The 1,062,845-nt window shown below is 44.3% G+C and overlaps 22 protein-coding genes, 2 long non-coding RNA genes and 1 pseudogene across 80 annotated transcripts; 13 read left to right on the top strand and 12 right to left on the bottom strand.

Moving 5' to 3' along the window:
• Window positions 1-8,691: 8,691 nt before the first annotated feature.
• On the top strand, window positions 8,692-23,081 carry Trim8 (tripartite motif containing 8). Of its 3 annotated transcripts, none has more exons than XM_005333616.5 (6): window positions 8,694-10,284; window positions 19,138-19,233; window positions 19,398-19,631; window positions 20,914-20,945; window positions 21,079-21,194; window positions 21,522-23,081. In XM_005333616.5, the coding sequence occupies exons 1-6, from the start codon at window positions 9,715-9,717 to the stop codon at window positions 22,127-22,129; spliced, it is 1,656 nt and encodes a 551-aa protein (XP_005333673.1). In that variant the 5' UTR covers window positions 8,694-9,714; the 3' UTR covers window positions 22,130-23,081. The 3 variants fall into 3 exon arrangements, with proteins under 3 accessions (XP_040127971.1, XP_005333673.1, XP_077875198.1); XM_078019072.1 differs by lacking the exon at window positions 8,694-10,284 and adding an exon at window positions 11,573-16,756; XM_040272037.2 differs by lacking the exon at window positions 19,138-19,233 and having other exon boundaries at window positions 8,692-10,284.
• Window positions 23,082-38,193: 15,112 nt separating this feature from the next.
• On the bottom strand, window positions 38,194-77,881 carry Arl3 (ARF like GTPase 3). Of its 3 annotated transcripts, none has more exons than XM_005333615.5 (6): window positions 77,774-77,881; window positions 69,535-69,678; window positions 64,314-64,430; window positions 51,074-51,124; window positions 48,629-48,814; window positions 38,194-38,472 (listed from the first exon to the last, which is right to left on the bottom strand). In XM_005333615.5, the coding sequence occupies exons 1-6, from the start codon at window positions 77,774-77,776 to the stop codon at window positions 38,425-38,427; spliced, it is 549 nt and encodes a 182-aa protein (XP_005333672.1). In that variant the 5' UTR covers window positions 77,777-77,881; the 3' UTR covers window positions 38,194-38,424. The 3 variants fall into 3 exon arrangements, with proteins under 3 accessions (XP_005333672.1, XP_021587516.1, XP_040128941.1); XM_021731841.3 differs by lacking the exon at window positions 77,774-77,881 and adding an exon at window positions 77,317-77,480; XM_040273007.2 differs by lacking the exons at window positions 64,314-64,430; window positions 77,774-77,881 and adding an exon at window positions 77,317-77,505.
• Window positions 77,882-77,937: 56 nt separating this feature from the next.
• Sfxn2 (sideroflexin 2) lies at window positions 77,938-94,636 on the top strand. Of its 5 annotated transcripts, XM_021731839.3 has the most exons (13): window positions 77,938-78,212; window positions 79,456-79,542; window positions 85,803-85,987; window positions 86,142-86,312; window positions 87,354-87,452; window positions 88,394-88,469; window positions 88,719-88,804; window positions 90,433-90,493; window positions 90,799-90,865; window positions 91,481-91,530; window positions 91,787-91,836; window positions 92,500-92,547; window positions 93,285-94,636. In XM_021731839.3, exons 3-13 carry the CDS (start codon window positions 85,827-85,829, stop codon window positions 93,382-93,384), a joined length of 969 nt encoding a protein of 322 aa, XP_021587514.2. In that variant the 5' UTR covers window positions 77,938-78,212; window positions 79,456-79,542; window positions 85,803-85,826; the 3' UTR covers window positions 93,385-94,636. The 5 variants fall into 5 exon arrangements, 4 of the variants coding, with proteins under 4 accessions (XP_021587514.2, XP_077873790.1, XP_040128939.2 ...); XM_078017664.1 differs by lacking the exon at window positions 79,456-79,542; XR_013424218.1 differs by lacking the exons at window positions 92,500-92,547; window positions 93,285-94,636 and having other exon boundaries at window positions 90,799-90,934.
• A 4,320-nt stretch (window positions 94,637-98,956) lies between these two features.
• Wbp1l (WW domain binding protein 1 like) lies at window positions 98,957-163,025 on the top strand. 6 transcript variants are annotated; one of them, XM_078017401.1, is made up of 4 exons: window positions 98,957-99,152; window positions 148,427-148,641; window positions 157,995-158,156; window positions 159,453-163,025. In XM_078017401.1, exons 2-4 carry the CDS (start codon window positions 148,518-148,520, stop codon window positions 160,193-160,195), a joined length of 1,029 nt encoding a protein of 342 aa, XP_077873527.1. In that variant the 5' UTR covers window positions 98,957-99,152; window positions 148,427-148,517; the 3' UTR covers window positions 160,196-163,025. The 6 variants fall into 6 exon arrangements, with proteins under 6 accessions (XP_077873527.1, XP_077873392.1, XP_077873421.1 ...); XM_078017266.1 differs by having other exon boundaries at window positions 98,959-99,152; window positions 148,427-148,529; XM_078017295.1 differs by lacking the exon at window positions 98,957-99,152 and adding an exon at window positions 102,417-102,503 and having other exon boundaries at window positions 148,427-148,529.
• Window positions 163,026-170,824: 7,799 nt separating this feature from the next.
• Window positions 170,825-176,119, bottom strand: Cyp17a1 (cytochrome P450 family 17 subfamily A member 1). Of its 2 annotated transcripts, XM_078017178.1 has the most exons (9): window positions 175,966-176,119; window positions 175,726-175,857; window positions 174,794-174,932; window positions 174,338-174,567; window positions 173,630-173,716; window positions 172,811-173,026; window positions 172,360-172,529; window positions 171,715-171,818; window positions 170,825-171,229 (listed from the first exon to the last, which is right to left on the bottom strand). In XM_078017178.1, exons 1-9 carry the CDS (start codon window positions 176,020-176,022, stop codon window positions 170,946-170,948), a joined length of 1,419 nt encoding a protein of 472 aa, XP_077873304.1. In that variant the 5' UTR covers window positions 176,023-176,119; the 3' UTR covers window positions 170,825-170,945. The 2 variants fall into 2 exon arrangements, with proteins under 2 accessions (XP_077873304.1, XP_005333670.2); XM_005333613.5 differs by having other exon boundaries at window positions 175,726-176,088.
• Window positions 176,120-176,524: 405 nt separating this feature from the next.
• On the top strand, window positions 176,525-203,694 carry Borcs7 (BLOC-1 related complex subunit 7). Of its 9 annotated transcripts, XM_078018011.1 has the most exons (8): window positions 176,526-176,671; window positions 185,286-185,419; window positions 186,011-186,235; window positions 193,244-193,306; window positions 193,402-193,445; window positions 195,763-195,783; window positions 196,845-196,911; window positions 197,123-203,694. In XM_078018011.1, the coding sequence occupies exons 2-8, from the start codon at window positions 185,396-185,398 to the stop codon at window positions 197,126-197,128; spliced, it is 450 nt and encodes a 149-aa protein (XP_077874137.1). In that variant the 5' UTR covers window positions 176,526-176,671; window positions 185,286-185,395; the 3' UTR covers window positions 197,129-203,694. The 9 variants fall into 9 exon arrangements, with proteins under 9 accessions (XP_077874075.1, XP_077874169.1, XP_077874343.1 ...); XM_078017949.1 differs by lacking the exon at window positions 197,123-203,694 and having other exon boundaries at window positions 176,525-176,671; window positions 196,845-197,074; XM_013362086.4 differs by lacking the exon at window positions 195,763-195,783.
• On the bottom strand, window positions 191,975-205,328 carry LOC144365688 (uncharacterized). The gene is made up of 2 exons (XR_013424447.1): window positions 204,632-205,328; window positions 191,975-202,453 (listed from the first exon to the last, which is right to left on the bottom strand). It is a non-coding gene; the product is annotated as an uncharacterized LOC144365688 (long non-coding RNA).
• As3mt (arsenite methyltransferase) lies at window positions 203,839-230,405 on the top strand. 4 transcript variants are annotated; one of them, XR_013424141.1, is made up of 13 exons: window positions 203,839-204,011; window positions 204,224-204,279; window positions 204,510-204,637; window positions 205,744-205,894; window positions 206,698-206,834; window positions 208,329-208,398; window positions 210,048-210,129; window positions 210,926-211,057; window positions 211,382-211,524; window positions 214,378-214,512; window positions 222,628-222,823; window positions 226,881-226,948; window positions 230,278-230,405. XR_013424141.1 is itself a non-coding variant. In XM_078017500.1 (11 exons), coding segments are annotated over exons 1-11 (1,140 nt in total). In that variant the 5' UTR covers window positions 203,839-204,010; the 3' UTR covers window positions 222,733-223,477. The 4 variants fall into 4 exon arrangements, 1 of the variants encoding a protein (XP_077873626.1); XR_013424127.1 differs by having other exon boundaries at window positions 226,881-230,405; XR_013424135.1 differs by lacking the exons at window positions 226,881-226,948; window positions 230,278-230,405 and adding an exon at window positions 222,954-223,477.
• A 7,059-nt stretch (window positions 230,406-237,464) lies between these two features.
• On the top strand, window positions 237,465-367,814 carry Cnnm2 (cyclin and CBS domain divalent metal cation transport mediator 2). Of its 4 annotated transcripts, XM_005333610.5 has the most exons (8): window positions 237,486-239,319; window positions 336,522-336,665; window positions 339,379-339,516; window positions 341,541-341,710; window positions 358,111-358,204; window positions 360,932-360,997; window positions 365,840-366,024; window positions 366,845-367,814. In XM_005333610.5, the coding sequence occupies exons 1-8, from the start codon at window positions 237,699-237,701 to the stop codon at window positions 367,052-367,054; spliced, it is 2,628 nt and encodes an 875-aa protein (XP_005333667.1). In that variant the 5' UTR covers window positions 237,486-237,698; the 3' UTR covers window positions 367,055-367,814. The 4 variants fall into 4 exon arrangements, 3 of the variants coding, with proteins under 3 accessions (XP_013217544.1, XP_005333667.1, XP_005333668.1); XM_005333611.5 differs by lacking the exon at window positions 360,932-360,997 and having other exon boundaries at window positions 237,488-239,319; XR_005727790.2 differs by lacking the exons at window positions 358,111-358,204; window positions 360,932-360,997; window positions 365,840-366,024; window positions 366,845-367,814 and adding an exon at window positions 339,717-339,781 and having other exon boundaries at window positions 237,474-239,319; window positions 341,541-341,647.
• A 10,846-nt stretch (window positions 367,815-378,660) lies between these two features.
• Nt5c2 (5'-nucleotidase, cytosolic II) lies at window positions 378,661-512,518 on the bottom strand. 7 transcript variants are annotated; one of them, XM_078016220.1, is made up of 18 exons: window positions 512,390-512,518; window positions 446,594-446,718; window positions 419,600-419,673; window positions 398,221-398,338; window positions 396,598-396,693; window positions 390,733-390,824; window positions 390,542-390,599; window positions 389,406-389,499; window positions 388,855-388,908; window positions 386,579-386,662; window positions 385,470-385,511; window positions 384,048-384,155; window positions 383,731-383,797; window positions 382,923-383,093; window positions 381,193-381,244; window positions 381,013-381,073; window positions 380,686-380,862; window positions 378,661-380,132 (listed from the first exon to the last, which is right to left on the bottom strand). In XM_078016220.1, exons 2-18 carry the CDS (start codon window positions 446,692-446,694, stop codon window positions 379,884-379,886), a joined length of 1,698 nt encoding a protein of 565 aa, XP_077872346.1. In that variant the 5' UTR covers window positions 446,695-446,718; window positions 512,390-512,518; the 3' UTR covers window positions 378,661-379,883. The 7 variants fall into 7 exon arrangements, with proteins under 7 accessions (XP_077872346.1, XP_077872307.1, XP_077872440.1 ...); XM_078016181.1 differs by lacking the exon at window positions 512,390-512,518 and adding an exon at window positions 461,663-461,750; XM_078016314.1 differs by lacking the exons at window positions 446,594-446,718; window positions 512,390-512,518 and adding exons at window positions 402,218-402,278; window positions 405,765-405,824 and having other exon boundaries at window positions 419,600-419,657.
• Window positions 407,123-407,304, top strand: LOC101969411 (small ribosomal subunit protein uS14 pseudogene; annotated as a pseudogene).
• On the bottom strand, window positions 449,595-461,898 carry LOC144366128 (uncharacterized). The gene is made up of 3 exons (XM_078019532.1): window positions 461,790-461,898; window positions 460,862-461,657; window positions 449,595-453,526 (listed from the first exon to the last, which is right to left on the bottom strand). The coding sequence occupies exons 1-2, from the start codon at window positions 461,896-461,898 to the stop codon at window positions 460,924-460,926; spliced, it is 843 nt and encodes a 280-aa protein (XP_077875658.1). The 3' UTR covers window positions 449,595-453,526; window positions 460,862-460,923.
• LOC144365459 (large ribosomal subunit protein eL21) lies at window positions 471,256-471,842 on the top strand. The gene has a single exon (XM_078016949.1). It carries the CDS (start codon window positions 471,313-471,315, stop codon window positions 471,793-471,795), a length of 483 nt encoding a protein of 160 aa, XP_077873075.1. The 5' UTR covers window positions 471,256-471,312; the 3' UTR covers window positions 471,796-471,842.
• LOC144366194 (uncharacterized) lies at window positions 490,026-497,439 on the top strand. The gene is made up of 2 exons (XR_013425144.1): window positions 490,026-490,126; window positions 497,268-497,439. It is a non-coding gene; the product is annotated as an uncharacterized LOC144366194 (long non-coding RNA).
• Ina (internexin neuronal intermediate filament protein alpha) lies at window positions 512,448-525,215 on the top strand. Its single transcript, XM_005333608.5, has 3 exons — window positions 512,448-513,512; window positions 520,207-520,331; window positions 522,753-525,215. The coding sequence occupies exons 1-3, from the start codon at window positions 512,448-512,450 to the stop codon at window positions 523,060-523,062; spliced, it is 1,500 nt and encodes a 499-aa protein (XP_005333665.1). The 3' UTR covers window positions 523,063-525,215.
• Window positions 525,216-531,167: 5,952 nt separating this feature from the next.
• Pcgf6 (polycomb group ring finger 6) lies at window positions 531,168-558,073 on the bottom strand. Of its 11 annotated transcripts, none has more exons than XM_078016522.1 (11): window positions 557,493-557,954; window positions 555,902-556,001; window positions 555,718-555,814; window positions 554,853-554,908; window positions 554,696-554,755; window positions 553,742-553,850; window positions 550,776-550,841; window positions 546,801-546,828; window positions 538,442-538,540; window positions 535,936-536,018; window positions 531,168-532,328 (listed from the first exon to the last, which is right to left on the bottom strand). In XM_078016522.1, the coding sequence occupies exons 1-10, from the start codon at window positions 557,850-557,852 to the stop codon at window positions 535,974-535,976; spliced, it is 1,020 nt and encodes a 339-aa protein (XP_077872648.1). In that variant the 5' UTR covers window positions 557,853-557,954; the 3' UTR covers window positions 531,168-532,328; window positions 535,936-535,973. The 11 variants fall into 11 exon arrangements, 10 of the variants coding, with proteins under 10 accessions (XP_077872648.1, XP_040128987.1, XP_005333663.1 ...); XM_040273053.2 differs by having other exon boundaries at window positions 535,936-536,022; window positions 557,493-557,950; XM_005333606.5 differs by lacking the exon at window positions 550,776-550,841 and having other exon boundaries at window positions 535,936-536,022; window positions 557,493-557,948.
• A 14,813-nt stretch (window positions 558,074-572,886) lies between these two features.
• Taf5 (TATA-box binding protein associated factor 5) lies at window positions 572,887-589,700 on the top strand. Its single transcript, XM_005333605.5, has 11 exons — window positions 572,887-573,487; window positions 576,343-576,580; window positions 580,017-580,332; window positions 581,063-581,226; window positions 581,336-581,471; window positions 583,743-583,863; window positions 584,502-584,631; window positions 587,056-587,220; window positions 588,005-588,182; window positions 588,356-588,533; window positions 588,632-589,700. Exons 1-11 carry the CDS (start codon window positions 572,929-572,931, stop codon window positions 588,847-588,849), a joined length of 2,403 nt encoding a protein of 800 aa, XP_005333662.2. The 5' UTR covers window positions 572,887-572,928; the 3' UTR covers window positions 588,850-589,700.
• Window positions 589,685-596,360, bottom strand: Atp5mk (ATP synthase membrane subunit k). The gene is made up of 4 exons (XM_005333604.5): window positions 596,202-596,360; window positions 591,759-591,854; window positions 591,572-591,668; window positions 589,685-589,791 (listed from the first exon to the last, which is right to left on the bottom strand). Exons 2-3 carry the CDS (start codon window positions 591,843-591,845, stop codon window positions 591,579-591,581), a joined length of 177 nt encoding a protein of 58 aa, XP_005333661.1. The 5' UTR covers window positions 591,846-591,854; window positions 596,202-596,360; the 3' UTR covers window positions 589,685-589,791; window positions 591,572-591,578.
• Window positions 596,361-596,371: 11 nt separating this feature from the next.
• On the top strand, window positions 596,372-641,594 carry Pdcd11 (programmed cell death 11). Of its 2 annotated transcripts, none has more exons than XM_021731831.3 (36): window positions 596,372-596,528; window positions 599,344-599,456; window positions 600,449-600,580; window positions 601,922-602,089; window positions 603,089-603,250; window positions 604,354-604,477; window positions 604,928-605,109; window positions 606,707-606,814; window positions 609,495-609,701; window positions 611,649-611,773; window positions 611,955-612,015; window positions 612,650-612,796; window positions 614,815-615,066; window positions 615,641-615,787; window positions 616,494-616,688; window positions 617,632-617,802; window positions 618,778-618,997; window positions 620,026-620,175; window positions 620,592-620,707; window positions 623,025-623,566; window positions 624,349-624,411; window positions 627,125-627,233; window positions 629,125-629,214; window positions 629,419-629,521; window positions 629,962-630,139; window positions 633,574-633,630; window positions 634,227-634,349; window positions 634,557-634,679; window positions 635,294-635,594; window positions 635,777-635,890; window positions 636,516-636,665; window positions 636,904-637,151; window positions 637,864-638,032; window positions 638,569-638,722; window positions 639,166-639,331; window positions 640,473-641,594. In XM_021731831.3, the coding sequence occupies exons 2-36, from the start codon at window positions 599,355-599,357 to the stop codon at window positions 640,642-640,644; spliced, it is 5,631 nt and encodes a 1,876-aa protein (XP_021587506.1). In that variant the 5' UTR covers window positions 596,372-596,528; window positions 599,344-599,354; the 3' UTR covers window positions 640,645-641,594. The 2 variants fall into 2 exon arrangements, with proteins under 2 accessions (XP_021587506.1, XP_013217549.1); XM_013362095.4 differs by having other exon boundaries at window positions 636,901-637,151.
• Window positions 641,595-642,064: 470 nt separating this feature from the next.
• On the bottom strand, window positions 642,065-647,619 carry Calhm2 (calcium homeostasis modulator family member 2). 2 transcript variants are annotated; one of them, XM_013362096.4, is made up of 3 exons: window positions 646,680-647,619; window positions 644,601-645,256; window positions 642,065-643,004 (listed from the first exon to the last, which is right to left on the bottom strand). In XM_013362096.4, exons 2-3 carry the CDS (start codon window positions 645,153-645,155, stop codon window positions 642,588-642,590), a joined length of 972 nt encoding a protein of 323 aa, XP_013217550.1. In that variant the 5' UTR covers window positions 645,156-645,256; window positions 646,680-647,619; the 3' UTR covers window positions 642,065-642,587. The 2 variants fall into 2 exon arrangements, with proteins under 2 accessions (XP_013217550.1, XP_005333659.1); XM_005333602.5 differs by having other exon boundaries at window positions 644,601-645,314; window positions 646,680-647,618.
• Window positions 647,620-649,553: 1,934 nt separating this feature from the next.
• On the bottom strand, window positions 649,554-652,480 carry Calhm1 (calcium homeostasis modulator 1). Its single transcript, XM_005333601.2, has 2 exons — window positions 651,929-652,480; window positions 649,554-650,065 (listed from the first exon to the last, which is right to left on the bottom strand). Exons 1-2 carry the CDS (start codon window positions 652,478-652,480, stop codon window positions 649,586-649,588), a joined length of 1,032 nt encoding a protein of 343 aa, XP_005333658.1. The 3' UTR covers window positions 649,554-649,585.
• Window positions 652,481-664,685: 12,205 nt separating this feature from the next.
• Calhm3 (calcium homeostasis modulator 3) lies at window positions 664,686-682,390 on the bottom strand. Its single transcript, XM_040273228.2, has 4 exons — window positions 682,316-682,390; window positions 668,447-668,841; window positions 667,300-667,555; window positions 664,686-665,830 (listed from the first exon to the last, which is right to left on the bottom strand). The coding sequence occupies exons 2-4, from the start codon at window positions 668,731-668,733 to the stop codon at window positions 665,357-665,359; spliced, it is 1,017 nt and encodes a 338-aa protein (XP_040129162.2). The 5' UTR covers window positions 668,734-668,841; window positions 682,316-682,390; the 3' UTR covers window positions 664,686-665,356.
• Window positions 682,322-754,388, top strand: Neurl1 (neuralized E3 ubiquitin protein ligase 1). 2 transcript variants are annotated; one of them, XM_021731829.3, is made up of 6 exons: window positions 682,322-682,462; window positions 734,484-734,725; window positions 735,077-735,398; window positions 747,854-748,543; window positions 751,393-751,539; window positions 752,135-754,388. In XM_021731829.3, the coding sequence occupies exons 1-6, from the start codon at window positions 682,378-682,380 to the stop codon at window positions 752,371-752,373; spliced, it is 1,725 nt and encodes a 574-aa protein (XP_021587504.2). In that variant the 5' UTR covers window positions 682,322-682,377; the 3' UTR covers window positions 752,374-754,388. The 2 variants fall into 2 exon arrangements, with proteins under 2 accessions (XP_021587504.2, XP_077871942.1); XM_078015816.1 differs by lacking the exon at window positions 682,322-682,462 and adding an exon at window positions 721,204-721,361.
• A 1,005-nt stretch (window positions 754,389-755,393) lies between these two features.
• Sh3pxd2a (SH3 and PX domains 2A) lies at window positions 755,394-974,757 on the bottom strand. Of its 7 annotated transcripts, XM_078015409.1 has the most exons (15): window positions 974,196-974,757; window positions 928,986-929,066; window positions 904,778-904,853; window positions 874,852-874,928; window positions 865,017-865,108; window positions 840,018-840,046; window positions 820,425-820,469; window positions 814,145-814,276; window positions 783,646-783,759; window positions 779,764-779,847; window positions 774,699-774,816; window positions 771,019-771,356; window positions 770,025-770,074; window positions 767,096-767,215; window positions 755,394-764,929 (listed from the first exon to the last, which is right to left on the bottom strand). In XM_078015409.1, exons 1-15 carry the CDS (start codon window positions 974,265-974,267, stop codon window positions 762,965-762,967), a joined length of 3,393 nt encoding a protein of 1,130 aa, XP_077871535.1. In that variant the 5' UTR covers window positions 974,268-974,757; the 3' UTR covers window positions 755,394-762,964. The 7 variants fall into 7 exon arrangements, with proteins under 7 accessions (XP_077871535.1, XP_077871655.1, XP_077871600.1 ...); XM_078015529.1 differs by lacking the exon at window positions 779,764-779,847; XM_078015474.1 differs by lacking the exon at window positions 820,425-820,469.
• A 30,909-nt stretch (window positions 974,758-1,005,666) lies between these two features.
• Window positions 1,005,667-1,041,640, bottom strand: Stn1 (STN1 subunit of CST complex). Of its 4 annotated transcripts, none has more exons than XM_040272425.2 (10): window positions 1,041,141-1,041,640; window positions 1,040,636-1,040,828; window positions 1,033,234-1,033,329; window positions 1,027,342-1,027,410; window positions 1,021,145-1,021,306; window positions 1,020,176-1,020,299; window positions 1,018,760-1,018,931; window positions 1,015,237-1,015,359; window positions 1,012,836-1,012,908; window positions 1,005,667-1,009,069 (listed from the first exon to the last, which is right to left on the bottom strand). In XM_040272425.2, exons 2-10 carry the CDS (start codon window positions 1,040,787-1,040,789, stop codon window positions 1,008,912-1,008,914), a joined length of 1,131 nt encoding a protein of 376 aa, XP_040128359.1. In that variant the 5' UTR covers window positions 1,040,790-1,040,828; window positions 1,041,141-1,041,640; the 3' UTR covers window positions 1,005,667-1,008,911. The 4 variants fall into 4 exon arrangements, with proteins under 4 accessions (XP_040128359.1, XP_040128360.1, XP_013217531.1 ...); XM_040272426.2 differs by having other exon boundaries at window positions 1,041,188-1,041,640; XM_013362077.4 differs by having other exon boundaries at window positions 1,041,461-1,041,640.
• Window positions 1,041,641-1,062,845: the final 21,205 nt, after the last annotated feature.

Below are 1,062,845 nucleotides of genomic sequence, written 5' to 3'. Positions count from 1 at the left end.
CTCTCTGCCACTTCCTTATTCTTCTCACCAATCCCTGCATCCCCTTTAGAAGAGGGGCCCAACAGGTGGGGAAGGTAGTACTTCCTCACCTCCAGTTTGAAAGTCCTGTTCCATCTTCCAGCTAACTATTCCCCTCATCAAATTCAACCTCCTTACCTAGGTCTAGGTTCAGGGCATCTCAAAACCAGCTGCACTCATGGGTGGATACAGGCCAGCCCACACTTGTTACCAAGTCTTCTAGACCTGGGCTAGGTGGATGTATCTTCCTTCCTTGGACTGCCCTGTAACTACTACCTCTCCAGGACCCATGCTGGGGGGCCCAGGGAAGCAACAGCCTAGAGTCCTAGGCAGACAAGGTGGTGTCTGCATCCAGACAGAGTTCTGAAACCTGTGAGATCGCCCAGGACCTCACACTTTTTTTTTTTTTTTTTTTTTTGATACCAGGGATTGAACCCTGGAGATGCTCAACCACTAAACTACAAACCCAACCATTGTTTTTTTTGTGGTGCTGAGGATCGAACCCAGGCCGCGCACATGCCAGGCGAGCGCACCACTGCTTGAGCCACATCCCCAGCCCCTAGACCTGATTTTCTCTCTTGGGAATTGACAGGGCTTTTTCTTCTGGTCCTCAGGATGGGCTGCAGAACCCAGGGCTAGGACAGGCAAGGAGAGGGGGTTGTCAGTTCTTGTGTAAGAACTCTTAGTTCTTATCATCCTTTATGAGCCCCAGCTGCTTGGGGGGACTTCTAGGAGGAGATCAGTACCCCTTCTTCCCCTGTGACCTCTTATTGAACTCTGGCAAGGGGCTGGCCCCTGGCACGTAGGGGTAGGTCCTATATGAGCCTCAATCCCTCTGGTGGCCAGAAGAAGGGAGCTAGGAGCATGTGAAGCCAGGCTGACAACCACAGGATGATCAGTTTGTGTCCCTTCCCCTAGCTCCCTGGAGATGGGGGCACTTACTTCACCCTCCTCATCTGACTGGCCTCGAAAGACCCAGGGTCAGGGTGAGGTTCTTGCCCCAAAGAATGCAGAATAGTGGGCTGGGATTGTGGCTCAGCGGTAGAACACTCACCTACCATGTGTGAGGCCCTGGGTTCAGTCCTCAGCACCACATAAAAATAAATAAAGATATTGTGTCAAACTACAACTAAAAAATGCAGAATAGTGGGCTGGGGATTTGGCTCAAGCAGTAGTGCGCTCGCCTGGCATGCGTGCGGCCTGGGTTCGATCCTCAGCACCACATACCAACAAAGATGTTGTGTTCGCCGAGAACTAAAAAATAAATATTAAAAATTCTCTCTCTTTCTCTCCTCTCTCACCCTCTCTTTAAAAAAAAAAAAAAAAAAAAAGCAGAATAGTGATACCCTGTACTTAGGTGGCTCTGGGAGACTGTATCGGCTGAGGTTGTTTTCTGGAAAGAGAAGGGCTCCTGGGCCAAAATTCTCTTGAGCAGAAAATCTTTTTTTGCTCAAGAGAATTTTTTTTTTCTTTTTTTCTTTTTAGTACTGAGGTTCAACCCAGAGCCTCACAAGTGCTAGGCAAGTGCTCTGCATCCTCAGCCCTGCCATGTGATTTTTAATGCTCCTTCAGAAAGGCTGTTTTATTCTGCCAGGTATCTGCTTTGCCTTATCTGGGGAGGGGGGATATATGCCCCAGGACCATGGGGCTGGATGGCCTGAGAGATCTGCCAGACTGTCTTGACTAGAAGGAGAATGCAAGCTGGGAGTGACTCAGGCCAGCCTGCCAGGCACCAAGGCAGCTGCAGACCACAGAGAGGGAGGAAGGAGGTGGGGAGAACAAGATGGGAATGAGGGGATGATTTGATTTGCTAGCAGGAAAAGGGACTGTATCGGCAGTGCAGGATGTAGTTTACAAAGGGCAACCATCTACAGGCCCCTTCTGGGGACATGCTGGGATTGACCCGGTCCTCTTCCCCTTCTGCGCAGCTTTCTATCCTTCTGTCCTACTTCTACCACTTAGTTACCAATGTGACTTCAAGTTAACTAAGTTATGCCTCAGTTTCTTCACCTACAATGGATATTTGCCTCACAGAGCTTTTGAAAGGATCATATGAAACAACAGACATAAGATGTCTGGTACTACACCAGTCTGGGGAGATTAAAAGGCTTCCTGAAAGAAGTGACATCTAAATTAAAATCTTAGGAACATCCATGGATGACTCAAACAAAAGAGGTGGGGATTTTACTTTCAAAAGCTCTCCAGGCAGACAGAACAACAAGAGTAAATGCCTCAACACTCTTGGGAACTATTTGGTTCAAATTGTTGAACCAATTGAGTATATGGCTTAAGGCATCAAACTCATTTTAGAATCATGCCACTGCCTACTGGATGGACAATGTTTTAAAAGGGAGTAAGAATGGAGGCAAAGTGACCAGTCAAACATGGCTTAAGTAGAAGAGTAGGATGGACAGAGTAGGATTCATTCATTGAGCATCTTCTATGCTATGTCTCATTCTAGAAGCTAGGAATATAGCATTAAAGAAAATCCCTCCTGGGATGGGGTTGTAACTCAGTGGTAGAGTGCTTGCCTCGAATGCATGAGGCACTGGATTTGATCCTCATCACCACATAAATAAGTAAAATAAAGATATTATGGGGCTGGGGATGTGGCTCAAGCGGTAGCGCGCTCGCCTGACATGCGTGCGGCCCGGGTTCGATCCTCAGCACCACATACCAACAAAGATGTTGTGTCCGCCGAGAACTAAACAATAAAACATTAAAAATTCTCTCTCTCTCTCTCTCCTCTCTCACTCTCTCTTTAAAAAAAAAAAAAGATATTATGTTCATCTACAACTAAAAATTTTTTTTAAAAAAAAGAAAATCACTCCTTTTACATTTTATGAGGAGAGATAATAATTGTTAAAGGTATAATACATAGTACATGATACTCTGTGGAAAAAAGCAGAGGGGGAGGAATAATGAGAGCTCTCATTATTTGACTTACATTATTTATTTATTACTCAATTAAGCACTCAGTTCTTTTTTTTTTTTAAGTATTTTATTAGTTGTTGTTGGATCTTTATTTTTATGTGGTGCTAGGCAAGCACTGTACCTCTGAGCCACAACCCCAGCCCTACTCAGTTGTTCTTTTTTTTTTTTTTAAAGAAAGAGGAGAGAGGGAGAGAGAGAAATTTTTTTTAAATATTTATTTTTCAGTTCTCCGCAGACACAACATCTTCGTTTGTACGTGGTGCTGAGGATCAAACCCCGGCCAGATGCCTGCCAGGCGAGCGCACTACTGCTTGAGCCACATCCCCAGCCCCCTCAGTTGTTCTTTGGGAAAACTATTTAGGACCTACTAAAATAAAGCAAGCAATAGACAGTGATGAAATGTATTTTTACAAAAAGTCTATTTTTAAATAGATCAGGGAAGGCCTGATTACATAGGTAACATTTGAACAAAGGACCGCAATGACAGGAAGAGTTGAACTATAGAGCAATCTGGAGGAAGAAAGGGCTTCACAAAGTGAAGAATAACCACAAAGACTAAAAAGGAACACATCAGGTATGTTTGAGGAACAACAGGGAAGCCAAGGTGACAGGAGCAGAAGGAAAGGGGAGTTAATAGGAAATGAGACCAGATGGTTACCCACAGGTGAGATTGTGTGGGGCTTTATAGGCAATTATAAAACTTCAACTTTCATTCTTGGAAGCTATTAGAAGATTTCAAGCAGAGGAGTGATGTGATTTGACTTACATTATTTATTTATTTATTATTACTCAATTAAGCACTCAGTTGTTTTTTAGTGAACACATGCCGCTACTCTCATGCTAGGAGATGGACACAGGCCCTGCCTGAAGGAGCGCATGGTACAATAGGGAAATATAAGGAAACAGACCCAGAAAGAGCCGTGAAAGATGAATGTATTTATAAATAAAATTATTATTTATTAGCTAATTTGTTCATTATTAATAAATAGTGGAGTCTCACCATGTTACCCAGACTGTCTCGGAAGTGATGGGCTCAAGTGATTCTCCCTTTCAAGACTCCAGAGTAACTGGGACTACAGGCACATATCACCACTCCTGGCTGCTGACATATTTTTATAATTTTTTTTTTTTAGTTGTAGATGGACACAATACCTTTATTTTACTCATTTACTTTTATATGATACTCAGGATGGAATCCCATGCCCCCACGTGCTAGGCAAGTGCTCTGCCTCTGAGCTACAGCCCCAGCACCTGCTGACATATTTTTAAAAGATTATTCTGGGGCTGGGGGTGTGGCTCAAGAGGTAGCGTGGCATGCGTGCGGCCCAGGTTCGATCCTCAGCACCACATACAAACAAAGATGTTGTGTCCCCCGAAAACTAAAAAATAAATATTAAAGAATCTCTCTCTCTCTTTAAAAAAAATATAAATAAATAAAAGATTATTCTGACTACGTTGTTGAGAATTCACTCCTGGAGGTAAGGACAGAAACAGGGAAGCCAGTAATGGAGATGTTAAGAAGTAGTCAAGGATGACTGGAGCAGAAATAGTAAATTTTGGACACTTTCAGTCTGAGATGCTTGTACCTTCAAGTGAAGATGTCAAGATGAGCAATTAGTATATGAGTATATAGATATTTAAGAGTAAGATCTATCTACAGGACCTGATACTGATCAATTAGATAAAATAGATGAGGAACAAAAAAATGTTCAGGTTGTCTCCCTGATCCTTGGCTTAGTAACAACTAAATAGTTGATGGATCCATCCACTGACTGAGATTGGGAATCTCAGAGGGAGAGGCTAGGATATGAAGAGATGAGGAGTTTAGATTCCAATTCATTGAATTCAAGGTAATTAAAAGAAATCTGTGTGAAAAGCTTCTGCAACCAGGACAGTGATGATTTATTAGATACTTTTTAGTAATGGAACTACCTCTTTCTGAGGCCAAAATCCAAGAGAGAGAGAGAGAAACTGGAGATATTGGCTGAAGAGTCATCAGCATATAGACAGTAATAAATACTGAGGACTAAATGAAAGGCCCCCAAGGACAGGTGGAGATTAGTAAGAAGATGGAGAGAAGGACTCTGAGGACTGTCAATATAGCTGAATTGGAAATTGCTGAGTTGAGAAGTTAAAAGATGAGAAAAACCAGAACAGTATGATGTCTTTCAAGTGAAGTTGAGAGTTGAGAAAAGTGAGGAATTAGAAGAAGGCCACTGTGCCCAGCTGAATTTTTAAGTATATTTTTAAAAATATTTTGTTTAATTAGTTGGATCTTTATTTTATTCATTTATTTATATGGGGTGCTGAAAATCAACCCTGTGCCTCACACATGCTAGGCAAGTGCTCTACCAGTGAGCCACAACCCTAGCCCCATCAAAGTGAGTTTTTGATCCTCCTGCCAAGCTGGCTCTAGGAGTCATTTTAGAACATTTTGTTCAGTTGGATGTGTGGTAGCACAGGCCTGTAATCCCAGAGACTTGGAGGCTGAGCAGGAGGATCACAAGTTCAAGGCCAGCCACAGAAACTTAGTAAAACAACTTATTGAGACCCTGTCTCAAAAAATAAAAAAGGCTGGGGATATGGTTCAGTGGTTAAGTGCCCTGAGTTCAATCCCCGACACCTCCCCACCCCAAAAAAAAAGGGTAAACAGGGATGGGGGTGTAGTTCAGTGATATAGTGCACACATAACATGCATAAGGCCCTGGGTTCTACCGCCAGTACTTCCCAGTACTGCAAAAATTAAAATAAATAAAAATAGGGCTGGGGGTGTAGCTCAGTGGTAAAGCACTTGCCTAGAGTGTTCCATCCCAAGCACCACCACCAAGAATAAAAAGGTAGAAGTCTGTGTGTTATTATTTATTTACCTATTTTGGGTGCTTAACCACTAAACCACATATATTTTATTTTCAGGGTCTTGCTAAGTTGTTGTGGCTGGCCTCGAACTTTTAATCCTTCTGTTTCAGCCTCCTAAATTGGTGGAATTACAGGTGTGCACCATGACTGGCATATAGAGAGAGGATTATACTATACACAGTAAATTTTCTTTTTGGAGGAGCAAGGGAATTGAACTCAGGGTGCTTTGCCATTGAGCTACATTCCCATCACTCTTTTTTTTAAATTTTGAGACAGGATCTCACTAAATTGCTGAGGCTGACCTTGACCTTGAATTTGTGATCATCCTGCCTCAGTGTCCTGATTCACTGGGATTACAGTACCCTGCTTTACATACAGAGATAAGTACATTTTTATCTCATTCCTACACCCCTGAGATGGAATTTCTATTGTTGCATGGATTCCTCTCTACCTCACATCTAATCCATCAGTAATTCGGGTTGTTTCTACTTCCAAAATATATACCAGATCTCAAAGCTGCTCACAAACAGTTTAAAATCCAAACTCCTGGGCTGGGGATGTGGCGCAAGCGGTAGCGCGCTCGCCTGGCGTGCGTGAGGCCCAGGTTCCATCCTCAGCACCACATACCAACAAAGATGTTGTGTCCGCCGAAAACTAAAAAATAAATATTTTTTAAAAATTCTCTCTCTCTTAAAAAAAAAAAAATCCAAACTCCTCACTATGACCTGTAAGGCTCTGTGTGTTCTGGCCCCTACCTACCTTTCTCCCTCCCACACAGCCTTTTCCTGCCGTAGGACATGCTTGTTCTATTGCTTTTTGCATTTGTTTTTCCTTCAGACAGGGCGCACTCTTCTCTTCTCGATGTTGTTACTTGCCTGATTCCTCCTGAGCATTCAGGTTTCAGCTCAGATGTCACTTTTGTAGAGCCTTTGTATGTGCCTCTTACTCTCTTATCACAGAAAGTATCCTACATATATTTAAATTTTAAAAAAATTTTCATGTATTTGCCAAGGAATCAATCCCCAGGGCCTAGAAAAATGACAGACACAAGAAGTCTTTTGTTATATTATGTATTTGTGGACTGACCAATTAAGGCAAATTACTTTAATTCTTTAAGGGATGTGAAGACAAGTATTAAAGGCATCAGGAAATTGCCCCACAGTGAACCTTTGCAATTCTCCGTTCAGTTCCACAGGACAGATGAGCAGACTCATTAACAAACCCTCCTTTCCCTAAAGTAAAAAAGAGCTACCGGTGAAGAGGCCCAGGAAGAAGTGGTCCGGCTACGAACTGGCATTATCGCCGGTGTAAGATACACAGAAACCCTCTCCCAGCCCAATGTTTAACATACCGAAGTTAGTGAGCCAGTCACGTCAGACTCTCGGGGTTGCCCCGCCTTAAAGAGGCGGAGCCCCATCTTGGGGACCAATAGCATAAGCAGACTCTGGAACAGCCCCAGTTCCAGACAGGGAAAAGGGGAGGAACCAGGCGCCTCTGCAGCTGTAATAGCACTTCCGGAAAAGTTCGCCCCGCCCCTCTATTTCACTACTGCCGGGTGGGCTGAACCAGCGGGAGCTGATTAAAGGCGCCGCCTGCAGCTTTCTCTTCACCTCCCCCTCCCCGTTTCCCCGCCCCCTTCTCGAGTAGCGGGACCGGCCTTGATGTAGGAACACCACCTCCTATCTCTGTCCGCTCCAGTCCACTCACCGCAGACCCCTGCTCTCCAGCATCCCCACCCTGAGGGCCTCCCAACCCATTGTATACTAGGCGACTGTGCCTCCAAGGCCGGGCGGTGACTGGGGAACCGGGGACTCCAGTGTGCCCTGGCAGCCGGTCCCTCAGGCCCTTCCCGTGCCTGCCCTTCCCGTGGTAGTGAGGCTAAGGCGAAGACGCCCTTCCCTCGCTGAGCAGGCGGCAGGGCTAACTGGCTGGCCGTAAGGACGTACCCACCCCTCCCCCGGCCCCGGCAGCGAGCTAGCCCCCCCACCCCCCGCCGCCCCTTGAGGGAGGAGAGCCGGAGCCCGAGCGAGCCGAGGCAGGAAAAGGCAGTCGCTGACTGCCCGGCCCGCCGATCATTTTTATTATCGAGACTATTATTAAAAGGGGGCGGGGACCCCAGGAAACGGGGAAGGGGGCTAGAAACGCAGCTATTTTTATTAAACAGATTATTCCTCAAATAATAATAATACGCGCAAGATGGCTGAAGGTGGCTGTGATGAGTGTTCGAGTTGGGGGGTGGTTTCTTCCTCTTTTTTTTTCTTTTCTTTTCTTTTTTTTTTTTTTGATCTGAGGATAAAGCTCTGAAGCGACAGCCTCTGTGAAGACCCTGCCGGTAGTGCCCTCCCCTCACTTGAGAAGCCGCGGAGGACAAACGGACCCACAGACAGAGCGACCGGCGCAGGCCCGCCCCGGACGCGACGCCTGGGCAGCAGCGGGGGGCCGCGGGCGCTCGCCTTTCTGCCGACTTCTTCCAATTTTAATCTTTTTTTAATTTTTTGGAAAGGACCAGGGTGGGTGGAGCAGAGGTGGAGAGAAATCAGGAATTGGCATTTTCTCCCCTCTCGCTCTCCTAATTTGCTAGAGGCCGCCAGCCCTCCCCTTGGTGGGGGACAACCAAAAAAGAAAAAAAAAAAAAAAAGGCGTAGGACCCTCGAGCGCGCGCGCCTGGACCCCCGGCCGCTGCAGTCGCCAGGAGCCCAAGATGGCAGGGCGCTGAGGAAGCAGCCCGGCTCGGCTGGCTTGGCCCGGCCCCGCCGCCGCAGGCTGGCTCCGACCGCAGCCCGGAGCCTTCCAGGCCGGAGCAGAGGCCGAGAAGAAAAGAAAGTGGGGGGGGAGGGGGCTGGGGGGGACGAAGGGGGAGGGCCGGGCGGGGGGAGGGGAGGGCTGGGAGCCGAGCCTCCTGTTCATTAGCAGTTGAGAAAAATTCCTTTCTAGTTTGATCAATCCTTGTTTTCCTCGGCTGAGCCGAGGCGCCCGCCCAGCGCGGCGACGGAGAGCGGGGTCTCTTCGCGGTGGGGGCGCCCAGCGCGGGGCCTCGGGGGAGCGCAGAAGTAGCGACAAGGGGGTCAGGCCGGAGCACCTCCGGGGCTTCTCCCTCCCTCCCTTTCTGGTTGCCTTTTTTTTCCACTTCTCTCCCTCCCCCTTCCGTTTCTATTTGTGAAGGAGGAGGAAGGCAGAGGCGGACTGGTGTCTCTGGCCGGGGACTGGAATTTCATCTGAATGACTGCCCCAGCTCGCACGCAGCGCCCCGGAGTCGGCCCGCCTGCGCCCCGCAGCCCGCGCCCGCACACTGCCGGCCAGCCGGGGGACGCCCGCGCCGCGGTCCGGGAACAGCCGGCTTGCCTCGCTCGCCGGGTCCGGTTCTAGCAACCCTTGGCACCGCCGCACTCGCTTCCCGGGCCCCTCGGACCTCGGCCCCCGGCCAGGCGAGGGAGGCGCGGCGCCGACGAGCCGGGCGGGAGCCACTATCGCCGCAGCCGTCGCTAGAGGAAGTGTGCTGTTCCCGAGCTCCGTCCGCCTTTGGGGCGCGCCCAGATGTCAGTTGCGGGGCGCGCAGGCCTCGGGCCGCCGCTGCCTTAGCCGCGCCGACGGGGAGGCGGCCTCTTATATGGAATTTGGACCCCGACGTTCCCCTCCAGGGCTGGTGCCCCGGCCACGGCCCTGGCGCAGTCCGCCGCCTCCCGCTAGGCGCTCGAGAGGAGGAGACGCAGCCGGCGGCGCGCGCGGCGTGGGGACCAAGGCTCCCTCCTCTGGGGGGCGGGCACGCGGAAGGCGCTGGTGACTGAGCGACTGTTGGGGCCGACCGGGGCCAGAGCTCGGGGCTCAGTAGGCCCACAGCTGCACGGGACGGACCCCCAGGGCTGATTAGTTGGAGAGACCTGCCCGGGCCCCCTGCTCGGAGCCGCCATGGCGGAGAATTGGAAGAACTGCTTCGAGGAGGAGCTCATCTGCCCCATCTGCCTGCACGTCTTCGTGGAGCCGGTGCAGCTCCCGTGCAAACACAACTTCTGCCGGGGCTGCATTGGCGAGGCATGGGCCAAGGACAGTGGCCTGGTACGCTGCCCAGAGTGCAACCAGGCCTACAACCAGAAGCCAGGCCTAGAGAAGAACCTGAAGCTCACCAACATCGTGGAGAAGTTCAACGCCCTGCACGTGGAAAAGCCGCCGGCGGCGCTGCACTGCGTGTTCTGCCGCCGTGGCCCCCCGCTGCCCGCGCAGAAGGTCTGCCTGCGCTGCGAGGCGCCCTGCTGCCAGTCCCACGTGCAGACGCACCTGCAGCAGCCCTCCACCGCCCGCGGGCACCTCCTGGTGGAGGCGGACGACGTGCGGGCCTGGAGCTGCCCGCAGCACAACGCCTACCGCCTCTACCACTGCGAGGCCGAGCAGGTGGCTGTGTGCCAGTACTGCTGCTACTACAGCGGCGCGCATCAGGGACACTCGGTGTGCGACGTGGAGATCCGGAGGAATGAGATCCGGGCAAGTACCCTGCGCGCGCGCGAACACACACACACACACACACACACACACACACACACACACACACACCCTCTCGCCTGGGAACCACCCATCCTGACTGGCTGACTCTTGTGACAGCAGGCTAGAGGCCCCCTACCAAACTCTTCTCTGAAAGTTTGGGGGTAAGGGCCTTCAAGAAAGGTTCCAGATCTCTGCTGGGTACATTCCCCGAGCCAATGCTCCTAGGGTCCATCTTGCGATTCCTTTACGGAATTGGGGGGTGGGTGCTGTAAAAGGTAGAATTTGGGTGTCGCTTTTCTGTTTTGCGCAGCTCCTCCCCCAGCGTTGTTTCAGTAAGCCCTACGGGAAGTCACCAAGGCAGTGACCCCGGTCCTGCTTCTCCAGCTGCTGTTTATGTAATGAGCGTCCTGGTGCCGCTGCTGTGGCTGACATGATCCATGATGCTGGCATACCAATGAGGAAGTAAACAAAAGCAGCCATGTTAGTTTTAAGCTCTATTGGAAACACATTGGGGAGTGCGGGGAGCTTCCGGAGGGGGAGCAGAACTCCAGGTATCTATCTGATCGAGGCCTGGACAGCCAGAGGAGGCACCCTACAGTGCCTCTGTTATGCGTGTTAGTCCCAGTAGCTTCCTCCTGTGTGCGAGAAGCTGCTCTGTGTTGTCCGCGCCTGCATGAACAAACCTTAAAGTATGTGTCTTCATCACTCTGAGCCCTTTCCTCCCAGCCCAGCCCACTTGCGCAGCCCTCCCACATGTGGGGGGGCTGGGGGGGAGAGACGGAAAAAGAATCCTGTGGGTTTAAGGTTGAGCCGCCTTGAAATCTGGTTTCAGGCAGCTGGCTCCCCTGGGCTGCCGGCTTGGTGATTATGGAACCGCACCCCCCTCCCATTGTATACACCCTGCAGCAGCGGCCAATGTCAAAATTGCCTTCCCTCCCAGGCCTCTGGCAGGGTTTGGAAGCTGGTCTGAGGCAATACTTCCGTCCCCTTCACTGAAGGGGACTCCTCCTAGGTCCCTCCCCAGTCCCCTGGCTCTCAAGGGTTGAGTCACACCAGAAGGAAGGGGTTGTCCTAAGACTGACTGGGCCTTCACTGAAGCTCCAGCTTGGGGCCTGGGTGTGATATCACTTTGATAGGACTGGGCTCCAATAGAACTGGGAGTGTTTATGGGTGGGGGCCCCTGGAGGCTAGTAGAGGCGAGTGGGGAGCTTGGTATGAGGAAGCTCAAGCAGGTCAAGGTTGTAGATGGGGGCTGTTTCCTGTGGGGGGGGGACTACTCACAATGAGTCACTATTTAACAATAAAAAAACATACGTATACAACCAACAAAAGGCAGGAGGGCCACCGCAGGCAAAGGGCGGAATAACAAATTTGCTGTATAATTAGTTTGCAATCCGATGGGCTATAGCCCTGGGGTTTTGTGCCAGGATAGGCTTCTGGTTTCTTAAAGGAAGTGTGGGGGATGGAGAAAGGAGCCACTCCCTCTCCTCCACCCCCCCATGGTTGGAAAAGACCGAGGCCTGGGGGAAGTGGAGAAGCTGGGAACCTGGTTGTCCTCCACCCGGACTCACAACTTGTGCAGTGTGGGTTATGCAGTCACAACCCACACTTTTCTCCAGTATTGGGAAGCTGCTGCTATTAATAAAGATAGCAGGGCTGAGGAGAGGGGGCTGGGAAAGTGCAGAGGCTAGAGAAAGGAGGGCTGGCCAGTACTTGTCCTGGGATTGGCAGCGGAAAGTAAGGAGGGGAAAGGAGGAGAGATGGTTGAAAGGAACAGGGAGGGGCAGCACCCAGGGTATTGAGTGTATGTGTGCCTACACCTGTGAGACTGCTATAGTGGGCTCGAGTGCCAGGGAGACTTTTAGTTAGGGTGGGGAGAAAACTTCATTATACTTGACTTGGTGATGAGCAAATATCCTTAGTCTGCCTAAATTTGCCTTTAAATGGATCTGTCTCTTGCCTGTAGCTTTGGGGGGACAAGGGTGGCACTTGCTTGCAGTGTGTACCCTGGGGTTTCCACCAACAGACCACTGATCTGGAAGACTTGATAGATGGAAGCAGACACTGAACTTTGTCAGCAGCTCTGTGAGTGTGTGTGTGTGCGTGTGTGTTTGTGCATGGTGTGGGCAGGCTCAGAAGTAGTGGGTTGCATCAGGTCCAGATGTGTAATTTTGTTCGCTCAGCATCTGTGCCCAGCAGTCTGAGTCTCATCCTCCTCCAGGCTCCCCCTCCACTCCATTCTCTCCAGTGCCCCAGGGCACTAGGGTTAGAGATCCTTCAATAGTTCAGTGTCACTCAAGTGTGAGTTTGACTTACTGAAAGTGGAGGAATAGGAGCCCCGCCCTGGTAGGGTGGTGAACCACAAGGAAGCTGAATAGAAGAACCTTGTCCCTGTCAGTCATCTGTCTCTCCCACCCCACCCAAAGTCAGGGAGAGAGTCCTTTGCCTTGGTCCCTTGTCCTTCCTCTCCTACCCTGTGGGTGGGGCGTCCTGCTAACATGGCAGATCAATTGACTAGAAATAGGAAACCCTGGTTGTCTCACCTCACATACTCATGCACCCACTTGTACACTTGGGCCAGTGATGGGGGTTGGGTGGAGCAGCAGAAAGGCAAGCATGGCCTCCAGGGCCTGGACAACTTGAGGGGGACTCAGTTAACCTTTTCAAGTCAGGTCATTGCCCCACTCTGCCCTTGGGGGAAAAAAGAGCCAGTGTTCCCGGCCTCATTGCCTGAAGCCTGGATTCCCACTGACTGGGCCTCAGAACTATTCTCCAGGACTTACCTAAACCCTCAATATGTTTTCCATAGACTGGGGGAGGGGAGCTAAGACCCCAAGATTGATACATTCAGGTGGACTCAGGCCTGGCCACTCTGAGTGGACAATCCATTTTGGCCCCCAGGTTCAGGGGTTCATCTGAGTAACCAGGGACTGGTGGGTGTTGAAAACACCCCTGTGACCTCCCTTAACATGTAAGGAACCCCAAAGAAGACCTAGTTGGTGGGGGCGCTCTGCAGAGGTATGTGTGTACATGCATGTTCATCTGTGCCTGCTTGAGCATATGCATTCATAGTGTGCTTCTGTGTCATCCCTAGGACCCCAGATCAAGGCTGGAAATGTTACCAGGACCCTGTTCCTTGCATTCTTCCAGGTGCAGAGTTGAGAAGAGGTGTTCTCTGGGGAGGGGATCTCACTACTTGGGCCAGTTTGGGGTTTGCAACTAATTAGGGTGAGAGCACCCTGTTCACAATGCCTGTTCTGAACTGGGTACTCTGGAAGGAGTCCTGGGTCTCTGCCCCTGTGTGCCCATCTCTGGTAGGCTGTGGGAGTGAGAGTTGGGTGGTACAGCTATGCTGGGGCTGGGGCTGGGCCTGCAGCCTTACTCTGGCAGTGCCAATTCACTGCTCCCTCTGCCCACAGCATACAGACTTCTGAGGTCTTAGGTGGGTTGGAGAGACAGGGTGTGTCTGTGTGTGTCTGAACCTGAATGTAATGTGAGGGTCATGTTGTGCCCTTTCCTTGACCATCCAGAGTCTTTGTGGAAGCAGGGGACTGGCTTGGCCTTCCTCTCTTGTTCTAAGAGGAGCCTTAGGCAGAGGCCCAGCCCCCCACCTCTACCCTAGGATCCTGCTGACACAGCGGGGCGCCTGTCATGTATGCCCTATTGATTACTCTGCCTCCTGCAGCTCTGGGAGGTTGTGCTTCCACATCTGCAGGTGTGTGTGTGTGTGTGTGTGTGTGTAGCCTGCACAGCACTCTGTATATTTTACGTGTAACTAATTTTTTTTCTGTCCCATGGGTATCTATGAGAAGGGACAATGTGGTTGACTTAATTTTGCAGTAGTTTCATGTGTGGCGGTGAGGTCAGGAAGGTAGGTGTGTGTGTGTGTGTGTACACGCATACACACATGCATGCACCATGCTGGCTGTACATCTTTGAGCTGAAGTTGAGTGTGTGTTTCCCTGTTGTCAGCATGACTGCTGGTGTGAGTGCTTGCTCAGGTGATCTGATGGCTGTGAGTCTGTCAGGAGCTTGAGACTTTCTTGCCTGGTTGGGGTGAGGGTGAGCTGTTGCATCTGGCAGGTGTTGGTAGGTGAATGGATCCTGCAGTGCTGTCCTGGGGGAGCTGGGCCCCTGCCCTGGGCTGAGTATTCTAGCCTGGCTGGCCTCATCCCTGGCTCTGGGAAAGCCTTCCTCCCAGGCTGGCCTGGCATTCAGACCCAGACAAAGGGGGGCTTTCTCTCTCGCCTCTTTGTTCTGCTGCCCCAGAGCTCTGCTCTCTGCATGGCAAAAGCTAATTCCACTCCGCAGCTGGGAAGCCTTCTGGGGTCTACGAGGCTTGCCTCTAAGGTGCCTTCTCTCTCCTTGCCCTGGCTTCTGCCCTGTCACCCCTTCTCTCTGTGGGTCTGTAGTTTTCCCCAGTCTGGGAGATCACATGGTAGCTCGAGGCAGGGGCTAGGGCCACGCCGCCGCCGGCAGAAGCTTTTTAGAGAGGAGAGAATGCTCCAGGGAGTGAGGAGGCTCCTGCACTCTGGGGGAACAGAGGTGGTAGAGGAGAAAGGGCTTGGCAACTGGGGAGGAAGTTAAGATGGGACAGCTCTGAGCAGTGGGTAGAACCTGAGCTGGAAGAAGTGCTCAGCAGTCCAGCCCCCTTCTTGCCCCTTCTCATATGCTCTACCCCCACCACAGGGTCTGCTGGAGCCAGCTCCCCTTCTCTGCAAACTAGGGCCTGCCTCTGCCCCAGCCTGGGGGTGTTTCCTCTTGACCTTGCTTCTCTTCAAGGTTGACCTGAGGTTTTATTATTATTATTTATTAACTTTTATACAGCCCATAGTCCCCATGTCTTGCCTATCTGCCCAATCTAGTCTGACAGCAAAAATGCCAGCAGGGCATGGCTCGTCTGGCCTGAGGCTTTCCCAGCTGTTGAGATGTAGGGGCTCAGGATTCACCCTCTCTAGGCTGGGAAGGGAATCTGAGGCAGCAGCTCAAAGATCAGTCTTTTGGGGACTTACCTGAGGAACAGGGTATCCAGTTGCCATGAGCATCCCAAGTCTTCATTCTTCTGTTCTCACAGGCCTAGGCACCAACCCCAGAAGGCCTGAGGCCCTAAAGTTCAGGGACAGGGATGAGCAGGTCTCATCTGGGCCAGGGGCTGCTAAGTGGGATTGCATCACACATATTCCTCCTTTAGAGGCTTGGTCCCTTGAGTTCTACTAGACTAGATCATGGTTCCCACTCCCACATACTTTTTGTTTTAAGACAGGGTTTTGCTGAATTGCTGAGGATTTCTCTAAGTTGCCGAGGCTGGCCTTGAACTTGCAATACTCCTGCCTCAGCCTCCTGAGTCACAGGAATTATAGGTGTGCACCACCATGCCCAGCCCACTCCCACAAACTTGAAGTGTGCCTCAGTCCAGGCAGGCCCCTGAGGGGTGGGAGCATTTTGTAAAGTGCTTCACCTCTACCCTCGCCTCTGCATTGGGAGGCCTTGCTCTGCACCCCAGCTGTGGGGCTTTTCAGGTGGGAAACTAGGATATGGGATTCCTTGAAGATGCTGGTAAGGTTGGAATGAAAAGAAGGCTGCTGGAGGTGGGGAGAAGTACAGGTCTTGCTTCCCAGGCTGCCTCTCTGTTCGCCTCCTGCCTCAACCTCCTGGGTGGCTGGAAATATAGGTCTGTACCACCAAGGCCAGCTTGTTCTCCAGCATCTGGCCAAACTGATTCCATCATTTGGTAGAACTAGAATAGAGGGTGAAAATGGGGCACAGGTGGGTATTCCTCCTTCCTCCTGTGCTAGAGGCAGCAGCACCTCCGTCCTCCCAGGTATCCCTAGCAGGATTAAAATCACCTGGCCCTGAGAGAAGGTAGGCCTCAAAGCAGGAGGGGAAGGGAGTAGGCGGCTTTCAGCACTCTCTGGCTGACTACTGTCTCTGGCCAGTGTCCTTCTCTTTCTTGCACTCAGTAGAGACACAAGCTCAGTGGCCTCTGCTGTGGGTCAGGGGAAATGAGACCCATCCACCAGCTAGAGGGCATTGCCACTGCCTTTGCTAGGCCTGGGCTGGACTTCCCTTCTCTTCCCCCTTCAGAGGGTCCTGAGACCTTGACACTAAGCAGAGATATTCCATAGGGTCCAGGGTAGAAGTGCTGCCAGGGAGACTCTGGAATTATAGAGGAAGAAGGGAGGGGCTAAGTTTCACCCCTATCCCCTAGTGGACAGGAGGCAGCTCCTTCCCTCTCTGGGAAGAACTCCTGGAGGGGGATGGGGAAAGGGCTCCCACTTACCTGTAGGGTGGGAGTGGAGCAGCCCCATTTCTTTTTTTTTTTTTTTTTTTTTAAAGAGAGAGTGAGAGAGAGAGGGGGACAGAGAGAGAGAATTTTAACATTTATTTATTTTTTCTTAGTTCTCGGCGGACACAACATCTTTGTTGGTATGTGGTGCTGCTGAGGATCGAACCCGGGCCGCACGCATGCTAGGCAAGCGCGCTACCGTTTGAGCCACATCCCCAGCCCCAAGCAGCCCCATTTCTATCCTCCCAGGGAAATTGGGCTGGGAACCTAGAGCTGCCTCTTTCTTATCCCTCACCTGAACCTCCTAATCTGTTACTTATAGGTTTGGTCATTAAGAAGTAGTTGAGTAGGGAGACCACAATACAAGGTGTGTGGAGTAAGTGGGGATCTGGATTGTCAGATATCCTGGGTACTGAGACAGTAAGAGTGGCCTAAACTCTGAGGTGCACCTGGGGGACCATGGGTATAGGGCAGCCAGCATACAAGAGTGTGAGACTGGTTGTTACAGTGTAAGCAAGTAGGCCTAATGTTTCTGAAGGAGCACCCTGGCTGCTTTATCTTTATGACAGGCACTCTCCATTGTTTGGGGCCTCCAGGAGGCCCAGCCTTTGCTGTGCAGTAGATTGGGTGCAGGTGTAAGCATGAAGGGCTCCCAGGTGGCGATGTATGCTGGTATGTGCATGAGCGCATGTGTGCCTCTCTGTCCCAGCCCTCACCCAAGCTGTTTTTATTATCAGTCTGTCCCCTAGGCTGACAGCAGATCCCTGTGTGTTGAGCCTGGGTGAGGGACTTGCCAAAAAGGAAGGGCTCCTGAGTCATATTCTTAGAGGTTCTGTGCTATGCCATTGAAAGGCAGAGCCAGTTAGGGGAGAGCCATAGGCTTCCCCAGCTGAGAACAAGAGCCTCAACACCTCCTGTACCCCACATCCCTGTGCTTGTTTCTAGGGTAGCTACCTATACAAAGTGGGGTGTGACTGAAGTGTCTCCATGACCTTGGTTTTTCCACATGGAAAAGGGGTTGGGGGCATGAGGAAGAGTTTGTTGGCAGCTTGTCATTTTTTTAAATATTTTTTTTAGATGTTAATGGACCTTTTATTCATTTATTTTTATGTGGTGCTGAGGATCGAACCCAGTGCCTCACATATACTAGGCAAGCACTCTACCACTGAGCCACAACCCTAGCCCCTGGTAGCTTGTCTGTGAAGCCAACTGGATGCGATGGAGAGTGTAGGAGTCATGGGGTAAAACTCAAGGGTTACTCTGAGGCTCCCACAGAGGAAAAAAGAGAGTTGCTTCTTGTTGAGTGGTCATCATTGTGAGTGAGGGCAATTGCTCAGAGCTGCATGGCAAATCTTACTTTGTGTGCAGAACCCCTGGGTTTATTCAGTAAATATGTCCTGCATTTACCGAGTGGTATTCAGGCCTTTCTGAGGCCTGGCTATAAAGGCAGGTAAGAAAGAGCAGTGATGCCCTGTTCTTAAGAGGCTGTGAGTCTTGTAAAGTAGCCACATGTAACTAGTGGCAACTTTGCTATACAGTACAGTTATAGAGGGAGGGGAAGGGGAGAGGGTGACAGCCCTACTACATGACCAGGACAGGGAAGGACCTACAAAAAGTCAGAGCAGCGAGCACAGAAAGATTCCCAGAATTGGTCCTTGAAGGAGAGAGGAGATGCTGTGGGTACAGAAAAATATAAACAGAATTCAGGGAGCTAAAGTGTGAGAGCTTTGGAGACAGGATGTCAGCTCACCTGCTGAAAGAGTCAGACATAGAAGAGACTTCATTAGCTTGCCAAAGTATTTGAAAGGAGAGGTCCTTGAGGGTTCTTGAGCAAGGGTTTGAAAAGGCATGTGGTGGGACAGGAAGGGGAGGATTGTGAACGCCAGAAATTAAGAGCTTCAGTCTTAAGGAGCCATGGTCCCCTTTCTGTCTGGATCCCACTGGGGCTGAGGGAACTGGCAGGGACTCCAGAGGTCTCATTCTCAGGCTCCAGAGCAAGGGAGGGAGGCTGGCGCCATGCCCTCTAGGGCCTGTGTAAGGTGAGGTCTTTTGACTGACCAGAGGAGTCCTGCATGACCTCAGAAAGGCTATTTGATCCCCTGCATCTCAGGATACTCACCTGTAAGATGGTGCTCCCCAGAGAGAGGCGGCTTGGCTAGAATAAGAACAGACCCTGCTGCCAGAGCACCTAGGCTGTGCCACTTATTGGCTGTATGATTTTGGACAAATACTTAGCTTCTTTGGGCCTTGATTTCCTCTTCTGTGAAATGAGGGTCATAATAGCACTTACCTCCCAGCATGGTTGGTATGATTAGATAAGTAAAAGTGCTGTCCGCAGCCTGCCTTCAGAAAGCTCAGGGTTTAACTATGTGTGGCTGTTGCAGGTTTCCCCTTGCTGGTCATGGGCTAGGTCCCCCAGGGCTTCGTGAGCACCGGGAAGGGCTGGCTGCCAGAGGTTTTAGGCCTCTCTGAGTCCATTGTACAGAGAGAAGGATAGTGCTCAGCTGCCCTTGGTAACGGTTGGAGTGACAGCCCCTCTGATGTCTCTACCCCAAATATCCCTGCAGAAGATGCTGATGAAGCAGCAGGACCGGCTTGAGGAGCGAGAGCAAGACATTGAGGACCAGCTGTACAAGCTTGAGTCAGACAAGCGCCTGGTGGAGGTAGCAAAGCTGGAGCTGGGGATGGTGGCTGGGGGTAGCACATACTCAGGATCTGGGGCAAGTTCCTTATGTAGGGCATGTTGGGTGACTCCATACCATTGGGATCCAAGGGTCTTGCTGTCCCAGTACTCACCTGGCTCCCTACTCTTGTTCCCACCCCACAGGAGAAAGTGAGCCAGCTGAAAGAGGAGGTGCGGCTGCAGTATGAGAAGCTGCACCAGCTGCTGGATGAGGACCTGCGGCAAACAGTAGAGGTGCTGGACAAGGCCCAGGCCAAGTTCTGCAGCGAGAACGCGGCGCAGGCGCTGCACCTCGGGGAGCGCATGCAGGAGGCCAAGAAGCTGCTGGGCTCCCTGCAGCTGCTCTTCGATAAGACAGAGGATGTCAGCTTCATGAAGGTGGGCTGCTGGAAGCCAGGTCTCCTCACAAACGGGTTTGCAAATTTCTGCTCCCCCGACCTGTCCTCCAAGTATTTTCACATGCCCCTGCCTCTGTAGTCAGGCTGCCTGTTTGTTCTTCCAGCTTTGTGACACTGGGTTCAACAAAGGTCATAAATGAGGGAACAAGATACAGGGAGTGTTTGCACCTTATTCCCTCACCTATGAAATGAGGCTAAAAATACAAGTCCTCAATCCAGGCGTCGTGGTGCATGTCTATAAATCCCATCCGCTCCGGAGGCTGAGGCAGGAGGATCATGAGTTCAAAGCCAGCCTCAGCAATGGTGAGGTGCTTAGCAGCTCAAGGAGACCCAGCCCCTACGTAAAATTCAAAATAGGTCTGGGATGCGGTGCAGTGGCCAAGTGCTCCTGAGTTCAATCCCTAGTACCACCCCAGCCCCCCCAAAAAAAATAGACTAGAACTACTGTGGGCAGTTTGTGGCCTTTCTGTATATCATTTGGTATGAAAATTCAACTGTTTAGGACTGGAGCTGGAGCTCAGCGGTGGAGCACTTGCCTGGCATGTATGAGGCACTGGGTTTGATCCTCAGCACCACATATAAACAAATAAATAAATAAAGGTCCATCAATAACTAATAAAAGTATTTTAAAAAACAACCATTTTGCTGCATAAGTGTCAGTGGATTGGATTGTGGTGTCCTATTGGGGTAATATGTAATATATGATTTGGGCACCATTTTCCTTCTAAAATCCCAAACACTCCAAATTCAACATCTGGCCCCAGAAACTTTAGATAAAAGGTCAAAGGCTTTTGGAGGCAACCTTGTAGAGATGAAATAATGGATGTATAGAAAGCCCTTATAATGGCATAGGTCACATAGCAAGTGCTCAATAAATGTAGCTTTTTTTTTTTTTTTTTTTTTTTTTTTTTTTTTTTTTTTTTTTGCAGGAGAGTGGAAGGGTACCAGGGATTGAACTCAGGGACACTCAACCACTAAACCACATCCCCAGCCCTGTTTTGTATTTTATCAGAGACAGATCTCACTGAGTTGCTTCCACCCCGCTAAATTGATGAGGCTGGCTTTAAACTCAAGATCCTCCTTCCTCAGCCTCCCGAGCTGCCAGGATTACAAGGCATGGGCCACGATGCCTGGCCTAAGTGTAGCTTTTTTATCTCCAAAAATGGTGACACTCCCCATGCTACACCCTGCCTGGTGAAAGGGAGAGGGGGGCAGTTTCTGCCTTGCCTTTTCCACTGACTGACCCTATTCTCTCCCTCTAGAACACCAAGTCTGTGAAAATCCTAATGGACAGGTGAGTGAATGGCCCCTGGCCCTAAAGGAAACACATCTGGAGGAGGACAAGGAGGGCCAGGCCCACGGGGGGAGGTAGGGCGGGCTCAGCGGTGATACCTCCTCACAGCAGATGCCCCGTCCACTGCCCCCAGGACCCAGACCTGCACGGGCAGCAGCCTTTCTCCCCCTAAGATCGGCCACCTGAACTCCAAGCTCTTCCTGAACGAGGTGGCCAAGAAGGAGAAGCAGCTGCGGAAGATGCTAGAAGGTGAGGGTGAGGTCCTCCTTTGAAGGGAGAGAGCCCTTTGGGCAGGGGTAAATGCCAGAGCCAGTGTGGTCTAGGTAGATAGACCTTTCTTCATATCCTGGCTTGGCCACTTTTTCTACCTGTGGGACCTTGGACAAGTGACCTGATCCTCAGTTTCTTTAACTGGAAAATGAGAATTCTAGTAGTCTGTACCTCCTAACGGAGAAGCCAGCTTGGAGGAAGATGTTACATGTTTGATTCCACAGATGTACAAGGTCCCCAGGGGAAAGGAGACCTGGGTTGCTTGGGCTGGGAGCTTTGGCGACTTTTGCCCCAAACTCTCCACAGGGCCTTTCAGCACACCGGTGCCCTTCCTGCAGAGCGTCCCTCTGTATCCTTGTGGCGTGAGCAGCTCTGGGGCGGAAAAGCGCAAGCACTCAGCGGCCTTCCCCGAGGCCAGTTTCCTAGAGACGCCATCCGGCCCTGTGGGCGGCCAGTACGGGGCAGCAGGCACAGCCAGCGGCGAGGGCCAGTCTGGGCAGCCCCTAGGGCCCTGCAGTTCTACGCAGCACTTGGTGGCTCTGCCGGGTGGTGCCCAGCCAGTGCACTCGAGTCCCGTGTTCCCCCCATCGCAGTATCCCAATGGCTCCGCCGCCCAGCAGCCCATGCTCCCCCAGTATGGCGGCCGCAAGATTCTCGTCTGTTCTGTGGACAATTGTTACTGTTCTTCCGTGGCCAACCATGGCGGCCACCAGCCCTACCCCCGCTCCGGCCACTTCCCCTGGACAGTGCCCTCACAGGAGTACTCACACCCGCTTCCGCCCACACCCTCCGTCCCCCAGTCCCTTCCAGGCCTGGCGGTCAGAGACTGGCTCGACGCCTCCCAGCAGCCAGGCCACCAGGATTTCTACAGGGTGTATGGGCAGCCGTCCACCAAACACTACGTGACGAGCTAACGCCACGCAGGCTGGGCGATGGGGACCCTTCCCCCCAACCCCGATGCTCCGGAATTATGCACCCAGAGACCTGCCCTTCTCTCCCTTTCTCTCCCTTTCTTGTTCCATTCCCCCAGGTCTTTTCTTTCCTTTTGGATTTTATTTTGTTTGGGGCTTTGTTTTTGATTTTTTTTTTTTTTTTTAAATGAATCTCCTGGATGGAGGCAACAGTGGGAGCTGGCATTGGTTGGGCCACAGGTGGCCCTGGAGTTGAGAAAGTGTCTCTTAAGGCACTGAGTTCTCTGTCTGTTTTTTCTTCCACTTCCTCCCCTTCATACCCCCAGGCTGGAAGGACCCTCAGTTTCCCCTAAAGCCTTGGGGGATCCAGTTTTCCTCACTCTTCCTGGGAAGAAGGCCCATTGCCCACTGGCCTTTTCTCTTCCCTCTGTATTTTCTTTGGGGCCATTCAATCACTGATGGAGTAAGGAATGACCTATGGATTGTGGGACTTTTTGTTTTGTTTTTTAAATTTTTTTAAACCAAGAATGATTTCTCCTGCTTCCTTCTCCTCACCATCTTCCCGACGGAGTTCAAAGGCCACTTCTCAAGCAGCTTTTGGCACCTTCAGCCTCAGAGTGGAATCTCTTAAAGACAGGAGCCCCATGTCCAGGAAAGGGGAAAAGGAACTTTGCCAATGATAGTGACCACAGCAAAAGCAAATAATAATAATATTAATAATAATAAAAGAGAAATAAATAATAAAATAAAAAACAATAGCACAGCTCTTGTCGAGGTCAGTGGAGGAGGAGGGGCTGCCCCAATGGGTCCTTGCCTGGATTTTGACACAGCAACTTCCTGTAGTGAGCACTTTGTATGAATCTTGGACTTCCTGTTCTCAAGGCGCAGGTATTTATTCTGTAATCTGTCTAGAGCACACACCGAAATTCAACCTTCTAATAAACATGATGGCGCAGTCCTGCTCCCTGCCTTGCCTCTTACCCACCATCACCCTCTAGGCCTGGGATCATCAGGCATTGGTGTGAGGAGGGGCTGGGCAAAAATCCCTGCCCTCCTTCCCTGGATTCTCTCCTTCTGGGTCTAGAGGATTCCAGGCCTTTGAATGTCAGTTTCTCAAGCGCTGACTAACCGTCTACTCTTGACCTTGGGTTCACTTGACAAATATTTGCCAAAGGCCTCCTAGGCCCGGCTCCATGCTACATGGGTCCTGGCATCTCTTTGAGGTTCTGCCAGTGTGCTTTTAACAAGGACAGATGAAGGAGAAATACCTAAGAGTCTTGAAAAGTTTACCTCTTTTGGTCTACAAATATTTATTGAGCACGTAATATGTGTCAGGCACTGTACATGGCTGTAAGCTTAGAGGCAGAACAGACCTTGTCCTTGGAACTGATCTAGCTGGGCCTGGGACCCTATAGGGAAAGGAACCATTGACAGATTTCCTTAAAGTAAGGCCCTCTTCATGGATCTATCCTAAGTGAGCCCATACCCTCCTTCCATATTAGTAGGAGTTGCAACCTTTGAAGGTTTCTAATTCTCTCTCCCCTTATCTGGGTAGAACCAGGAAGGCTAGGACAAAGGGGAGCCTGTCCTGTGGTTTAAGTCTTGCTGGCCCCTAGTCACCCCTCCTTTCAGAAGAATAAAGGACCAGGTGGGAAGAGGTGGTCAGGGCCTGCCCCCTGGTCTGTTGGTCTGACTAAATTAAACCAGAGTCCAATGCCCCTACACTCTTGGAAGCAGATGACCCCAGGTAAGGAGGCTGGACCCCTGCTTTCCTTGTTGCCCCATCTCAGTCTTACAGGCAGCCAGAAGCTGAGCCCGAGGACAATAGCTGGCTTCGCCTTTCTCAGCCCTTGCACCTGTTTGGGGTTAAAGGGAATGGGCAGGTGGCTGGAGCCCAGGGTGGAAGGATGCCTGGGGGCAGGTGCTGGTGGACACACAGGCATTGACTCACACATGCTCCTGTCTCACTGTTCCCCCCACCCCAGCCCCCAACATCCCCCATGCCAGGAGTTGGGAGCCAAAACAGAAAGCTGCCCAACTTCTTTCCCACTTGGCCTAGTTTTGTTTTGGCAGATGGGAGGGGTCCTTTCTCTAGGCACATCAATCAGGGTGGGATGGGCTCCAGCCCCTCTCACCCCCCACCTTCCAGCCCACCCCAGACAATTACTCAGGCACACAGCTGGAAGCGAGGCCACTGACTTGGGCAGCCAGGGAAGCAGGAAAATGCTAACCCCATCCAGCTGTCCCCAGCTACCCAGCTGTCCCTGGCTTTGAAGGAGCAGCTGTCTCCCACCTCCCAAAAGAGTCGGGTAGAGGAGGCCTAGAAAAAGCTGGAGTTGCCCCAGGACACAGGCCCACTCGGAAAGGCAGCCAAAGAGCCTTCCCTTCGCTGACCCAGGCGGAGGGCTCCGATCCCCTGCGTCCTCCCGCACACCAGCTAGCCTCCCGCCAGCGCATCCTCCGCTTCCCCTGAAAGGTCATCGAGCCTCCCCTTTTCCGGGAAGGGCTGGGGAGTCGACCGCCTCTCCCCGCCCCTCAGACCTGGGGCAATGGCTCCTGTAGCCCAGATGTGCGGAACCCGCTAGGAGGCCACCGCCAGGGGTTTCCTCCTGCCACCCCCGCGGCCCGCTCTTTCATGTCGCGGCCCTCCCCAGGCCCAGCCTGCAGCCAGCAGCTGGGCCTGCTCCCGCCCCGTCCCTCTGCCTCTCTCCCAGCTGTCTTTGGGGTGGGGCCGGGCAGCTGGGGAACAGCTGCAAGGACGGGGGCGGGGGCGGGGGCCCTGCAACTGCCGGAAACAGTACCCGCGCCCAGGGGAGGCCGGAGGAAGGGCGAGGCCTGGGGGACAGTGGGATCTTCCGCCTCCTCGCCCAGCGCTTCTGACCTGGGAGATCCCAGATGAAAGCCCCCTCCGAGGTTCAGAGGGCACCGCAGGGGCGGAAACCCAGGGCAGCCCTGGCCCTCCGCTGAGTCAGCACCCAAGTCCCCTCGCTGCAACATTCTAACCTCTCTTTAGGGTTCTTCCCAGGCCTGTTGGCACCCACCCACTCATCCAGTCATTGTCATCATGCCTCACCTTAGACACCTTCTCTTCCATCTGAAGGTGGGGGAAGCAGCGATTAGCAACTTCAGGACCGCACCCAGTCCCCTGGGAATTCCCTACCCCACCTCTGCATCCTGTAAACTGTGGGGGTCTGTTGGGCTGGTTAAATCAAACCAGAGTCCGATGCCCCTACACTCTTGAAGTAGATGGCCCCAGGTAAGCATCTGGGACCTGGCCTTCCCCAAAGAACTCCCTGAATACAAATAGAGGTCAGCGGCCAACAAGGTGAAGGGAGACTGAACCAGGATTCTCAGGTTTCCTGGGTAGACCTTACAACCTTTTAATCCCCTCTTGTTAAGTGAGAGTCTCTCTCTGGTTTTGAAGAGCGCTTCCTTGGAATTGCTTTAGAAACAGTGACCTTCGAAGCTGGAATCCTGGTACTGGTTCTAGACTACCTTCTTTGAGTTAAGGAGGCCAAGAGTGAAATATTGGGCATTTTTAGATCACTTCTGCCCTATACTCGGTGCAGAAATGCTGGGGCGAGGGCTAAGATTCTAGAATTTTCTTTGGAGGCTTGGGGTTAGAGATGGGAAACAGACAAGGGTGTAGAGCAGAGGTAGCTACAGTTGAGGGGTGAGAAGGGATAGCCCTAGACTAGGAAGGGGGCTTGCTCCAAGAACATTCATTTCTTCCTTCAGCTTCTTCAATGCTCTACCTTCCATTGCCACCCAAAAGCCTTTCTTTCCCCCCAGGGCAAGTTGTATTGTCTCTACCAGAATTCCTTCAGTGACAGCTAGCAGTCAGTCCCAAGACATCTTTCCACAGTGTAAGTTCCAAATAACAAGTAGAAGTCATGAATAGTGCTCTCATGAGTGAGGGAAGCCTTCAGAGCCCGGGCTGCTTCCTTGAACATCTTCTGACCCTGGCACTTAGGATGCAAGGACCTAGCTATGGGCTTTTTCTGGAGTTCTGCACTGAGGGTCTTTGAATGTTTTCTCCATGGGAGGCCAGTTTTCTTTAATTGCTGTGTGGATAATTTCTCTCAGCTGCAGCAAACTGGGATATTTATGACTTCTCCTTGCACTAGATCTTCAGTAATTGGGTCTTCCTTGAGAGAGGACCCATCTGCTCAGGGCCTTGGATTCTTTTTTGTTTCCTTTTTTTTTTTTTTTTTTCCCCTTTGGTGGATCTGGGGATTAGACCTGTGGCCTCACACACACCAGGCAAGCCGCAGTCTTATTTTTCTTTAATTTTTTTCCTTTCTTTCTTTCTTTCTTTTTTTTTTTTCTAGTTGTAGATGGACACATACCTTTATTTTACTTATTCATTTCTATGTGGTGCTGAGGTTTGAACCCAGTGCCTTTTATGTGCCAGGCAAGCGCTTTACCACTCAGCCACAACCCCAGTGGCCCGGTCCTATTTTTCATTACTTACATTGAGGCAAGAAGGGGGAGATATATGGGACAGTGTGCAGCTTATAGAATGGGGGGGTTACGGTGGCATAGGTAACATCTCAGAATTGCAGGTCAGAAGTGGAATGTGAGCTGGAGATATGGCTCAGTGGCAGAGTACTTGCCTAGCATTTAATGAGGTGCTGGGTTCAATCCCAGCATCACCACCCACCAAAATAAATTAATAATAATAATAATGGAATGGGGAAGAGTTTCCAAGAACTGAGTGGTAAGGGTGGTGTGGAATTCTGGTCCTCTTGGAAAAAAAAAATGGCAGTGAATCATTTTTAACATATGGATGGTCTGGCTGCCTAGTTGTGAATCAAGTGTTACAGGGCTGAAGTTGTGGCTCAGTGGTAGAGCACTCACCTAGCATGAATGAGGCACTGGGTTCAATCCTCAGTACCACATAAAAATAAAGTAATGATATTGTGTTGACCTACAACTAAAAAATAAACATTAAAAATATGTTGTTATAGACACTGTTTATGTATGTGTGTGTCTGCTGCAGGACATTGAGCAGGAGGGACCAAGAAAGCAAATGGACACTCAAGACCTAACAGCCACACCAAATGTTATCCCCCCGACCACTCTCACTCTCTAGGCTCCATCCACCAAACCATATCCTTAAAGTCAGTCCTCCAACAACCCGGGCAGTTCCAGGCCCCAGTGGCCTTGGAGTAGCTGACCTCTCTGCCTAGCCTCAAAGTCTTACCTCCTCTTTGCAGCCTTCAAAGGGTGGTTGAGGAGAAATGAGATGATCCCTTGAATGCCAGTTCTAGTGCTGGCACAGCTAGCTTTCAGGCATCGGGAGCTATTGCAGGGTTATGTTCCCTTGGGACAACCATATTCCTAGGCACTTCACTCCCTCACTTGGTGTTTTAACCTATGTGATTTCTATGTGAGATTACTAGCTGCACAGCTTTCAAGTCCATCTGGGCTTGTGAATCCCTGGGGCACATGGAATACTAGTCATCTTTCATGTTTCAGTCTAGCACAGTGCCTGATTCATTCATTCACTCATTCATTAATGCAACAAGTACTTATTGAGATCCTTTTAGTGCTGGCTGGCATTGCTTCAATGTTGGCATAATGTAACCAAACAGTCTGCCCTGTGATAGCTAATAATCAAGCAAGGAAGATTCAGAGGACAAACATTAAATTTGAGTTTGTAAAAAGTGTCACAAAGGAAAATAAAACAGGGAAAGAAGGATAGGGAATGTCAGAAGGGGTGAGGGGCATAGAAGTTGTTGGGGTATTTTTTTTGTATGTGTGTTAGAGATTGAACCCAGGGCTTCACAGTTAAGGACTCTACCACTGACCCTTTATTCTTTTTTTTTTTTTTTCTATTACCAGGGATTGAACCAAGGGACTCTTAACCACTAAGCCACAACCCCAGCTCTTATCCTCTTTTTTTATTTTTTTTTTGGTACCAGGGATTGAACTCAGGGGCCCTCAACCACTGAGCTACATCCCCAGCCCTATTTAGAGACAGAGTTTCACTGAGTTGCTTAGCGCCTCCCCATTGCTGAGGTTGGCTTTGAAACTACCATCCTCCTGTCCCAGCCTCACAAGCCACTGGGATTACAGGTGTGTGCCACTGCTGCATCAGGCTTCTTTTTTATTTTTTGAGACACGGTCTCCCTAAACTGCCCAGGATGTCCTGAACTTGTCATCCTCCTGCTGCTGGCCTGTAATCCAGCAATTCTGGAGGCTGAGGCAGGAGGACTGCAAGTTGGAGCCCAGCCTCAGCAATTTAGTGAGGCCCTAAGGGCTTAGCAAGACCCTGTCTCAAAATAAAACATTAAAAGGGAGGGAGCTGAGGATGTGGTTCAGTTTCTAAATTTAATTCCCAGTGAGAGAGAGAGAGAGAGAGAGAGAGAGAGAGAGAATGAACGAACCAAGTAACTGGGATAACAGGCATGCCCACTGCACCCAGCCATTGAAATTTTTATATGGGGAGGTAGTTAGGGAAGACTTGGCTGAAATGGTGACTTTGAGCAGTGAAACCTCGAGAATGTGAGTGGGTAGCATAATGAATTCCACTGTTATGTACAGTTATAAGGCATCAATGAAGGGAAAAAGTAATAATAATAAAAAACAAGAATGAGAGGGGCAAGATCTGGTGATATTTGGAGCAAGAGTATTCCAGGCAGAGGGAACAAGCACAGAGACCTCAGGCAGAGGGTGATCATTTTAAGAAAAGTCAGAGGGCACTTGTGGCTGGAAGAGTGAGTAGGGAACAGAGAAATGGGTGCTGAGATGAGGGAGGCAGGGAGAAGAGGGTGCTAGGACGCAGCACTCTTTAAGCGCTTCACCTGGGCTCAAGAGAGATTTGCTAAAACTGGGTACGGTGGCCCGTGCCTGTGATCCCAGTGACTCAGGAGGCTGAGGCAGAAGGATCACACCTTTGGAGCCAAGCTGGACAATTTAGCAAGAATCTGTCTCAAAACAAAAAATTAAAAGTGTTGGGGGCGTAGCTCAGCGATATAGCATCCCTGGGAACAGAAGGAAGGAAGGAAGGAAGGAAAGAAGGAAGGAAGGAAGGAAGGAAAGAAGGAAGGAAGGAAGGAAAAAAAGGAGAAAAAGAGGAAGAAGAGATACTTATTGAATGAATAAATGCCAAATGACTAGGCCGGTCAGGGCTCTAACCCTTTCATGGGGTGCCCTGAATTAGAGGGTCTTGGGCCATCTTCCTAGGGCCTTGAATATGCTGGAAAGGAGACGTAAGAGAAGTACAAAGGCAAAGGCAGACATTCAGGGAGTCTTGGAGGGGCCATGAGAATTTCTTATCTGAAGCTCAGGGTCTGTGTGAAGTCCATGGCCCAAACTTCTATTAAAAAGGGCCGGGGTGGGGCTGGCTCAGGGGTAGAGCACTCGCCTAGAAGGCGTGAAGCACTGGGTTCCTCTGCACCACGTAAAAATAAATACATAAAATGAATTGTGTCTATCTACAACTAAAAAAGAATTAAAAAAAAAGCCTATTAAAAAAGGGCTGTGATCAGATCAGAGGGGTCTTGAAGGTCAGAACAAATATTTTGTGCAGGAGCTTTCCATAGCAGCAGGGCCTCCGAAGGGGCTCTGGCAGGCAGACTGCATTTTAGCACAATGACTCTGGCCTTCAAAGGGAGGAGTGGCCAGGCAGCCAGAGACAAGGTGTGGGGTGGGGAGGGGGCAAGGTCCATGTGAACTACAGGAATGTTGGGGCACAGGAAGGACTGGGACCAAGGCCTGGGAGCCTGGATCCCGCCATGTCCTTCCCTGTCCACCAGCCCTGGGCCCACAGTCAGCAGAAAATCCTGGCTCCAAGGAGGAGGAGGTGCAGAGCCAGAAGCTGCTGAGGGAGCTCGGGCAGCAAGATGCCATTGTGCGTCGGCAATCAAGAGGCTTCAGAGGAAATCAAAAGCACCAACTGGGGAAATGATGTGTGCACACACTCTCTCTCTCTCTCTCTCTCAAACATACACACAAACTTCTGCCTCCAAAATGGGTCAAGTGAAGGCTGTGGGCGTGGGTTGGGGAGAGAGAATGGGAGAGGGGGTGCCAGGAGGCCCCAGAGCAGCCTGGGTCCTTGTGCCCACTCACCCTCCTGGCACTGGGGATGGCAGCAGCTGCAGGGTGGGGTGGGACGTGAGGATAAATATACACCTCCCCATGCATATGGATAATGCACGCAGCTGCCCCGCTTGCCTAGTGTTCATTAGGACCAACTGTTTCAGGAGCAGTGCAGGCGGGCGGGAGGGGGTGATGTGCCCATTCACAAACTCAGGGTAGGGGGGCTGCCTGCAGCTGTGCAGACACCTCCCCCTGCCTGGATCAGCATCCCGGCTCCTCAGTGCCCCTTCCTCCCTCTCTTCTCCCAACTCACGGCTCTGCCAGATCTGGAGGCTTTAGGGTAGGAAAGAGGGTTGGGGAGTGAGTCAGGATGAAATCTGGGCTGAACCCCCCATGCCATAGGAACTGGCAAAGTGAGGGGACACTTAGGCTGGTTTGGGTCCCTTAGCCCCACAATGGGCTGTTTCTGACAAACCAAAGCTTCTTATCCCCTTCTTTCCAAAGCCATCTGCGGCATCCAGGCAGGAGAGCTGCTCTGGCCCTGTTATCTGGAAGCTCTAGGAGAGCTCCATGCATAGTCCAAAGGCTTCTCTGTGCCCCGGACAGAATTCAAGGGGGTTGGGGGTTGGTATACAGCTGATGCTGGCTTCAACCTCCAGAGCAGGTGTCCTGGTGGGACTGGGGACTGGGTTGAGGGAGGGTGCTGAGATCCAGGCCCAAGGAGGGGTCTGGCTGGTGTAATAGGTGAGGCCGTCACCAAGAGTATGACTGTGTAGCTTGTGCCCTATACAAGGGTACTGGCCTGAGGCTCCTGTGGATAGCAGCAGGCTGTGCAAACTCCCACATGTGGGTCAGAGGACCCAGGAGACAGGCCTCTGCCTCGGGGAGCTTGCCTCCCACTCAGAGAAACCGAAAGGACAAAGGCAGTGTGACTGTCCTGTAGTCTGCTCTCTCTTCCCCTCCAGTAGTCTCGGTGGGCTGTGGGGCTGCTGCTCGAGGGTCCGGATCAGGGACTGCTAAACTCCAAGCAGGAAGGGTGCAGCAGCCTCCCCCGCGCCTGGCAGCATTTCTTTTCTTCTCTTTTCTTTCTTCTTCTTTTTTTGGTCCCTTTTTCTTTAAGGTACTGAGAATTGAGTCCTAGGTACTTTACTACTGAGCCCCATCTCCAGCCCTTTATCTATCTATCTATATCTATCTATCTATTTATTTTGTGGTGCTGGGAATTGAACCCAACTGAGCTATATCTCCAATCCCCTTTTTTACTTTTTATTTTCAGACAAGGTCTCAGCTGGGCATGGTGGCACATGCCTGTAATCCTAGTGGCTCTGGAGGTTGAGACAGGAGTTCAAAGCCAGCCTCAGCCATGGAGAGGTGCTAAGCAACTCAGTGAGACCCTGTCTCTAAATAAAATACAAAATAGGGGCCTGGGGTTGTGGCTCAATGGTAGAGTGCTTACCTAGCAAGTGTGAGGCACTGTGTTCCATTCTCAGTACCACATATAAATAAGTAAATAAAATAAAGGTCCATCAATAACTAATAAAAATATAGTTAAAAAAAGTAGGACTGGGGGATGTGACACAGTGATTAAGTGCCCCTGAGTTCAATCCTTGATACCCACCCCCCCCCCAAAAAAAAAAAAGCCTAGGGTAGAGGCCTCAGACAGGGTTTTGCTAAATTGACTAGGGCCTAAATTGCTGAGGCTGGCCTTGAATTTGATCCTTCTACCTCAGCCTCTCAAATCACTGGGATCACAGGCTTGTGCCATCATGCATGCTGGCTTCCAGCCTTTCTTTTGTTGGAAGGGTGGGGCTGGGTTCCCTCTGCCTTTTTTTTTTTTTTTTTGTGGTGTTGGGGATTGAACTCAAGGCCTTGTGAGGCAAGCACTCTACCAACTGAGCTATATCCCCAGCACCCTCCTGCCTTCCCTTCTGCTGGTGACCTCCAGGGCAGCAGTCAATTCTGGAACCCAGAGGAAGGGTCCCATGGACCCTGGAAAAGGTGGGTGGCAAAGAGCATCCCTGTGTCCTAGAGCCCCCTTCACCTGCATCTCCAGCAGCTGAAGCCCCGCCTGTTAGGACTGCCAGAGCTGGTGGAGAGAAATGGGCTTTGAGTTAGGGAGTCTGCAGGAACCCCAGCCAAGCTACTTCCTAGCTTCTCCACAACTGGGCAAATGCCTCGACCTTTGTGAGGTTCCTTTTCCTCACCCGGGAGCAAGGGCTAGTAATGCTCATCTAGCAGGACCAAAGGAGCCACTCAGCTAGTTGCTGGAAGGGGTGGCAGTTTGCTTATCTAAATATTAGTTCCACCCCCACCTGCAGAAGCTGGCTTCAGGTGTCCCAGTAGTCTCCCCGCCCCCTCCTGGACTCCACTGACTCTCTGCAATGCTGTCATTAATATTTCATTTCTTTAGCAAAGGCTTTTTGTTCTGGGGACATGGCTATTCACTGGGAGAAAAGACACCTCTCCGTGTTCCTTTGTACAAGAGGATTCCTTCAGCCTTTTTTGAGAGCAGAGACTTAGAAGTCAAAAGAGAAAAAGGTAACTTGGGACCCAGCCATCAAAAAGATCTGAGTTCGACTTCTGCCTCTGTCTTATTCTTTCTGATCTTGTGCAAGTGACCCAAATTCTGCGAACCCCCGTCCCCAAAGTGTGAATGTAAGACCTACAGTTAATGATGTCCTTGCAAAGATTTAATAATAACTGGGAAGTTCCTGGGCCAAATGTGCCCCTCCCTAACAATGTTTTTTTCCTCACCTGACACTATGGGGATCTGGTTGTTGGCTGTACCTGCATTTTTCCACAGGTATGGCTTGTTCTGAACACACACGTGTGCATACACGCACACACCTACACTGCTGGACCAGCAGATGCACTGCAGGAAGCTGGAGCTCTGTTTCCTTCCTCCCTGCCCTGCTCCTGGTGGCTGCAGCTTCTCCGCGTTCTGCAGTGCTGGAAAAGGAAATTACAGAACAGATTGCAATTAAGGGGGATGGGGGGGGGCGGGAGAGACAGAGGCCCTAAAATGCAGCTTGACTGAGCGCTAAACTGTGTTTTTGCCCCGAGCCAATCAGGAGCCTCTGACAGGAGCCTGTTCCCACTTACAAATCTAATTGCAGGAGGTGTGGCTGTGGTGGCCCTAGGAGCATCAAGAGAAGGGGGCTGCCAGCCCCTCTAGGAGGGCAGCTAGCAGTCTGCTGCTTGCTTGTTGCTTTCAAAGTCACAGAGCCACACAGGAAGGGAGGTAGGGAGCAGAGGTCTTGGGGGCCTGGGAAAACCCAGACTCCAGAATTTCAGCCAGTTTATCTTAATAGGTATCAATGATTTAGCAGGCACTATGCACTGTACATTCATAATCTTCTCTAAGCCTCTTGACAACTACATAAAATGATGATTACTTCATTTTACAGATGTGAAACTGAGGTACAGTGTCCTAATATATGTTAGGTATTGCCCTAGGTCTAAGAACTTTATTTACATTATCACTTTTCTCTTTCCTTTTTAAGAGAGGAAAGAGAGAATTTTAATATTTATTTTTTAGTTTTCGGCAGACAAAACATCTTTGTATGTGGTGCTGAGGATCGAACCCGGGCCGCACACATGCCAGGTGAGAGCGCTACCGCTTGAGCCACATCCCCAGCCCTACATTATCATTTTTCTTAAACCTGCCTGCTGCCAGTGTAGTGGCGCACACCTGTAATCCCAGTGACCCAGGAGGCTGAGGCAGGAGCATTGCAAATTCAAGGCCAGTCTCAGCAATTTAGCAAGACACTTATTAATTTAGTGAGACCCTGTCAAACAAACAAACTAACTAACTAACTAAATAAGTAAAAAGGACTGGGAATACAGCTCAGTGTACAATCCCCAGTATCAAAACACGAACAAAAAAATCCAACTCCCTCCTACTATATCCCATTTTACAGATGAAGAGGCACAACTCAAAGAGAGGAAGTAACTTGCCCAAGGACACAGAGCTGATTTATAGATAAACTAGGGTTGAACTTGGGTCTCTGTGACTCCAGAGGATACACATTTTAATTGTACTGCACTGTGCCTCCATTAAGTCCTGGGCAGGAATGCCAGATTTATTGAAAAACAAAACAAACCTTAAATCTGAATTTCAGATAAACAATGAGTTTCTTGAGTATTACAACAATATCCCAAATATTGCATGGGGTATATTTGAATTAAAATCTATTCATTGTTGATCTGAAATTTGAGCAGAACTGAGTGTTCTGTGATTATCTGGCAACCTTAGACCTTCTTTCTCCTCCTGCCCCTGGCTCCCTTCTCCTATGCCAACAACTTGCCCTTAAACGTGGGGCCCTTTGGGAGCAGGGGTGCTGCTGTATCTCTAGATTGCTGAAGGGGTAAACAAACCCTTCAGCTGCAGAGGGCACAGTCCTGGGTCTCTGTCAACTTTGCTCCTACTCTGTGACTTTGGGTAAGACTTTCCCCTCTTTGAATCCTCTCACAAGACCACCCAGTATCTGGTCCTAAGTAACTGCCCACCCTAACTTTCCTAACGTCTTCCCTTTTTCCTGTGTGTGGGGCTGTACCTGGGTGAAATCTATGGGTATGCTGCCGTGAGGACAGAAGACTCCCAACACCCGGGACAGGGAGCTCCAGGCAGGCAGTGCTGCTCAGAGGAGACATCTGGTGTGGAGGGATGTGGGGAGGAGGCTGAGCAGGAGAACTTGGGAGGCTGGGGGTGGAGACCGCCAGGAAATAGGTTATTGAGTTTTTTTTTTTTTTTTTGGTCAGTGGTGGGTTTGGCCTGGGTTTGAGACCCCCAACACTCCCCTGCATGTAAAGGCTGTGTGAGCTTGGCAAATTCCTTGATTGAAGGAAATGGCTCTGCTTCCTCAACTGCAAAGAGCAACCCATGTTGCCATGATCCATGTACAGTGCCTGGTATGCAGGAGGCACAAAAAGGGAGCTATCGCTGCTGCTGCTGCTGATGGCATTAACATCATATTCATCCTTCTGAAATCAGCCCCTCCAGAAAGGCTACCCTCTGCAAAGGCGGGCCAAGCCATCCGGGCCCTCTCCTGGAACTTCTGCAAAGAGCACACCTCATTCTGGGCTGCCTTCATTTCAGCTGCATTTTATTTGTCGCGTTTTTGACAGACGTCTAAATTATACATTGAGTTTTCCACATGACCAAACACCACGTCCCTTCCTTTGATTATCATTTTCAAAAGGGACTATAAAAAAAGAACCTTTCGATGGATCAGACTGAACCCTGAAACCACATGGAGAGCAGAACTAAAAATAAAAGGAAGTAAGAAGCGGCCCCTGAGAAGGAAAGGAAAGAGAAATCAAAGCACACGGTGATGGGAATCGAGAGACGAGTCCTGGTGAGGGTGGCACGGTGTCACCCTCCAGGCCAGGCCGGATAAGGAGCAGCCGACAGTGAGGGTGGGGCACAGAGTGGCACAAAAATAGCCACCACTTTAGTCCAGAGGGGAATAAAGAAATTCGTCAAAAGCCAGGGGAGAGAGAAGTGGAGATGGAGGAGGAGGGAGGACAGGGACAGGACTTGTCATCCTGCAGCTACCCTGGCTGCGGACTTCTCTAACCCTGGCATGGTGCTCACTGCTGGCATAATCGCTGACTTTCAGCTGTGCACCGGCATGTTCCCCAGCTCAGCCCACATCAATGACACCCTTGTTTCCATAGTAACCAAGGGAGAACGAAGGGGAAAGGGTGCATTGCACTGGGCGCAGGGAATCCAGCCAAAAGCAGCCTCAAGGGGTGGGTGGGGAGGAGGGGAGGACTCAGTTTTTCCCACAGCTGATTTGAGCACACACTATGGCCCGCCTGGGCCTGGCCTGCCCTCTGGCCCCAGCCTTCAACCCTGCACATTCAGATGCAGCAACCCAGCAATCCTGCCGAGAGCAAAAGTCTTACTAAGGCCCACTGGGGTGGGGGTGGGAGTGGGGAGAGGGGTATCCCCTTTCTATCTTCAGATTCTGTCTTCTGGTCATGGCCACAGGGGGCGGGGAGGTGGCACTGGGGAGAGAAAAGGGGACTTTAAAAGCATATTGTTTTTCCAAACGGGAGCTTTCAAATTCTGCATTTTCCAGGCTCCTCTCATCTACCCTCTGAACCTCGGGAGGGTTCAACAGGGCTCACAGGGAAGATGAAAGCGTGCGACATCACCATGTGTCTCTAGCTGAAGCAAATGGGAACATTCACAGAGGCTGTCATGAGAGCAGGGCAAGCGGCTTCTGCCTGCTCCTTGGGTCTGGGGAGCGCTTTTCAGGACAGTTCCTGAAGTTGGTGGTAAGAGACCAGAAACATTTTGCAGACTGTCTACCGCCAGAGTCAAAGTTCCCTATTGAAGTGCTCCAAAACTGCAGACCTCAAAGCAGGCATTTTGTCCTTCAGAGGACATCCCTGGTGTACTATTTGGAAGAAAAAACAACTTTCAAGGGTTGGAGTCACATTTCCAGCCTGCCAGAAGTGGCATTTCCAATTCCTCCTGGTTCTATTTTGCTACTCTTCAAAGTGAGAGAGGAGCTGGGGAGAACCAGAGAAGTCAGTCGCAGGAGCCGAGGATGCAGGGAAAGTTGGCTCAGTGGTTAGACAACTTCGCCTTTTGTTCTGCAAGCCCTTCCAGGTCTTTCCACAGCCACCTCAGGGCACCTTTTCCCAGATGTCTTTGTTAATGGCTTTCACTCTAGACAGCCTTTGAAACTGGCCAGGCTTCTGTCTCTCCTGCCTAACTCTTGTCCGGAAAAAGCTGGGTACACTGGGTTGGGGGCTGCAGTGTCCCTTGGCCCTTTTCTGTCTGCTCACGTGCCGTGGTAGGTTTGGAAAGGGCCACCTCCCAGGATGAGAAGGCAGCTGGCCTCCAGGACCCACCAGGCACTGGACAGTCTCTTATTCATTCTCAGAAACCCCTGAGTGGAGGTCCAGAGCAGAGTTGAATTCAGGAGCGGGTCGGGCTCTGGCCTGCTTTCCCGTGCTGGAAGGCGGGGGTTTCCAAAGGCTCAGGGAAACAAGCTCTTTTTGCAACACAGGGCAGGACAGGCTTCTGCCATTCCTCTCCAATCAATCAACAGAGGACACATTTTACTGGAGAGGGGCAGGGGAGACCAGCAGCTGGGTGACTGGCTTCCTTGGGCATGACCCCCACCATCACACACCCATGTCCTTCCCAGCAGACCCCTCCACCCATGTGCATCCCACACCTCGTTGCCAGCACTGTAAAAATTGATCTCTTTGCAAAATTGATCTGCCTGGCTTTTCTCGGTGGAGCAGGTTCATGGTAAAGCTGCATTTATTTTTAAAATCTGATAGCAGCCGCCTATTGTGATCATTTAAACACAGAATTCTTTGAGCTTTAGAAATCCCTTCTATAGGAGGGCCATGGAGAAGCCAGCTAATCTCAGAGTCGGCTGCTCACTGCTCCACTGAACTGGAGAAAGCCTGTTTACGCTAGCCTGAGCCCTTGATGTGAGGGCTTTTTAAGGACCTTGTAATTTTTCTGGAATTAAACCTCCCACCTCTCCTTACATTCCAGATGTCATTACAGTCAAAAGTCATAAGAATTTGCTTCCCTGTGTGGCTGACTTGGGGCGGGGGCTGGGGTATGTTTCTGTAGTGACTTGTCTGCAAGGATTTTTTTTCCTGTCCAAAGGGTGAAGATTACATACAGTTTCCCACCTGCATGACAAGATGGTTTAATCATCTGCTGTCCTTCCCCCTCCCCGATTCAGTCTGCTGGACAGACTGAAGCCCTGGCTCAGTTGGCCATGGCAGAAATCACCAACCAGCACCAGCCAACACTATGCTTCCCGACCACAAGGGTGGGGGCAGGGCAGGGGTGGGGGGAAGGACAGGTCAGTAAATAAATTAACTCAGCATAAGCAGCTTCTTCCTCTTTTTCTTATCTTTTTTTTTTTTTGAAAGAAAAAAAGCCCACTGGAATTGTCTAAATTGCAATGCAATCTCTTGCTCATTTAAAAGATCTCATTTTCTAATCATGTGCTTTGAGACATTTAATACTATTTCAATTATGCAGAGGAAATAATATAATTCCTTTATTTGAAAAATGATACTGAACCTCAGAGATCAGTTAAATCTACTGCTGGGATGGGGATTCTTTTTAAACTGTGTTGTTCCCTCTCTTCAAACAGCTGTAGCTGTACACAGATGGAAAAACATTTGGTCAGAAAGCAGCAAATCAGTGTTTTTCAGGACCCAACTCGGTTCCCGCAGCTCCTCCGTCTCCATTTGTCTAGATTTTATTTCTTCTTTGCATTGACATTTTTGCAGACCCAGTTCATGCCATCCTTTGAGGGAAATAGAGAAAGAAAGTGTTAGTTTCAGGCAAGGCCCGGCAGGCTCCAGCCTCGGGAGGGGAGAGAAGGGAAGGGCAGGGGGCATGTGTCCTCCCTCCAGGGGACTACCAACTCTAGGCTTGCCCCAGGGGCCCACCTGGATGACCAGGGACAGTGACTTCCGGGGGAGGAGCAGGGAGGTCTCTGAGGGCACAGGAGGGAGATGGGAGGGGGAGGACCCAGCATCTGAACTTCAGATGGGTCCTCAGGAACTCCCTCTGAAAAAATAAACACATCTGCCTGGATCCAGGCCTGATTAAGGAGCTATCAGGAAAGATTCCAGCCATTTTTGGCTTTTTCTAAAAGCTGACCTTTGCTAGGGCATTAAATTCAATAAGCCACCCTTCTGGTGCCCCGGTATGTTTACAGTGTGACAGTGTACACTTGGGTTAAATTAAATTTCTTTTTGGAAAAACAAACCCTCTGCAGTATGTGTTCCTAGACACACTCGGGGGCAATGTGCGTTTATTTCTCTTCTTGCTGCACTACAGATAGGCTTAAAAGGGCCTGCTTCTTGTACCTTTAAGCTCTACCAAGCTGAGGGACTAGAGAGAAGGTTTCCTTAAAGGCACACTGACCTTGAAAGTGTCCTCTCTCAGAAGGCTGGAGAGGGACCGAGGTAAACCACACAATGCCTACAGCCACCTGGCAGGCAGCACAATTCCTCATGGATGCCAGGCCTGTCAGACATGACCTCCTTTTCCACCCCCTCTGGAGCCATACCTGGACGCGCTCCCCTTCCCCAGAGGCTCCCTGACCTTCAGGAGTGTGGGGAGGGAGTTCCCTTCCAAGCCCTGAACAAAATCCAAGGCGGCCCCTGCAATGAATCCCCTTCCCCGAATCTGGGTCCCACACATTTGTGCTTATCAGGCAGACATGACACCCCGAGCCCGCATTTCCTGTGGCCATGGATCTAACTGCTGAACCTGAACGGCTGAGACAGCTTACAGTAATAAATATCAGCTGACACCCTTGGCCATTCGGAACATTAATCCCATAAACAATACATCACTGCAAAACAACCAGCAGGCATCCTCTCTCCTGGCTAATCTCACTGTCACCTGCGTTTACAGTGATTAAAACTCCAGTTGCCATCAGAACACTTGGGCAGGAGAACCAGATAACATGAGCAAACCTTATGGCCTTGCCAAGACAAGGCTGGCCAGGGCTGAAAGCCCCAAGGCGAGAGCACCTGGCCACGGTGGGGCAGGTGGAGGAATGCAGAGTGGGCACAGGGCAGACGCGTCTCTAATCACAACTGGGTCAGCCGCACACTCTGAAACACGGAGGCCAATTTTAAGACCATTTTATGGAAAGGATTAATTTAAAGAGAAGCATGTTTAATTTTAGCAGCTAATTGGTTTCCAGGAAAAAAAAAAAAGATCACCTGACAGGAGACAAAAAAAGATTTTACAAATACAAGAGGCATGGATAAGATAACCGTCTTCTCTTGCCTCCGAAGCTGAACAGCTCAGCACTTGCGCAGCATTTCCATCTTCAGGAGCCTGCACAGACGGCCAAAGGTGCCACCGCAATGCTCTCTCCTCTACAGACACTCGCCATGTTGGATCAGACCAGCTGCTCCGAGAATCAAGAACAGTGTCCCCACATGATATGAATACCGCTTCATCTTTTTTTTGTTTTGTTTTGTTTTATGGCTGATGAAGGAGGGGGTTTCCTTTATTATAAGTAACTGAACATGAGTGCAGGCAAAGAGATAGGAAAATATTTACTCAGCTGCAGGGACTCAAAAGAGAAGGTAGAGGGTGAGGGAGCCTTGCCCTGGGCATCCGCTGTGGAGGTGGAGCGGGGTTTAAAGGGCGAGCCCTGCTGAGGGGCAGTGTTCTCCAGATGTCTAAGGACCTGCAATGGTGAGGCCTGTGTGGCCTCAGTGTCGCCAACAGAGGGCGCTCTCGAGCCAGCACCCGCTGACCTCAGGCCCCAGGGCCCCCACTGCTACCCTCTAAAGCTGGAGGAGCGTGGGAAGTACCCAAGTCTTAATGGAGGTAAAGCCCTGTGGCTGCCCTGGGCTTGGGGAAGCCCTTTGATCCAAAGTGTTTGTTAGAGTTGGAGGTGGGAGGTGACAATCAACAATTCAGGTGACAATACCTCATAAATCATACTGGGGAAAGCTTTGTCAAGGAGACCACTGGAAAGGAAAGATAATAGTGTTGTCCAAGATCCCCAAGGGGAGCATCCAGTGGGACTTGCTTGATGTCGTGTCCCCTGAAGCTGGCATGGTGTCTGGCCTACAGTTAACAAATTTGTATCTTTTAAATTAATCCTTGTAACAACCCTGTGAAGTAGGTGCTGTTATCATTTCCATACTTCAGATGAGGAAATGAAGACCAAAGTTGTCCGGGGCAGAGGTGAACCGTGAAGCCAGGCAGCCTGGCTCCAGCTGGCCGTATCCCTGCTCTTGAACACTTACTAATTCTCTGTGACTGTGGGTCAAGGCAAGGGCTCTGCCTCCAGCTTGGCGAGGAGCTGGGCGGCACCCTGAAGGGGCTAGTGTTTTCTTCCTCATGGCTTCAGCAGAATACAGAGGCCAGGGGGCCTGGGGACACCCTGTACAACTCTGCTGATGCTCCGAAGGTGCCACAGGCTGTTCCTGGCCACAGAACTCTCAAGACTCCTGGGTGCCAGCATCTAGGCCTGCGGAAGGGGCAGGTGATCCTGGCATATTAATTACCCTCCTAGAACATCCCCTCCAGTGGAAACTACATTTAGAAACAACATAACTGCAAGCAGAGGAAACTTCTGATCCTTACAATTTTTTTCATTTGTTCTTTTTTTTTTTTTTTTTGGTACCAGGGATTGAACTCAGGGGCACTTGACCACTGAGCTACATCTCCAGCTCTATTCTGTATTTTATTTATTTATTAAAAAAATTTGGGGGGGGTTGTTGAGGACCTTTATTTTTATTTGTTTATATGTGGTGCTGAGAATTGAATCCGGTCCCTCACACATGCTAGGCAAGCACTGTACTACTGAGTCACAACTCCAGCCCTTGTATCTTATTTAGAGACAAGGTCTCATTCAGTTGCTTAGCACCTCTCAGTTGCTGAGGCTGGCTTTGATCCTCCTGTCTCAGCCTCCAGACACTAGGATTACAGGCATGTGCCACTGTGCCTGGGCTTCTTACATTTTTAAGCAAATGTCCCACACCACTCCTGCTTTCACCTGGCAAGACTCTTGTTTCTGTAAGACAGACAACTGAGAAAAGATGATTGCTTACTTGAAGTAGGCTTCTCTCTGCCTCCAAAGAAGGAAATGAACTCACAGGTTTGTTTAATGGTTAACTCTTTATTGTCAAAAAACTGGTTTGACCAATTTCCTGCACATTTGATCTTCACTGTGGGGATATGATCTTTTTTTGGGAGGGGGTTAATGGGGAATAAACACAGGGGCACTCTACAACAGACCTACATTCCCAACCCTTTTATTTATTTACTTTTTTGAGACACCACCTTGCTAAATTATCAAGGTTGGCCTCGAACTTGTGATCCTCCTGTCTCAGCCTCAGGAGTAGCTGAGATTATAGGTGAGCACCACTGCACCCAATTGGGAGTCGATCTTTGGCAAGAATAGCCCACCCTTTCTTTTTCCATTGCATTTTCTCCTGACTAGTTTCTTGCTGAAACTGAATTTAAATTGACTAGCTTGAATTCAATAATAGAAATTAAAGAGAGAGACAGAACCTCAAATACTGAGCCCCAGCCTTATGAAAAGGAAATAAATTTCTCCCCGTCACAATATTGTTCTCCACTATAAGCACTGGGAGAAATAGAAGGCTGTCCCTAACTATGTGGGTGGAAACCTACTAATCACCAATTCCCGTGTCTCAGGATTTAAGGCACACTGCTTCTTTCTTTCTTTTTTAAAAAATATTTATTTTTAAGTTTTAGATGGACACAATATCTTTATTTTATATTTACGTGGTGCTGAGGATTGAACCAGTGCCTCGTGCATGCTAGGCAAGCACACTGAGCCACAATCCCAGCCCCAAGCCACACTGCTTCTTTCTATGGGAGGGGTAGTCTCTGACTGCACTCTTCTTTTTAATTTGATCTCAGTCCAGAGCATCCATCACTGCTGGATGGTTGGAAGGAAGCAGTGGCAGCCATGGTTGGATGGACCTGGTTTTTAAAGCCATGCTGGTTGTGTGGTCACTTTAGTAATTGCTTTAAGATGATGAGGAGCTCAGACCCTTGCTGAGCAATGTAGCCCGTCCCATTGTGCCATAGGCCCCCAGGGTCAAGGAGCAGCTGGATACAGCATACATAAAATATTGCTTCCTATTAATATTTTTCTAGTGACAAAGGGCACCACACCAGGGAGGATGCAAAAGCAGATGTCCTGAGCTTGCTTTCTTACTCTACAGAAAGGTTTGAAAATTTAAAAATAAACCTGAGCTCTGACTCACAGATAAGCAGCTCCACGTACACCTGGAGATGGCAACAACTGATGCCAGGCCTACAATGAAGTAGTATTTCATTTTTTTAAATATTAAAATTTGGGGTTGGGGTGTAGCTCAGTGGTAGAACATGTGCATACATGAGGCCCTGGGTTTGATCCTTAGCACCAAAAACAAACGAAACCTATGAAATTCTATTGGCATATTAGGGAAAAGTCTCCTAGATCAAGGAAAAAGAAGCAAAGCCAAGGAACTGGGCTAGTGAAGGACCAGGGCTCATCTGTGGGGCTGGCTGAAGCCATCACACTTCTGCATGCAGAAGGCAAGTGACACTTGCTGCGGAAGGGAGGCAGCTGGGAGACTGCTGTCACCTGGATCATCACTCCTGCTCAGAGAAAGATGAGGGGAACAGGGGATAGATATAAAATGAAAAGGTGGGAATGAGGGGGTGGTCTGGAAAACAGCACCAGGAGACATTAAATTATGCTAGCTCAGAGCCATTGGTACAGGACTAAGTGCAATGACTAAGGCTAGAAGCCAGTTTAAGACTGCTGGTCTCTGCCTTGAAAGGAAATCCAAAGCCAGGATAATTTTAATTTCATATGTACATATGCACACACATGTGCACACACACACACACACACACACACACAGTGCTTTATAGAGAAAATACCTTCAAACACCTGAAACTACAACAGCAAGAACAGCTGTGGTTAGGGGTTCAAACTTAGGTCTGCAGGTGGAAGAGGGATGGATTCTTGATACCTTTTTCCTGGCTCTAAGCCAGATCTTTTGTTCACTATTTTCTAAATATCCATGGGAAAAGAAGGGAACATAGTGCTGGTGTTAAATGCTATACCCTGGGAGAGGCCCTAGCGGCAAGGTGTGGCCTCCAGAGGTGGCTTCTTCCGGGTTTATAAGGGAGTCTGGGGAGGGAGTTTTAGGTTATCCCTTGAGACATTTTTCAGTTCCTCCATTTCCTGCCTTCATCTACTTGACATAACTGGGTCTCTCCTGATCACGCCTCTGGACTATGGGCCTCTCAGTAGGACAGAACTTTAAAGATTGATGTTCTCTTCCAGCACCTTGTGCCGTTTACCTGTTCTCTGCTCTTGACAGCTTCCCATGAAAACCTGCTTTAATTACATGACGGGCTGGCCTCCTCTCACCATCAATCAGGCAAAGACAGATCTGTTCCAACTGTTCTCAATGCCCTCAAAAGCCAATGTCCCCACCCAGTGTGGGGATGTTGAACAACACATGGTATTACTCACCTTGTAAAGACTACATCTCCTTTGGGAATATCAGGTGGAACAAGACCCTAAAATCCATCCCAGGAGTCACCAACTTCCGTGATCTCAAATCATGCGTTTAAGTCACTCAACTAATGAGAAGTGATATACTGCTTAGTCCATAGAGGGCTGAGTACACCATCTAGCAGATATGTGCCTGTTCCCCTAACTTGCCCACATGGGGTCCTGTCAATTTTTTCTATGAGACAAATCTCCCAGATACATGTTGATTACACACACACACACACACACACACACACACACACACACAAAACACAAACAGAATTGCTGTCTTTTTTTTTTTTTTCTTTTGTGGTAATGGTTATTGAACCCAGAAATGCTAAACCACTAAGCTACATCCCCAGGCCTTTTTATTTTTTATTCTGAGACAGGGTTTCTATAAGATAAGTTGCCCGGGCTGGCCTTGAACTTGAAGTCCTCTTGCTTCAGCCTTTTGCTGGGATTACAGGTGTGCACCACCACACCCAGTAAATGCTATCTTTAACACCTGCAACTTGAACATAAATTCCAGATTTTAATTTTTTTTTTTAAATTTCCTACATTTTTCTTCAGGTTCATTAGAACTGTGGTTCCCAAGCTGGGCTTGGTGGCCATTGGCTTGGGAGGCTGAGGCAGGAGGATATTGAGTTCAAAGGCAGCCTCAGCAACAGCGAAGTGCTAAGCAACTCAGTGAGACCCTGTCTCTAAATAAAATACAAAATAGGGCTGGGGAAGTAGCTCAGTGGTTAAGAGTCCCTGAGTTCAATCCCCAGTACCAAAACAACAACAAAGAGCTGTGGTGCCCAATGTTACCTGACCAACCTATTGAGCATCTGATCATTTTGGTGGCATTGTCTGTTACTGGGGAGGTAGGATAGGGTAAGGAGGACAAATAGAAATTTAGAATATCTTGATAATTATTACACAGTACCTAAGAGTGAACCCCAAACAATTAGATCTTACAGATATTTTTCTAGTTAAGTCTTTAATTTTTAGGAATATTTTAATCCTTATTAATAAAAATCATTAAAGGCCTGTACTTCAATGATGCAATCCTGAAAAGGATTCCATTTAAGTGATTCTTTTAAAAGTGAAATACCAAGAAAATGGCTGAGTGGACAAGAGCTTAGGTCAGAGGCATTACCTGAGAGAGGGACATGGTCAATCAGTGCCTCATATTGAAGAGTGTTTCCAAAGAAAAAATCCATGACCTTTCTCTGGTCCCCAAAGGTTACCATTAAAGGACAATAGAAAGCAGATTCCCTTCTTAATTAACATTTTTATTAAATAACCCATTTCAAATAATGGTTAAATTCTCTAAATTTATATCATTCTATTAACCATAATCTAATCTCATTAACCTTGAAATCCCAGTCTTAACTACCCAATTCTATACACCACGGTACTATCTACTAAACTAATTATGTGACCTTCAAACTATTTCTCCTCCATACAAAATCATTATTTTTTTTGCTCATAGTTCTTTGCTAGATCTCTCTTGAATATCACTTCCTGTGAGCCTGGTTGCCGAAGGCCTCTGATCAGAGAACTTTCTTACCAAAATCAAACTATACATAATAAACTCACTTTATTCAAACTGGTCTATTTTATGTCCCTTCTGTGCAACCCCTGTCCCCACCTTCTCACTGTCTAGTGCTAGCTGCTTCTTTCTTGACCTAAGGATCCTGTAAAGGGGGCTGGGGACATACAGCTCAGGGGCACAGTGCTTGCCTAGCACAGGAGAGGTCCTGGGCTTGACCTCTAGCACTGTGAGAAGGAGAAGAAAGAAGAAGGAAGAAGGAAGGAAGGAAGGAAGGAAGGAAGGAAGGAAGGAAGGAAGGAAGGGAGGGAGGGAGGGAGGGAGGGAGGAAGGGAGGGAAGGAGGACAAATGGACCCTGTAAAGGGCATGACATGTCTATGGTAGTTCCACAGCCGGGAGTACACAGCTCCATCCTGACTGGAGTGTGGGTGGGGGATGGGTCGCAGGAGCTCCCTCTCCTCCAGCAGGCTCCTCTGAGGCAGTGCCCTTGACTTTAAGGCCACTGCTGTCAATACTGACTCTAGATCACTCTAGTTCTCCTTTTTACATGCCTAAGGCTGGCTGAAGAAATAGGAGCCTCACTGTTAATTCTGGCTTTGCTATTTCATCCTCTCACCACTCTGGCCAAGAGAAAAGATTACAGAGCTGTAATCTACTTTCTAATGAGTAGGCACCCAAAATATATTTCTTTTCTTTAGCCCCATCTTTATAGACCCCAATCTCAGGATGTTCTCAACTTTCTAATTTTGTGTTCTGAACTATTTAGACAGGCAGAGTCCTCTTGCTGGAGCATTTTCTATAAATGCAAGAAAGTAGCTACAGGACTAGGCCTCTAGGTTTTCAGGATGCCCAGGACTGTTTCAATGAAGGTGCATCCCAGATGACGGCTGCTTTGTTTTTTGTGTGTGTGGTGCTGGGGATGGAACCCAGGGTCTTGCACGTGCCAGGGAAGTACACTATCACCAAGCTACACCTCCAGCCCTCCCCTCCACTTTAAAAAAAAAAAATTTTTAGTTGTAGATGGACACAATACCTTTATTTATTTTTATGTGGTGCTGAGGATCAAAGCCAAACTTGTGCCTCCCAAATATTAGGCAAGTGCTCTACCACTGAGCCATAACCCCAGCCTCCAGCCCTCCCTTTTCAACTTTATATGCTTTATAATTAACAGTGAGAATATATTACTTTCACAATCAGAATCTGGGCAGACAGAAAGAAAACAAATAAGACTAAACAAAATGAAACAAACAAAAAACGCAACCCAAAATAAAAAAGCCAATTCCCCCAAACCCCACAGAAACCCATAGAGCTCCAGAACCCATTTTGGGGTTGCAGCTAAGGTAATCTCAGACCACCAAAGAGGCCCCCAACACACTCATGTGCATGAAGAGTTTTTGGGGTGCAAGCATGAGTGGCCTGTAGAGGGGCACTTCCTTTGTGTGGAATGGCTTTCCCTCAGGTCTAGGAGCCAAAACATCTTGGCTCTTGTTTGTAAAAAGAAAGGAAACCTGGGTACGGTGGTGCACACCTATAATCCAGTGGCTCAGGAGGCTGAGGCAGAGAATCTTGAGTTCACCATGAGTAACATTGGCAACTTAGCAAGATTCTAAGCAACTTAGCAAGACCCTATCTCTAAATAAAATATAAAAAAGAAAGGCTTGGAATGTGTCTCAGTGGTTAGGTGACCCTGGGTTCAATCCTTGGAACAACAACAACAACAAAAAAAAGCAAAAAAAAAAAAAAAACCACAATTAACAACAATAACAACAACAACAACAACAACAACAACAACAACAAAAAACAGGCTGCAAACATGACAGGACTGAGATAATTCTAGGAAGTGATTATCTGCTTAGGATAAAAGCAGCCAGGCCATTTTAAGACAAATTAGTATGAAATGTCTTAGAAGAAGAGAGGGACAAAGAATATCAGAAGGGAAATGGAAAGAGGCCGTAGAACAACGGTTAAGAATCAAATCTCAAGTTTGCACCCCAACACCAAGTTCAGAGAGAAGCAAACTGCTCATGCCATTAGAGACATGTGCCCTATGACAATGAGGGAAGAAGCCCCTCAGTATCCTATAGCAGTAGGGTCCAGTCCCACAGCACTCTGGCATCCTGGCAAGTATACCACATATTTAAAATGAGGCCTGTTGGGGACACTGGGGTTTCAGAACAAGTAGTTGTCCTGGAGGGTGGACTCTAGTGTGTAACTGATTTGAGGCTGCTTAGTATAAAGCCTGAGAGTTGAAACTGCTTATCTCTCTTGCAGGATATAGCCTCCTGGGTGACTGAGATATAACTGTTCTGCCCTAAATTAATATTAAATGAGGGGGAGCCTCCTTTCCTGCTAACAATTCCTTAGTACAAAGCATGGGGTTTTCATTCTGCAGGAGCAGGAAATAGACACCAAGCCTGAGGACAGGGGAGAGAACCAAGAGAAAAAGCAAAAACACTTCAAGGATGACTAGCCCCACGGCCATCACTATAGGAGGACAGGTTTTCAGCATGTACAATATTAGACACAACACAGAACCCCAATGCAATCATCAAAGAATTCTAGAGTTAGAAATCATCTTCACAGTCCTGTTCTGGCTGCCCACCCAATGAGGAAAGCTTGTTGCATGTGGGGTGGTTTATCTATGGCTTTCTTGGAACACTTCACGGTTATCTGACTAGTTGCTGGCTAGAAAAGAACCAACCTCCTCCATACCCTTCACATCCTAAAATGGTTCATCTGCTGATCAAAGGGTATTTGTTTCATGTTTTTTTTTCTATCTTGGTCACCCCAACCAATGAGACAAATCCCCTTGGTTGGTCGCCATGTTGCCAGGGGACCAAGCCTTCCTGTAGTCTCACCTGAACGCCCTCTCCCGTGAGAGCTGAGCAAGACTGGATCTGCCAGACTCGGTCACGGATGGTGTGCAGGTTCAGTCCTTCCGCAATTTCAGAGGCAGGGGCCGCTGTGAGCAAATCCTGCTTATTAGCAAAGATGAGCACTGGCACACAACTCAGCTTTTCTTCCTCCAGTAATTCAGCTAGTTCCTGGATCATTTTGGGAAGGGAGGAAGAGAGAGAAATGAAATCTATGGTAATTAAGCCTCAGCCTCTAATTGCAAAAAATGAACCAAAGCTGATCAACTAGCAACTTTCAAGGGCAGTGATTCTCAGGCTTAAGCTAGGAAAGTGTCCCAGCGGATCTCTGGGCCTTAACCCAGGGATTCTGACTTTGGAAAGTCTGAGCCAGCATTTGAGAATCTGCATCTTTAACAACTCCCCCAGGTGACTCTGCTATAGGTGAATGATAGATCATACCTTGAGAAACATTATTCAAGGGAGACTATCAGTAGTGGCTAGAGATTTAAAATTTATCCAACTTCTTTTCTGAAGATTGATCCCAGGGTCTTGCATGTGCTAAGCAGGCACTGTACCACTAAGCTATAATCCCAGCCTGCAAACAACTTTTAATGCAGGTATACATATATGAATGCATGTGTGTGAACTGAAAACTGAAGAGGACAAGTAGAGATTATAATTGTTTCATCAGTCTCTATCTCCAAAACATGCATGCACATGCATGACACTTCATGAGACTCACAACCTAATATAACTTTATTGGTCCATCTGGCAAGGTCCCTGGTTTTTAGGTTATAGGCCGTTGTCTAAACTGTGTATTAATTCTGTCTGCAGTAAGTACAATAGAGGGTGTACAGCTAGTTAAATGAGAGGCCTCACTCTTTCCCCAATAAACCCACATTTTAGCTACTTTAAATGCTTAGGCTTCCAAAAAATACTGGATGGCTCAAAAGGCAGATGAGTATATAGGATTCTCTTCACCTCCAAGCTCATGTGTAGCATTGGTTCTCCTGAGTGATGATCCAGAAATCATCAGGGTATAGAAGGGAAATGGGCTGTCTCCAGGAGTCTAGAGAGTTCTCAACAAACTTTCTAATCAGTAGTTTACAGAAATCAACTAGCAATTGTCACCTCATCTATGAAAGCAAATTAATCAGATAAGATAATTAATGAAATGAGGATGCCCCAAAAGCCCTCCAGAAAGGCTCCAAGGTCTAGGAAGTCAGGAAAGCCAAGGGGGATAAAAAGACATACATTTAGTAGGCCTCTGATATGTTACTAGCCATTCTTCCTAGACCTGCTTCTCCTATTAATCTACTGCTCAGTGGCAGAGCGCCTGCCTTGCACATGTGAGGCACTGGGTTCGATCCTCAGCACCACAATAAATATATATATTAAAAAAAAAATAACAGGGCTGGGATTGTGGCTCAAGCGGTAGCGCGCTCGCCTGGCATGCGTGCGGCCCGGGTTCGAGCCTCAGCACCACATACCAACAAAGATGTTGTGTCTGCCGAGAACTAAAAAATAAATATTAAAAATTCTCTCTCTCTCTCTCACTCTCTTTAAAAAAAAATAAATAAAATAAAGGCATGCTGTCCATCTATAACTTCAAAAACATTAAAAAAAAAAAAAAAAGGAAAAGGAAGATAAATATGGGGACCACTGCCTTTGGAAGTCCACCTGTCATAGTTTAGAACACAGGCCAAAGACAGCAATATCTAAGCACACATCTCCCAAGAGGTCCACTCCACCCCTTGCTTCTTTGGTCAGTGAATCCACTTTGAATAAATGATCTATGTTCTTTTCTTTTTATGTAAAACCATGTTCACAAATCACATCATGTAATCATGTGACATGTAAGCTATATGTGAAGCCATATTTGGGTTCGAAGTTTATCTTATCTCCTAGCTTGAAAACAAAAGCAGCTTAATTTTGGCTTGTATGTTTCCTTCCATCCTTTTGTATTTTTGAGTTATCCCTGGTAGGTATTAAAAAATGTAAACAGAAGGGCTGGGGAAAGAACTCAGTTGGTAGAGTGCTTGCCTCACATGCACAAGGCCCTGGGTTCAATCCCCAGCACCACAAAAAAAAAAAAAAAAAAAAAAAGCAAACAGAAATGCTGAGTGCATTGCTCCTCTGGGTTCATTTCCACATGGCCTGGGAAGAAACTAGAAGACCTTTTGGGCATGGTGCTAAGTTCCATTTGTTTATATCTTGTATATTCAATTTGATTAAAGCTCAAAGGCTTAAATTTAAAAAAATTGTTTAAAGGACTCTTAATGAATTTCTTTTTAGACAGCTGATATTTCTGCCTGCTTGCCAGAATGACTGTCTTGTTTGAATTATAAAGGTTAAACAAAAAATAACTCCCTCACTCTCCCACATTTACAAAGTGGATTAATGAATACCCAGTTATTTGGGAAATATCTCAACAGAAGAATTATTTACCTGACCCGTCTCTTCAAATCTTTTTCTGTCTGCACTGTCAATTACATATATCTGTAAAGGAAAAGAAGAAGGTTACTTCAGTAAGCAGAGATGAAAAAACATGGGGTAACTTCTACAAAAGGAGCACATGCTCCCCAATCAGCAGTTTACAGACAACAACTAGCAATTGTCACCTCATCTATGAAAGCAAATTAATCAGATAAGATAATTAATGAATTGAGAATGCCTCAAAAGACCTCCAGAAAGGCTCCAAGGTCTAGGAAGTCAGGAAAGCCAAAGGGGATAAAAAGAGATACATTTAGTAGGCCTCTGATATGTTACTAGCCATTCTTCCTAGACCTGCTTCTCCTATTAATCCACTGAACAACTGGATGAAATAGATTTCATTATTTTCACTTCATACATAAAGAAACTTAAGCCCTTCCAGGTATGTTGACACATGCCTATAAGCCCAGTGACTCAGGAAACTGAAGCAGGAGGATTGTGATTTTGAGGCCAGCCTCAGCAATTTAGCAAGACCCTTATAAACTTAGCGAGATCCTTTCTCAAAACAAAAAAATAAAAAGGGTTATGGGAATGTAGCTCAGAGACGAAGTGACCCTGAGTTCAATCTTTAGTACAAAACAAAACAACAATAACAAAAAAAGCAGCCAAGCCAAAAGGAGTTCAGTAACTTTTCCAGGTTACACCTGGCACCTGACAACCTTAGGATTCAAACTCAAGCATCCACTGACAGTGAAGTCCACAGTTGCTCTTAACCATGCTGTGGTGCTGTGTTCCAAACTGTCAGAATGGAAGGGATGGTGTTTTAGGCATTTACAATCCTATATTCCTCAAAAATCATCACTTGGAAAGCAACACTTATAGAGTTAACTATATGCTGACTTTGGAGTCAGAGAGAGTAGACACAGTGATCTCCTCTTATTCTCACGTTTCCCAGGCTACTCCAAGTTCAGGATTAAAATAGTAAGGCAAAGCCTTTGCCTGAAGAAAGAGAAATCTTGAGATTCATGATAAATTATAAATATCAGCTTCCCCCACCAATACCAGAACTTTAGATATCGCATAAATATCTTCCTATGACAATAAGAGAAATAAGACAAAAAAGGAAGAAAAATTGGGGCTGGGGTTGTAGCTCAGAGGTGGAGTGCTTGCTTAGCATGCGTGAGGCACTGGGTTCAATCCTCAGCACCACATAAAGTAAAATAAAGACATTGTGTTCACCTATAAGTAAAAAATAAATATTAAAAAAAAGATTAAAAGAAATCACTTATAACTATAGCTCCCAACTATTTTAATTTTCTATGGAAGGTTCCCTTCTAACCTTCCTTCATATGAAAATTAAAAAAGAAAATTAGAGATACAATTTATTGTCTTTTTTCTAACTAAATGATTAAATGTTTTCCCAGTTCCTAATCTAAAAATTATCAAATTTTCAGACTTTCTTTAAAAATAATTTAAAATTATTATTAAACTAATGATATAATAGAAATGCTCTTTTAAAAGAACATATTCAATTAAAAACAAAAACCAATCTTCCACTCTCACTATTATATGCCTTAAATTACAAAAATTGATATATGGCAATGCACGTAGGCATTTTGTATGCAAATCAAATTCTGTGCTACACTGAATTTGGAAAAAAATTCACTCCTTTGGGGAAAAAAATTCCTTTCTTAATGCTTTCTCATTTACTCTCTAATGGTAAATAATATATCAGGAACCAAGTTCAGTCTTTTTTTTTTTTTCCCAATAATAGCCTAAGTTTCTACATGGAAAATCACAGGAAAAAGGATGAATATATTTGATTTCAATATATTTTTCTGGTGGCCCATATTATTATTGCTGTTAATATTGCTAACTCAATGTCAGTAAACGCATCAATGGATTGTGTATACCAGATACACAAAATTTGATGTTCTGTCTCATAAGCCACTATGCAGAACATGGTGATAGTTTCATTTATACCAGTGGGGATCATAATTAGTTAATTAACTTATCTATTTATTTTATGGTGCAGAGAACTGAACGTAGGGTCTTGTGTACACTATAGACTCATATTTTATCTTACAATACTGGGGACTGAATCTTAGAGATACTCTATTTTGTTTTGAGACAGGGTCTTACTGAATTGTCTGGGCTGGTCTCAGACATGTGCAAACTTGCAGTCCTCTTGCCTCCACCTCCTGAGTTGCTAGGATTATAGGTGTACACCACTGTGCTTGATAGTAAATCACATTTTAAAAGAAATGGGCTTGGGCTGGGGATGTGGCTCAAGCGGTAGCGCGCTTGCCTAGCATGCGTGCGGCCCGGGTTCGATCCTCAGCACCACATACCAACAAAGATGTTGTGTCCGCCGAAAACTAAAAAATAAATATTAAAAAAAAAAAAAGAAATGGGCTTAGCATAAACACAGGTGTGGAAAGAAGGACGCAATGGGAGAGGGGACTTCAACACAAAAGACCAACTAGAATTACGTGGAATTGTGGGTGATCTCCACGGAAACAACACTCAGGAAGATGAGAGGGAGCAAGGAGAGCCAGGTAATTGCTGGGAGAGTTTTGGGATCAGAGGACTGTCTAGAGATAGGTGTGCAGGTCACTGAGCAAGACAGGAGTGACAAAGCAGGGGACAGATGTGCTGGGAGCCAGGATCTGAATAAAGGTGTGGGGGGTGGAGCTCATCTGATATGATAAAAAACAGTAGGGAGAGGGAGATGAGAGGGAGTTTCAATAGTGGAGAGGATGATCAAATGCTGGAGAGCCCAGGGGCTGAAAGCTAATGAGAAGGCTTTCATTTCCACTCAGTAATCATTTGCTATTTATTGCTCTGACATGAAGCTTTTCAGGTAATATTTCTATTATCAGATTCAAAAGAAGAATTTTCCCAAACTGCACACAAATTCTTCCTCTCATTTAGCATTTTTCTCAAGTAACTTTCATGAAATTTGAAAATCACTAAACAATAATACTAGGTTTAAGTCTATAAAACAACTGCTCCTTTTATTTCTTAAGAAAAGGGCCAAGTGAGGCTAGGCATGATGGCACCACCCTAATCCCAGGGATTCAGGAGGCTGAGGCAGGAGGATTACGGATTAGAGCAAGATCCTTTCTTAAAAAAAAAAAGGGGGGGGCACAAGGGCTGGGGACGTAGCTCCAGGGCAGGGCTCCCTGGGCTCAACCCTCAGAAATGTGCTCTGTTGGTGGCATGCTCTTTTCAGGGTCCTTCTCAGACTTCCCCCACCCCATTTTTTCCACACAGGTATGTTTCCTTCTGAACATCCACTAAAGATGAGAAGAGCTATTGTTGCTATTATTTAACAGAACAGGTACTGGTTAATTTAATCATGCAAAAAACCCCTCTAGAATTAAAAAAAAATCTATAAACAAACTTAATTAATAATTTGACTTTATTAATAATTAATAAAAAAAATTCTTGGTTTTTAGCCAGAAGGTATCAGAGAAAGTTAAACACTCCTCTGACTGGTTTTAAGACAATAAAGACCTTCAAATATCAAGTGATGCAACTCTTGTAAAGCAAGGTTCCCACCACAGCCTTTGAATAATGCTTTAGGCAGTCTTTCACATCTCTTTTGGCAGGTGCTCTGAAATTCTCTTTTGGTTGTGGAAGGAAGACCTAAAGGAAGAGGTTTTTCCCTTGATGAAGTTCAGGCAACTCTGGCTCCTGCAGAGACTGAAGGGAGGGTCCTTTGTTTCTCCTCCTGCTTCTGCTCCTCCTCCCTCCTGCTGCCACCTTTTGGTCATTTCATTGCTCCTCAGTATTTCTCCAGTAGGCAGGGAGGAGAGGTGGATGGACAATGTGGTTTTCTACCATATCTTGAGCTGAAGTCTAACAGGGGAATGAAACTGATTCAAGGTGGCTGCATAACTTGTGGTTTTTGATCACCGCTGTTCTTTCTACTCCCTAGCAGTGTTAATGTGTCCAAGCAGTATAATGGAAATAATGAGATGCCTATATTATTATTATTATTTCTTTTTTTGGTACCGGGGATTGAACTCAGGAAAACTTGACTACTGAGCCGCATCCCCAGCCCTATTTTATATTTTATTTAGAGGCAGGATCTCACTGAGTTGCTTAGTGCTAAGGCTGGCTTTGAACTCTCGATCCTCCTGTGTCAGCCTCCTGAGCCTGGGATTACAGGCGTGTGCCACTGAGCCCCGCAGATGCTTATAATATTTTAAAAGGTGTTTGAAAGAAAAGTAATGCTTTGCTGTCTTGCTTATTGTTGTCTTAGCATGATCCCTGCCCTATATATACCTTCTCCAGTCACCAGCCATCTGTCACTGTGGACCTCTGGACTATTCTGATGCTGAATGCCCTTAACTTTTCAAGCTTCACCTGATAGAGAACAGGGATTTTTGGGTTACTTCCCCCAATTTCTCCCCCATTTCAGCAGGAAGCAGTCTGGAGATGGTGTTGCTCATTTTTCCATAGAAATGGAATGTAGAGACTGACAGTGGGAAATGTCACAGTGGTTCACTTTATGCTTTGAATGTAGCCCTTGCTGCTCTGCTACTGCAATTTATTTTTAAAATGGACATGTTTCTTACTCTATCCCTACTCCTCCCTAATCTCCCCCCCCCCAAACTCAGGGGAAACAGGATTACCTTTCTTCCCCAGGTTAGACAGATTTATCTGTCTTTGAGTATATACCTACCTTAGAATTTAAGTAATCTAGACTTTGGGGGTGGTACCAGGAGATCTCAGAAATAATTATCTCCCAAACTAACAAGTGAATTACAACTCCAACAGAGAACACATGGAATGTACCCTTTGAATCACCTTTTTAAACCCCCTGTTCCAGTGGATGGGCAGAATCACAGCCTTTGGGACAGGAGACCCCTGTGGTTCTCTTTTGCTAGCAAAGCAGTAAACTTTCTTTTTTTTTTTCCTCCAAAAAAAAAAAGTGTTTGAGGTCCATTTCATTTGACTTCTACTTTCCATATGGAAATGATGACAAAGTTACTTTGTTTAAATTATATTAAGTTTAAATACAAAACTGATAATAATGTAAGTGGAGTATAGTAATAACATGAATGTAACTTGAAAAAATATTACCCTCCCCCCACTTTTTTTCAGTACTGGAGATTGGAACCAGGGGTGCTTAAGTGCTGAGGCTGGTCTTAAACTTGCAATGCTCCTGCCTTGGCGTCCCTGAGTAGTTGGGATTGCAGGTATGTCAACACACCTAGCTACTATCTTTTTTTTTTTTTTTTCTGGTGTTGTGGATCAGATCCACACATGCTAGACAAGCACAAAGCCATACCCGAAGTCTTATCATGTATTTTTATCCATCAAAAAGCCAAATGTTTTTTCTGATATGTGGATGCTGATCCATAATGGGGGTGGGAAAGGAAAGAATGGAGGAACTTTGGATTGGACAGAGGGGAGTGAGGGGAGGGACGGGGTGTAGGGGTGGGAAGGATGGTGGAAGGAGAGGAACATTATTACCCTATGTACATGTATGATTGATTGCACGAATGGTGTGACTCTACTTTGTGTACAACCAGAGAAATGAAGTTGTGCTCCATTTGTGTACAATGAGTCAAAATGCATTCTGTTGTCACGTATAATTGATTAGAACAAATAAAAATAAAGAAAGAGAGAGAGAGAGAGAAAGGCTGTTATTGGGGCTGGGGTTGCGGCTCAGTGGTAGAGTACTTGCCTAGCATATGTGAGGCACTGGGTTTGATTCTTCAGCACCACATAAATAAATAAAGAAAGGTATTGTGTCCATCTACAACTAAAAATATTAAGAGAGAGAGAGAGAGAGAGAGAGAGAGAGAGAGAGAGAGAGAGAGAGAGAGAGAGAGAGAGAGAGAGGGAAGCACAAAAGGCTGTTATCATTCCTGGCCTAAAGAAAACTGGAAGATACTTTTATCCTCTCCTTTCTATCATACTTCAAGTTCTATTTCTTAGTCACTTCCCCCAAACTAATAAAGCTGAAGTCAGATGTTCTCAGGGTCAAGTTCCCAGGGAGTAACTCTTAGGAGTTGCTCTGACTCTTAAACCATTAAAGAGCCACTGCATGCTCTAAAGCAAGGGCAGGTAAATTTTTTCTGTCAGAAGTCAGTAGTAGGGGCTGGGGATGTGGCTCAAGCGGTAGCTCGCTCGCCTGGCATGCGTGTGGCCTGGGTTCGATCCTCAGCACCACATACAAAGATGTTGTGTCCGCCAAAAACTAAAAAATAAATATTAAAAAAAAATTTCCTCTCTCTCTCACACTCTCTCTTAAAAAAAAAAAAAGAAATCAGTAGTAAATATTTTAGGTTTTGTGGCCCATACAATCTTATTTGCAACTTCTGAATGCTACTATTGCAGTGAGAAAGCAACCAAAGGCAATCTGTAAACAGATGCGTGTGGCTGCGTTCCACCGAAATTTGAATTTCATATAGTTTCCATGTGTCACAAAATATTATTCTTTTAATATTTTTTTCAACCACTTAAAAATGTAAAGGCCATTCTAGCTCTCAGGCTATACGAAAACAGGAGGCAGGCAGGATCAATGTGGCCATCCCTGCTCTAAAGCAAGATTTTATCATGGCACTCCAGAGAATTGAAAAGACTTAACTAGGTAACAAAATGTGTCAAGCCTCAATCCTGCTCTTCTAGCAGGGTGGAGTGGAGTGTAATAGGTCTTTTTCAACCAATAATGGAAGACTATTAAACACAAACAAACAGCCCATCAACACTGCTGCTCCAGGCTACCACAACACCAGCACAAAGAGCTCAGCTCCCAAGGCCTTAGACTCTCACCCTGGGGACTCAGCTGCTTCTAACAACTGTTTAATCTCAAATGGCACTGGGAAGTAATGAAAAGTTGATCTCAACCCAAAATATTATCTTGTACTAGTTGGTTATATGGCTGAAGGAAGCTTCTTTAGAGTTGTTCTGAACTACTTTGTGCTGAATGGTACAATAATTTCTGGCACTCTTAACAAACAAGAATGTGGGATCCAGAGTCATATTAAAACCACCTTTTGGTCTTCTCTCAAGATGTGAGAGCCAATGATTTAAAATTACCCTTACCTGTAGACCACAGGTTCCTGAGACTTCCTATGGAGCTTCACAATCACCAAAGTCCTTACATATGGCTCCTCTTTGGGTATTTCTTTCAAAGTATTTAAATCTAGCAGATGAAGAGATAGGACTGCTCTTTTTCTTAGACACCTGCTTTAACCCAGCTCTTTTTTTTTTTTTTTTTGGTGCCAGATATTGTATTTTATTTAGAGACAGGGTCTCACTGAGTTGCTTAGCGCCTTGCAGTTGCTAAGGCTGGCTTTGAACTTGTGATTCTCCTGTCTCAGTCTCCCAAGGTGCTGGGATTATAGGTGTGTGCCACCATGCCCAGCTTTAACACAACTCTCTGATTCAAAAAGGAAAAGGGAATCTATACCTTAAAAAAAAAAATCAACACTTCATTTTTTAGCATAGTTTTAGATTTATAGAATAATTGAGTAGGTAGCACTCAATTGAGTTCTATATATCTACTCCACCTCTACCCACAGCCCCAGTTTCCCCTAGCAACATCTTGCATTAGTGTGATTCTTTCAGTATAATTAACGAACGGATACTGAAACACAAGGTTCATTCTTTGTGCTTTAAAGTGTGTGTAGCTCAGTGGTAGCATGCTGGCCTAGCATCGATTGAGGTTCGATCCTCAGCACTGCAATAACATATAACCATTATTACAGTTTTATACAAAATAGTTTCCCCACCCTGAAAATTCCTTATATGTCACCTATTCATCTCTCCCCTCCCTTCTTCAGACCTCTGGTAACCACTGATCTTTTACTAAGAAAAGACATTTATAAATTTCTATAGGTTTGATTTTTTAAAATGTCACAAAGAACTGGGGACGTAGGTCAGTAGTAAAGTATTCGCCTAGTTTGCACAAGGCCCTAGGTTCAATCTATAGCGTGCACGTGCACATACGTCATATAGCTGGAAATATAGAGTATGTATCCTTTTAAAACAATATATATTTAAGGTTTCTCCGTGTCTCTTTGTAGCTTGACAACTCATTTCTTTTTATCACTAAATAATACTGCATTAAACAGGTATACCAAAGCTTGCTTATCCACTCCCTTATTAAAGGGCATCTTGGTTATATCTAGTTTTTGGCAATGAGGAATAAAGCTACTATAACTATTCATATGTGGGATTTTGTATGGTACATAAGTTTTCAACTAATTGGGTAGATACTTTGTAGCACTATTGAATTGTATGGTAAGGCTTTGGTTAGCTTTTAAAGAAACTACCAAAAAAAAAAAGAAACTACCAACAGTGGGTGTTGGGGTTGTGGCTCAGTGGTAGAGCGCTTGCCTAGCATGTGTGAGACACTGGGTTCAAAACCTGGCACCACAAAAAAAAAATTGACAAATAAAATAAAGATATTGTGTCCATCTACAACTAAAAATATATTAAAAAACAAAACAAAACAAAACCTACCAACTGTTTTCCAAAGTGTTTGTACCATTTTGCATTCCCACCAGTGATGAAGGAGAATTCCCAAGCCAGGCACCACTAGCATCAGGGGTATAACAAATTCAAAGCGAGCCTCAGCTAATGGGAGGTACTAAGCAACTCAGTGAGACCCTTCTCTAAATAAAATACAAGAAAGGGCTGGGGATGTGGCTCAGTGGTTGAGTGCCCCGAAGTTCAATCCCTGGCTTAAAAAAAAAAAAAAAAAAAATTCCCACAGCATTCAGTATCGTCTAATTTTTGGATTTTAGCCTTTTTAGTAGCAATCTCACTGTTATTTTATTTTTTCTCTCTCTCTTTTTAATATTTATTGTTTCAGTTGTAGTTGGACACAATACCTTTATTTTATTTATTTATTTTTATGTGGTGCTGAGAATTGAACCCAGGGTCTCGAACATGCGAGGAGGGTGCTCTGCCCAGCCTTTATTTTCATTTTCTCATTGTTTCAATTTGCAATTCCCTAATGACATATAATACTGAGTGTATTTTCATATGCTTTTCTGCCATCTGTAGATCTTCTTTGGTGAGGTATGTGTTCAGATCTTTTGCCCATATTTTAAATCAGGTTTTTTATTGTTGAAATTGAGTTCTCTGTATAATTTGGATATAAGTCCTTTATTAGATTAGATATGTTTATTTTTATTTTTTTTATTTATAGATACATAAATATCTTTATTTATTTATTTTTATGTGGTGCTGAGGATCTAACCCAGTGCCTCCACACGTGCTAGGCAGATGCTCTACCACTGAGCTACAGCCCCAGCCCTTAGATACGTGTTTTAGAAATCTTTTCTCCTAATCTGTCGCTTGATTCTTCATTTTCTTAGCAATGTCCCCTCCCCTTCTTTGGTGGTGGTATTGGAGATTGAACTCAGGGCCCTTTCATATGCTCAATATTATCGTTTATAGAGCAGAAGTTTAAAATTCTAATAAAGCCCAACTTTTTCTTTTATGGACTGTGCTTTTGGTGTATCTGAAGTTAAATAACTCTACATTCTGCCTGATGTCAGAATCCATCCATAACAAGATACATTTGTTCATTTAGGTACCTTTCTAGGCACTAAAGACACAACAGTTAAACAAAAAGTGCAAAAGCTCCTGTTCTCATGGAATTTACACTTCAGTGGGAGAGATAGGTAATAAACAAATAAAAATGTCTCATGGTGGGCTGGGATATAGCTAGAACACTTGCCTTGTACATGCAAGACAGTGGCTTGATCCTCAACACTGAAGAAAACAAAAATGAACTTGATGGTACTGAGTAATGATAAGTCTGATGGAGGAAAAAAAGAAGGAAAACAAAGAAATATTACAGTGTTGGGAAGGTGGAGATAGTAGCTATAATTTTAAATATACATATAATAATCAGGAAAGGTCTCAGGAATAAGGTGATGTATTGAAGGCAGTAAGGGAGCAAGTCATGAGGAAATCTAAAGAAAAAAGAAATCTAGCAGTGGAAACAGCAATGACAAAGACTCCAAGGTGTGGGGCTGGGGATGTGGCTCAAGCGGTAGCGCGCTCGCCTGGCATGCGTGCGGCCCGGGTTCGATCCTCAGCACCACATACCAACAAAGATGTTGTGTCTGCTGAGAACTAAAAAATAAATAAACAAACATTTAAACATTCTCTCTCTCTCTCTCAAAAAAAAAAAAAAAAAAAGACTCCAAGGTGGGAACATGCTGGTGTGTCAGGAACAGCAAGGAGGCTACTATGGCTGGAACCAAGTGAGAGAGGCGGAAGATGAAGTCAGAGAATTAACCAAGGAGCCAGAATGCAGAAGGCAAAGAGGCTACCAGGAGAACATTGGCTTTTACTTTGAGATGGGAGGTTGGATTTCTTTTTTTTTTTTTTTTTAAAGATTTTAATATTTTTAAAGATGGACACAATATCTTTATTTATTTAATGAATTTATTTTTTATGTGATGCTGAGGATCGAACCCAGTTCCTCACTTGTGTGAGGCAAGCGCTCCACCACTGAGCCACAATCCCAGCCCCACATGATTACCCTAGCAGCAGTGCTGAGCCTTCAGGGTGGCAGGGGTAGAAGCAGAGAGGTGATCAGGGAGGTAATGTAATGAACAGTGCATAGCGGAAGTGGAGGTGGAAGGAAGTGTCAGGCTCTAGAAATGTTTTGAAGTAGGACAGGCAGAATTTGCTGATAGACCAGACGTGAGGAGTGAGAAGAAAAGGAGCTAAGGATGATTCTGTTGTTTTTGGATGATCGGAACTGCTCTTTACTGAAAAGACTGAAGGAGGAACAGGTTTGGGCAGTAGTAGATGAAGACAGAAATTTGCTGAGGCTGAGGGGCTTCTGAGCCACTGAATGGGAGATGTCAAATGGGCAGCTGGCTATCTATGAACTCCTGAGATAATACTTTGGGATTCATCACTATGTACATGATAATTAAAGCCTAAAATTGGATGAATTTACCTAAGCAATGGCATAGAGGAGAAAAACAAGGATTGACCTCCAGGGCATCCAAACAATTGGAGATTGTGATTTGTGTTAGTTAGCCTTCCATTATTGTAACAAATTACAATCAGCTTATAAAGAGAAAAGGTTTATTTTGGTTCACAGTTTTGGAGGTCTCAGTCCATGGTCTGTTGGCCCTGTTGCTTTTGGGTCTGTGGTGAGGCAACATATCATGGCAGCATGTGGTAGAGCAAAGCTATGCACCTCACCTCACTGCAAGGACACAAAAAGAAAGAAGAAGGGACCAGAGTCCTAAATTCCCTTTGAGAGCATATCCCCAATCACCTAAATCCTCCCATCAAGCCCCACCTCTTATAGGTTCCACCTTAACACACAGGTCTTTGGGAGACATTCCTGATCCAAACTATAGCAACTGATAAGGAAAGAACAACAACAACAAAAAGGAAACAAACAAATAAACAAAAAACAAAAACAAAAACCAAGCAAACAAAAAAAATGAAGATTGAGGAGGAGGAGCCAGTGAGTTAGGAGGAAAATAACATGGAATGGTAGCCTGGAAACCAAGGAAAGGTAATGTTTCCAGGACAGCACAACTGACTATGTTGAACACGATGGCAAGTTAAGGAAGATGAGTACTGGAAATCAAACTCTGAACTCAGCAATGGAAATTATTGGTGATACTGAAAGGAAGGCTCAAGAGTAACTGGGAGTAGAGGAGCTAAAGACAGTGTGGAGAAAATTCCTTCAAGGACTCCTGTTATAAAGGGAGGCTGGGGAATGGGACAGTACCTAGAAGAGTCAACAGAAAAGTTGTTTGTTATTTTTTTCTTTTTAAATGAGAAACCACAGGATGTGTGGATGTCAACAGGAATGATCCAAAAGAGAGAGTCACACCAGAAGCCATAAGAGAGAGAAGCTATTTGAGATACAAGATGAATTCTGTTAGTAATAAAGACAAAGATATGGCAGATGTTGTTGTAGTTTACTGTCCATCATCATAACTGAAGTAAATCCAAGCTTTCAGTTAGAGGTTAGTGAAAAAACTTTATATATACATATTTTTTTAAAATATGTAACATATTACATATATATACATATGTGTATACACACACACACACATATATATGACTGAGAAGTTGGGGTATTGGAGAAATTCTGTATACAGTCAGTGAACTCTCCCAGAATTTTGAAACAGAAGTCTTGGAGAAAATGTCAGTGAAGCTGTATGCCTGTAATCCCAGCTACTCAGAAGTCTGAGGCAGAAGCTAGGGTTCAATCCTCACTAATACGTGCACAGAGAGAGAGAGAGAGAGAGAGAGAGAGAGAGAGAGAGAGAGAGAGAGAGAGAGAGAAGAAGAAGAAGAAGAAGAAGAAGAAGAAGAAGAAGAAGAAGAAGAAGAAGAAGAAGAAAAAAGTGACAGTGAGTAGAAAACCAAATGCACTAAATGTCAGCCTCTGCCTGGAGGAATGGCACCTGAGCCAGAGAATCCCCAACATACCAGGCAGCTTGCTCTACTTCTGGGCAGTTGTAGCTATAGGAAACTTCTTCCTTATTCTGAATGAAATTCTATCATTTTAAAACTCCCAGATTGCTCCTAGCTCAGTCTCTAGAACTATTCATGATAAGGCTAATCCCTCAGACACTTAAGGTAGTTTTGGAAGCAACGAAAGACAGTTCTAGTGTTCCTTTTTCTAGGGACAACGCTGTCAGGCCTCTCAAGCATTCCTTATCCAACATTGTTTCCAGGACTTTCATTATCTTGGTTGCTCTCTTCTGGATATATCTGATTTAATGATTCACTTGAGATGACAGAGTCAGCTTATGATCTTCTGACTTCCCTTCTACTGTTTAAATCACTATGGTAATTAATAAACACTTTACTTTGCCAAGGTGGGTGGGAGTAATGTTGTTACTGAGCGACAGCAAAATATCATATACTTGTCACACAGAGATGTTTCTCCTCTCCAGCCTGAAGCCTAATGTAATTCTGCTAACTCACAATTAACATCAAGGCAATGGAACTACTGACGAGAAAGAACATTACAGTTGGACAGTCAGCTACTCAGGACAGGGGGGAAGGAGGATCACCAATTCAAGGCCAGCCTTGGCAACTTAGCCAGACCCTATCTATAAACAAATAAATAGGTAGATAGATAGACAGAAAGTACAGGGTTATAGTTCACTGCTAGAGGGTCTCTGGGTTCAATACCCAGGACTGGGATGGGGGAATGTTACAGTGTCACTGTTTCTTGCACAGGGCAGAAAGGATTATGAACTAGCACATCAGAAGAAGTACTTACAAGAATATCAGTATTTTCAAAATAATTCCTCCAGTATGGTCTGATTTTCCTCTGTCCACCAATGTCCCATACATTCAGTTTAAAACCCTGTGATTGTACACTTTTGATGTTAAAACCCTGAAACAGAGGCAAAAACACCAAATTTTATTAATTTTAGTGAAATTACATTTAATAGTTTGTCTGTGGAGATGCATGCACATGAGCTGGGGCTTAAACCCAGGGTCTCAAATATACTAGATACATGTTCTACCACTGAATTATACCCTTAGCACCTAGGATTATTTTAAATATTTATTCAGGTCAGCCTTGGTGGTGTATGCCTGTAATTCCAGCTACTTGGGAGGCTGAGGCAGGAGGATTACAAGTTTGAGGCCAGACTAGACAATTAGGGAGAGGCTATATCAAAATAAGAAACAAAAAGGGATACAGCTCAGTGATAGAATGTCCTTGGGTTCAACCCCAGTACCAATAAAACAAAAACCAAAGCGAATCAAAACCCCCACAAAACCAACTGAAGTACTCTGCCAGATATAATAGTTTTTTTTCTCCAGATGAGATACTGTTAATACTGAAAATGGTTTACGGTAATGTGAAAGAAAATATATTTATACATGCTTATTTCACTCAGGTTGTGGAATCAGGGCTAAAAATGTCAGGGCTAACATGATATTTTCTATAATAGAAAAAATGGCTGTTGGTATAGCTTAGAGGTACAGTGTTTGCCTCATATGCACGAGGTCCTGGGCTCCATACCCAGACCCCCCCCAACACACACACACACAAAACACACAAGCTGAAGACCTATGATCAACAGAGACCACATCCCCCTGCTGAGTGCTCAGGATGGTAAATTTAACAGGGCATTATATATAACTAACATAAAACCAGAAGCTTACTCTAAAAACACCAGGAAAGAACAAATGCTAAGTTTAAAAAGAGACAACAGCTACAAATCTGGAGATTAGACTAAGTATAACTCAAAAAATAATCCATTTTGTCAAATGGATTAACCAGGAAAAAGAGTGAGCTGAACTGAGGACACCGGGGAAACCGGCTTCCTAGGTGGGGTGTGGGTGCAGTGGGGAGGTGAGGCCTCCTGGGACAGCATGTCCAGCCTCTGAAGTGGGGCCCCAACTACAGGGAGGGAAACGACAAGCAGACGGGCGGTCATTTGAAACTGCATTTTAATGGGTATCTCTGATGAACCTAAAAACAAAGTATTCATTTTTTAGGACAGTTACTCAAGGTGAGCAAATTGGGGACAAGCAGAATGGCCATTTGGGAGTTAGCGTGGAGGGAAACAAATTAATAAGACCTTTGGGGTTCAGAGAGAAGGCATTTCACGAGCAAGAATTCAAACAAAAACAAAAACAAAAACAAAACTTCTTGCAAAAATGATACAGGGAGGGGCTGGGGCTGTAGCCCAGTGGCAGAGAGCTTGCCTAGTGCGTGTGAGGAACTGGGTTTGATCCTCAGCACCGAATAAAAATAAACAGATCAAATAAAGGCATGCTGTCCATCTACAACTACAAAATGATACAGGGAAACAAAGATTTGAAAAATAATCCAAGCAGCAGTTCACTACTGAAGAAGAGACATTTCATCCAGAATAACTGGAGTTCAGTGGGCCTGGGGACGCCTCCATAAACATTCCCTCATCTGGCAGCTTGCCAATACTCCTGCCTAGCACAGAAGGACAAGGCACAGTGCCATCATACAGGATCACTGCCACCAATTCCCACCGAGGAATAGCCACTAGAGGATAACCAGGGATGATACTGACTATTGCTCCTTTAAAATGCCAATGACTAAATAAACTAGAAGTTTAAAAACTCTAAAGGGAAATGTTTAAGCTCATCATGAGCAGCAGCTACATTGCGACTCACTGACAAAATGACTTTTGTGCATTTAAAAATCCTACACTCAACAATGATATTAAACATCAAGCCCAGGAATATCAAATCCTTTCTAAAATGAAGCAGGGAACAGATAACAGTAAATCTTGGAATTTGACTGTACTTAACAACTGCCTTAAATTGTATACCATCGGACCCAAAAAATCTACTAGGAAATTATTCTAAGGAAATAATAACGAATGAGTACAAACATTTGGAAATGCGAATTACATATATAAACAACATAGAAAGATATTATTGCTTTGTTATTAAAAAATAGTGTATTCTGTATGAGCTGCTTTTTATTTTTATTTTTAAAATATTTTTTGCCACTTTTTATTTTCAAAGTATATGTACATTGGATATACATATATATGTATGTACACACACACTCATAAGAAAAACCCAAACATTAAAATTGAAGGAATATAATCCTGTGTTAACAGTGGTTACATTTGGGCATTGTGATTTCTAGTTTCCTAATGTAATTTATTCATACATTCTAAATTTATTATAATAGCCTAATATTAAACAAGGATACCATAAGTTTCTTTTTAAAGAATAAACATCAAACCTTGACATGTTGTAATAACAGAGTCACCTATAACACCCAAACAAAGCTTAAAGGTTAGAACTGGAACTTTGGGTTCATAATTTTGAGTTCATTACTGTTTGCAGAATGGAAGTCTTTTTAGTGCTCTTGAGAAATACAGTCTAGTGCTAGTACTAACATAGCTGTTCTTTTTCTGGCAGAAATCCTGACACACTAATATGTGTTTTCAGCCCTTCTAGGCTAGACTGCTGTAATTTGCTCCTCCTTGGGCTATACATTAAATTTGTTCAAAAGCTGTAAAATTGTTCATTTGGTAGCAGTTAAAATGATTTTTCTGCAAAAAGTTGTGCATCACTAAGATTCATATGCCATGAAATACATCAGCACTGCCATTCAAACCTGAAGTCATGGTCTTATCACAGTACAATGGTAGAAAATGCTGGTTTTGGTTAAAAAAAAAAAAATCTCTAATGTTCAAACACTTTGAAGTGACTAAGCCCAGTGGGCTGTCCCTATCAGCTTGGTCCAAAGTTAAGTTTTCTCAGGGTTTCTTATGGGGAATGAGGCCCAAAGAAGCCTATTAATGTCTTTCCAATCAGGACTTGTCCTTATACCTCCCTCTGTGAGCAACACCATTGCCTTATCCTTTATGTTTTTCTTGCTTAGGAAAAAATAAGATTGTTCAGGCTGGATTTAAATTGGTTTTTAAAATTTATTTTTTTCTTTTTTTTCTTTTTGGTACTGAGGGTTGAACCCAGAGTTGCCTAACCACTGAGCAACATCCCCAGCCCTTCCAGCCCTCTCCCTCCATTTATTTTTTGGTAACAAGGATTGAACTAAGGTCACTCAACCACTGAGCCACATCTCCAGCCCTATTTTGTATTTTATTTAGAGACAGGGCCTCACTGAGTTGCTTAGTGCCTCGCAGTTACTGAGGCTGGTTTTGAACTTGAGATCCTCCTGTCTCAGCCTCCAGAACCACTGGGATTACAGGTGTGCACCACTGCACCTGGCTCCCTTTTATTTTTTAAATATTTTTTTTAGCTGTAGATAGACACAATACCTTTATTTTATTTACTTATTTTTATGTGGTGCTGAGGATTGAACCTAGTGCTTCACATGTGATAGGCAAGTGCTCTACCACTGAGCTACAACCCTAAACCCTTTTTGTATTTTATTTAGAGACAGGGTCTTTCTTAGTTGCTAAGTGCCTCACTAAGTTTCTGAGGCTGGCTTTGACGTCACCATCCTCATGTGTGCCATGGCATCCAAACAATTTTTTTTTATTACTATTTTTGTATGTAATACTAGAGATTAAACCCACAGGTACTCTACCACTGAACTTTATTCTCAGTCCTTTTAATTTTTTTTTATTTGTTGATTTTTATGTGGTGCTGAGGATCGAACCCAGTGCCTCATGCATGCTAGGCAAGCTGTCTACCCCTAAGTCACAACCCCAGCCCTAATTTATTTTTATTTTGAGACAGGTTCTTTTTAAATTTCCAAAGTTGGTCTCCAACCTGCCATCTTCCTGTCTCAGCTTACCGAGTAGTTGGGAGTATAGGCATGCACCAGTAAACCTGGCTTTGTTTTTTATTTTAAAAATTGACACATATTGTCTGAAAAACACACACTAAAACAGCAACAGTGGGTTTTTCTCAGAATATTCTTTAGTATTTTATATGTTCTTTGCATTTTCTACATGTATTAATCAGAATAAAGCTTTGTTTTTATAATTTTAATGGCTGGGGATATAGCTCAGTTGGTAGAGTGCTTGCTTTGCATGCACAAGGCCCTGGGTTTGATCCCCAATACCCCAAAACATAAAAATAAAAATAAAAAAGGCTGGGCTTGGCATGGTGGTGTATCCCTATAATCCCAGAGATCTGGGCAGATGAGGCAAGAGGACTGCAAGTTCAAAGACAGTCTCAGCAATTTAGCAAGATCCTGTCTCAAAATAAAAAATAAAAAGGGTGGGGATGTAGCTAAGTGGTTACACCTCTGGGTTTAATCCCTGGTACCAAAAAAAAAAAAAAAGGTGTGTGTGTGTGCTAGGGACTTAGCTCAGTGGAAGAGCATTTGCCTATGAGGTGTGATGCACTAGGTTCAATCTCCAGTACCACAAAGGGGAAAAAAAAAAAAAAAAGAATATAAGGCTAAAGGTGCAGTTGAGTGGTAGAGTGCTTGCCTAACATGTCTGAAGGTTCTTGGTTCAATCCCCAGCATGAGGAAAAAGAAAAAAGACATATATAATATATATAATCACTTAGATCTGAAATAATTTATTATCTTGATACAAAAAATATGTGTATATATATATATATATATATATATGTATGTATATACATTTTGGTAGAATATACATAATATAAAATGTGTTTTCTTATCTATTTTAAAGTGTACAGGTGATTGCCATTAGGTACACTCACAAGGTGTACATCCATCCACAGAACTGTTTTCACCTTGCAAAACTGTCTTTGTATCCATTAAACAAAACTTCCCCCGCCCCCCCCAAAAAAAAAGAAAACAAAAACCATTCCCCCTGCCCAGCTTCAGTAATTGTCAGTCTACTTTCCATCTCTATGAATTGCACTGCTCTATGCATGGCATGTCTTCATATAATGTATAAAATGTGATTATTTTTAGACCAAATAGACTCTGCTCAGAAACAACCCTTGGAAGTGGACAAAACCATATTTCTTATTTTGTCTCTCCCACTGCTACTGTCATTTTCCTTGTGTCACATAGCACCTGGAACCAAGGAAGTGCTCACCTGCGTAGGGGTGATGTGGCTGATGTCTTCAGACGCAAGCTGCTTCAGCAGAGTGGTCTTGCCAGCATTATCCAAGCCCAGGAGAAGAATTCTCACCTCCTGGTCTGGCGCACTTTTCAACTTGCGCAAAATGGAGAGTAAGCCCTTAAACAACCATGAAGGAGACAGATTATTTGGGGGGCAGTAACTTTGATATTACAGCATATCAGAATGACTTCTCCTTATAAGTTCTTGGTTATGGAGAGCTTATACTATTACGTTCCACTCTAATGTATGTCTTATTTCTGCTCCTACTATTAATCCAGTTTAGCAATCACCCCAAATCTTGTGGAAGTGCAAACTACTACCCCACCTGTGTTCCTAAAGCTCTTCACACTCATCATATCAGATTAGGTAACGGGTAAGGATGATAGCTTCTGTCTCCCACAATGCCTGGCACTTATTAGATACCAGATAACAGTTGTTCAAGTAAATAGATTCATCTACCCAAAGTTAATGCAAGATTTTAAGGCACCACACCAAAAGGTTGTATGAAATTGTAGCCGGACTCCTCTGTGTTTAAGACTCGACCTATAACAGTTCATGTTTAGGACTTCTTCATTCAAAATACTCAATCATCATCTAATTTTAGGTACACAGTATTGATTATCTGTTTTTTGGATGATAAATCTGATACAACAGAGAAGTTAGGCAATAGGGAACTGTAAAAGGCATTCATGATGCAAAAAACATCAAAATTTAACCAGGGTTGTTTTTGTTTTCTTGGTGCTGGGGACCAAACCCAGAGACTCACACATGCTAGGCAAGCACTCTACCACTGAGCTACACTTACAAACTTAAGCCATTTTGTTTTTTAGACAAGACAGATTTTATAAGATAGTTATTTTTTCCATTCTACATCTGACAATCTTGTTCTAATGAAGCATGGCTACAACAAGAATCAAAGGATCCAAGAGTTTAAAGGGCATACAATCTAATCTCTCCGCCAGAGTAGAAATTCCTTCAAGCTGAATCTTAGAATTACATAAAATGGTTGTATTTATCATCCGCATTGCACCAGGTAATAATTCAAACCAGTTTGTTCACTAAGATCAAATAATACTTCCATGAAATAATTCTCAACAATTAGGTCTTTGGACAATGATATGCAAATATGCATAATTGTCAAGAACTCCTTTCTGCCTCAGAGACTCTATGTTTACCACTCTGGTATTGTATTTGCACTGACTTCCTAAGGACATTAACCTCTGTATGCCTCAATTTTTTTCCAGCAATGAATTGGAAGGTTTAGTCTAAGACAGACATATTTTATGCCAAAAGATTTAGGAGAGACTGCATAGATTTCAAACAAAGATAGGCATAACCTTTTGTTAAAGGCAGGATTTTTTTTTTTTCTCTCAGTACTAGGGATTGAATCCTGGGTCTTGTATATGCTAGGGAAGTGCTCTACTATTGAGGTACATCCCCAGTGTCCCTTTTTATCTTCTTGTTTTTCTTTTGTTTTTATCTCATCTGGCCTTGAATACTTTGACACCATTCCATCTTAATATTATATTTATGCCAGGCACAGTGGCGCATGCCCATAATCCCAGTGATTTCGGAGGCTGAGGCAGGAGGTTTGCAAGTTCAAAGTCAGCCTTAGCAACTTAGAGAGGCCTTAAGCAATTTAGTGAGACCGGGGTACAGTGGCCCACACCTATAATCCCAGAGGCTGAGGCAGGAGGATCACAAGTTCAAAGCCAGCCTCAGAAAAAGTGAGGTGCTAAGCAACTTGGTGAGACCCTATCTCTAAATAAAATACAGAAAGGAGGGGCTGAGGATATAGCTCAGTTGGTAGAGTGCTTGCTTTGCATGTATAAGGCCCGGGGTTCAATCCCCAGCACTACACATACACCACAAACACACTACACACACACACACACACACACACACACACACACACACACACTACACCTACACAAGTAAAATACAGAAAGGACTAGGGATGTGGCTCAGTTTTTGAGTGCCCCTGAGTTCAATCCTCAGTACCCAAAATAAATAAATTAATTTAATTAAATAATAAAAATAAATAAATATTAAAAAAGGGCTGGGGATGTGGCTCAGTGGTTAAGTGCCCCTGAGTAAAATCCTGGGACCCCCTTCCTCCAAAAAATATATTTATAAGACGTCTCCTGGGTTTCTATTAGCTATATTGCAATCATTCATTTATAATTCCACCTTTCAGAAGAGTTAAAATTATAATTCTGAGATCCTTAGGGAACTGGTGATATAAAAAGGCTAAGAACAGGGAAAACACATCATACTTCTCATCCTGAGTTCCAAATTAGATGTGAAAAGAAAGGATCTCATTACCTTTTTTAAAAAAATTTTTGTTTTTAGTTGTCATTGGACCTTTATTTTATTTATTTATTAATGAAGTGCTGAGAATGGAACCCAGGATCTTGTGTGCTAGACAAGTACTCTACCACTGAGATGCAACCCTAACCCTTATTAGCTCTCATAATAAATTCTAAAACAGGAAATTTATCAAATTAATACATTAAATGACATACAGGCAAAGTTCTCATGCATTATCTATTAGTGTAGAAATTGTGAAGGAAGGTCCATTGCTTATAAAATATTATTAAGTTTAATGTTTTGGGCTTTTCATCATGCATCTCTTTTAAAAAATACTAAAAATACTGCTGTCTACAGGCTGAGACCTTTCATACACACATTATATTTGAAATTAAATAATTAAGAGAAAAACAATTTTTATTCATCATAAAAGAAGAGAAACAAAGTACAGATAAGAAAGGAATCATTCTAACTATACATAGATTTGACTAATCTAATGGTATAGAACACAGTACTTCTACATTTCTTTCTTTTTTTTTTTTTAGATGTTGATGGACCTTTATTTTATTCATTTATTTATATGCAGTGCTGAGAATTGAACCCAGAGGCTCACACATGCCAGGCAAGTACTCTCCCACTGAGCCCCAGCCCTAGTATTTCTATATTTCTAATTTTTGAGTAATCTTCCTTATTAGGAAACAATAATGTCAGATGCTTCATCTTTAAGTGAAATTACATAGAAATGGAAAGTTCAGCTAATATTTTCTTCCAGCAAAATGATAAATGGCATCTCCAGAATGGCCTAGGGAAGACAAGTGCAAATGCTACACAGAATCATATTAACCCAACCAGCAAGGACAGGGGATCGTGGGATTATGGGGTTTGCTAAACAGGGAAGAGGATATTTATAGATATCAGAGTTCTGCCTGAAAGGTACATCTTAAGCTGATTCAAGAGGCTGGATGAAAGACAGAATAAGTGTATTCTATGCTCTTATCTGTTGTGCCATACTTTATTTTAAATGTCAAATGAAGAAATAACATTAGAAGTTAAATTTATGATGGAGCTGAGTTGCACAGTATAAATACAACAAAATTAATTTTTAAAATATATTTTTGGCTCAAATAGCCATTCATGTCAATTACCATTAACATCCACATTGTGCCTCAAGCACTACAGTGAGCAAAACAGGGATGATCTTTATGTAGGATTAACCTTCCTATGACATTAAATAAAACTAATAAGAAACAAGAACTTCAGCTAATGGTATGTATGTGTTATCAGCATGTGTGTATGTAAATTCTCTGCACTCTGGTGGACAAAAGTGATCTGACTCACCCACAAAACATTTAAACAAACTTTTCTGCCAGTAAATCATAAATAGATGTGCTACTGACGACAGACATTTTATCTGCTTCAAAATCAGCTTAAACTCAACTCCTGGCACAGGCTTGGCATACTGACCTAAATGATACAAATTAGGTCATTGAAAGAAACCAGAGTGGTGGAGGGGGAGAGGAATTTTTTGGTATATGAAAATATATGGGGGCTGGGTTTGAGGCTCAGTGGTAAAGAACTTGCCTAGCACATGTGAGGCACTGAGTTTGATCCTCAGCACCATACAAAAATAAATAAATAAAGGTATTGTTGTTCATGTATATATATAAAATATATATATATATTATATATATATATATATATATCTCCAGAATGGCCTAGGGAAGACAAGTGCAAATGCTATACAGAATCATATTAATCCAACCAGCAAGGACATACATATATGTGTGTGTGAGTGTGTGTGTGTGTGTGTGAAAAAAAAAATATATATATATAGTTGTAAGGAGAGGCTAAAATTTAAATATCTTAAAACTACTAAGTAAAGTGTCAAATAATACACTCCCCATAACTAGCTTAAATGGAACTGTCTGTCATTTCTTTTTACTTCTTTAAACCTTTAAACAGAACTATTGCCAGGTACAGTGGCAAATACCTGTAATCCTAACTATTTGGGGGCTAAGGCAGGAGGATTCTAAGTTGGAGGCTAGCCTCAGAAACTTAGCAAGACCTGTCTCAAAGTAAAAAAATGAAAAGGGCTGAGCATGGAGCTTATGGTAAAGAGCCCCTGAATTCAATCCCTAGTACCAGAAAACAAATAAATAAAAAACATTGTGGGCTTTAGAGTTTCAGACCATATTCAGCTTCCCTGTGTGAGTAACTGTGGGCACAATTCCATCCAGAAAATGGGAACAATACTTACACCTCAAGAAAAATATTACAAGGACTAAATAACAGATGTAAAGCATGATGCATAGCAGTCATTCAAAACAATAAAACAATGTGGGGCTGGGGATGTGGCTCAAGTGGTAACACGCTCACCTGGCATGCATGGGGCGCTGGATTCGATCCTCAGCACCACATAAAAATAAAATAAAGATGTTGTACCCACCGAAAAACTAAAAAATAAATATTAAAAAATTCTCTCTTTAAAAAAAATAAAAAATAGCACAATTTGTGTGATATATATATATGTATATATATATATATATATTTTTTTTTTTAGTTCTCGGCGGACACAACATCTTTGTTGGTATGTGGTGCTGAGGATCGAACCCGGGCCGCACGCATGCCAGGCGAGTGCGCTACCGCTTGAGCCACATCTCCAGCCCCTATTTTTTTTTTTTTTAACTATATAAATTTTGTGTGGTGCTGGGGATGGTATGGCCATCCACATACTGAGCATTGCTCTACCACTGAGCCCCAGCCCCCACATTTTTGTAATCCAGGAGAGGTCTATCACTGGGCTAGGTCCCCAACTCATTTTATTTTGAGACAGGGTCTCACTAAGTTGCCCAGGTTAGCCCTGAGCCTGTGATCCCCCTGTAAGTAGCTGGGTTTCCAGGTGTGTGTCACTGTGTTGGTGTATTATTTACGGACCATTTTCTGACCAGAAAACATGAATACAGTTGGGAACAATTGTCAAGTGTTGAACATGCCTGGTCACTACCATATGTAGAAAGTATGTGTGTAAAAAGTACTTCATAAATAATTACTGAATTTAGTTATATATTAAATAACAGTTGTTAATTATGTGTCATAATTAGACATCTTAGTATTTCATCAAGAACGTGGTATCAGGGTTTTGGTGGTGCAAGTCTGTAATCCAGTGGCTGAGCCAGGAGGACCACAAATTTGAGGCTAGTCTGGGTAATTTTGCAAGACCCTGTCTCAAAGGCTGGGAATGTATCTCAGTGTAGAGCACCCTTGGGTTCAATCCCCAGTACCACAAAAAAGAAAAAAAAAAAGAACTTGGTGTCATAAGGTAGGGGTAAAACAGCTGACCCTAAATGTTCAGAGGAATTCATAATAGTTTTTTTTGCCCTAATTCAAATAAAAAATATATTAGTCATAGCTGAAGTTTTTAAAACAAAGAAACAAAAGCCCAGTGCTCACTCTTCAGTTGTACAGTTAATTATAGGGGCTCATGGATACGACTTGACACACTTTATCATATCACTGACCATTTAAATTCAGTGTTCCACTTCCATTTCTTTTTTTTTTAACATTTATTTTTTAGTTGTAGGTGGACACAATATCTTTATTTCATTTGTATGTGGTGCTGAGGATCAAACCCAGTGCCTCGAGTGTGCTAGGTGAGCACTCTACCACTGAGGGAGCCACAACCCCAGCCCTCCACTTTCATTTCTAACAATAGCTCACATTTTTTTTTTTTTAACCTAACTACACTGACTACCTAACTTTAAATCTGGCTTCACAATTGGCAAAGTGAGAAATTTTATTTCATCCCAAAACTCCACTTTCAACATTATCAATGACTATTTTCCCATATTTCATTTCATTTTTCTTAAAGAACTAGAGAGCATTTTTAAAATATTTGATTTATCATCTGTGTAGGAATGGCAGAAAAGCTCCATAAACTCAACAAGCCTAGCTCACATTTTTGGATGGGGGGAAAATGTTTTAGAAAACAGATAAAGAACCCAGAATAATTTGCCCTAATTTCTTTTAAGAAAAAAAAACAATTTTAGTTGTAAATGCACACACAATACCTTTATTTCATATATTTTTTAAATGTTTATGTGGTGCTGAGGATTGAACCCAGTGCCTCATCTATGCTAGGCAAGCTCTCTACCACTGAGCTACTGCCCCAGTCCTGTCCTAATTTCTTATTGTTCATTTTAAGGAAAAAAAAATCTGTTTTGATCATTAAAAAAATCACATACAGGGGCTGGGGACGTGGCTCAAGTGGTAGCACGCTCGCCTGGCATGCGTGCGGCCCGGGGTTCGATCCTCAGCACCACATACAAATAAAGATGTTGTGTCCACCAATAACTAAAAAATAAATATTAAAAAAAAAATCACATACAACAATTGTATATAACAGTGTTACATATACACTGTCATTTTGGTGTACACAGTGCCAGTTTGCACCTGGAAACATGAGCAGTGGTTAATTTATTGAGGCCTATAATTATAAATTAAGCAATCATGAAATTATACAGTTCACTTAATTGATAAACAAAACTGGGTAAAGTTAGCCAACTCTCATGTTTCTCATCTATAATGACAAATCTCATTCTCTGATGTTTTTGCATGCCTTTTTCATTTCGATTTTAGTTATTTTCTATGTAAATATTTATGTTTGCACTCATTTGTTGGGATAAACTTAGCCTTTAAATGGACAGCTCATGTATAAACGATTAATAGAAAGAAAACACTTGTCAAAATTAACTCCTTGGAGTAAATCTGACCAATGACATACATTTTTCTCTGCTGGTCATCTAGATTTTCATTCACAAATCAACAGAAGTTATTCCCCATTTTAAAAAGTCATAAGAAGGGACTACAGGATAGGATAAGGCAATAACTATAACTGGCTCTTTGCAGTTGGAAAGTCAACCTACCTGCTTTAAAATCATATTTTTCTTTCACTAGCTCTAAAAGCACTCAATTTCATTTTTGCTCTTTCTACTTAACTGCACAAAAGTCAATAAGAAACTGAGTGTCAATGGTCAAATCAGTCACATATTGTGATTTACAATGAGAAAGTTTAATTTTAGCTGACAGAGAAAAGGTTCATCCCATTTAGTTTAGCGACCCCAAACTGGGATTAAGACCTTTGATCCTGGTGAGGTCAAATGCAAAAGGGGATTGCAACAGGTTTCAAAGGAAATGCTAAGAACTAGGCAGCTAATTCGCCTCTACCAACACGGATTAAGCATAGAACGAAAAATGGGTCATCAACAACCAGACCTTGCAGAACTCTCAGCAAATAAATAATTCGGGTCTGCAGTCATTGAGATGTCGTAAAAATCTACCAAGCATCCTTTCCAAGAGACACCTCTTTGTGTCCAGGGACTTAATCCCTCCCCACCTCATCCAGCAACCCGCGCAACGCAAGGAAGAGGAGAGCTAGGCTACTCTCACCCTTGATGCCGCCGGAGTGATCTCAAAGACCGTAGCGGGCCCTTCTCCCCGCTTCTGGCTGGGCCCCATGTGGACCCCATTATTCTGCGGCGCGGGGAGGCCAATTCCCCGGAAGATCTAAGCCTGCGTGAGGAGACAGCTCTTCGCAGTTCTCGGATCCATCTTCAGCCCTATCCCCAGACTAATGATGGAGCTCAGGTCATCCACGCACTCGGCCAGCCCCTTCCCCTAGCCTAGGACCCATCGCAAACCCCGCCTTCCTCCCCAGACCCAGGCCTCCTTCCAGGGCCCACCCTCGGGGCTCCCCGCCGCCCCCGAAACCAATCCAGAACCCAGACCACAGGCTGAGCGCCATCCCATTCCCTCCTCGGATTTAAACGCAGTGCCCCGCCCTGGATCTGGGGACGAGAGGGAGGCGACCCGCCGGCTCTAGAGGGGCTCGGGCCCCTACACTCACCATCCTCCCGCCGAGTCCCTCCTCCTCCTCCTCCTCCGCCTCCTCCTCCTCCTCCTGCCTCCCCCGTTACCAGGGGCAACTGCTGCGGCACCGCCCCCGACGTCCCTCGCACGCACAGCGGAGGAGAAAAGCAGCGGTATGGGGCGGGGTCCAACTTCGCTTTCTCCAAAGTGCGCAAGCGCGCCGAAGTGCCCGCTCACTGCGCAGGCGGGCGGTGGTGCTGCTGAAGGCTAAGTCTGGCCTGCTGAGACCCGTGGAAGAAGAAAACTCGCCCACGTGGCTGGCGGGAGTCTCCCGGCCTGTGATTGGTCACGAAGGGGGACGTAGGGGCGGGAGAGGGGGAGGTTCCCTGACCCTGCCAAGGCAGTGGTTCAGGCCAGAGTTCCAACGTGTGCTACATCTGGTGGCACTAGTCTTGGTGCATCACTCCTGGGAGCAGGTAAGGGGCCATGAGAGGAGGCCACCGGCTATATCTACCTCCAGTGTCCCCATCCCGGGGAGGGAGCTTGAGTCCGTTCTGACTCTGCCAGGGAGGGTTGCCGAACAGCGCAGGCTGGACTTCCAATTGCCGAGACCACGAGGTGTGAGGAGTGGCCTGTGAACTCTTCTCCTCTGATCCCGTTGCTTTCTTGTGCCAGGGCGAGGGGGTGGGGGGGGATGTATGGATTGCGCACCCATCTCCTTAGCCCTTTGTCAGAGTCTGGGCTCGAGGAGTTCTGTTTGGGGAGAAGCCACCTGTAGGAGGGCGAGAGACAGACCGGGGACTGGCTCTGAATCTTGAGGTGGGAGCTGACAGCTGAAGTTAAAGGTGTTTTGGGGGGCCCACTGAATTTTATTAAGCTACCTTGGATCGGAAGTGCTGCCTCCCACTCCTTTTACCTGCAGAGGATCCTGTGGTAAGTATGCTCCAGGCCAGATTCTAGACGCTGGAGACATGGCAGTGCACGAAATCTGCCCTTGTGGAAATTACATCCTTAGTGAAATGCTTTTAGTACAAGATTTTATTTTGTTCTCACAGCGCTAGAAATTGTAAACGATAGAGTTGGGACTTGAACTGACTTCTAAACAATTTGCAGTATTGTTTGTAAAAGCTATTGTCCAGGTAGGAGAAACAGAGTGATTTATATCTGTTGTAAACCAAGAATCTAGAACTTTTCTAAGACCCAGTAAAGCCTGGAAGTTTGCTGATGTTTGTGTGTGCCTCTTAACTGTCAGTCCTGTCGGTCAAATACATAAGAGTATTGTCAAAAAGGAAATGCTAGATATTATTAATAGTTTCATCTAGGTTTTTGGACTTCATCCCTTCCTACCAGCAGTCTTTCGAACCTAATTAAGTATGTTGTGGTGAAGACAGATTTTCCCTGAATGACTTTAGCTATTCATGCATTCAACTAACAGTATTTTGAAAACTTCTGCTACTTGCATACCTGCTTCAGATCCTTGGAGAGAAAATTCAGTTCAGAACCTTAACTAAGGAGGTGCAAGATGAGGGTCAGTCAGTTTAGAGCTTTCATCTCTGCATTCGACCTATCTCTAGACCATTGGCTCTTCTGTGGAAAAGGCAAAGCAGATTTCTCCTTCTGGTTGTCTGGTGCCAGACAGCGAAGTTGCTTTGGAGTGCCAATATTGCATGTTTCTGGGTGCTTGTTTAATTATTACTCTCATTCTCCACATTGCTCTAGGAACCTTGACACAAATCCTCCCCATCTCAGTGGTCTTTGACCTGTCCTTCTAGCATCTCCAGCTGGCTGCCTTGATATCCCTCTGGTGTGAGTACCCACCATGATGTTTGTTTTGTTTCATTGTCTTGTTAATGATGTTTTGTTTTTCTCCCAGTCTGGGGCTACCAGCAGGGAAATTTTGAGCACTTACCTCCTTGTAAGAGGAAAACTAAGAAGGGGTTTGGAAGCCTGTTCTCTGAGCAAGCTTTGATTCTGTTTGCCAGAGAAAATTGGCTCTCTGGGAAGGATAAGTATCACTTTGGGTGAGGTAGTAATCTGTTTTTTTTTTTTCTCCTTTCTTTTTCATTATTTTGAGATGGATCTTACTATGTTGCCTAGGCTGGTCTTGAACTCATGGGTTTAAGTGCCTGAGACTCCAGTAACTGTAACTACAGGCATGTGTCACCATGGCTTTTGTGTTTTGTTTTGTTTTGCAGTACTGGAGATTGAGCCCGGGTGCTCTACCACTAAGCTACATCCCCAATCCTTTTTATTTATTATTATTATTATTTTAACTTAGAAATAGGGTCTTGAACTTGTGATGCTCCAGTCTCAGCTTCCAAAATATCTGGGATTACATGCGTATGCCACTGCACTTGGTTTCATTTTGGTGGTTTTTTTTTTTTTTTTAATACTAGAAATGGAACCTAGGAGCACTTAATCACTGAGTGACATCCTCAGCCCTTTTTATTTTTTGAGACAGGGTCTCATTAAATTGCTAAGGGACTTTCTCAGTTGCTGAGGCTAGCTTTGAACTTGTGATCCTCCTTCTGCGGCCTCCTGAGTTGCTGGGATTTTAGGCATGCACCACCATGCCCGGCTTCATTTTTTTTTTTTTTTTTTTTTAAAGAGAAAACAAAATAGGCTGTAGTGGATAGAGGACCTGTTTAGTGACTTAGAGTTACTTAGAGCCTTGTGACCTCAGGGAAGAAAGGCCCATCTATTGTTAGACTCTGAGGACTGGATCTGTTGTTCCTCTTTATATTTGCTACAAGCGTGCAGTGCAGGGCCATGTGTGCCCCAGATGCCCACCATGCTGGTGGAGTGTGAACCTTTCTAGGTTTCAGTAAACTAAGATCTTGGATTCCTAATGTCTTTGAGATGTGACACTCTCCAATCCTAGGAGGTAGCCGTCATCACCTTTTTGATTTCCCCTTTCCACCTTGTCCTCATAGTGAAACCATAATCCTTCAGAAGGCCACCCTGGACATGATGGTGACCTTTCTAGGGAGGACTAGGTATGGCTTGGGAGGGAGGAAGGAGAGTTACTATAGATAAAATGTAGAAACCAGATATGACTCAATATGGCAGGGGGGCAGATAATTCATAGCTTCATTAAAGAAAGTCTGAAGCCGGGGGTGGGGGCACATATCTATGCAGTATAGGAGCTGAGTGAGGCAGGACGATCCCAAGTTCAAGACCAGCCTTAGCAACTTAGCAAGCAACTGAGATTCCTGTCTCAAAAAATAAGTGGTATTTATACACAATGGAATATTACTCATCCATAAAGAAGAATGAAATTGTGGCACTTGCTGGTAAATGGATGGAATTGGAGGCTATCATGCTAAGTAAAATAAGCTAGTCCCCAAAAGCCTAATGTTCTCTCTGACAGACAGACGCTGACTCACAACAGGCAGGCAGGTAGGGGAGGGAGGAGATGGGAATGGGAAAGACAGTAGAATGAATTGGACATAACTTTCCTATGTTCATATATGGATGTGTGTGCCACTGCACACTGATAACTCCACGTCATGTTCAACCACAAGAATGGGAAGTTAAACCCTATTTACAGATATGTCAAAATACTGCCATATATGACTAAAAGCAACAAATAATTTTTTTAATTAAATAAAAATAAAAAATAAAAGGGGGCTGGGGTTGTGGCTCAGTGGTAGAGCCTTACATGTGAGATACTGGGTTCGATCCTCAGCACCACATTAAAACCAATAAAAATAAAGATATTGTTTCTATCTACAGCTAAAACAATATTTATAAAATAAAAAAATAATAGGGCTGGGCATGTTGTTCAGTGGTTAAGCACTCCTGGGTTCAATTCCTGGTACAAAAAAAAAAAGTCTGTTTTTTAAAAAATTATTATTTTATATTTCCAACTTTACAGCTTGCTCTTATTTCTGTAACCAGGGCAGGTTCTGAGTTTGACTTAAAAGAGGTAACATCCTCTATGCCAAGAGAACCCAAGAATAAGCTGGAATGCATTTCAGATAGGGAATATATATTTTTAGAGGGTATATGACAGATGCAGCAGTGAACATTATAGACTTGGTCCCAATGCTTATGTCTGGGAATTCATATAAAGAACTGTAAATGATAAGAAGGTGACAATTACAGAAGCCCATCATTCTGCAAGGAATGTTGTTCTAGACTGACAATTTAGGGTGTTTTTTGGGGGGGTGGGTAGGAGGGTCTTATAGTTTATATAAAACAAGGTTTGGCTAGGCAAGGTGGTGCATGCCTATAATTCCAGTACCTCAGGAGGCTGAGGCAGGAGGATCACAAGGTTAAGGAAAAAAAAAATAAGGGCTGGGGTGTAGCTCAGCGGTAGGGCACCCTTGGGTTCAATTCCCAGAACCACAAAAATGAAAAACAGGCAATGTATAGTTTCTATGCTGACCTCAGTTAAGCAGGTGAAGTTCTTTCGTAATTTAGCAGATGATTACCCCATCAGGGTGCCTCTGTTAGGAGAGGCAGAGGACTTTGCAATGTTGAGTTGAGGGTGGAGAGAGATGTCATAGAAGTTCAGCTGTGTGTGTGTGTGTGTGTGTGTGTGTGTGTGTGTGTGTGTGTGTGTTTTGAGGGGGTAGGCATAGGGTTTGGCTCGTCAGGCTGTCTCTGTTGAGTGTGAGTCTGGGCTTCTGTAAACCAAGGGGGTATGTGATCTTCTGGCCACCAAACTTCTTTTGAGTTTCTTGTAGCATCTGGGAAGTGAACCCTTTCCCTGCCTCACTCCAGTTGGTCTGTGAATCAGTCAGTAGGAGCCCAAATGGAGCTGGAAAGGTGGACATGGCCAGTGGACACTTGCTTCTGCCTTCTGTAGAGATAGCCACTTCAGTCACAGCTCAGGGTGAGGCAAGGGCACTATGCATACTGCACGGTGGGCCTCCACACCAAACCTTTCCCTCCTCTTAGGAATGATGGCTCCTAGCATATCAGTTTCCTGAAGTCTCTCCCACCCTAACAGTAATCTAAAAATTTCTTCCTTCCCCCCCCTGTTGGTTTCTCCCATCTCCTCTCTCTCCCGTCTCTCAGGTCTTGACTTGCCTCTTAAATTTAGTGGTTTTCAGGACTTGTAGGGGTTGGGGAGGCTGAGGCAGGAGGATCGCGAGTTCAAAGCCAGCCTCAGCAAAAGTGAGATGCTAAGTAACTCAGTGAGACCTTGTCTTTAAATAAAATACAAAATAGGGCTGGGGATGTAGCTCACTGGTTAAGTGTTCCTGAGTTCAATCCCCGGTATTCCCCCACCCCCAAGAAAAGGGAGGTTATCAGATGGAAGCCCTTTAAGGAAGGGCTAGACCTCCAAGGTCCAAAACGCTGAGGTTCTGTGTTCTCCTTTCCAGTTTTGACCCATGACTGGCACAGCATTCCTCCTATACCCAATTGCTTAGTAAATCATAAGACTCTGCTTTAAAAGGTTCTCTCCTTTTGGTCTCTCTGGGTGCATTTGGGTTCCTTTGAACCTTATCTCTTCTTGGCTGGAGTATTAGGATTCCCTTCTGGCTGGCCTCCCTGCTTCCTGCAAGGTCCTCCCACACCCATCTATTTTCATATGATTGCCCAGAGAATTCCCTTCCCTTCCCTTCTTTTCTTTACATACTGGGAATTGAACTCAGGAATGCTTATTTTGAGACTGGGACTCCCTAAGTTGCTGAGGCTGGCTGCGTACTTGCCATCGTCCTGCCTCAGCCTTCCGAGTCATTGGGATTGCAGGTGTGCACCACCATGCCTAACCCAAAGTGTTCGTTCTTTCTTTCTTTCTTTCTTTTTTTCTTTCTTTCTTTCTTTCTTTCTTTCTTTCTTTCTTTCTTTCTTTCTTTCTTTCTTTCTTTCTTTCTTTCTTTCTTAAGATTAACGGTTTATTGAGATATTATTAATTTATTATAAGATTCATTCTTTTTTTGTGTGTCTGTGGTACTAGGGATTGAACTCAGGGCCTCACTTGTGCCAGGCAAGTGCCCTATCACTGAGGTACATCCCCAGCCCCTCAGAGTGTCCTTCTAAGTACACATCTAATCTTATTAGTCTTCTTATGATCCTTTAGTGACTTGCTGAAATTCAAAGGTCTCAACTTTTTTTTTTTTTTTTAATATGTGACTCTATATTCTCTCTTGGCATATTAATTGTACTTCTTTTGAAAATGTTTTTGGCGTTTGCCCTGCAATTTGCAATATGTATTTACAAGTAGTCCAAGTCTACTTTCAAATAACAAGTGTATAGTTTCACAGGGTGTAGAACACTTTATAATAGAGAAGTCCTAATTTGTTCCTCTTATCCTTTTTATTTTTTTATAATGAGACAGGGTCTCGCAAGTTGCTTAGGGCCTCACTAAGTTGCTACGGCTGGCTTTTTTTTTTTTTTTTTTTTTTTGGTTCTGGGGATTGAACCCAGGGCCTTGTGCACGTGAAGCAAGCTCTCTACCAACTGAGCTCTATCCCCAGCCCCATAAGGCTGGCTTTGAACTTGTGATCCTCCTGACTCAGCCTGCTGAGTTGCTGGGATTACAGGCATGCGCCACCATGTCTGACTCCTCGAGTTTCGTATTATTGCCGTCATTATCTTACTTATCCATAATTACCTGTCGATTAAGAACTCAGAATAAGCCTGCATTATTGCTCATGCCTCTAATCCCAGCTGGCTCCTTGCAGGGGTGAGTAGGAGGACTGCTGAGGGGGAAATGAGGACCACAAGTTCAAGGCTAGTCTATTTAACCTAGTCAGACCCTGTCTTTAGGAATATTTCTTTCTAGAGAAAGAAAAAAAGTAAAGATTTTATTTTACGTTCATGTATTCCTTCTCTGATACTCTTTCTTTTGTTATGTATATATGAATTTATGGTCAAAAATTTTCTGATGAACTTCATTTAAAATTTTACAAATCAGGTTTACTGGTGACCATTCCCTTGATTTTGTTTATCCAGCAAATTCTTCATTTCTTCTTCTTTTTTGATGCTGGGGATTGAAACCAGGGCCTTGAGATGCCCCCCCTGTGCTACTTTCCAGCCTCAGAGACATTTTTTTTTTTAGTTGTCAATGAACCTTTATTTATTTATTTATTTACACGTGGTGCTGAGAATGGAACCTAGTGCCTCACACATGCCCAGCAAGCGGTCCACCCCTGAGCCACAACCCCAGCCCCAGAGATTTCTTAAATAAGGTGTGAGGCTTGCCATCCTATGTTGCATTCCCTTTTTATTCTGTAGGAGCCCCACTGGGGCAGTTGTAAGGTGGAAGTGAGAAAGCATCAGTCTGTCCTGTAGGGAGCCTATGCTCTGCCTCTCGGTCTCCCCTTACTTCCTTTAGGTAAGGTAGAAAGTCTAGAGGGGAGTGGAGTTCCCACCCCCAGGTGGTTAGGTTCTGGGAGTATAGGCTTTGTGAAGAAAAATAGGGAGGGCTCATATTTTAAGATGAGTACTTTCCCCATCTCCCTGCTAGAAGCACCAGGGACTGTATATATTTATATATATTCATATTTTTTATGTTTGTGTGTGTGTGTGTGTGTGTATGTGTGTGTGTGTGTGTGTGTGTGTATACACTTTTTTTGGGGGGTACCAGGGATTGAACTCAGGGGTATTCAAGCACTGAGCCATATCCCCAGCCCTCTTTTTGTACTTTATTAGAGATAGGGTATCACCTAGTGGCTTAGGACCTTGCTTTTGCTGAGATTGACTTTGAACTCCCGATCCTCCTGCCTCAGTCTCCCAAGTGGCTGGGATGACAGGCATGTGCCACTGTGCCCGGCTAGCACCAGGGAATATTATATACTATTTCATCAGTGGGCTCTTGTTCCCTAGTTGGACTCTGAGCTCTCCAGGGACGGACACTGTCTTGTCCCTTTTTTCAGCTTTTCCAACAGAGTCATCAAGCACAGGCCTGAAACCATAAGCAGGCATCAGAAATACGTGTTGGTGCCTAATGTCTCAGCCTGGTGATCATTCACTGGGACTGTCTCCGCTGTGTCAAAGGATGTCCCGGAGCTGGTGAAAGCGGGCAGTCTACAACACTGGGAGGCACTCAGGCCCCCTTGGGCAGGCTTTGATTTGGGTGACAGTCCTTAACTCTTTCTCTGTTCCTTAAGTCTGCAGTTTTGTGTGTGAGCAAGATGGAGGCCAGCCTGTCTGATTTTAACATCGATGCCCCTCGTTGGGACCAGTACACTTTCCTGGGGAGGGTGAAGCACTTCTTTAACATTACGGACCCCCGCACTGTCTTTGTATCAGAGGGAGAGCTGGACTGGGCCAAGACGATGGTGGAGAAGAGCAGGTGAGTAATCAAGAGAAGGGACTGTAGTGGGAGAGGGACACCAAAGGACAAGGAATAGGCAGAGATCTCTGGGAGGAGGGAGAAATGAGAGGAGGAAGACTGGGAGGACTTGATTGGGCTGGCTAGTTAACCGCCTGTTGTCCTTGGGTGACAGGATTGGGGTCATACCCCCAGGTACTCAAGTGGAGCAGCTGCTCTATGCCAAGAAGCTATATGACTCAGCCTTCCATCCTGACACTGGGGAGAAGATGAATGTCATTGGGCGGATGTCCTTCCAGGTCCCTGGAGGCATGATCATCACAGGCTTCATGCTCCAGTTCTACAGGTGGGCCCTGGAGCAGAGCAGGGGATTGTGCAGCTGCCTGGGTCTGCGAGGCAGTAAGCCGACTTAGGATGATAATAGCAGTCCTCTTGATCGATCACTTTCCAGGATACAGGCAGTACGATGAGTTCTTGCAGGTATTGCCTCATTTAGCCCTCTTAATGACCCTGTACATAGGTACTATTCTCAATTCTGTTTTGTCGATGAAATTCTAGAGAGGCTAAGTAATTCCAAATTCACACAGTCAGATAGGCTGTCCTAAGTTCTTCTTTAAAAAGTACTTATTTGCAATTAATTTATTTTTCTAATGAACCATCCACAGTAGACCGGGCATGGTGGCACATGCCTATAATTATAGCAACTCAGGAGGCTAAGGAAGGAGGGATTGCAAGTTTGAAACCAGCCTCAGCCACTTAGCGAGGCCCTAAGCCAATCAGTGAGACCCTGTCTCAAAATAAAAATTAAAAATGGCTGAGGATGTGGTTCAGTGATTAAGCACCCCTGGGTACCAAGAAGGCCCTTTTTCTTGGCTCTCTAAGTGATTCAATAAACTTTCTCTGTAGCTGCTGGATGTGTGACTCTTCCTCCTCCCCCTTTCTCCTCCCTCCCTTTTCTCCTGCCTCCTCCTACCCATGCATTCATTTGTTCAGTTATTGAGCTAGGCCTTGGGCCAGGTGCTGGGAATATAAAGACTTTGGTCTCTCCCCTCATGGAGCTCTGTTGAGGAGACCAAGAAGTAAACAGAGTGCAGCTTGGTAAGTGGTAGGTTGGAGCAAGAATATGGGGTCGTGGGCGCAGGGTTCATGGAGAGTGACTAATTTTGTCTCAGGAAGGACAGGAGACGGGTTGGGAATGTTCCAAGGATTTTTCCATGTGTGGAAGGAGGAGGGTAGATATTCCAGGCAAAGGACCCAGTCTGTCCAAAAGCCTGGTACATAAAACAGTGGGAACAGTTTAGGGAATAGCAGATGATGAGGTAATTGGTGGACCTCAAGCCCTGCCTTCCATCCTCACTCCTCTGCTTCTGGCCTCCCTTCCTGGTAGGACTGTGCCGGCAGTGATTTTCTGGCAGTGGGTGAACCAGTCCTTCAATGCCTTAGTCAACTACACCAACAGGAATGCCGCTTCCCCTACATCAGTGAGGTAGGAGACCTAAACCCCAAGCTATCCTCTTACCTCCTCAGGCACAGGCCTGCTGAAGGGTTCCTGGGCTGTCACTCCCGCCGTCCGTGAGACCTGCAGTGAGCAAAGACACCCTTTTCAATGTTTGGCAATATTTTCTCAGACTGACTAGGAGAGTATCTTCTTCCCAGACCAGTTCAAAATATATTCATTCATTGATTTGACAAAATGTTCACGAGTATATGTTATACCAGGTGGGGTTCCAGGAGCTGGGGATACTTTGAGGAGCAGGGCATTGTGGTTCCTATTGTGGTGGAGTTTAAGGTCTTTTAAGAAAAGAAGCACAATAGTCTCAGATTGGGATGGCTGCCATTAAGGACATAGACAGGGTGACAAGACAGCAAATGGCAGAGGGGTGTCCATGTGGACAGGCTGGTCAGGAAGTCTTTTCTGCTATTTCCGAAGGGTGAGAATTCAGCTCCATTAAAGTCCAGGAAAGAGCCAGGTGTGGTGCCGACTGTACTTCAACAATTCAGGAGGCTGAGGCAGGAAGATTACAAGTTCCAGGCCAGTCTGGGCAATTTAGCCAGATCTTGTCTCAAAATAAAATTACAGAAGGCTGGAGACATAGTTCAGTGGTAGAACCCTTCCCTATGACACATGAGGCTCTGGGTTCAAACATCACGTCTACAGGAAAAAAAAAAGAAAAGAAGCCCAGGAAAGAATTCCCCGGGGCAGGGAACATCAGTATACACAGCTTAAATACTGAAAGAAGACCACTGAGCCAGGGCGTTGCGAGTGATGGGGAGGGGGCCCGATTTTAGGCCGGGATCAGATGACATGTGGTATGAACCCCTGATACCAGATTTTCTCCCCCAAGCCTGTGGTCTTGCCTCAGCCATCAGGGCCCCCACCTTCAACACCTAATCTTTCAAACATCTAGCATCTCCTTCCTCCACTAGGCAGATGGCCCTTTCCTACTTCACAGCCACAACCACCGCATTGGCCACCGCTGTGGGCATGAACATGTGGACAAAGGTATGGTCAGAAGCTGCTGTGGGCATGGTGGCCACCAGGGGGCAGCAGAGTCCTGGAGAAGACTGTAGAGCTGTCCTGGGATTTGCCCTTAGTGGGCCTTGGCCAGAGTTTAGGATTCTTAGTCTGGATGTCTGGTTGCGTAGTGGTAGCTCAGTTTAATTGTCTTCCTTTCTTTATAATCCTAAAGTCCCTCCCACTCCCACCTTCCCATGAGTCTGAACAACTCCCATTGTTCCCTGCCCCCAACAGAGAGCGCCACCCTTGGTGGGCCGCTGGGTGCCCTTTGCTGCTGTGGCTGCAGCTAACTGTGTCAATATCCCAATGACGCGACAGCAGTGAGTACAGGGAGCCCCTTTCTCCGTATGTGCCACAACTTAGCAGGGAAAGGGCAGAAAACCAAGGCAGTGGGTGGCTTCCTGGGTCTGGGATTTTGTGGAGAGGGTTGCTGGGATGAGCCTCTGAAGGATCCCCGAGGACTGGCTACCCCTGTGGTGATGGCCCTGAGAGTGGTAATGGAGGGGGACTTCGGGTAGTCAGCCTGTCTGTTGTTGTGGGGGATGGGGGAGGTAGTATGGACCTGTGGGGTTTTACTCAGACTCCCTCCTTTCAACTGAAGCTGTGTTAAAGTCGTGAACCCTGCCTACCCCCAAAGCCCTGGGATGATGACCAAATGAAATGCAGCAGAGCGAGGAGCCTCAAGATAGAACAGAACCAAGAAGCCTAAGCAAAGCCAGAGGAGCAGATAGAGGTTTTCTAGACCCCCAGCTCTAAGTGTTTCAGCTGAACAGGTGGAAAAATTCACTGTGTCTTTAGTTTTTACCCCCCTTTTTTTTTTTTTTTTCAGTGTTAGGGAATGAAGCCAGTGTCTTGTGCATGCTAGGCTACATCCCAGTCCATTTTTTAAAAAATATTTTTTATTTGTAGTTGGACACAGTACCTTTATTTTTATGTGGTGCTGAGGATCGAACCCAGGGCCTCACACGTGCTAGGCAAGTGCTCTACCACAATCCCAGCCCCAGTTTTTGTTTCTTGACTAGAGTATGCAGAGATGTTCCTCTGCTATGAGATTTTGATGATATAATTGTGTGTGTGTGTGTGTGTGTATGGCACTCCATACATTACCGCGAACATAGCAAAGGCTACATAAGTGTTATCATTTACATCTACAATCCGTGTTTTCTTGGGATTGCTAGCATTGGAGATACCGTAGGATCCCTTAGAGAAAGAACACTACAGAATATCCACATTCCTCTTCCCTTTTCCCATCTAGCTTTTTCCCAGTAGATGAATAAGTGCAGCCATCTACCTGGTCTCTGGTGGAGTGCTGTCAAGAGCTGGCCTGATGCCAGGCATGGGGATTCACACCTGTAATTCCAGTGGCTTGGGAGGCTGAGGCAGGAGGATCACAAATTCTAGGCCAGCCTTGGCAACTTAGCAAGTCCTTAAACAACTTAGTAAGGCCCTTTTTCAAAATGTAAAAAAGGGCTGGGGATGTAACTCAGTGGTAAAGTGCTCCTGCGTGCAGATCTCAGTACTCCACCACACCCTGCCAAAAAAAAAAAAAATAGCTGCTCTGTGAACAGAGAGTAATAACTGTCAGGTACTGGACTAAGTAGTTGTCAGGCATTGTCTTGTTTAAACCTCACCAGGTCCAATGAAGTGGGTGCTCAGCTTATCCCCATTTTGCAGATCAGGAGAACTGAGGCTTTAGAAAGGGTAAGGACCATGCTCAAGGTTATATATATACATGTTCTGCAGTTGTAGTAGTCTGCTGAGGTAGTATGTACCCTGGGCCAACTCTCTTAGCCACTGATAACTGGACTGTGGAAGAAAGCTCAGGGGGCCAGGTTGCAGAGGGTGGTCTAGAGCTGGAGTGCCCTGGCCTTGGTCCCTTGGTGTGTCACAGGCCTGGCAGGCTCCTAGCACCCCTTTCCCAAGTCCAGCAACTCCTATTTATATTTAGGGAACTCATCCAGGGCATCTGTGTGAAGGATGGGAATCAGAATGAGCTTGGCCATTCCCAGGTGAGCAGAGGCCTCTCTTGGGGTAGGAGGGGGGATTTCCTTCTAAGACCCTGTTTCTTCCTTAGTGATCAGAGCAGGCCTTTGTGCCATTATAGTATTAAAAAGGCTTGTCTCGGACTCCAACCTCATTCTCCATCAATTTTCCCTGTATTTCTCTGTTCAGAACAGGCCTCTTATGTCCTTCCTGCATCATTTCTGGATCCAAAACCAGCTCTGACTTGCCCATGACTCTTACCCAGCCCTCCAACGCACTCCATGTACACAGAATAAATTATTCCTGATCATTTAATCTTTTCTGCCCTCAGAGAGCTGCAGCCATAGGCATCACCCAGGTGGTAATTTCCCGGATCACCATGGCTGCCCCTGGCATGAGTAAGATGGAGAAGCCCTCCCAACCTGGGGAACTCCGGGATACATGGTGGAGGCCTTAGCCACACTCAGGTTTCCAGTGGGAAGTGGGACCCCAGCCTCTACAGCCATGCTTCTCAAACTCAGGAGAACAATTTTCATTCCTAGAATATCACTTAGTCAGAGATTTGGGGGAGAAAGTTATTTTCATTGAACTAATGAAAAGCCATTATGCACCAGGGCATGACATGGTGGGCACAGCGTGGGCTGCTTAGGAGACGATGGTAGAGAGAATAAATTCCTTGCCTGAGTTTGCATTCAGCAGGAGCATATTACAAAATTTGTTTACATGAGCTTTCAAAGTTAGTTTTTGATTTTGAGAAGGATGGTTTGGGCCTAGTAGCAAATGTCTTTCTGTTACAGACTTGAAAGTTCAGAAGTTTGGGAAGCATGTTTTTACTGGGACTTGGGGGAAAGAGCGTGGCCATGACTTTGCAATCTCTGTTCTCCCCAATGGCAAATATTTTTTGACATTTTTGGGGAAAGCAGGAAACGCTCAGTTCCCACTCTTGACTGTACAAAGGGGTCTTCTAGCCACTCCCCCCTGCCCTCCCCAGCTTCTCCCCTGTTCTCTTCCAGTCTTGCTGCCAGTCATCATGGAAAGGCTGGAGAAACTGCATTTCATGAAGGTAAGCGGGGCTGTCTTTGCATCTTCCCTGCCCAGTTCCTCAACCACACCTGTGCTTGGGACTCCCTCCCCTCCCCTCCTGCCCACTTCCACATTAGCAACAGAGAGTCTGGTCACTTCTCTTCTCCCTCAGGGCCAGCAGGTATCAGCTTCTAGTTTCTGCTAGCTGGCTGATCCCTAGAAGGGCAGGCATGCGGTTCACTTTGATGTACTTAGGACCCATGTGGGACTCTCTTTTTTTATTTGTTTTTGTGCAGAAAGTCAAGGTGCTGCATGCCCCATTGCAGGTCATGCTGTCTGGGTGCTTGTGAGTATGGTGTTTGGATGGTTTGGGTTTTATGGTGGCTGGGACATCCAAGATCTGTCTTCTTATTAGCCTGTGTTGGGGAACATGTGCTCCTTAACTTGACTTTAAAAGTCGCTGAAGCTGTGCATAGTGGCACATGCCTATAATTCCAGTGACTTGGGAGGCTGGAGGATAGTATGTTTGGGGCCAACCTTAGCAACTTGAAGAGATTGTCTCAAAATGAAAAATAAAAGGGACTGGGGATGTAGCTGAGTGGTAATGACACAAGTCATGTCAGCATTCTTAGGAGCTTGCCACTGGGTAAACATGTCCTAGCAATAATCATGCTTTGCAAAGCCATGGGGTTGATGACAATGACTCCATTCCTACTGGCTGTGGGTGCTTGTGATCTTGGAGTACGCTGCTTGCATACCCTAGTCATATCATTATCTTCTCATCTGCTTGAACCTGGGTGTGAGGTGGGGGTGAGTGGTGGCAGGACATTGGTTTTATCCCCATGCCAGGATGAATTTCCTCATGCTCAGAGGATGGGGAAAGGCTGTGGGGAGAGGACTGAGGGTCTGGCTGGGGAGGCAGGCCGGGTTCCTGGGCACCTCAGAGCTTTCAGGGACGGGGTGTGGACAGGGCTGGTCCCCTGACGCTTTGGTTTCTTATTTCTTACAGCCTCCTCTTCATGGTGCCAGTGGCATGTGGGCTCTTCCCACAGATATGGTATTGGTCTTTTGTCATCCACTTTGGTTTATTAAACACCCTGCCTCTGCTGCTCCAACCTGCCTGCTGCCCAAAGCAAGAGGGACAGACCAGGAAGGGCATCAACCTCTTAGTCTAAATCCTGGGCCTCTTAACCCTGGGTGAATGGCAAACCAGCCAGATCCTCAAGGGGAGGAACAGCCAGGAGGAGGAATGAGTTGTTCCCACCACATGGAGCAAGCCTGAGAGCTGGGCTAGTGGACAAGAAACTTCCTTTGTTGCTGGCTGGGTTATTTGGGAGCTCTGCTCTGGCCAGATCTGGCCTTTAAAATTGAATAAGGGCCTTATTCTAGTTCTTGTTTCCCAGAGACCAGATGATGATCTCTCTACTTCTCTTCCTGTCCTCCCAGATGGACAAAGGGAAGGGAGGTCTCAGATGGAGGAGTGGGGAGTGGAGACTGGCTCCAGGAGATGGGTTTGCTTGGTTATGAGACTGAGAAGAAGCCAGTTTCCCTTCTTTGAATTCTAGTTCCGTACTGGTTCAGTGGTCATCTGCTAAACACTTCCTTTAGCTCAGGGAGAGTGAAGCCAGGCCTGAGAAGAAGTAGGGGCGGCATACTGTGGGCATACTTTATATAAAGTCTTGTAAAGATTCGGGCTGGAAAAATCAGGAGGTAACATGTGGGTTGGAATTTTTCTGAGGGTACTTTGCCACTTATCCCAGGTGGCATGCTCATAATCTCCTCTGTTCTCTTCAGCAAATTACCAGTTTCCTATCTGGAACCAGAGCTCCAAGACACCATCAAGGCCAGCTATGGAGAACATGTACCTTATGTCTACTTCAATAAGGGTCTCTAAATGCCCCGCTCCAGCAAAGACCAGTATATACCCATATTTGCACACCTGTCCTCCATCCTCTTTGCCAACAAGGCCTGAGAATCATGCTGGATAGGGGTAGGGTAGGGTAGTTGGGTGCATCTACCCAAGCAACTAGTTTATTGGACTCCAGGGGATAAACATGAAAAAGGGACTTGGGGTTATTGCTCAGTAGTGAGAGTTTGCCTAGCATACATGAGTTCCTGGGTCCATCCCCAACACTGCAAAAAATGGAAAAAAAAAAAAAAAACAGGGACCAAAGAGAACAAGGACCTAAGTCTTCTGTCTGTCTCCTCCTTAACCCCTGTCCCCTGGAGACAAGAAGCTGAGGCCTTCTCAGGGAGAAGTTACTGCTACCTGGGGAGACACTGAAGCCATTCATTTAAAAAAAAAACTTTAGGATTTCCTTCCAGCCATGATTGGAGATGAGCCCTTAGAACAAGAAAAGTTCTATATCTTCCCTTCCTGCCACCTCCTCTCCCAACCAATGGAGCCTTTTACCCAGGCAATTCTATCCTGACGCAAGAGAAGGGGCAAGCAGTCTGAGTCACTTTGGACTCATCTCCACTCTTCTCCATTCTCTTCATTGTGCCCTGGTTGGAAAGCTTCTTTGGGAGTTCTGCTAAATTAGAATTTAATCAGGCACTCAGGACTTATTAGTGCTGAAAAGGACACTGTGCAAAGCAGCAGAGTTACATGGTGCTTCAAGTCCTGTCTGTTGACGTTGACTTTGTTCTGTCTTAATCATGTCTGGATCTATGCTTGCTATCTGCTCTATAATGGTGGAAGTCTCTTCTTTCATTGCCTTATATCTCTGTTTGAAAAGATAAGTCCCTTATGAGTGAAAAGGATGCACATAGACATTAATCCACAATTCAGTGGGTAAAATTTCCTGGCCGCCTCCCTCAGCCCATTAGCTTAAACACCAAAGAAAGACTGGTGCGTGCTGAATGGGAAAGGGGAGTTATACTTGGACACCTCTTAGAGGAAATCGATCGGGACCAAAGAGCCTTAAGTGCACACAGCAAAGCACAGCCACTTCTCCTCCCCAGATGGGCTGCCAAAGTGGTTTCTCATGTTCCTTGGGGGACTGTTGTGGCATACCTGGGGTCACTGAGTTTTGTCTGGTAAGATTTGCTGACTGTGTTCAAAGGCTGTCACTGTGAATTGAATAAATTACTTGAAAGAGCTTGAAAAAGTGCAAACTAAGCTAATAAAGCCTGGATGGAAAGCAGGATCTGGTCTTCGGCCATCATGTCTCAGAGGGTATCATACCTATAAGGGAAACCTGTCTGATGCCTGGGGGTCAGCAATTGCTCTAACTTAAGACGAATCTACATCCATAAAGTGTTCTTTTATACAAAGAATAAGGATATGTTGGGCTGGAGCTGTATATGGACAGAATACCTTTATTTATTTTTATGTGTTAAGAATCAAACCCAGGGCTGGGGATGTGGCTCAAGTGGTAGCGCGCTCGCCTGGCATGCGTGCGTGTGACCCAGGTTCGATCCTCAGCACCACATACAAACAAAGATGTTGTGTCCGTCGAAAACTAAAAAATAAAATATTAAAAAATTCTCTCTCTAAAAAAAAAAAAGAATCAAACTCAGTGCCTCACACATAAAAACAAGTAAAATAAAATTATTCTGTCAATATACAACTACAAAACAATAATTAAAAAAAATGTTACAGAGACCCTATTCTTATATGTGGCATTTAAAGCGTAATATGTTGACTCTCTGACCCCTAACACAAACACCTTCCCCTACCTTGGAACAATGTCTCTTGGAATGTGCATCATAATCACCTGGAAAGCTGGTGAAAATAGATTGTAGAACCGGTCCCCAGAATTTCCAGTTCTGTAGGTCTAGGGTGGAGCCTGAGAATGTGCATTTCTTTTGTGGGGAGTACTGGGGTATGAACTCTGGGGCACTTGACCACTGAGCCACATCCCAGCCCTATTTTGTATTTTATTTAGAGACAGGGTCTCACTGAGTTGCTTAGCGCCTTGCCATTGCTGAGGCTGGCTTTGAACTTGTGAGCCTCCTGAGCCACTGGGATTACAGGAGTGGGCTGCCACGCCCGGCTAAGAATGTGCATTTCTAATAATTTTCTTGTAATGCTGATCCTGTTGGTTGGGGGACCATGCTTGAAGGAATACTATTCTAAAGGGAAAGGATCTTGCTCTGGATGCTCAGAAACTGGTTGTAGTTGGCTCTTCCCCCATTTTGAAGTGTATTATGCAGTGGTTTTAGTATAGTCACAAAGTTGTGTGACCATGAATCCTCTAATTCCAGAATATTACTTTCCAAGAAACCCCAAATCCAAACAGGTGACACACACCTATAATCCCAGCTATTTGGGAGGTTGAGGCAGAAGAATTGCAAGTCAGGCCAGCCTAGGCAACTTGATGAGACCCTGTCTCTAAGTTGAAAAATGAAAAAGGCTGGGAATATAGCTCAATAACAGTGTCCTTGGGTCTAATTCCCAGCATTATAAAAAAGAAAAAAAATCAGACTGCTTTTCACCTTGGTTTGCATAATTTCTCTGCCTTTTGAGTTGGTTCCTGTGAGATGTCAGAAGATAGTTAAGGGTGATAAAGCAGCCTTGGTGTGGGAAGTGCTAGTTCAGACTGCAAAAGGTTTAGTTTTGTCCTGCCCTCAGGCAAAAGGAGAAAAGGGTGGGACAGAAACCCTGAGTTTGCCAGAATGAACTGGAGTTTCTAATAATGATATCTGATTTTTTGTTTTTTGTACTGGGGATTAAATTCAGGGACTTTAACACTGAACTACATCCCCAGCCCTTTTTAAATTTTAAAAGTAGGGTCTCCTATGTTAGTAAGGGCCTCTCTGAATTGCTGAGGTTGGCCTCAATCTCATAATACTGCCTCAGCCTTCTAAGTTGCTGGGATTCTAGGCCTGTGCTGTGACACCCTGGCCTTTATGTGTAATCCCTACCCCCCCACCCCCAGAGTGAAAGGAGTAGGATTTATTTAAATGTGAAGAATGAAGACAGAACTCTTTGCAGGGGCAAGAGGAGACCCAATAGGGAATTGCCCTCCTATGTAATTCTTAGAGTTCCTTGCGGCCGGGATCGAGAGACTGTGCCATGAAAATAATTTGGCCCTTGGTTATACTCAACTTCTCCCTAAAGATTGATTTAGGGATGGATGATTTGTGGGATGGATGAATTCCTAAGAAATTAGAGATTGGCAAAAATATGTGTTACCATTTTTAGTACTTGGGAAAGCAGATTGAGATGGAGGCAGGGCTAGTCACACTGGTATGTTCCTTAGTCTCAGCTGCTTGGGAAGTTGAGACAGGAGGATTGCAAGTTCAAGATCAGCCTGGACAATTTAGCAAGAGTTTGTCTTAAAAAGTAATCTGGGGGGTTGGGGATGTGGCTCAAGTGGTAGCGCGCTCGCCTGGCATGCGTGCGGCCCGGGTTCGATCCTCAGCACCACATACAAAGATGTTGTATCTGCCGATAACTAAAAAGTAAATATTAAAAAATATCTCTCTCCCTCTCTCTCTCTCACTCTCTCTTAAAAAAAAAAATAATCTGGGTGTGGTGGTGCACGCCTATAATCCCAGCAGTTTGGGAAGCTGAGACAGGAGAATCCCTAGTTTAAAACCAGCAACTGCAAGGCACTAAGCAATTCAGTGAGACCCTGTCTCTAAATAAAGTACAAAATAAGGCTGGGGATGTTGCTCGGTGGTTGAGTACCCCTCAGTTCAATCCCCAGTACCAAAATAAATAAATAAAGAGCTGAGGATATAGTTCAGTGGTAGATTGCCACTCTGTTTAATCTCTAGTACTGGAGGCAGAGGTAGGGAGGCAGAACTGTAGAACTGCAGAACTTGTTACACTGGGCCACACTTATTTCTTCACTCTTACCTGTGTCACATTTTACCTATATTTAAGCCAACTGCAGCTCCCTCCAGTATCGGACATGAACTAGGATAGGCCAGGCTGTAAAAACTTTGGCAGGTTTTTGAGAGAAAATTGGCTGTTCTGGATATCTGAATTCTTTACCATGGGTCTTCATTTGTGAAATTGTTTTTGCTTTTTATTATTTGTTTATGTATGTATGTTATGGTGCTGGGGATGGAACATAGGTCCTCAAGTATGCTAAACATGTTCACTTATTTTCCCAACATTGAGTTAATGGTTGAGCCTTGTAAAGTATTTCGTAGAGACTTAAAAATGAGAAGAAGAAGTAGGAGTGTGTGCTGTACAAAAGCTGCAAATCAAGCAGGCAGATATAGATTCTGTATACTGTGTGGTACTGTATTAGTGAATTCAGAAGAAGAAACAAAGATGAAGTCTAGGAATTTGTAAACAGGAACTGTATATGTAATGTGTAAAGAAGTTATTGGGGGCTGGGGATATAGCTTAGTTGGTAGAGTGCTTGCCTTACGTGCATAAGGCCCTAGGTTTGATCCCCAACTCCACCACACACACACACACACACACACACACAAAAAGTTATTGGGTTTCTTTTTAAGTGTTTAGTGTGAATGGTGCATTTGGGACAATGTAATGGTTGGCAGTGAGATAAAAAGTAGATGGGGATCAGGTCACAGAGAGGACCATATTGGGAAGCTTGAACAATATATCCTGTAGATAGTTGAAGTATTTTAAAAGGGGAAGTTGTCAACACAATGTTTGGCTTTATAGGGTACAGCACTGTTGCTGTGGTGCGTGGAAGAATCCAGGCTCTGCAGGGGATCAGGGAGGCCATTTTTATTTACCCATTTGAGAACATAGATTGAAGCAATGAGAGGTGGATTTCAGAGCGATTTCTGAGTTGGAGTCATAGAATTTTGTCCCTGCAACTTGAGGGGGAAAGCACTGCCTCAGGTGAAGGTACTATCTAATAGGGAATTCAAATGGACCTAAGTTACTTCTTGGGTGGTTTGAGTCTGGAAGAGGGACTCTGGTAAATGGAGTTGTGCTTCAAGACAAAAAAAAAAACCCTCAAATATTTTTAGAGCAATTGCTTTCCTGTAGGAGCGCTCAGTTACCTTCTGGAAATAACTTCTTATTTTTGGTGCTGGGGATTGAACCCAGGGCCATGTGCTTGAGAAACAAGCACTCTACCAACTAAACTATACCCCCAGCCCCTGGAAATAATTTATTTTCAAAACACCCTTTTGAATCATCATATTCTTCCTTTCATATCCTTTTTTTTTTCTTTTTTGTTGACCTGTGGAACCATCATTTCCGCCACACTCAAAATGGCTGCACTCGCTATAGATTCCACATTTTTCTGGATGTTCCACCCCCTGATCCTGGCTACTTCCGCCACTCTCCACGGGGCGGGACGCGTTTACAACATCTCGCAGCACTCAAGATGGCCCGGTTTCCTCCTACTTTTCATTGGCTGAATTTCTCAGGTCTACCTCGTGAGTGGGCAAGACCCATGTTTGATCGACAGATAGTTTGATCAATGGACGAAGGTCAAAAGCCAATGAGCTGCTGGGACTGGAGGCCCTCCTCCATGTCTGGGAGGGTGTTTTGCCTGGGGTGGGTGGAGCAGAGCCGGAAGCGGGAGGGGAGAGTGAAACAGGAAAAGAAGGGAAGAAGGAAGAAGAGGGAAGAAGAGAGGGAGGAGGAGGGAGGTGGCGGCGCCGTGGCGGAGGAGCAGGAGCAGGAGGGGGATGGAGAGAAGGCTCCTGGGTGGCATGGCGCTCCTGCTCCTCCAGGCGCTGCCCAGCCCCCTGTCAGTCAGGGCTGAACCCCCGCAGGTAAGGAGGAGGGGGCGTGCGGGCCAGGCTGGGGGCTTGAAGGTCGTCGAGGCCTGGGTGGAGGGGTCTGAAGGAGTATAGTTGCGAAGAGTTGAGGGGTTTGAGATGGCGCCCATGCCTAGCGTGGACTGGAGCTAAGGGGGCGTCGTGTTTAGCTGAGGGACACCTGTGACTGTTTTGGTGGCAGGCTAGTGGCAGAGGCATGGTGCTAAGCGAATGAGGCTCCTTTGAGATGGCAGGTATGTTAGGTGCTCTGGGGTGACTGTTAATTGAATGTTGGTGCCACATTGGGGCATGTGAGTCTCATTAATGTCCCCTCTCAGCTAATGTCCGAGGCAGCAAGACTGTGTGCACGTCTCTGTGTGTGTGTGTGAGGTGGAGGGGGCAGGCAGGCTACTGAGCTGTCTTGAGAGTATATTTATTTCAGGCTAGACAAGGGGAAGTTCTGAGGACATCTTGGCTCCATTTTTTAATGATGTATGGCATGGCACCTTGGTGGCACGTTGTTGGAGGCAGGACTCTCAGAAGGCAGGTGTGATGAAGTAGAGTGGGAACCCCTTAAGAGGAGGGGCACACTTGGACTATAAGAAGCCCTTGCTTTAGGCTGGCTGGTCAGGGAGAGGAAGTCACTGATGCTGATCTGAGCCAACTCAGGCCTTTTGAGCAAAGGGTGGTTCTGATGCAGCAAATAGAGCACCCCAGCTTTTCTTGCTGGGTGGCTTGCTCTATCCAGGCAGAGAAGCTTGCTTGTGCTGATTCCAGCTCCTGCTGGCATTTCGAAACCTTAATGGGAGCGTTACTCTTGGTGCCAAATTGGGTGGGGTGCAGTAGGGGGAATCATCCCTCCTCCCTTAAATTTGGCAAGGCTTTGTTATTTTATTTACTTCACTTTCCATTCTCTCCCCAGTCTCTAAGAAAGGCATCAGACAATAACATACAGATAGCACAGTGGCCAAGGCCATACAACTTTGCACTTGAACTTCATGTTGTGATCAAGTACAGAAATAGAGTGCCAGCAAAAATACTTAATCTTTTCCTTAGGAGTTTAAGGTCTGCCTTTGAACATATGCATTTCGTTTTGCCCATTACTATTTAAGTGAGTTGAAATTCACATAACAAAATTAACAGTAAGTGAACAATTTGGTGGTGTTTTATAGTCTCAATGTTGTGTAACCACCACCTCTGTCTAATTCCAAAGCATTTTCATCACCCAAAGAAAATCCTGTCCTCATTAACCGGTTGCTTCCTGTCCTCCCTCCAGCTCCTGGTCATAACCAATTTGCTTTGTCTTGATGTATTTACTCATTCTGGATATTTCATGTAAATGGAACCCTGTAATATGTGATCTTTTGTGTCTGGCTTCTTTTCACTTAATGTAGTGTTTTCAAGGACCATTCACATTATAGCATGTAGTTCACATCTTTTTATGGCTAAATAATATTCCATTTTATGTGTATACATTTGTTTCTCCATTTATCTGTTTGAGTGTCTGATTTTTCCTCAGAACTTATCTATGTGCATTAGAAATAACATCTGCAATAAATAGAGCTCATTTTCTGGTCTGGCTTATAAACTTTTCTAGGGCTGGGACCCTTTAGGGTTCTTTGAGGTTCTTTGTTTTCCTGGTTAAAAGTCATAAAGTGGCAGGTGACATAAATTTTCTTTGTCAACTAGAAAAGTTATAACTCTCAAGACTGGCAAAGTTAAGTAGTATAGGTGTTGACAGAACAAAATATAGAACAAAAACTTTTTTTTTTTTTTTGCAAATGAGTTATTTCTGAAAGTATCTGTGAAAGGCTGTTCCCCCTAACCAATAAATAATCTTGCTAGAGGGTTAATTCAGGAGTGGTCAAGTCTTTGGAGGTTGGCTGATTGGTGGTAGGAATTGGATCCACTTTGCAAGAAGGATGGAAAATGGCTGTTTCTACCAGGTCCTGGAGCATTGGAGATAATCTGAAGATGTGGAAGGGGCTCTTCAGTTTCTTGTTCTAATTACAGCTTGTTGAACACAAGGCTGCTTTCTTATCATTATTTCTAGCATTTTGAATACTTATTTTGGGGATAGGGTAGCTTTTGTACTTTGTTCTGTTCAGATGAGTGCTAGTACTGACCAGTCTATTAAGGAGTTACAGTTCCTGCAGAGAAGGGAAAATGTTTGTAATGAGCTGCTGCCCTCTTCCTAATCCCCCTACATACTCTCACCCCACACCACATACCTTTGTCTATTCCTGTCCAAGAGTACTAGATATTTGTAATGAGGTTTGTGTTTTGAATTTTAACCTTTGGAATGGAAGTTACAATATAATTATTAACTCTGAATCCACCACAATTTAGTCAATTTAGATTTGTTTTGTTTTTTGGCATGTATGAATCAGTAAAGAAGAAAAAAAAAAAAACCCAAGAGACCCTTTGGCATAGAATGTACTTCAGGTACTCACTGTCCTTATTTCAGCATTTTAGCTCACTTTGAATTGAGGACTTGCTGTACTCAATCTGTATGGAAAATGGTATGGGTACTCCATTGCATTTTTCCCCCTGAAATGGATCTATTAAATATAATCTTTTATTGCATATAATCTTAGTATCAGAAGTATAAGATATTTACAGGTGGCTTGCTTTTCCTATTACCAGATCTGCATTGGGACAGCCATTTCTTGCCTTGCGGACCCAGGAAAGTTCATCAGCCTGGCTCACTTATGTGATTAGAAACTTAGATTTAACTCTTGTATGGGTCACTGTGATTCATATATACGATTCTTTATATTTGTGAAGAATACAAAAGCAGCATTTTCTAAACAGGGAAGCCTTGGCATTTGTTTCCTTCAGTTAAATTATAGTTGAGATAGAACTTATTTTTTTCCTAATGTTGTTTAGATTCAACCAGAATATTTGACTCTGTTATTTAAAATAAGTCTTAGTAGAAATGTCTTTTTCCATCAGGTGGCTCAGCCAGTGGGCACAAATCTCTAGAGATGCACTCCTTACCTTTCCTCTGCCAAGCATAAAACTTTTGAGTTGGATGGAGCCCCAGTTCCTCTGTTCCCCCCCCCCCATACTCCCAAGTTGTATTTCACCTTTACTCATTGCCATTACTCCAGTTTTCAGCCTGGGAAAACCCTACTCCATTTCTCTTTTCTTACAAATGGTGTCAAACCATCATTTGTTTGAGCATTTGTCTAAAATCAGCATCTTGAGTTCCTGTAAGTCCTTGTACTAGAATTCAGTAGAATTCAGAAAATAGACACTTATTGAAGTCTAGCATTATTGGCTATTATTGGTATGCCCTGGAAACCATCGAATGCAAAAGAGAATCTCTGTCCTCAAGGAGCTGGTGATCTTGTGGAAGGACAGGTAATACACACAATGAATTATAATCTAGAGGGTTCAGTGCTGACGTGGTAGTGCAAACAAAGGACAGTAGGAACAATGATTTCTCTGGGGCAAGAGGAAGATGAGGACATAGTGAAAACTTCATAGAGGAAGGAGCTTTTAGACTAGACTTTTATTTTTTATTTTTATTTTTGGTATTGGAGATTGAACATAGGGGCACTTAACCACTGAGTCACACCCCCAGCCTTTTTTATCATTATTTTGAGACCAGGTCTCCCGAAATTGCTAAAACTGGTCTCAGACTTGGAGATCTTCCTGTCTCAGCCTCCCCAGTAGCAGGATTACAGGCATGTACCACAGTGCTGTTTCTTATCAACATTTAAAGTCTAGTTCAAATCAGGTGCAGTGGCCCATGCCTGTACTTCTAGAGACTGAGTAGGGTCATAAATTTGAGGCCAGCTTTAGCAAGACCCTATTAAAGGCAGAAGAATAAAGGAAGGTGTATTTGAAGGTGATAACATGGTCTGTGGAAGCTTGAATGTGGGCGTGTAGAGGAATGAAAAAGTAGGTGAGTCTTGAAAGGGAAGCTGTGGTCAGATGGTTGAGAGTTTTCATCTATTTGTTCAAGGCTGCATTGTCCAGTAGAACTTTCCTGTTCTGCTGGAAATTTCTTCTCCCTGTGCTGTCCAGTTCATTAGCTACACAGCCACATCTGGATGTCTAGAGCACTTAAGCTATAACTAGGATACATAAGAAACTGAATTGTTAATCATTTTTTTGTGTCAACTTTATTGAGATATTCAGTGACAAAAAATTCACACTGTTAAACTTACATGAATTGTTTATTTTACTGTGGTCATAGAATCTTGCAGCTATCACACTATCTAATTTTAGAACATTTTCATCACCCCAGAAAGAAACCCAATAGCTACTAGCTCCCTATTCCACCCCCTCTCCTACCAGCCCTTAGCAACCACTAATCTATTTTCTGTTTCTATGGATTTGCCTATTCTGGACATTTAATATGAATGAAATCACATGCTTTGTGGTCTTTCATTACTGACTTCTTTTATTTACCATAATGTTTTTTATGGTTTATCCATGTTGTAGCATATATCAGTATTTCATTCCTTTTTATGGCCAATTAATATTCAGCAGTATGGATGTACCACATTTTATTTATCCATTCATTAGTTGATATGCTATTTCCACTTTTGTGCTAGTATGAATAGTGCTCCTATGAACGTTGGTGTGTAAGTTTTTGTGATGACGTTTTCAGTTCTGTACCTAATGGGTATATACCAGTAGGGGAAATGTTGGGTCATATGATAGCTCTGTAACTTTTTGAGGAACTGCCAGACTGCTTTCCAAAGTGGCATAATGTTGAATTTTAATTAATTTAAAATAAATAGTTATATGGGGCTAATGACTACATAATAGACAATGCTGATTTAATGGCTTTCCAGTGTGGGGGTTTGGTACAGTCTAACATGGTGGTAACATCATGGGCACTGGGGTTAGGTGATCTGAGTTCCAAATCTGACATTATTCTTTTTTTATTTTGTGGTGCTAGGGATCGAACCCAGGGCCTTGTGCATGTGAGGCAGGTTCTTTACCAACTGAGCCATGTCCCCAGCTCCTGACACTACTTTTTTTTTTTTTTTTTTTAAGTTGTTGATAGACCTTTATTTTATTTATTTTTACTTGGTACTGAGAATTGAACCCAGTTCCTCATACATGCCAGGCAAGTACGCTTCCGCTCAGCCCCAGCCAACCCCTGCCCCACTATTCTTGGGCAAGTTACTTAACCTCTTTGTACCTCAGTTTCTTCCTCTACTAAAATGAAAGTAATCTTATAAGGTTGACATGAGGGGAAAAGATACAATGTATGTAAAGCTCTTGGAATATAGTTAATGATTAAGTGTAATAATTATCATTGTTATTGGTGGTCCTCAAGTGCGTTGTGGTTAGCAAGTTAGCATCAACTCCCACACTAAGTTCAGAAACTGAGATCTGGGAAATTTAACACGATTTCCTTGATTCTACTCTGTGTCTGGGCTTAGGTTTGTCCCTGTGATTTCTTAGCTGTGTAAATCGCTTTTCATGGTAAACCTGTGTTTTAAAACAGTGGTTCTCAATCAGGAATAACTTTGCCTGCTCCAGAGAACTTTTGTCCTGGATTCTGAACATTTGTGGTTGGAGACATTTTTGGTTTGGACAACGTGGGAGTGCTGCTGACGTCTGGGTAAAGGCCAAGGATACTACTAAACATCCCATTACTCAGGATAGCCTCTCAACAAAGAATTGATCCAAAATGTCAGTGCTGAGGTGGAGAGGCCCTGGGTTAGTGGTTCTTACTCTCTTTTTACCAGTTCCAGCTCATTATTGCAGTTTCAGCCCTCCTAACAGAAGAAAACAATATGGTGAACTGCATGAAATAACCTCTGACAAGTTTTAGGTGGAGTAGTTTAAAGCTTTAATGTGCTGAATCTTAATGAGGTACTTTTCCAGACAGCTGTTTGGTCAGCCAACATCAAACATTTTGGAAAAAACAATCTGGTCTGTGGTTCAGTGGACAGGTGAGCCTCCCATATTCACCCAATTTTGAGTTCTCTTTCCTCTTGCTTTGATCTGCCCTCGTGGTTTCAGTTTAAGAACATAATTTGTTTTTACCCCAGTGAAAGCATGATGGCCATTTCTTTCTTTACTAAGTGTCCTCCACGTCCCATAACCAATCTGAACTGAGTCATGTTCTTAGAACTTTTCCTTTCCCCAGTCCAATTCTTTTTTTTTTTAAAAACCTAATGTATTTCTTATTTATTTACTTTTATGTAGTGCTGAGGATTGAACCCAGTGCTTCGCACGCTCAGCAAGTGCTCTGCCATTGAGTATCTCCTTTTTTTTTAAAGAGAGAGACGAGAGAGAGAGAGAGAGAGAGAGAGAGAGAGAGAGAATTTTAATATTTATTTATTTTTTTAAGTTTTCGGCGGACACATCTGTGTTTGTATGTGGTGCTGAGGATCGAACCCGGGCCGCACGCATGCCAGGCGAGCGCGCTACCGCTTGCACCACATCCCCAGCCCCCCAATCCCCCCAGTCCAATTCTTGAGGCTGTGCTCATGTTTGGCCTTGAGAACACTGGTTTCTCTTACACATACCTAGCCTGCAGAAACCATTAGGTGTTTTCAGGGTCTCCACAGGGGAAGCCAAATGTCCTGGACTGTCAGGGTTGCAGTATCTAAAAAGAGAGCTGCTCTTTTTTAGGTCCTCAGGTTGCAGTTGATCAGTGGGTGTCTGACACCAGCAGACAAGTCTTTAGGGGTGCTATGGGTATCTTGGATGACTTTGGGTTCAGAACCAACTTCTGTTTGAATGCCTGGCCTTCCATACTCCTTAGAGGGCCTCTCCCTCGCCTTCTTACAGTTCTTAGGTCTAATAACCGAGGGGCCATCATAATCCAGGTAGTACAGTGACTTGGGTTAATCCCTTGCCCCTAAAGCCCCAGTCATGGATACTGGGGTCCCTAATCTTATGGTTAATTGCATAGCCAGAAGAGCTGTGGCAGAGAATGGCAAGGAGCAGTAATGGTGGCTTTTGGTAACCTGCCTTCTGAGTGGTATACTGTACTAAGGTCTGGCTTGTGATCACTCTCCGTGGACCATGCTTTGCACTTCCACTAGGTGGAGCAAAGTCTGGCCTGAACTCTGCATGGGCTGTGAAAACCACAAAGAAACACAAATAAATATAGAATGTTACAACCTGGAAGGTCAAGAAAGGGGAAACAAATCTCATCTTACTGAATTCTGGGCTTGTTGATATAATTCTGGGCTTTCCTAGTGTGGGAATGAAAGTAGGTCATCCTCCTAGACTTTTGATCACCAGTCTTGCACAGAGTGGGTTTTTGGGATACTCTGGCTTACTCAGTTACATTCCCATAGCTCTGATTTATTTACTTTTGGTTTCCTACTTTCCACACTTTCTTCTGTGGGAAAACAGACAAGCCATGTATCTTCTGCCCCTGATGCCATCGTCATCACACTGCTAAGTTTTGATCCAAGATCTCAGGTGTTTTAAGAAATTTAATTTAAACTTATCTTGGAAGAGATGAAAATAAATGTAAGACATTGCAAGAATACTTGTGGCTTGGAAGGGTGGGTCATAGAATGAAGTTACAAAACATGTCTATTTTGATTTTTGAGTATCTAGCAAGAAGAATCTTATGTTGTAATACTTTTTTATTACACATTCTTTCAGATCCCAGGCATGTGTTCATGGAGAAAATATTCATGGTTCTCAAAATTCTACACAATACTTTTTGGTTTGCTGCTCCTAATTTATCTTCCTCATCTAAAATTCCACCTGACAGATTCACTAAACATAGAAACGAAAAGAAAAACCCACAGCTTATTATTTTTATTGATCTGATCTAAATTTTTTCCCTTAGTGGTTCATTTGGAAGAGGAAGTGTGCTCTTGGGAATTTGAATATAGAGTTGAATTGTGTGATAGTGTCGTCCTGATTGTTCCTTCCTTCTTCTTTGGCTAATTTATCTTTAAATGTGCAAATCCTCTTGCAGAAAACCTGATCCAGTGCAATTTGGCAGAACGTCTGCTATGGTCTTCCCATTTGCCTTCCTTAGAGTTGATTGCTGCTTTCCTTTGAGCATTATTATTATTATTATTATTATTATTATTGCAGAACTGAGGATTGAATCCAGGCCTTGCACATGCTAGGCATGTGCTCTACCACTGAGCTATATCATCAGTCTTTTTATTTTGAGACAGGGTCTTGCTAAGTTGCTCAGGCTTACCTCAAACTTGCAATCTGCCTCAGCCTCCTGAGTAGGGTAATTATAGGCCTGCATCACCACACCCAGAAATCTTTTACCTTTTTTACATCAGTTTGTAAATACACAAAAGGAATACACGCTTATAACAATGGTGGATAACACAGAAATTAAAAAATGTTTAAAAAGTGAAATTTCATGGTTTGATATTTCTTTTTGGTGGTTTTTCTGCCAATGCTGTGTATTCATATGGTTCATATACACAAACAAAATTGGTGTGGGTTGTGTTCTTAATTTGGGTCTTAACAATATATCAAGGGTGATTTTCCATGTATCTCTCTCAAATATACATGTGTATATATGTATATGGTTATGTATGTGTGTATATAGAGGACTTTTATTTTTTATTTTTTTTATATCTTTATTTTTTATGTGGTGCTGAGGATCGATCCCAGTGCCTCACACTTGCTGGTGAGCCTCTGCCACTGAGCTACAGCCCATATATCGGACTTTTAAATATGATTTATTTAACCACTTCTCCATAGATGGACGTAGGTTGTGGTAAGCTTTTGTCATTTTCACACAGTGCTTGGGTGAGTGTTGGACCTATTTTTTTCTGAAGTTTGTATTAGATTCCTGGGCATGGAATTGGGGATTATGGGGTATGTGCTTTTAAATGTAAGGTGTGTGCATTTAAAAGTTGGGGTGCATAATGCCATGTTGCTCTCCAAAATGGTTCTGTCAGTTTACATTCTCATCAATCGGATGTGCAAGGGCTCATTCCCCCCCACATGAGTAAGCTATACTTTACCTACACTCTCCACTTACCCTTGAAGATCTACCTTCTGACTCTTAACGTAGGCACCATGGGAACATTTCATTCTACTTCCTCCAAAGCCTGTCGCTCTCGATTGCTTAGCTCACTTCTCCCTGACTCCACTTTATAACTCCCTTTATTATGGAACAGTGTTTGTCCAAGGGCAGTGAGCCTTAGCTGGAGCAGGCTAAGCCTTAGCCTGCCCAGGTGCTAAGGAAGTGGTTTGTGGATCCTTGGAAGAGGTTAGGTAGGTATTCTGGAGGTTAGCTCCAGTTGTTATATGGCACACCAGTCTTGACTATGCCTTGACCCTTCTGTGTGTGGTCATCCCAGAAGCAGGGACACTTGCAAGAAACATTGCTAAGAGTGGAGGCTCAGGAGCCTGACTACCTGCATTTGAAGCTAGAGCTTCTCTTACTGTCCATCTATCTTTGGGCTAATTAACTTGGCTTTCTCATCTATAGAATAGGGATAATAGTATGTGGTTAGTATGACAGTTTATTTGAATTAATACTTATACAGTGGAATAGTGCTTGCTATATAGTAAACACTTAGTAAATGTTAGCTTTTTTTTTTTTTTTTAAATACTTGTGGAAATCTTAAGGCTTCCCTATGCTCTGATCTAAGATTTGTTCATTTGTTCATAGAGGGTTTTATTTTTATTTAAAAAAAATTTTTTTTTGGTACCAGGAATTGAACCCAGTAGTGCCTAACCACCGAACCCCATCTCCAGCTCTTTTTAAAAATTTTTAATTTTGAGACAGGTTTTCCTTAAGTTGCTTAAGGCCTTTATAAGTTGCTGAGGCTAGCATTGAACTTGTGATTTATCCTGCCTCAGCTTCCGGGTCCACTGGGATTATAGGTATGCACCATGTGCCTGGCTCTTTTCCCATTTTAAAGTCCTGTGTCGACTGAAGGGACAGAGGTCTTTGTGTGATTCCAGCAAATGATGCCCTGGGGAAATTTTTCCTTTAATGTAGATTGTCAGACCTGGCCATTCTACCACTAATCTCGTGCTGTGGACCAACCAACCTTTCTGAGCCTCCTTATTCTGAGCATTGCCCAAGGATGCCTCGAAGGTCAGCCATTTCTGTGATAAGAGGCCAGATGAATCTGCCATCTCTTTTGAGGAGTTTATGTATGTGCTTGTAGTTAAGCCTCTGAAGAGTCCCACAGTTAAGAAATCTGTTCTAGCCCCTTACTGGATATATAAGTTGCAAGAATTTTTCTCCCATATCCTTCCTTGATTGTATCCTTTGAAGCACAACTGTTCTTAATTTTGGTGACGGCACAATTTGTCTATTTTTTTTCTTTTGTTGCTTGTGCTTTTGGTATTCCTTAGTTCTTTTGAGGGCTCTGAAAAACTTCATATTATTTTGGTATCATTGCTTAGAATAAAATCCTTCAATTTTTTTCCCCCTATGGAAAGTTTTAAACACATGAAAAAATAAAAAGAAAGAATGGTATAATGAACTCCTATGTACATGCCTCCCAGCTTCAGAAATGTATCAAGCCATGGCCTGTCTTGCCTTAACTTCCATTCATCCCAGTGAAATTATTTTGTAGCATGCTGCAGACTGCATATCATTAATAAATAATTTTCTATTTCCAAAAGATAAGCATTCTGTTCCTCAACATCACCATTATACCTTATCACACCCTAAAAAATGGACAGTAATTCCTTAATGTTGTAGGATAGAATCTTGTACATGAGAATTAAATATGATCCAGGAATAAAAATTTGTATTAGAAAACTTGACTAATTATAACAGTTCTTGAATTTTATTTTTTCTTTTCCTTTTTTTTGGTGAGGTGGGGTGGAGTGGAGGACTGGATCTTGCTATATTGTCTATACTGGCCTTGAACTTGTGATTCTCCTTGTTAGCTGAGATTATGGGCAAATGTCACTATGCCCAGCTTTTAGTTTTTAAGTTTTCATAGGTAATTCACTCTCACTGAGTGTTCTACTGCTTAAGAAAAGAAAGTTACTCCCAAGAGTACCCATCAATCCTCTAGTATCAGAAATGCTCTTCCAACCTCAGCCTTTCTTGTTTTTACCTTAAGAAGTCTAGGAAGGTCATAGCAAACCTTACCCTCCTCCAAAACACCTCATTGTCATTTTCTTTGACCCACATATCCTTTTCCAACTGTTGCTTAGTGAATGTAGTGAAAGATTAATTTAGGACTTTTGCCCTCAATTGTTAGTGTAGAGAGAAGTTTTGGAATAATCTTCTTATCTGAGATCACATGTTTAGAGAGATATGAGAAAATGAAGAGACCCTATCAGGATATTTTCTCCTCTTTTAGTTCTCCTGGGGCAGAAGCCTTGTGTCTCCATCCTGTGCCTGGCTGTGCCTCCCCTTAGGGTACAGGGACATTGCAGATGAGCAGTGTGGCTGAAGGGCAAATGGAGCTTAGAATTGGGAGAATTTGAAAGACCGGCAAGATGATGATGTTGTGAATTCAGAAGAAAGGGGGTTTGTTTGGTACTAAAGGTATAAGAGATTTGGGGTTAAACAGACTTCCAAATGGAGGGACTCTTTTGAGGCTTAACTGTATGCACATGACTTTCCAAAAGAGACTCTTCTTCGGCCACATAGGCCTCTTACCATAGAAATGACTAGCCTCTTGGAAGCATCTCTAGGCAATGCTAATAGAAATAAGGAGGCTCAGAGAATTTAAATGGCCCAGGGTCACTAGGGGTGGTCACATAGCCAGGTCTGGAATGCCAAGGTGCTGACAGTCTTCCCTCTGGGCATTTCTTGCTGGTGTCCCTTCCATTGAAAACTGAAGGTCTAGTTCCAAAGTCACTGTACATTTTCAGACCTTTGCTGTACCCCTCTGGCAAGTGGGGATAATGATATTCTGTTGCCAGATGACGTAAGGAAACAGCTAAGATGGATGTGAAAGTAGTTTATAAACTTTTGAGTTCTGAATAGATTGAATTCTCTCTCTGTATTTTTTTTGAAGTTCATTGAGCTTCCTTTAAACAAAATCCTTGAGTTGTCTGTAAGGATAAGGATGATGATTTATTGTGTGTCAGGATGAGCTGTGCCTTTTCTGCAATTTTGAGCACAGTGAAAGACCTTGGAAAAACTTTGTTTCTCAAGAGTCTAAGAACTGTGGTTCTAGTCTAAAGCCATTGACCCCTCCCTGCTAATAATTTCAGGGAAAGGACAGTGTGCCTTTCTCCTTGATGGTGATGATTTCTCAAAGGCACTTTTGCCGGCCACTGCATGTCCTTTGCTTTAGTGCTTTCCTTAGGATGAAGATTTTTTTTTTTAAAAGGTTTTCTGCCTCACTTTCTGGGACCTGGAAATATAGGGTTCAGGTGTGGCTGTGATTGAGCCTTATATGATGAAAGCATCCCTTGCCCCTGGTTGTGATTCCCTCTCCAGTTTCACTATATTTAGTAGTCATCCTTTTACTTGGTGTATGGACATTTGTGTTTCAGAAGTTTCCCAGCCTTACAGCCTATCAGAGGAATCAATTGTCTTAAAGTTTCCTTCTGGCGTTTTTTGACCATGAAATCTTAGGCCTGGAGTAGATTTGGTTACCAACTACCCGACGGAGGGAGGGTTTAATATTTGATTTGCGGTAAGATCCAGGAAATGAGGAAGGCATGGTGCCATGAGCTGTTTCCAGCTAGACCTTATTAAGTTTCACAATCCTTTATGCAAAAAAGGCAGCTTCCAGGTGTGCTAATGGAGTTGTCTGGATAGAACCAGAGCAGCTTCATCTTGTTCCCTATAATTGAAAAACTATTGCTAGGGGGATATAGATCATTGCCCCAGCTCTAGCTTGAGAAAGGGAATTTTGCTTTGGAGATGGTTTAAGTACTTTAAATTCCTCAGCTGAGAAATTAGAGATGTACAGATAATGAGACACATGGAGGGTTTCCCAATCCTTGCATCAAACCTCCTGAGCCCAAGGTAATATGTTGGTGCTCCCTGGTCTTGTAGCTGTTTGTTAGGTTCCTGTGGCTGGGAAAATGTCATCAGCATTAAAGTTTAGGGATTCCTTTTTTTTAAAACTGGACACAATACCTTTATTTATTTATTTTTATGTGGTGTTGAGGATCCAACCCAGGGCCTTGCACATTCTAGGCAAGTCCTCTACCACTGAGCCACAGCCCCAGCTCTCCTTTCACACACACACACACACACACACACACACACACACACACACACACACACATTTTAGTTGTTGATGTACCTTTATTTTTTTATTTATTCATATGTGGTGCTGAGGATTGAACCCAGTACTCACACATGCTAGGTAAGTGCTCTACCACTGAGCCACAGCTGCAGCCCCTAGAGATTCCTTTTGATGATTGTCTCTTTTGTTAAGACTTCATGTCTTCATCCATGGAACTGCCTTGTCTTGAGGGCCTGCTTTGTATAAGACATTTCTTGGTACTGTAAAGGGGCACAGAAGTGAAAGTTATGCATCTTGTCCCTAAGTTACTTATACTTTAGGAGATAGGCATGGAAACAAATAACTAAAACATCAAGTGTGAAATGTCTCTGGTAGTTGATGACCCATAAGAAATGAATGAATTTTTCTATAAAGCAAAACCAAGCCAGGCACAGTGGTGCATGCCTGTAATCCCAGTGACTAGGGAGGCTGAGGCAGGAGGAATGCAAGTTTGAGGTCAGCCTGGGAAACTTAGTGAGACCCTGTCTCAAAATAAAAAGGACTGGGGATGTAACTCAGTGGTAGATCACATCTGGATTTAATGCCCAGTACTTCAAAAATAAATAAGTACGTAAATCAATAAAGCACAACCAAGATGATCTCTAGACATGTCTGCTCTGGTGACCTTGTACCCAGAGCATCCAGAACTGCCTCCAGGGACTCAGCTGAGATGCCTGTCAGTCTTTTCCTGGCGTCGGCTAGTATTGGGCCTGTAGTCCCACTTAAAGTGGACCATGTTTTTCTTTATCTTGCCCAAAGTTTCCATAAAAGTAAAAAGATGAAGTCATGGGGCTGGAGATGTGGCTCAATCGGTAGCGCGCTCGCCTGGCATGCGTGCGGCCCGGGTTCAGTCCTCAGCACCACATACAAACAAAGATGTTGTGTCCTCCAAAAACTGAAAAATAAATATCAAATAAAGTTCTCGTTCTCTCTTTCTCTCTCTCTCTCTCTCTCACCTTTTTCTTAAAAAAAAAAAAAAAGATGAAGTCATATTTGGTGGAGGCTGTGAGGCCTACTTTTCCTGATGGAGTTCTCTTTCTAGGTTATATCTAGGTATGTATCTTATAGTTGATGTGTCCTGTATCCCTCATTTTGTTCTTATTCCAATCCTTTTCCCCCCCAGTGCTGGGGATGGAACCTAGGCCTCATGCATGGTAGGCAGGCCCTCTACCACTGAGCTACATTCCCTGCCCTCTTTCTCTAATTTTTAGTTTAGGAGGCATGAAATGTGTCTGGGGTTATCCCTGAGCTGTAGCTTGCTAATTTCTGTGTAATTCTTGGCTACTTGCCAATTTGGTTGGGGTTGAATTGTTTACAGAGTAGGAAAAACAAATCTAGTGTTTTAGTACAAAAACAAACAAGGCTGTCTTGTACTTGATAAAGCTCAAGGTGCAGATCCAGCAAGAGTCCATTAGCTGTTAGCAAATCCCACTGTCAGTGGTGAGTTTTAACAACTCCTGAACTCTCTGGAATGGCAATGAATGCTCTTCCATGAAAGTTATATTTGTGGAGTGATTGATTTTCAACTATGGAAGGATTTTCTTGTTAAGGAATGGAGAAACAAGAGGCAGAAACTTCATGGGGCTGGGGATGTGGCTCAAGCGGTAGCGCGCTCGCCTGGCATGCGTGCGGCCCGGGTTCGATCCTCAGTACCACATACAAAGATGTTGTGTCCGCCGAGAGCTGAAAAATAAATATTAAAAAATTCTCTCTCTCTCTCTCTTTAAAAAAAAAAAAAGAGGCAGAAACTTCTGGAAACTGTTTTAAACAAGTTTTGGCTTTCACTAATTTATTTATCATTATAAAAAAAACTGTTTTATTGTTTGAAGTAGTGGGGATTGAGCCCAGGGGCTCTCTACTACTGAGCTACATCCCCAACCCCTTTTTAAATTTTATTTTGAGACAGGGGCTCACTAAGTTGCCTGAAACTTAGAATCCTCCTGCCTTAGCTCTTGAGTTGCTGGGATTACAGATGTGCTACACCACACCTGGCTTTCCCTCTCTTTCTAAAAGACTGAGGCTGTACCATTGACATGGTTTTTTCCCTTCATCTCCTCCAACCCCTGCAGTAGAATAAAACCAGCTCCAAGATTTGCCATATTTTAGTAATAATATAATCAAAGCAACAGAATGATGGTTTATTAATTTATTTTTATGTGATGCTGAGGATTGAATCCAGTGCCTCACACGTGCAAGGCAAGCGCTCTACCACTGAGCTACAGTCCCAGCCCCATCATAATATTTTCACACATAAGAAGAATGTGCCGATAATTAAAATACATATGTGTGTGGAGCTTCCACATTCTCCTTCCAATGGTTCTTTGCCATCCTCCCCTCCCACAGACAAGGTCTTGCTAAATTGCTGAGGCTGAGGCTGACCTAGAGTTTGCCATCCTTCCACCTAAGCCTACCAAGTAGGTGGGATTACAGATGTGTTCCACATACTCAGGTCCTTTTTTGCTTTTTCTCTCCCATAATCCATCAATTCTCATTTCCATACTTTTATTCATGGTTGGCACTGCTCAATGTGCTCATTTTTCCCTCCCCAAAACCCTACCAATTGTTCTAGTAGCCATCTCTTGATAAAACTTTCTTTGGCCATTCTATCTTTCTGCAACATTCCTTCTTTGTGCTCTTCTTGTGTTGCCATCTCTATTCCTTCCCTAACATTTATCATGGAGTTCTATGTTTGCTTCTGTGTGTGCCTGTCTTTTCTTCCAAACTGGGTAATTAAATAAATAAATCACTGGGCGCGGTGGTGCACTCCTTTAATCCCCGCAGCTTGGGAGGCTGAGATAGAAGGATCTTGAGTTTACAGCCAGCCAAAGGATCTAAGCAACTCAGTGAGATTCTGTCTCTAAATAAAATACAAAATAGAGCTGGGGATGTGGCTCAGTGGTTGAGTGCCCCAGAGTTCAATCCCTGGTACCAATCAATCAATCCTCCAGGGCAAGACTGACTTTTATTCAGTGTAGCAATTGAATCACAAATGAGGGGAAAAGCAACAGTTATAATTAATATAAAAATATTATTTTATCCTCCAGCCTTTTTTTTTTTTTTTTTTTAATGTGGAGTCTTACTGATCCAGCCAGGCTGACCTTGAACTTGTGATGCCCCTGCCTCAGCCTCCCAAGTAGTTGGTATTAGGCATGTGTGCTATGCCAGGTTTGGGTATGCATCCTTGAATGAGTTACTTAACTTTTCTAAAGCTCAAAGTTTTTTGTCTATTGTTGAGAGCCACAGCCAAAGGGGCCCCAGCAAACTTCCAGCTGCCAGCAAGCTTCAGACTGCCCCAGCAACATCTAGCTGATTGGCTCCTCTGCAGTGATGTTCATTGGGCTGTTTCCCTGCCCTTCAGACTGCCAGCTGATGATTGGCTCACAGCTGCCCCAGCAACATCTAGCTGATTGGCTCCTCCACGGAGCTGCTCATGGGGTGACTTCTTTGGCTCTGCCCACGCAACCCAGCCAATCGGCCTCAAGAGGAGGAGGATTGTGGGAGGTTGAAAGGCTGGTGTGGGGGAGAGAGGCTTGTGGAAGCCGGTGGTGGCAGTTGGGCTCTGAGGGTTTTTCCCTGGAGCTGTTTTGTTTGGCGTTTGTAGTTCTAAAAATAAAGTTAGTTTCTTTTTGACAAGTGGCTCCTGATTTGTGCCAAGCCAGACTTCGGCATTTGGTGGCTCGCACGGGGAGCAACTGAGGGTAAGTAAACTGCTCGCCCCTGAGGGCAGGGCGAGAGGATGGGGAGCCATTCTAAGTCTCCTCTTTTGTTTTGCTTCGTTTTTGTTTTAACTTTCCTGTCCCTGGAGATGAGTAAGAGGGAAGAAAAACCACTCACATCTGAGGAAAAACTATTTGCGTTTGAGGAACAGATAGGGAGAAAGGACGGATACATATGTCAGGAGGATAGAAAGGCTGTTATAATGATTTTGTGTGGTTCCCTTTTTATTGGATTCTGTCTCGGTTTTATTTGCTGTTATCTTGCTGGGTTGTATTATAGTAGAAATACGGGATCAGCAATTAGTAAAAAACAAACCGAAAGACTGTTAAGTAAATTGTTAAAGGAAGGAAGCTTCCCAGTAAAATCAAGAGCAGTCAGGGCATACGTTGATATAATACAAGAATATAGCCCATGGCTTTTTAAGGAGGAGTTGTTAGATATATCACAATGGAACCATCATGGTGAAGATTTAAAAAGAATAGAAAAGAACAGCCCAGGGACTCTGCCAGTTGGCACATTGTCATTGTGGACGTTGGTATCTAGTTTGCTTAGTCCAAAGCCTTCAGTTCAGACAGAGGTAGAGGAAGAAGAAGACATATTGATTCAAGTAGAAGAGGAAGTCTCTCAAGTTAGTCAGACAGAGGAAAAGATTCAAGTAAAAGCTCGAGCTAGTCAGAAAGAGGAAAAGATTCAAGTAAAAGAGAAGGTCTTTCGAGATAGTGAGACAGAGGAAGGAAGTTTAGAGCAGAAAAATCTATCAGGGGAAAAGTTAAAACAGGTGACTGCTAATAAGACCCTTTTGTTAGAGAGCGTAAGTGTCCAACCAACAGCACCGCCTCTACAGGAGACTGCTACTAATAGCATTCTATCACCAGAGGGCGTAAGTGTTCAACCAACAGCGCCACCTCTACAGGAGACTGCTACTAACAGCACTCTATCACCAGAGGGCATAAGTGTCCAATCAACAGCACCACCTCCATATGCTAAGAGACTCCCAACCCCCGCAGTTGATAGTTTGGATCCTGAGACAGGATCTCAAGTATGCCCTGTATTTGAGGTAGGAGGGCAGCGAACTTACCAGGGTTTAAATTTCAAATCAGTGAAGGAGCTAAAAGAGGCTGTAGCAACCTATGGTCCTCAAGCACCCTTCACTGTAAGCTTGGTCGAATCCATTACCAACTTAAGCATGACGCCAGCAGATTGGGCTAGTTTGTGTAAAGCTGTGCTAAATGGAGGACAATACCTGTTATGGAAGGTTGCCAATGAGGAATTTTGCAAGGAGACGGCTAGTCGAAATGCAGCAGCTGGTTATCCTCAGAGAAATCTAGATATGTTGTTAGGAAAGGGACCTTATGAGGATCGGCAGCAACAACTTGCATATGATCCTGGTGTATATTTACAAATTGCTGTAGATGCAGTTAGGGCATGGAAGTCTTTACAAGAACCTGGAGGTTTACAAGGTCAATTATCTAAGATAATACAAGGAGCTAATGAACCTTACGCTGAATTTGTAGATAGGCTTATTCAAACAGCTACCAGAGTTTTTGGGAATACAGAACAAGCAATGCCATTTATAAAACAACTGGCTTATGACCAAGCGAATCGTTGGTGTAGAGATATCATTAGACCATGGAAACATGAAGATTTAAACACATATATTAAATTATGTAGAGACATTAATGAACAAGGGCAAATTGTGGCAGCTGCAGTAAAACAAGCTTTAGATGCCAGAGACATTAATGAACAAGGGCAAATTGTGGCAGCTGCAGTAAAACAGGCTTTAGATGCCAGAGACATTAATGAACAAGGGCAAATTGTGGCAGCTGCAGTAAAACAGGTTTTAGATGCCAGAGACATTAATGAACAAGGGCAAATTGTGGCAGCTGCAGTAAAACAGGCTTTAGATGCCAGGCCAAGAACATGCTACAATTGTCAACAAACAGGACATTTTAAAAGGAATTGCCCCATAGGAGGAGGGTTTAACAAAACTAGGTATCAAACAAGTAGAATACCGGGTATTTGCCCACGATGCCGTAGAGGGAGACATTGGGCTAATGAATGCCGTTCTCAAACCACCATAGAGGGTACTCCATTATATTGGGCTAATGAATACCGTCCTCAAACCACCATAGAGGGTACTCCATTATCAAAAAACGAACAAGGACAAGGTGTTTATCCACAATATCGTGGACAAAGGCATCGGGCTCCGTTGCCAAAAAATGGACAGGGGGCCCCAATGCTCCGGGGCCCCAAACCACAAATATACGGAGCACTGGAGGAACCCAGCAACCCCAGCAACCCCATCAGGGTAGTGCCCAGCACATCAGATCCCTCATCAGACAAACCAGAGGGAGCGCAGGGTTGGACATCTGCGCCTCCACCAAATCAGTACTAACTCCAGAGATGGGAGTTCAAATCATTCCCACAGGGGTAAAAGGACCTCTTCCCAAAGGAACAGTAGGCTTATTATTGGGACGCAGCTCTTCTACTCTAAAAGGACTTTTGATAAGTCCTGGGGTAATTGATTCCAATTATGAAGGTGAAATAAAAATTATAGCCAGTTCTCCAAAGGGTATATCAGTAATTTCACCAGGAGATAGAATAGCACAGTTACTAATAATACCAAGCCTACATGATAAATTTTCCAGTCATGTTGTAGAAAGAGGTTCCAAGGGATTAGGCTCCACAGGTGTAGATTGGGCTATGCTTTCTTTAAATTTAGATTCTCGCCCCATGCTAAAACTAAATATTCAAGGACATGAATTTAATGGGCTACTGGATACAGGTGCAGATCTTAGCATCATCTCTCGTCAAGAATGGCCAAAACATTGGCCATTACAACAAGCCACTCAATCGCTTCGAGGCCTAGGAGTGGCGACTAATCCGGATAGAAGTGCAATGCTATTAGATTGGAAGGATCCTGAAGGATGTGAAGGAACTATACAGCCATATGTATTGGATCATCTTCCCGTAAATTTATGGGGACGAGATGTCTTAGATCAATTAGGTTTGACATTAACAAATAATATCAATCAAAATGCACCCACTATTATGGCTAGACAAGGTTTTAGGAAAGGAAAAAGATTAGAAAGACAAGAACAATGTATAGCAGCACCTCTGACCCAGAACAGCAGCCGATTTGGATTTCAGAGAGATTAACCAAGGTTCTGACCCAGTGATTGTCTGGAGTCGGGGGCCTGTTTGTGTGTTTCCACAGGGAGAACAGCAGCTGATTTGGATTCCGGAGAGATTAACTAAAATCCTGACCCAGTGATTGTCTGGAGTCGGGGGTCTGTTTTTGTGTTTCCACAGAGAGAACAGCAGCCGATTTGGATTCCAGAGAGATTAACTAAAGCGATTTCTACAGACCAAAAAGAAGATGATTTAGCTCAAATCCATAATAGCTGATATCCAAAACTCCAATTTGGCTATCCTTACATCTGCGACAGAACCAGGATGCTTTTTTCAATATCTATTTTATTATTGCCCTTTCCCATATCATGAAGTTCTATTTTATTTTTTTGAGCTCATACAGACCTAGGTTAATGTTTTGCTGATCAGTTCTATTTTTTTTTTTTTTTTTGACTATAGAGTTTTTAAACATTGCAATAGAGATTTTACCTGTAAAAAGTTATAAGGCCTTTACTATTATGTTATGTGTTGTATGTATTATATTATGTGTGCACACTTATGTTTTGTGTTATATGTTTGAATGTACGTATGTCCAATGTATGTATTTTCATATATATGATGAGCGCTCATGAAAAGATGGATCCAAATTTTTTTTTTTATTCACGTGATTTAAATGGTTTAATTTAAATTGGGTAAATAACTGTTAAGAATTGTTTTAATATGTAAACAAAAAAGGAGGTTAACAGATCTGTTTGTTTACTCTCACCTTTCGTTTTCATTATATTTAATAATTCTCTTCACTATAATGTAAATTGTTAAGAAAATTGTTTTCTTTTAGTGCCTTCTGAAATGTTACCTAATTTTTTCTTTAGCCATTATTGCCAGAATTTCTATCTTCAGATGAAGATAATATAAATTGTTAAGAAAATTGTTTTCTTTTAGTGTCTTCTGGAATGTTACCTAATTTTTTCTTTAGCCATTATTGCCAGAATTTCTATCTTCAGATGAAGATAATATAAATTGTTAAGAAAATTGTTTTCTTTTAGTGTCTTCTGGAATGTTACCTAATTTTTTCTTTAGTCATTATTGCCAGAATTCCTATCTTCATCCCTGTGCCGGTGAAGACAAAGATAAAACTAATCTACAGTTTCTGCAATAGCCATCACTGAACTGCTTACAGAACTTGCACTGAACTGCTTACAGAACTATGTGTCATTTGTATGCATTGTGAACTATCTGTTGGTGCAGCGACTTGTGGTAGTGTTGGGGTATTTTTGCTGATGATTTCATCGGTGGTACAATTTTCCCAAAAGGAGCCGTCAATTGACTTGGTATATCTTCCTCCCTTCTGCTTGTCATGATCATTCAGCTAAAATTTGAGGGTCAACAGAGGTGAGGCAAAGAACCTCACCCCCCCCCCCCCCCCCCCCCCCCCCGCTGAGACCTCTCCACAGGTGTGGCTGTATACTGGACCGGTAGTCAATGACGGGTAAGATCCAATTACAATGGTACCAACCTAAGACAGGAGGCTGACGCCCTGAGGTCAGCTCATCCGAAGACGGGTAAGGACCATATGTATTGGACAACCTAAGGCAGGCACGGTCCATAAGCCACATGCTTGTTGTTTAAACAGAGAGGGGGAGATGTTGAGAGCCACAGCCAAAGGGGCCCCAGCAAACTTCCAGCTGCCAGCAAGCTTCAGACTGCCCCAGCAACATCTAGCTGATTGGCTCCTCTGCAGTGATGTTCATTGGGCTGTTTCCCTGCCCTTCAGACTGCCAGCTGATGATTGGCTCACAGCTGCCCCAGCAACATCTAGCTGATTGGCTCCTCCACGGAGCTGCTCATGGGGTGACTTCTTTGGCTCTGCCCACGCAACCCAGCCAATCGGCCTCAAGAGGAGGAGGATTGTGGGAGGTTGAAAGGCTGGTGTGGGGGAGAGAGGCTTGTGGAAGCCGGTGGTGGCAGTTGGGCTCTGAGGGTTTTTCCCTGGAGCTGTTTTGTTTGGCGTTTGTAGTTCTAAAAATAAAGTTAGTTTCTTTTTGACAAGTGGCTCCTGATTTGTGCCAAGCCAGACTTCGGCAGTCTATAAAATATTAGATATCAATATCTGTTGGAATTTTCCTTTCTGATTTTCATTTGATGTATTGCAAGTGATTATATACTGTAGTTAAGGATTGTTGCTCAACCATCTTCCCTGAAGCAGTAATAGGAAAGCAACCATAGGTTTCTTTGTTGTTTTGTTTTCTTTCTTAAAAAAAGTTTGTATTTGTGTATTATAATGGTGTGTATTAGTAAGATTATTGTTAGAGCAACTTGGGTTTTTATGGATGCCTTGTAGAAGGAATAAGGCCTATGATTTGTATAACTTCTTGTCCTGCTCAGAAAACAGGAGAGGTGTGTGTTTCTTGCCTCAGCAGGCTTATTACATGTCTGCCTTTGTCCAGCCTTAGAACATAGATAAGCTAGAATTCTTGGTTTCTGGCAACCAAGCAGTCCTTCATATTTTTGCTTGGCAAAGTTCTACAGATTTTCATCTGGGTTTGGAATATGACCAATGGCTTTACCCAAAACTACTTCAGGATCCTTTTATTAACATGAAGCCTCATGCTCATGATATGAAGATGTCTTGGTTTAACTTGCTCTGTGGCATTCAGGTTGTTTTGGGGGTTGAGTTAGTATGCACTTCTGTCTGTCTGTCTCTCTTTGTTGAGCCAGAACTTTAAGGCACTTAAATAGATCTATACCCAAACTCAAACAGAGATTAAAAAAAAAAAAAAAAAGTCTTATACGTGCTGTGCTACAAAGCAGCCTTGACTCAAAAGTTCCTGAAAATAAAAATGGCCTTAGGTCTAGAGATTATCTCCTGTCCTTTGAGCCTGTCAATTTGCTGCCTGTTCTGATGATACCCTCTTTCTTCAGATTCCTTGATTGCAAAATAAGATTTCCCCTGGCCCTCAGCTCTATTCTTCTTTAGACTCAGTGGGCCAGATGACGTGAGGGAGGGAACAGTTCCCCAAGGGTAGCTGGGAGCCAAAGCCTAGGAATGTCTCTAGCTTGCTCCCTGTGTGGGCATCTGTTGTGTTGGGAACAGGAGAGAACTTTAAGCTTTCTCCGTCATTTACCTCACGTTACTCTGCTCTCCAAAGCGGAAATCGCAGGCCCTGATTCCACACTCCAGAATACCACTGTCAGCTCCAGTAGAAGCGGCAGACCTCAGTTCTGTTTTTTAATGTTTATTTTTTCTGTATTTATAACTTCTGGTCTTCAGATATATGACCTTCTGTGTCACCATAAAAGTCTTTGGTGCCAAAGACTGTGTGTGTGTGTGTGTGTGTGTGTGTGTGTGTGTGTGTGTGTGTGTGTATTAGAGAGAGAGAGAGAGAGAGAGAGAGAGACTAGGGATTAGACCCAGGAGCACTATATATACCCCTAGCCCTTTTAATTATTTTATTTTGAGATAGGCTCTTGCTAAATTGCCAAGGCCGGCCTCAGCCTCCTTAGTTGCTGAGATTACAGGTGTGTACCACTGAACCCAGACAGAGACTTTTGAGTTTTTGTTCTCCCACTGCTAGCTGTATGACACTGGGCAAATTATATGAATTTGTTGGGTGTGGTGGCTGGTGTGCACCTGTAATCCCAGTGTCTTGGGAGGCAGGAGAATCACAAGTTAGAGGTCAGCCTCAGCAATTTAGTGAGGCCCTAAGCAACTTAGTGAGATCCTGCCTCAAAATAAAAAAAAAGGGCTGGGTATATGGCTTAGTGATTAAGTGTCCCTGGGTTGATTCCCTAGTACAGAAAAACAACAGCAAACAAATCACATGAATTCCATATGCCTCAGTTTCTGCAGCTGAATAGTAAGGATAATAATATTTCATCATAAGATTGTTTCGACATCAAGTGAGTTATTGGTTAGTTAGAATTTCTGGTGTAGAATCTGGCTTATGGTCATGGTCAAAGTTGAATAAATAAGTCTCTTTTTTAATCCTGTCTCAGAATTGAAAGATTAAAAATGTATAGATGGGGCTGGAGATGTGGCTCAAGCAGTAGCGCGCTCGCCTGGCATGGGTGTGGCCCGGGTTCGATCCTCAGCATCACGTACAAAGATGTTGTGTCCACCGAAAACTAAAAACTAAATATTAAAGTGTTTTCTCTCTCTCTCTCTCTCTCTCTCTCTCTCTCTCTCTCTCTCTCTCTCTCAAAAAAAAAAAATATATATATATATATAGAGGGCCTGGAAAAATGTTGTCAAAAGATACTTAAATTGACTAGAGTAAAAAAATGAATCCATGAACATATATGTTGTTTCATTGTGTCTTCTGAAACAGTAAGTTAAACAGTCCAAACAGAAACATTTTCAGCAGGGCTCTAATTGAGGGTTTTCTGCACTAGGTCAGAGGAAGCGGGGTCTGTGAATCTCTAACTCAGACACTGTGTGGGGCCATGAACAGTGGCTAACCTACAGTAGCTTAACAATGTAATCTTCCTTAATTCTAGTTTAGTGTGACTTGCTTTTTTTTTTTTTTTTGGTAGATTCAGCCTTTAATTTAATTTTGCATTGGCAGGTAGATGATTTAAATTATTTGAAGAAGGATTTGTCTTGTCTTTGGCCCATCATGTATGAATCTGGATCACTTACATAAAAGTTTTTTTTTTTTTTTTTTTTTTTAAGGCTAGCAGAAGTGGCTAATGATCATCTTGCTTCTTAAATCCCAAGATGACTTCTTTGTCACTAGGTTGTGGTGATATTTCTAGGGCATGTTAGAAAGTGAACTCACCTTCTTGGGAATATCTGAATTTGCCAGTTCAGCCTCTTTTTCTCCTACTCCCACCCCTGATCTCGTATTCCGTGAAGGTTAGTCAGCAAGGGCTGGGGTGAAGAGAAGTAGGTTAGTGAGAAAAATTGCCAACAGTCACTTTTTTAGAGCATATGATGTGGTAGGTGTAATGTCTCATGTTAAATGCTGCCTTGCACACAGGAAGAAGATAAACCAGTTAATTGCTGATTAGAAACACTGTCTTGAGTAGCATCCATGAAAGGATGATTCAGTAGGGGAAAATCAGGAAATCTGTGATGCAACTGTGATCATTTTGATTGAATTTTTATACTTAAGAAAGTATTCTAGTGATGTTGCAGTTCCACTTCTTCTAAGATCACCCCTAATGAATACTTAGAAATGTGGAAAATTTTTCCATAGCCTATCAAAGCATGTTTTTTTTTTTAATATTTATTTTTTAGGTGTAGATGGACACAACACAATGCCTTTATTTTTATGTGGTGCTGAGGATCGAACCCCGGTCCCACCTGTGCTAGGCGAGCGCTCTACTGCTGAGCCACAATCCCAGCCCTTGTTTTTTTTTTTTTAATCTTTATTTTTATTTGTTTATTTTTATGTGGTGCTGAGGATCGAACCTAGGGTCTCACGCAGGTGAGGCAAACACTCTACCACTGAGCTACAATCCCAGCCCCACAAAGCACGGTTTTCAGGGTGTTTTGATCATGGCAGTATCCCCAGTGCTGAGAACAATGCCTGGCACGTGCTAGGCATTCAGGGGGTGTGGATGTATGAGTGGGTAAACTTATGCCATGGTACATGTGCCAGAGAACTGCAGGTGCTGGTCTGTCTTGTTAGGTCAGTGCAGACCAGAGTTCCCATAGGCGGCCTAGGACATGCTTTCCTCCAGTTCACTTGCCAAAGTTAATAGTGCTGCACGTGTTTTCTGGTTCCCAGTGCTTGCTAGGGAACTGAGGAAATGAGAGGAAGGGGTTGAAAGCTACTTCCCTGGGTAGCTATGCCTTGATGTCCAGCCTTGTCTGTCTAGCAATTTGGCCTGTTGTCAGGGTTATGGGACAGACCATCTTACCACATCTTGAGAATATATTATTTGCTAAAGAATGGATCCTTAGCCCCAGACACCTGCAGAAGCCACCCTTTACACATCAACCTTTTTCTCTTCTCCATAGCAATGAGGCTGCAATCCATTCTTGAGCCTCCAGGAAATGGCTCAGCCAGCGTGGCACATTCGTTTTTTGTCAGAAAAGTCAATCTGACCTCGACATTGTGTGTCTGGCTAGATTCTAATGATCAAAAAGTACTTTTGGCACCTCGCTGTGCTCTAAGTGTTGTGTACTGCTAATTTATTGTCGTAGGTGGGGGTTACAGATACTAATTTGCAGGAATCATTTCTGACTGACATGAGTCATGCCTAGCACAGTGCCACTGCCATGGAGGCCTTTGATAAATATTACTGAAAGAAAATTCTGGGGCTGGGGATGTGGCTCAAGCGGTAGCGCGCTCGCCTGGCATGCGTGCGGCCTGGGTTCGATCCTCAGCACCACATACAAACAAAGATGTTGTGTTCACCGATAACTAAAAAATAAATAAATAAATAAATATTTCAAAAAAAAAAAAGAAAATTCTGCAGAAAATAAAAAGAAAGGTGAGCTACACTTGTTTCAAATCATCTGCAGTCTAAGAAGTTATTGGAAAGTAACTTTGGGTTTACAAAATTCCTCTGAAGACTTCTCCTTGAGATATTTCTTGGCTGGGGACTAGCTCAGGGTATAGCACATGCTTAGCATGTATGTGGCCTAGAGTTCAGTCCCTAGCACTAGGGGGGGAAAACGTCATTTCTGCAAGTCAACATCTAAACATGGACCTCTTATCCTTTCCTTGTGTTGTCTTTGATTAGGATTCAGATCTGGGGAGAGCTACTATGACCTCGATGTTCAAGGGAGGGTAGCCAGGGGAGAGGTGGCTTAGACCACTGCCTAGGAAAAGCCAAATTGGGTGTCCAAGCCCAGGGCCTTTGTGTCTTGGACAGAGCTTGATATTAGAGAACCCTTTTCTCCATGAACTGGGCTTAAGGAAGGAAATACAACAAACCTAATGGGGTGAACTTTTCTGAAACAGGAGTTGGTTTAAATATAGCTGATCTGCTTTACTGGCCACTTGGAGGCTGTCGTGGGACTTGTTGTACCTTTTGTAAGACAAGTGAGGAAAGATGTTGGCACCTGTACATCCTCAGTTTGTTTATGAAATATAAACTCTCCTGTCCAGCGAGGGCTTGAGAGGTCAGAGTCTAACGTAGCAAGGCCTACCTTAGCTGGTAAAGGAGGTACCTCTGCAGCCTGTCACTGCAAATTGTCCCTCCTTTTTGGAGAAAGTTTGGGGCCGCCAGGCTTACTGTGATATTGTTTATTGAACACCGACTCTGGCAAGGGTGAGGGTGGAAAAGTTTATGTGAAACTGACAGTCACTGGGCTTGATTTCTTTCCCAAGAAGGAGAAACAATACCTCGGGAGTTACAGAGTCAATCCTTATTCAGAGAAGTGTCACTCTTTTCAGCTCCCTAGGCTTGATTTATATATACGGAGCCTGCTCCCAGTAAGAAGAGCTGATGGGAGGGGCAGCAGCCCCTCTGTGGGCTCTTCATGGCTTCAGACTGGCATCGGAGGTTGCAGCACTTCCTCCTCAGTATTCCATAGCAGCTGTCTGAAGTTTTTTCTACTGTGCCTGAACTGATGTCATTTCCCTCTTGGCAGACAGCTTGGGCTGTGCTGCGACTGAGATGTCACGAGAAGGTGGGGGTGGGTCGGAGCCAGGCAGTGTTGGGGGGGGCGGTGAGGGGAAAGAAGGGAGCTGCCTGCCTGGTCCCAGGACTCTGTTTACTTTCTCTTTGCTCAGGAAGGCTGGTTAACTGGGAGCACAGAGCAGCCGGCACACCAGGGCCATGCTTATTCCAAGACCTTAACTTTTCAGAGCCCTTTGTTCCAAACGTTAGTGTGGATGATGCTCTTGCAGGATGCCTTTCCTTTTGGGTCTTAGACAGGTAATTGAATGGTTCTACGTGGATTGGGCTGGGGAAGGGAAGAAGGGTGGGAGCTGTTAATTGTACTACTGCTTTAGGGATGGAGGGAATATTTTAGAAGATATCTCGCCGTCCTAACAGGCCAGCTCCCATACAGAAATTTCCAGTCCTTCCTGCTTGCTTGCTTTAGGTGCTCCTGACCTCCAGGCCCCCTGCTCTAGGGCTGCTTAGTTCTGATTTCCATTAGACATATAAAACCATTTGTGAAGCTTTATGGAGGAACAGTTGAAGGGTGAGGCTGGGGACGGGAGAAACAGAAGGGGATTCTTGCTCAAAACTCCCTTTCTTCCCACTCCATTTTGATTGGGCAAATTAGGAGATCCTTTGGTTCTGAAGGGGCTGGGGGAGGGCTGGGGAAGGAGGCGGGTCTGTTTTTGTGTAGGGGAGGCTCTAGAAGGCTTTCTTCCTTTCAAGCATGTGGTCAGGGCTGTGTGGCTGAGGGATGTCCTGGACACCTCAGGGGGATAGGGTGTGGAATTGGCTCCGTTTTGGCCCTATGGACCAGTTTGTAAGGCAAACGGACCCTTGTGGCAGATTTGATTGCTTGTGAGCTGCTGTTTGAAGTAGGGACACCGTAACCTAGTGTGAGTGACAAAACAGCAGCCAGGACCAACTGCTGTCTGCAGAGAACACAGCTGCTGCCAACTATTTGTTCCAGTGCTTCTGAGCGCTGGTCACCCCCACCCCCTCTGTGGTCTGAGAGGCATGGCTGTATTGGAATGTGCAACTGTAAATGGTAGGGCTGTAAGGGTGTGGGGACAGACACACACCCGGACAGGCAGGAAAAGCCACAGATGAGCTCAGCCCACAACCCATGAGGGAAGGCTGGTTGACTCTCTGAGGAAAGTGCTAGGTGAGCAAATCTCTTGATTCACTTGGTTCTTTTAAAAGCAAGCTTCTCTGAAAATCCTCAAACATTCCATTCCTGCCTTTGTTAATTTTCCGTGTTCCTTTGATGCAGCCAATAAAGTGGTGACCCCGATTTGAACACCCCTCTTCCCCTCCAAGAAAGCCGTCCTTTTAACCTGTGGCCAGAGTGAGGAGCCCAGGAGTGTTGAGCGCCGCTGGAGAGAGGGTGGATGAAGCCTCCCATCTGTGTCAGCCCCTGGTGGGAGAGAAGGGCCCGCTTGACAGAGTGGAAAGAGCAGGGCTGGGGAGCCAGAAAGACCTGCATTCATATCCTGGCTTCCCAGGGTCTTGGGTACAAGCTGCTTCCTGCCTCTGAGCCCCACCTTTGAAGTGCAGATAATACTTTTTTATTTTTTTACTTTTTGGTACTGGAGGTTGAACCCAGGGGTGCTTTACCACTGAGCTACATACCTAGTCCCTTTTCTTTTCTTTTCTTTTTTTTAAAGAGAAGAGAGTTAGTTTTTTGTGTTTTTTTTTTTTTAAATATTTATTTTTTATTTTTTGGCGGACACAACATCTTTGTTGGTATGTGGTGCTGAGGATCGAACCCGGGCCGCACGCATGCCAGGCGAGCGCGCTACCGCTTGAGCCACATCCCCAGCCCCCCCTTTTTTTTATTTTCGTGTGTGTGTGTGTGTGTGTGTGTGTGTGTGTGTGTGTGTTTTTCCGAGATTGAACCCAGGGACTTGTGCATGTAAGGCAAGGACTTGTGCATGTAAGGCAAGCACTCTACTAACTGAGCTACATCCCCAGCCCTTATTTTCTATTTGAGATAAGGTCTCTGTATTTTGCTGAGGCTGGCCTTGAATTTGTGATCCTCTTTCCTGAGCCTCTTGAGTCACAGTGTCCAGGCATGTGACACTGTGCCTGGCAATAATAATGCTTTCTTGAAGAGAATTTCATGAAAAAATGTGTATAAAACATTAGCACCTTAGCTGGCAGATAAGAGGCATTTAGTAAACAACTGTTATTTTTAACTACTCATTTCTAAGGGATGCAAGACTTCAGGGATACAGAAAACTAGAAGCTACAGGACTGATCAGTGCTTTTGCAGAGGTGGAAGGTGAGGTGGGCAGGAGCCCACAGGAGTTTGAGTTTGTGCATCTCTTTTGGTGCCTACCATTGTATGTTGACTTAGAATTAGGAGGCTGTGTCTGTCTCTCTCTCTCTCTCTCTCTCTCTCTCTCTCTCTCTCTCTCAAGTTGTAGATAGACACGATACCTTTATTTTATTTATTTATTTTTATGTGGTGCTGAGGATCGAACCCAGTGCCTCACATATGCTAGGCAAGCACTCTACCACTGAGCTACAACCCCAATGCCAAGGGATGCTGTCTCTTATTGTACCGAGATACCATTCATCTTTTATACTGAGTTGGCAAGAAGGTGAGGGCCTGTGTCCAATAACCCCCACTCACCTAAGTGAGAGAATAAAGTAGTTGGTGGCATTAAATTAAAATCCTCAGCAGGTGAATGGAAGGGGTGGTTGTCATGGGAGCATCTTAGAGGCCCAACAGCAGGTGAATCTTGAGGCCTGTTTTTTGAACAATTTCCTGGCAGAAACTTGAATCAGAGGCTCCCTTAAAGGCCCTTCCCACCCTTGTCTCCTGCCTTAAGCCTTTCCTGCATAAACTTGAAGTATTTGGGTTATATAATTTTGTACATTGCTAGTGTTTCTGTGTCTGTTTGTAACCATGTTCTGTATTGGAGTCACACAAAAGCCAGATTCTGGGCTGGGGATATAGCTTAGTGGAGTGCTTGCCTTGCAGCACAAGACCCTAGGTTCAATCCCCAGCACCACCACCAAAAAAAAAAAAAAAAAAAAAAAAGCCAGTTTCGTAAGGATTACCTGGTGATAATTCTGCTTTTTAAAAAATTGTCTCTGTCTATATTCACATTCCCCCCCCCCCCAAATAGGTCTTTCCTTTCATTTATGTTTTCTACCTAATCTGTATAACAGCTCCCTGGCTTACGTGGTAGTGTTATTCTGTTTTTACAGAGGTCCAGGGGAAGGTTTACAGAAGTTAAGCCACTTGCCAAAAGTTGCTCATTAGTTAGAGAAATTAAGGTTTTTTTTTTTTTTTTTAAAAACCTGGGTGTCTTCCAAATCCTGAATATTTCTTGTGGCTTAGACTGTGTTGCCAGTGTTGTGCGAATAGAGTAGGATCACTGTGTTTTTCTCGTTGGGCATATTTATTTCTTACCTGCCCAGATAGGGGATAAGACACTGCTTGCTCTTCATATTGCCATTTGCATTTTACTCTGTGGAAGAATTTCATGCTTGTAGCCACCGCATGGGGACTTTGATCATTTAATGAACATCATTGGACATAAAAGATGGAAAGATAGTTCTTATTTCCAGGGAGCTTATACTGTACTGCAGTTCTCAAAATAATAAAAGTCACCTGAGAGTGGGGCTTATTAAGATGTACATTTTGTAGGTCAGGGGGCAGGGCCCAGGAATGTGCGTTTCTATTATAGTTCCCTAGGTGTTTCTGATCCAGGTTGTTTCTAGCCATGCTTTGAGAGACTCTGGCCTCCAGGACTTAGTGGCATGGGAATAATGACAAACAGTGAGCTGAGACTATAACAGAGAAATGTTTAGGGACTAGGATAGCACAGAGTGGAAAGTATCTAGATCAGGCTGGGTTGGGGATGGACATGGCAGGCCTTCCAGAGAAGGTGATATCTGATCTGAGTCTTGAAGGATGAGTAGGAGTTTACTGGACAGTTGAGCCGGAGAAGAGCATTCCAGACAGATCAGATTGGTTTTTTTGGCCCCTGCAGATGAGAAGGTGAAATTGGCTTCCAGCTATGATTCTTAGTATTGAGTTTGCCTGTGGCCAAGAGAAAGGTCTGGGCTCACAGGTATTGATGCCCTTCACAGACACAGAGAAGGAGGAACAAATTAAGGCCCTTCAGTCTAATAATGAGGGTAGCATGCTTTCACTATCTGTAAAGGGCAAGTGGGCCACAGGTTATATGAATTATTTCATGCAAGGGACAGTGTACATAGAATACTTGGAAGCTCCAGTGTTGACTAAAGAACAGTCTTTTAGAGCTTAGAAGAGCTAAAGTTCAGAAGATAGCATACCCCAAAGGTTTAGCAGGTGACTACCATATACTAAATTGTAGACAGAATATGCAGTTAAGCATGCTGTCCTTTTATTATCTGACAAGATCAGAAATCAGGTTTTGTGGCTAAGAAAGAACCCAGCATGTATAAATAACAGGTATATTACTGATTTTTCAGTGAAGAAGATTGCAACAGCACTGCTGAGTCTGCTGATCCTAGTAAATTTCTAGTTCATGTTCGAGTCAGAAGGCATTGATTTGGTAATGCTAGATGATTCTTATGGTCAGCATTCTACATCTGAAAAGTATTGTACACCTATTCTGTTCAAAGCATGTTGTGGATACAAAGAGGTATAAATGCTCCCCCTGCCCTTGAGGGGTTTACAGTCAGGTAGGGGAAATAGAATAAGTGGACAGGTAATTGGAACATTCAGCAGGTGGTGGCATATGATATTAGAAGGAGATAAAATGCTGTAGGAATTCAGAGGTGTGATGAAATGACCTTATAGCAAATGGCTCTTTCCACAATTCAGCAGTACCAGTTGTTCCACTGTAGGTGTTAAGTGTGTAGAAGGACCAGTGGATATAAGTTCTAGTTGGTATAATGCAGGCTAAATACATCATCAAGACAGCAGTTTATACTTTGGGATGTTGCCTTTCTCTTTAGGCAAGATCTAGATTGTGTATATCTTAAGTTGGGATGATTCTTAATACCTACCCCAGTGGAACTAGGGTAGGTCTGGTATCTCTTAGGATGCTTTGTTCATTTTTCATGATGGGAGGCACAGGGTCCAACTCCTAGCATAAGGGGCTGGTTTTATTTTTATTTATTTATTTATTTATTTTGGTGAGATGGGATCTCATTATATTGCCCAAGTTGGCCTTGAACTCACAATCCTGCCTCTGCCTCCTGAGTAGCTGAGATTATAGGCAGGCACCACTGTGCCCAGCTGCTATTCTTAATTCTTTTTTTTTTTTTTTTTTTTTTGCCTTTTTTCCGTATTTTTATTGGTACACTATAGTTGTACATAATGGTAGGATTCGTTGTTACATTTTTTCTTTCTTTCTTTTTTCTTGAAAGGGTGAACTGGTACCTACAAGCTCTGGATTGGCCTAATGCTGCTGACTAAGGCAAAGCATCTAGAATGGTGAACTTTAGTCACTCCCTGGACATAGAGTGTGGCCTTAGGGTCTCAGAGTACTGACAAAGAGAGCCTTCTATGATGATCCCCAGTTCACTCTGGAGTGTAGGAGCTCCAACCTCTAGTTTAACAGTGAACTACTGAATATTAGCCAGCATTTGCTGGGGCATTTGTTCCTTCGAAGTGACAGCCACCCACAAGGATGGGGGTATTATCTCCTTGTTACCATAAGGAAACTGGAACTTCAGAGGTCTGTGTTGCACCCAGAGCTGACGTGTGGCCTGGTGAGCACTTTGCTTTGGTCTCTCACCTGCAGCCTCTGTCCCCTGCCTGCCTTATGCTCTGCCTTCTGCAGAAGACCAAGTGTTGACTCCCATCACTGTGACATTTCTGTGCTTAGCCTTCCTCCACCAGGTCCAGGACAAATTAAGCAAGATCCTGCTTGGAAAGGAACTAGCTGCCTGTAACACAGCAGACACCAAGGTGACGCTTGTTTGTACTACCAAAGGTTGAGGCCAGAATCCTTATCTGAACTGATTGTAAGAATCCTGTAGGTGACAGCTTCACTGCTGTTCCCTGCTGTCACCTGAAAGTGAGGAAGAAGGATCTTACCCAAGCCTGTTTAAGTTAATTTTTTATTTATTTATTTTTTAAAAAACTTTATTTTTTTTTGAGAGAGAGAGAGAGAGAGAAATTTAATATTTATTTTTTAGTTTTCGGCAGACACAGCATCTTTGTATGTGGTGCTGAGGATCGAACCCGGGCCGCACGCATGCCAGGCGAGCGCGCTACCGCTTGAGCCACAGCCACAGCCCCAGCCCCTTAAGTTAATTTTTGACCCCCAGCCATCTCTGTTGAAAGAGGTTGTGTTTTTAGAGGAACGTGGCTTGTTTTTCATTGTGTCTCTGATGAGAAAGCAATGGACAGGATGGTAACCTGGTGGAAACGAGGACTATATCTGCTGATTTTGAAACTTTTATCTAGGATGGAGCCAAAGAAAACAGTCACTTCCTCCAGTGATATCCCATGAGTTTGACCCACCCCTTCCCACCCCTTTTTCTTGAAGAGGTAAATTTTAGTCCATGAAAACAGAATAATATGGGGCTATTAAAAAGCTGCCATAAAATTTCTTCTCCTGGGCTGGAGTTATAGCTCAGCGGTAGAGAGCTTGCCTTGCTTGCACACGTGAGGCACTGAGTTTGATCCTCAGCATCCCATAAAAATAAATAAAGATATTGTGTCCATCTTAAAAAAAAAAAATTCTTCTCCTGCCCTGTTCCATAGCAGGCAGACAATTCCTTAACTCTCCCTCCCTAGCACTTCTTGCTATTTGAAACAACAAGCTGAAACAGCCTTAAGTGCTGTCCTGCCTTAGCCATTTCTGTGCTCCTCTGTAGCCGTTGCTTCTCTGGTCAGGGTCAACTGAACTTGAATGTTGGACCTCACAAGAGGTTTCTGTTGTTGGTTGCTGGAGATAGTGGTTCAATCTTGGGAGATGACTTCCTTTCAAGTTGTTCTTTCCATCAAAAGAGGGGGAGGGTATCATGTGCTGCTCAGGAGAGAGGAGGACTTTGTAAATGGTTGAGTGTGATGCTGAGTTCTTTTCCTGAAAGTGGTTTAGGATATACTGGTGCTGTGTTAGTCATAAAACGTTGGTTTCTCCTAGGTCTTCCATCAAGGAGGCCAAAATACTTGTTATTGTTTGGTTCTCTTGCTTAACACATTTCCAGGAGCTCCCACTAAACTGTGACGCATGCATGGTCCCAGTCTTGGTTTCAAATACTGGCCAAATTTATCGTGTGGCTTTTTTTCTTTCTCTCTTCTTCTCTCTCTCTTCTTGAACCCAGAGGCTTTTATTTTGAGACAGTGTTGTTGAGGCTAGCCTCAAATTTAGGATCCTCCTGCGTCAGCCTCCTGAGTCAATGGGATTATGGGTGTGTACCATACCTGGCTCACGTGATTTTCATCAAGGATTTGGAATTCTCTGGTTACCTACCAGGCAGTGGCGTGAACACCTGTGACTTCCTTCTCCTCTGGTTGTGGCTCTGGAGCAGGATGGGGAGGTCAGGGTTACATTGGAGTAGATTGCCAACAAAAATGGAATGTGTAATCACTCCTTTGTCTCTGGAGAAGTTCTGGATTTATGGATCAGACTCAAATTGTGCTGGGTTACTGTCACCCTGTTATGGCTTGAGAGCCTTGGTTTGCTATTTGAAACAACAAGCTGAAAAAGCCTTAAGTGCTGTTCTGTCTTAGCCATTTCTGTGCTCCTCTGTAGCCGTTGCTTCTCTGGTCAGGGTCTCACAAGTGATACAAAAACCACACCCCCACAGTTTTAACTGGATGGTCACTTAATACTCTGCTTGTATAGTGTAATTAAGAGGCACAGGAAAGGTTGGGAAGGACTGGTTTCTCTGGGTTATTTGACTCCTTTGTCCCTAGGTCCAGTACTTTCTGAAGGTTTTTTTTTTTTTTTTTTTTTTTTTTTTTTTGTCTTATTTGGTTTGGTTTTCTTCCCTCATAGGCTAATTACCCTTGTGAGACTGACATCAGTCTTGTCCTGGGAGAATGTAGAGTGTGGAGCCCATGAGGCAATCAGGAAACAAGACTAGACAAAACACAATTCTGTGTGAGATTGTATGGTGCAGTTTGGTTAGTGCTTTTAAACTGGGGGCAGTTTTACCCCCTATGTGACAGTTGGCAGTGTCTAGATAGTGTTGGTTATCACACCTGGGTTGGGGGCAATGACTACTGCTCTCTAGTAAAGAGAGCCAAGAATGCCATTAAACATCTTAAAATGTACAGCACAGTCCCCTACAACAGAGAATTGTCTTTGACTCTCTGTGTTAGGACCAAGCGAGAGTCCATGGGGTAGAAACTACTGACATCTGCTGTGCCCAGGGCTGTAAGTCATGGGCCTGAGGGAAGAAGGACCAGGTTGTTTTAATATAGGGAAAATAGGTGGACCTTTACCTGCTACATTCTAAGCCATATGTATTAATTACCTGCCCAGAGATTTAGCATCTTTTTTTGGGGGGGGGTACTAGGGATTGAATCCAGGGACATTTTAATATTTTTTAGTTGTTGATGGAGCTTTATTTTATTTATGTATATGTCGTGCTGAGGATCGAACCCAGTGCCTCACACATGCTAGGCAAGTGCTCTACCACTGACCCCAGCTCAGCCCTTTTTATTTTATTTTGAGAGCATTTCTCTAAGTTGCCTTGACCAACCTCAAACTTATGATCCTTCTGTCTCAGTCTCTCAAGTAGCTAGGATTATAGTGCCATGATGCCTGGTTTGAGATTTAGAATCTTGACATCTTGATTGCCCCTTAATTAGCAGGTGATGACTGGAGTCATTTTTTGTGTGTGGGTTGTGGTGGTGGGGAGGTAGCAGGTAAGACCAATCCCTTCTGGAACTACAGTCTCATCTCTGAGCAATCTGGACAACCACTCCCTAGTCAGCAGGATCTCTCAGTAGACATAGATAAGCTTTACAGCTTGTGGGACAGTTAGGCCACAGTTATTTTAAGAACAGGCCACATTTCTAGCAGGTACCTGTTGCCATAGCTTGGGTTTATTGTGATGTATTTCTGATAGCACACAAAAATCCCCCCTTTTCTGTTTTAATCTTTACATGCAAGGCTTACACTTCAGAAAGTTCTTATATTCTTTAGTTTTTCAGAGTCTTTTGGAGACAACCTGTGTATTCTGAAAACTTCTTTTATATTGTGTATTTGCAGTGAGACTACTTTTAATGTGACCCTTTGTCGAGGTAGAAGTAAACAGTTTTAAGCCAGGTGCAGTGCTACATGCCTCCTAGTGGCTCAGGAGGATCCTGAGTTCAAAGCCAGCCTCAGCAATGGCAAGGAGCTAAGCAACTCAGTGAGACCCTGTCTCTAAATAAAATACAGGGCATATAGCTCAGTTGAGTGTTTGCCTTGCATGCACAAGGCCTTGGGTTCAATCCCCCACACCACAAAACTAACTAACTAAATAAATAAAAGTACAAAAATGGGCTGGGGGTTTGGCTTAGTGATTGAGTGCCCCTGAGTGCAATCCCCAGTCCCTGCAAAAAAAAGTAAACCATTTTCTTGAACAGTGTCGAACATTTTACTGGCCATAAATCTTCAGTTCTGGTCTCTAGACAGTCACACAGGCGAGTCCCATTATGAGATTTCTTTGCTCCCAACAAAAGCCTGCTGTGGTAGGATGGAACTACTGAGGAAGGATGGGCTGGTGAGTCTCCTAAAGTGTATCAGCAACAAATTAACTTGCAACTTTAGTAATTTGGATCCCTTGGAAAATAGTACCTTTTTCTTTCTAGGCAAATAAGTGGGTATTTTATTTGACTAAGAGCCATTTTCAAGATGCAGTTAAGACACTGATGGATTAGAAGCCAGTCACAGAATATGGAACCAAAAGTCAGAAGAGCAGGGTTTTGACAACCTGCCTGAGCCACAGTGTTAGTATCAGTTACCTGGTCCAAATGGGGGGGGGGGTAACATCTTTTTTGACCTTTTGCGGGTCCTAACTGGCAGGGCAGGCTGGAGGTTTGAAAAGCTTGAGCACTCTATAAATGTGAATGACATGAATTAGTTTTATATATATATATATCTGTATATATGTATGTGTGCATATCATTATTGTTCCAACTACATTACTAATCATTTTTTAAAAAGAATGAATTCTTTTGATTAGATGGTGATTACTTTTGAAGGGACAAAGTGAATTTAAATATTTAGAAAGCCTTTCAACAATAAAAATTGAACCATAAGCTTAAAAAAAAAAACACCTAATAGTTGAGTTATTACAGAGTGTCTCAGAGGCAAAGTCCCTGCCTTATCTTTGGCTTTTGTGCTTGTTAGCATCCAGCGTGAAAGTTTAGGATAACCTCCAAACATTGAATTCTCTCCACTTGGATATTAGGTCCAAAAAACTTCCCCTGGCTGTGTGATTGCTCTGAACTTCGATTTCCCATAAAGTGGGGGAATAAAAAACGTGGGTGAAAACACTTTACCTGAGCCAGGTATGGTGACATACGCTTGTAAATCCTAGTAGCCCTGAAACTGAGGCAGAAGAATCACAAGTTCAAGTCTAGCCTTGGCAACTTACAGATACTCTGTCTCAAAATTAAAAATAAAAGGACTGGGGATAAAGCTTAATGGTAGATTGTCCCTGGGTTCAATCCCTAGTACTACAAAAAAGAAAAAAACAAAAAACAAAAAAAACTCTGACCCAATGCTTAATATACACATAGTCACAGGGAGGAAATGCAGTGTGATAGGAGGTCTCCCTGATTATCAAGAGGGGCTCCTCTTTGTAGCAGAGAGGAGCCCCCTTTTTTTTGAGGCACCTATTTGAAATGGTACTGCTTGAGCATCAGTATAGAGAATTTAGATTCCTGCTGCTTATATTTAGGCCTCTCTAACTTGCATTAGCAAGTGTGAGGGCATGAACAACCCACTGTTGAACTTTGGAGCAGGAGGAGAAAAGCAGGTGTCCACAGGGACCAGCAGTGACATGATTGAGTCCACTGAAGGGGATCATTGGACAGGAGGGGCAGGAGGGTGAGGATCACCGCGATTGTAGAGAAGCTAAAGCCTATGCAAGTTCTGCCCCAGTCTCTCATGGCCCTGTGGGGGTGCGGGTCTTGATTTTCTAGAGAAACTGGAAATCTGGATTATTATGTGAATTATTCTCATTTTAAAATGGTAATACCATCTTTTTAACAGTTGAGAAGTGTAACCTGGGTGTAGACCTGCCCCGTGGGATCAGCTGTGAACAGCAGCGGTCGGCGGCTCTGCCAGTGTGCCATCTGCTACTCACCTGTGCTGCACACTGTCCAAAAGAGCATTTGGCCCTCAGTTCTCTGCAACAGCTTTTGCTAAAGAAGCCATACTTCTCAGGGACTTTCTCTGTGGCAGGAGAGGCCAGTGATGTGGGATCGGGATCAATACCTTGGGGCACACTGCCTTTCATTCTTCATTCAAGGGGGAAGGAGTGGTACAGTAACCTAGTGCCCGGCGCCACTGCAGCCAGTCAGACCCCACAGGCCTGCACGCACTGGTATATCAGCAAGTAGACCTTCATAGAACTATGGGATGTGATTTTTTGCTCTGGGATTTTCCTACCAGGGTCAAGTGGCTTTTTCTGAATTTGTTATTCAGGTTTCTAATAGCAACACAGGAAATGGATTTTAATTTATTTGCTGGCTGCTCCGTTTGGGGGCTGTTTAATGAGGATCCAGTTGCAATGCAGCTTTGGCAGTAGTAGTACTGGCATGGGTAGGGGGTGTACCTAACTAATTTGTCACTTCTTTTTTAAAATTTATATTTATGGCCTATTGTGTACATGTGTGTGTATGTGTTTCATATGTATAATGAGGCAGAGAGAGTATAAATAATCTAATGTGTCTTGATTCTGCGTAGGTACTTGTGAGGGTTACTGTGTGTGTTGGTACATGTTTGGGATTCTAGGAAATTGCCAAACATGTTTTAGAAAGCATGAACTCTTTATTGTGTATCTGTTATACACCCAGGGCAGTGGCTCTCAAATTTGTGTATATGTGATGAGCATAACCAGGGGAGTGTCTTTAAAGGGGCAAAATTTCAGTCACTGTTCCCAGAGGTTCTCAATCTGCATATTTAACAAATACCCCATGTGATTTTGGGCCCATGACCATAATGGGAGACACAACTCTGTTTTGTTGCATTTGTTGTCTTAGTGTGTTCATTCTTATTTGGGGGCAGATTTACTTATGTTTTGTTGTTTTTTTTATGACACTGGTGATTGAACCCAGGGGTGCTCTACCCCTGCACTACATCCTCAGTCATTTCCATTTTCTATTTTGAGACGGGGGTCTCACTGATTTGCCAAGGTTGGCCTGAACTTGCAATCCTCCTGCCTCTGCCTGCCAAGTCACTAGGATTACAGGCCTGTGCCACTGAGCCTGGAAAATTCACTTGGTTGTAAGGCTCTGGCTTGTTTTGATTCTCTGTGTTGCCCTTCCTCAGATTCTTGGACAGTGAGTCAGTCTTGGAAGGCCCCAGACCACATTGTTCCAGGATGCTCTCACAGGTTAAAGTAAATAGACCTTGTTGTCCCCCATTTAGCAGGGACACCAGGACTCCCCTTCAGCAGTACACAGGTACATGCTGCAGGCATATCTGGAAGCAGCAGTTGGCTCTAGGCTTTTCTCAAGTGTGTCACTGGCTCCAGTCTTTGGCTTTACCCTTTAGGGGATTCTGTAGCTGGAAGATGGGGATTTGGTGCTCCTGAGCCAGAGCCCTTAAGGGTAACTAACACATACTATCATACCTGAGCAATTAGGCTGACTCTTATCAAATAAGATTTACTGGCTGAGTTAAGGGAGCCTGTCCATTTAGCCCTAGCTATTTGTTCTTTTGCAAAATTCTTGAATTCTACCAAATAGCATAGAACTCCATTCCAAATTTCCCAGAAGTACTTTTAGGGGTTTTGTAGAAGAACTTTTAAAGTTATCTACCCAGCCCTATTGTTAGACACAAAAACTTTTCCCTCCCACCCTGCAAACCTTTTGCTCCTTGGTGTAACTGTATGGTATCTACTGGTGTCTCCTTTCACAGTCTTCTTGAGATCCACACCAGCCTCTGTGTTCCTCATAAACACGAAGCTCATTCCTGCCCTGCTGTCTTTGCTTGTGCTTGACATTTCCTCTGCTAGAACACTGTTCCTGCAGGTCTGCTTAAACTGGCTCCTTCTCAGAGAGGCCTTTCCTGACCACCCCCATTTAGCTCACTTTGTGTCCTGTATTATTTTTCTTGTGGAGCTTATTACTACTTAAATTCTTATTTTAATAATTGTCAGCCGGGCTGGGGATGTGGCTCAAGCGGTAGCACGCTCTCCTGGCATGCACGGCGTGCTGGTTTCAATCCTCAGCACCACATAAAAATAAAGATGTTGTGTCCACCGAAAACTAAAGAATAAATATTTTAAAAAATTTCTCTAAATAAATAAACAAACAAACAAACAAACAAACAAACAAATAAATAAATAAAACAATTTTCCCGTTATCTTTCTGTAGTTTAAGAAATGTACCTAGGGCTGAGGATGTGGCTCAAGTGGTAGCGCGCTCGCCTGGCATGCGTGCGGCCCGGGTTCGATCCTCAGCACCACATACAAACAAGGATGTTGTGTCCACCGAGAACTGAAAAATGAATATTAAAATTCTCTCTCTCTCTCTCCCTCTCTCTTTAAAAAAAAAAAAAGAAAAGAAATGTACCTAGCTGTAAGTTTTTTATTGCCTGAAAATTCCATATCTTTAATCAGTTCTAGACATTTTTTATCTCTTTAAATATTGCCTCTTCTCCATTCTCCTCTTCTTTAGCTTCTTGTTTCTAATTTTCCATTTCTGTTTTCTTGGTTGAGAGAAACGCTTTGCTGAGTATTTTTCTCAGATTTATCTTCCACTCCAAAATTCTCTCTTTATCTTGGCTTAATCTCTGTATTTGCTGAATTTTTAATTTCAGTAACAATTATTTTTCAACAAGTTTTATTTTTATTTTTCCTCCAAATCGACTTGGTCACTATTGCCTTTTTTTTTTTTAAATACCTTTTTTTTTTTTTAAGGTGTAGATGGACACAACACAATGCCTTTATTTTTATGTGGTGCTGAGGATGGAATCCAGGCCCCGCCCGTACTAGGCGAGTGCTCTACTCTTTCTGAGCCACAATCCCAGCCCCAGTATCGCCTTTTTAGTAATGTTCTTTTCTTGTGTTATGATTTTTTTTCTCTAATCATTTGAAACCTTCTTATATCTTAAAATTTATCTGATCATTCTGTTATCTTAAGGTGTTTTCCCCTCCCTAGGGGCATTATCCTATTGTTTGTTTTGTTTCCCAAGTCTTATTTAAATTGGATTATTTTTGCATACTTTAAAAATTTTTAAATTGTAAGCTTATCTTTATCAGAGCTTTATTTATGGGAATCATTCAGAGGGTGGATCTTTTGCTGGATAGCATAAGGCTTGTTGCTGGCTTGGAATCCCCACTTTAAAAAATAATTTCTGTTTATGTCTTCAACCCCATCCCTCCATCCCCCATGGGTGAGGGTCTTTGTTCCCTTTATGTCCCAGGCTGATAAAAATCTACCTGGCCACTGCCAAAAAAAAAAAAAAAAAAAACCTTTTGATTTTCCTACCTCAACCTCCCAGTAACTAGGTGTGTGCTACTGGGTCCAGCCTGGGACCACTTTTTGTGTTGAATTTTTAGCCCCAGGTTCTCAGACCATGTAGGTAGTATTAATTCAAACCTTGGGTTAGCTTGAGGGAAGGCCTGTGATCACAGATTATTTGAGGGGATACTTTTTCCCCCTCTCCACTCAGATGTTTCATGTTGTCACTATGTGCCAATAGGCCTTTTTAAAAAATTTTATTTTTTTATTCTGATTTGGACAAAGGAATGCATTACAATTCATATTATACATATGAAGCACAATTTTTCATATCTCTGGTTGTATACAAAGTATGTTCATACCATTCATGTCTTCATACATGTACTTTGGATAATGATGTCCATCACATTCCCCTATCATTTCTAACCCCATGCCTCTTCCCTTCCTCTCCCACCCCTTTGCCCTATCTAGAGTCCGTTTATTTCTCCCATATTCCCCCTCTCCCATACTACCCCACTATGAAACAGCCTGATGCTGGTTGTTTTAATAAATTATAATAATAGCAATAGGCTTCCCGCCCCCCAACTATTCTTTCCCTTTGAGGGTCCCAGTTTTATATTGGGTTTTATTTCCAACTTCTTTTTTCAGATAGGCCCAAGATCAACAAACTATCCTACTTTCCAGGAGAACTGGAAAGGCCTGACCTCATTTAGAACTGTAATGTCTGTTTTCCCCCTATCACTTTTGGTCCCTGAGTATCTTCCTTGTTTTCTTGCAAGCTCAGCTGTGTAATTAAAAGATATTGTTATATAGCTTGTACTTTTAGGGGTTTTGTAGAAGAACTTTTAAAGTTATCTACCCAGCCCTATTGTTAGACACAAAAACTTTTCCCTCCCACCCTGCAAACCTTTTGCTCCTTGGTGTAACTGTAGCATCCCACATGGTGCCTGGCGCATGGTGGGGGCAAGGGGGTGTCAATACATCATTGTTAGCTGTTGGGGAACTGAACATTCCCATTAGGAATTGGTCCTTCTCCTTCAGGGTGAGCCGGAGGTGGTGCACCATGTTCATCCATATCAAGCAGTGAAGATTGTTGGCATCCTGTGCTTTAACATCTTGTGTAGGTCTTTTAGTTTTTCTATTTTTTACTCTTAAACTTCAAAATTGTAGTTTTTTTCTAAGGACATGGAGATGATGTTGCCATCAACTAATTGCTAGCAGCATTTTCCAGCCCCATAAATTGGTAAATTAAAACCATGCCTGGGGAACCATTACTGCCCAGTGTCTCTTTTTATGCTGGCACTTAGAAAGTTCTTATGCTGATTAAATTGACCTTTACGGTGGCTCAGCTAAGAATAGCAACTATAAGACATGGAAACTGTTAAGGAAAATGTTATTAGTCCCACAGTTTATGCTGCCACCAAAGAGATGAGATAATTTTTTGCATATGTGCAAAAGGCATAATATTGTTTTTCCTTTTCCATTGTAAAAATGTTCTTTCCAGTTTGGTGTTGATCTTGTTTGTTTCTTCTTTGTACTTACGCTTTCTATTCGGTGATCATGTGAGACCTGTCTCTTGGAGCTGGTCACTGTGGTTCCAGGACTGGGGAATAGACTTATGATAAATGAGGATCCTGGTAGTTTAAAAAGGCATTCCTGAGGTGAAGGCCTTACCATAAGAACATTCATTTTTTACACAGTTTCTTTGTGTGTGTGTGTGTGTGTGTGTGTGTGTGTGTGTGTGTGTGTGTGGTTCTAGGGATCGAACCCAGGACCTTGTGCATGTGAGGCAGGCACTCTACCAACTGACCTATATCCCCAGCCCCACACAGTTTCTTTTTGACAAGTTCTGTTTCTAGTTTGTTGTTGTTGTTTAGTTTTTCGCCACGGAGTTTTGATTTTATTCATTCATTTATTCATCCATTCTGGGGATTGAACCGAGAGGCACTTTACCGCTGAGCTACATCCACAGTTCTTTTTATTTTTTGAGGGTCTTGCTAAATTGCTTAGGGCCTCACTAATTATGCTGAGGCCGACCACAAATTTACAATCCTCCTGCCTCAGCCTCCCAAATTGCTGGGATAACAGGCTTGTGCTACAGCTGCCATGGAGTTTTATGCAAATGAAAACATTGCCAGAAAGAAGATATCTGTAAGGGCTGGGGTTGTGGTGGACCATTTGCCTAGCAGGCATGAGGCACTGAGTTAGATTCCTAGCACCACATATAAATAAATAAAAGGTCCATCAACAACTAAAAAGTTTTTTTTAAAAAAGAAGATATCTGTAAAATGCAAATCTGATGTTGTTTACCTCCCTATACTGTCTGGTCCCTTCTTACCTACTTGCTTCTTTAACCACCTCCTTCTAGCCAAAGAACTCCTGATTTTCTCTGCCATGAATGTGCTTCCTGTCCCTCTTCTTTAGTTATGATTTTCTGACCATTCTGTCAATCTCAGTTCAAGCTTATTTTCCTCAGAAGCCATTCTGGACCCTCTTGATTAGCTTTGAGATCTTTTATAAGCTTAGCTGCAGTTTGATCTTGTGTGATTATTTCGTTGTCCTTGATTAGACTACACGCTGCATGAGGACAGCAGCCATGTCTCTTTTTGCTCATTTGCCCATTTTGTCCCCCACCTCAGCTCAGTGCTGGTGCGGTGAAGTGTTCCATAAATGTTGAAGGAAAGAATGAAGGCCCCACATTCCACACTGGGAGTCCACAAGGGCTTAGTCCTTATCTTTTCCATAAAAAGTGAATCGTTGGCTTTGCTTGGTTGAGTTTTTTGTTTTTTTTTTTTTAAGCAGCCGGAGAGGTATAACATTACTCAAGGAAGCTGTAGCTGAATGGTTAAAAGTTCAGGGTATGAGATAGTGGAATGAGATGGACATCATTCCCTGGGTACATATATGATTGCATATATGGTGGAATGTTACATCGTGTACAACCAGAAAAATGAAAATTTGTGCAACAACAGTGTGCAATGAATCAAAATTCATTCTGCTGTCATGTATATCTAATTAAAATTAATTAATTTTTTTTAAAGTTCAGGGTATGGAGTCAGACAGACTTGATGAGACTGTTTCCTAACTGTGACCCTAGCATGTAGACTTAGCCTCTCTGAGCATCACTTCCTGTTACTACTTCCTTCACTGGGTTGCTGTCAAGTTTTAAAGAAAGAATCACTGGACAGCATTTAGAATAGTACTGATATGTAGCCAGTGCTGTCTTCCCGTTAGCTTTCCCTGCCTTTGGGTGGGGGAATAAGACAGAGCCATCGTCTCATAACAGCATTGTGCTTGTCCTGGGAACGCAGAGGAAGTAAGGAGACATGGCTCCAGCCCTTGGGGAGATAGATCACAGTTCGTCCTCTGGAAAAGGGGAGTAGGAGGGATATTTGCCGTCTACTATTCAGGACTTGACCTGAATAACATAATGTGTATAATGTGCTTGAAAATGCTTTGTAGAAAAGCAAATCATAAAGAGTGCTGAGAATTTTTTATATTCACCTTTCCATTTTATTCTCTCCAGTTCTTTCTTCTATTTTTCTTCATGTGTATGGAGCAGCCTGCATTGCCACAGTGAGCTTTACTGTCTTGAAATAATATTGTGAAGGCAAGGTGCTGGATGGTCTTCTAAGAGCAGTAATGGTTTACAGAATATTGTTGCTAATAAGAGCACAGAGAAGTTAAGTAACTATTCAAGGTAACACAGTTAATAAATCTAGTGTAAAAGCTGGGCTTGAACCCAGATCCAACTGATTCCTAACCACATTAAGCTTTGTACATTCTGAGCCACCTGGAGGTGAGAGCCCTTTAGGTGACCCATGATTAAGCTCCAGGTGGAAGACTGCTCTTTGCTGTTGATTTGAGCAAAAGGAGGCATAGACATCCTGAGCTCTTTCGTTGGCTTGAGGCTGCTGTGTCTGAGATGGGATGCCGGAGTGAGCAGGATAAAAGGCCTAGGGCAGACAGTGATGCTTAGCTTAGGGTTGAGGAGATGTTAGAGATCATCTTAATTAACCTTAGCACCACCGAATAACTTGCCAAAGTTCTGTTCCTCCATAGTGACAGAGCTGGGTCCAAACCCAAGTCTGCCAGGTTTCTTTTCATACAGCAGGTCTTGTTGAAGGGGCTCTCCTCACACTTACACCCCCCAGTCCTTCACTTCTTCCTTACTAATGGCACCTGAGCCACTTCCTCTCTTCCTAACTACCCATCTTCTTTTATTCCCCCTGCAGCAGAAAATGACAGGCCCCATAACCAAGGCAGCTGGGGAACTCTTCATTTGAGGGAAGCAGAACACCGGGAACTAGGTACACTGGGTTAAAATGTGTTCGAGGCACTGGATTAAAGGATGCCACCAGCATTCTGCTTTCCCTGGGGAAGTGGAGGCAGAGCAGCAACGCTGAGTGGGTCTTGTTTAACCAGGCCTCCTGTCTCATTGCAGAAGAGCCGAGAGAGAAGCTGACAACAGTAGGTCAAGAGGACACCACTTGTTTAGGTTTCTGTTGCATGCCTGGGGGGGGGGGGGGGCAGTTGGCCACCTGGTGGTCAGAGCCCGGACCTCCTCTGGTGATTTTCCCCCTGGCAAAAGTGTCACTGGATTCCTTTATGTGCTGGCTGTAGGCAGCACAGCCTCTTTTGGAAACTGTGTGGACACTTTGAACTGTGCTTTTGCAAGCCAGTGCCAGAAGAATGCATTTGCAGGGCCTGGTAAACTTGGGAGAAACATTTTGATATCTATGTCGAAGGAGTGTTTTGCTCTGAAGTCCGAGAGGCTGGCTATAGCAGAAGCAGCACGTGTAGTTCTGTTTTCTCCATCTGCACTGGGCCTTGAGGAGGCCTCCGACTGCACAGCTACCTGCTAGTGTCTTTTTGCTTTTGGTGAGCTGGGGAGGGTGAAGAAAAGGAGAACCCTTTATTATGTATTATTATCAGAGTTCACAAATAGCCTCTGTGTTTTTTTCTTCCTAAACTCCTTTATACCAGAATATGAGACTTTTAAAGACTAAGACTCATGTGAGGGTATGTGGTAAAGACCTGTACTAGGCCAGGGATATGGTGTTCAGCTCTGATACTTTTCTCTTCTCCCTGTGGCTTCAGGTGACTGTCTTGTGGCTACCTGGCCATTAGCCCTGTGGACGGTCACTGGAGTGCTTTTTTATGCCTGTGGCCAAGTAGACAGTGTAGTAAAGCCAGACACAGAGAGGAGAACCCAGCCATGTGACTTGAGTTTCCACTGGCAGCCATCCGCCCCGATGTGCGCCATGGGCAGGGTCAGCTTGAGCAGTTGCAAATACAATCCTGCGGTTTGAGTTTCTTTGCTGAGCAGGTTTTTCCTTCTTTACTCTGAGCTTCTTGAAGATAGGAAGATGAAGATACGACCATTGTCTTCATCTTTATATGTCTTTTACCTAACACAATGGCTGACACAAAGACTATGTCCAGTAAACGAATAAAGCTGTGTTGAAAGCCAACCATAGCAGATGACTTGTAAGTTTCATTATATGCATGAAGCCAGGCATGGTGGCACGTACCTATAGTCCCAGCTACTCAGGAAGCAAAGGCAGGAGAATGTCTTACATGCAGGAGTTCAAGACCAGTCCAGGCAACACAGCGGGACCCCGTTTCTAAAATACCAAACTAGCTAGGTGCAGTGGCACACATCTATAATCCCAGCAGCCTAGGAGGGTAAGACAGGAGGACTACAAGTTCAAGGCCAGTTTCCTCAACTTTGACCCAGTCTCAGAATAAAAGCTGGGGATGTAGCTCAGTGGTTGAGCAGCCCTGGGTTCAGTCCACAGTTCTACTAACTACTAATTACAAATATTAGGTGCATTATGTAGCTCCAAGCCAATATTGGACTGAGGTTAGGGTTGCCTTATAGGTCTTTTCATATCTTAAATGTAAACTATATATTAAAAATGTCCACCTCCATCCCCATCTCCCAGTGCTATGAATAGAATTTGGCAAACTGCTAGATGGTTACTCAGCAGTGTCCTTTATGTAGCTGTCCCTGATACCGGACAGTATGAATGCTGGATCTAGTCAGGATTCTGAAGAGATTATTTGATAAGCAAAAATGTCTAGCAAGTTGAAATTAAACCAGGTCACCTGATTGGGTTGCTGCTTTTTTGAAGAATTTGAGGGTCAGATTTTTTAGAAATCCCTCTTTTGAATCTCACTGTAAATACCCTTGGAGATCATGTTTTGAAAAGAGAGCAGAATGACTGACTAAATGCTAATCTTGGAGTCCTTACTGCATTAATTGCTCTAGGAAGTTGCACAGAAAAGCTGGTTTTATTTAGAACATACTAGTAATTACAGAAGAATCATTACCTTCCTACCAGCTGAGTTTAACACAGGAACACAAAATGTTTCTGCTTGGATGTAAAGAAAGTGAGGCCACCCTTTTCTGTCCTGTCTAAGGGGAGCCTCTTCTTTCTTTGTTGTTATTGTTTATTTTTGAGTACTGCGATTGAGCCCAGGGTCGCTTTACTTCTGAGCCATATCCCCTGCCCTTTTTTATTTTTTATTTAGAGACGGGGTCTCCCTAAGTTGCTGAGACTTACCTCAAACTTGCATCCTCCTGCCTCAGCTTCCAGGTTACTGGGATTACAGGCGTGCGCCACTGTGCCCAGTGGGAACCTGGTTTTGTACCTTTGTGTGCTGGGTTCTCTTCCCTCTTGGTCAGCCTATTTGTTTTTCTTAACTTTGCTGTCATTGTGTGGTTCTTTTTAACTTTTTTCCTTAAGAAGTAAACACTGTTATAGTTTTGGGGGAGGACATGCAGATAACCAAGAGGGAAGGAGGTAAGAAGAAAAGTGGTGTTTAAAAGCTGTACATTAGCTGGACATGATGGTGCACGCCTGTAATCCCAACGACTCGGGAGGCTGAGGCAGGAGGATTGTGAGTTCAAAGCCACCCTCAGCAATTTAGCAAGGCCCTAAGCAACTCAGTGAGACCCTGTCTCTAAATAAAATATAAAATAGGGCTGGAGGCTGAGGATTTGGCTCAGTGGTCAGGTGCCTCTGAGTTCAATCCCTGGTACCAAAAAATAAGTTACAGATTACACTGTTGAAATGTTTATTGATTTTTCTTTTTCTTTCTTTCTTTCTTTCTTTCTTTCTTTTTTTTTTTTTCAGGATAAGGAAGCCTGTGTGGGTACCAACAATCAAAGCTACATCTGTGACACAGGACACTGCTGTGGACAGTCTCAGTGCTGCAACTACTACTATGAACTCTGGTGTAAGTCCTTGCCCAGGAGGTTCTTGGCATCCCTGGGTCCTGGTTACTGTCTCTGCTCACTGGGAAACCATGGGCTGGCCGGCCTTTTCTGATTCTCTTAGGGACAGTGTTGGTGAGTAGAATCTGGTTCTGGGTGCCAGAAGGGACTCCTTGGTAGAGGAGGTGGGTTCTGGTGCTCTCTGAATGCCATGGGTTGAAGACAGGGGAATATGGGTTTCTCCCTGGTGCCTTCTCCTGTGTGTGTTGAGGACTTCCTCAGGCCAGTCTTTGCTAAATGAGGTTACTGCCACTGAGCTGCTGTGAATGGCAGGTTGAGCTCTAGGTGGCCATAATGTCATTTTATTGTAGGAACCATTGAGATTTTCAGAATTCCCCATAGAGCCTCATAGAGCTGCCTTTGTTTTCTGAGGGTCCATCTCAAAGCAATAGTCTTCCCCTCGGCCCAGGCCTGTGGAATATTCCTTGTAAAAGGGAGTCCTGAGTTTCAGCCCCTTTATTCCTTCCCTAGTTCTTACACTGAAGCATCTGGAAGCTTCTTTCTTTCTTTTTTTTTTTAATATTTGTTTTTTAGTTTTAAGTGAACACAATGTCCTTATTTTGCATTTATGTGATGCTGAGGATCAAACTCAGTGCCTCAAGCATGCTAGGTGCACACTCTACTACTGAGCCACAATCCCAGCCCTGTGGAGGCTTCTGCAGTGTATCTAATCTGTTACTGTCAGCTAAATGCCATGGGAAACAATCTTCGGCTTGCCATGGATTTGTTTGAGGCCAGGACCACTTGCCTTTTCCACAGTTGCCTGATGGTGGTAAAGTTGTGGTCTTTGGGGAGCAACCTAGGGTGTCTTCAACTAACATAATTTGTACTCTGACTTTCCTGGAACTTAGATGAGACGGTGTAGGCTGCTCAACAAAAAAATGGGAGAATGCACTGGGTGTGATGCACATCCCTGTAATCTCAGCTCCTAGGGAGACAGGCGTGGGATTCTAAGCTCAAAGCCAGTCTGGGCAAACTGGTGAGACTCTGCCTCAAATTTTTAAAAAAGGGCTGGGATATAGCTCAGTGATAGAGTGTTTGCCTAATGTGCCCTTGGTTCAGTCATCAGAAGATGAAGGAGTTGTTAGGGCAGAGAAGCCCAAGGTACTGACCTTGCAGTTCTCCTAGGTATCTCTTGAGAGAGGAAACTGTTACCCCTGATTCTGAGCACCCCTCCCTGCCTCCATCTGGAAACAAACTTTGGACTCTTCTGTCAAACAGTGTCACTACTCCTGCTATCACCCTGCCCTCTTTTCCTTTCTCTCTCCCTGTTTCCCCCACATCAGCAATATGACAGGAGAGCAGCTAGAAATGTTGTTTGCTCTGGCAAGAAAACTGGACTCTAGTCTGGGAAGTGTCTCCCTGTGAAATGCACTTGTCGTTTATAGCCAGCAAGGGTGGGTCCTCCAAACAGAACCTCTCCCTCACCTCACCTTTCCCTTTCAAGGACTGAGAACTGCCTTCCAAAGGAATTCCAGGGGCAGTCCAGTGCAGAGGGTTCAGGGCTAATGTTCCCACTAGGCCTGCATATATGCATACATAGTAACAAAGGAGGGCACAGAATTGTGGAAATTTTAGAAAGGGTAGAGCTGAGAAAATTGACCAAAGAACAGGACGTGCCAAGCAGGTGGACTGACTGTTTAAATGTTTTAAAATGCAGATAACCACAGAGTTCAAATTCCCCTCCCACCCCTTGATAAAACAAAAGTTGAAGCTGGGCTGCCAAAAAGCCACAGAACTACAGTTTGTTTTTCTGGGGCCCAGCCCAGGCAGCATCAGTTGTGGAAAGGAGTGGAGTTGCTGATGGCCCAGCTCAGATTGCTGGGCCATCAGCAGAGCAAAGTTTGGTCACCAAAGTCAGGGCTGGTCAACCGGGAGGGTGGTGGAGTCCCAGATGGCAGGGAGGTAGTCTGGGAAGCAGGTACTTCACTCCAAGAACTTAAAGAAGGTCCGAGGAAGAGCTGGCTGATTCTCTGTCCAGTTACGATCAGGTGGGGAAATGGGAGGCCAGACAGAAACTAGCATCTGCTGGTGAAAAAAAATTCCCCATTCTACAAGTTGGTACCTGCTTTCCAAGTGCTGGAGGGACCAAGACTATGAAAACAAAACAGACTTTTCATTTGTGTCCAGCAGTGACTTCTGGGTCAAGAGATGTCTGGTGTGTAGTCTGTCCCTCTCAGGAGCTATTTTGGTTTTGCTCTTTGTTTGGGGCCTGGCCTCTGCCCAAGGTGTATAGGAGAGAAGTCAGGTATTACAGTGAGCCATGAAGTTCTCAGCAAGACTGCACTTTTTATTGCTTTAAACTATTCCCTCTGATTGCCTCTCAACTTGGCCAGAAAAGTAAAAGTATCAGACTTTGGGGTTGGTTTCCCCGCCACCCTTCCTTTGGAAGGAAAAGACTTGAGCCAGGAAATCCTTGGCAGAGTTTTCATCAGACAAGGTGCCTCTTTAACTGTAGTTGCCTAAGGGAAGAACGTGGGGGAAAAATGCCATTTTCACCTACCCTTATACCTCTGCTGGGCTTAATTTTCCTGTATGCTAAGGTCTATCACACACACACACACACACTTTACACAAACACACAAGTACACCCTGACCTTGAGCTTTGGCCAGCAAGCTTTTAGTTTGTTGTAACCTTAAACCAGTTACTGGTCTTGTGTGAGAAGGAACTGAAGATCCCATTTTACCAACACATTGGTTGAGACTATATAAAGACTATGAATTATTATTATATCCATGCATTTGTATGACATTTATACTTTAATTCATCATTCTATCATTCAGTCATTTAGCAAACCCTTATTTCATTTTTTTTTAAACTTCTGTGGCATCAGAATTTCTTGGAGTTCTGATTAAAACACAGATTTCCAGGACCCTACTCTGAGTTTTTAATTCAATAGGTGTGAAGTAGACCCGAGGATTATAGTTCTAGCAAGTTCCTAGTTGATGCTGTGGCCTCTTCTATGCTAAAATCTGTGGGAGAAACGTCAATTTTGCTATCAGGAAGGTAATCAAGCAGAGAGAGGAGATGAGACAAGATGTCCACCTAGTAAGGTGAAGTGGAGATGGAATGTATTTGTCAGTTCTGCTGAGATCATTCAAAAGCAGTGTGCTGTGGCTGGACTGGATTCCAGGCAGGCTGCATGGAAACGATTGCATTTAAAGTGGGCCTTAAAGGGTGGATAAGATTAACACACGTGGAGAAGGATATGTGTCCCCATAAGCCAAAGCCCTTTGGGAAAGCAGCACTGTTCTGGAGTTGTGCTGCTCACCTGGGAAGAAAGGGAAGACGGGGAACTTGTGTGGCTAAAACTCTCCCAGTGTCATCTTATTCCACCTGAGGAACAACCCTGCCAGGTATGCATGCCATGCCCATTTCTTGGGGCTGAGGGCATTAAGGAACTGCTCCATTGGTGGCAGCTGAGTAATAGAGTGAACTTCACCCCTCAGCCACTCTTCTAGGGCTTCTCCATCTGCCACGCTGGAAGAAAGATGGGCTCTGGTCGCAGAGGGTCTCAAATGGCTCATTGTGCACATTTAGTTTCCTGGGGACAAGTAGAGCAAAGGAGACCTGTCGAGTCCAGGAATGTCCTCAAAGCCAAAGCCAGATCTCCCAGTTCTCATCCCAGCACTCTTTCCACTTACTAAACTACATTTTCTGGAGAGAAGTCAAAGTTGGAATTTCTCCCCCTGGGAAATTTGGGGGGAATTTCACTCAAGCTTCAGGTTTCCCTGATTTGGGCTTTTGTGAGGAGAAAGGAGTGTTTCTGGACAGTATACTTTCCTGAGGTGACATGAAACAGACTGTTAGCAAATCCAATCAATATATATTTTTATTGCCCAGCTTATTTTTCATCTGCTAAATTAAATTTTTTTATTTTTAAAATTGACACATAAAAATTGTACATATTAGGGCACAATGTGATGTTTCAATACATGTATGAGCCAGTTTTCTTCTTAGTTTGTCTCGAGATGTCATTGCTGAGCTGCACTGTTAAAGGAAAGCCTCTCTGAACAGATTGGCCAGCAGGAAGCTGGGATCTCCTTCCAAGCCCAGTTGGAGCCCAGCTTCCTAGTGGTCTAGGCCTCTGGGCAAAGGCGCACTGATCAGAGCAGGGGAGCTGCTATCAGCCAGCTGACACAGCACCGTGTTCATGGCAGGACTCAGTAAATGGGAGTTGCCTGAATTTCCAGTCAGTTTTGCCAAGAACAGAACCTAGAAACAGACTTTGGATGTGTTCCTAACCCATGTTTTTTGTGGAATATTTTAGCAGGTTAAAAGGGAAATTTAAAGGAAATTCTTCCCAACTCTGACTATGCCTGAAACAACAATAATAATAAGCTAGAGAACTTAGCGTACATCAGACATAATTCTGAGTACTCTAAGTGTTGAGATGTGGTGGAGACCGTTTCCCCCATTACAGATGAGGGAAGTGAAAACAAAGTAACCAACTGCATGAAGCTGGGGAATGATTAGTGTGGACTGGGTTCAATCCCAGGCCACCTGCTGCAGCTTCTTTGGGTTGATAGTCTTGCTTATAGAACAGCTCACCCGTCTTTCGGATGAAATCGTAAGCTTCCGAAGGCTTCGTTGCCTAAATCGTGGCCTTCTCCCAGTGGCAGTAGCAGGAACTCCTGTTGCTGAGCGCATTAATGGGCAGGGAAGTGACCCACCGTCTCTGGAATGAAAGGGCAGCTGGCTGTCAGTATGCTTCAGCTCCCTAGAAGGGCCACACGGCTTAGTTCCTACATTGGACTGTGATTGTTTTTAAAAACGTGTTCCATTTTGCTTAGGATGGTAAATGCTCCCCACAGTGAGGTCACAACTTTAAAGGCTGTCATTGTGGAATACAGTCTGTGGGTAGATGTGTGTTTAGGGGTGTGGGAAGAACAATCCTAATTTCCTCTTATGTATGTCTTAAATTAGGTTTTACTTTGGTTTTTTTATACCAGAGATTGAACCCAGGGGCGCTTAACCACTGAGCCACATCCCCAGCCCTTTTTAACATTTTTTTGGAGACAGGGTCTTGCTAAGTTGCTTCAGGCCTTGCTAAGTTTCTGAGGCTGTCATTGAACTTGCAATCCCCATGGAATTACAGGCATACTCCACTGCACCTGGCCTAGGTTTTACTTTCTAAAACTTTCTGCCTTGTATTTAAAATCTAGATAGAAGATTAAAATTTGACAATCTCCATATGGACTAGTTTACATATTCTCCCTTTTAAAGTTGATGGGTTACAACTTTGACTAAAATGACTTTCAAGAGAGTCAGATTTTTGAAGGCCAAATTCAAACACCTGCCTTACTTAAAATCAAATAGGACCAGCTTGTTAGGGGTCTTTTCTGTACCCATACAGACAACTCGCCATACCACTAGACCCATTCTGCTCCCAGGTTAGTTTTCTTCCAGTTTTGATCCACATAGAGAATTCCTTGTGGTCTTGTGTTAGAAATGAAACAAAAAAATTATAACTCAGTTTGAAACTAATATAACTTCACACAGCTGATATTTACAAAGGATAGTTTTTCTTCCCATAATATCAAATGAAAAGAACTAGGCTAGGACTGGAAGTGTAGATCAGTGGTAAGATATGTGCTTAGTGTGCAGGAGGCCTTGGGGTTGATCCCCAGCACTGCAAAACAGAACAAAGAAGTAGGCTGGTTGAATTTCACTAACTAGGGGAGTTTTCTGGTGCCGTGTTAGATGTGATGAAGGTAACTTTGCCAAAAGTTTGTGTTTCATTTGTCCTATTTCTCCCCTCAGTTGCCTTCTGCTCTCCCTAATTTTTTATTTAAAGAGAAAAAGACTTGTAGGAAGTGGTGACATCTTTCTGGATCAAAGATTCCTTCAAGAATTGATGAATAACTTTAAATTCTCTCCCTCAGAAAACCCTGTACACACACTGGCAGTCAGAGTAGGTTAGGTTTTGCTGTGGGAACAAACATGTCCAAAATTCTAGTGACCTAAAATAATAGTTGTGTTTGTCATTCACACTACACATCTGTTGAAGGTTGGATGGCATCTTTGTTCCCACTTCAGCATCCCCTGGGACTCAGACTGACTGAGCCTGAAGTGACCATCTGGAATGCTGCCAATTGCCACAGCATAGGGAACTAGACTAGTGGAGGGTCCTACATATGTAAAAATTGTTCTGGTCTCTCAATGACAAGTCACTTCTAATCTCAATGCAGTATTTAGAACTAGTCCCAAAGTCTCAGCCAATCAAAAAGGGGCCAGGAAGTTTAAGCCTACTTAATGCCCAGAATAGGTAAAACAAGGAATATTTGACAAACACGAAAACCAGTGTGTGGGTTAAAAACAAGTTTTAAAGTTGGTTTTTGGGGCTGGGGATGTGGCTCAAGCGGTAGCGCGCTCGCCTGGCATGCATGCGGCCCGGGTTCGATCCTCAGCACCACATACAAAGATGTTGTGTCCACCGAAAACTAAAAATAAATATTAAAAAAAATTCTCTCTCTCTCTCACTCTCTCTTTAAAAAAAAAAAAAAGATTAAAATGATTTTCATTGTAGATGCCTGTAATCCCAGCTGAATCCCAGACTGAAGCAGGAGGATGGCAAGTTTGAAGTCATAGCTCAGTGGTAGAGCACTTGTTTAGCCTGCAGTAGGCCCCCCAGCACTGCAAAAAAAAAAAAAAAGTTATGAAAACTGAGAAATAATGGCTTGAGCGTATGTATTGCAGTATAAAACTTAGAAGTTGGTTCACCTTTAGGTAAGGAACTACTGAAAAAATGACTTTGTGGGGTAAAAAATAGATACTGATTAGCTTATGGGAGAAACTACTTTATTTTCATTCATTCATTCATTCATTCATTCATTCATTCATTCATTCATTGTTTTAGACCGGGTCTCACTATGTTGCCCAGATTGCCCTGACTGGTCTCAAACTCTTGAGCTCAAGTGATACTTCTGTCTCAGCTGTCCCAAAAGTAGCTGGGACTACAGGCACACACCACCACACCTGACTAGAATGTAATTATTTTTCCCCCAGTACTGGGGCTTGAACACAGAGCACCCCACCACTGTGCTCAGTCCCCAGCACTTTTCAGTTTTTATTTTCACTAAGTTGCAAGACTGGCATCAAACTGAGATCCTACTACCTTAGCCTCCCAAGCTAGTATTCTGTGTGTTTACCATCATGCCAACCCTAGAGTGGCTGTATCGTCCTAACTATTTGGGAGACCGAGGTGGGAGATCATTTGACTTCATGACTTTGAGACCAGCCTGGGCAACATGCTGAGACCCCTATCTGAAAAGAAAAAAAAAATTTACAAAGTAACTCAGAAGTGTAGGGATTGTGAGGTGATATAGGTAATATACAACAGCAGTTAGTCCTACTTTTTTAAAGCAAAAATTGGTTCATTATATGATTGAATTAAAATCACATCTATAACAATAAAAAAAGATAAGTGAAGACTTGGCATATAAGAATATTTGTGTACATCATATTTTAATTTAAATGTCTGATCATTCTGATTCTAGGACTTCATTGGTCTTATTAAAACAGTAAGTCTCCTTACACAGTGACACATACCTATAATCCTAGCAACTTGGGAGGCTGAGGCAGGAGGATTGCAAGTTCGAGACCAGCCTCAGCAATTTAGCAAGGCCCTAAGCAAGATAGCATGACCCTGTCTCAAAAATAAAAAGGGCTAGTGATGTAGCCCAGTGGTAAAGTACCACTGAGTTCAATCCCTAGTTATGAAAATAATAACCACCACCACTCAGTTAATCCCAAATTTTCAATTGTGTGAATGTTTCAACAGAATTGACACAGGTGCATTAAAATAGGTTGGAAATCATAATCCAAAATTTATAAATATTACTATATAATTATAAGTACTATATTTAAGTTTTTATATGTGTCCCACATTTGAAATGGTGGGACAAAATGCCTTAAATCAATGAGAATCAAGTTGGGATCATACTTTATATTGTTTTATAATCTGTATTTTTAATTTAATATCAAACTTTTTATATGTCAAAAATAATATTCTACACATAATTTAAAAATTATTCCTATTATTTCATTGTATTACTTCATTACCAGAGGAATTGAAAGACCTATCTAAAATAACTTATTACATTTAAAAATAAATTAAAATCCAGTTGGGTACGGATGACACTTGCCTGTAAACCCAGAAGATTAGGAGGCGGAGGCAGGAAGATCACAAGTTCAAAGCTAGCCTCATCGCTCAGCCATAAGCAATTTAATGGGACCCTTCTAAAAATACCAAACAAAAAAAGGTTTGGGGATATAGCTTAATGGTAAAGTGCCTCTGGGTTAATCTCTAAAACCAAATAATAATAATAAAAGCCAGTAAAAATAAAACTAGAGATAATTTTAAAATCTAATTTATTCCTGGTTTCATAGTTTGGAGTTTGTGGAGACAGCATAGTGAGAAAGGGGGGTTGTGGGCCTTCTCCTGTTCCTCCTCCCCTCCCTGGTGTAGGAGGAAGGGAGGTCTGCTGATGGCCCTTAGTCTAGTGCAGCCACAGACTGAAGGGGAGGTGGTCCATGCTGGCAGTGGGAGATGGAATTGTACTGGATTAGAGGGAGAGCGCAGGAAATCATTTACACTCTCTAGGGAAGAGATTGACTTGAGGCAATTAGAATTTTCCACTTCCAACTTCAGGGATTCTGCATTGCAGAGACTTACACCATAGAGAAAAAGCCCTGGTCTTTTCCATGATGAAGAATTTCTTTATCAGGAATCCCTCCAAAGCCCCTTGCAATTGCTAATCTGAGTTGGGTTGGGGAGGGGAGGGGGCACCAAGAAAGCAATGTGTTTTCTCTAAGATCCCTTAAAAGAGGAAAAGGACACTGTCCTAAAAGATGAACATTTTTAGTGCCTGCAAAACCTAAAACATGGGACCAATCAGTGGTTCTAGAGAGACGCCCTGGCACTCCTCCCTTCCCCCAGGGTCCCCGAGGCACCCTGGAGTGAGAGACCTCCTGTGCTGTCAGCATTTTCACATCGCTTCTCTGTGCATCTTTTGCTCTGGTACAAACTTGGTTTTTCGTTTTCTTCTTCTTCTTTTTTTTTTTTTTTTTTTTTTGGTACTGGGGGTTGAACCCAAGGTTGTTCTACAACCATGTTACTTCCCCAGCTCTTTTTATTTTAAATTTTGAGACAGGGTCTCACTAACTTGCCCAGTCTAGGCTCAAACTTGTGATCCTCCTGCTTCAGCCTCCCAAATAATTGGGATTACAAGTGTGTGCTCCGTGCGTGGTCTGGCAGAAACATTTATGAACATAGCTTAAACATAAAGTAATGGGATGAGGTCTAACAGTGCCAGCTTCAACCATGTGGGCACTGTCCAGGGACCTCCTTGTTTGATAGTTGCCCCCTCTGGCTGGTACTCACCATGCGCACTTGACTCTCTGTCTCACCCTCCCAACTCCCCAGGGTTCTGGCTGGTGTGGACCATCATCATCATCCTGAGCTGCTGCTGTGTCTGCCACCACCGCCGAGCCAAGCACCGCCTTCAGGCCCAGCAGCGGCAACATGAAATCAACCTGATTGCCTACCGGGAAGCCCACAATTACTCAGCGCTGCCATTTTATTTCAGTATGTACCCCAAACTGTCATTCCCAACCCTCAGAAGCTCAGGAGCACAGAGTCAGGGCATCTGTGGGCAAGGGGATTTGCCCCCATTTACCCTACATAGAATCTTGCAAATATAGGAACAGGGGTCTCCTTCAGCACAGAGGAGCAGGTATTCCGGCGTGGGTCCCTGAAGCCTCAGGTCTGTTCTAGAGCTCACAGTGCCTGGGTTCTTGCCAGAAAAAAATAAAATAAAAATTTAAAGCAAATAGTCAGATGGAGTATAATGTGAGTGAATTGGAATTTGGTGTTCAGTGGCCTGAATTCCTCCCATTTTTGGTTGCTGCTATGTGATGTGCCTCATAGAGGGGATGCCCATCAAAGGGGCAGGTATTGGTATTAGGGGGCTCTGGGACTTCCTGAGAACCAAGAAACTTGGTGAATCACTGCCTGAACTTCCCTGAGGTTCTTTACATGTGACCTCTCAAATGGTCCATGAAGCTGTCCAGTTGGGCAGCTTTTCCCAGGCCATTGTGAAGTGCATTCTACAAAATAAAAGAGTCAGAAGTGTTGAATTCCACATCTGGAAGAGTTAATTGCATAGCACAGTGCCTGACATATGTAAGTGCTCAATAAATGCTAGCAAGTACTATTATGTCATCTGTGCCTTAAAGTATTCAGCACATTCAAAAGGTAACCTACCTGGCATGTTTTCAATGAGCCTTGGATGACACAGGCCCCTCGTCCTTTGCTGGTAACCACTGTTCTTGCTTTGAGTCAAGATGTGTCTTTCCAACCAATCTGTTGTAAGATAGACAACAGATTTCTAACTTCCCAGAGAAAGACCCTGTATATAATATATTTGGAAGAATAGAAAAAGAAATAAGTGGTCAGGAAGTCTTAAGTTAGGATCCCTAACCCTGAGGCCTGAGGATAGATGGAGGATACAGTCTGAGCAAAGAATATGAGACTGTGTGCCCATGGTCCATTCCAGGCAGAAATTGGTTCTTGGTCATCTACCACATTTGCCTAACCCTTTGCCTTAATTCCAGGTAGGCAGGAAGTCCTTGCTTACGAAGCAGCACTAGGGGCTCTTAGATGCCAAGAAGCTGGAGTAGGTCAACCCAAACTGTCCCTCTTTCTCTGCACATTTGCTCACAGCTCTCTTCCCTGGCCCATGACCAAGAGCCAAAGCTACTGTTTGGTGGCTCTGCTAGAGGGGTGGTAAGGGACAATGCGTATGTTTGGTATGAGTTTTGCAATCTGTCCTATGACAGTGGCCAGTGCAGTAATTTTTCCTCCCTACCTCTCCATTTTTAGGGTTTTTGCCAAACTATTTACTACCTCCTTATGAGGAAGTGGTGAACCGACCTCCAACTCCTCCCCCGCCGTACAGTGCCTTCCAGCTACAGCAGCAGCAGCAGCTGCCTCCTCAGTGTGGCCCTGCAGGTGGCAGCCCTCCGGGTGCTGATCCTACCAGGGGCTCCCAGGGGGCACAGAGCAGCCCCTTGTCTGTGCCCAGCAGAAGCAGCACAAGACCCCCAAGCATCGCTGATCCTGAGCCCTCTGACGTGCCAGCTGACCGAGCAGCCACCAAAGCCCCCGGAATGGAGCCCAGTGGCTCAGTGGCCGGCCTCGGGGAGCTAGACCCAGCGGCCTTCCTGGACAAGGATTCAGAATGTAAGGAGGAGCTACTGAAAGATTCCAGCTCTGAACATGGCAGTGTGCTCCCCGATAGCAAAGACAAGACACCTGGCAGACATCGCCGCTTCACAGGTGACTCAGGCATTGAGGTGTGTGTGTGCAACCGGGGCCATCATGACGATGACCTCAAAGAGTTCACCACACTCATTGATGATGCTCTGGATGGGCCCCTGGACTTCTGTGACAGCTGCCATGTGAGGCCTCCTGGCGATGAGGAGGAAGGGCTCTGCCAGCCCTCTGAGGAGCAGGCTCGAGAGCCTGGACATTCCCACCTGCCTCGGCCGCCCGCGTGCCTGCTGCTCAACACCATCAATGAGCAGGACTCGCCAAACTCCCAGAGCAGCAGCTCCCCCAGCTAGAGTAGGCTCTGCCTGTGCCCGGAAACTTGGCAAAGCAACCAGGGTAAGGGAGACTCACGAGAGAAGCATTAAGTGACTTTCAGAGGAAGTGGTACAGCCACTTTTTTTTCCCTTCTCCTCTCCTGCTTTTTCCTACATCTCCAAGTACATTTTGGGGTGTGGGTGCCTCTCCCTCACAAAAGCACAGTATTGTGGAGGGCTGAGAAGTTGGTTCCATAACTCATTCCTCATCCCCGCCTCATCCCCTTCTTCCCCCCTTTCAAGTCATATCTCACCTACCTGCTTTGGCCAGAGAGATGTGTTTTAAAGCCCCAAAGAAGGGGACTGGGACTGTCTCCTGCGATGATTCTTAGTGATGTAGTGGATTTATGCTCTGGTTTTAGTTTAAGAGAACTTTGTTGTGTCTTAGCTCAGCAGAAGCAACCCTTCTTAGCCCTGGTTGAAGAAGGAAGCCACAGAGGCCTAGGGATTGTCAGCTGTGGCTGCCAGTGTCTGCACAGCCAGAGTTGAGCTGATTCTGTGGGAGGATGAGAGCTGGTGGACAGGTTTGTAGGAGGCTTGTTGATCTCTCAAATTCCAGGTGACAAGAAAATGTACCACTGTGCATCCTGGAGGGGCCCCTTCCTTCCCAGTAGGCTCAGGTGTGGAAGAGTAGACTGCCTTTTCTTTGTTTTGTTTTTTTTTTTTTTTTTTTTTTAAACAAACAACAAAAGCCAGCTAGAAACAAGAACCTTGCCAGTGGGCTTGCAAGAATTCTCTTCTGGACAAGGGAAGTTTGTGCTTTCCTAGGTTAGCCTTCCACGAATGTGGCTGCAGTTGAGCCAGAGGGAGATGTTTGTGTGTGGGCTTGGAGTTGGTTAGCTCTGAGCAGTAGGCCCTAAATTTGGGAGTGGAGAGGAGTGCAGCTTCCTGCATCTCTGCCCTTTGGTCTGTGCCCACAGGTGACCAGTGTCCTTGTCCATCCTTAGCACATGGTCTGCAGGATTTTGTATCTCCTTGTACTCTTATGAACAGAGGGTCTGAGGAAGCTGTGGGTCCTGGGAAAGGCAGCCCCGTAGTCTGGTTCTCACACAGTATTTTCTCTTTGATTTTGAATAAGTCTCTTGTTGTTGTGTGTTTGATTGTTTGTTTTAAACTGACCACTTGGAAGAAATCCCTTGGTTATCTGTGGTTCTCATGCTCTCTCCCTGTCCCTAGCCCATTGGGGTCAGATGACTCACTTTTCTGTAACCTATGTAAGGAGTTTTGGTGGCCCAGGTGGGAGGTGGAGGCAGCCTCCAGAAGGACCACAGGATCCTTATTACTGTCGTCTGGTTTTGGACAACCAGTTGAGCTTTGATAGGAAAACTCTGAAAGGAGAAAGCAATCAGCTGAAACTAACATTCCCCATCCATCCCTGTTCATATGAAAAGTTTGGTTCTTCTCCCACTTTTGAATGATGATATTCAGGCTAAGCATTGATGTTATAGTAAAAAAGGGAAAAAAAATATATATATATATAAACAGACAAATCCAAGGCTGTGAGGTGAATGAGTGTCTGTTTGGATTCCACAGAACCAAAATTCATGTCGAACAAAGTGAAGTCTGTAGACGATGACTTTGAATGACCTGTAGTGTGTGTGTGTGTCTATTGTGTGTGAGCCCCACACCCCGTGTTCCTGTGAAGATACTTTGAATGGCAGCCATCCTGCTCACGTTAACCACACGTCTGAAGCAAACATGGCCCTCTCAAGGTAATTTATTTTATGCATTTACTGTTTACCGAACAAACGTCTTGACTGTGTACTCGAGTGTATTTGGCAGCATTGTCGATGGCGCCCCCCTGTGTTTGCCTGAGATACTGCGCTCAAGGTAGAGGTTCCACTCTGCTTATCACTGCAATTTGCACATTGCTCCGTGGACGCTCAGAGGCCTGTGTCCTGTCCGTGTTAATGGAAGCGTGCTCTGAACCTGTCTGCCTCCCTCCGCTACTCCTTGCCTTCAGTCTCAGCCCCCAGAGGGTGTCCACAACCACTTGGGACAGAAGGCAAAAGTGGAATTCAGACAGAAGCTTGATTGGCTCTTCAGTGACAAGCTTGGCCTTGCTGTGGCCCAGACATCAGTCTGCCCAGAATTGCCAGGAGGTTTTGGCAGACTCACGGTGCCACAGCACAGTCCTTCCTTTGCTGAGTTCAGTGGACCCAGACAGACTGGCGTGTGGCCAGAGGGGTGCCACAGCACAGCAGCCCTCAGATGCCTACCTTCCACCTTCCTTTGGAAATCACAGACAACTCACTGAAGTGTCTCCAAGGAGAACAAGTTTTACCAAAATGAATCCTTCTGCATTTAACTGATCAAATGGATGAATCTGACCCTCTAGGTTTCTTTCCCCAGCGGGGAGCTGGTCTGAGTGTTGACTGTTGGCTTCACTGAAGCATCTTACCCTGAAGGCCTGAGAAGAAGCACAGTGGCCAAGCTGGGCTTAACTAGTAAGCCGCGGTTGGCCACGGCTGCTGGAGGCTTCCTGCTCAGAGAAGGAGACAGGGAACTGAAGGAATAGTCAGGGGGTCAGAGAGACTAGGTTGAGTCTGGTTTTCCAGATGAATGAGAAGGAAAGGATTGGTGGAGGGTTTGGTGCTACAGTCGGAAGATTTGCAAATGCTAACACATTCCTGTGTGAGGCACATCACTATTTGTCAGTTATTGTGAATATGTGTATTTTAAGCAATAAGATTCAGCTGGTCAGATTTTTCTGGGCAGTCTCAGAGACGCATTTCCTGTGCTGTGATTGTTCTGAAGACAGAGTGGCTCTAACCACTGTGAGAAGCCCAAATAAAAATTCATCCCAAAAGTTTTTCTGTGCTTTTTTCTTGCACCACTTTGTTCCTTTTTCCTCTTCCTCAGTCAGGGAGTCACACCTTAAGATCTCAAACGCAAGCACTTTTTCCTTCACACAGGGACTGAGCAGTGTCACGTAGCAGTTGAGAACAGGATCCTGGGCCAAACTGAAACCACAGGGCCAAGGGCAGGCTGGAAGCTGAGTCCACATTTTATCCTCAGTGGTTTCCCCCCAAACTCTGTTTCTCCTTTTGATGTCTGGAATACTTTGTGAAGCCCTACAGATAGGTTAAAATTAGACCCCCAAAAGCAGGAACAAGTTTTGTTAGTTACCCTGTAGCTAAAGATGACATTTAAAAGGCAGCAAGCATTCCAAGGTCTCTTTTACTGATGGACAGAAAGAAATGTGGGTGGGTGCTCAGTCTTGGAATTTTAATGTACAAAATATTAGAGCTGGGCACAGTGGTACATACCTATAATCCCAGTGACTTGGGAGGCTGAGACAGGAGGATTGTAACTTTGAGGCCAACCTCAGCAACTTAGTAAGACGCTAAGCAACTTAGTGAGACCCTGCCTGAAAATCGAAAGAGCTACAGATGTAGATCAGTGGTAAAGTGGCCCTGGGTTCAATCCCTAGTACCAAAAAAGTGTGTGTTTGTGTGTGTGTGTTTGTGTGTATGTGTATGTATTAGCCACTTTGTGCCCAGCATTGTGCTGAAAGCTAGGGAAATACAAATATATAAGACATGGCCCCTGCCCCTTAGAACTTCAATTACAGTTAGGAAGACAAATAGACCCATGTGAGATAGAAGCCACAGAAGGTAGGCTGAGGTGGAGAGAGTGGTGCATGTCCCAAGATGCCAGCAGCAGTCAGAGATGGTCTGAGGTCTTGAATGCCAAGCAGGGAGCCTCTGAACTGAGCTTTAGGCAGCTGGGGAGCCCCAGTGTGCCAGCATTTGTCATTGTGTGCCAGTGTTTCCCTAAGGCAGACTTCCTTTGTTCATTTTACCCTTTGCTTATTAAGATCCCTCTTAGCTGGGTCCAACTGTGCATGCCCCTAATCGGTGGCTCAGGAGGCCAAGGCAGGAAGATCACAAGGTTGAAGCTAGCCGCAGCAACTTAACTGGCTCAAAATTTTTAAAAACTGTAAAGAATCAGGGAAGTGGCTCAGTGATAGAGTGCCCCTGGGTTCTGCCCCCAGTACATGTGTATCGTTCCTGCCTTTTAAAAGGTAACACCTGCATGGTCCCAAACCAAATGGCACTTTTATGAGCTGGTCACAAGAGGCTGTGATGTGCCCCGAGGTCACTGGGTTCCTTGTTTCTCTAATGAGATCTGACAGCTGGTTGTCTTGGTCCCAAATGACCATGTTCAGCACAAGACAGTAGTTATGACAAACAAGAATTTCAAGAAACTCCCCATTCTCCAGCTTCCTGTTTTCAGCTAGTGAACAAAAACCAGGGCTTGACTCGGGAGGAGGGGGAAGTGGGCGTGGCTGACCGTTGGCTGGCTCCTTGCTGAACCTGTTGTGAAGGGTTGTGGGTCTTGGGAGGTATTCAGTTTCAGGTTCCAGCCTGGGGGCAAGTGACTGGCCTCACGGAAGAGGTAAAGCTTTTATGGAGCACGTACCAGGTGCCAGGAATTGGGAATGCTGACACCTTAGGCCTGCCTCTTCAGAAGAGCCAGTAGTGACCCAGAGAGGAAGAAAGGCACATCAGCAGTGTTAGAGCCACAGGCAGCGGCCCAAAGCATGTGTGCACAGAATGCTGTAGGTGAGAACTTAACCCACATGGGGTTTCAAGGCAGGCTTCCTGGAGGAGGTGACTGCTCCCCGGGAGAAAGGTGCAAAGGGAACTCACATGTTTGTCTTGAAGATAATATTGAGTGCCACTATGGGCCAGATGCTGAAGCACAAAACAGCTTGGGAGGACTAAATCAGGAGACAACACGTGTTGAGTGGGAAACGACAAACAATTTAGTCTTTCTAGATGACTGCATTCTAGAAAGTGCAAGAAATGACACTGGAACGAGGTAAGCAGGTAATAAAAAGACTTTTGTCTTTTTTGTGTTCCTTATTGACAGTTTACACAATGCCAGGTCTTGTCTAAGCATCTCAGTACCTACATTTTCTTGTTTTAGCCTCAAAACAGATCTCTGAGGCAGAGCCTTATAATTTTTGCTACAATGGTAAAGAGATTGAGGCACTCAGAGGAGTGAATTAACTTCCAGGATCACAGAGCTAATAAGCAGCAGAGCCAGGATTTGAAGCCACATCTTTTGGCCCCAAAGGCCATTAACTAATAGGTCAGACAGTGAAGAGCTGAGAACTTGGGACTCCTTTTCAAAGGTGGGAGGAAACCAAAGAAAGCTGTCAAATCTTAAAGGAGTTAAAGCTGTTTGGATCTTTGTATCTTGAAAGTATTCTCTTCCTCAAAGGAAATAAAAATACAGCTTCCAGTATTTGTGAGGGGGAGCAGATTTTATTTGATCTGAAATTTCTCACTGTTTAAAGCCTGTTCCTCACCATGGTTTAATATTCCTTCCATTTCATGTTTTCTCACAAAGACTCAAGAAACCCAATCCCACTGGAAAATGTTACAAAACACCCTCTGTGCTAGCCATGAAAAGAGTCTGTCCCTGGGCTCTCCACCCACCTCCCAGCTGTCAGCATGCCCTGACTCTGGGTGGAGGCAGGCCAGGGCTGCGGGTGGCTTCCTGGATGTCTTGCCCAAGATGGACCTATATGCACATACCTGCTCCCTCTCCTGCCCTAGTTGATAGCTTTTGGGGAGTTCTATGTAAAATCTTCAGAGAAATTATTTTGTGGATTTGGATGATTAATTTAAATGATGAGGCCAGTGTTTATTGAGGCAAAAAAGTATTTGTAGGTTCATATTTGATCCTCAGAGCAACAGTGAGGTTGGTGTACACACGCCTCAGCCCCCATATTACGGATGGGCAAATGGAGATTTAAGAAGGCCAAATCAGTTGCCCATGGGCACTTAGTAAGTGACCACCCCCTGGAGAATGTGTCTCTATAGCCCCGACTCACAAGGGACTTTTATACTCACACAGCCCTTTCTGTTTCATCCTCACCAGAGCTTCAGACAATGGGCAGCTCAGGTGGTAAGTGACCCTGTGTCACAAAGAAGAACCTGAGGTTTCCAAAGTTGGCAACAGGCCTAAGATGCAGGGCTAAGATGGGTGGCTGAGAGCCTAGAACCTGGGAATTCTGGGTCCCCCTTATCCCCCAATTCTGGTGCCTTGGACTGGACCCTGGTCCTCCAGAGGTGAGCATGTGTCTGTGTCTAACTGTAGAGGGACTTCCCCTGCTTCAGATTTTGTGGCCACCAGAAGCCACTGGGACATTGACTCCCTCTGACCCACCCACACTCACACGAGGTTACTGGGCAAGAAAGAGACTCTGGGAAGTCCCCTGATTTTCTGAAGGACAGAACCCTAGGAAGTTTGGCTCTTCTAGCTCACTAGGGCTGATCAGTAAATATTTTAAAATTTTATGAGCTGCTTATTAAATGGCCAATAAAAATAAACTACAAAAACCCACAATATATATTGTGGGTTTGAATATATTAAAAACAATGGTGATAAATACACAAAGTGGATCACTTTCCAATTATTTACCACATGTTATTATCCATACCCTTGAAGGTATTTATAAATCAGCATGGTAGGAATATCACATGATGGCATTTAGTGTATGAGGTCATGTACCAATACCATTTGGATCAACCACAGAACACATATGTGATAGTGGTCCCATAAGATTTTAAAGGGGCTGCTCATTGATTGCTACCTCCTAGTGGTATTGTAGCCATAATAACATCTGGTGCAATGCGTTTCTCATGTTTGTGGTGATGCTGGTGAAAACAACCCCTTTTAGGTATATTTAGATACAAAAATATCATTGTGTTGTCTACAGTATTCAGTACAGTAACGCTGTACAGGTTTAAGTCTCACTGGCTGTAGGCTGCATCCCCTAGGTTTGTGTAAATACATTCTATGATATTTGTGTTAGGAAACTGTGTAGGGACATATTTCTCAGGATGAGTCCCATGTATGACTACAGCAGTAAATAACATAATGTTAAAAAAAAATGAAAGGCTACCTAGCATCTCTTCCCAATTCTATTTTCAGTGACATTACATTGGTAGCTCTTGGCAAACACTTCAAATCAGAGGTGCTCTCCCTGCTGAGTTGGTTTTGAAATATTTATTTAAAAACCCACTACTGGGGCTGGGGTTGTAGCTCAGTGGTAGAGCTCTTGCCTCACACATGTGAGGCACTGGATTCGATCCTCAGCACCACATGGAAAATGAAATAAAGGTATCGTGTTCATCTACAACTAAAAATATTTTTTTAAAAACTCACTACTAGTTGAGAACAATCTGAAACTGAAAAGGTGACTTTGGGGTCTTGGCAAGGACTTTCCAGCTTCCTTCTGCATAAGGGGGTAGAGTTGATTGATTTCTCACTGAGCCAAGGCACCTGGTTGAATCCTTTCATGTGTCCAACCTACTTGTCAGGTGCTGAGATGCTGGATAAAGAACGTGAGAAAGCTCAGTCTCAACTCCAGAGAGAGAGGGGGGGGCTGCGTCCCTGGGGGATACCGCACTCATTTCAAGCCCAGGCAGATGCTCAGATGCATCTGGGGTTCAGCACTAAGTGATAGAAGTTGGGACTAAAAGGGGACACTCGTGGTGGGTTGGGAGTCATGAGACAGCTTGGAGGAAGGCATTCACTCTGAGCCTCTAGGGGGTTCAAGGATACAGTGATGTAGATAAATGAGGAAAAGGCCTTTCGTCCAGGGGAGGAGCAGTTTGGGCAACAAAATTCATCAGATCATTTTCTAAGAGGACACTACTTTTCAGAAAGTTGCTCTCCCCAACTAGAGAACTTTTCCATGACCCCTAGGGACAGGGGAATGCATAGCTGACTTCTCATCGTGCATCTTTGAAATCATGGGTTCTGGTGACAGGCTGCTGCTAAGTAGGCTTGTACATATGCACATCCCTCCACAATGGCCCTCTGTTTCCTCATCTTAAAAACGAAGGGGTAGTTTCTCATTTCCATGTTATTCAATGTTGATTCAATAGTTGGAGACTATTCCAGTCAAACTTACCCACTGCTTCTACAGAGAATACAAGCCTTCTGCAACATATTTCTCTCTTCATCACCTAGTCTACAAAATGCCTTTCAAATTCTGATCTGAAATACTGAACTCCAGCTAATCCTGCTCCCCCTTGCTTTGAGCTGAGGGTACTTGGCTCTAGCCCAACAGCCAGCTGGGGCAGAGGAACTTAGGAGAGGGAAGTGGGAGACCTCCAGCTTAATCTTTCCCTTTAGCTTACAGTGGTGTCAGCATCTCCCAGGCTTCTTGTGATAGGGTGGGGGTCAGTCACAGCTGCCCACACTCTCCTCTGGGGTCTCTCTCTCTCTCCCTGTCTCATTCTCTTCTTACATGAGGTGCGCAGTATTGATGATCAAACCCAGGGCCTTGTGCATGCTAGACAAGTATTGTCCTACTGAGCTGTATCCCCAGCCCTTTTTTGTTTTTGTCTCTGTAAGTAGCCAAGGCTGGCCTTAAACTTGCAATCCTTCTGCCTCAGCCCCCTGAGCGGCTGGGATTACAGGTGTGCACCACCATAGCAGGTTTTCTTTAGGCTCTTTGGTAAGGTTCTGGGGTCACTGGCTGGTGAAGGCCAAGACTGAGTTGGGGGGGAATAGGATGGAACGATCCACAAGCAATGGATTACTAAAGGTCTTTTGAAGGAAAACAGTGCTGCTGTAATTGATATCCTGTGCTTCTCCTTTGTCAGGGCTCCCTTGATTTCTTCTCTATAAAACTCAGCCAGGCAGATTCTCAGCCTTGTGCCCCACTAACCCTTCCAGAGCTTTCTGTCTAGTCAGAGGGGGCAGACTGGGTCATTGATGACTCCATTCTGGTCTGGCTGGCGCCAGGGAGCTGAGTATGGGACTTCTCTCTAGGCTAAAGGGCAAGGGTCATTTTCTCCTGGGGCATCTTAGGACATCCTTCATTTGCAGACTGGCCAGTGGCCAAGGTTTAAAGATGCTGCTTTTGGAGTCTGGGCTCCATCTTCTAGCAAGGAAGCATTGTAGACTTCCTGGGGTTGTTTTTGTTTTGGGGTTTTATTTTGTTTTTGTAGTACTGGGGATTGAACCTAGGGCACTCTCTCACTGATCTACACTCCCAGACCTTTAAAACAATTTTTAAAATTTTTTTTTTCTTTTTTTGACTCAGGGTCATGCTAAATTGCCCAGGCTGGCCTGGAACTTGTGATCCTCCTGTCTCGGTCTCCCAAGTTGCAGGGATTATAGGTGTGCACCACTACACCTGGCCTTCCTGGGTTTTTGAGTGTGGAGAAGAAGTTAAATTCAGGCACTGCTACAGAGGCAGCTGTAGAAAACCTTTCCTGGTAGTGTTTACCCCAGGGAAGGAGGAGGGAAAGGGACATGCTGGTCTTTGGGGACTAAGACGGTATGGCTAATGGTGGGCCCAGTCTGTGGGTTACAAAGCCAAATTTAGGAGGCACATTGGATTGAAGTAAATGATCTGTTGCTCTGCCTTCAAAATATATCCTCAACCCTCCCACTCCTCACCATTCCCCTGCTGGGCCAAAGTTCCAAGCTGTCATGTTGCTTTCCCAAACCAGCACAGCAGCTCCTTCCTCATGTTCTCCAGCTCCCATCTCATCCCTTGAGACCATTCTCCACTCAGCAACTAGGGTGAGCATTTTAAAAATGCAAATCAAGCCGGGCATGAGGCATTCCTATAATTCTAGTGGCTGGGGAGCCTGAGGAAGAACGATTTCAAGGTCAAAGCCATCCTCAGCAACTTAGTGAGGCCTAAGCAACTCCATGAGATGCTGTCTCTAAATTAAATGTATTTTTTAAAAATGGGAGCTGAGAGCTGGGGTCGAGGCTCAGTGCTAGAGCATTTGCTTAACACATGTGGGTCACTGAGTTCGATCCTCAGCACCACATAAAAATAAACAAAGGTATTGTGTTCATCTACAACTACAAAAAAAATTAAAAGAAAAAAATGGGAGTTGAGGATGTGGCTCAGTGGTTAAGAGCCCCTGGGTTCAATTCCCAGTACAAAAAAAAAAGCAAATCGGACTGTTCCATTTAAATGTTTAAAATCCACCAGTGACTTCCTATCATATTGGAATAAAAACCTAAATTTTTACAGGCTTGGTAATGCACACCTATAATCCCAGTTACTCAGGAGGTTGAGGCAGGAGGATCACAAGTTTGAGTTCAGCCCGGACAATTTAGCAAGGCTCTGTTTCAAAATAAAATGACTTGGGTTTGTAGCTCAGTAGTAAAGAGGTTACCCCAGTAGCAGAAAACAGAAAATCTCCTCCCTCCTTACAAAGGCCCCATGGGAGCAGGCCCTGCCTCCCCCTGATCTTACTGGGGACCCCTCTCCCACTCACTTGCTTCACAGTAGCCCTCCTGCCCTTTCCCACCTTGAGACCTTGTCACCTGCTTTTCCCTCAGCATGGATCCCTTTGCCTGACGTTTCTTACCTCCCCAGTCCCCTCTTTTAAAGTGGCCATTCCCTCCTTTTGCCTTTTTCATATTGTCTTATAAATGACTTCAAAGCTTTTATGAGTTTCTAACCTTCTTATGTATCTGCTAACCTTCACTAGCATGTGAGGTTCATGAGACCAGGCAGCCTGAGTGCCCCAGGACAGTGAACGGCACATAGTAGATGTTGGATAAAAATATTTGTTGACAGAACGAGCAAATGTACAAATGAGTGAGCTGTTTCCTTCTGAAGAAAAACTCCAGTTTATGTATAACACCTGCCATTGCTGCAGGACAGAAAGGAAAGTAGAGTGGGCTGAGAGCAGGGAGAAATGGTGGTCAGGGGAGTAAGGTTGGCCCTCTAGGTGCTAACCTCACCCTGGGCCTCCTTCCAAGCCTGGCGCACCTTGATCTTCACTTTAAAAGGATCTATCAGGAAGATCACCTTGGGGTCGCCCACCAGGGAAGGTAGCTGCCCATTATCTGGCACCTCCAAGTCGAACCTCTGCAGCATCCAGGCTATGAGGAGGAAGAGCTCCTGGCGGGCCAGGATCTCTCCTACACAGGAGCGGGGACCAGCTCCAAAGGGCAGGTAGCTGAGAGACGGTGAGATGAGCTGGCTCCCAGTTGGATCCAAGAAGCGCTCTGTGGGCAAGGGGGAGGCATTAGCCAGGGATGAGGCCGTGGAGAATCATGAGTCCACCCTGGCTGAGGCAGAGATGTGGCCCTGTCTGAGGACCTCCAGACTGAAGAGAGATAAAGCTCAGCTCTCAGGTAGGCCTTAACGTGACACAGAGGAAATGAAATGATCAAGAACGATGGGGAGGGGAGGGGGCAGTGTTAACAGATGAAAATGCCACCATCTAAGCTTAATAGGAGGCAGGTGCTTAGAGGACTTCGCAGAGCCAAGCGTGCAGTTGGTTGGAAGGAGAGCAAGGGAAACCCAGCCATAGTCTGGCAGTCTACAACAATGTGGGCGTGGCAACAGGTCCATGGAGATGGGGCCAAGAGTTTTCTAGAAGCAAGCTTGGCAGATGGGAAGAGAGGCTTGGGGGATGGGGGACCTGCAGAGCAGAGTCCAGGCTGGCTGAGTGATCTAGGGAGCATGACAGGATGGGACAGGGACTTACCTGGCATGAACTGGTCTGGCTGGTTCCACTCTTCCTCATTGTGATGAAGTGCCCACAAGTTGACGATCACCTGTGTGCCCTTGTGGATGGTATACTCACCAACGCTGTTCCAGAGAGGGAGAGGAAAAGGGGTCTGTGACATTGCCCTTCCCTCCCCACTCAGCCCCAAGTCTCCACATTCTACCACCTTGGGAGAAAAGAATCCTTTACTCCCTCATTTCCCAATCATCTGTCTTTTCCTTAGTTTGTAACAGATCAAATCTGAATCAAGCTCTATCCTCTAGACAAGCAGCATGTACTGACACTGTACAAAGGGACATCCATGGCTGTCAGGGGATGTGGTATGCATATATCTAAGGCAACTGTTGGGCTGGGCAGGAGCGTAGAACTCCAACAGCTTCATCCCAGCCCACATGCCTCCAAGGGCAACAAGCAGCTAGCTTCCTGGGAAATGAGGTGGGTCTGTGAATTGGTCAGTGGGTGTCAGTGGGTGGTAGATACACTGATCAGAAGGGCCAGGGGTAGGATCATTGTTAGGAGTCAGTGTTCAACACACAGGCTGAGGACAGGGCTGGGGTATGGATGAGGAACCAGGTGGGCTGGCAAGCAGAGTTGGCCTAGATGTCTTTGGGAGGGAAGGCATACCTGGAATCAGTATTAGCCTTGTGGGGTATGAGCATTGGGGCCACAGGTCTGATGCGAAGCACCTCTCGGATGGTGGCCTCTAGCATGAGGAGGTGGTTCCTGTCACTGAAAGTTGGTGTACGGCTGAAACCTACATTCTGGTCAATCTCCTCATGGATCTTCTTCTTCACCTAAGAGCCAGAGGGAGATGCACATACCAGTGTGCTTCAAGCCCAAGAGAAGCATGGGCTTGGCAGAATCCAATGGTCACATCCTGTACAGACCCTTTCCAGCACAGCCCAGGCCCTGCTTCCAGAAGATGGAACAGCTTTAATCTGGGGCCAGGGCCAGCACCTACTTGGGTGAGGGACAGGGCAGCCCCAGGGTATTGCCTCTCCTTTTCTCTGGGATGCAGAGGTCATGCTGGCTGGTTCCCAGGCAAATGGAAAGACAGTAGTGGGGACAAACTCACCTGAGGATTGTGCAGCAGGAAGGCTACAATCCAATGCACCATAGAGACTGTGGTCTCCACACCAGCTCCAAAGATGTCCGCTATGGTGGCAACAATGTGATTATCTGAAAGCATATTTGAATCCAGGTCTGGGCCACTATTGTTATTCTCTGCATTCATCTTGGCTTGCATGAAAATGTCCAGCATGTTGGTGATACAGTCACTGTTGAATTTCTCCTGGGTTGGGGAAAGTTGAGACTGATAAGGAAAGAGCTCCACCTGCAGCACTCCTGCCATACTTCTGTTACACTAGTCAGGGCCTCTTATACTTGGAAGTGGAGTAAGGCTAGCAGGACCTATGTTTACGTAGGTAGGAGATAGTACTGTGCCTTCTTTAAATTTGAGGGGTAGACAGATGCCATCTAAGCTCCTCCTTTATTTCTTACTTTACCACTTCCATTCATTAATTGGGTCAATTTGTATTGTGCATCTACTATGTGCCAGACTCTGCTAAGCTCTGCAGATATTACAATGTCCAAAATGTACCCCAGTCCTGTTCCCAGGGCATTTTCAAACATACGCATATTTTTCTCTTTCTTTCTTCTTTTTTCTTTCTGGTATTGGGAATTGAACCCAAGAATGCTTTACTACTGAGCCATATCCCCAGCCCCTTTTATCTTTTATTTTGAAATGGATCTCACTAAGTTGCTTAGGGTCTTGTTTAGTTGCTGAGGCTGGGCTTCAACTTGCGATCCTTAGTCTCCCGAGTCTCTAGGATTACAGATTCGCACCACTATGCCTGGCCACTTCACTCATACTTTCATCTTCTCAATCACCTACCTTGTGCTTTTTCAATATCTGATTCAGTATTGCATCTCGCATATCAACACACCTCTTTAGCATTTCCAGGGTCTTATTGGGGAAAATCTGGGAAGTAGAAAGAAATGTCAAATCCACTCCTCTTCCACTTTGCTATTCCAGCTATGAGAATCCATCCTACAGATCCTAGCTTTCTGTCTCAGGAGAATTTCTACTCTAACCTTACTTTCAGCCTTAATGAAGGACAAGATGGGGACACAGAATGGGCTCCTCAGGGACAACTCCAAGAAGAGAGGAGGGTACAGATTCCTCTTCCCAGTTAACCAAACATCAAACCCTGATTACTATGTGTGGAGCTCTTTAGACTAAGATAAATTTGAGTCTGAAGACAAGGGCAAGTTTCTTAACCTGGTTAAGCCTGTTTTCTCTTCTGTACAACGAAGATAATAAAACATACCTCCAAGGGGAATTCAATGATTAATGTTTTATAGAGTGCTTGATACTGGCACACGACAATTGGAAAATAAATGAGAGCCACTATCATGAGTTTTATTAAGATTCATGATTCAAAAGGCAGATCCATTTGTATAGAGAAGTGGCCAAGGTTGTATGAGGCAGAGGTCACTGGCTGAGGAGGTCAGGAAAAAGATAGGTCTGGAGACAAAGAAGAATCAGGGACATTGTCTATGTTTGCTGGGATCTGAAGGTGTCATTTGGCTTCATTCTCACCTTCAACCAGGGGAATATGTCCACCAGAGTTTCATTTCCCAGACTCTCCAAGATACTGCTACTGAAGTTCCTTATGGTTCTCAACTCTGGATCCTCAGTTTTGTAGGAGATGTTGAAGCAGATGATGCAGATTACGTTAAGTATAGCCATGAAGACGGGAAAGGACAAATCTATGACTTGTCCATGGTGGGTGGCCAGATGATCACACAATACACTGGCTTCCCGACATACTGAGGGGAGAGAGAAGTGTGAGGGTGGGGACTGCATTTGCACCCTGGCCACCCTCTACCAGTTCCTTTTTAGCCAGGGTGGGGCAGAGATAGCAATTAGCCACTAGATGGTAGCAATCGCCAAGAAAAGACTGAAATAAACCATCCCTAACCCTTTCCTCCTCCCCAGCCCTCTTTTCACTCCCAGCCCCTGTGTGATCAGCTCCAGCCCCATCTCAGCACTCACTGATGTTCTCCAGCTTCTGGTCGCCCTCCCTGAATAGGGCAAAAGTGCCCAGCACCAGCTTCCGGTGCAGCTGCCATTGAGTGTTGGAGTCAGCAAAGGCAATGCCCTTCCACTGGTCTGACAGGAGGCCTAGAGTTACCTTTGGAGAGCAGACAAGGCTGTAGGACTCACACACCATCCACCCACCCCTTGCCCCAGCCCTACTCCCCCAGCCCCTCTCCATTTCTGGGGGAGAAAGCAGATACCTGGTGGTGCTGACTCCCATGTGGGGATATCCCTGTTCTATTCCACCATGACTGTTAGGTCTTGATAGGACAGACTAAGGCCCTCTATTTATGGGAGTAATTAGCACCAGGGTACTGAGATGGGGCACTGGGAGTACTTCTGGGATAGCTATCCAACAGCAAGCTCAATGGGTCAATGCAGTCCTGAAATGCTACTGTAGGTCAGTTGTCCACCCCCATGAACTGGAGCCATGGGGATAGTTCCAGAGAAATAGCAATCTCACTGGTCCAGGAGTCAGGGTGCTTCTCCCCAGTAACTTCCCAAGTGGGAAGGAATCACTGGCCCCGTTTTCCACAAAGAATAGCATCAACACTGGCTATTTATTGAGCACTTCATGCTGGGGCCAGATGAGGTGCCTTATATAACCTTAAATTAGGACCAGAGAGATTATCATCTAGTTCAGGGGTGAAATGAGTGGGGTGACAGATCCACAAGCCCTCAGGACCACACACCCACACCACTCCACTCCTGGGCAGCCCACTCCAGAGGACCTCCTTTAATTCTTCCTTCCTAATTTAGAGGCTAGGTGAGTTTGAGAAGTTCCTCCCCTCTTATCCACCCCCCCCCCACTAGTCTGAATTTGAAAGAATATTAAGAACTGCACAACCCCAGGGGGTGGGAAGGGAAGAAGAATGGACACTGCTTACCACAGGGGGCCGCCCGGAGAATTCCTTGCCCTTCTTGACAAGCACCTCCTTGGCTAGCTGGTGGTTGCCAATAATCACTATAGTCTTGGTGCCCACACGAAAGGAATAGATGGGTCCATATTTTTTCTGTAGCTTGAAAAAGTTGACGTGCTTGTGGCCATGTCTGGGGAGGAATGGCAGGCTGCCCACCAGGGGCAGGTATGGGAGGCTCTTGGGATACTTGGCCCCAGGAACCCTTACCTTGGGCCAAAAGACATAGGCTAGGGTGAGCAGCAGAAGAGCCACGAGCTCCCACATGGTGGCGAGATGCTGGCGGCAGGAAGGATAGCTGGGGCAGGAGAAGCTGTAGCAACTTTAAGGTGCCAGGAAGCCTTTTTAAGGGCTTCTCTGATCTTTACCTTGAAATTCTGTTATCTCTTGGCTTGTGAAAGTCAATCCTGGAGCTGAGCCAGGCCTGACCTCTCTCCAAGAACCAGGATATGAGGGGTAGGGGAGGCCTCTTCAAGGGCTGGCTGAACTGGAGGGCAAACCAGTGGAGGAGGAGCTGGATAAGGCACGACAGCTGGTCTCCTCCCTGGAACTCTTCAGCCATGGATAACCCCAGAGTGCACCAGAGGCAAATGGTATCTGAATTAGCAATCAAGGCTTAGGACTTTCCATGTTGTAAAATCAAAATCAGAATCATCAGAGAGATAACAATGTCAGCAGAATTACAACTCACTGGGCCTGTCAGAGACACCTCATCCAGTCTATCATTTAATACTAGAGAAAAGTGAGGTCAGATTAAAGACACGTAAAGTGGTGGCAAAGTCCCACATGTCCTAATTCCTTGGTAACTGCTCTTTCCAGAGGTGTCGATGCACAGGCATTGAGAGCACCACTCCAAGAGCCAGACAAGTTTGGGTTCAAGTTCTAGCTTGGTCACTTTTTAGCTATATGATCTTGGGTGAGTTACTTAACTTCTTTTGAAAAAAATGCTTTTATTATGTGTGTATTTTTAAAAATTTACTAATTTTCTGGGTTTTTTTTTTGTTTGTTTGTTTGTTTTTGTTTTTTCATGCTGGGGATTGAACCCAGGGCTTCATGCATATTAGTCAAGTTCTCTATCCCTGAGCAACATCTCCAACCTTCTATTATATTTTATTATTTATTTTTTATTTTTTGGTATTGGGGATTGAACTCACTCAACCACTGAGCCACATCCCCAGACCTATTTTGTATTTTTTTAGAGACAGGGTCTCACTGAGTTGCTTAGTGCCTCACAGTTGCTGAGGCTGGCTTTTTCTTTTCCTTTTTTTTTTTTAATTTTATTTTTTTAGTTGTAGTTAGACACAATACTTTTATTTTATTTATTTGTTTTTATGTGATGCTGAGGATGGAACCCAGTGCCTCCCACATGCTAGGTGAGTGCTCTACTGCTGAGCCACAACCCCAGCCTCTGAGGCTGGCTTTGAACTTGTGATTCTCCTGCCCCTACTTCCAAAGCCACTGGGATTACAGGCCTATGTCACCCCACCCAGCTACTATATTATTTTTTTTAATTTTTTATTTTTAAAGAGTGAGTGAGAGAGAGGGGGACAGAGAGAGAGAGAGAGAGAGAGAATTTTAACATTTATTTATTTTTTCTTAGTTCTCGGCGGACACAACATCTTTGTTGGTATGTGGTGCTGCTGAGGATCGAACCCGGGCCGCACGCATGCTAGGCGAGCGCGCTACCGCTTGAGCCACATCCCCAGCCCCTACTATATTATTTTTAATGATTGAATTCTATTGTGTATATACCAAGTATATGCCTACCTAATTTAACTTATCCTGTATTGTACTGAACATTTAGGTTGTTTCTAATTTTGTCTTTGTTGTTTACATAAACAACATTAAGGAAGCAACTTGGAGTGAAATCTGTATGCATAACCATTAATATTTTCTTGTAGGATAGAATCCTAAAAGGGGAGTTATTGGTCAAAGGCTATGTATGCATATTTTAAAGATTTGTAACAAATATTTCTGAGTTGCATTTCATTAATATATTTCTTGGTATTCAACCATTCCTAGAACAATATTAAATTTTTTCAATGTCTTCATTTAACACAATTGAATTCTCTTGTGATTTACTTAGGCTTTCATTTCTTTTGTATCTCTGTTCATATGAAAAATTGGATTGTAGTTTTCTTATTTGTGCATTGCCAGGCTTTGGTAATATGATTTTGCTAGTTTATACATTTATCTGAGAAACATTCAATCTTTTTCTATGTCCAATATAGAGAAAATATATTGAAAAGCCAGGTGTGGTGGTGCATGTCTGTAATCCTAGTGACTCAGGAGGCTAAAGCCGGAGGATCAAAAGTTCAAAGCCAGACTCAGCAATTTAGCAAGGCCCTAAGCAACTTAGAAAGATCCTGAAGGGAAAGCGAGGAACGAGAGACGGGTAAGTGAGAAATGAAAGACAGAGACCAGGCAGAGATACACATGAGAGTTTATTTGTCAGAGCTGACAAATAAGGGCCATCTCTCTATAGGAGAGAGAGGCAAAACAGGCTTGGGGTCTGGGATTTTTATAGGGCAGGCTCAGGAATCAGAGCAGAGGAGGTCCTCATATGGGCAGTTAAGGGTTGGGTTGGTATGAGGGAGTGGTGACCCTTTCTCAGAAAGACCCTTGGGTGAGAAAGCAAGGCTGTCACCTAGATGGTTGCACAGATGCTAAGCAAGGACCTTATATTCCTTGATTTTTTGTTTTTATTTGGCCCCTTAGGGAACAGGGATGTAGGTCAATCTTCAATAACTGCTTCCTACTGGGAAGGGACAGTGTTGGAATCATTGGGACTATGATGGAGGTTGAGTGGTGATGGATTGCTGTCCTCAGTGGCCCAATTTTGGTGAGGGATTGGTATTCCTTCAGCAGAGGAGAGCTGTTGCTGCCAACGATGTTCGAGGTCCTGTTTTATCTTGTCCTTTACTATACCAGGATGACTGACATAAAAATAACATTCCTCCTGTAGATACAGATAAAGTCTGCCTTTTTCAGCTGTAGGAAGGTCAAGGCCTCTTGGATTCTGCAGAACCACAGCAGCTAAAGAATTAAGCTGGGATTGTATGGTTAGTATGACTTGAGCAAGTTGCTGTAAGTCTCCTAGAAACTGGAATGGTAATTCCTGGTAATGGTACCCTGGGAGGTGAGAGCAGAATGAGGGAGGAGGGCAAAAATGAAAAAGGGAAGGGTGGTACTTGTGGTTCTGCAGTGTCCTCGTGGTACTCAGAGACAGAAGGAAGATTGGGGGTTCCGAGCTTGGAGAAACACAACTTGAGAGGGCCTGTGGGTCTCACTGCATAAAATAATGGAGAGGACTGTTTTTAATGGGAGTTATGAACTCAATATGGGATGCCCTCGAGGTGGGTTGCTGAGGGAGTGGTGAGAATGACCCGATAGGGTCCAGTCCATTTTGCAGAGAATTGAGAGGAGGAGGGGGCCTGTTGGGGGGTGGTAAAAAGTACCAGGTCGCCAGGAGACAGAGTGGGAGAAGGGGACGAGGCAGAACTAGGCTTTGCCAAACAGCATTGTTGTATTACCAAAGAAGTTTCCTAATGTATGCAAGAAGGGGCCAGAAAAGATGAGGAGCAAGGGGTAGTGGAGAATCAGAGAGTGGTGAGCTGAGCAGGGAGATGGGCCGTCCATATAGAAGCTCAAAAGGGGAGATGCTGAGTAGCTTCTTTGGGAGGGCCCATAACTTAAGACGAGCTAAGGGAAGGAGTTTAGTCCACTCTAAATGTAATTGAGGGAGGCTCCCTTTGCCAAAGTGAAGGCTCTGATGACGGCAACAAGTTCAGCCTTGCTAATTGGATGTATTATGGGGGAGGGGAACTGTTTACACAACCAAGGTTAGAGACTATAGCACACCCTGCCCTACAAACTCCTTCCTGAAGGAAGAAGCCATCTGTGAACTGTGTGTATGTTGCCTGGAGCAAGGGGCCTTCCTGTATGTGGGAGGGATGTGGAAGAAACTCCTCCAGAGTTTCAATGCATGGATGGCTAAGAGGAGAAGAGGTGGAAGAGTCCTGAGGAGCGGGGAGGAGAGTAGCAGGGTTTAATGGTGAGCATATGTGGAAAGTAAGACTGGGATCTTCCACCAGGGAAACTTGTAGAGATAAAAGGCAAGGGGGGGTGAGGGGGGTAAGGAACGTAAGCCCTTGTAGGTGAGGAGTTCCTTTAGGTGATGGGGAGCCAGGATGATCGGGCCTCAAAGGTGAGCTTCTTTGACTCGTTAAAAAGTAGAGAGGCTGGGGCCAACATTCATAGGCAAGGGGCCCATCCTCGAACAGTAGAGTCAAGATAAGCCACAGGGGCAAAGGTTGGCCCCAGCATGTGTCCAAGGACCCCTAGAGCAAATCCCTGCTTTTCAGCCATGTAAAGATGAAGAGGGTGTTTGAGATCAGGGAGATGGAGGGCAGAGGCCTGGAAGAGGGCCTGCTGGAGCCTGGTGAAGGGCTCTGTAACAGAGTGCAATAGGGGTTCAGAGAGTGGGCCCCGGACTGCATCATATAGATGCTTAGCCAATATACAGAGTTAGAACCCAAGCTCTGAGGAATCCCGCCATACCTAGAAAGGAGAGAATTTCTTCCTTAGTAGATGGTTTGGTATATTAGTGATAAGGCCCTTTCTATCAACTGTAATGGCTATGTGTGTAGGGGAGAGGAGGAGGCCTAGGTATGTTACCATTGCCAAGGAAAGCTGTTCCTTGGATGGAAAAACCCTGTAGTCGCAGGCAGAAAGGAAGTTAAGAAGTTTACAGGTGTCCTGATGACTGACCTCAAAGGAGGGACTGAAAAGAAGGCGGTCATCAACACATTGTAGCACCATAGACTGAGTGAGATGTACGGATACTAGGTCCTTAGCCAAGGCCTGTCCAAAGACATGAGGGCTGTCTTGGAACCCTTGGGGGAGAACTGTCCACATCAGCTGAGTGGAATTTCAAGACGCAGGGTCTGTCCATGTATAGGCGAAAATGTCTTGAGAGAGAATGGAGGGGAATAGAGAAGAAGGCATCTTTCAGGTCTAGTACTGAAAAGTAAAAGGTCCCGAAGGAATGGTGGAGAGAAGGGTATAAGGATTGGTTACCATGGGATGAATTGGGACGACCGCAGAGTTGATGTAACAGAGGTCTTGGATCAAGGCTTTTTTATTGCCTTGGTGTTATAAGGGGAATGAGTAGGTCTAAGGAATCCCATTCACAAGATATCTTGAATGATAGGCTGGAGCCTAGGAGTTTTTGTTGGGAGCGTGGGTATTGTGATTGGGCCAGAAAATGGAGGGGGTTTTTGAGACAGATATGAATGAGCTCGTGGTGTGAGGAGATAGGACTTGAAAAATCCCAGACAGTAGGGTCCACCTTGGAAGGGGTAATGGGAAGGCATTGGCAGAAGGAATAGGGGATGGTCCTAAGGTAAAGGTGAGGATCAGGGGAGTGGCAAGTGAGTCTGGATGGAAGTGTATATGAGGAGAGAAGGAAAGTGTAGCCCCCAGCTTTGTGAGGATGTCCCTTCCCATAAGCAGAACAGGGCACTGTGCAATGACCAAAAAGGAGTGAGTAAAAATCAGACAGCCAAAAGCACAAACAAGGCTAGGTGTCTGTAAGGGTTGGTAAGGTTTATCATCTACCCTAACAATAGAGGTCATAGAATGAGTACTAGGCCCCAGAACTCCTTGAGGACTGAATATGTAGCCCTGGTGTCTTGGGGGGGAAGGAGACAGGCCTAGCTGAAATACACAGAGTTACCCTGGGTTCTTGTGGAGAGATGGTAGTGGTCGGTGATGGGGACCTGGGCTTTGTCAATCCTCTGCAGCCAGTCCTAAGAGTGGAAAGGGGAACCAGAAAGGCTGGATGGCCAGGTGCCACTATAGGCTTGGGGACAGTCAATGACCCAGTGTCCCTTCTGATGGCATTTAGGATAAAGGCCCTGATGCTTGTGAGGCTTAAGACATGTACAAGCCCAGTGACCCATCTGACGACATTTAAAACAGGGTATGGGTGGTCCTGAGGGACCCTTTCACAGGCCAGTGGAACCAGGGGCAGATGCTAAGGCCAGACAAACAGCTTGAGTGAGCATCTCTCTCATTATACACCTTAAAGGCCACTTCCAGAACCTCAGCTTGGGGAGTTAGGAGCTCCCTCTTGAGGCATCTTAGTTTGGCCTTAATATTGAGGAAACTCTAGGAGAAAAAGTAGGTCATTAGTAGTTGTCTCCCATCTGGAGTTTCAGGGTCCAGATTAGTATATTGTAATAAAGCCTTGGTCAGGGGGTCTAAAAATGTTGAAGGGTTTTCATTCTTATCTTGGAAGAGTTCCTGGAGCCTTTCATAACTGATAGCCTTATGGGATGAATTGGTTTCTACTAGTTACTCCTCTAGGCGAATTGTAATCCTAATTGGGGTCCCAATCAGAGACTGCTTCAATGCCAATCAGATGGGCAGGGGAAGTCTGATATACCTCATCAGCATAATTTCTAGCTGTGCTCCCAAACTCACCTGTGCTCCTCAGGCAGGAGGGTGTTAGATAAGATCATATGGACATCGTGGAAGGTCAAATTATTTGATTGATTCAGAAACTGAAACTCTTTGTTATATGTGGTGAGACTTGAAGTATAGGACCTAAGCTGCTTTTCTGACAAGGAGAAAGGCACATGAACCTGGATTACACCATCTACCCCAGCCACAGGCATAGAGGGCACAGAGATGCAGGTTAGGCAGTGGCAGACCGTGAGTGTGTGGCAGAAGAGAAGGGCAGAGGGGCCGAGGGGACAGTTGCTGCAGAGGCTTCACTAGAAAGAGAATTGTGGTATGGACAGGGCTCATCTTCTGGGTTGAAGGAGAAGGAGTCTCGGGTAGGATCTTCTGTCCCTTTGGAATCAGGCATAGCGGAGGTGAGAGCTGAGAGGACTTGTGTGGGAGAGCAAGAGCTGCAGAGAGGGGACTTAGAATGGAGAGAAGGTCTGAACGTATGATATCTCTTTCCATTTTCCCAAGTGCTCACAATAGTTGAAAAGATTCCTGATAATATTGGAATCTAGAGTGCCATTAAGCAGTCATTTGAAGTTGTTATCCAAAGGATATTGAGGCCAGATCTGATTGCATGAGCAGATAAGTCTTTTTGGGGGGTTTAGGTCCAGGTGAGAAAGAGAGACATAGGTTAGTCAGGAGGCAGCCTAGGGGACTATGGGAGGGAATAGATGAGGTGAATTTAGAGGTGGGGTGAGACATAGGAGGTGAGTTTAGAGGTAGGGTGTCCCCCAGTCTCTAGTATCACCTAGTCAAAAGGACGGTTATTCTCAGGGAGTCATCACTGGGTAAATGTTGGGGCAGGAGCCTGTAGAGGCCCTTGGGTGCCTGGCTGGGACTATGTAGTAGAGGCAGAAGCCTGTAGAAGGGGCAAACACCCATAGAGATTAACCAGAGGCCAAGAGGTCAGCTCACCAGGAACAACCATCAATCATCCTCAGTGTTTTGTTTTTTTTTTCTCAAAACGTAGGACCCAAATAAAAGACCACCTATAGACCCAGTTTACAGTAGGGATCAGCTGTAGCTGTGAAAGCTGTGGCTGGGGCTGCCCGTGACCACATGGTAACCCTTGGAGTGCTGCACAATCAATGGTCACTTCCTGGGACACATAGTTCATTTAGGTTGACCAGAGACAGGGGTCTTACCTGAAATGTCTGGTGGTGGGTACAGAGAGGGCATTCAGCAAAATGGAGGGCCTAGTCCCATGAAGGAATGCAGATCAGGGCCCTGTGATGCTCAGTGACCCTTGAAGAGGGGAGCAGACACTCCGGGGAACCTGATCCCGGGTTTCAGCACCAAAATGAAGGGAAAGCGAGGAATGAGAGACGGGGAAGTGAGAAATGAAAGACAGAGACCAGGCAGATATATACATGAGAGTTTATTTGTCAGAGCTGACAAATAGCCATCTCTGTATAGGAGAGGTTCTGGGACTTTTATAGGGAAGGCTCAGGAATCAGAGCAGAGGAGGTCCTAATGCAGGCAGTTAAGGGTTGGGTTGGTATGAGGGAGCCTTTCTCAGAAAGGATCTTGGGTTGGTATGGTGAGCCTTTCTCAGAAAGGATCTTGGTCAGGAAGCGAAATTTTTTCCTTAAAATGGCGGCTGTCACTTAAGATGGCTGTCCAGATGCTAAGCAAGGACCTTATAGACCCTGTCTCAAAATAAAAAATAAAAAGGGTGGGGATGTTGCTCAGTGGTTAAACATCCCTGTTCTTGATCTTCTGAACCTGCTCCCACCACCAAAAAAAGATTAAATATCATGAGAATTATTCATTCTTTGAGACTGTAAGGAAGGATGGCCATGAGAACAATCAGTCCTAGTACCTTTTGTGGGGATACAAATCAAATGAAAACATCCAGTTTCTTCAATGGGTATTGATCTTCTCAACTCTTCTGACTCTACTTGAGTCAGTTTTTTTTTTTTTTTAAAGAGAAAGTGAAAGAAAGAGAGGGAGAGTGAGAGAATTTTCAATAGTCATCCTCCAGTTTTCGGTGGACACAACATCTTTGTCTGTATGTGGTGCTGAGGATCGAACCTGGGCCGCACGCATGCCAGGCGAGCGCGCCACCGCTTGAGCTACATCCCCAGTCCTTGAGTCAGTTTTGAAAATTATATATTTCTTAAAAATTTGCATTTTCTATCTTTTCTTCACTTGTCAGGAGTTTATTCATCTTTCTGAAGACTCTCCTTTTGGATTTATTCAGAGACTGGTTGTTGTGGTTTGGTTTTGTTCTCAATGTTGGATCATACGGTTGCTATAGTATAAACTGGAACATCCTCCAGAGGCCCATGTGTTAAAAGTAATACTAAAAGTAGTGCCTGTGGCACTACTGGGAGGTGGTACAACCTGAAACAGGTTGGGCCTAATGGGAGATCTTCTGCTCACTGGAGGCATGCCCTAAAAGGAGATAATAAGATCCCAATTCCTTCCTTTCTCTTTCACATCCCGCCTATGATGTGGGTAGCTTTGCTCTGTTATGTGCTGTCTGTCTATACTTCCTTGCCATGATGTACTGCTGCTCCACAGGCTCAAAAGCAATGAAGTCAACTGGTCACAGACTGAAACCTCTGAAACTATGAGCCAAAGTAAACCTTTTCTCTTTACAAGTTGATTAGATAAGGTATTTTGTTACAGTGATGGAAAGCTCACTAATACAATGATCAATGTAAAATATTCTGTGTAGCTTTATAGCAAAATTTAGACTGAAAACTTGTATTAATTTCACTACGCTTACATGCCTCTTTTTCCTTCTTTGTCTGAAACAAAGTTCATTTTCTTCTAGAGCTGAACCTTTGACTTGGCAACTCCATTCTGAGTGTATACAACAGAATGTGTGTATATGTTCACCAAAAGGCAGGTTCAGGCTGGGGATGCAGCTCAGTGGTAGAGCATTTGCCTAGCATATGGGAAGCCCTAAGTTTGATCCCTAGTACTGGGGGAAAAAAAGTGTTCATAGCAGCACTATTTGTAATAATCCAAAACTAGAAAACAACCCTCATATTTATCAATTATAGAATGGATAAATTGTCAAAAACCATCTACAGCAGAATATATACAGTGATGAGAATGAATGAACTACAACTACATGCATGAACATGGATGGATCTCACCAGCATAATACTGTATGAAGTATGAAGAAGCCACACAGGTAAGAATGTATACTGTATTGTTTTATTTATATAAAATTTAAAAACATAAACCAATTCATGGTTATATAAGTCAAGTGGCTAAAATGGGGGTGGTGGCACACACCTGTAATCCCAGAAACTGGGAAGCCTGAGGCAGGAGGACTGCAAGTTCAAAGCCAGCAGGGGTAACTAAGTGAGACTCTGTTTCAAAATAAAAAGGGCGGGGGATGTAGCTAAGTGGTAGAGTGGCCAAAGTTCAATCCCCAATACTAAAAACAACAACAATAACAAAACAAATAAAAAGCTGAACTGAAAATGATCAATTCATTTTCATAATTCTTCGGAAACTTCAACGTTATTATTTCTGTTTTACAAACGAAGAGTATAAGCCGCAGCAGTTGAGCCATTTGCAACTGCTAAATGGTAGAACTGAGATTGTAATTCAGGCCTTCTGAGTCTAAACCATCAATTTTACTAAAGTTATCCTCCATGTCCAAAAGAGATGTTTGCTTGGGCCTTGTTTTCCTTACGCTGTCAAATTTGAGTATTTTAAATGTGTTTAGTTAGTAACATCTGCTAGGCGCATGCGTCTCTTCCTTTTCCCGCAATAGGGTGGAGGGGAAACGCCTCCTCTTTCCCCTACGCTTGCCTCTTTTGGCCCCGGCGGCTCGCCATCATTGGCGAAGACATTCGCTAGGATGGCGACTGGAACCCCGGATTCGCAAGCACGATTTGGTCAGTCAGTGAAGGGACTTCTCACTGAGAAAGTGAACACCTGTGGTACCGACGTGATCGCGCTCACCAAGCAAGTGCTCAAGGGGTCCCGCAGCTCCGAGGTGAGCTGGGAGTGGAAGCTGCCGGCCCAGCACTCCGGAACGGGCAGTCTTTCGTAGTTGGGTTCGGTCGACGCGTTGCATCCTGGGGCGTGTAGGCTGTGATCTGGTCGCCCGGGGTGGGGCTGGTCCTTGGAGGGCGCGTGTTGCATTCTGGGGTGTGTAGTCTCTGGGTAGGTCTAGCGGCTTAAAGCGAAGAAAAGGGTGATGAGAATCTGCGCTTTTAAAATAGTCCTTAATTGTACATGGGGTTGTCTCTAGTGAAGATCGGGCCCATTCGGCCCCGGAATTTCTGTATCAGCATCCCAGATTTCTTCGACACTTTTGTGCATCGCCAAGGGATTTATTCCTTCCTGATTTGTCTCTTTGATCACATTCTTGGTTTTCTGGGTTTGGTTTGGTTTTAGAATAGCTTTCTCCTTTGCCCCGTTTTCTCTCTCCGTCTTCTGCCTGGTTCCATGAGTGGAATTATTTGATGGCTTCTCTCACCAAAAAGCTTTATTTATATACACTGCCTCTCCTTCAAGCAGACCTATCTATGGAGCTAGATATTCACCCAGGAGAAATGAAAATATATGTCCCCATGGATTGGTGAAAGGATGATGAAACGGGTCCAGTGACCCAGCGTCTCCACTCATAGATACTTATTCAAGAGAAGTGAAAACATATGCCCATCATTCTGTTTTGTTTTCTTTTTTGTTCATATTTTGTTCATCATTTTATTGGATAAAACAATCACACATTTAACATAGGTAATATTTCCAGTTTTGCCTTCTTTAAAATGGTGTGTGTGTGTGTGTGTGTGTGTGTGTGAGTGTGTGTGTGTGAGCGATGAACTCCAAGGCCTCAGGCATGCTAGGCAAGCACTCTACTACTGAGAGCTACATCTCCAGTCCGAATATTATGCCCTTAGCTTTACTGAGAATGGCTTCACACAACCAACCAATCAACAAAACAACTATATGAGAAGGTGCTTGCATGTTTAATTCCTTCTGTTTTTCATGTCTTTTAGATTCCTTTTCTTTTTTAAAAAGGAAAATTGTGTGTGTGTATATGTGTGTGTATACATACAATTACATATAATTTGGTATAAATCGTCTTGAATTGTTTTTTGGGGAGAAACATGGTACAAATATGTATAGGACTAGGGATGTGGCTTAGTGGTAGAGTACTTGCCCAGCATGTATGAGGCCCTGGGTTTGATCCCCAGCATGACAAAAATAAAAATATGTATAAAACTTAAAAATTGGTAATGTTCATAGTTAACCAAAGGTATTATTGAAAAATCATAATAAATTTACATTTATTGAGCATTTTCTGTGTGCTGGACACTGCTATGTTTTATTTAACTTAAATCATTAAGATGTTATATTGATTATAAAAATATAATTATTGAAAAAGAAGGTACTTTTCTTACATAGAAGATACAGAGAGGATTTTAAATTGTTTTGGGTCATACCAGCTAGGATTCAAACCTGGTCCTAGGCTCATACTCTTGAATACTGCCTTTCATGTTATTAGCTCAGTTAAGTGATCAAAAAGTTACTGTGCCATCATTGACTGCCCTCATCTTTGCATTCTTCCCCTTATGTATTTTTCACATGGGCTTCTGCTGAGGGATATTTAGATTTGTGTTCATAAATTAAATGTGTGGATTGAACTAAACTAAAATATAGCTGGCTTTCTGAGATAGGATTAATACATCATCTCTCAATTCTCTGAACTTTGTACTGAATCTGTCTCTCTTTCTTTTTTTAAAAAATATTTTTAGTTGTAGATGGACACAATACCTTTATTTTCTTTTCTTTATTTTTATGTGGTGCTGAAGATCGAACTTAATGCTTCCTACTGAGCTATAGCCCCAGCCCTGTACTGAATCTCTTACATGACATTTATACCATGTTGCCTTTTCTGTACTTTTACCATTTTCTTTATTAGCCTATGAGGTTATTGGAGTGTCTTTCTGATTTTCAGTCCCTTCTAATCCATAGAGATTGTTTCAGCAGTCTCCACATAGCTATTTGTTTAATTGACAATTTGCACTTGTAAAACACTCATTCCACAGCATTCATTTAACAAATATTTATTAACAAAGAGTTCCTGCTATATGCCAGGAGCTGTTCTAGGTGCAAGGGATAAACAAAACCAAATTCCTTTACTTAAAAGAGACAGACAATAAATGAAACACACAAAAAATCAAGAGGTGGTAGATGCTATGAAAAAGACTAAATCTGAGAATAGAGAATGATGAAAGGCTTCGCCTTCAGCAGGGTGGTCAGGAAAGGGCCTCTGGGGAGGTGACATTTGAGCAGACAACGGAATGAAGTGTGGGAGCAAGCCATGTGGATATCTGGAGCAAAATGTCAAATGCAGAGGCCTTGAGGTGAGGGTGAGTATAAGGAATGCAGGGAGTCCAGTGTGCCAGGAGCAGAAAGTGAGGCGACAGGTGCCCACTTAGGCCCACAGCACAGGAGTGCTTGTCACTAATACGCTATTCTCACACACCTGTCCTATCCAGCTGAGTCACATGCTCAGTGAGGATCCGTTGTGTTTTTCCTGAACTGTGTGGGTCCCTTATACTTGTTATTGCAGCTACATAATTGAATGTAATCATATGGAAAGATGAATGAAAAAAATAGAGCTGCTATTGCTATGAAAACTAAGATGAAGATGGGGCTAGGGATATGGCTCAAGTAGTAGAGCGCTCGCCTGGCATGCATAAGGCACTGGGTTCAATCCTTAGCACCATATAAAAATAAAAAATAAAGATATTGTATCCACTTAAAGCTAAAAAAAAATAATTATTAAAAAAAACTAAGGGCTGGGGCTGTGGCTCAAGCGGTAGCGCGCTCGCCTGGCATGCGTGCGGCCTGGGTTCGATCCTCCAGCACCACATACAAACAAAGATGTTGTGTCCACCAATAACTAATAAATAAATGTTTAAAAAAAAAAAAACTAAGATGAATCAGAAATACTTGTTGCAGATGAGTAGCTAAAACAAACTTATTGAGTTTCCGTGCTCAGATTGTTTTGCAGGTATATTCAAGATGTTCCATTTTAAAGAAGGCAAAGCTGGAAGTCTTAGATGATAGATGTGTTGTTGGTTTATGTAAGAAAATGATGCAGAGTGCTAGTGAGTACATCTGGTCATCAAGGATAAGGCCTTGGCCCTGCATTGCGACAGCCCCTGCATTCCAGGCAGTTGCAAGTTCCATCACATTTATCTTCTAAATGTTTCTCAAATCCTCCTTTTTCACATTCTGTGTTTATTGCTTGTCTGAAGTCCTGTCATGTCCTCTTAACCATTCTGTCTGTCTGTATCCTCCTGCCCCGAGTCCATTCTGCTTACCACACTTCTAAAATAGTAAATCTAATAATGCTATTTTTCTGAAAAATTACATGTAAAATGAGTCTAAATCCTAACCTTTACATCTTAGCTTAGAAGTTGCTTCTTTAGGAAGCCCTCCCTGAATAGCTACCCTCCTAATAAGCTGGACATCCCCGCTCCCACATGCTCCTTAAGTACCCACTGCTTCCCTGTCAACACTTCCCTCAAGATATTTTAGTGCCTATGACTCTGTAGCCCCTCCAAAATTGTGAGCCCCTTATTACTCTTATTCAGAGAACTGGTATATTCTAAGTACTCAAAAAATATTTGTTGAATGAATAAGTGAATGAATAACATATTTTATTCATATCCTTTCTTTATGTAATTAGTTTGTCACTCACTATCCCCCATCTATAGGTGTTTGAATTGTGTTACTTTAAAGTGGCTGTAGAGGGGTTGGGGATATAGCTCAGTTGGTACAGTGCTTGCCTTGAATGCATAAGGTCCTGGGTTCAATCCCCTCACCTCCAAGAAAAGGTGACTGTAGGGATATGGCAGCATCACTCAATGGTATAGTACATGCCTAGCTCGGGCAAGATCCTGGGTTCAATCCGTAGTGTTGAAAAAAATAAAAAAGGGGCTGGGAATGTGGCTCAAGCGGTAGCCTGCTTGCCTGGCATGCGTGCGGCCCAGGTTTGATCCTCAGCACCACATACAAACAAAGATGTTATGTCCACCGAGAACTAAAAAAATAAATATTAAAAAGAAAGAAGAAAAAAATAAAAAATAGTGGCCATAGGAGTGGAACACACACTTTCATACATTATTGGTGGGAATGCAAAGTGTCACAACCCTGGTGGAGGGGATTTGGTAATATTGTAGCAAAACTACATATAATAACCATGATTCTATGAGTCTGTCCTAAAGGTAAGCTAACAAAAATGCAGATACATAAGAGTTCTTTGTAACACTTCTTTCTTTTTTTCTAAAGAGAGAGGAGGGAGAGAGAGAGATAATTTTAATATTTATTTTTTAGTTTTCGGTGGACACAACATTTTTGTTTGTATGTGGTGCTGAGGATCGAACCCGGGCTGCAAGCATGCCAGGCGAGCGCGCTACCACTTGAGCCACATCCCCAGCCCTGTAACACTTCTTTCAATAGCAAAAGACTGGAAACAGCTGGGTGTAGGAGGCTGAGTTCAAAGCCAGCCTCAGCAATGGCAAGGTGTTAAGCAACTCAGTGAAACTCTGTCTCTAAATAAAGTACAAAATAGGGCTGGGGATGTGGCTCTGAGTTCAATTCCCGATACCAAAAAAAAAAAAAAAGACTAGAAACAACCCCAAAGACTGGTTGAATAATCTGATATATCTATATAGTGTGGTACTTGTAGTTGTAAAAGAATGAAGGAGATTCAATATACGTTGCTGCAGATCAATGTGAGGGTTGTATTATGACATGAAAACAGCAGGGTGTGGAAGAATACATATAGTATGTTATATTTTAAGTAAAAACTGGGAGGGAGTAAATACATATTGTTGGCTCTCTATATCTACACGTTCTATATCCACAGATTCAATCAATTGCAGATTGAAAATGTAGTTATGTCTGTGATGTTTGTGCCTGTGCTGAACATGTGCAGACTTTTTCCCCTTGTCATTATTCCCTAAACAATACAGTGTAACTGATTGCATAGCATTTACATTGTATTGTGTATTATAAATAAGTTGGAGATGATTTAAAGGTACAGGAAAATGTGTATAGATTATGTGCAAATATTGTGGCTTTTTTTTTTTTTTTTGACATGTAATGCATCTGTTTCTTATCTGGACCCAGAAGTAAAAATATCGGCAGTCTATTTCCAACTGTCAGGGAACAGAAGGGAAAGTGCATATCTGCCTGTGATGAAGTGGCTCAGGCCCACTCATACCTAAAGTTTTTTTTTTTGTTGTTGTTGTAGTTGTTTTGTTTTGGTAGCAACACTTTAAAAAATTTTGTTCTAATTAGCTATACATGATAGTAGAATGCATTTTGATACACTGTACACAAATGGAGGATAACTTCTCATTCCTCTGGCTGTACATGGTATTGAGTCACACCAATAGTGTAATCATACACGTATATAGAGTAATAATGTCTGTCTCATTCAACCACCTTTCCCATCCCCACAACACCACCCTTCTCCCCTCACTCCCCCCTGCACAATCCAAAGTTCCTTCATTCTTCACTGCCCACCCACCCTGGTGGCATTTTAAATAATGGACTTGAGCTCTACAGAATTCGGTATCCACTGGGGCCCGGGAAACAATCATCTGCAGATACCAAGGGACAACTATACAAGTGTCCTTGTTTTAAAATGGAACAATGGAAAGATAAATGAAAAACTAATAAAAATAGCCATGCATGGAGAGTGGGGGAGGGACAGAGATGGAAGGTTTTTATTTTATTGTTCAAACTTCAGAAGTACATAAAGATTTACTAATTTTAAAACTTAAACTGAAAAGAAAAATAAATAAATAAAAGTTTTCCTGGGGGAAGGAATCTGGGAACTACATCCATTTTCACCAGACTGTCTACCCTAGGGGAACAGGGAGGGCTGATAGGATGCACATTGCATCTTTACCGGGCCGGACTTAGGATGCTGGGAGCAGGGTACACCATGAGGCCAGAAATCTTAGTTGATCTCTGCTTGCCTCTCAGTGTCAACTCAGTCAGCTTTGCTGTGACCTCAGGCCATCCAGCTGAGGCCAAGCTCAGCTTTTTCTCTCTTGTTTCAAGGCCCAGCTATCTGTGAACTCATTAAAATCTGCCTCCACATTTCTCCTTGCTTTTCTTCTCCAACCCCTTCTGGCCATCTTCCATGTAGTGGTTCCCACTCTAAGCTTGGAGCTTCTTTACAGGACCCCCTCCCCATCCTTTTTATTGTCTTCCTTTTTCCTTTTTTTTTTTTGGTGGTGCTAGGCTTGTACGCTAGGTAAGAGTTCCAGCACTGAGTTGCATTTCTAGACAGATCCATTCCCCCTGTCTTTTCCAGCCTAGCCTCAACTCCTGCTACCTCACCACTCTCTAACTACTACAAATTCCAAATTTGCTTTTAAAGAATCAAGTCAGAGCCATGCGCAGTGCCACACACCTGTAATCCCAGTGGCTAGGGAGATGGAGGCAGGAGGATAGTGAGTTCAAAGCCAGCCTCAGCAAAAGCGAGGTGCTAAGCAACTTTGTGAGACTCTGTCTCCAAATAAAATACAAAATAGGGTTGGGGATGTGGCTCAGTGGTTGAGTGCCCCGAGTTCAATTCCCAGTTCCATAAAAAAAAAAAAAAAAAAAAAAAGAATCAGAAGTCAAGTTCTGTCACTGGACTTACGGAGATAAAGGTTTCATGCTGATTTCTCTTGACACTTGATGAATAAGCTATGCAGAATGCCCTGTGGTCTTGGAGCATTCAGATTCTCAGGAGGAGGCTTTTGGACAGATGTCAAGCCCATGCCAGAACTGCCACAGTGCCAATGAAATGAATTTTCAATACGAACAAATGGAAAGTTCTTCTCCATTATATTATGAACATTTGTGGTTGTGTTCGATGGAGGAGGGCAGGAGGGAGAGGATGGTGGTGGAACAGTTGCACAGAGAAAATTGCAGGAAGTTTGGAAATTTTGATCATTACCATTTTATTCTTGTCTTCCAGCTGCTGGGTCAGGCAGCTCGAAACATGGTACTACAGGAAGATGCCATCTTGCACTCCGAAGACGTAAGAAATAATTTCTTGTATGATTTGGGTTTAGATACATAGTTGGTGTGGCTACCAGGAAGTGGAATATTCTGCTTCTTTCTCTTTTTATGCAGAGCTTAAGGAAAATGGCAATAATAACAACACATCTTCAGTACCAGTGAGTATTCCCTTTCTAGCAACTGCTTGCCGCAAATCATCTATAGCCCGCTTTCATTGCTTCTGTGCTTCAGCACATTTTCCCCATGGAGGCAGGGTTGGGAGAGAAGTTGAGGTTGGTCAAGGATGAAATTCCTCTGTGGAGAGAGGCCTGACATTTTAGAAGTTGAGTTAGAGGGTGAGATCAGGAGCATGGGCCACCTTTTGTGAACCCCCCTCTGTTAATATGAGGACTCCTTGGAGGGATATCCTATAATGTCAGAGCCCATACCAGGACTATGCTGGCACTGTGCTTAGCACCTGATATTTGTCAACTGTGCCCAGTGTCTCTCCTGTGGTAACTACCCCTTCACCAGGGAATCAAGTGTAATGGGAATCTGTGTCTTACAATCCACATGTTACATAGAACCAGCTGCCGAATTTGAGCCATTCTTCTGGTTTGTTGGACCACTCCCTCACTCTGGAGAGTACTGTTACCTCTTTAGTTTAGAATCCACCTTTTTTTTTTTTTTAATAGTTGTAGATGGACAGCATGTCTTTATTTTTTTTTAATTATTATTTTTTTTAGTGAAGTACTGAGAATCAAACCCAGTGCCTCACACATGCTAGGCAAGCTCTCTGCCACTGAGCTACAGTCCTAGCCCTAGAATTCATCTTTTTTTTTTTTAAATGTACATAACTTGACTTTTAATAAAAAAACCTTTCCCCTTATGAAAACGTAATTTTTGCATTATAGATAAATAAGAAGTTACAGAAAAGCTTGAAAAAGAACATCAAAAATCATTTTTAGTAATATCATCCATTGGTAATTACTTTTGATATTTCTGAGTATTTCTTTTGAAATTATTTTATGAAATGTTAGGGTTATGTGGAAGTTGGAGTGAGCTGCTCAATTTAGCAGCTGTTTATGAATTCCTTAGTAGTATGAAGGGAGTTTTGCTGTGGGAGAAGAGATGTCCAGATCCCCCTCCTCATCACCCCCACAAAGACACTAAAATGTAGCTTCATTGGTAGAATAGGAAAAGGGCATTAATGTTCTTAGGAAATTATCATCTGCAAGGACCTAAAGTTTATTCAACAACTTCCCTTTACTTACTATAGTAACATTGATTGATGGTAATTATTATTATAAACAGTATTATTATTTTATAGGAAGGGACATATAGATCCATGGAAGAACTTTGTGGCAACTGCTTCAAGAGTCCTGTGAAAGGAATTCTTCTCTTTTTCTATTGATCATTTCTGACCTCCTCTGTGGTTATATTAATCTGTATGATATGTTTATATATTTCTCATTTTTATAATGCATTGTAAAAGATTTGGTGGCATAATCAGGGTTTCAGAGGTTAAGTTTTCTAAAGTCAGACAGTTTAAAGGAGATGGGGTAAGATGTGGTGTCTTTGTTTAGACTGCTGTGGTAGAATACCATAGTCTGGTGGTTTAAACAAATGTTTAGTTTGCACAATTCTGGAGCCTGGGAGTCTGAGATCAAGGTTTCCATGTGGTTGGGTTCTTGGTGAAGGCTTTCCTCTTATTTCACAGATGGTCATCTTCTCATTGTATCCTCATGTGACGGGAAGAAAAATCATGTCTCTTTTCTAATGGGAACTATTCCCATGCATGAAAGATGATTACACAACACCTTCATGTCTTAAATACCTCCCAAAGCCCTCACCCCTAATGTCATCACATTGGGAGATGAGGATTTCTTTCTTTTTTTATTTTTTACATACATGACAATAGTGGAATGTATTATACTCATTATTACCCATTACAGCACAAGTTTTCATAACTCTGAATATAAAGTATGTTCATGCCAAATTATGCCATTGTACATGTACTCTTTTTTTTGCATTACAATTCTTAATATACATATATACCACAATTTTTCATATCTGTATATAAGGTATACTGAAACTGACTTCAAATCTTCTTACATGTATTTTGTATAATGATGACCATCATCTTCCCCCAATCTTGCTATTCCCCTTCACCCTCCCTTTCCCTCCCACCCTTCTTCCTTCTCTAGAAATAATCATCCTCCCATGCTCTCCCTTCCTGTTCTACTTTGAGTCTCCCCCCTTATATCAGAGAAAATATTTGGCATTTGTTTTTTAGAATCCATTTTTTTTTTAGCAGCTCTGCACTCAGATAAGAATCCCTTATAATAATCTTTGGAGAGGATGGACAGAAATATAGAGTGAAATATAGAGCTGGAAATTTGTTCTGCCTGTATATATCTGTATATATCATAAATAACTTCTACTAGTTCACCAGGTTTTCTTATGTTTATTTTCCTCTTTCATTTTCTGATTTAGGCAAGAAGCTATTCAGAAGAAGTAAGTAATCCCAAAAGCAGGGAGTGGGGGGCCAATTAAAGCAGGCTGGAGATTTGTACTGCTTTACCCAGGATCAGTGTAAAATTCTGGTTGACATATGCCCTTAAATTGGCATGCTCTGAGATAGCTCATTTAGGACTTAAAGATCACAGTATATCTATGGTGTGGCAGCACATGCCTTTGGCCAGGCTTAGCAGTTGAGTAAGACCCTAAGCAATTTAGCAAGATCCTGTCTCAAAATAAAAAATGAAAAATGTCTAGGAATATAGCTCAGTGGGAAAGTGCCCCTGGGCTTAATCCCCATTACCAAAAAAATAAAAACAAAAACAAAACCAGTGTATTTCCGGTCTGGGGATCTAGCTCAGTGGTAGAACACTTGCCTAGCATGTGTGAGATCCTGGATTTAATCCCCTATACTACAAACAACAATAGAAATTTTCAAAGGCATATAGTAACTCAATTCACTGCTAGTAAGGGCATTCTAAAAGTTACAGGGTATAGACCCAACTTTAAGGAATTAAAAAAAAAAACCCTTTTACATTGGTAAAATTCATTAAGTAGAGTAAAAGTGCTAAAGTCATTAAATAGATTGGCTTTTTTTGTTTGTTTGTGTGATATTGGAGATTGAAACCAAGGCCTCCTGTGTGCTAGGTGAGTGCTACCAAGCTACATCCCCAGCCCTTTTTATTTTATTTTGAGACAGGATCTTCCTAAATTACCTAGGCTCACCTTGAACTTGTGATCTTCCTGTCTTAGCCTCCTGAGTAGCTGGGATTATAGTTGTGTGACCAGCACTAGATGGTTTTGCAAACCTTTCTTTCTTTAATAAAGAGAGAGTGAGAGAGGAGAGAGAGAGAGAGAGAGAGAGAGAGAGAGAGAGAGAATTTTTAATATTTATTTTTTAGTTCTCGGCAGACACAACATCTTTGTTGGTATGTGGTGCTGAGGATCGAACCCGGGCCGCACGCATGCCAGGCGAGCGCGCTACCGCTTGAGCCACATCCCCAGCCCAAAAACCTTTCTTAAAAGCTTCAACATTTTTTTCCCCTTATGTTGCCCAGGCTGGCCTCAAATTCCTGGGCTCAAGTGATCCTCCTGCCTCAGCCTTCTAAAAAGCTGGGACTACAGGTACATGTCACTACATCTAGTTTATAAATGAAACACTTCTAGGTATCTGTGCTGTGGCAGCACATACACCTAGAAGTATTGGTATTGGTCCCACCAATATGAATTTGGATTTATCTGTAACAATATTTATGCATTAAAGAATAAATAGATTATACAAAGAAAATCTTTATTGCTCATTTCAGATAAACCCTTTCTCTATTCTAATTTCTAGTGTTGAACAGTCATCAGATCTACAGGACCAGTTGAATCACCTGTTAAAATAGAATGGCATATAAGAGGGGAACAGCACTTCTTTGCCTGATGCTAAGGAGGATTGTCTTATACAACTTTTGGGCTGTGGGTTTGATTTTCCATTTCATCTCAACGTTGCATTTGAAAAAAATTTGTGGATGTATAGTTTCTCCTGAAAAGAAGTTGACAGCATAAAACTTCTACTGTGAACCATGAAAATAATTAATTTTTTTTTCTTTTAGATCATTCAGGGTACATTTTTATTTCGTGAATATTAATAGGTAATGAATAATGATAGGTAATACCTGTTGACTTGTTCTTTTCTTTTCTATTAACTCAGAGAAGATACTTATCTTATTTGTTGTAGCAAATTCCTAAATGAAAATTAAGTAAATGGTAATCATATCTGGCCAGCTGTAGCCTCTTGCCTTGACCTGCATTCCTTGGGTTCCTTTGTTGTTGTGATTCTTGATTAAATGACCTTGGTTCATTTTGTAATTTTGCTAATTATCAGCAAGTTCACTTGTACAACGTCATTGCCAAATGTGAAGGGAGATGAATTACTATGAGTGATTGTGGCACAGGATTGTACCACGATGAAAACCTTAATATTTGTAGGTATTTATCTATGTTCATTAGATTCTTCTTGTTAATTGACATTCCCATTATCTATAGGAGTACTTTGTTTGAAGTTAATTTGGGACTATCCTATTGTAAGGAATTGAGAGAAAGCTGACATGAGAAAGTGTCTTCCCTGATAGGAAAAAAAAAAAGCAAATTCAATCCAATTTAATTCATATTATATAATACCAAGTTAACAGATAAAATTACATATGTCTCTCTTTATACACATATGTATGTATACACTTGTGAAGAATCTGAAAAATCAATTACTTAAGCATTAATTCTATAAACTTTTACTAACAATTATTTTTAAATGTAAACAGGCTCTACTTACCTTTAAAAGAGAAAAAAAAAAACAGTCCAACTGTTACAAGAAGTGGTAAAATACTTAAGACAAAAAACATTAAAATGGAGGTATGATCTATGTTTGCTTTGTGTTAGAACAAATGTTAAAGAAGCAGTGATTAGCTGGACATGGTGATACATGCCTGTAATTCCAGCGATTCAGGAGTCTAAGGCAGAAGGATTGCAAGTTTGAGGCAACTCAGCAATTTAGTGAAGCCCTAAGTGATTTAGTGAGACCCTGTCTCAAAATAAAAAATAAAAAGAGCTGGGAATGTGGCTCAGTGGTAAAGCATCCCTGGGTTCAATTCCCAGTAAGGAAAAGAAAAGAAACAGTGATTGCTTATATTGTATCCAATAAGATAAATTTCATAGTAAACATTGTAATAGTAAAGGTATATAGGGCTGGGATTGTAGCTCAGAGGTAGAGCACTGGCCTACCATGGGTTCGATCCTCAGCACCACCTAAAAATAACTTAATAAATATATGTCCACCTATAACTAAAAAATAAAATATTAAAAAAATAGTAAAGGTATATAATGAAAATCTAGTAGTAGTGAAATCAGTCACTTTAAAAAACATAATGCCAAAATATATGAAAGAAAATAAACAGATAACCAGAAATGTGAGAGCAATAGAAAATGTTACATAATTTTTTATAGAAATAAATAACATAGATAGAATTCACTAGTGATCAAAAACATGGATATAAAAAATACTTCATTAGGTAACATAAGTCATAGTGGATATGCTGGAAGATAATTGTTTTTGTTGTTGTCAATGGACCTTTATTTTGCTTATTTATATGCAGGGCTGAGAATCAAACACAATGCCTCACATATGCTAAGTTAAGTGCTCTACCACTGAGCTACAAACCCAGCCCAAAGATATTTTTTAAGTAATGAAAATTCAAATTTCATGGAAGAAAATTTACATGATGACATTAGGCAATACTAGAAGAAAAAAAATTATGTTTTAAATCTTTGTATTAGGTCTAGGAGCGGTGGTGTATTCCTGTCTGAGATTGAGGCAGGAGGATCACAGTTTAAGATCAGCCTGGGCAGATCTTAGGGGGATAACAGTGGAAATAATTTTTTTTCCCAATGAGTATAGTTAGAATTTGGAAAGAAAACAAAAGAAATAAAAATGAAAATAATAAAACTAAGCTCAAATGACAAAGATTTAGAAAAAAATTATAAAACAATTATTAAGAAGTTGTTATGGATCAAATTGTTAAAGTGTGAGCTCAACCATAAAAGTACAAATTGGTAAATTTATAGTTGAATAGGAGATATTTAAAATAAATTAAAACTTTTTTTAAAGATTTTTTTTTAAAAGAGAGAGAGAGAGAATTTTAATATTTATTTTTTAGTTTTCAGCAGACACAACATCTTTGTTTGCATGTGGTGCTGAGGATCGAACCTGGGCCACACGCATGCCAGGCGAGCGCGCTACCACTTGGGCCACATCCCCAGCCCTTAAAATAAATTAATTAGATTTGAAAAAATTTATCTCAGCTTGATGCTAGAATTTGATTAATTTCAAAATGTCTGACTCTTTAAAAAGTATATTACAAAAATGATATTTAAAAAATAGAATGTTTCCCAATTGGTTATGAGAAATACCATAATCGATAAACTGCCGAAGAATAATCACAGGTTATTTGCTTATGATAGTGCTTTCCTGTGGCTTTTCCAAGCTATTAAAGAATAAATTCTTTCCATATACTCCCAAAATAGTAAAAATAATAGTTAAGATACCAATTTACATGCTGAAGTAAATATGATTTTTACTTTAAAAAAAATTTTTTTAGATGTTGATGAACCTTTACTTTATTCATTTATTTGTATGCAGTTCTGAGAATCAAACCTAGTACCTCACACATGCTAGGCAAGTGTTCTACCACTAAGCCACAACCCCACCCCATGATTTTGATTTTTAATTAAAGAAATAAAAAGCAGATAAAGTAAGAAAATTTAGGAGATTTTTATTTATTTATATTGGTGTAAAATCCTTTTAAAATCTTTAAAATAATTGAATAAAGAAATTTTGAAGAATTATTCAAGCAATTCCAGAAGTACAAAGTTGATATAACAGTTACCAAACACATTACACTAATAAGAAATAATAAAATCTTTATTAGTGTAATGTATACTGAAAAGGCACTTAAAATTCAACTATCTCAAATGAAACTAAATGAAAAAAAATTCTAAAAGAGCATCTTTTTTAGTTGTAGATGGACACTATACCTTTATTTTATTTTATTTTTATATTTATTTTTTAGTTGTATTTGGACACAATACCTTTATTTTATTTATTTATTTTTATGTGGTGCTGAAGATCAAACCCAGGGCCTCGCACCTGCTAGGCAAGCGCTCTACCACTGAGCTACAGCCCCAACCCAAAAAAGAGTATGTTTTAAAAACCTAAGAACAAACATAATATTTGGTGAAGAAGAATGAATCACAGAACCTTGAAAATTAGAGATGTAAGGGACTATAAAACTGTTACATTCTGGTAATGTTTTGCAAATGAAAAACACCCTCAGGGAGACAAATGACTTATCCAAGGTCATTAGCTTGATGAAGGTCTTTGACCACTAGCCTAGCTTCTATTACCTGTTACTTTTCTTATAAGTAGAAACAAGCATGTTATCCGTCATGTCTTGTCTTTAACATAATAAAAAACTTGTACAAAAGGAAAGGATGTTAGAAGTGACCAACTCTAATCTATCTGTCCTTGCTGCTGCAATTTGTAGGGGGCAAGCATTCTGGTGCTCATCCACCTTCTGCTTAATGCTTCCAGTGTTTGAGAAATCCTTTACTCAGGGATGCTGGCCATTTTGGAAAGCTCTACTTCTTGAAGGATGAGTCTATGTACTAAAACAAAAATCTGCCTTTCTGGGATTGTCAGACCAGTAGTTTCTAAGGTGCACAAGGCCATCCTTGGAGGTAAGAGAAGAAAAGATGAAAATATATATATATACACATATGTGTGTATATACATACACATATATATATATATATATATACACATATATGTATGTATATACGTATATGTATATATATTTTGGTTCTGGGGATTGAACATAGGAGTGCTTTACCACTGAGCTACATCCCCAGTCCTTTTTATTTTTTATTTTGAGACAGGGTTTTGCTCACTTGCTGAGCATCTCCCCAAGTTGCTTAGAGTCTAGCCACACATTGTAATCTTCCCACCTCAGCCTCCCTGTTTATTATTTATTTATTTATTGGTACCCAGTATTAAACTCATGGGCACTCAACCACTGAGCCTCATCCCCTGCCCTATTATGTATTTTATTTGGAGACAGGATCTCCGTGAGTTGCTTAGCGCCTTGCCGAGTCGCTGAGGCTGGCTTTGAACTCTAACTCCTCCTACCTTAGCCTCCCTAGCCTCTGGGATTACAAGCATGTACCACCTCACCTGGCAATTATCGTTTTTTTAAATTAGTTTTTTGTGCCAGGTGTGGCAGCACAGAGCTATAATCCCAGGGACCTAGGAGGCTGAAGCAGGAGGATTCCAAGTTCAAGGCCAGCCTCAACAATTTAGTGACTCTGTCTCAAATGGGGATGTAGCTCAGTGGTAAAGCATCCCTCGATTGAATACCCAGTACCAAAAATAAAGGATAAAAAATTAGCTTTTGGGGCTGGGGCTGGGGCTCAATGGCAGAACGCCTGCCTCGCACATATGAGGCACTGGGTTCAATCCTCAGCACCACATAAAAATAAAAAAACAAAATAAAGATATTGTGTCCATCTATAACTAAAAAATATTTTTAAAAAAAATTAACTGTGGCTAATATTTACAATAGGGCTTAATATGAGATTTAGTTTATGTAGTGTACAAATAATTTAGTTTAGGTACTATACAGATAATTAGCATATCTGCCATTTAGTAGGGGTATTAAAAAAAAATAATGAATGTGGCTTGGGAGGCTGAGACAGGAGGATCACAGGTTCAAAACCAGCCTCAGCAACAGGGAGGCACTAAGCAACTCAGTAAGACCCTGTCTCTAAATAAAATACAAAATAGGGCTGGGGATGTGGCTCAGAGGTTGAGTGTCCCTGAGTTCAATCCTCAGTACCCACTCCCCTAAATAAATAAATAAATAAATAAATAAATAAAAATAAAGAATGAAACAAGGGTTGTGGATGTAACTCAGTGGTAGAGCACTTGCCTAGTATGTGCAAGACCCTGAGTTTGATCTCCAGCATGACAAAAAATGGAAGAAAAACAAAAACAAACCTGTCGATGAGGCACTGACCAATCAGAATGGCTGACAGTCTCAATCTGGTCCAAAATCAGCTCAACACACCAGATACCCTGAGGGAGAAGTGGGAATAACTCATTTTAAGTTTGTGGTAGTTTGCTTAACTGCATTATCTGTGTGTGGTTAAATATTATCAAATGGTTCTTATAAAATGAAGAAAGACTAAACCACAGACTGAAGATAATATAATAAAGCAAGCCCAACTGAAAATGATAAGCCCTCTCTTTAACCTCCTTCCTGTGTTAATTAATCTTTTCCTATAAGAAAAAGCTCCTTCTTCTTTTTTTTTTTTTTTTTGGTAACAGGGATTGAACCCAGGGCACTTAACCACTGAACAACATCCCCAGTCCTTTTTAAACATTTTATTTTGAGATAAGATCTTCCTAAGTTGCTTAGGGCCTCACTAGTTGCTAAGGGTGGCTTTGAATTTAACAATTCTCAGGCTTCAACCTCCCCAGCTGCTGGGATTACAGGTGTGTGCCACCACAGCCCACTAAAAGCTTCTTTTTTTAACAAGGAGTGAGAAAGTAACTGCTTTTCTAAAGGAACTCATTCTATGGAGAGAATATTTTGAAAACTAATTATTGAGGATTGTTTCCACCATTACATAATTTCTAGAAAGTGATACCTATATAGATGTTCCTTTTATGAACTTAGTAGTTGTAAAGGGCTGGAGGTGTAGCATTTGCCTAGCATGTGCAAGGTCCTGGGTTCAATCCCCAGCTCCAGCAAAAATGAAAATTTACTAGCTTAATTTTAACAAACCTTTTATGTACTGGCAAATGAGACTGAAAAGTGAATGTAATTTAGCAAGAGTCCACGTTTTTACAAAGGTACTCTTTCACTTGGACCCCCTTGCCTCCGCACCGTCCTGATGATGGAAATGCTTGTTGCAACCACAAAAGGAAAAGAGATATATAAATATAATGGTCGGCAATACCGGGAAAACACATGTGACCCGACCAAAAATTACTATAGGTGAAAGTGAACTTACAAAATTGCTTTCCTAAATACAACTCAGAATAAATTAAGAATGGCTGCATACCGTGTGATTCTATCTACAGGACATCTGGAAAATGTCCTATAGGGAGGGGAACAGATCTGTGGGTGCTTAGGCGCTGAGGGTGACAGGAGGGAATTTACTACAAAGGGGCACAGAGAAACTGGTATGAGAACTTTTAACCTTGGTGACAGTGATGTACAGGGCTGTCAGAATTCATAGAACTGTACGCTGAAGAAAGGTGAATTTGGTTGAGTGTAAATTTTATCTCAATAAAACCTGACTTAAAAAACAGATTGTGGAAAGGCGATTTCATTCCCGAAAGGAGATGGAATCATGCTCCGTCTCTGGGTATTCGATGAAGGCAGCAAATGTGCTCCTGTAAATGACAAATCACAGCGGAGCACACAGCAGATGCTGTAAGCACCTAAGGTAACCTCCGGGACTGGCTCCAGCAGGCCTGGGAGGCGACGCGAGGACAGCGGCGCAGGGCAGGGGCCGGTGGGGTGCCTTCCCGCCCGGTTCCCGCCCGCGTCCGGGTTGGGTCGGGAGCCCGCTGGCGGCGCCAGGGCGGGGCGAGCGCAGGTCCCGGCCCTGAAGCCCGTGAGACAGTGAGTGCGCGCCCCTCGCCCTCAGGCCAGGTCGCAGCCCCTTCTCCTGCCCCGGTCCCGCCACTGCCACGCGGCAGCCGCCCGCTATCCCCTGCAAGACCTCCGTCCTCCGCGAGGCGCGCGGCCGGCCCCTCAGCCAGCCCTGGGTCCGTCGCCCCCGCCCGAGCCCGCCCCCACCTTCACTCTTCCAGCTCCCTTTCCTCCCTTGGCAGTGGCCGCCCCCCGCGACGCTGAGAGCCAGAAGGCGGACATCCGGAAGGACGTGCAGGTGGGAGCGGTAGGGCCAGGAAGGGCCCACAGGGACTCCGCTAGGCAAGAGCCCTGGCCTTTGGAAGCCCGCGAGGCCTACTCCTGCCCCCTAGGAGCGCTAAGCCCAGGCTTGGAGCTTTGCCAGGGGGCAAGGGTCAGCCAGGCCTGGGAGGGAGTGTAGGGGTTGGTGGTGGAGCCCTCTCCTGCAGACACCCTTTCCCCGCCTCACCCGTCTCCACCCTGGGTTAGAACTACTACGGGCAGGTGCTGAAGACATCGAAGGACCTCCAGACTAATGCCTGCGTCACCGTGGCCAGGCCTGTACCCAAGCACATCAGGGAAGCCCTGCAGAATGTGCACGAAGAAGTTACCTTAAGGTAGAATTCCCTGACCCATGAAGCCTCCAGACTGTAGCTTTCCCAAAAGATAGTGATGCCAGGCATTAAGGAATTAAGCCATCGCCACCAGGTCACCCTGCTTGCCTTGTCTATTGTAAGCCTCCCAAAGTTCAGCACTGATCATCTTAACTGCTCTGCTTAAGAACCTCCAAAGACACCCCTCCCTCCCTTCCCACTACAGGACACAGTCATAATCCTGGAACCTGACCTTCAAGACTGTCCTAGTATGGCCCTCCTTCCTAACTGGCTTTGGCTTCCTCTGACTGTTCATTTCTCACTGCCATCAGCACTGCCTGGCCAGCGAGCAGTTACCAATGTGGAGAGCCTTCCTTTTTCTTTCCATCTTCCCAGCTCTAGCCCTCCAGCACCTCACTAATGTCCTACCCACTTTAGAAAGCCTCTAATCCTTGAGCACCTTCTTCCCAAACTGCTATGGCACTCACTCCTGTGACACTTAGTTTGTCAATTAATCATGAAAAATGTTTTCTGTGCTTATGTTTCACCTTCCAAGTTAGAGTAAATGCACCTGGGGAACAGAATTTTTTTCCTCAAAAAATAGCTCAGTCCTGGGCCTGGATTAGATGCTAAGCAGCTAATGTCCAAATATTATTCTTTTGTGGTGCTGGGGATTGAACCCAGGACCTGACATTTATATTAGGCAAGTGCTGTACCACTGAGCTCTGCCCTTTTTTTTTTTTTTTTTTTAAATTTTAGTTTTGGGACATTATCTTGCTAAGTTGCTGAGGCTGTCTTTGAACTTGGGATTCTCCTGCCTCAGCCTCCTGAGTAGCTGGGATTACCAGTGTGCACCACAGCACCTGGCTCCAAATGTGTTTATTCAGCAAATATTTTAAATGGTTTATTTAATTTGTAATACCTAGCACAGTGCCCAAAAATACTGTGGGAAAGCAGATGTGGTCCCAGCCTTCTTGCAGCTTCCAATTTAGAGGGGGAGACTAAACAATTAAATAGAAATATGAATGAGTGATAAGAGAAAAGAAAAAAAAAGAGGAAGGTATAAGATTTAGTGTTTTCATATTTTCTAGTAGTCTATGGGAAAAAAATCTGTAGTTTCCATTTCTCAGGTATTATGGCTGTGGTCTGGTCATCCCTGAGTGTCTGGAAAACTGCTGGATTTTGGATTTGGGTAGTGGAAGTGGCAGAGATTGCTATGCACTTAGCCAACTGGTTGGTGAGAAGGGCCACGTCACAGGCATAGACATGACTGAAGGCCAGGTAAGGCAAAGATTTGGAGGACAAGGAGGAAAGAATTCTCCAGTGCATTCTTGGAGGGATGAAGTTGGTTCCTTTGTGACTCTAGGGATAATTTTAAAAGGTGGCTATTTAGCAATGATCAATTGTGCCTTTAGTGCCTCTTGTCCTGGAAGCTGAAGACTTTGACCATTAGCAGCTCTTCTGAGAGAATACAAAGCCAGAGATTTGATCTGATATATGAATATCATGATGACCCAATGAAGTTCCATCTTTTCTTTCCTTCTGCAATCTGACTTGAAAGATTACCATTGAATGAAGGGGTTATTCAAGCAAGACCCATGTAACTGAGAGTTTATGTGCTAGTATGTAGCATATCCTTCAAGGTCAATAGGAATCTTGCATACTTATCCAAGAATACAAGAAAGCTGGGGAGGGAAGAATAGAAGTTAACTGGATTAGACAAAGGGGAATGAAGAGAAAGGAGGGGATGGGAATAGGAAAGACAGTAGTAAGAATAGGACAGAACTTTCCCATGCCCATATATGAATAAAAGACCAATGTAACTCCACTTCGTGTTCAACCACAAGAGTGGGATCCTAATTAGAATGTTATACTCCATGTATATATAATGTCAAAATACACTCTACTGTCATGTACATCTAAGAAGAACAAATTTTAAAAAATAAAGCTTCTCCCCCCAAAAAAAGAAGAAAGAAATATACTTCTTGGGAAAGAGTATTTCACTAGTAATAGTAAAATTTTAGAGAAAATGTGGTATTTTTAAAAAATGTTGATAATGAAATTTATATATTTTTTTCCTTTAGGTAGAAGTGGCTAAAAAATACCTTGACTATCACATGGAAAAATATGGCTTCCAGACATCCAATGTGACTTTTATTCATGGCTACATTGAGAAGTTGGCAGAAGCTGGAATTCAGAATGAGAGTTACGATATTGTTATGTAGGCCTATATCCTTATAGTTATGAGTAAAGCCTATTTCCTGTAGAACACACAAATGCCACCACTTTTTGCTGAACTGACTCTCACTTAGGGCACAAAACTAAACTTAGCATGACCTCATTAAGGAAAGAAACTGATCTGAGTTGCTCATGGTCCATTGGCAGCAGAACACACTAGCTCAAGATAATTTACTTTAAACCAAACCATAATCCAGTGAACCCAAAAAATCAGCTGAACCAAATCTGCTCATACAACACACACTGACCTACTATCTTTAGTAGAGTCACAGGCTTCTTAATGACAGAACACATTCTGAAAAATGCACTGTAGGCAATTTCCTCATTGTGAATAGCCTATTGAGCCTGGGGCCAAGATGAACAAAGCAACATGAGATGAAATCCAGCATATGAAAAAAATGATGTGATGGAGATAAGGTACAGAGGAAATGTATGAGGCTGCTGCTGGGGTAATGTGGCATACCATTTTATATTTAACGTCTTTTTTGTTAAGTAAGAGTATATGCTAATAATCAATAGTACAGTAAATACATAAACCAATAACACTGTTGTTCATTATTATTATCAGGTACCATGCGCTATATACAATTGTTTGGGCTCTGTTTTTATATGAGTGCAGTAGGTTTGATACCAGCATCACCACAAACACACCAGTAGTGTGTTGTGCTATGTTACTATGGCTATAATGTCACTAGGCAATAGGAATTTTCAGTTCAATTATAACCTTATGAGACCACCATCATATTAAATGTATGTAGTCTATCTATCCCCCAAAATATTATATGGCTCATGACCGTAGTATTTTGATGGCAAATTGTAGGATTCTGTGTTTTCTTGTTTTTCTCTGAGTTGTCAAATCATACCTAAGTGACAGCATTAGTTAGGAGAGCTGCCATCAAGGAACTTAGTTTATTCACTTGTGGCTTAAGAAATGCTGGTCCCAGGTTTCATCTTGTTGCTTGTTTAGCATTAGGGCAAAACAAATAAGAACCCTGCCTCCTTTTTTTCTCTTTCTCTCTTTTCTGTTTTTTGTGTACTAGGGATTGAACGGAGGCATATTCTACCACTGAACAATATCCCCAGCCCTATTTATGTATTTATACAACCAGGGATTGAACCCAGGGGCATTTAACCACTGAGCCACATCCCCAGCCCTTTTGTATTTTTTATTTGGAGGGTCTTTTACATTGCTGAGGCTGGCCTTGAATTTGCAGTCCTCCTGCTTCAGTCTCCCAAATTGCTGGGATTATATGTGTGTGCCACTCACCCAGCAGTGCCTCCTATTTTTTTCTGTACATTCTTACTTGATAATAGTTGGAATTTTAAACACTCCCTATCTCCCTTACCTTGCAAAAAAAGTTGAGTGCAGGGAAGAGAGGAAGAGGGCATTCAGAAGAATGGTGTAGTTTTGACGAAATGGGAACCACCTTTAGGAACATAAAAGATTTGAGTTCTTTAACATCTTTTCTTTTTTCAGATCCAATTGTGTTATTAACCTTGTGCCTGATAAAGAACAAGTGCTGCAGGAAGTGTATCGAGTCCTGAAGGTGAGGGGAGGGGTGACATAAATGATCTTCAAACATCATTGAGTGCTGATGGAATCAGTCCTGTTCTTTCCTCCATAAACTGAGGGCTCAATCTCTTTAAACATATCTGCCAAATTTAAAAAGGGTGGCAAAAATGTAGAGTGGCAAAACCTCCTAGATGCAGCTTCTTTTCCTTCTCAGTTTGCATAAGATATCAAGTCTGTGTGTCATGATTGTCATTGAACACATTAAAATCTTTGCCTTATTGACTTTTTGTGCTTGCTGCTGGATGTGATCTAGCATATTTGTGCAGAGCTGTAGGAACCTTTAGCCTTACTGAAAGGTTGCTATGAATATTCTGTCTGCTAGAATGTGCAGTGTTTCTCAGAGCTATTGATTTCTTATCTCCCAGGATTTCAGATCTTTGGGAAGTTAGAGAAGGTGGAACTTTTACATTAATGTCTTTCTAAAAGGAAAACTTGGAGGAGCTCCACAGCCTTCCTGTGTGTCATGAGATGGGTCTTTGTGCTAAAAGACACAAACTTCTGAGATTTGCGGGGGCTGGGGATTTAGGTCAGTGTAGAGCACTTGCTCGGCATGCATGAGGCCTTGGGTTGCATCCCAGGTCTTTTAAAAAATTGAGATTTTTAGTTTTAGTTTAGAGAAATTAAAATATAATACTATAATACAGCTCAAATAAAAATAAGTAGAAATGATCTCACAATGTCTTTGTTAATGTGCCATTTTATATACCAGCTATCTTCACCAACATGTGCTTTATAAGGTAAACTTTATAGAATATAGACCTCTCTCTCTCTCTCTCTCTCTCTCTCTCTCTCTCTCTATGTGTATATATATATATATATATATATTTTTTTTTTTTTTTTTTTGGATAGTGGGAATTGAACTCAGGAGCACTTGAACACTAAGCCACATCCCCAGCCCTATTTTGTAATTTATTTAGAGACAGGGTCTCACTGAGTTGTTTAGTGCCTTGCTTTTGCTGAGGCTGGCTTTGAACTCACTATCCTCCTGCGTTAGCCGCCCAAGCTGCTGAGAGTACAGGTGTGCACCACTGCTCTTGGAACCTCTATGCTTTTGAAATCAGCTAAATAAATTCGTAAGTTCTGGGTCACTCATTTGCCTTGGATTAGAAGAACAACTTTTTTTTTTTTTTTTTTGCACTGGAAATTGACCCCAGGGTGTTATGCATGACTGGCAAGCACTCTACTACTGAGCTACACTCCCAGCCTAATATTTTAAAAATATAATGTATAATAATAACATTACAAAAAGTTATTGTTAATGGCTGAGAATCTATGAATACTGTTAAATCTTCTGTTAGTTTTACAACCAACTGGGCCTGTATTTGTTTGGATTGGTTAAAAATCGAGGCAATCCAAGCATCTTTAAGAGAAAGGCACTTAAAGGAAGGAAGATACTTGTTCAAAGTGATTTTATCGCCTGTTGGATAGGGCCCTGATAAAAAAGATTTTGGTTATTGATTGCAGTAAGGGAAGCAGCTGTTATTTGTTCACAAAGGGTTAGCGTGGTCAGCTCAAACACTTGCGTGGGTTTTTGAAATTGATCTTGTGCCCTCATCCATTTTCTCGTTATCTGGGATCAATTTAATCTTTAACCTTGCTTGGACTAACACTGCTGTGTTTCAGCACGGTGGGGAGCTATATTTCAGTGACGTCTATGCTAGCCTTGAATTGCCAGAAGAAATCAAGACACACAAAGTTTTATGGGGTAGGTGTTCTTGGTTGTTTTGTTTTAAGGTAGATGATTATGTACAGAGATCCGTCCTTCCAGAAGGAGGGTATCTGATGTGAGATCAGATGGATGGGGTAAGGCCAGGAGGCTGAGGTTCCATTCTTTTCCTTTGCCACTCAAAAGGGATGTGATCTTGGGCAAATTAATTAATCTCTAAAGTTGTTGCTTTCCAAACTGTAAAATGTAAATAATGATACAATCTGGCTGTTATGAAGATTAAATGGGGTAAATAATATGAAAAATACTTGGAAAAATACAGTGTGGAAATGAAGGCAACCAGACAGAGTCCATGCCCCCTAAGTCCCCTTAATGTTCTCATCACTGTTATGTTGCCTTTATTGTCACTTTAATGGAGTCTCTGGAAGTTGAAAATATTCATGCATTTTTGTGGTCAGTCTATGAAATTAAAAGTTGTTTTTATTTTTTGTATTGTTTTTGTGGTTCTGGGGAGTGTACCAGGCAGTGTGGGTTCTACCACTGAGCCATGTCTCCAGACTTGAGACGGGGTCTCACTATAAGTTGCTGAAGTTGACCTTGAACTTGTGATAACTCTACCTCAGCCGCTTGAGTCACTGGGATTGCAGGTGTGCGCCATTGCGCCTGGCAACAATATGCAGTTTTAATCAGGAGTTTCTAAGCCTTGGAGGATGTTTATCTTAGTTTCTGTTTCTAGGCCTTAGGTTTTAACTAATATTATGTCATAAGTAATTGTATGAGTATTAGTTTCTTCATTACTGCTTTATGAATTGATTAATATGTATTTTTTTTTAAGGTGAGTGCCTAGGTGGTGCTTTGTACTGGAAGGATCTTTTCTTCCTTGCCCAAAAAATTGGATTCTGCCCTCCACGTTTAGTCACTGCCAATCTCATTACAATTCAAAACAAGGAACTTGAAAGAATTATTGGTAAGGAAAAACAGAAGGGACTATTATAATTGCAGCCTGAATGGTTTAAATTTGGTTATTACTGTCTACTGAGTGATTCTCCCAGGGGAGACTTTGTCATCTGGAAACGTCTATCATGTCTCTTAAATAATGTCCACCCCCTCCAAAAATTTGATATTTAATAAATCATTTTGAAGTTATTCAATAAGTAGAATGAAATGCTCAGAAAGGTTGTTGGCAGAATGCGAAGAGGAATATCATCTTTATGAAATGTTCTATCCTCATGTGCTGAGCAAAATAACACTGTTGAAGTGCTGGAGGTGAACCATGGGTATCTCTTTCTAGGTGATTGTCGTTTTGTTTCGGCCACATTTCGTCTCTTCAAACTCCCTAACACTGGACCAACTGAAAGATGCCAAACTATTTACAATGGAGGAATCACAGGACATGAAAAACAATTAATATTTGATGCAAATTTCATATTTAAGGTAAATAAAAACACACATGGTACTGGGGCAGGTAGGTCAGTGGTAGAGTTGCTTCTTGTCTAGCATGTGAGAGACCTTGTGTCAAACCCTAGCATTGCAGGAGGAAGGAAGATGTCCATGGCCTCTGGCAGTCTTTCTACTCTTGTTCTTGCTTCAGGCACGTTTTCTTGACCTTGCATTATGTCTTATTTTTTATAGCTTTGTTTTGTTTTGTTTTTGGTTTTGGTACTAGGGATTAAATCCAGGGGTGCTTAACCACTAAGCCACATTCCCAGTCCTTTATAAATATTTTATTTAGAGACAGATCTTTCTGAGTTACTTAAAGTCTCACTAAGTTGCTGATGCTGGCTTCAAACTTGGAATATTCCTACTTCAGCCTCTTTAGCTCCTGGCTGTTTGTAAGTGAAGTCAAAAAGTACTTTCCCTATATTTGTTATAAACAATGTTTTTAAATACAGAAAAATAAAAAAAAAATTAAAAAATTCAGTGAATACCTATATACCTACTACCTATTTCAGCAACTGAGAACATTTTGTCATGTTTGCTTCAGCTGTTTGTACAAATATCTGTACATATGTATGTATATATATATATATATATATATATATATATATATATGTATGTATATATTCCCATGTGGTCATGTGCTGTGTAACAATGTTTCAGTCAAGAACAGACTGTAGATATAACAATGGTCCGATAAGATTACCTAGAGACAATGTAGCAATCATAAAGTCATAGCACAACATATTACTCATATGTTTCTCCTGTTGTGTATATAAACAAACCTACTCTTCTGCCAGTCCTGTAAAAGTATAGCAAATATAATTATGTATAGAACATAATATTTGATAATGATGATAAATGATGATGATATTACTGGCTCAGATGATATTACTGGTTCACATATTTACTGTATTTTACTTTTTATTGAAAAAAATTTTTGTTTCAGTGCTAGAGATTGAACCCAGGACCTTTAGCATGTTAGGAAAGCACTTTACCATTGAGCCATATCCCTAGCCCTTTTATTGATATTTTAAAGTATACTTCTTAAAGAAAAAAAGTTTACTGTAAAAGAATATGTTGCATTATTCCAGTAACATGTGCATATATCTCATTGTTTACTCTTTTGATTTTATTTTATTTTGTGCTTGATTTAATCTTGTATTGTTTCATTCATCATGGCCCTGGGAGCAATGAGTATATGTATTATGTGTATATACACCTACACAGCACATAGCCTAGATGTGTAGTAGGCTATACACCCAGATGTGTGTAAGTACACTGAATGAAATTACTTGTGTCAAGATGAGACCTTGTCCAAATTAAAAAAATCAAAATTACTGGGGATGTAGCTTAGTGATAAAATGCCCTTGGGTTCAATCCCAAGTGCCATAAAAGAAAAAAAAAAAAGGAAAAGAAAAAAAAAAGGAAAAGAAAAAATTTTCATATAGAGAAGTGAGATGGAAAAGAATAGAAGCACTACATAACAGTATTTCAGGGTTTTTTGGTTTTTTTTTTTTTTTTTGGTACTAGGGATTGAACTCAGGGGCACTTGACCACTGAGCCACATCCCCAGCCCTATTTTGTATTTTATTTAGGGACAGGGCCTCACTGAGTTGCTTAGCATCTCGCTGAATTGCTGAGGCTGGCTTTGACCTTTCGATCCTCCTGTCTCAGTTTCCCGAGCCACTAGGATTACAGGAATGCACCACTGTGCCTGGCAGTTTTAACTGCATCATAGAACTCAAGAGTTTTAGAGTTTAATGATAACACTAACTTCAATGTACTCTTTATAGGGTAGACTTTGTTTTCTCAAGATGGAAAAGTATTGACTTTGGAATCAGATACCTGGGTTCAAATTCTGGCTCTGATATTTATTATTTGGGTAAACTAGAATAAGTCACCCAAATTATAATAGAGCAGTTTGCTCTACTATAAAGTAGGAATAATAATAACCAATTTTGCTAAGTTTCTGTAGAGATTAACAATAATATAGCAAAATACCTGGTACATATATACTGAAATATCAGTAAACAAGGTGCAGCCATTATTTGTTCCAAAGATAGAAGGACTTAATTATCTTCATCTTCTGAGTTTTTGATCCAAATCTTATCTTCATGATTATTACACACTGGTGGAGTAGAACCCTCGGAGCTGCTTCAAGGACCTCTTGCTACTTGGTGTACTGTCAGGTCCTGTGGAGTCACATAGCAAAGTGGAAAGGACTTTGAGATCATTATCTGCTCTAGGGGCTTTCAAAACAACATTTTAATAGCATTTAAAAACAAATCTCCTTTAAAATGCCATGTGTCAGGGGCTGAGGTTATGGCTAACGATAGAGCACTTGTCTAGCACGTGCAAGGCCCTGGATTTGATCCTCAACACTATATAAAAATAAATAAATAAATGTGTATATATATATATATACACACACATACATATACATACACACACATTATATATAAAGTAAATTGTTTAAAAAAATACCATGTGTCAGGCATTGCTTTACTTAACCCATACCTCCCAGGCACTCTGGGACTCAAGGAAATACTATTTAAAAACCACTCATCCAAAGCCCATCCTTTAGTAATAAATTCAGTGATTTCTACATCTGTCTGAGACACTGGAACAATAAATGTCCTTTAGCACTGTCACCAAAGAAAGATTAATTATGACACTGTTCAGTTTCATCTATGAATACCCATGGAATTAGTAGCAGGGTCCGAACATGAGGGAAAGCTACATCAGAAGGAATGGTGTGGTCTTTTAATCTTAAAATACCATCATTAGTAAAACTTCTGGGCATTTTCCTTCTAATGAGACAAATATTTGTTTTATGCTGCTCTTTAGGAAGGTGAAATTGTTGAAGTAGATGAAGACACAGCAGCTGTCTTGAAGAATTCACGATTTGCTCAAGATTTTCTCTTCAGACCAATTGGAGACAAGTTGCCAGCATCTGGAGGCTGTTTTGTGTTAGAGTCAAAGGTGGTGTGACTTTCAGTTCCCTACCTCAGAGAATCATTTAAAAAAATCATCATGCAGCTGGGCCCAGTGGCATATGCCTATATTTCTAGTGGCTTGGGAGTCTGAGGCAGGAGGATCACAAGTTCAAAGCCAGCCTCAGCAACTTAGCAAGACTTTGTATAAAAATAAATAAATAAATAAAAAGAACTGGAGGGGCTGGGGATATAGCTCAGTTGGTAGAGTGCTTACCTCGCATGCACTAGGCCCTGGGTTTGATCCCCAGCACCACAAAAAAAAAAAAAAAAAAAAAAAAAAAATAGAACTGGAGATGTAGCTCTGTGGTAAAGCACCCCTAAGTTCAATACTCAGTACCAAATAAATAAATAAATAAATAAATAGTATTTTAATTTTGATGAACTCCAGTTTATCTATTTTTTCTTTTGTTGCTTGTGCTTTTGGTGTCATGTCTAAGAATCCATTGCCAAATCTAAGATCAGAAGTTTATTGTTTTCAAAATTTAACTTAACATTTTTTGTGGTATTGGAAATTGAACCCAGGAACATTCTACCTCTTAGCTACATCCCCAGTCTTTTTATTTATTTATTTTTGAGACAGGGTCTCACCAACTTGCCCTGGCTGACCTCAAACTTGTGATCCTCCTGCCCCAGCCTCCTGAGTAGCTGGGATTAGAGATGTGCACCACCAGGCCTGGCTCACATTTAAATTTTTAAATCCTTTTTGGAATTTACTTTAGCATAAACATTGAGGTGGGATGATAATATATATGCAACCTGTTACTTGCATGCGTTACTCTAAGGGAATTTGGAAACAGTGCTTTCCAAGTGAATGTCCATGTGTCTGATCTCATACTGTCCCCAGTCTAGGCCCCATGCGAGTCTGTGAAGTGCTTTGTGAAGTCCCAGGGGACAACAGGCAGGGTTCACATGGACTAGTAGTCATCATGTCCATTCATACCAAGTTGCAGAACAAAGAATATGTAATTGAGGTTCTGTGTAGGTCCAAGATCAAGTTTCCCAGATAAGATACATCTCAAAGAATTAGGGTTTTACCCAGTTTAATGTGGATGAATTTGGTGGCTGAGAAGCAGCTCATCTCCAATGGCTATGGGATCAAATATATTCCCAATTGTGGTCCCTTGGAAAAGTGGCAGGCCCCGCACTCAGAAGGGCTTCCTCTGTGTTGCCCCTCTGCAGTCACACTCAATAAATATATCCTTTATCCTGTCCTCCCAATTTTTTCCCTTGATATTAACTAGTTCAACTTTTCTTATTTATTGAATAATCATCATTTCTCCACTGTATCTTAATTTCTTAAATGTGTATTTGGGACAGTAGTCCACTGTATTTTAAAATGAAGCTGGGCTTTGGCGGCACTTGCCTGTGATCTTTGTGATTCCAGAGGCTAAGTCAGGAGGATTTCAAGTTCAAGGCCAGACTGGGAAACTTAATGAGATTGTCTCAAAAAGTGTTGGAGGGGAGCCTGGGGAGGTAGCTCAGTTGTAGAGCATCCCTGGGTTCAATCCCTATTACATACATACATACATACATACACACACACACAAAAGATTATTTTCTAAAATATTTTAGCTTTATATTTAGAATTATTCTAGTAACTATTATATTGATATAGTATTTTCTAAAGTATTTTATCACAACTTATGCCAAGTAATCTCTCACAACTACTCTATGAAGAAGGCAGATAAGTAGTTGTGGCAGATACAAGTGTCCCTTTCTTTCCCCTCATATATTTTTACTTTTCTCCCATTCATGTTCTCATAATTATTTTACTGTCCCTTCATTCATTTGTAATATTGTTTTGTTTAGAATAGGCTTAATAATGGATTTTAAGCTTGCTTTTGTCTGCCAGGGCTGCTCCCAGCAGTCACCAGGTCCTAACAGTGGTGGTACACCTCAGGGCACTGAACCTTGGAAGCCCAAGGAAATGAGATTCTGATGTTGCTGGGGCAGGATGGTAGCATAGCATGGCGGTCAAGCACACAAGCCTTGGACTCCTAAGTATAAACGCTATTCTGCCACTCAGCTCTGATCTTGATAAGTGACCTAACCTCCTCAAACTTTATGTGTATTAGGGAAGTAATAACTTCTTCTCTCAGGTCATGAGGAACAAATGAAATAATGCATGTGAAATGCCTCTCCCAGTGCCTGGCACAGAGTACATACCCAAGAAACAGCAGGCATAATTATGGATTGTATACAGTAATAGTCTTGGTTGCTTAGTCCTGTGTTCTAAGTATTTGAGTTCTGACCAGAATCTTTTGCAGAATTCTTTTGTTGTTCTCCCATGTGTTCTATCCCCTGGTCTCAGAAATTCTGCAATCTTTTTCTATGAATGTTTCTGTTTTTTTTTTCTCAGTGCTGTGTATGGAACCCAAGGCCCCTGCATGCTAGGCAAGTGCTCTACTGGCTACATTCCCAGCTCTTGTTGCTAGTATTTTGTAGTAATTTTGAATACTTTGAGTGTACAGCATTGTACAAGTATCTCTTATAGGTTTTTCCTCCCTGTTTTGTTACCTCATAAAAAGTCTTTTAGAGTCCTGTTATGGAACAACCTGATCTCTATATGAGGATGGGCCCCATGGTGCTGTGGGACCAAAGAAAGAGAGACAGACAGAACCAGAATTGCACAAAATGCCATTTATTGGGGAAATTACTGAGTGAAGGTATGATCTTGAGCAGCAACAATATGAGGTGGATCCTCAAAGTTTGGGTCAGAAAGAGGAGCATATATATGTGTTAGGACAAAAATGACCTCATTCTAATTAGAATGTACCTGGTTTATCTTAAGCTAATAGCAAATAGTCAGGGACATCCCAGGGTTCTATTGTAAAACTCTACCATACCATTCTAATGGTATTGTCTTGTGATACTTTGCTAAGAAACTATGTAGAAAAAACTGACTAGGGCTACCCTGGGGCATCTTGGTGGTTATGACTCATGGGCTGCTGCTCTGTCAAGCTGAATCCATGCATTTCATCCCTTACTCCAACTCTTATAGCCTTACACACATACCCTCTTCCCTTGACACTGGAATCACAAGAGTAGTCTACCTTCACTTGTCAGGGGAGAGGCAGTGGACATTCCAGGTTCTGCCTCAGGTTTATCTGCACAGTCCTCCTCCTGTCCCTGCAGATAGCTGGGGACCTCATTCTCTACTGATTCCACTGCATCAATGATACCTTGTTAACTGGTGAAGATTGTACTGTGTATTCACTTATGCATGAAGAAATGGGCTGTCTACCCCCAGGAGATCCAGGACCCTGGGTCATCCCTGGTGTTCCTAGGGGTAGTCTGGTCATGTAAGACCGATTTGATTCTAGGCATGATACCAGATAAAGTGCAAACCTTCCCTTTACCCAGTATGGTAAGAATATTCAGGTCTGTGTAGGGATAGTCCACAGGCAGGCTCTAGGTCTCCTGAATGAAGCTTGCCAATGCAGTTAGATGACATCTGTATAGCCAGTGGCATGAGTTGAGCTCTCGGGCAAGAAAGAGGATGAAAGTTACCTGTAGGTTTTTAGTCTCAACTCTAGAAAGAAACTAAACCTTCTTGAGAATAGCAATTTCTAGCAATATACAATATCCTGAAGTCAACTTAAGTCTCAGGGCAAACTAGCCCATGTGTAAAGGGGTAGGGGCCTGTTTTATTAGCCTCAACCTGCTATCAGGCAGACCCCCCACTGTTCCTGAGCTGTGGACGCTAATGAGTCTAATTATCTATGAAACTGCCTCACCACCCCAGCTGGCCACAGGGTGATCTCACAAGGCCTAAGATCTCACATCTTAAAATGCCTGGGATATAGATTAATCCAACAGGTGCAACCCAAGTGTCTGGGCTGCTATACCACTGATACCATGTGGCTTAAGACAGAAGAAAATCAGAGCAGCTAATGGCAGAATTAGGGCAGTATGGCTGGCGGTCACTCACAGGCCATGGCTGTTGGTTGTCTGTACCAACAGCCGGGTGGTGTATGGAGGCCTTACAGTGTGGCTGGCACATAGCGAATGAGGAAATGGTCTGTTGGTCTCAGGCAAACCTTTCCCAGCAGGAGAGCTTATCACACTGCCACTGTCAAAGGTCTTGAGCAGTTAAGTGTGATGTATGGGTACCTGAGCCAATTGACAGTGACCAAGGCACCCATTTCACAGTACATGCTGTCCAAATTGGGCCCAAACACATGATGTGTCATGGCACTCTCGCTTGCTGTGTAGCCCTCAAGCAGAGGGGTTGGAGTTCCCCCACTCCCTGTGATTAGGGCCCAGGAGGTGCAGATTTACCTTTACAACCCCCTATTAAACATTTGTTTTCCTCCAGAGCTGTGATGATATTCTCCCTAGAACCTGTTCATTTATCAAACCCAAATTAATGCCTCACGACTGGTTTGGTTCCTGCAACTTCTGGTAGAAAGGGTTGACTGTTGTTATTGTTTACACAACCACTTTCTGTCTCTTTTTGTGCAAAGAAGCAAGACAGGGTGCATCTGTTTCTTACCTAGGGAATGTTAGGCACCAAAGCTTAGGCAGATGTATCACCTGGTTTAATGTCCTATAATTGACAGCCATTCTCTTAAGTTTTATCTGAATTTTAGCCAAGTGGACAGGGCTAGTGGAGGCACTGTGACAGGTTGTAAACTCTCAACCTAATTCTTTTATCTCTTTTCTAGTCTCAGCATGTCTACCTGACGGTTTGAACTGCCTGGTGTGTCCTACCCACCTCAGGGCAGAAAGGCTAGCAGGCTCCTGCTTCGCTTCCCCCTCAGTGTCACCTTTGCTCCCCGAGCCCTGAGTCAGAATTCCCCCATGGAGGTCTGTAATGTCTTTCCTGATACAGTATCTATCCCAAGAATGCTCTCAGGATCTGGAGAGATTGCCCCAAACATGGAGCTCCTTCTCTTCTTGGTATAGCAATACGTGTTTTACTCTGATGGTTTTACACCAGATCTAGAAGAATTACCCAGGACCCTGGAAAACATTCTGGGTTACCACAGATTAATGTACAGTCAATGCCCGTATCTAGTAGAGGGATGGTTTTTCCCTTTTCTGCCCCCCTAGTCACAGGGAGTTGGGGGATTCCAACCCATGGTAGCAATGCCGGATCATAGAAGTTCCTCATCTTCCTCCATAGATAAGTAATGTTGGAACTGTTGTTTAGGCTTAAGATCTTTCTAGAAGACTGCCATGTTATCTACCTTTCCTCTGCAGGTGCTGGCACCAAGTAAACATGCCGCATCTGCTTTCTAAACATGCCCTAGACTTCTTTTCTCTCGTATTTTTATTTGTCCCCTTTTCCTGTTGGACTTTGTGACAGGTCTCACCCTGTCCTGGTCATGTTCAGTCTCTCCCAAGTTGGCATAGCCTCATCCACATTGTAAACATCCCGTGGAGACAGGAGGGCTGAGGCGGGGGAAGAGAGGACCTTGCCATTCTCAAAGGGCATTTGGAACAAACTCTGGTTGTAAAAAGGCTTTTTATCCAGGTCCTTGAAACACCTGGATGTAAATGGCTTGTCAGATGCCCAATTTCGGCTTCCGCTATATTATCCATAGTCAGCCTTTCCCCATAGCTTCCCTCCGTTTCTCCTATTCTCCTGGGCATCTGTAACCACCCTGTCACTCTCAACTTCTATAAGATCATTTTTTTTTTTTTTAGATTCCACATAAGAGTGACATCATGTGGCACTTGTCTTTTCTGTGCCAGGTGTATTTCAGGTTTCGAGTTTTTCAAATGGGAATAATTGACACTGGAGGAAGATTTAAAAAATCAAACAGCTGTGTGACCTAGAAATGTAACCTTGTGCTCTTGGAGGAGGGCGTTCTTATCTTTTTTTATGGAAGACTTTGATGATTAACCCTAGTGTGTCTGCCCAGCACCGGGATCGGGTAGACTTGTCCCCCATCATTGCCGCAATGGAGGAAGGAATGGTGCTGCCTCTTACTGTGGGTTCACTCAGGGGAGACTTTTCTTTTCTTCTTTTTTAATACTGATAAAGTGTATTTTGGTATTAAAAGTTACTAAAATGTAGCATCTGTAATTATACAAATTGAATTTGTGCTATAAACTATTACCTCAGGTTATAGTCATTCCAGTAACAACATGAGTAATGATAGCAGTGACATAGGGGAGCTAATTTTCATGGAGCAATTAGAATGTTCAAGACACTATGTCAGCTGGACGCAGTGGTACACGCCTGTAATCCTAGGGATTTGGAGTCTGAGGTAGGAGGAGTGCAGGAGGATCACACGTTCCAGGCCAGACTGGGCATCTTCCCAAGACTCTGTCTCAAAATTTAAAAAAAAAAGGGGGGGATGTAGCTCAGTGATAGAGCACCCCAGGTTCAATCTCTACTATCAGAAAATAAATAAACAAAAAAAAGTAAAAAAAATAACATGTCATTTAGTCCTCATAAAAACCTTTTTTTTGTTGTTTATTTTTTATTTTTAATTTTACTTTTATTTTGTGTAGACAGCAAAATATTTCAATGCCAGATGAGGTTGGGCTATCAAGTAAGTTACAAAGCAGAAAAACAAATGGGGTTTTCTCAACTTTTTGTTTAAGAGTTGTGAATAAATTATTGTGGGACTGAAATTTTATTTATAGTTTATTTCTTCATTTTGTGTCTTGTACCCACAACACCATTATTATGTAAACTAGCTAAGATTTTTTTTTTTGTACTTGGGATTTGACCCAGGGGCACTTTACTACTGAGCTACATCTCTAGTCCTTTTTTTATTTTTTAAAATTTTATTTTATTTCGGGGCTGGTGTTGTGGCTCAGTGGTAGAGCACTTGCCTAGCATGTGTGAGGCCTTGGGTTCGATCCTCAGCACCACATAATAATAAATAAATAAAATAAAGATATTGTGTCCAACTACAACTAAAATTTTTTTTATTTATTTAAAAAATTCTTTTTAGTTTTCAATGGACCTTTATTTTCTTTATTTATATGCAGTGTTGAAAATCTAACCCAGTGCCCCACAATTGCTAGGCAAGTGTTCTATCATTGAGCCGCAACCCAGCCCTTTTTAAAATTTTTATTCTATTTTTATTTTAAGTTGTTGATGGACACACAATACCTTTATTTTATTTGTTTTTATTTTTATGTGGTGCCAAGGATCCAACCTAGTGCCTCACCCATGCTAGGCAAGTGTTTTACCACTGAGCCACAACCCCAGCTCAATTTTTTTGTTTTGAGACAGGGTCTTACTAAGTGGCTGAGGGCCTCTCTAAGTTGCTGAGGTTGGCCTTGAACTTGGAATCCTTCTGATCACTGGAATTACAGGCATTAATTCCATGCCCAGCCTCAGTACTGTCTTGACCTTAGTACTGTCCTCATGGCAGTAGGTACTCCACACATAGAATTAACAAGTTTCTGTTGCACAGGGCCTTACACACAGTAGACACTACATAAATGCAGAGGGAAGAAAGGGGGTCTCAGAGTGCTGAAGTCACCTGCCCCTTATAATAACCTTTATTATTCTCATCTTACAGATGAAGAACTGAGGCTCAGAAAGATAAATTTACTACACCAACATCACACAGCTAGAAAGTGGCGAATTTGAACCCACATCTGATTCTAGAAGCAGCAGCACCATGTTTAGTCAATATGTTGTACTGTCTCTCCACAGTCATATTTTTCCTAGAATCACCTACCTATAATCCCAGCTACTTGGGAGGCTGAGGCAGGAGGACTGTGAGTTCAAGGCCAGCCTTAGCAATTTAGTGAGACTCTATCTCAAAAAAACCCAAATCAACTAACATTAGAAGAGAAACAAACCAACCAACCTAGTGTTGAGTTATAACTCATTGGTAGAATGCTTGCCTAGCATGAAGGAGGTCCTGTGTCCAAGCCTCAGCAACCAGGTTGGAGGGGGGGAGGCAGGGGATAAAACCCCCCAAAGATTTAAATGAAATTTACCTTGAAAGTAGAAGATTCAGGTGTGCCTTTATGGTAGAATGATGTGTGCCACTCCAAGGACCCCATGGAACTGTAAAATTTTATCTCTTCCTGGTAAATCTATTTATATCAAATGGAAATATAAATGTTGGGTACATCAAAACCTCTCTAACTTGTTCTTCCATTTTGATTTGCCCTTTGACAGGATATTATCACAGATCCATTCAAGCTTGCAGAAGATTCTAACAAAAAGCCCAAGTGTGCCTCCAGTGTTGCTGGAGGCTGCTGTGGCAAAAAGAGAAGCTGCTAAATTAATCTACAACCAATAAGGAGACCATGCGACTGAAGAACAGGCTGCATGTTTTTAGCTTGCTCTTCCCCATAGCACATAGGAATAAATGGTAAAAAAGGCAAAATGTTTTGGATTACTAATAAAAAATAAGTGAATTATTTTAGAAGGTGTTGATTAAAGGTTCACAGCAAATCACCTAAAGTTTAGACTAGTTAAGCTGTTTTATTCTATTTCTTCAGTAATTCAGAGTTCTAGTGCCACCTAGTGGTCGGAAGTGGAACTGAGTGAAGCAATCCTATGGCTGGGTCAAGGGGCAAGAAAGGCTTTGGAAACAGAGTTGGCAGAGGACCTGAGGAAGAACATCTTTCTTCTGGCCTGCTGGGCAGCACCTTTTGGACTTTTCTCCATGTTTTCTCTAAACAAATCTACTACTGAAGTCAGGTTAATCATGCCAAAAAATTGGCAAGTCAAATTTGATAGGCATGCTCTTAATAACTCATTTTTTGGTACTGCAGGTTGAGCCCAGGGATGCTTTACTACTGAACAACATCCCAGCCCTTTTTATTTTCTTATTTTGAGATAAGTGTTGCTAAGTTGCTGAGGCTTCCCTCAAACTTGCGATCCTCCTGCCTCAGCCTCCTGAGTTTGCTGGGGTTACAGGTGTGTGCCACAGCACCCTGTGAGATTTTAAACCAAATACTTCTATCTTTTTCTTTTTGTGCAGTTGAATGTAGAAAACAATGAATAAAATTTTTGACCCTAATGATTGATGGCATAGTGACTATCTGTGGGAAATCCTAAGTGGATCAGGAATAAAGTTCCATCGTTTTTAAGGAGAGTTAAGAGAAGGTAAAGATGGTAGCTTTTCTCCTCCTTTGTAAAGCTCCCCTGGTTAAACTTTTAGGAAAGTGTTGGATTTAGTTCTGGATTCCATAGTTAAAGAAAAAGGTTAAGAACATTAAGGGGAGATTCAGTGATGATGAAGTAAGTTGAAATCCAGCTGTACTTTGAAGTTTTTGCCCAGGGACACAGAAAAGGTATAAGTCATGGTCCTTGTCATAATGCTAATCATGCCAAAAGATAACTCAGAAGCTGATAACACATTTTTAAATAATAGCCTTCAACCAAAGAAGGGTTTTAAAACCTCAGCCAGTTGCTCTGAGCTCTGTGCAATAAGAACAGGAGCGTGGGGAGTTGGCAAGGCCCAAGAAAAACTTTTTTTTTTTTTTTTGGTACTAGGGATTGGACCCAGGTGTGCTTTACCACTGAGCTACATTCTCAGCCCTTTTCATCTTTTATTTTGAGACAAGGTCTGGTGAGTTGCTTATGGCCTCACTAAGTTGATGAGGCTGGCCTCAAACTTGAGATCCTCTTGCCTCAGCCTCCTAAATTACTGGGGTTATAGGTATGTGTCACCATGCCTGACCCAAGAGATTTTTTTTTATTAGTAGTTGAAAATCTTTTGGCCTGTAAAACATTGAAATAGATTCTAACAACAGACTCCTCTTTTTTAAAAGAAAGCTATTTAGGGACTGGGGTTATAGCTCAGTTGGTAGAGTACTTGCTTCACATGCACAAGGCCCTGGGTTCAATCCCCGGCACCTAAATACACAAATAAATAAATAATAAAAGAAAGATGTTCAAAATAAGAAATTCTGGTTTCTAAGTAACTTCAACTCTAGTTTCTTATTTGCTGCTACAGACAAAGGAAAGAATAGGTGTTTTTGTTTTGTAGGTGTTGTTTGTTTTGTGGTACTGGGGATGGAGCCCAGGGCCTTGCTCATGCTAGACAAGCACAGTATCACTGAACTACATCATCAGCCTTAGTGGTACCTTTTAAGCACTATTCAATCTTGGTGACCTTGATTTTAAACAGTGCTTTATTGGTTCCAGAGCTCCATGTCTGCCCAGTAATAACTACTTTAGCATTAGAAGGGGTTAGCTGGGATTAAATACATTTTGCTAGCCGTGAGCACAAGATGGCCCTACTAGCAGGGAAATGGTGAAAAAGTGTTCTGGTTAATTGGTTTATTAGGCCTTTCTAAATTTAGGATGAGGAGGAATTAGCCTTTTACTTATTCTAAATGCTCAGTTCCCCAAGAAGATATTGAATAATGAGACCAGACTGGAAATTCACATTCTTTTCCTCAGAATGACATATTGATACATTATTGTCCAATCAAAGTATACATTTTAAAAATTGTACTTGACTTAGAATCTGTAAAAGAGTATGTAGTAGATAATATGAAATTAAAATAGAATAATTAAAATGATTCAGACATGCTATAAATGTTTTTTTAATTTTTATTTTTTAGTTGTTGATGGACCTTTATTTTATTTATTTGTATGTGGTACTGAGAATCGAATCCATGCTAGGCAAGTGCCCTACCACTGAGCCACAACTCCACCCCCTATAAATGGTTTTTGTTTTTGGACACTGGGGATTGAACCCAGGGGCACTCTACCACAGAGCTACATACCCCAGTCCTTCCCCCCCACTTTTTTTTTAGTTGTAGATGGACACAATACTTTTATTTATTTATTTTATTATTTTCTAAAAATATTTTTTAGTTGTTGACGTACCTTTATTTTTTATTTATATGTGGTGCTGAGGATTGAAGCCAGTGCCTCACATGTGCTAGGCAGGCGCTCTACCATAGAGCTATAGCCCTAGCCCTCCAGCCCTTTTTATATTTTATTTTGAAACAGGGTCTCCTTAAGTTGCCCAGGCTGATTTGGAACTTGTGATCTTCCTGCCTTAACCTCCCAAGTAGCTGGGGTTACAGGTATGCACCACTGCACCTGGTAACTTTTAAATATTCCAAATAAATGAAACAGACAACTAGGAATGGAAAGGCTTTGTGAGAGTGAGAGGCAGGATGAGCGATGATGAATGAAAACCCTGATGCCAAACTTTATGCTTTCTTCTTTTTCCTCACAGCTCTGCCCCTATCATTTCGGCCTTAGGAATATTATTTCACATTTCTGTGTCTTTTTATCTTCATTAGTATGTGGTTCTTTGAAAGAACGCCTAGCACATGGTTTAGATTACCATCAGTTTAGATCTATCAGGTTGCCGCAGTGTGTGACAGCAGGACCTGCTAGAGACCAGTGCTCTCTTGACAGGAGGCAACTTTCCCCTCAATATCTTGTTATGACATTTTTCAAGTATACAGAAAACACAGAATTGTGATCTCCCCTGTACCTCCATCTAAATTAAACAGTTAACCTGGGCTGGGACTGTAGCTCAGTGGTAGAGCACTTGCCTAGCATGCATGAGGCACTGGGTTAGATCCTCAGCACCTAATAAAAAAATAAAATAAAGACATTCTGTCCATCTACAACTACAAAAAAAATTAAGTAAAATAAAGTTGTGTTCAAAAGATTGATTTAAAAAAACCAGCCTTTTATGATTATTCTATTCATGTCAACATTATACTTACTAATAGCAAAGTCACAGAAACAGGGGCCTACTTCTTCCCCAGCCATAAACCCTTTTCAAATGACATTGGGCTTAATAAGTTTAAGGAGCAGATTTTCTCTTAATTGATAATTGTATCCAATACAGTGATTTTAAGGCCTTCGTTATCACAGTGGAGGATTCATTTAGAAATCATGGAAACCTGCAGAGGTGTTTCAGTTTACCAGCTGAGGAAGTCCCTACCCCCACCTCCATCCATGCATAGTTGAAAAGGGCATGGCTTTGTGCCAAGGTAGCAGCAGAGCTTGCTCCTGCCATCATCTGTGCCTCTCTGAGGTTGGATGCAAGGAGGTAGCCACCATAGTCACTTATTCTGTCACATTAGGATGAGAATTCTAATGAGTTTGGCAAGGAATGTGAACCTATCTATTCATTCTTTCATTTATCCAATAAAGAGTAATTAAGCACTGATCTGTACCAGGCACTATCCTGGGTACTGGCTGCTAAAGTGGAATATTATGAGCCCGGTGGGCCCAGCGGTTCAAAACAGCTGAGTGTTTCCTAAACTTTGCTGACACCTGTTGTAACTTCTGTGCTTTGTCAAGGTTCTCCAAACATCCTGCAACTTGGGTCCACCCAGTTTCTTTTGTGGACTTTGCTGTCGGAACCTGTAGAGGGAGATCTAGATCACAGTTGGAATTTATTCCTGATTATAATCTACCACTTAAGCTTTACTTTATTCCAGTCTCAACCGCTGATCCTGCAATTCCTGTAAGCACAGCTCTCACCGAAGTTAAGGCCACTGTTGTGAATGTAAGTTCTATACTTCATCTCCTCCTGCAGAGGGAGCCTTGCTTGTCTTGGACTAGTGACTGAACCAACCCCCTTCCCCAGCAGGAACAGGCTAGTCCTCCAGTCATGTAGCAGGGTCATGCTACAGTGACAAGCTCCAGGTGAGGGGAAAATCAACCTGGAACAAAAATGTTCTGTCCTGAGATAACTGTGCACCTCGGATAATGTCCAGAAGACAGAGTAAAATGGCAGAATAGTAAGTCAGTAATGTTCTGGGTGCACAGTAAGCCAGACTTAGTTCTGCTAAGTTTTTAACTGGGCCTAATGCCCATGACCTTCTCACTGGTGGAATAAAAGTGATGCAGGAGACAGAAAGCAGGTATTCCTTTTAGAACTGGCTCTGCTTCTGAACTAGTTATTGATCTTGGGAACATTTGTTCACCTCAGGGTTTCTTTTTCCCATTGGTAAAGTGAAGGCATTGAACTCAGAATACTCTTGAGTTTCCATTCAAGTTTAGAAACAGATTTATGGGTCTGGATTCTATAGAGGTCACAGTGGTTTAAATATTTCTTTTTTTCATGAGTTGCTCGTATTTGTAAATCAGTAGGTTTTACATAAAATTCAAAATTCTGGCTCCTCTTGAGAAATCAGCAGGACTGGCAAGACCAGCTGTGGAGGGAGTTCTACATGGGTACAATTACCAGAGCTAAGCGATGGCTTTCCCTTCAGGTGGAGAGTGTCCCTTTAGATAGTTTGCCACCCGCCACCCACCCAGTCACTTCCACTTGATCCCTGTAGGCTCCTGAGTCTGTGACCTTTTTTGTAGGATTACAATTAGCACATTTTCATCAAAGTCACAAGTGAGGTTTTTTCCATTGCAGTGCCAGTGATGGCAGGTCTGAGGCCTCGTCTATGTCGCTGACATATATTTAATTCATTATAAGCAGTAGCCAAGGAGGGCTTGTGCAGCTTTTCAGGGAGGCTCACAGGAGGGAACCAGGGTTCTGGGGCTGCTTATGGTAATTTGACATATAACTCAGAGCCTAATTATGCCAGGTAAAGAGGCCTGGACAGTTTATTCTCTGTTCCCAGAGTTAACAAGCTTCCATCGCATCACTTCCTTTGTGAATATCAAATGAGCTTCCTCTGGATCCCAATGCCCAAATGTCAAGTGCCAGAGAGGAAAGGTTTGCACAGCAAGTGCAGGATGACTTGTGTGACTTCTAGGCCACGTAGTTCATCTTTTATTAACTGTTTTTATTTTATTTTTCCAATTAACTTTATTCCTTTCAACTGGATCTAACTAAAGAAATGGTACAAAGGAGGTGTTTTTATTTTTGCTTTTAAATAATAGATCAGAAGCCCAGGAAGCCACGCAACCCTTTAAAAACGATGATTTCTCGTGGTAACTGGGACATACAATTGCTCTGTGCAGATAGAATTCAAACCAAATATTCTAAAAGTGTATCATTTACTGAAAACAGCTCTCTCATACTGCACTCACAATGCTGAGTTTTCTAATTTTACAGATGAGAAAACTGAGGCTGAGTATATTTAGATAATTTGCACAATGGTATTACAGCCTAACAAGTGTAGGAATCAAGGCTACAGCTCCATCTCCTGACTCTTAGGCTGTTCCATTACATGGCTTATCCTTGCTCCCTTTACAGAACTCCTAAATTTAAAAACATCGAATTTACAAAGGAAATGATTACTGTAAAAATAAGAACAGTGGTTACATCTAAGGTGGAGAGAGGGGTGTGATCTAGAAGAGGTATGTGGAGGTTTTCTTGGTGAGGGGGGTGCTAATTTTAACCATTATGAATTATTATAAAGTGAGTGTTGTATTTGTCTTTCTCTGGAACTGTCCTAGCTACAACTTCAAACTGCGCTAATTATTAATAGTATCTTTTTTTTCCCACTTCCAAAAGGATTCAGTCTTGGCTAATAAATTATATAACCAGCTATACATTGATGTTTTATGCATATTTATATATTATTTGTCAAAAATTTTAAAGTGTAAAAAATATATCAGAAAGTTTAACCCATGACCAGGAGTCCAGGCCCACCTGGGAGACCACATGTTTGTTCTTAATTCCTAATTCCTACAGAGACCACAGGGCAGTGGTTTGTGATCTAGGATTCCCTGCACAGAGGCTGTGATGTCCCATCTTAGTTTTTTAGGGGTTCCTATGGCACAAGATACTTATTCTTGTTTCTTTGTCTGATACATGGCTGGAGTACTGGTGAATTCCTTCATTCTTAACTGTGAAGGTCAGTGCAAGATAATAAAGTCATGTACCATGAAGTGATATTCCAGTCAAGAGTGGACTGCACAGATGATGGTGTCCCAAAAGAGTACAGTGGAGCTTAAAAACTTCTGTTTTCTAGATGTTTTCATCGGGTCAGTGCAATCTGTTTCACTTGTCTGTGGTGATGCTGGTGCAAACAAACCTACCACGCAGCCTGTGGTATAAAAGTATAGTACATGCAATTATGTATAGTACATGGTACTTGACAAGGAAAATAGAAGATTATGGGCTTGGTTGTATGTATTTATTATACTATGCTTTTAATTTTTATTTAGAGTACGATGCTTCTACTTATTTTTTAAAAATTAAAAGCTTACTGTTAAATAGTATGCTGTGTGGCCCAGGGCAGCCCCATACATCCCAGGTGCGACCTCTCTTGACTGCCTGAAGGCCACACCAGGTGGATGGCCTAGATCATCCAGGTCTGTAGAAGTGTACACTGAGATGTCAGTACATTTTCTCATAGCTACTGAGCACTTACAGAATGAAATCTTAGCTCCTAAACTTGGCTTTCAACCCACCATAAACTGTGACCCCCCCCACCCCAAAGTAACTTTCCAATGTCATTCCTGCTCTTCCTCTTAATGGGCTCTAAATCCAAATTTTAACCACATTTGAAAAATGCTGTCCTCTTTCCAGTCTTACCTCTACTTTCCTATCCATTAGAATGTTACTTTTTTTTTCCCTTTTCTTCTCTCTCAGTCCTTTGGTATGCACTAAATGTGTGTATGGGGGTGGGGGGCATTCATTTGTTAAAGCCCAAACTCCAGTCTGACTAGAGATGGAACTTCTAATAAAGTAAATGAAGGTTAAATGTGGTCATAAAAGTAGGGCCCTGATCCAATAGATTAGTGGCCTTACAAGAGGAGAAACCAGGGAGCTGCCTCTCTATAAATTCTCAGAGGAAAGACCATGTGAGGGCAAGGGGCCATCTGCAAGCCAGGAAGAAAGCACTGGGCCAGAAACCTCCCTGCTGGGCCTTGATCTGGGGCTTCAAGCCTCCAGAACAGTGGAAAAATGTCTTTCTGTCGTTCCAGCCAACTGGTCTATATTTTGATGTGGAAGTGAGAAGACTCAGATGCCCTTCTTGGAATAGCTTTTTACCCTACAAACCTAAACCTCTATTCTGCAAGGACAAAATAAAAAACCACGAAGCCTTCCTCAATTTCCTCTACTTCATTTGTCCTTTTTGTTTGGTACTGGGGATTGAACCCAGGGTGCTTTACCACTGGGCCACAATCCCAGCCCGTGTGTGTGTGTGTGTGTGTGTGTGTGTGTGTGTGTGTGTGTGTGTGTGTGTAGAGAGAGAGAGAGAGATGGGGGTCTTCCTGTTACCCAGGATAAACTATCTTGCCATTGAACTTGAGGTTCTCCTGCTTCAGTCTCCCAAGTAGCTGGGTGTACTTCTTTTTAAGACATATGATATTCTATACTATTTTAGGTAGTTATTTATGCACACATTTTCTAGTTTCCTTAATAGTTTTTAAAGTAACCTCTAATTCTATATTATAGCACCACAGTGCCTAGTACTGTGCTTGGAATGTCTCAGATGCACAATCTATGTTAATTGATAAATGTATAAATAAATGAGAAAAAATGGGGGGAGAAAACATCAACTTTTAATGTAAAGAAGCAGATAATTGAGAAAATATATTAGCAAATGGAGAGAAACAGGTTAAATTTTCAGTTTAGTGATGTTTAAAATAAGTACGTGTCTCAGAGGAACTAAAAAGAGGACTAAGCCCAGTGCAGCAGCACCTATAATCTCTGATTCTGGAGGTTGAGGCTGGAGGATCAAAAGTTCAAAGTCAGGCTCAGCAACTTAACCAGGCCCCAAGCAACTTGGCAAGGCACTGTCTCAAAATAAAAAATAAAAAGGGTTGGGGATGTAGCTCAGTGGGTAAGCACCTGGGTTCAATCCCCAGTAAAAACAAACAAACAAACAACAACAACAAAAAAAAAAACAGATTTTTTTCCTTAATATTTTGTCTATGCATTTTTCCTCACTGGAGTAGAATTTTAGCCTCAGTTTCAGAGGAGGTGGGGAAAAGGGCATGGAAATAAATTTAGCTAGTTTGGAGAACTCTAAGTTAAAGCTCTGGTGTGAGACCTATGCAGATTCGAGTCTTACTGGAGGTCTTGAAATTTCACATTCGGGACTTGATTTTTGTCTTTCAGTCCCAATACTAGTAACCAGTCCTCCTGTCAGTCTTCCTTATTTCCACCTCCTCCTCATGCCCAAGTGTAGATTTAAAATTTAGTTATAAATATATATATATATATTTTGTACTGGGGATTGAACTCAGGTGCTTAACCACTGAGTCACATCCCCAGCCCTTTTTGTATTTTATTTAGAGACAAGTTCTTGCTGAGTTGCTTAGGGCCTCCCTAAGTTGCTGAGGCTAGCTTTGAACTAGTGATCCTCCTGCCTCAGCCTCCTGAGCTGCTGGGATTACAGGCATGCGCCGCCATGCCCTGCTAAATTTAGATTTTTTTTTTTTAAATCTTTTTTTTAGTGGGAGGGAGGGAGGGAGGAGAGAGAGAGAGAGAGAGAGAGAGAGAGAGAGAGAGAGAGAGAGAGAATTTCAATATTTATTTTTCAGTTTTTGGCAGACACAACATCTTTGTTTGTACATGGTGCTGAGGATCGAACCTGGGCCGCACGCATGCCAGGCGAGCGCGCTACTGCATGAGCCACATCCCCAGCCCCCTAAATTTAGATTTTTGAATGGGAAATATTCACATGGCTCAACATTTTTTTTTTTTTTTGCCATACTTGGGCTTTTTTTAAAAAATTATTTTATTCTAATTTGTTATATATGACAGAAGAATGCAATTCAATTCATATTACACAAATATGACAGTTTTTCAAGTCTCTGGTTGTACACAAAGTAGAGTCACAGTGTTCGTGTTTTCATACATGTACTTAGGGTAATGATGTCTGTCTCATTCCACTGTCTTTCCTACCCCATGCCCCCTCCCTCCCCTCCCTATCTAAAGTTCATCTATTCCTCCCATGCTCCACCCCATCCTCATTATGAATCAGCATCCTTATATCAGACATGGCTCCACATTTAAAAACCATGTTAGTGGGATGGTGGTGTAGCTCAGTGGTCAAGCAGGACCCTGTGTCTGATCCCCAGTACCAACAAAACAGAACAACCAAAACAAAACAAAAACAAAAACCCAATGACAACAAAAAAACTTGTTAGTGAAAACTTTCCCTACAGCATGATCTGGGTTAAGTGTGTAAGTCACTGTGATGAGGAGAAATGAGCTTGGAAGCTTTCTTACACCTTTGTCCAAGGCTGAGCTGAAGGCATGAGACGCCAGCCAGGAAGAACATTATAGAAGATTCTAGGAAAAAAACATAGTTGCAGAGCCTGGCAGTCAGGAGGGAAGGGATGCTGGAGGGAGGCAAATGGCTGACTTTTACTGGCAGACCATTGTTCCCTGAGTAGCCCAGAAGGGTCAAGGAGGAGCAAGGAAGGGAGAAGAAGACAGCACAGGGTGCAGACCTCTTGGGGCTGCCCATGCCCTCTTGTTTTGTGTGGGAAGGCAGGCTTCCTGGGAGAAGGCAGTAGAGGTGTGGGGTGCTGTCCAATCCCAAGGCTTCCGTGTAGAGGGGCCCATTTCCCAGGGACATCAAGGAGTAGCAGGACAGAGTGGCAGAGAGGAGGCAGAGCAGAAAGGGGCAAGGCGTCATTGTTTATGGTGGCTTTCTTCACACCCACTTTTCTTTTTTGTAGTTGTAGATGGGTAGCACGCCTTTATTTTATTTATTTTTGTATGTGGTGCTAAGGATTGAGCCCAGTGCCTCACAAGTGCTCTACCACTGAGCCACAGCTTCAGCCCCTACACCCACTTTTCTAGGCAACTGAAACCAATAGTCTCTGGATTCCAGGGAAGAATGGTACCCACTGAATGTGGACACCTCTCAAAGGAGAAAAACTTTCTTCACAACTCCATCAAAAAGCCCCATCTTTTTTTTCTCTTCCTACCCCAGTAACAATGTACAGAAAAATCTAGAAAAAGGAGGTATATGGGAAAGCCCTAAACAAAAGGCCTGGAAAGAACTCATGAGATAGAAAATGGCCTTGCAGATTTTATTTTGCTTTGGTATTCTTGCTAACTGTTTGAAAAGTTCTCATTTTACATAACAGTTATATGTATTAAGCAAGTGGATAGTCTGGTTCTGAGAAATCTCTCTGGAGCCAATAGATATGATTCTAGGGCAAACTGGGGAAACTCGAGCATTTTTCTAGTTCCTGTTTTTTTTTTTTTTTTTCCTGAAGACTTTGTGTTCTGGTGCGATTAAAATGCCACTGTTGACTGAGGGTGTAGCTGACATGTGCTTAGCATGTGCAGAGCCCTCAGGTTCAATCACTGGTACAAAAAACCAAAACAAAACAAAAAAGTCATCAGCAATAACTTTGAATCTTTGAATACTTTTCTACAAGTAGGCCATTGGGAGGGGATTCTTTATAAATTTAGAGTTTTATGTTGAGAAACAAAATGTATAGAGAGCCATTTAGCATTTTATTTGCAATGTTTGAGAAAATCAAATGCATCAAACTCCCCAAAACTTTTAGGTCTGGATACAGATCTAATGCCAGAATTTGCAGATCTGGATGTTTCTTCTGTGCAGATGAGAAAATTGAACAGTTACCCTTTTCTGTTGGCATCCAGTGAAGGATTCCAGCAGGAGGGGTTTGGTTAGGGAAGCTATATGCAAGGAGGTTCTGACTGTATCTAAATGACTGGCTCAAGGTCAGACAAAGTCAGAACCAGGCTAGGATTAGAATCCAGTGAAGGATTCCAGCAGGAGGGGTTTGGTTAGGGAAGGTATATGCAAGGAGGTTCTGGCTGTAGCTAAATGACTTGCTCAAGGTCAACCAAAGTCAGAACCATGCTAGGATTAGATTCAGCAGCAACCATTTAACAATCTCAGACCTTTTGTAGCTGTTTATGTAGTTGAAATGTGGTCAGAATACAGCGTTTTGTTGTATTTTCACATTTCAGGAGAGACCTCCAGAAGCATGTATTGACCTTGCTCTCTGTTCCTATAATTTAATAGGTTGGAAAGCCCCTAGAAATCATCATAGCCTGTGCTAACAGCCCCTCTGTAGAGAAAGGACAGCTCTTTGAGCTAGAAAGTCTTTGAACTTGAAGATCAAGATCCTCCGTGCTAAGAAAAAATTACTGGGTTTAGGTATGTAGATTTCTCTGTGTGTTTTAGGTGTACATGAAGAATATAACCATTACCCACCATTTGGGATACAGACCATTGAGTGATCTCCTGTGAACTTGAATTTGGTTTATTTTATATTGTAAATTGTTTAGGCAGCTTCCTTTCTGGCATTTTTGCTATAAAGTCTTGCATTTCTAACTGGCTTCTAAATTGCTGAATGCCACACTTTCCTGACTGTTGTCATTTTCTCTGAAATGCTCAGGAAATGTCTGTAGATTTGGCAAGCTCTTCTTCCCCCACTTCTCCATATTCCTACTCCAAAAGTGTACATTCAGCATATGAGAGCCCTAATCACCTTCCCTCTCAGCGCCCTTAAACATACTTGTAGACACTTTACAAAGTTAAAATGGTTCCATTTTCAATCAACTGGTTTAGAAGGTCCATGTATATCCTTAGCCTTGGTCAGTTATCTCTAAAAATCCCAATTCTTTCTAATAAACTTTCTCAATTTAAACATTGGAAAAATATTGGCTTTCTTATAAGTGCATGCCAAGTCTATGAATCAAATTTTCTTCATCTGAATTGATTTCTCAAATATAGCAGTATGAAGCCAAGCACAGTGTACATACCTGTAATCATAGCAACTTGGGAGGCTAAGTAAGGCAGGAGGATGGCAAGTTCAAAGCCAACCTTGGTAACTTGGCAAGACCTTTCTAAAAATAAGTTAAAGAAAGGTATTGTGTCCATCTACAATGAAAAATATTTTTTAAAAAGCGGGATGTAGCTCAGTGGTAGAGCACACCTATGTTCAATCCCCAATACTACCCCCAAAGAAAAAAATACACACATACGTGCGCGTGAGCACACACACAGACACACACACACACACACACACACATACACACACACACATAGGGTAGAAGACCCAGCACCAGAAAAAAACAGGTGGAAACTAGAGTCAGAATATTATTTTAAATAATCAGAATAAAATTATTTCATTTCTTTAATATTTTCCACATATTGTTCTGAATACTTATCATTGTTCTAGGCCCCAGAGACACAGCAGTAAACAAAACAGACAAAATTCTTACCCTCAGAGAAAGCTTAAGTTCTACTGGGAGGAGACAGATAATCAACAAAATTAACAATTTACATAGAATATAAGTAAGTGATTTTTGCTTTGAAGTAAAATAAAACCCAGATGGAGTACTGGGAGTGTTTTTTACAAGTTTAAAATCAGGTGGCCTTTGCACAAAGACTTGAAGGAGTGTTATGTGATACTGGAGTCCCAGGCACAGGAAACAAACAGCAAGTGCAAAGGCTCCAAGGGGATATCCCTGGAGTGACCGGGAGGGGCCAGGAGAAAAGCCTGGCTGGGGCAGTACCCTGTGAAGTCAGAGAGGTAGGGTGAGGGGCTGAGCCTGTGGAGCCTGTAGGACATTGTAGGTCCTTTGGCTTTTACTGTAATGAGATGGAGAGTCAGGGGAGGGTTTCAAATAAGGGAGTGACAAGACCTGATTTAACAGGATCACTGGTTATTGTATTGAAAAAGGGGACAGGTGTAAAAGAGGAGAAACTGGTTAGGAGGCCACTGCATTTATCACAAAAATTAACTGTACCAGAAGTTAATCAGAAACATTTGATGTGTTTACAAAAAGAGAGGACAATGTGCTTATTATGGAATTAAAAAAAAAAAAGGTGGGAAGCCATTATTTTTCCAATGTTTAAACTGGGGGGGGGGGGAGTGGAGAAACCAGTTAAGTGCTACTCTGCCACCACCAAGTGCAATGACCTGGGAGTCCTGAGGAAGTCTCCAGACTATTTTTCCTGAGTGACCTATGAACTAAGCAGGGTTTGGTCCGTGTAATTAAGAGAAGTTCTTGGGGGCTGGGGTTGTAACTCAGTGGTACAGCGATGATCCTCAGCACCACTTATTAAAAAAAAAAAAATCCATCGACAACTGAAAAAAAACAAAAAACAAAAATAAGTTCTTGGGCCTGGGGATGTAGCTCAGTGTTATAGTGTTTGCTTAGAAAGCACAAGGATCCTGGGTTCAAAACCCAGTATGGGGGGTGGGGGGTGGGGGGAAGTATGGAAACAAAAAGAATGAACTTAAAACTCTGCTTTTATGTTCGCTCCTTCCTATTCTCCAAACTTGTGGTGGTGCCTTTTAGAAGTACAGATTCTAGGCCGTTCACATTTTGTATGTTTTGGGGTGGAGTCCAGGGACTCTATACAGTAATTTTCCAGGCCACCTGGGGACTCCTTTGACTAGAAAGTTTGACTGCCCCTGTAACTTCCCCACCCTTAACTCTTGAACACCTTTTGGCTTTGAATGCGGCGAGCCTGGGAAGTGTTGCAAGGCACCCTGAGACCGGCAGGTGGCGCCAGGTGCCCGTAAGTCGCAGAGGGCGTCCCGCCCGCAGCGAAAACTAGAGGCACCGAGACAGCGGGTCCGCATCAGTGATGGGACCACTCTGCCGCCGCTAATTCCCACTGAGTGGCGTGAATGAGTAGTGAGTCAGGGGTATGGCCAGTGCCCTGACTTCTTTTTAGGCTATGTGCAGCCTAAGTCGTCTCTGTTCGGCTTCTCGTGTTCCCAGGGCGGGAGACCTTTCTGCACCGGTTTTGAGCACTGTTGGGGGCCCGAAAGGCGGTGCAGCGAAAATCGGCTGCCTGGCTCCACAGGACAGTATTCCAACCGCGCCAAGATAGGAGCTGGGATCTACTACCGAGCCCCCTCAGGGATTGCCGCACCCTCGGACTGCTCCTTTCCATTGGCAGCCGGACTGAAGGCCCCGCCCCCTTCCCTACAGCTTTCATCTTTGACTGGTTCTTGGGTACCGGCTGGCCACGCCTCCTCCCCTCGCACATACACAAGAGTCACGCGCCTTTCAGTTGGAAACTTGGCGTGCTGAGGAGGACAGTGGCTCTCATCACCCCGCCCATTTACCTTGCCATTGGTCCGAGGCACCAAGCACGACCACGCCCCCATTCCAGCCCCCTGGCTGGGAAGGCGGGCACCCGCTTATGATTGGCTGGTTGGCCTGCCTCTCGCGGGAGCGACTGGCGCTCCCCTTTCTCCCCCTCCCTCCTCCCGCGAGCCTCGGGGTTCCTTAGCTGGTCGAGGCCGAGTCAGTGTCAGTCAGGGAGGGAGACTGCTGAGCACTGGGTGCGGACGCTCCATTGCAGTCTTGCCCAGGGGTCGGTGCTTGCGCTCGCGCCGCCGGGTGGGAAGAATGAAGCCGCAGCTAAAGCAGCCACCCTATGATTGGCTGTGGCGCTTGTGAACCCGAAGTAAAGATGGCGGGCGGGCAGGCAGTCGCCGCACTGCCCACTTGGAAGATGGCGGCGCGCCGCAGCCTCAGCGCCCGCGGCCGGGGGGTCCTGCAGGCGGCGGCGGGCCGGCTGTTGTCGCTGCTATTGCTGAGCTGCTGCTGCGGCGCGGGCGGCTGCGCAGCGGCCGGCGAGAACGAGGAGACTGTGATCATCGGGCTGCGGCTGGAGGACACGAACGACGTGTCGTTCATGGAAGGGGGGGCGCTGCGGGTGAGCGAGCGGACCCGGGTCAAGCTGCGGGTGTACGGGCAGAACATCAACAACGAGACGTGGTCCCGCATCGCCTTCACCGAGCACGAGCGGCGCCGCCACAGCCCTGGCGAGCGCGGGCTGGGGGGCCCCGTGCCTCCAGAGCCGGACAGCGGCCCCCAGCGCTGCGGCATCCGCACCTCAGACATCATCATCTTGCCCCACATCATTCTGAACCGCCGTACATCGGGCATCATCGAGATCGAGATCAAACCGCTGCGCAAGATGGAGAAGAGCAAGTCCTATTACCTGTGCACATCGCTTTCCACGCCAGCCCTGGGTGCCGGCGGCCCGGGGTCCACGGGTGGCACGGTCGGGGGAAAGGGTGGCGCAGGGGTTGCTGGGCTCCCCCCACCTCCGTGGGCCGAGACCACCTGGATTTACCACGACGGCGAGGACACCAAGATGATCGTGGGCGAGGAGAAGAAGTTCCTGCTGCCCTTTTGGCTGCAGGTGATCTTCATTTCGCTGCTGCTGTGCCTGTCGGGCATGTTCAGTGGCCTCAATCTGGGTCTCATGGCCCTGGACCCGATGGAGCTGCGCATCGTGCAGAACTGCGGCACCGAGAAGGAGAAGAATTACGCCAAACGCATCGAGCCTGTGCGCAGGCAGGGCAACTACCTGCTGTGCTCGCTGCTGCTGGGCAACGTGCTGGTCAACACCACGCTCACTATCCTACTCGACGACATCGCCGGCTCAGGCCTCGTGGCGGTGGTGGTCTCCACCATCGGCATCGTCATCTTCGGGGAGATCGTGCCCCAAGCCATCTGTTCCCGGCATGGCCTGGCAGTAGGAGCCAACACCATCTTCCTCACTAAGTTTTTCATGATGATGACCTTCCCCGCCTCTTACCCGGTCAGCAAGCTGCTGGACTGCGTCCTGGGCCAGGAGATAGGTACCGTGTATAACCGGGAAAAACTGCTGGAAATGCTCCGGGTCACTGACCCCTACAACGACCTGGTCAAGGAGGAGCTGAACATTATCCAAGGAGCGCTTGAGCTCCGCACCAAGACAGTAGAGGATGTGATGACTCCCCTTCGGGACTGCTTCATGATCACCGGAGAGGCCATCCTGGACTTCAACACCATGTCGGAAATCATGGAGAGCGGCTACACTCGAATTCCAGTATTTGAAGGAGAGCGCTCCAATATCGTGGACCTGCTCTTTGTCAAAGATTTGGCCTTCGTGGATCCAGATGACTGTACTCCATTGAAAACCATCACCAAATTTTATAACCACCCCTTGCACTTTGTTTTCAATGACACCAAGTTGGACGCTATGCTGGAAGAATTTAAGAAAGGTGGGAAATTTTGGTATCTTTCATTGGCTTGCTCTTTCTTTCTCCATCCTCCTCCCTACTTCAGTCCTATAGCCTCAGACCAACCCCCCAAGGCGAGTTGACCGGAATTTCTCCTGCTCTCTCCTAATTGCAAAGTTGAAAGGGTGGCATGGATTTGGGGACGGATTGAACTAGTAAGCGCTTGTAGGTTCTTTAAAGAGCACAAGACTGCCATTACTTACTGTTTCTCCCATTATCAAAATGTAGGTTTCTAATTTCTGTGCATGATACCCCTTCTCCCGCCGCCCCCTCGCTCCCCGCACCCCACCCGACTCCAGTCCCTGCCGCCCCAGTCTCTTGTCTTTAAGGGGCTGCTGCATCTTTGCCTGGATTCTGAGTGGGTAAGTGAAAGTAGGGGGTGATGCCATGCCCTTTGGTTGACACTACAGATGGCAAGCATTTGGAAAGCTTTTCTAAACCCAGTGCTATCCTTTTTCTCCTTAAACATCCACATTGATGTTTCAAAGATTGGAAGTGAACATTTTATAGTTTCTGGTCCTGGTCTTTGGCTACCTGTGGGGAAAATTGAGGTCTGCTTGGAAGGTGGAGGATGGGGTAAACCAACTAGCATCAAAAAATACACTCACTTTGGGTGTGACTTGCCTTAGCTTTAGAAAAGATGGTTTTGAAAAAAGCCAAAGTTATCAATATATAACTTGGAAAGACTGGAGGTAAGTTAACCTTTTATGAGGTGTATCGCTTTAGCTGTTTTCATTATTTGTTTCCATTTACCTGACAACAAATGAAATTTCCTAAAGCAGGTGTGGTTTTGGCAGAAAGCTTGAACCTTTGACAGTGGATGAATTCCTTTATTAATTATGGTTGATTTCTTGCCTCTGTCCGGTTTAAAAAGTGTTCTTTTTTTTTTTTTTTTTTTTTTAACTTCAATCACTAATACATTAAACTGAAGTATATGACCAACTCTCCCTGTTTCAGGGTGTTTAACAGGGAAGAGAAAGGTGCAGTCTCATTGTGTATATATAGTACATCATTTCTTGAATTGTGATATTGTTTTATCATGTTGTGAATAGGTAAATAGCAACTCATACTATCATTATTGAAATTCCAGTAAATAATGTTACTTGAAAATCAAGGGATGCTGAGTTTTGTAATTCCTGTAATGCTAGTTCATGTGAATGTTTTGAAGTACCTGTAACCTTTCATGACCTGATAGGTCCTCAAAACTAAGCTTTCCTTTTTCAAATAGAATTTTGATTACTAATAATGGTCTCTCCCCTGAAAAAGGCCTTGTGTACCTGGTGACAGCTCACTAGATGTGTATCTGCAGCACATTCTCTGAATGTTATTTGTAGAGAGTGTGTGAACATACAGAGTTTCTTTTCTTGGGGAGTAATGGTGTCTTCTCTAAAACAGGATCACAGTGCGGTAATTTTCATATTAAAAAAAAATAGAGCAGAATGTGCTTCAGAGCTTGGTAATTTGCATTTAAAAGCAGACTGAGATTCTTCTGGATGCTTAAGTAGTAAAAAGAAAATGTCCAATATCTCTAGTGACAGAGCTTCTTTTGAGAGTGTCATTGTTCTTTCTCTGCTAAGTTGTTAATTAGAGCATCTAACCAGTGTCTTCCTTTATTCTGCAGTATAATCTGTAACAAGAAAGATGTCTTGAAATACTGAAAATGCCTCTGAAATTCATTGATTAAATTTCCCAATATTGACACTGATAACTTTTTTTATTCAGAAATTTTGCACATCAAATTATGGATTGATAATACTAGTTAGTACTCCTGCTGGAGATTTTTCTTAACTTCTGTATCTTTTTTTTCTTGGAGAATTTAGTTATTGACCTCAAAGCTTATGAATCTTACTCAAAATTTTAAAATTTGCATGATTTTGAAATTTATTTTTGGTTGTCTTTGAACATATTTCCTGACCAATTTATTTTTAAGAAGGATTTTTTTTCCTCCAAAATCACTTCCTATAGTATGTTTTGAAACATCTTTTTATATGATTGGGTTACTAATATTTTTCCATGAATTCTAGAAAAATGATAATGCATAGGATTTTATTTTTGGTCATATTCAAAATGATGTACAGTGTGTGGCTAAGAAGATAATGCAAGTTAAAGCTACATTCAAGCCAGCAGCATATTTGGAAGAGCAGACAAAGACAATTCATTACAAATTTAAGCCATGATCTTAAAAGGATGGAATGAGTGTTATCTAAACTATAGGAATAATTTATTTCTTATTTTCTCTTTCTTGGATTATTTTTTTGATGAATTTGATCACTTTAACCTTATTATCAGTTACATGAGTTCTTTTTAATGTGAGTTAAAACATTTCATCTGACTTTGTTCTTCATTGTCCAATCTCAAGCATGACGTAATTTTAACTGTCAACCTTCTATGTATGTGTTAACAGTGTGTGTGATGGTTTTTAAATACTTTCCCTTCTTCCCTTTTCTCCTAACATCTCTAAAAATCACAACTAAATAAACACCTCTGAGAATACCAAAGCATGACCCTGAATTGGGTAGATCACCAATCCAGATCTCATTGAAAACTGCCATCCTAATTAAAAAGCCTTTCTTTTACAAAGTTGTTTAGAATTAAGTTTGAGTTATTCTTTGCTAAGGAGGGGAAAATAGAAGGTTCTGTAAAATGAAAAGAAAAACTTATCTTTACGTAAGTATATGTGTGTCTTTCTAATAACTAAAACTTTTTTTTTTTTTTTAAACTGGCTTCTAGGAAACTCTTAGTTTTACTTGATAGTAAGATAGTAATTATGCTAATTTTATCGTTTGATCTTGAAGATGATGATGATTATGTACCTGGCCAAATGATACATTATCCCCATTTTACAAATGAGGAAATTGAGATTTAGATTGAATGATTTGTTAAAGGTCATATAGTAATTAGTTGATTGGGGGTTTTAACTCATGTCTGTGTGACACCAGAACTTGATCTCTTTGCCCTGCTGGTGTTTGAACTCAGGACCTCTCACATGTTAGGCAAGCACTGACACCAAACTGTATGTCCGGCTTTCTTAAACATTCTGTTATACTAGTCTTCTTGATTCTGATTTTACATTTTTATTTTACTGAGTGTGAGGTTTGATCTTTTGCCAACATTGCCATAGAACCTCGTTGGGCAATAGACACATAAATGTATTTGAACACACATATGAACTTTTAAATCCAATGCTTCTGTGATGTTGCACATAACAGTTGTCCCCATTTTTGTCCTTGAAGCAAATCAGTTTTTTGGCCTGTGTGACCTTAAATCCAAAGAATTCTACTCATAACATTTGCAAATCAAGCACCAAGATTCATTTTGAAAAATTTACAGTAACATTGTACTGCACCAGTGTGATACTTTAGTAGGCGGCTCTACAACTGTTTTTCCAATAGCTAAATTATGTAACAATGTTTCTCTGGGTTTCTTATCTGTTTCTGTTGCAAGGGTCACAGAGTAATTTGTCAAACTCAGTTTTCTGGTTTAATCTTGATTTTATTGACATTTTTTGTAGCTACAGTGTAATAATTGGTTGCTAATGAGCATCCTTCATTACTCCGCCTCACTAAGCTCCTTGCAATCAATCTTTCTCTTTTTCTTTTGTTAGTTTTGTAGTTACTTACAAATCTAAATAAGAAAATAAACTCAGTAAATCCCACTGGAGGATTATGAGATTTTACAAAAACTGTGTAAAGCAAAATAGTGCAGGGGGAAGAAAAACTCAATTAAAAATTGCTTTTTTTTTTTTTTTTTTTTTTTACGTGTAGAAAGTGCGCTGGAGGCCGTTTACCTGATATGATTTTTTCTAACAAAGGACTGTAGACTCTTGAACCACTCAGTTGTCTACACTGAGGTGACTTTGAAGAATTAGTAACCAGTTATTGTTTCATTGTTTTTCTTTTAGCTTTGTAACAATTGCATTCCAGTATTGCAGGGCATGCTGTTTACAGCTGCTAGGGACTTAGCCAAGCTCTTTCTGGCTATTTCTTAGCTAGGAACAGGTGGGATCACCAGATAATGTTCTTCAAAGCAAGAATGCAATGTACAGTTTCTACTTACAACATCAGTCATACATTTCTCATCAGTCATACAACTCCCAAAATGTCTCTATATACTGAGAGTGTAATATGAAAAAAAAAATTTTCCCCTTACCAAATTAACTGTCCCATTTACCTAGAATCTAGGAGGATGTTTTTATGTTTAAAGGTATGAGTGGTGTCATGGGAAGTGGATCTGTTTATTTTTATGATTTTTTGTTTGTTTTTTGGCATGTAGTTACATACATTAAACTCATATAATTTATTTGTGGTTTTAGAAGATTGTTTTGAAATATCCAAATAGTAAAGGATCAGAGCTGGAAGACAGGCTGCTTGAGGATCTTCCAGTTCAGTGTTTGCTAATGTTTTTTTTTTTTAACCAGATGATAAGATTTTCTTGGGTTACTTATTAAGAGTAAGGTCCTCAGCTTCACTCAGAGACTCCTGAACTGGAAGAGGACGTGGAATTGGTTAAGTTACTCTGAGATTGTTCTAATGGCTAGGCGAGAGTGGGAACTGTGGGTCCTTTCAACCTCTTGAACAAGAAACGTAAACCCTGAGAGGAACAGAAGGTAAGGTGAGACTTGCTTGGGGCCACCTACCTACCTAGTAGCATCAGCTGGACAGAATCCATGTTCTTGATTTCTAGATTGGAGTTCTTTCCACCCCAGTAGGTCAGCTTTCTGGTTCCAGGTTATTCATAGTTAAAGGTTAGCTGCATCATTGAAAAACAAGAACAAATTATCAGGTTTGTCATTGGTTCTTTTGTCTTGTGATTTTGATGTCAGTATTTTATGTATCTTGGATTCAAGCATTCTTTGATAGGCATTTTGTTACATAGAATATATGTCTGATTGTGTGAGCTCATTTTATTTTAGCTTAGTAATCAAGTTTTTAGTTTTGCTCTGGTCAGAGTAGGAAAATATATTTTAGGAAGTGGGTGTTGCTATCTAGATAGTTCAAAGTCTCAGGTGGTTAGATAGAAGGGATTTCTTTTGGTCGAGCTTATTTTTCAAGACATTCTTTTTGATTTACTGATGTATTTTCTCCTTAGTTGTTTCCTCTTTAAGATTACCGAAGACTGGATTTGGGACTATGGATGAAGCTTCCTTGACTCTTTTCATTTCTGTTCACAGGTCACGTCTGTAAAATTTCCATTGAGATGCTCATCAGGGCTGGAGTGTAGCTCAGTAGTGGAGAGGGCTTGCCTGGCCTGACCCCTGCTTACCAGTGCATTTGAAGCCTTTGAGCCATTAAAGCATATGTTCTCCCCAGCTTTTTATACTATGAGCTAAATTCTGAAAGGGACTCATGCTTGATTTTTAGAGGTTAATGTATAAATAAATAGAGTTTCTGAAATCTGAACACAGACCTGTAGGTCAGGAGAGATCAGAGTCGAACAGCCACTCGCCTTCATACAATGTGGACAAAGCAGGAAAAGGACCTCGGTCCGCTTTTGCTCTCCGGTTTTATGGGGATTACATACCACCTGCCCCTCTTCCCACAGGGCCTTAGAATTATTTAAATTCTGAAACATTCCACACTCTTGTATGGTGCCAGTTAATTTTAAAGTTTAGCAAATCTAAACACAATAAAAAATATCATTAACCAGGAAAACCCACATAATACACTGAGCCACCATATTTTATGATTTTATTTGCTCTTGATATACTTAAACTTTTAAGAACAAACCTCTGGATTCTGATTAGGTGTTTATTAGAGTTGTATGTAAAGTTGTATCAAAGGGGCCTTTTCCTCCAAGTGTGTGTGTGTGTGTGTGTGTGTGTGTGTGTGTGTGTGTGTGTATCATTGGTAGTAACTTCAATTCCAGTAAAAAAGGCTTGTTATATAAAGAATATTTATTAAACTTAAATACATGAAAATGGATTGCTAGGATTGAATACAATTTATTTTAGTATTGCTATTTAATCTTCTTTTTCTTTGAACACACAAACAAGAAATCCCCAATCCTACCAGCACTGAAAAGGAGAGGCAGCAGGAAGTTCTTTGCTTTGGTGTCACACACATTGGCAATTCTAGAATATCTGTGTGGAGCTAAATAGTGGTGGCTGGCTTTGGAAGGGGGAGTTAGGGGACTAACAGCAAGTAGCATTTGTAGCCCATGTATTCATTAGGCTTGAGGAGGTGTTGATGGCCAGTGGGGTGCTAAATCCTTCCCTTATTTTACTTTAGTGCTGCCATTGATCATCAATGTGGCTGTAATGACGGTGACATTGCCTTGTCTTCATACTAGCCCTCCTTGCTATCAGACCTAGGTGGGGATGTCTCCTTCCCTCCCTCTCTCTCTTTTTCTCTTCCTCCTCCTCCTCCTCTTCCTCTTCTTCTTCTTCTTTTTTTGTGATGCTGGAAATTTAACCCAGGGGCGTTCTACCACTGCATTATATCCCTAGCCTTTTTACCAATTTTTATTTTGAGACAGGGTTTTGGGAATGTTTCTTTTTGAGTTTACAGCTGTGGGGAGTGTACTACCAGCTTATATGCTCTTCCTAGATCTTCTTTGGGTTTCTTTCATAGTAAAATGAGGATATTTTCTAACTGTTAACAGTAGGTAGTAAGAATGAATGTGGAAATGAATGTTTCTAATAGTACCTGCTATATAGAGCCTCATTGGCCATTATTTTTATTTTTGTAACAATTCTTTCTGTAGATGTGTGGTTATTGTCTTAATCTGTTTATGTTGCTATAATAAAATACCATAAAGTGGGTAATTTATAAATAATAGAAGTTTTTTCTTGTAGTTCTGGAGGCTGGGAAATCCAAGATAGAGGTATCAGTGTTTAGTGTCTGACAATGGTTTTTTTCCTCGTATTCACTTGGTGAAAGAGTAGGGCCAAAAAAGGGCCTTAGACTGCTTCCCTCAGCCCTGTTGTAAGGCACGAATCTGTTGATGGGGGTACCTTCATAACTCAGTCACTTCCCCCGAAGGCCTCAAACTTAATACCCAGCAGTGGGGATCACATTTCAAAATGAATTTTCTTCGAGGGACATGTTCACACTGTAGCAGTTGTTACTGGTCTTTCTCTAGATCAGAGATTGAGAGTCAAGAGAGACACCTTAGGCATATATGTTCACCACTGATATTGATGTTGAAATCTTAAAAGTGCCCCCAGTGCTGGGGCCCCAATCCAGGTCCTTGTTCCTGCTCAGCAAGTGCTCTAGCACTGAGCCACACCCACAGCCCCCAAAGTGGCACATTGTTATAATATTTTTTTTTTCTTTTTTTATTGTGATTGAATTCTACCTCTTATTTTTCCAGCAGTTGTTACTTGACAAGAAGGCTCCGTGCATATATACATTTAAGGAAAATAGGTCAATATATATTCTGCTTTTCTTAGAGTAATTTTACTGAGTTTTAAATAATTCTTCATTCTTTTTAGCTAGGTGACTAAAAAAGAGAACAAAAGTTAAAGGGCATAAGGGAAGTACTCATGGATTTTTTTTTTTAAGAGAGGTGTGTGTGTGTGTGTGTGTGTGTGTGTGTGTGTGAGAGAGAGAGAGAGAGAGAGAGAGAGAGAGAGAGAGAGAGAGAGAGAGAGAATTTTTGATATTTATTTTTCAGTTTTTGGAGGACACAATATCTTTGTTTGTATGTGATGCTGAGAATTGAACCCAGGCCGCATGCATGCCAGGCGAGTGCGCTACCGCTTGAGCCACATCCCCAGCCTCATACTCATGGATTTTGAAAGCCCTTGAATAACTGAAGTTTTAAGACCAAAAGAAGAGAAGTGCAAAAATTGGTAATCTCTAATATGGCAAGTTTGTGTTGCTTATAACACTAGTGTAAATCTGTAATACTTTTGGAAAGTAACTAGATGTCATAAAATATAATTTTTCCCCTGGAAATCTTACTTTAGGTGATTTAAGAGAAAAGAAGAGGGGCTGGGGATGTGACTCAAGCGGTAGCGCACTCGCACGGCATGAGTGCGGCCCAGGTCCAATCCTCAGCACCACATACAAAGATGTTGTGTCCGCCGAAAACTAAAAAATAAATATTAAAAAAAATAAAAGAAGAGCTATGTTGGCTTTTTATATTCCTTGCTCAAGACAGGCCATGGAGGCAAAATAGTTAAGAAAAGTATAGAGATCGACTAGTTGCAACCATTTAATGATAATTTTGAAGACCATGTAGCAGTATGGGAAAACTTGCACTGGTTATTTGCAAGGATTATAGACATGTAAAAATATACATGTGCACAGACTGCAAGGGAATGTGGAAAAAGTGAGCATAGTTGATGGGTGAGGATGGGATGGATGATCATGGCCAGTCTTTGCAAAAATTTGCTTATTTACAATATACAAAGATATACCTAGCAAAAATGCAAGTCTGCTAAGATGTGTCCTGGCTTTGGAAAAACCAACCTTTGCTCGTGTTAAGGAACATATATTATTCCATTTCTCTTTAGGAAATTTTATTGCTGAAACAAATGATTCTTTTTAAAATTCAGAAAATTGAGTTATAATACACATCATAAAATTTATCCTTTAAATTATATATTTCATGGCTTTCAGTATATTTACACGGTTGTGCCACTATCACCACTGTCTACTTCCAGAACATTTTTCATCATTCTCAAAGAGACCCTGTACCTGGAAGCGGTCACTCCCCATTCCCCACTCCCTAAAGTCCCTGGCAACCACTAATCTCCTTTCTGTCTGTGTGGATCAGCCTATCTGGACATTTCACATGAACGAAATGCGTCTTTTGAGGCTTTTTTCACTTATCAGAATGTTTTCAAGGTTTGCCCATATTGTAACATGAATCAATATCTCATTCCTTTATATTGCCAAATATTCCATTTTTTAAATATACCATATTTTGTTTGTTCATTAATTAGTTGATCGACATTCGGGCTATTTCCACTTTTGTGTATGGATAATGCTACTAGGAACATTGGTGCACAAGTTTTGGTGTGGACATACATTTTAAATTCTCTTGAGTATGTATGCAGGAGTAGAATTGCTGGATTATTCCAAAGTGACTGCACCATTTTACATTCCCACCAACAATGTGTGAGGTTTCCAGTTTCTCTATATCCTCACCAACACTTGCTGTTAATTATCTGTCTTAATTCCACCCATGCTAGTGGGTGTGAAATGGTATTTCCTTATAGTTTTGATTTGCATTTCCCTAATGGTAAATGATGTTAGCATCTCTTGTTATGGTTACTGGCTATTTCTGTATTTTCTTTGGAGAAATGTTTGTGTAGTTTTTTTTGCCCATTTTTAAATTGGGTTGTCTTTTACTGATGAATTGTAAGAGTTCTTTTAATATTCTGGATACTAGTCAGTTATCAGATATATGGTTTGCAAATATTTTTTCCATTCTGTGAGTTGTCTTTTTACTTTCTTAGTAGTGGACTTTGGGGCAGAATTTTTTTTTTTTTTTTAAATTTTAATGGAAGTCCAATTTGTCTATTTTTCTTTTGTTGTTTAGGCTTTCAGTGTCACTTCTAAAACACAATCACCTAATCCAAAATCACAAAGATTTATGCCTATGAGTTCCTTCAAGAGTTTTATATTTAGGTCTTTACTCTATTTTGAGTTGATTTTTTTAGATAGCATGAGACAGCGGTCCAGCTTTGTTATTTTGCATGTGGATATTCCGTTGTCCCAGCACCATTTGTTGAAAAGACTGTTATTCTCCGCTGCATTGCCTTGACATCCTTGTTAAAAACCAGTTAGCGGCTGGGGTTGTGGCTCAGTGGTGGAGCGCTTGGTGAGGCACTGGGTCTGATTCTCAGCACCACATATAAATAAATAAAATAAGTCCATTGAAAACTTAAAACAAACAAACAAAAAACCAGTTGGCCATATATTTGAGGGTTTATTTCTTAGCTTTTTAAATTCTTACACTGGTATTCTTATGCTATTACTGCATTTTTTGGTTTTTGTAGTTTTGTAATCAGTTTTGAAATTTGGAAGTGTCAGTCTTCAAACTTTTTTCTTTTAAAAATTGTTTTAGCTGTCAGGATATCTTGAAATTAAATATGAACTTTCATGGATCATCTTGTCCATTTCTTTAAGAAAAAAAAAAAAAAAGAGCTGGGCATGGTCATGCAAGTCTGTAGTTCCAGCAGCTTGGGAAGCTGAGGCAGGAGGATCAAAACAGGTTCAAGTCAGCCTCAGCAACTTAGTGAGACTGTAAGCAACCTAGCGAGACCCTATCTCAAAATAAAAAAAAAAAAAGGGCTGGGGATGTGGCTCAGTAGTTAAGTGCCCTTGGGGGTTCAATCCCTGGTACCTCCGGCCAAAAAAAAGGAAGCTGGAATTTTGATAGGAATTGCATTGAATTTGTAGATCGATTTGGGGAGTATTGCAATAATAATAATATTAAGCTTTACTCATGAACAAGGAACGTGCTCTCTTTTCTTTAGTCTTCTGTAATTTCCTCAAAGTGTCTATAGTTTTTAGTATATTTGTGATCCTTTTGTTAAATTAATTCCGAAGTGTTATATTTAGTTTTGATGTTATTGTAAATGGTATTATTTTATTAATTTCATGTTCAGATTGTTCATTGCTAGTCTATAGAAACAAGAAATTTTTGTGTTTTGATTTTATAATCTGTAACCTGTTGAAATTGTTTATTAGGTAACAAATTATTCTTAAAATAGAAGAAACTTTTTAAAAACACATGAGCCAGGTGTGGTGGTGCATGCCTGTAATCCCAGCAACTCGAGGAGGCTGAGGCAGGAAGATTAAAAGCCAGTCTCAGCAGATTAGTGAGGCCCTAAGCAACTCAGTGAGACCCTACCTCTAAATAAAATACAAAAAAGGTCTGGGGATGTGGCTCAGTGGTTCAGAGCCCCTGGGTTCAATCCCTGGTACCCCAAACAAGAACAACAACAACAACAACATATGAGGCTTAGAGTCCTATTGATCTAACATTAATGTCATTGAAATTCCAGAAAGAAAGGAGTCTCAGAAAACATATTTGAAAAACAATGGCAGAAAGTGTTTATAAACTTGCTAACAGACATATTTACAGATTCAAGAAGTTCAATGTGCCCTACATAGGTTAAACTCAAAGAAAACATGTAAACACGTCATAATCAAGCTCTTGGAAACCAAAGGTCAAAAAGCACCTTAAAAGCAGCAAGAAGAAAAAATGGTAAATTAAATGTAAGGGAAATTATGACCACTGGTTTCTCATAAGAAACCATGGAGTCCAGGAGATAGTGATATGACATCTTTAAAGTACTGGAAGAAGGGGCTGGGATTGTGGCTCAGCGGTAGAGTGCTTGCCTAGCACCGGCGGGACCCAGGTTCGATCCTCAGCACCACATAAAAATAAAGGCATTGTGTTGAGTCCGTCTACACCTAAGAAATGAATATTTAAAAAAAAAGTACTGCAAGAAAACAATAAAGTAAACTAAAGTGCTGGACGGGAAATATTGGCAACCTAGAATTCTATATCCAGAGAAAATATCCTTAAGATATTCAGGCAAATTAAAGGCACTCTCAAATGAAAGAAATACAAGTGATTTCATCACCAACAGATTTGCTGTAATGTGAAGTAAAGTTCTTCAGGTTAAGAAGAAATTAACTCAGAGGGAAACATGGAACTTTAGGTATATATAAAGAAGAAAAGAACAATAAATATCTGAATAAAGTGTTTTTTCCCCTTAAATTATTTAAAATATATGTGATGGGGGGGGCTGTTGTTGTGGCTCAGTGGTAGAGCACTTGCCTAGCATGTGTGAAGCACTGGCTTCGATTCCCAGTACTGTGTACAAATAAATGAATAAAATAAACGTCCATCAACATCTAAATTTTTTTTTTAAAATATGACTCTTGAAAGCCAAAAATTAGAGCATTGTTTGTAATGTTTTGATGTGTATAGATATAATATATTTAGCAACTATAATATCAAAGGAAAAGAATAAAGGGAACTCTAAGGTTAAAAAACACATGAGGTTGTTGGGATTATCTCACATTTATCTATTTCACTTGATTATACTGGATTTTATTTTTTCATTAAAAATTGAGGCATTTTACTTGCTACTTTCATATATAGAGAGTGAAACATTCATAATTGGTTATTTTTTTAAATATATATATTTTTTTGGTTTTAGGTGGACACAATATCTTTATTTTATTTTTACGTGGTGCTGAGAATCGAACCCAGTGCCTCACTCATGCTAGGCAAACGTGCTACCACTTGAGCCACATCCCCAGCCCCATAATTAGTTACTGATAGTGTCATCCTTTAAGAAATTTAGAGGAAAGAGTAAATTTTTTATCCCAGATTGGATATAGGAAGAAGAGAGAAATAGCTGTATGAAATGTGTCAGGACAAAAAAAGATAGCTCTTTGAAACTTGGAAGTTCTATCTAATATTTATTTATTTAGCAGTACTGGGGATTGAACCCAGGGCCTTACACATGCTAGGCAAGAGGTCTACCACTGAGCCACATGCCTGGCCCTTTTTATTTTATTTTGAGACAGCATCTTGCCTCAAATTTGGATTTTTCCTGCCTCAGTCACTTGAGTGGCTGGGATTATAGATGTGTGCCAATCTGTTTAATATTTAGGGTGGCATTGTATCAGCCTAGGGGTTCATGCTAGGAGAAGTGGTTTTGTAATGCTTTTTCCTCTGCAGACCATTTTATCAGGGCTTTTCTTTGGGTTTCTTGGAAGAAACTAGAAAAAGCCCTGATTTTCAGTCACTCTGCACTTCATACCGCCATCATCAGAATGATCCTTGAGGCTTTTGGGTTCCAGGTAACCAGAAGAGACAAATTGAAACTCTGCTCTTTTTTCTTTTTTCCTGCTGTGGGGGTGGGGGCTGGTAACCTGAGAGGACGAATGTTTTCCCATGCTAGCAAAGACAGATTGAGGGCATCGTCTGATCTTTATGGGAGTGTGCAAAGCCTCAGTTTTTCCATTTGCCCATCTGCAATCATAAAACAATGTGCTGACTCAGCTGGAAGCCTCTGCAGAGTGGCATTTGGGGCTTAGAAAATCCTGAGAATCATGCAAGGGATGGAAATGTTTGAGTAGATTTTAAGAGGTGATGGAAAAACAGCCAGAAACAGACGGCACCTCTGTCATCTCTTTCAAGGCTGCTTCCTTTACTCACTAGTGAACTTCCTCGGTTTAAGATTTGAGAGGAATAATTTCTTCTCTGTGGAGCTGATTACAGAACTGAGGAAAAAAACCTTTCAGCCACTGCACTTCATACTGCCATCAACAGTATGATCCTTGAGGTTCCAGGTAGCTGGCAGAGACAAAGTACAACCTCTCCTCTGCTCCGTGTGTATGGGCACGCATGCGCACAGTCATGAGCATCTGCTACGCTGCTGGTGCACACAATGAGGAGGGGTGTGGGTTGAGAGGGGAGTGAAATTTTGTTGGAAGCAAGTCAATTAGTTAAAATTCTGATATAATCATATTGTGTGTTTAAATTTGTATTTGCTTGTTCCTGTATGCATTCATGTACCTGCAATGATGAGAAGAACATTTACTAAAATGTTAACTAACAATGACTGTCCCTCAGTGATGGGTTTTGGGGGAAGAAATGTTTTTCTGTGTTGCTCCAAGTTTGATTTTTTTATGTGTATTTTGTGACATTTGGGAAAACTAAATCCATTAAAACTAAGGTGTAATTTTGCCACTTGAGCCACTAGTTTAGGTATTTAGTTGAAATTCAGTGAATTTAGTTGAAATTCACTTTTCTCTGTGGGAAATATGGAGTATTTTATACATAAAATGATAGTACACTGTCATCTTTCTCTTGTCTTTATTGGAATCACTACTTGGGGAAAAAAAAAAGATGAGTAGTATTTGAAAGCCCATGGCATGTGAGTGTGCATGTGCACATATATGTATGCAACAGTTTAGTGAAATTTAATTTTGTGTGCGAAATAAAAAATTAAGGCTTTCAGATTGCATTTGTTTTCAAAACATGTTATTAGGTTAAAAAAAATCCAGTTTGTTTAGATTTGTGTGTGCAGTGCCTGGAATGCAACTTTTTGATATTTATGTGATAGCCTTGATTAAATAAAAGATTAAAGTAGTTGAGCTCCAACTAGATTTATACTTTCAGCATAAAACCGTAATCCTAAAATACTGTTTATTTGGCAAGACTGGGATACTGTTAACTGGTGCCTTCTTTTGTCTATAGAAATCATCACTGTAAATCTAGTCATTGTTAGAAGGAGATAAAAAACTAAAAGGAAATGTTCTGGAACCACCTGTACTAGAAGTTCAATTAGTAGTTTCTGGGATATCTTATGCATTTTGCTAAAATAAAAGGATCTGTTGACTCTGTTAAGCATCAGTCATTTGTTTAGTTTGATTATACTTCTATAAAATGATATGTATTATCAGATAAAAGATGTGATTTTTCTTTTTTTCTGAATGCATACAGAAATTTTCTATTTAATTACAGTCCTTGTACTGCATAATGAGAGTTTGGTCAAGGGCAGATCACATATAGGACTGTGGTCCCATAAAATGTAATGGAGTTGAGGGGCTGGGGATGTGGCTCAGGCCGTATCGCGCTTGCCTGGCATGCATGCGGCCCGGGTTCGATCCTCAGCACCACATACAAACAAAGATGTTGTGTCTGCCGAAAACTAAAAAATAAATATTAAAAAATATATATAATGGAGTTGAAAAATTCCTGTTGCTTAGTAACATTGTACTGTCAGCGTTAATGTGTGACTCATGTTTATGATGACACTGTGCAGACAAATGTACTGCACTGCCAGTTGTGTGAAAGTATAGCACGTGCAATTTTGCATGGTGTATCGTATTTGATTATGATGACAGTGACCACACTACTGGCGTATGTATTTATTAATCTATACTTTTAATATTATTTTAGATATACTCTTTCTACTTACAGAATTGTTTTGCTGGAAAATAGTATTCTGTGTTACACTGACAGCAGCCTCCTCATCTCATGTTCGCCTTGTCTCTTGATTGCATTATTTTTTCTTGTACTCGATTTAACCTTGTGTTGTTTTGTTCATCATGGCCCTGGGAGTGATAGGATATTTATGTATATGAGATATATACTATGTAACCTAGGTGTGCAGCAGACCATACCACCTAGGTTTATATAAGTACAAGCTGTGGAGTTTGCAAGACTCCAAACTCGCCTAACCATTGGGTTCTCAGAATGTATCCCTGTCTTAGGAGAAGTTAGCAGTCATTTAGGCGTCTTTACTTAAGTCTCTTTTAAAATAAAATAATGACAACAGAGTTTGCTCTACTCATTTAGCTAACTCACCAAGAAAGCTCAGCATTTTAGGAAGAGAAATTGCTGTCAAATTTGCTTACAAGCAGCACTGCTCTTAGATAGTCCCATGCGTTTGACACAGATTGACTATTTACTCAGTGCCTGGATATTTAAAAGTATATAAAAATGCTGGGTGTGGGGGTACATGCCTATAATCCCAGTGACTTGGGGAGCTGAGAAAGGAGGATCGAAAGTTTGAGGTCAGAGCTTAAGCAATTTAGTGGGAATTTCAGCAACTTGGCAAGACCTTGTCTAAAAAAGAAAAAGCATCTAAAAATTTGACCTGATTACCTTCCAATGAAGCTCATCAGTTGGCACAGACCTCCCAGGAGTGTTTTAGTGCCTCCCTCTGGGACATGAATGGAGAGCCTCTAGGAGGAATCACAGAGACTAAACAAACAAGCAGGAAAAGAACCTTAATTGATTTAAGCTGGCTTATCTCATATTAGCTAAATATCCAACAAATCAGCAGTTATTACTTTCTCTGTGAGCTCATAAGACCATTTACCAAACCAGATATTAGAGTAGGCATGAAGATTTTTTCACATAGCTGGTGGAGAGAGGCTTTTTCATACCTGGTGGATAGGCTCATTGCTGTATGCATTGACTCACCTGGTAGTTTGAGGCCCCCCAGCCTGGTTGAGGTTTGTAAATCTCCCCTGAGGCTAGCTTAGCCTCGCCCCATGTTCAGAGGCAAATGTAGGCATTTCTTGTTGAGTTCTTGTCTTTAGAGATCATGACCTGTTTTTCTTTTCTCTTTTTACTGCGAAATTTTTGCAGAACTGGTTAGTGATGTCCTTTTACTTGCTCTGGCTTCATCTTGAGTCCTTTGTAATCTGGCTTCAGGCCATTGCTGCTGATGCTATCTGTACCTTTGGTTGTACTTTGGTTCCTGGATTTTTGGGATCCTTCACTGTGGCGTGTGAGTGTGTTGCCAGTCAAGGGCCGCACCAGCTTGACTCGTGCAGCATGGTTCTCTGGTTTCTCTGACTCCTTCTCTTTTCTGCTAAGCTTGATTTTCCTTTTCTTTCCTAATTGAGTGTTCCCCTTGTCTCTCCCTTTCATAGTCTTTTGCCCTAATTTTTTTTTTTTTTTGGTACCTGGGTTTGAACCCAGGAGCACTTGACCACTGACTAAGTCACATCCCCAGCCTGCCCACACCCTTTTAAAATTCTTTTTAAAATATGTATGACAGTAGAGTGTATTTTGACACATTTTTACACACATGGAATATAACCTGCTCTATTAGGATTCCATTCTTGCAGTTGTACATGATGAGGAATTTCACTGGTCATGTATTCATATATGCACATAGGAAAGTTCTGTCCGATTCATTCTTCTGTCTTTCCTATTCTCATCTCCCCCTCTCTTCCCTTCATTCCCCTTTGTGTAATCCAATGAACTTGTGTCCCCCTCCCCACTTATTGTGTGTCAGCATCCACATATCAGAGAGAACATTTGACCTTTGGTTTTTTGGAATTGGCTTATTTCACTTAGCATGATAGTCTCCAGTTCCATCCATTTACCAGCAAATCTTTGCCCTTTATTTTTTATTTTTTATTTGAGTCAGGGTCTCACTGAGTTGCTTAGGGCCTTGTTAAATTGCTGAGCTGGCTTGGAACTTGCAGTCCTCCTGCCTCAGCCTCCCAAACTGCTGGGATTACAGGTGTGTGCCACTGGGCCTTTTGCCATCATGAGAAAACTTTCTTTGATTCATGTTTAATCCATGTTTTTATTAAACATCATAATAAAGAACTGTGGGGATGCAAAGTTGAATTAGATATATTTTCTGCTCTTAAGCAATTTGTTATACATATGAATGTATACACTTTTCTCCCTAAAATCTTGTTACTGATTGTTTTCTTTCCATTCCTGCTGCTACTCTCCGAGGCCTGAGCCCCTTTTCTTTGTGCCTGCTAATTTAGCACTCCACAAATGCATTTTGAACGAGTGGATGAATGAACGAATCTTAATTATTGTACAGTTTCCAAAATGGCTTCCTTTATTTTGTCAACATGTCATCAGGCCTGCCTCTGCCAGGTTGATGATCCTCAAACATAACTTTAATTTTACCAGGTTGTCAAAAGCCTCCTGTAATTAAAGTAATACAGTATTGTCTTTTTACCTGTCAAAATAGCTACGATAGAAAAAATAATTGTCAAGGCCCCATGGGATGCAGACCCCTTCTCTGGCTGCATCTTGTACTTCTTTACACTTGAGTCACGTTGCTTCAGTCCCACCGGCCTCCCGTCTGTTTCTTGAGCACAGCAGACACTGCAGGCAGGCTGCAGCCGTGGGGCCTGTGCAGCTCTGTTCCCTGTCCCTGGAATGTCCTTGCCCCTGTCCCCCTTCCTTCAAGGTCTTTACTCAGACACCACTTCCATGAGGCTCTCTACGGCTTTCCCATCTAAACTCCAGTCCCTTCCCTGTGACACTTTCTTACCCTCCTTCCTTATTTATTTTAACTCTTTACTGTATCTTGTGCTTATCTTTCTTCTCTTTGGGGTGTGTGTAGTGTGTCCTTCTCCCAATAGAATTTAAGCTCCATGAGGGAAGGGCCTGTGCTCCGTGCTGTATTCCCAGGGCCCACAATAGGGCCTGGCAACCATATCAATAGATACAGTGGAGGGACGTGAGTATTATGGAGGGTGTGGTGTGAGGCAGGTGTCCTTTATCATATCCATGGTATTGTTAATTGGCCACATGTTTAAGAATCTGACACTTTCTGTGTATTCTTTCTCTAGTAGGTTCACTTCCAGAGATCTGAACTACCAGAAACTTAAAACACAGGGATGCTCATCTAAGTATCTTCTAAAATTTCCTCATTTTTATTTATTTAAAAAATTGTGGTAAAACACATACTACACAACATTGACTGTTTTAAGGGTGTAATTCATTGTTTGTGTTTTCACATTGTTGTGCAACCATTTTCGAACCCTTTCATCTTGCAGAACTGAGACTCTGTTCCCATGAAGATCCAGCTTGCCATTCCCCCTGCTGTACCCCCTGACAACAGCCATTCTACTTTCTGTCTTGGAATTTGATGACTCTAGGTGCCTCATAAGTAGAATTTATAGCATTTTTTTTTTATGATTGACTTATTTTACTGTATGTGTTGGAATTCCCTTTGTTTAAACTCAGAGGCACTCGACTACTGAGCCACAACCCCAGCCTTTTTTTTTTTTTTTGTAGTGATGGGGATTGAACCCAGGGCCTTGTGCTTGTGAGGCAAGCACTCTACCAACTGAGCTATATCCCCAGACCCCCAACCCTATTTTGCATTTTATTTAGAGACAGGGTCTCACTGAGTTGCTTAGCTCCTCAATAATGTGCGGAGGCTAGCTTTGAATTCACGATCCTCCTGCCTCAGCCTCCCAAGCTTCTGGGATTATAGGTGTGTGCCACAGTGCCCTGAGGGAATTTCCTTCCTTCCTTCCTTCCTTCCTTCCTTCCTTCCTTCCTTCCTTCCTTTCTTTTAAAATATTTGTTTATTTTTTGTAGTTGTAGATGGATAACAATACCTTTATTTTATTTATTTATTCATTTTTATGTGGTGCTGAGGATAGAACCCAAGGCCTCACATGTGCTAGGCGAGCGCTCTACTGCTGAGCCACTAACCCAGCCCTGAATTACCTTTCTTTTTATGGCTGAATAGTATTCCTTTGTATGTATGTACCACATTTTATTTATCCATTCAGTTTCTGGTGGACTCCTGAGTTGCCTCTACCTTGTGGCTCTTGTAAATTATTCTGCTATGAGCATGGGTGTGCAAATATCTGTTTGAGTCTCTGTTTTCAGTTCTTTTGGGTGTACAACCAGAAGTGGGATTATTGGGTCATATGGTAATTCAGTTCATACACCCCCCCCCCCCCCGTATTGAGGATTGAAGCCAGAGATGCTCTAACACTGAGCTATATTTCCAATCCTTTCTGTTTTTTATTTGGAGACAGGGTCTTGCTGAGTTGCTCAGGCTGACCTTGAACTTGTAATTCTTCTGCTTCAGACTAAGTATAGGCATGTGCCACTGGGCATGGCTGGTAATTTTATTCTTTTTTTTGGGGGGGGGTACCAGGGATTGAACTCAGGGGCACTCCACCACTGAGCCACATCCCCAGCCCTATTTTGTGCTTATTTAGAGATAGGGTCTCACTAAGTTGCTTATTAGCAACCCACTTTTTGCTGAGGCTGGCTTTGAACTAGTGATCCTCCTGTCTCAGCCTCCGGAGCTGCTGGGATTACAGGCATGTGCCACTGCACCTGGCTAATTTTATTCTTAAATTTTTGAGGAACTAAATATTTTTTTAAGTAGCAAAATTTTTATTTTTTTAATTTTTTTTAATATTTATTTCTTAGTTATCGGCAGACACAACATCTTTGTTTTGTATGTGGTGCTGAGGATCGAACCCGGGCCACACGCATGCCAGGCGAGTGCGCTACTGCTTGAGCCACATCCCCAGCCCCAAGTAGCAAAATTTTTAAAACAGTCCAAAAGTCTAGCATTGAAGGATGATTAAGCTGAAACAAATGTGGGTATGTATGTGTGACACAACCATTTAGAGTTACATTTATAAAGTTTTACATAACAATAGGGAAATGATTATTTTAAGGGAAAAGTGCAACATAGTCTCACTGGGTGCAGGGGTCCATGCCTGTAGTCTGAGCTACTCAGGGGGCTAAGGCAGGACGATTGCTTGAGCCCAGGAGTTTGAGGCCAGCCTGGGCAACATAGCGAGACCCCATCTCTTATAAATAATAATAATTTTCTAAACTGCCTAAAAGCTGGTAGAAATACACTGAAATGTTAATAATAAAAATGGCCTGATTTTTATATTTATCTTATATTCTTCTGTATTTTCTAATTAACCAGGCACTCCTTTTTTCTTATTTAGGAGAAAAATACAGAAAGCTTTCAAGAGTTCTATTACCTGCTTTGTGGAATTCAGACCCTTCCAGAATTTGTAGAGCTCTTTGCAGTCTTGCTCCTATTTTTGTCTTCTGTCTAAAATGGCTAAACTCATAACACGTCAAATATGTGTCAGTGTTATGTATGTGAAGTGTGTGTGTACGTGCACACTGTATGTCACTAACACAGCTCTGCTCATGTTCCTGTCTTATAGGAAACTTAAACTGCCCATCTATAACTTTACCCAGCCCTTATACCTCGTTAAAATTCCAGTTTTTCCTGATGGATCTACTGGTTTTTAAACGTCCCCCACCTAGCCTTATGTCTGACAATTCAAACGTCCTATTTCTTGATTTTCTTTAGTCTTTAGGTTGCTTCTTTTGTAACTCTCATTATGCCCATCCAGAGGATTTCCTTTTTTTTTTTTTCCCTAATCCTCACTTACCTTCCTCCCAGAAACTTTATATTTTGAAAAATTTATAGCACAGGAAAGTTTTAGCAATGACACAATGAATTCCTGTGAATCCTTCACTGGGATTCACAAATTGTTAATTATTTTTATGTTTGTCTTCTTCCATATATACACGCACATATATGCATGTATTTATATACAGATGTATGTATTTTTTTTCTTGGGTTGTTGGTCATAAAGTAGATTGCCACTATGGAAATCAGTATGGAGGTTCCTCAGAAGACTAGGCATGAAACCACCATATGACCCAGCTATACCATCCCTTGGTATTTATCCTGAAGAATTAAAGTCACCATACTGCTGCTGGGGTTGTGGCTCAAGTGGTAGAGTGCTCGCCAAGGACATGTGAGGCACTGGATTCGATCCTCAGCACCACATAAAATAAAAAAAAAAGAATTAAAGTCACTGTACAACAGTGATACATGCATACCCATATTTATAGCAGCACAATTCACAGTAGCTAAACTATGGAACCAGCCTAGGTGTCTATCAGGAACTGAATGGATAAAAAAAATGTGGTATATATACATAATAGAGTTTTATTTAGCCATAAAATGAAATTATGTCATTTGCAGGGAAATGGATGAAACTAGAGTTCATTATGTTAAGTGAAATAAGCCAAGCTCAGAAGGTCACGGGTTGTTATGTTTTCTCTGATTTGTGGAAGCTAGAGAGGAAAAAGGAAAAGAAAGGTGTGTGTTGGGGATGGGGGTCCAAAGAAAATCAAAGGGAGGTCAGTAGAGGAAAGGAACTAAAGAGAAGGAAATAGGCGGGGGGGGGGCGGGGGGGGGTTCTGGGGAGGGATATTGACCAAACTATACAGTTATATTGTATGCATGCACAACTATAATGTACCAATTAAAAATGACAATTATCAAATCTTGTCATTATGTACAACTATAATGTACCAATTAAAAATGTGGAAAGAGAAAAAAAAAGAACCTATCCCCCAAAAAACAAAGTAGGTTGCAGACATCATGATACTTCTTCACTCCTAAATACTTCAGTTTGAATCTCTTTAAAAAAGTTATTTTAAATTGTAGGTGGACACAGTATCTTTATTTTTATGTGGTGTTGAGGCTCAAAGTCAGTGTCTCACACGTGCTAGGCGAGTGTTCTATCTCTGAGCCACAACCCCAAACCTCAGCATGGATCGCTTAAGTATAAGGATCTTTTCAGAAAAAAAGCCCAGTACTCTTATGATAGTCAAGAAATTTAACATCAATACAAACATATTATCTAACAAAATAGTCCAAGCTCCAGCACAAAGTGGAATTCCATGGTCTCTCACCTTTCTTGCCTTTGGCTGGTTACATTTTCCCTCCCTGCCTCTTTTGAGCTGAGTTCTGTAAAGGAGGCCTTTACCTATCTAGCTTCAGGCTGTTAGGTGCTTTCTTCTGTATGATAATAGGACCCTGTTCATACCTTATATATCACAGTGTGGATCTGTTTTTTCCCTTTGGGGAATTGTTGTTTACTCCTCCACTGGGTGTGAGCTCACTGAGAGCAGGGATTTTCTATAGCTCACTTCTGGGCTTCCCACGTAGAGGTGCTCAATACATATTCGACTTACCAGTGAACCATTTCAATTCTGTGGTCACTGTTTTACCATAAAGACAGGGTTGGTTCTCAGACCTTCAGATGTCTCCCAATTCTGACAGCTTTCATGAATATTTGGCCTGAAATGCTCAAAGCAGTGGAGAGAGTAGAAAGCTATTTTACCTGTTGTGCAAGTCCTCAAGGATCATAGGGGAAATTCCTGATGGTAGTTATGAAAAAGGCAGAGTGAGTTAATTGGTGCTGTGGGGAATATTATGAAGCGCTTTAGCAATCGGAGGACAGGACTGTTCCTCCGGCAATCCTGAAGGAGGCCAAAGGCTGCGGGGAGGGTCAGGGCATTATTTCATCAGGAAGGAACAATGTTGGGAAAAGCAGAGTGTCAGAAAAGTTGTGTCTGGGAGAATTGCAGCAGTTGATCTGACTACCTCTTAGGAGTCTTTGTTCTCTATATAAGGTACATATTGACTATTCTTTGTATGTATTGATTTTGGTCCTGAGTCTTTTCCATTTTGCTTTTAGGTACACCTAAAAGCATTTAGTGATACTAATTGAACATCTGCATTGATAGAAAAGTCTCTCTTAGGGGTGGTTTCTACCATGGAGGACTTTTAAAAGCACTGTGGTCATTGTTGTTCTAACTGGAGTCTGTTCCCCTTGCTTACAGCTCTGCTGAGCTCAAATTCTTCTCTCTTGTGTTAGATGGGTTAAGCCTTAGGGTAAGTACATTAATAATTGAACATGAGGCATTAGTGCTTCAGTGTTGAACTTTAGTGTTTTCTGTAGCCTGCAGGAGTTATTTAACTACTTTGATTTATAACCAGGATAGGACTTTAAGCACCATTGAGAAAGGGCTGGGGACTTTGACATGGTGCTTATTTTCTAGCTATTTACTTTTCATATAAAGAGAAAACCCCTACAACATGCTGATGAAAAGTCCTAACCTGGAACTGGGCACACCTGTAACTCCAGTCGCTCCTGAGGCTGAGGCAGGTGGATGGCAAGTTCCAGGCCAGCCTAAGCCTCAGAAGCATATTGAGGCCTCAGGCAACTTAGGGAGGCCTCAGGAAATTTAGTCAGACCCTGTCTCAAGATAAAAAATAAGAAAGGCTGGGGATGTGGTTCAGTGATTAAGTACCCAAGGGTTCAATCCTGAGTATTAAAAAAAAGAAAAAAAAAAAAAAAGAAAAAGAAAAAAGTCCCAACCCGGAGAAAAGAATATTGTCTCCTGAGAAAGAGACCAAACACATGCTTTATTTAATATATCACTATCCATTTTTTCTTTAAAATATAATTCTGTATATATTTTTGAGTAATTCTTCATCAAATGCCAGAACTTTCTGCTCTCAGTACATGTTGGTGAGATGGGAAGTGTGAGCCGTTGAAGAACTGGCTTCCTCGGAACTAGTTTATAGCTACTAAGCTCACTGCCATAAATTCTCTGGTCATATGTTTTGTAATCCCATCTCTGGCATATGATTTAATCATTTTCTTACTGTTTCATAGGAGCTGTAATCCTTTTATAGTTCCCGGTGTTTTAAAATAACCCTGTAAAGGGCTGTTTTACATTTAATAGCCATGTTTCACATTGTTTTAAAGCTGTGAATAAGTTCAGGCAGGCAAATCTTTTGATTTAAAATGCCTTTGTTGCTATGTTTTAAAAAGATGTATTAGTCTTCTAGTGTTATTTTCACTGTGATCGTTTTAAATAGTAGCAAAGTTTGTGAATGTGTGTGAGAGAGTGAGGTACCAGGCCTCTCTACCACAGAGCCACATCCCCAGCCCTTGGCTAGAATTTTTAAAAATATGTGGAAATACTTGTAAAATAAAGAAGAAATGAAGAAACAAAAAAAATACGTAGATGAAAACATTGGTCTTTTGTAATTTTCCATTATCAACTTTCAAAAGATGATTTATTTTTTGAAACAATTCATGTTGAGCAAGATGGTTGCTGCCCTCAAGGCATGTATGATTTAGTGCAGGGGGTGGGGACCAACATGAAACAGGTAACTGCACAGGTATATTCGCCCAATGCAATGTGCTCTGGAGAAAGGCACCCACGCCCTGAGAATAATGGCAGGTAGGAAGCAAGGGAAGGAAGTGGCATTTGGGTGCCTTGAGAGCTGACAGATAAGTAGGAGTCAACCAGGGGGAATTTGGGTGCGGAAGAGAGACTATTAAAGAGAAAGGTGATAAGGTGGGAGGTGGCTTTGTATATCCAAGGAACTGAAGGAAGCTGAGTGTGGCTGAAATACAGAGGGGGTGTGTGTGTGTGTTGGGGGAGGGTGCAGGGGTACACAGTACAAGTGGGGAAGCAGGCTGGGATTCTGGTGAAGCCATTGTAGGCCATGCAGGAGTTCTAGCATTTTCTCTCAGAGCAACAATGTACCTTTCAAGTGTTGGGGGTATGTGAGTGTGACTTTTGAAAAAGTAATAACTCCCATGTGAAAAATCTGCTGGAGAAGAGTGAGAAAGGGTGCAGAGAGACCAGCATCTGGAAGTTTTTGCAGAAGTCTGCTGAGAGATGATTACAGCGAGGCTTCTGGTCATGATGGTTAGGATGGAGAGAGGTGGGCTAGTTCTGAAGATGCTGGTGAGGGAAGGCCTTTACCAAACCCCTTTTCACCGATATACTGTGAAAGGCAAAATATGGCTAGCTTCTCTGAAGTTGAGACCTGGAGAGTCAGTGATCATGTGATTAAAAAGCAAAAATAGATCTCAGGCTGGTCTCAAACCACTACTCTCTTTCATGTCTGCCATCTTTCTAGGAGTGGAAGCTTCAATCTGGAGAACTCAAGTGTCTCTGACTGATACCCACCAACTGGAACGTCCAGCTCTTGTGCATTCAAGCTAAATTGAGGCATCTGGCACCGAACATTGCCTTGTCAGTTTCACTGGGTGTCATTGTAATCACTAGTACCTTCTGATGAGGGAACACACTCCAGTCCAACTATAGTTAAGAATAGGAATATCAGTAAGTCACAGTTTACCAATCTGTTGATAATATTGATGTACTGAGCTCATACTACATTTTTGGTGTTTAGTTCAGAAAGTTTGTAAAATTTGGCCACTGTACAACTCACTAATAGAGAACAGACTCGAATATCTGGGAACTTCCAGTTGGGAGTTGTATTCAGGATGCTCTGGGGGCTGCCAAGGAAGAGCTTTGGGCTGAGTTAGTTCCAGGTAAATGGTGATCATTTCAGTCATAATGTGGTATTTCTGAAATAAGAAGGGTCTAAATGTATTGTAAGTGAAGATGTTTAGAAAGTACTCAGTTGATTAATTTGGTAGAGGAAAATGACTAAGGTAAAAATTAAAAACTTGCCAGGGTTGAAATTTCATGTCAATAAAGAACTTAGCTAAACTGTATTAAGCATTACCTTATGAAAATAATACAAGAAACACACTCATCATGATTTTCTACTGGGCACTTTTATTTTATACCATGTAATTATTTTGAATGGCGTTGATATTTTTTCAGAAAGTTATTGTTTTCCTTTGAAAGTGATTTTGGAAAACTAGCTGTAATTTGAGGGGGATTCTTTATTTTTTCCCCTTCAATTGATTCTAAAGCAAGAAGCACAAAATAAGTTACTTATCAGCCTGTGGTGTATGCACACCTGTAATCCCAGCTACTTGGGTGGCTGAGGCAGGAGGATGGCAAGTTCAAGCCAGCTTGGGCAACTTAGGGAGAAACTGTTTGAAAAAAATAAATTAAAAAAAGGGAAGTTGGGGGAGGAGGGGGGATATAGTTTAGTGGTAGAGTGCCCCTGGGTTGAATTCACAGTAACCACCCCCCACCCCCAAGTCTCTTATCTGAAGTTTGTTTCACTGAAACTATTGGAACATATCTCTAAGTGAGGTGTACTTATACATTTTACATAAGATTAGTTTCTCTTGAGGGCAGTGGAGGTGATTTCTTGTGAACACTTGCCAAATTCAATTTAGCTGTTTTGCAATGTTTTGTAATTATTTTTCTAAAATTTTTAAAATGGATTTTTATAATATACTTTTTAATGTAAATGAGTATCCTTTCAAATAAGCCTAGTGGAATTCTCTGGAGCAGCCCTGAGGAACACTGGTGCTGGTTTTCCTAGGAATCTCTGTTCAGGGCAATACAGCATTCATGCTCACTGGCAGAACCCTGTGGGATATGTTATATCGGATTTTTTTTTTTTTTTCCCCTTGGCTGGGGATCAAACCTAGGGCCTTGCACATGCTAGGCAAACATTGGACCACTGGGCCATACTCTGACCCCTAGGACTCTTAAATATATCAGTGCAAATGTAACTAAAAGGTAGTTTTGCTTTAATACTTGAATAGAAGACTCTGGGGTTCTATGCTGGAAATAGATGAGGTTGCTAATATGGCTGGTAATAGCTCTGAATGTTGATGATGTCATTTTGAAGTATGTATATTACAACGAACTAGTTGGAAATTACCACTGGGAATTTTCTGTATTGATGAGTGCAATGGAGAAAATATAGCTTTAGTATGTGTTGAATGACCTGTTTTCTCAAGTCTGTTTGCTGAACTTTAAAGTGTCAACATCCCTCCCACCAGTTATATTATGTAAATTTATGGACTGTGACTTGAGATTTCTCAGTGAAGAATTATGATAAATAAAATTTTTAAAAATGAAAGATACTGGTTTCAGGTTTTCTTTAGATTGCTACTTAAAAACTTATAATCTAGCAAAAGGGAAGATTTTTTTTCATGATTTTCATTGTTTAATACTTAAAATATTGGCAAACTTTGCATAGATTAGTGATATATTAGTAACATACAATACATATGTAATCAAACACAAATGTATCAGGTATACTCTTTCCAGAAATCACTATATGAACAGTTCTTAGTTTACATAGAAATTAGGTGGAAATTTAGTTAACTAAGAAAGTAACATTTATTGAGGTCTTATTTCTCTTTTGTTTTGTTTTCTTTTCCTTTTTCTTAAATTAAGAAGCTCTGGAGATGAAATATGACTGCTCTAATTGGTAGCTCTTAAAAGCTAATGCACTGAGAGTATGGCATGAAGTCTTTTCCTAAGGGAAGAGTTTTTAGGTAATAATAACTATAGTTTCATTTATTGAGGTTTTACTGTGTGTCAGGTACTGTGTTATTTAATTTTACCTGACAGCAGCCCAATGAGGTAGTTATTATTAGTGCTAACTTACAAGTCAGGAAACAGGCTCAGCAAGGCCAAGGCCACTTATTCAAGGTTACACAGGGAGCAATTGGCAAAGTGGGAATCGAACCTAAAACTGCTCAGACACTTAGCCACTGTGCTATCCTGAAGGTAACATATTTTCAAGCAGTCATATTTAATAATTTGGCTTTTATACATTCATAAATCAATTAATACATATTTGTAAGACAGTGAGGAACCTGATGTAGATTAACCTTTCATGTCTTCTCTTATAGCTCTTCAAAGGTTATTTGTTCAGGCTCTGTGTTCAGTGCACCCTGATGCCAGGCTCACGTGGACAATGCTAAGATTGGTCCAGGAATTTGCAGCAGTGTTAATTAGCAGAGAGTAAGAGATAGCCATTGGTCATTGGGTCAGCTGGTATTTTGAGATAAAGAACATTGTTCCAAATTGCTTGGGATGGGGGGACTTCCAGAAGAAGGCAGCTTTTGAAGAGGACCTTGAAAGATGGATAAGATTTCTCCTGGCAAAGAGAAAGACAGGAGAGGCCATTTCCCTTGAGGGAGCAAAGCCAAGGAAGAAAGTGTAATGGGAGGTAAATCCTCCAGAAGGGAAAGTTTTTGAGTGCTAAAGTAAGTGATTTGACCTTTATGCACTAGGTAATTCTATTTCCATTGACATTTACCAACCTTCTATTATCTTCAGTCACTATTTTTATATAAGGAAATCAACAAACTATTGTTTTGAGAATTGTATGGCTTTTCTTCTCACCAAGGACAGCTCTTTTAATAGCCTTCATTGTTGGGACTCCTTACACGTCTAAGGTCTTGATTTTTGTCCTTGGAATTAAGCACTAACAGAGGAAACCATGCTTTTAAGACATTGACCAATTTCTTAGTTCAATTTTGTTACAGTTTAAAGGCCATATTTAAATCATTCTGTCATTTTGAGCTATATTACACTGGGAGCCTGCCCACTTTGGCATTTAAAACTGAGTATCCCCTACCCCAAATGCTTGGGACCAGAACTTTTCTGATTTTGGACTTTTTTCAGATTTTGAAATATTTGCATAAAGCTTTCCTGGTTGAGTGTCACTAATCCAAATATGCAAAATCTGAAACTTATTATTATTATCATTTTAATTTTAAGTTTGTTTTTTTAGTGCAGGGATTGAACCCAGGGCTTCACACATATCAGGCCTGTGCACTGCTCCCCACCAAATCTGAAGCTTTTTGAGCATCATATTGGCTTTGGAGTTGGCTCTGGAGAGAAAGCTGCAAGTCAAATTGTGGGAATAATTTGTGATTTCTTTGTACATTTATTTTCAAAAAGCAGTGTTTTGGGGCTGGGGCTATAGCTCAGTGGTAGAGTGCTTGCCTGGCATGGATGAGGCGCTGGGTTCAATCCTCAGCACTACATAAAAAGTAAATAAATAAAATAGTTATTTTATTTAAAAGCAATTTTGTGTGGAAAGCAAATGAATAAAAGTGAACACATCATTTGAAGTCCATGGTTTTTGGCATGTCCTCATCCTGAAACTGTCCCTTTTTTAATAATAGGCTGTTGAGCCTGAACTGAAGCTACTTGTGTCCATTTTTACCGGTTTAGACTTTGTGCTTTGATTTGTGATAGCTGCTTCAGATTGGTGCTCTTGAAGTCACCTTTTAGATGATAGCCAGAATTTAATGTGTGCCTTCAGACTGGCAATTTCAAGAGAGATAATTTTATTGTCATGTGTTAATTTACCTGTGTAACTACATGTGAAAAGTGAACTGAATATATTAATAGTATTCTTTTTCCTCCTAGCTATGCTAAGGATTGAACCCAGGGCTTTATGTGTACCAGCCAAGCATTCTGCCACTGAGCTAAAACTCCAACCCCAAATATAATACTTCTGTTCAGTAGAGATTCACAAGCTCTTTGGAGAAAGTAAATGAACCCAGAGAGCCACAGTTAGTATCTGGAGTATTTGAGTAACTTCCACTCTCACTGTGGTTATTAACCGGGACAAAGCACTGTCTCATTGTCAGTAAATGTATGAAGTGAGCCTTGGTGTCAGACATATGGCTTTGAATCCTGGCTTTTCTGCTTAATAGCTGCATGACACTGGGCAAGCTACTTTAGTTTATCTGTAAGCCTCATCTTTAAAATGAAAGTAGTAACAATATCTTCTAGAATGAGAAGTTAAATGAACTAATCCATGTGAAGAGTTCAGCAGAGTGACTGACATATAAATGCTCAATAAAAGTAGTTTTTAAAAATCTGTGATTTTGGATTTGCAGTTTATTTAGAATTTGGAGGATCCTTGGGCTGGGATTATGGCTCAGCGGTGGAGCGCTCGCCTAGCACAGGCGGGACCCAGGTTCGATCCTCAGCACCACATAAAAATAAAGTCATTGTGTTGTGTCCATCTACACCTAAAAAATAAATATTAAAAAAAATTTGGAGGATCCTTTGAATTCTGAGAATTTCATTGCCATTTATTAGTTTTGATGTGCACACTCTTGTAATTGGTATATGCTCTGCAGATCACTACTGAAAGGTTATTGGAAGGATAAGTATTGTGAAATTTTCTGTTGTTTGTGTTATATTAATATTATTGCAATAAAACAAACAACCAATATTTAACTATTGAAGCAATGCCATTTGTTTTTCTTCAGCTGTTTTTCCACAAGAGATAAAACTGTCAACATTTCAACATATCTTTTTTCCTCCAGTGCCTATTTATTTATTATTTATTATTTATTTTAACATAATTGAGATTACACAGTGTTATCTTTTTTTTGTTTCACAATGTTATGTCTTAAAGTCAACATCCCCCCCCCCCCCCCCCCCGCCGTACTGGGGATTGAACCCAGGGGTGCTTTACCACTAAGCTACATTTCTAGTCCTTTTTTTATTTTTGGAGGCAGTCTTGTTAAATTGTCAAGGTGGGCCTCGAATTTACAGTCTTCCTCCCTCAACTCCGGTGTAGCTTAGATTACAAGTATGCATCACCACCAGGCAAAGTCAACATAATTTTAAATGGCTTCAAAGTAACATCCCATCAATCCCTTCTTACCTCCCTGTTGTCCTTCCTTCGTTAAATAATGTAACCTAAAGCAGATACCACCATGCTGGTAATGTATCATTGAGTAATTCGATTCTGCTATTTTAACTGATACTTAAACCTTCCTGCTCAGTCAAGGATGAGCTTCATGTATAAGAAGAAGCTGAGAATCTGAGAAGACAGAGGATTCACTTATGCTCAAAGATTTACTGTATTTTGGGCAATGCTGTAGTTATTTCTCTAGTAACACACCTTAGGCATGTCCTATGAAAAGAATTATTTACATGTTACAAAGGAAAATAATTAATGAAATGTTATTAGAAGCCAGGAAGCTGCAATCTATATCTGGGCTCTACATGTGGGATATTTGTGGTGGCTTCCACTCTCAGGATGATTATTAGTGAAGACAAGTATGTCCTCCTCAAGCCTTTCAAGTGTTTCTGTAAAATAGGGAAATGGACCTTGTCTGTGGCTACTGAATTTGATACAGTGGGACTCACTTAGCATTTTAATTGTAAAAACTCAGTTAAATTATCTGAAGCACCTGTTTAGAAGTTATTACTCTCTCTCTGTGATAGTTAATCTGTTTAAGAATAGCCAAATGGGTCCTCTTATTGTGTAGAAGAAGGTCTTTTAGAGCCAGTTTAAAATTTAAAAAATTTTTCAAAAAAGTTGTCTACTCATGTTAATGAAGCACAGACTTTTGACTTGAAATAAATTACTTGTATTTTTAAAAAGTTGGGAAAGTCCTACTTTGGTAATAAGAGAAATGCAAATTTTAAAAAAGATATCAATTTTTGCCTAATTAGCAAAAAAAAAAAAATTGCCATTTTTTTTTTTTTTGGTGGTGTGATCAGTGTGGACCTTGATAAGAGGTGGCACTCTCATGGCTGCTGGGAATTCACACACACACCCTTTCTGATAAGCATTTTTATTTGGGACTCTTGTGATGATTCTTTTAGTCATTTTCCCTGAAGACTTGGTCTAATTCAGGCACAGAGATATTTCTCAAAGGACTATTTATATCAGACAAATATTAGAAACAATTTCAACAAAGAAAGAATTAAGTAGATCAATTTCAGTATATCCAAAGCTGTTAGAATGACAACCGGTAGGATCATGTTTTCAAAGCATCATTACTAACTTGAGAAAATTCTCACAATATGTTGTACACTGTGTGTGTGTGTGTGTATAATTTTGCCAATTTTGTAATAATATATTTGCTTAGAGAATTAAATACTAGAGAGAAATAAAATAAACTGTGTTTTCAAATATTTTTTCAAAAATTTCTTCCATGAGCTTTTGTTCTTTGATCAAAAAGAAGTGAATAATCATTGGTACAAACTGACGATTCTGAACAGCTGGCCCTCAATGGTTCCTTTCCGTAGATCATCTCTACTGTATGAATCACAGCACGTTATACTTAATGGAAAGTCAGGAAGCTGGCATAGCATTTAAAATGCTTATAGTTATCTAGGAGCTGTTCGTAAAAATATTTCACATAGGTAAATTTTCACATTTAAATGGGCAGAATGAAGCCCAAGAATGGGTATCTGAGGTCATGCAGCTAAGAAGACTAAAGTGAACTCGATGCTTATTTGATGAGAACTTTGTACAGTTTCATCAATTCTATAAAAATATTCTGCATTAGAGTAAGTGATATGGGAAAGTAAAATGGGAAGAAGACTAAGTAAGTAGTTCCGAAAGGAGAAACTTTTTAAAAAGGAAAAACCTCCCTGCCCTTGACTTTTCCCCCCATTACCACCACCCCCGCTCCTTGACCTACATGGAATGCCAGTAACATTGTGATCCCTTCCCCTTCAACTGTCTCGGTTAAAGTCCAGATAGCCATCTAGTGGAAAGGAGACTCTTTAAGAATGACTTTCCTCTAGACATCCAATATCATGTTTGTTCAGTTGGCTTGTCCAAACAATTTTTCTGTGTTTTCACCAGAGTAGTATCAACTTAGCATGAAGATTAAAGCTGTTCTCCATCTGCTTTATCTGCCGTTCTTAATTAGAACCTGATGACAGAAATCAACTTTGATTCAAAGCTGATTGTTGCTGGAGAATCTTATTATTATTGTAGAAAATCTTTCTTTTTCTTTTTTATTAACCACATTGCTTCTGAGCTTCTATATGGCAGAAGTATAAGGAAAAAAGATAATTTTCTTCATTTAAACATTTATTCAGCAGATGCTGTGCTGGGGCACATTAGAGTTGCTTAAAGTCTGGAATAGATAAGATAAAGAAGATAAAGAATACATGGAATAATTTAAATATAAATATGAGGTGGTAAGTGTTCAAAGTGTTCAAGGTGTGTGGAATTTAGCGGAGCAATTATTTCTGGTATTGGAATCATTTTTTTTTAGTTATCTATTAAAAATTAAACAGTTCTCAATGAGTCAAAATGCATTCTGCTGTCATATAATTAGAATAAATAAATTAATTTAAAAATAGGTCCTTGAATGTTTTATAAAAAATGAATAGGTAAATATTATGTAATTAATCTTTTAGGCAAACAATAGACTTTAGAGTTGCTTAATCTTTTTGAAAAATTCTACAAATATTTATTGAGCCTACTGTGAAGGAGTTTGTAGTCCACCAACTGTAATGAGATATAATTTTGTGCATAAAATGATGTAGTATTGGGCTGGGGATGTGGCTCAAGGGGTAGCGCGCTCGCCTGGTGTACGTGCGGCCCGGGTTCGATCCTCAGCACCACATACAAAGATGTTGTGTCTGCTGATAACTAAAAAATAAATAAATAAATACTAAAAAATTCTCTCTCTCTCTCTCTTAAAAAAATGATGTAGTATTAAAAGTTACTTGTAGAGCTGGGCATGGTGGTGCAGGTCTGTAGTTACAGTGGTTCCGGCTGAGGCAGAAGGATCATGAGTTCAAAGCTAGTGAGAGCAATTTAGGGAGGCCCTAAGCAACTATCTTTAAATTAAATACAAAAAAAGGGCTGGGGATGTGGCTCAGTGGTTAAAGTGCTCCTGGGATCAAGCCCCGGTACCAAAACAAACAAAAAAGTACTTGTAGAAATTTCATTTAATTGGACTAATTAAATATTACTGATGGAGAAATTGACAGAGCATTCTTGGTGTCAGGTGTTTTGTTAATGAGCCCAGCAGAGGTAGTTAACTGGACAAACTCCACCTACAAGGTGATGTGATACAATAGGAAAACCATAGTTTGGCTCTGCTATTTGTTAGCTTTGTCTTTGTAAGCTTTATTGTGCTTTTCTGTTCTTTAGTTTCCCAACTTTAAAAGACCGTATCGAGTTCTTGTTTGTATTAAGTGAGATATTATATGTTGCTAAGGTTTAAATATATTCCCAACTCTGAATTCAGGAATTGAAACTTAAGCAATTAGAGTATTAGGAGGTGGGGGTCTTTAAGAGGTGATTAGGTCCCGAGGTGATTAATGGTGTGGATGGGATTTAGGTCCTTATAAAAGAGACTTCACAGAGTGTCTGACTCTTGTCCTCTTCCATGAGGGGACCCAGCAATCCTCCCCTGTGGGGGCGGCAACACCTTGGAAGTGGAAACTGCCTTGATCTTGGGCTTCACAGCCTCCCAAACTGTGGGAAGTAGATTTCTGTTCTTTATTAATTACCCAACCTGTGGTATTCTGTTTAGCAGCATGAACAGACTAAGATACGTAAAGCAGAGTTATCAAAATCACCAAATGATGTGACCTCCAGACGCACACCTCCCCAGCTGTGTGGCTCATTTGGAGGAGCAGCCACTAAAAATAAAGTTTAAAGTGTTCTCAATATGTTTTTTGGTTCCTTTTTTGTTCTCAAAAGTTATATATGACAGTAGAATGCATTTTGATACATCATACGTAAATGGAGTTCAATATTTTAAAAAATATATTTATTTTTTAGTTGTAGCTGGACACAATATCTTTATTTATTTTTATGTGGTGCTGAGGATTGAACACGGGGCCTTGCACATGCTAAGCGAGCGCTCTACCATGGAGCCACAACCCTAGCCCAAGTTCAATATTTTTTTTTTCTATTGAGAGTGAACCTCTTATTGTCAAATTGGAATGGTTGCTATTTAATAGAATCACAGATATTTCATTTAGATGTTTAATTATTTGAAAGTCTGAGTCAGAAGAAAAATGGCAAGTTGATTTTTTTTCCCCTGGGGATAGCTGTGTGCCTCCTTCCAAGGGTGTAGTCAGCTTACACTGTTTTAATAATTAATGCTTGCTATTTCCCTCAAAATTGAACTTATTAAAATCTCAGTGGCTTCTTCTTTAAAGTTTGCCAGTAGATGACTTCCAATTCCTTGTAGCATGTTTCATTGTCTTAAAACTTTTTAAAAAATAATTTTCCATTGTTTTAGATATACATGGACAGTAGAGTGTATTTTGACATATTATCCATTAGTCTTAAGTCAGCTGCTTCATCCTGGCCTGTGTTTGCCCTTTAGGTGTTTTACCTCTGAGTCATTTTTGAGAAGGTTAAATTCCATCTGATGCATATTGTGATTTCAAAGATAAATTGCACTGTCCTACCTTCTTTGAGCAAATAGTTTTCAGAAGTCATGGGAGAAATAACAAGATGAAAGCCCACCATTTGAGGAGTTGCCAAGTTGTAGGTTTCTAAGCTTCAAGGTCTCCATTGTTTGTTAGGCTAGAGTGATGGGTTAACAGATACCTGTTAAGGTAAAAGAGGGCCTTCATCACAGTTGAGGATCTTCATCTTAACCAGGAAAACATTTTGGAGATGATATTCTTTCTATTTTGGAAATTTTATGCTGTTGAAATTTGGCTTTGGTTGAAGTGTATGGAGCCTATTTTCTTGGATCTTAAGTTCCACCCTCTTTTTGACTTGCAGATTTCATGTTATGTTGTCCAAAGTCCAGCATTGACATGTGACTTGTGATTTCTGTACTTGCATGGTTAAATTGGAAAAATCTGGAATGAATAAATTAAAATGTTGTTTGAAAAACCAGAAGGATTTAGATTATGGTTTGAGGGAGGGTGGGAGTGGTATGAACTTTGAAAGTTCAGATGTCTGCCGCTGTCCTACTAACGAAGAAGAGGATCTTGTTTAGATGGTGTCTATTCCCTTAGATTTTGTGTTACAAATATTCATTGAGTGCCTCTGTGGAGTGTGCAATAAAGAACAGAGGGGTGAATATCACAATTCTTTTTTTTTTCAATTGTTGATAGACCTTTAATTAATTAATTAATTAATTAATTTATACGTAGTGCTGAGAATTGACCCCAGTGCCTCACACATACCAGGCAAGTGTGCTACTGCTGAGCCCCAGTCCCAGCCCCATGAATATCACAATTCTTTCTCCAAGTGATTTATTACAGAATTGGGAGGTGGGGAGTGCAGGGGACCATGTGCCAGGCAAAGTGCTGGGAGGGTTTAAAGGAAGGCACCATCAACTTGGGAGCCTGGAAGGGAGGGAGGATGGGCTGTGGATGGAGAAGTTTCTAGAAGGCAGTCCAGGGAGCCTTCTCAGAGTGGCCTGAGCAAAGGCATGGCCTCCTTGGAAGACCTGCAGAGTGCAGGTATCTGTGGGCAGACCAGAGGGCACTGGGCTCTCTGGAGCACACCTCCTTTTAAAAACGGCTTTATAGAGGTTTGATTTACATACCATAAAATCCACCCATTTTAAGTGTACAGTTAAGTGATTATCTAAAGTGAGTTTATAGAGCTGTGTAACTACCACCCCAACCCAGTTTGGGAACATTTCCTTTGTTCCTAGAAGGTCCCTGCTTTTGGTTTACACTCAGTTTTTGCTTTCATCTCTAGCACCAGGCAGCCACAGGTCTGCTGCTTCTATAGATTTGCCTTGTCTACAAACTTCATATAAATGGAATTGTAAAATATATTTCTGTCTGGCTCCTTTCACTTAATATTTTTTGTGGCCCAACCATGTTTAGCATGTATCAATAGTTTGTTCCTTTTTACCGATTAATCATGTTCTTTGCCAGTTGATGGCCTTTTGTATTGCTTCCAGCTTTGGGGCTATTGTGAATAATGCTCCTATGGATGTTTGCATAAGTGATTGTGCAGGCATAGGTTTTTGTTTCCCTGGGAGTGAAATTGCTGGGTCATGCAATAAGTATATGTTTAACCATTTTAAGAAACCACCCGAATTGTTCCCCCAAATACCCTTTTACACACCAGCAATATTTGGGAATTCTGGTTTTTCTTCTCTTTGTCAACACTTGGTATTGCCAGTCTTTTACAGTATAAACATGCCAGGGAGTATAGTGATATCTTATTGTGGTTCTATTTAGTATTTCCCTGATATCCAGGAATCTAGTTTAATAATCATAAATTGTATCAATTGTTTCAAAGAAAGCTTCTCTATAACAGTGACAATTGGTATTATAGTTCACTGTTTTTTTTAAAGATCTTGATAGCAGTTTTGTATGTAAAGAATCCAAAAAAATATATTTTTAAATATTCAGTTGTAGATGGACCCAATACCTTTATTTTGTGTGTGTGTGTATATATATATATATATATATATATATATATATATATATATATATATATATATATAGTGCTGAGGATCAAACCCAGTGCCTCACACATGTTAGGCAAGTGCTGTACCACTGAGCTACAACCCCAGCCCCCAGATAATATTTTAATAGGAACTTTGCTTTGTTGTTGGTTTCACTTTTAATATTATTATTACTACTACTACTACTGCTACTACTACTATTTTGGTGGTACTGGAAATTGAACCTAAGACCTTGAGCATGCTAGGCAAGGGCTCTACCACTGAGCTACATCTCTATTTATAAAGTTATCCAGTATAAACTGTGGTCTGCCATCTGCTTTGGTAGGCCTCAACAATAAAGATTTTCTTAATTTTAAAAATGGCTGAAAAACTCAAAAGAATAGTTTTTTTTTAAATTTATTTTTTAGTTGTAGTTGGACACAATATCTTTATTTATTTATTTATTTTTATGTGGTGCTGAGGATCGAACCCAGGGCCCTGTGCGAGCTAGGCAAGTGCTCTACCACTGAGCCACAATCCCAGCCCCAAAAGAATAGTTTTTAATACATGTGAAATATATAAAATTCAAATTTCAGTATCACAAATAAATTTTGTTTGGGACTTAGTCATACTTATTCATTTACATATTAATGGCCCAGAATTGAGTAGTTGCAACAAAAGCCTACAACTAAGTTGAAAATATTACTCTCTGACTCTTTACACAGAAGCAGTCTGTCACCCTGCTCTCACTCATTCCAGATGCTGGCCAGGCACAGAGAAGATTTTATTACTAACCTGTCCTTTTAGTTCAGTTCCTGAATTGGTTCTCCAGTTTGTTGTTCATTGAGAAACCCAAGTCCACTCACAAACTCACTCTGACATGTTGAAAGATTCCAATTTGCTCAAGGGCTTTTTCCTGGCTGCAGGCTGTAGTTAGAAGGGTAAAGAATTCATCTCTGGGCCTTTGTAGGAAAGGCTCCTAGAGGACAGAAGAGAAGGAAATGCAACTTTCTGGACAAAGTTGCCATGTTAACTGTTTGTACTAAGTATGGAAAATGGTGTTATACAACATAGATGCTCTCAATTAACTTGTTGAGAATTTATTATTATTTTGTGTGTATGTGTGGTGCTGTGGATTGAACCCAGGGCCTTGTGCATGCAAGGCAAGCATTCTACCAACTGAGCTATATCCCCAGCTCCTTGTTGAGAATTTAAAAGGTGCTAATTATAAAAATGAAAATGGAAGTATATGAAGTAAGAGTCCATCACCTGCCCCCTCATCAGATTCTTACTGTGAATTCATTACTGTGAGGCATTTGGTCTGTTTACTTTTAGACCTCTTTCTACACAGATATAAGCATATTTACTTGGGTTTTCAAAAATAGAGTGTACATATTCTAAAACTAAGGTGTTTTAAAACTTGGCTTGGTATATGGTGGATGTGCATACATACAGATTGGCCTTATATATTTTGTCAGCTACATGACATTTCTTTGTGTGGCTCTGCTATAATTTGCTTAACGGTTGATGAAGTTGAAGTCATTATATAAATGATGCTTATATGCTTCAGTTAGCATTACCAGCACTGGTTATATTCATTTTAAGCATTTTTGCCTATTTGATAAGTGAAAAATAGCTCATTGTCAAAACTCTCACTTCTTTGATGAGACGAAACGTTTTTCTTATAGCTTATTATCCATTTGTACTTTGGTGAATTGTCTTTTGCTTTGCTTATTTTTCTTTGGATTGCTGTGTCTTCTAACCAATTGACAGGTTTTTATATATTAGAGACATTAAATTTTAATCTGCTAGTATTTTCTCAGAATTTATCATTTTTCTTATTTATGGTGGAATTCTTTCTTTTTTTTTTTAATATTTATTTTTCAGTTCTCGCGGACACAACATCCCTGTTGGTATGTGGTGCTGAGGATCGAACCCGGGTCGCACGCATGCCAGGCGAGCGCTTTACCGCTTGAGCCACATCCCCAGCCCTGGAATTCTTTCTTAAAGAAGTTTCATATTTCTGTTATTGGACCTGTCAAATATTTGTAGCTGTTACATTTGGAGTTTTGATTAGAAAGTGTTTCCATGCCTTAATAGTTTAAATGTACCTGTCTTTTAATTCAGTGATTCCTAATCACAGTTGCTTCAGAGTGTTTTTAGTACCTATACTACAGTTTCCAAGTAAGGCATTCTTGCTTGATAGATCAGGTGTGGGGTACAAATTTGTGGGGGGGGTTTTTTGTTTTGTTTTGTTTTGAGAAGCAATAGGTTCCTGATGATTTTGATTAAAATCCTGGTTAAAAATCACAATATATAAAGCAGATCCCATTGCTTCTTTTTCAGTTAGATCTTTGTTCTGTTTTGTTTTCCTTTGAGAGAATGGGGGGCAGGGTGCTGGTTGGTTCATTGAGTTCTGTGGCAGGTCTGGGGAACTGGGAAGGAGAGAATTTATAAAATTGGTAGGGAAACTGCTGTACATTGAATCCTGAAAACAGGTTTCTTGATCTTGAGCCATTGTGTTAAAATGAACAAACCATATTTGCCATATTCCATTGACTGTAAAATGTACATTTTTCATCTATGATATTATATGTGTGAGATGTTAGCATGTCATAGTTAATTTGGCAAATTTTAAGTTTTTTAGTATATAAAACAATGATTCATCTTAGCCATTTTAAATTCACTCAGTGAATTGTGGGTAGTTTTTTAATTTTTTTAACTGTTGATCTAGACTACATCAGTGTGTTTTTTTCTATATTGGTCTTTGTTTCTGAGCGGTGTCTCCTCCTTCAATATCCCGCCCATAATTATCTTTTTATCAGTCCTTAAATATAAAGATATCTCAGATTAGTCTTTCCAAATTGTGATTCTGATTAAATAAATCACTACTTTGTGTGATGACTTTTGGGTCTCCTCAGACCCTCCAGCCTGTTTTAGGAGCCCACGTCTGCGCTGCCGAGTTCCACGTTACACTGTGTGTGCTTTTGCTTTGTAATTAGTTGTTTTCAGACCCTCCACTGCAAACTCTGAAGACAGGGGCTGTGTCTGCGTCTTTGTGCTCTCAGGGTTGGAAGTATGTTAAGGGTTAATACACTACTTCCATGTCTTGGCACTTCTCTAAGAAGCTGCTGGTGACCTCATCAGCAATCTTGTCTTGGCTGTCAACTCTTCACTTTGCCTGTTGATAATTGGTCAGGTTGGGTTTTGGGTACAGAGAGGCTCACTGTATTATGTTCTCCATAATAAAAAGTTAAAAAAAAATTAACCTCTGTGAAAATAATTCCCTGAAGGGCTGTTCCCATCCCGCTGCAGAGTGGCAAACATGTGATAGCTAAATTATGACAGGCTCTTATTACTCTCTCGTGGATGTTTGTGTTTCAGTTGGGAATAGTTTGCTTCTCCAACTGTAGTTCCTTGATGATTTAGGGACTTACTCTAAGGATCTTTTGTGCTTCTTTATGAAATTTAAAAAAAAATTGCTCATCTCAATAGTCTTTCAAAATAGGTAAGCATTATCTGTACAATCCTATTGTCACCGAGCCCTGCCTTTTGATTTTTTTTTGAGTCGGCAAAATCATGGTTATGCTGCCGAAATTGTGTGATAATAACAGAAGAACTTAGTAGAATGCTGTCTGCATGTTTAATGACTACAGAGGTACACTGTGCAAATGATTTTCTAATTGTTTGAATAGAAGAAGCGTGTGAGTGTAGGAGTATGTGCGTATGAGCCGGGACCATACTTCTGTGGGGATGGTGGTTTAGTTTTAACCGAATGACATTGCCAGTCTCATTAAGTTTATCATTAATTTGAATACGATGTCAGTTTTTTAAATAAGGGTTTTATATATCTGAGTTTATATTTATTTGTTGTTAACACTGGGAATCTTTTTTTCTTTCTTCTTCCTTATAAAAAAATTCACCTTGAGAAAGCCTGAAATGCAGAGGAATCCGTTGATGACCACTAGGCCGGTTAGCCACATCCCCAGCCCTCTTTTATATTTTATTTAGAGACAAGGCCTCACTGAGTTGCTTTAGGTCTTGCTAAATTACTGAGGCTGTCTTTGAACTCATAGTCCTCCTGTATCAGCCTCCCGAGCTGTTGGGATTACAGGTATGCACCACCGTGCCCAGCTATCCATTTTCTTCTCCCTCCTCCCTCATATTTTTTTAGTTGTAGTTAGACACAATACCTTTATTTTATTCATTTATCTTTCTGTGGTGCTGAGGATTGAACCCACAGTCTCATGCGCACAAGGTGAGCACTCTACCGCTGAGCCACAATCCCAGCCCTCTGTTCTCTTCTTGATGGGCTTTCAGGTAGTTTTTTGTTTTGGCTATTCTGAATCATGCTATGATGAACATTCTAGTACATGTCTTTTGAAAAATATATGTATACATTATGTTGAGCGTATACCTAGGAGTCAGGCTTCTGGTTCATGATGCGTGCATAAGCTCAGCCTAAGTGTAGGTTTTCAAAGTGGTTGTACCTAGAAGATGGTCTTTAAAAATGTTAACTTCTGTGACTCCTCATTTGAAAACCTGTCAGTGGTTAATGAACTCACTCAGCATAATAGCTAAAGTTCTTACAGTGACATAAAAGGTCCTGCATGGCCTTGTTGCCCTGTTTCTCTTTGGCCATGTTAAGCACATTTTATTTTGAGGCCTTTGCATTAGCTGTCCCTCCACCTTATTTGTCCTGCTGCTGAAAATCTGCTCAGCCTGCTCCTTTGTTAAATTCGGCTGTTTACTCGCCTTTCTCCAGCATGGGTAAAACAGCCCACCCTGTCTTAATCTTGCATTATTTTTCCTCTTGACATATTTATTTCAGATACATATATTCAGGACAGGACAGTAAATGATATTACATATGTGTAACATTTGTCTACCCAGCCCCGCAGGGACTTTTTTGTTGTTGTTGTTAATTGCTATATCCTCATCATCTACCACAGTGGACGTTAGCAGTTGTCCAATACATAGTTGAATGAATAAATGAATGTGTAAAATAGTTGTAATAGACATAGGGATGAAAATAGAATTTGAGGAAGAATGGAAGTAAGCAAGTGAAGTGAAAAGCCAACAAAAACATTTATTTATCTATCTATTTATTTCTTGGTGGTGCTGGGATTGAACCCAGGGCTTACAGGTATGCTAGGCAAGCACTCTGCTATTGAGCTACATCCCCAGCCCTAAGATTGTTTTAATTTTTATCAAATCAATATGTATCGCAGAGAGACTCAGGGCTTATAATTACAAGTAGCAATCTCTAGTCTCCTGGTTCCCCAGAGTTACCTCTCTCAACTTCTTTTTTCTCATACACTATTAAATGCGGTATTTCTAAATTTTGAAGTTGAACTGCCATTTCCTTCGTTTCTGCTTTAGATCTCATTTTTTGGCTTCTTGCACTAACAGATAAGGATCTTCCTTCCCTGCACTCCCTCTACCAGTATAATCGTCACAAACCTAAGGACACGCTCCAGCTGTCTCTTCAGGCGTCGCCTTCTTGGGAAGGGCTCCTGAAGGCCCGAGCCAGGCTGAAGGGTTCAGCATGTGCAATATTAGGACGAGGTGAGGCGTGTTCACCGCGAGCCACGCACTGTTCAGCCTCCATGTCCCTGGAATTTTCCACAAGTCATTGTTTTTAATTCGCCTCTTTTCTTCGCATCCCCAGTGTCGCCCTTTGCCAGAATCCTCAGATCAGCCCGTTAGGTCATGTCTGGTCTTCGAGTTGATGGGAGGTATTCCTTCTAGAACTGCCAGCCTGCTCTGGCCTTTGCACTGCTGCTGCCTGGCCTTCCTTCTCAAGGCCACTTCAGAATTCGCAACATCTTTTTTGCTGTGTTGAATCCTTTACTTTGGGATCTCTGTGTCAGTCTTTCTTGGTCTACTCAGTTGTCTTGGAGAATATGTCCTCCTTTGTTTTCAGAGAAAAGATATAGAAATGGTACATTTTTAAAGATCTCATGTACCAGTATCTGTCGCCACAATAAGGCTGCCTTTCAGATATATTGAGAAGCGTCAGTTGTACATTTTGAGTGTTTATTGATCACAGGTCTGGGGTGGTGAGCCGGGTGGCTCTGTGGATCTTGGCTGGAGGGGGCTGACTTTGATCTAGGATGCCCTTGGCTGTGAGTACTGGGGTAACCTAGCATTGCTTTAGGTCTCATCTTTCTAGGGGAACCAGTAGTCCAGCCAAGTGTTTCTTGTGATGATGAGGGAGGGAAAATATGATTTTCTTACGTTTTAATTATATTAACTACATATTCACAGATGTCTTGTAATTTGGTAACGCAAACAAACTATATATGCAAATGTGCAGTAACAGATTTAAGAAATATTCTTCTGATGTCTGTTGACAGGTTAACTCTCTCAGGGAGTCTTTTTTGCCGCCTCTGTGTGTCTCATCTATTAGCACCCTGTTATTCTTTCTTCATATTTTTAACACTGCTTATTGCTTGTTTTACGTTGTTCTATCCTACAAGACCTTGAGGTCCATTGAAGATGGGGACTGTGACTATGTTAGGGTTACCCTAAATAATAAGCATATAATAAATGTTTGTCATTTAAATGAATGAAATGATTGGATTTCAGGAATACAAAGTATTTTTAGGATTCTTTTTATTGAGTCTTTTTGTATGAAGCATATTTCCTCTTCAAGGATTTCATAGAGAAGAGAGGAAAAACAGACAATTATCAATTTGCAGGAGAGGGAAGTCAGCTCCCCTTGGAGCACCTAGCTGGGTCCCCTGTGTAATCTAGTCTGTGACACTTTGGTTAGTAGTTGGCTCTTTGTGGCTTTAGGGATTTCACATATGAGTAATTGTTTTCATCAGTGTGTTAATTTTGACTCTGGAACTCATAAGCATCTGGAGTCAGTGTTTCTTCTTGTTCACAATAGTGTTTGTTGTCGAGTCCTGAGTTAGATGACAGTACTTTCATTGTTACTTCATAGGAGTGTTCAGACAACAAGTTTTGAAGCTCATTGACTGAGCTGCACTACAATTTTGTGATTATATTGTGTTCAACAAATTTGTATTCCAGTATAAACCTTGGGATGCATGGAAAATTGACATTAATTACCACCAGGCCCCATGACACACACCTGTAATCCCAGTGACTTGGGAGGCTGAGGCAGGAGGATTGCAAGTTCAAGGCCAGCCTTGGCATCTTAGCAAGACCCTGTCTCAAAAATAAAAAGGCCTGGGGATGTGGTTCAGTGATTAAGCATCCCTGATTTCAGTGCCCGGTACTAAAAAAATAAAAAAATAAAATTGACACTAATTAAATCTAAGTTATAGAAAACCTACAATTGAACTGAAGAATTAAATATTAAAAACTGTTCTTCAAACATGAGGTTACTTTGGGGTTTCCCCCTCCCCCCTTCCCAGTACTGGGATGGAACTCAGGGCCTTATGTATACTCTTCTACTGAGCCACACCCCTGTCCTGCTTAGGTTCAAATGAGTTCATCCAGCCCATGGGGTCTGGTTTTATTTAACCATTTCAGCCTTTTCATAATTGGAAAAGAGGGCCATCATTTTGTAGCCCCTTGTATGTTCAGCTGAGATGAGATTTTAATCATCAGGACAGGATTTTGTGATGGAGCTAGAAGTTTGCTCCTGGGATTGGAGCAGGCCTTGCTTAGGTGTAGCTAACTATTCATATTTCTTGGTAGTAACAAGTTTTTTGGGTTTTGCTTTTATCCCCCTGGGATTGAATCTAGGGGTGCTATACCACTGAGCTGTGTCCACAGCCTTGTGGTTTTTTTTTTTTTTTGAGTCAGGGGTTTGCTAAGTTAGGCTGAATTGAACTTGCTATCTATCCTCCTGCCTCAGCTTCCTGAGTAGTTAGGATTATAGGTGTATGCCACAGCACCTGGCTGTTCTTTGCTTTTTTTGTTTTTTTTTTTAATCCGATCAAGTAGTAAATATGCTATGTTACATAATTATGGAGTTATAGAGCTTAAAGGGACAATTCCAACTTAAACTGCCTCATTTTCTTAGCCTTTATATATGTATATATACTGGAGATTGAACCCAGGAGCACTTTACCACTGAGCTCCGTTCCAACTCTTCTTATTTTACTTTGAGACAGGGCCTCGCTAAGTTGCTTGGGGTTTTGCTAAATTGCTGAGGCTAGCCTTGAACATGCAATTCTCCTGCCTCAGCCTCCCAAGTCACTGGGATTATAGACGAGTGCCACTGTGCCCAGCTAGTGTTCTTTTGAATTGCAGGCTGTGTTAAGTACAGAAAGATTGAATTTTGTTAGTATTTCCTAATGTGAAAGGGAAATAAGAAAGGGAAAAATCTTTTCACATGAGTTGGACAAAATTTCTGCTCTTTGCAGGAAACCGTGGCAGATCTTGAGAATTCTAAATGGATCTGGATTGTTTTGTCTCCTTTTTTCAAAACAATTTGGATAGTTGATTTTTTTCTTTTCATCTGAAACATGTTTTTCTCCCTTCTCACTCTCACATTTAACTTAATTAAGAATCCTCCTCTGTATCCTTATGTTTTGTTGGATGCAGCCAGAATCCTTCAGACATCACGGAGCGCTCCCTAAGCTGCTTTACCAGCCAAGTTCTTCATCAGAGCTGGATAAGGAAGTCTTTGGGTCCCTCTCGTTCAAGTGGATGACCCTAAACTGGCTAGAAAACTACAGTCTCATTGGCATTCTCTTTGGTATTCTCTGGGTACGTTCTTAACTGACATGTCACCTGGACTACATCAGACCCTCCCTTTGGTTCTTTTTTTTTAAATTTTAATTTTATTCTCATTTGTTATATATGACAGCAGAATGCGATTCAATTCATGTTAAACATATAGAGCACAGTTTTTCATGTCTCTGGTTATACACAAAGTAGCCACACCACTTGTGTCTTCATATATGTACTTGGGGTACTGATGGCCATCTCATTCCACCATCTTTCCTACCCCCGTGCCCTTCCTTTGGTTCTTACTGGCTGCTCTTAGTCATCCTTGTATCCATCAACTTTTAACCTTCTGACCAATAACTTGATGAGTACCCTGAAGTTCCCATGGCCAGATCAGCACTTTCTGCCTTATCCTCCAGCAGAATGTTTTGGTTTGGGTTTTTAAAATATTGGATCAGGGTGGTGGAATAGCTCTCTTTAAGTTACAGTGTAATCAACAGCTCATCAAAGGACAATAGTAAAAGCAGGTTTAGGATCATAGAGGGCTTCTTAGTTTTCTAGATAGAGAGCCTGCAGGCCTGCCAACTGAGAGGTTGTCCCTCTTCTCTCCTCAATAATGATGGCAGGTGTACCAGACTCTGTAGTAGCATCGGTCGTCTTGGAGGCCCACAGGTTTTCGTTTGTGGTCCCATCCATTGACCTAAGCTGTGCCTTCTCCACGTCTGTGGTGTTCAGTGGCTGTTTTGCTCTACAGGGTGCACACCAGCTCTGGTGTTCACCTGCCCTGTTTTAATGGAGGAGAGTCATGGTGCCTTGCCATAAAATCTCAAGATTACAAAGATGGTTGTTTTGGTTTAGACTCTAGTGTCGATGGTGGTGGGGTAGGTCATGAGACCTCGGCAGTTGAAACTAGAACCAATGTGGAAGATATGGGAAGTTGGCTCAACATAAGTTGAAAGTGTTCTTCATTGCCTCCAGATGTGCTGATTATATTACTAGAGGTGATTCAGCAGAAGCTGGATAAGCAGTTTTTTTAGGATTTTGTTTCAGTGTTGAAGTTGGGTAGGGCAGGCCTGGTGATAGATTAGTAGTGTTTTGAGTCATGTGTAAATGTCCCATAGTTATAGAAAAACAGGACAAGTGCCAAGATTTCTAGTGATGGCTAGTCAGCGAGCAAGGTGAGTGCCAAGGGAGGAGACCCAGGAGAGCCAAAGGCCAAATACAAAAGCCATATTTCAAAGCTGGGAGCTAGAAGTAGAACTACTAAGGGGACCATTCAGAGGTAGAAAATTAGTCTAGGATACGAAGGCCAAGGGAGGAGGAAGAAATTAGAGAATGACATAGAAAACTGTATACTCTAAAGCTGTAGTCCCAAAGGTAAATGACACGTAGGTTCAACCACCAGGATGTAATAGGATTTAGAAATACACACATACACACACACACACACACACACACACACACACACTTAAGTGTAATTTTGTATACATTTTGTAATACATATAATACATTAGCTTAGTAAGATATATACATAATTAAATACAAATAAATTGGGTATGGCCAACTTATTTGTATTTAATTATGTATATATCTTACTAAGTATGGAGGTGTGGCCATTTAAGAAGTCTAACCGAGAATGAGCACAGCAGTTGCTTCTGATTATTTTGACAAAAATAAATTGCAGAGTTAGCTCAGATTCAGGTGAGGAAGAAATACTCTTTCTTGGTGGGAGGAGCCCTCATATGCCTGCCAGAAGGGGAGGAATTGTTGGTAGGGGAGGAATTGTTGGTAGCTATCTTTGCAGATAATCTGTCAGAGGTATCTGGACATAGTTACTTGAATCAATATAGAATCAAGCCAAGCAAATTATAATGAAGTGGAAATCAAATATGAACGGATCGTCTGTTAGTATGTAGGTGCCATGAGGGCAGGGATTTTTTACCTGATCGGTTTATTGCTTTATTACCAGGGCCAAGAGCACTACCTTGCTTGTAATAGAAGGTCAGTAAATATCTGGAAGGGAGGAAGGAAGACCGAGATGGTAGTAGTGGGATTGGCATAGAGTAGGATAATCAGAGAAGGCTTCAGAGGCAGTGTGTGTCTGGAGCCAAGGCTTGGAAAAGAGAAATTTTAATCAGTATCTCAGGTGAGTAGCTAGCCTTCATTTGCCATCCAGCAAGCATGGAGTGCTTCCTATGCCAGCTGCTGGAGATTTAAAGATGAGTCAGAGAGTCTTGTCTTTAAGAAAGGAAATCGGACATCTCAGGATGTACCACTGCTAGAAGATAGGAGAGGGAGTTTTTCTGGGATTGAGGGGAATGCCTTGGCTCTGGCCTCTACAGATGGGCTGAGACAAATGTGACTGAAAGGGAAAGGCTGTGTTGAAGAAGCCAATAGAAAAATATGAGTTTAGCAGTTTGTGTGCGTGTCTGTCTAATCGAGAAAGTTGGAGAGTCTTGGAAACAGTAAGCTGCAGGAACTATTCAATTTAAGTAAGGAGCTTCCTAAGGGCTGAAATGTGATGAAAACTAGGTTTGAGGGAGTTTCTGATTACTTTGTACAAAATAATTTTTTATTAGTGATAAAGAGGATCTCAATGGAATGCTGGCCGTTCATTATTAGCATTTATGAGTTAATTAATTATTTTTCTTTTTACCTTAGTGAAGATATGTAGTGCTTTGTAAGTTTACAAAGATCACTACTGTATACACGTGACAAGATGGAGAGTCAACACACAAAATTATTCACTATAGTAATATCTTTCTTTACACCTGCTTCTACCCCAAGAAATAGTGTGAGCCCTAGAGTGGGCTGAACGAGCCTGAGGAAGGGGAGAGGAGTGAGCTGAGCACTTTACTCTGTAGTGGGGGAGAAGGGTTGGAGGGAGAAAGATGAAGCAGCGGGGGAATCCAGGGAAGAAATCTTGGCTTCACCCTTGGGTGGGAATTCATGGGGTGGAGATGTGTGAAGGACTTCTAAGCCCTGGTCCCCTGAGCTGTGCATAAGAGGCTGCATAAGAGGCCTCGTGGAAGGTCTTGGGTTTTTAACTTTTTTTTTTTTAAGTTGTTTTGTTGAGGCAGGATGTTGACAGTGTTTTGTCACTGTGTTGAAAGTGGCATCAAGATGACCAGTACATTTGTGAACTTTAGCTTCTTTGTTGGGAATGACAATGTTGAAACAATCATATGAACTATGGGGCAGATATCATTTTTCTTAATTACAGAGGAAACTGAGGCTCCAAAGAAAGTAAGACAGGAACTGGTGTTAACGTCCACTGTCTTCCTGGACAGTGAGGCCTCAATGTGAAGTCTGAACCATGGCAGAATGTAATTATGGAACCTTCTGTACATACCATATCTCATAATTGATGTGGAATATTTAAAAGATACTGAACAAAGGTAGGGATCCCAAACCCTTACTAAATTCAGTGATGGGGTACTTTTGGACTAAAACTTGTGACTGCTTCCCAGTGCAAATGGAAGTTAGTAACACACGCGTTGCACAAGTGCTTTCATTTGACCAGAGGAATTCTCCTAATTTGTATCATTCTGAGAGACAAAGCATGGGCCATTCCCAGAGAAAGTGCATGTGCGCGCGTGCGCGCGCGCGCGCACACACACACACACACACACACACACACACACACACACACACCCTTAGCATGTAATTTCAGGGAGCGGCTCAGTTCTGCAGCTGACCCTAAGCATCCAGAGAACTTGGCTCCTGATTTGGTCTCTTCACCAAGGTTGAGTTGAGATTCTCCTTCATAAAATCTGCACCTCACTCCCCCCACCCTTTGGCAGTTAACTGTACCTAAAAGTAGCACTAGGAAAGGTCATAATTTCATCCATAATTAGAGCTCAGCATGGAAACCATTCTGGTGCCTTCAATGGGATTATTCCTCAGGAAGTGAGGCTGAGTGGCTTTTGTGACCAACTTATTTTGTCTCCTCAGTTGCTCTGGGACTTCTAAAAACTTAAGCAGATTAGGGGCTGTGGTTGTAGGATCCACAGTGAGCACCCAGGGGTATTGGCTGTCGGGTTACATTGCTTTTCTAGTGAGGCACTCTTGGTTTGAGTAGTTCACCTCCCTCTTGCTCTTCTCTCGACTCCCTTATGCACTAGACAGGTCCAGTTCTGAATACTTTGGTCCCCTGGGTAGACAGGAGGAAGTGCAACAGGCCACCTTCATGAGTAGCTACTGTGTGAGCAAGTTTCTAAAGCCCTGGCAACCTGTCAGGGGGGCGCTGTGGAACCTCCCATTATCTTCTCGGCCATCTCAGGTTCTATTCGGGTAACATTTCTTTGAGTCTTAACTAGTCAAGGTTAAATTACACATCTTTCAGTGAACAACTTTTGTCTTTTCTAGAGACTTCATTGTGGTCTCCTTTATCTCCTTGTTTTGGAGAGAGGGGGAATCCTTTAGCAAACAGTTTTGTCTTTATTTAGCCTTGCCTTTTTGTATGTTGGAGAAGAAAATTTTGCTTTATGTGGGTTCTTAAGGTGAACCATGACCAACTGCAATTTTAGAGGAGGGTCCCCTTGAAGGTTGGCTGGGTTTCCTAAGGCCCTCTTCACGCACTTAACTGTAGGGCTTCAGGTGCTTCAGAGGTGACCTTTGATGTAGGAAGGGTATCCTCTGTTAGCACAGTGTCTCATACCGTTCCGCGCCCATCAGGCTTCCATGCAGCCAGTGAAAATGGACCACCTGCCTCCTAGTCCCGAGCCCTGGTTCCCACCCTCTGCTCTGACTCTTGCAATGGGATGGGGCCATCTTTGAGGTTATTTTGGACATCTTTCTACCTTCTCCTTCCTTTTGTTTTTTTGAGGCAGGATGGGAGAGCGTATGTCCTTTCCTTGATGTGACATGCTTTATGTTTGTGAGGCTGAGGAGCTTCAAAGACCTCCGTGTTAATTTACCTCTTGGTTTCTTGTTCCTATTCCTCAATCTAAATGGAGAACATTGATAGTCGTCGGGAGAGTAAAGAGTAGAGAGATCTCTCCTCGGAATGGGACCCAATCCTTATGCTTTCCACTGTGGCTCAAGGACATCTTTAGTTTTGAAAGGGTATGGCTGCTTCTCCTTTTTTCTTCTCATGAAATCCTTCCAAACCAGAAAATGGTGGAAATAGAGTGGAAGAAAATACACTGATTAAAAGGGATGCTTATATTGAATTCTGTTGGATTACTTCCTCCCTTCATTTTTTAGAATAGAGTTTACGGCCTCAGGATTTGAGCTGCACCGTCTAATTTCCTCCATTGCACTGACCTCCCACTTTTTCATATTTGGTTTGGTTAGCTTTTTATAATTTTGATCTTTTTAAAAATTTCTTAAATTCTGTCATCTGAAATGAAGCCATACTAATTTGGAGTATTTGAAGGAATAGAGGGAAGGCCAAAATTAGCAGAAAATCTTAAATCAGAGTATTTTTCAAGGATTAGAACTCACATGGGTGCGTAACAACTGGAACCACAATGTTACCTAGGATTGGTCCTTAAAGAATTTGCAATTAGGGGCTGAGGCTGTAGCTCAGTGGTAAAGTGCTTTCCTCGCATGTGCGGGGCACTGGGTTCAAGCCTCAGCACCACATAAAAATAAATAAAGATACTGTGCATTCATCTACAACTAAATAAATATTAAAAAAAGAATTTGCAATTACCTAAGCCTTGATTTTTTTTTTTTTTTTTTTTGCTTGTAAATAGATGTTTCTAAGAGCTTGAGGCTACTTAGAAAGAATTCTTAATAGTTTAACCAGCAACCCTTAGAGTCTTGGTTAAACTATTATCTAATAAGCTTTTTTTCTCTATAGGTAGGTAAAAGTAAATTTGGCTCAGCTTTATGAACTATTATGAATAAGTACAGTGGAGTTGTTGGGATCTTTTTTTTTTTTTTGTAGAAAATGTGTCTTTTCCCTTTCCCTCTAGGTGCATCTACATAGCTACTGATCTGCTGCACACACAGGTTGATACATTATGTACATATGTATTATTACACATTTGTGGGAAGTTTGAATAAATAATATTTGTGTATAAATCAGACTAAGCTTTCCAAGGGCAGGAACCCCATTCTGTGGCATTTTTAATTGTTCCCAAAATGAATGTATTTGCCAGAGACGCTGCCTAGGTACCCCTTTCGTGGGGGATCCTTTTATTGGGAGCAAGCTCAGCTGCTTTCTGTCTGGAGCGCTGTGAAGAGGGCCAGGAGGTCGAGCTGTGTGACGTCTACCTGCTGGTGAGCGGGAGTGAGTCCATGCTTGTCTCTGGGTTTTCTGATGGTACCAGAGTTGATGAAGTAAGGCTTTGGAGTTAGTGCTGGAGTTGGACCTCAGGTGTGTGTTAATCCAGTCAAGCTCTCCGGGCTTTAGTTTCCTGTCTGTAGGAAAAAGGAAAGACAGTGGGATGAATCTGACATAACTTTCCTATGTACCTATATGAATACACCACAGTGAATCTCATCGTCATGTACATCCAGAAGAAATCAATTAAAAAATAACTGAGGCTGAGGTTGTGGCTCAGCGGTGGAGTGCTCACCTAGCTCTGGGTTCTGGGTTCAATCCTCCGCACCACATAAAAATAAAGAAATAAATAAAATAAAGGTATGTGTCCAACTATGACTAAAAAAAAATTAAAAACTGTGGGCAAATGTCAGATCAATAGACGGAAGAGAGCAGGGGGTGGGAGAAGGGAAGGGGAAGGAGAGGTACTAGGGTCAGAATTAGAACAAGGTGTGTTCCATACTTGCATACTTATGTCAGAGTGGATTCTACTGTCATGTATGACTGAAAAGAACCAGTAAAAAAAAAAAAAAAAATTACAGCTTCATTAGGATGTACATGTTCCAGGAGGGATTTTTGGTAGAAGTAGACAGGATTCCTGCCCCAATGGGTAGATTAGTTTATCATCCACCTCAGTCTTTTTGAAGAGGTCCCTTTTATTAAGATCCTGTTGTATATTTTCTTACTAGGTAGTGGCTTCTTGAGCCCTGCCTTTATTATTTATTTATTTATGGGGGATTGAACCCAGGGGCACTTTACCACTGAGCCATACCCCCAGCCCTTTTTATGTTTTATTTTGGAACAGGGTCTCACAAAGTGGCTTAGAGCCTTGATAAATTGATGGGGCTAGCCTTGACCTTGTAGTCCTCCTGCCTCAGCCTTCTGAGCAGCTGGGAATACAGGCATGCGCCACCATGCTGGGCTCTTACTGTTTTTTGTGTCTGGCTTATAGAAAATGATATTCAGGAAGTGTTAATCAAATGAATAGATGCTGCAATTCTTCTTTGAGCCGACCATAGTATTTGGATTGCAGTACAGTCACTTACTATGTGTATTGAGAAAGTGACGTGTTGTTAGGTTTGCTCTGAGGACGATGTGTCTGTATGTGAGCAGTGGTTTATTGAGCTGGTTGGCAGGTATATGTTCCCAAACTTCCTCAGGATGGCTGTCTGACTTCCAGAAATGATCTTTTCTAGGAAGAAGGCCAAGATGTTTGTTGCTACCTGGGAGAGATGACTTGTCCTCAGTGGACACTGGTAGATGCCAGTCTATCCAATTTTACCCCTAATTGGTGAAAGTTTTAGACTACTGCAGCTTTTGTATAGCTATTTTCAAAAGAATTTTATTATCTAATAATTTTGGAATTCAATTTTGCCTATTTCTTCTAGGCAAATTTTTTCCTCCTGCTGTTTGAGATTTTAGTTTGTGGGTACTCCCTCCAACCCAAGAGCTTTACCTGTGGGAATCTGTAATGCTCTGGTTGAGGATGAATCCCTGTTGTTAATTTGTTAATTTGTGGTTCCAGGACCACTCATGTAATGAAAATTTAAGTTTCAAACCTGTGTGAAGTGCAGGCCTGTCATTAAAATTTTTATGCAGCTGGGAACAGTGATGTGCACCTGTATTCTCAGCTACTTGGAAGCTGAGACAGGAGGATGGCTTGAGCCCAGGAATTCTGGCCCACGTGGGCAACATAGAGAGACCCTCCTCAAAGAAAAAAAATTTAGTGTAAACTTTTTTTCTCCCTGCTCCTCAGTAGAAGCACATAATGCCCCTAGCAACTCGCTTTTCTTGGTGGGAAGATTCTTTGTCATCTATTGTTTCTTAAACTTATATCCCTTTGATTCTGGCTTTACAAAGAAATATTAGTTCCTAGTCTCCACTTTGTTTAGCTACTTGAAGCAGGAGAGTTTAGCACAATTGCTGGAAGGGTTGAAGAAATAGATTCTAGGTTTATTCATCCAATCAACAAATACTTATTGAGCAGCTACTGTGTGCTAGGCACTCTTTTGTGTTCTTGGAATGGTACATTAGTAAACAAAACAGACAGAGGTCCCCTACCTTGTAGACCTTACATTCTAGCAGTTCTTTGTCTTAGAACAGTACCAAAGCCATACTATAAAACTGGGCTAACCAAAGAGCTGCCTTGGGCTGGGGATATAGCTCAGTTGGTAGAGTGCTTGCTTTGCATGCACAATCCCCAGCACCAAAACCAAACAAACAAAAAGACAAAGAGTTGCCTTGTTGGGATTTTAAAGATCAACTTAACCTGGGCCGGGCATGGTGGCACACTTATAATTCCAGCCCCTTGGGAGGCTGAAGCAGGAGGATTGTGAGTTCAAAGCCCAGCCTCAGCAATTTAGCAAGGCCCTAAGCAACTCGGCAAGACCCTGTCTCTATATAACATAAAAGGCTGAGGATGTAGCTCAGTGATTGATTGCCCCTGAGTTCAATCCCTAGTACCACAAAAAACAAACAAACAAACAAACAAAAACCCAGAACCACAGACCTTTGCCATGATCAGGAAGCCACTATAATCTGGGAGCCTCCCCTAAGACTATCGGTTCCAGAATTGTGCTCATCCATGCCCAGCCTCTTGATAGTCGTGGATAGTTCCCAGATGCTAGATTCTGCTAATGATGCAGAAAAATCAAATGCTCCAACTCTGCCTCTTTGCCAAAGTGCTAAAAGCTGGTCTTCAGTTTCTCTTGCCACGTCCATGCTGTGAGTGTCATTGGTAGAAACTAATCATACCAGGAACCCCAGCCACAAAGGGGGTCTGGGAAATGTAGTTTTTAACCTTTCAGCAGAGCAGACACTCTTATGAGGAAAACGGGAAGGATTTCCGATACCAGCCCCCACATGGCCCCCACTCTCCTTTCTTACCAATGGCAGGTTTTTACAACTTTGTCCCCTGTACTATGGGCACAGATCTCTGCCTCACCATCCCAACTCGGGAAAGGGGCATCTGATTTTTCAGTTCTCTCTGCTTTTCTGGCACCTGAGATTTTCTCTTCCTTGCTAATCCAACTTTACCTTTAAAAAATAATGTTTTATTTAATGTAGCATTTTAAAGGAGGTTTTCAGGTCATGTAGACCATGTGATTAGAAGTAGCTGTTCATAGCTTGCCACTACTTAACTCACCATAACACTTTATTCATTTATTAGAAACGGTTATATCCAGTGGGGGTGTGGGGATAGAGGCTGTGGAAAGATGATTGCCATTACATTGACTTAAAGTTTTAGAATGCACTTCCGTGTGCTGACCTCTTTAGAACAGCATGATTGAATCATGTCATGTTGAAGAAGAAATGTAATTTTTTATTAACACAGTAAAATTGCTTTTATTGGTTGTATATGAGTTTTGACATGGTATAGATTTGCCGACCCACTCCCAAGATCAGGCTACAGAACAGTTTTCAGCCTGAAAAACTCCCTCTTGCTCTCCCTTTGTGGTTACAACCTACCCCCAATAGTGATTTTCTTTCTAGTTGTTTTGTTAATAAATAGGGATTTCTGTAGATGATCGTGTTGTCAGGAATAGGGACAGTCTTGTTTTCTCCTTTCTAATTTTATACTGTTTATTTTTTTTCTTAATTTACCGAACTGTAGGATTTTCAGTGGGATGGTGGAGAGTGGCAAGAGCAAACATCCCTATTCCCAGTCTTGGAGGGAACCCAGCCAGCCTGTTCCTATCAAAGTTGATGTTTATTGTTACTTTTTTTGGTAGATATCCTTTATGGAGTTGAGCAAGTTCTTGCATATTCAATTTGAGTTTTTTTAATCAGGAATTTTTGGATTCTTATCAAATGCTTTTTCTGTATCTATTGATATAATCGTGTGGTTGCTGCTGCCACTGCCTCTTTTATTTATTTTTGTAGTACTGGAGACTGAGTCAGGACCCTGCACAGACAGGCAGGTGCTCTACCACTGAGGATTCCACCCCTTTTTATTTATTATTTCTTTATTTTTATTTTGAGACAGGTTGTTCAGAGATTCTCGTACACTGGTTTGTAAAAAAGATTAGTCCCAAAGTTATATGGAAACCTCGCTTGTGATGTTCTTGTGATTTCAAGCAGCAAGGTGGTGCTCAGTGAATGCTGACTTCTTATATGTGCCAAGCAGCTTTATCTCCATGAGAGTAAGGATGCCCCTTTATTTAGTAGGTGGCAAATGATACTAAAATGGCCTGGCTAACCACATCAGTGTGGATAATTGACAGGCTACTGAATACTTTTAAAGATAAGTATTTTCTAATTTCTTTTGCTTAGCCCTCAACTGCAACTCCATGTAAGTACTATACCCTAATGTATTTTCTGATGACTATCTTGTTATGGATTCTTCGTGTATAAATGCCAAACAAATCTAAGGAACTTGGGAAAACACTAGCTTTCCTCTAGGCAGGGTGATCTTTACAGTTATCAGTGCGATTATAATAATGAATAATAAAGGCCTTAAAAAGGGGGAAGGTAAACACCCAGGTTAGAAAGGAAGGAGTAAAAACTGTCTCTACTTGTAAATGATCATAATCTTGCACATTGAAGATGCTAAGGGAGCCATTATAAAACCATTAGAGGCCAGCTGTGGTGGCACATGCTTGTAATTCCAGCGACTTGGGAGGCTAAGGTAAGAGGATTGCAAGTTCAAAGCCAGCCTGGTCAATTTAGTGAGGCCCTAAGCAACTCAGTGAGACCCTGTCTCTAAATAAAATACAAAATACCAAAAGAGCCAGGAGAGTGGCTCGGTGATTGAGTGCCCCTGGGTTCAATCCCTGATACCAAAAACAAACAAAAACCCCTATTAGAATTAATAAATAAGTTCAGCAGGATTGCTGGGTCCAAGAGCAATACACAAAAATCACCTATATTTCTATACATTTCCAATGAACAGTCTGACAATAAAAAGTTTCATTTATAATACATTGAAATACAGAACAAGTTTTTAAAAAGATTTGCAAAACTTATACTCTGCAAATATAAAACATTGTTGAAAGAAATTAAAGATCTCAATAAATGGAGATGTCTAATGCTCATGTCTTCATAGGTCCATGAATCTGAAGAAGTGAAGTTGTTCAAATGATAGTGCTCCCCAAATTGGTCTGCACATTCTACACCAGCCTTATCAAAATTCCAGCTGTGCCCCCACCCTAGAATCGGCAAACTGATCCTAAAGTTCATGTGGGAATGGGAGGGACCCAGGACAGCCAAAGCGGTATTGAAAAAGAACTTTCAAAACTGTTGGTTTATCAATAAGCACATGTCAAGAAGCAGGAGCACGGGCTGGCTGGGGCTCAGTGGAGGAACACTTGCCTAGTGTGTGTGAGGCACCGGGTTTGAATCTCAGTACCACATATGTATGAATGAATGAATGAACAAATGGATAAATAAATAAATAAATAAAATAAAGGTCCATTAATTACTAAAAAATAATATTAAAAAAAAAAAAAAAGGCCGGAGCGTTACTCCTCCTGGCCACTTACACTTATCCCATACAGGTAAGTCCTGCCCTGACTTCAGCAGCACCCTTTAGTTTTCCCTTTTTTGTGCTTTATAAATAAATACATATAAGATATATTCCTTTTGGTCTGGTTTCTTTTTACACTCAGCATTCTATTGTTGTGTTGCAGTTAGAGCGTTCATTCTTATGCCTGAATAGTACTCCATTGAGTGATCATACCACATTTTTATTTCTTTCTTCTTTTACAGTGGGGATTGAACACAGGGGTGTGATTTACCAACAACTTACATCCCCAGTCCTTTTTATTTTGAGACAGGGTCTTGCTCCGTCCGAGGCTGGCTGTGAACTTGCGATCTTCTGCCCTCAGCCTCCTGAGTTGCTGGGATTACAGGCATGCGCCTCTGCACCTGGCCCACAGTTTAGATCTATCACAGAACATCTGGTTGGTTTTGGTTTCTGGGAATAGTGTCACTGTGAACAGTCTTGTGCATATCTTTGGTGGACCTCTGAATGCAGTTCTGATGGGTGTGTTCTAGTATGAGTGGAATTTGGGGTCATAAATGCAGTGTACATCGGTCACCTGAGGGTCTTGTCAGAAGGCTGATTTAACTTCCGTAGTTTTTGGGTGGAGACTGAAAGTCTGAGTGTCCAACAAGCTCCAGGGGATGCCAAGTTGTCCTGGTCATGCATCATATTTAAAATACCAAGATCACAGGATATGCTCGTGTTTGGGAAACAGGTATTACTTATGAGAACCAAAGTAATTGTCAATTTACATGCCTTCCAGCAGCATGTGAGATTCCTTTGTGTATGAATATCCATTTCTTCCAAATGTATTTCTTCAAGATTCTCAGCTTTTCTTGGGCCTTTGTTTTCGTCTAAATTTTAATAGCATAAGTTTCTACACACAAAAACCTGCTAGAATTTGTATTTGAGTTGCATTGAATCTATAGATCAATCTGAGGAAGAATTGATATTTATACAATATTCAAATATCTGAACATGGTAGTATATGGTTCTCCATTTTGGGGGTGATCTTTGATTTATTACAATGATGCCATTTAATTTTCTGCATAGAAGTTTTATTTTGCCTTTTTTCCCCCCTTTTTCTTTTGGTGGCACAGGGGATGGAACTCTGCGAACCCAGGGTGCTCTACCACTAAGCCGCATGCCCTGATCTTTATTTCCTTTTTTGGGACAGGGACTTGCTAAGTGGCCCTGGCTGGCCTCCTACCAGCCTCCGTGTCTCTGGGATTATAGGCATGGGCCACTGTGCTTGGTGCTAGTTTATTTTTAAGTATTTGATTTGTGAATGTTATTATCAAATATTTTATTCTAAAATCTCTAATTTTGGGGGCTGATGTATAGAAATATAGTTGATTTGATATTAACTTTTATTCAAGCACTCTTGGGAAGTTCACTGTTTTCATGGTTTAAATATAGATTCTTTTGAATTTTTGTGAACACAATCATTTCATATGCAAATAATGAGTTTTCTTTCTTTCCTTTCCAAATCTTATACTGTGTTCTTTCTTTTTCTTGTGTAAATGTTCCGCTTAGGACCTCTAGTATAATGCTGAACAAAGCCATGCAGTCTCCTTGTTCGATTTCCCATTGCTGGGGGAAGGCTTTCTGTATTTCATCATTAAGTATGATGTTTCTTTAGATTTTAGAAGTGTAGATACACTTCTTTTTTTTTTTTTTAAGAGAGAGTGAGAGAGGAGGGAGAGAGAGAGAGAGAGAGAGAGAGAGAGAGAGAGAGAGAGAGAGAGAGAGAGAGAGAGAATTTTTTAATATTTATTTTTTAGTTCTCGGCGGACCCAACATCTTTGTTGGTATATGGTGCTGAGGATCGAACCCGGGCCGCAAGCATGCCAGGCGAGCGCGATACCGCTTGAGCCACATCCCCAGCCCTAGATACACTTCTTCAGATTAAAAAAAGATTTCTTTGATTCCTAAATTTGCTAAGAGGGATTTTGTTTTTGTTAACCATGGCCAGGCGTTGCATCTTGTCAAATGGGAGCTCTCCTTATTCTGAAGCAATTATGTAACTTTTTGCATTTCTTCTGTTGGCATGATTAATTCTTTTTTTCTAAATATTTATTTATTTTCTTAGTTGTAGTTAGATGCAATACCTTTATTTTATTGTTTTTATGTGGTGCTGAGGATCGAACCCAGGGCCTCACAGGTGCTAGGTGAGCGCTCTACTGCTGAGCCACAACCCCAGCCCCCATTGATTAATTCAAGTAATTAAACCAACCCTGTGTTCCTAGAATAAGTTTGGGACAACCCTCCCCCCAATTAGCTAATATTTTAAGAATTATATTTGTGTTAATGAGATTGGTATATACTCTTCTTCCCATTGGGCTCTCCATAAGAATTTATGTAAGATGGATACTATTTCTTGCCTGTCTGAAAAAGTGAAGCTATCTAGTCCTAGAGTTGTCCTTGAGAGATGGTAGTTAGTTACAGAGTTAATGTATTTCACAGATAAACAACTGTTTTATTTCTTTGGATTTGTGTGTGTGTGTGTGTGTGTGTGTGTGTGTGTGTGCGTGGGTGGGTGGGTGTGTGTGTGTGAGAGAGAGAGAGAGAGAGAGAGACAGAGAGACAGAGACAAGGAATGTACTTGTTTCGTTTAAATTTTTATACATTGCTCAACTACTCAGAAGACTGTAGCGAGAGGATCAACTGAGCTCAGGAGTTAAGAGACAACCTGTGCTACAGAGAGAGATTCTTTCTCTCTCTCCCTCTTTCTTTCTTTCTTTCTTTTTTTTTTTTTAGTATTTATTTTTTAGTTTTAGGTGGACACAAAAATATTTTTTTTTTTTTTTTTTTTTTTTTTTTTTTACATTTATGTGGTGCTGGGGATTGATCCCAGTGCCTCATGCATGCTAGGTGAGTACTCTACCACTGAGCCACAACTCCAGCACTCCCTCTTTCTTTTTTTTAAATAAGGTTTTTTACTAGAAAAGTATTGCTCAATAATTAGATTTTGGAGACAATGTTTTTTTTTAAAAAAATTATCCTTAGAGGTGTGTGTGTGTGTGTGTGCTTAAGCTTAAAACAGGTGTACAGTTTCATTAGGTGTTTGATTTTTTTTTTTAATCGTGAAATTTAGAGATGTATGGGATTCATTGAGTAGAAGTTTCCCAAAAAGACCATGGACATTCATAATTTTGTTATACCTTATGTCAGAAGTATAATTGCAATTTATGTTATTAGTTGATGGCTTTTCTGTATAAACTGTCAAAAACTACTAGTTCATGAATTTATAAATTTATAGTTCATGTACCCAAATATTTTAATTTCTGCAGGTTTTGTTTTCAGAGTAAGAGAATAAAGGAATTGTTGAGATGCCCATGTATGTATAATGAGTATATTTTGTTGTATTTAATTAGAGCCAGGCCTCTCAATAAAATTAATTTTGGAAAAAAGAATGAAAGAAAGTATGAAAGTTCAGGGATAATTTTTTCCAATCCTTTTTTAAAAAACTAGTCTTTAAAAGCAATCTACATATTCTCATACTATAAGATTAAATTTTTTTTTTAATTTTGCTTTAATGTAGCTGGACACACTACCTTTGTTTTATTTTTATGTGGTGCTGAGGATTGAACCCAGTGCCCTGCACTTGCTAGACAAGCATTCTACTCTGAGCCACAACCCCAGCCCTGAGATTAAAATCTTTCTTCAAGGTAGTTTGGCTTTAACAAAGTAGTTCACCAAGAAAATTCCACTTCTAAAAATTTAAGGGAAAAAACCTGTACATGTTTTTAAGGTGTATGTAAGAATGTTTATATCAGCATTGCTTATGTGAGTGAAAAATTGATAATATATATTCATTATATCCTATTCATTCATTCAGGGTTTAATCAGATAAGTTACCATTTATCCAAACGTGGCAAGTGAGGTGGCCAGCGGACATGGATGGTGTCCTTAACTGTTGTACAAAAAGAAAAAGAGAGGAAGGGAGCTACATAGAAAAGTAAGAGTGTTGCAGTCCTTGTGTCACAAAGTAGCCAGTAAAATAATACCATCTAGAGTTGATGGAAAAAGAAAATAAAGATGTTATCAAGGTAACCAGTGTACACCTAGTGATAAGTATATTTGGGAGAGTGAAGGACCAGAGGGGTGAGGTGATAAAAATGACCTGTTGTGGGCTGAAATCCTCAGAGTGTGTCTAAACCGAATAAAGCAGGGGATGGTGGTAGTCAAGAGCCATTCACTGATGGTGACACTGTTGACAGTTGCTCAGCTTGACGTATTTGTCATCAGTACAGATACACCTGAATCAGTCTGGATTTGCGACTCAATGCAAATGGAGACAACTTTGGATTTTATTTATTTTTCTTAGAGAGAGAGAATTTTTTAGTATTTATTTATTTTTTTTAGTTTTCAGCGGACACAACATCTTTGTTTGTATGTGGTGCTGAGGATCCAACCCGGGCCGCACACATGCCAGGCGAGCGAGCTACCACTTGAGCCACATCCCCAGCCCAGGATTTTATTTGTTTATAGTGAATAGAGACATAAATTCAAGGATGTCATTGAACTTCGATAATACAAGTTATTTTTTATTTTCGTTATTTTTATTTTTTATTTTTTTGCACTGCTAGGGATCAAATCCAAAGTCTCACATGTTAGACAAGCACTCTACCACTGAGCCGCACCATAGCCCCCAAATTATTTTATTAAAAATCTCACAAAATATCAAAAAGTAATAAGGGTGAAACACTAGAGATGGAAATAATTACAAAAGAAACTGTTACAAGAAGTCCAAACACATCCGAAGGGATAAGTGTGTGTGTGGGGGTGTTAATCATATACATGTTACTTTAATTTAAAACAACTTAAGCCAGGCAGGTGACACACACCTGTAATTCCAGTGGTTCAGGAGGCAGAGGCAGGAGGATCATGAGTTCAAAGCCAGACCCGGCAAAATCGAGGCTGTAAGCAACTCAGTGAGACCCTGCCTCTAAATAAAATACAAAATAGGGCTGGGGATGTGGCTCAGGGGTCTAGTGCCCCTGGGTTCAATCCCTAATACCAGCCCCTTCCCCCCACAAAATTAAAACATTTCAATAGTGATAGTAGAGGGAAGAATTTTCACTGTATCTTTTTGTACTTTAAAAACTTCATACATTGTAAAAATATTACCTATGCAAAATTAAATAACTAAAAAAGGAACTGGTAAATGTTTTGTTTTCTTTTTCTAACTTGTACCCCACCATCACAGTGCTTTTTGTGTTATTTTCATAACATAGCCTTTTAAAAAATAACTCATTTTACTTTGTTAATGACTACACGTCGCTTTATTAAGCAAAGATGAGGTGTTCTTTGACACATACCTTTCCCAGTATATACAAATGTTTACTAGAATGAAAAGGATACACAGCCTCTGTATTAAAATTAGGTCACTATTATTATTTTTTAAATGAAAATATAATCACAAGTCACTTAGCAACAGGGATTCATTCTTAGAAATGCGTCCTGGGGATGTTTCATCACTGAACATCAGAGTGTACCAGTACAGAGCTTGATGGTCTAGGTCAACCACTCAGAGTGGCCTCTAGATGCAAAGGCATTAGCTGTGCGAGGCTGCTGCTGGAGTCGTGGGGCCTGCTGCTCTGCAGTAAGGTGTATTTCTTTCTTTCTTTCTTTCTTTTTTTTTTTTTTTTAAATGTAGGCGCATACCCTAGTGATAAAGGGTGTGCTATAGTAAATACTTAAGGCAGTGACTTAGTCATTTATTATCATTATCAAGTGGTATGTACTGTATGTAACTGTATGTGCTGTACATTTATATGACTGGCAGAGCTGTAGGTTTGTTTGCACCAACATCACCACAAACATAATACAGCGCACTGTGTATGAGAGGTGCAATATCACTAGGCAATGGGATTTTTTTAGCTCCATTATAATCCTATGGCACTACTGGTGTGTGTGTGTTGAGAGCCACAGACAAGTCAAGATGGCACCTGGCACTTTGCCAAGAGGAGTGGTTTGAGAAGTAACGCCAGCTAGCCATTAAGATGATAGAGATTCCTTAATGACTGACTCTGTGTCTAGATTATGTCAATTAAGTTAAGCTGTGTGTAATCATTAAGATGATGAGGATTCCTTAATGACCAATTGATATATCTGGATGATTGAAACAAGCTGTGTATAATCAGTTAAGTGTATATATACCCCTACTGTCCGACAATAAGACGGCTCCCACTCCTGGTGTATCAACCTTCACAAGTTGCTCGTCATCCCTTGGTAGTTTGCCCAGCCAGACTGCAGCGTGTGTGTGTGTGTGTGTGTGTGTGTGTGTGTGTGTGTGTGTGTGTGAGAGAGAGAGAGAGAGAGAGAGAGAGAGAGAGAGAGAGAGTCCTTGATCAAAACATTATACTCCCTTGGTGCGGTGCGGTGGCATGCACCTCTAGTCCTAGTGGCTTGGGAGGCTGAGGCAGGAGGATCGCAAGTTCAAAGCCAGCTTCAGCAACTTAGCAAGGCCCTGTGCAACCCAGTAAAACTCTGTCTCAAAATAAAACAAAAATAGCTGGGAATGTGGCTCAGTGGTTAAGTACTCCTGAGTTTAATCCTTGGTACAAAAAAAAAAAAAAAAACCCTCCCTTCCTCATGAAAAAGTAATATAGGCTCATTATCTTTAAAAAATGTAAGAAGACAATGTTAAACATAAGAAAATGAAAGTAATTTTAATCCGATACCAAGAGATAATAACTATTGTTATTTTTCATCTATTTTAAATGTTCTCCATAAGATCTGTAGATTTCTTTATACATCCAGTTTATTTTCCCCAGTTTTTTCATTTCGCATTTTGTAATATGACCCCATATTTATTTTTAATACTGTGTTGTGAATTGTGTCTTCTTGAAGAACATGTATGATCAATGTACCTTGAAATTTTAGAATTTAGGGATATTTGGGACACTCAGAAGAAACAGGTGGCCTCTTCTTGTACCAGAAGAAAATTCAGATGGAACAGTTGTAAGAGAATACATTATTTTTATACCCTCTTTGGGGAGGAGGAGGCCTCTCTAAGATTAAAAAAATTCATAATGCATGAAGACAATGACTGACAGATTTGGCTGCAACCTATAAACTATGTTAAAAAGCAATTACAAATTGGGATAAATATTTGCAAAATATATGTCAGCACAAAATCCTTAATTTATAAAGAGCTTTTAAATTAAACACTTTGGCTTAAAGTTTTTTTTTATGATTAAAAAAAATTTTTTTTAAGGATCTAAACAAAAGAAGAAATACCAGTAGTCAATTAATTGAAACAGTGTTGAATCTCTGTGATAGTAAAGGTCTGGCAACAGAAAAATATTTCACATTTTATTTAATGAAGTAAAATGTGAAGACTGACAAAATCTAATGGTGAAGTTTGAGAAAAATAAACCTTGTCTTGCACCCTTTCTGGAAGACCATTTGGTAAAATATGTATGAAATTTTAAGACACCTTTTTCATTTATTTTAAATGTCTCCATCAGCCCTGTAGTACATTTCTTTATACTCTTCATATATCTTACCTGAATGAATTATTTGCTTGGTAAATTTCATGCCAGTCACTTCTTGAATAAGAGATGCTAATTTACAAGATTAGGACATTATTAGGGCCCAATTTTATAATATTTACGTTGTAAATTTGACCTTTTTTTACTTGTAAGAGATTAAATTACAATGTAATGTATGTTTCAGATCAGGAGTCCTTAATACAACTTTCTAGTAGATGTTTACTAGTGAACTTGAGGGTTTGATAATTTCTGAATTCATGAATATTCCTCAAAGTTTGCATTTTAAATCCAGGCTCATTTAAAAAAAAAGAAAAAAAATCCAAAACAACAAAAACACCAAAACCCCCAACAAACCAACAAACCAGAAACAACCCAGCTAGTGATACCATCTTAAAGAAATAATCTAGTGTAAATTAATTTATTTAAAATGAGTAGAACTGCATTGGATACTACTTTGAAATTAGAAAACACTTTCTATCAGTAAGAATTGTAGAATGCAAATCTCTAAAGATGAGTCCAAATTCATCAATCAAAACTGAGCTGGGAGCAGGGCTTGGTGATGGCATCTGTCGTCCCCAGCCACTGGGAAGTTGAGTCAGGAGGATGACTTGAGGCCAGTCTGGGCAATTTAGCAAGACCATCTCAAAAGCAAATAACAAAACAGAAAAAGTGAACTGAGTAGAGTATTGTATGATATATGTTATAGAATAACCTGTTAGAAGTGGATTTCAGGACAAAAAGATAGCCAGGCGCAGAGGCACAAGCCTATAATGCTAGAAATTTGATAGGCTGAGGCAGGAGGATCACAAGTTCAAAGCAAGCCTCAGCAATTTAGTGAGTCTATAAGCAACTCAAAGGCTGTCTTAATGTAAAAAATGGCTGGGGATATGCTCAGTGGTCAAGCACCCCTGGGTTCAATCCCCGGTACCCGCCCCCTCCCCCCAAAAAAAGACTTAACACATCCATTTAAAAACAAACAAAAATCCTATTTGAATTGCAAAAAAGTTCCAATATTTACCTGCAAGTAAGCAATTTATTTAAGATCTGAAAGCACTGGAGAATGTTCTGGAAAGGATTCAGCACTTATCATAGTTGACCGTGACTCTAGCTGTTTGGTATAGTTGGTTTAGAGAAGAGGTTAAGATCCTTTGGAGAGAAAGTTTACCATTGCTTTTCCTTTATTCTCTTTCCTTCCCCATCTTTCTTCAAACATAAAAAAAGAAGTACAATATGAAATAGAGCCTCTTCAGGCAGATTTCGCTTAGCTGAGAGTGGAAGGGGACTTCTATGAAAAGCCTCATTAAATTGTATGCCAGGGATGGTGGCACACTTGCCATCCCAGCTACTCAGAAGTCTGAAGCTAGAGGATTACAAACTCAAGGCCAGCCTGGGTCATTTTACAAGACTCTGTCTCAAATTTTGTAAAAGAATTGGGGATGTAGCTCAGTGGTAGAGTGGTTGCCTGGCATGCTTGAAGCTGTGGATTTACCCCAGTACCATAGCATAGCATAGCTAGCATAGCACAGTAAGTTAACAGTGTTGGAATCAGACCTGAGTTCTACTTTTATTTACTTCTTAGTTGTATAATCTTGGATGACCAGGGTTGGGGGATGAAGGATGCTGGGGATGGAACCCAGGACCTCATGCATGCTAGGCAAACACTCTACCACTGATCTGTATCCTGATTTCCTAACCTTTATAAAATAAGGATAGTAGTTCTTGGGACCCTATTCTGTAAGAAGAAATTGTTTTGATTAGTCTGCAAGAGTCCTTCGAAGGAAGAGAGGCTAGAAATCCAGGGTATGTTAGTTACCTTTTGTCTTTTTTGGGGGGAGGAGTGCTGGGGATTGAACCCAGGGCCTTGTGAATGCTAGGCAGGCACTCTACCAACTGAGCTATATCCCCAGCCCCTGTTAGTTACCTTTTAACATCTTAATTTCACGACTTGTAAAGCAGGATTAATAGGGCTGGGTTGTAGCATTTGTTTGGTGTTCGTGAGGCCCTGGGTTTGAGCCCCAGCATTGCCAAACAAAAAAAAGCAAATCAAATGCTATTAATAGTAGTCTCTTCTTCATGAGAATTTTGGAATAATTGAGATACACAGTGTCTGAAGTTCAGAGCAGCCTCAGTACTTGTGCATTATCACCATTACTACAGTCCCTGGCTGCTGTTGTTGGAATTGGAGCCCTGCATGGACTTAATCAATATTCAAAGGAAAGGCAAATCTGCTAACCTGGTGGGCTAGATAAAGCATTTTGTTTAGAAAGGTCATTATTAGAAGGCATGTACCAGGTGCACTCGGTGAGGTGTGACTGCAGGATGCCAAGAAAAACTGGGGTAACGACCCCCTTTATCCAACCAGAAAGCAGAGTCTGACGCAAGCAGTGCTTTCTAAATGGCTGTGAATGGAACAACCTACCAGGAGAAGTTTCCATCTGGAGGACTGGTAATTAACCCAGTTGGGACTAAACTGCTGGAAAATTGCAAGAGCAATGGAAAATAAAAAGGGCGCCTGTATTGAATGAGTTAAGGCTGTGTTGTGCTTTAGTTCAGAAACAAGTTTTGGTGATTGGAAAAAGTTGAAGCAATTAATTCTAGTAAACTGTGCTAGATTTAATTTATGGGGGGAAATCTCAAATTCTGTATTAAATCTGTGTCATTCTAGATCTAGGGTCAAAATTTAGATCAGCCTTTACCATCCATTCCCAACAGAAGTTCTCTTCATGTAGTTTGGACCTTGAGAAACTCAGAAAGTAGAAGCCATTCCAAGAAACAGTGTTTTTCGGTTATAAAATCTTGGGTTCTTGGGCTGGGGATGTGGCTCAAGCTGTAGCCCGCTCGCCTGGCATGCATGTGGTCCGGGTTCGATCCTCAGCACCACATACCAACAAAGATGTTGTGTCCGCCGAGAACTAAAAAATAAATATTAAAAATTCTCTCTCTCTCCCCTCTCTCTCTCTCTCTCTCTCTAAAAAAATTTTTTAAAAAAATCTTGGGTTCTCCCCACAACCCCATTGGTCCATTTATCTTTGCCCCTGTTGTTTATCATGTTGGTTCCCTTTATGAATTACACTTTGAAACCTGTAAACTACTAGCTAGAATTTTAGTATAGATAATTAAATTCAGGTAGCATTTACTGCATAGATATTGGGTAGCAAGCAGTGTGCTTAACTTTAGGAATATAGAGACAATGAGACATTGTCCTCGCCCTCAAGGTGTTCAGTGTTGACAGATTATACCAATAATGATAATAGTGATTTAATTATAGCCAACCTTTAGAGCACTTGTAATTTGCTCAGTAATTTGTCTTAGTGTTTTGTATTTCTCTTTTTTCTTTTTCTCTTCTAGGATCTTACTGTGTTGCCCAGGTTGGCCTTGAACTTGCAATCTTCCTGCCTCAGCCTCCCAAGTAGAGTTCTTTCTGTATTATCAGCCAAATCCTCAGAAGGGCTTTGATGCAGATAATATTCATTTTCTAGATGAATATCTGGAGGCATAAAATTTCAAGTCACTTGCCCACAGTTAAATAGCTAGGTGGGAATTTGAATCTAAACTCTCTGAGTCCACTATGCCAGGCTTTAATTAGAGTTTATCTCATTAAAGTTATGATTTTAAAAAACTACTTTTTCTTTAAACTTGAAATACAACTTAATTCCACAGGAAATTATGTGTTTAATGTTAAAAGTGCATATTTGCTTCTTTGCTTCAGTGCTTGTAATTCTGAAATATGAAACTCTTATATAAAACTCTTATACAAACCTGATTAGAATTCCTCAACACTTCAAACCATACTTAGAAATTCACTGTATCCGATATCCTCAAGATGTTAAAGTTCTAGTAAGTGAAATGCATAACTTTAGTAAGTCAAATAGCCTAAGGATTTTAAACATTAAAAAGAAGCATACACTAATGAGCATAATGGTCACTCAGATGATTAGTACACCTGTGTATTTAAACCAACTATCGCTACCATTTCTTTACAATTTTACTTGCCCAACCAAGGTAGGCAAATTACTTTTTCAAATCTTTAGAGTTTTGGGTTGAAGATTTAGGACTGGGCCAGTGACTCTGCCCAGGCTTGTTTTATTGAACTAAGCCCTTCATGGTAACAGGATTATCCCAGCCTGTGCCTCTTTTTGTATTTTGTGTTCACCCAATTTAAAAAAAAAAAATTTTTTTACTTATACATGGTCAACGATATCTTTATTTTGTTTATTTTTATGTGGGGCTGAGGATCAAACCCAGTGCCTCACATGTGCGAAGCAAGTGCTCTGCCACTGAGCCACAACCCCAGCCCTTCACCCAATTTTGACCAGTCTTTGTACCTATTTCAGGAGTGGCAGGATTGGGTAGACCCTACCCAGACTGCATCTTCACTATCTGATTTGCATTGATAGAACTTTGCCCTTTGAAATAGGGATAATTTGGATCAATTGATATGACGCTTTTTATAAATAATTTTGGAAACTCTTATACTCCAGAATCCCATGCCCAAGACCAAATCTAGCAGAGGCAGTTCCACTGGGTGAATTAAGAGAAAAGTACCCCTTTGGGTGGATGAATTACAAAAAGGCACCAGGTCAAGGCTCAAAGTTCAGTTTGTGGAACCTGGCAAGATTTTAACTTCAGCTCTCCCTCTTCCCCACACCCCTGGAGCTCCTAAGATTTCCTACCTTTTCAGCACCATTAAGAAGCCGGAAGGTTGGAGTGGTAGATGTGAGCTACTGGGCTCGATTCTCAACGCTGCATATAAATAAATAAAAAAAAAAAGTTCATCAACAACTGATGCTAGGCATGGTGGCTCATGCCTCTAATCCCAGCAGCTCAGGAGGCTGAGGCAAGAGGATTATGAGTTCAAATCCAGCCTTAGAAACTTAGCCAGGTCCTAAATACTTAGCGAGACTCTGTCTCTAAAATATTAAAAAGGCTGGGGATGTGGCTCAGTGGTTATGCACCCCTGGGTTCAATCCCTAGTACCTTAAAAAAAATTAAAAAGCCTGGATTTTCATAGAATTAATGGTCAAGTTACCATTTGACTATTAAACTGGTTTCTTTTAGACTATTTGGTGAAAACAAGATATTCTAGCTCCGTCTTGACTTTTTATCCCTGCCCTTCAAGACTAGAACCAACTCTTTATGGAGCCGGTTGCTTTTGTAGTAGGATAGTTTTCTGATTTACTTATTTTTTTTAAGCAGAAAAGTATTTGATTCTTTTTTTTTTTTTTTTGTCTTTGAGATTTTGTCAAACTAGTTATTGGGTTGCCACAGTGGAATGGGTATTGGTAGGGCTTGACATACATACATATATATTTTAGTTGTAAGTGGATACTATGCCTATATTTTATTTATTTATATGTGGTGCTGAGAATTGAACCCAGTGCCTCACATGTGCTAGGCAAATGCTTTACCGTTGAGCCCCAACCCCAGCCCTCAACTACATTTTTAAAATCTTATTCCTTAATCTGGTGGTATATACATCAGTGTCTGTTTTCTTCCAGACTGTTGTGTCTGAGACACTTTGTCATGTATCTTTTGTTCTTATCTGACTCAATTTTAGTGGGGTAAAGAAGGATGGATCATTAGCATTGAGTGGACAGATGCATAAAGATCTAACACTGAGGTTATCAGCCAGTATTCACCTGAAAAATATCGATGAGGTGCCTACTATGTGCCAGACAACATTCTAGGCATGGAGGGTATAGCAGTGAAAAAGACCATGTTCCTGCCTTCATAGGTTCTGTAGCTAGAGAATAAACAGCATGGCTACTGTTAAGTGGTGTATATGGCACAGCAAGAGGGCATGACAGAGGCCAGCGGCCCTCGTGGGCAGGTCAGTGAAGGCTTCTTGAAGTGGCATTTGAGCAGAACCCGGAATGAAGTGGGAGAACGTGAAAATCTGGAAGAGTGATCCAAAAGTGGGAGCAGGAAAAGCAAAGACCCTTAGAAATATGTTTGACATGTTTGAGGAACAGCAAGAATTGACTAAAGAAAAGTTGGCCAGGCCAGGAATTGTGGGTAAGGAAGCCATATAGTGGCAGGGACTAGTACAGCTTACAGGTGTGGGAGGGTGCTGTTGGCTTGTTTGTTTGCAGTGCCTAGGTCATGCCCAGCAAGCACTCTACCACTGAGCCAGTCCTGCAGGGGTTTGTTTTTAACTGTAGGTGTTACGAGTTATCGGAAGGTTTTGAGCAAGAAAATGACAAATCTTAATTACTTTTATTTAAAAAAAGAAAAAAAATGTGTCTTTGGTTATTTTGCCAAGTTTAGTGAGCAAGAGTAAGCTTGGTGAGCAGGCTCAGCTGTTGTACTTCAGCGTGACTTGGACCAAGAGGATAGTGGTGGGGGTGGTGAGAAAAGATAGAAACTAAGAGGAAAGTTAAGGGCAAAGCTTAGGCTTTGGGCTTGAGCAATGAAGTGAACGTTGATGCAGCCTTTTCCTCTGAAGTAGGGGCAGACTTAGAAGAAGAAAACTAAGTTTGCTGTGCTTGTCAGACAGCCTGCGGAGATGTTAAGTAGGCAGTTGGACGTAGTTATGTGGACTTCAGAGGAATGATCTGGATGGAGAGACGCAGGTAGGTCATGAGCAGATAGAAGACGCTTAAAACTTCCAGACCAACTGAGGTCATTGCTCAAGTGAAGGTAGATAGAGGAGGGAACCGAGGATGGTTTCTAGAGGTTCAGGGACTGAGAGGACTTGGCAGAGAGGATCGGGACTGAATAGCCATTAAGGAGAAAAAGCAGGGAAGTGTGATGGAAGCAAAGTGAACATTGTTTCAAGAAAGGAATCAAAAGATTGAATAAGGCGAGGGCTAAGAAGTAATGGTTGGATTTAGCAAAGTGAGAGGTCACTGGAGGTCTTCAAGAGGGTGGTGTCATTGGGCAAGACTGATTCGGAGCATAGTGAGGAGACATGCAAGAGGAGGAGAGAGATGATGAACAGAGACAGCTATTTCAAGGCTCCCACATCCTCTGTTTTTTGCCGTGCTGGAGACTGAACCCCCACTCATGCTGGGCAGGTGCTCTCCCAGGAGCTACACCCCATCCCGCACTTTTAAGGATTTTGCTGTAAGGAGAAACAGAGAAAATGAACTATAATAGGAAGAAGGCAAGGGATCTGGAATTTTCTGTTTTTAAAGATGGAGATATCTCATTTTTTAAGTGTGGTAATAGAAGTATGCACCACCACACCCAGCTTCTGAAAGTCACGTACATGTCTGTTTTCATTCTTCTGGTAGTTGTCTTTAATCATTAGTTGGATATCTATACTGATGTTTGTTTTTCCTATTGATTTTTTTTAACCTCTAAATGTATGCATTCCCCCCCTCTTTCTAAAATGATGAATATCTTGGGTGTTTTTATTTCTATCTTCTACCTTCTCAAAAAAAAGTACTTCTTTTCTAAAGAAGTTCATAATTCTGGATTGTTATAGATTTACTTTCTTGTATGTCTTGTTTTTACCTTATTTAGTTAGTAGTAAACTGAAGTTATTTACTTGCTCTTCCTATTTTTATAGTATTTTCTACAATATGTATTTTTTTCTGGCTAGAATACTTTAAGAAAGACTGTGTGATAGGACCTCTGAGGTCTTATATGCCTAAAATATCTTTATTTCACCCTTGTATTTGAATAATCTACCTGTGTATAAATCTCAAGTTTGAAGGTCTTTCCTTTATACCTTTGAAGATACCATTCCAGTGCTCTCATAGAACCAGTGCTGCCCAGGGTGCTTTCCCACTGAGCTGCTTCCCCAGCCCTGTTAATTTTTATTTTGAGACAGGGTCTCACTAAGTTACCCAGGGCCTCATTCAGTGGCTGAGGCTGGCTTCGAATCTGGGATCCCCTTACCTCAGCCTCTTGCTGGATCATGGGGATTCGCCACTGGACCTGGCTGGAATTTTCCTTCTTGTTTTCCTTTCCTTTCATTATTTGTGATTGTTGAAAAGTTTCTTTTCTTTTCTACCTTGTTTACTTTCCCCGAGTCCTTTATAATCTAAGGTCTTTTTAAATCTGGGAAACCTAGGTTATTTCTTCCAAATTTCCTCTTCCTATGGATTCTCAGCACCTCCCCTCTATTGATCTGCTGACACTTCCTCTTGAGTCCTTCTCCACCTCTCTTTGTGCTGGACCTTGAACCCAGGCTTTGGGGCCTCATGTCCTACCACTAAGCTCCACCCCAGCCCTGGTCCTCCTATCTCTTAATGTTTCTTCATATTTTCCATTTTTTCCTTCCTGTGTCTTTGAGGAGAGTTCTTCAACCTGATCTGCAGCTGTCAGTCCATCCATTGATTATTTCAGCTCTTATGATTTTTATACCATTATCGCTGGTTGACTCTTATTGAAAACTTGTTGTTTCTGCTTCCTGTTTCCAGTTATGATCCCTTATCTCTTTGAGGATATTTACTTTATTCTTTTCCATATGGACCCAGTAACTTGGTTCAGGCTGATGGGGTGGTTTGGTTGTGTTTCTCCTTAGCACTTGGGCCCCTGATGTAAGTTCGTGTATTTTTCTGAGCTCCTTTTCCGCAGGACGTGAGCCATCCTGAGTGGACACATCCCTGCACTCTTGAGCCTGCCTAGGCCCTGGCTTGTGCCTCCAAGAGCTTTCTGGAGTGTTGTCTTCCCTCCGCTGTGACTGCGGTGGCCAGGGAGGGAGGGACAGACGAGGGCTTTGTCAGCTTGTAACTGTGCCCCAGCCTGCTCACCTGGCTATTGCCACCTCATTACTGCTGCCAGAGCCACTTGGGCAAGTGAGCACTGAGGGGGCCCAAACCAAAACAAAACAAAACAAAAACCATGAGCAGCACAGCAAAGGAAAGAGACCTCCTCCGTGAACCCTGCCATCTCTACCCACTGGCACCTGCCCGCTAGCCGGGGCCTCTCCACTCCAGCCGAGGTTTGTCTCATGCTTCTCTGTTAGTTGGATGTTTTTGTTCACCTGTCTTGGGAATCTCCAGGATTGTGTTGGGAGCCCACTGAAGCCATTCTGTCAGATCATGTATATCTTATTTTTTTTAAATCCACTTTATTTTTTAATACATACATATATATTCTTTTAGTTGTCAATGGACCTTTATTTCTTTATGTGTAGTGCTGAGAATCAAACCCAGTGCCTTACACATGCTAGGCAAGTGCTCTTCCATTGGGCTATGACTCCAGCCTTATGTATAACTTTTAATCAGCAATAAAGAGGGTAAGAATCAGAATGATTGTGTATGTTCTGTCCCCTTCTGTTTTTAAAATGATCTCTTTTATACAAGAAGCAGTTTTGTGTTCTGGATATGGTGAACTTTTACTGCTGATATTTTCATCTGAATTTGCATTTGAGCATCGGGTTTGAGTATCACTCAACAAATATTTCATGAATATCTTCCATGTGTTGTGAGCTGTTTTTAAGCTTTGGAAATAAAAGGATAAACAAAGTGGATGAGAAACCTGCCCTCATGGAGCTTGCTTTCTAGCGGAATATAAAATAATAAATAAAATAAAAATATGAAATATGTACTCTTTTTTAGGGTAGTGAGTTGGATTTAACCCATGTTACGGTTCAACCAACCAAATGGTCTGAGGTGAGGGGGGAATGATTCGAGGATCTGGTTAAAATGATTGGACAGTGGAATAAATGAGGCTAGCTCGGGAGAGGAAATGGACACTGGGTTGGTAGGAAGGAGGACTGAGAGTGAGGCGAAGGACCGCTGGAGTTGGAACACCAGCAGGAATGACAGGAGGTGGAGGAGGCAGATGTTTGGAATTGAGATGATGAGGAGTTTGTAGAAATTGTGAATGACAAGGTCCAGGGAATGACTGGAAGAAAGGGACTGAGGATGGAAAATAAGAACATTAAAAAGTGACTTCTGCTTCTGTCCACATGGAGTACCAGTGCTCAAATTGACTCTCTTCAAACAACTCAAACTGTACCAGATATACTGAAGCAACTATTTCCAGACTTTAGACATCAGGGGAGAAGGCAACTCTTGACAGAAGGTGTGTTCTGGGGTCGCACAGCTTACTGCTCAGGTCATAGTAGATGGAGTGGCAACTGAAATGGAGCCCTGGGTCTCTCCAAGTGGAGAAGTCAGAGTTGAGAATTCAAGGAAGGCAGAGACTAGAACTCACAGAATGTTGGAGAAGGGAAGGTTCCAGAAATCAGCAAGAGTTCTCCTGTCTCCAGTACTATTGAATGGGCTGCATGTGTCAGGAATCCACTGTGGTAGGCAGAAAAATAAGGGATGGACTCAGAGTCCTGGGTTTCTAGTGCTGAGTAGTTAAAATTAGTCCTGATGGTTCTAAGGCAGCTATGGGTTGTGAGAAGCAGGGATGGGGGTCGTGTTGCCAGACACACACAGAGTTCTGGGCTCCCACTGGACTCGGTGATGGATAGGACCTGCAGCGGGATAATCTTGCTCCAACAATTTCTTCTTTACTCCTGCTGTTGGGGACGTGGAATCCTGCAGAGTTAGACTTACCACTGTCAGTCATCTAGAATCATTGTCAGTGTTATCCTTTTTCTTTGAACTTTTTTCCCCAGAAGAAGACAGTTCTAATTTGTGGTTTCAAAACCACCAATCATAGTTCTCTCATCCATTCCTAGTTCGGTAATTCTGTTTTTTAGCAGCTTGCTTTTACTGATTCTTTGGAGAGGATTCATTGTAGTGTCCATAGGAATAATAACTTTGTTTTCATAAAGGGTCATATTTAAATATAACAGAAGTATTAAATATTATATAATATGTAATTCAAATATTTACACAATGAGAGCAAGTACAAATGTCATAGATAGGTTCGAGAACAAAAATCACCAATTCTTAACAAACATTCTACTTAATCTAGAGGACTGCTGGGGAGTAGTTTAAAAGTCAGAGTGCGCTGGGCCTCAGGGAGGTGCATATGTCAGTTAATCAGCAAGCTGTTCCGTGGAGTCAGCTAAGAGTCTACCAGGCTATAATTTTACTTGTCTGTCTCCCTAATAAGCTTCTAGTTCCTGGGCAGTAAGGATGAGTCTGTTTGTGTTTGTTTTAATCTCTCATGTTTAGAGCACTCCTTAACATATAGTGAGTGCTCAGTAAAAATAGTTGTTGAACAAATCCATGACCAGCCCCCTGAGGAGACCATATTGACCTCAAGTGAATTCTGATCCTAAACCTAGAAATCTTTGCACATGTCCTGGTTGGTTTGGTCATTGTGCATAATTCATTCTGTCATTGGTTTCTCTTCTCATTCCCTTGGTCTTTGAGTCTTTCTCTGCTCTGTGCCAATTGCTTTCAATTTATTATGTATCGCAAGCTACCTGTGTTTATTATCATTCCAGTTTCCTGACAGATGGTTAGGCAGATGGTAGCAGTTGCTTCCATGGCACTCTGCACAGAGATGAGGTTCCTAGGGAAATGCAAAGAAGTCCCTTAGTTCTCTGTTCTAGAGCTTGGCCAATCCCAGGAACTGAAGTCTTCTGTTTCTTCACAGAGGAAATGTGGCTCAGGCAGTGGCTGTACACGCTTCCCCATGGCCTCCCACTGCCTCCTCCAGTAAGCCAGTAAGCGGGAGCAACTACTTCTGGAGGTGAGAGGGGAGGGAGCACCATCTCCATAACCTGTTTGACCCCCCTAGCTGCAAAATGGTGATTTTTTTTTTTTTTTGAGAAACAGTATACAATTTATACTCTATGGAAGAACTTCGAGAAGATTCTGCATAGGATTGAATCCTCAGGTGATATAAATGATGGTCTTTGATAGAAGCCTATATTTCTGAATATGCTGCTGTAGCTGAATAATTCCCATGATCCCAAGATCCTGCTTCTGTAGATATTAACATTTGAGGTACTTTATTTTTATTTTTATTTTTTTAAAGCTTCCAGACCCAGGAGCTGGTTTGTCAATAATGTAATCATTGTCCCTTAGGGAGCACTCAGTGTATGCCAGGCACTATGTTAAATTCTAGTATATTTCCATTCCGTTTTCAGCATTTGTCTCCATTTTGCAGATGATTGAAGTGAGAGCCCATGTGAGGGAGGGGGAGAGGCTCTCGGTCATACAGTATGTAGCAGAGCCAAAGGATGCAAGCCCAGACCCGACTAACTTGAGAATTTAAACTCGTAGTCACTGATCATGTTTTCTAAGGTTGTGTCACACATATCTGAGCCTTGCTCAGTGAAGGCTCAGTGACCAGGTACAGTTCAGATCTTCTGAATGGCACGTTTGGAATCAAGGTGACATTCTAGGCACCTGCTGCCAGAATGCATAAGAAAAGTTGTCAGTTTTTTCACAGGGAGCAGGTGCCTCAGAAAGACGGTCTGCTCGTAAGGAGCTTTGTGTAAGCAAAGGAACATTGGGTTCTCTTGACCATTCACGCTCTCATTCATTTTTATGCATTCAGTAAGATGTGTGCAAGCGCTTCTTTTCTTACTTGACAGTGCATCATACTTGAATATCAGAGTCTTGGTTTCCAGGCTGAATTCATGTTTTATGTTATGAAGACAATGAACGTTCTTCACCAATATTCTCAAGCTGAACAGAAAGGAGCGCAGGGTTTGATTTCTACTTGTTTTTTTTTTTTTTTAAGCCAGCTTCATCTGAGGACAAACCCTATGGTAACTTTTCTAGAATTTGGTGCCAATAGGAGTTAAAATAATAAAATCGGTATAATTAAGTTAAATAGGAAATGGATGTCTTTTATGTAAGAGGCCTCAGATTAGGTAACAACAATTGGTCACTCTTCTGGGAAATAGTTGCTAAAATTATAATCAACTGGCAGTTACTGGCCTCATTTACTGCATTGTGTCCCAGGAAGAATCTCTTCTTATGACATGATCTTGCAAAGATAATACCATTTTCCTCTCTGAATCTTTATCCCCTTCTATTTTTATTATGGTTAATTTGAGCTATTTATTCAACTTTTATTGAGAATATTATATACCAGGCACTGTGCTAGTCTGAGGCTTTAGATGGGAAAGAGAACCCTTGCTTTCTGGAATCTCCAAGATTGAGGATCTCATAGAGGAGAGAGAAAAATACTCTCACAGAATAATAAGTGCTCTAAGAGAGCTCACAAAGCCTCAGTAAGAACCAAACCCAGCTGGTGCAAGTGAGGTTAGGGAGACTCCCAAGAGGAATTGCATCTTTGAGGAAAGAGGGTAAAGATGTCAAGGAGGACCATGTTTGGGGCTGAGGGAACAGTGAAATGGCAAATCTAGTTTGGAATTTCGAAAAAATGTGTTCTTTCATGGAATGAGCAAAGATGTAAGAGATAGAGAGGGATTTCTTCTGACAGGCATGGCAGGTCATGCCATAGCAACGGAACTCCTAAAGGTAATGGGAAGCCACGGAAGGATTTTAAGCAGGGGAGTAACCTGTGCAGGTTTATTTTTAGAAAAGTAACTATGGCGCCAGTGAGGTGGCTCTGAGGAGATGACCTTAAAGTTAGAAAAGTAAGTTAGAGGGTTGTGGCAACTCAGGAGAAATACTGAGGACCTGGAACTAAGCTGGGCTGCTAACAGAGATGGGGAAGATGAGAGGAGAGCTATTTGGGGGGTAGCTTTAAAGTTAGAACTTAAATGTAGCAGTACCCATGTGTCACAGCAAGGAAAGACAGGGGGAGCAGAGAAATCGAAGTTGGCTCCCCACATTTCACCTTGGCATGTACCAGTGCCGCTAGTCAGAGGGTTAGAAGTAGAGGGACAGGTTCAATGAAGGAGATGTGGATTTAACTAGTAGATGTGTTGGATTTGAGATCCTCATGGGACAAGTTAAATGGACCGACCAAGTGGGCAAATGGCTGGTTTCTTATCTGAAGTTTACAAGTTGCCTGGGGATAGTGGTGATATAGAGATTTTTAGTTTTCAGCCTAAGTGTTGGCTACTTGGTTGTGGTTAGTACCTAATGAAAAGCATATTTACCATGAAATTCCAGTGGAAGCTGAAGTGGTTCTCGTGTGTGGGCTTCTTCCAGCACCCTGGAATGGGCTTTAGCAAATGTGTTTATATGTTTGTATGTTTTTGTAAAATTGGATCCCAGATATTTTAACAACTGGTCAGAATTTTCCTTCTCACCCTTTACCTTCTATGTGTGTTGGTACTGCAGAGGTCCGAGGCATTGGGGGATCCAGCTCTGGGGAAGTTAAGCTTGGGATACACCTAGTGTGGGTGGAGCAGGATCTATTTGTGTTGTTTGCAGCCACTGTGATGTCTAGATATTGCCAGCCAGCCCCATGCAGGAATGACATCCAGAAATGCACCTGCCCCCACACCAGTGTTCTTGGTGTTGTGACACAAAAGCCCAGGGCCTGCATTGTGTTGGTATGTGAATGTGTCCTAGCACATCTGGCACTGGAATCAATACAAGTAGAAGAGCATGAAATGTGTGAAGCCAATACTGTTTGGTAGAAAAAACTTCCACTCATCTGATGTGTTAGCCTGACTGTCAGCCTGTTGGGAAGGCTTGTGTACAGGGCAGTTTATGTGGATGCAATTCCAGGGAGCAGGAGGCTATGCAAGAGAAGCAAGATGAGGGGAGGAAAATTCAAGCATGTGATAGCACATTGGCTGCTTCAGCTGGTCACCGCAGTGATGGAGGGAAGCAGCGCAGCCATAGGGTTTTGCAGTGGACCTTAAGGGGGTCCAGGATGGACAGGATTCTATTCTCAATGACTCCTAGTCAAAGTAAGCACTTTCTCTTATTAGGATTATATGTGATAATGCATTGCCCAACTAATACAAACGGATGGGATCATACCATGTATAATATTCCAGGTTTTAATGAATCCTGGGAAAATTTTTATAACAATTTGTTATTGTTATGTTTATATATCATTGTTAGCTTCACTTTGCTTCTTTTTGTAGTTGTATTCTAATTAATGGAATAGTATCTCATTGCAGGGATATACTAGAATTCTTTAGGCTTTTTTTTAATGTATTTTTTTTTTTTTTAGTGTTGATGGACTTTTATTTATTTTGATATGAGGTGTTGAGAATTGAACCCAGTGCCTCACACATGCTAGGCAAGTGCTCTACTACTGAGCCACAACCCCAGCCCTATCTAGATGTTTATCGATGGATGTTTAAATGCTAGATTTATTTTCTCATAAAAATAGGAAAACTTCTTTTACCTTGTATATGTTTTGAGAGACTTTGTGGGGGAAGGTAGATAATGGGAAGGAATCACAAAGGAATTAATAGAAAAAATATTCTTTAAAAATCATCTGATAACATCAAAAAGCTTTTTCTTTTTTATAATGACAATGAGCTTCTTGAGGTTTCTGGGGACAGGAAACAGAAGAGTAAAATGCCAGAACTTCTTTTATTTCAGGACAATGAGGAAAACCTTGAAATATTTTTGCACTCTTAATTTTTTTTCAAGTTTATTATTTGCACAAAATTTTGCCAAAGAGATGAATACATTAGATAAGAATTTGAATGACATTGGGAATTTTCCTTCCAATTCTCATATTCAATGATTTTTTATAATTTTGATAGCTCCTTCCCCTGATCATTAACTATTTCATTATGTACACAGTCATTATTAACTGTGAAATAACACAATAGCATCTCTATTCCTTATTCTACATTGAGGTTACCAGGAAGGACCCCCTAAAAAGAGGAGGCTGGAGTGAGAAAAGGAGATAAGATCTTTCTTCTTATAACAAAACCAATGCTTGGTTTCCCCCTTTAAGCAGGTGTGTGTATTATAGGGCTATTGAATGCCACCCAGGGCCTGGCACATGCTAGGGAGGCACTCTACTGCTGAGCTAGACACCCAGCCCTCCACTCGAAGGAGATTTAAAAAGAGCTAATGAAGTCAGGCGTGGTTTGTGCACACCTACAATCTCAGTGGCTCGAGAGGTTGAGGCAGGAAGATCACAAAGTCAAAGATAGCCTCAGCAACTTAGTGAAGCCTAAGGAACTAACAAGACCCTGTCTCAGAATAAAAAAAATAAAAAGGGCTGGGGATTTGTCTTAGTGGTTAAGCACCTCTAGGTTAAATCCCTGTACCAAAAAAAAAAAAAAAAAATACCCCCCAAACTAATGACTTCATCCCTGTCTTTAACATGCCTGCTGTTACAGCAAATGTGGTTTGGCCTGAAGTAGTCTTTAGCATGATGTCCAGGATTAGGTAATTTTTGTCACTGTGAATATCATGGGAAGATGGGATTCGGTGCATTCAGGGTGGTATGGTCGTAGACTGTAAATATCATAGGAAGACTTTTTTTTAATATATATTTTTTAGTTGTAGATGGACACAATATCTTTATTTTGTTTATTTATTTTTTATGTGGTGCTGAGGATTGAACCCAGTGCCTCCCACATGTGAGGCAAGCGTGCAACCACTGAGCTACAACCCCAGCCCCAGGGAAGACTTTTTTTAAGAGGAGGAAGAAGGACCTATTTTTATGCATGACTGTATAATTTACTGATATTGTCTGCTTGGGCTATAGAAATCACTCAGGAACTTGCATTGAAAACCAGAAGTTTCACACAAAACAAAATTCTAAGTTATTGTTGGTCAAAATTAAAACACAAGGAAGGAACGGAAGAGCAAATCATAAAATTCAAGCACTAACATTTGAACAGCAGAAGTATATTTCTCTGTAAAAAGTCTCCCATTGTTATTGGATACGTTGGACGGTTACCTAACTAGTATAGTCAGTCTTCATTTATCATCCTTACCAAGCCTACAAGTCTAGAAATAGACTCCTTGGTTTTAAAATAAACCCCTCAGTTCTATAGAAGCACTACCTGTCTCTTGGGAAAGATGGGAAGGTTCCCATCCTCTCAGCCCGAAAGCCATCCTTTGTCTTAGCCATGTTTTCCACTGCTGATCATTTACTAGGAAAACATTCCAGTGAGCGTACAGTGCGTGTTACAGACCACCAAAAAAGATGAAGTGGAGATGCCCGGCATGCCTCACTATTTATAAGAAAATATTTCCCCAAAAGATGGGAAAATCTAAGTCTTTAAATACTCTGGGAGAGAGAAATAATGGAAAAAACTCTTCAGTCTCTGTTCTGTTGGTTCATGAGATTTTTCTCACAAATCATTTGGATGGGCCATTAAGCAAGTCACATAATGACTGGAATTTTCTATTAATTGCCTCACTTTGGGTTCCTGGCTACAGTGTCTGGCAGCAAGACTGAAGAAGAGGCAAAAGAGAATGAGCTGGTGGTGGTGTGGGAAATGGAAGCCCCTCCATTGCTTGTGGCCTGGAAGCCTAACTTGGGCCTGAAGGCCTGAGGGTTGGCTGTCTCAGGAGAGTTGACTTGGAGGGATGTAGAAAAGGATTTGGCTTTTTGTCTTTTAAACACAACCATGGTTTAGGGTAATCTTTGTTCCACAGGTTACTTTACCAGCTCACTGAGCAGGTCTGTCTTGTACCACACAAACACGTTAGTTTATCTTCTGGGCAGCTGTTTGTCCATTGTCTTGGCTTTGGGAAGTGAGGACTTAGTCTAATCCCAGTTTTGGTTACTGCTTTCTAAATCTGTTTGCCATGTGGATCCTTCACCTGTCTGTCAGGTTTCAACCAGAGAAACAATCAGTAGGAGATACATATGCACACCCACGTCCGCACATATTCATCAGGGATTTTTTAAAATAAGAAACTGGCCTGTGTGTTGAGGGGCTAAAAGTCCAAAGCTGACGGGGCTGGCCCTGAAAAGGGAAGGTCACAGGCAGGCTGGAGCCCACAGGCACAGTCAAGCTATTTGCTACAGGTGGATTTTTTTTCTTTCAGAAAGGCTTCGCCTGGCTTTTAAAGCCTTTTGACTGAAGTCAGACCCACCCAGAATAATCTCCCTTGCTGAAAGTCAACCTTTTAGGGATTTTAATTACATCTACAGAATTCTTTCACAGCAGCACCTGTATTAGTGTTTGATTGAATTACTGGCAACTCTCACATCTCTCACATTGTAAGAAACCAAAAAGGAGCTGTCTGAAAATAAAAACAATACTGCCAAAGAGGTGCCTCACGCAGCATTTGTTAAATCAAGGCTGGGGTCTCTGCTGCCCTCTAAAAGCCATCTGTCTGCACATTCAGTTCTATAACTGCCTACCATGTTCCTCAGCTGGGAAAGCAGCGTTGGTAAATCTTGTCCGGATTGGGCATGTAGCCGGGTGCAGTGATGCACACCTATAATCCCAGTGGCTTGGGAGGCTGAGGCAGAAGGATCAGCAATTTAGTGAGGCCCTAAGCAACTCAGTGAGACCCTGTCTCTAAATATGATATAAAAAAGGGCTGGGGATGTGGCTCAGTGGTTAAGTGCCCCTGAGTTCAATCCCTGATACCCCCCAAAAAAGTTGCATGTAACCTGCTCAGTAGCACACATTGCTAGTCCCTGCTACTCAAGAGGCTGAGGCTGGAGGATCACTTGAGCCCAGGAGTTTGGGGAGCAGCCAGGACAACATAGTAAGACTCCATTTCAATGGGGTGAGGGGGGGAACACTGGATGTAAAGCAAATTCTTATTGATAGAAGAATGTTTTCCCCTTGATTGCCATTTTGTGAGCTTTTTTGTATTTTAAAGGTTTTTTTTTTAAACTTATTTTTTTTGGTGGGGTTCTTTTTTTTTTTTTTTTTTATCTTTTTTGGAACTGAGGGTTGAACCCAGGGCTTTGCGAATGCAAGGCAGATGCTTTGCCACTGAGCTACATCCCAGCCCGTGAGCTTTTTTGTTGGTTTAAACTTAAAAACTAAATCTTGAGAGTCATCACCACTGGAAAACTAGTACTCATTTCACCAAAGCTGTTAAAATGATGTTTGGGGGGAAGGGTGGGAAGGAAGTGGGCATGGCTATAGAAGGGCAATGGGAACATTCCATATTTGAGGATATCAAGCCAACATCATGGTGGTGAACTGGAGTTAAAAGTTTTGCACATGTTACCACTGTGGGGATAAAGGTACATGATCTTGGGTAAAGATGTGTGGGTTCTTTTGGCTCTTTTTTTTTTTTAATATTTTGTTGTAGATGGACACAGTACCTTATTTTTTTATTTTTATTTTTATGTGGTACTGAGGTTCTAACCCAGTGCCTCACATATGTGAGACAAACACTTGACCATTGAGCTGCAACCCCGGCCCCTCTTTTGGTTATTTTAATATTTATTTTTTAGTTTTTCGGCAGACACAACATCTTTATTGGTATGTGGTGCTGAGGATCGAACCTGGGTGGCACGCATGCCAGGCGAGCGCGCTACCGCTTGAGCCACATCCCCAGCCCCCTTTTTGGTTATTTCTTAAAACAGTTTGTGAATATACAGTTATCTTGAAATAAAAATGATTCATTTTGGCCGGGCACAGTGGTGCACACCTGTAATCCCAGCAGTTTGGGAGGCTGAGACAGGAGGATTGCAAGTTCAAAGCCAGACTTGGGAACAGTGAGGTGCTAAGCAGTTCAATGAGTCCCTGTCTCTAAATAAAATACAAAAAAAAAAAAAAAAAAAAAAGGCTGGGGACGTGGCTCAGTGGTTGAGTGCCCCTGAGTTCAATTTATATATATATATATATATATATATATATATATATATATATATATATATATATATATAAAACCCTATGCTAGGAATAAAGCATATACTCAGTATACATTTGATGAGTGAAAGAAAGTATGCTTGATGGGAAAATTGTAGGTTACAGTTGAATGTAGCATTTAATAGCATTTTGTAAAAAACCAAGGCCAAATTCTTAGGTAAAATATTAGGGATACTGTTAAAAAAAAAAAAAGCCTTCATTCTGTAATGATGACTAAGAAAAGATATGATTATAACTTCAAAAATAATGCCAGACAAAACCTGAAATCTAAGTCCAGAGGAAACTTCCAGAAATGTGCAGGAGGTAGTTTTTAAACAAATGAAATATCATTTTAGTCTAGAAGTTTGTAAATTGAATATTGAAATTAAAATATGTTCAAAGAATTTAGATAAACTTGTGATTGTAGATTCTCCCACTCATTAAATGTTTGCATGTGTCTAGTGTGTCAGGCAGGTTTCTTTGGTTTTAATATATTTCAGAAACTTTTCTAACATGTAAATGTAGACCCCGTTGAAGGCAGTCAGATCTCCACTGACATAACTGTAAAATCAGTGCCACATGGGTTGGTTTTTTCCCAATGTATCATTTTCTGATCTTATAGCAAGCACAAGGATATTTATGAAGGAGTGTAATTCAACCAGTTAATAAATTAAAGATATTTTTAAAATAACTACAAATACGCCAGACCCAGTGGTACATATCTGTAATCCAAGTTACTTGGGAAGCTGAGACGGGAGGATTATAATTTCAAGGCCAACCTGGGCAGTTTAGCAAGATCCTGTCTCAAAGACAAGGGGAAATTGAGAATGTAGCTCTGTGGTAGAGCACCCCTGGGCTCAATCCCCAGCACATCAAGAAAATACATGCAGATATAGAGATAATTACTTTAAACATTAGTTGTCTTAAAAGGCATTTTCAATTTGAATCTTCTGTTTTTCAAGCAGTTCTGTTTCAGGGATATAGAAAAAGAAGCTACAGTGAAGAATGGGAAGGTGGGCTTAATCTTAGCTTCAGTGTTAGGAAACAGGTGTCAGAGCAAATAGGAGGAGGCCTGAGACAAACTGGCCCACGTGCCCTGTGCACTGTGCTGTGACTGTTCCAGCCACTAACGATGGAGAAAATTTGTCTGCTTTTTTAAAAATATTTTTTTAGTTATGGACACAATATCTTTATTTTGCTTATTTATTTTATATGGTGCTAAGGATCAAACCCAGCGTCTCACACAGGCGAAGTGAGTGCGCTACCGCTGAGCCACAACCCCAGCCTGATTTGTCTGCTTTGCTTCTCACTTTTTTCTATCTTTTATTTTGAACTCAGGGCCTTGCACACACTAAGCATATGTACTGCCACTAAACTATACCCCAGCTCTGTCTCTTTCTCTTTTTTTTTTAAAATATTTTTTAGTTGCAAATGGATTTTTAAATATTTGTTTATTTATATGTGGTGCCGAGGATCGAACCAGTGCCTCACACTTGCCAGGCAAGTGCTCTAAGACAGTACCACAACCCCAGTCCATCTGCTTCTTCTTCTTCTTTTTTTTTTTTTAAGGAGAGAATTTTTTAATATTTATTTTTTAGTTCTCGGCAGACACAACATCTTTGTTGGTATGTGGTGCTGAGGATCGAATCCGGGCCACACGCATGCCAGGCGAGCGCGCTACCGCTTGAGCCACATCCCCAGCCCCCATCTGCTTCTTTAAAACAAAACAAAACAAAAAAAACCCTTAGAGGCTGATCACCTCAGTGAGTAGCTTCCTCTCTACTTTCAGATTTGTTCCAATGGCCAAAGAACATCAGCGAACCTACTCTCGGAAAGCTGTTACAATCCACTACATTAGTAAATATACTTAGGATTCTCTCCAGGAAATGGTCCTATCAAGAAATAGTATCTGAGCCGGGCATGGTGGCGCATGCCTGTAATCTCAGGCTCAGGAGGCTGAGACAGGAGGATTGCGAGTTCAAAGCCAGCCTTGGGAATGGCGAGGTGGTAAGCAACTCAGTGAGACCCTGTCTCTAAATTAAATACAAAAAAGGGCTGGGGATGTGGCTCAGTGGTCAAATACCTCTGAGTTCAATCCCTGGTACCTAAATAAATAAATAAATAGTATCTGTATCAAATAAACCTCTACTTTCATCAAAAAAAAAAAAGTTAGGTGTTTATTTTGGGGGAAATCATGATTCTACCTTCACCCCAGGAACCTCAATGAGGAGCAGCAGGTCAGACCTCCCTGTGAGTTTGGTTGTTGGTGACTAGGGAGAGGAGCTGTCCCTCTAGGGAGATGCAGGCCAGCCACTTACTGGCCAGCCTTGGAATCTTTGGAAATAGTAAAGCTTTTGGTAAAAGGGGGCTTTTGTCTCCTAAAATAGCAACAGTTATCATCGTTTAAACCCAGTGATGTCTATATACAGCAAGTGCTTCTATATATACACTCACGTATTGTTTATATAGGGCTATTTTAAGATCTGTGTCACATTTTTCTGGTGTATTTTATGGTGGGAAAACTCAATTGGAAAAAATGCACTTAACTCTGGTGGGGATGGTAAGGTAAAATAAATACTTAAAACAACAAACTGTGAGGTTTTTTTTTTTTAAATTTTTATTTTAGCTTTAAGCAGTGCAGAAATAGCTAGGTGATAACTTCCTAAATAAAATTGCATTGCTTCTTGTTTGGCAAATTTAAGCATCACAGCTCATACTATAATACCGGATCAACCTCCCTGTAGTCAGTAGACGACCTACAAGATGTATATAAGCATTCATCAAGTATTCATTACAAAAACCTGAGAAATGGCCTTAGATGTTTGTTATATGTTTTGTAATTCAGGACTCCTCTTTCAATTTGCAGCTGTTGAGTTGCAGGGGGCAGTGGTTAAGGAAAAGGGCCTATCTAGTATAAAGAGTAATGCAACTAGAGACCCAGGTACTCACGGAGCCCAGGTGTGGGTGTGGCAGGGGTGTCCTGGGGTTGTGCAAGGACAGCTAATGAAGGATTGGGGTCCTATGATTGCTGACTGTGTTCCCTTCTCACCTTCTTTGGGCAGAGGGTGTGCAGTCAATCGAGGTGCTATGGGAGAGAAATGGGGAGCCAGGGGTTTCTCGTCTAGAGGACAAGGAGCACAGACCTAAATGTAAGGCCAAAAGAGACAAATGCCTTAGGAGAAATTCAGATAACGCCATGGGGGTTCAGAAATGGAAAAGATGATTTCTGCCTTCGAGGAGGAAGAGAGGCTCTCTGGCATAGGTGATATTTGGAGTGGAATTAAGGTAACACGAAAGGATTCAAAGGCTCAGGATAGCCAGGAGAACCTTGCAAAAGCTGGGGAAGTCCCTGATGGGGAACGTTGAGTCATCCGACTGAACCACAAGAGCACAGGAAAAGCAGAGCGATGGAGGATGGAAGGATGGGACATTTGGGGACTTGGGGATATGATGATGTCCTTTGAACCCTACTTCTAGCAGCTTTCTCCTTAATTCAGTAGTTGCTGGGAACTGAGCACTTGTGAGTAATGGAGAGCTATGATTAAGTTGTGGGTTAGTAAGTTTTTCTTGGGGAATGTGGGAGTAGAGAAGAGACTGGGGCGTTGTATTGTGCGAGACTTGGCAGGGGCGGAGGGAGCGGGTGAGGGGTAATAGGGTGATGAATCCACAGTTTATGACCGGAACATGTTGTTGTAAGGAGGCACAGGATCCCAGTGACTGCCTTTGGTTTCAGATGTTTGCAGGCTTCTGTCACCTCATCCCCCAGGTTTCTCCTCTAGCTAAACCTCCATGGCTTCTCCCATTGTTCCTCCTGAGCCATGGCTTGAATATCTTACAGCATCTCTGCTCTGTTCGCCTCTTATAAAAGTCCAAGACCCAGACAGCAGCATTCCAAGTATAGCTAAATACTAGGAAAAGGCTTTCCTTGTTCTGAAGTTGTTTCCAGATGGGGAGAAGATGCTGGTCCTACAGAGCAGGCCATGTGCAAGCTGCATTTCCTGTGGGGCCCCAGGTGGGCTCACCCACTTTGCCATTTCTCTTGTCACTCCATGTTGCCCGTTGTCTGTTCCTCTCTCCTGCCTGCAGCTACTGCATGCTTACCCCATGCCCACTATTAATGCTCTCGCTCCCACCTGCCCTTCCTGGAAGTGGTTCTGCAGGTGCACACGTGTATAAAGAAAGTTTCATTGAGCTGTGTATTTTATGTATGTATTCATTAATGTGGAGTGGGGAGAAAGGACAAGTTCAGGATATTAAGCCTGGGTGATTTGAAATCTAATTCATCATTGCCAGAGTAGTGAGACTTAAAGGAGGTGTTATTTGGAAGAGGACAAATCACAGGGCAGAGTTTTCTCTCTGGTTAAGGCTGCCTGGCAGAAGCAGCCAGGCTTTCTCCCTGTTTGGAGCAGTGAAGTTGCCCTGGACTGGCTCGTCACTTAGACCACAGTCCTCGGATCCTTCATTCACAACCTTCTTTATCTTGAGCATATTTTGTCACTAAAATCATCATTCATGACCCTTTGGCTACATTTGATATATTTTTTTTTTTTTTTGGTGGCGGTGGGTACTGGGGATTGAACTCAGAGGCACTCGACCATGAGTCACATCCCAGCCCTATTTTGCATTTTATTTAGAGACAGAGTCTCGCTGAGTTGCTTATTAGCATCTCAATTTGCTGAATCTGGCTTTGATGTGATCCTTCTGCTTCAGCCTCCCAAACTGCTGGGATTACAGGTGTGCACCACTGTGCCTGGCTACATTTGATAACTTTTGACTAGCCTCTGCTTCTTGAAATATAAATATATATAAATATTTAAATTTAAAATATTTATATTAATTATAAAAAATATTTAATTGATCTCCAAAATACTATTCTGTGTATTCTCCCCTTAACTTCCCTCTTTCTCAAGCTCTTCTTGGCTGTATCTCAACTTCCTAACCATTTGACATATTGGCATTCCCTGGGCTTAGGACCAGATCTTTTCCCTGTCCACTCCCTGTTGATCTCACTGGGCTTCTGGCTGTGCTGCCCTCTATCTCTGGTGACTCCCAGTTTTCATCTGTGGGCCATATTTCTCTCTCTCTCTCTCTCTCTCTCTCTCTCTCTCTCTGTTGTTTGAATTCTGGACTGGTATCTAATTCCCTCTTTGACTTTCCAGTAGGATATCTATTAAGCACTTCAAATTCACCTGTCCAAAACTGAGCTGATTTCTGCCTTCCAAACACTTGCCTTCCACAGTTTTCCTTGGTAAATGGCCACTTCATCTTTCACATTATAGGCCAGAAAACCTGAGAGTCAGCCTTGACTTTTCCCTTTGTCTTCTGCCCATTTTCAATCCGTCAGCAAGTCCTGGCAGCTCTATCTAAAAGATGTTTCCAAAGCTGGCTTGGTGATGGCCCTGTTGTCCCAGCTGCTCAGGAGGCTGAGGCAGGAGGATCACTTGAGCTGGCCAGCCTGGGCAACATGAAAGCCCCTCTCTATAAAAACTACATATAATCTCCAGACCTTCTCATGGCTGTGCTGTCACCACAGTCCCCCTCATTGGGATTGCTGGAGCAGCTCCTCACTGTGTCCTGCTTCCCCACCCCCCTGCTGCCATCCTCTTCCACCAGTTGCAAGACTTCTCTCAACACAGCAGCCCATGTGACCCCTCAACACATCAGATCACATCCCTCTTCTGCTCAGAACCTTCCAGCGACTCACCACTTCCACGTGAAAGCCAAAGCCTCTGTAGTGCTTCATGGTCTGCACGTTCCCCTCCCTGCAGGGCACCTCTCCAGCCCTTTCCTCCTGGCTCGCTCTGTCCTAGCCACACGGGCCTCGTCTTTCCTACAGCCCATCGGGCATCTCCCTCTCAGGGCCTTTACCTGAAAACAGCCTCTACCAGCCCCATGTCTGTTGCCTTTGGCTTCTTCGTGTCCTTCGGCTCTGCTCAGATGTCACCTTTGTTGGCAGCTCTTTCCTTGGACATCCTACATTAAGTGGGATCCCACTCCTACCTTCTTTTTCTTCGCAGCACATTTAACACAGTCTGACAGATGTTTTTGTTTCCCTTGATGTCTTTCCTACTAGAATGTTCCTTGAGATCCACAGCTTTGGTTCCCTGTGGTTTGAGCCTGGAACATGGTAGGCAAAAGTAAATATTTACTGAATGAATAATGAGCTTGTGTAACAATGGTTCATCAATGCTTACATAGTGTTTTATGGTTTATAAATTGTTCATATCTATAACTGATCAGTTTGTTCACTTATAAATGACTGAATCTAGTTGCACCAGCTTCCCTGACGACTAATCGCAAATGGATTTCCTTGGGAGATCTTAACTGTGGCCATTAAAATATATCTTACATCCCATTTGACTTTATCGCCCGCAACTTTGTGTGATAGTTATTTGGAACCTGAGTTCTTAGTTGGAGACCATTTATTTCTTTTATCAGTAGTTCCATAGAACTTCCTCTGTTGATTCCTACTTATTGTAGTATTACAGTTTTATATTAGTAAATTGGAAATCCATTAAAAACAAAGACATATAAAATGTTTGCCTGCTCCGTCCTTGGTTGTGAGAGGGCATGAAGCTGCACACCATGGGGATGGTGCAGCTCTGCATTCTGTGCTGCCAGCACCTTCTGGAACTGTGCCACACGGCAGTGATGGTGAGTATAAAAAGCCACCTTGGGGCTGGGCACTGTGGCGCATGCCTGTAATCCCAGAAACTTGGGAGGCTGAGGCAGGAGGATCATGAGTTCAAAGCCAGCTTCAGCAATTTAGTGAGGCGCTAAGCAACTCAGCGAGATCCTGTCTCTAAATAAAATATAAAATAGGGCTGAGGATGTGGCTTGATGGTTGAGTGCAGTCCTGAGTTCAGTCCTTGGAATCAAAATCTGTTTCAGATCCTCTGTCTGAGTGCACCTTAGGGCTCTGCAGTCTCCATTTGCCTTGTGCTCACATCAGGAGGTCTTTCTGGCTACTGCATGCCACTTTTGTATTAGCCGTCTCACATTGTTCCTAATTCCATTCTGCTTCACCTGGCGCTTGGCTCTCTTCCATGGTTTTGCAGTTGGTCTGTTGCTGTCCATTTCACTTCATCGCCCATAACTTTGTGTGATAGCAGACGCAGTCTGTATTTTCATTAGCTGGTTATGAACTTTTGTCACCTAATCACTGTACCAAGTGATATTTGTCATTCAAAATTTGAGCCTAGAAATGTGCAAAGTGGTTAACACACTACCATTCTGGGCTGGTTTACCCATCCACAAAGAAGATGCAAGTAATAAACTTTGATTTGTGGGTCCATGGAGGTGAAAATTTAATCCCAATTCAACTTTGCATAGAGTATTTTAATTACAGCAAAGAATCGCTTCTTCTACTTTTTTTTTTTTTCTTTTTCTTTTTTGGTATTAGGGATTGAACCCAAGTGTGCTATACAATCTATGTGCTTAGCCCATTTTAATTTTTTGAGACAATATTTCACTAAATTGCTGAGACAACATCAAACCTGTGATCCCCCTGCCTCAGTCTTCTGGGTTACAAGATTTTGTTAAAGAACTGGGCCTATAGCTCAGTGGTAGAGTACCTGCCTCAGATGTCTGAAGCCTTGGGTTCTAGCCTCAGTCCTGGGGGGTGGGGGATGTTTCTGTGTTGGAACGTTGTTTACATTTTTCTTCTGATTAATTCCTGGATGAGGTCTGAAGACTCAGGTCATTGCAGTGAATGGTTAAATGAGGCAGGTACATGGTACATATCACTCTTCTCCAAAAGCCTGGGAGGGGAGAGTGTGTGTGTGTGTGTGTGTGTGTGTGTGTGTGTGTGTGTGTGTACCAGGAAGTAGGTTCAGAAAACAAATTCTCAAGAAGAATTCCAAAACTGAAAGTGTGTGGTTTTGGGGGCCCAAGAAGTTTCAAAGTTTGAGGAGAGGGTGTGAATGGCTACAAGTGAGCTGGGAGGAAAACTTACTAATTTTTCAATCTAAGAAGCCTAATTCACATGAATGATTTCTCCCGGAGTAAGACCTTTCCAGATCTGTTGGTGCTATTGAGCTGGTATTTCAAGTATGTCCATCTGCATTTAAACGAATTGCTCCAAGACAATCTGATTATGCGGTAGTTACTTTGGTGAGAATAGCGCCTCAGTGGAATGGAAACTTCATTTTGAGTCTAATATTAGACCTTGCTTTGGAAAATTCCTTTTAAATGATCACAAGCTGGGAATAGCAAAAGAATTTAACTTTCGACAGACAGCATTTACCAAGAATTTTTAACTGCTTATGTTGGGTCCCTGGGAAGGCAGATGTGAGAAACCTACTGGACCAAATTGACTAGATGAGAGTTGACTTGACCTGGTGCAGGGTTTATATCTGTTGCTGATAAGTTTCCCTCTGAGTCTCCTTTGCTCAAAATATTTTCATTCTTAGAGTGTGAGCAAGCTAGGGATGAAAATTGCTAGGATGCCGGACATGGATGGCCTAACAGTCCAGTTTCTAGGCCAGCAGACTGTGCTTGTCTGTACAGGGGTCTGAGGCAGGGCAGAAACGTAGACCACTGAGGAAAGAAAGTACAAACCAACCCATAAGCAAAGCTGGTCCCTAAGTCTGGGTTAGGAACGTGATCAGACCTGGCCTTTAGAGAGTAATTCTAGTTTGTTTGACTGGTTGTGTCTGCATGAATTTACCCACTTCAAAAAGGGTCATTGAGCTTTAGTGAAGCACCGCCCTCTGTCATTTAAAAAGTAATTGTGAAGTTTCCAGATCATGTCTGCATTGGCTTAAATTAAGGATATGTTTTATGTGCTGTGGATGGATTAAACCAGTATTTGTACTTGAGAAATGTGTTTTACTATTTTATTTTAAAAGATTTTCCTGAAATTGAAATGCCTCTTCTCATCACTCTGCTTGTTTAATGTGGTGGGTTTTCCCTCCTATATCTAATCTGGTAATGAGTGGATGGTGTCTTACAATTGGGAAAAACATGTACAAAATAAGAGTTACCGGGACTGGGGTTGTAGCTCTGTGATAGATCACTTGCCTTGCATGCAGGAGACACTGGGTTCAAAACTCAGCATCACATAAAAATAAATAAATAAAGATATTGTGTCCATCTACAACTAAAAATATATTTAAAAAAAAAAAAGAGTTACCACTTATTGATGACTCCATGATTGATTCCAGGAACAACTCAACGTTATCTCTGATCTTTACAACAGCCTGTGTGGTGGCAGTTAGCATGAGCCTGTTTCAAAGATGAGACTGAAACTTAGAAATTGTTCCATAGCTGGGGGGCTGGGGTTGTGGCTCAGTGGTAGTGCACCTGCCTAGCATGCGTGAGGCACTGGGTTCGATTCTCAGCACCACACACAAATAAGTAAAAATAAAAGTCCATCAACAACTAAAAAATATTTAAAAAAATAAGTTAAAAAAAAAGAAATAAAGAAATGTTCCATAGTTTGCTTGTGGTCATCTGGCTAGTGATGGCTAATGAGTGGAGTTCAAACTCAAGGCTATTAAACTCGGGAGCTCATGTTCTTCCCTTGCCCTCTGTCATCCTCTGGTGCAACAATTCTTAAACTTTGTTGTCTTAGAATCCTTTTAAGCTCTTAAAAATTATTAAGAACCCTTGAACTTTTGTTCATGTTGATTATATCTTTTGATATTTATGGCACTTGAAATAAAATGGAAATTTAAAACATTAACATTAACTTTTTTGTGGGGGTTAAGGATGGAACCCAGGAACTCACATGTGCAGGTGCTCTACTGTTGAGCTCGTCCCCCATCATTAACTCATTTTAAAGGACATGAATCTATTGAATGTTGACATAACTAACTTTTTTATTAAAAATAATCATATTCTCCAAAACAAAAAGAGTAAGAAGAATGTCCATGTTTACCTTTTTTGCATGTGTTATCTAGCTAAACCAAAGGCAGCTGGGTTCTCATAACCTTCCACATTTAGCCCGTGCAATATTGTGTTTAGTTGAAATATATGAAGAAAATTTGACTTCACACAGGTATATATTTGGGAAAGATATGTGTTTTAAGTGCCTTTTTGGATAGTTGTAGCTGCTTTCCTTTGAGTTCATCAAAATTCCAAAAGTGCTAGTTCCTTAAAAGGTATATGCATACCTTTTGGGAAAAACATGTACAAAATAAGAGTTACCAGGAGCAGAGAAGCCTGTGTGCAATCCCAGAGGCTCAGGAGGCTGGGGGGCTGGGGGGGTGTGCAGAATCGCAAGTTCCAGGCCAGCCTCAGCAAGGCGACACATTAAGCAACTCAGTGAGTTCTGTCTCTAAATAAAACACAAAATAGGGCTGGGGATGTGGCTCAGTGGTTGAGTGCCCATGAGTTCAATCCCCTGTACCTGCCCTCACCCCTCAAAAAAAAAAAAGGTAGTTGCATTATAGAATCTAAAATCAAAACAATGGACTTTCAATACTCTGTCCCATTAAAATTCTTTGGCTGAAATATTCTTTTCACAAGATTGTGTGTGGATACTCTCCTCTCCAAATAATAATATATATAGATACCCCCCTACTCCAGGAAGTAGAGGTCAATTACTCTTCCTCACCCCTCCCTTGGGGGACAGATTTGACTTAGTGACTTGTTTCTAAAAATAGAATTAGAGCAAATGAGTGACTTTATCATGGGGAAACCTGGGAAGCACTACTTTAACCAAATGATGAAGGAGAACATTATCAACCATGTCATGAGAGTATCTCATAACCCCTTATGTGATGGAGTGACACAATCTAATCTAGTCATGAGAAAAACATCAGACAAACCTGAGACCCAACCAGAATTTCTTAAGATTGTTAATATCTGCTGGGTGTGGTGGTGCACAGGTATAATCCCAGTGACTCAGGAGACTGATGCAAGTTCAAGGCCAGTCTCAGCAATTTAGCAAGACCCTGTAACAAAAATGAAAAGGTCTAGGGATGTGGCTCAGTGGCAAATGGTCCCTGGGTTCAGTCCCCCAGTACCCTACCTCTACACACACACACACACACACACACACACACACACACACACACACAAAAGATTGTCAATGTTATAAAAAACAAGGGAAGATTGAGAAGCTGTCATAGACCAGATGAAACTGGGAGCCATGACAGCTAGATGCAACCCAGTACTCTGGACTGGACAATGAAGCAGAGAAAAACATTTTTTTGGAAAAAAGGAAAATCCAAATAGAGTCTGGAGTTAATTTAATAGCAACATGTCAATGTCAAATTTTTAAAATAGTTAATGGCTAAAATACAGTGACAAATAGTTAATGGTTTATACAAGGTGTAACAGTAGAGAAACTGGGTGAAAAGTCCATAGGAACTTTCTCCTACCCTTGCAACTTTTCTGTAAATCTAAAATTATTTCTTTTTTTTTTTTTAAAAAAAGTCCCATTGTTCTGTCTTGCACTTGGAGCAGATCATTTATCTAAGTGTGATTTTGTAATATCATTGCCATAGTCACGAAAAATACTGGTTCACTGAGTTATGCAGCTTTTCAAACTGTTCACACATCTGCATTATTAGTATTTTAAAAGTTGCATTCATTAATATCATCACCTGTCCCATTTAAAAAAAAAAAATCTTTACTGAGAAGCTGCCAAGCTTCCTAGTGGTGGATATGAGTTTCCCAAAATTCTGTTTTTTTGTTGAAATCTCAGTTTTTAATCACTGGCAGCAAGCACTGCCCATGACCTTCCTTGATGTGACATGATCATTTTGTTCATTTTTGCAAAAATGTCTCCCCAATACATCTAAATAACCATAATTTGTCTGACAGTCATTCTTTTAAGTAAAAATGGCATTCGATAAAAAAGTGACTTGGGCTGAGGGGTTAGCTCAGTGGTAGACCACTTGTCTGGCATGAGCTGGGACAGTTCATGTCCCCCTCCAAGCCACGTTTCAGAGCCAAGAGAATAAACAGAGCTAGATGTTCTCTCTACCCCATCCCAAGAGCCCCCAACCTCTTGGGCCTTAGGACCTCTTTGGCAATGACTCCTGGAAGACTGTCCCATTGCTAAGAGTGGGATGGGATGTCCTCTGTCCAGCAATTCAGTGCTCGGGATGGAACCCAGCAAGGCCCTGGGTTCCATCCCGAGCACTAAAAAAAAAACAAAAAACAAAAAACACGAAAATTGTGGCTGGTTCAGCTGGCAGCAGTCACACAGGTGCTGTCCCTCAAAGCAGGTATCGTAATTCAGAATGTAGCAGAATGTTTATGATTCTTCCCATTTTGTCAAGTAGAATATTAAAAGAGATGTACTCAGAGTCAAGATCTAATGGAGTAAATATGTGTACTGCTTTATTTAGAACATTCTTAAGAGAAATGAACTCTTTGTTCTCTTGAAGCATGTCGTGGTGAGTAGTTTCCACTTGTGCCGGGGACTCCCGTGGCCTGGCTCCGGGCTAAGCAAGGTGCCTCTGTGCCATTGATTCAAGTATAAAAAGAGGGGAAAGGCCTATGACATTTTAATATTCTTAGGAAAATAATTTGACCTCATCAACCTTCAAAGGGTCTTGAGGACCCTTTAGGAGGTCCACAGACCACACTTAGAGACAACTGCTCTGTTCAAGTGACAGTTTGAAAGATTTTCCGGAGGAGGAGCTGCCAGTGCTGAAGACACATCCCTGAGTGAGCGGAGGACTGTGGCGCAGGACAGTGTGTGCAAAACCGGTCCCACCTTAATGTTTTCAGTGATTCGGGAAGCTTTTCCATTTGTTTCCACACCAATTTCAAGTACAGAAATATGACTTTGATAATTTGGTATGACATTTTTGCTGCAAAAGATTTGCTACCATTTTTACAATAATCACATATGTCATTCAGGGAATCTAAAAAATCAGCCCTTCAACTTTTTCTTTTCTCTTCTCTAAAGGTAAATCTCACCTGGCTATTGTGCAGCGGGTGAACAATGAGGGAGAAGGGGATCCGTTTTATGAAGTTCTGGGAATTGTCACCTTAGAAGATGTGATTGAAGAAATCATCAAATCTGAGATTCTAGATGAAACAGATTTATACAGTGAGTAGAATCATCTGAGTGTAATTTCCTAAAACCATTGCTTTTTCTGTCATGCTGTTTGTGAGTCATCTGACATTTCTTCTCCCACGTTGTCCGCCTCTGTTTATACTTAAGCATGATGTGTGTAGGCTGGGTACAACCTCTCAGTGTATTCTCATCCCTTTGTCAAGGGGGAAGAAGAGACAAATTCTATAATGATGAGTGGCAATGTTCTTTGAAAAGCCAGCTTCTCTTGACCATTAATCTGCATGTTGCTTGCCCCAAAGAGGAAATTCTGCTCTTGGTTTTCAAATGTATTTTACATTGTTCTTAATTTTCATTTTATACACCTGGGCAAATTGTTTCCAAATGAATTTCAGTTTTTTTTTTTTAAAGAGAGAGTGAGAGAGAGAGAATTTTTAATATTTATTTTTTAGTTCTCAGTGGACACAACATCTTTGTTTGTATGTAGTGCTGAGGATTGAACCCGGGTCGCACGCATGCCAGGCGAGCGCGCTACCGCCTGAGCCACATCCCCAGCCCTCTTCTTAAGCTTATAATTCATGTATTTCAAAAGTGAATAGGATTTGTTAAATTGATGGATGATAGCTGATTAGATTTCCATGTTTCAGGATCCTTGGGCTTAGATCAGAGCAGGAGGGGTAGGAAAATATTCATAACTTGTTTGTCCAGACATTGGACTTGACCCTGGGCTAAGTGTTGCACTTGCTTCCTGTCTCATTCAAGTGTACAACTGAATTGCTGGACAGAGGACATCCCATCCCACTCTTAGCAATGGGACAGTCTTCCAGGAGTCATTGCCAAAGAGGTCCTAAGGCCCAAGAGGTTGGGGGCTCTTGGGATGGGGTAGAGAGAACATTTAGCTCTGTTTATTCTCTTGGCTCTGAAACGTGGCTTGGAGGGGGACATGAACTGTCCCAGTGGGTTGAGGCATCATCTTCTGAAAATGCACCCATTTTTCCCTTCACATCTGTATAGAGTTTGGGTTTTTTTCTTTTTCCTGGCCTTAACCATACATTTTATTACTTTTAAAATTTCTTCTAATTAGTTATACATGGCAGTAGAATTCATTTTGACACATCATACATAAATGACTGTATAGAGTTCTTTTTTTAAATTGATTTTTTAAAATAAATGACAGCAGAATGCATTACAATTCTTGTTATACATATAGAACACAATTTTTCATATCTCTGGTTGTATATAAAGTATGTTAACACCGACTCGTGTCTTCATACACGTACTTTGGATAATGATGTTCGTCACATTCCACCATCCTTGATAACCTGTATAGAGTTCTTGAAAACACTTTCCCACGTCTGCTTTATCCTTTTGACACTTGGAAAGTAGTCAAGGCCTCATAATAGAGAATGTTGTTATTTGCATGTTTACATTCTTTTCATCCTGCCTTCCAATCTGCTGATGAATACTAAGTGTGTCTCTGAATGCTTATGTGTTTTCCCAGGGAACCTCTTGTCATTAGAAAGACAACTTACAGTGTTTATGAGATCTCACCTACTTTGGTTTAATAGAAATGTTAGTTGAACTTCTTTTATCTGGGATTGGACTCCTTTCCTACAGAAGTGTTCCTTCCCATTACAGTACTTGTACCCAGCATGGTACTCAGTGCTGAACTTGTGATTTCAGGTATATTGTTGATCTATAATGTCTGGTGTTCAGAAGAATTTGAGACAGAAGAAAAGCATATAAGATGCGATTGCCTTCTCCCCCATGAAAAGCCTTGTAATCAATCTGTCTGGCCCTGCGCAGGAAGTGACAATGAAGTGACTCATGGTTCTTGGAGATAGAGCAAGAAATTAGGGTCTTGTCTTTAAGCCAGTTTTTTTTTTTATCCTTGATAATTACTTTGTCCAGAGAAAAAAATTTAAAAAATAATTTGGCATAAAATGCCTTCTAGATTGGGGTTGGCAAGCTATAGTCCATGATTGCCTGTCACCTATTTTTGTATGGTCTGCAAGCTAAGAAGGGCTTTTCACATTTTTAAGTTGAAAGAAAAAGTAAAGAATAATTACTTTGTGATGTGGAAATTAAATGAAATTCAAATTTCTGTGTCCATAATTGAAATTTTGTTAGCATCCAGCTGTGCTCACTCATTTGCTGTACAGCAGTGTGGATCCTGTACCAGAAGCTGTATAGCCCACGGGGCCCCAGGTCTGCACTCCCTGGCCCTTTCCAGGGGAGGCTTGCTTGGCCCTGTTCTGGATCACCTTCTTCATGTTCACTTGACCTTGAGGAAATCATGGCATGTGGTAGAAGTGAAGTCAAAAAATATTAATTAAAGTCGTGTTTTGTGAATGCTTTCTTGTTTCCTGAGGGGTTTTGTTTGTATGTTATTTTCTTTCTTCTGAGGCGGGGCGGTCTCTTAAGGGCAGAGACAGTGTCCCTTGTGTGTGTCCAGGTGGCAGTTCTTCACTGGAGTGTGGTGACATTGAGTGGAGGCCATGCGTGCCTGTCTGCCCCGTCATGTCTGACATAAGGGCTCTCTGACGACCTTCGTGAGGTCTGATGTGGTGGCTGTGCTCTAGGCCAACTTGGTGGGACTTTGCCCCTTGCTCCTGGTGGTGTTTGGAGCAGAGAGCCCGCTCTTGCAGGGGCTGGCCTCCCAGTGTGCTTTGTCTCTTCCATCTGAAAAGATCCCTGTTCTAAAGGACTGTATTTCCTTATTTTCCTTCTTTTCTCATTCTTCCCTCAGCTGATAACAGAACGAAAAAGAAAGTGGCCCACCGTGAAAGAAAGCAAGATTTTTCTGCCTTTAAGCAGACAGACAGCGAGATGAAGGTTAAAATATCACCGCAGCTTCTCCTGGCCATGCACCGTTTCCTAGCAACAGGCAAGTGCGCTTATCACAGTTTGAGATCGCTGCCAGCCCTGGAGCCGTTTCTCACCAGCACTGAGTGGGGGGCTGGGGGTGGAGACTGGGAAATGGGGTGATAAGTAATGCCACTTTTGTGTTTTGTTTTTTGTTTTTTTTTTGTTTTTTTGTTTTGTTTTGTTTTTTTCTCTTTAAATTCTCTCCTCTCCTGTGTTCAGTGTCGGCATGAACCCTCTGAGACATTTACCAGGGGTGGACCAGTAACTTAAAATTGGTCTGAAAGGTAAGGATGAATGTCAGTGCCACACTGCATGTGTTCAGTAGGCCAGGCCATCTCCTTCCAGCTAAGTCCATGGGCCAGCCAGCTGGCGGAGTAGGCTGACAGTGCAAACCAGACACAGCTCGTTTGATTGGACAGTTGAGTAATTCTCTCTTCAGCTTGCCTTGGAAGAACAGTTGGACATCAGTGGTAACGCAGGTGCTATGATTTGCAAAGAAGAAACATAGGTTCTCAGACTTAAATCTCTATCTTTTACGGTTTTGATGAAATCAGAAATTCTAAGGACTTTGACATGGATTTCTTGGTGGCCTCTTCAAATCAGATTGTTAACTTGGGCCCATTCCAGGAGGCAAGTGTTCACATTATTAAAGCCACCAACCCAGCCGGCACTGACTGCTCCCGAGAGGTCAAGGTTGAATGGACTTAAGAGACTGACTAACCCTCTCACATCCCCACATGGCTCCCTAGGTGAAGGGTGAGCTCTGTTGGCCAGGGGAAGTGTGAGAAAATGTGAAAGTACCCAGAGGCTTGTAGAAGACGTCTGTTTCCAAGATGGGCAGCCAGTACCTTTCAACTGCATGCAGTATACTTAAAATATTTTGAAAAGAAGGCCAACAACAACCACGTGGCGGAATGCTACCTACGCTTTCAGATACATGGAAGTGCTCACAGTCTCATTTATGACATGGGAAGGTGTCCATGACTTTAATGTAAAGAGGGAAAAAAACAGGACCTAAAGCTATGTGTACATTAAGATCACAGTTGTGTTTCTGTGGTACACAGACACGCGTACACAGGCACACAGGCCTAGGCAAAGCACTGGAAAGAAATACTCACCAAATTGCTCTGAATGGTTATCGAAGTAGTTGGCTTATAGATAATTTTTATTTTCTTCTCTTTTTCTCTATTTTCCAAATTTTCTGCTATGTATTTTTTATTACCAAAAAGTCGCAGAAGTGAATACAGAATTTATAGCTCATATATAGCATCTAATTTTAAAAAAAAATAAAAATAAACAATATCTTTAACTTGCTTATTATTCTTCTTCTAATTCCGATAATATTGTCCTCATCATTTAAGAACCACACGTTAAAGCTGAATGTTATCCTACTCTGCCTCTGAGAAACCATAAAGTCCAGTTTCAGGAATAGCGCCCTCAAGTCAGTAATTTGGACATTTGTTATTTTAAAGAAAGCTCCTATCTCTGTCAGTGCTGACCAACATTCCTTTTTTTTGGTTTTTGGCAAGTTGGAGTGCATGTTGATGTGTGCACGGCCTTGCTTTTATTCCGATTTTCTCCCTCCGTGGTCCCCGGAATCGCAGGATAGTTGCGCGGGAGAGTGGAGGGGAGCCCGTGTCTGCACCGGTACTAACCCACGCCTCGGCACTGCCCGACCTTGGCTTCCTCCTCCCGCTGTCTTTGGACAGTCTGGTTGTCCTGCTTGTTGGAGGCCTCCTGGCGCTCAAGGAGCCTGCTGCTGATGGGTTTTCATTTCCATGTCAGAAACGTAGGGCATTTTTATGAGTCCGAACCCAATGACAGGGTGAAAAGGAAAGATTAAAAAGGAACAAACCTGAGAATGGAGCATTTTCTAATTTCTCCCAGGTAATCTGTCCCCAGTGGATCACCAGACGGAAGCCTTGTTCACCCATGTTGTATCACTTTGATGCCAAGTATTCTTGCTATCTGAACACCTTAATTACTAGCATGATCTTTTCCGTCCATTTGAAGTGTAATGTCAAGTTGTGTTTATGTCTATAGAAGTAGAAGCATTTAGCCCATCCCAGATGTCAGAGAAGATCCTTCTAAGGCTGCTAAAGCACCCCAATGTCATCCAGGAACTGAAGTATGATGAGAAGAACAAGAAAGCCCCAGAGTACTACCTCTACCAGCGCAACAGACCTGTAGACTACTTCGTTCTCATTCTTCAGGTCAGAGGAATTATTCAACAGTTGTTTGCTTCACTGAACACCCGCCTTTTCAATCTGAGGAGGCCTGGTGGAGGTGAATGGGTGTCAAGGTGTCCTAACTTTTTGTTTAGGGAAGAATTTCATCTGTTTTCATGTCTGTAAAATAATCCTGCTGGGAAGCAGTGCCACTGTTACTTTAGTTTCCAGCACCGAAGGGCACTTGGTGATGGCCGAGGCTCCGTGCTGAGTGAAGGATGGTGAATGTGGTTGTTGGTATTTTTTGAAGAGTTTGGAAAAGTACCTGTGCCTGTCCAAATCCCAATGGGTGTTTGAAACTTATTGTCATGGCTTCCTTGGGAACCTCTCTTCTTTTTTCTTCCCTCACGAGGACTTGGCCTTACATAGTGACCAAGCCATTAGCACCATCAAAATAATCCATTTATAGTTGTTTTTATCCTTAATACTAACTATAGACTCTGACAGAGGAAATGTTGGAAGGAGGACAGCATCTCCAGGCAGTGGTAACTAGTTCCTCTCATTAGAACACCATCCACCACCCAAGGGGAAGGCCATCCATTCTGACCCGCCGTGGGGCTTGGGTGCTGGAGTTGACAGGAGGCCTTGTTACATCTCAGTGCACAGCACACGGCCTGTGGCATGGAGACCAAGATGGATATCGCAGTGAATAAAATCCCAGGTTTCATGACTTCTTATACCTCTGTATTTTAAATTTTTAATTTTTTTGGTATTGGGGATTGAACCCAAGGACACTTTACCACTGAGCTGACCCCTGGTCCTTTTTATTTTGAGACAGAGCCTCACCTAGTTGAAGAGGGTGGCCTGAATTTGTGATCCTCCTGCTTCAGCCTCCTGAGTTGCTGGGATTAAGGCGCCCAGCTTGTACCTCTTTATCGGCGAGTCACTTTCTCAGGAAATCTGAGTTTTTCAATGCATGAATACTAGCACTTTAAGCTTTCTGATATTTCTTATTCCTTAGATATGAAGTGGAAACATGATTATAAGAATATAATTAGTACTTGGTAGGACCTAAAATTTATATGAGTCCTGCAAGGCCCCAGCTTTCTGAATCAAAAAAAGGTCATTTTTACTTGAAAACAACTCTTCTCAGATGTGTAGGTGTCAGAAACTCTGCCAGGTGTTGTGTTCAGATGTGTCCCTCGTCTGGGCAGGATCATGGTATGTGGGACCAGGAGGAAAGAGTAGAAAGACACCCTGGAGTGCTGATTGCGTGCCACTCTTAGCAGCTTCCTTCTCCAGGTTCATGAGTTCAGTGTCTACTAACTTGAGCCTCATTCACTCATTCTTCTTTTATTCTGTATATTGTAAGCTCAAAGCTGAGGGCACGGGAGCGGGGATATTTCATTTATTTCACCTATTCCCTAAGCCTAGAGAATTGAGTTATAGTTAAATGTTGTTGTTTAAAGGAATTTTGAGGATTGATACTGTGAATTTCAGTAGTAACAAATAATGTGACTTTCTGTTGTCTATTTTTGTGTAGTTAGCTTTTATTTAGTTGTGATTGGATAATGCTTTGTTGCTATAAAAGAAATCCATGGGTCTTAAAATGTTATAGGAAAGGAACTTTATAATCCTTGTCTATTTATAAGCAAGTCTTTTAAATGTATTTTTTTTTAAAGAGAGAGTGAGAAAGGAGAGAGAGAGAGAGAGAAATTTTTAATATTTATTTTTTTTTTTAGTTCTCGGCGGACACAACATCTTTGTTGGTATGTGGTGCTGAGGATTGAACTTTGGCCGCACGCATGCCAGATGAGCGTGCTGCCGCCTGAGCCACATTCCCAGCCCCTTAAATGTATTTTTTGATAAGGTGTTTATGTATAAGTACTAGTATTTGAATATCTCCTCCTGTTAAATATTTATGTAAGTTGACAGGTTTGTTGAGCTGACAGTGTCATGGGGTGTTATAAATACTTTGATTGCTTGATGAACAGGCCCGTGGAGGTATTTAATCTTTAGATTTTAGCAGACTGCCCAGTTACCCGTGTTAAAATTGTGATAAACTTTCTTATGTAGGTTCATATTTGAGGCACTGTGGGTGTATATACCTTGTTCTTGTTTGTGTGAATGAAAAAACCCTAGACTTTTCTTTCACACAAACAGAACCCAGAAAATAACAGAGTGTCCCCTTTGATTCTAGAAAAATGTCTTAAGTAATTGACATTGTGACTCTAATTGTACATAGAATCATCATTTTTTTAGTTTAAACCCTAGATGAAATAAAGTGTAATTTAGTCAAAGAAAATGGTTTGAATAAACTTAATTAAAAGAATGTATTAAATTATGTAATACAAAGTTCTCCTACTACGCATACATAAAAAGGCTAAGTAAAACTTCAAGTTTTAAACAGAAATGTAGATTTTCAAGCTAAATTGTCAATATATGCCTTAAATAACCTAACAAAATATATGTAATTGTAGAAATGGTGAGGAACACAACTTTGGAGTTTTTTTTTATATTAGAGCTTTATAGTTATACGTAGTAGTTGGGTCCATCCCAACAGACTCACACATGCATGGAAATTGATTACAGCTCATGAGCTCCCCCACTTCTCCTTCTCTACTAGACTTTCTGTCCTCCCCCACTTCTCCTTCTCTACTAGACTTTCTTTCACTTACCTATTAATTTATATTTGGTTGGTTCTTTGTTATCCTATCCTTTCCTCCTCCTTTACTTTACTCTAGCTTCTGCATATGAGAGAAAACATTTGATTTTCGATTTTCTGAGTTTGGCTTATTTCACTTAGCATGATGTTCTCCATTTCTATCTGTGTACTGGCAGATGCCACAATTTCATTATTTTTATAGCTGAGTAGAACTCTGTGTATGTATAGATAGATAGGTAGATAGATAGGATGATTTCTTTTTTAATGTTTATTTTTTAGTTGTAGTTGGACACACAATACCTTTATTCCACTTATTTATTTTTATGTGGTGCTGAAGCTCGAACCCAGGGTCTCGCACGTTCGAGGTGAGCGCTGTACTGCTGAGCCACAACCCCAGCCCCTGAGATGATTTCTGAATCCAGTCCTCTAGTGACAGGCACCTGGATTGATTCCATAATTTAGCTATTGTGAATCGTAGTACTATAAACGTTGATACGGTGGCTGTTATCGCTGTAGTATCCCAATTTCAGATCTTTGGGGAAAATACCAAGCCAAGACTTATGATGGTTCCATCCCTACTTTTTTGAGGCATCTCAGTAAAGATGTTTTTCCACCATCATAAAAGAGCAAGCATACCAAGAAAAGTTATATAGTAGTTTTAAATCTCATAACTAGTAAAAGAATAGATTTGAAGAAAATAAAACAAAAAAAGCCAGAGAAATATATTGTAAAAATGTTTGTGCACTCTTTCATAAAAATTGATCATTTACTGTGTCACAGTGTACACTCTAATAAATACCAAAACATAGGAATTTCATAAAACTTCTTGCATGGAGCATAATGAAATTAGGAATAAAAGCATAATCAAAAAGTAGTTACCTGTGTTAAAATTGTGATAAACTTTCTTATGTAGGTTTATATTTGAGGCACCGTGAGTGTGTATAACTTGTTCTTGTTTGTGTGAATGAAAAAAACCCTAGACTTTTCTTTTATACAAACATAAATATATGAAATTTCTTGAAAGGTGCTGGTTGTAATTGTCTCCTTTTGGGACGAGGCCTGGAGGGGGGAGTAGAGTTGAAGGGGGTGTTTCTCACTGTGGAGGTTGAGCTGTTTACTGTGGGCATGTGCTACCTATTTAAAAAGATAATTATTAAATATTAGAATTAATGGCAACTGAATTAGGGAGAAAATACATAGAATATCTTAAAATACATAGTATACCATAAAAGACTATTAAGTAATGTAATGCCATTTATTCAGTTTTAAGAAATTTTAAGTACTTAAATAAAAAAAAATATGTTGCAAAATGACAAAGCAATAAAAGAACAAATTAAATAATAAAATAAAAATAAAAATAAACTAAAAAATAAAAGTAGGGGGGTCATGAGGGTAGGAAAGATGATGGAATGAGATGGACATTATTACTGTAGGTACATGGATGATTGCACAAATGGTGTCTCTACGTCATGTACAACCAGAGAATTGAAATGTTGTGCTCCATTTGTGTAAGATTAATCAAAATGCATTCTGCTGTCATGTACAACTAAGTAGAACAAATAAAAATAAATAAATTAGTTAAAAAAAAAGAAACATTCCAATTTTCTCCTTGAGGAAAGCCCTCAGGGCATTATCGTGCTTTAAAGACAATTAGATACTCTCCTTCCTCTCAAAACTTAAGGTGCCCCCCCACACACACACAAAAAAAAAAAACTAAAAAATAAAACCTATAACTGATAGGAAAACCAAATGTTGATTTTATTTATTTTTTTAAATTTTTAAATGTTTTTAGTTGTTGATGGACCTTTGTTTTATTTACTTATATAACCTCACGCATGCTAGGCATGCGCTCTATCACTGATCCACAACCCCAGCCCATTTATTAGTAGTATTAATAATAAAGGGACTGGGAATTGAACCCATTGGTTCTTTACGACTGAGCTATATCTCTAGTCCTATCTATCTATCTATCTATCTATCTATCTATCTATCTATCTATCTATCTATTTTTGTGGCACTGAGGATTGAACCCAAGGCCTTGTGCATTCAAGGGAATCACTCTACCAACTGAGCTATATTTTTTATTTTGAGACAAGGTCTTGCTAAGTTGCTAAGGCTGGTCATGAACTTGTGATCCTTCTGCTTAGCCTTCCAAATTGTTGGGATTACAGGTGTGCACCACCCAAGATTTGGTTCTTTTAAAAGATAACCAAAACTGCAGGGCTGGGGATTGCCTCGCATGCATGATTGATCACCAGCACCAAAAAAAAAGATTACCAAAACTGGGGCTGAAGATGCAGCTTAGTGGTAGAGCACTCGCCTCGTGTCAATGGGGCTCTGGGTTCAGTGCTACCAAAAGAGAAAAATTAACAAAATCATTATTGTCTTTCATAATTAGTGTGATTAAAGATGAAAAAAAGTTCTCTTGTTCCTGAAAAAAGCAGCTGGAATAAAGGATTTGATAGGGAAGAAAACATCAAACTTTGAAGAACTCAATGTTTCAGTATCATAGAACAAGATGATATGATAGTCAAATGCGTTCTTTATAATATGGACTTAATTCTAAAACATAATGTTATGGTTCAGTGTCACTTTTTAACATTGATGTAGAATTTTTGAATAAAAAGATCATAGATAGTAACAATATACCCAAAGAGTTACTCATTGTGATGGTGATTGAATTGAGTTTATTTTAGAATGAAAGGTTATAAAACCAACAAAATCGGGCTGGGGATGTGGCTCAAGCGGTAGCGCGCTTGCCTGGCATGCGTGAGGCCCAGGTTCGATCCTCAGCACCACATACAAAGATGTTGTGTCCGCTGAAAACTAAAAAATAAAATATTAAAACCAACAAAATCAAAATATGCCACATTAATTAAAGTAGTAAAAAATTGTTATACTTGTATCAATAAATATCAGAAAGGCAAATAAATTAAGCATCCACTGTTGATTTTAGAAAGCAAAAATCTTGAGCTGGGGTTGTGGCTCAGAGGTAGAGCACGCATCTAGCTGTGAGGGACTGGGTTTGATCCTCAGCACCATGTAAAGTAAAATAAAGACATTGTGTCTACCTATTTTTTAAAAAAAAAAACTTTTTTAAAAAAACCAAACTCTAAATAGTATACAGAAAAAGTTCTATCAACCTTTCAGATTCTCAAGTTAGCAGTCTCACATCTAAGTAAACCATTGTTTTACAAAGCTATATCTATGTAAATATATAGATATACAATCAAGTATATTAATTATAAAATAGAAATAGTTCACATGCTCAATAACTAATCAAACTCTGAGATATCATAACGAGGCACCACTAGGTAGTATAAAAGCAGAAAGCACATGCAAAAGTATGTCAAGTACCAGGCACAGTGGCACAGGCCTGTAATCCCAGCAGCTTGGAAGGCTGAGACAGGAGGATCACGAGTTCAAAGCCAGCCTCAGCAATGGTGAGGCGCTAAGCAACTCAGTGAGACCCTGTCTCTAAATAAAATATAAAATAGGGCTGGGGATGTGGCTCAGTAGCCAGGTGCCCCTGGGTTCAATCCCTGGTACACCCCCTAAATATGTCAAGTAAAAAGAATTGCATGGGCATATAACTGCAGTAAATTGTTTTCTTAATAAAAATGGACAAAATATAATAGATCACTGGATAACTTACACAGTTGGTGTTTTATAACGAAGGGCTCAGTGGTCGTTTGAGGAGTAAAATGTCTGTATAATCAAATGAAAGATAGTATGATTGCTTTTCCACAGCACATGACCAAATTATTATTTTTGTAAACATAAGAGATGATGGGGCTGGGGTTGTGGCTCAGTGGCAGAGCCCTTATCTAGCATGTGTGAGGCCCTGGGTTTGATCCTCAGCACCACATAAAAATAAATATATAAAGGTATTGTGTCCAACTACGAATAAAAAATAAATATTTAAAAAACAAATGAATAAATAAAATAAAGGTATTGTGTCCATCTACAACTAAAAATAAATAAATAAAATAAAAATAAAACAAACTTAAAAAAGAGATGATGGGAAAACATTTTCTTTGCCAATTGACTATATATATATATTTTCCTGAAGTTACTTTTTCTTGTTGATTTCATGCTTCAGATTAATATAATTTTTTCTTTTATCACCTGCCTATCCACACTCTTTCAGAGCTTCTGACATGGATTCAAAAGATATTTTTCTTAAAATGACTATTGTTTTTTTGTGGAGATGGCAGGTGGCATCTTGGAATTCATATGGCTCTTGACAAAACTATGTGGTTTAACTTGTTATTGGGAGAATTTAAACCTTCAGTATTAGCATTTTTGAATGCCAGGGTGTTATTTTTGAAGGGCAGGGTGTGTAGGAATGGATCTGCAATCTTGAGCCAAGTACAGATAATACACCTATTTTAAAGAAAAATATAACTGGGACACCCAGCATTAACACTATTTTTAAAAAATTTGTACAACTTGGTGCCAGTGTATTTATAAGCACTTTGTTAGAAGATGGTCAACTAGATGGCTGTAAATATATATAAATTAAATTTTTGACTAGCAGAATATGTACATGCATAAATAACATACACATGTGTGTGTATATATATATTTTTTTCCAGTTATGGGGATTGGGATGGAACCCAAGGCACTCTATCATTGAACTTTATCGCTAACCCCTTTTAAATATTTTGAGATGGGGTCTTGCTAAGTTCCCAGGGCTAGTCACACAAACTCAGGATCTTCTTGCCTTGAACATTGTACTCCTCTTACTTCATCCTCCCAGGTAGCTGAGATGATAGGCAGGTGCCACCATGTTAACTTCCAAAATTTAAAAAGTAAATCTTATGAAGCAGACTTGGAACACTAGGCCTACATCTGCAGTTCCTGGTGGAAAGCCACAGGCACCTTTGGGTGGTACTTCCCCTGTTGTTGGAACTGCTGGTGACCACTTCACATTTGTGCCCCTGGCAAGCCCCACGGGATGCTCTATGATAGGGATCTGAAAGACAAAAGTAGGACAAAATCTAAAAATCTGCACTTGAGGGTGAGCAGGGGTCCTGGGGTACCTGAGAAAGTCGTCTGCAACAGTCTGGCCAACTGACCACTCATGTCTCTGCTCCACGGCACTTGGGCTGCACCTGCTAGGACAGCGTAGGACCACACTCTAAGGCCAGTGACAGGAGCAGACGCTGTAGGACCTGTGGATGCTTAGAAAGTTTGAGAAGAGGTTGTCCAAGACCTTCATCCACAAGAAGGTAGGATTCTGTGCTAGGATTTTTACTTGGGAAGCCAGCTCTGCTTGGCATTGTGAGATTTTCTAGTTTGTCAGTTTTCAAACAGAAAGCCCTAGTTCCCTCTGGGAATGCCTAGCATTCATTATGTCCTGTCCTGATTTTTTTTTTATTGTGATAGTCAATTTATGAATATTTCAAAAGTAAAATCAATATGCTGCTCCTTATGTGTGGAAGAAGTTATCTGAGAAGACACCTAATTGGTTTTGAGCTGGACAAGCCATTTCATCAGGGGGATGGCCCTAGTCTGCCTATGGTGGGGTTATTTGAAAAAGAATCTCTTTTTGGAGCCACTGACACACACTAATGAATAAAAAATGTGTTTCCAGGATGTTCCTAAAACTTGCCTGTCAGAAGAGCTCGACCCTTTGGAGAGGGCACTGGGCTGGCAGTTGTTGAAGCTCGTGCAGTTGCAGGGTCATAGACGGCTAGAGCTGAGAGACTGCAGGGGTCCTTTCATCTATTGTGATTCTATAAGTGGAATAAAATTAATGTAGTGTGGTTGTTCCTATGTGCTGATACTATAGCGGTTTTCACCAAAATGAGAAAAAGATGGTTACAATGAGTTTTTCAAAAAGTTGGATGTATTCGGTTTGAAGTCCTATTATTCTGAAATTATGTTTTCTAAATCTGGGGGGTTAAAATATCTGATCTTTTATGAAATGATGGTAACAGAAGATAATGAAATAGCAGCCCTACAACGGTCACCCACTGGGGGTGGAGGAGTGTTTTACTAATTCTTGGAACCCAAATGTTTAGGAGCCACCAACCTAGTGCATCTGTGCCCCTCGTCCTATACCATGATGATCTGGACTCAGCAGCTTCTAGAAGGAAGACGGCTGATCCTCCCCTGCCTGGGGCCCTGTCTTGATAGACATAGGATGACATTTGACATCCTCTGAAATGACTATGGTTTTGTGCTCTGACTTTTTTTAAAGACTTTTTTTTAGTTGCAGATGGGCAAATACCTCTATTTTATTTATTTACGTGGTGCTGAGGATCAAACCCAGTGCCTCACGCATGTGAGGCAAGCACTCTACTCCTGAGCCACAACCCTAGCCCTTGTGCTCTGATCTTCAGCTGACCTTGTTTAATTAAGAGACCCACAGCCCCTGTGCCTTTTTGCAAATCTCTTGAGAGGTCAGGGAATATAATTTCTGGAGCTGGGGCCATTATTCATCTGCAGCCTGCAACCGGGGACTCCCAAACTTTGCTACTTGTTAAAATCACCTAGAGGACTTTTAAAAAATCCTAGTGCCAAAGTTGCACCCCATACTAGTTAATTTGGTGCTTCAGAGTGGAAGCTGGAGGTTGGACTTGGGCATCTTCGCCCTGAGTTAAGTAGGAGGAACTTCTGGCCCCAGTACTGTGAATTCTGCCCCAGGTAAGGTTCCTTTCCAGGAGGTAGGCCCACTGCTATTCCTCAGTCCTGTTCTGATTGTGACTGTTGCCTTGCTGGTTCTGATAGTTTGTCACACACACAAAAATGTGAACTGACACCCACTTGCAGAGATTCAGAACACACATGGCCTGGAGCTTGTAAAAACAAACCACCAGACCCACTGCAGACTGTGAGGCTCTGTTGTATTTGACTCTCTGTGTAGAAGTTCAGGTAGACATGGTCCTGCAGCCACTCTTGAGATCCCAGACTACAAAGACAGGTTTCCCGAGAGCATGTATGTACATATTAACTCTGATGCAAAATCCTGGGTTAGTCCAGGAAGAGATGGATAAGTAGTCTGGACTGACAGGCCATCAGGCACTTCTGTTTTATTGCTCATCATCTCTGAATGCCATCTCTGTTCCTGCCTTGTCTTCCCTCCTCTCTGGGGGACCCTGCCTGCCTTGGCAGCAGTCACTGAGCCCTGCATCCCATTCTTTCTGCCAGCTTTTGCTCCCCATCAGCCCCTTTTCTCCACACTGATCGTACATGCCCCTGGGTCCTGAGCCCCCTTCCCTTGATCCACTCCACGCTGCTGCCAGTTCCACCTTCAGCCTGCTGATTCCTTTCTTCTCTGTGCGATGGAAATAACCTTGAGGGCCACCAGCGACTCCCTCATCATCTCCACTGCTCTCCTTGGCTTCCCTGTGCTCATTCATGCTGCTGACCCAGCTTTATCACAAACCCCCGACCACACTGTGATGAGACCCTCGTCGGGCTTCTCTTCTGCCCCGGGCTTCTCCAGTCCCACTTTGGTTTCTGGTCCTCTGGGTCAGGGTCTGGGGCTGGTCCTTTTCTCTGCCCGTTTGCCTGCTCTCCTCCACTCCTGGGTCTCTATCCACAGTTCTGATCTCCCTCGAGCTTCTTCGTGTCTTTGGAGCCTCTTCAGAAGGCCTCTTTCTGGACTGGAGTCTTCCTCTCCTCCCAGCCTCGCCGCTAGAGCAGCTCTCCAGAGGCCTTCTCGCGTGGCTCGGCCTCTGTTCCGATGACTCCCTCTCACTCCCTCCCAACTGTCCTCTTCCTGGCAGTTTCACGAAGTTCTGTTTGTTCTTGACCCATAGTTTCCCTCATCACAATCTCTTTCCAGCTTAAGGGCCACCACCCTAGCCTGTCTAGACCTTCCTGAAACCATGTTCTCTGGCCAGGAACCAACTGCCCTACAGCCCACCTGCCCTAGAGCCCACCTGCCCTAGAGCCCACCTGCCCTAGGACCCTCCTGCCCTAGAGCCCACCTGCCCTAGGACCCTCCTGCCCTAGAGCCCACCTGCCCTAGAGCCCACCTGCCCTAGAGCCCACCTGCCCTAGGACCCTCCTGCCCTAGAGCCCACCTGCCCTAGAACCCACCTGCCCTAGAGCCCACCTGCCCTAGGACCCACCTGCCCTAGAGCCCTCCTGCCCTAGAACCCTCCTGCCCTAGAGCCCACCTGCCCTAGGACCCTCCTGCCCTAGAGCCCACCTGCCCTAGAACCCACCTGCCCTAGAGCCCACCTGCCCTAGGGCCCACCTGCCCTAGAACCCACCTGCCCTAGAGCCCACCTGCCCTAGAACCCACCTGCCCTAGAGCCCACCTGCCCTAGGACCCACCTGCCCTAGAGCCCACCTTCCCTAGAACCCACCTGCACAGGAACCCACCTGCCGTAGAAACCTCCTGCCCTAGAGCCCACCTGCCCTAGAACCCTCCTGCCCTAGAACCCTCCTGCCCTAGAAACCTCCTGCCCTAGAGCCCACCTGCCCTAGAGCCCACCTGCCCTAGAGCCCACCTGCCCTAGAACCCACCTGCACAGGAACCCACCTGCCCTAGGACCCTCCTGCCCTAGGACCTTCCTGCCCTAGAGCCCACCTGCCCTAGGACCCTCCTGCCCTAGGACCCACCTGCCCTAGAGCCCTCCTGCCCTAGAGCCCACCTGCCCTAGAGCCCACCTGCCCTAGGGCCCTCCTGCCCTAGGGCCCTCCTGCCCTAGGACCCTCCTGCCCTAGGACCCTCCTGCCCTAGAGCCCACCTGCCCTAGGGCCCTCCTGCCCTAGAGCCCACCTGCCCTAGAGCCCACCTGCCCTAGAACCCTCCTGCCCTAGAGCCCACCTGCCCTAGAGCCCACCTGCCCTAGAGCCCACCTTCCCTAGAGCCCACCTGCCCAGGAACCCACCTGCCCTAGGACCCTCCTGCCCTAGGACCCTCCTGCCCTAGAGCCCACCTGCCCTAGAGCCCACCTGCCCTAGAGCCCACCTGCCCTAGAACCCTCCTGCCCTAGAACCCACCTGCCCTAGAACCCTCCTGCCCTAGAGCCCACCTGCCCTAGGACCCACCTGCCCTAGGACCCACCTGCCCTAGAGCCCACCTGCCCTAGGACCCTCCTGCCCTAGGACCCACCTGCCCTAGAACCCACCTGCCCTAGAGCCCACCTGCCCTAGAACCCACCTGCCCTAGAACCCACCTGCCCTAGGACCCACCTGCCCTAGAGCCCACCTGCCCTAGGACCCACCTGCCCTAGGACCCTCCTGCCCTAGGACCCTCCTGCCCTAGAGCCCACCTGCCCTAGAGCCCACCTGCCCTAGAGCCCACCTGCCCTAGAGCCCACCTGCCCTAGAGCCCACCTGCCCTAGGACCCACCTGCCCTAGGACCCACCTGCCCTAGGACCCACCTGCCCTAGAGCCCACCTGCCCTAGAGCCCACCTGCCCTAGAGCCCTCCTGCCCTAGGACCCACCTGCCCTAGAGCCCACCTGCCCTAGGACCCTCCTGCCCTAGGACCCACCTGCCCTAGGACCCACCTGCCCTAGAGCCCTCCTGCCCTAAAGCCCACCTGCCCTAGAGCCCACCTGCCCTAGGACCCTCCTGCCCTAGGACCCACCTGCCCTAGAGCCCTTCTGCCCTAGGACCCACTTGCCCTAGAACCCACCTGCCCTAGGGCCCACCTGCCCTAGAACCCACCTGCCCTAGAGCCCACCTGCCCTAGAACCCACCTGCCCTAGAGCCCACCTGCCCTAGGACCCACCTGCCCTAGAGCCCACCTTCCCTAGAACCCACCTGCACAGGAACCCACCTGCCGTAGAAACCTCCTGCCCTAGAGCCCACCTGCCCTAGAACCCTCCTGCCCTAGAACCCTCCTGCCCTAGAAACCTCCTGCCCTAGAGCCCACCTGCCCTAGAGCCCACCTGCCCTAGAGCCCACCTGCCCTAGAACCCACCTGCACAGGAACCCACCTGCCCTAGGACCCTCCTGCCCTAGGACCTTCCTGCCCTAGAGCCCACCTGCCCTAGGACCCTCCTGCCCTAGGACCCACCTGCCCTAGAGCCCTCCTGCCCTAGAGCCCACCTGCCCTAGAGCCCACCTGCCCTAGGGCCCTCCTGCCCTAGGGCCCTCCTGCCCTAGGACCCTCCTGCCCTAGGACCCTCCTGCCCTAGAGCCCACCTGCCCTAGGGCCCTCCTGCCCTAGAGCCCACCTGCCCTAGAGCCCACCTGCCCTAGAACCCTCCTGCCCTAGAGCCCACCTGCCCTAGAGCCCACCTGCCCTAGAGCCCACCTTCCCTAGAGCCCACCTGCCCAGGAACCCACCTGCCCTAGGACCCTCCTGCCCTAGGACCCTCCTGCCCTAGAGCCCACCTGCCCTAGAGCCCACCTGCCCTAGAGCCCACCTGCCCTAGAACCCTCCTGCCCTAGAACCCACCTGCCCTAGAACCCTCCTGCCCTAGAGCCCACCTGCCCTAGGACCCACCTGCCCTAGGACCCACCTGCCCTAGAGCCCACCTGCCCTAGGACCCTCCTGCCCTAGGACCCACCTGCCCTAGAACCCACCTGCCCTAGAGCCCACCTGCCCTAGAACCCACCTGCCCTAGAACCCACCTGCCCTAGGACCCACCTGCCCTAGAGCCCACTTGCCCTAGGACCCACCTGCCCTAGGACCCTCCTGCCCTAGGACCCTCCTGCCCTAGAGCCCACCTGCCCTAGAGCCCACCTGCCCTAGAGCCCACCTGCCCTAGAGCCCACCTGCCCTAGAGCCCACCTGCCCTAGGACCCACCTGCCCTAGGACCCACCTGCCCTAGGACCCACCTGCCCTAGAGCCCACCTGCCCTAGAGCCCACCTGCCCTAGAGCCCTCCTGCCCTAGGACCCACCTGCCCTAGAGCCCACCTGCCCTAGGACCCTCCTGCCCTAGGACCCACCTGCCCTAGGACCCACCTGCCCTAGAGCCCTCCTGCCCTAAAGCCCACCTGCCCTAGAGCCCACCTGCCCTAGGACCCTCCTGCCCTAGGACCCACCTGCCCTAGAGCCCTTCTGCCCTAGGACCCACTTGCCCTAGAACCCACCTGCCCTAGGACCCACCTGCCCTAGAGCCCACCTGCCCTAGGACCCACCTGCCCTAGAACCCACCTGCCCTAGGACCCTCCTGCCCTAGAGCCCACCTGCCCTAGAGCCCACCTGCCCTAGAGCCCACCTGCCCTAGAACCCTCCTGCCCTAGAGCCCACCTTCCCTAGGACCCACCTGCCCTAGAACCCTCCTGCCCTAGAGCCCACCTTCCCTAGGACCCTCCTGCCCTAGGACCCACCTGCCCTAGAGCCCACCTGCCCTAGAACCCTCCTGCCCTAGGACCCACCTGCCCTAGGACCCACCTGCCCTAGGACCCTCCTGCCCTAGAGCCCACCTGCCCTAGAACCCTCCTGCCCTAGAGCCCACCTGCCCTAGGACCCACCTGCCCTAGGACCCTCCTGCCCTAAAGCCCACCTGCCCTAGGACCCTCCTGCCCTAGAACCCACCTGCCCAGGAACCCACCTGCCCTAGAGCCCACCTGCCCTAGAGCCCACCTGCCCTAGAGCCCACCTGCCCTAGAACCCTCCTGCCCTAGAGCCCACCTGCCCTAGAGCCCACCTGCCCTAGAGCCCACCTGCCCTAGAACCCTCCTGCCCTAGAGCCCACCTTCCCTAGGACCCACCTGCCCTAGGACCCTCCTGCCCTAGAGCCCACCTGCCCTAGAACCCTCCTGCCCTAGGACCCACCTGCCCTAGGACCCACCTGCCCTAGGACCCTCCTGCCCTAGAGCCCACCTGCCCTAGAACCCTCCTGCCCTAGAGCCCACCTGCCCTAGGACCCACCTGCCCTAGGACCCTCCTGCCCAGGAACCCACCTGCCCTAGGACCCACCTGCCCTAGAACCCACCTGCCCAGGAACCCACCTGCCCTAGAGCCCACCTGCCCTAGAGCCCACCTGCCCTAGAGCCCACCTGCCCTAGAACCCTCCTGCCCTAGAGCCCACCCGTCCTAGAGCCCACCCGCCCAGGAACCCACCTGCCCAGGAACCCACCTGCCCTAGTCGTTATTCCTGGAGCCCTGTGGTTCGAGCTGCTCACCAAGCTGCTCTCCAGCCTCTTCTCCCCTTCTCCCTCGCACAGACTCCGGCCTGGCGTCTGTCACCTGCCTCCAACCTTCCTTCATGCCATTCCCTTCTCTCGGTTCAACCAGATCCTGTTCATCCTTATATTTTTCTTTCCTGTGTATAAAATGTGTCTTTATCGAGAATAAAAAGTGTTTTTCCTCTGAACACATTTATATTCTTCTTGTCCTTTTCCCATAGTGCTTTTGTTTATTGGCTCGCTCATTGGTCTTCCCTGCTGTCCTCTACCCATAGGACTATAAGCTGTTTAGAGGGCCAAGGCTGCCTTCCCATGGGCTCCACAGTGCCCCCTGTGGGCCCTACCTGCATGGCAAGGGTTTTCAGCATCCACTTATTTGCGGGTTGATTTAAAATTGTGGGTTGAGGTGTTGGGTTATAGGGCCCAAGGTTTAATCACCAGCACTGGAAAAAAAAAAAAAGATGTGTGTAATTTTGTAATTTTAAGTTCCTTTCTTACAGCAAGAGAATTGTCTAGGACTAGTAAAAACAAGTATTTCCATAGAGTGAAGAAAAACCTGAGAGAGGAGCACAGTTAGTCTTCCTCCTGAAGAAGGAATCTAAGAAAGAACTTCTATAATTGAGAATTTAATGTAAGATAATTTAATACAGTGTGATCAGAATAATGGGGTTTATAATAGTTGATGGCACGTGTAGCATGTTATTTGACCACTAAATATGAGCCCCTCTCTCCTGATTTATAAGAGAGAGAGATAATTGTGTCTGATTCATAGAGTTACGAGCCTTAACTGGATTAACAAAACATCATGAGGTGTTAGCACAGTTGCTTTTCGACAAATGGTTGCTTAACATTTGTTAACCCCTTGTAAAGAATGTACTGTCGAGATGCCTGCTCCCTGAAGAGGCAGCCATGTGAGCAAGGCTGGGTCATCTAGGAGTGAGACTCATTGAGAACATTGCGTAGGCCAGGAAACTCGTGTGGGGCACCTCCCCTGGAAGGATTATGGTGGCTTCGGGGCTTTGGGGGATGGATAAGGCGCAGTCTTCCCCACAGAAGTGGTAACGATGGAGAGAAAGGTTGCAGACAAGTTGGAGAAAGAGAAACCGGGGGAAAGGTTAGGGGAGGCAAAGGGAGTTCTGTTCCAATGGAAGGAGACTCTAGGCACTTTTCCAAGATGATGAGGAGAAGGTCCATGTGCCTTCTCAAGTCCCCCCAGGGAGCTGGCCTGTTAGGTCTCTGCTCAGTTACTCAGGACATAGGGTTTATGAGATCGGAGTGGTTCTGTCCAGGACTTTGATCCATGGCCACAAACCATACTGGCCCTTGAGCTGGATTCTACCCCGACTCTGGGTCCTGCAGGACAGCTTGGGCAGCCACACTGAGCACCGGCTCAGTGTTTTTCTCACTGATGGAGCAATAGCACCATCTTTTTGTGACTGGAGGGCTCTCAAAGAGCCCAAGAACTAAGGATGCTGGAGAATATTAAGTGGACTCGCAGATGGTACCTGTCACGCTTTATTACCACCTGCACATATCCATCCAAATCTGGTTTTCCTATTAAAGATGAATTAACCCCCTCTTCAGCATGAGAAAAATTATCTGAAGCTTCCTTGGGATCATTGGGAAAGGAATTTAGACAAAAGCCTGAGGAAGGACCAAATTTTGTGTCAACTGTGCATACAGACTCACGCGGCCAGACTCAACCACCTCTTTTCTTTCCACAGGGGAAAGTGGAAGTGGAAGCTGGGAAGGAGGGGATGAAGTTTGAAGCAAGCGCTTTCTCGTACTATGGCGTCATGGCCCTCACAGCCTCTCCAGGTGAGTTTGGATCTTGCTTCCTAGGCCGGGCCTTGCTTTAGGCAGTCCTGCCCTTCTGCAGCAGCTTTCTCTCGGTACTTGCCGATTGACTTTATTTACTTACTTTCTGAACTTTTTATTGATGTTAATCATAGTGTACACCTTTGTGAGTTTCACACACTGAACACACCTGTGTAGTCTAGCATCGAGGTCGAGACAGAGCATCACCCACCTCACAGAAGCCCCCTCAGGCTTCCCGAGTCACTGACCCCCAAAGCAACTACCATCTTGAGCTTTGTATAAATGGAATTATGCAAATGTACTCTGGAGCTCTGCTTCTCCCCCTCGGTGTTGTGCTTGTCACCCTGGTCTGTGGTCCCTGTGTGTGCTTGTATATGTTTCTTCTTGCTGCATTGTAGTATTCCATTGTGAGACTCTACAGCTGATGGACACTGGTAGTGTACTTTCCTGTTTGGGGCTACTTGAACTGTGTGCGGAACCTTCCTGGCCATGTCTTTGGTAAACGTGTGTGTGTTGAAGTGGAACTGCTTGTCATGGCCTACGTGCTTCCTCAGCTCAGGTGGACACTGCCCAATAGTTCCCAGAGGGTTGTACGAGTCACACCCCTGCCTTTTCTGTGAGGTTCCAGTCACTCTCCACCTAACACTGGAGACTTCTAAATGTTAGCTACTCTGGAAGTTCTTATTTGCATCTTTCTGAGAATGAACAAGGTTGTTGATATCTGCAGCCTACGGCCACCTCTCCTCATCTAGAGAGCAGGCCTTTTGAGTTGGCCAGCTAAGGGGGGTGGTATGCCATGGTAGATTAACCAAGAGCTCCGTGCAAAAGATTCCAAGATGCTATAAGGCTGCCCCAGTCCTAGCAGGGCATGAACATGGACATGCCTGGTGTGCTTGCTCACCTTGGATGGGTCTTGAGTGCACCTCTGCATTTGCAATGGAGGGCATTCACTGACAGCCTTGCTCTGGCTGGAGCAGGTCAGCAGGTAGACAGGTGCCGGAGTGCCACCTTGTGGCCAAAATGCCAAATGATAGATTGTCTTGGGAAACAGACCTCAACCTAAAAATAACCCAACCTAAAAAGATGACTGTCACTTTTGAAAAGCACTCTTAAAAAAGGGAGAGGACATCTCCAGACAAGTCTGTTTTTGTGATGTTGTCTCTATCTACTGTGCCAGCCGGCAGTCTGAGGGGCCCAAGGATGTTACAGGGCACTGTAGAAAACCAGGGCACTGTCGCATGTCTCTCAAAGTTCTAAACTTCCTTTGGCCCAAATGCATCTCCTCACTGTCCCATGCAAGTCTAGGAGGGCAACAGGCATTGACCAACTGCTGACAGACACCCAGTATGAACACAGGCCTTTCTGACCCTAGTTAGTAGGTGTGTCTGTGGTAAACTTGAAGGTGATCTTCTATTTTCACTGTTGGCTTGTGTGAGAGAGGCTTTTAGCCAGACATGAGAAGACCTGGGTTCATATAGCCACGGTTCCATCATTATAGGCTATATGACATTGGGACAGGTCCTTGGCTTCCTCATTGTTGAAGAAATATGGTAATATTTCCTCCTGTGATTATTAGGATAGAAGGCAGTGGTGGTTCCACAAGTGTGCTGTGACCTTTACAACATGAGCAGAAATGTCTTATAATAGAAAGATGTTGTCATTGTGACTACTTTTGGCAGCCAGCCTCAGATTAGCCTCAGGTTAGCAGAACCAGATCTGTGTGGTGACTTTGAAAAGAAAGAAGCCCCACCTGTGCTCTTTCATTGATTGCTGGTTCTCTAAACCTAATATTAGCCCAGGGCATATTGAACCACATTCTAGGGACAAATCTCATTCAGAAGAGGAAGTGAAGAGTACCCCTTCACTAGCAAGGCCCTGGGGTGGCAATATCCTCCCTCGCCTAGTTTGAAGCTATCAATAAAGAAGGGAAGTTTATTAACAGTATTTCACTTATTCCGAAGCCTAGTGTTGAACTTGACTGTACATCTAGCTGTCTGGAATTTTGTATATTCATTGAGGGATGCATTTAGTGCAGGCACTTCAAGATAAAGAGATGCCTGTCTCTATTTATTAAAGTTAGCTGTCTGGAAAAAACCTACAATCCTTGGTTTTCAAGATGTGCCCAACATTGTGTGTCCACCGCAGCTCCCCCTCCGAGTAAGTGGCAATGAGCATGACCTTGATCAGCCATGCTCAGGAAATCTGGGCTTGAAATGCTTTATTCAGTTTCCTCTATTTTGAAATTTGAAATTATTCCAAAGCAGTGCAAAGCATCAGGTCAAAAAAGACTCACCGAGAATGTGAATGAATTGAATAATTAATTACTTGCCACAGAAACCAGCGCTGTGGGCTGTGCGCTGAATAAGTATTGGGTGCGGCTTGGCCATCCTCTTGGTTGATCAGTTGGGCTCCCTTTTTGGGTGGCTATTTGTGATGAGGTCCTTAGCAGTAGCATGTTTGGGGGCTGCAAACCTTGATTCGGTATTATTGGCTTAAGAGATTTCTAGGCGAGGCAGGGAGCATGTGAATAGGATTTCTCCCGACTGAAGCCTCCCTGGTACCTCTTCCTGGAAAGCAGTGTGGGCTTTGTTTGTCATATTACGTGGCTTTTGCATATCTGTGATTGAATGCTCCTATCAGTAGAACAGGTGTCCACTCCTGTCCCTTGATTACAGAGATCTCTTGCCTTTCAATATGGTCTCACCCTGTTTTTCTCCATTTTTTCAGTTCCTTTGTCCCTGTCTCGTACCTTTGTTGTCAGCAGAACAGAGTTGTTAGCAGCAGGTTCTCCAGGTAATTCTGCATGTTTCCTTTTCATTCTCCTGATTTGCCTCCCCGACCCTGCACAAGCTGGCTAGCCTGGTCTGCTCCCTCTATTTGGACAAATCTGCTTCTCATTTTCCTTGGAGCCCTGAGACTAAGGTTCTCTGATCAACAGTGAGCCATTCAGGAAAGCGTAAGCCACTGTAGGTACAGAAAGAGCTCGGAAAGCTGGGAAAGGATTCAGGAACACAGAAAAGGAGAATGACAGGCATCCTTAATGTCACCTGCCCCATCCCACCTGCACTGCTGGCCTGGAATTCTCGGGTCAGCAAGGGGGCGGCGTCTTTTGTACCTTCCTGTGTCCTCCTGGAGTGTGGAGTTTGCAGGGTCTCAAAAGCTGAGGCTAGAACACATTCATCTTCTATAGAATGTATTACGTCAAAAGCCTGAAGGACCGTGATCTTTTCTTAGCAAACTAGGATAGTTCTCCATCCACAGAGGTCAACAACATTCCTGTTTCTTTGGTCATTTTTCCAGCATCCATGTGAACAGGGGGCATGTATTTCTGCTTACTATCAGGCAGGTGGCCCCCGCTTCTCCCTGTTTCCCTTTGTTTGTTTTGAAATTAGTACCATGCACATTCCTAACCAGCTGCTGATTACTGCCCTGCAGGAGAGTTTGGCTATGCCTAGCTAATATGTCCACCCATTAAAAAGAAAGGCTTAATCTTTCTTTAATTAAACTTGCTGGACTTTCCTATTGGGTAACACAACTTTTATATTTATTCTGTTCCATACAGCTTATGTTTTTAAACCTGACTGATGAAATTTGCATCTTATAATCCAGTTTAGCAAAACTCTACAATGCTGATATTCGGTAAAAGAGGCAAACTTTGTCTTAGAAGTAAACTAATGTTCCCTCAGATCTTTGCTTCTAAAGTTTGGGGGTAAGATGTCATAGAGCTCTAAACAAACCAGCCAGCAAAATACATGTGTGTGTGTGTGTGTGTGTGTGTGTGTGTGTGTGTGTGTACACACATTTTTTCATTTTGTTTGCTTGCATCTGTTACCTGTTTAAAATGTTCAGATGCTAAACCAGGTGACTTTTGGATGAAGCCCCTGGACATGTAATTTGCATTTTACTTTTACCATAGAACTTAGAAATTTCTCAGCTCTGCCTGCTTCATCTGATCCAGTGATAGTGAAGTCCCCTTTTGTAGTGTTGGGATGCTCACATTGCAATAATGTGTGATACCTAGCAAGCGGGAGTTGGATGGAACCAGTGATTTCCAGCCTCTTCCAGAAAGGAGCCTTTTGGCTCCAGGCAGGAGGCTGGGAATGTTTCTTTATTGTGTCTTCTAGCTAACTGCTTAAAGGAAGGAATTGAGTCTGAGGCAGGATGGATAAAATCAGCCAGGACAAAACAATAAAATAAGAAGCCAGCAAAAAATAAAAATTGAAATTTCCCCCCATAATTTTATGAAACCTTAGCACATAAATTGGATGACAAAGTATGACCTGAACTGAGGGACAGCTTCTCCAGCCTTGACTCTGTGTGGTAAGGGTCTCTCTGTATCTCATCATAGGTGAATGCATTTGATTCCAGGGGATGCCCCAGAATTGTTGGATGGTGCATGTAATATGGGGCAGACAGATCATATTACCTTCCTAAATTTTAGGACATCTCTGGTCTCCAAGGGTTTTTGGATAAATTGTGGACCTGTATTATTAATTGTTATAATGACTGCACTTGAGATGCAAGCTGTGAACTGAAACCAAGTGTTGTGTGCCCACTTGATTATGCCAGGCATCTGTGCGCTATAGAAGGAGTTCTGGGAAATGGGCTGCTTCTCCAGGCACTACTATGGCATACGACAGGAGTGGGCTTCAGGTAAAGGAGAGGGTCCATCCCCAAAAACAAAGGGCTATGGTCACTAACAAGTATGCAGAGGCCCCAGTCTCCACCTGCCAGTGCATAAGGTCTCACCAAAAAGCCAAGTGTCCTGTCAGTGCCTTGCTTTTACACCTTTAAATTTTAACACTTAGAAGTAAACACTGTTTGAAAAAGTATAGGCCTGTAATCCTAGAGGCAGGAGGATCACAAGTTCAAAGTTGAGACCCTGTCTCACAATGAAAAAGGGCTGAGGTTGTGGCTTAGTGGTTAAGCACTCCTGAGTTCAATCCATATTACCCCACCCCCTGAAAAAAGTTATCTATAGAAATGCTGATGGGATTTATGGCCAAAGCCCAGAGGTACAGTAGGATCCCTTGTCTCAAAGAAGTAATAGAGGCAAAGCAGGTGAGGTGGTGCATCCTGTAATCCCAGCAACTCAGGAGGCTGATGCAGGAGGATCACAGGTTAGAGGCCAGCCTCAGCAATTTAACGAGGCCCTAAGCAACATAGTGTGACCCTGTCTCAAATAAAAAGGGGGACTGGGGTTGTGGTTCAGTGGCAGAGTGATCACTTAGCACAAGTGAGGCACTGGGTTCGATCCTCAGCACCACATAAAAATAAAATAAAGATATTGTGTCCACCTACAACTATTATATATATATATATTTTTTTTTAAAATAAAAAGAGCTGAGGATGTGGCTCAGAGGTAAAGCACCCCTGGGTTTAATAAAAAAAAAAAAAAAAGCCCAAGAAACAACTCCTCATGTTTCTGTTATTGTGGGTGACATTATCACCACGAGGAAAGACTTTGTCCTGAGGATTGGTGCGTAATGAAGAGTCTGAGGAAGCTAATAGGAGAGAATATGAAATGTTAACAAGGCACTTTTATCAAGTTCATACTGAGTGTCAGATGTTATGCTAAGCATTTTGTTTTTCTTTTTACCCCTCAGATCTTATGAGGTAGGTACTTTATTGTGCACTTTTTACAGATAATGAATTTGAAGCTTAACAAACTTGGTCACCTGTTCTAAAGTTCCATCTGCATTGATAAATTATTAATGTGCCTTGTTCTTATAGAAGATAGTGGAAAGAAACACGAGAAACTGCTACACTGAATTTAATTTTGACTAGCAGTGGAAAACTGGTTAATGACATGACAATTGTAGACATAAAAGTTTTGAGATGGAAATCTTAAAAGAAAACAGATTCATCATCTGAGAGTCCCAGAGCACTAATGTTTATTCCAAATGTCTTATTTAAAGAGGGACATTTACAAATGGAGGTTAAGATGGGGGATCAGGATGGGCTGAAGGGTTGGTAACACATGGTATAAAGAACAGCAGCTGAGGGGCTAGGGTTGTGGCTCAGCAGTAGAGCACTCGCCTAGCATGTGTGAGCCCTGGGCTCGATCCTCGGCACCACAAATAAATGAATGAATGAATGAATAAATAAATAAATAAAAACAAAGGTATTGTGCCCATCTAAAACTAAAAAAAAGCATTTGGCCTGGAAAAGAGTAGACTACAGGGGGACTTGACTCTCCTCATATTTTAAGGACTATTTTTTTCAAATAGCAGAGGAATAAAAGTTGTCCAGTAGTACTCTGGAGTGGAAGTGAGACTAGGTTGTCACTGAAAGCCAGGGAGGCTGAGTTTGATTGGCCATGAGGACACTTTCTGATAATTGAAGGGCAAGACTAGATACTCTTCTAAGGGAGTATCTGTCAGGGAAAACTTGCAAAAATAGGTCCCCTCCATACCTGTGACATCATACAATTCAGGACCTGTTTGTTGTGAGCACCCAGTTAATATCTGTGCAACAGAGATGGTTGGGAAAGCAAAAATGGAGAAAGCCTTGTAGGGATAGGTCTTATTTTTATTAAAAACTACAATAAATTTCCTCTAAGAGTAAGAACAATACTCACCTGCAACTCCTTTTACTTTATCTTATTGAAAGGATGTTATCAAAACCTCACCAAAGCTGGGCACGGTGGTGCATGCCTAAAATTCAAGCAGCTTGGGAGGCTAAGGCAGGTGGATTATGAGTTCAAAGCCAGCCTCAGCAAAAGTGAGGTGCTAAGCAGCTCAGTGAGACCCTGTCTCTAAATAAAATACAAAATAGGGCTGGGGATGTGGCTCAGTGGTTGAGTGCCCCTGAGTTCAATTCCTGGTATTCCCCTGCCACCCGGAAAAAAAAAAAAAAAAAAGCTTCACTTAGAACTGAGTGTGGTGGCACACCCCTATAATCTCAGAAGGTTGAGGCAGGAGGTTTGAAAGTTCAAGGCTAGCCTCTGAAATGTATCAAGACCTTCTCTCAAAATTAAAAGAACCATGGATATAGCTTAGTCATAGTGTTTGTCTCGCATGTACAAAGTCCCTGAGTTAAATCCCCAGTACTGCACAAGGAAAAAAAAAAACAGGAAAAAAATCTTAGTCCAGGTTCTTGAGGATTTGGTATACTCAGTGTTCTGTATTCCTGAGCTATCCTCCAGCTGCCTGGTGGGATTACTGGATTAGAGACAAAGGTAATAGGCTTGGCTGGGGGTCATGGAATGAGAAAACAGAAGTATTTTGAGCCATTTAAAACACATATGGATTTATGGACATTCTCCAGTCTTTTTTTGGTTTTGTTTCTGGCAAAGGTAAGAGCCATCCTCTTGTAACCTATGTTGATATCAGGTGACTTTGCTATCTCAGGCCTTGTCCCTCATCTGTATATTTCATAGCATTCAGTGATGTTCCTCCCAAAGATACAAGGCCACTGTGAGACTTGGGAGGATTCTGTCACAACTGAGATTAACATAATCTGTCCCTGAGAAGCCAGTGAGGCTATCTGTGCAGGACGCCTGTGTTGTAGCTGCAGGGCAACGGCACCTGGGATAAGCTCATGGGGCTTGTGTGGTAATTATTAGTTTTCAGTTGGAATAAAGAGCCGACCATTGGCTACCTCTACTTTAAGAGGCATTTTCTCCTTTTCTAGGTGAAAATAAGTCACCTCCTCGCCCATGTGGCTTAAATCACTCAGACTCTCTCAGTCGAAGTGACCGGATTGACGCAATAACACCAACGCTGGGGAGCAGTAATAACCAGCTCAATTCTTCATTTCTGCAAGTCTACATCCCTGATTACTCAGTGCGAGCCCTTTCCGACCTTCAGTTCGTCAAGGTAGGTGAAGAGAGGGTGGCTTGGCTGGACCCTGCGGTAGATGCCAACTTCTATGGCAGATTGTTGGGGCTTCCTAGCCCCTCCATTGTGCTTTCCCTTTGAAACTGTGTTCCAGTTCTTCTCCACAAACCCTCTCTCCCTCAGCTGGGCCCAGGACTAAGTCTAGGAAACACATTTATCCTTTGGCTGTACCAATTGAGCTGCCAAATCAAAGGTGGCCTGTTCAGGGCCTGGGAGCTGGAGATCTGGAGAAAAAGAGCCAACATTTTCCAAAAAGCATTCGTGAGCCCATGACAAGTGACTCTGGATAGCTTGGAAGGGGTGAGCTTGGGAGACTCACAAGGCTACTGAGGGGGATGCACCTCTGGAGAGCCTCCTCTTGCCTTCTGCCCTGGAGATAGGTCCTTTTCTTAGTGTAGTGGAAGCTCATGTCTATTTTCTCATCTCTCTGGTATTGAGTCAAAATTTGGAAATGATTTACATCAGTAAATTTTGTTTGCCATAGTCAATCTGAACTTTAAAAAAATGCCTCCATTTAAGCCTGGAACCCTGGCACATGCCTGTAGCCTCATCTACTTGGGAGGCTGAAGCAGGAGGATTGTTCAAGGCCAGGCTGGGCAACATAGTGAGACCCTATCTCTCAAAGGGAATTTAAAAAAAAATGGCTTAGTTTATGCTCAAGGATGATTTTCTCCTGTAGTAACTACTATTATACATTAAATCCTTTGGGGGGATTTAATGTATAATATATGTTAGAGACAAGAGGACCTAAAATTAAGCATTCTCTTGGTTTGTTTTCTGTGTCATCTTCTGGTCCCAGATCTCAAGACAGCAATACCAAAATGCCTTGATGGCATCCCGGATGGACAAAACCCCTCAGTCTTCAGACAGTGAAAACACTAAAATTGAATTGACTCTTACGGAGCTGCATGATGGGTTGCCAGATGAGACGGCCAACCTGCTCAATGAACAAAACTGTGTGACACACAGCAAGGCCAATCACAGCCTGCACAACGAAGGCGCCATCTAGGGGTGCCTACACTGGCCCTCCTCGACCGTCCCCCGCCTGAGGCTCTGGCCTCTGTCAGACCATGACTTCATTAGTATGAGCTTGTCTGCCATGCTGCGTCCTGCAACATTCTGAGACCAAAGACTTTGTCCCCTTCCTGGAAGCCGCAGAGGACAGCAAGAGAAGGAATGAGAAACTAGAGATGAGAAAGCGACAGCTGGGGCACGATGTTCAAGATTTTGGAGATGAACTTCTTCGCCCAAATAGAATCATGTTTATTTTTTCAGCTGTACCTTTTATCATTTACTCACTCTCCTCCCTCAATTTGCATGAAGTTGAAAATTGTTGCGATTTATTTTTTCAAGATATCATGTTTTTCAAAAGTGTCTTTTGCAGAGTTTTAACTTGTTCTGTCTGAACTCTGCTGTGGTCCCATGATGTGACCCTAATAGGATGGACTTGCCCCACAAGTGGCCTGCCGTGGCCTTCCCAGGGAGGGACACCCTTCCTCTGTGCCCCAGTGGGTGTCGCTGTCGAACTTGATGGATGAATGAAGAAAACCGTGTCACTGCAGAACCTGCCAAGTCTGTCGTCACTGTGGGGTGTGGCATGCAGAGGGACCTGTGGTCGGTTGCCTCTCTGTGCTAAGTGTTGTTTTTGAGAATTTAATGTTTAACCATGCCCCTTTCCCTCAGGAAGGTTTAACGTTTGCTTGGGAATGTGATTTTGCTCCCACCCTAAGGAATTTTTATCACCAAAATGAATGTTAATGAATTTTAAACCCATGGTTTATCATTGGCAAGAGGCAAGTTGACTTCATCCTGAAATTCCTTTGGCCTGGGGTCTCTGGCTCAGCCAGAGGTCCCCTCACACCCCAGTTCACAGAGCGCCGTCTCCCAGCCCTTGCTCTTGCTAACCCAGGATGCTGCTACACAGATGCCAAATGGAGACCTTCCACAGGGCTTTTCAGTAAACATGAGGTGTGGAGGTCACGTCCCTTCCCTTCCCACGGGAACATATGTAGTTATCAGAACAGGAGACTGATTCTTTACTTGGGGCCAAGAAGGCATGTCTAAACCCATGTTTTTAAAGGAGGTAACTTTGGGGATTTCCAGGGAGCCAACTGTCCTCCTTTTCCTTCGTCTCTGGGCTCAGGAAGCCCATTGGTGGCAGCATCCCCCAAGGACTGCTGTGCCTCCTGCCTCAAATGCAGCCTGCACTAGAGAGGCTGATTGGACAGCCAGGGTCAGTTTGGCCCCAAACAGGGATTCAGCAACCAAATGTTTGTTGTGGCCATTTCATGTGTGTCTCCGTCTTACTTTAATACCAAATTTACCATGTGTAGTGAAATTAATGTCAGCAGATATTGAGTGACTGCTTTCTTAATAGCTTGTGTTTTACCATTAGCCCAAGAGACAGGTGCATCTTGCTAGCGATATTCATACACTGAAATGAATTCTCCTGCCCACAGTGTTTATATAGGACTATCCATACCCACTGTGGCTGGTCACTGACAGAGAAGAGAGCATTTCTGCATTTGAGCTTACTGCATGCAGGAGGGGGCTCAGCAGCAGTCTTCTGCCCCCTCAGGTAGGAAGTGTGCTCACCCCTGGTTGGGCTGTGTGGGGGGTGATGTGCTGGGCTGGCCTCCTGGTGAGCAGTTTGGTGGCTGTGGTGTCAATGCATGACTGATTTAAGTGTTTGCCCTGAGGTGGCAGTACGGGCATGTCTTCCTCAGATGCTGTCATGCCCCTTAGTGAGAGAGATACTGGCCTCACTAGGTGGAGGGTCATGGAGAGTGCCCCTAAGGGACACCTTGGGACAGAGCCTGTATCATGTAGCACCCCACACTGGAGTGTCCCCTTTTTCGAGTATGTCCATCCAAGTTAAAAAGCCCATTTCCTAAGATGCATCTAGCCAGACACAACACAGATATGACAAGTGTGTACAAATGAGAATTCTCTGTAACAAAAAGAAACCTGGGCCTGGCCATAGCAGGGGTCTCTCCCTCAATGAACTGCCACTTTGGCCCAGTGGTGCTTGCCTTCCCTGAGGTCTCAGGAGCCAGGTGGTCAAGCCAAGGCTCTGTAGCCTCAAAGAACTTCACCCAGACCGCCTCTCAGGCCCAGGGCCTCTCTCCATGTACAGTCTCAGGGCAGCCTTGCTAACAGGAGCCTCTGGAATGAGAGTCACAGGCTGGCGTCTTTCTCAGAGCCCCACTGTTCTTCATGGATCCTAAAGACCTGTGAGAATCAGGGGAGTAGGGGGAATACCAGCCACTGCCTCTCTTAGGAGAAACAGGAAATTTTTAGTATGCTGTCTTGCTGCTCAGCATGGTGGCTTCTTGCAGAGTATTCTGCTTATAAGGAGCTGGCAAGGTAGCACTACAGTGGGGCTCCCAGGATGAGGTTTTAGCCTGCTAAGATTTTACTCATTTTTTGTTAACTATTTTTCACCTTTGATTCACACTTTTGATAACACAAAATCCAGAACAGTTCCTATCTGGTCCCCAAAGGAACAAATGTGAACTATATGTGGCTATAATTACAGCTGAGAAGAGCTAAAGACACTTCAAGTAGCACTCATGTCTGAACCACAAGGTTCTTTTCCAAATCTCATGTTCCCTCTGAGTCAGATCCCTCAGACCGTTGAAGGAGAAACACTGGTCCCTTTCTTCTCTGGGGCAGCAGGAGAGTGGTCTCACTTAGGAGGACCCATGCCAGTCGGAGCTGTAAAGTCATTGGGGCTGGGCTAAAAAGACTGTTAATTAGGTGAAATCTTGGTGCATAGTTGCTGCACCTCAGCACTCTGGCTGGATTGTCCTCTCCTAGGGTTGCCATCCAGATGCAGCCCCCACCCTCAGTTCTGCGCTGAGGGCCTTGCCTACAGTGGCCTCTGTTGCTAGCCTGGCTCTATGGTTTGGGACAGACCATACTTTCTCCTAAGCAGCCACTCTGGTATCCTAAAGGCTCCACTGGAACTAGACTCTTGGGATCCGAATGTCCAGGACATTTTGCCCTCTTTGTAATGGGGCTGTTTTCAACTGTCTTTAGAGGTTCCCTCCCTTCATGGTTCTGTTCTGTATTTATCGTCATTTTGTCTGTATTCATCAGGCAAGTCCAAAATCATGTATTTAAACTCTTAGGAAAACAGAACTCTAAGATTTGTAAATGGATTTATTAAGGCACTAATCAAATAGCTTAAATCTTGGTATTTAAATAAGTTGAATTTGAAAGGGTGCCACATTCAATTCTGTTCTTCCTTCCTTACCCTCCACCCCGTCCCCCGCACTGCACTCTCTGCAGAGAACTCTGTGCCATGGTGGACATGGTTGGCTTCCCTAGGGCCAAAGTAGGGCATCTTGCCTCTTTCTAATGTTTTTTTTTTTCAAGGAATTTGTGCAAATGCTGAATGCAGTACTTCACATTAATATTGAACACTAACTAAATAGATTTACCTTGACATCCTCATTCCATATAACTACAGGACCAGCTTTTCCAAGTCTAGGAAAATAGTGGTAGATGCCAATAGAAATACATTTTTATACCCCTAGGAAACAAAGGAACAGGATAATTTTGAGCTAAGCAGGAACCATAAATTTCAGCCTTCAAATTCTACAGGTTGAGGAGCAGACCTAAGGAGGCACTGACTAAGCCCAAGTCCCAGCTGACAAAAATATACACCACCTGTCATCTTTTGAAGGCCACCAGGGATCTGTGACCATCTTTGCCATACCTGGGCCATGGGGCAAAGTCTCCAAGAAGCTTTTCAGGGATAGTCCCAGGCAGATGACTCCTGTGTGTTGGTGCAGAAGGTGCTCTCTTTGGTCCCTGGGTCTCCAAGAAAAGGCCAAGGAGGGCTGGCTTTGCACACTGCACTGCATAATCCATGCTCCCAGGTGGTATGGGCAGGGGGCACAACTCCTGTCTGCTCTAATCCTAGAGATGGACTTTTGCAAAGGTTTGGGAACAAAAAGCTGACCCAGCAGGGAGGGGCTAGGTGGCTTCTGTGGCACAATTGCTCCATACTTTGTGGAAGAAATGGCTCTCTCCTGGGCCATGTTGCTGTTGATCTAGGCTGTACACGAGTGGTGCTTCATTCTGGCAAGGGTAACTGGGTGAGGTGTAGGCTAACCCAGAATTAGGGATTTAGAATTGAATATGAAAGCAATTTTGGAAATTCAGAAACTTTTGATACAACTTTTTCCATGAGCAAGACACTCAGTGGATTTTTATACCTCAGGGCCATTTTCATTTGTTTTGAGTGGTCTGATAGGAGAGAGAGATGAGTTCAGAGACTTCTAGGTTGAGGTTCACTTGCCTCCATTTGAGGGATGAGTGGTGCACCAAGACTGAGCCTGCTGATACTGCTGTCCTTCAAGGCTGTGACAAGTGGGCCTTCCTCCTTTAGCACTTGCATGCTTTCTTCTGGCTGCTAACTAATGCTTACTTGCTGGTTTTCCCTCTGCTTCTTCCTTAATGGAAGACTCACATTCCAGAGTCCCTGGTCAGCCACAGGACTGGAAGAAGAGATGGCAGATACAAGCAATGGCAGAGTGAGAGTGGCCTTCCTCTTGCTGCCTTTTGCTGGGAATCTTCTTTGCTTCTTAGAACTATGTTTGACTTAGCTCAAGTAACCTTTTTTTTCTGTATTCTAAGGCCACTGACATCATCTCAACTAGAATCACATTAAGTATCTTTTGGGAAATACCAGATGGTTTTTTAAGCAACATGGAAACAACAGTACTGGTGGCAAGAGTCAAATTTTAAGTGTTTGTATGTCAAGGTTTTTTTGTGTACAGATCAACGCAGACTTGATGAGTCAACAATATTTTCAAGATATAATGCCTGTTGAGACCATGTACAAATTCAAAGAATGATTGATTGGCAGTATTATCTTGCCTTTCTGGTGTTTGCCCATATCTGATGTACACGGACTCACTTAAGAAATGATTGAGGGCTAGATTCCTCTTCAGAAGCATCCTGAAGAGAATTATTTAATGGGCCCGATAGGCTTGGTTGGGTGCCTGCCCTTTTTCTTGAAGACTCAGGACCCTTGAGTATAAGCAGTGGGCATCCAGGCAGAGCAGAGGAAGTAGGAAAGAATGAGGTCTTTGGAGTCTTATTCCCCAGAGCCCTAGCCTAGCTTCTGATTCATAACCCACCCTGTCTAAAGTCTGTTGTGGAAGGTAGAGTATCAATCCATTGACTTTTCTTGTTTTTGCAGTCTTTAAATCCACAAATGTATATGCTTAATTTTATATTATTTATTATGTACATACACCTCTACTGTTAGTATGTCTGTGACCAAGATATGTTCCGAAGCCCCTCATCCACAGAGCTTAGGGTTCTGTTGTCCCTTAAGTTGGGTGAGAGGGCAGTGGTGGGTTCCTCCCATCTAAAAAAACATGTTGCTGCTCTTATGTTGGCCTCTGTATCCCCAGCCCCCTTTGGGGGGCCCACCTCTATTCCTGATGATCAGTGTTTGGGAGGATTGTGAAGGCAGACCTTCTACCTTGTGGTAGGGCCTCTCAAATCCTTTCATGATGTATTGCAGAGGTGGTTTCTTGGTGACTGGGTCCCTTGTCAGATACAGTGGTACAGTTGGCTGAGACCACAGCCTCCTTCCTCACCCCTCTCCCAGCCAGGTTGTTTGCCTGGTCCCACAGTGATGGCCTCTACCTTGGATCACAAAATGCTTCTCTCTGGACCATGGAAGCTGCCTGCCCATCTGGGCTGTTAAATTTGCCTTTTCTTGGTGTTGGGGCCCAGTGCCAACATTGCCTTGGTCCTCGTGTAAGCCCTGCTTTGTCTGATTTTCATCCTCCTTAGCCTTTACTCACTGTATCATGGTGTACATTTCATGCATTTGAGCAGTGAAGTTTTCTGAACACAGTATTGAGAGCTGTGTGAAGTTAAATAAGCACAAGTCGAGTGTATAGGTTTCATGAGCTGATTGTCATAATGAATGCATTTTATAAATCGAATGTTGTAGATTTACAATTTCTCCTATTTATTTTGTACCAATTTATTTGTAAATTTTGTGACTGTTTAAAAAGGTTTTGTTTATTTCTATTCTATTTAGATAAATGATGATTTTCTGTTCACCCTTTTAGATGTGTGTTCCCTCTTTCCCTTTTCATCTATGCAACACCAACCATGCCATCTTGTTCAGGCTTGGTCCCTGCCCCACAGCATAGCTTTATTGGTGGGAAAGCCGGGAATGGATCTCAATAGGGCATCTCCTTTAGATAGATACTTCAAAGTCTGTGTTAAGAGTGGGTACAAATTCAGTACCTCCAAGTTACAGTCTGATACTGACAGTTCAGGGGGAGAAGAGGTGTTCTTTCCAAGGAATGAAGTCTGTCCCCCATCAGTTAATCTCTAAATCAAGACAATAACTCTCCCCAAACACAGGTGCTCAGCCACTTATAAAACAATGCAGTGGGCAAATGGCCAGACTGGGTTTTTCTGGGTAAGACCAAAGGCTTTATGCAGGCATCTCAACTGGCTCTTAAGGACTTACAAAGCCTTTCTCATCTTTATCTATATGAAGTATAGGAGGAAGGTCAGAGCAGGCATAGGTGGGTCACCCTCAAGTTAAAACACCTGGAACAAGTATGGGGCAGTATGGTCAGATGCTCTTTATGATTCAGTATACATCCTACATTCCCCATTAATCCAGTATACACACCTTATTCCCTTCCATCACTATTTCAGGTCTTCTATATTCCTTTACACTCTTCTCACATGACTGGATCCTGAAGATCTTCCAGTCCATCTTCAGGACCCCTCTGTGATCCATTCCTAGGCCCATTTTTGGAATTCTTTTTTGCTCTATTCATACTCTATTTTATATTCCAAAGAGAATCATGCTGTAAGAACGGAGCTTCCTGACTGCTTCTTTATAGACCCCACTGATTTAACCATGATGATTACAGTATACTTACACTTGTCCTGTAGATGGAGACATTTCAGTGAAGAACTGCAGACAAGAATGGCTTTTGAGACCCTTCCTGACCTAACTACCACTCCCACCTTACCAGTTGTTACCCCATTTCCTGAAAGTAGAACAAGGTTTATCCTTATCTAGTTAAGTTTATCTTCTTGGGAGCCTGTTTGTTTTTCCTAGTAGCAGGGTACAAAGCAGCATCAGGCAGAAGGAATCACTGCAGAACATTCATTTCTAACTTATAGCCTTGGTTGGGTTTTCTTGCTATGCTCACCCTAGGTAAGTCTTTAGCTTAACTCAGGAATGCCCAAATAAAGTGGAGGCATATTTTCCTACTCTAAAGGATTTGCCTAAGCTTTTCCTCTGCATCCTTGAAGCTACACATGTCAGTTCATTCTTATGTTTTATTGTGATATGCCTTGGCTTTCTATTTTACATAAACCGTGTTCCCCAGAGCCTCTTCTCAACTTGATGCTTCTGAGGAAACAAATACTGATCTAGAGGAAGTGAATGATACAAACTGAATGACCTTTTCATAGCCTGGAGTGGATTTCTGGAAACTTAACTTTTTTGAAAGTAGTTAAAAACTTAGAGGCTGACTCCTTATTAAAATCAAAAAGTTGAATTCTATAAGATGGCTAATAAACTCATTTTCTTTGTTTAACTGTTTTAACATTTTCTCTCCAAGGGTCACACATCTTCTCATATTTTCAAGAAGTCCCAGGACAAAGATGGTGGTAATTTTTCACTGTAACTTTCTATTGGCATGCCATCTCCTCTGGTAGATGATTATGAGGCCTGAGAATGCAAGTTTTTAAGGGGGAATGAGTTGCCAGACTCCTTTGTTGAAGTGGTTTTCTCGGTAGGGTGCTAGTGATTGTGAAATGTTCAAACAGTAGACCAACACTGTACAGGAACTTTTAGACTGAGCCACAGTTTTGCTACATCATTTGAGTTCTACATAGTGGGCCCCCAAATAGTTACTTGCTTCAAAATAATCAACCACAAATCAAAGGTTACAATCTGGTGAGGACATTCTCTCAAAAAAGAAGTCTGGACATTTAATAAATATTTTCACTTTGGGGAAGATTTTCTTGGCAAATTCTCTTTCAGGTATCTTGGGAGCTTGTGAGGCTTAGACTGTTCCATCTTCTATGAGAAAAATGTCAACTCCATTATGTTGTGTGGGTTCCAGTTTGTATGGATTCTTTTAGGCCTCATTTACAAACCTTTGGGGAAAACAGACCAAATACAAATACAGACCAAATATGTGTGTACCTATTTGTACCCAATTTGATTCATGAAGCAATCTCTCTCAGCCACTCTTATTCTATTAATAAGTTGGAACCCAGGTATCTTTATTGTGTGTGAGGAAAAAAAGGGACTTGAAACTGGTTATTTGGTTTTACATTGGAAAATACAAATTACTCAGACATGTGGTCAAGTCACCAAGTTTGAAATGAAATGTTCTGAGTTCAATTAGGAGTACTACTTTGTGTTAAAGCTCTGCTCAAGAACTACTGAATATCACATCAATTCACCACAGGAACATTTTCTGAGAAATGTGTCATTAGGTGTCTTCATCATTGCAGGGACAGCACATGCATGTACTTACACAAACTAAGATGGCTGCAAGATTACTAGGGAATATAATCTTATGGGACTTCTATGGTATACACAGTTGACTGAAGTGTCATTATGCAGAACATGGCTTGTGTTTTATTTTTGAAGTTACATACCTTTATCTAATTATTGTAGCCTTGGGATGAAGACATTCTGTCTGAGGGCAGGAAAATAGTGGAGAACAGAAAAGTTGTATTGTTCATTTTATAAACTAACTTTCTATTTTTAGGTTGATTTGCTTTTTGTTATTTTTAGATACTCTGCAGTGAGAGAACAGTGTGAAATGCTGCTTTACTGTTAGTAGCGGTATCTGATGGGCAGTGCAGTTTCTGGAAATCACCTGGCTCTGCTTTCTGGCTGCCATGCATGCGTCATTCTTCTTTCTTATTAGTAGTTCACTTTTTCTTTTACCTTCAACCGTGTTGCTTGGGTAGTTCCATGGCAGACATTTCATTCTCAGGGCTTCCCAAAGTTGTATACCATTTGAAATTGTTCCATTTGAGGAAATACTTTTAAGAAGAGCTGGATGGCCTAGTTACCAAGAAAGAATGTCATGAGAAACATAAGCATTGAGTCCTAAACTACAAAACCAAGTGAGGAATGAGGCTGTTAATGATATGGCAATAGCTGGATCACAGTTACCATTTTTCCCACTATTAGAGAGGTTAAATAGTTTCCATAACCTGGAATTTGTGCCCCTGGGTTCAATCTTCAATGTTGCAAAAAAAATTTTAAAAATCTATAACATGGAATGTGGGCAGGTTTCCTACCCTAATATGCAGTTGTTTGTCTCCAGCTATTTGTGGTGAATACGCAAAGAACTTTAAAATGCCCAGGCAGCCCTGAAAAAAGAAAAACTATATGGCTTTAGAGTTGTTGACAAAATATTTCTTAAAAAAAAAATAAGCCTGATTTAGAAATATCTAAACATGGATAAAGTACTTTTAAATCTGACATGTAACTGCATGTGGCTTTTATAAGCAGTTTCTTAAAAGTAACTCCAACATGACTTATCAGTCCTATTTAAAACCACTTCTAAAAGCATCTTAGGAAGGGGTAGCTTTGGAGGGCTTTGCTTGACTATTTCAGATCTCGGCAGACCAATGCTTACAGTAGAAGAAAGTAGTCTTTGGTCAAAAACAACACTAAATCTTTTTGGCTTCAAACCATTCCTGAGATATTCCACCAGAGCTTTAACTGACCATCTCTGCAGATGGTCAATTCCTCTCTGAGAGAACCTGATAGTGCCTGGGTTTCCTGTGCCTCTGATCAGTTGTTTCATATGCCTAGGTCCCTGTTAGTACACAATCTTAAGCTTGGGAGTTCAGTCTAGCACTCAAAAAGGATGCCTGATATTCTACAAAACCTGTAAATTGATGTTTTCAGAATAGCTATGAAAAAAGTCTCAAAAGATAGTTGATCTAGAGCTGGGGTTGTGGCTCAGCAGTGGAGCGCTTACCTAACACTTGTGAGGCACTAGGTTTGATCCTCAGCACTACAAAAAAATAAATGTATTGGGGCTGGGGTTGTGGCTCAGTGGTAGAGTGCTTGCCTAGCATGCATGAGGCACTGGGTTCGATCCTCAGAACCACATAAAAATAAAGGTATTGTATCCCCCACAACTAAAAAATAATATATTAAAAAAGTAATAAAAGTATTGTGTCCATCTACAACTAGGAAAAAAATTAGAAAAAGATGATTGACCTAAATTCTTCAGGGCTTAAAAACAAAGGAAAAGTATATATTTTAAATTCAGCTTTCTTAACTACTGGCAATAGAAATTCACGTTTTAAAAAGTCCAATCATATCTGCTCCGAGTGCCAGCCCACAATACTGACTCCATAGCACACATTTAAGAAGAGTATACAGGCCGAGCATGGTGGCACATGCCTATAATCCCAGTGGCCAGGAGGCTGAGACAGGAGGATCATGAGTTCAAAGCCAGCCTCAGCAAGGTGCACTAAGCAACTCTGCCTCTAAATAAAATACAGAATAGGACTGGAGATGTAGCTCAGTGGTTGAGTGCCCGAGTTCAATCCCCAGTTCCCTTCACCCAACCACCCCCAAAAGTGTACAGGGTTAGGGTTGTAGCTCAGTGGTGGTGCATTTGCCCCACATGTGTGAGGACTGGGTTCTATCCTCAGCACCACATAATAACAAAGTTATTGTGTCCAACTTAAAAAAAAAAAGTATATAGAGAAGTACCACATTACTCTGGGTCTTACATTTTTTTGTGTCTGTATGGTGCTGGGGATGGAACCAGCAGCCTCATACACGCCAGGCAAGTGCTCTACCAGCCCCTTGGGTCTTAAGATTTTTTTCATAATATGTTCTGGTGGTCCTGAAGAAAGTTATGGCTAACAGAGGAATTCTTATTCCGCTTGTGTGCTTTCCACTTCTTAGACCTTGAACACACAGAATTCTTTAGCTATTAAGCAACTCTTATATGAACACAATATAAAAAGTGTGGAAAATAAAGCAAAGTGAACTTTGCTGTGAAAGGGAAAATATGTAAATAAAATAGCCCTGTAGTTATAATAAGCCATTTAAAGATTTGAGTTTGAGAAAAATTCAATCTATATAAAACTGGGCAATGTCTTCATCTTAGATGAGAATAACCAGTTACAGCAACCACATTCTCTAACATTTTAAAAAAGATAGCATCTAATTTTTATATGCAATAGCATTTCTAAAGTTATTCTTTCAAAGGAGCATATATTCTCCATAGATTAAGTTATGTCATGAAACACATTCTGACTGCAATCTAAAGTGCAAGTCATGAGGCATGGCAACTTTGGTTATGTTACTGAGCTGTGTTGCCTATCCACAAAATGATTTTTTTTTAAAGCCTCACCTGGCAGTCCGATACCAAAAAACATTGTGAAAAAATTGAGGCCTGTGAGACACTATAGATATAATCATGTTAGATCTTCGAGTTCTGGGAATGTGTATCTCCCGAGAAACTGTCAAACTATTGTCACTAAGCCAAACCTGAACCCACTTGAAGACCAATAATAATTATAGTTGTGCTATAGAAGGGGTCAAAGTCAATATTCAGAAACATTGCATTTTATTGAATTCTAGATCAGCTAGTCTATTCTCCCCTATAGACCAATGACAGTAAGATTGGAAGAAAATATATGAAAGTTAGTTAAGAATCTATTATCACTGTTCAAAATGTTGGAATAACTTTCACTGTACTAGTGAGGCATTAATAAGAGCCTAATGTCTACAATAATTCATTCTTGCTCAAAACAAGAAGTAATTTCATTTAGAGTTCTGAATTTATTCTCACTGATTTTGCTATTTGCATTAGTAAGGTTCTGGCTTAGAGTCCTTTTCCCATTCTCTAATGTTCAACTTTAAAATATAACAATCAACACTAGAGCTTAGAGAAATGTGGAACTGGGTAGCAGATGCCACAATTACAGCCCGTCCTGATACATCTTACTTAACCATTCTCTAATATAAGAAGGTTTCTCCTCCTCTTTTCTGGGGGCTTGCTCCTTTGTCATTTCATCTAAATTCCTTTATAGATTTACTACAGATGAGAAAAAGGTTTTAGATAACAAGTATTTATGCTATCAACCTAAAAAAATGCAGAAAGAATAGGACTTTTATATGTCAAAATAGAATCCCTGCAGTCCACTCCAGACTGGTCCTAAAACAGAGAATACTTCTGCAAGGTTACTGACAGAGCAGCAGCCTTGCCAGTCATTGAGGACACTTTAAAGGCTTATGAAAGGAAACTTGACCTCAACAGAAGACTACACTCAATAATGGAAACAATATATTTCTCCACTGATATACAATACCGTGTAATGCACTGAAAAAATTGGATTTTAAAGTAATAGAACAATTTGAAACAATACAGCATTTTTGGATGTCTTCCCACTGGTCCTTGTTACACTCGAAACCCTTCACCCTTAGTGTATCCAGATACACTATGACATACTGATCATAAAAGACAAGCAAACAGTGTCACAAGCCACATGGAACCATCTGCATGCAGTTCAGCCTGACTTTACCCTTACTTCCTTCCAATACAGACTCCATTACAATTCTGAGCCATCTGCAAAGAATAGAGATACACAAAACTAAAACAAGTATCTCTCTATGATTAGAATATTTTAAAGTCTTTAGAAACTTTCCAGACGTACCTCTGATGGAGCACCCCCACCCTCCTCCCCAGTAGAACCCAAACAAGAACATCCTTTGCTCCTGTGGGTCCTGCCAGAACTTGTTTAATGGGTGTTCAGGGTTTTGGTTTTCCTCCTTATTCTTCCTCCTCCTCCTCCTCCTCCTCCTCCTCTTCATCATCATCTTCATCATGGCAGTGTGTAATTTCCTGGGGGGCCAGTGGGAAGAGGTTGGGGGGTTTAATCTCACTAATCGACCTTGTCAACTGGTGTCGCTTATAGTCGGTGTCTTTAAAATCCACTGATGTTCGGTTGCGGGTGGCAAGTGGGGACTCCATCTCATTGATATCTACGTGTGTGTGCTCCACTGTTGACTCATGAGGCATCTAGAACAAAGCAAGAAGCTCACTACATCCAGTATAGCAAAAGAGATACTTCCCAAATCCTAACCCCTTTTCCCCTATTATGTGGCCATGTAGAGTTATATCAGACAAATCATTTAGATAGACCTTTACAAAACTACTACCTAAAACTGCCTCTCTTACTCTCTACTCCCAAAACAGTAAACCTATCCTTTACTAGAGCTGGAAACTGGGTAAGACAGAGAAGACTATTATTTTCAATATCACAGCCAGTCCTCAACAGCTCAATATCAGAACACAGGAATATAGAAACCACATTTCTTTGAATTAATATTAACAAAAGAATAAAGTCTTCATCATTCACTGTAACTTGTAATAGACTTCAGAGAGTTAAGTTATATTCTCTAAGTTTCAATATCTTGATCATACTTTCTGAAAGGCCCTTGTGCAACCACATAATCTGACCCTAGGCTTTGCACATAAGAATGTTCAAATTGTCTCCTGTGCAGTCCCACAAAGCTGGTTGCAGATCTTGATCTTAAAGTGTATCTTAACTATCAAAAGTAACTTTATTTACCAGGACATGGGCAGCTCTGAAGAGATAACTGAATGGGTAATACAGCAGGTTGATGAAAGATGCAGCATAGAGATCAGCATAACGCATCACTTGACTGGCAAAGAGTGTCTGCCGGGAGCCACTACGAAATAGGCTTCCCATCATCCCATAGCACATATCCATGTCATGAGTTACTTTCTAAAAACAAAAAAAAAACAAGACTGATTTTCAGTTCATTCAAGAAATTATTTATTGGGCACCAGCTGTATGCCAGTCCCTGGAAAAAAATAAAAAATATGAAAATCATTTAACTCATTTTCTATTTTCTCTCAAATCTAGTTTTGATACCTTTATACGTCTCTGGATGGAACTAATGTCTGGGCGCTCATTGCTACTGCTGTCAAGGTGCCTGAAGATAAAGAGAAAAACCCTGTGAAAATCTCCAGAAAGAACATTTCTTACACCAAAGTGACTCCCAAAAAGGTAGATGGTTTTTAGGGAAGAAATTTTTAGAACTGAGAAACTTACTTGTAGAGTTCAGCCAAGAAAATATCCAAACTCTGAAGTTCTTCAAAAAGGGCTAAAGTTTGGAAAAGAAAAGAAAAGTACTCAGTTTTTAACTGACACTAAAACTTCAGTAAAAAGTTGTACACAGGACCCAATATATATAGCCTGGACCAACATGTCACAGGCAGGTGTATAAATGACCTCTATCTCCTTCAAGAAAACCTATGATAATCTGTTTGGAATGTGGCAGCAGCTCAACACCTTAATTACCTTTTCTTCTATTTGAACACCACTAACTACAATTTTTTCTTCCATCTGTGTGCTCATTCTGAGCTTGCAAAATACCAATTCCTACCCTATCTCAGATGTAGTCAGCAAAAAGCAAGTGTTAGTAATCCCATTTTTAGATAAATGAATGAGAATGAAGTGACTTTTCCAGGGTCACAAGTACAGGAAATAGTACAGCCAAATCAATTAGATTTCTGAAACTTCAAAGGTGGAAAGTTGAAAATACAGATGAAAGGACAGCCAGAAGATCCTACTGATAGTACAGACAACAGAGATAGCAACAGTTAGTATCTGCATGTTTTCCATCTGTTGTAACCCTTCTCAACCTGAGTTCCCTGAGGGAATTAAGCCCTAAGACATCTATTTTTTTTTTTTTCTATTTAACAAATGTGAGGACAGAGAGATTCCAACATTTCCTGCTGGTTCTCAGGAGGAGCCTTGGTTGAGAAGGGTTGTGATGTCTATCTTCTTTATACACATATTTCCTAAGTCTCATCAGCATTATGAGGTAAGTGCTATTATTATCATCCCCATTTCAATATTTGAGGAAAGTAAGGCACAGGGTATTCTCAGTAACTTGCCTAAGGGTATGCAGATTTTAAGCGATAGATTCAGGGTTATTACTCAAGGCAGGCCAAATTTCTGGAGTAACTTTCACCATATACTTGGTGATACTCAGTAAGGCTGCATGAAGAACTTGTATATCAAACACCATTATGTAACTATATCCCCATAGCTCAATTTAATATAGTATATGTCCTGCAAATATACAGTGTGGTTCAGTCCAAGAATATAATTTGTCTTCATTCTCTATTTCTCAGAAAAGTAAATAAATACCAGGAGGTAATTAATGTTCAGAACTGTCACCCCCCAGAATCTCAGATAATATGGGCTGTTAGGAGAGAATGGCAACTAGGCATGGTTGGAGAAATATGGACTGCAGAGGAAGTGGAACACAGGTTAGCAATTACAAACTGTAATACAACATGTAGCACTATGCTCAGAGAACACCAAAGTTTTCACAGTGAGGTCTGACACCAACATTCTACACTTAACCTCAAAGGGATTTAAGAAGTTGAATAAGGGCTGGGATTATAGCTCAGTGGTAGAGCACTTGCCTCCCACACGGGAAGCACTGGGTTCAATCCTTAACATCACATAAAAATAAAAAAAATAAAGGTATTATGTCCATCTATAACTAAAAAAAAAAAAAGAGCAAAATGGAAATAAAAAAGTTTGAATAAGATAATAACCTCTTATATTTATTAAAATTCTGGAATTCTGTGAAATACATGAATATTCTAATGGGACTATCAAGGCCCATCTTTTGACCACATCCACATCCGAACCCCTGCACAAAAAGTAATGGTTTATCAAAAAGAAATGAATTCAAAGATGGCCATTTAGATATAAACTAGCTATTTCAAAGATTTATAAAACATAATAATAGAACAGTCCCTTACAACTCTTGTCAGTCCAGACATGCAGCTCCTGTGCAAGTTCAGGAATCACCAAGAAAGTTCGCCACCCTTGCCGTTTCTTTGATTTTAAAATGTCTCCAAAAATGTGATCTCCAATATACAAAATATCTTTGCCCTTGGCTCCCAACAAATCACAGATTGTATCAGATGAACCTGAAACAATGAACATAAGATCTCCATGTTAAAGCGAGCAAAGTCCACACCCACTTAATACTGCGATTAATTTTACTCTTATTTAAGGGACAGACCTTTATTAAAGACAAAGACTTGCCATTCTTCCTACCACTCTTTTTATTGCCTGTAAGATAAAGTCTTCAGCTCTACTGTGCTGACTAGAACTCTAATACCAAATCCTACACAATTCTATCTCAGCTTAAGTAAATATAACCTTCAAAAGCAACATCACCATTTTTTTTTATCACAGATCAGCCAATAAGTTAGCTTTGTTCAAGTGTTTAACATAATATGTGTCTGTGCACACACAGGCTACTAGAAAACTCCTGAGACGCACCCAAAATTATTCCAAAAAGCTAAAATAAATAGGTAAAATAAAGAGGCGGTGGCGGGGGGAGGGGGTGGCTGAACCTACTAGTGAAAATAAAATTCTTTCTCCTTGATTTTTATCAATTTAGTGGGTGACTATTTACCTTTGGTAAACAGTATCTCTGAAATACTGAAGAGTACATGTAGCACTATGCTCAGAGAACACCAAAGTTTTCACAGTGAGGTCTAAGCGAAGATGATACTGTGCAAAAACATTAAATAAAATCTTTGAAAGTTTCTGACTTACCTCCTGAGTAGACGATGCCATGCTGTAGGGGGCCTGTGTATGTACCAATTTTCAGTTTGCCAGTTTTCTGTGTGAAAAGAATATGAACTTTGTAATACTTTATCATCCTGTTATAATCTACTCACAGCACTACTTGGCAGGCAGCCAAAGACATGGCACTCATTTTTTTCAATTATTAGTTTGGTTTGTTGGACTAACTTCAGTTTTAAGACCAAAACTATAAATTTTAAGAGAAATATGGCCATTAAATTAAAAGTATCTATTTTCTTAGGGAGAGTGGGAATGGGGTAAGAAGACAGATTACCCTCTCAACTTACAGTATCTACTTGACGCAATACCGTGCCTTCTCCAAAAAAGAGTGGTTTCCGTGCATCTACCAAGATCAGGTCAAAGTAGGACTGCCATGGTCGATGGGAGCTCCCAGGCTGGTGAAAGAGAACCAGTAAAAAACAAAACACCACTCCTTAACTTAAGACACTCACATGTAATCTTGTTCAAATATAAGGAATTCAGCAGTACTAAGTATAACCAGAAGATCTCACTATTTAATTTTTAAAAATGCACTGTGTCTAATTATAAGCCACATCCTTCTGGAAACAGGTGTAAATAATAAATAAACTCAAGTAATCTCTACAGCTGGGCATGGTGGCACATGCCTATAATCCCAGCAGCTTGGGAGGCTGGGGCAGGGGGATCCCAAGTTCAAAGCCAGCCTCAGTAACTTAGTGAGGCCCTAAGCAACTCAGTGAGACCCTGTCTCTAAATAAAATATAAAAAAGGGCAGGGGGTGTGGCTTAGTGGTTAAGCATTCTTAAGTTCAAATCCCTGGTTCCCCCCAACCAAAGTAATCTCTACATTTTAAATCATTTAATCTCCTGAGTTCCAGTAACATATCACAGCAATTTAACATATGAAGGTGTGCTCACAATCTGAAATGTATGAAAAAGAGCTAGGGAGAGATGTAAGTCAATACTCAAGGGACAGATTAAGAGGGAGGTTTGATCAGCATTAGAACTAAAGTATATAAACTATTATGGACCATATCAGGAAATTTATTTGTTCTTAGAGTGATGGTTCTAGGTATGTACTAGTCTTTGGTTCATATAACAAAGTAGTCACAATAATGTAGAAGTTATGCCCATTAAAATTATTTCTATCCTGAAGAGAAGTGCACATTAATTTGGGGTGATCTCAAAACAGGGATCTGCTGATTTTTATTCATAGAAGTCTAGGAATCAAATTCTACAAGTATATGACTAAATTGTAATGGGTATTCCTTAAATCTAAATATAGCCATACTGTGGGAATGAAGTCTTCTTTGCTAAATACCAAAGTTAACTGTTCTTTGGGCACAAAATTCAGCAATGACTTAACAGCAGAATATAGAAACTGTCAAGAACACATATATATTTTCTGTTCCTATTAACCAAATATATTTCTCAACCTGAAAATTACTTTCATTGCTATACAAACTTGATAATTCCACACAGAATTTCTTAAGCATGAAATTATTCTGATCCAATCTTACTAAATTCCACTTGAATATCCTTTTTTTATTTCAATCTGCTGAATATTCAAATTGCTAATTGTTTTTCTTTTGTTAATGAGAATTAAAGAAAAGGTTTAAAATCTAGGACTATTCTGGGTAGTTCCCAACCAATTCCTTCCCCTAAATATTCCTGAATGATTAAATGCATTCATTATTACTACAGCAATGATCTATTAAGTTAATGAAATACCTTGGGGCCATGTGGGAAATCAAACAGGTAAGTCATAATTTTCTGGAAAAAAAATGCAAAATAAGGTTCACATACTACTTTTGCAAAGGATATGCAATAATTAAAAAAAAAATAAAAACCTTTTCATAAAATGTCTTTTTTCAATATAGAATTCATTCACCACATTCTTGTCTCTTCTAGTTTATGACAGTGGAAGCTAGAAATTAATACTTCATCATACGAGACAACCCTCCCCCCCAAAAAAACCCACAAAACCTTATGAGATTCTCAGATCTGTACAGATTCATACATACATCCCTATCTATTTTTCCTAGAACACAAAATTTGAGATAAGGGGCATATAAGGTAGGGGCACAGAGAAAAACTAATGACTTATGGAATAATATATTTTAAAGTTTTTACAAAAATGAACTGGAGGGAGAACTTTTTACTAACACTATTAATTTGTAATTGTCTCAGCAGAAGTAAATAAAGAATTAATATTAGTTTTTTCACATGCTTTAATCACACTAAAAAACAATTTTAAAAATAAGAAGTCGTGGGCCAGGGCTGTGGCTCAGTGGTTGAGCACTTGCCTTGCAAGCGTGAGGCACTCAGTTTGAACCTCGGCACCACATACAAAAAATAAGCACATAAAATAAAGATACTGTATTCATCTACAACTAAGAAAATATTTTTGAAAAAAAGAGGTAGTAAATTCTGATATCTAAAATTCAAAAAATCTTTGTACCACTTACTACTATGGAGCTTCCAACATCAGGGAAGTACAGAAAGTAAAGGGTATGATTTCTTAGGTTTATATAAATGATGTTCCAAAGAGACACAGAAGCCATTTTAATCAGCACAAATATTTTAAATAGTCCCAAAATTAAAATCTTCAAGTAACCAACTATAACCAGGGAAAAGAGTCATAAAGAATAGAAAAAATTAGAAGGATTCTGATATGGCCCTTCTCCCTATACAGTTTTGCTTTTTTCACTCTGCTTTCAAAATAAGATGATAGAAACTACTTTCATTTAAAAACTTCTGTCCTCCTCATTATTTTCAAGGTTCTTTAGGCCAAAATAATTTCTCTGCATAATCAAAAAATATGAATATTAAGCACTTACATCTGTATATTTATAGTCACTGTTGGTGGCAAGAAATACTTTCCCTACTTCCTTCATCCGGCTCAAAAGCAAAGGCAGTTTTCCCTGAAATGCAGTAAAAACAAAACACTAAAACACAAATACTTTCATTTTGGGGTAGTCATATACTAGATTTTTGTCCCCTAAAATAGGGGTAGGGTAAGTCTTTTAAAGATTAGTTGTTGGTTTCAGAATTTTGCATTTAAAAGCTCCCATAAGCGCTATTCATGAAAAAAAATCTTAATATATGTAGTATACAAACTGTACATAGCATCTAGATTCATATGTAAAATGACTATAAGGACATTAACATATTTCCACCTTTCTCATATGGTCTACCTCAAGAAAGAGTTTAAATTACCTGTGATTTCCTGAAGTATAAGAGTTAGATGTGTTAGAAATCCAGAGAAGTTTATTTTAAACAACACCAGCAAATTTGCTATTAGAGATTATTAGATATAGCCACATTACGTATACACTAGGGTTTTACAAGCACCTTGCAGAATGTAATGGCAAGTCTAGATAAATCTAGAAATGCCCATGCCCATCTGCAGATAAGAAAACTCTAACTGCTGATATGTTTCTTTAACTGGAAAGAAAAACACCTTTTCCTTCTCTCACAATAAATAAATAGGTTCCTTTGCACAATTCTCCTGAACTATTTTGGTTTGGATATGAGGTATCTCCCAAAAGCTCAGGTGTGAGACAATGCAAGAAGGTTTAGAGAAGAAATGATTGGGTTAGAAGAGCCTTAACCCAATTAATGAATTAATCACCTGATGGGACTGAACTGTAACTGAAGGCAGGGGCTGTGTGGCTGGAAGAGGTGGGGCACTGTGGGCATGGCTCTGGGATATATTTTTTGTCTGGTGAGTGGAGTCTCTCTCTGCTTTCTGATCATCATGTGTGTGAGCCCTTCCCTCTGCCACACTCTTCTGCCATAATGTTCAGCCTCACCTTGAGCCCTGAGGAATGGAGCCTACTGTCTATGGGTTGAGACCTCTGAAACTGTGAGCCCCCAGTTAAACTCCCTCCTCTAAAATTCTTCTGGTTGGGTCCTATAGTCACAGCAGCAAAAAAAGCTGACTAAAACATGGACCCTCCCCACTTAATGTTCTTCTTTGAAACAATGTGGGAAGGAGAGTGAAATAGGAAGTACAAATTCTGAAAATAAAAAATCTTTACTGTAGTGCTTGGAGAAAATATTGTATTCTGCTATTTACATGCTATAGAAAAGAAAGAAATGTCTGAACTTGGGACTCTGTATGTGTTTACTTTTTATTTTGAAACAATTTTAGTTTATAGAAAAGTTATAGAGGGATTGGAGTTGTGGCTCAGAGACAGAGTGCTCCCCTAGCATGCATGAGGCACTGGGTTCGATCCTCAGCACCACATAAACAAATAGATACTGTGTCCACTCAAAGTAAAAAGTAAAAAAAAAAGTTATTGAAATAAGAGTTCCCCGGTATTCTTCCTTAAGCTTTTATTAATAGTAACATCTTATTTAATCACAGTATAATTGCCAAATCTAAAATATTGGTAACATACTATTAATTTATTACATTGTATTTTTAAAGAATGTAATGTTTCCCACTAATCTTTTAAGGTATTTTAAAGCCTTCCTCAATATTTCCTATTGATAAGTTAGAGGTATTTTATTTTTCAAAAAAATTTTTTTAAGTTCTTGATGATTCTTTTTTTAACTTACACGCAGTGCTGAGAATCAAACCCAGTGCTTCACACCTGCTAGGCAAGCACTCTACCACTGAGCCACAACCCCAGCCCAAGGTATTTAAATAACAGTCATATACATGTACATTTTTTTAGATGGTCCAGTGTCTAGTATAATGCTTCTTATTTAAGTCAGATTTGGGTGTGAATCTTGCCTTTACTACTTACTAACTGTGTAATCTTAGGGAAGATATTTAATTCCTCTATTTCTTAGTTTTTTCATTTATAAAACAGATATAACAATAATATATTAGATGATATAATGGTGATATACACACAGTAACCTCCTAGTTGCTATGTTATAATTAGATCTACAAGGACAAATGAAATACTAGGTCTTCTTGCTTACTAATCACACAAAAAACTAAGACCTATGTTCTAGTTATTCTTGGTGATTATACCTTGCACATATTATGTCACAACAAAGAAGTATCTTCCTTGTCCATTTCATTATGATTAGGCTTATTATTCATTTCTTTAATAGGTAAAATAAGCTATGTAGATCTATTTCTCCCTTAATTACTTACATCTTTGACTACATACTTCTCAAGATTTTCAACTGTCTTTTCCTTAAGGGAGCCCTGGGGAAAAGAAAAAAAAAAAGCTAAGAAAATAACAAAATTAAGTTTTTTTTTAACATTTAGTTCACAATAAAAATTGTGTTTACTGTCAACCAGAATGAACTTAAGTGTTTACCAAATGGAAAATAAAACTAGAGGGTTAGGAAAAAGTAGTAGACATGATTTGCTGCAACTCTGCCACCAAAATCTGTCTTCAAATATGAAACTGTCTACTTTTCTGCAAAGATTTGTTAAATATAATCTTTTACAAGAAAATCTCTAGTGAGTTTGAGAAATGAAAACTCAATAAAATCTAGAAGCCAGGTTTCACCAAGTGAGGAAAGGTGGCTAGGATGACCAAACAAGAACAAATATATTCTAGAGATCTATCATTAGGCGGGAAATCCCTTTACCCCCCAACCCATTTTTATAAATGGAAGAAAAATTTTGCTCCATTTGCACTTGAAAAGTAAAGACATGCCAGACAGTAAGTAGGGGAAGAAGCAGCTTTTGAGTACCTTGTAATGAACCCAGTCAACAGCATCTCTTACATCTTGGAACATACTCCGGTAGGACATGAAGAGGTCCCCATCTTTAAATCCTGTCTCACAGCTACAGAAAGATAAAAAGAATGTGACAGGGAATTCAAAAGAGGATAAATAAAATGAATGACAAAAGTTACCCAGGGGACTCAAAGATTCCAATATCATATGGGTATGGCTGTGGCTAATTAGGAAAATAATTACTCCCTAATAAAAATCCATTTTTGACCACCAGAAATTGCCATATGTTCAATGGAATACAATAACTCTGAACAAATACAAAGTGATAGAATAATATATAGAATGGAAGCTAAAAGGTCAAAGTAATAAAATATCAGGTATCTGATTTTTAAGTTTTTATTCATAACTTTTTAGAAACAGGTTCTCACTGAAGAAACATCTAAAATGTACAATTGGTCATTTAGGTTCTTTCTACCCTGACTTCTTTCTGACATTGTCCCTAGGCATAAAGATAATGTCCATTTTCTTAGTGACTCAGCCTTCCACCAAATTTAGTGTCTTGAAGTGGGTAAGGACTAACATAAGAAGTTAGCAAACTCTGACATACATGGCTACAACTTCAGCAAAAGCTATCCAATTCCCTATAAAAATAGAGGATAATTTATTCAAGACTTAAGCAAAAAATTGCTTCAGGGAAAATAAGCAGTATTTATTCCTCAATGAAATCTTGCTGGGCCTGGGAATGAAACTAAATTACCATCCCTGAATGGCTCCTGGGTAGCTGCTGTGAAATGAGTCGGGGGGTTTTAGTGTAATTCTGCTTGGACAGATAATCATCACACAAACCTCCCACTCAGTTGTCACAATTAGCACCTCTGCTGGCCGTCTTCATTCCCAGGAGAAGCCAATCAGAAGTGGTCCCTTCCAAACATGGCTGCAGCACACTGGCAAGGAGAGGGGCCGTGTGGGAGGTGAGAGCCTGCATGGAGCTGCTGGTGCTGTCCCATCTCCAGGCTGGTAATGTGGCATCTCTCACTAGCACTAAATTCACTTTAGAAAAGCAGAAAAGACCTACAATGGCCAGTTCTCTAAAACCCTGTACATTAATTTTAAAAATCAACTAGAAAAAGAAAATTGTAGCATATACACACCTGGTATATCTGGGACAATTAGTAAAAAAATCTACTAGGCAGGCCAACAGGTAGGTCTCTGAAAAATGAAGAATAGATATTCATAAGCTATAAGTGAAATAATTCACACATTTTATTATCTCCTTTGAGCAAAGACAAATGATTATGGAAAGAAGGGAAAGTACCAATATATAAGCATAGAATGAGTCTACCTGGTAGATTGAATAGTGTGTTCAGAATGTAAAATCTTTCAGTGTCATCTCGTTGAATAAATTTATTTGGATACTGCTCTCTAGTTTCTGGCCTGAAAGAAAAATTTTAAAAATTGACATTCAAAACATTAACATGACTGGAGAATATTCATTATTCAAAAATTCATTCTAGGGGCTGGGGTTGTGGCTTAGTGGTAGAGCACTTGCCTAGTACATGTGAGGCACTGGGTTTGATCCTCAGCACCACATAAAAACAAATAGAGAAAAGTATTGTGTTCATTTACAACTAAAAAAAAAAAAGAATAATTCATTCAAATATTTTGATGGTTATGTACAACACAGGGTTCCAAATATTAAACATGGGTAACTAGAAGATGAACAAGCTCAGGTTCTAGCCTTAAAGAGTTCTCAGTCTGGGAGGGAGAAACATACACATTACATTTAAGTATAATAAGATTTAAAAAAAAAAAATCACAACTACTACAAGAAAGCTGCAAAGAGCTGTAAGAAAACTGAAGAAGGGGAAATAATTTCAACTCAAGGGGTAGAGAGAAGCAAATGAGAGAAGGATAGGAAAATCTAGGATTCATGAAAGAGGTGACATATAAGCTAAGCCTTAAAAGCCTTAAAAGCTAAGAGGACCAGCTGAGAAACAAGTCCAATTTTAGTACAGGTAGTGAAGCAAAGGGAAAAAAAAAAAAAACAGCCAGAAAGATGGGCTGAGGCAGATTATGCCACTGTTCTTACACTTCATTCAGGAATAAGACAGTATTACTTAACAGTTTTTACACAAAGGGATTCAACTCATCAGAATTAAATTTTAAGAAGATTAAATTGGTGTCAGTTTTGAAATAAAGTGCAGAAAGAAAATGCAATAAATGGCCCAAAATTCTTCCCAACACTTTGCAATGCAACTTTATGGTTTCTCCCATTAGAACTTCAGTCTATTTCTTCATCCTTAAACATAGGTGTAAACAGCAGCAAATGGGATCTAAGCAAAATTGGAAGACACTGTGCACAATGGCTTGCCCTCTCCTGCTGCACATGGAACCCTGAGACTACTATGTGAATAATAGTGAAATGGTCCACTAGGAGATAAAAGAATACATGAAGAAAAGAGGAACACAGCCAAGGCCTGCCAGTTGCCAGACATTCGAGTGAGGCTATTCTAGATCAGCTGCCAGCTGATCCACCAGCTGACCACAGACATAAGAAACAGCCCAGAGATATCAGCTGAACAATCCTAGAATTGCACAGCTGACTTTCATAATTTAGAGCTAAATAAAATAGTCACTATTTTTTTAAGTTGCTAATGAAACTTTATTTTATTTATTTATATGCAGTGCTGAGAATCGAACCTAGTGCCCCACACATGCTAGGCAGGCACTCTACTACTGGGCCACCACCCTAGCCCCCAAATAGTCATTATTTTAAGTCACCAAGTTTGGGAATAATTTATTATGCAGCAAAAACCAACTATAGAAAGTAACAGAAAATCAGTTAGGTGGTTAATGCAGTAGTCATGAGACTAAGTAGAGCCTATCCTAGCATGCTATCAGAGGAAAATAAAGGAATAAATGCATTTTGAGAGACTGCTGAGGAAATGAGTAAGACCAGGCAACTGTATGGGTGTGGTAAATGAGAGACCTAAGAGTAAAAAATAATGACAATTATGCTTAGGTATCTCTTGAGAAGTGATTGGAACTGCTAATAAAATGGCTCTAGGTTTAATTCCCAGTACTACAAAAAAAAAAAAAAAAAAGAAAAAGAAAAAGAAAAAAATATCTGGATAAGAAGTGGACATAAAAGTAGTTCTATTTTGGCTATACTAAGCTTGAAGTAAAAAAGATTCATAGTAGGCAATCAGAAACAAAGATCAAGATTTTAAAACAAAGAGTCAAATCTGAAAGATAAATGGAATCATATATACACCGGTAATAGATGAAATCATGAAAACTAATAAAGAAACTGAAATTGGAACCATGGAGGATATTTAAGGTGTAAAGAAAAAGTCAGTGAAAGAGAAATTAAGTTAAATATGCACAAGAAGCTTGTGAGTGAAATGAAACACTTCAAGAAAAAGAAGGGAACAATATTAATAAAAAATATTTCAGAAAAGCTAAAACAGACAAAGACTAAAATATGAAGATGTAAAATTCTCAAGCCAGATGTGGTGTGACACACCTGTAACCCCAGCAGCCCAGGAGGCTGAGGTAGGAGGATTGCAAGTTCAAAGCCAGCCTCAGCAAAAGCAAGGCACTCAATGACTAAATGAGACCCTGTCTCTGAATAAAATACAAAATAGGGCTGGGGATGTGGCTCAGTGGTCAAGTACCCTTAGTTCAATCCCTGGTACCCAAATAAATAAATAAATAGATAGATTAATTAATTAATTAATTATAGTTCTCAGTGAATATATGAAAATTAACAAATCTAAATAAAAGAAATCAAAGTTGGGGCCGGGGATGTGGCTCAAGCAGTACCGCGCTCGCCTGGCATGCATGCGGCCCGGGTTCGATCCTCAGCACCACATACAAACAAAGATGTTGTGTCCGCCGATAACTAAAAAATAAATATTAAAATTCTCTCTCTCTCTGTCTCTCTCTCTCTCTCTCTTTAAAAAAAAAAGAGGGCTGGGGATGTGGCTCAAGCAGTAGCGCGCTCGCTCTTTAAAAAAAAAAAAAGAAATCAAAGTTAACACAGTGACTTGGGTAAATTTCTGCTTCAATTTGTTAACTGCAAATGGCATAAATTCCAGTTAGGCATATAAAATCTTATTATCATCCTGTCTTAGTTTCCTCTTAGTCATCCTTCTGAAATAAGAGGTCCTAATAAAAAATAACTTTGGAGAATACCTCATCCTCTAGTCTTCCAAATTTTATGTAATGAAAAATAAGAGGGAAGGGAATAACAATACATATTCCTCAGTGAAGTTTAGTAAGATGACATTGTTTTCTTAAGTGTAATATACTGTTCCATCAGTAAAGAGCAATTCCTCTATAGAGATAGTTAACATTTATTAGGCAGTTACTACCCAAATTGACATATATGCAGTTAGAAATTATATTTTGTTTAAATATCAAATCATGCTTATATGTATTTAAAATTAAAAAATCAACTCAGGGAGAGATAATACACCATAAAAGTAGGACAGTGCACTCAGAGTAGGAAGAAAATAATTTAGTGCAGAATACTGCTAACTTTCTCTGACCCACAAAATAACAGCTTTTTTGGGGCTGGAGTTGGAGCTCTGTGGTAGAGCGCTTGTTTCGTACGTATGAGGCACTGCGTTCAATTCCCAGAACACATATATATAAGCAAATAAAATAAAGATCCATCAACAACTAAAAAATATTTTTAAAAAATAACTTAATTTTCTGAAAAATTAATTTCCAAATTATTAGCAAAACATGTGATGCCAGATGAAGCCCTGACTTTTTTTGGCCCTGTCCATCAATAACCATTTCTCCCATTTTATCCATCTTGTTTCTCCTTTCCAAGGACTTTCCCTTTTGACTCAAAGAACTGTAGTGTGTTGTTTGAATGATTCTGCATTTACTCATAAATTACAAGTTTTTGATACACCATTAAATATGTTTCAAGAGGAGCTACTTGGAAACTTTACTGAGGAAGAGAGGTAGGTGGTTGTGAATCTTGAATTAGTAAATGTGACTGAAAAGCTAAATTAATGAACTGCTTTTCTTCTCCATCTACCCCTCCATTAATACAAAAATTCCTTTTCAGACATTTGAAAACTGGTTCATCCTCATTGGTATTCTGAATAAAAATGACAACATTTGTAAATAAAAGAGCTTAGGTTACTAGTACTACATGTAGTCATTTTATGTTTAAATCCTGCTTCTTGATATTTGTGGATGTTGAAAAACCCAATGAAAGGACAGTGGATATAACCTTTCTGGCCTGCCCAGATAGGTCAAGGTGGACGTTTACTTCACACTGTTCTCAGTACGTATTATATGGGACATCTCTGAGCATATGTAATGTCAATAATACCTGAAGAGTATTTTATCAGATGGTCAAATTCTAAGTGGGTCACTACTATGACTTACGATTTAAAAAGTTTGGTACAATGTCTTCTGGCAAGTACCTTTTGTGAGAAGAGGCACTCAGTTACCTCCTTCCTCTTACCACAAAAGGTATTTGCCAAAAGACATTGTCTTTCTATTTACAACTCTGCTGTCAAGAATGAATAACAGCCAGGTGAAGTGGCACACACCTGTGAAGACAACAGGATCAAAAGCTAAAGACCAGTCTGTGTAACTTAGGGAGATCCTGTCTCAAAATAAAATGGAAAAGGTCTGGGGATGTAGTTCAATGACAGAGTACTTGCCTTGCATGTGCAATGCCCTGGGTTCAATCCTTTTTTTTTTTAAAGAGAAAGTGAGAGAGGGGGACAGAGAGAGAGAGAATTTTAACATTTATTTATTTATTTTTTCTTAGTTCTCGGCGGACACAACATCTTTGTTGGTATGTGGTGCTGCTGAGGATCGAACCCGGGCCGCACGCATGCTAGGCGAGCGCGCTACCGCTTGAGCCACATCCCAGCCCTGGGTTCAATCCTTAGTACTCCAAAATAAATAGATAAATAAAAATAGAAGTTGCTGTTCTGTCATACTGTGTCAGTATGTAAATACTGTGTCAAGCAGTAAATAGAGAAAACACAAAGTCATAATTCTAGCTGTTGTCAAATTGTGATATTGTGATTTTTTTTTTAAGAAAAAATTGATTTCACTAAAAAAATTGTATACACCAAATGTTTTTATCTGCTATTTTTCAGGTTGGAAACTCAAATTAGTGACATAATATCCTGATTATGAAAATAAAGTTTATCCTTGTTTTATATATTATTACTCCCTCTTTTTTTTGAGTTGGGTAATAAATGTAGATGCAAATTATATTTTGTTTAAAGTAAGTGAATTTTAGTTATATAGTATCCAGTAAAGCTTTTTTCCTTCTTCTTTTTACAGTACTACTATGGATTAAAGCCAGGGCTTCATGCATGCCAGGCAAGTGCTCCACTATTGAGTTATATCCTCAACCCCCTTGTATTTTTATTTTAAGACAGGGTCTGACCAAATTGGCCCAGGCTGCCCTCAAACTTATGATCCTCCTTAGCCTTCCAGAATCTGGGGTGTGCGCCACTATACCTGGATCAACAGAGTTAACCTTGAAACTTGTCTGAGCTCAAGGACCCTTCTATCTCAGCCTCCTATGTAGATGGAAATATAGGCACACACCACTATGCCCAGCTTTTCTTGTATTCATTTTTTTTTAATATTTATTTTTTAGCTGTAGTTGGACACAATACCTTTGTTTTATTTATTTTTATATGGTGCTAAGGATGAACCTAGGGTCTCGCATGTGCTAAGTGAGCCCTCTACTGCTGAGCCACAACTCCATCCTCCTTATATTCATTTTTATCCCTATGTTTAAAAAAATTTTTTTAACTGTATGAATATCTGAAGCTATTAATTAGAACATTAAAAAAACAATGTATTAGCTTTTAAAAATCTTTATAGTTTAACCACTGAGCCACATCCCCAGCCCATTCCCCTGCTTTTCGTATTTTTTATTTTGAGACAGGGTCTGGCTAAATTGCTTAGAACCTAGCTAAGTTGCTAGGCTGGCTTTGAACTTATGATCCTCCATGCTAGGGATTGAATCTGAGGTCTCACACATGGTAGGCAAAAGTGCTTTATCATTGAGCTACATCCCCGGTCCAGGAATAATTCTTTAAAATAAATAGGAAAGTACATCTCATCTGGAAAGACAATGTCATTTTCATATTGTTTGACTATAGAAAAAACAAACTCTAGAAAGAGACTGAACATTCTTTGTACTTACCCTCTTATGAAGTTAAATCCATGTGCACAAACCAAGAGGTTTCCATAGGCATCGACTTTCAAAAGATTTCCATATAATGTGTCAAAGACAAGTCCTCTATGTGAAAATAATGGCATCATTGATAATACAAAGTAATATGTACAATAATTTTATATATTACTACTCAATCACCACAAGCCAACCTCCTCTAACTCAAGCTTTGTAGCGACTTAGGTGTATTCTAAAATATAACCTTAGAGGCTAAAGTATGTAAATAAAATCTTTAAAATAAATCCCAGAGCAATTACAAATATTTATTCCAGATAAGTAATCATAAATGTTTTCTATTATGAATAAGGGCTTAATCAAATAGTATAAACTATAATTTCTACCAATACAACTGATATCATTCTAAAATAGTCTTTCCATTTCCTGGGATAAGTGAGCTGCCCTATATTTCTCTCTTTAAAAAAAAATTATTTTTTAATTGTAGTTGGACACAATAGCTTTATTTTGTTTATTTATTTTTATGTGGTGCTGAAGATCTCCCACATGCTAGGCGAGTGCTCTGCCACTGAGCCACAACTCCAGCCCTGATATTTCTCTTTTTGACACTGTGAGATATATATCATGGTATTTCAAATAAATATCATCTTTCTTTTTTGAGGGGTGCAAACTGGGAATTAATCACTGAATACCTCCCAAGCCCTTTTCAGTTTTTATTTTGAGACAGTGTCTCACTTAGTTGCTGAGCTGGTTTTGAACCTGTGATCCTCCTGCCTCAGTCTCTGGAGCCACTGAAATTACAGGTGTGTACTACCACACCTGGCAATATCATCTTCTGTAATTTTAATTTTGGGGGGAAGGGGGCAGTACTGGGAATACTGGGGATTGATCCTGGAGTCTTAAACATACTAGCCAAGCACTCTACACCTAAGCTACATCCCCAGCCCTTTTTTTCTATATTTTATTTGGAAATGTGGTTTTGCTAAATTGCTCAGGCAGGCCTCAAACTTGCAATTCTGCTGCCTTAGCCTCTCAAATCACTGAGATTATGGGCATGCCTTACAACACCCAGTTTAACCCTAAATCTTCCCTATCAAATCCAGAAATGCAAACTGTCTAAGGTGGCTCTAAGTATCCAGTAATTGTATTAGTAAAACACATAACTGCTCTCTAAAAGCCAAAGGTAGGACAGATAGGACCATCTGTGATGCTGCCCATCAGGATATTGATTCTGGTACTAGAGATTGAACCTGGGCGCTTTACCACGGAATTACATTCACAGTGTTTTTTATATTTTGAGACCAACTCTCACTAAGTTACTGAAGCTGGCCTCGATCTTCTAAGCCTCCTGCTTCTGCTTCCCACATCACTGGAATTACAGGCATGCACCACTGCGCCAAGCACCATCAGGTGTTTTCTCACATCCCTTTGTAGGTCATCTTCAACAGCAATAAACCGAGTTCAATTCAAGAACACAGAAGATATAGTATATATGAAAGGTTTGTGGTAATTCTAGAATACCAACCCCAAACAACAAGGTATTATGTGATGTATTCTTTTAGTCAGGGATAAATTTGGAATTACTAATTTGAGGGATAGAGGAAGTGGTCTTAAGATAAAAATATCTTGAAAAATTACCTGGTAGGGAATGTAGAATCATAAGCAAAGCTGAGCAGCTCCTGGGGGTAGCCAATAGAAACTAATCTCTCCACAGTAAGCTCAAAGCCAAGGGATTCATACTCCGGGGACTTGTATACTGCACAAAGAGGAGGTTCTTATTAGTCAGCATAAAGAATAGCCCATTAAAAGAAGGCAAACAAGTGTGTTTCTACTCTTTCCTAATTCTTCCTTCCTCCTCAGTCTGCCATTTCGTTTTTTCCCCCTCAAATTCTATGTTCTGCACAGCCCCCATTAATTAAGAGAATTCAATTATTAATCTGTAGAAATCATTCATATTATATCAGGAGCAGCAGTTAAAAGAAGTATCAAACATTTCAAAATAGTTCCTTCATTCTCAGGAAACCTAAACATTTTTTTTTCTTTTATCTACTCTTTCACTCTCACAATCTAAAGGCAAAAAGAATATAGCTGTGATATTAACTGTAAGAAAATAAGTAAACAGAAAAGTAGATAAGAGAAGTCTGGGTTTGTTAAAGGCTTCAGTGATGTTCATAGTTGACGTAGGAATCTTCAAAATGAGCTATTTTTTAAGTTTATTTATTAAATTCCTATTTGGTTTAATATTTGCTTTATACTCCTTTAATCAATATATCTGTTCTACTTGTCAGATTAACTTGTGTTTTGTCAGCTCTAACAATGTTATAGGCTTCAAAATTGCATTTTATAAAGAATTAATACAAACCAACCAGAAAAAGACATGCCTGAGACAACAGGGAAATCCATATGAACTGGGAATTAGATATTAAAGAATCATGACTTCTTTTATTAGACATGATTATGGCAGGGTGGATACATGCAAGTATGTGTTAAAAATATATATATATATATATATATCTTTATCTGCTAAAAAAGCATGGATTTCAGATTATAGAGATTTCTCTCTACTACTGTATATGTCTGAAATTTTCCACAATGAAAAAACTTTTTAGAATTATCACTGTAGTTCACCATAAAGAAAATGTTGCTCCTTTAAATAGGCTTCTCCCAAATGAAATATTTAGGTTACTAATATTCCATCAGTCTCTAGAAATAGGTAAGCGGCACTGAAAATAAAATAAAGACCTGCTTAATTTGTTTAATGCCAAATATGGCAATTAAACAATTATCCACCCTATCCACCCTATTTTTGCAGTCTCACAATAATGCAGCAATTATTATATTATTATAGTTCTTCCATCTATTATTAATATCTGCTTAGCCTATAGCTCAAACTGATTTTTTTATTTGATACTTTTAGATATACATGATAGTAGGGTATATTTTGACATTTTATACATACATGGAGAGCAACACATTCCAATTAGGATCCCATTCTTGTAGTTGTACATGATGTGGATCAAACTGATTTTTCATTGCAATTAGTTTGCCTGTTCAAATTAGTGTTAATATTTTAGTGAGTACAGTTCAACTTTCCCTTTCTAAAAGTAATCTTTAGAATATTTTCAGAACTATATAAGAAGCTGGTAATGCTACTTGTCTCCAAAAAAGGGAAGTGATTGGCAATGTTACAAGGTAAGGAAGGAGAGCTCCGTGTATGCTCTGTACCTTTAAAACTTGTAACATATTGATGTAGTTATCTGTTTTTTAAATTGAAATTTTAAAAAAAGCAAGCTGGTCTTTTAAAATCCTTTAATAAACATTGTCAGATTAAAAGAAAAATTCTAAGGTGCTTCTAGAGATCCTTGCATTTCATCTCATCAGAACAACACTAAAAGAAGTCATATTTTTTCTTTTTGTTGTTTTGGGGGTAATAGTAATCCAATGCCAATAACTCTAGATAACATTTTCAAAGCTGGTTTTATTTATTTCCCCCTCAACTCCTGCTTTATAGCCCATTCCACCCTCCCTCCCAACATAAACATACACACACATACACACACCTTAAAACCTCATGTGTGGAATTCCTGAATCTGTACGACACATACTGCAGTAAAAGAAGTGCTACATGTACAAAAATGTTAACAGAGTAAAAGCTGATGACCCAGTAAGGCCTGCTACCCAATGATGTAAATTTGAGTTAGGCTGAAAATATAAACTAACATTTCTCACCTGGCTTTCCCTGCCATGTCTCCCACCGATTGCCAGTTGTCCCCACTTGAACAAAATTACCATAAAACAAAAATTGCTTCTTCCTAACCAAAGCCCCAGTTATTTCAAACAATAGTTAATGACATAAAATTCCTGTACAGATAAATAATTTGGGTAACCTACCAACATTAATTGGTACAAAATGTTTTCTATTAGTTTTTCAGGAGGATAATTTGTGGTATTAAGAATGGAGAATGAAAAATAAATCATAACCACCCTCATATAAGCTCACCTCTAAATCACCAATTTTCCCTAGTTAGTCATTATGGAGTGATGGAGTAATCTGGGATTTTAAACTATGTGTATGAGACAATTTGGACTGAAGAGTTCAAATTAATTTACTGAGAATTTTTTAGTGAGAAAAAATACAGGGGAAAAAAATCTCAATTCCTCATTTTTCTAGTGTATAAGAAAATACACTATATATTTATTTGCCACACTGCATTTATTCACAGGGCAGAATATCCAAGTGTTCAACTGAGGTGACTTTCTAGAAGTTCAACCTAGAAATAAGTGCTTTCAAAATTTCCTTTCCCTCAATGAGTTCAGGGTACTTCCCAGAAACAGGATATATTCTCCCTGTCTGCTAACCTGAAGTTACACTGCCAAGTACAAACAGCACTCATCAGAATTTAGATTTCTGAGTTTCATCCCAAACTCTCTCTGGTGGGGAATACAACCACTGCTATGAATTTATACATTTCATAACCATCAAACTTTAAGCTTGGATGCTGAAATATGCTACTTCAATTTCTTTCAACTGGTCCAAAATAAAGTGATCTAGTTTCAGGTGGGAATCAATCTCTTAAAGTCCAAGTTCCATTTTCATAACACCATCTTTTTTATTAAGCTGTAAGACCACAAAAGTTCAGATATTTTCTCATAAGCTTACTGGATAACCAATTCAGTAATACAAACTCTGGGTTATTGAATCATCTGATGGCTGTACAAAATACAACCTCTACTTCAGAAGCAGAACTGAAGCTTTTCAGGGCATGAATTTATATGTTCTATTCTGTTTTCCCTTGGGAGTAAATATTTTTTTCTTCTGATCTGTTGATAAAAATTCCTGAAGCTTAAAGAGTACCACCATTCCTTAAAAAAGTAAAGATTAAAAAGCAGAACTCTTTTTCTGATTAACCAGACCCTTCAAAGCCAGTCTCCATTTGCAGGCAACTGTATCTATCACCTCAGACTGTGGAGCTCTATGCCTCTCTACAGTTTGTACAAAGGCTCTAATTTTAATTTCTTACAAAACGGTGGCAAGTAAATGATGCAGAGTTTTAAGTTCAACCTTCTGTGGTTCCAAAACCTACCCTGAAACTTCAGGGTAAATATAACCTTGCACATTAACTGCTTATTTATTCTCTAAGATGGTCTTCGGGGCTACCCCCAACTTACTCAATATCCAAAGACAAAGAAAGAAATTGTTTTAAGGGCCAGAGTCCAAAAAAGAGGACTGCTTCAGCCACTAGGACAGCACAGAGTGTTCTCAGGTTACGTAACTAGACTATAAAGAGAACAACCAAAGCTTTGAAAGTTGAAGCTACTGAGAGCATTTAAAGATACTCTTTACTCCATAATCTGCAAGGGAGAAAAAAGCAAAAACAAAAAACAGCTCTTCAAAAATAACTGTGTTGTGGGGGTGAAAGTTGTAGGCTTTGTTCTGAGTAGATGCAGCTCACACAAAAAAGAATCTACAGAATGAGCAGAAACTTCCTTCGGGGAAATTTGGAATTCTCATGCATTTTTTACCTTTGCCACCAAGATATACTGTGTAGTAATTTATAGATTTCAGAAAAATAAAGGGCAAACCTCTACAGAGGTTCCAGCCTAGCAGAGTGCTGCTGCCAAAATGAGAACTCACATGAGGCAGATGCAGATGCAGTGTGTGTCACTCCAGTCTTGAAGGAGTTACACTGGCTCTCCTGTTAAAAAAACAAAACAAAGCAACAAAACAAAACAAAAACAAAAACAAAAGCTGGTTTTAAAACTGTTGTGATGGGCTGGAACAGAGAGACACCATTTGGAAATTGGTATTTATTGGAGTTACCACTGACCTCCAATTTAGAAGCCTCTGATCATCACTAAAATTAAGCTAATTTGCCAATAAGAGTTTTGAAGATAAGCCTAAGCAGTGTGTATTATTTCTTTTTCTGGCACCCTAAGTCTGGAAATACAAGCCAATTCTGATCCTGACATATTAAGCCAAAAGAAAACAGAAAAATAAATCCATTTGTCTTAGATTATTTTCTCTAGCACATTTCAGGTTAGTAGAATAGAAAACAAATGCAGCTGGTAAATGGTGTTTAAAATTGAACAATGTCTAGAGAGAGATTAAATTAAGGATACAAAAACAAACCAAAGCAGTACCATCTTGCTTTCAAGTACCCATTTAAGTTGAGTCTACCTATACCAACTTCTCTACCTTCTAACACCTAAATCTGTCATCTTGATATGGACTAGAACCGACTGCATGCTGCAGATGTCTAGACATGGAATGGAAGAAGGGGAAAAGTTTTTTTTATTCTGTCAGTGGATATTTGTCCTCAGTAAATGTTATTACAATAATCTTTATAAAGGTCCAGGAAATTACCTAGTCTAGTAAAAATACTGAGCTGAAGATACATATATAATCCTTTAAATATATTGATACTTTAGGGGCTAGAGTTGTAGCTCAGTGGTAGAATGCTTGCCTAGCATGTGTGAGGCATTCATTGGGTTCAATTCTCAGCATCTCTACTAACAATTTAAAAAATTTTTTTAAATATATTGAAACTTTAAAGATACCTTTATAGGGAGTCATTTTCCCCAGAGACATTTACATTTTAAAAACATGTGGTTGGATTCCTCCAACTCCTGGGAGGTGTGTGAGGGGTTACTCAATAGAAAGGTAGAAATGGTCAAATGTAATGCCTAAAAGTTCTGAAAACACTACAATTGGAAGAAACCACAATTAATAGTCCCTTTATAAAACAAATCCCAATCTAACTACCCACAGTCATATGCTTTCATGCTTTAAGTCTAAAAATTATCAGCACTTTCTAGTAATTAGGATATACAATGTTGGTTCTCTGCTATTATAACTAGAAAAGGTAATAAAACACATTTTTTCCACTGAGAAAATGTTAAATAAAATCTTTCCAATTATCATATAAACAGGCACCAGAGAACTTTTTCCATTTTTTAAAACCATGTGAAAATCCTTAAAACAAAAACAGAGAAAGGCAAAAGATCACAAATGATCTAAAAAAGATTTATTAAAGTTTAAGATTATCTCAATTTTATTTATTTAAAATAAAAAACCTATATACCATATAACACTTTCAGTAATGTAAAATAAGTCCCAAGGGCTGGGGCTGTAGCTCAGTGGCAGAGCACTTGCCTAGCATGTGTGAGGCACTGGGTTTGATCCTCAGTACCACATTAAAAAATAAAGGCATGCTGCCCATCTACAACTATAAAAAAGATTAAAAAAAAAAAAAAAAAAGTTCCCAAATGATTAGATACGTAAATAAGTAAGCGGAGTTTGAGAGACTGCCAATATTTCAGTTCTTACAAAGACAAAATTAAATGGTAGCTAAAAAAATTGTTTAAAAATAATAAGAATATTATTAGAATGTTTATTTTAATAAAAGGAAAAAATTACCTAGCTCGAAAATTTCTCCTCTAAGAATCTGTACTTATTAGGCCTTGCATTTTCAGTAGTTTTCAATTTAAGACTGAAAAAGTAAAAATTTTTGAGATAATTGCTTTTTAAAAAATCCTGTTTAAACAAGGTTGCTTGTAATAAAAGAATAAATATAGCTAATACTTTTTTTTTTTCAAAAATAAAACCAATTATGGCACTCAAATGCCAATTCTAAAGTTAGAGGAATTTAACAAACATTTGTATACATAACAAACATCTGTGTACCAGGTACTAGCTACTTTTAACAAGAAACAAAATAGCTCATGGTCCTTAGCCTGAAGAAACATACAGCTCATGTTGTATTACAGGGATATACAATTACATATTTTATAAGTTTTAGAAGATCAGTAACATAACTAAGAAGATATAGAGAGAAGGAAAAGGGGCCAATTAACTCAGTCTAGGAAATCAGTCCTTAAAACCTGTAAGATTTATTCAGGCTAATACAGATAACTCATTTTAATGACCAGTACATCTCAAGGTACTATAAAATTTACCTAATAAACTTTCTGAGATTCAGATTCATCTAACATGTTCCAAACTGCATCAGAGTCAACCAAATGAACTGCTGTGTGAAATGGGCTAAGTAAGGATGCACATTTTACCTGAAGAAAGAAGTAGCTACTCAACTGTAGCTGAGGGAACAGGGAACTGTGAGAATGACAGCCAAATATTGCCAACTGTATGAAAAGAGCCAAGCTAGTTTTCTTTTTTTTAACCTATAATCTCCAATTTTAAAATAATGACCCAATTAAGTAAACAAACATATATTCTTTTATATCCTATGGTCTGAGTTGGGTCCATCGGCCAACCTAACATATATTTTAGGTCAGATACTTCCACATAAGTTATCTAAATTTTTTTAAAGATGTTCATGGATCTTTATTTTATTCATTTATTTATATGCAGTGCTGAGAATCGAACCCAGTGCCTCACACATGCTAGGTAAGTGTTCTACCACTGAGCCACAACCCCATCTAGCTCTTGACTGAAATGTTTTGATTATCTTCTTCAAAATCTTAAAGAATGAAACAGAACTTAGATACTTAATGAACTAGAAACGTAAGTGGAAATAAATTCACAAAGTGTCCTAGGTAATGTTGTTCTATTCATCCCAAGGAAGGATTGAGGGGCAGGGGGAGATTAAAAAAAATAAACTTAGGAAAAATAAAAACCTTGACGCAGTCACTTGATATGGCCCCCCTACAATGTCAAAAATATTGTAAAATAGGGACCTGGTTTTTTCACATGACCATCAAAACCTAAAAAAATGTTCTGAGTGATGGAATCACAAGGTCCTTTTGATTTTAGAAGTGTTCCCAGACCTAGCAGGTTTTATTCATAAGATTTAACCTAAATTTTTGCAACAGAGCTTGATTCCATTGTCATATGTCCTTTCCTCAGTTGGACACATAAAGCAAATATTCAGAGAACGTGAAAGCAGAAAAGATATAATGAATTGAAGGTAGTTATTATGTTAGAACAATTTTGAAAACAAGTTTAGCAATACTAAAAATAGACCATGACACTAAGAAGAAAAAAGGTTCCTCTTATTAAATGCAACTAACGTAAGACATTTAGACACACACACACACACACACACACACACACACACACACACACACATTTGGCTTACATCTGAATGCTTTGTGATTGGTGATAGAAAGTAAAAATCACAAACACTAGTAATAAACACTAGTAACTGATTATTTCTATCACTTACCATGTAACAGAGAAGATGGAATTGGGTTTTATTAAGCAATCTTTTAAATTTCCTAATGATCTAGAAACAAATCACATATTATTGCAATTCAGAGAGATTAATTTAATACTAATGAAAGCCTTAACTGGGATATAGACTTGACATAAAGGAAATCAAAGCTTGAATAGTAAGTACAGGCTTAAATACATGATAGGAGTGCCTAAAAGTAATGTTAATGTAATATAAGTGTATAATCTTAAAATAATAGTCAAGGGTGTTTATTTCAAATCATACAAAGAATTTTCATCCCTTACATGCAAACTTCTTGCATATGGACAATTTATTTGGAGGCCTATGGGAAAATATGCAAATTCTATATTTTCCAAGTCGTGGGAAAGATAACTTGAATACTTTAAAAAAAAAAATCTTTATTTATTTATTTTTATGTGGTGCTGAGGATCAAACCCAGGGCCTCACACATACTAGGTGAGAGCTCTACCGCTGAGCCACAACCCGAGCCCCTGAATACTTTTTTTTTTTTTTTTTTTTTAAGATAAAAAAAGTTCTATGACTTAGGACAAGAATTTCTCTGGTCATTTTGTTGGAAAAGTTATCTTCCTTGGTTTGTACCAAACTTTTCAACAAATAAACTCCTTTAAAAATTTTTGTCAAAGAACTTTAAATAGATATAATCAATTTACACACTATCCATAGTAGGTTCAATTTAGTTAATATTCCATATTAATTTAACATATCACTAATTATTCTTTTTTTTTTTCCACTAAATTGCTGAGGCTGCCCTACAAATTAAGATTCTCTTGTCTCAGCATTCTGAGTCTCTGGGATTACAGGGATGTACCACCATGCCTGGCACCCTATTCTTTCTTTAAAATGAAATGTTGAAGCACAAACATAAAACTTTACATTGCAACTAGTTTCATTATTTATTAAGAAGTGCACTTCTTGTACATATGGTGGATTTATTTTTTATAAAGATGGAGTGAAAAGACAACCCACATAATGACAAACATTTCCAAATCATATATAAGAGATTAATATCCAGAATTTTTGTTTGTTTATGGTACACTAAAGATTGGAATCCCAGGGCCTTGAACATGTTAGGCACGTACTCTACCACTGAACTACATTCCCAACTCTTTTTACATTTTATTTTGAGACAGAGTTTCACTAAATTGCTCAATCTGGCTTTGAATTTGAATTTCCTCCCTCCGTCTCCCAAATAGCCAGGATTACAGGCATGTACCATCACATCTGGCAATATCCAAAATGTTTAAAGAGGCTCTACAACTCAGCAATAACAATCAACCCAATTCAAAAATGACATTTCCCTTTTGCCTCGCTGCACTCTTGAAAGCAAGATGGGTTGCCAACAGCTCTATTGGAGCCACCGGTGAAAACTCCACCAGGGTTCTCTCTCTTGCAGCCTATGCTCAAACCAGAAGTCTGATCCAGGGGTCTGATCCAGAAATATGGCCTCAACATGGGCCAGCAGTGTTTCTGTCAGCACAAGAAGGATATAGGCTTCATTATGTTAGACTAAGTGAGCCTGTAGGGGGGGAAGGAAATACAAGCCTGTAATCTCAGCAGCTGGGGAGGCTAAGGTAGGAAGATCGCCAGTTCAAAGCCAGCCTCAGCAAAAGCAAGGCACTAAGCAACTCAGTGAGACTCTGTCCCTAACTAAAATACAAGAAGAGGCTAGAGATGTGGCTCAGTGGTTGAGTGCCCCTGAATTCAATAACCAGTACTCCTCCCACCAAAAAAAAAAGTTGCACTAAGTGAACTTCCTTGAATGCACTGCCCAAGACAGCCACCCAATAAAAGAGAACATGCTAGCTCTTTGTACATAAAATTCCAAAAAACTTTAAAAAAAATTTTTTTTACATTTCTCCAAATGTACAAGATGTACAATGATCAACAAGCACATGAAAAGACTGACATAGGGAAACATCAAAATCACAACAGATACCATTTTATACCCATCATCAAAATGACAAAAAAAAAAAAAAGGAATAGAAAATAACAAGTGTTGCCAAGGATGTGGGAGAAATTAGAACCCTCATGCACTGCTGGTGAAAATGTAAAATGTTATAAACACTGTGCAAAACAATTTGGTGGTTTCTCAAAAATTTAAAAAAGAATTACTACATGATCCAGCAATTCCATTCCTGGGTATATACCTAGAAGAACTGAGAGCAAGAATTCAACAGATACTTATAAATCCATTTTCAGAGCATTTAGAAATAATCCAAATGTCCAATATTAGAAGCATGGGTAAACAAAAAGTAGTATATACAACAAATAGAATAGTTATTCAGCCTTTTAAAAAAGGAATGAAATTCTGATTCAAGCTACAATATGGTCTAGCAATATTATTATAATACAATACAATATTAAAAACATACTGAGAAAAATAAGCTAGAAACAAAAATAAATACTTATGATTCTACTTTTATGAAACATCTATAATAGGCAAATTCACAGAAACTGAAAGCAGAGTAGAGGCTGGGAAGAGAGGAAGGAATGGGAAGTTAATGCTTAATGAATGGGTAAAGTGGTTCAGCCTGGGATGATATTCTGGAAATGGACACTAGTGAGCACTGCATAACATTGTGGATGTTATTAATGCCACTGAATTGTAAAATTAAGAATGGTAGGGGATGTGGCTCAAGCGGTAGCGCGCTTGCCTGGCATGCGTGCGGCCCGAGTTTGATACCACATACACCACATACAGACAGATACCACATACACCACATACAGAGTTTGATACACCACATACAGACAAAGATATTGTGACCACCGAAAACTAAAAACAAAATAAAAATAAATAAATAAATAAATAAAATGGCTAAAATTAAAAAAAAAAAAGAATGGTTTAGGGGCTGAGGTTGTGGCTCCGCGGTAGAGCACTTGCCTAGCACATGTGAGGCGCTGGGTTTGATCCTCAGCACCACCTAAAAATAAATAAATAAAATAAAGGTATTGTGTCCAACTGCAACCAAAAAATATTTTAAAAAAGAGAATGGCTTAAACTAATAAATTTTATATTATATGTATTTTACCACTAAAGAGAGAAAGAGGAAAGTGTTCTGACTTAAGATGTCTATAGTGACAAACCAATATTGCATAATACTTCTTACTTTAGATTGTTTTTCTCACTCCTCTAAATGCCTCTAATGCCAGTAGTTAGGTGAGGATATACAATTGCTGACAGAAACATGATAAGCTCCCCGGACTATAGTCCAAGTAAACACATCATGCAAAAATGTTCATTTAAATGTCAAGTGAATTGAGTCCATTCCAATAACAATAAAACAAGATAAGAGTGTGTGTTCTATGTACTTATCAGAGGGTAGCAATCAAAAGTCCTGAGATGCTTCTCCTAGCACCAGGATAACCCTGCTGGTTTGCCAAAATCCAGAGTTAGTCTCTTTTAATTTCTTCCCTGGTAGTCTTAATAGCTTTATTCTGATATCTCTCCCACACTCTGGAGGCAACAAAATGTACTTGGGTTTGAGATAATTGGATTTCATCCCCAATGGCTAATGATATGGCCTAGAGAGTTGGGGAAAGCAAAAATCCAAAAGGAGTAGTCAGGTCTAAAATATATTTTTCAATCCCATCTCCCTACACAATTTAATTTTAGAATTCCTAACAACATCTCAAAAAAAGTATTTATACAGTAAACTAGAGATTCTATTTCCTGAAGATTATTTTTAAAAACCAAGCAAAAGAAAAACTTCATAAAACTATCCATATTCTAAAAATGAAGATTACATTCAATTTCAAGAAAAAGACCATTTTTATTCTAGGCAGGATTTTTGTTTTTGGAAAAAAATGAAGACTGATCCTTTTTATTTATGGGCTTTTATCATTCATATCTCATTTGAGACAATTTTTGTACCTCTATAAGCTGGAAGCAGCATGAAAAATGGAAACTGAACTGAGTTTAATTCCAGCTACGCATTTTAACAAGTCAGCTGCTACTTGCTGGTGGGGTTCAGGACACACTATGCCCCAAATATAGTACCTTGACATTTTAGAAAACAGAAGAAGGTCACTTTTATCTTCTCCCCTGAAACATGTCATAAAACTTAGGAATAATTTTTCTGACCTTTCCTTAAGACCCTCATTTGATAGGTACACTTCCTGTACCTGGAGGAAAGAAATATCCTATCTCCAAGGCACAGAGAAGAATTAAACAGACCCAGTTTATAATCATTAGGACATATCCCCTTCATCCAATCATACTTTTTCATGACTGATTTTTCATCATATCCAGCATAAAAAATATACAGGTTTACTAGCATCTTGGGTCATCATTTCTCTATAAAGGCTCTCATTTCATATAAAACTTATATTAAACAAATTTGTATGCTTTTCTCTTGCTAACCTGTCTTTTGTTATATGGGTCTCACCCACAAACCTAAAAACAGAAAGGAAAGACTTCCTTTTTTCTACACTATAAGCAAGCCAAATTGCCTCTTGACTTGGTAGTCTTATTTGTAAAATGTTGCTAATAATACCTAGCTTAATGAGCTCTTATAAGGATTAAAAGGCACACTGTATAGGGCTGGGGCTGTCACTCAGTGGCAGAGCACTTGCATCGCATGTGAGGCACTGGGTTTGATCCTTAGCACCACATAAAAATAAACAAAATAAAGGCATTCTGTCCATCTACAACTACAGATGTAGTTCAGATACCTATGTCATAAATGTTCATTCTTAAACTCCTAGAAATTTCTCAAAAGAAAGTGAGGAACTGGACATTGCCATGGTACCCATTTGTTCTGAACTGATAACAGACAATAAGGAGCTTATTGCTGGATTTACTGAAATTGCTCATAACTTAAAAATGTTGGGGCTGGAAAAAAAAACCTGTAATTTACTTCCTTGTGAATTGTTGAGCCTAGATTCACAAAAATGTTCAACAAAAAAAATCTAGCAAATTTTTACCCCTCACACATCAGACAGAGCACTAATCTCTAGGTTATATAAAGAATTCAAAAAACTAAGCACCAAAAAAACAAATAACCCAATCAATAAATGGGCTAGGGACCTGAACAGATACTTCTCAGAAGAGGATACACAATTAATCAACAAATATATGAAAAAATGTTCATCATCTCTAGCAATTAGAGAAATGCAAATCAAAACTACTCTAAGATATCATCTTGGGGGGGGGGGTACACTCATACGTTGTTAGTGGGACGGCAAATTGGTACAGCCATTATGGAAAGCAATATGGAGATTCCTTGGAAATCTTGGAATAAAACCACCATATGACCCAGCTATCCCTCTCTTCGGTCTATACTCAAAGGACTTAAAATCAGCATACTACAGGGACACAGCCACATCAATGTTTATAGCAGCACAATTCACAATAAAATGTGGAGCCAACTTAGATGCCCTTCAGTAGATGAATGGATAAAAAAAAAATGTGGCATATATACAGAATGGAATTTTATTCAGCAATAAAAGAGAATAAAATCATGGCATTTGCAGGTAAATGGATGGCGCTGGAGAAGATAATGCTAAGTGAAGTTAGCCAGTCCCAAAAAAACAAATGTCAAATGTTTTCTCTGATATAAGGAGGCCGATTCATAGTGGGGCAGGGAGGGAGAGCATGGGAGAAATAGAGGAACTCTAAATAGGGCAGAGTAGTGGGAGAGAAAAGGAGGGGACAGGGGATTAGCAAAGATGGTTGAATGTGATAGACATCATTATCCAAAGTACATGTATAAAGACATGAATTGGTGTCAACATACTTTATATACAACCAGAGATATGAAAAATTGTGCTGTATATGTGTTAATAAGAATTATAATGCATTCTGTTGTCATTTTAAAAAATAAGAAAAAAAAATCTAGACTTAAGGAAAAAAAAAAAAAAAACCAAAGGGAGTCTGAGCCAAGAGAATCACAAGTTGAAAGCCAGCCTAAGTAACAGTGAGGAGCTAAGCAACTCAGTGAGAGACCCTATCTCTAAATAAAATACAAAAAAGGGCTGGGGAAGTGGCTCAGTGGTTGAGTGCCCCTGAGTTCAATCCCCAGTACCAAAAAAACAACAACAACAACAACAACAAAAACAACCAGGATGATTTCCCAAATGAACCAAGTTAGAAATGATACATGTTCATAGTTCTAAATGAAGAGTCACTATATTTGTGAAAGGCTTAAATAAATATTAACAAATCCTTGTCTTAAGTGTTGCTCTAATTTCCCCTTATATTTAAGACTTCTGGAAATTTAATAATTTTACATATATAATTTTGATGTTAACTCCATGGAACTCACCAGGTATAATCTTTCATGTAATTGCAAAAGTCAATTATTTCTTTCCAATTAAAAGTGTTGTTTCAAAATCAAATAATTCCTTGACCAACAGAGTAGAGGAAGAAGATCAAGATTCAGGGAGAAGGGAAAAGTATAAGGAAGTACTAGGGAATAAAATTTAACAAATTGTGTTATGTTCATGTATACTGCAATGAATCTCGTGTGTGTGTGTGTGTGTGTGTGTGTGTGAGATTATAATGTACTAATTAAAACAATAATGATAACAATAGAAGGGAGATCAATAGAGTACAGCAAGTGGGTTAGGAGGAGGGAAAGAGAAAGAACAGGGAATAAGACTGATCAAATGATGTAATGTGCACGTATAAATATGGCACAATAAATCCCACTACTAATATTAAAATGAACCAATAAAAAATAAAACCTAAAAAATAAAAAACAAAAACCTCCTTTTGTACCAATTAAAAGCGTATCAATGAGCTGGTTGTAGCGGTACATGCCTGTAATCCCAGCAGCTCAGGAGCTGAGGCAGGAGGATCACAAGTTCAAGGCCAGCCTCAGCAACTTAGTAGGGTCCCAAGCAACTTAGTGAGACCCTGTCTCAAAATAAAAAGATACTGGGGCTAGGGATGTGGCTCAAGTGGCAGCGCACTCGCCTCGCATGAGTGTGGCCCAGGTTCGATCCTCAGCACCACATACAAAGATGTTGTGTCCGCCAAAAACTAAAAAATAAATATTAAAATTCAAAATAAAAAGATAAAAAGGGCTGGGGATGTAGCTCCATAGTTAAGTGCACATGGGTTCAATTCCCATACCAAAATAACAATGATAATAAAAATATTTGGCAATAAAGCTGCTGATATATACTATGTAATTAAGCCCAGGATGGTTGCATTTATATGAACATGTATAGACTTTTTTTCTTGTCTTATACAAGGTACTTGAGCATTCTCAAATGTTGGTACCCTAGGGGAGAAGGGTATCCTATAATCAATCCTCTGCAGATTCCAAGATACAAAAACAAAAAAAAAAAAAAAGAAAAACAAGTCTTCAAGGAAGCCAAAATATGCAAAAGTACTGTAAGGAAAGAATGTTGCTAAAGTAATTTGAGGTAAAAGAGAAATTGTAAATAGGGCAATAGGTACATTTTACATCAATCATAATCCACTAATATTGGAATTTTATATGTAATAGTCTAAGACAATCATGAGAAATCACATTGACATTTTTTTACATTTTTTGTTTTTATAGAAAAACAAATCTTAGAAACATTAAAATGATAGTTGGCTTCAATTACAGGGATGGTTGATAATAAAGGAACTTTCTCTGAAAATATTAGACTAGCATTCAAATGAGACTGAGATAATAAAGCTCGAATCAGAATGAATTATGTTACTAAACACTGTGTGATACACTTTAATCAGGGAATAAATGATTACCAAACTGTGAGGGAAAAAAATGTTAATACAAATCAGGCAATCAGTTTCTCTCTCAAAAACTACTCAACAACAACCTGCTACCTCTGGCTTAATATCATTCTACAAAAGGTCAATAATTTATTTTTGGAAAATCTCGTTTAGAACGAACACACACACACACACACACACACACACACACACACAGAGAATTTAACATTCCTAGAGTCCACATATGCATTCTTGCTTCAATTATCCTCTTCATTAGCAACAAATCAAAATTTAAGTAATTATTCCAAGAAAAAAATTATTTACCAACATTTCTATTAATCTTAACAATTGACATAGAGAACAGGATTCTTGAAACATCAGGACTATTTAAAACAAATTTTCTTATCCATCAATATGAACTACAAAATAAACTTGAAAAATCAACAAAAGCAAGCCATGATACCTCCTATCCCCTCAAAACAGTCTTCTGTGGCCATTTTCTTAAAACAACAATAACAAAAACAATTGTTTCCTCAAGAAACCAGCTTAATTCTCCAAAATTAAATCCTTTCCCTCACTCTTTCCATGAAAAAAAATTACGTACGTTTCACATATTTGAAAACAAAAGGGGAAAAAAAACTTGGTAAAACCCTACATAGCTATTTCTTCAGAATAAATTTAGGCAAAGTTACAGTGTGGTAAGAAAGGGCATGAACCAGTAACCATCTCTTAGCTAACATACCATTGAAAAACACTGCCTTTAGAGATAAGACATTCTATGTAGATAGCACCAATCTCAGGATACCTATATTCTATCAATTTCACTACACTCCAACACTGAAAACTACTAACCCATCTATGCTGTAAATGGTAACTTTGCATCGCTCAGAATATTGTTTGCCAGAATAGCCAATTTGTAGATTATGCTAATTTTAAAAAGTTTTATAGCACATGCTATGTCTGATTCTCACCGTGACCTCCCCCCTTCCAAACTTACATTGGAAACTATTCACCAATGTGACAAAATTAGGAGTTTATTAGGTTACAAGTTTAGAACCCTCACAAACAGGATTAGTGCCTTTTTTGGGGGGTACTGAGGATTGAACCCAGGGATACTCAACCACTGAGCCACATCTGCAGCCTCTCCCCACCCTTTTTTTTAGTAGTGACTTTTATTTATTTATTTGTAGTTATAGATGAATGCCTTTATCTCTACCTACCTCTTATCTACCTACCTACCTCTTATCTCTTATCTACCTACCTCTTATCTCTACCTACCCTGTTATTTTGTTTTTAAGCAGTAGGGGGGAAGGGGAGGTTACCTGGGATTGAACTCAGGGGCACTTGACCACTGAGCCACAACCCCAACCCTATTTCCTATTTTATTTAGAGACAGTGTCTCACTGAGTTGCTTAGCACCTTGCTTCTGTTGAGGGTGGCTGTGAACTCTCAATCCTCCTGTCTCAGCCTCCTGAGCTGCTGAGATCACAGGTGAGTTCCACTGTGCCCGGCCTTATTTATTTGTTTTTATGTGGTGCTAAGGATGAACCCAGAGCCTCACACATGCTAAGCAAGCGCTCTGTCACTGAGCTAGAGTCCCAGCACCCCCCAGACCTTTTTTTGCTTAGGGTTCTCACTAAATTGCTTGGAGCCTCGCTAAGTTGTTAGTGCTGACTTTGAATTTGTGATCTTCCTTTAATCAGGGAATAAATGATTACCAAGCTGCTGGAATTACAGGTGTTTGCCACGGCACCCAGCAGATTAGTGCCCTTTTAAAAGAAGCCTGAGAGAGTCCTCTTTACCGTTCTGCAGAGTGAGCTCCCTATGAAGCAGAAAGCAAGCCATCATTGCAGACTGAATTTGCTTTGATCCTAGACTTCAGTCTCCAGAAATGTGAAAAATGAATTTCAGTTCTTTATACGCTATCCAGTTGATGATATTTTGTTATAGCAGCCCAAATGACTAAAACAACACACCTAATCTTTTCATTTCAAATAAAATTAATACCTTATTGGGTTATTCTTCCTTCTTCTCTCCCTCTCCCTCCCACTTCTGTGTTTCTACTGGGGATGTGACCTAAGAGCGTTCTACTATTAAGCCACTCCCACAGCCCTCTCTTCCTCCTTTTTTTTTTTTTTTTTTTTTTGGTTAATTTGAGACAGGATCTCACTAAGTTGCCAAGGCTGGCCTCAAACTTGAGATCCTCCTGATTCAGCTTCACAAATCATTGAGATTACAGGTTTGTGCCTCCATATCCAGCTAAAGGTAGCTATTTAATATAATAGCTATTATTTATTAAGCTCTTTTTTAAAAATATTTTTTGGTTGTAGATAGACACAATACCTTTATTTATTTTTATGTGGTGCTGAAGATCGAACCCAGTGCCTCACACTTGCAAGGCATGTGCTCTACCACTGAGCCACAACTCCAGCCCCTATTAAGCTCTTAACTTAGTTAAGTCTCCTTAATTACATTAAATTTCAGATGAGTTTATATGTGCTAGTTTATTCCCCCATCAAACCTTCCAAGTTTTCCCTTAGCTTCATATCAGTGAAGGTTGCCTCAAGACAAGATTTATCTTTCATCTCTACCTACCCTGTTATTCATTTCTGCACTTTACATAACCTTCTCCCCTTCTTTTGATACCTCACTCATTCCTCCCTGATGGTAATTACTAGACCACTAGATTATTCAGTACTAGATAACACATTTATTATTCCCAGTACACAACAAAAGTTGTCAACAAATCTTAGAGAATAGATTTGAGGGTTGGGAGCGTAGCTAAATGGTAGAGCACATGCTTAGTATGTCAAAGGCCATAGGTTTGATCCCCAGCAACCACCCCCTGCAAAGGTAAAAAGTAAAGGAATACTTTGGCTGTATATAAAGTATACATGGGAAAATTACTGAAACCCAAAGCCCAGAGGTTAGAGCCAAGGGGAAATCAATAAAATTGATAAACCTCTAACTAAATTAATGAAGGATCAGGAAGGGGAAAAAAAAAAGATAAAGATAACAAGCCAAGCCACATGGGGCATGTCTGTAGTCCCAGCTACTCAGGAAACTCAGGCAGGAGGAGCACTTGAGTCCAGGAGTTCAAGGCCAACCTGAGCAACATAGCAAGATTCTATCTCCAAAAAAAAAAGTGTGTGTGTACACACATACACAAATACATACACACACACACACAAATTACCAAAATAAAAAATGAGAAAGGGGATATAACTTCAAAAGAATAAAAAATGAACATGATAAACAACTTTATGTTAATAAATTTTAAAACAGATGAACACAAATTATCAAAACTAATACATGAAGAAAGAGAAACTCTGGTCTTACAACAATTTTTAATTTTTTTAAAAAAATATTTATTTTTAAGTTTTAGGTGGACACAGTATCTTTATTTTACATTTATGTGGTGCTGAGGATTGAACTCAGTGCCTCGTGCATGCTAGGCAAGCACTCTACCACTGAACCACAACCCCAGCCCCTTACAACAATTTTTAAAAGTTAAATGTATAATAAAGAACCTTCCCATAAAATTAACTCCTGGCCCCAGATGGTTTCTATGGTGGGTGGAAGGAAGGAAGGAAGGAAGGAAGGAAGGAAGGAAGGAAGGAAGGAAGGAAGGAAGGAAGGAAGGAAGGAAAGAAAAAAGTTCTACCTAAGCTTTCAGAAAATAGGAGAAGAAAATGGTTTCCAACTTAGTACATGATGCCAACATTACCCTGAAACTAAAATTAGATACACTTTACAAGAAAACTACAAATCTCCTTCTGAGCATAATGCAAACTATGAATACCCTCTTCTGAACACAATGTAAAAACTGTGAACAAAATCTCAGCAAATCAAATGTACCAATATATAAAGTGAACAAGATAAATACTATACCACCAGGAGTGCAAGGTTGGTTTAACATTCAGAAATCAATCAAGGTAATTCATCTTTCCTATTTTTATTTTTTTGGTACCTGGGATTGAACTCAGGGGTGCTTAAACTACTGAGCCACATCCCAAGCCCATTTTATTTATTTAAATATTTTTTTTTTAGTTGTACTTGGACACAATGCCTTTAATTATTTTTTTTAATGTGGTGCTTAGGATCAAACACAGGGCTTCGCACGTGCTAGGTGAGAGCTCTACCGCTGAGCCACAACCCCAGCCCCTTACTTTATTCTTTTGAGACAGGGTCTTGTTAAGTTGCTAAAGCTGGCTTTGAACTTGCAATCCTCTTGCCTCAGCCTCCCAAGCCACTGGGATTACAGACATGTGACACCATGCCTGGCTATAATTCACCATTTTAAAAAACAAACAACAACAAAAAAAAGTCATATGACCACCTTGATAGAAGTAGAAAAACGCAATGAAACTTAGAACCCACCATTCATGTTCACCTGTCTGACAAGTATGCCTGAGTCTGTGTCCAATTCATAAAACATCAGAGTTAAAATGCTTCAAAAAACAACTGTAAGGCCATTATACAAACAAATATATCACAGAGTATGGAGGGAAAAGAAAAATTTCAATCAGGGACTGTGTATATTTTTAATAAATTAATTTGTTTGGTAAAAAATCATAGCTACATCTATGTGGCAAGTACCTGTATGTGCTCATTTTTGTATATATATTCATTTATATCTGCAGCATAAACTGAACATCAAACTGAGATGTCTAATTTGAGGTGAAAACTGAGTTTCTAATATTGTTATATAAATGGTTCATAAGAAAAGTGAATTTATATATTTTAAGATTTTTGTGTACTTAAATATAATTTTTTTTTTTTTGAGACAGGGTCTAACTTTGTTGCTCAGAATGGTTACAAACTTTTGGGCTTAAGAGATCCTCCTGCCTCAGCCTTCCAAGTGCTGGGACTACCTAGCTTTAAGACCAAAAAAAAAAAGTTTTGTGTTAATTTATTCAAAACACACACACACACACACACACACAAAACAAACGAACAACTCCACACACAACATTTTTTATTTTCCAGTACTGGGGATTTAACCTAGGGGTGCTTTATCACTGAGTTACATTCCTTAGCTCTCTTTGAGACAAGGTTTTGCTAAATTGCTGAAACAGCATCAAACTTGTGATCCTCCTGCATTGCTGAGATAACAGACATGCACAACTATGCCTAGCTAAGACAAAAATTTTTGAAGACAATTTCTGAAACATTCTTTTCTAAGTGTCATAATTGTAACTATGTGTAAACCAAATACATAAGTGTTCAACTTGATCTCTCCTTCCCATTCACTACTCCTTTTTTTTTTTAATTTTTTTTTTTTCAGTTTTAGATGGACAAAACACCTTCACTTTATTTTTGATGTGGTGCTGAGGATAGAACCCGGTGCCTTCCACATGCAAGGCAAGTGCTCTGCCACTGAGCTACAACCTTAGCTCCCCCACTCACTACTTCTTAAGTGAGATATTTATCAGATTACAAATACTTAAGTTCTAAAGAGAGATAACTACTGCCTAATTTACTATTTCAATTATATCTCAGAAACAGAAGGGAAAAATAGCACAGTGCTAGCATCTCCAAGGGTTAGGTGAATAAAACTAATCTAGTTTTTAAGAAACCTTTTTACAAGAATGCAGTCACTTCAATGGAATATAAAAACAATAACATGTTAGAGATAGTGGATATAGCTCAGAGGCACAGTGCTTGCTTAGCAGGTATAAGGCTCTGGGTTTGATCCCCAGCACTGCAAAAATATTAAAATAAAAATTTAAAAACACCAAAAACCTAAAATGAGATGTTAAAATTTTTCAAATGATAATAATTTACCTTTATGTCCAAGAGACACAAAATTTCATCTCTGAAGAACAAATTAATAAAGTAAAACCCCAAAATGTCCAAATATATTTATTAATGTATAACTTTACCAAATCATTTTTTACCAGGGTCTCTAAAATAATTTAGAACTTGATCTACCTATCTGGTTCAAGCTCATGAACCAAAATCTCAAGCATATAGGATTTCAATATGCACAAATCTCAATGAGAACAGTTCAACGATGAGAGTTTCTGCCAGCCAAATATATAATTAAGTCAACATATGTTTATTGGATTGCCCCCCATGGACCCACTGCCTCAAATCAGAAATAGCAGTTCTTAAGCAATAAGAAGTTATTACTCACCAGCAAGGGTGTAATCCATATCAAAACCGAAACATTTTATTTTTTCCATGGCTAAACTTCGGTTCACAAATACCCTATAGAAAAAGAGACAAAAAGAAAAAAGAAAATTAATACTGGGGAAGGAATTCTTAAGTTTAATTAAGTTATTTGGCTATTTTTCTAGATTTCTCATTTATTATTTTTCTTTTTATTGTATAGATTTAACGTTTAACATGTTTCTTTGTGTGTTGTTTTTTGAGAAGTAGTGGGGATCAAACTCAGAGGTGCTTTACACTGAGCAACATTCCCAGCCCTTTCCATTTTCTGTTTAGAGACAGAGTCTTGCTAAACTGCCTAAGATGGTCTTGAACTTGAGCAGCTGAGATTATAGGTATGTGCCATTGTGCCATTGATATTTTGGTTATTTACACACTTGTGAAATATGCTGAAATGAATATAGAAATGAAGATATTTTTGCAAGGTGATTATTTCACTTCCTTTGGGCATATTGCCTGAATAACATGATGTTTTGATGTTTACTTTGATATACATAGACACAGTGATTACTAGAGTCAAGCATATAGTTTTCTATCCTTCTTCCCTTCGATGGTAAGAGTACCAAAAATCTACTCTCTTGACAATATACCACATAATTAGCTATAATACTCATGTTGTACATTAGATCTCTTAATATTTACCCTACAGAACTGCAACTATGCATTCTTTGATCTGTATCTTTCCATCACCAACCACTGTTTTACTGTTTCTATGAATTCAGTTTTTTTAAGGTTCCATGTATAAATGAGCTCAGGTATTGTTTTTCTTTCTGTGTCTGGCTTATTTCTCTTAGCACAGCAAAGTATCCTCTATGCTCATCCATGTTGTTTGAAATGATAGATATCCTTTTTTTTAATTACTTATTCATTCTAATTTGTTATACATGATGGCAGAATGCAATTCATTTCATATTACATGTACAGAGCACAATTTTTCAAGTCACTGATTGTACACAAAGTATTTTCATACCATTTGTAGCTTCATACGTGTACTTAGGGTAATGATGTCTAACTCATTCCACCATCATTCCTACCCCCTTGCCCCCTCCTTTCCCCTCCCTCCTCTTTGCCCTATCTAAAGTTCCTCCATTTGCCCAAGCTCCACCCCACCATCACCATTATGAGTCAGCATCTTCATATCAAAGAAAACATTTGGCCTTTGGTTTTTTGGGATTGGCTTGCTTCACTCCAAATTCATCCATTTATTTACCTGCAAATGCCATGATTTTATTCTTTCTAATGTTGAGTAATGTTCCATTGTGTGTGTGTGTATGTATATGTATATTTATACATACACACACACACACACACACACACACACACACACACCAAAATTTCCCTATCCATTCATCTACTGAAGGACATCTAGATTGTTCCATAATTTAGTTATTGTGAATGGGTGCTACTATAAACATTGATATGGCTGTGTCCCTGTAGTAAGCTGATTTTAAGTCCTTTGGGTATGAACAGAGGAGTGGGATAGCCAGGTCAAATGGTGGTTCCATTCGCAGTTTCCCAAGGAATCTTCACACTGCTTTTCAGATTGGCTGCACCAATTTGCAGTCCCACCAGCAATGTATGAGAGTGCCTTTTTTTCCCACATCCTTGTTTGTATTATTGTTTGTATTCTTGATAGCTGCCATTCTGACTAGAGTGAGATATTGCATGTTTTTTCATGTTTGTTAATTGATTGTATATTCTCTTCTGAGAAGTGTCCAGTTCCTTGGCCCATTTATTGATTGGGATATATATATATATTTTGGTATTAAGGTTTTAAGTGCTTTATATTACCTAGAGATTAGTGCTCTATGTGATGTGCTTGTGGTAAAGATTTGCTCCCATTCTGTAGGCTCTCTATTCACCTCACTGATTGTTTCTTTTGCTGAGAAGAAGCTTTTTAGTTTGAATCCATCCCATTTATTGACTCTTGGTTTTAATTCTTGCGCTACAGGAGTCTTATAAAGTTGTGGCCTAATCCAACACCATGGAGATCTGGGACTACTTTTTCTTCCATCAGGCACAAGGTCTCTGATTTAATCCTAGGTCCTTGATCCACTTTGAGTTTTTGTGCATGGTGAGAGATAGGGCTTTAATTTCATTTTGTTACATGTGGATTTCCAGTTTTCCCAGTACCATTTGTCGAAGAGGTTATCTTTTCTCCAACGTACATTTTTGGTGCCTTTGTGTACTTTTGTGTACAAGCACTCCATCACTGAGCTAAAACCCCAGTCCATGAGTTTATTTTTGACATAAGATAACTGTAATTATGATAGAATGTCCTTTCTGAAAGCTAAATAATATTTGTTTCTGTGTTTGCATTTCTATATCCATTCACTCATGGATGGATATTTTGGTTATTTCCACATCTTATGAATAATGCTGAAATGAACATGGAAAGGAAGATATTTTTGCAAGGTGATGATTTCACTTCCTTTGGGCATATTGCCATGACAGGGATTGATGGTTCATACTGTAGTTATATTTTTAATTTCTTTAGAAAACCTTTATATTGGGGGCTGGGGATGTGGCTCAAGCGGTAGCGCGCTCGCCTGGTATGCATGCGGCCTGGGTTCGATCCTCAGCACCACATACCAACAAAGATGTTGTGTCCACCGAGAACTAAAAAATAAATATTTAAAATTCTCTCTCTCTCTCCTCTCTCACTCTCTCTTTAAAAAAAAAAAAGAAAGAAAACCTTTATAGTGTTTTCCATTGTGGTTGCACCAATTTACATTCCCATCAACAGTGTTCAAGGCTTTCTCTTTCTCTACACACTTGGCAATATTTGTCTTTTTGATCAAAGTCATTCTAATAAGTGTCAGATGATATCCTGTTATGATTTTAATTTGTGTTTCCCCAGTGATGAGTATTTTTGAGCACCTTTTCATATATCGGTTGGCCATCTGTATGTCTTGTTGGGAGAAGTATCTAATCAGGTCCTTTGCTCATTTTTCTTCTTCTTCTTCTTCTTCTTTTTTTTTTTCTTTTTTCTTTTTTTGGTAGCAGGGATTGAACTCAGGGGCACTCAACCACTGAACCACATTCCCCAGCCCTATTTTGAATTTTATTTAGAGACAGGATCTCACTGAGTTTCTTAGCATTTCATCATTGCTGAGGCTGGCTTTTTTGAATTTTTGATCTTCATGTCTCAGCCTCCCAAGACGCTGGGATTACACGTGTGCACCATCACGCCAGGCTCATTCCTTCACCCATTTTTAAACTGGGTTAGTCTTTATTTTAGCTGTTGAGTTCCCTATTTGTTCTGTGTATCAACCCCTTACCAGATAGAGGGTTTACAAATATTTTCTCTCAATTCATATCCTGCCTTTTCATTTTGTTGTTTCTTTTGCTGCAAAGAAGCTTTTCAGTTTGAGATAGCCCCAGTTATCTACTTTTGCTGCCTATGTTTTTAGTGTTCTATTAAAAAAAAAAAATCACTGCAAAACCAATGCCAAGGAGCTTTCCCCAGTTTTCTTCTAGATCTTCTCAATTAAATGTCAGTATTAAGATTTATAATAGGGCTAGGATTGTGACTCAGTGGTAGAGCGCTTGCCCTCGCACGAACAGGACCCGGGTTTGATCCTCAGCACCACATAAAAATAAAGGCATTGTGTTATGTTCATCTATACCTAAAAAATAAATATTTTTAAAAAGATTTATAATAAAAATTATTAAGAGTCCTTTTATATAAGTGAAATCAGCTATTACCCAAAAACACATGATTGCATCCTGCCACTAATAATGCCACATTCTCAAAATTTCAAGGACAAGGCTCTCTTTTTTAATGTCAGGCCCCTAAAATGAGATGTGTTTTTTTAATTTTTTTTTTTAGTTGATATATGTGCTGTGATTTGAACCCAGTGCCTCACAGATGCTAGGCAAGCACTCTATCACTGAGCTAAAACCCCAGTCCATGAGTTTATTTTTGACATTTTACAATTCATTACTTATAAAATAACAAGAAGAAGAGAGAACCAGCTATTTAGAAAGGTCAAAGAGATGTTCTGAGTTATATCTATAGAAGTTTATTAGCAGGACAAAAGAAAAAAGAATGCAAGCAAGAAAAGTTTCCAGTCAACTTCAAATCATTTATCGTGGCTGGAGTTTTCTTTAATTAAAAGAGCTTTCTTAGCATAAGAAACAAATTTGATAGCTATTATGATGGTAGATTCTGCATCATTTTAGTAAAAATAGGTCATGGTAAAAAAAAAGAGCTTTGTTTTTATGGAAGGACATTTTATGGAGAAACAGGGGTAGTGGAAAGAACAATAAATGTTATGAAGTATAAAAGGGTTAGCAGCATCAAAATCTTAAAAGCTTTATTTGTCATATTATAGAGAATGGACTTTATCCTCCAAGAAAGAAATTATCAGATTTTGAAGAAATGAAATAAATTCAAATTTCAGAACGACAGGGCTAGGGACATAGCTTAGTGGTACAGTGTTTGCTTACCATGTGGAAGGCCCTGAGTTCAAAAAACAAACAAACAAACAAACAAAAACCCTCAAAATCCACAAGAATGTGAAGATATGGGGGAAAGTAGACATATCCTAGTATAACAGATATCACCATGATTGTCTTTGGGGGCATGTTTTAATTGTCTTTGAAAATAAGATACCCTAGCCTAGTCCATCTGATCTCCAAATTAATGGCCAAAATTAAAACTGGATGGTTTATCCTCTCTTATTACCAAACTTTTTTTTTTTTTGCCTTCATTTCATAAGTACCTGTGAGAAATAAGATTGACACAAATCAACTTTAGTGTTTGTCAAAATCATTATTATTTGTGGAAATTGTAAAAAATATTTAAAGCCATCTAGGCTATGCTCCCCATTACAATTTAGATCAATAATCTCCAAAGAGTAGTAACTGCACCAGGGGATGAAAAAGACACCACTGAGATAAAATAAGAAAATATAAGATCTTACTAATGACATTTACTTATAACTTTAAAATGTCTCATTTCTTTTATATTATATAAAAATAAAGATAGTAGTATAGATAACTTATAAATATGCACATACAGGAATGAATGCTCCATCTTTTAACTGATACATCAGAGAGTTTAGAAACCACTGATTTAGCTAATGACTTCTTTTAAAAACTTCACTAGCTGGACACAGTGGCAGCACCTGTAGTCCAACCCAGGACTAAATGATACCTCCTTTTTAAAAAGTTTACGGTCAGCCTTGGCAGCATAACAAGACCGTGTTTCAAAAAAAGAAAACGAAAAGAAAAAAATAAAAGCCAGAAGTGGTGGCACATCTGTAATACTAGCTATTCAGGACATTGCAGCAAGAGAATCAAAAGTTGAAGGACAGCCAGGACAACTTATGGAGACCCAGTCTCAAAGGAGAAAAAAAAAATATATATATATATATATAGATAGATAGATAGATAGATAGATAGATAGATAGATAGATAGAGATATAGATTTTTTTTTTGGTAGAAGGGATGAAGCTATAATTAAGTGATTTAGCACCTGCTAGGGTTCAGTCTCTACTACCACCAAAACAAATAAAACCTCTTTACTAACTAAATATTTACTATTTTAAATTTTAAAACTTTCTTTCTCATCTCAAAATGTATGTGCCAACTTTAAATGAAGACATTTTTAAATATTTGCTTAATATAGTTTGAGTACTTAAAATCACCACCTGAACTCAGAACAATCATCTCTTTTTTCTCTGAAAAATATAAAGTGATTAGCTATCTCATACATATAACTTCTGTGCACTAAAGATTAACTTTATAAATCTGTTGTTTCCTGAAAAAGAAGTTACACAAAATATTTATACTTTCCCTAAGAAAACCTGGTCTTTTGGAAAAATCAATATTTATTTTACCTTGGGTTAGTTATGGATAGGAGGTGGAGAAAAACAGTAGTTGATAGCAGAAAAATGAAAGGAACTAGAGAATAAATGATACCTCCTTTTTAAAAAAACATTCCCCAACTAAAAAATAATCACCATGATTCCTCTACCACTTTACTAAACTTCACATTGCTTTTACTGATAAGAACATCAACTTTATTATCAACTTTTCCCAGTTACACAAATCCTTTTTAAAAAATAACAAGAGTAAAAGACAAACTAGTGGTTCTAACTCTAGAAACTACACACTACTACTGAAGATTACTTAGGCTTTTCAGAAGACTCACACACAATTCAGTCAAAGGGGCCAACTGGATCAAAACCTTAATCAGAGCCCTAACAGCTGACATGCCTAAAATATTCGATGGGAATACAAACAGGATTGGATTTGGAAAGATTTTTCTTCCTCATGATAAAATCCAAGAGAAAGAGATGTAAAAATATATAATAAAATAAATAACTTTGATTCTGAAATATGCTAGAGCTGGTTTCAGGCTCAGCTAAAATCATAAGAAAAAAAGAAATTCTGCTAATGTCAATCAGTGCTAAAGGCATAAAGAAACTATTAACAGTACCAGCAAAGTGGCTTACCAGTTTATTTATTATTGAGAAGAGAGATTAAACCTATATTGCCATGAAAAATCTATCAAATATAAAATATACTTACATAACATAAAAATACACATGTAAAAATATACATAAGCATATATTTAGAGAGATAAAGATCACAGTGAACATTTATTAACCATATAAACTCTGGGAATGACATATCTCAAGAATATGAAAATGTGTTTTTACCAAAATAATTATGTTAAGTACCCACAAAAATTACATCATTCCTCTTTGATTTAACTAATCATGTTAAGTATTGAATTATACACTTATTGAATGTCTGCTACAAAGCAGGTACCATTTTGTGACATATACCATAGAAGCTGTCCTTTAGGAGGAAGCCAGAGCTAGGGAAGACATTATAAGTGCTTCAAAGTAGTAAATAAGACATTTTTCTATGATCTTCCACCAAATATCCTTTACCTTTTCATTCAAAACAAGTACCCTGACTCACAGAAGCAGTTCTGTGAACTTAAATTAAAAAAGCAACAATCACTCCTCTCTCCCCCACAACCTATCCGTTTCTATTATTATGCTTATGAAACAAAAGGAAAATTTCCCATACATTTAACTTCTCCTTTTTTTTTTTTTGTCTAACTTAAGCTATTAAACATGGAGGAAGGAACAATATGTGATGAATACTTAAAGTGCATAAGCAAAGCTATAATAACAAAATGGAACAGCTGCAGTATAGTGAACTTCTGTAAGTCAAATATAGTTATTGCCTATACATGGTTAAGGTTTATAAAGATAACATACACCCAACTGCTGAAAGAATTGACTTCAGCATAGAGACAGCCTTAAACCTGAAATAGTATGTCCCTAGGATATGATCTTCAAAAGAAACTAATCTCTTGGCCTTAAAATAATAACTACTCTTCACTAAGATTTAAAAAAAAAAAAAGATGTTGGGTGCTATATCAACGAAAAGGCATATTTATCAACTAAAAGACTAGGCTTACTGCCCTACTATATACTTCAAAACAAAAGATTTATCTGCTTAGGGAATCCAAAAATTTCTATTGGTACCAGGACCTTGACGATGTACCTCTGCTATGCATTTACCAAATCACTCTTCTAAATTATTCATCAGTGGAACATACTCCACTCTTATGTTTAGGAATATGCACGTATTTGTGAAATTAATTTTCCAAATTTACCTTGAAAGAACAAAACTGTCACTCTAGAAAGCATGACTAAACTAAGCATCCAACCATAAAACACAATTACTAGCCAGAAATTCCTACAAGCTAAGTCATTTGCAAGTTGTAGATTTGACCAATAACAAGAGAAACATCTCTAGGAGACAGGAATACTATAAAACTGAACACAGACTTTAATACAAAGGAAAATATAACGACATTTATTACAATATCCCACTGCAGTAAAGCATAAAATTTGAAGATGTAAATATAGATATTAACCATCATAAATAAAATGATTAACACAATGTACTTTAAAAAGAAGGGATCTAATAGTCTCACATTAAACATGAACATGCAATTTACTATATATGAAATTCTGTAAATAGCAAATTCTTAATGGTTTTGAGATTTTAACTCACAATTCAAGCAGAATTACCTCATCTGTCACTGGTTGCCGTTTTGCAAACTGTGAAACTATCTGAGTCAGTAGTTCTTGAAGTCACATAACAAAATTCTTCTTAAGACCTAGTATAATTTTTTTGTGTGATTTTAACCTAACTTCAGAAAGACTGTTTGGTCTGAACAAGGCCCCTTAATGGCATGTATCTTCTGAGTGTTGGAGAAAACACCTCTGTGTCTAATTTAACCTGTCACTGGATATCACTGTTGCTCCACACAAATCCATTTGGAATAGAATTTCTTTGGCAATGTGAACTTTATCTGTAACTCCTCCCCTTGCTTAGGAGTCACAATTTCCTGGCCAAGTGCCCAACAACAGTTACTGCAAGAACAAATGAGACTAAAAGAGTTCAAGTGTAAAATCTTCTTGACCATCTGTTTTCATTATGGGTTTGTGTCATTATACATTCAAACTCTTCTACAATCAAGAAAAGTAAAGTTTAAAAAAGGTAATAAAAGTGCATTTTGAGTTGGCAAGCTAAAATTATGAACCAATAAATATATGTGTGTATTTTTACTTAACAGAACAACACTACAATATGGATTTTTGCTGAAAACCTAATTTAGTACCTTTCTCCTCAACCTACAGTTTAAGGAGAAATACAGAATAGTTCCCATTTTCCAACTCAATCTTTTTTTTTTTTTTTAAATAGTGGGTTTATACTTTTTTTTTTTAAAGAGAGTGAGAGAGAGAGAGAATTTTTAATATTTATTTTTTAGTTCTTGGCGGACACAACATCTTTGTTGGTATGTGGTGCTGAGGATCGAACCCGGGTTGCACGCGTGCCAGGTGAGCGCGCTACCGCTTGAGCCACATCCCCAGCCCCTTCCAACTCAATCTTAAAACCACATCCAATTATCTCATATGCCTTCATTTAAATTTCCAAATATCTCTGGAATCCAGATCTTCCATTCTACTTAAATTGATAATTGTAGAGCTCATAGTTATTTCTTCAGGAATCATGTTCCAATTGCTCTGCCTTCACATGAACACTAAGTTAACTGCTTTGAAGTAGTGCTATTCAGAATGTGGACTACACACTAATGCTGGTCTATGAATAATAGTCATTAATACATGACATGATATATACAGAAATTGCAAAGTATTTAGAAATTTTTATAGCTCAATATTTGCCTAGTATGTGCAAGGCCCTGTGTTCAGTCTCCAGCACCATAAACAAAACCTCAAAATCAAAACAAAAAAGCTCAGAAGAATCATTGTGAAGACATAGGGAAAGCTGAAAATATCCAGTGTAAGAGAAATTTATACAACATGAAACCAAGCATTAAGACCGGATCCTTATTTCCTAGGTAACCTCACCTGACCCTTGCCTTCATAATAATCAGGTAAAGTATGTTTTCTTTCATTATCATGAATTTGTCAATCAAATGAGGCAGCTATACCCTCTAGTCCTTCCATTGTGTAATAACTGTATGCAGGCAAACAAATGAGTGACAAGAAAAGCCCAGTGAAATGGATGTACTGGCACACACTTATAATCCCAGCTAATCAAGAAAATGAAGCAGAGCCAGGTGTGGTGGCACACACCTGTAATCCCAGCAGCTTGGGAGGCTGAGGCAACAGGATCACAAGTTCAAAGCCACCCTCAGCAACCTAGTGAGGCCCTAATCAGTTTAGCAAGATCCTATCTCAAAAAAAAAAAAAAAAACAAAAACAAAAAAACCCACCAAAGGAATGTGGATCAGTGGTAAAGTGCTTCTGAGTTCAATTCCCCATACAATCCTCCTACCTACCCCCGCAAAAAAAGAAAAAAAAAAAAAAAAAAAGCCAAAGCAGGAGGATCTCAAATTCCAACCCAGCCTGGGCAACTTACTCAGACTCATTCTCTAAAAGACCAAAAAAAAAAAAAAAAAAAAGGAAGGAAAGAAGGGATATGGGTGAGGAAATAATAATGATCTTCGTTCTTGAGATTTGCAAAACAGAAAAGAATCTCATGACTAGGTGATAAGGTTTAGAAGTGCACTATAAGGCCCACCTGCTATTGAGAAGGCACCCACCAGCCTGAGAATACCCATTAACTACCTATATAAACTACTGCTAAATCAGCTTCCCCCTCAAGTATGACTTTGAGCCAGGTTTTGATGAGCCAGGTTTTCAAACAGTCTCCTTCAAGTTGTCTCTTAACATAAAGGGCCTGATGTGCAGCAAGCAGCTAGACTTGGGTCTGGTAACAAATATAATAATACAAAGTATAAGTTTACATTGTATGTTTTTTCATTCTTTTTTTTTTATTTGTTTTTGTAGTTATCGATGGACAGCATGCCTTTATTTTATTTATTTTTATATGGGGCTGGGGATCGAACCTAGTGCCTCACACGTGCAAGGCAAACGCTCTACCACTGAGCTACAGCCCAAGCCCCCTATTTTTCTATTTTGCATGATGCTGGGGATCAAATCCAGGGCCTTGTGCATGCTAGTCAAGCACTCTACAACTGAAGCACATCCCTAACCCTGTTTCTTCATTTTTCTAATAACTCATTTTTATTATATTTTATAAATGTTACCAATTTGAAACAAAATAAAAAATATTTTAAAAAACTGGTCCTCTATCATAGATAAGCTTGAGAAACACTGTCCTAAAGCTTAGCTCTAATGACAACCACTCTCCTACTTAATAATCTTTAGTCATTGCTAACACAGATCCAATTAAGAAAGTATAAATTCTTGGATCTTCAAAAATTCCAAATCATTTGCCCCTTGGACAAAATCAACTTGATTTTATACTGCTACACTTTCATACATCTTTTGTTCTAATAAAGCAAACTATTTAATACTTCCTAAATATGTTCTGAGCTTTGTTTATGCTGTTCACTATTCCTGAAGTGTCCACCTCAGTTATCTCTCTCATTATTCATCTCTATTATTGTATCTATAGTAATTTCTTCGAAAAACTATTTTGGCTATGCCACATAGCTATGTGAACAAAAATGCCTCTGGGTCTCAGATTACTTTTCTACTTAATGAAAAAAGTTTCATCAACAACTAAAATTCTGTAAAGCTGTGATCCAAATGAGAGGTTTGAATATTAAAAATTCTTTATTTTGGCATTTAGTATATTTTGTCACATACATAAAATATGCAAGTAGTTCTCTTATAACTTACTAAATTTTAAGCTCTGAGACTAAGATTTATAGCCTATCCAACACCGAATAGAAAGGTCTTACAAATAGCAAACATAATATGTAACTAAACTAAAAACTCTTTTTTTTTTTGGGGTGTGTGTGTGTGTGTGTGTGTGTGTGTGTGTGTGTGTGTTGCTAAGGACTGAACCCAGGGCCTAGTGCAAGCATGGCAAGTACTCTACCAACTGAACTATATCCCCAACCCTGAACTAAAAATTCTTAAACTGAACAATAGCAGTGTTTGCTAGAGGCAGTGGAGAGGAGAGAAAGGAAAGTGTCTGCTAATGGGTACAAGGTTCCTTGATCATGAAAATGTTTTAAAATTAGTAGCACAACTCTGAATATACTAAAACCACTGAATTACACACTTTAAAAGGATAAATGAAATGGTATGTGATTGTATCTCAATAAAAATGCTATTTAAAAAACTTAATAAACCTTGGTCTGCCATTATGTCTTCATCCTTCAGTAAAAAATATGCTTGGGGGCTGGAGTTGTGGCTCAGAGCACTTGCCTCACACATGTGAGGCACTGAGTTCAATCCTCAGCACTACATAAAAATAAAACAAAACAAAGATATATATCCATCTATAAATTTTTTAAAAATCTTTAAAAAATATGCCTGGGGGGCTGGGGTTGTTGCTCAGCGATAGAGCACTCGTCTAGCATGTATGAGGCCATGTTCGATCCTCAGCACCACATATAAATAAATAAATTAAATAAATGTATATAAAAAATATGCTTGGTAATCTAAAAAATGTTCTAGGTAAGAACTTCATAAAATGGATTCTTAAAGATTCAAAGTTTAGGAGCTGGGATTGTGGCATAATAGTAGAGCGCTTGCCTAGAATGTGTGAGGGGCACTGGGTTTGATCCTCAGCACCATATAAAAATAAATAAATAAAAATAAAGGTACTGTGTCCTTCTACAACTAAAAAATTTTTTTTTAAATAAATAAAATTGAAAGTTTAAGTCAGGTGCAGTGGTGCATACCTGTAATCTGAGTGGCTCGGGAGGCTAAGGAAGGAGGATCTTGAGTTCAATGCCAACCTTAGAAAAGGTGAGGCTCTAAGCAACTCATTGAGACCCTGTCTCTAAATAAAATATAAAATAGAGCTGGGGATGTGGCTCAGTGGTCCAGTGTCCTGGAGTTCAATCCCCAGTACCTGCCCCCCCACCAAAAAAAGTTGAAAGCTTTAATACCATAGGTATAAAAACACTAGAGAATTTGGAAGAGATTATAAAAACAAATAATTTAGTTGCATTTGTTTTTATTTTCATTAATTCTAGACAGTAACTTCTTACTAATTTAACTTTTTCTCTGAAGAACATTCTCAAAGAGGATTTTGTACAGTGGGAGCCAGAACAGCAGCCTATGCTTTTAAAGTCTGAACAGCAATCATCATTTATAAGATAAAACATGAACTAATTATACCCATTTTACTCATATTTAAAAGTTCCAGAGAAAAGTCAGTATGAAAGCATATACAGAACAAAATTTAAGATAATTTAGATGAAAGATGCCAACAACTCTAAAACTTACCCATGCTGTATATAAATAAGGGAGCAGAGTAACCAAGAAAAGTCACAAAGCATTAGTAGGAGATTCCACATAAAGCTATTATATCAAAGACAGGGATAAAATTGAAATACATCTGCAACACAGAAGAAGTCCACAAAGAAATGCATACATCTCAGCCTTGACACTGAATCCCAGATAGCAGGAAATGTAAGGGTCCGGCAAAGCGTCGGAGAAAGAGACCACAAGAGACTGGCTTCATGCAATTGGCAGAAGGGGATTTATTGAACCAGCATGCTGGGGCTCCGTGCCCACTCAAGAAAGGAGAGCAGCCAAGAGCCCAGAGCAGAGGTCAAGCAGAGCTTAAGTACATTTTTTGGGGAGGGCGGGGGGCTTTGCATACATCAGAACAAATCATCATGAGGCACCGGAAAATTGAACAACAACTCTGAGACATGATTAGTACATTCATTGGTGGGAACAGGCTGGGCAGGGGTGATTGGTCACTTCTAAGCGGGGTACACATTCAAACTGATTGGTTTTAGGGCTTAAAGGACTACGTGACAAACTACACAGAGTCCCAGGTTATTAGACAACCAGGGAGTCAGTGGGAATATTTACTGGGCAGTTCGGGTATTGTCCTAACAGAGGATTTTAACAATACCTGGTCCTTCACTTTTTAACTCAGGTCCTGCAGCTTGGAAACTTTACAATGCCTGGTCTTTTACACTTTAACTCAGGCTTTGCGGTTTAGAAACAGCTTAGAAATTTTACCCTTACAGAAAAACTTCCAGGAATTTGAATAGGTACCTCTTGTACATTGTGGTCTGAATTTACACTACCAGGAAAACTGACACTATTTCCAATGACTGAAAGAAGCAAAAGTAAATCCTGTCAAGAAGAATTCAACTTGAATTCTAGATGGTATATTGCTAGACACAACCCAATTTCAGAGATGTTTAAGTATAAAAACAATGTGTAGCTTTAAAAATGATAAAATATGGGCTGGGGTTTTGGCTCAGCGGTAGAACACTCGCCTCGCACGTGCAAGGGCCTGGGTTCGATCCTCAGCACCACATAAAAATAAATAAATAAATAAATAAAGTTATTGTGTACAACTACAAAAAAAAATTAAAAAAAAAAAAGATAAAATATGCTGAGTACCTTTGGCACGTGCCTATAATATCAGGGACTCAGTAGGCCAAGGCAGGCAGATCAAAATTTCATGGTTAGTCTGGGGAATTTAGCAAAACAGGAAGGCAGGCTGGCAGGCAGGCAGGCAGGCGGGAAAGAAAGAAAGGAAGGAAGAGAGGGAGAGAAATAAAGAAGAAAAAGGAAAAAGGAAAGAAAGAAAGAAAGGAAAGGAAAGGAAAGGAAAGGAAAGGAAAGGAAAGGAAAGGAAAGGAAAGGAAAGGAAAGGAAAAGAAAGGAAAGGAAAGGAAAGGAAGAAAAGAAAGAGAAAAAGGAAGGGAGGAAAAAGGAAGGGAGGGAGTAAAGGATTAGGGATGTAGCTTAGTGATAGACAGCTCATGCAATCTCTACTATGATAGAATCAAACAAGAAAGAAGAACTTTATGATGGTTTATAAGAGGGCTCATTTTAGAACTTTAAAAATATTTTACATTCCTTTGTATTAATTAGGGAAAAGGATATTTATTCATATCTGGGAATACAAGAACAACAGTGATATTGTTAAAAGTTATATCTCAATATAGTCAATAGATTTATAATTCCCAATTCACTTACTTTAAGCAGTATTCAGTTAAATAAAACTCTGGTATACTTAGAAAAAAAAGAAAGAAAGAAGAGCTGGGTGTGGTGGTATACACTTATAATACCAGCAACACAGGAGGATTAAAATTCAAGGCCAGTCTCAACAACTTAATGAGACCTGGTCTCAAAATAAAAAGGGTTGGTATATTAAAAAAAAAAAAAATAGTAAAGCACCTCTGGGTTCAATTAAAATTAAAATTTCTTCATTCCAAATGAAGAAATTGTCATAATAGAAACAGGATGATAGTGAATAAGAGACTAGCCAGGTACAATGGTACATGCTATTCAGTTCAGCTATTTGGGAGACTGAGGCAGGAGGATTGCAAATTCAAGGCCATCCTAGGCAACTTAGTGAGACCCTGACTCAAATTTTTTTTTAAAAGGCTGGGATATAGTTCAGTGGTAGAGCCTCACTGCATTCAAACCCTGGTACTAAACAAAATAAAATGAAATGAAAAAAATTAAACAGAACACTAACAAATAAGAACTAATACACACATTAAGGGATAAACTAGAGATGATATCAGAACATCTGAAAATGTTTACTATTCTAAAACCTCAGTCTAATTAAATATAGAATTTTCCAATCACTTTTCTCTATTTTCCACTATTTCTCACTTTTTTTTCCTTCAATTTGTGAAAGACTAGTATATAGAGGATAATTTATTAACTGTAGCATAAGATTGAATTTTGTGTGACAGAAATTAAAGGAAATATAATTATCCATGTAAGCATACACCCAAATTAACAAGTACACTGCATGCCTACAATGGGAGAAATGTCAAAACCTAGAATTTAAAATAAAAATAATAAAATTCATTTTGGCCTTTTACCAAAAGAACATCAGCTCTATTAATAAAAACATTCTAGGGCTAGAGATATATCCCTGTAGTAGAGCACTTGCCTAGCATATACATGGCCCTGGCTTTGGTCCCCACAATGCACACAAAAATATTTCTAAAAACTCTAGATTACTTGAATTATGACATTGATTGAATGTTGCATATCACATTACACACCCTAGGAGTGCCCATATTTTCCCAAAGATATTCACTTACATGATGAATAATCAAACTTTTTATTTAAGTCAGTAAATTGAAGAACTCCTGAAGTCTTATTCCCTTAACTTTATTGAGTCATAATCTGCCCATTAAAATAAATAAAAGTAGCTGGACAAGATGGCATACACCTGCAATACCAACTACTCAGGAGGCTGAGATAGGAGATTTGCTTGAGCCCAGGAGTGTGAAGTCAGACTAGGCAACACAGTGAGACCCTACTGCAGAAATAAATAAAGATAAAAATTAATGAGTCAAATAAATAAAATTCATTGATTTGACCAGTAAAGTTTGGTGAGTTTCGACAAAAGTATACATTCATGTAACAACTACCACAATCAACATGTAGAATATTTCCTTCAATACTAAAAATTCTTTCATGTCTTTATGTGATAAGGCCTCCAATCCCCGGTCCTAAGGAACTATTAATCTTTGCTTCCCCATCACACACCTCTAGTACAGGAGATGTTCAGGAGTGCTACCACTAAGCTACATTCCCTGGCCCTCTGCTAAAAATTTTTCTTTTGAGATGGGTTCTTGTTAATTTACCCAGGTTGGCCTTGAACTTGTGTTCTTTCTGCCTCAATCTCCCAAAATGCTGAGATTATAGGTGTGTACCATCATGCCTGACTCGATTTCTGCCTCCTGTCACTATAGTATTCATGTAAATGGACTCAAACATTATGTACTTATATGTTTTTTTTTAACTTAGCATTAGTACTTGTGAGATTCATCCATATTGCTGCATGTATCATAATTCTGAGTATTCCACTATGTTTATGTACGTAGGTAGTGTCTACATGTATGTGCATATACATTTCTGTATATACACACACACACACACACACACACACACACACACACACACACACACATATATATATATACCATAATTTGTTTATCTACCCAGTTAATAGATATTTGGATTGCTTCCAGGTTTTGACAATTATAAATAATGCTGCTACGAATAATCACAATCATTGTGGACATATGCCTTCATTTCTCTTGGGTAAATATACAAAAGAACCCTCAGGTCATATAGAGTAAGTGTATATTTAACTTAAAAAATACTGCCAAGGGCTGGGGCTGTAGCTCAGTGGTAGAGCACACACCTATCACTTGTGAGGCACTGGGTTTGAACCTCAGCACCATATAAATAAATAAATAAATAAATACAGAAAGGTATTGTGTCCAACTAAAAAACATAAAAAAAAAAAAATACTGCCAAGGGCTGGGGTTGTAGCTCAGGGTAAGCACTTGCCTTGCATATGTTGAGGCCCTGGGTTCGATCCTTAGAACCACATAAAAATAAGTTAAAAAAAAATACAGATATTGTTCCCATCTACAACTAAAAAAATATATAATTTTTTTAAATGCAAAAAAAACACCACTGCCCAAAGTCTTTGCATTCTCCATACCAATGCATGGGAATTCCTGATGCTTCACACTATCAGAATGGGTTAATTTAATTTTTATTAATTTTGGAGGATACTAGGGATTGAACCCAAGGTGCTTTTACCACTGAGCTACATACATCCCAGTACCTTTTATTTTCTTATTTTGAGACAGGATCTAACTAAGCTGCAAAGGGTCTTGATAAGTTGTTGAGGCTGGCCTCAAATTTGTGATACTCCTGTCTCAGCCTCCCAAGTCACTGGGTTATAGGCATGTGCCACCACATCCATCTATTTTTATTATTTTTCTTTTTCTTTTTCTTTTTTTTTTTTTCAATGCTAGAGATGGAACCCAAGTCTTCATACAGGCTAGGCAAGAGTTACCCACCCACCGCAGTCAGTGTTTTTAATTTTAATTATTCTAATGCATGTGGTGGTGGTATCTCATTGTAGTTTTTATCTGTTTCCCTGATGACTAATGATAAGAGTACTTTTTCAGTGCTAATGGATTTACCAAACCTTCTTTTGTGAAATATCTGTTCAAGCTAGAAGCCATGCTGAGGCAGGAGAATTTCAAGTTCAAAGCTAGTCTCAGTAACTTATTAAGGCCCTAAGCAACTTAGTGAAACTGTCTCAAAATAAAAAATAAAAAGGCCTGAGGATGTGGCTCAGTGGTCAAGCATCCCTGTCACCCAAAAAAAGAAAATAGCTATTCAAATATTTTTGCCATTTTAAACTGGTTGTCTTATTATTATGTTATAATAAGAGTTCGTCATATATTTTGGATAAAAGACCTTTATCAAAAAAATATAGATAAATAGAGAGAGAGAGAGAGAGAAAGAGAGAGAGAGAGAGAGAGAAAGAAAGAGAGAGAGAGAGAGAGAGAGAGAGAGAGAGAAAGAGAGAGAGAGAGAGAGCGAGAGTTCGCACATGCTGGGTATGGTGGTGCACACCTGTGATCCCGGTGACTGGGGAGGCTGAGGCAGGAGGATCTCAAGTTCAAGATCAGCAACTTAGCAAGCCTCACCAACTTAATGAGACCCTGTCTCAAAATTAAAATAAAAAGGGCTGGAGATGTGGCTCAATGGTTAAGTACCCCTAGGTTCAATCCCCAGTAGCCACCCCAAATTATATTTTATATATTTTTTCCTCTCAAAATATTAAGAATATTTTCTCCAGGACTGTGATTTGCCTTTTACTTTCCTTTTTAGTGTCTTTTCAAAGTAACATTTTTATTTGTTTATGAAAGCCAACTCAACTTATCAATTTTGTCTTTTAGATGCTTTATCTAAAAAATCTTAACCAAATTCAAGGTGAAAAGATGACATTTAGGTCTATGATCCATTTGTGTTATTTTTATGTAGGGATTGTTTAAAACACTAATATCTTACTACTAAACTGCCTTAGCTTCACTGCTGAAAAAAGCATATGCACGTGTGTGCGTGTGTGTGTGTGTGTGTGTGTGTGTGTGTGTGTGTGTGTGTGTATATATAGATCCATATTTGGTTTCATGATCTTTATGTCTATCTTTTCACTAATACTAGGTTTACATAAGGCTCAAGTAAAGTTCTGCACTACTTGACAATGGGACACAGTCTGAGAAACATTAGATGATCTCACCATCATGTGAACATCATAGAACATACTTACACAAATCTAGATGAAACAGGTCATCACCAATCATGTCACTTTTTTTTTTCTTTCAATACTGGGAATCCTCAAGGGCCTTATACATACTAGGCAAACACTCTACCATGAGCTACATCCACAGTCCTTCTTTATTTTTGATACAAGGTCTTAATAAATTCACAAGGCTGGCCCTCAAACATGCAGTCATCCTACATTAGCCTCCCTAGTAGCTGGAATTACAGGCATGCACCATCACATTCATATAAACCAGTATTATAATTGCTTATTATCATTACCAAGTATTATGTACTACACATAATTATATATGCTATATTTTATGGGCATCAAAGTTGGTTAATCTATTCCAGCTTCACAAAAAAAAAAAAACTGAGTAAAGCATTGGGTCTTATGATGACTACAACATCACTATCATCTTGTGGGACCACTATCAGATATGTAGTCTGTCAATGACCAAAACATAATTATGCAAGACATGCCTGTATAGTCCTTGATGACTTAACTCTAGTAACAATCTCTTCCTATTACTTTGAAGGAATCTCATAGATATGAAATAATAAGACTACAAAATGTCCACATTTAAAAACAGTAAATGTAAAAATTCTTTTCATCCCATAGCACAAAATTTATTCATTCACTTTTCTTCTTCTTTTTTTTTTTTTTTTTTTTTTTGGTACGTGGTGCTGGGGATCAAACCCAGGGCCTGTGCATACAAGGCAAGCACACACTACCAACTGAGCTATATCCCCAGTCCCTATTCTAAAGAATTAAAGTTAATTCATTTCATTTATGTAATCCATGTACTTCAAATGTACTTGATGATTATTCAGATAATAAAGGAATTGCCAATGGGACCCTACAGATAAAAGAATATCTCAGCCTTTTTAGTATCTTTTGGTTTCTACAGATCTAACAACACAATTTTGACATACTTTATTTATTATAGTGTAAAATTAGCACTAATTACTTCCCAGGAATTTTAACTTCATTGAGAAATATAGTTCATCTTAAATCTATAAATTAGCTTTACAAACAACCATATACAAGACTGACAAATATGCAGCATCTGTGACAATTCCTATCATAAAAACTATTTAGCAACTATAGATTTATAACCAAAACATAAAAACCAAAATTATACAGTCCTTTCATAATTTGAGAAGCCACAAAATTGTTGAGATGTCTAATAATAATACAAAATTATGAATACCTTGATTGTTCTCCTATTCGATAATAAGCAGTAAAAGTGGGCCAGTTTTATTTGCCCATAATCAATACATTATTTGATTAAAATAAATCATAAGCTCTGGAACCATTTCAGAACTTCTTACACAACAAAAGAATCAAAGAAAGAAAAGCTCTGACAAAATAAAAATTAAAATTTTACTGTAATTTTAAAAATTCTTTTGAGATATTTCTGTCCTACTTAACCAAAGAGAATGTCTCTCTAAAATTAACCAGGTCTAGTTGTGCTTTAATCCTAGACATGAAATAATCTACAGTATGAATTCATTAACTTATTATAGTGGTCAAAAAGGAAAATCATAATAATTCAGACTCACAAGATGAAATTATATAAATACCTTACAGAACTATTTTGTATTATCAAGTAAAAAGAAACAGGGAATTCTACTTTAAATTATTTTTTGCCTACACTTCCCAGAAACAAAATCATAGGTTGATTTTCGCTCAATCTTTCACATTTCCTAAAAGAAAAATTTGTTTTAAGATGCCTTCAAATTTTTCAACTTCACTCAATTCTTAGGTAAACCACCACTGTCTGCTTCCATGCTTCAAAAACAGATTTAAAAAAATAAAAAAAAAAAGCAAAATGAGCTTACAATAGGATAAAAAGGGTACTTTTATCTTACTAAATTCCTATTAAGATTACCCATCCTCAATGCTGTCTCTAAAATCAGCAATAGGTTTACAACAGATTACACATGAGCCACTTATAAGCTTTTGGGTTGAATTTCTTTCAATCTCTGCCTCCACCCCATTCTCAGATTGGCAGCATTGCTTATTAATTTTCCAGTTCACTCAGATGACATGACAGCTCTTCACTGAGAAAATGAGAAAGAAAAATAAACTCACTTACCCTTCCTTAGACATTCTTAAAGATCTACTTCCTCGGAATAAGAATACAGGATCAACAAACAAGCTCCACTGATCTCTTGAGAACTGTAGCTCATTTGTTAGAGCACAGAGAACTCAGGCCCTGAGAGGCCCAACAAATTCGGGCACAATGCCGAACCCTAACAAGGCAATATCTCTGTGACCAATATTCTCAGCTTTAAATACTTGAAATCCTACTAATAGAAAAAAAAAATGAAGACCAGGAAAAATAACTAATGGTCTGAACTGTTTAAGATTGTCCAGTTAAGGAAAGAGACAATACAAATGGCAAGTTCCTGTGAAAAATAGTAATTGTTACTGGCAAACCCAGAAAAAGCAAATTTACCCCCTAATGAGGCCCTCCAACAGTACACAATGTGTCACAGAATCAAACAGCCCTAGTCAGTCACAATCATTTTCAGTTTATTGGGGGGGGTATGTATGTTAAAATAATTTAATGTTTTAATTATTAGTTATTTCCTCCCTTAGAAAATGAACAATGTGAACTACAAGAAAAGGAAGTATTTATGTGCTGATCACATTACAGGATGAAACTATTTCCACACTGAGGTCTTTTTTTCTAATTTTATTAACTGCTCTTAGGGAAAACTCAATTGCCTGAAATTCTCAGCTCATGTGAAAAGATAGCTACATATCTTTGGCATATGGGGGATAAATCAAGAACGCTCTAAAGTATGTATTTCAAATCTCAGAGCAAGCTGAAGCTTGGAAAAAAACAAACAAACAAACATCTGCAACATTCCTGCCTCCTAACCAATATAATGCATAGGGATTACACAACAACAGGAGAAGAAATGTAAACAAGTAGGCTAAAGTCTAAGAATACTCAGATGGCAAATAAATCCTAGTGGTGATTCAAATTAAAAACAAAACATAAGGTGTACTTAAGGAAATACTACTTAAATTTTAAGAAACCCTTTATCTCTTTAAACATTACCTAATTATCTCTTTAAACATTATCTTACCATAAAGTTTTCTGTAATTATTAAGATGTTTAAGTTAGTCATCAAATAATTAAAACACTATTACATGCTGTACATTCAAAGTAAAATTATTTTCAGCTTTATTCAGAAGAGCATATGACATAATGGAAAGAGAAACAGAGCCAGAAAAAAGGTTTAAATTCCAATTCCTCCACTTTCTGGAACTGGAGATAAATTACTTATCTGTAAACTCTGATTTTCCATCTATGGAAAAGAAATAACATATGATAGGATTGTTGTCTGTCATACACAAGCACTCAAAGAATTACTATAACTTAGGAGTGGGGGAACAGGAAAAGCAACTGGATTGTTAGCCATTACTCTCACTGGTATAACTCTTTTTTAAAAATCCAAATCTCGCCAGCAGCTCAGAATAGGATTATTCTGATCACCAAAAAAACCTTATTAGTTTCTGAGTCTTCACCTGACATTCCTTAGGAATGTGGAAACAATAATCAAGGCAGTAGAATGATATAGTGACAAAAAAAAATTTAACAATACTTTGCTGTTCTACCTCACTCTTATTCTAATAGGTCATCCTCCATCTGTGGATTATTTTAAAAATATGAGGGGCTGGGGTTGTGGCTCAGAGGTAAAGTGCTTGTGCTCATCTAGTATGTGTGAGGCACTGGGTTTGATCCTCAGCACCACATTAATATAAAATAAAGATATTATGTCAACCTAAAACTAAAAAAATAAAGAAACAAAGAAAGAACATGACTCCCTAGCATTCCTGAGGATCTAGTTGTTCCATGTGATTTTTCAACTTATAAAATGGCTACCGAAATTTTAATAATTTACTCATTTGAATATTTGATATCATACTAAAATGACAGTTAAGTCAGCCTTATTGATGACAATTAAAAAGCTAAATGGCTGACCAGGCACAAAAAGATAAATACTGTACCCTCTCACTCACAAGTGCAAGCTAAAAATGTTGACCTCAAAGAAGGAAAGAGAAGAATAGTGGTCACTAGAAGCTAGGAAGGGTAGGGGGAGGGTGTATAGAGGATGGATAACAGGTACCAAAATAGACTTACATAAAAGGAATAAGTTCTAGCATTCTATAGCAAAGTAGGGCGACTATAGTTTACAAGTTTATATTTCACAAAAGACTACAGGAGAGAGTGCTAAGGCTCCCAACACAAAGAATTAATTGTTGAAGAAGACACAAATGCTAATTATCCCTATTGCATTGCATATCCTATGCATGTATCTAATTATGACTGTATCCCCCAAAATATGTATCAATTTTTTTAGAAAAACTGAACAATATTCATATGATATCCTTCAGTATTTATGAGAGAAAGAAATCAAAAATTATCTCATGACCTGGCATTTCTGTCTGCATGTAACCTGATACATGCTATTAATTTGAGGTTTTAAAAAAACAGTCTTTATAAACATTTTTAAATCTACTAGTATATCAATCTGTATATAGGTATTACAAAAATTATTTTATATATATAAACAAATTTACTTTTATTCCTTAAATACATATAATAAATTTGAGAAGAAACTATAGTTCAACAGGTTTAAATAAAGATTGCTATGAGTTTGGAGGCCTAAATTTCAATCAATTCAAATAAACATACAAATTTCACACAAATATACAAATGTCTTAAAAAGTTTAAAGTGATCGTAATATATTTTAAAATAAGGCAAAAGATTGGTTAGCAAGAAATTCATAAGCCTAATTATTTATCAAATTTCAGCTCAACATAATAAAAACCATTGCTGAATTCATTAGCTATGTTCATTAAGGAAAAAAAAAAAATCAATTCACTGCCTTAGAGAAAGCTGGTTGTATTAGAATCAGAACTTTAAAAAAGTAAAAATCAAATACCTGATTTCAGCATCATGGGAACAGTCAATGTGAAGAGCTGATGAAAAATCTAATTTTTCCATTCTTGGATTTGGTAAATACAAATTCTGATCTGTATTGACCACTACCAGCTTCTAGATGTTAAACACAGAACCATTAAAGAAATAATTTTCTAACCTGCCTCCTTTAGGTGACTAAGCAGCTCAGACTATCTTCTACTATATAGCAAAACATATTCCAATGAAGGGTTTGGCCTGATGATTACACTCAAGTTTTGAAAACTGAACAACCATAATAAGGAAATGAAGGAGGAACAACAGTCATACATTCTGAAGGTTAATTTCTTAATAATGACACATGACCATTAATTTAGAAGACTAATATTAATCAAGAAAAAAAGCTGTTAGATATTCATTTACTTAACTAAGAATATTTAGCTGCTTCTAAAAGAAAATTTGAAACTATCACATACAATGTACAGATTCATCATGGACTGCCTAATTTAATCAGTGGCAAATTACCAACTCAAATAATTGTCTTTAAAAAAAAAATCTTAGAAACAGAATACAAATGGACTTAACTAGAAAATTAAAATAAATTTATTCAAAATTACTTCTATTTAAAATTAAAAAAAAAATACTTTTAGGAGGAATAAGTTTGAGATCTACTGTAACTATAGTACTGTAACACAGTAACTATAGTCAATAATAAGTCTTACATACCTGAAAATTGGTAAGAGTAGATTTTAAGTGTTCTCACCACACACACACACACACACACACACACACACACACACACACACAAAATTGGTAAGTATGTGAGATAGTATGTGTTAGTTTTATTTAGCCATTTCACAGAGTATACATTTTTTTTTAAATTTTAATATTTATTTTTTAGTTTTCGGCGGACACAACATCTTTGTTGGTATGTGGTGCTGAGGATCGAACCCCGGGCCGCACGCATGCCAGGCGTGCGCGCTACCGCTTGAGCCACATCCCCAGCCCTGAGTATACATTTTTTAAAACATCATTTTTTAAACCATTAATTTATGTAATTTTTGTCAATTTAAAAAATAAAGCAAGGCACACTGGTGCACACCTATAATCCCAGCAAACTAGGAGGTTTGCAAGTTTGAGGCCAGCCTGGGCAACTTGGGGAAACCTTGTCTCAAAAACTAAAGAGGGCTGGGGAAGTAGCTCAGAGGTAAAACACCCTGGAGTTTTATCCCTAGTACCACAAAAATGAATGAATGAATGAATGAATAGTTTAAAAATTAAAAATAGATTGGAACCCAATTTTTTATTTTATAAAAACTTCAATTAAAGATGCTTCTTCTATTATTTCTACTGCTTCATACTGCACCCTACTATGTAAAGAATGTAGGGTGGAGAAGCCATCTAAACTTCAGGAAATACCATTCTAAATGAGTCAGAAAAGCATCCAGTCTATGGTATATTAAATACAATTAGAATGTTTACTAGGTGATCCCTCTTCATTGCATAATTCTTTGTTTTCATTGATAAAAATGTCACAATCTTGGGCTGGGGTTGTAGCTCAGTGGCAGAGCACTCACCTAGTATGTGTGAGGCACTGCGTCTGATCTTCAGCACCACATAAAAATAAATAAATAAAATAAAGTCATTGTGTCCATCTACAACTAAATAAAAATATTTTTTGTAAAAAAAAAAAAGTCACATCCTATCAAATATATACTTTGTAGCATAAAACTAAGAAAATAACTGAATAAAAAAATATAGAATGCCTCTATATAACGATGTGTATGTCTTTTATTTACACAGACACACATAAATGCTGTTTTTCACTTTAATTCCCATGTCATACACCAACATGTCACACACAGAAAAGAATCAATACACACTCACTGATCTAGAGTCTTGATGGAAACCAGAAATGTTTATACTTTTTCAGAGTTTGAAGAATAACAGTAGCCTAAGACCAAGAAATGCTACACAATTATGTACCATGATACCATGAGATAAATATCACCAGCCTGCTGTAAAACCAACTATTAATAAATAATTTTAAAAACAATACCACACTGGGCATAGTGGTACATGCCTGTAATCCCAGTAGCTTGGGAGGCTGAGAGAGGAGCATCACAGTTTCAAGACAAGCCTTAATAACTCAGCTAGGGCCTAAGCAACTTAGTGAGACCCTGCCTCAAAAAAAAGGTTGGGGATATGGCTCAGTGGTAAAGTGCTCCTGTGTTAAATCACCAGTACCAAAAATAAATATATAAAACAATACCAAATAAATATGTTCTTGCTGGGCATGGTGGCACACACCTGTAATCTCAGCAGCTTGGGATACTAAAGCAGAAGCATCACAAGTTCAAAGCTAGCCTTAGCAACTTAGTGAGGCCCTAAGTAACTCAGTGAGACTCTGTCTCTAAATAAAATACAAAAAGGGCTAGGGTGGGGCTGGGGTTGTGGCTCAGTGGCAGAGTGCTTGTGAGGTACTGGGTTTGATTCCTTAGTACCACATGAAAATAAATAACAAAAGAAAGATACTGTGTCCATGTTTTAAAAAAAATGGGGCAGGGGGGCCTGGAGATTCACCTGAGTTCACTCCCCAGTGCCAAAAAAAGAATTTCACTTTCAGCTGGATGTGAAGGCCCACACACTATAGTCCCAGACTAGGTAGGCTGAGACAGGAGGATCATTTGAGCCCAAGAGTTCAAGGGCAGCTGGGCAACATACCAAGAACCCATCTCAAAAAGAAAAAAAAAAAAAAAAAAAGCCAGGTATCACTGCCCAAACTACTTAGAAGGCTGAGGCAGGAAAATTGTAACTTTAACGCTAGCTGAACAACTTAGAGAAATTCTGTCTCAAAATTTTAAGAAGGGGGGCTGGGGATGTGGCTCAAGCAGTAGCGCGCTCGCCTAGCATGCGTGCGGCCCGGGTTCGATCCTCAGCAGCACCACATACCAACAAAGATGTTGTGTCCGCCGAGAACTAAGAAAAAATAAATAAATGTTAAAATTCTCTCTCTCTCTGTCCCCCTCTCTCTCACTCACTCTTTAAAAAAAAAAAAAAAAAAAATTTTAAGAAGGGCTACAGATACAGTACAGAGGTACAATACTTACTTAGCATATACAAGGCCCTGTATCCAATTCTCAGAATTAAAAAAAAAAAAAAAATTAAGTGCAATTTTCTAGCAGCTACTTCTTTAAAGATTTCGTTAGTAGATGTAAGTAGCAGTACAGCAGTTCGAAGCAATTCAAAGTCTGGGCTTTGTATATGAACCAAAAACTAGCTCTATGATTTGGGGTAAATTACTTGCTTGTACATTAATTCTATCATCTGTAAAATGAGGATAATGAGTGCCCACTTCATGAAATTGTTTGAGGATTAACCAAAAAAATACTTACCGATGATAGGCTTCTCGCCGATACTTTTTCAGAGCATGCTTATCCATGTTAGCAGGCATATCTGCTGCATTCTGTAAGCGATCACTCCAGGAGGTTGTCATTTTACCTTAATTATATGCCAAATTCTAGAAAAGAAAACCAACAATAGTTTAAGACTGCCATCAGTATAAGGATATCTGATTTTTTAAAAAATTAGAAAAACTCTAGCTTGCACACAGCCTAATACAATTATCTATTAAAATATACTAAATAGGAAAATATACTGATACTTCTAAATTATGTAAATTTAGGAAAATAATTTCACATGGTAATTTTTATCCAGATTCATATATATTACTTTCAAATTAATAAGCATGGCTACCAGCAATCATTAAATATAATCCTAGATTTTAGAAAGGAACTGAGACCACAGTTTGTGATTATATATAATTTTTTTTAAGAGAGAGAGAGAGAGAGAGAATTTTAATATTTATTTTTTAGTTTTCAGCGGACACAACATCTTTGTTTGTATGTGGTGCTGAGGATCTAACCTGGGCCGCATGCATGCTAGGTGAGCACGCTACCGCTTGAGCCACATCCCCAGCCCAAATTATATATAATTTTAACTTATGCTTTTTGTATTTTTTTTATTTCTTTTTAGTTATATGTAGATGAATTTTGACATACACATACATGAAATATAACTTCCCATTCCTGTGACTGTACATGACACAGAGTTATACTGTATTCATATGAACATTGCAAAGTTTTATGTCTGATTCATTCTACTGTCTTTTCTATTCCCTTCCCCCCTCCCATCCCTTCATTCACCTTTGTCTAACCCAATGAACTTCTATTCTTCCCTCCTAACCCCTTAATATGTGTTAGCATCTGCATATCAAGGAGAACATTTGGCCTTTAGTTTTGGGGAACTGGCTTATCCATTTACTGGAAAATGCCATAATTTCATTCTTCTTTATGGCTGAGTAATATTTCACTGTGTATATGTACCACACTTTCTTTTCCATTCATGGGAAGGGTAACCAGGTTGGTTCCATATTATCTATTGTGAATTTAACTGCTATAAACATTGATGTGGCCATATCACTATAGTATGCTGATTTTAAGTTCTACATATAAATGTTGAGGAGTAGGGATAACTGGATCAAATGGTGGTTCCATTTCAAGTTTTCTAAGTAATCTCCATAGTGCTTTCCAGAGTGGTTGCACCAATTTGAAGTCTCACCAGCAATGTATGAGTGTACCTTTTCCCCACATCCTCACCAACATTTATTGTTACTTGTATTCTTGATAACTGCCATTCTGACTAGAGATGAAATTACAGTGTAGTTTTAATTGCTATAATGAACATTTTTTCATATATTTATTGACCGTATTTCTTCTTCTGTGAAGTGCCTATTCAGATCTTTTGCCCATTTTTTTTAAAGAGAGAGTTTTTTAATATTTATTTTTTAGTTTTTGGCGGACACAACATTTTTGTATGTGGTGCTGAGGATCGAACCCGGGCCGCACGCATGCCAAGCGAGCGCGCTACCACTTGAGCCATATCCCCAGCCCTCTTTTGCCCATTTATTGATTGGGTTGTTTGATTTTTTTTTTTTTTTTTTGGTGTTAAGTTTTTTGAGTTCTTTATATATCCTGGAGATTAATGCTCTATCTGAGGTGCAGGTGGTAAACATTTTTCTCCCATTCCGTAGGCTCTCTCTTCACGTTCTTGATTGTTTCCTTTGCTGTGAAGAAGCGTTTTAATTTGATACCATCCCATTTATTGATTCTTGATTTTACTTCTTGCACGTTAGGAGTCTTATTGAGGAAGTCAGTTCCTAAGCCAACATGGAAGAGTTGGGCCTACTTTTTCTTCTAGTAGGTGCAGGATCTCTGGTCTAATGCCTATGTTCTTTATCCACTTTTGAGCTTTTTGCAGGGTGAGAGACAGGGGTTTAATTTCATTTTGATACATCCTGGATTTCCAGTTTTCCTAATGTATGTTTATGGCACCATTGTCTAGTATGAGATAACTATTTACATGGGTTTGTCTTTGTGTCTTCTATTCTGTTCCATTGGTCTTCGTGTCTGTTTGGTGCCAATATCATGCTGTTTTTTATTATATAGCTCTGTAGTATAATTTAAGGTCTGGCATTGTGATACTCACTCCTTTCTTCACTTTTCTCACTGAGGATTGCTTTGGCTATTCTGGACCTCTTTGTTTTTCCAAATGAATCTAATGACTGTTTTTTTCTATTTCTATGAAGAATGTTATTGGAATTTTAATAGGAATTTCATCAAATCTGTATAGCACTTTTGGTAGTATGGCCAATTTGACAATATTAATTCTGCCTATTCAAGAACATGGGAGATCTTTCCATCTTCTAAGGTTAACATGTTTTGAAAACAGGTTTAAAAAGCAACTTTTAAAATTCTGATAAACATAGTAACCTTGATCCATGGTGGCACAAATATAACTAATGAATGCTTATTTATGTTTCTAATTATTTCATGCTTTTATATTTTTTCTATAAATCACTTTTTCAGTTGGAATTAAAGCCTAAGGACTAGAAGAAAAAACTTAAAACTCTTCATCTTCTTAGAATAAACACCTAGAATGGGGTGGGCAGCAGAGTGTCCATCTTAAATACTTTGACAAACTAGACTTACTGGCAAATGCCATAATTTCATTCTTCTTTATGGCTGAGTAAAAATCTTAGGTTTCACCTCTATTTTTGCGGTTTTCATCTACAAATGGTGTTTATATTTGGTTTTTTGTTTACATGGTGCTGGGGATCAAATCCAGGGCTTCACACATGCTAAGCAACTATCTACAACTAAGGTACACCCTCAGTTTATTAACATTTTATTAAATTACCAGTATTTATGAAAACATCTGAAGCATAAAGTGCCAAAATCATTTGACACTAATTTTCAAGTAAACCAAGTTTGTATTTTATTTCTACACAATATCTTCATTTTATTCAGTTATTTATTTTAAATATTTATTCTTAAGTTTTAAGTGGCACAGTATCTTTATTTCACATATATGTGGTGCTGAGGATCGAACCCAGTGCCTCGTGCGTGCTAGGTGAGCACTCTACCACGGAGCTACAACCCCAGCCCCTCAGTTATTTATTTTTATGTGGTGCTGAGGATCAATCCCAGGGCTGTAAGTGTACAAGGCAAGCACTCTACCACTGAACCACAACCCCAGCCCCAAGTTTGTATTTTTTAAAAAAAAAAAAAAGTTAACGAGGTGAAATTCACACAATAAAATGAACCATTTTAAAGGCCAGGCACATTGGCATACACCTGTAATCCCAGCAGCTTGAGAGGCTTAGGCAAGAGGATTGCAAGTTCAAAGCCAACCTCAACAATATAGCAAAGCTCTAAGCAAATTAGCAGAACTCTGTCTCTAAATAAAATATAAAACAGGCTGGGCATGTGACTCAGGAGTTAAGTGCCCCTGGGTTTGATCCCTGGCACATAACCCCCACCCCAAAGAAAAGTGAACAAGTCAGTGATATACTTAGTATATTTATATGAACATCTACTTTACTACTTTCAAAATAGCTGTATCACGCCAAAGTAAAAATCCTTACCCTTACAACAGTTTCTTCCCCCTAGTACCTGCCACTACCAATCTAAGTTCTGTTTCTGTGGATTTAATGATTTTGGATATTTCATACAAACTGAATCACACAATGTATGATTTCACTAGGCATAATATACTTAAGGTTCATCCATACTGTATTATATATTAGATATTTTTTTTTTACTTTTAGGACTGAACAATATTTCATTGTATGTATAATACCACAATCTGTGTTTATCCATATCCACTGATGGATATTTGAACTATCTCCACCTTTTGGCTATTGTGAATAGCTGGTATTTATATGCATAAAATGCATTTGACAACCAGTTTTCAAATGTTTTAGATATATAACTTAGGTCTGTAATGTTTTTGAAATAATCAAGATTTCCAAATATTTTATACAACAAAAGTACTGGCACTTGCAAAGAATTCTAATTAAAAACTTATTCAAGCATAATTGAGAAATTATTTGCTAAATGACTATAAATGAAACTTGATATACTACAGCATATTTATGGTATACTACATATTAATTAATTACCACAGATATTACCCTCAAATATCTATATATAGATACCATAGATACATAGATATATGAGGGTAGGACTATTGTTTTTTTCAGGACTGAGGACTGAATCCAGGACCTAGGCCTCATCTCCCAGTAAGCTATATCCCCAACACTTTTTATTTTTTGAGACAGGATCTCACTAAATTGCACAGGCTGGCCTTAAATCTGAGATCCTTCTACCCGAACCTCCTTAGTCACTAGGATTATAGACGTGCACTACTGTACCTGTATTTTTTTTTTTCCCTATAAAGTTCATGTAGCCAAGCATGGTGGTGCACACAGGACTTTCTGTCCTGCATATCCCCGTTTTCTCTATCTGCCTATTAGTCACTTGGTAGCCTCCTTGGTTAACAGATCTACTATGACAGTATCACAATGCCTGAGTTCTAGTAATCCTTATTTAGGATCAATAATAGCCCCAGTAAATTAAGTCAAGAATTTTCCCCATTTCATTTAAGGGTATGCTGCAAGGGTAGCAATGTTTGCAGCAATTTGGGTAATTTCTTCAAATTTTCTCACCAGCCTGAAATTTATTTTTGTACAATTTCTATTACATATTACTAAAGTACTTAGCTTTATGGAAGAAAGTATACCATATCCTCCATTTGCTATGAAAATGCTTCATTTTATACTAAACAGTCACATTTTATATAAACCTCCTGATAACCCTATTCCTCAACAGATAAACAAGTAAAACCAAGAATATGTAATAGTTAGCCAGTTGGTTTTATCATTATCATTATATTATGGTAAGGGTTTGCTCTGTAACACAGTACAAACCAACTTATTTCCAAATACTATTCCCTTAAAAAGAAAGGTTGGATGCGGTGGCACAGGCCTGTAATCTCAGAAACTCGGGAGGCAGAGGCAGTAGGATCTAGGGATCCAATAGGGCTGGGGATGTGGCTCAGTAATCCAGTACCCTTGAGTTCAATTCCGGGTACCCCCAATAAAGTAAAATAAAAAATAAAAAGGTCTGGGGATATAGCCCAATGATACAGCACCCTTGGGTTCAATCCCCAGTACCCCCCCCCACACACACACACACACACCTCAGATACTAGTTTATTTTCGTTTACCAATGCTACTGAAAAACTAACTACTCATGTCTGTAGTTAATAGTGCCAAAGAACAGCATTTTGAAATAAACTACAGTTTCTGTCTATTTACTTATTTATTTATTTGATACACAAAAGTGGGTTTACTGAACAGTAGCAGCAAGCAAGAAAACAGTAATAGATGCAATGGTCCTTATTATCCTGGTTGGTAATGAATTCTTCTCTTCTGGGCCTTTCCATGGTTCCTTGTGATCTTGGTTGACACCTCGGTTATTTCAGATGATTTGCCAAATGAGGCAATATGAAGGGTATGAACTCCGTGGTTCTGCCTTTATAGGGTTGTAGAAGGCATCCCTTGCCTTCACTTTTGGGTATGACACTTTGAGAAAGCACTCGCCAAGAGTGAAACACATTCTATTCATGGCATTTTCAGGTTTGTATTTTTGTTTGATGACTAGGACAATCACCCTGGTCACTTTCAGGACTCATTATTTATTCTCTGAAGTGATCCCACTGTTCTGTTTATTTTTTGAGACTGGGTCTTGTTATGCTGTCCAGGAGGGCCTCAAACTCCTAGGTTCAAATGATCCTCTTGCCTCAGCCTCCAGAGTAGCTAGGGCTATAAGTGTACCTATCTGACCCAGCTCTGAACTATAGCTTTTAAATTATTTTTGTATTCTAATCACAAAAGTAACACATGGAAGGAAATATACATATAAAACACTTTAAGCCAGGCACAGTGGCACATTCCTGTAATCCCAGCAGCTCAGAAGTTGAGGCAGTAAGATTGCAAATTTAAAACCAGCCTCAGCAACTTAGTGTGGCCCTAAGCAACTCAGTGAGACCCTGTCTCTAAATAAAATACAAAAAAGGACTGGGGATGTGGTTCAGTGGTTGGTTCCCCTGAGTTCAATCCCCGGTACCAAGATGAAGGAATGTCAATTTTCCCAGAAAACGGGGCTGGGGATGTGGCTCAAGCGGTAGCGCGCTCGCCTGGCATGCGTGCGGCCTGGGTTCGATCCTCAGCACCACATACCAACAAGGATGTTGTGTCCGCCGATAACTAAAAAATAAATGTTAAAAAAAAATTCTCTCTCTCTCCTCTCTCACTCTCTCTTAAAAAAAAAAAAAAAAAAATTCCCAGAAAAGGTTCTGAGAGCCTGTATTTTCTTCACTTCATTATAACTGAGGTTGTTTAAATCATTTGTCCCAAGTTGTACTATACATTCCATCAAAGGCCTACACTCAGCTTGCACACCAAAGTGATGGCTAACAATTAAAACCACACTTACCTACCCATGTATATCACTCGCTTATCCCGCTTTATTATTTTTTACATATAGCACTTCCCGACATAATACATTTAAAATTTTTTTGTTTGTTTTTTAGTTACATATGACAATAGAATGTATTTTGACATATTATACATACATGGAATATAACTTCTCATTTTTGTGGTTGTACATGATGTGGCATTACCATGGTCTTGTATTCATATATGAACATAAGAAAGTTATGTCTGATTCATTCTACTATCTCTCCTATTCCCATCCCCCCACTTTGTCTAATCCAATGAACTTCTATTCTTCCCTCCTTCCAAGACATAAAATATTTTGACAGTTTGCTTTTAGTCAGTTCTTCTCTGTAAAACGTAAGCTCCATGAAAGTAGGAATTTTTTTTGCTGTTCTATCCCCAGCATCTTGCACAATAAACTTGATACCTATAGAAATAAATAAGAGACTTTAAGCTCTTTGCTTTTCAGAAGCTTATTTTTTGTTTTCCATTACTGGGCACTGAACTCAAGGATGCTTTACCACTGAACTCAGTCTCCAGCCCTTTCTATTTTTTTTTATTTTGAGACAGGGTCTCACTACATTGCTGAGGCTGGCCTGAAACTTGTGATCCTCCTACCTCAGCCTCTGGAGTCACTGAATTTATAGGTGCACACCATCATACCAGGCTCAGAAGCTAACTTTTATGTAAACCTGAAAATGCAAAAACATGGCACAAATTTCTTTTAATGTTCAAAATGAATTTTTGCCAAACCTTCTCTTGGTTCAACTGGGTGCAAAGGCACATGCCTATAATCCAGCTACTTAGAAAGCTGTGGCAGAATTGTAAAATCAAAGCCATCCTGGTCAACTTCAAAAGCATTGTCTCAAAAAATAAAAAACCCACCAACTTAAAATGAGCTGGAAGTGTGGCTCAGTGGCAGAACACTTGCTTAGTATGCTCCAGGCCCTAGGTTCAATCCCTAGTAACACATACATACACACAAAGATTCTTGGCTGGATTAATGTAATAATATTTTGCTAACCTTTCAAATATTGGACCTTAAAACAAAAGATTCCTTGTTCTCTGATGGAAAATAACAAGGCTAAGAAGAGATCTTGTCAAGTGAAAAAATGTAGTCCCTGTCACCGGACAATGTCCTTCTTCTTCAAGCAACAAGTTTCTAACTATAGTCTAAAACTCTAACTAGAAAATACAAATTTATTTCATCTGTTCCTAAAGTTTTGAAAACATATAAAAGTTTTATTATGTTCCTTTGAATATTGTATTGCTGGGCTGGGGATGTGGATCAAGCGGTAGCACGCTCGCCTGGCATGCATGCACCCAGGTTCAATCCTCAGCACCACATACAAAAATGTTGTGTCCGCCGAAAACTAAAAAATAAATATTAAAAAAAAAAATTAAAAAAAATATATATATTGTATTGCTGCTACTACTACTACTAAATTCCCTTACATGCCATAGAATATTATATATTTGTTCTGTATCAGCACATTAAGGTTACTTCTAACTGAATGTTTTGAAGAATACCAAAGTATGTAAATTAGAAAACATTTAAAGAAAAGATTGGGCCTTCAATATCTTTAAAAAAAATTAAGGGTTGGGGTATCAATATCTTAAAATTATTACTATACTTAACGGAGATCTTTTGAAAACATAAATTACAAAGTTGCACAATTTTTACATTCAGCCAATAACATTTTGCAGAGTTAATAAGCATTCCTAAATATTCCTTAAAAAAAAAAAAAGGCAAGTATGGGGGATAGGGATGTAGCACAGTAATAGAGCACTTGCAGGCCCCCCAGTTTGATTCTTAGCACTATGGGGTGTGTGCATGGTGGGGGGCAGGGGCAGGTATAAAATTCTGCTTTATATCAAAAGCAATTTATTCCCTTACTAATAAGCTCTTACCCTTCAACTTTATTTTAGTTTTCTTTCCTCTTACAAAATAATAAAAATTTTAAAAATCAGAAAGGCAGAAATAATCATCACTTATTTTTACTTTTGTACATAAATTTACATTTAAGATTCCATATTCTTATTTGATGAAAGTTCACCAAAATTTATTGAATTTCACTATTTTTAAATGCATGATTCTAAGCACCACACATACTTTAATGACTTCTTACAATAGCTCTCTATATGAGATACTATTATCCTCATTTTACAAAGAAGCAAACATAACCAGAGAAGTTATTAAATAATTTGAGTCACAAAATTATACTTGTGATTAAAGGTGCAGTTTCTAGAACCACACTGCCTAGTTTCAAAACTTGGCTCCAACACCAACGACCTCTAAGACTGAACAAATTATATCCTATCTTCAGATTCTTCCGATTCGAGGGCTGGGGCTGTAGCTCAGTGGCAGAGTACCTGACTAGCATGTGTGAAGCACTAGGTTTGATCCTTAGCACCATATACAAATAAAATAAAGGCATTCTGTCCATCTACAACTACAAAAAAAATTTTTTTTTAAATAAAGTATATCTTGGGGCTGGGGATGTGGCTCAAGTGGCAGTGCGCTCCCTAGCATACCACTGGGTTCGATTCTCAGCACCACATAAAAATGAAATAAAGATATTGTGACCACCTAAAACTAAAAAATAAATATTAAAAATAATAATTAAAAAATAAAGTAGATCTTAAAAAAAAGATTCAATGTATTAATAAACGCAAGGTGCTATGAACAGAGGCTGACATGGAAAAAGTCCTTAATGATATAATAACATAGTGCTAGTGCCTACAATGTTTTAATATATGAGGCCTCTGCACAACACAATATTCTATATTTGGAGAAATGTGTAGTGTCAAATTGCCCATCATGAGTTAGGGGCTGTCACAAATTCATACAATTTTGTTTTGTTTTGCTTTTTTGGTACCAGAAATTGAACTCAGGGGTGCTTAAACACTGAGCCATATCCCCAAACCCTCTTTTTTTTTTTTTTTTAATGTATTTTATTTAGAGATAGGGTCCTAGTAAGTTGCTTACGCCCTCACCAAGTTGCTAAAACTGGCCTTGAACTCTCAATCCTCCTGCCTCAGCCTCCCAGGCCTCTGGGATTACACATGTGGCACCACCATGGGTGGCTCAAATTCACACAATTTTTAATGTCAATCTAGTATCCTAAATTTAATCTACTCTATAGATCTATTTGTTTTTTTCATGACAGCTCTTAGATCTGAGAATTATTTCAAGAATGAATTCATCAAATCCACTTCAAAAGGAAGCCAGTATTCAAGGTCAAAAAATTGTATTTATTGATCTCAGATTTATGAAAGAAAGTTTCGAATGTTTACTTTTCAAGCTACAGTCGGTCTTATTGATTGCATGATTCCAGTTAAATTCTTATAGCTGTAACTTAAAATTCTTAGAATTTTGACAAAAAAATATTGAGCTACTTCAACCTAAATACTGTTCTAGATGGTTTACTTAGTAACTCTAAAACAAACTAGATACACAAATATATTAACTAGATTCTAACATGACTTATTGATAAGTTTGTCAAATGTCTTTCAAATATATAGTCAAATACATGTAATGTTTATCTTCACAGGCAAATCAGACAATATAGAATAACGGAAACCTGAAGTGTAAAATACTTAGCTTAAAATAGATAATTTAAACTTTTCACTTTCTAAAACAATCTGGTTCAAAGAGTATTAACAAAAACTATCCTGTCCTTATGAATTTATACAGCATAGACTAAGAAAAAAATAAGGATTGTCTTTCTAAACTTAAATATGAAAAGCAAAAAGCATATAATTTTTAGAAGAATATAGTGATGAGATCAAAAACTACACAAGATAAAAAACAAGAAACACAAACCACAACTGTATTAAATGTAAAGTTTAAGGTTGGGGAAACAGCCCAATAGTAGAGGGCTTGCCTAGCATGCATGAGACCCTGGCTAGTACCACACACAGAAAATATTTAGCTTATTCCTGCCAAAACATTTAATCTAAATCTAAACATAAGAAAACTATCAGACAAATCAAAACTGAAGGACATTATACAGAACAATTGGCCTGAACTCTTCTAATACATCAATATTAAGGAAACAAGCAAAAGTAACAAAAGGAGGGGTCCTGATTATAGTTCAGTGGTAGAGTACTTGCCTAGCACATGTGAGGCACTGGGTTTGATCATCAGTACCACATAAAAATAAACAAATAAAGGTACTAGGTCTATCTACAACTTAAAAAAAAAAAAAAGTAATAAAAGGAGGCCTGGGAACATAGCTCAGTGCTAGGTCTCAATGGCCTGGATTCCATCCCCAGAAAAACAAACAAGCAATAAAGGGCTATACTAATTGAAGATGCTCATACCCTACAACATAAGAATTTCCCAGGTTTGGAATTCTCTAACATGTAAATAAGACTACATATCCAAGAATGTCATTATGTTAACAATAGCAAAAAGTCAGAAACATGTAAATTAATTATCCATAAACAGTGGTGTATTCATATAATAGAATATAACACAGCAATGAACTAAAGACAAATACAGCATCAAAAACAATGTTTAGGTGCTGAGATTGTGGCTCAGTGGTAGGAGCGCTCACCTAGTACGGGCGGGACCCGGGTTTGATCCTCATCACCACATAAAAAAAAGATGCTGTGTCCACTAAAAAAAAATAAATATTAAAAAAAATTTTTTTGAGTTGGGCATGGTGGTACACGTTGGTAAACCCAGTAACTCGGGAGCCTGAGGTAGGAAGATTCCAAGTTTGAGGCCAGCCTGGACAACCTAATGAGACCCTGTCTCAAAATAAAAAACCAAAAACTGGGCTCAAGGTACAACTTGATGGTAGAGTGATTGCCTAAAACGCTTAATGCCCTGAATTCAACCACTTCACACAACAAAAAAGATGGACAGGGCACTAGGATAGCTCAAATGACAAGAGCACTGGGTTCAATCGCCAGCACAGCAAGAAAAAAAATTTTCTGAAAAACGGAAGTTGCAGAATCATATAATATAGTAAACAAGAGTATATGTACTTTTACAGATACATATATTAATAAAATTATAGCTGGGCAAGGTGATACATGCCTGTAATCCCAGCAACTAAGGAGGCTAAGGCAGGAAGATCATAAATTCAAAGGAAGCCTCAACAACTTATGGAGGCCCCAAGTAACTTATTGAGACTTTGTCTCAAAATAAAAAAATAGATCCAGGTGGGGTGGCCCACGCCTGTAATCCCAGCAGATGGGGAACCTAAAGCAGGAGAATCCCAAGTTCAAAGCCAGCCTCAGCAAAAGCAACTCAGTGAGACTCTGTCTCCAAATAAAATATAAATTATCCCAGGGATGTGGTTCAGTAGTTGAGTGCCTCCAAGGTCAATCTGCGGTACCAAAAATAAATAAATAAATAAAAATGAAAAGGGGGTGGGGTCATGGCTCAGTGATTAAGCACCCCTGGGTTCAATCCTCAGTATCAAAAAGAAAAAAGTATAAAACTTAATGGAAATAATTGCCTAACTGGGCTGGGGATATGGCTCAGTTGATAGAGTGCTTGCTACTCATGCCCAAAGTCCTGGGTTCAATCCCCAGCACCACAAATTAATTAATTAATAATAATTAATTAATAATTGCCTAATTGATGACAATGAGAGGGGAGTGAACAAGGAGAAGAAACAAGAAAAGGGATCAGCAAGCATTCATATCATAATCTATAATGTTTATATAGAGATCACACAAATTAGAGATGTTTAAAAAAAAAATCTTTTTTGGTATTGGGGAGTGAATCTAGGGGCACTTAACCACTGAGCCACATTCCCAGCCCTTTTTTGTATTGTATTTGGAGACAGGGTCTCACTGAGTTACTTTGAGCCTAGCTAAATTGCTAAAGCTGGCTTTGAACTCACAATCCTCCAACCTCAGCTTCATGCTGCTGGGATAACAAGCATGAGCCACCATACACAGCAAGTACGACTCTAGGCTGGGGATTAAGCTCAGTGACAGAGTGCTTACCCTGCATGTGTGAGGCACTGGGTTCGATCCTTGCACCACATAAAAGTAAACACACAAAATAAAGGCATGCTACCCATCTATAGTTACAAAAAATAAATATATTTTTTTTTAAACCAAGGTCACTGAATGTCTAATGCTGTCTCCTGGCTCAAAGTATCAACTGTCATTACTGCTCACATGTCAGTTAACATACACCTTATGACATTTTTAACATTTTGTTAGCAGTTGTTGTCTCAGAAATTCAACACATCATTCATTCAACAAAAATTTTCTCAAAGTCTGTGTGCCAGCATTGCTGACTACTGTGCTTTTTATAAAGGCATGTTACAAAAAGCATTAGGAATGGAAATGATTCTCCCAACATGTGGACATCCCAGAAATGTAAATGCAAAATTCAAAATAGCATGTACACAGCCATTATCATTAAATAAAAACCATGTTTATGTAAAAATTTAAAAAGAGAAGTCATAAATAAGATGATAAAATTGTGGAGTTTTTCCTATTTCATCATGTTTTTTGGTAAGAGAGTTAAAAAATAAAAAGATTTTTTTTTTCCTTTTTGTGGTGCTAAATTGAATCCAGGGTATTACACATGCTTGGCAAGTGGTTGGTCTACCAGGGAGCCACATCCACAGCCCAGATTTTTTTTAAAACATGTTTTTTGTACTTCTTTCCCCCACAGAACAGTAAAAATAGCCTAGAAACATTAATATAAACACTGCTCCCCTTAACATCCCACCTTAATTTGACAATCCTCCACCAACTGGGGATTGAACCCAGGGTGTTCTATCATTGAGCTACACACATAAGCCTTTATTTTTTATTTTGAGACAGGGTCTGACTAAATTGCCAAGGAATAGAATTCACACTGCCTCAACCTCCCCAGTCACTGTGATCACCGGCCTGCCCCTTGGCAACAGGCTAATTTGGCTTTTTTAGGAAGATATAATATTTTCTGCTAAGGCTAGCAGGTACTATAAGTAAATAGATATGTAAGTGTTCTGGCAATTATAAACTTCTGGAAACTTGTAACTGGTTTTCCTGAAGTGTCATCAAATCTTAGAACTGAATGGAATTTAGCAGAACATCTTAGGCTCCCTCATTTTGCAGATTAGTTACTAAATTCTAAAACCTAAATTCTGGGTTATAGAGTAGAGTAAGGCAGCAACCTATACTGCTGAAAAGTACTGGTTTATATTACAACGGAAAAGCACTTCAGAAATAGTATATCTGTTATTATCAACACAGGATGTGCAGTTTTAATTTTAATAGTTATATATATATATATAATAGTTTATATTTAATATATTTAATAGTTTATAAATTTTGGAATTGGGGGTTGAACCCGGGCTTTGCAAATGCCAGGCAACATTCCAGCCCCTAGTTGTCTTCTTGAATCAACCTTTTCAGGTATGGATGTCTTCATCTGGATAAATTTTAACCACTGTTGAGAAACACCATGGTAAATATTTGAAAGACCTGAGGCCTTCCCTACACACTCATTAAGTCTTACCGGCAAACTGCACCGTTCCAACATTCTCCCCTTCACATTCCAGACAGTACAGTCTGCATCCTTAAGAGGCAAAAATTTATAGTCTATGGATGTTATGAGACAAATATGGGAAATCTGCCCGCATCCGGGTGCGCGCACAGGGAACGCGCGCGCTCGCGCGCTCACACATACACACCCCCCGCTAGAATGGTGACTAGTCATTTCAGTGCACAGCCCTCAAACATAACGGCCGGAAAAGTGAAAGCACGGGAAAACAAATCCACACCAAGCCCTACCCACCTCTTTTAAAAGCTGCGGCCTCCCAGGGCCAATCCCCCAAAACGTAATTCTTACAACGGGCCTCACATCCGCCTCTTGCCCGTGCTCTCCCCGGCGTCCGGGGCCCGGGGGAAACGAAAGGCACTGGCGGCCCCCGACGGCTGGCCCCCGACGGCTGACCCCCGCCCGGAGGGAACTAGCGCGTCTCTCTGAGGCGGCTGGCAACCCGAGGTGAGCTTTCCAGGAAGCGCCGCACACGAAAAAACCAGCGTGTGGGCCATCAAGTCGGCAGCGTCTCGGGGTCTCGCTGAGACGCTGCCAAGCTGCAGCCCACCGCGGGGCCCGCCAGTTCTCGGAGTCGGCCTCGGCGTAGCCCGAGTCGGCCGAAAAAAACAGGCAGAACGGTGGAGGGCGTCTCTAGAAGCGGGACCCGGGCTGCCTCCACCCTGCCATAGAGGGGACGGAACGCGGCAAAGGCAAGGCGGGGTCCCAGCAAGACGACGCCGGGAAACAATGGCGCGAGCGTGACGTGGGCCGGGGGCGTCGCCGCGGCACCCGGGAAGGGGCTGCGGTGGGGCAAGGGCGGCCGGGGTAGCGGGAGTGCGAGGACCCCGGCGCCGGATCCGCGGGTGCGCAGGCGGGGGCTCGGCCTGAGAAGAGGGGTCTAAAGGGAGGCCGCAACTGGGAACGGGGCAGGCAGCGGCCCCTGCCCCGGGGTCGCGAGCTCGGCCGCGCACCCTCTCTTCTTTCCTCTCTCCCTCGCCCGCTCCTTCCCCTCCCGCCCGCGGCGCCCCAGGCGCCTGCCCCTCCCGCGGAACTCACCGGTCCCACCGCACGGCCGCAATCCCAGCGCGCAACTGCTGCAGCCGCCTTGGCGCGCGCCCTCCCCGCCCGCGTCGCCCCGGCCCCGCCCCCCGGCCCCGCCCCCAGCTCGCGCCCGGCCAGGGACCGGAGCGCTGTTCCGTCCCTCGGCTCCGCCGCAGAACCCAGTGGTGGAGACGCTCCCTGGCCAACTGCGAGACTCCAAACGTGAACCCCGCCAGTAGTTCGCCACTCATGAGCGTCTGGGGATCTTCGAATGACAGAACACTAGTTGTTGCCCAGCTGTGTGGGGTGACGCACGTTGAAACCCTTCCATCTCCTGTAGGTCCCCATTCCTTGACATTCTGCCCTTGTCCTTCTGCAGGGCCCTGGCTACCCTCTCACCTCCTCTCCCAAGAGGCTTTCCCTTAGAAGGAAAAGAAGTCCTTGTACCCAGTTACAGTACCTTTTACTCAAATGGGCCTGAGGGCGCCTCTGGTCCATAACCTGTAGCTCGCTTGAATTGCCTTGGTGATTAAAAACACCGACTTTTGGAATTTATCAGAACTCGTTCGAACCCAGTTTCATCACCTACAAACTGTATGACCTTGGGAGAGATACTGGACCTCACTACAAGCAGTACCCTCATCTGTAAGGCAGGGATAGTTAACAATATTGACAGGATTAAATAATGTAGGTAAAACCTTCTGGTACATAGTAAGCACTCAATAAAGCATTACCACCTTGCCACAGGCAAGAAGACCCCCCCCCAGAGACAGAAAGCCTACTACTTTAGGAGCACTGCATTCCTTCATTTGGGCGATTGTGACTAGTGTTTCAGAAGTTCTAGCCTTTGAAGCCTCAAAGAACAAATTAGTCTCTCTTGGACCTTGGACTTTGTCTGCCCGAGGTCTTCTCTTGGAGATCCGTATCTCCCACTCCTTTCATTCTTCCTTCTTTGCCCTGATCCTGAGGGTCTCTTCTCCTTCTACCCATACACCTGGTCAATTTGTGACTCCTTCAGAATATGTCACCCAAGACTGACAGTGTTTGTAGTGCCATCAGGACAAAGCACTATCACTTCCTCCTTGTAGGTCTTACTGACTTGAATCATGCAATAAAGTTGTTGGCACCTTGGGCTGGGGATGTGGCTGAAGCTGTAGCTCACTCGCCTGGCATGCGTGAGGCCCGGGATCGATCCTCAGCACCACATACAAAGATGTTGTGTCCGCCAAAAATTTAATTAAATATTAAAATTCTCTCTCAAAAAAAAAAAATTTAAAAAAAAAGTTGTTGGCACCTGATGGCCTCTGCCTGTAGTCCCAGCTACTTGGAAGACTGAGGCAGCAGGATTGCTTAAGCCCTGAAATTTAAGGCCATTCTGGGCAACAGAGAGAGACCCTGTCTGGAAAGAGAGAAAAAGACAGAGAGAAAAGAAAACAGTTCTTGGCATCCACACTATTGACTCCTATTTAAGCTTGAAGTCAGGGGAAATACTGGGGAATGATATTGGCCAAATTATATTGTAACATAACCTCTACATATGAATATATTGTAATATCACCTGCATATATGAATATATAACAACATATCCACCAGCATGTATAATTATAAAGCAACAACAAAAATATGGGGAAAAATAACTTTCAGTCAACTTAAACCACCAAGTTGCTTTTTTTGTTGTTGTTTTGGTACTAGGGATTGAGCCCAGGGATATTTTACCACTGAGTTATATCCCCAGGCCTTTTTATATTTTATTTTGAAACAGGGTCTTAAATTCCCAGGCTGGCCTCAAACAAACCTGCACTCCTCATGCCTCAGCCTCCTGAGTAGCTCAGATTACAGGCATGCATCACTACACCAGCTTTCCAGTCTGTCTACCGAGTACTCCACTCCAGCATTTCTATCTCCTCCTATGTTTTTGAGCCAACTTCATTCAATTCAGGTCAGGGATTTGGCCTCTTACCTACTAGATTTTCCAGGATATGGGAGAAAAGGGAATGGAGAAGATGGAAGTTAACCTAACACCATCTTTAAACCAAATTTAAAAGTCTTTTTAAAAGTCAGGGTTTGTATCTAAAGAAATACTGAGTTTGCTCATGCACAGGCACACATGCAAAGTGATTTCAACTGTAAAAAAAAAAACATACAAAAGATTAAAAGAAAATATGTAACAGGATATTTTAACAATGGTTTTCTTATAAGTGCAGTGGCCTCATGCTGGTAATCCCAGCAGTTTGGGAGGCTGAGGCAGGAGGAGCACAAGTTCAAAGCAGCCTCCAAAATTTAGAGAGGCCCTAAGCAATTTAACAAGACCCTGTCTCAAAAAAAATTTTTTTTTGTTTGTTTTAAAGTCTGGGGATGTGGCTTAATGGTTAAATGCCCCTGGGTTTAATCCCTGGTACCAAAAAAAAAAAAAAAAAAAAAAGACTTACGATGCTTTTTTCTTTTCACTTTACCATTAATTTCTTACACTGTGTTATTTTTGTAATCAAGAATTCTATTACCCAAAAAATTCAGAAAAAAATATAATTAAAATGTAATCAGAGAGATGGGCTGGGTAGGGTACTTATGTAGCATGTATGAGGCCCTAGCTTCAAACCCCAACACATACACAGACACACACACACAAAAAAAAAAAAATCAGAGAAATGGAATAAGTTGAAAAATTGGAAACAAAATTAAAAGTAACAGACTAGCAGAAAATATTTGCAATACATAAAACAGACAAACCATTTGTGTTCGTCTATAAGAAATATAAGAAAAAGAAAACAATAGAAAAGAGAGATAAGAATATAAATAGTTCATAGAAAAAGAAATACAAACTGCCAAAAAAAAAAAAGATGCTCAATCTCACCAATAATTATAGAAATGGTAAATAAAATTGAGTCTGGCAAACAATTTCAAGCTTTGTAACATCAAACTATATAAACTGGCACAGCCACTTCAGAGGACAATAGAACACCTGCTAAGTCAGCAGTGTTGCCCCTGGTTATCTACCATAATTCCATGTGCACACATGAAGATATGTATAGGCCAACCAATAAAGAAAATTTGGAAATCAGCCTCAGTGCCCACCAACAGAAGAATGGCTAAATGAAATAGAGAATACTCATATAATGGAATTCTGTAGAGAACTTAAATGACCTCAATCTACGTGTATCAACATAGAAATTTTCAATTTTGTATTATTGAATGAAAATAGCAAGTTGCAGAATGATATAGTATTGGTATATATAGAATACAGTATCAATATTTTATATATATTCTTTTAAATCCTTCCCCAAAATGAAAATTTTCAGGCTTATCAAGAAAAACTATCAAACTGGGTGCAGTAGCACATGCCTGTAATCCCAGGGGCTCGGAGGATCTCAGGCTCAAAGCCAGCTTTAGCAAAAGCAAGGCACTAAGCAACCCTATCTCTAAATACAATACAAAAAGGACTGGGGATATGGCTCAGTGGTCAAGTGCCCATGAGTTCAATCCATAGTATTAAAAAAAAAAAAAAGAAAGAAAGAAAGAAAGAAAAACTATCAAGCAATTGAAATTGACCAAATTATATGAAGTGTACATTCATATGTAACAGTGAAGAACACTATTGTGTATAATTATAATGCACCAATGAAAAATTACATACAGGGCTAGGGATATAGCTCAGTTGGTAGAGTGCTTGCCTTGTATGCATAAAGCCCTGAGTTCAAGCACCACAAAAAATAAAAATTACATACAAAACAGCAGCTTGTAAGGCTGAGGTAGGAGGATCATGAGTTCATTAATGAGGCCCTAATCAACTCAGTGAGACTCTGTGTCAAAATAAAACATAAAAAGGACTGGGGAATTGACTTTGTGGCTAAGTACCTCTGGTTCAATCCCTAGTACCAAAAAAACAACTAACTAAAAAACCCATATTGCATACCTAAAGTAAGTTTTATATGATGTATAATTTTTAAAAAAGGAAAAAAATCAGACAAACCCAAATTGACAAAATATTCTACAAAATACCTAACCTATACTCTTCAAAAGTGTCAAGGTTGTGAAAGACAAGGAAAAACTAAGAAATGGTCTTGGATTCTTCCTATTAACAATTATGAAGAGATGAAGGAGACCAGACAACTAAATGCCATATGGGATCCTGGGATCCTGGAACAGAAAAAGAACATTAGTGAGAAAACTGGTAAAGTTGGAATAGTCTAGTTTAGTGTAGTTAATAGTACTGTAGCAATGTTAATTTCTCAGTTTCCATCACTGAGCCATGAATTATGTAAACTGTGAAACATTCAGAGAAGCTGGATAGAAGGTATGCTGAAACTTTCTGTCCTATCTTGCAACTCTTCTGTAAATCTAAAATAATTTCAAAAACAAAAATTAAATCAAATGCAGATATAAACAATACCAGTATTTCCTATCATCACATTAGGTTTATAAGATTTTTTAAAACAGATCTGGCAAGGTGTGGTAGGCACACACCTGTAATCCCAGCAGCTCCAGAGGCTGACACAGAAGGATCATGAGTCCAAAGCCACCCTAAGCAACTCAGGGAGACCCTGTCTCTAAATACAAGACAAAAAAGGGCTGGGGATGTGGCTCAGTGGAAGAGTGCCTTTGGGTTCATTTCCCAGTAAAAAAAAACAACAAACAAAAAAAATCTGTAGGATTGGGGTTGTGGCTCAAGGGTGGAGCACTTGCCTGGCACATGAGAGGCCCTGGGTTTGATCCTCAGCGCCACATAAAAATAAATAAATAAAATAAAGGTATTATGTCCAACTCCACTAAAAAAAAAAAAATCTGTAAAGCTACCTGCCAAACACATACCAGAGGTTAACCCTAAGGATAGAGGTAAAGGACCAGGATTGGGAATATTAGCTTTAGTTTTAACATTGTAGAAGATAAATTTAACCATGTATTGCTCTTGTAACTAAAAATTCTTTTAATGCAAAAAAAAAAAAGCAAAAAGACAAGACATTTGACCTCATGACTTTCTAAGATAAGACAAACCATGCCATTTTATGAAACAGTCTTCCAATAGAGGGCTAGGAGGCTGAGAAATCATAGAAGATTTGCTTAGAGTCTTTAACCTGACATTAGCTGAAGGGCCTGAGCACAGCTTGATGAAAGAAGTCATCTCACTGTGGCCGTGGATGGCCTCTCACCAAGTTTCCAGGTACCCACATGGCTGGCTGTCCTATCCATCTGATCAACACTGTTTTACTCAAACTACTGTAAACTCTGAGTCATCCAGAATGCAGGCAGCATTCACAGGTCACTTAGCAGTTTTTCTGCTTCTTGGCAGAAATTCTATTTAAATATATTCATTGAGTTCAGCTGTCTACATGCCTAACACTGAACAACACAGATATGAGATTCTAGCCTCTTAGGGTTTGCTGATTGCTTGGAAGGTTAACTTTATATAGACCAGTAATTATTTGGTAAATGCTATGCAAAAAAAAAAAAAAAAAAGTAGAAGATGCTACAATGGAGAAAAAAGTAGGGGCTAGAGTTGGAGTGGAAAAAGGGTCAGGAAACATTTCCCTATGGAAATGTTATCTTAACTGAGACCAGAAGGATGAATAGGACTTAGACAAAAAAGCTAAAAGAGGGATTGTTTAGAGGAATGAATTCCTAAAAGAAGGAGCTGGAGGTGCAAAGGCCCCCAAACAGGGAGGGGGCTTTGAGGAATGATCAGAAGCCTAAAGAGAGAAGGAGAAAAATAGCAAAAATCAGTCCCAGAGGGAGGGCAAGGCAAGAGCTGGCAGGGTGCTGTAGTCCACGCTAATAACCTGGAGCCTTACCTTAAATGCAAGGGAGAGTAACTCAAGGGACCAAAGCAGAGGAGTGGTAGGAATGAGACTCAGTTTTGTTTTGTTTTTCCTAGGCAAGAGCTCTACCACTGAGCTATACTCCCAGCCTCAGATATGGAATATTTTTCAGCCATAAAAGGAATTAAATTCTGATATATGCCACAAATTGTATGATAAAAAGGAATACATTTTGACACATGTTGGACCGTGAAAACATGCAAAGTGAAAGAAAGCAGACACAAAAGGACATATATTGTATGATTCCACTTACGTGAAATAGCTGGAATAGGCAAATTCACAAACACAAAAAGTAGATTAGAGGTTACCAGGACCTGAGGGTAGAGAGGCATGGGGAGTTCTTGCTTAATTGTTCAGAGTTTCTGTTTAGAATGATGAAAACATTTTGGAAATAGCTGTGATGGTTGCACAACATTTTGAATGTAATTATTCCACCTGAATCATACTCTTCAAACATTTTCTTTTAAAGAGAGAGAGAGAATTTTAACATTTATCTTTTAGTTTTCAGCGGACACTGCCGCAGTCTGGCTGAGCACAATTCAGGAGCCACTTGTCAAAAGAAACTAACTTTATTTTTAGAACTACAAACGCCAAACAAAACAGCTCCTCAGGGAAAAAACCCTCAGAGCCCAACTGCCACCACCGACTTCCACATGCCTCTCACCCCCACACCAGCCTCTCAACCTCCCACAATCCTCCTGCTCTTGAGGCCGATTGGCTGGGTTGCGTGGGCAGAGCCAAAGAAGTCACCCAATGAGCAGCTCCGTGGAGGAGCCAATCAGCTAGATGTTGCTGGGGCCGCTGTGAGCCAATCATCAGCTGGCAGTCTGAAGGGCAGGGAAACAGCCCAATGAACATCACCGCAGAGGAGCCAATCAGCTAGATGTTGCTGGGGCCACTGTGAGCCAATCATCAGCCGGCAGCTGGAAGTTTGCTGGCAGCTGGATCATCAGCCGGCAGCTGGAAGTTTGCTGGGGCCCCTTTGGCTGTGGCTCTCAACATCTCCCCCTCTCTGTTTAAACAACAAGCATGTGGCTTAGGGACCGTGCCTGCCTTAGGTTGTCCAATACTACATATGGTCCTTACCCGTCTTCGGATGAGCTGACCTCAGGGCGTCAGCCTCCTGTCTTAGGTTGGTACCATTGTAATTGGATCTTACCCGTCATTGACTACCGGTCCAGTATACAGCCACACCTGTGGAGAGGTCTTTGTATCAGTGGGGGGGTGAGGTTCTTTGCCTCACCTCTGTTGGCCCCCAAATTTTAGCTGAATGATCATGATAAGCAGAAAGGAGGAAGATACACCAAGTCAATTGACGGCTCTTGTCGTCAAGAATACGAGCAAAAATACTCCAACACTACCAAAAGTTGATGCACTAACAGATAGTTCACAATCCATACAAGTGAGTTCACAATGCATACAAGTGACAAATAGTCTAGGCAAGTTCTGCAAGCAGTTCAGTGATGGCTATTGCAGAAGCTGTAGATTAGTTTTATCTTTGTTTTCACTGGCACTAGGATGAAGCTAGGAATTCTGGCAATAATGGCTAAAGAAAAAATTATGTAACATTCCAGAAGGCACTAAAAGAAAACAATTTTCTTAACAGTTTACATTATCTTCACTGGCACAGGGTTTAGAACTACAAACGCCAAACAAAACAGCTCCTCAGGGAAAAAACCCTCAGAGCCCAACTGCCACCACCGACTTCCACAAGCCTCTCCCCCACACACCAGCCTCTCAACCTCCCACAATCCTCCTGCTCTTGAGGCCGATTGGCTGGGTTGCGTGGGCAGAGCCAAAGAAGTCACCCAATGAGCAGCTCCGTGGAGGAGCCAATCAGCTAGATGTTGCTGGGGCCGCTGTGAGCCAATCATCAGCCGGCAGCTGGAAGTTTGCTGGCAGCTGGATCATCAGCCGGCAGCTGGAATTTTGCTGGGGCCCCTTTGGCTGTGGCTCTCAACAGGACACAACATCCTTGTTTGTATGTGGTGCTGAGGATCGAACCCGGGCCGCACGCATGCCAGGCGAGCACGCTACTGCTTGAGCCACATCCCCAGACCGAATCATACACTTAAAAATGGTTAAAATGGAAATTTTGTTATATATATTTTACCACAGTAAAAACTTTTTTTTAACTTTCAAAAAAAATGAATCAAAAACAAAAATAGGATTATTTCTTCCATGTTCACTTAGAATACCCTGGTCTCCTTGTCCTTACAGATGCTGTTTTCTCTATCTGAAAAGCTCTTTTCACATTCTTAGCTCCTATTCATCCTAAAGGCCTGAACTCAAATGTTCCTCAGAGAGGCCTTCGTTAATTCCACACCCAATTTCACAGAAATCTCCCCACCTGTTACTTTATTTAATATTGCCTGTGCCTTCCCATCCCTCCCCTAACTTAAAACAGTTGCATTGAATAAGAATTTGTGTGATATGTGTTTAATATCTTCCTTCTAATATTTCTCTTCTCAATCTCAGGAGTGCAGGGACAATATCCAATATCCATCTTGTCCACTGACAGGGATACAACTCATAGCCAGGGTCTCATACATTGAGAATTTCGTGTGTGTGTATGTGTGTTTATATATATATATGTATATACATACACATATGTATATATATATACACATATATATATGTGTGTACATATATATATATATATATATTTTTTTTTTTTGGTGGTGCTGGGGATCAAACCCAGGGCCTTGTGCATGCAAGGCAAGCATTCTACCAACTGAGCTATATCCCCAGCCCAAGAATTCCATGTATATTTTTAAAGAAATTAATAACTAAATGAATGTATGATAGACTTGGGAATTTTATTTTAATGCCTTTTACAATGCTATACTTTTTTTCTTTGTAGTACAGGGGATCATACATGGTAGGCAAGTGTCCTACCACTGACCTACAACCCCAGCCCAAACACTTAAATTTAATTAAATTATTTTTTAAAAAAATAGGAAAGCAAACCAGGGCTCTCATTCTTACATTCCTGTCTCTATCCCGTGAAGTCATCAGCCATCTCTTCAAGCAGGGACCTAAGCGAGAAAATAGTACAAGTTGTTTCTAAGTAGAACTGATATATCACCAACCATTCAACCTTAAGTCTCTAAATAAGTGATAAGTAAACCAGGTGCGGTGGCACATGCCTGTAATCCCAGCACCTCGGGAGGCTGAGGTAGGAAGATCACAAATTCAAGGCCAACCTCAGCAATTTAGTGAGACACAGTTCAATGGTTGAACTGAGTTCAATCCCCAGTACCATAAATAAATAAATAGTTGTTGGACTTAAAGCAGAACACTTTTGTTCTGCACAATCAAAACCAACAGCCTGCCTCTACAAGAGCTCAGCCTGCTTGGGTATTGCAGCCATTTAGGTTAAGCAGCACCCATACTGGAACTAAAGTCTGAAGCATACAAATACCAGAATGAGGAAAAGCATTTACTTCTGAATTCAGAAAGCCAATTTTTGCTGAATGCGTTGGCCAACACCTCTAATCCTAGCTGCTCAGGATGCTGAGGCAGGAGAACTGAAAGTTGAAAGTGAGCCTCAGCAATTTAGTGAGACCCTGAGCAACTCAGCAAGACCCTGTCTCAAAATAAAAAATAAAGGACTGAACCTGTAGCTCAGTAGTAGAGCACTCGCCTAGCATATGTGACAGATGAACTGGGTTCCATCCTCAGCACCATATTAAATAAATAAACAAAGGTATTGTATAAGAAAAAATAAAAATAAAATGGGCTGGGTAAATGGCTCATGGGTGAAGCGCCCCTGGGTTTAATTCCCTATACCAAAAAAAAAAAAAAAAAAGCTTCTTTTCGGCCGGAACCGCCATCTTTCAGTAATTTGCCAAAATGACGAACACAAAGGGAAAGAGGAGAGGAACCCGATATATGTTCTCCAGGCCTTTTAGAAAACATGGAGTTGTTCCTTTGGCCACATATATGCGAATCTACAAGAAGGGTGATATTGTAGACATCAAGGGAATGGGTACTGTTCAAAAAGGAATGCCCCACAAATGTTATCATGGCAAAACTGGGAGAGTCTACAATGTTACCCAGCATGCTGTTGGCATTGTTGTGAATAAGCAAGTTAAGGGCAAGATTCTTGCCAAGAGAATTAATGTGCGTATTGAGCATATTAAGCACTCTAAGAGCCGAGACAGCTTCCTGAAACGTGTGAAGGAAAATGATCAGAAAAAGAAGGAAGCCAAAGAGAAAGGTACCTGGGTTCAGCTGAAGCGCCAGCCTGCCCCACCCAGAGAAGCACATTTTGTGAGAACAAATGGAAAGGAGCCTGAACTGCTGGAACCTATTCCCTATGAATTCATGGCATAATAAATGTAAAAAAAAAAAAATTAAAGACCCGTGGACTACAAAAATGATTTTTTTTAATTGAAAAAAAAAAAAAAAGCCAATTCTATAATTAGTATGGAGTTAAGACTTTCTACTATTAGTCAGGGAACGCATTCCCTAATTGATTTAATTTTCCCATCTTGGCATTCCACAGGACTTCAATAAACAATTTTCTTGCTAACAGGATGCTAAACAAACATAATTATTTTTGAGACAAGAAATGCAAATAAAAGCTAATTTAATGAATTTGTTTTCTGGATGTGGACACTCATGGGAACTGAAAGGCATGAAAATACAGGAGGAAGACACAGCTCGCTCATAACAGCTTTCTTATAAACAAATTTTATCCCACAGACCTTTGACTCTTTCAACCCCAAAGCAACAGTTTTCCCTCTGCTTTTTACTTTTTTTACATTTTACATGTAAATTGCATAAACCAAGAGAGTGCAAAACAAACTAGAGACCACAGACATTAGGAAATTTTTGGTCACAAGTAACAGGAAACCCAGTTAAAACAGGCTACAGCATGAGGAAGTTTACAGGTATGGCAGAACCGTAATCATTTAAGTAATCAACATAGCCATTAAGGACCAGCCTTTTTCTCTCTGCTGTTATGTGTTCCCCTCCTGCTTGTAAGCTGGATTCAAGTTTCCTTGCTCTTCTCCACCCTAAATGTTAAGTCCTTCTCTTCAATCTAATTGTTGTTCCTTGGAAAAAAGTTCTATGCATGCAGAATTTGGGTGGGTGGCAGGGTACTAGATTGAACCTGGGCCTCCTGAATGCTTTGCAAGCACTGTATCACTAAGCTACATCCCTTTTGCAGAAATCTTGAAAGGCCCATTTAAACCCTTAGCACTCAGAAAAACGAGGGTACTTGTTATTATAAATGCCTAGGGCAGAACATAAGCTTTGTCTTTTTAAGATTGAGCCTTAGTACACAAGAAAATGGCTCTGGTTCTCAGACCAAAGAGGCAAGGAGGGAATTATAAAGGGATTTTTAAGAAACCCACCATTTTCTTCATCAGTTGTTCTTAAACTTTACCTGGCATAAGGGTTGCCTGGGGAATTTTCTAAAAGATAGATTCCAGACCCTATCCCAGTCCTACCAATTATGAAATCCTAGCCATGTGTCCTGGGAATTCCAGATTTAAACAAACTCCCAGGTAATTCTGATGCAAGTGGTCCTTGTGTTCTCTGACAATGCTAACCATCTACTTCATGCCTGCTTGTGACAGCAATCAATGTTACCATGGTACCAACCAATCAGAGCCAGCCTCTGATGCTTGCTGCCCAGGCAACAACTGACTTTGCAAGCTTCTTGCTTGTTTGCTAACACAAGGGGCCATTTTGAGCAGTTTCTGAGTGCTGCAAAAATTATTCAACTGACCCAAAGAAACTGATTCATGGCTGCAGGATCAGGGATTATAAATCACTATGACACCTCACCTTCAGATCATCCATCTGTTAATCCCTTTTTTGATTCTATTTCAGATGTCAGATGCTAACCCCCCAAAGACTGCATTTCATTGGCATGAATAATTCCAATAAATGTCAAGATTCAGATGATGTTTCAAAGCCTGCCACAAGCTGGGGTCCTCTCTTACCTGACACCTCCCTTACCTGTTGTTATAAGGGTCTCCACCTGGGCTAAAAGTAAATAAGTCCTACCTCATGTGAGTGACCAGTGGTTGAGTTTATTACTTTTATTTTCTCAAAAACCAAACAAGTTCTTTTCTACTAATTCTTTGGTTTAGATGCTAACCATCTGAAAGAAAATCCAAGCTAACGGGAAAGAGGATAGGATAGGTTGCTGCGTACAAAGGTGCACCATAATCCCAGTGGTTTGGGAGGCTGATGCAGGAGGATCACAGGTTCAAGGCCTGCATCAGCAATTTAGGTCCTAAGCGTTTTAGCGAGACCCAATCTCACAAAATAAAAAGAGCTGGGGATATATTTCACTGGTAAAGTGTCGTTGAGTTCAATCCCCAGTACCAAATCAAGAAAGAAAGAGGGAAGGAGGGAAGAAGAAAGAGAATAGGCTAATCTACTCCTGTAACAGGAATATGAAGTGAAATAATTGTGACTATGTTACACAGCAAAGGAGATTTAAGGCAGCAGAAGGGATTAATTTTGCTAATCTGATGATCTTAAATAGGAAGAGTAGTTGGAATTTTCCAAGTGGGTCCAATGTAATCAAAATATACTTAAACAAGGAAGATGAAGGGACAAGTCAGTGTCGGAGAGATACAGTGTGAGAAAGATTTGACCAACCAGTGCTGGCTATGAGGATGGAAGGGAACCAGGAGTCAAGAAATGTAGGCCACTTCTAGACTCTGGAAAAGGCAAGAAAACTGCTTCTTCCCTAGAGTTTCCAGAAGGAACACAGCCTTGCCATTGAAACCCATTTCAGACTTCTGCCCTCCAGAACTGTAACATAATAAATTTGCTTGTTTAAGCCAATTAAGTTTATGACCATTAGTTGTAGCAGCAAAAAGAATATAAATACAGGGCTGGGGTTGTGGCTCAGCCATAGAGCACTTGCCTAGCACATTCGAGGCCTTGGGTTCGATCCTCACCACATAAAAATAAATAAATAAAATGAAGGTATTGTGTCCAACTGAAAAAAAAAAAAAAGAAAACAAAAGAAATTCACAGGGCTTAAGAGAGAAGGCCAGTAACAGATACAGAACTAAAGGGTTAAATAAGGGTTTCCCTGCCTGTTGGCATAGACCCCTCTCTCTAGTGGTGGTCCAGAGGAAACCCATCACTCCAAGTTTTCCAAGAGTGTTATCTTTAAAAAAACAAAACAAAAAAAAGTTTGTTTTTTAAAGATGGGGACAATATCTTTATTTATTTATTTTTATGTGATGCTGAGGATCGAACACAGTGCCTCACATGTGCAAGGCAAGCGCTGTATCGCTGAACCCCAGCCATCAAGAGTGTTATCTTTTAACCAGGAAACCTGGTTCATAATATCTGCAGTATTTTTTTTAAAAGATTATATATGGATAAACAAATTCATTATACATTTTTTGGCCTAGTCAATGTTGCTGTGTTTTGTCTTCCTCTTCTTTTATTTTTTATATTTTGGTACCAGGGATTGAACCCAGGGATACTTAACTTGAGCTACATCCCCAGCATTATTTATTCTTTATTTTGAGACAACTTAGTCTCGCTAAGTTACTGAGGCTAGCTTTGAACTTGCAATCCTCTTGCTTTAGCCTCTCAAGTCACTGGGATTACACGTGTGTGCCACCATACCCAGCATCCTCTTTTAAATGAAAGATAATAGAGCTAGGGATGGGGCTGGGGTTGTGGCTTAGTGGTAAAGCACTCACCTAGCATGCATGAGGCACTGGGTCAATCCTCAGTACCATATAAAATAAAATAGAGCTAGGGATGTAGATCAGTATAAGAGTACTTTCCTGCTTGCACATCCAGTACTGCCAGAAAAAAAAAAAAAAAAAAAGAGGAACTTTATAATAATAAATAAATATATATATATATATATATATATATATGTATGTGTGTGAAAATGACAAGTCATTTTCACAAGGTGAGCACACACATGTAACTACCACCCAAATCAAGAGATCAAGATATAAAATATAACCGGAAGCTTCAAAATTTGCTTCATTCTCCTCCCACACACTATTTGAATTCCTCTGACTTCCAATTCCAAAGGTATGGTTTTTGCCTTTTTTTAAAGTTTATGTAAATGTACTTATGTAATATGCATGCCTTTGTGTCTGGTGTCTTCCACCTAACATATATTTAGCAACTGCTTATTTTCATTGCACTATAGTATTTCATTATGTAGTTATAACCCAATTCATCAATTTTTTTTTTTTAAGGAAAACTGTGGGTTAAAAATGATTACTTGACAGGGGCTGGGGATGTGGCTCAAGCGGTAGCGCGCTCGCCTGGCATGCGTGCGGCCCGGGTTCGATCCTCAGCACCACATACCAACAAAGATGTTGTGTCTGCCGAGAACTAAAAAAAAAATAAATATTAAAAATTCTCTCTTCCTCTCTCACTCTCTCTTTAAAAAAAAAAAAAATGATTACTTGACATTCCAGAATTTATCAGAGCCTTTAGCCTGCTAACAACTAACTGTAATTCTTAAAACTAAGTTAGCACATCCAAGGGTTCCCAAATGTATTTGAACATGAAACTTTTTTTTTTCTTCTGCATCTTATTAGACTAATGTTTTTTCAGGACATGTTTCAAGAAAACCTGGCCTGGACCAAGGATTTTCAAACTGCATTCCTCAAAGCTCTAGGGTCCCAATACTGCTTGAGGGATGAAAGGAAGGCCAACTGGATCTCCCCTTTGGCTTCAACCTGTCACCTCCACTTTAATCTGTTTATGAAAAGGTTCCACATGGTGTGAATGCATATATGTATATGCATACCTATGTGTTACATGTATGGATATGTATACAAGTAACTGCATATTAGGCATATATTTGAAAAAAACAAGTTTGGTTGTTTTAAAAAATGCTTTTGAAAACTACCAGTTTAGGCCAGGTGTAGTGGCATATACCTGTATTCCCAGAAATTGAGAGGCTGAGGCTGGAGGATTGCAAATTTAAGGCCAGTTTCAGCAATTCATCAAGGCCCCAAGCAATTAGCAAGACCCTGTCTCAAAATAAACGATTAAAAAGAGCTGAGGATATAGCTTAGTGGGAAAGTACCTGTGGGTTCAACCTCTGTACCAAAACAAAACAAAAACAAAAACAAAACTTGCCAACCTAGGCTCTAGAGGACCTCTCAGGTTCTATACTCTAAGGGCTTGCTGACCTTATCCAAAATTTCATTGTTTTTGTAACTGTTGTCTTTGAAGTCTCTGTCAAAGAGTTGTCCACTTGCTCTGATTTTCCCAGTGGTGGTGTGGAAACATCTCAAAAAGGGATCATTGACAAGCAGCTCAACAGAGATCAGGCAGCTTAGTCCACAAGCACTTTTTGTCTATGGAATCAGAGGCTGAAAATAGATTATTACATGTCACCAGAGTTTTAAATTGCCTTTTAACCAGGCAGTGTTGGGTGGGGATTAAGAGTATGGATTCCAGAACCAAAGCTACTGGCTTCAACTCCTGGCTCTGCTGCTAACTAGCTGGGACCTTGGACAAGTTTCTTAACACCCTCATGTCTTAGTTTGCTCATCTTCAAAATGGAAGTGAAGATAATAATAAATATTGGTTTAATAAAAGCAAAGTGAAAATTGCTCTTTTCTTTCTACACGAATTTACAGGTGGCAAAAACCAACCCTGGGTATTTGATTCTTTCACTGTTTGACCTTCTATCACTGGCTCTTAGGGTGAGGTTCAGTCTGTGGCTTCCCAAAGTGAGAATCCAGAGTCATATGGCCTTGCTCCTGGCCCTACAATGTGGTGAGGGGTTACCAGACTTAGGATTTCTTGGATCAGTGACATTTCAAAGGCAACTGTAGGATTTGCATAAGGTGGCCATCTTTTAGCTCTGCTAGTCAGAACATCAAAATAAACTGCCACCTACTATCATTATTATTTAATGAAAGGTAATTTTAACATCAAAAAAGTAGGGAAAATGTAATATTAGATTAATAGGGTTTTGAATTAATTACACTTAGCTTAGTTTAAAAAAAAAAATCACTACCCCTTTACCCTATTCCACTTCATCTCGAGCCAGTGGCCAATCCCTATTTGTGACCCAGAATTTGGCCAACACTATTCTACATGGCCCTTCACAGCGTTCCTGGACACACTTGGTGTTATGACTTAACACCTCTCTGAATGACTGAGCTTCAAAGCTGGTACTGAGCAACCAAAGTTTGTAAAAGGGAAGGCATTCACTAATGATCCCAGAGAGTAAGAGCTACTGTGCTCAGAGGTGGACAAACCACAGGGGGTTGGGAGGAGATGTTTTAGTTGTTCCATGTAGCATTTGATGGGACCATTTATAACCTAATTCCAAGTCAAGAAGGACTCTTAGCTACCTTAAGTGTATAGAGTTTTTCCATTCAAAACAAGGATCAGGGTATAGGGCCTCTCAAGCTACCCTACTGCTGACCCACTATAATTTTTGTTAAGGCTCTTAGCCATACAAGGATCTGGTGTTCTCATCAAGACATTGGAGGCAGTAATATCCACTCTACATTTCTCAAGATTGTTTGTGGAATCAAATAAGTAATGACTGTGAATATGGTTTTGAAACACTGTCTTGAAGAAAAGAAATGAGTATTTGCAACTCTCAATCCCCACCCTTCTAGTTAGGGCCCCAAGTGCCCAACCATAAAGGCAAGTTTATACCTGGACCACAGTTTCCTCCTGTTAGGTCGGTGGTGGCGACTTGGTGGCGACTTAGTGGCAACTTAGAACAAAGCATGCCTGTCAATCAGCCAGATCTCCTGACTAACACCCGTCAATCTGCCAGATTTCCTGACTAACGCCTGTCAATCAGCAGAACCCCCTGGCCAATCCTGGAGTTCAGCCAACTCCCCTGACCAACTCCAAGGGGGCAAGGGACCCTAGAAACACCTTTTCCTGTCCCAAGCCCTTCCCTTCCTGCTGTAAGCCCCATAAACGTCCAGTCCGGTCGAGCTTCCACGCGGTTTCTCCTCAGACCCTTCCCCTGTCCCTTCTGTGGGTCTGATCGAGTTCCGCCCGGGAGTGATATCTCAATAAAGCCTGTTCAGCGGCCCTTTTAAATCTGCCTCCTTTGGCCGCTGCCTGCCCCGCCTGATCAGACACCTCCACTTTTCCTTCAACCTGATTGGAACTCCATAGAACAACACTCCGGGACATCTAGGGTCCCAGGCCTGTGAAGAGAACCGTAGAGGTAGAGAAGAGTCTTTTTTTCTCTTTCTTGGAGCCCCCAGGTCCCTTGTTTTCTCCTGGTAGAAGTAAGCTGCTAAATTTAAACTGTTAGGAATCCACAAATACCCTTGGAATTCCAACTTAGTGAGCCTGTTCAGCAAGCTTCCTGCTGAACTAACAAAGGGTGATAGCACAAGAATGCCTGGAGACCTTCCATTCCCCTGCCTCCAGGGAATCCTGGCAGCTCGACTTTCTAGCATCTTAGGTCAGGAAGAAACTTTAGATCATGGTTTTCAGTTCTGGCTGAACATTAGAATTACCAGGGGAGCTTTTACAAAATACCCATGCCCAGGCTGTACCCACACCAATTATCACCATCTTGGGAGAGGAGCCCAGACATCAGTGTTTTGTTTTGTTTATTTTGTGTGGCTTTGGGCTCAATACCAGGGCCCTGTACATGCTAAGTATGTGCTCTACCACTGAACTACTTACCTAGCCCCTTGGCATCAGTATTTTTAAAGCTTCCCAGATAATTACAAAGTACAGCCTAGCCTGAGAATCATTGCTACAAATGATCCAGGTCAAACACCTCATTTTACAGAAGGAAAAACTGAAGCATAGAGTTTAAGAATTCTGTCCAAATCATACAGCTCCTTAGAGTTTGAGATCTCAGTTCAACAAGTGATGACAATGGTTAGCTTTTGTTAAACATTTACTCTGGGCCAGAGTAAGCACTAAGTACTTTACAAACATAATAATCTCAACTAAACTTCACAACAACCTAGTGAGAAAACTGAGACCACCCCAGGAGTTTAACTATATTGCTCAAGGTCAAAGCAACTAAATAGAGGCAGAGAATCCAGTTCAACCTTCAACCAAATTTGAGCAGCATAGAGATGACAAGATAGAGAGAGCACATCTGCCCTAAAGGAATTTAGACTCTAGTAGGAGGGATAAAAAGCAGGTGGGCCAACAAGTAAAACCTAGTCTGGTGGTAGAGCATTTAACCTACGCTTAGCATGCAGGAAGTCTTGGTTTAGAGCCCCAACACTGCAGTACAAAAACAAAAATAAAACAAAACACCAAAAACCCCACCTAGTTTGGAGTGGGGCACAGAGGCTGTGGGTGGCACACAGTTCATGAGGCTGAGGAGGAGGATCACTTTGAGTTCAGTAGTTTGAGACCATCCTGGGCAACCTGAGACCTCATCTCAAAATCAAAAATAAACCATAGTATTACAAGTTATAATAGAATTATTTGAAGGATTAAGCAGAGGTTGCCATGGAAAGCCAAAAAGGCACCTGACTCTGGGAAAAGTCAAAGAAGCCTTCCTAGAGGAAGTATTTGAAGGACCTTGTAAAAGAGGAGTAGAGATTAGTTTCATGCAAAGCAACCATAAAGGCATGGTGATGTCAGAGAGCATGGTAAATGCTCAGAGGTATGTGGCATTTCAGAATTATTTGACAGGTATAACTGGGCGAATGGAGCTGTCAGAGAGGAGCCTGAAAGTTGGAGACCAGACCATTAAGCTAAGGAGTTTGAAATAGGGAACCATAGAAGCATTATGAAAGGATCAGCTATGTATACAGCTGTGTATTTAAAAGATTACTGGATGATACAAACAAAAGCACAGGCAGGAAAAGAAAAAGAAAAAAGATAAATTGGAGTATATCAAAATTAAAAACTTTTGCTGGGCATGGTGGCTTGCACCCATAATCCCAGTGACTCAGGAGGCTGAGGGAGGATTATAAGTTCAAGACTAACCTGGGCAATTTAGTGAGACCCTGTCTTAAAATAAAAAATAAAAGGGATGGGGATGTAGCTCAGTGGTAGAGTACTCATGGGTTCAATCCCCAATACCACACATACATGCACACACACATATTGAATTATTATGTGACCCAGCAATCCTCCTCTGAGTATATACCAAAAAATAACTGAAAGCAGGGTCTCCAAGAGATATACATACATTCTCGTTGATATAAGCAGCATTCACAATAAACAGTCAAAAGACAGAAGTAACTCAAGTGTCCATAAACAGATGAATGGATAAACAAAATGTGATCTGTACAAAAGATAATAGCAGGGCTGGGGTTGTAGCTCAGTGGTAGAGCACTTGCCTAGCATGCATGAGGCACTGGGTTTGATTTTCAGCACCACATATAAATAAATAAATAAATAGTCAATCAACAACTAAAAAATAGATATTAAAAAAGAGGGGTATGGGGATATTGTTCAGTGGTTGAGCACTTGCCTAGCATCTGCAAGGTCCTGGTTCAATCTCTAGCACCACCAAAAAAAAAATGGGGGGCTGGGGTTGTGACTCATTGGTAGAGTGTTCACCTAGCATGCTAGGCTCTGGGTTCAATCCTCAGCACCACATAAAAATAAATTTAAAAAATAAGGGTATTGTGTCCAACTACAATGAAAAAAATTTTTTAAAAGATAACAGCATATTAATTAGTTTTAAGAAGTAGAAAAATACATGCTATAATACAGATGAACCTTGAAGACATTATGCTAAATAAAATAAGCCACTCACAAAAGGGTAAATACTATCATTCCACTTATATGGGATACTTAAAGCAGTCAAATTTACAGATACAGAAAGCAGATGGAAATTGCCAGAAACCGAGGGAAAACAAATAGACTGTAACCGTTTAGTGGGTATTGAGTTTCTATTGCAGAGGATGAAAAAAATCTGAAGATGGATGGTGGTGGTAGTTACATGACAACGCAGATGTGCTTAAATGCCTTTGAACTAGATACTTTAAAATGGCAAAAAAGGGTTGGGGTTGTAGCTCAGTGGCAGAGCACTTGCCTGGCACATGTGAGGCACTGGGTTTGATTCTTAGCACCACATAAAAATAAATAAATAAATAAGGTATTGTGTCCATCTATAATAAAAAAAATCAAAAATAAAATGGCTAAAATGGTAAATTTTATGTAAATTTTACCACAAAAAAATTATTGGAAAAAATTGACAATCATATTTATAGATTAGAGAGGTGAAAGACTGAATAAACAGACCACTTAGAAAGCTAATGCCCAGGGGCTGGGGTTGTGGCTCAGAGGTAGAGCTCTTGCCTGGCATGCGTGAGGCACTGAGTTCAATTCTCAGCACCACATATAAATAAATAAAGGTCCATCAAGAACAATATATATATATATTTTTTTCTTTTTTTAAAAAAAAGCTAATGCCCCAAAGCAGTGACTTGCTGAGAGCCTGGTAAGACTGCAGCTGGAAAGATGCAGAGGAGAGGAACTAGAGATTTTTAGGAGGTGGCTGGCTGGGTGGGGTGTGAGGAAAATAAAGAGCCAATGACCACTCCAAGGTTCTGACCTCAGGGACTGGTGAACAGTGGTGACCAGCACCAAGACAGAGACCACAAGGAAAGGGAGAAGAATGTGGTGAGTTCAGCTTTGGACAAGCTAAATTTGAAGTATCAAGGGGACACCCATGTGGCAGTATCTCATAAGAACCAGAGGTATAAATCTATATCCAAAAGATTGTATATTTAAAACTATGATAATAGTATTGTGATTATTCTTTTAAACTCCTGTCTTTTATAGAGGGTGGGAGTGAATGGGACAGGATTGGTTATGAGTTGATGTTTGTGGGAACTGGGTCATAGGTATGTGGAGATTCATTAAGCAATTCTGTCCACTTTGGGTACTGCTTAAAATACACCATAATAAAAAGTTTAAAAACTAATAAAGAGCATAATGTGTACCTATAGTTCCAACAACTTAGAGGCTGAGGCAGGAGGATTCTAAGTTCAAAGCCAACTTCAGCAAAGTAGCGAGGCCCTGTGCAACTTAGTGAGATCCTGTCTCAAAAAAAAAAAAAAAATAGAAAGGCTGGGGATATGGCTCAGTGGTAAAGTCCCCCTGTTCAATCCTCAGTACCAAAAAATAAATAAACAAACAAACCCATAGGCTGGAGGTAAAGACATTTGTGATATTAATATCATACTTTATGAGATACAATAACTTACAAATTGCTTCCATTTAAAGAGCATCTACTTCATGCCAGGCACTCTATTGGACCTTTTCTATGCATAAGTTGTATTTTGCAGGATACTTTGATTTTATTAAGTCTCGGAGATGTCTGATGTCATGAACAGGAAGTGGTAAGCATTAGACTATCTACATGAGCTATAGCAGAGAGAGCAAATAAAAGTTAAAAAAAGACTAAATGAGAGGCTGGGGTTGTGGCTCAGCGGTAGAGCACTTGCCTCGCATGCGGGAGGCCCTGGGTTCAGTCCTCAGCACCACATAAAAATAAATAAATAAAAGTAAAGATATTAAAAAAAATTTTAAAAAGACTAAATGAGGAAAAATATGGACTACTGACATTTGGCAATGAGAAGATGACTGCATAAAGAAGGCATCAGAGAGGGTGCTTTACAAACTGAAAACAGAGGAGGAGGAAAAAGGAAAAGAGGAGAGGAGTAGCTCCCGTCAAATGTTGCAAAGCACAAAGTACAACTGAAATCTATTCGTTGGATTTTGCAATTAGGAGCCCCTTGTGGCCTTGGGAAGTGGAGTGGTAAGGATAGAAATGGGGCTGAGAGTGAGCCTCCTGTTTTGAAAAGCTGTGCTGTGAAGGGAACTTGCGAGACTGGCTTATGGTTATAGGGAGGTTTCTTTTTTGAGGTGAGAGAAGCTTGACTGCATTTATGCACAGTGAGGAAAGAGTCAGAAAGAAGGGAAGGAATGTGACCATGATGATGCAGAGTGCCAAGGGACTGGAAAGGTTGGAGTCCAGTGCCCAAGTGAGGGACTGGCTTCAGATGGGAGGAGGGGCACCTCCGTGTGGAAACAAAGAAGAGGCCACTCTATTTTAGAAAAGAGATCCAAGGCAGCCACCACGTCTGTGAGCAGGTCAGCAGGGTGTGGGGGAAATGAGTAAGCTGAAAGCAAGGAAGTTCTGGCCAGAGACCAGCATGCTGGCATTTCTGAGCTAGAGCAGTTGTGACAAGGTCCAGGGCTTTTTGACTGAGGTGGCAGTTACATCACTAGAGTTAGAAGGTCAAGAATTCTGATGTTGGTGATCCTCAACAACAGTTTATGGGTGGAGAGAATGTCTGGTAGTTTCTGCCCTCTGAAAGATCAAGAGAAAGCAGTTCCTTGGCCTCCCACACAAACAAATTTTGGGCTTTCAAAAATATTTCTATAGACCTAACTCATCACTAACCTAAATACCTCTGGTCAAATCTAAACTCATAGCTTCCTCCAGGGAAGATCAAGCTTTTAGACCAAGTTGCAGACAAAATGTAAAGCAGGAGTCTGAATGACAAACATGGATGTGTCACTCCATAATGGGTTTAACCTACTTTAAACCAGGACCTGGTCTCCAGTCATTCACTTACTCATTCGGCAAACATGTATTAAATGCCTTCTTCTTGCCAGGTACTTTGCTCAGTCTAGGGATTCAAAAATTAAATCCAAGACTGCAGATGTGATTTGGTGGTAGAGTACTTGCCTGGCATGTATGAGGCCCTGAGCTGGATCTACCATAGCACAGAAAAAAAGAAAAAAGGAGGAAAAAAAAAATCCACTGTCCTTCAGGATCCTAAATAAATAAAAAATATATATATGGGTAGAAAGCACAAAGGGCTTGTGTGAACACAGAGAAAAGAACCCAGATCTGTGAGAAATGCACAGAAGAGCTGACACGTGAGATGAACCTTAAAAGAGGAGCAGACTACTCCCAAAATGATGGGAAGGGCATTCTAGAAAGGGGAGTGACATGAGTAGGGAAGGCACAGGGGTGAGACTGCCCAGATACAACCAGGAAGGTGACAATCCAATGGGCAGAACAGGATTTCTTAAGCTCCAGCCTGCGCAAGAATCAGCCATGGAGCCAGGCATGGTGGCACACACCAGTGGCTCCAACTACTGAGGAAGCTGAGGCAGGAGGATCACTTCAGCTCATGAATTCAAGACCAGCCAGGACAACAAAGCAAAACCCTGTCTTTAAAACAAACAGGGGCTAGGGATGTGGCTCAAGCAGTAGCGCGCTCGCCTGGCATGCGTGCGGCCCGGGTTCGATCCTCAGTACCACATACAAACAAAGATGTTGTGTCCGCCAAAAACTGAAAAATAAATATTAAAAAAATTAAACAAAACAAAACAACCACTGTGCCATCATTAAAATGAAGATTCCCAGGTTCTACCAGCAGCAGATTCTGTAGGTCTGTAGACCAGGATTATTCTTCAGTGCTGAAGAATGTGGTCCATAGACTATACTGAGAAACCCTGTGCTAGAGTACAGTGTGCATGGTGAGAGGAAGGAGAGGGAGTTGGGATAAAGCAGTAATTTTGGTCAGGACCACACTGTGCTAAGGAATTTGGAGCTCAAGTTACAGGTACCCCTTGGGTGTATGCTGATGAAATGGGTTTTAAAAAACTCTGGTGACCCAGTATTGACAAGAGCTGGGGGAAGAGAAGGATTGTGGCATCCAGGTAAGACAGGGAAGGTCTCCTCAAGGAAGAATCACACTGCAACAAGGACCCGATGCTACTACCCTACTAGTGAGCTGAGGGCTGCTGGGCCTCCCTGGACTCCTAGGAGACAAGATCCCTCTGAGCTGATGAATAGTGAGGTCTTCACAACACCCCCACAACACTCCTGGGCCTGTGCAGAATCCAGGAAGGGGACGCTCCCTGTCCTTTTAAAGGCCTGTGCTGAGTCATCTCACAGGAACCAGCTTCTCACAGCCCCTGGGATTTTGCTTTACAAGCCATGGCTGGCCTTCCCCTGGTTTCCAGGCAGAGAAAGGAGAAAGAATAAATATTAACCAAAGGTGCAGCTGTGGCAGGGTGCCCTGGGCCCCTCCCTCCCCTCTCTGCCCTTAGCCCCTGACCCAGAGGCTGGGATAAACTGCTGAGCTCTCTGTTTGCGTCATCTTCTTGGCTGCTCCACAGAACAGGTGGGGTGAGAGGTGAGACCTCTCAGAACAGAACTACAGGGTGACGTGGTATTCTGGGAGGGCCCCTTAGAGAGTCACCTTAGGGTGACTCTTAGGTCACTACTTGGGCCTGATGCCCTGGGAGGGGCTCTCACTGTTTGGGAACAGACAGATGAGCACAGTGGGCCCATATTAAAGTATTATTCTCTTACTGTCTGTCCCCTAACATTCCCACACTACACTGATTCTCAGGGGAGCTTCCTGGTTGACTGGCAAAAGAAATGAATGTACATAAAACCCCTCCACTCTTGGGCTTGTAAAATGATGCAGGGGGACTCAAGGAATGTTAGGTAGCCCTGTCATTCCAGGAAGGAAGCTAACTGGGACTGAATACTCTCTGTTGGAGGCCACTTTCCTCCACCCACCAAGAGGGCCAGGAGCTATTTCAAGTCCCCTCAGGACATACCCATCCTTTCATTTATTATTTTCTAAGAACTCTACTTGTGCAAGTAATAATAACAGTCAACATTCTGAAGTACTTACTATAGCCAGATACTTACTACATTGCCCAGGTGGCCTTGAACTACTGGCTTAATTGATTTTCCTATCTCAGCCTCCTAAATAGTTGGGAGCGAGCACCACTGCATCTGGCTATGCTAAGCATCTCACATTTATTTTTTATTTATTTATTTATTTTTTAGAGAGAATTTTTTTTTTTTTAATATTTATTTTTTAGTTCTCGGCGGACACAACATCTTTGTTGGTATGTGGTGCTGAGGATCGAACCCGGGCCGCACGCATGGCAGGCGAGCGCGTTACCGCTTGAGCCACATCCCCAGCCCAGCATCTCACATTTATACATTATATTATTTGCTCATCCCAACATTCCTAGTAAGTTTTTTTTTTTTTAAACTCAGGGGTGCTTAACCACTGAGCCACATCCTCAGCCCCCTTTTTATATTTAATTTGGAGACAGAGTCTCATAGAGTTGCTTAGGGGCCTCGCTAAGGTCCTGAGGCTGTCTTTGAACTCCTTCTGCCTCAGCCTCCTGAGCTGCTGCCCACAAGACCTGGCCTAGCTAGTATTATCATCTTTATTTTACAAATGAAAAAAACGGAAGCATAGAGTACCTTGCCTACCAACATTCAGCTGGTACAATAGCAGGTTGGTCAACTCTCAAAACCCATGGTATTTCCCCTCTATTACACTTCACAACCAGTTAACCAAGGACTATCAGTGCAGACCATTGCCAGTGTTGTGGGCAGGGAGGGAGAAGTAAGACCAGATGATAAAATTATTTGTCAAATAGGAATAATAATGGTACCTACCACACAATTGGTGGTTGTGAGAATTAGAGAAATAGGTTCATAAGTACTTTAGACAGGCAGCTACTAATATATAATAACTACTGCTGTTAACAAATGTTACGTAGCTGTTACCACTTTTTAAATTGTGATAACACAAACATAAAATTTAGGGGCGAGGGTTTTGGTAGAGCATTTTCCTAGCATGCTTCAGGCACTGGGTTTGATCCTCATAAAAATAAAATAAAGGTACCGTGTTCACAACTAAAAAATAAATGTTTTTTTTTTTTTTTAAAGATAGAGTGAGAGGGGGAGAGAGAGAGAGAGAGAGAGAGAGAGAGAGAGAGAGAGAGAGAGAGAGAGAATTTCAATATTTATTTTTTAGTTTTTTTGGCAGACACAACATCTTTGTTTGTATGTGGTGCTGAGGATCGAACCCGGGCCGAACACATGCCAGGTGAGCGTGCTACTGCTTGAGCCACATCCCCAGCCCCAAAAAATAAATGTTAAAAAAATCATAAAACTGGGGCTGGGGTTGTGTGAGATCCTGGGTTTGATCCTCAGCACCACATAAAAGTAAATAAATAAAGGTATTGTGTCCAACTACAACTAAAAAATAAATATTTTAAAAAATCATAAAATTTACAATTTTTAAGTATACTGTTTGGTGGTGTTAAGTACAAGTACTTTCACTTTATTGTGTAAGCATCACTACCATCCATCTCCAGAACTTTTTTCATCTTTCCAAAGTGAATCTTTGTCTGTAGGTTTTTAATCATTACTAATATAACTCTTATTATCATGCTAAATCTGTTTAAGCTCCTATCTGCTTAACAAAGGGCAGTAGTTTGCAGTGATGGAGATTATGCCCCTGCATTCAAATTCAGATTTCCCTACCACTTAAACAAATTTGAATAATTCACTTAATATCCTTGCTAGTTACTCTAGGGGGATGACACTAATACATATAGATCACACAGAGTTGTGGTTAGGGTTAGACCAGATTACTGTAACCTCCATTTAAAGTGTTCTACAAACATAAGCTTGATGAATAGATAACCTTTATGGCAAGCCCTTGGTGCAAAATAGGACCTCAGCAACAAGTTCTAAACCAACCATTGAAGGGCAGCACTGTTGAGTCATACTGCCCCCTGGTGGTAACTGTGAGCCATACAGCATCTCTGGTCACCTGGGCGCCTCTGGGGCTGATAGGGTCAGTTAAAGTCCAGGTAAACTCAAATTCCACCTACTGGAAGATAGCCCGCAGGCCTGACCCTGGGCTCCAGAACGGCCAGTCTCCTCTCTGTGTTCTTAAACTTTCTCTTACCGCTTTTGCTCATGCTGTTCCACTTTCCAACGGGTGGCTTTTCCAAATCCTAAATCTTCAGACATGGTCAAATTCCACCTCCTCCACGAGGCATTCCTGAGCCATTCCAGCTTCTTTCTTTAACCTCACCAAGAACTCAAAGCCAGTACTGGATTATCAGCTGGGGTGAGTTCTCTCCAAGCCATGACTGGTGGACATAATTTCCTGGTTAAAAAAAAAAAAAAGTTTCCACAGTCCCTAGAACCCAAACTGATCTGTGATGCTCCTTAAAGCCCATATTCTTTGGAGTACCCAACATGTGCCAGTTTCAGTGCTGGGTATTTTCACAAATGTGCCCTTAATTAGTCTTCATGATAATTCTAATGCAACTGTACTGAAAACTAGATATTATCTCAATTTATAGCTGACAAAGACTGAGCCTCAAAAAGGTTAAATGGTTTGTTCAAGATCATATAATTATTAAGTAGTAAGTACGGGTTTGAACCCACAAGCCTGGTGCCAACTCCTATCAATTGATAGCACCTTCCTGGAACAGTGAATTGAGAAAACCCCTGGGCTTAGAGAGTAAATGCCAGGTTGTGGAAAGTAGAGGAGAATGCTGTCCTTAATTAAGAACCAGAGAAAGACAAACCTTTGAATTAGGCCCTGACATTGCCTGCATGTCCAGGAAATGCGATAAAAACACCAAGTCATTAATCACAAGCTCCTACAGCAGGGATTCTAATTAATTTCTTTAAAGTGAATTTAAAATAGAATCTATGGATCACTAGGCATTTGTTACAGAACACTGAGCAATTAGTGTTCTGGGGTCTGAGAAGAAGCAATGGGGAAGGAAAGGATGGAAAGTAGATTGTCCCAAGTAATGAGAAAATCTTCAACCCACGGTGGGTGGTAATAGCATGGTCCCTTTAACAGAAAACTATGATACATAGAGGGCTACTGAGGCCCTTTCTGATAAGGGCCCCTCTATACACTCTAGATTCCTGTTTTCCTCTATCCTGTCCTGGTGTCTAAAGAAATGACAGAAGATATGAAGCAATGGTTTCTCAGAAGGTCAATTTCAATTTATGTAACTGCCTCAACCTGAAATGACCTGAATCACCAGCCTGGTACATAAATAAGGTCATGTCTCTTCTACTTTTCAAAATTAACTTGGCCACCCACATGACAGATGAGCAGAAAGTCTTTCTCCTCCCTTTGAGTTGTTTAACATCTAACATTCCTGCTTTCTCAAACCAAAGGGGCCAGTTTTTAAGTGCTTCAAGGACAGAGAACCAAAGACACAGTTCCATTCAACAGAAAATCCATTTGTGAGAGCTGCAGCCCGTCATTGGCACTGAGCAGCTAGCTGATAAAAACCCTCCCTGCACAACCCAATGCATCCCTAGTCCTGCTGCAGGGAACTTGCTGCTCTGGATCCCTGAGATGCTCCATGCTGAGTTCCCAAGGTCACCCTAACTTGCTTAATCATTGTTCCTGGGGTTCAGTGGTGATGGCTGGGTCAGAGAGTTTCCAGTTTCAGCAAACACTGCCCAAGAACTCCTTGCCTCCCAACACACGAAAACACACACACACACACACACACACACACACACACACACACACACACACACACACGTCTCCAGGCTTAACTCCTCCTCTTCTTGGTGGGTTCTCTTGGTCTACTTTCCTAGAGTGAACATTATTCAGGACCATTTCAATCCATCGGAAAAATTCTAAAAACAAGGAATCTCAAAGAGAAGTGATTAGAATCTCAAACTTCATGTCTATCAGAGACTCCCTGACATATTTATTTATTTATTTATTTTTGAGACTTCATAACTTTTATTTTGCCCAAATTTCCCCTTGCCCTTTTGCATCTTTTTCAGGTTGCACAAAGGATTCCATTACATAACCTGCCCTGCAGTAGCAGCAGGGGCCTCCTTGCCTTATTGTGATAGAACTATGGATGGATGGAGGGGATTCAGGTGAGTTAACAATGCACACAGAAAATCCATTTGCCATGAACTTGCCTCCATCTACAGAGTGAAAGGCAAACTTTTTTCTTTTTTCTTCTTTGTCCTGGGGATCAAACCCAGGGCCTCATGCCCAGGACCTTGACTATGTTAGGCAGGAGCTATGCAGCTGAGTAACACATCTCCCCGACCCCAGCCCCAATAGACTACTTTAAAGCTCCAGTCAGGCCCCTGTAATATTAAATTTCAGGCTTTGGGGGTTTAAAAAAACTATTTGAAATAATTTTTAAATTTACAGAAGAATTGATAAGATTGCATGTGTATCTTTCATTCAACTTATCCTAATGTTAAAACACATTGACAAAACTAAATAATTAGCGGGATGCGGTAGCACATGCCTGTAATCCCAGAGGTTCCAGAAGCTGAGGAAGGAAGATTGCAAATTCAAAGCCAGAATCAGCAAAAGTGAGGCGCTAAGCAACTCAGTGAGACCCTGTCTCTAAATAAAATACAACATAGGGCTGGGGATGTGGCTCAGTGGTTGAGTGCCCCTGGGTTCAATCCCCGGACATCCCCCCCCAAAAAAAATTAAGCTGGGCATGGTGGTGCATGCCTTTAATCCCAATGACTCTGGGGGCTGAGGCAGGAGCATCTCATGTTCAAGACCAACCTCAGCAATTTAGAGAGGCTCTGTCTCAAACATTAAAAAATAAAATAAAAAGAACTGAGGATACTGCTCAATAGTAAAACACCCCTGAGTTTAATCCCCAGTACCAAAAAAGAAAAAACTAAATGATAAACATTATTTATACAATGCCATCAACTAAACCAGAGGCTTCATTCAGAATTTAGATTTCACTAGTTTTTCCATTTATGCCCGTTTTGTTTCAGAATTCAATCCGGGATGCCGCACTGTATTTAGTCATTGTGTTTCCTCAGTCTCCTTCAGTATCTGGCAGTTTCTGGGTCTTTTCTTGTCTTTCAAGGGCTCAGGAAGGAGGGCTAGTTAACAGGCTGGGAGTGTAGCTTAGTGGTGGAGTGCTTGCCTAGCATATGTGAGGCCCTGGGTTCCATTCCTAGCTCCACAAAAACAAAAACAAAAAGAGTATTGGTTAAGCATTTTATAACATATCCTTTAACCTGAGTTACTCTGACATTTTCTCATGATTAATCCGAAGTGATATGTGTCACGATGAATATCATCACATCATATCAGAGATAACAATTTAAAATGACTTTTGTTTTATTGAGATCAAATACACATAAAATCTACCCTGTTAACCATTTTAACTGATACAACCCAGAGATTTTTTTATTAACAATGTTCTGTAACCATTACCACTGTCTATTTTCAGTTATTTCATCACTCCAAAGAGAAACTTTATATCATTTAAGCCCAGGCCTTGGCAACCACTAATTTTACTTTCTATCTCTACATGTTTGCTTGTTTTGAACATTGCACAGGAATTAAATCATCTGTGTAGCCTTATTATTTTCCTTAGCATGCTTTTGGGGTTGTCCATGTTGTAGCATATATTAGTACTTCATTCTTTTCAATGGCCAAATAATACTTCATTCTATAGATATACCACATTTGGTTTATTCATTCATTGATAACGTGTTGTTTCCAGAAATATTATGAATACTGCTGCCATAAACAACCATATACAAGTTTTAGTGTAGACACATATCTTTGGTTCTCTTTAGTATATGCCTGTTAGGGGAATTACTGAGTCATATTTAATGGTTTTACTTTTGGAGGACCTGCCAAATTGTTTATCACAAGGACTATATAATTTTCCATTCCCCCCAACTGCTGTCTAGTACGGGGATTTAACCCAGGGGGGCTTTATTCTGAGCTACTTCCACCAACCATTTTTATTTTGAAATCCTATCTCCCTAAGTTGCTGAGGCTGGTTTTGAACTTGTAATCCTGAGTCATTACAGATGTACACCACAGTGCCTGGCCCTAAATCATTTATTTTTTTTCTTTTTTTTTAATACTTTTTTTTAGTTGTAGATGGACACAATATCTTTATTTTTATTTATTTATTTTTACGTGGTGCTGAGGATTGAACCCAGGGCCTTATGCATGCAAGGCAAGTGTTCTACCACTGAGCTACAACCCCAGCCCCTAAATCATTTCTTGAAGATTATCCTTACTCTGTTGAATGGTCATGCACTCTTGTGAAAAATCAAGTGACATCAGATCTATTCTTATGCTAACACTATTGGGAGGAGGGGTAGGGCTTTTTTTTTTTTTTTAATTAGGCAGCACACACTGTTTTGATTATTGTATCTTCATAGTAAGTTTTGAAATCAGGAGCATGAATCCTCCAGGTTTGCTCTGTTTTAGGATTGTTTTGGCTATTTGGGGCCCCTTGCAATTTCATATGAATATCAGGATCAGTTTTTTTATTTCTACAGAAAAAAAAATGGCAGCTTGGAGTTGATAGAGATTGTACTGGATCTGTAGATCAATTTTGGGAGCAATGCTATCTTAATAATATTAAGTTCCCATGAACAATGGATATATGCCCACTTATTTAGATCTTCTTTAATTTCTTTCAATAATGTTTTGTAGTTTTCTTTTTTTTTTAAGAGAGAGTGAGAGAGGAGAGAGAGAGAGAATTTTTTTTTAATATTTATTTTTTAGTTCTCGGCGGACACAACATCTTTGTTGGTATGTGATGCTGAGGATCGAACCCGGGCCGCACGCATGCCAGGCGAGTGCCCTACCGGCTTGAGCCACATCCCCAGCCTGTAGTTTTCTTTAAAAAAAATTTTTTTTGATTGTAAATGGACACAATATCTTTATTTGTTTATTTTTTTGTGGTTCTGAGGATCCAACCCAGTGCCTCTCACATGCTAAGCAAGTGCTCTACTACTGAGCTACAACCTCAGACTCTGTAGTTTTCAATTTAAAAAGTCTTACATTTCTTTTTTTTTTAATTTATTTTTAAGTTTCAGGTGGACACAATATCTTTATTTTACATTTATGTGGTGCTGAGGATCGAACCCAGTGCCTCATGCATGCTAGGCGAGCACTCTATTACTGACCCACAGCTCCAGCCCCTTACATTTCTTTTGTTAAATTTACTTTAAAGTATTTATTCTTTTTAATGCTATTGTTACTGGAATAGTTTTTATTTCATTTTCTGACTGTTCACTGTTAGTTTATTTACTTATTTATTGCAGTACTGGAGATTGAAATCATTTGTTGCTAGCTTAAAAAATACGAATGACTATTGTATATTGCTCTTGTATCCTGCAATCTTTTTTTTTTTTTTCTTTTTGGTGCTGGGGATTGAACCCAGGCCCTCATGCTTTCAAGAGCTACATCCCCAGTCCTCTTACATCCAACAATCTCGCAGAACTCATTTAGTAACTCTCATAGTTTTTTTTTTTTTTTAGCTTGAGTCTTTATTTTATTATTTTTTTCTTTTTTTCATAGTTTTTGTTTGTTTGTTTTGTTCGTTTCTTTAGGGTTTTCTATAAGTGAAGTTATGTGATCTGCAAAAGGGATAGTTTTATTTTTTTATACTAGGGATTGAAACAGAGGCACTCTATTATGAGCTACATTTCCAGCCCTTTTTATCTTTTACTTTGAGACAGGATCTTGCTAAGTTGCTGAGGGTGTCCTTGATATTGTGATCTCCTGCCTCGGCCTCTTAACTCATTGGGTTTATGGGCACGCACCACCATGCCCAGTTTATTTCTTCCTTTCTTTTTTTTTTTTTTTTTAAAGATAGAGTGAGAGAGGAGAGAGAGAGAGAGAGAATTTTTAATATTTATTTATTAGTTATTGGCAGACACAACATCTTCGTTGGTATGTGGTGCTGAGGATCGAACCCGGGCCGCAGGCATGCCAGGCGAGCGCGCTACCACTTGAGCCACATTCCCAGCCCTATTTCTTCCTTTCTAATTTGAAGACATTCTTTTTCTTGCCTCCTTACCTGGCCAGAATTTCCAATACAATATTGGATAGAAATGGCAAGAGCTGATAACTCAGGGGCATTTGGCCACTGAGCCATATTTTGTATTTTACTTAGAGACAGAGTCTCACCGAGTTGCTTAGCACCTTGCCATTGCTGAGACTAGCTTTGAACTCAAGATTATCCTGTCTCAGCTTCCCGAGCCACTGGGATTACAGGTGTGCACCACCGTGCCTGGTTCAAATCATAGTGTTTTTATAATGAAAAGGTGTTGGATTTTGTAAAATGTTTTTTCTGCATCTGTTGATATGATCATGTGTGATTTCATCTTTTATTAACATGGTATATTACATAGGTTGATTTTCATATGTTGAACCACCACTAAATTGCTAGGATAAATCCCACTTGGTCATCATGTATAATCCTCTTTTTTAAAAAATATTAATTTTTTTTAGTTGTAGTTGGACACAATACCTTTTTCCATTCATTTATTTTTATGTGATGCTGAGGACAGAACCCAGGGCCCCGTGAGTGTTAGGCAAGCGCTCTACTGCTGAGCCACAATCCCAGCCCCATGTATAATCAATCCTCTTAATGTGCTGCTTGATTTAGTTTATTAGTATTGTATGGAAGATTTTTGCATCTGTATGCAGATGGATATTGATCTGTGGTTTTTTTGTTTTTGTTTTTTAATAGGACATCTCTGATTCATGACATCAATACTGGCCTCATTCAATGAGTAAATAAGAAAATATTCTCTCTTTTTTGTAAGAATTTGAAAAGTATAAGTGTTAATTGGGTATGGTGGCATATGCCTGCAATTCCAGTGACCTGGGAGACTGAGGAATGAGGATAGCAAGTTCCAGGCCAGCTTCAGCAATTTAGCAAGACCTTGTCTCAAAATAAAAATAAAAAGGGCTGCAGCTGGAGTTCAGTGGTAAAACGCTCCTAGGTTCAATCCTCAGTTTAAAAAAAAAAAAAAAAAGGAATTATTAGTGTTCATTCTTTAAACATTTGGTAGAATTCAAAGTGGGACTTGTGGGCTCTAGGAAGGACTGGAATTTTCTGATCAGCAAGCAAGGGATGATAAACAGAAGCTTAAAAAAAGCATTAGTTTTAGAGTTCAGTTGACTACAGTCCTGGGTTCAAGCAGGTGCTAGACTGTCGCACTCTAAATTTGGGGGGGGGGGTCGGCAGGCAAGAATCTACTTCAAAGTCACGTAGACCCACAAGGGCATCCAAACCCAGGATGTAGCTCACCGCGACCACAGCTGCATCCTGACTAGGATACAATTCGTGGGGTACAAAGTACAGAAAGACAATTTTTAAAAAAAAAATAAGAAAACAGCTTTCATTTCAGTTTCTCAAAAAAAGCTCTTCCAATAGTTTTTTATAGAAGGCAGCAAAATTGAGTCTTAGGGGCTGGGGTTGTGACTCAGTGGTAGAGCATTCGACTAGCATGTGTGAGGCCCTGGGTTCAATTCTCAGCACCATATATAAATAAACAAAATAAATGTATTGTGTCCACCTACAACTAAGAAATAAATATTAAAAAAACTGGAATCTTAGGCCTGTCTATGACAATTCTTGCTTTATAACTGTCTTATCTCACTTATCAAAATCTTATATCTATGAGCTATATTTTTTACTAATATGTAACCTATAACTTACACTCTTATTGATTGTATTTATAAGTTCACACCACAACACAACCACCACCAGAATTGTGAGGCAAATAAACCTCTTTTCTTTACAAAGTACTCAGCCTATCCCAAGACAAAGTGGACTAAGACAGGTAGTTTTGTGTTTCTTGAAATTTTCTCATTTCCCCTAAATTATCTAATTTTCAGGCATATTGTTATAATCCTCTTTATTTCTGTACGTTCAGCAATAATATTACTGTTTTCCTTTCTAATTTTAGTAACTTGAATCTTTTCCTTTTTCTTCTTGGGCAGTCTAGCTAAATGTCAGATTTGTTGATTTTTTTCAAAGAATGAACTTTTTTTTTTTTTTTTTGGTACCGGGGATTGAACTCAGGGGCACTCAACCACTGAGCCACATCCTCAGCTCTCTTTTGTATTTTAGTAGAGACAGGGTTTTACTGAGTTGCTTAGTGCCTCACTGTTGCTGAGGCTGGCTTTGAACTCATGATTCTCCTGTCTCAGCCTCCCAGGCCGCTGGGATTACAGGCATGTGCCACCACACCAGCTGAACTTTTATTTAATTAATTTCCTTTATCGTCTTCTATTTTCTATTTCATGTAAGTCCCCTCTAATATTTCATATTCCCTCTCTGGTGTTCCTTTGGGTTTACTTTGTATTCTTTTTCTGGTTCCGTAAAGCAGAAAGGTAGGTAACTAATTTCATTCTTGTTCTTTTCTGGTTCTGGGGATTGAACCCAGGGACACTTAACCACTGTTTCATTCCCAGCCCTTTTAGTTTTTTATTTCGAAACAAGGTCTCACTAAATTGCTGAGACTGCTCTTAAACTTGTGATCTTCTTTCCTCAGCCTCCAGAGTTGCTGGGATTACAGGCATGTGCCACCATGCCTGGCCCTCATTCTTATTCTTTAACGTGCATGTTCGCAGATATAAATTTCCCTCGGGGTACCACTTTTGTTACATCTCATAAAATATTTTTTCCTCATTCATCTTAAAAAGTATTTGCTAGGGGCTGGGGATGTGGCTCAAGCGGTAGCGTGCTCGCCTGGCATGCGTGCGGCCCGGGTTCGATCCTCCAGCACCACATACAAACAAAGATGTTGTGTCCGCCAATAACTAATAAATAAATAAATATTTAAAAAAAAAAAAAAGTATTTGCTAATTTCCCTTGTGTTTTATTGGTTATTTAGGTGCATATGACTTAATTTCCATATAATCATTGTTTTCCAAATTTCCTTTTTGCTATCGGTTTCTAGTTTAATTTTGTTGTGGTAAGAGAAAATATTTTGTGTCACTTTGGTATTTGAAATTTATTGAGACTTATTTTTTTGTCTTAACACTAACAGCCTATCCTGAACAATGTTCTGTGTCACTTGAGAAGACTATATTCTGCTGCGGAGTATTTTATACACATCCGTTAGGTCTATTTGGTTATAGTGTTAAATTTATGTTAACATTCTCTATTTTATTACTGGTCTTTCTTGTTATTCTATTTATTAATGGAAATGAAGTATTGAAACGTCCCACTATTATTAACAAACTATTTTTTCTTTCTAGAGAGGAAGGAGGCCAGAGGAGAGAGAATGGGAGGGAAAAAGAAGATAATTGGGAATGAACTTGACCAAATTATGTTGTGTGAATGTATAAATATGTAACAATGAATTCCACTATTATGTATAATTAGAGTGCACCTATAAAAAATTAAAATTAAAAGTTATTTTCTTTTCAATGTGGTCAATAGTTCCTTCATATATTTTGAGTTTCTTTTATTAGGTGCACATATTTTTATAATTGTTGTCTTTGTGATTGATTTAACTTTTTTTTTTTTTTTTTGGTACTGGGGATTGAACCCAGGGGCTTAACTACTAAGCTATGTCCCTGGCCCTTTTTATTCTTTTGTTTTGAGTCATGTTCTCACTAAGTTCCTTAGGGCCCCACTAAATTACTGAGGCTGGCCTAAAACCTACAATTCTCCTACTTCAGTCTCCCAATCTGCTGGGATTACAGGCCTGTGCCACCATGGCCAGCTTGAACCTGCCTATATTCTGCACTTTAACACACACATTCTACATATTTTCAGTAGGTATGATACTGGCAACCTTTATCACTCCAATTCATTTGTAGGTTTTTATCATTTTATGAGAGCTCCTTTTCTAGTTTGGAGATATTTGACTTTCAACTTCAATAGGCATTAGTTGGCCAGGCACAGTGGCACATGCCTAAAATCCCAGTGGCTTGGGAGGCTGAGGCAGGAGGATCACAAGTTTGAGGCCAGCCTCAGAAATTTAGTGAGACTCTGACCCAAAAAGTAAAAAGGGGCTGGATATGTAGCTCAGTGGTAGAGCATCCCTGAGTGGAAAAACAAAGTATAAGGGAGGCTTAAAAAAAGAAAGAGAAGCTAGGGCTGGGTTTTGGCTCAGTGGTGGAGCGCCTGTCTAGCATGTGTGAGGCCCTGGGTTCAATTCTCAGCACCCTGTATAAATAAATAAAACAAAGGTCCATTGACAACTAAAAAAATATTTTGAAAAATAAAATAAAAAAGAAGCTATAAATTGTAACAGGTATGGTACTGGACCTCAAGAAGCCCACAGTACAGTGAAGGAAAGAGAACTCTGCACAAAGAACCAATTACAATCTATCAAGGATCTCAAAAAGGGGCTGGGGATGTGGCTCAAGCGGTAGCGCGCTCACCTGGCATGCGTGTAGCCCGGGTTCGATCCTCAGCACCACATACCAACAAAGATGTTGTGTCTGCCAACTAAAAAATAAATATTAAAAATTCTCTCTCTCTCTCTCCCTCTCTCTCTCTCTCTCTCTCTCCTCTCTCACTGTCTCTTTAAAAAAAAAAAAAAAAGGATCTCAAAAGTCCAACATCTCATGGACTTCATTCATGTAATGGGTATCCAGTGAAGGTTTTAGGAAGAAGGTCACAGGATCTATACTAAGAAAGTGAGAAGACTGAAATGTGTGAGCCTAGAGACATGGGGGCCAAAGAGGAGGCTTTTGTGAGAACGCCTCAAGTAAGAAATTATATACTTTAATGGCAGTTAAGAATGGAAAGAAGTGGGCCAGACACGGTGGCACACTCCTGTAACCCAGTGGCTCAGGAGGCTGAGGCAGGAGGATCATGAGTTCAAAGCCAGCTTCAGCAACGGTGAGGCGCTAAGCAACTCAGTGAGACCTTGTCTCAAAAAAAAAAGGCTGGGGATGTGGCTTAGTGGTCAAGTACTCCCGGGTTAAATCCCTGGTACCAGAAAAAAAAAGTTAATAGGATACAGTCAATTAGGAATTATGAATATGATCTTTGAGATTATCTGGTGCAACTCTCTTATGCTTCAGAAGAGGATGATGAAGACTGAAGACACTGTTTTACTTGCCTGAGGTCACACTCCTAGTCAGTGACTGTAATAGGGTGACTCTAAGTTATACTGCAATAACCATCAAATTTCAAAGTCTCCAGGGCTTAATATTTAGAGGTTTATTTCCTGCTCATGAAAAATCAGGATGCTCCCCAGGATAGTACCATTCCAAATGATGACTCAGGGATCCAGTCTGTTTCTATTTTGGGGATTTTGCCAACTCATATATACCAGAAAGTAGAGAGAACATAGATCACTTCCTGTTACAGCCTACTACAAGGGATACTGGGAAATGCAGTGGGGAAGGGAATGTGAGATATTTATGTGATATTTGGTGAGCACCACATTCTCTGTCACAGTCACAGAACTATAAATGGCCTGATCTCACAATCCAGTCTTTTTCCCACAGCTTACTGGAAGTGTGTCCCACCTCGTGGATTTGCTAACACCTCAGTGTGTCCTGTATTCTGAATGTCTTCCTGTTACTCCAGACTTGACAAGAGAACTGAAAACACACTTTCAGTCTTAGAGAGACAACCCTATTCAGAAATTTTAAGAAAACAGCTTGATGTAAGCTGAGAATATCCCAAGCACCTTCAAATTACATATCACCAGATGGCAATTATGTGCAGGGACACCTGCAAAGTACACTTCAACTCAGACGTAGACACTGCTGGCCCATGATTTGTGAAGTCACAGAAGTAGATGCAGACCATAGAGCTAAAGTCCAACAAAGAGCTTGATAATCTGTTATCACAAGAGAGCTGATGTAGAGGGATGAAGTCAGTGACTGACATCTGCCTGTCATGTACCCAACCTCCTCCGGAGAGAAGCAGGTCTTCACCATTAGGAGCCACATTCAATAGCACATGACTTATCTCCCTTACTGCAACTGATCAAAGCAGAGGACATGCTTAATTCAAGGGCAGCTAATTTCTAGATAGGCAGGTAGCTTATGAGATGAATGGCAAGAAATGATTATAGATTAACCAGTTTAATCAGAAAATGCAACCAGAGAATGTTGCAGATTTTATCAGCTGTCATTGGATACAGGAGATGAAGGGAGAAAAGACAGGGTATCATTGAAATGGTAGAAAAATACAGAAATAGCAAAAGCCTGAGGATTGCTTTTTATAGGTTATGAAGTGTCTGTTTGTTAGTACCAGACCATACAGAAGAACATCACTAAGTGTAATATCACTGTGCTGACACGATGGCCAGGTTTCAGAAGACAACAGCCTCCTGTCATTAGAACAATGAGACATTTTCATCCCCAGAGGTGTGATGATCAGATTCAAACTGTGTTTAAGTCCCAATAAATCCACCCATATGAGTGTTCCTGAACTTCTAGGCATAGGCTGAGATTACTTTTTAAAAATTAATTTATTTTTAAAAACTTGTTCTCTTTAGTTATACATGACAGTAGAATGCATTTTGACACATTGTACACAAACGGAGCACAACGTCTTCCTCTAGCTCTACATGATGCAATCTCACTGGTCATGTAATTGTACATGCATATATAGGGTCATAATGTCTATCCCATTCCGCTATTCTTCCCACCCCACACCCCTTCCCCTCTCCTGACCAATCCAAATTTCCTCCATTTTTCCCTACACTCCCCCCCAATTATGGTTCAGCATCTGCTTATAAGGGAAAACATTTGGCTTTTGGTATTTGGGGCTTAGCTTATTTCACTTGGCATGATATTCTCCACTTCCATCCATTTACCTGCAAATGCCATAATTTCATTCTTCTTTATAGCTGAGTAATATTCCATTGTGTATATATTCTTCATTTTCTTTACCCATTCATCTGTTCATCTGTTGGAGGGCATCTAGCTATTGTGAATTGACAGGCTGAGATTTCTGTCTTCCTTAATTCTGCAATGTTTTGACAATAACCCCTCATATTTTGGGGGAATCTTGGTCATTTGCAACCACAAGACCCTATCAGGCTATAAAGATAAATAAAGTTCTGACATGTGCTATGGCATGGATAAATCCTGAAGACATTGCTATAAGTGAAATAAGTCAGACACAAAAACAAAAATATGTTATGTTCCATGCACATTTCATTGTATTTAAGGACTCTAGAATAGTCAAGTACTTAGAGATACAAAATAGAATAGAGGTTTCCAGGGGATGGGAGATGAGGGAATAAGGAGTTATTGCTTACTGAGTCCAGCTTCTATCTAGGACAATGGAAAATTCTTAGAAATAGATAGCAAGGAAAGCCAGGCACAGTTGTGCATGCCTGTAATCCCAGAGATTCAGGAGGCTGAGGAAGGAGGATCACAAATTTTAGGCTAGCCTTAGCAATTTAGTGAGGCCCTAAGCAACTTAGCAAGAGCCTGTCTCAAAATTAGAAAAAAAAGAAAGGAAGGAAGGAAGGAAGGAAGAAAGGAAAGGAAGGAAGGAAAGGCTGGGGATCGGTCTCAGTGGCAAAGTACCCCAGATTAAACCCTTAGTACAAAAAAGAAAGAAAGAGTGATGATGGCCATACAACATGTGGATGTAACTAACGCCACTTAAGATGGTTAAAATAGTAATGTAATGTAGATTTTACTGCATACAAAAAGAGTTCCAATTCAGGAAAAAAAGGTGGGAAAGAAAGAAAACCAGCTTGGAGTGACAGACACTTGTTTGAAACCCAGCCATGCCATTTTCTAGTTGTGCCACCTTGGGCAAATTGCCTAACCTCTCACTGTCACAGTTTATTTATTTAGAAAAGGGGAATAATAAAACCCTTCCTTCCTTCCTTCCTTCCTTCCTTCCTTCCTTCCTTCCTTCCTCCCTCCCTCCCTCCCTTCCTTCTTAAGTTTCTTGTGAGAAAAGAAGAACGTGCCAGGGATGGTGGCACATGCCTATAATCCCAGAGGTTTGAGAGGCTGAGGCAGGAGAATTTCAAGTTCAAAGCCAGCCTCAGCAATAGTGAGGTGCTAAGCAACTCAATGAGACCCTGTCTCTAAATAAAATACAAAATAGAGCTGAAGAGTGCCCCTGAGTTTAATCCCAGGTACCAAAAACAAAACAAAACAAAAAAACACAAAATTCGTCAAGTCATTACATAATTACCTATTGAAAACAAGCCTTATGCCTCTTGCTTTGCCTATTTGGAAGAGAAGATACTAAGAGAAAGATTTCTCTTCTCACTTTAGGAAAGTGTAAAGCATACCTTTTGATTTGGGGCTCAAGGCAACTGGTGTGAACTGCATAAGCTGAGCAAGTCTGCTTTTAGAGACCTCAGACTTTCCCAAACCTCTGACATTCCCTCTTCAACCCTTCTGGAGTTCCCATGCTTCCTGTTCTTTTCCCTTATTTCCCCTGGAGACCAGCCCATAGGATGGACAGTTTTCTTACTTAAACTACAGTTCCTTTGTTTCCTTCTCAGAGAATATCTGTATTAGGCCTTACTGCTTTCCAGGGAAGGAAAAGTTTGGTCCATACAAATCTGCTGAGTTGAAATGAAAGAATTTTTCCCCCAGTCATTAGCAGACACATAAGTATAGGAAGAGTGGAGGATGAAGAAGCCTCCCAGTCCCTTGTCTCTTTCCCCAGCCAGGCAATTAATAATCCTGAACCGGGGCTGGGGATGTGGCTCAAGCGGCAGCACGCTCGCCTGGCATGCGTGCCATAGGGTTCAATCCTCAGCACCACATACAAAAACAAAGATGTTGTGTCTGCCGAAAACTAAAAAATAAATATTAAAAATTATCTCTCTCTTTAAAAAAAAATAATAATCCTGAACCATTTCTGTCTGGAATCCTTTCTCTGGTGATCAGAAAAGACAAGGGTGGGCCAAATGATTTATTATTATTTTTTTGTTTTGTGGTAGTTAAGGATTGAACCCAGAGGGTACTCTATCCCGGAGCTAACTCCCTACCCCACACCTTATCAAATTTATTTTTTATTTTTAGTTGTAGATGGACACAATACATTTATTTATTTATTTTTATGTGGTGCTAAAGATCAAACCCAGTGCCTCACAGATGCTAGGAAAGCACTCTACCGCTGAGCTACAACCCCAGCCTTTTTTTTTTTTTTTTTTTTAATTTTGAGGCAGGGTCTCATTGCATTGCCCAGGCTCACCTTGAACCTCCAACCTCAGCCTCCCAAGCTGCTGAAATTACAGCCATACACCACTGTGCCAGGTTCTCAGATTCATTTCTTCTTTTCTTGTTTTTTGTTTTCATGGTGCCAGGAATCCAACCGAGGGCTTCACTTATACTAGGGAAGTTCCTCCCCAGCCCCAGATTCATATTCATTTTGACTCAGTGAAGGAGGCACCTACCACAAGGATGACAAAAAATTCGTGAAGTGGTCCACATTTGGACAGGCACCCACAGCAGGAAGGCCATGGAGCTGTCCAAGGTACTGAAGTACAACGGATCAGGTGAGTCTCCTTGTTTTTCCTAATCCTGGGGCTCAGGACTGTGGTTCAGCCTCGCCTCAGACTTAGAAGTAGGTGAATGAAGAGAAAATTCTGAGAAGCAGAAAGGATCAGACAAATAGAGAATGCAAGATAATATGAATACACAGACAGGCTTGCACACCAAGAGAGACTGATGAAGTCAAAACACAGAAAGTTTTGTTTTCAGTTTCATTTTAAAATAATATGGTCAGCAAGAAACCCCAAACACCTCAGTGGTAGAGCACTTGCCTAGCATGTGTATGGACCTGGGTTCAGTCCCCGGCACCACACCCACATGCACATACACACAAAAGGAGGAGAAAGAAAAGAAAAGCAACACTAAGCAAAAATATGGAACTAGTTTGGCAGGGAGAAAGGCTGTGCATCAAAACAATACAATGCAGAACTGAACCAATCATATCTGGGAACAGAACTACAACTACATATACAGAATTATTGCCATCAACTGAGCTAACCAACGGACTCAAAATTCATTTTTATCTTTCATGTAGTAAACAAAAGATGAACAGAAGTTTGACTTAGCTTGTGTCATATTCTTTCATGTTTCTTTCTTTCTTTCTTTCTTTTTTACATTTGAATCAGATGGGATTCTTTCATGTTTCTTTGTTAAAAACATTCCCCTTTCTCCAGAAAAGTTTGGGGTATGAGCCTTCCCAATGTTCATTAATGATATGCTCATGCAAGCATCTTTTTTCAGCTGAAAAAAAAAACTAATCTAAAATCAGTCAAAGAAAAGGAGTGGGCTTTGTTGTAGTACCTACTATGTATGTATGTTTCATGTTGAATACATATAGGCTTCCGATGGTCCTGAAGTTAGGACAAGTTAGCACATCTCTTCAACTAATCATAAGCTCTTTTTTTTTTTTTTTTTTTTTTTTTTGGTACTGGGGGTTGAACCTAGGATCTTGCACCTAGACGCTAAGCAAGTACTATAGCACTGAGCCAAAGCCACAGTCTTGATCGTAAGTGAGAGATGCTTGATCATAAGCCTTTTAGGAATAGCGAGTATGTCTCATGTTTTCTCTCACACAGCACCAAGCATGCAATTGCACATGCAGTAGGTGTTTGATAAATATTGATGGGTTGGTTGACTGAGACAAGGTAAAGATGTAGACTGGATTTCTCCCAAGCAATGTATTTCTTTTTCCTTTCTTCATGAAATTTAGACTGCTGGGGTTTTTTTTAAACCTTTTTTATTGGTAGTTGGACACAATGCCTTTATTTTATTTATTTATTTTTATGTGATGCTGAGGATTGAACCCAGCATGTCGCCCGTGCTAGGCGAGCGCTCTACTGCTGAGCCGCAACCCCAGTCCTTAGACAGCTGTTTTTAACAGAAAAAGTAGAAACAACGCAAAAATCCAACAACAAAGGTTGACAAATTAAAGCACACCCATGTAAGTAAACTTTGTATTGAACTGTGAAAAGAAGTAAGCAGATACATATAATTGATGTAAGAAAATGTCTGATTTATGAAGTAAAAAACATTATAGCACAGTAAATAATATATTTCATATGATTCCATATTTAAAAAATTAAATTACTCTGAGAAAACTGACACCTTTTATCACATCTAGCTACATTTTTCCCTGCAATAGCATCTGGCCCATAGCCAGGGTTCTGTTAATGTAAATGATGATTGCAACACCCAGGATTCTGAGCAGCACACTTCCAACAGAGTATGAATTCTGACCTTTCTCTGTTAGTCCAAAACAGTAGGATTTTCTGTTGTTGGGCAGAGGGAATGTGGAGAGGACTTTATAAATAACCAGACTTAGGAGAATATTAGCTTGAAGGTCACTGATTCAATCCCATATTTTCTTCTTGTATTCTTTTTACCTACCTAAATATATATTAATAATTTTTCTAACATTTTAAAATGTTTAAAATCTAGAATAAAGCTGCAGGGATAATACAATAAATTCACTTTTTTTTTTCAGTCCTGAGGATCAAACCTAGGGCCTTATACCTGCTCACCTAGCATTCTACCAACTTTGCTACATCCCTAGCCCTCCACTGTTAACATTTTAACATACCTGCTTTATCTCCTCTGTGTGTGTGTGTGTGTGTGTACTGTTTTTGCCAAATCATTTAAAAGTAAGTTACATAAACCATGATACTGCAATTCTAAATACTTCAGCATGTACCTCCTAAGAACATTTGCCTATTTTTATCCATATCTTACTTTGGAATACTTTAAGACTCATAAGAAGTTGCAAAAATAGTACAAGAAGTTCCCATGTAACATTTACCTGGTTCCCCTATGATAACTTCTTACATAACTACACATTATCAAAATTAGGAAAATGATATTGACACAGCACGTTAATTTAGCTACAGACTTTATTTAGATTTCTCTCTTATTTTATAAATTTTTCTATGTATTAATTTGAGTAACAGAACTATTCCATCACAAAAACCTCTCCCCCATTTTACCCCTTTACAGTTACATCCTCCCTTAACCCTAATCCTATCAATTGCTGATCTGTTCTCCATCACTATAATTTTGACACTTCAAGATTGTATATAAATGAAACAATAAAATACATAACATTTTTGAGGTTAGCTTTGTTCACTCAGCAAAATACCCTTGTGATCCACTTAAATTGTTGCATATAGTTTATTTATTTTTTATTTTTTGGTACTAGGGATTGAACCCAGAGAGGGGCACTTTACCACTAACCTACATTCCCAAAATTTTTAAAATTTTTAGACAGGGTCTCACTAAGTTGCTTAGGACCTTCCTAAATTGCTCAGGCTGACCTTGATCCTCCTATCTGGAGTCATTGGGATTACAGGCATTCACCACTGCACCCAGCTATATATAGTTTATTATTTTTCAATGTTGAATAATACTCCATGGTATGGCTATATCATGGCTTGTATTCCTGTTCACCTGTTGAAAGACATCTGGGTTGTTTCTATTATGAAGAAAACTGCTATGGGTTGGGGTTGTGGCTTAGCAGTAGAGTGTTTGCCTAGCATGCGCAGGGTCCTGGGTTTGATCCTCAGCACCACATAAAAATAAATAAAATAAAGGTATTGAGTCCAACTACAACTAAAAATATATATATATATATATATATATATATATATATATATATATAAAAAGAAAGGTGCTATGAAATCCATGAACACATTTTTTTCCTCAGTGTTGGGGATCAAACCCAGGAGCATTCTACCACTGAGCTATATTTCCACTCCTTTTTATTTTGAGCAGAGTTTGGCCAAATTGTCCAGGCTGACCTTGAACTTTCAGTGATTACAGGCATTTTGCTACCATTACTGTAATTATGAACAGATTTTTGTGTAACACAGGTTTATTTTTCTAGGTTAAATAATTAGGAGTAAGACTGCTAGATTTTGTGATAAATACGTATCAACTTGGGGGCTGGGGATGTGGCTCAAACGGTAGCGCGCTCGCCTGGCATGCGTGTGGCCCGGGTTCGATCCTCAGCACTACATACCAACAAAGATGTTGTGTCCGCCGAGAACTAAAAAATAAATATTAAAAATTCTCTCTCTCTCTCTCCTCTCTCTCACTCTATCTAAAAAAAAAAATACGTATCAACTTTGTAAGAAACTGCCAAATTATTTATTTTTGTTGTTGCTGTTTTAATTTGTTTGCAGCACTGGGTATTGAACCCAGGGCCTTGCCCATGCCTAGGAAGTACCCACAGTGTTTTTCTGGAGTAGTATACCATTTATATTCTTACCAGCAATAGGTAAGAATATCCAGAGTTGAGAATGTAGCTCCGTGGTAGAGCACTTGCCTACCATGTGTGAGGTCTCAGGTTCAATCCCCAGGACCACCAAAAAAAAAAAAAAAAAAAAAAAAGGTTAGACTTGTTCTGAATCATTATGAGTACTTGGGGTTCTTAGGATTTTGTTTAAAGCACTTCAATAGATAATGTTGTATTATAGCGTAGCCTTTTATGGAGAATGATATTTTAATTAGGATGAAGTCAAATTTATTGATTTTTTTTCTTTTATTTATCTCATTCTTGGGGTTAGGTCAAAGACTTTTCCAAGTGGTTTTATAGGAGAGTATTTTTTTCTACCTTATACCCATTTAATACTGTGACAAGGGCTGAGAGAGAGAGAGCTAGATGTAGAAAATGAGTTGTGCTTAGAAGCTCCCAGTTCAGCTTAGACAAGCACACAAACAACAGCAGGACATGAGGAGGACTGTGAGTTCTGCAAAGGCTGTGGGCAGAAGGAGGACAGTTCAAGGGTGAGATGGTTACTTTCCACTGGCAGCACCAGAGAAGGGTACATGGAAGAGACAGCACTGGAACCTTAAGAATTTCAACAGCTGAAGTAGGGCAGGGGAGGAAATTCAAGGAATAGAGAATTGTACAGGCAGAGGAACAAAATGGGACATAAAAACAAAATCAAAGAAGTGGAAGGAGATTCTCAAGGGAGATTACAAGTTCACTTTAATATATTTCTTTTTACACAGACAAATATATATGTGTATGTATGTATATAAATGTGCATGTGTGTATATATGTGTGTGTGTGTATGTGTGTATGTGTGGGACAACAAACATACCACTGTACCCTACTTAAGTTCACTTTTATTTATTTTTTCCTTAAGTTCACTTTTAGAAATACAGTAATGCCAAGCAATCACAGGAGATACAAAGAGGCAGTTTTAGGTAGGTCTGGATTTGGAATTAGGAATTAGAGATTTGGGACTCATCAACATAGGTCATTCTTTTTGTTATATGCCTCACGATAACTTGTGTCACAATTACAATTACGTAATTAATTGTTTAATCTCTGTCTTCCTGCTAGAATGCCAGACCCATGGAAGCAAAGGCAACATCTGCCTTTTTTTTTTTTTACTATTTTTTTAGTTGTAGATGGACACAATGCCTTTATTTTATTTTTATGTGGTTCTGAGGATGAAACCCAGTGCCCTCCACATGCAAGGAGAGCACTCTACTACTGAGCTACAACCCCAGCCCCACATCTGCCTTTTATACCTAGCATTTACCCTAGCACTTGGTCTACAATAAACATTCAGTAACTGTTGAATAAATGGATCAAAGAAGTTGATGCTTCTGATGACCACCATTTATTGAATATACACACAGAAGGCCTTATGATATCCACTTTGGATACATAATCTTATTGAAACCTCATAGTAATCTCATGAGAGGTAGGTCAAAGGCTCTGAAACCTAGATTTTAGAATGGGTGTAGTAGAAGGCCTAAGAATCTGAGTTTAAGTTCTCAGGTAATTCTAATGATCAGCCAGGTTTGAAGACCACTCAGGTGGACAGTATTTTTTGTTGTTGTTTTGTTTTCTTGGTACCAGGGATTGAACCCAAGGACACTTAACTACTGAGCCACATCCTCATCCCTTTTGATTTTGAGACAGGGTCTTCCTAAGTTGCTTACATCCTTGTTAAGCTACTGAAGCTGGCTTTGAACCTGCAATCCTCCTGCCTCAGCCTCTTGAGCCATTGGGATAGGTGGACAGTTTTATAACAATTTTACAGATGAACAGGCTAAAGTTCATCCAATAATAGTAATGTGTTCAAGGTTACATGGCTAGGTATAATCATTATTCAAAACTACATCTTGCAGGGAAACGACTTTATCAAAAGTCTCTCTGCCTCTGGGAGATCTAATATCTAAAAAGCAAAGTTCATGGAAAGAAAAGCAGAGAACCAAGAACAGAGTCCTTGAAGCCAAGGAGAATGATTAGCACTGCCAAATGCCACAGAGGGACTGTGGAGGATGTGGCATGAGGGAGAACTGGGGACAATTGACCAATGTGTCTTCAGGCCTGAGTGTGACACCAGAGGAAAGAGAAGACACTGTCCTGGCATGGCCAGGGGACTCCCTCAGGAAACCTGGCCAGCTGGAAGGAGTTATGGCTTGAGATTCAGCCAAAATCCTTCGTAGGATAGCTTTGTGTTAAGATTATTAAAGTCAAACAATTGGGTCTTTGAGTGGGATGCTAAGAAAGGGGAGAAAAGCTCAAGTAAGCTGTTGAGAAAATGCAGCCCACCGTAGACTTCCCAGGGCCACTGCCACTTCATTAGATTATTTAGGCCTTTTGCTTTTCTTTCTTCTCCTCTGTATATGCTTTGTCTTGTGCAGAGGAGTTACAGCTTTTATTAGAGAATGGAAAGGAAAAGAAAGATGGAATTCCAACCAGGATATGTTAATGGCTTTTGGTAGTCCTGAATAACATTATTGAAATGAGATTGGAACCATGGCCCAGAAGAAAGACCTCCTAATTATCTGTGTTGTTTCCATTTGCCCTACTCATGCAGGCTGATGACACCACACACAGTCAATGTTGGCTGTATGCTGTCTCACAAGGGGCAACCTGGAGGCCTGTGCAAGGTGTAATGGATAGTTTCTTGTAATCTTCTCACCACACCTGACTCAGAATCAGTGGTGGACATGAAGAAGTATCCTTTAACTAGAAAGAAGACAATGATAAGAATAATTATTTATATATATACAGCCTACAAAATATGTTTGAGTACATCAACTCAGTCTTTCATGACCCTGGGAGATGAGTGTTGTTATCCCCACATACTTAATAAGGACAGAAGTCACAATTCATACCCACCACCTCTGAGTCCAATGTTCTTTCTTTTTTTTTTTTTTTGAATTTTTTTCTTAATATTTATTTTTTAGTTCTCGGCGGACACAACATCTTTGTTGGTATGTGGTGCTGAGGATCGAACCCGGGCCGCATGCATGCCAGGTGAGCGCAATACCGCTTGAGCCACATCCCCAGCCCCCAATGTTCTTTCAATTACAAACCAGCTTGCTAATTTGTTATGGGCCAAAATTCTCTTGGCCCTATTTTGGCTGCAAAGAAATTAGTGAGACTTCAAGATTCTCATTGCACTAAGAATTATGTGGTGAGGAAAGAAGGCAAACGCATTTTGTTTGTCTTTGCTGGTGGCCTTGGGCAGAGTACTGCACCCGAGCTTCAGTGTCTTCCTTGTAAAACAGAGGTGAGGGCCACCTTGAAGAATAAGGCAAAACAAACCACAATTGCTGGCACAATGGTTGGCAGGCAGTAATAATTCAGTAATGTTATCACTCTTTCATACTTCACCCCACTCCCAGGTCTTTCTGAGCCCAAAGACCTCAGAATTGAGTCTCTTTTGCTCAGGTCTTCATTGAGTGATGAGGACATAGAAGGACAGATTGTATCAGGGCCTTAAGATCTTCTAAATCAGCCGGGCATGGTGGCACATGCCTGTAATCCCAGCAGCTCGGGACTTAGTGGCACTAAGCAACTCAGTGAGCCCCTGTCTCTAAATAAAATACAAAATAGAGCTCAAAATGTGGCTCAGTTGTTGAGTTCCCTTGAGCTTAATTCCTGGTACCAAAAGAAAAAAAAATCTTCTACATCAAACACAAAGCCAAGACATATTCTCCAAAGTCCCCATAAGATTAATTTTCCCCCTTTGGTGGATTATCCAGGTAATACCGCCCCCCCCCCAATTTACCTGTAGTTCTAAGTACAAGATCTTTCAAGATCAAAAAAGGCCCTAAGTCTGGTATTCTGGAATATAACTGAAAAGGTCTTCCTTCTGTGTCTCCAAAGCCACATCCACACCCAACATGATATAATTATAAACTTGAAGGAGAGTACTGATAACCTAGCCTTCTTCTTTCCAGGTCCCATTCTTTGAGTTCCCTTACTGTGTGGCAAAGAAGGCCAGCTCAATCACCTACACTGTTCCCCAATCTGGGAATTTAATCTCTCTGTAGGCAACTCATTTGTCCAAAGAGATCTCCCAGGAAATGTCTCTCCAAAGCCCATGAGGACCTAATTTACATAAACTGGAATTTCAAATGCCTACAGGTTCAGACAGATAAAGTAATGAATTAAGAAAGTGGGTATGATTCGGTGGAGAGTGTGGTAGTGGGGGCATGATAAACAGAACACACTAACACAAATAGCAAGGGTGCCTCACATCCACCCACAGCAGCCATTCCAGCTCTTCCGATTTTCAAAAGAGCACTCGCCTAGTACCTGCTGGGCCCTGGGTTCGATCCTCAGCACCACATTAAAATGAATGATTAGAATAAAGGTATTGTGTCAACTACAACTAAAAAATAAATATTTTTAAAAAACATATAATAACTTGTAAAACAAAAAACAAGTCTGCTGTCCCTTTTCACCAGCCTGTGGTCCAGTTCTGTGTTAGAGCCCTACCAAAGAAGCCCAGTAATTCCCAGCGCTTTCTTCTTTTCCAGGCCTGGCCCCTTTCTGGCTCTACCTCCTCTTCTCTCCAATCTCTGAAACTTGGGCTCACGTTCTTTACCGATCTGCTCTCCCTTCCCCATCTTCCCCCTGGAAGCTGAAGAGCTGAAGAGCTGAAGGCCCATCTTTTTCCCCTGGAAGCTCTAAGACACCTGAGAGGGGACAACGCCTCATCCTTCAGGCTCCCACTCTTACTGGAGAAAAAAAGATTTCATCCATAGGAACTCAGGGGTAGATATAGATATGGGGGACACCTCTCAGAAAATCTACTCTCCCAGTTGGTTAAAAGGTGAAGAGAAGCCTGGGTTTGGAAAAGTGACAGAGCTGTGTGGTTTCTGGCTGAGAAAACCGGGTCCTTTGGCCACTCTTGGCTCCAGGCACTTCAAAAGCACTTCTCGCTGAGAGGCGCGGAAATCTTAAGGCAGCTCCTACGCAGAAGACCCAGCCTGGGCATCCAAGGTTGCTCGCGCGCGCAGCTGCGGTAGTCACTGCGCTTCCCCGCCCCCGCTCCCGGATGCCCCCCTTCCCCCTCCAGGCCCGACCCGAAGCAGGAGCTCCGCCCCCAACGCGTTGTCCCAGCCCCCGCGCCTTAAAACCCGGTGCACACCGCCCCGCCGCGCCCAGCCTGCCGCACCTCTAGCGTCCTCAGTAGCTCCAGCTGCAGCCGCTCTCCAGGCCTTGATCCTGGCACCATGAGCTTCGGTTCGGAGCATTACCTGTGCTCCGCCTCCTCCTACCGCAAGGTGTTCGGGGACAGCTCTCGCCTGTCTGGGCGTCTCTCTGGAACAGGCGGCGCGGGCAGCTTCCGCTCGCAATCACTGTCCCGCTGCAATGTGGCCTCCTCGGCCGCCTGCTCCTCGGCCTCGTCTCTTGGCTTGGGCCTGGCCTACCGCCGGCTGCCGGCGTCCGACGGGCTGGACTTAAGCCAGGCGGCAGCGCGCACCAACGAGTACAAGATCATCCGCACCAACGAGAAGGAGCAGCTGCAGGGCCTCAACGACCGCTTCGCGGTGTTCATCGAGAAGGTGCACCAGCTGGAGACACAGAACCGCGCACTGGAGGCCGAGTTGGCTGCGCTGCGGCAACGCCACGCCGAGCCGTCGCGCGTGGGAGAGCTCTTCCAGCGCGAGCTGCGCGACCTGCGCGCGCAGCTGGAGGAGGCAAGCTCGGCGCGCGCGCAGGCCCTGCTGGAGCGCGACGGCCTGGCCGAAGAGGTGCAGCGGTTGCGGGCGCGCTGCGAAGAGGAGAGCCGCGGGCGCGAAGGCGCCGAACGCGCCCTGAAGGCACAGCAGCGCGACGTGGACGGCGCCACTCTGGCCCGCCTGGACTTGGAAAAGAAGGTGGAGTCGCTTCTGGACGAGCTGGCCTTCGTGCGCCAGGTGCACGATGAAGAGGTAGCTGAACTGCTAGCCACGCTGCAGGCATCGTCGCAGGCCGCGGCTGAGGTGGACGTGGCTGTGGCCAAACCAGATCTGAGTTCAGCGCTGAGGGAGATTCGCGCCCAATATGAATCCCTGGCCGCTAAGAACCTGCAGTCAGCCGAGGAGTGGTACAAGTCCAAGTTCGCCAACCTGAACGAGCAGGCGGCGCGCAGCACCGAAGCCATTCGAGCCAGTCGCGAGGAGATCCACGAGTATCGGCGCCAGCTACAGGCACGCACCATCGAGATCGAGGGCCTGCGCGGGGCCAATGAATCCTTGGAGAGGCAGATCCTGGAGTTGGAGGAGCGGCACAGTGCGGAGGTGGCCGGCTACCAGGTAAGCGTCGGAGCTCTGCAGAGGGAGAGAAAACCTGTCCTCTCCCGTGCATACCTGCACTTCCCGTAAAATGGGGGCCATAGTAAACAAGGGAGTGTAAGGAAGTGGAGAGAAGAGCCTCAACTGGAGGCCCTGTCAAACAAAAAGCTCCACTGTCAACTGTTAAGTAGCTCTCTTCCCAGCCCCTCAATTATGTTCCCTGTCCCGGCCCTTCTAACAAAGAAGCCCTTAAACTTCTTTGGAGTTCGAAAAATCCAACCATGCCTTTCCGTCAGCAAGTGGACACATACATACTGGCGACCTGGAGGACAGTCTCCTTTCCAGAGTAGAAGAGAGGCAGGCCACAGTTTCTCCATGGGCCCGACTGTGCCTCAGCTTCTTTTATTGTTTGTTTAATTCTTTTATTCTTTTTGTGTGCTTCAGTTAGTGTTGGCAACTGGGAAGGGACCCATCCCATTTTCATGACTCTTGCCCTCAAAGGAGTACGGATTGGGGACGGAGGAACTGGATTGTGATTGAGCTAGTAACCCCGCTCTACCCTTCCCCCACACCCCCGCCCCACTGTTTTGAGTCGACCTATTGATGACATTCGCTACCTAAAGAAAGCTTTACACCACTTAGCAGACGAAAAAAAAAAGGCTAGGGCGCTGTCCATGGTGCTGATCTCGTGTTCCTCCCATCTTAGAAACAATGTCTCTCCTATCTCGTGTCCCAGTTATGAATCTCTAGGCAATTAACTGCTTTGATTTCTTTTTCTTTCTTTCTTTTTTTTCTTTTTCAATACCAACACACCAGTCTTGGTTATCTGCAATCAAAGGTCACCTCGTGGACAACATAAATTTTTACTTTCATGGATGGCTAGGCACTTAAAAATAATCTCCTCAGTAGCTGTGAGGTCCCACTTAAAAATTATCATTACCTTAACAGTTTTGCGTCTAAACCACAGAGATGGTTTCTTTGTTATAGGCGACATTTTTTTTTTCATCTCCTGCCCTATAAGCGCTTGTGAAGGTATTGATTGGCTCTTTCCTTCCAACAAAGACCACTGCATCTTCAGTTTTACTACACAGGACCTTCTAGGTTTATGGCTACAAAGAGCATAGGCAGGATGCAGGGCAAATGAAAAATATAGAAAAGAACAAAATAGTGTGGTTCATTCTCAAGGTACAATGAAGAGTTCTTGGAATAGAATGTCCACAATTTGGAAACTTGAAATAATCTAGTTAGAATACATTACATTTGATAAGATTAATAGGGTTTGGGAACATTAATAAAGTAGAACTGAGAAAAAGCATGATATCCTAAAAGTACTATTTTTAGTAAGAAGTTAAAGAATTATTGATGTACAGGTAGTTGCTATTCATTACAAAGAACTCCTTTTGATAAAAGAAGAAAGCCAGCCTGGACTGTTTGGTTAGCTTCGTATTATAGTATTACTCAAATAAATACTTAAATTCTGTTTCAAAATGTGTAACGTGAACTTTTCACTATGTGTCCCCCACCTACACCCCCCCCCCGCCGCCATGATGTGAATTAATCAGACTCATGTAAGACTTCATGTTTTCTTCCAGAAGCCTCAAAGGTTAAACTAGGTGGTCTTCTGGAAAGAGTGCCCACTATTTGTACAAAAAGGCTAACAGCCCAAACTGTCAGCTGACTTAGGCTTTGCCAGGTACTCTGTTTGCTTGCTTTAGCCTCTACATTCAGGAGGCAGTGCTAGTGTTTTCTGGCTTATTTGCTCTAAAAGGCTTTCCATGTTAGACAATAGTAGGATCATCCGACCTAGTGTGCAAGAAATAAAAAATAACAGAAATTGCAGCATCTGCAGCTCTGCAGTGCTGTTCCTGACAGCTGTAGTCTTCAGAGACTCAGTGGACCCACCCCTAGGTGTGGAAGAGGAGTTCAGACAACAGAGAGCTATTTCCTACCCTTTGAGATTTAAGGTTGGGGTGGGGCTCACAGTTTAATCTACATATCCAGAAGTCCTAAAGCTTCTGACTGTTCTCTCCATCTGTCTTAGTACTGACCAAGGTGAAAAGCCTCCCTCTTCCTTAGTAAGATCCAGCCATTGTTTTCCTACCCTCTCACCCCACCCCACCCCACCCCCTTTCACTGCAGTAATGAGAAGCTGTTCTCTTCTGCTGCAGATATTGGTAGTAGACCCACTTTCCTTTGCAAGCTTGGTAACCCTCTCAGGGACACAGGAAGGCCCCATTAAAGTCAAGCTTTCTTTGCCCCAAAGAGCTGATAGCCTATTTGAGGAGAGAAAACTTATTACACTTTTGAAAGGGTAAAAAATGATTCAAGGTGACAAAATAAGTACTCAATAGTGGATGAGAGTCTGAACCAGGCAGAAGAGATTAGAAAAAGCTAGGGCCATTGTCTTCAAAAGCCAAATGCAGCCACCCTTTGCATGGAAAGTGTAAGGCCTGTTCATTTTTGACAGGGTAATTTTGATCCCTGCATGGTTGCTTCACTACCATTAAAGTCCCAGTTGTGCTAAAGATGTGTAAAAACACTCCTAGAGGGTACTCAGGGTCCCAGACCTGAACTATGGCCAGTCTTAGAAAGCCAAAGCTTTCCTTGAAAGACCTTGTTGAACAATCAGGATCACTGCTGGTTAATGCTCTCCAGGGAGAACAGCCAAGTCTGCTTTCTTCTCTCCAATATGAGATTGGAGTATAGCCTAATTAAATAGCAGGAAGGGTCTGGCCCCAGGGAGATGGAGGTGACAGTGGCTGCATATAAATCTATAGTTTGATAGATCTATTTCTTAAATTGGAATTCAAGGGAAAAGAAAGGTATATTTGGTCTTTTTAAAAAGCTGTTTCACTGTTACTGTCATCTTACCACCATGATATCTCCTTTACAAAAATATTTAAACCAGTAGTTCCTAAATCTAGTGACTCACCAAGGTCAAGTAGGAGCTTTAAAAAAAGCTGTAATTTCTGTTGTTTTTTGCACAGGATGTCTAGATGACCCTACTATTGTCTAACACAGAAAGCCTTTTAGAAAGATCCTTGGGCCCACTCCCAAACATATGGAGTCAGTGGGTCCAGAAATAAACATTTTCACTAAAAGGGCTGCATCCTTTACTGAAAGGATTGGTCCTCAAGCTAATTTTGGAGTGCACTCACCAAAACCACATATTCCATTAAATTAATTTAAAGAGATTACTTATAATATAGGATTTTAAAATGTGGTAGAAGAAAGAAAAAGAGAAAGATGTGGCTGAAGCAAAGAGTGAGAATAAGGAATGACAGTACATCATGGGTGGACCACATTTAAAATTCCTCTCTTACCATCTAAATTGATTATGCAGAACAATAACTCTGGATGATCCGTTTCAATCAGACTGTGCTGCATTCACTACTAATCATCTGGCTGAGGGGCCCCCAAAAGTGATGAAATCCACTGCACTGTCTCTCTTCACTGCAGATGCTAGTGTGGCTCATTCTTTTTCCTCCTCCAATCTGCATCCTTCCAGCCTTGGGCCAGATGCTCTTCAGTTGTCTAAGCTACTCTGGAAAGAGACCTCAGCTGGAATAGGGTGTGCCTCTGGGTCCCTCGGGCTAAGCCAGCAGCAGCTGCGTGGTTGGGGGAGGGGGCAGACTGCAGCACTGCTCAGATTTCGAGCTGGAGGCCATCTTGGCAGGGCTTTTGAAGGGCAATGCAAGACACAGGCTGGTGTGGGGAGGAGAGTGCAAACAAAGGGGGCTACACGTTCATGAGCCATTAATGGTCAGCAGTTAGCCTCTTCATGAAGAAGCCAACTTGTGCTTTTTGTCCATTCTGATCCACAAAATAGATGTGTGAAATGTATAACATAAAACTTCCTGAAATCTCGGGGTTGGGGTTGTGGCTCAGTGGTAGAGTGCTCACCTAGCATGCGTGAGGCACAGGGTTCCTCAGCACCATATAAATATAAAATAAAGATATTGTATCCACCTAAAACTAATAAATAAATATTTTTTTAAAAATTCCAGAAATCTCATCCATCTAGAACTTAGCTCCCCAGCAATCTTTCATTGAGAAAACACAACTATTTAACAATTTTTTTTAAAAAAAGACCTCATTAACCTGATAAGACAAAATAGCATCTCCACATCACATTTTATGAAACTGACTTCTTTGATACCCTCAGCCTAATCATTCTTTATGTGATTCTAAAATGCTTTTGTATTTGGGTTTCAAACCTGCAGCAGGATAGAGAAGGGTGACCACTGTTGTTAGGCATTGTCAAAAATGAGTAGCCAGCAGATCAGGGTGTCTTTGAGGACAAAGAAAACCAATAAGCAGCAACTTGAGTTCAAATACTTATCTTTGGGGTTGTTTAGGGTATAAATAGCTTGAGATACCTAAACGACATTATAGAATTATAGAAAAATGATTGTTTTCATGATGCTTAATTGCCAAGAAGGTTGCATTATGTTTACTATCTTATTTGTGAGTAGTATAAGCCACTTTAGAAAGGTTTCAATTGAAAATTGTTATTTTTTTTAAAAAAACTTGATGCTTTAAGAGATATGCAACCACTCTCCAAAAGTACAGTTTGTTATACATTAATATTGTATACTATTATATTCATTTCTTCATTACCTAAGAGGTTGTAGGGACAGATCATGATAATTTGTCCATATCATCAAAAGAGTAAAGTCACATGATGTGTTATTAACAATAACAAAAATCACTAGCATTGACTATTATGTGCCATGCTATTCTAATGAGTATTATCTAACTTAACAAGTAATAGACTCCTCATGTATTAATGTAAGATGGATTAAACTAGAATCTTGACTCTTGGAACAACTTGGAAAAGAGTAAACACTGTAATTTTCCCTATTTAAAAAAAATTCATAATTTGCCAAGTGCAGAAATGGAAGGTTAGAAGAAACTAAAATGTAGAAAACTAACACTGAATGTTAGTGCCAGGGCAAACATGTAGGCCAAAGATCCCACTGAAATCTTCCTCTCTTCCTCATAATGCATTTCTCTTGCTCTTTTGCATAATAAAAATGTCCTCATTCCTCCCCCTTCTCCTTTTTTCCTCGCCCTAGACTTCTTTCTCCATTGTTATAGTAATAGCAATTCTTACTCCTAATGCATCACTAGCAGACTTGCTTGCATCGTTGACCAGTGTTATCTGAATTTCCCCCACTGCTTATTTATCATTCTTTGTTCTATACCCATCAGTCAGTTGAGATTCTCTTTTGCAGTATACCTGTTAATAGTTATATAACATGTGGGTAGCATGGATTTTTAACTCTTTTTACAAATTCTCTTGGTTTGGAAGTTTGTACCCCCTGATGGATCAGACCTGCCCTTCATCATCCACTTCAATACTGGCTTTCTTGAAGTTTCTGACTTGTTTAGCTGCATCCCTATTTCATAAAAATAACTCTGTTATTTTTATAAAATAAAATCACTGTGTTTTTCCTGTCAACAGAGTTGGAGCTGAATTAATGGCCTATTTGATCACATCTTTTCAGGTCTTAAGAAAAGAAGTAATGGGGTTGGCAAGTGGCAGAGCACTTGCCTAACATGTGTGAGGAACTGGGTTCGATCCTCAGTACTGCGTAAAAATAAACATAAAATAAAGGCATTCTGTTCATCTACAACTACAGAATTTTTTTTAAAGTACTTACATAGCATCATTCATTCATTCATCTATCACTCATTGAGCATTTACATTGTATTTATGCCAGGATCTGAGTTTCTAGGGGTGAACTAGACAGAAAGGATCCCAGTCACCATGTTAATTTCATTTTTGGTTGTCACAACTGGGATAGAGGGTGTGTGCCTCTGACATCTAATAGTAGAACCACTGATGTTGGTTAACAAGATAATTTCCTGTAAGAAGCTTTCAAGTTTTTTCTAATTTGTCCTCCTTTTGAAGGTACATATTTGTAATTTGCCCATAGTTTCTGCATGGCCTAGGAGCTACCCTGGCTGGAGGTCAAATAATGTGCTGGATTGGTAAAGGGAGGGTACTTAAATTGAATGCAAAGGAAGAACTATCTAAGGAGATAAACTTTGAGCTGAATCTTACATAAGATATTGGTAAAGATCCAACATATGGCTCTCTAGGCAGAAGAAATTGCAGGCCTAAAGGGCCTGAAACAGCAATGAACTTGGTGTGTTCAATGAACAAAAGAAAAGCCAGGGAGCAAAAGGAAGAATGATCTCATGCTGAGGAGCTTTCAGTAGTCATTGAGTAGCAGACTTCCAGGAAACCATCAAGACAAGCAAAGGCATGGAGTGGTAGCAGAGAAGGAGGGCTATTCTCTCTGTGCTTTACACAGTTGGAATGTCCTGAATCTAAACTCCTAACCTGATGCTTCATGTTTTGAAAAGGAAATGAATAGTGGAGTTACTCAGCACCAGTACAACAAGCAATGGAGGGATGATAAATATTTTTTTAAAAAAATTATTTCAGTGTCCCCTGCGTACCATGTGCCTCAGGGTAGAAGTTCCTAAACCTCACTATGCATCTGAATCTCTTGGAAGCCTCTATGAAAAAATGCAAATGCTTGAGTCCCACCCCACAATAAATGAGTCAGAATCTGAGCTGAGAGACACATCTGTATGTGAGTATTTTATACGTGTAGTGGGGGTGGAGAATCCTTTGCCTTCAGGAAATTTCAATGAATTTCAGCAACTGTGCCTTAAATATTTTGGATATGTTACTTTTCAGGATAGCATTGGACAGCTGGAGAATGATCTGAGGAATACCAAGAGTGAGATGGCACGCCACCTTCGGGAATACCAGGACTTGCTCAATGTCAAAATGGCCCTTGACATTGAGATAGCAGCTTACAGGTACTTCAGGGGGCATGCTTACCCAAGCGAAGCGCATACTTACCTGGGGGCAATGCTACTCAAATAAGTGGTTCTAGTCTCTGTGGTTTCTGATCAGCGGAGGAGGATGAAAAGGGACATCAGTGGCTTCTTCCAGGCAAACTAAGCTCCTTGTCCCTCTACCTGGATGTATAGCCCAGCTTTACCTTACCAGTCTTAGAATATTTTTCATACCTCTGCCAAGGGTTTAAGGGGATAATGGAGGTATACAGAAATAAAAATCCATCAGATTCTAAATTTAAAAATAGAATTTACATACACAGAAAGCCCTAAAAGGCAACGTTTCCTCCCTGTATTCCTATTCAAGTGAACATTACCTTTAAAAAAAAAAAAAAAAAAGAATGTAATTATAAGCCAAGCATGGTGATGGGCATGGTGGGATTATACATGTAATCCAGGTTGCCTGGGAGGCTAAGGCAAGAGGATCACAAGTTTGAGGTATGCTGGGGATATGCTCAGTAGTAGTGGATTTGTCTAACATGTAGAAGGCCGTAAGTTAATCCTTAATACAGCCCAAAAAAAAAAAGAGTAATTGCAAGTGCCATTTTCAGAATGACTACCATGTGCCTGGCACTATATTGATACCTCATAAAATTTTCCTAGGTATCAAGGCAACCATATACTGTGTGACTTGCTCAAAGCCATGGCTTTGGTAAATGGCACAGCTGACCTCAGATCTGTCTGGACATTTTTCTCTTTTTCTTACACTGTATTCTACTTCAAAATAAAGCTCCAAGAGTATTGGATAGCATCTTGTGTTTCTGGTTTTCAGGGAAGCAAGGTATTGGGATCTCTCCCTTTTTTTTTTTTTTTCCCCTCCAGTACTGGGGATTGAACCCAAAGGCACTTTACCACTGAGCCCCATTCCCCAATCCTTTTATTTTGAGATGGGGTCTTGCTATTGTTTAGGGCCTCACTAAGTTGCTGAAGCTGGCTTTGAACTTGTGATCCTCCTGCCTCAGCCTCCTGAGCTATTGAGATTACAGGTATACACAGCTGCACCCAGCAGGGCCTCTCTTTAATGGTGCTGTTCATGCCACACTGAAAAAAATTTTGGTGTCTGAATAATGTCATTTATTTTGTTATTATTGCTGGTCCCATTCCCTTTGTACTTTTTTTTTTTTTTTTTTTTTTTTTTTTTTGTATTTCTGATTTTGAGATGGGGGTCTCACTATGTTTCTGAGGTTGACCTTGAGTTCCTGGGCTAAAGCAATTCTTTCTACATATCTGGGACTATCACTTTGTACCTTTATGAATTAAGAAAGTATAGATGTCAAGTTCAGGCTGAATTAGGCAGTTCTCCTCCTTCCTTTGTGGACTTCTCACCTCCTTATCTGTTGCAGTAAAAGTGTTAAACTAGGAAAATTACTTCTCTAAAGCTTTGAAGACTCTAATTGCTTAAAAAAAAAAAAATGGATGTGAGGTGGCCAAGGTGGGTTGTAAGTTCTCCTTCAGGAACATATTTACAAATAGGATAGGTTCCCTTTTTTTCTTAGTATTGAGGATTGAATTGAACCCACGGGTGCTTAACCACTGAGCCATATCCCCAGCCCTATTTTGTATTTTATTTGGAGACAGGGTCTCTCTGAGTTGCCTAGGGCCTCAGTAAGTTGCTGAGGCTGGCTTTGAACTTTTTTTTTCTTTTTTTTTTTTTTTTTAAGAGAGAGTGAGAGAGGAGAGAGAGAAAGAGAAAGAATTTTCAATATTTATTTTTTAGTTCTCGGCGGACACAACATCTTTGTTGGTATGTGGTGCTGAGGATCGAACCCGGGCCGCACGCATGCCAGGCGAGCGCGCTACCGCTTGAGCCACATCCCCAGCCCTAGCTTTGAACTTTTGATCCTCCTGCCTCAGTCTCCTGAGCTACTGAGATTATAGGCATGCCTAGCTGATAGGTTTCCTTTTGACAAGGTTTTATTTTGTTATTTATTTATTTTTTTAATATTTATTTTCTAGTTGTAGTTGGACACAATCTTTAATTAATTAATTAATTTTAAATATATATCTTAGGTGTAGATGGACACAACACAATGCCTTTAATTTATTTATTTTTATGTGGTGCTGAGGATCGAACCCAGGGCCTCGCCCGTGCTAGGGGAGTGCTGTACCGCTGCACCACAACCCCAACCCCTTGATGATGTTTTAAACACAGCTAATGCTAAGATGTTCATGTATACGTGTATGTGTATGTACAAATGCTATGTACAAATCTCCAACTCTTTGAGCCTTGAAATACAATATTATTGGTCTCAGTCCCATGAAGAAATTGCGAAATTGCAATGTCCTTTAAAGTCTCTCTAAAGTAAATAGGACTGGAAATTTGATTTCATTAAAAAAAAAAATGCAAGTTCATTTCTGAGAGTTTTTTTCTTGGATTTACAGGAAACTGCTGGAAGGTGAAGAGACAAGATTTAGCTCCAGTGGATTGAGTGTTTCAGGGCTGAATCCACCTCCCAATCCAAGTTATCTGCTTCCTCCTAGAATTCTCAGTTCTACAACCTCCAAAGTCTCATCCACTGGGCTGTCACTTAAGAAAGAGGAAGAGGAGGAGGAGGCTTCTAAGGTTGCCTCTAAGAAAACCTCCCAGATAGGAGAAAGTTTTGAAGAAATATTGGAGGAAACAGTAATATCTACTAAGAAAATGGAGAAGTCAAATATAGAAGAAAGCACCATTTCAAGCCAAAACATATAATTTTGTTGCTTAAAAAAAGTTAATGCTTAAGAGGGAATAATATCTATTTGACTTGTTAAACAGCGTATACCTGAACCGTAACTCCTGTCACCACTACATAATGTCTTCAAGGCTTCAATCCTATTTAGTGTTGAATACTTTCTCTAATAGGAAAACTAGCCCTTAGATTGGAGTAAACTGCAGTCCTGGAGCAATCACAAGGAATTATCTAAGAATACAGCTTTCTCACCTAAAGCTCAGGCTTCACAGTGATAGATGATTCAGGTGCAGAGGAAGTACAAACTAAGGTGCTAAATCTGTGATCATCATCATTTGCTGTGAGCTGAAAGCAAACCCCATATATATTTACTATACCCAGCCAGTAAGCCAGTACCCAGCTATATAATCTTACTCTAGGTTCCTAAAACATAAGATCACTGCCAAATGGTGGTGCATATCACTGCATAAACCAATGGTCCACACCCAATTCCACTCTGATAGAACTAAGTCACAAATGATAGGTATTTAATGGACACTTTCTTCCCTACTCCCTTCAATTCCACATATCCTTTTCTTCCATCTATGAAAAAAAAAATGTCTAGTGTAGTATGTTTCCCTTTTGAATACATTTAGGTTTTTCTCAAAAGAACTTACCCCTTTAGGTCTCTTTTGCTCAATGGATAAAATTAGATGCATGTCAACCATTTCTGTGATTTGTGTAATAACTTACCCTTGCCCATTTCATGTACTTTCTGTAGGTTAAAAAAAAATGGCAGTGATGAATTTTAATGGTTCCCCCCAACAAGCAAAATAATGGAAATAATCTCTAGATGTTAGACTTTGAACTTATTCAAATCCATTTAATTAGGGGAAAAAAAAAAACCACTTTATTAAGAATGTAGCTTTCACCTTAACTTTAGAAGTACAGTAATAGTTTTCCCCAAGCTGTGATTAAGCTGACCTTAGATGTAGTAGGATGTTAGAAGAGGTGGGTATTCTAAGAATGGAAAAAGCCAAGGTCTCATCTGTGTCAAACTGTGTGGTATAGAACTAGCTAGCTTTTTTGTGCCCTTATCCTTAGAATCCATGTGTTCCCCTTCTCACTAGTCTAGGTCCTAAAGAGGCCTTGCTTTTACTCTCCTATGCCTTTTAAGAATGCTAAGTAGAGGATATTTTATCACCAGGACACAATGCTATTGCCCAAAAGTTTAAAAACAATAACAATCTCACTTCTGGTCAATCAGCATCACCAGCAAACATAAAAAAGAAATCATTCTCTTTTTTCTAAGAGTCTTCCCCCACAGTTGCCTCACTGCTGCATGGTTGGCAGGTGTCCCTTCCCTGCTGGAAAGGCAGAGACACTCAGACCCCAGAGGGGTGTGCACACCGCTTCTCACTTCCTGGACTGCAGTCTGGAGGGTCAGTTTTTCATCCACCTGACTGTGTAGCATCCGCATTGCCCTGTCTGCCACATGTGCCAAGTTTGATGCAGGACTCTGTCAGCGCTTACTTCCACAAAGCTACAGCTGCCCCTGTCCCTGTTCCACAGCTCCATTATGAGCTCTGTGGTGAAAAGGACATGATGCGTTTACTGAACTTCCTTATTCTAGCACATGCTTCAATAGTTCAAGGAACTCAAAAGACACTTTTCTTCCTATCCCTATCTTTATTCCTCACAATTGCTGTAAGACATTAGTAAAATAATAAATTTAAAAAATCACATGAATCCCACCAACACAATTTGTGTTCTGTGGTTTCTATTGTACAGAGAGAAGCACTGTTTTGGTTCAGAGGGAGGCTGGCCCTAATTTGCATCATTCAGTGAGTCTCTGATTGCCATGAACTCATTTATGAAAGAACTTAATAATAATGAGTGTTTTACAGATTTGATAAATAATTAAGGAGAACTATAGGTAACGTGAAAAATGTTTAAGATTATAAGGCAGAGAGGGGAGGGGAAGGGAAGATATCAACTGTTATTGACAACAGAACAAAGTGAGTCCAAGAGCGAGTGGGAAGCCTACTTGTAAATTAATGATCCTCAAGATGATTCAGATTCATTAGATGAGATCCTCTGTATCCTGAGACTTAGATGTGTTAAAAATAGCTAAAATTTATTCAGCATTTTCTTATTCAGACATAGTCCTAGGCAATAAACATAATTATCTATTTAAGTGTAGTATGTGTATGTTTATTTTACAAATGAACATCAGAATGCCAAGGTTAAGTCCCCTGTTTGATGTCACACAGTAAGCAGCAGAGCTGGGATTTGGACCTTGGTCATCTGATTATAAATCAGTGCTTGCTTTTCTTTCTGATGTTTTTTCTCTACATAAAACAAAGTGCCCACGTAAGGGAGTAGAATTTTTTCTTTTTATCTTTATTACCAGAAGACCTTTCTTTTCATCTTTATCTCATTTAAGCTTATGCTGCCCAGAAAATGCTTGGCAATACCAAGTTCCATAGGCAATCTGCTACAGTGCAGACTTCCTCAGCTACTGCCCTTCTGCATTGCAATGAGGTAGGAGATGCTCAAAATTAGGCTCTGGGCCCATCCAACCATGAGTCATCTCAGTTCCTGTTACCTATTAGAGTTGGTAGTTATTTCCCTATTTAAAAAAAAAATAAGGAAGGGGACTTCTTACAATTTTGCAAAAGTATTCTATGGGTTCCAACCCAAAAGTCTGGAAATGAAGTATTACAGAAAGGACACTTCAAAGGAAAGTAAGTCCTTTATTTAGAATTTATTTTACTATACTGGTTAAAGGGAGGAACAGGGACAAGATTTGAGCAATTATCTGGAAGGTAGAGTCCAAATTTAGCTCCCAAGTTACAAATAGTCATGAAAATGAACTTCTAGAACTTGCCTGTGAACTCAAACTGGAAGGCCCAGTACCACCATTCATGGCTCTAAAGGCAAACATGAAACCATTTTAAAATGTATTTTAAAATCCACTGGAGTATATGCCTGCAATCTAGCAACCTGGGAGGCTAAGACAGAAGGATTGAAAGTTCAAAGCCACCCTCAGCAATTTAGTGAGTCTCTAAGCAACTCAGTGAGACCAAGAAAGAAAGAAAAAGAAAAAAAAAAAAAAAAGAAAGAAAGAAAAGAAAAGGGCTGGGAATATGGCTCGGTGGTTAAAAGCCCTTGGGTTCCATCCCTGGTACCAAAGGGGATAAATCCACTAGAGCTGGGCACGGTGGCACATGCCTGTAATCCAAGCGACTTGGGAGGGTGAGGTGGGAGGATTGCAAGTTTGAGGCCAGGCTTAACAACATAACAATACCCTGTTTCAAAATAAAAAGGACTGGGGCTGGGGTTGTGGCTCATCGGTAGTGCACTATCATGTAAGGCCCTGGGATTGATTCTCAGCACCGCATAAAATAAGTAAACAAAATAAAGGTATTGTGTCCAACTACAACTAAAAAATAAATATTAATAAAATAAAAAAATAAAAAGGTGGGGCTGGGGCTGGGCTCAGAGGTAGAGCGCTCGCCTGGTATGTGAAAGGCACTGGGTTTGATCCTCAGCACCATGTAAAAATAAAATATAGGCATTGGGTCCATCTGCAACTAAAAAAAATTTTTTTTTTTTTAAAGAGAGAGTGAGAGACAAGAGAGAGAGAGAATTTTTAATATTTATTTTTTAGTTCTCGGCGGACATAACATCTTTGTTGGTATGTGGTGCTGAGGATCCAACCCGGGCCGCACGAATGCCAGGCAAGCGCACTACCGCTTGAGCCACATCCCCAGCCCAAAAAATTGTTTTAAAATAAATAAATAAATAAAAAGGGCTGGGAATGTGGATCAGAGTAAAGGACCCCTGGATTCAATACCTGGTACCAAATAAATAAAGGAGTAAATACTATAAAAATACACTGGAACAAAAAAAGCAGATTGGTGATTCCCAGGAATGAAGAGAGAACAATGGGGAGTGAGTAGTCCATGAGTTTGGGTTTTACTTTGGAATGAGGGAAATCTTTTGAAATTAGAGGACATGTAACTGACATAGAATGATTTACTTTAAAATGATTGATTTTTATGTGATGTAAACCTTACCTCAATTTGAAAAATCCACTGGTAGGGAATTTATGGAATAAGAAAAATGTCTTAGAAGTCTATACAGCTCCTTCTCCAGCTGAGACCATTGTTTACAGCCACCTGCGTCCATCCTAATAAGGAGGAGTCCCTTTTGGAAACATAAGCCAGATCTAATCAGAGTATTGATTTCAAAACAGATCCTGCAGAAAAAGTCAGAAGTCACCCTGGATGTAAAAGAAGAAGAAACAAAACAGGTAGAAATGTTGCTAACTTAGGAGCACTTATCACTACTCCCAGCTGTTATTTTTATTATTATGTTAGCAGACATCTCCAAGGTCTTGAAAAACATCTAAATTGCAAGAATACTTTTTCCCTTAAAATCAAATAAATTGGTGCACCCAAAAATGCACAGTAAGGTAAAATGGAAATAACTGAGAGAGGAGATCTTTGTAAGGAGTTCACATGTAAATGGTTTTTCTTTACAGAATATACAATACTGGCTTTGCAACATTTCCCAATTTAATGCACAGGTTAGATTGATATCATCATGCATTTTGCAACTTACAAATCTCCCACATGGATATGCCATTTGCAAATGGAGACTCGTATATGCTTCTGAATCCAGCTGAACAAAGAACTGTTTTTATTACATTACCATGCTCAGCTGCATCCCTTAAAGGAATAATTACTAAACAGATCAAAGGGCTCCTCTCCTCTTCTATTGATCTCCTAGATGATGATTTGATTGCCCCCATGTTTTATGATTTCACAAGCTTACTAGGTTTGAGTGGGGACCAGCTAAGATATATAAATTCTTTCTTACAACATACACACACACTCACATACACTCAGTGGGGTTATAATAAAACAGAGTGAGTCACACTGCAGATTTTTAGATTTATGTTGCTGCAATGCCTCAGTGGTTCTTTGTAGCTCAGGCTACCAAGAAAAATGAAGATTGATCATGGAGGACTCTCTAGGCTCAGTTTCTCATTGATTCATCACTATAGATACCAGATGGTTACTCTCTTCCCTGATGAGGCAAGTGGTCTCTGCTCAGTGTCTGAAACATTTCATTCTACCTCTATCACAGGCTCTCAGGACTTATAAAATGCTCAGTGGAGTGTAAGAAAATCATTTATATAAGGTTTGAAGTTTTGGAAATACAATTAATAGTGGGTTCTAGTACATTGTTGATTATTGTACAATGCAAAAAAGCATCATTTCTTATGAATGCTGTTTTTTAAAATATTTTTATTAGTTATTGTTGGATCTTTATTTGCTTATTTGTGGTGCTGAGAATTGAACCTCTCACACATGTTAGGCAAGCACTCTACCAAGACACAACCCCAACCCCCATGAGTGTTATTTTCATTCATTTGGAGATTGAACCCAGGTGTGCTTTACAACCAAGCTATGTCCCCAGTCCTTTAGATTTTTTGAGATAGGGTCTCACTAAATTGCTAAGGATGACCTTGAACTTGTGACCCTCCTGCCTCAGTTTCCCAAATTGATGGGATTATAAACATGCACCACTATGTCCACTTTTATTTTTTTTTTTTAAGTGATGGAGACTCACTATATTGCCCAGGCTGCCCCAAACTCCTGAGCTCAAGCAAACCTTCTGCTTCAGCCTCCCAAGTAGCTGGGAGTACAGGTTCTACAGGCACATACCACCAGAGGTGTTTATTAAAACAAATTAAACTCAGATTCATCTACTATGCCATTATTATGAGTAAAGGAGAGGTATGATCTCCATCTTTGATTTCCTGGCATAAGAATTCATACATGACATAATAAACTCCTGTTGTCCTTTAGAACAAAACAATCCTTTACTAAAACAGACTTTAGCTCAATAAAAGGAAATTTCTGGTGTGTAAAACTGTCTGTCCACAGAATAAACTAGTCTAAAGTACAAACAAGAGTCTAGATTAGAATTAGGGTGAAAGCAGAAGCTAGGTCCAATCTGAGTCCCTGAGATGTTAATCATCACACAGATATTAATCACCTCCTGCTTACTGAGAAATGCTAGTATTTGAAGAAGATATGTAAGAAGGAAAAGTAGATCTTGTAATATTAATGGATCAATCTTATAATATTAATGGATCACCTTATTCAATAGATAGGAACTAAGAACAAAGTAATCTTAGGTCATATTTATTTTATTTATTTTTTTTAATTTTTATTAATATTTATTTCTTAGTTCTCGACAGACACAACATCTTTGTTGGTATGTGGTGCTGGGGATCGAACCCAGGCCGCACGCATGCCAGGCGAGCACGCTACCGCCTGAGCCACATTCCCAGCCCGGTCATATTTTTTTTAATATTTATTTTTTAGTTGTAGTTGGACACAATATCTTTATTTTATTTATTTATATGTGGTACTGAGGATCAAACCCAGGGCTTCGCACATGCTAGGCGAGAGCTCTAATGCTGAGCTACAACCCCAGCCCCTTAGATCATATTTGAACTTGATAGAATCTGCCAAGTACTATTCTGAGTTTTTACATATTCACTTAGTTCTTATAACAACCTTCTGAATTAGGTGCCCCTTTAAATTTAGAGAAATTACATAACACATTCAAGATCACATAGTTAGCAAGCAGCAATGCTGGGATTCAAAGCTATGCAGTGTGTCTCCACGATTCATGTTCTTAACCATTATGCAAATATGGCCTTTATGTCTTTATGTGGGGGATGGGGAAATATGTTCCTGGCAATCTTTGTCTTCATCATCTTCTAATTTGAAATATTATTTAACTGATTTTTCTCTTGGGAAAATGTTTCTTGAGAAACATTAGAAGAAGCAGAAAATCTTTTCTCATTTCAGTGAAAATAACATCACACAAAGAATCCTTGGAAGACCATAGTCACCATCAGAACAAAATCAAAATGTAGTCAAGATAAAGCCACAATATCCATTCCATGTTAAGTAAATACTTGGCAGGCTTTCAGAAGGACAATATGGCATTTCATTTGTGAGAAGACTATTAATCTCTGTAAGTAATACAATTTAGATTTTATTATCTCAGTTTTGAAGAGAGGCCAATATCAAACTCATATACACAACATTATATTGAAAAAGGATAAAAAATGAGAAACTACACTTAAGTCATGGTCTATGAAAGAAAAAAAAAAGTGAACATCAGATCACCACCTGCTTGAAACTTCTTGACAGGAGTCTGAGGGCCTCACTATGTTGCCTAGACTTATCTTTAACTCATGGGCTCAAATGATTCTCTTGAGTCTGTTTCTGCGTAGCTGGGACTATAGGTGTGTGCCACCATACTATATCCTGGTTCCTAAATCTGGACTTCTGACATGTGATATTGCACAGTAAAGGGTTAACTCAGCAGGCTTTGATTATCACTGTGTACCCCAGATGCCAATTGGCCACAGGAGACAGTTTATGCTAAAAATCCAATTTATGGTGAATGCCTATTTTGTAGACCTGGAGCCCTGTACTATGCTTTATCAGTTTGACTTCAGGGAAGGTTCTGGGGTCTGAATGTTGATCAATCACACAGGCACCATATGACTCGATAACTGACCCAAACAAAACAAAAACAAAAAACAAAATACTACACTGAACAGTAGGTCTTGAGTGAACTTCTCTGGTTGGTGACACTTTACATACCATAAAAAATTGCTCAAAGAATTAAGCATTATTCTTGCAACTCCATGGGAGAAGACATCTGTGAACTTGTGCCTGGTTTTCCTCGATTCCACCCATTTGCCTATTCCCTTTGCTGGTCTTAATCTGTATCCTTTTGCTTTAATAAACAATAATCATGAATATATCAGCTTTTCTGGGTCTTGTGAGTCCTTCTAGTGCATTACTGAACACAAATGTAGCCTTAGGGATCCTGACATACATATGTTAACATGAAATATTAAGTAATCTGTGCAAGAGATATTTAAGAAGCAATAAATTCTATAGTTGCTACTTTGTCCATTTTCTAATAAAACATCTATACAATGAATGTACATGTTTATTAAATATCTATTTATGGCACTTTAATTCACACACCTTGTCTATCTTAAAGGGTTTTGGTTATTTTTAAAAAATCCATAGTAGACACATTTCAAAGTAAGCTAAAATAAATTTTTATTAAATGTTAGAAGAGATATATACACAATTCACAGATTCTTTACAAAACAATTGCCAATCCTTGTCCAATTTTTAAAGTTTCATACAGATTTGGAAATTTTGCTGTGAAATAGTCTACAAAATATTTCATTTAGAAAGAATCAGGAGGCTAATTTTAAGCAAAATAATGTTCAAAATTGAAGTCTGCATAAAATTAAGCAGCTTTAAAACATTCTTATTCTTTATCCCAGTCACAAAATAAGGGGAAAATGAATATTAAGCTGACTTGCTGAGGAAACAAAAAGTATTCTGTAAACTTCTGAAATTCACCTGAAATGTTTTATTATTACTTTCAGAAGGAGTGCCATTACAGGTTATCAACAAATCATACTTTGTATGCAAATAAAATTAAATATGTCATCACAAATAAGCACCTCTTATTGTAAGATATGTTAAGAAGTCTTATTACACTGAAGGCTTATGACACAGTGTCTTCACACAGATAATGATAATTCATCCATTTTATGAACAAACATTTCTTTAGTAGTATTGCTGGTTTAAGGGGGGGGGAAACTCTACAAGTTTAAAATATGATGGCAAATACAAAAGCAGCCAGTAGTTTTGGTCTTTTGAGAGTATACCCTGTGGTTTAACAAAGACTGGCTTTGAATCTCCCATTCAAAAGCATACCTCTTTTTCCCAAAAGGATGACTGTCCAACTGATGCTATTCCACAGAACAGAATCCTTACTGCCAACTTTAAAGGGATATGGCTCAACAAAGGAGAAAACAGTGATCACTTTACCTCAAAGATGGGAAGCAAAAATCAACATCAAAGTATACGGAATTTTAAAATATGCTGTTTTGGAAAAATTCCCCTGAGCTCTAGTGCTTTTTACATATAGTCTCTAGTGAAACAGGTGCATTCCTTCATTCCAATTGTACTTAGGATTTTTGGCGCTGAAAATAGATAAGGTATGTCTTGAACAGCACAACATGGTAGTGATTACATGTTTTGTGGAAATCTTTGGTGAAATACAGTCCTGTAGAAATTTCCTTACTTTGTTTGCTTCCTTCCTCATAATATGCCTAGCATCTTCAAGTTATTTTCAGAGGAGAAACCACAAGACCATAATGAAGGACAAGCAGACCATCCTGAAAAGGGGAAGGAGAGAAAAAGACTATTTTGTAGTTTTTTGAAAACTAATTATGCAAATGACCATATCAAAGCTGTTTTATTGATTTGGGGTACTGAGAACCCAGGATGCTTTACTGCTGAGCTACATGCCCAGTTCTTTTAATTTTTTTTTTTTTTTTTGAAACAGGATCTCATTAAGTTGCTGAGACTGGCCTCAAACTTGTGATTCTCCCACCTCAGCATCCCTAGTCATTGGGATTATAGACATGCCTTGGGGCCCAGCAGGCAAGGTTGCTTATGACAAACAATTATCCAAAGATGAATAAAAAAGATTTATCTTTTCTTCTTCTTAAAGTATCATGGATCTGTTTAAGAAATGAAACGTTTAGCTGGGCACAGTGGCTTATGCCTGAAATTATGGCAACTGAGGAGGTAGAGGTGGGAGAATCCAAGTTTAAAGCCAGCCTCAGCAATTTAGAGAGACCCTGTCTCAAAATAAAAATAAAAAATGGACTGGGGATGTAGCTCAGTGGTAGGGTGCACTTGGTTCAACTCCCAGTACTATTTAAAAAAAAAAAATGTTCATTTCCACTTTTGTACAGTTCACTACTATTGTAAGTAATGTAACTTTGTAACTCTTACCCATTTAATGGAAGCCTAAAATTAATCATATAGTTTACATCCTCCCTTGAAGATTGTCCTCAGGGATGTTGGGCAACTTGAATTTTTTAATATTTATGTTTTAGTTTTCAGTGGACACAACATCTTTTATTTTATTTTTTTATGTGGTGCTGATGATCGAACCCAGCACCCCGCACATGCCAGGCAAGCATGTTACCACTTGAGAGACATTCCCAGCCCTCCAAGTCTTTTTATCAGCTTTTTTTGTGAGTCTCTGTTTCCCTTCTAGATATCAGGTCTTAATTCTTTGTACTCTCACCAAGCCTGTATTCAGTAAGTAACTCACCTTTATAAGGTACTATTTCTATTTTCCTATGGACTGAAAAACTAGCTAAAAGGAAAGACTCATTGGGAAATGTAATAAGGACTTCTCTGAGTAACAAAAAGGAGTGGTGGCACATATCACTTAAATTGGCAATCCTTATTTCTCCCTAACTTTTTCTTCTTCACTAAGATTTTCCATGGCTCCCCTTCCTAATTTCTTTCCCACTACTCTGTGATCTGGCTTCTGTTCCTGGCAACTCCAGCAAAAATTATCAGAATTCTAAAAGAGGGTTCACAAATTCAAATGCCCCATGAGGACCAGGAAAGTAACATAAATGAACATTTAAGTTAGGCATATTGAGTCTATAGGGAATGACAAAGGCCAGTCAATAGTAAACCAAAGAGCAGATAGATGACTGCTTGAAAAAATTTTTTTGTTGTTCTTATTGTTGCTAGGAGTGAAGCCCAGGGCCTTAAGCATGCTAGATAAGTGCTCGGCTGCAGAGTTACATCCTCAGAACCCAATGAAGAAATTTAAACTCAAAATAAACAAATTTTTTTTTAAAAATTAGCTTGTCTCAATGGGTGCAGTGGAAAAACCGGTAATCTCAGTGACTCAGAAGGCTGAGGAAGAGGGATCACAAGTTCAAAGCTAGCATGGCGGGCTGGGGTTGTGGCTCGGTGGTAGAGTGCTTGCCTAGCATGCGTGAGGCCCTGGGTTCAATCCTCAACACTATATAAAAATAAATAAAGAAACAAAATAAAGGTATTTAAAAAAAAAAAAAAAAAGCTAGCATATCTCAAAATAAAATTTAAAGGGCTAGAGAGTCTGGTGTGGTGATACACACCTATAATTTCAGCGGCTTGGGAAGCTGAAGCAGGAGGATTGCAGGTTCAAAACCAGCCTCAGCAAAAGTGAGGCGCTAAGCAACTCAGTGAGACCCTGTCTCTAAAAATACAAAATAGGGCTGGGGATGTGGTTAAGTGGTTGAGTACCCCTGAGTTCAACCTCCCAGTACCAAAAAAAAAAAAAAAAAAAGTAGGGAGCCTAGAGATAAGCTCAATGATAGAGTGCTTGCCTAGAATGTACAATGCCCTGGACTCAATCCCCACAAAAAAATACATTAAAAATAATAAACATATTAATATATATATATATATATATATATATATATATCAAAAAATACAGAATAAGTCAAATAAAGCATAACCCCATACAATGTCTCTGAACCATCAGATCTATTCTAGACTTAGTAACTGATCAAAGCAAATGAATTTGTATAACAGAAATAGATCCTTAGGGACTGGGGATGTGGCTCAAGCGGTAGCGCGCTTGCCTGGCATGTGCACGGCGCTGGGTTCGATCCTCAACATCACATACAAATAAAATAAAGATGCTGTGTCTGCCGAAAACTGAAAAATAAATATTAAAAAATTCTCTCTCCCTCTGTCTCTCTCAAAAAAAAGATCCTTAACAGTTTTTATATGCATACAAATTATATTTTACATGTTAATTTTTGCATAGTTATTATGTTTCATAAATGAAAAGCATCATTTTATAAAACAGTATATTGATATGCACAGAGATATAAAATGGAAATGTGGATTGCAAGCTCTTTGAAGATCTCAAAATTATTTCAATAAAATAATATTTTATGAAATAATTATTCAAGTTTATATCTAGATGTCTAAAATTTTAAATTTCTATAAATATAGTATATTTTTATAAATATAAACCTGTCAATATATCTATATTTATATTTTCTATTTAGATGCCTCCATTAATGGTCTCAGTTTTAACCATCCACTATGGTTTGGATATGATTTCTCTTTATAGGTTCATGTGTTGGAAACTTGGTCCCCAGTGTGGCAATGTGAAGATGATGGAAACCTGAAGTAGAGTTGCCGGGTGTGGCATATACCTGTAATCCCAGTGGCTCCAGAGGCTGAGGCAGGAGGATCAGGAGTTCAAAGCCAGCCTCATCAGCTTAGCAAGGACCTAAACAACTCAGAAAGACCCTGCCTCTAAATAAAATACAAAAAAGGGCTGGGAGTGTGACTCAGGGTTTAAGCGCCCCTGAGTTTGATCACCAGTAGAAAAAAAAAAAAAAAAAGTAGAGAGAGAGAGAGATGTAAAGTGGAAGGTGATTAGGACATGAATGAAGTCTCAAGGGAGGAGGTCAGGTCTTTTTACAGGACTGGATTAATTCCCTCAAGCATGGGTTGTTATAAAGCAAGTTCAACTATTTTAGCTCACTTCTTGCACAGGTACCCCTTATGAACATTGCTAGATCCCTTTCTACTTTTCAGCCAGGGGACTCTGGCAAGGACACAAACATTATCTGTTTGGGCCTTTTGGCCACCAGAATCACAAGCCAAATAACTTCTTTTCTTTGTAAATTAATCTTACAAAAGAGACTAGATATTATTCAATCAGTGAGTCTTCTATAATGTAAGTCATTTCATCTATTCATCCATTCACTCTGTGGTACTGGGGATTGAACCAGAGACACTTTACCACTGTTCTGCATGCCTAGTCCTTTTTATTTTATTTTTTATTTTCAAACAGGATCTCACTAAGCTGCTGAAGCTGATCCTCCTGCTTCAGACAAGTAGCTGGGACTATAAGCATGTGCCAGCACACCCAGCTAGTTACTTTAAGGAAGAACAGAGACCTACTTGCATTGCTGCATCACCTATTGCACGTCGGATCTCCCTTAGAGTCTGGTACTGCTCCAGCAAGTGATCACCACAGATGATATCTACCTATGGAAGAATAAGAGCACATCAGATCACTTTCTGCAAGACACCATATGAAGAAATGAAGGGGAGAATATCAACATAATAAGTATTCTTACTTAAAAAAAAAAAAGGGAAGAAAAAAAAGCATACTATGCAAATTAGCTCGATTTAGCTATCCCACAGAGTATACATACTTTAAAACATCATGTATATAATAAATATGATAATTTTGTCAAAAAAATAATAAATGGGTGGTGGGATACCAACTTTGAGTTTTGGGAATCAATTTTCTGGGTTTTTTTTTTTTCTCTCTCCCAGAATTAGGGATTGAACTCAGGGCTTCTCATACATGCTAGGAAAATGCTAACCACTGAGTTTCATCCACAGTCCTGACAACCAAAATCTCTTTTTAAAAAATATCTATTTATTTATTTTTTTAGTTTTTCGGCGGACACAACATCTTTGTTTGTATGCGGTGCTGAGGATCGAACCCAGGCCGCATGCATGCCAGGCAAGTGCGCTACCGCTTGAGCCACATCCCCAGCCCCCAATCAAAATCTCTTAAATCACCACATGTGGCACTTATAATCTAAATCCTAGAGAGGACCCCTCCTGAGTATTACTTCTCTTTTATTCTATGTAATCAGAAGCAAGTCTTCTAACTTATGCTTTTAGAAACATTAGACTGTTTGTTAAGATCACTCACAATTCTTTGTGCAGGAGTCCTTAAACAACTGTCTCTAACCCAAAGCCCAAGGAGAGCCTCAATTATGCCATGGTTACAAGGTAATAAGTTATTTCTAATTTTCTCTTTTTATATATACATTTATTTATTTATTTATTCTTAGTGATGCTGAGGATCGAACCCAGGGCCTTGCATGTGCTAGGCAAGTGCTCTACCACTGAGCCACAACCCCAGCCCTCTAATTTTCATTGTACATGAGAATCAACCAGTATATGTCAAGCTCAGAGAGATCACTTTAATTTGATTTAATATACATTTTTAGTACTATGGTACTAAGAACACTAACAAAATTTCAGCATCATTTTAACATAACTACCAATTTAGTAAACAGCAAACAGGATATTTTAGATAAGAAATATTCCATAAAATTTTATACATATGGAGAATTATAAAAACTCCTTATAAATTTGACTAATGAAAAAGCAGTGCTATTTCCAGTGCATTTTCACTGGAACCACCTAACTAAACATATGTGTATCTTTAATGTTCAATAATATGTAAGGTTTGAGATTTACAGTTTACAAGAAAATATTATACAACTAGAATAGGAGGGGTTTTGTTTATTTTTTGCTTTTTGGTGGGGCTGAAGAGCAAAAAGATATTTTGTAATCCTTAAAAAAAAACTAATAGGGGGGCTGGGACTGTGGCTCAGCGGTAGCACACTTGCCTGGTATGTGTGAGGCACTGGGTTCAATTCTTAGCACTATGTATAAATAAATAAAATAAAAATCTATCAACAACTAAGAAAATAAATAAATAAACTAATAGGGAAGGGTAGGCCTGATAGTGCAGGCCTATAATCCCAGCAACTTGGAAGACTGAGACAGGAGGATCACAAGTTCAAGGCCAACCTTAGCAATTTAATAAGGCCCTAAGCAACTTAGACCTTGTTTGAAAATAAAAAAGGTCTGGAGATGTAGCTTAGTGGTAAAGTACTCCTGTACAATCCCCACTAATTCCCCCCAAAAAGAAACCAATAAGAAGGGTTAGGATATAGCTCAGTGGTAGAGTACTTGCCTAGTAGGCACAAGGTCCTGGGTTCAATTCCCAACACTGTAAAAAAAACAAAAAACAAAAAAAAAATCCACCAAAACTAATAAGGTCTACCTTAGACAGACAGATATTACAATTTTCTAGGGTTTGCTTAGTACTGAGGATTGAACCCAGAGGTGCTTAACTACTGAGATATAGCACTAGCCCTTTAAATTTTTTGAGATGGGTCTCACCAAGTTGCTTAGGGTCTCAGTTTCCTGACTTATTGGGATTACAGACATGTACCACCATGCCCTGACACTTTTCCAGGTATTTTGAGCTTGCTTATTACACTACACTTGCAAGGATGTTCTCTGAAGAAAAGTGGATGATAAGTAATCTTTTGCTTTACTACCAAATGAGAAAGAGCTAGAATTGAGAGTCTAGAAGTTCTTAAATATTTCTCATATCCTCAGCTTTCCTCTAACACTAAGAGATGGTCATTGATCGCAAAAAGAAATGAACAGAAAATCAAATGTGATCAAAGTTGGGGGTGGGAATCACTGTGTATCAACATTCAATTGGTATTTACAATGTCTACAGTATCATAAAACAAAGCCACTACACAAAACCCTAGCAAGAAAAAACAAAACAGTTATTTCATCAATATGGGTAAAGGTAATCTCACATCTTCACCTGTCCTTTTACATACATGATGCACTGTACCTGACAAGCTGGATCAAGACCCATTTTTCTTCGGAGGAATTTTTCTACATGTCCAATAGTGGCTTCTCCTGAAACTCGAACAAACTTCTTTTCTAATGGCTACAAAAATAAACAGATAAATCTATTTTCAGAATTTATATATGTATACATAAATATAAAATATGTAAATCTTTAAAATATGTATATCTTGCCAGGCGCAGCAGCACAGGTCTGTCCCAACAGCTCTGGAGGCTGAGGCAGGAGGATCGCGAGTTCAAAGTCAGCCTCAGCAAAAGGCACTAAGCAACTCAGTGAGACCCTATCTCAAAATAAAATACAAAATAGGGCTAGGGATGAGGCTCAGTGGTCGAGTTCCTTTGGGTTCAATCTTCAGTACCAAAAAAAAAAAGATAATGTGTACCTTAAGACATATTTTATAGCAAAGCTGATTTAATTTTCTTGAGAGAAAAATTACTATGAAATTTGAGTTTATATTCCAAAGAAAAATAGAAATTCTTCTCTGTTTTTCCTCTCTGAAAAGTATGTCAAAAATTTATTTAATAGAAAGGCTTTCTAGCTTATTTATTTTATTATTTTTGTGGTACTGAAGATTGAACCCAGGGTCATTTTACCACTAAGCTATACCTCCAGCCATTTTAAATTTTATTTTATTTATATTTTCCAGATAGGGTCTTGCCCACACTGGACTGAGATCCTCCTACCTCACCCACTCAAGTAGCTAGGATAATTTAATAGCACATCAAAACTACAACAAAGGGCTGTAGGTTTACCTCAGGGGTGGAGTGCTTGCCTAGCATACAGGAGACTCTGGGTTCAATCCCTAGTATCATTTTTAAAAAAAGAGAGATAGAGAGCTATGGGTATAGCAAAGTGGTACAATGCTCGCCTAGCATAATCAAGGCCCTGGATTTGATCCCTAATCTGCAAAAAGAAAAAATGTTGAGCATGTGGCACACACCTGTAGTCCCAACTACTTGGGAGGCTGATCACTTGGGCCCAGGTTTTTGAGGCCAGCCTGTGCAACATAGTCAGGTCCTGTCTCATCAAAAAGAAAGATAAAGAGGAAATGGCAGGGGAGGGATAGCAATTCAGAGTAAAAGTTATTCATTCATTTCAAGTAGTAAACTTACAATTCAAAGACAGAGAGAATACACAGGATCAAATGTTTAAAACCTAGTTTCTTCAACAACAAAAACTGCAAAGAAGAAAAAATAAAATGGAGAAGAAATAGTAAGACTAAAAAGAAAAAAAAAGATGTAGTATCATTATTATGTTTGTTAAAGTAGTCCTTATTATTTATTTATTCTGGTATTGGAGATTGAACATAGAAGTGCTTTACTACTTAGCTACATCCCCAGAACCTTTTGTTGTTGTTTTTGAGACAGGGCCTCACTAAGTTGCTCTAGCTAACCTTGAACTTGTGATCCTCCTGCCTGAGCATCTCAAGTAACTGGAATTATAGGTGTGCATCACTATACATGGCTAAGAATAGCCCTTATCCTCTATTTATTTTTATTATTGATGTTGTTGTTATTATTATTTACTGAGGTGGTGATCAAACCCAGGGTTTTGCACATGTTCTACCTTTGAGCTACATTCCCAACCCTGCCCTTATCTTTTAGAAGCAAACTGAATTACTTATGTAAAAATGATATACAGTCTGGGATTTGCTTCAAAATTATATGAGAGGGGGACTGGGATTATAGCTCAGTAGTGGAGTGCCTGCCTAGTACATGTGAGACACTGGGTTCGATCCCCAGCACCACATAAAAAAATAAAGGTATTGTATCTATTTACAATTAAAAATATTTTTAAAAAATTGTATGAGAGGAAGAAGAGCAGTGAAGGTATAAACGAATATGTACATAGGATTCCGTTATACTATTCTAATATTGTATGAGTTTAAAATTTTCCATAATAAGCAGGGTGCAGTGGCACACACCTGTAGTCCCAGCTACTCTGGAGGCTTAGATAGGAGGATCACTTGAACCCAAGAATTGGAGACCAGCAAGACTCTGCCAAAGAGAGCGGGCAAGGAAACTGGGTGCAGTGACACACTTCTGTAATCCCAGCTACTCAGGAGGCTAAAGCAGGAGGATCACAAGTTCAAGCCCAGCTTAGGCAATTTAGCAAGACCCTGGCTCAAAATAAAAAGGACTGGGGATGTATTTCAGTGGTAGAGTGCTTGCCACCAAGTCAAGCATATGTGGGACCACAGGTTCAAACCCAGGTTCTGGAGGGGGAAAAAAAAAATTAAAAAACCTTTAATCTGTCAGAAACTACAGGACAAGTGACTCAGTTTTGTCAACAAAAATTATAAGAAAAAATAAGGAAATAGAAACCTTAATGACCTAACAACTAAAACAAAGCCATACTACAATTTAGACAAAATTTTGAATATCAAGTAGATTTCTTTTTTTCCTTCTTTTGCGATAGGGTTTCATTATGTTGCCCACACTGTTCTCAAACTCTTGGGCTCAAATGATCTTCCTGCCTCAGCCCACATAGCTTGGGCAATAGATGTATACCACTGAGCCTAGCTCTAGATATTTGATAATAAGAAATTGCTGGGCTGGCTCAGTGGTAGAGCGCTTGCCTCATATGTGTGAAGCACTGGGTTTGATTCTCAGCACTGCATATAAGTAAATGAATAAAATAAAGGTCCATCAACAACTAAAAAAAAGAAAGAAATTGTTAATTCTTTCATTCATTACTCTCAAGCTTTAAAAAATGACAAATTTACAAAGTTATAAAAATAATAAACTCTCCAATAACCTTCACTTAGTTAACCATCTATTAATACATTACTTTATTTGCTTCATTTTTTCTTATGTGTGTATATGTGTATTTTTTTTCCTTAGACAACTGGAATTATTCGCAGGCACTAAAATATTTAAAACTAAACAGACAGTTAACTTTTCAGAGTAAGGGGACTTGATTTTCCTAATTAACTATAATGTAATTGTCAGGAAGTGCTATGAAAGTACTCAGAAAAATTTTTTAAATTAATATAATTATGTAAATAAGTCCATACTCAAATTTCTCCAATTGTTATAATGATATCCTTTATAAACTGTTCTTCTTCTTATTATTTTTTTGGTATTGGGGATTGAACTCAGGGGCACTCAACCCCTACATCCCCATCCCTATTTTGTATTTAGAGACAGGGTCTCAATGAATTGCTTGGCATCTTGTCTTTGCTGAGGCTGGCTTTGAACTCGTGATCCTCCTGAGTCAGCCTCCTGACCCACTGGGATTAAAGGCATGCGCTGCCGCACCCTGCATAAACTGAATTTATTTTAATCTAACTCAAAGAAGGATCACACATTGCATTTGTTCTTCACATCTCTGTAATCTTTAGTTCAGAACAGTTCTGCTGATCTTATTTTTATCTTTCATAAAATGGACATTTAGTAACATATTTTTAGGTATGATATGTGGTCATTAAAAAGAAAACAAAGGCACAGTTACACATGCCTATAACCACAGTGATTTAGGAGGCTAAGGAAGGAGGGTTACAAGTTCTAGGCAAGCCTGGGCAACTTAGCAAGACACTGCTTCAAAATAAAATATAGGCTGGGTAGATTCCCTTCAGTGCAATCCCTAGACCAAAGGGAAAAAAGAAAGAGAAAATGGGAAAGAGAAAAGAGATTGATTCATCTTTTTTTTTTAATATTTATTTTTTTAGGTTTAAGTGGACACAATATCTTTATTTTACATTTATGTGGTTCTGAGGATCGAACCCAGTGCCTCATGCATACTAGGCAAGCGTTCCACCACTGAGCCATAACCCCAGGCCCTGATTCATCTTTTTTAAGAATACTGAAATGTTGGGCTAGGGATATAGCTCAGTTGGTAGAATATTTGCCTTGCATGCATAAGGCCCTGAGTGCAATCCCCAGCACCACAAAAAAAAAAAAAAAAAAAAAAAGAAAAAAAAAAAAAGAATACTGAAATGTTGCCAGGCATGGTGGTGCACACCTGTAATCCCAGCAGTTTGGGAGGCTGAGGCAGGAGGACCACAAGTTCAAAACCAGCCTCAGTAAAAGCAAAGTGCTAAGTAATTCAGCAAGACCCTGTCTCTAAATAAAATACAAAATAGGGCTTGGGATATGGCTCCAAATGTGGTTGAGTATCCCAGAGTTCAATCTCCAGTATCAAAAAAAGAAAACTGAAATGTTTCCAGAATAAGTGGTATAGTGCTAAGGACTGTTGAAAGGTGAGTGGATGGGAGTATATAAGAAATAAAATTGGACATTAGTTAATAATTGGTAAAGCTGATGATGGGTATAGGAAAGTTCGATTCTGTCTACTTCTTAGACTATTGTTACAATGTTGCAGAGCAGGGGCTGGGGATGTGGCTCAAGCGGTAGCCCGCTCGCCTGGCATGCGTGCGGCCCAGGTTTGATCCTCAGCACCACATACCAACAAAGATGTTGTGTCCGCCGAGAACTAAAAAAAAAAATAAATATTAAAAATTCTTTCTCTCTCCTCTCTCATTCTCTTTAAAAAAAAAAAAAAACAATGTTGCAGAACATGGTGGCAGACGTCTGTAATCCCACCCACTCACAAATTGGAGGTCAGGCTCAGCAATTTAGTGGGGCCCTCAGAAACTCGGTGAGGCCCTCAGCAACCTACTGAGACCGGTATCAAAATAAAAAACAAAAAGGATGTGGGCTGGGGTTGTGGCTCAGTGATAGAATGCTCACCTAGCACACATGAGGCATTGGGTTCACACCTCACATAAAAATGAAATAAAGATATTGTGCCAACCTACAACTAAAACATTAAAAAAAAGGGGTTGGGGGTTGAGGATGTAGTTCAGTGGTAAAGTGCCTCAGGGTTAAATCACCAGACCCCCAACCAAAAACCAAAAAGTTAAAATGCTGCTGCTTTGTAGAAACTTTTATATTGAATATGGAAAATAGAATTCATGATATTGATTCATAGGTTTAGGGAGTTAGACATTTAACAACCAGGTATCAACTTAGTAAAATAGGTTTAATTTGAACTCACTTATTAAGTACAAAAGAGAAAGTGGGAAAGAGAAAGAGATTGATTCATCTTTATAAGAATACTGAAATGTTGGGATGGGTATATAGCTCAGTTGGTAGAGTGTTTGCCTTGCATGCATAAGTAATGTTTTTAAAGTAATGGAATACTAAATTATACTGAAAAAGCTATAACTAGAACATCTATTATAAATACAGAAGTTAAAAACAATGAGACTGCAAATTTGTTAACTACAATTGTGTAAAAGACTGTTTCAACAATGTAAAAAGTCACAAAATACAGTTAATAGAATCATTTATTTCTAAAACAATACATTCATCACTTCTCATAGTTATAAGCCTACAAATTAACATCTGTATTATCAGTTTAACAGAAAATGTAATATCTCAAAACTATGAGAATAATATAATGATTCCTATATACTTATCACCTCGCTTTAGCAACTCAAGGTCAATATTGTTTTAGATTCATTCACCTATTTCCCATCCTATCTATCCTATTTCCTGGCTCACCCTTGTCCCCCACATGTGTTTGGAAGCAAATCCAAAATATAGCATTTCATCTGAAAGTACTTTGGTATATCTCTAAAGAACTTTTTAAAAACTCAAGTATAATATCATTATCACACCTTAAAATTCCTTGATATCAGAAAATATCTAGTAAGCTTCAAATTTCAACAATTGTCTCTATTTTTATTTATTTTTCTCCAGAAGAAAATGATTTTGTTTTCTAGGGCTGAGGGAATAAAATTAAAATTTTATTAAAAAAAAAAAAACACATAATAACCAGTGGTGGATTCAAACTAAAATAGTAACATTTATCAGATACAATTTTTTAAATATTTTATTTTTTAGTTATAGTTGGACATAATAGCTTTATTTCTTTTTATGTGGTGCTGAGGATTGAACCCAGGACCTTGCACGTGCTAAGCGAGTGCTCTGCCACGAAGCCACAACCCCAGCCCAGATATTTTTCAAAAATATTTATTTTTTAGTTGTAATGGGCACAATACTTTTTATTTATTTATTTTTTATGTGATGCTGAGGATCGAATCCAGGACCTCACACATGCTAGACAAGCACTCTACTGCTAAGAAACAACCCCAGCGCCCAGATACAATTTTTATATTCCCAATAAGTTTATATCAAATAAATTATAAACAATGCTTCTACTTTAAATTTCTATTGGATCATGGCTTAATTATTAAAAAAAAACAGTTCTCTTGAGATATAATTCATGTACCACTAAATTCACCCTTTAAAAATGTACAATTCAGTGGATTTTAGCATCTTTGCAAAGTTGAACAACTACCATCACTATCTAAGTTCAAATGTTTTCATGATCCCAAAAAGATCCCATATAAATTAAGTCATTCTCTCTTATAATCTTGGCAACCATTTAATCTACTTTGCTTCTATAGATTTCCCAGTTCTGGATATTTCATATAAATGGAACCATACAATAGATGGATAGCCTTTTGTGACTAGTGTCTTTTATTTAGCACAGTGTTTTCAAGGTTCATCCATGCTGTAGCATGTGTCAGTACATCATTCTTTTTACAAATAATATCCTATCACATGGATATGTTACATTTTGTTTAACTATTCATCAGTTGATGGATATTTGGGTAGTTTCCAAATGGGGGATATTATCTCAAAAACTTTAAATTTTTTTTGCAAATAATGGAGATTGAATCCCAGTGAACTACATCTCTATCCCTTTATACATTTTAGTTTTGTTTTTGCCATGTTGGGGATGGAACCCAGGGCTTCATGCATGCTGGACAAGCACTCGACCACTGAGCTACATCCCGAACGCTATACTTATTTTGAGACAGGGTCTCACTAAGTTAATTAGACTGGTCTTGAACTTACAATCCTCCTGACTCAGCCTCCCAAGTGACTGAGATTATAGGTGTGTGCCACCACAAGTGGCTCAAAAGCTTTTCACAGATTATTTTTCAAATCAAATCCAAATAAGGCTCATACATTGAAATTAATTTATATATCCCTTCAGCTACTTTAATCAATAGGTTTTTCTTCATTTCTTTCCCTTTTATTTGCTGAAGAAAAGAATTACTTGCCATGTAGTTTTCCACTATCTACACTGGACCTATTACTTTGTGTCATTGTATTCCTTTGTCCCCAATATTTCCAGGAAATGAGCAATCAACTCTGTAAGCATGATCACCTTCCCATCTGTTTTTGCAAGAATATGTTACAGGTGGTTCTGTCATCTTGCTTTTTGATGTGCAATAATCAGGAACTAAATTCTACATGTACATGTGCTTCTTTTGAAGCAGCAGAGTAACATTTCAATTTATTTCCCAATTCTTTCTTCATGAGTTCTAAAAAATGCTGGCCTGTCAAGCCACCATAACTCAGTGCAGAGATGTCTTCAGGGAACTCCAGAATCATACAACCCTGTCATTGTACCATTTAGAAACTTAACTGTCATTTTCTTACATGTATTATGAAATATTCATTGATATGACAGTTTCCTAAACAAATGCTATGAAACAATTTCTAAAGTTAATTACCAATAGTTTGATACTTTAAAGTCACCAAAAATCATGGGGACTTAACATTGCATTCCCTCCATCACAATAAACTCTGAGAGACATCTATATAATGTACTTTATCCAGAGAAGTACCTACGTATTCTTATGCTTTAATTATTTCTTTAAGTTATTGTGTTCACAAAACAAAGCAGTATGTCCAACCAGGTATAATTTGACAAAAGTTACATAGATTTTGACAAAAGTCACTGGAAACCTAAACAGTTAATCCTTTTTAAAAAATTGACTTTTCCTGAATAACTCATACTATAGCACCAACACTATATCAATGGCACCTGTGATTTGAGCCTTTAGGACAACTCTGAACTTTAAGTATGTTACAAAGGAATGCATTCTTACCTCTAAAATCTCAGTGAATGATTAAAATAACAAGTTAGGGCAGGTTAACTTGAGTCAAACATGTTATATGTAAATAAAACTTTAAGCTCATACTTAACTAAATGCCAACTATGCAAAAAATGCTTTGAAACTGTATTAATCACCAAGTTAACATAGCATTTGGTTTTAGCTTTTTTTAACATAGCATTTTTTTTAATTGAAAAATTATCCACAGTTCTGAATTAATAACAAATCCCTACTTAATAACACTTCCCTTCATGAACCTATTATAATAGGTCACTGTAGAATATACTTCATATTTCAATAACTTATTTAAAAATATTTTTATTATGAAGTAAGACAGTCTCCATTTGGTTACTAATCTGAACCAAATTTGTGTGCTAAGGAATTCTCTTATGAAATGAATGAAAAAAAATAAAAGTAAAATACCTTAAAATGTCCCGTGCCTTCATTAGCACTGAAAAATGAGAGCAAAGTTAATCAATATTTAATACTTTAAGTTATATGTCTAGTCATAAAACAACAGAAAAATAACTTGAATATAAATATTTGAGAAACATCAGTCTAATGTAAAAGTCACCTAAGTCTTTAGGAAATAAATAAATGAATTGTCATTTCTGCCACCTAGTGGTAAGATGAAGGCAGTTTTATCCAGCCACTACCATCCATACTTCAGAAGTTAAAAATATATTCTTTATAGGAAACGTGCTAGAATTGTATTTACTTGCCATCTCATCTAGCATTATTAGTATATAATTGAAAATTTTAAAAATGTATATATTTACAATGTACAATGTGCCATTTCAGCTTCAATATATATGTACAATCAAATGATTAAATTGAGATAATATATCCATCCCTTCATAACTTTCTTTGTGGGGGAGGCCCACTGCAGATTGAACCCAGATGTACTTTGTCACTGAGCTATACCCTCAATCCTTTTTATTTTTTATTTTGAGACAGGGTCTCCCTAAGTTGCTGAGGGTCTTGCAAAGTAGCTGAGGTTGGCCTAGAATTTGCGATCCTCCTACTTCAGCCTCTCAAACTGCTGGGATTACAGGCAAATACCACCAGGTCCAGCTCATATACTTGTTTTGTGTGTGTGTGTGCAGTGAGAATATTTAAGCAATTTTTCAAGCATGTAACACATTATTATTAATTGTAGTCAGCATGTTGTACAATAAATTTGCAAAAAAGGATATCGTTAATATTTAGATTTTCCCCACACTTATTGTAACATTTTCCAACTTGAAGAACAATGTTTGTTTTTTAAAATCATAATGAATGTATTTTCCCTCCACAGCAATTTGATATAATTTCTTACAATAAGGCTGCCACCTTTCTGCTGTTTTACTTGTAACATAACCACTGGGCTTGATTTTACTGTTTGCCTTTTACAGAAAAGCCCAAAGGGATTTCTTTATTATATCACAGGGAGATAAGGAGCAGTAACTTGTGTTGAGCATATACCGTGCTCCAGGCATTATCTTCTTATACTATGTATGATTTTCATTTAATTCTGACAATAGCCCTACAAATCAGGAATAGGTGTTCCCATTCTACAGATGGGAAAATTGAGATGATAGAGGTTGAATAACTTGCTTCAAGTCACACAGAGCTAGCTATATATGATAAGGCTGGTATTCACACTTCATATGTTCCTTCTTCCCTATCATGTTATGAACAAGCAATACACAATTGCATTATCTCCACATAATATTCTTTATTATAAAAATATAATACCTAAAAGGGGTTGGGATTATAGCTCAATGATAAAGTACTTGCCTACCTTTCACAAGGCTCTGGGTTCAATCCCCAGCACCATACACATACACACCAAACACACACACACGTTTATACAGAGATAGACATTATATATATAATATGCTGCATAATTTGTATACTATATTAATATAATCTATATATTAGGTTAGAAACAATTGTTTATATAATATAGCTATCTTAATAAAGTACAAATATATTACATATATATAAGATTACAATATAACATTAGAGTTATAAAATAAAACTTCTATTCATTACAAGAATGATCGCTTGGGCTAGGTGTGCCTTCTGTGGTAAAACATGTGCATGCACAAGGTTTGGGTTCATCCCCCAGCATCAAAAAACAAACAAACAACAAAAAAATCCCTGTAGAATGTGAGATGTATGGGCAAATGACTTCTGCCTGAATATCTAGAGGGATTTTCTTTTCTTTTTCTCTTTGTACTGGGAGATAAACCCAGGAATGCTTTACTACTGAGCTACATCCTCAGCCTTTTTAAATTTTTTTCTTTTGAAACAGGATCTGGCTAAGTTATTCAAGCTGTCTTCAAAAATTTGATCCTCCTGCCTCAGTCTCCCAAATCACTGGGATTACAAGCATGTATTATCATGACAACTTCCAGAAAGTTTCTTAACTGACAAAGGGAGCCCATTCTACTTGTGGGCAACTTTGTTAGAAAGTCTTTCTTGTACTAAATTGAACATATTTCTCCTGGCAGCCTATACCTTACTACTGTTCTCATTTTGTCTATTGATGCTCTTGTAAATTAGATAGATCTTTCTTATGTGATAATTCGACTTAAAAAAGTTTGGGGGGGCCAGGTGCAGTGGTGCATGCCTATAATCCCAGTAATTCAGGAGGCTAAGGCAGGAGAATGGTGAGTTCAGAGCAAAAGTGAGGCACTAAGTAACTCAGTGAGACCCTGTTTCTAAATAAAATACAAAATAGAACTGGCAATGTGGCTATAATCCCCAGTACCCACCCCCCCAAAAAAAATTGCTAAATTGCTTGCTAAATTGCTGAGGCTGACTTTAAATTCATGATCCTCAGCCTCCCGAGTTGCTGGGATTTCAGGCATTTACTATCACACCTGGCTCCATGCGATCATCATCTAAAGATCTGAAACTAACTATTTTGTTCTTCCACAGCCAAATAAAATACATACATTTAGAAACCTTTTTTTTTTAGTTGTAGGCCGACTCAATACCTTTATTTATTATATGTGGTGCTGAGGATCGAACCCATTGCCTCACACGTGCTAGGAAGCACTCTACCACTGAGCCACAACCCAAGCTCTCAAACCTTTTATTATTTTGATTACACCTTGATTTACCAACCTCTCTTAAAATGTGATACCTACCCAGATATGATCACAGTACGTTTGATGGGCAAATGCAAAATACAGTGGATATTACCTCTCTGGTTTACAAAAAACTACTATGCATCAAGTTTTAGCCATATCATACTCATATGTCATATGAATCCGATTTTTTTAGCATTTATATGTTGTATAGAGTACCATGCATGACCTAACCAATCTTTCATTCTCTTTGTTTTCTTTACTTATTTATTGTAAATAAATACAAGCACTCTACCACTGAGTCACAACCCCAGGCCTCTGCATTATTTCAATCTTAAGAACATGGTAAAAGGGCTGGAGCTGTAGTTCAACAATAGAGTACCTGTCTAGCACATGTGAGGCACTGAGTACAATCCTCAGCACCACATAAAAATAAATTAAGAAAGGTATTGTGTCCATCTATAACTAAAAAAAAAAAAAAAAAAAAAAATTAAAAAGAATATCAGATGGACATCATTATCCTAGGTATGTGTATGATTGCACAAACGGTGTGTCTCTAAACCGTGTACAACCAGAGAATTGAAATGTTGCACTCCATTTGTGTACAATGAATTGAAATGCATTCTGCTGTCAGGTACAACTAAGTAGAACAAATAAAAATAAGCCTAATTAAAAAAAAGAACATGGTGGGGGGGGAGCTGGGATTGTGGCCCAGTGGTAGAGTGCTCACCTAGTGCATGCAAGGCCCTGGGTTCAATCCTCAGCACCACATAAAAATAAATAAATAAAATAAAGGTATTATGTCCAAATACAACTAAAAATTTTTTTTTTTTTTTTTAAAAAAAGAACATCGGGAAGCTGATTCAGGAGGATCATGGGTTCAAAGCCAGTCTCAGCAATAGCAAGGCACTAAGCAACTCAGTGAGACCTGTCTATAAATAAAATACAATAGGGCTTGGGATGTGGCTCAGTGGTTGAGTGTCCTTGAGTTCAACGACCCCAGTACCCCCCCCCCTGAAAAAAATAGAACACGTTAAGAACACACAGAGGAGGCTGGGGTTATAGCTCAGCAATAGAGTGCTGGCCTAGCACATGTGAGACCCTGGGTTCGATCCTCAGCACCACATAAATAAATAAATAGATAGATAGATAGATAGATAGATAGATAAAGGTATGTATATAGATAAAGGTATGTATATACAGAACACACTGAGTATTTGTTGTTTTTACAACAAATCTGTGAGTTGCTGTTAGAATTCTCAATTTAGAAATACAGAACTGAAGGGCTGGGGATGTACCTCAGTAAAAGAGCACTCACCAACAGCTGGAGTTGTGACTCAGTGGTAGAATCTTGTCTAGCACATGTGAGGATCTGGGTTCGATCCTCAGCACCACATAAAGATAAATAAATAAAATAAAGCTATTGTGTCCATCTATGACTAAAAGAAATATTAAAAAAAAAAAAAGCACTCACCTAGGTGAGGCCCTAGATTCCATCCCCAGTAGTGAGAGAGAGAGACAGAGAGAGAAAGAAAGACTAGACGTAGATTCACAAGCACCAGTGCCATTTCCTAGGAGCAAACATTATTAATATTTCCTTATATGCCCTTTCAGAAATTTCCCACCACTCTTAAAAATAAAAGCACCAAAAATAAATGGACACGTGATACATATGACTTATTTGTGGGAGACGGGTATCGAGATTGAACTCAAGGGCACTCAACCACTGAACCACATCCCAGCTCTTTTTTGTATTTTATTTAGAGACAGGGTCTCACTGAGTTGCTTAATTCATTGTTGCTGAGGCTGGCTTTGAACTCTCAAGCCTCCTGTCTCAGCCTCCCAAGCTGCTGGGGATTACAGGCATATGCCACTGGGCCCCACTGACTTGCTCTTTTACACTTTGTTTTTTTTCTACACGATACGTGTTAGAAATTGTTCCATATGAATGCAAACATTATTATATTAGCAAATATTTCATGTATGAGTTTATCATTATTTAACTAGTTTCCTTAACCTACTTAGGTGGAAACTTTTTTTTTTTTGTAGGGTTGGGGATTGAACCCAGGGCCTTGTGCATGTGAGGCAAACACACTATCAACTGAGCTATATCCCCAGCCCAAAACACATTTTTTAATAATAGAAATTACTGGATTAAATTTTGGAATTACACGGTTTCTTTTAATTCCTCTAGAGATCTTTATTTCATCATCATCAACGACTACTTATATGAGTTTCAGGGGAGGGGGCGCATAGGGGAGGTTTCTCGCCTCTTAAACATTCTTAAATTGAAAATACAAGATAAATCTTAAATGGAGAATACAATATAATAGAGAAGGAGATAAATACAAGTAGAGAAGGAGATAAATATAACACATTAGATACTAAAATAAATGATACAGGCAGCCTAGAGTTATAAGGAGGAAGTGATTGAGAAGTAAAATAGTCACCAATAACACAAATTGGAAAGTATAAATTTTTCTAAGAAAGGCATTTTATTCTGTGAGTTATGTAAGTAGAGTATCTGAGAACGTTTGACACATGCCAACTCTATGACCACGATAAGTCTGTTTTACAAAGCTGCACTCTAAAGGAATATACCATATCCTACAGTGTTTGAAGCAATTGATTTGAATTAAATATCTAACTACTTTGGAAAATAACTTGGCAAAATCAAAATAAAACTGAGAAGAAATATATCCTAAGACTCAGCAGATCTATACCCTTAAATCTACCACATATGCACAAAAAATATCCGTAGAAAAATGTTTCTAGCAACATTGTAATAGCAAAAAACAACAACAAAAATAAACACCTGGAAACCACCAAATTGTTTAGCAGTACAAGAAAAGGTACATCATCACATATTCATTTTAATGAATTATCAAACAATGGTGAAAATGAATGAATTAGCGTTATACTTTCTAACATGAGTGATTCACAAAATTGAGTAAAAAAAAAGCAAGTTGAAAAACACAGTATGCAATTAAAGTTTTTAAATTTGTAAAAACAATTCTATATGTTGTTTAGAAAAGGATACATTTTGTTAAGCCTATGAAAAATGATAATAAACTCTACTTTTAGGAAAGTTGTTATTAACTTCTGAGGGAGAGAGATGAACAGAATAGGTAGCCATGATAGCTACATTACTAATGGTTTTTCTTTCTTTCTTTCTTTCTTTCTTTTTATTGGTACCAGGGATTGAAACCAGGGACACTTAACCACTGAGCCACATCCTCAGCCCCCAGGCACCACCCCCCCATTTCAATCTCACTCTTTCTTTCTAGAACAGTCTAAATTACTCAGGGCCTCGATAAGCTGATGAGGCTGGACTTGAACTTGCAATCCTCCTTTCTCAGGCTCCAGAGTTGCTGGGATCACAGAAATGTGCCACCACATCTGGCCTAAAGGTTTATTTCTTAAACCAGATGATGAAGCTATCCATGGCTATTGTGCTATTTTTTTTAATATTTATTATTTTTTAGTTGTAGGTGGACACATATGTTTATTTCATTTTTATGTAGTGCTGAGGTTTGAACCCAGGCCTCACATGTGCTAGGCTCGAATTCTACCCCACTGAGCCATAATCTCAGCCCCAATTGAGCTATTTATACCTTTTTCTAAATCTTAAATATTCTATATTTTATTTATTTAGGTACTAGGGGTTGAGCAGAGAGGCATTTTGCAACTAAACTGTATCCCCAACTCTTTTTTATTGTTTGAGATATGGTCTGGCTAAATTGCTGAGGCTGGTCTTAAAATTGTGATCTACCTGCCTTAGCCTCCCCAGTCACTGGGATTATGGGAGTGTGTCATCATACCTGGCTCCATAGTTATTATTTTTGGTACCAGGGATTGAACCCAGGGATGCTTAACCACTAAGCCACATCCCAGCCCTTTTATTTTTATTTTGAGACAGGATTCTGCTAAGTTGCTTAGGGTCTCGCTAAATTGCTGAGGCCGGCTTTGAACTTGAGATCCTCCTGCCTCAGCCTCCTAAACTGCTGGGATTCTAGACATGCACCACTATCCCCAGCTCCATAATTAATTTTTAAAGGGATATAAGAAAAACTTGATTTTACCTGAGTTTGGAATAACTTCATAATTTTGGGACTTAAAAAAGTCCTTGTTGGGCTGGGGATATAGCTCAAGTTGGCAGAGTGCTTGCTTTGCATGCACAAGGCCCTGGGTTCAATCCCCAGCACCACCAAAAAAAAAAAAAAAAAAAAAAGAAGAAGAAAATGTTTTTGTTAAGATCAATGGGTAGACTTTTAGGATACTCACCCAATGAACTCCAGTAATAAAGACATGTCAAGTTCAGGTGGAATACGAAATACTGATTCTAGGACTTTCTTAGTTCTTCCTTTGCTTGAAGGGACTGACTGTGGAACAGCTATTTGATAGCCAAACAAGAAAGCAGATTTAGGATAAAAATTTCATAAATTAAGATATTTCAAAAAAATGATTATATGTGTATTAGAATTATGTTGACTAAAATGTCATAAAGCACTCAATCCTCCTTTCATTAATAGTATCAACTAATGTCAAAATTAGTGAAATTAACAGCAAATCAAGGACCTCCTCCACAATGGAAAGCTGAAGTATGTGGCTGGTTTGTCAGGGCCACAGAGAGAGTTCACCAGAACATCAATATTTGTAGATAACACTTTTTAAACACTACTATGTGCCAGGGCTCATGCTTAGCAATTACATGCATTTCATTTTTTTTTTAACTGATAAGAAAAAACCCCTGAAGCTTAGTAGATTAGGCAATTTGCCTAAAGTCAACAGGATTTAAACCCAAATCTATCTGACTTCTATACTGTGTGTGATATTACCAGCATCATAAAAACTAATGTCTGAGCAGTTACTATGTGCCAGGCACTGTTTTAAGTGCTTATATTACTGATTTTTTTTTTTTTTTTTAAATGAACTGCTTCTGTAACCCCTCTTTTAAAGCTGAGGAAACTGACGCATTGAAGTAACTTGCTAGAGTCACCTAGTAAAATGGTAGAGCTAGGAGTGAATTCAGAAAATCTAGCTCCAGGGCCTGTACACCCTAATTCTTTTATTCTTATGAACAATTAAATTGGGTTACATTGTAGCACTGCCCTCAAAACATTTCTCTCTCATCACATAATAACTAGCTATCCCCAAAAAAGAACTTCAAAGGCCCTGATTTCAGTAAGTTAGTATTCTTTAATCTATAAATACATTATGGTATACACCCAAACTTACCAGGTTTAGGTACTTCTAGACCTCTTTCTTTATAGAAATCATGCATTTGCTTTTTTTCTCCTAAAAAATGATAAAACACAAACTAAATTACACTTAAAATGTAACTAGTAGAATCAGAGATGCTGGGGTTCACAACTATGTAATAAAAGAAACTTACTTTCCTCTAGATTGATCACTAATTTGTACACTATATCTTGTAATTGTCGGTCCAACCTAATAAAAGGAAAGGATGGAGAATACCTCAGAATTCATAAAAATGCATTTTCCTACAGTAAGTTAAGTGTGTTTTCCCAGGGGAATGGGCATCTCCTTTTTCAGTGGCAAGTTACTTTTAGGTCTCACTTAAAGCTCCTGAGACATAACTCACCGAGGAGAATCTCAAGTAATTAGTCACAAGTACTCATAGATTCTTAAATGGGTCACTAAATTATTCCCTGTGTTGTGGTATTATTCCCTCAAAAAGAATGTGAGCTTGAGGGTAGACACTGTATTTTTAACTTCTGTGTATCATCTATAAAACACTCTTCTATCAAGGCAATACAAAATCAACAGTATTTGCTGAGAAAATTAAATTAATCTACTTTCAGTATTTTTCTTCTCTTTAGAAATTAAACATTCACTAAAACTTGTCTTAACAGCTATAATGACCCATAACAGATAGGTTGTACTAAAGAGGCCAGTTGTTTCAGTTCTTACTTCTAAAAAAAATTCTAAATACTGTATGATGAAAATAACAAGACTAAACTAGCCCCATTAACTTGTATGATGGGATTTAAAAACCTCAAATAAAGAGGCTTGTTTCCTTTCTTTTTCTTTTCCTATTTTTTACCTCTCTTTTCAAATCCCCAGTAGATACCACAGTGCCTGGTACATAGTAAGTGCTCTACACACATTTCTTTAAAGAATACGTAGTTCTCTTTCTTCTAATTTTGAGGGAGTAATGAATTTATTCCCAACTACACAACTTCAAGCTTTCAGAAAAAGTATACTTAAAACAATTGTTACATAAATATTCCTCTTACCTTATATTGTAAAGTGGTTGTGTCTGATGTACAACTACGTTGCATTTTGGACATCTGTTGCTATAGTAAAAATGTCTTACAATGCAGCTTTTACAAACTGTTAAAAAGAAAAGTTTAAATTAGGATTCTTTAAACATTTCAAAAAATTAATGATGTTATTTAGAAATGTAAACTGTATGCTTACACGTATGAAGACATTCTGTAATGGTAGTTGCATCTATTAAATAACCCTTGCAAATGGAACACAAGATATATGGTGTCAGCTCAGCAAGATTAATCAGGCGCTGCAAATGCAATGGAAATAGTTTTAAAATACGTCTTTGCCTTCTCAAATTCTTTTCCTCCCCAACTAAACACATATATAATTTTTTAAAAATTACTTTTTAATTGACAATGGACCTTTATTTTACTTGTTTTTTATATGCCATTCTGAGAATCCAACCAGTGCCTCACACATGCTAGGAAAGTGCTCTATCACTGAGCCACAATCCCAGCCCCTAATTTATTCCATAGAATAAATAAACTTCATTTTTTTCCCCTGCCTTTCTGCACACTGGGGATTGAACCCAATGGCACTTTACCACTGATCTCCATTCCCAACTCTTTTGCTGAGGTGGCCTCTAACTTACATCCTCCTGCCTCAGACTTCTCAGCAGTTGGGATTAAGGGCCTGTGCCCAGCTGCCTTCTCAAATTCTTAAACTAGCGGGTGAGGTGGTCTGGGTCTGTATTCCCAGGTACTTTGGAAGCTGAAGCAGGAAGATCTCAACACTGAAAGCTGGAGATCAGCTCGGGCAACACAGTGAGAAAGGTCTCAAAAATAAAACAATTTAAACCACATCTCAGCAGGGCACGGTGGAGCATGCCTGTAATCCCAGGCTTGGGAGGCTTAGGCAGGAGGATCTGGCGTTCAAAACCAGCTTCAGCAACGGTGAGACACTAAGCAACTCGGTGAGACCCTATCTCTACATAAAATACAAAATTGGGCTGGGGATATGGCTCAGTGGTTGAGTACCACAGAGTTCAAACCCCGGTATCACCTCCCCTCACCCCCCCAAAAAACCCCACATCTCAAGATCTGTTACAAACAGCATGAAACATTACAACATGGAAACCTATACCTCTAACCCTTCAAACTCCTACTAAAAGTTACAATGATACAATATAAAGCAATGTTTCAGAGGGATCTCATTCTCTTGGATATGCAGTATACTGGCAGTGAAAGAAGGCCTCATTACACATTACACATTGCTTAGAAAATGGGCAAACATTACACATACTGGCGGACAAGTTTAATAATTTGGTCAGTTGCATTACCTAACTTGATGAAGAATGTGCTACTACGTTAAAAAAAAGAAGAAGAAGAAGAAAGAAAGAAAGAAAAAAAAACAACTCTCCGTATACAGAATGAATAGGTAGAGTGCCTATTATCTGGGTCGCACTGTAAACCGGGGATTGCAAGGGGCACGGCACCCTAGGCGTCTAATCCGTCCGTCAAGCAGTAACCTCAATAATTATTTGCAGAATGAATGACTGGTACCCAGAGGGCCTGAGCAACCTACCCGGACCTCACAAAACAAGTCGGCTGGGAATCGGGCCGGGTCAGAGCCCCCCCCCCTCCACACGCCTGGGCAGGCAGGGCGAGGAGGGCTTGAGGTACACACGAGTGCCTAGGGCTGCAGCAGAGAGCCAGGGTCGGCCCCGAGGACCCGCGAGGGCGAGCTAGGTCCTCGAGGCCACGGAGGCCCAGCAAGATCAAGCGGGGGCCATATATACCTCCTCTTCGTCCTCAGAGTCCGGCCGGCCCCCTTCCAGCCTCAGCGAGAAGTGGCTCAGCTCTTCCTCCTCCTCCTCCTCTTCCTCCTCCAACTCCTCATCCTCTTCCAGCTCCTCGTCGTAGTCTTCGAAGCGGCCCCTCAAGCGGCCCAGGCTGCGCTCGGGCTCTAACTCAGGGGGCCGGGAGCCGGAGCAGCCTGGAGCCCCCACCTCGGGCAGAGGAGCCGGGCCCTCCTCGCCGGCCACGGGCGGCGGGGTGAGGGCAGGTGGGGACACGGGAGGCGGCGGCGGCATGACTGCGGCTCCCTCCGCCTTGGCAGCGCCCGCGTTGCCTGCCGTGATCGCCGCGACCCCTTCCATGGCCCCGGCAAAAATCGGACCTGAGAAGCTAAGTGCCGCGACGGGAGAGCGCGGGAGTTCAGTCGGACCGCCTTCGATGACAATGCGCAGGCGCGGGAGCCCTGCAGGGGACGCTGGGAGATGTGGTTCACCTAGGCCTAGGTGAAGCGGGACGCTCAGGTGTATGGGGCGGAGCTCGCGTCTCGCACCTTAAAGTAATCTCACCCAATTTTGCCTTTGAAAGGCTTGATTCTTGGCACTAACTTTAAAAATGACTAAACTACCTCAGTTTCAGACAATGATATGCTTGACATCAATTTATGCAGAACACTGAACTAAATGCCATATGATGTTGCATTATGAATCAAGATGATTTCAGTTCGAATACAAATTACATGTTTCTTCTGTGGCAAATTATATTCACCCAAGCTTATTTCCCTTGGCAAGTATGAGATTCCTATTTTGAAATATGTAAATTTGTTTATGTTAAGGAATTATATATTATATTGCCACGGGATGTAAATCTATCCAATATTGAAAGGTTGTCCATTATACTCTATCACATAATGAAAAATTAATTCTATTTAGATCAACGAACATTTATTGAGGGCCTTCTATAGCAGAAACTGAGACCCACACACATCCTCTTCCCAACTCCCCACCCCTGAGTTTATTAGAAGAGAGTTTTGGAGTTGAATTACATTATCCTTGCTAAAAGAATATCGGTTAAAGTCAGAATGTCTTCAAGACAGCCAGGTTCAGGAAGTCAAATGCTCCTTAGCTTAACAATTCTTTTTTTTTTTTTTTTACTTTTTTTTTCTTTTTTTTTTTTTAAGAGAGAGAGAGAGAGAGGAGAATGAGAATTTTAATATTTATTTTTCAGTTTTCGGCGGACACAACATCTTTGTTTGTATGTGGTGCTGAGGTTCCAACCCAGGCCGCACAAATGCCAGGCTACCTACCGCTTGAGCCACATTCCCAGCCCTAGCTTAACAATTCTGGGGAGCAAGGGGGGCAAGGTCACATTTCAGAAAATATGTTGTTACTGAATTAAAGTTAGTTTGATCATATGTTAAAATGGACACATTATTTTATCTTACCAATGGTATAATAATGAAGGTAAGGATGCAGAATAGGCTTTTCATTTGTTGGTGACAGTTTACAACCTTAAAGAAGGGAATTTGGTGCCAGGTGTGATGGTACTTATCTGTAATCCCAGTGACTCAGGAGGTAGGAGGATTGCAAGTTCAAGGCCAGTCTGGGCAACTTAGTGAGACCTTATTTCAAAATAAAAAAAATTAAAAAGGAACTGGGGATATATCTCAGTTGTTAGAGTGCTTGCCTGGTATGACCAAGGCCCTGAATTTAATCCCCAGCACCAAAAAATAAATAAATAAATAAATAAATAAATAAATAAATAAATAAGGACTGAGGATATAGCTCAATGGCAGTGTGCCCCTGAGTTCAATCCCTAATATAAAAAAATAAATAAATAAAATAAAAAGAAAGAAATAGTAGCTAAATCATATCAATAGTTAGTTAAAGTATTGGGATTAATGTGGGGTTTTTTTTTGTTGTCTTTTCTGTAATGTGTGATTTTTTTTTTAATAAAAATTGTATGTGATTAAAGCTTGAAGAAACAAGGGCTGGGTTTGTGGCTCAGTGATAGAGCACTTGCCTTGTACATGTGAGGCATTGGGTTCAATCCTCAGCATTAAATAAAGGTATTATGTCCATCTACAACTAAAAAATAAATAAATAAAAGACTGAAAAACAGATGAAAATTATCAATGAAAAAAGCCAAGTAGAAAAAAAGGTTTTTCATGGAAATAGACATGTTTATTTCATACGAAGAAATACAAATGTAAGAATATCCAGGAAGTTGGGTGTTGTGGCCCAGGCTTGTAATCCCACCAGCTCAGGACGCTGAGGCAGAAGGATCATTAGTTCAAAGCCATCCTCAGAGATTTAGGGAGGTACCGAGCAACTCAGGGAAGCCCTGTCTTTAGATAAAATATTTAAAAAGGCTGGCAGTATGGTTCAGTAAGCATCCCTGGTACAAAAAAAAAAAAAAAAGAATAGCCAGGAAAACACTGTAAACAAAAGCTACAGAATGGACAACCTCTACCAAATAGTAAGGCCTCCTTAATGAAAATCTTGTGTGTCTTACTGTGTGAATAAACAGACAAACCAGAGAGCCCAGAAATGAATAAAAGTGTTAGGGGACAGATTAGAAAGATGGGAACAAGAGGTTAAGAGAATAATTCTATAAAATGGGCCCACTGTGCTGACCCCCACATGCTTTCTTTGCCAAAAAGCAATTTGCCTGCAGCCCTGCCTGACCTAAGTGGCCTAAGTGAACAAGATATGTCACATTCTTCAGCAAACTGCAGGAGAAATACAGGCCCAAAATAATGTTGATAAAGGGAATCCAAGTTACCCTGAAGAGAGAGACTTTTGTGACTAGACCCTGAAACTCTGGGAGATAAGGATAGTCCATTAACCAGGAGGATAGTCCATTTAACCATTTAACCATTAAATCCATAAAAATGTATGGTTAGAGGGGCTGGGATTGTGGCTCAGAGGCAGAGCGCTTGCCTACCTAGCACACATGAGGAACTGGGTTCGATCCTCAATCCACATAAAAATAAAGGTATTGTGTCCATCTACAACTAAAAAAATATTAAAAAGAAAACTGAATTGCAGGAGGTGCACATTGTCCTAACCCTCTCTGAGAGGACCCACTCTCTCCATTGAGTGTCCCCTTGCCTTTTCCTATCCCTTCAATAAACTCATTTCTGTTATTCTAAGTGACATGTCTGAAATCTTTCTGACTTTATCACAAGAATCAGGGCGTGAAAGGGGCCTTTACACTGCCTCAGTTTCCTGGAAGTCCCCAGCTCTGTAACAAAAGTACATATGGAACTTCAGTATATGTCAAAGATGACATCTCAAATCACTGAGGCAAAGATAGACTCTTTCATGAAAGTGCTTAGGAAAAATGGTTAATCATTTTGTGAGAAAAGAGTTAAAATAGCATGTTTGGTTACTTATTCTTTTCTGTGTTCAGGGAACTTTGAACTATGATTGACCTTTGGTCAACCTCTGGAAGTATGGCCTTTAACATTTTTTTTTAAAATGTCAGTAATTGATGATTTGCTTGTGTGCACCTGGAGCAACAGACCATGCTGTGCCAGTCTGTCAAATTGCTTTGTACAAACATCAAGATTTATGATGCGCATGCACCTGGTTTTGTGTTGGAGACCTGAGTTTTAGTTGCTATGGCTGGCTGGGTAGCAGGATATGTCTCCCATATGACTAGGCCCCCATAAAAGTCTGAGACCCTAAAACTCAAACATATCACATGTGTCCTTATGATTGGCTGCTACAAAGAAAGCATGTTCTGTATGGCCCTGGATAAGAAAGACACAGAAAGTATGTCTGCCCCTCTGGACTCTGCCAGTATGTTTTCTGCTGCTTTTGTTTTGTATCCTTTGCTGTAATAAACCTCTTTCTTGGGTATAACCTGCTACTGAGTCTTGTGAGTATTTTAAGTGAAATGCTAAATCCGAGGCAGTGTGGAATTTCTGAAATACTTTTCAAGAGAGTTAACAGCCATAACTCATATCATATGCAAGATTAAAACTGAGATTGATTAGAAATTTAATTGTAAAAAAAAAAAAAAACTTCCCAGGGCTAGGGGTTGTGGCTCAGTGGCAGAGTGCTTGCCTCACACATGTGAGGCACTGGGTTTGATCCTCAGCACCACGTTAAAAAAAAAAAAAAAAAAAAAATAAGGGGCTGGGGATGTGGCTCAAGCGGTAGCACGCCGGCCTGGCATGCGTGCGGCCCGGGTTCGATCCTCAGCACCACATACCAACAAAGATGTTGTGTCCGCCGAGAACTAAAAAAAAAAATAAATATTAAAATTCTCTCTCTCTCTCTCTCTCTCTCTCTCTCACTCTTAAAAAAAATAAAATAAAATAAAACAAAATAAAGATACTAAAAAGAAAAAAAAAAGCAAGTTGGGGATATAGCTCAGTTGGTAGAATGCTTGCCTTGCATGCACAAGGTCCTGGGTTCAATCCCCAGCACAACAACAACAACAAAAAGCAAATTACCTTAAAAAAAAAAGATAAATCTTATAGGCTCTAGAAGAAAACATTGGTAAAGTCCTCTTTAACAGAGTTGAAAGGAAAGTCAGCCCATCTATGATTCTAAATCCAAATGCAATAAAAAGATTGATAAATTTGATTTCATAAAAAAACACACAGGCCCCCCAAAATATAAACAATATCAAAAGTTAATGAAAAAGTTGTAAGAAAAAAAATTGCAACATCCATCTCTGATAAACAGTTACTACTGCATATAGCTCTTTATGTTTCACTCACATTTATGATAATAAAATTACATCTTAATTTATTAACATATAATCTACTTTTTGTGTGTGTGTAATGCTTGAGATGGAACAAATCCAGGGCCTCACACATGCTAGGCAAGCACTCTACCCCCAAGCTATATCCCAGCCCTAAACCACTCTTTTTTTTTTTTTTAAAGAGAGAGTGAGAGAGAGAGGGGGACAGAGAGAGAGAATTTTAACATTTATTTATTTTTTCTTAGTTCTCGGCGGACACAACATCTTCGTTTGTATGTGGTGCTGAGGATCCAACCCGGGCCACACGCGTGCTAGGCAAGCAAGCTACCGCTTGAGCCACATCCCCAGCCCCAACTAAACCACTCTTATAAAATTATGGGAGGCAAAAAACCAAATGCCACATGTTTTCTCTGATATAAGGAGGCTGATTCATGGTGGGGTAGGGAGGGGGAGCATGGGAAGAATAGACAAACTCTAGATAAGGCAGAGGGGTAGGAGGGAAAGGGAAGGGGAATAGGGTTAGAAATGATGGTGGAATGAGATGGACATTAGGGGCTGGGGATGTGGCTCAAGCGGTAGCGCGCTCGCCTGGCATGCGTGCGGCCCGGGTTTGGTCCTCAGCACCACATACCAACAAAGATGTTGTGTCCGCCGAGAACTAAAAAATAAATATTAAAAATTCTCTCTTTAAAAAAAAAAAGTTCTCTCTCTCTCTCTCTCTCTCTCTCTCTCTCTCTCCCCCCTCTCTCTTTAAAAAAAAAAAAAAAAAGAGATGGACATCATTATCCAAAGTACATGTATAAAGACACAAATGGTATGAATATACTTTGTATACAACCAGAGATATGAAAAATTGTGCTCTGTATGTATGATATGAATTGTAATGCATTCCACTGTCATATATAACAAATTAGAATAAAAAATTAAAAAAAAATTAGGAGAGGGCTGGGGCTGTACAGAGCACTGGCCTAGCATGTGTGAAGCACTGGGTTCAATCCTTAGCACCACATAAAAATAAATAAATAAAATAAAGACATTCTGTCCATCTACAACTACAAAAAAAAAAATTTTTTTTTTAATTTAGGGGAAAAAGTCTACTTATGGTGGTGCATGCCTGTAATCCCATTGACTTGGGAGGCTGAGGAAGGAGGATCACAAATTTGAGATTAGTCTCAGCAACTTATCAAGGCCTTAATCAGCTTAGTGAGACCTTATCTCAAAATAAATGTAAAAAGGGTTGCTGAGCCAGTGGCAGTGGGCATGCCTAGTATTACCAATGGCTCAGGAGGCTGAGACAGGAGAATTGAAAGTTCAAAGCCAGCGTCAGCAATGATGATGCCCTAAGCAATTCAGTGAGATCCTGTTTTTAAATAAAATACAAAATAGGGCTGGGGATGTGGCTCAGTGGTTGAGTGCCCCTGAGTTCAATCCCTGGTACAGAAAAAAAGGGGGGGGGTTGCTCACTATGTCAGCCTTGGTGTGGTGCTAAGTGCTCTTGCTACATCAGTGAATAACAGTCCCACAGTCTCTGCCTTCATGGAGTTGACTACTTATTGGAGAATATGTCAGTGTTGTCTAAATTTATCATGGTTTTAACTGATATTCCTTTTGACTTTTTTCCAGTTATAAAAATTATTTCACTTTATTGTTTTTTCAAATTATATCCATGACTCTGAACTAACTGCCCTTTTAATATTTTGTGCTTTGTTGTATTACTTATTCTGAAATCACAAAAATAGTATGATCTCAACGTAACAGATAATACCGTGTACATTACAGGTGGTGTACTCCTTCTCAACCTCTGTGCCCATAGACTTTTTCATCAAATATCAGCATCTTTTTTTTCTGTATATTTATTTTTTTTAATTTTTAAAAAATATCTTTATTTATTTGTTTTTATGTGGTGCTGAGGATTGAACCCAGGGCCTTGCTCATGCTAGGCGAATATTCAACTGCTGAGCCACAACTCCAGCCCTAATTTTTAGTTTTATTGATTTTTTTTTAAATACATGACAGCAGAATGCATTACAATACTTATTACACATATAGAGTACAATTTTTCATATCTTTGTATATAGAGCATGTTCATGCCAATTCATGCCTTTATACATGTACTTTGTTTTTTTTTGCATTACAAATGTTATTACAAAAATATAGCACAATTTTTCATATCTCTGTTTATATATAAAGTATGTTGACACCCAATTCGATTTTTCATATATGAAAGGGAGGGGGCAGGGGGTTAGCAAGGGCAGTGGAATGTGACGGACATCATTATCCTTTTTTTTTTAAATATCATTTTTATTGTTGCTGTTTATTTTTTATGTGGTGATGGAGATTGAACTCAGGGCCTCATGCGTGCTAGGCAGGCGCTTTACCACTGAGCTATCTCCCCAGCCCTATCCTTTTGCTTTTTTAAAAAAATATTTTTATTGGTTATTTATGATATTTATTTATTTATATATGTACGGTGCTGAGGATCCAACCCAGTGCCTCACACATGCTAGGCAAGCACTCTACTACTGAGTCACAACCTCATCTTTTGATTTTTAGTATAATAAATTACTATCTATTAAAAAAAATGGATTGGGGATATAGCTCAGTTGGTAGAGCGCTTGCCTTGCCTGTACAAGGCCCTGGGCCCAGTCCCCAGAACCACAAAAAGAAAGAGAGAGAGAGAGAGAGAGAGAGAGAGAGAGAGAGAGAGAGAGAGAGAGAGAGAGAGAGAGAGAGAGAGAGAGAGAGAGAGAGAGAGAGAGAGAGAGAGAAAGGGAGGGAGGGAGGGTGGGTTGGTTGGTTGGTTGGTTGGTGATAGGACAGAGTGGTTAAGTGCTCCTGGATTCAAGCACCAGTACCAAAACAAAACAAACCACTTCACCCTGTCTTTCCCATTAAATATAAGTAAAAACTTTGGGGGAAAAAAACCCCTGAGGTCTCTGAAATATAAATGGTAATAGGTTGGGAAACAAAACCAGAGCTCAAAGTTTTCTGAATCACTGAGTTTCCCCTTTTTTTCTCTTCTGGTATCCCCTGACTCAGACTCAAAAATAAGCTGAAACTCAGAAATGTGTACCAGGATGAACGGAAGGCACTCCAAAAGAAATCCTCTATTGGTGGTCTGAGGAGCAGGAAAGGGGCTTCCTGTAGGTCATAGTCGGCAGGAGAAATTCAAAGTTTTCTTTTCTTTTTAATTTATTTTTTAGGTGTAGATGGACACAACACAATGCCTTTATTTTTTACATGGTGCTGAGGATCGAACCTGGGTCCCGCCCGTGTTAGGTGAGCGCTCCACCGCTGAGCCACAATCCCAGCCCCCCTCTTTTTAAATATTTTCTAATATTCTTTAAGTTGTAGATGGACACAATGCATTTATTTTATGTGGTGCCAGGGGTCAAACCTAGTGCCTCACGCATGCTAGGCCAGCACTCCACCACTGAGCCACAACACCGCCTCAGGGGTTTCTTTGCTTCAGTTTTCTCATTGTCACCCATACCAGTTCACTGGCAAATCCACAGTGGCAATGGAAGGAATGACAGGAGGGGCCAGGCAGACATTTAAAACTCTGAGTTGAACTCTTCTCTCTGGCAAGAGGAATTGTGATTCCAAGAGTAAGGTGTTGGTGGTGGGGATCTTTACTGATTTTTCATTGCTTCTTGTCCCTAGAGGCAATTACAGTTTTAGAGAATTCAAAAGAGATGAGATCTGGGACACTTAAGTGCACCTCTGTTCCTAGCTAAATAACATTGGTGTTACAGTAATGACATGTGACATTCCCCCCAAAACTTCTGTGTTAATACACGAGGTTAAATGATTTGATTACAAGAGCTGTGACCAAATCCATGTATTCATCCGTTAGATGGACCAATAATTTGAAAGGACTAACTAGGTGGTAACTGTAGGCAGGTAGGGTATGGCTAAAGGAGTGGGTCATAGGGGGCTTTTTCTGGAGCGGTTCATCTTCCCTGGTGTCCCTTCCTACTTCTCTCTTTGCCTCCTGGATGCCATGATCAGTCCTCTGTGATGCCCTTCTGCCATGATGTTCTGTCTGATGTTTGGCCTACAACAATGGAGTTGGCTAACCATGTGCTGAACCTCTGAAACAATGAGCCCAAAATGAACTTTTTCCTCCTGTAAGTTGCTGTTGTTGGGTATGTTGGCCACAGCAATGAAAAGCTGACCAACACAGTTGGGAAGAGTAAAGAAATTAAGAAAATGGCCTAATAAAGCTGTGAATGAACTTCTGGGCTCCTCTCTGAGCTGCATTGGCATGGATTTGACTGACATTAGTCAGCATTCCACAGCTTTGAGAACAGATACAGGTTTTTGACTAGCTATGTCATAGTAATTTATATACCACCAGAAAAACTTTGAAAGCTTTTTGGCAGAGGAGCCATGGCACAGAGAAAATGAGTAGAATATGTGGCACTTCACAAGGGAAAAAATAATCAGCCGACTCAAAAAACAGGCATTGGAATTATGAAACAAAAACTTTGAATTAGTCAACTTTTTGTTGTTGTAATAAAAATAAAAGAAAAATGATTAATTTTAGCCTGAGGTTTCAGTCCAAGGTTTGTTAAATCCATTGCTCTGGGCTTGAGGTGAGGAGGCAGTGGGAGAACATGGCAGAAGTGGCTGCTCACTTCATGACAGCCAGGAAGCAGAGAAAGAGGGGGAGAGAGGGATAAGGAGAGAGGGAGAGAGAGAGAAAGAGAAGAGAGAGGAAGTGGCCCAGGGACAAGATATATACACCCCCAGTATAGGCCCACCTCCCACAGTTTCCACCACTTTCCAAAGTTGAACCAGCACACAAAGAAGAGACCACGGACTCCAATTTTAAGCCAAATTAAAGCAAGCTTATATTGTATACACAAAGAGAGCTGGCCAGCAACTTTCTCACCAAAATTTCAGGGCCTAAGGACAGTCCAGCTCTCAGGGAAGAAAAGGTTTATATAGTACAAAAAGTTACAAAGGGGGTTGTCTTGGGAACTTACAGCTAACAGGGTTTTGGCAAACATAATACAAAGACAGATGGCAGATTAATGAACTATATGGCAAGATATTTCAAGGTAGGGAGTAAACTCAGATCCCAAGATCAGAATTCATAAGGCGTTGTTTGAGGTTTCAGAAAGAGTTGTTATCTGGTCAGGAAGAGCCAGAATTCATGAGGCCCCACTAAGGTTTTAGAGAGAGTTGCTATCTGGTCAAGGAGAGTCAGGCATGGGTGACTTCAGAGCACGGGCAGGAATTCCAAACAAATTTAGAAATCTCAGTAATTTATAGTAAAACAGAAATTAACTTCTCATGACTTTGTGACAAGATGGCTCCCAATCTTAAGATGGAATTAGCTGGGTTCTTCACTCAATAGTCCATCCAGTTATGAACCCATCAATGCATTAGTCCATCGATGAGATCAGAGCCCTTAGGATTCAATAATTTCCCAAATGTTATTGAACATTCTCTAAACATTGCTGCATTGGGGACCAAGTCTTTAGCACATGAGCATTTGGGGGACTTTCCAGATCCAGCTATAACAAACTTTAAAGCAGCTGTTATAAAAATGCTCTACAAGGGTCTGGGGTTATGGCTCAGTGGTAGTATGCTTGCCTAGCATGCGTGAGGCACTGGGTTCGATTCTCGGCACCTCATACAAATAAATAAAATAAAGGTTCATTAACAACTAAAATTTTTAAAAAAATGCTCCATAAAGTAAAGAACAACACTCTTGAAACAAACTGAAATATAGAAAATCTCACAGTAGATTTTCTATATTAGAATATGTTTAAAAAATAGAAATTTAGAATTGAAAAATACAATAACAGAAATTTTTAGAAAAATTACTGAATGGGAGCTGGGGTTGTGACTCAGTGATAGAGCACTTGCCTAGCATGTGTGAGGTACTCACTAGATTCCATTCTCAGTACCACATATAAATAAATGAATAAAATAAAGATTCATCAACATCTAAAAAAGTTTTTTGTTTTTTTTTAAAGAGAGAGTGAGAGAAGAGAGAGAGGAGAGAGAGGAGAGAGAAAGAGAGAGAGAGAGAGAGAATTTTTAATATTTATTTTTTAGTTGGCGGACACAACATCTTTGTTGGTATGTGGTGCTGAGGATCGAACCCTGGCCGCACGCATGCCAGGCGAGCGTGCTATCGCTTGAGCCACATCCCCAGCCCCTAAAAAAGTTTTAAAAAAATTACTGAATGGGGGTTTTCTGTTTCTGGGAAAATGTTATAGACATACTTTCCCTATTCTTAACACTAACTACAACTAAACCCTGGACATTATGTATAAAACAGATATAAGAAGACTCTAAAAGGTAGAAAGAAAATGACAGAGAGCTAAAAGTTAATACACAAAGAATAACATAGTAGTGAGTTTCCTGGATTTTCTTTTTTTTCCCACATATATCAGACTTTGAGCTGAAGAAGCAAAACAATCAAGAAGGGAACACTAATTAGACAAAAAAAATTCTAGCCAAACAATCAAGAAAGGAACAATTTAATAAGACAGGAAAATTTCAGATGATAACCATTCTACTCCAAACACTGTAGAAAAAATGTGTAGCTCTCTTGGGCTGGGGTTGTAGCTCAGTGGCAGAGCATTTGCCTTGCACATGTGAGGCACTGGATTTGATCTTCAGCAGCACATAAAAATAAAATAAAGGCATGCTGTCCATCTACAACTACAAAAAATAAAGAAAGGAAGAAAGAGAAATAAGGGTTGTTCTTAACCTCCCCCACCAGTAGACTATGTAGGAAGCCTAGTGTTCCATCCTCATGGGATTGTTGTGTGGTACCTGCCATTCCTGACCAGAGTAGTGTCACAAACCAAATAGGGAGTTGGAACTTAATCTCCAATAATGATCAATAATGAGTGCCCTGACTCATGGTCAGTGGAGACCACACAGGGAGATGGAACTCCCAGTCCCAGTCAGCAGTAGTAAGTTGCTATTGAAATTGGTGGAAGTCAAGTAGAAAACATAGACTTCTATTTACAATAATCAATGATGAGGCAGTGGCCTCCCTCCTCCTGCTTGCCCTGCCAGAATGATAGCCAAAGAAAGATAGCTAAATACTAAATTTAATAAGCTCCAGATTTCATGACATAATATGGAAATGTCCAGGTTTACATATAAAATCACTCGTCATACTGAGAACCAGAATGATCTCAAATGAAAAACACAATCAATAGATGCCAATACGGAGATAACAGAAATGTTAGAACTTTGACAACATTTTAAAGCAACCATGATAAAAATGCTTCAACAAGTAATTACAAATACACATGAAGATGCTGGGAATGGTGAAGCACATCTGTAATCTCCATGAAGCAGGGGACTGAAGCAAGATTTCTTAAGTTCAAGGCCAACCTGGGCAATTTAGGAGACCCTGTCTCAACAGCTGGGTGCAGTGATGCATGCCTGTAATCCCAATGGCTCAGGAGGCTAAGGCAGGAGGATCATGAGTTCAAAGCCAGCCTCAGAAACTTAGTGAGCAATTCAGCGGGAAGTTGTCTCTAAATAAAATATTAAAAGGGCTGGAGATGTGCCTTGATTTAAGCTCCCTTGGGTTCAACATAGTTACAAAAAAAAAAAAAAAAAAAAAAAAACCCGGCCTCAAAATAAAAAAAGAGCTGGAGATGTAACTCAGTGATAGAGTACCTCTGGGTTGCCCAATACTGTAAAATAAAACTATATATGAAACAAATGAAAAAATTGTAAGTCTTAATAGAAAGCCTCAAGAAAGCAGATATATAGAAAAGAATAATATACATCATGACCAAGCAGGGTTTATGCTGGGAATGTAAGTTTTATCTAATATTAAAAAAGTAATCAATTTGTAAGGTATAGTGGTGTACACCTGTAATCACATCTACTGGGGAGGCTGCAGCAGGAAGATCTCAAGTTCAAGACAACTTAGTGAGAACCTGTTTCAAAACGAGTTAAAAGAAAAAAAAAAAGGTGGGATGTAGTTCAGTGATACAGTATTGCCTAGCATGTGCAAAGTCTTGGGTTCAATCCTCAGCATTGAAAAAAATTAATCAACATAATCTATGATAGTGAAAGACCAAGGATGTGCTCCATGTGGTCACAGATGCCTGGAATCCCAGAGGCTGAGGTAGGAGGATTACAAATTTGAGGCCATCCTCAACAACTTAGGGAGACCCTGTCTCAATATAAATATCAAAAGTAAAACAGGCCAGGGATGTACCTTTGTGGTAGCCTAACAGTGGTCCACTTTAGGCTTTGAATATCACCCTTGCTGCCCTGCCACTGTGACTTATTTTTAAAAGGTTGTGATTTTTTCTTTTCTTCTCCTCCCTAAACTCTCCCGTTCCCCTAATCTCAGGGGAAACAGGGTTACCTTTCTTCCAGGTCCTAGGCAGTTTTCTGACCTTGAGCACCAGAAAAATCTCAGAAATAACTGTCTCCCAAATTAACAAGTGAATTACCACTCTGACAAAGAACTCATGGAATGTAGCTTCTGAATCACCTCTTTAAAAGCCCTCTGTTCTCCCTGATGGGCAGAATCACAGCTTCTAGAACAGGCGTCTCCAGTGTTTCTCTGTTAGCAAAGCAATAAAACGCCTTTTTCCTTTTTATCAGAACTGTGTCCTCAGGCTGGGATTTTTGCTCAGGATTCTCAGCACCACATAAAAAACTAAATAAGCAAATAGGGGCTGGGGTTGTGGCTCAGAGGCAGAGCGCTCACCTACCATGTGTGAGGCACTGGGTTTGATCTTCAGCACCACATAAAAATATTGTGTCCACCTATAACTAAAAAATAAATATTAAAAAATAAATAAAGGTGTTAAAAACAACAACAACAACAACTGTGTCCTACTTATTGGACTGGCGTGGGGGCAAGGACTGAGCCCTAAGTGAGACCCTATCTCTACATAAATAAATAAATGGGCTGGATGTGTAGCTCAGTGGTAAAGTGCCCAGGCATTCAATCCCTAGTACAAAAGGTGCAGGGGTGGGGGGTGGGAGTGTCTTAGGAAACTAGAATTAGAAAGAATTTTTTGTGGTGCTGAAGATTGGCCTTGTGCATATGAAGCAGGCACTCTATCAACTGACAACTGAGCTATATCCCCAGCCTGGAATTTCTTAATTTGTTAAAGGGCATTGGTAAAAATATCATTATACTTATGTGGCAAACATATTACTTACAAGTAAAACACTAAATTCTCTTTTCCTAAAATATTGAACCAATCAAGCATCTCTACTTTCGTCTTTTTCATCTAATACACATATTCAACACATCAGGACCTCTTTTTTTTTTTAATCTTTTTTTGGCAAGGGGAAGTACCAGGGATTGAACTCAGGGGCACTCCACCATTGAGCCACATCTCCAGTCCTTTTTTCTTGCTTCTTTACAATTAATAAACCCATAAATCTGCTATTCCCTTTCTTAGTTGAAAATGCTCCAATGGCTTCATCTTACCTAAGGGAAGAGTGAAAACTCTTGAATAGGATGAGCAATTTTTGTTAGGACTTGATCCCAATTTAATTCTGTTCTCCCTACTTATAGTTGGCCAATATGGTCCAGCCTCTCTCAGTTCTAGCCCTTTGCACCCCACCTTCCTAAGGTGTTCCCACTAGCATGGCAAACTTTTTTTTTTTTTTTAAGGCAAAGAAAGTAGTTTATTTAGGAAGATAGATATACATTCAAGAGAAAATATGGGCTGTCTCAAGAGTGAGAAGCTGTGCCTTGGGCTGAGGTTCTAATATTTATAGAAAGGCGATATCAGGGGCTGGACTAGAGATGGATCCAGGGTGGAGGTGCACAATTTCGCATCAGTTTTTTCTCCCTTGAGTGTTTTCCTTATTTTACAAGGCTGTGGGCCAAAGGCATGCTACTCAAGATTATAACTGTGTTTTCTGCATCTCAAGGCTTTTGGCCATTTCCATTAAGATCCAGTATTTTTCTCTATCCTAAATCCCAATCTCACTCTCCCCCCTCACCAGACTTGGATCCCTCAATTTTAAGGGTGAGAGTAAAGATCTGGATTCTTCCGCTTCTTCACGCTAGCAAGGGACCAAGACCCTGCCTAGTAGGGAATCAAAAATCTCACCTTGATGGGGGGGGGGGGAGGTGTGCACGCGGGTAATCCCAGCATTTTGGGAGGCTGAGACAGGAGGATCACGAGTTCAAAACCAGCCTCAGCAAGGGCAAGGCACTAAGCAACTCAGTGAGACCCTGTCTCTAAAAAAAATACAAAATAGGGCTGGGGATGTGGCTCAGTGGCCGAGTGCTCCGGAGTTCAATCGCGGTACCCACCCCCCCGCCTCCGGAACCAAAAAATCCTGAATTTCCATCTTCACACTTCCTTTTTCTTGTGTGATTTTGACAAGTTATTTAACCTCTTTGGGTTTCGGTTAAGCCATTCGTAAAGTCCACTGGGAAAATGGGGACAAGATTGCTGAATTAAATGACATATCATGTAAGATGTCTATCACAGTGCGTGTATATAGCTGGCCAGCAATAATTGGTAATTATTATCAAGCAAATGTAATAGGCGGTCACCAGCTCCCACTTCCTGCCTTCCCTTCACTCACTTTTGAAAGTAGCTCTCACGCCTATTCCTTTCCTCCTTCTCTTTCGCTCCTCCTCCTGCCGTAAATTGCCTACCACAGAGGTCGTGAAATGCTCCTCCCCGCCCTCCATGTGGCGAAAACGCAATCACGCTTGACGGCGCGAGGTGGCTCAGCCGCAAGATGGCGGCGCTGGCGGAGGAGCAGACGGAGGTGGCGGTCAAGCTAGAGCCTGAGGGACCGCCAACGCTGCTACCTCCACAGGCGGGCGACGGCGCAGGCGAGGGTAGCGGCGGCACTCTCAACAACGGCCCCAACGGCGGCAGTGGGAACGTTGCGGCATCGTCATCGGCTGGCGGGGATGGCGGGACCCCCAAGCCCGCGGTGGCTGTCTCTGCTGCTGCCCCGGCGGGGGCGGCCCCGGTGCCCGCCGCTGCTTCAGAGGCCGGCGCTCCCCACGACCGACAGACTCTGCTGGCGGTGTTGCAATTCCTACGGCAGAGTAACCTCCGCGAGGCCGAGGAGGCGCTGCGCCGTGAGGCCCGGCTGCTGGAAGAGGCAGTGGCGGGCTCCGGAACCCCGGGAGAGGTGGACGGTGCCGGCACTGAGGCGGCGAGCGCGCTTCTCAGCCGGGTCACGGCCTCTGCCCCCGGCTCTACGGCCTCCGATCCTCCCAGCACTGGTGCTTCAGGGGCCACAGTCGTCTCAGGATCAGCTTCAGGTTCTGTGGCTCCGGGGAAAGGTGAGCCGCGGTGTCCAGGGGAAGAAGGACCGGCTCAAAGGGGAGCAAGCCGGGAAGGCAGGGGCTGGCAGGCCTGCACCTCTGCGGGCTTGTTTTGAATTTCCTGGGCCCGCCTCTAGGGCCACATGCCCGCCCCTTTCTCCAGTGCGCCGGCTGCGCAGTCAAACCCTCTTCCTAGCTGTCAGTTCCAGCTAGAGGCTGAGCAGAGCTTATTGAGCAGCGGGATGCATGGGGAAGAGGGGCGCAGAAAGGCGGGGAGCTCAGATTTTTGATTTTCCTCTTATTGGACTTTTGAGCCTTGGGCAGGTCCGCACTAACACTATTTGTACAGTTCTCTACTATTGTTCTATAAGTACTTAAGTTATATATTTAAATTTTCCCAGTGGAACTGTGAGGTAGACATTACTTCCACTTTAGAGATGAGGAGGAAACAGATTTCTTGAGGACTTGCTTTGGACCACTAAGCCAGGGACTGATCGAACACAGTGTTGTCAGTATTACTCAAAATATGGGCCACTTACCACCAGTGTTAAATGTTTTGAGGATGCAAATTGTTAGGCATCAGTCCAGGCTCTGACTATCTAGAGGTGAAGTCTGTGAATCTGCAATAGTGCTTTTAAGGAGTATTAATGTATGGCAGAATTTGAGAGCCACAAATTCAGGAACAGGTGTGGGACAGACCTTTTTGTCCCTACTGGTTTTACTTGTGTGTTGCCTGTTCCTAAGGTTGAGTTTTTTCTATTCAATAGGTTATTATGAGGCTCAGATATATATGAAATGCCTAATTCTGAAAAGTTCATGCTTCTGTATTCATTCCTGACACTTGTGTCCCCCACTTTCTCTCAGCAACTGTTGTCACAAAGTCCATGCAGTGAAACTTTTATGGGATATAAGATGTCAAAGGTGATCAATAAATGTTGAATTAAATTATCCAGTTCAGCCCTCTCATAGCTAAGTTAATCAGTACTTAGGAGGCCTAATCTTTGCAGCATTGCCAAAAGTGAAGTTTGAATACATAGCATTTTAATCCATAAATAGAAATGTGCTAAAATGTGATTGAGAAGAATCTTTTTTAAAATAGTTTTTTAGTTGTCAATGGATCTTCTTTCTATCTATCTCTTTATATGTGGTGCTGAGGATCAAGCCCAGGGCCTCACACATACCAGGCAAGTGCTGTACCACTGAGCCGCAACTCCAGCCCCAGAGAAGAATCTTTTTTGGGGTAGGGTTACTGAGGTTTGAACCCAGGGCCTTAAGCATTGCTAGGGAAGCATTTTATCACTGAGCTACATCTCCAGCCTCCCTGTCCTTTATACACACACACACACACACACACACACACACACACACACACACGTGCACATACCACTGTTTCTTTCACGTTTTAATTTCAAGAAAGGATCTTGCTAAGACTTTGAACTTGTCATCCTCCTTCTCAGCTTCCTGAGTGAGATTGCAGGCATATTCTAACAGAAATCTTTTCTGAATACTGAATTTTGTGAATGAACTGTAAAACAAATCATATTGTTTGTTATATTGCTATTATCTCTTATCGCTTCAGAAGCCTTTTTACTTATTTTGGTTCTGAGGATTGGACTCAGGGACACTTTATTACTGTGCTACATCCCCAGCCCTTTTAAAAAATATTTTTAAGTTTTGAGACCAGGTCTTGCTAAGTTGCTTAGGGCCTTGCTAAGTCGTTTATTATCATTATTTTTTTGGTATTGAAGACTGAACCCAGGGACTCTTAACCACTGAGCCACAGCCCCAACCTTTTTTATTTTTAATTTTGAGACAGTGTCTCACTAAGTTTTTCAGGGCTTAAGTTGCTGAGGTTGGCCTCGGACTTGCTATCCTCCTGCCTCAGCATCTTGAATGGCTGGGATTGTAGGTGTGTGCCACCATGCCCAGCACTTCAGAAGCTTATTTTTAGATCTTAACTGAGAAACCAGGAAGGAGGAAAAGAAGCCATAAGAGTGATCCATAGCCGTGAACCCAGCAGTAGAGTGCTTGCTTAGCATGACTAAGGCCTTAGGTTCAAAACCCAGTATTGTCAGGTTTGATTGACAACTGTATCATTGTTTGGCATTGCTATGTTACTAAATACCCATGTTTTCTGCCTTGAAATAGTGGTTATGGAGGTTGCTTTAAGCTTATATAATTGAGTAACAACTCATCATCTTTTGGAGATAATAAAAGGCATCCTAAAATGCTGACATTTTACATGTGTACATATGAAAATAACACAAGATAGAAAGCATTGGGCTGGAGATATAGCCCAATTGGCAGAGTGTTTGCCTCACATTCACAAGGCCCTGGGTTCAATTCCCATCACCCCCCCAACCCTCCCCCTCCCACATGAGACAGAAAATGTTGCAGCAATGTCACAAATTATTTGGGTAGCTCAGAGAGTGGGAAATGTTTATAGCTAGTGGCTTGCTGGTGGGAGATGCCGTTTGCACTGAGCCTTGAGAGGAGATTAATAAACTGTTTGATTTGCATGTATTTATGTGTGTGGTGCTGGGGATTCAATCCAGGGCCTCATCCCTGCATATATGATCTTTTATACAATTTGTGTTTAAAAATAATATAATTCTAGGAAAAATATTGAATTTTTTGTTATTGATTTGAAAACTTATTTTAAGATGTGTACATGTGAAGGGGTTTTGGCCTGGGTAACTGAAACAAGTGCAAAATCCTATTAAAAGATTATGTGATTGGGTTGGGGAAGAGAGGTTGAGAGGAAAGGGACAAACTGAGAAACAGTTTACTTTTGAGCCATATCAAAACAGCAGTAGTCACATGGTACATATCAGATCATTTTCTTAAAAGTTGTCTTTCATTTTTTTAAACAGTTGGAAATGTAGCTGTGGAAGACCAGCCAGATGTCAGTGCTGTCTTGTCGGCCTACAACCAACAAGGAGACCCCACAATGTATGAAGAATACTATAGTGGACTGAAACACTTCATCGAATGTTCTCTGGACTGCCATCGGGCAGAATTATCCCAACTCTTTTATCCTCTGTTTGTACACATGTACTTGGAGCTAGTCTATAATCAACATGAGAATGAAGCAAAATCATTCTTTGAGAAGTATGTGGATTTTTACATATATTTTATTTATACACGCATACACACAACTGTAATCACACAAATGTAAAATTGCAATTCAGAAAGTACTTTGTGAATCTAGCATAGGATATTATTGAATTGGAGAAGTCAGGAGAAGCTTCCAGAGGAAGCCATACTTAAGGTGAGGTCTGAAGATTGCGTAGGAATTAACCAGATAAAGAAAAGAGGGGAAAACCATATATGAAAGCTCTGTGGCACAAGGGTCATGGTAGCTGCAAAGACTGAAAGAAGACTGTAGTAGTTGGAATAGAGAATGGGGTGGGTTATGATAAAATATGCAGCTGGAAAATTGGTTAGGGGCTAGAACAATAGGTTCTCAGACCATATTGAAATTCTGTCTGTCCTTAGAGCAGAAGAGAGTTGTATTGAGTAGGATTGGATTTGGCTGAGAGTCACTGAAAATAATGATGGTATAAATAAAATTTTTCTTTTTATCTTTATTCTAAGAGCAATAAGAAACTGAGAGATTAGACTGAAAACCCAAGAAGAGACTTAAATATAGATTTAAATATAGTCAAAGTTTATTTTTCATAAAGGAAGAAAAGTTCAGAACTGGTATTAAGGGTCCTTGATTATTGGGGATACAGGCTCCCTTGGCCTTATTGCTCTATCATTCTTGTCATGAAGCTTCCACCATGTGACATGATGGCTTTCTAGCTCTAAGTAGTCATATCTCTGTTATAGTCAGCAGGGAGGGCCACATTCTTCCTGGAAGATACACACATTTACAATTTTTCAGCCAGTGGTTATACTAGATACAAAGGAGGTAGGGAATGTGGTCTTAGGTGTCTATATGCCCAGCTAATATTCAGGTGTTTTGGATATTTGGGGGTAGTGAGGCATTTCTGCTATAGAAGTCATTGGAGGGCCATGTCATTATTAAATGTGCAACTTCAAGGATCTTTCTTGCATGGTATGGGGAACAGATGGTGAGGAGACTGACTATTGATTGATCAGTCTTAGAAATTTCTGAGTGGTTCTCATTAGGGCTGATATTCCTTCTTTCCCTAGGTCATTTGCCAATGCAAGGAGATGTTGTTTTTTGTTTTTGTTTGTTTTGGTGGTCATAGTGATTAGGGGAAGGAGCAAGGATACTGAATGTTCTAGGATAGGCAGGTAGCATACTTAAAGAATTGTCCTACCTCAAATGCTAATAGCATTTGAGAAACAGGACTAGATCATGGTTGTGGTAGTGGAGGTAAAGAGAAATAGATCAACTGATGAAACACTTGATGGATTGAATATGGAGATAAAGGAGATGGAAGTATCATTGATAATCCCAGGTCTCTGGCCCCCCAGATGCATAGGGATTCCCTTCAGCTGACATAGAAAACTCTGGAAGAGGACTTGGTTTATCAGGTGTGAGAATAGTCTTAGTTGCAATTCAGATATGCTCCAACTCATTTAAGTAACCTCCAAACCTTATCAATCAATAGTCACCTTTTCCCCTTCTTCCTGTTTTTCCCTTGTTATAAGAGCTTAGAGAAGTAAGGAATGGAATCATAAATTGGAGTTATGTGCAATATTGATGGATATGGATGTGATTGTAGGAGAATATAAAATTAATAAGAGAACTATGTCCAAGCCTCGGGGAGCTCTAGCATTTAATGGTCAAATATAAGATAAAGGCTAGTGAAAAAGGGAAGAAAATCAGGAGAGTGTTGAGCTGTAGAAGCCAAGGGAAAGCAGCATTTAATAGTTTGAATGAGAGCTCTTTAAGGCAAGTAATAGAGCTTGAAGCCAGGACTTGTCAGATAACACGGTAGTGATAGAGGAACAATAGAACTCTTATGTCATTGTATACATTTATTATAGTAGGATGCTTCAAAGAAAGTATAGAAATGCTCTGTAGCTTAGTATTCTTAAAAAAAATATTAAGGTTGACAATGACAAAACTTCTACTCTGGAAGCTAATTTCTCTTACAGTACTGTCATCAAAAAACCTCTTGTTAGCTGGGCACAGTGGCACCTTCATGTAATCCCAGTGGCTCTGAAGGCTGAGGCAGGAGGATCTTGAGTTCAAAGTTAGTCTCGGCAATGGCAAGGTACTAAGCAAGTCAGTGAGACCCTGTCTCTATATAAAATTCAAAAAAAAGGGCTGGGGATGTGGTTCAGTGATTGAGTACCTCTGAGTTCAATCCCTGGTACTCCCTCCGCCCCCCAAAAAAAATACCTCTTGCTCTTCCAGTCTCATGTTATAGCCATCTCCCCTCATAGGAAGATAGGAAGCTGAAATATCATAGAGGACTCTGTCTCTCAGACAGTTATGGACAAGCTCAGCCTTTGCCAGGACCCCACCATGCTCAGATGAAGGTAATAGGCAGTGATTGATATGAACCCCAAGAGGCTGAGATTTCTAGTTTCATTCAAATCTTAGAAACTGAGTTCATTTAATGATGAGTCTATATGGGTAACAAGTAATAGTTTAGGAATCCATTGATATTGTATCTCAGAGCTAGAACCCTATAACTTAAATCATTGTTTTCATTTTTGGTACTGAGAGTTGAACCCTGGGGCACTCTACCACTGAGCCACATCCCCAGTCCTTTTTATTTTGAGATAGGTAGACTTGCTAAGTTGCTGAGGCTGACCTTGAACTTGGAATTTTCCTGCCTCAGCCTCCAGAGATAGTCATTATTCTATAAATATTTTTCTTTAATGCTGCTCTTAGTGCCAAATATATATCTTTAATTTTACTTATTAGGAAAGTTAAGATTTGTTAAAAAAGAGAAGCACATTTAAATTTACTAATTGTTTGTAAGGCTGAAGGCTTTATTTAATTGCTTTTGGAATAGTAAATGGAAATGCTTATTGTTTGTTATCAATATTTGTTCTTTAGTAATAGTATTAAATATAAGTATTTAATAAATGTTTGATATTAAGAACATTGGGAATAATTAAAAATGGTGGATTTATGAGAATCCATGTATTGATTGTTGTTGAGGCTGTAATAGGTACATTGAATACACTCTATAACATTTTCTGCTTTTATATGTGTTTGGAATTTTTTATAATAAAGTTTTAAAATGTAGGGTTTAAAGAAAAAATAATTCAGCAAAGTAAGAGCTCTGACATTCTCAAATGTCTATCAAAGATGGTAAACAAAAGAAACTGTCTACCAGTGGTGGGTTTCTTATCTTTCATTCACTTATGATGTTTATTTCAAATTCTTCTCTTAAAAATGTTAATGATAAATTTCATTAGAGAATTAAATTGGTCATTTTTAGGACAAATTTAGAAACTGAATTATAGTGATTTTTAAATGAGTTACTTCTGGTCCTAAAGCTTAGTTCAGGGTTTTTTGAAAATATTCTGGGATGGTTTATAAATATATGGGGGAAAGGCAGATCCCTTGATGATTACATTGAAAAATGACTTTTTAAAATCACTGAAACAGGTTCCATGGAGATCAGGAATGTTATTACCAGGATGATCTACGAGTATTATCTAGTCTTACCAAAAAGGAACACATGAAAGGGAATGAAACCATGTTGGATTTTCGAACAAGTAAATTTGTTCTGCGTATTTCCCGTGACTCGTACCAACTCTTGAAGAGGCATCTTCAGGAGAAACAGAACAATCAGATATGGAACATAGTTCAGGAGCACCTCTACATTGACATCTTTGATGGGATGCCGCGTAGTAAGCAACAGATAGATGCGATGGTGGGAAGTTTGGCAGGAGAGGCTAAACGAGAGGCAAACAAATCAAAGGTATGGGAATAAACCTAAGAACTATATAATGCAGATTATGAAAAATCATAACATTTTCATCTACATAATTTATATTTTTTTGTAGCTAGTTTGAGAATAATTTTACACTGTATTTAAAATTTCATGCCCTAAGGACGGTGTATATATGTGAGGATTTGGGAATAATTGCATTAACAGAACCCTGACTACAGTGGCTGAAACAAGTAAGGGGTTTATCTTCAAGTGAAATGAAATGCAGAGGAAGGTCCTCTAGGACTGGCATGATAGCTTTACAATGCCATCAATGTCCCTGGCTCTTTCAAGTTTTTGGTCCACCACTTTTAGAATGTGACCTTCTTTGTGCTCACAAATGGCTGTTGCAGTGCCAGCATTGCAACTACTAGGAAGGAAAAGGGGAAAGGACAAAAGGCCGACTGAGTCTCCTTTTTTATCAAGGAGATAAACTTTTTTTTTTTGGTAAACCATACCAAATATACTCAGAATTATGTTATATGTCCATTCCTAATTGCAAGGGAGCCTGAGAACAGAAATGATTTAACTACTGCAATAAAATCAGGGTTCTGTTAGTAAAGAAAAAGGGGCATATGGCTATTGGTAAACAAATTCAGAACCCTGCCTTGGGGCATAAATTACTATATTGTAATTGTGATTCATCCTGTCAAAGATGTACAAAGAGTATATTAATGAACAAAAAATTAATTTAAAAAATGCCGGTTCTTTTGACTTGTAGGTATTTTTTGGTTTGTTAAAAGAACCAGAAATTGAGGTACCTTTGGATGATGAGGATGAGGAAGGAGAAAATGAAGAAGGAAAACCTAAAAAGAAGAAGCCTAAAAAAGATAGTATTGGATCCAAAAGCAAAAAACAAGATCCCAATGCTCCACCTCAAAACAGGTGAGGAAGAAACCTCAGCATTTGTATGGAGCTTTAAGATATGTTACACAGGATTCGAGTTTGTTAATATTCAAACAGTAATTCCCACTCTCCCCACTTACCCACACAGAATCCCTCTTCCCGAATTGAAAGATTCAGATAAGTTGGATAAGATAATGAATATGAAAGAAACCACCAAACGAGTGCGCCTTGGGCCAGACTGCTTACCCTCCATTTGTTTCTATACTTTCCTCAATGCTTACCAGGTTGGTAAAATAATTGGACAATATCTGCCTAGAGAGTCGTATAAAATGGTGATTTACCATTAGGAGAAATGTAAATGTGTTAACTAAAATGGAGTTTTGTCATTTAATTGTTGATATAATTTAAAGATGGGAAAAGAGAATTGGATGCTATAGAGAATAGATAGAAGGCCATGTTTAAAAGACCCTTGCTTATACTTGTCCCTCATTTCACTGATTAGAATTCTTCCAGCCTTTGACTGGTTCATCCCTATTGAATTTGGTGTAAAAATTCATATAAATTTAATATTTTTTTTTGGTTTGTTTTTGTTTTTTTGTGGTGCTGGGATTGAACCCAAGGCCTTGTACATGCGAGGCAAGCACTCTACCAACTGAGTTATATCTCCAACCCTAAACTTAATATTTTTTATTAAGCATTCTACATGTCTTGCCAGGGATGGTGGTGTACTTCCGTAATCCTAGCGACTGGGGAGGTTGAGGCAGGAGAATTTCAAGTTCCAAGGTCAGCCTCAGCAATTTAGCCAGGCTCTAAGCAATTTAATGAGAACCTGTCTCAAAAAGTAAAAAGGGATATGTTGCTTGAGATACTGGGCATATGAATTGTGATATCTGCAGCATTCTCTTCCTAATTGGGCTAAGCCAAATCAGGATAGGTTAGGTGGGCAGACTTGTGCATAATCTCTTAGAGAAAGCAGGCTAACTGGCCTTTTCCACTGGAGGTGGCCACCATGTTTCTTGAACATGAGATGGAGACATGTGGCCTGGATTCGTAGCTAATGAGAAATTGGAGTTGCCCCCCCAAACTCTAGAATGCATCCCCTCCTGTTTATGGGGCTTTCCCTGTGTTGTGAGCCTTAAGACTCCTCCACGACAAAACCCTGCAGGCCGGTAGAAGCTTGGTAGAAGAAGTTTAGTCCCCCTACCTTTAATTTAAACCAGGAACATGAGTAACTGTAAAATAGGAAGACACTTAAACTCAGAGAAATGAAATGACTAATTCAAGGTCACACATTGATAGGGATGGAATCCAGACTTCCTGATTTCCTTATTGACCTGCACTATCTTTCTTTTTTTTTTTTTTTAAGAGAGAGTGAGAGAGAGAGAGAGAGAGAGAGAGAGAGAGAGAGAGAGAGAGAGAGAGAATTTTTAATATTTATTTTTTAGTTCTCGGCAGACACAACATCTTTGTTGGTATGTGGTGCTGAGGATCGAACCCGGGCCTCACGCATGCCAGGCGAGCACGCTACCACTTGAGCCACATCCCCAGCCCCCTGCACTATCTTTCAAATCCCACATCACCTATTTTATGGATGAAACCATGGAGATATTGAAGAGTAGACTGAATAGTCACTGCCTGGTCCCTGGAGCCTGATGCATAACTCTTCTCTCAAATGATTACAGCTGGTTGCCCTAACCCTATAGAATGTAAGCCCCATTTTGTTGGGGACCATCTTGCCACCCCAAGGAGAAAACTACACAAGAATGAAACTGACAGAGATGACAGCTGAGTTGTGAGATGGAAAGAGCTGGAGATTGGATAGTGTCTTGAGTACCTGGATCTAATTATGCCTTAAGCTGGTGTAACTCTGGACATTTCCTTTATGTGGGCCCAGACCCCCCCCCCCCCAATGAAAGTTTGATATGGATTTTTGTCACCTGCAGCCAAAAGTGTCTTAATTAATCCATGCCATAAGTTGTATATTGTTCTCAAAAATAAATAAAAAATAAAAAAGGGCTGGGAATATAGCTTAGTGACAGAGGACCCCTGGGTTCAACCTCCAGTACAAACAAAACCAAAATAACAACAAAAAACCCTACGTATCTTAGTAGATACAATAAGCTACTGAGGATATATTCAGTAAACTACAAAAAACAACATTTGCTTCCTGTTATGTTCTCCATAGATAGAGGGCAAAAAGTGGGTAAATAATAACATGTTTTTCAAATAAGAGCTTTCAGACATGGGTTTTATAGGGGAATATAACCTCAAATGATCTTTTTAAAAAATTTTTTTTTAAAGAGAGAGAGAATTTTAATATTTATTTATTAGTTTTCGGTGGACACAACATCTTTGTTTGTATGTGGTGCTGAGGATCAAACCCGGGGCGCACACATGCCAGGCGAGCGCGCTACTGCTTGAGCCACATCCCCAGTCCCTCAGATGATCTTTTTATATGAGAAAAATAGCCATCATTATGAAGTCTCTAACATATGGTTGTATTTTTTTTCCTTTAAAAGAGTAGTATTTAGTCTAAAACTTCTTTTTATCGGCAGGGCCTCACTGCAGTGGATGTCACTGATGATTCTAGTCTGATTGCTGGAGGTTTTGCAGATTCAACAGTTAGAGTCTGGTCTGTGACACCCAAAAAGCTCCGTAGTGTCAAACAAGCATCAGGTAACTGAGATGACTTTTTGGGGTGTGAGCTTTCCATTAGTCTACGCCAGTCTTGATTCCATGGACTATACATAGGAGATACTGATTTTTTCAGAAATTCACTTAATTTCTTTAAAGATGCTAACATTTCCAGCAGTGAAAAAGCATCAGAATAGCTATTAGGAGACTGGGGTGGTAGTAGTCTTCTACTATTTAAAATCTTAAATAATAGTAGAATACTTTTTGTTTCAGCCATAAAATTGGGTGAAAAAGATCTAATAAGTTCAGAATTCCATTTTTAAAGGTTCTTTTTTTTTTTTTGGCTAAACTTAAATTATCTAACCATAGTAACACATTTAAAATTATTGTGTATTTACATAGTTTTCATTTTTGTAAAACATTGTGGTATAATGGAAAAACTTGAATTTCAATCTAGTTCCAATACTGAGTACCTGTGTGCACTCTAGCAAACCAACTGTTCTGAACCTCAGTTTCATCTTGTGCACACTGGGATGATATCACCTAATTTAGAGATGTTAGCACAGTGGTTGGTAATATAGGAAGAACTGTTCAAATGTTAGTTCTCCTGAACTATAATGTGATTGTCTTAAAATGTTTTGATTAATGTACTTTAAAAAAATATTTCTGGACCATTGTAGATCTTAACCTCATAGACAAAGAATCAGATGATGTCTTAGAAAGAATCATGGATGAGAAAACTGCAAGTGAGTTGAAGATTTTATATGGTCACAGTGGGCCTGTCTATGGAGCCAGCTTCAGTCCAGATAGGTAAAATACAAACAATAAAAATTAAATACTGCTATTCCATGTAGAGGTAATATAAAAATATCTGGAAGGTATTTATATTACCTCCATATTACAGAGGTAATATATCTGGAAGCATAGTACAAATGCCTGGAAAATTTTCTTAGAAAAATCTCATGGTTGCCTGTCATTCATAACCTTATTTTTAAAAACTTTATTTATTTATTCATTCATTCATTCATTCATATGTGGTGCTAAGGATCGAACCCAGGGCCTTGCATGTGTGAGGTGAGCGCTCTACCACTGAGCCATAACCCCAGACCTCATTTATAACCTTTTGTAATCTTGCCATTTGCTAATTCATTTTGGGGAACTGGTGTATAAGATAGCAACTTCATATATACCTCAATTTATAGACTTCAAGATGCCCAGTTCTGGGCTGGGTTTGTGGCTTGGTGATAGAGCACTTGCCTAGCATGTGTAAGGCACTGGGTTTGATTCTCAGTACCACATATAAATAAATGAAATAAATGTCCATCAATAACTAAAAAAATTTTTTTTTAAAAATATGCACAGTTCAGAGCTAACTGGGTTTTGAGAATCAGCTTTAGCTTTGTATAACCCTAAATAGGGGTTGAATTGCTTGAGTCCTTGCTTTGTGTCTGTTGGTACATAAAAAATAAATTCCTGATATTAATGGCATACTAACTATGAACTGGAACTTTATCTTTTGTATAATCAGAAGATAAAGAGGGCTGGGGTTGTGGCTCAGAGTTAGAGAGCTCATCTGGCATGTGTGAGGCATTGGGTTTGATCCTCAACACCACATAAAAATAATTAATAAATAAAATAAATATGTCCATCTACAACTAAAAAAAAAAGTACTAAAGACTGCCTTTTTTCTTTGTTTTTCCATATTTTTATTGGTGTACTATATTTATACATCATGTTTGGGATTTGTTGTTCAATACTGGAACATGCACAAAATATAACATATTATTTGGAAAAAAAAAAAAAGTACTAAGAAATCCAGGCACTGTTGTATGTGATGTGTACCTGTAATCCTAGCAACTCAGGAGGCTGAAGCAAGAGGATTGTGTGTGAGACTTGCCTCAGCAACTTAGTAAGACCATGTCAAAAATTAAGAAGATACTAAAAGGAAATATATAATTGCTATTGCTATTTTAGGTCTTCCCTTTAGCCATATGATTCCAAGGTATGTATGTAGTTATTTACCTGTTTTTTCATCATCTGTAATGTATAGTAATGGGTTGGGTATTTTATATTCATAAGACCATCTGTATCTTACTTATCTAGATAATAGCTTTCAGTCTATTAAGATTTTCCTCTTGAAATTTTTTTCCCCCGTGGTGCTGGGGATTGAACCCAGGGCCTGTACATGTGAGGCAAGGCAAGCACTCTACCAACTGAGTTATATATCCCAGCCCCTCCTCTATGAAACTTTTTGAATGAGTTTTTGTTGTGGTTGTTTGACAGATAATATATTATATATATATATTTTTTTAATTTATTTTTAGTTGTTGATAGACCTTTATTTTTTATAAGTGGTGTTGAGAATCGACCTTAGTGCCTTGCACATGCCAGGCAGGTGTGCTGCTGCTGAGCCACAGCCCCAGCCCCAGACAGATGATGATACATTTTTATTTGATTTCAGATTTAATTCTGATTTTAGTGAAAACTGTCAGGTTTTGTATTTATCCTTGTAGAGTATTATTACCATGTTTGTAGTCTGCCTACTGCTCATAAAAGCCTTTTTTTTTTTTTTTTTTGCAGTGGTGGGTGCTGGAGATTAAACCCAGGGCTTTACATACATGCAAAGCACATGCTATACTGCTGAGCTGCACTTCCAATCCCCTCTTTAATTCTTAAACAATTTATATAAAATAGGAAAATAGCATCTCTATTTTAGAGCCAAAAATTGTTGAGTTTTACATGGCAGCCCATTTCTTTTTTTTTTTTTTAATATTTATTTTTTACTTCTTGGCGGACACAACATCTTTGTTGGTATGTGGTGCTAAGGATCGAACCTGGGCCGCACGCATGCCAGGCGAGCACACTACCGCTTGAGCCACATCCCCAGCCCAAAGCCAGCAGCACATTTCTTAAACTTTCCCAATTAAGCTTATTTGACTATACATTTTATTACCCAACATTTTTTTTTCTAAAGAACTGACATTTATCCTTTTATTTTGAAATAATCTCATTCAGTAGGTGTTCACTGTAAGTAATGTCAAGGCTAACATTTGGTTTTAACAATAGTTTAGTACTTTCAGCTTTTGGTATCTGTGAATTCCATGTATAAATTGAGAGTAATGTAACATGTTAATAAGTTATATTTAATGTTCAAATGTAAGGAAAATCTGGGCAGGTAACCAAATGTTATTTTGGGAATATAATCTGGGAATGTACCAATTTTTCTTCTCTCAGGAACTACCTGCTTTCCTCTTCAGAGGATGGAACTGTTAGATTGTGGAGCCTTCAAACGTTTACTTGCTTGGTGGGATATAAAGGACACAACTATCCAGTATGGGACACACAGTTTTCTCCATATGGATATTATTTTGTATCAGGGGGCCACGACCGAGTAGCTCGGTAAGAACATGGTAATCTTGTGATTGTGTTTATTCAGTGAACATACTGGTTTCTTGTTGAGCATTACCAACTTCATCCAAACTAATTTTCACTTCCATTATTTAAGAAAAAACAACTTTTGGAGAACATCTGAATTTATAGCTATTATTTGAAAATGAATTTGGGACAGGAGTTACCATATCAATATGTCTATACCAAGAGTCCTGCTTTTTTAAAGTTAGCTTATAAAATCTCCCCCATTAGATGATTATTTCTTCCATTACCACTTTGAGTAGCTTTGTTTCCCTCTCATTGTCTCTTTAAAAGTTCCAGATGAGGTAGCTCAGGTTAGAAGCTAATTATATGGTACACAAAACTAGGGGAAAATATATTTTAATGGTTTAGACTAAACTAGTAGTGAAGAGGAGAAAGGGGCAATATAGAATATTAAATACAGAAAGTATATAAAATTAAAGAATTATGAGGGGCTGGGGATGTGGCTCAAGCAGTAGCGCGCTCGCCTGGCATATGTTCGGCCTGGGTTCGATCCTCAGCACCACATTCAAAGATGTTGTGTCTGCCAGAAACTAAAAAATAAATATTAAAATTCTCTCTCTCTCTCTGAAAAAAAGAAAAAAAATTATGAAAGCTAGATTTGTACCAGATCAATTCTTTTTCTAAAGAATGTCTCAGTCATTCCATCTTCTTCCATATAATTGGCTGGCTTAATGGGAACCCATCTATTTTGGCATTTTACAGTTATAACTCCTAATTATCATCTTTTATATTTCATAACTTTTAAAAGGCTCTGGGCTACAGACCATTATCAGCCTTTAAGGATATTTGCTGGTCATCTTGCTGATGTGAATTGTACCAGATTTCATCCAAATTCAAATTATGTTGCTACGGGCTCAGCAGACAGAACTGTGCGGCTCTGGGATGTCCTGAATGGTAATTGTGTAAGGATCTTCACTGGACACAAGGTATTTTATATAAAACTTCATTATTCCAGCACTTTCCAGATAAATTTTTTTAAACTAACCAGTGACTCATACATTTTAAAGATAACATTCATACCACTAAACTAAAATTCTAACTTTGTCTTATTTCCTTAGATATATTTAACTCCGATACTTTCCATGGAATTCTTTTCTAGGGACCAATTCATTCCTTGACATTTTCTCCCAATGGGAGATTCCTGGCTACAGGAGCAACTGATGGCAGAGTACTCCTTTGGGATATTGGACATGGTTTGATGGTTGGAGAATTAAAAGGCCACACTGACACAGTCTGTTCACTTAGGTTTAGTAGAGATGGTGAAATTTTGGCATCAGGTAATGGCTTTGTGGCAAACACATAAAATATATACAGCAAAATGTCAGAATTTAAATATGACTGATGCAACTAATGGTTTCCTTTGACTTCCCCTTAGGTTCAATGGATAATACAGTTCGGTTATGGGATGCCATCAAAGCATTTGAAGATTTAGAGACTGATGACTTTACTACAGCCACTGGGCATATAAATTTACCTGAGAATTCACAGGAGTTATTATTGGGTACATATATGACCAAATCAACACCAGTTGTACACCTCCATTTTACTCGAAGAAATTTGGTTCTAGCTGCAGGAGCTTATAGTCCGCAATAAACCATCGGTATTAAAGACCTTCTGGAAGCTACTGTTTGAAAAAGGGAGACTAAAAAGCAAATACCTCAGTGATTAATATTTAAGCTACAAAGAATGTTTTTGTCTATATGGATCTGGAAGTATGCTGCTTAGAAAATCTGAACAGGACAGTTCCACGTTTCTACAGCAACCACATTTAACTAATTTCCGTTAGTTGAATAAGAGAGATACTATGTTCGTGGAGGGGACATTTATGGTGCTTTGGATTGTGTGGAAACTATGCATTTTCTGTTCAAATGCTACTTTAATTTATTATGTTTAGAAAAAAATTTGATCTTAAAAATTCATCCTGCTTCAAGATTCAAATTAAGAAATATAATACTGTCTTGAATTTTAGCTGAAGAATTCTATGAGCATGTATGTTTCTGCTGTAAAAATGAAGTTACTGTATGGCACTCAAGTACTATGTTAAATGACCCACTAACATTTTTCTTGGCCCATGATTAGTGGAATTTATGTAACTGGGTAGGGTGAACTATAATTCCTTCCTAAGATATAGATGAAGTACAACCACCCACTAACATCTCAATTTATACCTTTTGAGTTTTGAGTGCACCAAAACACTCTAAAAACAGGTGAAGAGATTTAGCTATCATGTTCTACTTCAGCTAAAATGGCTACATATACAACCTAGTACACTTGAAGTCAGACAGACATTTCAGTTGCTTACCTCCAGTACTGAGCCTTGCTTTGGAAAACTAAAAGATTTAGACCAAGTCACTGCCAGTTTTTGCCTTTGTTGCATTTTGTACAGTTTTTATATTTTTGATATCTCTTGTAAATAAAGACAACCAGCTTTTCCAGGTTCATAATTTATTGTACAAATTGAATATTACATGATGAGTTGACATTAGCTTCTCCAGGGATGGGAACTTAACAGATGAGGTCACACATTTTAGAATCCTATAAACAAAGCAAAGACAATTTTGACATAAATGTGTTCCAATACTACTTTTAAGTAATTACAAAATAGGACTTTTTTTTTTTTTTTTTTTAAAGAGAGAGAGAAAATTTATTTATTTATTTATTTACTTTTTGGCGGACACAACATCTCTGTTGGTATGTGGTGCTGAGGATCGAACCCCGGCCGCATGCATGCCAGGCGAGCGCGCTACCGCTTGAGCCACATCCCCAGCCCCAAAATAGGACTATTTAAATCCCCAGAAACTGAATGTAAATTTATCAGATTCTTTTTAATTTTTTTTTTAAGTTGTAGACAGACACAATACCTTTACTTATTGTATAGTGCTGAGAATCAAATCCAGTGCCTCACACATGCTAGGCAAGTGCTCTACCACTGAGCCACAAACAGCCCTCATCAGATTCTCAAACAGGTAAGGCCTAAACAAGGTGTTGCTCAGATTGATGCATTTTAACCTAATACTCCACCTTTGAAGAACTGCCAACAAATTTAGTATGATCTTAAAGGCAAACTACTCCAATAGTCAAGTATATAAAGTAACATTTTAAGTAGCAGAAAGGAGATATCCATCTGTTATTTAAAATTTGAAGCATAAGTTTACATTTTTTTTTTTTTAATGAGGCTACTACCACTTTCCCCAAATTAGGAGTTAACTTGCATAGGAAATTGGGCAAAATACTACCTCTTTGTAAAGAAGAAGTCATGGATCATTCTGGAATATGCAATCCCTAAGGTCAACAATTTTGACTGGAAAAATTTCACAGAAGAAAATCTCTGAAGGAGAACTATATTAGATAAAGATGTGGATTTGGGGATTCCTGAATATTACCTGCCACTAACGCCACAGATAGTTACTCATTTAAGAATGCGCAAGTGAGAGACTGGGGATATAGCTCAGTTGGTACAGTATGTGCCTTGCATGCACAAGACCCTGGGTTCAATTCCCAGCACCATACATATAAAGGAAGAATGGGCAAATGGAGTCTGAGGAGAAAAGAAATAAACTTTATGGAGGTTCAGGGAAAAGACAATTCATTATTTGAAAACTGAAACTAGCAAAGAAACTACTGAAAAGAGCATACATAACTGTATACAAAAGGTCAGTTAAGGTTAGGGGAGCAGCTTAAGTGGCAAGAGTGCTTGCCCAGGCTGTACAAGGCCTTGGGTTTAATTCCTAGCACTGCCAAAAAAAGTATTATGTAAAGAGCATATGCAAGTTGTCTAACAAATAAGGACAAAAACAATTTTAAGAAAAATACAAATAGTAAAAAGGGACACAAGTTTATTTTACTCATCAAATTTGCAAAAATTAGAAACAAGACTTCACACTGGATAGACAAGACATACCCTTACAAAGTTGGTACCCCATAATCTTTGGGAAAGCACTTCAGCCTAAGGAAACATTCATAGATATAGACTATACTTCATGCTCAGAAACATTCATTGTAATATTTATCTTCAAAAAATTCCAGATTTTTTTATGTGAAGTATAGTTCCTATGTCAATGAACATGTGCATTCAAATCATAAGAAAATAGTTATAAAATTAAAGACACGCCCGAAACTACTGGAAATGAAATAAAATATCTTTTTTAAAAAGTTAAAAAGAACAAAAATAGATAAATAAGATGGGCAAATTTTTGCTTGCTTGCTTACATGCAATAATATTTGCAAAAAATGACAATAGTTTACTTTTATAGTTGGGGAGGGAGGCCCCTAACATCAAAGTGGCTTAGTTATGGACTTGGAAATGTCAACTTACCATTTATTTATGTTGCTTTCACAGCTGGAGTTTTTTTAGATCTTAGCTTGAAGTATAAGACAGCCAAAGCAATGCCTCCATATGTAGCCAGTACACACTGAAAAAGAAAGAAAAATATAAATAAAAGTTACTGTTATATCCATATGATTGAAAAATACAACTCCTTAAAGATATCATTAATACTTACATTCATTCTACCAGTGAGAGTATAAGAGTTGAAATATTTTTTAATACCAGTGAACTGGAATTGGGCATCATTTTCTGGACCTGCCATTATTTCAATCTTAAAAAAAAAAGAAAGCAACAATAAATTGGTTTTGAAGAAATTTAAAATAAAATAGGATTTTTTCTTAGTTAAAAAACTCTAAAGTCAGTGCAAATAACTATTGTGGTAAAATTTCATCTATGTTTCATCCAACACAGGAGTAGCAAAAATGGTGACAAAAGCCTTGCCAGTTAAGAGGAGCTTTTGGAAGTAGGACTTCATCTTGACTGCTTTCTTTAAAAAAAAAAAAAAGTTGTAGATGGACACAATACCTTTATTTAATTTATATGTGGTGCTGACGATTTAACCTAGTGCATAACATGTGTAGGCAAGAGCTCTCTTACTGAGCTACAACACCAGCCCCTTGATTATAATTTCATAAACACCCCAGAATATGTCACATCACACAGCATAGAAAAAGAACACAGTAGTCACTAAGTTCACCCTGAACCAGTATAGCTTAACATTTTTAATTCCAGGTTTTAGTCACATTAGTATACTGTATATTGAATTAACCAGTTTTAAGATTAGTTGAAAGTTGGAGCCTATGATACTTTCAAATTTTCTCAGAGAGGTGAACACCAATTAGCTTAACTCTCAGCTCCCTATTATAAGTCACTTAGGACTTCCAAGGGAGGGTAGACAAGGTATCATCTACTAAAAGGAGTTGATACTAGCCACTGAAGATGGTGGGAAAGCTGAAATTCTTAACTTCTTATTCCAAAATAGATAAAGGATGTTGAAATGAACAGTGAAACCAAAAAGTCCAGGAAAAAAACCTGGGCAAACATTTTTATCTTAGGAAAGGAAAAATATAGGGCTGGGGATATATAGCTCAGTTGGTAGAATGCTTGCCTTACATGCACAAGGCCCCAAGTTCAATCCCCAGCACCAAAAATAAACAAACAAAACAAAACAAAAAAAGGAAAACTGCTAGACATAAAATAGAATTTTGCAAAAAAAAAAAATATATATATATAAGCTTGCTTAGAGTGTAAACTGGTACAACTTTCCTAAAGCACAACTTGTAGTATCAATTATTTGTATACTCTTCCATTTAGCTAGTTCATTTTTCCTCTAGGAATTTCTTTTTACAGAAATATTATTCCTGTTTCAGCTTCCTGAGTAGTTGGTATGACAGATGTGTGTCACCATGCCAGGAGGCTGAAACAGGAGGATGTGAGTTTGAGGCCATTCTGGGAAACATAGCAAGACCCAATTAAAAAAAAAAAATACTGTAGCCAGGCGTGGGGGCACATGCCAGTAATCCCAACAGCTTGGGAAGCTTAGGAAGGAGGATCATGAGTTCAAAGCCAGCTTCAGCAAAAGTAGGGCATAAGCAACTCAGTGAGACCCTGTCTCTAAATAAAATACAAAATAGGGCTGGGGATGTGGCTCAGTGGTCAAGTGTCCCTGAGTTCATCCCTGGTACCAAAAACAAACAAACAAACAAAATACCTGTTATGAATGGAAAAACTGAAAAGTTCATCAGGATTCTGTTGGAGGAAATAATAATGTGCATAGAACTTTGTGTATCGATGTGGAAAGAGGTTCCCAGGTAATGTTAAAAAAAAAAATCCAATTTCTGGATCTTGGGAGCATATCAATGGTTCTCAAAGTGTAGTCTAGACCACTAAGAAGAATCAGCATGACTGGAAACTTATTAGAAATGCCAATTCCCAGATTCCACCATAGACCTATTGAATTAGAAACTCTAGGGCCTAGCAATCTGTTTGAACAAGGCCACTGATAATTCTAATGAACACTGAATTAATGGAAACAGAAAATCAAATGTAATTATATATACCCCCCCCAAAAAAAATGCCACCAAGACATATTTAGGTGGGCATGGTGGCACACATCCATAATCCCAGTGATTCGGGAGGCTGTGGTGGGAGGATTGCAAGTTCAAAACCAGTCTCAGCAACTTAACAAGGCCCTAAACAATTTAGGAGACCCTGTCTCAAAATAAAAAGGGCTGGAGATATGACTCAGTGGTTGAATACCCCTGGGTTCAATCTCTAGTACCCCCCCACCCCCGCCCAAAAAAAAAAAAAAAAAGATATGTTCAAAAGGTCACCATAAATATCAGAATATCAGTTGGAAATTCATGTGTGACCACCTATCTACCACAACTTGGCACACTGTGAGTTCACTGGCAACAGTGATCTCTGGTGGAGATTGGTAAGCAGTGGCAATGACTCAGTTAGGTCTTGAAATGGAAGAGGGAGTTGTTGCTATGGAAACTGTTGAACATTCAAAGGCCTGCAGGAGCATTCACTTGCAAAGAATTGGCAATGAAAATTTGAGACCTTAATTTGAAAACTGATTTAGAAAGGTTCTTGGATCAATGAAGAAAATCCAAACTTTTTTAGATTCCTTCACAGGCCTTGACCAGTTTAACCCCATTAGGAAAGACTCCATTAAAAGAAAGCTTTATCTCAGTTACCTAGGAGGCTGAAGCAGGTAAACTGCAAGTTCAAGGCCAGTCTCAGCAACTTAGCAAGACCCCAACTCAAAATAAAAAGGGGACTGGGCGACTTGGGTTGTAGTTCAGTGGAAGAGCACTTGCCTGGCATGTGTGAGGCCTGGGTTTGATCCTCAGCACCACATATAAATAAATAAAGTAAAAAATCCATTAGCAACTAAAAATTTTTTTTTTTAAAAGTGTGTGTGGGGGACTGGGATGTAGCTCAGTGATGAGCATTCTTGGGTTCAATTCTCAGTACCAAACAAACAAAAAACCCTTTATGATGTATTTTCATATCAACTGTTTCATTTTACTAAACCTACTATAGGCCAATTTTTCATTCATTCCATGATACTTTTAAAAAAATTATGGGATGATGTCTTATTTTTGGTACCAGGGATTGAACCCAGGGGTGCTTTATCACTGAGTGGCATCCCCAGTCCTTTTTTATATTTTAGAGACAGGGCCTCACTAAATTGTGGAGGCTGGCTTTGAACTTACAATTCTCCTTCCCTAGCCTACCACGCAGCTGGGATTACAGGCAGGCGCCACCAGGTCTAGTCTGATGTCGGTTCTTGAGAAACCCTATAGAAAACATGCCTTAACTTCGTCAACTCATTAACTGATAACTCCTATTACCTCGTGTCTAACAAAACTTTTTAGGAGGGAGTGGTGTCCAACTGAAACAATATTATGATGCTTTAAATTTCACTCTAATTTACACAACATAGAAGGCTGATGTTCGATATTTCTCAAAACAACTTTGATCCTAGGAAAGGGCATGGTATAGGAACTGAAATTTAGAGTGTCTTAAAGGTCAACTCAGAAAAGGTTGAGACAGATGGGCAGTGGAAATGTTGCTGGTGTGATAAACAATGGATGTAAGCCTCAAAACATCTAAGGTCTGCACCTTTCAACAAAGGGCAAGTTATTTTAGGGCAAAGTTCAGGAACCCTCATGTTGGAGTACCCTTTATGGAATAATTGAACTGAAATTTGCTTTTGTCTTTGTCACACCTAAGTTTAGAAAGCTATGTAAATGAAGGAGAAAATCAACTAACAATCCTTGTGAACTTGAGATTTAATGTTAAACGCTGCTTATAGGAAGGTCTAAGTAGATGAATCTCCTTATTTATTTCTAATTAAGCCACTAACCAGTATTAAATATAACCAATCCTTTCAAGCCTGTCTCTGCCTATAAAATGGTCATTTCATTAAAAGCCTAAAATGACCAGTTGCCCTTGCTTTTTCTCTGTTCTTCGATATTGCTATTCTGTTGTCTGATTGGATATCCACCTGGAGTGATGAGTTCATCACTTAGGAGTAAAACCAAACACAAGAGAGAGCTATAGCTCTCCTCTCTGGAAGGCCTTTCGCTGTTCCTACACACACTGAAATCTAACTTGCTTATCGTGTGCAGGCCTGGAGAAAAAAGCAAGGGCCAGGCCACACTAGCTCTCGCTCTGACAAAGGTTGCCGCACAACTAAAGGAGGCTTGGTTGCCAATTTCTTAATCAAAACTTAGTGTCAACAAACATCCACAGCCATACAGGCGAAAAGAGAGATGGGGTCAGAAGTCCGAGTCCTCATTCAATTTTTATCCGTGGGTGACCTTGGGAGACTTCTGCGACGGGTCTCATCTTTTCCCACTAGAAAAAGCAATTTAAGAGTCTTCGGAAAGCGACTGAGCCTAATCGCTGCTCTCTGAGGTTTCCTAGCTGCTGCAGGAGCCTTTAGGCCTCGATCCTCATTTTCTCTAGCCCCTTTTCCATTCCCCACAGTTCTCGACTCCCAAAGAGAAGACCTCGTGGAGTTCCCGAATCAGAAACGGTCAGTCTACCTCAGCTCCACAAAGCTGAGGTACTAGGTCCGGGCCAGGGAGCCCTCCTGACTTACCTTGTTAAAGCCACAAATTCGACAGCCGACGTCCTTCAACTTACACAGCTATCTCCTGGACCTAGCCGGAAGAAGCCACCTCCTCCGTTCGATTTTAACGGGCCACAGCGATTCAGCCTTCTGCATCGATTGGCGAGGGCTCCAAGTCCCGCCCTTCCGCTTCCTGTCTATACAAAGCTTCTCAGGCCTGCAGGCAGTAACATAGTAACGGAAGTAGGGTGTTGGGCCCCCCCACACTTCCGGAAGAGCTTCACGCGCTTGTAGGTTTGGTCTCCGCGTGTGTGAGTACATCTGGACCTACTCGGGGTAGAGAGGCGCGCGGAGCTGGTGAGTGAGGTCGGCAGCGAGAAGGGAGGAAACTTCATGGCTTTCAGATCCGCTTCGGGTCCTTGTCACGCACCCACCTGTTGAAATGAGTGGTTCGTACACTTGAGCCCAGTTCTGCTCTAGCGGTTCCTGTAACCCCAAGCTATCCTCGGGAAATAGCTTAAGTTCCTTCTCTTCTCCTGGATGGCCTTATTTGTTGGAGCCTCGGTTTCCTTTTGTCTGAAATAAGATTGAGGGTTGAGTTCCCAGCGAACTAAATCCCTTGCACTTTCCTGTTTCTATGAAGCCCGCACTTTGATTCCAAACCCTAAGGTCTTTCCCGGTCGTTACCTCTATTAACTCTCATGCCCTTCTAGATTCTTATTTCCAATATCTCACAGAATCAATACCTCCTATTTTCTGTTCTTACTTGTACCTACTTCTGGTTTTCATGGTTTCTTGGCTATTGCATTTAAATCCTACCCGATTTCCTTTCTGCAAGTCCCCTCGTTGCCAGTCCAGTCTATATTCTTTATTACTGCTCTCTCGCTTCCCCACATAAGAATCTTACTTGCCAAAGTAAACATAAACTGCCAATTTCTAATTCAGATCTTTTCTCCAAATCCCAACCTTTTAGAATTTAACTCTAATTATTATGCATTAATTTTCCCTGATCTAATTGAACAACTGTTCAAAGGCAATAGCAAGCCATTGAAAATTGATAGGCAAATTATTAGTGTTTATTGAGTCTCCCAAGATCACCCACTTTTCCTTTTTCATACATTACTTTCCTACTCATCAAATTCCTATTTATCTTTTTTTAAAATCTTTATTTATTTACTTTTATGTGGTGAACTTAGGGCCACACACCTAGGAGGCAAGTGCTCTACCACTGAGCTACAGCCCCAGCCCTCCTATTTATCTTTTAACATTAAGCTCAGAAGCATCTTCCTTATGAAGCTTGCTTTCTTTACCAAGGCACCACTTTCAAGCTCTTTGTTTATGGTTTATAATCTGATTTTTAGCAGGCATTGAACCAGGGTGCTTCAGTCCACTGAGTCACATTCCTAGCTCTTTTTATTTATTTATTTAATTTTTATTTAAAAAAACTTTTTAGTTGTATACGGACACAATGTTTTTATTTATTTTTATGTGGTGCCGAGCATCATACTTAGTGTCTCATACAACTCCAGATCCCCCTTTTATTTATTTGTTTGTTTGTTTGTTTATGGAATTGGGACTTGAGGACACAATATTTTATTTTTATGTGGTGCTGAGGATCGAACCCATTGCCTCACGCATGCTAGGCAAGTACTCTACCTCTAAGCCACAAGCCCAGCCCCGCCTTTTTATTTTTTGACACAGGGTTTCGCTAAATTGCTTAGAGCTGCACTAAGTTGCTGAGGCTGGCTTTGTATTTGTGATCCTTCTGCCTCAGCTCTTCTGAGCTGCTGGGATTACATACATGTGCCACTGCACCCAACTGATTTATATTGTAAATTACTTGTGTAATTGTTTTGTTTTCTTTTTTTCCGTTGAACACAGGTGTGCTTTACCAATGAGCTATATCACCAGCCCTTTATTTTTTTTTTGTTTATTTGTTCTAATCAGTCATACATGACAGCAGAATGCTCTTTGATTCATTGTACACAAATGGGGCACAATTTTTCACTTTTCTGGTTGTACACAAAGAAGGGACACACCATTCGTGCAATCATACATGTACCTAGGGTAATGATGTCTGTCTCATTCCACCATCTCACTTATCCCCATGCCTTTTTCCCACCCATCCCTCCCCTTTGGCCATTGCAAAGTTCCTCCACTCATCCCATGCCCCCCACCCCTTAATGGATTAGCATCCACTTATCAGCCTTTTATCTTGAAAGAGGGTCTCAGTACATTGCCCAGGTTTTCCTAGAACTTGATGATGCTGTCATTGAACTTGAGATCCTCCTGCCTCAACCTCTTGAATTGCTGGGATTACAGGGGTACACCACTGCACCCAGCTTATTTTATCTTTTATTTCTGTATCTCTGATATAATTGTAGCTGCTTAATGTATTTAATGTATTTGCTACATTAAATCTAAGTCTTTTTCATGAAGGAACGTGAGTGGTTTGTGGTTTTGAAGCAGAGATATTTGGAAAGATAAAATATGGATTAACAGAGGCCTCATATCTCAACCGTCTATCTCATAGTCTTAAATCTTATCTTCATCTGACCCTTTACTACTCTTTGGTATTTATTCTAAAGAATTAAAGTTACACTATTAGCAATATATGCATACCTATATTTATAGTGGCACAGTTCATAGTAGCCAAACTATGGAACCAACCTAGGTGTTCATAGAGGAATGGATAAAGAAAATGTGGTATGTATCCACAATGGAGATTCATTCAGCCATAAAGAAAGATGAGATTATGTCATTTGTAGGCAAATGGATAGAACTAGAGACCATTATGTTAAACAAAATATGCCAAACTCAGAAATTCAAGGGTCATATGTTATCTGTCCTATGTAAAAGCTAGAGAGGAAAAAGAAAAAGGCTGGGGAATCTCACGAAAATCAAAGGGAGAGCAGTAGAACAGAGGAAAGGGACCAGGGAGTGGGGAGTGGGAAGTGCTGGGGAGTGCTATTGGCCAAATTATATTGTGTACATGTGTGATTATTAGCAACAAACCCTACCGTTATGTACAACTATAATGCATAATAAAAAATATGGGAGGGAAAATCTTGTCTTGCACATTGGTAGGAAGTTCTCTTACTCATTGATCACAGCCTTTATGAAACCTGCCATTAATGCTACTTCTCACCATTGTTCATTGCATTGTTTTTAGGACACCCAAATATGGCAACTGTAGAAGAAAGCTTCCCCCGAGGGGGTACAAGAAAGACCCACAAATTAGAGAAATCTTTCCAGGAGTCAGTTGAACAAGACAACTTATTTGATGTAGGTTATATGCTGCTGTGGTAAGACTCACTTGTGGAGAATGAGCCCTATTTGAGACTTGTTATTTTTCAGATTTGTTTTTCGTTGAAGTTCACTTCTGTAATTGAACTCATTGGCGAGGCTCTACCATCACAAAGCTGTATTTTTGAAGCATGACATTTAATAATTGAGTTTGAAGTAATGTTGTACTTTGTCCTTGGGAATTCTGTGCCATGTTAGTTAAGGAGAAGGGGAAAAAAAAAAGCATGTTTATTATTATGTTTTTAAATGGGATCTTTGCCACATACAGTGGTCAGAATTTGCATTAGAATTTTTTTAAAATATTTTATTTTTCAGTTACTGATAGAGCTTTTATTTTAATTATTTGTATGTGGTGTTGAGATTTGAACCCAGTGCCTCACACATGCTAGACAAGTGCCCTACCATTGAGCCCCAGTCCCAGCTCCATGCATTAGAATTTGTAGTCAGTCTCACCTCAAGTAGACTGTATTTCATAAGCTAGAGGAAACTAACATTTGAGTGTATGGCCTTAGATCTATTTTATGTAATCTTTCCAACTATATTATAATGTAGAAATTGTCATTCTGTTATGAGGAACTGAGGCTTAGGAAGATTATGTGTTTACTAAGACTGCATAGCTTATCATGGAAGAGTTTGGGAGTTCAGCTTGGGTCTCTTGATCACAGATTCTGATTTCATGCAGTGTTGCATATTTCTTCTTAAGCTGGGAACCTCAGTGTTCATTTCCAATCAAGGAAAGAAGAATACAGGAAAGAAAAGACTTAGGAACATGAAGGCGGCTTCTCAAACTTTGGCAGTGATGGGTGAATGGAGAGTTGGGATTATAGCAGGAATTAAAGGAACAGTTGGGAGTGGAGAGGGAGAGTAGCAGAGTAATAAAACAAGGTGACATAACCTGAAATGTGAGGTAAAGACCAGGATTGCTGCTTCTCGTTCTTTTAGATCTTTGTGGGTCTTTTTTTCCCCTTTAGATTTCCACTGAAGAAGAATCCACCAAAAGGAAAAAGAGCCAGAAAGGACCAGTGAAAACAAAAAAGTTAAAAATTGAAAAAAAAGAAAACAGCAAGTCTATCAAAGAGAAATTTGAAATTCTTAGTGTTGAGGTTTGTTAATGGTCTTTTTTTTCTTTTTTTGTACCAGGGATTGAACTCAGGGTTATTCAACCACTGAGCCACATCCCCAGCCCTATTTTGTATTTTATTTAGAGATAGGATCGCACTGAGTTTCTTAGTGCCTTGCTTTTGCTAAGGCTGGCTTTGAACTTGCCATCCTCCTGTCTCAGCCTCCTGAGCCACTAGGATTACAGATGTGTGCCACCTTGCCTGGTTTGGTTTTCTTTTTGACATACTATCTTGATTAAGTTTGTGTGTTCTTTCCTGCTTTTTTTTCATTTTTGCCTTTTATATATAGATTTCATCTATGTATGTAAGATTTTTACAGATGTTGAGTATTATTTGATTGCTAAACCAATGCCTAATGTCTTCCTTTTTTAAAAGGTGCTGTTATCTTGCTTGTGTTTTCATGGACTTTTAATAGATTCAAATGTTTGAGCTGACAGTAAATTTAGCAATCATTCTACCCATTCATTTCATTTATTTTTATTTTTGGCATTCAGGATTGAATCTAGGGCACTTAACCAAATCACCAACCCTTTTTCTTTTTTTCTTTTTTATTTTAAGACATGGTCTTGGTTGCTAAGGGCTTTGCTAAGTTGCTGAGGCTGGCTTTGAACTTGCTATCCTCCTGCCTCAGCCTCCTGAGCCACTGGGATTATGGGTGTGTGCCACTATGCCTGGCTACCTATTCATTGTATAAAAGTGAAGCCATCTCAGATATGATGCACTTTATGTTCTTAAAATCTTACATTATTAACTCCTGATACATATTAATTAAAAAAAATGATTTGAGGGGAACGATTCAGCCTGTAGGCATATCTTGTTTGTCTTGTTTACTTTAAAAAAAAAATTGTTTAACTTAGTGCCAGCAGTAGAAACTATAGATTTTACATGAAAATGTGATTCCACCTCATTACAACTTGAAAGTGTCCATGTTCCTTCATGTTTATGGTCACAAAGGAGCTGCATAGTGTTGCACTCTTCAGAGCCAACATGTGCACACCACACTACTTTTGTCTCCACTGGCCTGCATCCATCACTGTGTTGTCTGCCAGACATTTGAATTTGGGTTGCTTGGGATATGATAAAAAGCAAAAATGTCTTCTGGTGACTCAGTACTGTTAATACTGTTGCCTGTAGACCTTTTACAGTGCTCAGATATCTGATAAATATGTGTGTATATTCACACTTAAGTGTTTTTTTTTTTTTTTTAATTTACAAAATTCCTGTAGCTTTTAACTGTTGCAATTGATACTAGAAACCAGGTCTTCTAACCTTCCTATCATTGTTCTCTTCCTTACTGTACACATTTCCTTTTTTCTCTTCTAGTCCCTTTGTGAGGGAATGCGGATTTTAGGTTGTGTGAAAGAGGTAAATGAGCTGGAACTGGTGATAAGTCTCCCCAATGGCCTCCAGGGATTTGTGCAAGTAACTGAAATCTCTGATGACTATACCAAAATGCTGAATGAACAGGTGGCACAAGAAGACCCTCTGAAGGTAAGGGAAATCTCTGTGAAACCTGTTACTGGAAGTAGGTGGTATTCAAATAAAAGTAAAATTACCACTTTGCTAAATGCTAAGAAGGAAAGGTATATATAAGTGTGCTTTAAAAAAAAAAAAAAAAAAAACAATAAAGGGTTTTACTTAGTCCAAGGAGCCTGGAAGATCTCTGTGAGGAAAGGATGAAGGATGAGGGCTGAGACCTGAAGGATGAGGGCTTCCTGGGTCAGAAGGAAAGGAGTTCAGGTAGAAGATGGATGCTGTGTAATAGAAAAGGCTGGTATGGCTAGAGTAGAGACAGCAAAGGAAAGTGTGGCGTGAGATGGGGCCAGAGGGCTGAGTGGAAGCCAGATTATACATGGCTTTGTAGACCATATTAAGGGTTGATTTTAAATTCTATAATCAACAGAAAGTCCTTGAATTGTCCTCACTGGAATGGGTGACACATGGACAACTTAGGAAATAGATTGAAAAGGCATAAGGAGATTCTTACAAATTGGGAGGACATTGTAGTAGTCCAGGCTCTGAGATTGATGGCAGCTTGGGTCCAAGATTTACCAACTTGTGAGAAGGTAAAGCCATTGATGATAGATTTCACATTGATAGTGAGGCAGACAGGTGGCTGGGACAAGTCTTAGGTTTAGAGACATGGAGGTTACTGGTGATTTTTCTTGGGAGAAAAAAATGGAGTGAGGGGTGGAAAGCAGTTTGCTTTGAGCTGAAGAGTGAGTAGTAGATGAAGTGGAAATAATAAATATAGGTAGCTCTTCTGAGGAGTCCTTGACAACTGCTTATTATTTGGAGACCTTATGCTGAAATTCAAGATTCAAGATTATGACTTGGCCTCAGAACCATCTTCCTTTGTGCTGAATGGTTACTTTTTATTCACTTTTTTATTTCTGTGGGTTTGAGGATAAGAAGCCACAGAGCCAAGGCAGTAGATTCTTTGTTCAGAGGAAAGGGATGTATCAGTTCTTTCTCATTGGTATTATGCAGGACCTGCTACGCTTACCTGAACTTTTCTCCCCTGGAATGCTGGTGAGATGTGTGGTAAGCAGTCTGAGAATCACAGAGAGGGGCAAAAAAAGTGTCAAGCTATCGCTGAACCCCAAAAATGTCAACAGAGTGCTGAGTGCTGAGGCCCTGAAGCCTGGCATGGTATGTATCCAGGGTCATGCCTTTTCCCTCCTCCCAACCTCCTTTTACTTTGAGCTTAATGGCTACACACAGAGATGGATCTTTTCCTGGAGGGGAGGTCTCCTGAGCGCTTTGGGTGCTTAATGAACATTGAAGAATTGAGCCTAATTTCATTGTCTTGGAAGGAAGAAAGGGCAAGCAAGTTCAGGTTTGGCTCACCAGCACACAAATGCCTCCAGGGAACCTTAGTGGGGGGCTAGCTGATGGTGAGGAGTTCCTCATAATGACTTCCCAGGACTTCTCAGATTAAGCCTTTTTTAGAGGCCTTTTGGCATTTGTGTGGAATGCTTGAGGGTAGCTGAGAGCAGGTGGCAGGGTAGATGGGGCCATAAATCTGCCAGCTGTTAGTGGATACCCTGTCACTTTATATCTAGCCCTGTGGAAATTAAGAAGAATTTAGTCCTGGCTTGGATCCTTCAAGTCCAATAGGTACAAAAGAATAACTTACAACCTTATAAATAAGTACTCTGGCAATTAAGGGGCAGAAGATGAATGTAATTTTGCAACATTTGGTTAAAAGTGAGATTTGAGAAAAGCCTGGAAAGTTTGGAAGGATGTAGTTGGTTAAAAAGGGAATAAAAATAAGCCAAGTTGCAGGAAATTGCCAAGTTTTGAGAGCCTTCTCATGACAGGTATTGTTTCAAGCACTTTCTCACAGTCAACCTATGAGGCAGATAGACATTCTTTCCTTTCTACATTTGAGAACATGGTCTCAAAGGTTTAAGTGACTTATCAAAAGACCAGGTGGCTAACATCAGAGCCATGCTACTTCCCACGAAATGTAAAGGAGGTTAAAGGATTTTTTTTGATGTCTTGAAGGTGCTTAGAGAAGACATGATGATGGCTGCAATGGTAGAAACTGGAAGATGCTTCAGACCTTGGGAGAAAGTTGATGCCTTTTGTCCTCTAGTGGGATTGTGGCTTAAAGTTTAAAAGTGGGGATTGTGGTTATTGCATAGTGTTCAAGATTAAAAGTGGAAACATTTGTGTTTGGAAGTGGATGTTTATCATGTGTCCTGTTGTCTTTGACTTGGAACTTTGGGGCATGCTTTCTTTTCCCCCAGCTGCTGACGGGCACTGTATCTAGCCTGGAAGACCATGGCTACCTAGTGGACATTGGTGTTGGTGGAACCAGAGCTTTTCTGCCATTGCAAAAAGCTCAGGACTACATCCAACAAAAGAACAAAGGTGAGAGAGGCCACTGCATGGTGGTGAGGTGGTACATGCATGTGGGGATTATATTTAAATGCCACTTTGCAGTTAGCATGACAGAATGGTGACCCTGAAGGCTATTTGGCTTTGGGAAAATTGGTGGTTAATCCTAACTGATGGGAAAGGGAAGATGTACAAAGGGCCAGGGAATGGTAGGACCATTTTCAGTTTTCTTCACCTAGATGATTTCACTGAATTTGGGGCCCCAGGGCCTCTAAACCAGCACTCCCCTGGCTTGTTGAGATTTTCATATTTTTGTGAGGTAGTTGAATTTCAGATTCCCTTTTGTAGTTGGTCCCTTAGTGATTGGGAATATGGGGAATATGAGATGCTAATTGGGAATGTAGATCATAGATCTTTTTAGGTGTTGCTTGGGCCTGTGTTAAAGTCCTTCTCATTCTTTGGGTATTGGGAATGTGTTTCCAGGTGCTAAACTGAAGGTAGGTCAGTACTTGAACTGTGTAATTGAAGAGGTGAAAAGCAATGGAGGAGTTGTTAGTCTGTCTATAGGACATTCAGAAGTTTCTACTGCCATTGCTACTGAGGAACAAAATTGGACCCTTAATAACTTGCTACCAGGACTGGTGGTCAAAGCCCAGGTACAGAAGGTAAGCTGTTCATTGTTACTCTTTTCCAAATTTTTGTTATAATAAGAACATGCATACCATCTAAACTGTGCTGTCGGGCTATCCCCCACATGTGGCCATTCAGCACTTGAAATGTGTCTAGTGCAATATGTTCAAATACTGCTATTCTGGACATAGTTGGTTAAGTAAGCTATTATTAAAATAAATTTTATGTGTTTCTTTTTTTTTGGTACTGGTGATTGAACCTAGGGGTACTTAACCACTGAGACACATCCCCAGCACCCCCTTTTTAAAATATATATTTAAGTTGTAGTTGGACATAATAATAATTTATTTATTTTTTTGTGGTGCTCTACTGCTGAGCTACAACCCAGCATCCGCAATCCCCTTTTTTATATTTTATTTAGAGATAGGGTTTCACTGAGTTGCTGAGGGTGGCTTTGAATTCACATTACTCCTGCTTTATTCTCCCAAGCTGCTGGGATTATAGGTGTGCGCCACCGTGCCCGGCTTCTTTGTGTTTTTAAAAATGTGACTGCCAGGAACTGAGCGCTGCAGTTCTGTAATCCCAGGTACTCAGGATCTCAGCTACATGGGAGGCCAAGGCAGGAGGATTACAAGTTCAAGGTCAGCCTGAGTGACTTAGAGAGAGACCTTTGTATCAGAATAAAGTAAAAGGGGCTGGAGATGTAGCTCAGTGGTAGAGTACTTGCCCAGCATGTATGAGCCCCTGAGTTCAATCCCTGGTAATGGGGGATCTGGGGATTGATCTGGGGTTGGGGGGAGTGACCACTAGGAACCTAAAGTTACACATGTGGCTTGCATTATATTTCTGTTGAACAGTGCTGATCTAAAAGGTCAAATGGTAATAAAAGGCTTATAATAAAGAACTGTCTCAGGGTGTGACTGTGATTCAGTGGCAGAGTGCTTGCCTAGAATGTGTGAGGCACTAAGTTTGATCCTTAGCACCACCGCATATAAAAAAATAAGCAAATAAAATAAAGACATGCCGTATATCTACAATTAGAAAAAAAAATTTAAAAACCTGTCATTCCTCCTAACCCTTATCATTTTATGCATGCATGTATTTGTTTATTCAGTGGTACTGGGGATGTAGCCCAGGGCTAAGCAAGTGGTCTACCACCCAGCTTCAGCCCTCCCTCCCTCCACTTTTTTTTTTTAACTTTCAGACAGGGTCCCACTGTGCCCTGCCCTAACCCCTACCATTAACTCTTGTAGCTTGTCCTGTGAAATTTCCCTCCATAATTCCAAGTGATAAGCTGTTTAGCCACAGTTTATCCAAGTTGTGAGTCTGGCAGTTCCCAAGCATACTTGTGTGAAGATCCTTGCACTCCCTTGAAAAATCCCAGAGGATGGAGGGTTGATGCCTGCTATTGGCTGGAAGGGAGGTGAGCTTGCTGAATAAAGAAATAGCCAGTGCTTGGAGTTATCCTGCTAGTTAATTTTATAGGAAGAAAGATTGATAAAAGGTTAGATGGGGAGAGAAATACAGTTATTGTGGATAATGTGGCATCCGGTGTTTGCTAAGAACAGTGTCTCTCATACTCCTGGTTCCTTCAGAGAAATGTTTTTTATAACTTGTTCTGTTTATTTCTAGGTGACTCAGTTTGGTCTTAGGCTAAACTTCCTCACATTCTTCACGGGCCTTGTTGACTTTATGCACCTGGAACCCAAGAAAGTTGGGACGTATTTCTCAAACCAAGCAGTAAGAAATGATGCACCTATCTTTTCTTGATTCCAGCTGTGTCCCAGTCAGCTATACAGTGTCCCAGCTAGCCTCAAGGAAGGTCCTAGCACTGCATATGTACAGGTGTATAGAGAAAAGATGAGGGGAATGATAGTAAGTGTTTTGGAGGGAGCACAAGAAACTACTAGTAGTGCTTGGGTTGAAATTAGACAAGGAGCAGGTGGTACCAGGGATTGAATTGGGGAACTTCCCACTGAGCCACAACCCCAGGCCCTTTTTGTTTTTTATTTTGAGACAGGGTCTTGCTAAGTTGCTCAGGGCATTGCTAAGTTGCTGAGGCTGGCTTTGAACTTGTAATTCTCCTGCTTCAGCCTCCTGAACTGCTGGAATTACAGGAATGTGACACTGTGCTCAGCTTGCTTTTATAATTTAAAGTAGTTTAGAAGGGTATTTATCATAGGAAGATACTTTTAAGTAGAAAAACATGGTTCTAAAAAGTTCTATAAGGATTGGGGATGTAGCTTAGTGGTTGAGTGCTTGCTTATCATGCTTGAGGCCCTGAGTTTGATCCCGGTGCCACAAAAAACAACAAAAATGATCTATGAGTAGTATGAATCCAATTTGGAAAAATAATTAAAAAGAATCACCTGGTTAAAACACTGGAGGATTATGTAATCAGGCATGAATTGTGATTAACCCTGGGTGATTATTATATATCTAAATATTTGAATTTTTTACAATGAACATGGATATTTGAGAAGGATATGCCACTAAAAGTTATTCAGAATTTTTTAAATCCTCAAATACTTTCTTTTCATTTTTTAACAGTAATGCATTCTCATGGATACTATAGAGAAAAATAATTTTCAGAGAAAATAGATTTTTCCATCATCTAGTGATAATACTTTTAATATTTTGTCAAACCTGTTTGTGATAATATATTTCTTTTATAGTACTATTTATGTACAGAGTTGAGACATTTTGCATGTTTTGGCCTTGGGATCAGATCTCATATGTGGTAGGCAAGTGCTTGATCACTAAACCACTGAGTTATATCTCCAGCCTCTTTTTTTTTTTTTTTTTTTTTTTTACATTTTCAAATTGGGGCATTATAGCTGTAATTAATGATGGAATTTGTTCTTACATATTCATACATACACACAATGTAACAATGTAACTTGGCCAATATCACTCTCTAGCACTTCCCACTTCCTACCCTCTTGCCCCTTTCCTCTGTTGATCTCCCTTTGATTTTCATGAGATCCCTTCCCACCCCTAACCTTTCTTTTCCTTTTCCCTCTTTCCCTGACACATAGGAGAGGAAAAAATATGACCCTTGACCTTCTGAAATTGATATATTTCACTTAACATAATGGTCTCTAATTCCATCCATTTTCCTACCAATGACATAATTTTATGTTTCTTTATGGCTGAATAAAACTTCATTGTGTAAATATACCAGATTTTCTTTATCTATTGTCTGTTGATGGATACTTAGGCTAGGTTCATAATTTGGCTATTGTGAATTGTGCTGCTGTAAACATGGGTATGCACTAGAATGCTTCAGAACCAACTATTATCATACTATTACTATAGTATGATGACTTTAATTCCTCAGGATAAATACCAAGGAGTCGTATAGCTGAGTCATATGTTGATTCCATGTCTAGTTTTTTGAGGAACTATCATACTGATTTCCATAGTGTTTGTACTAACTTACAGTTCTACCAACAGTGTATAAGTTTTCCTTTTTCTCCATATCCTCTCCAGAATTTATTCTTATTTGTATTCTTGATGACTGCCATGCTGACTGGTGTGAGATGAAATCTCAGTGTGGTTTTGACTTGCATTTCTGTAATTGCTTATGATGTTGAATATTTTTTCATATATTTGTTAGCCATTTGTATTTCTTCTTTTGAGTAGTGTCTATTTAATTCATTTGCCCATTCGTTAATTTCCCCAGCTGTTTTTACATTGTATTTTGAGACAAGGGTCTTGGGTAAATTGCCCAGGCTGGCCTTGAATTTATAATCTTCCTTCCTCAGCCTCCCAAGTAGTTGGGATTACAGGCCTATGTTGCCATGCTCAGCTAGATCAGGCTTCTGGGTGTTACTAGAGCAAAAACTTATGCTGAGTTACCTATGCTGAGTTTTTGCTGTAGGGACACCATTATGTATTTTCTGTTGTATGTGCATTAGCTTCTTGAACCCCTAGTTGATTTAGTAAACATTGATTTAGTCAGATATAGTTTTTGTGGTTTTTTTGTTCTTTTTATAGTTTCTTTTTTTTTTTTAATATTTTTTTAGTTGTCAGTAGATCTTTTATTTATTTATATGTGGTGCTGAGGATTGAACCCAGGCCCTCACATGTGTCAGGCAAACGCTCTACCACTGAGTCACAATTCTAGCCCTCTTTTAAAAAAAAATTTTTTTTTCAGTAGTTGATAGAACTTTGTTTATTTATATGTGGTGCTGAGAATCGAACCCAGTGCCTCACACATGCTAGGCAAGCACTCTACCACTGAGCTACAGCCCCACCCCCAGATATAGTTTTTACAGGACTTTTATTTAACTTTTCCTTATTGTACTTGATTGTCCAAGCAACTTTACTAAATATGTTAGTACTTTCATGTGTGATCAGCACATGGGGAGTCTGCTCTATTCCTCCTGCTGCTTATTTTGCCCTTTCTTTTGTCTAGGTAAGGGCCTGCATCCTTTGTGTTCATCCTAGGACCAGAGTTGTGCGCCTGAGCCTGCGCCCTATCTTCCTGCAACCTGGACGCCCACTCACCCGGCTCTCTTGCCAGCACCTAGGAGCTGTGCTGGATGATGTTCCTGTCCAGGGGTTTTTCAACAAGGCTGGGGCCACCTTCAGGCTAAAGGATGGGGCTCTGGCTTATGCCCGGGTAAGAAGCCTTTGTTTGGTCAGGGATCTCGTCACTGGAAGAACTTTGGAGATACATGGGTTCTTTTCTGCTTTCTTCATTTCTTTCTCTCTCTCTCTTTTTTTTTTTTTTTTGGTATCAGGAATTGAATCTGGGGCGCTACACCACTGAGCCAGATCCCTAGCCCATTTTATTTTTTGAGACAGAATCTCACCAAGTTGTTTAGGGCCTTATAAGTTGCTGAGGCCGGCTTTGAATTTGAGATCTTCCTGTCTCAGTTCCCAAGTCACTGGGATACAGCATGTGCCACTGTGCCTGGCATGCGTTCTTCGTTTATTTATTTGTTTTGGTACTGGGGATTGAACCCAGAGGTGCTTAACCACTGAGCTGCATCCTCAGCACTTTTTTCTATTTTATTTTGAGATGGGGTCTTGCTGAGTTTCTTATTATGGCCTCACTAAATAGCTGAGGCTGGCTTTGAATTTGAGATCCACTGCATCAACCTCCTGAGCTGCTGGGATTACAAGTGTGCACAACTGTGCTCAGCTCTTTATTTCTTGATTTGAGTTTCTCATTTTTATATATCCCCAAGTGTGAAAGACTATTTGCAGGGATTAGAACAATGTCTTTATTATATCAGAGTGCTTTAGAACCAACTTGCCCTATTTGTTTCCTGGTCAATAGTATGTACAAGAATGAGTAAGGGGTTGGGGTTGTGGCTCAGTGGAAGAGTGCTCGCCTAGCATGTATGAGACACTGGATTCGATCCTCAAAACCACATAAATGTAAAATAAAGACATGTGTCCACCAAAGACTAAAAAATAAATATTAAAAAAATAAGAATGAGTTAGGAGCTACACCAGGGCTCAGCAAAGTTTTTTTTTTTTTAATTGCTTTTTAAATACATGACAGTGGAATGCATCACAATTCTTATTACACATATAGAACACAATTTTTTATAGCTCTGTTTATTTTATAAGTATGTTCACACCAATTCATGTCTTCATACATATACTTTGGATAATGATGAGCAAAGTTTTTCTTAAAGGGCCCGATAGTGAATATTTTGTTTGTGGACTGTATGTCTGTGTCCTAGCTATTCATCTCTGTTACAGCACGAAAGCAGCCACAGACAGCATGTAAATGGATGAATATGACTGTTTGAGTAAAAGTTTTTTTTGTTTTGTTTTGTTTTTTTATACTGGGGATTGAACTATATCACTGAGATTTATTCCTAACCCTTTTTATATTTTGAAATGGGTTTTGGTCAGTTGCTGAGGCTGACCTCGAACTTGCAGTTCTCCTTTCTGCCTCAGCCTCCTAAGTTGCTGGGATTACAAGCATGTGCCACCATGCCCAGCTTCAAATAAACTATTTTTTTAAATTTAAATTTTTGTTTTTTATTTATGTGGTGCTGAGGATTGAACCTAGAGCCTCACACGTGTGAGACAAGTGCTCTACCGCTGAGCCACAACCCCTTTTTTTAAAAAATATTTTTTTAGTTATAGATGGACCCAATACCTTTATTTATTTTATTTATTTTTATGTGGTGCCAGGGATCGAACCTGGTGCCTCATGCATGCTAGGCAAGTGCTCTACCACTGAACCACAGCCCCAACCCTCAATAAAACTTTTTATTCCATAAAAATGGGTTTTGGCTTATGAGTGCAGTTTACCAACTTGTGATCTAGATTATTCTCTGATGTTATGGAGATTTGGATTCTTTTTTTCTTTTTTGGTTGTAGTTGGATGCAATACCTTTATTTTTATGTGGTGCTGAGGATCGAATCCAGGGCCTTGCATTGCTAGGCAAGCACTCTAAACTGAGCCACAACCCTAGCCCCATGTTGTTAAGATTCTATGATGGTAAAGAGTGAGAAAAAGTATTTTAACAGTCAAACTACTCTTTTTGTGATAAGTGATAAATGTATTGAGTCATCAAGTACTCAATCACTTGGTACTTTGCAGCTCAGCCATCTCTCTGATTCTAAGAAAGTCTTCAGTCCTGAGGCCTTCAAGCCAGGGAACACTCACAAATGTAGAATTATTGACTACAGCCAAATGGATGAACTGGCATTGCTTTCTCTACGGACGTAAGTCTGCCATTATCCCGTGTGGGGGTGTAGAGGAGTGCTCCTGTGTGCATGTGCTCTCAGTATCTCCTGGCCTTGCTGGAAATGGGATTCTTTTCTTGTCAGCAAGATTGTAGTCATGCTGACTTTTAGGCAACTTTAGCTCAAGCTTATTTAATCATGTATTTTCCTTTTGTCCTAGATCTATTATCGAAGCTCAATATCTTGGATATCATGACATCAAAACTGGGTCAGTGGTGAAGGTAAGACCTCAAGCTTATATATAGATACCCACCTTCAGACATTCTGTAGTTCACAGGTTAATTGTAAGTTCATTAGTCTTCCTGTTAACACATGTGAAATCATGTTCCTTGCTTCTGCCTGCTAAATGGAATTTCTTTCTCTTCCCTTGGGTAACTTGTAATTAATATCAAGGTAAGGTCTTAATTAGCAGCAGAGAGGCAGTAGGTGACAGCACTGGGACTTGGGATTTGGTGGTGGTTATTAGAGCACATTGAAAGTTAGTTCTGTGATAATTGAGCTCTCTGGAATATTAGAAGCCAGTTCAAGTTGCCTGGCCTTCAGTGTATCTCTAAACAGCTCCCCTTTTTTGGTAGAGTTTGTTCCTTAGGAGACTTGGTCCCCTCATTTAGGGAATGTATTTTCAGGGCAGACAAAAAGTACATGCTCAACCAAAAGATATGAATGCTTCCATAAATAAACCTCATTAAATCTTTATCTGTGTGGTTATGTGCTTACCCATGTGAGATCTGGAATAATATGCATAGTTAGCCCAGGAAGGTAGGCTTCAAAAGAGGTGTGACATCTCTGTTGTAAAAGATGAAGGGAAACCATTCTTAAGAGACATCGTAGCATTTTTTTCTTTGGATTCCTTAGGGAAAAGTATTGACCATAAAGCCATTTGGGATCTTGGTGAAGGTGGGTGAGCAAATGAGGGGCCTAGTACCTGCCATGCACCTGGCTGACATCCTGATGAAGAATCCAGAGAAGAAGTACCACATTGGGGATGAGGTCAAGTGCCGGGTGAGCCTTTTTTTTGTTTTTTTGTTTTTGGTACCTGGGATTGAATTCAATCAATTGCACTCAACCACAGAGTCATATTCCCAGCCCTCCTTTGTATTTTATTTAGAGACAGGATCTCACTGAGTTGCTTAGCACCTTGCTTTTGCTGAGGCTGACTTTGAAATCTTGATCCTCTGTCTCAACCTCCTGAGCCTCTGGGATTACAAGTGTGCACAACTGCACCAGCCTGGGGAACCTCTTGAAGGGTCAATTGGGGTTTTGACTAGATGGAGTTGAAGTTTCTGCCTTTTCCCATAAAGTGAGGGTAGAACATCTGCATTATGTACAGGGGTGTGCCAGGCATTGGGAAAAGTGATTTTCTGCTCTTAGGAATTGGGTAGTATGATTGGGAGTTATATTATCCATATAGGAAGAGAGATGCCAATGTGTCACTTTCTGCCACATTTGATTGCAATCTATATACTGTTGTCATGTCTTAAAATGGAGAGGGGAGGGTGAGCTGGAACAACAGAATCATTGATATTATGCATAACAACTACCAAATAGCATGTGTTCTGTACCAGTTGCTATAACAGGTACCTGACATGCATTATTTCATTTTGTCACTCTATAAAGTAAACATTGTCCTCATTTTGCAGACTGAGAAATTAAAGCTAAGGATAGCTGAGTATCTTGCTCCATATCACACAGTTAATTAAACAGCAGAACCAGTTTTCAGTTGTCAATGGACCTTTATTTAATTTATTTATTTGTATGTGCTAGGCTAGTGCTTTACCCCAGCCTTCTTTTTTTTTTTTAAGAGAGAGAGAGAGAGAGAGAATTTTTTTAAAAAAAATCCTTCAGTTTTTTTTTTCTTAATATTTATTTTTTAGTTTTCAGCGTACACAACATCTTTGTTTGTATGTGGTGCTGAGGATCGAACCCATGCCGCACGCATGCCAGGCGAGTACGCTACCGCTTGAGCCATATCCCAGCCCCTAGAGAGAATTTTTTTAATATTTATTTTTTAGTTCTCGGCGGACACAACATCTTTGTTGGTATGTGGTGCTGAGGATCAAACCCGGGCCACACGCTTGCCAGGCGAGTGCTCTACCGCTTGAGCCACATCCCCAGCCCCCCAGCCTTCTTATGTGACCTTAATGCCTTCTGGATTTCTGGTAGAGATGGGACTTGGAATTGGAAAGAATGATTAGGATTTAGAAGATTGTGGAAGAGCAAGAGATGTGTTTCATAACCTAGACAAAGCCACAGAAACATGAGTGGTTTTTTTACAAGATCTTGAATTCCAAGAAAAGTTTCATAGAGTTGTGAAGATTAAACATGATAATAAACAGAGCACCTAACTTAGGACCTGCTGTATTCAGGTTCTTGGTGTGAAAGTTTCTGAGGATTTTGGAGCCCAGGATTCTGTGCTTGCTGAGCATGTGCCTACCACTGAGCTATACTCCCAACCTTATATTTTCTTCTTTATTTTGTTATTATTGACTCAACAAAAGTAATGACTGTACATTGGTACAAAATTTTATATAGTAAAATCAAGAAATAAAAATAGAGGAGTTTCTCTGCCCTTAATGAGATTATCTTCTGAGGGGTGAAAGATGATTGCATCAGTCAGTCCTAGTGTAGAGGGAATAAACAACAATGCTAACATGGTAAATTGGTCCTGTCATTCATTTCATTAGACTAGCTGCATAACCTACTAGGCAGGAGCTGAGGTGAGATAAAAGTTACTAGAATACAAGATTCTGGAGGTGCTGTAAAATAATGAGCATTGCTGCATGGCCAGGATGGGTAGTTTTTCATATCTTATGGAAGGAAATACATTGGATGTAGAGATTTATGTCTTGACGGTCATTCTGCAGGAAGCAGAGAAGATTTGCAACTGAGATTATTAGAGGAGATGAGGTAACAGGTTCTTGGGGAATTGCCCATGGCCTTTGGGTTCACGGAGGTTACAGGCACCAGTTCAGCAGCTTTCTTGATAACAGGTAACTTGATGAACACCATCTTTCCCCTAGGTTTTGCTTTGTGACCCTGAAGCCAAGAAGCTGGTAATGACCCTGAAGAAAACTCTTGTCACGTCCAAACTGCCTGCCGTTACCTGCTATGGCGATGCTAAGCCTGGACTACAGACACATGGCGTCATCATCAGGGTCAAGGACTATGGCTGCATTGTGAAGTTCTACAATGATGTGCAGGGACTGGTGCCCAAGCATGAGCTTAGTGCCCAGTATATCCCTGACCCAGAGAGGGTCTTTTACATTGGCCAGGTACATTTCCCTTGGATAGGATTCACTACCCTTATGACTTTGTGAGCAAAAATTTGAGGGACTAGTAAGTAGGAAGACTATCTTTTACAAAAACACGGAGTAGAGTACAAACAGCTCCTGCACAATAATGTAGTGGTCCTGAGCCAGCTAAATGGAGAAGGGCGTAGAACATAGATGCCCTTACTGGCTAATTAATGGACCCAGACCCACAACCTGGAAGAAATCAGTCATTACCTATAATGAACCAGTGTCCTTAACATCAGAAATTCTTCTGAAGCCCACTGTCTCCCCAGGGGCATTGCTGTGAAACTAGTAAGTTTAGGTCTGATTAGAAAAAGTAATTTTTAAAACTTAAGGTTGTACCCAAAAAAGTTATTTCTGTCTTCCTTTTATTCAGAAGGCCGATTTGTGAGGATTCTGTGTCACTCTGTACATTTCTTCTTTTCACTATATTCTTATGTGATCCAGGGTCTTGATGGGTCTCCCGAGGCTTCTACAGCCCTGGTAGAGGGCACCATGCTCCTGGGCCTTGAGGCATGCTGCCTGAGCAGGTAATCGTGTGCTTTCTCACCAGGTGGTGAAGGTTACAGTGCTGAACTGTGAGCCATCCAAGGAGAGGATGCTTTTATCCTTCAAACTGCTGAGTAATCCAGAGCCCGAGAACGAGAAAGAGAGTGTGGGACATGGTCAGAAGACAGGAAGAGTCGTTAATGTTGGGCAGGTATTTGGACTTCTTCAGACAAGTTATTCTGTTGTTCACTGACAGAGTGGGGAGCAACTAACACATGAGATACTATGTATAGCTCATGTTGGAGAGAAATCAAGGTAGCTCATGAGAGTCTGAGACCAGAGGCGTTTTTGAGAGAGGACTTCATTTATGTTCTTTTCCTGTGTGCCAGAGTAAACGAGAACTCTTTTAATTTTTTTTTTTTTTTAGATTCAAACAGCAACTCTTTATTTTTTAAATATTTAATATTTTTATTTTTAGTTCTCGGCGGACACAACATCTTTGTTGGTATGTGGTGCTGAGGATCGAACCCAGGCCGCACGCATGCCAGGCGAGCGCGCTACCGCTTGAGCCACATCCCCAGCCCCTAAACGAGAACTCTTTTGAAAGGAAAATTTTGTTACAGGTGGCTTCTCAGCAGAATGCCACTGGTTTGTGAAGGATTATCTTCTCTGGTCACTAGGGCCAGCCTCTTTCCCCTGGAACCTATTGGAGGGATCAACAAGAAATGATAGGACCTCACAGATGAGTCCTGAGTTGGTGGTGGGGTGAGGTCTGGAGGAAAGCTTCCTCCCTGCTTCTGGCCTCTCAGAGATTCCTGGCTCTGGAATTTTGTGCCTTTGACTTCTGCCTGATTCTGACTAGATTTCTGTCTGCTCAAGACAAGTGCTAGATTTTTGTCTTTCTATTCCCTGAGCAGGTGGTGGATGTGAAGGTTTTAGAGAAGACCAAAGATGGGCTTCAGGTGGCTGTCCTGCCCCACAACATCCCTGCTTTCCTCCCTACACCTCATTTGTCAGACCATGTTGCCAACGGTCCGCTATTGTATCGCTGGCTCCAGGCGGGCGACACCCTTCACCGAGTCCTGTGTCTGAGCCAGAGCGAGAAACATGTTGTATCCTTGACTGGTTCTATGGGGCAGTGGAAGGTGTGTGTGGGGGGTCCTGGGCCTTTGGGTGGAAAATTCTGGACCAAGCTCTACTTAGTTGAAAACCTCAGGGGGGAAAAGAATCAACCGTTTTATCTTGGATATTGCTCCACAGGGCCAAACTAGTGATGAAGCCTGCGCCTGAAAAGTAAAAGCAGGAGTGAGAAAGGGCTATTCACAGATGGTGGTGATAAGGGTGGAGTAGGCAGAAAGTTTGCCTGGGAGAGTAGGAGTCCAGGGGATGAGGAGGAATTAATGCACACACAGACCCAGTAGAGCAGCCCCAGTGTCACCTATAGTCTTCTTGGAACATTCAGTGTTTGCCCCTTGGGGGTGGAACAGTTAATAAGGTGCTGCTGTCCTTCCCCTTTTCTCCCTACCACTCTCCTTGGGCACATGGGGCTCATAAATAATCCTTTCAGTGTTTATGTGGTGGCACTGAAGGAAGATACTGTCTTTTCACAGAATATAAAATAAGATCATCTTAGAGTGGCAGAGGAGGTTTAGTAGGGTTTGTTGTGAAGATGGGTCAGCAGAGAATCATGCAATGGCTGACCCAACTGCCAGACCTTGGGTATGAGCCGTCCCTTTTTGGTCCCCTCCAGTAATCTGGAGATGAGCTAATCAGTAAAGGACTAAAATTGATTTTCAAATGTTAGTGTGCATCAGAAGTCCCTGGAGGGCTTGCTGAAACAGATGGCCAGGCCCCACCCCGCCAGAGTCGCTGATTCATTAGGTGGGTGGTGTTTAAGAACTTGGCTTCTTCTAACCTCTGAGTGATTTTGCTGCTGGTCTGCATACACGCAGACTCATTGAAGTAGCAGAGGATGTAAGTGAAAAAGAAAAATGGGAGAGTTGGACATTTCTTCTGCTCTTTGAGATCATTCCTTGACAGAGTACCTACCACTAGCTCCTTTGCAGGAAGCCATCCTTGGTTTCCTCAGTAGAAGGTGGTCAGGATCCCAACAGCTTCTCAGAAATTCATACAGGAATGCTGCTTATTGGTTTTGTGAAGAGCATCAAGGACTATGGTGTGTTTGTCCAGTTCCCCTCTGGTCTTAGTGGACTGGCACCCAAAGCTGTAAGTTTAGTTCCACGAATGGGACACCAAGTTCATGGAACGTGAGGGGATGGGAAGGATCAGGATACTTAACTCTTTGAAGAAGTCGAGAGGCATCACTTGAGGTTTGTGGTGGGGTGAGTGGAGCCAAAAGCCTGGCTACACCTTTTACCTGCCATGTGGTCCTAGAGAAAGGACACCTATTGTTCTGTACATGGTAGCATTGGGTGAGTGGGCCGTGGCTCCATTTAGTCTCCAATATGAAGAGGATGTAACTATGTTTACACTCAGCATTTTCAGAGTTGGAAATGGATTTTCCTGAACAACCCCCAGTACCAGTTTTATAGCCTTCTGGGGTTTTGAGAAGTTAAGACACCAGAATATCCTTGAAATTATTATTCCTTCCTATTATTGAATTTTAAACTTTTCAGTCAGGAAAGTATCATAGCAGTCCTGTGCTTAGACCTCCATTGTGCCTGCTGAATAAACTGGGACCTAGAGAGGGAAGGACATTCAGACTAGATTCAGTGTAAGATGATACTCAGGGCTAATTCCTGCCATAGGTTGCTGATAAATATTTTTTTGTCTTCATTGGTCTCGCTTCTAATATTTTATCAAAGAAAGTCTAATTGCGTTCCCTGCTAGAAAGTTTTTTTTTAAATGGGAACATGGAGGAGGACCCCAGAAACATGCCTAGAGAGGGCAAGAGGGTCACCAATGGGAGTTGGAGACACACAAATAGCCTTGGTCTCTGGTTTGCTAGTAATGTGCCTTCTCTGCTGCTGGGTGTCCTCTCTGAAGGCTAGGTTGGGCAGCCTGGTTCTCTTCCTATGATTTTATGCATGGGCAGTAGAGCTGTGCTCAGAGAGGGCTGGGTGGAGCTTCCCAGGTCCCCTTTCTCCTTACTCCCCCACCCCATTTTTAGACATATAAAATGGGTTGTCTTAATAGAGGCTTCCTTTATTTTCCCCATTTTCTGCCTACTTTTTCCTTCAGATCATGAGTGATAAGTTTGTAACCAACCCAAGTGACCACTTTGTTGAGGGGCAGACAGTGGTTGCAAAAGTGACCAATGTGGATGAGGAGAAACAGCGGATGCTGCTGTCGCTACGGCTATCAGACTGCACTCTGGGGGAACCAGCCAGCACCAGCCTCCTCCTCCTGAGCCAGTGCCTGGAGGAGCTGCAGGGTGTGCGCAGCCTCATGAGCAACCAAGGTGGGGGCCTCTGGGCCTGTTTGGTGGGGCAGGAAGCAGAGGATGAGGGCTGGGGGGGGGGGTTGAAAATATACCCATTGTTAGGATAAGTTGTTAGGTTTTCCATAATTCAAAAAAGAAAAAAAAAAAAGGTAAAACTTTTTTGAGGGAGAGCAGTCTTACTCTTTTACCCGGGCTGCCCTGAACTCCTAGGCTCAAGCAATCCTCCTACCTCAGGCTCCCTTCCCAGTACCTGGGACTACAGCTGCCACCACTGTACCTGGCTTGGCAGACTTTTTTAAGAGAGAGAGAGAGAGAATTTAATATTTATTTTTTAGTTTTCGGCCGACACAACATCTTTGTTTGTATGTGGTGCTGAGGATCGAACCCAGGCCGCACGCATGCCAGGCGAGCGCGCTACCGCTTGAACCACATCCCCAGCCCAACTTTTTTTTTTTTTTTAAATTGCAAATATGACCTGCATTAAAGTACACAAATCATTAAATGCATAGCCTAGTAAATATATATGAAATGAACACCTCTTGCCACCCAGATTAAGATAAAGGTCATTATGAAAATCTCAGAAGTGCCCTTTGCCCCCTCTGCCAATTGGAATAAAAATTTTCCTTAGTTTTATGGCCTTGGGTTTGCGTTTGTTATGAGTTTACTCACCTTTATTTTTCATTCCTTTATTCAGCAAATATATAGTGGATGATAAAAGGTCCCTCTTAGACTTTGAGCCATTATGTAAAATTAATTGCATTAGACCTGAAAGGATAGATTGAAAATTTAGAAACCAAAGGAAATCCTGTGTTCCTGGTATTTGTTGGCTGATTTCACAAATTATGGCCAGGTAGGATTAGCAAGTAGCCCAAGTCTGTCTGTCACAAGAACTTTCCTAGATTCTGGACATTTTTGTAAAACCACCTTGTTAGTGGTGCAAGTTTCCACTGCCCTCCTTGGTTGGTGACAGCACACTTTTAGAGGAAAAAAAACAGCGAGAGCTATTTCATCTAACTAATCCCTGCTTCCTTTTGGGCATTTGGCAGACTCTGTGTTGATCCAGACGCTGGCTGAGATGACCCCAGGAATGGTCCTTGACTTAGTGGTGCAGGAAGTGTTGGAAGATGGCTCTGTTGTGTTCAGTGGGGGTCCAGTGCCTGACCTGGTCTTGAGAGCCAGCAAGTATCATCGGGCAGGTGAATGCATTGTTTGCTCATTGTGGTTTGTTGATACGACCCTGTGCTAGTTGTTCCTCTGCTGGCTATAGCATTTCCAAATAGATAATGGTAAGTGGAGTTGTTCCATCTGAAGCTTTTGGCATGCCTAGTTGTGTGAATGCAAATTAAGATAACAGCATGCTAAAGAAGGGTTAGGTATTAATCCTTTCTTATAATTGAATAAATCTAGATTTATATGTATCAGTTACAGAAATTAAGGTCCACCTGAACTTTAACTATGCAGGTCGAACACCTTGGTTTGCTTAATTGTTGTCCATAATAAACCTAGGAGATATGTCTTTGCTGTTTTGGGTTGAAGGGTCCCAGAAGAGGTGCTGTCCTCTATGCACCCTGTTTTAAGGGAATGATCATCCTTGTTTTATTCTATACTGTAGGTCAGGAAGTAGAATCTGGCCAGAAAAAGAAGGTTGTAATCCTCAATGTTGATATGTTGAAGTTGGAGGTGCATGTTTCCCTTTGTCAGGAGTTGGTGAATAGGAAATCTAAAAAGGTAAGCTATACCTGACTTCACTTCTTTCTTTCTTTTTTTTTTTTTTTTGCAGGGGTGGGGGGGTACCGGGATTGAATCCAGAGGCATTTACCATTGAACCTTTTCCCCAGCTCTTTTTTATATATTTTTAGAGACAGGGTCTCACTGAGTTGCTTAGGGTTTTCTTAAGTTGCTGAGGCTAGCTTTGAACTTGCAGTCCTCCTGCCTTAGCCTCTCAAGCTGCTGGGATTACAGGCGTGCACCAAGAGACCTGACCTTGATTTGTTCTATGGAAGCCTCATAGACTTGTAGCTCAAGGGGTTATAATACAGGCACCTGACTGGGTGCCTGAATCTGTCTAGGACATGTCTGAATTTTTTTTTTTTTTTTAAACATGGGTCTTTATTTTATTCATTTATTTAAATGTTGTGCTGAGACTCGAACCCAGGGCCTCACACATGCTAGGCAAGTGCTCTGTCACAACTCCAGCCTCTGATTTTTTTTTTTAATATTTATTTTTTAGTTGTTTGACACAAATACCTTTATTTTATTTATTTATTTTTATGTGGTGCTGAGGATCAAACCTAGGGCCTTGCACGTGGTGCTAGGTGAATGCTCTACCGCTGAGCCACAACCCCAACCCCCTGATTTTTTTTTTTTTAATGTTTAGTTGTAGTTGGACACAATACCTTTATTTTATTTGTTTATTTTTGTGTGGTGTTGGGAATTGAACCCAGTGCCTCATGCATGATAGGCAAGTGTTCTACCACTGAGCCACAACCCCAGCCCAACATGTCTGATTTTGACCTCTTATCCCAGTGAGGTTAAGAGGACTAAGTTCAGGTAATAAATTACATGGTCACCCTATCTTTAGGGCCACGTGGATAATGTAGATGAGTGAATAGGTCATGTGAATCAGGGAGTATAGGGCTAAGACCCTGACAGATGAGAATATGTACCTACCCATACCAAAGGGGTGTAGAGTATTTTGTTCCATCTTATTTCCAGGTGGGAATATCTGTGTCTAACGCCTTGATTTTTATTTATTTTTTTAATATTTATTTTTAGTTGTAGTTGGACACAATACCTTTATTTTATTTATTTATTTATTTTTATATGGTGCTGAGGATCGGACCCAGGGCCTTGCATGTGCTAGTCAAGCACTTTACTGCTGAGCCACAACCCCAGCCCTAATGCCTTGATTTTTAAGAGATGACAGAATTTGGATTTTTGTTTGAATGAATGTAGAAAATGTTGGAAACTAATTTGATTTTTACAAAACATTGTATGAACCAAACAAAACAGGTCTGGTTGGTTCTAACCTCCAGGCTGCACATCCTCACTCCTGGTGTGCCTCTTATGCTATGCTTTTGTGTGATGTAAAAAAAGTATTTGAGGAAAATCTGAAAATTAGTAGCATTTTCTTCTGGTGACAGATGAGCAAGTTGAATATTTTTTATTCAAAAGTCTTGGAACCGGTTCAGAGTTTAGTTTTTCAGATTGGAATATTTTCAGTAGTTGAGTACTGATACGATTCAAAAGGTTTTGGATTTTAGAGCATTTTGGGTTTTAGATTTTCTGATTAGGAATGTGCAACCCATATTTATTTGGTCTTCATCCTAAGTACTTATTAAGCACCTAATTGCATGAAGTATGGATTAAAATTACCTAAATATAATCCTTGACCTTGAGTTACTTAGAGTTTTAAAACTTTAGGAGAGACAAAGGGAGAACAGAAAGCAATACTATGGTACTGGGGATTGAACCCAGGGGCATTTAACCATTGAGCTAAGTCCCCAGCCCTTTTAATTTTTTTAATTTTGAGACAGGGTCTTGCTGAGTTGCTTAGAGTCTTACCAAGTTGCTGATGCTGATCTCAAACTTGAGATCCTCCTGCTTCAGCCTCCTGAGTCACAACTGGGATTTTGAGAAAAGTCAGGTTGGGTGCCTTGTGCATGATGATCTCTTCTTAATGATACTGGCTGAATGGTGGAAGTAGTGAACATATTGGTAGGAGAGTCACAGGATTGAGAGGACCCACCATGTCGTAAGGCCAAAGAGCCACCAAGAGATCACCTGGCTGTGCATCAGAATTGTCTAAATAACTTCTAAATTTCAGAACTAACTAGTTCTAGGATAGGGCCAAGAAATCTGATGAGGTTCCATGAGTTGGGTTCAGATTGGGAAAGCTGGTTCTGGGGAGGGAAAATTAGTTGGTTACAGCTTAGTTCTCTGGACGCCAGAAGGTTTCTCCAGTCTCACCCTGCCTGGTGAGGCCAAGACAAGTGATGCTGCTGGGTAAGGAGAGCAGAGATGATTGCTTTCTTCTCTCTTCCAGCTGAAGAAAGGCAGCAAACACCAGGCCATCGTGCAACACCTGGAGGAGTCCTTTGCTGTGGCCTCCTTAGTGGAGACTGGCCACCTGGTAGCTTTCTCCCTGACCTCTCACCTCAATGACACCTTCCGCTTTGACTCAGAGAAATTGCAGGTGGGACAGGGTGTCTGCCTAACCCTCAAGACCACAGAACCAGGAGTGACAGGTCTTCTTCTGGCTGTTGAGGGGCCAGCTGCCAAAAGGACCATGAGAGAGACCCGGAAGGATTCTGAGACAGTTGATGAGGATGAGGAGGGGGATCCATCTCTAACTGGAGGGACTAAAAAGAAGCACACCTTTGTTATTGGGGACATTGTCACTGGAACTGTCAAGTCTGTTAAGCCCACTCATGTGGTTGTGACTCTGGAAGATGGCATTGTTGGCTGTATCCATGCGTCCCATATCTTGGATGATGTTCCAGTGGGCACCTCTCCTACTACCAAGCTGAAAGTTGGGAAGACAATCACAGCCCGAGTGATTGGTGGACGAGATGTGAAGACTTTTAAGTATGGAGGCTTTGAGGGATGGGCTGGCTTTGAGGGGAAGTTGTCATAATATGCGGGGAATATAGGCAGGTTTCAAAAAGTTGCATGTAAATCAGATTCTCTAAAGAACCCTTTAGCACGATATCTTACAAAAATAGGGAATGGTGGTGAAGAGTGTGGGTTTTAAGTCAGACTCTGGGTTTGAATTCCAGATTGACCATACCCAGGTGCTAGTAATTTTATTTTATTTTATTTCCTTGATTTGTAAAGTGAGAGTAATTGTAGTGATTACCTTGTAGGGCTGTGGGAAGACTGAGAGAACATGTATGGTGTGTGCCTAGTAGGCTGCATGGCTAATGGCTCTTGCTCAGTATACATCAGCAGTTGTCATAATCCATCCTCCACTTCACACCTTAATTACACTCACTTTAAATCTGTTATATGTTGTTCTAATGGGAATCCATGTTATAACAAGAAAAGTCAAAAAAGTTCAAAGTCTGCTTGTAAATTTCAGGAATTAAGTGGATCTTCAGTAAGTCATATATCCTTTTTAGGCCTCAGTTTCCTTGTTTCTAGAATAAAGGAGTTAGGAATGTTCTTTTCAGTCCTAAAAGATGAGACAAACCAGCTCCTCATCATTTGCTGCAAGGGATGAGAGTGGACACATTCCTCTCAGACTGACACATTTCCATCCATGGTGGTACAGGAGGTTGGTGGCTTAGTGGAGTAGATAGAAGTCCTGATTTCCAGATCACCAAGTTCCAGAGAATAAGAGAAGTGATTTGATTTGTTTGTTTCTCTAGGTTTCTTCCAATCAGTCATCCCAGATTTGTTCGAACTATCCTGGAGCTGAGCGTTCGGCCAAGGTGAGGGGGATCCTAGTGGCACAGTCCTATTACGGAAAGAGATTTGAACTTTGGAATCAGGAATCCTAAGTTTTCATCTTGATTCTGTATTATTTTGCCTCATTGATGAGAAAGGATGTGAAGGGAGGCTGAGGCAGGAAGAATGCAAGGTTGAGGCCAGCCTCAGAAGCTTAGTGAGACCGTCTCAAAAAATTAAAAGGGCTGGGGATGTAGCTCAGTGATAGAATGCATGTTTAGTGGGACCGAGGTCATGGCTCAGCAGTAGAGTGGTAGAGCACTCGTCTGGCACATGAGCACCACATAAAAATAAATAAAATAAAGGCATTGTGTCCAACTATAACTAAAAAATTTTTAAAAAGAATGCATGTTTAGCATGTGCCTCAGCCTCCCTGGGGGAGCCGTTCAGGTTGCCATACACCCCTGGGGCTATTACAGAAGGAACTCTAAAGTAGTTTCCAAAGAGGAAGGTCTGGTCAGCATCTTGAAGGGATCAGCAAAGGAAGCTAATACTTCTGAGAGGCCTTGTGCCTGACATAATGGAAACAGTCCTGGGACATCGAGTTCCAGATGCTGACCATACTTTTGGAATTTTAAGAGTCAGGTCTGTGGTTCTAAAATAATGAGATTTGATGAATGAACCACACTTCTATTTGCTTATTTGTTGGTTTCCTTAGTTTTTTAGATTTTGATTCTGTCCACTCCAGTCTTTGTTGTGAAATTAAAGAGACTTCATCATGTTAGTGGTTTTAGTCTTTACATCTTCACCTGAGTTGTGATGTCATATTTTAATTGGACCCATAATTAGTATTGAAGTCAAATAGTTTATTAAAACTGAAGGTGGTTGTCTTAAACTAATAGATACTGCCAGGGATAAGTTAGTGAACTCTGTGGGAAGACTCACTGTGGTCCTGAGAGTGCCTGTTGCCTGTCATCGTTACTGCTGTCATTGGTCTACCCTCCTATCCTGGGAGACTGTGGTATAAACCAGAGTGGCAGTGCCTGGCTGTGGCAAAGCAAGCCAAGCCAGAACATGAATAGATTTATTGAAGAGGTGGGAAATGCAGAGATATAATAACAGATAGACAAATCCCAGGACTTCTCGCTCCTCCAGGCAGCTATGTGGTATTGTGACTTATTTTAATCTCAGGGGCCCTGAGAAACATGGTATGAACATTATATGATATTTTTCTCATGCTTACATTTTATTTATTTTGGTACTAAAGATTGAACCCAGGGCACTCTACCACTGGAGCCACTTATGTAGTCCTTTCTATTGTTGTATTTTATTCATTTTTATGTAGTGCCAGGGGTTGAACCCAGTGCCTCACATGCTAGGCAAGTGCTCTGCCACTAAGCTACAGTCCCAGCCTTTATCTTTTGAGACATGGTCCCACTAAGTGAGGGCCTCACTGAGTTGTTGAGGCTGACCTTGGACTTGTGATCCTCCTGCCTCAGCCTCCTGAGTTGCTGGGATTAAAGGTGTGCCCCACTACAACCCAGCCCTGTGTTATGTTTTAAAATAAATATTTGGAAATTGGGATGAAAAACATTTAATTGATTATTTTTTATCAGTTTACATGAATTTTCACTTGCTTTATTTCATTCACTGTTTTTGATATCCATTTTTGTGACTATAGATAAAATAGTAACCTGTCCTGTGATTGTGCCAAATTGTACAGATTCTCAAACTAATGGATGACATTTGGGGTTGTTTACAATTTTTCTCTAAATTATATAAAAATATTAAAAATTAAACCATAGTGAACTTGCTGTATTGGATGTACACATAAGTATTTCTCTTAGGTGGAATTAGTGGGTCACAAGATATGTGCCTTGCAACTTTAAGTGTAGGAAGGTACTATTTTCAACCAGCACTTGTAATCATGTTTTGCATTTTTGCCAGCATTACTTGTACCATTTTATTGATGGGTTTTTTTTGGTGGTTGTTTTGTTGTTTAAGAAATTATTTGAAAAGTATGGGTAGTACTTCGTTATTTTGGGGGAGGGAAAGTGATTTTTGGACTGGTAACTTTCATATCCCATGACTTTTTTGCTTTTCTGAAGAAAATAGAGGAGGGGCTAGCAGAGGGTCTAAGTTCTGGTTTTGAGTCAAGCCTTGACTTTAGCTCCTGTTTCAATAATGTACAACAGGCTTAATATCTACCCTGCCTGGGGCTGGGGATGTGGCTCAAGCGGTAGCACGCTCGCCTGGCATGCTTGCGGCCCGAGTTCGATCCTCAGCACCACATATCAACAAAGATATTGTGTCCGCTGAGAACTAAAAAATAAATATTAAAAATTTTCTCTCTCTCTCCTCTCTCACTCTCTCATTCTCTCAAAAAAAAAAAAAATATCTACCCTGCCTAATTCATTATGAGATTGTTGTTAAGTTCTGTGAAGTTATTTGTGAAAGCAGTTCTGCAAATTGTAAAGCAAAAGCTAAAGTACTATGAAAGAAGTAAAATATTTTTATTTCCTAATTTTACAGAAATTGTTATAGTCTGGTTCATGCCTACATGAATGACATAGAAAAGATTAACCTTGGGTCAGTATTGTGAGGATTTCCCTTTAAGGAGAGAAATCAGCCATAGAGGGTAGATAAGAGTAGGGTAATCCTCTACAATTAGTTCACAACCAATTAGGGGAGATGGTTTCAAACTAGAAGCCTCACCTAGAGGTTGTTTTATGTTTTCCATTGTCTTTCTGCAAACAGTGAGCTGGAGGAGGATGGTCACACTGCTCTTAACACTTATTCTGCCAGTCTCATGGAGAAGATTAAGCAGTATCATGCTGGTCAGATCGTGACTTGCTTCTTAAAGAGGGTGAGTAGTTGCTGCCCTGCAATGTGAGGTGGTATGTCTTTCAGAAAAGAAAGGGTGGGGGTGTGTGAAAGCTGGAGACATAGGCCATTAGGACTGGGCATTTGGTTCTGTGTTTGCTAGCTACCATGCTGAGCTTGTGAGAGATGACATGTGGCCTCTGCTCCTAGAAAACCTCTGATCTGATCAGGGAGGTAAATTATATTTTTTAAAACAAGTATCAAGTCCTTTGCAATTCACCATGTTTATTATAGATTAATTGTATAAATGGAGACAAAAATAGACCATAGGGCAAGATTTGAAATAAGTATAATACTAGGTTTATAGTCTTGCGTTTCATTAAGTTTACCAGTAGTACAAAACAATATATAATCAGGTGCCAGGTTATGTGTTCTTTTTTTTTTGGTGATGCTGGGAATTGAACCCAGGGCCTTGTGCATGTGAGGAAAGCACTCCACCAATTGAGCCAAATCCCCAGTCCCAGGTTATGCATAGTGGCCTCTTGTTTTATTGTATTGACTTGAACCTTGGGGTCTGTGTTTATGGCAGAACACTATAAACAATGAATAATCAAATCTAACCCCAAGTGGAATAGGAGTTCCAAAAAGGAGAGATCATAATCATACCCATTAGAGCCTATCAACAGAGGAAATTGGACTGGCCTTGAATTTTAGGGGTACCTCCTCTTAGTTGCCAGAACCTCTTCCATAAACATCTGAGCATGTCAGTGATGCTTGATCTCTATAGTTATCTACTACCTATAGGTGTCCATAAACCCTGGATGCCTTTACAATAGAGTATAAGGCTCTTCCTGAGCTAACCTTAGGCACCTGTGTACCTGTCTCTCTGAAAACTCCCTGTCTTTTTCCTTCCTGTACACATCATGGTTTCTATACCTTGAGTACTCTATTCCTATTGCTTACTACCCTTCAGGGTTCAGCACAGAGCCCCTTTCCTGATTACTCATTATCAGTACTCCTGTAGTGTTTTGTACTCTCTGTATGTTGCTTATGGCTCTGTTATTTACATATTCTTTCAACTTACTGCTTAGACCACAGTTTCCTCAAAGGCAGCACCTGGCTTGTATTTACCATAATGCTTTGTGCATAGTGGCTTCTTGTTTTATTGTATTGACTTGAACCTTCAGGTCTTTGTTTATGGCAGAACACTATAAGCAGTGAAGAATCAAATCTAAATTGATCTATAAATAAGATGTTGGGGGTTGAGAATATAGCTTAGTTGGTAGAGTGCTTGCCTTGCAAGCACAGGGCCCTGGGTTCAATCCCCAACACCACACACACACACACACACACACACACACACACAAAAAAAAAAAAAAAAAAAAAGGCACTAAATAAGATGGTGGCCCATGGAGATGATGAACAATCAACAATCAGTGGGCATAGCCAATCATGCAGGAGGGTAGAGAGGCTGGTAGGATTGATCCTGATGCATGAAGACATCTTTGAGGTCCTTATTTGCCTCAAGTGAGAAGTTGAGGAGGGATGCATGTTCTGCCAGACTAACCAAGGCTGTGGTAGGCTCTGGATGAAGCCTGTGAGAAGTGGAGATTGAGTCAGGCTAATGGGGTGGAGGGCTGGACTCCTGTCCCTTGGAAAAGTGTGGGATTAAGACTTTTTCAGGGGGCTGGGGATGTGGCTCAAGCGGTAGCACGCTTGCCTGGCATATGTGCGGCCTGGGTTCGATCCTCAGCAACACATACAAACAAAGATGTTGTGTCCACCGAAAACTAAGTAACTAACTAACTAAATAAATAAATATTTTTTTAAAAAAGACTTTTTCAGGCTTATGGTTTTATGAGAGTATGTCAGTAGGGGAGAGAAGGGATGATTGTATTTATTCTATCTCATAGCTCCTGTTTTTTTTCCCCCAGTATAATGTGGTTAAGAAATGGCTTGAGGTGGAGATTGCACCGGATATCCGGGGGAGAATTCCCTTGTTGCTCACTTCTCTTAGCTTCAAGGTCAGTGTGCATTAGATCTCTGGAAAGGAAGCTCAGGCTCCTGAAGCTTGACTGTCTGATGTGTGTTCCCAGTAGGTACAAAGAATTCTGTACTTACTTAGGGATTGGTTTGGGAAGTGTTTACTGTGGATATTTAAATGTTAGGGTTTTGGATAAATGACAGGCATTTCTTGAAGCATCAGAAGAATTTTTTTATCCTTCTAGGTTCTGAAACATCCAGATAAGAAGTTCCAGATTGGACAGGCCTTGAGGGCCACTGTGGTTGGCCCAGACTCCTCCAAGGCCTTCTTGTGTCTCTCACTCATAGGTATGGGAATGAAAGGGTGCCTGGCTGGGGAAGAGAAGGGAAGGGAAGCAAGGGGCAAGAAAGGGGAGAAGAAGGGAGGGGAAGGCATCTTCAGTTACTGCCCAGGTTGAAGGATGCCTTCAGAGTTGGAATCTGCGTAAAGCCAAGTATTATTTGTTCTGGGAAGTTTTTCTCTTGGCGCTTTTCTCTCTGGGCTGTGTTTCTTTACCACTGTCAAGAGTAACTTTACTTACAGTTATTATTTCAGGTCCCTCAGAAAGAGTTGTCCACCATGTAGTTCTGGGATTCTTGCTACATGGTGTTGTGAGCTAGGTCTTTGTGATCCTTTTGGTCTGTTCAGCATGGATGCCCCAGGTCTGGGCAGCCTCCACCTCTCCCAGCCTGTGGTAGAAGAGTATTCCAGTGTTTTCTTCCCTCAATCTGGTTCCTTCTCCCACCAGGTCCTCACAAGCTTGAGAAAGGAGATGTGGCCATGGGCAGAGTGGTGAAGGTGACACCTAATAAGGGGCTGACTGTCTCTTTCCCCTTTGGGAGGATGGGAAGAGTCAGCATATTTCACGTTAGTGACTCCTACTCTGAGACGCCCCTGAAGGACTTCATTCCCCAGAAAGTTGTCAGGTATGCCATGTTTCCTTCCTCTTTTTGCCTTCTGTGGAATTGCTGGATTTTTTTTTTCTTTTGTAGAAGTAATCCATGATTTGATAATGAAAATAAAACAAGTATATAAAAAATTAAAAATGTGAATTTCTATCACTTCTCTCTGTATCCATCAGTTTTTACCATTATACACACATGTACGTATAATTTTCTTTTCTATAGTAGTAGAGTTTTGCAACTGTCTTTTCCTTGAAGCAGTTTATCACAGACTTCTTATTTTTAAAAAAATTTATTTTTTAGTTGTAGTTGGACACAATACCTTTATTTTATTTATTTATTTGTATGTGGTGCTGAGGATCAAACCCAGGGCCTTACACCTGCTAGGTGAGTGCTCTACCACTGAGCCACAACCATCCCCTCTGTTACCTTATTTTTAATATTTGTTTAGTATTTCATTACCCATTTCTTATCAAAATTTATCTAACCAGAGCTGGGGGTGTGGTGGTCATGCCTGTAATCCCAGGCACTTGGGAGACTGAGGCAGAAGGATCAAAAGTTCAAAGCCAGCCTCAGTAACTTGGCAAGACCTGTCTCTAAATAAAATATTAAAAAGGGGTGGGGGGGCATGCTCAGTGGTTAAGCACCCCTGGGTTCAATCTCCAGTACCCAAAGCGGGGAAAATGATCTAATCTGGTCTCTGATAAGCCATAATGTTAAAGTGAATATTTTTGTATATATGTTTTGGATACTAGAGCAAGTATACCTTGGAAATAAATTTCTAGATGTGAAAATAATGGATCAAATGTCATTATGCATTTTGCCAAATTACTCTCCAAAAAGATTATGCCAGCTTATTTCCCCATTAACAGTATGCAGCATATGACTCTTTCTCACATCCCTACAAACACTGGATATTCTTGGGTCTTCCTTCCTTCTTTCCTTCCTTCCTTCCTTTTCTTTCTTTCTTTTTTCTGTTTGTTTTTCTGTCTGCCTACCTTCCTTTCCTTTCCTTTCCCTCCCTCCTTCACTCCCTCCCTCCCCTCTCTCTTTCTTTCTCTTTCTCCTTCTTTCCTTCTTTCCTTCCTTCTCTCCTTTTCTTCTCCCTCCTTCCCTCCCTTCCTTCCTTCTTTTCTTCCTTCCTTCCCTCTCCTCCCTCCTTTCCTATCCAGGACCTCACATGTGCCAGGCTAGATCTCTATCACTGAGTTACTTTTCCAACCTTTTTTATTTTTTATTTCAAGATAGAGTCTTGCTAAGTTGCTAGGTTCAGGCTGTCCTCAAACTTGAAATTCTTCTGCCTCAGCCTCCTGAGTTGCTGGGATTATAAGTGTGTGGTGTATGCCACTGTACCCAGAATCCTGGGTATTTTTAATTTTTATCATAGCCATTGGTTAAGCAGAAATGGATGTCTCAAAAAAAAAAAAAAAAGTATTGCTGTGAATCTCAAAGCAAAAACTATGATGATGATAAAAAAATAGTATAGCAGACACATGGGTGTCTCCTTTTAATTTGCATTTTTCATATTATTCATTTTTATTGACTATTTTACATTTGTTCTGTTTTGCCTGTCCAAGTCACTTGCTCATTTTTATTTGATACATATTCTTAATTTGAAATAACTGATCCATAGGTGTTTTCTATAAATGTATAGTAAGCTTTTGGGGTTGGGTAGAAGGGGCTTTATTTATCAACTATTTCATGTGCCCTAAAATGAACCTACCTCATTTAGAGTTTAAGACTATTTTATAGCTTGAATATATACTGGTGTATAGAGCAGGTTTTAGCTTAATATAATAAAGTTGTCTAGTAGTTAGAACAGAGCCCTTCAGGAGGCAGAGACTGGAGAATATTCATTGCCCTCTCTCATCTCAAGTATCCCAGTCACTAGTACCTCCTAAATTTTCAACGACCTATCAGATCTAACAACACAGAAATAACCAGGGCTTGAGAAAATAAAAAAAAGAATAAGTCTCAGAGACCTCCAGAGTCCTCTCTGGTTTGTTTCTTGAGGCTTACAAAAATGAGGGTGAATTTTTAATAGTGTATTTATTTTAAATATTTTTTGTGACAGCCAGACTGCTGAGTAGCGTTAAGTTGCAGTTTCATTTGTCAGATGAGAGTAACAAATTACTTGCTTAAGGTTAGGTGATCTCTTGAGACCTTTCTTGTTCTGAGGGCCCTGATGCCTATTATAAAAAGCAGATATCAAACTGTGGGAAAAATTTGGATTGTATTATTGCTGAGATCTTTTTTACTTCTAAGATTCTACACTTTAAAGTTACCACTTAAGATTACAAACAATTGCCATTTTGGATGAAATAGTTTATAAACACAAGAGTCAACCTTGCTTTCCCATCAAAACCTTCCCTGCTCAGGTTTTACTGATCCACTACTTCTGAACTGCTATTTGTGTCTTCAGTAGATCTTTCCTTGGTTGTGGTCTCTTGTGGTTAATCTGTCTTGTCTGTCTCTCTCTCACACTGTCCTAAGATCAGACACTCAGACACTCTTGGGATCTAATGTAGGACTAGACTCATCTCTCTCCCTCTCTTTGTCTCTCTCTTTTTTTTTTTATATTTAGTTTTAGGTGAACACAATATATATATATATATATATATATATGTGTATGTATATGTATGTATATATGTATATGTATGTATTATGTTTATTTTTTTTTAGTTGTAGGTGGACACAGTACCTTTATTTTATTTTTATGTGGTGCTGAGGATCGAACCCAGTGACTCACGCATACTAGGCAAGCGCTCTACCACTGAGCCACAACCCCAGCCCTGGTCTCATTTCTTAAATGCACATACACCTCAACTTGTGTGTGTAGAAGGTTCTATCCCAATAAACCCATTGTAAGTTGAAAATATTTTAAGTCGAAATGCATTGAATTCACCTCACCTACCAAACATCCAGCTCAGCCACACTACAGAGCATTGTTTCCCTTGTGATTGCGTGACTGGTTGGGAGCTGGGGCTTGCTTCTATATCACCAGAGCACATTCTACTGCTTGTTACTGGCCTGGGAAAAGATCAAAACTCAAAGTATGGTTTCTACTGAATGCATACTACTTTCACACTATTTTAAAGTTTAAAAAAAAATAAAATCTTAAACCCCTTGTAAGTCAGGGACCATGTGTACAAGGAGTATGACTCTTTGAGCCTTCCAGAGAGCTTTCACATCTTTACTTTTTTTTTTCCTAATAGCTTTCTTGGGTAAGAAGACTGGGTAGTGCTGTTTTTACTTGACAGACTAGTAAACTAAGGTCTGGAGAAGTGATGTGACTTAACCAGAGTTCCTTAGCAGGTTTTCAACAGAACAAAGTAGAACCCAGGCCTCGTGTCTCTTTGCTCTTGCCTCTTGTTCACCTCTGGGAAAGACAGCTGAGGCCCTTTGATATTTCCACAGATACCGACAATGAGTATTTCCTTCTTTTGCTTTCCTTCCAGATGTTATGTCCTCTCCACTGGAGACCATGTATTAACTTTATCACTGCGATTGTCCAGGTGAGTATCCATGTTGTTGGGATAGGAAGGGAGGAAGACTCAAGTCAGAGGACTGAGGGGCAGCTACATGTGCCTGACATGGAATTTTGGACTTGCCACCTTTCTTCTCTGCTCATCTACTTTATACCCTGAAACTCTTATCCACAAAAGCTGGGGACATTCAGATTGCTGGAAGAACCCTGTCTACTCAGGCTCTTGTTTCTCAGGGAGAGGTTCAGACATCCAAATGTAGGTGGTAAGAGAAGAGGGGAGATGGATTAATCTCAGGATTTCCATGGTTGGGCATGAGTGTGGCACGAAAGGGATGAAAGTCCTCATGCTCTGTGGATAGAAATGGGTATTTATAAGGCCAATTTTTAGGTTTGACTTCTTACTGACTTGGTCATCTTCTCCCAGTTTCTGCATGGTTGGCTCTTGGGCAAGCATCCCTGGCCTGACAGAACTCCAGGAGAATATAGTCTAGGTGTGGAGATTATTTCCTATGCATAGATCCAGAGGTGTATTCTTACATGCAAAGTACAATTATTGTAGGTGAATTGGGGAGGGTGGGAATGAGAGGTTAAAGCTGTGTGTACGTAAGCCTTTTATTCCTTTAGGACAAACCCAGAGACCAAAAGCAAAGTAGAAGATCCAGAAATTGATTCCATCCAGGATGTTAAGGAAGGGCAGCTCCTGAGGGGCTACGTGAGGTCCATCCAGCCAAATGGTGTGCTCTTAGGGTGAGTGAAGTGGACCTTGGGACTTGGACCCAGACCATGCTTGATGATGTGTTCTGGTTTACAAAGCCCACTTTATCCTGCTGAATGCCAGGAGCTTTCTGTGTTATAAATGTTGTCACAACTTGGGTCCTTGTGAAAGTGAAGTTGGTAGATGTGGCTGGGATCCTATGGTATCCATGACTGCAGGACTTGTCTGTCTCCTTCCAGTCTTGGCCCCTCAGTTGTTGGTTTGGCCCAGTACTCACATGTCTCCCAGTGCAACCTGCCCAACAAGGACCTTTATCACGAATACCTCCCAGAAGGAAAACTGCTCACCGCCAAGGTCCTAAGGTAGGTGCCATCTCTCCCTTGCCATCATTCTGTCCCTCTGTGATAGAAATCAGCCTCCTTTCTCTAGGTACAGATTTCCAGGCTGATGTTAAATATAGTGGCTTGACTGGGCGTGGTGGTGCACACCTATAATCTCAGTGACTCCAGAGGCTGAGACAAGAGGATCACAAGCTCAAAGAATAAGTTCAAGGCCAGCTTGGACTATATTTCGAATTAAAAAAATAAAAAGGGCTAAGGATGATAGTGGTCAAGTACTCCTTAATCTAGTCCCTAATCCTAAAAAAACAAACATAATAGCTGGTGTTGGAGTGCTTGTCATGTTCAGATGAGCAAAAGGCTTTTGTTTAGAACTCTCTACTCAAGTCCCAGCCTCAGTCCCTTGAACAGATGTGGCCCCTATTGGGGATGATGAAGCAGGGGGCATCACAAATGTCCCCTGAATTTTTACAAGCATAGTACAACATGCACGTCATTCTGAGAATACTGAGTATATTGCCGTAGTAAGTGGGGCAGGGCCTGGAGCTAGGGATGCTAAGAAGAGGCCTAGCTGCCTATGGTGCCCTGTGTGTTTTTTGCTGTCCTCACTTGCTGCCCTTGCCCTCTCCCTGTCATAGCCTGAATCACCAGAAGAACCTGGTAGAGCTCTCATTCCTCCCCAGAGACACTGGGAAGCCTGACGTATTTTCCACTCCCCTGGAGCTGCCACTTCTGAAGCAAAAGGAAGGGAAAATAGAGACTGAAAAGCAAGACCAAAAAGGAGAAAAGAAGGAGAAGAATAATCAGAAAAGGAAAGAAACAAAGAACCAGAAGGGGCAGGAGGAAGTGAAGGTGCCCAGCAAGGAGAAGAAAGAGCCCCAGAGGCCACAAGTGAAGAGGCAGGATAAGCGGGAGCGCCAGGAATCTGGGTATGAGCAGGTAAGTCCCTCAGGGAGGATTGAGCCTCATCTCCTGAACAAAGGAGTGTTTGAGAAGCCATCCACAGCTGCCCAGGTTTCTCTTGGATTGAGGTAGGCACAGGGTAGTGTAGGGAGGAGAGGGACAGCATTCAGCTGGGTGCTGGAGGAGACACCTGGGCATTTTCCCACCTGACATCTCAGGAAAGAGCAAACAAGAGGCAGAAGACTGGTCTGGCAGAGGAGGATGACAGTGGCGTGGAAGTGTATTATCGGGAAGGAGAAGAGGAAATAGAAGAGACAAAGGTGCAGCTCAAGGTAAAAAGCCAACCCTTGGTGCAGGGAAAGGATGCGGGGAGGGGGATTCCTTGGCTTCCTCCGAAAGAATTAGGCTGTCTTGGACTCTGTCCTCCTTTACCTCTTCTTTTCCTGTTAAATGTGAAAGGGTGGGGGAATGCTGCTAGTTTCCTCTCCTGGTCATCGGTTCCTTGGAGGTGGGATCTCTTAACCCATGGAGTGAGCTGTGTAAAATGAACTCTAATACACACTGAGTGGCACTTCATGAAATTACAGGGGTGGGCAGATAAAGAGGAGACTTACCTCTCTGAGTTTGTTCTCCTCTGGGAAGGGGGGGCAGGGGTATTTGAGCTGAGAAGAGGGGTCGGGGGCCCCCAGCAGGGTTTCTAAGCATCAGGTGCTTGCATCCCTATTTTCCACAGAATTTTGGTCCTGTGTCTGTCTCTGCTGTACTGTTGTTTTATACAGACGTTTTATAAATTTGTTGTTCTCTGTCACTGCTGTAGTTTCCCCAGTGAGCTGACTCCTAACTTGGTTTGGGAGGCCAGGAAGGATCTCTGCCATGGCAGGAGTATGTTCCTCCCAGTGGGCTAGGGGAATGGAGTCACTGGAGTCAAGTGCTTTCCTCATACCTGTGATCTTCCAGGGGAGGCTGACCAAGCCCGCAGACGTGCCCCGGCTGCAGCTTTCTTCGGGCTTTATTTGGAACGTTGGACTTGACTCTCTGACCCCAGCCTTGCCACCTCAAGGGGAGAGCTCAGATAGCGAGGAAGACGAGAAGCCACATCAAGCCACGGTGCTGTATTTTCCAGGGCTTTGTCCTTTTGAAGAGACCCCTCGGTATTAGAGTCCTGTGGCTTGTCCTAGCCTGGGTATTATTCCTGGGTGGGGATGATGGGGGGATGGCACCAGTCTGAGGCCACATAGTGTTTATAGAGCTGTGCACTGCCCTGGCAGCTCTTGGCTTCCACCATGCACCTCCCCTAGGGTTCAAGGAGCACATGACTCATTCACTTTTCTGCTTTCCATAGCAGAAAAAGAAAAGCAAGAAGGAAAGGGAATTGGAAAAGCAGAAGGCAGAGAAAGAGCTGTCCCGCATTGAGCAGGCTCTCATGGATCCTGGGCGACAGCCAGAATCAGCAGATGATTTTGATCGACTAGTACTAAGCTCCCCCAACAGCTCCATCCTGTGGCTGCAGTACATGGCTTTCCACCTTCAGGCCACAGAGATTGAGAAGGCTCGGGCCGTGGCAGAGAGAGCCCTGAAGACCATCTCCTTCAGGTCTGGACTTTGGCTTCCTCACTGTAGGGAGGAGTCTTCAGACAGAGAGCCCTGTATTGCCCAAGTTCTAACTGCAGGGTTTGCCACCACAGGACATTTCTTTCGAGGCAAGCTAACAGTGTGGGTGACTGTCCCAGGACTCATTGGTTCCCAGGCTTTCTCTCATAGGTGTGGCCATCTGTGAAATAGATCTGCTCATTTATATTTTATGTCCTCTTAACTAAAATAGCTACAGGTGACGTTTATTAGAGTCTTTACACTTAAACAAGGTATGCAGTTTGGAGCAGAAGTAGAATGGGGAAGACAGCTCTGTATATACCTGGTAAAAACCCAGGTGGCCATGTTCCAGGCTGAGTAGAGTTGTTCTCTGAAGCCTAAAGGATGACTAGCCTTGTTTCACTTCCTTGGGGAGAGAATCAGACCCAAGAGTCTGCTTCCAGCCCAAACCTCAGGCCAGTTTGTGACCTGGAGGTTTCCTTCCAGGAGTGGAGTTAGAAGCCAGGGGAGCCTCAGTCCTGGCAGTTGGGCAGGGGTGCAGATTCCTGATGGTGTGCAAGCTCCAGTGGGGATGGGGCCTCTCAGTGTTTGCCGGTGGGATCTGAGGACATGGGTGGAGCTTAAGAGAAGGAAGTAGGCCATCAACATCCCAGGTGGGAGTGGAGGATCCTTGGGCTGAGTTGATGGCGCTTATGTGTGCCTGCTCTGCCCCCAGAGAGGAGCAGGAGAAGCTGAATGTGTGGGTAGCACTGCTGAACCTGGAAAACATGTATGGCTCTCAGGAGTCTTTGACCAAGGTCTTTGAACGGGCTGTGCAGTACAATGAGCCTCTCAAGGTCTTCCTCCACCTGGCTGACATCTACACCAAGTCTGAGAAGTTCCAGGTAAGACGGCCAGATGGCCAGCTGCAGGGAGCCTTGAGCCTCTCAAAAGGGCCCTCCTAGAGGTTCTAGGTCCTATCCTGCCCCGGACTCACTGCCTGATTCCTGGGCCCTAACTTTCTCATCTTCAGGTGAGAGGAGTGGTCTCTTCCCACCTGCAGTTTGGGAAACTGAGGTGAAGGAAGTGATGACTTAAGAAATGGAGGGACAGCAGACCCTGGAGTGTATGACTAGGCCACTGGTGAGGCATTGTCGACAAGGTGGCGTTCTGACCTGCTGTACCCTTCTCCTCCTGTTCCCACCGTATCCCCACATTCTCTTGTAATCCAGGAATAGCCTGAAGGGCGCTGGATGAATAGGAAAACTCCCACCCTTTCCTGCCACTGCACACCTCACCTCTCCTTTGGCATCTAGAGATGGGCCTACATGTGACTTGGCATCAGGGAGCCCAAGTCTTGCTTCTCATGAGTGTTGCAGCCTGTCTTTGTTGTTGTCCCTGTGAAATACCCACTCTTCAGCTTAAACTCTCTTTCCCACAGGAAGCGGGTGAGCTGTACAACCGGATGTTGAAGCGTTTCCGTCAGGAGAAAGCTGTCTGGATCAAGTATGGTGCCTTTCTTTTGCGGAGGAGTCAGGCTGGGGCCAGTCACCGTGTGCTGCAGCGGGCCCTTGAGTGCTTGCCTACCAAGGAGCGTGAGTATTCTCTCCTGGTTCCTGAATATGCTAGGCTCTCTGATATCTGGAAATAGGGATTGGCACCTTCTCTTCCACGGATGGTAACTTCTGAGTTAGGAAAGCCTTATGGAGGGTATGGAGCTGTCTTTTTATATGCTCATGAATACAGTGATATTTCTTACATTTTAAATGCTAAACCCCAAAGATTGGAGGGTCAAAAAGTAATTAGCAGTTATTTTGTTGCCCCTGGAACCCCACACTCTCACCTATCCTGTAATGCCCATTTGTTGTGTATTTGGCTCTAAACCCACCCCACTGTCCTTTTTCCTCTTTGCCCCTCTTGTCATAACCAGGTCTTGACCCAGGAGTGGAATTAGGCTCACTCTGTCCCTGTAGCACATTGTGTTGAGTGGAGGGGTCTGTCAGTTTACTAGTTGTCTTAAGCTCTCTTCTCCCCACAGATGTGGATGTGATTGCCAAGTTTGCCCAGCTGGAATTCCAGCTGGGGGATGCAGAGCGAGCAAAAGCCATTTTTGAAAACACACTGAGCACCTACCCAAAGCGCACAGATGTCTGGTCAGTCTACATTGACATGACCATCAAGCATGGCAGCCAGAAGGAAGTCCGGTAAGAGGGAAAGACAGACTGGGGCTGATTTGGTGGGGGTAGTAATGGAGGTATTGGCCCACTGATAAGTTTTTAGCCCCAATGCAGCTCACAGTTCTCTTGTAGTATAGAAAAACAGCTTTGACATGACTGCAATGGGGCATTCAGTTTTCCAGCCTCAAAAGGCCAGCCTCTGATTCATGTCTGCACCTTTTGGTGGGAAGTGGCCTGGTCCCTGGCTTGGGAGTCAGCAGACTTGGGTTTCCATCACGATGAATACTGTGCCTGATTCATCATGCAAAACTTTCACAGGCAGGATCTCACTTATCCCCCAGCATCCCCACAAGGTAGTGAGGGTAAGAGGTAGGTAGACCAAGGTCTAGAAAGAACAAGTACCTAACTCAGGCCCTTCAAAGTTTTAGATGGACACAATATCCTTATTTTACCTTTATGTGGTGCTGAGGATTGAACCCAGTGCCTCATGCATGCCAGGCGAGCACGCTACCACTTGAGCCACATCCCGAGCCCCTCTTCATGAGTTTTAAGCATTGGTTCTCTCATGGATCTGTGCTTCATTGTGGTCCCTATTCTAGTAGCCTTATCCCCACTCATTGTGAGGCTCGAAGCCAGTAAGTCCTCTAGCATCTCAGTACCTATTCATTTGGAAAATGAAGGTGTGGTGTCACTTCAGTTTATCACAGGAATTCTTTTTTTTTTTTTTAATAATTTTTTTAATATTTATTTTTTAGTTCTAGTTGGACACAATACCTTTTATTTTATTTATTTATTTTTATGTGGTGCTGAGGGCCTCGCACATGCTAGGCAAGCGCTTTACCGCTGAGCCACAATCCCAGCCTAACACAGGAATTCTTTTTTTTTTTTTTTCTTTTTTTTTTTTAGTTTTCGGTGGATACATCTTTGTTTGTATGTGGTGCTGAGGGTCGAACCCTCACGCAAGCCTAGCACGCATGCCAGGCAAGTGTGCTACTGCTTGAGCACATCCCCAGCCCCCTAACACAGGAATTCTTAATGATGATAAAGTCAGAAGTAGGAGTGCTGGACAATAGAGGGCCCAGAGCCTAGTGACCGCTAGCTAGTGGGTGACCACTAGCTAGGAGTCATGACGGGACCACGAGACATTTGCTTCTGTTCTTCCTTATAGAGACATATTTGAGCGTGTCATTCATCTGAGCCTGGCCCCCAAGAGAATGAAGTTCTTCTTCAAGCGCTATCTGGACTATGAAAAGCAACATGGCACTGAGAAGGATGTGCAGGCAGTCAAGGCGAAGGCCCTGGAATACGTGGAGGCCAAGAGCTCAGTGCTGGACGATTAGTGGCTGTCTAGCTCCACTGGACACTCAGCAGTGGGCCAGCACCACTGTCCCCCCACCCTCTTTAGGCACCTGGGCACTTGTAAAGCTGTTGCCTGAGGATTTTATTTAAGTGCAGCTTTTTCTGCAGCATCTTTGGGGTAATCCTGTCAGGATGAAAAAAGAATTGGAGACCTCCCTTTCTTTTTAAAAATGTATATTATTATTATTATTATTAATCCTGTCAGGATGAAAAAAGAATTGGAGGCCTCCCTTCCTTTTTAAAAATGTATATTATTATTATTATTATTATCATCATCATCATCATCATCATCATTTTGCAGGGCTGGAGATCAAACTCAAGTCATTGCACATGCTAGGCAATCAATCACTCACCACATTCTCTGGCCCTTGAGGTTTAATTTCTCTTTACTTGTTCTGCTTTATGATGGATTTGTGTCATCTTTTTTGAAGTTGTTCAGTGATTACAGGCAGCAGTTTGGGGGGCTCCCAGAGAAAACAAGTGTCCGTCCTTCAGGAGAGCTCCCTGGGAACCAAGAGTAGAAAGCCTAACTCCTGTGGATCTCATGGTCAGGATCCTGCTTTGTTCTTGGCAGGCTCTCAGTCCAGCCAGAGGGGTTAGAGTAGTTCCTAGGAAGCAAGCCTTCTGTTAAGTTAAGGCACAATTGCCTCAGGCCAGGTAGTACTTCCTGCCCTTTAGTGGAGGCTGGGACAGGAGGACAAAAGCAGGTCCTAGAAGGGAAAATCAAAGAACCTGGATTGCTGAGGAAAGCCACAAGTGTTGACTTAATGTGCCTGGTAACACTCACCCCCAGGCCCACTGTGGCCAGGTGACCTCACCTCTCCCAAGCTGGTACATCTCAGAGTTCTGGAAGAATAGTGATCCTTACTAGTTGTTGAACCCTTTTCTTTTTGGCTTGGTCTTAAGGGAATTAAAAATTTTCTCTGGCATAGCCTTGAATATCCTGAGAGCTTTTCCCTGGGAAATGACTGAGTTGTATGCCAGGAAGCAGGACAGGAATGAAGGAGAGCATCAAAAGGTTTTAAGAGGTGGTGGAGGTAACCAGGGTGAGGCTGGGAGGGAGTAGAAATTGGGGAGGGCTGGTTCTTGGACATGAGCACTGGGTTTCAGGGGCTACATTTGTCCTGTCAATAACAGGATCTTTTGACTCTTGAAATTTCCAACTGAGCCTCCCTCTGAGAAAGGTCATGTTCTCACTGGTCCAGATCAAATCAGAAAACTGAATCCAGTTGCCAGAAAATTCAGTCCTAGGACCACCCTTGCATGGACACCTGGCCTTCCCAAGCTATTTCCACTTCTGTGCTTCCTTTTAGTCTTGTCCCCTTCACTCCTGTACAGACTGGGATCTGGGCCTCTGTGCATAACTGTGCCCATTCGGTTACACAGATACCAAGTTAGTCCTTTATAGTAAGAAATGATTTATCCAAAATTTAAATACATGAAATCATGCCAGAGGCATACAACAGAAGACAGCTTCCCAACCATGCACCACTGAGCTCAATGTCCCTTTGCAATTAGATACAAAATTAACTGCACAATGTATTATATAAGGAACCTGCAGTGCATTTCTGTCACCTGGCTCTTCTGACTGAAGCTTCAGTTCAGAGTCCCACCTGTCAAAAGAAAACCTATGTCATGGTTAATTGAAGTCAATTAACCATGGTCTGGAAAAGAGGTTTTTCCACAAAGCTATGACCCAAGTAGGCTAATGGCAACAGGAGAGGCTTCAGGCCTAACAGCTTTCCTGTCAGAGCAGACTGCATTATCCACAGGATCCTTGTGTCCTCTTCCCTGACCTGTTTGGTCAGGAATCTGTGATTTTAAAAAAATTCCCTTCTGGTGCTGATGTGAACAGGCAGTGGGGGGGTGGGGTTCACTTTGGAACCAAGTGGTACCATTTGCAAAGAGCGAGTCGGGCAGGCTCTTAGGAGGCTAGCAGGGCCATCTCCACGTTGTCGGGGGCTGTGCCATTGCCAGCTAGACCCTGGGCCCACTTGTGCAGGCGACTGTAGAGCGGGAGACCCTGGTTCTCACGGTACAGATAGACACCTGTGATGGCGTTCCACTGTGGCCGTGGCTGTGTGCCTTGCACTTGGAATTTGGCAATCATCTCTTCATCATCTTTGTTGAGTGCCACAAAGCCAAAGAAACGGCGCACGTTGTTGGCTGCGAGCACCCTGGAGTGCACCTCTGCAGTGCGCTGGAACAGCTGGTCTTCGTTGGTACGGTACTGTGCCCAGTAGGCCTCCTGGCGGTAGCTGAGTGGTGAGCAGTAATGCTTGAGGCACTTGGTCAGGAACACCAGGATGGCCACCACGCCGATGAGCAGCCACCCAAAGAGCTGGCCAAAGAACGGGCAAGGGTCAGGAGGGGTAGGGAGCTGTCTTGTGTCACTACCCACCCCAAGAATAGTGGAAGGAACAGATTCTGCTTCTGTGGGGAGGTAGGAAATGCAGGCCTGTTCTTTCCGTTACTTCCTTTAACTTGTGCACCTTCCCTGTTCTTAAGCTATGCTTCTTGCATGTTCTGCTACCACTTCAAGCCCAAAGGTACCCCTCCATCATTTCACCCATCAAAACCCAGCTCAGCAGTTGGGAGTGTAGCTCGGTGGTAAGAGCATTTTGCTTAGCATGTGTGAGGCCCTAGGTTTGAATGCCAAGCGTGTGTACACACACACACAACCAACTCAACTACCAGGCTTAGTCAGATGCTATCTCCAGGAAATTTTCAAAGGCCCCTCTAGGAGTGATCTTGCCTTCCTGAATCCTTCATGGCCTGGTTCACCTTGGATCACTAACTGCCTTGATTTGAGATCACCCATGTGCTGGTCATGAATGCTCGGGTATAAACCTGTCCAAGATTATGTTGGCAAGGACCATCAAGGCCAATTGTACAGAGATCTGTGGGCATTTGATCAGCATCATTTTTTTTTAATATTTATTTTTCAATTTTCAGCAGATACAACATCTTTGTTGGTATGTGGTGCTGGGGATCGAACCCAGGCCGCAAGCATGCCAGGCGAGCGCGCTACCACTTGAGCCACATCCCCAGCTCCCATTTTTTTTTTCTTTGTTGATGTCTCTGTCTACTTAGGTTTCTTACATTTCTGAGAGAAGACCTTTTCAGGAAGGTCTTCTTGTGCTCCTTCCTGTCACCCTCACCCTCTGCTTCTCACTCTCCTGACCAACCTCTTCTCCTTCAAAATGCAGCAAAAGCTGGCCAGGATGGGGCAGTAACTGCTTCTTCCTGACTTAATGCCCTGTCCTGCCCCAGGAGACCCCTTGTATCAGCCACACATGAGGCTGATCCAAGTGCTGAGCCTCAGCCTTTCTGGGACAGGAATGGGATCATCTCAGCCAACCACACTACGTTATCAGTTCACAGCCCACAGCAAATGCTTCTGAGGTGGATTACAGGCCCATGCTCACCCTGGCTAAGATAAACGGCCTATACATGATCAAAGCTCAGTCTGAACTAGAAGAATGTTCCTTCATTGTTTAAAACTGGGATTGAGGGGCTGGGGTTGTAGCTCAGTGGTAGAGTGCTTGTCTTGCACGCGCAGGACCCTGGGTTTGATCCTCGGCACCACGTAAAAAATAAATGAGTGAAATGTATTGTGAATAAATATTAAAAAACAATATTTTTGGGTATAGCTCAGTGGTAGAGTGTGCTTAGTGTGGGTGATGCCGTGGTTTCAACCCCAGCACCAAAACCAAAACCAAACCTCTCTTAAATTGGGGCTGAAATTGACTTGTCCCACCAAACACTAATGCACAGTTTGTTAACCAACTCTGATGCCTAATGCCAACAATCTATTGCTTTCTTGGAAACCTTAACCCCTGAGTATTGACCTCCCCCCCCCCCCCCCCCCCCGCCATTCAGCACCTCCTCTCCACCTAGGGAGGAAGGAAGAGCCGCTTCTTGCACAGCTCCTTACCTGGGACTCATACTTGAGCCTGCGGCTGACCTCCTCCCGGAAGCCTGACAGGTTGGCAGGGCCCTCCCCACAAGGAAACCTAGCCAGGATCTCGGTGGCATGGCCTAGTGGGAAGCCCTCTTCCTCAGCTGTGAGTGAGGAGGGGTCCACAAACTCACTGAGAGCACAGACATAGGCCTCTCCTCGCAGCAGAGAGATGACAGACCAGGTGACAGGGGCCACAGCTGCACGGCCAACGATGGAACTTAGAAGGAGAAAGTTGGGAGCAGCTGAGCAGTTCTTGGTCCTCCGATACTGGCACTCGGCAACTAGGTTCCAGGTGTGGTTGTTGAGGATGACACCGATGAGGAAGAGTGCCAGGGCGGGCACTCCGATGGCTGTCAGCCCATACAAGTAGTTCCGGGCTGGTGAGCAGGGACAGTGGAAGGCCACCACAGAGAATAGCTCCTGGCTGCCCACTGTGCCCAGTGCTACCAGCCCATTGAAAATCATCACATCCTTGCTCTTGAAGAAGAGTGACAGGAAGCGAAAGTTCTCTGCAATCAGGGCTGCCATGGTGACTGGTTGGCTGGAGACGGAGTGGAGCAGAGGAGGCAGAAGGGAAAAGGACTGATGGTTCCAGGTGGGACTAGGAAGGCGTGCAGGCTTGAGGACACCTGGAGGCAGGGCATGGTTGTACCATTTTATTGGCTACAGTAGCTGGTGTGGTGCTTCCTGCAGGACAGGAGATAGCTGATAAACATTTGCCTATGAACATGGTGGGTATGTGGGGTCTATTGACAAAGGAGGAACCCGATCCTGTGGAACTGATGGTGGCCATTATGCTGAGTCCTTGCCATATGTCAGGTGCTCTCCATCCCCACAATTCCTCATTGAGCTCTTCTATGGAAGGGGAGGCTTCCTGAAGGTGAACCACTGGTCAGGGTTACACGTGACAGCTGAGATTCAAGGTCTATCTGGCTGTTTTTTTGTTTTGTTTTGTTTTTTGCCACCACCACCTCCAGGATAGGGGTTAGGAATGGCCCTGTAGTGGTAGGGGATGTGGGATGCTTTCCTTCTGGGATTTCTGGATGCTAATGTCCCAGACTGAGTGACCTTGGACATTGAGAGAGTGTCAAATCTGTAGTGGTTGTCTTGGCTGGGCTGTTATTCCTTTATTTTCTCTAACTCCTGCGACTTTGCTTGTGATCCCTGCCCTATGCAGCAGCCTCCCGGCAGCCTGGCTCCACCAAGTCCTGGGCCTGGGCCCTGCCCCACTTGCCAGCAGGAGGAAGCCTCCTTGAGGCAAGGCTGTATCTTGCCCACCACCCCTTCCGGAGGCTGCTCTATTTGCTCTGGGCTGCAGCAGTGCTGGCAACCTGCCAGGGAGTGGGCCTGGCCTCAGGCTCCTGCAAAGTTTTCGGACCGCGCCACCCACAGGCCCTGAGAGACAAGCCAGGGTGTGGCCCAAATCCTCCCCTTCAGGAGGATGAAAAACAAAACTCCCCAGGCTAGAGGAAGCCAGGGAGTGGAGGGAGGGGTGCACAGCAAGCAGAGGTGGTTCTTTGGGTAGTCATCACTACATCTCTGCCTGTCCCCACCTCTGCCAAGTCTGCCAGATGGGCCCAGGCAGGGCCATATGGCCATGTGGGCTCCAGGAAGAAGAGGAGAAATCTGACTCCACAACTCAGAACCAGGGGCTCCCATCTAACTGCTTGGGAAAAGGACTTTGTCTTATTGCAGGGGATACATGAGCTAATGGCAGTCCCGTCTCCCTCTTGCCTTTTGATTTCTAGGCACCTTATTAGCTTCCTGCGGGGCCCAGAGTCCATAAACCCACCCCAATTTGGGTATAAGAAGTCTGGACAGAGTGGGTGATGAGTAGAGGGTGAATCAGGCTATCTTCTGAGACCACTGTGCTGGGGACAGCCTATTTCCAGTGGAAGTGGGACCTCCTCCAACCATCAGTGAAGATAGGAGACAGGCAGCTATGGTGGTTGGGCAGGGGACCGCTCCCTGGGACAAAACCTAGGCCACCTGAGAGGAGCCCTGCCATGCTCCTCTGACACCTGGCACACCCAGGGAGGGGCTCCTCCTTACCTGGGGCTGGCTGCAGGCACTGGTGGCCTTGGCCTCCTGACAGCTGGACTCAGAGTATGGTGCAGGCGTGGGAGACGGCAGTCCGGTCGCACCCTAAGTGCCTCCGAAGGCGCCCAGGGCTCCCTTCTGCTTTGCTTCTGCACGGGAGCTAAAAGTTTGAGACCAGAGGGCTTGGGGCTGGCATCTGCAGACAGACTTAACTCCAGGCGTCTACAGGCAGATCTCAAGCACCTACAGACAAATTTAACTCCAGAAAAGAGAGAAGGAAACAGTGGGATGGAACTCGCGCATCAGCGAATGGAAAAAACTTCCCCGGCCAGAAGAGGAGGGTTGGGCGGGCGGCGGAGGGCGGCGCGAGCGGAGAGGAAGTGGAGGCGCCTGTTGAGCTGCTGCTGCCCCGACTAGCGCTGCTCAGCAGCGCTGCTCGCCGCTCTTGGTGGCTGGCACTCCACCTCCGGCCTCGAGCCTACCTGGTGCTCCACACAGGGCGCGGTGGGGGTAGCTGGGGAGGGTCTCAGCAGGGGACAGGCAGCAGCTCTGGCCTGGATCTGCCCCCATTCCAGTTTCAAAAGCACCCCTTGCTTGATCCCACCTCTCCACCCCCACCCCAGCACGCAGGCAGAAACTACTAGAAGGAGCCCCTGTTCAGTTCCTGAGATCGTGGGAGAGTGCCATCAGACAAGGTGGTCTCTCCGAGGACACAAAATGCCAGGCAAGCCCCACCCCAGTCTGGCCCTTCCCCTGAGCTGTTTGCCCCTGACTGAACAAACCATCCTCCATGTGGCTCTTCCCTCCATAGTTCAGCTAAGTCCCAGAACTACTTCCCATCTCTGGAAGGCTCATAGTTGAATTCAGGAGTCTAGGGTCTTCTGAGGCCCAAGGGGCACAGCCTGGCTGGTAGGTGGAAATTAGGAGGCAGATTTCTGAAGGAGTTTCCCAGCCTGCCCCAGAAGTGGTCCTATCTGTGGGAGTGTGCAAGCTGAGGCTGAAGAGTCACGGGTCAGGAATGCTGAAGAAGAGAGTTCTAAGGACAGGCCACATGGCCCCTGCCAGCTCTGCAGGGCTGTGTTTCCCTGATGGTGGAACTGCTGAGGGATGAGGAAACCTTGCCCGGCTTGTCCACACGCAGGAATGAAGGGGAGAGACCATTTTGGTGTGTTTGCTTGTATGCTTGTTTCAGACCCTATGGCCTCAAATCCTTCCCTAAGAGCTATTTCCTTTTATCCTCACCACAGGCCTAAGAAGCAGGTCTTTTAACAACCCCTGCATGGAGCACACTGCAGCTCCAAGGGCCTAGGTGACTTGCCACAGCTCCTGTAGCTCTGGTGTTTCCACCCGGGTCTGCTGACGCAAAGCTTTACTCTTTCATTCAGGTTTGTCTCTCTCAGTATCCCTGGGCTTCCTGTTCTTACTGGTTGCCCCCACCCACCAACACATGCTTGACTGTGCTCATCTGATCCCCTCTTCCCTGGACCTGGGTCAGGTCCCAACTCCTCCCAGCCCACTTCTGTCTGCAGGGACCTGCCCTCCTTACAAATAAAGAGGGAGACTGGGTCTCAGAAGTGTAAACAGAGAACAAGGAAGGATGGAAATCATGACTGGAAGCAAAGTGATTTCTGAGATGGGTGGGACTCAGGTCTGAAAGATAAGAAACCTATCTGAACCCCTGTTTCTTCCTCCTAAACAAAGACTGAAGTTGTTTATTCCTATGTCTCTTGTCCCTCTTTTGGGAGAGGAAGAGAGACGCCCTCAGATTTAGAAATGAACAAACCCATAAACCACCATGTCCTCAGTGACTACCATGTGCCATGTGCTTTTTGACTTTTAAAAATTTATTTGTTTATTTTTACTTATTTTGGGAACTCACTGAGTTGCTTAGGGCCTCACTGAGTTGCTGAGGCTTTGAACTTGCCATCCTCCTGTCTCAGCCTCCCAAGCCACTGGGATCACAGGTGTGCGCCACCGTGCCTGGCTGCCATGTGCTTTTATATACAACCATCTCGAGTTAAGGGCCCTTGTCCCCATTGTACAATTGAGGAAACCAAGGCACCTGGCCCAGAACACAGTTTGTAAGTAGTAGAGCACAGCATCGACCCAGTTCTGCCCTGCTCTGCAGTGTGAGCTATTTCCACTTAGGCAGCTCCTCTCCCTCCTCATCCCACCTCAGGGCAGAACTTCTTAGTGCTTTAGAGCCCCCTTGAGAAAATGGGAGGCTTCCCCTTCTGTTTCTAACAGGAGACATCTTCTGGGGATGGTGTGATTTCCCCCTGAGATCTGGGCATGAGGCAGGTGTTAGTGTGGTTCCAAGCACCCCTCCACGGGGAGTGTTTCATGCTTGGTGCTAGTTAACATGGAGTTCACCTCCATATTTGTCTAGTGACCTCCGTAGTGACCACAAACCCTGGCATCTCCTTCCTGGACTTAACTCTCAGCATATTGTCTTATCACCTGCCACCTTGGCCCACTCACCCAGAAGATTCTGGCCAATATCACAAGAGGGCTGGATGTCCTCCTGGTTCCCGAGTCCTGAGCTCCTCAAAAGTCATAGACGACAGAGGATGCAGGGGCAGACCAGCCTGTGAGGCCAGAGAGGAGGTAGTGAGCCACCATGAAAGAAGCAGCTTTAGAAGTGGCCTGGGAAGGCGGTCAGGGGCTAGCCATCTGTCTCCCCAAGTCAGTTCTGAACACTTCTGAACTAATACTGCTTATGGGCCCACTGCCCCAGGGCAGTGTCAAATCTGGAGGAAAGAGTCCCCCTTCTAGCTCCATAATTCCTTTCCTACAAGGACAAGTGAGTGCCTGGACATGTGGGCCTATTCCTGAGGCCTGCTGTGCAGCACCTAAAGCCTTCATTTCTCTATCTTGTTTGAGGGTCTGAGAGCTGTGTTTCCTAAGCCAGCCACAGCTCACACTTTGCTGAAGTAGGTGGCCACCTCCTTGCGTGGAGGCCGAGGCCCGCCCCCAGCCCAGCCATTGCCCATCAGAGGCTCCTGGCCCAGCCGCAGTGGTGGTTTGCATTTGTGCCAACTGGTCAGCAGCCTGTTGATGGCACCTTGGTCGGTGATGCCACGCAGCTTTTCCCTCTCTTCCTCAGTACCCTCGGTGGGGCTGTGGGAGGCGGATGGAGAGGTAGCTGTGGCCAGTGGCCTGTGAGCATGACCCAGCTCCAGGTCATGGTTCATGGCTTCGAAGAACTGCTGGATGCAGACCTTGGCGAAGGCCTTGGCGTGCTCTGTGCACGTCTCATCAAAGAGCTTGCGCTCGATGTCGATGTAGTGGGACCAGTACTTGCTCTTGAGGAAAGCAGCCTGTGTGAAGCAGGGCCTCACGGAGCGCACCACAAACGCCAGCAGTGTAGTCAGCAGCACGAAGGACCAGCCCAGTGCCTGCGGGGAGAGGGAAGCGTTAGGCCTCCTGCCTCCAAACCTGTACAAACCCCCAAAGCACTCTCTGGGGCCTTTAGTGAGGAGAGCAGGAACTGGACAAGTGACTTCACTTCACCTCTTGGCCTCCTCTGTTTCCTCAACTGCAAAATAGGCATGGGTATACCCACCTCTTGGGAATGAGAGCTTGTGTGAGGCATCTGCTGTGTTGGCTGGGTCCTTGTGCACAGGGGTAAACTCCAAACCCTGGAGTGAGTCGGCCTGGTTTGAATCTTGTCTGCACTGCTCAGTAGCTGACTAAGAGTGACGCAACCTGACTACTCTGTGGCTAGTGACAGCACCTATCTCATAGTTCCCATGAGGACTAAAAGAGATAATAGACTTAATAGCGCCTGGTGCATACATAGTACCCACTAACTTTTAGCCACCGCCATTCCAATAGGCCCTCAGGACCATGTCTCTTCCTTCGGGAAAGCTTCTTCACCTCCCCAGGCCATAGTGGCCCTTCCTCCTCAGAGTTCTGTGCCTCTCCTTTAGCTCCTGCTACTGACACCTGCACCGGGTGAGCCTCTTCTCCACGTGGGTGGAGCTGAGGCCTCAGGGCTCCCAGAGAAGCCCTGGACAAGCTCTCAAACTCGGCTGAAAAACTGGACCCTTGTCTCTAGCTCTGCTCTGTCAGTACTGGGAGGGCGCTGAAGGCCCCACCTGGGCCCCCAGCTGCACACAGCAGCATTGGACGGGTCAGAACGGGGATGAGGGGCAAATGCATATACCTATCCCAGGGGGCCAGGCCAGGAGCTGCAGAGCATGTGGTTGGTCTAGGGGTGAGGGGGCGGGGGGGGGGGCCCTCAGGCTGCTCAATGAACAAGTGTGTGCCCAGAGGGGCTGGATCTTCAGATGTTTCAAATGAACTTGGAAATGTGATTTTTATCTAAAAAATTCTGAGTTTTAGAGGAAGCCAATTAATTCTAAAGGTGACTTTAGAGTTAAAATTCTGAAGGCCAAATGAAATGTGTCTGTAGGCCAGGCAGCCATGGCCTCTGGAGGCCCTTTCAGCTTGTGATGTGGTAATTTAAGGGTCAGGTAAAGGAACAGCTACTTAGACCCTAAGGCCTGGAGTGGTGGGACAAGTGCCCACAGGAGTGGAGACACTGGTCTGTCTGGGAGAGAAACAGAGCTCGCTTTGGGTACTCACATTGGGAGACTCACAGGTGGCATCTGGGTGGTGAGGGAGGCCTCATAGGAGAAGGGTCCCAGCTGCAGAGGGGAGCCCGGGGGTTTGCACTCACCAGAGCAGAGTGTGCATATTTCTCCAGGCCTTCCAGGGCAGGCCCAGCCTCCTGCCCCTCTCCTTGACTGACCATTAAAGGGCTAACAGAGTGGTCCTTTAATTCGTATCCCAACTGTGGATCTCCCTTACCCACGTGCTCCCTTCCAAGACACCCAGACCCTCAGCTCCCACTCTCTGAGCAGGGAGGAGCCAGATAGGGGCATTTGCCAGGGAAATATACTCAAATGGCCCAGCCACCCACCAGCTCTCCAAGGCCCAGGCTGGAAGAGAAAATGATGCAAATTCCCTCAGCTTCTAAGCTCAGAGCTCAGGATGGAGCAGATGGGGTCAGCTGAGCTACTGGGTCCTCTTTAGGGACCTCAGGACAGAGGACAAATCTGCTACACTGAGAGAGCCATAGCACTTTCTCCAGGTGGCCCCAGTCTCAGAGAAAGTTCATTGGCTCTGCTTTCAGTCTCGACTGGGGAAATGTCCCCCCTCTCCCACTCCATCTGGAGGGAACCCCATTTTGAGAGTTGGGGAAACAGGGCCTTCTAAGAGGGACCCTGGTCTGTGAGCAGACCTGGCCCCCTCACCTGGGAGATGCAGCGCAGGTAGCGCACGGCCACCTCACGGGCCAGCAGCCAGTCGCCATCATAGATCTCAGGGCAGGGCACCCGAGCCAGCAGGCGGGCGAGCTCGGGAGCAGACAGGCCAGGTGTCAGGCTGCCATTGCCCAGGGCAGCCACGGGCACAGCAGTGCAGAAGGCACAGAGGAAGCACTTGCCATCGAGCAGTGTGACGGCCACCCAGACGACAGGTGCAATGAGGGCTCGCTGGGCCATGGAGCAGAACATGTAGCGCAGCACAGCAGGGTCCTTGGCCCTGCGGCCAGGAGGTCGCTTCCACTCTTCAGCCAGCATGGACACATTGTTGTTCAGGACCAGGCCGAGCAGGAAGAGCACCAGGGGAGGTGCCAGCAGGATGCCTGCACTGTAGGCTGCGTTGTAGCCTGGCAGGCAGGGACAGTTGAAGTCGAAGGCTGAATACATCTGGGCGCTGGCCAGCGCCATGATGCCACAGATGCCATTCATGAAGGACTCCTGGTTGGACTGCAGGAACTGAAAGATCATCCGGAACTTGTCCATCGTGTCCCCCACAGGGCCCTGCGGCCTCTCCCCACCTCACTGTTGCCTCCAAAAAGGCTCCTGCAGCCCTCCCTGACCACCTGGCACCCACCTCATGACTCAGCCCTCCCAGCTGGGACCGGCAGAGCTCAGGGCAGAGGCTGAGGTCACTGTCACTTTGAGGAACCTTCTGGTCAGGTGCTGGCCAAGAGGGCGCAGCTTGGCCAATCCTGTGGGTTCAACCAGCGTTGTGCCCCTCCCTTCCCCACCCCTCCCTGACTCCTGTCTCTCCCCAGCTGCCTCCGGTGCTAGGAAGCCACAAGGGCCTCCTCACCTGATGGGGACAGCTCTCTGTGAGTGTGGGAGGGTGGGGAAGGGGAGGGCACAGGCTGGGAAGACAGTGTGTCCAGCAGGGTGGAGTCTGAGGGAGTCCCTGGTGCTGCAGAGGCCTCCAGGCTCCTGGGAAGCATGTCACCCTCCCTCTGCATGTCTTTCCTCCACACTGCATCAGGATCCCAGGGCCACCTCCATCAGACACACAATGATGGTCTGCCGATGTGGGGGTGGCAGTGGTGGGGTGACTGCAGCGGGGGTCAGGGAGATGGGAAGGGTTGGGAGGTGATGTTGGTCACCATGAGGATGGCAGTGGTGGTGGTGGACATGGTGTAATTGTGGGCATGGCATGGAGTAAAATGTCCTGGATTTGAAGTCGGAGGACCTGTAGTGGACAGGCTGCCTGGGCAGGGAACTTCGGTGTGCAGGTACCTTCGTGTCAGACCTGCCTGTGCCTCTGTGTGCGCTGCATGTGGGTTGCGGATGGCGAATCCTTTCCTGCCTCCACCTCCTAGCTCTATGTCCCCAGATAAAAAAGTTAAGGGGTTGGTGGGGGTGCTTCCTGCCTGGAGCCTGCGCCTCCAGAGTGTCTGCAGGACGAGGGCCTCCTCCCTGTACTCATCAAAGGGGAGGGGCTTGATGGGCTCCCTTTGATGTCCACAGCTCTCCCAGAAGGGCAGGTCAGATCTGGCTCCAACTGGATGGTTCCTGTCTGGGGCAAGGGGTGGGGGTGGGGGTGAGGCAGAACCCAGACAGGGTGTCTCCACACGGGGCCCACAGATCTGTGCCTCCCCATGTTTGTGCTCAGGCATGAGCTTGCTGTGGCTCGAGTCTGCGCCTGTAGGCGTGCATGGAACCTCATTAGGGGGCTTTGTATCTGTAAAGCTGACAAAAACAGCCTAACTCAGGACCAGGGATGTTCTTGGCATATGTGATAGAAAAGAATTTCAGCACAAGGAAAGGCATAGATGGAGGTTTATTTAGGAAGGTAGATCTACATTTAAGGGGGAATGTGGGCTGTCTGGAGAGTACCTTGGGCCAGGGGTCCCTCATGTATAGAAGGGCTGTATCAGGGGATGAACTGGAGGTGGATCCAGGGTGGAGCTGCACAATTTCACACCGATGTTTCCTGCACTTGTGTATCTTCCTCATTTTACAGGGGCATGGGCCAAGATTTACAACTGTGCTTTCTGTATCTCGACCGCTGATGGGTATTTCCTTTAAGATTCAGTATTTCTCTCTCTTTATCCTGAATCTCGAACTCAGAGAAACCCTGTGGGATAGGCACTGTCCCATTTTACAGAGGTGGGGACTGAGGCTCAGAAAAGGTAAGTTATTAGCTAAAGGTTACCCAGCTTGTAGGTGGGGAGGTGGGATAGGAGCCCAGGCTAGCCCTCTCACAGAGTTAGAGTGAGGGTTGAAGAGAGGTCAGGGCAGTGGGGTTTTGGCTTTTCTCTTCTGGCTGTATCAAGGCCCCCTGTTCTACTAATCCAGGTGGAAATGCTGGTCTCACAAAGGGGATACAGATAGGGAAAATGTTGCTCTGGGACAACTGGAGCCCTTAGGCTGGTGGCCCCTAGAGGACCCTTGTCAGCGGCTCACCTGGGACACCCCTTGGTGGGGATGAGGATGAAGGAGATCAAGCAAAGGAGGCAACCATTGATGTGCACTGGCCCATTGCAGGCATGGCCAGCAAAGGGTCCAAGCTGCAGCTGGGGCCTGGCACTCAGCCCCAGGAGTGGTGGGTGGGGATGGGATGGGCCTGGGATAGCTCCGGAAACCAGGAGGGGTGGCCCTAGGTAGCTGTCTAGAATCTCTATCGTGCCTACCTTTGTTGGACATGGCTCCCTGTAGCAATGTCCCTGTTTAATGGTATCCAAGGTGCCTACTTTACCCTCATATTTATGCCCTGCAAATTCTAACTGCAATTTTATTTTAAAATCTTTGACATAAGGGCTGGTGGTGTAGCTCAGTGGTAAAATACTTGCCTAGGATGTGCAAGGACTTGGGTTCAATTCCCAGTACTATTAAGAAAGAAAGAAAGAAAAGTCTGATATTGCTGGTTGTGGGGGTGCACGCCTGTAATCCCAGTGATTCAGGAAGCTGAAGCAAGAGGATTGCAAGTCTGAGACCAACCTCAGCAACATAGTGAGACCCTAAGGACTTAGCAAGACCCTGTCTCAAAATAAAACATAATGGGCTGGGGTTGTGGCTCAGCGGTAGAGCGCTCACCTAGCACATGCCAGGCCCTGGGTTCTATCCTCAGCACCACATAAAAAAATAAATAAAATAAAGGTATTGTGTCTAACTACAACTAAAAAATAAATATTAAAAAAAAACATAAAAAAGGACTGGGGATGTGGTTTATTGGGTAAGTGACCCTGGGTTCAATCCCCAGTTACCCCTTCCCCAAAAAGTCTGATATTGAAAAATGTGCTCACACTGGCCAGGTGGTGAATGTCTGTAATTCCAGGAGGCTGAGGTAGGAGGATCACAAGTTCAAAGTCAGCCTGAGCAACTTAGCAAGAATCTACCTCTAAATAAAATATAAAACAGGATGGGGATGGCTCCATGGTTGAGTGCCCCAATACCCACCCCCCACCCACACACAAAGTTCCAAGCGTGGTGGTGCACACCTGTAATCCCAGTGGCTCAGGAGGCTGAGGCAGGAGGATTGTGAGTTCAAAGCCAGTCTCAGCAAAAGGGAGGCGCTAAGCAACTCAGTGAGACCCTGTCTCTAAATAAAATACAAAATAGGACTGGGGATGTGGCTCAGTAGTCGTGTGTCCCTGAGTTCAATCCTTGGTAACCCCTCCCCCCCAGACTGTGCTTACTGAAGCAACCTCAAGTTTTTTGTTTTGAGAAGTTTAAAAAATTTAATTTGGATATTTTATGGAAACTCAGCATTTAACACATTTCCTAATACTTTGTTTATTTATTTTTATGATAATTATATAAGATGATCATTTTGTTTTGTTTTTCATCAGGTTCTATGTGGATGTCTCCAAATCCCCTGTTTATCCTAGTGTCATAAACCGATGTCATCATGGGAGGACCCAGGAGGTGAGGAGTGTTAGGAACAGGCGTTTCTTCTGAAGGGCGGATGGGCGGGGCAGGTTGAGGGGTCGGGGTGGGAAGGAGGAGGCTGTGGCCTTATGAGCACCAGCTGAGGCCAGAGAGCTGGTTGTTGTCCATGGCACAGAAGGGACACAGGCTGCCTGGGACGCTATGGGTTGAACATTACAAGTCAGAATCCTAACCCTCAACATGATGGTATTAGGTGGTGGGGTTTGGGGGGGGGTAGTTAGGTCATGAGGGTGGTGCTCTCATGGAGGGATTAGTGTCATTATAAAGAGACTCTCTTACCTTTTAACAGCTGGGGACACAGTGACAAAGTGGCCTTCTATGACTGGGAAGGAGGCCTTCACCAGAACCCAACCCTGCTGACATCCTGGTCTTAGACTTTCAGCCTCTGAACTATGAGAAATAAACGTGTGTGGTTTGAGGCAATTCTGTGTTATCTTGTTACAGCGTCCTGGACACCTCATCTTCACTTGTGCTGTCCCTCACTGTCCACAGAGTCTGACTCAAGGCCCTGCCTGCTCACTTGTTGTCCCTTAGTGAAAACTGCATCCCAGAGTGGTTGAGAGCAACCTAACTGGTGACCCAGGATCAAATTTTAACCGTGCCCCATAGTAGCCAGGGACTTTTGGGCAAGTATTTAAGTATTTAATCTGTGGGGGCCTCAGCCTTCTCATCTGTGAAATGGGGAGAATGATAGACCACCTCTTAGGAGGTTGTGACGGTGCTGTAGGAGGATGCAGGCCCAACACAGTGCCAGGCCCAGCATGGGCTCCCTGCAGACGATGGTTACAACATTATGGCAGTAAGAACACACCTGAGCCTCAGCAGTGTCTTCGAAAGTTTGTATTAGGTCATGCAAAGGGGGCCCCTGGGGAGAGTGCCTGCCTGTGCCTTTAGGAAAATGCCTGATTTGCATAGGAGAGTCACCCAGCAACTGGTGGAGCAGCCAGAGTAGGGGGCAGTGGAGGAGGCAGGAGCCCATGGCGGATGCAGCTGCAGGGGCACTCAGGTGTCGTCAGGCTGTGTTTTCAGAGGACCAAGGTCTATTTTTGGTCCTGGGGATTGAGCCCAGGACCTTGCGCAGGCTAAGCAGTGCTCTACCTTCGAGCTCCGCCCCAGCCCCGGTATGTGGTCTTCACCTCAAGAGGACACAGGCTGCTCACCTAAGTCCCTGACCTGCTGCAGTCATCCCAGCACTGGGTTTACATTTGGCCTAAGGCTGGCGGAGACCCAGTTAGGGCCCTATTGGGAAAGTGAGGCTGGGAGGAAACAATCCATTGTTCTCCTGAGCTGCTGACTCCAGTGGTCCTCAAGGTCCCCAAGAGATTGTGCCCTAGGTGCAGCGGTGGTGACTGGGGATCACATCTGTTCCCTCCAGGGTTTCCTGGCAGCAACTTCCACATAAGCTACTGTACCCACTTCCTCGCCCCAGGCCCTGCCTCTGGGGATACCAAGTGTCTTGAGGGTGGCACCATGAGATGGGGGCCATCTGCCACCTGGGACCCCAAGTGACTCTGCAGAGCAAATCCCTCCCCCATCCTCCTCTCCTAAGATTTTGCTTGAGTTAGACATTAAGTTCGTCATGTTAAGCCATTAACATTCTTGCTTTACTTTTACTGCATTCTATCTATCTATCTATCTATCTATCTATCTATCTATCTATCTATCTATCTAATTATCTATTATCTATCTAGTTTTGAAAAACTGGGGGTGAAACCTAGGGACACTCTATCACGGAGGGACTACATCCACAGTTCTTTTTATGTTTTATTTTGAGACAGGGTCTTGCTAAGTTGCTGAGGCTGGCCTCGGACGGGCCCTCCTTCTGCCTTAGTTGCCCGAGTTCCTGGGGTTACAGGCGTGTGCCACTGCATTTTATTTTTATATCTCAAATCCAGCCTGAATAACATAGAGTCTTTTATTTTCTTTCAATTGATTAATTAATTAATTTATTTTGGCATTTGGAATTGAGCCCAGGGGTGCTTTAGCACTGAATTACATTCCCAGTCCTTTTTATTCTTATTTTTATTTATTTATTAAATATATTTTTTAGTTATACATGGACACGATATCTTGATTTTTGTTTACTTATTTTTATGTGGTGCTAAGGATCAAACCCAGTGCTTCACATGTGTGAGGCAAGCGCTCTGCCACTGAGCCACAACCCCAGCCCTTTATTTTTTATTTTGAGACAGAATCTTGTTAAGTTGCTGAGATTGGCCTTGAACTCCTGGTCCTCCTGCCTCAGCCTCTGGAGTTGCTGGGATCACAGACATGGGTCATTGCCCAGGCTGGTACAGTGTCTGTGTTACATTTTAAGCAGGACACGCAGAGTCGGTTCTACCTCCTAAATCTCTGTAACTTACCACATCCCTCCATCTCCATTCTCATCCAAGCTCTTCAGCGCTCACCTGCCTTTTACAGTTCACACTGGGCCCCAATTAAGCCACTCTGAGGCTATGGCCAGAGTGATATTTTAAAAGCAAATGTCTGATTGATCTATGGCTTCATTCCCCGCAGTAGTGAAGTCCAAAATCCTTCACACAGCCTACGAAATGCCACTCTCCCCCCAGGGTCTACACTTCAGCTCACCAGCTTCCTTTCTATTCCCCACACAGGAAAAACCCCTTCCTATCTCAGGGCCTTTGCACCTGCTTTGCATGTTCCTGGAATGCTTATTTTCCTATTCTTCATTGCAAAATTCTTGTTCATCTTTAAGTTCTCAGATTAAGGCTCCCCACTTTAGGGAGGTCTTCTAGTCTCCTTAGCTTAAGTTAGTCTGCTGATAGAGGCTTTCATAATGTCCCTTCAAGCACAGGTTACAATCTTAATTACTTAGGGAGTGTGTTTATTGACAATCTGGGGCTCAGATATGGCTAAAGGTCCACATCTGTCCTATTCATTACTCTACTCTCGAAGCTTAAGTATTCTGGGTGCATAAAGAGCTCAATTAATAAGTGCTGGGTTCATTTAAGTAAGTGAATGAAATGAGCCTTGGCCCAAGATGAAGTCCCGGGGAGACACAAACAGGAGACAGTACCTGCCTTTCTCTCCAGGTTTCCCTCCAGTCTGTGAGGAGAGTGAGGAGGGCTAAAGGCGGTGGACGTTCAAAGCTCACTGCCAAGGCAGCCCAGCGTCACCTCTGCTCTCCCCATCTGCCATCCATTTCCCACTGGTCTTCTCTAGACTTTCAGGGATACGCTCCCCATTCCTCAGTCCTCCAGCCTCCCCCCGGCAGAGCCTCTCAAGCACAGGCAAGGAGAAGAAATTTCATTTGGTCTCAAGGGGTTGGGTAGAGCTGGGCCCTCATCAGAGAACTCCTTAATTTTTCTATGGGACCCTGGGAAGTGGAAGCATGCTGGGGTGGACACGATTCCTCGGCTCCCATCTGGTCTTTTGATCCTACAACCTCCCCTTAAAGTCACTCCTGTATCAGTATCACAAATTGAGGCAGGATCCAAACTCCCTACCCTTCCATTATAATCATGGGTGGGGCAGGTGCCCAGGGATTTATATGAATCCCACAGAACCACTCATCTGCTTGGCCTGGACCCATCCCTGGGTGAGCAATTCCCTGACCTGGGCACTTGCCAATAATCAAGGACTTTTTCCCTCAGTCCTTCCCTCCTGAGCCTCCCAGAAGTGCTGGATTCGAGTTCATTCCTGTGGCATTTTGAAATTCAGCTGCCTCTGCACTCTCTGCCTCTGGATGCTCTTTCTTTCTCTGGCTTCCCCCTCTTCTTCCTCCAAAACTCATCCTCATCTCACTCAAGACTTTCTCACCAAGGGCCCTATCTTTACCTGAAGCTTTAAGCATCCTCTTCACATGGTGAATCCCAGCTATCACCCCTTTTCCTGCAGGACAAAGTCAAAGTCTAGAACGGAACCCTGAAGGCTCCTCCCACCCTCCCCTCCTCCTGCAGACCTGGTAGACCAGAAGGCTGCAGCTGCTCAGTTGCGCAAGGAGGGGATTTGTATAGCCAAAGCCCAAGCTTCTAGCACATTTCTGCCCTGCGACACTGTGTCTCCGAGGGAGACTCGATGTATAGGATGAAGTCAGTGGTAGGGAGCAGTTGGGCGGGGGGTATGGGGTGGACTGTAATCCAAAATTGGTTGAGGCTTGGAAAATGAGCTTGGGTTCCCAAGACAGTGGCTTTCCTGAGGAAGGAGGATCTTTAGGAGCCAGGTGAGAGCCTGCTACCTGTGTCCCTTACTCTCTGGTGGGGTGGCATCCATGCCCCAGGCCTCTTGCTTTTATATACAATGTGGAAAAGAGGTTGGGGCTTGGAAACCACATCATCTAAGGACTGAAGAAGGTGGGCAATGCTTTCAAAGGATGTCAGAGAAGAGAATCCTGAAAATGTGTTGCTGAAACCTGGTTCCTGGCCTCGGTTGCTGTAGCCACTGTTGGGGTCACAGCCCTTTGCTGCAGGAGGGCCTCTTCACAGCTGGGGGTGCCCTTCAGTGTTAGCGGCTGGTCTCAGCCCTGGGGACCTGGTTCCTAGGCAGCGTGAGAGGGACCTGTGTGGGGATGGTGCTGCAGCCCTCCACAGCAGAAATGCCCGCTTACCTTTGCAGCAGACCCCAGTCGCCTGCCAGTATCTGTTCGGGTTCTTGTGAATTTTAAGAACAAAACCCACAGACAATGGAGAATGAGATGAAAGAGTAGGATTTTTTTGCAAATGAGAAGAAAAGAAATAGAGCTCTCACCAGGCGAGAGGGAACCCTATAGGAGATTGCCATTCAGGTGTGCTAGTCTGGAGGTTAATATGGCTGCCAGGTAGGTGCATTGATCACTATGTATGTTTATCAGGTATTGGAAAAATACCAAGGCTATTGGTTTGGCCTGTGACCTTCTGGTCGCTAGTGCCCTTTTTTTTTTTTTTTTTTTCCTTTTGGTACCAGGGATAAAACTCAGGGCTCTTGACCACTGAGCCACATCCCCAGCCCTATTTTATATTTTATTTAGAGACAGGGTCTCACTGAGTTGCTTAGTGTTTTGTTTTTTGCTGAGGCTGGCTTTGAACTCGCGATCCTCCTATCTCAGCCTCTAGAGCCACTGGGATTACAGGTGCGTGCGCCACCATGCCTGGTGGTCGTGCCCTTTTTAGCCCTTGAGTCTGAAGCCTTCACTCAGTGCATCCCACTTCCCTTATCCAGCAGCTCCAGGACACGAGAGTTGGCTGGTATGTTTGGAATTTTTTCCAGGTTAATTTCATGGAGTGACGTTTACATTTAGAGCAGTCTTTATTGCACTTAACTGCTGCCTATTTTACTGTCTGTCTATCCTGACTATGGGCTGAACTCTTCAGTCCTCTGGCCAAGGCCCTCTACTTTTGCCAGGATGGACTGTCACCTTATTTGATTGTGTGTTCACGGCCCTGTCTCTATCTCTCTGTCCAGAAGCTCCAGTAAGACAGGAACATGTCTGTCTTGCTCTCTGGGTCTCTAAACATTCAATAAATGTCTGCTGAATGAGAAAATGCAATTGGCCCAGCCCTTCACCAGACTCTTAGCCTTGGTTCTTGCTGTTCCCTCCCTTGGGCTTCCTCTGCACTCTCTCCTCTTTTCTCTTTTCATATGTCAAAAACTTCCCCATCCTTCAAGACCATTCAATGGCACCTCCACTGCGGAGCCTGCCTTGGTCCCCTAGCTTGGAACTTTACTTCTCCCTGCAAAATCAAAGGCACATGGCTCCTCCATTATATTGCACTGTTCATTCTGGATTACCCCTTTTTCTGCACCATCCCTGTTCACCAAATTGACAATGAGCTTCTTGGGGATAGTGACTCTTGTACACTAAGAGGTGAAAATTTCAAGCAAGACAGGAAACAGGACACAAAATGTAATAAAAGTATAGCAAAGTATACCAGAGGAGAAAGGAAAGAAGTCCTAAAAGGAGAGGGTGATCTCCTTTGTTCCCTAGGTTTATGGGGGGTCTTAGAGAAGTTTCTAGAAAGTCTCATCCAGGTACCATCTCTTAATTCAATTTTTTTTTTTTGTACCAGAGATTGAATCCAGGGGCACTTAACCACTGAATCACAACCCCAGCCCCTTTTTATTTTTTATGTAGAGACAGTGTCTTGTTCAGAGCCTCACTAAGTTGATGAGTCTGGCTTTAAACAAGCAATCCTCCTGCCTCAGCCTCCCAAGCAGCTGGGATTACAGGCCCACCTCTTTTTTTTTTTTTTTCTTAATACAAAGTTTTAAAAATTTTTTTTAGTTGTAGAGGAGCACAATGCCTTTATATTTTATTTATTTTTATGTGGTACTGAGGATCGAACCCAGTGCTTCACACATGATAGGCCAGCACTCTACCACTGAGCCACAACCCCAGCCCCCACCTCTTAACTTTTGATTGACAGTAGGACTGCATCAGATTATAAAATCCCTACTGTACATGGTCTTACCACAGGTACTCAAGTGAAACTCATGGTGGGGGAGGGGGAAATTTTGCTATGATAATAAGATTAAAATGAGATGTTAAATATCTAAATGTAACTCTTGGTCATCTTGGCCCAGGCTGACTAATTCTAACTGGAACTTGTTTTTTTTTTTTTTTTTTTTTTTTGATTTTGCTTTTATAGATTTTATGGTAGTGTTGTAGGGACAAACGAGGCAAGGCACCAAAGATAGCAGGAAACAGTTTTATTTGGCTGCAGCCAGGCTCAGAGGGCACAGCTTTTGCTGTGATCAGTCAATCCCCTGAACCCCGAGCTCAGGTAGTTTCAGAATTTTATACCCAGCATTAAGGGGAGGGGCTCAGAAGTTCACAGTCTGCAGAAGTTCACATAAAAGCAGCTTTTTCTTTACTGTTCTGGGCAAGAAAACCCTTCAAGGACAACACCTGAGAAGGGGAGAGCTTCTTCTCCCCTTTCTTTCCTCCCCCTGCCAGCTGTTACCATGGAGCCCAAGTGGTAACTTCTCTTATCTTACAAATGTAGACATCTCTGTGAAGCCCAGCTCAAGGCCAGAGGCCTTGTTTACACATTTTTACAAACTAGTATACTGGATATGTTTGTGGGTAACTAGTAAGGGGTGTCCAGCACACCTGGAGTGCTGGTTTCTTCCCGGCCAATGGCCAAGTAAAACAGGGCAACATGAAAATAGGAAGTTTATCTACATTGAACTCTTTTGCAGAGACTCTTTTGCTGACAGTCCTAAAATCAGCTATGGTGAAGATTTCTGGAGAAGCCTGGTTATGACTTTTCTGTGGAGAAAGGGGGTGTCTCTTCAGTAGGTCTGCTTTGCTTTTAATTATCCTATTCTCCTGGGCGTTGGAATTTTTGTTCTGCATAAAGTTCACAAAAGTCCCCTCTTCAGGGTGATTTGTGTAGGTTTTTTTTTATACTTTTATTTTATTTCTTTATCTTTATGTGGAGCCCAGGACCGAACCCAGTGCCTCATGCATGCTATGCAAGTATTCTACCACTGAGCCCCAGCCCCAGCTCCTGATCTGTGTTCTTATAGCAGAGAGAAGTTTTAAATTTTTGGCTAACAGGTTTTTTGGTCAAGGAATGCAGTGTCCTATTGACTTAAATCAGAGCAGAGCCAGAATGGCTTTGGGTAAACTGCTTTTTGAAAGAAAGCACGTGGGCTGGGATATATATATATATATATACACACACACACATCTACATACACATACATACATACATATATGTACATATATATATATATATTTTTTTTTTAAATAAAAGAAAGTATGTAGGGGCCAGAACATAGGCTGTAATGTCACCTACCTACTGGTCAGGATGCCACCTCTCATCCCCACCCTCTTCTTCAATTGCTGTAGCAATTTGCCTAAATCATGCCCTACCCTAGTGCCATTTCAGACATTTGCATGGCCTGACCACATCAGGAGGTGGTGGGAGCTGCGCTGCAGAGATTTTCTGTTCTCACAAGATCCCTTGGCAAGAGCCCAGGAGAGCAGAGATGGCCAGGACGGAGGGAGCTGGGCTCCAGGGGACATTTCCAGGGGCCTCTGTACTGTCCAGGGTACCCTAAGGAAGTATAAAAGCCTTGAGTGAACCCAGCTCTGCACGTGTTTAGCAATCATCTGTTCTGGCAAAGGCAGGTGTGTGTTTGTGTGTGTGTGTGTGTGTGTGTGTGTGTGTGTGTGTGTGTGTGTTGGATGAATCATCAGGGAGGGGCAGAGGAGGCCCTGGGTTTCTGAAAGACTAGATCTTCCCCTAACTCTTCCTGTTAAGTTTCTGGAGAGTGAGTGACAGTTTTCCCTGCAGATCTGACACTGGTGTTTCAGGGACTTTTGGTCCTGAGATAGATCCCACACCCATACCTGGCTCTGGACATTGCTGGCCAGGGGCCAACCTCTCAGTGAGGGCAGCATGGAAAGCCCTGGAAGGGGTAATATATAGGACTGTGTTGAGCTCAGGGGTCAGGCTGAGGGTTAGGGAGGTGGAGGTGAGTGGGAATGTGAGGGGGGCAGTTCCTGCCAGGTGAAGGGGAAGAGAGGGCTAGACTGAGGAAAGGTCCCAGCATTGGTTGGCTGGAAACAGAACTGTAGAAGCTGGGAAAGTAGTAGCTACACACAACAACCCCCTTGACATAGAAACACAGAAAAATACACTCAACAGGAAAATAGAAACAATTCATTGAGAGGCCAGTAAGAGGCATTAACTAGGGCTTTCTAGAGCAACTCAAAGGCAGAGCTTACTAGAACTTACTGATAGAAGTTAACTTCTATCAACTAACCTTGATAGAAGCTTTAGGAAACCCAACAAGGGCATTGAAAACCAACCAATCAACCAACCAACCAACCAACCAACTAACCAAATGGTCTAGAGGGCAGACTGATGTGGTAGCTCAGAGCAGACTCCAGAACCAGGCCTCCTGGCATCCAATTCCAGCTCCTACATGGGTGACCTTGAGCAACTTAGCCTCTTTAGGCCTCAGTTTTCTCTTCTAAAAACTTGGGCTTATACTCATACCTACTTCATTAGGTTATTATGAGGATTAAATGAGTTAATATACATAGAGAAGTTAGAACAATGCCGGACACATAATAGTCACCATATAAGCATGTGCTATTATGATTATTTTTATTATTTAAAATCAACATCTAGGACCCAGAACCCATAACAGTTCTATTTAGACTCCCCGCCCCCACCCTCATTTTAAAAATCAGTGCATTGTAATTGTATATAATGGTGAGATTTGTTGTTACATATTGTACACGCACACAGTATCTATGATACACAGGTTTGGTCCACTGACCAGAAACATCAGTATTACTCAAGAGCTTGTTTTGAGATTCTGTGGTCCAGTCCTGGATGCATTGAATCAGAATTGGCACTTGACTAGAACCCACATTCATAAGCTAGGCTGAGACCGGGCCATTTGAGACAGAGGCCAATGAGGGTAGACTGTCTGCCCTGGGGTCCTAAGGCCTTGGAACACGGGTGTCAACATGGGCATTTCATATGGGTGCACTGTTGCCATTCAAGCCTGGCAGGGTCCCTACACATCAGTGTGCTGGGACAGCCTTGTGCCTGGAGCCACCATGGGTGCACGGTGGCTGAGGCCAGCCCCCCAGAACCCCGGGGATGCGGCAAGGTCAAGTGGAGGTTTGCTGGAGTACCAGGTACTTAGGAGGTGGTCCACCTGCTCTTGGCTGCAGACTGCGCGCAGGTGGGCCTTCCCACTTCCGCCATCCAGGTCGACTAGGGGCTCAGGGGGCTCCTCCCCCAGATCCCGGCGCAGCCCCCGAGCCCGCAGCTCACTCTGCATGCTGGCGAAGAAGTGCAGCACGCAGCGGTGTGCGAAGTCCCGGGCATGCTCACAGCACGTCTCGTCAAAGAGCTTCTGTTCCAGGTCCACGTAGTTGCTCCAGTATCTGCGCTGCAGCAAGACTGTCTGGTCGAAGCAGGGCCTCAGGCAACGGGCCAGGAAGGCCGCCACAATCAGCAGCAGCGTGATACTCCAGCCGATGGCCTAGAGGTTGAGGAGGCATGGGGTGGGGTGCAGTGGGGCTCAGGTGCTGTGATACTGTGGAAGTGCTCCAAAGCCCCCTCTCAAATCTATCCACTTTCCCATTCAGTCATGCATCCTACCAGCCATTCCCCATCCATATTCATCCATCCATCTATCTATCCATCCATCCATCCATCCATCCATCCTTCCATCTTTTCCATTTATTCTCCCATTCTTGTAGCTACTCATCTGTCCAACCATCTCTCTACTCATCCATCCGGTCATCTATCCTCTTATCTGACTATATGTCCATCATCTTCCCATCCAACCTTCCTCCCATCTTGTCCATATCCATCCTCTTAGCCATCCACCTTCCCACCCATTCATGCTTCCATACTCTTAACCTTCTGCTTATCACCCACCCACCCATCAGCCATCCTCTCTCATCTTTTCATTTAGTCCTTCATGTGATCCTCATGTACATTCATCCATCCATCCTCTCATCCATGCACACATTCATGCTCTATTTTGTGGAAGGCACTGTGCTAGGAATGGGGACAGGGAACAGAGTCCAGGCAGTGAGAAACTGGAAGCCATTCTCCAAGGCTGGAGCCCACACCTAGCAGATTCTTCTTTACCTTCCAAAATGGCCTCTCTTCAAGACCCAGCTTAAATCCTGAAGCAATGAGAAATCACTCCTCGAAACTGCAAATCCATCTGAATGCTTGTCATTTATAGATATGATTCCCATCATTTTCAAAACTGTCTCATATGGCTGCACACAAGACCCTTCCATCCAAATTTAAGGTGAATATTTTATACAAGAGGAGCAGAAAATCAGACAATTTGCTGAGCTTAACATGACTGATGGCTAACAGCTTAGTTAGGGTTTAAACCCTTGTCTGACTTCACTTTCCCCTGAACTCAGGAGAGCTTAGAGTGTTGAAGCCCACAGAGACCAGCAAGGTTGAGGATAGCAACCCTTCCCTGCTTTATTTTGCACAAGAAACCAAGACCCAGAGGTCAGTGCCATGGCCAAAGTCACAGTCTGAATCAGAATCAAGTGCTGCCTGAACACTGGTCGTCTCTCACTGCACCGCAGATCCGTGTTTGCCACCAGCCTGTCTGCCCCCAACAGAAGACAGGGCTTGGGTCTTCATGGCCTGTAACCCTAGTGGTGCTCCGTGTGTAATGGGCTCCTGTAATGCTCTTTGGTGGATACCCTCCAGCACAGGGATCTGGGGGTGGTGGTGATGGAATCTGAAATCTGGAAGTGGGCCTGGGTTTGCCCCCAGGATAATGGAGTGGGCACCCTATAGAGAGCCAGGCACTGAGGGGAACCTCTTATATGCTGTATGGCATTGAACTTGTTAACTAAAAACTCTCAGAGCCTCAGTTTCTTCATTTGCAAATGGGATGATAGTAATTGTATCTGTCTCTGAGGGTTGTGCTGAGAATGAAATGAACAAACACATAGAAAATGCTAATACCTGTGACAGGCACCGCAGGTATCGAGACACGGCCTTTCGAGCAGGGTTGTCCCTGACCAGCTCATCTTCTTTGCAGGGCACCTTGGCCAGGAAGAGCTGCACTTGGCTGGGGGTCATGTTGGCAAAGTCCAGAAACTTCTCAGGGTCCACAGAATTGCTGAAGGCACACACAAAGCACTTTCCATCAAGAAGGGCCAGCAGGATCCAGACCATGGGGGCAGCCAGCGCTCTCTGCAGCACAGAGGAGCACATGTACCTGGGAGCAGAGGAAGGAGGAGTCACAAAGGGCAGGCAGAATTCAACTGTGGAGTCAGCCCGAGTTGGAGTCTGAGTACTGCCACTTCCTAGATGTGAGGGCTTGGACAAGAAACTTAACTTCTTTGTGCCCCAGGTCCTCATCCTTAAAAATGGGTCCTATCAAGGAGCGGACTCAGGGCTGAGGAGAGAATTCAGAGAGGCCATGCTCGCGAGGCCCTTAGCAGAACAGAGCTTGACTCCAGGTTGGAGTGCAGCAGGGGCTGGTGAGTATTGCGAATTGCCAAGATCATCAGCTGATTTTGATACAGGGCACGTGTCACAGGGGTGCTACAGGTGAGATCCTTGTCCTTGGGGAACTTGCAGGAGAGGGCATGCAGCCTTTAAGTAAACCACTGCTTCTCATTACATGTAGAAAACTGCTCTGCGTGCCATGGTTACCCCTGGTGAATGTGGCAAGTTAAAATCCACGGCCAGTGTGACAGATGTGGCTTGGGGAATTCTTGGGAACCCTGTATCATTCATATTTTTGTGGCACTAGTCATGGAAAGGTGACCAATGATAGGAACAGAACTACACATGTATTTCTTGGGAAGTTGAGGCAGGAGGATGACAAGTTTGAGGTCAGCTTGGGCAACTAAGTAAGACTCTTTCTCAAAATAAAGTAATAAAAAAAAAAGGAACTGGAGATGTGGTTTGGTAGTAGGGTGCTTGTCTGGCATGTGCTAGGCCCTGAGTTCAATCGCTAGTGCTGCAAAAATGTAGATCTTTCCAGATGGAAACTGGTTACTGGGTCTCTATGAGCTGAAGGAAATTGGGGAAGGAGGGGGCTGGGTGGGGGAGCCCCTGACAGTGCCCAGGGATTGCTGAGAGAAGAGGTGTGGGATCCTACCAGATGATGCCCGAGTCCTTCCTCCGGAGCCCCTCGGGCCGGCACCACTCCTCCACCATCACCACAGACTGCCGGTTGACCAGGAGACCACAGAGGAAGAGGGCGAGCGGGGGCGTGAGCAGCAGGCCCAGGCCGTAGAGGGTGTTGTAGCGCGCCAAGCAGGGGCAGTTGAAGTCGAAGGAGGAGTACAGCTTGATGGTGACCGCGGCCAGCAGCAGGCAGATGCCGTTCATCACAGACTCGGAGCTGTTCTGGAAGTGTTGGAAAAACAAGCGGAACCTGTCCATGGCTGTGGTAGGGTGGGGGCAGCTGCCAGATGGCCCCAGGAGTTCTTTCTCCTTTTCCAGGGGTCTGAGGAGGAGGCCGTGTCTAGTCCTCAGCCCAGCCCCTAAAGACTTAAGGCAGAGGCAGGCTGTCTCCGTGAAGGCTCTTCTGACCAGGCAATTATCCCCAGTGCTGCTCCCTCTGCGCTGGGCAATGTGTCACTGCTCTGTGACCAACCAGCCCAAAGCACCTCTAGGCAAATGGGTGCCACTCTGTCACTCCACCCCTCCCCACCTCATTCTCCTTTTCTTTGGGGATTTGGATACTCAGGCCAGACAGCTGCGGGGGAGAGGCAAATGCTGGGTGTGGTAAGGCAAAGATGCAGATGGGGCCAAATTGTGCTTTCTGGTCTTGGTCAAGAACATGACTTGGCTCAGACCAGGATTTCTGGTGGGCTCCTGGACTGGGATCAAGCCCAGGAGCATCTGTCCTGGCCTGGGGGCTTCTGGAAGAGAAGACTCCTGGGAAGAGCCTTAAACTGGGCCTCCGCATTGGCCTTGAAAAGGGTTGTGGGAAGGGAAGGGCTTCCAGGTGGGGGTTCTGCATAATCAAAGGCCAGGAGGTGAGAAGTGTCAGATGGGAAGTGAAACTCAGTGGTGGAGACACAGAAGGAGGCCCCAGGTTCAACCCCAGCACTGCAGAAAAAGAGGGGGGAAAAGAGACAGGGGTGTTGGGAAGGAGCTGCAGGGGGGGTGCTACCTCCCTCGTGTCCATTTTGTTCTGTGCTCCCCCCAGTCTGGCTAAACACAGCTTCTACCACACACCCTGCAGCCTCCTGAGCTTGGCATTCAAGCCCTCCTGTTGTACCTGACTCCCACCTCTACACCTTTGCCGATGCCAGGCCTCCCTCCCAGACACTTATCCTTCCCTCCTGCCTGCCCTCCAGCAGGCAGCTCAAATGCAGCCCTTTTACCTTACCTCCCGCCCAGCCCTTGGGAGGGCTGCCTGAGCCCGTTATTAAGCCTTCCCGGGTGTGGGGGTGATGTCCCTTCTAGGTAGCACGGGACCCGGGCCTGCACCTTTTTGTTTCCTGGAGCATCTAGGTTGGTGCTAAGCAAATGTTTGTAAGTGATGGCAAATGTTTGTTCTCATGATGTTGACAGGGGGACCCCCTTTATTTCCTCTCCAGCTCTGTTCTTTCTCTTTCCACCTCTTGATTTGTACTATCCTCTCTCTCTGCTCCTAAGAAGCAAATGAGTGGACATAGGTCTTGCCTTCAGTCTCTCTGTCTCTCTCCCTTTGTCTCTGTCTCTCATTCTTTACTCTTCTGTCTCCCTAACTCTCTCTTTCTCTCTCTCCGTGTCTCTTTCTATGGTCCCTTAATAAATATTTCTGAGTGTCTCTGTCTCTCTCGGTTGTTGCTTCTTTCTGTCTTTCTGTCTGTCCTTTCTAACTCCCCTTCCACATGTATTTGACAGTCCTTTTTGTGAGTAGCCTGGCAACAGCCACAGTAGCCCAGGGGGCCTGTTCCTGATGTGGGAAGTCACCTGGGCCTGAATGAGGGGTCAGGGTGGTTGAATATCCAGACCCCAACTTCACAGGCTCCTCCTCAGCCTTCTTTTTTCTAGCTCCTTCAAACCTTGCCCACAGCCACTGATAAGGTAAGGGAAGCCTGAGACTGGGATGGACTTGACCCCCACTGGCCCCTGCTCCATCAGGCCTGGAGTCAACTCCAAGTAATGTCCTTAGTGCAATGCCTGCCTCAGCCCTGTGGTCCCTTCCTTAGGCCCTGGGTCCTCAGGGTCATGCGTGTGCTTCCCACAGCCCTCTGGAGCACACCAATTAGACATCCTTCTGAATCTGTCCCACCGACACTCCATCTCCATGAACTCACCCTGACTCCTGTGGCTGCACCAACCAGCATTCCTTCCATACTCCCACGCAACTTTTAGAAAATGAAAGCATCTCTACTTTTTTTCTTTTCCTGATAAAACGCCATTATGGCCAGGCGTGGTGGTATACACCTATAATCCCAACTACTTGGGAGGTTGAGGCAGGAGGATCACAAGTTCAAGGCTAGCCTGGGCAATGTAGTGAGACCTTGTAGCACCAACCAAACCAAACACTCAAAAAAACCCACTATTGTAAAAAATTCAAAGATGGCACTATATCTTCCCATCATTGCACATGCAGAGAGTCTGCCTGACTACAGTGGTGTGTGTCCTTCCAGACTTGTGCCAGGGCCCTGTGGCCCAGGCTGGCTGGCCTGCCTGGAGTTTCCCAGGCTGGGGAAGGATTGACTGAAGGGTACTACTACTGGTCCAAGGAGCTCCAGCAGCACCCACAGCAGAGGCAGCCTATGTGCCATCCCCAACCGTGACTTCCAATTTGGAGCAAGTCTCCGACACCACCATGCCTTCTCCTACCACATGTGACATCACATAGGTCTCTTTCTGTGCCTCAATCTCAGCTTCTCTGAGGGATGACAGCCCACCTTGCTATGTGATGGACTCCTGGAACCTGCTAAAGGAAGACAGTGTAGTTCACTTAGCCTATATTTTTATTTCACATAATATGCATGTTAGTCCTGGTCTTCCAAGACAGGATTAACTGTGTGGGGAAAACGGTGGGGGTAGAGTTGAGAGGGCAAGTCCCCTGGAGGTCATCAAAGTGGGACCATGTGGAGGAACAGGCAGGTGTTGGGAACCTTTGTCTCCTAACATCATGGAGGACAACCTCTACCACAATTTCAGGTGGAGGGCAGTCCCACAAAGGTTGGGTGTCCTGTCTGAGGTCACACAGCCTGGTGGGGACAGAGTCAGGAAGAAAGTTGGGATCATCTTGTGCCTTTTTGCCTTAGTCACCCTCTGTGCTGTTGACCACAATAGGGTGCAGGCTCCTCCACCCTGAGCCTGCAGAGCAAGAGAACTGGTCTGGGAGGGTCCTCAGCAACACTTGCTCCCATTCTGGTCTGCAGAGTAGGGTGGCCGGAGGTAGGGCTGCTTCTTACCTTGGAAGTCTCCAGAAAGGATCAAACAATGCTTCTGGGAGGTCAAGGTGAGAGGTGAGACAGCTTCAGGTCAGCCCAGGCCCCTGGCTTCCTGCAGGGCAGCGGTGTGCAGTTGAGCACCGACAACTGCCTTGCTAGGTATTTACTGGGAAATGCTTTAGCAGGAAAAAGATGAAGGACATCAACCATAATTTAGAGATATTATTTCTCACAGGGCAAGGAAATGGCTGTAAAGTTTTTAAAAATCTACATTTTCAGGATTGTCTATTTTCATGATTTTTTAAAAATTTCCAATAAAATCATAAAACTTTTTCTTTTTTTTGTGGGGGTGTGTGTACTGGGTTTAGCATCCAGGAGTGCTCTACCACTGAGCTACATCCCTACTTCTTTTTATTTTTCATTTAGAGACAGGGTCTCACTAAGATGCCCAGGCTGGCCTTGAACTTGTGATCCTCCTGACTCAGCCACCTGAGTCAGTGGGATTACAGGTGTGCATCACTACCAGATGTCAAAACATTTTTTTAAAATTTTTTTTTGATATTTATTTTTTAGTTCTCGGCGGACACAACATCTTTGTTGGTATGTGGTGCTGAGGATCGAACCTGGGCCGCACGCATGCCAGGCGAGCGCGCTACCACTTGAGCCACATCCCCAGCCCGACAAAACATTTTTATTAGAAAAATTCAAAGAGATAAAGGGACAAGGTGAAATGGTTAACACATTTGTTGCCTTAAATCTGGGCTTGCTGAACCAGAAGAAGAAACAGAGGAAAGAATAGGAGAAGGACTTAACTTACTCCTGTGTAGGGGAAGATATTAAATTGCACATCTGCTGTGTGACAATGCCTATAACCAGACTTTCTCAATCTCCCACTCCATCCCAGAGTTTGGCAGCAAAGTTCTTCTGGGTCTTTTAATTCTAGGAGGGTTTTCTTTCTTTCTTTTTCTTTTTTTGAGACAGAATCCTGCTGTGCTGCCCAGGCCAGGCTTGAACTCCTGGGCTCAAGCAATCCTCCTGCCTCAGTTTCCCAAGTAGCTGGCACTACAGATGTTCACATTTAAAAAATTCTTCCTCCTCCTCCTCCTTCTTTTCAGGGCCTCATACATACTAGGCATGCATGTGCTCTGCTGCTGAGCTAAATCCCCAGCACCTCCTTTTAAAAATGTTTATATTCCTATATAAATGATGGCTCTGCTGGAGAAACTCATTATATCTGGTGGCAGGGGTGCACATGCATGCATGGTTGTACATACATGGGTGTCTCCTGTGTGTGTGTGTGTGTGTGTGTGTGCACTCAGAAATCCGCGTGTGATTAAGTTACCACTTTGTGTATAATGAGAAACCCTCCCTGAGTTGCTCTTTTTTCTTTTTCCTTCTAAGGAAAGACAGTGGAGTGTGTCCCGCTTCTTTCAGGCTGGGGAGGGTGTCTAGAGGAGCAGTAGGTCCCTCTCTGTCCAAGAGTGACAGGATTTTGTCAGCTACCCTGAGGACAGAGGCCTTTCTGGGTCCTGGCAGACCTGGGGGAAGCCATGTGTCACTAATGTCACCAGAGTCACATGGCCCCCAAGGGACAGGAGGGAGGAAAACAAGAAAGAGAGACTGTTTAACCAAGGACCCTGGAGCAACTGAGTCATCATTCAGGAACAGGAAATCTCTACATCATTTTTTTTATACTAAAATAAATTCCACAGGGTTCAAAGATGTAAGCATAAAAATTAAAATCATAAAAAAATCAGAAAGAAAATGTGGGTGAATTGATGCCTCATTAGAGGCTAGGAAGGCCCTCAGGGAGTAGGATTCATCTAGTAGCTGCGGAGAAGAACAAAGTGGGCCTCATCAAAACTAGAAAATTCTGTGGGCAAAAAATACCCAATAAGTAAAATAAAACTGCCAAACTTAAAAAAAGATATTTGCCACACACACACCCTACAAAGGCCTATCTTTCTGAATATGCAGAAGCCTCACATAAGTCTTTACAAAATGAACAATCCTCCAGAAGAAATGGATAAGGGATGTGAGTAGGCCTATTCACAGAAAAAGAAAGATAAGTGTTCAAAATCCCGTGAAGATTCTAATCCTTATTCAAAACTAAATAGGAATCTCAACAACCAGGTATTTTTAAAAAGCTTCTCAAGTTGTTAGAAACTAAAATGTTGATAATACCCAATACTGACAAAACCAGAGAGATAGTCACCCTCATAAACCAACAGTTGGGGTACTAATGTAGAGGGCTTTTGTAGGATGGCTTGGTAATAAATTCAAAGCAAATGGCGCTTAGAACAGTAGGGTTAGAATGTTACAATTAACACAAAATAAGTCAGTCAGCTTCAAATCCTAACATTCTTCCTCATTTACATTCTTGGTCTTGCCCAGCACAGTGGCACATGTCTGTAATCGAAGCAACTTGGGGGACTGAGGAAGGAGGATTGCAAGTTCAAGACCAGTCTCGACAATTTAGTGAGACTGTCTCAAAATGAAAAATAGAAAGGACTGGGCGTGTAGCTCAGTGGCAGAATGTCCCAGGTTCATTTCCCAGCACCAAAGAAACAAAAAAACCACCCCAAACCCCCAATTGATCTTTACCCCACAGGATATAGTTTCCCTGGTTCATAATATACTTTTAACTCCTTCTTTTCTCAGAAGAGACAAATAAGCCTGGGTTTTATAATATTATCCCTCCCCACTTTTATTTTTGGAATGACTAAGAAGCTGTGAAGGAGAATTATATGACTAAACTGAAATGAAGTTGTTTGCAGACCCTGCGGAAGGGGTTGGTTTCCTGGCTTGGAGGTCTTTCTACAATGGCATCAGACCCTACACGTTGGCTCAAATGCAGAGACTTGGGGGCAAAAAAATGTGGGTTGCTGGGGCAGGAGGGGCGCGTACCCAACTGGATTTCCTGAATTCTACTTCTGCTCCATAAGCATACCAAAGTCAAAGTGACTCCAGATCACCTTTTCCCCTCTTGCCTATATTCATATTCATGAGGGGAAAGTGATTTCTGAGACAGCCCGGGATGGTTAAGTGGATGAAGAAGGGGTTTGTGGGAGATGCTGGGGCTGGAAGTGAGTCCCCCCAGATCTGAGGGTAATCAGGTGCTCAGAAGGCCACCCTAGGAAGCATCCTTCCTGCTGATCATAACTTCAAGCTTTGGCTCTGTAGTGACAAATATTTCCCAGGTGTCTGCAGAGGGCCAGGTGCTGACCATACACAGATGTCCACACTGGGCATCTCACCTTGAGCAGGAGTGCTCTGAGCACCCTGATCCACAATTGGGTTTAACCTTTCAAGCAATTGCCACCAGAGGAAGGGCTTCTCCTCTGGCTCAGGGAGAAAGTGGCCTTAGTGAAGTAAACATGCTCAGAAGGTAACCTCGCAGTGGCTAAAAAATGGGGCCAGTTTCCTTAACGACGTGTTTTACTTGTAATGACGCTGCTAATAAAAGCTATAAGAACTTACATTCCCCCGCCCCCAGAAAAGCTCTTTGCATTTTGAAAGAGGAAAAGAGCACCCGGTAAACGTCTCTTAATGGTGTTTTTGTTGTCCGTTTGCCAGAGACAAAGGAAATTCTTGTGGTGTTCTAGTGCTACCTAGTGGTGGCTGGCGAGAGAGATGGACAGGAAAAAGGAGGGGGGGCGGGAGGTGGGTGGGACACAGGGCTCTCAACTGAAGGGTTCCCTGGGGAACTCTTGGGTGTACCTCTAGGACCCCCTTGGAGAGGGGCTCAGAGCGAGATAGCCCACTGGCTGCAGCCACTGGAAAAAAGTCAGTCCCTACTCGGGGCTGGGGATGAAGGGCACTAGTGGGAGTTAAGGCTACTGGCTCATTGGAGCGGGGCTTCCTGGCTCTTACTTGTCTGCCAGCTTTTGCCATGAAGGAGTTTTACATTTTTATGCAGTCATATTTATCATATTTTCCCATTATGATTCTCTGGTTACGTAAGATGCTTGGAAAGGCTTTCCTGCCAAGTAAAGACCATTTTAAACATCTTTGAGAAAGAGAGAGAGGGAGAAAGGAAGACAGAGAAAGACAGAGAGAGATAGAGGGAGGATGCAGGGATACTGCAATCATTTCAGAGCTTCTTTCTTTGGTCTCAGTGTTGTTCTTTTCTTTCTTTCTTTCTTTTTTTAAAAGAGATTCCTTTTTTTATGGGCCTTTATTTTGTTCATTTATTTATATGTGGTGCTGAGAATCGAACCCCAGTGCCTCACACATACCAGGCAAGTGCTCTACTTCTGAGCCACAACCCCAGCTCCTCAGTGTGCTGTTCTTTTGAATCTATTTTGTGTTCATTCGCACCTGGGCACTGACTGGCTAATTTCCAGAGAGTTACAGGGTGTTGTAAGGGGTCTCAAGCAGGAAGGGGCTGCTTCCGGAAGTTGGTGAGGAGATCACCCCTATAACAAGTGTCACCTCAGGCTGGGGACTCAGAGGAATCCAGCCCAGTACAAGCATGGCATCACATGGGCATGCTAGAGGTGTAACTCAGCTCTTCACTCGCCAGCTCCTAGGCAAGCAAATCTAGGCTTTCCTAAATCTCAGGATTTTTCATTTGTAAAATGGGAAAAAGAAGAAGAGTCAAATCACAACAACAGCAAGAGTTTGTACCTCCCAGATTGCAATAAAAGTTTGTACCTCCCAGACATGAACTGCTTAGACCAAAGTCTGGTTCCTGGGAATAAGTCCTTCATTGATGTCACTTGCCACAGTGATCTGAATAAGTGGCCTCAGGATGGGTCAGTGGACACAGGACTTTGAAGTCATTACACAAGTTTATCAGGTGGGAGCACTTTATCCTCTTTCTGGCGTTGAACATTTTCCTTTCTGCTTCCTGAGGGACTTTCACTTGCCCTTTCAGATGCAACCTTGGGAACATGCTGCCTCAGGCCTGGATTATTTTCATTTTTATTTTTACTGAAGTTGAACCCAGGGGTACTTTACCAATGAACTTTATCCCTAGATCTTTTAATTTTTTAAATTTTGAGACAGGGTCTTGTTAAGTTGCTGAGACTGGCCTCGAACTTGCAATCCACCTGTCTGAGTCTCAAGAATCATTTGGATTAAAGGCATGGCCCACCACACCCAACTCAGGCCTGGATTTGATGAATGCACACTGTAAGCCCAGTATTTAGGCCTATAGGACTTTTAAGGGTCTGCTTGAGACTGGGGGAAAATTACTGGCTCCAAATTATGAAAGGAAAACTTTGAAATAAAAATTTAGAAGTGCTCAGTTAAATGCCTATAAAACTTAACATTGTATTGACTTTATTAATCATTAAATGGTAGTACTCGTAAAGATTTCATTATGTTTGAAGACCATCATAGATTTTTCTCACTTGGCAAGAAATTCAACAATGCATGATTGCTCAAAAGTAAAACACGTGGTAAATTTGATAAGTTCCTTGTCGTCCAGTGTTTCCAACAAAATTGTAAAAACCCTTTCAAAAAGTATTAGGCAAGAAAATTGTTTCATGTAAAATGTGGTATATTTTAGTATATTTGACCTAATGGAGATAGACCCCAAAGATAAGAGTTTGGGGCTCTATGAAGATCTTACAATCAATTCAGGGGCTTCCTTCCAGAGGGCAAATCTGTCTGCAGAGCGGGTGAGGGGAGCTAAGGTCCAGGCATGACCAACCTCCTGCCCTACCTTCAAGGTGGCTTGCCCTGCTGGCTGGCCTGCTCCCCCAAGTAGTACCCAGTGTTCCCCAGGAAAGGCCGAAGGCCTTCTTTAAACCGCATCCCCCCCAACTAGAACATGTGGACCAGTTTCCCAAGGTGTGAGCAATAAGTGACCTATAGCAGATTCTATTGAGCCACAATCTCTCGTGGGGAGGAGGATCTTCATTTAGATCTTCTTCCCCTCTCCCCAAGTTCCTATAGAAGATTTGGATGCACACCTAAGTTTGTGAATTATCAGTCTGAAGAGCATGTGTGTCCCAGGAGGAGAGCAAGAGATCTACATTTTACTCAACCATTTGTCTATTTAGGGAAGTTTCCTAATATGAATATAGTAGTACATATTCAGATTTTATATATATATATATATTAGGGTATACATTTTATATATATATATATATATATATATATATATTAGGGTATACATTTAAAGTTTTATTACTGCTAGGAGTGCACAATCAAAAAAGTTTGGAGCTCAGAGCCAACTGCCTGGCTCTGTAATCTCTGCAATCACTATTTGTGAAACTGACTGAGAGGTCAGTCCTGCACACAAGCCTGAGAGGAGGAACTGGAATTAGAACACAGAGATACACATGACAGCTCCCCTTGGTGCTAGCAAGAAAACTGCACCCTGCTCAGTGCCAGGTATACAGTTAGTGCTCAATAAATGGTCTCTAGTCAATGAATGAACCTTTGGGAAGTATCTGAAAACAAGGCAGTATGATGCCCATTCCATGCTAAAATGGGTAGCACAGAGTTCCATCCCGCAGAGGGAAGGCTTCTGGCCTCAGAGAAACTGAGGAAGATGTACCATTGAACTACTGAGAAGGGAACTGCTCTCTGACTGGCTGGGTAGCTGTATTGATAGGTTAATTCATCTGTTTCTTTTTTCATTTAATAAATACATAGTATATTTACTATCATTTTAGTCAGCTCTGAACTTGGCATGACCAAAACTCCTGATAAAAACAATGGAGAGGAGGACAAGTTTATTTTGGCTCATGGTTTCAGAGGTCTCAGTCTATAGATGGCAACTCCACTGCTATCAGCCCAAAGTGAGGCAGAACATCATGGTGGAAAGGTGTGGTGGAATAAAACAGCTCAGAACATGGGAACCAGGAAGGGGAGCAGGGGAGAGCGCACACTGTGCTTACCAAGGACAAAATATAAACCTGAAAGGCATGCCTCCATTGACCTGCTTCCTTGAGCCACACCCTACCTACCTACCCAGATTACCACCCAGTTAATCCATGTCAGTGGGTTAATCCACAGATTAGGCGACAACTCTCATAATCATTTCACCTCTGAACATTCTTCAGTTGTCTCATATTCATGAACTGTCTTCATGAGCATATGGAGAACAACTCATATCTAAACCATAACGACTATGGTTTCAGGCACTTGCAGACACTCCCTGCAGTTCAGGTAGGACAACCCCACACAGTTTTCTGATAGCCTGATTAACTCTGGAATGACTGGGTCTTGGGGATGTGAGAGGTGTCAGATATCCTAGCTAAGGATGCATGTCGCGGTTCCCTGATTTAGGATTAATTTCTCTTTTTTTAAAATTTTTTTTATTATTAGTTGTTCAAAACATTACAAAGCTCTTGACATAACAAATTTCATACATTTGATTCAAGTGGATTATGAACTCCCATTTTTACCCCGTATACATATTGCAGATTCACATTGGTTACACATCCACTTTTTTACATACTGCCATTCTAGTGTATGTTGTATTCTGCTGCCTTTCCTATCCTCTACTATCCCCCCTCCCCTCCCCTCCCTCCCATCTTCTCTCTCTACCCCATCTACTGTAATTCATTTCTCTCTTGTGTTTTTTCCCCTTTCCCTTCACTTCCTCTTATACATAATTTTGTATAACAATGAGGGTCTCCTTCCTTTACCATGCAATTTTCCTTCTCTCTCCCTTTCCCTCCCCCTCTCATCCCTGTTTAATGGTGATCTTCTTCTCCTGCTCTTCCTCCCTGCTCTGTTCTTAGTTGCTCTCCTTATATCAAAGATGACATTTGGCATTTGTTTTTTAGGGATTGGCTAGCTTCACTTAGCATAATCTGCTAGGATTAATTTCTCAATGGGGAGAGAGATGTTATTCCATTGACTAATGTGGTCTCAAGTTCAGGGTGGCCCAGGTTGACCTAGATGACCCCCACTCTTGCCTGCCTGGTAGGGCCATCCCTGTGGTTGTCTCTGTGTCAGCATTCAGGGGCTCAGGGAAGGAAGAAAGTGGACTCTCAGTCAAATATTTTATTATTTTATCAATGTGGAGACTTTTCAAAATTTGAATATAGCTGGGTAGGAGCTGTTAAGTTAGAAGGGGGCGAGGTGAACCAGGTGGGAAGGAACCAGGGGAGCAGAGGGACAGCAAGAGAGGGTGATAAGGATGGGGAGAAGCAGAGAAGGAAAGGTGAGAAAGACAAGGGAGCCGGAGGGGGTGGGGGGCTGGGAATGGAGAGAGAGAGAGAGAGGGAACACACACGAGCTCATGCTCAGGAGAACAGCTTGAAGAAGGGAGACTAGGCTGGTAAAGAAAGGGGAGAAAGGGGTTCAGAGCTACTGTTGAAGAATCTGGGCTCCTCCTTAAGTCCCTGCCTCGGGTCCCTCCTAGTGTAGGTACACCCACCGGCCCTCAGAATCCGCACCACTGGGAGGGGGTTGCCACGGCGACAGGTGCTGGAGCACCACCTTGTGCGTATTAATAGCTTCCATTGGAGCCACCGAAACAGTGACTTCATTCTTTCCCTGGCAGGGTCCTCCTCCCTCCTCCCTTCCAGGATGGGGTGGGTTGCTTCCCTGGCCTGGCGGTGTCTTGGTGGAGATCTGTTCAAAGGCATGGGGGTCCTGTGGGAAGGAGGGTACTGGTGTTCTTTGATCCTCTGACCACAGAAAAAGGTTTCTGGAGCACAGGACCTCTCAGAGGGGTCATGCTCAGCCTCTCTGGGCTGACCACATCTGCCTCTCATAGGTCCCTGCCTGGCCAGAGACCTGAACCTAGTTTACACTTAAAAGTAGTGTCCCCTTCCCCAGTTCAGAGCTCCCTAGAAGTTTTACCAGGATAAGGCAAGGGAAGAGCCTACAGTGTGACACATGAGGCGCCCTACACTCAGGTTTATGCCAGTACTATGGTGACACTTTGAGGAGAATGGATCTTCTCTGAGTCCTCATATTTATTCTGACTTATAAAAGGTCTGGTCCCAGCAGCCTCTCAAGGTGACTTCATTCTAGCACACTTCAGGATACACACTGGTACATGCATACACACACGTGTGTGTATGTGTGCTTGTTTAGAACTAGGTGTACAAAATGCATGGTAGCAAGTACACTTGTATAGCATGGAGGTGTGTGTGAAAATGTGTGTATTGTTATTCAGAGCCCACAGATTTTTTTTGATGCATGAGTCATCTGATGGGAGTGAACCTTGGGTAGATACTGCCCCCAAATAAGATAGCAGTCCTTGACCTTCTGTGTCCATTCTGCAGCTGGCTGTCATGTGATTCTGCACACCCAAGATTCTGGCAGCTGGGACCAGGGGCTGTCTTTCCTTCCAGACTCCAGAGAGTGCCTATCACAGATATTTCTAGCTTGCCTGGAGTTTCTGACATTTAAGGGTGTGATGCCTTGAATGGGGTGGGGGTGGAGAAGAAGGGAAAGAAAGTCAAGTCTAAGTGTCTAAGGACACTTAGAGAAGTCCCCTTCCTTCAGGAAGCTTTCTTTGACTGCTATAGGCCACAGATTCCCCTCTCCCGACCTCAGACAACCACTCAGCTCAGAGTGGGTGGTTCTCTGATGGTTTGTTCCTGAGATCTGTTGCCAGGAGACCTGGTCTTATGGTTCTGCTATTAGTCAGGTAATGGGGTCTGTCTGGAATTCTTGCTCTGAGTCATTTCCATAGTGCCCCTGTAGATCTGATTGAGAGCTGAGGGGGGGATCCTCATCTCGATTCCTTTGTTCAACTGTCCATTCACTCTTGAGGGTTTTACTCTGTGCCGGACCCTGAACCCGGTACTGGGAAGTTATATTAGCACTACCTCGCCCCACCCTGCCATCCAGGGAGCTCAACGTTCTGGCGGTAGTCTCTGGTTTTCAACAAGGGGTTCCACTGTTCCGTGAGAGAATAAGCCCAACCCGGGAGACCCAGTCTGCACTAGACTCTGATTTCCCAGTCGCGCCAGGGACCCCCGCATCGCCGAGGACTTGTGGCAGCCGGGAACGCGGCGCGCCCAGGGGCCACATCTGGCCTAGCGGGCGCGCGCGTGTCACTAAGACGCTCATTCACCAGCGCAGCTGTCACCATAACAACCGAAGCCCGGGAGTCCTGGCGACGGCTGGGCGAGGGCGGGGGCGGCGGTCGCGGGAACGACCCGGTGGGGGTGGGAGCGCGAGCTCGGCGGCCAGGGGAGAACAACCAACGCGGCTCCGCCGAGCCCCGCTACATGCAGACCCGCCGGCGGGAGGGCGCCACGCAAGTCACCGCAGCGGCCGTCCCCGCGGGCGGGGACCGAGCCTGCAGCTAAGCAGCCAAGCCACCTGGCAGGCCGAACCGCTAAGCACCCGCGTGCGAAGCCCTGACTCTATGGCCCACGGGGAGTGTGCCCAAGCCGCCGCGCCACCCACCACCAGCCCGAACCCGAGCATCAGCGGGAGGAAGAGCGAAGTGCCGGGAGCCGCTGGGCCTGACCCAGGGGCCCGCCCGCGGCCCCCGTCCCCGCCGCGGGGGATGGGAGACAGGTAGCCGGCTCGCGCGAGGACACCCGCGGCGGGCAGGACCCGCCGAGGACCGCAAAACCCAGAGAGAGGGAGGAGAGGAGAGGCCCGCCCGCCCCCGGCCGCAGCCCCACCAGGGCCCTCCCCCGGCGGCGCGCACTCACGCGCGCACACACTTGCACACATTTTACCTCCGCTCCTGCCCAGCCTCGCCTGCGCCCAGTGAGAGCAGAACCTCCTGGGACCGGATGCCATGGGCAACAACTTCTCCAGTATCCCCTCTCTTCCCCGAGGAAATCCAAGCCGGGCGCCGCGGGGCCACCCCCAAAGCCTCAAAGGTAGGCTTCGCGGTCGAGTGCAGCCGGAGGACTGGGCGCTGATGGAGGCTAGGGAGAGATGGAGAGGTGTGGTTGGGGAGGCCCGGCAGGTGCCACCTGTTGTGTGCCTTTGGAGACCGGAGATGCCCATCTGACCATGGAGGTGGGCTGGGGAGTGGGCGCTGTCTATGGAGATAGTGAAAATCAGGGAGAATGGCGTTAGGTGGGGTCTGCGCAGTTCTCCCTGCCAGCACTGGAAACAGTCACTGAGTCCCCTCAGGGCCATGATGCTAGGCAGCAGGAAGGGGTAGAGAAGGGCATTTGCCAGGTGGATAGGGGAGTGGAGGGAAGCTCAGGTGGTCCATCTGAGCTCAAGGGAGTCACAGCCATCTCTTTTTCATCTGCTTGGGGCTGGAGAGATCAGGCTGGAAGCACTAGTTGCATTTCTAATTACAAGGTCTTAAGAATCCAAGACTAAAGGGGCCAGAGATGATGCCTTGCTCCTGGGGTCCCCTGAAGCTATTGACTATATGTATCCACTGAATCAGTCCCCCATAGACCAGATATCTAGTTGGAACCCTTAGAAAAGAGGGGCTGGGATCCTTGAAACAGAGGTCTTTGCTCTCACTGTCCCTGGATCCACTCTGCACCCTCTGGGGGGCCCTAGGCCCAGAATGGGGCTTTGCAGCTTCCAAGGCTGTCTCCTGACCTTCGGAAGACGCAGGACTGGATCCTCCCAGGCCTTCAACCCCTGCTAATTCCCTTCAGGAAGCTGCTTTTCTGTCATCCTCAGAACCAGTTGCACTTGTCCTGGACATGCTGATGACTAAGAGCCAGGAGGGGAAGCCCTTGGCTTTCACAAAAAATAATCTACTTCCTCAGTCCCCCAGGTTGTGAGAAGAATTACAGAAGTGCCCTTTAACACAAAGTATTGAAGTGTACAAAGAACTTTCACAAATATCTTTTCAGTGAGTGTGGAAGCCACTTGGGGTAGTCAGCAGAGCAGAGCTAACTGTGCCCATTTTACAGTTGAGGAGAACCAAGGCTTCTTTTAGATTCCCAAGCCAGTGAGAGACAGAGATAGGCTATAGTCCCTTATCTTCTGAATTGGAATTCTGTCCCCTCTCTTGCTGGACAGCTAACCTTGAAGACCAAGGGTGAGGAGGAGAGACAAGACCACCATCTTGCATTCTAACTCCAACTCTTAAAAAAACGTTAGCTCAGGAATATCAATGGGTCTCTTGTGTTTTGCTGAAAATTAATATGGTGATACATGTCCAGACCATTTTTAATTGACCTTGTAATTCCATCTAGGGAACGAATTGTAAGAAAATGGAGATGCAGGCAAACACTTATAGCAGCAAGCTAGGATGTTCTCGGCAGTGTTATTTATAGTAGGAAAGCAACCTAATGCCCAGTAATCGCGGGGGAGCACATGCAGGCACTAAAATTATGTTTTGAAGATATTTGATGACTTGGTGAAATGATCACAGCACAAAGACAGGATATGAAAATATGAAGATTGTATGATCCCAATTTTGTTGAAAAGAAATATGAATGGCAAGGAAAACCAACAAAACAAACAAAACCCCATAAAGAATGTTTCCAAACTGTTAACGAGGCTTTCTTCTGGGTAATATAAGTTTTTATTTCCTTTCTGATTTATATTTCGCTCTTTTCTAAGTTGTGTGCAATAAATATTATTTTTATAATTAGAAATAAGCTGTCGTGTTAGCACATCTAAAGACTGTTTCTGGTCATTGAAAATAGATTCCTAATGATGGAGGAATCTTTGGACATCATTCAGCTCAACTTCCCTTGCAAGCATGAATGATGGGGAAAAGAATAATGATTTGCCCAAATTACTTTGTGGGTCACTCAGGTGGCAAAGCTGGGCTCTGTCCATCAGGGATCAGAGGTTTGCTGGAGGTTGGAGAGTTGACTTGGTCCTTTAATACTCACAGATCGTCTCTCTAAAAAGGTCCTGTTCCCCTTTTTTTTTTTTTGGACTCCGTGGAAGTCTAGAGGAGGCTCCAGGAATTGAACTTCATTCTATCTAAAGTTTGGAATTGTGGGGATCTGAGGTCTTTGACAGAAGGAAAGACCAGGCGGGAGAAGCTGTCCCACTTCCCTGTCCCTATTCACACATCAACTGGAAGTGGTCATGGGAATTTCAGTTCTGCTCCTTCCAGTCCTGGAATGAAAGAGAGAATGTTCCTAAAGGACAACTATTGGTATTTTCCACCCTTCATCCTGGGTCCATTGATCTTCCTTCTTAGTTTGACTTCTAGGGACCTGTTCCCATGACTCTACCCTAATAGAGCCATCACCTTTATTCTGTAATTGTTTAGGTGTTCACTACAAATTCTTTTCTACTCGGGTCAGCATTGACCTAGGTGTCTGCTCTGATGTATCTTTGGTCAGCCAGAATTCCATTCTGATTGTACTGGTGTTAACCCCAGTACAGCATGGTTCTAACTCCCCACCCAGAGTTCCGCTGTGGTTGTTTCTGTACTCACCTAGAATTCAGCCTTAATTCTCAGAACTGTTTGTTCAGAAATTTGCTAGGGGTGGAGCAACCCGCTCTATTTTTCCTTCTTCTGTAATTGCAGTCTGTATGGATTCCTTACCATTTATTAATTAAAACAATCAGAGGGGACCTGGAATAGTAGGGGGCTGGGACTGGAGTTCACAGATTGGTCCAGCTCTCAGGCTTATGTGATGCGGGTCCATCTTCATCTTTCAGTGGTAGACTTTGGTTTTCCTGGAGACACACTGCTGTCATTTCCACTGGGGTCTGAAGAGTCTTGGAGGAGGTTCATGGTGTAGTTTAGGGCCAACAGGCAGAACTGAGGAGCTGCTGTATGCTGGGCTCAGAGGTGCATGTCATTAACACTCCTGGGGTTTCATGGATTGAAGGAGTATTTGGAAAGGCAAGGCCAAGGAAGTGAATCGAACTGTGTGCTTGCATGTTTGGATTGTTGAAACCCCAGGTTCATGGGCTAAGATGGGGCTTCAGGGAAGGATCTGAGGTGACCATGGAAGGAACTGCAGGAATTGGATGGCAAGGGAGGCAGTGGAGTCCTAGGGTGAATGGGGAAGGGATAGACGGCCAAGGCTTGGGGGTGTATTATCAGTGAGGGTCACGGGGTAACTGAGGCAGGGGTTCATGCTTTCTCGAGAAAAATACAGGGAATAAAGATATTGCCTCCTTGCCCAGCTCTGAGTGTCTGCCCACTTGGTGCTAAGTGTGGAGGGGCAGGCAACTAGGAAAGTTTTTGGGGAGTTACTCAGCCCCAGTGTCACCAATGGATGGGACTTGAGTGGGCCACTTCCCATCTTCTTTTTATAGTAGCAAAATTTGCATAGCATGAAATTCACCATTTTAACCATTTAAAGTATAACTTAGCATTTAGGACCTTTGGTGTTGTGTGACCACTTTTAATTCCAAGCAATTTTATCACCTCAAAAGGAAACCTCATGCCTATTAAGTACCCCCTCCCCTAAATCCCTGGCAACCACTAATCTACTTCCTGTCTCTATGGATTTGCCTATTCTGGACATTTCGCATAAATGGAATCACATAATAACTGTCCTTTCATGTTGGGCTTCTTTGATTTAACATAATATTTTCAAAGTTCATCCATTTTGTAGCATATATTTTCTTTCATTTTTTTGTGGCCAAATAATATTCCACCGTATGAATATGCCACAGTGTGTTCATGCATTTGGTGGACTTTTGTGTGGTTTCCACCTTTTGGATATTATGAATATTGAAGCTACAGACATTGTGTATATGTTTTTGTTTGAACACCTGTTTTCAATTCTTGCATACCTAGGTATAGACTGTACATCTTTTAAAAAGGTAATGCTTCTGGAATTGAACACTTGACAAAGCCACTGGTTGTGACAGCTGCAGGGAGGTCATCCCCTCCCCCCAGCTTGGGCTGGATGTGACACCAGCCTGACCCCTGGTGTTTGTATACTCTTTTCCACAGTGGCTGAGGCTCCTGGGTGACTGAGGGAGGAGCTGCTGGAGTTGGCTAGGGGGCCTGATTATCGAGGAGGACAACAGTGAGCCACAGGAACTTGTCTGCAGATCCGGAACTTCCTCACTGCTCTCTGGGGGTGGTGATGGAGGATGGTCCTCCTTGGACAAGGCCCTAGCAGATTCTCTGCCTTCACATTCCTGCTGCTATTTCCATGATCTGGGTCCTCCTCCCAGATATTGCAACAGCTGCTGTCTTAATCAGTCTGTCTACGGTCCATCAGAGAGATCCTCCTACAGCGCTACTTTCCTTGTACCCCTCCCCTTGGCCACAGTGGTTGTGGCTGCCATAATCAGATACTCAAGGCCTCCATTCTTTGGCTAGCTTTCAGTTATTTCCATTGCTCTGTCTGGGTTGCTTCCTTGGTTGCCATGACACTTGTAGATTAGGTGAGCTCATCCAGCTCTCTGCCTCCAGATGTAACAGACAGACCTGGGTGGGGGTCTTGGCTGGTGGCTTCCTCAGCCACCTGGAGACTTCAGAGAGGCAGGGCTGAGTCAGCACTTCCCACCTGCCCTATTGGTTTTCAGTTCAGCTTTACCTTTGAACTCTCTTTTGTTAATCATCATAATAATATTGGTAATAACCACCATATGTTGGGTGGTTACTGTGTGCCAAGTACTTATATGTAGATTTTTTCCATTAAACCCTCTTGATTTGTCACCATTTGTAGATGAGGAAGAGAGGCTCAGGGAGGTAAGTAACATCCCGGGTCACACAATCAGAAGCTAATGGAACTGGGATTCAAACCCAGAGTTCCCTGCCTTTAAAGTTCATTATCATGGCCACTATACTATCCTGTCCCTGGAGAATTCTACCTTGGGTGGGTTCTGATTTCCACTGTGGAAAGAGACTGGGCAGTGATCTCCTGGTTCTGGACTGAGGAGGAGGAGGGAAAGGGTTCTTGCTGCTGCCTCCCTTGGTTAGCCAGAGGACCAAGGGGCTGGTAAACCTGGAATTCCCAGTCCTGCACCTCATACCACCCCTCCGTGGTTTTTAGTCATATAGACACTTTTGAGAGAACTTCCTTTTTCTCAAAGTGAGGCTTTTCTCCTGCTTATGGTATAAAATGCAGGCTCCCAACCACTAGCTCAGACCTACTGACTCAGAGATGGGGTCTCCAAATATGCAAGTTAATAAGATCTTCAGGTTATTCTGATATTTCCTAAGACCTGGGAATTATTGAAGCCGTGGGCCCTCAGGACAATCCCACCCTGGTACTCTCAGGGTAGGTGGGATCGGCTTCCAGGGGAGGGGAGCTTGGAGCTGGATGGAACTTAGTGAGGAGCTGGAGAGGTCCCTCAGTGAGTGGCCCCGCAGCAAAGACAGGAAAGGCAGGGAGGCCAAGAAATGCAAGAGGTGCTTGGGTCGGTGAGTAGCTCCTTTGGCCTGGGATTTGGGCCCCACTGGGGAAGTTAATCCATCTTTTAAGATAGGTTGGGTAAGACCTCAGAGGACCGTGGTTGTCGGGATGAGGAGTTTTATATTTTATCCTGTAGTCACTGGGAGACATGGATGGCTTTTGAGCAAAAGGGATGCAGTAATTTTATTTAAACAGTAACAGCAAAAGTAGAGTAGAGGTTGAAGAGAAGAGAAAATGAAAAAAAAAAGATTTTTTTTAAGAAGCTAGATTCTAATATTGTGCTAGGTACCTTCATATGAATTAATCTCCCAATAAACATGAGGCAGGTGTTATCATTCCCATTTTATAGATGGGAAACTAATGGGTGTTAAGGATGCTGTCCAGAAATACTAGAATAGGAAAAGACAGAGCTGGGGTTTCTGCCTAGGACCCCAAAGCTCATGAAGGAGAAAAGTGGTCTTGGGAAAATTTCTCTGCCTTGGTGTCCTTTCTTCCTGACTCTGGGCGATGTCTTAGTCTGCTTGGGCAGCTGACAGTGTGGGGGGTTGGAAGTCTAGGTCATGGTGCCAGCATGTTTGGGTTGTGATGAGGGCTTTCCTCTTGCCTTGCAGATGGCTTCCTTGATGGGTTCTCAAGCGGGCTTGCCTTGTTCCTGCAGATGTCCCCTGATACTGTTAGATCAGGGCTCCAATCTTATGACCTCATTTAACCTTTATTATGTCTTTATCTCCAAATAGAGTCCTGTTGGGGGTTTTGACATAGGAATGGGAGAGGGGATCAAATTCAGTTCACAGCAGATGGCACGTGCCCCTCCAAGTGCACACCGAGGCCCAGGCATTGGCTCCACATTACAGATCCCAAGATGGAGGCCGGATGGGCAAAAGCAGAGAGAGAAGTGGGGAGGTAGAGAGAGGAAGGGCAGGAGCTAGGCACTGCCCAGGTAATGCCAGGGTTGCCTTCTCCCCACTGGGCCAGCTGGCAGGACTGATTCCTATTAGTGTGTGACCAACTCATTCCTGGGCCTACACAGCCAGGGGCTAAGAGGCTGAGGGGCTGCCTCTCTTTGAGCTGGTTGCTTTGGTAACCTTGGTCAGGAAGTAAGAGGTCTCCTTGGTAACGCCTGGGAAACCTGCCTCAGGGATGGAGGGACAGAACTGGCCAGTGGTCAGGCCTGGTGGCACAGGCAGAGCTGGGCCAGGCCACTGAGATGACCAGGGCTGTGAGGAAGGGCAGGCTTAGGGAATAGCCTGAGCAGCCTGTTGGCCGTTCCCCAGCAAGCCAGAGTCTAGAGGACCTGTGGTCCTGTGGTCCTGCATGGGAGGAGCAGAGTCACGAATGGGCCGGCCCAGGAAGTGGTTAAGGTGGTGTCGGGGGAGGGGAGTGGGGAGAATATTGCTCTGGATGACAGATCCAGCTCCAGCTTATTAAAAGATGCTTATCTGGGGTCATTACCCGGATCCTGCTGCTTCCGTAAATGAGCAGGTGCTGACGCTTGGGGGAGGGGCAGAGCCTAGAGAAAAGAAGGGCTCAGAGAGGAGGAGTGAATAGTGGGGAGTCTTTAGGAGGCAGGTGGGCAGCATCCGCCTTCTCCGCTCTTGCTGCAGTTCTGAGGAGGCTGGGCACAGCCTTGGGCATGGGACTGAGGAGGAGTTCCTGGGATGCTCTGACTGAGGGAAGGCAAGGGTGGGTAGGGGAGTCCCTTCCCCGAACACAAATACCAAGCCTGGGCAATGGCCCAGCATTCCCCTAGGCATGAGGATAGTGTCCCACAGAACAGCAGGAGCCACATAGAGCTCACCGGAACAACAGTGGGAAGCAGATAGAAACAAAAATGATGGACAAGTGAACAAAAATGAGTTGGGATAGGATTATTGCTCACAGTCTACGGGCAGGTGCCTGTGCCACCATCCATATACCCACCGTCTCATTTAGTCTTTTTTATTTTATTTTTTGGTACTGGAAATTGAACCCAGGGAAGATTTCTCTAGGGATGCAGCCTGAGAGCTTTACCATTGAGCTACAGCCCCAACCCCTTTTTATTTTGAGACAGGGTCTTGCTAAGTGGCTTGGGGCCTTGCTAAATTATTGAGGCTGGCCTCAGATTTACAGTCCTCCTGCCTCAGCCTCCTGAGTCACTGGGATTATAGGTGTGTGCCACTGTGCCTGGCTCACTTAGTCTTCACATCAGCTATTTGAAGTAGCACTGGTAATTAATCCTTTTACAGATCAATAAACTGAGGCTTAGAGAGACTTGCTTTAGGCTCCATGGTATAAGATGGAACTTAGTGGGATTATAACCACGATCTCTCTGACCTTGGAGTTACCACTCTAAAAAAATAATTTTTTTCTCTTATGCAGATTTGGATTTACAGAATTATTGCAAATATAGTACAAAGAATTTATATATACCCTACACCCACTTTCCCTGTTTATTATTATTATTTTTTCAGTATTGGAAACTAAACCCAGGGCCTTGTGCATAGCAGGCCAGGACTGTGCCACTGAGCTACTTTTCTGGCCCCTGTTTCCCTATTATTCACATTTCATATTAGTAATGGAACCCTGTGACAATAAACCAACATTAACGTGGCATTGGGGCTGGGGATGTGGTTCAAGTGGTAGCACGCTTGCCTGGCATGCGTGCGACCCGGGTTCGAGCCTCAGCATCACGTACAAATAAAGATGTTGTGTCCGCCAAAAACTAAAAAATAAGTATTAAAATTAAAAAAAAAACAAAAAAGTGGCATTATTAATTAATGTCCATAGTTTATTTGGACCTCATCAATTTTCCCTAACATCTTTCCTCAGTGCCAGCACTCATATCTAGAATGTCAACCACATTATATTTTTAGTTACCACATTATATATTTCCTCGTCATGTTTTCTTAGGCCTCCCTGGGTTGTGATGATTTCTCACACTTTCCTTGTTCTTCATGACCTTGATGGTGTGAGGACTGCTACTTTAGGTATTTGTAGACATTCCCTCTCTATTGCAATGTGTCCTATGTTCCTCTTGTGTGTGGACTGTGAGAGAAGAACCAAAACAGGAAATGTGGCTTTTCATCAATCACACCCACTGTGCATGCTGTCCACGAGACTCCACTATTGATGATGACCTTGAGCACCTGACAGAGCTGGTGGTCATCAGATTTCTCCATTGTAAAGTTAAAGCCACACACCACCCGCTCCCTGTTGTGCTCTCTGGAAGATGGTCGCTCTGTAGAGCCACACTTCAGGACTGCAAGTAGTGTTGCACCTCCTTGCTCTGCTCAGCTCTTTCTTTCTTTTTGGTACCAGGAACTGAACCTAGGGGTGCTCAGCCACTGAGCCACATCCCCAGCCCTTTTTACTTTTTATTTTGAGAAAAAGCCTTGCTAAGTTGCTTAGGGCCTCATTAAGTTGCTGAGGCTGGCATTGATCTTGAGATCCTCCTGCTTCAGCCTCCTGAGTTGTTAGGATTATAGGCCTGTGCCACCATGCCTGGCCTTGGCTACTTCTTTACTCAAGCAGTTAAGTTTGGATAAAGCTGTGAAAGAGAAAACCAGGGAGTTGTCATGGGGAAACTTGATCTTGGAGGGGCAGGGAAGGCTTCTCTAGAGACGCAACCTGAAAAAGAGCTGGGGTTGACTTCACGTTTCCAGAGCTGGAGCAGTAAGCAGATTGGGCACGACTGTCCATTTGAGATCCTTGATCCCTGCGAATTAAATGCCACTGGCCACCCCAGGTATCATTGTGACACTCAGTTGAAAACAGTGAGCTGGATGTGGTAGAGGGGTGCATGCAGCGAGGGGTGTTTCTGGGTCAGAGATGGACACAGGCCCCCTGTGCTGGAAGATGGGGCTCAGGGTGCTCAGAGCTGCTGCTCAGCGGACTCATCTGGCTTCTCCTGGCCAGAGCAGGACATCATCAAGCAGCCGCTTCCTTGCCTCTCAGAGCGAATGACTGGCCACTAAGGCAATCTGTGTAGGAGTGGAGCAGGAGGAAGGAGAGAGGACCCTTCTTGTGATGAAGGATGTTCGTTGGCTTGCCTGAATACAGTTTCTTTGGCCCTGTTTTTTTTTTTTTTAATGTGGCACTGAGAATCGAACCCAGTGCCTCACGCTTGCTAGGCAAATGCTCTACTACTGAGCCACAACCCAGCTCCTGGCCCTGTTGTCCTTAAATGTCATCCTGGCTGCTCCAAAGTGGGGACAGAAGAAGGAGAACATTGCCAGGGGCAGGTGACATGATTAGGGCAGAGGCCGTTCCACATGCCTGGGCTGTCCCCTTCATCCTCCCTCCTTGGCTGCCCCCTCTGCCTGGCTTCTGCTGAGAGAGTGCTCTTCTCCAGGGGATGTGCCTAGATGGGGGTGTCCAAGTGCCCCTAAGAGGGGGCAGGGAAGCATTGTGAGCGAAGTGCAGGGAGGCTCTGGCTAATCACCTCATGTCATGCCTTCTCTGAGCTGGGCATGGTACTGGGTGAACACTGGCCTGGTCTCTGCCCTCCAGGTTCACGGCCCAGCTGTGTCCCAGTCACACATCGGTCTCCATGGGCAGAAAGGTCCTGGAGCCCTCCTTCTCCTCCATGCCTGATTTCCCATCCTTTTCTTGTCCTGATCTTCCCAGGGAATGTTCCACTGACCCATTCCTCAGGAGGGAAGAAGGTCTGGCGCTTGGTGCATCAGTCATGTGCTTGGTGGCTAGTGCGAGGACCGGTGGCCGCTATCAACATCAGAACCCAAATACATCACAGAGATTGTTTTGTCCTGCCTCCTCTCAGCCCAGGTCCTCTGAGCCCCAGAGGGGCAGTGACTGACTTACCCAAGATCATATGGTTGGATTGGACCAGGTGGTGACAAGGTCAAGGTTCTGAGCTTGCAGGATGGTGCTGAGGAGCTGATAGAAGCTAACTTCTGAGTTACACCTGAGGGGACGGATGCTTGCTCCAAGTGTGGTGTGGATGTTTTCCTGCTTGAAGTGTGCTGTCCAGGGGACGCTGGAGGGCTTTACCCAGAAGAGGGGCAAGATCACCTGGATGTCCCAGGAAGCTCTCAAGGCAAGAGAGAGATGGGGCAGGCAGGAAGCCACTACAGTCTTCCAGGTGAGGACAAAGGTGTGGCTTCTGCCAGGAGTTGGAGGAAGTGAGTGGGGGCAAATACAGTGGGCCCTCTGTATCTGCAAGTTCCCCACCTGCAGATTCAGCCAATTGTGGATCATAAGTACTAAAAAAAGAAAAAAGTGTGTCTGATTGAACAGGCACAGATGTTTTTTCTTATCATTATTCCCTAGATTATATGGTATAACAACTATTCATGTAGCATTTATTCATGTAGCAACCTCTGTTTCTAGCTCCAGATATAAAATATATCTCATCATTTGGCATTACTCATATAACAGGAATCCCATACAATCCACAGGGACAAGGCACAGTTGAAAGAGCTCATCAAACTATTAAAATGTACTTATTAAAGCAAAAAGAGGGAATTGGGAAGGGGTATATATTCCCCAAAGATAAACTTAAAATAACACTTTTTACTCTAAACTTTTAAAATTTGGATTCATCAGGGCTTAGTGCTGCGGAAAAGCATATGTGTCCAAAAAATGTACATAAGCCCAAGGTACTTTGGAAGGATATTCTAACAGGACAATGGAAAGGTCCTGACCCAGTAATTGTCAGGTATCATAAGTAATCAATAGATGACTTAAAACATATGGAAGGATATGCGTAGGCTATGTGCAAATACTGTGCCACTTTATATAAGGGACTTAAGGTTGCTTGGATTTTGGTGTCCTCTGGGGTCCTAGAAACCGAGGAGTGGCTTTAGATACTTTTGAAGGTGGACCTGAAGATTTGGAGGTGTGGATTCAAGAGAGGGCGCTGTTGAGGAACTAGCTACTTGTGTGACTATGTCAGAATTTTGACTTCCTGGGGAAGTGGCCAGTGAATCGCCCAGGGGGCCTTGTGGGAGGTATTGCGTGCCCATATGTGCACCCACCCTCTGGAGCTGTACTCCTGCCAAGGGTGTGAGGTTTTAGAGCCAGGAGGAGAGAACAGGGAGCAAGTTCAGGCTGGCCCTGAGTTGTCAATTCTATCCCTACCCCCAGGACACCATCAATAATTAATGTCCCCTTTGTCATCACATGTGGCTCATGGGAGGGCAGAGGCCAGGTTCTAGCACCTGAGGTGCACCTGGCTTCTACTGTCCCTGGAACCCGAGGCCTTCACTCCTGACCTGGCCAGGCTTCCTCAGGTAGGCTGGGCCTCTTTGTGGGTGCCAGTTCCCAGTCACGGACACACGAACATGAAAGGTGGCCATGAATCAGCCAGACAGGCCAGGTCTTCTCTGGCTTTGTAAGTGAAGGTCAAGGCTGGACCCTCACCCTGGGACTCAATACTTACTAAATTATTAAGCTCCCAAGTGGGGGAGGGGCAAAAGCAGGAGTGACTGGATGTCCCGCCTTGCAGTAAAACAGTGCAGAAAGGGGACTGAGAAATGGGGAGCCGGTGGGGAAGGAGAGGAGAGCAGAGAGGTGGCTGCTGGCCCCTGGACTGGAGCTTTCCACAGAGCCTGGTCCTTTGCATCTGAGTATTACTTAGACTGTCCCCTTCTGTTCTCTGATCCCATGACAAGAAGCCACACTCCACTGCTGAGCCTCAGACTGTCACAGATTGTGAAAGTCCAAACTTCAAAGTCTTGTTCTAGGCTCTTCTTGGACTTCTTAGGACCCCCGTTCTTGTCCTCACTCTCAGGGGATAGCCAGGACCTCTTCTTGCCTGTGGGTGCTCTGGAGCTTCCAGGGACAAAGGCAGACCTGGGGCATTACAGTGCCCTACAGGAGAATGTCCTCTCATGGGGCTGGTGGACCTGTGGGGCTGAGGAGACCTCCAGCCTCTGGTGTGAAGCAAGAAAGTGGAGGAGGTGGTCATGATAGCTGTGAGTGACCAGGGTGCCATGCACATGGAAATTTCTGTATGAGAGGGCAGCCCACTTGGAAACTGGGGCTCTTCTTGCACAGGGCTTCCTGTATCCTTCACAAGTGTAGAGGAAACTGTTTTAGGGAGCTTGGGTTTCTTTATCTAAGCCCCAAGTTGAGGTTGTGTTAAAACAACGAAAGTACAAGATGTGCTCTCTGGGTTGGCTGTTGGGATTCAGGATTTGCTCTGAAGGTTCAGTTCCTGAGGCACCAGGTTCTATTTTGGGGTGAAGGTGCCTTTTCTCCAGGCAAGCTTGTGACTTTCTAGGTGGGTATCTGGATTCCAAGCTGGGGTGAGGGTTGTTCCATTCCTGGAGGGCAGCTCTCCATCTCAGGGTCCAGGAGTTATGATTGCACTTAAATTTTGAGTTGTGTAACCAAGCATCCATTTGGGTGCTCAGTATTCTAGCATTGGGTTGAGATTCTCTTGTGACGTAAGACAGATGAGGCTGGACACCAGAGGAATTTTCAGGAGGCAGATTTATTTAAGCTGCAGCTGTCCAGAGGGACTAATGCCTAAAAATCTGTGGATCTGGAAATTCTTTTAGATTTATACTCAGTGGGGTGGGTACTTGACAATTACTCTTTGTCCCATATTTTAGATCAGATAGAGGTTTCACAAGTTTTTGCCAAGAAAAACAGAGATAGTAACTTTTTGTACAAAAAGCTCTCTTGAGACAGAGTTTATCACACCTTTTTGTCTGCAAGCCTGGAGTTTAGAAGAAAGAGGAAGCTTCAAACCACAGTGAGCTCTCTGCAGAACTCCTGTGAAATCCTGTTGATACTCTTTGTGAAATCTTACTGACAAGAAGCCTTATTATGGTGTGTATGTGTGTGTCTGTGTGTGTGTGTGTGTGTGTGTGTGTGTGTGGAGGGTCCCTGGAGAAGCTTAATTATGGTAAGGGTCTTTTGGGGGCTACTTCACTTGGGCTTGGGTTTTGGTTATCAGGGTGGAGGTCTCATGCCCTGAGGGAAAGATAAGTTTTCTTTTCTAGAGCAAATTCTCTGGAGCTGTGTTAGTTAGCTTTTTATCGCTGTGACCAAAATACCTGACAAGAACAGCTTAGAGGAGGAAAAGTTTATTTAGGCTCATGGTTCCAGAGGTTTAGTCCATGGTAGGACAAGTCCACTGCTTTAGGCCCAAGGTAAGGCAGGGCATTATGGCACAAGGGCGTGGTGGAGGAGCTCTGCTCTATTCATGGCAACCAGGAGAGAGAGGGAGAGAGGGAGATGGGGAAGGGGCAACAGGGGAGGTGAACCCTTCTAGGGAACGTCCCCAGTGACCCACTTCCTTCAGCCGCACCCCACCTGTGTACAAGTACCACTCAGTTCATTCAAACTAGAATGGACTGATGAGGTCCCAGCTCTCACAATCCAATTATTTCACCCCTGGACATCCCTGCATCGACACAGCAGCTTTTAGGGGACACCTCACATCCAAACCATAACAGGACCATCAGCAGATGCAGGGCAGTAGACGGATTTCTGAGCTGATCTCCCTTGGGTTCCAGCCCTTGCCTGAAAGTAAGACCATGGTCTCGTAAGCTCTAGGTCTCTGGGTGCCAGTGTTGGCCAGACAGCGAGGCTGACTCACAAAGCACCATCCATACTCACTTAAGCCTCCCAAAGTGACACTCATGGTGGGCTCCAAAGGCACCGATGGCCATTGCTCCATGAGTCAAATCCATGGTGACAGCGCTCAAGCTGCCCCAGGCACTGCCAGCTTGGTCCAATTAGTGCCAATCGGATCTTAACTTGTGCTGAGCGGGCCCTGGGGAGACGGAGCTCTTGTTGAGTGGGATGTTAAGTCTGGGTTCTTGAGGCTTGGCCTGTGGCTCTGGTGGGTGGGAGCTGGGCTGGGCCGGGCCAACGGCTCCCCTCCTCATGACCAGCTCTCACTCCGCCCAGGCGGTGAGTGAAAATATGTTGTAAACTGTGAACAAAAGGGGTCCAGCTGTCTTCCTTGTGTTCTGTGAGTGGCTGGGATGCAGAGGGGCTGTCTTCTTGCCCCAGGCTGGCTGGCACATTCAAGTCTGCAACAAATCTTAGCCGCCCCATCCCCTCGCCCGTCTCTCCTCTTACCTCCAATGTGGGTCCCTCTCTGAGAGCCATAGTTGCTGGGGAGCAGACACTGCTTCGTTGGTCTTGGGCTCTCAGCTTGGTGGACCCTCTGTCCTCTTCTTTTCTGGGTCTTGCTCAAGATCCCCTGGAGGCTTCTCAGATATAGGACCCTGAGGCATTGGACCTGAACAAGGAATCACTATTTCCTAGCTGTCTCCCAGGCACCTCCCTGCCCCTGTGCCCAAGTGGCCAGGTCATGCTGCTGCCCATGGACCTTGGGGTAGGTGCTGACCCTAGGCCTCAGTCCCCACCCACCCTTGCTCCAGGTGTACCTTTCTTTTTCAGAAGTCCTCTGAGACCTGAGCCCCATGATGACAATAGCTAAGATTTGTTGTACTTTCATTCCTTACCTCAAATGAAGAGCCAGGACAGAGGTCCTCCTCTGCTCCACTCAAACAGGGAACATCAATGAATGGGGGAGATGGTTTCCAGGTATGGGGTAGTTTCTTTCCTGTTTCAGAGTAGCTTTTGTGGGACAGAGCCCCTTCTCTGGCACCTGAGAAGGGAAGCCATGCTGTCACCAGCAAGTCCATCCGAGGATATCTGCTTGGGACTGCAGTGACCCTCAACCCTGCTTTCTGGGCCTGGCCAAGGAACTTGGGAAGCAGGGAGGCCTGGGGGTCCAGCTATGGAACCCAACCCAGATGTTGACCTCTGGTGCAGCCTCGAGGCCTCTGGAATTCCCCAAGGACATCGGTGGGTGGAGGGTTGGGGGTACCATTCTGTTAGGCTAAAGGTATGAGGAGGGAAGAGGAAAGGCAGGCAGTGATGAGGCACAGGCTCCGAGTTGGACTTTGTCTTGCTGCCTAAACCAGAGGCCTGACTTTTCCATGTCTTGGTTCCTTATTTAAGACAACTGATGGAAATACAGCACATTTTAGCCATTGTCATCGAGTGGGCTCAGATTTCAGGTCTTGGCTTAGGGTATACTTCCTCCGGGACACCAGAGTAGGCTGCATGGCCTCTGCTGTCGTCTCCCATTGCTGCCCTGGGCCCCAATACTACCAGTATGATCGCAGCTCTGATCATACTGGTAGTCAGGACCAGTTGCTTGTTGGTAGCATTTACTTTCTCTCAGTTACCGTTGTATCACCACCACTAGCGCCTGGCACACACAGCAGGCAGTCCACAAATATTTTGAAATGAGTGCAAGAAAGGGCTGATTCTGGGGAATTCAGACTTTCCTTCCCTGGGCCCTGTTGAAAGGACATTTCCTGAATACCAGGCTCAGGTCTGAGATAAGAGAAGGCGAGAGCACGACGGGAGCGTTCATTCCTGTTTCGCTCGTCCGTGGCACAGGTGCTCCTCGGGTGTCTCGTAGGTCTATGCCAGACTCAGAGCAGACACAGTCCTGCCTTCATAGAGCTTGTGGAGCTGATCAGTAGAGCTGAGGGAGACCTGAGGCCAGAGGAGACCACGGTCAGTTAGCCTGAGTGGAGTTAGGTGGGACTCCCTGGTGGAGGGATTTTCCTTGCAGATTGAGGGAGCAGTTTGGGTAGACAGAGAAGGGCTTTCCCTTGGTGGTGGGTGTGGTGGTGGGGGCTGAAGGAGAAGATGGAGCTGCCTGTCTATGATAAGGCGAGGCTGGCCAAGGACAGTGTGACTTGTGGTGTAGGACCTGAACCAAGGACTCAGAGGCTGTGGGTGCCACTGGTCTCTGCACACCCCTGATAGATGAACCATGCTGGGCAGGTCACTCAGTCACTGAGTGTTGTTTATGCGTCTCTAAGATTGGAAGAATGGTGCCTGCCCTCAGGCCTGCCAGATCCCAGTAGCAAAGGCCATGGTCCAGGCAATGGAGGGAGGAGGGGCAGGCCCTGCTGGGCATGGCTAAGTTAGAGGACAGGTGTGTGTGTGGAGAGTGGCCTCCTGGGAAGGCTGGCAGGCAGTCTTGCTTCAGCCTTCTTTGTTTTGTAAATAATTCAATGTTTATTTCCTGTAGTTTGTGTCCACACTGAGGGAGGCAGGTGGGGCAGCTGGAACGAGGTCCAGGAAGTGGTGGAGTCCCTTTTCTCCCCTTCCCTTCTTCCTGGAAGGTGGGTGGGAGCCTCCCTCCTTCCCTTCTCTTCTCCCTCTCCTGCCTCCCTTTCTCCCACCCTCTGGCTTCCCAGTCTGGACCCCCCTCCACTCTTCCCTCGGGGCATCACCGTGTTCATCTGAATTCCGCCTCCCACCGCGGCCCTGGGCAAGCACCCCCTGGGTCTGCGGAGCCTCTCAGGGGCCCTGGGCAAGCATCCCCTGGATCTGCGGAGCCTCTCAGGGGCCTCAGGGGAGCACCGACCTCTCCCGTGCCCCGTGCTCCAGAGACAAACAGGCGCTTTTTCATTTTTAGTGCTTAATACTGGGAACGTGAAGGTCTGTTTAGTCTTGTCCAGCTAACATAAACCAGCCGGAACTGGGCTGTGGCGGGGGACTTTGCTGTAGGTTCCCTTATTTGGAATGAAATTCCTTGTTTTACACTGGGAGGCACTGGGAACTTTGAGGAGGCCTGGCTGGGCCTCACCCTGGGGGTGTAGCTCAAGTGACCCCTGTAAGAGTCACCAAGGTGTCTGTGACATAGAAGCTGGTCCTGGGACTCTGCCAGGTTCATGGACTGGAAACAGCCTTGGGCTGTCCCGGGGGTGGAGAGGGGCTGGGCGTGTGTTGTCCAGTCCGGCCCCTTCAAAGAGGAGAAACCAAGGCTCCGAGAGAAGGGACCTGCCCAGACTCACAGGGGTTGAAGCAAGGGGAGGACTTGCAGCCAGGGCTTCTGGTCCCCTGCTTCTCAGGCCTCTATGCTATGGGCCAGGGTGCCTCTGGCCTAGACACTGGTGGAGCTGGGGGTTGAGGGCACTGATGAATCTGGCTGGAAGTGACCTGTAGCCTGGGAACCCTCTAGGGGTTCTGGGAAGCTGATCACTGAGGCCTGGAGCCCTGAGCCAGGGGAGGGATATGGGAGAAGATGAGAGAGAAGAGGCTGGGAGTCCAAAGAGCTGGCTTTGACTGACTCTGCTGTGCCCATGTAACTTTGGCCTTGGTCTTCCAATCTGTCCTGGAGGCCCAGCCTGTTCTTGAGCCTCTCCAACGATATGACCTGTATGAACGGAGGTTGAGGGAGTGTTTCTTAGCTGGGACATGCTGTGTGAGCCAGTTTATTAGTCAGGCCACTGTCCCTCTCTGCCCAGGTTTCTCCTTCCTGGGCAGAGGGGTGCAGACATTCTATGAGGTCTCTGCTCTCTGATGATCTCTGGCCAGAATTAGCCACTCCTTCCCTGGCCTGGGCCATCTGCCCTTGGGCTTCTCCCTCTTCCAGAATCCTGAGTCTGCAGGGGCTGGTCAGCCTCACAAGTTTGTCGGGGGAAGAGATTCTTCCTGCTCAGGCTCCTAAAGAGGGTGGGGCTGGTGGGGGACAGAGAGCATCAGCAGGCACCGTGCCAAGGGCATGAGCTGTAATGGCAGAACTGGGTTCACATCTTGACTCTGATGCTTACTGGCTGGCCTGTAATTCAAGGCAAAAGCTTCAAAATCCAGGGCTCTGTTTCCCCAGCTCTGCAGAGAAAGCAGTGCATGTGGACTGTTGCAAGGAGGACATGAACTCACATCCATAAATGTCTGCCTCTGAGGGTGGGAGTGGGCAGGAAACAGGCCAGCATGATGCCTCTGACCCCTGAGCCAGGGTCCTGACGGCTGGATGCTCAGCCAGCTTGGGGTCTCTCTGGCCCTGCTTCCTTATCTTCGTCTGGGACCCCAACTCGAGAAACAGAAAGTGCACGTTTAGATATTCTTTCTCAAGGAGGCTCCCTGTTTTATGTCCTTTGAAAAGAGCTTCTCATCTGTCACTTATTCTTTTCACAGAGAACACACAGCTGGGGTGAAGAAGCTGTAATTGACCAGTGTAGGACTAGAAAACCACAAAGAGCCACGTCAGAAAGTGTGGCCTAAAGACATCGTACCTAGAAGGCCCCTGGCGTGGGGAAATGAGGGTAGGAGACGTTGCATAGTTTACTATGAAAATTCCATTCATTGCTCTTCTGCAGTAACACTAGTACTGTAATCCAAGGCTGTTTATAAAGGTACAGTAAACTTTCACTTCTACGAGGTTAGTGAGACACTCATTTACAAGACTGTCTTGTTGCCAAGAGCAAACCACCACCCAATGAGACAGTTAGCTCAGCAGTAAAAGTAAAAGGGGATGATGCAGGAAGCGGCATTCACACTGGCCCCGGCTGTCTCTGGGCAGTGGGAATTAATTGGATCAGTTGGATTGGATCACTTGAGCTGCCCTCCTGAGGTTGGATTTAAGAGGGACAAGATGGGAGACCAAGTAGAGTTGTATCGGGGAACAATCCAGATTCTGAAGAGGTATGTTTGATTGGATTGGTGAATGAATGCTATGGATGGCGAGGGAGAAGGAAGAATCCAAGATGGTGCCAGGCTTTTACACAAACACACAAACCAAATACTGTTTGATTCCAAGGTTGATGGTGATTCTATTAGGATCCCAGGCAGAAGAGGAGGGTTGGAGGGAAAGTTGGTGGGTTGAACTTTAGTTGGAGTGTATCAGAGGAGCCCTGAGACATCCTGGGTGAGATGTTCGGTCAGGAGCTTCACGTTTGATCTTGAAGCCCAGAGAGAAGTCTTGGCTGCCATGTGTTGTCAGCAATGGGTGCTGCTTCACTGTGACAGTAATTGAGGTGACACAGGACAGACAGAATGAAACCACGAAGGAGTTGTTGGAGAGATCCAAAGAGAGCCAGGAGAGGGCAGAGGGCTAGAGAAATGCAGAACTAGAGTTTAGAGGAATGATGTGGCACAGAGCAGTGGTTCTCAGACTTTAATGGGCCTATAAATTGCCTGAGAACTTGTAAAAATGCAGATTCCTCTTCAGAAGACCCAAAATAGCCAAAACAATTCTGTAAAAGACCAAAGCTAGAGGACTCACATTTCCTGATTTCAACATTTAACTGCAAACTACAATAATAACAATAACGTGGTACAGAAGATAGCTATCTAGACCACTGTAATAGAATTGAAAGCCCAGAAATAAATCCTCTTATATATGCTCAAATGATTTCCAACAGGGGGCCAAGAACATTCAAAGGGAAGGACAGTCTTTTCAACATTTGGTGCTGAAACGCCTGGATATCCATATGCAAAAGAATGACCTTGGACCCTTACCTCACATCATATACAAATATTCAAAATGGATCCATGGCCTCAATGTAAGACCTAAAACTATAAAGCTTTTAGAAGAAAACAGTGAAAAGACTTCATGACATTTATTTTGGCAGTAATTTCTTGAATGTGACACCAAATGCACAAACAAGGAAAAATAAAAATATTTAGCTACATGGAAATATTTCAGATTTTAAAAAAACACTATCAAATGCCTTTAGTTCCAGATACTTGGGAGGCTGAGGTGGGAGAATAGATTGAGCTCAGGGGTTTGAGAACAACCTGGGAAACATAGTAAAACCCCATTAAAAAACAAGAACAAGAACAACAAAAACAAACAACCCCCCCAATATCAACAGAGTAAAAAAGCAATACACAAAATGGGAGAAAATATTTGTAAATCATGTGTCTGATAAGGGATTTCTGTCTAGACTATATGGGGAGCTCTTAAAGCTAAACAACCTGATTAAAAAAGGGACAAAGAACTTGAATATTTGTCCAGAGAAGATACATACGTGGCCAAGAAGCACATGAAAAAATGTTTAGCAACACCAATCAGGGAAATGCAGATCAAAATTACAACAGCATGCCACCACACACCTATTAGGATGACTACTGTTAAAACCAGGAGATAAGAAGTGTTGGCAAGGTCTTGGAGAAATTGAACTCTTGTACACCATTAGTAGGAATATAAAATGGTGCAGCTGCTGTGGACAACTATATGGTGATCTTTTGAAAAATTAAAAATAGACTTGCCATGTGATCCAGCAGTTCCATTTCTGGGAACGCACATAAAATAGTTGACAATAGGGTCTTTTTTTTTTTTTGAAAGTAGGGTATCGAAGAGATATTTGGTTACCCATGTTTATAGTAGCATCATTCTCATAGCTAAAACACGGAAACGTGTCCATTGGTAGTTGATTGCGTAAGCAAAATGTGGTATGTATTTGTAATACATACTATTTAGCCTTTTTACTGGCAAGTTATTTTTTCCCTCTCAGTACTGGGGATCAAACCTGGGGCCTCAGGATTGCTGGGCCAACTCTCTACCATTGAGCCTGCCTCCCTACCATTCCCAGTCTCATCAACCTTTTTTAAAGGGACGAAAATTTTACTGGGCACAGTGGCATGTGCCTGTAGTCCCAGAAACCTAGAGATTGCAGCAAGAGGATTGCAAGTTCAAGGCCAGCCTGGGTGATTTAGCAAGATGCTGTCTCAAAATAAAATAAAAAGGGCTGAGGATGTAGTTCAAGGGTAGATGTGTGAGGTCCAGGAATCTGGAGGGAAAAAAAAAGATAAGGTATAGATTAATCTTGAAGACATTATGCTAAATGAAATAAGCCACACACACACACACACACACACACACACACACACACACAATACTGTTTGATTCCACTTACATGAGGTGTCTAGAGTTGTCAAATTCATAAAGACAGAAAGCAGGTTGGTGGTAACCAGGGGTTGTGGGGAGGAGGGAATGGGGAGTTAGTGCTTGGTAGGTTCCGTTTCAGCTTTGTGGGATGGAAGGAGTCCTAGAGGTGGCTGGTGGTGACAGCTGTACAATGTGAATGTACTTAATGGCATTGAACAGTTAACGGCACACTCAAGATGGTTAAGGCAGCAAACTTTATATTATATGTGCATTTTACCACAATAAAAAAAAATGCAGGCTCGAGGGGCCCACCTCCAGATAATCTGGTTTAGTAAGCCTGAGGGTGGACTCCTTGGGCCTCTCTCTCTCTCTCTCTAAAAAAGAATTCCAGGTGATACTGTACAAGGAACCATGGGTACTCATTGTGAAATATTTGCCCTGGGGTCAGTCAGACCTGGTCCAAAAAAAAAAAAATTGTTTTTTTCCTGAGTCGGAGGTTTTGCTGTGTTGCCAGGGCATGGTCTTGAACTTCTGGGTTCAAGCAATCCTTCTGCCTCTGCCTCCTGGGTTATAGGTGTGTGCCTCCAGGTCTGGCTTCTGGGTTAAAATCCTGACTCCTGAATCTTGACCCGTGGGATCCTTGGACGTCTCTCTAGGTGCATGTACTGTTGTGCAGTTTAAATGAGACTATAGCTGTAGGTGATGTGGCTCAGGGCCTGGTGCATAGTAAGAGCTCGTTAAACACAGACGTTTATTACTGGAAGTTGAAAGAAGGTGTGATATGGGACAGGGCAGGCTGCTGATCATATAGGTGGTCAGTCTGAGGAAGGGGTTTCTAGTGAGCACGTCTCTGCCCAGCCTTTGATCCTTAGCTAGGCTGGTCAAAATTCCCATCTTCTCAACTCCTCTGAGTTGATAGGACTGGGAGATCCTATCACCTGCTTCCCTCTATGCAAGTCCACAAAAACTCATGGATCAAATCAGAAGTTCACTCTTTCCCAAAGAGAAATTTACTGTCAGAAATTTACTGCCTGAGACACTCCGCCCTGTAGGGAGCTGCTTGAGGGCTGAGTAAACCCATATCAAACGAGGTGAGCTGAGAACAGTGTGAGAGTTTAATGCCTGTGGGCTCTGAGCTTTGCCCAGGCCATTTCACCAACAGGGAAACACCTGCCAGGCAGACCCAACACGTGGGCACCAACTCCTTGGCTTTGTTTCGTGGCCCTACCATGATTTGCCTCAGTGACACCCCTTTTCACTGATTCCTGGCACCCAATGAACACATCTTTTCTTGAGGGTTCACACCTCCAGCCAGGTCTCTTTGAAGTCCCACCAGGTCTGGGGGCCATATCTCCTCTTGAGAGCAACTTTGTATGCGCTGGTCCATGAAGAATTGGTTTCATAGTCTGAAATTCAAAAACCTTTATTGCCAAGAGCCATGAGGGGGGCATCTCCTTGTGCCCCCTCCCCACTTGCTGCCCACACAGAGCTTCAAGATGGAGGGATTAAGGATGGAATCTCCATGCACAGGAATACTTTGCAGCCGTTAACACTGATGAGGTACCATGATGAAAAATGTCTACCATATTGTTAAGAGAAGATTTGAGCAGCAATATGTGCAGCATGAACCTTTTGTATTTAGACTGTTACGTTTCTCTTTCTTCCCTCTTCTTTTCTCCTGCCCTCCCTTCTTCCTCCCCTTCCTGCCTTTCTGATTTCTTTCTTTCAGTTCACATTTATTCAAGGTCTACTGGGTGCCCAGCACTGTTTTGGACACTAGGATACAGCAGCGGATGATTCCCTGTGCCATGGACTTATACTCTTACAAGGAGAGACAGATTAAAAAAGAAAAAGGCCCAGAATGGCATGTCAGATGGTGATAAGTGCTATGGAAAGAAAGAAGACATGAAGGGGCATGGCTAGGGGTACTTTTAAATAGGTTGGCCAGAGAAGGCCTGATGACCTTGCAGGGCAGGGATGGAGTAATGTAGAGATCCAGAGGAATAGCTCTCTAGTCTGTTTCATACCTTGGTATCTAGATGTGCATCCACTTATCTCCCATTCATTAACTTTGTGCAAATAGAGGCTAAGACTGAGTGGAGACCCATCCATCTACTACCAGGGGCTCCCTCTGGGGAATGGATGGGATGGAGTTGTTAGGGTGACTTGTGGCCAGTTTTCACGGGGTACAAAGTTTTGCAAACAGAGAGCAATAAACAGAAAAAAACAAAAACAAACAAACAAACAAACAAAAAGCCCAACCATTTTATTCACTCTCCAAGAGAAGAGAGGGCCCAAACTCCAAGAGATGTTCTGGCACTGAGTCTGCCTTAGCCTCCCTATGGTTGGGATTACAGGTGTGCACCAATGTACCTGGCTTCTGTGTGTGTGTGTGTGTGTGTGTGTGTGTGTTTTGCTGGGGATGAACCTAGGACCTTGCACATGCTAAGCATGTGCTCTACCATTGAGCTACACCCCCAGCCTCCCAGTTCCTTCCTTTTTTTTGGTGCTGGGATTGAACTCAGGGACATTCAACCACTGAGCCACACCCCCAGCCCTATTTTGTATTTTATTTAGAGACAGGGTCTCACTGAGTCGCTTTGTGCCTCACCATTGCTGAAGCTGACTTTGAACTCACAATCCTCCCAAGCTGCTGGGATTACAGACATGTGCCACCACGCCTGGCCCAACTCCTTCTTGACCAGCTTCATTGAGGAACAAATGAGACATTTGAGTAGTGACCACAGTGGCTGGACCTACTGCTTAAAAAGGGTTAAATTCCTTTTCCTTCTCATATTCTTCTCCTCAATCCCAGGCCAGACTTAGGTGTTTGAAAGTGTGTAGGGTAACATGGAGGAATCCTGGATTCCCTCGCCTTCCAGGGGTCTCTGGGAGTCTGTGCCAGGGCTCCATCTTGGGTGCCTCTGAGGGCTAACTGGGTCTGGGACTCTGCAGAGACAAAGGAACCCCTTAAGAACTTGTGCACAGGGTCCTAAACCCTCCCGGGCCTGTGTGTGTTTTTGGGCTTCTGTCCTGGACATCACACTCTGCTCCAGACCTTGTTTTTTAAAAAAATTATTTAAAATTCTGATACCATCACCACCAAAAGCTATCTTAAAAGCAGCTCTTTACTCACATTATTATGAAAGTGATCTACACTTTTTGGAAAATCCAGGAAAGCATGAAGAAAAAAACGTAAGAACTCACCTAGAAAGGAATAAAGTCAACATTGGCTGCATTTTTTTCCTGGGCCTTATTTTTATATCTGTAGAATCCCTTTTGTCTCATATAGTCACAGTCGAAGCCTCATTGGTTGGTTAAGTGAACAGTATTGGGGGAATGGTATAAAGTGATACAAACATCCCTAAGTGAATTTCCTTTTATTAGTAAATCTCTTGATGTAGACAGAGGGCCTGAAGATTGGAATTCCCCTGGGTTGTTCTTGTACACCCTCTCCTGAGGCATGCTGTCCAGGTTTGGTCTTCTTGAAAGCAGAATAAGATGGGCGGGGGATGTAGCTCAGCGGTAGAGCAGTTGCCTAGCATACCTGAGGGGCTGGGTTCCATCCTCAGCACTGAAAATAAATAAGCAAATAAATGAATAAAAGTGCAATGAGAGCCTAAAAATGCTTGTGAATGAATTTGTGAGCAGAATCCTTCTAGATTTTTTTTTCCTGAATGTTTTATAGTCATCTTGCCTACCTATAATTTAACAGCGTTTTTTAAGGGACCAGCATCTTTTTAAAATTCTCAACTTAGTTTGTGTTTTTGTACTTTTAAAAAATAATTGCAACAAATAACCCAATCAATAAATGGTATAAGGAACTGAATAGACACTTCACAGAAGAAGAAATACAATCAATCAAAAAACATGAAAAAAATGTTCAACATCTCCAACAATTAGAGAAATTACCAAAAAATTACAAAACTACAGTAAGATTTCACCTCACTCCTGTCAGAATGGCAATCATCAAGAATACAGGCAACAATAAATGTTGGTGAGGATGTGGGGAAAAAGGTTCACTCATACATTGCTGGTCGGACTGCAAATTGGTGCAACCACTGTGGAAAGCAGTATGGAGACTCCTCAGAAAACTTGGAATGGAACCACCATTTGACCCAGCCATCCCACTCCTCGATTTATACCCAAAGGACTTAAAATCAGCATACTACAGTCATGCAGTCATGTCAATGTTTATAGCAGCTCAATTCATGTTAGCTAAACTATGGAACCAAACTAAGTGTCCTTCAATAGATGAATGGATAAAGAAAATGTGGTCTATATATTCAATGGAATATTACTCAGTTTTAAAGAAGAATGAAATTATGGCATTTGCCGGTAATAGAGAATTATGGAGACAGAAAATATCATGCTAAGTGAAATAAGCCAATTTAGAAAAACCGAAGGCCGAATGTTTTCTCTAATATGCGGATGCTAATTCACAGTAAGGTGTGGTAGACGGAAGTGGGACGTGAAGGGAGGGGAGGGGAGGGGATGAGGGGATAGGAAAGATGGTAGACTGAATCAGACATTATTACTTTATGTATATATGTGACTGCATGACCAATATGTTCTACAACATGTACACACAGAAAAATGAGAAATTATATCCCATCTATGTATGATATATATCAAAGTGCATAAATACACTCTACTGTCCTGTATAACTAATTAAATCAAGTTAAAAAATAAAAGTAATTGCAGGGAAACATTATTGCATAAAATTTACTATATTAACCCTTATTTTTAAAATATATTTTTTAGTTGTAGAAGGACACAATACCTTTATTTATTTATTTTTATGTGATGCTGAGGATCGAGCCCAGTGCCTCACACATGCTAGGCAAGCGCTCTACCACTGAGCTACACCTCAGCCCTTGTCTTAACCATTTTTGTTTGTTTGTTTGATGGTACTGGGGATTGAACCCAGGGGTGCTCTACCTCGGAGCTCCATACCCAGCCCTTTTTGACACAGGGTCTCACTATGTTGCCCAGACTGGTCCTGCCTTGGCCTCCTGCATCACTGGGATTATTGGCATGCGCCATGGAGCCTGGCAGGCATACAGCTCAGTGACGTTAAGCGCATGTGTTATTTTGCAACCATCATTTCCAGAATGCTTTCAGTTTTCTCAAACTGAAGCTCTATTCCCATTCAACAATACCTCCCTGTTTCTCACTGCCCCAACCCCTGGCAGCCACCATTTTGCTTTCTGTCTCTGAGATTTGATTGCTCTAGGTATCTGAGATAAGTAGAGTCATGCAATTTTTGTCCTTTTGTTACTGGCTCATTTCATAAATTCTTTTCTCTCCCTCCCTCCCTCCCTCCCTCCCTCCCTCCTTCCTCTCTCCTTTCCTTTCCTTTCCTGTGTTGTGGTGTGAACTAATCAATACAATCAATAAGTTATAGGTATAGGATAGGCTACAGGAATAAGATTTTGATAAGTAAGATAAGATAAAGTAACAGAAATAAGCAACTGTAAGACATAGGAAATAAGGTATAAGATGAGTAACAAAGGCATAGATAAGGTTAAACCAATATAGCCATAAACATATATATCAGCATGATCATATAGCTTTGCTTAGGATAAGGACATAAGATTTAAAGATATTAGTGATAAAATAATAGGTAAATATGTGTGTGTGTAGGCCATAAGTTAACTATAGTCTTAAGTAAACATTAAATAAGTTACTAATACTGGTTGTGTAATACACAATTATAGCTGAGTAATATTCCATTGTGTGTATGTATGTATGTGTGTGTGTATATGTGTATGTGTGTGTGTGTATATGTGTATGTATGTGTATATATATATATCTCACATTTTCTTTATCCGTTCAACTATTGAAGGGCACCTAGGTTGGTTTCTAGCTTAGCTATTGTGAATTGAGCTGCTATAAACATTGATGGGGTCGAGTTACTATAGTATGCTGACTTTAAGTCCTTTGGGTATATGCTGAGGATTGGGATAACCCAGTCAATCGTGGTTCCATTCCAAGTTTTCTGAGGAATCTCTATGCTGTTTTCCAGAGTGGTTGCACCAATTTGTAGTCCTGCCAGCAGTACAAGTATATCCCCCTTCCCTGTCCCCACATTGAGGTTGGCTTTGAACTTGTGATCCTCCTGCCTCAGCCTCCCAAGATGCTTGGGATTATAGGAATGTGCCACCATGCCCGGCTCATTTAATATAATTTCTTTAAGGTTCCTCTCCACAATGAATTTCCTTCCTTTTCGACAATGAATGACATTCCTTTGTATGCATGTATGCTACCTTTTGCTTATCCATTCATTCCTTGATGGACACTTGAATTGTTCCCACTGTGAGTAATTCTGCCGTGAACATGGGTGTGCAAATATCTGAGTTCCTGCTTTCAATTCTGTGGGTTTGTACCCAGAAGTGAAATTGTTGGATCATATGATAATTCTATTTTTAATTTTTAAAGGCATTGACTCAATTTGGTTTTTATAGAAACAACAATTTTCTTTCCCTACCCTCTCCTCTCATGCTCAGCGCTTTGTTAAGTTAGAAAATAAACTATTATAATTGGCATACAATATATGGCACATATTTAAATGTACAACTTAATGTGTTTTGATGAATGTATAGATTTGTGAAGTTATCAGTACCATCAGGACGTCTCTGTTACCTTCAGAAACTTCCTTGTACCTTTGGGGATTACTCTCTCCTGCTCCTCCCTGTCCCACCCTGCTGCTCAAGTCACTGCCTGTGTTTCCTGTCATAATTTTGTTTGCATTTTTTCGAGTTCTGTGTAAATGGAATAATACAGTATTCACTCCTTCCCCCCTCTGGCTTCTCTCAGCATAAATATCTTGAGATTCATTCAAAATGGTGGAAATGTATCTCAATTGTCCATTGTTTTTTTTTTAAAAAAATATATATTTATTTTTATTTTTAGGTGGACACATTATCTTTATTTTATTTTCATGTGCTGCTGAGGATCAAATCCAGTGCCTCATGCATGCTAGGCAAGCACTCTGCCACTGAGCCACAACCCCAGCCCCCTGTCCATTGCTTTTTATTACTGAGTGATATTCTGTGATGTGAATATAGCACAATTTATTCGTTCACTTGTTGATGGACATTTGGGTTGTTTTCAATTTGGGGCTATTACAGTAAAGTTACTAAAGCCTATGTGTCAACATGTTTTTTCTTTTCTCTTGGGTAAATACCTAGTCGTAGAATGGTTCAGTCACATATAGTAGTCGTGTGTTAACTTTTCAAGAAAATGCCCCCAAAATATTTTCCAAAACGGTTGTGCGTTTTACATTTCCCCAGTAGTGTATGGAGAGTGAGAGTCCCGATGTCTCCATATCTTCACCAACACTTGTTAATTTGGGCCATTCTGCGAGGCATGTGTGGTATCTCATCATAGTTTTAACTTGCATTTTATTAATGACTAATCATGTTGAGCATTTTGTCACATGCTTTTTATGTCATCCATATGTCTACTTTGGTGATGTGTCTGTTTAAATTTTTTGCCAGTTCTTTTTTATTGGGTTATTTTCTTATTTTTGAATTTTGAGAGTTCTTTCTTCTAGATTCTTGGAGCCTGGGTCAGGCTCTCTGTTACAAATAACCACTATTGCCCTGACCTGGCTTAAGCAGTGAGGACTCGTTTTGTGTGGCGCGCGGACAAGTCATTGAACTTCTTGGAACCTCAGTCCCCTCATCTGTAAAACAGGCTGCAATAGCTACCTCCTGCCATTCCTGGGGAGCCCATGGGTGCTCACTGGCTTTGTGCACTGTAGGTCATTGACACCAGGGGGATGGCTGCTTAACATCCTCATTCAATGTGGAGAGAAAGTAAAGTTCTTCCTCTGCCAGGGACAGCCAAGGTAGAGATTTCTCTTGAGTCCAGATTCCTGTCTAAAACAACAACAACAACAACAACAACAAAACCTGAAAGAGAAGGGAAAGGATAGACTGGGAAGCCACAGGCAATAGCAGCGGGCTTGGAAGGCGTGGGTTTGAATGTGCTGCTATAAATGGTTTATGCAAATGAGATGGAGGAACTCTTTCCCCTGCTGATTTAATCCAGAGGGGAAGCTGGGAGGGAGCCAGGTGCAAGGCTTGCAGCATCTCCTCCTGGGGTCCTGCAGGGGGATCTGGGATGCTCTTCTGCTGCCTACAGGGAAGATGGTCAGATAAGCCTCTGTGTTCCGGTTCTTCACTGTTCCAGGACACACCTGGCTGCTCAGCTTCTTGGCTTTTTCTGTCTGAGTGAGCACCAATTGGTGCTGCCAATAGAACCAAGAGAACGGGGAGGGTCACCTCTGGGGTGGCAAGGTCATGGGCCAAAGGGACCTTGAACATCATGGCTGGGACAGTGACCTCAGGGCTGCAAGCTGGCCTGGAGAAGGGACGAATGGGGGCAAAGCAAGGATCATGCCGTCAGTCTCAGCCTTTCTTCCTCTTCTTTTTTCCTGCATAAAATATACTTTGAGTACCAACAAGTGCCCACCATGTTAGGTGCTGGGGATCCAGAGATTAAAAGCTCCCTGTCTGTCCTCAGATTGCTGCCTGTATGGGAAGGGGTCTCTTGCTGTCGTTGTAGAGCTGGGGCTGCACAGAGGATATTGGATAGGGAGTCTGCCTTCAGGCATTGGAATGATCTCAGAGGAAAGACTCCTCTGAATCAAGAGGTGAAGGTTAATCGGGAATTTTCTTTTTTTGGGGGGGGGTACTGAGGATTGAATCCAGGCGTGCTTACCCACTGAACCACATTCCCAGCTCTTTTTTTTAAAAAAATATTTTTGTAGATGTATGGACCTTTATTTTATTCATTTATTTATATATGGTGCTGAGAATTGAACCCAATGCCTCACACATGCTAGGCAAGTGCTCTCTCACTGAGCTGCAGTCTCAGCCCCATCCCTAGCTCTTTTTTGAATTTTATTTAGAGACAGGCTCTCACTAAGTTGCTTAGGGCCTTGCTAAGTTGCTGAGGCTGGCTCTGAACTCATGATTCTCCTGCCTCAAACTCCTGAGCCGCGGGGATTATAGGCATGCTCTGCTGCATCCAGTTTAAATAGGGAGTTTTGAGTGAACATTTTGGGAGAAGGGGACTCCAGATGGAGGGACAGTACTCAGAGTCATGGACACGCAAGATGTGGCCATGTTGACATACGGGGCTCATGTGCATGGAGTACCTGGGGTGGGGTGGGGGTGTCGAGGGAGATGAGACCAGACACATGGGCTGGGACCAGTTCACAGAGGACTTTGAATGCTCCCCAAAGGGGGTCAGGTTCATCCTGAGGTGCTCAGGAGCTGCTGAGTCAGCCTGGCTGCCCTGAGGAGGGGATGGAGTTTGGAACATTGTCCACATCAGGATGATGCTGGTGGCCTAAGCTGTGGGAAAAGCCAGAGGATGGAAGGAGGGGATGAATATGGGAGGGACACAGTGACCGCTTGAACAGGGCTACACACTAGACCTCTGGCCTGGATCATAGAACCCAGGGGCAGGCCATGGAATCTTGGTTCTGGGGGGCCCAAGTTGGATGGGGTCAGGAAGGGGACTGGGAGGCAGTGAGACCCAGCTGAGAGCTGGCTGGTCCTTGACGTCCCACCAGACCTTGGTTGAGGGACTCCTGCTTTAGGTGAGTCCGGAATTCCTGATTGCCTCCCCGCAAAGACCCCCTCCCAACCCCCTGATGCAGGTAACTTCTGGTTCAGAGCTAAAGATGGACGAGTCCAATGTGTCCACTTCACACACGTGAGAACTGTGGCCCCAGGAGGGCACTGACTTGCCCAAGGTCACCTAGTGAATCACGGCAGGTGGTGTCACACTTAAGAAAACAGAGCCCTAAGCAAGGCCTAATTTAGCCACCTCCCTTCACTGGCCCTGAGAACAGGAGATCTCTCTTCTCTGAAGGGGAAGTGTGCTTGGCTTAGCAGGGTTGAGGATGTGAAGGTTGGGTATCTGCTTAGAGATGGAGGGAGAGGGTCCCTAGGAGAAGACCCCCAGCTCCTATAGGAGGGGCATTAACCTGCCTCCTGAGTCCTTACCCCATGGAGAGCAGAACTGAGGAGGCATTTAAAAGAGATGCCCTCCCCGGGTCCCCCAACACCCAAACATGGTACCAGGCTCTCACAGACTTTCCCTGGTGGAATTTTGCCACAGCCTCAGGGTCTGCCGGGACCCCAGGAATCCTGACTCCCTGGGAAGGCTTCACCATCTAAACTTTGATACCCCCAGCACAGTACTGGTTGCTTGTCGGATCCTGGGCTTCAGGGCTGGAGGCAAGAAGAGAGGGAAGAGGGGTGGCCTCTTGGGGGCGGAGCCTGATAGGCTATTGGAGAGAGAGAGGGAAGGATGGGGCAGTGGATGGTGTGCACAGTGGGAGATGGGGCAGTGACAGGAAGTGGTTTCAGGAAGCAAATGGGTGTCCTGCCATAGTATTTGCTGGAGGTGGCTGTCCTTCCCGGGGTGTCCTTTGGTCAGGAGGACCATCGTCTTGATAGTTGCTTTGATGGGCCACATAGAAGCCACCATATGCGCATGGTCCCCTGTCTTTAAGGACCCTGTTGGGGAGGGCTGTGGGTGTGAGATTGTTGGGATTGGTAACTGTCAAAGCCTGAGTCTGGGGCTAGAGCTGGAAGTGCGGTGGTGGGGGACAAGGTTCTAAAGAGGATGACGCCACTACTCAGAGGAAGGACAGTTGGCTGCATGAAGCCCAGGGTGCCACCCAGCCTTGGGTGGCTTCAGCTGGCTGGAAAGGTGGCTTCACCTGTAGAAAGGGTGGGCAGTGGGAGCCTTGGCTGAGCTGCAGGGCCTGAGGTGAGTATATGAGTGTGCATCGGGGAGGGAGGGGACGGCTCTGTCCTCAAGAGGAGGGCTTTATCCTTGTCACCCTCACCAGCTTTTCTCATAATCCTGCAGACCCGGGAGATCAGCCAGTGTGTTTCCGCTTCTCTGATGCATCGGGCTCTGTCTTGTGCCAGCACATATGTCCTATCTCCTATGTCACTCTGGGTCTCCTTGTTGTGCCGCCTCTCCTCCCACCATAAAAGTCTCCTTGTCTGCCCTTCCTCGCCCTCCCCAGCAAGGTTATACTGAAGCGAGCAAGTCTTATGAATGCAGATGCTGGTAATTTGTCACTTGTGATTGGGCAAGGACTAGCTTCAAGTTTAAAATTCATCCATTCTGATCAAAGGCAGAGCACTATCCCAGGTGACAAGGGACAATGCTTAATCTACTTATTGGAACCGCTGCTCCCCAGCACTCTGGCAGAGCATTGGCACATACGGCACGCATGCGCAGACACATGGAAAGCTAGGAGCAGCCGAGCGTGGCGGTCCCAGGGGTGCTGGTGTGCAGGTGGGCGGGGTCTTGCTGCAGCGCCTCTGCTGCTCCTGGCTGGAGCGCTCACATCCCACCCAGCATCTCCTCGCTGGGACCTCAGCCGCTCCGGGTTTCACCTTCCTGTCTTCTCTGGGTCTCTGGACAGTTGCCAGACAGCGTGCCTTACAGACATTGTGTCATTCCGTCCTTATGTCCTGTGCCGTTTTAAGTCCATCTTGGCTGAGGGAAAGGCGAGGCTCACAAAGCCCAGTGGCTAATCCAGCCACACCGGGGTAGAGCTGGCCTATGTGACCTCAAGGCCAGAGCACCCAGCCTCTATACGGGTGGGGTAGGTCCATCCATCCAGGCTTCCTGGACAAAGATCTTATCACGGGCAAATGTTTGCTTCTAGCTGGGGGCTCTGTGGGTGTGGGCTGTGTCTGGCACACGCTGTCCTGGGAAGAGGCTCCTGGTTTCTTCCTTGTTTGGTCCTTTTTGCCCAGCACGGACCCTCTGTCTCATCCCGGCTGGCCTGGCTGACCGAGGGGCTAGAACCAGGGACCATGAGCAGGTGTGTTTATGTGTCTTGGAGGGTCCCAGAAGGGGTGGCCTGGCAATGGTCCTGGGGCTCGGAGGAGCCAGGAGGGGCACCCAACTCACCCAACTGCCTGCAGCTTTCTCAGATTCCCTTTCAGTCCCCGCCCCCGCCTCTGCACCTGTTGTGTTCCCGTCATCCTGGGCGGCTGGCAGCTGTCACTGCTGGGGCACCTGTCCCAGACCCAGCCCTGGCTGGTTTTTCTGAAGCATGCAGCTTGCACTCTGTGTGCTTTGTCCTCATCTCTGTCGCCTTCTCTTCCAGACCATAGGCAGCAATCGCACCCTTGTTCTGTTTGTGGGTATGGGAAGAAGTTTGGGGGTAGGGTTCCATGTTCTCCAGCACTGGCCCAGCCTAGTAAGTCGGAGAGGGAAGATGTCCCTGGCAGGTCAGCCTTAAGCCCCAAATATCAGGTGACTTATCAGCTCAATCAAATTATCCCTTGTTCTGGATGAAAAAAAAAAAAATACTGTAGCAACCAGAAGCTGCCTCCTAGATCCTCCCTGCAAGGCCACACCCCCTCCCTGACCTTTCCAGACACAGTCACTTCTCCTACCTCATAAAAGAGAAGTGAGCTCCCTTGTCCATTTTTTAAAAAAATTTATTACCAGGGATTGAACCCAGGGGCGCTTAACCTCTGAGCCATATCCTTAGCCCATTTAAAATTTTTTTTTTTTTAATTTAGAGACAGGGTCTTACTAAGTTGCTTAGGACCTTGCTAAATTGTTGAGGTTGGCTTTGAACTTGTGATCCTCCTGCCTCAGTCTCCCGAGCCACTGAGATTACAGGCATGCACCACTGTGCCCGGCCCATTTTATCTTCTCCACCTCCAGATGCCCTGGACTGTGTGTCATACTAAGCACAGCACCAGAAGACAGTAATCCTGCGTTCAAGTCCTCCTTACCCTACCAGCTGTGCAAACTTGCGTAGGTCTACAATTTAGTAGACCTTCTTTGCTACATCTCTAAAATGGGCATGAGTCTTCTTTGTCCTCTTGAAGGTAGGGACTGGACCCAATTCTCTCTGGAGGATCTTTCCCTTTAAAGATCTCTGTCTCTGAGTCTGAAGGTTTCTATTGCCCAGTGAATTTATTCAATGTTATATTCTGCGGTTGCTGGTTCTGTCTTTAACTGGAAGTTCTAAGAGGTCAGGTTTAGGATGGGGATGAGGATGCTGGGCTTTGGGGGAACATGGGGGAGACAGGACTTGGCAAAGAAAAAATTGAGCTGGGTAGCCCACCATTGAAGCCCAAATGATGCCCAAGATTCAGGAGGAGTTGGCAGAAGGGGGTCAGAAGGCAGGCAGGTGAAGGCAGAGCAGGGACAGCTCTGGGGGTGGCTGCAGTTTGAGAGCTGACTCGGTTCAGAGAGCCAAGGGGAGTGAGATTCCAGGTGAGGTCAGTGGGCAGTTGCAGCTCCACTGGACGGGAGCGGATTTCTTCTGAACCCAGTAAGGATTCTGTCAGGCCAGGGAGTCCCCAAGGGCACAGCTAGCTGTTGTCCTTATGTCTTCTCTTCCTCAAGCCAGAGGAGTTCATGCTCTTTGGCATTTTTTCTGGATAGAGCGTGAACTTGGATGTCAGGCAGGGCTGGGTTTGGAGTGCACTTCAGTAGAACCCCCAGTAGAACCTTCCCTCAGTAGAACCTTCCCTCAGTAGAACCTCCCCTCAGTAGAACCTCTCACCACCTTTGCAAAGTGTGGCTACCAAACGGAACACTGCGGGGATTCAGCCAGAGCCGGGGAACCTCACTCCTTGATCCCAGCAGAGCCCTCACTGGGATCTGGAATCATGTTTCCTGGCCCATCTGCTGAAGGGTTTCCGAAGGGTGGGGCTGGGTCTTGCTCACCAGCTGGTCCATGGTGAATGCCTGGTGAACGAATGATGCAGCTCAGTGGTTTGCTCACCCCTTTTAGTAACAGAATCCTTCAACCAAATGAACCCCCATGCAATGCCCCAGTGAATAAAACAGGAGGGGTGCATCTCTGGCTCCACCCTGTAGAAGGGGTGCTGCCTCCCTCTGGAGAGGCCCTGGACACTGCTCCAGGGAAGGGGTAGGGAGGGAAGCTGCAGACCTAGGGACACTGCTACTTCCTGTTGAAAACAGGGCAGTAGAGTATGGAAAGCCCAGGTAAGCCTGCCCGGGTAGGACTGGGATGGTTGGGAGCCACCCACACTGCCTCCCAGTCCTCTGTTCTCTTCTTGCTCAGGTGTCCAGACAGAGGGCTCCTGAGCCAGTCCACTGTGGACTCCCAGCTCCTGAGCCCCCACCTGCCCCTCCCTCTGGCTTGGTTACTTTCCCACAATCCTGTTTCTGGAGAATTACATGAATTCAGTTCTATTCGTGGGCATCTGCTCTGTGGGGGCAGGATGCTAGGCCTGAGGGCAGCCAAAGTAAACCAGGCGCAGGCCCGACCCTGCTGGATGCCACTGCTCTCTGCTCTGGCACCTCTTGCCTCCTTCCACATGTACCTCCTACCAGAGGGCAGAGTGACTTTTTTGAAATGCAAGGCCAGTCTTGGTTCCTCCCTATTGAAACCTGTCAGGGATTCCCTATTATGTTCAGGAAAAAGGCTGGTTTTTCCACCCTGCTTCCCAAGGCCCTCCTGGTGTATCTCCAGCGCATCTGGACTTGCCAACAGCAACTCTCCCAGGCTCCTCCTGTTGACCTTGCTCCAGCTGTACTAACCTTGCTTCTCAAATACACTGGGCTCCCTTCACCCCAGGGCCTTTGCACATGTTGCACTCACTCTCTGGAGTACTCTATCAACCTATCTCCACAGCACATGGACATTAGCATGTTTTTGGTATTGCTTTTTTTTTTTAATATTTATTTTTTAGTTTTTTTAGGTGGATACAATATCTTCATTTTTCAATTTTTATGTGGTGCTGAGGATCGAACCCAGTGCCTCATGTATGCTAGGCGAGCGCTGTACCACTGAGCCACAACCCAGCCCTCACGGTTGCTTTTCATGAAAGCCTGCCTTGAGTCCCCCAAGAACCTTGCCTCTTTGTTTCAGAGCACTTTTCTAGGATTGTGATTCTAAGTTCCTTATTGAGGTTACTTGATCAATGTGTTTCTTTCAGGACTATAACAGCCAGCTCTGTTTCTCATGGATTATCATTGCATCCTCAGTGCAAAGCTTAGGTCTGCCACATAGGTGCTCAATAAATGTGGATCAAGTTGTATTAAGTTGTCAGCATGCACCCAGGGGAAGCTGAGACAGACAGACAAGGCCCCAGCCAGGCTGTACTGTCTCTGTGTAGGATGGAGCAAGACAAGCAGTAGGAGAGGTAGATCTTGGGTTCAGAGGAGAGACAAGTTCCAAGATGGGGACACTCGCTGTAGCTGGGGCCCTAGGGAGGCCTCCTGGAAGAGGCATTCCTGGATCCGGGTGGCTGGAGAAGGGACATCCAAGTGGCAATAAATGGGAGCCAAGGTGAGAGGGATGCTGGTGTGGGGAAGGACTGGTATGCAAGGGCCCAGCCAGGTGTATTAAAAGGCAGGTGGGATGAGGGAATGACTCTCCTGTTATAGGAACAGCCTCCAAAGAATCTTTGTTCTGCCACAGTTTCCTTATCTGTAAAATGGGCATTAAAAATAAACCCATTTCTTGGTCTTGTTGAGAGGGTTGAACGAGTTCATATGTGCAGCATGCTTAGGGCAGTGCTGAGCACAGAGCAAGGCCTTGTATTTGGTATTAATATAATTGTCATCCACAAAAGGAGTTTGGGTGACTTCCTCTTGGTCAGACTACCTGAGCCTCCCACCCCGACAAGAAGTGCCCATGTGCATGTGAGTGCATAGCTGGGAGCCAGCCTGTGCCTGTGGAAAGGGGGTTGCTTGGATAAGACCAAGCTGCAGCTTCTCCCAGGGAGAGGTCTCTGGCAGCATGCTGGGCTCTGGGCACTTCCACCCAGGGCCTGCTCAGCTTCTGGTGGCTCACCCCAGGTCAGGCCTGAATGTCCCTCCCTATTTTCTCTGCCCCTCCCCCGAGGACCTCACAGGGGATGGCAGCAGCAGGGTCCTGAGCTGAGGACCCAGAGCCCAACACAGTCGCTCACAGCAGCCAGACCTCTGAATTCCATCCTATGTGGGGCAGCCCCTGCCTGTCCCACGGCCCCTTCCCCAGCCCCCAGCCCTCTCTTCTCCCATCCAGACCTTTCCCTAGGCTTGGGGCCAGGCTAGAGCCTGGGAGGAGGGAGCTGTGCTGTTGTTTGGGAAAAGGCCCCTGTCCTGAGGAGAGCCTGTGATGGACAGTGAGATTGTCCCAGAGACCTGGCTTGGTGTCTTTTGCTCCACTCTGAAGAACTGCAGCAAGTTCCTTAGCTGCTCAGAACCTCCACTTTCTTTTGTGCAAAATGGATTCAATAGTAGCCCCTCCAACCTAGAATAAACATCAGGGGGTGCACTCCCAATGATGATTTGGGTGCCAGTGTCATTATTTGCTTGCTTTGGGTTGGAGGGGCCTGCCTTCCTGGCCCTCTCTCATTCCATCTTGTCTGCACCTTCCCCTCTCCTCCAAGTGTGGGGCGCCAGGTTCTGCACCTTAAGATCTCTCCAGAAATTGCACGAGTCTGGTAGGAGAATGCGTGTGGTGTGGTGAGTGTGTGCAGGGTGTGTGTGTAACTATTGACTCTGTGCCTCGTGGGCAGGATGTAGGTAGGTGTGCATGGTGGTGGGTGCCTGCAGGAGCTTATGAGACATGTCTGTGAATAACCATTGACATGATCTAGGTGTGTAGTGCAGGCTGTGTTGCTCTCTGTGTGCGTATGTACATGCACGATAAAAGGGACAGTTTCTTCCCTTTTCAGGGTGGGATTGGGGGGGATGGTCCCATTTCCTGGGAAATGAAAGCCTGAATTCTGGTGCTAGATTACCTAGGTCTGCGTCCCCACCCTGCCCGCTTCTAGGTAAGAAATCTGTGTCTCAGTCTTCTCACCTTTAAGATAATACTCCTCATGGTACCTGTTGATAATAGCGGAAATACTGGCCTCATCATTTCAACCGAGAGGACCAAAGGAGTTAACGACTGAAAAGTGCTTGGAGCAGAGCCAGGAAGAAGACAGAAACTGTGTTAGCTGTGCATGAAGAAGCTCCTCTAGCTGGACTGTGAACCCCTTGAGGGAAAGAAGGATTTCTGTTTTGCTCCCTCCCTGCACCCTTCCTAGCCCCACTAGCCCCATATTTACATATAGTAGCTTGTGACAAAGGCCTGGTGAGGTGTCTTTGTGTGTCACTACATCCATGGGATGATGCTAGTGTGTGTGATGGGTGTGTGTGTGTGTGTGTGATGGGTGTGTGTGTGTGATGGGTGTGTGTATCATGGGTGTGTGTGTGATAGGTGTGTATTTGTCGTGTGTGTGTGTGTGTGATGGGTGTGTGTGCGTGTGTGTCGTGTGTGTGTGCATGTGTGTCGTGTGTGTGTGTGTGTGATGGGTATGTGTGTGTGTGATGGGTGTGTGTGTGATGGGTGTGTGTGTGGTGTGTGTGTGTGTGATGGGTGTGTGTGTGTGATGGGTGTGTGTGTGTGTGTGTGTGTGATGGGTGTGTGTGTGTGATGGGTGTGTGTGTGTGATTGTGTGTGTGTGCGTGCGCGCGCGCACTGGGGCATCTCCAGCTCTGGAGGGCTATTTCAGGAAGCCTCCAGTCTCCTCCTCCTTATGTAAATAAACATGACAGATCCCCTCGCCTGTACCAGCGCGGGGGCGGGGAGGCTCCGAGTGGGTGGGAGCGGGAGGCGGCGGTGAGCAGGGCCAGGGGGTGTGCATGCGTGTGTGGCCGGCTGGCGGGCGGGCGTGTGCGTGCGGGAGGGAGCGCGTGGGGACGCAGGAGGGGCCGCTCTGCCCTGCCATGCCGGCCGGCCGCGGGGGAGGGCTGGGGGGAGGAGGAGGGGAGCTGGCGCCCGGGGCGGCTTGGTGACGAGGCCAGCCGGCCAAACGGTGGTGGCCGTGCTGTCCTGTCCGCTGCCGGAGATGGGGGGACAGATCACCCGGAGCACCCTCCACGGTAAGGCCCCAGCCGATCCTAGGGGTCCATCCACCCCCAACCTGGGGACCACCTGGGAGGCTGGGACCCAGGGGCACTGGGACTCAGGGCTTGGTCATCCCCCTGCCTCCTCATTGGTTGGTGGGCTCCAGGGCTGCGAGGGGAGCCTTTGAGTGCTAGGCACTGGAGTGGGGAAGCAAGGAGGGCTGGGGAGCAGAAAGGTCAGGCAGCTGAGTCCCCCTACAGAGTCTCTGGCGTTCTTCTCCCAGGGTGTTGATCAGCTCTCAAGTGGGATGTAAGGTCTTGGGTGTCTCCCTACCTCTCCCACGGCCTGAGGCAGACCACAGCTGGGGGGCTACATGTGAGCTATGGAGGTGGTGCTCTGCTCCTTGATGGAGCTGGAGAGAATGCGTGGCACACACATGTGTGCATGAGTGTCTGTGCTCATGAGTGTGCACTGGAGGTGTCTGAGGGTATGTACCTGTGCTGGCTTGTGCCTAAACACATGAGTGTGCTAGTGACAGCTCACATAGTGCCTGGGTTTTCAGAGTGTCAGAACTTCTGATCCTTGGGGCCCCCTCCACTGTGAGACTGACAGAAGTGCAGGGGAGGGGACCAGCCCTCTGGTTCTAGAGCTGTGGTCTTGGAAGCAACATGGCTGATGTGGTACCAGATCCAGGAAGGGGAAGGCTTCCTCAGGACTAGGAACTGGGGTTCCTCTACAAAGTGGCTGGTGACAGAAAGCACGCTGATGGTGGGAAGTCCTTGCCACACTCCCCTGAGCTCCTTCCCTTGTACTCCACAACTCCATCTGCTGAGTCTGCTGGGCATCCAGGGACCTGGGAAAGGCCCAGGCAGGAAGAAGAGTGGTAGCAGAAGCCATTGGGAAGCCGAGCCTGGTGACCAGTTGGCATCCCCCTTCTAGGCTCTGAATTTTGGGACTATAAATTTTAATTTAAAAAGAAAAGGCAGAGAAAGACATGGGAAATGCAAATCATTGGCTCTCTTAAAAGGAAATTTATTTTGTCCTGGGCACGGAGGGCCAAGTGACAGATGGAAGGCCCTGGAAGACACATAATCCGGAGTCAGCCAGGGGCAGTGCCATTGGCCTGGGCCTTGGCCTGAGACTTGGGTTAGGCTGACCTGGGCCTGGCCTATCCGTCTGTGGGGTGGGGGTTCTTTTCAGGGCTCGCTGTTGGCAGAGGGTCTGGAGCCGCCTGACATTTTCCACTGGAGTCAGACTTGGGCAATCTCGTGGCCTGGGAAGGACAGAGAGGCACTCAGTGCAGGCTCCGGACGCAGTACATGGCCCTCCAGCTGCTTCCAAGCACAGCATCACAGGGGCCAGAGGACCCCGAGAGCTCCCGAGCTCATGATCTGGAGTGGACGAAAGAGGGCAGGGGTTGTGATGAGGGCAAGGGTCTTCCTGCGCTTCCGTGTTCTCCTGTGTCTGTGGGGTAGCCCCATCGGGAGCCTGAGGATCTCGTGGATGGATGCGAGCAGGGAACTTGGGGAAAATCAGGAGGGCTTGCCTTCTGAGCCCAGGAGTCACAGTCCTGCCTTCCATAGGCCCCATTTCCCTGGGGACAGGAGGATGGCTTAGGTAGGCATCCAGGCTGGGTGGCCCTTGGTGAGTGTTCATCAGATGCCCTATCTGCCTGCCTCTGTCTCAGACTGGGTGTCCCTAAACTGGCCCCAGCCACTGCCACCACTGCCATCCACATCAGTCTAGGGGGTGTGGGTGTGTGCCTGTGCCCATACAGCCCCCGCCAGAACCCCTGCCTGCACGTCCTACGCTTCTGCACTCATGCCCACCCTGTATGCACACACCAGCTACTTGGTGGTTTTGCCTCCTGGGAGGGGCATGGGGCCAGTGTGAGGTTCAGGGCTTGGCTCCTTCTTAGTGGTGCTTTCAGTCTGCACAGACTCCCCAAAGACACGTTGACGTGGTCCTAGTTTGTATTTCCTCTGTGGCCTTGGGCTTTTGGTTTGCCTAAAGCCCCCAAATTTTGGATTGCTGGACTATGGTGGATGAAGGGGAAGTGGCAGAGACTGACTCGGGACTCTAGGGTGGTGGTGGCATGATCTAGTTTTGTGCATGAGGATGTGTTTTGGGTCTCTGTGTGTTTGGTGTCCACAGAGTGTGTTTTGGGTCTGTCTTTGTATACCTCTGTTATGTGTCTCTTGTCTGTGTGTTGAAGGGATTGTGTATTGTTCTGTGTTTCTATGTGAGCAGCCACATTTGTGGTATATTCTGTGCCTATGACATGCCTCTGTGTGTGTGTGTGTGTGTGTGCGTGCATGTGTGTGTATGTGTGGTGAGGCTGCTGGTGAGGAATCAGGCTCCTCTGGGACCAGCCTGGCAGGGGACTCACAGGGGAAATGAATTCCCAGTTGGAAATGGTTTGGGCAGTGGCAGGCTTGATCTCTTTAATCAGGCAGGTTCCCAGAGCTGCTCCTGGTCTTGTGGGCAGGCTGGTGGGGGTGGGGCGGGGGCTCACAAAGGGAGGCAGCAGTGGTTCTGAGAAGCCCCCTCTCCTCTCCCTGACCCCCTCTTCTTTTCTCTTCACTTTCTATTCTTCCTCGGCCACCTCCCTTAGGCACTCCCTCCCAGGGCAAGGGGCGGACCACTGCTGAGGGACTGACACTTGGATAACACCTGATGCACACTCAGACATGTCACTCCCAGCTTTGTCTCTGGGTTTCACAAACCTGAGTGCTGGGGGTGCCAGGGTTCAGGGACCTGAGATATTGGTTCCTACTCCCTCCTTTCACAGAAGGGGATACTGTGCTCTGGAAAAGGAAATGGCTAGCTAAAGTCATGCGGCTGGTGACTCAGAGGGGATGCCAGGCCTTGTCCTATCAGACTGACTCTCTGCTTCTCCTTCTTGGGTTCCTTAGTCCTCAAGCCAGCAGCGGGGGAGGAGGCATCCCATGGTCTTATGAGCCACCAGTTTCCCAGCAGCAGTGGTGGGGGCTTAGGCCAAGGTGAGCTCCCTGGAGCTCCCTGTGCACCTTCTGTGCACAGGCACACCTGCATCCCACTGGGCCTGCGGGCTCTAAAAGGGCAGGTGGTAGGCTGACCCAGCTCCATGTTCCCTTAACTCAGCCCAGTGCTCGGTGCTCAGTGGACACCATCAGGTGCTCAGTCAGTGGGGAAGTGGGAAGTGTGTGGGGTACTGCTGCCTGCTGGAGCTGAAGGTGGGTGTCTGGGAGAAGAGGTGAGATTGAGCTGGGCAGCTGAGTGCAGAGAGGAAGGGGAGTTGGGGCAGTTGTTCTGGGTGAGAGTCGGCTGCTCTGCTCTTGCTGGCTGTGTGTCTTAGGGTCGGTCCCTTTGTCTGCCCAAGTCTCAGCATCCTCGTGCATGGACTGGGGATGGCAAGGTCTTCCTGCAGAGGTGTAGCAAGGATCCAGTGGACTAACAGGCTCCCTAGCAGAGCACTGGCCTGTGGTAAATGGGGTCAGGCTTTCATGAAGGTTTTGTGGAGGTGCCTCAGGCCTGGGTGTGGTTGCCCTTGCACCTGCAGCTGTGGCAGGCCCCAGGACAGTGTTCCCGGAGTGCTCATGTCCCCTGTTAGGCACTCCCACCTTCTGTGTGTATGCATGCACACAGGCGGGGGAGCTCAGGGTGGAGGTCTGTGTGGCAGGGTGTTTTGATGTGAGTCATGCCTCCCCTCATTGTCTCAGGCCTGGCCTGGTGGACTTTGGAGAGGTACTGGGAAGACAGGGATAGGAAGCTGAATCATCCAGAATCCCCTTCTGGAACCTTGAGGTAGGAAAAGGGAAGAGGAGGAGGACTGGTCTGCCTCCCAGCAGTGAGGATTTTCAGAGGCACAGCTGCCTGCACATCTGGCTGCTGGGAATGGCAGGTTGGGTGTCACAGTGAGTGAGAGAGGCTTGGTTTGGAGATGCACTTGGCTATGGAGGTGGCAGTCGTCTGTTCCTGGACACACTCCCCACCTGGGCATCATGTTCTGTTCATTCTTCCAGGCAATAGGCAGTCAGGTGCTCTGGGGAGACGATAGGGTGCTAACGTGGCTCCTCACTCTGGGTTGAAGGTGTGTGCGCGAGGGCTGAGAGGTCAAGGAGAAACTGGCTTGGGTGGAGTGGAAGGCTCAGGCCGGGGAGAGAGTGCTGAGCACACTGGTGTGACAGATCAGAGTTCAGGGCTGAGCCCCGCCCCCTTACAGCTATGTGACCTTGACGAGTCACTAGTTCTCAGAGCCTCTGTTTCCTTATCTACCAAACGAAATTATCAGTCCTGCACTAATTATCTATTGCTGTACAAACCTTAGCGTTTAAAACAACAAACATTCAACTATCTCACCTTCTGTGGTCAGGAATCTGGTGTGGTTCACTGGGTGCTCTCGCGAGGATGCGGTCATATTGGCTGGGGCTATAGCCTCATCTGAAGGCTCGCCTGGAGGGCAGCCATTTCCATGCTTACTCAGTTGTTGGCATTCTTGGTCCCCCACAACATGGGAGTCTCCAGGGGGCCTCCTGTGATATGGCAGTTGGCCTTCCCAGAGGGAGCAGCTCCAGAGAGGCCAGGGAGAGTGACCAAGACGGAAATGATGGTGTTTTTGATAACTTGGTCTTGGGAGTGACATGCATAACTTCGGCTGTATTCTACTCTAAAAGTGAACTTTGGGTCCGTCCAGTCCATGCTTGGGGGAGAAGGAGGCCACATAAGGGCAGGAAGGCCATGAGGAGGATGGGAATCACCACAGTACGGGTGGCTTCCCACAGATCGGGATTGGGAGGGCAAGTCAAGTTTGGATATGAAGGGCGGGTGCAGTGTCTGGTATACAAGAAAGATCAACACACACAGACTTCCTTTCTCTTCCTTTTTCCCTGCCAGCAGGTGGGTAGCTATTGAAGGGCCTCCCCCCCCCCCCATATCCCCAGTCCTTTTTATTTTTTGAGACAGGGTCTTGCTAAGTTGCTTAGGGCCTCACTAAATTGCCGAGGCTGGTCTTGAACTTGGAATCCTCCTATATCAGTTTACCCAGCTACTGGGATTACAGACGTGAGCTACCACATCTGGCTGAAGGTTCTTGAGCATGCACAGCTCTAGTCAGGGGTGTGGCCTGGGATCTTGGTGCTGGGCAGAGGAGGAAGCTACCCCATTTATTCCCTCTGTTTTGCAATGTGTCCACTGGCCACTAGAAAGGGCAAGGCACAAAGTGAGTCCTACCTGAACACCTGCTAGTTGCAAAACAGATGGAAGAATCAAACTGGCAATTCCTTCAACAGCTTTTGTTGAATACCTGCTATGTGCTCAGAGCTAGGCACTAGGGAGATAGCAGTTTAAAAAAAGAGATGATGTTCTCTGCCTTCAGGAGGCTCATGGTCCATCAGGGGGACAGATAGGCACAAAGAACCCTGCAGCCTTTCCCAGCCAGGAAACTGCTTTGCAGAATATGGAAACTGGTCTGAGTTGTCTTTCTCAGTCTCACAAGGATGGTGTTCTGGATACAGAAGAGCCAAGTCAAGGCAATGTGCACACCGAGGCCCTTGGGGGATTGGGAGGAACCAGGATTGGGAAAGTCTGCTTGGTGATGGATGCTCAGCTTGGGGGCATGGAAGTCCCCACAGATCCAGAGCAGTGCCCCTAACCAAGTTTAGGGGTTGGAAAGGAATTGAGGTCCGCTTGATAACTGAGAGAAAGGCAGGTACGTGGTGGGAAGGGGATGGAAAGGTTTGCAGCTGAGAAATGGGCTTTGGCCACACCTGGAGGGAAGAGCAGTCAAAGGGCCCCTCCAAGGAGACCAGGAGGCTCACTTCTGCCCAGGTTTGCAATCATTCCTTCACCCAAGTCCCCTCCCAATGGCCCTCCTGCCTCCAGTCAGGGGTCTCCACCCTTTCTCTCAAATTCTTTACCCCAGAGGGAGCCCTGTTCAGTTAGTGCGTGCAAGCTAGTCAACATGAGGACTGTCTTGGCAATCTGAGATTAGAGCGTTTGGAATAAAATAAGACTACAGTTGTCTGGCCTCCCACTGGGCTGAAACAAGCCCAGTAGTAGTCCTATGGTGGTAGTAGTTGTATTTATTAAAGAAATTGTAAGACATGTTGAGGTCAGGTATTCAAATTTGCAAAATTCTTTCACATCCATGAACTCGCTGAACCTGCACAACCACCTGGAGAGGGGGCAGAGCAGTTATGATGAGCCAGAAAAAGAACTCAAGGTCCAGAAAGGTGAAGCAACTTGCCCAAAGTCATGTAGCAAATCTGTGGCTGGTGAGGGTTTGAACCAGGGCCTCCTGCCTCCAACGCTTGGGATTGTGGCCCCGCCCCATTTTCCAGAAAGGGAGACAAGCCTCCTTCATAGGAGATGGAAATGACAAGGCTTGCATTAGGATTCAGAGCCATGGATTAAGGGCAAGGTGATCTCAAAAGCAGTGGAACTCAGCTGGGCCTTAAGATAGGCAGGATTTGCAGAGGCTGAGTTGGGGCAGGGAGAATGGTCTGAGTCAACATGTGGAGGTAGGAAGGGATGGAACAATGAAACTTATGGTAATAATCATAATAACAGCAGCCACTTCCTGAGTTTTACATACAGCATCTCATTTAATCATCACAAGAATCCCACGAAGAAGGTCTGCTGTGATTCCATTTTATTGATGAGAAGAGCAAAGCTCCCAGAGGCCTCCCAGTTGGAGATGGAGCTGCTGGGCTGGGAGGCAGTCAGGCCTGGGTCTAGGCCCTGGGCTCTTCACTCTGACCGGGTGACCTTGACATGCAACTTAGCTCTGAGGGCTGTGTCAGAGTGACAATGGGAAAAAGTCAAGACACTGCCTGTTGAGCCACGTGGGGGTTGGCCACCATCATCAGGGTAAGGGCCACTGCTCTGGTTGAGTGGTGACCTCCTGCTCCCTGTCTCTCCTTGATGGCTAGGCTGGACATGGGGGCTCCACAGTGGTTCTGGGGCAGAGCTTGGTGTGGGCCATGGGCAGCTCATTCTGGAGACTATGTGTTCAGGCTTCTCCCCTGGGACCCTGCCAGGGGCAAGAATGTGATCCAGAGCTGGCGAGGGTCAGCCCGAGGGCTGGCCAGGCTTGTGTCTGGCAGCTCATGAATGCCCTGGAGGACTGGGGCCATGGGGGTGAGTTTCCATGTGTCAGCTGCAGCTTTGCCAGAGCAGGGCCCCTGGGGCTCCCAAGAAGCTTGTAAAGCTGTCACTAAGGGGGCCCTCTCTGGGGGCTCTGTGGGAGTCAGGTGTCATGATGGGGGGTCCACTCAGGGTCCCTGGCCCCTGGTAGGTTAGTTGTGCCCCCCACATGCCCACCACCTTGAGCCCCCACAGCCTACCGTCTTGGACTCTAGGGAAATGAATTCTAGTTTTAGGTGCTGCAGAGGGTAAAGGACTGTGGACATGGCATTGGAAGACCAGTGCTGAGGTCCTAGTTTTGCTACAGAATTGCTGGGTGGCCTCAAACAAGTTGCTTCACTAGTCTAGACTGTAATTTACTCATCTTAGAATGGAGACCTGACGGGGTCATGGTGCATGTCAAAGTGCGGGGAGGAAGTTGGATGGTGTAGGGAAGGAGCCCTGTCTCCAGTGGCCCTCTCTGGACCCTTGATACCAGAGCTGTGCTCGGGTTAATTCCCACTTTGCTTTCTGTCTCCTGCTCCCAGGGATTTTCAGGCCAGCTGAGATGGGAGAGGGAGATAGCAGAAGCAGAGACTCAAGATGGTGGCCACCCTGGCCAGGACCTCGGCTTTTGGCCCCCAATTCACATGGTCATCCATGAGAACAGCACATCCTGGGAGTGTTCGGGACACAGCCTATGTGGCTGGACACAGTGGGCCTGGTCCTGATTCAAAAGAGAAGTGACATGGCCTGAACTATGGTTGTAACAACAGAGTGGACAGGAAAGAGCTGATCCAGGGATGTTGATTTCTGAGGCAGGACTTGAGATTTGGAGTATTCGGGATTTCAGGTGTCCAGAGGTATGGGAGGGTCGGGTCAGGGGTGTGTCTAGAACCTACCAATTGCAGGAGCCCATGGTCCAAGGGCAAGAGGTGCCCAGTAGACATCACTCAGACAGCTTGAGCTCTGAGAGAAGGGGTTGGGACCAGCTCCTCCTGGCAGCCTGACCTCTGGCTATTTGATGGCCTTGGAGACCTTCCTGTAGGAAGAAGGTGCTCGGAATTTCTCAGACCCCAGGAATCAGGACATGGTGCTTTGCAACTGTTAGAGTGCTCTCTCTCCACACCCATGAGGGACAGGGAACAGCACCCATTTCATTTCAGAGATGTGGAAGGGACTTAAAATTAAGGGTTAGAGTGGCAGGCCCATCTCAGCTTTGGGAGGTCTCCTGTGAGATGATCCAAATCCTAGCACTGCCTGGGGCAGAGCGATGGGGTGCCTTGGGAGCACTAGCCTCTCCTCCCTCCATCTTCATGAAGACCTGGATTATTAGTTGTTGCTTTTTAATTGAGGCATAATGTTCATTCATTTTTTTTTTTTTTGACAAATGTGTGAGTTGCGTAACCACTACACCAGCAAGCTAGAGAGCAATTCTGTCATTGAGAAAACTTCCTTCATGCCCTGGTGTGGTCATATCTTCCCCCAAATGCTGATACCCACTGATCTCTCCCTCCCTGCTTCTGCCTTTTCCTGAATGTCACACGGATGGTGTCCCACAGTAGGTAGCCTTGTGTATCTGGCTTCTCTCCTTGGCATGCTTTTGAGTTTGTCCTTGTTGTGTGCGTCTCTGTTGTCATTGCTGTTTTTCTTGCAGAACGGTAATCCTATGCACGTACCACATTTTCTTTATCTGTTCACAGTGGAAGGTTTTTTTGAATTGTTTCCAGTTGGGGATCATTATGAATAAAGCAGCTATACATTATGTACAGGTCATTGTCTGGATGTGTTTTCATTTCTCTTGGGAAAATGCCCAGAAGTGCGAGTGCTTTGTTGTGTGGGAGGTGTGTGGCTTTATTAGAAACTGCCAACCTGTTTGCCACACTGGCTGTCTCCGGCTGCATCCTGCAGGCCGTGGACAAGGGCTGAGAACATGGTTTGGATTTCTTCTTTTTTTCCTGGTGCTGGGGATTGAACCCAGGGCGTGGTGCATGCAAGGCAAGCACTCTCCCAGCTGAGCTATGTTCCCAGCCAGTGGTTTGTATTTTTGTGTTTTGGTGGCTCTATGTGTCTTATGAAGGCAGTTTGATAAAAACGTTCCATGGCATGATTTTAGGTGGTACCTGGATGAGCTTTTTTTTTTTTTTTTTTTTTCACATTTGTAAGTTATAATTGAATTTTAAAGTGCTTTTAAAAAATGTACCCAGAATGCTAAAACCATGATTTCCCGGTTATTCAAAGCTTAATAGCTAAATGACAGTCCTGGAGTTAGATTGTGGGTTTGACTTCCATTTTTTACCTCCTGTGTCATTGATAAAATGAGTTGATAAAGACCCTTCCTACTTCATAAATTTGGTGTGAGGATATGTAAAACTCCCAGTTCAAGCTGGGTGCGGTGGCACACACCTGTAATCCCAGCAGCTCAGGAGGCCAAGGCAGAAGGACCATAAGTTCAAAGCCAGCCTCAGCAATAGTGAGGTGCTAAGCAACTCAGTGAGACCCTGTCTCTAAATAAAATACAAAATAGGGCTGGGGATGTGGCACAGTGGTTGAGTGCCCCTTAGTTCAATTCCTGGTTACCCACCCCCACCAAAGAAAAAACCCTCCCAGAGCTTGGCACAGGACTGCCATGATTATTAAAAATGTATGGCCTTTGTGTGACGGGCACCTGTTTTCTGTGTGTTGTTTTGTACAACCACATGTACACGAAGACATGCATATGTCAATGTGGGATTCCTGGTCTCAGGATAAGGAAGAGGGATGAACCCTTCTCCCTCTGGTGTGCCTTAGGGTTGGGATGGCCTTTGTGTTCTCACTGGTGTGTGTGCACAAGTAGGGCTTTTGGAGGTCATATGTCTGAGTGCATGTTGGGCCCCCAGGACAAGGGTATCCTATGTACGTTCACCTTCTCCAGTTGTTCTACTGTCACTCAGCCTGTGGACTCTGTGCTGTCCCTTCCCCACCCCCACCCAACCCTGGAATCTGTACCCTTGGGTCCTCCCTGTGGAAGGGAAGCCTTGGGGAATGTCCTTCCAGGTCCTGGATCTCTGGGTCCTGGGCATTTCCACCATATTTGCCTAGAGCCAGTGTTTTCCGGACTTTTTTAAGGTATTTATTTTTTAGCTGTAGTTGGACACAATACCTTTATTTATTTATTTTTATGTGGTGCTGAGGATTGAACTCAGGGCCTCACACGCGCTAGGTGAGTGCTCTACCGCTGAGCCATCACCCCAGTCCCTGTTTTCTGGACTTTTACCTAGAGCCCCAGAACCCTAATAGGGATGGGTGGGAAGGAGAGGAGACATCTTGAAAGAAGCTGAGGCCCTGCTTTAGCTGAGGTCTATGGGCTCTGGTTGGAGGAATGGGGAGTGAGGACTCTAAAGGAGAAGCTCCAGTAGGTAGCTGGGCTCAGTGGGCTTTGAAAACTAACTATTGGCTGGGCAAGGTGGCATAGGCCTGCAGCCCCTGGGACTTGGGTGGCTGAAGCAGGAGGATCTCAAGTTCAAGGCCAGCCTCAGCAACTTAACAAAGCCCTATGCAACTTAGCAAGACCTAATCTCAAAATGAAAAATAAGAAGGCTGGGGCTGGGATTGTGGCTCAGCGATAGAACACTCACCCAGCATGAGCGAGGCCCTGGGTTCGATCCTCAGCACCAAATAAAAATAAATGAATGGAATAGAGGTATTGTGTCCAACTACAATTAAAAAATAAATATTTAAAAAAAATAAGAAGGCTGGGGATGTATCTCAGTGGCAAAGTGCCCCTGGGTTTAGTCCCTAGAACCCCTCCTCCACAAAAAACCCTCAACTTGCCTTATTGAGGTATGTTTGCCATTCAATAAACCATGCGTCCTTGAAGTGTATGACGTGAGGTGTTTTAACATGTTTACACCTATAAAATCACCACCACCACCATCAGGATGACGAGCATGAACCTCCAAATGCTGCCCCTTGCTCCTTGGTGATCCCTCCCCCTCCCCCTGCTGCCCTGGGCACCCACTTTCCTGCTTTTGATTGCTGTAGCTTGGTTTGTCCTTCCTGGAATTTGGTAAAAATGGGGCAGAGTGGAAGGAGAGGAAGGCTTGAGAGAGGAACAGGGGTTCTGCGGTGGCTCCGTGGACCGTGCTGGGTTTTTAGGCTGGCTCGTGTCACCCAGCCTGATTATTTTGCAGGCATCTGTGTCGTCACCTGTGTCAGCAGTTCGTTGCTTTTGCCCACTGAGTACTGGTCCCCGCACAGATGCTCTGAGCTTTTCCATTCACGCAGCAGGGGTTTTCTCCCCTTTATAGTTTCTTTCTAGTGTGGATAGTCCCTAAACAGCGTGAAATGCTTCCTTTCCCCAGCAGGTCTTATTTGAAACTGAGAGTCAAGCTGTGTCTGAGGCGGCCCGAGCCCAGTGGGCACCTTTTCCAGGCAGCACACCCTCTGCCCTTCACCCCAACCGTCTCCTTCCTGGAGTGACTCCCCTTCCTCTGCCCTCTCCAGAGTTCATTTGGCTTCTCCCAGGAAGCTTCCCGGGCTGTCTGGGGCTCTCCGAGCAACTCCAGCCCTGGCAGCCTGGCGGCTCTAAAGCCTTGCGTGGTTTGGCAGTTCCAGAACGTCTTGTCTCCTCGGTGAGAGCAAGGCCAGCCTTCCTCACGCACCCCCACCTCTCAGGCCTGGCATGCAGGAAGCTGCTCCAGACAGGCCTCAAGGACTGTTCCCCGGGGCATGGCTGGTCCTGGGCTGCGGGAGCTGGTGCTCGGGGCCCTCCGAGAAGGAGGGAGCAGAGATGCCAAGAGATGAAACCAGAGCCGGCAGCCTGGACCGAGGTCTCTGCCCGCCGCCTCCCAGCTTCCTCTTCCTCCCCCTCCTCTGCAGTGGCAGGGTCTGGGCAGAGCTGAGGCGGCTCTTCTCCGCATTACTAAATTCCTGTCTTGGAGGAACTAAAAATTTGCAACATCCCAGAAAACCCCAGTCACCTTTTGAGGCTTGGAATCCCTCCACCTCCTTCTTCCCTGTCCGCAGTGGCTCTCTTTCCTTAAGATGACAGAATGGACAGGTCCTCCAATTCCTGAAGGGCTGGTGAGGACAGCTCCTGAGGAGGCACTGAGGGCCCCAAGCCCCTAGCCCCCAGCCCACGTAGTCATGCTGCCCAGCTCCTGATTTGTGTCTTAGAGCAAGGGACAGAGGCCACCCCCTGGGCCAGAGAGAGAAGTGTCTTCTCCAGAGTCACACAGCCAGCGAGTGACAGACACAGACACCTAACACCTAGCTCTGCGCTCCTTCCTCTCCTTGCCCCATCTCATGCCAACCACAATGGTTTGTAAAGTGTCTGCTCCTCAGCCAAGCCCTGCCCCATTCTCTACTCCATTTTCTAGAACTGTCTAAACCTGATGTGGGACAGAGGTGACCCTGAGGGAGGGACATGATGGTGGACACAGTTCTGGGTCTGATGCTGCAGAGACTCTCTCTTCCTCCCTGTAGTGGTCCCTCATGGACCTCAAGCCTGCCCAGCTCCAGTGTCACCTCGATTCAACTCTCCCCCAGGAGGCCTTCCTGAGAAGTGACCTGCCTGTTGGTCCTTTTGGTGTTTGTCACTGTGTGCTGTGATAACAGAATGTCCATGTCTGTCTCCCTTTCTGGACTTGTGGCTTCAGGAGGACAGGATCCATCCATGTTTCGTGTCTGTAGCTGCAGTGCCTAGGACAGAGCCTGGTAGTCAGTAGATGCAAAGGCTATAATTCAGTGGTGGAGGTGCTCATGGCTGGGTGGGTGGGTGGGTAGCTGGTGGATGGCATTAAGACAAATGAGGAGGATGAGAGGGTGGATGGAAGTGGATAGCAAACCAATAAAGGATGATGGGAGAAGGTGACCTGGGAGATTGTGGCACATGGCAGCAAGAGAGGACAGTGGTAAAGTGGCCATGGTGCCAGGTGGCAGCGATGGTGGAAATACTGGGTGACAGACAGGTGCTGTCTGCTTATGCCCTAGCCTTGGGCTCTTCCCTGGGGGACCTAGTCTGGTTCTCAGACCCGCTAAGTTCTCTGACACTGTGGCCTGTTCCTTTGCAGACTCCATCGGGGGCCCCTTCCCCGTCAATTCTCACAGATGCCACCACAAGCAGAAGCACTGCCCACCAGTGCTACCCAGCGGGGGGCTCCCGGCCACGCCGCTGCTCTTCCACCCACACACCAAGGGCTCCCAGATCCTCATGGACCTCAGCCACAAGGCCGTCAAGAGGCAGGCCAGCTTCTGCAACGCCATCACCTTCAGTAACCGCCCGGTGCTCATCTATGAGCAAGTCAGGCTAAAGGTGGGCCCGCCCTATGTCCCCTTGTGCCTCTGACCCTCTCCCCACAGCCAGGGTCTGCTGTTAATGCCATTAGCCCCCTGTCCCATCTCTTTCCTTTCCACTGCCACCCTTCCCTCTCTTCCTTACTCTCCCCCAGCCTTCCTTGGTGACAAAGAGGAATGGGGCTGGGAGTGGCCATGGGAACCGCTTGACTCTCCCCAGCCCATGAGAAGGCTCCCGGGGGAGGGAAAGGACAGGCTGCAGGACATCCCTGGAGGTCTGCTGAGGGTGGTTTGCAGAGAAGGGTGCCCTCCCTTCCCCTGGTCTGTCTGAAGGGGGAGTGGCTGGGCTGAGGCCACCCCCTGCCACCAGATCACCAAGAAGCAGTGCTGCTGGAGCGGGGCCCTGCGACTGGGCTTCACGAGCAAGGACCCATCGCGCATCCACCCGGACTCGCTTCCCAAGTACGCCTGCCCCGACCTGGTGTCCCAGAGTGGCTTCTGGGCCAAGGCGCTGCCTGAGGAGTTTGCCAACGAGGGCAACATCATTGCCTTCTGGGTGGACAAGAAGGGCCGTGTCTTCTACCGCATCAACGACTCGGCCGCCATGCTCTTCTTCAATGGGGTCCGCACGGCTGACCCACTCTGGGCCCTGGTGGATGTCTACGGCCTGACGCGGGGCGTCCAACTGCTAGGTGAGTGACCACTCCCTCTGGTCCCTGAGGGGCATGGCACATCCCTCAGTCTCCAGGTGCTGCGCCTTGACACTGCTCAGTGCCATCAGGCAGGGGACTTCTCCTCCTCAACTTGGCAGCAGCCCCAGGGCTGAGGGGCTCCAGGGCAGCTCTGGGACCATTGTGCTGCAGAGAGCTCGCTTCCTCTCAGCCACAGCTTCGGCAGGTGGAACCCAGGTGAGACCCCTCCCCTCTGCAGCCCCTCAGGTGGTACCTCTGAGCAGTGTACAACCTTTGCCATCAGCAATAGCCTTGAGATCCCACCTGCAGAAGTCATCAGTGTTCATCGTAGTAGCCCTCGTTTACAGAGGTCTTACTGGATGCCAGACACTTCATGATTGCCTGTTCTCATCACACCCTGGGAAATATTGGGCCTATAGAGGCAGAGACTCAAGTTCAGGGAGGTGGAGTCATGAGGCCTGTGAGTGTGGAATCAATGCTCTGCCCTGAGTTTGTCCAGCTCCAAAGTGAGGCTCTTAGTCCTGGGTCTGCAGCCTTCCCAGAGCCTGGGCTCCATACCTTCCTAAGTGCTTTTCACAGGGAGGTTGGGTAAGAGATGGGGCAGGAAGCAGAAGGCACTGGGGGGCCAGGAATGGCCAAGACTTCCAGGTACCTCCAGGCTCCAAGCTATCCTCTTGCAGAGGGAGGACTGACATACTGTGGGGGTGGTGGGTGGCTGGGAGAGGGATCATCAGAGGTGGCCTGGAGCACTAAGGTACAGACTTCCTGCCGCAGCATTCCTGTGTGTGGTAGACTTTGGGTACAGATCAGCACGTTAGCGAACTGTCTTTGTCCCTGGGCAGAGCCTGCCGGAGCCTGACACAGCTTCCTCATTGTGAAATGGGTTGGTGGGAAGAGTCCCTGTGAGCGAGTGTCCAGCAGTCCTGGGTACCAAGTGTTTGCCCAGCCAGTGTTTGCTTCTGCTTCCATCTCCCATCCACACCCCTTCTCCTCGCAGGGAGAAATGCAGTGACGGTGGTTCAGTACCCCCGCCCCCTTTCTGAATTCAAAGCATAGAAACAGTGGAACCTTTCAAAAACACTTTTTCTTGAGTAAAGAGAGTGAAAGTAAAAACAAAGTAAGTAACAAATAAATAAAAAGGGCTGGGGATATAACTCAGTGAGTAGTGTGTCCCTGGGTTCAAACAGCCAAAATTAAAACAACAACAAAGACATGAGTAATGGCCAGAAGCCTGTTTGTGGAGTCCTGAACATCAGAAGGTTGTTTTTATTAACTCACAGTTTGGGAACTTTCTGTTTCTCAAGTCAATGAAAGGTTTCGGCATTCACGCTGACACACTGAAAGCCTGAAACGGGCTGTTCCAGGTGTCAGCTGAAGGAGGGTGCCCTGACTGACCGACGGCAGTCTGCTCCCCACTTCTGATGGGACCTGGGTGCACCTACGAGACCCCCTCTGGCAGGAGGGCAGAGAGGTGTGCCTGAGCTAGAGATAGACCAGGTTGGGTCCTGGTCTCACTTTGTCCCAGGGGTGGGACTCAGTTTCCTCATTGTGCAATAGGGTCATAGACCCTGGGGTTCTTTTGAAGAGTGGACTGATGAGGAACAGCTGACACACAGTAGGTGTTAGACATTCTCACCCACCCTGGGGAAGGCAGTGCTTGGCCCAGGGTTAATTGAGCATCTTCTTGGTGATCTGGTGTCCTCAAGACAGTACACGTCCAAAGCTCGATTCTTAAGCTCCGGCCTGGCCACTCCTGTCTGAGGCTCGGGCTCCTCTGTAAAGCGGTTGTAAATTCTGTGACTCAGCCCTGAGTTCTGCCACATTGTGGAAGATGGAGAATGTCTCTGCTCTTGAGAGTCACAGTCTTTTGGCAGGGAAGGTGTAGGATGTAGTGGCAACGTTCCTGCTTTCCCCTGAGCAAAGAATGCTCTTCCTCACAGCCCCCACTCTGGCTTGGAGGCCCAGTCCAAGAGCTGCTCCTCTCTGAAGCCTTCCCCAGGAATGTTCTTCTCCATCCTGTGTCCTACCACATGGGGGCTGCGCTTTTTGCAGTACTGAGGCCTCTGCTGAACCAGGGCCCAGCTACGTGTCTCTTCCCCCACAATAGAGAGGGCGCTGAGGGAGGCACCCATGTCTTACCCAGCCAGGCTCCCCTCCAGAGTGGACCCGCAGCTGGGCCTGAGAGGATGTTGAGTAATGTTTGCAGGAAGGGGAGAGTGGGGAGATGGATGGATGGGAGCATGAGGGACTGGCTAGCTAAGGAACAGAGTGGGTGGATGGGGGCAGAGACAGAGCAGCCTGGCCCTCAGACAGCCCTGGGCTTGCTTGTCAGTTCGGGAGACAGACACTGCAGACACAACCAAGGCATGACCAAGGGGGTAGTAAATTGTTAAGCGCTATGGACCTAGATCCCTTCCATCTACAATAATGCTTTCCATCCGGGCAGCTGCTTTAACCTCTCAGCAGCAGACCCAGGAGGGAGTCTTTTTCCTCCCCCTTTGGTAGGCAGAAAACTGAGGCCCATGAGGACCTGGCTTGCCCATGTGGGGATGTGGAAGGGCCGGTCCTCCAGGAGGTTTCAACATAAAAGGAGGCAGGAAGTCAGAGGAGGCTGAGGCCAGAGGAGGCTGAGGTCTGTGAGGAATGGTGTAGTCCCAGAGGCTTCTCAGGAGAGAAGATTTGGACTGGGCCTGTCTGTTTCAAGAGGCTCTGGACAGGTGGGAATGAAGGGGAACATGCCAGGTGACATGTTCGGACCTCCAAGGGCTGAGGGGGGCCTGGGGAATAGTACGCAGGTCCCTGCCTTGGGGACACAGCCCATGCAGAGGAACCTGGCCGGGCCCCACTCCCCTTCTTTGACTATCAGTGGTGGGTGGGGGTATCGCGGTTGCCTCTGCGTCTCCTGGCCGGCAGGCTGCTCTGCACCCAGATAACCCCAGCTGATTCCCATCCTGGCCATAAATCACCATAATCCCTGGGCATTTTCAAACTCTGATTATGGCCCCTAAATTCAATTAGCAGATTAAAATATCTCTTCATTTGTTCCTTCTAAATTGATTGTTTGTGTGTATGTAAAAAAGGCAGAGAGCAGGGGCAGGAGCTGGAGCGCAGCGGTAGAGCACTCGCCTGGCACGTGTGAAGCACTGGGTCCATCCTCAGCGCCACATAAAAATAAGTAAATAAAGATATTGTGTCCATCTGCAGCTAAAAAAGATGGGGGGGGGGAAAAGAAGTGGGCGGGGCAGCGAGCCGTCCAGGAGAGCTGAGGTGGCCGCAGCAGGCTCTCTTCCTTCCCTCCGTGTCCCCACTCAGACATGCCAGTGGCCCTGTAGAGACTCAGAGTCAATTTTCTTTCTTCTCTTGTCCCCTCCCTATTGCCAACCCTGTCACTACATCTGTGTCTTTCAGGGTCCGTCTCTCTCTCCTTCAACTCTGATTCCATGAGCTCTTCTTGCTTTTCCTAGGCTCCCTTCTTAGCAGCTGTCTCTCTCTTTTTTTTTAGAATTTTAATATTTATTTTTCAGTTTTTTTGGCAGACACAACATCTTTGTTGGTATGTGGTGCTGAGGATCGAACCCGGGCCGCACGCATGCCAGGCGAGCGCGCTACCGCTTGAGCCACATCCCCAGCCCCACAGCTGTCTCTTCCTTGAAGAAAGTTGTGCCCTATATTGGTGGCTTTGAGGACAGGCCAGCCTTTCCTGGGGTGATGATCCCCCAAACCAGTGTCTGATCTTTAGGGATGTCCTGCCCCTGCACCTGTCCCCTCCTGCCCTTTACACCTCACCTGGCCTGTGTCTTATCCTCGGTTCGGAGGTGTCCTGGGTGCCTGGCACAAAGTGCACATAGGTAGGTATGCACACAGTAGGTTTGCAAGCTGGGCCATGGATAGATGAGATGTCCAGGAGCAGAGTGGAGGCAGAGGCTGGTGTCACACTCTTCCCTGCCTTGATGGTGACCCAGGCCCCTGCTGGTGCCATGCCATGGCCCAGCAGGCCAGCTTCAGGTGCCCAGGCCGCCGGCCATCATGCTGGGCTCAGCAGATCGTCCTCTTTTCTCCAGGCTCCCTGGTCCAGGCTGGTATCTCCAAGAATAACAGCTTCCTACCTCCAGGAAGAGGGACCTGCCAGCAACTAAACAAACACAAGTTTTATGGGGTGATTAATACTAAGGCAGATAAACTCTTATCCCAGCTTCCTAAGGGCTCCTTGCTCCTCTCCAAAATGTTAACTGTGGAAGAGCAGCTGTGGTCCTGGCAAAGGGCTGGTGAGCTCGGATCCACCCATGGGTGCTCTGAGCATCCCCCGTGCCCACTACAGCTTGAGTACTATGCAGGGGTCAGAGAGACAAGAACTGAAAACCGGGACCCCTCCTTGAGGAGTTCTTACACTGGGGACATGCGGTGTAATTGCAGTGAGGTGGCCTAAATCCAGTTTTTCAATTCAGTGTGACCTGAAGAGCAAAACTGTAGGGGTGCAGCTGGGGAGCGATCCAGAAGGACTTCCCGTAGGAGATGAGCTTCAAGTCAGGATCCCAAAGAGCAGAAAACAATGGGTTGGCTGGGGAGGAACAGCTAAGGTGATTCAGGAGGGTGTGCACAGGCGCAGGGTTGGGAAGGAGCCGCAGGAGAGGAGCGGATGCTTGCGGGGAGGCTGAAGTAGAAAGATAGGGGCAACTCGTGGGTGAGGGTGTGCACGGGGAGATTGGAATGTTCCCACAGCTTCTGCGCTGTCAAGTTGTTCCATAGGAGGAACTGCGGTGGACAGTAGAGGAGGACGGGGCTCAGAGGTGGGGGAATTCTCCAGATGGACAGATGCCAGGACAGGCCTGGAATTCAGATCTCCCAGGATGATCTGGACATAAGGTCACATGAGGGGAGCTGTTGGCACATCCAGATGGTGGAGCCCAGGAGGGTGATAGGTGGGGGCTGCCAGGGCTTGTGGCATTCTGCTTCATTCCCAGGTCTTGGTGAGGGACCCCCACCTGCCACTGAGGAGGGCGATGTAGGGAGACTCTCAATGTATGGAGGCTGCTGCTGGGCTGCTTCGGGGGGGGGGTCTGTCCTGCAACAAGACCCCCCTGCCTCAACCCTGGAGATTAAACAAGGTCAGGCTCCACCCAGAGTGTGTCTCAGCTTGGTGGCACTGAGAGTGTCAGCAATGCCCTCTGCCATCTGGGGCTTCTGCTAAACCAATATTTACCCTCAACCTTGGCTGCCAGGGGCCAATAGATAAATATTAGTTTAAGGTGCCTGTGCTATAATGGTGGACAGCTAGGATGCTGATATGTCCATCACTGTTTCTTCTCCTTTGAAAATTTCCCTTTTTTCCCCCATTAAAAATAATAATAATCTCAACTAAGCATGGTGGGACATAGCAGAGTGGTAGAGTGGTAGAGGGCTTGCCTAGTATGCTCGAGGCCCTGGGTTCTATCCCAGCACTGAAAAAAAAAATCTTGCTGTTTCTTCTGTTTCAGAGACTCTTCCAGACCCTTCCTTTCTGCTCACCCCAAATTCTGCCAATTGTATCAAGGCCCCGTACCAAATCTTCCCCTCCTTCAGGAAGCCTTCTCTGATCTCCCCTGTTCCAGATGATCCTTCCTCCTCTTGACCACCCAGAGCTTGTGGAGGTCTAAGTTATCTAAGCAGTTTTGCATTATGTATTGTCCTTCCCTCTCTTTATAAAGAAAAATTATTATTGCCAGGTATGGTGGTGCACACCTGTAATCCCAACAGCTTGAGAGGCTGAGGCAGGAACTTTGAGTTCAAAGCAACCTCAGCAAAAGCCAGGTGCTAAGCAACTCAGTGAGACCCTGTCTCTAAATAAAATACAAAATAAGGCTGGGGATGTGGCTTAGTGGATGAGTGCCCCTGAGTTCAATCCCTGGTACATGACCCCCCCCCCCCCACACACAAAAAGTTATTATTGGACCCATTTTGTAGACAAGGAAACAGAGAGACCTGGTAACTTGCCTGAGACCACACAACCAATAGTTGGTGGAGATGAATTTGAACCCAGTAGCCTGGGCTGCTTTCCCTCCTAACACCTCCAGATGGGAGTCCATCTGAGCTCCTTATTAAGTCCGTGGCCCTCCTGTGACTTCCAGAACAAGGTGTGAGAGAACTCAAGGCAGGAAGGATCAGCTGTACATGTTGGGCACAGAGAGGCAATGGGGCCCCAGCAGTGCTGGCACGAGGAGGTGGGGTCCCAGAATGCCTTATTTGGTGACAAGGGTGCATCTGCCTGCCTTATATTCCCTGAAGGTTCCCAAGGGCTTTATCTGGCCCCTGGTGTGGGTGCAGTGTGGCCCTTGTCCAGATGCACAGGCACAGTGGAGCCATTTGTGACCATCTCGGCCTGCTTCTCACCTACTGAAACGGCAATTTCATATTTCTACCTAGTATCTCTGGCCCAAGATGTAGTCCTGGTGACCTTGGAGAGATCTGGAGGGCTCTAGGACGTGCTCATAGGGAAGAGCTGGGCCTCGCAGTATTGGGGACAAAGCCCTCGTTTCAGAAGCAGGAGAGAGACTGAATCAAGATTTGACGTGGCCGCTCACTGGCTGCGGGCAGTTCTCTTGCTTCCCTGTGCCTCAGCCTTTTGTGGAGTATTTGGGCATAATTACACACGCCCCACTTAACTCACAGATGTCATAGATTCAGAAGTATTTACAAAGTGGGAAGCATTCTTGTCTTTGGTTTAAAAAGGAATATCTAATCTAACCTCCTCACCCACCTCCACCAAAGAGAGACAGACTCCTGAGCCAGTCCTCCAGCCAGGAGGAAAACTGTGTGGTCTAAATTGTCTCTTGGAATACGATCTCTGGTTCTCCATCTGGGTTCCTTGGAACACTGGGTTGCACAGAAGCGTCTCTGGGGCACCTGAGAAGTGCAGAAGGAGGGTGAGGCAGGGCTCTGCACCCACCTCCTAGACTTAAATTGGAGCCTTTGGTTCCTTTGCACAAAAAAGATTCCCTTCTTGAAAAAAAAAGAAAAAAAGAAGAAAATTTGAGAACCACTAGACTGAATGATTCTGAGAATCTGTAAGATGCATGAAGATTCTATAAATCTAAGAGTCTGTGACTATGAGCGATTCCGGAACATTCCACCCTTCCCTCAATGAACCTCAGGAAGCTTGTTTGTTTCTCCTTGCTTTCCCGTGGTTGAGTTTAAAGGGAGAGGGTGGAGGCGGGTGTGGGTCCCAGGGTACTGCCCAGAGGAGTGGAGAAACCCCTCGTTCGTCCAAGCCACACACCCCCCCTCCTGGACTCCTTCCCCTACCCGTGCCAGATGCAGACCGGCAGGAGGATGTTTATGGAGACAGTAAATGGCCTGGCAGCGCCTTCCAAACAGGGGCTGGCAGATATTGGCCAGGCGGCCAAGCGGCTGTAGGCTGACCCGTGGTTAAAGATTATCCAGCGCTCCGGATGTGAGAATCCAAACAAACAAGACTCAGGCCTGATGGTGGGCCCTGCTTCAAAGGAGGCCCCTGTGCCAGTGCCAAGGCCCTGCCCTGGTTACCCTGCACTGCTGGCCCAGTGCGACAGAGCTGGGTGATTCTCTGGGCCAGAGCTGGTCCCAAGGCCCTCCTCACCTGGCCTCTCTGATTGTTCTCCATTTGCCAACAGTCTTCCGTCCTGCAAGTCTCTCATTCTAGATGAATCTAAACCCTGGCCTCCAGCCCAGGTCGAATCCTGCTTCTTCCAAACTCTTTCCCTGACCTCCTCTGAAACAGGGGACAAGGACTTGGGCCTCAGTTGGAGATCTTTATTCCAAAGAGGGTATTTATCCGAAGAAGGGGAAGATCAGAGGGAGCCCCATGGGTGGACTAGGACCCCTGCATCCATACGAGGAGAGATTTTCTAACAGTCATTCAGAGATAGGGCACAGGGAGCCTTGAGAGGTGATGAGCTTCCTGTTCCCAGGGACATCATAGCAAAGGCTGAGTTAGAACTTGGCAGGGATAAACAGATCTCTTAATGCCTTAGCTCCTCAGTTCCTCTAAGGTCCTTCTAAGGGAGATGCTAAGTAACTGCATTGTATTAAAAATAACTTCACGCCTCGAAGCCTTGACCCTCCACTGTCTGATAACCCCCTAGGATCCAGGTCCTGGCTTATTCCTCTCCTGTGCCCCTGTGCAGGGCTGGGCACCCAGGAGGTCAGCAAGTGGGGCGCCTGGCCCTGGCCTCCTCAGCCTGCCCAGGCCTGGTTAGTTCTGCTCTGGCTCTCACGAGGCACCAGGTAGGCAGGAGCGGGTGGCTGGCTGACGAGCTTCTTCCTGAAAGAGGGGACATGCTGCTGGGAAGCTGAGCAGCTCCCTCATAGCCTTGTCTGTTCCTGACTCCATCACAAACAGCCAAGGTAAACGTGGGGCCACCCTATTGCTTCTGGCTCCAGGTTGCCCCTGGTTTATCTCAGCTGTATCCCAGTGGGCAGTCCAGAGGTCAGGTGGGGCCCAGGGGTGTCTTCTAGGGGCTTGGAGCTCATCTCGATGTCATCTCATTCAGCTGGACCTTTGCTGTCCCTCTTCAGGAGGGCACTCTTCCAGCTCAAGTTTCATCTATTTCAGGGACTCACACAGCTGGGCCTGCTGGTGGGATGGTTATTTTGGAGTTTGCTGGCTGCCTGCAGCTGCTCCTGGCCCACGGGGTGGAGGGGAAGGGGAGAGGACATATTTGGCTGGACACCGACCCTGGGGACTGGTGCCGTGTTTAGCAGTTTCCCAACAGCTCCCAGGACCTGGCTTCCAGCTTCAGCAGTATTTCGAACAAGGCTAGACGGGTCACTTTCCTATCTCCTCCATCCCCTAATGCTCCTCCTTCCTTCTTTCTCTTCTTTGCCCTCTGGTCTCCACATGTGCGCTTCCTCTGGGCCTTTAGTCAGTGATTTCATTCAAATGAATATATTCCCAGTGCCCATCAGGATGGATGTAAAATCCTACATTAGGGTTCCAAAAGTTGATGGTCTGAGTACAGGTGGTTCTGACCTTGGCTAACAAACCCACCCGAATATCTGAAGTTCTCAGGGACCTTGTGGGTGTCAGGGGCTCCACTGGATCCTGATCCTGCAGATGTCACAAGGGAGGCAGCTGCACTCCTGCTCTCCAGTGAGCCCTGGTGGCTGCGGGAAGTTGCTCACTCCAAGCTACCAGCCAAGTGCTAGATCGGGCATTTAAACCCAGGCCTGGAATACCCCAGAACCCGTGCACTGGCTTCTGAACCACTTGACATGTAAACAATGGGTAACAGTGGCTCGTATTGACCTAATGACTCTTACGTGCCAGGTTTTCTACTAGGTGCCCAAGGACCTTATTCCATTTCATCTTCACATCGCCCTTCCTAAGGGCGGGATGAGAGTAACAGATTTTGTGTGAATCAGTAGACTCAGATATGACTGCTCAAGAAAAGGGGCCCCATGAAGTTAAGCTGCTTTTCCAAGGTCATGTGGCAATGTCATAAGGCAGTGGCAGTCAGGGTTTGAACCCAGGGTGATGATTTCAAACTCACTGCACTTGACTGTGTCCCTATTCTGCCTACCAGCATATGGATTTTGGTTACTGAGAAAGCCCAAAGTACTCTAAGGTTACATTATTAGATGTATCATCAGAGGTGATGGCCAAACTGTCCCTCGAAATGGTCCATGTGCATGTGGAATACTGAGTCTGTTCACTGTCTAATGAACAGAGGTGGAAGGTGAGTGGGCAGTCTGCGTATTCCCTGAGGAGAGGTGTCTGACAGGCCTGGAGGTACTGGATTAGATACCAAGAGGTAGATTTTGTTTAAGAGAAGGAAACACATTCTTAAAGGCAGATTAGCTCAGGTGAGAACAGGTTGCCTGTGAGGGCGAGGAAATCTGGTAGTAGGTGATTTCAAGTAGAGGACTCCTGAGGGGACAGAGAGACCAGGATAGCTCACGCCCAGCCCTGTCAGAATACAAGGCCTGTCTTGTTTATTTAACCCCTTCTGCAGAGGCAATGTCCCCAAATTTGGCTGGTGTCACAAGAAGCCACACTAGGGTCTTCCCAGCTTGCTCTTGGGGGATAGGCTGGGTAGTGCAGGGGTCCACATGCATTTGGGCCCAGCGGACAGCTGAATTCCTGAAGGCTCTGGCTGGGCATCTCGAAAGACTAGATTCCCCTTCTCCCTACTGCTCCCTCCCTTCCCCTTCTCCATTTCTCTGGAGTCCCCAAGGGCCAGTTCCTGGAACCCCTGGGAGGCCAGGGAGCAGGGACTGTTCCCAGGAACAGGTCAGCCACAAGCCTTCCCTGCTTCCCGCCTCTGTCCCCCAGGCCTCCCCTCCTGTGAGGCCCTCCACTCTCCACGCAGCCCCCAGCCTCTGTGCCTTTGCTGTCACAGAGTCAATTCCCCGGAATAATCGCGTTTTCCAGTTGGCTCCCTCCTTCTCGCCAACACGATGCTGGGAAACCCTAACCAGCCAGGCCCCAGGAGGCCTCTGCAGAGTGGCAGGAGACCTGGGGGTGGGAGCAGCACCCCAACCTCACAGGCCCCAGATAACATGGTTCCTGGAAGGGCCGCGGAGGCAGGAGAACAAAGCCACGGAGGCTTTGGAGACTGGCTCTGTGCTCAGCTGGAGCTGAACTCTGGTCTCTGCTGTCCCTACCACATCAGTCCCCCAAGCTTCCCTGTCATGGCAGAGCACACAGCTGCCCTCGTCCAGTTCTTGAAGAGAAAGCACAGAGAGGCATTGATCCATGGTGTGGCTTCCAGTGGCACCAACCAAATTTGGGGACATCAACTCCATTGAAAGAGTTCAGTCAGGAGGCCTAGGAAGTGACGAGTATGGCGTGGGGTGGGAGTTGGGCAGAGCTGGCTTTAATCTTGGATCAACCGCTTGGTGGCTGTCATACAACATCCCTGAGCTTTATCTGTAAAGTGGGCCCCCCTCCGTGGGCTGCTTTAAAGTGAAATGGATTCATGGCACATAGTGATTACTTTCCTTATAAGTTTATGACTCCATAAAGCAGGCTATTAAAAGCCATTAAAAGAATATGGCATTGGATCTGGGCACTGGTGGTGCATGCCTGTGATCCCACCAACTTGTGAGACAGGCAGGAGGATCATGGGTTTGAGGTAAGCCTGGGCAATTGAGCAAGATTCTGTCTCAAAATAAAAAGGGATGAGCATGTAGTCCAGTGGTAAAACACCCCTGGGCTTAGTCCCCAGTATTGGAGGGGAAAAAAGAAAAAGAAAAGAAAAGACTATAATGTTGGAAACAGTTACAGTTGTGAAAAAGAAAATTCATAGTGCAGGGTTCTTAGCCTTCAGGATATTCACAGGTATCCTGAAGTTATCCACAGAATTTAGTGAAAATGTGTGTATTTTTCTGGGGAGATAGGTCAAAGTTATGATAACATTTTCAAAGTGATTTGCTAACCAGAAAAGGTTGAAAACTTCTAGTGTTTATATAGCATAACTCAATTTTTGCATTAGGACAGTAACTAAAAAAAAAATTTTTTTTTAAATTGCTTATACTAGGGATTGAACTCAGGGGCACTCAACCACTGAGCCACATCCCCAGCCCTATTTTGTATTTTATTTAGAGACAGGGTCTCACTGAATTGTTTAGTGCCTGGTTTTTACTGAGGTTGGTTTGAACTCTCAATCCTCCTGCCTCAGCCTCCCAAGCTGAGGGAATTACAGGCATGACTGTGCTCTGCTCCCCATTTTTTTTTTTAAAGGCTGGGAGAGCATGATCCAGATGTTTAAAGTGCTCTTCTCTGGGTGGAGGGCCAGCAGATGGTTATTTTTCTTTCTGCTGAACTGTATTTTCTACAAACCTTATTTCTATAAAATAATTTGTATGACTTGTCTGATTAAAGAGAAAGGGTTTGACTCTCAGTTAAATCATTCTCAAAGGGCTTTCTTGGATGAATGGACTCAACTTTTTCTTCAGTCTTGGTGTCCTTATGTGGCATGGTAATCCCAAAAGACAAGTGTTATGATCAGATGATTCAATTTCTGCAAAGGAGTCGGGGAGGGGTTCCCTCTGGCCCCCCAGTGTGTTAGAATGTCATCAGTGCATTCAGTAAGACAAATATTTGTTTGCCTACTAAGTGCTGCGCTCAGCTCTAGATGCTGGGATACAGAAGGGATACATTTACGAAAAGGGTCCTACCCGCTGACTGTAGGCAATAAGGAAAATACATTACCAAGAGCGCAACCAGCAATTTTAAGCATTTAGAAGCAACCATACGGTCCTGACGTTGGTGTCTTCCCTTCCAGCCTCCTTCTTTGGCTAGACAGATTGCTGTGCAACCTTGCTCCCTGATTTTGCTCACTAATTTATGTCATAAGCATTTTCCATCCCATTAAGCATTCAGTAAGTGTTTCAGTGGTGCAGACTTGAAACACAGCAAGATTCAGGCCGCGGGGGCCTCCCCCGCGGGCCGCCCGGGTCTGGGGTGACGGTCGCCCGGTCTCCCGCTCTCTCCGCTGCAGACAGCGAGCTGGTGCTGCCCGATTGCCTGCGGCCGCGCTCCTTCACCGCCCTGCGGCGGCCGTCACTGCGGCGCGAGACCGACGAGGCGCGCCTCTCGGTGAGCCTGTGTGACCTCAACGTGCCGGGCGGCGACGGCGACGACGGCACGCCGGCCGCTGGTTGCCCGATCCCGCAGAACTCGCTCAACTCGCAGCACAGCCGCGCGCTCCCCGCGCAGCTCGACGGCGACCTGCGCTTCCACCCGCTGCGCGCCGGCGCTCACGTCCGCATTCTGGACGAGCAGACGGTGGCGCGCCTGGAGCACTGCCGCGACGAGCGCGCGCTTGTCTTCACCAGCCGGCCGGTGCGCGTGGCCGAGACCATCTTCATCAAGGTCACGCGCTCGGGCGGCGCGCGGCCCGGCGCGCTCTCCGTTGGTGTCACCACGTGCGACCCTAGCACACTGCGGCCAGCCGACTTGCCCTTCAGCCCCGAGGCCCTGGTGGACCGCAAGGAGTTCTGGGCCGTCTGCCGCGTGCCAGGGCCACTGCACAGCGGCGACATCCTGGGGCTGGTGGTGAATGCCGACGGAGAGCTGCACCTCAGCCACAATGGTGTGGCCGCTGGCATGCAGCTGTGCGTGGACGCCTCGCAGCCTCTCTGGATGCTCTTTGGCCTGCATGGGGCCATCACGCAGGTCCGCATCCTCGGTGAGTGCTGGGGCGTGGGTCCTCCTTGGTGTGGGGGCGATATGGGAATAAAGATCCCTGCCTTTAAGGATGGTCACGGGTCTAAATGAAAGTTTGGTATGTCAGTAGCCAGGTGTCTCAGCAGGGTGGTGCCTGGGTTGAGGGGTTAGAGGAACACCTGAGCAGGTGGCCTAGGGGAAAATGGGGTTGCAGAGTTTTAGGTTTGCCTTTTCTGGGGGGACACAGTTTGAATGGGCTGCAGAATGTGAATTTGTGTAAGCCATGTTTCCCAGATAGTTCTATAAGGTGTTAATAGGTACTCTTTGAAAAGGGGTCCTTGTGGTTAAAAGGTTTGGGAAACATGGAGTTAAAAAGGGGAGTGGGATGAGTGTTTCTTGCAGGACTTCTCAGAGCCTTTCATACATGGTGAGAATCTTAAGTTGATGATGGTTATAGTGTACAGTTTGTCCAAACTAATTTGATCAGAAATCTTTTCCTTTTTCTCCACAAAGCGTCTCCTTGGACCTCTATTACCCCAGAGGGAGCAGTTCTGGTCTGCTAACCAGCTTTCCATTACACTGGGCTGTCTCATTAGCCTCACCTGGAGAGCCTAGTAAAGGGAAGATTCTTGGATCCCTCCTCCAGAGATTGCTATTCTGTAGATCTTGGATAGGTTCCTGGCATCTGTTTTCTTTCTTTTTTTGTTCAGTGCTGGGGATGGAACTCCAGCCTGGCACATGCTGGGCAAGCACTTTACCACTGAGCTACATCCCCAGCCCTGATCTCCAACCCTGCCTCCCCTCCACAAAGCAAGTAGGCTTTGCCAAGTTTGGAGCCTTCTGGGCCTCACAGCCCCAGCAGGCTTGATAGTTTGAATTGTGTGTGTAAATGTGTGAGTCCGAGCTGCTCTGAGCTTGGCATCCTGGGTCGAGGCCGTGTGAGTAACTAAATGCGTGCATGGTTGTGTGTGTGCTGCTGTTGGTGATTGCAAGAGTGGAGAGCCTGTGAAATCAGATAAAGTCAGTGGGCCTCCCAACTCTGGAAAGAGCAAATAAAGGGGAAATGAAAAATAAATAAATAATGAATGAAAAGAAACGAGGCTAGGGTGCTAAGAAGTTAGAGCTGCGGGAAGATATAAATCAGGAAGGAATGAAAGATTAGATGAAAAGAAACCAGATAGAAGGAAGATGAATCAGGCTAGGGTGGGAATTCAGGATGGAATAAAAAGAAATGGATAGGGGAAAAAAAACCTTCAAGCTGAGATGAAGAGATACTGAGCTGCACTCACCAGGAGACACTGCTTCTCAGAGAAATAAAATTACATAAGGGCAAGGTACTCTCTTGCGTCAGCACCATCTAATAATAGATAAGTAGCTTTCCAGTAAGGCTGTGCTGCCCAAAGAGGCTTACGAGACTGGAGCAAAGGGGAAGTAAAAACAATAAAATGAGGACTTTCCTGTGCCAAGGATAAGCGAGCCGAGGTGGATGTAGAAGAGTAACCATCCAGAATTCACCGTCTGTTAAACAGAGTGCTCCAAGCTGTTTGGAGAATTGGACATCTCATCCAGCAAATTGGTGGTGTGAGACACTCACTTGACTCCAAAGGAAAACCCAATCCGTGGCCATGTAGGAAGGGACACTGTTGATCTTACAGAGGAAAGTTTGGCTTTGTGGAAGGCCTCTGTAAACTTAAGAATGGAAGACTTTTTCCTTCACTCATGAGCACCGCCAGACCTGCAGCCAATTTCATACTTATCGTCAGAAATATTCTCATTAAACATAGGAATATAGCCAGGCGTGGTGGTACCCGTCTGTAATCCCAGTGGCTTGGGAGGCTGAGGGAAGAGGATCACAAGTTCAAAGCCAGCCTCAGCAACTTAGCAAAGCCCTAAGCAACTCAGAACCTGTGGTTAAGCATCCCCTGCGTTCACTCCCTAGTATAAAAAATAATAATAGGAATATAAGTAGAGATGCCTTCGAAACATTGTTCTAGAAATGCTAGCCAGTGTGATAAGACAAGGAAAGTAAATAGGTGTGCGTTTCTGATGGGACATGACAATGGACTTAAAAAGATATCAATCAACACAGTAAGAGAAGCGCTCTGGACATTTATTGAATTTGCTTAGGAATAATAACACTACTGAGTTAGAGCTAATAATAAAAAGCCCCCTTGAGCCCCTGACTGTGTGCAGGGATTCTGTTCGGGTCTTGGGAGAGCCACAGGTGGATGATGGTTCTTGTTCTAAGAAAGCTTGTGGTTCAACTGGAGAAATAGAGCTGGATTCCTGGCAAAGAATGGATAATATCCCTGGCCTGTGGTGGTTCGGTCTGTATCTGTAGTGGGTGTGGGGTTGGTCATGGCTGGATGGACCAGTGTGGTTTTGGGGAGTTGAGGCTGTCCAGAGAAAAGGGGATTGAGGGCAGCTCCACTAGGCTGCTTGGGCAGTTAGCTCTTTAAGGACAAGGGCTCTGTCTGCAGCTTGTGTAGACAATGCCTGGTCCCTGTAGGCCCTCGGAAAGGATTAGTTGAAGGAAGGAGGGAGGGAAGGAGGGGAAGAAGGGGATAGGAGAGAGGACAAGGGGAGATAAGGGGGGGAGAATGCAAGACTAGGACACATGGGAGGAGGTGAGGTGTTGGCTGCATCAGTGCCGAAGAGGTGACATCTGGGAATGGTGGGAAGAGGACAGGGCTCTAAACAGGAGGTGCGGCAAGGGGCAAGGAAGGTGGGACTTCATTGTTTGGACTGGAGACCTTGGGCTGAGGTGGGACTCCACGGAGACCTGGGAGCCCACGCTGGGGCAGGCCCCAGCCTTCTTGCTTCAGGCCAGGTGGTGAGTGCAGCCCCCTGTCCCTGCCGCCCTCACTGCAGGCTCCACCATCCTGGCCGACAGAGGCATCCCATCGCTCCCCTGCTCCCCGGCCTCCACACCAACCTCACCCAGTGTCCTGGGCAGCCGCCTGTCTGACCCCCTGCTCAGCGCGTGCAGCTCTGGCCCTCAGGGCAGCTCTGCGGGTGGTAAGTAGAGTCCCCTGTGCTGTGTCAGACTGTCACCCCAGAGGGCTCCTGCTGAGGCAGGGGTGCAGCTGCTGTCAGGCTGGGGGTGAAGAGGAGCTGGACTTGTGGGGTGGTGACTTCCGGGGTGTCTCTCTCCTGTCCCCAGTGGGCAGTTTTTTCCAAAAAAAAAAATTTTTTTTAAAGTACACAGGGAATGCCAAAGGGTAGCTCAGGAGGGATCTGCCTTAGATTTGGGGCCCCTTCCCTTCACCATGCCTCCTTCTTTCCCTCCCTGCTGCTCATGGCTTCCCTGGCCCCTGATCTGGGGGCTGAGTGGTTCAGAAGTGGGGCTGCCCTGCGTTCAGTGTCATCCCTTGGGCAGGAAGTTGCGTTGTTGGGGTGAACAGGCAGGTCTCCGTAAATGGATTGGGGTGCAAGAGGCCAGGGGCCCCCTTCCCGTGAACCCTGGGCTAGGCATACCGGGTGGAGGCCGTGTGAGTAACTGAGTGCGTGCATGGCTGTGTGTGTGCTGCTGTTGGGGACTGCAGGAGTGGAGAGCCTGAGAAATCAGGGGACCCAGCCACATCTGCTCCTGACTGGTGCCCTCTGTGTCCAGGGACAGCCCCCAACTCACCGGTGAGCCTGCCTGAGTCTCCAGTGACCCCGGGCGTGGGCCAGTGGAGTGACGAGTGCACGATCTGCTATGAGCACGCGGTGGACACGGTCATCTACACGTGCGGTCACATGTGCCTGTGCTACGCCTGCGGCCTGCGCCTCAAGAAGGCCCTGCACGCCTGCTGCCCCATCTGCCGCCGCCCCATCAAGGACATCATCAAGACCTACCGCAGCGCCTAGCCCCGCGGGCCCCTCTGTAGACATCAGCCGGCTGCTGCTGAGGGCCAAGCCCAGGGCCGCTTCTCTTCCTCATCCTCCTCCATTAGACGCAGGAACCCGAGGCTCCTGAAGGCTTGGGCACGGAGCAGGTCCGAGGCAGGAAGGCGGCGGCAGAAGCACATCACTGGGCAGAGAGGGGAGAAGGCCACACTCCCCAGTCTTTCCCTTCTTTGCATCAGTTCTTCCCTGCATGACGAGGGGCTAAACTGAGGTCAGCCTGTCCTACACCTTCCCAATCTGGGGCAGATTCTAGGAGGTCCCTGTAGCCCATGTGGCACCTTGGTGAGAATTAAAAAGTGTGGATCTTCAAATGGACAGATGCTGCCCTAAGCCAGGGCATGTGGCTGGGTCAGTGGAGTAGGGACTGGATTTTAGCCTCCATTTTCTCCATTAGCCAGTGACTCTTGAGCAGTGCACAACCTGCTCAACAGCAGCCCACAATGGGCGGCTCCTGAGTTGCTCACTCTGATCTGGACCCACCTTCTCTTTCCCCTCTTCCCTGCCGATTGGGACTGGCAGCAGGGGACAAGAAGGCCAGTTAACTCTTCTTACCCCAGGCTGTGGAGGGCTCTAGGTTCTGGATCCCTGGCCCTTCTGGGCTGAAAGGACTCCTTCCTAGCCATGGTTCTGTCCCATTCATCTCGCCCTTGCCTTTGCGCAGGAGTGCCCTTTGGTATGGGGTGGGGACAGGTATGTCTTTGGTGAAGGTCTCTAAGCACAGGTCTTCAGCTGCCCCCACCCCCGCCTGTCCTCCCGCATCTCAGTGCTGGCCTGGGCCCAGGACGATCTCAGAGGCTGTACTGTGCCAAGGAAGGGCCGTGGCTCCTGGTGAAGGTGGGGGGTCCCTAACGATGACCAGTCTTTCCCCTTATTTTAATTTATTTATTTATTTGGTTGGTGGGTTTTATTGGTTTGTGGGTGAGTTCCCATCTCCTGAGCCCCTAGAAATGCCGTCCTGTATATGGGTGCTGGTGCGGGGACAGTAGTGGTCATCATCTCTCAGATCTTCCCCGGGCCCCGTCTGGGAAGCTCACGGCCAGCCTAAGTGGGAACTCCATCTAAAAGGGCCAAACTGGGCCACTTCCTGGCCAACGGTGTCCATTTTGTAGAGAGGCACACTGAACCTCCACAGTGCCCCGGGGCTGGTAGGTCACCCAGCACCATGAAGTGCCCTTCCTTCCCGAGCAGAAGCTGGGTTGTCATGGTTGGCTCTGGAATCGCAAATGGCCCAGGAGTCTCCTTTCCATAAGGACATCAAATGCTCCAAGAGGGCGCAGGCAGGGAGCCCAGCATGGGCCAGCGAAGGACCAGGGGACTCTTGTCATAGGAGGGCAGGGAACCTGCTCTGGGAGAGGCTGTCCACCCTGGAGCAAGGTCCTGGCTCCTGCCCTACCTGTTCTGAGGTTGTGGTCACCTCAGCCCTGGCCACCTGTTCTGGGCTGGGCCAGTGCAGTCTTGGCCTAGCCCCCCTGCTTCCCAGCCTCCAGTCATCAGGTGACTCTAGTGTACCCTCAGAGACAGCCTCTCCCTTGACCGGCAGAGCCTGGGGCTCTAGCCCTGGCCAGGCGGCTGCCCTCAGCCTCAGCTTCCTGTGTGAGGTGGCTGTTTGGGGGGGCAGACTTTCTGTACGGCTCTTGGGAGTTCTCTGTGGGGTATTGCCAAGAGGTGGTGTGATGGAAGCGTGGGACAGGACTCTTGGCCAGACAGGCACCTGCACTGGACTTACAGGCACCTTGGGGAAGTCCCTGGACCACTCTGGGTCTTGCCTTGCCGGACCCTGCCTCTCAGACCTGCGGCAGGAGTGGGCTGGGACAGGCACAGGTCCCAGAGGTGAAAGGGCCAAGCGCATGCAGGGGCTGCCCCGCCGGGGGCTGGGGAGAAGCCATCATCCACTGTTAGTGCAGGGGTAGCCTCACGCCTTTGTGAACTCCCCCGTGGGGTCGCTGTGATTGTGAATAAAGGTGATTTCTACCAGCCCCAGGGCTCTGCTGTGCTGTGGAGGCTGAGGGGGAGGGCCCGTGTGTATGTGGGCATACACGTGGGTGGGTGGGGTTACCCAAAGTGTGGCCCTGGGAGAAAACAGTGGGCCTCTGAGGCCCCAAGGTGGCTGAGACAATCAGGCCAGGCTCCCAGGAGTTGTGGGCCAGAACAGTACCTGTGGCTTGTTCAGCAGGGGCCATGGTACCTGGCGAGCCCTGTAAGTTGGAAGCAAGAAGCCCTGGTTCTCCTGGTGGCCTCAGAAGCCTGGGTCTGTGGGAGCAGGGTGTGGTCCATGCAGTGGGAGCCCAGGAGGATGCTGGGCTTCTCAAGACTGAGCAGGCCCAACCTGGATAGGAGCCTGTGGGGTGGTGGCACCACCTAGGGGAAAGTGAGGGAATGACAGGTCCTCCTTCCAGGTGCGCAGGGCTGGCTGTGTCCTCCCTAAGCTCAGGCCTCTCCAGTGGCTGAAGCTCAAACTATTTTCTTATTGGTGGGTGCAGAGGCCTATACCATACTGGTGGTACAGCTGGGGAGAAAAGGAAAGTCACTAGACAGGGACCCCTGGAGGAACTTTCTAAGATATGCTAAGCACATCTGAGTAGCTGGAAGAGCTAGGGGCGGTAGGAAGACAGCCAAACTGACCCCAAGGTGTGGGCACACCACCTTGGAATTGCACTTCTTTGGCAGGGCCAGGCCTCAGAGGCACATGGGATATCTGGCCTCCCAGGCTCAGCCTGGTCTTGAACCCAGGACCATGCCGCCCTGCTTACTGCAGTTTAGTACAGTTAGGTGGGTTCAGGGGTTCAAGCTGAGGACCCAAGCTTGGCCACCCCCGAGGCATGGATGGGGCTGGGGAAATTTGTCTGATTCTCATAGTAGGGACATACATCCCCCTCCCGAGTCCTCTCAGAGGCCTGGGATTCTGGAGTCTGTGCTGAGTTTGGGATAGAGGGACCTCTGCTATCCAGCTGAGTGTGGGAGAATTAGGTGATTATGTACAGTTAAAAAGGTCAAAAAACTTTATTTAGTTTTTAGGGAAATACAAGATGCATGTAAACATAAACAAAATACAAAACAAAACAACCCAAATCTTACAGTCTAGAAGCATGCCAAGACAGCATCTCTGCAGACCGAAGAGTCCCGTCAAAGTGATAAAGGACACCTGGAAAGTGGCAGGCCAAGGGGCTGAGTCCCTTCCCCAAGGACACTGCATTTTTGTGATGAGATAAAAAAAAAAAACTTCACTATTAAAAATATCAGAAACATGGAGATAGTTTAGCACCACCATGGATCCTGGGATGATCTGCACTCACCCTGACGGCACTGCACTTACTGCCCTTCTCTCCAGCTTCTCTGCTGAGGCGGAAGAGGGAAAAACCCAGAGGAAGGGGCTTCTCCCACTAAGAGCCCACTAAGGGCTGGGTGGGGTGAGAAGACACCACTAGGAGTTCCTTGCAATTCTGGAGCCCAGTGACACCCACCATTTCACTTCAGACCCTGGTTCCGGGATGGCCACTCCGTCATGCTGAGAAGTCACCTTCCTGTAGACCTGTCGGTACCTGGCAGGGATACCCATTCCCCATCTGGTATCCTGGATTTAAAGAAAACCTACTGCAGAGAACAGCTGTAAATGCAAGAATGGAATAAACTCTAAGAACAGTGTGCCCTAGCTAGAAGCCACTAAAAAATGGAAGAGCACATATCCACGGGTGGGTGTGTATCTCACCTGGTCTACTTCATACCAGGGAGGCCAACTCTGCAAATGGAACCACCCCCGGTGACCAACAGAGTGCCTTTGGAACAACTGGTATCAACAGAAAGATGAGTGAGGCCACCTTCCTCCCAGGTGGAGTCCAGTTTGGGATGGCAGATCCCTATTGCATGGCCTGTCATGGTCACTGTTCTGATTTGTAAAGTTTGAGACTGGCTCTGGAATAGGCAAAGGGTAGTGGACAGACTCAGATGGGAACCTGGGAAATGAACGTAACTCTCCTGGAAACAGCTTGCAGCACCCCTTCCCCATGAAGTCGATCAGTAACCATTCCCTGAGACCCAGCTTGTGAACGGTAGTCTCCTTTGGCCAGCTTCTTCTATGGCTAGGTTTTGAAGACTGTCCCACCTCCAGCGCTGACTGGACCCTTGCGTGTTGGATCATGAAGCTTCCTGTCTACCTGCTTTCTCTCTTCTTCCTGAAACACTCACCATCCACCTCTTCCTCATTTCTAATACATAAAGACGAAAACAAACCTCCGAGCCCTCTTTCAGCCCTCCTACACCACCTTCTGTCTGGAAGATATCCTCTTTTGGAAGCTTCCTTCCCGGTGAAGGGACGGGAAGCCCCGGCCACCCCAAACGTGCACACACTCTTGCCAACGTGCCTCTCACTGGCTTCAACGTGCTCAATCAACCCTTCTGCTCTGAATCACTTCTCTCTCACACACACCTCTTGAGGCCTAGCCCATGGGCCAGGGTGGATCTGGGAGCAAGGCAGGGGCCTCCAGAACAGGGGACCCCACTCTCAAAGGCCACTCAGTTTTAGGACTGGGAAGGGAGAGGGTGCTGATTGTCAAGTGCAAACGTGAGATTTAGATGGGATAGGGGAAGGAGGACTGCATGCGAATCCTGGCCTTACAGGTAGGCTGGGATCAGGGCCTTGTAAGGTAAAGCCCTTTACCCAGTCTATAAGCACCATCCTGTGCCTTGTGGCCTGGGGATTCCAGGCATGTAGGACAAAGCTGGAGAGAAGTTAAAACTTGGGGCTCTTTCCCCTAAGGCTGTAAGTTACTGACCCTGTCCTCTCACTGGCTCTGATCATGGAGCTTGGGAACCACAGAGAAATATGGCACTGCCTCAGCGAGGAGATTTAGCCAAAAAGCTCGGTCAGGTCCAGGGGAGCCCTCCACGCTACTTTCCTGACACATTCAGCCGGTGTCCGCATGCGCAGGTCTTGCTGTGCACACTGAGAATCAGTTCTCACCCCGCCCACTCTGCCTGCCCTCAGAAATGAGAACCAAAGGGTCAGCAGTGCTTGTCTCAGGGAATCTCAGACTGATGACTCATAGGGTGAGAGGTGGGAGCCTGTAAGGTGACTCTCGTCTGCAGGTCGGTGACCTAATGGAACCACCTCAACACTTCCACACCCAGTGGTATCTCTTTTCCACATCTTCATTTGGAGCCTGGGACGATGGCCTAGGCTGCTTCTGCTAGACCTGATAACGCCAGTGTGAAGTTTCCAACTAAATAATAATATTATTACAAAAAAAAAAAAAAGACACATTGCACTCTCCAGCCAAAAATTGTGTGTATGAATGACACACAGACTTGATGCCAGAAGCTGCGAGTCCCTTGGGACCTGCCCAATGCCAAGGACTTTTCAGTGGAGACAGCTTGCCCGGTGTTTTTTTTTTTTTTTTCTTTTTCTCTAACCCCATGTTATTAGTTCCAAGTGGGAAATTACCAACACTCACACGCACACATGCATGCACACATGTGTGCACACACACTCAACTCACAACCCTCAAAAAAGTGAGGGAATCGTAATTTTTTAGCGATGTGGACAGTTCTCTTTCTAGAGAGCTCTGCATCAAGATTCTCAAAGATGATTGGCTATGTGGATGTGTCATTCCAAGGGAGACTCACACAGGGGCTTGAGTCCTACTCTGGGCACAGAGATCCATGTCTGTACAGAAATTCACCAAATATGGGGTTGGAGCAGCAAATGTACAGTACTGGAGGTGGAGGGGACGAACCAGCAAGGGCATGCCTGCTGTCCTGAGGGGCAGAGCTCCTGGTCTGGACCCCAGGAGACTTCCCAGCCTGCCACTTTCTCTATCAGCACCAAAAAAGGAGGCATCTGGCTTGGTGCCTGTTGTGGGGGCATCTGTCTGCAGAGACCTAAGTAGACAAACCCCTCTGAGTCTTCTCCGAGAACTCCCGCAGACTGTCTGGGTGTGGAGCACAGGCAGGGCTTGCTGCTCAGGCTGAAATCGCTGAGATGAATGGGCAGCTGGGCTCAGTGCCGGGCCCTGCTGCAGGTCTGCGGGAATTCCATCTCCCTGGGGTAGGCCTTGGTGCCCACACCCTCCAGATGGGTTTGGTTACATCTAGGTTTCCTGCCCATAAACTGAACTGAGGTTTCATAGTTTTAGAAAGATTCAGACTTACATCAAAAGGATCACAGCCCAAACATCAGGAGACTGGGGGCAGGGGGAATGGGGTAGAGGGCTGCTGGGAGGCATTTTTAGGACAGGTCTCTCTGAGCAGCTGGCTGGAAACAATGGAAATGAAAACAAGGAACAGTTCCTGGATGTCCTCACTCTGCTCTGGAGACTGGGCCCAGGAGGTCAAGAGCCCCCACGCCTCTTCCCTGAATCCCTTTCTTCTGGGTGGATGATACCCAATAGTAACGGGGGTTGCCCTCTGGTGGGGACCCCCTACCATCTTTCCAGGGAAGCAGGAGAGGGAGAGGGCTAAAACATCAAACCCCAAAGCCCACCTGTCAGTTCCACAGTTCCGATTCCTCCCAGCAGTCCCCCTCCAACTTTCTGCAGACTGGACCATGGGGTCTTTCTCCACCATGCCAATAAGCCCTGGCATCCCTCTTGGTAATATTGCACTTTTCCTGTCTCTCAGATTGTTTTCATTTCAATTGAGAATGCAAAGTATTTGAAAGGGGTAGGGGAAGTGAGTAACCTTAAAGAAATAATATATTAGTTAAATACAAAAACAGGAAAAGTAGGGGCTATTTCATTTTCCCCCCTTAAAAACAAAACTACCAAACCAAAATCTAAACTTAAATAGTTCTACGCCTACTCTGCAAGTACTAGTAATATGAAAATAACGTTGGATCGAAATTCCCTTGTCTTTTTTCCTTAAGATGATGAAAGTAGTAACATGCCTTACTGAGGAAAGCGATGGATACAAATGCCAGTAAAATATGCTGCTCTAACATCTGAAAGTGATTACAACGATTCTATATAATGCCTTCGTCAAGATGGAGAAGAGAGGAAGAGAGAAATCTTTGGAGCCAGGCGGGGGTTGGACAGGCTGAAGCCTGGCAAACAAAGCCCGCTGGGTGGAGGGGAACCCCAAGGCAGACCGCACACCTGCTGCTCAGGGGTGCCCCTTTCCAGCTTCCTCTTGAGCACAGAGGAGCCAGGCAACACGCCAGGCCTGCCGAGACAAAGAAGGACAAGGTGGGAGAGAGATGAAGACGTATTTTTTTTCCCCTTGTAATAAAAGAAAAAGGTCTTTAAACTGAATAGAAAAACAAAGCACCAAAGGATGCAACTTCGGGCATTATATAAACCTCAATAATGACCGCAGAAGGGCTCATTATGGTTAAAGTTGCAGTATACAGCAATACAATGTCATTTCACATTTTCAATTGCAACTAATGGAAAACTAGGTTTGGACACTGCTGAGATTTCATTTTTCTTTCCTTTTAGTCCGATCTGGTTTTCCTCCTGGTGGGTCAGAACCCCAGGCCCCCTCCCTCCTCCGCTGCTGCTGGCAGTTTCCTCCAATGTCACAAAGCAGCTCAGTAGCTCTAGGGAAAGGCCCTCTTGCCCAGGGTAGGGCTAGGAGTCCAGGGGCACAAAGCTTGGCACCCCCTGGCCATATCTGAGAAGGGCTGGCATGCACCCTTCTTACTTCAAGTATTAATATCCTTTGGGTTGCAGGGCTTCTGCTGTGCTGGGAGGCAGGGGCTGAAGGGGAGGGGTCAGGAGTGGGGTCTAGACGAGGGCGTGGCGATCCCTGTTCACTGCCCAAATCTACGTGATGTCACCAGGTGGCAGCATTTCCCACTTTTCCTGGATGCCTGAGCAACTCCCAGCCATCCTTGGGGCTGGATGTCACAATGTAAACATGACGACCACAGAATAAGCTATAATGGGAGCGGGAAGGACACAGGATTAATGCAGTGGGGAGTCTGCCATTAACTAGCTGTGTGATTTTGAGAAAGTCACTTCCTGTCCTTGGGCTGCAGTAACAGGAAGGGGTGGGATGGAGCGACCTCCAGGGTCCCTTCCAGCCCTGCTTTTTAATGACTCTCTGGCTTCAGGGCACTGGCAATCAAGGAGTGGGGGTCCTTGAGGGGCTGGGAGACTGGTGGGTGGTAGAGAGCCTGACGGGGCAGATGCACACGTGGGGCAGGGGAGGCAGGCTCTGGGGAGCACTGTGGTTGGTCCAGTCCAACTGAGATGCTCTGTACTTGGCAGCCACCATGTGCTATGCTCCCTCCGGGCCTGGCCGGCGGTGTGCTAGTGATTCAACTGGCTCAGAGCGGACATCTGTGGAGCGAGGCCACGGGCCCTCCCCAGGAAGGCAGCTATGTGGAAGGTCCTTTAACCCGACAGACACTCTACTTTTAAATTTTATTTTAAATAATCATAAATTACTTTTTTTTCTTTTAATAAATATGTGCTGTTTAAAAATGAGAAAAGTATATACTGCATCTTTAAGTAATGCACTTTGCTCTCTGGGTTTCTTTCCATTCCACCTTAAAGTGCATTAATTAAAAAATAATGAACCACTTCTTTATCATTATTGTTCAAATAAGTAAAAATAATATTAATATGAAGACACTAATCCACTACCATTAGTACTGCAATCTAGCAGATTAACTCAACATCCTGCTCTATTTAATACTGTCCAGCAGAAGAAAATATCTAATTTTGATTTTAAACAAACTCACGAACAAAACAAAAGGAAACAAAACAATCTCACCACGGCCCTCTGACAAAGAACGCGAGCAGTTGGCTACAGCTGCCAGGATCAGAATGTGGCGAGGGGCGAGGGCTCGGGGATCCCAGGCAAGGCCTCTGGGATCCTGGAGGGTGGGGGAGAGGGTGAAGGCCTGCTCGGGGGAGCAGGTGAGGGCAGGGCTTCCCTCCTCTGTAGGAAACAACAGCCCTTAGTCTGGTGATTCTGGCAGCTCATTCGGTGGCTGTGAAGCCTGGTCTGTCTGAAATCAAAGGCACGTGCGGAAATCCACTCCCAACAAAGGGTGAGTCCTTGGAGAAGCTGGCTGGGCTTCTTTCTGGAGAGTCCCTCTGAGATATCAACAACAGAAAAACAACCCAAAGTTGACAGAAGACCTGCAGGAAATGTCACTCTCTTGCTTCTCTCTTCACTGGGGCACTGCCCCTGGGAAGACCAGACTGGCTCCAGGCACAGGGTCCTCCTTCTTCGCGAGCAACTGTGGCATTGCCAGTAGGCCAGAGGAGTGGCTGGTGGTGTCTGCTCCAGTCTGACCCAGGAGGCCCAGCTGGAGTCCCCTCCACCCAGGGTGGGGGCCACGGCTGCTTCTCCACAGTCTCTGTAAGGCTTTCGGCCCTGCCCCGGTGGGAGAACATACACAGAATGGCAGCCACCCAGCAGCCTGGGCGCTGCCTTCTCTCCAAAGGTCTGGCTCCTAACAACACCTTCCTCCCTCCCGGGGAGGGTTTTTGCCCCACCAAGGTTGGGCAGGAACCAGAAGGACAGTTTCTCTGTTTTGCCAAGACTGGGACCTGGGCTTACCCAGCCCCAAATCCCTCCGGCAAGTGCCGCACAGGCAAAGTCCACACAGTGGAAACCAAACGAAACGACGTGGCTTATGGAGGGGAGAATGGGAAGCCAAATACAAAACAAAACACCCCTCCACAGAGTACAACAGAAAAGCCCACCCTCCACCCCTTCTGTTCCCATGTGAGGCTGACCCCCCAGGGTGCCCAAACAACCCCTAAAATAAGACCCAAACCAAAGGCCTGACATATAAACCCCAAGTCAACAAACCTCTCCCGAAACATGCAAAGGAACTGCTCACCCAAAAATACCCAAGTAGTCTGTGCTGATGACGGAGAGCCTGATGGCTTCCCCTACCCTCTCTAAACTCCAGCACTGTGTCCTCCATGGGGTACCCCAAGGAGGGCGGACTCTCTTCTCAAGGCCAGGGCAATGACAGCTAAGAAGGTAGTTCTTGTGGCACATGGGAACTGTGTTTTCTTTAACTCCCAGACACTGATAGTGGCCTGGCCCCGAGAGAGACGTGAGCTCGCTCAGGAGACAACTCCAAGTCCCAGGGCCTGTGGGGTCTTCATATGCACCCAGCCATGGTGGGTGGTGGCAATCCCTGGGAAATAGCACAATCCACAAACACGGATAAGGACAATACAAAGGCTACCTCTGGTGGCAACATGGTAGCCACCAAAACAGCCCAACGGGCAGGATGCTGGAGGCCCCCCTATGACCACATCTTTTCCAGATTTGCAGCAAAGGCACAATTGGGGTTTCCCACATGGCCTGTCCCAAATGACATGTAGTCCATCAATGAAGTCACCAAAGTGCACACGTAGGTCCCAGCTTTCTCATCTCTGGGTTCCAGGTCATTCCCTCTGCTATTCAATGTATCCTCCCTTCCAGGCAACAGCTGGGAGGTGGGCCAGCTTTCAGGTCCCACATCTGCAGGGCTTAATGTTGTTCTTCCCCCACCCCCTCCCATTTTGTCCTTCCCCTTTGGTCTGCATGTCACTGCTCATCCAGTGGCGGGTACAGTGGCACAGAGGCTGGAGTGACCGCACAACCTCGGTTAGTTCTTTTTCTCCAGGTAGTTGGAGGGCACCCAGCCTTTGAAGGGCTTGACGTCATCCAGGATCTGGCAGTACCACCAGCCATTGGGGTTCCTCTCCAGTACCTCCATGGACACCCCCTCCTGGAAGCCTGCGGTCTCCTCGTCCCCCTCATAGTCTGCAATAGAGACGTACACATCTTTGAGGTTATTGTGGATGAACTGGGACCTCTCGATGGGCTTGGGGCGCACAGGGGACACAGGGATGCCATTGCGCTGTGTGGGCAGCAGGGGTGAGTCGGAGCCCTGGCTGGCGGCCCGCTCCGCCAGGCGACCCTTGGCCTCCGCGGCCGCTGGGCGTGCTGTGCTGAAGGAGGAGTTCCTGCGGACGCCTCTCAGGCTGTCGGTGGCTGTGAGTGACTCGTTCCTCCGCAGGGCGCAGGACAGGTTGTTGTCTTTGGGTGGTGGGGACACAAACACCGACTGGGGCCTGACTGCTACCTGTCGCACACCGTTTCTCATCTTCACCGCCACAGCACCTGGTGTCTTGCCAAAGCCTCCCGGGGGCTTGGAGGGGATAGGCGGTGTGGCCCTCTTGCTCTGGTTGACGGTGTTGAGCGCCTGCACCCGCCTCTCGATCTTCTCCAGGCTGTCTGACTTGCCCTCATTCTGCTTGCTCTTTAGCACATCCTGTTCTTTGCCAGGGGTGTTGGGCTGCTCGTTCTCATCGGGCACCAGGTAGTGGGAAGGGGCCCAGCCCTCCAGCTCCCCAAACCTCACATACCACCAGCCACTCTCCTGCTTCTCCAGCACCTGCACCTCCACGCCGGCAGGGAAACTGATCTCCGAGTCCTGGACCTTCTGGTAGGCGCTACATGTCACGTAGGAGGTGGCTGGCCCTTCCCACTCCTTCTTGGGGGTACACGGGAGAGCCGTGGCCGGGAGGGTGATGATGTCGGCTGAGCCTCTCCTGGCCCCCTCACTGGGCCCCTCGGAGGCTGTGTGTGGGGGCAGCTCTGAATCCTCACTCCTTGAGCCCTTGAGGCCCCCCCGGAGCTGGCCTGTGGGTCTCAGTTGGCGTCGTAAAGTGCTGATGTCCATCTTCTCTTGACTCTGTGACTCTGCCCGGTTCAGGAAGGGCTTAGGCCGGACAGATGGCTTGGCCCGGGCACAGGAGGTCATCCCAGCCCTCGTATCAGTGTCCTTCTTGGCCCCGACCTTGGGAGTGCCACGGATGCCTGCGTCCGAGGCAGAGCGGGGCTTCAGGTCACCACTGTTCTTTGACAGGGAGGAGGAAGAGGAGGAAGAGGAGGAGCAGGTGGTGTTGATGGTGATGGACGAGGAAAAGGAGGCCGAGGAGTGGTTCTTCCCCAGTTCTGCCTGGGCGTTCTTCTCTGCCTTGAGCTTTAGGAGCGATGATGACTTTGGGGAGCCTGACTTGGGTGAGTTTTTCCTGGCAAGGGACAGTGAGGAGCCACCTGGGGAGTCACTGTCCCCAGAGGAGCCTCTGGTCGACAGGGTGTCCTCTGCATATGGCCGGAAGCCCTCATTCTCATAGATGGTCTCCTCTTCCAGGGCCACATCTTCTGAAGACTCGCCCACCTTGAAGCGGGCCCGCTGCAGGGAGGAGGCAGGTGAGGGTCTACGGGGCTGGGCAGGCTTCCGGTCTCCGGAGCCTCTGTCCTCTGTGGGCTCCTCATTCAGCTCCGGCTCGGAGTCAAAGCCAAAGGCGGGGATGTCATACTCGGGCTCCTCGTACTTAAGCTTCAGTGGGGAATCCTGGCTCTCGTTGGTACCCACAGGACCCTCCTCGGTCTCCTTGGGCTTGCTGGGGGGTGCTGGCGGCGGGACCTTGGGCCGTGTCAATGTGCTCGTGCGGCGGCTCAGGTTGGGCTTCTTGCGCTTATCGATGTAGGACGCGGGGGCCCAGCCCTCCTTCTCACCGATCTGCACGTACCACCAGCCGCCTGAGTTCTTGTCGATGACCTGGGAGGAAGAGGTGGCAGGCCAGTGAGCTGAGAGGGTCTCTGGAACCTTGTGGTGTCCCGGGTGAGGGGCCTCACACTGGGCTCCATCACCTCCGCTTTGCAGATGGGAAACTGAGCCCTTGAGAAAGTGGCCCAAGACCCACTGCAGTAAATGACAGATCAGAATTTAAACCCTGCCTCTAACATCTCCTGGTTGAGGGGTTTCTACTGTCCCCTAACCTTCCAAGTCTGTATTGAGCTGGCCTCCTCTACAGAAACCTCCTCCACTTCCCCTAAACCATCACGCTGTTCCCAGTCCCTACAAAGCCCTACTTGCCAAGGAACCAGATGTACAAAGAATCACCACCATTCCACTACCCAGTCCTCCTCCCACCCCAATATGCCTAGGTCCTCCCTGGGAGGCCCTTGAAAGGGTGTCTCAGGGAAGTCACGGATGGATTGAAATGGGACATACAGGCCGAAGCCAGAGCCTCTTGGCAAAACATCTCCCAGGGTCCCCTGACGACTGTCATCTCACTGTAGAATCCTACTGAAGTTCCATGACCTGAGACGTCTTTGGGTTGAATGCCTTCCTGTAGAAAGGGTGAGGGGCTTTTATTCAATTATTTCCATGTTATTATAAACTAGTTCAAGGAGCTTCCTCCTTGACTTCTAAGATGGGCTAATGACCAGAATGAGCTGCTGGTTGTGCTGGGGTTCATTTGAACTGGGGAATGTAAAGGGAAGACAAGTTGGGATTGTGGGACACTTGTGGAGGGAAAGGTCCCAAGGAAGACTTCTGGGGCTGGGGAGCATGAAAACACAGGCACCATGGAGTGGGGGAAGGAAAGAAGAGAGGGAGAGTGGAGAACGACAAATCGAGCTCTCTGGAGACCCTGCCTCTGCAGCCCCACCAAACCTACATTCTAAGTTTGTAGGCTTTTCTGGAAACCCTAGAACTAGAGAGAATGAGTTCTCTTGAAAATAGTTCCAAGTTCCAGACACGTGGTTGAAAACATTCATGCTGGGGTGTCGGCTCTGCAGCCGGCAGAGGAAGCCCAGTGAATCTGACAGCTTCACACATGTCTCTCGGATTTAACTGCATGGCCATACAAAGCTACTCCAGAGAAGCGAACCAGTCACAATCTTCTCTGTCCCCTGGAACACCACGCTCAGCAATAAAACATGAAGTACAGTCGTTTTCCCTTAGCCAAGGTTTTGTGTTCCAAGGATGCCATTACCTGTGGTCCACTAACTGGAAAATTCCAGAAATATACAATTCATAAGTTTTAAGTAACTTTTATTATGGTATATTGTTGTAATTGTCGTATTTTATTAGTTGGTATTGTTGATCTCTTACTCTGCCTAATTTATATGTTCAGCGTTATCACGACTGTGACTATACAGGAAAAAATGGTATATGTTGGGTTTGATATTGTCCATGGTTGCAGCCATCCACTGGAGTCTTGTAAGGTTTCCCAGGTGTGTGTGGTGTGTGGGTGTGTGGGTGTGTAGATTGTTTAATGCTAGGAGGCCTGTTGTGGTGTGGGGGGGTACACATCAGGGTCTCATACCTCTTTTAGAGACAATTACTCAAAACCTGGGGGGAAAGAAGTGAAGGCATCAAAGGCCAGAGGTCCTGTGGTGCAGATGTGGCCACACTGGGGCTTCAGTATGTTGTTACTGCACCGGCCTGGACCACAGTCTCCCAACAACAACACTGGGCGATGTGGGTTCTGTGGGGTGCAGGCCCCTGCAGTGCTCCTGGGAGGGAAAGGCTGTGGGGACAAACAGCAGGCCCAGCAATACCACTATGATAGACTGGGTGCCACCCTATCCTAGGCTCTGAGAAGCCCTGCCATCATAAAAACAAAATGAGTTGGATCTTATTTAATCCCTGTCCTTGGAGCTTGTGTGCTCATGGCAGCCTTTTGTTTTGAGGCATCCATTCTCAGCTCCCACCCACGCTCTGGCACCATGAGTGCGCACAGGTGGAGGCACACATCCGGGTTTCTAGTCCCTACTGTGGCCCTGACCAGCTTTAGGCAAGTGCTCTTCACTGTGGGGCATGTTTCTGTACCATCCCTTCTTGTCCCAGGAACCTTGCTAGCAAGACATAAAATGGGAAATGCAGGCCTTGTCCACAATGAGTGAAACCCTCGGCAGCGTCGGGGCCAAGGCTCACCTCTGCCTTCTGTCCACCACGGAAGCTGATCCCGTCAGAGATGCACGATTGGAACTCGGCAATGGTGTAGTACTCCACCTCGACAGAAGGGGGCTCTGGTGGCTTCGGCAGCTGGAACCCCTGAAGTGGAAAGAGAACACTGAGCAAAATCCAGCTAACCAGGGAGGCGACAAGACCAAGGACTGGTGCCCGTTCCAGCTGGGGGATGTGCGTGTGGCTGTTTGGACCAGCTGGACAGCAGCTGGCCCCGCTGGCATCTGTCCTCGCTTGCAGGGCCGATCCCCAAGAGGCTGCGCTCCTGAGGAGATTCCAGCGGTACCTAGGGTTCACTTGAGACTGGTCTGAGCTGGCAGATGCTGACTCTTAATATTAGAGTTTCTATGCTTCCATCTCTGGAGGGCCAGTTTCCAGATGCCTCAACAGTTGGATCCCAAAATGAAAACGATAAAGCAGAGAAATTCTCTGACAAAATGCATGCACTGCCCCCCCCCCCAGGAGCGACTCCCTCCTGAGTTGAAAGGTGAGGGGCTGCAGGTGGGGTGCCTGGCAGCCAGGCGGGGCCTGGGAGCTCACCATCTCTAGGAGGCTGAGGTGGGAGTGCAAGGGGCAGTGGAGTTGGGGAGAAGTCTTCAGCTGCTCATCCTGACAGTGCCAAAAGGTTAGGGAAGCCCCGATGAGAACTCAGGACACTGTCTCCAAGGCAGATAGAACACACTGAGGTCCCAAGTGCCTTTTAGATCCCTGTACAGCAACATCTAAACTCCACAGTCAAGGACACTTTTTGTTTTTTTTTTGCCCCAGCTCATGGTTCCAGGCTAACGTGGGCCTCATTTGTTCATGCTACTACCATTTGTTAGTGGCTCCCAGGTGCCAGAAGCTGATCTGAGATGCTGGGCATCCAACAGTAACCCCAATGGACAACATGCCCTTGTGGATTCTAGCTTCAGTTAGCCTCCACTGATTAGAATGGGCTTTGGGTGTGTGTGACCTACTTCATACAGAAGGGGTTAAAGCAAACCAACTGGGGGGGAGGGAGGAGGGAAGAGATGAGGAGCGGGAAGCAGCTGTGCTGTGGCAGGAGGCAACTGTTTTCAGTCTCAGGGTAGATCCCCACCACCGCCTCCCTCACTCCCTCCCCCTTTTTCTGTGATTGGAAGACCTAGAAGACTGCTGGGCTCCAGTCCCAGTATTTTACCAGCTGTGTGTGAGGCCCTTGATATCAACTCTCTGAGCCTCAGTTTCCTCATCTACAAAATGGAACTAATAACAGGGTCATTAAGAGACTTACTGAGATATGTAGATAACTTCTAGTCCAGCAAGGGACATAGGAAGAGCTCAAAGACTAAAGGTCAACACCCCTGAAACCCCCATGTCCTAATCCCAATCCTGTCAATCAAAACAGATCTGTTAGCCGAGTGCAGTGGAGCAAGCCTGTAATCCCAGCAGCTCGGGAGGCTAAAGCAGGAGGACTGTGAGTTCAAAGCCAGGCTCAGCAAAAGTGAGGCATTAAGCAACTCCTTGAGACCCTGTCTCTAAATAAAATACAAAATAGGGCTGGGGATGTGGCTCAGTGGCTGAGTGCTTCTGAATTCAGTACCAAAATCAAAACCAAAACCAAACCAAAAAACAAAACAAAACAAACAAAACAGAGCTGTCTTGGAGCACAGTGAATGAGGGTGGGAGGGAGCTGGTTTTCAGGGACTGGGTGTGAATCAGTCAACCCTCCTTGCCCAGTGCCTGGCTCTGTGATCCTGTGCTTCCTGGCCAGGTGAGATTCAGAACCTACCTGGACCGTGGCCCTGTCTCAGCAACCCGGAATTTGGTGTGTGGAAGGAATTAGCCCATTCTCACACAAATTAAGTCTGCCTGAAAATAATTAGCTTGTGTTAAAAGAGATGGGAGGGAAGCAGAATCCATTGTTCAGTTGTAAGCCCATGGGGAAAAGAAAGCCAATAGCTAGGGCAAGGAAGGAACAAAATCTTCCAAGCCCTATATGTACAGAGGTCCCCTCTCTAAGGGCAGATGTCACTGATCACAGTGATTTGCTGCTAAGCCCAGGTGTGACCTTAGCATTTTTTCCCGTACACCAGAAGATTCTACCTCATAGTCAAGTTGATATGGGAAATAGAAATTGCCTGCCAGCCCTATGCATCGCTTCTTATCCTTAGGATAGCCCTAAGAGATAGCTAGGGCTGTACCTATCTTATAAGGAAATTGAGGCCTGAGGAGGATAAGTGACTTGCCTAGGGTCTCTGAAGTAGAGCGCACAGCCATGCCTGGCAGATTGAAGCTCCAATCTGTCCACAGCCCTGATGACAGTTCTTTGTTCCAGGACTCTCAGCTTGCCACCACCATTTGGGTCCCCCAAGACCTAGACCGAATGCACATCTACCTGCTTGAGATGCTGGTCACCAGGAAACCCTACCCATAAGAGCCCGGAACCTAGCAGTGGGGGGGACACTCTAAAAACTTTGGTGTGAGCCTGTCCTTGCAACTCCCCACTCACAGATCTGCCCTCTGCCCTCTCAGGCTCTGACATCCACCAGGCATTCCTGAGCAAGGCAAAGCTGAAAGTCTTCCAGGCAACATGGACAGCAGCCCCATTTCCAGCTCCTGGCAATGCCCTGGTTGGACATTGCTGCCGGCCAGTCTAAATGTTTATGTCTGCCAGTGCAGTGGCTGGGATGGATTTATTTAGCCATGGAGCGCAGTGCATTTCCGATTATAAACAGTCCAGCCAGGCCCCCAGAAAGGCCGGGATCTACAGGCTTCCCTCTGTGCCTCTAGCCCCCCAAAGCTGGAAGCCCCAGAAGAGCCCTGGAAAACCTTTAGGCAGTAGGCTCTGCAGCAAGACAGCCTCTTAATCAGAGCTGCTAGAGAGCAGCCCCAGAAAAGGTTCAAAAAGGGAGTAGAAATTCAGCACACATACCAAGCTGGATTCTCGGCGTGGTGGAGGTCTTGTCCTTAGGTTTGGGGAGCCTAGAAGAAGAGACATGGCTTTAGTAATTCCATTCAGGCAATGGACAACAGCATGTCTATTTTTTGCTCACTCTAAATCCTTAGAGGCTAGCACAGAGCTAGGCAAGAGGGGACACCTAATGACAACTTCCCAGCTGATATCTAAAAGGTTTCATGCACAAGGGCCAACAGAACCAAAGTCAGAGCTCAACTGAAAAAACAGCTTTCCTCCAGCAGCTGGGATTATAGGTGTGCACCACCATGCCCAGCTAAAGGAGATCCTTGGCATAAACTCTGTTGAAACCACTTTGTGGAGAGTGCTAAAGTCTCAGCTCATTCTTTCAGGTTTCTAGAAACTGGTGGAAGAGCTGTAATCCTGGAGACTCAGGAGGCTGGGGTAGGAGGATTGCAAGTTGCAATCCAGCAAGGTCCTGTCTCAAAATAAATAATAAAAAGGGCTAGGGATGTAGCTCAGTGGTTGCACACCCCTGGTTCCAACCCAGTACTTCCTGGTTAAGTTCCAGGAAGATGTCCTACCATCTCTCACTCTAAACAGAAGCCCTGCAGGTGCTTGACAAAGCAGGGAACTGAGGGCTTTATTTTTAAATCATCTACACATCAACCACTAGGTTCCTAAAATCTTTATTATAGTGTGAAGAAACCACTTCTTTCTCTTGGACTACATTCCTCTGAAGAGTGGCTGTTCCTGGTCTCTAGGGTTGGGGCAATGCTAACAGCCTGCACTCATGTGACTCACTTTCAGAGAGACGGCTGCGAGAGGCACAGCCACACACTCCCCTGCCTTCTCCACTGGTGATGAGAATGACCTGAGCTGACAGCCTAAGGGCCCAGGATCCCTCCGTCTGTAGCTTAGGTCCCACTCTCTCTTCTGGCCTTCCTTGTACTCTCTGCTCCCACTATAAAGAGCTCTGTGGCCAGGACCTGAAGGTCAGTGATGTGCTTACTGATCTGGGCCCTCTGAGGGGCAATCCTGGCCACAGCTGGAGAGCCCTGGGCCAGTTTGGAGACGGTCCTCTCAGGGACACCGAGGGCACTACCATTGGAAGCATTGCACAGGATGGGCAAGCTTATCTCCTTCTTGGCAATGGGGGCCTCAGAGCCTTCGCCTTCAGTTGGTGGAGTCTCCTTGTCCCCAGACGTCTTCTTGTTTAACAGGTTGCTGATCTCCATGATGTTCCCAATAATCTCCACAGGGCCCGCCAGATTCTTTTTCCGGGTTGGCAGGTCATCCTTGGCCTTCTTTAGGTAGGATGCTGGTGCCCAGCCCTCTTTGCCCAGGTATCTGTGGAGAGGAGTGGGCCACACCATCATTACATCTCTTTCAGGCTCAGGCCCTAGTATCCACCTGGCCTTGCCCAGCTGAGACTTTTCTACCATGTGTTGCTAGAGACTTGGTAATCCCACTGCTCCAAGAGAACCAGAGCTGAGACTTGCTGGGAAAGATGCTCAGAGAACAGCTTCTTTCCTCTAACTCCCTTTGCTTTACCTGGTCCCTCTTGGCATGGGCTCTCATTCCCTGCAAAGTATCAGGTAAAATAAACATGGGACCTTGAGATTAGAGTTCTCCAGTGGTGGGTGCCCAAAGGTGGACTTCACAATAGCTATTCACAATTGAGAATGTTATTCCACAATCATTTGAGGGTAACCCTAGAGATAAGAAATGGAAGATAAGGGATGAGAAAGTGGTGTGTGGAGTTAAACGCCCCCAGGAAAGAAAAGGATTATTAAAGAGGAAAGAGGTATCACAGGGTGAGAGTTCTGGTCTATGGGACCTTGGAAAAGTCTGTTTTCTTGAGCTCAATTTTACTTTTCTGCAAGATGTAGGATCAGAGTAGCTGTTCAAGTGTATCTATAAGGATAGACATACTGAAGAGGTGTGTAAAGAAGACTGACTGACTGGGGAGGGTCTGGGTACTACACAGGGATAGCACATGGGTGAAGTTCACAGAGTAAGTCCGTGAACAGGCTAACGGAACATTTCAAATCAGTGGGGTAGGATGGATTATTCAATAAGTGATTTGAGGACAATGCATTATTCAATTAGGAAAAATAAGTAAGAAAGAATCTGGCCATACAGGGGACAAAAATAAAAAATATTTACATAATTTGGAGGTTTGAGAAAGACTTTCTAAATGGGACTCCAAAAGTAGAAACCATAAATGACAAGAATAAAGCACATGACTGGTAAAATTAAAACCATTGGTATGGCAAAACAAAAACAAAGCCAAACAAACCCAAAAGCTCATAAACAAAAGCAAAAGACAAATGACAGGGCTGACTTCATTCTGGTGATTTGATGACTTCTTAAAAACAAGCTTTTTCCCTTTTCCCTGTGGTGTTGAGTCTTCACCCAAATCCACTGGGGACTCGCTTCCTGGACTGGCAATTGCTGGCCAGTGCCCCCAAGCCTGAGTTGCAATGTCCCTGTCTGCTCCCTGGGACACATCTGGCTCTTTGGAATAGTTCTTCCAGGCCAGATGTCTAACAGCCCTCCTCTCACCCTCTTTTCTTAGGAACTCATTAGGTGGGAGAAGGAACATGGAGATTTGCTGGAGAACACAGGAAGGAGGAGGCTCCTTCCGTCCATAACAGTAATGTGCACAGGTTGTCCCAAGCTCATCTGTCTGGGCTTGGAAAGCAGGCATCAATGAATGAAGGATGGAAGTTGGGGCTGTGATGGCTCTCAGGTGTAACGGTGACTTTCAAAGGTGGAGAGAAGCAACTAGTGAAAGTGCCTAAGCTTCCTATTAGCCAAAGGCCAAGGCAAAGAAAAGCAAAGCAAGGCCTGCTTACAGCCCCAAGTGCCCCCATTTCAGAGTTTGTATGTTATTTAGATAAATCCAGGTTCCAGGCAGGGAAATGCAAGGGCACCAGGAGTGGCTGTGTCTGAGCCCCTTTCTCTCACAGCCATTTCCCAGCTCTGAGCAGGGCAGGCAACAGAGAGGTATGTGTATGTATGTGTGTGTGTGTAGGTGGGGGAGGAGAAAAAAGGACAGGAAATGAGGATCAACACAGAGCCTGGAATGTTGGGAAATGGCATACTTAAGGGGGTGTCTGGCAGCTTTCTTAAGGTGGAACTGTTATGGCACGGTGTTCTCAGCTGGAACTCCCACTGGCTAATGAGGACAAGGACTAGGCCATGGGAACAAGAGTTGATTAGAAGTAGCTCAGAGTAACTTTGCTGGTCATTTTAGAAAACCAAAAAATGAAGCAAAACAAAGCAAAATAGAAAGCAGCCTTGTAGGTCACTTCCAGGCAAGTGAATGAGGCCACTAGCCTGCCAAGACATTTGCTGGCCTTTCCACTTCAGGCTCCTGGCTGCTAAGTCTTTGGCTTGGCTTTAGTTTCTGCTCCTAAACATAAAAGCCAGGGGCAATGACCATGGGCAACACACACCCAGGTACTGTTCATCCCACCTAGCAGGACAAAAAAAGGACACTTCGTTACTCCTGACTGATATACAACAGGGCAAGGACCATGAGGGGAGAGAACCTCCTACCAAGTCACACTAAGGTTTGGATTCTGTGTAGCCAGTGGCCTTCATCCTGTCCTTCAGCTCAGCATAGACTAACTTTTAACACCACCATGTCCTGCCATGTTCTGAGCAACTGTCCTGTGAGTGCTCACATTGCCCTGGTCACAGGGGTGCCATAGCACAACCCTAGCCTCTCTGGGAGAGACCACTAAGTACACATCCTGCCGGTGCAGGGTCTGGGGTTGCTGGGTGTGCTGGGTTGAAGCGGCAATTCTCAGAGCCCACAGATAGGGGGCAGTCTCCCCCAGCCAGGTGGCAGCAGAGGAAAAGCTGGGTCAAGTCCCCATGGCTGAACTTCTCCAAAGGAATCAACAGTGTCTCCTGAGAGCAAGTGCCTTGGAGGGCAGAGGGGGCTAAAGGGCAGGTCTTGGTCTGGTAATGCCGAGTGAAGCCACAGGGTTCTGTTTACTTCCAGTGGGTCAGGAGACTGCCTTCCCCCCCACTCCCTGACCCATACCCCAAATGGATTTCTCAACTGAGAAGTGGGATTAGGTTCTGGGAGAGGGAGGGGGCAGGGGAAGGAAGAACCTCTGATAGCCCAAACTGGGCTTGGGCTCAGACCTTTCTTCCACTCTAGTCTCATGACAGTCTTGCAAAGTGGAACAGCCCTCACAGGCCAGGGACATGGACGTCACAGGCTCACATCTGGAGCCCTAGGTGGTGAGCCATGGCAGCAGAGGCTGTATGATGGGACTTCAGTAGGGCCTGGGGACACCAGTGCTCCAAACTGCTCTAACTGTGGATCAGACCAGGCAGCCAAGGCTGGACGCAGAAAACCAAATTCAGATGTGCTGAACGCTTGGCAGATGAGCGGGAAGGAACTGCACCATGGCCTGTGGGCCCTGCACTGTGCTGGCTGTGCTCAGCCTTGCTTTCCTACCCCCAGAGAAACTCTGGAAGACCAGTGCTCCCTGGTTGAGCTTTCCAGATGTGCACAGCTGGTACGGGGCTGCTGTCAGTACGTACCCACCAGCGGATGGCCATAGCTACTTTGCACCCAGTTCTGTGGGCCCAGGACAGATGGGCCAGAGGCATCTGGGAGGGGCCAGATGGGCCAGAGGCATCTTGTAACTCTGTCAAGGGTCCTACCTGATATACCACCAGCCCTCCAAATTCTTCCGGATCACCTCCACAGTGACACCCTTCTCAAAGCCAATCTCGTCCTTGCTTTGGCTGACATAAGGTTGAACGGTGACATACTTCTCTTCTGTGAGTGGGCAGTGGGAGTAAGAGAGCAAGATTATTTGAGGTTGAGGTGCAGGCCCTGCTTCTTGTCCCCTCCTGCCCAGGCCTGGCCTTGCTTAGCTGCTTGCCAAGGTGCTCTGGGTCAGCTCTGGCTTCTCCAGGGAAGGTAGGGACCAGGCCTCAGGAGTAGCAGTGGAAAGGTCATGGGGGCGGGGGTTATTGCGGCACCCAGTGTGTGCCAAAGCCAGCCACGTACCAGGTTGTTCAGCAAAGCCAGCTCTCCCAGCCTAATAATGGCAAGCAGGATGCTGAGCCTGGAGTTAAGAGGGCCTCAGAAGCTCCCTGGGCTAAAGGCAGAGTTAGAAGGAAACTGCTTGTCAGAAAGTCTCAAGACCCATGCTGGATGTCCCCTGGTGCCTTCAGGACCCTCAGGATACCCCTTCCACAAATGTGCCAGTTTCCATCTGTGTCCCAAATGCCCTCTCCTGGCCCTGCTCCCACCTCAGTCCCTTAAATCCTTCCTCATTCTAAGCCTCAGACAGCTCCAGGGGCACTTCCTTGGTGAAGCCTTCACTAAGTACCTGGCCCTCGACTGACAGCAGGTCATGTAATGTCCCCAGGAGAGTTCCATGGAATGCAAGTCCTATGGGAGTGGCTGTGTTTTGTTAAGATAAAGGTCCTGTGGCAGGCGTGGAGCTGCCAGGTGCCCCACATTCTCCACAGTTCCTGGGTTTGTGTGGCCCCGGCCGTCCGCAAGATCACTGCTCATTCACGTCTACGCTACTCTCATGGGTGTGACTTCAGGGTCTTGCTCAAGGTTTTCCCAAGGCAAGAGAAAGGCACCTTGGGGAACCTCAGGAAGAGCTTGAGGGGACAGGTGTGGGGAGGCTGGGGTGCCAGGCATCCCCTTGGCCCCCTTCAGTCTCCCTCCTGCGGAGGCCCCATGCTCCCTCTACAGCCTTTGTTCAGGTTTCCAGGGAGGTGTTTGCTCCAGGTCTGCTCGGTCCACTCCTCCTGTCCCTGGCAAGACCAGGCAGACTCATAGTTGGCTAGGGAGGACACCCTGCCTCCTAGGTGAGAGTCTGCCTAGAGGACAGACAGCTCAAGGCTCACACTTCCCTCCCAGCCTCACTGGGAGAACAAGGGACAGCAGAGGAGAAAAAACTGACCATCTGGCAATGTCCTTGGAAAGTCCTCGGGGGCCTGGGTGCTCCAGAGGTGGAATTGTGCTGGTGCAGCAGGAGCAGGGGGCTGTGGGCCGCTCCCTGAGGAGGAAGGCCAGGCTGGGCGGGGCAGTGGCTTGAGTGGGCAGCCTACAGAGAGCTCGAAATAGCAGGAGCTGGCCTCTAAGAGCCTGCCCCTCCTGGCTCCCAGCTGTGACAACCACCCCCTGGACTCCTTGGCTGGACCCTCAGGCAGCCTGCCTGGGCCTCTAGCGGCTGTGGGGGAGGGGGACAGCTGCCACCCCAGCTCCCTGCTGCAGGAGGGCCATCTGTTCATTCTCCCCTGGATTATCAGGGTTCCTGTTTGCAGCCCTGTGCTGGGCCAAGATAGTGACTCCCTTTGGGGTGGAGGCGGCTGTCCTGCCAGGCTGAAGGATGGAACCGATGGGCCACTGGCCTAATCTGAAAGCCTGCCAAAAAGCAAAGGGTGGGCGACAACCCACGGGAGGCTGTGCCACTCCTCAGCATGCTCTCCACAACTGTAGGTCTTCTTCAGCCCCGACTCAGGGAGGGCCCTGCTCCAGGGGGCTTCAGATTCCACCCCAGACCCTCCCCCCATGAACTGCTGCCAAGCCCGCCTGAGAACCTGCCCAGACAGACTCTGACTCGGGCCTTGGAGCAGCTCCCCACTCTCTGGGCCAACCTTCACTCTCCTGCCTGCTTCTGGTCCTGCTCCATTTTCCAGTGGGGCAGGGTAAACCCTGGCCCAGGCAGCGGCCTGAGGGGCAGCACCAGGCCGGGGAATCCAGGGTCTGAGGTCTGAGGTCTGAGGGAGGCGAGGCCTGCGCTTCATATTTTGTCTTTGTTAGGCAGGGCTATTTTTAAAAGCCTGTGGTTTGAGCAGGAAGCCATCATTAAAGTTTTCCTAGGCAAGGTAACTTTTTGCAGAGAAAAATGACAGTTCTTGCGGGGAAGATCAGAGAAGCCTTGCCCTGCCCCACCACCAAGTACAGGGCCTCGACCATGTAGCGTGGGCTCGCCTTCTGGAGTAGCCAGGCCCTGCTGCTGCAACCTCTTAGGGTGCCTGTGGCAGACAAGCGTCCGCAGGCCATGGAAGCTCCTGTCTTCTCTGACCTCCTGGGATAGGAAGGGGGACAGAACCAGATATCAGTTCTGCCAGCAAAACTGAGTGGGTCTTGCAAAAGGCCCTGTTCTTAGGGGTTCTGGGCTGTGACATGTCCCCCCGGAGTTTATGTGCTCCTTGTAAGACCACTGGCTACCAGTGAGGCTCACCCTGCCCTGGTCGCTGGGCAGGACACTGAGGGAGAATTCAGGTTCCTCGTCCCTGGAGGGGCCAGGCAGTCAGACCAACTCTTCCCACTTGTCTCCATGGGGAATGGCTTTCTATCCTGGTTGGCTCAGATGGAAGAGGCATGGACTGCCTCCACGTGGACATGTGTCACACGGTCCTCCCAACTCACAGGTGACTTGAGGGACAAGTGGAGACAGATACTCTTATGGACCTGATGTCCAGACAACAGAATACACAGATGGATAGAATCGGCCTCAGTGGGTCCTGGGTGGTTCGGCAGGCCAGGAAGAGCTGGTCCCTGGGAAGCAGCTGAGGGGTGGGAGACTGTGAACTCAGGGACCTTTCAGGGCTCTGGGAAGTGCCAGAACCTGGGATTGTGCCATGTAGGGATGGGGGCACTCCTGTCCTGGTAAGGGCTGGCCATGTGGCTGGCAGGGTGAATGGGCAGGGGGAGGTGGACAGACTGTTCTGGTTTGGGAGGCAGGGGCTGGAAGTCCTGCAGTTTCCAAACCACAGAGGCCTCCTCTTTCCAAACACTTTCCCCTCTGTCAGCAGTCTCTCCAGCTCCCCTCTCGGCCCCCACAACTCCCTCACCCCTCTGTGAGAGAGAGGCCTTTGATTCCAACGGCCTGGCTGGCTGTAGGGACGGGGAGTGGAGCGGGGCCCCGGGGAAGCACTGCTTTCTCTTGTCTAGTTCTTCGATGTCCCCCTCTCCACCCTGCTCCCACCCACTCTGCTGTTTGCAGTGCTGTCCCCAGCCAGCTCTCTGCAGGCCTCTCTTGGCTGCCTGCTTTAACAGAGCAAGGCTGAAATCATGTTGGCTAGGTCTCTTGGCCTCTTATGGGGGGTTGGGTATTTGCTATGTATGGGTGATGCGGAAGTATTCACTTGGTTGTGTAATTGTGTCCAAGTGCATCATCCTGTGAATAGCTGTGACTACACTGCCTGTGAACCCTTGGTATGGGGGTTATGTGTATGTGGACTTGTGGGTGTTGCTGAATGTGATGATGTGATTGACTGTTAGTTGTGTGTACAAAGCCTTGATGACTAAATAATGTTCTTGTGGCATGGTCTATGTGTGGCTGCATAATTGGGATTATATTTGTGCCCTGTGATGGACTGTTGATGGGGAGCTGTGATGGGAAGGAAGGGTTAGATGTGACAAGGTACTGCAGCCGTACTGTGGCCATGGGAACCGTGCAGGGTGTGTACTGCACCAGCTGTGTGTCCGTGGAGTCAGTCATGTTCGGGGCTTAGTGTGTGGAGTGTGGGGCAGGCCAAACCTTCGTCCCTATGATTCCAGGTCCCCATTCCACTCTCTTTTGCCACCATGGCTGGGGCTGCTTCCCTGCACTGCTGTTCCTCCCTCCAGGTTGAAGGTGGCCTTTGCTTTACATTTGGCCTGGTGCTGTTTTTACAACTCAGCCCTCTGTCCTACATCTGCCCCCAGGCTCCAGCCCTTGTTCCTCCCTGGGGTCAAGCTGGGTTCCTCATGACCAGTGTTCTGAGCCTGATGTTGAGCCAACCACAGGCTGTGGCCACCCAAGAGTCCAGACTTCCTGCTGCCTCAGGCTTGGGGCAGACACCAAAACATGCTCCCACTGTCTTCTGGATACAAGCTTTGAGGGTGGGAGTATGAGCTGGGGCATCCCTGTGTTTCCAAAAGGCCAGTGCTCATTATATGCCCCTCTCAGGGGTGACAAGCTGCTCTCAGCTGTGTCCTCACCCTGAGGAGCACACTCTCTGCTCTCCGTGGGGCAGGAGAAACTGGCCCTCCACCAGTCGGGGGCTCTGCAGATGGTTAGGGGGTGTCCAAAGGCGTGTACCTTCTTCCCTCACCTCCCCAGCTCCTGGTGTTGGGAAAACTCCGACAGAGCAAATGTCTCCCCTCCTCATCAGCCCACGGCCAGGTGAGCAGCCTCCCTGGAATCCTCTTGCTTTAGCCCCTCCTAAAACCCCAGTCTGCTGCTGTTGGTGGGGTCTAACCCCGTACCCCACTGGTCGGGGCTGTGCCCTGGTTCCAGGCTGTGCCTGCCTTCCGCACTTTTCTAGTGGAGCTGAACGAAGGGGGAGGCTTCTGGGCTGGCCCTTCTTTGCACTCAGTTTCCAAGCAGCCACAAGGACGGCTTAGCCAATGGAGCCTTTCTCAGCAGGAGACAATGAAGGATGGAGAAGTGGGGTGCCTTATAGGGATTGAGATCCCCCTGGTCCCTCAAGACTTGTTCCTTTCTTGGGGACCTATAACCGTGTCTAAAGTCCCACGACCCCCATTCCCAGGACACCAGCAAACCAGCACCACCCTTAGTGCCGCCCCAATTCCCAAGCATGGCCCCTTCCCCCCTCCCAGTTGCAGGAAGTGAGAGGAAAGTCTGTCCTGTACATATGGTAAGTCAGGAGGCCACAGGCAGAGGTCAGAGGGCAGAGGGTGGGAAGGAGCAGGTGTTAGTGAGAGACAGCAGCAGTGGGGGGAAGAGAGGCGTGTGCCCGCAGTCACCTCGGCTGTGCTGCCTGTTGACCATCCCGCCCAGGGTCCACCGGCGATCCAGGCGCCGCAGATGGGCCTTGCGTCTCTTGGACACTGGTGTGGGAGATGGTGATGGAGCATGCGGCCAACACGAACCAATGGAGAGAATGGAGATGAGGATGAGATGGGATGGGGGAGGGGAGGAGGAGGGGACAGAGGGAGGGAGGTCCAAGCACGCTTCCAGGTCATCATTACCTAGTCTGAGCCCAGGGTCAAACCTAGCTGGATGAGGGTAGATCTGACAGATGATATTGTTGGCATGTGGGGGAAAAATGCAACCAAACCCAAACCTCTCAGCTTATGCCCCAGAGCCATGGAGAGAACTACAGATTTTAGGATCCTGGCCAGGCATGGTGATGCATGTCTGGAATCCCAGTGACTGGGAAGGCTGAGACAGGAGGACCTCAGCAACTTTAGCAAACCATGTCTTAAAAAAAAAAAAAAAATAAAAATTAAAAAGCAGAAGAGCTGGGATGTAACTCAGTGGTAAAGTGCCCTGGGTCCAAATTCAGTACCAAAAAGAGTCCCTTACACCAGTCCTTGAGAGGCAGCCCCTCAGCTGCAGCGATGGATCGCTGTTTCCTGGGAAGGCTGATTCAGAGGGCTTGTGTCCAAAAGCACCTGGGTTGACATCAACAAGTATGATTGTGAGCTTGCCATCATGGGCCCCGCAGCATGTTGAGAAGGATGAGTGTGCCTAGGAGAGACCTGGGGTCCCTTCCTGGCAGGCTTAGCACTTTCCGGCTTATGTCATTGCTTTCGCACTTGTCCCATTAGATGGTGTCTATTGAGGATGACAACTTTGCCTTTTTTTTTTTTTTTTGGTGCTAGGGATTGAACCCAGGGGCATTCAACCACTGAGCTACAGCCCCAGCTCTTTTTATTTTTTTACTTTGAGACAGGGTCCCATCAAGTTGCTTAGGGCCTTGCCAAGCTGCTGAAGCTGGTTTGAACTCGTATCCTCCTGCCTCAGCCTTCAGAGCTGCTGGGATTACAGAAGTGTGCTAGAGCACCAGACAGGACTTTGCCTATTGTCTGTGCATTTCCAGAGCCTAGCACAGCGCCTCTGGCCTAGGAAAAGTTTGCTGAATGAAATGCACAGGGACAAATGCCGCAGCCCTGGCTCTGCTCCTTCATGTCATCCATTTGGGTCTTTGACAACAGAGACTGAGTTTCCCCAGTTTCTCACTGCTTGAGATCCCTCTGCCAGGGCTGCTCTCTGCGCAGACTGTGCACCGGTCCTCTAGTTATTATGGCTGGGTTTTGAGCCCCCATGCACCCCTGTGCTCAGGTCCAAGTTCTAGATGCCCCTACCTTCCTATGGTACTCCCAAGGGGAATGGATACTGAACCAGGACTCCTGGGTGCTAGCCGGCCCTACCTCCTGCACTGCAGAAGGAGGCCGTCAGGTTGCCTGGGGCCAGGGGAGGGAGGGAGGCCAGTGGTTAGAATGAAAGAAAAACTGCCCAAACCCCTGCAAGGCCTTCTGGGATGTATTTGCTCTCCCTGGGAGGAATCTGATCTGCCTTTAAGTAGAGGTCTGGGGAAAAGGCGAGGAGGTCTGGATTCCAATTCAGACTCCACCACCTGTGACACTCTGTGAGGCCTTCCATCCCTCTCTAAGCCTCTGTTTCCTCACCTGTCATAGGGTGACACCTCCTGGTCTGGCAGGGGCCAAGCAAGGTCTTAAGGAGCTCTGGGGACATTAATCAGGTCCTGTGTAAGGTTTTTCAGATGGGGTGGCGTGAGGGAGTTGGGCCTCTCTGGGTGGCAGAGGGGCTTAGCTGATGTCTGGACCTGGGGCCACTTTTATGGTAGCTGACATTTACTCCCGGCAAGCCAGACCCAGTCTAAACCACTCACAGATCATCTCACTCAAGCCTCACAGAAGCCTTGTGTGGTCAGCACAAGCCCCATCACACAAGTGGGGAAGCAAAGGTCCAGGGGTGCTAAATTACACGTCTACCACCTAGCTGCAGAGCTGTGGACACACCACAGTGGCTGGGCTTGGGGCTTGGAATACCCAGCCCTGAGCCCTTCTGTGGTTTCGGCAAGGTATGCCCGAGATGTGATGGTGGAATCCATAGCTGTCTATGTGTGGCCAGGTGTTGGCACACAGGTCCTACCAGAAGCAAGTAGAAAAGGGGCACTCTGGGTGCACATGTACACACACACACCCCTGAACGCAGAACTTGCACTGATTGCTGTCTGATTCTTACTCTATCAAGATCAAAATCCTCAACAAACTGCCACCACCTATTCTATGCGAAGCACCTGTGCCTTGTTCCGGCCAGGCTGGCATCACGCTCCCAGGCCCGCCAGGCTCCTTCCCACCTGGGCTTTTGCTCACTCCACCATATATACTCCGACTCTGCCCTTGCTGGTGCAGCCTTCTTAACCACACACTCTCCTGGAGTTGGGCCTAGAGTAGCCTCCCTGCCAAGGAGCTGATGGTTCACTGAGAGGCATGTGGCACAACGGTGAGGCCCAAGAGGGCCCAAACCTGAAGAGAGGCAGAACAGCAAGAGTGTCCTCCCAGGGTGGTGGCAAGGGCAACAAAAGCCTCTGATCTATCACCTGGGCCCCTGTGAGCCATTGTTATCGAGAGGCAGTGGCATGCCTCCCAGGATGCAGAACTAGGTAGGAAGTGGGGACTGCGGAGCACAAACTAGACAGACCACCTCAAGGCCAGGGCCTTCCACTGCTCCAGAGGACCAGTGGGGGAGGATGCAGGCTCAGTCCCTCGGCTCAGGGAGTAGCTCAGCCTGAAACTCGCACCCTCCCTCATGGGGCCTGTTCCCTGAGGCCTGTCCAAGGTGGCTGTGCATTGAAAAGGCCAAGCTCTGATCAGTGTGACACAGGAAGAAGGGTGGGGCCCAACCGCCAACCGACTAACTGACATTTAGGGATGGGAGGAACAAGGGGCTGGTGCTGGGGGAGCTGCTTATTTTGGCCTGGGCAGCAGGGAGGTGGGCGCGGAAGGAGCAGGCCTAGAGGTGGCTGAGCCACGGGTGGCAGGCCTAATCCCTCTGGCTCTCAGACACATCCTTCTGGATCATTCCCACAGTTGGTTAAGGAAAGACTGGCCGTTTCCAGGCCACAGGAGGTTTGGAAGGCTCTAGGAGCAGGCAGCAGGGAACTGGGGGTGGCTCAAAAGTCCTGGGCTTCGGCAGGCAGCCCGCTCTGGGGAATACCGAGTCCACAGTCAGGCTGCCAAGGCCAGCGATGGCCTGAGGGCAGAGGCAGGCTCCTTGAAACGCAAGGAGAAAGACCCAGAAAAACCTCAAGGAGCCAGAGCTAATCAGAGAGGCCCAGTGAGAGGCCTGAGCCTCCTCTGGGATCTGGGAAATGGTTCACGGACCTGCCTGAGCCTGTGTCATGGGCCAGGCTGGTGGCCACCCAGGCAGGACACACACATACACACCCAGTCTCTTGTGGTCATCCTTGTTGCAGGAAGCCCAGCGTGGGGCTGGGACCATAGGCCAAGTCTTTGTGGGGTCCTTGAGAGGTGTCCAGGGCTTATATAGACAGGGAGTTTTCTGGGGGTTTCTAGCTCTAAGACTATTCTTCCCAGTCTCTGTCCCAAAGTTGCCAAAGCCTGGGGTCCACACACCAAGGGAATTTCCCCTGTGTCCTCTGCCCCATGTGGGGCCAGCCAGAACAAGCCTGGGGAGGTGCACTTGTGGGCTGGTTTCTATACAGTGGAAGGGGCTTGGGTGTGGCCCCACTTACTTCAGTGGTTCAGGTGATTTTAGGGAAAGAGCCTCCCGTCTCCGGTAAGGGCTGACCCCAAAGGCAGCTGGCCATGTGTGCCAACCTCTAAGCTCCCTCCCAAGAACCTGCAAGCCCTTACCTTCCCCGGTCTTGGAGGTGTTGATGTCTGAGTCATCCCGGGTCCCATTCTGGGCCTCCAGGTAGGTGGCAGGGACCCAGCCCTGCTCCTCGGAGGTGCTAACAAACCACCATCCTGTAGAGGGGACAAGAAAGAACAGGCCATGAGAACCTTCTCAGGGTGGTAGAGGTGGGGCAGGGATGCAGAGGGAAGGAGTGGCCAGAGGGCAGGGCACAGGGCCAGATGGCCTGGGCACCAGGCAAAGGCCTTTCCCTTGGCCAGCCTTGAGGGGCCTGGGTTTCATCTAAGGCAGAAAAGACCTACACACTCCCTGAGATGACCAAACAAACTGCCATCCATTCCTATACATTTGATGAAGGAAAAAAAAAATCCAAAGATGAAATAGAAATAATGATGTCCTACATGAGAAATGCACCTTGCAGGAAAGGCCAAGTGAGCTCTGTCCCTGCACAGAAGACTCAGGGTCTTTCAACCCACTATGACCATGAGAAGGGCGGAGGTTGGTGCCTCCTCTGCTTTCAGAGGCAGCGAGGCAGACCGCCTCACACCTTTCTAGCACAGGTCGGCAGTACTGTCACCTCAGTGCCACTCCCAGCTGCTCTTGGATGGTGTGGCCATTTCAATCACAGTAAATGAGTGTTATAGCCTCAGGTGACCCCTGACAACTGCAGCCACACATGAAGGCTCGGCGGGTTATTTCTGGCATCCTGGTCCTAAGGAGCCAACAGCTCAGAGAACTAAACCAGCCCTCTCTACAGAGGATGAACTGAAACCCCAGAAGGGCCTCTGAGCCAAATAGACCTGGGCCTCAATGGGCTTTGCAGAGCTGCAAGCAGAGTACAGAACTCTCCAGAAAGGGCGGGCAGCAGAGGGCATTTGAGCCTAGGCCTGTTTGGTTCAGAGGCCTCAGCTGGGTCAAATACTATGACCCAGGGCCCCTGATGGCCACCTAGCATGAGCCACAGAGAGTCTATCTCTGCCTGGGGTGAAAGACAGGGAGCAGTAGGGTACCTACCTAAAAAACCCAGGTCCTGCCCTCTGCTCCCTGGGCCCATCTTCCACCTCAGGCCTGGCCAACCCCAGTGACCAAGGCCTTCCCTTGACATAATCCATATAAGCCTGAGAAAAGCAGCCTGGCCCACCAAGTCACAAACCTTCAGTCAGGAAGAACTGGGGACACACTCCTGCTGCTGGAAGAACTGAAACCATAGGTCTAACTTCCTTTCCTTCTTGCTCTGGCTCCAAACTCCCATCTCCCAGGATGGCTCACTTGGACTGCCCATGCCTAAGCCACCTCTTGCTATGCTCACTTTGCAAACAGGTACGTAGGGGATGAGGAACTGTGGCAGAGAGACTGTGAGCCTTGACTGGTCCCTGAGCATGTGGGCCCTAAACCCTATTCTGTGCCACTGCTGCAGGACCAGGGGGGGCATTTCATTTAAACACTGCCCCACAGGCCCTGAGGCTTCCTGCACCAGGCCTATCAACAGGATCCACAAGAGGATGTGATCTGCAGGCTGATAGTTTTCTGGTTCAAGGAAAAAAGGAGGCTTGACTTTTTTTTTGTTTGTTTAACTGTATTGGAGATTTACCACTGAGATGCTTTACCACTGAGCTATATTCCCAGCCCTCATTTTTTATTCTGAAACAGGGTCTTTGTAAGTTGTTCAGGCTGGCCTTAAACCTGCAATCCTCCTGCCCCAGCCTCCAGTCACTGGGATTACAGATGTGTGCTATTGTGCCTGGTGAGGCTTAACTTCTTAAGAGGGATCAGCTGAAGTCATTGAGCAACTTGTGGGGACAGGCAGGTACTGGCATCTACTCTTGGGGCCAGGGCAGCAGCCACAAGGCAGTTCAGAGTCTAGTGGAACACTCCACTGACATCCACTGGCATTTCCCAACTTTGGGTCTGAGGATGGTTATAAGGGTACTAGACACTTGCACTCACTCAACTTCTGGTGAAGTGACTGGTTCCAGGAAGCTGATACTCCTGAGAGCTGATAGCTCAGATTGTGTGTTAAGCACCCTCAGAACCTGCTAAAGGGAGATGGATGCTCACTTTGGGGTCCAGACCACGCTAGAAGAGGTGATCCTTGGCCCTGGGGAGCCCCTGCCCAACATATAGGTTAACAAAAGAGGCCAATCTGACACTCTGAGGGAGGAAGGCTGACAGGTCCACCATTCATTGACATGGTGGGAAGGGTTTTATTGTCCACGTCTTTTGAACCAGGAAGACCTTGAGTCCCACAAGCTGCTCAAGAAGTGCTAGAGGATCTGTCTCCAGAATGATGTCCAAGGAGGTCTTTGTCCACTCTTTGCAGTGTTGGGCAGCAGGAGGCAGAGGAAAGCAGGAGCAGGCAGATTGGGGGGGCACTTTAGGCACTCTGACCCAAGGCTCTGGGTGCACGTGGAACTCCCCTCTTGGCACAATTCAGGTTGGTAAAGAGCTGTGTCTTGCTTGAATGGGATGGGAGTGGCCTTTGTCTTACCCACAGCCACCTGCACATTTTGACCCTATTAGGCGAGGGAGGGCTGCTTGGAGCAGCACCACCCATCCTCTGGAAGCCCAGGCCACAATGGCTTGGATGCTCAGAAGCTGTGGCTGATTGGGCCCCAAAGCAGCCAGAGGGTGTTGCCTTTTCAGGGGACCCTGGGTGGGATATCTGCCTCTCAGTCTCTAGGGTAGCACTCTCAGGAATCCCATCAGTCTCTGCCAGGAAGCCCCAGTCCCAGCAGTTCCTCTACGACCCTGGCTGAAGGTCATGGAGCAAGGTTCCTCCATCTCACTGGGTTGGCATCACTTGACCTTGCCTCCTTAACCACTGAAGTGGGCACAGGTGGCCAACCGGGTCTATCTCTCTTTTTTTCCATAGCTTGAACCAAGGGGCGCTCAACCACTGAGCCACATCCCCAGCTCTTTTTTATATTTTATTTAGAGAAAGTGTTCTTCACTTTTACTGAGGCTGGCTTTGAACAAATGATCCTCCTGCCTCAGCCTCCTGAGCTGCTGGAATTACAGGCATGTGCCATCCCACCCAGCTGGCCAGCCATCTCAATTGGTTTATCGTCTCTCCAAACACTGTGATAGTTCAGGGGTAGATCTGTGACCCAAGCAGGGCTATTCAGGGGCTGTTCTTAGAGCTGACAATGGCGCTTTGATGATCTGAATCCTGAGTCCCACACAAGCAGGAATCACAGGGGCACGTAGGAAGAGAAGGCCTGAGAGTCAAGTCAATAAAGCAGCAGGTTTGTCATGAGAAGGAGGACAAGCTAGTCCTGAGGACATCTTCTACCTGGGAGTCTGGTGTACCAAAACTAGACCAGCCTGCTGGACTTCCTCATTCAATAAGCCAAGGAACTGTTCATTGCCCTGGAGGTCCACGGAAGAGGGCAAATGATGAGTTGACCTGGAGCTGGGTCTCAGTCATTTGAATAGAGAAAGCCCTCACTAATCACCATCACAATCTCCAAGCATCGAATGAGCCGAGTCTGAAGAACCAAAGTCATCTGTCACCATAGACCTCAGCAGGTGGGCACTGAATCCTCCAAGCCACTCCAGGCAAGGTGCCACTGCCCCAAATCCTGCTCACCAGGATGATCCCCAAGACCCCAAAAGAGCAGTCACCAACTTTGGTCACTTTCAGAGGCTCTTGAAAGCCAAGGCTTACACATGACTTCCCAGGACCAGGGTCTAATTCCAAGAGCACAGTTGTGGCTCTCCCATCTCATCCAGATCCTTCCGAGCAGACCTCCTAAGGCCTACCCTCTAAGCCAAGCCATGTCCAGTAGCCAAGGAAGTGCCTGGAAGGCCTGGCTTCAGATGGGAGCCCTTCATCCAGAGAGAGGGTTTCCCCAGAACAGACTTGGGCAGGGGCCAGGGATTTTATTGTCATTGGATGAAATGAGATGTGCTTTGAGGAACAGCATAGCTCAGGAGCACGCCTCTGGTTAGGGACTTGCCAAGATCACTTCATGACCAACCTCTTTTTCTACACCAAGGTGTCCCTGCCAATACCATGCTCTCAAACAACCCCCCTTCTCCCTGTTCATCCACACTGGGAGACTATTTCTTGCCTTTTCTTGGGTGAATCTAAGGTCCCAGATAAGCAGGTGTCTTGGTGGTCTCGTGGCTGGCTGTCTTCTAAACCTTCTCTCTGCTTCTAGAACTTGAGACCCAAAGTAATCCTCAGCAGAAGGAGGCAACCCCCCTTCTATGGATGCAGAAGGGAGACAGCATTCCCTCTGCCTGTGACTGTGAGTCCTGGAACCTCTGCTTTCCTGGGGGGGTTTTCTTCATCAGTCTCATCCAACTGGTCTGTATCCTGAAAAGTTGGGAAGCAAGTCCCAGAGCTGCTGCCCTCTTGCATGGGCCTTTCTCTTTGTCTCAAGTGCCCTGTGATCCTAGGACTCAGGTCTTTTCTCTGTTGGAAGCATCATGTCTTCTCCCCCTTATTCCATTCCTGGGAGCCCTTCCATATACATGCTGCTCTTTCCCATTCCCAGGAGCCAGGGACGCGGGTGGAGGGTTGATCTGCACCCATGAGCACCAGGGGCACTCCCAGGGCAGGGCAGGACAGGGCAAGGCAGAGCAGGCCAGTTCCTCCTTCTACCTCTGCTGCATAGGCCTCAGCACATGGGAGGACTGGATAAGGACTTATGAGGGGCTGAATGGATGACAGAGGTGCCCAGTGGGCAAAGCATCACCACAATTGGTACTTGACACTGTCTCTGGATGTCCCACGGATGTGCTCTGCTGTCTGAATCCTAGCCTTTCTAACATCTCTGTTGTTCTAGAAGCTTCTGGGACAACTAGGCACATTGCCTGTTGACTGTGAACATCTCTCCCCAGGACAGTAACTTAGGATCCTATTCTGCTGTGGCCCTAGGACCTGGGGCTAACACTGTCACCCCCCCCCAGCCTGATGCCCCAGACAATCTTGCCTGAGAACACTGGCCTAGGTTCCACTCCAGCCCAACACTTGCAGAGTGTGCTGGGTGGCTTCTGACTCAGGCTCCTCCTGAATCAGGCTCTGAGGAGGAGACAATGGCTACAGAAAAGAGACTGCCGTGGGCTTGGCTGTGGGCATCTCTGCTGAGCCAAGACAGACAGGCTTAAACATGGCCTAGGTGGGTGAACATGGTGCCCACCCTGGTTCCACAAAGACCTTCTGGGATTCTGGGCATGAGTCACACGGCTGGGCTTCCTGGAAAGACTCCCTGGGCCGGCTCCCACCCACGGCTGCTGACAAGCCTCTCCCACATGCCAGCAGCTCAGACGTTCATCACTGCACCAAAGTCACTGCTGCTCCAGTGAGGAACCACGACAACCTGAACTCCTGGGTGTGGCTCAACTATCCGAGAGGGCTCAAGTACTAGCTACAGGCCTGTGGGGTTCCCAGGATCACCCCCAATATGTGTAGGGGCCTAGCTGTCTTTTCTAGTCTCTGTGTGCTGGGTGTGGGTGTGGACCAGGGCTCATATTTGAGTCTATGGAGGTGAGTGATGTACATGTGCACACCTGTTGGGGGGCGTATAGGAACATGGAAACAAAGCCAGGTCTATGTCTGTGTATTACAACCAAACACAGGGGAGGGCACTCTGTGTCAGGTGCTAAACTTGACATCCATCCCTTTACTCTTCAAGGTTCTCATGGAATAATGTTACTGTGATCGGCCCTCCGCCTTACATGAGGAAGCTTGTGTTGTAAAATCCAGAGGCCAGATAGAGATCTGGATTCCCAGCCCCACAGAAGCAGTGAGGGTCTTCTAGCAGTAAAGGGGAATAATTAGGGTGCCCTGACTTGTCCCATCTGCAGGTACCTTGCTCTGCAGAGCTTCCAGGCTTCTTTTGGGGTTTTGGAAGAATGGGGGTCTATCCCCCAGCACGGCTTGCTGTTTCCAGCAGTTGTACTTCATGTCAGCAAATCATGGAGGGCAACGGGGTTGGGGGTATACATCCTGGGGGGATTCCCTTGAGGCCCTGGGACCACTCTCAGTCTGGCTTCTGTCCTCTGGCTCACTTGGTTCCCCAGCACAAAACTCCTGCTGTCATCTCTCTCCTCTCCGTATCCAGCTCATCCTATAAAGTCCTGGCTGCAGCCCACCTCCTCCAGGAAGCCTTCCTTGACAAATGTCCAGGTGCCAACAGGTCCAGGGCATCACCACAGCTGCTTTGCTCTCTGAGAATTATCTTGTCAGCACTATAGGCACCAGGTCCAGTTTGTATCCAGGGCAGAACTGAGCTTGCAGCAAGCAGCCTGGCCTGTGAGGAAACTGGCAGAGCAATGTATAGGAGCCAAAGAGCTGAGTCTGAATTCTACTACTGCCACTTCTCTGCTCCGTGGCCTCAGGAAACTGCCTTAACCTTTCTCAGTTTCCTCATCTGTGAAACTAAGAATACAAATGGCAGCTATGGGCATTATTAAGCTCTTCATTAATGACTACAGCCACCCGGACCAGAGCAGCCACTTCTTCTTCCAGCCTCCAGGAAGATGATTCTAGACTCCCAAGCTGACCTCTGCTAGCCTTGTTCTTCCATCCTCCTGGCCTCTCTTTGGAGAAAGACTCAGTAAGTTTCACTAAGTTACCTGGCCTTGAACTAAGGAAGTGGCTGCACCTGTGCCCACGTGGGGCCGCTGTTTTGGGGCTGGCAGCCACACCTGGCCTCTTCTTACAGTCACCTGGTGAAAGGGCAGCAGGCTCTTTCAGGGAGTGAGGCAGCGAGCGGTGGAAGCAGGAGATGGTAGAGACCCTTTGGCATGTGCCTCCAGGCCTAGCCTGGCAGCCCTGCCCTGTGACGCCTGCCAGGGCCTGACTTAGGAAGGTTTTCCCACCTGGAGTAGCTTTATGCTGAGATGACCCCTCCCAGATGGGGGCAGGCAGCGGGAATCCCACACCCAGTTCCTCTATTGGGAAACTGCAGACTGATCCAGAGGTGCCCTTTAAGTGGACACTGTAGACACCTGACATGCAGGAGAAACCTGGTGGGGTCTCCAGGGCTAGGCCCCACCCTGGGCTCGTCACCACAGAGAACAATGACCTGGCCAATTCCTTGAGAGCTCCCTCCCTCTGGCCTTTCTTTCAGTCAGGGCTGTGTTTCTGTGGTGCCAGGGGCCAGGACCCAGCCCTTTACAGCAGACAAAGACCCAGAACAGCAACGCTCCTGTCATCCAGAGCCAGTTCTGCCAGTAGGCCCCAGGAACAACCCTCTTCTCAGTGGTGGGTCCAGGGGCCAAGGAGGGGGAAGACACATCAGGAGGTCTAGCAGCATCTCCAGCTCAGGGTGGCAGGAAGGGAGACCCCCAATCCCAGGCCAGTGCCCAGCTTTTCCAGCTGCCATAATCTTCAGGGCGCTGGCCCAGCCATTTGGTCTGGGCTCATCTGTTTGGCCAATTTCAAAGACCTCACAAATGGACTCTAACTGGGGGCTCCCAGTGCTGGCAGGGGTCGCGGAAGAGAGAAAGAACAGAGACTTTAAGAGTGACACAGACTGAGGCGGACAGTGAGGCAAGGGGGACTGAGGGACAGAGGGTGGGCTGGGGGCCTCAGCCTCTGCAGGAGGGGCTGAGCCTGGTTGGGGGTGGCAGGAAGTGATGGCCACTCTCAGGCCATTGCTGTCCCCAGGGTGACCAGGCTACAATGGCCTCCTTAAGGAGGCAGGATAATGAGCTCATTAGGGCCAGAGTGAGGCCAGCTGCACACAATTAGGATGTTAATAAAGTCCTCCGAGGTCACAGCTCAGCCTAGGACAAAGCAGATGGTGGGGGAGGGGAGACCCCTGCGCCTTCCTCTCCCTCTGAAATCCTCCCAGTCCTTCCAGATGTCAGGATGTGTTCTCCATAAAGCCCCAGTGCTCCTTACTGTCCCTGCTCACCCAGGGGTCTGTGGGATGCAACTTAGCCTCCTTCCCAGGACAGGCTTCAGTTTGGAGCCTCACTTCACTTCCTAGATGACCTAGGTGACATGGGGCAAACCACTAGTCCTCTCTGAGCTTCGCTGGCATACCTGAACAATAAAAACTACTCCCAGGATTGTCCTGTATCAGGGACATGTGATGTAGTTAACATCCAGGAACTTTGCACAAGTGAGTATTTCCTGAGCACCTGGCATGTGCCAGGCGCAGCTCCACACATGGCAACACCAGCACTGTGAACGGCATGCATTCGGGGCTCAGACTCTATTGCCCCATCACCCCGGGCATGGCACATAGTGGGGACTCAATCGTGTACTGGCAGCCGAGGCCAGCAGGCGAGCTCTGGCTTCTCCGCTGCAGCCCACCTTCAGATCCTAGGCGCAAACCAGAGGATTCTGAGGCAGGACGAGACTCCGATTTTGGAGTTTGGGAGACCCAGCAGACTTGAGTTGCTATCCAGGCCCTGCATGACCTTCCCACCTATTGATTCATAGTTGAGCAGGCTTGGAGCACTGACTCTGACCCAGGCCTCCCTAAAGGTTCATGAGGCAGGTGGGAAGGGCAGTCCACGGAGCCAGGGAATGAGAGGACACAGGCCCAGACCTCAAGCATCTTAGGGTCTTGCTGGTTTGGGTTCTGGGGGAGCTGAGGTCCCTCTTTCCAGAACCTCAACTAGCACCCTGGGCTGCTGCCTGCGTGTCCTGGCTTGGGCCTTGTCCTATTGGAAGGGGGACATGTATAGGTGCTCCCATGTTCTTTGCTTGGAGCGGGCTTGCAGAAGGGAGCAGGGTAGGTGTCAGTGAGCACCAAACATCGAGAGTGAGGAGAGAGACTGAAAAGAGGAAGAGCTCTAAAGTGGACCGGCCAAGCCACACCTAGTAAAAGGCTAGGCTCTAGGGGGCTGATTCTGCCCTGGGCCCAGCCTGGCCCCCTTCCTATAACCTAAGCCAGATCTAAGGCTTCTGGTGAGAGACCAGGGAACTGGAAATGCAGGCCGCTGATGCATGCTGTGCCTTTAAGAACAGTGAAAGGCCACCCTTCCCGGCCAGGCCAGGCCTCCCTGGTCCTAAGGCTCTGTCACTGCAGCCTTTTGCCAAGACACACTCCAGCTCTCAGCATGCAGCCTCTATGGTCCAAAGAAAACAGGAGTGGCTTTGGAGCGGGGGAGAGGCTCCCCCAGCCCCTCCTGGGTGCACCTCCCAACTCCTGTCTTCCAGGCCTACTCAACTGGTCTGAACCCTGGCGCCCGCCCTGCTCTACTGTCCAGGCCTTCCCTCCCCCTCAGATGGGGCTCTGAGGCCACCAGGGCCCCAGAACCTTCCCTGGGTGCCTGGATTCCAAGACCATTAGCCAAGCTGCTACGTCACCATTTGGAAGGCTCTATGCAGCCCATGGCAGGAAGACAGCAAGAGCTGGGCCTCTGCCACCTCTCCCCACCTCGGCTCCAGCCTGCCCACCTCAGTGGACCAGCCCGGAAGCCCAGGGCTGGGCTGGATCCCAGACAAGCGGAGGTCATGGGCAAGGCACTCAGAAGGTGGCCGGGTAATGAGCACTTACAGATAGGGACACATGACAGACGACAGGTGAAGGACATGATCTTCAGGGCTCTAGAGTCAGGCTGCCTGGCATTAAATCCCAGCTCAGCCACCTCCTAGCTAATAAGTTTGGCCTGAGTGAGGCCAAACTCAGTTTGCCTCAGTTTCCTCATTTGTGCAATGGACCTAGAGTGGTACCCACAGTGTTGTTATGACTAGAAGAGGAGTCCTTCAAAAGCGTGAAGAACAGCACCCGAGTCCTGGTGAGTTGCAAGATGCTAACATTAATTTAAATGCAAAGCACAAGGAAGTGCAAGAAGGCCCCCAGTGACTAATGCCACCCACGGCTAGACACATGGGTCTTAGGTGTCTGGTCTCAGGGGAGAAAGACTTGGTTTTGTTATCATTTAGCCTTGACATGGGAAGGTCCCTGTTGAAAACGTGTGGGCTTGGTTCTTGGCCTGGCACTAGAAGGGGCTGGGGTCCCAGAGTGAATGCAAGGTGGCATGAGGACCCTGTAGGGGCTATAAGTCAGCAGAAGGACCAGGGGCACAGGGTGAGTTATAGCATAAGACTGCCGAGGGTGACCAGACAGCCCATGCAGAGGACCTGGTGGTAGCTGACGTAATGCTTGCTGAAGGAACTGCAGACAGCCAGAGACAAGAGCAAGGAGTCAGGCAAGAATCAGAGAAGAGACAAAGGTAACTAAAGATAAAATCTGGAGGGGAGCGGGCAGGGCAGTCCAGGAGGAAGCACGGCAAGGGCAGAGTGGCCCAGCCTAGATGCTCAGGGTGCTGTGTGGGAGGCTGTTCCCGGTGGAAAGAACTGGAAGAGGCAAGCAACTTGGAAGTCACTGCCATCCACCCCTTCAGAAAGCAGAGCACAGGGGTACGACCTGTGGCCAGGTTCCTGAACAGAAAGTGGCTCCGGAGGGTAGAGGACACAGGAGGCAAACTCTGTGATCATAAATGAGGTGAACAGTGGGAGAGGAGTGGCCACAAAGGGGGAGATTTCAAAGACAACGGCAGAGCGGGAATTGCAAAAAGCCAACCGGGAGGTAGGAGCCTCTGAGAACGAGGGCAGGAAGGTTAGGTCCCCAAAAGAGGTGCCTGGGAAACTGCCGAGGGTAACAAAAAGGGTTCCAGGCCAGAGAGGAAGGAGAGTGACGTTTCTCTTCTGAGAAGGGCAGAGCCACAAGAGGCAGATGGAGGGAGGTCCCACGGTGAGGCACTCTTGTCCACCCTCAGGAGTGGGTGCCCACACTGGGGGGCGGGGCTTGCCGAGGGCAGGAGGGCAGGTGGATGGAAGGCAGAGACAGGGACGGTGCTGGCAGATGTCCTCCATGTGATCTCATCAGCTGGCGTGGGCAAGGGTCCTGAGAGCACTTGTCAATCACCTACCAGTCACCACTGGGGATCTTTAAGACAGAGATGGGAGCAAGGCCAGAGGACACAAAATGGTCAGGCCTCAACGTTCAAGAAAGGTAAAGGTCAACTCCACAGCAGAGATCAGCAACCTCAATGCTGGCTATGGTCCTAATGAACAGGGATTCCCTGAGCAATGCTTGGAGAAGCCAGAAAGGGTCTCTGTGCACTAATCAAAATAGTTCTGCTGGGGGCAGTGGAGCACGCCTATAATCCCAGTAGCTTGGGAGGCTGAGGCAGGAGGATCATGAGTTCAAAGCCAGCCTCATCAAAAGTGAGGTGCTAAGCAACTCAGTGAGACCCTGTTTCTAAATAAAATGCAAAATAGGGCTGGGGATGTAGCTCAGTGGTCAAGTGCCCCTGAGTTCAATCCCCAGCATCCCCCCACCAAAAAAAAAGATAGTGCAGGCCAGGGGGAGTCGCAGGAAGTGAGGGGCCAACCATTCAATCATCCTAAGTTCTACCAGCCAGTGAACGGCTGGCCTGACGGGTCCACGATTTACCAGAGCAGAGCTTCCAGGCCTGTGGGTCTATATGACTCCCCAGCACCTGGGGGCCTGCAGAGCTGCATGGACAGATTCACAGCCGCCGGCTGGCATATCACCAGGGAACCTGTCCTGATGGATGTTTTAATCAACCCAGGATGAAGACTGAGATGCTGTGTGGGTGGTGCCATCTCATTTAGCAAAAGCTGTGCCAGGATCAGGAGCCAAAGGGGGAAGAGCAGATGGTAATAACAGGTCAAACCTGACAAGATGCTAAGTATTAAATGGAAATATGAAAGGACATGACTTGGCGTTTGCAGTGCTGGGAATTGAACCCAGGGCCCATGCATGCTAGGCAAGTGTCCTATCCCTGAGCTAGGTCCCCAACCCTTTTTAAATTTCTTTCTTTGAGAAGGTAAAATGCCCAGGCTGGCCTTAAATTTGCAATTCTCCTGACTCAGTCTCTTGAGTAGCTGGGATTACAGGTGTGTGCCACTATGCCTGGTTAGTCTAATTAGTAAACTGGTTACAGTTTACTATCCAAACTCTGAGCAAATGAAGGAGTGCTATTAATAATTATGCCAAAATTTTAGGTGGTGCAAATGGGGAGTACCCAGGGCAAGCCAAGTTGCTGAGTTGTGTGGCTCGCCCACTTGACAGTGAGGATGAGCAAGGACTTCTGAGGATCTTAAATCCAATATGTCTGGAGGGAAAAGTCTGCCTGCCTCCCCCTGAGTTTGTTAAACCTTAGGCTCCCTCAGCAGACACCAGGAACCGGTGACTAGGAACAAGGTTAGGTAGCACCCAGGTCTGACACCTAGCAGAGCTTTCATTTGGTTACCCTTAAAAACCTCTCTAGCCATTCATTCCTCTGCAGAAAGAGACCAGCATCACCTGCTTATTCTATTAGTTCCTTAAATCCCTATTTCCTAGATGAGCCAAGGAAATCAGTCCCCTCACTGGCTCTCCTCCACTCAATCGACCAGTGTCTACCAAGCAGCCCACGTCTCAGGCAAGTCAAAGGCATGGCATTTCTACCTCTGGCTCCCACGAAGAGGAGGGGGCTGACAGGTGGGTTTCAGGCCCACTTCTAAGTCACCTCTCCTCTGAGCCCATATGGTAAGGTAAAGCAGGGACACGCAGGCTGAAGGAGCTTTTTGACATAAAATCTCTTCCAAGAGTTTTACCAGGCAAGAGTACATTGGGATCAGCATTTCTTAAACCTCAGATATCCTCCCTCAGAAGCCACCTTTGCCGCATCTTTGAACCACATATTCCATGGCTCACATGATTGACATATATTATACATATATGATCGCTATGTGTTGCTTAATCATGGGGCTGAGTTCTAAGAAATGTGTTGAGACAACTTTACTGCTGTGCAAACATCTTAGGGTACACTTCCCTATACCTAGATGGTACAGGTCAATCAAGATGGCTGCCTCATGCAAGCAGAAGATGCAGTAGACATGAGAAGTATGAGGCTGCCACCCAGCATAACATGACATGCTGCTTTACAGTAAACTTTTAAAAATATGTAGGCAGAATGAGTACCCTCTAAAATAACAATAAAAAAGTATTACATAAACTGGGCATGGTGCACATACCTCTAAAATTTTTTTATGAAGGTTTGGGGATGTAACTCAACGCTAAATTGCTTGTCTAACATGTGAGAGGCCCTGAGTTATATATATAAAATATATAATATGTATATATAATATATATGTAGAGAGGAATACATAAACCAATAAGACAGTCATTTGTTATCAAATATTATGTACTATACATAATTGTATGTGATGTATTTTTATACAACTGGCAGCTCATGTTTGTTTATACCAGCAGCACCACAAACACCATATAATGTGTTGGGCCATGACATTTTTACAGCTCCAACATCACTAGGACATAGGAAGTTTCCGCTCCATTAGAATCCTATGGGACTATTCTGGTACACATGGCCGTCTTATGAGGTATGTACCTATTTAAAGGAACTCACCTTTTTATTTTCAACTTTAAGAAAGTAATTTGTGAGCTGGGGTTGTAGCTCAGTGGTAGAGCGCTTGCCTAGCAAGTGTGAGGCATTGGGTTTGATCCTCAGCATTGCATAAAAATAAAGATATGGTGTCCATCTACAACTAAATATTTAAAAAAAAAAAGAGTAATTTGTTAAGGAGATGTCATGTCTCTGCTATGAATTAACACACAGGACCACTGGCCCCAACCATGAAGCACACCAGTGGGCAGAAAGCACAGGAGGAGACTGGAGCTACTACAAGCCAGAGGCCGCCTGCTGCCCAGGGAGGTTTGTCTATTGGGTTAACAATTGGGGAGCATCAAGCTGAGATAAACCCCAAGGCTTGGAAGAGAACAAAAACGGACCTACCTACCGTTCTCACTGTGAGGCAGAAGCATTGCATATCTGCCGCACCCAACACACAGCCGGAGGCCATCACAGGGACCACCATGGGGAAGGGATTTCAGGAAACAACCATGGCACCAGAATGATGCCTGCTTATTCAAAACTGCCCGAGGAAGAGGCTGAAGAGGCTCATTGCCTCACTGGGGAGCAGGAGTCTGAAGTCCCACGGTCGCCCAGGGGTACCGGGAGAAAACAGCAATCCTGGAAACTGCCTGCCTAGCACTGCGCCTGTATGACGTCATGTTGACAGGTGGTGTGGAGAAGAGGCTACCGGGAGGCCCTGCTGTTGTCACTGCTCATTGGACAACTAAAGGGCTAGCCAGGGTCTAAGAAGTACACATGGACAAGTTTGTCCATTTCTTCTCTTTCCTCTCTTTGCTAAAAATGGAAGCTTCCTGGCCCCAGAACTGAGTTGGTTTCAACTAAAAGCTGGAGGCTGACAACCTCCCCACCCTCCCAGCTGAGTTCAGCCCCTCTTCAATTGGGCAAAAATAAAACGGGGGCAATTGCAACTTTAAAGACCATCCCCATAAACAAAACAAACCCGCTCCACAATTTGTTGAGGGCAATCCTCCTTCCAAACCCTCCTTATTTAATTTCTGGGGAATTTTAAATAGAGGGCTTGCAAAAACTCTGCACCGCCTGACGTCAACAGCTCTCTGACAACGTGGATTCCTCTGCATGGTGTGGGGAGCAGCCACCACGAATGCCAATGCTTTTCCAGGCTCCTTTCCCATTTGGAACTTGGGAACCACTGGTGTCACCCTAGGAGACTGTGGGACATGGAGAGTGCCCAGGAGAAAATGTCCCACTTAGGGTCCTTTAACTCTGCATGTCCCAAACTCCCAGGAAACTAACACATTAGCCTGAGTAACACCTGTACTGGTGTTTCCTTGGTGTGTTTATTTAAACTGACTTTAACAATGTAAATATGCTTTTCAGGAAGACATTCTCCTATGCTACACAGAATGGAAAACCAGGATCCCTTGGCATAAATAGAATATAACTGGGAAAATGCACACAATGAAATGAAACGATGATGTCATTAAGTTCAGCAAGATATTAAGGCAAGTTCTAGCAAGATACTAAGCCTGGACCAGATTTTCTTTTAAACAACCAAAAAAGGGACATTGGTCATTGTTACAAAGGCACTGACAACACAGGAGCCCAAATGGAGACTTTTCCCTTGACCCAATGTGTAGTGAAAGGGAACAGCGATGGAAGCCTATGTCATGTGCATCTACCTGCCTGACCCACTCTCAGGGAAACACTGATGTTGCTCTGGAAGGAGCACTGAGTAAGGATATGCAGCCCCTTAGTTGACACCCCACCTTGGCCACCAGCAGCAAGCTTGGAGTTCTTGTGCAAACTGCTTACCTTTTCTCCTTTTGAAAAACAAAAACAAAGCTACCTGTCCTACTTATCCTCAGAGTTACTCAAAGACAGATGGAAAAATGCTTGAAAAATCTCCAGGTTGATGGCAAATGGGAGTGGAAGTGTTATTATTCCATGTAATTTCAGGAATCCAATGGACTTCTAACTTTCTCCCAGATATAACTTACTGCCTGGACTGGGTAGTAGCCCATCCCTGCCATTTAGAGAAAAGGAAAGGAAAATGAATACATCACTTGACAATTTTCCTTCATTGACAGCTACGTGGTTTTGGATATTATTCCCATTTTATAGACAGGGAAACTGAGGAGCAGAATGGCCACATGCTAGCCACAGGGTGGCAACTCAGTGACAGTGGGATCTGACATGTGCCTTTCATGAGGTCTGGGGGAAATGATCTCTATCCTTCTCTTCTTGACCCAGCAGGTTTGAGAAGCCCCCAGATGTACTGGGCTCTCTGATTCATCATTGTATTCAGGCCCATCCTTCAAGCTACCACTTCTGCAAAGTTCCAGTCACTCCCTGCCAGCTGGCCTCTGATTTCTTACCCTGAGCTGCCCCAACACCCTGACTGAGGTTTGAGTTGGTAATGTCCCCAAGAGCTCTCTGAGGACAAAGTCCGGGGCCTGCTCATCTTGGCAGCCAGTCATGACTCTGCCTGGCTTGGTGTTTTGGACAAAGAAGGGGCCCAGTAGGTAGTTGTTGGGAATGAAATGCAATGACAGATTGGCCCAGGCTTGCTCCTTCTCTGTCTTCTCCCCTCACTCCAGGTCTTCCTGCCTCCTTGTCCTCAGAATCTCTCAAGCCCAGCTCCTGGGGCCAGTGCTGGGCCAGTTCTGGGCATCTTCTCCCCAGCTCTCATCCCTTTGGCCCTGGGGGGCCTTCTGCCCTGCTAGAATCCAGTGCAGCTACTCCCTGGGCAGTGTTCCCTCCTCCAGGTCCTCAATTTGGGGAAATAACTGACTTCCAGCGCCCCAGGTCATCCAGGGGAATCTCTCCTCAGGGACCTGAGGCAGGGAGATTGTTGTTGCTTTTGCTTGTCTGGCCCCAGATCACCCAGGAGGCAGATACTCCCAGTCCTCATGAGAGCTCCTGCTCCTGCTCCTGCAGTCTGCCATACCCAACTGGGCCATTTCCTCCTGGGCCTCTCCCCTCGGACAAGCCTACTTTTGGGTGAGGCTCCTGGAAGAATGCAGAGACAGGAATAGCAGCTTCTCCCAAGACCATTTGAGGCAGCTACAGGCTTCCACAGGGAAGCAGGTGCCTTGGTTTCTCCTACAGGGCCCTCCTCCTTGCTGGATGCTCTGGGCTGCCCCAGGGACCTGTCCTGTCACCCCTGTAGAGGGTGGTGGGGAGACAGCTACACCAAAACCAGCTTCCTCATCATGATGCCCTATTCTGTGGAGAGCCTGGAGAGCCACTGGAGTTACCAAGAGCAGCAGGGTGTATGGGGAAGACCTGGAAAATGACCCCAAATCTCTGGCCCTTAGTTTCTGATCTGTATAACAGAGGTCATGTTACTGTACCGTGTAGGGCTATGGTGAGAATTATAGGACAAAAGAGATCTGGCTCCCTGCCTGACACACAGGAGGGACTTTTTCTCCATGATCCCTTATCTGCCTTTCCCAGAGATTTCAGAAAATAGCAAATGAGTTTAACTTCAGCCCTTGTCCCCCGGTGACTAGCCTCAGTGGGGTTGTCTGTGGTGATCTAGGAATGGGTTCTCTGAGCTTCTTTCTGCCCTATTTTCCTTCCCATCTCTCTTACTTCTAGGCACTAGCTTGTTTCCTGATTCCCAAGAATGGATCTAGTATAGATCCTACTCTAACCCATGCAGAAAAGGCCACTTCAACCCAGAAACTCCCTTAATTCACATGCCCTGGAGTCTACCCAGTTTATTCTAGAGGCCTGCCACAGTGATTGGTCAGGCAGTGTTGATGAACACTCATGAGGATCAATAACGAATGCAGCTTTTCCTAGGAAGTGGCCTTTAGGTGGGAGGGTTGCAAGTTCAAAGCCAGCCTCAGCAATTTAGCAAGGCTCTAAGCAACTTAGTGAGACCCTGTCTCAGTTCTTAGGGTAGTGAGGGGAGGCGGGGAGGGGGGTTGTGCAGATGCAAAGGATGGTGACATAAGATGGACATTATTACTCTATATGCATGTCTGCAGTGTGACTCTGCACCGTGTACAACCAAAGGAAGGAAAAGTTGTGCTCCATTTGTGATCAATGTGTCAAAATTCATTCTACTGTCATGTATAATTAGAACAAAATTTTTAAAAATGTGTATACACACACACATAAATATATATAAGTAAATGAATAAGTGCCCCTTGGTTTAATCCCTAGTACCAAACAACAACAACAAAAAATTTCCCTGGGATGAGTCAGAGCAGGTAACTGTCAGCTTCACCTTCAGCCCATCTGCTTGATGAAGGTGGGGATCAATCTTCCTTGTTCACTCTGTCTGAACACAGCAGGACATAAAGGTTGGGGAATGAATCAGCGTATGCAGGTCTGATCTCTGGCTTCTGACTACATGCTCACTTACTTGCTTGTTTCTGGATTTCTCCATCCTGAATAAGTCTCTGATTAATCACACCCTACCCAAGGACAGAGACAGGGCAGGCAGCTGGGGGAGTCACTGTCCTCACCTGTGCTTCATACAGCCTCTCATCCGCATCCTACCACCACTGAGCCCTGGGAAGACAGACTACATTCTAGAAGTGGCTCTAGGGTGGCAGGCCTAGAAGAGCTGAAGACAGAAAGCGGGAGGGCCATGAGCACCTCTCCCCTTTAAATGCGTCTTGGCAGTGGCAGGCTCGAGATGCCTTCATGGAGTCCCAGGCCCTCAGCCGGGCACACTGCAACTTCACTCCCCAGGAAGTAGGCAAAAGCACATCAATCCCAGCTCCCAGCTCTGACCTGTCCGTTAAACTGGAGCATGGCTGTCTCCTTCCCCCAGTCTCCACATCCAGGCCTCTGGATCGGGGTACCTGCCCAACCTGCCTCAGACTCCTTCTAACCTCCCACTGGGAGTCACTTCTAGAATGAAGTTTTTTCTTCTCCAAGGGCCCCAGCGGGGTAAGATGATCCCATGGGGGCTGAGATCCAGAATCCTCCTTCCAGCTGCCACATTAGTATTGACAAGTCGCTCTGGCCCTCTGAAAGTCAAGGCCCTGTAGATTCAGGGTGAGTCTATGTCTGGCTGTGCAGCAGAAGGATGAGGGTATAAACTCCTAAGGGGTTCAGTGAGGCAGGATCTCGGACGCTCATTCTCCTAATGCAAAGCTGGATGATGAGGTAAACTTTTCTCTCCTCTAAGGAACAACCAGTTACAATTCAAATGTGGGGGAACAAGGTCCATGCTACCCCTGGATCTGTTCAATGCCAGGGGAAGCATGTTCCACACAAGGCCAAGCCTCCGGGGAGCGGCATTAATGATATCCAACACAGTAGAGCTGATCAGAGGCTTGCCTGGGGCACTGGGTGAGGAACGGGGAAGACTGGAGCCACAAGGAATGAAGCCCCAAAATTCCAATGTGCTGAGCCATTTTCTTTGATAGTCTCACCTGACCTCTTCCCCACCCGCTTTCCCATGCCGTCAAAGTGCATGGCACACGCAGAAGACACCAGGACACTTGGCTGGTGGGCAAGCCAGAGAGGAGAGACCCCTGGGAGACAAAAAAAGACTGGGGAATGCTGGGCGCAGTGGCGCAGGCCTGTAAGCCAAGGGGCTCAGGAGGCTAAGGCAGGAGGATTGAGAGTTCAAAGCCAGCCTCAGCAACTTAGCAAGGCACTAAGCAACTTTGGTGAGACCTGACCTGTCTCTAAATATAATACAAAAAATGCCTGGGGATGTGGCTCAGTGGTTGAATGAGACGAGCTTCGGATGCTCTGGCTGGAGAACACAAACTCACCAGTCTCCAGTATTAAAAAAAAAAAAGATTCTCCAGTTCACCTCAAGTAGGAATGGGGCAGCAGGTAGGTCAGGCAAATTGCAGCCCAATACCAGCGGGGGTCAGTGGAGCCCTCCATCACTGTGTCTTTGCGACCCTCTCCAGATTGAATACTAGCCTCTCTAAGCCCCAGAGTATGGCTTTCAGATCTTATTGAACTTGAGGTGGTTGGGGGAGGGGCTGGGCAAAACCACATTCTTCCCCATCAAAGCCAAGAGTCTAAAGTAACACTTCTGGTTGTAACTTATGCGGGCCTGCTTGTGATCAGATCCTGCACTGGCTTTCTGGCTGGGCAGCCCTGGATCCCCGCAGCCCTGCTATGGAGAGATACTTTCCCTCACTCAGTTAATCTTGTCCTCATGTGACATGGCCAAAGACAGCCATCAGCCCCTCTGCTTTCAGCAGTTCTCCAGGGCAACCCTTCAAAACATTATTTTAAGGGGGGTAGTGCAGGGAAAGCCACCCAAAAGCTCCAGCATGACATTCCATGACACTCATCATATTCTTTCTGTTCCCAGCACTGGCAAACATAAGAAGCCTGAGCCACCGCACTGGCTGATGCAAACTGAAGGAAAGAGGAGACTGGACCATCTTCCTGCTTTGCCTAAAGTGCCCCCGCTCCCGCCTTTTAATTAGGGGGAAACACACACACACCAGCACCTTTCTGCTGCAATAGTACAGAAGTGGCTCAAGACTACTGCTCAGCTGTTCTTTCTCCAGAAATTTAATCTGCAAAGCATTTGGCCTCACAAAGCCCATACCAAAGGTGTCCAGGAATCCACAATCCTGTGATCATCATTACAAACCCAGGGACATTTGCAGCCACTGACCCATTTGGCAGCTGGGGAGACAGGCTGAAGGCTGCCCAACATGGTCAAATTCCCCTCGCCTGCTCCCTCTGTGCTGACTGGCTTGTTTCCAGAGCCCCAGGGGTAAGAGGGAATCTTAGGAGCTCCAGACCATGAAGATGAAGGGGCTGTTTCTTGTTCAGCTTGGTAAAGACACAATCAGGGGACTGGGAAGCTAGGTCACTAGAAAGCAACCATGGTCACGGCTGTCACTCCTTATCACACTTTTGTTCCTCAGATGATGACAGCAGATGCTCAGAGAGCAAAGTGGCTTGCCTGAGGTCTCCTGACTGGCTGGTGGCTGAGATCGGAGCCTAGATTGACCAAGATCCTCTTATGCAAAGCCTGGTGTTCCTTCCACGATGGGACACCAGCTACTCTGCCTATGAACATGACACCCTCAGCACTTTGCCAAGTGCAATCCCTTGACCCAAGGCCTCCAGCAAGAAGTGGGTGTCCAGAACTGCCAAAAAGCTCCACCAAGTCACAGGGAGGTCAGTTGGTCAAGCCAGGCAAAAGAGAAGCCTGTAGTTAACACTGAAGGTGCTGGTAAAGGGACCCCAGGCCCTGTGTCCTTGTCACACCTGCTTGCTACCTGCCCTCACAGCCCCTATCACAGCAGCTTAAAATTCTGTCGCAATCAAAAGATAGTGAACGTGCTGAGCCTAGAGAAGTCTGGGGCCTTGTGTGAGCACTGATTAGAAGTACAGAAAACAGGCAAGAAAGACAGAGTGTCCAGAAACATCAGGACTGGACGCCTGGCCAACCTCAACAGCAACCACACCCCCTTCCTGGGGGAGAGAGAATGAAAGAGGCTGAGTCCGCAGAGCCTTGTGTCTGAGGGGGGCTCCCAGCCAGCCACAGGACGGCTCCCTCCCTGGACGGCACTTCTCCCTCATCTTGACCCCAACCCTGAGAAGTGGCGTTGCTCCAGCCAGGGCATCCGATAGAAAAATGAGTCTTGGAACGCACGGGGAGGTGCTGAGGGATCCATCCTCAGCCAAGGGCTGCAGGGCCCAACGTGGGGAGCTCAGCTCAGTAGGGAGGGTGGCCCAGGTGCTCTTTGTACCTCCTGCCCTCCGTGGCATATGCTGCACCTCTCCCGGGGGCCTCAGTAGCCCCTGTGACACCAAGGGCCCAGAGCCAACCCTGGCATAAACTGGCTGTGACGCTGGCCTTGGGCCATGACATCCTATTCCCAGGCCTCTTTTTCTATTTCATGGAAGGACAGGGGGGTGTTCCCTGTACCTGAGATCTGAGGCCCCTTCAACCATTTTCTTGTTGATAGCAACCATCCCTCAACCAGGTCACTCTTGCCTTCTTCGGCCCTGCTGGTCACGTGGGCCTCACCCCATTCAGGCCTCGCCTTCTCCAGAAGCCTTCCCCTCTTGGCAGACCAGGCACAGCCCACAGCAGTCATGAAACCTGCTTTGGAGTCCCACCCTCCATGGTAGCAACCCTGTGCTTTCTGCCTTGCGCACTGTAGGGATGCAGGGGACATAAAGAACTCATTGCATCTGGATTTTCCTCTGCAGGAAGAGAAAGAGCCCTAGAATGCTGTCTGCTTTGGCAATGGGAAGACAGGCAGCTGCATCTTGTCCACCGCTGTGCCCCAATGCAGGGTGTACCATTGGGCACACAGTAGGAGCTCTGTTTCTTGACTGACTGAGCAAGCTGCATCCCAAGGAAGCTGTCCCTGGGTGTAGGATTTCACTGAGGTCTGGATGCTGGGGTGAGGGGAGGAAAAGGGGCTAGACGGCAGGTCTCTTCTGGGTGGGGTGAGGTGGGCAACGGGGCCAGGATGGATGTGCTTGGTTAGATGAGGGGAAGGCAACATGGGGTGGAGCCCTGACCAGCACCAGAGAGACATAGCCCAATGCCACCTCATGTCCTCAGCCTTATCCGCCAGGGACCTGATGAGCAGACCCACCCAGCCATGCAGACTAGGCCCCCTCCCCAAGGACCCTGTGAGCCCAAAGTGGGACAACTGTGAAACTTTCTTGCTAGACACTGAGTCAACGTGCTTTTCTTTCAGATCCCCTCTGACCTGCTGCCCCTTGGCCTTTTTCCTACTCCAGTGGGGGCTTTTACAGGATTGACCTCTGTTTCTGGCTCTCAGAGGCCTAGGGAACTCACACTGCAAAGCTCTTGGGGGTTTGGCTTTACAAAGAAGTAAAATCCATAGTGTAAGCACTCCATCCTCCCACCACTAGACAGAGCACACTGTTTGAAGCCCGTGCCTCCCTTCCCAGCTGTGCAACCTTGGGGCAAGTCACGTCACCCCTCTGGGCTTCAGTATCCTCCTTGGAAAGACAGAATGCCAATCTCCACCCTGCTTCTTACCAAGATGTTTTAAAATCTGCATGACTTTATATCTTATAAAACATAAAATATTGTGATTCAGAAAGAGATCACCTTGAGAAAAATCCAAAATCCTCTATTAGTTGGCAGGCGCAGGCATTTCCCCAGGTGGCCTTGACCTCCCAGCTGGCCTTCCTAGTGGGATTCTAAGAGAACAGACATGCAGGCTTCTGGCCACTGTGCTGAGGTTCCAGGACATTGCCTGTGGTGATGTCAATGGGTCAGATCCTTAGAGGAGAGAGGGCTCTGCTATCACGCTGGTCTCAGGCCCCCACATGCAGAGGGCCACTTTACCACCAGTCCTTGGCAGACTTCCTCTGTTTCTGGCTTTCCCTCATCTCCTGTGGTGCTCCTGGGACACTTCCCCACAGTCCCATCCAATAAAAGCTTAGGGGAGGCAAACGAACTTTAGCATGAGACCGAGCCATGCCCAGCTGACAGGGAAACATGGAGCTGGACTGAGACAATTCCACGAGTCCAAAATAAGAGCTTCAAATAGCACATTTCAAACAGAGGTAGAAATCGCCGTGGGGGTACACGAGCCAAAAACTTCCCTCCATTTTCTGGGGCTCAGGAGCTCAGCTTCAGTGTCCCTACGGAGAAACGCTGGCTCCCCACAGACTCCTCAGGCGCCTGAGCTAACTGGGTCGCCTGCTTGTTTCCTGCCATGAGGCCAGGATTCTAGATCAGCACTGGGACCCAGAGGATGAGGTTATGGAATCTGAAAAGATGCTGATAGGGGTGAGGGTGGTTACCCTGGGTCACCCCCAACTACCACCAGCGTGATTACCGAAAACCCCAGTGCTGAAGGGTGTAATATCAAGCGGCCACAGGATACACTGGGGAAAGAACGAGGAAAGGGCAATTTGTGAGCCCAAATTCCCTGAGGTCCTGACAAATTATACTCCCCAGAAAGTGTCTGCACTACACTCTACTGAAGTGTTTTATGTAAGAATAGAGGAAATCAGGGGAGATGTTTTCCCTATACTTCAGATGAGGCCTGTCATTTGTACTGGGGACAAAGGGAGTGTGCGCACATGTGTTGGGGTGGCCAGAGGGTCTCTAGTGCTGCCGGTGTACTAGACACCTGTGCACTAGACACCTGTGCAAAGGTAGATCTGGGTAGGGGAGTGTCCACAGAGCCAATATCAGGACAGGAAGACCAGCTGCTCCACCTGCCCGGCTGAGCAGGTGGAAGCCCAGCAGCCAGAGCCTCCCCTGCCTGCTGACCAGCCAGGGCACCTGGCAGCTGGCTCCAGGAAGGTGGCTGGCAGTGCTCAGTGCTGACAATAGCCCCAGCAGATCTGGCCAAGGAAAGAGTTATTTCCAGAGTCTCCTTGTTGCCACCAAACCTGTCCCTGTGCCTTCCAGCCACAACCAGGATAGCCTGCTCCAAACACTGTTCTTCAGGTGGCTCTGCTGCTCACAGGCTTTGGTGGCTAATTTACCCACAGCTTCCCAGCAGCCACTTTTCTTCTGCCCCGGGCACTCACATGCCCGCTTTGCTGTCCCTGTTCCACTGTCCTGCATGTCCCTCTTAGCCTACCAGAACCTTTTCATTCACTAAGGCCCACCTCCTCCTCTGAAAGCCTTCCCCACTACGCTAATCTTCTTCCTTGGCATTTTAGCTCTGTGTCATGTGACAAAGCCACAGCTAGCGGGGGATGTCACTGGTGGGCCTCTCCTCTTCCAGCCTTGCATGAAGCCCCCTGATACCCAAGATTGCTCTTGAGTCCTCAAAGAAACTTGAGCTCCAGGGTGGTGGCTGTGGCCAGGCCCCAGCAGGTTTGTCCTTGGCCTCACTACCTTAAACTTTCTGCTGCTATACACACCTGACTGGCCCTCAGGGCTGACAGCATCCTCAGAACCACTGGGTATAATCAGTTCTCAAGCAGTTGGGGAAATTGTGTCAGAGCTGTCCCCATCCAGTGGCCTTATCAGGGCTCTCATAAATTGAGTACTTACTGTGTCCCAGGCCCTAAGCACTGAATTCATTTTGAATCAGCATATACAACCCTATAGTTGTGGGAGCAATTATTCCCCTTTTATAGTCAAGGAAACTGATGCTTAGGAGACCCAGGAAACTTTGTCCTAGAGTCATCAAATCAAGATTAAAACCAGGCTTATCACTGGGTGTGGGGGGCACATGCCTGTAACCCAGCTACTCAGGAGGTACAGCAGGATTGCAAGTTTGAGGCCTGCCTCAGCAACTTACCAAGACCCTGTCTCCATGTAAAAAACAGAAAGGGCTATGGATGTCGCTCAGTGGTAAAGCACCCCTGTGTTCAACTCCAGTACCAAACAAGCAAACAAACAACAACAACAACAAAAACTGGCTTATCTAACTTGAAATCCATGTTCTTAATTGCTAGGCTATCCTGCAGTCTTATTCTCAAAACAATCTCTACCCTGAGGTGAATAAAACTAGACTGAAGCCTCAATTAGGATGTCCACCTCTGCTCTGGGATTTATGCCCCCAGACCGTCTCCTCTCCAGCCAGCTTTGTGAAGTGGATAAGGGGCATACCAGAGATGATCTCAGACCAGAATGGACCTGGGAATTGCTGAGATTAGGTAGATATAGCAGGGAAAGATGTGGTACACTTAGGAAGAGAAGAGCTATCAGAAAACAGGTCTAATGGCTTGGACAGGACCTCCAAATGGAGACTGGTCATGGGAACCAAACTACTTCAAGGCTCTTCCAGATATAAGAATGCTAGTTCACGTATCTGTAATGCAGACTGCAATAAACCTACCTTTCTAGAAACAGCCTATACTTATCTTTGTTGGGACACCCATTTTCTAAGCACAGTGTAGCCTGGAAGCTTGAATTGGCAATTAAGTGGTTCTTTAGTGAGTAAGTGCCAGAATGTTCAAATCAATTAGTATTCAATATCCATAAAGGCAGGAACCTTATGGGTATGTATCCAATCAGCACAGGGCCGGGGACAAAGGAAGTTTTCAAAAATTATGAAATAAATGAACAAACTAATGAATTCTATATCCATTATATTTCACTCTAATAAAAAGCTCAGGTGGTACATATCACTGTCCCTTTTTTCTAGGCAAAAACAAATGAACTCCTATTTAAATCACATAGTTAGCATTAGATATTTTAGATTTTTTTTTTCTTAAGGTGCTAGGGTTCCAACTCAGAGTTTTGTGCATGCTAGGCAAGCTATATCCACACCCCATAGCTTTTGGTCTTAAATTCAGTATTTGAATTTAAGTTTCTAGGTTTCTTTGCTCTTTCCACCATACACAGCTGCTAAGCAAGTGGAAAAAATGGAAACCACCATTTTTTTATTCCTTACCCTCTTCCCCAATACTTCTCGTCTTTAAAACCTGCCCTTAAGAACCCTTGTTGAAGAGGTAGCCATGCTTACGCTCTTGGTAGCTTCTCCTAAACATAGCTGATTGGGCCATAGTGGACGTGTGTTCTACCGTCTGCCATTTCATTGGCTGACTGGGAACCAATCAGATCCGAACTTCCTTTTTTTTTTTCTTTTTAAGAAATGGAGTCTCAAAGCCAGAATGGAGGCGCACTCCTGTAATCCCAGGGGCTCCAGAGGCTGAGGCAGGAGGATTGCGGGTTCAAAGCCAGCCTCAGCAAAGGCAAGGCGCTAAGCAACTCAGTGAGACCCTGTCTCTAAATAAAACACAAAATAGGGCTGGGGATGTGGCTCAGTGGTTGAGTGCCCGAGTGCAATCCCGGGTTAAAAAAGAAAAGAAAAGAAAAGAAATGGAGTCAAACCATGTTGCCCAAGCTGATGTTGAACTCATGGGCTCCAGCAATCCACTTGCCTCTGCCTCCCAAGTAGCTGAGACTATGGGTGTAGATACTGCCCAGCTCCAGCATAAAATTTTGAGCTCAGAGAAGCAGAAGCTATTGTCAGGAACTGGTAGCTATCATAGAGCTTCTGATGCTAACAAGCTAACACCATGTAAACAAGGTGCTATCTGAAGAAAAGAAGGCTGGTCTACACTTAGAAGAGCACAGCTACGCTTTCAATCCATTTGGAACCCAAGACAGAGCCAAGAGTAGCTTCTTTTGGCTTGCACAGACTTTCTGGTTCCTAATTTCAGCCTCCCGAGGCTGGGATTTACTTCTCATCCTTGGGTTCAGTGAGATTTTCCTGCAACCTTTCAATAATCTATTGAGCAAGACAGCCCATTTCTTATCCCTTGCTCACAACTCAGTTGGGACCAAAGCGCTGACTTTGGAGGAACCGAAGATTTTCAAGGTTGTTTTCTTACTGGTAAAAATAAGTGGAGGGACCAGAGGAGCTCAAAATGTCTTGCTTCCAAGGAAGTACAAGAACCCCCAGAATATGGTGCCAGTGCCAGGAAATAAACAGACTCAGAGGAAGAAAGCTGAGGCAGGAAAAATTCTGTTGACTCATCTCCCCACTTCCTGTGCTGGCCTGTATTCCCGAGAAGGAAAAAACAATTCTGGAAAGTTGGAAGCAGTTTTGCTCAACACAGAACTCAGAGAAATCAGGACCCTGGCACCTTCACACTGCCAGATGTTAGGGCTGCTGCCTGCTAGAGGGTGAAGCCAATGTGGTCTTTGAGGCACAAGAATGTTCTACAAAGGAGTCATCTCAGGCACTGCGGCTCACGTCTAGGGTAGAAGGGTTTCCACAAAGCAACAACGGCTGCCGTATGCCCTGCTTGGCCTGCAGGATGGTAAAGCTACCAAAGTTGTTGAATCTTTCTGCTCTATGTCACCCTGTTGATGGACGGAGACAAAATTGTTCTTTCTTGGCAGGGACCCCCCCCGCCAGGCTCTGTTTGATCAAAAATGCTTTCCAAAAGCTACTCAGGTTCCATTCTTGGGAACTTGTAACTTCTGATTATCTATGTCCAAGGAATGGGTTTATCTTTAGTGCTGGGAAAACATCCTCCTTCTGAGATCTTCTCAGATGTCACCTGCCTCCAATTTCAAAGAATCAATTAGCAATAAGCAATATGAATTTCTACTGTCTATGAGCACCATGCTGGCAGAGGGTCTCAGAGACATCCTCTGGCAAGGATGGTCCTGGGAGTTCTGCATTGGCTCTTTTAGCTTATGTCTCTCCTCAGCCCACAGCCCACTTGCCATCTGGGCTCAGCCCATTCTTAGCCTTTCCCATGAGATCTGTAGAAGGGAGAGAACTTAATTCTTGGACTCTTTGTTACTTCAGCCCCCAAACAGTTAAAAGTGCCTCCTGCGGCCACATAGACTTGTTCCATGGTTCTGGTAGAATGATTCGGTGAAGGGCAGGGCCTGGCACCTATTGTTCATTGTTTGTGGACTTGGAATTACCTTCCAGGCACATGGGCTGAGACAGATGAGAGCACAGGGCGCTGGCACGCCCACACCTGTACAGCACTTCCTGGCTAAGGTCCAGCCAAAGGACCAGAAGTCACCTCTATGGACCCTCTACTTTACTGCCAGCTAGGTGAGAAGGCACCCAGGCAGAAACCTGGCACCCAGCGGGAGGTCCAGGGAGGCAGGGATGGTGCTGACTGAGCTGCTGCCCCAACATGGCTGGTGGAAATGCCTCAACTCGCCCACCGTGTCCCAGGTCAAAGGCATCACAATTGGGTCTTTGTTCCAGAGTTCAAAAGCCTCACTCACCACTCCTTCCAAAGCCAGCTCCCAGGACGCACAACAGGCTTCCCCCCACCCCCACCCCAGGCCTCCAGCTTCCCTACCAGAGGAACCACCTCCCAGGATCTGCAGTTTGGCCTTCTTCCTTTCTCCCTTCCACCCACTTAGTTCCTCTGGTTGTAAACTCCAGGCCTCCTGGCTTCTGATGGTGACAGAGAGGGTGGGTTTGTATGGGTGGCCACAGCACTCCAGTTCTCTGTGTAAACATCTGCAGCTGAGCAGCTGTCTCTACCCAGGGGAAAGACACTAAACTTCCAGAGAAGCAGGAAAGCTATGCACAGCAAGGCTTTCTCTACCTAACATCAGGGCCCTACTGAGTTCCCCAGCCAAGTTCACCCCAGGAGAGGGCTCAAGGAAGTCATCTACTCCAGCCCCTGTTCTCAAGAAGCTGCAAGACTACCTCCATTTTACAGAAGGGATAACTGAGGCCCAGAGAATCAGAAGGACCTGAAGTCAAGCAGACAGCAAGTGATAGGTAAAATCCTATTTCCAGGGAGGGAGCCAGATCAGGTTCCTCCAGCCACTCAGGGTGATGGGGAGATAGGGAGTCATGGGGAACAGATATCTCTGCACCATTTCCAAGTCTAACACAGACATTCATCTTTCCTCCAGGTAGGATTCCCAAGTGTTCCTAGGCTCCGGGAGGTGGGACAAGACACAAACACCCCTACGCATCTTAGAGTAGAACAGACTTCCTTTCATACGGAGCTTCCTCTTCCGCTATCCTGGCCAGTGGCTGACCCCAAAGACCCAGGAGCTCCTCAACTCCTGCTGCTGCAGGGTTACATGGCTGTGGGTGAGATGCGCAGGTGAGGTGAGAACCTCTAGGAAGAACTGACCTTGTAGAGAAATGGGCCCATCTTTTTGAGGTATAAGCCCCCAAACAAGCAAACACCCTTCTCCTGGCATCTCCCATTCCAGAGACCCTCCAATTCCAGAGACCCCACGGCAATGTCAGCTTCCCTAGGGAGCAGGATGGTGGGGTTGGCGATGGGACAGAGGCTGAGGGCAAAGCTGTTGAGGAAGGGACCACTGTGGTGGTTCCTGGAAGTGAAGGGTCAAACCTTGCATTAGAAACGTGGTTCTGCCAGGTGTGCAGCCAACCACCCCAGCCATGGCTCCAGGCATGAGGACAGAGCCTGACCTCTCTGAGAGAGGAACAGTCTATGAAAGGCCCAAGCTTTGGAGATCTGTTCTCAGGGAGCACATTCTGAGGCAGGAGTTAAAAGTGCTTCCTGCACAGGAGCCTGGGCCTGCCTCCCCCAGGAGGCCTGCTGGATTTCCCCAGCCTCTCTGCAGCTACCTGCCACCCAGAGGCACAGGAATCAGGGGCGCAGGATCATTCTAGTTTTACTTTGGATCTCAGAAGACTTCCTTCCCTTCCCTCTCTGTGCCTCAGTCACTCTGTCTACAGAATGGACTAATAGTCCTTTGGCTTCATTGGGCTGGGATGTGGCTCAGTGATAGATGACTTGCCTGGCAGGCATGAGGCCGTGGGTTCAATCCCAGCACCATAAGGAAAAAAAAAAAAAAAGTTGGTTTGTGTTCCTTTTGGGACCCGGAAAGAGACAGGGAAGAGAGAACAGGCCCCTCCCCTCTGGGAGTGTCCATGAAATACAGTCCAGGGAAGCTCCTGCACACAGGGGCCTCCCCGGTGCAAAATGAAACTGAAACAAGATGCCCAGCAACCAGCCCAATGCCCCCCAGCAGGCTGTGGGGCTCTGCCAGTAGAAGCATTGGGTCTAAGGCCCATCCCGGTCCCTGCAGGGGCCCACGGGCCCACAACTCGAAACTGACACACTCAGGATCTCCTTTTTCCACCCGCTACCAAAGACACCAAGGGACTTTGGTCCACTCTACAAGAACCTTGGAACCAGCAGTCCCCAGACTGCCCAGATACGGCCCCTACGTCAGCTTCCAAAGACACAGTGCTGTAGGACCTGGCTGCCGCCCTCAAGGCTCTCTTCCCAGGTCCCCAGCCTCTAGCTCCACAGCGGGCAGTCAGTTCACCAACCAGACTCCAGCCAACTCCCACAGGCCCGGGCCTTCCTTAGGGACTCTGGACCCCACAGTGAAGTCAAGGCCTGCTTTCCCAACCAGCTGGCTGAGTTCTCCTGCTCCTTCCAGGACCCCGGCTTAGAATATGGCCCCAACAGGGAAAGCCATGGCTGGACACTGCTGAGCCTGAAGCCACCTTCCCCAGGGGCCTCAGATGGCATGGGGTCCATGGGCAGGGGCTGAACAGTTATGCTCACGGCTGCCACCCTGGCCTTGCATTCACACAAGCCGGCTAATTACCCCCGAGCCAGGGAGACATTCTTCCACCACCAGGCAAGCTGCTGGCCTGTAGCCCAAACCAACAGGGGGAACTTCAGACTCCTTGGCCTCTCCCTGCCAGATGGAAATAACGTATAGCTGCAGAGGTGGGGGAGGAGGAGGGGAACAAAACCCAGCCAGGCCCGGGAGCCAGGCCGGGCCCTGAGTGGACAGCCGGATGGCCGGGCACTCACCGCTCTCGTTCTTCTCGATGACATCCACCACCTCCCCGGCCTGGAGGCTCAGCTCTGAGTTCTCTTGCTTCTTATAGTTGGACACCACCACGTACTGTTCCAGGATCATGGGCTCGGCGTTGGTGTCGGCACCTGGCGAGGGCAGAAAGCACGCGGTGAGCCAGCGGCCGGCCATGGCCCCGCGGCCGGGGCGCCCCCTGTCCATCAGCCTCGGGGGAGGCTGCTCGGTCGCCAGTGCTGCTCCGAGGGGCTGCCCGCAGCCAGGGCTCGCAGCAGCTCTCCGGGCCCCAAGGACAGGCCATATAGCAAGGCTCCACACCGGCCCGCTACCCTGCGGGGACCGGGGGACATGGGGAGCCAGGGGACAGGGGGAGGAAGAGGGGGAGGACAGAGACAGAGGCAGACAGAGATGGAGGCCAAGGATGTGGAGGAAAAGGGCTTCTGCTGAGAAGAGTTAAGTCACAGCCCAGCATTGGGGAGCTGAGGGAGCGGCCTGGGGCCCAAGTGGTCTGTCCAGACGCTGGGGCCAGCAGGGGTGTGTGGAGGGCCCCAGGGGGCGGGTGGGCGGCCCATGAGGGCTGAGGCCAGAGCGCAGGAGGGAGAAAGAGGAGAGGGAGGAGGAGGCCCTGCCTCTGCCCCCAGCCCTGTAAACCCAGAGAGAAAAGGCAGCCCGGCTCCCCTCGGGCGGGAGAGGGAGAGAGCGGGAGAGACTTCTCTGCAGCCCAGGCCCAGCGAGGAGTCCAGAGGGTTTGAGGCCGCCAATCAGTGGGGTTTACTTGCAACCCTTAAATAGAAACACATGAGACCCATCGAATGAGGAGCTGGGGGTGGAGGCAGGGGAGGAGGAGGGCTCAGACTGTTTACTTGAAACCCAAGAAGAAAGTCCCAGCGCCAGCGCTGGAGAGCCCAGCCCACCCCCCGCCAACTTTTCCTCAAGTTCGCCTCCATTCCTGCCCCTCTGGCTCGCCAAGGGACGGGCACAGACGGCCAGCCCCAGGCAGCTTGCCCTGCCCACGTCCAGAAGGACCTCAGTGGACCTGGCTGCCGTCCTCTCCTCACACAGGGGTGGACTCAGTCTCCCTGTGCCCTGAAGTGCGGGGCTTGAGGGTGCTCATCCTCTACCACCCTCCTGCCACCCTCACCAGCAGTTTCAGGAGCCTGAGGGGACGTAGCACAGGGAGGGCAGGTGGGGCCCAGGCTCCCAAGAGCAAATTCTCTGTCCTCCTTGGCCACTGCACCAGTGGGACATTCATCAAGCACCCCACTGGAAGGTGGGCAGCCTGAGTGCCCATCTCAGCTCCCTGGCTGTGCAGATGTGACATCCTGTGTAAACCTCTTTGCATTTCAACTATTACACTCTCCAACACCCAGGATGTCACGTGCCCTGACAGGAGTGAAAAAAACCCACAAGCCAAAGACTGGCTAGAGCCCTCCTTCGGGAAAACCTTCCCAGCCCTCTCCCAGCCCAAATAAAATTCCTAAGTACACTTCTTAAACTGTACGCCTGCCAGTCAGTTGGGGTAGTGCCCTGTAACCCCAGAACCTGGGAGGCTGAGGCAGGGGGATCACAAGAGCCCAGGGGTTTGAGGCCAGCCTGGGAAACGTGGCATGCCTGCCAATCTCCCTGGAGGCTGGGGTGCCGCAGAACTGGCCTGGCTGCAGAAATAGCTGAGGTTCTCCTCTCAGCCCCTCGGTGCCTCAACCCACGGCCACAGGCCCTACACTCCTGAGCCTGACTTATGTGCCAGCACCTCACAACAGCCCCCTTTCCCCACTTTACAAACTAATCAGCGGCTCAGAGAAAGCAAGAGACTCCCCCAGTTCCCACTGCTGGTATGGAGAGAACCAGGATTCCCCAGTGTCTTTAGGATCAAGTCCATCTCTCTTTCCATTACAGAACCACCTGATGTCTGTTTCCACACATGTCACTCTTTGACTACAGTGGTCCCCAACTTGGTGGCACTGAATCACCTGAGGAGCTGTTTAAAAACACCAGCTTCAGAGGTCCAGGTTCAGGTGGTCAGAACCCAGGAACAAGTATTTTGTAGACACCCCATAATGCCCCATGTTCTGGGGGTGCAGCCAGGAATGAGAAGCACTGCTTAGATCTTTGTTGGGCAGCCTAGGCAGGGGGCACTGGCCACATTACTCTGGGAAACCCCAAGGGAGGCCCTCCTGGGGGGAGATAGAAACCCACTGCCCTGGCGGCTTTCTAACACATAGTGTGGGCCCTGCGGCCCCAGCAGGACTCTTTGGAGACCCAGAAGGGACCCCGCCCCTGCTGAGGTGTGCCACATGAGTGTGTACATGCAGCCCCAGGCAGCCCCTCCACAGGCGGATTGTATTTCAGGCAAAAATGCAACCAACAGCTGGGCAGCAGGCTGGCTCCGCCCCTGCACTCAGATGCTGCCAGCTTCTGTGCCTGCCCTGCCAGCAGGACAGCAGCAGCACTAGGCAAACAGATGTCCCCCAGTGTGTCCCCAAGGGACATCAGCTTCCAAGTCCTGGGGGCGCCCCAATTCTACCAGTAACAGCAGACCTCAGTTGAGGCTTCCTCAAGGTCCAGTCCTCCGTAAAGTGCCCCACTGCAGTCCTGTTCTGTCTCATTTAATCTCCGTGACAGCCTTATGCAGTAAGCCCTGCTGTAGCCCCACTTTACATATGGGCAAACTGAGTCTCAGGAAGGGAAGTGATTTTCCTAAAGTCCCACAGCTGCACCCAAGTCCAGCTGACCTTCATATATGATCTTTACTTCTTCGGCACCTTATATGGCCAATGGGGTGCCAGGTACCTGGTCTTCAGGGAAGAGTCCCTTCTCACTCTATCCCCAGACACCCTGGCATACAGGTGGTGTCTAAGAAAGACTGTAGTGTGAGATTCTTGCTGCCTCTTGCTGCCTCTATTGGCAGACCCCAGGACCCATTAGGTGGTGGATACTCTGTGTGAAGTGAATGATCTGGCAAGACACAGGACAGAGGGATCTGGTGTTGTTGAGCCGATCCCGGCCTTACATGCTGAACAGGGGAAAACTAGACAATGGAACTGGAAGAGAAGAGTGGGAGCTGGGGAAACTGAGGCAAAGAGGAGCTCCCGATTTGTGGCCAGAGAATGCTGGAGCAAAGAGGAGGTGCTGGCAAAGTGGATCCCATCAGCTCGTTTTGATCCACGCCAAGAAAAATTTGAGGCAAGATTTCCAAAGTGGAGGAAAATCTACTCCCTGGCCCCTCCTCCCAGCCTCTGGAAAATTGGTCTGGAGTCTTCTGAAGGCCCACACTCTGGGACACAGGTAGGGAGGTGAAGAGAATGCAGGGCCAGCGCTACAGAACTCAGACGGGCTGTAGCTTTTCCTGGAGGCCACTCCTTAGGTTGTGGGACAGACACACAGAAAGACAACTTGTCCTTCCTGCTGCCCACCCCTCCCCCAACACAGGCACTGCCTCTTAGGGCGTCACTATGCCGCACTGCCCTGGGGCCAGGGTGGCGGGTGTGCTGGGAGGTGCCAGGACCAGGTATCCAGATGAGAAACTGCGGCCGGTGGGCCAGGCAGCTGGTGGGCAGTGATGTCATCCCAGAGGCGGCTCTGGATCCCCTCCCAGCCAAAGCTTGGAAAATTGGGGGCTGGAGGAGTCTGCCCGAGAGAAGGGAGGGGAGGGGCAGAGGAGGGAGCCTCTGGTGTTCAGATGAAAAGGGTTTGGCAGAAGCAAGGAGGAGGGCTGGACCCCTGGTAGAGAGCAGAGCCTCCCCCAGGTTGGAAGGGGACTTCGCAGAGCCTCATTCAGAGGCAGACCTTGTGCTGGATCTGCTGGGGCTCCGGGGGTCCCTGGAATCCCTGCCCTTCCCTTGCCTCACACCTGTGTTTCTCCAACACCCACCTGGATGGAACCCTGGCTCCTGGTCAATCCTGTCTGCCAACTTAAAACTTCTAAACGTGCTCCGGCATCTTCAGTGGCTCCCTGTTACCTACAGAATAAAGGCTGAATTCAAGCCCGATCTTTCTTGCAATCTAAGCTCAAGTTCCTTGACGCCCTGCACGCTTTCATGAAATATTCATGATTCAAAACACATGCATTGAGCACCTACTGCGTGCCAATGACAAAATTTTATGCAAGATCTGACTTTCTTAGCCTTTGCTGCAGTCCCTGCCCCTGCCTGGAATGCCTTCCCTTCTCTTTGCCAAACCCAATTCTCCCCTAACATTTCTGCCCCTGCAGAAGGCTCCCCCATCACCCTAGCCATGGTGCCCCCTCCTGTTCTCTCCTGGACTTTTTTATTGGGCATGGATGCCCAACCAGACTGTGTGCTTCATTCCACAGTCTCCATGATAAGTGGTGACACCCCAGGACAGGTGCCATAGGATGGGACAAAAATCATTATGAGATTCATCCATGCAAAAGCTTAGGATCTGAGGGTCAGGTCCAGTTCTGCTTTACCTTTACTTGCTCTATCCTGGGGAGGACACTTAACCTCTCTGAGATGTAGCTTCCTCAACTGCACACAGAAAAAAAAGCAGAACCTCATAGCTGTGCTGAGCATGGAGTGAAGTTACAGGGGTTAAAGTCCGATGTAAACTGTAGGGCTGTGTCTCTGCAACATGCCTCTCCCGTACCCACCTCCAGGCAGGCAGCCAGCACTTGCCAGCGGGAAAGAGCCAGACCAGAGCTCCCTGGGCCCACTCCGGGGTGGATGCCAGACTAAGTAGCCCCCAGACCCTTATCTATTAGCATCTTTAGCACCAACCAGTCACCTCTGAGTTTCCTGTCTCAAGACTTCTCCAACAACTTCTCAAGACTTTTGAGACACCAAAGCCCAGAGAAACCTGGTGACTTGCCTGAGACCCCAACACTGGACTCCCCTCAGCCAAACTGCCTCTCCTGGGTCTTTGGCTCCAAGCAGCGGGGCTCCTCCTGAGAAGACAGGTTATGTGGTGGCCTCTGCCCCAGGATCCCTGTCACTCCCCCAATCCTGGGCATGCCACCAAGGCCCCTCCAGCCCCTCACAAGCCCCTCCCAGGCTGCATTGGGGCTGCTGGTCTCTCAGCTATACGTTTGGTGAATAAAATGTATCACTGTGGGCCAAGTGGCTCACTGGCTCATGCAGAGGGGAAAAAGGGACAGGCGCCCAGTGATGAGCTCAGGCCCCAGCCCCTCGTCACAGGGAACACCAGAAGGATGATTGCAAGGGAAGCAGGCCCTCCCCCACCACTGCCTCCTCTTCTCCTGGCCCCTCTCCCAGGACGTCGGCCTCCCATTCCCTGCCAACAGCTGTGGTAGGGAGGGCTGGGGCCTGGGCTTTAAGCCCTGGAGCCAGCCCAGCCCCCTCTGACCCTCGACCCTTCTGCTTTTCCTCCAAGCCCCCAGCCTGCATCTCTGCTCTTAGAAATGAAGGGGCCCCATGGAAGACCATTCTGGAAATCCCATCCTTCCCTTGATCATCTCTGACCAGGCACTGAAAATCCCGATGTTCAGGGTTTTGTTTTGTTTTTTTCTTGACATTGTCTAGCAAGACCAAAGGCTAAAGTCAAGTCCCTGACCCATGGCCCAGTTCTGCCCAGACACAGGCCAAGGCCCCTGTCCCTGAGGGCCATGTGGGCCGGCCTGGCAGGCCAAAGCCTTGAAAACCCCCAGGCTAGCGGCAGCTTCAATATCTGTATTGCTGGGTCCTGGGAGCTGTGACCCATCCTCGGTCACAGTCACAAGACAGCTCCACCCCCACCCCAAATCACCAGTTCCCCACTGAGATCTCTGGAAACCAGGCTTGGCACAAGGACCTCAGCTCCCTGCCTTGGTTTAACCACCTGAAGTGAGACCAGTCACCTTTGCCTGGCCTGCCCCACACTCACAGGGACAGCCAATGAGATAATGCCAAAGAGAATGGTAGCCCACCACCACACCACCGCCCGAGCGCTTTCTGTGTGTCAGGATCCCCAAGGTAGCATTACACCCCCCTAGAGGGGTTGCGCAAGCCGCTCCAGGCGGCTCAGCCAGGACGTGGCAGAGCCGGGCTTCAAACCCACACACCCTGTGGCCAGAGCACATCTGCTCACAGCTGTCTGCGTGGTCAGCACCCCACAAAGGGCTTCAAGGCTGGATCTGAGAATGAAAAAGGGGTAGCCTGGCAGGCCGAGGGCACGGAGAGTGCCAGATGCCCTGCATGCCGACAAAGGGCCGCCGCAAGTCACAGGGAAACAAGCGGAAAGGAGCCCGCGGGCACCGGCTCCGGAGCATGCGCGCTGGGACCCACATGTTCGCATGCACGCAGGCACATGCACACCGGGCAGTACCTGTCACGTCCTTCTTGGGAGACTCAGCCCAGCTGGACAGCCACACTTCAGAGTCCCCCGAGAGAGCAAGCAGCAGGAGAGGAGAACCAGAGGAGAGAGAACCGTTAGGCAGGCAGGAGGTCCACCCGAGTGCTGCAGGCGCCGCTGGATCAGCAGCCGTGGGCGGAAGGCGGGGGAGGGGAGGGGAGTGATTTCCTGGCCCTGGGATGGCTGCTGGGCGTGGGCCTGTGTGATTACAGAGGCTGGGACCGGGATAATGAGGTGTCTGTCGAAACGCAGGAATCCTCTGGAGCGCAGAGAATCCTACGCAAAGCCTCCCTGCAGTGGGACCCTCTGGTTCCAGGGCCCTGCAGCAGGCACCCCTCTCTTCTCTGTGGCCATGTGGGTGGCTGGCCCCACAGAGCTCCCGGGATTCTGGTGAGCTAACAGGCTGAGCAGCCTGGACCCAGAAGCTCAAATGTAAGGGCTGAGGCACTCAAGGCCAGGCTCCAGGTTTGGGGGTGCCAATCTACTAGGTACCCTTGCTCAGCTCTTGCCACAGTCCCACCCAGTGAGAGTGGAAGGAAGTCTCCCTGATAGAGCCTCACTCCTGGCTCTAGGCAAGAGGGACCTCTAGTGACCAGGACATGACCGCTCTGTTCCACGCTCAGACAATGGTGTTCCATCTGGGCCTCAGTTTCTCACCTGTAAAATGGGGTTAAGTTATCCTGTGGAGGAGGAGCAAAAAAATCAAAGCACCATAGAAGAACATCTGATTATGAGATGTGGTGCCACTAACGTCCTGAGGCAGAAAGCTCTTGGCCTAATCACGGGTGTGAACATTTTTAGAACATCAGAGCTATAACACATGCAGCCCGGGTGCTGGCTGCCAGTACAGACTCATTTACTTCCCACACAACCCCAAGAGGTGGGCACGCATCTGTGGACCCATCTTGCAGACAGGAGCCATTCAGACAGGGGAAGTAACTGGCCCAAGTTTCCAGGAGCCAGAAATGGAACCAGGCCTGGCGGCACCCCAAGTCGAATACTTTCTCTGCTGGGCTGTTCATCACCTCCAAGGAGCAGAGAGCTGGCTGCTGTGGGGATAATTATAGGAAAACATGGAGATGTAAGTCTGAGAGCAAACCCTTGCACTGTCCACCAGGCTGTCCAGGAAAGCTGCCTGATCCCTTCACAGATAGTAACAATAAACAGCAGCATACATTTATATAGCACTTACTGTCTGCCAAGCTTTGTACCAATACTTTCCATAGAGTAACATATTTATTTTTCACAACAGTTTACAGTGGTAGATACTATTATTCCCTCCCTTTTGCAGATGAAGAAACCAAACCAGAGAGGTTAAGTTACTTGCCCAAAGCTGCAAGCTAGTAGTGTCCATCTCTTTAGGGACACAGACCTCAGGTGATCAGAGCTGGATGCCACTTACCATTTAAAGCACCTCACCCTCTCCCTTGCTGAGCAAGCCACCTTCCAATTGCAGGCTGACTTTCCACAGAGAAATGGGAAGATGGCCCTTCCAGATTGCATTGGAAGCCCACAGACTTCCAATTGGGGGCTCTGTGGAGAGGTTTAGGGAGGCCTATGGAGTCTGCCTGGGCTCAAATCCAAGCTCTGTCCCTTTGAGGAAGTTACTTAACCTCTCTGATCCTGTTCCTGATCTTGTTCAACTCAGGATGAAGTGACGTACTTACCTCCAGTTGCTGTGAGGATTAAATGAGGTAATACATCACAGTGCCCTGCATGGTGCGGCTCAGAAGGGTGAGCGGCCATTGGCCATATCTATCTCGAGTGTGTTCGCACACACCGGATTCCCTGGGTTCAGTTCCCTCCGAGTGCCGAAGGAAAATCATGCTCCCAGGGTTGCCAGGATGGAAACTCGATGGCATTCGCTACTGTACATACCAAGAACACACTGGCACCTGAGCCCAAATATTTCCCCGCAGTCACTCTCAGACACCAGGTCAGCCGAATCGGGGTCAAGGGATGAACAGGGTTCGATCTGCAGCCAGAGCCTGTCCCTAGGCCTAGTAGTCAGCAGGCGCCTTGGCAGCAGGACTTCCAGCCCTGGCGTGGCCTGGACACGGACAATGCGCCGGAGCCCCCCCAGGGCTACGCGGTGTGGCCGAGCAGGCCCGAGCTCCCGCTGGGTGCCCACATCTTGCTAAGCCTCCAACTTCCCACTGCCCAACCCAGAGATGTGGCTCCGTGGGCTGCCCAACCAGCAGTGCCCAGCCACGCCCCCGGGGAGGCTAGTGCCAGGCCCAGCCCAGCCCCGCCTGTCCCTGCTGAGAGGTCACCCACAACCCCCTCCACCTCTGATGGCGGCTGTGCTCCACTCCTCCCTTTTGGGGTTCCTGGTGAGGAAATGCTCTGGGAAAGGCCGACCTCTTTCAGGGGACCCAGGCGTCTTCCCCAGCCCGGAGAACCCAGGAGGGCCTGTCCACTAGAACGGGGGTCGACAAGGGGCCTCCGTGGAGACCCTCCTGTGGCAGGGCACGTGCAGCCGTGGACAGGATGGGAAACCAGGAGCAGGCTGCTCCCAGGCGTCACTTACAGAGCCACTCGGGGGGCTGGGCCTGGATGAAGGGCAGCCCACCCGAGCTCAAGCCTGTCCCCTGGCCTTCCCTGCCCCCAAGAGAAAATGGGAAGCAGACCAGAAACCAGCCTGTCCTTCTCAAAGAAAAGAAAGATGACCTCTTCCCCAGTCCCCTGGAGGTGCAGAATCACTCCAACGCCACTGCTCCCACCCAGCGCCCGCCGCAGTCCCTTCCCCCCAGGCCACCCGAGCAAGCCCTCTCCCCGGGTGGGAAGGGGCCCTTCCGCTCCTTACGATGAACAGAGGACAGCCCTGGCTCGCCAACCCTGGCTGTCTGGCCAGGAGGCAGAGGAGGCTGCTGGCGCAGGGCTGGGGAAATGCAGATGGAGAGACAGCGAGGTGGGGTGAGGGGCGCCAGAGGGTGCAGCCGAAGGAGCAGCTGTGACCGACACAAACCAACTGCTTTCTGTCCTCCCCCCTGCCTCCACCTCCCTCTCCTGGTGACACAGAACTAAAGGCCCTACGGAACAGGGTCACGGGCCTGCTGCGAAGCAAGGGGCACTGGACTGGGAATCTGCATGAGGAGGTCTTGCCCATAACCAGCTGTGTTATTTTGGGCAAGTGGCTTGACTCCTCTGAGCCTCAATGCTCAAACTGTAAAATTAAGCACGTGGGCGTACTGATCTCTAAGGTAGTTGTCTGATGTTGTAGACTTTCCAGCAGAAACCTGGTAGTCTCCACAACACGAGTGCACCATAGCTGAAAATAATCTTTTCAAAGAAAGAGATCACCTTTCCAGAGAAAAAACGCTCAAACGTGGTCTCAAGGGAAGGAAACTCAAGTTCGAAAGGGATCTCTCCGGCACTAGCAGAAATTGGGAACAAGACTCAGAGAAGCCTAGTTCTTGTGCTCAGCTCACCCTGCTGCTGTTGCTCACTAACTTGGGGGGGGGGCATTTAGCAAGTCTCTGAGCTTCTTTTCCTTCCATAACGTGGGCTTGAAATGACCTACTCTGCTTCCTTCACATGGATACTTTAAGACTGGAATGAAGGCAGGGGTGGTGGTGCAGGCCTGTAGTCCCAGTTACTCAGGAGGCTGAGGAAGGAGGATCCCCAGTTAGAGGCCAGCCTGGGCAATTTAGCAAGACCCTGTCTCAAAGTAAAAAATAAGAAGGGCCAGGCATGTGGCTCAGTGGTAGAGCATCCCTGGGCTCAGTGGCCAGTACTGGGGGAAAAGAAGCCTGAAGTGACCTTAGGCTCCAGCCACAGTGTTCCTCCTGGCTGGCGAGGCCAGCCACACTGCAGGCCCAGGGAAGCCCAGGTGTGTGCAGGTCACAGCCAAATTCAGGGACCTGAGGGTGCTTCGATGCTGACCCCGGTTCTTGCCAGGTCCAGGTGATGACGAAGCCAAGGACTGCACGACAGGGGCCTGACTTTATGGGGGCTCCCAGGACGACCCCGCCTGGCCAGTCTGGGGGAACCCTCCATTTGCCTATTAAGTCTTCCTTTAACCTCGTGCAACTCCAGAGCACCGGGAACTGAGTGCAACCTACCCAAATCTAGTCCTCAGCCACGTTTCTGGGAATGCCTCCCTGGTGCAAGGCAAGTTCCACCACCAAACTAATAAATCCAGAGTGGGCCGGGAGCCCAGGTGGGAGAGACAGGGCCGAGCACTGCCAAGGCCCAAGGCTCAAACCCCGTGGAGAAAGAAAGCCAACTGAAGGCTCGGGGGACCAGGCAGGGCCACCCCTTATCAGCTTCCACAGCCCCTGCCCTGAGGTCCTGGAGGGGAGGGACAGCAGAGACCCTGCAGGACCGCCCCACTCCTGGGAATTCTGTTGTTCTTACCCACCACCTTGAACTGGCCTCCCAAAAACTGCTGGACCCTGGTCCTTTCCTCACTGTGGTACCTGACCCTGCACAAGGCTGGAATTCTTGTTTCCTGTAGACCACACCTGCTTCTTTTTCTTTGTAACTAGGCCACCCGGAATCTGGCCACTGCTTTCAGGCCATCCACTATGGAGGGCCTGGCGGCGGCTGGCCTTACTACCCAATCGTAGTTGCCAAGCCAGAAAACAAACCACTGTGCGAACATGTCTTCCCATCCAGACTCACCTGACTTAAGCCTGGAGTGAGTGGTTCACTTGTTTGGTGTGTGCTATGGTTTGTGGGGTCTGAAACACGTTTACACGTCATCGCCATTGTAACACTGTTGGGAGGTGGGGTGTAGGGAAGGGGTCTGGAGTCCCCGGATGAGACAATGCCTTTCCCCTAGGAATGGGTTAGCTACTGTCAGAGTTCTGCCCCTTTTCTCTCTGGCACATGCCCTCTTGCCCTTCTGCTTTCCATCCTAAGTTGAAGCCGCAGATGTGGCTGCCTGATGTGAGACTTCCCAGCCTTAAGAACCCAATAAACCTCTTTTCTTTATAAATTATCCAGTCTCGGGTATCCTGATATAGAAACAGAAATGGACTAAGATGGCATGTGTGAGCTGCTTCTCACAGGGGAATCTCTGTGAAGGTTATTTCAGCATGAGCGGCAGCTGCCATCTGGCCATAAGTACTTATAGCAGGAAGACATAATGCCCTTGTACCAGAGGGGAGGGGTTCATGCTGCCAGAGCAGCAGCTCTGCCCAGGCCCTGCCTCCTACTCCAACCCTTGCAGGTGGCTGGTTTCATGGCGGTGTGCTGGGCTGTCACCTATGGCCTCATGCTGAAGGGCCTTGGGCTGTTTAATGCTCCTCTGTCACGGGGCTGAAATCATTCATAATTTATGAACAAAGAGGCCCTGTGTTTTCATTTTGCATTGAGCTCCAATTATGTAGCTGGTTATGCCCAAGGCCTGAGGGTCCTGTTGCACAGACTTTTGAGCTAAATAAATAGAGTACTTAAGAGGAGTGTTAGTAGGCTAGATTTCTGCTAGGTATCTTCTTCTTTTCTTTCTTCTTTAAAAAAAAATTTTTTTTTAATTGTAGATGGACACAGTGCCTTTGTTTTATTTACTTATTTTTAATGGGGTGCTGAGAATCAAACCCAGTGCCTCATGCACGCGAAGCCAAGTGCTCCACCACTGAGCTACAGCCCCAGCCCATCTCCTGAGTTTCTTCTGCAAGACAAAAAGCAAATCCTCAATGCAGACCTCCTTCTGGCTTCTTAGTGGTACCTTAAGGCTAGGAAGACCACGTAAGGATTTAGAACCAGAAACAGGAAGACACTGTCCTAAGTCACGCAGCAAGTAAGTAGTAAGGCTGGGGATAGACTATACCCCACTCACTTAACGTTCATGCCATGCACGGGGTTCAACATTTTCTGGGCATTACTTTCTTTAATTCTTACAACAATCTGAATTTGGCAGGTGAGGGATGTGAAGCCCAGGGGAAATCAAGGTTCTTAAGGCTCCACAGCAAGGAAGTGATGGTGTCAGCCTTGGAACAAGGCAGGCTGGCTGGGACCTGGGACCCAGGGGCCCTCATGGAGGATATTGTTTTCTGGATCCTCCACAGTCACTGGCCAAGGCCCATTCATTTCGACTGTGCCTCTCTTTGTCCATGCAGCCGTGTTCCTACTCTCTGTGCACTTGGCAAGACAGGGCCTGCCCCTTCCCCAGAGTCCTGCCTCTCCCAGAATCCAGGGTACATGTGGGGCAGCCCAACCCGGAACAGGAATGCGCCCCGACCCTCTGGCCGCTCAACTATGCAGTCAGGGAACAGTCAGTCTCCCTGCTCAGGTGGGGAATGGGGTGCGGAGAGGGGCTGGGCCCGGAGCCACCCACAGCCCCTGAGGACTAAGTTCAAGGGCGCCTGCCTAGGCCAAGGCTGGACCAGAAGGCGGGAGGCCTGATCGGCCCCTGGGAGCGCTGCAGCTGCCTAGGGGGCAGCCCTGGGGGGGCAGCAGCCAAGGTGCCAAGGAGAGCTGAAGCTTCCCAGTGAAGACAGGTGCTGTGGTTGGCTGGAGGCACCGTCGTGGGTGGATGGTGGGACGCTGTGGGGGGGGCGGGTCTGAGCCTCTACTCCCGCAGCTGCTGCATGACCCCATGGCGGCCCCTGGGATGGCAGCCTCCCCCTCAGTTCTCAGGTTCTCACCTCGCCCTGCTCCACCAGGATGTGTGTGTGTGTGTGTGTGTGTGTGTGTGTAAAAGACAAACTCAACACTGTGCAGAGTTCCAGGATCCCAGCCACCCACCTCCCTGGGGTGGTCCACCTTGGTGGTCCTCCCCCACTTAGTGGGATGTCCCCCCATTACCCCACCCACCAGCTCCCTGAGAAGCCCAAGCCCCAGCCCAGTACGCGTGTCAGGAGAAAGAGGCAGGCCGAAGCCCAGAGCGCTGGGCCCCAGCTCCACAGGCCTGCCTGCTGCTCCCAGCTCAGTCTCCATGGGAGGGAGCTGGGAGGGAGCAATGGAGCTAGGGTGGTACCCTTGGGACACATTCCCACCCAAGCTGAAAAGCAGAGGGTCTGCAGAAGAGCCTCTGTGATCAAGCTATCAATGGATCAATTCCAGTTATTTGATGAGCATCAGCCCCGCGCACACCTGGGGGCCTTGTTTTGGACCACCTGACTGTAGATACAGCATGACAGTGGGGACAGGGGTACACACATCTTTCCCATGCAGTCCTGTCTATTTCAGGAGTCTTGTTGGCTTGGGGAGAGAGCCTGGCTCCTCAGCCACCTGCCTGATACTACTAGGGCCATCACAAAAGTGATTCCTTCCTTCCGAAGACTGCCCAGACCCAACGGGAGGCAGGTTGCTCTTGGGAGTCCAAGGCCAAGCCTTGGAGGCTGAGCCTGTGTAACTGGGCTGCCTTTGGGGCAAAGCTCACAAGGCTGTAGCAGACACCTGGCTGGATGCTGCCATGAACTAGACCAGGACAGGAATGCAGATGAGGGTCGGGGGTTGGGGACAGAACTCATCCCTGAGCAGAGGTTGAGGACACCCACTTTGCAAAGTCCGCCCGTCTCCCTCATCTTGCCTGGTACGATTCGCTGACTATTTCAGCTGGCTGCAGAATGACTGGTTAGGACTAGAGTCCTAGCAACTATCTGGCACATAGTAGGTGCTTAATAAAAATTTGTTGAATCTCTCCAGGTAGAACTAAAGTTCCTTCAGGGTCTTAACCCTGTCCACATCTCTATAACACCCTGAACACAGGAGCTGCACAATTAATCCTCAGTGGCTGATGGGAGGATGGACACTTGTTGATCTTAGTCTTGTGGATATCACTGCCCAGGGCCTTCTTGGTACATGCAGCCCTGACCTCGCCTTTGTCCAGCCTTTGCCTTCTGTGTTTAGCTTATGCTTGGCACAGAGGCCCACGGGAAGACCCCTAGCCTGGCAGAACATCCTAGACATGCTGCTGGCTTGCAGCATCTGCTTCAAAGCCTTTCAAAGAGATTAAAAAGAAATTATCCATAACCAATATGGTCTCGTAGCAAGATGAATGTTGCAGGAAATGGGAGTCTGCGCAGGAACAACTTCCTTGTCTATGACGTCTGCAGGGAGCAGGGCTCAGCGCAACCCCCCACAGTGTTTGCTGGGAGCCCTGGGCTTCTCCTTATCCTGTTCCTCCCCTGCTCTGTGTGGGTCTGGACCAATCCCCTGAGCTCGCAGATGCCACGTAAACAGAGCTGTGCATGCGCGGGCGCGCGTGCGCACACACACACACACACACACACACACACACACACACACACACACACACACCACTGCTTGGGAAATCCCCACATCTGGCTCTCACGTGACTGAGCTATGCCCAGAAAGCAGCAGGACAGGGGAGGACGGAGTTAACCCTTTGGCACCTCAGTGCAGGGGCTCTGGCTGATGCTAAGCTCCATTCCAGGGAGGAGCCTGGAGGAGGCCTGGGCTTAGATGCTCAGATGGTCCTGTTCCTGGTTCATTGCATAAGCCGAGCAAGGTCAGGTCATTTCTCTGGGTCTGCTTGGTCTTCCCTGGGGATGTGAAAAGGCTATTCTTTGTCCTGTCAATCCTGGTCCACCATCAACCACTGGGGGTTCTTCTGGATGGATACTCCTTCCCCAGGGGAGGCCACAGTCGGCTATCCAGAGAGTACCTCCTAATGCCAGGCACCTGCCTGGGCGTGGGGCCACTGTCCTATAATCACAGTCAGGATTCACGCCGTCCTTTCACAGGTGAGGATAAGCATCTCAGGAGACCCTTAGAGGATCCTAACGATAAGGAGGTTGGTGGTGGCTCTTGGGGCACGTTCTGTTTCTTTCCAGCCTAGGTGCTGCAACTCTATAGAGCCAGCACCCCTGAAACACACCACACAGTAGGTACTCCGGGACACACCAGGACACCTATTGCTGCGACTGGCCAGATGTCTTCTGCACAGTTGCTCCTTCCCTGTGCCCCGCTGGCTGATTTAAAACCTTTGGTGAACCAGCTGCAAGAGGCCCCGAGCTTCCCCAGCAGATCTGTGTGTCTTGCACAAAGACTCCAGATCACTCCACTCCAGCTCTGTTGTGGCACTGGTGACACTGTATTAACACCATTGTTGACACGCCCACCACTCCCACCAACTACGGGAAAGTCTAATGCCAACATTTAATCAGAAACTTGCTTCCTATCCAATCAGCTTCCAAAGGTACCATTCCTGTCTCACCCCCAAGGCCGGCTGCCATTAGTGTCCACTGGCCACTGACCTAGAAAAGAGAGCACAGCCCAAGTCTTGGAGAAAGGTGGAGAAGGGCTCCAACCCACGAGCAGGAGCTGTGCTACAGGCGCCAACTCTATTTCCAAGCCCGGGTCCCCAGGCGGCACTGCTGCCCTGGTGCGAGACTCCAGCTCCAACGTGAACTAAATCCATCTTCCTGCCAGATGCTTGGGTCACCCTTGGAAACAAGATCCAGAGGGCAAAGCAAAGGCAGTCAGGGAAAGGCATTTTTTATTTTTCCTTGCAAACTTCTAAGTTTTCCTAAAACTTTGGAATTTTTTTTTTTTTTGCCTTCACATTTCAAAACTGACCAATTCTAGACAGGCCCTGGGCCAATCAAGTTATTCACGCCACATTTCTGTTTCTAAACAAAGTAACTTTAGATCAGAAAAAGGTGCTACAACAATAAGTAATGCACATTTTCCCCAAATCCTTGTTTTTCCGTTGGCTCCGTTACTGGAAATGTTGCCCGTTGTCACATGTCTCTGAACCAGATTGCTGAAGGCAGGAACAAGTTGCCTTCTGGCTGGGGGCCGTGGTGGGAAGCATTTCTTTGCTGGACCACAATTTGGGTGTCTCCTCCCCACGGGAACAAAACCTTGTGAGTTTTAAATAAAAGGCAGAGACGGAGACTCGTCATGGCCTCCTGATGAGGCCAGATGGGAAGGACCCTCACAGGGCCCTTCTCCAAATGCTGGCCTGGCATTTCAGGGAGAAGAGGCTTAGAACTCTGTCCTTTCACAGGTCCCCCATTCCTGCTCCTCCAGGCCACTCCTGACTCAGGAGACATGAAAGCGCTTTCCAAGAGCAGCCCTGTCTGTCCAGTCACACTCCATCTTGGGGACACCAGCACTCCTGCCACCTCGCTGCCCGTCTTCCCTGATCATGGTGATTGGCCCACATCCAGCACAGAACCCTGGTTTGGTTTTGGACTTGTGAGGAGCCTGACAAAATGCAGAGGTCACCCCCAAGGTGCTGATTCGGTGGGCCTGGGCAGCGCCTGGGACCTGCATTTCACCGTACAGGCCTCTGCCCACTCCTTCCCTTCTAGAACAACTTCCTATTTTCCCAGCAGTGATAGGTACGGGAGTGGGCAGAGAGCGAAGCAAGCAGGTCAGAGGGAATCAAGGCTCCGGGCTAGCTGTCTGGATTCCAGGATGGGGAAGCACTCCCCTGTCCTGCCTCGCCCTTCCCTGCCCAGGCTCTGGGTCCAAGCCAGTCGGGCAGAGGGGCTGCTGCCTCAGCTGGGTGTCGTGGCGCGCGCACACGTGAGCAGCATCACTTTCTCCATCGCATCACTGCCACATGGGCTGGCCGTGGAGTTGCCAAACCAATCAGCCTCCTTTCATTTCCAATTAGATGACTTTGAACTCCAGGGTTGACATCAGGCAGAGGACCCAGTGCCATGAAAATAAAAACTGTTTAAAAACACCACCCTGGGTGAGAGGTGCCAGAAGCCCGGGCCTTTACAAGACACGCTTACTTTGGGGATGGGCTGTGGGAGGGTTCCAGGAAGATCTTGGCCATGTTCATGAAGCAGCCTGGGCCTTTCTTGCTGAGGACGGGTGGCTCGGGCAGACGAGGAAGCCCTGGAGATGGCTCTGAAAGGTCTTGCTGCACTTCCTTCAAGGCTTTCTTTCTAGAATTATCTCCTGTCATCCCCTTCCCCAGCAGCCTCTTTACCTCTGCCAGATGAACACTTTTCCTTTCTTCAAACTTCTCAAACTCAGGCTGGGGAGCTGGTGCAGGGGTACAGCACTTGCCTAGCACTTGCCTTTAACCCCAGCACCACTGAAACAAACAAATTCTCCGTCTAGACCCACATCTGTGATCCTGGCAGTCTCTCCCACGGGGGGACCCTGTAGGTTCATTCCAATCTCCTGCACCATCTCCAGTCTTCCCCTACTCCTTGTGGATCATGGTCCTCCTGCCTGGGGTGAGCTGGGGAATCCCAGGCAATGTCCCGCCCTCTCAGATGTACTCCATGGCACCTGCCCAAGAAACACCCAAGTGAAAGGAAGACCTCAGGACCCCTACTCCAGGGGAAGGCAGGCTGCTGCTGGCAGCTTGTCCCTATCCATCTCCTCTGTGGCTGGTGAGCAGGGCAGGTACAGAAGGAGACAGAGAGCTGGTTCTGTCCTGTGCCCTTCTGGACCTCATTTCTTCCCCAAGATGGGCCTCATTTCTTCCCTCCAGGCCTTCTTGCTCTTAGTCACAGTGGCCCTAGATTCAGCAGCTGGTGGGACCAGGTTCTGCCCAGCCTGTACCCCAGGCTGGTAGCAGCCCCCCTCTCATTTGTATCTGTAAGAGGAGGGCGGGACTAACTTCTTGAGATAGAGGAACTTTTTATAGTAGCCAGTACTATGGGCTGGTCTTATTCTAAGCAAATCCACTTTATTAAAAGCCAAACCAATAAAAAAAAAAAAAAGAGAGAGAGAGAGAGAGAGAGAGAGAAAGAGAGAGAGAGATTATGGGGCTATTAGTCATGCCTTGTATAGAGACTCTTTACCCTATTAAGAATTTCCTTGTGACCAATGAGTTCTTTCTAGAAACCTGGCAGGGGAGGTGCGCTCTTGAGGCAGGCCCCTCTCAGTCTAAAGAACTTCCAGTCCTGGACACCAGTGGACCCCTGGGCCCTGGAATAGGAGGGCTCACACATCAGTGGGTCAGAAGGGCCAGATGTGAACCCTGGGTCTGCCTGGCCAGCTGACCTTGGGCAAGCTCCTTAACCTCCCTTTTCTGGCCTATAAAATGGGGACAAACTAGGCGTGGCGGCACACACGCTTGTAATCCCAGTGACTCAGGAGGGTGAGGCAGCAGGATCACAAGTTCAAGGGCAGCCTCAGCAACTTATCTGTTGTAACAGTGGCCCACTTTATGCCTAGAATATACATACCCCTTGCTGCTCTGCCACTGAGACTTATTTTTAAAAGGACATGTTCCTTTCTCTTTCTCTCTCCCTGCTCTTCCCTAATCTCCTCCACTCTAATCTCAAGAGAAACAGGATTACTTTTGTTCCCCATCCTAGGCAGATTAACCTGTCCTTAAGTACACACCCACCACAGTAATCCAGACTTTGGGGATGGCACCAGAAGATCTTGGGAATGACTGTCTCCTAAATAAATAAGTGAATTACAACTCGACAGAGAACTCGCAGAATGTAGCCTTTGAATCACCTCTTTAAAAGCCCTCTGTTGCCTCTGATGGGCAGAATCATAGCCTCTGGAACAGGAGTCTCCTGTGCTTCTCCTTTGCTAGCAAAGCAATAAAACTTTTTCCTTTTTCTTAAAACCATGTTCTTGTCCCCATTCATTGGCAGTGGGGACAAGGGCAGAGATTTTGGTAACAGCGAGGCCCTAAGCAACTTAGTGAGACTCTATCTCAAAATAATAATAATAATATCATTATTATTATTAATGGGCTGGGCATGTGGCTCAGTGGTTAAACGCCCCTGGTTCAGGGCAGTTAGGAGATGAGGCTTGCTCAGCCCTCTCCTGTCTGAGTTGCTGCTGGAGGGGACAAGAACCAAAGGTGGAGCTCTGCAGATGGAAGTTAACCTCTCCTGCTGCCTAGCCTGCTTAAGGCCCTATAAAAACCATGTAACCGGGTGAAGGCTTCCTCAGTGCAGGCACTTCTTGTTTGTTACTTTCATTTCCAGCCTCAAACACATGGCCTGATAAAGTGCTCCCATGACCTCCATTTTAACAGATTAAAAAACCCAGGCACAGGGAAGTTAAGGACTTGCCAAGGTCACACAGCAGGCAGGGATGGGATATGAAACTAGGCATTCCTGCTTCAGTCTGCATTTTTTTTTTTTTTTTTTTTGATTACTGGGGATGGAACTCAGGGGCACTCAACCACTGAGCCACATCTCAAACCGTTTGTGTAGTTTATTTAGAGACAGGGTCTCACTGAGTTGCTTAAAGCCTCACTGCTGCTGAGGCTGGCTTTGAACTTGTGATCTGCTGGGATTACAGGCATGCTCCCTGTGTCTGGAAAACCCTGTATTCTTAACTTGACAGACCACTCAGCAATGACTGCATGTAAGTTTTGTCTCCTCTGGGGCTCAGAGAATGGAAATACATGCTAGTTGATTTTTTTTTTTAAACATACATTCTCTTCTATAGCAATTTATTTTATTTTGGATGGTGCTGGGGATGGAACGCAGGGCCTGGAGCATGCTTCACCACTGAGCCACACTCTCAGCCCCCAGATGAATCTTTTGACTCTCCAGTCTAAAATACGGTCAACTTCTCCCCTTCTTTCATAACCCATCAATAATAAGATGATAATAAAGCTAACTCAGGGCAGAGTGAGGTTCAAACCCTGCTTGGTTTGACTGATGCCAAAACCTAAACACTCAACCCCAGCAACTCTGCTCCTTCGCAATGGAACAGCATCAACGCTGATCTCATCACCTCAGCCCAATAACACCAATTAATGATGCTGCCTGGCAGCGGGGCTGAGCTCACTGCTTTTCCAAGGAGAAACATAAAGTAAACAGGACTTCACGAGGAACATCGACGCTTGCCTAAGAGAACAGACTTGCAACACTCTTGAGCAACCAACCTCATTTGCATTTAAACGAGCTGGAGCTCCTCACAGCTTCCTTGGTGGGATGGAGCACCTGGCCCTCTGCCTGGCTGCTGTCGCAGGGCCACGACGATCTGAGAGGCTCATTGGCCACCTGCGCCCCCTTGTGGCTGGTCTCGGAACTCCACACAGCTTCCTGCAAGGCTGTGCGATGGGTGGGGGGGTTCCTCTCTTCACAGGTCTGCAGAAGCCCTGCTTTGGACCTGCTCTGGCCTCTCTGGGCTCCAGGAGAGCTTCTCAAGTTGGGGAGCACTCATAGATAATAACACTAGGTCCCCCCCGCTGCCTGGCATGGCACAAAACCCTCTAAGTGCGTTGCCTCACTGAGCTCACTGAGCTCGGAACGTGAATGTCCCTGCCAGGTCACTGTTTCTACGGCTATGCATTTTACAGGTGTGATGGTCAGTGTTAGGTGTCAAGCTGGCCAAGCCACAGTCCCAGGTGTGCTACCACTAATCCAGGTGTTGCTGAGGAAGGTAGTTTTGAAGTTGTGATTAAATCACTTGACTTTGAGTGAGGAAATTTATCTTAATAAATGGGTGGGCTGAGCCAGTAAGGTGAGAGGCCTCCAGGACGGGGCTGAGGCTCCCCTGAGGACATCTCCCTGGGGAAATCAGCTCCAGCTTGCACCTGCACTCCAGCCTGCCCTTCTTCACGCCAGTCATTACAATAAAGGCCTTAAAATCTCTGCCCTGCTGATTCCACTTCTCTTCCACCTTGACTGACACAACAGAACAGGTAAGCTCAGAAGTGAAAGAGTTGTCCAGGGTTATGTGACTGGCACACTGGGGACCTGAGAATAGGAACTCAGGCAAGTGACTCAGATGCCTCTCAACTTCCACGCATCCCATCAGTGAGGTCCACCCAATACCAACGGTCTTACCCTCCACTGAACTCCTCTGCCATCCCTACTGGTCTCCTCCCTGTGGGTCTCCACTTACCAACCAGAAAAATCATTCTATAATCAAAATCAGATCACACCAGGTGAGGTGGTGCATTCCGGTAGTCCCAGTGACTCAGGAGGCTGAGGCAGGAGGATTGCAAGTACAAGGTAAGCCCCAGTAACTTAGTGAGACCCTGTCTCAAAATAAAAAGGGCTGGAGAAGTAGCTCAGTGGTAAAGTGCCCCTGGATTCAATCTCCAGGACCAGAAAGAAAGAAGAAGAAAGTCAGATGATCACATTTACCCCTCAATTCAGAACACTTTGGTGGCTCATTTTACTCAGGGAAAGTCAAAATTCCTCAAATGGCCTTCAGCCCTTTCAGTGGGTGCTGCTCCATCTCACCCCCCTTAGTCACATCTCTGCTCTCACTCCTATTACCCTGCCATCCCCGATTCTCCACTCTGGTTACAAGCCCTATGAGCAGCCAGCAGACCCACCCTGGGTCCTTGCACCTGCTGTGCCCCTGGCTAGGTGACCATGTGGCTTCAGAAAGATATATATTTTAATTTTTAAACTTATTTTTATGCAGTGCTGAGGATCAAACCCAGTGCCTCGCGCATGCTAGGCAAGTGCTCTACCACGGAGCCCCAGCACCAGATATATCTTTATAACCTCAACACCTCGCAGAGTGCCTGGCGGACAGCTGGCGCTCCGTGTGAACTGAAGTATCTGGGCTATCTGGGCTGCACACAAGCCACACTTAGTCCTCCTCGGCCACCTCTTTGCATGTGCTCTCTCTGGATTGTCAAAGTGTGCAGCACTCTGCCCCACATCAGGAAAACTCCTCTTTTGTCCAATGTCCCCAATTTGAGGCAGACTGACATCTCTTTCCTGACCCTGGCAGGTGGCATTCAGGGACACCTTCATTTTTCTGTTAACTCCCCTGTTCAACAAGCCAGTGGCCATGGTGCTGGTGAAAGCCCTGCAGCCCAGGTCTTTGCTCTTGAGGAGATAGGCGACAGTAAGCAAGAAAACCCACAAGACAACTGATGGGTGGCCAGTGATATAGAAGGAGGCAGTGACCTGAGACAGCAGCCAGACAGTGGAGGATTGGCGTGGCTTTGCTGAAAGGTGATGATAAAGCAGAAATCCTAAGAAGGGATCAGCCCATGTCAAAGATGGAAGAAGAGCGTCCCAGACAGAGGGAACAGGAAGTTCAAGATGTCACAGAGGAATGAGCTTGATGTGTTTAAGGCACAGAGGGTGACCATGCGTCTGAGCAGGATGGACTCAGTGGGGTTTTGTGTGCGGGGTGAGGATGGGGGCACAAGACGGTAGAAGCCAGGTTAGGATGGCGGGCAAGGGCCAAATCATAAGGGCAGTCCCTGGGGGAATTCAAGCAGTCAAGTGCATTATTTGGTATGAGCGCCCCCTAGCTGTGATGTGGAGAAGGACGGGAACAGGTAAAGGTGAAAGCAGAGACCAGGTAGGAAGCTGGGGCCTTCTAGAGAAAGAGGGTTAGCGATGGTGGAGGTGGGAGAAGCTGGTGGCTCTGGAGGTCAAACTGGCAGGTCAGAGAAGCACAGGAGCCCTACATGATGGACTTAAACAACAGGTGAATGGTAGCAGCTCCTGAGAGGGGGAGGTACAGGGAGCAATCAGGCTCATGGCAGGGAGGAGCACAGGTGACTGTGGGACCACGCTCGCTGCCTTCCAGTTTTCTAGGGCACATTCCCTCTCCTCCATGAGGCTGCAAACTGCCTCCTCAGTTGAGTCCACCCTGTCTGACCCTTGCTTCAGAGGCTCTATGCTTGAGCAGGGCATGGTGGGAGCGTCTGTGGTCCCAGCACTCATGGGGCCAAGGTGGGAAGATAAGCAATGACTCTAGGAAGCTTCATTACAGAGCAGGGCAGAGCCCTACACATGCACTCAATTCTATACTTCCCCAGGACTCTGGGCAGTTACCCCCTCTGAACCTCAGGTTTCATTTACAAAATGGGAACCCCCCCACACACCATGTGATATCACTCAGAGTAGCAAGTGAGGAAACATGTAAAGTTCCTAGCACATAGTAGATGCTTATTAAATCATAACGGCTAGCACCTTGGGAGAGCTTCCTAGGAAGCAGGCAATGTTCTAGGCATACTTATGGATATTAATGGAGCTGGCCTTCACTATTACCAAGAGGTGAAATTTACCTAGTGTTCTTCAAAGAAACTGAACCAATATCATGGGGACATAGAGAAAAAGAGATTTATTTTAGGTATGGAGTGTTGGCGAATTTGAACACTGAAGGTGGGGTTTGGTAGGTAGGAACCTGAAAAAGAGCTTCAGCAGAGTTCAAATGTAAGTTGCTGGCAGAACTCCTTGCTGGGGGTGGGAGTAGGGTGTCTTTGTTCTAGTAAGATCTTCAACTGATTGGATAAGACCCACCCACATTAGGGAGGGTAATCTGCTTTACTCAAAATCCACTGATTTAAACGTTAATCTCACCCAGAGACATACTCACAGGATATATCCAGCCTCACAGAACATTGAAAATAAAGCTTGACCAAATATCTGGGGACAATGGTCCATTCAAGTTAGCATGTAAACCACACACACACACACACACACACACACACACACACACACAGTTAACCATCAAGAGGTAGGCATAACTGTTATCCTAATTTACAATTAAGAAAACAGGTACAGGAGGGTAAGAAATCTGCACAAGGTCACAGACAAAAGCAGTCAGACTCTCCTGCTTGGCTCCAGCACTGGCACTTTCTACCACGACACTAAGTGGCCATTATCATAAGCATACCAAATGTAAATTAAATTTCTCCATCCATCCTTTTCCTGGCCTGAAGGCAGAAGGCACAGAAACTGGAGGAGGATTTTCCTGGGGGAGGCAGCTTGGGTGGGGCCCTGGATTGCTTAGGAAGCCACTCAAAAGCTAAGCTGTAGGAGCCTGGGGTGTGGAGTAGGGACAGAGGACCTAGCTTTTTCAGGGGGAAACAGGTTCAGAGTGGAAAATGGATTTGTCTAAGATGACAGTTGAGCCAGGAGTAGGTCCCAGGGCTTCAGAAGGTGATGATGACAATGAGGGTGTCTACCTGGTAACTTAGGTAGTTAGTTATGTGCTAGGGACTACTCCTCAGTCCCCCTCCCAGGGCTGAGAATTGAACACAGGGCCTCACACAGGCTAAGCTAACACTCTGCCGGGGAGCTAAATCCACAAACCCTTTGCTAGGGGTTATTTCACATTAACTTCTTTAATATTTTGCATGTGACATGTATTCTATTATCATCTTTGTTTTAAAGAGAATGAGGAAACTTCAGCACAGAGAGGTTAAGAAATTTGCCTAAGGTCATGCACAGGAAGAATCTGAACTCAGGCTCAACCAGTATACTATACCTCTGAGGCCCAGGGCAGGTTTCTTGGGGGGGGGGGTGTCATGACACTACACAATCTCAGTCTTGTACCTCCCTCCCTCTCAGCTCTCCCAAATGGGCTCTGCCTGGAATGACAGCTGAGATGAGGCCACAGTCCCTCAGCTCCTCACCCTCCTCTTCATAAGAGGAAATGCCCTTCTGCCCCAGTGGGCGGGCAAACCTGAACCCGAGACACCTACCTGACAGTCATGGACACACCTCTCCTCACAACCGATGGGTCTCAAACAGGTACACAAATACACTTGAATACAGACTCCAGCCCCCACCACCAGATCTAGCCCAGCTCACTGGCACACACCCCTAGCCTTCACACCCAGACAAGTAAATGTACCCCTTGAGCACACAATTATCTGGAGGACACATGTCCACCCCCAACACACACATCACTGCACAACTTTCCTCCTCCCAATGAGCAGGTAAGCAAGCACTTGTATGCTTAACACATAAAAACGGTACTCACACTCACAAACACAGCAGTTACATCTATCCCAATTCACATGGCAGTTGTGTGCTATCATTCGAGGCACACGAACCTCTTCTTGTACCCAGACCAAGGCACCTGGGCACAAGAGCCGTTGCCGCAAGTCACTGCCTACATTCTCAAGGGCCAGACCCCTCAGATGGCTGCCCAAGGATGCAACATCTCACAAATAATGGGCCACACACGGGTAACATAGATTGCTCCAGCTTGTCCCTGCCCCACCCCCAGAACACAGAGCCCTAATTCCTGGGGACCACACCCCACACCCCTGCATTTGCCATTTGAAAGAACAGTCTCGCGCACCCCTAGAGAACTCTTGACCCCAGCGGTCAGCGCACAGCACGCAGCGTCCGCCAGTGGACTTGCCCCACCTCGCTCTCCTAGTCTCCGCCCACTTCGCAAACTCTGGGAGGGCCTGGGCACCTGTTAGGCCTGCGCAGAACCGGCTGCCCCCTCCCACGCGTCTCGCCCGCCAACAAGCCGAGCCCCCAGCTTGCAGCAAGGAGAACGCGCTCTAATCTGGGGGTGGGGAAGGTCCACCATACAGGCGCTAAAAACTCAAGTCACTCAAGGATGACTCCTTTCCAGTCCTCATCTCCCTTCTGGGGGGGGGGGGAAGGCCCGTCTCTATATTAACCCTTCCATCACCGCCGCACCACGGGAAGGAGCTGCCCAGCAGTGGCCACCGCAGCCCGGGGGAAGGGGGAGGGATCTGCCTGCCATCGTTGTGGGGGCTTGGACCCGTCACGAGACAACCCCACACTCTCCATGCATCCACCCCCGCTCCCACCCAGGAGCCCAGGGGACCCGGTGGGAGAGATCTCAGGGGGCAAGGGCTCAGGAGGGGGCACAAGGAATATCCCTGGCTTCTCAGGACCAAAGCGCCAGCGGACAAGGACAACCCCCCAGAAAGTCCTCCGCAGGATCAGACGGGCACATGCAAGGGGCAGAGAGGTTGGAGAGAAAAACGCCCGGAGGCTCCCTTACCTGACTTCCTCTTGGAACTGCCATAATCTCTGAAAAAGAAGCAACAACAGACAGACATGGTTAGATTTCGGCGGGTTAGATTTTTAGGGCTGCGGGTCTCAGGCTGCCGGGGCACCCACGAGCGGGCTGCGGTCGGTCCCGGCGCCTCTGCTCATGTGATGCCCGCGGCTCAGCAAGCCGAGCGCTCCGCAGCTGCACGCACTGCGCGCGGCGCTGCCCGCGGGTGGCCCCGCCAGCCCGGCCTCCGGGAGCGATCGCCCCGCCCCGCAGCCTGCACCCCTGACCGCCACGCCCCAGCCCGGCCCGCCAACGAGGGTTCACCTTCCCCATCCTCGGAGGACCAGGGAGTGCAAGCCGCTGCCCAAGCACTTGGTGAGCAGGGAAACTGAGGCTCCAAGAAGCAGGTTGCTAACACCTAGACCCGGACCTGCGCTGTGATGCGGCTCCCCACCCCGGGAGCGTTCTGCCTCCCAGTTCTTTCCATCACTTGCCCCATCCCACTCAGTCTCCTAGTCACGACTGAAATGTCACCTGCTCGATGCGTTTTCCTCAACACCCCCAGCCCCTTAACAGATTTGTGTGACCTTGTTATTTTTATTTTTCTTCTGGTACTGGGTATTGAACCCAGGGGCAGTCCACTTCTGAGTTACCTCCCTGGCTATTTATTTTTGAGCTATTTATATTTGAGATAGGGTCTCGCTATATTGCTGAGATTGGCCTTGAACTTGTGATCCTCCTGCCTCAGCCTTCCAGAATTTACAGGGAAGTCCCACCCCCTTGACCCTTAGATTAAAGTGTGCCTTAGGGCACACTATGGCTCCTTTCCTCCCCCACCCACCACCTTCTCCTGGGCCCAGCAAAGGTGAAGGATAAACACTGGCTGTGGGGTCAATGTTGAACTCAGCCTTTCTTCTTAAAGGCTAAGGCTGGGCAATCTGGGCAGTTGGTGGGGTATAACACCCTGCAGGGGTAACTGGGAGGCCAGGAGTGGTAGGGATGGGGGTTGAATTTCTGAAGGAGTACTGGATTGAAAATCTATCACTGACAACAACTGTTAGATAGAGGGAGGGAGGGAGAGGGAGAGAGAGGGAGGGAAGGAGAGGGAGAGAGGGAGAGAGAGGGAGGGAAGGAGAGGGAGGGAGGGAGGGAGGGAGAGAGAGGGAGGGAGGGAAAGAGAGGGAGAGAGAGGGAGGGAGGGAGAGGGAGGGAGGGAGAGGGAGGGAAGGAGAGGGAGAGAGAGGGAGGGAGGGAGAGGGAGGGAAGGAGAGAGAGGGAGGGAGAGAGAGAGGGAGGGAGGGAAAGAGAGGGAGAGAGGGAGGGAAGAAGAGGGAGGGAGAGGGAGGGAGATGAAAGAAAAAAAAAATAACTGTTAGATGACCTTAGACTCTTACCCCTCCCAACCTCCACTCCTGGCTTGGAGGCTCCCATGTCCTCCAGGGAGAGATTAACCCAGATTCAGGATCAGGCAGGTTTCCCAAATCCTGCCCCCACACCTTCCCCAATCTTCAAGGGACTCAGGAAGGAGAGTGGCTTTCCTAAACTGAACTTCTGGACCCCTGAGATGCTTTGGGTTTTTGTTTTGCAGTACTGGGAATTGAACCCAGGGATGGGTGCTCTATCACTGAGCCCTTTTTATTTGAGACAGGGTCTTGCTAAATTGCCCAGGCTGACCTTGAACTTGAGATCCTTCTGTCTCAGCTTCAAGAGTCGATGGGATTACAGACATGTGCCACTGTGCCCTGGCTTACAGTGCTGAAGTTGTGTTAGCACGCAGACACTGGCAGGCTGCCATGGGGTCTATCTGGAGACTGGAGGAAATACCTCCTTGCTGTCCATCTTTGGTCCAAACTAGTCAACTAGATCTGCCTGCTGGAAAGGAAGTCTCTTGGAGAAGGGACAGATCACAGGCCAACATCAACCTCATGAAGACTCTGAGTTCCCATTCTAGAGGCCTAGGGATGACCTAGGCCACTGGGTGCTTGTTAAGCTGCAAGGTAATCCACCTGTACAGCCAGGGATGACACTCCCATACACAATCTCCTATATTTCCCAAAGTCTGGGCTCTGAGCCCGTTACACTGGAATGCTAGGACAAAGTCTAGGAAGTTTTTCATTTCTTTTTTTTATTTTTGTTTTTTTTTAGTTGTAGATGGACACAATATTTTTTTTTTAATTGCATTTGGGGAGAACTTTCTTTTTTTTTGAGAGAGAGGGGAGAGAGAGAGAGAGAGAGAGAGAGAGAGAGAGAGAGAGAGAGAGAGATTGAGATTGAGAGAGAGAATTTTCTAATATTTATTTTTTAGTTATCGGCGGACACAACATCTTTGTTTGTATGTGGTGCTGAGGATCGAACCCGGGCCACACGCATGCCAGGCGAGCGCGCTACCGCTTGAGCCACATCCCCAGCCCACACAATATTTTTATTTATTTATTTTTATGTGGTGCTGAGGATCTAACCCAGGGCCTCACACATACAAGGCAAGTGCTCTACCACTGAGCTAATCCCAACCCTAAAAAGTTTCATTTCTAATCCCTATTCTTCCCCCTCATCCTGTCTGAGAACCCCCTTGGTATGCCAACCCTCCAGCCACACTAAGAGGAAGGGGTTATCATCCCCATTTTTCAGATGAAGAAACAGGTTTAGCAGTGCCCAAGGTCACCCAATGGGGGGAAGGGCTGTTATTTATAAACCTACCAGCAGGAATAAAAAATGCTGGATGAGAATCTGTTAAAACTGTTTCTCCAAAAGGCATCAGGAAAGGGGGAGGGGGAATCCCCCAACTTCCAACCAACATGTTCCTCTTTCTGAGCCAGAAGGGAGGCTGGGCAGACACTGTCCAGGTCTGCCTGGCAATGCTGTCTTGGAGCTCAAGCATGGGGAGGAGATGACAATCAGGTGGCTGCATCCACCCAGGGGGCTCTCTGTGCCCAAGGAGGGAATTAGCTTTTCAGGTTTTTTTGCTGAGCAAGGCTGGGCCACCAGGGAAGGGCAGGGAATGACTGGCAATGAGGAGCTATTCTCTGTCCCACCATTTTCCTGCTGGACCTGCTGGGAGAAAACTCTTGGGCTTGGGACTTCACAGCCACCCGACATTCCTGGGGACACCAGCAATCCAGACAGAGGGTCACTTCCTCACAGTAATGCCCCCTTCTCCCCATTGTTCGTGCAGCTGTGGGCTGTTCAGGATTCTCTTCTAGCTCCCAGTAGAGAGGTAGGGAGGCTATTCCCTTGTGACAGGGGAGTACACTGAGGCTCCGGAGTGCACAAGGGACATAACTCATATGCCTCGAGTGGCTTTGTGCCAAGTACCACATCGGTAAGTCTCAGCCTGGCCACTCAATGTAATCATCTAGAAAGCTGGCTAACCCCCACCCCCATTACCTTCATCTCCAGAAAGCTTCCCTGGGGATTCTGAGGCTCGCCAGTGTTGCATAATCTCCACTGGGCCCCAGCCACCCCTAAGACACATCCACACTAAGTAAGAACAGTGTGCTTGGCAAGCCAAAGAAGCTTCCAGACAAATCCCTTAGCCTGCCTGGCCTTCAACCAGAGTGGGGAGCCCACCCCACCAAGGGCTTCTCTATCGCTCCCTGCAAGTGGAGCAGTCTCTTCTTCTTGCAGGTGAGAAAAACAAGGTTTAGAGACTGGGGAACTGGGTCAAGGTCAGGGAGGGCTGGGTTGGGCAAACCCCCAGTGAACACCCCTCCCCCCAGCAGTGGGTGCCAGAGTGGAAGGCAGAGCCCTGGGGCCTGACAAGCACGTGGGGTTAATGAGTGAGGCTGAGCGCTTGTGGTGGGGGCAGCCAGGCTGAGACTGAATGGCAGGATGGCAGGCCGAGGAATCCTTCACTCGGTATCTGGCCTCCAGCCCAAGCAGGCGCTGCCCTAATAGGAAACCTCTTAGAGGTTTCCGGTTGGGCACCTTTTAGCAAAGCCATTTTGTATTTTTAGCTGCCGAATATGCTGAGAAGCAGCTTAGGTATCCAGAGGCTGGGAATCCCCCCAACCCTCACATACCATGTGCCCCCGCCCCTGGCACACTCACCCCCAAGGGCCTTGCAACCAGTCCTGGCCTGGGCAGGAGGGCAAGGCCCTCTATTGGGGTCCAGTTCCCTCACAGCTCAAGACCCCCTCCCACAACCCTTCTTTGCTCCAAGGCTTGCCATGAGCCATGCTGACAGCCCCAATCCTACCAGTGACTCCCCTCCCAGGAGGTCACAGTCTAGCCTCCTTCCGACTTGCTGCTGAATCACCATCTCCCACTGAGCCATAGGAAGAGAGGAGGGTAGGGTAGGGCTAGCGTCTCCCTCTAGCAATGCTGGAAGCTAATGTAATTGAAAAGGCCTCCCAGCCTGTGTCTTGAAGGCCATTTGGCCTTCTCCCCAGCTGGTCCAGGGACAGACTAAGACCATAGGCATAGTGACCAATGGAACCAAGAAAACAGGAACATGGAACTTACAGGGCTTATACTGGACAAACTGTGACTGATGGTCCACAGGTCTGGTGGGTTAGAGAAGAGAGGCGGTGAAATTCCTCCAACCCAGCACCCTATTCGAATCTATCCAAGGTCGCCTAGAGCCCTACTCCCCAACCCCATGTGACAGCATTCATCCCTAGGCCCTTCCTCCTGGGAGATGCATCAGCTCTGCATGAGGACAGCCAGTCTGCAGTTCTAATCCGAGCTATTGAGGTACTTCTTTCATCCCTGAGCCTCTATTTCTCCAAATGCAGGATGAGGACAGTCACAGAACCTTGAGCTTTGAGGAGGAGAAAGTGTGCAGCATGCAGAACGGGGCAGCCTGGCGGGACACGCAGTGTAGGAATCAACTCTGATAGCATTCATTCTTCTTTCATACCTGGACGCTGTGTCCAGCCTTAGTTGCTACCCAGATGGCAAAAGCCTGTTGAAACTTGGCTACTACAAGGGCATAGTGGCTCATGCCTGTAATCCCAGCAACTTGAGATTCTGCAGCAGGAAGATCATAAATTCAAGGTCAGCCTTAGCAATTTCCCCTGGAATTATCTATAAAAGACCTGGGATGTAGCTTGGTGGTAGAATGCCCCTGGGTTCCATCCCCAGTACCAACAAAGCAAAACAAATCAAAACTTGGACCCTACGGATCCCTGAAACTCTCTGGATATTGGTAAGAGATTGGTGGAGCTGGGTGATCCTATTCCTGCTTTCAGAGTTTTCACGGACACCAAGACAATCATTGGTCTCTGTCCAGTACCAAACACTGGGAGAGCCTAGTGTTTTTGTGTTGAGATGGGGTCTTGGGGCTGGGGATACACCTTAGTTGGTAGAGTGCTTGCCTCCAATGCACAAGGCCCTGGGCTCAATCCCCAGCACCAGAAGAAAGAGAAAGATAGGGTCTTGCTATATTGCTCAGGCCAATCTTAATCCCCAGGGCTTAAGTGATCCTCTTGCCTCAGCCTCTAGAGTAGCTGGGATTATTGGCACTGTGCTGGGCTAACAGGACATATGGACCCTTCCCCGGAGCAGGCCCTGCATCTTCGTGCTAGCACACACCTGGAAGGAGTGGCTTTCTTCCTTTGCTTTCTTTCTTTTTTTTCTCCTCTCATTTCTCTTGCTGAGACATGATGGGCTCCTTCTCCAGGCATTCAAGTGCAGCAGTTGGTGTGGGAGAGTGAAGGGTATTTAATTCCTGCCCTCTGTCCACCTGCTTTTGCACTGACTCTCCTCTTTCACCCTCCCCTGGAAAATTCTGCTAGGAATGTAGCTCAGTAGCAGCTTGCTGGCCTAGCATATGTAAGACGCTGGGTTCCATCCCCAGAGAGTTAAAAAAGAAGAAGAAGAAAGAAAGAATAAATTCCCAGTATCCAGTATTTGGCCTTCAGTGCTCTAAAGTAGGCAGAGCAAGTATTAATCCATTTTATGAATGAGGAGACTCAAATCTGAGGGTTTAAGTGGCTTTCCCAGGCTCCTGAGGCTAGATGGACAGTCCTGACCCAGAATGTTCTCCATGACCCAGAATGTTCCCGATAGGCCTGCCGGCCAGGGACCGAGCTGCAGGAGGGGATGCCCTAGCAGCAGGCAGAGGGCTGTCCCTGGGGAAAGGAGGTGCCATCCTGTGGTCAAGGTTCCCAGAGTGAGAGGCAAAGGCGGGAGCTAAGGCAAGGGAGGGAGGAGGAAAGCCCACTCCAGTGTCCCCAGTTCTGGGAAGGGGGCGGAGTCCCTGACAGTGCCATTCTGACTGAGCCCCACAGCCTGGGGCTCCCGCCCGGTTCTCCCTCCACAGCAAGCGCCTTGGCAGAGGAGGACACATAGACTTCCAGTCCCGTGTTCTGTCCCTGCTGTCTGCTGGCTGACATTGGCCACGCGGCCTGGGATGCCCGTCTGCAGGGCCTGCTGCTGCTGGGAACTGCTCGAGAGACTGGCTGGGTGCCAGATAGCTGACTTGGGGTGACCTTGAGAGCCACACGGTGGCTGGGGACATGGGCACTAGAGTAGGAGGGCTGGAGAGAAAGCTCACAACCTTGGCCAGAGGTTAACCTGAAGGAGATACATCCTCATGATTTTGACCACTTTTTGAGCTCCTTTTGTAGGTGGGGCTGTTGAACCCAGGGGCACTTTATCACCGAGCTATGCCCCCTGCCCTTTTTAGTTTTGAGATAGGGCCTCACTAAGTTGCCAAGGCTGGCCTCAGACTTGCAATTCTCCTGCTTCATGCTGAGTTGCTGGATTACAGGGTGCACTGCCAACTGCCAAGCCTTTTCCGTTTTTTTTTTTTTTTTTTTTTTTGGTACTGGGGATTGAACCCAGCGTAACCACTGAGCCACATCTCCAATTCTTTTTATATTTCGCTGAGTTGCTTAGGGCCTCATTAAATTCCTGAGGCTGGCTTTGAACTTAAACCCTCCTGCCTCAACCTCCTAAGGTGCAAGAATTACATGCCCAGCTTCCAACAAGCATTTTAAAAACAGAATAGATAAGAAATAATCAAGGAGTCCCTCATGGGCAGGCTGTATTGTGAAGCTCTGGTTTCAGGTGTCTGACTACCTACCTATCTTTCTGTATTGGGTTGTGATGTGAAATTTATTTCTTATTGTGGCAGAAAAATTTAAAAAATACCAACAAATCCTCTGGGTTTAAGATTGTCCACTCCTAAAAGACGTGACTCCCAGTGACCCATGGAGCTGTTGTAAGGATTCTAATCCTCTGGGAGACCCATACAGCAAGACCAGCATGTTCTTCCAAAGCCAAGTTAGGAGGGTCTGAGTGAAGGGGCTTCAGGTCAGCTGGGGTCTGGAGAGAGCCAGGGGATTTTTTCCGCTCCTCTTAACCCCAAGCCAGGCTTTTGTTCTGGCTTTTGAGGGCCTTTTCACGGAATGGTCTGGAGAGGCAGCGACCTCCAGGCAAGACAGAAGAGGGGCATGAATGCCGTTCTTTGCCCCCATTTGTGCCCTGGTCTAAATTGTTGCACTGAGGGCTCTTGTGTTTAGCAAGAATCCATCCTTTCTCTGCAGGGCCTGTGTTTTCCTGGCTTCTGAGAATGGGCCCCATTGTGACCCTGCGGCTAGCCCAGAGAGGCCAGATTCCTGGCCTGGGTGAAAATGCTGAATTCCTGGGGGAGGGAAGGGGTCTTGGGTCCCCCAGTCTGTGTCCTAGACAGTCTGAATGCTATGGCTATCCCAGACCCCAGAAACCCCCTGGGAGTTTAGCTTGTGTCCTAAACATCCAAGAGGGTTGCTACCACTTCTCCATCCACAGTGAAAGGACAAAGCACTGTCTGTCTGTCTGTCTCCACTGACTTGTCCCACCATTATAAGCAAAGGTCCTGAATGTCTCCAGCCCAGGGATGGACTCTACCTTGTCTGGACCTCAGAGCAGAGAACTAAGAGGGAGAGGGGTGGGTTCAAACCCTGGTTTAGTCGGTCACCTATGACTCCATGATGCAGACAAGTTACTTAACCTCTTTGTACTTTCAGTTGTAAAGGGGGATAAGTCATTCCTATCTGACAGCGTTGTTATGGAGATTAAGAGGGATAACGGGCAAAACTTTAGGACACTATTGGGCACATGGAGAGGACCTCAGCCAACAGCCTGGGTTCATAAGAAGGCTAGATTTGGAGGGTGGATGGTTGCCAAAATATGGCAGGTGCTGACCAGCTCACCTTCGTGGGTATGGACTGTGTAAGACCCTGGCTGCAATCTCAGGGTACCACAGACCCTGAGAACAGATAGGCCTGGATTCCTACCCATGCACATTCCAAGGAGTCCCACCCAGAAGGGGACTCTGACATGCAGTCCAAGGGAGAAGATCTAGGAAGCAGGAGTGGCAGAAACAGACAGATGATTTCCTAGAGGGAAAACAGGGCGGAGACTGATCATTCAGCCCATTGCCTTGGAGGGCTGTGGGTCTCTTGCAAGGCTACCTGAGATCCTACTTCAAATTTTGCCAGCCTCCGCTCCTTGGATTCTGGGGGGCTGCATGCCAGACCCAGTGAAGGACTGGCAACAAAATGTGGTAATTGGTTTCAACTGTGAAGTTCCAAGAGATAAGGACATCAAGGGCCCTCCATGTTTGGAGGTCCTTCTTGTCTTTTTTCAAGTTCATTTGTTTGTCCCTCCATTTATCCAGCAGCCATCCTTCATCCATCATCCATCTTTCCTTCATTCACCATCCATGCTCCATCCATCCGTTTTCCATTACCCATCCATCCATCAATCACCATCCATCCACCATCCATCATTCATCTATAGGTTGCTGTGGACGCATTCTTGTGCTTGAAGCAGAAGACAACAGTTTTGCTTTAAAGAGCACACTGAAGATACAAGAAAAACATGCAGGAAACAAAGGTGATTAGCTGTCCCAAAACTTGGTCAAAGAGTGTGTGTGTAGGAATTCTCAGGACGGGGACATCCCAGTGGTCTGGGGTGGTTGGGGGAAGGCTGCCTAGAGAATGGAGGACTAGAGCCAGCCCCTGGAAGATGGGCGTATTTAGAAGGTTAGAGCAGAGGTGGGGAGGAGACTGGAGGTGGAAGGGATAGTGTGAGCAAAGGTTCAGAGGCAGGAATGGATGTGGGGTCACACAAGGAACACAGGGCCTGGACAGCTCAGGGAAGCAGGCACCAGGGGGAGCAGGACATGCAGCTGGGGCTGGACTACAGTGTGGGGAGCTGGCTCAGACTTCAGAAGGAACTTGTAGGGAGAACCCATGGCGATGTTTGTAGGGTGAGATTTCCCATGGAGAGCGGTGGCATCACCTCCGTGACTGATAATCAGAGTCTGGACCTGGTTTCCCTGCTGAGGTGGCAACGTGGGGATTGTTCAGGGGAGACAGAGGACTGCTTTGCTCTTGAGCTTCACAGCCTCAGCTGTGTGTGTGCCGGGTCTGCGTGACTGACAGACAGACAGCCAGGCCCCGCTGCTGAGCACAGGCCTGGGGCTTGTTCCTGGGCTGCTGGCCTTTGACTCCCGAGTCCTGGTCTAACTTTGAGCTGGGACATGGGAGCTGGGCCAAGGGCCCTCTGCTTCCCATTTAGAGGCACAAGGGAGAGGCCAGGAAGGTGGGCAGGGCTGCTGGGGGAGGGAAGGCCCTGGGGAGTTTAGCCTCACGGGCCCTGGGGTGTCTCATAGATGAAGAAGCCCAAGGCCACAGGGCTGGCTGGTGGCAGAACTGGGTGTGGCAGAGCTGGGGACTGAAGCCCAAGCCAGGCTGATGGTCCTCTCAAGGACCTGGGCCCTCACTGATTCATCCAGGCAACAGGAACGACCGGCCAAGCCTGGACACCCTCTCTGCTGGGCCAAGAGGCGGACTTAATGAGGCTGCTCCACAAAGAGCAGGCGGCTGCCACGCTCCCCGCAGCGGGCGCTCCAAATGCAGGACAAAGGGGCTCTCAGCCAAGGGCCTGGGTGCCCATGGAACTTGGGGATGCTCCAGAGCCAGACTGGGGGCTTCCCAATCGTCTGGGGACTGCCTCCTGGCGTGTGGAAGAGAGGGCTCTCCCGGGGAACCCTGACGGACCCTGCACCAGGCCAGCCCCGCCCGGGGACCACGAGACCTGAATTCCAGGCCTGGCCCTGCCTGAACCGGCAGTGTGGCCTGGGCAGGGGCAGCCCTCTCTGTGCCTTACTCTCCCTGACTGTAAAAATAAGGTCATTGGACTGGGTCCCACCTTAACCCGGACTCAGGGACTTCACTTTCACCTACAAACGTTTGATGGGCATCTCATACTGCAATCTGTACACGTGGAAAAAAAAAGAATTCATACCCCACTTGAATCAAATGTATGATATGTAATCATTGTAATGTTTTGAGCAACTAATAAAAAAAATTAAAAAAAAAAAAACCTTGGCATCTCTGCCTCCATTTTGCTTCTGTCTCCTTTGCCTGGAGCCGCCCTGGACTCCAGGAATAACAGGTCTCACTGGCAGCACCTTACCATGAGTGGAGGTTACCCCACCCCCACCCCCGGGCAACAGTGACCTTCCCATGCCCACTGGGCCTCACTGGACGGGTCCTGGTACAGATGGGCAGGCCTCACCTGATGAGGTTCCCAGCTCTAGAGACTGTGTAAAGCCCCCAGCTAGGCACCCCCCCCTTTCTGTAAAACCCCAAAGTCACTGTCAGCCCCTTAAAGCAGGGCTAGGATGCGGGTCCCCTCTGCTGTCAGGGAGAACCACGCTGATGAAAGTTCCTGTTGCTCTCCATCGTCACCCTTTCTATTTGGCTGTGGGGTGAATGCTGCACCTGATTTGTTGGATCCCCAAGGTGAGGCCTCTGGCTGAGGGCTCTGGCAATGTCACCAGCTCCCTGCCACACACAGGCCTGTGTCCCTCTTGTGGCAGGAGGGGCAACCTGGGAGCCCTGGTGACCCTTCTTGTCCCTGTCCTCCTCCACCTGTGTCCTGTCCACGCTGCACCCTCTTCTCTGGGTGGGCACGACGGCAACTATAGAGAAGTCGCTGCTGACCGGGACACCATTCCAGAGGCCAGCCGGCCAGCCCTGGCCCTCTGCCTCCATCCTCCACCAAGTAATGTCCTCGGAGCTTCTGCTGCCAAGGAGCAGGCCTGAGCCCCAGGGTGACTCCAGAGTGGACACAGGGGAGGGAAGCCATGGGCCAGATCTAGATGGAGCCACCACGGAGTGGCTCGCCCCACCTGCGTGGCCCTCCCAAAGGCGGGTGGGGAGTCCGTCTGGTGTCGGTGTTCTTACTCCCTGGCTGTTATGACGAGAGCTCTACGTTTGTGGAGCCTTCTCCCTCTGCCAAGCACCAAGCCGAGTCCCGGACACACTTTAGTCTGTGTCCTCACAATGTGCCTATGTGGCAGCTTCCCTTATCCCCGTTTGACAGAAGTCCCCTGGGAGGTGCTCTTTTAGACAGCCTTTCCCATGCACATGGCCCCGACAGGTCCCACACCCTCTCCCAGGTCCCCTCTGCCCCCCCGCTGGAGCATCTCCAAGGGACCTGCTTGATGGCCTCATGTTCAGCCACTGTCCCTGTGCTGCCCTCCTGGGAAGAGAGATGCAGGGCCTGGCCTCCTCCAGGTGGGACTTCCTGATAACCTTGGCCAGCAACAACCTCAGGTGATCACAGGCTGGTTTCCACAGTCAGCGAGTGACAAAGGTCTCAGCCTGGAGCCTTAGCTGAGTGGGAGTGGGCCCTGGGTGGGGGTGGGGGTGGTGCCCTCCCTGTAGCACCAGCCAGCTGCTTCACCAGCTGCTTCACTTAGTCCTGGTACTCTCCCAGTTCACAGGGATGTGCTGAGCACCTATTGGGTGCCATGCCTCAGGGTCACAGGTTAGAAGAAATCGGCCTCACTCCTGCCCCTGGGGAGCAGAGGCGACCAAGTCAGCAAACTGATGCGCTGCCACAGGAGCCATGCAGAGAACAAAGAGGAAAGGCGGCTGAATGAGGAAAGGCAAGGTGTGAGGAGGTGAGGGGCAAAGGAGAACATGAGCGGCAGATGGCAGAGGTGGGAAGGTTGGGAGCTAGGGAGGTGGGGGTTGGGGACCAGGCTCCCCAGTCACAGGACACCAAGGGCTCTTGAAAGTTACCCGAAGCACATGGGAAAGCCACCAGAGTTGATCTCACCAAGGCTCTTTGGCAAGCCCCCTCTGGCTACTGTGTGGAAGGGCTGGAAACGGGTGTGTGGATGCCCTGGCCCCTGCCCTTGCGGTGGCCCTGCAGGAGAAAGCTGGTGACTGGCGCCCGCTGCTTCCCTTCCTGTCTTACACCGCACTGTGGGCTCCTGCTCTCACCTCCCAGACAAACTTGAATCCTCATCCTGAGATCAGCTTCTGGAGGATTCCATACCAAGACACCTACCTCTCCAGGAATTATTTTGTGTCTCAGGGGACATGAAATGTCCCCTACCTGACCAATAAGTCCTCATGGTTGGTAGGGCTGGGCATAGTGCAGGGTGGGAGCTGACATGGGGGAGATAGGTCCTTTGTCCTTGGGCTCCCAAAGCAGCTGCCTGCAGCCATGCAGGTCTCTGAGGTCCCTGACCAGGTAGCTAGGTCCACAGGTGACCCTTCCTGCCCAGGCCGAGGTGCCCCTAGAATTTCCATTCTTCAGCCTGCGGATCCAGCTTCTCTAATTGGAATCTGCCTCTGCCTAATGGAGTCAGACCCCAGCATGGCATAGCTCCTGCTCTGGGCCAGGCAGATCAGTGGCCCTCCTATCTGTCTCCTGTTCAAGTCTTCTTAGGAGCTCACCTTGGGCCCGTGGGCAGCCTCCAACACACCAGCCGTGGAGATGCTCCAATAGCCAGGAAGAGCCCTGGACTTTGAGCTAAAATGCCTGAGGCTGGTGCAGCGTCTCTGACCTCAGGCCAATCTGTCCCCCTGTCTGGGCCGGGTAACCTGCCAGGGCTGGATGGATGATGTCTGAGGAACTTTATGCTCTCAAGACCGGGACTGGAGGTGACCTCCCACTCCTGCTTCTCACTGGGACAGCACCCTAGAGATGCGAGGACATCCTGCTCCAATGGCTCCAGAAACGCCCAGCCACACAGCAGCCAGCAGGATGCTGCTTTGTGGCCTTGTTTATCTGTGTCTCTGGCTTTGCTCTTCAACAATAGCATTAGTACCAGCAGGTCCCGGTCATTATGACCCCATGCCACCATGTGCCACCCTGTACCAAGCACTTGCTGAACTTCATGGCAGGATGGGGAAGAGCCAGAAAGAGCCAGTGGCAAAAAGCCAGATCATCGTGGCCACTTACCAGCTCTGCAAGTCATGTGACCTCTCTGCCTTAGCGGCTTTATGAATAAACTGGGGGAAATAACTGCCCCCCTTCATAGGTTAGGTGTAAACATAAGAGTTAAAACAGGTATATTGCTCAGAAAAGTGCTGGCCCGTGTGAGCATTCAAAAAATAGCTCTCGTTACCCTTCTAGACCTTACAATAACTCCTATTGTCCCTGTCATATTCCTGGGGATAATGAGGCTCAGAGTCATCCACCTCTATTTACTGGACACCTACTGTGCTCAGCCTTCAGTTGTCTGGAGGAATACAGTGAGGCCCAGACAGAGGCCGTCCTTGTCCTCAGGGAACCACAGCTTCTCTGGGAAGCTGGATGCTGAGCTGCTGAATTACATCCTTGGTATGGGCCACACCTAAGGCCCAGTGTTGGAGGCGGGGGCAGCAGTGGGGCAGGCAGCCTACATGGGGGTGAGTGAGCGGAGTTTAGGTGGGGGTTAAAGGTTGCCACACCTGATACACAGCTGGCAAGGGACCTAAGCAGGATCTGAGCTTAGACCAGTAACTCCAAGGCCCCACTCCTCTTAACCACTCTGCCATTTCTTCCCTGGGAGCATCTTGAGAGGGAAAAATGATCATAAGAAACCAAACTGACAATCAGCTTCTCATTTTTTTGCTAAATAACTGGGCTGCCAGGACCCCTGCCACTTGGGTACAAGTTGGGCATCTTTGTGGCTTGGCCTGTGAGTCTGCTGCCTGTGCCTACTGGCCTTCTGAGAAGTTTGGTGAGACTAAGCATTGCATTTGAGGTGTTTTTCTGCCGTTCTGGGAGCCTAACTACCTGGGGCTGTGTATAAAGTTCAAGTTGAGCACCCAACTGGGCTGTTAGACTCAATAGGCAGGGAAGGTGCCCGCCAAAATGGGTACATATCCCCTCCACCCTGGGCCTCCATTCAAAGGTCAGCCCACCTTAGGGCTGTACCAGTAATCTGATTGGCCTAGTCCCTGGGCTTTGGAGCGGTTTGTGCAAGGGACAGAGCAGTGGCTAGAATTCCTGGCGGTCTAGCAGCCAGAGTGGGTGGGGCAGGCTCAGTACCTGCACACATGCACTTTGTCTTCTCAGGTAGAAGCAGAGGGAAGGACGCTACTGGAGCTCCCAAACACTGGTGTTTTGAATGAATTGAAACCTCCCTCTGGGATCCTTTTGGGGGTGATGGAAATGTTCTGAAATTAGACTGTAGTGATGGCCGCACAACTAGAAATGCATAATCACAAGGGAATCTTAACACAAGTAAACTGGATAGTATGTAAATTATACATTAATAAGGCTGTTTAGGAAAAAAAAAAATCTCCCTCTGGTCCTATCACTGAGCCAGGCTCCACCAAAACAGCCTCTCGTGGGAGCTCTGGGCTATGTTGCCTAAGGCCATCTGCAGGCCCTTGTGAGTCACCATTCTCTGGGTGGCAAATGGGCCTCGTGTTAGAGGGCAGGAGGGGGATTAAGGGCTCAGCCCGTGATTTGTGGGAGGGGGATTGGCTTTTCTGGATGCTTCCAGAACCAGCTTCCCTGTCCGTTCTATCAGGGGAGCCTGTACCCACCAGCTCTGTAGAGGTCTGGCTCCAGAGCAGAGAGCCCCCTGAGCTAAGGGAAGAGTCTCAACCAGCTGCTGTGGGGAGCTTGGGCTGGCCCTGGGGGTGCCCTGAGCTTTGAATCTTTTCAGGGCTGTGGCTGGGCAAGAGACTGGATCTTCGTTAAGAGATCCTTATCCATAGAACGTCCCTTCCACTCAACCTTCAGCATAGCAGCTCCCGGTCACCACACCAAGCAGGGCGCCCTTTTTTGTCAGGTGAAAGGTCTCATTTTGAAATTTAGAGCTCATCACCCTGGTGTGGTTCAAGGGCTTCTCTTTCCTGCAGCCCTGTGTGGTCGTCTGGGGTGCAGACTTGGTGTTGGGTGTCTTAGGTTCTGGATGCAGCCTCTGCCACTTACTAGCTGAGAGGTTAAGGAACCAATCTGAGCAACTAATTCTCACTTTTAAAAAAGATCATGAGCCTCACAGAAGAGCACTGCTGGTTAAACAAGGCAAATCACGCTCAAGCTGTGGCACACACCTTTGCCAGACAATCCTCTGGATCCGCAGGCTCTGTAGCTGTAACATCCACTATTGCCACCAGGTGGAGCCATACACACACACAAATGTCTCAAACTGAGTGGCTTGGGATGCAAAGTTGGAATGGTGTGGGAACTCCAGGCAAGCTCAAGACCCAGGTTAAAGAACCTGTGATGGGGAAGGGGCTGCATGATCTCCATGATGCTCAAAGTGACCATCCAACCTGGCTGCTGGACTCAATAGGCAGGGAAGGTGCCTGCCAAAATGGGTACAGTTGTCTATGAATGCTTCCCATTCCCACAGCCAGCAGTCCCACTCCAGACCACTGCCTGCTGCCTCTTTGGACCACTATAATAGCCAACTAGTCCAGAAAGACATAGAACGTCAGCGGCAGGGGGGACCCTGGAGATCCCCAGATTCTGCACTCTCACCTGATGTTGAAGTGTGGAAATGGTTAATGAACGCCTCAGGCCCATCTCTTCTCAGAAAATCCCCTTATTCATCCTCCAGGGAGACGGAATTTCTTCCAATCCTGGAAGCCACTGCAGCCTCTGGGACTCCCTGTAGCCTGGAGGCCCTCCTCTGCCACCCCCTCTTGAGGAGCTGGTTCTGTCCTCAGTCTCAGCTTGGATGCCACCTCCTCAGGAAGCCCCCTGCCCACCTGCCCAGGCTGGCCTGTTGATGCAGATGGCCCTGTACCTACATAACCACTTGTTTCTTTTCTGTCTTCCCCACTGGATCAGCCGCTGTGCTCAGCCCCATTTTAAAATGTGCGGGAACTCTGGTTTTGGGAGTTTCAATAATTCCCTGGCCACTCAGAGGGAGCTGGAGGAGCCAGGGTTCTGGCCGGCACCTATGATGCTCTGCTTCCTCCCACAGGGGTTCCTGCTAATGCTGTCCTTACCCTTTGTTTCCCATAGGTGGGGACTCAGCTGTGTCCAGTCCCCACACCTCACAATGATACTCAAAAAGTGCTTGACTGACCCAGTGCTTCCTGCCTGGGTGGCAACAGAGATCCCTGTTCCAAATAGCCCACGACCCAGGCTGTAGCTCCAGTTCTGCCCAGGGAACAGTTGCTCAGAGGGCAGCCCTGATGAGTTCAGGGGAAGTGAGGCCACCAGGAACGAGTCAATAGCAGAGCAGGTTTAGGGCTCTGAGAGGCCTCAGAGGACACTGTGGGCCTTGGGAGTGAGGAGTGGGCATGTGGGGACCTTGAGCACCTGCACACCAGGACCAACCACCCAGGGCTGAGGATTCAGGGAAACACAGAAAGCATGAGACTGAGAAAGTAATGGGGGACCCAGCTACTCCTCCATAACAGGACCCTTCCCTGATAATTCTCTTCTGCCCTTGCTTGGGAGAACTGAAAACCCGGAGGCGGTCCCCAGAGCTGTCCGTGGAGGGGGTCCTCGTGGGCTTTAGCTGTAGGAGCTGAGCCCAGACAGTTTTGAATCCACTCCTCTCCAGCTTGTCTGCCCAGCACGGCAGTAGACCCATGGAAGTCCTTGCTCCACAGAGCTAATGTGCCTTTCAAGTTGGGTAGATGGTTTCCTGTGGGCACCTTCTTGCCACCTGGCCACCCAGGATGAAGGATTTACTTACATAAAATTCCATGCCCCTCTTCTCCCAGCCTCCCTCGGACCCACAGCCTCTAGATCCAGCTGGCTCTCTCAAACATCAGCATAAAGAAGCTATTTGTGCAGTGGCCAGAGGCGAGGGAGGAGGTTACGGGGTAGCTGCAAGGACAGGTTGGCCCATATCCCTCACCAGATGAGCAGGGTGCATTGAACCGTCCGGCTCATGAGGGTCTGGCCAGAGCTCAGGCAAGCATGGGGTGGGCTGGTTCTCTACCCAAATTCCCATTCCAGGACAGGAATGTGGGATGCCAAGAGTTCCCAGTGCCAGCAGGGTGCCTGGTAGGACAGGGGTGAAGGGAGCAGCCTCACCCACGACAGTCAGCACAGGGGGGGGCATGGGGGGCACAGGGGGCGCTCCTGAGGCCAAGGTCTCAGTGGGCTTGTCCTGCTCTCTTCTTCAGCCCCACCCACTTCCATTCATGCCTTTGATGAGCAGCTCCTCTGGACCCTGGCCTGGGTGGGTAGAGGGGGAAGAAAGCCCAGACCTGCTGACTGGGCATCTGGACGGGCCAGGGATGCCAGAGGCATTTTATACACATCCCTTGGAGCCCACAGCGGCCTTGCCCGGTGGTGCGGTTGGCCCTGTGCACAGATGCAGGAACTAAGACCTGAAGAGAAGTAATTCATTCAAGGCCACAGGCAGAGCTGGGTGTTGACAGCCATTAATTCAATTCAGTTTAAGATTTTAACTGAATGACGGCCTTAAGCTTTGAGTTCATTGGACTTCGCAGTCCCTGGCACACAGTAGGTGCTCAATAAATACCTGCTGAGTGAGGGAAGGCTGCAGCAGAGATTCCCTCCCTCCAGGGCTCTCTCCCTATGACTTTCCATTGCCCACCCCCAGCCCCCAAGAGGAAGGGAGGAGGAGGAGGACCTGACTCAGCACCTTGCTGTGTGCTCCACACGTCACCTCAGGTCATCCTTAGCTGCATTTGAGCTATGACTTTGTGACTTAGGAAAGGCCATGTCATCGGTGCTGCTCACTGGGGCAGGCTGGACTCTAACCCCAGATGTCAGCCGTCAGACACAAGCCCAGCAACCAACAGCCTTCTGAGCAGGACAGACCCGAAAACCCTCTGGGACCAGTGCTGCCCGGCTGTGCTGCCACACCTGCCTTCGAGCTGGGTCTTCCTGCTGGGCCTCTAAGGCCAGGCTTGCCCTCCCTTCTCCTCTCCTGGAGTCTGTCCTCACATCCCCCCAAAAAGTCAAGGTAGGGGCCGGGGAGGGGGTGACATGTCTGCAAAGAGGTGAAGCTCCTGGAGTCTGGCCTCTTCAGCCGTCACAGGTGCTCAGCGCCTGCTCGGCACCTCCAGGCCAGCCCCTCGGCCTCCTTAACCAGCTCTGGCCCAGCTCCCACCCCAGCACTCTGGCCGCATCAGACCTCCTCATGGGATGCCCCCATCTTCTGCCTGTCCCTGTGTCCCAAGGGCAGGGCAGGTGGCAAGGATGTTGGGGTGGACTCTGCCTCAGAGCGTGAGGGCTGGGCAGGGGCTTTCCCAGCAGCGCCCCTGATCTGGCAAGGGCCCATCGCCTCTCACCCCGGGTCCCTCTGAACATTGGGGCATTGTTCCAGGCCACAACAGAGGGTGGCTCTGTGGCTCTGAGGCTGAGGAACAAAAACCAGTTTAGCAAGGCTCTGCTCCTCATGCAATTTCAAGAATTTAATCAGAATCCTGGCTAGCTTGGACAGGAAGACATGAGCTGAGGGACAGGCCTCGGCCTGGAGCTGAGAGGGGGCAGGAGGAAGCAGGACACCCTCCGGACCACCTTCTATGCCACAGGGGCTGTCACAGAGGAGGTCACTAGTTGTGAGCTGACAGCCAGCTGGACAAGCAGACACTGGGTGACAAGAGGGAGGCATGCCAGCTCAGCCTCCATGTCCTGTCTGCAATGTGGGGGTACTAAGTCCTGGTGCACCCCTACCCATGGGATTGGCCCAAAAGCAGAGGCCAGCAGTGGTGACGGGAGGCTGGAACAACAGCTCTGTGGGGACAGATGGCAAGTATGTGGCTTCAGTGGTGGATAAAGGTATAGGGGGTTGGGGATGTAGACAGATGCCCTTGCTGCTGTAATGATAGCAGACCCTGGGTGCTGGCGGTGCTGCCTTGTACCTGTGTTGTTCAGGCTCCTTCCTTCCTTCCTTCCTTCCTTCCTTCCTTCCTTCCTTCCTTCCTTCCTTCCTTCCTTCCTTCCTTCCTTCCTTCCTTCCTTCCTCCCTTCCTTCCTCTTTCTTGTTGCAGTACTGGGGACCTGGGCCTGACACATGCTGGGCAAGTGCTCCACTGCCAAGCTATACCTCAGTTTTTTCTATTTTGAAACGGGGTCTTGTCACATTTTTCAGGCTGAAGCAGGAACTGTTATCCTACTCTACAGATAAGGAAACTGAGGCATGGATGGGCTGTGCCACTCACCTGGGGCAAGGAAGAGAGCTGGCCTCTGAACCAGAGTTCTGACCATCAGCAGGGTGGAGGGCAGTCCAGGCCTGCCCCTGGGGGGGGGCAGTCCAGTGTATAACAGCTCAATGGCCTAGTTTTGCTTGGGCACAGATCGGCAACCAAACAACACTTATGAGATATCAGGCCCTTGGGGTGCAGAGACTGGACTCCACGTGGTGGGGAGAGACTCATAAGCAGAGTTGGGGTGGCTGGTGCCAGCCTGAGGTAGCTGGTTTTAGGGGGGTTTCCCTGGACTGGCAGCTGGAGGCTGAGGGCAGAGCAGGCTCAGGCTAGGGAGGGCGGCTGCTCTGGGGAGGGGGAGCCGGGCACAGCATGGGGGTGGAGCCAGCAGCTGGCAAGCTAAGAGCCAAGAGTGGCAGGGGGCCAGGGCACTGCAGAGATGCGAAGGCAGGTCACAGGCCTGGGGGGTGGGGCACCTGCCCTGATCCTTCTCCAACAGGAAGCTGCATCCTCAGACCTGGCTCTGAGTTCCCTCTGAGAACCTTCTAGATTCATCGTTTGCATCGGATGAGGATTTAAAGTGGAACACAAAGGGGTGATTTCTGGGTTAGCTGGTTGACCATGGTGTAGGTCCTGCCAGACTGGTCACTCGTTGGCCATAAGGGACCACATGTCCAGCAGCATCTAGGGAGATCAGAGCAGAGAGGCTCCCTGTTTGAGGGGTACCCCTTGGGCTGCAGAAGCCAGGCCAGATGACACCTGGCCCCTCTGTCCAGGAGCCAGGGAGAGAAACTCCGGAGCTCAAACAGAGCAAACCTCGGGGGCTGGGTTATGGCGGTGTTGGCCCCAGGATGCTTTGCTGGGCAGGGAGACCATGCACAGGGGTGACCACGGGGTTAGGGCACATGAGGTATGCCATCTCACCTGGTCAGGTTCACCCTCATTGTCAGAAAAATGCTAGTCCACCCAGGCTGCATTCCCGCCAGCTCCATGGGCTGACAGGACGGTGGCCAGGCTCCCCAGGCAGGTAGCCTGGGTTCAAGGTCTTGCTCCCCACACTTCTCGACTGTGTAGCCTGGGTGGCCCTGTAACTGCCACCACCTCCATTTCCCCATTGGTCTAATGGGGACAATAATTCCGCCTCCATGGGGTACTCTGAGATTTAAATGAAATAATATTGTGCAGGGGACAGAGGGAAAGAGCAAGGAGGCAGACTCGTCCCTTCCCCTTCTGCTCCTCCCTCCCTGTCAGGAGGCTCACACCAGTGTGCATGTGTACACCCACACCCATGCACACACTTACACTCCTACTCATCTTCCAAGAATGAGAACACTTCCTGTGTCCCCCTTAAATTCATGTATGAAATCCTAATGCCAGAGTGTTGGCATTAGGAGGGGATTAGCTCATAATGGAGGAGTGCTCATGGAAGGGATCAGTGCCTTATAAAAGAGACCCCAGAGGGGCTAGGTTGTGGCTCAGCTGCAGAGCACTTGCCTTGCATGCATGAGACATTGGGATGGATCCTCAGCGCCACATAAGAATAAATAAATAAAATGAAGATATTGTGTCCATCCACAACTAAAAAAAAAAAAAAAAAAAAATTAAAGAGAGAGAGAGCACCCAGATGACTTGTTTGCTCATCCACCATGGGAGGAGAGGTGGCTATGGTAAAGATAGCCACCTATGAAGCCAGAGGCAGGTCCTCACCAGACACTGGATCTGTAGGTGGCTTGATCTAGGACTTCCAGACTCCAGACTGTGAGGAATGAATTTCTGTTGCTTGTAAGCCACTTGGTCTAGGGAGTTCTGTTACAGCAGCTCACATGGACTAAGACACATACCCTCCTTGCAAAGGGACTGAGGAGGCTCCACCAGCCCTGGCTCAGGAGGGGTGCAGCTGAGGTGCTGCAAAACCTTTGGAGACATAAACCGGGAGTTGGGTTAGGGTGTGGTTAAAAGAGTAAGTCTGAGCCAGGCTTGGTGGTGCAGGTCTGTAATTTCAGCTACTGGGGGTGCTGAGGCAAGAGGATTGCAAGTTTGAGGCCAGCCTCAGTAACATAGCAAGTCCTTGTCTCAAAATAAAAATAAAAAAGGCTGGGGATGTAACTCAATGGTAGAGCATCCCTAGGTTCAATTCTCAGTACCAAAAAAGTCATGATGTGTAAAATCACATCATAGTCATAACTACCATGTAAGACTATAATAAAAACTGAATGACATCAGTCACTCATTCGACAGATTCTTCCTGATGATCTGCTCTGGACCAGGACTACCCAGGGCACTGGGCATGTAGCAGTGAGTAGGGGAGGTCCAAGTTCCTACTCACCTGGAGCATGCCTTCTAGTGGGAGGGACAAATAACAAACAAACACAGATAGTGTCAGTCTGCTCAGGCTGCTATAACAAAATATCTTACACCAGGTAATTGATGAACAACAGAAATTCACTGCTTATCACTGGAAGATGGAAAGCCAATATGAAGGTAGGTACCAGCAAATTTGGTGTCTAGTGCAGGCCTATACCTCATAGGTAGGACATTCCAGTTGTGTCCTCACATGGTAGAAAGAGCAAGGAGGTTCACTTGAACCTCTTTCATGAGGGCACTAATCCCATTTGTGAGGGTACAGCCCTTGTGACTTACCCCCTAGTGGCCTTTCACCCTAATACCGTTGCATTGAGCATTAGGTTCCAACACTGAATTTGGCGGGGCTCCCACATTCAGACCACAGCAGTCAGAGAACAGGTCACAAGTGAGACAGTTGCTTCTATAAAGAAAGAGGAGGCTGGGGAGGGGCAAGGAAGTGCTGGGGAGTTCAAGCAGGGAGGCCAGGGCCAGCTACACCAAGAAGCTAATAGGTAAAGACTGGAAGGCAGAGTGGAGCAGGCTGCGGGGCTCTCCTGGGGGCTCAGCGTGCCAGGCCAGGTCTTGCTGCCCACACTTCGCAACTGCGTAACCTGGGGTTGGCCACAGGTGTGCTCAGAGGGCAGGTGCAGGCAGACTGGACTCTGAATGACAGAGGGATTTGGAGCAGGAGAGGGACACGATCTGAGCACAGGCAGCCAGGCAGAAGCAGGGGGGATCAGGCAGGGAAGATGGCGAGACTCGGGTCCAGCACGGATGTGTTCTGAAGAGAGTGCCCCCAGGGTTGGCTGACACATTGGGTGGCGGATGTGATGCACAGAAACCAGTCTACAAGAATGCTGGGGCTTGAGGTCTGAGCCAGGGGTCCCGACCAGGCTCAGCACTGCTCTGCACACTGCAGTGATATGTGGCAGCCACTGTTCACAGTGAGAGGAGGGGACATGGGACTCCACAGCAACCTTCCTGGGGCCGCCACATGAAGAGGCAGGACCACCATGGCTCTGTGCCAAGCCCATCAGAGGCGTCTGTGTAGAGCATCCTTTCTGCGCTGAGCCAATGATCTTGAAGATCAACCGCTGGCTGCCACCCAGGGGCCTGGCTCTCCAAACAGAAGCCAGAAAAGGGATCAAAGCCCAGGGGCTGCTGCTCACCTCCCCCACCAAGCCTGTGCTGTTGCAGACTTTGTCTTCCCTGTAAGATGGAAAAGGAAGAAGACATCCCCCGCCTCAGCCCCATGAAATCCCGAGGCTCCCTGAGAGTAGCACACTTGAAAGAGACCGAGGTTATCTGCAAAATTCCAATTAAATCCGCAGGCTTTGATAATTTGATAAGCCACTCTGCAGCCGCCCTGGAGTCAAAATATGCTGTTACCAGATCCGTGTTTACATTTCAGGATAGAGCGGGGGGCTGCACAGTGGCCCGGGAAGGTGCAAGCGTCTCTGGGAGGGAGGCAGGCGGGCACTTGGCTGATATATGGTCAGCCTGTCTACCCAGGGTCGTGGACAGGCCGGGCTCCTGCACAGCAAGCACTCTTAGGGAGCACAGGTCTCTCTGAGCAGGTCCCAGAGGCAGAACGCAGACAGGACTGGGCCAGGGGAGGAGCAGCCTTTCCAATTGTCTGCCTTCAGCTCACCCCACTTCTCGAGCTTCAGGTCTGGGGGGGATTCCTGTTCTTTGGCCCATCTCTTGCCAGACAGATGAGGGACTGGCCCCGATGGCAGATACCACCTCAAGAAAGAGGCGGCTAACCCCTATTGCCAGGATGCCCTGGAGGCTACAGATTTCCAACTTATCCCTGCAAAGCCAAGCTATGCTCTGTGGGGTGCAGCGTGCACCGAGCCACAGTCCATTCTGTCCCCCAGGCTTCTTAGACAACAGTATTGAGCATCTACCTGTGTCAGTAGCACTGGCTGCATTATCTCAGTGAACCCTGTTACCCAGCCAAAGCGTCATCTCACATTAGGGATGGGAGGACAGGTGCAGAGAGACTGCACAAATGGTCAAAGGTCTCAGAGCCTTAAGTGGCAGGACCTGAACCCAGAGCCTGGCCCAAAAAAGCCATGCCCCACTCTCCTGGTAACACACAACTCAGGGGCTGTGGTGTGGTTTCCACCTTTCCTTGAGGGCCTTCTATAGATGAGCAAAAGGCCATCCTTCGGCCATATCAGGTCCACAGTGAGATAGGGCCCATTTATTTAGCTGACTGGCAAACACGAGGGGCAGATGCAGGGGTCTGAGGCCAGGTGGGCTGCTTTTGTGGCCCTTTCAGCCATCAACACTCCCTTCCCACCCTCTGCCTCTTTCTCATCTACCCTTTACTTTAAGATTTCAGAGGAACAGGTAAGGAGTGAGGTGATCAATGAGTATCTCCTTAGTCTTGTCCCCGACCCTCTCTCCTACCCAATACCCTTCCCTGGCTACTTTCTTTGCCTTCTTTGGCCCACCAATTTCTGAGTGGAAAGGATTTCTCTCTCTATTGAGAGCCTATGGTGGGGACTGTGGAGGAGGAAGCTGCCCTGAGGAGGGAGGTGGCCATCAGGTTGGACTTTAGTCAGATACGTGGGAACCCAGCATGATGAGGTGCGCCATCTTGACGGCCAGGCCCAGGGTATCATGACTCCAGTGTATTCCGCCATTTCTCTCCAAATGAGGAGACATCTGGTTCCCAGGCCACTGGGCACTTCCAAGTCTCATGCCTGTTACGTACCCAAAAAACGTGTGACTTTAGTAAAACCAGCTGACCTCACTGGGCCACAGTATTCAACTGTGTCAACAGGGCTACTAATGTCAATCATAAAATGCTACAGCTAAAAGCAATCTTGGAAATTCTTCATTATTTTTTTATGAACCGTACACAATCTGTGGCAGCACCCAGACTGCTGAGCTCTTCAGCAGGTGGCTTTTCCTCCTGGGCAGAATGTGTGGCCTGTGCCTGCATGTCAGCTGGGAAAATTGTAACCTTAACAGTTACGAGCAATGACTGCTAACCCTGACCGGCACCTGAGCAGCAGGATCGTCACGTTTTCTGCTATTTTGTCTGCTCCTTATAACAAGTCTGTGAGCTACAAAAGAGTTTTAGGAAACACCTACTCCACAAATGTAGACACACCCTCACTTTCCAGCACAAGGGCAAAGAGAAATTAGGAACAATCTTTGGCAAAAAGGAGTCTGAGCAATAAACAGTCCCTTATTCCTTTGACATGTCATTCCTTAGCCGGGTTGACATTGCTAGCTCCCCCTCAATTGTGTTCCCACACCCTCAGCCTCCCTGGCTTTGGCTCAAACTCCCAAGCACATAGGAAAGGCCTGAGCTTCCACTCACTCTTTTGGGGGGTTGACATCCTCAGGTCGGGCCTCGAAGAAACGAAAGACTTCATCACACTGTGAAATGTGGGGAGGGAGCCGGACCAGTGCCTGTGGAAAGATAGAAAGTAATGGCATCATGAGCTTGGGACAGGAAAACCAGAATGCCAACGTGAGCCAACAGTGATGGGAAGGCTCAAGTACTGTGCCTTGGAAGGCACAGTCACCCGGCCAGTCACCAGCCTCCCAGTCAATCAATGACTTAACTAGATGACTACTGAAGCTATTATTTATCCATCCATCCATCCATCCATCCATCCATCTCAACTAAAAATCCAACAAACCAGCCAACTAATTAATCAACTAAACAAACACTCCAATACTCCATGAACCAACTGGACAATAAAAAAGATAATCAGTTAACCAATCAACTATCCAGCCAATAATTCAATCAACCATCCAACCAGCTGAGCAATTAAGCAGCCAACCAAGCAAAACACATTGACGCTGAACCCTAGGTCTCAGGGCCCTCAGGGACTGGTCCTTCTGCATGAACCCTGGAGGAATTTTCTCCTGCTCATAGGATAAGCCTGAGCCCTGAACCCAACAATGTGAGGCCTCGTCTTACCAGGCTGACTTCCCATTAGCCCCTCTCCAGCTGCACTAGATAGCCACGTTCTCTGAATACTGTTGGTGCAATTAATTATTTATTGACTGCTACTGAAGACAACAGGGAGCTATGATGGAGTTTGACAGGACCTAAGATGATGGGGGCCTTTCAGGAAGGACTCTGTAGCTGAATTCTAAAGCCTGGGAAAAATTGAACTGCTCAAGGTGGGCAGAGTTCAAGTGTGGGGGCTCCAGGAGCTGGAGGAAGGTTGATGTGGCCTGGGCACACAGAGCGAAGGAGAGAGGGTGTGGGGCGCCTGACCTAGCAGGGCTCCCTGGCCACACTGAGCATGCCTGGGGAACAGCGCCCCGCAATGGGGTGAAAGGCTTCCAGCACAGTGGGCCTGGCCTTGGCTGGAGGGATTTGGAGAAGTAGAGAGGAGAGGAGTGGGCACCCCATGGGGAGTGACAGTGAAGGCAAGGGTGTGGCCAGTGTGGGTCAGTCATCCCGGAGGACCAGAGGACCGGGAGGACAAGCCTGCTGCTGGTGTGAGGGGCGGGGCTGGTGGTCTCAGGTGGTACTGTCCTCCCGCAGGTGCTCCACACCTGCAGCAGCCCTGCCAACCCAAAAGCAGGGTGTCGGGGGAGGCCAGGCGTAGCCTTGTTTCCTGGGCCCCTTCCTCCATTCAGTGTGGGGAGAAATACTGGGGCAAGGAAGGGTCGGTCCCTTGGGCCAAAGGGACAGAAGAGATCACTGCCAAAGCAGCCCTGAGGGGTGTGTTCAAGGGAACCCAGGGCTGGAGACAGTAAAAGAAAGAGAAAAACCTGGAACTGGAATCCAGGAACATAGGAGTGTGATAAGGAGTCTCCAGGTCCATATGGAAGGACCCCATCACAGGCCTCTGCCTCCCGGGACCCCACACCTCCCTGGAGGGCCTTCAGATGTAATGCCCTTCTCTGGTGGCTCCTGTGCTAAGCACGGTGGGCCTCTCTGTGTGGCCACCTCATGATGCTCCCTGGGAGCAAGATTCCCATCCCTGTGTTATAGACAAGGAAACAGAGGCTCCGAGGGCCACGAGGCCTGTCCGCAGGCTCTCAGGGAGAGTGGAAAGACCACACAGGTTAAACTCCACGCAGCGGGGATTTTAGTCTGTTCTGTTGATTTTCACCAGGTCCTAGCAGGGTGTCTGCGGCTGAGCAAGCACTCAGTGGACATTGTCTAATGAATGAGTGAATGAACGATGGATAAATGACCAGGGCTTTGGTGTGGGAAGCCAGATGCCCAATAGCAGTGGGACATGATGAGGAGGCAAAAATAAATACATAAATAAAACACGTGTGGCCTTGGGTGGCACGGGCAGAACCCAGGGGAGGGGAAGCCATGGCTTGACTCTTGGCAGAGCTGCTCTTCTCCAGTCTGTCACCTAAAGCCACCCAGTCTATCAGGAGGCCCTTCTCAGGGCCAAACTCCCAGCCAGGCAAGACGGGGCAAGACGGGGCAAGGCCACTCTGCAACTCCCCAGACTTTCCTTCTAGAGCCCTGGCTTTCCAAGGGTCCCCAGATCCCATCATGCCAAGGAACTCCCATGTGCCACGTTCCACTCATCCGACCGCGGTGAGGGCTTTCGGTATGTGTGGGACACGGGGCGAGTCCTGCTCTCCAGATAGCATGGCTAAAGATGTGTCACCACATCTTGTCCTGGAGATGGATGTGGATTTGGAGATGTCAGGATGGGAACACTGAAGCTGTCGGGAGTGTGAAGTTATAAATGAGTTAAGTGTCAGAGTCAAGTCCCTTGCTCGGAATGTAGGATGCGTGGACCTTGTCCCCAAAGGGGGCATTTAATGCCCAGGCTATTTCCTATTTTCTCCACCAGGAAGGGTAGAAAGAAAAGGAACAGAAAACTTGAGGGAGACAGACAGACAGACATAGAGAGGGAGGGACAAAGAGAACGTGTCAGAGAAGGAAGTCAGGCACATGAGGAGTAAGGGCTCCCGACAGAGGGCAGGAGGCCCCAGGGGGGACCTAAGGGCTGGGACTGGGGAGCAGTGGGGAACCCATTGCCGGCAAACTGGGCTGTGTACAGGGCAGGACCACAGCTCCCAAAGGCAGAGGGAGAGACGCAGGGCAGGAGAGGGCAGGCTTTGGCTGGCCCAGGGTGCCAGCCAGCCCAGTGCTGCCACCCAGCCTCACAGCCCCGCGTGGTCATGAACAGAGGAGCTCTTCATGCCTGCAGAGAGCAGCGTTCGGGGGCAGAGGACGAGCGTGTGGGCTGTGAGGGCCTCAGACAAAGGAGCCTTTGGGTAGACCGACCGTGGCATCTTTCTTTAAGAGGGAGCCCTGCATGGAGCACTTAAGGGCCTGTCCTGATCTCAGGCTGACAAGAGGCCCTTGGGCCACAGCAGCTTCCTTCAGAGCTGCCGTCAAAACCAGTTCTGGCCAAGACCATTTGGCAGGAGAGACTGGTGCTGAGCAGTCTATCAGGGGCTGTGCCAGCAACCACAGCCAAGGCCGGGAAACCTCAAACTCAGACATCCTGAGAAAAGCACGGTGACGGGGCTGGATACATGGGTATTTTCGGGAGTACCACCCCTGGTGTAGGGGTAAGGTTCTGCCCGAGACATTCATGAGGTATACTGTGTGTGGGTTTTGCTGGCAGACCAGGTTTTGGGGCCTGGCTCTACCATCCATGGGCTGTGTGGTGCCAGATGTATTACTTGCCTTCTCTGAGCTCAGCATAATGGATTCAACAAGGAACCTAGCTGTTAAGAGGTTAAGTGAGATGAGGAATAGGAAGAGCTCGGCACAATGCCTGGCACTAAGTAAACACTCAGTAAATGTTAGTTGTTATGACATTATTGTCACCACCATTCGTTGGGTGAAAAGAGTGTTGTGCATGGGAATGGGAGTCAGAGACCTAATTCTTGTTCCAATTCTGCAGCTATGGATCTGCTATGAGGCCCTGGGCAGCTCGCCTCACCTCTCGGGTTGTCATTTCTTGCAGGTTAAATTCGGTAGCTCTGGAATTCCAAAGTACATGTCATGGAACAATTTACTTGATGGGTATAATGAGTTCCATGGGCATATGTGAAATGTGGGGGCCTTGAAGGTCGACCCCGCCCCTGTACCCACTGCCATCCTGGCCTTGGAGATCACCATGTTCAGAAACAAAGCAAAGTGTCTGGGAAGTCCTGCAGGAACCTCTTTAGGCCAGTGTCTAGTAACAATGAGGACGTCCTGGGGACTGACTAATTCAATCATTGTGTCAATGCTAAGAGTTTTTTTTTCCCTTTCCTTTCTTTCTTTCTTTCTTTTTTTTTTTTTTAATAGTCTGGGGATAATTTCAAATCTATAGAAGAAACTCAGGCCCAAAGAGTTTAGTTCCCCAAGGCTATACTCTAAGTAAGTATCAAAATTTTGCTTCAGGTGTCTGAATCCAGGCCCCCTGCTCTACTCATACGCTGCTCACACCTGCTCTCTTTCCCTCTCTCTCCTCCTCTCATTCTCTCTCCTTCTGGTACAGGAAATTGAACCCAGAGGGGTTTAACCCCTGAGCCACATCCCCAGACCTTTTGATTTTGAGACAGGATCTCTCTAAGTGCTTAGGGCCTCACTGAGTTGCTGAGGCTGGCTTTGAACTCACAATGCTCCTACGTCAGCCTCCCAAGCCTCCGGGATTCCAGGCATGCACCACAGTGCCCAGCCGACACACGCTCTCTACTGCCTCAACATTACTCACAGGGATTTGACTGTGGAGCTGGAACTGCTCCTGGTGACACCTCATGGAACACAGCTGGGGCCAACCCAGATCAGACATATCCTGAAGGTCCTCCTAGCGATAACAGGCTGTGGCACTAAGGCTATGCACAGACCCATTATCAGTGATCTGTCAATCAATCTGATTGAACCTTTCTAACAGGGCTCTGACTCAGGTGAGGTCAGAGGGTCCCGAAGGCCCTGGGTTGCAGAAGGGCCAGAATGAACCTGACCTCACACCCTCAGCTCCTGGGTAGGGAGCAGGGCCCTGTGGGGCTTGAAAGCACGTGCGTCCCTGCAGGATGCTGGCTAAGCTAACCCCAGTCCTTTCCAGTCCTGCCATTCTGAGATCTGGGCCGAGGAGGTGGCTAATACCAGGTCAGGAGAAACGGGGAAGGGATGTGGGTGGTGGGTGCCTAGTTTGGGCAGACTGATAAAGAGGCACACGAGAGCCATCCAGGTTTGCTGTCAGCTACTTCTGCTGCCAGAGCCCCCCTTTCCAGTCCTGAACTGCCCTAAAGTCTCCCGTTCCTGCCCCTCAAAACCATTTTCTTAGTAGCAGGTGTCATCAGGCCCATCATGGTGCAGGTTTGGAGGGTGGGGAGCAGGGGCTGCGTGATGTGTCTCTGAGACCTCTGCGCAGATACATGAAGCAAAAGTCTAATCTTTGGAAATGTAAGCGGCATGGGAAGGGGCCTAGCTCATGGCTCAGTCCTTGGCTCCCTTGAAGCTCAGCTCTCTAGGTAATGTCTGTCCCAGGGCAAAAGACAAAGTTCTGCATTTGGCAAAACAACCATGGGTGTCCTGCTCTTTACACAAGATCAGGCATTACCCTCTTTCTAGAAGTGCCAGTTGCCAATCAACAGAAATCTTACAGGTAAAAGGCAGACTGCACTCCAGGCCTTGGGGCTGCCTCTGACCTGCCCAGGCTGTTCTTCCCAGATCACTACCTGGAAAGCTGGGGTCTCATGGAACTTCTGTAAGCCACAGTATTTCAAATGCAAGAGTCTCTTTCGAGGACCTAGCAGCCCCTCCTTTTCAAATGTCAATCATATCTATTTCTTGGTGGCAGTTTAAGCTGTTTCTCAAGGGATCCCAGGACACTGGGGCCTGGAAGAGGTGTCATCCTCTGAGGAATTTTCTCTCCTGGGACCTTTTCATCTTGTCAGCAGATGCTGTCACTGGGAGCCACACTTCCTGCTTGCTAGTGAAGACAGGAGGATAACAGATGTGCCCCCCACCCCAGGAGCTTCTTATCTGGAAAGAGGTCAAGGGGAAGTTACTGTCCTGCAGAGGACAGATGTGCAGAGCAGAGACATGCAGAGTGCTCAGCTTCTCTGGGGGACACGAGGCATCTCTGAGGGGCCACTATGGAAGCTGCATGTGTCCCTAGGAAGCAAATTAGCTCAGGCCAAGGGGCAGAGCCCTGGCTAGCTGGAAACAGCCTGCTCAGGTCTGGCTGACTGGACTGCAACGTGTGGGGGAGAGGCAGGGGTTGGGGCTGGAGCAGTTCTTGGAGGCTGCTCCCAGAGGGCCTGGCTGAGACACTTAGCCATTCTCGGTGGCAGTGGGACTCCTCCAAGGGCCTCTAAGGAGAACAGGAACTGGATTAGCTTTCTCCTAGGCTAAAAACACCTTTCCTGGGTCTGTCGGGGAGATGGAGAAAATCTACTGATCCAGGTCCCCCAAGGACAAGACCACTCAGGAGGTATGAATGGTCACTTCACGGAAGATGTGTCATCCTCAGGAATTTTCTCTCTTTATCAGTCTGCCCAACTTAGAAATCCTCAGCCTACCATGCCTCAGTCTCTCCCACCAGCAGCACTCCTGGCCCAGGTCCTCCCTCAGAACAAAGACCACAAGATCAAGATTACTCTCCCCAAGGGAACAGCCAATGATGGGCCAGGAATTATCCTTGGGATTAGGATTCACCGGTATATAACAATCTCAGTTTCCAATCTGGGAAGTGGGGATAAAGTGAGTCTGGGAGATGCAGGGGAGGGTCAGGGGATCTGTGGCCTTCAGTGCTGACCTCTTGGTGGGTTCGTACTTCCTGTCCCCCATTCCTTCATCCCTGAAATCCAAGTGTGTTGTGGACAGAAGAATCAGAGAAATAAGCCCAGCTACTGGGGCAGCAAAAAAGTCATAGTCACACACACTCGAAAATGCAGAATTGCATAAATGGTACCAATATGTCAAAGGTGAGTTGACCATTCTCGAACATTCTCCCTCACACACATACTTTCCACTGGGATAATCATTGTATTCCATGGAAAAACACTACAAACATGTATGTCCCCGGAAGGAACAGTGTAAATGGAGTCACAGTCAAAATTGGTAGTCTGAGCTTCTATATAGCTCATGCTTGTTTAGTTAAATGAAAGTCTTCACCTTGTTGCTATCCCCAGAACCATTAAATAGTAACCGCACAACCATGTTGCCCATTAAATTAATTTACAGAGTTAAAGAAATGCCTTTGGAACCCCTCTTGTTAGACATCTGGCCCTTAAGTGCCACATAAAACAATCGTCAGGCTGGAGCTTGGTAAATTTTCCATGATGCTCATCCAATCTGCTCCATATACGTTCAAAATCAACACTGAGATTTGGGTTTATGAAACCACCCTTAGAGGAGGGACTAGCTGGCTGACGAGGGCAGAGATCCCAAAGTCTGGGGAGTTTCTCTGTGTAGTCAGACTTTTCACATCTGCATGCTCCTTATGTAGAGCAGGGCTCATAATTTTGGGTGCATCTGAATTCCCACCAAATCCCAGACTCTGAGCCCATGCTGTCTCACAGGCCCAAGGAAGAAGATGCTTGCTAGCCACGCAGAGCTGGATACGCAGGGAGCTGGAAATAAGGACTCTAGAGACTCCAGGAAGCGTGCATCTAAGGACAAAGGAAGGGCTGGCATAGAATACGCTGCACGTGGCATTGGCCATGAAGTTGGCTGTGGTGGGCAGTAAAACTCAGTGGTCATAGATTGGACCATCTGGGGGCAGAGCTGTGAAATATGCAACACTGGGTGGCAGTGGCCATGGACGGCTGCTGGCTTCCCCCCACTGACTGTTCCTGGGTCAGGGGTTTCTCAGACAATCAGACCACAGATCCCAGCTTCTCAGTTCAGCAGAATTAAAGGTCAGTCTGCCTTGTCCCCTCTCCACTGCATTCTAGAGTGAATTCCTGCCTGTGAGAGGCCGTCTGCCTGGCAAACCCCTGACACTGTTCATGGTCTGGCTCAGAGCAGTTCTCAACTGTGCTAGTCGGGTGGGCAGGACCCCCTCTTGCAGACCCACTCGGTTGACTCCCCCAGCCACCAGCAGCAGACACCCTCTGAATCAGGAGTCCCATTCAAAGCCTGATCCTAAGAGATAAGATGCTATCAGTTTCCTCCTCTGGCTGATCCAGGAGACACATTTCCACAGAGCCCAACTACAGAGGCCTCTGGTTCCCCAGCTCAGAGAGGCTGAGACTGATTTGAGCCATAAATCCCAGCTGGAAAAGGCTTCCTCCCGCCCTTTGCCCCCTCCTCCATTAGCTCTGCCCATCTATTTAACTTCCCGGGAAAGGAATAAAGAGAAATGAAAGCTCAGGCTGAGGCATCAATTAACCAGAAACAGTGCATGCTCTTAAAAAAAAAAATGAATATTGATCTGAAGAAGAGGGAATCTAGCTCAGGGGAGTTCACCCTCTGGGCATCCTTTTAGGACAAGGCAGAACATGTGACCCAGGTTTAATCTGCCCAAAATTCAAATTCTGGTTTAATGAAATTGTTTGGGAGCACTTGTCTTCCTAGAGGCTTGGGAACGACAGTTAATAAGTTTAGCAACTTGGTTCTTATTTAAACATTTATTGCCAGGCATAATGATTCAGAATTATAAAATGTCAGAGTAGAAGGGAACCTTACAGGTAACAGTTCTGTGTAAGGACGGGGCATTTCAGGAGTCGAAACGGTGTGCTGTGCCTCCTCCCCCTCAACCCTGTGAGACAGGATCTCTATCTTCATTTTTCAGATGAGGAAATTGGGGCTAAAAGAGATAAAGCAACTGTACCAGGACACACAGCTCCTGAGTGGGGCCCTGGGATCCAACTGCAGCTCTTCTCATGTTAATGACCACATTTGGAACAAAACATGATGCCACACTTGCTTCCCTAATATTTTTAAGTCAAATTCCACAAGACAAAATTGTTTCTGTTAAAGCCAGTGGTATACAGAAGTAACATTATTTAATGCTAGCTTTTTATTGGTTTGTTTTTATTTGCTTTTGTTTTCTTTATTATTATTATTTTTCACTGCTGGAGCTCAAACCCAGGGTCTTACATATGCTGGTCAAGTGTTCTACCACTGAACTAAACCCCAGCCCTTTATTTACTTTTTTTTTTTTTCTTTTTGCAGTGCTAGGGATTGAACCCAGGGGTACTGAGCTATGTCCTCAGCCCTTTTTATTTGAGTCAGGTTCTCACTAAATTGCTCAGGCTGGCCTTGAACTTGTGATCTTCCTGCCTTAGCCTTCCAAATTGCAAGGATTATAGGTGTGTTCCACCATGCCCAGCCCTTTATATGCTTTTAATAAAGTTTTTTTTTAATTTGCAAACAAAATGCCTTGTAACAACAAAATCATCTACTAAAAGCTTCCTCTGAGCTAAATAGTAGGCCTGATGATGGCCAGCTCATTCCATCTTCATGGTCACCCTCTCTGCAAGAGGGACAATCCTCCTTCCTACTGACATGGAAACTGAGGCTCAAGAAGTTAAGTAAATTGCCCAAGTTCATAAAGCTAGCCAGACATTTGAACCCAGGCAGTTTGGCCATCCAGAGGTCATGTGCCAAGGACATGAAGTAGCCTCCCATCCTCACTGCAGGGGTCCTAGGCTCTAATCAAAGCAGAAGGACAAATGGGCTCTGGCTCATGACATTGCTGTCACTCTCCTGTCTACTCTTTGGTATTGGTTGCTCTAGTTATGCACAAGTGTATGTATGCAAGCTGGCTGCTGCCAGCTGTGCACGTGTGTGAGACAGAGAGAGAGAGAGAGAGAGAGAGAGAGAGAGAGAGAGAGAGAGAGAGAGACCAGAGAGAGCGCGAGCATTTGCATCTATAAAGATGTGTATATGAACACTGGCATCTATAAAGCTTATGTGAATAAACAAATGTGTATTCCAGATGCCACCAAACTCAGAGCTGACTCCAACAACATCCCAAAAAGAATTCAAAGAAACAATTGTCCATGTCCAGCAAAATGCCACACACAAATCTCTTCAGCAGGAGGCCTCTCATGTAGGTCCCAAGCCAGTGGAAGTGATTTAAAACAGCACTTTGTAAACACGGCTGTGTTCTGAAAGGATAGTGACCCCTCCTGGTGGGCCACCCACTTCCATCCTACTGGCCAAGCAAAGCCAGGCCTCAGAAGTGTTTGTACAGAGAGCCTCCTTCACAGACAGACAGCCCCTCAGGCAGAGGGTCCACCCCCACTCCCAGACACACCCTTACCCGGCAGTATTCGTCGATGGGCTTCAGCCTCTTCACAGCTACATCCCGGATGTGGCTTCTCCGGAAGAGGATCTTGCCTGGAAGAGAGACGCTCGTGAGCCAGACATTCTGGCTAAAGCCATCATAGGATATTTTCATTTCCCTCCCCCTTGTCGAGGAAACAAGAGGAGTGGTCACCTCTCCTGGAGGGCAGGAGGCGATCAAGGCTGAGAGCCCAGGGCCTCTCCCTGGAGGCTGCCATCTTGGGCTTCAACGAACAACTTGGTCAAGTCACCTTGACTGGGTCTAATGGCAGGATCAATGCCTGACATGGGTGTGGCTTCTAAATGACCTCACAAATAAATATAAAGTATGGCCCAGCCCACACGCTATGTTTTGTTTTCAGACCCATCCCTCCTTGAGAAATCGACATACATTTCTGCCAACTGGGCAGGAATTTCTATTCTTAGTGTAGGTGGGTGGCTATTTCCAGGGCGGGCACAAGCCAACGCCAAGGATCATGGCTGCCCCAGTGTGACTGTTGCCTGGGCTTTCTGTACACACAGCCTCCAGCCATTCGGGCTGCTGCCAGCTGTGTTGGTACATCTTTCTACAGGTATGGACAAGGCTTACAGGAAGTGCCACTCGTCAGACCTTTCCAGCAGGTCCTTCTGCCCTGGCCACATTCAATCATGATAAATACATTGGTGCACAATCCTTTTCTAGACTGTTGTTAAATTCAGAACCTTAACTCTGACAGTCAAGGTCTTATACAACTGACACTTCTGTGCCCAGTGGCCCAATGGGCTAGGGCCAACGTCCCTTTTCAGAAAAGCTTCCTTGATGGTCGAGCTTTCTCTTTCCAGAACATCCACAATACGCCCATTCCTGGGGCACTGGCCGTACTGTACTGTATTTTATAGCACTGGTGAACCATGGGAGGTCCAGCAAGCCCAGTACGTGGTGGAAGTGCTGACCTGGAGCTACAACATGCGTGTGTTGTCCCAATCTGGGCAAGGCCGCTTCCATTCTTAGCCCTTGGGATGCCAATGGAGCTAACCACATGCCAGTGGCAATCGGTGCATGTGACTCAGCTTAGTCAACCAGTGATTGGCTCAGGAATGGGCACCCCTGATATGGGCCAATGAGGGTAAGCCCTGAGACTTCCTTCTTCCACAGCTGCTAAGCCCCTGAATGAAAGGCTAGTGCCTCTAGTGGCCGAGTTTATTATTACCTGAGAAGTGAACAAAATGAGAGAAAGGAATTGTGCCTATCACAGGTAGGTGCTCAATAATTGCTTCTTGAATGATTGAAAAATCAAAGGCGAGAAATGAGCAGGGCCAGATTCCTTTGATATCATTTCAGCAGCTGGATATAGCTGTTCCTGGACCTCGGATCATCCTGCTACTTGTCACTTGTGTAAAGCAAAAAACAAAACAAAACAAAACAAACCCCAAATAACCAAACAACTTTTTTATTTAATCTAGTTGGAGATAAAGTTTCATCACTTGCATTTGAAGGGCTCCTAATTAAGATCATTTCCACTGCATGTGAGCAAATATTCCACTGCAAGTTCCACTCACGCTTCTTCTGCCAAGGACCAAGTGAAGTACTAAGAAAGGCAATGACCTTAGTTCAGGCTGTTCGCATGGAAGCAGCCCTAGAAATAAGAATTTGAATCCTAGTGGATTACATGGGAGGCCATCTGCGGAGGCATCCTTAGGGGAGAGGGAGAATAAGGCAGAAGGTAGAGAGATCAAGAGTTATCTCCAAGGGCTGGAGCTGCGTTCTGTTGGGCAACTCCAGGGGACACACCTCAGGGGCATCCCTGCAGAGTCTGGGGAGTCTGTGGAGGCTAGGGAGGCGGGGAGGCTGGGGTAACCAGCCACCAACTTCCTGCTTGTTACTGAGGGCTTCTTTTGAGGACATTAATTCTAGCACCTCTGGCTAAGTGTGCTCCCATGGATGCTGGTACTTCCTATAAGGAGTCTGTGATAGGCAGAAGGGAACAGATAGGACATGGGGACATGAAGCAATTGCTGCAACTATCCCTGATTTCCCTGTCACCACAGTGACATGGCTCCTTGACCACTGAGCTGCACAACCAACCTGCTAATCCTGCTGGGAAGTGGCAGTGGAGCAACAGCCTAGAAGGGCTAGAGTGTGGGCTACCAGCACAGGGCCTCGCCACTAGGAGCGTGCCATGCCACCATGGGCCTGAGGTGTGGTGAGCCAGGCCTGAGGCAAACCAGGGCACACTGACGGGTCACCCTGCAGCAGCCAGACTGGGCCTGGTGCAGAGGCCTACTCCATCCAGTATGCAGCCCAGAACTCCCAAGCATCTACCATCAGACAACCTCAACCTCCCACTTCCAAACAAGCAGTGGAAAACCCAAGTGGGGCAGACCAGAATGGAGACTGCAGTGCTAACCAACAGCTTTGATACTTTCTCAAACCCTGATTAGCATAAATTTGGACTAATAGCATTGACCCAAGTGCTATATAAACCTCTAGACTAGCACACGCAAGTGGCAACCTGCTATCAGATCCCCTCTCACCTTGTGGGAGCTCTGTTTCTATTCACACTTGAATAAATCCTGCTCCTACATGCACTCATCCCGGCCAGACAAGAACCCAGAAAGAAGTTGGTGGTGAGCTGCTGGGGCCTGCTGCATCACTGGAAGGCCTACCCTGCCATAAAGAACTGTAACACATCACTCAATGGTAGTGGAAAATAAATGGGCTAACGGGCCTTCTCAGCTGTAGAGGCCTGTAGCTTATGCAGACCCCACCTGCCTGAAGAAGCAGAGAAACTCTGGTTTCCACAGTACTGGTAACAAGCCTTGAGTAGGTCAGACAGTGGAACCCATAAGCATGTCACAGCATGTGTGACTTGCTTCCTGCTTGAAGCCTTTGGTTTTCCATACAAAGCCTGGCCTCCAGCTCAGGCTCTGTGTGCCCCACATGTTCCACCTGGCAGGGGCCTTGGAATACAGCCGATGCTCAGTAAGTGCACACTGGCTCACTTCCAGCTTGGGCTCTTCCCAAGCTCTCCTTCCTCTGGGCTCTCTAGAGACAGTGCACAGATTATCTGTGTAGATGGCACCATGTCACCAAGACAAAGCACTCTGCCACATGCTCCTTTGGAAAGGAGATAAAAGGTGATGTCTCAAGACACTGGTGATGGCTGCTTTTCATAGGGGAAGATGTCACAGATCTGGTATTCCTTGCCTCTTTGCCTCCTGTTCTTTTTTTGGTTGCCTGTTGCTTTACTGTCCACGTGCCGCAGAGCCTGTGTGTGCAGCTGCGGGGACTCTGTGAACAGAAGCATGTGGCATGAGCGGACCTGCTCTCTGGACTGACAAAATGACAGGCAGCCAGGACTAGCCTTCCACTCGAGTCAGCTGTCCATCAGGAGCTGGACGTGGCCGAGACCCAGTTGACACCAGTCATCAAGGGGTATGAAGGAGCATCTGAGGACTGGAGGAAACCACAGGGGAGGAGGCCTCAGCCTCTGAAAATGGCGCTCCTGCTCTTTCTCATCCCACCCAAAGACAAAAAGGAAAGGAGGGAGATGGGGAGACACACTGGGTCCCCCTCCCAGCCCCCACCCCAAAGCTGGTCACACCCCTAGATGAGCCTGTATCCTGAAGAAGTAGACGCTGCTCTTTATCTAACAGCAGAGACAGATCCAAAAAACAGGGAAGGAACACTCAGGCCTCCAGGAGAGAGGGATGGGCAAGGTGGGCAGGAGGCAGGAGGTCCCTTGACTCCTCACCACGCTGGCCCTAGAGCACGGGACCCCATTTGCCCCCTGCCTCTACTCATGCAAGCAAGGCCACCATGCCACCTGCATGTCCAGTCCCTTCAACAAGCTCATGGTCTGCTGCTTGGGTGTGAAGTCGGAGGAGAATTTTTGCACAAGACAAATCCCCATGTGTGTTTCAGGTCCCCACTGGACTGCCCTCTTTGCGGCCGAAACCCTGACAGGAGCAACAACACTTCCTTCTCTTGGGGCTTTGGCACAGTTGGCCAGTGGGGAACGAGGGAGGGAGGGAGGGAGGGGGAGGGATTCCACGGTCTTGACTTCTCTGCGAGGAATCCAAACCACACTCTGAAAGCCGAACGGGTGACCATATTAAAAGGGAGAGAGAAAAAGGGGGTGGAGGAAAATCCCCATTAAGGAAACCGAGACCACAGGGCAGTAAAGGCCTCTTGTAAATGTAATTCAGCCTCTTTATGGCGGCGCTCTGCTTCTGCCAGAGTCTTCAAAGCCCTGCAGATGCTGCCCCAGAAATCTGATAAGAATCATAAGGCAGATCACACGTGGCCTGAAACAGACCCGGCTCAGCCTTAAATAGACTTAACTCGCTCCTGAAAGTAGAGAAAGAAAGCTGGAGCCTGCAGTCTGCAGGCATGCCTGCCACTCAGGGCCAGGCGTGGATGGAACAGGCGGCCCTGGGCGAGGGGCCTGGGTCCAAGTCCTGACTGTGCCTGTTCCACCGACAAGCTGGCATCCAGGGGTGCAGCCTCCCGTGGCTGTGTGGCTGTCTGGTACTTTTACTAGGTCCATCTTGCACAGGAGGAGATGGCAGCTCAGAGAGGTGGCTGAATTGGGATTTCACCTTGGGGTTTTGAGCTTGGAGAATGAGGGTGAGTGTTGGCAATGAATCCAGAGGGTTCTATGGGCTCTTTCGAGCCATGATGTGAGGACTCTGGGTTTCACCCGTGTGTGAGGGAAGATGAGAGCAGTTAACCCACTGGGCCAACCACAGCCTCCATGTACCAAGTAAAATCTATGGTCCTCCATGAGAATCTGGGGGTCAAGGCCCTGGAAGAGCAGAAGCACAGCACAGGAAGGCCCACTCCAGCCATGAAGAGTTCTGAAGCCACCTCCACGGACTAGGTGCATGTTTTACAAACAAGCTAGCACCCAGGTGTGCAGGGGCCATGGGGCACACTGGCTGCAGGGGTGATGAGAGAACCCCTTGTGGTCTGAAGAGGCTGATCTATTCCCGGCAGCCTCTGCTCGTCAAGATACACAGTGTCAGCCAGGCGTGGTGGTGCACACCTGTAGTCCCAGCTGCTCAGGAACTGAGGCAGGAGGATGGCTGGAGCCCAGACATTCTAGGCTAGGCTGGTCAACAGAGCAAGACCCTATCTCAAGAACTAAAGAAAGAAAGGGAAAAAGGGAAGGAAGGTTGGGAAAGAGGGAGGAAGGAAGGAGATATATCTGTCTATGCGAGCATGTTTAACTCCCTCTTCCCTGCTTTTTAAAAAATTTTATTTTATAATCATCTGGAATCATTATTCAAAGACATCCATCTGTCCATCCATCCACCCAGCACTGTCTTGGTGGGGCCTGCTGTGCTGGGCTTGCTCAAAGCCCTGCAGTGAACGTGACAGACAGACGGACGAGGTCTTGCTCTCAAGAACCTCACATGCTGTTTGGGAAGGAGGGGCAATATATATTTTTCATACCAAGTAAGTAGTTTGGTAAGATGTATAGGTCTCCCCCCAGCCTTTACAGAGGAAATAAAGATAGGTGTCTGAGGGAGAATTCAGATTGGTAGGGAAGTGTCTCAGAGGTTCAATGGAAATTCTTTTGGGTACAAGGGATTGAATACAGGTGTGCTCTACCCTTGGGCTATCTTCCCAGTCCTTTTTATTTTTTATTTTAAGAGAGGGCTTTGCTAAGTTTCCCAGGCTGGCCTTGAACTTGCAATCTGCCTGCCTTGATCTCCTAAGTAGTTGGGATTCCAGGTGAGCACTGCCATACCTGGTCAGTGAAAACTTCAAGGAAGAGACATTTGTGCAAAGCTCTGGGGCAAGAGGACTTGGTCAGAGGAGGACACAACAGCAAAGTCCCTAAGGCAGGAAGAACTGAATATGTTGGAAGAAATAAAAGAATCTAGAGAGTAGCCTGTGAGCCACAAAAAAAGGGAGCGGTTCTATTCCAAGTGCCCTGGGAACCCTTCCCATCCTTGGTTAAGGCTCGGGTTCTACGCTACCTGCCCTGCAAAGCTTCCTTGAATGCCCATTACCTCTGTGCCAACCTCCCAGTCCCTCGCAATCACCCATGTTGTCCTCTCTCCTCTGCTATCCTGGAGAATGTCGGGAATCTCTCTCCAGAGGAATATCCTATTAAGAGGTCCCTCTGGTTTATAGCCGCAGTGTCAGCAGTCCCCAGACCTGGGGAGGGCCAGCTCTCTCAGGTGCCTCTCAATCCTCTCTCCTCAGGGCTGCCCTGAGAGCCTGGAGGGTCAGAATCAGAGGAGACCACAGAAAGGCCCAGAGGCCCACAGCTGCAGAGTCCAGGAACGGCATTCCTGCCCTTCTCATGGTGTCTGAGGACAAAGGAACGGGGAGCATATAGGCCTCCTAGGGCTGTTGTAACAAACTGTCACCAGCTTAGTGCCTTAAAACAATAGAGATTTATTCTCTCTGAGTTCTGGAGGCCTGAGATCTGAAGTCCAGGGTCAACAGGGCCAAGGTCCCTCTGAAGGCTACAGAGGCCTGGCTCTTTGGCTTTTTGGTGGTGCCAACATTCCTTGGCTTGTGGTGCATCACTCCAGTCTGCCTCTACCCACACCTGGCCTTTCCTTTCTCTTGTCTCAAATCTCCATCTGCCTTTCCTCATTTTGACACTGGTCACTATGATCCTAAATCTAGGATGATCTCACCTTGAGACCCTTTTTTTTTTATATATATAAACAGTTTATTTACTCTAAACAGCAACACAGACAAACGCCATATAAACACAAAGGAAGAGGTGCGGGTTGAGACGCTGCTGACTTTGGATAGGAGGCGCATTAGCAACAGCCAGGTTCTGAGAGAAGGGTGTGGGAGGGAGGGACAGGGACTTCCACACAGCCAGCTGGAGGCCGGGACAGCTCTGAACGGTGAAGCATGCCTGCATCTGAGCAAAGGAACTAGCTCCTAGGGGCTTACCCAAGTATAAAAGTTTATAATTTTACAGCAGTTGAAATACTGACATCAATATTAAAATAAAAGCAAGTTTTACATAACAATCAAAAATACAAAAGACTGAAGGAAGAGACCCTGTATGAAAAACTGGGGCAATTCAGCGAATTGAGAACTGTATGCCAGTGGCAGAAATGGAAGATGGCGCCCGCCCAACCCTCCCAGGCGACCGGTAACTGCACGAGCGACTTGAGATTTGCAAAAGGTGTAAACAAGTTCTTGCCAAACCAATCCCTTCCTTTTGCGGTGCCACAGGGTCGCTGTCTATGTCACCTTGAGACCCTTGACTTAATCACATCTGCAAAGACTCTATTACCAAAGAAGGTCCTAGTCACAAGTTCCTGGGGTCAGGACTTGGACATTTCTTTGGGGTCATCATTCGACCCACTGCAGGAGAGAACATAGAGCCATCTGGTTGCCTGCCTGTCTCTACCCCTAGCTGACTGCCATCGCCTGAGGGCAGGTACAATCTTCTCTCCTCCTTGTGCCCCTGGTGATCCCTGGCCTGGTCCTGGTACCATGAACATAGGAGCTGCCTGATGTCTTCAGGAGGACAGAGAAGTTTCTGGGTCAGGGACAGAGTGCACCAGGCTCCCTGGGGCCCAAGAGGGGTGAGGTAAGCTGGGAGGGTCTAGCGCTAAGTGGCTGAGTGAAGCGGACGGGGGTGCCCTCTCTGACTGTGCTGGCCAAGGTGGCACCCAAGAGACAAAAGACACATTTCCCAGACAAAGTATAAGAAAGATGTGATGGTCATAGAGGGACCCTCTCTTTAAGGGAGAACACAGGCAGTTCTTGGGCAGGGGCGGGTAGTTAAGTATCCTGCCCCCCGCATTCTGCAGACTAAAGACGTGACCTGGGTCCCTGTGGGAAGTGGGCCAGGCCAGCCATGAGCTTGTGTCCAGTTGCCCTCAGAGGGTGCCTCTGACAACGCGTTTGCTGACCGACTGCTGGAGTGGCGCTCTGACATAGGGAGGACCCTAGGGCAGAGGAGGGCAAAGAGAATATATTGCAAGAATCTGCTGATGGTTCCTCCTTCACTGTGAAAAACAAAACAAACAAGCCCTCCATTCTGTTTGATTTCAGAGAGGCTGGTATTAGCCCCCAGTCCACAAGGAAACCAAGTTGGTACAATTCGGAATCATCCTAGGACTTTTTTTTTTTTTAATACCTTTTTTTAAGTCGTAGATGGACACAATAACTTAATTTTATTTATTTATTTTTGTGTAGTGCTGAGGATTGAACCCAGTGCCTCACATGTGCTAGGCAAGTGCTCTACCGCTGAGCCACGACCCCCAGCCCCTTATCTTGGCACTTGTGATGGTTTAAAGCAAGCAGCCAAAAGTAGGGTTTGCTGTGGGTCCTAAGAATATCCTACTGTAAAAACCATGCCTACAACCCACAGCCTACCTTTTGGATACCTGAGATTACAGAATTAGAATTTATTTTCTTTGGTTTAAGATTTTGGTTACAATATATAAACCTCTCCGTGGAGAATGGCACAGTGAGCCTCTAGCAACCAGTCACACCTGAGTATGAATAAGCATCAGTTTCTCACTGGACCAACAGGTCTAGTTAGGGGAGAGGACACAGCACAGAGGCCTTGACCGAGGGTAGCAGGAGAAGACTGGAGAAGGCATGGGAAGCAGGAGAAGACTGGAGAAGGTGGAGTCGGCCGTGGCTGGCTTCCTGGTCTTCCTGCAAGGTGCTTCTGCTACTTCCTGGTTGTGTGGCCTCCCCGTGTTCACCTGGGTTAGCCCTGCCTTGCTGCGGTCTGAGTGGCAGGTGGGCAGGCCCAGGCTTATCTTGTTGATGCTGCCACCTCTGACCTTCTGCAGCGGGGACCACAGGCCCTGTGCTCCCTGGAAGGCTGCTGTCAGCCCTGGTGCAGCTGAGCTGGCATACCCCCACCTGAAGCCTCGCACCTGGCTCAGGCTGCACCCCTAATCCTGCTTCTCTCCTGCAGTGCCCAGCCTGGCTTGCCCTTCACTTGGCCTGGGGTGAGGCCTTGAAGCAGTCGCAGGTTCTGGAAGGAGGTGATTCTGTCAGCAGCCCCAGGCCCTGACTCCATGCCGAGTTCTGACCCATGATTCTCTGTCTTCTAGAATCACGTCAAGACCTTGCTTCTGGCTTGAAGTATCAAGCATCCATGGGTTTTGCCTGCCAGCCTCTGCTCCCCTTCTACAGCAGCTACTCACCCATTAACTGTAAGCCCCAGGCTTCTAGGGAGCATCTTTTTTTTTTGTATCTCTTGTCACCAGCTGGGGGATATCCACCCGAGAATAAAGTCAACAGAAAAGAAAGTAAAGCTGACAGCTTGAGAGACATGATATTTGGCCACCTAGATCCAGCCATGCCTGATGACATTACTCCTGATTTTTCATTATGTGAACCAATACATCCCTCCCTTTTTTTTAAAGGCACAATGAGATGGGTCTATTTCTTGTTACCAGGAGAATCCTGATGAGTACTCTGCCTCTTACTATTGTATGACATGGGACAAGTTAAAACCTACTTGAACCTCAGTTTCATCAAGCTGCAAAATGGGGACCATATGCCTGACCATATGCCTAAAGGATTATTGTCAGCAATCAGTGAACCAGTATAGAAACACACTGACCACAGATCCCAGTCCATGATAAACGCCGAACACATGGGATCTTCCAGTCAATGATTCCAGGTCAAAGAGGTAGGGCGTGGGAGGGTGTGGGTACAACCTGGCTCTGCCTGTCTCTTTGCTGGCACATGGAAGCCAAGCACTGTAAGCATGTCCCAGGCACCCAGTCTGTCCACCTGGCTCACTCTCCCAAGGCCAGACCCCTCCCATACACCCCTGCAGCAGCCTGTCCTGAATCTTCTTCCCCTATCAATGCATGACGTCTCCCCCACCAGCTCCCCCTGCTCCTCTGAGGGATGCTTCTCCAGGGCCCAGTTCAAGCAGCAGAGAACATAACAATGACAGCAGTGATTCACTTCACGCCCCACCTTGGGATGGCCCTGGGTGACTCACACAGGTGAGTGTCCCCCCTCCAGCACTCCCGCCGCTCTCCCACACACTCAAGGAAACAGAGATGGCAAAAATCCCCTGGGATTCCCCACGGAGGGAAACCATAACTTCCTCACTAGCAAACACCAGCACGTCCAGGAGGGGAAAAGGAGCCCCCGAATTCTGGCCTGGGGTTCCCATACTCAGTACTCAGAGCCAGGCTATGGGGAACAAATCTTCTTTCCCTCAGCCAGGGCTGAGCGCCTGGGTGCCAGTGTCCCGCCACCCTGGACTGATTCTTCCACCCCATCCCCTGTGCTTGTCTACTCTCCATCCAGTGGGAACGTTCAATAAAACTGAAATCTAGGGCCATGCAGCTGGAGGCAGCAGAGCCAGTATGCAGTGTGGTGCTGATAGGCACAGGCTGGACACCACCTCGTCCCTGGCACTTGTCCATCCTGAGCAGCAATCTTCTCTCATTCCCAAGGGATTTCGGGGCTGGATCATGGCTTAGAACCAGCACGTGGCACACAGTGCCAGGCACACAGGACTGTCGATGCACAGAAATGTGGGGTCAAGTCACTGGATATCAGGTCAGTAGCCCGTGAGTCCTTCGGTGACCTTCTGTCAGTCTTGAATCTTGATCCTGTCTCTGGCCTCACTCCCAATCCACGTTCACCCGGCAGCCAGAATTAGATTCTTCAAATGTAACCCCGGCCTAAAGCTTCCAGCCACTGCGCAGGGCACGGAGAGAAAACCTAGACTCCTTCCCACGGCCTGTGAGGCTGCCCCTCCAAGCTCGTCTCCCCTCACTGCACCCCGGTGTGTCCGTGCCACCACCTCCCCCCTGCCCCACCCCAAGCCTGTGGGCACACCGTTCCTTTCCCAGAACCCTGCTCCACTGCCCTTTGTGCACTCATGCCTTCCAGCCTTCAGATGGCATTATCAATGTCACCTCATCAGGAAGGCCTTGGCAGGCCACTCAGAACACAAGAGGCCTCTCCCCACTTCTCCAGGCCCGGACGGTATCCTTCTCAGAGCAGCCACCATTTGTGATGATCTTACTGACGCACTCTTCATGTGATTCCCTCAGTACCGAGCACAAGCTCATGCAGACAGTGGTGCTCACACCCTTAGAGCCCAGCACAAGGCCCTGTGCACAGCAGGCAACTGACATGTGCTGAACAGGCCAAGGAGTGTGTGTCTGGCCATCTCCCTCTGAGCCAGCTCGTTTATTCATGAGTGTGCACACACACAATCTGAGGGTACCAGCAAATGTGGCTCACCCCCACACCCCCCACACGGGCTGCCCTTTAGAGCTGGGCTGGCGCTGTGGTGAGGGGTGGACTCGCCCTCCAGGACCCAGACAGAGTGGGGCCAGAGAGTGTGGTTAGCTGCGAGGCCGGCACCAGGGCCAAGCTGTCCCTGCTCCATACGGGTGTGGGTGTAGCGGGCGTGCTGGGCAGAGGCTCGGTACCCTCCCTGTGGGAGCCCAGGAATAAAGGGCCCATTCAGCCTGGCAGCCTCAGCTCCTCCCCTGCAGGGGAGCTGCCCTCAGGAAAGAGGACGGTGGGATGCTGGGCAGAGCTCCCTGGCAGCCTCTCCCTGTGGCATGGCCTACAGTGGGGAGGGTGGGGCCGGGCCTGAGCATGGAGATGTGATAGACAGGCCCAGCCTTCTGAATGAGACGCCATGGGGCAGGCAGACTAGACTCCAGGCCCAGAGATGCTTGTTCACTTGGATGCTTGAAAGCACAGGAAAATCCCTAGTGTGCAGAGGCTCACTGGAAAAAGGCCCTATAGCCACAGGCTTGACTGTGCCAGTAGAGGGGTTTGCCTGGCTTGCTTGAGATGGGCGCCTTGAGCCTTGGCCCTGTGGGCAGAATTGAGCTCAGACAGATGACCCTATTCAACAACCTCCCACCAACCATAGAACCACTTTCTGTGGTTCTATCCCCTACCCCTGCAAGGATGTGAGGATAATATTAAGAAAGCAGGAATGTGCACTGAGCACTTGACCTTGCAGTAAGCGCTGTGCATGAACTTCATATTTATTACAGTATTGGATCTTCATAACAGCCTTTGATCTGGCTACGAGGTGTTGTTGTTATTTCCACTTTACAGACGGGTAAACTGAAGGTCAGGAAAGCTGAGTGACCTGCTGAAGGTCACACAGCTGTTAAGTGGTAGAGCTGGGATTTGAAGAGCCATGGTGTCTTTTTTTAACGTAGACTGAAGGTGCCTACATTCTTAATTCTTTTGCTATGTTTCTCTTTTCCTTATCCCAAGGGCTGTGTATCCCCTTGGTCCACCTTCCTCAGGAAGCACATCTCAACCCACCTGGACCCCATGCATAGGGTCAGCAGGCCTCATTTATTCTGTCCCTCTCAAATGCCAGGTATTACACAGAGACTTGGATGTGATGGTGATCAATATTGACACAGTCCCTGCTGTCACAGAGGACACAGAATGTGTGGGCACTGAGCTGCAATGTATGAGTTATCATGGGGACACGTAGGAGGGTGACAGTTCTGAAGAAGTGGCAGGAGACAGCCAAAGAGACACAGGAAGAATATTCCAGGAAGGGGAGGAGCCTTAGCAAAGGTCAGAAACCAGGTGCATGTGAGAAGATGAAGTTTGGTATGGTTGGAGAGAGGGGTGCATGTAAGGGGATGCTGCAGTGTTACAGGGTGTGGGTCATGAGTGGTGCAAGAAGAGACTGAGCAGGTGACAGGATTTGACCACAAAAGCCACATAGAGCAACGTGAAGCCACTAAAACTGCATATTCAGAAATACTCAAGCTCCTGGATCTTCAAGGCCAAGGACCACAATTTCTACCTAAAAGGACACAAACACCCTCAGACCCAACCCATGTCCTTCTTTCTCATGTCTTAAGCTTGGGGGTCAGGAGCTGGGGGAGCAGCTCCTGCCTGGTCACTGGCTGGGGTCACACAACACAACTCAGCCTGTGGTCTCACCAATGTCTATACAGCCCAGGTGGATGGTGGAGGTGAAAACCAGGAGACCCCACAGGCAATCACATCCAGGCCCTTATTCCTGAGGTCAAAGCTGAGCTCAGACAGGCCATGCCTTGCCCCACTGGACATAGCAATTTAGTGGTCAGCTTGAACTCAGAAGGCCATTTGGGCTGGCAGCCCAGTTCTGTGGTGAACACTGCAGCTTCTGCACTTATAGGTCATGCTGCTTAGGGTCTCCAACTTGGCTATCTTTCTTGCCTCCAAATTCTACCCCAATCCAAACCCAATGACAAGAGTTGCCACCTACTGGCATTATTAGATAACTGAGGAACTTATGGAGATTGCATCCAAGATGGCCCCTGGTGAACATTTCCCTCCTAGCCTGAAAAGGCTCACCTGCGTAAACAACGATGGCATGTCTTCTAAAAGACGGCCAGGGAAGATGAACTGTGTTATAAGGACACTCAAGCAGCCCTGAGGAGAGGACTATGTGGCAAGGAACCGAGCCTTCTGCTGACACAGCACCAACCTGCCAGCCACATAAGCGAACCATCCTATAAGAGAGTCACCAACTCCAGTCAAGCAAACGCTTGGACTACACCTCATGAGAGATTCCGTCAAACCCACCAGGTGAAGCAGTGCCTGAGTTCCCGCCTATAGAAACTGTGAGAAATTCAAGAGAGTAATTTTATATGGATAACTAAAATGCAGGGCCTGGCAGTGCTCATGGGAAGGTGAGGGCCCCTGGTTGGCCTTAATCGGAGAGATTTTAGAGAGTTGGCTGCAAATACAGATCCTTGGATTTGCCCAGAATCCCTAAATTAGAATAGAAGGAAACATGGGCAGGGTGAGAGCCTTCATTTTTAACAAAGCCATGACAAATTCTCACATACTTTGAGGCCAAGAATTACTACCCTCATCTAAACCCCACTAGAGATCTAGAGAGGCCCAGAGTGCTCTCTGGGATGACCCTACAGAAACTGAGGCAGCCTGGCCCTGGAATCCACTTCTGACTCCTGGCTCGGTGCTCCATCTACCTTGCTCACTCGTATTGCTTGTTTGAGAGGTAAGGGCTTTCTTGTCTTTGTTTCTCTTATTTATGTTTTAAATATTTGCCTGGGAACAACTTTGTCAGCACTACCCATGTGGCCTCCTACTAAGAAGGATGGGTGCTGCATCTCGCAAAGAGGTGGGTGCTGCTGTGGGGCAAAGCTCCAGAAGGTACTTGTTCTACCTCCCAAGATGTCTCAGTTCCAGCCTTTCTCTCAGACCAAGAAAATGCAGCGTCTGCAAAGCAGAGGTGAGGAATGAGGATAATGAGGGAGTCTATGTCAACGCCTGCCAAACCTTCACCCTGGTAGGTAAGAATAATCCCACTTTCATTTGCATAGTATTTGTGGCTTAGGAGAATCCATGCATGGCCAATTGAATTACCTTTGCAGACTGCAAGACAGGGAAGTCTGGTACCCATTCAGTCATGCTTGCTACATACTGGTTGAGCATCTGTAATGTGCCAGGTAATATTCTAGGCACAGGGGATAAATAGATACGTTGTGGATGTCCCCAAGTCACACACTGCTGGTCTGAATACCAGGTCTGAGTGCAGGCAGCATTACCTAGCTCCACTACATGTGTCTGCTCACCAAGAAGGCTTAACAAGAGAGGGGTACAAGGGCAGCAGACAAGGAGTGTGCTGCTAGAGCCCAGAAAGACAGAGGGTTTTTCCAGGCCCCACTGGCAAGTTAGAAGCATCCCAAGAGACACCAAAGCAACTGACTAATGCTCACGCATGTCCAGACCTTCCTGATTTGTGACTGCCTGCTGCTCTGCCACGATTCATGCCTCCAGACATTTGGGGGCATTAGTATTTATAGACCAAGTTTCTATTTATATTTTCACTGAATTCCTGCTAACCCTAGCTGCTTCCCCCCACCCCAAAAATTAGAGAGTGGAGGATAAGAACTCTTTTTTCACCAAGTAAGTGAAGGGCAAAGGTGAAGGTCAAAGTCTTGGCTATGTGTGCACTCTTTCAGCAGGAGCCCTTCACAGGGAAACATTCAAGACAAGGGGGCTTTCTACGCCTTCCAAAGGAAATGGGGGTGGGGGGGAATGGGAGGTGGGGAAGGGCACAATGCTGGCCTTATACAGAGGCAGCCACATTCTGCCTATATGGTGGGATTTGAGGCAGGCTTAGAAGAACTCTGCTTCCCTGAAATGTTTTTTCCCTTTTGCATAATATTCCATCACTAGGCAGTGATGATCCTTTGTTATTCATAGCTTTTAAATCACAAAAATATTGGCACTATAAGAAAACCCAGACAGTATCAAGTCCATTGTATTTCACAGATGGGGAAACTCAGGCTGTGATCTGTCCTCCTTACGGGAGAATCTGAACCAATAAATGGAACCCTATTACACTCTGCAGGAGACCATCTCAGTGTTGTTGGAGGAAGTGCTGTTGGGCACAGCAAAAGTAACTGGGGAGAGCAAAGCAGGCCCAGAAATCCTCCCTCACCAAGTTTTAGGATTAAATAAGTACAGCTATGGGACATAGTTCTGTTGGCACCCCAAATTGAAACTTTTAGGTTTGTATCACACAGAAAATCAAGAGTAGGGTTTCTATCTTCCTCATTTTTAGTCTCTGTTGAATCAAGGTTTGTCACTGCTTGGCTGCTTTCCAAAGCTAGCTGGCCAGATGTCTATTTCCTTCTGGGCATTATGCCTGCAATTCCAGAGTTGGCCACTAGGTGGTGGGATCAGGTAGATTGAATGAAAGGTAACAGAAAATATTGTAAACTAGACGAGGCTTTTACTGTTGGAATGTGACTCTATTAAGAAAAAAACAACATTGATCATCCTCTAACTGACATATTTTTAAAATACAAAACTTGAAACACAAGGATTAAAGAACTGAAAACACCTTCGTGTAGGGAACACTCCCATCATTTTACACCAAACTTCAACTGATAGTTTCCAAGTAATACATCTCAGGTCCGTCTGTCTCACTCCAAGGACTTCCAGGGCACACAAAGCAGTAGTCAAAAGCTTGATCTTGGAAGTGGAGGGGCCTGAGTTTGAAGCCAGCTCCATCTCTTACTGACTGAGTAGCCTTGAGTAAGTCAAGCAGATTTGTTGTCATTCAATTAGATAATATAAGCACACGGATTACTTTGCACCATCTCTGGGAAACATATATGTTTAGTAAATAGTAGCCACCATCCTCTGGCAGAAAATTCTCCCATTTACAATCATTTAACCTGTCTCAATTTCCAGGCTTTATCTGCATTTCCTCAGGAGGCTCTGTAACTTCTCTCCTACCACCAGTTCCACCAAATGTTACCTCTGGGCCGATGGGCTTCTGTTGAGAACAGTTGTTCTATTTTCCCTCTGCGGGAACAAGCCTTTCCAATAAGCAAGAACAGCCCTGCCAGCCACTAGGTCTCATGTAAGCCATCCTCACCAACTCCCAAGCATTAAACTTGTAAATCCATCTTTCAGAACACAAGCCAGAGGCCAGGAGTGTGACCTGGCCACCACCAGTCACTCCCTAGACTCAGCTCTTTTCCTGTAACTCCCTTTTTAATTCACTCATTCATTCTTTATTTTTACTTTTATTTTTTTGGTACTAGGGATTGAACTCAGGGGTGCTTTACCACTGAACTATATCTCCAGCCCTTTTCTTTTTTATTTTATTTTTTTGTAGTTGTAGATGGACAGAATGTCTTTATTTTATTTGTTTATTTTTATATGGTGCTGAGGATCAAACCCAGTGCCTCAAACAGGCTAGGTAATCACTCTGCCGCTAAGCTATAGCCCCAGCCCTTACTTTTTATTTTGAGAAAAGGTCTGTCTTGCTAAGTTGCTGAGAGGCTCACTAAATTGCTGAGATTGACCTCAAACCTGCAATCCTCATGCCTCAACCTCCTGAATCACTGGGATTATAGGAGTGCACCCACTGTTCCCAGTTCTGTGACTCTCTTATTCTAAAGTTCATGTTTGCAATAATTATTTTATCTAGATAAGCAAAAGAGTCTTCCTTTAAAAAGACTCCTTCTAAAAAACAAACAACAAAAGAGTCAGCATCCCTTACTAAAAATAAATAAAATAAAATCTTACTTTTCTGTCTTTTTTTTTTTTAAAGAGAGAGTGAGAGAGGAGAGAGAGAGGAGAGAGAATTTTTAATACTTATTTTTTTTAGTTCTCGGCGGACACAACATCTTTGTTGGTATGTGGTGCTGAGAATCGAACCCAGGCCGCACGCATGCCAGGCGAGCACACTACCGCTTGAGCCACATCCCCAGCCCACTTTTCTGTCTTAATCTCTCTGACCAAGTCTCCTCAGAAGAGACCCCCTCTTTCCTAATAGTCCAGCATAAGTAGCTATATAGGTTGTAGATATTCTCATGCCATGTTATCTTCAAAACCAGAGGCCAGTCACTCCCATCTCCAAAAGAGACTTCTAAAATGAAATCAGCAATCTCCTTGGCCCCAAACTTCACCATCTTGGAAGGGAAGGGAGAGACAATGTTCTGACTCGCATCTGATGAAAGTGTGTAGCTGGGCCTGATTATCCTCCTGCTTAGTCTAGTGATGGGAATCCAGTATCGTGCTGTTGCTTATGGCCTCATACCACAGGATATAGGACCCCAGAAACAACTGGGCAGCTGTAAAAAGATGTGTGGCCCCGGCGCCACGCTCGCCAACTGCATGAAGCCTCGTCTCCCAGTGCCCCTCTATTTCAAGTCGGAAATGAAGCTGTCATCCCAGGTTCAGTGGTTTATATTATGTGAATGAACTGAACAAAACCAAACACCAAGAACTTCCTAAAGACAGGGCAGACAGCCTACTGGAGGGCTCCGATGAACCTTAAAACAGTGCTTCTCAAATGACTGGGCTCTTGTTAAAATGCAGACTGTGACTCAGCAGGTCTGGGGTGGGGCCAAGACTGCATTTCTAACAAGCTCCCAGATGTTGCTTGAGCTGCAGATCTGCAGACCTCTGGGGGGGGTCGGGGGGGGGGACAGAGAGAGAGAGAAAGGAGAAAGACAGACTAGGGATTGAATCCAGGTTATTTTGCTACAGGTTGCTAAATTGCCCAGTCTGGCCTTGAACTTGCAATCCTCCTAGCTCAGCCTACAGGAGTGCGCCACCACCCAGCTTGCAGAACACGTTTTGAGCTACAAACCTTCAAACACCCAAGCCTGTGAATCCTTGTTTCTGCAGAGAGCCCTTGTTCCTGGAAAGGATTCCAGGAGGCTGCCTTTCAACTATCCCTGAGAGACAGCTCACCACTTTGGTGGAATCCGATATTAATAATCACAGTCACCATCATGTAGTGAGCACTTACTGAGTGTTTCACAGGTGACATTTCATTCGAGATCTCAGTCGCCCCGGGAAGTGTTTCCTAGATGAGGCTTATGATAGAGGTACAAGGATGCTGAGAACTGGCCCAGTGTCACACAGCTCGGAAGAGGAAGAAGCCGAGTTGCGATCTGAACTCAAGTCTGTCTTTCTTTTAGGCCTCTAGTGCTGAAATATCAGAAAGTTCTTCCCATTTCCACCCCAGGAAAAGTAGTGTTTGAGTCAGACGAGGACCACCAGGAAGAAGGCCCAGATCTGTCTGAGCCCAGAGCCAGCACAGTCCCCCTCCACGGCTCGCAAAGCCCAGAGCTGCACTAGCTCTTAGGCAACACAACTCTGGAAACTCACCGAACCTGCTCATCTCCCCAAGCTCTTCCCAAATCCACTCTCACTGAGGTGAAATCTGGCTCCTGGGTGTACGGGCCTGGGGAGGAACAAACATGGCCTCCTCCCCTTCCCTTGGCTGCTGAGGTGTGTGGGGTGTGGCCCCTACCCAGGGCAGACTTGCCAGGGGCCCTTGCCCTCCCCTTTGCTTCCTCCTCTGCCTCCGTAAGGTGCATTCAGGTGAAGAGACTCCATCTTCAGGCCATGCCAGTCTCCTCAGGCCACCTGTGGTCTGGCGGTCTGGCATCCTGGCACTCGGAGCCTCTTTAGTGGACTCGGTCCTGGGCACTGCGGAGGTACAGGAGGAGGAGGTGTTTTCTGGGCCGGAGATGGATGGACTGCTGGACGGAAGGACTGCTGGACACCCTGGATGAATGCTGCATGAGCTCCTATGCTCTGGGAGACTCTGAGAGTCAGCTCAGGCCCTGCCAGGGAAGAGTTCTGGCTAGAGCTCTATCCTGGGGCCTGGGTCCAGTCAGGGTGACCTTGGAGAGCAGTGGGGGGTCTGGCCAGGAACCCCGTGGAGATTCGTCCTCAGTGTGTGTGGGATGAGCTCCCTCTCAATGGGCCTCAGTGTTCCCTCTACCACCACCCGCCACCCCTGTGTCCTTCCTTGCCCCCTCCAAGACCTGGATCCAGAAACCAGAGCACCAGGCTCTCGGAGGGAGGCTGCCCCCCACAGGGCACCTTTCAAATGCTCTAAAGGCCTTAGTTATCTCAGGGAAGAGGAAGGAAGCCATTTCCTTTTGCCCTAGGGATGAAGTCCACAGGGGATGGGTGCTGCGTGGAGATGTTAGTTCTGCATCTTGGCCACAGCTGCCCCGACAGGTCTGTGGGCATCATCGTTCTTGACCCCTTCCTCACCCCACCTCCAATCCACCAGCACAACCTTTGGACGTTCCTCGAAGACACATGGCGGATCTACTTACTTCTCTCACACCACGGCCAGCCAAGGCCAAGCCACCTTTATCTCCCACCTGCCTCTCCTGGCCTCCAGCTGGCTTGCCACCTCCATCTGATGCAGGCCAGCCTAAGGAATCCTTTCAAAACAGAAATTGGATCAAGTGGCCTCTCAGTCCAAACCATCTCACTGCACAGAGAGGTCACCCTTAGCGTGGCCCCAGAGAACCTGCACGGCCTGGCCCTGTGGAGAGTGCCAGCCCCCTGTCCCAGCCTGCACTCATAAGGTTCCACCCTGCAGCTCACACACGCCCTGTCTCCTGGGTTTCTCACAGGCCCTACAAAGCCTAGAACTTTCTTTTTTCTAGGCTTTTGAAATTTATTTAGATGAACTAAAGATTGAACCCAGGGCTTCCTGCAGGCTACACATGTGCTCTACCACTGAGCTGCATCCCCAGCACTTTTAATTTTTTTTTTTAAATTTTGAGATAGGGTTTCCCTAAATTGCCCAGGTTGGCCTTGAACTTGTGATCCTCCCACCTCAGCCTCCCGGGAGGCTGGGATTACAGGTGCTCACTGCTGCACCTGTCATTCCTTCTTCCTTCTCTTCCTTCTGCCTCAGCTGCCCTTTAGCTCTCTCACCTCTACCAAACCTGGGCTCAGTACTGTCCTGTCAGCTATCGACACTCGAGTGTAAACTTGCTGACAGCACCAGTCCCAGGGACACCAGGGGATGAAGTGAAGGGATCTGACCTTGTAAAAGAACATTGGACATCGGGTAAGGAAACGATTTATTTCCAGGGGAAGGGGTGGGAAGGGAAGGTCAGGAGCATTACAGAGACCTGAAATCACTCCCGTCACTTTCTGGTCACTTTGCCAACAAGCAAGGTGATTCTGGTTGCTCTAGTTTGACTTCAATTGTGTGCAACAGAGACCAGCAGGAGTTGCACTGGAATCCAGTGTGCTGAAGTCCCGAGCCGGGGTGCATTTCTGGCAGGGTGAATGACACCAGCTGACTGAGACCAGGGAAAGATGCACCCTTCTGCTCAGATCTTGGGGAAGATGCCTCAGACACACTCCATTCAGGAATAGGCACTTGGGGCAGGCGTTCAGGAGGTTGATTCCCTTCTAGAACTATCTCTAGACAAGGAAGACACAGAGCAAGCTATAATGGGGTGGTTCTGAAATGCAGAGATGACATGAAGGAAGGGTCTGAGGTCAGAGCCACATTTACTTTCAAGAATAGGAAGGTCCCCTGTATGGCTGCCTCCTGCAAAACTTCACTGTCAGCCAGGCCTGGTAGCTCTGGGGCCAGAGCCTGTGAATCTGGAGACAGGCTGTTGGGACAATGATGTGAGTCCAGGGCTTGGCAGCCTACCCACCTTTCAGCCCAGGTTGATGAGCTGTGATGTCAGCTTTTTTTTTTTTTTTTTTTTTGTATTGGGGATTGAATCCAAGGGCATTTTACCACTGAGCCACATCTCCAGCCCTTTTTATTTTTTTTTATTTTGAGACAGGGTCTCATGAAGTTGCTTAGGGCCTCGCTATGTTGCTGAGGCTGGCTTTGAACTTGTGATCCTCCTGCCTCAGCCTCCTGAGTCACTGGGATTACAGGCATTTGCTTGACTGGGCTGTTGATTTTTAAGAAACAAGCTCTCTGCTGCTTCAAGTTGGCATAGATGCAGGAGCAGCTGCAAGTGCCAGGCAGAAGGCACTGCAAGAGCTGAATCAGCACGGAGGAGGTGGAGCCTGTGTTTGTGTCCTGCGGCAAAGTCACCAAGAGAAGCAACCTTGAAGCATCAACCCTCTTTGCAGTGTGCACACACTTTCTATGCATTAACTGCTTGGAACGTCTCCCTGAACCATGCTTAATCTATTTGACAGATGAGCAAGGGACGCTGGAAGCTGTGTGCATGTGACTGGACCAGATAACCCAGTTCGTGCACACATGCACGGAGCCTGCTCCCTCCCTTCAAGTGTAGCTTTGCCACAGGAGCCTGTCTCAGAGCTTCCTGGTTCTAACTCCTGCCTGCTCAACTCTCTGTGGTCACCCAGCCCTCCCACCTCATTCCACCAGCTCTTGCTGTTACTCATATACATTCTTGGTCCCCCACTTAGGTCACTGTCCTTGTTGTCCCCTCAGCCTGGCACCCTTGGGACCCTGATCTTCCCCTGCCTGGCCAAGTTCAGATGTCATCTTCATAAGAGGCCCTTTTCGGCCACTGAATCTCAGATGTCCTGATTTACCTTACCTGCTATATGACCTATTTTTTTTTCTTTCTGACACTTATTGCTATTAGAAATTGCTCATTTCTTTGTTTTCTGACTTTCCCAGTGGAATGCAGACTTCCTGAGAACAGTGACCTGGCCTCCTGTTCTCAGCCATATTGCCAGCGCTTCCAGCTGGGTAGGCACTCAGTAGGCGCTCAATAAATACCTGCAGTAGGAATGAATGAACACAGCTCTTTCATGTAGTGTTCAGAGCAGGATGCTGACAGCAGGCCCTGAGAGTTGCTGGTCTCAGATTACAGAGTGGGAGAATGAGTTTGGGGGTGGGGTGGGGAGCTGTAATTATAGCACGAGAAGACCCAGCACCTCCAAGGGAGGACGGAGGGGTGCCATGCAGACCTATAATCATGTTGACCTTTTTAAAACCCCAGCATTACCAGCAGACCTTCTCCATCATGTAGCTTTATCTTTTCCTGCCATCCCCGGTTACCAGTGGGGCCCAGAAGCTTCCCAGTCCCTCTCCTTAAGGGGCTGCGGTGCCTGCCAGCATCTCTGACCTGTTGTCTCTGCAACAGCTTCCAGGCCCTTGGGCGAGGGTTTTCCTAGGCTGGTGCCTGGGGGAGGCACCCAGAATCACCTAAGCCCAGCAAGAGGGTCAGCCCTCCCCACACTGTGGACCAGCTCTGGCTAAGGCCATCCCTCCCCCAGCTTCCTTCTGTGCCAAACAAACACCGGATCTGCTGTGCAGGGCTCAGAAGGCAGGGAGGAGGAAGGCCGGGAGCGTGGGTCTGCAGTTCACCCAGAGCACTCCCACGTGGGGGCTCCCCACTGCCTCTTCGTTAAGGAGCCAGAAAGGAAACTGGCAAGCTGGGTACAAAGAACCAAGCATGCCCGCTGTCTAAAAATACACCCCTCAAGGTGCGAAAGGTCACCAGGCTGCCTCAGGCTGGCAGTTCCCACCTTGATCATGGTTAGAGGTTCACTTTTCTCCCTGAGCAATCCCGCTTCTTCCTGACTCATGGGTCCAGGAATAGGTACAGTTAGGGGTGGGGCTCGGTCTGCTATTAGGACATGGGGCTTTGTGAAACCCAGGGACCTGGTAGCCAGCACAGACACACATGTGGCTTGCAAGGGAGGGGACCTCGCATTGCCTTTGTAGAGCGAGTTCTGCTCTTTCTGCTCCACTGCCTGACTTCTGAAGTCCCTTGGTCCCTGGTTGGAGTTGTTTGCTTTTTACATCAGCAGCTACACACTCTACTTCACTCTGTAATGACCATTTCCTCCCAGGGAGCCTTCTCTGGCCAGCAAGCTCGGGATACACAGGAAATCTACTCCAATCCCAGGATGGTCAACAGGAGATGGATTTTCCACAATAGTCTTTTAAAGCAAGGCAGAAAGTTCCATGTAAACAGTAGGCTGTCCTCAGAGTCTGCTGACCCCAACAAGCTTGGCCCAATATAAAAAAGAACTTCATTTCTGCCCACCCATCCCCAAGGCAGGAGGTCCCAGAGAGCACCAGATAACTTTCAGAGAATTCTTGGGTTTCTTGTAAACAAGGCAAGAAAGGCCTTTGCTTTGCATTATCTTTTCAAAGGTGTTTGCAAAGGGGGTGTCTTACCCTAGAGCAAACAGCAGGTTTGCTTCCTGCCCATTATAAGAGATATGGGGTCCCTAAGATCTGGGTTTCTTGCTTATAATGTAACCCACCGTATGAAAAAGGCATTGATCTGAGCCCACTGTGTCACACCTGTGGAACCTGAAGGCACTGGGGACTGAGGCACATGTGAGGATGGATGTTCATGGTGGTTATTGTCCTGGGATAAAGTCTTTCGTTTCTGACCCCGGGGTCTTTTATTTTCTGTGGCACCTGTGAAATCATTTCAAGCTAACTTAATTGGCTTACAAATTGGTAAAAATCTCAGACTTTTCACAGTGTTTGACAGTGCTGTTCTTTTATCTAATGAATGAGGTCAAGGTGACTGTCCAATCTCTAAACTCTAGGTCCGCCCTGTTTCCAGAAAAATCTGGAGAAGTTCCAATTCTAAAAATGAATGTAAACCAGATTTGAAAAAAAAAAAAAAAGAATTACTTATAAAAGAAAGTGGTTTTTTTTTTTGTGATAGAGCGCTTGCCTAATATGTATAGAAGCCCTGGGTTCAAGCCTCAGCACTGCATATGTATAAATAAGTAAATAAAAAAGTAAGTAAGTAAATAAAGGTCCATTGGCAAATAAGAAAAAAATATTTTAAAAAAATGACAATCCAAAGAAAGGCTGTAAGGGGGGATAGGAAGGGCAGCAGAATATAATAGACATTATGATTGCTGTATGTATATAGGTGACTCTATGACCAGTGTGATTCTGCAATCTGTACAAATAGAAAAATGAGAAATTATATCCCAATGATTCAAATGTATGAATTGCCAAGATCATTGTAATGTCATGTGTAGCTAATAAAAAATAAATAAATAATAAATTTAAAAAAAAAAAGAAAGTGGATTTCTCATATGCCTCTTTTAATAGAATACCACTAAGGACACCTACAAGATGATGTGATTTGTTCCAAAGAGATGAATTTATATAGAAGAATTCAGGAATATGCTCTCATGGAAAACAAATTTTACCTGCACCTTTTGCTGTTGTTGTTATTGTTGTTGTTGGAGGTGGGAAAACCAAGCAGTATGGCCCGAGAGTGAAGCTTCTTGGGGGTAGTCTCAGGCAATGGCCTCCTTCCTCAAGGCCAGATGGCATGCTTGTTTAAAGGCACTCCACCTCCTTAACATAAAAGTCAGTCACTCAGCTCTGTGGTCCAGCTAATTGAGTTGTGCCAATATCAATTTCCTGGTTTGGATAACATACTGTAGTTACGTAAGATGTTACCATTGGCAGGAGGGATGCGATGGTGGAAAGTGAGTTGACCTCTCCCGCTCTCTTGCTTTCTTGTGTTTCTTTTTTGTGGTACTGGAGGTTGAACCCAGGGATACTCTATCACTGAGTTATACCCCAGCCCTTTTCCCCTCTCATCCTTTTTAGTTTTTATTTGGACAGACCCTTGCTAAGTTGCCCAGGTTGGCATCAAACTTGCAATCTTCTGCCCCAGCCTCCCAAGTTGCTAGGATTACAGGTGTGCACCACCATGCCCAGCTCGATCTCTCTTTAAAATGGGAACAATGCCATCTGCCCTATAGTATGGAGGTGGAATGTAGTGTGCCTAGCATTTTTGCAACATTGGGTTTCTAGGATTATTTCAAAATAAAAAGTTAAAAATGCCTATGATTTAGGAAACCAAATAGCCAATCTTGTTAGGTTGATAGTTAAATGGAGATAGTGCTCTGAAGGCCTTATTTGTAATCATATTAAAATAATAATACTCTAAGTTTTAAGAAAAAAATCAGTTACTTCGTGCTAGTGATCTCAACTACTCAATGAATGAGAAAGCCCTTACAGGTCACCTAAGGCCACCTGAGGTTCAGGCTACTTCCTTGCCTCACACAGGGCACTCCTGATGCTCAGGATGGCAATGACAGCTGGGGGAGGGACTGCTGGGTACATTGTCTCAGGTCCCTAAACTGGGAGGTGTGGAGGCCAGAGGGAAAGGTAAAGGCAGAACTTAGTGGAGGCTGGCTGTGACAATTCCCCCCTGGCCATGGAAAGACCCGGGACATGGCAAGAACAGCACCTACCATGTGTCTAGCACGTGACCGAACTGTGAAAGAAGTAGACAAGGGCCTTGTCTCAAAGGAGGCCACAAAGGTCAGCCAGAGAGATAGGTGTCACATAAAACAGGTTTGGAGGCCAGGCTCGGAGGGGTTCCTTCCATCTCTGGCATCCACCGTCACTCCCAAGGTGGGCACATCCTGGAGTTACTCTTCCTACCACAAAACCCATAAGTTTTCCCCCTGAGTAAGCCTTGCTGGAGAACTGCCTGTCCCACGTGGGCACCCTAACTCTCCTTGGCCTTCCCATGGGCACTGCAGACTGGAAATTCCAATACAGTCTTCAGCCAGTCAGAAAAGCAGTTCTAGCCCTGGTGAAAATAATTGAGGGTCCTTCCAAGGGAAGTCCCCCTACAACTCTTATGTCAGATCTGATTGACATGAAAATGTCAATAATTGGACTGGCCCCTGGACCCCCTGTAGGCTCTAAGCCCTACCTCTACCAGTGTCACTGCACAACACCCAAGAGCTAATGGGCCTCATCATGTCTTTGTTCAGGTGGCTCAGAACAGAGCAGTTGGACTGAGACTCCAAACACCTACAGACCCCTCCCAGGAAGCAGAAATGCTCATCACATCCCAGCACCTCTATAGCCCAAACTGAGACCCTCTGGGAAATAATGCATGCTCTGTTTCCTCTGCTTGGATTTTCCATCCCCTGAAATTCCAGTTGAGGCAAAGGGCTGACAGAGCTGTCCCCAGGGCTTCCTGCTAAGCTTCCCTAGGGTGGCAAGAGAGTTTGCATTCGCTGGGGTTCTGCTGAGTCCCTGCTGCCAGAGGTGAGCCTAGGGGAATTGGCAGGTGACCTCAGACACCATCCCCCAAGGCAGGGAGGTGGAAACAGAGCCTCAAAGGGGTGTCAGGTGACACAGCAGATGCTAAGAGATTACCAGAGAGTGTCACTGCTAGTCACATAGCTGCCTCAGTTTCTCAGAGGTGTATCCTCAGTCATTGGGAGCCACCGTACCTATACTTCACATCCTCCAGGGCAGACAAGAGATGACCAATATGTCCTTCAGATAGGCCAACTCTAGTGCCATTCACCCTGACCCCAGTGGGATCAGAAGGAGTCTGGACTTAGCTGCCGATACCTCTCTGCCTCACTTCTTCCCCTTCTCTGTCCTGCTTGCCTCTCTGCTGTGGGAAACTCACAGGCGAGAGCACACTCTCCAAAATCACTTGCAGATCCATGTTCCTCACTGACCTTCACTTATATCCTCTCCTCTGAGGACCCCCTTTGGTATAGCAGGTGGGGTGGGTGGGAATCCTCATGGTTCCCAGCCTGGTTCTGATTGTGTTGGGCTCTTTTGCCCCAATCCTTTCCCTTCACATTCAAAGTGAGGAGTGAGTACAGTAGGAAGGGGGTAAGGTGGATTCCTGTGAGCAGGAGGAAGTCCCAGGACCTGGGATGGGGCTTGGGAGCTCTGGGATGGGTTCCAAATGGCCAGCAATGGCATTCTGAAGTCCTGGAGAGTGAAAGAGCAAAGGACAGGAGTTCAAGGGAGAACACTAGTGTGGGAGGGCTGAGAGGGAGCCAAGCCAGGACAAGGGAGACTTTTCTTTTGGAGACGTGGAGTCAACCTCACTCCCCTTGACAATACCCCCACTATTCACAGTCACCTGTATTTGGGGGCTGGAAGGTGTTCCATGCTTGACTTTTCTCAGCAGGTGGGATGAGGTGGGGGCAGGTGACTTTACCAACAGCTGCCATTTGTTGAGCGTTGACTATGGGACCGTGCCAAGTACTTCACGTGAATTCTCTTAATCCATACTCCAGTCCTTTAGAGCAAACTGAACTTTGAATAGAGCCTGAGTCTCACAGCAGCCATTGGGTTATTGTCCCCCCAGGCAGCCTGCGTGGAAGGAGCCTTAGCCTTAGCCTTAGCCCAATGTCAGGCCTAAGAGTTCTGGTGTTGGCTATGCCTCCTGGCTTTGTGCTTTGTGCAAGTCTATTAGCATCCCTTGGCCTCTATTTTCTGGCAAAATGGGACAGTAACCTTATTGGGAGGATCAAATAAGATTATACATGACTGTGTGGTATGAAACACCAGGTGTGTGAGGCATTGGTAATAAGGGCCTGCGTTCATTTGGCACCTACTGGGGTCAGCCACAGTTCTAAGCACTTGAGATGCACTGATTCATTTCATCTTATACAACAGTGTCACAAAGCAGATATTGGTATCATCCCCATTTCTCAAATGAGGAAACTGAGGCATAGAGAGTTTAATACAATAAGTAACTGCCAGAGCCAGGGGTCCAGGGCTGACCCCTATACATGGGACTGGGTGGCAGCTGTACAAAGCTGTGCCCTTTGCCCCATGCTCCAACTTCACTAGCCTCCAGGGGTCAGATCTGGGAACCCCTTTCAGGGAGGCCTTTGCTGACCTCCTCAGCTCACAGTGAGTTCTCTGAGCTCCAGTCCTTTCACACTCACAACTGCATGATGGGAGAGGGCCACATCCTGCATTATATGGTTCTCTGATTATGGAGATGGTCTTATCTTGCACCATATTGAGGGTTCCTTAGATGAAGATCTCCCCTTACTGGCCAGGCCAGCCCTGCCCCTCCTAAACAGCTCACTGGCTGACAGCAAGGAGCTTTTTCCCTTGGAGCTACTGCCAAGAAAGAAGTGGAAGAAACAGCCCATTTTTGAGCAAAAGGGTAGCCTTCATGGCCCAAGGCCAGGTTCACCACCGCACTGCAACAGGGAACCACACTGTCCTCCTGTTACCTCTAGGATACTTATGCCCACAGCACCCCAGCTGGGCTCCCACTTCCAGGTGAACAGAGCATGCAGACTGTGCTGGAGGAGCATCTAAAGTTGTAGTGGACCTAGATGTTGGCTATTCCAAATCCCCTTGGGATTCAGTATGAAGCCAAATGAAGCAAGAAAGTCAGCCTATAGCAACTTGGAGGCTAGGAACAGAGAAGCCATATTCTGCCTCTGTGGAAGGAGGAGGCCAGGGGTTGTTAGGGTCTGTAAACAAGTCAAGATGGCACCTGGCATTTTGCCAGAGGGAGTGGTTTGTGAAGTAACGCCAGCGAGCCATTAAGTGTGGAGATTCCTTATTGGTTGACTGCTGTATCTAGTTTATGTTAATTAAGATAAGCTGTGTGGAATGTATATATACCCCTCCTGTCCTACAATAAACGGCTCCCACTCCTGCTGTATCAATGTACACAAGTTGCTCATCACCCCCCCCCCCCCGGTTATTTTGCTGCAGCCGGACTGCGGCAAGGGGTGAGATCCCTACATACTTATTTCTGGTCTTCAGAAACTATGGGGTTCAGATGTTCCTCCTTTATAGCTAATTCTCTCCAGCTCTAGCACAAGTCTCTGAGGACAGGCAGTGGTACATGCTCTGGCCTTTTGATGCTTTGGAAGATGGGGGTGAGTAGGACATCCTTCACAGGGGGGCCACTCTGTGGCTCCCAAGTCTGTTTTCAGGTCAACAAGTAGGTACTGACTGTGGGCTGGGAGTGTCCTGGTGGCTGGCTTAGTGGGGGGAGTCCATGGCCAGCATTTACCCAAAGGGAGGGAAGCTTCCCAGGAAACCCAAGCCCAGTGGCCTGGGGACAGGTAGAAGCCCAGGGGAGCCATAAGGCAGTATTATCCACTAGCAGAGACCAGGTGTGGGATAAGGGACCTGAGTTCACGCCTCAGTTCTGCCACCTCTACGGGCAGTTACTTAACCCCTCTGAACCCTCAAATCTTCCTCTCTTTGGGGAAATGATAATACCTACCTTGGTGGGAAGATCTGTACACGAAAACAAATAGAGAAGCACTCTGTAATTACGCTGCAGGTCTACACAAACCTAAGGCATCACAGTAATAGCAGGCCAGGCACACCTGAGACGTCTTCCTCTAAATTACACAACATAATCAGTTGTCTGAAACAGTCCAAATTGATGTTGTGGTTAATGTCCTGGCCTTTATGGCCAGACAAAAGTTGGGTTCAAATCCTGTCTCTCTCAGAATAGAGGGATGTTACCTGAGTGTGTAATGACTTGTGAGGCCTTCTGGAGCTCAGATCTGAGGAGTGTGCTCAGTTTGAGGTGACTTACAACTGGAATGGGAGGCAGTAAGAACAGTCCTGCCTACAGTTCCTCTTCCTTTCCTAGAACTTGGCCTCTCGGTGCCTGTTATGAAAAGGAAGCTAAACTCCAAGAGCCTGAGAAACTCCTCAGAGGCTACAAGCCGGAGGGCAGCAGACACAGGACTAGAAGGCTGGAGAAGCCACTTGGAAGACAGTGGCCTTCAAAAATCAGGGGCTTCCGGATCCCCTGGGGATGATTAATGTGCAGATTTATGGGCCAAACCCACAAGGTTTTTCCGGCTTAGTAGCTGACCTCTTGACCTATAAGTGCCCTTCTCAAAGTCACCTTCAGCCCCTTGGGGGGCCACCTGAGCTTACCTGGGAGGAAGGGTATGATCCTTTGCTTGGGGTCCTTCTGGCCACCTTCTATGGGGAATTTATCCAGAAGCTGCATCTAAGGAGGCAGACAGACAGAGAGACGGGATTCAGAAGACTAGACTGTCCTCAGCGCCCCTTCCCCACCCCACCCCACTCCACTGCCCACGGCGCTCACACGGATGAGTGACGCCTGAAATCCCTCATTTCACAGACGATTAACAAACCACATGGGGCATGAGAGGGATGAGGCCAGGGCTCTCCATGCATCAAAGAGGGTGTCTGAATAGTCTCGGGAAGGGGGAGGTGTCTGGAGACACCCAGAGTAGTGAGGCTGGGCCAGGGACCAGCAGGCCTTTAGGCCAGACTGGGGTTGCCAGATGCTTCTTTGGGCTCAGTTCTTTCTTTCTTCATCTGCGGGTGAATCCTTTAGCCACTGGCCATCCCAAACTCTCCTGGGCCAGGATGGAGGAAGGCCCCACCTGGTACTTCAGACAGACCACCCACCTTCTAGAACTGCTCTGCAGAAACAGACCCAGATGTTATTTTAATTGCAAAACCAAATCTATCTCATTGTCCCCACTGCTGGAAGACCCCTTCCTCTGCTTCGTCCCCTCCTACCCTGAGATTGCTACTGTTTTTCTAGGGACATACCCACTGGAAGAGTTTCCAGGAGAAACACTGTTTTTTTTCTTTAGCTATTCTGGGCTGAAATTCTGTGTAAACTGGAAAAACACACAGGAGTCAGGGCTCCTATGTGTGCAGGTGATCTCAGTTCTAAGGCACAGGCGGGAAATGCAGCCAGAATCTAGTCTGTGTGACCCTAAGCAAGGCAGGGAACCTTCCTTCCTCAGCTGAGCCCTGGGTACCATCCTTGGTAGAATGAGAGGATCAGTCACATGGTATCTAAAGTCCATTCATTCTTCCATTCCTTCAAATCTTTACTGAGCCCATATATAGAGTACTAGGCACCAAAGAAAGAAGCTAGGGGCCAGGGATGTAGCTCAGTGGCAGAATGCTGGCCAAGCACAGATGAGAACCTGGGTGGCATCCCCAGTACTGCAAAAAGAAAAAAGCCAAAGTTTGCCCACAGTGAGTTCACATTCTAGTGGAAAAGGACAAATGAAAAGGAAATAGGTCATGTCAGGAGAGATACATGCAATGAAAAAAGTGAAGTAGGGTAAGGCACTGGAGCAAGATCAGGGTTGTCACTTCATCTGCAGTGGTGAGGAAGTCCTTATGAATCCAGAAGCAATTCAGCAGAGACCCACAGGAGCAGAGGAAGCAAGCCACTCTGGAGGGGGAGGATGTTTCAGGAAAGAAGAACAGGAAGCAAAGAGCCGGAAAACACCAATGTGGCTAGTGTGACGTGACCAGGGCAGAGGGACAAGCAACCAGAGGCAGGATGGGCTAGAATGTAGAAGGCCTTGCAGGCTATGAAGACTCAAGAGTTCATCCTGATGCAAGGGGAAGTCCTGAAGTTTTTGTGCAGAAGAGAGACACGAGCTGATCCATGTTTTGAAAAGGTAGCTCCAGTCCCAGTGTAGAGAACAGGCCAGCGGGCGGAAGCCAGAAGACCAATTAGGAACTTACTAACACCAGCGAGGACAGGTGAAGGAGGTCCTAGGCTAGGTTGTATGTGTGCACCTCTGTCCATCTGTCCATTTATGTATCCAGCTCTACACAAGATTTCAGGATTTTCTCTTGCACAATCATTACGTGATATGCATAAAGCCCTTGTATGAAAGGGGGTAGGAGAATTGGTGGATTCCATTCAAAACAAGACAGAGACTGCACCATGATTAACTTTCACTTCCCTGAATACAGACGGCTATTTAGCAAAAGCAAGCTCATGAGTTTTTCATGTTGTAACTTCAAATCTCAAACATTTAATAATCTCCTGCTACATGTAAATATAGCCATTGGGCTATAACTCTATACACTGTACTTAGTTTTTTTTCCTTAATTAATACATTTTCAAACAAATTCTGCTAACTAGAACTCCAATTTTCTCTTTCCTGTTTGCCTTGCTCATATTCTATTTTTATACATTTCATATCTGTATTACATAAGAAATTCATGCTCACTGAGGGAAAAAACTAGAAATTACAGAAGCAGCGGGTGGTCAAAAAAAGGAAAGAGAATCACTTATAATCTCTCTCCCTGAAAAGGCAGCATTAATATCGAGGGCTACGTATATTCTTTCCAGGCATTCTTCCATGCATGTAATTTATGAAATGAACACGTCGATGCTTTTACATTACACAATGAACATTTTTTCCATGTCAATGTACATTTCCATATCAGCATTCTCAATCATGACATGGAATTTCAATGTTTGCATTGTTTATTTACCTACTCCCCTGCTGTTGGATATTTAGGTTGTTTCCGACTTTCCGCTAACTGTATACAACATTAGATTGAACAACTTGTCCGTGGATCTCTGCACACTTCCTTTAGACCAATATATTTTTTTTGAAAAAAAATTTTTTTGTTTTATCTTGTGTTCTATGCGTATTTTATAAGTGCCTTAAATGTTTTCCAGACCACTAAGAATAAATAGATGGATAACTATTATGCGTGGGCCAGGCCTGAGGCCTTCAAGCAACAATTCCATAAGGTCTCTGAGGAGAAGGCAGAGACATCTGAGGAGTAATGTAGGCCCAGGGGCATGCCCAGGTATGAAGTGATCTGCCCTTACCTGTACCACTTCTCTCCCCAAACAGGGTGACCAGCTGCACACAACAAGCTGTGGAACCTTGCCCAAGTGGCTGTCTCTCTCCAGAGTTTACAGGAGGAAAGTACAGAAACTTAAATTTCCCTCTAGCTCTGCTATATACATTTTCTCTGACTCCTGTGTTTTGCTTTCAGACTCACATTGTCACTGAGAATATGGTGCTGAAAGGGGTGGGCGGGGCAGGTGACATTCACGAATCATGTCTTTCCTCCCCAAACACTGACATATACTGACATATGCCTTGTAGGTGCCAGGCCCTCTGTTAGAAATAAGTCCAATCCCAGCACTGGCATCAAGGGGCTCCTGCAGCCCAGGGCTATGGGACATGCATGCAAAATGCTGGCAGCAGTGAGAAGGCTGGTTCTGTGGGCCTCGGCAGGGCCCTGGGCCTCATTTCTCCCCAGCCTGCAGGTGCTGTTGAAGCTGCTGGTCTGTGGGCCACACTCTTAGCAGGAAAGCTCTACAGCGCTACAGTCCACATGGCAGCCCCTGGCCACACGTGGCACTGAGCACTTAGAACGAGATTGGTCCAAAATGAGATGTGCTGCATGTGTCAACTGTACACTGGATTTTCAAGGCTTAGCATGGAAAAAATGTGAAATGTGAAAGAATTTTGTGCTGATTGCATGTTGATAATTTAGATCAAGATATAAATAAAATTATTTAAATAATTCATTTGACCAATTCCTTTTTATGTCTTTAAGCAGCTACTAGAAATTTTTAAATTACGTACGTGGCTCTTTCTGTTGGACAGTGCTGCTCTAGAGCGTGATGGCTCTCGGAATGTGCGGTGATGTCTCTGCTTACCTGATATGCATGGGGGCCCGTTGGTTAAAAATGCAAGTTCCTGGGCCCCGCCTGGAAGCATGTGAACCTTTGATCCAGTGCTAGAGACAGACCAGGAAAGTCCAGAGTGATGGAGAATGGAAAGGATATAGAACAGGAGCCCATGGGAGCTGAAGGGAGAGGTCAGGGGAGGCTTCCTGGAGGAGGCAAGTGACAGTCACAACTTGTGTCTTCCTAGTCAAAGGGCAATCTGAATTCCCTCACTAGGTTTCTATGCCTCCTGGAAGGAAGGGTCATGTGACAGCCTGGCAAATAAGTAGGCAGATTCGATTTTCCTCCACAAGGCCTCCTGAGGGGTGCTTGGCAGCAGCCTCTCACCTACCTTTTCTTTCAATGGTAGATTTTCCTCGTCCTGTACCTCTGGTTCCATCTAGCCCTCCCCTCCCCTCCTACTCCCAGGCCAACATAAGCCCATCCACTGAGACTCCTGGATCAACCAGTCCACTCCAGGGCTGTGAGCCCCTAGCTGGCCTGCTTCCTACCTCTAGTCCTCAGGAGCCCAGTCCAGCCCTGTTACCTATTCCTACCATCATGGCTAAGCCAGCAGGACCTTGGTGTTGGCCCTCCCCATCAGTCTTCCCTAGAGCCCACGGGCCAGGGGAGAAGGAAATCCAGCTAACCAGATGCCAGTGACAGTTTCTCTGCCCACAGGTCACCTTTCAAAGAAAGCAAATTCCCTGGCTCTGATTCCACAACAAACCAAATAGAAGCACCCAGCCAAGCTGCTTCTGTGTAGCCACTGCAGAGCTGCGCCATGCAGCCTCTTGGCCCACAAGATGGCGGAGGGTGGGCAGTGGGACCACGCTTGACACACAATGCAAATGTTGCCCCTTCTGGGTGACCAGGAAGACAGTACAGTGGGTTCTTTGACCTGGTCAGTGGCTGATATGCAGGGTTAGGTTCCACAGATAAAACAACTGCATGAAAGGCTGAGTTGAGGGGGCTATCTGCTGGAGGCCCCCGACTGGGCCTTCCGTGAGGAAGCCTGGGTGCGTGGGCAGTGAGGAAGGAAGACTCCGCCCAGCAGGGAGCTCTGCGGCCACCTTTTCAGGCAGGAAGTGGAGTCTCCCAGCCAGGCCCTTACTCAGGCTGGAAGAAAAACAGATCCCATTGCCAGGATCCTTTTTGGAGTGAGGCGTCTGGCTAATGGAGCCCCTTGCAACTTCTCAGAGTGGGGAGGAGGCCGGCTGTTTACCTAAGGGGTGGATGGTGTGAGAGAGACAGGACAGTGCGGCTCCAGGAGCTGGTTCCAGCCAGAGAAAGCTGATTCGGCAGCTCTCCACGGCAGGGCTCTACAGCAATAAACACCGGGAGAGGAGGGTGGGCCCTGGCCCAGCTGAGGCACATCTGTAACCCCAGAGGCCCACTCCTAGCCTGCAGAGAAGGTGGAGTTCCCAGAGGCTTCAGCCTTGGTGCCCCAGTCTCCAACCTTAATCCCTGGGACCCTCCACATCAGGAACAAGGGAACATTACAAGAAGATGGTGGGTTCCCTGACCTAAAAATCCCCCTTACAAAGGGACAAGGCCACCCAATCTCCGAGGAACCAAGAGAGATCTAGGAAAACCTCAGAATTCATCTGTCCACCTACTGAGCACTCAGCAGTCCCTGTGTTCGATGCTGGGGACACCTCAGTGAGCATCACAGAGGCAAGCGACAGCAATAATCAGAGCAGCTTTTCTTAAAGCGCTCACCCCTTGAGGCTTCAATGCACTTCCCTGTTCTCTTCTGTTCTGTTCCGACCTTACAAGTGACTTTCACAAGTCTTCCTTTTTGAATCCCAGCAGCCCTTGTGCTTTTCACACCCGACCTCACCACATCAGGAGGTCTCCTGGGATTTGCTCCTTAGTACAAGTTCATCCCATTGCTCAAGAGGAAGCACCCTCCTTCACCCTTCGTGGTCTTGGCTCCCTTGTTGAGCCAAGCTGATGTGAAGATATAGAAATACCAGATCTGTAAGGTGCCGATGAGCACCTCCACAGCGATATCAGCAAATCCTAATTTTGGGGAAGAGTGAGGTGAGTGGAATTCTCTGTTCAAATTAAATCCAACATCAAACCTCAATACCTAATTTCTTTGGGTACAGATATCCTATCACTTCAGAACAATTTGCTGAAAAGAATCTGTTTCCCATTGAATTAATTACCTTAATGTCTTTGTCAAAAATAAATACATATATGAGGTTCTATTTCTGAACTTTATGCTATTATACATATATATGTATAGACATATATATTTATATATAACATATATATTATATAAATGAACACTTTACAGGTAGAGGCCAATGATTGACATATCTATCTATCTAGATATATCTATCTGCTCCTTGGCTGCCACGGGCTGAGAAGGATATCTACCTACAGATATATAGATAGATATTGGTATAATCAATCATATGGAAAAAATATATATCTTGACACCACACCATTCTTTCTTGATCCTGTAGATTCTAGTAAGTATGTGAACAGCTGTTATGTCAATACTTTTAATAAGTATCGAGATCAAACTTCTTCTGCTACTTTTTCAAAATCAGTTTGGTCATTCCCCCCTCAAGTCTCAGGCACTGAAATTGAGAGGGGACCCAATCCAGACTCCAAAATCCTTAATAAGTTAAAGAAGTCTCCCTTGGCCATTGTTACGGTTTGGACATGAGATGTTTCCTGAAAAATGCATGTTAGACAATATAGAAATGTTTAGAGATGAAATGATTAGATTATGAGAGCTGTAACTGGATCAGTGGATTAATCCATTTGATGGATTAATAATTTGAATAGATTACTAAGTGGGAACTGTAGGCAAGTGGGGTGTGGCTGGAGGAAGTAGATCACTGGGGGCATGCCCTTGGGGATCATATTTTGTCCCTGGTTCCTCACTCTCTCTGCTCTTTGGCTGCCATGGACTGAGAAGCTTTCCTCAATTACTCTTCCACCATCTTGTTCTGCCTCATCTCTGGCAATAGAGCCAGCCAACTATGGACTGAACCCATGAAACTGTGAGCCCAAAATAACCTTGTCTTCCTTAAGTTGTTCCTGTCAGGCATTCTGGTTACAGTGACAAATGCTGACTAACAGCCATTTCTGGAAAACATGCAAGCCTTCACCACTTCAAATCCCTTCCCTATTAGCCTTTACCTAGGATGTTCCATGTACTGCACCAGCAGAATTCAGGAGTATGAATCCTGGTCCAGGATCTGATTGGGAGCTGGGATACCCACATGTGCAATAAGGCATTTACCTGGTATTAGATGAGTGTCCAGCTGCTGACAAGCTATGGGGAGGCGGGGGATCAATGCAGCCAGGTGAACAAAGTGAAAGAGAAAACAAAGGTAGGCCCTGAATAAAGGGGAACTGGCAAGAAGAGAGGAAGGCACCCCAGAGGGAGGAATGGCAAGCATAAAGGCTGTGGGAATACCAGAGCTGCTGCAGCAAGCAGTCAGATGGGATTAAACAGACTCATTCATGAATTCCACAAAGTGCTGCCATGGGTCAGGGAAAGAAGTGGGATCCAGGGTGGAGGCTCCAGATCATTTATTCCAGAGATTTGGAGATGAACACACAGTTGGCACCAGTGCTGGGTAAGGGCAGCTGCCTGGCATGCCGCTCACAGAGGTTGTGGGGAGGGCATCCTGAAGCAGCACTGGAAATGAGAAAGTATGGAGAAAAAAGTCCTTTATAGAAGTCAGTTGGAGGATGGTGTTGCATGTGGTTGGAGTCTTTGGGGTGGGGGATGGGCAGGTAAGATGCCCCAGCCTGACAGAGGAGGGTCTGGGGACTCAGAGCTGCCTCCTTCCCAAGACCAGTTGAGAATCTGATCCATTGCCTTGCATATTTTAGCTTCCAGAGGCCACCATGTTCCTTGACTTGTGGCCCCTTCCGCTGTCTTCTAATCATATGTGTATCAGGGTGTGTGTGGTCTGACCATATCAGTTTGCCAGGGTCATTATAACAAAGTGCCACAAAATAGGTGGTTTAAATGATGCAAGTTTATTGTCTCACAGTTCTGGAGGCTAGAAATCAGAGACCAGGAGATTTGCAGAGCTCCTCTCAGAGCTGTGAGGGAGACTCTGGTCCACGACTCCCCACGAGTTTCTGGTAGTTGCCAGCAACCTCTGCTGCATCGTGGGCTTGTAAAAGCATCACCCTGATCTCTGCCTTTGTCTTCACATGGAGATCTCTATGGGTGCCTGACTGTGTCTGAATGTCCCTTTTTAATAGGGACACCAGCCATAGCACATTAGGGGTCCACCCTACTCCAAGATGACCTCATCTCAACTAATTACATCTGCAAAGACTCTGTTTCCAAATAAGATCACATCCCAAGGTACGGGGGCTTAGGATTTCAATATGTGAATTTGGCGGAGGGCATATAACCCTTCAGTCCCCAACGCTAACACACTTCTTAAATGACATATAACTGCTGGGCTTCAATGAGGCATGACTGTAGTCCCAGCCATCTGGGAGGCTGAGGCTGGAGAATCCTAAGTTTCAGGCCAGCCTGGGGAACTTAGGGCAAGCTTGTCTCAAAATAAAATGTAAAAAGGGTTGGAGATGAAGCTCAGTAGTAGACCATGTGTCTAGCATGTTTAAGGTCCTGGGTTCAATTCCAGTAAAAGAAAAAACAAGAAAGGAAGGGAGGGAGGGAAGAAGGAAGGAAGAGAGGAAGGAAGGAAGTCAGCCCAGGACATCGCTTCTAAAAGGGAATGCTTCTACCCATATTCTTCCAAAGTCTCTTCCTGCACTCACAGTGATGCTTGCACAACATTTTAGAAAATGTGAAGAACAGTAAATAGTGCAGAGCTAGGCAGATCCGGGCCAACCAGACACCTCATCTGTAGAATGGGGACAGTGAGAGAACACGCCTGGGAGGGTGGGAGGGAGGATGAAGCGAGATGATGTGTGTAAAGTGCTTGGCGCAGAGCCTGGCACTAAGTGCTCTGTACACATCAGCTATTATTGTCACTCTTGTGTCATTGTCACTCTTGTTATACCAGATTGTGTCCCTAATTGTGTCCCAGGGAAAGTGCTTAGGAGGCTATAACCATGTGATGACGGAGGCAACAGGGAGACCGCGAGGGACAAATAGGCTTGGGAGGGGTCTTGGCCAAGCCCAGGCTGGCTCTGAACATCTAGAGGCCCCGGGGGAGCTGCCCAGCTGGTGTGCGTGGGCCAGGCATGGGGTGGAGGCCTCTGGCTTTTCCAGCGGCTCGTCAGGGGTGGGGGAGGCCAGGATGTTTAACATTCAACATGGTGCAGCCTGGGCTAAAAGCCTGCCACCGGCAGGGAGATGCACACGGAGAGAAGAAACCAATACCTCTATTCTGGGGCACCTCCTCAAACCTGAGGATGCCCCTCCCTGATGCCCAGAATATGCCCAAACAGGCTGGCTTCCCTTGCCTCCCTTAAATTACCACAGTGTGTCCATTCCACCTGCTGACCAATGGCCTTTGTGCAGGGAAAAGAGCACTGGATTGAAGTCACAAAAGGGGGGCTTCAGTTCCAGCCTGCCAAGGACGTACTGGGCAACTGAGGCAAGTGACTTGGCCTCTCTGGGTGACAGAAGCCCCACCTGTGAAATACTTGTTCGGCCTGTATCCATGGGCGTAGTGAAGATCCAAGGAGAAGACACTCGAGAAAGTGCTGCCAAATGCCAAGTGTGATTATTCCTACTTATTCTTTGAGCCTCAGTCCACTCATCTGCAAAATCTCTTAGCACTACTCTACCATTATTAGTACCCTAGCTAGTCTTATAACGCTGGAGCTCTGAGGTCAGATTTCCAGCTTATTCCTTTGCTACATGATTGTGGCCATGTCACCTTTTACTCATCTGTAAAAAGGTGAGTAAAAACAGCACCACAGAGTGGGGTGTGGATTAAATGAAGTAGTACAGGTGATCAGGTGCACCTGGCTTACTCTCAATGCTTGATAAATGGGGACAATGCTTGACAAATTTAAAACAGGAGTTTTAAAATGAAGAAATCCCATGGTATCATCCAATTTCTGATGCTGGCATTACCCGTTTCTGCTTTCAAGGAGCTGCCCAGAGCTATTGGCCAGGCCCACCACTCCTTCCCTAGGATCCTTCACCTGTGACTTCACAGCCCTTCCCTTCCTACAGCTCTTGAGTTTTGACCCAAGGTGACAGCCCTTGTGTAACCTCAGCTCCCCTTGGCCAAGAGGAAAGGGCACGATGCCAGGGAAGCCAATCATCTGGAGAACTAGTAACCAAGAGTGCCAGGTCAGGGGCTCCGGCCAGTCTGCTCTGAGCCCGCTCTGGGATGAACGAGTAGAGCTTCCCCAGGACACACACGCACCTGAGATGCAGTTTCCTACTACGGAATCAGAAATGCACCCCACCTCCTCCTAGCACCCCAGTGTGTGCCCTGACTACTTGCTGCTCCTCTTCCTTTCACCCTGGAGGGTGCTCAGGGCCTCAGGAGCTGGGTGCTACAGCAGGGTGGGTGTGTACTGGGCGGTGTGAGGGGAGGGCTGCAGGGATCATCTCAGACTGAGGGGAAGGACTTGGACTTCCTGCTCTGGGAAATAGGGAGCCTCTGGAGGCTGCTGAGCAGAGGAGGAACAGTGTGAAAGTAGAATTCTAGAAAGACACATCCGGCCAGCACACAGGCTAAAGAGTGGTGAAAGAGACATCTGGGACAGACGGCCAGAGGAACATTGGTGCCAGGCCAGAGTGTGGGTGGTGACACTCCCCCGGTGGAAATGAGCTCTGCCTGGACAGGCATTATTGTTCTGTCAGGGTCCTGGCTGGGTCGCCCAGTTTCTTCCTCAGGGTCTGCAGCTATTCCCTAACCCTGCCTGGAGACCCCTCCCAAGGTTCCTAGACTACCTCCCAGGGCTGCCTGACATTTCTCCTTCCCACACGAATCCCAAGGGCCAAAAAGGGGGGAGGCCTTGAAGAAGGGGGACGAGGAAAGGAAGAGAACAGGCTTGAGCCTCCTTCCAGCCAAACCATATGCTTGGCCTCAGTCTTGCTCCACTCTGCTCATTCTCCAAATGGCCCAGAAATGTGGTCCCCAAATTGCCCTGGCCTTCATGGGATCAAAGTTAGTTCTAAATCCGTTTTGAATAAAGAAATGGCACATTTGGGGCAGAAATGAGGCCAAAACAGACCCTTGGTGGTGGTTTCAGGCTGAGGCTGCTGTTCAAGGCGGTGAGATTTCAGGCCTGATCCTCAATGTGCCTTCCTGATGGGAAGAGAGGCCAAGCAGGTGGCATCTGAATGACAAGTCTCCCTCTCTCCCATGTCCAAGCATTTCCATTCTCTATTATTATTTTTTTTTTTTTCTCAAATGGGTCAAGGTACTTGCAGACTTTTTTGTCTTTGAGACAGTATCTCACTATGTTGCCCAGACTGGTCTCCAACTCCTGGGCTCAAGCAATCCTCCTGCCTCAGTCTATAGCTCAGGAATAGCTAGGACTATGGATGAGTGCCACCACGCCTGGCTGAGGTACTTCCAGGCTTTAAAGCGCCCTCCCCACAAAGTTCCCTCCTTCCTCCTGTAAAAGGAAAAAAAAAAAAAGTAGGCCCTGTTTCAAAACAATAAGGACTGGAGATGTATCTCAGTGATAAAGCAGCCCTGGGTTCAATCCCCACTTCAGGAAAAAAAAAAAAAGCTGAAGAAGGTAGAGATCAGGGATTAAAGTGAGCAGAGCCCCGCTCTTCTCTCTGCTCTTGTGCTGTCAGTATGGAGCCCTCGATTCCCAAGAGCTTGCTTGCTTGGGAGCTTGGGAAGAGCCTTGGAGTAGCTACTGGAGCCAGCTTGGGAGTAGCCTTGGAGCCGGAGGTCAGTACCAACCTTCCCAGCACCCCACCTAACCAGGACACAAGAGCAGTTGGGCTGTCGCAGAACCTGGGAAGGGTCATAGTCTGTGCCATCAGGTAGACCTAGCAAGCTGCAGCAGGATATACATTTTTGAGCCTCCTATACATTCTTCTTAAAACTTGGGCATTTTGGCCCAGTCTCTCTGCTTTGGTCCCCGCCCGCCCCTTTGTACTGCTGAATGAAGGGAGGAACAGGCCCAGCCAGCACCCCCCAGGGGCACACGGCAGAGGAGTTCCCTCTACCCTTCTACTGGGGATTCCTCCTCAAACTGCTCCAGTGGGGAGGGAGGCCCTGGGAATCTCAGGACAAAACAAGCCTGTCTCCTTGGGGAGTGAGCCAGCCAGCCTTCACAGAGCTGCCCACAGGGGACACAGTGGGAAGAATGGCCAGTTTGTCACATGCTGAGCCACACTCTGCAGACTTCTCCAGCCCATGCACCAGCCCCACGCTTCCTGTTTGGTTTGGGTTTTCTTTTTGAAGTATATCTGAATGCAATCCATTAGTCTCATGGACTCCATTGCCCAATCCTAGCCTCCTCCCCAGCCCTCCAGCCAGCACTGAGCTACCAGATAAAGGCTGGGTACCAGATAAAGGCTTCCTAAAATTTTCAGATAAAGTCAGTGCCTAGCTGGCGTGGAGGCCTGTCTCCAAGCATCCTTTTACTGCAGGTTGAAGGTGCCCAGGAATCTCTGGTGACTGGGGACATGTTCCTCTGGTCCAGGCTGGGTAGACACTGTTCACAGGGGGAACCTGGATCCCTTTCCTTCTTCAGAAAGGCTAAGACCCCCCACACAACTCACACTGATGCTTCACAACTGCTCGAGGCAGGTGGCAAAGGTTTCCTGTGCCTTGTCTCTTTAAAATCACAAGCATTCTGAGGCAGATTCTGTAATGACAGCCATTTAGCAGGTAAAATGGTGGAAACTCCTGGAAGTTAGATAATCACTCAGTCACAAAACTGGTAAGAGGTGGGACTAAGGCCCAAATGCAAGTAAGACTGATGGCACCGCCTGAGTTTTCCCTTTGCAAGGGACTGCCCCACTTGGGAAGTTGGGGATTAGGCACCGGGAACTCACAAGCCCTTTTGAAGAGTTACAGTGGAGGTCTCTGGAGATCTGAAATCTTTTCTTTGGCTGCAGCTAAATTGATCACATAAAGAAAGCACCTCTAATTCTCCAGCGACTCCCACCGTGGTCTGATTTAAACAAGCCTCCCTGAGACCCGGTGATTGCAGACCTTAAATTCACCCAGGGGCTGAGGTCCAGTGTGGGGTGGTGGGTGGCTGATGAGGGGAATCAATGCAGCTCCCATCCCCAGGGGCCCTGCTGGTGGTAGATCACCTCCCAGAGGGATGAACAAACTCTGTCTTCCCTCAGAAGGGCCCACACCTCAGGCTCCTGCAGCTCACTCTGGCTGGCCCACATGCCTATTGCCATAGAAGTCAAAGCAAAAGCAAGCTGACTGGTGCCATCGCCAATGGGAGGTGGGCAGTCCAGGATGCCAAGGCCCATGTCACACAGCATGCTATCTGCCACAGCACGCAGGCCTGATGGCGTGGTCTACGCTAGGTCTCGATCCTCTCTAGGGCAACACCCACTGGGCATTCAGCCTGCCCAGACTCTTCCACCAGCTAACAGCTCCTGTCCAGACCAGGGCCACCGGCCTGCCTCTTCCTCTTGAGGTCCCCAGTACAAGCACAGTGCCAGGCACTTAGCTGTCACGCCTCCACAGGTGCCAGGATCGACACGAAATTCCTCCTGGCAGGAAGGGACCGACTTGATCAGCTAAAGCTTTGGGGTGTGCCACACACACACACACACACACACGCACGCACATACATACGCACACACGCGTCACTCACCTGGCCACCAAAGACATTCCTTCCCGTCATTCTCCAGTTTGGAGAAGGTGCACTGTCCCCCTAAGCACTTTCCATCCAACTTCCCATTGGTTATCCAAAGAGGGGTGGATGAAGACGCGGTGAGGACAGAGCTGAGCTTTCTAGGTCGGGCCTTTGGGCCAAGACCAGAGCAGGAGGAGGTGACCAAGGCAGCAACTGCATTCCACAGCCTTCCCGACGTGACACCCAAACACGCCCTGGTATGACACCTTCTACCAGGAAAACAAGGTGCACAACTCCCAGGAGTCACAGGGTGGTGCAGCTGACTCCCGCTGCCCCTGGCGGGGCTGAGGTTTTACTGTCCGACAAGGAAGGAGTCTATGGCGGTGGGCAGGCAGAGGGGCTGCGCTCCAGGCAGCGCCCATGCCTGAGGGAGCTGTGTGGACCTTTCTGGGAGCTAGACAGTTCTTCTGTTCTTGGCACAGGCAACTTCTCTCTGGGGAGGGAGAACGGTGCCTCACCCCTCACCAGGAGCTCTCTCTGTGATGCAGCAGGAGCTTCCTGCCCTCCTCACCCCCAAACCAGAAAGACTTCTGGGTGGGCTAGAAACTCAGATGGAAATGAACTAGCACCTGGAGCACTCAGCTGTCACTTGCTGGTCCCATCAGTTTGGACACATCACTTCTCTCTTGGGGTCTCATTTTTTTCATTTGTCCAATAATAGAAAGGAGCTAGCTCAGAGGGTGGTCAATCAGTCTCACCCCAAAAGGCCATTGCCAACTGACAGGTGGTGACTCCCTGAAGATTTTTTTTTTCTCTTTTCCTTTTTTAGCACTAGAGATTGAACCCAGGGGTGCTTTTCTAAGCTATATCCCCAGCCCTTTTTGTTTTTCATTTTTTGAGACAGGGTCTCACTAAGTTACTTAAGGCCTCCCTAAATTGTTCAGGCTGGCCTCGAATTCATAATTCTCCTGCCTCAACCACCTGAGTCGCTGGTATTACAGGCATACGCCACCACTCCCAGCTTGGTTTTGTGTTTTAGAAAGATTCTGAGATGATGTGTGGGCTCAAGGTGGATTAATAATGTCTGCCATGGGCACAGGTTGGGAGATTTACCATGAGCAATGAAAGATGTCTGCAGTGGGCATGGCTATCATGGTGACACAAATGCTGGTGGATGACCTCTAAGGGCCTCTGGTTGTAAAACTCACAGTTCTACATGATTCCCCAATGGACATGGTTAACATTGTTTTGTGACAAGCATGTACCTTTCATAACTGTGGTATTTGCACATAGCCCTCATTCAAAAGACTTCCAAAAATTTAGAGCCAATGACCAGTGCCATGGCTTAATACCTGCAGGATACTCCAGCTGCTCTTCTGACTTCCTTTGTCTGTGAAGGAGCTTCCCTTTGCAAGGAAGGAAAAAATCCCAGTCTGACCTCAGAGAGATGTTGAGAGGTGGCAAAGGGAAGAGAAGGCTTCTGACTTCCCAGTGCACACCAGAGGGATTTCTCTGACAGGGCTTTACATCTGTTAGGAACAGACACAGCTGAACTGCTGAGCCTTAAGAAGTGTGCACCTGGATCTGATGCACGCAGGTACCCAAAAGGAGCTCACAGATCATGTATGGAAAAGCCTGATTCCTGAGCATGCCACAACTCTGGACTGTGAGAGGGCTGGACAAGCCCCTCTGTGCTCTTTGTACCCACAGGCTCTGCATGGCTGGCCCTATATAAAGGTTCTTAGGGCCTGAGCTCACCTACTGCTTGTTTCCCTTCTGCACAGATGTACAGAGCCCCCCAGATACTCGTGCTGCCTCTGTCCCCTCCCCTTCTCCATCTGTTCAGAGCCAGTCCCTGAATTGCTCTAGATTTGAGAGGCCCCACCTGTAAAAAAGGGTCTTTCCAAACTCACAGAGCTGCAAAACTACACAAGAGGCTGCAAATGCCATGTGCTTAGAGGGGGGAAAAGTAAACCCAACTTTTCCCAATGCCTCCAGCTGAACATTATGAAACCCCAAGACGAAAACTCAGTGGTAAGCAGCTTTCCCATCCTGAGCCTACCTCCAGGGACCAGGTGACCCAGGCCCTCTCCTCCTATCATGCCACAGCCCTTCCCAGCCCGGGCATGCTGTCCCCCAGAAGACCTGCCCAAGGGGTACATAGCAGGAAAGAAACTAGGGTTCACCTTCGGTCCCAGGGGTGAGAGGAAAGGGAGCGCCTGGAAGAGGAGCCACCTCCCCCCACTCGGGGGAGGAAAGCCAGTTATGGAATTCCTGGGCACCAACAGAAGCCCCAGAGGGCTCCCCGGGAATCCCTCTGTGTCATCAGGCATTTGAAAGATGCCTCCCTCTTTCCAAGAGCAAGGAAAAGCTGCCAGCCAATAATTACTTTTTAAAAAATAGTGTTTTCTTAATAACATTGCTGGGAGGAAATGGGATGGAGATTACAGTATAGAGGCAGACCCCGCTATCTGGCAAAAGTGAAGTCTATGTTAATGGAGCACAGGAAGAAACCTTTGTCTCCAGATGGCGTGGAGACTCTCTGGCTGTTTCCCTTTAGAATTAAGTTTCTGAGGTCCTAACCAGGAATGTTTCAGCTTCCTTCACTTTTCTAAGGGCTTATTTCACACAGATCATTTCATTTCATTCTTTCTATTACACCCTATGAGGCAGGTAATTTTATTGGACCCATTATAAGCATGGGAAAACTGAGGCACAGAGAGGTTAAATAACTCATCAAAGGTTATACAGTTAGTAAGGGCTGGAGCTGGTCTTGGAATCCAGCCACCCTGGTCCTAGAGCACATGCCCTAACCACTGGGCTCTCTACCATTACCTGATTCACTGTGGTTTCGTCCTGACACAAGAACTGTTGCCAAAGGGCTTCTTGCTCTATATTTAGCTCAGGGATTTTAAGCAATACTTCAAGACAAGATTCTAGTTTGACAAGATAATTTGGACAAGTCTGAGGGGTTGGTTCTAATGAGATCTAACCAGTTATATTCTACTGAAATGATCCAGAATGATAATCCAGGAAAAGTAAGGCAATATGCTTTTAATAATTAATTCCATTTTCTTTCTCTTACTAGATATGCTTTTAATGTCTACTTTTTAACCTGTATTTTATGTCCTATTTTATTGTAATGACCACAAGTGATATATTTTTTTAAAATATTTTTTTTAGCTGTAGATGGACACAATATCTTTAATTTTATTTATTTATTTATTTGTATGTGGTACTGAGGATCAAACCCATGGCCTCATGCATGCAAGGCAAACACTCTACCACTGAGCCACAACCCTAGCCCCACAAGTGATATATTTTATTTTAGATTTCCCACTTTCCTTGCCTTGCCTCAAAGGTAATTTTTTTTTTCCCTTGTGGCACAGGAGATTTAACCCAGGACTTATAACATGCTAGGTAAGCATTCTAGTCCATTTTATTTTATTTTGAGAGAGTCTCACAAAGTTTTCCAGGCTGGCCTCAAACTTGGGATCCTCTTGCCTTAGCCTCCTGAGCCCCAGCTTGATAGGTGTGCGCCACCATGCCAATAGTTAACTCTTTAGTTATTAAATATTAATGTTACAAATAACACATGAGTACAGTTTTCTTTTTTGAAACAGCAAAACCTTCCAGATGAGGCTAAGGTTCTCCTTTAAACAATCTCTCCCTCAACTCATGTACCCTAACCCCTGTCTAGAGATAATGGTGACCAACCTTCTAGATCTCTTAAGAATTTCTACATACATGTGTTGTATATGTATCTGCAAAAGATATGTCTTAATGTTATTGTTGTTTGAATAATTGTCATCATCCTGTAAATATTGTCTTGAAACTTTCAATTGTTTGTTCGTTGACATTTCTTGGGGATTCTTCCATGGAACTGAGATCAATCACATTTGTTTTGACCATGGAACTAAGCCGCCGTATGAGAATACCACAGTTGGCTTTTGGATGGTCATTTGTTTCCTCTGTGGATTGTCATTTGTTTCCCATTGTCATCATGTCAAAGAACAGGAGGCTCTCTGAGCCCTCCTGGGACTGGGACTGACCTCAGTCAAGGTCAATGTTCTCTTCTGTGTAAGCAATCACAATGGGCCACAGCATACCCCAATGCTGGGTTGGAGCTACCATATCTGCACAAAGGGTGTCAGAACCTCTTTGGCATAAAATCATTTTTGGAACTGGCTAAGTTACCTCCCCAAGATTTGACCTCTTGCCTCTCATCTAGGGTCAATGATCTAGAACATGTTCCCTAAAAGGCAGAGATCTGCAGGAAAGGAGAAGCTTTCTTGCTCTCAGGTTGATTCCTGCCACACACCAGGATCACCCAGTTGGAAATCAGCTGAGATCCACTCTGGACCACAAACTGAAATAAAATTCATAAATTTCATAAATAAAAAAAATCAATAAAGTTCTTTACCTGTAAAGAGAAAGATTTAGAATAAGAATTCTTCTGATTCTAAAAATGTAACAATCCCATAAATATCCATAAGTTATGTCACACCCACACCCACATCCAAACCCACATCCATCCAATGCTGGGTATTAGCGATTCAGGGAATATAGCTTTGCTCACTCATCATTAGTCAGGCTATTCAAGAGCTGGAAAGTGAGTCTCATCCTGGGGTGGCTACGTGGGCAGCGTCTGGAGCAATGAATAAGGAAGAGAGATAAAAGCTCTTCAAAATAGGTTAAGTCCTTCAGAGCAAACGAGCAGACCTGAACAGCTCTCTTGACTCTGTCTTCCAAGTGGTGCAGGGAAAGCTGAGGGCCTCTCCCAGCTCTGATCAAATATTGACCCAGTGCACTTGCTGGCCAGGGTTCAGACTAAAGGACCAGCAGCACCATGGAGCCAATGTTTGCAGAGAAATTACTGCAGCCCAGTGCCTTGTAGGTCAGGCTGTGAAACAACCCCGGATAGAGCCAGGGCTTCAGAGAGCCTTCCGGTCCTCCCTCAGAGGAGCAGGTCATGGGGAAGCCACTTAAAGTGAAGGACCTGTACAAGGAAATTGACAGAGAGGGGAAATGTGGTTCAGCTGCCAATGAGAAGGCAACTTAAAGGGCATCTCGGCCCCTCACCCTCCTCCTCCTCCCCTTAATGCAAGACAGTCCCCTTATAACCAAACAGGCCTCAAGGTTAGGCCCGTCCTGCCTAGCTCCCTCTGGGACAGCTCCTTTTCCTGGTCCCACAGGGTGAAGTGGGGAGTTATTTTTAGAAATCAAGAGCTTCACTTCTTCCCTGTTTTCAACTTGACATCTGAAATGCTCTTGAAGCCTTCTCTGGAAACTGACCTGGTTCTCTGGAAACTGAGGTGTATGGAATTGCTGAAATGCTCTATTGATGGGGAAAATCATGCAGGACATAGTCACCCTCTCCTTGCTGGAGCCCTAGAAGATTTTAGCAGGTAATATGAGGAAGGCCTGGCAGGGCTGCTGAGCACTCTGGGGTAGGCATGAAGCCAGACAGAGCCTGCTGTATGTAAGACAGTCTACAGCAGCACAGCCCTACAGAACTTTCTGTGATGATAGGAACATCCCATCTGCTCAACACAGAGCCACTAGCCACTGTGGCTACTAAGTACTTATAGTGTGGCAAGTACAGCCAAGGGACTAAAATTTTAATTTCATTCTTAAATTTTAAAATTAATGTAAATTTAAAGAGCCGCATGTGGCTAGTGGCTATAGCATTAACACAAGTCTCAAAGCTCTTGCGCCTGGGGCACGTGTGTGCTCATGCATTTGTCTGGGGAAAGAATCTTCTTAGAAGCACAAAAGAATTCCAGATCTCAAAAGTAAAATTAGATAAAATACCTCATCAATCTGTGAGATAAAACTCACTTCCTCAAGGAAGCCTGCTACAAGCCCAGAGTATAAAGTTTCCTTGTCATATGTCTGTGGCACCTTCTTTGCACATCTGGAAGAGTGTAAAGTATTATTTGCCTTTTTAAAAGCAGAATCTGACTTTGCCCACTAAACTGTGAGTCCCATGGAATCAGGAACCAGATCAGTGTGCCCCCAGAGCCTAGCACACCACTGGGGATGAGGAGGGCAGACACTACCTACCTATTGAATGGATGGAGGGAAGGAGGGAGGGAGGGAAGAAGCAGAAATAAATGGGTGAACAAGCTAACAAGTAAATTAGGGACACACTTCACTCCAATAACTGTGGTTCTCAAAACCCAACCAAATCCCCTCAAAGGAGGGATGGGGGCATATGTCTATCACTCCAGGCTACCATCACCAATTGAGACCATATGGGTGTACTCTGTCTACCTCCCAGGAAAAATGCACTTTCCTTCCTCTTTATCACAGAGCATTTTTTAAAAAGTTTTTTTAACTGTAGTTGGACACAATACCTTTATTTTACTTATTTTATGTGGTGCTGAGGATCAAACCCAGTGCCTCGCATGTGTTAGGCAAGCACTCTGCCACTGAGCCACAACTCCAATCCTGCAGAGCATGTTTTTTGTACCCCAATCTAGTATTTATCTCATCTACAATGAACTAATTATTAAAAAATCTTTTCTCTACCGGGCATGGCGATGCATGCCTGTAATCCCAGCAGCTCGGGAGGCTGAGGGAGGATTGCAAGTTCAAGACTAACCTCAGCAACTTAGCAAGGTCCCAAGCAATTTAGCAAGACCCTGTCTCAAAAACAAAGAATTAAAAAGGCTGGGGGTGTAGCTCAGTGGTTGAGTGCCCCTGGGTTAAATCCCTAGTACCAATAAATAAATAAATAAAAGTCTTCTCTCCCCACTAGATATAGACTCCCGGGAGGAAGAGACCTTGTCCTGCTCAAGTCTGCTTCTCAGCCTGTGCCATTTCTGCTCTGCAAAGCACAAATGCGTTGGCAAGCTCTGCGCAGGCTTATATGTCTCATTCTCTTTGTGCTTCCGCTCTCACCACTCACATAGCCAGGGTTGGACTGTCAGATTGAGCAAATAAAAATGCAGAACACACAGTAAACTTCTGAATTTCACATAAAGAACAAATTGCTTTTTTAGTGTTGAGTACTTCCCATGTAATATTTGGAATATACATATACAAAAAAAAAAAGGATTTGTTGTTTATCTGAAATTCAGCTTATAGGACATTTGGTACTTATCTGACAACCTTAACTGGGGGCTTTGCCAGAAGCAGTTAGCCAGCAGAGAGGAAGGTGTGTGGCAGGGTGGGTAGGGAGCAGCGAGATAATAGGATCTGCCCTGCCCAGGCTAAGGCTTGGGTAAGCGCTGCAGGAGCACTTACCTGCCATCTCTGACTTCTCTGCCTTCTCTCCCCTAGCCCTGCAATTTCCCCTATGGCCTATGAAGAACCACCTTCTCTGCACACCTTCTCTGTACCTGTGTACCATCAGAGGTCTAAGTGCCCTGTAGCGGGCTCAGTAATGCCACGGGTCACCTCAAAGAGGTCACAAGTGCAAGCCCTCTAGTGCTGGCTCCCTCTTGCTGCCCCTTGGGGCTGGCTGCTATGTTGTGTGCCTGAATCTGTCCATGCCCAGGGATTTTTCTCCATGTACAGAGCAGTCAGGTCCCAGCAGAGGAAGATGGGAACCCAGAGTGACGTCCCGAATCTCAGTGTGTATAGAGTGGGGTGGGGGATGGTGCTGGCCTGGACTCTGCAGGAGATAGAAATGAAAAGCCCAGTCTGGGGGTTCTGGTCAGGTCTGCAATACAGCACCTTTTAATTGCTCTCTGACCTCACGGCTTGGGACATGCAGGGCAGGGCATGGCTGTGCATCTCCCTGATGGCCCCCTAGAGGGAAAAATGGAAGTGTGCTTTTCTGGATGAGATTGGATCTGAATGTACCCCATGGCCCTCAACTCACTGTCAAAGGAGGGTCAGGTTCACTTGGTATCACCTTCCTGAGTTACATTAGAGGTGGGAACCCAAGGCCTTCTTGTGGTAACCTGACCTCCACCAGAGGCAAAAGACACCATGTGGCAGGGGAGAAATCAGGGGGAATACATAAGGACACCCACACTGGGGACAGAGTAACCAACTTGTGCTGGGGGGGAGTGTGGCCCAGGGTACCATCAAAGGGGTATCCAGGCCACATGCAATCCTCAGAATGCCATATATAAATCCCCAAATGGTGCCCAAGCAGCACCAGAAAGGAATGCAAGATTCATGATCTAAACTAGTTTGGCTGGGTGGCTCTTTGTTAGAGGCCCACTGGGGGTCCGTGAAAACCTGCTGCTGTAAGTAAAATTATACGTATATGCGCTTTTTTCTGGGGAAAAGGTTTTCTACCAGATTCACCAATGGGTCTGTAGCCCCAAGAAGGCCCAGAACCACATGCAGTTTTCCTTGGGCTGGCTTCTTGAGCCTGGGCCTTTATGGTCAGGGGGAGGTGGGGCTCAGTCAGAAAGAGGAGGGGCAAGATGGTTCTGAGACCAGGCCTTGGGCCACCCGTGTTTCCCACCTACTCCGGCCTGCCCCAGAGGCCCCTTCCAGAGAGAGGCTGTGCCTGCATCCTCTGAATACTCCAGCACACAGCAGGACATCTGCAGGGTGAAGCACACATGGGACAGATCCAAAGTCCTGGCCCCTTGGACAGCACAGCCCAACATCTCATCACTTGTGATACCTCATCAAATCCTCAGGACAACCCTGCCAAGTGAATACCATTCAGGCTTTCATTCTGCAGAGCAGAGAACTGAGTCTGGAGCAGTTAAAGAACCTTTCCAGAGTTACATGATGACAGTCAGGAACCAGTCTCAGGCAACATGTCTCTCTACACAGCCTCTTAGAAACCCAGAATTATATATTCCATTTTCTCTTCCTCTATAGGAGCTACCATATTAAAACCAAAAATCCTGATAAATAAGAAAGTCATGAAAATAAGCGAATGAACACTATGGAAAGTGAAAATGAATGGGAGAAGTCACATGGTGTGTGAAAGGGGCTCACAAAGATGCTATGTTGGATTCCAAGGCTAAATTCCAAAGGTGCAGCTCAACCCCCTCCAGCTGTATCTGCAGTCATTTCTCAGGGTCCACAGAAAATTGGTTCCAGGACCAATACCAAAATCTCTGGTGCTCAAGTCCCTTCTATAAAATGGCACAGTATTTGCATATAACCTGTGCAGATCCTCCCATACTTTAAATCTCTAGATTTCTTGGAAACAACTATTCTACGGCACTGTTTAGGGAATAATGACAAGGAATAAAGTCTGTACATGTTCAGAGAAACTTTTTTCCCAAATATTTTTGATCTGCAGTTGGTTGAATCTGCAGATGTGGGAACCACAGATAATGGCACACTGATGGTAAGGACCCACAAGGACAAGCCTGGCCATCATGACAAGCTGTTCCATGCTTGTGTCCCCTCCCAACATGCAGGAAATGAGCCCTCTGGGCAAGGGAGAAGAGGGGAAGCAAATTCCTTTCTTGTGAGATTCTAGGGAGGGAGTAGGGGGCCAGAGCGGAAAGGGGGGAGAAGAAAAGTCCTGATTTGGAAGTTTCCACTGGCTTTCAGACCTCATCCCACTCATCAATGAGCCCTTTCAGGTTGCCTCTCCCCAACTGAGTTATCATTTCCTGTCCGGCACACTGTACTCATTGATGGGGTGTCAGTAAATCCCACCAGTTTATGCTGGAAGGACCCAAGGAGACTGGACAGGAACTGAAAGAGGAAGAGAAGGAAGGCAGAGGATAAGGAATGGCTCTCAATCCCATATGCAATGGGACATTCAGTCAGAATGACCAGGGAATAAAGGAAGGTAATACAGGCAGCTGAATCACCTTTGGTTTGTCTCAGAGGAAGCACAATAAGGACAGGAGATAAAATCAGGTATTAGGGGGCAAACATTCAGTCTTGCCTCTCAGACAACCCACCATCAAAGGCCTGCAAGCAAGCAAAGGAGTGAACTCTTGTCCTGAGGGCTAGGAGTGGGTGTCTCTGGTCTGTGTAACCAGGTTCACACCCTGAGGAAGAATCCAGAATACCCCAGTGTAACCAAGTTCACACCCTGAGGAAGAATCTAGAATACCTCAGTCACCTTGCAATGACTCTCTCCCTTCTCTGACATTTGCCTCTGACACACAGGAGTAGACTCCCTGGTGGCCTTGTCCGTCCCTGGCCATTCTGATTGGTCGAGAAAGAGCACCTGACCCAAGTTAGGCCAATCAGAGTCTTCCCTTGTGTTTGTCAACTTGGAACTGGGAGAGAGTCAGTGTGTCTGCTGTTGGGAACCACAGATAAGAAATTCAAGAACTCTTCACAGTCAAGCACCTCAGGGTGTGAGGGAATAGAAGCTGAGGACAGTGTCAGAGGGAAACAAAGAAAAGACAGAGGGAAAGCTGATCTGAGGCTTAGGTCTGCCCAAAGTCACTGCTCTTCTCTCCATCTGGTAGGCTGCATAAGCTTCCCAGATATATTTTTTGTCTCAACCAGCATAAATGTACAAGTGTCACTTGTCACTTAAAAGAAGACTAACTAAACTGGTTGGCACCAAGGGGTGTCTGCAGTGGTAACTGCAGGCTCTGTAATACCACCCCCCTGTGAGAACATGCCTGTGTGAATTAGAGACACACACCTACCATCCACATGTACAAACTGGGTGGCAAGTGCCTTATTTGGTTAGGCAGACACAGTGGTATGCCCAGTTTGCGTCTGGAGTTCAAAAAGTTGCTTATTTTCTGTTTCGGTCTTCTCCTCATGTTTGCTTTTCTTTGCCTGAAATGATGTGGCGGCTTGTGTCTCATCCTGAATGTTTACAGACATGTCTGCTCAGGCCTTAGCACCCACAGCCATCCTCCTGCCTCTTTGCTGAGCAAGTCAATAATGCCCTGAGTGTCTGCGTGCCATATCCCAGATGGACAAGCACAGCTTCCCTCATCTGTCCCTCTGCACCAACCTCAATTCCAACCATGACGGCTCTGATGGGGGTCATGAGAGGCCAGTCCATCAGAAAGACTCGGGCTCCAGCCAACTCACCTGCAGATCAAAGAACTTGCTGTACCTCCGGTAGATGGTCTGGGAGGTAGAGTCGGACCAGGTCACGTTGATAATGTATACCTGTGGGAAAAGGGAAGAGCAGGTGAGCAGGTGACCAAGGCAAGCCTTCAAGCTGTGCTGGACATCTTTTACATGTGTAGGTGCACCAGGGTCAGGGCCATGCTTCTTGCCCCATCTGTCCCCCTAGAAATGCATGTCAGGTACCATGTGGATGCTACAATATACATCTGAATACACTGCACCCACATGCAGACCTGCACACATCTAGAGGGACATTCAAAAAAATGTTAATGATGATTTTCTTAGAAGGGTAAGATTAAAACAAGTGGTCTTAATTTCCTTATTTTTAAAAAATATTTATTTTTTTAGTTGTAGTTGGACACAATACCTTTATTCCATTCATTTATTTTTATGTGGTGCTAAGGATCGAACTCAAGGCCCTGTGTGCGCTAGGTGAGCGCTCTACCACTGAGCTACAATCCCAGCCCCTAATTTCCTTTTTTATATATATATACAATGAACATAAAATTGGGGTCATTACCTTTTTGGCTTATTTGTTTTTAAGGTGGTTAATCTACTGGTTCGCAAACTTTAGAGTAATTTTAGAAGATTCCATGAGGGATCTTCCAAAATTATATGTGCCTAGGTCACTGGCTAAAATTCTGCATAGGCAGACCAGGGCATGGGGACTCAGACATCCACACTTTCAATAAGCCCAAGTTATTCCGCTGCGTTCATCCTCAGCACTCACTCTGAACAATGCTTCAGAGACCATAAGCCCTTCAGAGAGCTGCAAGTCACCTAAGTGTCCCTAAGTCTTAGTTTGGTGCCTGGCACAGAGCAGGTACTCAGAAATATCTTGCTACACTGAACAATCAAACAGGATTGTAAAATAAGAAGCAGATTCACAGAAGAGACGTTAGCTCATTTGCGAGCTTTTCTCTGTGGGTTTCTTGCAATGAAGGTGTTTCAAGGCCAGAATGGCACCCCAGTTCCCCAGGCCCCCTCAGGCTCTGCAAGGCTACTGCCTCAAACCATTCTGGAAAGTATCTGGGCCACTAGGTTGCTGGAGAAGAGAGAGCTCCTGCCCACAATCCAGCCTGCTGTTCCCAATATTTTTGTTCCTCCTGGGAGAGGCCTTAGTTAGAGAGCTGGGCCATCTCCCATAACCACAGGGCTCTTGTGCTGGACTCCCTTGGTGCCTGGGCCAGATGTGACCCAGGTGAGACCTCAGGAGAGAGGCAGAAGCTGTAGGTCCCCAGTGGCGATTCCCACACCAGGATGCCTATCAGAATTCCCTGGGAGACCTGCAAAAATGCACATTGCCAGGCCTTTGCCTAGTGATTCTGATTACAGAAGTCTGGAGGGGCACTACCAGTGAGGAGGCCAACACAGCCAGAGAAGGCTAGGGTCCAGGCCATGGTGAGGAGAGAGAATGTGAGCGGAGAGCAGCATTTAGACCCTGGGCACACACTGGCTGCCCTCCCTTGCTGCCTGGACCAGGACTTGCTCATGAATGCCCAGGTTGCATGACTGGCATTCAGGTAACTGTGCTTCCTCCCTAACATTGCTAAGTCACAAAGCCAGTCTCATGCTGTGGGGAGAATTTGTTCCCAAATGCAGCTGAGGAAAGAGCCATAAAGCCAGGCAACTAGGACTGGACGTGGCCATCAGAGATTTATGACATGAGATACTGATAAGGAAGAACATTAAATAAAAGGCCATCCCTACCTTCACAAGCTCACAATAAATTATTGACTTATTATAATAAATAGACATGGATATGCTTTGCTTTATATCATATGTAAATGTATGTCTCATGCAATAAATTGTAAAACCACTTAGCTAACGAAGCGTTAGCTTATGTTTCGGTAACCAAATGTGACGACATGCTAGTACAGTGTAAAGTTTTTATACCTATTAGCTCATTTAATCTCCAGCCCCACAAAGTAGCAACCAATGGTATCTTCACATGGCACAGGAAAAAGGAGAGGCTCAAAGAAGTTAGTAACTTGACTGAGCTCCATAACCAGTAACATATTAAACAAAAAACTTGAACCCAATCTAGCTGAGTCCACACCCCATGTTCTTGACCATACTGGGTATCTTAGTTCATTTTCTGCTGTTGTAACACAATACCTGAGACTGGGTAAATTATAAACAATAGAAGTTGCTTTGGTTCTGGACTCTAGGAAATCCAAGACCATGGTGCTGGCATATGGCAAGGGTCATTCCATGGCATAAGGTGGAAAGGCAAGTGAATGCAAGAGACAGAAAGGAATCAGGGCTGAACTCATCCTTCTATCAGGAACCCACTCCCACGATGGCAGCATTAATCCATTTAGGAGAGCAGAGCCCACATGACCGCTTCACCTCTTAAAGGACCCACCTCTTAACACTGTTACCTGGAAATTAAATGTCAACTTGAGCTTGGAGGGGACATTCAAACCAGAGCCCCTGGACTATCTCCCGATTTGAAAATGTGGGAGTGTGAATATTTTAATCAAACTACTTGATCAGGCCTGAAAGACATCTTTTAAAATAAAGCTGCAGGTGACCTGGAAAGTGTGAGCCAGCTCGTGCTCAGGGGGATGGCCAAGAGGAACATGGTGGAGACAGGGTGCAGTACAGACAACTGTGAGCGCTCAACACCAAGAAGAGACAGAACTTGGGGCCCAGACAAAAGCCGGCGGTTAGGACGGCTATGAACCCAGACCACCACCGGAACCGTGTGCTCAGAGGCTTCACGATGAGGCAGCAGGCCCTGGGATTTCCACACGTTAGAACCCACCCCATTCCCGCTGCCGACCTCCGGCTCCATCTCTCCCGGGCCCCACTTCCATCTGCACTTTCCCTTCCCTCAGGTCCCCAGGCGGGGAGCAGCTGTGTGCACCTGCCAGGTGTTGCCTGCTGAACCTAAGGAGGCCCCGAGTGGCCTTGCCAGCCTGGAGAGAAAGCGCTTGAATGCCCCTGCAGGACACAGACAGCAGCCTTTCTCCTGGGCCAACCAAGCGGAGCCCAGAGGAAGGGCTTAACTGGGGCTTAACACCCACCCTCCACCCTGCGGAGCAATTAGGGGCTTCCCTTTACCTCCCAGAGAGAATTAATCACAGGCTCACAGTCCCTGGCAGCTGGGATCTGGGGAGGCGTGTGTGTGTGTGTGTGTGTGTGTGTGTGTGTGTGTGTGTGTGTGTGTGTGTGGTGCTGAGGCTCAAACCCAGGGACTCACACATGCTAAATGGCCTCTTCTTTGGCAGAGGAGGAACCTAGGGCCCAGCATGGTGACTTGCCAATGGGGATGGTCAGGTAAAGAGTGAATTCTGGAGACAGCCACAGCCAGGTTTCACTCCCACCACCACCTTGTTAGAGGCTGGGAGACCTCAGCCCGGCCTCCCAGACCTTCAGACTCCTCCATACAGCGGTCACCACCTTCAGGGCTGCCAGGCCTGATGCATGCGCAGTTATCACTGTAGGGTGCTCATTCTTAGTAGAAAAGCTGGGATGGGGACACAGACCCCCCCCCCAATTCCTAGCCTAGGACTAGTTGGCCCGTGACTAAACATGCCCCCCCGCTTGGAAAAGTCCTTTGTCTTTTGAAAACTTATAGGAACCATTTCTGTTCTGTGGGTCCATTGACCTGGACCCACACCAAAAATGCATGCTGTGAAGAATTGGTCAGAGGAAAGGGGTGACAGAAAACTGTCCCTATGACCCTTATCAGTTATAGCCACATAGTCAGGACTGGGCCACACCCCCCCCCTGAAAAAAACCAAAAACAAACTTATTCCCTTGTTTGGCAAAGATCTGCTCCTGTTGACACCTTGCTCCTCCCTTCCCATGCTCCAGGTGGCACAAGCATGACACAATGGCAGGGGGTAGACTCTCAGTTCCTCTGAAGTTTCTGGGATGTGCGAGAGGCTCCCTGCATTGAGGAAATAGTCAAAGTCCTCTCCAGAGATAAGCCCAGGACACGAGGACAGTCTCCAGAGCCTGTTCTCTCATCGGCCTGTCTGCTTTCTTCCAAACCTTGAATATCCTAGATTATCCCTCCAAATGAGTGATGGGGACACAAAATTCCAGCCTGGCCTATTCCTAGCAACCCTACCCTGACACCAGAGTTTCTTAAGTCTTCCTGCTGGCGCTGGAAACTTTAGAGATAAACTGCAGAGAAAGAGCAGGTGCTGGGAAGGGGGACAGGGCGGAGGTCACCCGAGAAAGCCAGCTCTGTTTACCGAGCCTGCGTCAGGGGCCCAGATAAACCCCCTCTGGTCTCAGGAGCAGCCAAGATAACATTACCCGGCAGCTGGGTCTCAAGAAAGGTTTGGCAATTAAACATCCTGCTTCCAAGCACAGTACTTGGGGTTATGTTTCCCGGGTGGAGTTTCCCTTCCTTCTGGATTTTAAAATGCACGGATTCTATTTCCCCGTCTCTGGCCATTTCGGGCAGATGGTGGGTGGCTATGAAGCCTCACTAGAGACCAGCAACTGTGTGCAGCTTCCCCCGGGTCAGCCCAGGCGCAGGAGGCCAGACGGTCACAGTCCCCTGCTGGCTTACCTGTGTGGAGGAGAATCCCCCCGCTGCAGGCACAAGTGTGGCGCTCTCATATGACCCATGTGAGGCTGCCCTCTGTCCCCCAGCTCAGGTGGCCAGCCAAGTCCAAACTTTCCAAACTTGTCTTCCCAGTGGGTACTTCTCTCCTCCATTAACTGTGCTCCAACAAGACCGTGACCTGGATGCAAATCAGACTTACAGCTCAACCCTAGAGCACAGAGGATGAGGCCCAGTCTGGTTCTGTGGAGAGATGGGTGCCCGTGATGGGATCTGGGCTGATGGATCAACACCCGAAAATAGATGGCCCAACCATTGCTAGAAGGCCTAGGACCTGCCCGTGCTCAATCAGAAAGCTCTGGTAAGTACCTGTGCCCCATCTGCTGACACAGTACAGCAAGAGGCCAGAGCTAGAAGTGGTGGTGGCCACTGCACATCTCCATGGCACCGCTGCTCCATTTACTGAGGAAGATCTTATTTTTCCTGGACCCTGGCCAGCTGACCCTGCCCTTGGCCAAATGGAAACTCAATGACCAGCTTCTTATACCTGCTGTCCCCACCATGGGGCTGGGATCAGCTGGCTAGGACTAGGGCCATGGCATACAACTGGATAAGTTGTCCACTGCCCAAAGTTGCTAGTCAAGGGACAAGCAGAGGTGAAATCCAACCTCTTCTCTAGTTCCCAGACTCTACATCCATGCAGAGAAAGGGACACCTTGTTCCGCTGTGTGGGCTGTCACTATTTTCTAGGGTCCTTGAGGTCACAGGATCACCTCAGGCTCAGTTCCTCAACTCCCCAAGTCTATGGATGGAGAGAGGCCCAACACTTGGGATTAACTGCTAAAGACCATGGCCCCCGAAGTCAGAACAAACACAATCCTGCAGTCAATCAAAGGGACTTTACATCTGGCGACATGATCATTGCTACGGCCTCCTGCTGAAATTCATCACGTCAAGTTCTTCCTCCAAGAAATTAATGCCGCCCCTCCCCACTGCAAGGTGCTAATAAATTCTACCTTTCCATCCACACTGCTCCATGTACTAAGTTCTTATCTGGCAGATTGGGGGAAGAGTGGCAATAAGTCCCAAATTCAGCCAGGCTTGTTCTGTAGATCCAGACCACCCAGCATGGCAGAGGACCCGGGACTGCTTCCGGTGCAAGCAGCTACACCAAACAAGGCCAATTCCCTGTCTCCTTCCTGCTGTGCCTGCTGAGCCTCCCTGGTGTTACATCACCAGCTGCATCCAGAGACAGAGCCCCCCTGGGTGCCAACGTCTGACCTGGGCCCCCATTAGCCTCAAAAGCCTATGTCCATCTCTTGCAGTGCTCATGGTCTGTGTTCACAATTAGCCAATTATTATATCTGCCTTTGTCTGCTAATTGTTGGTGCAGAATGAGCCAGTGCTTGACAGTGCTGTGCTGGTCTCTATTTAACACGGGTGAGTCCATCTCCCTCCCAGGGGTCCCTCCCAGCAGAAAGCGTCTTCCCCTTCTCTTGGCCTGCCAGTCCACTGGGCACATCGTGGTAATGACTGACTAATCTAATGAGAGATAACCTACAGAGTCTGGAGCAACCAAGAGGTGGCTGGTGACATCCTTGGAGACTGCTCTCCAACCCAGAGGTAAGCCCCAGAGGCCAAGGGGTAAAATACAAATATATGTGACTGGATGCGAGGGTCTTTGCCAATCTGAGGCCTTGCCAGCAAAAGCAAATTCAGCAGCCTGAGGCCACTTGGCTGAAGTTTTTGGGCTCAGCCTGGGAACACTGAGAACCTCAGGGTGTGGCCCTATTAAAATTCCAAATCCTCTGGGTGGTGGCTTGTTCCTGGGGGTGGTGGTGGTGCAGATTTGGGGAACACCCACCACTTAGAAAGCCTGGACTTGCAGGGTGACGTCCACTCCAACACACACAAACACTCACAGGCTGACCACAGGGTTAATGATCAGGTGGCAGGTTCTTTTGGGTCCTCAGTCCCCAGACTGCAGGTTGTCAGGGAGCAGTGAGAGGGAAGGCAGCAGAGCGCACCCCAAAAAGAGTGGTGGGGTGTGTGCCAAGAGAGGGCTCCTCCCAGAACCACACATCCAGCCATCACCGCCAAAACAGGAGTGCCTGCAGACCCGGCCACCTGGGCCTTTTCTGGGATAAACAAGGGGCTTTTAAAAGGAACTCAGGAGGGGACAGTCTGCAGACTCCAATACCATATCAAATGCCACTTGAGAGTGCATCACCTGTGTATGCAGGGATCGTGGGCCTGAGTTACTAGACTTGAGGGATAATGTGAAGGCAGGAGGGTCTGAAGGACCCCACGCAATGACAGTGGGTCCCTCACTTTGGGGATTGTCATGATGATTCAGTGAGTTAACCCTGGAGGCTCTCTGAAGACATCCTGGTTCTAATGCCCATCACGACATTTGGCCCACTTAATGTTCCCTAAAGATGTGAAAGAGCAAAGCAGTCAGCAAATACTGCCTGAGTGCTTACCTGGTACCTGGTTTTGTGCTAAACTAAATAGAAAGTACAGCAAAGTCCCAACCTCCAGGCCCTTACAGCTCAGCAGAAGCAGCAACACTTACACTGAGGAATCAAGAAGGGAAAAGTGTGAGATGGAACAGTGCCAAAAAGGAACAGAGGAAAGTGGCTTTGGAAGCACTCGTTGGATTGTAATTTCAGACCTTACACTTCCCTGCTGTGTGGGCTTGGGTGAATATCTTAGCCTCTCTGAGTCAGGGTTTCCTTAGCTATAATATAATTTATAATGGAGCTTTCTATGAAATGTGAGGCTGTGCATGGAGTGCTGGCACGATGAAATGTTAGCAGGAAGGAGGAGGCAGGCAGCTGATTTCTTCCCATCTGCCACGAGCCTTGAATTGTGACCCATGAATAGAAATAGGAGGGGAGAAGGTGAAAAGGGGGACACATGCACACACACGTGTGACACACACACACACACAGCAATGGTGGAACCACTTACTAACCATGCACCCAGCCTGGGAAAGTAGAAGAGCAGAAAATAACTATATCGCCCAGGGCCAGGAAAACAAAGCCACCCCCAGGAGTGTCTGCTGAAGGGACAGGCGTGCTCTGGGGGCCCTCCAGGGACACAGGCTTTTTTCTTTCTTTTTTCCATGTTTTCTGGAGGGAAAGTGAGCGTGTAAGCTGGCAGCTCCCAGGACTCACAGACCCTACAGAGACCTCAGAGAAAAGATCAGCGGCCAAAGCCCTATCTCAACATCCCCGGAAAAGCAGCGTAAGGGGATGCTCTTCAGACCTTCTTCCTACGTGGGCAGACAACTGGGTTCAGGGGAACACCGCTCCTGGGACTAAACACGGCCAGCCCTCCACAGCTGGACCACGTTAGCTTCCTGAACAGCCCACACTGCCTGGAGCAAGACCTGGACTTGTGGTCCAGTCTTCTCCTCTGCTGTGTGGGTGATCAGCCACTCAGTACCGAGGTGGCCTTGGAGGCAGATGGCAGGGAGTCCTGTGCTAGGATCAGAGCTTCATTTTATATGGTCTGGAACCCTGGCAGCAGCTCCACAAAAGTCAGCACTCTCCCTGAGCCTTCATTCCACATCCGTAATTCCTGCCTCACTATAAAAACTGAGGAGAACACAAAAGCAAAGAACAAGACTAGATCTGGGAGCTCCCCAGTGAAGTGGGGCCCCCCTTTCCCATTCTTTCCCTTCAAAGTGTCTGGATGTTATGGTTTAGATCTTCAGTGTCCCCCAAAAGCTCAAGTGTGAGTCAATGCAAGAAAGTGTAGAGGTGAAATCCTTAGGTTATGAGAGTGTTAACCTAATCAGTGCACTAATCCCCTGGTGGGGATTAACTGGGTGGCATCTGTAGGCAGGTGGAGTGTGACTGGAGGAAAAGTGTCACTGGGAGTGAGCCTTTAGAGTTAATATTTTGCTCTCTCTCTCTCTCTCTCTCTCTCTCTGCTTCCTGATTGTCATGTCCTGAATTGCTTTCCTCCATCACACTCTTTCCACCTTGATGTTTTCTGCCCAAAGAAATGGAGCTGACTGTCTATGAACTAAGATGTTGGCAACTAGGAGCCCCAACTTCTCTAAAATTGTTCTTATCAGGTCTTTTGGCCACAGCAGTGAAAAAGTCAACTGAAACACTGGCACGGTCTTCTGCCTTCTAAGAATTTTATTATTTTCCCTAGAAAATTCTAAGGGTAACAATTAATAGGGGGCCCTAAAAAGAAATCCTCTTTGGGATTTCAGAGTTCTGGGCATGATCCCCACTGGGACATTTTCCAGAGCGCCTGAGGATATGTGGTTGACCTTTGGACCTTCCTTCCACCAACCCTGCCACCACCCTCTGGCCCCAAGCCAGCTTATCATACTGTTGAACCAGCAGGTGTCCCAATGGAGAGGCCAACAATGGGTAATGGCGCTCTTGGGTGATGCCCAAGTGCCCAGAGAAGGTGGCAGTGTGCCCAGGCTGGGGGAATGAGGTTCAACCTCAGATGAAAATGGGGGGTGGGGGGAGGCAGGGACTCTACATGCACATTAACAGGAGGAGGAGCTAGAGCCCTGGAATCTTTAAACAAATGTATCCTCTCCTGAACCATCCAGATAATTATGTCCTGGGCATTCCAAGGGCTTGGATATAACCCTGTGGATCTAGGAGAGTTAGAAAGGGGGATTCTTGTTCCACACACTCCCAAATCAATGACTGACCCTGGCCCACTGCCCTCGGCACACAGGGTACACACATCCTGTGAACGTGCCCCACTCCGTTGTCACACCCTGAGAGCAAGGCAAAGGTCAACACACACAGCTTGGTTTCCTCTTCCCTGGGCAACACGGCAGCAGCCTGGGAAGGCCAGAGGCCAGCGGCTCCTCCACACACAGCCCGCAGGGGAAGCGACCCGGCGCTCCCTCCCCACCAGCCGGCACACTCACACCTTCCTCTCTGCTGTGCTCAGCAAAGTTCAACTTTTGACACATGGCAAATAGCTCTTGTTAGGAAATTGTTGCCTGGGATAGACTGGAACAATCTTTTTGCAGAGCAATTTGGCAATCGCTATCCCCAAACGTATTCTCTTTGACTTCACAATTGGACCTCGAAGAATTTACTCACACAAGTTTGAAAGTACATGTGTGTGTTGTGTATGTACATAAAGATGTCACCGCAACAAAAAAATAAGGAATATTCAATGTTTATTGATTTTACTTTATTTTTTGCCCCCCCACACACACTTTTTTTTGAAAAGTTATATAAAGTATGGTTCCTCCACCTGTTAAGGATAAAGTGGAACTTTCTTTATTGTTATGAAAAATGTCCACAATACACTGAGAAAAGAAAATGTAAAGTGGATTGCAAAACAGCAACTATCTAACATAATACATTGTCTTGGGATGTATGTGCACGGGGATACACGTGTATGTAGATGCACATGAAAAAAGAAAAAATACAACAAACTGGTCATGGTGGTTATTTAGGGAAGAGGAATAGAGAGGAGAAACAGAACAGTTTTGCTTTCTACTTTGTACAGTTCTCTCTGATGTGTATCACTTTGTATACACATCAGATCACTTTTTATCACTTTATTCTGATACCTATGGCTTCCATAATGTAACACAAGATTTCTATTTTAGAAAACAATTGTGTCCTCCTAACCTGGCCTCTGGCTCCTGCCAGCTGCGGAATGCTGTGGGGACTTCCAGCACTTGCTCATTCTTGTGGTTCAATGCTGAGTTCTTAAAGCCAAGGTCTACAACCCTGGCTGTACATTATAATTACCTGGGGTGCTTTAAAAATACTCCTTCCCAGGACCCGCCCATTCCAGCTAAATCAGAGCCTTGGACGGTGGGGTGGGCTTTGTAGTTTTAAGAGCTCGCCAGGCAGGTCTACTGGTGTTGAAAGTTGAGAATCATTAAGTTCAAACAAAACCCTAAAGACACTGGACTGGCTGAATAAACAAACAAACAAACAAAGATACTTCTTTAAATGGAAAGTAATATCATAGTGGAATTTCTTCTATCAAAAATCAGCTAGATGGGCTGGGTTTGTAGCTCAGTGGTAGAGTGCTCACCTCACATGTGGAAGGCACTGGGTTTGATCCTCAGCACCACCTAAAAATAAAATAAAGGTATTGTGTCCATTTATAACTAAAAAAAAAAAAATTTTTTTAAAAAGTCACCTAGAGAGTTAGTACTCGGAACTTCTACTCAAAATCCTGCTTCCAGGTGTGAAATTCATCAGTTCAAATGGGAAAAGAAAACAAGGAGCCAGGTCCATTAGTTCTGGGTGTGGCTATGCCTGAGCTTTATTTGGCAGCCTGTGCCACCCCCACATGGTGGTCTAAGTTAGTGACCCAGGGGTCGGAGTCGGGCCTTTCCTGGCTCAGGAGGAACAGCTGAAAGAGCTAGAGGTACTCAGCCCAGAGAAAATATTTAAGAGACACATGGTTTCAAATATTTAAAGGATGATCAAAATGTGGGGCTCGTATCCAGCTGTAGATAAAGGAAGGTGCTGGATAATGTGTGCAAGTTATAGCCAAGCAGGACTTTGTCTGGTCAAGAAGAACTTTCTAACCAGCAGAACTGGCCAAGATGGAAGGGGCAGTCATGCTGGGATTGCTGGGGCACAGGATGTGGCTGGAAGACCCCTTCCCACTCAGTTTCCAACTTCCCACTCTATCAGGTCAGTTTTTAAAAAAATCCAGTGGGAATGCGGCTCCTTTGAAAAAGAATCTCCTGCTCTTAATGAATAGTCTGTGCACCAGATGAGGGCCAGGCACTGTGGTAGGTGCTGGAAATCTCGGCAGTGGGCCAGCCAGAGTCTCTTGTCTTCGAGAGTACACTGAGGCCAACAGAAAACACAGGGACCATGACTGAAGGCCCAGAGTGCATTGGCAGACACTGACTGCAAGGGAGACACGACTTTAGATTAATAATGACTTGTACCTAGAACATACAGATAACGCTCTGAAACAGTGATGTGTATGTGAGTGTGTGTGCATGCTTTTGTACCACTCACTGTAAAGTCAAAAGCTCATAAGTCAGACCTTCATAAGTCAGGGACCGTCTGCACATGAATCATCCAAAATAGGCAAATCTATAGTCAGAAAGTGGGAAGTGATTGCATAGGGCTTGGGCAGTGGGGTGGGGTGGCTCAAGGGTGGCTTGGGGAAAACCGAAGGGACCACTACTGGGATTTCTTTTCTAGAAGACAAAAATGTTCCAAAACAGACTGTGGAGATGGCTGCATAACTCTGTGACTATTCTAAAAACCGATGAATTGCATTCTTTAAAGGTGTGAACTATATGGTGTATGCATTTATTATCTCAATAAAGCTATAGTTAAAAATCAGAAGAGATGTCACTCTTCATTAAGGGGTCCTCGACTCCATTTCTATATTCTCTCAACCTAATTCCTCCAAATACCTATTGGGACCTGCAGTGTCCTAGACACCTCCCTGGTTGCCCCAGCCCTGGTGCTCCTTCTGCCCTCATCTGGTGCATAGAGTACTTGTGCAAGCAGGGGTCATGCGCACCATCAGGTTTGGAGGGTATTGCTGGACCTCTGCCATCCCACGTCACTGGTCACCAACACTGGTACCCACTAGGTGTCCATGGCAGATAAAGCAGGAAACCTGACTTCAAGAGAATGCACCTGGTTCCCAGGTTTGGCAAGGAAGAAGCCGGGTCTTCCAGCACTGAGACTAAAGGAACAGGTGCCTGAAGCAATCTGCTCTTTGCCCGGAGAATTTGCTGGCCCGCAGACCCTGGCGCGCAATAAAAGTTTCCCAATCAAGAAGCAAAACTGGAATGCTATCAGCTCCCATTTGGCTTCCAGGAAAGGGAAACTGCACTTCAAATCCATTCACCCTGCTCCAATTCCGGAAGATTCTAGGACGAGGTGAAATCTTTGTCCTTTGCTCCAGCCCAGGCCTCATGGGACCCCTTTCTGCCCATGGTCTTCTCCCCCTTTTCCAAAGCCCTATGAGCCCCTGGCACCACAACACACAGTTCATTACTAGAGGCTCCATTGCCAATGTCATGTCTGTCCATTCCCTCAGTCCACTCCCAGTACTGTCCTCAACTGCTTATGAGGCCCTTGGAAACAGTATTTTATTCCTGACTTCCCTTGTTTGTCCTACAATATCTAATGACATTGAGAATATGGTAAGTACATTCTCAATAAAGCCATGTTGCTTGCCTGATAAAGTCCAGTTCAGTTCAGGAAAGAAGTATTGAGTGTTTGCCATGTGCTAGGCTCTGCACTAGACACTGAAAACTCAAAATTTATCTAATATTATGCAGTTCTGATCCCAGGGAGCTCCTAGCTGATGAGAAAGAGTAGGACCAACGGATAATGGTCCCGTGAGTTCAGATGGAGAGTTGCGCATGGTTCCAGGGAAACCCAAGCGAGAGGCACCAAGTTGTGAAGGTGTCTCAGTCCAATTTCTGTTGCTATAAGAGAATAATTGAGATAGGGTGATTTATAAAGGAAAGATATTTACACTGGCTCAGGGCTCTGGAGGCTGGGAAGTCCAAGAGCATGGCAGCAGCTTCTGGAATCCATCATAACATGGTGGGAAAGCAGGTACTGGAGGGGCAGCCTCACTTTATTAGCAATCAGTGGCAATCAAATTTCAACAAGAGTTCCAGAGGAGTCAAGCCATGATCAAACCATAGCAGAGGACGCCCAGAGCGGGTGGGGCCAAAAGTGAGGCAAGCAGCAGTGGCAGCAGGTGCCCCAGGCAGAAGAGGGTGCAAAGGCAGCTGTGGGATGGAGTGGGGGACGCCATGAAAGGGACCCCAAGGTGTGACAGCCAGGGGCAGCTGGGGAAGCTGCAGCCTGGAACCCAAGGCAGCCAGTGGCAGGAGATGACCCTGGCAGAAGGTGATCTCTCCTGGCTCTGAGGCTTGAGGGAACCTTGGGGACAGGAGAGAAAGGAAGGGGAGGATGACAAAGAAGCAGAGGTTCAAAGGCAGCCACGGTGCTTCTTGGGTGGAAAATCTGGCACAGTTGGGAGTGGAGAGAAGAACAGATATGGGGACATCTAAGGACCATGGCGGGGGAGAAATGGGAGGAAGGAGCCCTGAAGGAGCCCAGGGAGCCCCTGGCAGGTCGGTGAGGTCAGGTTTGGTAATGGGAGAATTTGGGCAGCAGAACGGACGGGGTCCCTGAGGAAGGGAGGGGAGATCGGAGCCCGTGATAGGATGTTTGGAGATGGAGAAATCCCACTCCAAAGGCTTCTGGGACACCAGATAGATGGGTCGGGAGGCAATCGATTGGTAGGAGCAGAGTGGGGCTGGGGGACCCCAGTGCCCGGCAGAGCACAAGGCATTTCACCTGCTATTTTGGGGCAGTCAATGACTAGGACCTCGGGGCAGTCAAAGCAGAGCATCAGCAACTTTGGAAAAAGACAGGAACAACGTGCTGAAAGTCAGAGCTCTGAGTTATGCTCCGTTCCCTCTCAGGCACTGGCTGGCTCTGAGGTAAACCTTTAAATCCCCACTCCCTGCCCCAAACTTGGCTCAAAACACAGAGCAGGGGACCGAGGATAGGGAACACCAGGTCACGTCTTTCCAGCCCCCGACCTGCTTCTCCCTGCTCCTTCCTGCCATGGGGCTAAAGGGGACCCTCCTCTCTGCCACAGCCAACTTCCAGGACGTCATTTGCTCCTAGGTCCCTTCAGGGAGGGGGAGGAGGGACCTGCCAAGCCAGCTGGAGGAGAGCCCTGCACGGTCGGCCAGGGAAGCCTGCCAGGCGCTGCATCTGGCGGGCCTCCCTCGGTCTGATTCCTCATCATCAGGCCCAGGCTCAGAGGTGAGCAGGGAAGCAGCCGGCCCTCCTCCCGCCGGCGCCCCCTCAAAGTCACGTCATCCAAGCTTCCCCAGGGGGTGCGGCCCCCTCCCTCTGACCTCAGCCTGTTTCACTTGGCCACAGCTCACCCCTAGGGAGCCAGCCCCTTCCCCACACTCGCTCACGCCCAGGCCCATGCAGGCGAAGGCCCGAGTTATAGATTCCAGCCCTCCCAGGCCGCACACCGAGCCCCAAATAAGGGCCTGCCCCTCCCAGCCCTGGCTGCAGAGATGCCAGCTGGGCTGCAGGGGGGAACAGGGGGCTGGGGCACTTGGCCAGAGCCCCAGAACACCGCTAAGTGGAGTCTCTCCGCAGCTTTAACCAAGGGGTCAGGGCTGGGGAGAAAAGACAGGGAAGCCCAATGTGTGGCGTCAGATTCCCATATTAAATCCTAGCTTTGCCCCTTACTTAGCGTAGGGTCTTGGAAAAAAACGACCTGATTTTTTGCACCTTCATTTCTATCCATCTCTGAAACGAGAGTAACGAGGACATGCTTTGGATGGTTTGAGTGGGGGAGTAGAGGGGATAATGCGTGCAAAGTGTCTACAGCGTGCCTACCAGAACACTCAGCGGGGACTGGAGACGCGGCTCGCTGGTGGGACACTTTCCTAGCACATGCGAGGCCCTGGGTTCAATCCCAAGTACCGCAAGTTAAAAAATACATAAATAAATAATCAAAGTGGCAATTCCTTCTTTTCATTTCCTGGTTTCCCTGGGAATTCCTGCACTGATAGCAGTGCCAGGGAAGGCTTAGTCTGTACCTTCGCAATCTCTATCAGTTGGCTCCAAATATAATGGAAGTAATTCTCTGAAGCCTGTTAACAAGGACAGGCCCAGGAAGCTCAGAAAGCCCAGGGAGGGCAAAGACACTTCCAGTTCACAGCCCCCAAGGAAACTGATGTCAACAGCACCAAGCACCCCCAAAGAACACCAACACCAACTCTTCCCAGGGAATAGTCCTCTAAGAGTAAGGTAATGAGCTAAACCACCTAATTTTTTTTTAATAAGCCAATGATGTGAATAGGCATTCCATGTAAAATCTATACACAAAAAGATGCTCAACCTCATGACTGAAGAAGGCCAAACCAGAACTGCAAAACAGTGCTTCTATCGGAACGGCAAAGATGTTCAAGTTCTGTAAAACCCAGTCCTGATGAAGTTACGAGGAAATAGCTGCATCTCATGCTTTGTGGGAAGGTGGTGGATTCTTTTAGGAAGGCCATTTGCCAACATACATCAAAATGAAAAATGCAGACTCTTTGACCCAGCAATTCCCTGGCCAGAAATCTCTCTTGGGGAATAAACTCACAAAAGTGTGCCTGATTAGGTTTAAAGGCATTGTGGGCAGCCTCCATCAAGTTGCTCTGGGAATCTTCAGAATAAATACTTGGCATATCCCCAAAACCAGATAGTCCAGGCTGGCTGATAGGGACAGTACGCCACGGGTGACGGGAGAAGAACCAGGTGCAGGATCAATCCCTTTGGCATACTATACACTTCAAGGCAGTTCTGGCTTTTTCTAAGAAAGTGACGTTCTTGACTCAGCATAGAGCTTCAACCCATAACTTCACCAGTGTTAGATCTGCCCTTTCGGAGTTGGGAGCATCGTTCTGATCAGCCAAGTCAAAAAGCACTACAATTTCATGGGACTTAAGGAAGGAACAAAGCTAGGCTCTCTTCTGGAAACAGGCCTACATAACCCAGCTCACGTGATCCCCACACAAATGCTTAGAAGTAGTCTCTCCATCTAACAGAAGATGATGCTGAAGTTCCAAGTGGGTATGTGACTGACCCACAGTCACAGGGCCAGAACGTAGCAGTGCTTAGATTCTAATCCCAGTGAGCCTGATTCCAAATGCTGTGTTCTTTCCCACCTTCTGGAAAATTCTCATGCTATGACTCAATGACTCTTAGAAAGCTGAGAGGGCTTGGTGAGCCCAGGGAAGGAGAGGCAGGGAGGAACCCTCAGAGGTGGCTAAGGGAAGGAGGGGGAGTGGGCAGGGGCTGGTCTCGGCAGGGACAGCCAGCCCAGGCCAGTGGACTTGCCTCACTCATTCCTGCAGAGTGATGAAGAGAGACATCTCAGCACCCGCACCCTACATCTACCAGGTGCTCCCTCGGGCTGTGCCTGCCGACTGGAAGCCACTCCCTGGCCCCCAAGAGGAAGTTCCTGGGTGGGCAGGGCTATTTTAAAAACTGGAAGTGGCATGTGCCTATAGGGCATCTCCCCAGTGACTTCATATGCACTGGCTCTCCAGGACCAGATGTCCTTCCCTCCAGGGGACAGGGTAGAGGCCTGTGGACCCGAGAGGAGACAGGCCTCGGACAGCATTCATCTCCCCAGTGACTTTCGCCATCACTTCATCCCTTGGCCGCGGAGTCCCTGCCTTTAACACGGGAAGACAAGGGAAAAGGCCGAGTCGGGAAATGACTGCCAGTGTCCCTGCTGCTTTTAACACTTTCTTCTCTGGGCTTTTCTGTGGCTGAGTGGGGAGGTTATTTGAAGGAATGCTACAGCAGGGACCAGGCTGGGGCAAGTGGAGAAAAGGGGGATTTGGGGTCAGAGCCTGGGGTTTGAGTGCAGCTCCATCACCACTAGGAGATGAGACTAGGAGCACAAAAGGAGGCTGTGGGTATCAAATAAACACTCAGCGAGCCCGTGTGGGGGACAACTGCCCACTTGTCCCCACCTCCAGGCCCTGACATCATTCCCCTCACAGACACAAATAGGAGTCTCAAGTGAGGAATCCGGGAAGCAAGAGCCAGGTCCCCTGAGCTTCTAATGACAGAAAGAGCCAGAATTGACCAAGAGACTGAAAGAGAACCAGGCTCTCACAACCGGAAAGGAACTTGAAAAGTCCCTGATCCTGGCTCCGTGTTTGTGTCTAGTGTTGATGGGGAAGTCACAGGGAAGGTGGCCCATTCCATCTCTGGGCATGAGACTATCAGGTCGTTCCCCTTATATTGATGGGAATCTCCTCCTGCTAGCTCCTGCCTGGACCCCCATGCTCTGCCCCATGGCCACAGGCAGCGAATCAGCCTCCTATCCCAAAAGAGCATCTTGCAGGCCCCCTCTAGCATCTCCTCTGCCCGGGGCTCACTTCCCACTTCCTCCGGTTGCTTCTTGTGGCCAGTGCTGTGTCCTCCACTATCAGGGCTGCCTGATAGTGCTGTCCTCCTCCCTGTTCCCCCTCACCTGTCTAAACCCTAAACTTTAAATGCATTCTAAGATCTGTGCATCTGTAACTGTACCCCCAGGCCCTGGAGAGCTTTGCTTGCTTCTGGCATCTGCTGAGCTCCTGGGCAAACCAAACCCTGGCTCCACACACACCTGCTTCCAAACCTCCTGCTACCTGCACTTGGGCCACTGATTTCATAGATCAGGACCTGTGACATATATTTTCAGGACAGTGCTATTTATTGAGAAGCTACTCAAGAGCAGATGCTGGGTTGAAGGTAAGAAAATGGAGTGTTCATGGATAGAGAGCTTCAATTTTGCAAAACACAGGAAAGACATGGATATTTTTTTTCCATGATGCTAAGATAAAGGGATTTTTAAAAATTTCCTCTTCAATTTATTCATTCAAAACCCATTGTAAAGCCAGGTGTGGTGGCATATCCCTGTAATCCCCGCTGCTCTGGAGGCTGAGGCAAGAGGATCTCGAGTTCAAAGCCAGCCTCAGCAACAGCATGGCTCTAAGCAACTTAGTGAGATCCTGACTCTAAATAAAATACAAAATAGGGCTGGGGATGTGGCTAGGTGGGTGCCCCTGAGTTTAATCCCTGGTACCCCTCGCCCCACACAAAAAAACAAACATTGCATTTATGCCTATTTAATTCCAAGCTTCCTTCTTTAAAGTAGTTTTGAAGCTGGCCTATTATTTAGCGCTCTCTCTCTCTCTCTCTCTCTCTCTCTCTCTCTCTCTCTCTCTCTCCCCCCCCCCAGTGTAACCAATAAATGTAAGTAGGATGACATGAAAATCCCATCCCAGTCATTTTCAAACATTCTGGGTCAGAGACAAAGAACAGAATCCTAGAGACTGTCCCTCGGGTCACCATTGACATAGTTTAGTTCTGTATGAAGCTAAGAACAGGGTTGCTGCTGAGTAAAACATGGTCTTATATAACAAATAGTTTTTCAAACCATAAAGGAAACTCTCTTATAAAAGAATTGTCAGGCTGAGTGTAGGAGTGCATACTTATAACCCCAGCTATCCGTCAGACTGAGGCAGGAGAATCACAAGTTCAAGGTCAGGTTGGGCAGCCTAGCAAGAACCTTTCTCAAAATAATTAAAAAAAAAAAAAAAAAGGCTGGGTTTGGGGAATGTAGAACAGTAGTAAAGTGGTCAAGGGTTCAATCCCCAGTACAAAACAGAAAAAAAAAATGCTCATGTGTTAGGCTTCAGTTCAGTGCTTCAGGCATGAAGGCACATCATTAATATTGTCACCTCCATTTTGCAAGCAAGGACACTTGGACTCAAGAGAAATTCCATGACTTGCTTAAGGTCACAGATATGTAAAGAACACACATCCAGGTCTATTGGACTCCGTACCTGTTCTTTCTGCTTTGTTTAAAGAAGGTCCCATCTTCTTACATCCATTCTCTGGTCTTAGCTCAGAACCCATCGTAGACCCCCAGCATGCTTTGCAACTCCTGCCTGCAATCAGACAGCTTCAGACTGGCTAGGACCACGGTAAGCCCTGGGAAACACGGGGGGCCCAGGATTAGGGTGTAACTGGCTCCTGACGCTAGAATTTTTGTTCCCTAGTGAACATAATTCCTTACGTTATTCTGAGCACACTTCAGATCTTAGCAACAACTTTGACCCTCTTCTGCTCAGGGTCTACCAAAAAAGCAAGTCCTACCGAAGTTCAAGAAAAAGGGAAATGGCTGGGCTCTGCCTGAATTACCCATTAAAAGGGTATCACAACAGTGATAAGAAACTGACTTCACAGATCCCCAAACACCTTCCCCCTCCCCACCACAGGGCCCCTGCCAAATGTCATTGTCTCGGCTCAGAATGCTCATACCCTTCCTTCCAAGTTTGCAGAGCTGCCTCTGTTCATATTCAGAGAATCCTGTCCTTTTTCCAGTTAATTCCAGATCTCGGTTCACCATGGTATAAGCACTCCTGTGACACTTTGGTTAGTGCTTGTTCAGTCCCTCTGTCAGTTCATCTGGAGATCCACAGTGTCTGACACAGTGCCTGGTACACCACAGGCACTTCATAAATGCTTCTTGGATGAACATCAAATAAGATACATGGGTGGCTGGGGATGTGGCTCAAGCGGTAGCGCGCTCGCCTGGCATGTGTGCGGCCCGGGGTCAATCCTCAGCACCACATACAAACAAAGATGTTGTGTCCGCCAAGAACTGAAAAATAAAATATTAAAAAATTCTCTTTTTTTTTAAAAAAAAAAAAAGATACATGGGCATGCTTTTCACAAGGTTGGCAAAGGTTGGCGAGGTTGCCATGAGGTAATTAGGAAATACTGCTTGGAGAGGACTCTAGGATCCACAAAGAGCCTTTTTCAGAGTGGGTACAAGGTAGAGAAGCAGAGGGCAGTAATCAAGGAATGAATCCAGTTCCTTCCACACAAGGATGTCTCCTGGCTAATCTGTCATCTTGACGTGGCCACACCCATTGCACATAACCATGTCTAATCAGTTACCCAGGGAGCTGGGGTGGAAGAAGGGTGGGACAGAGATGTCACCTCCAGGGAGCCAAGGAAAGTTGGCATTCAGCAGCCAACTACATGTCATCAGCTGTAACCCTGAGCTGATGTATTTGTGATGGCTATGAGGACTGGGCCATCGTGGGAGTGCCTTTCCCGGCACCCTCCTCTTTCTCTTCCCTTGGCCTGAAATGCTCACCCTCCTTCCTAGCTCCCTTCTCTCCTCTATACACCCTTCAAGGCAATTCTATAAAAGTCTCAGACCAAGAGAATGTGTTTTGGAATTAGAATGCATGTGAATCCAGGACCGGGTCTACCACCCACAAGCTATGCAGTGCACGGTAATTATATAACCTCTCTGAGCCTTCCTGTATTTATAAAATGAATTTCATAGGGTGCTTCGAGAATTAAGAGGTCATGGATACAAGGGAAATAGCTCAGACTGATAGATGGTATGCTCAATGCACCATGAGTTCCGCCAACTCCTCCCTAGAATTCCCTTGGACTTTGTGGTTCCAGATGATTCTACTAGGTGCAGAGAACTGTTACTGAAAGGAGGTGCTCTCTCCATAACCAGACAGGGAGGTTTTGGATGGCGGGGCTGTATTCTGGCCATCTTACCCAGTCCAGAGCAAGCACAGTGCTGAAAATTCGCAAGGCCTAGGTTTGCATTCCAGCTACACAGCACATGTATGAGCATGGGCCAGAGTCTCTGCTTTCCCTCTATAAAATGGGAATAAGGAGAGTGCGTGGTAACAGTCCTGCCCTGCCAGAGGCTAATGGGAGGCTTTGTGAAGTCACAGGTGTCCGGCTTGCACGGTTCCTGGTGTAGAACTGCAGCTCAGTCCATGCAGAAGACATAACCATTATCCCTGCAGGGCTGGCCCAGTATGCAGGGGCAATGGCACATTTTTGGGGAACGAGAGGAAGTCTTTGCAATGAGAGGCTATGGTTCTCCGCTTCTGCGTCTCGGGTAACAGAGCTGATACACACCCCACAAGAGCTGACACGAGAGGGATCCCAGTGCTAAGGAGCTGGAGTTAGCGAGCTGGTGCCAGGTCACAAATCAGAACAAGAGTCCATTCTCCACACCTGGTAGTTCTTCCCGATGATTCATGGGCAACATTCTCATGTTTCAAGTCTGGCGAGTGATTTTACAGCCACTCCTCAAACAAGCTTCCCCCAGCCCATTAAAGCAGAAGGCCAGCAGCTCAGAACCTGGTCAGCTTTGAAGCATCGCCCTCCCTGGGGGCGACCCTGAGATAACCTGGCCTAACTTTTAATAAAAGCAAGATGATTCCTGGGTCTCTTTCCAATTAAAGTCAGGCTGCCCTCACAAACTCACCCTGGCAGTGGGCGGTGGGCAGCAGAAGCCAGCAGAGCCTCATTGCTCAGATCTTCCATTTGCAGAGTCAGGGATTCTCCTGGCTCAGATGCTGCCTGGATCCCAAGGGTAGGGCCTCTGCTAGAGCCAGCAGCCCTGTAGCTGTGTCCATCTTCGTTTTGACCAGGATGAGAGTCTTTCCCTATGACTCTGCTTTGAGTCTTGGGAGAACAAAGAGCACTTCTGATCTGCACTTCCTGTCCCTTCCTCCTAACCTCACCCCAGCTTGACTCACAGGTGGACGATGGCTTGGGGGAGCTGAGATACATACATGGGTGCCTCGATTCACTTCCCAGGTGAGAGGCCAAGTTGCAACTTTTGCGTATGGAACACACACACACACACACACACACATACACACACACACACACACACACACACTTTATGCATTTAATGGACCAGTCACCCGTTGCTGCTCATGCTGCTTTGTAGCCCTTCTGCTTTTTGAAGTCTCCACCACATCTTTTGCCCACTGAGTGGGAAGTTCCAAGCTGCCGGGTTCTTATTTTCTTAACACAGTGGAAATATTTTGCCTTTTGCACAATATTTAGCTCTCCCGATACAATACATAGACAGTACTTTTTTTTCCTGTTGTGTTTTCAAGGGACTGTTTATTTAAGAGCGGTCAGTAGGATACCACACACTGCTAGGGGAGGCCAGCCCTGCAGATGGGGGGTGGGCGGGCCCATGAGCCATCCAGCGTGTGTGCTCCTGACCCACTTCTGGGACACATGCAGGCATCCACTCCTCTCTGAAGAGTATAATTTATGATGCCTCTGTAAGTTAAGGGGACTCTCCAAGTCACTCCCAAAGACCCCCTACCCCCAAAAAGCAATAAATGAGACTAAAATGAACATTTGTGAGGTTGAGGAGGTAATACCATTTTTAAAAGGAAGGATTTTGTTTGTTTTTTTTTAAATGGTCTGGTTCTAGCCTTTGAAGATGATAGATTAACATGTAATCCTGTGTCAACCGCCCACCAAGTATTTACTGAGCACCTGCTAAGTGAAAAGATCTGTGGAGCAAGGCAGATGGGGGCAGAGGGGGGCAGGTCCCAGGAGAAGAGAGACCCTAATGCTCCCTACCCACAGCTCAGAACATAATGGGAGAAGCCAGACAAACACATACTATGTACATAACACAGGACATAAGCCATGTTTAAGCCTCACTGGAACAGGACAAAGCAAAAACAAAGACGAAAAAGATAAGACTTCAACAATAGTCCATTCCAGCAGTGTAGGATGTCACAGAACAGTTACGACTAATTATCGGGAGAATGGCTCAAGCCAATAGTTGAGTAGGATTAGGTAGGATTCTTTTTCCTCTAATTATCCCCAACAAATAAGCTCAATTTACTTCCGTTTGCAAACAGGCCCACAATTTAAACAGAGCTAAATCCCAAACCAGTCTTCTGGGATTGGAGTGACATCCCAGGGAGGCCTGGAGCCCCGTCCACCATGGGCAAATGCAGGTGAAGAAGCACCTCTGGGTGGGGTCTCCTAAGGGGGCAATCCACAAAAATGGACAGCAAGGCTTCACCCACTGAGCAAGGGGGAGAACACAAGATAAGAGCAGTTTGTTTCAGAGGAGTGGAAAAACAAAGGAGGTTTAGTTTTGAAAAGCTGGCTGAGTTCTTAAGATAATGGAGGAAGGTTTTAGGTTTCTGGTTGCATTAGTAAGGTAGAAAATTATAAAAAGAATTTTCATTCCAGGCCAGGGGGACAGGCAAGGAAGGAATGATATAAAGAGATTAAAATTCACTCTATCTTCCGGTGAAGGTTGGTTTGGTCCAAGGGAGGAGTGTCAACAGTCTGGAAGGTCTTCCGGCAGTGCCAAGTGTTGGCGAGGGCGTAGGAAGGTGGGAACCTAGGTCTGCTGCAGGAGGTATATACACTGGTGCTGCCATTCTGAAAAGCAATATGGCGGGGTTTACTAAACTAAGTCTGTGTATGCCCTACGCTGCAGCAATCCCACTGCTAGGTACACAAGTGGAAGAAGTACCTGTGCAGTTTGTAAGGGCTGCAGTGTGTGTGTGGGGAGGGGGGGGGGTTGCCACAATAGAGTTTGCAGTAGAGGCAACCTTCAGTTTCCGTCAAGAGGGAAGTGGATCAGTGGCATGCAGCAGTCATGGGTCTGGAAAGCTACGCAGCAGTGGAAGCAATAACCTAGACACTCACAATGCAAACAGGGCTTCTAGACATCATATCGAGAAAAAGAGGTTTGCCAAACAAAACTGATAGCATAATACCACCTATATAAATTACAAACCAGACACATGTGAATAGCACAACCTCTTTTCTGAGGATACACTGGCTTAGATAAAATAATAGCTAAATAATAGCTAGGTTGTGGAACCAACCTAGATGCCCTTCAATAGATGAATGGATAAAAAAATGTGGCATAGATACACAATGGAATATTAATCAGCAATAAAAGAAAATAAAACCATGGCATTTGCAGGTAAATGGATGGAGTTAGAGAAGATAACGCCAAGTGAAGTTAGCTAATCCCAAAAAACCAAATGCCAAATATTTTCTCTGATATAAAGAGGCTGATTCGTAGTGGGGTAGGGAGAAGGAACAGGGAGGAATAGAGGAACTCTAGAGAGGGCAGAGGGGTTGGAGGGGAAGAGAGGGGGCATGGGGTTAGAAATGATAGTGGAATGTGATGAACATTATTTTCCAAGATACATGTATGAAGACATGAATTGGTATGAAAATACTTTGTATACAACCAGAGAGAGGAAAAATTGTGCTCTATATGTAATAAGAATTTTAATGCATTCCACTGTCATATATAAATTTAAAAATTAATTAAAATTTTTAAAAAAGAGAGTGGATACCTAAGGGAGAAGGAGACAGGAATAAAGATTAGGGCTAAAGGAGGAAAAAACAGTAGAAGGGCTTTGCAAGAGCGATAATATGCAGTGAACTGAAAAATAGGATTAATTTAGCTAGCTGCACCTGAAGTCACACGTAACCCGTGCTTTAGGTGTGAAAGGTCCCAAACAAGGCAGGATCAGCAAATATTGACAAGCATTCCACTCAAGGTCCAGGAAAGCCCTTGTCCTAGGGGAGCTTGATGCCTTAGTAAGGAGCCCCAGGGCAGGACACACCCTTTTCCTTAAGTAACTAAGTTAGACTACAAGACAGGCATGGAGGAAGCCCCTGTGCCTCGGGGAAATCTGGAAGACCCTGTTAAGGAGGCATCTGAGCCGTGCCTTAAGATTCCAACAGGTGAAGGGCACACTCCAGGCTGTGGAAACAGTTTGGGCAAAGATGCAGAGATGCAGGGTGGCGGCAAGGTGACGGTTCTTGTCAGTCTCGGCAGGCTGCCAGGTGGTCCAGAATTGGGGCAACAAGGAGAGGGGTACAAAATGGAAACTGAGAGCTAAGGAGCATGTGAGGCGGGGCAGACGCAGGTCCTGGAGAGTAGCTCTAGCACACGGTCTCCTGGAACCTTTGAACAAAGGTTCAGAACCCCTCTGCCCTCCCCAGTCCTATTTCTCCCTTCCCACCCAGAGCAGCCATAGTTTTTTTGGTTATATTCTTCTGCTCTGTTTTCATGCTTCCACTAAAAAAACGTGAAACTATAAATAACACACTAATGCTTTGTGAATATTTAAAATTTACATACATGGTATGATATTTGCATAAATAAAATTTACTTAAGATAACAGATAATATTCTACTTCCTGCTTTTTTTACCCTATTTTTGTGGGGACTTTCCATATGGACAGGTGTAAATCTTATTCATGTCAGCTGTACAGCAATTCTACCATGTGACTATGCCATATCTTATTTACCTATCCTTGTTCTCATGAGCATTTGCCCTGTCCCAAGTGACAGTCAATAGGGCTGGTCAGTGACTGTTTCAGCTCTCCATGTCCTGCCAGGTACATGGCAGGACTGTGCTTCCCCAGCAACTTGATGTGGGGTCTGCATGATTTCTTTGACCAGTGATATGTGTCCATTGCAGACAAAAGCACTATTTTAAAAATCTAATGTATAACTCACACACCCTTAATTTCACTATTTTAAAATATACAATTCAGTATTTTCAGTACATTTCTAGAGTTACACAACTACTACAGCAATGCTGAACTAATTCTAGAACATTTCCATCACCCACAAAAACAAACTACCTACCAGTGAGCAATTGCCCTCATCATCCTGTACCGCCAGCCCATGGAAACTGCTAATCTACTTTCTGTTTCTAAAAATTTACTTGTTCTGGACATTGCATGTCAATGGAATCATATAATATGTGGCTTTATGTGACTGGCTTCTTTCACTTAGCATGTTTTCAAAGTTCATCCATGTTGTAGCATGAACCAGTCTTCCTTCCTTTGTATGACCGAATAATATTCCAGGAACAGAAGCAAAATTACCACTGCCAGACACTGCTGCTGTCTGTCCTCTGCCCCAGGGACTGGGAGCTCTCTGGTGCCTTTACCAGTCTCCATCCTTTAATGCCTACAAGAGCAGAGGTCTCTGTCAACTCCAATAGACATGGCGTGTGAGCAAGAAATAAAATTTGGGGGCTGTTAGGACTTGTGCTATAATTCATCTCATTCTGACTGACAGACTAATTTCTTGCTTTTTTATGAAACTGCAGTAATTGGGGCTGGGGTTGTGGCTTAGCAGTAGAGCGCTCGCCTACCACATGCGAGGCCCTGGGTTGGATCCTCAGTACCACATAAAAATAGATAAACAAAATAAAGGTATTGTGTACAACTAAAAAATAAATATTTTTAAAAAAGAGAAAGAAAATACAGTAATAAACATCCTTGCAGGTGTCTTCTCATGTGTACCCGGGGGAGTTTCTCTAGAAGGGAAACCACAAGGCCACAAGACAGACACACTTTCAAAGGTAGATATTGCCAAACTATTTCCCAAAGTGGTTGAACCATTCCTCCTCATATTCTCACGAAGACTAAATATATTAAACTTTTTTTCCTTTGCTTTCCAACAAGGAATCACACAATCTCTTGAACAAAGCTGCTAACTAGGACAATCAGAAGTATAGAAAACTCCAAATATCTGGGGTTAACCAGGAGTTCCCTTGTGTTGCATCTTTTGTCTCTGAATGTTATTTTAGCCTGCTGCCCAGTCACAAATGGGAAGAAAATATAAAATAACACAATATTCCTGAATTGCTTCCACAGATTTCAAGGATCCAGCACTTCAGCGCAAATCTCACTTCCTATTTTACGGGTCTAGATAAAGATGGTAAAGCAGAATTGCTTGAACGTGACCTGACCTACCTGACACAGATTCCAAACTCTCTTATCCATCAATGTCACTCATTAATTTATCCTACAAAAACAGGACCTAAGTTCCCAAAGATATATATGGATAAATGTTTAGGGCTGTATGGTTTGCAGTGTGGAGGAGGGAAGTTGGAAACAATATCCAAATTTTCATTAATAGAGGGATAGCTTTTGTTTGTTGGTTTGTTTTTAGGTTATATTCCTTGCTATGTACTTAGGAATAGCCTCAAAAGTGAGATGATCATCGCCACATGCTGAAGTCAGGTCTGCTGGGATTTTGTTACTTGCAGCCGAATGCCTCCTCACGGCTGCACCAGTTTTGCACTGGCCTGGCTCTAGCTAGAGGAAAAACAAGCTCAACCCAACTCCACACTTGGAGGACTCCAAAGCACATGGCGACTTCCCCATCAGCTGCCCCCAAGAGAGAAGTCCCATGACCCTGTGTCTCCAGGGAAGAGAGCAGAAACTTTCACCAGAACTTGGTAGCGGGGCTGGGGAGTTCATCAACATTAAAAACAAATAAAGATGCTTTTCTGTCTCTCTCCCCACCCCATCCCGGAAAGAGAGTCCCTGGGGGACAGATCAGTAAAGGCTTTGTGCAGTTTCCACCCCTCCCCCAGGTCTCTGACCAGGCCACAGGAAGTATTGGGAATAAAGCACAGGCCAGATCAGGGCTTCCTGAAAGACCCAGCCTTGGCCAGCTTCAAGGTCCTGGGGTGGGGGAAGTCCATGCGCTGATATGATTAAGAAGGGGTGTGCTCTGTGGAACCTGCGCCCAGGACCGCTGGCCCCTACCCTGCCAGAGCCATGATGAGGGTCTGTACCCAGAGAACCCACCTAGCTCACCCTACAAGCCATAGAAAGGGCTGAGCTACATAAACATGCTATGCTAGTGAAAGAAGCCAATCACAAAGACTGCATAGTGTGCAAGACTCCCTTTACATGAAATGTCCAGGGCAGACCAATCCACAGACACAGAGTGGTGGCCAGGGACTGGGGACTTGTGAGGGACTCATGGGGTGATGGCTAAAAGGTACAGGTTTTTTGGTGTAATGAAACTATTCTAAAATGGACTGTTACAGTCGTAGATGCCCAACTCTGTGACTACTCTGTATAATAAAAGCGATTGGGTTGGGTACATCACATGCATCAATTGTGCAGTACGGGAATTGTATTCCAATAAAGCTGTTCCCAAAGGCAGGGGCTAGCAGCTGTCATCCCTGGGGCAGCTCAGTGAGGGTGCCAGTGTCCACTGTTTCCTGTGTTTTCACCAGGAAACATATTGTTTCTGTGCAGCCACCAACTCTACGAGTTTGTGCCACTTTGTTAGCCCCATGATACAGAGGGCATACTGAGACTCAGGGAGATTAAGCAATGTGCCCCAAGTCTCATGACCGGTGGAGACTCTCACTCCAGAAGCCCTGCCACTTGGAACCACAGCGCTATATCACCACATCCTAACCCAAGTCAGTACCAGAAGAGCCAACATGAGGTCAATACTGTATGGATTGAGCACTTACATGAGTAGTACTGGGCCTGGGACCTTATTAGAGGATGGATTTTTGAATAATTGTGCTGCCTGAGTGAGTCCTATGCTTTCCAAAGCTGGTCTTGACTGATGTTAAGGTGGCCCTTTAAGGTTCCTGGGGACACTGGCAGGAACTATCTGCTTCTGTGGAGTTGTCTGTAGTCACCCAGCTGGCTGGGTACCAAGAGGTCTTCTCCCAGCAGCTCTGGGAACCCAAGTACATGTGAGCCCTAGGACAGGAGCAAATCCCAAGTGTCCCAGCCCAAGTCGCATCTGGGGCTGCAGCTTCCATGGGCTTTCCCTCTGCTCTGATGTGAGCTCTCCTGGGCGGGAACAGCCAGGCAACCCTGTGGCCCCACTGTCTGGTCTGCCAAGAACTCAGGCTGAGGAGCTGTCCATCCACCCTCTCCTCGCCTTCCAGGAATCCCGGCTCGGAGGTGTGCTTCTCTGCCTGCGCCCTTAGTCAAGGCCAAATTACTTAGCAGATGGCGTGACAGATCTTCACCACCTAGCCCTGCACCTGGATGTGGAACTGCCACACTCAAAGAACTCAGGTCCCACGAGCCAGCAGGAGGAGGGGAGCTGACATTTGCTCTGAAGGCACAAAAGTGAGGCACAAAGTTCCTTACCAACTAGATAGAATTTTCTATACAATCCTCTCCTTGAGACCCAGGAGGTAAAGTCAAGGTCTTCCCAAGCTTCCCCTGCCCCTCCCCAAGGCTTCCCTTGCTTTTCCACAGTCTGCATCTCTGCCCACCCCCTGGTCACACCTTTCCTATGATTCGGCTAGAAATCATGTTTCCAGAGTGACTGTCCTGGATGCAGAGGGAGCCCTTTCCACAGCGCAGTGACATGGCACCCTCTCATCCACAGGCCCACCCTCCAAAGGGTGAGGGGCAGGACAGAGCAGGAGTGAGGGCTGGTCCAACCCCTGTCCTACCACCTACTAGCTGTGTCACCTTGAGTTTTCTCACTGAGCCCTTCAATCCTGTTTCCTGATCCATTCAAGGGGAGCAACATGAAGTCTAACTAAGCCTGCCTGGCACAGAAGAGGAGGAATAACGGCAGTTATATGCAGACACGTGAGGATCCATGACATCCTTTTATACACAATCGGAGCATCCTTGAACCCTGTAGCCTGACTATAAGGATGGTTGCCGAATAGAACTGGTAGACATTGACGTACCTGCTATAATTACATACTCTCTCTCTCTCTCTCTCTCTCTCTCTCTCTCTCTCTCTCACACACACACACACACACACACACACACACACACACACACACACCCTCTTTCTTTATTTTCTCAAAGATGCTTTCACTACCTTATGATGGAGAGAGGACTAAAATCACTGTGGCCCCGCGCTACCGCTTGAGCCACATCCCCAGCCCCGCAAACCTTTTTTGATGCAGGTCTTTTTGTTGTAATAGGAGGTCAGTATCAGAAGAGCCAACAAGAGGTCAATACTGTATGGATTGAGCACTTACATTAATAGTACTGGGCCTGGGACCTTATTAGAGGATGGTTTTTGAATAATTGTGCTGCCTGAGTGAGTCCTAACGTTTCAGGGCTATGCATGGGCAGGTTAGTTCTTTGGGGTGGTAAAATACCCAGTTTCTCCACAACTTCAAACACTGTCACAAGAAGCTTTAATGTTTATAATGTCCAACTCCCTGCCAAATAGCCAGATTTTACCGACAGGAATTTCATGACAAACACATACAGTGTCTCCTCAACTATGTCTCCATGTACCTGAGCCCACGGGCCAGCAACCCTGACCTCCAGGCCCTTATTAACTAACGCTGCTCTCCCAGCCTGACCTGTGATGGATGAAGACATCAGATTTCTAGTGTCCCTGAGTCCCTTGTTCGTTTCTTTCTCTCTGGGGCAAGTCTCTATAAGGTCAGAGTTCCCAAGGCCAGCGTCCCTCCGTAGTGTCTGCATTGGCTAAACCTAGGCCCCATGAGCCCCTGAAGCTGTTGTGTTTATCAAGCATCCTCCACCCCGTACACTCTCACTCCAGAAACCGCCCTCCTATTGCAACAAAAAGACCTGCATCAAAAAAGGTTCACTTCCTGTAGGAGAACCTCAGAAAGACACATGGCCTGGGGACCCGGGGACCACAGTGATATTAGTCCTGTCTCCATCACTGCTAGCAGAAATGTGCTCCTAGTCGGGTTCTTCCTGAAGCAGACCTGAAGACAGCCTTGGGTGCAGGCTGCTGACCCCAACCTGAGCTGCCCATGGGTGGCCCCCACAGGGATGACGATTACCGCACCTTCCCCTGACCTTCCTCAGGTGTCTGCTGGAGCACAGCAAGCCTCATTTATGCCACAAAATTGGAAAGGGCTCTAATACAGAGAGGTGAGGAGGGGAAAAGGGAAGGGTCAAAAGCCTGAGGATGGGCACCGCCAGGGTGCTGGACACACTGCAGCACGGCAGGCAGACTCAGGGGGGCCCAGGGCAGGAGGGGGAGGGCGTCAGCAGAGTCCAGCACACTTCCAGAAGTCAGGGCCTTCTCAGAACCTTTCCTCGTCTGTGAAACAGACAGGAGACCTGTTCTGCTTCCTGGCAGGGTCCCTCGGAGGAAGTGTGGGTTATGCGAGCAAACTGGGGTGCTGTGGGGACCAGCAGGCGCCATCGCCCTCGGCACCTGCGGACCTGCAGCAGTGAACACCGGGAAGCTTCTGAGGGCAGAGGTGTGCAAAGAAGGCAATTCTAGGCGGCAGCCCCTGACCGTCCTCCACCTCCCCTTGCCGAGCCCTGTGGCGGTCTGGTCACATGAATGGAAGAGCCCACTGGCAGTTCTATGCTGTCCCCGGCTCTCACAACCCCCCAGGAGGCATGGCCATGGCCAGGGCCAGCTGAGAAAACACCTGGCAGGGTTCAGTGACTGGCTCATGGCACACGGCTAGGAAATGGCAGGGTCACCTTCACCCGCCTGCTGGTATGACCCTCATAGAGCCTCTCTCTAGAAGATGCCACAGGCTCCGTCCACGATGCCTCTGTCACAGGCGCCACCCAGCCCTCTAAAGTTCTGGGAAGCGACTCTCCTGACATGTGGGCTCCGCTAACAGCACTAGCTGGGCACCAGCCTCCGAGTGCTCTCCTCTTCCTCAGCCCAGGTAAACCTCCCCGTGATGCCATGGGGACGGATTAGCCCCATTTTACAGAAGAGGGCACTGAAACTCCGAGTGGGTGAGTCCCTTGCCCAAGGCCACACAGCAAGAAAAGGTAGACTGACATATGAACTCAGGCAGGGGCTCTGATCTGCTGAGTCCCTTCCTCTCTGGGGTGCAGCCACATTTTCCTCCCCTATCCGTGAGTAGGCCGCATCCCCAGATGATGGGAATGGAGCCGCCATCGCCTTTCTCCTTGAGTGAGAACTGAGGAAAGCTAGGGAGGCGAAAACAGCATGCCCGGCCACCTCTCTTAAAGGCTCCGGCTCCTAAAGAGTGCAAATCCTCGGTCCCGAGTGAGATCTTCTTACTGGGAACTGTGGGAACTGGTGTGCCCACGGTGGCACCAGACACCACGGCCCAACAGAATTAGAGCCAAATGCCATTTTGTTTTTCCTTTTGAGAGTGACGACTTTTCCTTTTGGATGCTCTAAGGGGGGTTCCCAGTACAAGTTTTCCAAAAGAGGGGCAAACGCAAGGGAAGGCCACAGAGAGCAAGAAGCTACCACAGGACGGAGCCCAGGGGAAGCCTGATGAGCCGGCTCCCAGCTGCAGCTCTGGAAAGACCAGAGACCCTGCAGAACACCCCTGTGTGACCTCACCCGGATGATGGCTTGCACTGCGGGGGCATCGGCTCAGCAGCTGAAGACCTCAGGCACGCCCTCCATCTTCTTCCCACTTCCCACATTCTATCATCAGCAGAACCAAGTGGAAGAGTGATCCCAGCCTCTTTCCTCGTGCCTCCACCCTGACTCATAAGCACTTCTGCCACCACCTGTCAGTCCCAAGGTGCGATTTCTGACCACAGGGCAAAACAAAGCCAAGCTAAAGAGCTGAGCAGCCCAGGTTCAAAGTCAACTTAGGGGACAGTAACTCTGCGGGCTCTCTGCTATGCATGGGCAGGTTGGTTCTTTGGGGTGGTAAAACAGCACCCCCAGCCACCTGTCTTAAAGGACCAAGCTCCTGGGAGGAGCACGCAAAGTCCCACTCCCTGGGCTCCTACGTGGGCCTGGCACAGGTTTGAATGTTTTACATACGTTAGCCCATTTCATCCTCACTACCAGCATGGAGATGCTTTGATCATCCCATTTTTCGGATGAGAAAACTGAGGTGCAGAGAACTTCCTCCTCCCTGAAGGCCCTGCAGCTCTTGAGTGGCAAAGCTGGATCTCAAGTCAGGTGGCCTGCCCTCAACGACTGCCCAGCTACCTCAACAGCACTGCACTTAGTTCTCACAACACCCTGCAACAGAGTTACTATGAGCTGCTTTTACAGACAAGGATACTAAGGACTGGTGCTGAGCTACCTGCCCAAGGCCATGAGCTAAGTAAGGGGCAGAGCCGGGAGCCCAGCTGAGGTCAAATTCAGGGGTACCACTCACACTTGCCTCGCTCCAGGACAGGAAGGACAGTGCCAGAGGGGAGGCAACAGGCCTGGGAGAGAGCAAGCCAGGGCACACTAGCTGGCCCAAGGCAGGCTCCATAGCATTGAGCCAAAGGGCCCCAAGGCCTGATGCCATGGAACCCAGGGGTGCAGGGCCAACAAGAGCCTGGGGCCAGCAGACAATGGAGCCAAGGACAGCTGCTGTTTATTTTGGGGCTGGGGAAAAAGGGAAGGACTGGGTAGGACCCGCCTCCATCCAACGATAAGCTGAGCAGGGCCGGGTGGGGAGGCTGCCAGACCCCAGCAAATCAATGCCCCACCACCTGCTGGGCTTTGCTGAGAGCTGAATGGTCTACGCGTCAAAAACTCTCTTGCCAGACACCCTAATCTGGCCTTCACCAACAAACACCCCCAGCCCCCTGGGCTGGACTTGCAAATGGCCCAGGAAGACAACTTCCCAGAGCAAACCCACCCCCTGCCGTGTCGAGTTCCAGGAGCAAATGGTTTTTCCTGTCTGGGGAAGAGAGACTGCTTCTGCCGGCCTCCCATGGCTTTGGATCCCCTCACTCTGACATGGTTAACAAGTGTCGCAGGCAAGGCCCACGGGGGGGGGGGGGGGGGGGGGCCGGGGGGGGGGGGCAATCTGGGCTGCAGTGAGACTGGCTGGTTGGATTCCCTGAGAGGCTAGGAGCAAATTTTCCCAAAGGACTTTGAGTCCCCCTGCCTGGCTCGGAGCCCCAGCTGGTAAATGAATCTCTCTGTGCCCCTGTTTTCTCATCAGCAAAGAGAGGTGCACCCTGGTGTTTTCCTCATAGGGTTGTTCTGAGGATTAAAGGTGCTTAGAAGCGTGCCTGGCATATCAACAGTGCTGCCACTGCTGTATGACTTGGCCTTGGGGTTTCCTTCTCGCTGTGAAATACGGAAGATAGTTTTCCTGGATCAATACACCAAGCATTTAGGTTCCCAGGTTAGCCCATAAAGGAGGTGAATGGAAGACCTCTGGTTTTTGAGATGTAATTCTGTCGACTGGAGAAAGAGAAGAGTTTTGGTGGGCTGACCTGAGACTCTTAGCACCATTTACAAGATTATATTGATAGAAACATGTGTTTTGAGTTTCCACCAACCAATTCCTACAACTGTAAGTTAGAAGCTGTGGTAAAAATAGGAGTGGGGTGGGAGGAAGGGGCTTTGCTAGAACAAAGCCTCAGTCCAGGTTTATCACACTGATCAGCGACCTACCATGATGCAGATGCTCTGCTGGCCTGAGGAGGGTGTGGAAGAGGCAGGATGCCGCCCTCACAGGGCTCCCCACTTCTGGCTCCCGGCTTTCTGCACAGTGCCTCACACATGGTGGGTACAAGACTATGTTCAGCCTCCAAAACTCCCTAATGTGCACACTGTCCGGGACCCTGGAGTTCCTATCCCCATCACTGCTAACCACGACTGATCTCCCTAGAGGACCCCACCTCGGGGGGGTCAGGGTCAAACCCCAAAGAGTCCCCAGTCACTTTTCCAGCAGCATTTTGGCCAGTTTCCATCTTCCAGGCCCATCCCTGAGCAGAGCATGCCACCCAGGTCGGGGAGGGATATGGGGCTCAGGTTGACCCCTTCCCTGCCCCCACCACCTGCAGCTCTTCCCTCATCAGTCCACAGTGGCCTCCTTGCTCTTGCCTAGAGAGGTCAGGCATGGCCCTACCTCAGGCCCTTAGCACTTGCTGTTCCCTCCTCCCTCAACTACTTTCCCCAAATAGACACAAGCCTCACTTCCTTGCCTTCCTCAAGTCTTATTTAAAGTCACCCACAGAGTGGGGCTGTCCTTGAATACCCTCCACAAAAAGCACAGCAACCCCCACATCACCAGCCCTCCCTTGGTCCCTCACCCTCCCTTAGTTGTCTCCACAGCATTTGTCCCCCATCTAACACAGGATGGTTTTACCCATGTGTTTGTTTACTGTTCCCCTTCTCCCATCAGAATGTAAACTCCAAAAGGGCAGGGGTTTTCATCCGTCCTGCTGTGTTCTCAGTGCTTGGGAACATGGAGTAGTGAAGAATGAATATGAGTAAGTAACAGCTTGCCAAAAGCTGGAAACCCAAGGCCATTCTTGGTGTTAAATGAGAAGTAAAACGGTAATCATTTTTAAAATGCACAGACAGGAAATATTTTAGGATGAGAGGTCAGGGAAGCTTCCGGAAGGTGGAAGAAATGGATCAAAATCATGGATGATAATGATGTTAATGACAACAGCTGCCATTTATTGAACAGCTATTATATGCTGAGTGCTACACAGAGTCACAACCATATGGGGTAGGTATTATTATTATTCCCATTTTACAGATTAGGAAACAGAGACCCATGGAGGTTAAGAGGCAGGGCTGAGACTCATAACCCACCTGGGACAATGGGCAGAGGCTATCAATGCCCTGTCCCTATCCTCTTGCCCTCAACTTCCAACCGCTGGCACCTCAGTCTCTCCCCAGGGATTTATTCCAGTTTCCAGAGCCTGTTTTTTGCCTGAGGCTGGAGTTTTTGCGCATCAGCTAGAAGACAGGAGATTAAATTGCCCCCTGCTCCAACCACAGAGCTGTGCTATCCACCATCCTTAAGGAGAGGACAGAACCCCTGCAGCTGGGACCTCTGAAGGACCAGGCCTTCAAAAGTGATCCTGGACAAGAGTTGAAGGGGAAGAAAAATTCGAACCCAAAACAGAGACCATACCTCCCCATAGGCTTGTTCTCGGTAGCAAGTTGTTATCTTATCTCGACCAGCAGCTGCAGACCTATAAGATAGAGGGGCTCAGAGGAGGTCAGAGTGAGCAGGTGACCTGGGGTTTAATCCAGATCCTTGATGCTTTATCTGGGACCCATGAGCTCCTAAGTCCCGGGCCTCTGAGGGAGCTGTCAGAAAAGGCAACTGGACGACCCTGGATGTCCAGCCTTCTGTGGGAAACCCACTGCAACACACTCCCCTTTGGTGAACTCCCTTTCTTCTGAGCCCAGGGCAGTGCTAAGTGTTCCCGTCCCCCACCTCCAGAGCCACAAAGCAGGCTGAGGGCTCCCTGAGAGCATGGAACAGCCACAGAGGCCAAAGTCTGAGGGAGAGTCGAGAGGGTGAGAAAGGCCACGCACGTGCAGCTACTTTGGACATGAGCGGGTGTCTCCGGCCTGGGCGGGGGAAAAAAGGACACCCACCCTGCAACCCCACCTCTGGGAACCCAGTAGAAACATCACAGGTTTTGTTGCTGCAGAGATCTGGGCTCAAACCCTGCCACCCACCATTTACCACCAGTAAATACCAGATGCAAGATGTGGGGCCTCTCTGAGTCCATTTTCTTATGTATATGACACAGATGATGACCAGGGCCTGCCTTGGGTCAAATGAGACAACAAACAAGGAGCCCCAGCCCAGTGCCTGCACCTAAAAGGGGCTCCAATAACTCAAGCCTCCACTTCCCCACCTGGAAGGGTGCCTTGATCAGCTCCGAAATCATGGGGAAAATGAGACTGCTCTTCTCAAGTTGCCAATGAGCAATGACTAAATAACGAATCCCGCTTGAAACCAAAGCTCAGACATCGTTCTAGGACAGCCTCAACTCTGTAAGAGAAGGATCAGTTTGCCAACCCCCTGGGGCTTAGGCCAGCATCAATCCCTGGCAGCCACCTCCAGGAACCTGGTCCTCATCAACAAGTACTTATGTCCCTCCTGGGTGCCAGGCACTGTGCTGAGAGCTCAATTAATCCCTTCCGGCCCAGAAGGCAGAATTCAGGAGTTTCCCTCTGAGAGCTGCCCCTCCTAGCACCATGCCAGGCAGTTGGGCCTCCTCCTCTGTTGTCACAAAGAGAAATTCTCCCACACAGGCAAGTCCCTTAAAATAGCTTTTTGGGTCTGGGCCATCAGGAAACAGAATAAAGCTGGATCAGAATCGGGCCTACCATGAAAGTTTATAAAGCAGCCACTTCAAATGACAGGAACAGCCCCTATACACTCAGGGTGGGCAAAAGTGGCAAGGCAGGCTTCCCAAACAAGAATGGGGGTGCCATTCCACAGGAGAACAGCATGTTGGGCGTGAGACCCTGGGCAACCCTGGAGTGTGTCAGGCACAGGGACAGCAGCTGGGGGAGGGGCAAACACTCCTGATTGTGCGCTTGACTGACAAGCAACCTTGCCTTTCTGAACTGCAGGCTCAAGTCAAATGGGGTTAAAAATGCAGCCCCTTCAGGTCTGTGTTGGGGCCGGAGATTATAAATCAGAGGGCTGGCAGTGCCTGGCACAAAATGTGTGGTGGCTGCGTGACAATGGTGGTGACGTAAAACAGGTCAAGTTCTGCTTCAAATATTACCAAGTAAGAATGTTCCTTGAGAGAAGAAAATGCAGGGGCCTCTACCAGGGAGGGCGCTGTGATGGGCAAAGCAAACCAGCCCACAGCCTCTTGAGCCCATACCCCACCTGGTGCCCCCAGCAGGTTCACCATCAGCGTGGGGCAGCAACCCCACCCGCTGTTCCTAGGAATTTTGGTCAGATCTGATAAGAGTGATCAACAGCCCCAGGTCTGAAGTTCACACTCCAGGGATCCCAGAGACAGATTGGATGGCCCCTCACACTGGCCCCTACTACATAATTTATGCTGTGTTGCCCACTAGGAGGAAGGGCTTCTGCCCCATCCCGCTTTGCTTGTGCCTCCACCCAGGCTTGGGAGGGTGGCTTCCTCACCAGCCAGAGGGAAATGACAGCAAAAGGTCAGAGAATGCCTCAGGGTGGCTGGGCAGAAAGCACAGCTGTTTCCTCTTTGTTAACTCAGCCACCCGGGAGATGCTTCCTCCCCTCAGGTAAGGAGGAGGAGAGATGGGCATATCTCTTCCCATTCCCCAAAATGACAGGTTTGGAAAGAAGTAAAGTGTCTTTGCCAGAGGTGGTATTCTAGAAAGGTCTTCAGGGTGAGGGTCTGAGGTGTCCTGAGTCAGCCTGGCTACACCTTCTCAAGAGGAGGCTGGGCAGGTGAGCCTTGCTGAGATTCTCTGGGAATCCAGAAGAGCTCTTTTCCTAAAGTATCCTCTGCCCCATGGGATTAAGAAACCAGCCTAAGGGCTCTGGAGCCTCCTACAGTGATTTTCTCTGGGCTCAGTGCTTTGCAAAGCAGTCATCATGGCTTCTGCAAGGCAGGCCGGAGAGGAAGCAGTCACCTCCTTTTCTACATGGGCAAATGGAGTTCCAGAAAGAGGAAAGTGAGGTGTGGAAGAGCTCATGGCTGGAGAGACTAACCAGTAAGGTCTCAGGTTGATCCCCCTGGGGGCCCAGTCCCCTAGGTTCATACCATGTCATTAAGGGAGTTCAGGATCTCTGAGGGGACAAGGCAGGCTTTGGAGCCCACAGCTCCACGACAAGTGCAACTCATGGGCTGCACAGGGTCTGGCCATTCACTTGGGCTCCTGAGCCTGGATGCCCTCCCCTGGGTGATGTGGACGCCAGCAGGCTGGAGGGGCTGTTTGAGAATATCCACAGACAACTCTTAGCACATAGAAAGCATTTCAGAACCTGTGCTGTTATTTTTATTATGACATTTCACCTGAAGAATAAGACTTGCTAGAACATCTAGGAGTGGTGGGGGGTCAAATAAATGAAGAAGTAGTTGTATTTAAAATACTCAAAATGAGTTCAGAAAGCTCTTGGAGTTGAAGGCAACCTTCGTGTGAGTGTTTCAGATGACACTGAGAGAGACTTCAAAGCTACCCTGGGTCCCCTGGAGCTGTTTGGTATTAGCCCCCAGGCCATCTAAGGAGAGGCCCGCCAGCCAAACCCACAGCAGCTAACACCTCACTCCTGGCTGCTCCCCCTTCTCCTCCTCCACAGCCCACCCTCCCAAGAGCCTGGGTGCAATCAACTTTTATGGGGCAGCCTGACCCCTAGAAATAAGAGCTATAAACAGGAGGGGCTGGGATCTGGCCAAGTCAAGCGTCCCCAAAGCAGAACTAGAAAAAGGTTCCAGTCCTTACCTAGCCCTGTTCCAGCCACGGCAGCAAGAGCAACCCTAGAGTCCGTTCTGGAGCCCACCCAAGGTCTGGTACCAAGAAGCCATTGTCACTGTCCCCCAGCCTTGGTGAGAAAACAGAGATTCCTAGGGATCTATTCAATAAACTCTGAATTCCCTGAGCTGCCACCCCAGGCCCCCAGGATCTGGCTATGACCTTCTCCTCATCCTTCTTCCCCACATTTAGGTTCTGCCTGGATTTTCCTGACCCGTTCCACCTCCGCACTTTTGCTTTTCCCCTTTTGGGAATCCCTTTTCCTGATTTTCCCATCTCAATCCTACTCTTTCCTAGCCAATCCTAATGACTCCCCAAGGCCCACCACGAAGCCTTTCTTGAACCATCCTCCTTCCCTGAAAACTCTGGGTCACCGGGAGCTCTCCCTCCTCTGAGCATCTTAGAGACTTAATGATTCACATGGCAAATATGTATGCTGCACCTTGGATGTGTCAGGTGTCGTTCTAAGCTCTTCACATGGAGGACTCGAGCCTGTGAACCAGGTCCGATTTCCCACATTTTTTTCCAGATGAGGAAACTGAGGCAGTATAAGGAGGAGATGGAATTCCAGCCAGGGATACCAGAGTCGGTACTCAAGGACACACAGCATCCCCAGAGGCACCACTCCTGCCCTCAGGATGTGGTGACTCCCCATCTCTGATTCCCAAATCGGTGAGCTGCCACTGTCTTCCCCCTGAGAGCCGAGTCCAGGAGAGATAACCAGAGTCACGTAAAGCAGAGTTCACACAAAATGCCCTCTGAAGGCATCTTCCGCAGTGCCTGGCATCCCAGCCTTCTGTGTCTGCAGCAGGGGCTCAGGCCCCACAGCTGATGTACTGATTTGCCTGGAGGTTATGTGGGCCAGGAGAGGGGTCAGCTTCACATCCCATTCACCTGACTGCCTGCAACTGATTCCCTGCAGGCAGCAGCAGCCCCGCCAGGCAGGAAGCAACTCTGGGAATTGGCCTGTTGAACGCTGACCACCCTAGTGGGAGCGGCCATTATTTTTGGCAATTGTCATGGCAGAGGACACCTCTGGCCCTCGCTCAGGACCCATTTCCAAAGCCAGAATCTCCACCTCATTTCCCACACACACACCCCTTGTCCTTCCTGTCATTTGGGTCTTGGTCCCAATCCATTATCCCTTTCCTGGATTCTCAGAACTCAAGAGGAGTAAGTGTAACTACTGTATGTATAACTATCATTTGTTTTATTTTGGAGGCAAAAGAGAACAGAGTTGCCTATTAGACTTTTTCTGGCCAAGAAATAGTCTGGTCAGTGACTCAAGCTGAGGAAATTAGAAGGTAATTTCCAGGGAGCTGCTTTGCAAACCCCATGTCAGAAGTCCCCCCAAACGCTCCCTAATTTGGCCCCCACTGCCCGTTAACTCTGCTGGCCCCAGAATATCTCTCCGGAAAATGCAGCAGCTGGTGCTTATATTTCTGGAGCTGGAAAAAGTCTCCTCTGACATCAAAAAGGTTTATTTTTCCCTTCCCTTCCCCTCTGCCTGCCACCACACATGGTGATCCCAACCCCAGTTTGCCCCCCAGAAAACCCTCACTGAGCTCTGAGCAAGGCCAGGATAAATGGCTGGCTGTGATCCCTGTTCCAACGGTCTTGAAGGATGTGGTTGGTTGTTCCATGAGCAAGGAGCCCCGTCAGCCCTGTGAATCACCCCTCAATCACTTCCCTCTCCAGAGAAGAAACAATTCCTGTTCCTGTGCATGAGAATATACAGAGAGAGAGAGAGAGAGAGAGAGAGAGAGAGAGAGAGAGAGAGAGATGGGGAGCAGGCAAGAGTGCTCACCCCTGTATGGCACTGACTACTGACCTTGCTTTTATCTGGAGCACCTTCTTCCTCTCTCCCAACCCATATTCCTTCCCTTCTCAGCTATCAGGAAGCCATCAGTAGGTTCCAAGCTCAGCTCAGGATCCCCTCCAGGTCTGAACAGCTGTCCCATGTTTATCTGTTTCTCCAGGACTGGGTGTTTTCCATGGGGCAAGTAGCCCAATTTCACATCAGACTATGAACAGCTGGGCCTTCCTTTCTGCCCAGTCTTTCCTTTGCTCTCCGTTTCACCTATAAGGTCCCAGTGCTTTGGTGAGGAGGAACACCACATGGAAACCAGCATGCAGCTAGCACCCATGATGGGCGCCAGGTTCTGAGTAGAAGCTTTCCCCTGAATTATGACAGGTCAAAGCCCTGTCAGGTTACAGGAGGAAACAGAGCCCCAGAGTGACTGGTTCAAGGTTGCACAGCTAGGAAGAACCAGAGGCCAACCCAATCGGCCCAACGCCATTCCTTCCATAACGGAACTGGCCCCTGAGAAGGCCTTTTCAGACTGCAGCTGTACATCCTCACTCCTTGTGGGCTGGAGCCACAGTCTAAGGGCTCAGAAATGAAATGAGTTTGGGGTCAATTCCTAAAAATGTGGTTCCAAGGACCTACACCAAAATCTGTGATGATCTAAACACAGGGAGAATGTATTATTTCCACAGGGTCCACCCTTCATTCCTCACTCTGCACATCACTGAGTACAGAAACCATTCTGAATTTGCTCCACTCCTCCCAATCCCCAGAGACCTCCCATCATTGCCCATCAAACTCACCTACCTGCCTCCTGGTGGACGGCCCATACAGTGAGGCAGCCCTCTGATACCACCTCCCATTGTACAGGCCTGAGCCTGGCCTCCCCACTCATGTTCCAACTGAAGAGAGGGCCCATCTTAGAATCTCTCCTCCTTTGGACGTAAACTGATATGCATTTCCCAAGATCTGCCTGAGAGACCCCATGCAATCTGGTTAACCTCTCTTAGCCTGTTAACCCATCTGTAAAAAGAAATCAAAGAACCTCCCCAACACAGGAGTACATTGGATGAACTGTAGCAATCCCATGAGAACATGCATGTTGAGTGTTAGGCACCATGGATGGTAGCTGTTAACACTGGCTACTGCTTGTTTTCCCTAAAGAGTTCTGTGGATATCAGATTGTACATGATTAGTATTTGTATGAAATAAACACTCAGGAAAGAAAATGATGGTCCAAATCCAAACAGACATAATCCATCGTTTGCTTTAGATAAACAAGCTTCTCATACAGCTCAACATACACCTATACTCATGTGAACACAAAGAATTATGTGAATCTGAACTCTATCCCTATCAGAAAGCTTCCAAATGGGATTAATTTGCAGTTTGCATCCAGCATTAGCAGGACCCTTTTAAGGACAAGTGGTGGCCAGTTTTCCTACAGTCTCCTGTGGGCAGCTCATGAAGACTAGGAAAGGGGCCCAGCTCCCGGCCAGGAGCCGGACCTAAGCAGCAGCTGCTCGCCCTTCCCAGCCCCACCCCTAGCAGGGGCTGGCAGAGAGAAAGGAAGCCAAGGGCTGGCGGCACCATGCAAACTGAAGGAGACTACTGGCCTGTCTTGCATAAACAGACCCAAAGCACAGGACCCCAGGCAGCTCTCCCTCCTCATGGAGATGAGCACGCCCCTGGCTGGATGTCCTGAGAGAACCTTTGCATGTGTTCCTGGAGTTTGGGAGCCAGTGGAGCTCCTCCTGCTTGGGCCCCAGGCCTCTCTCATCAGCGAGTTCTGGCTAATGTGCACATCCCATAAAACCTCTTTCCTCTGCAATTTACCAAACCACAGACTCAGCATTCACCATAGGTGGAGGGCAGACTAGAAGGAGGCATGCTTCTCCAGTGTAGAGGTTTCTAGAACACACACAACTTGGACACAGCACATTCTGCCAGCTAACCACACCAGAGTACTTTACCCAGAACACTTAACCTTGTGCATGAGGTCCACACCCCAAGGGCCAAGAGAGGAGGGAATTCCAAGCCTCAGGGGTCACAGCCTCCTCAACTGGCTCCTCCGGTCCCTGTTGCCCCTGCTTCCTATTATTGGACACCCTATTTTATGCCTTATGCCCCAAGTGTAGAGGAATCTCTCCACCAACAGATATTTGTCTTTCTAGTCAACCTCAGCCAGACTTAAGGTACCACTGATGAACAAAACCCATACCACAGGCAAAAGGCCAGTTCAACTCAGAGGCTGAGACAGCTGTGATGCATATTACTCCATCCGGTTCTCAGTTTCCTCATCTACCAGATGAGTCCTTGATCCCTGCCAGCTCCACAATCCCACCACATACAACACTTTCTCCTCTTATTGTTTTCCAGGACCTCAGTTCAGAAATCTGTATGGCTCAGTGACATCACTCCCTGTCCCAAACACTATGTCATTGCTTCTTACATGGGAAGCGGAGCTGTCCCAGGAAACACTTTGTCTGTAAAAAGGGAGGAAATGATCATTTCAAGAGAACTGGACAGGACTTCTTTTGTGTTGCCCATACAGCACACGTTATTATCAATCTTAAGACCCAAAGACTTTCTTCCTTTTTGCCAGACCATTAATAGCTGCTTTTCAGAAACACTTTCTTAGTCAGAATCTCACCAACAGTCAGTTACCATTTAATGAGTGCTTGTTATGTGCCAGGAACTGGGCTAAGTGCTTTACAGGGATGATCTCATTTAATTTTCTCCACAGCCCTCTGAAGTACATACTATTATTATCCGCACTTTTAAAACGAGGAAACTGAGGCCCACGGAGGTTAAAGAACTTGCCTAAGGTTGTACAGCTAGTCAGTGGCCAACCTAGGCATTGAATAAGACCTCCTAACTTCAGAGCCCCCAGAAAGACCCTCCCTGGTCCTGGTGGAAACACTCCTGGTTTGTTGCCAACAGATTTTGCATTTGTAATCTTGGGCATTGTTGGTGAGAGCTAAAAGGCAAGGTTTAAAATGTCTAAAATCCAGAGCTAAAAAAGCACCTGTCTGGGTCTTGGAGCAGAGTGCCATCTGTTGAAAGCAGTGCCAATCTCTGCCAAGGACTAGAAAACAGAACCCTTAAACTTAGCCTGCAAAACTTGAGAAAAGAGGTTAGGAAAACCGGTTTGATTCTGAATCCTGGTATGTGCAAATGGGCATCTGTCCTGGGAGCAGGGTGATCAACTGGTGATCCAAGCGCTCCAAAAGTTTTCTTGTAATGGCAGTAGAAGAAGCTTGCAAAGCCAGATGACACAAATGGATTGACTCCCTGATCGTGTGTCAGAAATATCCCCTACAGGCACCTACCTCCCTGCCTGATCACTTTAACCTTCTCTCCAACCTGAGGCTAGTCACACGGTAAAGAACTCCCTCTTCAGAGCTCCTGGTGATTCCAGAGAAAGAGTAGCCTGAGGCTGACAGTACCACAAACCCCAGTTCCCCTCCAGCAGGGAAATAACAGGCACTTCAGAGATCAATGTGCAATCTAGGGCAGCAACCAACAGCCTGTTTTAATTGTTAAAATTAATGCTTTGAGCATTCTGAATGCTCCTTTAAATGCTTAATTTGTAAATAAGATGCAGCCCTGCTGTCACCATGTCCTCTGTACTTTGGAAACTGGGTTGTGGATCTCCTTTCTCTCTAGGACAGGAGCTCGGTGCTAAGATAGATAGGCATCTTCAGATGTCAAAGACACTGTTTACTTCCTAAGGTGTGAAGGATGGGAAGACAGGACTGGCTTAGATGAAAAGGGGACTGTCACACAGAGCCTGGAGCCCGGCCCCCGGTCAGCCTCAGCCCCTTCTCATTAAGTTTGGGGAAGGTAGGGGGAGGGGCGGTTGGCCATTCCTTGGAGACCACAGCCAACATTTGCCTTCTCGTGTCTGGAGATGGAGCATCACTTAAGAGGAAATGACCCCGGTTAAGGGTCACGTCCAGAGGAGGGATAAAAGGAAAAGCCACAATTCTCCTCACACCACGGGACACAATGGCTTTAAGAAGGAAATCAAAGCTGGGCGCTCAGAGTGGAGGGGGCAGGGGACACGGCGCTTCCTTCTGCCCCCAGACCCAGGCCTAGGCAGGCAGACAGCAAACGTGGGCTGCAGAGTGCGAGGCGTGGGTCTCCAGGCAAGCCTCTGAAAGCATCCCGGGCTGAGCGAGCGCGAGCGACCCGAGCCCCCAGGGAGCGCCGGGAAGATGCTCTTTCCCAGTGGAGTCGCTCAACTAGGGGCTGACGAAAGCGCCCCCCTCCCCGCCCCAATCCATCAAAGCTCAGGCGGACAGATGACTTCACCGTTGTAACAGACAAGGGCAGCCACTTGCCAATTCCAATGCCAAAAAAAGAAACCGGAGAGAGGGGACTGGAGAAAGGACAGAAAAGGTTTCCCTGAAGATCACAGCCCTGCAAAGAAACTCTAGAGCCACAGGCTGCCCTGGGGGCACGCAGCTCCGGGACTTACTAGCGAGGAGGAGCTAGGGGCCACCCGGCGCCCTGGCCAGCCCCCCGCTGGGGTATCTGGGGTGTGGGGGGACAGTACTCACATAATGCTTGGAGGGGTTCCTCCGCTTCTCCACGTCCACCACGGTGGCATCTTGCACGCAGTAGGCGAGCATCTTCCCCCACAAAGCGAGTGGCGCCCCCCGGCGGCGTCACCTTCTCATCCCGGCCCTGCTCCGGCTCCTGCAGCCCGGGTCCCCGCCGCCACCCGCCACACCGGCCCGGCGCGCCGATCGCTGCCCGGGCTTCCTGTGCCCACGGGCACGGCCCGGGTCAGGCGACGGTCCCGGAGGGCACGAGGGCTCTGTGCGTCTCGGGAGGCTCCCCGTGGGCCTGCCTTGCGCCCCTTCCCTCCCGCGTCGCCGCTGCAGCCGCCCGGCTCCTGCTCGCCCGCCCGCCTGCTCTCTCCGCCGCCCGGTGGGTCCGGCGGGAACTGGCGGAGCAGAGGAGGGCCGGGGGTGTGTCCCGCCAGCGAGGGCACGGGGCGGGAGACCAGATCCTGCTGTCAGCGCGCCGGGGAGGGGCCGGCGGCGCCCCTTCGCGGCGCTCCGGCTCCGGGGGGCTCGGAGCAGGCGGAGGTTGTGGGCGCTGGAGGCGGAGGCAGGGCCGGGCAGGCAGCGAAGGGAAGGGAAGGGAGGGGAGGGGAGGGGAGAGGGGAAGCGCGCGGGGAGGGGCTCCGGGTCGGGGGAGGGGCTCGGGAAGACGGGGAGGGGGCTGCAGGCGGCCCGAGGGGTTGGGGCGGGTCGGCGCGCCCCCGCCAGAGCCGAGGGAGCAGCCAGAGGCCTGGCGCGGCACTGGGCTAGCCCGCTGGGCACAAAAACTCGGGGTGGCTTTGGAGGGCGGAGGCTTGGGGAAAGTGAACGCGGCGCTCCCCCATCCTGGCTTTCTGTCTCGGAAAGGATTTGTGCCTTCTTGTCGCCACCTTTATGTCCCCCTACCTCTCCTGTCCCACATAGCTCTTTAATGAAAGTAGTTTATTACCCGGCTGTTACTGCCCAGGGACTCAGAAAGAGAAAGGAATGGAAAGGGCCTGTATTAAATCCTTCAATCAGAGCCTCTTCGGATGAAACACCTGCCCCCGCCCCCATCGGGTCACAAAGGGTGAATTCTCCCCGGAAATGGGATCGATGGATTCGCTGCATGAGTCGTCCATCGATCTGGGCTTGTGTAACTATCCTGTGACATCATTTACCAAAGACAAGGTTACATACTACATAACAAGGCTGCCTTAAGCCCAGGGCTCCCCTGGGACCCTCCCGGGGCTAGCTACCAGGGAGGGGAACACACAATGGTGGGAAAATCCACTGGGTGGGGGGCCAGCTCTTTATTAGCTCCAGGCTCTGACTTTCTCACCACCCTCCCTCTGTTCTGGAAAATCAACTATCCAAGCCACTTGTCCATCTCTGGACTTGGAGCACAATTTTACTTAATTTGATTTAGCTTTTCCCCCAACTATTTCAACATTTTTTTCCCATTCTACTTTCAAACATTTAAAGGGGGAGAGAGAGCTTTCCCAACTAATCCAACTGTTTCACAATCACAATGAAGTTTTGTGACTGTTGACCAATGGAAACATCTGAAATGGGGACGAAGAGTTTTGTGATCTTATTTTCTTCCTTGCACTATCAGAACCCTTGTACCAGTCGAAGACTGCATTCCCACATTTGCTTGGGGCAGAGTATCCCACGCTGTTCCAACCATTTTGGGGAAGGGTGCAAGGATACCAAATGATGGCACATGAGAAGGAAATACAGAAGAGCATAGGGGTCCAGACTTGATGCACTGAAGACTTCACAGTTGTATCAGACAAGGGCAGCTACTTGCCAATTCCAATGCCAAAAAGAAAGAAAGGAGAGAGAAACAAAGAGAGAGAGAAAGACTAAGCATCTTGTCTGAGATGCTAAAAAATGCTTTTGGGTATTGCGGCAAGAATACTAGGAGAAGGTGATCTGGCAGTGAAGTTCAATTGATGGGGAAACAGGGAGAGTAGGGCCCCCTCTCTCAAGCAAAGTTTGTTTCTTGAAGGGGTGGGTGGGAAAAACGGCTGTCAGTATTGAACTTCCAATCCAGCTCCCAGTCATCTCTGGTGATGAGTCAAGGAAGTCTGTGAGTTCAGTTAAAAGGATTCATAATAGCACTAGCAGCCCTTCCTCTACAGAAGGGAAAGCATTCTAATACTCTAACAATCCCATGGGGAGGGAAGCTGATGTTTGTTGCAGGGAAAAAAGAGGAGGGGACCCAGTTCACCATGGGTCCCCTTGGGAATCAGAGCAGTGGGCTCAGGCAAGAGGGCACCGCAGCTCTCCTGCTCACTCTCCTACTCCTGGACCCTAATCCACACTGAATATGACACCAAACATAAGAAGTCTGTGGAGAGCGGTCCCATGCTTCCCGCTGCCCTGGCGATATGGTGTTCACCTAACTTGTACTGATCCTTTTCCCACTTAAGAAATTCCAGAAAATCTGACATCTCTTAAATTCAGTTTGTTTGTGGTGCTTTTCGTACCAAGGATTGAACCAGGGGTGCTTAGCCACTAAGACACATACCCAGCACCCCCCCACACACCTTTTTTTTTTTTTTTTTTTTTGAGACAGGCTCTTGCCAAGTTGCTTAGAGCTTCGCTAAGTTGCTGAGGCTGGCCTTGAACTTGCTGCTTCAAGCCTCTCAAGCTCTGAGGTTGCAGGAGTATGCCACTGCTCCCAGCTTAAATTCAATTCTTTTTTTTTTTTTTTTTTTTTTTTTGGTGGGACCAGGGATTGAACCCAGGGCCTGTGCATGCTAGGCAAGCACTCTATCAACAGAGCTGTATCCTAGCCCCAAATTCAATTCTTTAAGCACAACCTCAACATACTTCCAACTTCCCCCCATGCTCCTGAACAATCTCCATTGGAGGGAGTAACCCATTGCCACCACTTAATCCCAACCCCATTGTACCAAGAGCTCTGGAGAACAGAGTTTATTTATACCGGTGGGAGAAAAGGTATTCATGAATGAAATGGTGCAGGCAGGTGCCCTTCCCTAGGGACATGTCAACCTCATGCAAACTTCTTTTCCACCATTGCTTTAGGTATTCCTTTCCACTCAACACTTGTTTACTGAGAGCCTCCCAGGTACCTGGTTCTTCCCTAAATGATGGAAATTAGCAAAAGTCAGGTTGGAGATGGGGCCTGTGCATAATTAGGTACCTACCATGTGCTTAGTGACTCAGGATGGCCTCTGTTGGAGACAATGGCTTAAAGAGCCAGTGCTGGAGGGGATCAGATAAACTCCTATTTTGCCACCTCCATCTATGAATAAGCTGGGATAACTCCAATTTAAGGATACTGTGTGAGTTCAAGTGACAAAACACAAACTGAAAAAAAAAAAAGTTTGGAATAAATGAAGGAAAAAGAACTCAAGATAAAGATGCAAACTAATAACTGAAAATCAGATTTTTTGTAAACAAGCAATTATAGAATGTTTAGAATCTAAGAATTTTCCAGCTGGAGGGAACCAGAGAGGTTATTCATTCCTTTAATTTTACAGAGAGAAAACTGGGACCAAAATAATCTAAGCAAGTTGCTGGATGCCACATAGCTAGTTAGGCCCAGATCCACCACATTTTCCCTCCATCATGCTATGTGCCTATTCACGGGCAAGAAAAGTTCATTTAAAAAGCACACTTAGGGGCTGGGATTGAGGCTCAGCTGTAGAGCACTCCCCTAGCACGAGTGGGACCTGGGTTCGATCCTCAGCACCATTTAAAAATAAAGGCATTGTGTTGTGTCTATCTACCCCTAAAAAATAAATATTAAAAAAAAAAAAGAGCACACTTAGCGGGCTGGGGTTGTGGCTCAATGGTAGAGTGCTTGCCTAACATGCGTGAGGCACTGGGTTCGATCCTCAGCACCACATAAAAATAAAATAAAGGTATTATGTCCAACAACTAAAAAATTATAAATTTTTTTTTAAAAGATCACACTTAGGGGCTGGGGAATGTGACTCAAGTGGTAGCGCGCTAGCCTGGCATGCGTGCAGCCCGGGTTAGATCCTCAGCACCACATACAAACAAAGATGTTGTGTCCGCCGAAAACAAACTAAAAAGTAAATATTAAAAAAAATTCTCTCTCTCTCTCTCTCTCTCTCTCTCTCTCTCAAAAAAAAAAAAAAGTTAATTAGATCACACTTAACACATGTATTACCACCTGTAGATTCAGAATGCTGCATGCTCTTGAACTCTGGCATGCAACCAAGAATTGTTCCTCACACATGAATCACATTGCATGGATCCCTGTCCCCAAGGAAGACTGGATAGTCCTCCAGGTTAGGGTCCTCTGTGCATGTGCAAATCCCACCTGCTCCCTGTATGCACAGCCTACCCCACCTCCTCTCCCATAGATGGTCTTTGTGGCCACTCCAAAGACAACATACAGGAAAGCACTGAAAACTATTGAGCACTAAGCAAAGGCACAGTCTAATCCTTTCTTCCTCCTTTTATGACAATTTCCAGGAATGGAGGTGCACACCTGTGATCCCAGCAACTAGGGAGGCTGAGGTAGGAAGATCACAAGTTTGAGGCCAGCCTCAACAACCTGTCAAGGCTCTAAGCAACTTAGTGAGATCCTATCTCAAAACAAAAAAAATAATAAAGGAATGGGGATGTGGCTTGGTGGTAAAATTCCCCTGGGCTCAATCCCCAGTGCTGCCAAAAAAAAAAGAAAAGAAAGAAATTTTATGGCAATTGCTAACCATTCACTTGGTTATTAGTCAATATTAGAACTGGGATGGCTCAGACTCTACTGTATTGAACCGTATTTACACTTTTTGTTTTATTTAACTTTCATGAGCTTAGGTTGTAACTTCTAAGCCAATAAGAAGTCTGTGAGGGCCTTAAGGACCATGAACTTAGACTTTGACACAACCCTCTTCCTCCCCACCCCCATCCCATAAACCACTCTGCCACTTGCCATCTGCCGCTTGCCATACACACCCCACTCATCACAGGGCTTTCTATGAGGCAGGTGTTCAACAAATGATTGCATTTTTAAATTACTGGGACCTTAGCAGATATTTGTAGAGGTGGCTTATTCTAAGGGATGCCTCAGAAGAGTTGGAAGATAGAATCTCAGAGCAGGGCTTATCTAACCTGGGTTCTAGTCCTAGCTCAGCCACAGTCCAGCCTTGTGACCTTGAAGTGAATTCCCTTCTCTGGGTCTCTGGTGATCTTTCTGGGCCCTTCCTTCCACGCTCTTCCGTGGTGGATAAACTATTCTGTAAAGTGAAGTCTCACTAAATTGTTACCCAGAGATGTTCAAGATGGAGTGAAATTTGGGGCCCCCTCCTGGCCAAAGTGGTTAACTCCAGCAGCTGGCCCAGGCAGCATCCCTCTGGCTACACTCTGGTGGGGACAAACAGGAGCGCCTGGCATGAAAAGCCTGACATTCTACAGAGAGCATACATACTCCTGGGCTCATGCATCTCTCTCTGTTTCCTCTCCTTTCTCCCCTCTTTCTTCTTCCCCTTCTCTCTTTCTGAAATTTGGCAGTAACATATGACTTATGTTTGGGGCATGCCTTGAAGATGGTCCTCTCTGATGCCAACTTCCCAGGAAGGAAATTGCTGGACAATAGGTCCAGGATTGGGCCCTAGAACTGCCCACAATTCACTAATTCCAGCCATAATAAGACCCTGCCAATTTTTCTCTGATGCCCAGCACAGCAAAATCTCCATGTACTTCTTTACAAAATGCTGTTGAGGGTCTCAGCCTCCCATCTTAGCCTTCACTCTGGTGAGGGGCCTTGTGTGACAGACTTTTGTGAGAGACCCACTTGAGATTCCAGCCTTAGCAAATGACCATGCCCCTGGAATGCCAGAAGGAAATCTGGTAACTCACACAGCCAGAGGCCAAGGACACAACTGGATTCACAGATGAAAAAAATATGCTTCTATAACTCCAGGCTGCACCCAGAATCCTGCCCAGACATCTGGTCCCCAGACTAGTATATTGTATACCGTGTCTTAAGACCTTCAGAAACTAGCGTGGATAGTTTCATATCATCTGATCTCAGCTACTGAACACACCTGGAGGGTATTTCTATCTGGTAGGGGGTTACCAGCACCATCTTGGTATAAAATATCAGTCTGTATAGTTCCATTTTAACCATAAACCAACACATATTTTATTTTTCAAAATCCCCTGGATTTTCCAGAAGCCAGCAAACCCTGGGTTGGCCACTGGATGACAAAAAGAACAAGGGAAAAAGAAAATCCCTTGGGGAAATTCAAAGGCAGTTTATTTTAAAATAGCCAGAGGCTTAAATAACCAAAAATGTAAGTCTGATTTTGGTCTGACCTGGGTGTCCCGGCCCACCCCCACACCGCCGCCTCTTTTTTTCTAGTTCTCTATTCAGAAATGTCATAGAAATCTCTCTCTCTCTCTCTCTCTCTCTCTCTCTCTCTCTCTCTCTCTCTCTCTCTGTTTTCCTATTTGAATCCATGTCTCTTTCAGGTGAAAGATGCAAGACTCTCAAGGTCAAGTCTGGCTCCAGCTCCAGACTTGCCCTTTCTGTATAAAGCAGAAACAACCAATAGATGGTTTATTTCCTACTCAATAGGTGAGAAAAGGCAGCCGTCAGAAAGCTGGTTCCCATAAAGGTGAATCTGGCTGGGTTGTTATCAACTTAGTTCATTTTCTTTCCTAATATATGCAGAGTACATGTCTTATTTAGACTCTTCAGTTTATAAGTACTAGACAGTGAGCTGAGCTAGCTAAAAAGAAAAAGGAAATAAAGGCTGGCCTTTATTTTCAACATACATAGTTCCTTGTAGAATCCACAGATATTTGGACTTCAGTAGAACCTAGAAGTAGCAAACTTTGAGAATATGAGCAATAGGTTTCTTCATCTCTTATCTCTGTTTAGTATCGTGTGTTTTATTCTTCTGACTCCAGACTTTTTTCTCCTTCTCTATGAACATAGCAAGAGCCTCAGTCCAGACACCTAAGACTCACTGGCTGCCTCTGGAGCTTAGTCCCTGGTTTGCTGTGGAAAGAAGATTGATTTAACCACTGAGACATCTCCAGCCCTTTTTTTGTTTGTTTGGATTTTTTTTTTTGGGGGGGGGTACTGGGGATTGAAAAAGATTGGCCCAGGTTGGCTCAAGTGTCTGTCTCAATCGAATCAATTATCATGGGGTGGAGTCATGTAGTACAAACTTAATCATAAGCTAACTTGTTTGGTTAGGAGATTAGTTCTAAGAGAGAGGGCTGTTATAGGCAGGTTGCATACATCAAAATATAGCTACTAAACTGGGGTATGGTGGCACATGCCTGTAATCCCAGCGGCTCAGGAGGCTGAGAGAGGAGGATCACAAGTTCAAAGCCAGCCTCAGCAATGGTGAGGCACTAAGCAACTCAGCAGACCCTGTCTCTAAATAAAATATAATATAGGGCTGGGGATGTGGCTCAGTGGTCGAGTGCCCCTGAGTTCAATCTCTAGTACCCCGCCCCCCCAAAAAGGGGCTGGAGATGTGACCCCTGAGTTCAATCCTTGGTATTCAAAACTAGCAAGCAAATACACAAAATGTATATAGCTACTAAATTATTGTTTTCTTTTTCAAGGACTTCATTAATTTATTTATCTACTAAATAAGTATTTGTTAAGTTCCCAACATGTCTCACCTGCTATGCTAGGAGTACCGGCTTCAGTTGGAGGCAAACCAGACCAGGCCTTTGTCCTTATGGAGGTTTACATAGTCTTTGGAGAAGATAAACTTATTTTTGCTTGTTTGTTTTTCTATGGCATTGGGGATTGAATCCAGGGGTACTGGGCCATTGAGCTACATGCCCAGATCTTTTTATTTTTATTTTGAGACAGGGTCTCATTAAGCTGCCCAGGCTGGCTGGCCTTGAACTTGAGATGCCCTGCCTTAGCCTCCTGGATCACCAAAAAATAAAAAAAAAAAGAGAGAGAGAGAGAGAGAGAGGGTTTTGGTTTTTTAAATTTGAATTTGGGAAGGTTCACTGTAGTCAGTGGAGGGACCTAGTAGGGGAGGGGAACAGAAGTTTTAAAGTAACATCTGAGAGACTAGGATAGTGGTGTTGGGATGGGATACAGGTAAGCTTTAGAGGTAGAGTGGTTTTGAGATAAGTGGGCTCTCAGGGAGAGAGAGAAAGAGACCCTTAGGAGATGGAGACGGGATGTACAGGCATGACCAGCCACTGTCCCTTTAGTTAAATGAACAAAATCTCCTGCATAGGCTTGTACCAGATCAACTGGAACAAAACCATAATCAATTTAAATGTCACCGGATTCAAAGAATTATATAATGTGCCCACAGCTGATTTTAAGGCTAAACTGCTTAACCAAAAAGAAACGTACCAAACCCCAAATATCAAATGATTGTCATGGAATTTGATTTTCAAGGAAGCTTTCCTGAGAGCCCGCACATTTCTTCCCAGGAAAATCATATATATGATCAGAGAGCCCAACCTGGGTGCATCACCCATCTTCTTTGAGAGGCCAGGGGTGCCCACCCCCTACTTTTGGTGTGTGAATGCCTTCACTGTCCTTAAATAAATCTTCACTCGTACCTTGCTTTTAATGCATCATGAAATTCTTTGCAGCAGCTTAAGTGAAGAACCTCCCCAGGCTGAGTTGAGGTCCCACTGCTCCATGGAGGGACCTCCTTGGACCTCTGTCTGGTGACACAGCCTGTTTGGTGATATTGTTTGTCAGAGATGAGGGAAATAGAGGTGCTAAGGACAATTGTAGTTCCTGCCCTATGTAACTGGAGGGATGTGGTGCTATTGCATTTTCTAACTTTTTCTTTAATCTGTAAAATAAGGTGACTGATCTAACTCATGTCAAAAGTTCTCTCTAAATATAATAATAATAATAATGATAATAACAGTAACAACAATGTAATATCAGCAATTGTTTATGAAGCTCCTATTACGTGCTGTACCAGGAATTGTGCTGAATAAGCACTACACTTGTACATCTCTTACACAAATGGGAATTTAGCCACAAACAATAACATCAATCCCTTGTGGAAATCACTGTCTTGGTGACAACGAATTACACATGAGAAAAGCAAAACATTGGGGCCCCTTCAAATCTCTATGCTTTAAATATTTGTTCAGCATTAATTAATTTATTTTTCCCAACTATCCACAAGGGTTCCAATTTCTCCACATCCTTGCAGCGCTGAGGATGAAACCCAGGGCCTCCCACAAGCAAGGCAAGGGCTCTACCACTGAGCTATAGCCCCAGTCCATTCAGCATCTATTTAATATAGAAGAAATAAATTTTCTAAGACTACACCTCTTTTTCTACATGTAAAGTGAGGCATTTATAATATGAACTGATCACAATGTTTTCTTTTCTTTTTTTTTTTAAATATTTATTTATTTATTAGTTTTCGGCAGACACAACATCTTTGTTTGTATGTGGTGCTGAGGATCGAACCCGGGCCGCACGCATGCCAGGCGAGCGCGCTACCGCTTGAGCCACATCCCCAGCCCCGATCACAATGTTTTCTGAATCATCTTTTATTTCATGTTTTTTCATACCTGAATAATGTTACATGCTTGCCACAGGTAAAAATAGCTTATAGGAATGTAGCTTCAAAGTCTTAAAGGATTCTGCTATAGTTTTTTCTTTGTACTTTCGTGGAAATCAGATGTTTGCTAGTTTTCTGGAGTTCTTTCTTGTTTATTCTTTATTTTGGGGCGGGGAGATCACTGTTTTGGAGAATTAATTTCTTTGGAGGCATATTAATCCATTTGAATGTTCCAATAAATAATTGCTTCCAAGGAAACAGCAATAGGCCATGCAATCCCGCATACTGCAGCCTTGCCCTGCTGACTCAAAGGGCCATCTGCTGGCCGGGGTCAGAGCTGATGAGCCAGCTCACTCTAAAAGTGGAAAGCATCTCTCACACACACACACACACACTGTACAAATGTTCCCTGGAGATGTGAGGGGCTTGCCAGAGGGGATTTTGTTGCCTCTTAAGCCTCCTGTGTTCTGTGCCGGGAATTGTGCTGAGTAAGCACTATGCTCATTTGTTCTACAAACAGGAATTGAGTCACAAACCAGAATATCACTCCATTGTGGAAATCACAGTTTAGGTGACAATGGATGAAGCAAAGGAAAACCAAGACATTTGGGCCCCTTCAAATCACTATTCTCTAAATATTTGTTCAGCATTTACTTAATTAAGGCAGGAAGAAATAAATTTCCTGTTAAGGACATACCTCTTTATCTGTATCCACTCAAGGATGTGTTCTACTCTGGTAGGAACTGGACCACTTGTGCCAGTTGACCCTTGGAAAATCCCACTCTTTCAGGCCAAGACTCTTGGCCATTTGTCTACGTTGCCCAACAGTAGGAGGGTGACCACTGCTCAGACCTTAAGAAATAAGATAGAAAGGCCTCACCGATGGAAAGCCAACAGACCATGTAAGACGATATCTGATTATTAATTCATGATACGACTAAAATATTAGAAGGTAAACTCCAAGTTTGCAAGTTTTCACTAAATATGCATTAAATGAACAAGTGACTCTTAAATAGAACAGAAAGTGGGTGATTGAAAAAAAGCTTTTCAACTGAAGCCTAACTCTTAGAATTCTAATTTTTTTTCTCATTGCCCATTAAAAATTTTTTAAAAAATATTTATTTACTTATTGAGGCACTGGGGATCAAACTTGGAGCCTGTGCAGGTTAGGCAAGCACTCTACTATTGAGCCACACCCCCAGCCTTAGATAAAGAGCTAATTAATTACTTTTAGCTTCTGTAAGATGAATTTCTCCTAATCTTTTCCCAAATCTCTGAAGCACCCCTGTATTTTTTCAGCAGTTACATAAAGGCACATGGGTGGAGGCAGCCACCTCCTAGCATATTTCGTTTATTTATTGCAGTGATGTTTTTACATGCCTGTGGATTAGTACTCCAGGTGGCTGACCTACATTAATCCAGCTCTGATGATCACTGCTCCAGAGGAAATACAAGAGTCCCCATCTCCATCCAAGAACAGGAAAACCACCCAGGAGATGTTCAGTTAAGCATGGGGGATGAGCAGCAGTTCACCCCTTGGAAAGAAGCTAGATAAGTAAGTTTCAGGCAGAGGAAGAAGAATGTGCGAAGAAAGGGAGCCTAGGTCTGTGGATGTTGAGAGCAGTTCAGCAGAACCTCTCCTGGGCTGGGAGGAGTAACAGAGAAGCTGGAGACATGAGAAAGAGCCATGATGAGAAATATGGACTTGTCGTGTGTGTGTGTGTGTGTGTGTTACGTTTTTTGAGTTCTTTATATATCCTGGAGATTAGTGCTCTATCTGATGTGCGTGTGGTAAAAATTTGCTCCCTTTCTGTAGGCTCTCTCTTCACCTCACTGATTGTTTCTCTTGCTGAGAAGAAGCTTTTCAGTTTGAAACCTTCCCATTTATTGATTCTTGATTTTATTTCTTGCACTTTAGGAGTCTTAAGGAAGTCAGGGTCTAATCCAACATGATGAAGATCAGGGCCTATTTTTTCTTCTATTAGGTGCAGGGTCTCTGGTCTAATTCCTAAGTTCTTGATCCACTTTGAGTTGAGTTTTGTGCATGGTGAGAGAAGGGATTTAATTTCATTTTGCTACATATGGATTTCCAGTTTTCCCAGCACCATTTTTTGAAGGGGCTACTTTTCTCCAATATATGTTTTTGGCACCTTTGACTAGTATGAGTAAACTGGGCTGAGAAACTGAACAGACACTTCTCAGAAAATATACAATCAATCAAATATGTGAAAAAAAGACTCAACATCTCTAGCAATTAGATAAATGTGAACCAAAACTACTCTAAGATTTCATCTCACTCCAGTCAGAAAGGCAGTTATTAAGAATACAAGCAAAAATAAGTGTTGGCAAGGATATGGGGGAAAAAGCACACTCTTACATTGCTAGTGGGACTGCAAATTGGTACAATCAATCTGGAAAGCAATATGGATATTCCTTAGAAAACTTGGAATGGAACCACCATTTGACCCAGCTATCCCACTCCTCAGTCTATACCCAAAGGACTTAAAAATAGCATACTACAGGGACACAGCCACATCAATGTTTATTGCAGCACAATTCACAATAGCTAAATTGTGGAACCAAACTAGATGCCCTTCAATAGATGAATGGATAAAGAAACTGTGGTATATACACATAATGGAATATTACTCAGCATTAAAAGAATAAAATCATGGCATTTGCAGGTAAATGGATGGAGCTGGAGAATATCATGCTAAGTGAAGTAAGCCAGTCCCCCAAAACTAAAGGCCAATTGTTTTCTCTGGTAAATGGATGCTTATCCATCACGGGGGTGAGAGAGAGCATTGGAAGAAGGGAGGAACCTTGGATAGGGTAAAGGGGAGGGAGGAAAAGGGAGGAAGTATGGGGGTAGGAAAGGTGGTGGAATGAGATGGACATCATTCTCCTGACATATATGAAGACACAAATGGTGTGACTCTACTTTGTGTACAACCAGAGACATGAAAAAATGTGCTCCATTTGTTGTACTATGAACTGGAAATGTGTTCTATAACAAATTAGAACAAATAATTTAATTAATTAAAAAGAAATATGGAGTTGTCCAGAGAGGCACTGAGAGGCCTTAAGGAGATGTTCTCTAACATCTTGAAATGCTAACCTGTGTTAGCAGGAAAAGCTGAGCCCAACCCACCCACTACACACACACATTTGCACAGTTGAAAGGACTGTGGTTGCCCTTGCTGTCTGCAAGGTCCTGGTTCCAGGACCCCACTCAGAGGCTTAAGCCCTTACATAAAATGGCTTCATGTTTGCATATAAACTATACAATCCTCCCTTAAAATTTAAATAATCTGTAGATTACTTATAATACCTAATACAATATAAATGTTATTAAATAGTTGTTCCACTGTACTATTGAGGGGATGGTGACCAGAAAATAAGTCTGTACATGTTAAATGCAGACATAATTGTTTTTTTTCTGAATATGTCCCATCTGTGCTTGGTTGAATTTGTAGACGCCAAACCCACAAGTAGCAGAGAGCCAACTCAGCTGGTCACCTGAGCTCCAGAACCTGATTAGGAGGCCAGGGAAGTCTGACCTCCCCTGAGATGTAATTAGGCTCAGGGTCCCTGCATTAAGACATGAGTACAAAAGACACTGGGCAGTTTTTCTTTTATTCTTTTCATTTCTTTAAAAGATACAGGACTACTTAAAGCAAAAATTATAACATTGAACTATGTGGTTAATAACCTAAGTAGATGAAATACCCGTAGCAATAGCACATGTGTCAGAGGAGGACTGTAAATATTTTTTATTTTGAGGGCCATGTGATCTCTGCTGAGACTACTCACTCCTCTGTAGGATGGCTATGCTACAACCTAGCAAGCTCACTCCTCAGAACCAATACAAGAGAAGTTAGTACATATCCACAAAAATAAGCAGAAGTATTTATAGGAGTATTATTCATAATAGTCTCAGACCAAAAAACCACCCTAATATCCATCAATGCTGAACGCATCCATAAATAATGTTCTGTTCATACAACAGAATACTGTATGCCAATGATAAGGAAGAAAACTATTGCTGCAGACAATGACGTGGATGAAGCTTACAAATACAATATTAAGCAATAATGACAATGATAATACAGACGCAAAGAGGACAAGCTGGATAATTCCTTTTACATAAAGTTTGAAACAGGCAAAATTAATTTATAGTGATAGAGGTCAGAAGAATGGTTGCCTCTGAGAGGTATGAACTGGGAGGGGACACAAAGACTGGGACACTGGAAATGTCCACCTCTCAATCTAAGTGAAGGTTTTGAGATGTGCGCTGGAGTCATGCGTTCACTGTGTGGATGCTTCACCTTAATAAAAAAGAGGAGAGGGACTGAAATTAAGCAAAATGAATCAGCCTGGATAAATCTCTCTAACTAGTGAGTCAAAGCAGGTGCAGAAAGACATGTATAGTTACAAAGGTCAAACACAAAAATATTATAGATACTATAGATATGTATACATACACACACATATCTGCAATAAAATTAAGCTGGACAGGAAGAATACTCACCAATTTTAAGACAGTGGTTACCTTGATGAGAGAGAGGAAGTGGAGAATTCTGCAGTTGTAGTTATTTATGTGCCTTTTTAAAAGGAATTAAAAGCCAGGTGTGATGGACCATGCCTATAATCCCAGTGACTTGGAAGGCTGAGGCTGGAGGATCGGGAGTTCAAAACCAGTCTCAACAACTTAGCAAGACTGCAAGCAACTTAGCAAAAATCTGTCTCCAGATAAAAAATAAAAAGGGCTGGGGATGTGACTCAGTGGTTAAGCTCCTCTGGGTTCAATCCCTGGAAGCCAAAAAAGAAAGAAAGGAAAGGAAAAAAAAAAGCAATTCAATGCAGAAAACTGTTAATATTTGTTCTAAGTGGTGGTTGGTAAGAACTTGTCTTTCTAAATTGCTTCCTGTACTGTGAAGTGTTTAAAATATTCATGATTTTTAAATACTTCATTATAAATGAAAATATAAAATCAATCAGTGAGGACAATGAATGTGCTTAGAAAGCGTAGAAATCAGATGTTGGTGGTTATGGACTTCAGTTTCAGTGTTATATTAGTGCCAGCTATCTATTTTCATGTTTTGTAATAGATGCACAACAGAGTAACTCAATTCCCATGAAGAAGCCTTTGCAAATAATGTCTATAAGCAATTCGTTTTGCAGACTTCTGACATTCTTCAATGAAACTGTTCCATGAAATGAGGAAAACCACCCCATTCACAATATACTCAAAAAAAAAAAATACTTGGGAATCAACCTAACAAAAGAGGTTAAAGATTTATACAATGAAAACTACAGAACCCTAAAGAGAGAAATAGAAGAAGATCTTAGAAGATGGAAAAATATACCCTGTTCATGGATAGGCAGAACTAACATCATCAAAATGGCGATATTACCAAAAGTTCTCTATAGGTTCAATGCAATGCCAATCAAAATCCCAACGGCATTTCTTGTAGAAATAGATAAAGCAATCATGAAATTCATATGGAAAAATAAAAGACCCAGAATAGCAAAAGCAATTCTAAGCAGGAAGTGTGAATCAGGAGGTATAGTGATACCAGATTTCAAACTGTACTACAGAGCAATAGTAACAAAAACAGCATGGTACTGGTACCAAAACAGGCGGGTGGACCAATGGTGTAGAATAGAGGACACAGAAACCAATCCACAAAATTATAACTATCTTATATTCAATAAAGGGGCTAAAAGCATGCAATGGAGGAAGGATAGCATCTTCAACAAATGGTGCTGGTAAAACTGGAAATCCATATGCAATAAAATGAAACTGAATCCCTTTCTCTCACCATGCACAAAAGTTAACTCAAAATGGATCAAGGAGCTTGATATCAAACCAGAGACTCTGCGTCTGATAGAAGAAAAAGTTGGCTCCGATCTACATATTGTGGGGTCGGGCTCCAAATTCCTTAATAGGACATCCATAGCACAAGAGTTAATAACAAGAATCAACAAATGGGACTTACTCAAACTAAAAAGTTTTTTCTCAGCAAGAGAAACAATAAGAGAGGTAAATAGGGAGCCTACATCCTGGGAACAAATCTTTACTCCTCACACTTCAGATAGACCCCTAATATCCAAGTATACAAAGAACTCAAAAAATTAAGCAATAAGAAAACAAATAACCCATTCAACAATTGGGCCAAGGACCTGAACAGACACTTCTCAGAGGAGGATATACAATCAATCTACAAGTACATGAAAAAATGCTCACCATCTCTAGCAGTCAGAGAAATGCAAATCAAAACCACCCTAAGATACCATCTCACTCCAGTAAGATTGGCAGCCGTTATGAAGTCAAACAACAACAAATGCTGGCGAGGATGTGGGGAAAAGGGAACACTTGTACATTGCTGGTGGGACTGCAAATTGGTGCGGCCAATTTGGAAAGCAGTATGGAGATTCTTGGAAAAGCTAGGAATGGAACCACCATTTGACCCAGCTATTGCCCTTCTCGGACTATTCCCTGAAGTTCTTAAAAGAGTGTACTATAGGGATACTGCTACATCGATGTTCATAGCAGCACAATTCACAATAGCTAGACTGTGGAACCAACTTAGATGCCCTTCAATAGATGAATAGATTTAAAAAATGTGGCATTTATACACAATGGAGTACTACTCAGCACTAAAAAATGACAAATTCATGGAATTTGCAGGGAAATAGATGGCACTAGAGCAGATTATGCTTAGTGAAGCTAGCCAATCCCTAAAAAACAAATGCCAAATGTCTTCTTTGATATAAGGAGAGCAACTAAAAACAGAGCAGGGAGGAAGAGCATAAGAAAAAGATTAACATTAAACAGGAATGAGAGGTGGGAGGGAAAGGGAGAGAGAAGGGAAATTGCATGGAAATGGAAGGTGACCCTCATTGTTATACAAAATTACATATAAGAGGATGTGAGGGGAAAGGGAAAAAAATCAAGGGAGAGAAATGAATGAGCTAATTATGAGCTAATTATGTAAAATGGTCAACAACAGTTGAGACACATGATAAATCCCCAGGAAATAGTAGTCATCATCATTATTATTATTTACTAAAATAAGCACCACCTATTCTCTGGTCCAAATGACAAAGATTGAAATAACTTTGCTCTTCAAACATCAAGCAAGCTGGGTTCAAATGTTAAGTAAGTTGTGTCCATTTACTGAGCAGCTTATTGCAGTGACTAAGGTAGACTAGAACCCTGCCCTCAGGAGACCTGCATTTCTAGTAAGATTTGTGCGTTTGCAAATTCCTCTCTGGGCTGAGTTAGCAGACTGTGGTTCTTGTGGCTCTTTTCGAAGCAGCCTGCTCAGTCAATGTTCTTGTTGTCCCATGACTAATAGGTCCTATTAATAATAGCTTAAGGCCTCTTAAGCATTTCCTTAACAGTGGGTTCTCCCTCGTGGGCAATGTGTTATTTATGTGTAGCACTGACCGTGCAGTTTCATTGCCAGGTTTCTTTGCATATGTCTTTTTTAAAAAAAGATTTTTTAAAAGATGGACTCAATATCTTTATTTATTTTATTTATTTTTATGCAGTGCTGAGGATGGAACCCAATGCCTTACATGTGCAAGGCAAGCACTCTACCGCTGAGCTATTACCCCAGCCACTGGATATGTCTTTTCAAAACATTAAGTTGTTCTTCCCTGGATGGGAATGGAAAGCCTTGTTTTCATACTCCATCGTATTTAGTCTCAAAATGGCATTGCAACTTGGCAGGTTCTACAAAACTAATTTGCAAAGTTTGCTATACAAAACATATTGAGGACTTGGGTAATTTTATTTGCTATAAAAGGTGACCCCCCAAAAAAACAATTAAATATCTTTCTCTCTTGTCTTTGCAGGCATATTTTTGGCACACTGCTTCATAATCTACTGCCAGTGAGGCTGATACTTTGAAGATTTGGTCAGAGGTAGGATATTTGATATCTTTGACTTGATCAAACTCACATATATCATTAAATTTTCTTCTTCTTTTATTGTTTTGCAATACTGAGATTGAACCCAGGGCCTTGCATGTACTAAACAAGCTGTCTGCATTTGAGTTACACCCCAGCAATCCTACTTTTTTTTATTTTTAAATTTGAGACACTAAATTGCCTCGGCTGGCCTTGAACCTGCCATCCTCCCATCTCAGCCTCCTAAGATGATAGGCATGCACAACCACACCAGCAAAGTTTCTCCTTAAGTGTCCCATTTTTTCATCAGTGGAAGCCATTTTAATTAAGTCCACTTCTCCTCTCTTCTCCTCCCCTCCCCTCCCCTCCCCTCCCCTCCCCTCCCCTCCCCTTCCCTCTCCTCTCCTTCTCTCTCTGGCTGTAGAAGTCCCTGAGAAGCTAATGTCCCTAGGGGCAACCCACAACCACTGAGGGGCTGGAATTGGTGGGTACATTTCCCAACTTCCTTGTCCCTTGGTAGTACACTTCTGAGGTTTGTTCTAAAGGGTCACTCAGAAGGTCCCAATGGGTTGCCCAAGTGCTACCCTGTATAGAGCATCCCCCATTGCCCCCCCTTTTCTTTCTCACTTCTCCATTGCTCTGGCCCCAAGATAAGACAGAACATCGTGGCAGAAGGGCATGGTGGGAGAAAGCTGCTCAGCTCATGACAGCCAGGAAGCAGAGCGAGAGGCAGACAGAGAGGGAGGAGTCAGTGACAAAATATGTAGTCTACAAGGCATGCCCCTAGGGACCTATTCCTCCAGCCGTGCCTCACAGTTACCACCCAGGAATCCATTCAAATTATTAATCCATCAAATGCTTTAATCCACTGATTAGGTTACAACTTTCCCAATCTAATCATGAGCTTTGGGGAGGGCCACATCATATTCAAACCATAACAGACACCATATAACACATACATACACAAAGGACATGGAGGGTGCAGGGAGCACAAATTAAAGTGGCTCCCCAGGAGGATCACAAGTTCAAGGCCAGCCTCAGCAACTTAGTGAGGCCCTAAGCAATTTTGTGAGACCCTGTCTCTAAGTAAAAAGTAAAAAGGGCTGGGGATATGACTCAGTGGTTAAGCACCCCTGGGTTTAGTCCCTAGTACCAAAAAAAGAAAAGAAAAAGAAAGTGGCTGTTCAGCTCATAACATTTCTCCCATTTAGCACATATATGCCACCTCTCTCCTTTTGAAGAATGGTCCCCTTACCCAGTGGGAACTGCTTCCCTGGCCATAGTGATTGGTTGGGGCTGGGTGTCTTATTCAAGTCATTAATAATATCCCAACCCTGGCAAATGTGGTTGGTCCATTTGCCCAAAGCTGATCCCAACCATGACTTACCACACAGAGGATCCTGTTCCCAGTGACAGTATGCCACCAATTCCCAGGGGAAGGCAGAGAGATGAATGACAAGAACATCTTTGTGGCATTTGAATCCCTAGGCCAGTTGATCCTAAACCCCTTTCACTCTGTCTCTCCCGACAGTTTGGTTATGGAGTCTTCCCTACACCTTAGCATCTTAGCATAAGCTAGTTAGAGAAAAACTTTGTCATTACAACCAGCGACTCCTACTATGGATGTTTAGCTCTGGGGTGGAAAGGGGGGGTTGAGAGGGAGGATGGGAAGCAGAGATTTACTTTTCAGATATTGTGTTTTTTAGTTCTTGGATTTCCATTTAGTTTGTTCTTGTAATTTGTAAGTCTCTCTTAAAATGTCTCTTCACCCAATGTACATATCTTTTCCAAAGACTATTTAATGTATTTATTGAAGTTTATTATAGAGTCCTTATCTACCAATTTTGACACCTGGGTTGTCTTTGGCTAGCATTTCCTATCTCTTGATTATGGGTCACATATTTCTTTTTCTTCATGTATCTACTAATTTTTATATAATGAACAGGGTGAATGATATGTTGTTATAGACTTTGGATTCTTGTCTTCTTCTAATGAGTATTTTTTGAGAGATATCAGAGATTAAATCCAGGGACACTTAACCACTAAGCCACATCCTCTTTCTTTTCTTTTCTTTTTTTTTTTTTTTTTTTTTTTTGAGACAGGGTCTTACTAAGTTGCTTAGGACCTCACTAAATTGCTAAAGCTGGATTTGAACTTGAGGTCCTCCTGCCTCAGCCTTCCAGGCTGCTGAGATTACTAGTGTGCACCACCACACCTGGCCTCTGTTCACCAATTCCAACTATCAACTGTCATATGTCCCCTCAACTCCTGGTAGTCTCACATGCACATGTACATTTCTGGGTCCACCAATAATTTGAGGAGAACGTAAACACATATTTGGTAGCTTCTGGCCCTGGGACTCTCCTTCCCCAAGTTTCTGCTCAACTTCCCTCTACTTCAAATGCAAACTCCTCTGAATTGTCAGGCCAGTATGCTGTGGCTTTCTGCTTCAGTTCTATTTCTTCAAGGACTCCTGCTCTGCTCAAGCTGTGGTTTTCAAAGTGTGATACTTGGGCCAGCATCATCAGCATCACCTGTGAACATGTAAGAAATGCAAAGTTCCAGGCCCCATCCCAGATCCAGCGAATCAGAAACTCAGATGGAACCCAAAATCTGTCTTTTAACAAGCTCCAAAGATTCTAACATACATAGGTTCCAGAATGATTCCTTCAGGGGAAAAACCATACAAGTATGGATCCTGTCCAGAGTGGTCCCTCCTTCTTAGGATCATTGCCCTTTCTTTATTGTTTGTTGCTCTCCAGGAGCATCAGAAAGGTGTTTGTTTTTGTTTTACCCAAAGTTCGTAATTACTGTTTGTAGGAGGGGCTAGCCTTCTGCCAATCATTCTACTCTCAGACCAGAATTTGGATACTTTTGCTGGGATTTCAGGTATGTACCACCATGCCAGGCCCATTTGATTTTTTTTTTTTAAATAATGATCATATGCATTCTTTGTCATTTAAAAGATAAATTAAAAAACATTTTAGACTGATATTTGAATCAAATGTTTGTGAAACCAAGTCTTGTAGTTTTATGGGACACAGCTTGAAAATCTTTAGTCCAAGCCACATGATGGACAGCATGGGCAGGGATTAGCTTCAACCATGCATAGGAGTATTTCTATGGTAACTGTCACCATAGCATCAGGCCATGACAAGAGTGGTAAATGAGCTTGTGCAGAGTGGGGAGGGATGCAGCATGATGTCTTCTTAGTTCTCTTTCCAGGAAATCCCAGAGACTTTGCTCTGTACCTTGAAAGAGGATGTTTGCAAGTGGTGACAGGTGCAAATGACCTCTTTGCAAAGAGCAGCCACGTTTCCAGCATTCCAATTTGTACTCAGGAGGCTCTCCTGGGACCAGATTCATGCTCCCAGTTTGCTTTATCACTCCTTACCTCTTACCCTCACCTGTTCACATTAACCAGGTGCAGAGGGTCCCACTCCTCCGTGAGAAGCAGGAACTCCCATCCAAAAGGGAATCGAACTCAAGTCGCACTGTATTTCCACCCTATGGAATGAAAAGAAAATTAATAGAAAACATGTGGGCTTCTCCTTCCCTACAGAACCCTGTTCACACCCACTGGTGCTCTATCCACCAGGGAGCAGAACTGGGCATCCCTTCTCCAATATTAAGGTCTACACAAGTTCCCTAGAGATTTTCTTAGAGTGTTAATCCTGATTTAGTAGGTGTTATGGGCCTAAGGGGACCTCTCAAGATTCATATTGAAATTCTAGCCCCTGTACCTCAGAATGTGACTGTATTTGGAGAGAGGATCTTGAAAGTGGTCATTAAAACTAAATGAGATCATAAGGATGTGGCCTTAATCCAATATGACTGATGTCCTTATAAGAAGAGGAAATGGAAGCTGGGCACAGTGGTACAGCCCCGTAGACCAGCTTGGGCAACAGAGTGAGACCCTGACTCAAAAAAAAAAAAAAAAAAAAAAAGAAGGATATGGAAGAGGAGAGATGAGAACACAGGTAAACACAGAAGAAAGACCACGTGAAGGACCACGTGAAGACACAGGGAGAAGACAGCCAATTAGAAGCCAACGAGAGACCCTTCAAAGAAACTAACCCTGCCGCCACCTTGATCTGGGATTTAGCTTCTAGAATTTGAGAAAATTTCTGCTCTTTAAACCACCCAGTATGAGGTATCTTGTTATGGCAGCCCTAGCAAATACATGTCTGGGGAGGGAACTGAGATTTTGTATTTCTAACAAATCCGGGTGCTGCTGATGCTGCTGGTCAAAGGACCACAGTTTGAGTTGCAAAGACACACAGAATCTGGTTCCTTTTCATTTTATGGTACTGTCAGCAGCTTTGGAGAGGAGAAGGTGAGGAGAAGGACATTTTTCTTTTCAAACTCTGCCTTCCTTAATACACCCAGGGCAGTTTTTCTTCATTTTATTTTTTGGTACTGGGGTTGAACTCAGAGGCACTTGACCACTGAGCCACACCCCCCAACCCTATTGTGTATTTTATTTAGAGACAGGGTCTCACTGAGTTACTTAGCACCTCACTTTTGCTGATACTGGCTTTGAACTCGAGATCCTCCTGCCTCAGCCTCCCGAGCCACTGCACCATGCACCCAGCTTTTCTTCACTTTTTGAAGATTACAAACATGGTAGCACCTTCCCAGTTCTGTAAATGAGTACATGGACAATAACAAGAGGGTAATGACAGATGTCTACAGTGGGTGGCTGCTACCCTGTCCCCATATTCTTAGAAAGCGAGCTTCATGTGGCCAGATATCTCCAAAATCCAAGAGAAGCCAGAAATTTGGTTTTTTACATTAAGTCTCTGGATTTTTAAACTGTTAAATATTGGCAACTCCATTCACTTAATTTCGCAATGTTGTGAGACAAAGGAGCCCTCTGAGCTGCTGGATCTTGTCTTGGGTATACACCTTTATAAAAACCTATCACACAGTTCAATTAACAGTCATACAATTTACTACTTACAAATTATGCCGCAATTTTTAAAAGTTTTTAAAAATTTGCATAGCAATGATATGAATCATATTTGTTACCTGTGGGGCCAAAGGCAGGGAAGGAATAGGTTGGCCTTACAAGTATGTCTAGCTTATATTTCTTTTTTTTTAATATTTATTTTTTTAGTTTTAGATGGATACAATATCTTTTATTTTACATTTATGTGGTGCTGAGGATGGAACCCAGTGCCTCAAGCATACTAGGCGAGCGCTCTACCACTGATCCACAACCCCAGCCTCCTTTAGCATATGTTTCTTTAGAGAGGGAGAGCAGGGTAGGCTCCACAGGGGAGGTATCAACAGCTGGTCCATCCCTGGGGTTTCTAGGTTCTGCTTTATCATTTTTTGTACATTTGAGATAACTCATAATCAAACATTTGCATTATTAAAAGAAATAATGCCTGTGAAGGCATGAGCCCACCGAACCCCTGGGAATCATTCTCTTGGCTCCCCCTGGACTCTGACGCTGTTCAGGGAGGAACGTCGGCTGCCTTTGCCCAGGTCTCCTCCATCTTCAGTAAACACGGATTCCCTCTGTGCCCTGGTGTGTTGTGATGTCACCCCACCCACTCAGCCAGTGTTCCATAGGTCATTCACCACCAGAAGCAGCGCTCTCAGTGCAGCTCAGCTATGGTCAAGAAAAGCTTATGTATCAACCCAAGTTTGAAGACCCTCTGTGTCAGCTTCACAGTCTACACCCACCAGAGAATGGCTTCTCAGACCCAGAAAACAATAATTCCTAGTGGTCAAACTCACCTGGTAGGAGCCTGGTTTTCCACTTACTAACTGCATGTCCTTAGGCAAGTTGGTCTCTCATCTCACTTTTCTCACCTGTAAAATGAGACTGAAGAGAGTCTCTGCCTATTAGGGTTTTAACATGAAGATTTAAATTTACTTAAATGATTCTGCCTAACTATTCAATAATCACTAGCTATTGTTAAGTAATTAACACTTTTACTTGAGTGTCTTGCTCACATCATGGAGTAAGTCTGAAGCCATGGGGTTACTAAATCAATACCTAGCCACCAAAGGAAAAACATCTGCAACTCTGATTCAAGTAGCCCATGCAATCAAACATTGTCAAGGCCTCTTTGCAAGAACAGAGAAAGTCAAAACTTGCTTCCTGCCTCCAAGGAACCTACCTGTTTCTAACATCAGTGAAAGGCCCAAGTTGCTAAAGCCAACTCAATGGAAAAGAAGCTGAGGTTGGTTTACTTCTCTGCCTCAAGCCTCTGGGGCAGTGTTGCCTGGCAGTCTGGCTTGTTGATCCCCTGGGGTTGCTATGTGGAGCTTGTTGCTCAAGGTAATCACCCAGAGCAGCACCCTGCCAGTGGCCTCACCACCCAAAAAAAAGGGGTTTAGACGTGACTAATAAAGCTGTAAAGGATGATCACAGATCCAGGAAAATTTGTTCCCTAGAGGAACAGAAAGAATATCAGCTACTTTTCAGTTGGCAATTCTTTGTCTTTTAAGTCACAAACATTAAGTTTCTCCCTCTGAAATTCCAGTTTTCCCATTTGTGTTCTCTAAAGATGCCATTTTCTCTGGTAAATCACTGGGACTCTGGGTTCCTGGAATGGGGGAGAGGAGACATTCACCCCAGAGCCCATTTTCTATGTGGGCTTTTCCTTGCATTTCAGGGGTTTATTCTTCCAGCATTTTTGCTATCACCAGAGATCTCCTGAATCCCCTTTCCCTTCCTTTGGTGTAAAAGTACTGTGTGCTTTCTGTGGTCTGCTGAGCAGAATCTATTCTCCACATGGTGACCCACCTCCCAGTTCTATTGCATCAGTGCCTCGGCCTGTTTCCGTCCCCGTTACAGCTCAGGTCCTCCCTGGATTGTTGCAGCAGACACAGGCTCTCTGGTCTACTCGCCCCAGAACTTGTTCTTCTGTAATGCTCCAAACATAAATGTGACAAGTGTAAATCAATGCCAGCTCTCAGCTTAGAGTCAAATGCTGACCCTCCCCCCTCTGTACCAGAGTAAATGTTCCCAGGACTTCTGCATTATTAAGAAAAGCCAGAAATTTGGATTTTTTTGTTTCTTAGTGATTACATTTTACACATTAAAAAATTATTAAACATTACAATGTCTCTCGTTGACTCTTGGCCCCCAATTCCCTATAAGAGACACTGCAATTACCCACATCTCCTAGGCTTTGATGCACACATGCTACCTTTTTAAAGGACATGGATGGTAGTCAATTTTTCAAAGTTGCTATAAAATTTTAAAACCCTGATGTCAAAAAAAGTCCTTTTGCACCCGAGTGATAAATCACATAGGCATATGCCTTATGGCCCACTTGATTGAAAGTTCCAGAAGACAAGGAGCTTTGTCCAGCATCTCTTTCCGTACTTGGCCTCATGCCATGCATATAGTTGGCACTCCATAAGCACACTGCCCACACAGGAAATATTTATGAAGTACCAATGCTGTGCCTAATGCTGTGTCTGTCACAGACTTCCAGGTGAACCAGGTGGGATGTAGGCAGCCTCAGGGGGAACAAGGGAACAGTTTGGTCTCGAGCCTCACACCAGACTCATCATCCGTCTGCAGGTTTGGTGCCTGCCCACCTCTTGTTTTCCACGGCCATCAAGTCCACAGCAAATGGACAGAAACAGCAGATCACCTTCATCTCATAGTCTGCTCATGCTGATAGCCCAACCTCCAACAGAGTGCTGAGGCCAGCATTCCTAAGCCAGCTGTCATTCCAGGGGCGCAGTTTCTATTTCTTGCCCTCTACCAGGACAAGACAAGCCCGGACGTGACAGACCCACAGGCATAGGCAGAACCTGCCGACTCTACCAGGGCTGGGCTGGGCTGGGCTGGGCTGGGCTGGGCTGGTTGCTTCCCTGAGTAGAGACTTCAAGCTTCTTCATGTTGGGAGAAGACTCATTGCTCAGGCATTTTGGAATCTCCTGAGTTCGGTCTATTTGCTCACTTGCCTGAATTCACTGTTCTGCACAGTCAGATGAGAACAGGCCTGTGTGCACTGGACACCTTCCCTGCTGATGGCCAAGCGCCATGGTGAGATTTTTCTGATCAAGAGAAGGTGGACACCACCGAAGACACCACCCCCATGCTCTGAGGCAGTGATTTCTGCAGCAACACAGGACAAGTGTTTTTTTGTGTTTTTTTCTTGGTCACCAATCACAATCCCGTGGGAGGGTCATAAGCAATGTTCCTGGAACCACACTGTGACATCACCCCTTCTTCTCCCACTTAATAGAGTATCCTGGAATGCAAGTGGGTGGGAATGACCTTCTTCTAAGATTCACCTTCAGTTCATTCTAATTATTGTGTTGTAGATAGTCTTTCTTCCAAAACTTCTGTTATATTCCTTCTTTTCTTCACTTCAAGTTACCCATAGTGTGAGCTCTTATCTTCTGGGCTGGCAGGAAAATTATGTTGGTAGTAGCAGGATGAGGCAGGTTCTCCCTCTGGGAATCTGTGAAAACCCAGATTATGTGCAACCCACTAAATATGGGCAGGGCCACTCTTCTCCAGAGACCAAGGCCTCTGCAGACATCCCAGGATTCCAGCTTGCACATCTGCATCCCTTCAAGGAAAGAGGCTTGTGGCTCCTTCCCTCCCAAGCTTCAACTTGGGGCTCTAGGCTGAAGACGGGAATCCTAGGCTGAGACTCTGTGCCTCTGAAGATACCACAAAGCCGCTCCACAGAAGTCCTGCCATCCTGCCACCTGCCACAAGACTGTCAGGGAGTGCATTCCAGTCTGCAGGACCTGGGGTCCACTAATCTCCAACCAATCCCTCCCCAGGCTCCTGGCTTTCAGCAAACATGTGCCTGGCAGTCTACACAAAAACTTCTCAATTCAAACCAAACCTCCCTGAGGCAAGGCTGGCTTCCTACTGAGAAAGAAGAAATAAAATACAGGACAGACAGACCTAAGCTAACAGCTCAATACAATATCCTGCCACCTCATTTGTGTTAGAATAAACTAATTATCTACAAATTTCAGTGCAACACAAAAGCAGCGCTTGTCAGCAACACAAAAGCAGCTTGCTTATGCTGTTCAGGAGAGCTTATGTAACACCTGCCATGTTGCGTGGCAGGAGAGTAGAGCTAAAAAATGGAGGACATTCTGTCCTCACTCGGCCTCATTTCCTCCATTCCCTGTCCTCAGAATAAAAAATGAAGACCCTCAAACCCAAGGGAGCAATTTCTAGCCACGATTATCAAAAGGGGTGCTGCCCAATGGTCCAATTAACTGCACCAAACCCTGTCATAAATGGAAATGAAAGCAAGGGCCTGCTGGGATAATTAGGCTATCCTGATTCATATGGAGGAGGTAGCAAAACCCTTTCTATAAGGAAAGCTCTCTCCTCGCCTTAATTAGCACTCTCTTAAAAAACATTCTTGGGTTTTCACAGTTAACTGACAGGGGACAGTATCACTGAACCAGCACTGAATAGTGTCTGGTCTGATAAGTCTGAGTGGATAATATGGTGATTGTTTCTAAACAGATCACGGTCAATGGAGGGAAATTGAGGAACCAGAGACGGGTAAGCGAGAAGTGAAAGGCAGAGACCAGGTAAAGATACACACGAGAGTTTATTTGTCAGAGCTGACAAATAAAGGCCATCTCTCTGTAGGAGAGAGAGGCAACACAGGCTTGGGGTCTGGGATTTTTATAGGGCAGGCTCAGGAATCAGAGCAGAGGAGGTCCTTGTACGAGCAGTTAAGGGTTGGGTTGGTATGAGGGAGAGGTGGGCCTTTCTCAGAAGGCCCTTGGGTGGGAAAGCAAAACTGTTTCCTTAAAATGGTGGCTGTCACTTAAGATGGCCATCCAGAGGCTAAGCAAGGACCTTGTGGTCAGAACTATTAATATTCCGGGGGTTTATGACCAGGCGCTTGTCGTAGCAAGTAGGGAACTCTGAGGGTTAAGCTCTTTGGGATGTTTATTCTGGCTGTTCGTTAACTCATAGCAGCCAGGCAGGTTGGTTCTAGGGCTGATACCACTACCAGGACATGACTGGCCATCTTCTGTTCCTCTTAGAAGCAGGGGCTACTCTCCAGGGTAGAACCTTTTCCGTGTAAAGGTTCTCAAAATGAATGCAGGCTCATAGCACTCACACAAAAGAAACCCGGGGGGGGGGGGCAAGCAAAACCAGAAGTTGTTCTTTACCTGGTTGGAAAGTGATGAAACATATTGATAATACAGTGTGGGTGAGCTTGTGGGCAAACAGTAGACTCATCAGTCATTGACACGCATGGTCATTGGATCTGTCTTTTCAATAGGTAATTTTCAACATCTATTCAAAGTTTTATATTATTATTATTATTATTATTATTATTATTTTAGTACTGGAGATTGAGCTCTATCCCTGAGTCATATCCCCAGCCCTTTTAATTTTTGAGATATGGTCTTGCTATGTTGCCTAAGATGGTCTAGAACTTGTGATCCTCTGCTTCCGCCTCCCAAGCAGCTGGGATTACAGGTGTGCACCACTGTGTCCAGCTATTCAAAATTTTAAAATTCATATCCTTTCCTCAGGCAGTTCCTATAAAGTCCTTGCTTAGCATCTGGATGGCATTTCTGAGAAAGGCTCCACTCCCTCATACCAACCCAATCCTTAACCACCCACATTCGGACCTGCCCAGCTCTGATTCCTGAGCCTTCCCTATAAAAGTCCCAGAACCCAAGCCTGTGTTGCCTCTCTCTCCTATAGAGAAATGGCCTTTATTTGTCAGCTCTGACAAATAAACTCTCATGTGTATCTCTGCCAGGTCTCCCTCTTTCATTTTTCACTTACCTATCTCTTGTTCCGTTCTTTCCCTTCAGTTCCATTGCTAGAAATTTACCATAGAAAATATACTCACTCCCAGGTAGTGGTGGCACAGGCCTGTAATCCCAGCAGCTTGGGAAGCTGAGGCAGGAGGATAGCGAGTTCAAAGCCAGTCTCAGCAACTTAGTGAGGCACTAAGCAACTCAGACCCTGTCTCTAAATACAAAATAAGGCTGGGGATGTGGCTCAGTGGTCAAGTGCCTCTGAGTTCAATCCTCAGTACCCCCCACAAAAATAGCAAAATATACTCACAAATGTATGCCAAGAAAAGAAAAATATACAAGGATGTTTCCTGCTGAACAGGTTACAATAGCAATAAACCAGAAACAATTAATGTTTCTCAACAGGAGCCTAGTTAAATATACTTTGGGACAGCCATACATTTGAATTATGTCACCATTTAAAAGAATGTGGTTATTCTTGCACATAAAATGGGGAAAACTTCCAAGATGTAGTATTTAAAAAGCAAGGTGCATGTAAAATGCGACACTTTTTCCCCTAGGATATGCAAAATAATATGGTTTATTTTTCTAATTATATATACATATATATGCATATACAAACACACTCACAATCTTTGAAAAATATCTAGTACCTGGGAAGTAGTTGATCATTTCTCCCTTTCTTGGAACTTTTCAGTATTAAAAAATGTGTTTTTTCTTTAAAGAATGAAGCTGTCTATGCATAAAAGTTGAATGACTCTATTTTCCAAAAATAGCCAGAGCAATATTCCCTATCCTGCATGTCCTTCAAGCACCTTGTTACTTTGCATCAGAAGGTAGAATTTACTCCCATCTTCTTGACCTGGTTGGGACTTTGTGACAGCCTTGACAATTAGAATGCTGTGAAGTGACACTGCATGGCTTTGGGCTATGCACAGAATGGCCATGCACCTTCCATCTGGCTCATGCTTTCTCATGCATTGAGTGACACTCAAGTGGGTAATGTACATATGACACTTAGAATAGCACCTGGCATAGCGTTAGGTGCCAGTGAATGCTGGGTGATTATTTCACATAGGCAGCCCTTGTCTTTTTCTTTTTGTGGTGCTGGGGATTGAACCCAGGGCCTTGCACATGCTGGGCAAGTCTCCACCCTCATGCTCTCTTGGGATGCCTGCCTTGGAAACCCAGCCACGATGATGTGAGGAATCCCAAGCTAGCCCATGGTTCAGTAATTTGAGTATATTTAGTTGGTGCAAACATTACCGCTGATTTCAGGACATTTCCATTAACCAAAAAGCAACTCCACCACTGAATCCCCTTCTTCTCTATGCCTGGAAACCACTCATCTATTTTTTATCTTAAGGATTTTCCCATTTCCTGGAGACTTTTCATATAAATGGGATCATTCAATATATGGCCTTTTGTGTCTGGCTTTTTGTAATTAGCATGCCTTCAAGGTTCTTCATGCACAAAATGACCACACAGTGTCCATCTGCTCGTGCTGTCTGTATCACAATTTCGTTCCTTTCCATGGTTGAATAATACACCACAGTGTGGACATCCCACCTTTTCTTTTGTTTTTGGCACTGGGGATTGAACCCAGGGGTGCAGAGCCACTGAGCCACATCCCCAGCCCTTTTTATTTTGAGACAGGGTCTCATTGAGTTGCGTAGGGCCTAAGTCACTGAGGCTAGCTTTGAACACGTGATCCTCCTGCCTCAGTCTGCTGAACTGCTGGGATTACAGGAATGTGTCACCACACCCAGTCTCTTTTAAGTACTGTGATTTTTTAGTTGTAGATGGACATAATATCTTTATTTTTATTTATTTTTATGTGGTGCTGAGGATCAAACCCAGGGCCTCATACATGCAAGACAAGCGATCTACCACTGAGCTACAACCCCAGCCCCTTTTAAGTACTTTTAAATCACCTAAGTATCAGATAATAATGTATTCTCAAATGATAATGATACATACTTAAAATAATTCTTTCATTAAAACAGGTTCCCTAAGAGCAGTCCTCCTTTACAATTCAAATTTAATAAGGACCATTGGGGAGACCTACAGTAATAAAATAGCATTACTTCCAACCCAGACTTTCCAGTTCAGACTTCTTACCAAATCAGTCTGAATTAATGAGACATCATTTTACTGTCTCTATCTAAAACAAAATAAAAAACACCCAAAACCAAAAACAAAAATAAAAAAACCCTAAAGCTATTATGTGGTCTTCAAAGTGTCTCTCTTTATATTCCAAAATGAAAACCTATCATTTTACTTTGAAATACAGGGAGGGCCCTGAGCCTCTTCAGGAATTTGGGGTTTGATTTTGACTTCCTGTGAAACGGAATCTTGTGCTGTGCTGTCTTACTGTTGTGTTTACTAATAAATGCAGCAGAGGTTAACTGGTAATGCATTGCTCAAATTCAATAAAAATGGGCTGAATATAAAAAACAATTCTGGATTATACGGAAGCCCACTGGCGTAGGAGTAGGGGCTCACACCAAGCCCCTCTACCAGTGGAACACCATGCAAACCAGAGCTCAGCCACAAAGCTTTGTTCAAAGACACCCTCACGCCTCAAGATGGCCCCATTCTCCCCCCAGTGCCTACCAGTGAGCTGCTTCAATCTTGAGTTTGCTATAGGCGTCACGTAAATTTAGTACAGAAACAATGAGACTTTTCTTTGGGAGAGCTTCTGTAGAAGCCACTTGCGGAAAAGAAACCACATTAGTAAGAAAGTGTAGATGTTTTCGCCAACAAAAAAATTACCAGTTTGCTTGGTTTCAATCCTTGGCCCCGAGTCTTAGGTTCTTCATCACTGAATGGACTTCTTTCCACTTGGCTTTCTCTGGGCCAGTGTCCTGGCACACCATCAGAGAGGAAAATAATTACAAAGAAGTGTCTTATAGGGATGAGGAGTCCTGGTGGCTTACCAGATGAGGATAATCATGGATCTTCAAACAAATCCTTGACCAGACAGTAGTATTATTTGTCTTCTTGCCTACGTCGATTATATGTGAGTCCACACCTCCCGAAACCCGTGAACATAAAGATCTAGAGGTTCACTCAGTACCTCTCCTTTTCAGGGGGACCCTCTGCTGGCCTCACCACATAGGCAGTGGCCCCCATAGTTAGCCCCATCTTCCCGCACCTTCTCAGCTTTTCCATTGCTGTGGGAGAGGCCCACCTCATTCTTGGCTTACTCATAATTGAGGTTATGAGTGGGTTGGGGAGTGGAAATAGCTGTATCACTTTTGTACAGACGACGTTTGTTAATTGTAATAATACCAAGTATAGGCTAGTAGTTGATTATTATTTTTTCCATATTTTTTATTGGTGCATTATAATTATACACATTAATGTGATTTCTTGTTACATGTTCACATAGGTACATGATATAACAATATAATTTGGTCAATACTATTTTATTTTTACTATTGTTTGAGATGGGGTCTTCCATGAGCCACCACACCTGGCTGTAGACCTGACATCTTACTTTTCAAAAGTCATAGGTGTATTACTTCAATAAACATTTCTAGTAATCTTTCTTTGGGTGTATATAATTATTCATGCATTTCCCAAATATATCAGTGAGCATGGTGTGCTCATACAAAAGCTGATCCTGAGGCAAAGGCTTCTATAGAGCAAGAAATTCATCTGAGAGGTCTACTGAACAGGAATTGGGAGAAGGAAGAGAGACAGGCAGGATCAGACTAGTGGGTATCAAATTGGCAGCTACTGTGGGTGCATGTTGCTTCATCCTGCAGAGCTCTGGAAGATAGTGTAGAACATGTGCTGTGACAACCTCTCACCTGAAGGCAAGGGAGCTGGGACATCTACACAGGAGGCTGCTCCCAGGGGATGTTGGTTCTGTACTCTTCAGTAGAAACAGCCTTCTAAGCTCTGGAGAAAGCCACTAGGAAGGCAAACCCTGGCAGCTGGAAGTTCTCAAAGATGTGCTAGGCACTGCTTTCAGTGCTAGGGACAGACGGAAACGAAAAGAAAACCTTGCCCTCATGCAACATTCCTTCTACCAGAGGGGCAGACCATAAACTGGGCAGGTAAGAAACATCTGGAGTGTGTGAGGCATCCACAAGCTGAGGAGGAGGGAGAACAAGATGGCTACAATCAGCAAAGAAGGCTGCGGGCAGGCCCCACTGTGAAGGTGACACTCCAGCAAAGACCTGAAAGAGGGGAGATTATCTGGGCAAAGAACATTCTAGGCAGACAGAATGTCAAATGCCAAGGCCCTAAGGCAAGAGTGCACCTGGGGTGTGAAAGCAGCCTCGCCTAAAGCTGAGCAGAGTGGCAGGGGCTCAGCAGGAGAGGCCAGGGGAAAGAGGCTTCCCGTCACTGGCAAGCCTCAGGCTCCTACCTAGAGGGAGACCAAAAGTCAGGGGGAGTGGGAGCGGCCAGAAACATTTTGAAGGTGGAGCCAAGATGATCTGCAGCAGATTGAATATGGGGTGTAAGAAAGAAAGAAGCCAACAGACAGCCTGGGAAACCAGGAAAACTGCACAAGGGTCAGAGGGGAAGTCAGGGCAGCTGGGAGCCTGGATGGGTGCGGATTAAGCTTGTGGTGTCATCTCCACTCTGTCAGCAGGAGGCTGGATACAGAGGTCTGAGCATGAGGAGATGCATAGCACTGAGACAGTGTGACAGAGCCCCAGTGCTATAAGCCAAACTGAGATGAGGTCTGGGACTGGCCCTGAGTCTTCAGGGAGATAGAGGCTGACCACTGAAAGGTACAGCCAGGGAGTGCGGTGTCCTGAAAGCCAAGTGCAGCAGGTACTTCTAGGAGGAGGGAGTGACCAACTCTACGTCTTTGTGTACATGTGCTATAGGTACAAATGACACATATGCAGAAACACACCATTGATGTAGGACACGCACAGAGGGAGCTTTAGATCCAGGGTACTATACTATACAAACACATCTTTAACTCGATTTCCTTCTCACTAATCTATCACTAGTACCCTGTAGCAATTGTATCCATCTGTTCCAACATTTTAGCAGCTGCATAATATTTCATTGTATACATAGATTGTAATTAACTTGTATTCTATAAAGCTTTCCCCTAATCATAGAACTCTAGATTACCCTGTGACTCGCGCCTGTGGATTCATCCTCTCACACTGTGTAGTTATCTCCTGGAGATGAACCCCTCGGCTGCTCTGTGCCAGGACATGCCCTTTTTCTGTTCTGATTCCAGACTCTCCTGGGAGGCTCCACTAATCGAAGATATATTCAATATGGAAATACCACAGATTGAAGAACTACTGGGAGTTCATTCCAGGAAGGGCCTATTCAGAGACCTTTCTGAGCATAGTTGAAACAGGACAGTTGTCTGTACAACAATGTTAGAAGTCGGCAGAAGTGTGGGTCAAGCTGCAGGTACTAGCTCTCTGCCTGACAAATGCAGCTGAGGCGGACTTGTGAGGGTAGAAACCACTCCGTGTCCACAGAGGGCAGAACAGCTCTCCGGGCCTACAGTATCTCCAGCTAAGCCACTGAGACTCTATTAGGTCAAGAGCCAACACAGCAGATGAAGGCAGATGTGCCTTCTGCAAAATGACTGTAATTAACTCCAAATCTGTTTCTCCATGCTTTATTTTTGCTGGCTGGATTTGTCGTTTTCTGTTAGAACAAGCTTACTACATGCCTCAGATGGTTTTTCTTTACCTTGTCATTCTGAGCAAAAGCATGACTCCATCACCTGTCTGGGCACACACCAGGAGTCTCTATCTTGATGGCGTCAGCACCTCTGGCACACTCAACAGCAACCTTGAAGATCACATCTACCCCTGCCAGGCTACTGACACCTCTGTCCCTTGCAGAGGCACTGAGGGACCATGTGTTTAGTCCTGCAACACTGGGAGTGCAGGGAATTGTTCTGTAACACCTTTTAATTAGAAGGGAAATAAGTGCTGAATACAGAGCTACACCTCGAACCCCTGCCTACTTCCATCTCTGGGGGAATCAGTAAATAGCAGCAAACCTCAGGCCCCGCCACTGGTGCTGGAGTCTCAGAAAGCAGAGGTGAGGGGCTGTCATCCAGGAAGAACCCCTCCCTCGCCTGGTTCCTACCCACTGGGAGTGGCCACAGGGACACAGGTGACAGCCTGAAGGCTTGCCAAGCTTAGAACTGGTGATCTGGCCATAGGTTCCTGAGATCCTACAGTGCAGTGCAGTGCCTTTGACCCTGTGATGTCCCTTCACCAGGACAGGGCCTCAAGCCACAAATACACCAATTAAGGTGACAATACTGTTTCCTCCCCATTCTGCTCCTTGAGCCATGCCCCATTCAGACAGGAAGTCAACAGGGAGGAATTTCTTGTGTGAGGGGCTGAGATCAAAGTCACTGTACCCCAAAGTCACAGCACATAGGAGGCAGCTACATCTCATTCCCCAAGTGACCATACTAAAGTAGGGTTAGGTTTATTATGAGGTGACTTCTTCCAGACATAAGCCCTGCAAGATGTTTACAATTAGAACCTGGGGCGAATGCCACCTTGTCCTTCTGCTCCTCAGTCACTCCGAGGGCCTCTGCTCAGAACGCCTTGTAGTAGCGGTCCATTGTGCTGATGATGTCACTCTGGTCCTCCAGCAGCTCCAGCACTTGCCGCAGCACGGCCTCACTCAGGCCCGGGTGGAGGCTCAGGTGCACACAGGCCAAGATATGCTGGAAGTGGCAGCCCTTCTCCATGTCTGCAGGCAAAAGGCAGGTGGCTAAGCTTCACTATGACCGTCAGCCCTCCTCTGTCCTATCTGTAAAATCTTATGCATTAGAATTATATAAGTATTGGATCGTGACATAAAATGTATTTCTGAGACAAAGTCAAACTTCATCACTAAAAGTAAACCCACCCCAGTTTTCATACTTTGAAGACCCCGGCAGGGCCACACACACCCAGGACCAGGCATACTCCAGTGCTCTACCACTCTATGTGGTTTTCATTTGACAAAATGCTTTAGGCTGGAAGGTGCTCAAAGGTATTGTAGTATTGGGAAAGTATGGCTTGACATTTGGTGCACCCTTGCACCCTGAGGCAAGCCATAGCACCCCAAGCTTCCCTCACCTAGGGCTGGGGGACAAGGGACTGTTCACCTCTGAAGTTCTTACCAGTCCCAAGGTTCAGAGGCTGGTCCTGGGCTAACAAAGATGTACTAAATTGCGACCTCTAGTGGTTGCATCTACTCCTTAATCCTCCCAGTTGGTTTAATGTTCTCCAGTTTCAGGCATGCACAGAACTGAACACCTACTGTGTGTGTAGCACTGAGCAGGGAGGAGCAAGTACAGTGTGGCTGATGGAGAGCTGACCCTGGAGCCCAGAAGACCTGAATGCAAATCCTGCATGTCAACTGGGGCAAAGTGGCTCATAAGAATAAAACCACCTACTTTACAGGGTGGTGTGGGGGTAAAATGAGATCCACGAGCTTCTTAGCTAGGGAACAACCATGATTCTTCATCACTTTCATAACATGAGATCACAGCCCGCCCCCAACTAAAGAAGCTTCAGCCCTTTCCCATGGAGCTAATTGAAGATGGCGGGATGCGCTGCTGATAGAGGTGGAGGGACTCAGCACACCAGCTGCAGAGCAGAGAGCCCAACCCAGGAATTTCACCAGCACTTAGCTTTTCACCTTAACTTTGAGGCCCAGTGCAGGGCAGAGTTGATTCCCAGGCATACATGGGGCTCTGGGCAGTGCTTCTGATAGCTGTAGGCCTTAAGCCATTTCTCCAGTAGGTGGTTCTGTTGGAAGGGTGGTCTGGTAAGCTATTCCCAAAGTCACCTTCCAATAACATGGGGATCATGCCTTATGCTCTTCTTTTTTTTTTTCGGTACTGGAGATTGAACTCAGGGGCACTTGCCCACTGAGTCATATCCCCAGCCCAATTTTGTATTTTTATTTAGAGACATGGTCTCACTGAGTTGCTTAGTGCCTCAAGTTTGCTGAGGCTGGTTTGAACTCATAGTCCTCCTGCCTCAGCCTCCCCAGCCATTGAGATCACAGCCACTACGCCCAGCTTAGACTCTTCTTTATATGAGATATTAGAAGACAGATGAGTAGTAGAAGCCCGCAAGCAGTTCCCCAGGGGTTAGGACAACAGCAGGCAGCCCTGTATGGGACAACCCTCAGCCACAGCAGGCTTTTCTGCAAGGTGCTTGCTTGGGGGCCATGGTTGTCTTGGGGGCATTGAACTGATTTTATTTATTGATTTATTTTTGCAAGGTTAATGATCAACCCCAGGATCTCATGTGTGCTAGGCAAGTGCTATACCACTGAACTACATCCCTGGCCCTTATTATTTTGAGAAGGGTCTTGCTTAGTTGCTGAGGGTCTGGCTAAGTTGTCCAGGCCGGCCTCAAACTCAAGATCCTCCTGCCTCAGCCTCCCAAGCTGCTGGGAAACATTGTTCATCTTTAGAAAAACCTCATCAATCCTTTGATGAGAAACATATCAGTGACTGAAGAGTTCAAGTCTGTCTACCAGTCACCCTGATAAGGAAAACCCTAAGCTCTTATTTTATATGAAAGGCCAGAAGTGAAATGAAGGCCCAGGAGGAATGGTGAAATAAATGGCTGACTCTCTCTAGATATATGATGGAATACTGCAGTTAAGACTGCAGTTAAGACTGCAGACAAAGGACCTCTAGAAGCCAATGTCAGAAGTAAAATACAAGGTGCGGGGCAAGGTATTTTGTAGGCTAAGCTTTACTTGTGTTTTTAAAAGAGGATCAACTATACAAGTATGTTTGTAGGTGCACCTAATATCTCTAGGATACATAAAAATTAGTAACAACCATGCCTTTGCGGAGGGAAAAGCAAAGCCTAGGCTCCCTGCTGGGAGGGATCTCTGATTTCTGAGTGTATTTTTTGCACTGCTTGATTTTTTAATGTTGCACATACCCTATTATTCAGAATAATTTCTACTGCCATAGGTGATAACATTATGAAGAAGAGTGACTGCGGCGGATACAAGATAGTCCTAAGAGGCCTCTCACTGGCTTTGCTATCTAGGGTCTGGAATTTAGCTTCTGAGAGTTTATTAGTGCCAGGTGACTGGCCTGTGGCTTTTAGAGGCTCCAAGGTACAGACTGGGTAGCAGAGCCTGTCCATCTTGATGCCCATGTTCAGAGGTGGGAGCTTGTCCCTCAGGGCCACCTAGGACATTAGGTCCTTTTAAGGGATGAAGAGAGGATTTCTTTCCTTTGCTTTACCAGGCTGCAGGTTTTAACCCATTCTTTTCCTAATGTAGGAAAGGAAGCTTGGGAGCACCTCCCTCTCCTTCTAGTTGGGGAATCCCAAGAACACTGCTCTCAAATGGTCCCTAGGTGTGAGAAACAGGCTTCTCTTCAACAAAAGGATACCTGTTCTTATTGTTCCAAAAGAAGTGAACTCACTGACTGCATTAAAATCACAGATTGCTTTCAGTTTATTTTAAGACCTGTTGTCATACCACTCTGGGGTCTGACCTCATCAGGTCCTAAATACCAGGGTGGAAGACCTGGCCCTACTCCACCCGCTGAGTCAGCCTGGACCGGGTCCAGGCCCAGGGATGCCTGGGACGAAAGGCCTGGAAGTGGACTTCTATGGCAAGCAAGGAGGCAGGACTGGGGACCTCAGGTCACTTATAAATCTTTCCACTTCCCTCCTAGCATCACGTGTTGAACTAGGTCAACATTCATTATTAGCATATGTTTGCACAAGTGAACTTTGAAAAGTCACCTTGAAGACTGACCATTTTGTATAGGATTTAAAGATAGGACTAATGCTGCCTTCTCTAACCAGGAAAAGATCATGTTTGTCGTCAGACTAGTTACAGTTTGAAAGTCTAACCACTAGGGGATGACCTAACTCCACTGAAACTATTTTCTAAACCATTTCTTTTGCAAACTTTTGGTTTCCAGAATGACAGAATCACATCATTCTAAACTAAAAAAAATTAAAAAACAAAAACTGTAGTGTCTAGAACCATTCCTCCCAACACTGAAAGGCTTGATGTTAGGAGTAAGTAAAATGTCAGGTTTATATTCAAAGACAAGGAGGATGAATGGAACAAGAAATGCAACTCGGAAAGAATATGAGAACCTGTGCGACATCACAAAATCCTGGTGTCCTGGCGACCTGGCTTACCTTGCAAAACCATCTGAGCCGCTTACCTATTGAGCCTCAACCTTTCCCCTACAGAATGAGAATCCCCAGGGGTGGGACCTGGGCACTGCATCTTTAAAAGAGCCCCAAGGCTGAAACTTTTTACATGGAGCCAAGGTTTGAACAACTGTGCTAGCCCAGTACTCATGTTAGAGGGGACGAAACTAAGGCTCAGAAAGAGTGGGTGCCTTGACTGTCACCTTTCAAAGTCACTGCTGGGAACAATCCCAGTCTTCTGACCCTCTGTCCAATGCCCTCTGGGAGGGAGCAGCCCCTTCCAGGGCACCCGCGCGTCACCTGCACACTATGCCACTTACGACTGGGTTTCTGGCAGTCTTCCTGAATGATCCGGTGGATCTTTTTGTGCAGGTCTTTGTCTTCTCTAGTTACCTATATAGGAAAGATAGTTCAGGAAAAAATGTTCTTACATAGCACGGCAGTTGTGACATCCAGACTCCCAAATAAGTATGCAGGATAGTTTCTAAAGATTCCACCCCCTTCAGCTTCCCTACACTAATGATGTGACTTTTGGTACCTGGCCTAGTGTCAAATCAGTTTTGTTCCTCAGCAGCTCACTGCTCAGGAGGTGGCTAGAGGACACGCCCTTAGAGTGGGTTCACTGGGGCCATGACGGAAAGGAAAACTGGAATTCTGTGTTTTTAAGGGGCTACTTACTAACTGAACATTATATTCATAGCATCTCTCTTATTTGTTATATTTTTGATGGGGGGCACCATAATCAGAGTCTCTGATCTCCACCCAGGACTCCTTGCTCTGGGCCCGGACTCCTAACCAAAGGGGAAAACAAAAGAAGAAAACAACTGCCAGGAACAGAGCAAATCTAGCCTACCACTGACACACTGTCTGCTCTCAAAGGCAGACATCACCAGGCTTCTTTTCAACCAGTCCAGGGAAAGGGGGAAGCTGCAACTAAATAGGGCTTCACTTTCATGTTCAACAGCAAACCTAATAACAACAACAACAAAAGGTGAAGAAAAGGACGACAGAAGAGGAAGAAATGATGGGGAAAGAGGGAGAGAGGGGAGAGGGGAGAAAAAAACACAGACGGGGAAAAAAGAAAGAAAGTGTGCAGAGAGGTAAGTTTCCAGTGCAGAAAGCCCCCTAAGCCTGTGGCCTGACCCTCAGTTCCCAAGGTGATTGTGATGGCTAAACAAGGTCATGTAAGCCCATGGGCTGGGCTGGACAAGAAGTACTGACATGACAATGATAACCATTTCCCTCAGGCTGGGCCCTGGGAGAAAGGAAACCTTCCCACACACAATGAGTGGAAGAGGAGGGGCGATGTCAGAGAAGGGGACAAGGGACCTGCTTTTGCTCCATCGCCCCATTCTAACTCACAGTGATTCATAGGAGGAAGTGCCCCAGCCAGGCAACACCTCAGCCTGGGCGGTGGCCTATGGCTCTGCTGTTCCCCAGGAATGGTTGCTCACTACAGATCATGACAGAGCCCCGGAGTCCCAGGAACATGTGGCTCAGAGGGGGCTTGACCTGAGCTGCCGGCCTGGTGGGTCAACCTCCAGCGAACTCCCCGGTGCCCACCCATCCCAGCCCACCCTCTCCCACAGGTGGATCAACTCTACCAGAAGCAGCACTGAAAACCAGTCTTGATGTTTAAAACCCTCTGAAATGGGGAATCGGTAGAATAAATCAGCATCAGGAAACGTGCTACTGAGGAAACCTTCGCCTCCGGAATTTCACTCGTAAGTAATGACACTGATCTATCTCTAGGAGACTCACACTTTCTGGAAGCCACATCTATGCTGACGACATCAGTGGCCCTCAGAAGGCCCATTTTCAGCTGGGCTCCTCCAACACTAAGGGGATACAGCAAGAGGAGGCCTTTTATATCAGGGAACCAGGAAGCAGCCATTTGTATATTCCTGAGAGGCCAACTGGCACAGCCTTTAGGGAGGCCAATGGGATTGTGTCACCCAGAAGCTTAAATGCTCACGTCCTTTGCTCCTGGAACTCTTCCTTCAGGAGTTGATTGTACAGAAATACAGACATGAGATCACAGGGACAGCTGAGCAGAAAGGGCCACAGCAACACCCTCTGTGACAGCAAAAGTTGGAAACACGATAAATGTTCCCTCACAAAGGTATGGACAAAAAAATTTATATCAAGTACCCAAGCATGGAATATCATCAGGGAGTCAGAAAGAATGATGTAGATTCCCAATAATGTGGAAAGGTGTCTGCGAGATGCTATTCTGGTACCAAAAAAGATGCTGAGCATTATTAGAGCAGTAGTTCTCAACTGTCCCAGAGGACATTTGGCAATGACTGGAGGCATTTTTGGTTGTCATAATGGGGGAGGTGTCATTGGCAATGAGTGAGGGAAGGTCAGGGATGCAGCTAACCATCCCATCATGCACAGGCTAGTCCCCATGGCGATCACTGGACCCACTTGGTGTTGAGGGTGAGAATTCCTGATTTATACTATTTTTTTTTTTTTTTTTTGGTAAAGTGGAAGAGCTACAGGAGTGTATTAGTGCATCTGTAAATGTACAGGTGAACCTCCAGAAGGATGTATGGCTGTAAGAGGTAGCTCAGGGAAAGGTAAGGATCAACATTTACTCCTGACTTAATATACCTCCTTCATGATTTTTTTAAAAAACAATAAGCAGGTATTCATAATTAATAAATATATTAGTAATTGAAACTATGAAGGAAAAAATTAAAATTGTGGGTCTCTTACATGGTACAGGTTATTAAAATCACCACTTTTCTGGAAAACGAGTCCTTTTTCCTGTAGCAGCTGAATAGCATTCTTAAATACACTATGAATTGCCTTGGAAGGGGTGTCATTCTTAAACTCCACCTGTATAAATAGGGGGGAAAAAAAAAAGAAGAAAAGAAGTAAGGCACTTTCAGGCACCTAAAAGCAACTTCCCAGACCAACTGGTTTGTGAATTTGCTCAACAGGTTTTTAATCTGCTGAGGCAAGATCAAGGCATGTACCAGCCTAGCAGGAGGGCTAGAAGTTTGCTTTGGCAGGATCACGCTTGATAACTGCTGTATATTTCAGCTGTGATTTGTTTAATTCGGTGATATGGAGTGGAAGACCAGGAAGATACTCTTGCTGTTGGCTGGTCTTTTGTATTCACACTGGCTCTTTCCTTCCGCAAGACCAACTGGCAGAAATCGAGCATTGGAGGCCTGGGAGAGTCAAAGCACAGCTTCGGCTGTGAAGCAGGAGGACTCATCTGAAATGGCTCTCGGTAAATATAAACAATATGTGATGCTTCCTTTCCAAAAACTTTGCCTCAGCTGACCCAGGGGATTTTTTTCCATCCTGGTTTGAAGACATCAGTCTCAAGGGCAAGGCCTCTCTACTCGTCCCTTCTACAAGCCAGCAGTTCTTCTGGACAGGAATCTGTGTCTTTCTTGTCATTTTTGAAAAAGCAATGACAGACTTATCCGATTCAGGAAATGGAAATGGCTCCCAGACTCAAAAGTTGGCTGGCTGCATGTGCTGAGCCTCAGGCTGCAGCCAGGAACTGGGCGGCTCCCTGAAATCTAGCTTCTCTTCACTCCCAAACCAACTCAGTGTTCATCTGGCTGTCAAAGATACAATGGTTTTGCCAGACATGGTGCTGCACACCTGTAATCCCAGCCACTCGGGGCTGAGGCAGGGGAATCCAAGTTCAAGGCCAGCCTGGGAAACTCAGCTTAAAAAAAGGGGGTACAGTGAGGTAGGTGAGGATGTAGCTCAGTGGTAGAGCGCTTGCCTAGTCCACAGAGGTCCTGGGCCCAATCCCCAGCGCCACGGGGTAAAAAATGGTTTTGGAAGGTCTGCCTGTCATGTTTCTGGATTTGCTAAGGGCCACAAAGGAAAAAATAGAAAGGGGAAAAATGTTCTCACCTCTCTCCCACCTCTCAGTCACCATCACAGTGACTTTTTGTTAAGCTTTTGTTTGTATGAGGAGGGAAAGTGCCAAAGCTCTCAGGTTTCACCATCATTGTAAGCATCTTTAGTCTCCTGGGGATCTATTAAATGGAATTCAATTTAATGACACTGACCTTCCCAACCAGAGCAATGTGATGAACTAATTCATAATTAATGGAAAAAAATCGCTTCCAAAGACAAATAAATCCGATGCCACAGCCATTCCATTTCAAACATACAGCGTTGGGCAGGCACGATTTTCTGCTCTAAGCTTTTTGAGAACGACAGCACACGAAAATGTCCCCACAGATCATTTTGAATGGAGGAGTCTTCAGTCCTCAAAGAGTGCTTAAGTCTCTGTACTTAATTATAACTACCACAGAAGAGCCAGCTTCAAGTGAAGAATGTGGGCTTTGCTGAGCCTTAAAGTTTCCTTGCAATATGCTGATAGTCATTAAAAGTCCTAGGAGGTTAATTTGGCTTTGAGCCTCCTCTGAATGATTAAATGGGAAGAAGGTCAATCTCGCTGTCAGAAGACAGCTGGAAAGCTGCAACTGTTTAGAAGCGACCTTGGCAAAGAACAAAGCACCCAGCCGTGACCCTCCCCACCTGGGTGCTTCCTGAAATGATATCCCTCATCTCTCTGCATAAAATCCTGGGTCACTGGGCACTCAAGCATGTTGGCAGGAGGAGGTAATTAGGTGCATGAACAAAATCGAGAAGCAGTGGTCATGCCTAGGAGGTCGGGATGGTGACCTGGTTGGTGTCTATTCCACCAGAATCCTGAAGAAAAGCTTTGGTTACTTAGCAAAAGTGTGTTCTCAGCAGCCCTGTTGGCAATGGGAGGATTGGAAAACATGTTAGTCCAGAGGGAGGAGACTGGTTAAATACATAAACCAATCTTCCAGGAGAGGTAACAAGATTATTACACAGGGGCAGATCAGGATGTCCTACTAGGAAAGGACCTGCAAGAACTGCTCAGTGCAAAGAGAGGTCAATTATATGCTGCCATATGAGGGAAAAGGGAGAGAGAGAGACTCAATTACCTATAGTTTATATATCCATCAACTATATTTAGGAGGACATGCAGGAGACTGGCATTGGGGCTTGTCTCTGGGGACAGGGACAAGGTGAGAGGGAGGATGGGAAGAAATCTACTTTTACTTTACTACCTTCTGAGACCACTTGACTTTTTAACAACCATTCTTTCATTCCTTGTATCAACAAATAATCACTGAGAATCTGCTTCATCCAGAACAGAACTTCATCCTGTTCTAGGGCCTGGGTAGAGGGCACCCACACAATGCTAGGGATAAAAATCAAAATGAAAAATTTTAAGAGGGAGAAGGTATTTCATTCCATGGAGGGCAAACAAATGCAGTGACATCATAACGTCACAGATCTGAATGTAACAGGGTGGGACAAGTGGTGGTCAGGGCAGATGGCTGGGGGACTAAGGTGATATTTAAACTGAGATCATTCATTTATTTAAAAGTAATAAATATGAGTCATGTCACAATGAAAACAAACCTAAGAATAGTAATAAAAGGGAAAGCCTAAAACAAGTCTCCAATAATTCAAACACACACCAAACAACCAAACAAGTTCATCTGTTATACTAGAAGTGAAAAAACAGGGACAGATCTCTCCAAGAGCATTACTTTAACATTCCCTGAAATTTTTACTTATAAACCAACTGAATACAACTTTGTCTTTATTTAAAACTCCTAAAACATGTCAGATCAACCTTATTTTTGACATGCCAAAAAATCCGGGTTCAAGTTCAAGAATCATCTTGCTGATCGATAAGTAATTCTGGGGCTGGGGTTGTGGCTCAGTGGTAGAGCGCTCACCTTGCAAGTGCAAGGCCCTAAGTTTGATCCTCAGCATCACATAAAAATAAATAAAATAAAGGTATTGTGTCCAACTACAACTAAAAAATAAATATTAAAAAAAAAGTAATTCTGGATGCAAGATAATGACCTCCCTCTCATCTCCTTCTCCCTCATTTGGCTTCTGCTAAGATGAAATACCCATCTCAGTGAGTACTAACAACTAGGTGCTATGACCTGAGCCTATTATTATCTTTTTCAACTCAAAGATTAAGGGCAATAAGATTAAGTAAAGAGGTGGAAAGGACAGGTCTAGCCTCATTTCAAATTCTTAGTGGTCAGTGACCTTTCCAGAATAGAAACGGCATGTGCTGGGAGGGTGACCTCTGCCCCTGGGTCCACCCTGTGATTCTTAACATCACAGTCATGTTCACCCACACCCTTCAGCTGCAGACTTGGGGCAGAGGCCCAGAATTCTCACATGGGCACGTGGCACTCACTTGGTCGGAGCAGGTGCTATGAATCACGGGCTGATTGGCAAGAGTCAGCAAAGACGGCACCATTTCCAGCTCCTGCTGGTAAAAGGTTTGTACTCTCTTCTCCACGAGGAACTCTTTGATTTTTTCACTCAGCAAACACGTGAGACTGGTAAGGTCTTGGGCTTCTGGATTGCTGCCAAGGGAAAGTTTTTAAAAATCACTGAAGAAAACCATCACCTTTGTTCCTTTTTGGTGTGCACAAGGCAGAAAATTAGGTAGAAGATGCAATATTATATTGAGACTTGTTTTTGACATAGAGGTACATACAGTGAATACTGTGTGGTTGCTTAAAATTATGAGAACCAGGGTTGGACATGTGGCTCAGTGGTAGAGCAGTTGCCTAGCACATATAAGGTCCTGAGTTCAAACCCCAGTACCACAAAAAAAAAAGATTATGAGAATTAAAAAAGACATTCATGGTAGACTAAGAAAAATGTCAAGCTTCAGAAGAAATGAAACCTATATGGCTTTGTTTTTGTTAAAAAAAAAAAAAGGAAAGGACAACCTACAAAACATATGTGGCATTTATGCTTCTGCATGCACAGAAGAAAAGAGTCTAAGAGGAAACAGCTGCCAGGAACAGTGGCAACCTCTGGGGAACGGAACTGAGGGGACAATTTCTATTTTGTACATTCTAGAGTTTGCACGTTTCAGAAAACATAATTCCTGAAATTCACAAGTTAAAAAAAAATTAAAGGAGGACTGAGTGTACCACAGCGGTAGTAGAGTGCTTGTCTAGCATGCATGAGACTGTGGGTTCAAATCCCCAGTATCACAAGAAAAGAAAAAGAAAGGGGCCATAGTAAAAAGTCCACCTTTCTCTTCTTCTCCCATCTCGCCCCAGCCTGCATCCTCTCCTGGTTCTCTGTATTTCTTCCCATACACTAGCAAATATCCATATATTCTCATTCCTCCTGGGGTTGGCTTTGTTTTGTCGCCTACCTAAAGGAATAAAATCATCCCTGGTGGAAAACAACTGCCGTAGGTTTTTTGCAGGATTTGGGTTATGATGTACTATGGTACAATACTTTGTGATGTGCCTCAGAGCAGTTTTCTTCATGTTTCTTGCCCTGGGGTTGGTTGAACTTCTTGGATCTGTGAGTTTATAGGTTTTCATAGATTGGAAAATTTCAACCATTATTTCTTCAAATATTTTTTTTCTGTGCTCTTCCCTCCACTCCTTCAATGATATCAATTATACGTCTATTTTCCTGACTTCCCTCTGCAGATGAGGAAATGGAGGTGTACGGAGGTAAGAGCCCCACAGTGCTCAAGTGGAAGCTTCAGGCCTGGCCCAGGCCCACCCCAGCCTCTGGCTCCCGCTGCTCAGCTGCACTGCTGCTGACTCACCCCTGACAGTGGTAAGACCCAACTTACCCTCCTGCTGCTTCTTCCTCTAGAGCTGGACTGTGGAAGGGCTGGTCATAAACTCTCCTGTAGAGAGTGGGCAGCTCAAGCATTCTTGCAATTTGAATTTTCCACACTGGATCATCCACTTTGTCTAATAAGGCCAGGAAAAAAAATGTCAGAAATTACACTGAGATCAGTTCTTTCCCATGTCCACGCTACTACAAGGACAGCACTCTAGATGCACTCCCGGCCTTCCTGTGAGGGTGAAGGCAGTGTTCCATCACAGGGACAGCCAAGGAGCAGAAGAAGACTACAAGGAACATTGGTACAGATTCATCTGACACTCTGGAGGACCACAGGGGCTAAAAATCAGCCAGGGGAGATAATGCAGGACTGTCCTATTTCTAATTAGCTGTTTTCATTTAAAGTCAATGGACTTGGCCAGGCATAGTGGCACATGCATGTAATCCCAGCAGCTTGGGAGGTTGAAGCAGGAGGATCACAAATTTGAAGCCAGCCTCAGCAACTCAGCCAAGGAACTTAGCAACTTAGTAAGAACATCTCAAAATAAAAAAATTAAAAAAGCTAGGATGTAGCTCACTCCTGTGTTCAATTCCCAAATAAACAAATAAACAAACAAAAGTTAATGGACTTAATGGTATTCAGGAAATTTCCATCATTTTGAAGAATATGAACTCTGCCCTAATGGATTGACACTTGAATTTCAAAGTTCTTTGGAAATGACTATGTTGTTAAAATAAACTTGTCAACTATATATAGCCAATAATTTATTTTCTTTCCTAATTTACTTATTGTTAACTTTTTTCCAAATAAAATTATGAAGTGCTGCTTTTCTAAAAAAAAAGCATATTATACAATATAACATTAGAGTGAAATCTTGTGAACTTTTTGAAAGTTAGACTTTCAGCTAAACAAGAGTCTTCTGGACTCACTCCCAGAATAACAACCAATTTGACAAAAAATTCTTGTGCTTACAATAAGCAGTGGCATGAATTTCTCGCTCTTCTCTGTATGTGCGGATGTAGCCTCTGATTCGGATAATGTCCCCAAGTTCTACCTTGGTTCTCTGCTCAATGGTCTCTTGAAGCTTCTTAAGCCGTGAGGTCAGACTCAGCTCACTTGCTGCACTTGGACCAGCTGCAGTGTGAAGGGGACAGGAGAGAGAGAGGTTTAACGCCATCACTCCACCACACTTCGGACAAAGTTCAAGAGCAAGACCCACACAGCACATTTATTCTCCTTCTGATCAGTTGCTATACTATAGGAAGTCCTTGTAACCTTTGAAATCCTCAACTGAACAGTAGCGGTATAAGATATAGCTGCAATTATTCAAAAGCAGAGAGAAGGAGTCTGGACAGGCCAAGTAGGCAAGCTCCAGGGCAGTCCCGAGGCCTTCTTTCCCACCTCTGCAATGCCAGCAGTCAGGGCTCTACAGGCTCCTGAGTGTGATTCCAGGGGCAACAGCTCTAAATAACCCTCTAAGGTGTCCCTGCAAAAACTGTCCTACCTCAGTGCTCCACATCCCAACCCCTCACCTTTCATTCATTCTCTTACACACTCACTCACTCATTCTCATACAACTCAAGAATACACCCTTAAGGGCTGGGTGTCGTGGCACACACCTGTAATCCCAGCAGCTCAGGAGGCTGAGGCAGGAGGATCTTGAGTTCAAACCCAGCCTCAGCAATTCAGTGAGGCCCTAAGCAACTCCATGAGACCCTGTCTCTAAATAAAATATAAAAAAGGGCAGAGCTGTGGCCAAGTGGTGAAGCACCTCTGGGTTCAATCCCTCGTAATGTCATGGTGAAAAGAAGCCAATGCACACTTAATCCTAAATAATCTCTACCCCTCAATTTTTTTTATTTCCAAACCATGTTAGTTAGTTAAAAGAATAGCCACGGATGTTCAGGTAGACAGGTGCTACTCTAAAACCTTTTCAATGTATCAGCACATCCAATCCTCACAACTACTCCCACATATTACTAGCCCTATTTCAGAGAAAGAAACTCAATCACACAGAGTTCAAGCAACTTTTGCCCAAATGAAGCTGCAGCTTAGTCGTTGGCTGCAGAGCCTTCTCACTGATCCTTTATTCTCTGTTGCTATCCCAAGAGGTTCCTACATTTTCCACAGTCAGAGCTGATTGGTGTAAAAGATTGTATGTTCTGCCAGGCGAGGTGGTGCACACCTGTAATCCTGGCAAATGGGGAGGCTGAGGCAGGAGGATTGGGAGTTCAAAGCCAGCCTCAGCAACTTAGCAACTCAGAGAGACCCTGTCTCTAAATAAAATACAAAAAAAGGGCTAGGGATGTGGCTCAGTGGTTAAAGCACCCCCGGGTTCAATCCTGGTACCAAAAAAAAAAAAAAAAAGAAAAAAGAAAAAAAAAAAGGATTGTATGTTCTGTTTTTCTACCATAATTCCAAATAGGACAGTCCTGCATTATTCCCCCTGGCTGATTTAGTTGCAAGTCTCAAGGACAGCCACCATGGTCCTGCAGAGTGTCAGATGAATCAGTACCAATGCTCCTTCTAGTCTCATGTATCCACACAATCTACAGAACTCAGCATTTTAATGAACGATACAGCATTATCTTGCCGATATGCCAGTTTATTTTACTAGTCTCACTACACAGCCCCTCCCTTTAAAAATATTTCTTATTTTGGTGGAACTGTGGATTAAACTCAGGGCCTCATGCACAGTAGGCAAGCACTCTACCACTGAGCTACATTCTCAGCTCTCATTTTTATTACTTTTGTATCACTAGCATTGGGAGGGGGGACAATATAGGCTAAAGGTCAGCATTTGACTCCTGGAGTCAGAAAGACCTGACTTGAATCTCAGTTTACCTGTTGTTAGCTGTGTGACCTTGGGCAGGTTGCTTAACCTCACTGTCTCTTCTTCTCCACTCATACATCTCGTTTCTTCAATTATGAACTGGGGATAATGGTAGAGTACCTCATGCATCAAGGTATTGTGTATGATCTAATTTAACCCTTAACACAATGCCAGAATATCAGAAATAATTAATGTGTGGTATTTGCGATAATAATTCAGATCTCTAGACAAATTATTTTCTTTGGGGTCTTTCGTTGGGGATTACTGGATTAAAAAGTGTACAAACAATGTACAGTTCATGGCATATTGTCAGAATGTTTGCCAGAAAAAAGTCTGGCAAACCCCAGCCACTCTGCCTTGACATGATGTCACCAGTGACGCACGTGCATGTCCTCACCGCTCCGACGCCGGCTTCAGTCACTGGAGCCTCTAGTGCTTTAATAAACACATCATGACTCCGTGAAGTTTTATTTTGCTTTTAAATCACAAGAGTGGCTCCGTGTTTTTATGTGAGATGATCTCCTCCCTGTGTTTCTTTATAGATCTGCCCTTTATCTCTTCAGCTTTTGTTAGTTCCTATTAAATCTCAGGGAAGGATTATCAGTGATGTTTATTACATGCACTCTCCTCACTCCATTGTTTTCCTTTTTATGTTTAGGGGACTTCATTCTACTGTATAACACCTTGAAAAGATCTTGATTTGTGAGAACATCCCTCTTGTCATTCATGATAGCAGCCAGGGACTTATGAGAGCTTAATGTGTTTATTGGGATAAATATACAACTCTGTCTTCTTTGGGTTGTTCGGTGTAAGCTACAAGACAGCAATCAAGGTGAACTCTTTTTAAATACTGTTATCTACCTGAGGCAACAACATTTGCTAAATACTGATTTATTTCTACTGTCATATTATTTCTGGTTTTTATTCTAATGGTGTTTCTAAAATGGAGCAAATCTCTCTTTTGGTCTCTGAATCAAAATTTTCTGCTTTTTGACCTAAAACAATTTTGAAACCGTGACTTTGTAACAAGCAGAGGCATTAATTTTGACACATTTGCCATACCCAGGGAAACCAAGGGAGAGCAGGGACCTTGCACATGCAGTAACCAACACCTAGGAGATTAAACACACTTGGTATTAGTGTTGCTCAGCTTACTGGGTTTCTCTTCAGAAAACATCCAAGAATAACTTCCCAGAAGGCTGCTCCACCCATTATTTATTTATTTATTTTTTATCCCCAGACCGCCTTCTCCTTGGGCTGAGTTTTAGAGGTATTTATAAATTTCATTGCCCATTACACAGACATTATAGGTGACATAATAAAAAAAGGCTTCGTATAGCACCACTGAAATTATCAGGCTGACAGTTGGTCTGTGAAAAAGAGGCCCAGCTCTCACTGCAAGGGTGAGCCAAAGTGCCAAGAGAAGGCTCCAGCGTGTAATTTAATGAATGTAATGAGACGGCTAGAGCCTGACAGAATTTCATTTTAAATAGTCTATTCCATCTTGAACGATAACTCCCCTTTAACATTCTAATACTAAAGGCCAAGCTTTCTTAACTTTGCTCATAAGCAAAGCACATTCAATGTAACATTTATGGGAGCTAACATTATATTCTTATGCTTTAATTAAGTGGAACATGACTAATTTTGACTTAGACTAAATTTTGTTTTAAAAAATGTCTTCATTGGCCACTTTCCAATGGAAAGCTTTTAAACTTTGGGCAATTAAATTAAAAGGAGAGAATGGGCAAATTGGGAACAATTTAAAAACATCACTTCATGGGTAATATGATAAGAATCATTTTTAGGGTTTCTCTGGATACTCTTATTCTCTCTATTTGCAATTTCAAGTTAAGGCTACTCTCAATTCAGCTATTCACAGATATTTTTAAAAACTTACTCTCAATATTCTTAGTATTACATTAGCCATTTTATTAATCTAAAAATTACTAAGTGTAAGAATTATATAATATTCCTGATGATGCCATTTCTTATTAGAGTTAATTTTAAAAACTAAAATAATATTTAAATCCATTATCCATAGACCAAATCCATTTACAACCTACTTTTATAAATAAAGTTTTATTGGGACACAGTTGTGCCATTGTTATGTATTATCTATGGTTGCTTTTATATTAAAATGGCAGTATTAAGTAGTTTGACCTAAAGTATATGGTCCACAAAGTAGGAAGTATTTATTGTCTGGACCTTTACAGAGAAAGTCTGCTGACTCTCCATCAAATTCAAGTAATATATACTTTCTGATTAAAGATTGTGACAACATCCATAAATCTACATATGATATCAGTACTGCTATGATTTGAATGTTTTTGATCCCTTCCCAAACTCATGTTAGAAACTACAACTATATTAGTCAGCTTCCCATCACTCAGAGGAAATACCTAACACAAACCATTTATGAAGGAAAGAGGTTTATTTTGGCTCATGGTTCTGGAATTTTACATGCAAGATCAGGCAGCCTCATTGACTTCTGGTGAGCAGTGCATGTCAGAGTGAGCAATCATGCACTGAGTCAAAAAACAAAGCAAGGGAGAGACCTGGGTACATAGTCCCTTTGAGGGCATGTCCCCAATGACCTAAAGACCTCCCCCTGGCCTCACAGCTTATGGTCCACAGCACCAGGATCAGGCTTTTATGCATTGGTCTTTGGGGGACATTGATCCAAACCACAACAGCAACATAACCCATGCTGGGAGAGGGCTGGGAAGGGTTAGGTTATGGGGTTAGATTAGCAGAACTGGATTAATGCCACTGTCAAAAGGATTCTCTAGTTTGCTCTTCTGCCATGGGAGGAACCGTGCTCCTCTCCCATGGAGGACTCAGCACTCAAGGTGCCACCTCAAAGTGTGGACTAGCCTTTACCAGATGTCAAAACCTGTCAGCACACAAATTTTAGATTCCCCAGCTTCCAGAACTGTGAAGAATAAACTTGTTTTCTTCTTAAAAAAATTACCCAGTTTCAGATACAAAGTAATAACAGCACAAAACAAACTTAAGAAAATACCCTACATACATGAAAATCCAGATATTTGATTGTCTTACGAGTTTATTTTTTACCTAAAAGATAATCTGCATAAAAACCTGTTATCCTCCTTAAATTTATCTGCAGAGCTCATTGATTTAGATGTTCCCAAATTAGGAATAAAAATGCCAAAGTTACGTGAAACCGATGGCCAAATTCTAAATGTATTTATATCAGGAAACTAAGCAAATGAGCACACCACTGCTCGGTACAGTCAAAGTAGGAAGTTGAGATTTTGACACCTATTGGCAAGGAGGAAGGAAGAAGCCACTGCAAGCATTATACACCTCTCGACATGTATAACACAAGTCACTAAACAGCCCCATGTGCAGGGCACCATGCTGAATCATGTTGTAAAACAGGAAAACCAAGAGGCCAGTTTCTGTACCTTCTCTAAAGCCAAAAATGATCACGAGTAAAGCATGATGCAGTTTAAATATTATGAACTTAACTTTAAAAATTATTCCAGAGGGAACCAGGTGCAGTGGCGCACACCTGTAATCGCAGCGGCTTAGAGGCTGAGGCAGGAGGATCGTTGAGGCCAAAACCAGCTTTAGCAACTTAGTGAGGCCCTAAGAAACTCAGTGAGACCCTATCTCTAATAAAATATTTTAAAAAAAAAGGGCTAGGGATGTGGCTCAGTGGATAAGTGCCCCTGGTTCAATCCCTGGTATGGGGGAAAAATTATTCCAGAGGGCTGGGGGTGTAGCTCAGTGACAGAGCCTTCTCTTAGCATGCAACAGGACTTGGGTTTGATCCGCAGCACCATAAGTTATTTCAGTTATAGTCAATGTGTTCAATACACAATTTTAAAGTTGTTTTGCAGTTTATATTATTTAGTGGCTATCTTCCAAAGGAATTTCATCTTAACAACAAGAATTTCTATCTGGCATTTGTTTGACTGGGTTAGAAATTTCAAAAAATCTAGATCATGGTAGAATAGAATTGAGAGACAACCACATAAGAGCAGGGGCCTTGAAAACTTTGGTCTTGACTTACATAGTAGACACCAGCGTAAAAACAAACCACTGAATTCCCCAGGATCTGTTCTGTATTCCTACAGCTTAGGAGGAAGTGAGCACCAAAAAGATGGGAGAAAGAGAAGCCATGCCCTTGACCAAGGTGCCAGTTTTCAGAGCAGCAAAAGCTCTGGGTACAGTGCTTCAAACCCATCCCTGTAATTCACAGAAGATCAATGTGAATATTTAGCCCTGTAGCCATTTTCCAGTGAGGTGCTTTGAGTAAAATCCACTGCTTAGCTGAAAAGCAAAGGAACACGACAAATAAAATTACCTGACGAAGACTCGGGATGGCTCGACTTCTTCCAGCAGATACAGTTTATTACTCCAGTGCTGTCGTCCACTGCAAGAGAAGTGTAAACGGGCAGAGGAGCAACAAGGGCAGGGCTGGTGAGTGCACATGTCATTACAGCATTCAGCCTTACTGAAAGATGACATTTTTCAATAGCCGACAGGGGCAAATCCCCTTATCAAACTCTCCTTCTATCTTTAGAAACAATCTCTCACCATACACCAGCATGAACTGCTTGCCTGTGCACATGAGCACAACACACAAGACCAATGGGATGCATCCAACATTTCGATTATTTTACCTCGAGGGCGCTGTGTCTAGTCTACACCTCTCTGCTAAAAGTGGCATCCTTAGGAAGCCCCATGCAAAACTCTCAATCACTGCCCACATACAACATTAGCCTTTTTTGCCCTGCTGCAAGCAGAAGCATCACGTGGTCTGTGGTCAGGGGCATGCAGAGCAGTGCCTCTGTCACCACTTCTCTTTGACTAGCATGCTGACTTCCCAAAACAAAGCATTCCACATCTCTTGGCCTGGGTTTCTCTTTGTGGAAGGGCTGCTGTCCCGCCCTTACCCCTGTAGGGGGTGTAAGGAAAGCCAAGCATGTCCCAGAGGGCAGACTTTTATTTCCATAAGATAAAATAATTATATCTTGTTCACAAAATCCATGTTGGTCTGACTTATTTTATTCCTGATTGTGTGTGTGTGTAGGGGGGAGTCAGACAATTTCCATGGTATTGGATTTGTAACTGTAGAGAAATATGGATGTTTGCTTGGGAAGATAGACGATTTTTCTTTATCTAATTTTTGACAAATTCAGAAGAGAAGTTGTTAAATATGGGCTCAGGGGGACCTCATGATTTTTTAAAAAATCATCAAGTAGTTTGTTGTAAAAGCATATGTAATATATAGAAGAACTATAAATAAAGCAAAAATGTTTTATGGCTAGCTTAAATCTCTGTTGCAATATGCTGTAAATACTTCTCAGATGGGTTTCATTTTGTTAAATTTTCTTAAGAAGATACGGTGAACACTTTCACCCGGAGCTTCCAGCTGGTAGGAAACACTTTTTAAAGCAGATCCTAAAAATTAGAATCATTTGAAAAAACAGTCTGATATGTTTGCTAACCTAAAAGCCAGTAATGGATGACTGGGTTGGTGCTTTATATGTAAAGAGCTCATATAAATTAATAAGAAAAAGACCAAGACCAGAAAAAAAAACTTCCCAATAAGTATATGTCAGTGTGCTAAACTCACTAATTACCATCTTTTAAAAAGCAAGTTTAAATAATCTCTCAATTACTAGATTGACAAATATTAAAATACTGATATTCTTATATGCTGTTAGTACCAAATTTCTAAAGAGCAAGCTTGGAGAAATTCATCAAATTTTGAAATGTGTATGTGTACGTATGTGTACACACACACACACACACACACACACACACACACACACACGATTGATTTGGCAATTACTTCCAATAAATTAAACTGAAGAGGAAAAAAAGAACAAATACACGGATGTATAATCTTGTATAAGTCTATTGCTCACTGCAGTATGGTTTGTAATACTGAAAACTGGAAATAACTAAATGTTTACAAATAGGCAATTGGTTAAATAAACTAGAATAACATAGTATATGAAAATAAAAAGTTATGGGCTGGGGGTGGAGCTAAGTGGTAGGATGCCTGCCTAGCATGTGTGAAGTCCTGGGTTTGATTCTCGGCACCACATATGACTAAATAAAATAAAGGTCCATTGACAGCTAAAAAAATATTTAAAAAAAAAAAGAGAGAGAGAATAAAGGTTATGAGAAATCTATGTTCACTGCTATTAAAAAATATACATGCTTCCCTGTCAAACAGAAATCTTATGTCCTATAAATCTTATGAATAATCTAATTTATGTAAAGCATTAAACAGTGTATTTTAACAGAAATTATTTTCATGATATTAAATGCTAAGAGCAGCATCTTTTGGATACGGAGAAGGAATCCCATATTCAATATATACATTAATTATAATTCTAATTTCAAAAACTTTAAGAAGATAAAAACATGCACGTAACAGTGCTAAAGAAATAAGGCATTTCCAGATTCTTCAACATTAGCAACACTCTAGGACTATCGGGGAAGATGTTCACTAAAACACTAACATTGTTTTGTTTAATTTCTGTATTTTACATGAATTTTATGGACTTCATTAAAATCTTCTCATTTTAAATTTTATTTTTAAATGAGTAAATATCAAAAGGAAGCAAAAAACAAAAAAATCAAGAGAGACATTTTGAGTTGGAAAAAAAAAAATATGACCCCTGTAGGATCACCACTTCTCTAGCCAATTGAAAAATCTTGATTTATAATGAAAAGTCAAAGAATTAGCAGATGAGTATTATTCTAGTATATACGACATCATTCTGGTCTTGTCTTGAGCTTGAGTGGCTGCCAGGTGCTCTGTACACAAGCACTGCTACCAAACCCTCCCTTCCCTGGCTTGTGACCTCTTCTAGCAGACTCCATGCCAGTCCCCAGGGCCTGCTGCTGAATGCCCTGGAAGAGGAGCATGCTGGCAGTGTGGCACAGTGTCCTCCCCAGGAATGAGTCAGTGTGGGCAGAAATACCCCCAGCACAGGCCTGCGGTGAGTCAGGGAGAGCAAGCCCCAGGATAGCAGGGAGTGGCGGCCTGGCAGGTGGCCCGAGAGCCAAACTGGGCCTGAGGACAGAAGGGAGAGAAGCAGTGCTCCACTTGAACAAGCCGCACAAGAATTAGAGTTGCCAAACAAAACACAACCCATAAAAAAAGAATCAAAGTTGCAAAAGCATTTCTGCTCTCAAGTGCTTCCACATCCAGACGCTTGCCACGTTCTCACAGCCCACAGATGTGTTGTGCTCTCATGACACCTACTCAGAGGGAAAGGCTTCTTGGGAGAGTCAAACATCATTTAATTTTTTTTTTTTTTAAATAATGGGAAAAGGAATGAAGTGAAGACCCTTTAGGTCAAGGGCCCAATTCTCAGACCAGGACTAAAGTTCTCAACAATCTCATTTATTTGATCTAAAAATATAGAAAACTAAAAATCAAATCCAGCTGATTTAGGGGCAGGAGGCTGGAGGAGGAAGGGGATGAAAGAAAGAAGCAATCCAACTTACAAGCTAATTGCAGAGCACACTGGGGTCAGTGCACAGCAGATTGGACCCCAAACCTCCATCAGCAGAGCCTTGAACAAGTTACTGAGCCTTAGTTTTCTCACTACAAAATGGAAATAAAAGCTGTCCTTTCTATTTCAAAAGATGAGGGAGAGAGTAACATGAAATGATGAATGAAGGTGCTTTGTAAACTTAAAGACACTATTATTTCCTCATTGGTATCAAGAGAGGAAGTACTTCATTGTATCATAGTCCACAGCTGAGTGGACTGAGGAACTTAGTAAATGTTTGTTGTCTTGAGAAAACCAGGACCAGGGTCTTTGATAAAATGAAACAGAGAACAGGTTCCGTATGGTTGTGCCTGACAGAATGATCTATTGCTGATTTAAAAATTTATATATGCTGGGGAAAAAAAGTGAAAGACAAGCAAAATCTCCTCTCTCATGTGCTATTTTAATATGCATGAGACTATTGTCTTCAGGAAAAAGAGTAAATGTTGAGGAAATGCAATGACATTGTATCTACAAATGATCAGTCATGTATAGACTGTCAATAAATGTTCTTGGTCTCAAAGTTTGATTACCTTCTATTATTCCTGAAGTACAGCAAGAATGCAAATCCAAGCTGGGGTTGTGGCTCAGCAGTAGAGCACTTGCCTAGCACGTGCAAGGTGCTGGGTTTAATCCTCAGCACCATGTAAAAAATAAATAAGTAAAATGAAGGTATTGTGTCCAACTACAACTAAAATATATATATATTTTTTTTAAAAAAAGAAGAATGCAAATCCAAGATAATACCACAAAAAGTGACGGCGTCAATTACAACAAAGGTTTGGAATTCAAGTCAAGCTTCTCACCAAATATCTAACAAAGCCTCTCGACTACAGAGTCTCTTGGAGTTGTATAAGGCAATGTATTATAATGCTCAAATAAAACTCAAAAAAATCAAGACCCACTACTCTAAAATCATATTCTAGCAATTCTCTGATCCATAATACAGAAACCCTTTATTTTTTTTCCTTTTTTCTTTTTTTTATTGGTTCACTATATAGTTGTACACAACGGTAGGATTCATTGTTACATATTTGTACACGCACACAAAATAACAGTATAATTTGGCTAATATCATTCCCCAGTATTTCCCCTTTCTCTCTCTTCCTTCCTCCCTCTGGTCCCTTTCCTCTGTTCTACTGATTTCCTGTGGGGAGCCAGCCATGGGCTGTGTGAACTGGGAGCATTTTGAACGCACGAAGCAGACTGGACTTACGATGCTGCTCTGCCTTTGGTCATCACACAGCACGTGAGATGGGTGTGACCTTCCAAGATGTCAGTCAATCTTCAGAGAGCAGATATCAACCCCCTGAAACCTGACCCCTTGCCTCATGTGAATGGCTTCTCCCCAATAAAATCCAGGTCCCAGGCGTGCTTTTTCTCTTTCTTGCCTGCCTTGTCCCCCTTGGTGGAGCTGCAGCTGAGGAACATTTACAAAGAAAAGGTAGTTTCTGTGTCTGTCTTTATTTAGTCCCCTAATTCACTTGGAGTGACTGACCAATTTAGTCGTGTCTTGACAATCTCCCTTCGATTTTCATGAGCACCCCCAACCCCTTTCTTTTCCTTTTCCTCTCTAACTTCCACACATGAGAGAAAATATTTGACCCTTGACTTTCTGAGTTTGGCTTATTTCACTTAACACAATGTTCACCAATTCAATCCATTTTCCTGAAAATATCATAATTTCATTCTCTTTTATGGCTGAATAAGACTGCATTTTGAATATATACCACATTTTCTTCTTTCATTCATCCACTGACAGACACCTAGGTTAGTTCCATAGTCTGACTATTGTGAATTGTGCACCATAAACATGGGTATGCATGATCACTACAGTGATGAAATCTTTAAATCTTTAGAATAAACACCAAGGAATGGTATTGCTGGGTCATGTGGTGGTTTCATTCCTAGTTTTTGAGGAACCTCCATACTGATTTCCACAGTGGTTGTTTCATCATGTGAGTGAAAGGAACTTTTCTGATAGTGGATGTTTATCCCTTTGAGTACCAGAATTTTTTTTGTTTTTAACTATTCTGGATAGAAATCTTTTGAAGTTATTTTTACACCTCTCTGTCTTCTTAAAAGGTCTACTTTTTAATCTGGTTTTTTCTTTTTAAGGTATCACTATAAACATATATTGGCCAGGCACAATAGCACATGCCTATAATCCCAGCAACTGGGAGGCTGAGCATGAAGATCACAAGTTCAAAGCCAGCCTAAACAACTTAGTGAGATCCTGTCTCAAAATAATTTACAAAAAAAAAGGGGGCAGGGTGGGGATGTGGTTCAGTGGTTACGTGTCCCTGAGTTCAACTTCTGGTACTTAAAAAAAATAGAGATCTACATCTTTATCTGTATCCATACAACTGTCCTTTGTTATTTTTAGCTATGCCTGTAGGTATCAGTGTCCTCCCTGTCAATCAGTAATCCTAGACTGCTCTTTTATTTTTCCTACCTTCTGGCTCCCCAGCAGTGGTCCCTTTATAGTATTCCTCAGTATCATTCCTAACTCATTCTTCACTCAGTCTGCATGTGGGGCTTCAAGAGCTCCCAGCAGAGGAATGGGCTTTGTGAACTAGCTCCCAGATGCTCTGAAAGGCTGCGCCTGCTTAAAATTCAATTTTTACCTAAGTGAGGACCTTCTACATAAACTTGATTTCAGACATCATTGTTCTTACCTGCATAACTGTAGAAAGCATCTTTTTCTCTCATTCCAACGACGGTCCCCAGAATATCTACCTGTTTTATTGGATGACCATTGTACAAAAATATACCTAAAATTAAAAAAGAGGCAAAGTTCATATAATATATGATTACATTTTCTGCTTCATTAAATGTCTGTTGCGGGAGGGTGTGGGGATGTCAAAACACTGTGGTATGCTATTTGCTGAAATTCCAATCTTAAGAAACAGTTGCCATGCATGCCTATATTCCTAATGGCTCAGGAGGCTGAGGCAGGAGGATCACGAGTTCAAAACCAGCCCCAGCAAAAGCGAGGTGCTAAGCGACTCAGTGAGACCCTGTCTCTAAATAAAATACAAAATAGGGCTGGGGATGTGGCTCAGTGGTCAAGTGCCCCTGAGTTCAATCCCTGTAGCCACTCCCCTCCCCTGTAAAAAGAAAAAGATAAAGAAACAGTCCTTGCCAAATGGCAAGTTACAAGAAAATTAAAGGTCTTTTCCTCAAGGGTCAGAGGCAGAAAGCTTGGCTTTAAAGAAGTCTGGAGTAGTACAGGAAAAAACTGATGTTGCCCAACTAGCTTTGGTGAATTTGCTTCCCGTTGTGACTATGAAATGTACATGTATAGAGACACGAATTGGTGTGAATATACTATGTATACAACCAGAGATATGAAAAATTGTGCTCTATATATGTAATAAGAATTGTAATGCAATCTGCTGTTATGTGTAAATTTAGAAAGAAAGAAAGAAAGAAATGTACCTTCGTGAAGAAGGCTCACAAGGGCCTACCAACAGCCGGCATCTGATGGGACCCACACAGGACTGCATTTTGAGAAAGAGAAAGGAAACCATGAGAAAGGCTTCTGGGCTTTTTTAAACCGGTGCTTTTCTAAGAAACCAGTCATCATTTCTGTGAACTGGCCAGAACCCCCTCCTTTTTTTTTCCTTTTGTTAAAAAAAAAAAAGGAGATGACACATAGTTTACAAAACACTACTCTTCAGGGCCAGCAGATTGTAATTCAAAAACCTCTCTTTTCAAAACTCTGTTTTCAAAACCCAAACTACAGATGCTGTCAGTCAAAGTTCTGCCAAGGGAGAAACCTGACTGGGGAACCCACCCAACTAAACCCACAGCCTTTTTCAGACCTGGTGACAGAGGCAGACAGAGGGACCCTACCTGAGTCCCTGACTCTGATCTGAAGTCCCAAAGCTCCTGACTTCTGCAGCACCTCTTTCTGGGGCCCCCATATTCTTACCTGAGCTTTCCACTGTAGCCTAAACACTGTGTTCCTGCCACCTGCACAAAGGGTCCTGACTGACCTCCTCTCTGGCCTCTCTTACTGGTAGCTAATAGTTTATTTTCAGAAACAGGTTATCAACTTTTAAATGGCCATTTCTTTCTTTCTTTTTTCTTTCTGGCACTGGGGATTGAATCCAGGAGCACCTCACACTGAGCTATATGCTAGCCTTTTTGTTGATTTTGAGATGGGGGTCTTGCTAAGTTGCTTAGAGCCTTGCTAAACTGCCCAGGCTGGCCCTCAACTTGTGATCCTCTTGTCTCCACCTCCTGAATCACTGGGATTACAGGTAAGTGTCACTGCACCCAGTTTGGGCCGTTTCCTTTTTAAATAAATGCATAAAATGTAAACAAAGAAGCCATGGTCACTTCAGGCATCTGGCCACCTCCTCCCCTTCCCACCAAGTTTGGTCAGAGCCTATGGATTTCAAGCCACAGTGGGACCTGTGGCCTGAATCCAAACTGTCCCCTGTGGGTGGTTCTCTTGTTCCCCTTTAGGATGATTAGAGATGAGTCACTCATGGCAGAGTCCCAGGTATAGACAGGAGCCCCTGAGCCTTAGCCTGCCAGAGGCACTAAGAGAATGAGATATTTGTCTAAAGAAAGAAAACAGAGTAAATTTAGCCCAAAGCAGACTCCTCTCCGTCTGCAAAGGGCAACTTCTAAAAATGACTTGGTGGATGGGAGATCATCCCCAGGGCAGCTTTGGAGGCCATGAGCTGAAAATGGCAGTCACACAAGGGAAGGAGCCTGAGTCTCCCCAAAAGGAGAGTCACCCCTATCCAGGAATATTTGGGTTGAATGGGAACAAAGTGGATCCACAGAAAAACCATGAAATTTTTAAGACCTTTAAGATGGGGGAAAGAGCTAGACAAAAGATGCTTTGCCTAGGTTGAAGTCTATGGAAAAGAAGGTGAGGTGACTGGACTAGTGACCCAAGCCAAAGATGTCCCCAAGTTGCCTCTCCTCTGATGTTACAAACTCTGTATCTGGTAACACTTGATAAAAATCTGAACAGTTCTTTTCTTAAGGACACGGTAGACTTCTTTGAGAAAAGACAGATGTGGGCCCCATAAACTTTTACCTCGTGAACTGACAACGGCTTGCCTTTGAAAAGATATATAGTCACTTGAGGATGCAACAAAAAATGTTGCGTCTCCAAGGAATGATGCAAGAAAAAAAAAAACTTATGAGAATCAGAACAAAAGACAACAGCTGTATTAGAAAATAACACATGGTTTGCATTTAAAACTCTGAGAAAATTCACTGAGGAGGAAATACACTGCTTACAAAGACAGAAGAGATGTCTCAAAGTACACGGAAACATGAACCACACAAATAGAGATGCGTGGCCTCTATAAGAAGAGGGCCAAGGACACAGAAAAAGAATCAGAGAACCCCTTCCTTCCATCAGAGTGAGAGCGCTCCTATGAGAAGAGAGCTCCAGGGAGCTGGATGACAGCCCTGCAAAGTGAGAGAAAGCCCAACAGGCTGGGAAAATGACCACAACAGACAAATGCTAGCTGACACCCAGTTCATGCCTTTTCCAAGGGGCCCCCTTGCTCCTGCTGATCCACATACAGCCCACAGAGGCCTACAAAAACCAGGAGATCCCTGGAGCCTCACACCATCGAGAGGAGAAGGGTCAAGCTGTGACAACTGAGGGACCTGGGGTCACCAATAGATTTGACTCAGATTTCAAACAGCAGACCCTGAACATCCATGACCACAGCAACTTATTTGCCTACTTTTCTCTCTTAAAAGATACTTTTGATGGATCTATTTTCAGCTTAACTGTTATTTTACGGATGTATAATTGCTCTTATTGAAATATGACAGCAATAAAATTACTAATAAAATACTTTTAAAATATAGATTCATTTAATATAATCCTTATAAATACAGTCATACCTGGCTATCTATGAGGGATTGGTTTTGGTTTTCCCTTGCTTTAGATGGCCAAAGGGAATTCTCTGACCTACTTTGTCCAGTTGTAGGTCTTAAGACCCTCCTCATTTCAAAGGGGTCCTGCCACATACCTTGGAGGCAAGATACTAGATAGAGAGGCCAAGAAGAATCTAAACAGAAGGGCCTTGCTGGGTCTCCCCACCTAGTCTCTTAGCATTATATCCTATCCTTATTGTCCAATCATATTTCTCCAGTTATCCATGCTCCCATTATGCCTATGCAATAATGGAATAAGAGGCCATAATATAAGGTTTTCAGAGCTTTCAGGTAGTTGAACATGGAGATTCCTAGAGGGCAGTACATCTGGAGAGGGCGTGGAAGCTCAGCAGAACTTTTCTCATAACTTAACTATGCATTTCTTCATCTCCATCCTTTAGAATGTCCTTTATAGTCACCCAGTAAATATAAGTGTTCCCTGAGTCCCAAGAGCTGTTCAAGCAAATTAGTTGAACCTGAAGAAGGGGTTGTGGAAACACTAATTTAGAGCCACTTTGTCAGAAGAACAGATAAAAACATCCCAGGACTTGCAACTGGCATCAGAAGTTGTGCAGGGGAAGTCTTGGGGACAGAACCCTCAACCTGTGGGATCTGACACTATCTCCAGGTAGATAACATCAAAACTTAAGAGAATCACAAGTTAAAAGCCAGCCTCAGCAAAAGCAAGGTGTTAAGCAACTCAGTGAGATCCTGTTCTAAATAAAATACAAAAAATAGGACTGAGGATGTGGCTCAGTGGCCGAATGCCCTTGAGTTCAATCCATGGTACCAAAAAAAAAAAAAAAAAAATTGGACTATAGGATGCCCAGCTGGTTCCATGGCAGAACCTGCTGCTTGCTTTCTGATGAGGAGAAAAACCTCACATCTTTAGGGATTTGAGAAATCTTCTGTGTTGTGTATGATATAAGAACAGAAGAAAAACAAAGCTGTTATTTGTTTAATCTTTGAAATTTGACATCATAGGAACATTTGAAACAAAGACCTTTTTTTCATGTTATGAGCTGTTATTTTTAATTGTTTTTTTTTTAAATGTAGAAACTCCCCCAAACCTAAGCATTACCACCACCATAGAAACTTTACAATATTTTTATAAGTTCAACCCTAAATTCACAGATTAAGGGAGATGACATTTTGCAATGCAATTCTAACACTAAGTCTCCAGCCAGGTTAAATTTCACAGGTTTAGGATACAAACCCTTACGGGACTGCTCTCATTTCAGGCACTAGCCCCAAGTTTTGAGGGAATCCTCTGACCATCTGCATTCTGACCAACTGGCTACAAATCTAGGGATTCCCATGAATCCCTCAGATTTGGTAATTCGCTGGAACTTAGAAAGATGTTATACTTAGGAGTACAGTTTTATAACAAAGAATACAATTCAGCACCAGTTAAATGAAGAGATAGAAAAGGGTAAGGTTTGGGAAGGTCCAAATGTGAAACTTCTTTATCTCCAGTACACATCATCCTCTGACATAGCAATATAAGATCACTAGCCAGGAAAGCTCATCTAAGCCTCAGCATACCAGATTGTTCAGGAAAGCAGAAAACTACGGGGGAGGCTGGCTACCTTCCAAGGAAAACTCCAGAATTTTTATTGGGCTTTCATAATGTAGGCATGATTGATTCATTAGACATATGACTGAACTTGACCTCTGAGGGGTCAGGCTGATGGCCCTGGCTCCAAACCCCAACCCTGTAATAGTAAGGATGCTCTTTGGATACAGACAACCCCATCCTGAAACTATAAGCACAGCAGGTGTGGTCCAAGGGGCTACCATCCACAACAAAGACATTTCATCACTCAGGGAATTCCAAGGATTTAAAGGTTACCTCCCAGGATCAAGGACAAAGCCCAGTCACATTCTTTATTACAGAACACAAATGATTCATGTTGTATCATTTTCTTCGTTAACCTTTGTTATTTTAAGATATTCTCTGCTGTTTAAACATTTCTAAATTTTATAAAGTCTCTAGTTCTCCCTCTCTCACACTTTTTTCTGTACCAGCACCACAAAAACAAAAACAAAATGCATTTGAAACACTCTTACCAGTAATGGAGCAAAAATCAGTACTAGTGAAACTTCTACGATAGCCCTGATACTTGTTTGCTCACCTACAGATCTTTAAGCAAGGCTTGCATTTGGTGTGAATGAATTTCTTCCTTTAGAGATGAGCTATAAAGAATACCAGATTGTTCTGGAAAGCGGAAAACTATGGGGGAGGCTGGCTACCTTCCAAGGAAAAAACCAGACCATGTCCAACAATAATTAGGAAATAAAGGTGTGGTGAAAAAAAATTTGTACAAAAGGCTTCAGTGTTAAAACCATTCAGATATATTTGTACATATAAGTGGAATCACATAAAAGTTCACCACTTAAACCTGTGGATACTCAAGATCATTGACCATTCTGGCACATAGCTTGATATTTAAAAAGCTATTGATTGGAAAGCTTCACTCAAAATAGTAAAAAGAGTACAACTGAGGGCTAGGGATATAGCTCAGTTGGCAGAGTGCCTGCCTGGCATGCACAAGGCCCTGGGTTCAATTCCCAGCACCAAAAAAAAAAAAAAAAAAAAAAAAGTGTATAACCAAACTTCTCATACTGTTTTCGAAGCTTGGTCCTTGTCCCTGATACCAAACCAATTACAAGGACACAGTTTGTTTTTTAATTTTTTTTTTTAGTTGTAGTTGGACACAATACCTTTATTTTAATGTGGTGCTGAGGATTGAAGCCAGCACCTTTGGCGTGCTGGGAGAGCACTCTACCACTGAGCCACAACCCCAGCCCCAAGGACAGTTTTGAGAAAAAGGAAAGAGAAGGTGTATTGCTTTGCTAATAAAGGAGAAACACAGACAACTCCTGTCCCAAAGACTGTGTGATTCTGCTCAACAGTAGGAATAGGGGGCTTTTAAAGAAGGGATTCAAAGGTTACACTCCATGTGTTCTCTGTAGAAGTTGTAATTCATTTGTTAATTTGGGAGACAGTAAATTCAGAGATCTTCTGGTACCATCCCCAAAGTCTGAATTACTTCACTTCCTTGGGATGGTGGTTGTGTACTCAAGGACAGATAAATCTGCCTAAAATGGGGAAGTTTCCTCTGAGATTAGGGAGCGAGAGAGATTAGAGAGTAGCAGGGAGAGAGAAAGGGAAACAAACATGTTTATTTTAAAAATAATTCGCAGTGGCAGAGCAGCAAGGGCTTTATTCAAAGCATAAAGTGGACCACTGTTACAGTATAGCACAGTAAACATGTGAAGACACACCCACAGCTATTCCAGTTATTCAAATTTACCCCAAACTCTATTTGTTGTACTTTTAAGGTATGATAAGCCTTTGTAGTAGCCATTACTCTACCAAATTTTATTTTGAGGTACTGAAGCTTGAACCCAGGGGCACTCCACTACATCCCTAGCCCTTTTAATTTTGTGACAGGATCTCACTAAATTGCCCGGGCTGCCCTTGAACTTGCAATCCTCTGCCTCACCCTCCCAAATTGCTGGGATTACAAGAGTGCACCACAGCCCCTGGCCTAATGAACAACTTTTATTTATCTTTATATGTGTAATTTGTTGTTTCAATTGCCTTTTCTTGAGGGCTCCCTCACTACATGCCAGGTACTGCTTAAAGCACTGTGATTACATAGGTGAACAAGACAGACGATGTTCTTACCCTATGGAGTTCATAGTTCTTTGATTCTAATTAATTCAAAACAAACTCCCCCAAAATCAATCATGGTTAATAACCATTTTTACAATGAAGAAATCTAAGATTTACAGAAGGTGGGTCACTCACAAAGGCAAGTGACACAAGAGGCCTAGGAACAATTGGTTTGATGATTTTTAACACCAAGGGCAGATCCAAAGAAAGACAACTGAACATTTTTAAATATGGAAGACCTTGAACACAGGCAAAAAGCTTCCTTAGTACAAAGGTAACTTCCCCAGGGCATCTTTTTTTTTTTTTTTTTTTTTTTTTAATTTGAGACTGCTTTAGCTCATTCCAAGGTCCAAACTAGGTCATGTTCTAAGCAGAGAGGATTCTCTTTAAAGCATCTAAGCCTCTGCTTTCTGCAACTTTTGGGAAAGAGGGTGCAGATGCAACACAGGGATCCATCTGGCTGACCAGTCACATACCTGGCACTTGGCCGGATTCCTTCATGCCCAGGATATCCCTGATGTAGAGTTTTGCAAAGGCTAGAAATACAGGATCCAAACCCCAGAAGAGGGATGGGGTCTCCTCTTCACATCTGCTGGATTCAGACTGCATCAAGAGGCCGGGCTGTGGCATTCAGCTAAACCTTAAAGACTGTCTCACTGAGTCAAGGATCTATGAGACACAAAAATCAGGATGCAGGGCATTCAATATAGGCGAAATTGGCAGTGTCTGGAAACTGTTCCCAGCAGGCATCCAGAACTCTGGGAGGTGTAAACCCAGGGGAGCCAGGTTCTGTCAAACTCTAAGCCATGGGGTGCGGAAAGAAACATTACTGTATGAGGACCTTTTCCCCAAAGTACAAGCTTGTAAGTGGCTAAACAATTAATTTTCACTTTGGGGGGCAAACCCCCAAACACTGGTATGCCCTGAAACCGTTTTAATGGTGGGTACCAGGAAACAACACAAGCCCTTGGGACCACGCACGTGTAGGGACACAGTAGATGCATGTATCCCTCGCTTTGCTTCTGCACCTTTCGCTTTTCCGGATGAACCAAGGGGAAAAAAAAAGGGGGGGGGGCCAGTCGTGGTGGCGCAAGTTGTAATCACAGCAGCTTGGGAAGCTGAGACAGTAGGATCGCGAGTTCAAAGCCAGCCTCAGCAATGGCGAGGTGCTAAGCAACTCAATAAGTCCCTTCTCTAAATAAAATACAAAATAGGGCTGGGATGTGCCTCAGTACCCAAGTGCCCCTGAGTTCAATCCCATTTAGGGAAAAAAAAAAAAAAAAAGGAAGCAAAAAATGGACCCGTTCGCAGCCGCAACGGCTTGGCCTCGGACAGATGCCAGCAGCGCAGAGGCCGGTCCTTCCGGTGGTCGGAACCGCAAGAAGCCACAGCCCTTGCGCGCTGCTGGAGCAGTTGGCCGAGGTCAGCCCTGGAGTTCCGGCGGAGCCCGACACCGCCTCCAGCAGGAGCCAACCCTAGTCAGCCAGCCTGCGTATTTCCTTCCTGCAGCCCGCGCCCCGCCGCGGCCCCGCCCCCGAGCCGCCGCGGCCCCGCCCCCGAGCCGCCCACGCTCTGCTTCAGGTAGTGGAGGGGCTGTGACGTCAGCTGCCCCGGCTGATCGCTAGCACCTCCCACGACCCGGCTCCCGCCGCGGCGCCCGGAGCAAATGGCGGAGGCTTTGGAGTGGTTCCCGAATTTCCTGTAGTCCAAACCTGCCTTCCCAAATCACTCTTTCACCCTGTTTCCCGCGGCTGACGGGACCCTGAACCAGCATCTCTTAGAGATTTTTTTTAAGGATCAGACTTTTGTTGTAAAGGAACCACAAAATAAAGCAGCTCCCAAGTCAGGATTGCGAGTGGCTTCTTTGTTAGCTTGCGGTACTAGGGTTTGATCCCAGGGCCTCGTGCATACTAGGCAAGTTCCCTATGGTGAGCTATGTCCCCAACAACATTATGGTGTATTTTAAATGATCTCTCTTGGAGATACTATTAGAACCTAAATTTGAGCCTTTGAGTGAATACCAGACCTTGTCTCTGCTGTGGACAGCCCTGGAAGGTCATGACCCTACCCTACATTTTGTCTCATTTCCTCTCACCTGATCTACAGTCCGGAATGTTGTACATTTAAGAACTTTGAAAAGCTGGCACTTTGATGCTACCCTGTTGGTGCCTTGTCCTCTCACTAATTTAAAGCGAGAAAAGACAGTCACGTTCCACTTTCAGAAATAAAGAAGCTGCATCATAATATGACTGGAGATGGCAGGAGTTCTTCCTAATTTACAGGGTCTCTAATATGACATGAACAGGACAGGTCAGCCCAGCAGACCAGTGCCCCGGGGGGCAGGTGGTGACCCAAAGAGATAATTACTAAACTATTTATCAGAAAAGGAACTTTAAGCAACTGGAATGGAAAATGTGTCATTAGAACCATGGCATTCAATTACCTCTCTGGCACAGATGAAGCTGAAAAGAGGCTTTGGTAAAATACAGCATCACCCAGGTTCTACTGCAATGAACAGTTGGGCCTGTAGAATTTAAGATCTAATTAAGAGAAAACACCCTCTCTCATAGAAGGGGAACTGTCCCCAAGGAAACACCCAGTCGGACAGGAGCTTCCAGCTCACCTGTCAGGCAGGGAGAGACAGGTTGGGTGACATTTTCCTAAATGCACACATCTGCTCCAGGGTGGGACCCAAAAAAGGAAATTACTCCTAGGTGTACTCAGAGCCTGAGATGATTTTAGAAATGACTCTCATGGCTCTGAGGGGTAGAGTGCTAGAGATAAGAGTCCTTGGGAACTCCAAGCTTACTGCCAGCCTTGGGCAGGGCCCTACCCAGGTCGAATAAACAGAACAGATTACCCCATGTCATCTTTTATAATGAAGGGAGGACTCCTTTGAGTCCAGGGGGCTTCTTTTGATCTGAGCCACAAACCTAAAAGAGTAGGTTATAACTGAAACTTACAGTGAGGTGTGGAAGAGAATTTCCAGATAGCAGAAACATCTAGAAGAATCTGGGAGAATCCTTGTAGCTTTAGTCACCAACTCTGTAGATTCCAACTTCCCCAAACCACTGCCTGGACTTTGTGTGAAGGGGCTCCTGAGATCTTTGTCAACACTGCAGGGCTCCTGCTTCATACTCCATAACACTGCAAAGCAGACATTTCCAAACCCAACAGCTAGCTCTTAATGCTAGGAACCCTTTCTTATGGGTTCACAGTGTGGTGTAAAATAACTTGTTTTATAGGTTATTTATTTATTTATTTATTAACAGAATAGACGATTCTTTCTAGAAAGTTAAGATTTTAGTAAATTCTTCTGGGAGTTGAACTGCATATCTCAACCTCAAAGACTAAATCGTGTTGTAAATATTTTTGACATCTTTGTCGGTAGATGGGGTTAGTCCATTTGCAAATTGAATTAGATTTTTTTTTTTTTTATCCCAAGTTTACAACTGACAAATATTCTCTTCTTAACCAAACTCTAATCAGGATCCTTTGAGCCCTCTTTTGGACTAGGCCTCAACCTTGGCCTGCAAAGATCTGAATAAACACTAACAACTCAAGGACACATTCTAGTCCCTCTTAAAATGCCTGCCTGAGAAAACTGAAGGCTGGCAAAAGAATTACAGCTTGTTCCAGCCCTTACTTGAAAATAAGTTCCTGCAGGGTAGGAACCCAACTTCTATGAATACCAGTTAGCAAACCTAGATGGGTTTCACATGACCACCCCTTCTTCCTACTTTTGGTAATTTTTCAATTCCCCAACTCTTGTCAAGCCCTTACTGTTCCTCTCCCCTTACTCCCTCATTTTCTCTTTAATAAAAGACCTAGTTCTCTAGAAGTCTGAATGAACTCAGCTCTTTACCCTCCTGTCTGTAGTTACTAAATAAAATCTGTTTTTATTGCTTTAACTAATGTCTGGCTGTGTCTGCCTTGATGTAATAAAGACAACTTGACATTCTTATTATATTATCTCCCTGGAGGGACCTTCAATAGCAGCATATCTTGAACTCTCTATGCACTTTGACACTGGACTATGGGACGATGGGGGAATCACTAATTATATCATTGGTACAAAAAGAGTGGTGTGTGTGATATGTTAAATAACAAAGCAAGAGACTAACTTGTGACTTAATACTGAGTGTGTTTGCCTGGCTTATAATTATTTTATGGGTTATGAGAGATAAATGGAGGGTTCTTATTAAATAAAATAATATAGTATTCTGTATGTTGGAATAAAAGTATGTTGGAATAAAGTGCTCAATATATTCCATCTATTATTTGTTTTCACCACACAGTTGCAATTTAAACTGTGTTTTGAAAAACTGGCAAAGCTTTTTTTATTCGTGAACCATAGTCTTAAAACTCTGGTCAAGCACTGTTGACTAGAAGTGGGGACCAGGAAGGCAAAACCAGGTGCGGGGGGTTCCAGCCCTCCTGGAACTCCCATTTTGTTGGCAGGAAAAGGAAGGGCGGTGAACAAAAGTAAATAAAATAAATACAGATTGTTTTCAATGCTTTGAAGAAAGTTAGAAGTGCATTAGGCTTGCTCCTATTGGAATCTGGGGGCTACATCAGTTGAGATGAAGTAACGCGTAAGCTGAGACCTGCAGGATATGAAACAGCCACCCTCAAAAAATGCTCATGAAGAAGCATTCCATTCAGCAGTTAAAGTCAGGCAAATGTCTGGAGGTAGAAAAGTACAGGAGAGAGTGTGGGGAAGCCTAGCTGTCAATGCAATTGAAGAGACAGGCAGAAGGCAAATGTAAGAGACCTGGTAGGCCACAACAGATGGGAATTTTATCCTCAGTCTCTCTGTCTGTATAAAGGGGATAATATTGTGGTGGGGCAGGAACAGTACCAAGGCACCAGGCCCATGTGTAGGCAAGCCAACATGGCAGCCTGATTGGAGACAGAGCTGCAGTGAAAGCCAGTGAAAGCTAGATTCTGAATGGCTGCAGTGAAAGCTAGATTCTGAATGGCTGCAGTGAAAGCTAGATTCTGAATGGCTGCAGTGAAAGCTAGATTCTGAATGGCTTGAATGAGTTGCTATTTTTATTCCCTACAAACAATTTAATGGTCTTGATTATTGATCAGAGGAATGATTTAATGAATTAAAAAATTGTAGGGATAACTGCCATCTCTGATAAATAGTGATGGGACAAAAATATGTAAGAAGTGTTCTTTATCCATTTTCTGAATCTAACCCTAACCCTAACCCTTAAAATGTGTCTCAGGGATATTCTCCAGTTGAAGGCAAATAAACTAGGATAAGAAAATATTTGGGGGCCTATTCCAGTGGCCCTGATCTATATCCCTTGTCCCCCTGTCCCCTTAACAATCTTGCTAAAAATCCTGTGATGTTTCTCCCGCTTTCTCCCTTTTTCTGGCTCCCCCTTGGCACGTAAATAAGCTCTCCTGCTCTTCTAAAGTGTCTTCCAATTTAAAGCAAATAGCCTTTCTGAAGACCTCTGCCCTTTAATTACTGTCCTCTGGCTTAGTCTCCTGCTCTCTCCTTTCAAAGCTAAACCCCTTGGAAGAGTCTGGGCATTCCCTGCCCACATTTCCCTATGGTGGTTCTCCAATTCAACCCACCGTAATCTGACACCAATCCACCTCTTCACTGAAATTGCAGTCCTGAGGTTATAATTACGTTCAAATTCTCAAATGTGATGGCTATTTTCCTTATCATTTCTGGGATCATTTTTTTTCTGTTTTTCTAGCATTTAATGTTGAGTGGATCATATTCTCTCCCTACCCCACCTTGGTTCTTCCTTCCCTCTCTTTCTTCTTTCTTGGTGTTCTTGTTTACTGTTTATCTCTTACAGGTTGATGTTCCCAGGATTCAGCCTCCTGCTCATTTTCCTCTCTTCTCACCTTATACATTTCCTCTGAGTACCCCGGTGAATCCTATGCATTCAACTGATGCGGTATTCCAGTGACTCTCAACTTTTCAGATTTGGCCCAGAGCTATTCACGAACCCTGCACCTGAATTTCCAAGTGGACTCCCCTGGATCCCCAAACTAAATCTCTTCCCCTGTTCTACCCTTCTGTTCCCTACCAGGATGAACGTCACCATCACCTGCCAATTATCAAAGTCAGAAAACTGGAAGGCTTCAAGGACATCCTGCTCTCTGTTACCTTGAGATGCAATTAGTCATGAACCTGTCAATTCTGTTTTCTAAATATGTTCTCTCGTTTAGCCCCTCCTCCCCATTCCTGTGGCCATAGTCTTAGTCAGACTTTCACAATTACCACCTGGATGGCTGACAGTACCTTTCAATTAGTTCCTCAACCTGGCCTCCCTCCAGTTCATCATCTACACCTCTGCCAGGATGATCCTTATAAAATGCAAATTGGACAGTGTTACTCCCTTGTCTAAAATCTAGTGGCTTTATGTAGGAGGTAGAATAAAGTTCAAATTCCTTAGTATCTTATATCAGGTTCCTCCAGGGCTGGTCAAGATGTACATTTCCAAGCTCATTTCCCACAACCTCTTATACCTGACATCCCAGACCAGCATCTCCTGGTGCTTTTCTGAGGAGTCCTTCCTCAAGATATTGAAGAAAGTCAGGCTGAATAAGTTTGGATTTAAGTCCAATAAGTGGGGAAAGACAGTAGAATGAGTCAGACATAACTTTCCTATGTTCATATATGAATACACAACCAGTATAACTCCATATCATGTACAACCACAAAAATGGGGCATTATACTCCATGTATGTATAATATGTCAAAATACATTCTACTGTCATGTATAATTAAAAAGAATAAATAAAAATTTAAAAAATAAATCCAATAAGTGGATTTAAACACAGTAATATATATTTGAATAACTAAGACAGAAATATAGTGGGTGAAGTTTGAGCACCAAACTAACATTTCAATGAAGTTAGTTTGGGAAATGCAACTGAAGATATGTGAAACTACTTATAGTAACTGGAATATGCTAGGCTGTCTTTTGTTTTTCCCCCTTCTGCCTGGGATACCACTCACTTATTAGTTACAAAAATGACTCTTCTATATGTGCTGGGAATGCAGAAAAAAGTGCTATGTACTGGTCATATGGAAGGAAAGAGGCTCTGTAAGAACCTAACATGTAAACACATGGTCACAGTGTATCATGATGAATGCTGTGTAACTGGGCAGCATGAGGTGGGAGACCTGAGTTGAAGTGATCAGCAGACAATAACCTTGCCTCTCCTTCTTCACCTGAGTTATATCTAAGGTACTTGTCAGTTCATTTCATGTATTTTGGATTAGCTGTTAAGTTCACATGTATTTCTAATTGTTATCTCTTCTTGATGTTTTGACTCTTAGCATTATGAAACATTTTCCTTTGTCTCCAAGAATAATTCTTGTCTTATAGTCTATTTTTCCTGGTGTTATTATAATCATTCCAATTCTCTAATGGTTAATGTGTATAAGATATATCTTTTTCCTTTTCATTGTAATCTATTTGTATCTGAATCTAAGCCTCTTATGGATAGCATATATAGGCATATATTGTTTTATTACACTTTGCTTTACTGTGCTTTGAAGGCATTGTAAATTTTACAAATTAAAGGCATTTGTAATTAGCTGTGTGCAGTGGTGCACACCTGTAATCCCAGCAGTTCAGGTGGCTGAGGCAGGAGGATCTCGAGTTCAAAGCCAGGCTTAGCAACTTATAAAAGCCCTAAGCAACTTAGTGAGACCCTATCTCTAAATAAAATATAAAAAGGGTTGGGAATGTGGCTCAGTGGTTAAGTGCCCCTGGGTTCAATCCTCAGTACAAAAAAATATATTTATAATTAAAATGTGTACATTACTTTTTTTAGACATAATGCTGTTGTATATTTATTAGACTATAGTATGGTATGAACATAACTTTTCTTTAAAATTTTTTTAGTTGTAGATGGAAACAATATCTTTATTTATTTAGTTTTATGTGGTGCTAAGGATTGAACCCAGTGCCTCACATGTGAGAGGCAAGCACTTCATCACCACAGTCCCAACCTTAAACATAACTTTTTTATTCACTGGAAAATCAAAACATTTCATGTGACTTTATTTTGATATTTGCTTTATTGTGGTAGTCTGGAACTTGCCATTATCAATGAAGTATATCTATAGTAAGCCCTTCCCTTTTTATGTAGTCTAATAATCTCTGCCTTTTCATTGGGGTATTTAGCCTATTCATATTTAATATAATTGTCAATGTAATCAGCTTAATGTTTTACATTTTTCTATTTGTTTTCTTCATGTCAACAGTATTTTTTATTCTTCTGTTCCTCCTGAACTATTTTATTTTGTACTAAATGTTTTAGGTGACATTTAAATTATTCTGTTAATTTTGAAAAATATTTTAACTTTTGGGGATTTAAGAAGTATAATATGCATCTTAACTTTCTACAATCTATTTCAGATTGCCCTAACTTAGTTACTTAATTTTGCTTCAATACTCTTATATTCCCTCCCTCCTTTGTGTTATTACTGCACATATCACATTCACATATATATATATATATTATAAACCCAACAATACAATGTTATCATTATGGCTTTGCATGATCTCATACCTTTGAAAGAAGACAATAAGTGAGAAGAAAAATTGCTATAGATTTTTGTGTCAGTCAACTTTTTGTTACTGTGACCAAACGCCTGATGAGAACAATTTAGAGGAAGAGAAGTTGGGGCCCATAATTTCAGATTCAGTCCAAGGTCAATAGGCTCCCTAATTCTGGGCCTGAGATGAGGCACAGCATCATGGTAGAAAGGTGTGGTGAAGGAAAGCTAAAGATATAATCCCCAAGGGTATGCCCCTAGAGACTCACTTTCCTCCAACGATGCAGTCTACAGTTACCACCCAGTTATCCATTCAAATTATTAATCCATCAAATGGATTAATCAACTAGTTAGATTGCAGCTATCAAATCTAATAATTTCACTCGTGAACATACCTGCATTGTTACATGAACTTTTGGGAGGTATATCTCATTCCCAAACCATATCAATTATAATTATAATTTCTGGTGCTTTTCTGTCTCTTCAGATATGAGTGCTCCAAATGGAATGAGTCCCTTGGACTGTAACAGAGAAGCTGTCGGTACTCACTTTGCTCTGCCCAACAGAACTTTCATATTGACCAAGCTGGGTGCAGCAAGCAAGGGGAATGGGAGCAGCCCCAGAACAGAACGCCTCAGACTCCTACTCTTACTCTTCGTACCTGAAGTTCAATCATTGTCCAAGTACAATTGCTTTTAAGATTGTTGTGTGCCTTGGATCTATCTATCCTCAGAGTGACAAAATAGTTGTTCTGGTCATTTTTCCTCCAGTTGCATTTTTTGGAGATGATTTGTGATTTTCTTTCTTAATCAGCCGTGGTTAGCAATTTCTGATAGTTGGGCTTTCAGTTAACAGCAAATCAACTGGACAGGGAGGGATGAGGGGGCTCAGAAATAAGGAGCAAAGGACTAAAGAGTAGAATAAGGTCAGAAGTTGCCCGGTTGGAGAAAACAGGTACAGCACATCCTGCCTCATTCTATGTCAATGAAAGACAATGTGTGAACTGGGGTGCAATTCACTAGAGCACTTTCCAGAAAGAGAGGAACCAGAATTGATAGAGATGACTGAGTGTGAGGTACCCTCTGTATCCTTACATGTCAAACAAGTAACTCCTCTTTCCCACACAACTGATCTGATTTCATCCACAAGGAGCCAGAGATTGGATGGTCACCTTTGTAAAGATAAAGGGTATAGTAGTAGGCAGGCTAAGGTTCATCCTGGAGAGCAGAGAGTGACTTCATCATGAGAAAAAATTTTGAGTTCACCTGTTGGAAAATACCTGTCTTATCCTTATATTTATCTCGTCATAAAGATGCTGCATAGTTTGTAAGGCATTTGGAGTTAGGTAGGATTAAGTTTTGGAGAAATTGAATTAATCCTTATTAATCATAATAGACCATTATAAAAAGATTAACCAAAGTGTCAAAAATAAATGAAAGCTTTTCTTTTCAGGCAAGACTTTTGTAAATGTTTATGGTCTTGACCAAATGAATTTTGTGCAGACATATATACAATTTTATTTTTGTACCAGGTATTGTATACAGGGGCACTTAACCACTGAGCAACATCCCTGGCCCTTTTTTTGTATTTTATTTAGAGACAGGGTCTTACTGAATTGCTTAAGGCCTTGCTAAGTTGCTGAGTCTGGCTTTGAACATGTGATCCTCCTGCCTCAGCCTGCCAAGTTGCTGGGATTTCAGGTGTGCACCACTACACCTGGCCATACATACAATTTTAAAAATAATTTAAAATATGCTATTTTGCAATTTAAATTTTTTGAGTATATATTACTTAATAACAAAATTTACTTTGAAGTTAGCATCTACAAATCTCACAAATGTAACATTGAGTGAAAGAAGCCAGACACATAAGAGAGTGCATATGTATGATTATATTTATATAAAGTGTAAACCAGGAAAAATTGTTCTGTGTTGTTGGAAATCAAAATAGTGGCTACCCCCTGTTGGGTGAACCACAAGAGAGCATGAAGGGGACTAGTGTGAGTCCCGGTCACCTAATGCAACTCAACCTGAATCTATGTTGTATTTCCGTAAACATTTTTTTTTTTTTTTTTAGTTTGCATCCTTAGTATTTGAAGTCGCACTTGAAGTCGAAGAGAATTAAAAAGTTAATTTATTATCTGGGGAAGAACTCATATTTTGTGTTATTGTCCCTTGCAGAGAAAGTAGATAATTTTCAATGTTAATGTGATTCAAGACAAGAGACAGAACATCTTCATATATCTTTATTATTTGACATGTTCCGGTAGGCTCGAATAGCCATGCCAGTTCATATGCATTAGCATAAAGCTGGCCAACTGAATAGAATTTTGTTTTTTTCTTATTGATCTATAATCCTCCCGAGGGCTACTTCCAATCAAAGAAAAATTTAACTCCCCAATGATATCAAAGACAGCACATTCCAGAGGTCAATTAACAAATCACCCAGAGAAGATCGAAAGGCTATTATGCTGACAAGTTCAAGAGCTAATCTGTTCTGATGATGTAATTTGCAGCAGTTCTTGATCCATATTAGCCTGATGGGTAACAGCTGCTCTGGTCCCCAGATGATTAAAGTGGGAGCAGTGAAGGGTAAATGCCATCAAATGGAGGGAGAATACACAGCCAGAGTGAATACACCTACTATGCTGCTATCCTATCTAGAAAACTTGTTTACTCATCTTGCTTTCATTAATACAGATTTTACAAATCTATCACAATCTCGGCTCTGGGTTCCCTCATCCAAGACCACTCCAGTCAATACTGGCTGATGCCTTTTCTCTAAATGCCTGTGGCACTGACAGCATCACACACTTTAGTACTTACTCTTTGCTAGTTATGTCAAGAATGTGAACCTTGTCCCCCAACTTCGAAATCAGTTGCTTAAGGATATATATATATATATATATATATATATCTCATATCATGAGAGATGATAGCCACAAAAACTAAATAAAAAATAACTGGAGCAAAATGCTGATAAATGCCCAGGAAGAGGGATAGTTACATATGAGTCTCTTCTATTATCCTATCTGCTTTGGTAGGTTTGAAAATGTCCTCAATTGTAGGGTTGGCAGATTTAGCAAATAAAAATGCAGAGTTCTCAGTTACATTTGAGTTTCAAATGAACAACAAATACTTTCTTACTATACACAACTCATATTTTATTATAATATCACTTAAAATATTTAATATCTATTTAATTTAAATATGCAATTTATAACAATATTAATGTCATGCATTGCCTAACAAAGGAATACATTTCTGAGAAATGTATCTAGGTGATTGGCTTCTTGTGTGAATGTCACAGAGTGTACTCACAAAAATTGAAACAGCTACAACTTCTCTAGGTGACATGATCTTATGGGACCACTATCATTATGTGGTATGAGTTGAGTGAAACACTGTAATGCAGTATATGATTGTACATATAACATTTTATTATAATATTATTAGATATTATATTCTATGTTTATATTATTATTATTATTATTATTATTATTATATGTTCTCATGAGACATACTAGAGTTATTTGTTGATTACCTCAAATACAAATTTAATGGGGTGTTCTGTATTTTATCTGGCAATCTGACTTGTTAGAAACTTAAAAACATAAGAGGTGATTAATTGATGGGCTAAAGAAAAATGGATGAAAGATACCTGGGCATGGTGATATATGCCTATAAACCCAGCTCCTCTGGAGGCTGATCTAGGAGGATCTCAAGTTTGAGGTCAGTTTGGGCAACTTAATGAGCCCTGTCTCAAAAAGCAGTTGGTGTGGGTGGGGGTGGTACTGGGAATGTACCTCAAAGACAAAGTGCCCCTGGATTCAATCCCTAGTATCAAAAGTAGGTGGAAAAAATCCCATGGTATCTCTTAAAGAGTGATCTGTAGTCACTTGCATCAACCCCCTGCCCCCAAGGAACTAGTGAAAAGGGCATCTCCCCTGGGCCCTTACCCCTCTCTAGAGTTGCCAAATCAGCATTCTGCTGGGGACACAGTATTTGCAGTAAGTTTCCCAGGTGATTCTGATGCTATCCCTAGAGCCAATTTGATGTCTAGGATGTTTCTAATTTTTCTGATTTGATCTCTTTTCCTTGTTTGAGCAACTTCTACTTTTTGTACATCAGGGAACTGACTGAAGAGGTGTTAATATTCCTGCTTAATGACTCACTGAAGTTAAATCGAGTCACAGACATTCTAGTAACTTTTTGTAGTGAATTGTTCCTTAATATTCATCTAATGGCCTAGCATCTTAACTTTAAAAAAATTCTTTTTTTTAAGTTGTAGATGGACACAATACCTTTATTTTATTTATTTATTTTTATGTGGTGCTGAAAATCAAACCCAATGTCTCACATGTGCTATGTGAGCACTCTACCACTGAGTCACAATCCCAGCCCTAGCAACTATTGATCCATAGACTACTAACATATATTCATTGTTATAGAAAAATATTAATTGATAAAAACCACAGCATCCTTTAGTATCTTAAGACAAGGGCTTCTGGAATGACCAAACGTCCTTCTGTGTTTAGGACTGTTCCAGTTTTAGCCCTGTTAGTCCTGTGTCCCAGGCTAGTGCCCAGTCATGGTTGTTCCTGGTCACCTTACCCATGATAGATGTCATGGTATGTTATCCAGATATGTTGTCCATGATAGATGTCATGGTAGGTTGTCTCCATTCAGGGCCAACCTACATGTTTGCCCAGTTCATACTTGAGACTTTCCCTAGAGAACTACCTCACCCAAACCTATGGCCCATCTTGGGGTAGTAACTGTGGCTGCAGCCTGAGCCCCAATTCAAGACATTGCTGGTGGTCCTGGCTGCAGAACCCACCATGGGACTAGCTGAGGCCTCTGTTACAACTGCCCTGCAATTCCAACTCCCCTTTACCCCTTGATGTTTCCCTCACTGCCTCTCAATGGCAGCTCCTGTTACATTCCCCTGCAGGCAACGTCAGGGTCTGAGAGTCCAGAGGAGCCTGACCTACAACGTGAGGATGCGATGCTGCTGGAATGGAAGGCACTGGAGGCTGCAGTGCCACAGGCCTACAGAGGTCCAGGGAAGTAGCAATTTGAGGACAGTGGAATGGGATCACTGTTATTGGCTACTATCAGCACATTGTGGAGAGACCATGAAGATTGAGCATGGTTAATCACTGATATAAGGTTGAGTGTAAAAGCCAGAGGACCTTCTGAGCAGAGAGATTCTCCTGCAATCAGAGTCCAGACCTCCTGGGTTTAAGACCTGGAACTTTAATGTTAACGTACCAAAGCTTCAGTGAAGATGAAATTCTTGATCCCAGCAAATAGGCTATGTCAAAGTCACTTTCTATTTGGGGAGCAATGAGATCCTCAGTTCTCGAATGAGAATTTATGGACAACTGTTTATTTATTAATTTATTTAGGTACTGAGGATGAAACCCAGAGGTGCTTTATCTCTGAGCTACACCCCCAGTCCTTTTTTATTTTTTATTTTAAGACAGGGTCTCACTAAGTTGCTTAGGGACTTACTAAATTGCTGAGGCTGGCCTTGAAATCCTCCTGCCTCAGCCTTCTAGTCACTGGGGTTACAGGTGTGTAGCACTGTGCCAGCTGTTTTTAAAATCTTGACTCTGCAGGATTCCTCTAACCCCTCTGGACCTGCAAAAGGGGCCTACTTTCCAGGTGAACTGTTGTAGTAAAATATTCCTTGGCATACCCCACTTTTGAAGTCAATACAGAGATTTTTGCCTTATAATAAACTCCTCACTTTACAAAATCTTAACCCATCTACTTTCAAACCAATAATGAGGGTTCAGTCACAACAGAAATGATGGGCTTGCCAAGAGAGAAAAGAGACTGTTCCTGGAAAGAGCTATTGAACCTAGACAACATGTGTTGGCAGAAACCAAATGAGTAAAGACAGTCCCAATTTAGGATGGTTTCATTTAGGTTTCTTCAATCTTATGATGGTGAGGAAGAGATATGCATTCAATAGAATATGTACTTTGAATTATGATCTTTTCCTGGACTAGCAATATGTGTTATGATACTCTCTCACATGGCTGGGCAATAGTAGGGAGCCAAGATATATACAATCATGAGTGTGAACAACGTATGCTCAGTATTGTACTGTGTTGCTAAGCAATGAAATACAGCAGGTTAGTTATATTAAGTGCATTTCGACTTATAATATTTCAGCTTACAATGGGTTTATTCAGAATAACTTCATTGTAAATTGAGGAGCATGTGTATATACAGATCCTAATTTTGTATAATTAAGTGCCGGGTTTCTGTTCTCGCGACTAAAATGTTCAGGGGTTACTCCAGTTGAATTGGGCTGACTGGGCTGCACAAAATAACCACACAAGTGGCACAAATACTTTTTCTTTGGGGTCCCTGTGATGGCTCCTCTGACCTTAAGGGTCCGCAGGAAGACAGAGAGAGAGAGCACTCGCTGACCCCTTTTATTGAGGAGAAGCTATTCAAATGAGGCAAGGGGTCAGGTTTCAGGGGGCTGAGTCTATGTATATGATGTCCACTGTCAGCAGGTTGACTGACATCTGGGTAGGCCACACTCGAGGGCAGAGTAAGAGGAAGGGACACACACAAGGAACTTCCATGGAACATTCTACCCTAAACAAGGCAAGGAGTTAATATTACAAAGGAACAGGTGAGCACAGCTCCACCCATGGGACTGTAGGAAGCCACACCCAGGCACAAAGACACAGTCATTAGAACCCTAGAAGAGGGGGGGGGCAATCTAGCAGCATGGGTGCCTGAGGCCACATCACCCAGCAGGGGAGTTAACTCAGTCACACCTGTGAGGTTGGTCTCCCACAATTAAGGGGAGTAGAAAATAAAATTGGATAAGGAGTGATTTGATGATTGGACAGCATTATTCTGGTGTAGGAGTTCTCCTTGCCAAGGATCTCAGGACATGATGCTGCTACTAGAATAGCTCTTGGAAGTTACAGTTAATATAAGCAAACTTGGTCCACAATATCAGTGATATGTATTAAGCACAGTAGGTAAGTAAGATATGCAAGTATATTGAGAGCCTTGATAAGACATTTGTGCTTCACAGGGTGGGGGGGGGGCTCTATCTCCATCAGTAATGCTACAAAGTATGTAGACTGAGCTATCCTGAGGAATTCCCTCCCAAGTAAAAGATAAATAGTTGCATTTCGACTGAGAAGGAACCAGCAATACTTGGTTGGATTCTGAAACAACATTTTCCACTCAGGAACACTGTTGTGGCTCTTTTCGCGGTAACTGGAGAGACTTCCGGTTTTGATTAGACTTTGAAGCATGTCCAGCATGCACTAAGAGCCTCCCTGCTGCTTGGGCCTTTCTAGCTTTTCTAGCTTTGCTAGATCTAAGCATTTGAAGATGTTTATATTGCCACATAAACTCCTCCATCGTGCCCCTCAAGTCCTTGGCAAAAAGGAACCTCTTCCATGAGTGGGTGTGAGAGGTGCTGGAGTTTCACATCCAGATTCACAGGCTGTGAAACCAAGGCGCTGATGTGGTAATGGAAACCCAGAAAATGAGAAGTTAAAGATGGAATGACAGGGAGGTCCTACTTGACAACAGGGTTGCACATTAAATTAAGAAGATTAGGGGTTTTTAAAAATGAGAAACAAGTCTTGAAAAAAGGCAAGATGGTAATGCTCTTTTATAGTTGCCCTCACACAATTTGCACAGAAAATATAAAGGTAACTGTGGATGCTTCTCTCCGCCATGTTTGCTGAGTAGCCTAGAATGGGGATAAAACTGGGACCCTGATATAAAACCATTTCCTTTGGGTTTCCTCCCAGATACCATCTGGCATTACCATGGCCCTCCTCCTGCCCTGCTTCAGCTCCTTGGAGTCCGCTGCTACCATGGTTGCTCATGCCTGGGCCCAAAGTGCCTGTGGCTCTTGCAGAGTCCTGTGCAGACACTACAGCACATTCCCCACTGCCACACAGCCCAGGTCACCAGCCTCCAAGTGGCTGCTGCAGCTGCTGCCCTTTGGCTTTTCAGTGCTCCAGAGAGAGAAACATCTTCTCAGCCTGTCCCCAAGACATCCTGGGTAATGGACACTTAATTGGATCCTGCAGTGAAGTGTCTAGTTATGGGGTATTCCGAGGGTATAGTTTTTAAACAACCTTCCTTATGCCAAAATAATGTTCAATAGTAATAATGAGAGAGAATATATGTGATGTATATATAAGTATATATCTATGTATAATCATGTCCATAAGCAAATGATAAAAAGACTACAGTACAAAAAAGAAAAAATTAACATTGTTAATACTTTAGTTACATGAATGATCTTTCCCCCAACACGTTTTTTATTTCCAACATTTTAAAAAATTTTTTTAGTTGTAGTTGGACACAATGTCTTTATTTTATTTATTTTTATGTGGTGCTAAGGATTGAACCCAGTGCCTCACATGTGCTAGGTGAGCACTCTACTGCTGAGCCACAACCCCAACCCCCAACATTTTATTATGCATATTTTCAAACATACAGTAAAATTAGAAGAATTTTATGTCAAACACTTATATAGTTTAGCACCTTGATCTTACCAGTAATATTTTATTATACTTACTTTATTTTAGGGCTCTCCATCTATATATCCCTTGAGTCATCTACCAATCTTATTTGTTATCCTTTTTTATTTTTAGATAGTGTTAGGTTCACAAAAATCTTGATGGTTTAGAGAGTTCCCATATACCCTGCACCTAGTCTCCCCTATTATTTATGTTATAATATGGTTCATTTGTTGCCACCAATGAAACAATACGTATAACATTTTTACTGAGTGCCATACCTGTGTGTGTGTGTTTCTGGGGATTGAATTGAACCCAGAGGATTTTACCACTGAGTTTCATCTCATCCTTTTTTGGGGGGACACTAGGAATTGAAGCCAGGGCCTTGTGCATATAAGGCAAGCACTCTGCTAACTGAGCTATATCCCCAGACCTCTAGCCTTTTAGTTTTTTCCTGAGGCAGGGTCTCATTAAAGTTGCTGAGGCTGGCGTTGAACTTGTGGTCCACCTGCCTCAGCCTGAATTGCTAAGATGCCTGGCCTGCACTAGCATGCCCAGCCTGAGCTCCATACTTGCATCAAGTTTACTGATATGATCTTTCTATTTTAGTTGTCTTCTTCAGGGTTCTATGTTATATCTAGTTGTTATTTATCCTTAGGCTCTTCTGGGCTGTGAGTTTCTTAGATTTTCCTTGTTTTAGATAACCTTGACAGTTTTGAGAAATACTGGCCAGATGGAGTGTCCCTCAGTTTGGATTCTTCTGATGTTTCTCCTAGTTAGTCTGGTCTTTCTGTCGGGAAGAGGACCATAGAAAGACAGTGTATTCTCAGTACATCCTGCCAAAGGGATGATGCTGTAGGGATGATTTGCACTGGTGATGTTAATTTTGATCACCTGGAGAAAATCTTGCTGGCCACTTCTTTCATTGTAAAGTTACTGTTCCCATCCTTTCCACACTGCGCTCTTTGGAAGCAGGTCACTGAGAAGCCTATACTCACAGAGCAGGGAGGTAGGTTCTACATTCTTTTTTTTTTTTTTTTTAATTTTTTTTTCTTTTTATTTTTTTATTGGTTGTTCAAAACATTACAAAGCTATTGACATATCATGTTTCATAAATTAGATTCAAGTTGGTTATGAACTCCCATTTTTACCCCAAATACAGATTGCAGAATCACATCTGTTACATATCCACATTTTTACATAATGCCCTATTAGTAACTGTTGTATTCTGCTCCCTTTCCTATCCTCTACTATCCCCCCTCCCCTCCCCTCCCGGTTCTACATTCTTGAGGAGAGAATGTCTACACAAATCATTTGGAGGTCGTCTGTATGGCAGACATGATCTTTTTTCTCATTTATTTATTCAATCATTTATTTATATTAGTATGGCAGATTTATTTTCTATTTTAGATTATAACCAATACTTTTATACCAATACTTTTATTTTTTTTATTTAAAAAGTATTATACCAATACTTTTTTTTTTTTTTTAATTTTTGCCCCAGTTTGTCCAGCTTTGGTCATTGGGAACCTGGGTCCTTTTGTTATATACCCAAATTGTTTTATTTTTTGAGTACTGCCTTACCTTCTGGCACTACATGATGTGTTCAAGCCCATCTTGTATATTCTGTGGCCAGGTTCCAGAACCAGCCATTCCTCCAAGGATCTCTTGTTCTTTTTAATGGAGGATCATATTAGAAACAAGATCTGGGTACTAGGCGTGCTTGAGATTTTGCTTCTAGACCCCTTCGATAGATAGGGCTAAGAAATATCTTGTGTATGTATACTAACTTACATATACACACTTACCTATAATTATTTCTATATCTATACAGAATATTAACCTAAACGTGATTTCACATATGTCTCCCCTTCTAATGCAGAATTACATACCTCATTTGAGGCTCTTCCCATTGCTTACCTCTAGTCTCCCTCTCCAACAGTGAGAAGCCTGTCTTTCACCATCTGCTAACCATTTTCTTATTCGTTCAGTCTCAGCATATATTTGTAGCAGTTTCAGAATGATTAACTTGTGTCCATTAACACATATCCTTATCAACTCAAGTAGGTACAGTTCCTTTTGTTTTCAGTCTTGCAGTTTCCAATCATTTCCAAAGATAGGCAATGCTGTTTTCCCCCATAGATGTGGTACATTTATAATATTGTTCAATTCTTTTATCATTTTCTGTATTCCATCCTGGGATTCCCCAGCGTCCTGGATTATTATTTAACACTTTGCATACCTTAAGGCTCACTCTTCTGTTAAATTCTCTGGATTTTAACAGTGGGTAGAATCATGTATTCACCACTACAACAGCATACAGAATAATTTCATAGCTCTAAAATTCCTCCATGCTCTTCCTTATAAACACTCTTCTCTCCCCTGGCAATAATGGACAGATCTGTTTTCTGTCTCCATGAATTTTACCTTTCCAGAATGTAGAATTTTCATGGCTTTATCATTCTGATTTCTTTTACTTAGTAATATGCATTTAAGATTTATCCATGTTTCTCATAAATGACTAGCTTATTCGTTTTAAGAAAAAGAGTGGCTATTTCAATTTTAGCTTATCTAAGTAATGAATAATATTCCATGACGTAAGGTCTACAAAATGGTTAGTGACTTCATCAAAATAGATCTTTGCTTCTTCATAGTCAGAAGAAAGTGCAACCAGATTTGACAACCTATCATTACTCATAGGTGACCAAAGAAGACATTTTATTAGTTTTAATTTTGAAATATTTCTTTCACCTAAAGTAGCAAGTATGGAAAGTTCACAGAAAAAGTAAAATCCTGTGGCTGTTACATCTATAGGAAAAGATGTTCCATTTCAATGTAAAAAATGCAAATTAGAATAATTCAATAATATTTGTATTTCTCAGATTGGCAAAGATCAAAGAGTTTGATGACATGATGTGTGCATAAAGATGTGGGAAAGCAAAAACGTTAATACATTGCAAGTGGAAGTGTAAATTGGAGTATGCTTTTAAATTACGGCAAGAGCTATCAAAATTATAAGTGCATGTGCCCTTTGGTTCTGCCTTTCACATACAGAAATGTTCTCATTTTATGCTTTACTATGCATAAAATGAATTATGTCAACATTATTTATTGCAGGATTATTTGTAATGGCCTACAATTAGGAAAAATATAAATGTCCATCAGTAAAGGGCAGGGTAAATAAATTATATTAATCACATTAAATTCTATGTTATTATTTAAAAGATATCAAAAGATCTTTCAGATAAATGAAGAATGCAAGATGAAGAGCACTATGTATAGTATCTTTCCATCTGTTTACAAAATATTTATTTGCACATGAAAAAGTTATCTCTTGAAGATGCTTATTTATAACGGTGTGACTTCAAAGAGAGCAGGTAGATGGCTGGATTCTGGAGTGGAAAGAGACCTACTTTTCACTGTGCATTCTTTTGTCCTTGTGAAATTTGTATCATGTTAATGTACCTGTAACTTTGGGAGACTTGAAAATTACCCTTGGGAGACTTTAAACTAACTCTAGAGAGTAGTTGCTGGATGAGAGCCTTGTATATCTGTATTTAACAATATCCTGTCTACAGAAAGAAAAAAAAAGTGACAATGGCCTGGAATACAGCAGGGCTTCAGGTGGCCAGAATGCTAATGATTCCTTCACCAGGTAAGGAAATATTCATGCCTAGAGATCAAACACCCATGCAAGATATGCAACACACAGTTCATTTTTTTTAATAGTTAAGAAAATTTTTCCTAACAACATAAGGCAAACATTTATATTGAGGATTCAGGCCTGAGAATCATCCTAAACACTCTATCTCCTCTCAGTCACATACCTACAAAGCATCAAGTTCTATTAATTTAGTCTCCCAAAGATATCACAGACATCCTGTCTTTCCTCTACCACTTCCCTAGAGCAAGCCACTACCAGCTAGACTGGCATTCCCTGATCCTTCCATTCTAAATTAGAATCCCTTGTTCACTTTCACAACATATTTTATTCTTCTTCATTTGTGTACTTGTTTGATTAATATCTATCTCCCTAACTGGAATGGAAGTTCATAAGTTTAGAGACTATGTCTTGATTTTTATTTTTTATTTTTGGCAAAACATAATATTCCCAACTCAAAAATTTGTGTTGAATGAATGAATGAATTAGACTACGGAACCTCTTTGAAAAACAGTAGTCTATCTAAGGGCAATTTTTTAAAATTACAGTGAGGAGACTAACAGGAGATAAATGATCAGAAGCAGTTGTATTCTTGGTCACAGAGGCCAGTCTAAAAAATGTTCTAGGTCCCTTGAGTCTCTGCCCTCTACAAATATGACAAATACTGAGAATTGTCAGCTTAGGTGTTCCCTGTCCATGAGGCACAAGACTTTTAATAACAGCCAGTGGAGCCATCTCCTCTCCCTTGGAAACATGGTTCTCTCTACTGTGCTTCAGCAAAGGAGAGCAAAGAAACTCCAAGTCATGAGGTCAAAGAAGATTGTATTGTTTTAGCAGCTCCTCCCCAGTGAGCCTGTACAGGCTGAGTATGACTCAGGTGGAGTTCATGACAAAGTTTAACTTCAGGCATTTCCTGAAATAACTCTCTGCAGAAATTCAACTCTCACAGTTGAAAATGACTTGACCTCATGTACCGCTAGGACACATTTAAAAACTCTGGGAATCAGGACCACCACAAAGAAGTTTCTGGTGTTTCATGTTACCAGGTTATAATGGTCATCAGTATTTGGTTCATAATTTTCATATTCCATTGTATTGTGATAACCCATTTATGTATCTGTCTCTTTTACCATTAGACTGTGCCCTCCTCAATGACAGGAATATACTAGGAATTTAATAAGAATTTCTTAATACTCAATAATCTATATTCTGTTGCTGGATTTTACTCTTGAAAGAAGAGAGATTATAGAGACAATTGTAGCTTTATTTCTCACTTGTTAGATCTGTAACCCAGAATAGACCATTTACTCTCTATTTACTTTCCCTCTTTTATAAAAAATTGTGAAGAACGTAAGCATACAAATTATTAAGACTAATAAAAATTAACATATACCACCCAACTTTATACAATTTTAATATTGTGTCAAAGGTGGCAGAAAGAATGCCATGTTTTCATTAATTTCGATTTCATTTTCCTCTTCTCAGGCCCACAAAAAGCCTGCATTTCTCAGTTTCTTTTGGGGGTTAGATTGGTGCCATGACATAAGTTCTGCCAATAGGGCTGTAAGCAGATATGGCATAGGTTATTTTCAGGCCAAGCCTAAAAGAATGACTGACTTCTTTGAGTTTGCTTTCTGTTGCAGAGATCCAGGAAGCCATCTTTCCAAATGGCAGGATCAGAAGACACTATAGTTCCCATTAGCCTTGTTCCTGAATGACTGCGTGATTCAGTGTTTGAGACTCTTCCTTGCTCTACTTCTTCCACAATGAGTTTGTCATCTTTCAAGACTTTTCTGCCAGTTTGATGGTTTGCAATTATTGTTTTAATTTTTTTAAAAGTTGATTATGAGCGATTCTGAGCACCTTTTCAAATGTTTGTCATTTGGGTTCTTCTGTAAGTAAGTGTCTGTAGTCTTCACCTGTGGTGGTGGCAGGAGTTCATTATCTTAGTGT

This window comes from Ictidomys tridecemlineatus, chromosome 1 (assembly GCF_052094955.1).
Source record: "Ictidomys tridecemlineatus isolate mIctTri1 chromosome 1, mIctTri1.hap1, whole genome shotgun sequence".
Lineage (NCBI taxonomy): Eukaryota > Metazoa > Chordata > Mammalia > Rodentia > Sciuridae > Ictidomys > Ictidomys tridecemlineatus.
Note: the sequence above shows the minus strand (reverse complement) of the source record. Positions and strands in the feature narration are given on the sequence as shown.

Bases quoted from the DNA above. Each gene is read 5' to 3' on its own strand.
- Sh3pxd2a (XM_078015409.1), bottom strand. From the start codon at position 974,267: ATGCTCGCCTACTGCGTGCAAGATGCCACCGTGGTGGACGTGGAGAAG. The intron at 874,929-904,777 runs GTAAGCTCAGGT...TCTCTCTTCCAG, and splicing joins GATCATACCCTTCCTCCCAG to GCAAGATCCTCTTCCGGAGA. The intron at 771,357-774,698 runs GTAGGACCCTTG...TCCTCTCCACAG, and splicing joins GAGGGCTGGTGGTATATCAG to ATACCTGGGCAAAGAGGGCT.
- Taf5 (XM_005333605.5), top strand. From the start codon at position 572,929: ATGGCGGCGCTGGCGGAGGAGCAGACGGAGGTGGCGGTCAAGCTAGAG. The intron at 573,488-576,342 runs GTGAGCCGCGGT...TTTTTTAAACAG, and splicing joins TTCTGTGGCTCCGGGGAAAG to TTGGAAATGTAGCTGTGGAA. The intron at 587,221-588,004 runs GTAAGAACATGG...AACTTTTAAAAG, and splicing joins GGCCACGACCGAGTAGCTCG to GCTCTGGGCTACAGACCATT.
- LOC144365459 (XM_078016949.1), top strand. From the start codon at position 471,313: ATGACGAACACAAAGGGAAAGAGGAGAGGAACCCGATATATGTTCTCC.
- Cnnm2 (XM_005333610.5), top strand. From the start codon at position 237,699: ATGATTGGCTGTGGCGCTTGTGAACCCGAAGTAAAGATGGCGGGCGGG. The intron at 336,666-339,378 runs GTGAGTAGAATC...TTCTTCCCTCAG, and splicing joins AGATGAAACAGATTTATACA to CTGATAACAGAACGAAAAAG. The intron at 366,025-366,844 runs GTAGGTGAAGAG...TTCTGGTCCCAG, and splicing joins CCGACCTTCAGTTCGTCAAG to ATCTCAAGACAGCAATACCA.
- Calhm2 (XM_013362096.4), bottom strand. From the start codon at position 645,155: ATGGCAGCCCTGATTGCAGAGAACTTTCGCTTCCTGTCACTCTTCTTC. The intron at 643,005-644,600 runs GTAAGGAGCTGT...TTCTTTGGCCAG, and splicing joins GGCTCAAGTATGAGTCCCAG to CTCTTTGGGTGGCTGCTCAT.
- Pdcd11 (XM_013362095.4), top strand. From the start codon at position 599,355: ATGGCAACTGTAGAAGAAAGCTTCCCCCGAGGGGGTACAAGAAAGACC. The intron at 612,797-614,814 runs GTGAGCCTTTTT...TCTTTCCCCTAG, and splicing joins GGGATGAGGTCAAGTGCCGG to GTTTTGCTTTGTGACCCTGA. The intron at 615,067-615,640 runs GTACATTTCCCT...CTTTCTCACCAG, and splicing joins GGGTCTTTTACATTGGCCAG to GTGGTGAAGGTTACAGTGCT.
- Neurl1 (XM_021731829.3), top strand. From the start codon at position 682,378: ATGGGCAACAACTTCTCCAGTATCCCCTCTCTTCCCCGAGGAAATCCA. The intron at 748,544-751,392 runs GTGAGTGCTGGG...CCCTCACTGCAG, and splicing joins CACGCAGGTCCGCATCCTCG to GCTCCACCATCCTGGCCGAC. The intron at 751,540-752,134 runs GTAAGTAGAGTC...CTCTGTGTCCAG, and splicing joins TCAGGGCAGCTCTGCGGGTG to GGACAGCCCCCAACTCACCG.
- Nt5c2 (XM_078016220.1), bottom strand. From the start codon at position 446,694: ATGACAACCTCCTGGAGTGATCGCTTACAGAATGCAGCAGATATGCCT. The intron at 389,500-390,541 runs GTGTGTATATGC...ATCTTTCTGTAG, and splicing joins AATTGTCCCAGATATACCAG to CTGTGAGACAGGATTTAAAG. The intron at 388,909-389,405 runs GTACTCAAAAGC...TCTTTTCCCCAG, and splicing joins TTGACTGGGTTCATTACAAG to GGCTCCCTTAAGGAAAAGAC.
- Calhm3 (XM_040273228.2), bottom strand. From the start codon at position 668,733: ATGGACAGGTTCCGCTTGTTTTTCCAACACTTCCAGAACAGCTCCGAG. The intron at 667,556-668,446 runs GTAGGATCCCAC...CTCTGCTCCCAG, and splicing joins AAGGACTCGGGCATCATCTG to GTACATGTGCTCCTCTGTGC. The intron at 665,831-667,299 runs GTATTAGCATTT...CTCAACCTCTAG, and splicing joins ACCTGCGGTGCCTGTCACAG to GCCATCGGCTGGAGTATCAC.
- Atp5mk (XM_005333604.5), bottom strand. From the start codon at position 591,845: ATGGCAGGTCCAGAAAATGATGCCCAATTCCAGTTCACTGGTATTAAA. The intron at 591,669-591,758 runs GTAAGTATTAAT...TTTCTTTTTCAG, and splicing joins CTCTCACTGGTAGAATGAAT to TGTGTACTGGCTACATATGG.
- Pcgf6 (XM_040273053.2), bottom strand. From the start codon at position 557,852: ATGGAAGGGGTCGCGGCGATCACGGCAGGCAACGCGGGCGCTGCCAAG. The intron at 554,909-555,717 runs GTAAGAGGAATA...TCCTTTTATTAG, and splicing joins CAACCACTTTACAATATAAG to GTTGGACCGACAATTACAAG. The intron at 550,842-553,741 runs GTGAGTATCCTA...TGTGGTGCTGAG, and splicing joins TTATTACTGGAGTTCATTGG to GATCGAACCCAGATCCTCAC.
- Ina (XM_005333608.5), top strand. From the start codon at position 512,448: ATGAGCTTCGGTTCGGAGCATTACCTGTGCTCCGCCTCCTCCTACCGC. The intron at 513,513-520,206 runs GTAAGCGTCGGA...GTTACTTTTCAG, and splicing joins CGGAGGTGGCCGGCTACCAG to GATAGCATTGGACAGCTGGA. The intron at 520,332-522,752 runs GTACTTCAGGGG...TTGGATTTACAG, and splicing joins ATTGAGATAGCAGCTTACAG to GAAACTGCTGGAAGGTGAAG.
- Trim8 (XM_005333616.5), top strand. From the start codon at position 9,715: ATGGCGGAGAATTGGAAGAACTGCTTCGAGGAGGAGCTCATCTGCCCC. The intron at 19,632-20,913 runs GTGGGCTGCTGG...CTCTCCCTCTAG, and splicing joins AGGATGTCAGCTTCATGAAG to AACACCAAGTCTGTGAAAAT. The intron at 20,946-21,078 runs GTGAGTGAATGG...CACTGCCCCCAG, and splicing joins GTGAAAATCCTAATGGACAG to GACCCAGACCTGCACGGGCA.
- Sfxn2 (XM_078017664.1), top strand. From the start codon at position 85,827: ATGGAGGCCAGCCTGTCTGATTTTAACATCGATGCCCCTCGTTGGGAC. The intron at 88,470-88,718 runs GTATGGTCAGAA...TGCCCCCAACAG, and splicing joins GCATGAACATGTGGACAAAG to AGAGCGCCACCCTTGGTGGG. The intron at 90,494-90,798 runs GTGAGCAGAGGC...TTCTGCCCTCAG, and splicing joins ATGAGCTTGGCCATTCCCAG to AGAGCTGCAGCCATAGGCAT.
- Wbp1l (XM_078017241.1), top strand. From the start codon at position 102,451: ATGCAAAAGAGAATCTCTGTCCTCAAGGAGCTGGTGATCTTGTGGAAG. The intron at 102,504-148,426 runs GTAATACACACA...TTTTTTTTTCAG, and splicing joins GTGATCTTGTGGAAGGACAG to GATAAGGAAGCCTGTGTGGG. The intron at 158,157-159,452 runs GTATGTACCCCA...CTCCATTTTTAG, and splicing joins AGCGCTGCCATTTTATTTCA to GGTTTTTGCCAAACTATTTA.
- Arl3 (XM_021731841.3), bottom strand. From the start codon at position 77,385: ATGGGGCCCAGCCAGAAGCGGGGAGAAGGGCCCGCTACGGTCTTTGAG. The intron at 69,679-77,316 runs GTGAGAGTAGCC...TGGTTGTTTAAG, and splicing joins TCACTCCGGCGGCATCAAGG to GGCTTACTCTCCATTTTGCG. The intron at 38,473-48,628 runs GTGAGACTACAG...TTTCCCTCAAAG, and splicing joins TCACGGGAGAGGGCGTTCAG to GATGGCATGAACTGGGTCTG.
- LOC144366128 (XM_078019532.1), bottom strand. From the start codon at position 461,898: ATGAGTGGCGAACTACTGGCGGGGTTCACGTTTGGAGTCTCGCAGTTG. The intron at 461,658-461,789 runs GTCCCTGGCCGG...GGGACCGGTGAG, and splicing joins AGGGACGGAACAGCGCTCCG to TTCCGCGGGAGGGGCAGGCG.
- As3mt (XM_078017500.1), top strand. The intron at 206,835-208,328 runs GTAGGCCTATAT...TTCTTTTTTCAG, and splicing joins GAGAGTTACGATATTGTTAT to ATCCAATTGTGTTATTAACC. The intron at 208,399-210,047 runs GTGAGGGGAGGG...GCTGTGTTTCAG, and splicing joins AAGTGTATCGAGTCCTGAAG to CACGGTGGGGAGCTATATTT.
- Stn1 (XM_040272425.2), bottom strand. From the start codon at position 1,040,789: ATGCCACAGCCCGGCCTCTTGATGCAGTCTGAATCCAGCAGATGTGAA. The intron at 1,018,932-1,020,175 runs GTAAGTTGGGTC...TTCCCTTGGCAG, and splicing joins GAGGAAGAAGCAGCAGGAGG to CAATCCAGAAGCCCAAGACC. The intron at 1,009,070-1,012,835 runs GTAAGTGGCATA...TTTTGCCTGCAG, and splicing joins AGACTGCCAGAAACCCAGTC to ACATGGAGAAGGGCTGCCAC.
- Borcs7 (XM_078017949.1), top strand. From the start codon at position 185,396: ATGAAGTATGAAGAAGCCACACAG. The intron at 185,420-186,010 runs GTAAGAATGTAT...TTCCCGCAATAG, and splicing joins AGTATGAAGAAGCCACACAG to GGTGGAGGGGAAACGCCTCC. The intron at 195,784-196,844 runs GTAAGTAATCCC...TATGTTGCCCAG, and splicing joins CAAGAAGCTATTCAGAAGAA to GCTGGCCTCAAATTCCTGGG.
- Cyp17a1 (XM_005333613.5), bottom strand. From the start codon at position 176,022: ATGTGGGAGCTCGTGGCTCTTCTGCTGCTCACCCTAGCCTATGTCTTT. The intron at 174,933-175,725 runs GTAAGCAGTGTC...TGCTCTCCAAAG, and splicing joins TCTCCGGGCGGCCCCCTGTG to GTAACTCTAGGCCTCCTGTC. The intron at 172,530-172,810 runs GTGAGTTTGTCC...TCTGGCTCTTAG, and splicing joins TCCTGCTGCACAATCCTCAG to GTGAAGAAGAAGATCCATGA.
- Calhm1 (XM_005333601.2), bottom strand. From the start codon at position 652,480: ATGGACAAGTTCCGGATGATCTTTCAGTTCCTGCAGTCCAACCAGGAG. The intron at 650,066-651,928 runs GTGAGGGGGCCA...CTCTCCCCGCAG, and splicing joins ACCTGCGCTGCATCTCCCAG to GCACTGGGCTGGTCCTTCGT.